The sequence below is a fragment of the Phodopus roborovskii genome, unplaced genomic scaffold, assembly GCF_943737965.1.
Source record: "Phodopus roborovskii unplaced genomic scaffold, PHOROB, whole genome shotgun sequence".
NCBI lineage: Eukaryota > Metazoa > Chordata > Mammalia > Rodentia > Cricetidae > Phodopus > Phodopus roborovskii.
The window spans coordinates 16,231,072-17,311,029 of record NW_026126460.1 but is presented as its reverse complement, the minus strand read 5'-3'; the positions used below and the strand labels follow the sequence as shown (position 1 = coordinate 17,311,029).

General features: G+C 37.0%; 2 protein-coding genes across 2 annotated transcripts; both read right to left on the bottom strand.

Moving 5' to 3' along the window:
* Window positions 1–117,760: 117,760 nt before the first annotated feature.
* On the bottom strand, window positions 117,761–263,486 carry Vwc2l (von Willebrand factor C domain containing 2 like). The gene is made up of 4 exons (XM_051190413.1): window positions 262,723–263,486; window positions 260,033–260,502; window positions 238,467–238,596; window positions 117,761–118,104 (listed from the first exon to the last, which is right to left on the bottom strand). The coding sequence occupies exons 2-4, from the start codon at window positions 260,420–260,422 to the stop codon at window positions 117,956–117,958; spliced, it is 669 nt and encodes a 222-aa protein (XP_051046370.1). The 5' UTR covers window positions 260,423–260,502; window positions 262,723–263,486; the 3' UTR covers window positions 117,761–117,955.
* Window positions 263,487–264,188: 702 nt separating this feature from the next.
* On the bottom strand, window positions 264,189–1,030,680 carry Spag16 (sperm associated antigen 16). Its single transcript, XM_051190419.1, has 16 exons — window positions 1,030,542–1,030,680; window positions 1,015,173–1,015,219; window positions 1,014,121–1,014,216; window positions 1,004,884–1,005,002; window positions 1,000,415–1,000,552; window positions 981,437–981,544; window positions 978,975–979,092; window positions 967,169–967,235; window positions 961,207–961,316; window positions 915,419–915,546; window positions 686,444–686,587; window positions 649,457–649,642; window positions 577,703–577,829; window positions 496,973–497,038; window positions 474,289–474,415; window positions 264,189–264,390 (listed from the first exon to the last, which is right to left on the bottom strand). Exons 1-16 carry the CDS (start codon window positions 1,030,660–1,030,662, stop codon window positions 264,215–264,217), a joined length of 1,878 nt encoding a protein of 625 aa, XP_051046376.1. The 5' UTR covers window positions 1,030,663–1,030,680; the 3' UTR covers window positions 264,189–264,214.
* Between the last annotated feature and the right edge of the window lie 49,278 nt (window positions 1,030,681–1,079,958).

Below are 1,079,958 nucleotides of genomic sequence, written 5' to 3'. Positions count from 1 at the left end.
ATGCCTGCTGAATCGGGCAATGTTTTGTAATTGTATGTGCTAGTCTTCTAGTTGCCCTCTCTTCCCAGGGAACTACCTTTGACCCACTCAGAAGATGAGAAAATGAGGCTCTAAGAGTTTGAATAACTTGACCAAGGGCATGAGCTGCCCTTAGTCTTTCTGGGAATTGAGCCTAGTACCTCTGACTTGAGAGCTCCAAATATTAACCACCTCCTTTGCCATCTGCAATAACTACTGGCCTATCAAAGAAGCTTTGGGGGATGGAGGGAAGAAAAGCCCTGAAGATGGGAGCATCCTGAAAGAAAGCCCAGAGGAATGAGCTTTAAAAGGCAGTGTGGCTGAGCTGAACTCCTGGAATCCAGTTGTAGAGATGGAGGAGTGATGAACAAAGGGGTCAAGACCATTCTGGGAAAACCCACAGAAACAGCTGACTTGAGCAAGTGAGAAGTCATGGACCCCAGCCTGACAGCAGGGGGGAGGAACCAACATAGGACCAAAACCAGACCCCCTGAACATGAGTATCAGGTAGGAGGCCTGGGCAGTTTATGGGGCCTCTGCCAGTGGAACCAGTATATATCCACAGAGCACAAGCAGACTTTGGGAGCCCATTCCCCATGGAGGGATACTCTCTCAGCCTAGAGACACAGGGGAGGGGCCTAGGCCCTACCCACATGGCTTGACAGATTTTGATGATTCCTCATGGAATGCCTCAGTCTCCCTGGGGAGTGGGTGGAGGATGGGATGGGGGGTTCAGTGGGGGTATGGGAGGGAGAAGGAATTAGGATTAGTATGTAATATAAGATTGTTTCTAATTTAAATAAAATGCATTTCAAAAAATGGAAGGGGCAATAAACATGCATGCCAGAGTGTTTTAGAGATGTGTAGAATTTTCATTTGAATGATATTGGCAAGTAAGTTCACATCTGCCATTGAGTTTCCTCCTCTGTATAAGGATGGTAATGATACCTCAAGGGACTCTGAAGATTAAATGAGTACTTTTCATAGAGAGGACAGTAAATGATATGGAACATATCTCAGGAGTAGGTAATCACATGTGTTCTGAAAAGTAGTAGCCTAAGCAGTGGAGGATATTTTTTCTTCTCTTACATAACTTGAAGTCTGTAGAAAAGTGGTCCAGCATGGTACACTGCTTCCCCTTCCTCACCAGGCAAGGATGTCAAAATCAATACAAGGAACTCATTTGCTAATCTGTAGCAATCTCGATTCTTTCTAGAGCAACTGTTTAGAGGTCTCTAAACATTGGGATGATTTAGTGGCTTACTTGGCATTTGCAAAGCAATTTATTTGTAATGAAAAATTGAATAAATGCCTAGGCTCCATTGTTCTAACCAAGACAATCTGGAGTACATATAAGATTGGATACATTTAGATACCATGTTTGTGTCATTTTATTTGGCTAAACTGGCTCCATGTGAAGACAAGTACAGATAAGTTATTTCAAGTCCATTTCCTAAGACTAGGATAAATTGCAAGATGATTTTTTTAAGTTACATAAAGAATCCTATTGTGTAATATTTAATAGTGAAGATGTTAATATCAGGCGAATGAATTACAAAGCCAGCTAGGTCTGGGGAGATAGCTCAGTGGGCAGAGTTCTTGCCATTGGAGTGCAATGCTGTTGTTTTGTTTTTGAAGATGAGTGTGGTTGCATGTGCTTGGAATCCCCTTGCAGTGGAGGTGAAGATAGATGAATTTTGGGTCTCCCTGGTCAGCCAGCTTAACCCAGTAGTGAGTTTCTGGCCAATGAATGATCCTGTCTCAGACAAACAAAAAATGGGGTGGACGTCCCCTAAGGAACAATACCAGGGTTGACATCATGATGCTATCAAAGTTGACCACTTATAGTAAATACTTTATAATGTGGGTAAAAAGGTATTTATGGCTTCCTTTCTTTAAAACATTGTTATAATTTCAGTGTGCCAGATGTTAGTTGGGTGTGGTGGTGCATAACATTAATCCTAGCACTTGGAAGGCACAGGAAGCTAGCTGAAGAGCTGGAGGCCATCCTGGGTCTATAGCAAGTTCTTATCTCAAAAAGTAAGGGAGGGAGGGAAAGAAGGAATGGAGGAAGGAAAGAAGGAAGGAACGAAGGAAGGGAGGAAGGAAGGAGAAATAGAAATGCCTGGATCCTAATAAAGGACAACGATATTTAGGGCTTTTTTCTGGGTGGTGCTAAGGCTAAGCACACACTCCACCACAGAACTACACTTCAGCAGTCCAGGATCAGTACCAGCCTGTGTGCTCAAACATGTGCTTCAAGTCTTTTCTTTTTTTTTTTTTTTTTTTTTTTAACCATTTTTATAAGATTAGCATTTTCCTGTCTGATAAAAGGTAACAAGAAAAAAAAAATGCAGAAAAGAGTCAAGATTTATATCATCAAATAGAAAGCATTCAAAAATTCAGAGAACAACTTAAAAGGCTGGGCTGCCTTTGGATTTTACCAGAAGCCCAGAACTGGAGCCTTGAAGGTTGCAGGTTCGTGTTGCCATTGTCCTTGGAGGAAGATAGGCACACTTATGCCCTGCCATTCAGAGTGGAGCCCCTTTCACTGTGGCAGTGATTGAGTGCTGGCTTTGGCTGCTGGGTTTTTGCCATTATGAAGATAAGAGTCGATGCAGTCATCTTGAGCCCTTGATATTTATGTAGATGTGCTCTCCACGGCAGGGCGGATTGTGCGCTACCTAATTTCAAATCACTGCTAGGCATGATTGGGCCTGTACAATGTTTCTCAATTTCTTGGAGCTTTGCTACATATTTCTGCCATATAAAAGTCAAGGATATATTAAATTAAATCTCTGTCTCCTGATAATGAGATCTGTGACTGCCACTCATATCAGAGCACATTCCCACATCTGAGACTTTGAGATGTCAAGTATTTCTGTCTCTATCTGAATAAATTCAAGCATTTCTGAAGGAAGGTTCAAATTTCACATTTTCCCAGACATTTGTATTTATTTTATCTATTTAGAGCTTGGCATTGAAAGCATCATTTTGTTTTCCACTTGCCTTGTGTGTCACTGCCAATGATGGTGACTCTGAAATCAGAGTTTAGTCAGCAATATTATTGATTCATGAGGCAGAATATTATGCATTTTCCTCTTTTGTAGCAGCATTAGTTCAGTAGAGGACGTGGTTGTAAAATATTTATTTTTCTGAGTAAACTAAGCAGACATGAATCTAGACGCATGGGAAAGAAATATATGTTCTTCCAGAACAGGTTTTGCCAAGGTATTTTATGACATTAACCACACTTTATGTTCCTGTCCTTTGCAATATTCTGAAATTTCTAATACAACATAAAATAAATTTACACTTCTGTCTTAAAGACAGCAGGTGTGGGTTGTGCTATCAGTCTCTCAAGTTAAGGTGTACTGTGTGGTTGGAAGCAGAATGACTCAACGGTATGTCGAATTCAGTGTCTGAGGTTCTAGGTTCAGGCTCATTAGTCTCACCCAGACCAAATATACATATTTGTTTTCAGGGTCTCCCTATGTAGTCTTCCATGGTTTGTACTACAGAGATCCTGCCTCTCTTTTAGGATTAAATGTGTAGAGAGGACAGTCCTGTGCCATCATGCCTGACTCTGTGTGTGTGTGTGTGTGTGTGTGTGTGTGTGTGAGAGAGAGAGAGAGAGAGAGAGAGAGAGAGAGAGAGAGAGGGCCTCTTGTTGAACCTGGAACTTGCTAATTTGTCTAGGCTGACTGGCCAGCAAGACCAAGGGATCCTCATGCCTTTACTCCCCCAGTCCTGGGATTACAGACAGGCACTGCCATGTCTGGAATGTAATGTATGTGTTGGCAGTTCAGCTTGAGTCCCTGTCCTGGCACAGCAAGCACATTAGTGACTGGGCTATCTTCCCATCCCAAAGTGCCTTGCTTTCCTGATTTTTCCTTATTAATAAGTATTGTTGCAGAAATATTATGAATTTTCTACAGTATCATTATTAGGAATTCATATTACCCATGAACAGGCCACAAAACTACCAGAGCTGTCCACCACAGTGTACACTAAAGAGGATGATAACAAAGTAAGTGTTATAACTGAGTTGTTTTACTCCATTTGGAATTTTAGCCTATATATTTGCTGTCTCCCTCTGAAGTTTTGATGTTGAAAACATTTTGGAATATTCCTTGCTGTCTTCTCCTCACTTCATGAATAATAGTCTTTAAATGGTCATGTGGTGATTTTGGCCAAGTATGATGGATGACACACATGAAAATGGCTAGATTCCTCCACTGAGGTAGGAGGCATTTGACATACTGTCCATTATAAATTCAGGGCTTATTCTAAGTAAGTTGGAAAAAAAAAGAAATAAAGATAAAAGCAAGCAAACAAACAAAAATCTAAGAAACCGTAGTGAATAGATGTACATGCTGAAGGCAGATCAAGTTCTCAGCTAGTAAGAGAAATGGGAAAAGAAAATTTTGTCATCACTGGTATCTGATGTCTGATATCTTAGATGCAGATAGTCCCCTAGAAGCTCACTAGACCAAAATGCAAGTTTGCAATAATCATGATGATATTGCCAGAATATTCACAAACTATTTGTGTTGCAAGTGTTGCATAGACAAAGGTTAAACCAACAATATCTTTAATAAATACCTTAAACTCTATTAAAAACCATGGAATGTTTTTGTTGTATACAAAGTATTACAGGTTGATTATCTTCAGACTGTGTTTCCTCATGCTTTCATATGATTTCCTGGAAGTAAGTAGCTTCTAGAGAGATTATTTATATTCTTAAGGAGAAGCTTGGATGTAGATTCCCCATATCCTAAACATTGTAATATAGTTTGCTTCATGGAAGATAGAGAATATTTTCTTGAGCCATTCCTCATAATCACATAGTAGTATAAGAGAATCATGAGTTATAATCAAGATTAATCTTTGCATTAGATTTTCAGTCATGTATAGGTTCCTGAGCATTTTTATAAATTAGGAAGAGGGACTTTAAATGGCATAGACTATTAAGTTCACAAAGTAAACACATGACAAAGACCCCAAAGCTGTCTAGAGTCTGAGGTTTTGTTGTTTTCAATGTGGTAAAAATATTTGAATTCCAAATTTGGCTCTGAACTTACAAAACCTGCAAAATCTACACAATTGTACAGGAAATGTGTTTTGAAAAGTAGTCAGAAATCAAAGGTCAATTCAATATGACTAACAAAATGAGAGATTACCAAAAGTGGTTTGCTTTTTCTGGCTTTTTTTATTGAAGGAAAACATTTTATCTGTAAATGTCATTCCCTTCAAATGTTCAAAATAATTTCCAAAAGTATAAATATTTTATTGAAATTTTCACACTGCTTATCCAAAAGTCTTCATTCTTTATACCTCACTTACTTTTGGCATTATAAATGTATATGTCTTAAAGAGCATCATGTTTTTCAATAAATATTTACATGATGGCTAGGTCTGGTACTAGTCAAGGTAGTGTGAATTCAAAGATGATTCAAGAGGAGAAATTGGTATTTCCTAATAATTTAATAAGCTTAAACATGGTTATTTTAAGATAACATGTATGGTAAGTTGAAGTTAGAAGAAACCAAATTGTATTTTATCATATTCTGTCATTGCAGTGTATGCATCAGATGTTATCAAGTTAGAAAGTTATTTCTGAAATGTCCCACATTTTATGAATTTGTATCTTGACAAACTCATCTGGATTGTTCTCCATGTGTCAGCTGGGGTGGTAAACATCTGTGGTCTTGATGGTGCTGTCTGTCATCCAACAGAGTGCAGTCCCGTGGCCAGCAGTTGGCTGTATTCCCTCCTTGAATCTTGATTCTTCTTCACATAGCCTCTCATTCTGGATTAGACTTCTAAGAATATGGCAGCTAGGTTCCAAAAAGACATATTTCAAGTAGTGATGGAAGAAACTATATATTTCAGGCTTAGGCTCTGAGGTTACATAGTATTGCCTGTGCTGCAAAATCAGATAAGTTGTTAGGAAAGGAAATAGAGATTTGTCAGAACAGAAGAAAGGACACAAAAATTTACAGCAATTGTCACCCAGGTACAGGGAGGAGATGCTCCATGTCTCGTGAGAAATTGTCACAGCCTCCTGTAAATTGTGTCAGATTGTGCTAGTACTTACGACTTGCCCTTTCCTACCAACATCCCTCATTGCATAATGCTTAAACCAAATCTTATGATCTGTCACACAGTTTTGAAATAAAATAGATAGGTAAAAAGGCTGCCAAACAATTGGCATCATCACATAAAAATAGAAGAAAACCTAGACAGGACATAAATGTTGTTTGTGTTCATTGTTTCCCTGGATTTGGTGGACCAACAGAAACTTCAAGATTGTGGTACATACATTTTGTAGAGATACCTAGATGCTGCCCCTTATTATTGATCTTCTTCCTTAGTGGAAACTTAGAAGCTTGTAACTGAGCTAGCCTGTGCTGCTCCCAGTGTCTGCAGTAATTAATGGTGTGACTGTATGCCAGTTACTGGCCATCAGGAATAGGGAGGAACCCCTTTTTACCCCTCTTCCTTCACATTTCTCTTCGATGTAGACAGCTATCAGACAAGAATCTGCTTGGATATGGAGTAGGAGAATGGAAGGAGGTTGTTCTCCATGATATTGGATCCCCTGTGCCAGATCCTAGCTACCAGCCCAGAGATTCCTTTTATGTGAGATAGGTGAGCTTCTGTCTTAATAAATTTCTTTAATTGTGAACATTTATTACTATAAAGAAACAGTCTAATCCATACTTACCCACCTCATAATCTTTGTTTTCATTCTGAACTTAAACCTGAAACTGAGGAAAGAACCAAGAATGTGGTAGGGGAAGAAAGGGTCCTGCAAGAAAGTTAATGTTTGTTCTATAAATTGGCAACAATCAGTGTTAGCTATTGGGCTTGAACAACATCATAACAATTTGACAGAATGTAAGAAAGGTATATGAAGTAATCAATGGATCACTAAGGCCTGTGGTATAGTGAGCCTGGACTAATGCATCTTTAGGACAGCATCATTAGCAAAGCAGACATTCAGTAGCAGGAAATAGTGCTGGAGTCACAAGTTTGTGTGTAAGTCACCATTGTCACCTGTCAGCCATATTACTAGTTACATCTTGTGCTTGTTTATGAATTAATGACCTATGTGCTAGGGCTTTCATAATAAAGTAGCACCCAGAGCTAGTGTACACATCAAAAATTTATTTTCTCATAGTTCCTGAGGGTAAATGTCTGGGATCAAAGTGTTGTAAAGGTTGCTTTCTTCTAGAACCTTCTCCATGGCTTGCAGATGTCCTAATCACATATAAGAACAGTGTCATACCATCTACCATTAGGTGAATGTAGATTAAAAGTCAAAGACTGGGAGGAGTTTCTGAAAAGGGACAAGAGAGGACACATTAGATCAAGGTGTGTTACATGTATATGTGAATATGTCTCAATGAAACCTATCATTTTGTGTAATATATTTGTAAATTGTGCTTTAAAGAACACCTGTGACATTGGAATAGGGCTCACCCTAATGAACACATTTTAACTTAGTGCATTTCTCCCAAACATCAATACTTTCTACTTAACTTTTTGTGTTAGCATACAAATGAGTTATTTTTCTACGTTATCTATATAAAGACCTATGAGTCACATTCTCAGATGGGTTTTAATATTTGAATTGAAATACAGGAGAAAGACATAATGCAGCCCACAGTACCTTGTATATAGAAATGATTTCTTTATTATATGGTGGTTGAAACCAGTCTCGGATTCTATATAACTCCTCGATTCAAATGGTTCAGTGTGGGATGTGGCTATGTGTAAGAGGAGCTAAGATGCTTCTTTGTAAGAAGATACTTAACAGGGCTGTCAAGGTGGAGATGGCTCAACAAGTGCCTGCTTCCAAGCCCTATGACTCACATTCGATCCCTGGAATCCTACATTGTGATAGGAGAGGACCAACCCCTGAAGCTGTCATCTGACTACATTTGCATCCCATGGCTCATGCATCACACATGCACACTCTAAAATGTAATAAATTTAATTTCAAAATGATGATGATGAAGAAGATGATGATGATATTAGTAGTTTAGCGAGAATCATGGAAATTCCAACTGTTAGGAGCCATAGCTGAATTCAAAGTTGGATCTTAGAAGAGATGGAAATTATCTACTTAGAATAGCTTTGTCACTGCAGAGAAGTTGTATATTGGCTGTCCAAGATCAATTGGCATATAGTTCCTCTCCCTTTTTTTATGAATCCCCATTAATATGATGATAAAAGATAAAAGTCTGTGGCATGTGGGGGCAGGGATTGACTTTAGCAGATTTGCTATTTCAGTACATTTTCAGAAGAGAAAAATCAGGTATAATAATGTTGATCAATGGGAAGAAAATGGTAGAAGATGTAACTTGGAGTTTAAATAAAACAACACTCAGTACAATAAAAAGTTGTTCAAGAGCCACAGACCTAAGATAATAAGCAAGAAGGTGAAGCAAAAAAACAAACAAAAAAACTATGTTATAGTCTTCTGTATTCTACTGAGAAGCTGACTCTCATCACACTCTGCTCTATTTACCCCTTAGTTTCCTTAACTAATAGGTAGCTTATATTTTTCTTCATGAACAAAAGGAAAAGCACAGAGACAATTGCTAGCTTCCTTTAAGTGTGGGCATAATTAGGATGAATGTTGAGTGTGTTGAGTATTGCCTATCTGAGTTTGATGCTTGATAATAATAGTTGTTTCAAGACATGTGAAAAAAAAAGCTTAGTGTTATCAATGCTCACCAACTCTCATTGTAAATATGAGATCACCAAAGGCTGTGAGAAATATATAACATTAGAGATGGAAACAAATAAAGAGAAATATTGACTGTAGATGAAACAGGACCCTTTTTTGTAATCTCAAAGATATTTCGTGTATAAGACATGAACAGAATTTATAATATTTGGGGAAAGTGCCTACAAATGAATTTTTTTCAAATAAAATTTAAAATAGAAAAATTGGATATAAAACAAGGAAATCTCTATAAGGTATACAAATACATAAAAATGAAGACTAAACTTACTAGTCCAAATATTTATGATCAGGATATCAGCAACAGAGACACAAAACATGTGCAAAGCTTGGGTAATTTATATATGTATGCATAACCCTAAGTTTAGACATTTAGGAAGGTAGATACTGGTCACTATAATTTTATAATAACAGTACAATTGCTAAAGAAAACTGTTAGCACTTCAAAGGTTGCAAGGAAGTAAGTGTGGACTAGGTCAACCACAGCTGTAAATGGAATTCTTAATTGGTCTAGACGATAAAAAGCCAGAGTCAGATATAGAGGGAAATGCTAAGAGATCAGAGAGAAGGAGCAAGCCACAGCACACCTTACCTCCTTAGCATCTCAGCAGACAAGAGAGTGATTTCTTGTTTCTCCTCGCTTATATCCTCTTTCTGCCCAGCTATCTCACTTCCTGTCTGTTTGTACAGACCTCCAGACCTCTATGGTTAGCTAATGGCAAGCTCCATTCTCTGACCCCCAGACAAGCTTTATTTGTACAAGCATAATATTACCCCCTTTTTTGGCTAAGATTTAAAAAAAGGTTATAACTAATAATAAGAAAAACTATATACTATAAGTAAAATAACCATATATAATATATACATGGCAATAAGTACATTAACAATGTCTAGTCCATAAGTGTACGACAACTTTCAAGAAAATACTCCACAACAAGCTCTTCATGTTCATTTCAAAAGGTTTTGTTTCTAGTCCTCCACTGTACAATTCAAGATAAGCTGTATTCATGGGGTAACACGAAACAGCTTCCATTTCACCTTCAGGGTGAATAGAAGAAAGCCAGTGTCCTTCAGAGTGCATACTTTGTTTTTCTGACAAAGATCTCTGTGCTAAAGGACATGCTGAGGATTTAGAGTTCAGAGAAAAAGAGTTTTCAAGAAAGTCAAAATGTTGGCCAGTGAGGGACACAAGCACAAACCCATTGCATGTAACTGCAAACTTTGGATGGATCATGGTTTCCTTACTAAGGAATCAGACCCTATCAAGTTTACAGAACTCTTCTTCAAATCAGAAGTAGAAATAAATCAATGTTTAAAAATTCTTTCAATATTTTTAAAAACATGAGAAGACTGTGGGAAGCTAATGACTAAATGTAGATTGTTTTTTTAAAAAATATATATGTATAAGAATATTAGATTCCAAATAATTTTCATTGAAAGTGTGTGCATATATATATATATACATGTATATATACACACACATATATATATACATATATAAATACATACACATGCATATATATATACATGTACACATAAGCAGCTATATATGGGTCAATAATAGCTGACTAATAATATTAATATAAATAATAATCAATGCTACTGAATACTTGTGGCTTGAACTTTCTAAGCATTTCACAAGTCTCCTCTTTAATCTCACAGTAACCATATGAGGTCAAGTTTAAAAGCTAAAGATATTTTTATTAAAATTTATTTTAATAAAAGACATACTTATTAAAAGGTAAAGTAGCTTTCCCATGTCTTTAAAGTTGGGTTCAGTGACAGAACAAGGATTTGACTCTGTGGCTTCTGCATCTGAGTACACTCAGATCTACAAACTGATGATAGAGACGGAGAGCATGAGTGTATGTCAGCAAGGTGATGGGCAGCCCAATAGTTGTAACTAAAAAAAGGTAAGAATAGAAAAATAGCAAGGCTAGATAATACAGACAATAATAATAATTTCAAAAATATTGAGTGTCTTAGTTAATATTCTATTACTGTGAAGAGACACCATGACCAAGACAATTCTTATAAAAAGAAAGCATTTTATTGGCTTTCTTACAGTTTTAGAGCATTAGTCTATGATCATGGGAGGAAGCAGGTAAGCATGGTGCTGAAGAAATAGCTGAGAGCTCATATCTGATCTGATGGAGCAGGCAGGGGTAGAGCAGTGACCAAGACTAGTAGGGGCTTTTGAAACCTCAAAGCCAGTGACACACCTTCTCCAACGAAGTCACATTTAATCCTTCCTAAACAGATCCACCAACTGGGGACTAACCATTTAAATATATGAGCCTATAAGGAATATTCTCATTCAAATCGCCACTCTGGGATATAGCATGAAGAAAAATGGAGACAGCATTTTATTATTAGGATACTGCAGAATTTATCAGGAAACCTCAAGATCTGAATGCATGGGAATAGTAACACAGATTAATGGTGAAAACAATTACAATAAGGAAAAATAAAGAATACTGAGGTGGTGAAACTACAATAGAAATCTTGACAAAAGATCAGTCACAGTAGATCTACCTCTTACTATAAATTAGTTACCTTTTTTCTTTCAGCATTTGTTATGATGATAAATGAACAGTATGAGCAATTATTTACAGAAGTTTCCTAACATACATGAAATGTACAAATTTCTAGAATGACATAAACCAGAGAAACAAATTCAAGAAGGAAGAAGTTTAAAATCTGAGTAGAGTCTGGGGTCATGGCTCAAACCTTTAATCCCAGCACTTGAGAGGCAGAGGGTTGTGGATCTCTATAGGTTCAATAGAAGTCTGATTAACATAAATGAAGTAGATATCTTAATAGAAAGAGCCACTGTGGGCTTAGGGAGAAACCTAGTGCTAGCGTAACTCCCAAGAGTCTGCAGAGGAACCAAGCTAGAACTCCTAGCAACAGTAGAGAGGATGCCTGAACTGGCCTTCTTCTGTAATCAGATTGATGAATACCTCATCATCATAGAGCCCTCATCCAGTGATCCACAACCAGGAAACCTAATTCAGTAATTCAGATCAAGGTGTGGTTTTGGGGACACCCACTAGTCATATAAAGACTATGAAAGAAATAGATTCAAAAGTTCAGGAATACATTATTAGATGATAATCTATTGATGTTGGCAAGGGTGTGAGAATATAGTAAATGAAGTCTTTTCAACAAAGAGCTGAGGCAATTGGATATCCCCATGTCAAAGGCAAAGCAGAAGCAGGCACATGCCTGTAGTTCCAGTACCTAGGATGTAGACTTAGGGGAATTTCAGAGTTACAGGTCAGCCTGCATTCCATGGTGACTTCCCTGACACTCCAAACTGTTAGCATAGCAATACTTTCTCTCAAACAAACAAAATGAAGTAGAATACTTTCCTTGGACCAAATACAAAGGTTAGCTCAATATAGATCATAGACTTAACTCTAAGACCCAAAACTATAACATCCTCATTGAGGTTTAAAATAGTCAACCCCATGACTGTTGGGTAAGCGATGATTTCACAGATGTGATACTGAATCCATAATGGGTGGAAGGAAATCAAAAACAAAACAAAACAGATGAGTTAGACAACATCAATATTCCGAAGGTTTTACTTCAAAGGAAGCTACTGAAAAAGTGGAAAAAATTAAAAAGTTAAAAAAATATTGGAAGTATTGTATCCGTTAGAAAGCTTGACTCCATGACAGGTAAAGAACTTGTGTAACTTGACAATAAAGAGACAAATAATCCAAATAAAAATGTATGAAGGCAATGAGTAGATATTTCTCCATAGAAGATAAATGAGTAGCCTATAAGTATATGAGCGGTGTTTGACATCATTAGTTATTAGGGAAACACAAAAGAATAACAAAATGCCACTTCAGACCTATAAAGATGCCCAGAATGTGAAAGTGACAGTAATAGTTATGAAGGCTACAGAGAAATGAGAACACATGTCCACTGCTGCCGACAATGAAAAATGCTACAACCACAGTGCAAAACAGCCTGACAGCTCCTAAAATGACGAAGTATAATAATACCATACACTTGTCTAACCCTTGGGTATAAATCCAAGAGAAATGAAAGCACATGTCTACACAAAAATTTACATAAATATTTATAGTGACATTAATAATGGTAGCCAAAATAAAGTATAATAATCAATGCTGTGGAAACCATTCAGCCATAGAAAGGAATGTAGTCCTTGGTAATAGTATGAAATAGAAGAAACTTGAAAGCATTGTGTTAAGTGAGAAAAACCAGACCAGTCATAGCAGGGCGGAGAGGAGCTGCACAGTTCTCTTCATCATGCAGAAGGGAAACTCCATAGCAATTAAACAGCTTCCTGCTTCCACTTTTCCTGGAAAAAGCATCCTACCTTCTGACTTTTAACACAGTCACACGAACAGAACCACACAGAGTTTGTCTTTCTATTTCCACCCCCCCCCATCCACCCTCACCCTACCCGGGCACTCTTCTCTGAATGTCTTTAGTTCACATTCCACTGAAAAAAGGGGAGGCCTAAATCCATTCATTAATCTAAGCACCTTCTGCGAGGCAGGGAATTCTCTGAGGATGCTTCATTTCTAATGAAGATGATGTGAGATCCCCTTGATTGCATCCTGCCCCTATTGACTCATCCAGAGCTTCATCATCAAGTGAAGTGGTGGAGCCTTGAGGCACTCCCTCTCCCCACTGCTCCTGCCTCCCTTCTTAGGCAGCTCTGGGTATCACCAGGCATAAGAAACCCCAGAAATTAGGTTTTACAGTTATAATGAGATCAGCAAAGTGTATAGTGGATCTGCATGAAAAATGAATTTTTGTATGCAGTTTCCTCTGTAATAACATTTCATATTTTCATTAATCTGATCCATAGAGAGAATCAACATAGTGACTCTGGGAGAAAAGAAATAATAAAAATTATTAATATACACTGACCTCGGTCTCCAAATTGATGTTTTATAATGACTCAGAATTACTACATTGAACAGTTCTTTACAGATAGATATAAACACATGAAATTGAATTTTTTCCTTTTGTAGACACATACTAGCTTGCACTTAATAAACCAGTAGTTGTTAAAAGTAAGCCATACTTATCTGTGTGCAATGAAATAGGCTGTAAACCAAGGAACAGGCTTTATTCCTAACAAGACTACTACTGTTTCAAAAAGTGTTACCCTTTGGTGAAGAGTTAAGGTGGACACAGCAGTATCTGTCACCAATTTCCTGGATTGGGTGGAAAAAGAAAGTTGAATTGTAATTAGTTTGCAATGTAGAAGTTCTTCATAATTCAAAGCCTTCTCCCTGGAATGCAGCTCTTATTAATGTGCTGGTAATTCCTCCGGGATTACAAATCATTTAAATTCCTGTAAGTTGCAATTTTAATTATTTTTTATTACTTAATTTTACCAAATGGGCAAATTTATAATAAGGAAGGAATTAAGTACAAAGAACATGTAAATAGGAAAATACATCTTCCTTGTACATTACACTCATGGGACTATTTAAAAAATGTGTTAGGTCCTAGTTATCATCTCTTTCTTTTCTTTTTGGAGAGGTAGGGGTCAGCACAATCTATATGAACATGGTGATGTGAACATAACCCATCCTATATTCCATATATTAAAACTAAAGCAAGTGTGTATTGAGAGGCACCAGTGTAGATGAAATAATGCATGCCTAGGAATGTCTAAGATTATCTCTAGTGAGATACCTGACACATTGGTGTTTAGGCAAATGACACCTTATGTTGGTTAAATTCCCTAAGAAGTTAATCACTGATCTTTACCAGGGAAAAGTAGTTATTAAAACACACTCTATCTTAACTTGTTTGTGGTAGTTTGAACAAGGATGGCTTCTATAGGCTCATAGATTCGATTGCTTGGCCAATAGGGATCACTGCTACTTGACAGGGATTAGGAGGTGTGGCCTTGTTGGAGTAGGTATGGTCTTGTTGGAGGAGGTGTGTCACTGGGGGTTGGGTTTTGGAATATCAAGCCAGGCCCATCGCCACTCTCTTCTGGCTGCTGATGAACTGGATGTTCATCTCAGCTGGGAAGGTCTCCAGCACCATGTTGGTGTGCATGCTGCCTCGCTTCCCGCCACTATGACAATGGACTAAACCTCTGAATGTAAGCCAGCCCCAATTAAATGCATCTCTTTGCAGCAATAGAACTAAGACACTGTGGAATGGGCAGATAAGTTATTGTATTGTTACATCTGAAGTTTAAGAAATTTGTTTAGCACATAGTTTCCTTCCCAAATACAGGAAACTTCTCAAAGCCTTTTTGACATTTTCAGACTGCGTCAGCACGTTCAGAAACTATACCCTATAGAGGAGAAACAAATAAAACACAACATATATCCATTTATCAATTTCCCCCCTGAGAGTCAAGTACAAAAAGATGTGGTTGGAGTTCTCACATCCTCTGTCTAATAGGCATCTTTGGTTGCTTTCAGTTGACTGTGATTTTCACAGCTTGACTAGCCTATTTCTACTTGACCTATCAGGTGTATTCCAATGGAGTAAAATTTTGTTAACAAAAGCTGCCTATTACTACATTATTTTAAGATTTACTTATTTGTAAGTGTCTCTCTGGGTGTGCCATATGCCATGTGTGGAGGTACCGAGGAGGCAAGACGAAGGCACCGCTGGGTTCCCAAGTTACCAACAGTCGTGTGTTACCTGGTGTGGGTTCTAGGAATTGAGTTCAGGTCTTTTGGAAGAGCAAGAATTCTTCTAAGCCTTCTCTCCTGCCCCTAAATTATTATATTTAACCTGTGCCACAATCTCAGGGTTCTTTAAAAAAAAACATTTAGCCTCATAGCTCCTTCTTGTCTTTGGCCTCCTGAACACACCTGCTTTATCATAGTGCATTAATATCTGACCCGCCACTGTATGTGCCATCTTCCATTGCTGTAGTCATAGTTATTTCAATATTTGAGTTGTTAGAATTTAACTTGTTATCAAAGTATCTAGAATATTCACAATAAGCCCCAGATATTGCTGGTTGATAGAGTTTCTCTGTTTGAGAGTCAGTCTTGATTGGATTGAGTGGTAGCAAGGAGGTTAGACAGACACACTCCCAGCTGTCCCCCCCACTCTCCAAGATTACCAGAGACAGTCAGACCAAGGGAGCTCTGACCCACTGAATGGTTTACTCCATTGATGATTTAGAATTGAATAGACTGCTGGGGGTGGGAGAAGTGTGGAGGGTGAGGTATGGCTGGAGGTCACTGGGGCCATGTCTTTGGAGCTATATGTTGTCCTGGCCCCTTCTTATGGATATGCACTGCTCCATGTTCACTAGCATATGAACATCTATTCTATGGCTTCCCCACCAATGGGATGGCATCTCTGAGGCTGCAAGGAAAATCAATCATTCCTCCTTCGGGTTGTTTGTGTCAGGTAACCAATCACAGTGAGAAAAGTAACTAGTGGACAGCATGGCACTATTTGAAGTCATCTAAGCAGTGAGTGAGGTCTTCCTTTATTTAAAAAAAAAAATTCCCTTTCCACTAAGCACCCTCCAGATATCAGAGCTGCCTGGCTAAGTATGCTCTTAGCAGTGCCCCCAGGCTCTGAAACATGTAGCTTGCTCCTTTCCTGTATGGTGTGGTTGGTACCCACACACTGATGCTGTCATGGTTGTTGCTTCAAATCTGTACAGTCAGGTTCATTCATCACTTCCTTGACTCTTTCCTAAACTCATTTGCTCTCTGCTTTTTCTTTTTCTGAAAAATAAAAGCCATCAAATGTCTCTCCTTATTGTGTGAGAAGCATTCAAGTGCACGCTACTTTCTGTAGCTTTCCTGTGTGTGACTTTTGGTTTATGTTGTCTTTTGGCTTTACTGTGCTCAACATGTTGGTTCTTCTTTCAGTTGCCCTGGCATGGACACAGGGAGGCTGCTGCAAACTTCAGATGTCACACAGCAAATTCCGGTGTCTGAAAAGTGTTCCATCTTGGTAAGAGCCCAGAAAACTCTTGAGTCATCATAGCAGACTTATCATTACATTTCAGGGCTAGAGCTTAACTGATAGGCAAATTAAGCAATCAGTCGTTGAGGGAAACAAATTTGCCATGACTGGCTTATACTACACAAGACTTACCCTGATGGCATAGAAGTCCAGCTTCTTCCCCAACACATGGACTTAGATAGATTCTTCACAGAGTCAAAGTTCTACTGATGAGAATATTCCAGGACAGGATTGGCTACTATGAAGGTTAGCCAAATCTGCTGTAGAATTTAAGGCTATTCAAGAATGAAGCTCTGTTGGGTGAACTTAGGCAAATGATTTTGTTCCTGTTGTAGTTGTTGGTATAACACTTCTTGACAGAGTAATCTGACCATTTGGAGTCACTTACCGTATTCTTATGTATTATTTACCCAGCTGAATGATATGTAGATGAATATTTTGGCAGAGAGAAATGGATAAAAAGGCTGTTTAGGACTAGATCTAAAACCATACTTTTGATCTCAGTTGCACTTATGGGCAGAAACTTGCACTAAGCATCAGATAAAATTTGCTGATTAACACTGCAGTTCCCTAAGCCAGAGGCTACAAATGACCACAGGCATCTTGAAAGTCACAGACATACTTTTCCAGCCTTATAATGATTTTTTTTCAATTAATTAGCTACTATTGGTATTTAAAAGTTAGGATATATAGAACATGCTCATTTCAGCTTCCTTTGAAAAATTCTATTTGTGACACATGTGTGCCCATTCCCTACAGGGCAGTGATTTGGCCAGGGCTAACCAGCACTGGACTAGTAGAATGGGGTTCGCGCTCTTGTGACCTCCACTATGCTGCCAGGAATAGACTCTCCATACACTAGAGTACTGCATTCCTTGAATGCACCTGTCTGGCTCTGTCTTATTTAAAGATGAGACTGACTTCAAATTATTCTGTATATTACTTTTTTGACAATAGTCTTCACTTCACATTTTTTTTATTGCTTCTAGTTATCTTTAAACATTTCAGCGCCTTTAATAACATTTTGTTGTGGGTGTGGTGATTCCCTTTGTCTACTGTACACACTTCTTACCATGTCCCCAGTGACAACACACTTGCTTCCATGACTTTGATAAAAAAACTTCCTTTACATGTAATATTTCTGTGGAAATCTGGGTAATACCTGTCCCCAAAAGTTGCTTGTACCCTAATCCTTGGAACCTGTGGTTATGTTATATAGCAAAGGTGATGTTGTAGTATTATTTAGTCAAGGATTTTTGGAATGGGATATTACTCTGTATTACGCAGTTGGTCTCTTTATGACAGGAGAAAAGCCTTGGAGATGATGATGTAAGGATGGTGATATTACAAAGTTAGTTGTAACATGAAAAATAAAAGACCCGGAGACAGATATTGAGGTTCAAGCTTCAAGCTAAAAATCAGAAAAGCAAAGCAGCTGGCCACTAACTCCTAATCTCTACCTCATACTGAAAGGCAATCCTGGCTCCACCAAACCTCAGACTGTAATTCCAGACTTCTGCACTCTCCTCAACATGGCTGGAGAATCCTGAGACTTCCTGTCTCAATGTGGCTGGAGAATGAATGCCGTTTCTGAGACTTTGCTCCAGTCTTATATACCTCCCTAATGCTAGGATTAAAGGTGTGTGATCCCAGGTACTGAGATCAAAGGCATGAGCTGTCACTCTTCACTCTTGTGTAGGTCACAGTGGCCTTGAACTAACAGAGATCTGTCTGCCTCTTAATCCTGAGTCCTGGGATTAAAGGTGTGTGCCACCCCTGCCTTACCTGTATAGCTTGAGCCTGGCTTTGATTTCTGAATCCTCTGGCAAGCTTTAATAAATCATAAATAATATATTGACACAGTTAATAGTGCCAAAGAGGCCTAGCAGCACAGCAGGAGACAAAGGCTCAAAAGGAATCAATGCTTCTTGAGACAGACTCTAGACTTCCAGCCCTTGGAACCTGAATGTATATTCTGAAGCTGCAGCTGTTATAACTGCAACAAGAAAATCACTACAAGTTCTAGATTTGGCATATAAATGTGGCCTTTTCCTTGAAAAACTTCATGGTCAGAATCTCATTGACTCTAAGAGTATGCATAGATTGCAAGGTTGTTGAGAACAGGCCATTTGTGAGTTAATGTTGTGTTTGTCCTAGGCCTTATTAAGTGATTGAGCACAGTCAATGGTTATAAAATGCATGTTGAGTGGAAGGAAGACAGGGCATAAGGAAGCACAGGGGATATTGAAAGCTAAAATGGCCATGGAGAGCAAGTGTACCTAAGTCTCCTGGGGTGCTTGAATAGTGAGTGTAGTATACTCGGCATCTGAGCATTTTAGGGCATCTTGGGTACTTACAGTGGCTTGATGGATCTACAGGAAAGAACAGTGTGGAGAGGAGAGGATGGGGGTGCTTGGCCTGAGCAGTCCAAGTGGATATCCTCATCCTTGCGGGTGGATGCGGGATGGGCTATGGAAAGCCTACACTGCTTTTTGAAGCAATACATGTGGAGACTCCAGAAATCAAGATTTAAATGTTGCTTCTACCGAAATGTTCCCTTGCAATGCTATCGAATACAAAATCCTAAAGGCATGTTTTTGTTCTTGTGAGACCTTTGTTTCCAGAATGCTACTTCAGTCTAGAAATTGCAGATTCCTTTAGCAAATGAGGTCAAGATAATTTTTCCCTGTTTTGTGACACACATTAGAGTAGGTTACAGCTGTCTACATGGACAATGTGCTATTTCAGTGCAACTTAGACATTGGCATCGAGGCAGAAAGTCTCCAGGGAAGGTTATGCATTTGCATAATGTCACTGAAGGTTTGTGTTCCTGTTTAACTGACAGCGATGGGCAATGACAGGATGCCAGACAGCTGTGTTGATGACAGAGCCTCTGAAAATAGAGAGTGCGTGTGTCTTCCAGATGACATCAGCCTTCAATTATGGGAAGATGAGAGGACATCCAAAGGAAGGAGAGTGAGGAAAGGTGGGAGAAAAGCCACTTGGGAGTCAGGATGACAGAGGGTGGCATTTGATCACTGAACAAAGGAGAAAAGGGAATGTTTAAATTATGTCAGATTCTGTGTAACAGAACGCGGAGTTTGGCACAAATGGCTTAAACATTTTGTACAGACAGTTGATGGAAGCACAGAGCAAATAGATTCAGATTAGGCTAGTATTATTTCTGTCATTTTCCCATCCGCTGTATTGATTGCAAGCTGAACTCTTGTTTTCATGTGTAACTACAATGAAATATGCCCTATGCTCTACTCCTGTATTGGACCACAAGACCATCCTCTTCGTTTATTCATTGTGTTCATCCCAGTGAAGAACTCAGCACTTGGTTTAGTTTCTTAAAATAATCCATTTTGTGTGTGAACACCTTAAAGAGTGGCAAAAACATCCTTAGTACTTAATGGATGATGTGGTTGCATGTGCACCCGTGTGTGTGTGTGTGTGTGTGTGTGTGTGTGTGTGTGTGTTTCTTATATCACACAGATAACCATGCAAACTGCTTTCCCCCAGTAACTGCTCTTATGCTTTTTATTCTCAAACTCACTGAAACAAAGGGTTTTCTGATGAACTTGACTCACACAGAGAGAGTGGCTTTCAATGTTTCTGCATCCCTTCAGCGGCTCACTGTCCTTGTAGGAGTCCCCAAATGAAACTCCCAGATGGGTATGCTTACATTCATAAGTGATTTACTTAAGGCACTCTGCCCTCAAGAGACTACAAAAGAAATGGAGGGATCTGGTGGGGTCCTAATGCTCACCAGATCTCATGAACGATGAGCGATCACAGTGGTTTGCATGCTCTGCAGTGTTCATCACTTAGCAAGTTCTGGCACCAGAGTTCTGAGACTTTCTCCATGTACAGATATTGGACTCTAGTCTCTGAGAGTGGTCCCTCAAAGATGTGCTGCTGTGGCCCTGAGGTTTAAAAGTACACATTGATTCCGAGATGCAGAGGCACAAAGACACAGGGTGTAGAATCTTGAGATATCTTAGATATACAGTGATAGCAATAGCTTCATTTATCAAAGTGTTCTTACTGAATGTTGAGTGCCCTTTCCAAGGGAGATCTAGGATATTTTTACATTGATTAATTGATTAATGCATTTATTTGTTGTGTTTTGTTTATTTGTTTGCCACAGAGCATACATTAAGGTCAGAAGACAACTTTTTGGGAGTCAATTTTCTCCTCCTATATGGTTTTCTGCATAGCAAATGTCTTTATATAAAACTGAGTCACCTCACCAGCTCACCAGAAGGAGATCTCGAGGATATCATCTCTCCCTACAAGGTCATTTCTATTTCATACCATCAAGAGATTTCTCTATTTCTGTTTATTTTGGTGGTTATTTGAGTTGATATATTATTTATAATTTATTAAAGCTTGATTGAGGATTCAGAATGCAAAGCTAGCCACAAGCCATAGATGTAAGGCAGTGGTGGCACACACCTTTAGTTCCAGGACCCAGGAGACAGGCAGATGGTTCTCTCTGAATTCAAGGCCACCCTGTCCTTGTGAAGAGTGAAGAATAATAGAGCTCACACCTTTGATCCTAGCACTTGTGACCACATGCCTTTAATCCCAGCACTAGGGAGGTGGACACAGGAGTGATAAAGCTGGGTGGAGAGGTAGGGGAAAACTGGAACAGAGAGGATTGTAGTCTGAGGCTTGGTGGAGGCATTGTACTCTGAGGATTTGTGGAGACAGAATTGTCATATCAGTCTGAGGTAGAAGTAAGAGCTGGCTGTTTTGTTTTTCTGATCTTTAGCTTGAAACTTGAACCACAGCATCAGTTTCTGGGGTTTTATTTTTCATGTTACAGTTATTCATTACAGCACATTGTTCCTTAAAAATGGAGTGGCAAGTGGGATGGCTTACATGGTTCATGGTTCAAGATGACCTGTCTACACAAGTTCTTTATAGTCTTGACTTTTTGGAGCACTTGCCTCTACAGATTCTAATCTGTACCCCATGTGGCTTTGTTATTATATCTCTGTCTGTCTGTCTGTCTCCCTCTCTCTCCCTCTCTCTCCCTCTCTCCCTCTCTCTCTCTCTCCCTCTCTCTCTCTCTCTCTCGCGTGTGTGTGTGTGTGTGTGTGTGTGTGTGTGTGTGTGTTTGCTCTAATTAATCTCTCCTGGCTAGTTTTGGAGTGGCATATTGTCTAAGTGCATTTTAGCTGTTCTATATTCCTGAGATCTATCTCTATATGTTTAAAGATAAGAGTAAACCTCATAGATGGTATTTACTCAATGCTATTCTGTGTCAGACGACTTTCTCACATTGGTCCTGAGAAATGGGAAATGCCTCCTTCTGGATGAGGAAACTGAGGCTAAGTAGGGAACAAATAAGAAAAACCATAATTTCTCAATGCTCCTTCTGCTCCTTCGTGGAACAACAATGGTCTTTGCAAATCAAATCTCAGCACCTTTTCCTGTTACATCATCTCTAAGCCCTGTCTTCTTGACATCTGGAGTTTGAATTCTCTACAATCAGGGGAAATTAAAAGCAAATGCATGCTTGAGTTCTCCAAGGTCAGCCATAGCTCTTGTCTTCTTTGGTGAGACATGCTGTTGAATGAGAATCCATTCTGCAGTCCCTGTGGACAGTCTGCTAGTCTGCTAACTAACAACAAACCAGATAGCTGTTCTTTACTGAAACCTGTTTTTTTTTTTTTGAATTGATGTTTTCTGCCCTCATTAGAGGCTCTTAGCATATCAAAAAGGTGTTTTAAAAATCACTCTGAGAATCAAAAGAGCAAACCCAAGCATATTTTGATGTATCCATAATGAGACTAGCTACTTCAGTTAATAGACTAAAGCACTGCGAACAGAAGCCTCCCTCCAGTGGTCCCCACAGATAAGTTTACCCTGGGGGCCTCACACTTCTCTATGTTAAGATTAAACAATGCCATGTGGTAAGAGCCAGTGTCTTCCCTCTGGAGTCAGGCTAGGAGTCTTTTATTTTAGTCCAAAACTACATCAAGTAAGCTCTAGGTTAGTTTTATTTTCTAGTTATAACCTCAACTGATTTTTCTATCATCTGTCTCAATGTTGGAATTTCACTCGGTTGCTGTGTAGCAGACTATTGAAAAACGTCAAGAAGATGACTGCCCTCTATCTTGTGCTATCAAGGTTAGGTTTGAGTAAGACCTGGATGCTGGGTGAGCAGAATGAGCTCAAGTATTAATAAGTGGAGAGCAGGTTTGAAAACTCTCAGGGAAAGTCTCACACAAGTATTAAAACATGGAAAGGATGAAAATACAAAAGAAGATTTGAAGGATAGAAGTAGAAAGGCCAATGTCCCTGTAGTATGAAACCCAGAAAGAAAAACAAACAAACATTAAAGGCCGGGAAACAACATTTAAATAAGTAATGATGAGAGTAAGTTCAGCATACAAAAATTGGTGGCATTCTACCAATTAGGAACACAGTAGAAACTAGAATAAAACAAATTACTTTTCCTAACCACAATAGAAAATATAAATTGTTCGAGAATAAACTTGACAGAAAATACAAAAACATAGGGATTTTCATAAAATTATTTTGGTTGGTAAAACAAAGTTTAAATAGTCAAAAGATACAGTATTTTTAAGACACAGTCCACCCATAACCAAGACTATCTGTACTTGATACCTGCTGGGGAAAAGAAATCAATTTTCTCCAATCGAGTATCACTGGGTATATCAACCACACCCTAAGGTAGGTCCCAGGCCCAGCAGTATTGGCCAGCACAAAATGGACTTAATGTATGTTATATCTATTTATTTAGTTTATTTGGGTATTTATTTTTTTGTGTGTATGCACTTTTTGTTTTGTTTGGTAGTTTTTCTCTCTTTGTCTCTCAGTTTGTTTTGCCTTTTGTTTTGAGAGAGGAAGAAAATGAAATTAGGTGGGTAGGGAGGTAGGGGAGAATCTAGGAGGAGTTGGGGAAGGGCAAAGAATATATTCAATGTATATTGTATGAAAGCAAAATTTTAAAAGTGAGATCCCCTAACACAGGAAAGAGCTAATGTATTTCTCAAATAAATTTCGAATTAAATACCATTCTATTTAGAATTCTTAAAGAACCCTTTCATGACATTTGTATGGCTTTCTAAAATTCATGTGGGTAAGTCATGGGCAAGTCTTTTGTAAATAAACTTTTTAAAAAAATCCAGAACAGCATGGCATACCAACCCATATGATTTATTACAAAGAAGCAAAACCAGTATAACGCTAGTGAAGAAAAGAGCAAGCCAGCTAAAGGACCAATATGAAGGCCCAGAAATGGTCACATGCTTGATCATTTGGCATATGACAGTCATGGCATTACAAATCAGCAGATGGCATTACAAATCATAGCATAGATTGTTAACACAAGTTGAACAAATTGTTCCTGCATGAAGAGGAAAAAAATGTAACTGAATGATGAATTAATACAATATGATCCTCAAATGAATCAAAAGCTTAAATGCTGAAGATAATTTGAAAGCTGTGTGAAATAAAACAAATATGAGTCTCTTTTTGGACTTGGATGATAGAAGGACTAAACCAATTAAATACCTCAGTAAAAACCACCCAGGAAAACCCTCATGAATTTTACTTTCATCATGGGTTTTTGTTGTTGTTTTGTTTTGTTTCTCTTCCAACACTTGTCCATAACCATGTTAAGATGCATTGAGAACCAGGTGGTGGTGGCACATGTTTTTAATCCCAGCATTTGGGAGGCAGAAACAGGTAGATCTATGTGAGTTTGAGGCTAGCCTGGTCTACAGAGTGAGTTCCAAAACAGACTCCAAATCTACACAGGGAAACCATGTCTTACAAAACAACAACAACAACAACAACAAAAAGATGTGATGAGAGATAGGAGGAAGCATATTTGCATTGTATCTAAGATGTAACAAGAGATTAAATATTAGAACTACAGAGGAAATATTGTATGAACATGAAAGAAAGGAAGTGAATAGAAAACTGCACAAAGTTAACAAATATGGACAATTTAGAGAAGGGGAAAGTAAGTACTAAGAATGTGTGCAGATAAATGCAGAAGAAATGCAAAATAAATGTACAGATACTGTTAACTTTTTCAAAAAAGTAGCCATGGTACATATATGGATGCTATAAAGGAAAGAATCCTGAAATATAGTTGTCTGGGGGAATGTCTTTGTTATTTAGTGACAACAATACGGCTATAATACTCTCAGATTCTATTGGCCTACCCATTGTATGAAAAACTCAGACATAGCTTCTTAGGCTATGCAATGGTAGTTCTGGTGTCATTTAATGTAGATGTACTCTTAGACCCTACTTAGTTCATTCTGTATGAGAAACTCAATCATAGACTCCCAAGGAGATGCCTTGGTAGAAAGAAGTTTGTATGTGATAGATGACCACCACTTCTAGGAGATTCAGTACTCAGGATGTTTTCTGAATGTAATACTTTTCTGCCTTAGTATTAGTAAAATATGACGCAAAACAGTATTATAACTAGAACTACAGACCAATGTTAAGTTAAAAGAGAAAACCCCAAATAATTTAAAACTGTGATTCAAATACAATATAATATAGTACAAAAAGTTTTTTATCTTCCAATGTATTTTAAGATTACATATCAACCTATGTCCACAAATATGATCATGAGGGTTGTATGTCACAAATGTCAACAGTGCTGACTAGAGGTGACAAAGGGGCGGATGAGAGAAGAGAAAAAGAAGAGAAAGGATCATGACATGAAAGCAAGTGTATAAGCTATAGGCAGTGGTCTCCTTAATTTATTTCTGTGCACCTGAGATATAGGAGATGTACAGAGACAGGGAAGAGTGGGAGTAAGTGTGTGAAAGAAGCAGGACCTTCTGGATGAGGATGATCGACCATCTGAACCAAATGACCAGCAGCACAAGCTACCAGTTTGTATCCCCTATGTGTAGTCGGAGGTAATCTTGTCCTACACAGGTCCTGCCACTCTTTCAGCCCCAAATAAGCACACAGAGACTATGTTAGTGAATAAACTGTTGGCTGATGACTAGAGCTTCTTACTGGCTAGCTCTGTCTCAATTATTATCCCATTTGTATTCATCTATGTATTTCCACATGGTCTTGACTTACTGGAGAATGTCCAGACCTTCTACTCCTTTTGTTGACTTCATGGTGACTGTCTTTGGCGGGCTCTCCCCATCCTAGTCCTGCCTATCTTCCTGCCTCATTGGCCAGGCAGTGATTTATTCATCAACCAATAAGAGAAACAAATATACAGAAGGACATCCCCCATTACCTATGCTCTTTCACACAGTTACACCATCACTTGATGCATAGAAAACTTCCTTCTGGAATTGTTTAGATGACAACAGTTGGGATGATGACAGCAATCAGACTTGGCAGAAACAGCCTAGGAAATACTGGAATGCAGAAAATAATCCAACACTCCCTTCTGAAAATCCTCCCTCAAAATGACACGGATCTTTTGACTACATTAAAAAAATACTATTTTTAAATTACATTTCCCCCCATAGCCATAGGCAGAAGCCTCTGTGCTTTAAATATTGTCTTGGTATAGATGTAAAGGTGATTGTGGGCAGGAAGCCAGGGGAATTTGTCGCTTCTGTGTTGTGACTGTTTCTTCACTGATGTTTACACCTGTCAGACCAGAAGCCAACAAGACACAGGAGTGTGAAGTCACACCTAGTCTATATTTTCTCCTAATGACTCCCTTGTCACCTTGAATTTGGATATTGGCTAACCTAAGTGCCCAGAATCTATTCTGATGAAAGGGACACTGGCAACTGCTTGGGGGGATGTCTGCTGATAGATTTCTAAGTAGGAAATGACCATGGAGAATCAGTTGTATTTGAGATTTAAAATGTCATAAAATTAAAAATCCATTACTCACAAAATTATAAATGGCATGCCAAACTTCTGGTGACTTTTTTTCTTAACTGTTGACTGCTTGACATGGAAATCATTCTAAAATTGAATGTAGCGAGAATTCTGGCTATATTAAACTTACAGGATGATAATAAGGGGAAGTTAACATTGTTCCTGAAATATTCAAATTTGTTGTAAGTAAGAGCAGAGGTTTGAGTAAAGAATCTAGAAACATTTAATGTGCTTCCTTCCTGCAGGGCTCTTTTAGTGCCTCAGGTATTGAGAAATTGTGGAAAGTGTCAGTTTTCTTATTGTGTCAAATAATGGAGAACTGAATTCCACATGGGGAGAGAAAACACAAACCTCTCAGTTTTTTGTGATGGTTAATCTTAACTGACAACTTGGTGGAATTTAGAAATTAGCCTATGAGGAAAGCCCAAAGAAATTTCAGAGTTTTTTATACCTGCTTGCGGTTTTGTGTGTGTGTGTGGTGTGTGTGTGTGTGTGAACTCTTATCAATATTATGCTTCATTTGCTAATTGTATTGGGTAGAAATCAGGTACTATTTAATGGCTAGAAGCAGAAATCGTATCTTATTATCTTAACGAAAGAAAAACCTTAAGATAAGTTATTACTACAAGGTTAAAGATCTTGTGTAAGCATTTGTTAAATACATGAATAAATGACTGAAATTTTTTTTTTTAAAAGCTAGGCTGACCTCCACTGAAAGAAGCCTAATGATATGATTATATCACTTTGTTTTTCACGAGTTTTCAGTATATTCCTCAAGCTGTTTCTAACATCACGATATCAAAGGGATCCTCCTGCTTAAACTACCCAAGTAATTGGAACTTAATGAATGTGTCAGTATTGCATTACTAATCACTTTTATTTATTAATTTTTGTTCTTTTCTTGCACAATGCATTGTGATACTATTAATCTTCTTTATCCTGTCCTTCCCCTTCCATTCCTGCTGACCCCTTCTTCCTTTCTGGCTTGACACTCTTCTGCAAATTTCTTATACCACTGCTGCAGTATGTTCACAGGCTGATCATCTTTCAAATGACACTCACTGCTAATAGCTATTAGATCCATGTCCTTGATTAAAACACATCAAGTATTAACTACTAGCTCTCAGAATATAAGGTATCTCAGAATATAAAATAATTTAAACAATATATATCAACATTCTTTTTGAAATTATTATTATTGTTGTTGTTTTTTGAGACAGGGTTTCTCTGTAGCTTTGGAGCCTGTCCTGAGACTTTCTCTGTAGACCAGGAGGGCCTCAAAATCACAGAGATCCAGCTGTCTCTGCCTCCTGAATGCTGGGATTAAAGGCGTGCACCACCACTACCCAGCTAGAAATTTTACTTTATGCATGTGAGTGTTTCCCACCTGTGTGTCTGAGGACCATGTCTGTAGAGCCTACAGAACCCAGAAGGGGATGTTGGATGCCTGATAGCTGGAGTTATAAATGATTAGCTAAGAACCAAGCCTGAGCCTTCTGTAAGAACATCAAGTGCTATTAAACAGTGAGCCACTGAAATTATTTTAAATAAGAACAGAGACAATACAACACTACAAAAGTTGTTCTTCTCTTAATCAGCTTCCTTACAGTTTCTGCAAATACTAATTCCCCTTTGTTTCACTAACGATTATATTTGTATATACTAAAATGCATCTTTGTATATGTTTTAAGCAAAATATGAACCAACATTATTTTAACAGTGGTCGAATGTTTCATTGAATATAGCATTATTTCTTTAAAGTATTTCATGTTTGTGGATGTTTATTTTCTACAGTTACTTGTCATTTAAAAGAGTACAATTAAGAGCTTTGCATGCCTTGTGTGTCCATGTGCCACAAACTCATCATCCAATTGAGGCAAAGACTAATAGAACATACCCCTGAATAGACAACATACAAATAAACTTTCAACACAAAATTCATTTAATACTGGATAATAATTGCATGTTCCCAATTTAAATAAGCAATTTAAATGATTAAGAAACTTTAGGCACAAAATTTACCTCAAGAGATTAACATGTTTTGTAATCCACTCTCTCTTCTTAGGGGCCTAAGTGTGATAATATGTGGTAATAAGTAAAAGTGTTTTATTTATTTATTATTTATGCCCCTGACCCCCCCCTCCCATCCCATTCCCTACCTACTCCACAGGGAGGGTGATGCCTTCCAGGAGGGATTATTAAAATCTGTCATGTCATTTGGAGTAGGGACTAGATCCTCCCTCCTATCTCTAGGATAAGGGAGTTTCCCTCCAGAGAATGTGCTCTCAAAGTCCTTTTGTGCACCAGGGATACATCCTGTTTCCACTGTTAGAGATCCCTTAGACTGCTCAGGCCTTCTAACTGAGACCCATGTTCAGAGGGTCTGAGTCGGTCCAGTGCTGGTTTCCCAGCTATCAGTCTGGGTGTCAATGAGCTTCCCGTTGTTCAGATCAGCTGTCTCTCTTGTTTTCTGTAGCCTGGTCTTGACCCTTTTACTTATCATTCCTCTGTTTCTGCAACTGGATTCCAGGAGTTTGGCTCAGTGTTTAGCTGTGGGTGTCTGCTTCTGTTTTCAACAGCTACTAGATGAGGGCTCTATGGTGGCATATAAATTAGTTATCAATCTCATTATCAGGGAAGGGCATTTAAAGTAGCCTTTCCACTGTTGCTCAGATTGTTAGTTGGGGTCAGTCTTGTAGATCTCTGGACATTTCTCTAGAGTCAGTTTTCTCTTCAAACCTTCTTCATACCTATAATGGCTCCCTCTAGTATGGTATCTCATTTTTGGTCTCATCTATTCATCCCCCAACTCAATCTTCCTGGTCCCAGATGTTCTCCTCTCCTCTCCTTCTCTTTCTCGTAACTCTCTCTCCACTCACAGCTCCCCCGCCTCCGCCCCCAGCTGCTCCCAATATGCTCAGGAGATCTTGTTTCTTTCCCCTTCTATGAGGAACCTTGTATGAATCTCTTAGGTTCCTCCTTGTATCCTAGTTTCTCTGGTGGTGTGAATTGTAGGCTGGTGATCCTTTGTTCTATGTGTAAAATCCATATATGAGTGAGTACATAGCATGTTCCTCTTTTTGTGACTGGGTTACCTCACTCAAGATGATTTCTTCAAGTTCCATCCACTTGTCCGAGAATTTCAAAATTCCATTGTTTGTTTCCACTGAATAATATTCCACTGTGTAAATGTACCACATCTTTTTTGTTCATCCTTCTGTGAAGAGCATCTAGGTTGTTTCCAGGTTCTTGCTATTACAAAAAATGCTGCAGTGAACATAGTTGAACAGATATCTTTGTTGCATGGATGTAGATCATTTGGGTATGTGCTTAAGAGTGGGATTGCCGGGTCCTGTGGTAGACTGATTCCTATTTTCCTGAGGAACTACCATACTGATCTCCAAAATGATTGTACAAGTTTGCACTCCCACCAGCAGTGGAAGAGTGTTCCCCTGTAAAATCTTTTTTTTTTAAAGAAAGGTAATTATATCCTTACACTTCTTTGATCAGTGAGTTAGACAAAGAAAAACTTGAAATGTTGGCCTTTTTTGTATATGTAAAAGGAAAAACATACTTCCACAAATGAAAAGCTAGATTCATGGTTGCTTCCCCTCATTTTAAAAAAATCTAATCTACTGTGTAAACCATTAAATTGGCTGCTTGTATTCACCAGAGAATTGCTTTTATCTTGCCTTTATTTTCTCATTAAGCTGTCTCAGGGCATCACTCCTAACTGAGGAAACTCTTGTTGACTTGTTTTAAAAATGCACAGTAGCATCATGTTGATAGAATTAAGGCTACAGCAAGTCATTCCTGGCACGATAAGGCACATGCATTCCTTCATATGTTAAGAAAAAAAAAAATCAACTTCACCAAAGAATAATTGGGAGTCATGAAGTCCTTCAAATACCTTTCCTTCTCTCTAATTAACATCTTTGTGTACTGAAGAATTCCCAGTGGGACCCTAAAGACATTACTAAAACAAAGCAGAAGCTTGGCTTTTGTAATGTAAAGACTTGATAGACACATGAGAGTCTGGACGTGAAATAATTCTTAACTCCTTGCAATAAAAGGTCATTGTGTATGACATCGAACTATGTTTTTACCCAAGGCTTTGATTGTTAATTGTTTTTTTTTTCCTTATCAACATCCAGAGGGGTTCCCAATCTTGCTTGCTCTGTTGTGTTCCTTTTATAACAACAACCACCCCCAAATGTTCAGAAATGACAACCCAAGAAGTGTTTTGTGAGAGAGGAACATATTTCAGGACCAGATATTTGGACAGAGTCTGTCAGAGTCACAATCAGGTCACAGCACAACAAATCCTGGTGATGGGAAGAGACAGATGACTCTATGAGAAAGGAGGAGAAAAGGATCCCTGGAATGTTTTCTTTTCTTTTAGTCACAAATATATGTAACACTTATTTGTTGATTGAAAAAAAATTATCTTAGTTTGAGTCAGATTTGAGGCATAAAGTGAAATGACCATTACCTCAAGCTAAATGACTTACAGAATAATTGGTTTCCCCAAGCATGTCATGTCTTCCCTGCATTTAAGAATGATCTATACAGTTGAGGTGCCCATATAAAAATCAGATAAAATAAAACACATTAATTTTCACAATTGAAAAACCAGCACATTCCCAGGACAAATAGAAGGATTTTGGTTTAGGTCTGATATACCTAAAAGTCAACTCTAGGGCAGAGTTGACACTGTGACTCAAGTTTTTCTTTCTTGAAATCAGGATTAACTAAAATCATATAATTAGCTGCTTGAATGGACTAGATTATAAACACTTTTTGTTTTACACTTAATTGAATTACTTTATTGTAATGAACTTATGAACAACCACATCACACAGCTAGATTATAATAGCCACTTAAACAAATTCTTGCCCAGTCCCCAATGCTATAGATTTTAGTGAAATTTTATCCAGTTATAAGGTCCACTCTGGAGCCAGGATAGAATGTTTAGAAAGGTGATCAAGACAAAGTGCTATTAGGTGATGAAGAATGAAATCTAGGCAAAAGGACAGGAGTCATAAAGGAGATATAACTGTTTTTCCAGTTTCAGCTGGAAACATGTGGTAATCTTGGGTTGACCAAAAGTTCTGAAACTGGGTCATGTGCCTTTGCAATGCCTCCTTTCCTTCCATCCCCATCCTTCTGTCCATTAGCCTTGTGTTAATGTAGATTAGTTTGTGTGTTTTAGAAAGACTTTCCTAACCTTAGCCCCTTTGACTTTTGGGGACTGGATAATTTCTTGTTATAGAGGGTTGCCCTGTTGATTGTCAGAGATTTATTACTATCTCTGATCTCCTTTCACTACATGTGAGTTTTTCTGACCCCTGTTTTAAGAACCAAGAATGTAACCAGACACAAAGAAATGTTACCTGGGGGGGGGGCAAAGGGGGAGGGGATCTGGTCCTAGCTGTGAAAGCACTGCTCTAGACTTATATAGGAATGGAACTGTAGGGTATGTGTGCTTTGCTGTGTGCTTTCCCGCACAATTATTTGCAGGTTTACCTAATTGAGAATCTTTTCCTTAAGCTATCCTATCAGAAGAGTATCAGAGTGCTTGGTTTGCCGGCAAAGTAGGTATGCATCTATATCAGCTGTTTTCAATATGTGGGTCAAGACCCCTTTGGGGGTCATGTATCAGATATCATGCATATTGGATGTTGACATTTTCATTTATAACAGTAGCAACATTACAGGTATGAAATAGCAATGAAATAATTGTGTGTTTGGGGGGTCACCATAACACAAGGAACTGTACTAAAGGACCACAGCATTAGGAAGATTGAGAACCACTGGTCTAGATCATGGAGCCAGCAGGGGTAGAAAATCATGGGTTCTGAGTCTAATAGTTCTAGTCATTGGCAGCTGTACACTATTGGTATAAAAATATAATGTTCACTTTGTAAGGTTACCAGAAAGATAAAATTTAAGCAATATAACATGAAAGTAATAGAATGTATTACTTTCATACTGCTAATGTTGCAGTATGATAGAGTATAATGCTTGTGTCATATAGTTAACAGATATTTATAGAGTAGTCTAGGCAGTATGAAATTAAACTTAGCGTGTTCTCTAAGCCAATTGAAAAATAAACATAGCACCATGATTGAGATGCAGAAGGAAGAGAGAAAGGAATGGTGTTGGGGTCTGACTAAGTATTTGCAAAGCTATGTCCTGGGATGGGCAAGACCTGACCTTGATTTTGAAGGATAGGCAGAGTTTTGTAGGAAATTCTTCTGTAATGATAGCCATGGAAACAAGGAGTACAAAATGTCTTACTCTGTTTTGATAGCGTAAAATAATGGGAGATGAACAATAAATAGGAGACAACCATGAAGGAAATATTTGGCCTTGCTAATTAATTTAGATTATTTGACAAATGGTAGAAAACTAGTAAAGGGTTTTAAAACAAGAAATGTAAACCAGTTAGTCTTCTGCAAAGACTGCTTTGTTGCCCAAGTGTGGAATTGATTTAAATGTCTGTTCTCATTACTGAAGCCTAGGGATTTTTGTTTCATCAATATTTTATAGTATCATTGTCATAAATTAACATCGATTTTTTTTAAAATTAAGTTTCATTACTAAATGGCAAAAAATGACTTCTTAAGTAGGAAAAGAAGTCTTTTAAACATAATTTTAATTCAGACAACCAGGTAAGTAGAGACGATAGGCTTTGGGGGGGCAGGTGCTACCTTGTCTCATTGTTCCCCTCTTTCAGAAAAGTTGTCTTTATATTTGAGATTGTAATTTAATTATAACATTTCTCCTTCTCTCCCACCACTCCTCATTGTCCTTCTAATTTGTAGCCTCTGGTTGTTTGTATTTAACGAATTGTTATAACAATTAGTAAATATCAGATCTTGCCCATCCTGGGACATCATTCTACTAATACTTCATCAGACCCCATCACTCTTCCTTTCTCTCTCTCTTTTTAAGAATTGTTTATATATGTATGTGTGTCCATATGCATGTATGTATGTGTGTGTGTGTGTACATATATACACACACACATATACATGTCTATACACATGTATTCCTAAGTATAATCTATTCATTCTTTCAGGCTGTATAATGCTATTTGTATGTATATTTTCAGGGATCCATATGACACTGGAAAACCAATTGGTATGCTCTCTTTGAGAAAGCCCCTCCCCTGTCCACAGCTTTCCTCAGTTGCCTGCAGTTTTTTGTTTGTGGTTGAGGTCTTGTGGGCTTTTCCCGTTTAGTTTGACATGTTCATTCGTGTCATCCTTCTATAAGTCACTTTTAATGTGTTTTTAATTCAGGAATGACAGTTGGAAATTACAACCTGCCTCCCTTAGAACACCAAAATCCCTTCATGGCAGAAGGGCAAGAGTGGGAGTAGATGCTGTGATGGCTCCACACAGTGAACTCAGGAACCTTCTCCTCCAGGGAGAGGTTTAAGGACAACAGCTCTTGAGAAATGAGCCGAAAGGCCTCTTTTGAACCAAGAGAGAGGCAGGCTTTACAAGACATGAACTTGACTCCATGTTTTCAGAGATGTAATGATCTCAAGCAATAAAGATTTTTAGTGAGTCATTCTCCTGGACACATAAAACTGCCATATGCCCTTGTCCTGTACAAACAGAGCCCATGTGCTTCCACAGGACATCTTGAGACCTCTTTCAAGTATATGCTCTTAAAGCCCTATTCTCCCTACCTTTCAAGAACAGCAGCCTGCCCTCTCCTAACCTATTAAATGCCATGAGATTTCATTTCTTTATCTAAATGCCTTGTTCACTTCCTCGCCTCAAGGCAGACTTGTGAGGGTCCTAGAAATACTCAACTATCGACGAAATATCATACTGATGTTAGAAAAGAGCATGCCATGGTTCCTGCCTTCTTTCCTACTTTCTGTGTGCAGGGTAATTTTGATAAATAGCAGTCTTGTGTTTATATTTTGAGTTTAAAGCTGTGGCCCAACAGTACTGACTTAACCAACAGTATATGTGCTGTTATAGGCAATGTCCCTCATTGCCTATAAAATAGAAACTAGGTAATAGAAAAAACTCACAAAAGACAGGGGCAAGGAATATCAGAGAGACAGAGGGGTTGGGAGAAAGATGACACCCTGGTGCAAGTTGTAGGATTATTAGTTGAGATGTACTTGGACAGTTGACATTTCTGTCAGTGGTCTCAGAGTAAATCTTGGACACCAGATTGTATAATCTATTTTATCCATTGAGTGTATTACCAAAGACTGAAGAATTGGTAGGTGGAAAGAAAGACTTAAGGATAGAAATCATCTCAAAGGAAATCTAAAAGCAAACTTCTGTGTGTGTCAAACTCCTTCATTTGAGGAGAGGGGTGAGGATGACTGGCATATTTTCTGTGGGTGGACTTGTGAACCTGGAGGAGATTACCCAGAAAGGTACACTTTTTTTCTTCTATGAAAGTCTGTTAAAGGATTTTGTGAGTCTGTGATCATGACCATGACTACGTTCCATCAATCCTATCACTATCCTGCTGAAAAACACATGCCATGTTATAGCATATTAAATCAATATAAATAAGTGGTACTCAGAGACAGTGATACTCTTAAAGTAGGAATAAGAAACATGATGAGATGGGCTGGAGAGATTGTCCAGAGATTAAAAGCACTGGCTTCTCTTCCAGAAATCCTGAGTTCAATTCCCAGCACCCACATAGTGGCTTACAGCCATCTATATTGGGATCTGGTCTCCTCTTCTGGTGTGCAGGCAGAATACTATATCTATATCTATCTATATCTATATCTATAATCTATCTATATATCTTTAAATGTACATAAAAATAAATAAATCTTTGAAAAAAGAAATAGGATGGATTCCTTCAAATACATGATTGGCCACAATACACTAGAAAGATCAGATTATTTTGTGTGAGCTCTTGTTGTGGAATTAGAACTATAGAACTAGAGAAAAGATATAGCAGGTAGGCATGATTGGACATCCCAATACTTGAGAGGCAAAGGAAGGGGGACTGAGAGTTTGATAACAACCTGGCATATATAGTAAGATCCTTTCCCCCAAAAGGAAAGGAAGAAAATGAATGAGGATGAGGATGAAGGGGAAGAAGAGGAGGAAGAAGAGAGTGGAGGAAGAGGGAGGTGAGAAGAAGGGAATGAATCAACATATGGAAGACTTAAGTGTGATGAACAGTTTAATCTTTCCACAAGCAGCTTTCTGCTGGTCTTTGTGTTCAAATAGAGTCTTGGTCCAGTTAGATAACAGGAATGCTTTCAAACCTGAATCAAGATGCATATGTTTTATATGTACATATTAATAGTACAGAACGCAAACATGGTAAACTCAATGTCAGACTTATGTGATTTGTACAAACAAGATATCACCACAGACGTGTGAACTTTATAGGTCACGTAACTTATGCTTTCTATTACTGGAGTTAAACAAGGTAGTAGTCACTTTCTGTTATGGATTCCTACATATACCCATTTCTCTTTTATGACATCTGTCATTTTTTGTGACTGTCAACTATTTTTCTGAGATATGGCTTCATCAGCTGGCATTGTATTTTGACCCTCATGCCTCAGCCCTCCTCGGGATGGAATTTCAATTGTATACCTGGTTCAGTTGGAAGATATTCAATTTGTCTCTCAATGTGCTTATTCATCTCATTCTTTGTCTAACATGTAGTGAACTCTCCACCTACACTAGATACTTTTGTAAGTACTGAAAGCTGGAAGTTTTCCACATTTCTCTTTGCCTCATGAGGATGAGATAAGTCTTGGCATGGCGGTATGTGATACATCAAATGTTTAATTGGTTATATACAACCTTAAAAGATAGTTATTCACTTATGCTGGTATTTCCAAGGCAACATGAACCTGCAATAGAACCCCAAGTATTAGATGAGATGACACTTGAGAGACATTTCTTAGTGTCATAGTTAATACATTTACAGCCATGACTGGGCTATTGAACTTGTTGTCTGCTCAATGCTTAAGGGAAACCTAGTTACTTAACCTAGTTATCTATTTAAGTTTGTTTTGGTCTTGATCCTCTACTCTGGAAAAGATAAAGCTAAACTGACCTTGTGAGAGTTCTTATGTGCCACAGAAATGTATATATCTTTCTTGATATATGCTTCTTATACAATAGGTGCTCAACAATGAGACACTATTATGTTGTGTCTTAGAAAAGGTTTCCCCTGCTGGGTGTTGGTGGTGGCTGCTGGTGCACATCGTTAATCCCAGCACTAAGGAGGCAGAGCCAAGTGGATCTGTGTAGTGAGATAGTCCTTCTGTAGCACTGACCACGCCCATTGGGGGTGGAGCCATGGGCGGAAGTGACCTGTGGAAGGAGGTCGGAGGGGGCCAGGAAAGGCTCTCTCCCTCTGGCGTGACTCGGACAGGAGAGGATCGGGTTGAATTTCCTGGTGTTCATCGGTCTAGGTTGTAAGTTATTTCTCCCTGAATAAACATCTATTCTGCCTATTTGTTTATCCTGATCCTTATTTACCGCGATAGATCTGTGTGAATTCAAGCCCACCCTGGTCAACAAAGTGCATTCCAAGGCAGCCAGGGCTACACAGAGAAACCCTGTCTGGAAACCGCCCCCCCAAAAAAACAAAAAAAGTTTTCCCCAAGATTATTAGTAATTTAGCACTCATTGTACTGAGTTTTAATGCTTACACATCTGCTTCCAACACTGAACATGGAGGCTACTAAAGCCTTGACTGTCTTTTTACTGTATCAATGTCATGATGCCTTGTCAAGGCAAATGCTACAAATCTTAATGTTTAAGCAACAGCATGCCAATAAAGAAGACTGATCTGAAAGGAAGTGGCCATTCTGCAGGCGCCCATAACCCCAAATTCTAACCAGCTTTCCTGAGGGTCCAAAACATTACTCCCTCCCACAGACACCAAGAACTATGATGCACTGTTTAGGGAACCCTAACCTTTCCGAGTTCTGGACTCAGTAGTAAAGAAGGGATACTTCATAGATGTTTGTCTTCCTTAGTTTTCTATGGCTGTGATAAAACAACGTGATCAAGGTAACTTATAAAAGAAAGCATTTAATATGGGCCTTATGGGGTCAGAAGGTTAGTGTCCACGATAAAGGAGCAAAGGTATGGCAGTAGGAATAGATGGGTACTTATATCTTCATCTTCAAGTAGGCATCAGAGAGAGAGAGAGAGAGAGAGAGAGAGAGAGAGAGAGAGAGAGAGAGAGAGAGAGATTGAGAGAGATTGGGAATGGTATGAGTCTTTAAAACCACATAGCCTACCTTTTAGCCTACACCCAACAAGGTCACACCTCCTAATTCTTCTCAAATGACTCTAACAACTGGGGTCCAGGTATCCCAGTATATTTACCTATGGAGGATAGTCTCATTCAGACCACCATAGTATACTGTTAATGATTTTTGCCTTGAAAAGACTTCCATTCCCAACTCCATTGTGGTACTCAAAAGTGTCATACTCTGTCCCCATTTCATTTTGACTTTTTTAGTGTAAAGTGTGAAATGATCTTGAGCTCTTTCTCTTCCACTGTCTTGAAAGGCATTATCTTTTATGCAGGGTGTATGGCTCACCTGGGAACTTGTTTAAGTGGGGGGGGTTTATTTCTCTTTAGTTGGCGAAGTGAGTTTTCCTAAGATAATGTATCCCTTTTGTCCCAACCAGGAGTTCTTGTGGAATAAGTAGGGGGTGGAAGAAACTGATAGTTGAAAAGAAGTGACATTCAACTTTCTCTTTGGTGTAACTGATGATACAGTAGAAGCTCTTAGGCATGAGAGTCCTGTCTCTTCCTGGTGTCTTCTCTTTCAGAGCAGTGCTAGGCACTGAGTTTTGGGATGAGTATATATAGTCTTTGACTTGAATTGACTGTTCCAAGGAGTAAATGGGAAAGGTTGTACTGGGACTTAAATTACACTTGACTCTTACTCCAAGTCACTCCTTCCCATTGGTTTTTTATTAGAAATCAGTATCACAGCAACTTCCACTTTCTGATTTCTTTATCTGATCTCAATTTGCTCTGAATTCAGTCCCCCCCCCAAAGGGTGTTGCTATTTGTTAAATTCCCTAAAATATCAGCAATCAATTGTTATTTATTAGTATTTATTCTAGACTTGAAAATATTAAAATACAAGTAACATGTGGTTGGTAAATAAATTCAAGCTATATTTATGAATAAAACAAAAGGCAGCATTTTCTTTTCCTTTCATCTCTTTGTCTTTCACTGAGAAGTTATCTGCTATGAACCTTTATGCACCCTTTAAGGAAAAAGGCACATCAGAGTCTATGAGTATTAATATGCTTTAGAAAGTATACACAAATACTCTGGGTTAGCCAAGAACTTCATAGAAATGATATAAAAAATACAAATAAAAGTTATGAAATACAACTTACTTCAAATTAAAAAATATGTGCTTTAAAAGACATCATCTAACATATTAAAATGAGAATCCTTAGAAGGAAATAATTGCAAATTATATGTCTGATTAAGGACATACATTCAAAAATATAAGTATAATTCTTATAACTCAATAAAAGACAAATGACCCAGTTGAAAAAGGAGCAACTGTTCTGAGTGATTCTCAAGAGAAGTGGTATAAATGGCTAATAGGCACATGGGAAAATGCTCAACATTGTTCACCATTAGGGAAATGAACATGAAAACCAGACTAGATGCCACTTGAGATCACTGAGCTGGCCATTACAAAGGAGACACACAGTATTGAGTGTTGAGCATGTGGGGAAATTGGAATCCTCGTGTCCTGCTTTTAGTAATTCAGAGTACAGCCATTTTCAGAAATACCCTGACAACTTCTCTAGATGGTAGGCAAGCTGTGCTATCATTTGACCCAACCATTCCACCCTGCCATACTTAGTTGAGAGCAATAAAAGCACATGTCTACAGAGTTGTGCATATGGACATTTATACATGTATTATTTACAATAACTAAAAAGTAGAAGTGTTCATCAGCTACATCTAGATAAAGGAAATAATCATGTAATTAGACGCCATTGGGGCATAAGAGCAATGCTATGATGTGGGCTGTCCAGATTATAAGATGTTTGGTAATTTCGGTTTGACTGTTTCCTGATGTTGCAAAAGAGTATTTTTTTTTTCTTTTCTACATCCTATGACTAGATGCAAAGGATCAGGAGAATTTATGACTGACAGGTGAGAATTGTAACAGAGGGAGGGAAATATGTTTGCATCCCTCCTGGAAGTGTGGAGTCCTGGAGAGCAGGGAGATGCAGCTTAGCCTTTGGCTGCTGAGTGTCTCTCCTTGTCTGACCATGTGGATTTTAGGGTATTAAAGTCAGGTTACCAGACCTTCTCTGGTGTGGTGCACTTCATAATTAACTCATTGCCCCTCTGTGGCTGGTGATTTTGCTGTGTGATTAGGCCTGCTACCCATTTCTTTGTGGAAGATGGTAGGTCTTTTAATATTTCATGCCTTACTTTAATATTCTTGCTTTCTTTCCTATCTTAGGTGTATGGTTTTATTTTTACTAATTCTTGAAACCCTGAAAGTAGAAAGTCTTATTTTATGAATATTTACAAGTCTATTTTGCTGTTGCTTTTTGGTAAGTCCACTTTTATCAGTTTAGCAATATATATCTTTTTTTATTTCTTGTTGCATAGCCTTTCTTAAAGTATCTGGCAAGGGTGTGGAGTTTTACTTAATTGTGGGGATATCCGTAATGATCACTATATATGTATTTATTTAGTCTTCTGCATTAATCTGAACATGTGGTGAATTGCATTAATTTATTTCCTAGGCTTGTTTTCAATCATTCATTTGGCATTCATTTCACACGTATTTATTTAGTACCCTCTATGCAGCAGATGCCAGTTTGAGCACTAGCGACACAGTAATAAGCAAAGCAGTCATTATTTTTTTTAAATACTATTAAATGCAATCTGCTACTGTTTAGTCTTTTGCATTTAGATTTGAGACTCTATCTCAAGAAACATTAAAAACATACACAGAAAGATATATGATAATGGATAATTATTATATTATTTATGAACATTCTCAGTAATGGGAGGATGTTGAAATATGTTTAGTTCCTCCACAGTAGGACATAACATATAGTAATTAGAAAAAAAACATGCAGTTGAGCACATGTAAATAGAAAATATATAAAAATGTTGAAGATTAATGTTCACATGGTATCATCTCATTACTGTAGAAATGAAAAAGAAATCTTATGTAACCCCAGGCTGGCTTTGAGAATTTTGAACTCCCCATCTTCCTGTCTCCACCACCCTGGCATTATAATACTCATATATCAGCTATCCTTGGACTCACAGCAATTCTATTGTCTCGGCCTCATAAGTACTTGTATTGCAGGCATGAACAACCACACCGAGCTCTGTGCTTGGACCTTGGTGAGTATAACATCTGGAAGGACACCAAACAATAACAAATGGGGAATTGCTCTGGGGTAAAATGGGAAAAGTGAGGAACATCGAGACATTCACTTTTAGCATAGGATTTATGGATTGACTTTTAAAATTTGTTTCTTTGGTGAGCAGATATAAATGCTATTATAAAAGGGAAAATTGAGGATTGGAAGGAGGATGGACAAAACACTTTGAGCATGACTGAGTTAGAATTCACTTGCAGGTTACAGAGTAGTCACAGGCAATTCTCAGCAGGGTGGAATTCTTCATGGACTTAATGCCTTACTGTATCATTACATACACTGGAGAAGAAGGCTATTTTAGCATGTCTTGTGCTGCTGTAACAAACTTCTGAGGATAGGTAATTTATAATTTACAAAAAACTCATTGGCTCATAGTTCTGAAAGCTGGGAAGTCCAAGATTAAGAAGCCAGTATCTGATGTAGGCTGTCTTGCTCGATCTGTTCATCCAGGATAGTTGAAGGGCAAGAGACAATGTACGAGAGAGGGGCTGGAGCTCAAGACTGATTACATTACATCTACTTTCTAGCTAAGAAACCAACTCCTGAGATGACATCATCAATCCATTTAAAGTTCAAGCCTTCCATGACCTGGTCACCTTTAAAAAATTTCCACAACTTTGAACACTATTACTTTAGGGATGAGGTTCATAACACATGAGCTTTAGGGGACACATTCAAACAATAATATGGAGGTTAATGCGATTTGTAAATGCCAAAAGCCTGTAAATCTGACCACCAATTTTGTGATCAGAGTTGTTGTTACCTATGACTACAAGAAGCTATGAGTCAGAATGTTATAGGACACACACCACTTCTGTTGTAATCTGTTATGATCTCTACCCTATGATCTATCTCCCTCCCCATTTAATTTATTTATAGACCTAAGCTGGCTTGTGTGTTTCTAATTGGTAGAACTAAAGCCTGATCCAAATCTCTAGCTGCAGAGTACAACATGGTTTTGGAAGAGGTACCAGAAGGAGGCTTCCATAGATGTTAGTAGGCAAGTCAAAAAGCATCTATCACAATAAGCAAACAGCACAGTGCCCTTGTCTCTTTCCATATTTCCATTCTTCTTTTTTTCTCCTTTTAGAAATGGTGTCTCATGGACTCCAGACTGTCCTAGGATGACCATGAACTTTTGATCTTTCCAGGTCTGCTTCCCAGCTGCTACTTTTATGGGTATGAACCATCACACCCATTTTAAGTGCAATACTTTTTGAATGCGATACATGATTTCTCCCCACAAATATGGGAGGGGGTGCTGATTTACTGGAAAGGCATTTTTCATGGCTAAGAAATGTTTTATTTATTATAGAAAAATGGCAACTAAGTGAGCCTAGGTCAGTGATTCTCAACCTGTGGGTTGTGAGCACTTTGGGAGTCAAATGACCTTTCCACAGGGGTTGCCTAAGACCAGTGGAAAAGAAACAGATATTTATATTATGATTCATAATAGTAGCAAAATTATAGTTATAAAGTAGCAATGAAAATAGTTTTGTGACTTGGGGGTCACCGCAACATGAGGAACTGTATTAAAAGTTTGTAGCATTGGCAAAATTGAGAATCACTGGCCTAGGAAATAAAAAGCTAACACAATCATCTGAAATTCTGCCATCTGATATTAGTGGTTCGATAATTAATATTGTTACTATTATGATCGTTCAAACACCCATTAGTATAATTCTTGATAACCCCCACTTTTAAAAATAGAAGATAGAAGCTGAGTACTAAAGCTGGATACATTGTTTCAAAAGTAAATTAAGAATCATAAAGCGCATATTAACTTAATAACTTCATTTAAAAACTCATTGAAACAAAGGCCTAAGTTTCAAAATGTGAAATTTACTTTCACACCACTTTCATTCAATCAAAAATAATTAGGCTGTCTTTTCTTCATTTTTAATAAACTCAATTTCTGACTTAATAAAGGTTTGGTATTATTAATTTTTTAAAAATTCAAACATCTTCCTTAATTTTGCCCTTTCCCCATGATTTGGGAAATTCTGATATATATATATATATATCAGAATTTCTCAAATATATATATATTTGAGATATATATATATATATTTGAGATATATATATATATATTTGAGATATATATATATATATATATTTGAGATATATATATATATATATATATATATATATATATATATATATATATCTCCAGTCTTTAGTCAGTGTCAGATGAAGGCAACCATAACCACCTAGTACCTTAAGTCCCAGGTCTGTGAAGCTAAGAGGTTGAGAGCATCCTCTAGCAGGTCCAGGTCTGCAAAAATGACCATTCTAGAAGAGGCTTCTATCCTCAGTGAAAAGATTCAGGCTGCAAAATCCTGGCTTTGATTTTCAGACCCGCTTCTCATGTACCAGGTGACCTTGGTCTCATTATGAACTGCTGGATGCCTCCATTTATGAATCTGAGCAATGAGATTAAAGGGCTCCTATTTACTTCCTGGAGTTTGATGAGGGCTGCCAGCTCCCTCACAGTGATTGTCCTATATACATATTGTAACTAATTAAAGTAAGGACAATAATAGGTCTAGGAGAGAGTTGAACAGAGTTCTTTAGTCCCTGTGTAGATTTTAATCTTGAGATGACTTTGAGAGATGTAAAAGTCACAATAGAAAAATTATAACATTAAAAAAATCCACAAATCACAGGAGGGAACTTATTTCAGACAATTAATGAATTATATCCTTATTCGAAATGAAACATTTACTAGCATACATATTAGTTTATCTACAAATGTACTAGCCTGGTAACTTTTATTACAATGCCTAAATGCATCTGCAAAGGCTAATCTAGTGGTTCTCAAACCCATGAGGCGTGACCCTTTTGGGGCAAACATCTCTTTCACAGGCATCACATATCAGATACCCTGCATATCAGATGTTTACATTATGATTAATAACTGCAGCAAAATTACAGTTGTGCATAACAACAAAATAATTTTATGGCTAGAGGGTCACCATAACATGAGGAACTGCATTAAAGGGTCTCAGTATTAGGAAAGTTGAGAACCAATAATCAAAATTCTTTGAAAAGCATTTTTAATCATAGTTGTACTTTGGCTGGGGTAAATAGATGAGATGAGTCACACACAGAGAGACAGACAGACAGGCAGGCAGGCAGACAGGCAGACAGGCAGAGACACAGGGAGACACTGATCAAGACAGTTTCAAGTTCCATGACCCTTTCAATCATCCATAACAGCAACTTTTAAGCTATCAGCTGATGTCAAATTTGTGCTTCTATTACAGTCTTGGGTTTTCCAGTGGAGTCAGGGTTGTCCTTTCTCCACTATCATTTACCATGCCCCATGAATTTCCTGCCATGGCGGGGGGCGGGGGGAGGTAGTGGTGGCGGTGTCTGAGACCGCCCAAGGAAGATGCTGATGGTGGCACAGGGCTGGGTCAGGCTCTCTGGGACCATTTCCACAAATTCTTTATTTTTCACTCTCTCCAGTGCCTTTCCCCAATCCACCTCTCTCTCTCTCTCTCTCTCTCTCTCTCTCTCTCTCTCTCTCTCTCTCTCTCTCTCTCTCTCTCTCTCATGGTTCTGATAATTGCACCCCTTTGAATATGGAGAAACAAGGATAGACAGGAATGGAAAGAACATAGTCCACAGTACTTGGGAAGATTTTCAAGACTCTCTTAGTTGGTTCACCAACCTAAATGCCTTTCTTTTCTGCTGTTTGGCATTACTGTTGTCCTGTCCTCTCCTGCCCTCTTCCCCTACTTTTTACATGTCCGTTTTCTGGAAGTTCAACACTCTATTCGTTCCTAGGAAAGTGTTCTCAGTTCCCATCTCTTAGCTCCTGTGTACTTTCCTCTCATAGCCTGATCCCTGCATAACAGCCTATCTCCCTTTCTTGAGCACCTACTTGTTCCTTGATCTGTGGTCTTCAGGAGCCCAGCCATGAATGCATTCTCTCTGCTGTGATTTGGTATTTTCTATTGTAAGCCTGTAATAAATATGCACTGTTAAAGGATTGTAGCCAACACTCACTCTTTCTGGGCTCGATCCCACCAGGGTGGTTCTAGGGTGGATGCCTAGTAAGCTGTTAAAGACAGAGGGAGTGGGGACAGAGAGGGGAGAGAGGGAGAGGGAGAGAGAGAGAGAGAGAGAGAGAGAGAGAGAGAGAGAGAGAGAGAGAGAGAGAACTTGCCACAGCCACAGCCATAGCCACAGAAGCACCATTTTGTGCCATCGCCATCGGGTTACAGTTTATTGAGTGGGCCTTTACCAGTCCCAGCTATTTTCTCTAAGATGAGTTGCCCATCATTAAAACTGTATTGTCTTTGTGAAACATGGGAACACTTTTTTTTGTCCTACCCCTAAAAAAGAAAGAAAGAAAAAAATAAGCCACCTGGATGTCTTCCAGGCCAGCAAATGGCAAAGTAATTAATCAATGCCATTAGAAATTGTAGTCAACCAGGCCCATAACCAGGGTTAAGTGTTGGCCCACTCCAACATCCACCCCATCTGTGACCTGCTGGAGCACAGGGGTGGGGGTGGGGTCAGTCCTGGTCCTGTGGAGCTAGGGCTGCAGGGTCTCCATGACACAGGGCAGCAACAGGATGTCTAGGAAGAGTCCCATGAGGGCCCAGTGTTGATGGTGCAGCAGAGACCAGGGACCTCAAACCAGACCAATGATTCTGTGTGAGGAACGTCTGCATGGAAAGATGTATGGATAAAGGGGTTTACTGCATAACTCGTATCACACTGCAGATTCCATGATGAGATTTTTCCCTTCCTCCCTCTTTTCCTTTTTTTTTTTTTTTTTTTTTTTTTTTTTTCCTTATAATTTTGCTGTATTCTGGGGTCTGGGGAGATGGGTAAGAATAGGAGGCATGACGTGAAAGATACAAAGAATAATAAAAAGAAAGTTAAAAAAAGAAATTGTAGTCAATGAAATAAATGTTAAACATTTCACTTTTCCCCCTCTGACTCTTTACCTCCTCGACTTGTTTATTTGTTTTTATATGTTTTTCTTGCATAGGTTCATTTTGAGGTATATTTTAGTGTGTTAGCTGGGGGAACTGTCAGCCTCTGTTAATGAAGAGAAGATAGTATTTGGGGAAATGAGTGAGATCTTGGAGAGAATGCATAGGTAAAGTTTCCTGCCCCAATTAGGGACATAAGCATTTCACCAATGACAGCAGAAGGCCGGACTACCTTTCCAGTATATAAGTCACCCATTCTATCCTACCCTTTGTACCTACCCTGAACCTATTAGAGAAAACCAAAGCCAACAGATTATCACAAAATGACACATACTAAAAATTCCCACTGAGCAGAGATAAATCGAAATTAATTTAAATAGAAACATAAGTAGAACTTCTTGAACAATGAAAATTGTGATCTCAGACTTTAACCCATAAAGTACACATTTTATATGCCTTCCTTAGTTGGTTCTGTTAGATTACCTAGTTATTATTCTGATAACTACTGGCTACACTAACATTGAATTTCTAAAGCCATTGCCTGATAGTAATTTTGCCTTAATGTGAATGCTTGATAATCTTCTCTGTCCAGTCTTTTAGCCTCCAGTAAGCACGTCTTTACCATCATTACTGTGGCTCTTTAAATTAGATTTATTTATTTTTATTTTTTTATCTTACATGCATTGATATTTTGTCTGTGTGGATGTCTGTGCAGTGCCTATGTGGCTGTTGACCATGGAAGCCAGAAGAAGGCATCCCCTTCCTAAATTGGAGTAATTGATGGTTGCGAGTCATCTTGTGGATGCTAGGGATGGAATCTGGGTCCCCTGAAAGAGTAGAACGTGAGCAGAATGCTCTTAGCCATCAGAGCCATCTCCCCAGCCCTCAGCAATTGACCTACACGTGGGGGCATGTGAGAAGAGATCAATAGCTATAGGTACATGGGGCAAACTTTGAGACTTTGTAAAATTTTAATAGCCCCAAATTTCAAGAGAATTATCTTCTCATCGATTTAGCTAATACCTAGCATTTAAACACTTTGCTGAATAAATATGTACAGCTACAGCTAACTTGTTTCCACAAAATCCATACTGGATACTCTTAAGGGCTAAATGATAAGGAATTTGCTTGGTATGTGATTGTTCCTGGGATTGGTGCCCAGCACCACAAGAAGGCATCATCTTAACTTCCCACCACCACCGATACGCAAATAATGCAATGAATGAAAAAAGTTAGGAAAGAAAAATTTCTAAAAGTGTCTTACCATGGCTAGTCAATGCCAAGAGGAGCAGCAAAGGCTAAGCATTATACCCTTGACTTATGCAGCACAACACACGCTGAGCCCAAGTATTCACCACACATACAGCGTGTACCAAGAGGTGTACCATTAAAAGCGCTAGACCAGCATGCTCACCCATCTGGAGGACACAGGAAACTTGCACGAGGGGAGGGGTTTCAAAAGGTCTTGGAGGAGTCACCATTTTGTTTTTATAAAAATGTGCAGAGGAAATGCAAAACGGCTGAAAAGAAACAAGCCACTGTGCACTGCCTGTCACTGGGATGCCATAACGTCAAGAAGGTTGTTCTTATGCTGAAAATCATATATGCAAATGTGCGGAAAGCAAGAGCTGATCAAACTGGAAACATATCTCATACCTGCCGGATAGGTAGGCGAGGATGCCTATGTGGGCAGAAGCAAAACTATGAAGAGACGGAATGTGGGGGCCCTTAAAAAAATACACATGCTCTGAAAAAGAGTTAGTGAATTCTGAGTCTTATAAGAAATGAGGTGAAAGACTGGCCTGATGGCTGAGAAATCTGATTTCTTTGAAGGTTGGATGGTGTTTTTGTTGCTATTGTTTGTTTGTTTTGAACAGATAAATGTCCCACTGAAGGGGTTATCCTGGGGTTATAGTCTAAAAGACTTTGTCCAGAATCATATGTGAGACAGCATTATAACCAAAATCAGGCTATGAACTTTGAAACAAAGGGTTGAGGGGGAGTGGGAAGTCTTTTAGAGAAGAACTGTGATCAAGCATATAGAAAGGGATTTCAGAGCAATTTGCAAAGGGTTCCTATAAGAGAAACAGTTGGCCCAGGACTGGAGTTTTCAGAGATCAACAGCACCTAGCTACAGGTAACTCATTCAGAGAATACCTTTACTCCTCCTCAGCTTCACTCTCAACCAATCCTGATGATTCTTTGCTCACCTTACCACCAGCAAGCTGCAAAGGATTCGGGTCAAGAAAGCATTTGGGCTGTTCTACATTATAGCTGAGCTCTAACATGGACCAGGACGTTACTGTTCAAGACAAGGGACTGGAATTGTGTGTGATGTTCTTATTATCCCAGAAAAGATACTAATCCTTTTTTAAGGAGGCACCAGAAAATTATGGAAATTCTAGCATTTCACCTAGAGAGCAGAAAACAGTGAATTCATGGAAAGTATTTCCAAGAAACCACCACCCTTTCTGAAGACACCTCTCTCTCTTGAGATTTCTCCTCATAGATCAGTCTCCACAGCACAACAGTAGACCTCCATAGTGTTCAGGATGAAGTCGCCAGAAATTGATTTCTTTCCATACCTAACTCTGTCTCCATTGTCCTTCTAGAATGCTCATATCTTTTCTTAAGTGCCCCACATTCGCTCTCTTAATAGTTTTGCTTTCACCCACCTAGCCATCCTAACCTATCTATCCAGCAGATATGAGATGCACTTCCAGCTTGATTATCTTTCTCTTTCTGTCATAATAACAATCTTCTTGATGTTATGAATACCCAGTGACAGCCAGTGCACAATGGTTCTCTACAGCCTGTTTGAGTTTCTCATACACATTTTTATAGAAACAAAATTGGAATCATGTTATGGTTCTGTCTCCCTTTCTTAGACCTTTACTAAATAAATTCTTTAGAAGAATATCAAACAATAGGAAAAAAAACCCTTTGAAAGCAACATTGAGACAGAGTGGAACAATGTAAGGCAATTTAACGCTCTTATTTTCTATAAAGGACAAGGTGATCACCTGACTGTAGTGGGCTGCCATGAAGGACAATTGCTGTGTTTTGAAAATCAGTAAGTTGTATTTGATGTGTGTAGCCAGCCAGCTGCTGCATAGGGGACCTTTAGTCTCCATCTCAGCCCTACATTGTACCCAGAAGCTGTGACATGAGGTTTGTCCTGTGAACCATAAGCCACCAGTCTTCTGATCTGCTGAACGATCAGAAACACTGGTCACTGCAACAGGACCAGGATCCTGATACTATTTCATTACCTATGCCTCTGCTCCAGCTGGCATTTTTTTATTTAGGAGGGTTTTGTCTCCATTGTACAGACCGAATACCTGTTGGGCAGGAGCCTCAATTACCTTTGTGTCTTGTATTATGTTATGGCCCAACAAATATAATTTGGGAAAAATGAATTTCACTCTTTTAGGATTAATCTACAAAGACTGAATATAACAAAGGTATTTCTACAATCTTATATTGTGCAAAAATACATTTTGAGAAGATACACTTAAATCAGGAGACTCATAAAATGTCAAGATAAAATAGATTGGAAATAGAAAAGGGTTGTCAACTGAAAAGTCCATATTCCTTTGTAACAGTACCTACTTGGCTTTTGGATAAAGGCCTATACAGTTGTCATGCTACAGTTTCCCCTGGCCTCTAGTGTACTACCACCATTGTGCTTGAATTCCATGCCTACCCTATATTTATCCTGTGTCAATCATTTGTATGTTTCTGTGAGCATTTTAATTTGGCAGGGGGTGGGTGGGGGGGGAGATTTCATTTTCATTCACGTGGTCTTCCTAATGTTCCAAACCTACTGTTCTTTATAAAGGGGGTTGAAAGCGTCTTTAAAGCTCCTTAACATCAAAATAAAAACAGACACCAGGCTGAGGCAATAACTTGTCAACTTCTGAAAAGAAAGGGCTCACCCCCTTATTGTATTGAGCCAAGATGCAGGTTCTTGATAAGACTGTGCAGAAAGCAGCACTGTTTTTTGTTGGGATGGAATTCTGGCTGATCACGCTATAGCAAGCTCTCTGCAAGTCCATTGCTTATCTAAGGACTTTAGGATTATGCATTTTATTTCAAATCCTAGCTGTTGGGAGAGTAATTTGTCTCTCTGAGAGCTAATCATTTACTTTTAGTTCCACAATTATGTCCTAGACCAGCAGTTTATGACACCAGCCAAAGATTTCACTGGGAAACAGAAATTATTTTGGAATTTCATACAGCTCATTTAAACTTTAGGGGTGAAGGTTACATTGCATTCTTTGCCTATTTCCTCCACTTCTAGTTCCTTCCTTCTGGTCTAGTAAGTTATATCCATTCTCTCCAGTGATTGCAATCAGACTGAGAGTTTTTCAAGGTTCACACCCCTATCAGGCATAGCCTTTCCAGTCCTCTGTACGTTAGTTTTTACATACTCAGGCTCCATCTGCTTCTCTCCCCAACCACTGTTCCTTTGCTGGTTCGAACCTTCATCCTTTCTAGGAAACAGCAACAACAACAAGAAAAACCCTAACCCGTTTCCTTGCAGTGTCTCTCACCTCATGTAGGGCAGTCTCCTCATGTAACAGTAGCTGCCATCAGCTTCAGGATGAAGTCCACAGTAAGTATCCTCTTTCAAAGACTTTGGTCCTTCTGCACCTGCCTTTGTCTCCTCTGCCATCCAGTATCCTTGCCTCCCTCCTCCACTCTGTCTTTTGATGACATAATTGGTGTTCTTTCATCTTGAAATCTTCATACCCTGGAACTGGACCCCATGCCTCTTTTTCCATCTTAAGTTCTTCCTCAGCCAGCTCTCCTTTTCTTTGGGTTATATAAAACCTGTAATTTCCATTTGCTATCAATAACCACATTTAAATTTATTTGTTCTCCATTAAGCTGAAAGGTTCATGGTTCCATTTGTCTTATTCACAGTAGCAGCTCTGGGTCTGAACAATAGTAACTAAACTTTAAGCCCTGAGCCATGAGCATCTGAGTACATAAGAGACTATATGAGAGGTAGAAATCTGAGAAAATTAGTCACAAATTAGTCACAACCTACTCAGTTTTATCACAGAGTCAAGTCGTAGATCAAACATGCAGAAAATATAGTAATAATCAGAGCAACTATAAATATCTTAATGTAAACCATTCCTATGTTTGTATACATAAAGATGTAGCTTGGCAATCTGATTCTTTTCATCAGTGGATTATAAAACCGTGTCTATGCTATAAAATACTCCATAAAATATGATTTCAAAAAATAAAAAATGTAATATTTTTAAATTTTATACAAATGCACAATGTATCATGCCCATATCTACCTACTATTTCACTTCTAAGTCCCCATTCCTACCCCTCAATAGGTCAGTGACCATGATATTTGGATGTTTCAAAATTGATGCCTCATGCTTGACTCACTGTAATTTTTCTTTTCATTTTTGCCTAAATATTTGCTTCTTAAAGGTCATGCAGTCACTATGCTATTAGCTTTTGGAACAGCTGGCTAGGTCAGTATATTAGTCTAAAATCTTCAGAAAGAAGGGCATAGACTCTGGAATTGTGTTTCTCAGATGAGAGTCACTGCTATGTCACTACCAAACTGTGTGCTTTTTACAGAAGTTACTGAGTTTGAATTTACAAGGTAGTGCAAAGAACACTTAACAGAGCTGTCCTCTTAACAGTGTATTGCATGTATAACACAGTGTTCTGAACTCTAGGCACAGTGTTTGGCAGGTCTGCACTACTTTCCATTGTCTAGAATTGAAAACATGTTGAGATGGATGAACAGTTTCCCCAGTCCCTGCCAATCACTGTTCTAATCCTTTCACCTGTGAGTGCTCCTTGTAAAAGCCATATCTTTTTTCTCCTGTGACTAGCTTATTTCTCTTAGCATGTTTTCCCAATTTATCCATTATACTGGCTAGTTTTGTGTGTCCACTTGACATAAGCTAGAGTCCTCAGAGAGGAAGGAGACTCAGTTGAGGAAATGCCTCCATGAGATCCATCTGAAAAGCATTTTATCAATTAGTGATCAATGAGGGGGGGGCAGGCAGTGTGGGTGGGATGATCCCTGGGCTGGTGGTCTTGGAGTCTTTAAGGAAGCAGGCTGAGTAATCCAGGAGAAGCAAGCTAGTAAACTACACTTCTCCATGGCCTTGGCATCAGCTTTTGCCTCCAGGTTCTTTCTCTGAATTCCTAACCTGATTTCCTTCAGTAACAAACAGCAATGTGGAAGTGCAAGCCAAACAATCCCTTTCCTTTCCAACTTGCTTTTTGGTCATGGTGTTTCATAGCAGCAATGGAAACCCTAGCTAAGACATCCATGTTACCATATACTGTGCAATCTTCTCTTTAAGTTTGAATGATATGCCATTAAAGTATATACCATATTTACTTTACCCACAGATTTAACAGGTTGTTTTCAAAATTTGTTATTGTGGCAAGTATTATATGGACTATGACTATTTCTTAATTTGTGTGTTTTAGCTTCCTTAGCTATAAAATAGAATGCAATCTTAAATTGGATTGTTTTGTAAATTTCCCTGAATATTTCGTAAACTTTTTTCTTGCTCCCTGGCCTTGTCCCTTCCAGTCCAGCTTACAATATGTTCTCTATTGGTACTTGAAGCACTATTCAGATATTTCCAGACTATTGTTCAGGACTCTTTGGTGCCTCTCTGTGTATCGAGGTCTCAGTTCTCTTTAGCTAAATATTAAAAGCTTTCCACAGCTGTGGGCCAACCCCACCTCCACAGTCTCACTTTTTTTTTTTGTTTGTTTGTTTGTTATATGTTGTCTCAGCTCCTGTTGATGCCCTGGCCTAGAAAACTCTCGTTCCACTCATACACTGTACTTGGAATTCTTTGTATTGCCAACCAGCTCCAAATAAAGACTTGGAGACTTACTATTAGGAATGCTCAGACTTAGCTTAGGCTTATCCTACTAGCTCTTTTAACTTAATTTAACCTGTTTCTGTTCATCTACATTTTGCCTCAGGGCTATTTACCTTTCTTTCATTATGTATGTCCTAGTTTCCCACTTCCTCCATGTCTGTCTGTCTGTCCTTTGACCTCTTTTTTTTTTTTTTTCTTTCTTCCCCAGGCTAAATTCCTCCAAGTACTTCTCTCTGTCCAGAAATTCCTGCCTATGACTCCTCACTTACCATTGACCATTCACCTTTTTTATTATACCAAATTAGGTGCCTTAGGCAGCCAAGGTAAAAACAGCAACGCATCTTTACATACTTTAATAAATGCAACATATCTTTGTATAGTTACATATTCCACAACAATACACTTAAAGTGAAAGATTTCTCTCCAATGAAGCTATTCTTAATTTTTTTTCCTTGGAAATTCTCTCTGTTTTCCTCTGAATGTTTGCAGTACTTTGTGTTGACTTCTCTCTGGCCACTGACATGTTCTATTTTGTGTCTTAGTTACTTTTGATTTTGAAGAGTTTTTTAGCAAGTAAGGACAAGAAAACCACAAGTCTCTCTGGTTTGACTCAATTTCCCCAAAAGACTGAATCTCTATAGGTAGGGCTCCAAAGGCTTTTGAAGCTAGATCTGATTACAAAATCAACAGCAACAACAAAACTGAATTCACATTTGTATGGGCCAACCACTCCTGGGTGTGGGGCTTTTCCTGAAGTGTGTTTACTTAATGTTATACTTAATGTTATAAGTATAATGATATACTTAATGTTATTCCATTGGAGTAAACTAATTTACTCTCAGGAGGTATCAGTTGCAAATAGCTGATCAGGAGTGGGACTTTATATTCACTCCTCTTCTCTCACTGCTTGGATTTTGCCTGATTTGAACCTGTTCAAATTTTGTTTGTGCTGTCACAATCCCTGTGAATTTTGAGCATCAGTACTATTGTAACTATTGTGTCTGGATGACACTATTTCCTTAAAATCTTTCTGCCTCCACATCGATCCCTGAGCCTTGAGTGGAGGGGTGTAGTAAAGACATACCAGATAGGACTGAGTCTCCAAAGTTTGTCTCTGACACCCACTATTTTATCTCAAGTATTCTATGCCAATTGGTTAAGCACATGTTTTCAGCATAAATTATCATCAACATTGTTTCTTTCTCCACTCCCATTGTAGTACATTTCTTGTGAATAGATGAGGTTCCTGGTGGTTATTCATTATCAATACATGGCTGTTCCCACTGCATTCTAGATGATGCTATCTGTAAAGCACAGTGAAAAGATGATGGTAAGGACAGGGTTATGAATTCATTGCTTCATCTGTCTCACACAACAGTAGTTGCATGCAGTTGAAGAATGGCTGGCTTTGGTTAGCAATGGCTTTAGAATGCTCGAGTCAGGGACCAAGCTAGGACCACTGATAAGTCTTTGCCTTAATTCTGCCACTGAAGCTTCATAAAGCTAAGCATCCATGTAGTATTACAACCAGTATCTCAGTCCACCTGCTTCAGAGCCAGGGTAAAGTCATGCAACTTGTAGCAATGGACCGAGTAAAGATCTTAACTGCCAATCCTTAAAATGGTAAGAAGGAGAAAATAGTATTTTTAGTGCTCCTAGAAAGCTGTCCTTCTCTAATAGAAGCTGGAGGGGGCAATTTATAAGTTTAACAATTCTTGATAAATGATGTTTGTGTCAGTAGTTAGTATAGCTTATTAAGCCATGATAACAGGTTGTTCAACTGCTCAAAAGTTTCTATGAGAGCTGAGACATCTCTTTACCCAAATATATCACATTCCTCTTACACCTCAGTGTTTGGGTAAATATCCATATAGTTTCTTTGTGGTGTGGCTTGGGTCAGGTTGACAGTGAGCTTTGTCAGTTGCATTTGAGAGGGAGAATCCTTTTTAGTTTGTCATCAAAATCAGAGGGCAGAAAGAAGTAGGAGAGAGGAGGAATGTCGGGCTTAGGTCAGATGCCAGAAGCTTAGGGTACCTTCAGCAACCTTCCAGTGGTGGTTGTCAGGGATAAGATCCAGAATCCAGGGTCTTTCTGAAAACTTGACTCCACATCTCAGCACACTGTGTCTGTCTGCCACTCCCATCCTGCTCTCTCTCTCTCTCTCTCTCTCTCTCTCTCTCTCTCTCTCTCTCTCTCTCCCCTTTGGTGTGTTTTAAAAAATGATTTATTTACTTTATTTCATATTAATTGGTGTTTCCTTGCATGCATGTCTGAGGGTGTCCGCTCCCCTGGAACTAAAATTACAGACAGTTGTCAGCTGTCATGTGAGTGCTGGGAGTTGAATCTGTGTCCTTTGGAAGAGCTTTCATTGTTCTTAACTGTTGAGCCATCTTTCCATCCCTAAAAGAGTGTATTTTATTCTTAGAATTCAGGAGTTTGGAGATTTTCTAACCATCATAATCCCTAAGGCATTCTTCTTGCTGCTTAATGATATCATAAAACACATCAATTTATCATAGTGTAAATATTTCTCAAATATTAGCAGATGCATGCACTATCATAAAATTTTAGCTCAAACATCAAAACAAAGAAGTTGACACAATTTTTTTATGCAGATTTGAAACCAATGATTTAGTTATTGCCTGATTCACAATTGTAAAGCAACTAGAAGATATTATGTATTATGAACAGGTTTTAGAAGAAACACAATGATCTTCCTCAGTGTTTTCATTGTGTAAGTTGCCATGTTACGTTAAACTTCATGGGTGTGATACATAACCTCGCAACAAACTTCCTGTTTCTTGGGCTCTTACAATATTTCTGCTCCCCTTTCCATAATAATCCCTGAGCCATATGTACAAGAACTGTGTTTTAGTTGTATCAGTGTAGACTGCATACCCCCTGATCTCTTGTTCTCTGTATTTTGGTCAGTTGTGGTTTTCTGTAATGATCTCCATCTGTTGCAAAGAGGATTTTCTTTGATGAGGGATGATAGCTATACTGTGGGTATGTCTGAGGGGCCTCAACTGCAAGCAAAGAATTATGAGCTACTGGGAAATGATGAGAGTAGAAGAAATAGTCATCTCAAGGAAAGAAGCTGCCAGTTGATCATCCAATACCACGTTACCACAATGGCCCATGTGAACTCTGTATTGAATGATGTGTTGAACAATGTGTTGAAGTATGAGGGCCATACTGAGCTGGTGCCACCCATCACTGGCCCAGGGAAAGCCACCCCACCCCCTTCACTAGAAAGCTGCCCCTGCCCCTTGCCAGCCTGCTATATCCCAGCTTAGGAGAGCTTGTCCTACACTCATAGGAGAGCTGATCCCCCTAACCTCCAACTCCCACATTTGGGAACCTGGCCCCACTCTTCACCATGGTCTTGGTTCCTACGGCCTGAACTGACCAACTCAGCTACCTCCCAGGCTTATATCCAGGGCTCTGGGTTGGTACTCTCATCTAACTCATTTATGACCTGCTGGAGCACAGGAAGGGACTGGTCTTGTGGAACCAGAGCTACAGGGTCTCCATGACTTGGGACAACAACAGCAGGACATATGAAATGAGATTTGGTGAGGGTCCACTATTGATGCTGTGCCAGAAGACAGAGGCTTTGAACCTGACTGACACATTGTACAATGAACATTTCCAAGTAAATTTGTCTGGACAAAAGGGTATACTGCGTGATACACAGCAGCTCCCAATGCTACTAAAGCAAATAAAGAGGCAATGAAGAGGCTGAAAAGAAGGAGGAGCAAAGTGTTTTTTGTTTGTCCATTTGTTTTTTAATCAACATTCTTATTTGTAATTTTTATATATTTTTCTTTAAAATTTTGTTTTTATTATTTATTTTTAAATTTTCCTGGGGGAGGGTTTGTTGCTAAGAGAATGAAGGGAGGATATGGAGGTACAGGGAAATGAGTGGTACTGGCATGCATGACATGACATTCCCAAATAGTGAATAAAAATTATGTTTAATAAAAAGAAACATATCAGAGCTAGCCGATAAGAAACTAGTACCTGGCCAACAGCATTATATCTAAAAATAAATAAATAAAAAAATAAAAAGAAACATATCAATATATTTAGGAATCTATATGCTGATATATAACAAATTAAAGAGGCCATTAATTTGAGAGAGCAAGAGGTTGTGAGGAAGGGAGGAAAGGGAAATTATGTAATTATTTTTATAATTTCAAAAACTAAAAGAACATTGTAAAAAGGAGCTATCGAGAAACAAAAAGAAAGCAATACAATGATGTCAGAGTTCCATTTTACAATGAATAAGGAGTGAAAATGATTGTGGTTTGGAGTCTTCCTTTCAATGGAACCAAAGTTGGAAATTCTTCATGTTTTATCCCATCAGTGCAATGTTTATCATCTACCCTTTCTTTCCTTCTCTTCCATCTTCACACAATTGAGACTAATTAATAGTTGTCAGGCTAGCCAGCACTACAACAACATTGATTTCCTGAGTCATGAGGGTGATCATCACAGTTCTTGTCTTGAGAACTGTGAGGTCTTTCTAACCACACACAGCTAGGGGAGAAGCATTCATCTTCTCTGGCACCTCATTTCTTTGTCTTAGGGTGTGTTACAGTTACGATTGGCAACAACTAGAATCTAGAGTCATCTAGAAGACAAACTTCTAGGTATTTTTGTGAGGGAGTCTCAAAATTTCATTACCTGAATTGAGATGAATCACCCTAAATATGGGTAGCACCATTGCATGGGCCGGTGTCTAGTACTGAATGAAAAGGATAAGTAAGATGAGCACCAGTTTTCATCTCTCTGCCTCATGATTATAAGATGCCTTATGTCCAGCTGCCCCACTCCCTTGCCATCATGACTTCTCCACCATTGTGGACTGTATCCATCATGACTTCTCCACCATCATGGACTGTATCCATCATTACTCTCCATCATCAATCATGGACTGTATCCATCATGATTTCTCCATCATCATGGACTATATCTATCAATTTCTCCACCATCATGGATTGTATCCACCATGATTTCTCATTCATCATGGATTGTATCCATTAATTTATCCACCATCATGGACTGCATCTATCATGATTTTTCCACCATCATGGACTGTATCTATCATGACTCTCCATCATCGTGGACTGTATTCTTACATTAACAAGCCAGCCCTTTGATTCTTAAGCTGCTTTTCTCAGGGACTTTGTCATAGCTCTGAGCAAAGTAATTAATACAGGGTCTGATTTTCTAATCCTATCTGGTCATGTACTAGGATTCTCTTGTATTCTTTGGATTTGGTCATCAGTCACTTGGGTTTCTTCTTGTGCTGTCTCCCTCCAATATTCCTTTGGGGTGTTGGTAAAGGCAGGGATTCCCTATCCACACCCTGGACTCAAGGGTTTGGATTCCTGAAGCAAGGAATTTTTCCTTAAATCACAGAAAGACAGTAGGCATCTCTTTCGTTCACACATTACATAGCATAGATTAGGGTTCCCATATGGGAATTCAGTTAGGGTGTTTCTTGGAAAAGATATACATTTTTCCCCCTCAAATCCTAAATCTGGATAAAAACCATTTAAGAAAAATGAAAAAACATTTCTTAATTAAATTAAATTAAATTAAAATGCAGTGAATAATATAGAGATATTGTTGGCTTGGAAGAATCCAGTACCAAGTATATGGCAATAAATGCTGAGCAGTGAGATGAAATGGACACTTCTAGTTTCATGTGGACAGTGGCCACAGTCTCAGAAGTCCTGCTTGCCACTGTGGCTGCATCTTGAGTATGTGCTCATGATCATATCTGCTGCTAATTCTAGTTGACATACAAGTACATATTTATAAGTTTATATATACAGCACAGTACAGTCTAATCTTTAAGGGACATGGTAAGAAACAGCAACAGATGTGAAGTTCTTAAACTAGCAGTTTTGGTACATGCCTTTGTGTAGTGATGTTAATCTTGCTAGGACATTTAAACACTACATAATTTCAAAACTGCTCAATGGTATTTGCTGACATTTTCCAATATTTGAATATGTGTTACAAATTACTGTTCACTGAAAGGGCTTGTAAATGTTTTCTTTTTAAAAAAAATCAAAATTAATCTATATTTAGCAACATGTACAACAATGTCTAAGTCAATTCTACTCTTAAATGTAATCAGTGTCACATCTGGAGAGATGACTCCTTGGGTAAGAGAGAGTAATGCTTTTGCAGAAGACTGTAAGTTGTTGAGCTCACAACCACCTGTAACTCCAGGTTTGGGTATCCAGTGCCCTCCTCTGGCCTCCACAGGCACCTGCACTTACATGTACATAATTCCTCCCCCCATAAACAAAATTAAATATACATATTTAAAATATTTAATCAGTGTTGATACCAAACAAAAGTAATCTCTATGTGTGTATTATTCATTATATTTCATTTAAAAATGACTTTTGTGGGGTATTCTTATGTTAATGATCTATTTTAAAAAAATGGTTCTGGCCTGACAAGATGACTCAGAAGGTTAAAGTGCTTGCTGCCAAGCCTGATGACCTGTGTTTAACCCCTGGAGCCCACATGATCAAAGGAGAGAACTGGCTTCTACAGATTATCTTCTGACCTCCATATTAATATCATGGCAATCATAGCTAGACATGCCAACACACACACACACATACACACACACATTAGAAAATTAATTTTTTTCTATTATTAAATATCTATTTCAGCTTGAAATAATTGTTCTTTTAATTTAAACATGTCTTTGTCTCAATACAAACGCAGAATAACAAACCCTTTATTTATTAGCATTTAGCAAGATACCTTTAAGTCTACATAATGTTATATTTTCAAAATGTGTGAAATAGTTTTATGGAAAATCAATAAATAATGAAAATTATTTTCTGAGAATTTCAATTTCTTGGTCCAAAACTCTGACAACAAATACAAGCCCAGAACACAGACAGACTAGCTTATACTTGGTGGCTTCTGCTACTTGCTTTTCTAATTCAATGTTGTTTTCAGACTTATGCGAGCAAAAGCAAACACTTTCAAAGTGCTTACAGCATCCGTGCTTCCTAAGTGCTTTGCATATATTAACTCAAAGCCTCCGTTGCAAGCCTGCACATAGTTTATCATTATTATCATTTTTTAAAAGGAAGAACCCAGGGGACAGAAGGACTGTGTAGCTTGTTCGTGTCTACTTTACTATGTACATTGATACATATATGTGAAATCTCTGTATTTTAAATTCTGTATAATACTTTACACTTTCAATTGCCATCAGTTTCTACTCTTCTGCAAGTAGACATCTGTTTTCAGTTCCATGGTGAGTGTCTTCATGCATGTCTCCTATAAGATACATAGATACACAGGAGAGATGGCTCAGCAGTTAAGAATGTTTGTTGTTCCTGCAGAAGACCCCAGGTTAGTTCTCAGCACCTTAAGTCAGATGGTTCACAATTGCCTGTAACTGCATCTCCTCTCCTGGACTCCATGAGTATCTTCACACACATGCTCAAATACACATATGTATATAAATAATAAAATAAAATTTAAAAGATACATAAATATATCTGTACTTATGTTTTGGTGTTAGGGTTTGTGTTTTGTATGAGTATAATTACAACAAAGTGTATATGTTTGTGTTATATGAGTATAATTGTGTGTGTGTGTGTGTGTGTGTGTGTGTGTGTGTGTATGTTTGTATGTGGGTTGTATGCAAAGGTCAGAAGAGGATGTCAAGTGTCCTATGCTATTACTCTCCACCATATTCCCTTGAGACAGGATCTCTTACTGAATCTGGACCTCATCCCTTTTCTGTTTTTTTTCCCCCCAAGTCTGGCTGGACAGACAGCACCAGTGTCTCTGGGGAACCAAGCCTTCATGATCACGGTCAGATTTTTATAGATGGACACTACAGATTGGAACTGAGTCCTTAGGCTTTGACAGTGAGAACTCTTATCATCTCCCTAGCCAGTGTGCTAGGCTTTACTGTTCCCTAAAAGTCAAAGTGAATCCTGCTTCTGTGAGCAATGCTTTCAAATTTCTGGTCTCATGTTCTCAGTCTTTAAAATGTTTGCTAGTGTGATGAAATGCTGCATTTTTGCGGGGGGGGGGGTAATTGAGTGTCATCCTCATTTAAGAAATGAGACCATTAACGGTCATTAAAGATTCACCATAAGTTTGATTTAGCAGACCTGGCAGAGACCCACAGGACATCCTAAATTAAAGTTGGATTGCAATTATGCTTCATTCTCTTTTGAGAAGTCTCTACAAGCTTAACTTTCCCGTTGTATTTGGCAAGTTACAAACAGAAGAATGGACTGAATAATCTGATTTCTAGAATCCTCCAAATTCCAAGGAGACTTTGAGAATGTTTAAATGGTACTGTAAATGGAGAAATTGGTGCTGGGTGAGGGAGGTAAAGCTTGGGTGGTGTGTCTGCTTTAACCACAGAAGACCAGAGCAGCAGTAGATAGGTGGCCGTGCACTACTTGACTTCTCACCTGTAAGAGGATTACATCGATCTTGAGAATTTTATTTCTCTTTTTGAAATGAAATTTTACATTTTCCCCAGTGTATAAGATAGAATAGAAGCTGTCTCATTGAGACAGATGACTGTCAATAAAGGCCTTTGCTGCCCAAGCCTGGCAACCCGAGTTTTGTCTCCAGAACCCGTGTGAAGGTGGAAGAAGACAGCTGACTCTGTGCTAGTTGGAATGTAATTGATGTAATTGGCCCCCATAAGCTCACAGGGAGTGGCACTATTAGAAGGCGTGGCCTTGTTGAAGTAGGTGTGGTCTTGTTGGAGAAAATGTGTCACCATGGAGGTGGGGCTTTGAGATCTCCTGCATGCTCAAGCCACACTCAGTAAGCCAGTCCACTTCCTGTTGTCTTCAGATCAAGACGTAACCAGCACCATGTCTGCCTGCATGCTGCCATGTTCGCAGTCATGACAATAATGGACTCAGCCTCTGAAACTGTAAGCCACCCATTCAGTGAAATGTTTTCCTTTGTAAGAGTTGCAGTCATCATGGTGTCTTTCTGATCTCACATATGAGCTACGGTGCATGCAGACACACACACACACACACAAACACACACACACACACTAATAGTAATATAATATTTTATGAAAATAATATAAATAAATAACATTTAAAAAGAAACAGATGAAGACTGGGCACACTGGTTGAAAGGAGAGGTAGACCTACTTACTTTTCTTCTTCCCATGTCATTTGTGTCATATCTGTGGACATTCCTTTGTAGTCCTGAAAACACAATCTAAACACTAGTGGACAGCATTGTCCCTGAGACTTATTCCCAGTAATTGCAGTCAGTGATAGTGCAAATCTAGTCTTCAAAACTAGTTCAATGTTGTAAACACAAATGCTCCCATAACACCAGTTGCTCTGATACTTGACCTTGATGGTATACAAGTCAAATTACATCCTTTAAAATTAGGCAGTGTTCAATGAAGCATGTAAGGCTAGCATTTTTTTTTCTCATTGTAAGTTTTAGATTTACCCCATGAAAGTCTTGGAGCAAATGTTCTGGAACAGGCGACCCATGAGGATTCATTCCCATACATGGAAGGTCACTGCTCTTTAATTTTAAATGTTGGTTTCTACAACTTTACTCAAATGATTATAGCTATGATACAAACCCCAAATGTGCTAGATGGAATTCTAGAAATGTCTTTAATATCACATCAGCTTTTGGTTACTGTTTTCTGTGTGAGTGCATACTACTTTAAATTATTCCTCATCCAACTCTTTATTAAGAAGTAAAGCCAAAATAGGTTTGAGGAAGCCAATTAGAACATATTTTCCTTTCTTACGCCAATTTTCTTTCAGCTTATAGTGTTTTTCCTTGTGAGAAGAAATCAGTTTACATTTTGCATAGAGATCTTTTGCATTTTTAATATTCAATTTCCAGCAAAATTCTCCACAATGCAGTAGAAAGCTTGTAGTAATTAGTTTCTTGGATTTGATAAACATTCATGTGATTTAACCCAGTGACCAACACACAAGTACACATATTTATTAATTGATAGTTGAAGTATTATGGGGCAGAGAAAAAATACATGTGGAAATTATGGGAAAAATTAAACAGGGATTCAGGACAGAACAATATGATGAATAATTTATTACCTTGGAAAATTATTTATATATTTATTTTTAAATTTATGAAAGCATAAAAAATTAATTTGCTTTACTATTTCCCCCTGCTAAGGGAAAGAAAACAACCAAAACCATTAATATCATTTTATTTTACAAGAATTGGACCTCAGTGGAAGTGCATGAATATTTTAGATTTAAGCTTAGAAATGTAGTTGGTGATGATGATCCATGTTCCGCCAGGACGAATGGGTACACACTAAGACCTAACAGCTCTTCCTGAGTTTATCAGAAAAGATGAAGATGTGATGAGAAAGAATAAGAATTGTTATCCCAGGAAGTTAGATATTCTTTAATGGCATATTTATAGTGAACCTAATCAAATATTAACAATCAAGTAGTTTGGATTTGTTGTAGAAACCAACACAATGAGTAGGGAAAAGATGTTAAATAGAAAGAAATTGTCAGTTCATTCAAATATAAGAAAAATGATACATTCTCAGCTGGAAAGCCATCCTTTGAGGATGCGTGGCATTCCAAATACCAGAGAACCATTCTACTTGAGTATATTGTTAATGCTTTTCTGTGTTGAATAATTGAAAACCTTGAATCATTTTATTTCTGTCCTAGGGCTTTCTTATAGTTTATTAAAGATACTGTTTTATAACAGAAAAAATGAACAGTATAAACATTCAACAATTGGGGATTAATAAAAGTATTTTATAGCTCACTCATATACTAGCACGTACTCATTAAAACTATATCCAGAGCACTACTGAGTCATGTTTTTAGAAAGATACTTAATGACATAGGACACACTCATCTCTAATGTTATGTGAAAAATGCAGATGGGAATGTTTTCAATTTTACAAAGAGAAAATTTGCTTAGAGAAATGATAGGAAATAGCATTACATTTTCTTTCTTTTTATTTTATGCCTTATTTTTTCCTTTCTTTTTCTCTTAGATGGGATCTAAGTTTACAGCCAGCCTGACCTCTAACATGTAATCCTCCTGCCTCAGCTTCCTGAGTTCTGGGATTATAGGTGTGTATCTCCTGCCTGACCACATTCCAGTTTTTAGTCAGTAAATTCAAACCTTATAAAAATATGGAAGTGATTTCCCTTGCTCTTTGCATTGTTCTATATAAGATACTTTCTATAAATACCTTCCTTTCTTATTTGTTTCACATTAGTATCTGATAGTAGATTCTTAATAATTATATAGCAGTAGATTGTCACAAGCAAGGAAGGACATATGATGAATGTCTGATCTTATCGTGAGTTAGTTTATGAGTTTTATATGGAGTTGTGAGTATGAGTGTAGACCATGGAGTTCAAATGCCTGGCTTCTGATCAAATCTGACACTTAGCTGTGAGCCTGAAACACATGGCTTAACAGCTCTATTGGGACTTGAGTTATTATAAGCATATTGGAGGCAGTAGATGGGATACCTGAAAAAAGTAGTAAATATAGTGCCTGATATACTATAATGTATAATCCATGTTAACTGTGTTCCTTTATTATTATAAAACACAAATTACAAACTTAAAAATCACTTGTTCTAGACAGTTTTAAATTACACTGGAGAAAAGCCCAAAGGTTACACAGCACAATGATTTGAATGGGGAACTTAAATTAGCTTATTGTCACAAATATTTTAAACTTTAGAAGGTAAAGAAGTGATATTATTGAATATAACTATTATCTACCCATGATATGTAGAAGTTTAATAGAATTTGAAATTAGGAGAGATGATCACTCCATGTATTTGAGAAGTTTTATTTTTCAAAAAGGAGGAACATGTCATATATTTTGAACATTTGGTGCAAATGTATTTTAATTGTGTATAGTTTGATATTATCTATTACAAAAAGATTTGCATGATGGACAGAATGATCTGAAAATAGGTCTATGTTATTTTTAATACTAAAAGCATTTTTCATACTAATGAAAAATAGTCACTGCACCACTACTAAGTAACAGGGAAACCATATGCAATCTCCAAGTGTATAATGTAGTAGAATGTCCTTAATGTATAAACTCAGAGGCATCAACAACAGTGCTAGTCATTCACGGTAATGGATGCTGCATTGCATCACACATGGACACCAGCATACAAGTTCCTGGATGTTTACCAAGAGGGTGTCCATTTCAAAGAAGTCACATCCCCCTTTGAGACAGCCTGATGTTTCTAGGACTTCTATTTCACCAGTACCACATCAGCAGATACCTCAATAGGGCCAACTGGTCACATATAACACTATAGCTTGATTTGATAGCTTAAAGCAATGTTATATATTATTCACTACAGTCACCTCAGTAGGACTAACTGTTCACATATAACACCACAGCTTGATTTGATAACTTAAAGCTATCCACTAGGAGACAGGAGGAATGTATATTTATTTGTCTGCTGGGTGTTGAACCATTCATCTTAAGCTTTGTCAGACTAAAAGAGTCAGAACATTCATATAGCTATTGTCTCCATTGTTCTTCTCACTTCTCTGCTTTCCCACCAATTTTACAGAAGAGATGTGTTTACATAAAAGTGTGTTTATATATGTTTCCATCATGCATGTTTATATACTTACACATACTTTCTTTTTAACACTGATATATATATATATACATATCTCTCTATCCATATATATATACATATATATAATATATGATATATATATAATATATATATAATATATATATAAAACAGATTGACACTGTTCCTGTTCCACTGTTTTAGACTGTTAAGATCTTACCACAGGTTGACTATAAAAAATAAAGTAATAAAAAGTACACCTTATATTGTGACTACATAAGTTTTATTCATTAGGGAGCTAAGTCCGGATGCTTATGATTTATACAGCGAGGACAAACAGTGCTTTGCCAGCACTCCTGTGTCATTTGAAGGAGACTGTCTCAGTATTAAGACAAAGTGGAGTTTTAAATTCTTTTACTTGATAGTTGGCATCATATTTGAATGATAACTTTCTTGTATAGCTCATTTCCACAACCCCAAGAAGTTCTCAATATATATATTTTTCACTTTTATGGAACTCTCATTAGGCTGTTCCACATCCTTTGAGTAATGTAATTGAGTCACTTTTCACAAGGCTTTGGACTTCTTGCTTTGATGTTGAAACCTGGGGCGACTGTCTCATGGCCTTCCAGGCTCTCTGCCCCTACTTCTTTAATCTCTATTTCTTTTTCGTGAGCATCATTTCACTGCACTAGACAATAACTTTAAGTGCTTTTTGGACCAAGGGGTTTTGGAGGATAAGTTTCTTGAGTCCCTCATCTGTCCAAAAAGTGTAACTAGTTCATCAATACATTCACTTCACAGTTTGGTTAATCATAAAATCGTTACTTTACATAATTTCCAACTGACATTTGAAATAATACATTTATTGAAAATTTTGACATTATTTATGTTGTAGTCAATGCTAATCTGACTATATTTTATTGTCAGTTATCTCTTCCCAAACCTGCCCAAATCTTTGAGCTATCTTTTTAAATTTGATGCTTAATTTTTTTTTTACATGATGACTCAGTGGGAAACTTTGTAATTTATTTATTTTTCTTGACCTTGGCAGTTTTCAAGCTGAGAATGCTTATTTTGGGTGGGAGAGGGCAGTTTTTCTTGGGTTTCTCTTTCCTTCAATCCTGTCTATTCTCCTTATGGAATGCTAGGTAGACAGATATTGTACCTGCTGGATCCAGTTTCTGTGTCCTTTAATTTTTCTCTGCTTTATCATTTTTTTGTTTGTTTTAAGCTTTGAATTTATACTGATTTTTTTTGTGTGTGTTATTTTCAAATGTTTAATTTGGTCTTCAGCCATATCCTTTCTACGATTCACTTTCTCTAGTGAGTTGTATACTTTGGTGATTCAATATATATTCCAGGCAATTTTCTTGTTTTCCAGCCCCCTACCTCAAGCCCCATTTAAAAGAAATATTAAGCCAGTGCTTATTTTGTTTATGTAAGTCTTTCTATTATATTTTGAGATTAAATTGTGATTTAATTAGATTTATTTAGAATGAAAAATTATTTTCAGTGATGCAAGGTGTTCTATCCCCTCTATTACTATTCTGCTCACCCACTTTGGTCATTCTTCTCTCTGTATTTATTTCAACAAATATTAGACAATAGTACATTAATTCCTGTGGGTATCTAGTATAGATTTTCTTTATCATGAAATAAACCTTCCACTCAAGTGTTCTTTCCTGAATTAAAAGTATACTAGATTTAAAGTGGCTACAAATTCTTTGATGCTTCTTCTCTACAAATATGTATACAATCTCTACCTCTTGATCCTGGATGAGGCTCATTACTTCTTCATTTAAATGCAGTGATTATGCCAAATCTGGAACCATGCCTGAGAAAACAATTGTTTCTGTTAGCTTCTGGGATCTAGAACTCATACTATAAAGTGAAGCCCAAACAAGTTGTGGCGTCCCATGGACTGCAAAGGTGCTCTTGACTGAAAGCCTTGGCCAAGGTCTCGGATGGAAGACAATATCAAGAGGCCACCTATGCCACTGAATCCTTTGGCTGCAAATGTGCCAGGTCAAATGTGAACTGCAACACCATGGCCATATGGGGCATAGATGGGTCATTCCCACCAAGTCCTGCTCAAAATGTGTAAGGAGAAGAAACACAGTGTCTCTACTCTTGCTTGAAAACATTGAGTTAGGTGGCCGTCTGTTATATAGCAATAGATAACCAGGACAGAAGCTGACCACAAGGGCTGTAAAGTGGACAAACTGTTGAGGACACTTTCATTTAAAGCCTATTTCCAAAGAACACCAAACTAAAAAAAGAATGCACAGGAAACATTGAAACACTATTCTTTTATAGTTCCAGAATCTGATCAATAGTTGAGTGGGTAGGAACCAGAAGGAGTGGCTGGAACAACCGTGTAAGCCTTCTGTCTTGATAAGAATTATCATTGCACAAGTTTACATTCCTGAAGAGTAGTCAAACTGATCCCTTAAAACAAATGCATTTCATTGGAAGCAAAACAATTAAAATTGGTTTAACATACAGAATTGCTTTTTTTTTTGCACACCAAATACTTTCAATGGCTCCACATTGCATATATATATATATATATATATATATATATATATATATATATATATATATATATAAACGTAGATCAAGTCCTTCTTCTAGGATTCCAAGCACTTTGTGATCTGGGAAGTACATTCTTCCTGGCAAATGCTACTCATTGGCTATCCTTGTTCACCCAACCAGGTTCATCAATCCTAGACCTAGTCCTCTGACCTAGTACCCATTCCTGGTTTCTCCTTTTTTCTTTCTTACTTTTCAGAACCTAGTTTGTCCTTTAAGGGTCAAGTCTTATGGAATCCTTTCTGGATTCTAGAAGTTGGGTAGTCATTCTCTTCTTGAGTTCCCCTAACAGGTGCTTGCCCCATCAATAGAGTATGTGTCTTATGTATGTGCTTGACTCTATCAATAGATCTTCCCCCTCTGAGAACAGGAGGTACTTTGATTCCATGTAGAGCTTCAAATGTTATATGTACATAGTATATACTCATTGGCGTTTTGGCACAACTAGTTTTAGATCAGACCTGATGGCTAAGTATGGCTATCTCCATACTTTGGTGTAAAAAATGACAGCTATTTTCCATGAAATTGAAGGTTAGTTTCATTTTTGTATTGTTATATGACTTGCCTGCTGTAGACACCTCTCCTCTCTGCTCTCAAATACCCATTTTGATGGGTGGCATTCACCTTTCAGTCTAGAAGCTTTCCTGAAAATCATCTGTGCCTTTGGTACATACTAGCAGGATTTTCTCTGGGTCTGCTGTACTTTGGTCTCTTTGCAATTGCCTTGACTCTTGTCATCTGCCCCACATATTAAAACTGAGAGCACTGGCTACTTCTGTCTTGTTTCATTAATTATTCTTCCTTCTACTTCATGTTTGATAAATCTTTCATTTATAAGCTTTCTTATTGCCTGTCATCTTTGTTATCATCAGTTTATAATCATAGACTTTTACTCAGTAAAAACACAAGGGCTCAAAGAATTCTCTTTAATGGCACAATCATATTCTATATGTCCAGATCTTGTATAATTATATATATGCACTGATTCTGCATTAGTGTTTTTACAAAATGACTCTATTCTTTCAAGCTTCTCTTCTCCATTTATAAAAATGATGTAACATAAAGAAGCATAAGCCTTAAAATATAATTTCACATTTAATATTCTTTGTGCATTAGGATTCAAGAAGATAGACATGTTTTTTCCAATGCCATGAATTATTTATTTGTACACAGTTACTACAAGACACAGGGGTTGGGAGAAGAAGAATATAGCTTGAAGTTAGTCTACAGTATCTTTTAGCGATCATCTTCATGGTGAGTATGTTCTCTTATTTATTTTGTGTGTGTTTGTTTTTTCGAGACAAGATTTCTCTGTATTGTTTTGGAACCTGTCCTGGAACTAGCTCTGTAGTCCAGGCTGGCCTCTAACTCACAGAAATCTGCCTGCTTCTGCCTCCCGAGTGCTGGAATTAAAGGTGTTTGCCACTACCACCCAGCTATGATCCCTTGTTTTATACAAAAACATAATACATCTATTTTTCACAGAGACCTAATCATCCTTCCATCAACCACAAGAACTTAAGAAACAGAATCAATGAATCATTGTCCTGAAATTACCAAAAATTGACTTGAGGCTCCACTAACATGTGAAGAACTCTTTAAGATGAAGTTTATAGTGTTCAAAGTGTTTATGTGTGTGTGTTTGGGGGGGTAATTTTAATTGTTCACTGTGATTCTTCATAAATAAACACAAGTAGTACCATGTAAAGTTATACCATCCTAAGCACTGCCATGTGTATATTACTTATCAGGTATCACCATATTTGTTCATATTTGTTTATCAAGTCACAGATCAGTTACACTAGAATAAAGCAAATTGTTCTGATAAGACATCCTGACCATCACAGAGTGGAGTTAAGTTTTTCTTCTGTTCAATCATTTCTTGGAAGCTTCATGTGTTGCTCTTAAAAATATTCAGCAGAGCATGAGGCTGAAAATTGAAAGAGCAGAAAGAACTCATGATGGAGGGAGAAGAAATGAACACATTCAGGAAAAATGGAACTAAGGACATTCATATAGTGAGTACGATATTGTAGTCAAGAGTAGACTATATATACCATGGTGGTCTTCTAAGATTACAATTCCTACATTTTGTGATATCAGAACATTTTAATTGTCTTTGTTTTTTATTTAACTGTCTTATCAGAAAGATCATTGTGCTACCATGATGCTGAGCAGGGCCATTAGAGCCCATACCAATTCTGAAGTCACTGCTGAATCAATTTCTTAACTCTGCTATGCACATAGCCCTATCTGTCCCCAATGAAGTGGCCATCAAGCACCATCTCTCACATGTCCATTTCCTTAGAAATTCCCAACCCTGCTCTGCTTTATTTTGGTCTCTGATAAATGTAGAGATATCAGCAGGCAATAATCAAGTGTCTAATAACTCACTTGAGCTAGCTTGACCAGGACTAATTTCCCTCATGTTGCCTGAGGTTAGGTGGCACTTATTTCAAAGAGAGATATTTGATTATATTACTCAATTTGTCCCTTGGATTAATGTCCCAACCCCACCATGTTCCATAGTCTTGGCTATGTGGGGCTCTTTCATTTCTTGTTTGAAAGGCTTTCTCAATGCACTTAGTTCAAATGTAGAGTACTCCCTGTACTCAGTACAGTACTCAGTACTGGGCCATTATTAAAGTCCCCATTATTGCTATAATTTCTACCTTGCTTTCCCTTTATTTTTACTGTCTAATTCTTCCCTTGAGTTCAAAGTTTTTTGATTGAATGTGAAGTTATTGGGCAGATGTCTCTCTTATTGCCCCCAAGAAATGACAAAATGGGAAGCCAATATTTAATTTACCTTATTCACAACTTTCCCCGTCTGTCCATAAGTACTATAGAAGATATATGACAATGGTAATAAATAATCAATAGTAATTTATATATCTAGTATACCATGGTTTTATCTTTATTTAGAGTATACTTCTTCTTATTAGAAACCAGCTAACTGTGAAATAGTGTACAGTATTAAGCTGTAGCTCATGAATATTATATTTACTGTGTCTCTTGATTCATTCATTTTTCTCTTGTGCTTGATTTAATTTCATGCTTTTTATGACACTGGGAGCAATGATCAAACCATGTAGAAATGTACATGTGCTGTATATACGTGTATGTATATAATATATATATATATATTTATATATATATATATAAATATATATATATGGATAGACTATAACACACACACACACACACTTATAGCTTAGGTGAATAGCATGCTAGACCATCTAACATTATGTGTCTTTTATGATGTATGAATAGAGGTGGAGTGTTGTGTGACAATTTCCTCCTACATTGAAACATTCTGGCTTTCAGGGATAAGATAAAAGGAAAACACCTCAAACTAGCTTCAGGAAGTCTCTGAAAACTGACTAGATTCCCTAGGTCCCTTCATCTCAGAGTAAACAGTAAAGATGGCTAAAGACTCAGACCATACCTTAAGCCCCTAGAAGAAGCAGACACCAGCCTAGCTGCCCGGAAGAGGCTTTGACCAATGGAGTCACTTGGAAGGGATACTCTCCAACCTACAGGTGTGCAGTGTGCTCCAGGTTCCAAGCTTTGGTGAGCTTCAGCTATGCTGTGGTGGGCTTTGTTGGTGCAGCTGTCATTGAGTCATTTCAGATCATGTATGTAACTCCTGACTTATATTCCTGTAGCTCCAATAAAATTCATTGATTTATCAAGTTGGACTTTGGTGACATCCCTATGTTGGTCTCTTCCTATCTGGAATGACTAGATGTGGGTGTTGCTTCTCCAAAGATAAAGTTTAGTCTCTTTCTTGACTAATTTTTCTCTTGTCCTTGATCTAGTCTTATGTTGTTTTGTTTATTGTGACACTACAGACAATAATTTGAGATATATATATATATATATATATATACATGTATATATTATATATATGCATGTGTGTGTACATATGTTTTGCATATTTGGATGGGCTATATGGCACACACTTAACTATGTATATAATATAATTTAGATGTATAGCAGTTTATACTATCTAGCTTGGTATATGTCCTGTGATGTGTAAATAGTCATGAAATCAGTTAATCAGGTATCTGCCACAATATCTTTGCCATTAAGTAAGAAGGAAGTATCTGTATTTATTGCCCTGAATGAAGAATCTGGTATCTATAAGGCAACAAAGCAATCTGCAAGAAAACCTTGCCATTCCAGTGTCTGAAATTTCAAGTGAGAAACAGAATCCATACAAGGGGGGAGGGGTGCAAATACTAAAACACTCTGGGGAGAAGAATGCTTCCTAGGGGAGTATACCTAACTCACTGTTAATATTAATGTTCAGCTTTAGACAGAGGCAAGACATTTCCTTATGCTTTAGCATCTTTCCAGGGTGCTCTTTAGCTGGCTTTTCAGTTATCAGACACTTGTGTTATCAATTTAATATGCAAACTACTTTGTTACTGTTTTGGAGTCAAAAGGGAACATTTGCCAGTCCCCGTTTTGGAAAAGGCAGCCCCATCTAACAACATTCAGTTTTCATTTTCATTTTCAAAATGACACAAGAAACTTAAATGTTGACAATATCAAAAGGAAGCCATCAAGTGTGCCCACTCACACACACACACACACACACACACACTTTATTAAGTGTGCAGTAGTGACATGAAATACATGCTCTGTGAAACTCGTTGTTACAACTGGAGCTGCTGTGAGAATAGGAACTAACACAGCAGGCACCTGGAGTCCACACTAGATGCTGTTGGACCTGGCCAGGGGATGTATCTCCATCTTCTACATCACTGCAACCAGAATTCCTCATTTCACTCAAATTAGCAATACATCCATGAAACACATGAAATTCTTCATTTTTCCTCTTCTGGAGAGGCTGACTGGGGTACATGCAAAAATACTCACATCATTTGCTCTTCCAACCCTATGAATGGTGAAATGTGAACCCAATATCATCCACTTTTCAAACTTGAAGACACACTTTGAAAGATTTTTCTTCCCAAATCTCAGCAGTGCAGTTCATTATGTGCTTCTCAGGATACATGGAGTGTTTGCTAATTTCCTTAGGAGTCTTATGTATCAGAGACACAGGCCTGTCAGCAATTACTGAAGACATGAAGGAGGTCCAGCTTGTTCAACATGGTATTTGGTACTGATGTTACTCAATGGCTGTTCAATACATGCAACCAGCTTCAGCTGCCCTTCATAACACAAGGTTACGGTGATATATTATTTATGATTTAATAAAGATTACCTGAAGGATCAGAATGCAAATCCAGCCACACTAGTTAGCTAAAGATGCTGGACAGTGGTGACAAACACCTTTAATCCCAGGACTCCGGAGACAGAGGCAGGTGAATCTCTCCGAGTTCAAGGACACCCAGGGCTACATGAGAGTGAATCAGTCTAAAAGATTAACAGAGCTCACTCCTTTCATCCAAGCACTAGGAAAAAGCATGGAGACATGTGGCAATTAGTCTCCAGCCACATTGAAGAGAGCATAGCAATCTAGGATTCTAAGGTTTGGTGGAGAGCAGCTCAGTCTAGAGATGCAAACTGAGGTTTGATGGATCATCCCTTTGGTCTGACCATTGGTAGAGGTGAGAACTCTCTAGTGGCTGGCTGCTTTGCTTCTCTGATCTTCAGAGTGAACACTTATATCTCTCTCTAAGTTTTTATTATTTGTGCTACACAAGGGCATTCAGGACCTAATCTCAAACTGGAAAGAGCTCTTTGGGGATGACTTGAAGGACAAGTAGAGTTCTTTCCAAGCCTAGAGATCAATACTCTTTCCCATAAGATGAAATGCTTATGTTTCTAAGCATCTTCACAGCTTCATTATACTTTTTAGGTCTACTTTGATTGGCATGTCCTATCTTGGTCTCCTGGGAGATTAAGGCATAATTTCTAAGAGTTTTCTAAGTCAGGATACAGGTGACTCAAGGTTTCATGGCAAATTTGCCTTTGAAAGGGTTGGGATGATTACGTGGGCTTGTTTACTTTCCAAATTTACTACTGCATGGAGAGCTCCTTTATCAATTTTATGCACAGGTGCTTCATTTGTTTAGCTGGCACTGTATCACTAGGCTTCTGGAGAAAAGATATGGTAGGTTTGGAAAAGGACTGAGTCACTAATGCTCTGAGAGGAAGGATCACTGAACACTGATATTTTTTTGTAATCATTCATGTGTTTATTAAGCAGTAAATAACAAATAAAGCACATGATGTGTTTGTGCAGAGAAGCGGGGCTTGAAATTGATTATTAAAGAAATGCTCCCTTTAAAAGCCAGGCACAAGCTTAAGAGCTTTGTCACCAGTATATTCTGGGACACCATGATTATTGGTCATTCTCCTATTTTTGACACTATTCATTGTTAAGATTACCTTGGTATGAGTTTCCTTTTGGGGATATTGCCTTACGGGTCTAGGCCTTGTGACTAGTTGCTTTGGAGCTTGAGGAAGGTTTTTTGGGAGCTTATGGATGTTTTTACCCACCTATTTAGTTATCTTAGAGATGGAATCTGTCTATGTATTATGTATAATATATATTATTACTCATTCATGTAGTGGTTAATAATAGATTCAAGTTTCTCATGTTTAGTCCCAACTATGTTGTTTATAGCTTTAGGACCTCAGGCACGTGAACAAATCTTTTTTTAATTGTTTTTAAAATATCATTTATTTACTCATTGACAATTTTATAGTATATGAAATGTGTCTTGATCAAACCTACTTCCAATGGTCTCTCCTAGCCATTTCTCCCACTCCTCCAGATACCTCCACACATATCACACATATCTCCCTGCCATCTTCATGTCCTCTCCCTAAAAAAAAAAAAAAAAAAAAAAAAAAACTCGCTGAGCCAATAAGTGATGTCTGCTGGAATGCTGGATGATCTTGTCATCTTGCTCTTGTGTAGATCTGGTGATGGTAACAACAGCACAGTAAGTTCACAAGTGCAGTGGTTATGTCACATCCGGAAGAGGTTATCTTTCAGAGCTCTTACCCATCCTCTGCCTCTGACATTCTTTCTGCCACCTCTCTGGCAATGCAATCTCTGGTTCTTGTTACCTAATCATCACACAATTTTAGTAACTCAAAACTTTTGCATTTATTTACTGATTCGTGTGTGTGTGTGTTTGTGTGTGTGTGCGTGTGTGCACGTGCGCATGCACATTTGTGCCTGCTATGGAAAACGTGTGGATCAGAGCACAACATTCAAGAGTTGGTTCTCACTTTCTACCATGTGGATTCTGGTGAACAAACTCAGGTGGCAAGTGCCTTCAATTGCCGAGCCATCTGCCAGCCCCTAGTAACTTAAAAAGTTACTTATTTACCTATTTGTTTGTTTTTGTGTATGTCTGTGTCACTCTGTGTGTAAATGTATGTGGGTTTGATCAGGTGTACATAACTGTGGACTTCCACAGAGGGCAGAAGAGTATTTTAGGTGTTCTGTATTACTACCTGCCTTCCTAATCCTTCATGACAGGGCTTCTTGAACCTGGGGCTCATGTTTTCTGGGAATCACTACAATTCTCCTGCCTCCCACCTCAGAATGGAGACTACAGGTGTGTGCAAAGCACTTGGTTTTCTATGTGGGTGCAGAGATCTGAAATCTGCTCTTTATGTTTACTTAGCAAATACTCCTAACTGCTGAGCCATCTCTCCAGCTCCCATTTTTTTCATGGGCAAGTTCAGGCCCAGATAATTAAATATTTCACCAAGCTTGCACATTTAATAAGTGGTAAAGCTGAGATTTGAACTTAGGCTGTCAGTTTCCAAATACATGTTTACATTACAGTCTACTGACATAAACTCATGTATGTAATTAGAAAATTTAATATATGCTTATAGTATATGAGTTTGCCATGTCTTTACTATTGTTAATAATGGCAAACATTTTATAGAAAACTATTATAAAGCAAGCACATTGTAGAGAATAGGTATTCTTTTAATTTTGCATCCTATAAAAGTCAACCAAAGCTGATAGTACTTTTGTGAAGATGACGGTGGATTGGCAGAGTGATAAATTAGTGTCTATTACTTCTGTCTTAGCTACTTTTCTATTACTGTGAAGAAACAAAATGATCAAGGCAAGAAAGGAAAGCAGTTATATTTAAGGGCTTGCTTACAGTTTCAGAAGGTGAGCCATAACTATCATGGCAGGAAGCAGGGCAGCAGGCAGGCAGGTCCCTGAAGCAGTAGCTGAGAGCTTACATCTGATCCACAGATAACAGGCAGAGAGAAGAAGACTGGTCCTGGTAGTCTTCTTCAAAGCCCACCCCTCAGTGACAAAATTCTTCCAGCAAGGCCATACCTCCTAATCCTTGCCCCTGACAGTTTCACCTATTAGGGACCAACTATTTGAATATGTGAACCTACAGGGATCATTCTCATCCAAACCACCATAGAGGCTAATTACAAACTGCTGAACAAACTCAGATGGAAGCAACTCGGAACTCTGGTAGTTTAACAAAGGAAACTAACAACCTAAAGTGAAGGGCAAAGAAGGATCGTTGCACTGGATTGATGGCTGAGCTCATGTTAACTAAACAGTGTAGGTAGGGAACTATGCTTCCAAGAGAGTTTTCTAAAGTTTGAAAAGCTTGTTTGAGGAAGTGAAAGAGAGTAGACATGTCTCAGGTGTCCTGGCTATAGGAGGTTGAGCTACAAAATGATCAAGAGAAGTTTGCAGAGAACAGGTTCTGTAGGACAATGTGGGCAGTGTTAGAATTTGGATTTTCTTTCCTATAACAAGAGGAGCTTTAACTTGGTGTACAAGTCTTGATCTACATTATGAAAAGGCCATCCCTACATCATGGTGTCCTTGGATCCACTCAAACTTCTGGAGTAGCCAGAAAGTGTTATCATTCAGAATAGGCACCATGAAAACTCATCTTTCTCATATCCAGTTTCTAATCATAACTTTGTAAGAAGTACCAGCACGAATTTTTATGCTATGGTTTTTGTTCCTGATGTTCACAAACATTCTAGCTATAAATTTTCCACTATTTTCAGTGAACTTTAACATGTGAGCTATTATATTTTAGCACAACTTCTTCTGAGTTATCCTGCTGTTCTAAGATGGCTGTCTTCCTCTTGTAGAAGAGACATTACAAATGCTACTTCATGTCCTGTGTTTGATCAATATCCTTAATTTATATACTCAGTACATATTTCCCATTGATTCAACTATAATTCTTATTCTTTTATCTGACAAATATCCCTTAAATACCGATTTTCAACAGGCACTATCTTATACACAGAGTCTTCAATAGTGAAGAAAACATCCACATCACCACTATCATCATGGGCTTGAGGGTTAGGTCTAGGGGTGGCATATTTGCCATCACGGTTCCAGATTTCAGGTTTTGAGCTTTCCTGAATGATACTCTGACCACTCTGTACTTTCTGTCCTAGTTACATTTGTTCACAGATTGTCCCAATTGAGACATTTGGCAGGATCTTCTCTTGCCTTGTCTCATTCATCTCTTTTCTATTTTCAGAGCTACCATCTTAGTTACAATTTGTGCTTCTCTATTTGAGTTATTGTCTTAATATACTGACGTGTTCTGTTGATCTGCAGTCATTACCTCATCCTGAATGGCATATTAGATTTATTTTTTTAAATTCAAATATTTAGGAGGATCTGCATTTAGACATCTTTTCATAAAATTTATTTATTGACTATGTATATACATGCCAAAAGAATGTACCAGATCTCATTATAGATGGTTTTGAGCCACCATGTGGTTTCTGGAATTGAACTCAGAACCTCTGGAAGAGCAACCAGTGCTCTTAGACACTGAGTCATCTCTCTAGGTCCTCTCTAGGTTAGATGTGTTTCTCCTCCTCCTCCTTCTTCTTTTCTCTCTCTCTTCATCCCTCCCTCCTTTCCTCCCTCCCTCCTTTCCTTACTTTATTTCTTTCTCTTTTGCAAAGTAGCAAAGATACTTTACTCAAAAGCAAAGTAATAGTATTGATCAGAAGGAAACATACTGACAAGATCGACATTGATCTATAGGAATGAAGGTACTCACACACCCCAGTTCTTGTTTGGGTTTCCTTTTCTTCCTGTTTTATATTTATTTTTATTATTTTAACAACAATTTTATTTTACGTACCAATCTAGTTCCCTTATTCACACTCCCCCTGCCATCTCCCCACACCACCCCCCATCCATTCCTCAGAGAGGGTGAGGCCTCCCATGAGGAATCATCAAAGTCTGTCACATCATTTGGGGTAAGACCTAAGCTCTCCCCTCTGTATCTAGGCTGAGCAAGATATTCTTAAAACATATACTGATCATGTCCTCTCCTTACCCAGACTTTATGTGCCATCTACATTCTTACAAAAAGAATTATACTTTTTAGTTTAAACCAAAATCTCAAACTTTCAATCCCAGTTTTTCTTCAGCCCACATACATTTTGGTATAATTATTACCCCCTTTCTCCAAACATGCCCATGCTTTGTTACTTCTGTGTCTTCTGCTAATGAGATTTCGTTCCATGTGGAATGCCTTCTAGCAATATGCTATCTGTCAAATTCCATCTTTCAAGATGCACAAAAATTGCCAGCTACTTGTCCAGCTGTTGAGTTCCCAAAATGAGAGCTTCCTCCCTTGTTCTCTTCTTTCTCCTTCTCCCTCTCCCTGCTTCTGTATCAGTTTGTTACTAAGTAGGCAAATGCAGATGTAAGAAGTTTGTAAGAAGATGCTTGCTTTCATATCTGTTTATTCAATTCTGTGTCAGCATGTGACACCCTCACACTCTGTCAAATTCTCCACCACACCACAGCTTTATTTACCCTTTCTTTCATTGGATATTTTATAGAATGTTCACCCTGTCTTCGAACTCTACTCTTCAGTGAACAAAAGTAAAAAAAACCTTGAGCCCATTTATACATGCACACATACATACATACATACATACATAAAAACATGCATACATATGATTCATGTACAGAACTGCAGTCTTAGTGCTGACCTGGCTGTGCTTTTATGTATTTGTGGTTTTTTAAATTTTATTTTTAATGAACATAACTATATATACTTATGAGGACACAGTATTGATTTGATCCTCATATTTATTGTACAGAAATAAAATATAATATTTGGCATGCACATTACCTCTAACATTTATTATTTATTTGTTACTCTCTTATAGTTAGTTTGGAATATGATTCTGTAAATTATAATAGTGCTTCCATGCACGAGGACACTGAGAATTCTCTTGCCTGACTGTGCTTTTGTACCTGCTGTTGATTCTATCTCTAATCCTAACACCTCTTTCTTTCTGACTTCTCCTTTTTGAGATCAACATTTTTAGATTCTGCAAATAAAGGGGGTTGTTGGAGTATTTGTCTTTCTGCATCTCTTATTTCGTTAATATAAAATTCTTCATGTTCATCCATGTTGCTGCAAAAAACAATTATATTTTTAATGGCTGAAATGGTAGTGTATGTATAATAGTAAAGTGTATATGAAATAGTAATATGTATATGTGAAATAGTGTGTGTGTGTGTATGCATGCATCTGTGTATGTGCATTATATATATTATTTATACATTCATCTCTTGTCACTTAGGTGAGTCTACATTTTGGAAAACATATTCAGATGCTGGGAATAGTGATAGAATAAGCATTAGAGTGCAGGTATCTACAGTATACTGGTTTCATTCTTTTGAATAGATGCTAGAAATTCTAATAACCAGAGACTGTGTATTTATTCAGTTGTATTTGGATGTTGCAGTGTCTGGGGGTATGAAAGGCATCAAGCCCAGGGCACAGTATCCTATCAAGTGGCATTTAGTTCACTGCACCTGTGGGAACAAACACAGTGAGGAGGGATGTGATTTGTATCAGTATTTATACCTTTTGTCCCTTGTACTTACTATCTTCTGCTTATTTATTCTTTGGGGGGAAAGACATTACAAACACACTTTGAACTTTATTTTATGTTTGAACAATCAAGCCCCACAAATGTAGAGAGAAAACTTTGGAGTTTAGCCTCCATCCCTATCCTTACCTAACCTTGCAGTCTGTAATTACACTAGTCCCAGATGGCCTTTCACTTTCAGAAGCCAAACCATCATACTTCTAGATTGTAAGAGGGGAGCAATTCTTGTTGTTTGAGCTCATCATTACTCCAAATGGAGATATCAGAGACCACCTCTCTTTCAGGGGAACAATTAATTTCTTCTTCTTACCTTTGGGAAGGATTGGAAAGAATTTCCTCTTAACATTCTGGGCTCCATGTAGTATCTGCCCCTTCTCACAGAAGTGGAATGAGTTATGTAGGTAGTTAGCTGATGGGTCGATTGGAGAAGCTAATTTATTGAAAGTTCATGCAAAGTGGATTTAGTATGGTGTGAATAAAACATAAGACTTCTCATTTGCACAGAACATCTCTAAGGCCTTGGCCAGAGAATCTTTAATTCAAAGAGTGAAAAAGACTAATTGCTACAATGAAATACTTAGAATATACTAAAATCTTATGCCATCTGTACAAATAAAACCAACTATAACCCTGTAGGTATCTTTCCTCAATTGTCCATACAAAGAAACATAATCATCATAACAAGTGAGATTCAATTATCATTTCTTTTTCTATAGAAAATTCTGGAACAGTTCTATCATTTGGGAAGTCAAACAAAATGTATTCTGTGGAATACAAATGTAAGAAAGGTATTCCAGACAACTGATGAATGAAATTATATTATTTTGTGGTTTGTGATATTTTCTACTGATTAATGAAATTACATTATTTTCTGGTTTGTGATATTCGATATTGTAGTTGTTTGAAAGAAAATGCCCCCCAAAGGAGTGACACTGTTAGGAGATGTGGCCTTATTGGAGTGGGTGTGGACTTGTTGGAGGAAGTGTGTCACTGTGGAGGTGGTCTTTTAAGTCTCACATATGCTCCATCCATGCCCAGTGAGACAGGCCACTTCCTGTTTCCTGTGAGTCCTTCTTCAACACCATGTCTACTTGGATGCTGCCTTGCTTCCCACCGTGATGATAATGGGCTAAACCCCTGAAACTGTAAGCCATTACTATTAAATGTTTTCCTTTATAAGCGTTGCCATAGTCACAGCAATAGAAACTCTAACACAGAGAGTTACCATAAAGAAGTTTCATCTAAATAGGTGTGGTCTTCTTTTGTAGCTAACTGATATTCTTTTTTTTTTTTTCATAAAAAAAGAGAAAGAAAAGAAATACAACTATTGAAATTGTACACTCTCCAAGCCACCCCCCCCATATGCACCCTAGCATCTGCCCTGTCTCTCTAGCTATGAGTGGTGAGCAGAGTGTGTGCCCTTGAACTTTTAAATCTGTCTTACTGGCTCTTTTGAAGCATCACCTCAATTCTCTTCCATCTTAAACTGGCATGGATCACCTGGAGGGGTTGTCCTATGGGTTACCTCCCTCAGGACATAAGAAACCAAAGGCTTGTTCAGACCAATTTAACTTTAGATAACATAGTGCTGATGTGGATATCTGGTATGGGGATCATGTGTCAGCTAATAATAGCAGACATTAGTGTCTGAGAAACCCAAAAAGAAACAGTGACGTATTCGCTTATGTAACTTTTGGGACATTTTAGTGGGTTTTATATAAATATGATCTTGAGGTAAGAGGCCTTAGTCTTTGCCCTCACCAACTTGTGTATGCGTGTCATACCTGTGGGCCTGCATACTTGAGGGCCTGCATACCTGCCTCCGTGTTCTATGTGCCAGTCTTGTGTGCCTCTGTGTGTCCCTGGTTATATCTGCTCCCTACACTCAGTTTCCCTGTCACCTTCCTTTTCTAGGGATGGAGCTATAAATAGTACCCCCACCCAGGGTGACTATCCACAAGGCCTGATTTGCATTTATCACAAGAGCTCTCAGAGGCTATTGAGGCTGTTCCTGAAGGATCACTCCTGGGGAGCCAGGGTGCTAAACCGAAGGCTCTCAGTAAACACAGGAGAAAGGTTAGCTCGATAGTGTTCCTGGGAAGGTCTTCTGTGTATGTAGGCTAAGGTACTGAGTATTTCACAAGATCTCCAGATGGCTCTAACCTACAGGCCAGGTTGAGATCTATAGGTGTAGACTATGGGACACATTCAGGATTTACAGCTTTGAAGTGTCTTATGTAAGTTATGTCCTTCAACATAGCATTTTCAGTAATTAAGGAGACATTTCATATAGGTTTTGTTGTGATGTCATTCCAATGATAACACAGAAAGTCTACTGACTGGGAAATCTTTGTGGTAGGAAACACTTTGACATATAATTGTACTATTTATGTCTCCATATTTTCAAAATGGGCTATATATATTTGGAAAACCAAACTTTATATATTGAGGTGGCTGATTTTGGAGTTATAACACCACTGATTAAATAGACAGCCTTCTGTAAGAATTCACAGTGTACAAATTCTTCATCCATGACTTGAAGTTGGGACAAACAGATTACAGATTGGTGCATGTAGCCTGTGCCTGACTTACAATACTCTGGGAAAATGGAACAGTTTAATGTTAATAATATTGTTTTTTTTTAAATTATCTCATTTATTTCATGTTATTTCTCTATTTTATCTGACTTAGCAGTTCTAAGACCACATACTAGAATACTCTTAACATGCTCACAATATTATTTTTTCCCATTAGAAACAAAACCATTCATGATGGTTTTCCTAATGCCTTATGTTGAAAATCACAAGGATTAAGGCACCTCTGGGTCTCTCTTTATGGGCCTTAAAACAGCTGGGCATTGATCCTCTGATGAGTAACCACTTGAGAATGAAAGCAATTTCTTACTTGGGATATCTGGGTGCCTTGTGGAGATGGGAAGGCTTTAACTACTACGTTTCTGTACTTATTACCATTCCATTTGGAAAAACATGTCACACAGGGCCAACGAGATCCAGTTACACTGTCGATTCTGCTCAAATGAATACCTGATGAGGCGACAAACCTGTTTTAAAATGAATTTGCTGCTCCCATCAATTCCTTACGACTCTATTGCAAGCCTGAAAATGTATCAAATAATGAAACTTGATCATCTGACCCTGCTAAATGCAGCAAGCAATGTCCCAGGCTGTACATGTGACAAGCTTTTATTTATTTAATTCCCTATTTTAAAAACGTGGAAATCTCTGCAGCAAAATGTTGTTTCTGTCTTTTAGATACTGTATTAAAAGAAAAAAGAGGAAAAAAAAAACCCTCAAACTGTCTACATATGAAACTTAAACTAACAACACTGGGCCATTTGGAAAAATAGAGAATTTATTTATATGAACTACAACATGATTCTGTCATTGATTACAATATAGGAGTTTGTCCATAATAACAAAATGCTGGTTTCTTGTGGCTGACTCTATTACTGTGCAGGGAGTCCAGCCAGGCCAAGTTTCAAACAGGTAAGTTCTCTACTGTGTCAGAGGACAGATGTCTTTGGTGAGGGCATCCTTCCTGTCACAGTGTTTTGAACTTAATGTGAACATTCCTCGAGGCTGGCTCGGGAGTACGTTTTGATCCAAAAGTCATTATCAGGCTTGGATATCCACACTTCCCTTCAAGAGTACAATTTTGATCCAAGTGTGCAGTTTTATCCTGATGAGAGAGATATTAACGAGCCTCACTAGAGCACCGAAACTAATTGTTACAACAAATGAATGAATTACGTGTACAGAAGGAATTGTTCCCTTGCATGGAGAGGGCTAGAAAAGGCAGAGTATATTATTTTCCTTAGCCATTTAATTATAATGGAATGATCATTATAGCACCTCGTTCCTGTAGGGATTCTGAAATTGAAGGCTTAGGTGTGATTTTTTTTCTTCTTTTTTATCAGCAGTTGAGGATGAGCTAAATAGCCTCTCAATGTCCATCTTCATTTGCTGTTTTCCAATACCCTGAAGAGCTTCTCTCTCCAGTGCTACTGTGGCTTGTCATAATTATGTGTCCATGTGAAAAGGCAGTGTTGACTCAATAGCAGTGGAAAATGGATTTTTGATTTATTTTCCCAGCTATGATGTTGAATTTGAATTTGTACTGGGTTTGTCATGCCTTCAGATCTACTTCCTCTGAGACTAATAGTGTCAGAGATGAGAGCCTGGGCCTTCAATCATGGGTATCTTTTGCTTTTATTTTAAAAGGAGGTGTGTGTGTGTGTGTGTGTGTGTGTGTGTGTGTGTGTGTGTGTGTGTGTGTGTTAGTGGGTTCATGTGCACATGTTCTTGTGTGTGTTTGTAGACATGGGATGACCTCAGGTACAATTCTCAGGAACACTGCCTCTTTTGTGACAGGGTCTCTCATTGGCCTGCAGTTGGTCAATTGAGTTAGTCTGGCTAGTAAAGGCATCTCCCAGGGATCAAGTTCTCTCAGGCTTCTCAGAGTTAGAGTTAGAATCATGTTTATGTGGGTACTGGCATAGAAGTCAGATCTTTATGTTTTTGAGGCAAATAAATTCTTTACTGACGGAGCTGTCTCTATAGCCCTGCTCTCCTGTTGTGTTATTTTTTTTTTTGAAAGAGAATTTCACTATGTTGTCCAGACTGTCTCCTTCAGCTTCCTGAGTACTAGGATTACAGGTCTGAGCCATCAGGCGTGGCTATTGCTTTTGTCTCCCACTCATCAAACAAAGATAAGAATGGTTAAACAAAAACCACTCTTCAGTTATCCTTGGAGATGTTTCCAAACCCCATTTCATTTTTCTATGGTTGATCTGGAAATTAATTCCTCTCTATGCTCTTTTGTGTACAAGGACCAGGCTTGGTGCAGAAGGAATTAGCATTTCTTATTGGATGAAGGCCCACCATCTTATAGGATATGGGATATTGGATATGGGATATTGGATATGGGATATTGGATATGGGATATGGGATATGGGATATGAGTGTCGGGCATCTTCTGAGACACATGGAATAGCTCAAGGGTGGGTATATCACCATGAATTCTGTAATTCATGCTCAATATTATAGATATGCTATGTTTTATAGTTTTGTAGTCTTGATAATGTGATGTAGACAGATTTTTCTTTGGACTACCAGCTCATAAAAAAGGGCAGAGACATTATTAATTATGAAAGCTTGGCCTATAGCTTAGGCTTGTCTCACTAGCTCTTGTAATTTAAATTAACACGTTTATAGTGATCTACATTTTGCCTTGTGGCTTTTTACTTCTCTTTTATCTTGCACCTCCTGTTTCCTCTCCATGTCCTCTGGCATTTCTCTCCCACCCAAGTTTATCTCCTCTCATTCTTTCTCTGTGCAGAAGTCCTGCCTAACTTCTTCCTAATTAGCTTTTAGACATTCAGCTCTTTATAAACCAATCAGAAGGTTCCTTGGCAAAGATGCATCTTCATAGTGTATAAAAAGATTATTCCAAGCTGGGTGTGGTAAAACATGTCTTTAATATCATCATTCCGGAGGCTGAGGCAGGTGGATCTCTGTGAGTTTGAGGCCAGCCTGGTCTGTCTACAAAGTGAGTTCTAGTAAAGCCAGGGCTACACAGAGAAATCCTGTCTTAAACAAACAAACAAACAAACAAAAAAAACCCAAACACAACAATGTGGTAAGTTGCAATTTGAGAGTCCCCGTTCTGGAGAGGTAGTGCAGTGCAGGAAAATGAATTTGAGTTGAACCTTAAGCAGATACATGTATTAAAATGATGGGAGACAAATTGCCTTCTGAGTCCTAGGTTGAATTGGATGCTGTTACTTATAACCAAAAGAGGTCCTCTCTCATAAGTTTCCTTTACATCATTCCATCAAATTAAATGGGTGATGATTCTACAGATTTTTTTCTGAAGATCATTCCTGTGAATTAGCATCCACCATATTGTGTTTCTGGACTGTTTCTTCAAAGTCCAATCCTCAGAGCCCAAAGGCTCAAGAGCTACAGAGGCAAGAGGAAGCTTGGACCTCACTTTAGAGAGGAAAAACTTGGGAATTCAGGATGCTTCCCTGAAACATTTGGAGAATAGCTGCTTCTTTCTCTGTCTCATTGTGAATAAGTATTGTGATCGGAGCAAAACAACAAAAAGGAAGACAGAAATAATTTTACAAGTCTATGAATCTCTTTATCTACACACTGATACTTATAGAGGATGAGCTAGGAAGATTTGTCAGTGAAGGTAGAGTATTTGTAAGCAACAATTAAACCACTTTGATAGAATATATTTAATTAAATGGGGAAAAACTCTTCATATGATAATAGTGGTTTCCCCAGGCTGAGCCATCTCCATGGTTTTTTTTTTTTTTTTAAATCTGGATTTACAGCTAACTTTTCTTATTGTTTTGTTGATGTTTTTCTTGTTAGAACTTTTTTTTGGCATCATATTAATCACCTGATTATGGAGGTCTGAAATAGCACACATGGGTCCTTTGAGCTGGGATTAAAGTCAGTCTCCCTTTGAGTTTTACTCTCTGCTTACAAATTTTGGGAAGCAGAATAGAAGTCATGCCTTGAAAGCAGTCAGTGCCTGGCTTCTGATTGGTCCCACTTTTTCTCTGGGTCAGCAGGCAACTGCTTAGGACTGACTGCTTGGCAGGCTGAATAGGGCTAATTAGCCCAGGTGGGACTTGAGTGTAGGATCTCTGTGTCCCTGGCATCCCCTGCTATCCATCTGAACAAAATGGATGCCACATGACAAGTAAGAAACTGGCAGGTCCAGGCTTATTTTAGTCAGAGGACTCACACAAGCAAGTGTCATGTTGTCTTTGAAAGGGAAACAATTGAAGTCCATAACCTCATTCTGCCAGTCCTCACACCTCCCCCTCTTGACTTCTAAACAATTCATCAGTTCCAATAAACTAAGGTTATATTTAGTTTATAGTGATCTTACCTTTCTTAAAGGCAAACCCTTATTTCTATATTTTAATTACTGACTATATTCTGTAGGGATTAGGTTATGGATTGGGTTGTGTTCCCTCAAAATAGAAGTCCAAATGCCTAGTACCTCCAAATGTTATCATATCTGGAGATGAAACCTTTGTTATTCAAAGAAAATGGTTACAGCAAGCCTTAAATGAACATCATGGGTGTAGTTATTAGAAGGGAAAATGTGGACAGAGCCATGAATCCAGGTATGGTAAAGCTAAGAAATAGGGAGAAGACAGTTAGTTAGAAACCGAGGGGAGAGATCTGGACCACATGCCTCCCTCTGCTCTCTATTGGAACCAGCCTTCCTGCCTCTGGATCTGTGAAACAGGTTTCTGCTGCTTCCTGGTGCATTTCTTGATCGTCTTTGCAAACTAACAGAGCATCTTAGTAGTGCATGTTCTGTAATTCAGGATGCTCGCTTAGTTCTTGTTTTCCGAGCCTAACTCAAGAAACATGTTCACGGCTCATAGAGAAGGTTGGGTTATAATTCATGGGGTTGACTCCATATTAGTAAGGTATTTTTCCCATTCTCTTCTGAACACATTCAAGAAGCTAAAGGGGATAAATTGCTTCTCTTAAATAAGGAAGATAAACATGTTAAGAGTACAGACAAAAGATAATGGTATAAAAACCTATGTGCTTGCCATCCAAGTTTAACACATGCTAACATATTTTCATATTTCCTTCAGATATTTTTCCTCAGAGGAATAAGTCATTGAATATAATTCAGTTATACTCCCTCAAACCATACCCTCTCTTTTACCACAAAGGAAAACACTACTTTTAATTGGATTTACATTTAGTCCATATTTTAATATTGCCACTTTGGATGTATTTATCTACCAATAATATAATACCTTGTTGCTCTTAATAAACAAAGTATATGACATGTCACCACCATGTCATCTATAACTTCTTTTAACATAGCACTGTGTGGTGGAGTATCTATGAAAACATACATAGAACTAGCTTTGTTGCTCAATCACATCCTTTGATATTTATTCTCTAGAAAGAGTAAAGTGATATAAGCTAATATCACAGTTGACATTATTAAGTTTGTCTTTTGTGTGTAATATATCTAGCAGTCAGATTGATGGATCACACATCGATACTTCTGTATTTTGATCACATATTACCAAACTGAATATAAGTGAATTATCATTGCTTACTTGAGAATAAGTAATTCTTTACATCTGATATGATCAGGTCTTGGTCAAATTAAAAAATCGTATTGTGCACTGTACCCAAACACCATCCAAGGACTTTCTTGCCTTCCTACATCTAATCTTATACAAACTGAACTACTGATGCATTTTGGGGATCTTTTAGATAGGTTTTCTGAAAGGGAACTCAAACTGTTACAGCAGACATCCCTGTTTACCTTAGGGAAGCCAGATCGGTCATCAGCCAATGGTCTAATGGTGGTTAGAGTCACTTCTTTAGAGGGATGAATGATGAGAGCAGGCAATGAAATTGAACAAGATCAGAGAAGGTGCCCAAACTGCAGCGGTTCAGAAATACCCTTGGTTCTTTGACCAGAAAGACAGAAGGGAGCTGTAGTTTCTTATTGTCTCCTAAATTAATACCTTGCCTAGAAGCTATGCTGGATCTTGATGGTGGGGATTAAACCTCTAGCACAAACATCAATAATCTTGCAGACAGCGGTAATTGATAGCTCTGGCAGTGAGTCTCTAGACTATTTATTTATTTATTTATACTGAGTCTTATGTCTATTTCCCAACTTCAGCCCATCTCCTAAATAATTTTAGGGCTACATCTTTCAGAGTCAGGGATGCCACAGCAGCATTAAAGGCCTATCCTGGGGAAATTGGTGGTCAAAGAATGAAATTTCTGACCTGGATGGATATATAACAGCTCAGTTGGGTGGTGTCAATGACTGGGCTAAGGGACCACCCATCGAGAAGGTGGGAACATTCCTAAGAAGGCAGTTTTATCTAAGTTATGCTAAAGAGTTAGGCAGAATAATTATCTCTTTAATGAGAAATATACTTTTCATCTTTGAATCCATGGCCGCTATGCAGTCTTGCAGCACCACAGCTATGCATCTTCATAAGTCTGCCCACTTCTATGAATTACCCAGGTCAGTACCCTTTCCTTTTTGTTCCCTGTATCTCTTTTCTGAGAATGCTTCCCTAACACTTCGTGTCTCCCTAATACTTTGGGTTTTCTTACTCGTTCTCGAAACTCCCCACCCTAGCAAGCGGCTGTCTGCCAGTTGTGGCTGACCTCCAGGCTAGCTTAACTCCAACAGCATGCCCTTCTCCTTTCTTTCCCTCCTCCTCTGGGCAGCTGCCAGCATTTACAGCATGGGTGCCCTGAGGGTCTCTTTTAAACTCTAAATAGGATTGTTCTTAAACTTCAAAAGAAAAATAAAGGATGTGTACACATATACATGCATATACACACCATGCATATGATGCAAATTTACATAATATATGCCCATAAAATATTATTTTCTATGTAATGTTATGTATTAGTTATATTATGTTTTATAAACTGTGGTACAATTTGATATTCTCAGCGTATTCGTGAGGTTTATCAATACTATCATAGCCATTGCTGTATATTCAATCATATAAATATAGATCTTTTTATTATCCAGTCTTCCTTTGTTTATTCTCCCCACAATTGCCCTTTCTCATCACCCCATATTCTTCTCTTATAGATATTTATGCTGTTCCTGTTATATACTTAAATATGACTCTTAGTACATGTAGGTGAAGGGTTCTCTGTATGGTGTGGAATTGCTGTCCTAGGATAAATAAAAACTGTAATTTAGTAGATATTGTCAAGTTATCTGCTCAGTATTATTTTGTGATTGAATATTTTGAGTAAATCGAAAATTCTTATTGTACCACATTTTGTCTAGCATACCATTGGTATGCTTTTGTTTTCAGATAATTTAAATGTGTATGCATCCTCTGTGTGTGTGTGTGTGTGTGTGTGTGTGTGTGTGTGTGTGTGCGCAGTATATGCATGTATGTACACATGAATATGTGTATGCACCCATACATTGGCTTTTGGAGGTCAGAGGTTGATGTCAGTGGATATTCCTGGTTGTTTCTCCACTTTATTTATTTATTTATTTGAGGCTGGGTTAGTAAACTTGAAGCTTTTAATTTTGGCTAGATTGTCCTTCCAGAGAGCCCATCAGGGTCCTCCTTTCTCCATCTTCTAGTATCAGGGTGATAGGCACCTACCACTGCATCTGAATCTTATATGAAGGCTGAGGATCTGAACTTAGGTCCTCACCCTTGTGCAGCAAGCACTTTTCCCATGGAACCACCTCACAGTTCCCACTGTTGCAATCTTACAACTCTCTTGTTTGAATGTGATAGATATATACTATCTTGAGTTAAGTTCAGTGTTTGTTAATAAACAGGCAAATGTAGACCTTGATTTGGAGCAAGTGTCAGCAACTTCTGTGGTGTAAATTTCCCATTGTGGCTAATGTCAAGTCACCACTCTTCCTACTCTACATAATTTTAACTCACTGGTGTGATATCACTGGATGTGACTGTTTTCAGCATAGAAGAGATAGGAACAGTAAGCTTTTTCTTAATTAAACCAACTACTTTCTGACATGTTACTGGTAAAATTTACACTTCTCTGAATAAAGATCCAGGGTGTGTGTGTGTGTGTGTGTGTGTGTGTGTGTGTGTGTGTGTGTGTATGCACATGTCCATCCTAATGGATGATTTTTTTTTCAATTGAGGTTCCCTAATTTATGCCCAGAGGACCCTAATTTATGTCAAGTTGACCAAAAGCTAAGCAGAGTTCTTACATCAATTCTGCCAGTAATATTTAATACACCATTAGCTTAGCATTGATCTAAAATCTTATATCTCTTAAATCAAATGTTCTTTAGAAGTTTGTCAGCTAACTTCATTGGCATATTTAATGACTGATGTATCAATACCACACCAGTTCAAAGATACCTCTCCAAAGCCCATATTGTTCTTCCACAGAATCATTTGGAATTCTCTCTGTCTTTATCCATCTAATGTGGACTTTTTTATTCATAACACTGTTTCTGTATGTCAGGAGTATGGGAGTAATTTTTCACAAAGGAATCAATTTTACTATAGAAGAGATAATAAAGCCGGGCCAGTGTTTATTGTGATTGCATAAGGATTTCATGTTTCAAATGCAGCCAAGAAGTTTGTTATAGTCTCTTTTGGATTTTCATTAAGCCCTTCCAAGGTCTCATGTCCCCTGTTTTACCCTACGGGGTTTGGTTTTGGCTAATAAAGGAGACAAGAAAATAAGATACTTAACTTTGAGATCATACCAAGATATCAGATACTTAGTTCTCAATAGTTCTCTACTGTTAAAGCAAACACCACAACTCGAGAGTGTTGTGGCAGCATCAAGACCAGAATCAAACTGTAGCTTCATGATGCTTATCACTCCTACATAGCCCTGATTTTAGCAGCTGAATTGATATCAGACATAGTCAAGGCAATAATAATGGCAGGGTGGATGCCTTGATAAATCTGTTTCCATAATCTGTCCATCAGTAATGATAATGACATTTGTTGGAATGAAAATAAGCACATTGCCGGTCTGTGTTTCTATGACTGACAAGCTGTTAAGGAGTCTACACCAAAAGGATCATTCCCTTTGATTGTTCCCTCAAACAGAACACATTAAGCAAGCTAGGCTTCCCTTCTAGGGGATTTCAGAGCAACAGAGACTTTTAGCAAGCATCAGACTATTTGTAAATGTCATCACAGATGATCAAAGAATGCTTGCCTCTATCTCTGTAGTCACCGTAGAACAGGCAGACTAAGGATTAAGGAACAGAAGAGCAGCCCCTGAATCCATAACAGATGTCACAGGGGTGTCCTCTATGGCATTCACTCACTTCACCAACTGGGTCATGGTGGATCACTTTGGCCAATAGCAAGACAGACCCAGCACACCTCCTTATGGTCAGCTCCATCACTCAGATGTTTCTGGCTAATGATCATGTCAGTAGTGATTGATGTCCATCTGCCACCAAAAATCACCTCACACTGACCACAATCAATCAGTAACAGGTTGGTTGTCCATATCTTTGTCACCAGCCTGCATAGATCCCCACATAGGAAACTAAGGGATGTTTCCACGGGCTTACAGGCCAATTTGCTAAGGCCAAGCAGACCCTTTCTATTAGGGGCATAAATAGAAGTATCTAGTATGGGACACAACAACTCCTTGTCAACATGAACCATCCAGTGTTTTCTGTATTCTTCTCATTCGTTCCTTTCTTAATCAGTTTATCATTCCCAGACAGAACACCACCAACATTGTCTAGTTTCAAATTTAGGGGCATGACCTTTACACCCAACAAAAACACTACCATTTCTCTTGAACATTCTTCATCCCACCTACTAGACATATTGTCAATATATAAGACACATTCAGTCTCTTCAAGGTCAACAGGGCTGCAACAACAAGATTATACTCCGGCATGCAGGTTCTTGAGGCAACAAAGGGTGATCTCAAAGCATGTTTGGGAACCACCACTGCACTAACACATATGAGTGGCATAGTTTCTTCGTGTCCTTGAGTGTTTCTTCCAAAGTCACACCCTGCCTTTGAATAAACAGCTCAATGAGAAGGAAGGTCAAGGAATCCATCTAATTTGACACTTTTAATAGTATGGTATAGTAATAAGGGCATAGGCACTAGTAGAAAATTGAGGAAGTTTTAAAATTATTATTATTATTAATATTTACCTGGCCTAGAGTGTGTTCTGTTTTTTCCAAATAAAATGGGGTTGCATTTCCTGTAGAGAGGTACTTGTTATGGGTATTGCAGAGTTGTAGTTAATGTTCTTAGAAAGGTAGCAAGTTGACTCAGTCTGCGAAATCCTTTCTGCATAAGCATGACTACCTGAGTTTAAATGCCAAAAATCAAGTAAAAGCCAGGCAACCTGATTTATGCCTGTTACTCCAGTGTTGGTTAGTGGAGACAGAAGCATCTTCAAGCCTCTCTGTCCAGTCAACCTGGTAGAAAAAGCAAGTACAGGTTCAGTGAGAGACTGTACTAAAAGAAGGGTTTCTTAAAGAAGAAGTTGAAGAAAGACTGTGTCAGCCTCTGATTTGACCATCCACCTACGTAGACATGTGTTCCTACAAGTGTATATGAACTATACAAGCATGTATGTGCACATACACACACACACACACACACCAAATTTTAAAAAAATGCAAATAAAAATAAAGTTCTTATAAAAAGTGCTTGATTAGCAGAAAATGCTAGTGCTCCTTATTAGTCCTTAAATAAATTTGGAATCAGCCTATCAGGGTTCATAAGTTATTATATCCACATTTTTATTAGTTTGGGGGCTACTTTATGATGTCAAGATTTCCTTTGCAATATTTCCTGTACATTATTTTTATATATATTAAAAACTTTTACCTTTATAACATCTACTTAGCTCTTTTGTCACATTTTGTATAAGGTGTTTTCTATTTTTTCATCACTGTAGATGGTATCTTAGAATTTTAGACATTTTACTGTAATGAACTTAAGCTCAACTTAGGTTTGATAATATTTTGAGGAACCTTATTAAGTTTTGTAGATTACTTTTGGAAAGTACTCTTCTTCCTGTATATATTTCTCATATGTTTAGAATCTTTTAAATATTTATTTATTTATGTATTTATTTTGTGTGTTTGTGTGTATGTGTGTGGTTTGTGAGCACATGTGCATATGCACACAAACACCCATGTCAGAGGACAACTTGGAGGATTCAGTTCTTCCCTCCACTATGTGGACCCTGAGTATTGAACTCAGGTTGTCAGGCTTGGTGGTAGTCTTTGATGGATGTTATTTAAGACACATTAGCACTATGCCTTGGTACCACATATTTTCTATTGCTATTATGACTGAGAACTTGTTTTTCTGTTGAACTCATTATCATTTTGTAGCTGTACATATGGGATCCACTAAATTTTGTGTGTTGACCTTATTGTTGAATGTTATAAAATTTTGTAGCTTGATATTTTTTCAAATTTTCAATTTCTAAATTTTCTTTTTATTTGCATGTTGTATGTGTAGCATATGTGTATATTTGTGCTGATGTGTGCACGTATGCATGTGACTGTGAATGTATGTGTGTTTGTTTATGTGGGCCAGAGGTTGACATCAGGTGCCTTCTGTTATTCTCTACACCAGTTTTTGAATCAGGATCTCTCACTGAGCACATCAGCTAGATAAGCTGACTTGTGAGATCCAAGTATATATGTCATGTTGGCTACTCTGTCTCCCTACATTGTAGGTATAGCTGAGCGTCATTGAGTCTCATTTTCTGAACTCAGATTGTCTTGTTTATGCTACAGGCATTTTATCCACTAAGGAATATTCCCATCCCCTTGAATTTTCTATGTAGGTAATCAAATAGTTGACAAATCATAGCAGTTGTGTCTTAATTTTTATCTAGCTAGTATGTAATCTCTTTTTATCATTTTATATATTGACTTGGAATTTTAAGGATATATTGAGTCACAAGAATGATGAAACCTAATGTTTTTCTGTGGATAGTTAGAAGCAAGATAAGTATGAATCAAGTCAATAAACTCTTTGTGTTGCTCTTTTATGCTGAAACCCATTGTTTATCTTGAACTTCCATTTAAAAAATATTTTGAGACTATAATATAGTTACCCCATTTTCCCTTCCCTTTCCTGCCTCCAACTCCTCCCATGTAACTTTCTCTTGCTCTCTATCAAATTCACAGTCCTTTCTTTTTACCTGTTGTTGTGTGTATGAGTGTATTTTTTCCCTAACTACATAATTATGACCAACTACAACCTGCTCAATATGAATGTTACTTGTATGCATATGTCTTTAGAGCTGACCACCTTGTATTGTATACACATTTAATGTATATATTTAGTGGAAAAGACTATCATCTCTCACAATCTCAGCATTCCTTAGTTGCTTCGATTTCTTTGTCTAGGGCTGAAGCCTCATGAGTTTTACCCCTTCCACATTAGCATGTCCATTGGTACTGTCTCTGTTCAGTTCATGACATCCATATTGATGAGTCTCAGCAAGCATAGCTTCTCTGGCATTTCTAGGAGATACAATATCACAGAAAACTTCCTGTTTCTCTGACCCTCACAATCTTTCTGTTCCATCTTCCACAATTATCCCTGACCCTTAAGTGTAAGAGTTGTGCTGCATATCACATGTATCTGTTGGGACTTGGACGCACAACTCTACACTTTGGCTGGTTGTGGTTTTCTTTAATGGCCTCCGTCTTGTCTTGCACTTTCCACTTACTTTTTTTTTTTTTTGATTTTGTAACAGCATTTAGGAAAATACTGGTTCACTGAATTATGTAGATCTTTCAAATGAAAAATTTCATTAGATAGTGCAAAAAATCACATTTATTAATACAACCATGATCTTTTTTAGAACAGTTTTAAAATATTGCAAAGCTTTCAAGCTCACGGTGATGAATACCAATTTTATAAAATTCTAATTTTCTAATTTTCACTTGAAAGCTTGAATTTCATCACTGGCAATAGATATTGTTAGCTGTCAGTTGTTTTCCTTGACATGTCAGACTTACCACATTGATTTTTCAGAAAAACGTATGTTAAAACTCAAACATTGATAACTAGAGTTTGTCTACTACTCATTCTTTCAAGTATAAATGGTTTGTTACAGGAAGTGTAGTAGTTCATGCCACAATCCAAACACCTGAACAATAGCTTTTCCTCCAGACAACTCAAATGCTTCAATATGTGCAGAAATTGCTTTGTTCACATTTTACATGTTGTGACACTATTAAAATGACATATATTCAAGGTTTCAGATTGAATAAAATTAATAATACCAAATCACATACAATATTCAGACTCTCTTTATATTTTCCATGTTCATGTGGGTTTTTTAAAACTATATATATATATATATATATAGACTGGTTATGTCTTTTCTCTCCAATGCCTATGTATGTTTTTAAACATGCTGTAAACCATTTAAAGGTTTGTTTGTTTGTATGTTTGTTTGTTTTTTTGGTCTGAATCAGTCTTTACTGCACATCTCCAGCTTTTTCTGACCACATGAGTCTTTAAACTGATAAACAGCATGGTTAGGACCAAAGTCTCGGCTTTGGTGGCTGGCCCTACCCCACTCCTTGGTCTGTGAGTGCCTAGCTTCATGGCAGAGGTACTCGCAGGAGCCATGTTTACTGCCACAACTCTGTGTGTTACTCGGTCCATGCTGCCACTAAGTAAATGAACTCCGTTTAAGCGTTTGATAGCAGGACCTTCTAAAAGAGCACTCCATGCCACTAGCATGGACCAGGAACTCATGTCTTAAAGGAGCCATGTCTCTACTTGCAGCCAACAAACAGAGGCCATCCAAGAAAACACTGCTACCAAGAAGTTGTGCTTCACTCTGCTCTTTTGTGTGTTTAGAATCCTTTTGTTAAGCTTTGTTGGGTTTTATGTGGAAATTCTTGCCAAATATTTGGGTACCGTATATAGGCTAGTAGCTCAGGCTTATTACTAACTAGCTGTTACATTTTAAATTCACCTGTAGTCCTTATTTATGCTCTGCCACATGGTGGTACCTTTATTAGCATGGCAAGTTCATCTCCTGATCCCTCTGCGTCTGGCTTGAGTTTCTTGATTCTGCCTTCTCCTTCCCATCACCCTTAGCTTGGTCAAACCCACCTCTACATCATGCCTGGCTACTAGCCAATCTAATAAACCAATTTGAATGACAAATCTTTACAGTGTACAAGAGGATTATTCTACATCGTTTTAGTACGCAATTGTAATTTTCAGAATCCCAGTTGGTTCCTTTCCATATTTTTATTCATATTTGACTGCTTTATTTTCACATTTTTCTTATGTTACAGATATTATTTATTTCTTTGAGGATATGGAACATTTGTGTTTTGAAGTAATTTTTTCCCACATTTTCATGATTGCATTTTCTTTTCTTAGTTTTACTATTTTTAATATGCTTGAAATTTCAGTTTGCAAGTTCATCTTGAGTAACAGTTCTTTTCTGTGACTTTGTGCCCATTGTTTCCTGCCTGAGAATTTGAGAACTTGATTTATTCTATCTAGATAGTTAATTTTTACATTGTGGTTATATGAACTTGCCGTGTGGTGACACTGGAGAAAGGACAGTCCTAGTAAGAAGTCTTTCACCATCTGTTCTCTGGGGGAAATTTTAACACAGGCACACACATGCGTGAATGAATATACTCTGAACATTTCTTTGCTTAGGTTGATTCAGAGTCAGATGCCTCCACTTGCCTCTGTTTTTTTCCTTTTCCCTTTATTTCCATATCTTGGATGTTTTGTATATGCTATAAGTCTGTCTTTAAACCATTTTAAAATAGGAATCTATGTACATGGAGCGTCAGAGAAGGCTGCATGCTAATTCAAAGTCTACTTGACTTTAGAGTATTTCTTTAGGAAGTTCTACTAGATAAAAATGTTACCCACATAATAATACAGGAGATAGAGGTAGTGAATTAATTAGTTATAATGTTTTCAACAAACACAATTATGCATGTTGAATCCTCTATTGTACTCTGTGTAGTGTCTTAAATGTAACTGGCCCTCAGTGTCCATAAAACTCTTGCAGTTACAGATTTCACATCTGTTATTATGAATTTTCCCTAGTGCTTGCTACTTGGCCCTAATTTGTTGTTCTCTTGTAAACATTTCAATGTGACTGTGTCTCTTTCTTCCTCATCAGATGGCCTTTATTATACATCATCAAATACTACAACTGACATTTGTATGTATGAAACATATATATGGTGAAATAAGACATATGACTTGACATAAATTTCAAAGTGGCAAATGTATGGGTTGGGTATAGAAAGGAAATGTGTGATTTTAGTAGGCTATGATTTTGGAAACTAAAAGTCTTGGGAAAATGTTCTGAAATAGTGAATTCAAGGCTATATGGAAGACTCTGGAAGTTTGTAATATTGTGTTTAATGTTCATACACACCTGTGATCTCAGCCTTTGGGAGACACAGATAGCATTGATGATATAAGTTCATGGACAGCCTGGTTTACAAATTAAGTTCCATGCCTATACTGGACTACATAGCAAGACCCAGTGTTAAAAATAATTCACTGTATACATTTATTAACTTGAAATAATTTCATTTGGTCTTGGATTATGCCTGTGTGATATGGTTTAAGAAAAAAAAGACATCCCTGAATTCCTCCACCAAGTGACCATCACACTGCCTACTATGCACTGTGAAAGGGTCATTAATTAATAGTCAGAATAGATTGAACATTTGTTATCTAAAAATCCCAAATTCAGATTTCTCATCTAACTCCTAGTTGGAAAAATTCATTCATCAAGGGTAGATTGTAGCCATAATATAAGCTCACTCAGAGTATTGTATTGCATTATAATACCTTCAGGTTGTGTGTATGATTTGTGTATGAAACAAATGAGTTCTGTATTTAGAGTTGAGTCCCATCCATCAGATTATCTCTTTAAATAAACAAACATTCCAAAATAAAAAAGAAACAAAATACAAACAAATCTCAAGTTTGTTTGCTTCTAACCTCAAGCATTTTGGATTGGTGATATTCAGCTGACCTGGCCTCTCTATGATAAGTAAATACCTTAATATCTGTATTCATCTCTGCTGAGCTGGAAGTCAGCACATTATCAACCATAGCAATATCTTGCCTGAGAACCTGTAACAGTGGCCATACCTTTTGGGCGCAGTTACAAGTGTATGAGTAATTAAAGGGGAGGTTGGGGTGGGGCACCACAGCCCCTTGGGCTGCAGAGAGCACAGGAGAAGCAGTATCTGCATCCTTTGAGCAGGGATGCTTGGCTGTTACTTACTGTTGCCTGTGTAAGTCCAATTCCAATAGACACTATTTATCATTTATACTCTGGTGAATTCATAATCTCCACGCCCTCAATTGGTGACCCCTCACCCCTCACAAACCACCTCTTTAACGGGTTTCTTTTGCACTTGTAACCATGACCAAAAGGCGTGGCCACGGTTACAGGTTCTGAGGCAACATATGGCTACAATGAACAGCACTGTAGGCTGAGTATTCACATCCACTCACCCACATATAACCATTTCTTCTCAGTGCAGTGAGTTCCCAAAGACAAGAATTTATTTTTCATCTTTGAATCATCCACAATATGAAGAGACCATCACATAGAGGCAGCCAATAAATGTGGGTGAATGGATGTCTTTGGGAACTCATTGCACTAAGAAGAAAAGGGTTATATGAGATATGTGAAACCCTGTGCTATATAGATGTGGAAGAAAAACTATGTATTGATAGCCTGATGAGGGAATAATTAAGTCCATGAAAATTAAGTAAGCTCTTCATCAGTGAGCATGTCACATTTGAGTCATGTGAAAGACTACCCAAAGAGGTAAGATTTGGCCCCTCGAAAAAGATGAAAATTAGGTGGATACTGAGATATAGAGGACACAAGTTCAAATCTGGAATATGGAAAGGAGTAGAGAGACATAGGATTCTGGGAAAATGGTACAGGTGGCAGTGTCTGTACCACAACACCAGGCACTAGCCTGAAAGACTGAGTATGACCTCAGCCTCTGCTTAAGACCACCAGAATTGTTCGTTTGCTTTTTAAGGCACATGGAGTAGAATGAACACAACAGTTGTTTAAAAGGTGGAAGATACTCAACTTAGCTTTGAGATGAGTTCTGTTATTTACTAAACCTGTAATTTTGAACAAACTGTTTAATCTCTTGAAACTTTCTTCAATAATATGATATAATAACAGTGCTGTTCTGCCATTACAGTGAGTTCTTAAATATAAGTCAAATATCCTATTCGAAAACGTGATTAAATTGTGAACCATTGTTCAAACATAAGATGCATTCAGCAAATTGTTGCATGAGATTGATGATGACCATAGCTAGAAATATAGACATCCAGCATGAACTAAGACAAATGTAGGGATCTGCCATCTGGACAGAAATGTTAGGATCTGCTACCTGTGTGTGTGGACAACTACTTTAGTTATAAAAAAATGTGATTTTATTTAAGTGACTCCTTCTTCAGGAAGCATAGCCATACCTTGATATTCATGAAAAATTCTTTTGGAGCCTCTTGGGGAATGCTCACATTCCTTACATAAAATAATTTACCTGCATATAACCCATGCCTATCCTTTGTACTAATATGCGTATTCCAAGTAATTAATATAAATGGTATCTAGAATGTTAATGTTATGTCTATATGATATACTGTATTGTTTAAGTAATGATGGCATTTCTCAATGTTTGTCTATGTTCAATACTGATATACTCTAATTTTCTCCCATCTGTTGATAGATGAATCCACATATGCAGCATCCACAGACAGAGAAGGTAGAGTGTCCTCCCTAAGTCAGCAGAAATGGGACTCACATCACCCAGAGAAAGATTAACATTCTTACTTTTGCTTCTTGTGCACAATACAAAATTATCAAACAACTCAGAAGCCAACACATCAACCTTGTGCTTTGTGAGACTTCAGGAAAATTTAACGGCAAGAGTTCTACATCTGCGACCTAAATTAGCCCCAGTGTGCCACTTCTTCCCTCAGATTCCAGGGGTGCCAATCAAATACTAGAGACACAAAATACAATAAGAATTGGCTCTTTGGGTATCATAGAGTCTTGACTTACAAGTCTTTAACCTTAGCTTCATGCTTCCTGTGGGGCCTGATGCTGAAGTTGCTTAAGGGCTAGATATATCCAGTACTACACGTATTCTTTTTCCATCTGAGTAAAATTAGAAATGAAACCTTTAAAGTCATATTGATTCTAGACATGCTCTATATGCATTAAATCGAACCTAATGGACTGAGAAATGAGCACTGCAGCACATATAGGTAAGAATTATTTGTGTAAGAACATGCTGCTCACATGCCCTTTATCTAGTAATATATGTAGCCGTCTACAACAATATATAGCACAAATACATTATGTTGAATATTTCTATAATAATGAGAATAAATTTTTATTCGGGACACTTAAATTCTGTTCACCATCAATTCATAATTATCATTGGCTTTGTTTCTCTTAAATATAGGTGAACAAGATTTAATGAAAATTTTATGATTGGAAAGACTCATTAATAGTCTTCACATGAGGAGAATGTACAAATAAGGATGACTATCATCTTCTGGTCATAGTTAGATTTCTTCACTTGGGTTGTTTCTGTATACAATTAATATTAATGCATTTTCTAATCTCCTCTTGTGTGATTGTACCTGCTTCACAGTTTAGTAGCTATCAGTGGACTTAACAAACGTTCTTCAGGCTCTATCATTATTTTGAGTTGAAGCATTGAACCTAAAACTCATATATCCAGTGGACTACTAGAGGGAGATACATACATACATACATACTTCAGCATATTTAACATTTAGTTTATTATATTCCCTCAAACCCAAGCTTATTATTATAATGTGCTTCAGGTATTGTCCTTGATGTGAACTTTTCCATGCAGCTCCCATATTCAGTCAACTGCTAAGTCCTTATATCATTGCCCAAATTTAACTTACATGGTCTATATTAGTTTATCTATACGAGGATGTTCTAGTGTAAGTCCCTTATTCTTCTCCTACCTTCCCCTCCCTCTATGATCCCACTCCTCCCCCATACAGCTGACATATAGTCTTGCTTAGTTTAATGTCTCCCACAAACACAATCCCCTCAGGTACACACTTGGTTACACAGCTCCCCTCTATGAAAACTCTGGGTGGTTTCTTAACTTCTGCATTCTGAAATGTGACTTCTTGGCACAGAAAGGACGCACACCATCCTTTCTGAATCGAGCCACACCTGCTTCTCTACCTTCCATTTTCAGTTTGAGGTACTGTATATGAAGCTCTCTACAAGCACCATCATGCTACACCCTCAGCTGCATCCTTTGCATATAGCCTTGGCTCCTATTTCAAGACTCAATATCTTTTTCTCAAGAATCCCCCTTTCAAACTCAATTTGAAATAGCAAATGCTCTTTCATGTTTCCCACACATTGGATGCAAACCTCTATGCACTGAAAATTTATTGGCAATTTTGGTCTCCACTTTATTGGACTACAACATTTTAAAGAAAATGACAGTTTTCCTTTTTCCATTCACATCGTCAAACCCAATGCCTTCCGTGTGGTTAATAATTAAGAATGCTTGCTAAATTGTCTTTGAGTTAAATTAATACATCCGATAGTTTTATATGACATTCCCTTTCTTTTGGTTGAGAGTTTTGGATAATTGTGTAGACTAATGAGAAACCCTGAGAGAATTCTTAATGAGGTGCTCTCCATGTCAACTGTAAGTTAAAAACAGTAGGTGAGAACAACCATCCTGTTAAAAATTCCTGATAGAGACACATCAAATCTCGAAGTACAAATTTTAAGACAGTAGCTACAAGTTTCTGGGCACCAGTTAAAATTCCAAGATTGTGTTATTTGTTGCTGTCATACATAATAATAAGCACTATAAATATGTTTGATGTATTAGACATGTAAATTTATGTGTAGATTATTGCTAATAACTAATGACTGTCAGATTAAGTCATTCACAGTCTCTAGAGTGAACCCCATTCCAATTTTGGAATCTATCCCATAAGAAAAAAGTTCTTAAGAAAAATATGCTGCATTGGGAGGATGGCTCTGTGGTTAAATGACTTGCTCCCAAGTGTGAGGACAAGGGTTTGAGATACACAGAAGTTACATAGCATGCCAGGTGGGTATGATAACTTGTTTGCAATTCCAGGCTCTAAGTAGGGACAGGACATCTTCAGAGCAAACTGGCTGGTGAGACTCACCATATTGGTGTGATTCTACCTCAGTGAATGAAGTGGAACAGCCATTGAAGATAATTTCTGACATTCACCTCAGACATCTACATGCACACACACCCAAGTTCTCTCCCTCCCTCCCTCTATCCCTCCCTCCCTTTGTCACTCTCTCATTGTCTCTCTTCCTCTCTCCTTCCTTCCCTCCCTCATTTCACCCCCCCCCTCTCTCTCTCTCTCTCACACACACACACACAAACACAAAGGAAAAATATGTTATAGGATCCTGAATGGCCACCTATATTTGCAAAGAGTTGACTCAGGGTGTATCTATCAGCCTCACTTAGGAAGAAAACCAAAATGCTCTGAATGAATGTTCTCTTTTGATCATTCAAAGACTCCTGGAAGCAGAGCCAAATAGTCTAATTTCTCTGAAGAAACAGTAGGTGAGCATAAAAACAAACAAACAAACATAAAATTGCCTGTTTCATTTCCTCTCTCTGCCAAATGATTCATCCTAGATGGCTCTATTAATACTAGATGTGAGGGAAAGTGTGCACACTATAGGTTTTTATAAAATGTCATTTTGACAGACTCCTTTGATCCATTTCATGAGATGTGTCATTATAAATCTTTTTGATCAATTATCTCTGTCTTGTAGACCTTCCATTCATTTGTTGGGGTTCAACCCCCAATGCTAAACTGGACCTTTAATTTAAGGAAACTATAGCACACAAATTTCTGGAAACAAGGTGTCTATTGCATTTATTAAATCCAAATGTAGTTTTATTGTCACTGGAGAGTTCTATTTTTTGATTAGTTTAGAAATAATTGCATATTTCTCCTGAAATAAGAATACCAAGAGAATGGAAAAGTCAAAAGATTTAGGGGTAAAATTTAGTGTTTTGAGGATGTGTATGGTGTTTATTTACTCCTTTCTCTTCATTAACCTGCTTATTCAAGAGCGAATTATTGAACATTTACTGTGTGCCCAGGGTCTTGCTAAGTGCCCTGTTAACCTGTAGTTGTATGGAAGGGAGCTCTTTTATCCTGTAGGGTAAATATGGAATCATGAGATTTTCAAGAACAGTGTAGAAAATTGAGAAAGAATGGCACTGATCTGATCCAATCTGGGTGTGAGGCTATCCTGGAAGGTGGAATCTTAGGACTGAGGTGACAGAAAAATGAGACATGGGGAGGTGTGGCCAATGGGGTGGGTAAAGCAAGACTGCAAGACACACATTGGCTGCTGGGGTAAGCTGTTCTTGGATCCCTCAGGGCTCTAATGGCATTTCCCTGGATGTCATGATGCTTTCTTCTCTATTTCAGAGCTGACCTTTCTGAGCTAACTTGTCAGGAAGTCTCATTTCTCTTTCCAGGCTAGCAAAAGACTTTACTGAAGAATGAAGTAGAGAAAGTGATGTGAAACAAATCCAGCTGCAAGTAGTACAGTGAAGAGTGAACTCTCTCTAAAGCTAGAAACTGAGCCCCACACTTACTTACCTTTGCTCAGCCTGCCAGTGCTGGAGTCCAGCAAACTCCTACATTAACCTATGCATTAAAAGTTCCCTAGAAGAGGAAAAGAATTATGTTGCAGTGATTTCCCTGATTTCTTCATAATTTCTGATCTTTAGATGGCATTTCAATTTTTATATGTTAATAATTACTCTTCACCTTGGAAATGAGTGGATAATGAAATTAAATATTTTTTCTTATGACAAAAGAAGGAATTAAGGTCAAGATTTTAACAAAATGTTGAGTGAAAGATACCAAGTTTGGAAGATACCTACTTGTATGTGGTTATTATATAGGATTTTGAAACAGACCCAAACCAAGTTCTGCTGTTCAGCCATCCTTAGTAGAGATATCCTTTGATGGTGGCAATGATATTAACTGAGAAAGAAGACATGGTGACTTCTGGGGTACTTGTGACTCATTTGTTCTATTGTGTATCCAACATTATAAGAATTCTTTCGGAGAAAGGGGAACACTCCTCCACTGCTGGTGGGAGTGCAAACTCATACAGCCATTTTGGAGATCAGTATGGCGGTTTCTCAGGAAAATGGGAATTAGTTTACCACAGGACCCAGAAATCCCTCTCTTAGGCATATACCCAAAGGATTCACATCCACGCAACAAAGACATCTGTTCAACTATTTTCATAACAGCACTATTTGTAATAGCAAGAACCTGGAAGCAACCTAGATGCCCCTCAATTGAAGAATGGTTAATGAAGATGTGGCACATCTACACAATGGAATACTAATCTGCAGAAAAAAATAATGGCATCTTGAAATTCGCAGGCAAGTGGATGGCACTTGAAGAAACCATCCTGAATGAGGTAACCCAGTCACAAAAAGAGGAATACAGTATGTACTCACTCATATATGGATTTTAGACCTAGATCAAAGGATCACCAGCCTATAATTCACACCACCAGAGGAACTAGGATACAAGGTGTATTCTAAGAGAGTCATATAAAGTCCCTCACAGAACTGGAAAGGGACAAGTCCCCCAGAGCTCAGGGGAAGTGGGGGGGGCGGCGAAAGGAGAGAGAAGTAGGAGAAAATGAAGGGGAGGAAAAGAAAACATGTGCGACCAGGAAGATTTAGCCTGGTTAGGAAGAGAAGACAGGAAAGAGAGAGAGAGAGAAAGAGAGAGAGAGAGAGAGAGAGAGAGAGAGAGAGAGAGAGAGATAGAAAGAACATAAAAGAGGGAGCCAATATTGGTTTGAAGATAAAATTGAACACAAAGAAGGTCTAGAGAACTACAAGACTGCTCCCAACTAACAACTTGAGCTTCTGTGGAAAGGCTATCATAAATGCCCTTCCCGGAAAATGAGATCAACAACTAACTTATCCATGGAGCCCTCAACTAATGCCTGTTGGAAACAGGATCAAACACCCATACATAAACACTGAGTCGAACTAGAACCCAGATACAGATGGAGAGGACAAGACCAGGCAGCAGAAACACATACAGACAGCTTACCTGAACAAGGAGGAGCTAACGGCCACTAGACTGATAGCTGGGAAGCCAGCATGGGACTGACTCAGGCCCCCCTGAATATGGGTCTCAGCCAGAAGGACTGAGCAGTCTAAGGGACCTCAGACAGTGGAGCCAGGATGTATCCCTGGTGCACAAAAGGACTTTGCGAACACATCCCCCATGGAGGGATAACTGCCTTAATCTAGAGACAGGAGAGAAGCCCTAGTCCCTACTTCACATGACCTGTCAGATCTACATGACCCCAACTGGATGGCATTCCCCTACATATGGAATTGGGGTGGGGGGGATGGGAGGGGAGAGTGGTTAGAGTGCATGTGAGAGGGCAGAGAGAGTAAAAGGGAGGTAAGGAGGGAGGGAGGGAGGGAGAGGGAACTGGGATCTACATGTAAAATAATAAATTAAATTTAAAAAAATGCTTTGACTCCAAAATTTAAGTTGAAGGACAAGTTACTGGGGAAAAGGATTTCTATTTTTGTTTCCACAGAAAATGAAAAGCTATGGATTCCTTCCAGACTAATGTGGTTTGATCAACCAGACCGCCTGAAACAGAGTACGAGGTGATCCTACATTCAAAACAGCTGGACAAAGCAGCCTTACAGACTACAGCCAGGATTTCTCAATCTTCTTCGAATCCCTCCCCCCCCCAACAGTGCTCCTTACCAGCAGGAAGTAGTTTGGAAAGAACAATGCCCAAATTCCCAAATATTGTGTATAAATGTTTGTTTTCATTTAAATGGACTTTGTTATATAAAATAAATTTAAAAAATTTAAAAAAAGAATTCTTTGCAGGGTGTGCTTTTCTGTATCATTAACATAATTCAATTAAAAGTTTAAAATGCTCATTGATGCCCCCTTTTATTATAAGAAGAGTCATAATAGACAAATGTAGAAACAAGCTAAAATGTCTGTGGGTAGATGAATAAAGAAAACATATGTGCACACAATGGAATGAGAATCAGCCTTCAGAAAGGAAGGAGATGTTTCAATGTAATGGAAGTGAACCCTGATGAACACTATGCTAAGTGAAAGTAGCTAGTCTCTGAAGATAAGCACCATGTGATTTTGTTTTTATAAGATATCCACAGAGGAGTCTAATTCATAAAATCAAAGTATGGAGTGATAACTCTACAGACAGCAGAGAAAGAGGAGACACTAATCAACAGGCATAAAATGTCTGATGAGCAAAATAACTGAATTCTAAGTACACTTGTATATTTTACCTAGATCAACACTACTGTATTGCACACTTACAATTTCATTAAAAGGGTTGATGTCATATTAAGTGTTCTTGTCACAGTATATAAAATAAGACAGTCATGTAGAATAAATTTCTCATCTAAAGGAGGAAAGTGTTTGGCCATATAAAAATGATTCACGGATCCACAGATTATCTACAGAGACCTTAAGAAGTGAACCTACCTGGCCAGTGGTGGCATGCCCTTTACCTCAGCACTTGGAACCAGAAGCAGGTGGATCTCTGTAAGATTGAGGCCACACTGGTCTACAGATAAAATACCAGGAGAGCCAGGGCTGCTACTCAGAGGAAACACTGTCTCAAAAACGAAAAAAAAAGAAAAGAAAGTAAAAAAGAAAAAGAACCTTTATATTGACCTGGCTTTTAACCAATCAATGGACATAAAATCATATCTCAAAGCAAATTACTTTAGACCAGATTATTCAGTTTAATCTCAGTTCTTAGGATTCTTAATATACAATTTCTCAAATCAATTTACAAGATTTTTATTTTATTGTGTGTCTGAGAAGAGGGTTAGGGCACCCCTCTTTGCCCATTTATTTTTCTAGAAACTGCTTTTCTAATCCTGTGTGTGTATTTATGGTATATCCATGTCTTTGGATGTGAATGTGCATAGGTTGGAGGAGGATATTGGGTAGCTTACCATCCTTCCCCTCATTCCTTCGAGGCAAGGTCTCTCCCTGACCCTGGAGCTAACTTTTTTTTTTTTTTTTTTTTTTTTTTTTTTTTTTTGTGAGACTCGCAGCCATCAAGGCTCAGTGACCTTCCTGCCTCTGACTTCCACACACATGGGAAACTATATCCTCCTTCCCCTGATATTATGGGTCATGGATCTAAACTCAAGTCTTCATGATTACACAGCAACTTCTCTTAAGCACTGAGCAATCTTGCCAGCCCCTAGAGAACATGTTGCTAACTATTTTTCAGTGTAAACATGTTGCAGGTTAAGATGTCATTTTATGTCTCTGGAAACAGTGAAACAGTATGGTGCTAGTCAACAGCCTATATACTGTGGCTAGTCAACAGCCTATGCACTGAAATATGGATCATATGGTAAGCAAAGAATGTTTTTCTGAGTTGACATTGTTTCAATAGATGCATGATTTGATGACTGGCTTTTCTTCTCAAAGAGCAAATCAATGGGCCAGGACATGTGATTACAGATGTATGCCCCAGTTTTATTTGCACAGTGCAAAGAGAAAAATGTATCATTGCATGCTACATAGCTGGTGTGAAATATCATAATTCTTTTCACCGTCTCATTTTTTTTAAAGTTAACAGTTTTACAAATGCATCATTTTGCAGTGTTGCTGCTGTGGGCCTGGCCTCCCAGTTCATTGGAGGATAAATTGAATCCAAAATGTTTTATGAAAAATGAACACCAGATCATGATGTTCTCCTAAAACTATCCTGGAGTTCTAACCCTAGAGTCCAGGTAGTCAGATGTCTGACTACTGCTAAAAGTTATTTTGCTGGAAGAATGGGAGAGGAAAATGGGACCCTGGGTGGCTCTTTTCTCACTTACAAGTAGCACAAGGGCCTCTTTCCATTCTATGTATTTCTAGAGTAGCCTATGTGCTCAGTAACTCGTGAACTCAGGGGTGCAGGTAGGGATCTAAAGAAAAACCAAGCAATTAAAGTTAACATTCCTGACAGCAGAATGCTTGTCAGAGTGAACAAACACACAACAGAGTGTTGAGAAGCTCCTGGAACATTTCAGGATTCTCCAGGGATCTAAAAGCTACTGTCAGCCCAAGCAACAGAATACAAGAATGCTTTCATAAACAAAGGAAGTGGCATGGAGAGGATTCACTTCCATCTGTGTGAAAGTGCCCTCTTGCACATCTGGATGCCCAGGGAAATGATCATCTCATGGGAATGGTACCCTGCAAGCCATGGTAGATAGCAGATAGGACAGGTGAGTGACTAAGAAGTGAGTGACTAAGAAGTCCTCTCAGTGGAAATATTTATCTGGTTGAAAATGAAGAGATAAGACAACCCCAACTGAAGGCAAGCAAACAAAATCTCCCAACTATATGCTTAGCAGTTTGCACATTTAATGAGAAATGCCTTTTCCTTTTTTTATATAAATACATAAATTTCATTGTCACTGTGGTGATTGTTGACTCCCCAACAGCTTGGGTTTCATGCCCTTCTGTAACTCTCCTTTGCTCATGTTCTCTGCCTTCCTCTGAAATCGATGGACCACGCGAGCCACAAATGATTAGGGATGGGAAGTTAAACCTGTGAACAAGCAGAACTAATGAAATGCTTTACAGCAAAGCGAAGGTGAGGTAAGAATTACTGTTAGCTAGATGAGCCTGAAAATTCTAGGTACTGAAGAGAAAGTATATAGGAGACAGATGGAAACAGCAAGTTTTTGACTGTGATGATACAACCATAGTCTACCATAATATTTATAGCTTTTTATAATTATATGTATATAAGATTTTACTATTCATACACATACAAATATATATATGTATATATATATATATATATTTGCCAAAGACATCTTATACGTGCAATTCACACATTATATATCTCATATTTACATATCTATTTGATCTTAAAAGTTTTATTATCCTTTTGTGACACTATCATACAAGAAATATGTTGGCCATTAGGTGTCAAACTAATCTTGTGAGTTTGCAGAGCAGTTGACCATCATGATATCATTTACATACATTTAAACATATCCTTGCTACATAACATTTCTCTCAATTGCTTACTGATGCTTCAATAGGCTTCTCCTATCTTTCATCCCTTAGTTGAATACTGTAGAGAAAGCCTGTTGATGAGACCAACAGTGAAAATACCATTGAAAGAAAATTACTGTAAGCTATGGAGAAGCACATGCAAATTCTGGAACCTGCTGTGCTCTCGGTATCTAAGGAAAGTAGAAGGAAGAAAATCTCACTGGTCAGTGAACTGACTATGGAAAAGATAGATGACGTGACAAGATAAATGATTCTTGCATAACATATAAATGGCCAATTTTTCCTCTTTTGATTTGTTTCAAGGTCCTGGCTTTGTGCCAGGCACATGGTCACTGATTTGAATGGATTTCATTATTAGCAAAATGGGACAGTTGCATGTTCAGAGCTATGTTGGCAGAAACTCTCCCCTTACAAATTGCAAGAGGATACTGACCACTTTTTTCATTCTTTAGCTGCTGGTGTATCCTTCTTTTACAGCTCAAACAAGTTCCATGTCACAGAAAGCCTTCCCACATATCTAGCTCAATATATTGCCATCGTCCATGTTCACACTGAGATCATGACACTTCCCTTGGTTACTACAAATCTGCCTTGCTTGCCCTGTCACCGTATGTCCTCGGGAGAGTAGGGAGATAATCTGCCACTCACTCCAACCACAGTATCTCCTTTCCTACTGTAGAGCTACTTATGGGACAAAGGGATAACTTTTTAATTAATATGACAAGTAAGAAAAAAAGATGGACTCGCACCATTTGTCCTGTTTACAATAACAGGAAGTCCTAGGAAATATAAGCAATAATTTTATCAATATTTTAAATTTAAAATGTTATATCAATTTTCTGGGTTAAAAATATAAAGTATTTTTATAGGCTTTTGTTCTCAAAAGTACAGGTCCCTAATATTTAGACTATGGATTTGCAGGGGAGGAGCTTTAAATAGAGCCTAGATGAACTCTGGAGTGATGGCTGAAAACACTGTCAACAGTAACTTCTGAAAGGAACCCCATCACCAGAAAAGTACATGGTTGAAAGGAACTAGAAGCTAACCTACCTGCATGAGTGGCTACCTGTCCCTAGAGATGGTGGCTACTGAAAGCCAGAGATAGACCTTTCAACAAGATTAAAGAGATGCTATTAATTGCTATCGATCATGGGTCAACAAATTAAATTGCATTTGCAGCTGCCTGTCTGAAAGGCCTAAATGAGAAATGCAGTTAATGGGTCTCTCTGACCCAATGTTGTGATTAATTTAATAGGAAATTAAACAACAACCACTACAACAAAAAGCACATATGTATGTGTGTATGCGGTGGTGGTGGCATGTGTATGCTGTAGTGGTGGTGATCTTGGTTTGTGTGTGTGTGTGTGTGTGTGTGTGTGTGTGTGTGTGTGTGTGTGTGTGTGTGTGCACCTGTGTGCATGGGGAAAGTTAGGCATCTTGGAGACCTCACATTAAAAAGATCTTCTTGGATCACAACTATCAATTTACCCTTATATATCCAAGGAAAAACAGAAAGAGATGGCCACAATGGGTATTTGACCAACAGTTTTTTTTTTTAATTTCAGGGCTCTTGCTGAACAGCAATGTGGAAAACACAGAGCCAGTCTCTTGTATGCTAGAAGGGCATACGTAGAGAAAAATGCTAGAAGTTCACAGGTACCTTGGTCTCATAGTATGCAGATAAATTTTAGAATGAGGTTAACATTTGTGGAAAACTACTGAAAGAATGTTTTATCCTTACCTTCTGATTATACACTTTCTTCTCAAGATTACTATATAAAAATCCCATTTGATCAGTGGTGAAGTTTGGCTACTCAAGGAGAAAGTAAGTAGGTAAAGAGTTGTGATGCCTGGGAAACAGATATATATGTAGTTGACCCTGAATGTCTAATATGTTACTAGCAACTTTCTCTCAGTGTCCTAAAGTAAGATCAGGTGCTACTCCAAGCAAAACATAGGTTTCATGTCATTGGTTATTGCCATTGGTAACAGCATCCTTCTAATCCCATGAGCCAGCAATGTGCTGTTTTCACTCTGCACTCCCATTTGATCCTCCATGAAGAACTGTGGTACCAGCTGCCTAGTTTGAGTCTCACTCCTACTGGATCAAATTCTTGTTATTTTTTTCCCCAGGCTTTTGTAATTGTCTCCCATTAGTGGCCCTGCCTCTCTCTGGTCTCTAATTCATTCTTTAATCTGCTGCACCAATTATTTAAGATAAGATATGAATATGGCAATGCCACCTTCTGATTGTGTTATAATTACTCCACAATGTCAATGTTAATAAAAAGCAAGTTCAATTTTCTTAGTATGGTGTTCTAGATCTTGAATTTTGGGTTTTCTTCCAAGATGCATCTCTTAGTATATGCCTACCTCTGTAGCCTCATAATCAAATCAAATCTGACTGCTTGTCACCTTCAAAATATACCATTTATTGTTGTCTTACAGTAATGTTTCTCTAAATACATACCCCAAGTCATACATAAGATACCATACTCAAATCCAGCATCTTTTCATTTATCTCTTTTCTAACTCCTCCAAACCTAATAAGGGCATCTGATCTACAATAGGACCTTCTAGGTTTTCATGTAAACTACTTTATGTTATTCTTCTGTTTAGTGTTTTCAACTCTATATGAAAATAGTCCTGCCTAGGTATGTAAGCCTAGGAAAATCAAAATGTTCTCTGGCCTCTGTGTTATAGTCTGCAAAATGGTGATAATTTCATTATAGCTGTGAAGATGCTTGAACCAATAAATGCAAGTCATTGTCTCATGTACAACAACTGATACAGTGTCTGACACACCAAGGAACTCAAGTAATGGTACCTGAGTTTTATATTCCAGTTCCTCCCATTCACTGTACCATATATGATCATTTATATAAAAAAGTATTTTATTGGAAGACTTTCTAGCTTAAAATTAATTGTAGCAGTGTAGCTGTTTGAAGGTAAGCCTACTCAAAAATCCTTTTGTAATGAGAGTATGGGATGTATTTAGAATCTGGAAAGAATGATGAGCTTAATATTTTGAAAAGTTAAAATGGAGGTCCTGTCATGACTGCCTCTGAAAATATTTGTAATTAAAAACCCTTAAAATACAGTGGTAGAAATTCATAGGGATTCGTTGTGTGAAGGGAGCAGTGAGTGTATGCATATATCTTTGTGGGTGCACACACTGCGTGTATGGTCATGTTCAGTTGAGACTATAAGTCAACTTCAGGTGTCTTCCATATTGATTTTTGTTGTACCTGTTCACCCTCAGATGAGATGGTTCAGACCATAAGCCCCAGAGATTCTTCTATTTTCACATCCCTACCCACAGGACTGACATGCCCAGTTTTTTCCCTGGGTGGAGGGTTTCCTGCTTATGTGGAAAACAGTTTACCCAACGGAGCTGTCTTACCCAATTCCATTCATTTAACTTTTTTATACTGAATTTTATACTGAATAGTCTTGGGATATAAAATTGATCAGGGCCATTCAGGTGTTTATACCAGACAGGACAATTCGGGTTTTTATCCCATGCATATTAAATATTCAAATGTGATCAGAAAACACAGGTAAGTTTGGTGACTCAGAGATAACATTTTGCCTTTTTCTTGGAAGAGTATTATTCTCAACATAAAACTTCAAATATCATCAAAAAATCAGATATGTGCCTTGGTTCAGTTTCCTCCTATATTTCTGATGTGTCGGTCCTATGAAACTTCCCAGACATGGGGAGTAGAAAATTGAATGTATGGGAATTTAAATATGAGGATGTCTAATTTTGTTTATGAAAATGGTAGTGTGACACAGGTGTGTCTTTATGTGTTTAGGTATGTCATGCTGACGTAGATATGTTTTCCATTCTCAGTAATGCAGAAGCTGATGGCTGATACAAAATGTTGTTCACATAACTTTGTGTTAGGCATAACTTTGTGGATTTGTCTCAAGGAGCATGACAATAAGAGTTCATTCTTACTCCCCAAACAGAACTTGTGAACAAGAAAGACAAAGGTATGTATTCTGGGTACTAGTCACAAACAATGGTGTTTGCTCTGGGCCTTGCTCCTTGTTGCTTATTGTAAGTCAACTGGTGAGCTTGAGGTTGAACATGAGCATCAAAAGAATAATATTCTCAGTAAGAATTTTCAAGTAACAACAAACCCAAGAGTCTTCTCAGGGATTTTAGCAAGATTCAAATCTATATTTTAGATTTAAGAGGCACACCAGCCAAATATAAGGCCATTTTGGATTATATAAACAAACTTACTCCTCATTTTAAAATAATCGAAGAGTTTAGAATATGGACTGGATATGGGACAGTCATAAGGTTACTAATTTTGCGAGATTTGTTAATATAATAACACACCCTTGTGAAAAAATACTACATTTTGTTTTTAAAAAAAGAGAGATGATTATTTCATTTCAAAGACGAACGGATTCATGCTTTATATTACAGATAGAAAATAGTGAGTTAACTATTCTGCAAAATTATAGTAGCTACTGAGTCAGGATAATGAGGAAGTAAATAAAGGACACTCATGCTATTTTTCTGACTGAAATTTTTATAATAAATCTCTGCCTGGCTACTTCTTATGATGTTAGACAAAACATTTGTTTCTTTACATTCTTAATCCTCTCAGTAGTTAGAACACATGTAGCATTCCTTCATCGAAGGTGTGTTATAGAGATGGAGCATGATGCTGTGTTCTCTGAGGCTGGCATTGTGCTTGGTGTGCCTGCACACTCAAACACTCTGGTGCTGAATATGGGTGCAGAGTGAGGAAAGTTGTTTGACACTACCATCTAAAACACTCTCACTTGCAGACTCTTCGAGCCTCCTTTTGCGACACCCCACCCCCCAAAGTCAGCCTTGCCTTATGTTTTGTAAACTGGAAATGCACTCAGTCAAATAATAGATTTAAAGCTTAATTCTATTTGGCTACAGCTGTAATGGCATATGTGCTGTTGGATGACAGATGCCGTCGTGAGTTCATCATTGACTAAGAAGGAGCGGAGAAAAGAGAAACTTGGGTAGGAAAATATACCACAAACAATGTTCACTGGTTAACACACTTTATATTTAACAAAATAATTTTTTAATAATATATTCTTTTACACATCAAATATTGTTGCTAGAATCCCCCCCCCTTTTTTTTTTTTTTACAGTTTAATATTTACTGTTTTCTCTCTCTCTCACTAGTTTTCAGGCACACCATTTTTCAAAGGTTTTTAGAAACTGAATTAGTTTAACAGCCATCAGCTGATAAACTGGATGCTGATCCCTTATTTAAACATAGTTGAATTTAAAGCCAAGACCCAAAGGCAGAAGATAAAGGCTAACACCGAGGTGACTGTGTGGCTGCAATCAAAGCCTTCAAAAGAAGTAACAACAACAAAATGATGAGCCGAGAAGAACTCTGATGTTTCAGAGCCTTGGAAAGGATTTTTCATCGACCTGGCTCGAAAGAAGTTGTTAAATGTCTATCAGTTTATGAGAAATTCTGTCACAGTATAGGTTTGTTCCTCCCTAAAAATGGGAAAGCATTGGTGATTGGGAGTATTGAGAGAAATAATTTAGTGAAACGAAAAAAACCCAAAAGAATATACCAAACAGACAAAAGAAACCAGGCCAAACCCAACATGAACAATGACGAAAATCCCCTTCTCAAGTTTGTAATAGAGGCCATTGAATAGATGCCAGAGGTGAACTCTCTGGAGAGTCTTGATGGTTGTTATACTCTAGCCCACCGATTCCTTGCTATGAGGATCAGTGGGCTCAGACTTCAATGCAAAATTTCTATATCTTGGCTTTCAAGTGGCACATTCTTTATTTCTAATAAGGATATAGAAATTCCTTAATAATAGATGAAGGTCTATGCTACATGGCTGTATTAGTGATTTTCTTTTCAGTTTCAGATCTTATTCCTGTCATTTATAATAATAACAATAATAATAATTATTATTATTATTCATATTTCCTTTCAAGAATGTGGATTTTGGGGACTGTCAACGGCAACCTCAGGGCAAAGAAAGCTATGTAGCACAACTTTGTCTAGACACAGGCTGAAGTGTGCAATGCCTTTGCTTTTGAGTGCAGGCATAAATCATGCAGAATTGCTCATGAATGATTCATGGCTGTCTCTATGATGTATCCATAGTGGCAACTGAAAGGCACCAACCTTGCAGCAAATTGGTGTTCTAAAGGAAGGCGGCTGGATGTTCTTCCTCAGATGGCACCAGGATGGTTATTTGTATCATAACACAAGCACAGTGTGTGTGTAAAAGTGTCAGATCTGGCTCGTCAGCACATTAATTTTGGAAATGACTCTTTTTGGACGACAGATGATGCTTCCAAGGAGGAGAGGCCGACAACTTTAAGTGAGAAAACTAATTTATGAGAATAAACGGACTGGTGTCCAGAGAGTGGGTCTTAAAAGCATCACGTGATAAGGAGGAGACTGACCCCTGGAGATGCTGTTTGTGCATGATCCAAAGGGCTCAGTGGCTCAACAAAGCCACATGTGTGCAGCTGAGCTTCTTGGCATGTTGTGTGGCAGAAATGATACAGCTTCTCAGCCAGGTAAAATTTTGTTCCCTATCCATACCCCTTGGGGACTTTTGGCAATGTCTGGGGACATTTGGTTAATATAATTAGGTGGATATTCCTAAACCTAGCAGATGATATCTAGGAATGCCATTTAGCATCCTAAGAGTGTGCAGCACAGCTCCTAGCAATTTAGCTCCAGATGTCAGAGACTGAGATTGAGACATTCTTCTGTGTAATATGTTCCTCCACAGAAGCAGCATGAAACCCAGACGAGCTCTGGGGGAGGGGGGGCAGAAAACAGGAAAAAGAAAGACAACTGGAGGTGAAGAAAACTTTGAAGCTTCCTTTTCAGATCTGCACCAGGGATTCTGAGACAGATAGTAGAATAAGTGACTGGGTCATGGGATCTCAGAACTGTGAATTTGCACTTGTCTGGAGTTGGCATCAGGTACCCTGTGTGTTTCTTTCTTTCTTTTTTTTTTTTAATTATTTTTTTTCCGTTATTATACTGGCAGCATTACCAGGGCAACCTTGAGACTCTTCAAAGGTTTCATTTTAATAGTTAAGTATCTAATATATACACTAAAAATGTTCAACTAAGGAAATTGTATTGTGCAAGACTCACTCTACCCTAATCTTTAATTTACATCAGCACTTGAGGTGGAAAGTGTCCTGGATCTGCATTTTAGATTGAGGGCTGAGTGGTTGTTACGGTAACATGGTAAACACAGTCCCAAACCATAAAAACTGCTGTGTATAGGACTGGCTTTCAGCCAAATTGAAAGTTAGAAGTGTTTAGAAAGTTTGGTTCACAGTGGGGCTACTCACCCTGGTTCTGGTATTTATATTGCCTGGTGACAAGGTGGACTTTATGGTTATGTTTAATTATAAACCAGTCTCAAAGCTGGTATCATGAAGAAGTCTGGTGATTTAAATGCTAGAGTTTTAAATGCCTGTGTCTTTGAATTCTTCAGTCAACTCATGGCGTTCTTTCTCTACTTGTTTCTGATTGGCAGTTTCAAAGTTTTATGTATGAAATGTGTGGTTTGTAAGAGTCAACAGTGATCCCAACATATTGGTCTGCACAGGAGCCAGTTTACTACTGTGTTTCTTAGCCTACAGACATGATAACTGCTGCCAGGAGAGCCACGGCTTGGTCACTCTTTTGTCCCCCACCCCACCCCGGAAGGATATTCCCACCAAAGTTTCTTTATCCAACACTTCTGACGCAACATAAAACTTTACTGTGCAGTCAAATCTGACCCCTTTAGATTCCAAATGTAGAAAACACACAAGAGAAAAGTGTAGTATGCACAGCCGAGTAAAAATGGAATAAATCAGGGGACATGAACTGGCAGGTCAGAGGCATCACCTGGGAAGGAGCCTGTGCAAGGCTGTTTTCTTTCTTTCTTGTCCCAGAAATCTTGGTCATCAAGTCACCATCAAGCATTGGTCATTACAAAAGTGGTTTAGATAGCTGTTTGCTATGCGTATTTTATATAGCAAGAGAAAGAGAGAGAATTTTCCTCTTGGTAAAATGATCACTTTTGTCAACCCCAGAAGGTTTTGCTGGTGACCCTGTTGTAGCTGGCAGCAGTTAGTTTGCTCATTTTGATGAGTGTTAAACATGTGCCCTGTAGAAGCCATAGCATCCCTTCCTAGAACTTGTCATCATTCGGGAATATGCCCTACACAGGCTGCTTGCCTTGGCATTCGCGCTTTGAGCATTGAGCGGGTTTCCACCAGTCCCCGTTGTGACAATGACAGATGTTACAGTCGTCCACTTTCACTTCAATGCCAGCTGGAATGATTGTAGTTCCTGCAAAGCAGTTTGGACCTGGAACACACACACGCATTGGTTAGTGCATAAAATCTGGGAGCCTCCCCTCCACCCTCTCCTGTTCTTTCCCAAGACCTCCAAATCATGACTGAGAAGGCCAGACTGGGCCAACAGCATGTCATCAAGCAGTTTTCTAGTCAGTCTCTTCAGATCCAAACTTTTAACCCCATGACCTTTAGCATACATCTCATATTTGCTATGTATATCAAAGTGAGAGGGACAGAGACACAGAGACAGACAGGGCTTATGGCTTACTGAGTCCATTATGGATTAAACTTTATTTGCTTTGCCCTCTGGGTGTAAAAGTGGCAACGTCCCCCATGAATGGAGGATTGGCACAGTTGGCCTCACATGACAGTACCTATGGCAAGGGTCCTCTCCCTTCCTGTGGAGGGTGTGAGATTATGAATTTGCTCACTCCCCAGTTCCTGCCTGGTTCCTGGAATCCCCAGCTTGTTTCTTGATAATAATGAATAATTCATGGTTGGATGATTTATTCATGTCCCCAAACAAGCTTTGTTAGAGGTTCATTTGATTTTTATAAATGGAGTTCCTTTAATCTGCTGGCTATCTTTTTTTTTTTTTTTTTAAGGAGTAAGCCAAATGGTCAGCTTTTGAAAGTCATCATAAATTTTATTTTAATCTTTCAGATTCTAAAAAGCTATACAGCAGATGACCCCTGCTTACTCTATATGGATTGTGTGTATGTTTAATGAACAATTCTCATGTTTTTTCTTTTAGCCCTTCTCATATAAGGATGTTAATATTGGAAGTTATTTCCAAGGTTGAAACTGTATAAAAATGTCTTTGCAAGGCATGGTGGATGGCAGAGGAATGGTGCAAATTATTGGCTTTTAGGAGTTATTTTGATGATAAGTCTATGAAGAACACATTTGGGTAAAGAAGGGAATGCTGGGTTGTGTCCAGTAATGATTTGTTAAGCCATTGTTTTTTGGCTACTTGCCATAATCACTAACTACATGGCAATCTGGTGACATGTCACTGTCTATGGCCTGCTTTTACTTTCTCAACAGTTGTTCAGAATTTATAAGACTTTCTCTACTGCCAAACAATGAAATCAGAGGCTATTTGTAGTGCCAGTTCATTAGTGGAGGCTTCCCTTTACAGACATTATAACTACTGAGTTATGATGTATAGTTGGTAAGGAACAACGAGCATGCCACAGCTTTAAGACCCTTTCTTTTAGAACTTCTCCCTGTGTAACTCCACCAACTGTATTTGTGTTCATATACCTTTCCTTCACTCTGCTACAAGCATCTAGAGTCTATGGCTGAACATGGGGGACTCTCAAGAGCAGGAGTGATGGATCAGCTCAACTCTGATGATAATTGAGTATCTCACGATTTCCACCCTGCATCTACAAGGCTTTTTCTTGTTCTGATTCTTGATAAGTCCTTGGCCATCTTGAATATTTCACAATATTAAGTGCATTTATCTGAAGGTTGAAGGAATTAATTGATAGAGCATACTACTTGTGTAACTACAGTTCTGTGGGGCAATTTAACACCAAACCATGAGTTTTTTTCTGAACCTAGATCTGAGGGGTCTTTGGAAAACTTGGCAGGAAATGTGTCCCATAGTGTAGCTTGTTGTCTCATGCTGTTGCTCAGAGCTGTCTCCTGACAAACACCTGTCAGCCCAACCAATTTTAGGCCAGATAGGGTCTTGTTGGGGCTCAAGTAGCTTTAGAAACAGCACTAGACTTGGCCTACACTGTCTGCCTAGAGTCAGCACAGAAGATTAGTGTTTACTCCCTGTCCCCCACATGCACACAGAACCAAGACTTTCATTTTCAGCATGTAATTTTAGCTTTTCCAGTAGGGGAAAGATAGCATTTTATTTTTAAATCATGGTTTAAAAAACTAAGATGTGCAGTCAACAGACAGACTACTAACTAGTAGGAATTTTCACTACTTTTTTAGAGGATTTGGAAATGTGATGGAAGATGCATATGTCCCCCACACCACTGTGTGTGTGTGTGTGTGTGTGTGTGTGTGTGTGTGTGTGTGTGTGTGTGTACTAGTAGATGTGCTGCTATCTCTCAGAATGCTGGAAAAATTAACTGACACGATAACAGAAGGCAGTAGAATGTATGAAAAGAGACTCCTTGCAAGTTGCTCTGTATATCTGGAAGGGATATTTTACTAGAGCTTTGTTTTTGTATTTTCTTCTTGTTGCCTGTGTTGGTAGCATGCTGTGGTCAGCATGCATTTGATTAACCTCTATCTATCATTTCTTAAGTGTCACTTAGAATTTGCTGCACTTTCAGCCCAAGAAATATTAATTCTGTTGATGGATTGAACACAAATGAAAGATCCTTTGCAGGTGCCAAGACTGGCCAAAGCCATTGCCTGTGAATGACACAGTAAGAGATCAGCTGTCTACCTGATAGCCAGAGGAATTTTACCAAATCCAGTATTCTTGTTTGGTTTCCTTGACTTTTGCACTTCAGAGGTCATATTGGTCTTGTTCTGATTATCTCATATGTAACCACAGCAAGTCTTCAGTTTGCTGTTAAAAGTCCTATACTTAAAAGCAATTTAAATAATTGTGAATAGAGTGGTTGGAACTATTTAAAAACTGTTCTGGTTTTAGCCCTCCCCATAATACTGCTGACTATGAGAGCTAATTCTCTTTGAGCATGTGAATGTTCTCCATGAGTCCCTTACTTAGGCAATCATCCTTACTTCTACCTACCATCCTCCTATTTAGAGGTTGCTTTCATTTTTTTCTTTGTCTATATGAAGGGATAAATTGCTCTGAAGCCTGAACTCAATGACAAAGAAACACATTGGAATGTAGAGGACTTGGAGAAGCTCCAGAGGGGAGCGGTGAAAAAGATTAAACTGAAGGCTAGCAGATAGGACCTCCAAGGGAACATTGAAAGATTGGAATCATTTAATGCAGAAGGGCAAGAGAGAGGAAGGAGTAGCCCAATAATTCTCAGAGAGTAGTGGCTTAAGAAACAAAAGGTGCCCAACTCGACACTCATTCTACAATCTAGACTAAGAGACAGGAAAGATACTCTCTCTCTCTCTCTCACTCTCTCTCTCTCTCTCTCTCTCTCTCTCTCTCTGTGTGTGTGTGTGTCCTCAAAGAACTAATTCTTGAATGTGAATGTGTGCTGAGATTTTTTTCTCTCAGAGATATTTAAAATGTGTAAGCTCTTACCTCAGGTATGGGTTACACTGTCAGCCCCTTGAAGGCAAGAACTGAATATCTGTTTTTTAGGGTCTAGGGATGATACTGTGTCTAGCAGATATTAAAAACTCAATATGTAGCTTATTTAGCTGAAGGGAATAGGATGAATTAGCTAGTTTTGTGTTTGTCAGAGACAAACTTGTTACTGAACCTATAGATAAGCCCTTATCAGATTACCCGGACCAGAACTATAGTATAGATATATTCACTTACAGGTGGAAACATGTGGTATTCATTTGTTGAACACTTACTTTATGCCAGAACTTCTCTTGTATTGCTTTTTCAATAATCTATAGAAGGTACAAGCTTTTTCTCTCCTGATATTGAGCCTCAGAGATGGAAAATGACTGCCAGAGGTTACATGCCCAGAATGTGCTATCACTGAGATATGAATTAAAATCTCTATCGCCTACAAGAGGTTTCTAGTTACACAGAAAAAGAAATAGTGTTCTAGAAGTGTACTGTCACTTTTTTTGGCCCAGATCCTGAGCTTCCGACCAAAATGTAGAAGTGTAGTAGGTTAAAGCATTTCAGATGCATACTGAAGTAGAGGATGTGATGTGGACAGCAGGAAGTGAGATTGTTTTCCTTCTGATCATTATTTGTACTGGTTTTGTGTTGTGTATTTAGATAGTTTCTTAAAAAGCATAATTTGTTCAAAAACTAAAGGAATTTTTCCATGGAGAAGATGTATGGACCATGGGGCTTTTCTCAAGGTAGCAGTGAAGTTTCCTCTGGTGCTGTGTGCACAGTGGGAAGAAACACATTGAAAATGGTTTAGGACAAGGAGCATGAACTTAGACAAATACTTTGTTACCCAGATACAAATGGGAGATCCATGTGAGTGCTTGTTTGGTTTTTCAGTAGCATTTGGCCAACCCTCTCCATGTTTTTATATATCTAGTTACAATTTATCGGATGGATTAAACTGCATGTAATTTAGCTGAGCACCAGTTATTAAACACTGGATGTCAAAGAAATTGCCGCATCTCTGCACAATAAAACTTTCTTAGTTGTTTTATTTAAAAAAAAAAAAAAAAGGACCTCAACAATTTGGAAATGTGATGAAGTTGGAAATTATAAACTTTGCTTCGACTTGGAGCTAGGAGGGAAGAAGGAAATGTGAGAGGTGTTGAAACCAGGAGACATTTCCCCTGTGAGATCCACGAATAATCTCCCCCCCCCATTCTGTACTTCCTCGATTACTTATTTTGCATATCTATGAAACAAAAATCAGCTTGATTTTTTTCACAGCCAAAGTCATTCAAGAGAAATCTAATAAAGAAGAGAGAGATCAACTGTGAAAGTGGTAACTCTCCAAAGGTACGATGGAGGCAAGCCCAGAACTCTATCTTTGGCCAACACTTCCTCCCATCCTCCCATCCTGCCTTCCCAGCTTCACCGAGGTGCCACGAGACACATGTACAGAATATCTTGTGATCAGAGAAAAAAACATTTGGAATGGTTTCTCCTGGCTCTGATAATACAAGGTTGTAAGAAAGCCAGCAGAATATAGAATGATTCCTGACATATTTGTGGTTATATGGACCAGGAGGATCTACTCAGACACTCAATCTTTTTGATGATCCCCCAAATTTCCCTTACAAAAGACTGAATAGGAGCAATGGGGATGAGAGGAGTTAAGAGCTAGTCTGGTCTCACTGATAGACGGCTATGCTTGCTTGCAATGTTAAACACCATGCAATGGTATTAAGCCACAAATATATAACCTGACTAAGTGCTCTGAAGGAAAGCACAGACAGCTGTGAGATGTAACAGACAACCTGATTAGGTCCAGTGGAGGAGGATTTGTGTTGAATAGAGTAGGGGTACAATGGGGCCCATATGGAAAGTGGGAAAGGCCAGTGGGTTCCAGCAGAGTGCACAAAAAGAAGTTAGTAAGGGATTGCTGAGAAAAGCCACCAGGCACTGGAGTACAGGAAGAAATCATGAATATCTAAGAAGTTTATGATCTTATTAACATGATTTTGGTGACTTGAAACTGGACATGGTAGATGTGTTTACACAATGCAAAGCAGATCAGAAAACACTACAAATCAAAAAACGTCTTCATTTCTCAGTGAGTTGTTAAACATATATTAGCAAGATGCTGGGCTGTTTGCCACCCTAAAAATTTTATATCTCCCCTCCTCTCCCCTTTTTCCCCCTCCCCTCCCCTGTCCTCTCCTGTTCTTCCCTTCTCTGCCTCTGTGTGTGTGTGTGTGTGTGTGTGTGTGTGTGTGTGTGTGCGTGCGTGCATGAGAGAGAGACAGACAGAGAGAGAGACTTTGAGATAAAGACACAGGTGATGTAAATTTCACTGCGATGACAATGTAACTTGTCTACAGACATCTGTAGATGGACTAGAGAGGATATATCTCGGAAGATACAGGGCTTCTGCTATTGAAAAGTCTAGCCACCTTATAGACTTTGGCAATGTGTGAAGACAAGGGAAAAGTTTCTTCATCTTTTGTTCTAAGACATTAGAAATGCCAGCCAAAATTCTGGCGAAACTTGCATTAGTTTCAGCAGTTAGTATATGGCTTGGGTTAATTGATCAGATTAGATTACCTCTTATAGAATATAAAATCCTAAAGGAAAAGACTCCCCTTCCCAGGAGATGGTCTGATTTCATTTAGAGGGGTAAAAGGAAAGAGCTGAAGTAGATTGAGAAGGGCTGTTGTCTTGGGACAACATAGAATTGCATGCAAGGTAACTGAAATACTGAGTTGCAAAGAGCACAGGAGGAGCCAATGTGGTATGAACAAAACTACTGTTGGATAATTTAGGATGAAAATACACTTACTGGAGGAAATAATGTCCAGACAATATCCACAGTAGCTAAGGAACAAAGCTGGAGGTAAGACATTTGAAGTAAAGATCAAAAGCCACAGACAAGGAGCAGTGAAGACCCACCTTAGACACAGAAAGAGCAGGTGACCCCATCAATTTCACCAGCATGGGACTCTGAGTGCTGTTGCTCGAACCAGCCACACCACTTCCTGTTCTACCAACCCTGCCAAGATGGGCTGGACTTCTGCATTAGCTTTTCATCTGAAATCTGGGACAGATCTATCTAGCCACAGGACCCCATCAAGTGCTCACCCCAGCTGTGAGAAGAGGTAGACTATGAACCTCTGCCTTTTGTAGCTTTTCTAGGAGACAGGGCTGTTTCCTCCTATGTAAGTGGTTTCCCCACTCACAGGGAGGACATACTCCGTTCTGAAGGGCGTCAATGAGGGTGAATTTTAGAGTGCTTTTCTTCACCATAAATGTTAGCCAGGATCTCATGCTTCCCTCCTTGGTTCTGAGACATTAAAAAATGCCAGCTAAAATGCTGCATCTTTCTCTTGTAGAAAGTTCTGCTAAAATCTAGAACCACTGGATACTTCTTAATTCAGTGAACTCTGGTCCAATTGTCTCCTTTCCTTCTCTTCCCTTCCCTTCCCTTCCCTTCCCTTCCCTTCCCTTCCCTTCCCTTCCCTTCCCTTCCCTTCCCTTCCCTTCCTTTCCTTTCCTTTCCTTTCCTTTCCCTTTTTCAGACAAGGTCACACTTGCATAGTCCAGGTTGGCCTCAAACCCCAGATCCTTGTGCCTCGGCCTCCTAAGTGCTGTAATTATAGACAAGCGACACTAATCCTTGACTTTTAAATACTTCCTAAGAGCTCTTCATACATCATCGTATTTTCTCTTCCAGTGCATTATTTCTCTTTACTTTTCAGGTGAGACACAGAAACACAAAAATATTGAGTGACTTTCCCAAAGTCTCACAGCTAATGAGACATTGATATGTGGATCATACAGCAATTTCTGCTTGCTCCATCTCAGAAAGCAGTCTTCCTGGAAATAAGAGCCACTGTTTATTTCTTCCCAGTTCTGACAACACCTGAGATGACAAGGCTGCAGCAGAGGTCAACAACGTGGACATTAAATTCCTGGGTGAGTGGAGAGGCAAAGGAGATCATGGGGGAATAGATGAATGGGAGAATAGATGAATGGAAAGGGGGTTCTTCCTATAAAATTCACGTGTGAGGCAGGGAAGTGGCCCATTAAAGAGCTTTATAGAACACCTTCCCAAGAGTGGGATTTGGCTCCAGGAAGCACAGATGGTCATAAAGGCAGCATGGCTCCAGTGATGAGTGCAGAAGACAGCTGCAGGGGCATGGAGATGCTCCCAGAAGGTGATGCTCTGTTTTTATTGCTTATCGCACAGTTTTTTTTTTTTTTTTTTTAAGTCAGGCTGGTCAGGTCATCTTTTATCTGAACTTCATGATTATAGTATGGCTTCCTTGAAAATTCTCTCTCTGAAAACAACTTTGTACTATTTAATTGTCCCCTTTAGATTATTTCAATCTCTAGCTTTGATTTGAGCATTCAATATTGGCACTTGGAATGTCTTAGAAATTAGTTGTAAATGATCTTCCTGCCACATAAATGAGGCCAATTCCTATTGTGTAAAGCCATAAACATCCTATATTTATTTCTCAGATCGTCTAAATCATTGTTTCAGTGAATAAGTAGGCTTGTAGGCTTCAGTTTGCAATTGAATTGGATTGGATTATGTCCTTCCTTCTGATTTTAATTCTCTGCTTCACCAAATCTGATGGAACTTATTGTGCCTTGGAAAAGCAAATAGTCTTTCTGATCAGGTGTGCCTATTTTCAATTATTAGAATCTTGGAAAAATGTTGCTAATAAAACCAGCAATTAGAGACGAGCACAGTTAAAATGGTAGGAATGCTCAGTCCTTCCTGTTGACGTGTCCCAGGGGCCTTTTTAGACATAGACAGAAAATAGGGATGACATTCCAGTTGCCAACAGGAACCTCGGACTAGATAGGGATGGCTCTCTCCCCCTGTTTCAGTCACTCATTCCTATGTTACTTCCAAACGCTTTTGATTAAACTTGAAAACAAAAAGCTTCCTTAGATTAAGGTGGCAAGCTACAGGAAGGATTTTTTCTCAGAGGCTGCCCTGAAGGTGACTGTTAATCATTTTATTTGAAAATTCAATATTGCCAAACTCCCACACAGATTTCAGTCCAAGAACTCCAGAGAGTTTTCTGGCCCCTTAGAACATAAGATTTATTGCTTGGTGTTCCAATTAAGTAAAATGCAAGGGATGAAGCTTAGAGAGGAGGAATGTGGTCAAGACACACCAGAGAAAGGGGGCCACTCTTGTTGCAAAGACAGGCTAATCAGCCAGCTTTGGGCATGGGGTGACATTCAGGCTCAACATTAGTTGGCTTGAGCTTGCCAGTCTGGCCATCTGCTTAGTCAGAATTTCCACACTGAAGCATGAGTGGAGAACTTCATTAGAACTATGACTGATTTTCAAATTATGACCATGTTTCTCACAGCTATCCTAGGCAGGTTTCTTATGGCCCTATCCTATTACATATGAGGATGCCAAAACTCAAGGAGATAGGTAGAGAGGAGAATTATGACCCTGGAGCTAGACAACTCCCATTTCAATCCTACCTGGGCATTGGCTGGCTGTGTGAACTGAGTGTCCTTAGATATGAAGGGGAATCACACTAAAATAAGAGAATGTACTTCATAGGGGTGTGGGAAAGACAAATGAATTTTTATCTGCAAAACATCATGACTGCACCTGTCACATAGTGAAGTGAATAGTTATTACTATTTATCATTTTGATTACTGTTGTCACTGAAGCTGCAATCTGAATAACTTTGGTTAGGTTTTCAAGTTCAGCTCCTTCAATTTACTGTTTGTTTGTTTGTTTATTATTTTTTAGTATTTCAAAGAATAAATCAAGGAATTTCTTCTACTTATGTGGATTGATATTTGTTTGCAGATGGAGTGGGCATACAGCAATAAAATCTTTGCGGATTTCTCTCAGGCTTGTTTACTGTTTGTCAGAGAAGCAGACAAATGACGAAAATACCTGAATAGTGCCTCTCCAGAGAGGGCTAAGGGAGTAGGCACCAGTGTGTGCCCTTTGCTGACTGAGTCAGGAATATTTTAGGAAATGACTTAAAATGAATTGCTGAATCTGCTAATGGGCAGTGCTTTTGTTGGGAGGAAAGGGAGTGGGTGTGGTAGGAAAAAATTCAGATTAAAGGTTAAAAGTGAGATTGATAACTAAGGGAAGGGAAGAATAGGCACAGGTAGATGTCGCACATCAGGTGGTATGCAGTGGGAAAGATCACAGTTTTCACTTACTGCTTGAAAAAAGGATCAGATGTGACCAATGGCCGACATATTGAACACATTACACTATCCTACTCTCTGGGTCCTTCTGCAGCCAATTAAAGGAAAGAATCACTAGTTGCAGCTGACTTACAAGGATTCCATGACTTTTTACTGAATAAGAATGCAGTTGTGCAGAGAAGTAGATACAATTGATCCTAGTTTAATTAAACAAATGCAAACAAGCAAATGTTTGTGTGTACATTTACAGAAGATTCCAGGAGGATGGGGAGAATAAGGAGGCATAAATAATGTACTGTTAACAGGATTGCATTACTAGAGGGAGGAGCTGCTGATGAGCAGGGAGGGCCAGGGTGTAAAGCCAGGGAAGAAGTTTAAAAAGTCTGTAGCAAGGAAGGCATCATGGAATATTTATATTTGGTTCTGAATGTAAGAGGAAAGAATAAATTCTGATAGTAACATGCATTTTAAAATCAATGTGCATGCCTAATGATATGGTTCTTTCTCCTTAAAATTTGTCATCAACTTGATATTGCAGCAGGCTCATCTCGAAACTGAAGCAGTATAGTGAGGGAAGGCACAGTAAGGGACAAAACAAGGAGAGACAGCACTGTTCGAGTTTCTTTGATTCTGGACTTCTAGGACTGAAGCTGTCCACTGCAGAAGACACTTGGCATGTGTGTTCAGGTAGCACTGGAAACATGGATACTCCAGGGAGCAATCTACTTCAAGTCTTAAAAAGCATGCATTGGATTTCAACAACAATGTGTAATTGAACACAAAACTATCAGAAGGTGAAATAGCTCATTGATATTTTTATGCTGATTATATGTTGGTAAAGAGTGAAATAAAATATATTAGTAAATGAAGAAATGATCATTACCTTGGCAGCTTGCTTAGCATTTCTATTGGACAATACTGTCCTAGAGAAATAAAGGAAGAATAAGATGCCAGGTCCTCAAAAGGAAGCTACAGTGTAGATAATCTGGGGGCAGGAAATATTATGATTCCTCTTTGGGAAGGTGGAATGTTCAAATGCAAGCTTGGCCTTTGATCAATTTTATCATCACCACTGGAAGAGCCCTTGAAATTAAAATCCTTGGGCCCTGTTGAATGCCTTCTGAACTAGAAAATGTAGGTGTAGAGCCCCCCATAACCCATGACATTCTGAGTGATTCCAATACCAGCTCAAATGTGAGAACTCCTGCCCAAAGATCACACAGAGCTTGGATTAAAGCCATAGTACCAGAAGCCAAGAAGATAACGTAGTTAGTGTCAGTTTGCGAGCGAGCCTTGCTGCACACAGAGCGTATCCAAAAGGCAATGAATTCATCATGGGACAAGAACATAGGCTTTTAGCAAAGGGTCATTTCTAAGGAGAAATTCTGGGCAAGTAAATAGTGGTTAAATGGTTCAATTACTTTGAAGTTTCAGCTTCAGCCTCTGAGCTGTCATTACTGTGTTTCTCCAATAAGTGTGATTTTTACCCACATGACAGCTTGGAAATCAAGGAGACCTGTAGGAGACACAGCATTTGGAACGATTTTAGATGCTTTAAACCTCACTGTTTTTGTTTGTTTGTTTGTTTGTTTGTTTTTTTAAGGCAGTATTCTCTGGCAAAAGAATGGTATATGCTTATCTTTGTATTTGGAACAAGTCAGAAAAGAATGTTATTTAACCTTTCCCAACTTTCATATGCAATTTGATTTCTTTAAACAAACTTATTCCTCATGTAGTCTTTGAAACTTCTTACTTCATTAATGAGAGAATTACCCTTCCATTTTCATTTCCTTAATAATGGGAAAACTTGCTAGGGCGGAAGCCATGCCTTCTTAGTTTATGGGGGAATGGTTATGCTTATTAACACAGTATTCACACACAGACACACACACTCTCACACACACACACAGCCTCATGCTCATGAACATATACACACACAGGCTCATGCTCATGAACACACACAACACACACACACACACACACACACACACACACACTTTCTCTCTCTGCAATCCATCATGGAGATGAAACAGAAAAATTTTAGTTGTATTCAAAGACATGGAATGCCTTGCAAAAACAACAAAAATTAGAGATGATATGTAATATACTTCATTATCAGAATGTATGATAAAAGATGACAACCTTTTCTTGGGTAGGTTAGTAATGTATTATTAGACACATCATAGGCGCAATAAGCCACAAACATATTTTCTGTGATGCATAACTAACAATGCCTGTAGGCATTTCCTAACTCTGAAATAGATGTGATGACACGATTATACAGAGTCCACAAGTGTACAATAAAACTAGTTACCTTAGTTTGAGAATGACAATGAACCAATAATTTAAAATTCCACAAGTGAACATTAACCACCCACCACTGTTTGAACACCTTGAAACAATTTTGATGACACAAATAGATTTTATTCATTCATGGATATGGTTAACTGCAATTGAAAGCTAAATAACAATGGGGTAAAGTTTATTAAAAAAAAGAAAAAGAAGAAGATAAAGACTGTGTATACTAAGAGATTTTGATCTAGTTTAGGAGAGGAGAAAAGTGCTCCAAGTAACTGCTGTGTGATGAGAGAGTCCAGGCAAGGAACATTGTCCTTGGAACCTCTCCTAAGTGCCGTTATCGACAACAGGGATCTTGAGGAACTTCTTGATTCTATGTAGTAGAGGCAGTAAGAGGGTATGAGATAAAAGTTAAGGGACAAGTTGAACCAGTTCTTAATGTTTTTAAAAGGTATTTTGGGGGTTGTGGATTATGTCTGAAAGGCAACTGAAACCTTTGTATGACTAGAGTTATCATTTAAATTTGTCAACTTTTACGTTGGTTTCAATACAGGTAACAGATAAATCAGAAGTCGTTGCCATGCTGAGAAAAGTAAAGGGACAGAAAATTTTCTTGCACAAGTTAGAAATAATGGTAGGCAGCTGAGGGGAACAGGGAGACGTGGATAGGTATGTTCAAAGTTTAGGGAACTTCGTCAGCGTGACTTTCTCATGTTGGTGGTAGCCTGAGCCTGGGGAATGGCGTAGAGGGTACCACATAAGATTCTGATGTGAGCACATCTGTGGAGCCATGGTGCAGAAGCTGGGTTTGGGGAGAAAGAATGAAGTCAATCTTGGAGATTTTGAGGTGGCCACAAACCATCTATTCACAGGAGAAGAGAGGAATAACATGGCCTATGGAGTTGACAGAGAGGTGGTAACCTCTGGCATATAAAAGGTTACTGAGGCCAGGACAGTACCGTTTCCCAAGGATGTTTGATGTAAAGCAGAAATAACAAGGAGTAAGATAACATTGCCAGTAAAGGTGCAGACAGAGGAGAAGGAACTGATTAGAGCAACTAAAAAGAACCCAAAGGAGGCTAAAAGCAGGGAGTGAATAATACCAAAAAAGCAAGACAAAATGAAATGTTTCAGGCCTAATGCAGCTGAGATGGCTCCTGACATTAGGACCAAGCCAAGCTCACTGTGACCTTGACAAGAGCAATTGCTGGGGCAGCAAAAGTAAAACCTATGTTGGAGTGTTGGAATAGGTTGAGGAATGGGAGTGGGCATAAGGATGAAGAAATAAAGGAAGCTGGCGAGCGAGCTGAGGGAAGGACAGTACAGTGAAATGGGGGGAAAGCGGGCTGGAAAGACTCAAGAGGGAGGAGAAAATGTTTAGGTAGCAAGGATGCTTGACAGAACAGCATCCTTGAGAAAGGCAGGGAACAGTGAATTCCATGTTCCTAGATGGGGAGCAGTCTCATTTATCATAGCCATCAGAAGCTGAAAGGGTTTCTGTCTGATAATTTCTAGTTTCTCTGGGAAGTAGGTGGGACATGAACCTGCAGAGAGTGGCCGGAGAGGAAGGGGATGGAAAAGGGCTGAGGCAGCTGACTGGGGAGGTATAATAGAATTGTTGAACAGGGCTGACGGCCCACGTGAAGAAAATGGCCGCAATTTATGTGGTAGCAATTTGATTGCTTCTGTGATCTTTCTCTCCAGAGCCCAACAATATTGTCAAAGAGAGCTCCAGGCAGACAGCATTTAATAGCCTTGCGACCTCTGGCAAAGCACCTGTTCTGTCTGTTCCCCTCCACACTGTTTTCTCATCTAGGAACTAAGAGCAAGATTACCTCCCTCACAGCCATCAGAACAGTTAATAGGCATAAGATGCTAAGAATAAGGAACTCACAGTGCCTCTCTATGAGTGCTTACTAGTATCTGGGTTTGGAGCTTGGCAGGAAATGATAATGGCACCAGCAAAGGAATGGATGATAGTAACTTGCAAACTAAAGAGTTAAATGGAAGACTAGGAGATGTGAAGACACTGAATTTTGGGAACTTGCTAGACTGATCTGTATGTATTAGAAGTCCTCTGGTATTGGGTTCCTGGCCTTGGATTATAGTGTTCTAAACTGGCTGATAGAATCAAACTGTTAGTACAAATGAATAATACTGTCTCGGCTCTGTTACCCAAAGTCCTCTTCTTCAGTACCGACTGTACTGAATTTTACATTAAAAAAGGTATTTTCTTTGGGAGCTTTAGCTTGAAGTAGTTCTTATGGACACTCCGTGTTCTGGAATGCCTGAGAAATGGAAAATTTCTGAAGGAGAGGAAAAAAAATATAAGAAGCAATATTAAGGGAATCCTCCTCAGTTAAGGCAATGTTGTTTAAAGGCTGTAAATTTGGCAGCTGTTTATGTTCTTTTCCTCGAGGTCCACAATACAATTTAAGCTAGGAAAACAATCAGTTTGGTCTGAGCTAGAATTGCTGCAGAATAAACAGCCTCAAAAATGGAACTTTAAAAGGAACTCTCTGCATCACCCATGTGCTGAGAAACTCGGAGGTGTGATTGTCGATTCAGAAAAAGCATTTCATACGGTCATTCAGATTATGGATGTAGACCCTGGCTATTTATCATAAACACAAGTGGATTGTAGACAACATTTGCTCCCAGGTAGGACAATGGCTGAGGTTTATTTGGTGCAATACCATTGAAGGATCCACTGAGTGCTGTAAAACGGGGTAAAAAGTTCCATGTTGTAACAAGCAAGCAAGCAAGCAAGCTAACAAAACAATTACAAACTGGGTGCTGACTGGCATTCTGGGAGTCTGCAAATCTGCTTTATTCTTGCTTAGGCAAATGATTTTTAGCTTGAATTTTGGATGAGGGTAGGGGTGAGGGAAGTGAGTCTTGGGCAGAAAAACTGCCACTACTGTTTCAAAAGATATTCCCAAACCTGCCACCTCCCCGGACATTGCCAGTGAGCAGGTGTCAACTATCAATGACATTTATTTATTCCTGTTCTCAAATGTATTACTGGATGCTTCTTATCTGACAGAGAACAAAATACAAGGCATGTTTCCAGACCTTTGTAGGCTTATATTCTAGCGAACAGAGAAACAAGTAGAGTTAGAAGTAGGAGGGGGGAGGGTGGTGGGGAACAGTGTCAATCAAAACAGAAGGAGGGAGAGAGGTTGGGGAAGAGAAAGGCTTCCTGGAAGATCCAGAGAATAGGAAATGAATAAGAAGCAATGTGCTGGCAAAGGCACATTTCATGTCATTTAGGGAGAAAGCAGTCTCTCTGGGGTTTTAAAAGTTATGTAGTGGTGTGTGTGTGTGTGTGTGTGTGTGTGTGTGTGTGTGTGTGTGTGTGTGAACGCGTGCACGTGTGCACGCATGTCTGTCTGTGTGGCACATTTATAAAGACTCAATTTGAATATAAGTTAACATATAGAATAAATTAACAAGAGTGAAAGCTTATTTTGTTTTTTGAATTATAATGTTTGTTTATTTATATGCCTATGTGCAGAGAAGAAAATGCCTGTGATGAAAGAAAGATGACAGGTTTTAGAATTTCTGGGTCATTATGCAGGGGATGACTTCCTGGATCTCAGGACCGGCTGAAGCCACAGCAGCATTACCAGGGAGCTCAGTCATATCAGGCCCCACTGGAGACATACCAAGCCAGAACCTCTTTCAATAGGAGGAAGTGTTCTAGTGTTCTCCAGCTTCCTAATGCTGGGGCCCTTTGATATAGTTCCTCATGTTGTGGTGATCCCAACTGTAAGACTATTTTTGTTGCTGCATCATAACTGCAATTTTGCTACTGTTCTGAATCGCAATGTAAATATCTGGTGTTTCTGATGTGACAAGGATTGTGTTCTGAGATAAAAAGATTAGGGTGAAAGCGGGTAGGGTTTTTTTTTTTGTTGTTGTTGTTTTTTTTTGTTTGTTTGTTTTTGTTTTTTTTTTTTTTTTTTTTTTTTTTTTTTTTTTTTTTGTGAAGAGCTGTGAAACAATTCTCCCTTGTTTTTCTGGGAAGGAATGAGTGATTTCTTGAAGGGGAGGGGACTGCCAGTTCATGAGGCCTGGAAAGCTTCACTGGGAGGAAAAGCCTGGCATCTGTGTGGTCTGGTGGGTAATTCCTGCTTCTGTAGCCAACTGAGGAGCCACGTGCTTACACTGATGTAGGTTGGTATTTTGCTAGGCCACTGGGAGTAGGCAAGAACAAAAGGTGGATTAATGAGCTTCTGGATATAAGTGGGAGAAGACAGTCAACAAGGATCAGTGAAAGCCAAAAGAGGATGGGGTCAATCATAGTCATCGCCAAAATCAGAAACACTGCATTGCTAGCAGCCGGAGAGGTCTATCAAGAAAGAGCTGATGACCCTGCCAGAGACTTTCATATGTTTCACAGATCACATCACTAAAGCATTCACTGTTTTTTCCCCACCCCAGCACCTAGCCCAGTCTGGTACTGCCTCTGGCCCTGATGCTAGCTAGCTAGCCAGCCACTGCCCTCTGCATTACTAAATCCTCTGCAGTTTCAGTTTCAAAGTCCCTAAAATGAGAAGAGTTGTTAAGTAGGACTGGAGCCTTTAAAAATCCAAAGGATGTTCTTTCTCATCATGAATGTCTCCTTTATATTTTCTTTATGACTGTGTGTAGAATTCATAGAGGAAGTATATTCCCGAACACCAGCCTGATCGTCCACCACAGTGCAGTGCTTTCCTTTACCTCCCAGCACCAGAGCACTTTGCTCCTCCCTTGTGACTTTACTTATCGATCTTGATCTTTATTAACAACCCAGCTTAATTCCTTCTATTGTAAGCTTAGCAAGCAGGTATTTGTCTTGCTAATTTTTTGTGTTCAGGAGGTTTGCAGCTGGCATAGGGGTTTTAGAAATGGGGGAGGAAGCCCTGAAAGATAGTGGCTGAGGGAAGATTATAAAAGGGTTTTCACGCTTTTGAAGTTTAACCTGTAGGCACTGTGAAGGGGGGGGCAGCAGGAGTGGGTGGCAGGGGCGAACAGCTGAGGTGTTTGAGCCTAAAGTTTCCCTCTGCTTCCTCTGTCCAGAGTGTGGAGGACTGAACAAGGCATGTATGACCCAAGAGGAAAATGTGAGACATAAACTGTGACCATGAAGGTGACGTGTAGCTGGATATTTTTTGGGGAGGGGAGGCAGAACCCAAATAATGACATGAGATGCCTTATTAATTATGAAAGCATAGGCTTGTTTCTAACTAGTTCTGATAACTTAAAATAACCCAATTATATTAATGCATGTTCCACCGCGTGGCTTGTGGCTGCTACCTTTCCTCCTGGACATCCTGTTTGCTCTGTGTCTTTTGGCATCTCCCCCTTTCTTTTCCCAGAGTCCTCTCTGACCTGGAAAGGAGCCTATGCCTCCTACCTAGCTATTGGTCATTGAGCATTTTATTACACCAATCACAGCAACACTTCAAACAGTGTTCAAAATATCCCCCAACAGTGATGGATGAGAACTGAGGCAAGACTTTAGGCGCTGACAGAGACATCACCCCTGCTGACAGTTTAGCATATAATGACATTGGGTGCAGAGAATGAGCATGAGGAGTAAGCCTGCCTTTCATCCCCAGCTTCTGAGTTGGGTGACGGGCAAAACCATATAATGAGAGAGACAGAAATGGAAACTGAGTCAGAGAAGAGAAGAGAAAAGGGGACACCTGTGACATTTGGGGCCTGAGAACGGTGAGTTCGGTTTTAGATATTTAAAAATACTCTGCTTCTGTCAATAAATATTGACTGAGTACATTAGAAAATAAGAGCATGGGTTTGAGAATGAGCTTTTGAACTTCAAGGAAGAGCCAAGGTTGAAACAGAACCATGTTATTAAAAATACTTGCATTTATTTCCCCCAAGTGAAATCTACCACTCCTGCAGCCAAATGTGTTGTGAGGGACTGAGATATCTAGCAGGAAGTCCACTGACCTTTAGATACACCCAAGTTTCCATATGATGCTCATTTTCATTCCAAATGGCACCACACAGCCCCAGGGGTAGTACTTTCTGGAGCATTTGAACAATAAAACGAATTTGCAGCACTTGCATTTTAGCTGCAGGTTTTCAAGCCAACTTGGTTCTAAACACTGAGTTAGGCACTTTTTAGGCATTTACATATTTGGGTTTATTTCTTTGCAGCAGAACAGTTGCAGACTGACCCTGAAGAGTGTTAAGAAGTCCTTGAACCAATTTAGTGTTATTTGTGTGATTTTCTTTTGTTTTGTTTTTGGTCTGAGCCTTACTGGAGACAAAGAGGCAGAGTAATAGGAGAATGATCAAGGTTGTTGCATTGTGGGAATGAAAAAGGGAAACCAAAGAAATGCATCCTGTTAATTCTACCCAGATCTCAATCCTCTGTGACATGACAATATGGCTAAGCCAAATTCTTAACTGTTTTTTCTTTCTTTCTTTCTTTTTTTTTCTGTAGCATCATTTAAAAATAAAACAAAACAAAACAGGTCTACATTGTATTCCCTGGAACCTAGGGATAACACTACATGATATATTAAAACACAAGATTAAGTCTAGGGACCTTACCATGGATCACTTAGGAGAGAGTGTATGCAAGTGAGAGGCAAGAAAAATGGCTAAGAGAGCAATGAGCTGGGTGAAAGAGAACAAGGGACCATAAGCCAAGCCAGACAAGGATCCTCTATACACCAGAAGATGCATGGCAACAGTTGCTCTCTGAATGAAGGCAGCAGTTCTGCCCATTCCTTCATCACTGAATTCTGACCTTTAGAATGGATGTCATAGTAGCAGAAGTGTGAGACAGCTGATCACATTTCATCTATAGCCAGTACTCAGAAAGTGGGGTTCCATTATAAAACCTCAAAGGCCCACCCACCCCTAGTGGCCCACTTCTTCCCAAAAGGCTCTACCCCTGTAGTTCCAGAACCTTCCAAACAGCACTTTCAGCTGTGCACCAGATATTCATACACATGAGTCCAAGACAGTGGGATAGGGTCATTTTATATACAAACCAGAAGAGTATTAACACTATTTTTAATGCTGTTCAACAGAATCTCTGCAGGAAGATAGGCTTGGTCCATTCTAAACATAGGTCAAGGTGAGTGCCCACTATGCAAGCAGTTATCATGAGTACTTGACCAATTGTTGTGTAAAATCTTCTTCTGAAAGGCTTCCTTTAGCAGTTTATGGAAGCAGAGACCCAACATGGAGCTCAGGAAACCCTATGGATGAGCAGAAGGACTGTAGAAACCAGAAGGGTTGAGAACACTGCCCACATAATAAATTAAGCAGGGCTCACAGAGATGGAAATGACATTCATGAGGTATGCATGTGTCTGGCCTGTGTCCTCAGCATGCATGTTGTGGTTCTTTAGCTTGGGGTTTGTGGTACTCCTAGCAGGGATCAGATGGGGTATCTCTGATTCTTTTAGCCTCTTCTTGGGTTGCCTTTCCCTCCTGCTGGGTTGTCTTGACCGGAGTTGATATGAAGGTTTGTTTCTAGTCTTATTGTAACTTGTTATGCCGTGTCTTGTTGCTATTCCTGGGAAGCTTGATGTTTATTGATGGGAAAGAGAGGAGGAGTGGATCTGGGGGAGAAGGAAGTCGTGGGGGAACTGGAAGGAGTAAAGGGAGCTGCAGTTAGCATGTATTATATGAGAAAAGAATAAAGGAAAATTTTAAGAAAGTTTCCCCCAAGATTAAAACACCAGTCCTGCAGGATGCTCCTTAAACAGTTAGGTAAACAAAAGAGCTACAGGAAGTCCCTGAAACTGACCAGATTCACTTAAGCTCTTCCCTGACAGAGTAAGCAGTAAAAGCTAAAAGTCCCTTTCAGAGGAGGAAACTGTGCTGCAAAGACTCGAAGAAGAGAAAAGCTGTAAAGAAGAACTTAAGAATAGACTGGTTGCTTGGGAGAAGCAAAAACTAGCAAAACTTATTGGTAGAGGTGTAGACCAACTGTGTCACTTGGGAAGAACATTCTCCAAACTGTTGAGCTGCCTGCCAGCTGTGTAGTACACTTCAGGTTCCCAGCTTTTGTACGGCATCATCTATGCTGGGGTGGAGTTTTGTGACAGAGCTGTCCTTGGGTCATTTTAATCCTGTATGTAGCCCCTCACTTATACTCAACACTCATATTCCTGTAAGTAACTGCATAAAACTCATTGGTTCACCAAATCGAACTTTGGTGTTTTCTTTACTTTGGTCTGTCATGGGTTCCTTATCTGGGGTGAGTAGACCTTTATGTTGTACCTCCCCAGAAAAGGTTTTTTCACACAGCACAAATTAACTGTGATAATTAAGTTGAAGGATTTGGCTGATGTATGTGTGGCCCACCCTTAGCTGCTTTTTGTATATTAAAAAGACTAGATGCTTCAAGGCTCTCAGGATGCTACCTCAGTCCACTGGATTTGGTTGACTTCCCTACTCAGATTTGAATTTGTAGGCAGAGTCTTTATATCCTGCAGGGAAACATGGAAATTTATTTATGAATTGTAAGTCCTGGCTTGCACTGTTCATTTTCAGAAATCAAACGTGCATCTTCTCTGCCAACATTCAGTTCTTAAAAAAAAATGCCCACACGGATTCTAGAGAATATTGGCACAAAATAAGAAAAAAAAAGGTGAAAATTTTTTAGGCCTGCAAATCATATGCCTTGTGTTGTCGAGCACCGCTAGAACACCCACATTACAGGAGAGATGCCGAGCCACGTGGCCCAGTGGCTACAACAGCAAAGGGACTGAGTTCTCTGAATGACTCTTCTAGTTCACTGCTGTTGGGCACTTAGGGAAGAAAGAAGCTCTTAGACATAGTTTCTTTAAATGTATTGAGAACTTTGGAGTCACATTGGAATTGCCTCCAAGTTGAGAAAACATTCATAGGAAGCAGAATCCCCATGAATGTGTGTAACTCACTGGGAAAGAGAAATCAATGAACAAAGCTAGAGGAAGAAATGAAAGCTTTTCTGAAATAGTTTGAGGTAGATTTTTCAAACACTGTCAACTCGTCCCACAAGCACTGCTTTGCTTCTGGCTTTCCGCATGGGGAAAAATGCAGTGAGGAGGGGTTGATGAAGCCCCCAAGAGGTTGCTTCCCATAAAAATACAGCTACTTGGGGGAAATGAATACTTCCTTACTTGGTTCTCTTGGAACCTCTGTAAGTTGAAGCATGTATGACATTGCATACACCTAGACCACTTCAATGATGTCATCCTGGAACTATCAGAGAAAGCTGGGAGGAATTGAGTTGCACTGTTTTTATGATTGATGATGACCTTAAGGGGCTGCTGCTCACTTCATCTTCACCTCAGGAACTTTCATGTTAATGAGTCTTTCACATTAAACTATGGAATGGTGACATGTGGTTGTTTCATACACATACCCACAACAGATGTTTAAAAACATGGTAAAAAGCTGACGTTCTGTTGCCTTTCCTGCTCTGGTCAAAACCGTCTTGCCTTCTATAATATTTGTTCTCTAGCTGACACCAAGCCATACATATCTAAAGCCATATGCATCAAGATCTTTCTGTTTTGTCCTATCAACGGTGTCCTGCTCTGACTGACCATCTCTGCTTTAATCCCACAGTTGTCTCAAAGACTTCTGGAGGATATAAACTTAAGTGTGTGAGGCTTGAAACTTAAATGTTCTGTTTATTTCCTTATCCCGCCTGGAAGCCCCAGCTTGTGGCTAGAAATATGGTGATATACAAGAACCTGCTAAACAAATGCAATCATTATGAGATAGCCATCTTTCCTGTGGGCCTTCCTTATTTCTACAGTGGAATATGACACAGAGAGCATCTGCATACCTGATGGTTTCTACACTGGATTTCGTACCAATAAGATTCTCAGCACTTTATATGGTAATAGTTGAAAATCATTTGTAGCAACAGGAAATGACTGTAGTGTTCTTCAGTGATACACCAGGAAGTAGGTTCTGCCTCCTGGGTTAAAATGAAGGTATCACCTTCCTCAGGGTTTCCTGTGTGATGTTTGGCACAGAGTCCTTTTAACAAGACAATTTCCCCCAAGTGTACTCTTCTTACTCAGCCACTTACGCTGTTTGTAATATTGTGTTCCCAGCATTTGGTAAAAAGCGATTTGTATAAAAATTGAGGAATTGAGGGTTTGGAATGGAAGAATGACATTCACATTACAAAGGAAGACATGACAGTACAGCATAGTGTATTTGAACAATTGCATGTGTTTTTCTGTTGCTAAAATTTTGATATTTGCAATAATTGCTCAACTTGCCTGGGAACATTACACTTCATTTTTATGAAGCTAACCGTCACTGGGAATGAGGACAACAGCCTCACCAAAGTGCAATATTGCTCCTGCTGTGGCCATTTCTAGAATAAAACCATGTTTTTGCATGTTCCCCACTAGAGCATTACTGAGAGAGGAAGTGAAAACATTAGAACCTAGGTGGAGCGAAAAAGAGGCAGCAAAAAAGATCTAGGGAACATTTGGCTGCAAGGAAATTATCACAGTGAACATATGGTAATCAAACCGAAGTTTTGTGTGACTTGGCAGCTATGTACCAAATGCTACAGCCTTTGCATGGCTTAGTAAATGGGACTGGCCACGGAGGAAGTGAATGAGTCAAGTCAGTGAGGAAACTGAGACCATTGGGGTTTAGCTTGCTAGGCTGTTTTAATTTTATCATCATTAATTATTATTATTATTATTATTATTATTTTTCTCTCTCTGTCTTTGTGTGTGTGTGTGTGTTCATGGGCAGCTGCATATGTTGAAGTTAGAGAACAGATTTGTGGTATAAATGAGAGAGTTCCTTTTTCTTTTTGAGGCCTTTACGTGGGTTCTAAGGACTGAACTCTGATCTTCTAGCCATCTACCCCAAGCCATCTCGATGGCCCTACACTTTTTTAAAGGGCAATCAATCTCCCAGGCTAAAGTAGGGTACTCCAAAATCTTTCTGCCCTTTCTGCATTACCGCTTTCACATGTGACCCTAAACCAAACCCAGAAGCAAGTGAGCAGAGTTGCAAAGGTGATAGCAGATATAATATCATTATTGTTATTGGGTTTTTTTTTTTTTTGAGACAGTGTCTTGTTATGTAGCTTAGACTAAACATGAACTCATTGAAAATACTCATTTGGACATCCTCCTGCCTCAGCCTCCTACAAATATAGAGGAGCCTTGAGTTTTGTTCACATTCCCATCAAGCCTGTTTACAGAACAGAATCATCGGTTGATGGTGAAGTTTTTAGTTCATGCATTTCTTTCTCTCCTATAGGATGGCCATGAAAAAAATCCAGGCATTTCCTCACAAGGTGTATTGTAAGGACTTGTGAGATATTTCAGGTAGTTCTTTTTATGACTCTGAGTATTCATGATTTTTTTCCCCAACTTTCCTAATACAGAAAGCTTAAAAAACTTTTACTGAGTATGTGAGTACAGGTGTGTTTTTATGTTCATTTGAGTATACATATGTGTGTGTGTTTGTGTATGTATGTGTATGCAGGTGTGTTTTTGTGTGTATACTATGGTGTGCTTGTAGAGGTCAGAGTACAACTTTCAGTAATCAGTTTTCTCCCTTACCGTGTGGGGATTGAATTTATGTTGTCAATTTTGAAGGTAAGCCTCTTTCCCTACTGATTCATCTCCCGGGCTCTAATATACCAGGATTTTCAAGATGTAGATATGGTTTGGTTGAAATATGTAATTTTTATAAAGTGCCACAAGTATTCTGTTTCTTTGTTGGTATGAAGGATTGAATTCCAGGGTTCCTTTGAGGAAGACAGACACTCTACTACCGAGCTACACTATCAGAATATGATAAAACTGGTTTTATTCTTCCAGAGAAAGCAACACTTTTCCTAGGGGTTCTTCCGGCTGGGAGGTTTTGCAACCATTTGGTATTTTGAAATAAATAATCTGTGCTCTGTAAGACACCACACACATTGTTTGGATCCAGTAGGCCTGTCACAGAACTCTTTTGTATCTTGAACAAAATTGCTGTCTTACTTAAACCCCACAATGTATAATGATTATACATTACTGTGATACTTGTTTCAAATTTTCTTATCATTAATCCCAAAAGCACAGCTGAATATCTTTCTGTTTTTTGAGGCAGCTCACTCAATGCTGATTTTGTACTCCCAAATATATTCCTTAAAGATGAACAACTGATAACAGTAGTTTTCTAAGGAAGGCTGTACACCCATGCTTCTGGATTCTTTTTTATTTTTTCCCTATTTAATCTTTGTAGCTGTGAACTCAACTTTGCAGGCTGATTTTGACTGCCTCATGACATTACTGTCAGTGTTTATAATCCCTCAAAGTTTCAAATGCATCATATACCATGTGTTATAGAAACATGTATGTCTTAGAGTTTCTACTCCTGTGATAAAACAGCATGACCAAAAGCAACTTGGGGAGGAAAGGGGTTATTTTGTTTACAACTTGCTAGTCATACTCCATCCCTGAGGGAACACAGGAACACAAGGCAGGAACTAAAGCAGAGGCTATGGATGAACGTTGCTTACTGGATTGCTGTCAGAGAACTCCAGCTTTTGTCAAGTTGACAGAAAACTTGCCAGCAAACCCTATAGTCCTCAGGAGACTTGGCCACCTGGGAATTCCAGACACATTTATCCAAAGGAGCTAGTGTAAAGGTCTTGACAGTTGGAGGCAGTATAGAACTTGTGAAGAATCAAGATAGTGGGGTTGTAGCATAGTGTAGCCAATTTAGGACCCTAGGTTCAGAATTCAGTTTTTCTTCTAATTTCACAGCCTTGAGTTTCAGAACTCTGTGCTGTGCTCCATGCTTTTGTATCTTCAAAATAGGATAACAGTAATTTGAATATCATAGGATTCTCATAGAACATAAAATAGTGCATGAATTAATTAACTATTTGTCCTTTTTCTTAGCAAAATTTCGATGCACATAGTAGCAATGTCCATTACGGATAACAAATTTAAAACTCAGGTTGTGAGAGACGTGTCCTTGTTTACCATCAGTCAGTTACTTGTTGGCTGTCACATCTTGGTTCAAAACTCCACCCTATGAGAACTGATTCCAGTGTCTAAAAGTTGTTGTTAGCCAGAATGTCCTAGGAAAGACATCTAGAAGTGTGGGGATGCTCCTGAGAAACTACCAAGCTAAGTGAACACCTAGGCTGTAGAAGGTCTACAGAGAGAGATGGTGTTGGCTAATCTGGGTCAGCAGATTATACATGGATTCGGCCAGTATTTTCTTAAAGGGTTTACAAGGCAGATCTCACATCATTTGGTTCTGACTGAAAAAAAAAAAAAGATGAATCAGTCAAGAGAGGGTCTCTAATTGATACCAACACACACCCAGATGACCCAGAGTGCTAGAGACACAGCAAGACTTTTCATGCCTGCAGTTACGCCTTGAACAAACAAGGAGTAGAAGACTGGGGATCAGAAGCCAGACTTAGTTTCGGTCTGTGTCTTACTAGTTGGATACGCTTTCTCAATCTCCATTCTCCTGTTTTAGGTAGGGAAAGCAATATTATTCCTCCATGTTCATCCCCATAGGGTTGAGAGAGTGGCAAGTAAAATGATAAGCAAGGAAACATCTCTGTAACCTACAAAGCACTGTGGTATCCTCATTACTTCAAGATACGGGCAAATCATCACACTCTGGGCATACCGTGAGTGCTTTAGATTTTCCCTTACCCAGCAGCAGTGAAAGTGAGGCTACTGGGAAGATCTGGATCAAAGCCAGAAATTCTTTCTGTCATATAGAATCCACTTAGCACTTCAGAGTCAGCCAGAGCAGCTGGGCTTTGAGAAGTGGTGCAGGAATGCCTTTGTTTACTCCAGCCCATTTAGGGACTATGGGGACTATCTGCACTTTATTCCTGTGGTCTCTCCCCAGCTTCCTGTCTTTGTTTAGGATATTCAACTAGAAGATGACTACTTTTTCTGGGGGCAAAGAGAACACAGTCTGATTTTCTGGAAAATGCTGTGGGTAACAGGAACATACTTTTGTTGGCCATTACATGTAATTATTAGGTTTCAATCAACCTTGGTTATGGAAAATGAAGCAAAAGGCCTGATGACATTGATTAGACTAGGTGACTGCTTTTGAAGCTGTGAAACGGAACTAGCTTTCCTCTGTCTTCTTTCTGGTGGAATCCTAGCCATATGAAATTGATGGTACTGTATATGTGTTCCATGAGGTTAAACTATATTTAAAGGTAAACATTGGAACATTCAGAAGGCTCTAAATTAATTAAGTGTGGGGAAGTCTGAAAGCTAGGCTTGAATACATTTCAATGATGCTGTATCTTCACTCAACCTTTTAGAGAATTTCTGGGGAGCTGATGGGGTGACTTATGCCTGTGGAACTCTGAGGCAGGAGACTCATTGAGAAGACATGAATCAGAAGCCAATTTGGGTAGCACAGCAGTGAGAGCCTGGTAAACAAAAGTATATAAACATTATGGGAAGGGAGGGTGTATCAGAACCAGAGAGTGGATTTTTTTTTTCTTTCAGTTCTTTAACCTAGAAGACAGCATTTCATATTGCTTAAAAGAGATGTCTCATTTAATTGCTACTCAATGCTACTCAGGCAGAATGAATGATACTGCTTTTCAGGCGCTAGACCTTCCAGCAGGATTTAGATTTCAATGGGAATGAGCAGAAATCTGGAAAGAATGGACACGACTGTAATACAATAAGAGTCTAGCACGGGGTGGGTGTGCAATAAATGTTTGCTAAAGACATGAACTTTGAGTCGGTACAAGGGTTCTAAATTATGCACACATTTTAGTAACGGGAAAGTTTATGTAAATATGTCTTGGATGAGAGTATACCAAAATTGTACAGCCATTAGCTGTAATCACCCTTGGGATAAATCCATTCCTGCAGTAGGAAAGGCAGAGGGAATCTGAAGGTGGAAAGATCGGAAAGGGCATAAGAGAGACACGCTGGTGGGATAATACGATGCAAGGAACTTGTTCTGACCGGTGTCTGAAGCAGGTTTTCTCTTCCTGTCACTGCATGGGGGGATACTAGCTAAAATATAAGCACTACTGGACGTGTCAGCTCGAGAACCGGATCTGCACCATGCATTAAATATACATCTCTCAACAATGTCAGGGCGAATCAGAACTAGGCAGAGGCAGGAGAAGTTTCTAGTCACTTCACCTTTGCTCCCACCTCTGTGTTAGGACCAGCAAAGTCTTGTCAGTAGCAATGATTGCTCACTGATGCAGCCACTGTGGGAGACAGAAAGGTAATTGGTAATTCTGGTCCCCAGACAGGCACAGCAGCTGGTATGGGGCACCTGGAAAGCTCTGCCATCCTGGTAGGTTTGGGAGGTATTTATGTAATCCTCCAAGCTGCCTGGAAGCTTTGTGGGTTGTGTATAAATGATCAGATGCAAATAGTCCCTAGTGGTCACAGCTTGTTTTCTCCAAATTTTACTGCATGGCACACACAAGGACAAGCTGGAGGAGGTGCGTTAACAGTCTAGTGGTTGAGAGCCACCTGAAATGAGGGGATGCCATTAAAGCCAGGCAGACTGTCAACGTCATTACATTCACTCAGGGAGCCAACACTCTCCCATAATGAATGACCTCTTTCACCTGAGCAAAAATAAAATGACCGCATGGTTCTTCGGCAGCTGAACTCCCCTTCTGGTGGCTGTTCATTATTATTCTGAATTAGATTCCGCAGTTTTACCTCAGGGAAGCAGGAAAAGAATAAACTGTGTTTACTCGTCCCTCGGAACTCACACGCCATCAAAAATCTACCTACAATCTATCAGTCTCAATGACTCATGTTAGAATGCCTGCTATCAGTGTGAAAAAATATTACCTGCTTACCACCAAATAAGTAACCCCAAAGCATCATTGCCTGTTTGCAGTGTATCAAGCACACAGAAGAGCTTGGCACCGGTTCATTGTCTCATTCCCAGATTTGGAGATGAGAAAGCCATGGTTTGGAAAGTTCCAGCATATATGTGGCAGAGTAGGGGTATAAAATAAAGACCACCTTACTCCAGAGGTGCTATTCCTATTGTCATATTAAACACATGCTAATTTTCCATTATCAATTTCAAGTATGTCTGGTGATTTATTTGACCAACGCTATTCTATTGTCTACCAGCAAGCATGTTAGTGGAGCGATGAGCCAGAGCGGCGTTGTGTGGTAGGATCAGGAGGCCTGGATTAGCAGAGGGACACACTCCTGCCATGTTCAGCCTGATTTGGAAATAGCAAGATGCCACTCAGAAACAAACAGGGAGAAGCCACAGAGGCCCCTCCTCTCTCTTCCCATCTGCATCCCCTGCCCTCCCCTTCCCACTCTGTCTGCCTTATTACCTTTTTCCCCCTCCACCTCCTCTTTTTTCCTGGCTGTATTTGCCTATTTGGGCAGCAACACTAAAAGCAAGATGGGGAATTGGATGAAAAGAAGACAATGGTGTATGACAAAACAACCAATCTTGGGAAAAGATGGAAACAATAGAGGATCCCATTCCAGCCCAGAGAGTCCTCCACAGAATCTAACAGCTGGGTCCCCAAGCATGTCTTATATCATTGTAAACAAAACACGAATTTTACTAGCTAAAGATGCCATCTTCTGTGGTCACATCTTTTCTAAATATTATTAACTAACACATTTCTAGAAAAAAAAAAGTGTCACCTGGGATGGAGGGGAGGCACCCATAAATTTAGAAACATTAAGGAAGTAGAGGAAGAAAAGAAAAAGGGGGGGGGTCATGTGTTTGTCACTTGTGAGGGAGACAATGTTTTGTTGGTGTTAAGGTCACATATTAAGGCATGATATCCAGACAGGCCTGGCCTAATGTGTTTTCTACCATATTGCTCACAAGTGTTTAATGCTTTAGAACAAAAGCTGTCAGCTGTTTATTACATATTTCTTAGGGAGCAAAGTAATGAATGTCCCTAAGATTAGAAGAGGTTCATCTGAGATACATCTCAGTGGGAATGTCAGTGAGCATCAGAAGGTGGGGGACCTAAAAATATAAGCTTCTATCCAGGTGCAGATATTGTTCATCTTCAAGATGTAAAGGTACTAGCCTCATAGTACATGTGGTCCCATGCACGAAAAAAAAACACCTTTTAAATGAAAGGATGATATTTAATTTTCAGAAAGCAGTGCTTCACAGTAGGGTAATAAAAGTCATATGGGGTTTGTATCTTTTTCAGAGTTTGCTAAACACTGATAATACCCAATTGCTCATAGCTTCAGTGTCCTCACTTGGAAGTTAAGACACTGGCTTTACAGGTTACTGTGAAGACAAGAAGAAGAATGCACATCAAGATTCCAGTAGACACCCAACCAAAGTTAAGTATTTTTATTGTTATTTTTTTCTATGTATGTGGTATGGTATGTGGAGATGTGTGTATGTGCACACACATGCATGTGTGTGCATGTATTTGGAGGCTAGAGGCTATTTTTCTCATTTTTTTCTGCCCATGTTGAGATGGAGCTTCTCACTTAACTAGGAACTCATCAATTCAGCTTGTTTGGCTGGCCAGTGAGCTCCAGGGATCTGCCTAGCTCTGCATCTGCAGGGCTGGAATTACGGACATGCACCACATCTGTGCTTTGTTTACAGTGGTGCTGGGTATGCTAGTTAAGGTCATTGTACTTACCTGGCAAACACTTTACTGAGATGTCAAGCCATCTCTTAAATATAGTTTCTATGGCATAATCATTATCTTCTTTTGGACATTTAAGAAAGCCAAGAATTGAAACACAAAAGGCTTTATTTGGTATTCTTAGCAAATGGATTGAATTCAGTTTAATTCTATTCTATTCAATTCTATTAAAGAAATAGCAGAGGTTATTATTATTCTCATACACAGCCTTCACCAAATAGCCATCAGCACTTCCGGGGTGTTACCCAATTCCAATTTAATTTTCTTGGAGAGGAGAAATCTTACATGTCAGTCTTAAATTTGGAATGTCATTTCTTTAACCAACATCTCTGATATTTTAGAGATACCTTCTAATTGTAACTTGAAAGGCAAGCAAGGCCCATGAAGCACTAAAAGCTATGTACAAGATACAAATGAGTCTTAATTTTTTTTATCATTGTAGAAGAAGGGCTTGAACCATTTTAATCAGATGACAGCATACATTGTTTTTCCCCCTCAACATTGGAGATGCTTTTAAGTATATTTTAAAGGGAGGAAAAAAATCAGTTTCAGAAGAGTTAGTGTCTTTGTTAAAATACCAGCAACACAAATGTATATGACATGGAATTTAGACATTGCTTATCCAAAAAATAGACATTAACCAAAACCAGAATATGAACTAAAACCCTCTGCTTGGATATGTCTACCATGAATGGTCAAGTTGCTTCATCATTCATGAACAAGGGACAAAACTATGTGTGGAAATGGTAGGTTCTCAGGTTGATAGTTTAGAATAAGAAGTAGTCATAGTCATAACTAAGAGGTCTCTTTGATTGACATTGGTTCCTTGTTTCCTAATTAGTGCATAGTACACACAAGAATTTGAGCCAGCAGTTGCAAACTTACTAGCAATAAATTAATCACAACATTTATTTGCATTTGCACTTTGATTGTGTCAATTTTTAAGGAAAAAGAAGATGAAAAGTTCCCTCAAAATAATTTTATAAACTTGTCTGCAATTGAGTTGAACAAGTGTACGAAATGCATGCTTTTTCTAGGTATCAGCTGGGTCATGCTTTGTCACTCTGAGTTGATTTACATCTCTGAGGTGGTAGCAGTGTTATTATTCTCAACAAACCAATGAGGTCCCCAAACAAACTGCACAGTTTGGCATGCAAAGAATACATCACCACATTGCCTTCTTAACAATTTAATTGATTGTATAGTCGCGTGATTCTGTGAGAAGGCCTTGCAACAAGAACTGAAAGATTTAATGCCAGCTATTCATTCATGCAAGGAAGATATATAGATACAATTTAAAAGTGCTCAGTTTTGAAATTATGAGACTTTTTCCCCAATGGAAGTTTTAATGTCAGTTGTGCAGAAGGCACAGATAGCTAATTCCTCTCTCAAACAACACAGAGAATTGTGGATACTTTTTGACAGAAGTAACCCCAGATTCACCCACTTATCCACTTCTAGCGCTTAAGTAATTGAAAAGTCAACAAAATAGAATGTCAAAATTGAGGTAGTAAATATATTAAGAATGTCTTTGAAAGAAGGGAGAGGAAACATTTGATAAGGAGAATATTCTTTAAATAAAATTAACAATGACTCCATATTCTATATGGTAAATATAAATACCAATATACACACATGTTAATTTACTGTAAAACTATATGGATATGAACTCTAAATTGTTTGCATTTTTATTTGAGTCTACACTGCAATAATCATACAATAAAAAGGGTTTTCCTTTAATTAGAATTCTTGTCAAATGGAATCCTTACTTATGCCACTTCAAGCTACTCTTAGCATGCCTTTGTTGTAAGGATCGGCTCAGTTTGACCTGTATAAAATAGGCTGAACATTCCACTGATTCTCCACTCATTATAGAAGCCATTTATACTCACCTACACATGAAGGAGGTGGTCTATGGATGAGTCTAATCAAAATGATAATTTGGTAGAGTAACAACTGCTTCCAGGCTTGAATGGGAATTAATAGTTCACCAAGAGCCACTCAAGGATAATTCTTCATGTCTTATTTTCTAACTACGGCCATGCAGACATTGGGGTATATGCTTGTTACATTATCTACCTCATCTTCTCACAATCCAGTTCATCTGCAGGCATTAAAGGTGGTATCAGGGACACACACACACACACACACACACACACACACACACACACACACTACTCTAGTGAAAGAAAAACTGTTGGGAATGGTAGGGAGCAAGCAAAGAGTAAGGCTTAGGAATGTTGATATACCTGTTTGTTTAGTATTCTTCCCAAAACATTACCCATGAGCTGTCCATGAGAACAGCCACTGCTATTCCATTTGGAAGCAGCAGCTTGATTGTCTTTGGTCACTTTAGATTTATGAACTGGGTTAATGGGCTCAATAATAATTCATATAGATTCTTTTGGGAAGATGTGTAATCAAATAAAAAAAAAGCATGGACATTTTATCTATTCCCTTCATTTTCTAAAAATTATCAAATTGTGGTCATGCACAAACATGGGGTTGATAGTGATATTATACAATATGTATACAGTATAAGGATGATGGAATAAGCTAGTTCATACACAGAGTCATGTGTTTCTCCTAAATGCAATGTTACACCTTCTTTGTGTGTCTGTGTATATGTGGTACATTCATGTACATATATTATGCATGAGGATGAACTAACCAATCATGCTTATGGGAAGGCCTGAGGAATCTTCATTTCTCACTCTATAAGTTGGTGTTTGGGGTAGATTATTTATCTAGGGAGCTCCTGAGATTTACCTATACACACCTTCCCTTCACATTGGGGTTGTAGGTATAAACTCCCACCCTGGATTTTATGTGGGTGCTGAACTCAAATCCTCATGCTTGTATAACAAACACTATCCTTTGAGTCATCTCCCTAGGCATCAGCTTCTGAGAAAAACCTTCCTATCCATCCCTAGTCCAGCAACCACCATTTTACTTTCTGCTTCTATATGGCCCATTGTTATAGATTCCACATTAAGTGAAAACTTGTAGAGGTTTGTGTTTCTCTGTACCTAGCTCATAATCTGTAATTATAGACTCTAAATTCATCCATGGTTTTGCAAATGAGACAGTTATTCATGAAAGCTCTAGGACGATATGAGCTTAAGTGTCTACAAGTATGTGAATGGATAAGAATATGTGGCATAGTCTACTATTTTTTTAAGTCATTAAGACATCATGTTGAATGTTAGGGATCCAAGGAACTGAAGACCTGGGTGGACATTTAGAGGGCTTATAGACTTTGGAGGAAGGGGTGAATAAACAAATGGGTTTGGTAATACAAAGCATTTTAAAAGAGGAACACCTAACATGAGAGGGGGGATGTGAAAGGACTGTTAGTACTTGGGAAGAAAGATTTCTAAATCTATTTTGAAAGATTGAAAGATTGGTAAATGCTACCCTGATTGTGTGTGTGTGTGTGTGTGTGTGTGTGTGTGTGTGTGTGTGTGTGTGTGTGTGATAAGTTAGTGGGGCTTTTTTTGTAGGATGCTGAAACCATTTGTGAGTGTTTCAAACATGGTGTAATGGTTTGAATAGGAATGGCCCCATAGGCTCAGATATTTGAAAATTTGGTCATTAGTGAGTGGAACTAAATGACAGGGATTAGGAGGTGTGACCTTGGGGGAAGTGTATCACTAGGGGTGGGCTTTGAGGTTTCAGAAGCCCAAGCCTACCCTAGTGGCAATCTCTTCCTTTCTTTCTGTGGATCCAGATGTGGAACTCTCAACCTCACCACCATGTGTGCCTGGGTGCTGCCATGCTCCCTGCAGTGACAATAATGTACCAAATCCCTGAAGCTGTAAGCAAGCTGCTGTGGTCATGGGATCTCTTCAAGGCAATGTGTGAGGAGAGCAGCCATCCTTTGTCAGAAAACTCTCTCCAGAATCATGAGAATGATATTAATGCTTTTTGTTCTACGAGGAAAGGCACTTCCCCATAGTGGACCAAGTGTTTGCTGGCTAGGAATCATTCTCTTAGCTGGCTAGAAATACATAAACACAGGAAGTTTTCAAGGCCTTGCAATTCATCTTAATTTATTGTAAACATGGGGATGCAAAAAGTTTCTACTGGTCTAAGTCTTCATTGTAAGTCTATCTAATGTTTATGCTCATAGTAAAAGCCAATAGAGAGTAGACACCTCTGTATGATTCACATACATGATTACTTCTACTATATCCCAGGAAATAGCTGTGCCAGGCATGAAATAAGTACATATGAGATGGAAGAAAAAATGAAATCTTTCATTCTATAATCCAGTCTTTCCTGAGTATTTACTATCCATATACACTGGGGCTCTGTTAGTGGACAAAAAAGTCCTTACGGTCTCACAGTCTAACAGATGGCTGAGTCTAGCATTATGAGAAGCAAAGCTTCTTCTGTGCAAATATAGAACGTTAAAGAATGTTTAGATTATAACACTTGGTACATGTGTCAGTGGTAAAGTTTAGGCTTGGACTGAAAGCCTAAGGTACTGAGATGATGAGATCTAGATAACATTAATAGTGTAGGTAAATAAACAATCTAAATAGTTAATTTCTTTTTAAAGAACACTAGAATCCAGCTAAGGGTTATTGGGAATTTCTTTATCATTTTTATTAATAGGATACAAACTATATGACTACTGCTTGAAAGAAACAAACATCTCTCTCTCTTTTAAAGAAAAACCAACTTAGTTTATATCCCGACTACAACCACTCCTCCTTCCTCTCTTCCCACTCCCTTTCTTATCCCCTCTTGCCTCCTTCCTATCAACCCCTCCTCTGCATTTGATCAGAAAGGGGCAGGGCTCTCCTTTGCATTAGCAAAGCATGGCCTATCAACCTATGATAACAACAAGCACCTCCCCCTGTATTCAGTTAGGTAAGGCAATCCAGGTTTGCCCAGAGGGATACAGTTCCCTCTGTATCCCTTGACAGATACAGAGGCAGCCCCTGCTCCCATTACCAGGAGTCCCACAAACAGACCAAGTTACACAGCTATCTTATATATGCAGAGAACATAGATCAGTCCCATGCAGGCTCCATGGTGTTTGTTCAGACTTTGAGTTCCTACCAGCCAGGCAAGCCATCAGCATCTCATTAGTCTATCTCACTTATTTCCAAATTGTTCCCTGTTCAGAGCTTGAGTTAAAGCCAGGGATGATACAATGTAAATGTTTAAAATAGACTGATATCAGTCATGCCCATGCTACAGCACATGGGTGGAAATCAGAGGACAATTGTAGTTGTAGGTCTTCACTCCACACCTTGTTTGAGACAGGGTTTCTTTGTTGGTTGACAGTGTGTATAGTAGGACAGCTGGCCCGAGAGCTGCTTGGAGTTCACCTATCTCTGTTTCCCATCTCTCTGTAAGCTGTGCATGGATTGCAGACATGGACAGTCTCAGCTGGCTTTATGTAGAGTCTTGGAATTTGAACTCAGGTTGCCATGCTTGTGTAAAGTGTTTAGCCCACTGACCCATCTTCTTGCCCCAAAGTTTGATCTCTTGATGAACATTTCTTATCCCCTGGACTCTGGTTTCCTTCAGGAAACTTTCTCTATGGTGTTTGTGATCTTGCAGGATGTCTTAATTACTGAAATGTAGAGGCACTATTCATATCTACAATGAGTGATTAGTACCCTTCAGAGTTGCAAAGCAAGTCTCCAGTGTAATTCTTTGGTTGTTTTCATATTGCAACTTCAGTTGCCAAGCATTTTTGTCAAAGAATGCAGAAGTACAATGACCCAAGAGCATGAGGGAAATGTTAATTTCTTTAAACCTAAATTTTAATTGCAGCATGTGCAATTAAAATGCATAGCACTCGGGATCGTGATGCCTGAGCAATTCACATTGCACCACAGTTGGCATCAGGTTCCAGTTTCTGGGTACAATGAGTGGCAGTTGGCTATATTTTACCAACTTGGCTGTGGCATTATCAGTACCACGGACACTTACCACACTTCTCAGAGATACACGATGTGAATCGGAGGGTCCAATTTGGCCCTATGTATGTCCCTTCTGTGAGACTTTTCTGGGGCCTGGCCCTTGACTCCAGCCACCATTATCTGCAACTGAAGGGAATGGAGCATCACTAGGGCTCTGAAGCTATGACCAAGAAAGAAAAAGAGAGAATTGAAAGTGTTTCCATCCGCCTTTTTCGTTTCTTTTCTTTTCTTTTCTTTTCTTTTCTTTTCTTTCTTTTTATTGGCAGAGAGTCAAGGAAAACAGTTTAAAAATATTGTCAGGAGAGGGGCTCAGGCAGTCATCATTACTTGGAAGGTTTATAGCTAAAGTCTACCTGTCATTACCCACAGATAACCCTAGCAATTTAAATTACAGAAGCCACATACACATAATTCAAGGCAAAGTTATGGGCATTCCCTAAAACCTCCTGTTTTCCACTTGGTTGACTAAAATCAGAAAAGAAACAGGTCTGGTTTTCGCTAGGCAAATGCCCTAAATCAGAGCATTCCTGGAGTGCTTTCTGTTGAGCTGAATTTGCATTTATACTAAGAGAAATAACAAGCGTGTCTTTGAGAGTTGGATCTTGTCTACTATTGTTTTTTACCCATTATACTTATTAAATCTCCTGGATTTTTGTTTATTTTTTCGTTTCCTCTCCCTCTCCATAGCCTCCAAAGGAGTTCATCACTTGAAATTGTTTAAGGATGAATGTGCAGACAGAATCTGAAGTGGAAACTACATAGCAAGTCAGTGGCAGAGCCCAGGGGTAGAGACCTGGAAAGTCAGACGCCCCTCATGCTGTTTAATGCTGGTAGCCTCATACAGGGAGCAGACCCATTACTACTGCAGGCTTATTCCATTTTTCCAAGTTTATCTTTAAATATTGCCAGAGTACCCTATAAAGCAAAAGGGCTTTAGTACATGCATTTAGACACACACACACATACAAATACAGTACAATTACTGCTCAAGACAATTACACAAGATAGCTTCATACATTATTGTGTTCTGGATCACAAAAGAAACTGGAGCATGATGGGGGCAAGTGGTTTGTCAGGTACTCATGAGTAGAGCTGTGAATCAGATGTGGGGTATAGGCTGAGTTTTGTTCTCTTTGCTTGGAGAGACTGTGGGCTCTCTTGGGTTCTGCTCCCTGAGTGGCATTGTAATTTTGGTCACTGTTAGATGGACAGGAAAGGATTTGGGTCGAGGAGAGGAAGTAATACAAAAAAACAAAGAAGTAGTCTATTGGAAACACCTTTCCAGGACAAGGATCCTGTTTGGCATCTGTGAATCCCCAACCCAGTGTCCCAGTGTTCTGTCTGTTTAGTCTCAGGTAGAAGAAAGCTTGGCTTCAACAAATTCTGCTGAGTTGTTTGAAACTTCCAAAATAGACAAGATTGGCTTTGCCAGTTTCTACTTTTTGTGATTACATATGTGACTTAGAAATAAACACATGGTCATTATACAAACTCAGAAAAAGTCAACCTTAATAGTCTTTCAGTAGCCAACAAAATTACCAGGGACAAAAAAAAAAGTTAAGAAGTAGCACAATATTTCCTCTGTAATATCCTCCTGAGCAGAGAAAGAAGGCCATTACGTTTCGTACCTAGAATATGAAGAAATTATAACTCTACCATGCTGTCAACACTATGAGTCGTATCCATTTGTTGCATTCTTGCTCTGTCTCAGGTACTGTGCAAGCACTGGTGTGGCCAGAAGTAAATTATATCAGGTAGAGATATAAGGTCTTCATCAGTCCCTATTCTGTTTCTTATCTCCAGGGCTCCCTATGATCTCCAAGTGTACAGCCGTGGTTTTGGAAATATCCTAGTCTTATTGCAACTTATTGCTGTATTTGGTTGATATCCCTGATGGGAAATGGAGGAGGAACGGCTTAAAGGGACAGTGGAAGTTGGGAGGAGGTCTGGCAAGAGTGGAAGGAAGAGAACCTGCAGTCGCTATGCAACGTATGAGAGAAGAATAAACATTTTTTAAAGGGTAGACTTTAAGATTATGGGAAGCAAAATAGCAAAATCCTGGCATCACTCCTTAGAGGGAAGGGAACTTGAAAGTTTGCAGAAACACAAAATTAGTACATTAGTGGAAGTAATATGTGTATGCTGCTCTAGCTTTCATTTATATTCATTTTTTAAAAACATAAGTGAGGTAACCAGCATTTAAACCTTCTCTGTTCCATACAAACAATAGGATATATATATATATATATATATATATATATATATATATCCTAGTCCATCAGTGCTTTGGTTGTAGTGTCCTGCAGGCCACTGTAGCTTTAACTCTGCCTTAATGGGAAGGAAACCACTTCTGTGAAGAGCCCACTTAAGAAATGGCTTTGCTTGACATCTGCCTACAGAAGAGTTCACCCTTCCTGAAAAATAGAACACTTAACTCACAGGAAAGTTGATTACCTGCGGAATAGACCCAATACTCAATACAGAGCAAATGCAAAATTGCTTCTTTTACTTCCTAATTTTTCCAACTGTGCCAGAATGAATTACCTGTAACTCCATACATTTAGAAGAATGAATGCCATACTAAGGAAAAAAATAACTTGATCTAAAAAGCATCAGTTACTACCAAGCAATAATTATTTGGCAGTGTTTCCTCACACCCTCAGCAGAAAAATCTGTTCTTCCTAAGGGATCAGAGACCTTAACGTGCCAGGAAGCCTCTGGCTGTTTGCTTGCTAGGCAGTGTCTGCTGATTCTTTTTTTATTAGTTTTATTTTATTTATCTAATACAATATTTATTTAATAAAGGAGGGTCTGGCTATATATCTCAGGCTGCCTGAGAACTCACTGTGTAACCTCAGCTGGCCTCAAACTGTTAATCCTCCTGCTTCAACCTCCCTAGTGCTGAGGTTATAATCATAGTCACCATTCCTGGCCCCAATATTTGCATTATTCATGTTTTTTTGTGATTCTCACACAACTTTCAGGCCTCCGTGGGAAGAGTCTAATGGGGTGGCTACTTTCCTTTTCAATCTTACCTTGTCAACACAAAGGTAGACTCAGTTTTGATTCCAAAAGAGTAAAGTTCACTTAAGGATGAGAATGGAAACACCCTAGATTTACAAAACATTAAAATGACTGTGTGGGTGCAAGAATCAAGCTAGCCTTATTGTTGAAATAACCATATTTTTCATTTCTCCTACTCATTCTAATGTGATTACTAGTGCAGCCAACACACCCACACACAGAGTTCATATGGCTGTGTAAACAGACACACTGAGGGTTTTTGCTGTTACCAGATTAATGCTGTTTCAGTAATGAACACTGCCTACGAGTATGCAAATTTTATACATGCATACATCATTAATTCACTATGTGATGGGAACATATATGACCAAGTACCTGTGACACTAGTTTATTTTTAGAGTCTACCTGAGTTGTGCATAATTGGTGAGAATTAATTCCTATTAATAATTTTGTCTGTCTCTGAATGCTCTCCCATCTGGCTTTCTTAAGTATTTCCTTTTCTGTTGCTTCTTTATTTAAGTCCTTCAGGAGGCCGTGAGCCAATGAGGCAGGAAAGGATGGTGGTATCTATGTACCTTTTCAAGTTTTATTGGTCATAATAGTTCATTATTTAATAAAGCATAAGCCACTATAGCATAGGAAGAGAGACAGACATCACCTAATATATGTCGTACTGAAATGACTAAGTGGCTACTGACAGATCACAGCATTAGAAAGCAACAGCTCTGCCATTACTTATGGCTGAGCTCACCGGGAATCTTGACCTTCTCTGCTGTTGGCATTAACTTTCTCTCCTCGCTAAATAATTACTGGTTGTCTCTGTTAGCCATGGAACACGGTGCCATAGAAATGGCAGCACTGTCATGATGTCTGTATTTTAGCTGAGGAGAGGTGAGCTGTGGAGAGAGAGGAGGCTTGGCCAGGGCCCCACTTGGCACACCTTCATTTTTCAAGTACTTTGCAAAGGAAATGGAAACTGGAGTATAGAATAATTTCACTTTCCCCCACACGATGAGTTATTCTCTAAACTGCTGTAGTTCTCATGACTGTAACATGGTTATTGCTATTTTTTTCAGCAGTCATGAGGCCTGAAGACATAGCAGCCTGTAGGAAACTTGGGATGCTGTGGTACCCACTGCATTGTTTAATCTCATGATGGGAGGCTTCACAGACTGACAGTTCTTTATCTAATCCAAGAGGAGGGAAGAGACAGCAAAGAGCTGAGCATATGTTTGTATCACATTAACAGATGAACATAGGGATTGACAATGGATCTTCTACTTTGATAAAAGTGAAAGAAAACACAGCTAGTGTTTGAATTCCTCCAACACTGTGGTGGTACCCTGTGTTAGAACAATGCAATAATGACAACGACTCAGAGTCTCAATGTAAACACAGTTTGTAGAAAAGTTACACAATTTAGTGAGGCAAGACTTGGATTCGCCAAACACTTTGGTACAAGTATTTTTATTTTTTCTTTTATTTTTGAGCTTGTAATATGATATTTCTCCCTTTCCTAATCTCCTGCCAAACATTCCCAGGTATGCCTCCTTGCTCTCTTTCAAATTCATGGCTTCCTTTTCAATTAATTATTATACACATATATATTAGTAATATATAAATATATACACACACACACACATACATATATATTCCTAAATATAACCTGGTCAGTCTCTATAATGTTACCTGTAGGTATGTTTTCAGTGCTGATAATTTGGTAATAGATAACCAGTTAGTGAACTCTTCCCTGGAGAAGACTATTTCTCTTACTCTCAACCCTACACAAAGAATGTACAAGGATTTTTTTTTCTCCTTAGCCTCAAACAAGCAATCTCCATTATTTCCATGCCTAAGAATACTAACTGAATATGCACTGTACATACGTAACAAAAGAAACAATTTTTTTAAAAGTACATTTAGTTAATTATTCTGATCATTTACTTTCCACTGACTACTTTTAATGTAAAGGACAACAAACCACTAAGGCAAACGGTAGCATTGTTTATCAAAACTACCATCTTGTTACAACTCCTGCCCTGGAATTAGAGCATCCATGACCATTCCCTCCTCCCCATTCTGTGATATTGGCTACTTGAATCGACTTCTGAAGTGTCAGTTTCTACATGTTTAGTGTGGAAAAGCTGACAGTTTGTCCTGCAGTACACAATGCTCACATTCTCATTAGGACTCTTAATGGATGCTCTAGAGAAAGGTAAGGTGTTTTGGTGGCCATCACTTTGGGATGTATTCTTTGCTTTGCCAGTATCTCAGTTGTGACCATAACAGTCCCTCATATACATCAATCAGTTTATTACTTGAACAGTGCCCATAGAGCATGTTGTTTATATGTACTTGGTATATTACGTAGAACCATAAGCTAATGACCTGGTAAGATATATATAGAAGATGCTGAACAGACTTCCTGTCTCTAAAATTTTGGTTAGAGATTGCATATGGACTTAGTTGAAAAACAATCGGATAGAGACTATAAATCACTAGGGATTGTAGGTGGTTGGCAAATAGAAGCCAGCATTTCCCAGATTCCTTTTTCCACTGCTCATTGTGTATTTATTGCCCAACTATTTTGATGTGCCTTGTTGTTTTTATATTGTTCATTGACACCATGAACATGGGTTTGAAAGACTGCTTCATTCTGTATTGACCCAGTTATTTTTAATAAATAGTTTATTTCTAGGATATATCTGCTAAGCAGGCAAGAAAAGAAGTGATATAAATTAGGATTATTCTCTGATGAGAATTGAAACACGACACTGAAACAACAGCATATTAAGAAGGATTTCTATTTTTGTTTCCACAGAAAATGAGAAGATGTGGATTCCTTCCAGACTAATGTGGTTTGATAAAGCCAGACCACCTGAAACAGAGTATGAGGTGATCCTACATTCAAAACAGCTGGACAAAGCAGCCTTACAGACTACAGCCAGGATTTCTGCATCTTCTTAGAATCCCCCATGACAGCGCCCCTTACCAGCAGGAAGTAATTTGGAAAGAACAACACCCAAATTCCCAAATATTGTCTATAAATGTTTGTTTTCATTTAAATGGACTGGGTTATATAAAATAAATAAATTTTAAAAAAGGAATGCTACCTTGGAGAACAGAAATATTATAGCTTTCTTTAAAAATCCTATTACCACTGTAGGTAGGAGAGATTAGACCTGTTCCACTTGCATTTGGATGTTAAAAGGGACCAATGGATCAAAGTTATTATGAAGGCCATTTCATCTTTTAGGAAATTCCAAAATTCAGAAATTTTACAAGAAGAAAAGGCCACTGACAGACATGGCAACTTTCTCACCAATGACTATCCATTGGTTGTAATGTCACTAATGAGACTCAGGCCATACTCAGACATGAATTCCTGATACAGGATTTATCCAGGCTCAACCAGAAAGAAAACAGGTCTGCTCTTCGAAAATTACAAAGACTCTGCAGATATAGTAGGTATGCCTCACTTTTCTCTGTCTGTTACTATTATTTTTATTCCCAAAGATGTGCTTTCTATATGTTTACCTTGTGTTTATGAAGAGCGATATAAGCAAGCTGATGGTTATTTCAGCCATATGACAGGGTGAATAAAGGTTAGGCACAGCAACTAAGTTAGGATCCATACTCCGTTAAGCACAGCAGTTCACAAAAACATCATTGATGTGAGAGTGACAACTAGCTAGAACAATTAATGCTAATAGTAACTAATTACTTAATTTAAAATTAAAAACATACACTTTATGTAAAAATAACCTAATAGAATAAGGTGCAGTAATCTGCGAGAGGAAAGAAGGGTTGTCTTAAGGCAGAAGATACACCTATTAACAACTCAGATGATAGGAAGTCAGGCCACTTACAGTCAATAAATGGTACTCTAGTCTCTGAGAGGGACAGGTGACAAGACACAAGGATAGGAAGTAGTTCAAGAAATGACAAAAAGGATACCTTAAGCTCAGTGGGAATCATTGGGAGATCCAAGCATGGAAACAGGCTAGATTGTCCATGGCAAACAGGAGGGAAAGTTGCAAAGAAGAGAAAACAGTAGAAGAAACAGAACGTCCCAGTTTTTTCTATCTTGGCTGTCATCTAGGCAGCAAAGATAGAATCCACTCACATTGGAAACATCTGTACCAGGAATTTTGTTCTACTGTAAGTTGTTATGATTTCATGTAAAAAGACCATAGGTTTGTCATTGAATGTCTCAGCCAATAATGATGTCATCTGTTTTATTTCACCATAGGGAGCTAAATTGTGCCAAAGAGGAGGGGAGATGGTGGTGTGAAGGGTTGCTCCTTTTTCACTTGCTTCTTTATAAACACACACACACGTACACACACATACATACATACATACATACATACACACACACATATATGATGCTATTAACAGTGATGGTGATTGACTTTTCTCTCATTGTAAATGATCCTCTTTACTGACACATCCAGAAACACAATCCATATGTGAGGAGAGGTTCTCAGAGGCTCTTGAGAACATCATCAGAAAGGGTAATTCAAGGGTAGGTGTGGTGAGATATTTCCTAAACAGAGCTGTTGGGGACTTTCTCATACATATCATCATTTTAGGAAGGTGTGGTGCACATTGATGTATTTTTGAAAGAATATTTTAAATCCAGCATTTTCCCAGGAATTTTCACTATAGAAACATGCCTCCCCACAATCAATGGTAATGCCAATTTTTGGTATTTTTTTTTTTGTCAGACATACTTTGTGAAATGCAATATTCTTAATATTCCAGTACTGGGGGAGTGAACTTGGGCCATGTGGAGTTAACATTTGCTTCTGCCTTTAAGGTTTCCTTTCCTCCCAGGCCTGGGCTTGATGCCTTTTTTTGATTCTCAAAGAAATCTATGGCCCTTGAGGTGATTAAGAATCCCAAATGGGAGTTGGTGAAGGTACCTGCTGCTAAGCCTGATGACCGTAGTTTGATATTTCAGCAGCACCTAAATGGTGAGGGAAAGGGCAGGTTCTCACAAGATTTCCTCTGACCTCCATATGAATACTACCATGCACCTTGCATAGCACAAGTATGTTCAAACACACACACACACACACACACACACACACACACACACACACACACACAAAGTATTCCAGGTAGAAGTTTTGCTTGCATAAAAATGAACTGAGTTGAATAAAATTCCCTTTTAGTGCAAAAATAATTCATTGGAAAGTAATGATCTCATTTATCTACTATCTTCTATCTATCTATCTATCCACCCATATCTGTTTGTTTGTTTGTTTGTTTGTTTGCCTAGCTACAGAGCCTTTCTAACAACGTCCAGGATTTTCTAAATACAAACTACTCATCTGGTGTATAGACTTGAATTGTTCTTGACATTTATAAGAAGCAAAAAGTCAGCTGACGTGCCCTTGGCTCTGGTGCTGTCAGGGAAGAAATAGAAATAGGAATAGGATCTTTTTTTGTGTGTATGTTCCTCTAACCTTTGTCTGAATCAAGATTGTATGATAACTGTCCACAGTACATTTGGATTGATCCTCAGATAGTCTGATATTTTAGTAAGAATGGGTGGTAGAATCTTTCACTTGCAGACATAGAACATTAGTGAGAAAAAGTAATGGGGATTGTAAAAGTAACATTTTTTTGCTCCCTCACCAGAGGGTGAGTGCTATACTTCTCACCCATCATTGGTCCTTAGCACATGGGTTGCTACCTAGTGGTAGGTACTAAATATTGTGAAATGAAAACACTGTAGATTAAAATAAAATGGAGTTGATTACTGTTCTTATTGCAACAGAGCCAATGTAGCTTAGTTTTATTTCTATATATAAGAAAACTTAGTCACTAGTTCAGATTAAAGTAGACAAATCCTCAGAACTTGGCTGAGATCTAAGAATTTCACAGAGGATAGAAGACTTAGACACTGGTTGCCAGAACCAGGCCAAGGCATTTTCAGATGAGCACGGTATCATTTTTCTTAGCGTGAGGATGTTATTTTGTTTTTAATTTCTTGTTTCTCAGCTGAGAACAGCCTAGAAGAATAGAACAAGGAAACTGAGAGGTTGGCAAAAACAAGTCAGATAGACAAAGAAAATGTTGGTAACTTTGAGATTTATGGCTTCTTGGCAACATTGTGTATGATACAGTAATTAGCTTTGGGATTTTTTTTAATGCTCTCTGTGAAAGAATTTGATGAGGTCAAGTAAGTAGGTATTGATACTATGGCCTTAAGTACAGACAGGTATCATTAACAAATGATAAACTCATTAAACAGGGTTATTTCTCTTTTTGCCAAAAGTCAATAGATGTTCACCTGGTTCTTTCTAGTTGAGAGTCTACTAACAAAGATTGGTTTACTAATGCTTATTTTTATATAGTATAAACATCTGGTGATATGCCTGAAAATATCATATATATGCATAAGTAGTGTGTCCTTTGAATATTAAAAATTTTTAGCTTTGGGACTTCTTATTTTCATGCAAACATTCCTCATTTCCTCCTTATTGCTTTGTGTATTGTGTTCTTAGTATAAATATTTAAGATATCAAAATTTAATAAAAACTAATACAAAAATAATTTTAAAAGTAGTTTCATATCTTTTGAGATAGTCATTTATTCACCATTGTGCAAATATATATACATATGTATATATATCATAGCAATAATTACTCTGTGCTATTAAATCTAACCAGATATACCCTTATATGAGAGTTAAACTGTCTCCTCTAAAGGCTTGCTTGTGTTTGGACAGATAAGATATATTTAAAATATTGCAAATTTACTTCAAAGATTTTCATGAAAGGATCTAGTAATTCCTTGGATTTTAATAGTAATGAAGCAAATTGTCATTGATAAATAGAGATAAATGCTACCCTCATCCTTGTCCTCTGCTGCCTTCCTAACACTTTGAAAATCAACACTAACATAGAGGCATTCTGATCGTCTCAAGCATACAGAACACAAGAGCACTGGGTGACTTTCTGCACCTCTCCCTAATGTAGCTCCTTTGTTCCCATGACTAGAGGCATATACTCTGAGACAAGGCCAAGTTCATATCTCCTATGGGTAAAGTAACTGTCTGTGGAGTTCTGTTTCAGGCGTGCAAGAAATGATACCCCAAGTGATGATGCAGATGATGCTGTGTACTGAACCAAATCATGGTTCTTGAGTGACATCCAGTACGTCTTATACTCAGCTCTCTGAGATGGAGAATAGACTCTTTCCCAAAGCAGGAAGTGACTGAAAGTCTATTTACAACAGTTTGGATACAGGACACCTCTATTTGGGACAGGAAATATAAACTTACTGCATTTGATTATTTAAAAGAGAACAAATGCTAATATATAAAAGAGCAAAAGTATGGAAATTAGGAGACAAAACAGAATAAAAAGCAGAAACTGTGAAATTAGTTAAGATAGGGTTGAAATCTTGGCTCAGCCTTTCCCTAATTTTCTTGGCTTACACATTTTCTTCTACAAGTCAGTAAAGAAAATTTAGTAGGATGTTTTAGGATGAAACAAAAAGTTTCATGTAAATTATCTAGTATACTTCCTGAAACATGATAGCTTTTAATAAACAGTGAATGTTATTACTATTATTATATGAAAAAAATAGTGACCAATTAGTCTATCACAGCTGCTAACATTTTTGATAATTTCATATATTTCCTTTAATTCATCTTTCTAGGCATATGCATATACTGTTGAGATTGTGTTACATGTACAGTTTTGTATGCTTGCTGCAGTTGCCAGGGTATACCCTCAAAAAGAGATGCTGAGTTTCATCCATCAACTTGGCAGTGACAGTAAAAGATAACACTGGGTGCTGGCAGGGATGAAGTTATGAGTACCGCTGTACATCATTGGCTAGAATATCTGCGGGTATAACCTTTCTGGAAAGCAATTTAGTAAAAATATTTCAAGAGCATTAAAACTCTCCTACCTTTTGACCTCATAATTTTACTTCTGTACAGCCAGTCTCGGGAACTAAGTGAATATATGTACAAAGACTCATGGTCAGGGAAGTTCATTGGAGAGCCATTTATAACAAGAGGTCAGAAATCATTACTGTCCACCATAAGGAAACTGCTAAGTAAATTATGCTACCTTCAAAAAATGGGATATCTACTGACTTCAAAATCATTCTCAAAGAGAAGTCACGTGGGGAAGTGTCCTTTGCAGGATTTTGCATGAAATGAACATATGCTATGGAAAAAAAAATGATACAAGATCCATTCCATGTGGGGAATGGGCTGGGAAAAATACATGTCTTTTTTATTAATTATAATATTTCTGGCTGGTTAAAACACTGATGTTCTGATTTATTTCTTTGCCAAGGAGTCACTATTGTGGCCGGGTTTCTGATACTTTTCTTTTTATCATAAGCTTCCTCCTGGGATTGTTGTTCCTGTTACTTGTAGCATCATGCTTCCCAACATGGGCTAAGAGTGGTGCTGTCTCAGCACGATTCACTGACTGTGACACTTGATAATTTCTGTGACATCCAAACCATCTGATCCCCTCCTTTTCTAGATTTCTCAAGATAGAGATTATGTTTTACCAGTTTTATATCTCTAGAGCCATGAAAGGTATTTGGGACCCAGTTGAGTCTTCCTTAACATGTGTGTGTGTGTGTGTGTGTGTGTGTGTGCGCGCGTGCATGTGCGTGTGCGTGTGTGTGTGTTGTAGCAACAATGTAATGAGAAGAAATAGAAATCACATATGAAAGGATGGGATCTTATAAGAGGCTTTGGGCTTCTAAGCACCCACATATTCTCATGTTTCCCATTTGTTTCCAAATCTCACAGATTAAGAGCAAATCAGCAATTTCCTGACTAAATTTTTTCCAAAGGATGTCAGCATTTACAAGCAGTCGTTCAATGTACTTTTATGTTTGTTTGTTTGTTTTTCTTTCTTCCCCTCTTTAGCCTCTACTGTTCCTTGTAAAAGTCCTTTCCCCTGGCTTTAGTTGATAGGCTGCAAGTGAGGAATGCAGACTTTGCAACACATTCCAATATGCTTTTGGTGTGGCAAGTAGCTCTACTGAGTAACCTGAGGGCTTTGTGGGAGTGCATTATCTGATGTGAAGGTTAATATTTACATTGCAATTCATAAAATAAAAGTGATTTCATCTAAATTATCTCACTTAATTTGCTGATTACTGACAGAAAAGCCTTTGAGGTAGACTACAGCTTAAAAAGGGAATCCTTATCTTGGTATGGTTACCTGAGGATTTTTCTTTTACTGAGAAGTATTAGGAAGTAGACAAATCACAGGTACAAGGGATGATAAAAGATTATAAAAGAGAAAGGGTGACACACTAAGACAGGCTTTCATGACTCACAGTGTTCCTTGTGCTACTTCTGCTTAAAGGAAGGAAAATTAACTTAGTGTCTATTATAATTTTCCCAAGCAGAAAGCCCGTTCTTTCAGTCAGATTCTCAATTCGATTTCTTGAGTTTTGTCAAAGACCTACATCATCATCATCATTATCATATATATTTAATCTAATGTGTATTTAATATGTGCCAAGTGCTGTTCTTACTGCCTAGTCTGAATTAATCTACATTAATCTTCCAAGAAACTTATGAGACAAGTTTACCATTATATAAACATCACAGCTGAAGAAACGAAAATTTTGCCCTAGAGACAGAAACTGGTGACTTAAGAATCGAATCAACCCGATTTCTGTGTTCCTATCTAATGGCATACAGAACTTCTCATGTTTAAAAAATATTTATTTTATTTTTTTTGTGTGTGTGTAATACATCTGTGTGAGTGTATGCACACAAGTGTTTGTTGGTACTTGCTGAGGCCTAAGGAGGGCATCAGATCCCTTGCACCTGGATTTACAGGTAGTCATTAAGTAGTCTGACTTGGGTTCTAGGATCTGAATTCCAGTTCTCATGATTGAGCAGCAAGTACTCTTAATCACTGAGCCATCTTTTCAGCCTGACAGAACCACTTCCATTCATTTTCATCTTTATATGCTTTCTCCAGAGTCCAACACATCACTCATTGCTCTGAATCTCTTAAGTAGTACATTATAGTGATACTTTTCATGGAATCTTTAAATAGCATTCTGTTCAGCATTAGAGTTCCTGTTGTACAAATATAATACTTTCTGTCGTTTCCTTGAACTAGTGTAATTAACATTAGCTTGCGTTCATTTAACTACTGCCTTCTTCATGTAACCTTTCTTTCAACTATTTCCTCCTAAATTGGTGTCTTTATTTCTCCTTCTATCTAAATCAGTTTTTCAACATTGTCTATGGAATGGAATTGCCTAGGGAATCTTAAACCACAGACTCAAGCCTCACCCTAGAGATGATTTACTTGCCTCAGCCAGTACACCACAGTTCCTAAAAGCTCCCCAGATAATTCAAATGTAGTGGTTGGAAACTACCAGCTGGTACATTTCCTACCTATACTTCCATCTTCCTCACTGGGCTTAATGTCTCTATAACCATCTGGCCTACTGCCATATAGTTCTTTTCTTTATAGCTCTGAGACCTCTGGGATTGGCATTACCTATGTGTAGAAAAGAAGCCCTGAGTCTTGAATACTGGAATACAAATGAAGAAGGTAATTTAAAGGAAAGCATTGGTTTTCCATGTCAAGTAAAATGGTGGCAATGATTTGATCAATGGAGTTGATCATACAGAGATTCATTGATAATACAAACTCAATTATTTGAAATATTTGAATATAAGATATATATATCTTATAATGGGCAAACAATTTCCTTACTAGACACAACAGGATAACAAATAAATAGCCCAATACCAGGAATGGGTTACTTTTTTTTGGAGTTTTTGGCCAGTGAGAATCGATAGACTACAAAATATAATAGCTTCTGCCAGTGCTGTTGGCTATCTTGCAAAAATTGATGTTAAGACCAGAATGCTTGAGACAATGTACTAAAATCATCAAAATGCAGACATCAAGTAGGTACTGACCTGGAAGCTTCATCTCTACTGGTTACTGGCTACTGGCTAGCTTTCATAACACTGGAAGATGCTGTGCATACTATGTGAGGAGATAAGGAATCACTAATCTTACACAGCTATGTATCCCACAAGCTATAATAACAATTGGCTTATAATAGCATGCCTGTGAGTGCAATAGTGGCACAAATATCATGAAAGTAACCAACTACTTTATTAATGGATTTAAGGCCCATCCATAAAACAAAACCCATACATAACATCATTATCAGTGCAAGAATCTATAGCTAGATAGGTAACAGATCCTAGGGAACAACATAATGCTAAATGAACAGAGTATTAAACCAATGTATTACTATACTCATAGATTAATGTACTTCTCAGCTCTCATCAGAGAAGCTTCTATTTGTAGTAGTTTAACATGGAGACCCAAAACTGGTCAAGATACAGAACATAATTGACTATGGAATTCCCAGCCCCAAATGAGACATCTATATTACACTTGCTTCCTTCCAAATCTTGGGAGAGGGCAGAAAGAATGCAAAGAGCCATACACCATGGATTATAAGAAAATAGTATCTTCTGGACATAACTGGGCAGCTGCACATATGAGCTTACAATGGCTGTGGTAGCATGCACAAGACCTGTGCAGCCTCAACTCAGATCAAATCCCAACATGGAAAGGGGAAGTGCCCATCAAATCCCACTTATAGCCATGGGGTTAAGGCAATTGATTGCTGCTGGGAGACAGAGGGGCAGACAGCTTCCAAGGTGTGGTAGGTTGCCCATGCTCTAGTGCAGTGGCTCTCAACCTTCCTGATACTATGAAGTTCCTCATGTTGTGGCAACCCTAACCATAAAACTATTTCATTGCTACTTCATAACTGTAATTTTCTACTATTATGAATAGCAACGTAAGTGCCTGATATTCCGGATATCTGATATGCAACCTCCAAAGGGGCCATGACCCAAAGGTTGAGAATTGCTGCTTTAGTGGAAGGCTACACATTCAAGAGTACATGAGCAGCACAAATTGGACTCAATAAATGTGGAAAAAAAGGACAAAAAGTTGAGTGGGGAAAGAAGGGGGTGTGGATCTGGGAAGAATAGGAGGAGGGAAGGGATCAATATTATCTAAAGACATTGTATGAAGTTCCCAAAGAGCTAAGTGTTTAAAAAAGAATGGTGGTAGGACATAAAATTCTGGGAGCAAAAAAATTGATGATGTGGGGGTTGAGGATGGAAAATTGCTTGAACAAAAATCCTTGGATAGGCAAAAGTGATAAGGTCTAATATACTTTCTTCATATGGGGAGGGTTTGGCTTAGAGAAGCTAGTAACTTGCACAAAGTCACAGAATTCATAGGTCCCAGACAGAGTTGAAATCCAACTCCAAGCTACCTTTCTTTAGTGATCTTAAAGATGTTCTCTTGCACTAGTTGACAAAAATGAGTTTTCTGCTTCCAGCAGATTCCACCCTACATACAGCCCTCTCTTAGCTTCTTGTTTTATCCCTAAAAGAAACTATCTGCTGGTGCAGAAAAATTGTATCTAATGATAAACTATATATAATTTATATAGACTAAAATTATCATGTATTATTTCCATTAAAAGAAGTAAATCTTTGGAACCTCAAGCTTTGAATAAAACATCAGACAAAGTAGCTTTCTGTAAGTCACTGTAAAAATGGCTCTGGAATCTGCTGACCCCAAGCACCCTGGGATTGCCCTATTATTCAGAAGCAGGGGGTTTCTCAAGACTAGTTTTCATTTGGAAGGAGCCTCATAGCAGCCCTTGGATTCTGTGTTGGGAAGGGCGGGGATTTCACAGTGGAGGCTGTCAGGTACCAGGTGAGTACTGGTAGGCTAGCAGCACTACTGGGGTCACCGATGAGCGGTACAATAACAAGAGTGATGAGGTGGTAAATTTCTGTGTCAGGGTTGGGAGGATCCCTGATTTGTTTGACCTGCAATTTCAGTGGTATAAATATTCCCATCTTGGTCAGTTTCAAGTTACTAAAATGAAGTTTCTGAATGCGAGTCAGGAAGCAATAAGAGCGGCCAGTTCTTTCAGAATCTTTACAAACTAGGACAGGGAAAAATTATAGAATAAATTATTTTTGCTTTTATTTCTTAATACTATATGTCTTAAGAGGTATCATGTACTTCCTGCATCATACAGTGGCAGAAAGTCTAAAGAATAGAAGTATTTAAAGTCTAAAGAAGTCTGGCTTGCCTCTGTCAGTAATTTTCCACAGTTGCCACCTCACTCACTTTCATTGGACCCCGAATGGGAAATGAAGTAGCTGGTCTTTTAAGGCTCTTGAGCATTGGATGACGCTGTGATGCAGGGGCACACAGGATGCCTGAAGTCAATCCTCTCTTATGCAGGGATGAAGAAATTGCCTTGTAAAACTATGTGCTATATATTGTGCTTTTGGGTTTGAGATGAAAACGTCGCCTTTCCTCAGTAACTTTTCTCATGCTGTTCTCTATCACCGTGGCCTTTGAGATTTCTCAAAGAAACCAGCAGGGGTATTTGAGGTTGTTCATGTATAATATTCCCAACAGGGCTGTCTGAATAATGAGGAGGTGTATGCGATCCTGCCAGCTACCCTCTTGTTCTGAGGACAGCTGAAGCTGGATCCTAACCTTTAATTTTATGGCCTTCCCATCTTTTGCTAACCCTTTAACATTATATTAACAAAAGATGGACTGGGAGGGGGTAGGGAGAAACTTAATGCCTTTTATGATCTATTTTAACATTTTTACTTCACTTTGAAAATATAATTTTTTTCACAAGAATTAAAACTGTATTTTATCCTTTTAAATGCAGCCCCAGATGATGTATGTAGCCGCACTGGCAGCCAGTCAAGTTTGCACAAAACCCAAATTGAATCTTCCCTTTGACTGCAGCTGTGCATGATATTTTATGCAATTTTTTTATGCTAGTCATAAACGAGGTAGAAACTGTGATTATGCCAATTTTGGAATAATGCATTTCCACCAAAAAACAACAACAACAACAACAACAACAAATGGACTGCCTGTGCTCAGACATGTGAGTATATTTACAGGATACTCATTGTTAGATCATGTAGTGTTGACCCAGTAAAAGATGTCTAGGTGTCTAGGTAAAACATAATAGAAACCTAATATCCTAGTTCTGTGTGGTTCAAGACTGCAAAAATGCATCATCTATTGCTCTTACTCTGATGTTTACTAAAAACACAGCTGCTTAGCAACTGAATATTCTGGGTTGGGTCATGGTATTTGGTTGTAGAAATAACTAGGTTCATTACCATTCCATTATATGTCTGCTTCTAGACAATGACTAAAATAAATGGGGAAGGGAGTTTCAAGTATGTTTGCAAAAATATGCTTTAATATTAAAACATATTATTGAACTGTATTACATAAAGTGCTGTCAAGAAAGAAGAAGAAAAATATTACTTAGAGATGAGAAATTGATGCTTTAATGGATCTATTGTTTATACTTGACATAGTACAAATGCTTTCTTTCTATGACTGATATTATCACAGAGATAATCTTTAAATAACTATAGTAGGAAGAGTGAAGAGGGAAAAATTCAAATGCTAAGTAAATGATTATAGAAATAAATAAACCTTTCAAAGGAACTTTAGCAACTGAGAACCCAAATAAACAAGGTATCACATTTATAGCTCTAAAGATGGAGCCATCAGCATGAGTGTTTGTATCCAGCTGAATCATCAGTCAATTTTCATTGATAAATAAAACCCAGAGCCAAAAAACAGTTGCTCTGCCAATACCTGCTGTCATTCCTAAAGACCACTCTTGGCATCTGACATTCATTCCAGTTTCTGAATGATCTGAGAATGCCATAGGAGTGTTACTGATCACATTGTGGGAAGATTTCATGTACTTGAAACTAGCTTGTTTTACATGTCAACCCTAGTTCCCACATCCTCCAGTCCTCCCATTTCCCCCACCAACCCTCATCCCATCCCCTTTCTGCTCCCCAGGAATGGGGAGGCCTTCCATGGAGAGTCCTCAAAGTTTGTCATATCATTTGGAGGAGGGCCCAGGCCCTCCCCTATGTGTCCAGGCTGAAAGAGTGTCCCTCTATGTGGAATGGACTCCCAAAGTCCATTTGTGTACTAGGGGTGAATACTGATCCACTGCCAGAGACCTTCGTAGACTGCTCAGTTCTCCCAGCTAGTACCACATTCAGAGAATCTGGGTCAGTCCTATGCTGGTTTCCCAGCTATCAGAATGGAGTTCATGAGCTCCCCCTTATTTGGGTCACCAGTTTCTGTGTGTTTCTCCAGCCTGGTCTTGACCCCTTTGCTCATCACTCCTCCCTGTCAGCAACTTGATACCAAGAGTTTGGCTCAGCGTTTAGCTGTGGGTGTCTGCTTCTGCTTCCATCAGTTACTAGATGAAGGCTCTAGAATGGCATATATGGTAGTCATCAATCTCATTATCGGGACAGGGCATTTAAGGCAGCCTCTCCATTATTGCTTAGATTGTTAGTTGGGGTCATCCTTGTAGATCTCTGGACATTTCCCTAGTGCCAGTTTTCTCTTAAAACCTATAACAGCTCCCTCTATTATGGTATCTTTTTTCTTGCTCTCCTCTATTCCTTCCCTGACTCAATCTTCCTGCTCCCTCATACCTACCTCTCCTCTCCTCTTCCTCCTAATTCCCTCTCCCCTCCCCCATGCTTCCAATTTGCTTGGGAGATTTTGTCCCTTTCCCTTTTTCCAGAGGATCATATACATGTCTCTTAGGGTCCTCCTTGTTTCCTAGCTTTATTTTGGCAGTGTGGATTGTAGGCTGGTAATCCTTTGCTCTATGTCTAAAAAAAATATATGAGTGAGTACATACCATGTTTGTCTTTTTGTGACTCAGGATGGTTTCTCCTAGTTCCATCAATTTGCCTGTGAATTTCAAGATTGTATTGTTTTTTCCACTAAGTAGTACTCCATTGTGTAAATGTATTACATTTTCTCCATCCATTCTTCAGTTGAGGGACATCTAGGTTGCTTCCAGTTTCTGGCTATTACAAATAATGCTGCGATGAACATAGTTGAACAGATGTCCTTGTTGTATGAATGTGTATCTTTTGGGTATATGCCTAAGAATAGAATTAATAGATCTTGCTAAAATTATACAATGGAAAAAAAGAAAGCATCATCAACAAATGGTGTTGGGAAAACTGCATCCTGACTTGTAGAAGATTGCAGATAGATCCATATCTATCACTATGCACAAAACTTAATTCCAACTCTTTTCCCTCTCTTTGCTCTTTCTCTTCTTTTCTGTTCCTGGTCTCTTTTCTCTTCCCTTCCCCCTTCCTTTCTAATAAACTTCTCTTGCAAGTTCAAAATCAAAACAAAACAAAACAAAAAACCTTAAGTCCAAATGGATCAAAGACCTCAACATAAATCCAGCCACACTGAACCTCATAGAAAAGAAAGTGGGAGGTATCTTCGAATGAATTGGTACAGGAGGCCACTTCCTGAACATAACACCAGTAGCACAGACACTGAGATCAACAATTAATAAATGGAACCTCCTTAAACTGAAAAGCTTCTGTAAGGCAAAGGACACAGTCAACAAGACAAAACAGCAGCCCGCAGAATGGAAAAAATGCTGGCCGTCTCGCCAGCAAGAATGACACGGCACACTCAGGATCCTTCTGCAGTAAAGCTTTAATGCATCTTGAGAGGGAGAGCATAAGCTTACAGAGTGGAGACCCTAAACATCCAAAACCCAACCCTTATATAGGTTTACAACCTTCGCCTCCTCCTGATTGGCTGCAGCCCATTGGCCCATATGATGCCACGGGAGAGGCAGAGGCCAAGGGAGGGAAAATCACCCTGCACCTGCGCACTGACTTGTTTACTCTCAATGCCAGCCGGATGCAGGTGCCATCTTGTAATGGAGAATGCAGGGACGGCTCCCTACACTTAGCTATCAGGGAAATGCAAATCAAAATAACTCAGAGATACCATCTTACTCCTGTCAGAATGGCTAAAATGAAAAACACCAAAGACAGTTTATGCTGGAGAGGATGTGGAGAAAAGGATACACCCCTCTACTACTGGTGGGAGTACAAACTCGTACAGCCACTTTGGAAATCAGTATGGTAGTTCCTCAGGAAAATGAGAATTAGTCTACCTAGAGATTTGCAGATTTTAAACAGAAACTTGGATAACTGCTTGTCAGGGACATAAGTCTCTGTTCTCTAATGTGTAAATTTGTTGCCTCATTTGCACTTAATCATACTTTATTGTAGAAAGAGGCTGCATGGCTCAGTAGTAGTGCTGATGGAAAGCTTTGAAATTATTTAGAGCTTTCCAAATTCTGTGTTGATTGTGTGAATGAAATGAAAGAATAAAAGGTAAGATCAGGCATACTGTGTGGACTGTCAAACATTCTGTGGATCAGCAATAATAAGCATCCTCATTGACACATTCTAAATATTTGTATGTAATGCATTCACTGAGATTGTGTGTCAGACAATGATGACCTTTCTCCATCCGGTTTAACTCATAGAAAAGATGTGTCTTACTTTTGTACATTCAGAAGTGTTACACAGAGCTGTTACATTGGTACCTTAAGCCTCATTCAAAAACAAATTCCCAAACAAAATAGCCTGGCTAAAGCCCTGTTGGATGTTCCTGTTTGCCAAGTTTAATGAGTTTCAAGATGATGGAGAAGTTTCAAGGTCACAGTAAAGGAGAAATATGTGACGAATGACAAGGCATTGCTGTTCCTCTCTGATTGGAAAGGAATCACTTACTTGACAGAAATGGTGTTTGTTTCTAAAACACTGCCTTTGAGATTAGGCTGGTTAATAAGTGACCTTTGTTTAGATCTGTGTAATCATATCAAGCTATCTGAACTCGATAGCCAATAAGCGGGTTCCTTTTGATAAAGGGTAGTTTCTATCTTTACTGACTGGTGTTGAGTCATCACTGCAGTAGGTATGAAGGGATTCAACCTTCAAAATCAGCAGTTTTTAATGGAGTCTGGAAGGAGACAGTTTTGAACATCAGTGATTTTTCATGAGGAACTTCTCAGCATGTATTTCACTTAGATATTGTAGTTTATGTGATCATTTTACTTCCAGCTATAATTTATCATGCCAACCTTGAGATATATAGTCATAAATGATTCTGTTTCCAGTTAGATCCACTTAGGCATTCTTCTTGTGGTCTATCAGTTTTGTATGGGGAAACTAAGTGCTATTTTTGACATCCCTTAGGTTTGAAATTATTCAGTGCTGAATTTAATGCTTTTGGATTTTTACATTTTGACCCACTAGTGTTAGTCTTTGGTTTGTAACATAAAACCTATTATTCTTCGGCAGGTATCTGTCACATTGATGAGAACATTTTCTAGAAATGTTAGTCATGATTTTAAAGTGCAAATGACTCTTAACACATCCCAATAGTGTAGGTTCCCTGGTGGCAGAATGAATGTGACAAGCTGAAGACCTGCTGACTTGTTTTTGCTTGAGCAGACGAAATACAGTTGCTTCCTAGAAAATTTATTGTTGAATGTAAGATTCATTTTAATCTCCCATATATGCATTATCAGAAATCATAATCAAATAAAATCAAATGAAATACACACTGTATTTGGAAGCAGTACATGACTGGTAAAAAATGTGTCTCAAAAATAAAAGTGACACAAGTGACAGATATAAGCATTAGGCTCATGGCTTATTGTGGATATGGACCAAAGTATTATATATATGAACACACACTTATGCGCATGCACACATACACACACACACACACACACACACACACACACACACACACACAACCTGGATAGATGTAGATATATTTGGCTATTCTTTTTATCTGATTCAATCTCCTTTCAGTTGAAATAATGAAGCATGTCAGGAGCTTCCATGCATCCTCTGCAGAGATATGCACAGCCTGAGAATTTCAAAGAAGACATTATTTTCCTGGCTTGCAGTTGGCCACATTCTCTGTGTGCCCTTACATGGCACTTTATTTCTCTTCCTCTTATTGGAAGGGTCCATTCCTATTAGTCTTGAGTCCTCCCTATAGAGTCCTCCCAATAGAATCCTCTCTATAGGACCTCATTTAATTTTCATGTACTCCTAAAGGCACTGTCTCCAGATGTAATGACATTGGGCATTAGGGGTTAAACATACACATTTTGGGAAGATATAGCCCAGTTTTACCTGTGACATTAATAAGTATTTCTACATAGACTCAAGATACTACATTAGTGGATTAAAAAGATTACTACAATAGGATTTGAACTCCTGAGGATATTATAGTAAAGTCTGCTAGATTCTTGCTCTTAAGGCATTTGCAATGTAAAGAGCTTTGATCCCCACTGAATAGTCCAGAATAATGTCTTCTCAAGATTCAAATCTTATCTGAAATTGAAAGAACTTTCTGCTATGTTAGGAAACATAGTTACAGTTTGGGTATAGGATGAGACTGCCCACTCAAGTGGGTGGAGCATCATACTGCCTATCACAGGGGACAAACATACAACTATTAGAGATTCAGTTGTTCAGTCAGTGATTTAACTTCTGGGTATGGGTAAGAACCAGTGGGCATATTTAAGTAGTTAATGATGTGGTACTTGCTGGCTGCAGAAACCACTAGACCATGCCTGTGAAGGCCAGTAAAAACCTCAAATTTATGACCAAACTCTCACAATATTTTACATTAAATTGAGAGCCTTTCCCAGAACTGAGAGTAGGGAGACATCAAGTAAGTTAATTTTCTGCAAAAGTCTCCTTTTAAATACCAAAGGGGGGGGGGAAGATTCAAGAAATACAAATTACATCGTCCACTTGACCTCGAAAGATAGAATGTGGAGAAGAAATGGAAAAATATAGTTTTCCTAGGAGAGTTTCTGGAACTAACAGAAAACAGATTCTAAATGAAATAAAGATAACATATTCATGAGTCAATATGTAACCCACATTGTTAGTGAATAATGGGAATGAATTGTAATTTGTGAACAGCTTAGCAGAACCCAATGAAAGCCCAGAAGTACAAATATAATTGATTATCCTGATCTCCAATAGTTAATTTAGCTTATATCTGCATTCTATTAATGACTTATTAGGGTTCCAAAATTTTCAGAACAAGTATAAAATGACTTTCTGATTCTAAACAGAGACAAAATAAGATTACAACAAAAATTGTTAGGAATTTAATTAAAAAGCAAAATTGAGCTAGATGCATGCCTTCTGCACCAAAATCATATATTTTGTAACTATTTAGTTCCAAATGAGTTCTTATTTTAATAGTCCTCAGATAAAAGATATAAAGTGCTTTTTGACATTGAGTTTCTTTGATAAAATAGGCAGCTTTCATTTTAATATAGCACTCGGATCATCTTTCAATTGATAGCAAAGTGAAAATATATACATGTGCAATCATGAAGGGATGGTACTCATTACATCAGTATACATTTTGGTGTCTCTTTGAAAGGAAAGCAAGTGACTATTAAGATGCAGAAGCAAGACAAGTTGAGGGTAAGACTATTGTTAAAGACATCACACATTTCAGACCAGGGCTTGGAGAAATTGAGCTGAAAATGACTCATAAGGCTCATTGCTGAGGATTAGCTGTCATGTTATCAGAAGGTAGTATGCAAGCTGTCAAGGGATAAAAGCAAACAATGGTTCTTACCCCTGTATAATGCCTATGAATTACAACAATGACTGAACAAGCACCCGATGGCACAATAGTGACGCTTTTATGTTGGCGGTAACTAATAGCTATTTAATTGCACTAAAGTTCCTCTCAACAGAAGGGAACTCATGCCTGATTCTAAAACCTCAGCCATGGTTGGAGAGGCCACGGACCCTAGAAGGGAACCTACTCTGTCCATTTTCCTAAACCAGCATACTGTCTAGCTGTATTCTAAATACGTATCCTTAGATCCACAGATAAGTGTAGTTCTCAGTCCTAATCAAAGAGGCTTCCATTTGCTGAAGATGGAGATGATTGCGATTGCAGACATTCACAACTGGTCATAATGCAGAGAATGGGTGGCCATGGGGTGCCAATTCACAACTGATGCCCACAATGCAACACCTACACTTAGGGCTCAGGAAAGATCATGGAACACCAGAGGGCCGGAAAACATGTACAAGATAGTGTATTCTAGTAAATGTGATGGAGAAGCTGCCCATGATATCTAAACAGTATGCTTACCTAAGCAAGACCTGCATAATGGCAATACCACTTGAAATGTCAATGTGAATGGGGCAAATTTTACAAGGCTAGAAGCAATGGTTACTTAGAGAGGGAGACTCAGTTTTCTACAAGGATGAGCCCTCTGATTACCTAATTCAAAGTAGTTAGTCCTAAACACACATGAACAGAGCAGCCCTGTATAGATTCAGAATCTACAGATGCTACTGTTATATATTTATAACTACACATATTATGTTATTACATATTAATTACATGCAATGATATATAATTACATATGCTAACTATACCTTATATAATTGATTTTATATATGTAAAATTAAAGAGGAGAAGAATGAATTGAGAGGGAGGTAGGAAGAACATGGGAGGAGTTGGATTGGGGAAAGGAAGTGGTAGAAATCATGTAAAGACAGTATTGCTGCATGAAATTCTTAAAAAAAAGAAAGCAAGATTAAATTTTTAAAAGATGGGGAGGTAAAAGTTACCATAAATAGTTAGGGGATGTAGTGAAGCACTGTCTCTGGGCCCTATAGAATGCCAAGCACCCCACTGCAGGGAAATACCTGACACAGATCAGAAGAAGCAGTGAGCAAGAGGAATGGTGAGCATGATTGTTATCTAATCAGCTTTGTGCAGCCCCACCCACATCCTTATGCCCTACAGTTCTCCATCCAAATCCATATTATTCAACAGTCAAGGAGTTTCCTTTCAGGAAAACTTAACGTCCACAGTAAATAATCTGTGCTTTAAAAAGCACAAATTTGAAAGATGAGGGAATTAGGTATGCTTGGTGTTTTTAGGGACTAGAGACTAGGGGAAGGTATTAGCATTCAAGAGCAAAAATAATCAAAGTACTATTAAGTAAGGATTATGTAGCAAAATATCCAATTAGTATTTATCTAATTGATTTCATTTTAAAATATTGATGTACAGTTACAGTTTAGACAGACTTTGAAAAGCATATTGTTTGGTTTTGATGCTGTTTATATGTCATGCAGTCTCAGGCAAAGTCAACAGGAATGTATAGAATTGTCTCCAAGAGGCAGAAATACCACGAAAGGAGTTGACTTGACTGTAAGTGCAGTTGGAGCTGAATCCTGCTAGGGAACCAGCACATAGGGCAAATTACCCTCTGGGTGATTCAGAGAAGCAAAAGGATCTTAGGGTATGCTATAGTAAAAAAAAAAAATAAGACAAAGGTCCAAGCAAGGAAATTGAAGAAGGAAAGAAAGGAACAAAAAGAAAAGAAACATGCATTAAGGATAGAGCTCTGTCGCGAACGGATCACAACTTCAAAAGGAAAATTCAGATTGATTTCTCAGGTTTTCTCAGACAATAACAAAATCAACCTAAAGCAAAAACATAGCATACAAAACGATTGTTTTGAAATTAATATATGATTTAATATAGAAATATTAGAAGAATTATGACAAAAGAAATACAAGGAGGGAAAGAAATTGGAAATTCCCAGATAAAACAAATGCATGATGGATATATTGGAAGGGGTATGTGATGTAATGTGTTACTCCTTAGTTTGGTGGTGTTTTTTGTTTGTTTGTTTGTTTCTTTTCCTTGTTTATTTATTTTTTTGATTTGTTAACTGTTTCAATATTAAGAATTATCGCATGGAAAAGCTTTGTAGACTCTTGAGTATTACTAACTTTGACCGTATAAACATCACCACATCAGTTGTGGAATGAAAGCAAGGAAAAGAAGCTGAAAGGAAAACAAACAAAGGACAGATGCTGGTTTCCATCTTTAGATGGGTAGTTAAGTAATATCTGATATGATTCTGATTAAGTTACATAAAAGACAAATGCACTGGTCAAGTAGTTGCAAATCTCATGAAATCCACTACCCAGAAAAGCAGGCTACAAGCCATATCCGATTCTCAATCTTCCTAGTGCTGTGACCCCTTAATACAGTTCCTTACGTTGTGGTGACCACCAATGACAAAATTATTTTTGTGGCTACTTCATAAGTGTAATTTTGCTACTGTAATAGATCATGATACAAATATCTGTGTTTCCCAATGGTATTGGGCAACCCTTGTGAAAGGGCCATTTTACTTCCAAAGGGTCGAGGTCCAAAGGTTGAGAACTGCTCATTCTAATGTCAATTGGAGCCAGTGTCAAGCTCATAACCGCAAGGCTGTTAGTAAAAGGGTCCCTTAAGCTCAGCACTTACAGATGATACTACCACGATAGCTAGCCACATGCATAGATACAAGGTGGTAATTACTTTAGGGGATAAATATGACACAACGCAAATGCTAGGGTTTTGACCTTGGTATAGAAACTGGGATATAAAGTCAAAGTCTTGTGATCACTGTTTACACTTTGAGACCTTGGGTTGTGCCCTTAAAGTCTGCATTAGTAACTTGGTGTGCTCAGAGGATCAGCATTCCTGCTTACAAGTGCAAAGATGAAATAAAGCCATGTATGTGGAGTGATTATTAATGGTTATCAACCTTTATGATCATTACATAAGTGCAGTTGCTCTACCTGACTCACTAACTAGTAAACTTCTGAAATGTCTACTGCAGAATCAAGGACCCCAACTAAAGTTCAATTTGAAGTTAAATTCCATCTGATACTGTTGGGTAGATAATGCTACCGGCTACTGCAAGTTTATTAGCACATTCCTTATCAATGCAAAACTCAGTAGTTTGATTACTGAGCCATCAAGGTCTCAGGACACATGTTTTAAAGATTATAGATATTTTTAGATTTTGAGTGACAAATTAAATATACAATTTTCAGGTATGTTTGAGTTTGGCAGAGTCAAATATATGTATAAGAATATAATTTTCCTTTCTATTTATTTATCATGTATGTTTGTATTGTATGTGTGTGTGTGTGTGTGTGTGTGTGTGTGTGTGTGTGTGCACATGTAAATGTATAGTGGAGGTCTGAGGCTGACAATGGCTATCTTCCTCTATTGGTGTCTCTTTTAGATCAAGTCTCTCACTGAACATGCCTCAATTAGACTGGATGGTGATTGCTCACCAAGGATCTCTGATCTCTTCCTACTCAGTGCTGGGATATCAGGCTGGTCCCACCTTGCCTGGATTTTCTTACACAGAAAGTGAGGATTGAAATAAAGTCTTCAATTATTGCAAGCACTTTACTGGCTGAACTTTCACTAAGTCCTTATAATTTGTACTTCTAAAATATGACTTTGTCGTGGTGTTGCGTTGAAGAAATGTGTTAATGGTGACTTTAATTTATGAAATCAATTTCATATTCTGTGATCATAAAGTAGTCTATTTTCATATAGCAGATTTTGTAAATTTTAGAAGATAACATTTCCAGTAATTTGAACAACTCAGATGCAACATCTATTAATATTTTTAGTTTCTATTATTGTATCATGAACTTAAACAAGTGAGATAGTGTAGGCTTTAGCTGGACCTGTTGTTTGTTTTCAAACAGTAATTCACTCTGGAATGGTCTTGCCCTGGACATCACTCTGCTTCAGCCTCCTCAGTGCTATTGGTATGCACCATTGTCCACTGTCCCTGGTTCTCAAAAATATACTTTTTCCAGTATATTGTTTATAAAATTCTGTGTTGCTATATATTCTTCAGAAATATTTTTATTTGCTGCAAAGTCGACTAAATACACTTCAAACTTTACTGTTGACATTTAGTTATTTCTAACTTTCTGATATTACAAATTTACTGTGACATTTACCATGTTACAAATTCCTCGAGGTAAAATTGTTGAGCTAGATTGTGATGCTTTCTAAAGCTTTTGGGACTAGTAATTAAGCCGTGCTTCAGAAAGACTTATCAGTCTGCAGTACCAGCAGTGATGGAGCAGCATGTCTACTTCCAAGACTGACTGTGGAGACTTTAAGGGATCCTTAGGAATGATGATTTCGCCTCAATCCATAAGTCTTTGATTTCTTGCAAAACTTACCTATTTTATATTTGTTGGCCATTAGTATTATTCATGTGTTTCTCTTTACTCATGCCTTTGCCCATCAGGACTCATATTTTTAGTGTATTAAGCATTACTGAAAACTTTTGTCATGCTAAATAGAGAAATCTTTAACCTATCACTTCTGAGGCAATGACAATGTTTGCCCTCCATTATATTGCCCATATTAAATAATTTAATGAAAAGATACTGCTTAAAACTGTCTGTAGAAAACAGCTTTGTGCAAGATTAAGTATGGAAACATGAGAGCCAAGTTCTTTATTAAACTATCTTTTATGAAACCGTGTTATTAGAATAATCATGGACAGTATCATTCTTAAGAATTAAATCAGATTGAAACATATAAAAATAAGACTATGGTTATAGTAATGCCCCACATACCACCATCCCTAAGAGATTTGGGGGTTAAAATGATCTGCAAAATCTAATAACTGGGATATTAATCACTTTCTTATAAGATGAGAATATGAGCCTGTGAGGAATAATTTTTCCCTTTTATCTGTCTTCCCATTTCCACCATTCTCATGCTTTTGCTTTGTATTTTTCCCCTCTTAGCTGTGGGAAATGACATTGTATTTTATACTGTGACAGAACACAGTCTACAAAAAGAGGGTAATTTTGTAAGACAGTTAAAATTTTCTCACTGACATTTTCTATTGTAACTCACAATACCAATTAATTTGTTAATTCATTAGCAATGTAACAGAAGAAGGGGCTTTGAAAACACTGAGCTTTGTGTAGATGGTGTTTAATTATGCCTAATTAAATACTATGGAAGACCTGATTATACCTCTGAGTATTTCTTAGTCTGGGAAAAAGAAAAAAAAAAAAATAAAACAAGCGTTGTAGTCATGAATACAATGAACAAAAGCTGAATTCACCATCTCTTTATAGAAAAAAGGAAACAAATTATAGAGTAGTACTGGGGAGGGAGTATTCCGTAAATGTGTGTGCAGATTCTCATACAGGCTTATGCAGCACTGCTTGTTTTCATTATTAGGCAGAATCTCGAGAAAATCCATGTAGAAATCACTCTGACTCTGAACACATAGAGAGTGCCAATAGGTAAACATTTTCAAGGCAAACTGATGCACTCTTGCCTTTCCTGGAAGTCAGGAAAGCATTTTTTTTTTCCAGATGGCCACTGTGCATATGGCTGTGGCTTTTGTGCTGGCCAAAATAGGAAATGAGAACATAGTTCTTTCCAATTAAATCAATTTTGTCCTTGAGAAAAGAAATTTCACAAAGTGTCCAAGGGGAAGAGAGACACACAAAATAGCTTCATGTCCACCAAAACATCCCTAACTAATTATGATCTTTTTTTTTTTTTTTTTTTTTGATGTTCAGACCAGTCCATTTATTTTATTTGGAGACATTAGACAAAGAAGGCAATGAGCTCAGGGGTGTGCTAGCAATTTGCAAGTCAAAATTAAACTTGCTTATCTTCTTTTGTTCTAGAACAACATTGACTGAACTACAGGATCTCTCTCTCTCTCTCTCTCTCTCTCTCTCTCTGTCTCTCTCTCTCTCTCTCACTCTCTGCTTGTGGGAATCACATCACTAGGGTACCCAACAAGATCATAGTGGAGGTAAAATGATTGATGAAATAAGGAATTTTGCAACCTTAAAGCCTAGTTCACACTTCCCAGGACTTGGAGAGGACAGCCAGTAACTCAGTTCATGATAGAGAACACATGATCTCTTCTAGAAAAGATGCCACTATTTATAATGGGGTGAGATTGCTAGTTTTTTGTGGGCTCTTTACTGACAGTGCCTTGGTGGCGATTTAGTTTATCTTAATTAAAGAATCATTTGATGGGCTATGTGTAAGCAGCTCAGCTGGAGGCTGACTTTCTGATTTAACTTGTTAACAAATTTCAGCTCCCCCAAACATGAGACACATACACTTCATAAGGGTACCATTACACAGCCCTTAGTTGTAAGATAGCAACTAGATAGACACCAGATCCCTCATACATAAAATGCAGCTCATCCTGAAGCCTGCTGGACTTTGTTTCATCTTCATGAGTGTATGGGTTAGAGGAACCTGGCCAAAGATTCCTCTTTGCTCTTTCCTTTTTACAGTTACATCTAGTATTTCAATCCTCTACCCAACTGCTCCCATTCATGTGCACATCCAGCCACCATCTGTATGATGCGTAGGCTCCTGGTGATTTCAAGGCCAGGCCAATATGTCTTACTTAGCTAGCATACAGTTCTAAGTGGTTTTCTTGTGCTCAACAAATTGTGTTCCTTCGCTGGGAAATAACCTATTCACAAATGGGAGGACTTCAAGGGAGTGGCTGGCAGCTGTTGTTCAAAGGGCTAACAGTGTAATGCTGGCCAGGAGCACGTGGTGGGAGCCAATCAATAAGGACAGGAAAGACAGCAAAGTAGTGCTCTCACACCTCATTTGTCCTATCAGGCAGCCCTGCCGCAGAGTGGCAAAACTCCCATTATGTCTGCTTTGGCCTGTTCTGTTTTCCTCCCATTCAGTGTGTAGTAGAATAACCTAAAATGCTTAGGAAGACGGCAGGTTTCTGAGATTTATTATATTCCTGCTTGTAGAACATTCACTCCTACTGTGGCTGAGGTTCTGGACTATTAAATAATAATAATAATAATAATAATAATAATAATAATAATAATAATGCTTTCTAAACTTTGAGAGAAATTAGCCTAATAAATATTGGAACCACATTGTGACTTTTTCTCTAAAAGAAAATAAAAAATACTATCAACTGTGTTTTAATATGACATTGGTATCAAGGTGAATGAATGTCTACATTATATTTTAACATATGCTAAAAGCTTTTGCTGATTTTTATGTCTGATCTAAAAGTTAAAACATTTTCATTACCTCTGAAAATATTTTTAACTCTATGCACCCTATCTCCTATTTTCTTAGTAGGTCAGTGCTGAGCTAAACAGTTTAGGGAAAAAATAACATGTAATACTCTGAAAATTTAGATTCTAAATATTTTCATTCTAACATAGCATGAAGAGATCCTGGTCAAAGTCCTTACTTGAGTTCAAGGGAGGTGGCTTGGCAGAAAGAGCATGTGCAGGCTGTTCTTGTGTCTGGAGCTAGATATGTACATATGAAGGCAGTGGACAAGATTTTGGCTGGATTCTTGATACTAGCAAATGCAGAAGTTGTGAGGGAAGATGCTTCTAGCTCTGCTCAAGCATCACCATGCTACTTAAAATGCAAATGCATGCCTCGGATTCATACCAATGCATATTCCTGAACCATTAGGCAAAGCAATATCAAATGTGAGGCTGTGGTGAAGCTTCTCTCTGGGAGCAGAAGAATTCGAGGGAGGAGGAACGGAAGAAGAAAGGACATTTCCTGACAAGAAGCGGGGATGACAAAAGAAGACAAAGGACAGATGGGGCCTGCGTACAGCAGAGAAGGGACTATAGTGGAGTGAAGCGCATAGACATCACCACTGCAGACCACCTTGAAATAGACTAGGTATCATTTCTGAATTTGAGGCAAGGAGAAGCAAGCAATGGAATTTTCTGATTGCTCACTTCCTAGTCCCACACTTGACATTAACAAAATAAGACAAAATTGTAACGAATATTTGCCAAGGACTTGTCAATATTTCAGGGTCTCTGGATGGGAAGGAATCAAGCATGGACACTGCCAAGGAGCAGTAATATTGAACTGCTTTGGTTATTGAGTGTTCTATATCAAATGACCTCAAAACATAGCAACTACAGTTTATGGACTTGCTAATTATCCAGCTGTTAGGGCTGCTGTGGCCCAGCAGTTCTACCTTCCTGGCTGGTGGCTGCAAGTTAACAACCGACTCCTTTCTAAGCCTGCCTTAGGTGGAATCCCAGACAACTGGCATGTTCTGTCATTTCAGGTTCCTTGCCTCTGAAAGTGGCCAGACCATGTGGCTTCTCCAGCAGAACTATAATTCATGGCTGCCAAGAGAGCAATGAAAGCTACAAAAGGCCTTTTAGGAGCTCAGATTTTCTTGGTTGGTTCAAACAAATTCAAAGAAGATTACACACACACACCATATACATACATACATACATACATGCATATATATATATATGTACATACACATACATACATACACACATATATATGTACATACACACACACACACACACATACACACACACTCACACACACAAATGGACATATATTTTGGGAGGCCACCAGTAAAGAGACACTGCTGTGTTTGGGGAGAGAACTTAGACCTTAAGTTTCTCTGGCAACAGCCAGGGAAGCACTCTACTACTGGATACATGGAGTGGCTCACCTAATGGTCTGAAGTATGAAAAAAATAACTAATTGTGTCCACTTCTTGGGAATGTCCTTTATCTATAAGAAGAATCCAGCATTGCTTGCAGGAAAATCTGACTAATTTGGGGGTATTACTCAGTATTAGCTACTGGCTAGTAAACTTAAAACCACATCCACTTGCTTAGTTTCTGTAACCAAAATGATAATGATGCCTATCCTACTGTGTCATTTAAGTTTTCTGAGATTCAGGGAGGAAAGATGCTGTGTTTGGTCCTCCTTAGAGGTGAGCGAGCCTGATGAGGTTATAAATTATGAGCTGTATGGAGACTGAGAGCAAAATGATGGAGATGTTATAAAGTTTGTGACAACTCCTATCAACAGGATTACCAACTCATTTGGTAGAAGGAGGGAAGACAGTCATGTGCACACCCTTACTGACTGGGGCATGTGTGTCTTTGGGTCAATTCTTTCCTTGCTCCTTGTCAACAGAGTTATTCTTGTTCAGGGCAGCTATGTATCCAAGCAAAAACACATCTCAGGCTTTCTTACAGGCAAAGGGGCCATGTAACCCCACTGATTAATTCCTGGATAGGAAACATTGTCAGGTAAGATGTGTAAAGAATTATCAGAAGCTCAGTATCAGAAGTGGGCATGGGAGCTAGTAAATATTCAGATGGGAGGGTGTTATTAACTGTGCTCTTACCTGGAATGCAGACAAAATGGTTAGTGCTACAGAGGCCAGATCATGGCCACACAGTAAACATGAAGGTAGAATCCATGCTCTCAGAGTAGTAAAGGGAAAAGGCAACGGGCCATAGTCTCAAGCTGTGTGGTATTTGTTTCTTCCTTTTGACTTACATAAATGAAAGAAAACACACTCTTTCCTTTAAGCTCCTATCTCTTTATGTTTCCATTACTTTTGAGTTGTACACGATTCCCAAATGACCACTTTATTTAAGAATAAAAATGAAAGTACATAGTTGCTGCCTTCCTCTGAAAGATGATGCTGCTCAAGCAAAATAATTCTTCAGAACTGTGGGGGCAGAGCTTTCTGTATGCGTACAACAGAAGTTTCACTTAAGAAAACTGCCTTCTTCTTTTTTTTTTTTTTCAAGAAAGCATTGCTTCTTCTTATGTCTGTAAATGGAGGTTTCTCTCCCACCTGCCAATTCCTGAGTAAATGCTCACAGGCTTAATATTAATTACAATTGTTTGGTCAGTGGCTCAGGCATATTACTGACTAGCTCTCACAATTAAATTAACTAATCTGTGTATCACCATGTGGCCGTGGCTTACGGGTAATATTCTGGCATTTTACTTCTTTGGTGACGGCATCACATTTCCATGACTCTGCCTTCTTTCTCTCCATATTTCTGTTTGGATTTCCTGCCTGGCTCTATCTTGCCTGGCCACTGGTCCAATCAGTTTCTTTATTAACAAATGGCAAGAAAACATCCACTGCATACAGAGGGACATCCTTGTTGCTAGAAAAGTTTCCCCCTAAAAACTCTTTGCATAGTGCTAACCCCTATCATTCTCTATCATCTCCTGCTCCAGCTGCTTCTTTTTTTTTAAAAAAAAAAAAAAAGATATAAATAAACTCCTTGTGGCACTGGGGATCCAACCCAGGACCTTCTACCTTGGGTAGTGATTTCTTTAAACTGTATTCTTGGTTAATTTGTTATTGTCTTTTCAGTGCTAAGAGGGGAGTCTGACATTTAGTGCTTGAACTGGAAGGTTTCCTTAAATGACAGAATAAACACAAAATTGATCTGCATTTGATTTTGAAAAAAAGAATTGAGAATACTACCAACACAGCAGTGCATGTCTAAAAATTATGATTCAGCTAGCTGCAGATCAAGAACTTGAAATATAATACTAAACTTCTGAATTGCCTGGTACCCATTGAAATGACATAGCTTTCACAATTGTTCCATGTAACTGGTAGTGTTTAAGCTGGATGGCAATTTTTCAAACTTTGCTGATGCCTTCCCTTCAATTTTATCTGAAAGAAATAGAATGGGAAGATACAATTCTCTATAGGCACATGAAAGTGTTTGTAAGTAGTTTTTCTATTGAACTGACCACATAGTCTCTAATTTTTCTTGGGCTTATATGCCTTTTCTTTTGTAGATACAATCAGTATAAGCAATAGTTTGCAATACTGAAAAAAATCTAGCTGCCACTGTTTTTCCTTTATATCAGTACATACATAATGGATATGTGCATATATGCACATAATGACAAATATATATAATATGTTGTGAATATAGGCACAAATATATACATGAATAACATGTATAGGGTTATTATCATTATGTAACCTGCTTTTCAACATTAGAAACCTATTGAAAACTTCATTAACTAGTTTTCTGTATTATATTACTCTACTTTCACACTTTTACAATTCTGAAATAATGAAATCTACCAGTTTCAAGATAGTCAGAAATGTTATGGCAAATTAAGTGTGAGGATTCAGTATGGCATATACCTACAATTCCAGCATTCGGGTGATAATGTCAGGAGGGTCACAGTTTGAGGCAATGCTTGACAATATATAGTGAGTTCGAGGCCAGCCTGGGCTAAGTATTGAGACTCTGTTTTGAAAAACCACCCACATTAATGGAAACAGAAATTTCTGGGATTCAATGGGATTTAGAATGGTAGTTCCCAGGTACCTATTAGCCAGCCATCCTTCAAGAAGGACAATGGCTTGAAATATAAATAGCTTGGAATAGAGAATTCAAAGATAGGGGCAAGCCAAGAAGAAAGAATTAAGAGAAGAGGGAGAGAATTTTAAATTGAATATTTGTAAACAAAATTCTTTTTAAACAAGCAGAGCATAATTGAAATAGAACATGCAAGGGAGTGATGATTCTGAGGTCGCCAACACTATCAACATCAATTTGCCTATCACTGAAGAACAGTATATGAAAAAGCAAGGGCTTAAAATGAATGTTTTTCTATTCTTTTCCAACATACTATCAAATACAAATGTTATAGGCCCAAAGCCAAAGATTATTCTTGGACTGGATCTTTTCCCATGCTCTAAATTTAACCAGCTGGGATTCTTAAGTGCCAGCTTGTTCAACTTTTTGAAGTATAGAATTTGTCTTTGAATAATAAATCTGAATTTTACATCAATGGTAGAAAAGATGATGGTTCCATATCAAAGATATATTGTCTCCTGGAGTTACATAATAAGCATGGCTAAAAGATATATGGTAACAACATTTGAAAGAGCCAATACATACAAATACACATGCACACAAAAAGGTATATGGGTCTTGTGGGGTACATTGTCACCCAGATATCTTAACTTCATATTACACATGTGTGTATATATAATGTATATATTTTATATGTATATTATATATGCATATATAATGCATGCATGTTACATGTATTTTATATGTATATACACATGAATTTATATATACTTGTATATGTATTGTGTATAATTTTAGATATAAAAATAACATGATTTCTTGAAGTTTTATCAAATAACCTTGGTGTTATTTGCCTTCTGTATTGCCTTCCCTCCCTTCTGCCTGACCACCACCACCCCTTCCCTTTGCCAGACATCAGAAACCTTTTGAAGGGTTTGGTCAGCATAATTCAAGTGACTCCCCTAACAATACATATTATCGCTTTAGTCTTCAGCTGTCTGTCAGGGGTTGAGGGTGGGCCTCTGTGGCTGAAGATGCTGGATGTGATCTGTAAGCCTCTTTTTTTGCATGCTAGCTTCCATGGTTTCAGAAATACTTTGCAAGTTGCCAAGAGAAAGAATCAGTCTAATGGTCTTAGCCAGCTACAACATCCATGGACCAGGGCAATTACCATCAAAGCAAAATATGCATAAAGGTGTAAGAAGATGTAGTCATATATCTGTGGCAACCAACAGCTGTCTAATTGGACTTACAGCCCACTCAACAGGAGGAAGATCACGCCTTTACTGGAAATCTAGGCAGCTTTTTGGAACTAGTGAGGTTGTGGACCTCAGGAAGGAATCTATTGTCTCCACTTTGCTAGACTAGCATAATTTCTTACTACATTGTAAATCTCATCCTTATATCCACAGATAAGGGCAGCCACCACCTCTCACCAAAGAAATCTTTCTTCCCAGCAAGTGGAAACCACCATAGAAAACCACAACTGGACACAAGACAGAGATCAAGGGATGGTGGAGAGCCTAGTTCCAGTGACTGCATCTGCATTACAGCTCCTGCCTCTGTGGCTGAGGGAACTTTTCAGAAGAGCTGGGCAAAAGATGGTTAGAGCCACAGTGCCAGGAAGTCTGCTGGGGGGGACGTCTCTCCTACAAATGGCTACACAAGTCTGGAACAGTGGAAATATCAATGGATATGTAAAGATGAAAGAGGGAAAATTTCATAGAGAAAACTTCAGGCAACTGTTGACTACAGGGAGAAGGAGAATTAGCCTCACCCAGGGATGACCCCCTTTTTTGGGTTGTCTAATACAGAGTGGTCAGCCTTGAAACAATATGCACACAAACTGCAAAAATGGATGCAGCAGGTTCTGTTTTTATGTACTTGTGTAAACACATATACACATATGTACAAATATAATAAAAGAAAAAGAGAATAGTAACTTGAGAACAGGGTCCCAGAATGGTTTTGAAGGAGGATAACTGGGAGGGGAAGGAAGGATGAAAGGGAGAGGAGAATTAGTGTAATTCTTTTAATTTCAATCAAAAACATTAAAATAATGAGGCACACAGTCCTCCATCTTTGACATGGGTGATCTTAGATGCTGACATTGCTGTATACATACTTTTAAATTCATGTTTCTAAGGTGTTTTGTCTGCATGTATATATGTAAGCCATGGACATGCCTGGTGCCCACAGATACTAGAAGAGCACATTGGATCCCCTGCAAGTGGAATTGCTGGGTAGCTGTTAGCTGTTCTATGGGTACTGGGAACTGAGTTTGGGTCATTTTAGAGAGCACCAAATTCTCTTACCCTCTGGGCTATCTCCCAGTCCATTACTATTCTTTAATTAAGAACAAAGAGTCTGACATAAGAACTTTGAAGAAGTGTAGTTTCATAATAAATGGTTGCTTAAAACATGATTTTTTATTCAAATCAATGAAACACCATGCAACTGTTGAAGGTTTAATTGGTCATCGACAACTCTGAGCAATTGTGTACAACTGCTTGAGATTTCTCCTTAATCTGTACATCCTTTGGGAAGTCAGGTGCTCTGGTTAAGAACATCTTTGCTCTGTGCTGTTGAAATCAAACCCTAAAGTGGATGGAGCAAGGTAGTGAACATGTTCTTAGAAATAGCAAATTAATTAAGGAATCCATCAATGTTCTGAGAGCTGGTGCTTGTGTAGATGGATGGGTTGGAGACCTTGGCATTACGATATTTGAGGAATAACACTGTGCAGTAGACAGATGTCACGGTCTTGAGACAGATGTCTGATATCTGGAGTGAAATGAAAGCTGGTCTGTGCAGAAGAAGGTGTTTCATATTGTGCAGCTTTCTCACTATATTTTCCTTTTCAAGCATATAGGGTGTTCAGTTTAAAAAAATGTGTAAATAGATTTATCAGGTTTAGAAAACAGAAAAACTCTACAATGCATTATAAAAAGAATGAAATAGAAAATTGAGATGACCTACAATTGACATAAATGCTCTTATCATTTTATAACATGGTTCAGAGACTTTCCTTACTACAAACACATGTAGATACATGTTCACACAATTTCTACTGTAATGGAAATGTTTGACTGAGGTGCAGCTCAGTGGTAGAACAATTTTCTAGTGTGTTTGAAGTTCTGTGTTCAATATCTAGTCTAACAAAATAGGAGTACAATATATTATGTAGCATCTTCTGTATTCTTTAAAAATATTATATTCTACAGCACTTTCATATTAGTAAACATAGGCATTTAAATCCTACCATATAATGGATCTGTCCTCTATCTATCCAAGTAGGTGGGTATTGGGGATGTCTTGAAGTTTTCATTCTTGTAAATCATGCATAATGAATAGCAAAGCTACTTTAAAAAGCCTTTGTATTTCTTTTTCCAAGAATGTCCTGTTTATGTCAGCTGCTAGTATTATTAGGGTCCCCATTCTTTATAATTTTAGCTATTGAAACCATGTCTTTTGAATATGAATAATAGCAACTTTAAAGCATAAAATAGATAATTAACATTATTTTGCATGATTTAAATGCTTTAAAAAACATACATCCTCATGTACCATGTTGGAGCCCATTTCCTATGGCGCGATGCCATGCTCAGTCTTAACGTGTGGGAAAGGGCCCTACCCCCAACCTATTGTACCAGACTATGTTGACTACTCATGGCAGCCCTTACCAGTGGAGAAGGAGTGGACTGGGGATGGGGGGTGTGGGCTTGCGGGAAATAAGGAGGAGGTTGTAGGAGACAGGGGGTGGTGGGAGAAGGCAAGGGTGTTGGAAGGAGGTATGGGAGGGAGAACTGTGGTTGAAATGTAAAATGAAATTTAAAAAAATGGAAAAATATATCCTCATTCATAAAAATGATATAGCATGGTTTATGTCTTAGGCTTTTCATTCCTTCAACCAAAACTGTCTTGTTTTTAAATTGACCAGATACTTTTATAGAGATAATTTGTATACCATCCAAACCCTGGGCAGCAGATGATGGGGCTATATGGGTGGGATATAGTGGTTCTCATTTCACAGTTGATAAAAATGAAAGACAAAGACAAGTGGTCTGCTAAGGAATTTCCCCACCATCGGACCCAGTGTAGCAGCGATGATCCATCACAGTGGTCCACAAAGGGAGGAGAGAAGACTGGCTTACCCTAACTTTAAAAGAGCCACCTGAGCTGCAGTCCTGACAAGGAACAGAAGAATGAAATAATTGATCCAGTGATCATGAAGGGATGACGACTGAGAAGCTTCTCTGGCTTTTCAGATGAAGCAAAATTGAGAAAACAAAACCTCTCTCATGAGAGAGGTCAAGGCCCTCTAAGGACAAATTGAGAACAGCCTACTGGAATAACACAGGGAGGGGAAGGTACCTAGTCACAGCTGGCTCAGCAATGGGAATGGCCTATGGCAGCAACATCGAGGGATCAGTAACAAACAGGGAACAGGAATTAACTCAGCTGCCTTTACCACTTAATTCCATGACCTGGTAGTGAAAGAAGAAAGTATTAAAAATAGTATTGGAAAAGAAACTAAAGAAGTGTTAGATAAATATTTTCTGATATAGATAACACCAATGTCATGTCAGTGTGAAAACAAAACAAAACAAAAAGTAAAAGAAAATAACAACCCAGACCATGGACTCAGTCATCACTATGAAGGCATGACATAATTGTTTACACAAATTCTCCATACACTAAACCACTTTGAAAGTCCCAATTGCACTGTGCTAGAAGATGGCTCAGAAACAATCAATGTAAAACATAGTCCTAAGATCATCATTTCTATGGAAACATTATGATGTCATGGACAAATGAGAGTCAGTATACTAGTCCCTTTCCCACGAACTTTTCTACTTGAAATATGCCCTTGAGAGGAAAAAAACAAGAAAAAGCACCCATGACACCAAATTAGAAACTTAAAAAAAAAAAAAAAAGAACTACTTAGTGCTATAAAAAACCTAGTTGTATAACATTCTAAGGATGAATTTTAAGTACATTCAAGTCTTCAGGCAGGCAACACCTGCCTAGTTCTGATATACTTTAATTTCTGATTTGACTTTCAGAATGTCTGGGGGAAAGGGGTAAACAACACTGATCTCAAAAGACCCAAAGCTGAGCTGAGAGATTTTCCTTCAAAATGGAAGACAGACCAAAGACATGGTGATTAAAGAAGACTGGCTTGGAGGCAAAAAAGGCCAAAGTCATTTTCGATTCTTGATTAAGGAACGCTTAAGACACACATGTATGGTTGGGTCAGTTTGATGCAGAAATCCTCTCACCAATGTGATTGGCAGATCTCTCCATCTTATGTCACTCTGCTAGCTTTTTAGTGTTCACAAAAGCATCTTTCTTTACATTAAAAAAAAACCCTAAAAAAATTATTTCATGTCCATGAGAATAAATTTTAATGTTTTGTTACATTTAGGACTGGGTAATAATTGAAGGTGTAGTAGTAAGAAAGAAACCTCCGATGAGAAATTGACAGTGTATCTTCATCATATGTGAACAGGGCTATGCTAAATAGCACAGTCTCCCCATGGTGGAAGAAGTATTCAGCATGAAACCCAGCAGCTCCAGCAAACTGTAGTGGCTGTCTCACTTCCACTTTTGATTTTTAGGCTTAAAAATTCGGTTATAGAACTTGGCTATGGAGATCATTCTTCAGCTTACTAGGGGCTAATTAACTATGTAAAAAGAAGAATGGGAGAAACAAAGAGCGTGTGTTTCATTGAGACATGGTGAACAAGGTAGGATGGAAACTCACCCCAGAAATGTCTGCAGGTAAGTAGCAGATGGGCCTCTCTTCTTGGCTGCTTATTTTGTGTAGGGCGTCCCCTTCCTTAGTCACCAACTTCTTGGTTCCCAGTACACCAACCCTGCTTAGTCAGGATGACCAGGTGACCTCAGTTTTCCCTCCCACCACACGAGGTCTTGTTGTCCTCACAAAGATAGTTGGATAGCTAAAGAACAGATGGCTTAGCAGAAATTACATTCATCAAATTACTCTGGGGCTTTGAAACACTATTCTCAAAAGCCAGTTAAGTTCTGAAGCAAAAGACTATTGTGATGTTGAGTGTGTATTTGATAGGAACTGGGTTCACCTGAGAGATACACACTCAGGGCCATGTCTGTGAGGCATTCTTTGACTTAACTGAGGTGAGAATACACACCTAAATGTGGGTGGTACCGTTTCATGAGTGGGGTCCTATACGAAATACAAATGAATAAAAGTAAGAAAGTAAGCAAATTGTATCTCTCTCTCCCTGCTTATACCTTCAGATGCATCCATGATAGAAGTGTAAATTATAATATAACACGTATTTTTTTTCTTCACTCCTTTGAAAACTAATTCCATCTCCCCAGTCTGTGTGCCTCTTCAAGCAATTTGCCTTGGTGAATGGAGCACAGATAAACTGATGAACTTCCTGGTGGCCATCCTACTGTGTGGTCATTGCTAAGAAAAATGCACTGGAGATGGACTTTTAAGCTTTACAAATAAATTAGTTGTAGATCCACGGTAAACTTGTATCTGGCATGTATAGGGAATACAAAACTTGGATTCTTCTACACACTACCTTTAACACTTTTTTTTAAAGCTCCTAGGAAACAGTTGATTTATTACAGTAGTGAAGCCCAATAAACACTGATATAGTTAGGGAAGATGTAATTAAAGTTAGTAATTTATAGTAGCAATGGATATATCTTTATATTCAAAGTTTCCCTGTCATACTTCTAAATTTACAGTTTAATACAATATAAAGAAATATGCTTATGAAATCCTCTATTATCCCAAGTATTTCATTGGTTGTCAGTCTTAGGATTTAACTGGTCCTGTGTTCCATGGACCCAGTCCTCTGGGTGGATGAAATTGTTAATTTGGTAAATTTCTCTGATGCATTATTTTTCTAAACTGAGGCTCTGTCAACAAATGTGGAAGAGAAAGGTCTTGTCTCTATAGGACCTCCTTTGTAACAATGGGTGATGGACCCCGGAGTTCTTTGAACAGTTACTCCCTATTGCCAACTTTCTCAATCTCAATTGTGTGCAGCATCCCAGAAGCTTGCCTTCACCTCTGGGAATAGCCAGTTGTGTACTCTTTTGCTTCCAGGGACGTTGTGTTACCCAGTGGATCATGTGTGGCACTTGGTGCCTTCCAGGTGCATTATACATAGACTATAACTTCCTGACTTCTCCCCTTTCAGATTTGTTCACCACATTTAATTTTCTCAGATCATCTGTCATCATGCTTCCTTTCATCATTTTGCCATTATATTCCCAGGGCCCTACAGTCATTTTTTGAGTTGTAACACTTTCTCTTTTATATCCCTGGCATGAAAATGTGTCAAATAAAAGTACAATGATGCTTTTCCTATCATTTTCTAGATTTCTACCAATTTCAGCTACCCCATAATTGGGAGGGAACCAGAATGCCAGGTTGGAGTGCAAGATGAAAGGAGAGGACTATCATTGATGTGGTTACCATCAACACAGAGCAACTGAAATGTGACTTTATTTTCTCAATTTTACACATAGAAAATACAAAACTCAAAAAGTTATAGTAACTTGACCAAGGTGACACAGGCCATCAGGAACCAGGATGCATTTCCCCAAATGTCTCTAATCTTCTTAGATGTGATGCTGTGTATAAGAATTAAGCAAGGGAAACTGCAAGACTATCCATGATTTTGGAGCAAGTTACTTAATCTTCCCAGTAATAGAGGAGTTGAGTGTATTTTACTCCAAGGTACCATAACATTCTATGATCCGAAATCAATGCTTCAAAGCCTGAATACTTGATTCTGTGATAGAAAAGTAGAGGTATTTTTTTTTTTTAGTTCATTGTTCTTTTTCTACCAATGCTGGGCTCCAGGACTCATTCTTTTACCTGGTATAGAATAATATCTCCCTTTTCAGTCTACATTTAACCCATTACTAAGTGCCTGAATTCTAAACACTCCCATTTAATCAGAGCACCAGAACACTACCCTTACTTCTACATATTTAACTTATCCCTACTTAGTGAGTATTTGCTTCTACATATAACACACCTAAAACTTCTCTAGCTATTCAAATAGTCAGTCTTTTCTCAACTCTTTGCCATGCTGCATTTATAGGCTTTTATAGGTTAGCTTGAGGTTTTTTTTTTTTTAATATGAAGTAAAATCAGATAATATAAAATTTGCCATTTTACTTCATTTTAAAGTGTACAATTCAGTGGCCTTTTGTACAATGACAGACTTGTGCCACCATAAGCACCATCTCAGTATGGAACACTTTCATCCCCCACCCCCCCACACACACACAAAGAAATGCCAAAAGCTTTAAGCAACAATTCCTACTAGCTCTCCTTTCTATCCTTGCCCCTTCCAACTCTGGTAGTGGCTAGCCTGTTTTCCATCTCTATAGATTTATCTCATCTGAAATTTTCATAGACTGTGTGGGCTTTTATATTTGGTTCTCCCCACTTAGCATAATGCGTCCGACATTCATCCTTGTACTTATAGGCTAGCTTTTAACACTTACAGCCTACTCTTGTGGTTTCTAATTCCTCATCTCCATTTACTCTGTGCACGTGTGACTTGACTTCCACAGTGGAGTCTTTGACATCCCATTCCAGAGGCTGTTTCTTTCCTGGGCATCACACGGACATGAGGTTCTTTTCAGGTTCATATTTCTTTCCCCTGAATTCTTATTGGAGCCATTTAGGCTCTAGATTCTGGCTATTCACATCACTCTAAACATTTAATTAGTCCTGGTAGTAGTTTTATGTGTTCATCTGTTTATCCCGAGCTCTGATAAATTACTAATCCTGTGTCTCTTGGGCTTAACTCTTCTTTCCATCAGACAGCCACACAATGTGACTCAGCAGACAAGCTCCTGTGACATGATTCAGCCCACTGAACAGACAGAACGGCGACAGATGACTCACACTGGGACAGTCAGAAAACACTCCTAGAAATCTGTAATTAGACACAAAAAGTGATGTCTATTTAGTCTTTTTTCAGGCATCTAGTCCTACTGCAAATGAGGTTAGTTGCTATTAGGAGTCATGTTTTTGGTCAGGTGGCTGAAGTAACGAGGAGAGAGGTGTCAGGAGATTGATTCCTCCTAAGCTTAAATCTTAGCTTGTTTCTCGAGCATGGTTGTGTACCTGCTCTTGGAGCCCAGCTGATCAATTTCTCAGATATATCGTCAGCCCGGACTAGTCATTTCCAAAAGAATGTGACTATACTGATGCTTAAATGGATATATATTTTCTTCATTTTCTCTCTCCCTATCCAGTTCTGGATACTAGGTACCTTATGGACACATGTTAAAGAGGGTAGTCTCTAAATGACTACATGGGGTATTACATCCCCCAACACACAATCAAAACCTGATCTTGCCACCTGATTAAGAACTACACTAGTGGTGTTAAGCCAGTGAGATTTGGAAGCATTATCTATAGCAGCTATAAAAATATTACTTGCTAAAACTAGGATTTTGTTTGAAATTCAACAGAATCCAGACTGCCATGGTCTTTCTTTAGTACCCTATTCTAGCAAATGTCTCTAAAGTCTATTGAATTGGAAGTCCTGTAAAAGTGAAAATTTCTATGTTCTGAGATTTCTGTAATTTCCATATCCATTTGTTGCCCAACTGTTAAATATTTGTTTGACATATTTGAAATCTTTCATCTTCTTGACAGTGTTACTATGGATATCATCTGTCTTCTAAGGAGTTAGCTGTATCCAGAAAACGAATACATTAGGTGATCTCTGAGTGACAGTTAAATATCTTTAGTTTTTCAAGCCAACAGTGCTGTATAATAATAAGTATCATATGGAAAGTATTTAATTTATTCAAGGAATCCTAACACAATCTATGGACTGGTGGTTATTTCTTTTCTCCCAGTTCCCAAAACTGGAAATCTGTAATGAAGGGGTCAGCAGTGTAGGTTTCTTTAGAAGCCTTTCTCCTTGACTTGTAGGTGACTGCCTTCTTCCTGAAACTTCACAAACTTTTCTCTCAGACCTCTTCTTCTTACAGGAATACTGGTTAATATGGTATTGGGTCCACACTAATCACCTCATTTTTGTTCAGTTACCTCTATACAGACTTCATTTCCAAATAACATGTATCCAGGAAACAGAGGGTAAGGACCTCAACAAGCATGCCGTTCCAAAATTTGTATGTTGGCTCTTTTTTCTTATTTGGAAGATCTGGGCTCTAATTTATATTAAAGTGGGAAAAAGTAAAAAAACAAAGTAAATATACTTTAAATCAGAGGCAATAGTAGTCTAGAGAGGTTGCATGTGCTGGTGAGAGAAAACTTTATTATGAATTTGATTTGGTATGTTAACATCTCCTCTAGTCCCCTGGCATGTGAGACAACAGGTTTCAGGCCCTGGGCTCCCTTTGCAATGGTTGATTACTCAAGTTCATGCAGACAGGTATAATTCATGGGGCATAGCTGTTAGAAGCAGCAATGGCATTGCCAGCTGAACAAGATGGCCTTCATAGGAAGAAATAAAAGGTAGTATTTTAGGTCCATTTCACACTCGGTGTCCTGAGAATTCCTATTAAAAGAGTATCATTGTCAATAGGGCTCAGTGGTGGTGAGTGATGGGAGTCAAGAGCTGCAGCTGTTGTTCATGCTCTTGCTCACTCACTGTGTGTGCCTCACTCGGCCACTTGACCTCTCTGTGGCTCAAGGGACTCTCTGTAACAAATGGTAGTGTCTGTACCACTCTTTGTCAGGTAGTTGTGATAAATAAGCAATTAAGAGGGACCTGGGCATGTAATTACAGTTTACCATAGCTATGGGTAGTTTCTGTTCTCATGCATAAAGGATCCACAGCCATATATAATACAGGAAGGAAAAAAGCCCACTTTGTATTTGCTATTCTAGATGAGCTGGCCAAATAAGAAATACACTAATTAGAAGCAGGGTGTGATCCACTGTACCTCTAATCATTTATCTCTGCAAATAATGCCTTCAGATTCTAGCATATGTTTGGCATATTTTGCATGAAACTAAAATTGCCCTACCATTTAATTCTTTACAATGCACTGGTTCATTCATGCTGGATTGTTAACTCACCTAAGCACTGGTGAGCAATAGATGGAACAAACAAACAGGCTGGAGAGATTGCTCAGAGGTTAAGGACACTTGGTACACTGAGCCGAACTCCTGGGCTCCAGTTATAGAGATGGAGAAGGGATGAGTAAAGGGATCAAGACCATGTTGGGGAAACCCACAGAAACAGCTGACCTGAGCAAATAGGAGCTCATGGACCCCCGTTTGACAGCTGGGAAAACAGCATAAGACTGACCTAGGCCTCCTGAATGTGGGTGTCAGTTGATAGGCCTGGGCAGTCTATGAGACCTCTGACAGTGGAACCAGGATGTATCCCTAGTACACAAATGGACGTTGGGAGCCCATTCCCCATGGAGGAATACTCTCTCAGCCTAAATACACAGGGGAGGGCCTAAACCATGACCCAAATGATGTGACAGACTTTGATGATACCCCATGGAAGGCCTCACTGCCCCTGGGGAGTGGATGGTGAGGTGTTGGTGGGAGGCATGGGAGAATGGGAGGGAGAGGGAACTGGGTTTGATAGGTAAAATAAGTTTGTTTCTAAGCTAAATAAAACTATATAATAAAATATTATACAATAAAACAACACTTGCTGCTGATATTTAGAGGACCTGGGATTAGTTCCTATCACCTACATGGCAGATTACAAGTGACTGTAATTCTACTTCCAGGGCAATTGATACCCTCTTCCAGCCTACATGGGCACTAAGCACACACATGGTGAACAAATATAGATTCAGGCCAATAGTCAAACACATAAAAATATCTTTTAAAAGCAAAAATGTCCTTTAAAAAAGATGAAGCAAACAAACATAGATACTCTAGTCAAGAAACTCCCAGGATAGAGAAATATATGCGGACAGTTATAATCTCAAACTGGAGTACAGTGACAGGCATATGTAAGTAGTACTACCAGGGAAAGGAATATATTTCTCAGAAGGAGACAAATGTATGAGATTTTACCTCTTGCCACATTTTTTTCAGTAGGCATGTCATTTCTTGGTATGCTAGCCATTGGGACAACTGAAAGTCATACATATTTATCTTTATGATCAACTTACAATGAAGACATTTTTATTAGATTCTGAAAATTTTTTTTATATTTCTTATTAGATTGTGTAGCAGATAAGGAAATAGAAACTCAGAGGTGTTGAATAACTAGTGTAATGTCACACAGCTAATAAACTAAACAGCTAGAAGTCAAATGTAGCCCCCCCCTTTTTTTTTATCTCTATACACCTCATCCGCCATGTTTACTTATATTTAAGACAAAGACTTCTACAAGTGGGATATGTTTGCTATTTATATTCCCAGTTAGCCCAGGTTCTTGACAATTATTATCTTATGAAAGTGGAGATGATCCAGGAAAGAATGCTGTTTAAAACCTCACGGTTACACAAGGTTTGACAGTATTACTACTCTGATGCCAAGATTCTCCGAGACCATGCATCTTGAGAAGAAAAAAAAAATAGTTATGAGAAATACAACACAAATCTCACCATTTCACTTCACTTTTTTTTAAACGATGTTTCAAGATCTTTCCTTTTGAAAACTACCTCTTTAATTTTGGAGATTGCGATATAATTAAATCATTTCCCTTTTCCCTTTCTTTCCTCCAAAACCTTCCCATATGTCCCTCTTGGCTCTCTTTCAAATTCATGGCCCCCTTTTATTAATGGTTGTTACATGAGACTTTAAAGTAATCATACCAGAAGTCAAATTTTTAAATCTTCCAGACTGCCACCATTTGCAGTATCTTTGCATTGAACCTGTAAGTAGGCCTCACTAAACAGGGCCTCCCCCACACAAAGCTGACACTTGGGGTACTAAACAATCTTAGTACCATCATATGAGACTAATTTCTGCCCTGGCTGGCAAGTGTCTGCCATTGTTGACAGAGGGAATTAGGGGAGCTGTAACTGGGTACTTAGGATAATCCCAAATGACTAGACTTTGGAGGGCTGTCTTAAAAACGTCTGGTTCAAAGTCTTTTGTTTTACATCAGGCTCATTGGTAGAGTTTGTAATCCCAGTTACTCAGATTTTAAACTAAAGAAAAGTACAGAATGGGTTGAGGGGTTGGCTCAGCAGCAGATCATTTGTCTAACATGTGTTAGGTTCTGGGATAGTCTCCAGTATTGCCAAAGGAAAGATCGGAAAGATTTTGTTGTTTGGCAAGTTGTTGAGACCTGGTGTGGTAAAGCGGGTTGGCTAAAGCCACCCAGTTAGCTAGGGCCATGTCTTAGATGCTGCCTGACTCTGTGTACTGGGGTGAAAAGCATGCACCCTGAAATCTATTTCTGCAGTCTGAGAATAAGACCTTTGCAGATATAATTATATAATAGGTAAAGAGCCTTTGGTTAGGATGAGCCCTAATCCTGGTGTCCATAGAAGGAAAGAAAGTAGGGAAGGAAGGGTTCCTTCTTTAAATCTCCCACCATCTTCACTGTAGGTTTCCAGCCTCCAAAATGGTTAAAGAATAAGCATTGAAAGACCTAAAAAGTAATGTTAATGATGGACTGACCTAGAAACCAATATCTGTTCTTTGGAATTTGCTAGCTTCCTCTCACAAGGCCCTGAGATAAGAAGAATTCACACTGCCCCTCCTTTCCTGTGAGTCAACAGGTGGTAAATAGGGTCAAGAGATAGCTGTAACTCTGGTTTGCCCAGACAAGATTAATTAGCACACCTGAGGCCCTAAGGTCTGCTGACCCTAATAGCAGACCATCCGGCCTCCAAGGGTCACGTACTCAATGGACAGAGGGTCCCACCCCCTCCTTAAGCTTGTGGGTTTGCCTTTAAAAACACCTGGGCCCAGGGGAGGGGGCTTCTCTCTAGCCTGCCTGCTGGAGGAGCCCGTTCGCGCAAACGTTTCCTGTTCATTAAAGCCTCTTGCGTTTTGCAGCAACTGGACTGGACATTGAGTTCTTGGGGTATTGACTGAACCTCGAAGATTCCTCATTCTGAGGGTCTTACAACATCTGTTGCTTTAACTTAGTCTGTTGCATTTCTACTACAACCCCTTCTACTTGGTTCTAATATTCATGTGTAAGCCCTTATTATTAAAGAGCCCCGAGTAAACTGCCACGCCCGCAGTCAGGAGTCTCATCCTGAAATATGAAGGACAGTATTTGAATCTGTAAACAGAGTATCTCTCCCTCTCACACCTGACAAACACACTTACTACTGTTATTGTTCCAATTAGCTACAAGTCACCTTAAATCTCATCACAGGAAGCAGCAATCTATTTAAATTCGATGTAAATGCATTACTGCTTGCTTTCATATCAGACAGGACTCAATGTGGAGAAATTACTTCTTAGGTGTCCTGGGTTTTGTGACCTAGAATTGATGATAAAGGAACTCCTGGAAGTCAGAGGGAGAGAAATACTGATCTTCTAGGCACCAAATCCTTAAAGAATGAAGGTATGGACTCATATTGCAATATTCAATTTTTTAAATATTTATTTATTTATTTTGGGTCAGCTATGTTATTATGGTCATAACAATTGAAGTTGAATGTATAACAGAGAAAAACAGAACTATTTAAGCCATTGACTCAAATTCCTGTATTACATTTTATTGGAGTCTAAACTCATCCCCTGCTCCCCATTCATCTGCTTTCTTGGATGCAGGAGTAATGCACTTCCTTTGTACTCAATCCACGTCACAAAGATGTGGGCTAGGTTGCACAGTTCTGGTTTCTGACCAGAAATGTGATTTCATGCAGCAGCATGTTGACTTTGTCACATAAGAAGCAGATGGTCAGAACTTCACCTTGCAAGCCTAATCTCTGTGGAGTGAGAAGGCTACCAGAGGGAGAGTAGACTCATTTTTTAAGCCCACTGTATCTGTAGGACTTCTGCGGAATCTTGAGAAGCCACACCCAAGTACTTTTAGTGAAGTCTTTGAACACTTCCCTCACTGGGGAATGGTTAGGTATCCAGGACAACACACACACACACACACACACACACACACACACACACACACACACACACACACACACACGAGAGGGGGGGAGAGAGAGAACTAACCAATAAAGAAGCTATCAGGTAGATTAAAATAAGTGATAAATGGATACTTAAAATATCTTAATGAGACTTTTTTTTTCAACCAGTTTGCAGCAACATGGAAGTATAACTGTTCCTTTTTATTCCTTTTATTTACTTATATCCTCAACTATGACACGAGGAAGGAGCAGGGGTCAGAGAGGAAGGGACTGTTTCCTGTACCAAAGCATTCTCCTGGAGGGAGGGGTCATTGGAAACCAAGATTATTTGGCAGGTATTAACTTGCTTCATATACCTTTGGGGTTGTAATTAAGTCTACTAAAATTACGATAAATCTTTATTAGACATGGGCTCAAATTCTATTCCATTAGAGAACTTTGTTGGGGGTGGGGAAGAGTGCAGAGGAACAGGAACTCAGTGTAAGATTTCTCAGGGCAGATTCACCAAGAGCTACTTTCAGTGTTAAGCTTTAATTGTTTATAGCTTTTTCAAATAATTATTTTTATCGTATTCATATCAACATTCTGTCATGTCTGAAATGTCCATAGATCTCCTGAAAATATTTATGCCTGTGTTCCAACCGTCAGCATCACCACCTGCTCATTTGGTATGTGCTGTGAGATATGGAGTGTGTTTGTTTTCAGACACATTTTCCCATTTCTTACATTATCCCTCTTATACAAACAGACACAGAAGAATTTAAGATATTCTAGGCACCAGTATCAGGGAGATGTCATTCACAAACATGGTAATGAAGATTCTTATTCTTTCTCAAGAATTTAATAAAGTATCAGTGATACCTTTGTAAGGAAGTAGCCATGATAACACTGATGCTATCACATTACAAATTACAAGCACCGTCAATAATGCAGTAATTGAAATCAGGTTTGTTTCCCATTTGGACAACATAGCCTATATAAAATGTAAAAGCCAATAGCTCCAGTGAAGTGTATCAGATGCCATTATTGTGTGTGGAGATTTTTGAGCACTCTGTGTCACAAGCTCTTCTTCTGGTCTGCCTTGAGCTCACTCATGATGCCTCAGTCAGCTGTCACCTCAGTGCTAGAAGGTCTAAAATAGTGTCATTGAGCTGGTTAAGATCCCTGGCTACTCTTAGCCCCTGAGTCTGATTCCCGGCACCTACATGGAAGTTAACAACCATTTGTAATTCTAGTCCTAGGACATCAGATGCCTTCTTCTGGCTTCACTGGGCACTGCATACATGTGGGGTCCAGGCATATGCAGGCATAGCACCCAACACATAAAACAGAAATAAAGGAAAAGTAGCAACATTTACAGGCCTACGATTAGCCGTAGCAGGACCTTTTGTTTCTCACAGTCTCTTATAATTCACTGGTCTGGCCTGATATTCCTTCCTGTTGTCAGGATAACAGAAACATCAGGAGGTCTGTAGGTCAGGGTTCAGAGGGTTTGCAGCAGCACTGCAGGAACTCAATAGACCTCACCTCTGTTTCAACAGAAAATCAAAAAGTCATTGGGAAGACACACACACACACACACACACACACACACACACACACACACACACACACACAGAGAGAGAGAGAGAGAGAGAGAGAGAGAGAGAGAGAGAGAGAGAGAGAGGAGAGATGGACATGGGAGTGATGACTGTGAATCCCCAGTGTCACTCCCAAAGCTGATGACTTCTTTGGTGAAATGCATCTCTCTGTCCCTAGCATTCTTCCCACTGGCCCAGTACTCCATATATATATACACACACACATTATGGAGAGAGAGAAGGAAATATATTCTGTAATTTCTGTTAGTCTAGAGAACCCTGACTAGTACAATGAGTAAACAAATCACTTTATCCTGTTTCCAGAGACTGCTAGATATTTGTTTATTCATCAGAAATAAATCGCTGCTTTGTTTAGCTTGGTACATAGACCTATGGAATAATGATCATTCTTCATCCTCTTTTTTTTTTTTTTTTTTTTTTAGCTGTGGTCAGAGAACTAATTTACATCCCATGGCATGTAGGTAGATGTATGTACAGTAAGAAAGGAATTGTTTCTTTCTCTTTCTGTTGCTTTTTTCTTTCTCAATCATGGGCACAGATATTTAAATTCCTGATCCAACACAACCATCTTGGATTATGAGGTATAGAGGAACAATGTTATAAGGAGACATGGTCCTTAATTTCAATAAGTGTTCTTTAATAATTTCATGAAATAAACCCTGGGTTCATTACTTCTGGTTTGCTTGAATGTGAAAAGAAATACACAGTTCTGAGTTGTGCATGTTTCTATGGGATTTTCAAGTATTTGCAGATGAACCTGGATTCTTGCGTAGCTCTCACTCTCTAATTAGAGAGTCACTCCAAATGTTCTGAATCCATTAATCAGTGGCCTGTACCTCTTTGAGCATCATTTAGGGGTGGAATTTCATCTTTTTTTTTTCCTTTTTGCATTTAGTCAAGCACACTTTGCAAAAGAATTACCAACAACTTTTGGCTTTTTTCTAGTTTTGCTAATTGAAGTTATCTATCTCTTGTATTAGTATACAAAATCATTACCTAGCCACCATTTTCAAAATAGTAAAACATGAAAATGAGTACAATTTAACTCTATGTAAATTGTATACATTTGATTTCCAGATTATATTAAAAAATTTAAATGTAGTGCAGTCAGTTGCTCGAGAGAGTGGGCCTTTAACAAGCTTTGTAAGTTTTGATTGTTTCATTTTGAAGGAGGAAAATGACATGACAATTCAAAGTTTTAAAAAATACAAATCCAAATATAATGAAAACTATTGATCATCAACCTGACCTGCTTGAGAAACACCTAGTGGTTGAGTAAATTTTCTGTCTGGCTGTGTCAGATGTTATTTCTCTTGGGAGGGAACACATTCTTTGAATAGGGTGGCATTCCACAGGTTGAGGAACTAAATGACTGAATACCCACTAGCATAGTCAGATCTCCCTTTTCCTGGCAGCTATAGTGTTAATTGAGCTGCAACACCTTTCTTGTCATGATGAACAATGAGCCCAAATAATTTCTTCCTCCTTTCTATTGTTTTGGTTATGTATTTTCCACTGTTATTAAAAAATCTGACTAACCCTCTAATTATAGAACATACATAGGCAAGTATGCAAAGTAAAAGTGAAATATTATATTTTCACCAAAATAATAAACATAGTAACAATGTAAGAAAATATTATGACAATATAACATCATCTGACTACTATGAATAGATCTATAAAGATATTAGAAGGGTAAGTTTTATTCCATCAATTATAAATATCAGAGTATTGTGTTTGAGAGCCAATCTTGGTTCCCAAGTTGACTCCATCTGGAATAAACTAAAATATAATGTACTGAGTATTCTTGTGGGGAATTTTCTTGTGGCAACCTAGATTAAAGAACACAGCAGAAAGGACCTTGGCTTTTTCCTGCTTGCCTTCACTCTTGCCGGCAAGTCCACCTATGCTGTGGCTGTGCCATTCACTCATGAATAGTTGGACCAACTTCTTTGGATTCCAACATAATTAAAAGGCTACCAGCATATCAGGAATCCTCTAGGTCTTCAATTCCAGATTAGGACTGCAGAGATAGCTAGCCTATAAATCAACAAACTATTGTATTCTTAGCCTCTTTACTGGCCATTGTTGGACTACCTGGACCACATTCTATATGCAATTTAATAAAGAGAATATATATATATGTATATATATATATATATACATATATATATATGTATATATATATATATACATATATATATACTGTCAGTTATGTTCTTTTAGAGAACTATGACTAATACATTATGATAACAAAGTCAGCTTGAAGCAACTTCAAACAAATGCAGTTTTAACAAAAGAAGAAATCTATTTGCTAATGTTTGGATGTGGATCCTAGACATATATGAGATGGTACTCTACTTACCAGTTTTGAAAATGGATGGCACTTATGAAAGGTGGGCTTTGGAGTGAGGCCTTAGGGCATTGAGGATATGTCTTCAAAGAGGGTTATAAAACATCTGGCTCTCTTTTCTTTTTATTTCTTGGCCATCAAGAATTGAGCAGAATGCTCTTCAACATTCTTGCCACCATAATGTTTTGCTTGGCCACAGACCAAAATGAACTGGACCAGATGATTGTGGACTAAAGGCTCCAAAGCCATGATTCCAAATAACATTTTCACTTTATTGCAATTGTTTTGTGATAGCAATCAAAAGCTGAAAGTTAAATACCATGCGTCTAATTCTTGGGCTGTCCTATATGATGGTGGTTATTAGCAGAAGTCAGAAAGTGGGCTCAATGAACAGATCTTTGTGCAAACAGTTGATCTGCCTGTAATCACATTCCCCACTTTGGTGGTACTTGTCTCAAATTCCAAACAATGAGAGGGTTACATGAGAGATTTAAAATATATTTCTTATATTTAGGAGATAAAGAAGGCCCACATCTGGCTGATTCCTGAGAAAGCTAAAAGGTCCCATTAATTATGACCTTGGAAAGCAATGAGTGTGAAGGAATGGCCAACCAAGTCTTCCTGCAGAATAAGGAGACAGAGAAGTTCAAACCTTCCTCTTTGTGCAACTGAGGGGTTGCTGAGAGGGGAAAGTCACATGAGGTTTCTTGGGGGTTTTGCTTGGCAGTACTATTTAGGATGTCCTTCACCCTTTTAGGCAGAGCAAATACAGATAGTGTGGAAGGGGTGAGCCTGAGGCAGCACAGTGCAGGAATACGGTCCCCTCTCTGCATGCCTACTTCTTATGCTGAAGCTAGAGGAAAGGGTATTTAACATTAAGGCAGGGTTAGGGATTCAATCAAGATATTAAGTTGGTCTAATTAACCGGGTGAAATATATTTGTGCCCAAAGTCTTATCTGAATTTTAATTTAAGGAGCAATGCAAAGTAAGTCCCATTGAAGTTTTAAGAAGGTAAGAGTCAAAAATAGAGCCATACTAGTTCCTGGTCTCTGAAAAAGCTGTTTGCTGCTGCAAACTGTTCTCTCAATATTGCAATTGCTTTATTGAATGGTGACTGAAGCTCAAAGAAAGATGGGAACTTCCATTATATATTCAACACAACCAAGGCTTTATTAAGACAGCCAGACCAGGAGCAAACCCTTTGATGCCATTCACTAGATGCAGGATCTTACAGAAGGCACTCAGTATATTCAAGTCTCCATGTCTTCAGCTGAGAAATGGCCATAGTAATCACGGAGCCTAAGAAGATGCGGGAAGCTTGAGTGAGCTCTTCCCTGAAGTGGTTAGTGTTCTATATGTGTTGGCTCTTTGTTTCTATTACATTCTAAGGATAGCTGTGCAGATGTCATACATTTCTAGAGTCTGCCTTTACAGAAACAAAGGAGATTATCCCTATAAACCAGAAAGGGGTTGCAAAATTTCTGCCACAGATTATCAGAATACAAACACGTCCACAATAGAGTTGAACCAAGGATTACCGCTATCCATTTGTAAAGCTTTCTGATCATTTGGCTGCACAGGTATGCCTCCCAGGAAACTAATGGCTAGAAGCACATCATGGTTTCTCCCATTGATATTGCTGTTCACAGTCTCACTGGGGGAGTTGAGTATTCACACTAATGATATGCTCTTATTAGCTGGAATTCATCCCTTTTCACCTTTTGTACACAATCATGATGCTTCGTTTCTTCCAAAGACTGACATGAAGAGATATGCCACCATTTCAATAACTTCAACATAAATCAACAATTCCCCTTACTGTAGAACTTTATATTTTATCACAGGATAAAAATGAGTCTACTTAGCTAGGGAGTGGTGGCTCATGGCTTTATACCCAGCATCCCAGAAGCAGAGGTAGGTGGGTCTATATGAGTTTGAGGCCATCCTGGTATACAGAGTGGGTTCTAGGATACCCAAGGCAAAACAGAGAAAACCTATCTTGAAAACCCTGAAAAAAATATTCTCCCTTCTAAGGACTCCTTAGGGTAGTTGATCAATGCCATTGGATGTGAAGAGACCGCCTTCATTTTCTCTACTTAACCAAGTGACAAAATTAAGGTTTCAAGCCTTGCACTTTCTTCCTGAGTTTTCACCCTAATTATAAGTAGATGAAATATTAAAAATGGTCAATAGCATAAAAGGTGAAAGGGAAGAAGAGAGGGGAGGGAAGGAAAGAGGAGGATGATAAGAAAGTGAAGAGGTTAGGCAGAAGAGAGGAGAGAGGGGTGCAGAAATACATGGAGAGGAGAGAAAACAAAAGAGAGGGTGAGCTATTTTATTTAAATGCATGGAGGCATTGAGTGAATATAATTATGGAAGCAACAAGGCCAACTTTGGGTTTTAATCACTATTTCCCCACTACCTACTAATTTGCTCCTCAGTGCCTGCTGTCATTCAGCCTTTGGTTGGGTGGCATTAACACACCAGGTAACCACAAGTAATCCTTACAGTTTATGCCAGTGGTGCATCAGAGCATGAGAGGCTAAGGAAATCAAGTGCATTATGTCCAAATGCATTTCTTTTCATTACTATTTGGCAAGGATGCCCTAATCTGTAACCCAATGAGATTTTTGTAACTGTTATAATATATGGAGATTACTATTTTGGCCAGAATGTTAAAATTCAATGTGTATACTTCACAGAGTGTATTAAGGATGAGGCAAACTAGGGGGTTGACTATATAGGCACTTGCTATGTATATATACCATGGAGATATTGACATGAATGATATGTGACCCTTTGTGTACCAAACCACTCTGCATATTGGCCACAGTTTAGTTACTTAAATCTGCAAAACATTAGCTATCAACCAGAAGGCCGCTTACTCTGAGTGTGAGAATTATTTTCACCCTAAGAGAGTGAGACAGGATGAGTTATCATATTCTCAATAATATAAAAGAATGGAAAATACCTCGAGACAAAAAAAGTTAGAGGAGCAGAAATAATAAGGCCACACTCACCTAAATGTTCTGTTCTATTTTCAGGTGTTCTATTAACAATATTGGTGCTGTTTTGACTCTGAGAACATAGGCTGTCGTTCCTTGTTTCGAGTGGATCCTCAGGGGATCCTCATCCAACTTCCAGTTTTGATAACACCAATGTAATTTGGGGAAAGTCTCTTTGTGACCAGCTAGCTTCTGCAATGGGAGTTGTCATTTTCAACTATCTCAAAGCCTGTAGTGAGGATTGTGGCTACATCTTGTTAACTCAAATAACATGCCTCCCTCCTTTTTTTTGGTTTTGTTTTCTGGATAACATTTTATAGTTGGTACATTTCCCTTGAAACCAAATTTTGAGACTTCTATTCAATAACCAGAAAGAATAATATCAACCTTGCATTCCTCATGGCAACATGGACACCAGCAGACACTGGCTCCCCTTGAGCTCAGTTGAGTTCGTTTTCTTACCACTCTCCACTGTAACCTCTCTCCCAACAATGGGACTCAAATAATAACTTCCCTTACTTATGCCTGCACATATTTAATACTTTTTTAACTTGGTATATATTTTTTATTCAAAATGAGGTGAAACTAATATCTAAGATATATACAGATTTCAAACTCACATGACAAGGTTGCATTTTCTTCTATATGGAAGACTATCTCCTTGGCTTTACTTTGCTAACAAAGAGGCACCAGTTGAAGGAAGTCAAGACTTACTTCACTTTCTGGTGTTGCTGCATCAGCCAGGGCAGCATTTGTATTGGGCTTTCCTGAGACATTTTGGAAAAAGATCATTTCTGCAAACTCTTGAAGAAACTTCTCAACAGATGCCTATGTTTAATGTTCCATAGACAAACAAGAATGAGAGAATTACTTTGAGAATACATCTGGGTCCAAAAGCCATGAGAAGGACATTTTATATGTGCAATGTGAAGCTTTCCAAGGAAACACTTTTGAAGACAGGTAAGCTCCATGCTGAGCAGTTACAAGTGATTTTTATCAAGTTAGGACCACCTGAGGCCATTGTGCAAATGAGAGAGCAGGTCTCCCAAAGCAGACTCCCACTTTTACTTTGAGATGCATCAATCCAAAGATTTCTGCTAACCTCAGAGACTTGAGCAGTGGGAAGCAGGGAGAAGCAAGCCCAAGATAAATAGCATCTAATACTTTCCTTTAATAATAGGCACAATAAATTACTAGCACTTACTATGTGCCAGGTGCTATGTGAAGCATTTTACATATGCTATCTCATTTAATATCATAATTGCTTTAAGAAGAACAGGTTATTTTCTCTGGGGAGTCTAAGATACTGGGAGGATAAAGACTTGGTTCAAGGTCACACAGGTTGCACTGGAGAGCTATTCTCTCAATTTGCATAAGCCCTGCTCAAAACCACTTCACAGTATTTAAAATGGCCTTGATAGTTTTGAAGGCGAAATACTAGGGAACAAATGATGCAGCTTACTTATGCGATACTGGGATTCATTCTCCTCATTAAGTATTTATTTTAATTTTTCCAAAAATGCATATTTTGCCCTTTCTGTAGTTTCCAGTCAGCAAAACTCTTGCTGAACTAATGCTGCAACAAACCTAGGGAGTAGGAGAGGGTGGGGCTTGTTAGCATGCATTGCAATGATAAACTGGCTTGATCAGGTCTATACTGGAAATGGCATTGGCCACAGTCAATGATGTCACCTTCATTCCACTTTCTATTATATGTGTTGCACCTTTCTTGTTGTCTTAAGTTAGATTGTGAGTATCTGCATATGAAAGACACTCATTTTACCGAATGAGAGCAAGTCACATGCCTTCAGTGCAAATAGTAAAAGATTGTCTTTTCTTTTCTTTCAGGGTTGCTATGTAGATTGTGATTTAGAGCAATTATTGGAAATTAGGATGTAATGACTCATCCATCTCTTCCACTTTGCACGCCCTATCTTTCATGTGTAACGTTGTCAGACCTGGCATGACATCTTGGAGAATTATCTATGATGGTGGAGTTCTTTCCTCACAGAATCAGGGAATCCGTAATTGATCATCTCACATAGACATGAGCTAATGAGATCTAGATGATGGCTGAGCTTTGCTTAGGTCTATAGATTTAGACGACCTTGCTGACTGATGCCACATTTTACAGAGGTTACAAGGGAGATAAAAAGGTAGCTGTGGGTAGATTTTAGGTTTTTTCCTTCTTTTATTCTGTCTAAATGATGAAGCTCATTTAGCACTTTCCTACTTGGTAGTGTTTGAGTATGTTATGTCCCATCATAAAACTAGGCTGACATTTTCTTAGTATTGTGGAGAAATGGTAGGAGACTGATGACTAACAACATTCTCATGGGACTGAACTGTTGCTGTGAGAAACTCAGAGACATTAGGCTATCAACTCTGTGTCCCAATGTATACATTTCTACATGAATATTCATCAAGGAGTTGGCATAAAAAGTGACATTTCTTTAAACAGGATTCAGGAAATGTTAGGTTTTTTTTTTTTTTTTTAAAAAAAAGGTTTAAGCAATATTTTTTGATTCTAAAACACTTATTTCCATGTTGTTTGTAATTATTAAATTGTGTTGACATATGACACAAGAAACCATATCATAGAAAGATTACAATTATGAGCTTTAACTCTGTGGGGTTGGATGGTTCTACCACCTATATGCATTTCTCTAAAATCAAACAACTTTATTTTATTCTCCTTCCTGGCAACGTCCATTAAAGATCTACCACAGTCAATCCCCCATCCCTTCTTCCACTGGACTCTATGAGGAGGTAGATGGACATAGAATACAGTATGCCACCACACACTGAACCTCCTGTTAGTTACAAATTCAGTATGATAGACTCTTAAGAGATAAGGAGTCTAGGCCTTAGAATCTTAGGCTTCAAGTGGGCTATTGACCAGAGAGCAAAGGATCACCAGACTAAAATTCACAAAGCCAGAGGAACTAGGATACAAGGAGGACTCTAAGAGATTCATATAAGGACCCTCACAGAAGGGGGAAGGGACAGGCTCTCCTGAGCACATGGGGAGTGGGGGGTAGTAAGTGGAGAGGGAACTAGGAGAAAGAGAAGGGGAGTGACTAGGAAGATTGAGTCAGGGGAGGAATAGAAGAGAGAGAGAGAGAGAGAGAGAGAGAGAGAGAGAGAGAGAGAGAGAGAGTAAAAGAGGGAGCCATTATAGGTTTGAAGAGCAAACTGAACCTAAAGAAATGTCTGACCCCAACTAAGAATTTGAGCAACAGTGGAAAGGCTACCATAAATGCCCTTCCCTGATAATGAGCTCAACAACTAACTTATCTACCATCATAGAGCCCTCATCTAGTAGTTCATGAAAACAAGAAGCAAACACCCCCAACTAAACACAAAGCCGAACTGGAATCCAGATGCAGAGAGGGAGGACAAGACCAGGCTGCAGAAACACACAGAGACAGCTGACCTGAACAAGGAGAAGCTAAATGGCCTCCAGACTGATAGCTGGGAATCCAGCATAAGACTGACTCAACCCCACACCCCCAACATGGATCTTATCTAGAAGGACTGAGCAGTCTAAGGGACCTCATACAGTGGAACCAGGATGTATTCCTGGTGTACAAAAAGACTTTGGGGGCACATTCCCCATGGAGGGATACTCCCTTAACCTAGAGTCAGGAAAGAAGTCCTAGTCCCTACTCCAAATGACTTGGCAGATTTAGATGACCCCTCCTGGAGGGCATCACCCTCCTGTGGAGTGGGGGGGCAATGGGAGGGGTGGGTGTTTGGGATGCATGCCAGGGTGGGAGAGAGGGAAAGAGGGAGGGAGAGGGAACTGGGATTGATATGTAAAATAAAAATAAAAAATAAATTAATATAAAAAAAGAAAATCTATTTGGGCCCTAATGTAACTAATGAGTCTTCATCTGCCAGAGCAGTGTTAACTGTACCACATATTGAATTACTGCATAGATGACACCAAGTGTGTTTCCTGGCATTTGGGGTGTGTATCTGTGACTACTGCCTATTTCTTTGTCTTTGGTGGGGGTGGGACTTTCTTTTATGCTAGTTTCTTCCTTCCTTTCTTTTTTTTTTTTTTTACTTTCTTTTTTTAAAGCAGAGTTTCTCAGTATTGCTTTGGAGCCTGTCCTGGAACTCACTCTGTAAACCAGGCTAGCCTCAGATGCCTGTCTCTGTCTCCCGAGTGCTGGGATTAAAAGTGTACACCACCAATGCCCAGCTGTGCGCTAGTTTCTAGGCAGTTTGTTTAATTTCAGATGATGTTAGGACTATTCCAGAACTTTCACTCAATATTGTCCTCTGCCTACTTTTGATTACCAAATGGCATTCAATTAAATTATTTACAAAAGTTAATAAATTTCCAAAGAGATTTCAAAATATGATGTTTGAAAGTCATCACTGAAAAAACAAAACAAAAACTTTGTCATTCAAAAATACAGATTATCCATTAAGTGTATCATTTTAGTTCAAGTCTACTTATGACATATCACATACACACTATCATACTGAATAAATCAGCCCACTTTTAGGGCCCCCAGAAATAAGCAGTTCTCCATGATTCATAGGGTAGATGTATAAATTATGAGTTCTGAATGACTTCCGTAATGAATGGTGCCAGAAAATTCTACTTTCACAGCAACCAGGTGAGGATAGTTAGTATCAGGGTCAGACTCCATTTAATTACTATGGTGATGTGGAATGTCTGCTGGGACTCATGAGCTATGTCTTTTCAGCCTTTTGTCTGTTCATGGATAATTGTGCCTTTAACAAGAATCTGGTGAAAATTCAGAAGCATGACCATAGTGTATTTATATTTCAATCTTTATATATATATATATATATATATGTATGTATATATATATATATATATATATTAGTTTTAAGTTGTCTTATTCATGTTATCACACATGTATAGTTTTGGTGCATGGGCGCACAGATTGTGTGTGTGTGTGTGTGTGTGTGTGTGTGTTTGTGTGTAATGTCCATATATGCATGTATATATTCATGTAGATGGGTGAATGTATTTGTGGAGGTGTACTGTGTTCTTGCATATCCACGTGGAGGTCAGAGGTCAACATTGGTTGTCTTCCTCAGTCACTCCCCCCATTATTATTTTTCATAAAACTTAGAAAAAAATAACATTTTAATTTTATTTGTTTGGAGGGAGGGACATGTGGAAGTTAGATGTCAATTTGTAGGTGTATGTTCTCTCTCTATGGGTTCCAAAGAGCCAATCCAGGTTGTCATGTTTCATAGCAAGTGTTGTTCCCTGATGAACCATTTTCCTGGATCCTTCACCATATATTTTGAGATAGGTTACTCTCTGCACTTAGAACTCATCAAAATGGCCACTAAACCCTGGGGACCTTCCTGTTTTTCTCCCACCCCCAGCACTGATACAGATGTATACCACTATGCGCAGCATTTTATATGGATATTGGGAATTCAAACTTGTGCCTTTATGCTTTCATAGCAAGTGTTTGACTCACTGAGCTATCTCATCTACACAGGATTTTAAAGATAAAATGTATTTATAATTTCTCCCTAATTCATGCTATTTTTAACACCCCCTAACTGAATACAACATTCTTATTTCTCTTGGGAGTATTATATACTCCCACTACCAAATGATTTTAGTATTGCTGTTTCCATTCCCAGCTTTCTATAATGTGGCCCCAGACTGGCAAGCCGAGAATTATACCTTTTGTCCAGGAGGGCTGGTTCAGAAGATAGTTTATTCTCACCTCAAGTCAATGCATAAAATCTGGTATTTACATTAGAATAAAGAGTGTATATGGTATCTTCTCCACAACTGAACATAAACAGAGAAGGTAGAAAGTTTAGCGTTCTGGAAACTACCATATCACCATGACAGAGCTCAAAAGCCAACCAATAAAAGAAATGCAGAAGAAAGAAACTCAGCTCTTCTCCATTGTCAAAATCTTATGATTTATGTGGGCTTAAATTGAGGTGTATTTGATTTTTCAGACACTTGAGAGTTTTGTACTTATTATAACTGGAGTTCCTGTCATTTGTAATTGGGTACTCAGTAATATAATCAGAGGAAATTGAAAAAATGTGTGGTGCATAGCTATAATAATAAGACTTAACTCATTCTGTGAAATTGTTCTAGAACCTCAAATTTCCCATTTGATTCTTATCTTTGTTGATGTAGTTTGTCAATGAGCTGATATATCTGGGCATTGTGTTTGAAGAGCATGCATTGACTATGTAGACAGAATATGGGCTTTGGATAAGAAATAGTAGTAGATACCTACCTTGCAACTTTCTAGCCATGGATTAGGTAGAAGGTAATTTTCTATGCTTCAGTCTCTTCTATAAATGGACTATTGTGAAGATGCAATTAGGCTACATGTATAAAGTGACTAACATAGCTGCTTAATATATGTCTGTTTTGTAGACAAAATTACTTTCATAAAAGCTTTAACATTCATGTAGTTTACACAGCATTCAGCACACAAGACAATTCTACCTTACCCATTCTGTCTCTACCCTTTGATCGATTGATTAGTAGAATCATTCATTCAATTTCATCATCCAATGAGTTTCTTTGAGTAATCTACTTTTACATTTTAATTGCACATCATCATAGACAGACTAGGTGCAGAATAAGAGTACTGCATGATCAAAGGGGGCATGGTTCAGACTTTGAAAATTTTCTCTTTCCAACAATTTTTAGGTAGGCAATGTATAGAAAACCCACATAATGCCATCTCCTTAAGTTGGGATGAATACTGAAGTATTCTTGAATACAGTAAAAGTTCTCAAAAATGTTGATTACCTTTTAAAATTAGTTTAAACTCATTGGGGAAAGATAAGTTGCAACGAAGAAGATATACTTCATGACAATACAAATTTGACTTCCATTTTGACCGGGTCTCAATCTGCTCATGACGTAACTACATATCTCTCTTTTAATTGCTCTCTTATTCTTTGACAAGTGAAACTTCTTCTTCTTCTTTTTTTTAATCTGTGAAGAATTTTGCAATAGACTCTAGGTATTTGCTCCTGAGGATCCAGAAGCAATAGGAAGAAGTCAGTATTTTCAAGTTCTGAGACCCAAAGGAACAAGCCACAGATGCTATCATTGGGAATGAAATTGTTCTTTTCCAGTTGGTGTTTTCAGTGTGAAATTGTAGATGCGTTAAGGACTCAGACTGTCAGAGGAATGGGGAAAGACAGTGAGAAACAGAAAGTGGTGTGGAGGTGAGGAGAAAGAAGAAAAAGATACACAAATAAAATAAACTTTCCCATTCATGCCTTATTTCCTAGGATCCTAAATGCCTTCTACTAGGTATTTGTTCCTTTCTGTGGGATTAGGTGTTAGAGAATTATCACAAATACTATTCAACATGCTAATTCCTGACGTATATAAATCTTCATCCATATAGCCAGGTACCAAGAAGAAGCTATGAAACATTGATTAAATAGCATATGTATGAAATGTTTCTTTGCAGCTATGCTGAAGGTAAAGAACACACACCTCTGTTACTCTGCAGTGCCAAAAACATAAGCACCAAAAGGTTTTCCTATATTGGTTTCTTGTAACTAATTTTCTATAATAGAACCAAAGTAACTTAATTCTCCACTTACATTTTTATCCCTCTAGATACTATTTGAAAGAACATCTCTCTAATTTCTTGGTGAATACTACAATGAACTCATTGCTTTTTTACTTGTTTGCTGGACTCCCATCATGCCTTGGATTTCCTGGGATTGGACAGGATCTGGAGCAAATTATTTAATAAATAGACATACAAATGAAGGAAATATATAATGTGTTAAATGGCATTAAGGATAAAACTTGATGTTTTATATCAGTGTGTTATGAGTTATATTCACCAGAACAGTAACAAAACACAGTCCATGAGAGATGCAAATACAGAAAAGAAACTGTAATCATTCTAACATAAAGATTTCCCAGCACAAAGATTAGCCATCTCTTTCCCCAAGAAGCAATTTGACTTTTTTTTCAATCCACAAACATATGGTCATGCTGTTTCTTCTACCTTTGCTCTTTCCTTTTTAGTGAAAATGTTGTCATTGAAATTATAACCACATACTTTTACTTGTAAGTGCACAAATATTTGCAAAATCAAAACTAAGCTTAAGAATCATTTGATTGACACTCAACACCCTGAAGCATGTAAAAACAAATTAAATCTATATAATGCTTGTCACAAAACTGTATGAGCAACCCTGTTAGGTAAAAACAAACCAATAAGTACCTATGAATTGAACACAATAGGTATTCATTCAGTAGAAAATTTGGGTTCCTGAGAGTGAGTGCTTTTATTGCTAGAGTCCTTTGTACAGCCCACTGTCACCTTTCATCTTTGTGTTTTCTTTTCTGCAAGTACAAAATAAAATATTGATACCCAATGATTTCTAAGGTCCCCTTTGACTTTAAAATCCCGTTATTTTATGATCTCTAATTTTATCCAGTAAGTCATTGGGAAAATAATTTATTCATAGATTCTGTAGTCCAGGTCTCTCCACACAAAATACTTATCCTGTAATGGGAATGTGCTTAGATTCATATAAGCATGCTACTATTTTGCATATCTTAATTTTCCTTCCAAATACTTACATGTCATTGTATTCTGGCTTTTGCCAATTCCACATACTTTTTTTTTAACTTTATAAAATCAACTCTCTTTAAAAGTATCAAAGTGTCTCCTACTTCTAATGAAGCTGGCTCTAAGTTCTTTGGATGCTGGAAAGCTGAGAGAATGCTGACATGTGAGCAAGATCATTTCCATTTCTGTTCTTTACAGCCACACTAAAAAGAAAAATAATCATATCATAAGTATTCATTGTAGAGCCATGATTCTTCCTTAGTCCTTTCTTCAACAGAACTGAAATAGCCTTAAGTTTACATTTTGCTACAGTGCAGGAAATTTTAAATAGCTGAGCAGAATAAAAAGAGGTTCTGAAAATCCATTACTTTGTTCAAATGACTTTCAAGGTGATATTCTACTTCTATCTATGCCTAAGGAGATATGTAGATGTTAAATACCTTATAGATTTTTCTTAAATGTGGCATAACCATGGTGTTTGAAACAGTTGTCAGTATGGATGGTTAGCCCCAAAGTCACTCCGCTTCTCCTTTAAGGCTGTGATTAGCAGGATGTATTATATTAGAGATGCTTGGTTATTCTTTCATATTTCATATAGCAATCATATATATATATATATATACACACATATATATATATATGATGGGATATGTCATTCTGTAAATATGTTTCTCATACTGGTTAATGAATAAAGTACTGTTGGCCAATAGGAAAGGAAGATAGGAGGGACTAGGAGACAAGGAGGAAAGAGGAAGTAGTAAGGGGAGTCAAGATGGAGAGTCTGGAGAGAGCAGGATGGCAGCCGGCTCTCTGGTAAGACCACGTGGAAAAATGTAGATTAACAGAAATGGGTTAATACTTCAGACAGAGCTAGCCGATAAGAAACTAGTACCTGGCCAACAACATTATATATAATACAGAGTCTCTGTGTGTTATTTGGGGCTGGCATGGAGGCAGGACCAGACCGGTGGCAGGCAAAAAAAAAAAAAAAAAAAAAAAAAAAACCTTCTCTTTATATATACTCTTTGTGTGTGTGTGTGTGTGTGTGTGTGTGTGTTTGCTTTATGTGGAATGTTTTTGCTTTATAACATTTTGTTTATTTATCATATCCAGTTCAGTAGTAGATCTAATTATTTGATGTTTTTTGCAGATACTATAAGATACAAATTTTATTTATAGTCCTGAAAATACCAAGTGCTTATCTAGCCTATCTAAACATTTACCCCATGATCTGAGATTTAGTGACTATCATACCATATGATTTTTGGTAGTATATTTAAGTAAAACTCATTGGGGATATTTAATGAAGGTTAAATTAGTGATATCAGGGTTCTTTTTTTCTTCTTCTTTTCTTTTTTTTTCCCCAAAGTATGCCTGTTCAACATTGTTGAGAGAGAGATTACAAGCCATTAGGTAATAAAAATGTCCAACAATTTTTTTCCTTAGGTCAGCAATCAAGCGCAATATTTGGTGCTCTGTCAAATGAGCCACTCTCTCCCATTCTCAATGCCTTATTGTATTCTTAGTGCAGCTTCTTATTCTCAGGATTTGGCATGGAGTTAAGTGATAAAGTTAATCACTTTATATTCTTTCCATTTTATCACTTTTGTTCTTGCAATATAAATTTTCTTTTCCTGCTGATCTATAGAAAATCTCTTGTAAAAGTCAACTAGTCAGCTAAATTCTTAAGGTGGTAAATTAGAAATGTTTTAATGTCCTTAGCTGAAAAGCATAATTTTAAAATCCATTATCAAATGTCCTATTTCTATTTTTATGATAAATAATAACCATAGCATTACAAAACATGGTATTTAAAATATTAAAAATACAGATTTGAAGGCTATAGTAATAATTACTAGGTATATGGTACAGCATTTCACAACTTTAACCCTTACCTCCCTTATTTACTTAAATGGTAAAATGAAAAGATGAAACCTTATAACATGCTATAGGATTACAAAACAGAAATAATTTACAAAAGTTTAGTGGTGAAAACATAAGAGGTACTCAACACGTGTTCAGTGGCTACCATCTGATGGTGATTGTGAGGGAAATTAGTATTTGAATTTGGCTAGCTATGAATTTCCCATTAGAAACCATATAGAAGAGACAAGAGCTTTTGTGTCATTGCACATCAGTCAGTGAAGGGCAGTGAATCTTCAGAGCAGGAAATCAAGGGAGTCCATTGAGTACCCCCATGTTTCTAGGCCATAGCACTGGATAGGGAAACTCAGGTGACTCACAAAGTTGAAGAAATTGGGCTGCGATTTGGAGGAGAGATTAAAAGACAAAGAACTGGTGAAGAGAGAGCTTTTAACACATACATACACACACACACACACACACACACACACAGAGAGAGAGAGAGAGAGAGAGAGAGAGAGAGAGAGAGAGAGAGAGAGAGAGAGAGAGAGAGAGATCTAAAGGCATGAGATGATCAAGTATTCAACAGGATATTTATTGATCAGCATGTTTACTTGAGGAACTGTCTTGGGAGTGGGAAGCTGCTAGAGTATGAACTGACCTGAAAAACTGCTTTATACACAATAAGGCATCTAGTGCATTGCTTGAAAGATTTTGTCTCCGTGATAGGAAACAATTGCCCTAGCCTGAGTATTGTTCAGATCTTGATCAACAAATCTTAAAAGCCAGGTGTAAATAGATTAATGTGTTTTCAAACAACTTGTCCTACAGCAAAATAAAATATTTACAGGTAACCAGATTGTCTTATTCAAAAGTATGTAGTATTTATAACATCTCATGTTAATTCTTAATTACCAGGCACATAAGAAGCGTAGCTATATGACCAAAAGCAAGCAGCAAGGAGATGAAGCAGTCAATAAAAATGATACAGAGATGCAAAGATGTCAGAATAAGTAGGCAGGGATATTGAAAAGTTATAAATGTTCATTTATAGCCATAGATCTTAAGTGTAAACAAGAATGACATGTAGCATACAAATTTCACTTATGTAGGTAAAACAGAGAAATGCAAACATAAACACAGTAGAAATGATTGGCATATCAGATATTGGAAGAAGAAAAAAATAGTGACCTAGAAAAGCCAATAGCAGAATCTCCACAAAAATGAGAAACAGAGAATCATGAGCTATGAGGACAAATTATTTTAGACTTTCCAAAAATGAGAATATATAAATATTTGAATAAATAAATTTGATGGAAAGTACAAATCTATGGGGAAAAATACCCTTCAAAAGAATAGGTATAGGGAACAAAAATTCAACAAGGGACACTTTCTTGAGACACACAAACATGAATAAAAGGAAAACTTTCACAGCACTGGGTGAGAGTACTGTGCATTTACAGGAACAAAGACAAGGCTGACAGCTGGCATTTTGTACAAATAAAATCTACAAATAAGACAGAAGCAGAGCATCATCTTCATAATATTGAAAGAAGTAAAATACGAACAACCAAGAACTACAAGCCAGATATCTTTGGAATCCCAAGACTAAGTCTTTAAGACATGGAAATACTTAATGAATCTACCAGTCATTTTATCTACAAGAAATAATAAAATAAGCAACTCCAGCTGAAGGAGTAGAGGAGATAGAAATGCTGGATTACAGTAAAGAAGCAGATATCATTAAAAAATAATTCATGATGAATGCATAGTTTTTATTACCCCTGTTTATGAGGTCATTTACTTCTGAGACAAAATAAAACTAAGTGCTTAAAAGTGTAATAAAAATTACAAATGAATTATATGACAGTCTTAATTTGGGTTACCCTAATAGATGACATTACATATGAAGTAGGAGAAGTACTACTTAAAAGATAAGTTTGAAAAGTTATAGTTACCAAATAAACAATTGCTACTTACTACCTAAATGTTGACAAAAAGGAGTTCAATATTTGGTTTACGTCTTCAGTGTAACATTGCCTTAAAATATGGAAATAAGTTAATAAAATCACTATATTAATATAAATATGTAGTCATAAAATCTGTAGGTAAATGACACTTATCTAGAAAATTTGAAGTTCTTCTTGTATCAGAATAATACAAGGATGTCCAATTTACTGCTCTAGTCAACATTGTAATGTTGTATGAGAATCCATAGCAAGCATAAAAAAAAAAAAAAAAACCCAGAAGACATGCGAACGAGTAATGAGGCTATGGAACTGTAGTCATTCGTGGGCAACATGCAGAAAATCAAAATCTGCAAGGAAGCCCACTGGATTCGGTAATTAAATTTAGCAGTATTTTAGGACCTAAGGTAAATACATTAATTTCTATTCTACTTTAATATACTAGCAGCAAATTAAAAGACTTAAAAATGCTTATTAGAAAGGAATAAAAGGAGTAGGGATGGGAGAGCATGGTGGAGGATGGAAGGTGGGGGGAGGGCTAAATAACACCAAAAGCCTTTTTAAAAAGCCATGTGGAATCCTACTGAAATAGAAGCTTCCTAAATTTTATACTTTATAAAAAATAGTCTAAAGGAGTTACCTTATAATGGAGGAACCATAGCCACATGGTACCAAATAAAAACTCCAGCACCAGCAATGGGTTACCTCTTGCAAAGTTGTTGGTCAATGGGGTCCCCAAATATTATAGAATATTGCTACTATTCTTAGTTACTCTCTAGAACTAGGTGACAATACCCTATTGTGGAAGACACCATATACTTGAGTCATAAACATGAACAAATCAAGTGGGTCCTGACCTAGAATTTTCATCCTTACTGGCTAGCTTTTATGGTACTATGTATGCAAGGCATGCATAGCTATGTATGGAAGGTATCTTGTCTTGCCAGTGAACATGTAGTGGTGGTCACACCTTTTGGGCATGGTTTCAGGTGCAGACCTTACCCATTATAAGGTAGAGGAGGGGCTGGATCACACTCTCCTGGGTTTTGGAAAGCACTGGAAAAGCAGACACTGCATCTTCTAGAGCAGGAAGACCACGGTGGTTATTTACTTTTATCTGTGTAACTCCTTCCCTAATAAACAACTATTATTTATCATTCATTTTGGGTCTGGTGAACTCATTTTAACCCCATCATCAATACTACTGGAGGAAACAGCAATCATCAGTACAACCCATCTGAGAACCTTACAGGTCACAATAACAACCTCCCTGGCAAGATATGCCTATTGGTTCAATAGTGGCACAATTACAGAGGTAACCAAACACTTTCTGTCCTGATTTAAGATATGCTCTACAAGACAGAACCCATAACTAGAATCGTTAATGTAGCCAAGAAACTGTGCCTGAATAGTTCTTAGGCTCTAGGAGAAGATCTACTACTTATCTGCTAAATGGATATAGCAATAAAATAATAGCTTATAGATATACCATAGATAAGTACACCACTCAACCATCATCAAATTAGCTTTGTTTTGCAGTAGATGGTAATTAATAGAGACCCACAACTAGTCAATATAGTCAAGAGACTTTGGCACACTAGACCTAAATGTGGTATCTACATGGGACTCTGCATCACAATACTTCCCCCAAACCTCAGAAATCTATCTGGAAGAGGGGATGGAAACATTGTAAGAGCCAGAAATAGTGGATGACTTCAAGAAAATAGTCTTTCTCAGATAGAAGCAGAGTGGAATCTTATATGAACACTTAGCAATTGTTACAGTAGACTCAAGTGTACTTTGTCCAAGCTCAACCAGACACCATCCCAGTATAGACAGGAGAGGTAAGCACATAGTCTCACCTTTGGGTTAGGAACTATTGGCATTTTATAGCTGTTGGGGAAGGTAGAGCCAGTTTTCTTTAAAGGTGACCTCTGATATATTAACTACACTCCAGGGCAGGCCAAATCCAAGAATTGTTGACCAACATAAACTTGATGAGTCTAAAAAAAAGCTGTGTGGGGGGAGGACATGAAGGTGAATTGGTAGGAGGTTGGGTGGATCTGGTGGAGAGAAAGTGGAAATAATAAAAATATATTTATCTTAAATTCACAAATAATTAATGCAAATATTTTTAAAGACATGTACAACAGTGGCAATGGCATAAAAGACAAACAAACAAACAAAAAAAGACCCTTTGGGATAAAATGGACCATACATGTAAAAGGCCTATGTACCAAAACTTTGGGATAAAATGGATAGAATACTGCTGAGAAAAATGAAATTGGACATTGCTTAGACGGACAGATTAAATGCAAGTTCTTTCAAGCTTCCAATATGCTTTGGTGGGGGGCAGTGTGAAAAAGTAGTTCTAAAATTTACATATAAATTCAAGATACCTAAAACAGTCAAAACCACTTAGATGAATAGAGTGTTCTGGAAGATTACCAAATATACAATGCAGATAGACATGTACACATCCTTGTATTCATGTCTATCTGCAAACACATTCCATTATCATTATCAATATGTATGTGAAGTAACCAGTGTTCACAGTCACAAATGGACTAACTCTAAAAGGATCATACACATAAAAATGAATCAAACTGGGATCGTAAACACTTATAGGTGAAAACACAAAGAAAAATACCTTCTGACCTAGGATTGGGCCAACATTTCTAGGCTACAACCCAAGGCACAATTCATAAAACAAAGCATGGATAAATTGGACTTCATCACAGTTTAAAAATTCCTGTTCTTTTGGAGCCACTTAGTGATTGGCTTTAAATGAAAACATAGCTAGGCAGAAAAAGCAGGAAGCATATACCTATGAAAAGGCTGCTTTTAGAATATCTAAGAAGGTATCTAATTTCATGGCAAGAAAAAAAATGCTCAGGGGGAAACAGAAAGAGGAGTGGGATATTTGAACAGAACTTATATTCACTTATATTCAAGATACCTGGACAGAAAATTGACACGTGAAAGATTCTTACCATCACCAGTCACGAGGAAAATGTACTTAACCGCACAATGAAATAAATAACAATGGGACTTAACTAGAAAGGCTAAAGTAAAAAGTTACTTATGGTGTTGCTGAGTATGTGCATGAAATGATTCTCACATATTTTCATGGAAATTTGAAATGTTACTGCCACTTGGTAAAATTTTGCAGTTAAAAAAAAAAAAAAAAAAAAAAAAAAAAACAAAGGAAAAAGAGAAGGTATGACCTACAATCCTAGGTATTTTTGTAACAGATGATCAAGAGAAATGAGTCACAAAGGTGCAAAACTATTTCCTGCACTTGGGAGGTGGTGGCAGAAAGAAGAGTATTTAAGGCCATCCTCGGCTACATATCAAGTTCAAGGCCAGCCTAGGCTGTATGAGACTTCCTATCCCAAAACCAAAACAAACAAAACAAAGCAAACATATCTATGCAAGACATATGTAGGGATATTTATTGCAGCTTTATATATATTAAAAAACTAGAAATCTCCTAAGTGAATGTATGTATGTATGTATGTATGTATATATATATGTGTGTGTGTGTATTGTGTATAGATCTGTGTATGTATGTATGTATGTATGCATTTCATCCTATCTATAGCTATGCACTGGGGGAAGTATCTAGCAATTAGGAAGGAGTGGCTACATATATCTACATATTGCGGATGGCTTTCAAAATAATTGTGCTGACTAAGAGAGGCAAGATGGGAGCCCACAGTGAAAAATTGTACAAAGTCCTAGGAAGTGAAGAATGATGTATAAGCATTAAAAAGCCAAGCAACATTGCCTGGGATGGATTTAGGGCTAGAGATTACCTCAGGCTTGTTGGACATACCGGATGTAATGAGTACATGATGTATCTTGATTATGGTAATAGTTTTCCTTGTGCATATGGATTAAATGTCTAATTGTCTGCTTTTAAAATGGAGTTATTTTCTGGCAGTGGTACCTCAATAAAGATGTTTACCAAGATTATCTGTTTTCTCTTCCTTTCCTTTCCTTTTTTTTTTGTTTCTTTTTCAGCCTGCCTTCCCTTCCTTCCATTCCTTCCTCTAATTCCTTCCTTCCATCCCTTCTTTCCTTCCTTCCTCCCTCCCTTCCTCCCTCCCTCCTCTCTCTCTCTCTTTCTTTTCCAGGGTATCTCTCTATATCTCTGACTCTCCTGGAACTTCCTATGTAGACACCACTGGCCATGAACTCACAAAGATTCACTTTCCTCTGCCTCCTGGGTGCTGGGATTAAAGGTTCACTCTTTTCACACTTAGTCCTTAGGGACCTACCCTTTTGTCCCATTAGTATTTGTCACTCTCCCCTCTTCAAAACAAGTGGCGTTCCACTCATACCAGGGTATTTTGTATTTCGGTCAGAACCTTTCTTTCATGCCTTATGCTGCTTCTTGCCTTGTTGTCTCTTGTAGTAACTGTGCCTCTCTCTGTGTGTAAGAGATGGAGGGAGATATATTTCATTTGTAAGTCCTTCAAAGGGAGCAGGTAGTTCTGAGTGATGAGCATCACACCTGGAAAGTTTGATTAGACATAGATGGCTGGGTACCACGCCCAGAAGTTCTGATTCAGATTGGGTGGTTCAGAGGTTTGCAAACTAAATGGCTCCCAGGAAGTACTGATGATGTTGGTCTGGCACTACATATTAGGAATTGCTACAGGAGACCTTGGACTTTCAAGTTTGATGTAGCAGGGTACAAGGCACAGCAACATTCAGGAGGCAATTTGCCTACTGGAACTCAGCTTCTAGTCTGTGCTCTGCAAATTAGCAATTAGTAATTGTAATAGTCTCCTTTTCAGAAGATTTTGTAAAGATTAAATCTGTTAATACCTTTGATGCCCTAATAAATATCAGGGTGTAATAGATGAAACTTGGTGTTCCAATTAGTAGCCTTACATTAATTACTGGTCATTAGCACATGTGTTGTGAATTCACCTAAAGAGGGAAACTAATTCCCTTGCTAAGTGCCTTAGCCAACATTCCTTTCCACCACTTTCTCCCAGAATGCCCAGTTCCCTGACATTCCCTGTAGGTGTCTAGACCTGATGTCTTTTTTGCCTTCTTTGGGCTAGTAGGCTAGTACCTCTCTATGATGTCCTTGACATCTGGGCTGAACATTCCCCTCTGTGTAAACTATTTGAGCCAATGTTTCATAGGAAAATACGTATCCCAGTTATTCAAATGTTTGTATGAACATGTTAGAAATGGAGGAGGTTGAGAGGGGATGGGATTCTGCATGTGTAGATACACACTGTGGCATTTTGATGAGCCCAGCAGTGTCTCAGCTCATTTGGGATGACTCTGCAGAGGGGGCGGTTATTTCACTCAACTCAAACACTATTGTGTTTACTGAGGTCTGAAACAGGGTCTATGTTTTTAACCATCAACTCTTGTAGGACTCTTGGCTTTAAAGCTTGTTTCCTCTCCCTAGCACCTCTCCTCCTGTACTGCTGTTCATGGTCATCTTATAACATGCATGGAATCACAGGGCAAAGCCAAGCAAGCCCAGAAAAGCAAAAAAAAAAAAAAACAAACAAAAAAAAAAAAAAAAACAAAAACAAAACCCACTGAAAACCCCTCCCCTCAAGCTTTTTTTTTTTTTTTTTGTCTTTTTGCTCTGCCTGCTGCTCTGCTTTAAACCCTGCCTCAGGAAATCTGATGAAGGAATCTTCTGCCATATGGATAGAATACTGCTGACTGTTTCATCATTTCAGGATGCTGAAAACTAACTGAGCTTAGCCTTCCAGAAGGCAGGTGTATTGCTTTATGGACCTTTCTGCAAAACACATAAAAGTGATGTGTGAGGGGAAGGGAGGGCGAAGGGCTGGCTGGTTATCTACCCTGAAAAGCAGGAGCGTTTACGGCCTCTCTGTGCGGTTGCCTCACAGGGATGAGGCTCATGGAAGCAAACATGAGACGCTCACAGCACTTCTCTCTCTCTCTCTCCATTCATTCAGGCATATGCTTCAGAAGAGCTCTGACGTTGTTGATAGGTTGAGCTGAAGCAGCCTAGGGCTACACCTAGATACTAGATATCACAGGTGTTTGCATGGGTTTTCTGCTTCAGCCACTACCGCTTCTGTACGGCACAGGAAGTGTTGGTTAACAAGCTTCCTTTGTTTTATGTCACAGTTCTGACTTACTTTTTACTTGTCTTATTTGTTGTTTAGAATTAAATACTATCTCCCACAAGCACTTTTCTTTCTTCATGCTGAGTCAGAGACAGATTTTCTGAGTTTGCTTCTTTTCTTCATATTAAAGTCTTAATTGGTTTTACTCAACACTTTCAAATCATGTAGTTGATATGTCCTCATCAAACGGTTATCAGTTTAACTATTGAACAAATTAAGTCTCTCTCTCTCTCTTCCTGTCTCTCTCTCTCTGACACATACACATACACACTTGATTGGACAGGGGTGGATACACACACTCGTCATCTATTTTATTTATAAGAGTTTCAAAATGGCTTTGTGTGTTAAAGACCCTAGTTAAGTTACAAACATTTTCTTGCCATTGAGGAATCTTGGGCTCTTCAGTTTATAAAGATTCAGTTTATAAAACAAAGGTAGTAAGTTAGTTTGAATGCAGAGAAGAACACAGCCTAGATAGCAGGGGGAGCTGGTCCAGAGAAGAAAGCACACCTTGTATTCCAAGGGGCAGGGGATGCTTGGAGACAGGTCAGGAGGAGGATGTCTGCTGATTACATGTGCTGAGGAAAGTGTTTGCCCTTTTCACATGTTTTCTCAATCCCTGGTGTAATGATGATAATTAATCTAAGAACTATTAAATGTAACACCGGCTCTCATTTATCAAACCCTTAGCCTTATATATTCGAGGATGCTTCAGTCATTAACACACTCAGTCTTTATAATTAGATAAAATACATCATTAAGAAGAATTCTAGCTAAGCCATGCCATTAATTTTGCACTAAAATGACTGACACATTACAGTCTGTTTTTAACAGTAGAAACATTTTGTGTCCATAGTGAGTTTACAAAGCAGTACAATTTCAAGCTATGTTTGACTTCTTGGGGCAATCAACTTATTTCTTATAGATTACCTTGCTATATTATGTCTCCTGTCATTTGAGGCATGCAGGCTGGACCTTTGCTGAATGAACCAAACCTCACTTAATAAACCTTCCTTCCAGTCTCAGAGTGCATCCCAGGCTCTCTATATACAATCGTCTCTAATGCGATTAAATAAGGGTCAGGATAAACAAATAGGCCGAATATATGGTTATTCAGGGAGAAATAACTTACAACCTAAACAGATGAACACCAGCAAGTTCCACCAGATGCTTTCCTCTCCATGACCAGCCAGCAAGAGAGCATTTCCTGGCTCCTCCTTAGAACTAGTTCCCCAGGTCACTTCTGCCCCTGGCTCCACCCCCCAATAGGTGTGGTCAGTGCCACAGAAGGAGACAAAGTGAATATCCCACTACACGTCTCTGTATAAAACAGAGGGTATTACACATTCCAAAGTTAGAATGACTCAGAGAATCAAAATTTTTAAAAACTGTGAATTTTCTTAAGTCAGGTAGAATATGTGCGTTTTCATTTATTTATTTATAAATGCATTTGCATCTTTGAAAAGATTGGTACTATGTGCATGGATCAGAATCGCTGTCCTAATTAATAATGCAGGGAAAAATAAGCTGCCTCCCATGTATTAGGGGAAATAAGGTGAGGAAAATTCAAATTATCTTTGCACATTGGCTTTCTAATCCGCATCGTCTTAAGACCAGGTAGTCACGACAATTATCTAGAAGATGTCTTTAATGGGGAATGAATGTGGTGTTAATTCTCATTGTGTCAATGCTGTAAGATAAGGCCTTTGAAATCTACTTTGAGAGTAATTAAAAAGTTGGACTAAGAAATATAAATATCAATACTTCCTTTTGTATCTTGGAGGATGTCTTATAAAAGAAATAGGGAATTATTGTTTCTGGCTAATTAAAGCAACCATTTAGTTTTATTCTGTTTTGCTATTCACTTTATAGGAACATGGTTAATTCTGACTTTACGTGGAAGAGTCAGTGAAATGCAGACTTTGAAGCTGCCTCACACTGGACACACTTTCATCTTGAGCTGTTTAGGGGTCTCTGAAGCCAATGAATATATGCTCAGCAATTCCCAGAGAAGGGCTTCATCTCCAGCCTGTTTGTTTTACAATTGAGTAATGTTTGGTGCAAAGTATTGTCTATCTAAGAGGAGGTAAGAAAATATTAAGTTAAGGTGAAAGACTTGCTCTTGGTTAAGACCCATTTTTCAGAATACTTTCATGAAAATGTAAATGAATCTATTTAAGTGCATATTTTAGCAATTTCCCTAATAGGCACATAAAATGGGCAATGAAGTTTCCCTTTGCTTGAAAAAAGAATCTTATAAAGGAGTTAAAAAGTCAAGTGGAAGAAATTATTAGTTGGTTAATTAATTTACAGAGTACAAATTATAACAAGGAATCCACAGCACAATTTCCATAAGTGACATGCCATTAATTATTTAATCATAAATTATAAAAATTGAAAAAATTATGTTATCTTGGCTATAGATATTTGGTTTCACTTTTAAGTCATAATTTTAGATTATAAATATAGTCTACATTTATTTTAAGAACTTAACCATTAACATTTTGCATATTTTCTTCTACTTCTTAAAACAAAATAGGGTCTTTTAAGAAAATTATTTATATTTAATTACTGGGGACATAAAGACATCGAGTTTGGATCTGCCAAAAGTCATTTAAATGTTTAGTGGTTAAATTCACTGCCTGTAATTCCAGATGTGGAAGGGGGAGGCAGGGCATCCCCAGAACAAACTATCCAGAAAGGCTAGACATATCTTCAAGCTCAGGGCTCAATTGAGATCCCCTTCCTCAATGAATAAAGTGGAAGGTCCATGGACAATAACATCAACCTTGAGCATCCACACACATGTACATCCATATACATGTACCACACACATGGCAATGTATGCATAAACACACACACACAAACACACATAAGACATAAAAATAAAATAAAATTATGCTTAATCTGATGAAATTTGTCCTGAATTATAGGATATAAATTTAAAAGTATTTTTAGATAACTATCCAGTTATTCTAACACATTTATTTTCCTATGCACCATCTCTCCAGTATTTCAGATATGATTTAATCATGTACAGAATTTTCTTTCATAGTTAAGTCTGTTTGTGAAATTTTTATTATATCCTGTTGGTACCTTTTCATTGGTCACCAATGCTATTTTTATTTTAATCATATATTTTATTATATTGTATGCACATATATACATATATAGAAAGATGTCCCCTTTTTGTAATAGAGCATAATACTGATTAAAGAAAAACAAAGATTTCTCAAATCTAGAAACAAGTGAAATTATGAGGATAGAGTTCTCATGTTAACTACTCCCAAAACTGCCATAAGCCTTACTTGGTCAGAATGCATAGATTTTAACAGAGTGCTAGTTTGTTTGCAAACTCCTTTCCCCAAATCTCTGAAGACAACAATGTCCCATGAATCTGAAAGAAAATTAAGGTATGGTTAACACTTGACATGAAATCATGTGAGATTAGTTAACTTTACTCAATATTTATAATGTGGTTGTATATTTTGCAGAAATGTCATGTTGTTCATTGAAAAATATTACTTCTTATCACTTTATATAGCTCATGAAGCATACTTACTTGTAAAATATATGAATTAAAGATACTCAATTCAAAGTTAATTGTGTTTTTACTTAAAATTTTTCATTTAGAATCATAAATATACTTTTTAGCTCAAAATCTTTCTTTTTCTTTAATCAGTATTATGCTCTGTTACAAAAAGGGGACATTTTTCTTTCTTTTTTCTTTTCTTTCTTTTTTTTTTTTTTTTTGCATCTTCTCTAGAAAAGTTAAATGGCATTTAACAAAAGTTAAATGGTGTGATGAAAGCACATTAGGTATACTATAAAACACTAACTCAATAAGGAGCATTATTGAGTGAAAGCCAGAGTCCTCTGCTTTCACATCTCTTGTGCTCTAGATCCCATTCTAGTCACTCGCTATAGTTTACAAGTTGGTTTGTATTTTTTTAGAGCTTTTCTTATGCCATGTACAGGTATAATAAAAGTATTTACTTATGCTCAAATCTGATTAATAGTGAGTTAGACATATTGGCCATTGAGCTCTAGGGACCTGATTGTCTTCAACTTTTTAATGCCTGGATTTCAGATGTATAATGCTGTACCTGCTTCTTACATGGGTACTGCAGATTCCTCCCCAGGCCTTCAGGAGTATATGGAAAGCACTTACCAACTGAGCCCTCTCTCTCGGTCTCATCATAGCCAATCCACTATATAACTAATATTGGATTTTTTTTCTGTTCCCATCCAGTTTAATGTATATTTAGTATACATATCTCATTTCAAATGTATTGAATACTTCACATAAGAAACATAATAGATATAGTATGCATTGCTATATTTTATTATTTAACATGGCATAGGAAGGTATCAGTAGTATATTTTTAAAGGCTTTGATGTTTCACCACCCCACTGAAAACAATAGGGTTTTGTGCCACCTTTTCACTTAAAAAAATGCAGTGAAAATTCAGTGCAAGAATGTGGAGCAAAGTGCATATTGTATAATAGTCAACTTTAAGAAACGTGAACATTTACATAGAAAATTCTTTCTTAAAAGTTTTCCAACATTTCTCAACTCTTTTTCTGCTGTTTTTTGTCAACAATACATCAATACAAAATTGGTATCTTGTTCCTGTAATTTCTGATTACTTTTGGTTAAATTTATTTTCCAGTTTATTAGACAAGACTTTCTTCTGACAATTTTTTTTACTAATTATTTGCTCATTTCTTACCTAATGGAATTGATTTTTATTTCTTTCTTACTCATTTCAACAAACACTGTATATATTAAGTTATTAGCAATTATTCATGGTGATCTTTAGAATGTATTAGATACTATAAAGGATATTAATCTTTTGCTTATATATATAACCTGCCACTCTGATGCATTTTTCTTTTCTCTTTGCCCTTCTAGCTAGCCTACTACCTGTCTGACTTTCAGGGCCATTAAACTAGAAGAGTATAAGGAGTAGGTTTTCCTCCCACCACTATTCTTGTCCTGCCGCCGCACCAGCCCCAAATAACACACAGAGACTCTGTATTTGATATAATGCAGTTGGCCAGGTACTAGTTTCTTATCGGCTACCTCTGTCTTAAGTATTAGCCCATTTCTGTTAATCTGTGTATTTCCACGTGGTCTCATCTTACCGGAGAGCCGGCTGGCATCCTGCTCTCTCCAGACTCCATCTTGACTCCTCCTTACTACTTCCTCATTCCTCCTTGTCTCCTAGTCCCACCTGTCTTGCTTTCCTATTGGCCAACAGTGCTTTATTCATTACCCAGTATGAGAAACATATTTACAGAATGACATCTCCCATCAGAAGGGCGTAAGGAGTGTGGAGTTATCTGTTTGAGTAGGGCTTTTGTTAACTTTATTTTAGGAGAGAAATACTCACTTGATATGTATGAAGGGTTAGGGGAGGGTCCTGACTCTCCCAGATTCATGAGGTAACTTGTCCTTCAGAGGCATAAGTAATGACTGACTATATTCCAATGAAAACAAAGTTTATAAAAATGAACTTAATGTTTTTGGTGCTTTAGTTATTCAATATTTAATAACTGATCACACACTTTGTTTTCAAAGCCATATGTTTAGCATCTATTAACATGGTTTCTGACGACTTACAAAAAAGTACCAAGATGAATGGAAAAAAAAGTTGCATGAATGGTTAAGAATAAAAAATTGCAATGAATGTTAATTCACATTAAAAATATACATTATTAGTTATCAACTCTCTCTCTCTCTTTCTCTCTCTCTCTCTCTCTATATATATATATATGTTTCCAGCTATTATTTATGTCACATCCTAAAACAAAACATTTTTATTAGCAAATATTATCCTATACTAATTTATTTTGCATATTATTAGAACAAATAAGTAATTACACCTGAAAGAGTGCTCAATAATTAACATGGAAAAGCCTGTGGCTAAGAGATAAGTCAAAATAATATAATATAATGAAAAGTGGCAGAGTTTGAGAATGTCCTTTTTTCTTTCAAGAGGACACTTGGGTCGCCAGCCCTTTCACATCTGCAGAGGAAAGAGAAGCAATTGTTTAAGAAACAGTGGATTCCTGTGCCTACATCCCAAGCATAATGTTTACATTTCTCTTTCCTCTAATATGATTATTATATATACCCTGCTTGGCCAGTCATATCTTTCCCTAAAATTTTCTTACTCTGATTACACCCACAGTTTATCTTAGTGCTGACCCAAATTGAAAAGAATGAAGTGATTTTATGATTTGTGTGTATTTATTTAGAACCACTAGACATCTTGCTTGAGGTAATCATAAAGATGAAGGAGTTTAAAATTCTCCTTCGTTCTTAATATAATTAGAGAAAAGTTTTAGAAGTGTCATGCTACCAAATTGATAGTTACAAATTATATTAAGAAAAAAGAAAGAGTATCATTGTTAACTAGGGAAAAAATTAAATTGCCTTTTATAAAATTAAGAGCATTCACTTCTGTAATTATTGTTATAGTTCTTATTTGTTACTGTTTTAACTGTTTTTTCTCAATTACCAACATATTGTCTCTTTTTTACTTTTTGCTTTTTCAGCTCATGAATAAACTCAAAGCAAGGACTTTTATATTACCTGACACTAATTTTAAGGTTAAATATGATAGGTTCTATCAGTTTAAATATTTAGTTTAGATCTTTAATGCATCTTTCTTTGGGCAAGTTCTAGCTCTGGAAGCCAGAAAAACACATCTTGTTACACAAAAGGGGGAGGATTTGACAACCAAGACAATCAATGTTTATGTAAACCAATAAATAAATAAATAAATAAATAAAAGTGTGTCAAAGTCATCAACATTTACATAAACATTGAATAAAATGTACAAAATGTGATAGGACCACATATAAATTAGAATCTATTGCCTCTACTTGAAATCTATAGTGCATTGTTTTTAACTTGTGCCTTTACTTTAATCCAAGAAGACAGTAGGCATAATTTTATATAATAGTTTTCACTATAACGGACACATACATCATCTAATATAATAAGATCAACTTACAATATGCTGGAATTTTCAAAACACTCCCACTGACAGTCTGTCATTTATTTTCCCGCCACCTCTCCCACATCTGTGTCTTTTGCATCTATTTTCTTAACTGTGCTTAGAAAAATCAGCAACTCAAGTGTGGGCTCAGTGGGTTTCGTTAATAAAATAAAGATCTTAGAGGTTTCTAATCCTTTTGCTCAATGTCCTTTGGCACTGCTCATACCTCATGTTTTGAGAACAATTGTCAAATTAATGACTAAATATCATTAATAAATGCATCTTTTAATATATGTTATTGTAGCAGTTAGTTTTCCTACTTATGTAAATCCAGATTCATTTCACTATTATTCTACAAAAAATATTAACTTGTTTGAAAGTAGCAAGATGAAGCAGAAGTCTTTGTGTATACAGTGTCGTGGACACTGCATCAGAAAACTTAAGCCACTGTGCACTTAGCATGAACTCATCGCTTATACACATAGTTGACTAAAAGGTCCTTCATTACACATGCACAAAGAATTTTATTTGTAGACAAATTTCTAATGTATGATAAATGCCAGCTAATCTTGAGTAATGACATATAAAATATGGCTAGTTTGAAGTGTAGTCTTAACATTTGACTAGACATGAAATCTAGATATGTTGTAGGCTTGTGTTGGGTATCTGGAGTGATTTATTAGATACATGCTTTAATAATGCATGCTAAACACATGGACATGTTTCTCTAAATCCCACTGAGTGTGTACAGACAAGTTTTTAACTGTAAGCACTTACTCTAAAAGCTGAGTAAAGTTAACAAGGGCCACCCAGGGAAGGCAATATTCTCAAGGACCTGTTTCGATGTTTACTTCCAACACCTCCCCTAACACCACCAAAAAGAATGTCTCCAGCTAAAGACATGTCAATCCCATTTTTAAAGATTGATTGGGTAGCTGAGCTTTCCTTCTTTTTATCCTTGGAGAAAATGAAAAATAACAAGTCCTCTTCTACTTTAGACTAACCATTCATATACTTCATGACAGTTACTTCTCCCCTGAGCCTTCTCTTCTGGACAAATTTTGCTAACTCCTTCAGTCTATCCTCCCAGGTCCTATTTTTCAACCATTAAATCTTCTTACTGTTCTTTCTTGTATCTTTTTCAGTTCTTTAAGCCTTTTTAGAAATAAGAAGTTTTAAATTGTGTATCTTTGCATATATAAAACACATTGGAACTTCTGGGGTGTATTTATTTCCAGCTCTTAAGTCAGAGATAGCCACCATAAGTAAGACGGATAAGAAGAAAAAGAGAAGCCAAATGAGTTATTTAATAACTTACTGTAACGGACTTATAAGGTAAGAAATAGTAAAGTCTATGCCCAGAAAAAAATCAGAAGGGGTCAATATTAGTGATTTGGGAAGATACCAAACCACAAAATTTGTTTTGAAAACAATAGGAGTCACTTTTGCTTCATCTTTAAATAACTTGATGCTGTTTTAAAACTAATTATCCATCTGTCAAGGAAAAGATTGCTAGGTGAGATAACATAAATTTAAACTACATAGATATGTGTGTGTACACACATACATACACACACACACACACACACACATATATATCCTAAGAAATAGCTACTTAAACCTCATCAAAGAGTACATCAATTCACCATTATAGTGACTGATGACAAGAGCTACAACCACCCTCTTCCCCAAGCACATGTGAATGCCAATGGGATATTTGTGGACTGTTAGTGAAGTATTTTCTCTCCTTTGATAGAGCATGACCACTAAGAAGAGTGTGATTGCATGATCCTTGCTGATAGTGTTCTGAGGGAATCATTGCTTTGTAACATCTTCCCTATGGCACTATGGTGATTTCAGATAACTAAGATACATAATTTTCTCAACCATTCCATTTTACAAGGGGAAAGAAATGAACCCATAATCTTACATGCATGCCACTTCCTCATCTATAGCAATTTCTGTAAGGACAGGTCTCTTCTCTAATGAAAAGCATCTTGGTTACCCTACCGCCCCTGCACACATGCCAGTATCAGTCTTTCTTGTTTTGAAATCTTATTTACATTCAAACCAAACTGCCAGCTTATTTGTTCCAACCTCTGTGTTAGGATTCACTATACATCATGGAGTTTGGAGAACTGCTTCATAGGCTCCAAAATAGAGAGAAATGCAATCACTACAAAAAATATGGGACTGTGTCCTCTCTAATAATCTCTTTATAAATCAATAATAAGTAATAAGGGTCACAATAAAGCCAGCTTGCAAGGGCTCTAATTCCCCGGATATGATGCTACTCAATTCACCCATCCCTAGTACATTTCACTTTCAGGCTTCAGAAAAACATACATGCCAGTGCTGCCCATATTGAAAAGCCAGAGGTAGATCTTAGAGGCCTCTTGCACTGAATGGCATGCAGGTGTGAAACACTGGTATCTTGTCCTAACCCCTTCTTGAAAGCTAACGCAGGGCGTTCTTACCATTTTTGCAGACAGGACAACATTGTTCTGGTTCATAGATTGGGTTGACACACTCAGGAACTGCGCAGTCTGCTACAACACAGTGAACTTCATTGCTGGGCTCACAGCGACACCATTCACATGGAGAGGGCTAGGAACAAATCTCAAATTAGCCCTTTTCTCCTATAACTTAATGCTTGCACATTCATATGCTGTCAGAAGACAAGACATTAGTGTTTATATTGACTTTAATTCCATTCACCACATGTATGATCATTCTGCCCACAAAGGCAGGCAACCAAGCCAAGATGAAGCACAGCTCAAGTCTCAGGGAATAATGAGTTGTTCTATGCCACTGACTTACTTTGCAGAAAAGTGTTTGGACAGCAAACCTGCCAGTTGGTCATTTGGTTTCTAGATGCAGTGGATGCTTTAGCTTCCTCTGGGAAAGAAGGTGATATTAGAACCTATGAAACCAATTTTGACATTGGTAATTTTTGCTTTCTAAGAAAGGTGGGTGGCTAGGAAATAAGAAAATGTTAATTACTTATCTTGACCCTTCCTATGAATGCTTGTTCAGGGCAACTTAAGCTTAAGTAGATGTTACAGAAAATTTTATTTTGGATCCAAACATCCGGATTTAGCCTCCTGAAGTAATTTCTGACTACCTTACCCTTGCCTGCCTGCTTTGAGAAGTGGACTAAAATCAATTGACATAAAAAGCTGCCATTTAAGCAAGTGTCAAAAGCTCTAAAATGAATACAGGAAAATAATTAAGGTAATATAAAGCTAAAAAGAATTTTCATCTTTACAGTACTTACCAAGAATGAGTGGATTTTTAGTTTCCTTTTTAGAAAACGTCAGTGACCCTTTCATCCCATTTAGAGTCAAGCTCCATACCTCAAAAATCTTAGGTTTAGACCCCTAGGATGAAATGTCGGCACTCTTAGAAGTCATACACTTTCCATACTTTTCCAACCAAGCTATTCGTTGTCAGGAACTTCTACCTCAAGTATGATGCTGCACTTCTACACCTAAATAGTTATCTAATGAAACCCTCTTTTCCTTCTCTGTGGTTACTGTCGAAAATTCTGATCCATTTCTGGTTCTTTTAGAAGGAATTATCCAAACAATTTGGGTAATCAATGTTCCCTGTCTCAAGTAGTTTGAGTGAGATAGAAACCAGTACATTGATTATTTTAAAAATTCACTTAATCTCCATTTTGTGCTTTAAGAATGATAGCCCAGTCTAATTGTCTTAGTTTTTAGATAAGAGTTAATAGGAGCTATGGTAAAATATTGTTCAGTTTAAATGTGATAGATCAGTTTATCTAAGATAGCACATAAACTCTCAACAAGTTATGTGTAAGCATTGTATTACAATCTACCACAATATCCCATGTTTTGTCAAGAACTTGAACTTTGTTAATTATCACTGTACGAAGAAATTGTATAGTACCAATTTTATTTCTTCCCTAATCCAAGAAAGGAAAATTCATTTATTCTCATCTTGTAGATGACTGAATAGGCTGGCACAGTTTAATAGTTTTTCTAGGTCCTTATAGATAAGCAAAGGGAAGAGTGTGATTGAATTTTGCCCTGTTGTTTGACAACAGGCAGCACTATTCATCATGCCCTCATCTGAGTAGCTGATATCACATGATTATCATACTTGTCCACATACACCAGGTCCAGAAGAAGAACCCCTTCCATTGGGAAAATCAGCTTATGGAGGTTATGTACTTCTCAAGAAATTTATTAATACTTACAGTTAGAAAATTATCATGGAATTTATCAGTGTGAATATGAGTTGCAATATTTAGGAGGGACATTTATCTGGTCATATGGTTTTTATTTTGGGATATTGTGGCATCCTCAAGTTTGAAGACTATAATTATGCTTGGTGGTATCTTATAGAAGAATTGATAGACAAAGACGGAAACCAATAAATGGTGGATATTGTGTGCAGAGATCTACCTTGGAATCCTAAGAAGTACTCTTAGGAATAGCTGAGACTTCAAGTGGTGATGAAAATATATTGGAAACTTTGAAAAAGTATTGAGTAATAAAACAAATTAAGAAGACAAAATTATCTCCATAATTCTCAGTACCTCCTACTCATGCTTGAGCCTGGCTTATATACATTCTACGGTTATCCATTCCCAGCCATAAATCTCTCATAGTCATACTATATTTATTCTTTCAAGTTATCTTTCATTTTTACATATTATTTATTTATTTTACATATCGATCCCAGTTCCCTCTCCATCCCTCCCTCCCTCTCTTCCACCGTCCCATGCCCCCTGACCACCCTCCCATCCCATCCCCCCCCACACTCCACATGTAGGGTGATGCCTTCCTGGAGGGGTCATCTAAATCTGTTAAATCATTTGGAGTAGGGACCAGGCCCTCCCTCCTGCCTCCAGGTCAAGAAAATAGTCACCAAAATACCAAATAACTCTATTAAAAAAACGAGGTACAGAACTGAACAGAGAATTCTCAATAGAGGAAATAAAAAATGCTGAAAGACACTTAAGAAAGTACTCAACATCCTTAGCTGTCAGGGAATTGCAAATCAAAACAACTCTGAGATGCTATCTTACTCCTGTCAAAATGGCTAAAATTAGGAACACCAATGAAAACTTGTACTGAAGAGGATGTGGAGAAAGGGGGACAATGCTATACTGCTGGTGGGAATGTAAACTTGTACAGCCATTTTGGAGATCAGTATGGCGGTTCCTCAGGAAAATGGGGGTCAGTCTACCACGGGACCCAGCAATTCCATTCTTAGGCATATACCTAAATGATCCACATTCATGCAACAAAAACATCTGTTCAACTATGTTTGTGGCATCATTATTTATAATAGCAAGAACCTGGAAGCAACCTAGATGCCCCTCAACTGAAGAATGGATAAAGCTGTGGCTCATTTACACAATGGTATACTACTCTTTGGAAAAAAAAACCAATGGAATCTTGAAATTCTCAAGTTATCTTTCTTTGACAAGTTATTGTGTCATTCAACACCATATCCATCCTCCAGGCTCAGTGTGGCTGGCATGTGTCCTCCAGCCTAGTGTGGCATATCCACACTCCAACTTGCTTTCACTTAGCAAGTTTCCAGACTATGATCCAGTACAGTTTGAGGAGTCCACTTGGACCATCCCCTACCTTTATTTCTTCAAACATTAAACCTCTGGCTCTCAGCATTCATCAAATTCCACCTGCTGACTGACCTCTTAGTGAGGCGCCTTTCTGACCTTGCCCACCTTGCCATGGACATTGCCATTCTCTTGCAGTCTAATGTTTCTTTGGCATTTGCCTTCCTTTGCATTTTTGCACAGATACTTTTTAGATAGTGATAAGTTAGTTGAAGCAACCAATTGGCTACTGTGGTGTTAAGTTCAGATTTTTAAAATCCCTCCCACCTTCTGTGTAAAACTGCAAGGTTTGGTATTTCTGATAAAACTTCCAGTCTTAAGCACCTGGCTACAAATTTCCTTTATTGGATCCTTCAACCTGAAAACTACAGATTAAACCTAAAAATGTTCCCATAAAATCAAAGAATAAAAAATAAACCTGCCTTTGGGGGAACAGAGAATACTGAAATAAGTATATGGCAAAGTATCCCTACAAGTTTTTCTATATTTTTAGAAATAAGAACATGTGGAGTTATTTTTGTCAGGTAGGTATTTGGGAAGGCAGATGATAAAACGATACCATCCTAAAATTTTACTTCTTCAAGGAAATCTCTGAAAATGCTTCACTGCTAAGCAATATTTAAAAAATAATGTAATTCTTGCTACATTTTCATAAAACATTCTTGCAATTGGGATTGAAATAATATTTGTTAATGCACATATTATGTGATATGAGTACTATATGTGTCTTATAAATCTATTACATCTGTACCTTAGTGGTTTGGAATGGCTAATGTAGAATTGTAAGGGGGACTATACAATTCACCTGTAATTCCCACTGTCACCAAATTCATTGCATCTGTGAATAATGCTGTCCCAGTTGGCCCTAGATTACAAATTTCTCTTGTTTATGAACTCATAAATGATAATGTGCATATATTACATAAGTATGATTGGATAAAGAAATCAGTAATTTAAGTGTTGATTTAGGAAGCTACAAGGTATATTTTCTTTCTTAGTAGCATGAGAAGATAAATATGGTTTAAAATGGTTAGCCTCCAAAGATCTTGTAGCAAATATTGAACTGCAAAGTCACCATGATCTGAAAATGTTTAGAGAATAGGGGGAATGGATTGGAATCCCAGGAAGAGTGTCATGAATACTCATGACATTTTAAATTGGGAAAGTAGCCTGGGAACCAGAAATTTAAATTACTGGAATAACAAAATAATTTAGAAAATTGTCAAATATTTTCTTTATGAGAGTGTGGGAACTAATGTTGTCTTCACTGAAAGTCAAGGTAAGATAACAATAATATGGTTTTGCATACTGGCTAGTTAGAACTGTCCACATGTTTATAGAAATGCACAATTGTTTTGCATTCTGAATGCCTGAGCCACATTTTCCCATATCTGAAGAAAGCCTGGATATGAGATATATATGACAATCAAGTCATCAGGAGTTCTGGGTGTCTATTGATGCCATTGTTTCAACTATCCAGGAAGAAATGATCACTGACAATAAATAAGGCTTGTCATACAAATTCCATTCTGAAAGTTACAAGAAGCATACTTTCTGTTATCTGTGTTGTCTGTTGAAAAGCCACCTTTAGTTCATGAAATTATTCTACTGTTTTTTTTTTTTTTTTTTTTTTTTTGTATTTTTCGCTTGTTCTTGCCTATTGCTTTCATAGGTTTTAAGCTGCTTATAATACATTGTTCAGTCCTGAATCCTCAGCACCTAGAAGATGTCTTAGCATGATGATAAATATTTAACAAAATCAACAACAATCTGTGTAGAATCTGTGTTTTCTTATATGCTGAGCCACACCTCTAGCAGCTTTATCTCTACTCATCATGTGCAGAAAGGATTTTCATTCAATGGGATATTGTTATTTTATTTAAGTATTATAAAGCACACTTTGAAGAGACAGACTTCTAACTATGAGTCATGAAATAACTCTTAGGGTTCCAATATTATGTTGGTGAACATAAACTCACTCTGTAAAGGTAATTTTAAGTTCATAACATTCATTGTGCAGATCACAGGTTAGTCGATCTACAAGCAGTCCATTGGCTAATTTATCTAGTTGTAGATGATCATAGACTTTTATTGTATTAGAAAATACTTTGCTAACTAAGGCATGAGTATATGTAGTGGAATTACTAAAATCCCTGAGAAAAAGCAAGTCTTATCTGTAATGTGTGCCAAGATGAATGGTGCTTATTTACCACAGTTATTTTAGTATATTGTAAAATATGTTTCTTAACAAAAAGTCCTGGTTTGAAACATACTTTTTCTTTTTTAAAGAAGGAACAAAACACCTCCTGAGTATTCTGAGAAACAGAAACTTGATTCCTCGAAAGGCTTTTGAGAATCTTGTTAAAAGCCAATGAATGGGTGCAGGGATAGATTCTAGAGGCCAACTTTTGTTGCAATTCCTAAATGAATGACTTTCTTTCTGACCAGTTATTACCAAGCTTCATGCACTGAGGGTTGTTGTTTCATTAATTTGGTTATGAGCAACAGTTATCAAAGAAAATACAGCTCAGCTCCCCTTTTATAAAGCAACCCGTCTGAACAAGTATTTAAAAATCTAATCCCGACAACTGGGACGTGTTGCCTCGGGAGGCACCCTTCTTTTGGAGATAATTTATGGCATAAATTTCATCACTTTATGGAACAGGTCTCATTACTTCCAGACTGGATGAGAAATTTGGAAGACTCCATTTCAAATTTGCTGATGCCTGTCAGGAATCTCACTGTTCATTTCATTAAAATATACATTAACTTACAAAGAGCAGGGGTAGTTAGCATCCATTGTCACTTCTGTAGATGGTGATTTGAATGCAGCAGGTGCCACCAAATAATCAGCAGAACTGATGGGTTTCAACCCAAACTCACAATCACATGAAAGATGACCTATAGCATCTGATTAAAATTCTCCTTTTTGTTCTTGATCTAATGAGCTTATGATGACCCCTCCACTGAGCCGCCCTATTGACTGCAGTGTTTTTGGAATATTGAGGTTGAAGCTCATCAAATTACAGAGATTTGGTTGAAACTTGTTTAAGAATATTAATGCTGCTGAAGCAAAAAAGAAAACCTGATGTAAATCATCATGTCTATAACTACATATCAACATCTATTTATGCCTATTTATCTCTATCTAATCTGTGTATTCATATATCTATGTGCATTTATACAAAGCTATATCTGCATAGTGATATCTTAATGTACATACCTATCTACCTATCTATATTTTTCTCTCCATGTATCTATCTACACATGTCACTTTCTCTTTGTGTATCCAACAACAAATGTTCATGCATGTATCATTTGAAAACCGCATTAAGTAGCAATCATTTTAACTTTTTCTGAAGGAGTTTGTGATTTGAAAATATGTTATGGGATATTGTTGTGTATCTACTTATCAAAACACCTTTCAATTTTGCTGAAAATTAAAGCATTTTATAAAAGTGGTTGTGAAAAGTGTCTTGCTAATACATTTATAATAAACCAGAGAGTTAATAAACTATAATTTATATATATATATAAATTCAAAACTTTGTTTATTATAGTTATCAGCATATATTATATAACATAAAGTATATAAAGTGACAGCACTAGAAATGATCCATCTATCCTGCTCTCAATGAATAACAACCCAGAAGTTTAGATTTAAGCAGGTATACTTTGATATTTTAACCAAGTTTTCTCAGAATAATCACTGGTACTGTTATAATGGGGAACTAAATTTTATTATCATTTAATCTGAGCTTGAAGAAAATATAAAAATTTCAGAAAACAGATGAAATTCCAACCTTAAAGCTATTATCCAACACAAAGAAGCTCCTTTGCTTTGAAAAGTTCAGCATTATAATATGATGGGAAGATTATTTTCAGTGTATATTGTTTACTTGTAAAGGTTTTTTTTCTGAAAAACGGTAAATAATTTGGCATCTTTTAAAATATTTTTTAAGTTTTGAGAATTTAATACAATGTATTTTGGTCATATTTACACACCTACTTCCTCCTCAACCTTCCCAGCTCCTCCCCCACAGCTTGATGTTCTTCATTTGGACACAAAGAAAAACTGTTCCACTCCAGTTTGTGACATTTTGTGTGTTGACTAGATACCACGTTTTCCAATAAATGGATTGTGTGCAGAATCAATGCAGTTTTAAACTCGAGAAATTCCATGACCAAAATGCAGCTTTTCTGAACTGTGAATGGTTTCCAGAAATACAAAACACAGGCAAGAAAAGTGTCACTAAATGTACACTTCAGTTGCAGTAGCAGGAGTGCTGTTTGAATAGGCACAGTACACTTATCAACAAAATGTTTGCTGTTCTTTTAGTTGCTACTAAAATCTTCAGATAAGAGTCTGAAACTATGGAGAAAGGTCACAGCAAGGGTCTGTGAAGTGTCATACCCATACCTGTGAAGTACTCTAGAAAGGCAGCAGCTGGCAGTCCCTTCCCAACAAGCTGGTGGGATGCTACATTTGGTACATAAACTTCTGACAATGTTCGTGGAAGCATGTTCATCAGAGCCTGGATATCTCTTTGATGAGGCTGCTCCATGGGCCACACATTCATGCACCAGGGAAAATACACACAACTATGTAATTTCAAAATGTTCTGATGGTCCTGGAAAGGACAGACTGTTTATATCAGCTGATGAGTAGTCATCCACGGGTACATTAAAAAAAATCAGTGTAGTTATGGGAGGCTATGAGGTCATGAGAATTCTATACTCTCAAAGAATCATTTAAGAAACAAATAGTACCAGCATCAGTTTAAAGAAATCATCAAAAGGAAGTGATTGAAGAAAAGAGAGAATATAATAACAACGGCAGCTAGCATTGAGAGGTTGATAGATAATCCATGTCCTTCAGAGTCTAAGAGATGGGACAAGCATATATGTTGCACTGGGAAAGAAATAGAGATTACTTCCTAAGAACTCTTTCCATTGTCTCAGTTTTCTCTAGGCAAAGATTGTCTTAAATTTGAGTTATTTTCTTCCTTTTCAATTTGGCAATAACATTATATGTGGATGTGCTATGCAGAGAGGTAATTAAAAGCTAATTATATTAAGTGCTTTACAATTGTTAATACTGAAATATACCACGGTTCCAGTTGAAAGGCCAAACAACTTCTTGCTGAATTTTATAGTTTGTTATTTCATACTTAGCTCATAGATTACCCCGTTTTAAGAAAAAATATTGGGATAGCTTATGGGCAATGAAACTGAAATGAATTGTAACTAACAAAATCTTAACTGAGAAATGTCTTGACAATCTTCCACATGTTAGCATGTGATTTGGCAAGCTTTGATTGCCATAATTTGTGCTGTCTGCTGTGGGAAATGGTTGTATGATAAAGTGGAAGGAGGGCATCTGGAGGAGCTCTTACCCTCCCTTACCTTTACCTCCCTTACCCTTAACAGTGCTTAAATATTCTCACTAGACTGTTTCAAGACTCCATGGGAATAAAGTAATATGTGGATAAACAGTCTTCTGTGTGGCTTTAAAATTGCCCTCATTGTAGCCCTAACTGACTAGTAGTTGTCCCTCTCCCACATCTCATGTAATAATTTTAAATGCCTCTGAATTTCCCAAGGAAGCATGCTGGTCATAGATTATTTAACCATGACATACTCATTTCTATTATGAATTATTTGAAATGTTCCATTTCTGAAAAGGATATTTTTCGGAGTTTTGAGAGCCATCCAAACATGTTGTAACCCCTACACGTTGTAATGCTTGCGTTCAAACAGTATAGATTAAGAATGATGTCAGGTGTCACTTTTAGACAGTTAAATAAATCCTTATTTACTGATGAAACTTCAATCCTTCATTGGATTCATTGTAAAAACAGATTGCGAAGAGAATGAGAACTTCGGTTCATAGGTGTTGGAATTTTGATTTTCATATCTTCCAGTTTTAATGGGAATGTCCTAGAGTCTCATTAAAAAAAGGAATATTCTTCATGATTGTCCTTTTTCTCCTTAATGAAGCTTTCTAAATTTCAGCCATCAAAGGTTTGCTATTTTAGCAGGAGTTTATTTTTAATGCTAGAGGAAATTTAAAGTTAGACTGAACAATTTTAATTTCCCCTGCCTTACTTAGGATGAGGCATTGAAGCCAGTATATAGTAAAAAAAAGGGGTGTTTCAGTGTAGTTATTCATTGTTGTTGATATTCATTTTTGTTTTTAATATCTGTGTGTATAAAACATGTATGTGACATGCATGTATTTCTGTGTGCACAATTGTGTGTATGTCAGAGGACAACCTCAAGAGTTTGATCTTGCCTTTTTCCTTGTTTGAAGCAGGAACTCTTGCTCCTGTATGCCTGGCTAGCCTGCCTGCCAAGGAGTTTCTTGTCTCCACTACCCATCTTAACCTTTGGGGTAACTGGGATTAGAGACACATGCTAATGCACCCAGCTGTTAAATGTGTTCTGGAGATTTGAACTCATGATCTTAAGTGGTCAGTGCTTTACCTACTGAACCATCTCACTAGCTTCAATGCATAAAAAATTTAAAACATCAACATTTGCAAGAATAATTCTGCTTAGCTCTCACTGCACCAGAATGTATGTCGTCTTTGCTTTCAGTTGTGAGAATGCTCCTTAGGTATGTCTGTATACATTTTGACAATGAGAATCTTACAATGACCCCAACTCAGGCATGCAAAATACGAATTGGGAAACAATTCTCCTCATGTTGTTAATGTACCAGATTCATGAAAAGGATATGAGACTAAAGATACAATGACTTCTAACTAAATAGTCTACAATAAAGGAAACACACACACACACACACACACACACACACACACACACACACACACACACACACGAAAACCAAATGCTCTCAGCACTATTTGTTGCAGAATGTCTTACAGAGAACTCACCAGGCTGATAAGATGTAGTGAAAACCCCTAGTGTGAGAGTCAGAAATGCTTCTTTGTTAGTTTTGAAAAAAAAATTCTCTATTTATGTAACAAAAAGAAAAACACAGATTTCTTTGAATGCAATTTGGAAAATGAGGATAAATCCACAAATAATTCAGTGGGTGAATATACTTGGAGGACACAGAAATCTGACTATTATTATTTGTGTTTATGTTAATTTTGTTAATTTTGTTCTCCTCCATATGCCCTTGTGTGACTCTCTCATTTCTGACCTGGCTGCCTCACCAGATCATTACACTTTGGACTGGTACCATGTTCCCACCTTGTTTTTGTCATTCTACACCCTACTGGTCTGACCATCCTGTTGGTTCATTTCTCTTTGGTCATTTTTTTTTTCTTTTCCTTCAGTAACTCTACATTTTCCTCAAAAATTCTTCCAATACTTAGACATCTCCACTCAAGCAATTTTCCTGTAGCTTCCAAATGTAATCTCTCCTTTTTTAAAAATTCAAATTCTTATAGCAATCATAAGAAGGCAATACCATCATTGGCAGTTATAACTATGTCCTTGGGATGCCTTCTTTATTTTGATATATTCCTCCACCTTAATAGAAATAGAGTGTTGACTATGACAATTGATTTTTAAGAAGCAAGAATGGACTGGTACCCACATAGACTATGTACACACCTTTGCTTACTAGCACATTACTAAATATACATTATGTTATATTAAAAGAAAACATTTAACTTGTTATACTATCAAAGGGGAATACAGGGGAAGGAAAAAAAGACCTTTTATAAATGTTGCTTCGTTTTATTTTACAATAAATGGATTTATAATTGAAGCCAATGAAAAGAGCACAACTATATATTTTGGAATTAACTATACAAAGAAATATGGCTTTCTGTGTCTCTTAAACACATACAGTAAATAGGCAAATATTTATGTCTTTTTACATTTTCATATTTGAAAAGTGAAACTTTTGTTTACTCTCAGGTGAAACAGGACCCGTCGCTGTTAGCCCCAAGTTTACAGGTTGTGGCAATAAGGTAACTGAGCAATTTGAAGGGAATAGAAAGGGAAAAGTTAACCAATAAATTTCCCTTTAGAGATAGTGTTTGGGGATACTCCAAAAGGAATCACAGGTAGCATTTAAATAACTAAGAATGGCTATTTCCAATAAAAGTTTATTAATAAAACATTGTGGAGCTTATTGGTCATGGTCTGTAGTGTACCAACTGTGGTATAAAATAATTGGTAATACAGAACTGGCATTTTGACTATTATTCTTGTCTTGAAAAGTCACTTCTTAACTGATCTACTTTATGTAATACAGCTTTATAAATTACCATAAGTAATCACACAGATACAATTTTGTAATTTCAAAAAGAAGAGATTATCTTAGATCATTTTTATTCACTAATTGCTTCTCTGTGTCAAGCAGCAGAATTAGATTATCTGAAAAAATTAACAGGGCATTTCCTAAATTGCATTTGAAGTTGTATGAACTTTGAGATGTTAATAGATGTCTGAGGAAAAATAAAAAAAATGTGTTCTACTGTCACTTAAATGTGGTATTGGATTAAATAGTGTGCTGGTAGCTATGATGGTAAAAAACATCGTGGGCATTTATGAATCATTTATTGTGTGTCAAGTAACATCTCCTATGATCTTTATTTTTGAACACATCAACATTGAGACAAACGAAAGAATGTGGGCCTAAGTCACCTGGTAGCTCATTGGTAGAGTCTGTTCTAAAATCCACTTTCAAATGACTGTTGAAGTGTCCATGCCAGCTCTGAATCAGATCTTTGAAACATAATCAGTTGATATCGGTATTCCACATATGCTATGCATTTTCAAAGGCTCTTTCAAGATGTATCACTTCTCCAACTTCAGGTGTCATCAAAATTTTGGAAATTTACTAAGAGTTTCACATGAGATGACAACAAAATAGTCTGTAAAATCCACATTAGTACAGGGATATTCAAAGGCAGGAAATCTGAATAATCTTGGAAGTTGCAGTCTCACTTCTGAGAGTCAAACAATTTAAAATTCAAGAGGAAAGTAGAAGTCAAGGAATATAAATGATTGCATCACAATTTCCTAAGGAACTGACTGTACTGACAGGTACCATATACACTATGGCCAGCTGAGTGGCAATCCTGTCTCTAACACTATGTAGCTAAGGCTATTGTGTGCTCTGACATCCATTTTTCAGAAGCTACTCCTAAAATCTAGTGAGAGGCAGAGATTTGCTCAGTGAAAAAGCAACAAATTCTCCTCCCCATTCAGTTCTGGTTCTAAAAATTATCAAAATACTTTTCAGGAGCACATATTTTAACTTCTTTGTTATTTCCTGGTGTAAATTAAAAAATATTTATATGTGCATTTAAATATTTAACAATATATTTAAACACTATGTATACATTTATGTATATTTAACCCGTATAATGTAGACTAATTACAGAAGTTTTCACTTTTACAGAAGAGATATTGTTTCCCTCACAGTCCTCGCAAACTTATGCTTGTTTTAATAAGTGTATTCAATCTAAATCAAAGATGGATTTTAGCTGTGCCAATATTTTATTTTATTGTTCTTGTTTACTTGTAACTCTGGATTGCTGTGGTGACAATCCCTGATATCACACTTCTATAGACAATTAGCTGAAATAAATCTTTGCATACAACATAATTATTGGAAAAGATGATGCAAATTGGCTTGAATTTTCTTATTGAATGTGAAAGTAGTAAAATGTGGCAAAAAGACCACAGGAAAATGATTTATTAATGTTGCTTTGCAAATAATGAGCTGTGGCTTTATTTCATTTCCCATGCAGTTTTAGTTAGTGTTTGTATTCTCATTCCCATAACAAAGTGGTTCAACAAGGTAAATGGGTTTTTTTTTATGAAACGTAAGCTCTAGAGTCAGTAATACACACATACATATATATGTGTATGTGTGTGTACATATACACATATGTGTATGCACATATAATTGTATATATGGTATGCATAGACACAATTATATATTATATATGTATAATTTCACATAGATCCAATAAAGCTTCTATTTTTCATAAAATTTATATAAGATTAGAAAATAGAGTATGAAGTCTGGTAGAGAAATCATTTTAAAAGTCAAACACAAATAATGTTTAATAAGAGTTGCTTTTTGCCTGTATATATGTGTGTTGTGTATGTTATTTGTATATGTATCATTTTCATATTGTAGTATGTGTGTGGAGGCCTCTTCAAAGACACCCTGAAGTGTCATAATTGCAATATAAGTTGGTATGTAATACTATACCATTTGAATTATTAATAGTGTTTATTATTAGGTGACTATGTGATAACATTTTCATTTTGATTCTATAGACAGAAAGATCAAGAAGAGTGCATGGCCAGATGGACCAATATAGAAAAATAATGAGTTTCATTCAATGCACTTTTATACCTTTAGACAATATTTTTTACCAGCATGGAGTAAGGTCATCTGAAATCTTTTTAAGGATATGAATGGCTTTCTTAGGCTCTTAAGTAGTTTTTTCATTCTTTCCATGATGTCATTAAACCCTTACGAAGATAACTTTATTGTGATGTGCTTTATGGCAGACTAGAGACAAGGAGAGCAACAATAGAGGTGTGTCAGAAAGAAATTACTGATGCTAATCAGCAGTGATGATAAAGCTCAATGTGCAAACTCTAGAATAAGCAGTCCCTCAATTAATAAGAGCTATTATTTGAGACAGCAAGCCCAGTGAAATTTTCATTGGCTCTTACTGGTTTGTCTCAAGCCTTTCCTCGAGAGCTAGACAGCCAAAAAAAAATTGATAGGTTTTTCTTGTGCTATCTTTCATAAAACACACTTTAATGCCAGACAGATAAATCAAGGAGTAGGAAAGCAGAATAAAATTATTAAAATGTGGTCAGTACTCAGTACTTTAAGGATTATAAATAAAAGATTCACCTTATTTTCAAGTAGAAACATCTCAAACAAATTAAGAACACATATGCATGCACAGACACACATGCATGCATACATGTTAATGTATGTAGCAGCTTCAATGAAGTCTATATGGGATATGTATACTAATCTGCAATGTTTGTACAAAATGCGTAGACTTGAGGAAAGAGAAGAATATTTGTTAATATCCTGCAGTGTTTTTGTGAGTAAAAGCACAAATAAAAACAGGCAAACTTTTACTATATACAACTGGACTTTGAATTTAGAAGAGCGATTACCAGATAGACATTCTCTCTTGTCTTTTGAACTACTGTTGAATTAATAAGAATTAGGCAGTAGTGACTGCAGACCTCTCAAGGCTGACTACAGTAAGCTACTAACAGTCACATACTCTGCAAAAGTCAGCAGTGGCTTCAAACAGCAGCCTCTCCATGTGCACATGGCACAGACATCCCACCACCACAAATCTTTGAAGTCAAACTTACTGCACAGTTACAACCATTAATAGTAACATTTCCCTATAGGAAGGACCACAGTAAATACTCATGGGTGAGTATGAGAAACATCTATACAATCCCCACCAGCTCTCCAGAGGACCATCTTCCCAAAATGAAAACTAGGTGATGGCTCTTGCCTGCACTTAAAAAAAATTCTTCATAAAAATATATTCTTTTTTTAATTTTTAAAGACCAAAATATATTTTTTTAAAAATTTGATTTCTTTCCTGGGCTTAGCATGTTTTGTGAAACAAACTACAAAATAAGAGCTAAGTGCATTTTCCATAAGAGAAACTACCACAATGAGTTTTATAAAACTGGTTACATAAAATTGTCTTTTAATCTCCAAAATTGGACAAAGACTATAAACACTTACAGAGGGTTCCTAATTCCCAATACATGAAGCCTAGGTGAGCACCTCCACTCAGAGTCTGTATATTCTGCCTGTTGTAGCTGTGCTGCTGGTAACTAGAGAGAAAAAGCTATTCCTTACCTTAACTGAAGGCAATATCCATGCTCAGAGGCCCAGTATACCCTACAAATAGAAACTGCACTAATCAGAGCTAACAGTTACTCCAATCCTCTTCATAAAGACTTTAGTCATCTTTGTTAAATGAAACTATGGGTTTTCCCCCTGGATCACTATATGTATGTATATATTCTACTACCTATTTTTGAGAATATATAGATTTTCTCACAGATAATATTAAAAAAAAACTCTCTCACAGTTTCAGAATCTACCCAATTCTGTTCTTAAAATCAACTTCACATAAATAGGACTGCCTTTACCTTATGATTAAAAATGTTCCTTTGTTCTTGTGCCTTTCTTAGGAGCAGGTGTGATAGCAGATGAGTAGGGTGCAGTGAGTAGAAATTTTCAGACTGCTACCAATTAGACCACGCAGCTGAAATTTTCCTCCAGCTTTAGTTTGTCCTCATGTTTAAGAAATCTGGTCCTGGGCACCTTAAACACGTTGCCTCCCATTCTGTCTCCATATTGAATAATCAGCAGGCAACAAACACATCTCCCAAATTGAATTTGAAAAATATTCCTCATTTAAATATTTTAATAGATGGAATGTTACAACATTAGGCATTCATGGTGGGCTACTAGTTAAATTAAAAAAGGAAAGAAAGAAGTACTGTGTAATCTCAGAAATCATCTCTCATTTGGGCAACTCAGAATAAGATCTTGAAACACGGAGCTGAAACAGTCCTTTATGTGTCCAATCAAAGTTTTGTGGGCTTTTTTTGGCCTTTTTAAATTTAAATTTGAAAAAAATTGTTTTACATGTCAATCGCAGTTCCCTCACATCTCATCCTCCCCTATCATGGACACCAAACCCCAGCCCATCCCTTTTCTGCTCCCCAGGGAGGGTGAGGCCTTTCATGGGGGGTTTCAATGTCTGTCATATCATTTGGGGCAGGGCCTAGGCCCTCCCCCATGTGTCTAGGCTGAGAAAGTGTCCTATGTGCGATGGGCTCCTAAAGTCCATTTGTATACTAGGGATAAATACTGATCCAGTACTAGAGGCTCCATAGACTGCCCAGTCCTCCTACCTAACACCTACATTCAGGGTGTCTGGGTCAGTCCTGTGCTTGTTTCCCAGCTATCAGACTGTAGTCCATGAGCTCTCCCTTGTTTAGGTCATCAGTTTCTGTGGGTTTCTCCAGCCTGGTCTTGACCCCTTTGCTCATCACTCCTCCCTTTCTGCAACTGGATTCCAAGAGTTCGGCTAGTGTTTAGCTGTGGGTGTCTGTTTGTGCTTCCATCAATCAGCTTTTAGATGAAGGCTCTATGATGGCATATAAGGTAGTTGTCAATCTCATTATCATGGAAGATCCTGTAATTCCACTCTTAGGCATACACCCAAAAGATGCACATTCTTAATAAAAGTTTTTTTATGTATGCCATTACATTATCTTGTTGTAACTTATTACATCTAAACTTTGTTTATTAAAAAGTAGGTTCTGATTCCATATTGGTTGGGTACACATCAAAACAAAAGATGAGAGAACATGCTATGCAGTGACGTTCATCTTATTACAATATTAGCAGAACACTGGGGAATTTAGAGTATTTCTAACACCTACATCAATAGCCAGAAAAGTTCTCACAGCCTTTACAAAGAGCATTGTTCTTCCCATCAGGACACATATGTGGAATCAATTTGCACTTAACTTTACTGATCAGAATATATTGAAGTGCAACATTCATTCCCTTGGTATGAAACTTCACAGCTAGAACCCGAGAAGGATGGAGTGAAAACACATGGCAGACCAGATTCAGGAAGCAGTGGACAGAGACATCAGACAGTAGAAGCAAGTTGAAAATGGACTTTATACTTTGGGCTGCCTGAGGACCGCCCTTTCTAAACATGTGGAGACTGAAACAGAACCAAGGCAATTGAAAGTCTATTGTCAATCTCTACTTTTATATGTTCAATCATGATCTGGGTCCTTACACCATTTACAAACAGAATGGTGAATGCCTATTATTATGTTTCCATGATTCTCAGGGTAAGGAATAAAGGGTTAAAAAAAAGAAGAAGAAGAAAGAAAAGAAAACCACTATTCCAAGTCTCAAAGGGTTCACTGTGATAGAGGAAACAAGTGGGCTCTAATAGAAGGATCAGCGGTCTCCGTCTTACATTCATTATTATAGAGGCAGTCAACAGGAGATAAGAGGCGCTCATGGGCAGGAATCCCAGCTTCCCCATTTTCAGCTGTATGATCTTGGTTAAGCAAACTTACAGAATGATGCTTTCATTTCCTTACCTAGAACTTGTTTAGCAGAAATGGGCCTTAGACAATGAGCTATGGTGCAAATGCAATGGCACCCCATGTAATGGCATGTGTGAACACACAGGCAAGAATTCCTGACAGTGAAGGATTAGAAATGTTGATGAGCCAAATCTAGACCAGTGAGTGGTTCTCAACCTGTGGTTCATGACACTTTTGTAGGGGTCAGCTAAAACCCTTGGGAGTAACGTATGTTACATTATGATTGATACAGTAGCAACATTACAGTTAAGAAGTACTAATGAAAATAATACTATGGTGGGGGTGGGGAGGTCACCATAACATGAGAAAGTGTAGTAAAGTGTCACAGTATTAGCAAGGTTGAGAATCATTGCTCTAGACTATGCACAGAAAGTTAGATTTTATCCTGAAAACTATCCTAAAAGCTTTGTCCTCATTGAAAACTCATACATGAGAACCATATTAGAAAGGGAAAACTAGTCCCTCCCCCAACGAGGAATGTTGGACATTTTGAAAATTTCCAATTGTACATCCTTTCCTGATGTTCTTTGGGGAATAAAAGAATAGTTAACTCTACTCAAATGTTGCAGTTCTGTGTCCTAGTTGCTCTCATATAATGGTAGCACACATGTGCTTATTTCTCTCTTGTTATTTAAGTCAGATCTACCCTTTCACCCTCTTCAGGCCCTACTCTTTCTTCCCAGTCTCTTCACTTTGATCAGGAGTTTCTCCTTCAGAAGTTTGGTCTCCCTAGATCAACTTCAGTCACTTTTCAAAAAGCAACCTCAACACTGATCATCATGAAAAAAAATTCTTCCTCTTCCAAGCCTCATGCTCTTTTTATAAGCCTTCACACCTTGGACACACATGGGACTACATAGTCATAAATGAAACTTTACTTCTACTTTGGAAAGTAGGCTGCTGCTGTATTGCTGAGACTGGCCTCATGAATCTATGATCATCCTGCCTCCGATTTGCAAATGCTGAGATTACAAACATCTACATTGTACAGATAATGGCTTGCCCAGCATAAATATTATGTGTACCCATGGTGATAAATTGAAAGCTTGAATTTTAATTCATCACATCATATTATAGAGGCCAAAATAAATGATCATTTTTTTCTCATTGATATTTTTCCATAGGTTTTGGTAAGGTTAGTATTTGTTGCTGTAGTCTTTGCTCATCTTCACCATATCCAAATGGGAATACATAGTTAGACAGGGTGTGTATTCATAGGATTTGCTTTGATTTGTGGCATTGAGGGCATAGATAGAAGCTTAACATGTATTTAAAACTATTCTATTCTTGTTATGTAGTATATCCTCTCAAGTAACCCAAACAGAAACTCTATAGTTAGTTTTAAATCTCAGTTCTATAGGAAACTAAAGTTCCAGAAGAAAAAATAATTTCCTCCAAGTGGTAGATGTTTCTCCCATACCATTCTTTATTCTTATTTGCCAGCACCTTAATCATGCCTATTTTGGAGCACTTTAACCTCTACATACCTTGATTTCAAAAATGAGTGACTCTATAGTATCTTGAATACAAAATGGTACAACAAATGCTCATTGGATGAATATATTATTGTAAAGAATATCTCATGTTACAACCTCCTCATGGATATATCAGCAGCATTATTAGGAAGTTTTATAAATCTTTAAACATTAGTTATTTGTTCCTGGCTACTGAGTTGGGAACAGTTGAAGGCTATAACTAGTGCTTACTTAGTTATATAGTTCATAGGGACAAGCACAACATTTACAACTTTATTTGCAATGATTTTAAAGTTGAATTTCAATTATAAAAATATAGGTGAAGAGTTAGAAGAATTTCAAACATAGAATAAATCCCTGTGTATTTGAGAATGAAGGAGACTAGAGAACATCAATTTATTCAACTCCTAAATGTTCTGGTTGTTCTGGGCCTAATGACTTCATTATATTTCATTAAATATTTTCAACATCTCCCCACAAGGGAACTAATCATTACAATGGCTATTTTATAATCTTACTGCTATAGCTCATATCTTACATTCCACTGAGGAATTTGGACTTCAAATCCAGCTGTTTTTGACCTTGACATAAAAATGCTCTGAGAAGTTGAATAGATATAATTGCTAGAAAGCAGTATTACAAAACAAGTTAAATAAATGGATGACATTTGGATGAGGGGTAACTTAATCTTTCTTGGTCTTAGTTCTTCATTCTAACATTTTTGTCTTAGATAGTATCTTCAGAGTTTTTGTCCTCATGTATTTGTAAAAAAATGGAATCTGTTTTTTTTAAAAATAGATTTAATAATCATTTGGCACAGATAGATACAAGGTCTTTGTTATTAAGGGATGTTATATAAAGTAGTATATTATGGTGGAGGTATAACTAGGAACACAAAAATAATCAAGGTTTTGTTCACATGTTTTTGTGTTGTTTGAGATGGTAACATAGTTGCCTTTTAAAAGTTTGGTTTATTGTTTTGTATGTGTGTATTTGACTTCCAAGCATGTCTATGTATCACACGCATGCCTGGTACCTGGGGAAGCCAGAAGAAGGTATCAGATCCCCTGAAATTAGAAGTACAGATGACTGTGAGCTGCCACATGGTGTTGAGCGCTGAACTCAGGGCCTCGGGAAGGGCAACCAGTGTGCTGAAACACTGCAGAATTTCCCTAGCTCTCAAAGTTATATTTTTAGTTAAATCTGGTAAGTAGAGGGGAAACAACAGCATTTTAAGGGTAAGCTGACTAAATTTGTGAATGAGACTATCTATTCTTTTATATATCAAGTACAGATTACCAAATTTTATCTGCCAAAAATTGTTTCTCCTGTGATTTGGGGGCTAGATATACTTTCTTAAAAAAATTTACTCTAACTGTTGATGCATATTAAAAGGGATTGTCACTGTGTTTGTTCATAATATTTTGTTCATAATATGTTGAAAACTATACTTATTTTCACTACCTGAAAATTAAAAGGGCTAATGATATAGTGTATATAGTATTTTAAAGACCATACTGTCATTAGTCAGTATATGATAGTATGCTCTTCACTGTTTGCTATGAGGGTAGCTTTACTAAACGCTCTGCATTTTACTTCTTAATATTTCATGACTTGATTTCATGACTTGATAAAACATGAAAGAGAAAAGTCCAGAGTAACAGTGACAGTTCCATCAAACAAAGTTGATATAATCTTTAAAACCTTTTTTTTTTTCCTTTGTAGCCAAAAGAATGTAGTGAAAAAAGTCAGGCCTTCCTTTATAAACTAGAGTGAGTTTGAACTCACGACCCAAAACGGACTGAATACACTAAAACATCCATACACCAAAGGCCCTAATGACGATCACTTCAAATCTTTCTGCCACATGCTGACATCTGGCACCATTTTGCTTTGTAGAGAGAGAAGTTACCTCAGGTCTGAAAACTGAACATTCTTTGTTCAAAAATAAATAAGCAAACATATGACCAGCTATGACTTCTTCTACCTATAATGCTATGAGGAACATGTTACAGAATTTAGATACAATTAGAACCTTTAATATTAAGCTTACAGCATGAAAAGACAGTCCAACACACGAACTGTCACTACAACTAACCAGGATATTCTTAATGTATTAATTCCTGCCCCCCAGGACTCATATGTGGCTTGTAGGACATCCTAATTAAAATTGTCCATCAGGGAAAAATGAGCTCAAGAAGAAATAAAAAACAAACTCTATGTTATTTAAAGTGAGACACAAAAGTGAATGGAAAATGAGTATGTCATTGAGAAGCCATTTTGAAGGCCATGATTTAAAAGAAAAAATCTGTTCTTTAGGAAGTCTTGTGAGAAAAATGTCTCATGGTCAGAGAGTTGATCTGGAGCCCTGCTCTATAACAAGTAGACCCATGCATTTTCTTAATGTAGAGATCAAAGCTCTGAGTGCTTTTCTGTAATGTGTACATTTCTACACAGCAAACAAATAAGTCAAGGCCTTTGGTAAATGGCTACAAATACAGACTAATAAGCCAGAAAGCTCACAGAATATGAACATTAATTTAATAGGCATATCCTCCCAACAATCTTCTTCAAAAAGCACATTGTCTAAAAACCAGAAGGAATGTTTTTAAGGGTGAAAAATGAAAAGATATTAAACATAAGCTGAAGACATCTGAATAAAGTGATCACTATAAGATACTGAGCAATGAATTAACTGGTCTTCTGCCAACCACAGTGCTACTCATGCTACCTATAGTCATATTTTGTATGTTTTCTAGCTTTGATTTTAATGCAATAAATAAATATGGAGGGTAAGTCATACCTTAAATTCCTCCAAGATTTTGTAATTTTTTCCATGATATTCACAAAAGTTTTTCACTTCTTTACATTCTGGACAGCATCCATTGTGTTCCACTTTTGTACATTTCGGATGAATTTTAGGGCATTCTGGCTGGTCACAAACAGGTCCATCTAGAGCACAGACACATGGACAGTTGGAATGCCCTGGGAAAAACCGCTCTCCCAATTTGTATACAAAGCCGCTGTCATCCACACACCCTTTCCCTCGATAGTCATCAAAGATCAGATTGTCATTACTGGAAGCCTGGTCACCTTCATCAGCAGGATAGTCTTCGTGACTGATGGCAGCAGAGGTGACCAATCCAGGGATGACCAATAGAAGTATGCAAGCTTCATGAATATGAAGAGCCATCCCCCTCCTCACAGGCTTCTGGATGTTCTCCTAATATTAAATACACTCAGCTCCTTCCATGGGAATGCAAGAGGGGTGGGCTGAAAATAAATATTTAAAAGATAATTTGACATATATAAAGAGTAAATAAAAATGCACTTAGCCCATGCTCTTAAATTGTTTGTATGGGTTCAATTTTGGAAGACACTGAGCAATATTCATCCAACTGTCTCTACTATAAAGTTTGAATAGTGGATTTTGGTAATATATGTTTTAATAAACATCATTAATGGAGTTATTTTATGTAGGCACCTTCAGCTTGCAATTTTCCTTTGAATTTCAATGGTTTGGCTCTTTACACATTGTAAGAAGTGGTTTTGTTGAAGCTTAAAAAGTGATTTTAAGAATATAGTGCAAGGATATTTGGAACCACATCCATATTTTTCTTTAAAGTGGATGAGTCAGTAATAAATTGTAGGCATTACAATATTCTGGATGAAAACAAGAGATTGAGGTGAAGCATTAAATTCTAAAAGGAAGGGAATTAAAAAAATAGTTGGGTACAAGTTTAAATGAGATAGATATAATATAAAGACTTTCTTTCTCATGTCCATAATCTGGAGTTTGGAACACACTGAATATGAAAAATAGCATAACAAATCATGGTGAATAAAAGAATACATATATAAAATAAGTGTTACAAGAAAATTTAATTCATGGAAATGGATTTGTTAAAAACAAAGCCATTTATACTACTGTCCCCATCTTTATTTTTATGTTGGAGATAAGCTCCTAGTGGGCAGGAAAGTTATAGCTAAAAATTTTTATAGCAGCCAAGATCTAATGGTCATGTGATGTTACTTGAAGTTGATTACTTCTATATGATATGAATACCATTTAATTTTATTGAAAATATCACTCATTGGAAATGACCAAGATATTTGCATTTAGATAATTTGTGCAAAGATGCCAGAAAAAATTTTTGTGGAAATTTCTTAAAATAATAATGAATCATTGATAGTCACAGACTGTATACCTTATTACCTGGATACCCCAATAGACTTCCATGGTATGAGTATTAAGTGTTGGTAGTGAGATCTCCTTTGACTATTTAGAGTGCTAACTTATAGTTCCTAGGGAAACTATAATTTCTGGGAATCATAGATGAGGAAAATTATTTTAAAATATTTCACTTATCTATTTAAATGCTGTTGGCTTCAATCCAATATCACTAAGAATGTCTGTAGGACATTTTAAGATATCTAAGTTTCATTCATTGTTTTATTTCTAAACTATACTAAAAACAGTGATAAACTACTTATTTTCAGGCTAGCATATAATTATGATAATTTTAAAAATGATGAAGATGATGCTAGGAAACTTCATAAACTCTTAGAATATATTTGCATTTTAAGTTAGATATGCAAATTCCAGTAATAGTAAAATGGAAGGCAGTATATTCACTTTCTCTTTTCAGAGAAGGTTGATATTAGTATTCTTTCAATATTCTCTGATATTAGAATTCCTTTTTGGTGACTCCTTTGGGGTAATGATAAAGGAGATGGATTTCTCTTAAAATATGTCAAAAATAATGAGTCATGACAGAACAAGAAAATGCAAACCTATAATTCTACTTGAGAAGCTGGAAGCTCTCTTTGACAAAGCATTTCTTTTCGTCTAAATTACTACAGAGGCCACAAACCCAGTAGAAGCCTCTGGAAAAGCATACATCTTTCTTACTAATGAAAGCATACATTTATGCACCTCTCACATATGTAGAAAGTTTATCCTGCAAGACAAGGATGCTACCGTGCCTCCTCACAGTATCCAGCCGTGTCTATCAATCCATGCAAGAAAAGCCATGTGAAATACATACAGGATTCTGCTTTAAAATGACCTAGGCAGAAAATGATCATTTTTGTAAGCCACAGGTAGGCATTAATGTGCAAGGTTATGGTAAATGTGAACTTAAAGATAAAAACTGGGGTGGGGTGCCTGCTTCATATTAACACTAAGCATGCTTTTATTGGGAGAAATACATATCTTTTTAATGAAACAAAGTTCTTAGGCTATTTTTTAAAGAACCTTCAATATTAAATATGCTTTAGTACCATCTAAAATTCTGTTTAAAGAGAGGGAGGTTATAGAAAGCAAACAACACCATTATCTGAAGATTTTAAATAGGAATGCAACACTGCTAAACTGAGGATCACTTCCCAGCTAAACTTTCCCCCCTCACTGTATTGCTACATTTGATTTAAAATGACTGCATCTATTTCTTTGAGAAAGCAAATACAACTCATGCCATAAGATTCACTTACCTAGTCACTCTGAGGTTAATGATGGTGCTGGGGGTCACAGACCAATCTGAACTTAAAGGTCAGGTATGTCTTAGGAAAGCTGGTCCTCTTTAGTCACCCAAAGAATGCATTTTCAGGCATGAATTAAAGGCAATCCATCCTCTCTACCTCCCATTTCAAAACACAGCCAAGAAGCAGTCTCCCACCCTTCCAGAGAGAAACAGCAGACACACATAAGAAATATGCTTTGGACTGTCTTCAGAATTCAAAGCAAGAAGCAATACTGGTCCTGTGGAAATCCGGACCCCGGTAGCAGGATCATGTTGAACTTATTTTTAGCATTTTCTTAGATCCTTCTATGAAATTTCCTGGCTGCTTACGCCTCCTCCACACATGGGTTCACTTACACAGTGCTTGCTACGGCAGTAGAGGTGACTTGGCTAGGCTCTGAGGATCACAAACAGAAACAGCATACTGAAGATTAAAGCCCACTCCACCGGCAGAACCATCAGCATCATCCACGGTAATGTTGACTGAATCCCTCCTCACACACCAGAAGATTCTAACTGTGGACGTGAAGCAAAGGCACAACTTTAGCTAGGGTTTGGCATCGCTGGGAGCAGTTTGCAGACTGCTGATTCGGAGCTCATCCTGCCGGCAGCCGGGAATTCCTCAGCACCACGGACAGCGCCAACAACTGGCTTCTGAGCCCAGCTTGGTTGAAACCCCCAGCTGCTTCCGCGCGGACCAGGCTGGAGTGTTGTCTAAGCAGTCACTTGATACAGCGGATGCGAGAATTGGGGAGGGGGGGGGGGTTCTGCGTGCGAGACACTTATTTGCATTTAAATCACAATAAAAAATTAGAAAGATGTAATTTCGCCTAATGCATTCTTGGATGGTCTGCAGAGATGAAAGTTCCGGGGACTTGCATTTAGATTTAAGCCATCTGCAGTCCTTCGTTATTACTAATAGATAAAGCACACTCATTGTCAAAGAATCTGTGAAAATGTATGCTTGTCTATTCTATTTGACCCTCCAGTTATAGAAATATTTTCCTTGTGCTATACATAATTCAACTTTGGGTCTTCTGCAGCTCGGGTTTGATTAAAAAAAAAAAAAAAAAAGTAGCCGCGTTTTCCTGCAGTTTGTTCTCAACGTTAAAAATCAATGTCTTGTAATTCATCTACTCTGTCATTAGGCGTCATTGTAAAGCTGTTTCTTCCAACCTCCTAGCAAAGATGCCCTGTCTCTAAATTCATAACCAAATGAGAAAGAGAGAGAGAATGGGGAGGGGTGGGGGGAGAGAAACACCAGACAGATAAATGAGTAAAAAGTTAAAATTTTTATTTTTAGCAGTGTGGACCACATACTATTTCTTCAAAGCTTGTTTTAAAACAAATATGCTGTTTATTGGTTGCTTTAACCAGGTACTTGCTGGCTTGGGAGCGGACTGTGAGAAACATTTTTAAGCCTTGAGGGAATGCCCTCTGCAGCAGGGTATGCTTTTTGCCGATCAGAACCACAATCGAACGGTGCCGTCAGAACCTCCAGAGTACAGATTGTTCCCGTCGTGGGAAAACACCACAGTGTGCACCTCACTCTCGTGGCCCACCAGTTTGTGAATTTGACCAGATTTAAGATCCAGCAAATGGATTACCCCGTTGGCGCTCGCCTGAGCTAAAACTCGACCTGCAAAACAGGGAGACAGGGAGATTTAGCTCAGTCTCAGTATGTAAACGATACAATATTTTATCTTGTTTTGGTCGTAATTCAACAGACTCATTTTTATGTTAGGCTCTCATTAAATATGAACTAAGACCTATCTACAAGAAGAATTTGAGCCATAATTAAGATACAGTTAGAATAAAAGCCTGTAATTCTATTTGCTTAACGTCCAGAGGTCATTAAATGCCCCATCATTCTTCTTATATTTGTGATTGGCAGATGATTTCAAGATGAGATTGAGAGTAACTGAAGAGGGCAACTTTATTTTCAAATGAATATATTAAAATATTTTAAAGCAATAGTTACCTAAATGAAAAATTGAACACATGCATTGTATTTAAACATCTTTAGGTATTTATTCCAGAAAATTTAAAATGTATTTACCTGCTTTAAATATGTTTATTATAATTCTGTGGAAGTTATGTGCAAAACTATAACAGTAGGGATATTTATAGTTTGATACTTTTTTGGAGTTGAAATGAAAAACAATAATATCCATAAATCAGAATGACATGATGTTTAATTTAACTTAAAATTTAAAGTTCTTGCAAATTAACATATATAAGGTAACCCAAATATAGTGTGGGAAATCTTTGAAATTTTCATGACAATTTTAGTGAGTAATGAAGAATCAAAATAATCTAACTTCAGTTAATAATTTTATTGATAAATCCCAGTAGGAAACTATCTGTGCATTTGGAGACAAGTGAAGTCAGTAGAATATGCTCATTTGCTCTTAGGACATTGGATTATCTAATCATACTTAGAAGTCATATTATCATCCCAACAGCAGTATTTAAAACTTATTAAACTCTTTCAACATGCTGATGCCACACTGAGTACTGGGTAGGAATCACTCTGTACAACTGTTACAAGGATAAAAGAAGTAGCAGTAATTCCATCAAACATGAAGAAAGAGGCTAGGGAAGACAAAAACGTTATTCCTCATGTATGGAAGTAGCTAACATTCAGACAAACACAAACATATGAAAACTATAGCCTAGACTTGGAATCATCATGCTTCCACATCCAGGTAACACCTCTAGACAGAACTTTGGTAGGTGGTACATCCTGAAAGGGAGTTTGTCCATTTCAGAGTAAAGAATCAATAGTGCTACCACCATGAGAGGCACAGTGAAATATCTGATCACGTATCACGCTCAAATAGTCGTTGCTGCCTCTGAAACAGACAGCAATTTTAAGAGGAGTAAAGCATGATAAATATGGTCTATTTGCAAACCTTTATAACCACTGAGCTTCTTCATCTAGAACAAAACCTGACACAGCAAACACCCTTAGGATGGATTAGAGTGTCCACAGCAGCAGAAGTGAATATTTTTTATAAACCCTCTTCTCCTAAAGTCTTTGCTGAGAGAAGATTACACATGGACCTCCATTCCAGACTCATTCTAGACCACACTGCTGTTTGTGATTTTCCTGAAACTCAAACAAAAGATTGTTTTCCTTGCAGTTTTTATACAATAACTATGAAGTAGTACTGGATTTTAAAAAGCATTTGGACCCATAAAGAACAAAAGCCATATGTAGAAGGATTTAGCTTGGAATGACTATGTTTGTGGTGGTCAAATCTGTAGAAATCACATTTAGGAATATTAAGAGGGATTTAAGTAATTTCTGAAAGTTTGTATGAAAATTCAAGTAGTTTTACAGGTTTAGCAGAGTTACATGCTAATACTTTTTGTGCTCCCTTTCTACTTTCACAACATATTAAAAGTAGGTAAATATTTTAAAATTTCATATATATATATACATATATATATATATATATATATAATAACTATATCCTATAAATAAAGTTGTAACACTAGAACAATCTGCTGGGAGTCATTATCTGACCTCCATTTGTGTGCCATGGTACATATGTAAACCCCTCATACAAGTCAACAGGTTTTAAGAATATCTATATTATGACCTGGACAATGGAATAACAAAATAGAAATATAATATGAAATAGTGCAGCTAGAGGTTTTTTTGTGAAACTTAGAGTAAAATTACTCCTGTTAAGATTGATTTACTTCTTTAAGATATGAGAGGCCTCAACCCCACACAAGGGACCACATACAACTAAGAGATGCTGAGAGCAGGGGAAATTGTCTTCTCGAGGAAAGAGCACCCCAAGTGACTATGCAATACTAAATAGTCAACCCTGAAAACATACATGGAAATAACACTATACAGACTGAGCAGATTGTAATAGAGAACATATATGAATATGTGTACACATATATGTATGCAATAAAAATTAATAAAAGAAGAGGCCATTCATTTGGAAAGAAGGCAGGGACATTTGGGAGTGTATGGAGGGGAGAAAGGAAAGGGAGAAATGTAACCATAATCTCAAAATTTACAAAAGGTAAATAAATACGAAAGGATGAAAATAGGTCATGCATTATATTCACTTCTGCTTTTAATTGTCTTGTGTCTGTAATAAATAGGAAATAAGATCAATTAATTGAATTATGAATGTACATATTCTAAAAATCACATATAGAATATAATGAAAAGTATGTAGTCTAGTTTATCAGTGTTGATTAAAAACAAATATTATCCAGAGTTAGGTAGGGTTTTATGTTTCTGTTTAACTAGGTCTTAGAGTTAACATGCAAAGATGCAAAGTAATGGTTCTCATCATGAAATTTTCACAGATATGTCATTTTACCTTATTATTCTCTCCAATTGCTCCCACTTTCCTGGCCCATCTGGTCCTGTTCCTTTGCCTAAGGACTCTCCTTACTTTCATGTACCATGATTTCTACCATCATCTCTTCACACTCCCTGAAGACCTTTCTTTCCCTTCCATGTTCCCTTTCTACTTTCACAACTGACCAAAACACATTCATTATATACATATATGCACACATATAGTAACTTTAAAAGAAACATTCTATATTTAAACACATGTTGAATTAAATATAACATTTCTTTTTATCTGTTACATTCAGGATATTATGCTGCTCAAATTTTTCGTCAAGTAAGAAAGCATAATTTTGGAATTATTAATTTATAACAGCTGTATTTATATAAATAACAGTGTATGTCAACCCTGAGAGATTGCGATCACCTTTCATTTCTGTGTCTCCAAAGCCATAATTAACACTTTTTTTTTTTTTTAACAATGAGGATAAGTCCATTTTGTTTTAAGGATGACTGTGCAAATTCCATTTGGTTTTGAACTAAGTTTCTTCCAATCTTTGCTACTAAATGAAGTAATTGATCTTTGTACACTTGTGTATTTCTTGAATATTTGTTTCAAGTAAATACATAACTTCCTTTAAAATACAAAACTTGTTTGCATTGTTGTAACAAATTTTTTAGAGAAAAAAAGTTCCACTAATAACCCCTTAGATAAAGCAATCTCAATCGCATTTTTCACAAAACCTCAAATATATGAACATAGTAACTTGGTCATTTTCAACAGACCCTCTTGCAAAAGTGATAGGAGGAGCTAGCCTATAGAGTGGTACCATCATGTAGTATAAGCTACCAACTATTAAACTGTTCATTCCATGCTAACAAAACCCACAGGTAAAATACTGGCACATTAATAATAAAGAAAAAAACTAAATACAAATATCCTGTGACACTTTTCATGTTAGTGAATGCTTTTATTAAGATTGAAGTATGCTGGAAAAATATTAGCACTTCTTCAAACTAAAGAATTTATAATGAGCTTTTGATATCTATGCATGTGGAAATACAGTTTGGTTCCAAGAGCATACCTCTAAGGATGTCAGGAGTTATCTTAAGCTTTTCAATTCTTAAGTCTCTTTCTCACCCTGACAAATATTCCCCAAAGCCAATAGCTCTCTATGCTGCCTATTACCCTGATACTTTTAACACTCATAGAATGTGATATAATTAGTGCTTAAGAATGTTTATCTGAAGTTATAACTTGCTATATTATTCCAAAAATATATTTGGGTGTATATTTTTTTATATATATAAAAAGCATGGGTTTCATCTCTTTTGCATTCATGCCTCTGGAAAATAAGGAACAGAAATGGTGGAGTCCTACACTTTACATTCTGTGTTCTTCACTCAATCCTAAGATGAAGATTGCCTTTCCTCAGGACAAATGAGGAATGAGACTCATGGAAACTCAAGGAAAAAGTCACACACACACACACACACACACACACACACACACACACACACACACACACCTACCTTCATTTACAGGTCACTATTTCTATTTTGACAGTAGAGAATGTCAGTCATCTTGGTATGCTTTTTAATATCTCCAGTTAATTTAAACCACATTGCACACTCAAGTATAGCCTTACCACCTTTGAACTCATTCTTTTATTAATGTCTCTTGTGGGATATTTTCCTCATCTGTCTGCATGGTCCCTGGATATCTATTCCTGATGGAGGCTGGGCTATCCATAAATCTCAGTTCAGATTATTTTCTTCAATCATTTGGCACACACATCCTTAGAAGTCCCTCCTTCTGGGAATCTGTACATCACTTTTTCCTACTTTTCGCATGGTAACGAGACCCCAAAATTTGTTCAGCCATGTATGTGTTCTACATTCTTAGCTTTATATTTACTCAGGGAAAAGTATCATGCTAAATACCTGTAGATTTCTCCCAACTTAACAGTGAGAGTGTGGTGATCAATACTCTCAGTGGGTGATAAAGTTGTCACAACTATCAGTTTTTGGGCTCATTGCTTTCTAAGCATTGTCCTAAATGTATTATTATCCTATAATAATATTAATGTCCTATAAATGTATTATTATCTCACTTTACTATCACAACAACCCTATGGAGAGAAATATACCTGTGCTATGAATCATAACAGCTATGATGGTTTTTGGGCATTTGAAAGTCAGCTAGCAGAACTGGAGTGCATTATGTTTGCAAAATGCTCACCTGATTTCAAAGATTTCCTAAGCATAAATAATGCCATATACTTCATGAATAACTTTACATTAATCACATATTAAAATAATCTTGCTTCAAATCTATGATATTTAATAAAACAAAGTAAAATAAACTGACTTATATTTGAAATATGTACAATATGTTAAAACATATTTAATTTCACCTTTTGAAATTGATGACCACAATAATATTTACAAGTAACTTTATGTTGGACAGTGCTGGAACTTATCTTGTTTTATGGAGGAAGAGACTGAGATTTAGAGAGATTAGATCCTCCAAGGCCACACAGAATATGACTAGTAGTGGATCCCTGTGACTCCAAGGTTCCTGCTCTTATCCTCTGTGTCATGCTTTAATAACTCTGGATGATTTTTTATTGATTGGCTCAATGTCATCTCCCCACTCTGTTAAGCTTCTCTTACTAAATTTCATCATGATTCAGAGTAAACATCTTTGTGCATGCAGCTCCCATTTCCAGCTAGACCTATGTGCATTCCTAAGAAATACTTTAAAATAAATTCTGAGTTGAATATAATAAATTTCTTAAAATGCTTTAATAGCATTTTTGAACTCCCAAAATCTGATAATACAACTAGCTTGCTGAGATTAAACATGGGGCTTTGTTCTTTGAAATACTGAAGACCATCCAATAGTTCCAGGAATCAACAGCCCTTTGGTGATCAGAAAAGCCATTTCCACAACTTTAGGTAAGTATTCAATATTCACAAGCTATACAAGAGTTAACATTTTGGTTTTTGCTCTAGGCAAAACAAACAAGAATGTGTCCACATTCTGATATGTCTACCCATAGTAAACATACCCTCAACTTTCCCCAAATAATGTGTGGTGAATAGCTTTTATTTTTTTAATACAGTGAAAGTATGTCTATATGCAAATTGTTCCCAAGTAGAACAGGTATTTTTGTGTTTTTTTTTTTTATTTCAACTTGGTTTGTTTTTACATGAAATATCTCTTCAGTATTAAAATAAACTTATTTTCTAAGTTGACAAAGTAAACTGGACCTCAGATGTCAATATGACAATATATGTTTAATGGATGCAAAGCAAAATTCACCGACATGAAGAAAACATTTTAATCAAGACATGTTTTAAGGATATGTTTGAGTACTAGTTTTCTTCCCATGGCAGTGTACCTAGATCATTTTGTAATGGAATACCAAGGGAAGGAATGTAGGTGATGTTAGTTACGGAATTCACAAAATCACATTGACAGAGATCTTTGATTTTGCTGTTGTTAGAATAACTCACAATAGTTGGTAATGTGTTCACTAGGGGCTAAGCAACATTGGATAAGTCTTTAATTGGTCAATAAAAGTTCCTCCTGTGAGCTACCAGTTATCAGGTACTGTTAGGGCAACTAATACATGAACCCCTTTTAATGAGGCTTATTAAACCCTGTACCTTTTGAAACATCAAATGTCTTTCTTTTCAGAAAATTCATTATGAAGACACGTTTCTTACTATTTGGCATCTATACATTTACACATATTATTAGCCAAGAAGCTACACAGCCTCTTAATAGTTTGGACATGTTATAGAAATACAGCTTGATAGGAATATCGCAAATCAAACGTTGACTAAAACTATTAATTTTTGTCATTTTATCACTGGAGGTGTCATTCTGGATTAGATGCAAGTAGTTGCAGGAACTGAATTCTGTTACAAGAATTATAACAGATAATTTAATGTTATAGAAGCTGATTCAAAACTTTCAAACTTATCATGAATAATGAAAATGTGAATGAAATCTATCCTTCCATTTCTCATTAGAATTACTACAATAATTTCTCATGATTATTCATGCTTCAGTTGAACTTTGAGCAATATGTTTCCCCAAAGATACAAAAATACTTGTTTTCTACTTCATTCTAATTAATCTCATATACAGATAACAGGAAATTTATTTATCACAAGTACAAGAATGGAAACTAAAACAATTGTGTGCCCAATATGAAATAACATATCAGAGAGGGGAAGACAGGTTTGATCAATAAGGAAATGATTTTTATACACATCAGAACCAATTTGAAGCAATTCTCTCGATCAATACAGATAGGCAGAAATGCTTCTCAGCATTTATTACCTGTGGAGAGTGTTATTGATTAATTATATTGATTTTTTTCAATGCATGTGGAGAGGCATCTGTTGTTTCTTTAAAAGATGTCTCAAAATGAAAAGTATCAAGAAACTAAAGTTTTGAGGATTTGCATTAATGACTCAACCTCGGTCATTACTCAGAATTTCAAAAACACTGTTGAAGGAGATATGAAATGCAATTTAGTTTATTTTTCATCCTGTTGCCAATCAATAGAATATTTCTATAAAAATAATAAGAATTAACTTGGCCAAGTGATAGTAACAGTTTATATACTTTCCCAGCTTTTTGTACTTTGCATATTCTTGCTAAAGAGGCCTTACTTTTGTTTTCTAATGGAATACTGCTTGAATGGAGACCATTTGACATTGTAATATAAATGTGTGCAAATGTAAACAATGGTTTTTAAAATTCTATTGGTGGCTCATGTCATAAAATTGATAGTAATTACGGCACGTTAAGTCTCATTGTCTCACTGTGTAATTTCAGACCAAAAGAGATATTTGCCTTACTTAAAACAATGTATTTAAATTATACAACCAGATGGGATGCTGAAGATGAAACAAACTATCACTTAACTTTGGTTCTTTTTTTTTTTCTCTTTTTTCTTTTCTTTTTTTTTCTGTTTTTTAAGCCACTCATTAATTAGCTAAATATTAGCTCCTTGAGTAGGTTTTATAAGTTTTTCATAAGAAGTAACTAAGTAAATAGATAAACTAATTTTTGTCTTTCATACAAATCTGTATCTATCTTAGGGACAGTTCATTGATACTCCCCAAATTTAAAAATGTAGCAGGTAAACAAAAAAAAATCATTCTTTCCTATAGTGTATTGTTTTCAAAATATATCCCCCCTATTATGAAGAAATTCCTGAACAGGTGCTTTCTTCCATGAGTTGTCTTTTAAACATTACTGAAATCCCTGGTGAGATGCACCTAAAGTCCTAAAAATGTTTAACTAATTATTGAATCTATTTAGACTATCAACAGCCACCTGCTCTCATTAAGAAATCCTTGTAGACCTGTTTCCTAACGTGGCCGTTCCCTGTGCAGCTGATCAGTGTTGAGATACTATTTATTTGGGGACCCCACACACCTGGAGCCTGCAAATACTGGAGAAAGGTGTTTGCTGATATCAGAGGGAACTTGAGTTTTGGTTCATTTCTGAGAGTCAGATAAACTAGGACAAAGCTAAGCTCTGAGAAGATTGTGATAGGTTTTTCCCCATTGTTCCTGAAGAGGGCAAGAATCCAAAGGCTTCTATTGATACCAGCCTTTTAATTAAAAGTTTAATTAATTTTATTGTATGAGGCAATAAAATCACTTTTAATAGTCTCGGTTTCTTATTATTAGATATAACAATTACTACATTTTAAGACTCTAAAAGGCAAATTTCTAATATTTTGAGAATGTTCAAACTTGTGTCAGAACCAACTTTACCATAAATGATTCCCCCATTATGAATATGGCAATTTGTCTGTGAAAAAAAGACACTGTCGACTTCTGTCACTTAATGTGGAAGTGGTGAATTGTTAATAATCACATCCTTATTTTTTAAAACTCCATCCTTTTCCATTGAGAGCAACAATGGAAAGTGGTGAAATGGCTTACATGAATACAAATATCACCATCTAAATAACAGAGTGAAAAGCAAAAATATATGACAAAGTATAGCCAACCCAAGTTTCCCAAGTGGAAAACCAAGCATAACAGTTCTATATAAATTAGGAGTGGCCAAATTACCTAGTTTAGATATAGTATAATTTATTGATTTATAAGAAGATAAATGTAAGGACGAGTGTTCAACCTTATGAAAGGTTAGTCTTGAATACAAATTTTCCACAATTCCTTACCCAGGAAAGATCCATGACTTTGCTATTTAATGTATATTTACCTTCAAAATGGCTTGAAGTCATCAGAAAAAGAAAGACAAAGCCACTAATTTCCCTCTGGTATCTATGTGTTCCAGAAAATTTTATAGTGTCTGGTGATGGCTAGGTTTTATTTTCAACTTGACACATGTAGAATCACATGGGAAGAGAGTCTCCCTGAGGATTTTCAGTTAGCTTGTGGAGGAATTCCTTGATCATATTAGCTGAGGTAGGAAGACCCAGTGTAAGTGTGGCTGACACTATTTCCTAGACTTAGGTTCTAAATGGTGTAAGAATACAGAAAGTGAGCTGGGAATTAGGCAAGGGTGCATTTGTTTTCTCTTCACCCTTGAGTGTAGACGTGTTTTTTTTTTTTTTTTTTTCCACCAGCTGCTTCACATCCCTGCCACCTGGATATCCAGGCTATGACAGACTGTAACCTGAAACTGAGGTAAAAGAACCCTTTGTCCCCAGTTTTCTTTATGTCAAAGCATTTTATCACAGCCACAGGAAGGAGATGAGGATGCTTTTGTGTTATGAATTATCTCATAGTCATAACTGATCAGTACATTGTTTTTATATCACAGACAAAGGTATTGAATCACAGGGATGTGATGCAATGTCTTCAAGATTATAGAGCTAGTGTCTTCCCTTTCTAACAGACTGAAAGAAATTGAAAGTATGACAGAAAGTTGAGCTAATTTGATTGCTACATGATGTGAAAAATGAAGACATCTTTACTTCTAGTTCTGTGAATCCATCACTTTGGAAATCTGAATTAACCTTCCAGCACTGTAGGGTTTTGGTCTGGCTACGCAACTCATAAAACCTTTAAAGAAACGTGGATACTTTATTTTCATTCAGTGTTTCTCCACTACACTTCTCCCCCCTGCCACCAGTCTCAGTCCCTTAATCTGTCATACTGCATGGTCAAGGAGCTTTGGCTAAAAGTCAATGGACAATTTTAGAATGGAGACACTGGTGAGTACTTGGGGTTAAGCAATGAGGCAGACATAATTTAGGTTTGTGCACGAAGCAGAACCTTGATAAAGTTAACACTGCAGCTCATAGAGAAATTAGCTTAACTTGTTTGAATGGAAGGAATATTAGAACTTTTTCAGATGCAAATGAAAGAAAGTCTGCCCAACATAGCAAAGAAGAAAATGGTTTCAAATGTATTAATTGAGCATCAGTGGTTAGGATGCCACCGTAAGTGTGCCCACTCTCTTTGTCTCAGTTCTGCCATCTAGATTGAACTGACTTTTAGTCAGGTCTCTCTGTGTGTTGGTCCAAAAAGGACAGAGTCATAGGTTCCCAAATTCAAAGCCCATGAAAGAATACCTTTATTTCTAGTTTCATATTGGTAAAGGCTCCTAATATTTTACTTCAGTCCCATGGTTATTTTTGGTCGATTATGATATCTGACAGATAGAAGGGTATGGTTGAGTGTCTACTCGCCCCCCCCCAACTGTCAAAATGAATTTAAAAGAAATTCTGCAAATTTAGGAAGAATCAACAATTGAAGTTAATCAAATTAAGTTTAGATAATCATTTCGGATATACAATTTGAAGTTAGTTTTTCTATCAGAAAATGGCCATGTTTGAGGCCTTTAAAATAATGATTTTCCTGTTGTTATCTTTTCTTAGGAACTTCCTCTCTCCTAAAAGTATGCTGAACAAACAAACTGCATGGAGAACTATCAAGGAATCAGCATAATTGTTTCACTAGATGAAAATATTTGGGGTGTCTTAATGAAATTACGGGGTGACAGGTGCAAAAAGGGGGATTAAAATAGCAGAAGAACAAAAAGAGCTTGACCATCATGTTAGTATCAATCTAAAGGCAAATAAGGAAAATATTCCACAAACTCAGCCCTTTCTGCATTATCTACATATGGATGCTTATTGACTCAATTGAGCATTTAACATAGCAGGCCCATAAAAACATGATCCTAGCAAGTTACATATGGTTCCTTGTTAAATTCAATGAAAAAAGTCATTATCTTTGAAATTAGAAGCATAACATAGTTACGTTCTGTAACATTATCCTAGTAATCCTTGTATATTTAGGCAAAAATTCAAGAATGTTCTCTTTAAGGGCTATTCTAGTGTGGTTGACACAGGTTACATTTCATTGGGAAATTTTCATACCTTCAAAAGACCTCAATGTGGTTTTCCAGAATGTAGGGTGGGAAAAATAAATTGCAAAAACTTCTAAACTAGGCCATTCAAAATATATGCAACAAGATTGCACTGATTTTGTGAAAATGTTATCTTGAGGGAAAAAAAACTGCATTATTTTGCTAAAATTGGCATGAAACTTTAAAATATATTCTTTGGAATTTTTTTCCCAGAAATAGAAAACAAAACATGAAATGTAAGATGAAGGAATCAGTGAACTATGACTAGCCAGATACTGATGGTTACTGAATGTGAGTGATGAGCAGATGAATATATTACACTCATTTTCCAACATTTATACATGCTTGTTTAATGACAAGGCACATTAAAAGTAGTTGATCTGGGTGCACACACTTTTACACTCTGTATTTGGGATGGAGTGGCAGATGAATCTCTGTGTGTTTAAGGCCAGCCTGGCCTACAGAGAAAGTTGTAAGCCAACCAGGGCTACACAGTCCAAACCTCTCTCAGTCAGGGTGCATGTGAGAGGGGAAGAGAGGGAAGAGGGAGGAAGAGAAGGAAGAAGGGAGGAAGGGAGAGGGAACTTGGATTGATATATAAAAAAAATTTAAAAAAATTCAAAATATTATTTATATAACAAGGTAAACATTGTTATCATCATATGGTAATTTCTTATATGTACAACTAAAATGTTTCATTATCATCAGAGGTGTTCAGTGGGCTCTAGAACTAGGTATGTCTACAGTTTGTTTTAATAATTGTGCTAAAACACAGACATAAATGCTGTATCTTAAGTATTAAATATTAAGCATGCAAATATGTCTTCACTAAAATTAAAAACGTCTGCTCTGCAAAAGAGCCACAACCAATGTGAGAATATCTGAAAAAGAAATGTGTGAAAAAGGTTAATCTAGAAAACACAAAGAACTCTAAAAAGTTAGGTAAGATAACAACGAATGTCCTGATTGAAATGGATTGTGTTCATTAGCAGGCACTTCATTAAACAGAGCATGTGTATGATAAACATATGATCGAGACTGTGTTGTGTGTCATATTTCAGAAAGGAAATGCAAAAAAAAAATAGTAGCAATGAGGTATTACTGAACACTTACAAGGATGGCCCTAAATGAAGATATGGACAACAGCAGGAATTGGAAAGGATTTGGAGCACTGGAAGGAATTCAGAAAGGCACATTCACTCTGGACAACAGTTCTGGTAGTTTCTTAAGTAAGTAAAACATACTCCTCTTTACAATATATATTCTATCATGATATTTCTTGATATTTATCTAGCAGAGTTAAAAATGTACATCTGCATCTGCATCTATAAATGCATGTGCATGAACACACACACACACACCAACACAGAAATACATATGCCCCCAAACCAAATCAAAGATGTTTAGAAAAGCTTTAGTCACAATTGCTAAACCTGGAAGCATCCAATATGTCCTCAGTAAGTGACAAAATAAATAAACTTTGTTAGAGTAAAACAACCAAATATTCTTCAGTCCTAAAAGGCTATATATGTATATATTTATATGTATACATATATGTATACATATGTATATGTATATGTATACATATAAATATATACATATAAATATATGAGGAACTCAAACATATGTTACCAACTGAAAAAAGCCAACCTTTAAAAAAACTTATGCTATGGGTTGGTTGGCTCCAACTATGTGACACGTTGGAAAAGACAAAACTTCGGAGATGGTGACTGGTTGCTGTTGGAATGAGGAGGATGAATAGGTAGAACTCGGAGAACCTTTAGAGCAGTAAAATAAAACAACAACAACAACAACAACAACAACAACAAAAAACACCTCCATATGACACTATAATGGTGGAGACATAACATTCTGTTGAACCAACAAAATACAAAACACCTAGGGGACTGGAATGTAAGTTATGGGCTTTGGATGGTAATGATGTGCTAATGGGCTCACCAGTTGTGACATCTGGTAGAGGATGTCAGTGACTGGGGTGGAGGTGGGGGCTCTGCATGTTACGGATGGGAGATGCAGGACAAAGTTCTGTGTCTTCTTAGTTCTGTTACGAATCTAAAATTGTTCTAAAACGAGGAAGTCTCCAGAACAAAAAATGATACCAAAGTGAAGTTAACAGCTCATTTTCAGTTATAATTTAAAAATATGTATCGCTTATAGATTTATAGATTAGCCATTATTTTAAATGATCAATGTGTTTTTAAGTCTTTTACACTTGTATATAATTCTAATCAGTATTCAGAATACGATCTTTTTTCATTGTGAGCCATATCATAATATTTAAAGTAATGAAATATTCAAATTGGCACACAATATAGGTTGTAAGAAATGCTGATATTAAGAAGTCAACCACACACAATATCTCAAACTGTCAAAGTCTTAAAATCACCACTGTTCAGTTCTGCCTGACAGACAGGAGCAAAGGAAGAAGCAGAGGGGCAAAGACGAGGGGGAGGGAGGAGGGGAAAAGAAAAAGGGCAGGAGAGAGGAAGGTTTTGATGAGGCTCGTAATACATAAATTAAATCACTACAAATATTGTTATTAACAAATGTTATTTTAAAAAAACACCGTTCCATCAGTGTTCTCACTGATCACATAGCCCTAATGCTATTTCTCCTATGGCATGAGAGGGATCCCTTAAAAACAAAACAAAAACATAGCAAACAACAATGAGCACTACAACAACATTAAAAATAACCTAGGAACTAAAGAACTCAGCAGTTAAGACCACACGCTGAAATGCTGAGGACAGATTGTATCTCAGCATACATGGGACAAGATGCACATTCCCACAGTGGCTGAATTCCCATTCCCGCATTCAGAGACAGGAGGGATCACCAGTGCCTGGTAGCTTCAATCTTTGCAGGGGAAAAGGGTGTGAGTTCAAGGTTTCAGCAGAGAACCTACCTCACAAGAGGAGCTAGAGAATGATGAAAATCTCCACGTGCTTGCCTGGCCTCTGGGTGCACTGACATGTTTATCCACATATGCACAACAGACACACACCTACATACATTCAAATAAACAAATCTTAAAACCCCCAATAATTAGAACTATCTTTGAAACTGCACCATAGTAATCTTTTAAAACGTGTTTTAGGAACTAATTTTAAACTTGATACTGAATTAATCAGTTTCGCGAATATTCCCCATGCACAACATTATGTTGTTTTCCTTTCCACGAGGTCTAAAACCATTTTAGCTTCCATTACATGAAAAGTACTTCACAATATCCACAGGGATCAGCTTTAAGGTTATGCATAAAGAACATGCACATTTTGACTTCAATGATTCTAATTGGCATGCGTATTATTCATATGATTATTTAGACACTTTACTAAGAGTGTTTACAAAATATTTTGTTCTTTTCTGAAATATTATTTCCTATTATATACTAGTTCAACCAGTGCCTTATTTTTATGCTTTTTCTTCCATAAACTAGTCTAGAAAAATATTAACCTAAATTCTGAATGTCATTAAATCAAACTTTTCCACCTACTTATAGACAGGATATGGCAAAGCAGACTCAAAACTGGCCTACTTCCTCCAGGATCTACTGGCCAGAGGATGGGATAACTATGGTAAGGTGTTTATAACCCTTAGCCCAGATAGGTATTATTTGTTCATCAACTACTTGAAAGTCACCAACGTATATTTAAACAAGTTTCAAAAGAAGATTTGAGACTGCTTCTTTTATGTGTGCACAAGTATAGATGTGCATGTGTACACATGCCTGTGGAGGCTAGATGGTAACCCCCAGGTGTTTCTTTGAGGTACTGTCTTTCTTTTTCATATTTTGAGACAGGGTCTCTCACTGGCTTGAGTTAGCCAATCAGCTGAGGCTGACTGACGGCATAGCCCCAGGGATCTACCTATCCCTCCTCCCTCAATCCTGAAATTACAAACTTGTTGCTACATGCAGGTAAAAAGTAGGTTCTGGGAGCTGAACTTAGGTTCTTGTGCCTTCAAGGCGAGTGCTTCACTTACTGAAGTAGGTCTTCCACCTAAGACTATTTCTAGCTAGGTATCTATACTCAAATGTATTTTAACTCCTACTGAGGAAATCCATTACATTATTTAAGGGATCACCAAATCTCTAAGGCCTATTATAAAAAGGAATTTCTTTCCTAAAACTTTCTCCTCCTGTATAGGTCCTTTCTCAGAGGTCCAATTTGAATCCATTTAGCTGCCTCTTTTGATGTCATTGTGCTGAACCTTTAGGATTTCATCTCCCACCTTCATCACATTCTTCAATATGCTATTTACATTGTGATTGATACAAATATTCTTACCTATACTCTGTTCAGTACCATAGGCAATCAATGTCTCATGATTGTACTGTCAAAATTATTTCACAAGACTCTAAGAGATAGGCATTTAGATGAAAAAAAAAAAAGATAGAACCAAATACTTTGCCTTAACTTCCCACTCTCTGTATTACACTCAACAATCAATTTGTGCCTCTAGATAATCCTTATAATATTCTCAATTATATCAAAATGGAAATTAAAGCTATATAGCAAGAAATTATCTGTCTTGTGTCATATAGCTAGAAAGTAGCAGGGCCAAGATTTACATCCAAGAAATTTGGTTCACAGTCTAAACAACATGCATCTCTTCTGTGCTCCATATATCCCAAAAGCATTCTCAGGATCTATGTTTGCCTAAAGTCACAGGTTTCTGATCAGATTGTCTCCTCAAACTGGATGGAAGTTCCTATGCACTTGCTTCAAGCCTCTTTTTTTTCTCATGAAAAAGAAAAAGAACCCCCTCCCCCACTGCCCATCATTTTTATGCATGAGTTTGTCTCCTTTGGCAACCCTTCAACAGCTCAGCAGCTCAACTTTGGATCTGGTTTTGACTCTGCTCTGGCTCTTCCTCTGCAACTGTGAATTTGGTAATTTTCCCTTTGGCTCCACATAGTCCACTCAGTTGGACATCAGCATCATGACCAACACTCCTGGAGAGAACCAATCTTCTATTCCCTACCACCAACTTCCTTTCTCACTTCATCAGGGAGGGAGCTAGCGATGCTCTATTATGGATGTAATTGGATGGTGCTGAACTTTGACTGGCCCCTCAGTTTATAATTTTTTTTTTAGCAGCATCCAATTCGGTATTCAGAATATGACTGTTTTTAACCAATTTATGTTCAAAGTGAACTTAAGATAAAATGGGAATTGGGGGTTATAGAAGAATAGTCACTTGTTTGGCTATCCAGGAAGCCAAGTTTAATTTTAGCCCTGAGAGAATTTGAAATCATTATAATTAGATGAGTATTAAAGCCCACGAGTGAAAAGGACTCTTTTTTAAAGCCTACCCCTTCATTTAGCATCAATTCACAACTGGTAGTTCATTTTCTCAAATGCTCTACCACTGAGCATGCATACAGAGTTGGAGTATAATATATCTAGAGTTCAAATACCTAGGAAGTAGGCCATGGCAGGAGGTGAAAGATAAATCCCATAATTAACTTGAATATCTATAGCAGTAGCAAATATAAAATTTATATTTATTTGAGGAAAGGAAGATTATATTGTTCTACACAATTTATGTGTGCTACATACTAATGATGTATTTGGTTTTAGATGATATGTAATGCACCCTGCCCATATTGCTTGGATTCTAAACAACAGAGCAATTACCATTCCTGAGCTTTTGTTCTAAGGTTAATGCAAAGCAAGCTCCAGAGAATAGAAAGTCTTTTCATAGTCACTTCAAAATTCTGTATAAGTTCAGTCCAACTTGATACTCTCTGACTGACTAAAGAATGGCAATGATGCAATGCTCAGAGGTGCCAAATGCAGAAGCAACTATGTATGTGACTCGTGGTTTAGTCTTTGGCTTTGCCAATAACTAAAATAAACAAACAAACAAATAAATAAAAGTTATTTTAGTGAGACTTAGAAAAGATTTTGTAAAAAAAAAAAAATGCTTAAAAAACAGGTCCAGCCCCAGGGGAAAGCACAAGCAAAATTTCCTCTCTTAGCAGAAGTACATTATTGTCAACAGTAGCATCTCTATTCAGCTTGCTCTCTTATCTAAACACTCCTGTTACTGTCACCTCTCAGGTTTGTCATACCCACTGCCCTGACACTACAGACATCCTACCATAAAACCTGTCAAAAAGGCCAGGTGATTTCCTAAGTCTCCTGACACACGCCATTCCTTAATACCTGCCTGTCAGAACACCTGGGAGAGGAATCTACTTTCATGTTCAGAGCACAGCTAGGAGGACCATCATATGCAGTGTAATCATTGGCTTCACACTGCAGTGAAACCCTGCCATTGGGAACCACAGACTCCTTCTGGAAAATGAAATTGCATAAATGGATCACCCAGGTCAGATGGCATAACTTTTGGTAGAAGTTAATTTGAAAAGCATTATTTTTTTTTCTTGTATGGCTCTACCTTAATTTTTCTTTATTATAAGCTCTTTGAAAACATGTATTGTATTTTCTTTATCCACAGTGAATGGCCACCGCATGGAAGTATACATTCCTGACTTGACATGTCTTGATTATATTCTGCCCTTGTGCGTTACATATGCCTGTATATTCATCTTAAGTTTGTCTTCTCTACAAAGGACTATCTCTCTTGGTTTCAAAAGCGATTGATTTAAGTAATTTCAGTGTGATATACTGAGAAGTCTTTTATTCACCAGAGACATTTTTCTGGCATCCTATCAGTAGGTCATTGAGCCTTTATGCTTTCTCTCCTTGCCTCCTCCTCTAGAGGCATGTGCTTATGAGAGGCCTGGGGAGCAGGCTATTAATACAGGCGCTGCTCTCAAAAAAAAAAAAAAAAAAAAAAAAAAAAAAAAGAATGTTGCTAATTTTGTAGCAAACATAACAGTACTTCTAAAACTGGTGTACACGGTACAGTCACAGTCACCTTGGGACAGCGTGGACTTAGCATAGAATTACTTCTTTGACTCAGGTCATAGTGTTGTTTTCCACTCAAATGTTTATTTCAGTATTTGAAATTATAAAGTAACACATTAATAGCCATGGATATGGAGAAAAACATCTAAAGTAATAGTGATGGTTGCACATATGTGTCTTATGTTACTTAATCTTACCCTGAATTGAAATGTTATTTGATGGGACTGATGTTAATAATGGGTTTCTATCAGCCTGCTAGCTGTTTCGTTTGTTTAGGAAAACATATACACAATATATGGAGCCTTAAATGATGGGGGGTGCCCTTTTGTATGTTGTGGATATATGTTCTCTTATTGGTTGGTGAATAAAACACTGATTGGCCAGTAGCCAGGCAGGAAGTATACGTGGGGATATCACACAGAGAGAGTTCTGGGGAGAGGTTGCAGAGAGAAGCAGCCAGAGAGAGGTCATGTAGCTGCCGAAGGAGTCACATGACTGAGCATCACCAGTAAGCCAAAACAAAGAGGAGATACATAGATTAATAGAAAGGAGCCATCGGCCAAACAGTTTATAATTAATATAAGCCTCCGTGTATTTATTTGAGACGGAAGAGCAGGGGGACCAGGCAGGACAGAAACTCTGTCAACACTTAAGTTTTTAAACTTGGTTTTAGATTTATTTATTTTTATTTTATGTGTATGATTGTTTTGCCTGCATACTATGTTGGGCTGTATACTATGTGTGTGCCTGATGTCCCCAGAGGCCAGATGAGGCGGGGTTGGAGTCCCTGGGTACCTGGAGTAACAGAGTAGAAAGCTGCCACGGGGATCCTCTCTCTCTCTCTCTCTCTCTCTCTCTCTCTCTCTCTCTCTCTCTCTCTCTCTCTCTGCACTGAACATTAAATCCAACCTAGATATACCAGTCCAGTGATCTGTATCCTGTGGTGACAGGCACAGCTACAGTCCCAGAAGCTCGACTAAGGGTGGCAAGAGAATGGAGAAATGGCAGGTACATGTATACATGCAGACATGTATGTGCAGAAAAGCTGGTATTGAATTGATATTTTCACTTATATGGAGGAGCTGCTGCACCCAGAAAGCTCAGTGTGTTTTATTATATGCAGTAACACAAGGAGGTGGGGTTATTACATACAGATAAACAAGGAGGCAGGGTTATTCGTTACAGCTGAAAAGAGGAACAGTCTTTACAGTACACAGCTGAAAAAGGAAAAAAGTGAAACTAATCTCCGTTTAAGCAGTAGGAGCAGTCTGTAGGGGAAACACTCTTTAGGGTTTAGGCAGCTACAGTGGACATTCTCTGTGCACACTATCAACAGTCACACTCAGACTGAGAGGAAGGCTTTGTCATTTCCCAGGGACCTAATCTTTCTTTCTCTCTCTCTCTCTTTCTCTCTCTCTCCCCTTTCTCTCTCCCTCTCCCATGTGTGCACATGCACGAGCGCTCGTGCACGCGCGCGCACACACACACACACACACACACACACACACACACTTACTTACTTACTCAGGACTTCCCATATTAAGGAATTCCTCCACTTCGCAAAGTATTCTTCCATGCTTTTCTTCTTATTTTGAAACAGAGTTTCCATAAGTTGCTGAGGCTGGTCTTGATTACACTGTCTAGTCCAGATTTTATATATATATATATGTATGTATGTATGTATGTATATATACATATATATATATATGCTTAAGTATTTTCTTTTTAACAATTTTAACAATAAATAACAGACTTGGCAGCTTTACCATAAAATCAGTAAGCTATGAAATTTAGGCTACTCCATCTCTTGTGTGGCCACCTTCATGTACCAGAGAAATAAAGGTTCTGGTCCTAACAATTTAATGTCAACAATTTCATTATTTTTGAACGATGGTCCCTGATATTTTATGCCTTGTGTTTCCTCAGAGAAGGTTCTGTTCCTGAGTTCCAGGCAGGTAGATGTGGAACACATGCATTCTTTTTGTTCTGTCATTCCCAGTAATGTGAATCTTTTTCAACAAGAAAAAAAAAAGGGTATGAATATAATGGTGGCATTTTAATATATTATAAATGTAACATGTCCTTTTACTACTTGTGGGGAAGTTAAAACAATGACTCCTCGTAACACAGCATGTAGGCTTTTCTGTTTACTAAGTGACCAAAAATTATTGGTTCTAAAGATGGGATTGATAGATTTTGAAACAGCCATAAGGTATTTGAAGTGGTGACAGAAGAGGAGGTGAAAACTGAAATGCCATTAGTTCTGTTTAAAAAAGTGAAATATAAACTGCAGGATAGTGTTATTTAGTCAACTCCTTCCTTCATTGAGAAAGAACAAATCTGCTTTCTTTTAAGTTTCTCTTGGGTAAAACATTTTTTAAAAGTGAAAACAATACATACACACCAATCCTAGTTTAATGCAGAATCAGGTATGAGAAACTCAATGGCAATCTATTGAAAAAACAAACAAATGAATGGGAATGAATTGGAAAAGTTCCTCGGTGTTGCATACTTGACACTGTGAAAAGACAAAGGAGGAGAGATTACTAAGTGACTTGGAGTCAGACAATGCTGGCATCACAAAGCATATGATGCTTAAGCTATGTTTATAAATAATAAGGGAGTTTCAAGAAGAAAAATAGAGAACCTTTTTGGTAAAAAGGAAGTGATACATAAAAATATATAATTCTGTAAAGTAGTTTGCCTTGTTTGTAAGAGTTAAACTAATTAGTTTCAGAGCAGGGCACTCTCTATGGCTAGAGAGAGTAAGTAGAGGTCAGGAACCTAATAAAAATCAGCTCTGTATGTTTCATATTCATATTTAGTTCTTTCGTTTTTCAGTGATCACTGTTACAATAAAATTTTCCTTTGGAAAATGTTTTCCATAGCTAGCTAGCATTTCCTCTCTACAGTACATAATGTTCTTGAAGAACAATGTTTATTGCTTTTCTTCTTTTGGGATTATTCTATGAAGTGATTATTACAAGTTACTATTAGAAGAAAATAGAGATGAGGAGAAAGAGAAAGCAAGGCAATCAACAGATTTTAGACAATGACTTCATTATTGAACTTCCACATTTGAATCTGCTTGTTGACAGATAATTTTAATAAGAAGAGAAAAAGTCTAAATAAACAATACTTCTCTCTTGAATCTCATGTAAAGACACACTGTTGAGATCATGACTCCTAAGACAAGAACAGTTAAGTGGTAGTAACTGTAGTTTTTTTGTACCTCAGTTTCTCCCTACATCAGAGACTTCCTGTGGTAAAAATTATGTTGAGAGTGCTAATCTAAGTTCTTTACATAGTATGATGAGTCATACAGTAATCTCAAACATGAGAACGGTTAGCTTTTGTCTAGTTTACCAATGAGGCACGAGGAATTAAATATCTCTCCCAAGAACATGTTGTCAGTGTATTTGAGCCCAGATGGATCAGTGCTAGAGTTGTTTTATAAGTCCCAAACAATGAAATACCTGAAACAAGGCCTGGCACACCAAGAAGATTCTTACTGCTGTAGCTAAGAACAGACGTCTTACAACAGCAGCAACAACAACGATGACGACTACTACTACTACTACTTGGTGGTGAGCCCTGGATTTCTATGGCTGTCTCTTGCTGTCAATGTTAAAGTTATAAACGTTGAAATAAAACCCTTATTCTCTCTTAGCATGACTTCCTTGGTTACTCTTTTCTGTCATTGATAGAGGAAAGAGCCATATGTTTTAAGAGTCGGATCAGCAGATGGCACGTTGGACGATCTATTGCATAAGCTGAGGAAATGGAAAAGTTTTCCTGCCTAGAAGACAGGTTCTCTTACTGGCATGTAAGCACATACCTTATGTTTGGATAAGAATGAGGAGTGTTCCTTAGGAGGGCATCCAAAATACTAAAGACATTCTTGTATAAGTAGGGTAGAGAAGAGGGAAAGCAGACACTCCTTGTAATGAAGAACACTGTTTAAAACATCCTCCATTGTGTGAGAGACAGTGTGATGCTGAAACTTTGCGGGCTTTCTTAAGGGAAAGGTCATGCTAGAGGCAGAGGTATACTCCTATTAGTTGTCCTGTTTGCCTGCTATAACCTGGTATGTTACAAGATCACTTTAAGAAAAAGGAGGGACAGGAAGTTCTGATATTTAAGTAGCAAAGAAAATTTTTCCATGTAAAGGAAAGCTTTAAGGGAAAATGTGTAACAGTTACAGTCTAGGTGGTAAATAGTGTGCCTTGGTACAAAGCATGTCACAGGGACTCATGACTCAATATCTTATGTAGCCCAAATCAAATCTACTTCATTTGGACTTGTCTGTGTCTTTGATTGGTTCATCTGTGAAGGGGCAGAGACTTGGTTTTAAGGGGAAGTTGTGAGTTGATCTTAAACAAGTTTGAAGCTCAAATTCAAAGTAATGACACTGTCTTAAATATGTATACCTACCTTGAGGGTAGTGGTAATACATCAGTGATAACAGGCTGATATAAAAAGTTGTTTTATCAACAAGATTGATTGAGAGTTTGCCCAGGGCATGAACTGTCATTACTGATTCTGCTTGTGTCTTTCAGAATATTCTCTTATCTCAACATTTGTTGATGTAATATTCGGTGCATTTTAAGACATCTATCACTTTATATCTTTGAAGATTTCCAGTCTACCTTGTGTTTTTCATGATTTCTATTTAGTATTCATGCCAGTGGGCCCCACCTGTTGTGGGAGAACTTCTTCTCTGGAACATGTAAGCGAAGGTCTATCCTTCTTATAGGGTACCAAGGACAAACCAAAGTCGGACTCTGAAAGTTCTACAGGGAACCAATGGGTTTCCTAGGTTCACTTCTAGAGCATGGGTGAGGAGTTACTTAACAGGAATGTAGGTGACCCAAAGAACCATATATCTGAAAGTGTCACTCCAGCATGAATGAGTAGCTGCACAGGTGGAGACCTATTTCCTTTACCCTACCATTATCTGTATATGATGCTTCCAACCATCTCCTTCCACAAGAGAACATCAACAGTCACAATGACAGTTACATACTAGTAATTACATCTACTCTGATTAAAATGATTTCTGTCTAGAAAATCCTCCATTGCCACCTCCTAGACTTCTCAATTTGTATTCTTTCTGGCTAAAATTTATTCAAAGAAACATGTTTTTTTCAAGGTCTAATCTAAATGGTTCTCCCTAGGACATATGCTTTGATCTCGCAGACTGTGCCTATTGAGCTTTTATGGCACACCTCCACATTCTCTATGCTCATTTTCTATCACTGGGATGAAAATACCTAGCATAAACAACTATTTGTTACTTTGGAAGGATTTATTTTGGCTCATAACACCAGAGGTGTCAGTCCAGAGTCTGCTGACTCCATTGCTTCTGGGCCAATGGTGGGCAGAACACTGTGACAGAGGCCTACATAGAGCAAATGATTTATCTCATCACACATAGGAAGCAGAGAGAAAGACACCAACTGTAAGGATCAAGATGTATACTTCAATGATAAATCAGTGGGACTACTTCTGCCAATCATGCCTCCTTTTTTTAAACAGTATATTAGACTAAGGATCCCATCAATAGATTAAATCCCTGAAGGAAGTAACTGCCCTACTTACTGATCCCTTCACCTCCCTGTATTACCACCAGCAGGGGACTAAATACTTAACAAATGAACTTTACAGGACATTTCCTATCCAACCAAACAATAGTTCCCCCGCCCCCTTTTTTCTTGTTTTTTGAGACAGGGTTTCTCTGTATGGCTTTGGAGTCTGTCCTGAAACTGACTCTGTAGACCAGGCTGGCCTCAATCTCACAGATATCCACCTGCCTCTGCCTCTTGCTGTGTGCTTCCATTAAAGGTTTGTGCCATCTACTCCCAGCCTACAATAGTTTCTGAAACCTTTTCTCAGTGCAATGCAACATATATTTGCTTAGATAATTATTTTTGACAATTTTACATAATGCCTGTCTTTTCCAGTAGACCTCAAGTCATGAAGGCTGGCATGTTATCTTGTTTGCTCACTTCTTTGGACCCAGGAAGAAGCACAATGTGTTGAACTCAATGAGTTTTCTGATTGACTATAATTACACCTCTGAGACACCTGTGACAAAACAGGGCATATCATCAGTATGGGCAGAGACCCAGGTTTGTGCGTAGGCATAGCCAACACTGGTTTTGACAATGCTTGGTGCTTCTTTATGAAATGCATTAGTAAGAGCAAGATATAGAGAAGCCCAAACAAGTCAATCTCATGGGCCTTTTCTGTTTCAGGAGGTTCAACACCTGATATATCTCTCCACAGCTTTCTAAGAAAAAGTCTAGTCTTTGGCTGCATATTAAAAAATTATTTGGAGATACAAAGGGACAATGACACTATGTTCTTCTTTTACCAAAAGAGGCTAGACTTCAATATGGAGTCTTTCAGTGAGCACAGACCCATTCTGTGTGCTTGATGGATTCTCAACAACGAAGCCATTGTGGCTGAGAGAGGATGGTGCCATCTCCACCACTATTATCTTTTCAAGCACCCCCTCCTCCACAGCAGCATGCCTGTCTGAAAGCTATTACCCATAATCACAAATCTGCTATACAAGCACCAACAGTCATGAGTTATAAAGGTTCTTATTATCCTAATATTGAACTCTGGATATAGCCCCACAAAATTTAAGGTTAGGTCATGAAAAAATGTAGGTTCTATTTTGCAACACAGATATTTCAGTTTAGCAATAGTGAATATTTCTACACAGTGAAGTTCTGCTAACAAAAAGCTATTTTGCAAGGATGATTTATGCTTCTTTGCCATTTGTAATGGAATTTACTTCTTAGTCAAACATAAAGCAGGTTAGAGCCATTCCTTATTAATCAGATTTCTTGGTGGATTTGATATTTCTGGTCATTGACATCATTCATGAGGGTGAGCTGTAAATATTTTAATTATTTTTTATTCACCACATGGCTCTGGCTCTGGCTACAGGGCAGATATCCGATGATTCTGTTGCTTCGGATCTTGGCTAACAAATCACTGTGATATTTACTTTTCTTTTTCCAAATCTTCAGGGAAATAAATTTATGGATCACTTAACCTTTTGCCCAAGGAACAAACCCAAGTCAAATCTAAATTAATGTTGCTCTGAAGACACAAGGCAAAGCCTGGCGTTCAAAGCACAGTGGTAGGTTAAGCAATACTCCATGTAACAGAGTTACTCCATGTAACTGGTCCTTACCAGGAATAAAGGTGATCTGCCTGTATATTCACATGACACCCAACAGATTTCATTCATTTTGTTCTGCTTTGATTAGCTCATATTAAGCAATGAATTTCCTATTGCATGAACTAGATTCCTTGGAGCCAGAAATCCTATAGTCACTAGGTTTTCCCCAGAGGTGACATAAGTTCTGATGCTACCCTCACCTATACTCCCCAACCTGGCTTCTTTCATTAAATCCATCCCCACTCAGCAATGAAAGTTGTGAACACAGTGTCAATACAGATGCTTCTGATTTCTACACACCATCTCAAAGGGTGCCAGATACGCTGAAAACGGGATGTTCCCTCTATCTGCTGGAATAATGTAATTTCTTAGGCATTCTGCAAATATTTTACTCGAACTGAAAGATGTTGGCAGAAGAAAGGCAACTGTCTGTGGGAATTATGCCTCCTCACGTCTCGCACTCTGTTGCAAGAAGCCTTTGCCCACATGGGGAAGTGTGGTTGCTCTTTTGTAGTTGGAAGCACTTTACTAAAAGAAAACCAATTCATGATTTTGCTAAGTTATGACGGATCTGGTTTGATGTGGAAACTGTTGGAAAGTTTGATTCAGCATTTATGTTCTTAATAGCAACTGAGAATTTAAAACTATTTTTAAAATGTATGTTCTGTCTAGTCATTTGAATAATTCTCTGAAATGTCTTTCATATGCCTTAAAACACACAGGGACTAGGGGTATGGCTCAGTGTATAGAATGCCTTTAATGTGAGCTTGTCAGATCCACAGCACCCACATAAAAACTGGGTGTGTCTGTGCATGCTTTCAACTCCTGTGTAGAGTGGCCAAGACAGGTAGGTTTCCAGGGCTCTCTGTTTAGCCAGTCTTATAACTGTGAGCTCTAGGTTCAGGGAGAGACCTTGTCTCAAAAATAGTGTGGAGCATGATAGAGGGCAACATCCCTGAAAACTGGCTTTTTACAACTAAGTCTACTATATGAAGTAACCTCTGGCCTACATACATGCAAGCACAGGCAGGAGAGTTCACACACAGGTGCCACACATAATACATTTACTACATGCAAAATAATTTTTAAAACACAATGATAATCAACAGTTTGATAAATGCTGCTCCTTTGAACTGTTTTTATTAAGCAGAATGATTTCCATCCTGCATTCTCTTTTAAAGCAGAGAGGAGATTTTTCCATGTACACCCAAGAATGTCTGTAGGATCTGGAGGCAGAGTGGGGAAATTGCCCACACTCAAGTGGATTCAGTAGCAAGCCGGGACCTCTTTTCTTGTATTTATGAAATTGTCTTAATAAATCCTCCTCCAGAGAGCAAGAACCAATTATGTTAATGTGGGAGAGGAACAATAATAGATTCGTGTCATGGAAAACATCCACTGGAACTGGTGATGCAAACAGGGGTGACCATGTTCAAATCCCAGTCAGTGACTGATATACACTGTGAGATTTGTCATTTCTGTTCTACGATTTTGACTCTCAACCTCTGTGAGACAATATTTAGTGAATTCTTAAAGCTTGTACACCATATCATTTGCTCATCTTCAACTGCAAGAAATAAATTAAACAAAGTATATGTTAGTAAATTATCTCTGGAAATTGACTCTAATAGGCTCTTTTCTATTTTTCATTAACAAATAAGATAAAAAGAATTTCAAGTCTAATTTTGTTGCTAGCTTCCTAGATATTAAAGCTCTTACTCATTATTAACAGTTCTTGAACAATAAAGCAGAAGCAATCACACAGGACTACATAAAATGCAATTGCTGTAGTTCAATAGAAGTGTTTCTGAAAATTGTGGCGGGCATTTTCTGCAGATTGCCAGCAACTGGGAAATGCTTTCCAAACACTAACATTTTGCAAAGCCTGCAAATTCATGTGATGCTTATTGGGTAAGAAAGATTTCATAAACAATAACACTGGAACTGACACTGTGTCAGAGGTCAGCACTGTAGGTTTGATCTGCCTTGCCTGAGGTCACTAAAGTGGTTCACAACTGTTGCAGACCGTAGTGTCAATCTAGCATCCTTTACCATCATCTGATTGCCTTGTTCTGCCATTACCTTCCCTTCTGCCAGCAATATGTAGGCTTACAAAGTCGTCAGTCCTTTTATTAGTTCACTTCTTCATACATCAAAAATAATTTGCCATGTGTCAGCCCACTGTGCTTGAATGCATTATTCATAAAATGAAGTGTTTATCCACTTGGAACATGTACTCTAGCCTGTTAACCTGTTCACATAAATTAATTAAATAAACAGCTGGAACTAGTTTTGTATAGCTTTATTTATTTATTTATTTATTGATCGCTTGATTGATTGATTGATTTTTGGTGCCTACCTTTATCTATATGTGGGCTGGGGCAAAGTGAACTGTGCTGTATGCTGTTTCTGTAAAGATGTGGGGAAAAGTATAATTCTCTTTATTCTTCTCTTCTCTCCTTATCTTGTTCTTTCTTCTCTCCCTCCTTCTTTTTCTTTTCTTTCTTCCTCCTTCTTCTTTGGTTTTTCAAGATAGAGTTTCTTTGTGTAGCTTGAGAGCTTGCTCTAAAACTCACTTTGTAGATTAGGCTGGCTTCACATCCACAGATCTCTGCCTGCCTCTGCCTCCCAAATGCTGGGATTACAGGTGTGCGCCACCACTGCCTGGCTGCAATTATTTTTCTTTAAAGTCTATCTACTGCAAATGATTGGGACCATAGCAGGAGGCCTACCCATTTGGCAAAAAGGGTTACCCATTATACAAAGATCAACTTGTCACTTTAAGGTTTTCTTTTTCATTAATTTTGGGAAGCAATGGCCCAAATGGGTTATTCAGATATATTGAATCCTTCTTATGAATTTAGTCTTAAGAGACCATCTGAATCTAATTTAACCAAAGGTTGCACAAATTTGATTCTTCTCAGATGCCTATCTCTCAGTAGAACATTTTATATAAGGCTTGGAATAAATCTGAAATCACATGAAAGGGCAGCCTGGTGGTCAACCCTAGCTAGTTACTCAAACATTTTGATATAATATATGACTACGGAGGAAGAACAAAGGATCATACATCCTAAAGCTCTGATATTTACAAGACTGGCTTAACGCTTACACATTTTCTGTAAAATGGTAGAAAAGAATGCACTGGGCATTGGAGAGTAAATGAAATGTTTCATAAGGTGTGCACCCCACTCCAGACTTCTAAATATCCTATTAATTTCTGTTCTTTGTGTTCATCTCCCCATGTATTACTTTGTTCTACTACAAAGTTATGTGGGTTGGACTTCCCTTAGAATGATCATATCACATAGTTGTAAAACACATATTAGAACACAGATTTCAATGAAAGGCAAATGCAGCAATGGTGGTTATCTGTTTTCAAAGGGAATATGCCATATCATGGGATGATTCACATGATGCTATCCGCTGTCAATCTAATCCAGAGTTCAGTGACCTGCAGCAGGTATGCCAGACGGTAGTATGATGAGCCAAGGTGCTGGGCATACTGCCATTCCCCAGGTGGAGAACAGTCCAGATGAATTGCCAGGGCCTGGCAGAGTGAGTTGTGAAATTACAGAGGAATGGGAAACCTTGCCAAGGAAAAGCTGGAGTGCATTCCTTAGACCCAAGACTAAGGGCGGAGTGTCATCCTCCTAATCACAGGACTGGTATTGTTAGTGTCCTGTCTGCCATGCATCCTCTTTCTCTCTCATCATATAACCTAGGTTTGTGCAGGCATCTATCCTATCTTTGGCAGTCCTCAAAGAAGGATCCCAGAAGGGGCCTGGATCAGTCTTTCAAGGCAAATATGATGAGGAGCTGAGCTCTTGTTTGCTGAATGTGAAGTAGAAGTACAACTCCAATTCTCCCTGGTAGACGCCCAGCTTAGTAAGAGAATTGTTCTTAGGATGAAGCTAATAGAACAGAAAAACAAATCAGAGATAGGGAGAGAAATTAAGGACTATCAGAGATAACATCATTGAACCAGGGGAACAGTCCAAACGTATCTGATGTCCTAGTCCTTCAGTGTACTCTCTTGACATTTTACCATGTAACCAATTAAGTTTCCAACTACTTAAATCCCAAAAGTGTACTCCTACCATTTAGTTTACCTGTAATCTTTATAATAAATCACTGTAAACACTGTGGCTTCAAACACACAAATTTGCTCTCTCTCAACTCTGGAGAGCAGAAGCCTGAAATCTGGAGAACCTATTTTCATGCCTTGAGTAGCTCCCATGAACTGCTTGCCTTCCCTGTATCACTCCTATGTTTATTTCTCTCTTCACCTACCTTCCAGTCTCCGATTCTCTTACCTCTTTCTTACCAGGATCTTTTGTCATTATGTTGAGATTCCAAGATAATTCAGAGAATCACTCAGCTCAAAAGTCCTACTTTAGCCACACCCGTGAAATTCCTTGCACTGTAAGGTGACACATTCTCGAATGCAGAAGATTGAGATGGGTATTCTACAAGACAGTATTATTTTGTGGTCTGCATCTGTTGAGTGTAGTTACATGGGTGTGTTCCCAAGCAAGAGCCTTAACATTGAACAGTAAACAGAAGCAGTAGGTACACAGAGAGGATTCCTGCTTGGGTTGCTCTGTTGTGAGGCTTGTCTTTCATCACAAATACCACAGACAATGTCCCTGAAACACTAGTTTATTTTCAAGTAACAGAAGGTAAGCAATCACTATCTTGGTTCTATGATTCTTAAGGGACTATGTTTTTTTTTTTAATTCTGTTTTGTTTTTTTTTTTGTTTGTTTTTTGTTTTTTTTTTTTTTTTAAGAGAGGGAGAGGAAGGCATAGCTGCAGAAAACACTTGGGAAATGGAAGTATTGTGAAAAAATCCCACTTAATATATTTAGAATTTAATTTACTTCATCATATTCTTTTTTGTTTCCTTTTTTAATCCAAAAAGTTGAAGAACGAGGCCCACAAGAAAGCATGTATTACCAATGTGACTGCTTTTTAAGATAGCCTGATTTTTTAGAACCATTCCACACTTAAGAGGCATTACCGGATCTGCAGGACTGAAAAAGACTAAAAGAAGATGGCCGGCTAAATTGATAGACTATCAGTTGTGACAGGGCTTTCAGGCGTAGACATGTTGCTGTGGGAAACCGAGGAAACACATTATAGCATTCTGGCCTCTCCCCGTTTCCCTTTCTCTTATCTCAGCAGTAACCACTGTCTGTTTCAGTATCAACTTCAAACATGTAACAGCCAGGAACACAAAACACAGAGGGGATGATGTTACATAGCTTCTAACTTTTCATGAGAAATTATCTAAATGTCTAAAATCTATCAATATATTGATGGACTACTAAGCACACTAGGTTGACCTTTTCCTTTCTTTACTTAGTTACCACAATTTGACCAATACAAACATTTCAGGAAGAGTGCTGGAGTAGAACACTTTTTCTTGCAATCAGGATTTAATGTGTGTGTGTGTGTTTGTATGTGTGTGTGTGAGAGAGAGGGGGGGTGTTGAGAGAGAGAGAATAGAAGAGAATATGTATGTATGTATGTGTTTGCAAGTGTGTGTATAATACATATGTATGTGAGTATCTGTGCATTTGTGTGTGTCTAAGTATATGTGTGTATGTATGTATGTGTGTGTTTGTGTGAGTGTATGTATGTGTGTATTTGTGTGATTGGTAAGTGATTGTGTGTTTTCCTGCCCATGTGTGCTGGGATTTGTGAAAGTGTCTAGGTGTCCAGTATGAATTCATTCATGGGCTGAAAGACTTGTTGTAGGATGTAATATGTCACACAAAACAATTTTCCAATATCTGCAGATGAAGAGAGAATGTAAATGCCAAAGCAAGGAAAAGGGAACCAAATCAAAAAGGAAACTCTTGTCTCCATTTTCTAAACAACCATGTGACAACTATCATGTGAGAAACATTCTAGAAGCCATTGTAGCCCATTACACAGACTTCTTAGCATTTGCATTTTTAATATTTCTTCATGCTTCCTTCAAAATTAAGATGTGTTTTTAGAATTAACACTATAAAATGACTTCTACTCTATTTCCACTTCAAAACTGGCTAAGTCTGGGGAAGGTCAGTAAAAGCTAGAGAAAGGCAGGGCTGTTGTACTCCTTAATCGTTAACAACAGAAGCTGAACACTAATTCTATGGATGAATAAAGCAAAAAGGCCTGCTCTGGGTTCTTACATGTGCATTCAGAGACGCAGTTACATTCCAGAAGACTAACATCATGTCTGTCTTCAGAGCATATTTAAACATATATATCTAAAGGCAAAATGAATCTTCCAACCATTAGCTAAGGGCTCAGGTGCCATTCAAGAGTTGAGGATTGAGGCAGGCAGCATCTCTCCTATGTGCATGAAAATGAAAGATGAAATGCCTGCTCTGAGGATGGAATTCAGATTTATTGAGTGCATACTAAGAATTACCCATTGAGTGAGATGATTTTGTTTGTGGTGTCTGATTTAATCGAATGAGGGATGCATCTACTTCAGTGCAACTTTGGTGCGGAAATCAAATGTTCTATTTCATATAATGATTAGCTGGGTAAATTACCCTAGTGCGGCTGTTTGGGATCCCTGATTATTCAACACATTTGCTCCTGGGGCTGCAGGTGCAGGCTGCCTCGCCAGCATTTTGTACATTTTGAGAAATTTAGTTCTTGATGTTCTGCTTGGCTTCAATTCATCTGATAAAAGACATTATGCCATGAAATATTTTAGGAGAGCAAGTTTGTCAGCAATGAGAGCTATAGGAATTAGCTGAGAATGGCCTTCAAAATGGGCACAGCCTTTATTTCTGTTATGTACCCAGAGAGGTTCAAGTTCAGATGGGGCTGTCACCTCTCAGATACTCCATCTTGATCAATATCAATCAGTTGCATTTCATACTACTGGTCAGACTCTGACAAAATGGTTTTGGACAAATTTGCTTAACTTGAGAATTTCATATGATGAAAATCATTTTACAGATCTTTAGGTTTATTTCCAGATTCCCTTAGTGGCATATGACAGTTCTGGGAATTCATTTAAAATAATTAGTCTGAAAGTAGTGTGTATAGTTGTCCTGGAGATAGAACCCATATTCTTTAACACGAGTAGCTCTTTTGCTAACCTGTTCTTACTCTGTGTGTGTGTGTCATTTCTAGCTCTCCCACCTTTGATGTTCTTTCCTCATTTACCCAGAAATATTCTAATTGTCTGAGGTTTTGCCTCCTACTTGACTGACAAGCCTTTAGGCAAACTATGTCAGTTTCACTTGCCTCCAAATCCCTGGAACAGTTTAGTTTTTGTGCACAGCGGATGAGTAAAGGGTTGCTGATAAATGAAGGAACAATTTCATATTCTTTTGATTATAATGATGATTAATGGAACCACTGTGATGAGAAAGGAAAATCTGACATCCATTTATTTTCATTCATCATTGGCAAGAGATTAAAAAAATGTGACGCTCAAGTAGTAAATTGCCCATTTTTTCTCTGCCTACCATTCAAGAGAAAAAAAGGAAAAAACCCTCCCTTACTAGTTCAGTCTTCCTATCAGCACTCTCTTTCCTCTCTCTTTTCTATTTCCTCTCTCCTCTCTCCTCTCTCTCTCTCTCTCTCGTTGAATGATCTTCCAGAATTTCAGAATTAGTATGTAAGGAACTATAATTTTAGCGGGGAATGAATTCCCTGTTCCTTGCTGGATAAATGATAATTAATGGCTGAATCTTCCAGGACAGGCATTTCTAACAATTTCAGATATTTCTCTCTTCAAAGGTAGTAGATAATTTGTTAAGTTTGATCCTGTATGAATACACTTGATTTGATATTGTTCTGAGAGGTAGATCTGTGTTAGAAGTGAACAAAATGTGGCTCTTATAATCAGTTTCACTGCTTTGTGGCCACATCTGTTGTGATCAATAGTGCCACAAAAAGGAAATGAAAATCTGCATTTTTGCTTTGGCATACAGTATTTCTCTAGCCCTTCATAACACCTGTTTTTGATGAGAAAGTAACATTTTAAGGTGTTATAAATGTAAATAAAAATTATTTCTTGCTATTAAGACAGTTTCACTTAATTTAATATCACCAAGATTTTATGATGATGAACACATGTTTAGTAGACCCTTTGATGTCGCCTCCATCCATGGCTACCCAGAATGCTCATTGCGACTAGCCTTCCAATTTGAACACTGCTCTGTCTGTCCACAGCTCTGGTACACATATGTAGCACCATTTGTGAGTGCATATTTTGAAATGTTTAATTTCTGTATATTTTTTGTTACTCATCTTTAAGATAACAGAAAAAGTGAATGAATCCATGGCATTTATTTGTGAAGGACAGTGATTAACATTAACAGAGAGGCAGTGGATACTTCTCCTTCTCTATATTACACACATATGTATGTATGTATACATGATAGGTTTCAGATAGATGGTAGATAGATAATAGACATTGTCTTCTTTACACCTTTTAACTAGAAGTTTTGACATAGAAGATCCTATAGACAGAACAGCAAATTCTTTTGCTGTAAATTGTAATATTCTTGAACCAAGTCTCTGAAATCTACATGATTCTCTCTGAATGTATGAATAAATAACACAGAGAAAGTGCCTTCGTGCTGACCTTGACACCCACCTCTGAATCCTTGCCACAAAGCTGGCATTTTTTCTTTTTAACAATTCTCAGAGGTACATTTCAAGTCTCATTAAACAGAAAAATTACTTGTTTTTCACATTTAACATCAAGCATTTGTTACATCCATGATCACATACAGCTTAACTTTTCTGTTGGTTTTAGAAAAGAAGGTCTGGGCTTGTTGAATTGTGAAACATGAATGATGGTGATGGGTACTTATGCTGTCACAGCACTCCAAGGAGAGCTGAGAGCACAGTTTGGCCCACTTGTTGCATGGAAAGTAAATAGATGAAACTATATACTGCTCACACTGTTCCTATTATAGAAATACTGCTTAACCAGTATAGAACTCAGGGCCTTAATGAGTTTTATGATTGTCAAACTTCAGACCCCGTGTGTGTGGATCACTCATATCTGATTCATGCATGCATTCAATTACTGGCACAAATAGAAGAGAAGGCATAGAATGGCTGTGAGACAAGGATATACCTCATATTATGAGAAGAGAGGATGTTCTAATAATAAACCATACATCCCAGACATATATGTCCTTTTTTATATGGCTGACTTACATTAGCTGATTTTCCTCACACAGCATCTTCCAGTATGCAACAGTTGCATCATAAAGCACAGTAACTGTTACTATGTAGGAATGACCAAGTCCCACTGAAGATCTTCACGCATCTTTAGTTATTCTGCATTTTGGAGGCCTTCAGTCAGACATAATGGGTTACTATATCAGTAGTAAACTTTAGTCTGTGAACCTAATGATGAAAAAAGCCCTAAAGGGTTACCTTGAAAGTAGGTGAGACCACAAAGTTGTAGTACAACATTGAGCTACAAGGAGACTTGGCAACTTTTCACCTGGAAGGGAATACATGCGTGAAGTCCAAATTCCTTTGTGCATTCCTCAACAGCTTCCTATTATTACTACTTTCAAAAGATAACGTGTTTGATTTTCCTAGAAAATTGAGCCCTTCAATAAAGTTAAATACATTTTAAAACTGAAAACTTAGTACTCTGGCCAATGTCTCCCCATTTCCCAGACTAGCCAACTCCTGGTGGCTACCATTCTCCTGTGCTTTTCTGTGTTGGGATTAGTAAGATTCCATGCATAAGTGAGAGCTGGTGACATTAACCATACTATATTATGTACTTAAGATTTGCCAACAGTAGATTCTGAATGTACTTAATATAAAACAAATAAATAAAATGGTACCTAGGTGAGATGATAGAAGTGTTAACTACTATATTATCTTGATTCCAGCCAACATTTAGCCATAAATTAATATCAGCCATTGCATTGCATTTTATAGCTATATATATAATTTTATTTGTTAGTTATATATAAATAAAATGGAGTAATATTTCAATGAGAACTACACCCTTGTAATACGTATGATGGTAATTAAAATGAGACATATGTTGGAGTTTGGACTCCAAGCATAGAAGAGTAAAGTCAGAGAGAAATAACTTCAACTTTGTGACTTTTTTCTCTGTGGGAAACCCTACAGAAAAATGGGCACAATTGTAGCACTCACACACACACACACACACACACACACACACACACACACACACTCACCTACAATACCAGTTCATTGTGGGGATATTTATAACAGGGTTTCAAAGAGAACTGCTGGTAAAGATGGAAAATGAGATTAGTCAAGAAACTAGAAGAAATAACCCGAAAGGATGCATTAGAGTTATTAAAAGCCAATTATTATCAAAAAGCCAATTATTATAAAAAAAATTAGGGTTTGCTAATATTCAGACCATCCTTAACTCTGATTATAATACTCAGGAAAGAATAGAAATCCACGATTTAGTTTAAAATTACTGTAAAGAATGAAATGATTTGATAAAATGGGAAATATTTTAAAGATGAGCGATTACTGGTATTAGGGAGGAAATCACTGATTGTCACCTTGGAGGAGGTGAAAAGATCAACATTATTTATGAAAGAAGAGATAGTTAAGGAAAAGAGACAGTCTGGTTACTATAATATCCTTAGGACATCCCACCTCTGTAACTCTTACATACTTTTATCTATGATTTTGTTTCCATTTTTTCACATACCCATAGGTAATTTCCTACTACTAAGTAGAGAATATCCAGGCCTGGAGTGGTGGCTCAATGTTTAAGAGCACTGAGTGCTCTCTCAGAGGATCTCGGTTCAATTCCCTGGACCCACATGGCAGCTCACAACCATCTCTAACTTAAGTTTCAGAAGATTCAATGTCCTCTTCTGGCTTTCACAGGTATTGTACATGTTTTATAAAGACATATATTCAAGCACTCATACACATAAAAAAAATAAAATCTCAAAACAATAAAGAATTTCAGAAATAGATCACTTATACGTTTTAAATTCTGTCCTGTTCTGAGGTAAAGAAGGAAATCTGGTAGCATCACACTGTCTCACCTAGAGCACGAGTCATCCTATTGCCCAGTGTGTCTGCACAGTATATGCTGCTCACCTGTTAGTAACTCAGTAACTCTCTCAGCTATCAGGTTACCTGCTGATAGTATATTTGTGTTCAGTTAATAAGGTAAGTAGTAACTTAAAACTATATCATAATGCCCATGCTATTTTTCTTGTATTTTGTCTTATCATTGAGCTGTTGTATCATTACACCATCAGACAAAAGGAAATTTATATCACAATTTCAAAAGACCACATCTACATAATGTCTATGACAATATTGTTATAATTATCTCATTTAATTAAATTATTGTTCTTAATCTGTTACTGAACCTAATCCATAAACTAAATTTTATCACAGGTATATATGTATCAGAAATATATATATAGTGTATAGATAATAATATTCAGTACTATTTACATATTCAATTGTAATAATGAAACTTAAGAAACTACTATATTTAGGTAAGTTTAGAAATAAAACTGATAATATTTTCTACTACATGATTTATATTATATTGAATATAAAAAACAAGAAAATACTTCATTTGTTGAGAATAAGAGACCAAATATAAGGCATGTATGTTTTGGAAAAATAAAATGAATTATTGTATAAAATGAAAATAAAGACTAGCCAAGGAACAATACTAAGATAAGCTGAAAAGCAAGTAAGTCATATATACTACATGGATAGAAGGGGTGGAGAAAGCAGAATCATCTGTTGTTGAGTTCTCTGAGTCAGAATATTTACATCATGTAATTTTTGTTAAGAACCTATAACATGACAGTAAAAGTCACTTTCATTTTAAACAAAAGGAAAGTGAAACTTTCAACACCATGAGACAAGTATATATAAGAAAAGATTCTAGTCCAAGTTAGAATTCCCAGCATGTTATATCTCATTGTCTTTATATACAATCTACACATTGAGGTGGCTTCAAGGTTAGTTCTCAGCTAGAGACAGACAGGAAGGGTACCAGAGGCAAGTGATGTGATTGTCCTGAGGTCATAGGAAACATCCCATGAAATAAAGTGACCATGGGGTGCTATTACATATATTGAGAAGGGAATACAGATATTCTTAAGGGAAAGATGAAATGTGTGAGTAGAGAAGGGTTACTGGAAGGATATCGATGAACAGGCTTCAAAGAGCAGGGGTAAGGGAGAATTGGAAAGCCAAGACATAGGCAGAGATGGGAATTTCAAAATTTCAATTCTCATGTTAATGAATGTTTCAGTTAATTATAAAGATCTATGTTGTGGCCTCTTGGACTGTTGGGATCCAAGGAATAAGACACTGGGAATGATCTAAAATCCATATATGAGTGAGTACATACTGTGTTCCTCTTTTTGTGACTGGGTTACCTCATTCAGGATGGTTTATTCAAGTACCATCCACTTGCCTGCGAATTTCAAGATACCATTATTTTTTTCTGCAGAGTAGTATTCCATTGTGTAGATGTGCCACATCTTCATTAACCATTCTTCAATTGAGGGGCATCTAGGTTGCTTCCAGGATCTTGCTATTACAAATAGTGCTGCTATGAACATAGTTGAACAGATGTCTTTGTTGCATGGATGTGAATCCTTTGGGTATATGCCTAAGGGGGGATTTCCGGGTCCTGTGGTAAACTAATTCCCATTTTTCTGAGGAACCGCCATACTGATCTCCAAAATGGCTGTATGAGTTTGCACTCCCACCAGCAATGGAGGAGTGTTCCACTTTCTCCACATCCTCTCCAACATAAGTCATCACTGGTGTTTCTAATTTTAGCCATTCTGGCAGGGGTAAGATGGTATCTCAAAGTTGTTTTGATTTGCATTTCCCTGATAGCTAAGGATGTGGAGCATTTTCTTAAGTGTCTTTCAGCCTTTTTGATTTCCTCCATTGAGAATTCTTTCTTCAGTTCTGTACCCCATTTTTTTAATAGGGTTATTTGGTGTTTTGTTGACTAGTTTCTCGAGTTCTTTGTATATTTTGGAGATTAGCCCTTTGTTGGATATAGGATTGGTGAAAATCTTTTCCCAGTCTGTGGGCTGCCGTTTGGTCTTGTCCACTGTGTCCTTTGCCTTACAGAAGCTTCTAAGTTTGAAGAGGTCCCATTTATTAATTGTTTCTCTCAGTGTCTGTGCCCCTGGAGTTATGTTCAAGAAGCGGTCTCCTATACCAATTTGTTCAAGGGTTCCTCCTACTTTCTCTTCTAATCAAAGTATCACCAGCCTATAATTCACATCACCAGAGGAACTAGGATACAAGGTGTATTCTAAGAGATTCATATAAAGTCCCTCACAGAACTGGGAAGGGACAAGTCCCCCAGAGCACAAGTGAAGTGGGGGGGGGCAGCGAATGGAGAGAGAAGTAGGAGAAAATGAGGGGGAGGATAGGAAAACATGTGCGACCAGGAAGATTGAGCCTAGTTGGGAATAGAAGATAGGAAAGAGAGAGAGAGAGAGAGAGAGAGACAGAGACAGAGAGAGAGAACATAAAAGAGGGAGCCAATATTGGTTTGAAGATAAAATTGAACACAAAGAAAGGTCTAGAGAACTACAAGACTGCTCCCAACTAACAATTTGAGCTTCCGTGGAAAGGCTATCATAAATGCCCTTTCCAGAGAGTGAGAACAACAACTAACTTCTCCATGGAGCCCTCAACTAATGCCTGTTGACAACAGGATCAAACACCCATACATAAACACTGAGTCGAACTAGAACCCAGATGCAGATGGAGAGGACAAGACCAGGCAGCAGAAACACATACAGACAGCTTACCTGAACAAGGAGGAGCTAAGGGCCACTAGACTGATAGCTGGGAAGCCAGCATGGGACTGACTTAGTCCCCCCTGAATATGGGTCTCTCAGCCAGAAGGACTGAGCAGTATAAGAGACCTCAGACAGTAGAGCCAGGGGTTATCCCTGGTGCACAAAAGGACGTTGTGAACATATCCCCCATGGAGGGATAACTGCCTTAATCTAGAGACAGGAGAGAAGCCCTAGTCCCTACTTCATATGACCTGTCAGATCTACATGACCCCAACTGGATGGCATTCCCCTACATATGGAATTGGGGTGGGGGGATGGGAGGGGAGGATGATTAGAGTGCATGTGAGAGGGCAGAGAGGGTAAAGGGAGGGAAAGAGGGAGGGAGGGAAGAAGGGAGGGAGAGAGAGGGAACTGGAATCTACATGTAAAATAATAAATTAAATTTAAAAAAAAAAATGTTTTGACTCCAAAATTTAAGTTGAAGGACAAGTTACTGGGGAAAAGGATTTCTATTTTTGTTTCCACAGAAAATGAAAAGATGTAGATTCCTTCCAGACTAATGTGGTTTGATCACGCCAGACTGCCTGAAACAGAGTACAAGGTGATCCTACAATCAAAAGAGCTGGACAAAGCAGCCTTACAGACTACAGCCAGGATTTCTTAATCTTCTTCGAATCCCCCATGACAGCGCCCCTTACCAGCAGGAAGTAGTTTGGAAAGAACAATGCCCAAATTCCCAAATATTGTGTAGAAATGCTTGTTTTCGTTTAATTGGACTTTGTTATATAAAATAAATTTTAAAAAAGACACTGGGAATGAATAAATCAAGTATATGTTTTTGAGTTTTCTCTCAGTGTTATGGTGATAGCATAGAGAGTATAACTATGAACTAGGAAGCCCGTATTTCCTCTTTGAGGGAGAGTGGCCTGGTAATGTCTAATCAGAGTGGGATTAAGTTGGTGTAGGCAGGAGCTTTACTTTACATCTGGAGACTGGACTGCTTTAGTCTAATTTTAACCAGTGGCTTGAAGAAAAGAAACACCCAAAATTCCAGCAGAGATGAGAGAGACGCTCATCATCCTTTCAAAGAGATGATTTTTTTTTTTTACCTGGTACATCCAAACAAAATCTTTCTGCCATTTATTTATATCACTCTGAACTTCAAGGGATGGGTCAGAGAACTAGGAGAAAATATATACACATTTTTTTAGAAAAACATGTATTATGAGAAAAAAGAAAACAGTTACATGATTTCTTGAAAAAAAATTCAATTGGTTGAAACAAATTATGTGTAGAAGACAATGAGTCACACTGGAATAGGTAGTAGGGAAAAGGATAGAAAGGAATTCCAGATGCACTCATAGGTGACAGCAACACCATTTGCAACACATTAATTTACATGCCTCAGAGTTCACTCTAAACTGAACAGAGTTTCTTTGGGCTAAGAGATACTTCCCTTCTCTTCCCTGTGGAATTGCTTTCCAGTCACACATCATAGGACCCCCCCTTTTTTTGCAGCTAACTAAAGGAAAAATCATCTGCAAAAAAATGTCATTACTCCACAAAATAATTAGGGTCAATTGAGTTTAAATTTTTCTTTGAACTATCCTATGCCCACCCTTTACAAATATCTTTCAGACATGCATAGGCGATAACAAATCACAGATTTATTCAGAGAATGAGTTGGACAAAAACAGCCAGATGGTCTGCTTTTTTGATAATTCATATGCATTTTCCTGAAGTAGTGGGAATTATTTGAAAGTGTGTTTTTTTCTTATTTGTTTGTTTTTCTGTACAAATGCACTAAGATGGCCCAGGTTGAATTCACCATCATACAGTTCTAGTCCAACAGGAATATTGTCTGTTACTTTTCCATACTGTACCATTTATTTCCAGCAGAAATTGCCTTGTAGTGCAGGACAAAATAAAACATTGGGAAAGGACTCAAGGCAACAAATGATGGATCAGTTTTCCTCTACCACCTTTGTTCAGCTCTTTTTTGGAACTTAGGGCTTTGAAGCTGAGTCTTCTCAATAGAGAATTTGAGATAGTACAGGCTAATTGCATAGGGGCAACATTCACACAAACAAATGCAAATTTTTCAGTTATATTGAGCTATTCAGCTACTTCATGTTGTCTAACTTAACAGCATTTGGCAGGAGTTATGCAGTTGGCTTTTAGTCACATGACTTCTCCCTTTGCTCAGTTACTTACCCCTCATCATTGCTCCAATCATTTCCTACTGGTACTGGAAGCTTGTGGGAGCAGCATTCAAAGCATGCCTCGATAAATTTGATGGTAACTCAAAATATACAATTTACAAAACATATGATGAACAAATCTAAATTGGACATTTATCCCAATATCACCTGAGTTTGTTGATGAAATTCTTAGTTTTGTATTTTATGTGGCTAGAAGCTAATCTTAATTGGCTATTTAAAAAGGTTTAACTGAACATCAGAGACACTTCCTAAATATGGTCAGTATCATCTCATGGGCTGGTGCTCTGAACCTAAGAGAAGAAAAGGAGCTGGACACCAGTGTTCTATCTCTGCTTCCAGACAGATAAAGTGATATGGCCTGATACCACAAGTTTCTGAAACCAAATCTTTCCAATCAAGACACACTGAGACTCCTTGAATGGTGAGTAAAAATAAGCCCCCTTTCCTGAATTTCCTCACCCCTTGGGTATTTTGTCATAGCATCCATAAAAGTAACTAAAATATTATGTATGCTATAACCCTTATGTATAATATATATATGCTATAAAATTATATATAGTATACATATAGTATATATATAGTATACATATGTGATTGTATAATATATAGTTGGACAAATATTTATCAAATTAAACTGTGAATATATCTGGGTATGATAATGATTTATGAAGGTAGGCCATAGCAAAGCTTAGTAGAGTAAAAACTTGGCAGAACCATGGATCTATTCAACAACAAATGTAACAACTCGAGGTGATTTGGAGATGGTGAAAGGGTCTTTTAAAGGCATCTGACAAGAACTGTTGGCCATTGGCCAGCATTTCCTATTGTTCTAGGTATTTGTTTATAGAATTCATTTTATTTTCAGTTGTAAGAACAAATTTATTGGTGCTTTAGCAAGGCTACTTAGAATTTGATAACAGAATACATCACATTGTCACTTTTGGAAAGAAACAGCTTGAAGAAATGAAGAACAAGGCTATATATGACAGAATAATAAAGATGTCATCTCCCCCTTCTATCCTGTTTTTGAATGTCATTCTTCACAACAAGAAATAATAATATATTTCAAAGGATAGAAAGTATAGGAAAGAGTCAGCAATAACCTTCATATTTTTAGTGGAAATACTGTAAAAAGTCATGATTTTAATAAATTTGGATAAGCTAAGATTTTTTTCATTTACATAGTGCCACTCTATATTATATAAGGAATAATACCAAAGTGTAGACTTTCTGCTTAAAATTCATAAAGTTAAGATTTTGTAGGTCTTACTTTAATTTTTCTAGTCATTAATTAGGAGTGGTGCTTTATGTTCCAACCACTGGGTCACCTTTCAGGCAGTCACAGCTTCAGTGTTTCATTAAAGTTAGCTGATAGCGGGATAATAAGGTCTTAAGCGTCTTACCTGATGATAGCCCTTCAAGGAATTTTATAGGAGCAGAAAAACAGTCCTGATACAATGTTTTTAAGAAAGTGTCTGTTTTCAAGTTCAAACTCATATTTCCTTTCAAACTAGTGTGTCCAAAATTGAATCCATAATCTTCTACAAACTCATGCTTCCTCTTGTGTTCCCTGCCTTTATTGAAGGCAGGAGCTTCTTTTCTAAGGCTTGAAACCTTAGTTATCTTCTTTCTTGCTAGCAGCCTCATTTCTCAGCTTTTTGGATGGTACTCTAATAGACTTTATCACGTGTTCCCTTATCATTCTTTTCCTTCCCCTTTTCCATTTCTCACTTACAGTTTTTCCTGTAATGCATGCTGATGTTATAGTAATCTTGTTAAGGTACTATTAAAGGCACGTGCCTTTAATCCCAGCACTTAAGAGGCAGAGGCAGTTGGATCTCTGTGAGTTCCAGGCCAGCCTGGACTACAGCGCTAGTTCAAGGAATGGCTCCAAAGAAATACAGAGAAACCCAGTCTCGAAAAACCATACACACAACAAAATTAGACACTAACTATTGAAGAGCTCTGAGAACAACACAAGCAAGTAATTCCTTTTTCATTTGAGAGACAGAAGGTTTTCTACAAAAGTATTATTTAGAGATTTGTACAAGTAGAATGAAAGATGGACATTTGACAGAGTTAATAATGCTTAAAGAGAGTAATCAGTGAATTTACTCACCAAATATTTACAGAGACTTAAGTGGGTTTTTTTTTTAGACAATATCAGTAACTGTGGATAATATAGTAGGATAAAAGAAAAGGAATGGGAATAATTAAGAGATGATTCAACAGAATGAAAAATGGAATGATGCCTCAGGTCTCACAATGTGAAGGTAGAAGTGCCCACTATGTCTTTGGGTTTCTTTAGGAGAAGGAAAGAATAACCCAATTGCCAACTTAAAATCAGTGAACAGAGACGGGATATAGTTGAGCTATTTTTCAACATAGTAATTTTTAAATGATATTTAATGAAAATGCAGGTCTATAGACCTCATCTACCTTTAAACAGGACTAGAAGGTATGGAGATGGATATTTCTTTTAAATTGGCATGAGGGTGTTTCTAAGTAGCAAAGCATTTGCCTATATGTATAAACCCTTGGGTTTGATCTCTAGCACTGTAAATAAAATATCAAAAATGAATAAAATGTATATACTGAGACTAGAGAATATTCCTCAGAACCTAAGAGTTAAGGAAAGATGGAGTAGTAGACAGTTAGAGCTGGAGAGTAGTAATAATATAAATAATTGGATCCAGGCACTTAGAAACCTGTTTAGGTTGCCTATCTGAGAGCACAATTTTGATACAGTGATGGCAGAGGCAGATTAGAGTGATAACTGAGGAATCTCAAGAGATATTCTGAGATTTCTATTTCAATACGCCTGCTAAGTATAAGAAAAAAGAAATATAGATATGTTAAGGATAAAAAGTTATTTATGGCAAGGATTAAAGCTGAAGAAAATCTATCATCAGAAAACAAACGTTAAAACTATGGGAGACAGGGGAGAAAAGATGGGCCTGACTGTAGAGAAGTGGGTCAGGATAAAGTTAAGAGTCCAAATGGAAAACAGCAATGGAAAAAAGAGAAGTAAAGATGATGGAACTGTAGTGATCTTTAGGGATGCAAATAAGGAAGATGGAATATAATAAATGTCATTAAATGTCTCCAATTTTTTTCTCTTCTCCTTCTCCCTCTCCTCCTCATCTTCCTTCTCCCTCTCCTCTTCATCTGCCACTGCCTTCTTCTTGTTGTTGATGATGTTGTTGTTCTTCTTCTTCTCCTTCTTCTCTTCTTCTTCTCTCTCTCTGCCTGCCTGCCTGCCTGTCTCTCCATGTGTGTTCTCATGAATGTGGATGGCTTATCTATTTCTTATTGACCATCTGGCATGCTGTTCCCTGGGCTGATGCTATTTGTATTTGTATTTTCCCTTGACAATAAAATTATAAGATACTTAAATTAGAGTATTACATCTAGATTTTCTTGTATATCCTCGATGTACTTAGGGCAGGGCTTAGCAGATTGCCATTTGTAAGGGAATATTGAATATCTTTATAACTAATTAAATTAAAATTTTAAACATATTTACCGTTATAATTCTTTATTAACTCTTTGCTGTAAAGAGGAAACAATAGGAAAATACTAGGTTACGAAGACTAGAGAAAGGTGAGAGATGAGCAGTATTATGTTCTTGAAGTCATTTGGTAATAATTCCAGACAAAACACATTAGCATTATCTATTACCTTCTTATACTTTCTCTGTATGAAAGACTACAGAGTTCAACATTCTCACTTTCCATTTTAATTATCTCCTAATTCCCCTGAAATATGGATGGACCATAAGGCTGCCCCTGGCTCCTCTAATGGATGGGGGAAAACATTCTGATAAATCTGGGAATCGACATATAACTTGCTTGGTTTGACTAATTCAGTGTGAAAGTGTTACGAGACTTTCTCACTAGCCTGTTCCCACAGCCACATCAGCCCCAAATAACACAGTGACACTGTACTTAACTTTGAAACTGATGGCCTGTTACTAGCATTTCTTATTAGCTAGCTCTGTCTAAATTATTAACCTATAATTACTAATATATGTGTTTCTACATGGTCTTATCTTACTGAGAATGCCAGACTCACGCATCCTCTCTTCCTGAGATCACATCAAAACTCTGCCCTATGTTTCCCAGAATCCTCCACCTCTCCTAGTCCCATCTATCTTGCTTTCCTATTGGCCAACAGTGCTTTATTCATTAACCGATAAGAGAAACATATTTACAGAATGGCATCTCCCATCACGACATGTTTTATCAATTTATTTATTCTGCCTGTGATGGCCAATCTTGGTTGTAAACAACTACTGCTGGGATCAACTAAACCCCAAGAAGTTGGACACACATGTGAGAGACTTCCTAGAGTGTATCACTCAAGGTGGGAAAATCCACCCTAAATTTGGGGCACATTTTCTGGTGGCAGTCTACATATAAAAATATGGAAGAGAAACCTTTTGTTGTTTTTGCCTGTTTGCCTTTATTCTCACCAATAACTTCCTCGACTCCATTGTTGACACATTCCTTCATTGGTATTAGAACATACTTCTCTGGTATTCCAACATAGACTGAATACTAGCAGCTCTTTAGAAATTCCCTGGAACTCCAGCATGCTATTTGAGACTACTGAGACATTCAGTATCATGAACTAAAAAATGACTGGAGTTTTAGACTTTTTATTGAGAAACAACAATTAGTAGACTACCTAGACCATGGCTTCAAACCACTCTAATAAGTCCAGTTAATATATATGTAAATATATTTCATAGTATATGTTATATTATATATTTATAATGATGGAGAAAACTTTATCCCTACAATGGACATTGATATATCAGAGAAATACAACTTTGTTTCTGAAAATAAAAGAAATGCTCAGGTTGTTAGTCACCACAGCAAAATCTATTAGTGATATATTTGTTACACTAGAGCAGAGAAGGTCATACAATAATGTAAATTGTAAATTTAATTATAACTGCAGATAAGATATATACTTATATATCTTACATAAGATATAATACTCTGTTTATTTCACAAACATGCATGAATATTTATACATAAAATTTGACAAGTAATATGAATAAGTAAAAGACTTCATAGCAAAAAGATATATTTGGAGTTCAGCTGCAAATGATATTAAAAGAAGAATTGGAAAATTACATTAAACACATGAAATTATGGATGGAATCTTCAAAGCTTTGGAAACTTAATGTGTAGAAGTAACACAAAACCTGAAGTCCAACATTACTACTCAAATAATCTTTTACATTAGGACTCTGCTTAAATAAAACAAATTGTGTTGAATGTGAGTTGCTCTTGAAAGCAGTTTCTATGGGAAGACCCTAGGTTGGCTTAAACAATGGTGCCACAGCTGGAACAGTAATTCACTATTTAAAACACTATCCTAAGCCAGTGGTTCTCAATCTTCTTAATGCTGAGACCCTTTAATTCAGTTCCTCATGCTCTGGTGACTCTCCCACAACCAAATATTTGCATTGCTACTTCATAACTGTAATTTTGCTACTGCTATCAGTTGTAATGTAAGTATCTGTTTTCTGACAGAACTAAACAACTGCTGTGAAAGAGTCATTTGATCTCCAAAGCAGTCATAACCATCAGTTGAGAAGCAGTGCCCTAAGCTCATCTTCTAGAGGTAAAGTTCACTCTTATTCAGTAATATAGACAACAAAGAACAATGTCTTACTCTATTTTTTTTTTTATATGCTGCTGGTTAAGGAACATTCATGCATTTTTTCTCATGTAACATTAACTGGTAAAATTATAGTCCAAAGGTTCAGAAAATGAACACTACAAAGTAAATATTTATGTTCTTCATTTTGCTTTGGGTAAGGATACTAAATATTATAATATGCCCAAACAGTGGAAAGTTGCAAAGTAAATATTTACTTTCTTCATATTGATTTGGGTACGGATATGGGTCAAGAGGTAAACTTGTGGACCCACATCCTTCTGAGTCCTCCTGTTGGAGTTCCCTCTGTAATCATTCCATCTGGAGAAAGTGAAAGTACACTAAATGTACAAATATGTCTCCTCTAAAGTGTACTAGAAGTCTTCTCTCGTTATCTGGTAGTTTTTTTTTTTTTTTTTAACACAACAGTGCTTTTAAAAATGCATTTTTTTTATTGTTTGATTGTGACTTAGTAGTCACTTAGGAGGTGGCTTTTGGAAAAGAGGAGAAGAGTTCAACTACAACATGTGAATGCTTGTTCTACTTTGACATTGACAGTTAAAGAATCATTTTTAGCTATAAGCAAGTTTTATAGCTATAAAACTGCTTAATGTTAAAAATAAGCATAATTTAAAAAGAAAAATGTGTATTCCATTCTAAGATTTGTTATTCTATAATTACATTTGTATATGATGTAATTATTGGCATTCTAACCACTTGAGCAATAATAGGATTTCTTCAAATCAAGAAAATACACGTTAGAGACAAGGAATTTTAAAACTGACTGGTTTTGGTTCTGACTAGTAGAGAGCAAAGGACAATTTTAAAGTTTAGCTGTATTATACAAAGGTGATGCCATCCATTCTGAAAAATGTTGGCCTTGACAGACTAATTTTAAGTATATAATTGCATACTTATGGGTATTTAAATAAATGAATTACAGCCACCTCAAATGAAAACTGATATTTGACTTATAAGTGACATGACAGGCATAGATTCTTGCTGCAATAACAATGTTAAACTTTATAGACTTCCTTGAGCCAATACTTGTTTGTAAAGCTGAAGTTGGGGAAATTTTTAATAATACCCAGGCTATTCAGTGTGTTCACTGTGGTTACAATGGCATGTTATCACTTCAGAAGAAATTATTTCTGTTTTAAATAATTCATTATTTTAAATTTCATTTTACATTCCAAGCACAAATTTCCCACCTTTCCCTGCCTTGTCTCCCTCCCCAGACCATTCCCAGTTCACTGCTCCTCACAGTTAAGGGCTTCTATGGGGAGGCAACAAAGTCTGGAACAACAGATTGTGGCAGGACTATGCATTAAGGCTGAACAGGGCATCCCACCATAGGGAATGGGCTTCAACAAGCTAGCTCATGTACCAGGGTTGTATCGTGGTCCTAAGTGACATTTTGCTTTGTTGTGACTCAAGAGCTGAAGATGGGTGATTGCATATACAAAATGTCCCTCAGAGCACATGGGTAGTGGGGGGGGGGCAATGAATGCAGAGAGAACTAGGAGAAAGAGAAGGGGAGGAGAGGAAAACATGTGCGACTAGGAAGATTGAGTCAGGGTAGGAATAGAAGACAGAATTCAAAACAGCTGGACAAAGCAGCCTTACAGACTACAGCCAGGATTTCAGCATCTTCTTAGAATCCCCCATGACAGCATCCCTCACCAGCAGGAAGTAGTTTGGAAAGAACAACGCCCAAATTCCCAAATATTGTCTGTAAATGTTTGCTTTCATTAAATGGACTTGGTTATATAAAATATATATATATATATATATATATATATATATATATAACCATCTGGGGAAAACTCTGAAGAAAAAAAAAGAAGACAGGAGAGAGAGAGAGAGAGAACATAAAAGAGGGAGCCATTATTGGTTTGAAGAAAAAACTGAACCTAAAGAAAGGTCTAGAGACCTACAAGACTGACTCCAACAAACAATTTGAGCAACCGTGGCAAATAACTAACTTATCCACCATCATGGAGCCCTCATCTAGTACCTGTTGGAAACACCCATCATTAAACACTGAGTCTAACTAGAATCCTGATGCAGAGGAAGAGGACAAGACCAGGTTTCAGAAACACATAGAGACAGCTGACCTGAACAAGGAGGAGCTAATGGGCCCCCAGACTGATAGCTGGGAATCCAGAATGGGACTGACTCAGACCCCTGAATATGTATCTCAGCTAGAAGGAATAAGCAGTCTAAGGTACCTCAGACAGTAGTACCAGGATATATTCCTGGTGCACAAAAGGACCTTGCAGACACATCTCCCATGGAGAGATACTCCCTTAACCTAGAGACAGGAGAGAAGTCCTAGTCCCTACTTCAAATGACTTCACAGATCTACATGACCCCTGCTGGATGGCATTGCCCTACATGTGGAATGGGGGTGGGGGGATGGGAGGGGAGGATGGTCAGGGTGCATGTGAAGGGGCAGAGAGGGTAAGAGGGAGGGAGGGAGGAAGAGGGAACTGGGATCGATGTGTAAAATTAAAAAAAAATAATTAAATTTAAAAAAGAACTTCCATATATAATTTAAAACTATTAAAATGTCAAGTTAATCTTGTTTATTAAAATTTCAGAATGCATCTGGTACGTGTATGGGATATCCATTAAAGGGAAATGAGCAATGATCCAAGCACTTATTACTCATCTCATTTTTGGACTGCTATCCTTTTTGTCTTGTCCAGAGAATTGACACAACAAATGGCAATTTGTCGCTGGAAGAAGGTAACAGGGCGAAGTTGGTTATACATTTCTATTCGACAAGTGGAGGTGAGGGGACAATATCTATGTGCTGTAGAGCAAGAGAGAGCAATCTACATTCAGACAGTCCTCATTAATCAATCAGCTGTAGATTCATTTATCTACCTACCTCTCTGGGACCTTAACCAAGTCAGATCTCATTAACAAGAGGTCCTAGGTGGTCAAACACGTCCTCATGCAGATTATGCAGATCATACTTTCTTCATTTATGTCTGATTTCAATAATTTCTCTCAGGTTTTTCTCAATTAGAGCAAATTGACACTACATTTTCTTTAATACATTTAATGAATTCTTTAACAATATGTATGGCACAGGGATATATTCCACTCCTCTGGTTGTTCATATCTCTTAAAAAAAATCCTATCAAACTTAACTTAGTCCTTATTTTCTTCTGCTATATCTTGTATTAGAAACGTAGATAGAGCCCTGGTGCAACCAATTTTAAATTTAATAGTTTATCTGCAGTTGATGTAGAAGTATACAATGCAGATGGTCATGAGAATTAAACACCTTTTGAAAAGGAAGAACCCAACCATTTTTGTCATTATTAAAATGTTCTTCAGGGTTTCCTAAAACCACAGAAATGAGTTTGTTTTTGTTTTGTCATTCATCATTCACTACCTATGTGAATTTGGGAACTTAACATAAGCATCTCTGGGATTATCTGCTTATTTATGAAATGAAGTTGGAAGTTGTCCTTACAACCGAGAGTGTTGTGATGATACATAATTTGATATATGGAAAAGAGAATAGTGTTTGACACATAAAAATTCTCAGTCTTTAAATTCTTAACACTATTACAACTGTAGCTGTTATTATGGTCTATAAATATAAAACAAGGATAATAAAACAATTTCTCCATAGGACTTAGAATATAGTACCTCCACTAATTCATCTTTTCCACTTAAACTAGTGTGAAAGAAATGAGTCATTATGAGAAAAATGCAACAAATTAATATGAATATGCATCCTCTTATGAAGTCATAGATGATTATATATTTAATGGGGAATGATTGTTGTAACAATATGAAACAATAATACCCACGACAAGTGAAAGTACAACTACCCAACAGGGATAGCCGGTGGGCCTGACAAATTCCAAATTCATCCTGCTCTCTGTTCTCTTTCTAATCTTATCCATAGCACTTGACTCCAATAATCCTTAGTCTTTATAGATTACCCATGATGAGGTGAAGTTGCAGAGTACCACATCACAGGCACAGCTAGTGACGATTAGCTCTACAGGTTGTTGTGGATGGTAGTTTGGCTAGGTTTTCGTCATTGGAAGCAGGTCCTATAAGATCTGCTTTTGATAAAACAGTAGACCAAAGTACAGAAAAAAAAAGTTTCCATATAAGACATGTAACAATGTTTAATAGACACGTCAAAAGTACTATAAAATGTACCACCTGTCCTACAGAGAAGAATGTGCTATGCTATAGGGATTTAGAAGCAAACACACAAACAATCATATGAACACAGAGGATCGCAAACTCTGAAGCTTGTTTAGGGGAAGGGGATCTATGTGCTCCTTTACAGTCAGTAAAATTTGCATTTTAATGGACTCAATAATGTGTGGGAAGGGAACCTAGGTGGGATCTATCTGAGTGAGGTATGCAGCTATGTCAATGACCATCATTTTGGGTAATCCAGTTATCCAAAGAAGGTCATCAAAGCCACAAAGTTGATTTGCAAATATACAGTACATGTCCTCAAAAATCACTATGTGGTTGAGGATGACTGAACTTCTGATCCTCCTTCCTCTATCTCTCCAGTACTGGATTACAGCTGTGTGCCTCCATTAGCACAGTTTACATGATGTTGTATGTTAAACTCAGGGTGTGTTGAGTGTTACCAAAGCATGCTACTAACTGTAAAATATCTCTACCTTACAACAAAGCACTATTTGAGAAAAAATTCTCAGTTGTTTTAGAATTGGCGAAAACCACCAATTCTAAGATTAATAATTACATTCAGTCTAGGAATAAAGTGAAGGAAATTACAGAAGACTCCAGAAACAGAATATAGGGCAAATAGATACCGTTTAAAAATGGCCACTAGATTTACATAGAATGGGATTTCAAATAGAGAGTAAATGCAAGAAAAGTGTGGCTGCACTTATCTCTTCTAAAATATCGTTGAAGAACAGACATTGTGAGAGTATTAGAGATAAACAATGAGACCAAGGGCAGATAGAGCAGCCATAATATTTCCCAGAATAATATCAATTACATAATGATGATATGAAATAGGATAAGAAAACATAAGACCTAAGACTTTCACAGTAATGGTATTCAACGTGTAACATGATTTGTAATTAGAGAATAAGGATAAAATGCTAATTTATATAAGTGTGGCAGAGATGTAAAGAAATGGCTTGAGTTAAATCATTTCATTGTTTGGAGAATTATTGCCACACATTATTATCTTTATGTTACTATCTATGAATAAATACTAAAAGAATAAAAAGAAATTATTAACGTCTGAGTTAAAAGGAAGTACGGATTTGTAGATGTTGAGTTGCCTATATATCCAAAGAATAGCAAAAGAAAAATGTATATGCATTTAAAAACGTTAAGTTTTGACAAGCATTTTGTATTATTTTGTCTGGGGCAACAGCACGTCCTTTACAAAGAATAATGATAAATTATACTAACAGTACTTCTTCTTAAACTTAGTTGGAAGGCCTTGTGAGAGAAACCATTTGGGGGCAAATTTTTCTCTTTTATTTTTCTCCTTATTTCTGACTTGGTTAAATAAGATAGAAAATATATTTGTTTGACATTTTTACTCCATGGGGAAAAATGAGTGTTTTTCTTCAGTGACATGAATGAATAAATATTATCATCAATGGAAATAATTTTAGGTGCATATTTCTCATTAACATAATTCAATCATAGCTAAGAAATGTGCTGCCATAGAGATGTGAGAGAAGCCAACTGAAAATCGGTGGCTTTGATATATTTTATATGATAATAACTGCAATTACAGGTCATCCCTGGTCATATAAATAACATGTTGGTTTTCATTTGATTAAAAGAAAATTGAGATTCAGAGGAAGCATACGTATCTTAGAACTCTGAGGGAGGTGGAACATCTTTATGCAATCACATATTTTATTCCTGATAGACTCAACTCTTCTTACTAGTGTTTAATCCTTGACTGACTCTAGTTCTTTTGTTATCTAGGAAATATGGGAGCTCATTCATAAAGCAATTAGCTGATCTGCTGACTGCTCTCTAGAATAAAAGAACAGATTTGCTGAGCTCTTCATCAAGGACTACTGTATCTCTTCCAGATTGATCTATGTACCAGAGTATTCCATACCTTAAGCCCTAAATTATAGGTTTAAAAAATACGCCTTAAAAAGAAAAACCTTGATTATCATCTGAGCATAGTACTTAGGCTTTAAGAATTTATTATACAGATTTTTCTTTTTAGAGGATTTAGAAAATGAAATCAGAGTTGATTTTTCATCAGTAATTTCATCTATAATTATTGTTAAGCTGTTGAAATGTATTAATCAGCTTGATTTTTCAGTCTTTCAGTAAAGCTACTTCCATCATTCTTGGCTGCAGTTGCCTACTGTTTAGCATGAGCTCTATGTAATAAAGAAGCATTGGAAGATTAAATCAGTACTGATATCATGACCCATATGTAACAGCATGATGACAAGGAATTCATTGAGACCCCTCAACTCAAATTAGGGGACATGTTGGGAGAAAGGCTGTCAGTCATATGTGGGATGTACCGGAGAATTCATAATGGGGAAAAGAAGATAACTAGAGTGTCCTAACATACACACTTATGTAGGTGTGCAGAGAAAAGTTAGTGCCATGTCTTGATGTAACAGTTTGTGCATGCATCTTTGAAAACTTTCTGTCAATGTTACAAGAAATAATTTTTAAAAATTCAACCACAAAAGAAAATGCATGTTTGATGTGGGATAATGTTCTTGTTCACAGTAAAGATTTGCCACTCATATTTGTTTAATTCAATACTGATTAGCCAGTAGCCAGGGAAGAAGTATAGGTGGGGCTACCAGACTAGGAAATTTCTGGAAAGAGGAAAGGCAGAGAAGCATTCACCAGGCAGATGCAGAGGAAGTAAGATGAGAATGGTTTACTGAGAAAAGGTACCAAACAACATGGCTGAACATAGATGAGAACTATGGGTTAATTAAAGTTGTCAGTTTGTCAGTAATAAGCCTGATTAATAGGCCAAACAGTTTATTATTAATATAATAATGACTGCAGGACTGGGTGGGACAGAAACCTTCATCTACACATGTTCACATCAATCAATCAGCTTAAAGGTAGAATATAAACTGAAAGAATAAAATAGTTTATAATGGTTGGATATGTGAGGGCAAAAATATAAGTAGAAGGAAGAAAATAAAAAGTCTATGAATATGCCAGTATTTTAAAAGTCTACTTTGTAATATATATAAATATTACAAAATGCTGTAAGCAACAGCCAATGAATAAGAACTATTAGGAAGGATTAAGATCACCCCACCCGCACAACCAATGAGCATCCCTCACATGCATGTGCGTACCCAGACCCACAGAGAGAGCTAAAAAGAGGAATGAGAGACAGTGACAGAGAGAAAGAGAATGAATCCAAACAAGGAGCACTAAGTGTCCTATGTGAGAAATCTTACAGTGCTGAGGTCTGAGACAGGAGTTAAAGTCTGGAGAAAGTCCCAATCTGTTTATGGAGGGTGTTATTAAAGCCTGTGGGAATGTTCATGTACATCACTTATTAAGAAGAACTAAAACGAGGTTTTGACTTATTCTGGAAATACAGGATAACAAAACACTTGATCTCCCTAATGCTAAAATTAAAACGTTGAATATGATAATATCCTGAGGACCCAATGAGTACACTTAGGTTGTTTGTTTTCTCATAGAAATTTACTAATTCACTGCTGTGTTTTCAATGCATATGTTCTTACTTAAATCACATGTTAGAATCATAACTTCTAAACATGACAATATTAAGAGTTGAAGTTTTTGGAAGTTTATTGGTTCCTAAGAATTGAGCTCTTGAAAATGACATTACTTCCCTTAGAAGAGAGATCTGGGGACAATTTTTGCTCATTTCAATTTAAATACATAGCAAGTGTTACCCATGATTCAGAAATAGGACCTCATAGGCACTGAGGCAGTTGCATATTAATCTTTGGCATAACTACTACTGAACTTATGAATAGTTGTTCTCACTTAAGGAATTTTGATGTAGCAGTTCTGACAGCCTATATGCACTTATATGCCATTTAAAAAAGAATTTGTTTCTATCCCTCCAAGATTTAAACAATATATGTCATTTGTAAAACTTAAAACAAAACCTGAAAAAATATGACTAACAAAATTGTATCACCATGTACTACCACCAATACTGCAGTATTCCACATGTAAATATTACATATGCATACATAAATATAGTATGGAGGTATGTAATATGTGGTTGACTTTGATACGTGGACATGTGATCCTAGAATACTTTAAAATGCATGTCCAAGCACATGTGCACACACTCACAAATATTCAAGCAAACATCAACTTTGCTTTCTGTTTCAATACATTCAAAGTTGTTTGTTCATTCTTTTTTTCACCCCAGCATTTTAGACATTAGAAATGCCCTATAGTTTTGTTACCTCTTTAAAAATTCACAGCAAAAACCCTCAGTCTATTTATTACCTATTCCTATCTAGAAACAGTGTATCTACAACCTTGATCTAATAAACTCTTCATGTTGAGCTCAGTCTGAACCAATCTGGATGCTTACAGAGAGGAGTGTGCTTTGTTCAAATGTGTTCATCCTCTCCCAAACTCATTCTGAAATTTGATGCTCACTGTGAGATGCTGAAAGGGAACTCCAGGCTTTAGAAGTTGGGAATTTGGGAGGTAGTTAGAAGTGGGCTGGGGAATCACAGTAGGTCCTATGTGGCTGAATATTGATGACTGGTATTCCCTGGTTCTGTCCTGGGATACTCTGTTGTACCTAGAGACTCTGTATGTGCAACCCTCAAATGTTAAACGTTGACAAGGGAGAGGATCAGTTGGAACTGCCATATGATGATGATGACTAGGATTTAAAATTCTGACAGGACCAAGTGTTCTCATGCAATAAGGGTATAACTGTGTTTGGTGAATATGAATATTTGGAATGACCACTTAGGATAAGTTTTTGGCATCAGTAATTAAGTATATAGACAGCCTGTGAAAAATAATTATTAACCAACATATATTCATATGCAGATTTACCAGAATTTTTGCATGTGACTGTTAGTAGTGGTAGTTTCTCATAACAAGCCAAGCTGGAAACAAGTGAAATATTAATCTGCATTACAGTAGATAATTGTCCCATAATTAACCAGTCAAATCTTGCATAGCAGTAGAATTGAATGGCCTGTACACACAAGCAAAAATATCAACAGATCTCTTAAACTTGATGCTGAATATAAGGAGGTGGGTAAAGAATATGTATGATGTGCTTCTAGTGCAAGTGGTACAAAACTCATGAAAATACTGTATGTTGTTAGCAATCAGCACTGTGGATACCCCAGGAGAGGTGGAGAAGGAAATGATTAGAAGTGCACTTGTGGGTGGCTTCTAAGGTGCTCTAATACACTCCTGTTAAATCCAGTAGTGGTTGGGTTTCAATTACATATTCACTCGAATATTAGTAAGATCATTTTCACACTAGGATTTAAGTATTCTCAATGTGGATTGTAAAGAAGCTTCTTTTAATGGAGGTGGAGGGTTATTTTTCACTGGAGTAAAAGAAACGAGTTAGCAAGAGTGTTTAGGATTAAATTTTGTCAAGGAAAGAGATGAAAGGAATGTGAGTTGAAGCCAAGGCTGTAGGAAACGAGGCAAAGGGTGAGATGCCCATCAGATGGAAGTTGGTTTAATTGCTTGTCGCTTAAACAGACAGAATGGGAATTAGCACATCTAAGAAATTTGAAATATTCATATGGTCTGCTTCTGTGATCAAGACAGGGACTACCAGCAGATAACAGCCAAATGTCGAGTCCAGGAGAATGGCAAAGTCTGCCAGAAAGCTGTCTAGATCCAAGAGTAGAGGGACTGGGCTGTGGGTAGGCTTCTGGCCCTGCAAGCATGAAAAGGCAGAGTTCAGGAAAAACAGCTGAGACACTAAGTTCTGTGGTTAATTAGCGTGAGTGCCCTTGACTACTCTCTTGACTACATACAGTTTCAGTTTCGTTCCCCCACCGCAGTCTAAGAAGGGGCAAGTGCTTAGAATGTCATAGGGACACAGTGGAAAAGGAGGTGGGTCAGTGAATAAAGGACTGGGACGAGAAAGAAAAAGCACATTTGTTGCAGCAGAGGTACAGGGGAGGGCTTTCTCAAATGTGCACCAGGGAGCCCGGTTACTGAACAAGGGTAAACTGTGGTGGTGGTAAAACAGGTAATTCTAAGAATGTGTGTCCCCATCCTCATTGACAGGGATGATGTCACTGGACACTTGATCTGAAAATTCAAGTCAGTTTTCAGTGACTCCCGCGGTGATAGTCTTTGACTGCAAGAACAGAATTGTGCATAAAGAAAATTTTACATTAAGTTCCTATTTTATAAACCATAAATTAATTACAGCTGTGTTAAAAGTCAAACAACTTTACCATCCTTTATTTATTGAAAATAAAATAAACATTAAACTTCAAACTACTAATGACTCTGACTCTGGTTCTGGCTAATATTAAAGAAGACCAGAGAAGCATATTCAATAATGATTTTCAAAAGAGCCTGTCAGAAGTTCATATGATAGTAGCGAAAATGATCATTTCTCTCTGCAATTCATATTAGCAAAAAGCTGGGAATTCTATACCTCAACTAGAGTCTTTAGATTTTTTCTTAAGCTGCAAAAGCAGAGTCAAGTTGAAGCTTCCACAATACTAGGAAAGCCAGTTTTTATTTCAAATACTTCAAAAGCTATGACATTCTGATTTCAAAAAGTTAAACAATTGAGAGAGCTTTGACTTTATTAAGTGCCTGCTCTCTACACCAGGAAATAAGGCTCTAAAGGTCATTCAAATGCACAGTGTGGCAGCTATCTCCTTTCTAAATACATACTGATATGCTCTTGAATATAGAACACTGTTTTCAGTAAATGATGCTTGATGATAAATGTGCTTTTACGGAAAGCAAGTGGATTAAGAAAAAAGAAAAGAAAAGAAAAGTTCTATGGTGGAAATAAAATTCCACTCTTGCCCAAAACACCTGGTTCTTCCCTGGTGCATTTGCATAGGGTGGAGTCTACCGCTCAGAGCAGCAGTCTCAACATAAACCATGGCTCTTTTTCTCCAAATGTTTATTTTCCTTTATTATAATTTCAGTAAGTGAGGTGACACTTGTATTAAGTTTGCTCATTAAAATTATTTACTATATTAGAGATTATTCAATTATTTCAGTTCAAGTGTATTAGAAATTTGGACATTAATTTAGAGGCCATTCTTTGGTAGAAACCAATATCCAACTCATTTGCCCGTTATTTCCATATTGGATTTAACTTTTTCTTAAGCAATTTAAGCTGCAAGGGGTGATAGAATGGATACTGACAAACCACTTCTATATCAAAATGTGGTCACGAGGATGGAGATATGGCACTACAGGTATGAGTAATTGAATCGCCACCACTTGTATAAAAAGTGGGACATGGTTGTGCATGCCTCTAACCCGAGCACTAATGAAGGCAATGTGAATCCCAAGAGCTTGTTGTCCAGCCAGCCTAGCCAAAATGGCAATCTGGGAATTCAGCAAGAAACCCTGCCTCAAGACAGCAGGTGGAAAGGAGTGACAGAGAGGGCAGTCAGCATTCTGTCCCAGTTTTTGCATGAGTGTACACTACTACTGCAGGTAAGCTTACACTACTGTATCCCTATCCATGTTCAAAACCTAATTATTGTAGAATAATTTGTGGTTACAAGATGGTTCCAAGGCCCTTTCCACTAGAAACTGATTCTCAGTTTGCTGGCTTGCATTCTTAAGACAGTATCTACTAATTCCTGAGTGGGAGATTAAGGCTTTCTTCTTCCTATCATGAACCTTTTCTCTCTTTAGCAGTGATTCATAGCAGCTTTAATTTCTAAATAATATTAGAGCTATATTTTTGGTTTTTTCTAATTCGACTATTTTCATGACATAAAACTTAATTACTGTGCTCCCTTGTTGCCCTCATTCCCTTTCTTCATCATCTCTTAGATTTCACCTTTCATCAAATTAATTGTCACTGTTGTTGAGAGTTCCAGTCAGTCCTATGGCTTAAACAATACTTTCAACTTTATATGCAGGATGGTTCTTAAAGCTGGTAATTAATGGAAATGTTTACTTGGTAATGACCATACCATGACTAATGACAAGCCAAGCAGATACCAATCTTTCTTTGAGATGTTGCATCATCTACAACATTAGATAGAGAAGGATAGTAATATAATTAAGAACCATTGTTTTTGTTCAACGTCTATTTTCCTAACACGTTAAATCCTTAAGAATAATTAGGGGGTGGTCTAGGAACATAGCTAAATCCATAAATTGCTTCTTTTTGCAAGCATGAGGAGGGTCTAAGTTTAACTCCCAGTATGAGCATTTAAAAAAAAATCAGTGTTTGATTGAATACTTCTAATTCCAGCAATGGGTATGGGGAAACAGGCAGATCTCTTGGGCTAACCATTTGAGATTATCCTTGGCTCTCCAGATGCGCACATAATCACTTTTGCTTGTAAAAGTCAAAGTGTTTTTAGTGATTTTATTTTTCTCTCATTTTTGTATGGTAATTGTCATACTTTACTTTCTAATATGTCAATTTATGTAAAAAAATTAGTTGAGTCAGTAAATCTTTCACTAGTTCTACTCTTTACTACAAAAATCTTTTGGCAAGAACACTTAGGCCTTGAAACTTAATCTGTAGGTCTACACAGAAATATCTAGAACACTCTTTCATCATTATCCTGTGATGAAACTATTTCCTAAATACCACATTTTCATTATGCTGGGTACAGAAAAAGATATTTTGCTTTAGTGAATCCTCAGTTAGGTGCCATGAAGGAATTGCATTGAAACTAAGTTTTTTTCATGCCTTAAAATGTGTTTGTCCCAACATCCTTTCACATTGATAATGTAGCTGGCTAGAGAATTCTAGATTGAAAGCTTCAAAAAATTTTTATTCATTTTTGTTCTCCCAAAGTCTGAAGATGAGAAGCCAAGACTCTAATCTGATTCCTATTCCTTTGCAAGTGATTTTTTTTAATCTCAAATGTTTTAGAATATTCTCGTTTGCAAGTTTCTGTCTCTGCAGACTCCATGAGAATTTGTAGTTCAAGGATAATTCCATCTTGGCAATTGTGTAGTGTCAATTACAGAAAATTTTATTTTTTGGCTATCTTCTCTTCTACTTAGTTTATTATCTTCACTGTTGTTGTGTGAACATTGGACCTCTATAGTAGACCTTTCATGTCTTTTGTAAATTCCAACACTTTCTCTTCTCCTCCCCTGTCCTCTTCCTCCTCTTCTTTGCTCCTTTTCTGCTTCCTTCCCTTCATTTTTCTATATCTCCGAATACTTACAGTTTCCATACATTATGCTTAAAATTTAAATTGGCAACCATCATTCAGAACCCAAACAGTTCCTCCCATTTCTGGTGCTCCAATTTTAGTGACACTATGCAAAAACATAGACTGTTTTAAATATTTAAAAATATACTTTTTTCTTCTGCAGTGACCTTTAGCTCTCCAGATAATGTTTTCCTTTTATTATCCAAATAGTTTGCTTTCATGATGTTGTTCTCTTCTTATATTAATGACTGATTCACCCTTAAGAGAGAGGAAGACAACTCACATTGACTATGGAAATTTTATTGGCCTTTCAGGCAATGATTTCCTAGTGGATATGAAAAGATCCACATGGAACCTGGAGATGATGATATAAAGTATAGGAGCTAAGAACAAGCCACCACATTCTAGGCCATCTGGGGCAATAGCAGCTGTGCAATTCCCATTGCCCATCATGCTCAGTGACAGTGCATTGCAATCAAGCAAAAGACTCAAATAGTTATATTCCTCTTCTTACGAGACCATTTCAGTATTCTACATATAATTGAATATGTATTTTATTAATAAAATATATTCTAATTATAGGTTCTTCTCCCCTAAATCCTAATAGATTTTCCAGCCCAATCCACACCCTATCTGGTCTCCTTAGAAAGCAAATAGGCTTCTAAAGTATAATAAGATAAAATAAAGAGAAACAAAACCAACCCAGAATAGGAAAAATCTAACAAATAGAAGAGAAAGAGCTACAGAAAATGCACAAGAAACACATATAGATAGATGTACAGACCTACACATTTGTACACCGATTTATCCTGTAAAAACACAAAACCAGAAACCATCTTATACCCTTCATCTTGGGCCGATGGAAACACACGCAGACACACACAGCCAAGAACTGAACCTTACTCCCAGAATCCAGTTGTAGAAAGGGAGGAGTAATGAGCAAAGGGGTCATGGCCATACTGGAGAAACCCATAGAAACAGTAGACCCACCAAGTGAGAGAACATGGACCCCAGTCAAAAAGCTGGGGAACCAACTTCAGACCAAACCAAGCTCTCTGAATGTGGATGCCAGTTAAGTGGTGTGGGAGTCTATGGGACCCCTGACAGCAAAACCAGTGTCTATCCCTAGTACAAAAAAGGAATTTGGAAGCCCATTCCCTAAGGAGGGATACTCTCTCCAGCCAGATACATGGAGGAGGGACTAGGCCCTACCCCAAATAATGTTACAGACTTTGATGATCTCTCATGGAAGGCTTCACCCTCCTTGGGGATTGGATGGAGTGTGGGGTGGGGGTCAGAAGGGGACATGGTAGGATAGGAGGGAGAGGGAACTGATATTGATATGTAAAGTATGATTGTTTCTAAACTAAATAAGGACCTGTAATATCCAATAAAAATCTCTGACCACAACCAACAACCATAAAACATGTCATTGCATTCATTTTGTGTTGGTCATCTGCTGATGGGCATGAGTCCTGCCTCAAGAGAGGCTTGGATCCCCAGGGAGACTCCACTGGATACGTTTTTCATTTGCAAGTGGCTATACATTGAAGATGGCTTCTGGCTTAAGGATAGTATCTGTATCTACTTCTCCTCTCAGCACTGGGATCCCTTCTGGCCCAGACATGTGCAGACCCTGTACATGCTGCCACAGCCTCTGTGATTTCCTGTGCAAAGCAGTCCTGCTCTGTTTAGAAGATCTTGATTCCTTGGTGTTCTCCATGTCCCACTGGCAGTTAGAATCTTTTTTTTTCTCCTATTCTGCAGTATACCTTGAGCCATGAGGGGAGGAATTTGATGGAGATGTTCCATTTCGGGTCAATGTTTCAAGGTCTCACATTGCACATTATCTAGCTGTGGTTCTCTTCATCTACTGAAGGAAGAATCTTCTCTGATGATGACTGAAGAAGGCACTGACCTATGAGTGTAGTAGAATGTCACTGGGAGGAGTCATTTCATTGCTAAGCTCCTTCAGCACAACAGTAGTATTTGGGTTTTCCATAGCTTATGTGGTTCCAGGTTCTTGGTTACCCAAGCAGTGTCAGGGATGGGTCCCATCTCACGGAGTGGGCCTTACAACCAGTCAGACATCCAGACATGGGTTGGTTACTCCCACAGTATTTGTGTCACTATTGCACTAGCACATCTTGCAGTTACGTCATAACTGTGGATAGGAGGGTTTGTAGCTGAGACTTAGTGTTTGCGTTTCTTCTTTGTTAGTATGCAGAGTACCATTCAGCACCATGAGCACTAGTCCTAGTCCATGGGAATGAAGGCTCTAAGTAAGCAGCAGCTTGATTTCTCTGTGTTCAGTGACTTGTATAGGTGTTATCTTCAAAAATAGGGTCTTGCTGTTAGTTTGTACAGAGTAGCTTAGCCTTGTTAATAGCTGGTTGTTTGTGGCTTCCCATGGGGTCTCTTTAGCCAACAACTTGAAGAAATTAAACCCATTTCTGGCACTGGAAGTTTACTTTGATCATGAGAGATGACAAGTTTGGTTCCATCTGCCTGTTATTTGGCATTTTATATAGATCACATTCATACACATATCTATTTTAGGAAGCTTCTATTGTACTGTCAATACAACCCTTCACATGGCCCTTTGTTTTAGTCATCTTTCCCTGTGTTCCCTACCAGAACTTCTTATTCCCTATTTTCTGTTATTTTTCAAATTCATTTACAATTCCACAATTTATTTTGAAAAGTCATACAGATTGCTCTAGTAATTTCATTCAATATGATTTTGTCTGTTTGTTATTTTTAGGGTTTTTTTGTTTGTTTGTTTGTTTTAGGGTTTTTTTGCTTTTGGTTTTGGACTTTTGAGAACGGGTTTCTCTGTGTAGCTTTTTAGACCAGGCTGGCCTCCAACTCACAGAAGCCTATGCCTCTTGAGTGTTGGGATTAAAAGCATGTGCCAACACTACCTAGTGGAATTCAGTAAGATTTTAAGTGGTACCACTAGAAACATAATGTTGAAGCAGATAAAATGACATGTGAATGTGCATAAAACTGGATGGAATATTGGCAGGGTGGTTTAAAATGAAAAGACTGGTCACATAACTTTAATTCCCAGGACCCACATGGTAGAAGGAGAGCCATGGAGCAAACACACACATTCACACATTCAATGAATGTAATAAAAAAATGAAATGAATGTCTGTGTCTTGCACTTTTCAATGTGTACTGTGAATGGAACATAAAAGATCAGGATCTAAGAGTGAGCTGATGACCCAAAGACAATTAAGGCACAAAGAACTGAAATATAGACAACCACTTGTGACTATTCATTTCTGTTTCTTATTCTCATGACTTCTGTGTCTTTTGGATGAACAGTGCATTTCTCTTCGACTATTACTTGACAAATCTCCAAAACACTCAATAGCTTCAGATAACAAATACTTTCATCTTTTACATTTTCTATGGGTGAGGTGTCCATGATAATGTGGGTAGGTCCCCTCCCTAAGAGACCTGCTTAGCTGCATTTGAGGTGTTGGATGAGACTAACATCTTCACTGAGACTTCAGTGAGTTTTTGTGCAAGTTTGATCATATTCCTGAGCAAAATTCTATTCCATGTGCCTGTATTGTAGTACAAAACAGTTGATTTGTATGTGTTTCACCAACCATTAGCAGTTACTGAAGACCATGTCCTTTTCTTTGGCATATAGCCCTCTCCAAGGGCTAGAATAAATATCTCTTGTTCTCAATAGTTCCTTTCTTGTTTCTCACATTCAAATTAATATGTTGAAGACTCCTGTAATTAGGTCAGGATCACTTGTGTAATATCCTTTAAACTGCATCTGCAACACCTTATCCTTTCTGTTGTGATTTTAAAAAGCAGACCTCAAGAGAAAGATGCTATGTGATAGAACTCATATGGGTGGGGTTTTATTAGGAAAAAGGGAGAAAAGGGAATGGGAAAAGGAGATAGGGACAGGGAGGACCAGCCTCTGGTGACAGGAATAGCAGAAGAGAGAGGCAGAGCACAACAGAGGAAAGAAGGAAAGAAAGAGGAGGAGGGAGAGAAAAGGTGGGACAGAGAGACAGGCAGAGAGGGCGGGAGGGAGGGTGGTAGGTTGGGAGGGAGGAAGGGAGAGTGAGATGGAAGGTGGGCAGGGCCCTTTTAAAGGAGAATGTTGTGAATGTGTACACTGGCTGCAGGTGAGGGAATATCCTGTCAGAAGCCTAAGGAAAGGCCAGTTCAGATGCCTGAATACTAACACTTTCTGGTAAGCAATATCTCACAAGTGAGAGATCATACTCATGGTAAGAGAATTACAGAAGGTCAGCATCACTGTGGGTCATTTAATAACTGTGCATGCCATATACAAGTAATTATAAATATTTGGAGTGTCAGTTCCTTTATAGAAGGGAGAGATTTTTTTTTTTTTTTTTTTTTTTAGAAAATGATATAATATGTATCCGTAGGAACCAGTAAGCATGTCTTCTTGAATCTCTAAGCTGGTTAAATTCAAGATATTTAAGCCTTGAAAGTTTCACCTACAATCACGTCTTTGTCAGCAATTTCCAAGAAGAGCTTAACTGTCTTGAGAAGAGGAAATACTAAGACAGAATTAAATTAAACTTTATTATTTGTTTTAATCAGTGTAGTACCTATTTAACCTAAATTTTGTACTCCTTTTGTAGTTAGCCTAAGAACTATTTTATTTATTTATTTTTTGCTATATGGTCAATGATAGCCTAATGTTTTGGTTTACTGCGGATTGAAAGACCAAAATGAATGAATGCAATATTGATAATACAACAATCAACTGTTTTGGGGGTAAAAGGACTTTCAGCTTTCCTTTACAGTAGTATTATCAAAAATGGATTTGCAATCACCTCTTGTTGTTAACTAGACAATTGGTTAGTAACATAATCAACATCTGTCCTAGATGTCAACAGAACATAGCCCAGAGTCATCTGAGAGGAGAGCCTTGAGAAATTAGTTAGATCAAATTGGCTTGTAAGGCATATCTGTGAGGGCCTGCCTTGACTGCTAATTTATGTAGAAGGACACCACCTACTATGACAGAACCAGTCACTGAGCAGGTGATCCTGGGTTGTATAAGGAAACTAGCTTGACATAGGTATGGATATCAGCTTGCAAAGAGCATTTACCATAGTTCTTGGTATGCTTGTTGGGCTATAAGTGAGGTAATATTTTGTGCAAAAATAGCAAGCAGGCCTACCTTTAATATATTGCCTTGATTAAGATATTGCTTGATTTTCTGCCTTGATTTACCTCAGTGATGAACTATTGCCTGGAACTATGAGTGCAAATAAACTACTTCCTCCCCTCTGTTGCTTTTTGTTAGGTATTTTATCACAGCAACAGAAATGAACCTAGAAGAGCATCCAAACACCACCTTACTTAATTCTAACCTTCTTTGAGCAGAAGCAATCATCATAGCTCCATACGACTGGATGTGTATTGATTTTGTAATCTTAGACCTTCTGGCTGTTGAGATTGGATCATCATGAAACATCAAAAATATTCTCTTTGGCAAAAATGTCATTTATATCAGAAGTGAAGACTGTTCATGGCACTGTTGATAATACATTAAATTGGATATAACCACATGTCAAAATTCATGCTCTACTTATTTCAATTGAGAACTGTCTAACTACATCCTTAAAGAAAGTAATTATTCTTGGTGAGGATATTGCATTCTGAAAATCGAGGTCTTTGATAATTAAAGATATAATTCAGAATATTTTACTTTATAATTCTTTGGAAACTCATTATAGATGGAAAAAGCTCACCACATTGAGGTATACCTGCCCCTAAGTATCAACCCTTCTTTAATTTAAAGGTAATTTGATAATATAGTGCCAAGAAAGTATCAGAAAAGAAAGAAACTGCAGTGGGATCAATAATCTAATTACATAATCATACAAGGATATTGGAGGATATCCCCCACCACTGGCTTGGAGTTTGTATGACATGGATGCACTATCAATACAAAATGTATTCTCCTGATTTAATGCATAATCTCTCTTCCATTTCCTCTATTTCCAGGTTGCACAAGCTAAAGTGAGCTGTTACTAAGGAAATGTAATTGGGTCTCATCTATAGCACACACACACACACACACACACACACACACACACACGGGAGAGAGAGGGAGAATTTGATTTATATAGTTTAGTGTTTCATCATATCTAGTACTCATCACATTCATTTGGAGAAATAGTGTTTATTAAAAGTAATATAATAAATTCTTTCTAGAAAAAATGTGTCCTAATGCTCGAAAATTTACTTGTTCTATAGAAAGAACATTTGGCCTAAAAAAAGAAAACAGGAGCACACACACACACACACACACACACACACACACACACACACACACACACACACACCTTGAATCCTATTGTTGCTGATCTAGAAAATGTAAATATCCTTAATGTGACCTAAATAAATGTCATGGAATGAAATGTGTCAGTGTGAGCCAGCACTGGGTAGTTTTCTATGCCACACTCTTCTTTACAAGGCCTGTTTTATTCCTCTCTCCTACAATATTAGAATCATACATATGGTTCAATATGGCCTGACAATGTTAAAGGAAATGCAGGTGAATAACATGTCTAAGCAACTCTCCTTCCATCTCCTTGTAAATCAGAGATACACCCATGTGTCAGCATAGAAAATAGTACCATGTATTTCTGAAGGCCTTCTACATAAATATATCATAGGGATAATTCATTATAAGATAAATATTTATCAAGACTATAGGTACATAAGCTCAAAGTTATTGCTTACTATATGGTGGCTGAAATCCTTTAGGAATATGTAAGGGGATTTTGAATATCTAATCCTGTCATTTAAATTATAAAACCCATGAAGCATGACACAATTCTAGCTGAGGGAGAGATTGCTAATATGGGATGGTGCTCATGAGATAAAATGATAGTAATATGGCAATGATTCTAAGACAACTAAGTACCGCACAGTAGACCACAGTGATTAATGAGAGATATCAGAAGTTTCACAACACATGGTAGAGTCTAGAGACAAAGAACTTTAAGTGCTCTGAGTATGTCCTCAACTCAGGTCTTTAGATCTCTTTCATCCATACCATTCGGATGTAGTATATTTACTAGAAAAAATTTTGCCTGAGCTTCATGGCCCAGCCCTAGTCTTAAAACCTCAGAGTCTGTGTGCAAGAGTTAGTTGCTTCATAACATTGGGAAAGCAATCTGTCTACAACTTTATCTGGAATATTGTGTGAGGCCCACATTTCAACCAAGTATCAAAATGTGTGCTAGTGAAAGAGAATCTAATGTTAATGAGATGGAAATGTCACAGTCTATGACTGAGGAATTCACTGAATAGCCTTTTGAAGACACAGCAGAGGCTGGGTTGAAGAAATCACTGTGCATGACTGAGGCACCATCCTCCAGGATGTGGTATATACTCTAAATCAATGACTATGACATGACATAGTATCCTAGTAGGTGCGAACACATGATTGGTCTTGGGACCAAGTGGAAGAGATAGCAGTGTTCCCATCAGCTACTAAGTACAAGGATATATTTGGAGAATTTTTAATTTCTTCCTTTGCGGCTTTAGTCCCTTTACATGATGTTACCAAAGGAAAATTCTTCAATAGAAGCACAGTAATGGTCCCATTTGTCCTTGGGCTATTACTGCTGTCTGGTGGTTTTAGGCTCCTCATTCCCAGAAACAACAGTTGGAGCAGAGGAGTCACCCTTTTGGCTGGAGAAAGTGATCCGCATGGTTAGGTAGAGGTGGGTAGCATGTTTGGGACCCATGTGACTCACTGTGATGAGAGAGATCTACCCAGTTTTTACAAAAAAATGGACAAGTAAAGCTACTGCAGCTGAAAAGAGCAGAGGGACTGGATGCTGAGACAACCCAGGAAAGCCAGATCTCCATCAGATCTGCAGAGAGGATTAGTTAGGGCTGGTAGACATGTACAATGGTAGTAAGGAAAATAATCAATGGAAAGAACAGGAAGAAATAAGCGGTGCATACCATGCCTGTATTAAAGAAACATCCTCCTTTAATTTTAATCATGAAAGAGAATAGCCAGATTCCATGAGTTGTATGGAGTGACAAGATCTGAAATCACATGGCTGAGCTCTAGAAGGTGCTATATCCCCATCACTGTTTCTTTTGATCATGGCACCCTCTCCTTTAGCTGCAGGGATATGGGCAGTGGAGTCTTAGAGGGCCACAGTGGAGTCAAGCTCCAGCAAGGATCTTTAGTTAGAAGAAGCTGATTTCTCAAGGATTTGTCATTCCGTTTTTAAGCCAGCTACTGTAGAGTCATTGCTTAATGCAGGGGACAAAGCCAAGACCAACACTTAGATCTGGGCAACTGCAAAGAGCCACTCCAATCCTCAGAGTAGAAAACCTAGACAAAGTAATTATCACAAGTTCTCCCTCTGCCTAATTATTTTCTCTCATTTCTCTTTCATGTCTTAACCAAAGATCTTCATCTCAGAGCACTGCTTGGAAAATATGATTTAAGATATTGTCTTTCATTTTCTTTTAACATTTCCATTTCCAAAATTTATCTTCCAAATCTACTCCCAGGGAGCCAAAAGATCTATTTGTGCTTATCCCATAGGCTTCTCATTTAAAATTGTCCACTTTCTGGCCTCTTTTATCTCTCTTCTTGTGATACCCTCTGGAATGGTTCAAACACACCCAGCTTTCAAGTTGACATCTCAGTGATGACATGGGGCAAAGTTGAGACCTTTGCTAAAAGCATTCTTCTGTAGTCTTGTGATATTTCGCCAGGTTAGGATATATTACAGAGGAGAATGGATTGATTTATATACCCTAGGGAAGCTTCTTGAAAGAAAATCCTAACTGAAGGCAAACCTTCAGAACAGACCAACAAGAAGACAAAAATGCTACAATGTGAAACTCCCTTTCCATCCTTTTCTTTCTAGGTAGTTTCTTTAGAGACTTACATGCACAGTAGGCAAATTCATACCTCCATTCTAGTAATTTTAGTATCCATCAAAATATGAATGGATTTTAGTCATTCAATAATGTGGTGCATACAGTTATCCACTAACTTTGAATTGATTTTTCAATGCTATTTGATTCTAAAATATTTATTTATTAGTTTTATTTAATGAGGCAGAATAATTGAAGACTGTTGATGGGTAAATTGATTTGCCAAAATATGAAAGAGAAGCATACAAGAAAGGGTTAGAAATACACAGCAAATACATCAGATAATCTTTGAGAGTTTGTACCAAAGATGAAATAATTTTTGGACATTTTAGCTTTATTTTCTGCTGTTCTGGCCCCATCATATCATACTGTACACCCCATGGAACTGATTTAAGAAGAAGCAATCCCTGTCTTCAAAAGCAGCTTTGATCTGTAGTCCCTCATGGAATGGAGCAAGAAACCTTTGCTTCTGCATCTTAGATTTGCTATTGTTCTCTCTGTCACAAAGATGAGGCGCTACAAAGACATATCCATATCCATCTTTGTGTCATTGGATAGTCGGGTAAATGTGCTTTATTCTAGACCCTCATATCTCTATAGTGAAAAGTTTTAACTAAACTTTGAAAAGTCACTCTAAACTTTAAATGCCCCTAACACACACACACACAAACACTCATGATATGTTGTTTCCCTCACATTTGAAACTAAAAAATAAATAAATAAATAAAATTAGTTAAGTTGTGCTAACTTTATTGTTGTTAAGATTAAAGTTTTCTATAGAATAAGAATTTTTAAGATAAAATAACCAAGCATGACTGGATTTGAATGATTATTATGCCCTTAAAATTAAATAGAAAATTCTTGGATTGATATAGAACTGTTTTTGACACACATTTTTAATGAAAAGCTTCACAAAATAATAGATTTTCCAAGGTAATTCACAATTTGGATACTTCTGTGCTCTATTAAGCACCTGAATGTATGCCTCTCCTCTTCAAGTAAGTGCACAAAAGAAAATGACAGGGACTCAGGTATACACTAGGATACAACATTGTCTTCTTTACCAATGTTTTCTAAACAAGAAAACAATAAAAAACATGCTTATACTGACATGCTCATACTCACAAATGACTTTATAACATGAATTAAGAATGAAAACAAACTACCCCATTTGAAGAGCTTGCCTTCATCTTTTATTTAGAAGCCTGATCCCATCACAGAGCCTCTAGGAATGTACACACATAACACATAATTAATTGAGTGTCAGATCATTTGTTCCTTGATCTACAACCAGCACAGCTGATGGTCTAATATCAATCACAAAGTGACTGATTAACTAGATAGGCCTTTTGCAAAGTTCCCTGAAGGCCAACAAATTCCAGACTTTTCAACCAAGAAAGAAAATCAATTTTGGAGAAATGGGCATTTGAAAGTGATAATCTGTATTGGATTTTCCCTTCTTTCTCTTCAGCGAAGATGGGATCTCTTTTAATTTTAATCCTTTAAAAGGTGCATGACCAAAAAAAAAAGGGACACAAATAATGGATACTTGTTTCCCTATCTAGAATCTATGTCTTATATAGCTTCATATTACTAAATTAAGCTACACCAAGTCCACTTAAAATACCTCCATGGTTTAATTAAAATGATGGTTTGTGAAAAAACATCCAACAGATATGATTAAATTCTTAGTTTGACAGACATTACTTGTGATGGCTACAATGTGACCAGGTATGTACTCTGCTTTAAATGGATCTTATTTAATAATAAAATTTCTTAATAAAATGTGTTTTTAATCCATGAACAATCAAGGCACAATTAAGTAATTTGGTCAGTGATTGGTGTACCCAGATAGTAGAGCCAGGAGTAAAGCTGCTATCAATGTTATAATATGAGTCATGGGCATAACATTCTTTTTAATGACATCTTTCTTTTATTTTGCAATTGAACTACCTGCTTGTCTGAGCTGACAAGAAGCACCAATCTTTTATAACTATAGTCTACTTTGGTTATACTATTGATTTTTAAAGTTTTAAACCTTTAAAAAAAATCATAGGCTGTATAAGTGTTTGTGGCAATGTTTAATATATTCTAGAGAAGGATACCTTCAATCTTGTTATATAAGACCTGATATTTCTACATAATGTTTTTCCTTTTGCAGACTACTTTTGACAATAAAATCTAGTCAAGTTTTAAGACTGTGTGCTCGTACCAGTGTATGACAGCCACACGCTATTTGACACACACTAGTAGTGGAACCGACGCAATGTAAGCAAGTTATTTCACCACTCAGAAATTTTCTGTCCTCATATTCAAGATGTGATTGCTAATATATGTTCTTCTTTAATTATTATTTTCCCATAAATATTTGCTGTTTGCTTAAGCACTTAGCAAAATAGATGTGGCAATTGATAAGGTTTCTTTTTGTCCTTTTTTTTTTTTTTTTTTTTTTTTTTGGGCTTCAAACACTATAACTTGATTCCCTCTCATCAGTTCTAACACATAGAAATCCAAAGATTCAATCTACAAGATGAAAACCACACATGGAACTACAATCAGACACATTTCTTCTGGCAACACAACTCTTAGGCTCTGCAGGAGAACCTACTGTTATTATGGCACATGGGCATACTATTAAGCAGACTCCTAGTGACTTATTGTCATACTCATGAATCAGTGCACTTCTCAAACCTCATCTAAGAAGCTTCAATTTGCAGTAGATGGTGATTAGTGTAGTGACTTGCAACTGGCCAAGGTACAGAGTATAAGAGAATATAGAGTGCTCACCCCTAAATGAAACATATATACTACCCTAGTCCCAAAGTTCAGGGACCACTGCAGAAGAGGGAGCAGAAAGAATATAAGAGCCTGGGGCAGAAGATGAATGCAAGAAAACATTACCTTCTGAGCACAGCAGCACACATGTCCATATGAACTCATAGACTTGTAACAGCATGCACAATGCCTGTGCAAACCTAAGCCAAACAAATGTCAGGATGAAGATGGGAATTCAGCATGAAATTCTACCTCTATCCATGGTGCCACTGGCAATTGCTAGCCACTGAGAGAGCAAAAGAGAGTTCAAGAGTATAGCCCCATGTAAACTGAACACTCTCCTTGGAAGATCACACATCCAAGAATATTTGTGCAACACTAATTGGTCTTGAAGGATTTGAAAAAGAAAGACACATTGTTTAGTGAGGAAGTAAGGAAGCTGGATCGTGGAAGAATTGGGGAATGAACATGATCAAACTACATTGCATGAAACACTCAGAAATAAGAAAAAAACTTATCATAATTCCAAAAGTTACTATCCCCCTTTTTTCATTTTTACCTCAATATGCTAATAAGAAATAGAGTTAGATATCAAATGTATGGTATCTTTCTTCTGTGATGAGAATTCATGTAAAAAGAAGATGATCAATAATATAGAAATATCTCAGACCAATTAAGGAAAAGATGAATCAGGAAACATGGTGTGGATATTTTCCAAGCAGAATAGAGTAATGATACTTAAATTGGTGTGATTTGACCTCAGGACAAAATCATTTGGAAATGAATTAAGTCTGCTCTATATTGGGCAGAGGATAGCATCCTTCCAGCTAATGCCTTGATGACATCATTGTTACAGCTTAATTTCTTTGGGCTTCAAGGGTTTTCATAATCAGTACACCCTTCTCTATCTACATGTCAATGTCTTAAAGAGAAATCCTTTATAGGTTAACTATTAATATGAGAGAGGGGGAGAGAGACAGAGATGGAGATAGAGATACAGATACACAATATATATATATATATATATGTACGTATATATATATATACATATATATACGTATACACACACACACACACACACACACACACACACACACACACAGACTAACATGGATAAAGAAAATCGCATTCTGTAAGATGTGACCCCCTAGATAAGAAGTTCAGGCAATTTGTGACTGCTGTGAAATGGGGAACCAGTCCTCTTTGGGAATGGCAGCCTTGTAGGTTATCCAATCCCAAGTGGTCATCCATGAACACATATCCATATGCTCATCACTATATTCATACATACATACATACATACATACATACATACATACATACATATGTCACTTAGACCTACCACACCAGCATGCATGTTGAGTGAAGTTCTCACTAAGCACTAGGTATATTAAGCTTTGAGAAACAACTATGAAACTTCTCACCTGCTTCTATAGGTTGAAACAGGCAGCTCTCACAGTAGCTTCTAAAAGCCGAACTACAGGTCTATGTTAGACTATGGCAGGTGCACGAGAAAATAAGAGGTATAATTTCATCTTGTGAGTTCATGATACGAAATGTGAATGTGAAAAGGCTAGCCTCTCTTGAAAAGCATGTTCCTCCATCCTTGATAGTAAAGTATTATTATTTTTATAAAATGATGCCACATTGCCATGCATGTAAATAATCAAATGATCCCAACTCTCCCCAGATCCACCACCTTTCTTTCTTACTCAACTTTTGCCTTTTTTTTCTTTCATTAAGATAATTTTGTTATGTTCAAATATTACTGGATGTGTGGGCTTCTAGTAGGGCATGGTCAACTTCCCTAGGAGCTGCATACTTAAACTGACCCTTTTTCCATAGCTAACTGTGATTGATAACATCTCAACTGAGTGTAACAATTTAAAAATTATATCTTTTTGATAATATATGAATACTGTATTTACATCATTTTGAACCCCTACTCTCACCCTATCCAACTTTTCAGGCTCCATGCCCTAGATAATCTGTAACACATATATACATGGATTCAACCTGAGTCCATTTAGTGATGAGCATATGGATATGTGTTCATGGATGACCACTTGGGATTGGATAACCTACAAGGCTGCTCATTCCCAAAGAGGATTGGTTCCCCATTTCACAGCAGCCACAAATTGCCTGAACTTCTTATCTAGGGGGTCACATCTTACACAATGCGATTTTCTTTATCCATGTTAGTCTGTCAACTGGTGTTGTCAATACGCAGACTTTGTTTAGGAAATTATATTGTTGAGATTAATGGCTGAAGCTTCCTTATCATGCCTAGAAGACACTATGTAGAAGCAGTTGTCCTAGACTTCTGGCTTCTGTGATTATTATGCTTCTACTCTTTCTTACAAGATAGGGTTGGCAAGTATCCACAATTTTCTTTTTGTTTAAATTAGCCTTATTTAATTTTCTATTGAAAATTGAGAATATTTCTTTTCCTGTAATGAAATACCATAGCAAAAGCCACATGGCTACACCATCATAGTGTGGGAGTCCTGGTGGCAGAAGCTAGCGGCAGCTGGTCACATTGCCTCATAGTGAGGGAACAGAGAATGGCTGAGGCTCTTAGCAAGTTTTCTCCTGTGTATTCAAGACTTCACTAAAGCCCTAAGGAGGGTGCTGCCTACTGCTAAAGTATGTCTTCCCATCTCCACTAACCTAGTAAGATAATAATAAAACAATGATCTCTCATGGGCATGGAGAGAAGCTAACCTAATCTAGGTACACCCCTCAGGTGTTCCCAGAAGCTTGTCTTCCAGGTGATTGCAAATGCCACTGACAACCACTTCTCAACCATCACAATTCCTGCTCCATGAAATGTAAAAGAATCCTGGGTAAATAAATCACAGGATAAAAATAGAGAATTAGTAGAGAAAGGAATGGATGGGATAGATACCAGAGGGGAAATTTCGATTGCATTTTCTTCTTTTATTTGATACTTTATAAAGGCTTTTTGTGCATGTACATATTGTATGTTAAGTACTCTCACTTTATTCCATATATCTCCACCCTCCATTTTCTCATCCCTATCTTCTCTTGTTATTTCTCATTCTCTCCTTACATACTTCACTTTTACTTTCATATCAGATGTACATACATACATACATATATATTCACACACACACACACACACACACACACACACACACACACACACACATCTTTGCTGTAAGAAGCTTTCTAACTTGGTGAGACCTCATTTGTCAATTATTGCCATTATCTCCTGAGCATCTATCTGGAGCCCTTTCGACAAAAGTTCTTGTATAGGTCTATACCTTAAAGTGTTCTATGTTTTCTTCTGGCAGATTCGGAATTCCAGGTCTTACATCAGTGCATTTAATTCATTTAGATTGAGTGTTATACAGGATGAACCACAGAGCCCCAGTTTCTTCTTTCTGCCTATGGTTATCTATAGTCTCCAGCTATTTGTTAAAGAGGCTGTCTTGGCCTCAGGTATGTACTTTAGCCATCTCTGTCAACAAGTCGGCTCTAGTTGCCTGGGTTTCCTTCTGGTTCTTTTATTCTTTTCTACATAGATATATGTGCCTTTTTTGTGGCAGTGAAAAATACTTTCTTTATCCCTGTCCCCCAGCAGAGTTCTTCACAGGAACTGCAGAGACAAGACTCGGCAAATCGTTGCAGTGCCGTTCAGTGTGGTAGTGCTATGCCGTAGATACTTTTTTCATCTAGAACTGATCACAATGAGTGATCACTCCATGATCTGGTAGCAAATCCCCTTTGAAGTGGTTGATCATGGCATGGAGAGGCATCCTTAAGATTTTGTATGTCCCTGGACAGGAAATCGTTTTTGTACATTTCCACTAGAGACTGGCTTGTTTGAAAGTACAGTTCTTATAAGATCTTACCCTTTGCTTCTAGGGTGATTCCATTTCTGTTTTATTTTTTATTTTTCTCATTTATATCAAATCTTTGAAAACTCTAAACAAAACCTGATAATATATAACAGTTTTCAAAAGTCCACTTTAAAAGAACTATCAAGTGGAGGTGGAAGGTTAGGAGGTTTTTGAAAATGAATATCATAACATTTGTACAATTTTTGAGTAACGTAGTGACATTTAAGGTGGTTGAATTAACATTTTAATTTTTCTGGAGCAGCTCAATGAGTTTAGAGGCAGAATATTAAGCCATTTTCTTTTTTTTTTTCAATAAATGCCATTGTTTTTAATGCAAATACACTGTGAATTCATTAATTAAAGGTTACTCCATAAAAGATTCTTTTCTAATTTACTAAAGATCAGACCTTTAGTCATTAGCATAGGCATGTTATTTAGTAAGGAAAAATGCTTACCGTTCAAAGACCAAAAAATTCAAATCTGAAAAATTATTCTTCTTTAGCTAGTGTTCCTAATTTTTCTTAAAAAATTGAAAGTGAAACACAGATGAGTAAATAAATATGTGATCTCTCTTACCCCTTGTGTCTTGTAATTAATACTGGGATGGGATTTTAAATGTTAAGGAAATAATAATTTTCCTTTAACAGGGTTGAGAGAATTTTGTTTATTAGTTTAGTGTGATTCAATTTGTGAAAATGTGCTTCATTGATCTTTGCAAAGGAACTTTAATTGGAAATGAATATCACAATCTATTTGCCACACCAATGAGTCCAAGTGGCTGCAGCTCATTAAGTACCACACCTGCTATTTAACGTTCCAGGTTAAGAAAAATACCTTGATTTAATACGTTTGGGATGGCTGGTGTGGGAGTTCAAAAAACAATAGTTTATTTTATTTACTTAACCAGTTAAAATGTGCCTCAATTCCTGAATAAGGATAAATATGGCTTATACTTGACATGCCTATCCACATACAGATGCAAACTATTTTCTTAGGGACATTCTAATGTCAGTCTTTAAAAAGGTCTCACAAACACGTGAGGAAATTGTCTCTTTTCTTACTTGTTTGTTTTCTGAATAGGGTGCATACATCCAATTCTTTCATTCATTAAAAAAAATTATTTCATTGAGAATAGCGTATATGTTTTGATAATAATCCCCATCCCTCCTCCAGCTCTTCCCAGACACACTTTCCTTCCTTTCTCATTTAGTTTTGTGTGCTTATATTATTTTCTGCTTCTCAAATAATTTTGACTGTGTAACATTCTGTTTGAGCATGGCCAATCTATCCAGAGGTTGCACTTTTAGAGCAAACTACCCTCTACCAGCAGCTGAGTTTCTAATGTGAAACCTCTCATACCCAACTCCCCACTGCCCAATGTAAGTTCATATGTGAAGCTTCTCTACCTGTTTCCATAAGAGACCATAGACCATATTTCTGAGAAAAAAAACCCACACACTTGAGTCATAAAACACAGAAGAATCTGTGTTATCTGACCTCCAAGCTTCATCCCTTCTGGCTATATTTTATAGTGATAGAAAGTTTTGTGTATGTTAATGGAGAAGAAAAGTAATCATCACTTTACCCAGGTGTGAAACCTGTGAGTGGCAGTAACAACCAGCCTGGCTTGATATGCCCATGGGTACAACAGTAGCACAAATGTCGAAGAAGTAACTAACCATTTCTTGGTACTATTTAAGGTACACCCCATAAGATAAAAACCTTATCTTCACTGTTAGAGGCTCAAGAACCTATGACTAGATAGATCATAGACCCTAGTAGAGAATCTAGTACTTTTTGGGGGGGAGGTAGACGTAATATTAAATCATCTTCTAATGACTTATCCTTATACATATAGATTAAGGAACCTCTCATCCCTCATTATAGATGCTTCTGTTTGCAGTAGGTGACACTTAACACAGAGATATATAATTGGCAAAGGAGCAGAGAATAAGAGACTATAGTTAGTCTAGACATAAATAGAACACATAGAGAGTACTCCATCTTCTAAAGGCTCAGAGGTCATTGCAAAAGACGGGCAGAAAGAGGGTGGATGTTTTCTGAGTCAAGAAAAAATGAGGGAAAAGCAACACACATAAATTAAACATTAATTACCTAGGTTGGTTTACAAGTTTGACACCCAATTCTCACTTCACTGAGGGTCCCAGAATTGTGATTTGGGGATAGAATGTCAGTTGATTTGAATTTCTTGATAAATGTTATGATTATTCTAATATAAAACCAGGGATAAGAATAATTATAAAAAATAAAACAAAATAATAAATAAGCCACTGAAGAAGGACTGACCAAATTATGTACAGGATTCTTGCAGAGAGATTCTTGTAGAGAAAAATCTACAAAACACATTGTAGGAATTTTTTTTCACTTTAAAATATAGGTGGTATTTAATAACCACCAAGAAAATAGGAAGACTAAAACAATAGAAATTATAATAACAAATGTGAATAAATGTTGCAGAAACACAGATGAAAGCAGTTTAGGTTAGGTGGATATAAGTTTTCTGAAGGAAATAATTTGTCTGAAACATAAATGGGGTCATTGAACTACTTATATGTTAATGAATTTGGAACTATTTTGAATTTTCTTAATAACCCTAAGTATTTAAGTATAAAGGGAGTTCCTTTATAACATTTATTTGGCTTCCAATAGTATTCGAGTATAATTAGCAACTGGAGTCTCACAAACAAAGAAAATGGTGGCCTAGATCTCTAATGGAAACTGTTATGACTTGGTTACATGAAAACACAGCATCCTATAGCGAGGAAGGCACACAGTACAATCTATGACTATCACTTTTTTTTGACTGTGCAGTGACTTCAGGTAAATGAAAATGACTTCAGCAATAGTAAATGTGGTAGAGGAGAGCCCTATCTGAAACTGTGCCAGTTAACAGCACATTCTATACAGCAGATCACAACTGAGCCTACAACAGTGATTTGCTATTCTGAATATTAATGGCATTAATTACACCAAACCAACAACCCTTTCTTAGTCTTCTATGAAAATGCATACTAATATTTTCAAAGGTCAAAGTAAACATTTAATCATAGTTTTGCCACAAATTTTAAATATTTTTACAAATGTTTCCTTTTTTACTGGGTACACATCCTACTTTTGTTACTGCTTTATTACACCCCTACCCTGTGTGACCATCTCTTGCTCCAATCTTGTGACAATATCATACTTAAGATTACGATGGTCTCAATACCCCTTCTCTGATAACCACTGTTCACTCTTCTCTTTCCCTAGAATGGCGTAAATTTTCTTTTACCAGACAAAAGGAAAAGAAAGATGTTAAAATAACATTTGCTGCAATACTTTTACCCTTCTAAAATCTACAGCTGACACATAGCACTGACATATAAATGGGCATTCAGGATTTTCTGGGATGTATCAGTATCACATGTAAATATTTAGAAGCTTGTCACATAGTATACCTTAAATTCTTCTTCACTAAAAAAACATACTAATTGAATTATGTTTATTGAACCGTTATTAAGTAGCCAGTGATATACTAGGAGGTAGTAGGGGCAAATACTAGGCAATAGATTGACTAAGTAATATGGACATGTCATCGGTGGTGATGAAAGGATGCTGTGGTTTGATTTAAAATGTACTCTGAATGTCCATTTGGAGGCACTATCTGGAGGAGGTGTAGCCTTTGGGAAGTTGGTTACAGTGAAAGAAAGTTAGGATATAGGGGGTAGCTGGTGAGATCTGAAGGATGAGCAAGACAAGGACAAGGAAAGTTAAAAGGAGAAAAACAATGTCTAGCAAAATGTACCTAAAGATAGCCAAAACCCTAAAGAGCAGAGTAAAGACCGTACACCAGAGACACTGTGTGTGGACTGGGGTTCACAAGTGTGTGGAGTATGGTGAGATACTAGGCTAGAAAACAACAGGAGACAGACTTCCTCAGGATCTTAAAAAAGAAAATAAGGTGTTTTTTTTTCTTTAACTGTGAGTTTATATGTCTGTGTAAGAGTATGGGGCACTTACATGTTGATTCCTAAAGAGGTCAGAAAATGGTATCAGATTCCATAAAGCAGGAGGAACAAGCGCTTGTGAGCCTTCCAATAGGGAGGTAGGAACACAACTCCAGACTTCTGGAAGAGCAGGAAGTGCTCTTAAACACTGGCCCATCTCTCCATCCCCACCCAACGTCTTAAAATCAATTTTATGTCCAGGCAAACTGAAATATGTAGAACTATGTCACAGGGACTTGCATCATGGGTATGGTTTCATGGTATCAAAGAAGATACTGAAAAGATACATTACAATGAGTGGCATGGGGAGGCCATGCCAAATGTAACTTTTTGTAAAACACTTCACAAAAATTAAACTTTATCATTAATTAATTTTCCATTATAGTCAGTCTCCAACACGGTTTCCAGCCTTTTGGCCCATGTGAAATGCATATCTGCACTATCACTATTTTGTAATGGTGTCGTCTGCCACAGTTAGTCCTTGGTTTGGGGTTTTATCTTTTTTATATTTTACTGGATCCCCACGTTAGGCTCTTCTGGTCTACTCTCCTATCCTTGACATTTTGCACCACATGCCTGCTTCCTGTCACAGCTCTGTACATACCGTCTCTGGGTTTCCCAACACATTAATGCAGAATAAGATAATAGAGCCTAACATTAAGAAGAGACTCTCCAGAATCTAAGCCCAAAACCATCCTTCAGATGTTTTCTTTACTCCTTTGAAGCTAAGTGGAAGGGAGATTGTTACCCTGAACACATTCTCAAAATTGGCCTTATTTAAAGAGGACACTGAAGTAATACTTTTATCCAAAAGGCAAGCCACACAATGCCAGACTTTGCAAGAGTCTATGTAAAAAGTCGATTTGGATAAGCAACAAAACTGAAAAAAAAAAAAAAAAAAAAAAAAACCGCACCATTTACAAGCACTCATGAGTTAGCAGAGCCTGCCCTGAGCTTCTCTTCTGGGTCCAGTTTTGACAACACCTGTCAGGAACCCTCTGCTAGAGCCAAGGTAATCTACACGGTGTATTTGCAAGATGTGGCACCTGTCATTGCGTATGTTTACCCCCACCTGCTGCACTTAAAGCATCACTCTCTACAAGTGTCCTGGTCTAGACTGTGTGATCGATCGGTTTCCTTCCTCTTCAAGAGCAGCAGGAGGGTAGCAAGGAAGAAGTGGGGTGAGGGGGAGCGAACTCCCACACTGCTGCTGCAGTGAACAGTCCAGTTCTCTGCTGCTGGCTAGGTTTCCTGCTTCTCTGAGCGGAATAATGATCCTCCCAACTGTGCCATATCAATCATAATCGCACAGAAGCGCATTTTCCCAGGTGCCGTGTTACTGTATGCAGCAGACGCTTTCCAAGTTTGTGGCAAACACTAATAACTGGTCAGACACTGATGACTCCTGAGTTCCAATGAGCTACATTCTAATTCTAAATATCTTTAAATAATTGTCAAATTAAGAGAGATGCTCCAATTAGATGAGTCTGCCTCCACCCTTTCTACCCTTTCTTAAACTCAGCCCCCCCCCCTTTTTTTTTTCCTGAGAGGACTCTGATTTTGAGCAAATGTGGAGATTTTGTGATTTACGGGAACTGAATGTTGATGCCTCTGAAAACCAACATAGTAGTCATTTTGTTTTTTGGGAGTAAATGGTAGATGTGAGGACATAGCATACAATTCTGAGTAATGAGCTGGAATTACTAGAGAAGAAGACTAGAAAAGTTTCCTTCTGTGTTAAAGGGACATAGGTATGGACTGGTATTTGATGCCTAGAAGCATTATGGGATTGTTATCGCAGTTAAATAAGGATCAGTATAAACAAATAGGCCGAATAGATGTTTATTCAGGGAGAAATAACTTACAACCTAGACAGATGAACACCAGGAAATTCAACCCGATCCTCTCTTGTCCGAGTCTCGCCAGCAAGAGAGCTTTTCCCGGCTTTCCCTCCGACTCCTTCCACAAGTCACTTATGCCCATGGCTCCACCCACCAATGGGCATGGTCAGTGCCACAGAAGAACTATCTCACTACAGATTGTGATGACAGAGCTGACAAACTCCCAAAGAACCAGAAGTCCAACATTCTTAAATTGAGTATAATCAACACTGGGTCTTCCTAACTCTGGTTTCCAGAGTCTCTGTGTGAATTAATATTCTCTTCCTGTTTATCTCATATTTCAAAAAAAAAAAAAAAAGATTCACTGTGTACTTATAAAGTCTCTAGGTTTTTCTAGAAATATAATAAGATGGGTTTGGGGTTCTCAAAAATCTTTAGTGATGGACAGATACCTTTTAAAGTGGGGACTGATTCAAGACCTGTGCTCACTTCACTTGGTAGACCTGTGCATCTGTCATATTTTTGCTGCTGTAAAACTTATTTTGCTTTTAATAGAGCCTGAGGTTTAGTTAGCATTAATGACTTGAACTTTATGGTATTAAAATGAACTTTGTGACTGCAAAGTCTAGGAGCACCAGGGTAGTAGTCTGAAGATTGGGATTTGGGCCTTAGCTTGACACAGTCTTTGTCTGAGTTGGCAGCAAACTGAACTCTGTTATGTGATGTTCTCAACTGCAAAATACATTGGGTTATTTCTAATGGACTTCTGGCTCTAATATCCCATTGCCCAAATATACATATAAATTGGCCCCAGCCAAGTGCCAGGAGATCCTACAACCTGTATTTAACAGGGACAGTCCTTCTGATTATCCATGTCACATTACTTATGCCTATTGAAGAAAGTTCTCTTACTAACACAATTAGAGATTTCTTGTCTACTAGCATGATCACAGTGGCTCTATGATCAGGAATGCTTCCTGACCATTTGGCAAAGATATGGATTATAGAAGATGCATTTATGTACAAGAAGGGCATCGGGAATAGCCAACATTGGGCCAGTTGTCAGTTATTTGTGAAGCTATGGGGTGAGGGCAAGAATATAAAGGCTTATACATTATAATACTAATAAAAATATCTAAGTTGTAATTGTAGAGAAAGCCATGTTTATTTAAGAACAAAGAGGTACAAGTCTGATTTGAAATTACTGAAATTAATATAAGACTTATTTCCATATGTCATCGACTTCAAGGTCTAGAAAGAATGGTGGTGGGATTTCTGCAATTTTTTTTTTTTTACCAAAAACAGTTATTACTCATCAAATGTGTTACTAGTTAACAGTCCTGAATATTCAGCAGCAAACTAGGTGAGAAGAAATTTGGTTAGTTGTTGACAATGTTATAAGCAGGGAGGTCTGTCTCCACATGAGAATGAAGACACATGTTGAGCTCACTAACTGTATGAGGACGAGAACATCCCTCATCTTCAGCAGCCCATGCTGGACATCATGTTTTCCCATTTCATTGAAACTGCTTTTGCCTGGTGTCTATAACTGCACTTACTAATGGGATTACTGCCATTGTGTCTCTAGTACACCATTCTGTTTTACTGCAAGCCCGCACCACAGGCTACCTAGAGGGCACTCATTAAGGTACTTGGGATTCATAAGCTATGAAGGAAACCTTTAGAAAAAAAAAGGTTCAAAAGGGAATGTGGTCACCAAGGTGATCCAGGCTTGTGTTATGTGAGACTATAAAGTAGCTGGTAGCACAAAGAACTACAAAATCAATGCAGTCTCCTCTTTGTTATCAATACTCTAGAAACAGAAGAAGTGTCTTTGAATCACAAGATATTTCCAAATGTCATTGTATCCATTACTGGTACCAGATGAGCATCCATGTGTCTGCTCTGCCTTTCAATAGGGTTTCCATTTTAAAAATGGTCTGAGAAGACAGAGCTGGTCACAGAAATAATTAGGCAAAATCTGCTTGCTTGTATGCTTGCTTAATTGGGGTAAGGGAAAGACACAGAAAAAGAAGAGGTGTTCACTTGAAGTGAAATACAGCTCTCTCTTAGGTGACCTCATCCCTAACAGGACTGTCACCAATTTTTCTCTCCCACTTTCCAGATACTTGGACTTAAGTTAAGACAATTGAAGCAGTAGCAGGGATCAAAAGTCTCTAAATCAGACACGAAAAAATTCATCTGTTGGTGTTATTTTCAGAAACGATGCTAACAGTTGGATAAAATGTGGTATGTGGCTTTTTTATATCTTTCTTTCTTCCTTCCTTTCTCTCTCCTCTCTCTTTTTTATTTTTATTCTTTGGTGTGTGTGTGTGTGTGTGTGTGTGTGTGTGTGTGTGTGTGTGTGTGTGTGTGTTTCCAGTCTGTCCTGAGTACAGGCAGGTCCATTCTCCAACCCTAACCCTAGTTATTCAGGAAAACCATGCCTAGGCAGAATTTCTTCTAAGACTTTTTTGCAACCACATTGGCAGATTTCCACTTGACAGGAAATGCTTTGGTCCACTTGGGAAAGGTGTCTGTAAATACTAGAAGATACTTGTAACCGAATTTACCCAGTCTAATTTCAGTAAAGACTATTTCCCAATATGCTCTCAGCTTTGTTCGAAGGGTAGAATGTGGCATTGACCTAACAAAAGGCATGGCAGCTAGCCACTATTTCCTCAAAGGCTTGATTTCCATTCTGGATCTTGATTTTCGTTCTTTGGAGTAGATCTTGCATGCAGCGGGCCCCCAGGTATGAGGAATGATAGATCTTTCTGAGGATAATGTAGCCCAGCTTATTAGGGAGTATGACCTGGCCATCTACTATATATCACCAGTTGTTTGACTTCTGGGCCATCGGAAGGCTATGTATCCAGGCCAGATCTTCTGGAGTATAACTGGGGGCATCTGGCAGGGCCCTAGCTCCCGGGTGCACCAAAGTGGTAATAACTGTGATGGTCAGGGTTGCCTGCTTGGCTGCTTGATCTGCTAGGTTGTTTCCTAGCTGTATTGGCCTCATGCCTTTTCTGTGGCCTGAACAGTAGATTATGGCCAATTTGGAGGGTCTCCAAAAGGCTTGTAGAATCTCTTTCTTATTTTTGATTATTTCCCCTCTTTCCTTATAGACAGATAGCCCCATGTACATGAGCTGTAGAGAATGCATAATGGCTGTCCATGTAGACATTGAGTCTTTTCCCTGCCCTCTAGGTTTAATGTTTTGTTTAGAGCGATTAATTCCCACATCTGTGCCGAGGTCCCCAAGAGAAGTGGCTCTGCCCAGGCCACATATGTGGTGGTTTTAACTGCATACCTCTGTTCTTCCCAAGTGAAGCTATTGCCATCAGTAAACCAGGTCTTCTTTGAGTCTGACAGGGGTGTGTCCTTTAGGTCGAGCCAGAAATTGTGCACCCATGCCAGGATTTTGACCCCGTGGTGGATGGGGTTTCTAGATCTGGATCTGGCAGTAGCATTGCTGGATTCAGGGCACTAGGTACCTGGAAGGTGATTCTCGCAGGGTTTAGTAGTGTCTGGTAGTGTACCATTGGGGCATTACTTAGCCAATGGTCTGGAGGTTGTTTGAGCATTCTCTCCAAAGCCTGGGGCACAGCTACAATCAAATTTTGTCTTAGTGTTAGTTTATCAGTGTCTTTTACTAGAAGGGCAGTTGCAGCAATCATTTGCAATAAGGGTAGCCAGCCAGCCGCCACTGGATCTAGTTTCTTAGAAAGATAGGCTACACTACAGGGCATTTCCAGGGGTCTAGGTTTTGAGTTAGGACCCCTTTTACCACCCTGTTATGTTCATCTATGAAAGGGAGGAAGGGCTTAGTGACATCTGGCAGACTCAGTGCAGGGGCTTCTAATAGACATCTCCTCAAGGGCTGTTTGGTTATCTTGGTCCATTGAAAGCCTTTAGTCTCCTTGGTAGCTTCATATAGGGGTTTGGCTAATTTAGCAAATCCTGGAATCCATAAATGGCAAAAGCCAGCCATTCCCAGAAATCCCCTTAATTGTCTGGAGGAGCTTGGTACTAGAATCTTCAGCACTCTCTCTCTCTCTCTCTCTCTCTCTCTCTCTCTCTCTCTCTCTCTCTCTCTCTCTCTCTCTGGGGGGATGCAGTTTTCGAGACAGGGTTTCTCTGTATTGTTTTGGGGCATGTCCTGTAACTCGCCCTGTAGACCAGGCTGACTTCGAACTCAGAGATCCTCCTGCCTCTGTCTCCCGAGTGCTGTGATTAAAGGCGTGTGCCACCAATGCCCGGCTCAGCACAATATTTTTATTTGCATCTGAAAGCCAGCATTATCCATCATTAAAAATGTAGCCAATGCAAGGCTTCATCAAAAATGGTTGGAGAGTTCCTGAATCCTTGTGGAAGTCTAGTCCATTGTCCCTTGATTCCGACTTCGGGACCATGCCATTCAAAGGCAAAGTAAGGTTGGCTCTGTGGGGCTAGATCAAGGCTAAAAAAAGCATCTGTTAAGTCCAAAATGGTATACCAATTTTGCTCAGCGGTCAAGGAACTAAGCAGAGTATATGGGTTAGGCACCATAGGGTAAATGTCAGTGACACAACAGTTGGCGAGGTTGACTTCTCAGAGGTCCTGGACTGGCCCGTTATCATTGGTATGGGGCTTTTTAACTGGTAAGGGAGGTGTATTTCAGGCAGACCTATCAGGCTTTAGGATTCCTTAGTCTAGGAGGTGTTGGATGGAGAGGGGAGTTATCCCTTGTTTAGCTGCTAAGGGTATAGGGTACTGGTGTATGCTGGCAGCCTCTATTCCAGCTTTTAATTTCATTAGGATTGGAGGCTGGTGTTTTGCTAGCCCCACTCAACCTGTCTCTGCCAAAGCCTGAGGGTATTTGACCAGTCATTCAGATGTTATTTGGTCTGGTTTCTTTTGTTTAGTCTGATATAGTCTATATTCCTCTGAAGTCAGAAGAACATGTATTGGGGTTCCATCTGTGCACATGAGCTCGGCCCCATGTTCTGAAAAATGTAACCAGGGCTCTCATTTTGGGCAGGAGGTCTCATCCCAACTGTAGGTATGGGTATTCAGGTATGGACAAAAAAGAGTGGGTTACTGTCCTGTCCCTAAATTTCCCAATCTTTAGGCAGTCCATTGATAAGGTTTGGCGACTGTGGTCCCTGTACCCAAGTGGTTCTATTTGTCATTGGATCATTTGCTTTTAAAAAGACCAAGTTTTCTGTCCCAGTGTCTACCATAAAAACAACTTTCTTCCCCTCCACTTTAAGGGTTACCCTGAGCTCTGGGAGGGGAGCTGAAACCTGTCCTCTCTAATTGCCGTCGCCCCCTTGGAGGAGGGCTGGGAAGATTTCAGCCTCCCTTTTCTGTTAGTTTTTCTTAGGGCAATCTCTTACCCAGTGTCCATCCTGTTTATAGTAAGTGCATTTATTTTTTTTCCTACCAGTGGTCCCTGTCACTGGCTGGGTCTTTCCAGAAAGATGTTCTCTCCAGATAGCTGTCCCACAGGTAGCCAGAAGGATCTCTTTTAGCTCTGCCCAGTGATGAGCTTGCTGCGTTCTAAAATTTTAGTCAGGTTCTTTTCTTGTCTCCTCTTGCAAAAGGCTTCTTGTATGCTGTTGGACTTTCTTCTGGCCCATGTCTGACATCGTAGACCTTAGACATATTAGCTGGCTTTCTAGCTGCAGCCTTAAGACCTGCTAGTAGAGACTGGCAGTAGACCAGGAGGTGCTTCTTACCTTGTCCAGTATTATAGTTCCACTTTGGGTGAATAGTTGGAAAGCTGGCATCTACTATAGTAGGATCAGCTTTAGGGTCTACTTTTGGTCCTGGACCCTCAATTTTCAGGCTCCCTCCAGGATCCTGTTTCTTTCCTTGGTAGTAAAAAGAATCTTAAGGAGTAGCTGGCAATCATTCCAGGTGGGCTGCTGAGTGAAAAGAGCAGCCTTTAGGAGTTTCATTAGTTCTTGTGGGTTGTCTGAAAAGGGGGCATTTTGAGAGCGCCAGTTATAAAAATCACTAGTGGCAAACAGCCAGTAGTGTAAAGGTTGATTCCCTGCCTCATCAGGTAGCCCTGCAGGATGGAGAGGGAGAGCCAGGGCTTTTGTCTGTAGGAGTGTGGCTGTGGGTAGCCTATGCTGGCTCTCCCCAATCTCCAGTTGGTTCGTCCAGCTCTATCAGTCCAGCTGCCGATGGTGGTTTCTGTGGGGTAGGAGAAGAGTTAGGAGGGGGTAGGGAAATGTCTAACTCATTTGTTTCTCCTTGGAGAACTGGTGGCTTGGCGCCAGGTTCCTGGGGAGTTCTGGGCATGATAACCATGACCTGTGGAGCAGAGGGTGTATGGTGAGAGAGAAAAGACTTAACCCATGGAAGCGAGTGCTCTATGAGGCCCCACCATGTGACTGTGTACGGTATCTGGTCCATGCACCCTAAGTGGGGTCAGAAGACTATCTCTTACACCATCTGATGAGGTCCAGGAGAAAGGATCCCTTTGGAGGCCAGCCTACATTGAACGTAGGCCATTCTGATGTACAAAAAAGTAACCCAATCTTCCTTATGAACATTTATACTGTTGTTTCGAACTATTGACTTCATGTCCTTCCAGTGAGCCAAGCAGAGATCTAAAAGAGAAGAAGGGGTCTGTCCCCCATATTAAATTTCATCTGGGGTTGTCTCAACTCACAAGGGTTCCAACGTTACAGAGATTTCACAGAGTACAAAGTTTCCTTACAAGGTCATCATGGATTAAAGTGAATAGTAACTGTCATTCCTTTAGGCAAGATTGATTAGCACACTTATAGGGGGTTTCTTTCTTCTCTCTCTCTCTCTCTCTCTCTCTCTCTCTCTCTCTCTCTCTCTCCTCTCCCTCCCTCCCCCTCCCTCTCTCTCTCTCTCTCTCTCTCTTTCTCTCTCTCTCTCATGACCAGCAGGCTCAGTGGTCTTGTTCTCAAGATAATGGGGCAGGAGTCCAGCTATCTTTTTTATCTCCTGAGAACTGCATATGGGTTCTGGTCCCATACTCTGCAGTTAGGGAGTTATCTACAGTTATCTACTGGAGTTCCTGTTCTTTCTAGTTTTCCCTTCTTGCCATTAGCCCTAATTGATACATTTTAGTTATTAATTTTCCATCACACCAGTAGCATATTCTTGCTCTAATGTACTTATATTTTATTTATTTATGCATGCATCACTCTCATAGTGGCCTTTGAATAGCATTCACCCAACATCCCTGGTCCCACCTCATGCCAACATGTGCAGCCTCCATTGGTTAATAACTTCTAGTTTATGAATTTATTGGCAGGTGTTGCCTTTTCACCTCCACTTGATAAAATGGTAGTACTCCTAAATTCAATAATATTCAAAAGGGTATCAAACTGTACTCTTGTTGACAAATATTGAAACAAAAAATTCAAAATGGGGTTTTATGATTTCATTCATGTTTTAGAATATGGAGATGCTGATTAGCTGAATACTTAGTGTGAATTTCTGGCTTATCAAAGTAATTTTGAAAAATTTGCATAAATAAGTAGAAACAATATTAGTGTTAATTTTAACCCGTAAGTTTTGACATTAGGCAGCTTCAACCATAATTACATAATGGAACTAATTTAAAAAGAAAAATATTTAAATATGTAAAAACTATTTTTCATGGGACAGTAATGACTATGTCTAGCAAAGCTCATTTGAACAAAATTAATGCTATATACTGAGTTTTCAAAGAGCAATAGGATAAGCTAACCATGCGTTCACCAATTGTAAATTACTGAAAAAGTAGTAACACAATGTCAGTTATTTGAACATAGGAAAGTTGGGAATGAATAGAAAATTATTATTCTGGTTATACATATAATGCTTCAAATGGACATATTGATAATGAATTATTAAGGACACTTAATTTAAATAATTATTAGCATACAGTGAGATATTTTGAATGAGGAATTTCTTTTAAAATGCTCAAAAATACTGCAAACAGCTTAACAAAATTATGTCATGAGGATAAAAGTAGATAAAGAGGAACTTTAAAAGAATAAAACAAGAGAAAAAGTATTAAATGCTAAACACAGTCCTTATGATAATTACCTTGAATGTGATTTTCACAAGTGCCTGTTTATTTCAGGAACTTTATTTTGAAACTAGGCACAAATTCAATATTTGTATATTTTTTTCATGGGAATTTTTATAAAGTACAACTTGAAGAAATTATGGGTAGGGAGAAGACACAGTGAATATCACAAAGGGTTAAAAGAGATAATAAAAAGCACACATTTATATATTATAGAGAGCTATTTAAACTAGTAAATCCTAAAATTAATCAGTAGGAATTATATTTATTCTCATAATAACTACTATATTTGGAATTCTTATCTGTACTATTCTATTAAAAATTGGAGATCTCTATCAGGTCAATCTTCTTGTAGCTCAGGGAACCTCATAGAAGAGGAGGAGGAAGAATTCTAGGACCCAGAGAGGTCAAGGACACCAGGAGAACAAAGCCCCCAGACAAACTAAGCAAGGTTCACAGGGGTTCAGAGACTGAATTAGCAACCATGGAGCCTGTATGGGTCTGCACCAGGCCCTCTGCTTATGTTACACTTGTTAGCTTGGTGTTCTTGTGGGATTCCTATCAGTCAAAGTAAGGGTGTCTCTGAATCTTTTGCCTGCTCTTGGGACCCTTTTTCTCCTACTAGACTGCCTTGCCCAGCCTTGATGTGAGGATTTGTGCCCATGTTTGATTGATAACCCGAGGAGCCTACTCATTTTTGATGGGAAGTGGAGGAGTGGATCCACGGGTGGTAGTGCAGTGACTTGACAGACTGAAGGAAGAAGAAACTGCAGATAGTATGAATTGTAAATAAGCGAGCAAAACCCCAAAACAAATAAACAGCAAACCCCAAACTACGCCAAAACCCAAACCACACAAAACAAAATTACAACACAGTTTTGAGGTATGATTGATTATATTCTAAGGTCACTAAAAATTCAATTGTGTTTCAGAGATTTTTTTTTCAAATACACCCTTAAAAAATAAACCAAATACAATAAAAAATAATTGAATCCTTGGGAATAGTTTGGTAGCTGTAAATGGATCTTAAAACTAAACAAGAGTTATGTTAAATTCACCGAGGACTTTTAGGCAGTACATATCATTTGAAGGTTAGTATAACTGTTAGTAGAGAAATAATATATGGTGAACCATTGATGGAAATTTTTATTTTCATGATTTAGGTTGAATGTAATTTCAATTTAAGTAATATTTGATTTTGATTTTATTTATCTTCTTTTTGTAAAGAAAATATACTTTGCTTATTTGAAATAATTAGAATTTTGTCCATAGCTAATGAATTTCAAACTACAATGAAGATATTTGCAGGGATTTTTATAGGTTGTTTCACTCCAAGTTATTTTCTCTTTGTTTTGGCTTCGGATGGGAAAGGGAGTTGTTTCCAATTTCCACTTTGCTTTGACAGCGATAACCCTAATGTAAATGCTTTGTCAGCAGGATCTACCTAGATACAAAAGCCCGGGAGCATCTGTCTACGAGAACAAGAAAGGGAAAGACTGTCCAGAAATGAAGTACTAATTATATCACACTATAAGACTGCCTTCCTTAGAGCAGCTAAATGATACTTGGGAGAAATAAGTACCAATCAATTTTATACTCGAAGGACAGTTGGCTGATCACCAGGAGCCTTGGTGCCACATTCATGCGGCAATAAAATCTGTGCGTATGGGGCAGGTGAGGAAGCATGGGGGTCAGCGCATGGCTGTCTCTCTCTGTGAGCATTGAGAGCACTTAGGAGATTAATCTACTTAACGTTGTACTCAGAGGGCCAAAATTACTCAGGATGAAAATTGTTCTCTCTGTAGCCATTTATGTTCGAGTTATTAAAAGGATATAATGAGTTATCCGAACATCCGCACGAAGCCAAAGCACACCTCAGTGGAGCAGGTAAGCTTAGCCAGTGCTCTTTTGTTCATAAACCAAGACATAATGCATCGCTGAAGATTACTAATGCTCCCTGGAAGGGTTTTCTTTTGTTTTTAATTTGGGAGATTTTGACACATCATTTTCAGTTTCCATGTAGAATATTTATCACAGCTCTTAAAAGATGTGACTCATATCATTAAACATGATCGTTTTTACGGCCAAGAAAATGATTCACACTCTAAAATCTATGTAAAAAAATATTTTGGTTTTTTTCTTTGAATAATTCATTAAATGAGTAAGAAAAATTTGATTATGCTTGTAGACTTACCACTTTATATTTTGAATCTATACCATCTATATTACTCCCCTTTGCGTGATACTATTCTACATTTCATTCTTTCTAATTAGAAAATGTGACTATGAAAGTAGGATCCATACCGATGCCAATTCCAAGTCTGCCATGTAGACCAAGAAGACTGAGTTAACTTCATAAAGTGAAAATAGCATTATTTTCTAGAGATCTTTGCAGTGTGAATTTGCCTAATTAAAGGAGAATGCTTAAAAGAATAAATTAAAAATGGATAGCCAAGAAAATGGATTTAGGATATGGAAGGGATTCGTAACTTGGCCTGATCTCATGTTCCCTCTATTCTGTTGAGGATTGCTTAGTGTGTAGTGTGTGTCTGATAAGGAATACATGTAAACCCTTTAAAGAGCTATGTTTGCATACATTGCTTGTAAAGGACAAGAAGCAAACACATGCTTAACAAATTAGAGACTATAGGAAGTTTGTTAAAATCATTGGTGAGTATGAGTTGGAACATACAGTGATCAAAAGCTTCTACAAACAGCATGATGCAGGTTATAGGAAGGACGATATGGGTAAAACAGGGGTAGACTTACTTGGGGCAGGGTAGGAAGTTCAAAAGACAAGTGGGGACAAACGTGTTAAATAACACTAAGAGTATGTGGAAAAGCCAGAGGGAATCACATTATTTGATATTTGCTTAAAATTATATATAGTGCATATATAATATATATATATAGCTTCAATGAGGTTGTGGCTTTGGGACTTATGATGCCCCTCCCTCAAGAACCAAAGGCTAACAAAAGCCCCAGTATTAAGAGTAAAAAAAGCCTCCATTCCAGTTGTTGATCAAGGTAGATTCTCCAAACAATACAGGGTGTCACTATGACTCTTCATTGACTACTAGAGGTTGAAAGTAAACTCCTATTGCTGAAGGCAATATGCATTTCAGACACAGGACTCAGGACTCTACCTGGATCTGACCTAAAAGTCTTGTTGAGGACTAGTTTCCCTATTACTTCCCTATTACTGGAAGATAATATGTAAGCTGCTTAGAGAGGTTAACAATAGTGATTGCTACCCAGCTGTGATATCTATGAATCACACCAATGACTGGCCAGAAAAGATATCCCTAAAGATACAATTGTGGCACTCATCTCTTGGCAGTAATCTATAGCTGTCTAACTGGACTTAAGGCACATTTGACAGGAGTGAAATCATGTGTGGTAATGCGAAATTAGACAATTGGGATTAGTGAGGTTATGGACTTTACAAGAGAACTTACTACTGCCCTGTAAATGGAGTTCTAATTGGTCTAAATAATCAAATACCAGAGTTAGATATAAAGAAAAGTGCTGTTATCAGAGAGAAGAAGGAGCAAGCCAAAGCTACATTTACCTCATTAGTTTTCCAGTAGAAAAGAGAGCTCGTTCCCGTTTCCTCCCACCTATACCATCTCTCCGTCCAGCCATCTCACTTCCTGTCTCCACCCACCAAAATCACTTCTTGTCTGTCTGTACAGACCCAGACCTCTATGGTTAGCTGGTAGCAAGCTCCACACCTCTGATCTTCTGATGAGCTTTATCTGTGCAATCAAGATATCACCACACTGTCCCTTTACCAAACTAATAGAATTTCTAATTGCATTCTAAGTACATACCCTTTGTCAGGAAGCTTCTGTTTGCAGAAGACCCATTCAGAAACACATTATTAGTCAAAATACAGACAACTACTGATCATAGAGTATCCAATGTCAATGGATACATCTGTACCACCTCCCATACCTAAGGCTCATTACAACAGAGGCAGTAGACAGAGTGTAACAGAGAGAGGGCTGTGAGATTGTGTCTTCTAGAAATTACATGGAAGATTTGCCCGTGATGATGCAACAATATGGCTGCCTTAACAGTTTCTGAATGCCAATAGACTCGCTAATATGTGGAAGAGAAGTCTTATGCCCTCCACCACCAAAGAACTACAGAGAACTAAGGAATAGTGACAACAACAGCTGAGCCCCCAAATTTGTTATCTGGCAAGAAGCAGTCTAGAAATCACATACATACAGGTAACACTATATGGACTGAGGGGGTTGTGTTTATATATTTATTTATGCACATATATGTGTATATACATATGTGTATAACAACATGAACTTGAGAGGGAGTGACCTGGGTTGACTAAGAAGAGGACTGATTGAGACAGGATTAGAAGAAAGGGAATGATATAATTATATTTTAGTTTAAAAGTTGCAAAAAAATTTTCAAAAGAACATTATTACAGAGTCATTCATCAGCCAATGAATGTCCTGTCCATATTTTCCCTTCATTTGCCAACTCTATTTGTCAGGAAATGGAAAAAAAAAGTAAGTAGAGCCACTGAGCTGGGAATGGGAGTGAGGTCAAGACCTGAACACTAGCTCCCACATATAAGGCATAACTCTCTAAACTAAACCTAGTGCTGTCTATTTACTTCTTAACTTCACTAAAGGGCTGAGGGCCTAGACCTCACCTCACTGGCGGCCAGCATCACTGACACTGTAGCTGGATCCCCTACTTTCACAACTGTCAGCCTTCTATCCAACCATATAATAAAAGAGTATTAACAAACACTGGCTGCACAGTCAAGTGTCCAGTCCAACTGGATGTATATTTTGGCATACTTGATATTTTGGAAAGACACTGAGATCATTTGTTTTATGAGATAAATCCCTTTCTTGGTAGGAAAGGAACAATATGGGTAGTCATAAAGTAGTCTACTTAGGGTTAAATCAGATGGAAGGCCAACAATCAAACATGAAGCCTTCACTGGAATCCCTGCAGTGAAATTCATGATTCTCTGCTGAAATGCTGAGTTATGCATGAGCCACATTGTGAGATGGCATGTGGATGAGAAGGTGCTCACTGGCTACCCTCCAGCCAGGACACTTGAGAGCCTAGTTGGCATCTTAATTATAATACTTGAAGCTAATATTTATGAAAATTGGAGGTTTTAATTTCCTCACACACTGATTTTTCAAGTACATGCGTTAAATACTATTTCCAAAATGTAATTTGCTATTGGTGCTGATACTTTCATTGCAAGGCACTAATGTGAAAGCATTCAATTGTAATGATAAGTCAGAAAAAATCAATAGATGAAGATATTAAGACTCAAAATAAAATAACTCTACTTCAAGAAGATGAGCAAATGAAAATTGTTGCAATCTCCAAAAGTCCACACCCAATTAGGGTTTGATCAAACCACATTGGCAGGAAAATCCCACTGAGAGGATTGATTCCTTATAAGGAGATTTAATCTCCCTGAATTCATTTAACTGTAGAACATCACTCTTGAAAATGTGAATATATCAAACACAATAATAAATCTGTGAACTGTTGGATTATATTTTATTCTATGATGCCTTTCCTATAATGGGATACAGAATGAATTCATTGATAAGTTCTTAGTAAAAAGATAAAAAGGTAGGAAATTTTAAGAATAGAATTTTACATGTATATATATATATGATCCTCCAGTAGGTTATTATGGAGAACATTAATATTTTCATGGACATATGTTATTTAAAATATCTAATGAAGATGGTTAAGGAATATTACAAGTTACTATGTCATTGAAAACACAATTTAGTTCTTTATGGTATTATTTTAGGCTTTAAGATTATATTGGAGAAATAAATCACATGTCCATGCATATAAACAATTTAAGATCTCTGAAGACTCTGTGCATGTGTGTGTTGAGAAATTTAATAGCAAATTCCAAGTCAATATCCTGTATTGTTAAGACAGTCACATTGTTATTCATTGGGTGCTCAGTATCCATTTATGCTACATAATAATATATTTTGTGCATCTTGATTGAAATCTCCATTTTTCCCTGTGTCTGGTCCCTGGCAATCATCATCCTATACTCCACTGTTCATGTGTTTGACATGTTTCTTTAAGGTTTTGTTCTGTCTGCCTCTCTCTCTGTCTGTCTCTCTGTCTCTGTCTCTCTCTCTCTCTCTCTCTCTCTCTCTCTGTGTGTGTGTGTGTGTGTGTGTGTGTGTGTATACATGCATGTGTGTGATAGGTAATAGGACAACTGCAGGAGTCACTTCTCTCCTCTCCCACATGTAAAATTCAGAAACTGAGCTCAGATTGCCAGGCTAAATAGCAAGTGCATTTATTCACTGACCTATATGGACAGTCTGTGAGTATCTTAGATTCTACTTATAAGTGATATTATTAAATATGTGTCTATTTGTACCTGGATATGTAATAATATGAATGGAATAAATAGGAGATAAACAGATAAAACCACAAAATTGTAGAAAATATGGGGCAGTGATTTTTTTAAGCTAAGTCTAGAGAAGTATTGTTTTAGGCACAATACCAAAAACACAGGCTGCAAGTCCAAAAACCAACAAGTGGGATTGTATTAAACTGTAAAGCTTGTGCATGGTACATGGTGCATGGTGACAGGAATAAGAGGAAAGTTGCAACCTGTGGAATAAGGGGGTTATTTTCAAGCCATATATTGGGTAAGGTGTTACTACTCGTTTACAAAACCTTCTATGACTATAGCAAAAACACACAAATGATGGCACCACAAAATAACCTGAAAAAGGGGGAAAGAGCCTTGATAGACAATAGATAAATGAAAAAAATAAAGGTTATTACTAATAAAGAAAATACAACTCAAACCACATATCATACCTATTAGAATACAGCTACAAGACAACAAATTGCACAGTTATTAACAAGGATGTAGTCAAAAGTCTCCCCTTGATGTATCTCCCATTTCTCTAACAACCTAATACCTTTAAGAAAATAATTCAAAAGTCCAAATTAGTGCTGTTCATATTCACACATGTATGGGTCAACCCTTGGGACATGGACAGCCTACCCATAACTAAGAGAGCAGAATCTTTGTAGTTTTCCCAATACTTCCCCTTTCAGAGGGCAGTTATCTTTGGGTATCCACTCCCAGGGAAGAGAGCTTAAATCTCCCCCCAAGGGTGGATGGTGCTAACTCTAAATGTTGTCTGGTAGTGTCCCCACTGAAAAGCTCCTGAATCAATAGGATGAGTTTTGATTATTAATCAATGTCCTCATAACAACATCCTAATGAATGCTTCCACATGCTTTACTTTAATTACCGATGTTATTGCTCCCTGTATGCAATGTTAATTTTGTTAATTTCTTAAGTGGTGTCTTTTTTGTTGTTGTTAAATTAAATCCAAAATACTATGGTATAATTAGGAAGGGTAAAAATGATCACAGTTGATAAAGAAACTGGCTAAAATCTTTCTCCCTGTTCCCATAGCATTATATTTATACTTAAGGAAATTTGCTAGTTAAACAGAAACTAATAGAACACCAAAACTTCCGCCAGTCTCAGCAGAAACTGTCAGTTTGGATTAGAATGTAGTCTTTCCACTTTGGTTCAAGTGACAAAGTGACAGAAGGTTTATTTTCAGTTAATTTTATAGTTTCAAAAAGTAGTGTTAATAGTGTGTTGTCTACATTTTTTTTTCTGCTCTACATCTTCAAAGTGAGGGTGATGACCACACCAAACATGGGGTTCTATGGCAACTAAGACTTAGAAGTATGCTAAGTGTTAAAGGAGTGGATGACCCTGACACACAGCAGGCATATGTTCAACCCTGTAAGTATTTGCTATTCATTATTGCTATCACCAAATCATAAGTTAAAAAGAAGGAGCTCAAGTTGTTGCACGTTCAAGGAAACAGGTTTAAACATATGATAATGGTAATAACAAATTACCTGGTGCAAGTAATATTGTATCAGGGAAGCAGAGTACTATCAATTTACTAAGGCTGGTGAGTCTTTGAACTGCTGATGAGCATTAATACTTACCACAGGTGTGTACTAGTGTGCTTTTGTTTGGAGGTGTCTGCTTTCATCTACCTGGATTTACCAGCTGCTCTCATTTATGTACCTCACACTGAGTCACCATCAGATTTAGAGGGTGGGACCTGTCAGTTTTCAGCCGAACCTGCTGTGATTCTTTGGTCTTTTTAAAACTAATCTGTCACTCCAAGGCAAAGGCTTGCTCTTTCTATTTAGGAAATCCAGTATGTTACCACGAATAATATATCAAGCTGAGTTCACTGCATGATGTCTCTACATACAGATAGCGATCTTATATTACCTGAATTCTGCTTCCAACCCTGCTACTAGTTATTCTCCTGATCCCAAGATGTGCATTAAAATGGCCCCAGATTTACCCTTTTTATATCTGAATGATAGTCTACTGGATTTCTACCATATTTTTCAGCTCCAAAATTTTATTAAAAGATCATAAAAACGAATTTGAGAATTAAACTCTCATGTCTTAATAAATCTTCAAACTTACTATATTTCAGTTCAATGCACATAATGCTTCTTTTTCTTTTCCTTTTATGTGTGATGCATGCATGCATGTAGTGTATTTATCTGTCTTTTTACATGTGGAAGCCAGAGGTCAAGATTACATATGTTCCTTTGTCACTCTCCACCTTATTTTTTGAGATATGGTCTATTACTGAACCTTGAGCTTACCAGTCAGGGCAAAGTAACTGACCAGAAAGACCCCAGGATCAACAACTTGTCTTCCAAGTGTTGGGGTTAAGCGTGCATGCTACAATGTCAGGGTTTCAAATTGGAGGTGAATATTTAACACAGGCCCTCAGTCACTTTACCCAAAGAATCAACCTCCAACCTTCAATCACATTATTAATTTTAAAATTCCATAACTAATGCATTGCTTATATGACTAGTAAATATTTTGCAGGTGATCAGATTCTCATTTAATTTTATTTTCTTCAGAGAAATAATTGTGTGATTTGAAACATATAAAGTGTTTTAAGATATTTTATGGTATATCTTGACAAATGTTTCAGGTATGCTTTAAAGGAATGTGAATTGAGCTCTTAGTGAGTGTCTATAAACATCACTAAGTCAAGTGGTTGATGGTATTCATGACCATGGTATTGTATTTCAGTGGTTCTATAAATTATTTAGAAAACACATTTGCAGTTTTGTAGATTTATATCTGTTGCACGCGTTTGAAGCTCTGTTATGCAGAACAAAACTCAAGATTACATCTTCTTAAAAAATTACTGGTTATTAGCTGTTTCTGTTAATAATAATAGCAACTATTTTATGAAATAGCCTCATGCTGTTTATTGCTCTGAAACCTCCCAAGCTTAATAGTAATATAGCTGTATTAGTTACCTTTTCATTGCTGTGACAAAATCTGCAAGCATCTTTAGGGAGGAAAGCTTAAGTATGACTGTGCTACACATCACAGTGGTGAGGGTGGCTTCTACTTGTGGCTCTACCAAGGCTTGAGGCCTTGATCATGCGCACCCACACTCAGGGCACAAAGAAAAATGAATCCCAGTGCTCATTTTCCTTTCTCTCATTTTCAATTTTTTTGTTGAATCTGGATGCTCAGCCCAATAAATGGTGGCTAACCCCCTCCACATTCAGAATGGGTCTTCCTCCCTCAGTTAAAGTTCTCTGGAAACCCAGCACATCCCAAGGAAGGTCCAAGTGGTTTGAATCCAGCAGCACTGATAATGAAGATTAAACAGAACAGTATCTGTCCACTAAAACAAACAAAAAACCAAAACAACAACAAAACCTCTGTATCCTCACATTTAAACCATGCTTCTTTTAAGGTAAACAGAGCTGGACTTTTTTTTTTTAATGTGTTTTTTATCCTCACTGATTTTTTTATTTAATTTTTTAAATTTAATTTATTATTTTACATGTCGATCCCAGTTTCCTCTCTCTCCCTCCCTCTCCCCTCCCTCCCTTCCTCCTTCGCTCCCTTCCTTTTACCCTCTCTGCCCCCTCACATGCACCCTAACCACCCTCCCCTCCCATCCCCAGACCCCAATTCCACATGTAGGGCTATGCCATCCAGGTGGAGTCATGTAGATCTATCAGGTCATTTGAAATAGGGACTAGGACTTCTCTCCTGTCTCTAGGTTAAGGCAGTTATCCCTCCATGGGGGATGTGTCTGCTAGGTCCTTTTGTGCACCAGGGATACATCCTGGCTCCACTGTCTGAGGTCCCTTAGACTGCTCAGTCCTTCTGGCTTAGACCCATGTTCAGGGGGGCCTGAGTCAGTCCTATGCTGGCTTCCCAGCTATCTGTCAGGGGGCCTGTTAGCTCCTCCTTGTTCAGGTCAGTTGTCTCTATGTGTTTCTGCAACCTGGTCTTGTCCTCTTCATCTGCATCTGGATTCTAGTTCGACTCAGTGTTTAGAGATTGTTACAGTTACACCTTTTCTGCCCCATTCCACTTGCTATTAGTAGTGTAACACACACACACACACACACACACACACACACACACACACACACACACCAGATCCCTTAGATTTGTCCCTAACTGATACATCTACAAACCAAAGGCTCAGGGAACATAATGAAAAAGGAGGCAGTCAGATTATAAAAGCCAGAGGGAGTTATTAGGGGAAGTGTGGGAAGTGAGTATTAATACAATTTTTAAAAGGTGGGTGGGCTCACATGGAGGGCTTTTAAATAAAGAAAAATTGTATTTACTTAGAAGCATTCAGAATGTCAACAAAACAGCTCCATTTTATTTATTTATTTTCTTTTTATTTTTTTAGCAATTACAGAGTGGTATTCAGTTAACAAAACAATTATCTTCATATAAGCTGCATCAGAGACAACTGAAAATGAAAAAAAAAAAACCAAAAACAAAAAATGTACCGTCCCCATATATAAATAATTTGTGCTGTGCTGTGCACCAACAAGAACCTACTTTACATTTCCATGCCAATTTACAACCCCGAAACTGTTCCAGGCAAGGTTAGTGGCTACGAAAATACCACCAGGACAGGGCTATCTAAAGACACATTCGGTAGTGTGTTAACTATACAAAAAAAAAGACACTGTAAAGTTTAAAAACAAATCTTACACAGCTTTACATTTCAATTTTTTTCTTTAAAAGGAGTGAGTTGTGTACAGGGGGTCAAATGCTATATAGACAAAAAAAGAATGTGCTAGTACCAACTTATTCATCATCATCTTCTTCATCTTCGTCTTCCTCTTCTTCCTCATCCTCTTCATCCTCCTCCTCATCTTCCTCTTCTTTTTCTTGCTCTTTTCTGCCTTGACCACCCCCCTTTTCGCTGCATCAGGTTTCCCTTTAGCTCTGTAAGCAGCAATATCCTTTTCGTACTTCTCCTTCAGCTTCTTTTCAGACGGATGCTTGTCATCTGCGGCAGTGTTCCACATCTCTCCCAGTTTTCTTTGCAACATCACCAATGGACGAGCCTGGGTGTTCTCCTTTGATTTTTGGGCGATACTCAGAACAAGAAGAAGGCTGAAGGAGGCCTCTTGGGTGCATTGGGGTCCTTGAACTACTTTTTGGTCTTCCCTTTGGGGGGTCGGATGCAGGTTTTCATTTCTCTTTCATAATGAACTTGTCCGCCTTTGCCATATCTTCACATTTCCCCTTTTCTTTAGCAGACATGGTCTCCCACCTTTCTGAGCATTTCTTGAAGAACTCTGAGAAGTTGACAAAAGTATCCGGGTGCTTCTTCTTGTGTTCCTCCCGGCAAGTTTGCACAAAGAATGCATATGAGGACATTTTGCCTCTTGGCTTTTTAGGATCTCCTTTTTGTCTGCAAGGCACAGAGTTGCCCAGTGCCCGTCAGGTTCGTGCTTCCCCGGCGCTGCCTCCATGGAGCAAAATGTACTGCAATGGCTGTCACATGGAGGGTTTTATTGCAGGAGGGGAATTGGAAAGGGAGGGGACAAAGAAAGCAGCCTCTGGAGACAGAAGTACCCAAGAGTCAGGTCAAAATAATGCCTGAATGCTTCAACTATGATGGAAATACGTTTCATGAAAATCTCTTAAAAAAAAAATAAACAAACAAACCGAAAAACACTGTACTAAAAATGAACACAGGAAACCTACTGTTAGGTGTCACACTGAGGTCAAGGGAGTCTTTTCTGGGTATGAGCCTCATCGGATCTGATCCTTAGGCTCTGCAGGGTTCCATTCTGCACAGTTCTGATTGCCCTGCCTTCCAACTTTTGTGTTTTGTTTTGTTCCATATGAAAAATCACCATGAATCCCATCGAGTGTCCTTTTCATCTTAGTTGTTATGGTTTTTATGTTTAGGATTTTTGTCTATGTCTCTCCTAGATCCTCTGTGCATCAATTAACATCTTGAACATATGGGATGTATTTGAAATAAGCTTATAAGCGATGTCTAAAATTTCCATGAATAGCTCAGTTATTCTTCGTGTTTAAGTGATTTTTAAACTTCTTAATTGTGGGTTATATTTTTGTACTTCGTCTGCTTATTCCTGATCAACAGGCTAGACTGCTCATGTCTTCCTTAAGTGCTGCTCATTTTATCCATCCCCAAATGTCCCCAAGCCTTGTCTTGGTATGTAAGTGATGTACTGGGAAACAGTTTGGTCCTTTTTGTCTTTGTCTTAATGATTGTTTCTCTGAAGCATGGCAGATTTTTTTTTAGTGAAAATTATCTCCCACTATTGGGACAATATGCTTTCAGATACTCTGTGCATTACTCCATACATTTTGAGATTTCCAGTGGGATAAACTGTGCCTCACTTTATGTGAATGAACTTCCCTTTATTTCTCAGTGGTTCCATGTCTGTATGACTCTAAGCTGATGAAGATATGGAAGGTACTTCATACAATTATTTTCTCTTTTTCTCTTTTTCAGGATTTTCCTCTCTAGAACTCTAGAGTATGGATCCCAGAAGCATTGCTAACATTGTATTCTCATTTCTCATTTCCATCCCATCACACATTCGTTTATCACCTTTACCCTTTAATTCCTCCCATATATATGGCTCATTCCTTAATCACCCAACTTTGTTTTTTCTCCTCCTCCTCTTCTTCTCTTCCTTCTCTTCTTTTAAAGAAACCCATCAAGTCCAATTAGTGCTGCTCAAATACTCTCAGATGTGTGAGCCTCCACACAGCATTGTGATAATATTGCAGATCCTCGGATCTCAAGCCAGACAATATCTCACCATGGAGAGAAGAGGTGGCCACATGTATAAGTAGCTAAGGAGTTATTAGCAATTAATTGATGGCTTCTAGGAGGCTTCGTTATTGGTGTGGTCCCAGTATGTCAACCATGCTTCCATATAAAATATGAAAAATGTAAATTGTATTTGTCTTCAGGAAAAGCACAGTAGGCAGTTAATTTGCATATGATATGATTTTCATGTTTATACTTAGATAAATGTGTTTTATTATCCAACACATCATAGAATTTCTAGCAACGTTGGCATCCACTGCTATGGTTCAACATTATAGTGGACTTCAGAAAGTTTCCACATAGTTCCAGAAGATAGTCTCTCAGAAAGTCAAGTGGCTGGTCTTGTAACGTAACTATTTCCTTTTAGTCTCATAGGGAAGGATTATATCAGTAACAATATATAGTATATAGACTATGTATATATACTGCTATTGCATTGCAAAATTCCACACTGAAGACCAAACTAGTTCAAATGCTGCACTATGTTAAAATGGCAAACTGGCAAATATTATCATTTTAATAGCTACACATATGAAAATGGTATACAGTTTTAAAGAAAAAAAATTACTAAATTTTTATCAATATGATAACACTTTTTGTTAGTTGTCATTGAGTAAAGGACCCAAACATGTTAAGAAGTACTTTGCCATTGAGCTATCTCCCACAGACATAGTTTTGAAACTCATATGAAATTATTCTCATTGATTTTCTTTGAAATGAGATAGAAAGTACATGGATCGCACAGACAGTGATAAACTTTAATATTGTTAAGTCCAATGAAATTCAAATAAAACTAAACTCTGCTATTTCTGTGTTGTTCAAACTGAAATAAGACCCAAGATTTGTTTTAACAAGGTTTTAATACATCATTTTGTCATTTCCTTCCAACTCATTAAAATATAAAAACAAAAACAACAATTTCCAAATTCATGAATTTTGCTAAAGTTAAACCACAGAGTGGATGGAGATATGTGACTCAAAAGAGTTGGAATACTTGGCAGCCTAAGCCAGCTCCTAGAGGAGAGGGTATTTTAGCTAAGACCTATGTGACTATGGTGTATAACAGGGACTAGTGAAAGAACAATCACTCTGAGCATATGCCTTTTTGTGAAATGGGAATTATGATATTTTCAAAACATAAAGGTGGCTGATGTTAAAATTTAGAGGAAAAAGCAGTATAGGATGGATTGATGGGAAGTTGGACATGACATCAACAGCCATATCCTAGGGCTCCTGTGTACATTTTTTTGGGGGGGGGGGCTTTATATGTAGTATAACATGTTTAAAATGTAAAGTACTAGAATACTCAAATTCACATCTAGAAAGAAAATTCTGGTCCCTACATATGTCTTTCATTTATCAATCAACAGATTTAGTTCTTTACTTTCTGTTACTGAAAGTCAAAAGCACCCATGAAGGACTTCACTTTCCATTTTTAAATATGTTTGGATTCTGGCCCAATTGAGAGCTCTGAACTGTAAAATTGTTGAACAAAGTCTACGCAAATGGTATCAACAGAGAAATTGTTAAGATGCAGCCGATGCTACCAACTCTACCACTTCATGTACAATCTGATAGCTGAATATTTATGTAGTCAAGTTGACTCCACTGGAAATTTATTCAACTTAATATAACTTTTAATACATTTTGTATTTTAATGGACAGAAACTTGAATTTGATAGCCATCTCATTTTAAAATAGATTAGAGTAAGATGTGGGTAAACTACACAATTAAAAAGATCTGAGTGGATATAAAGACGGGATGTTTTCTTCTCTTGTTCCAGCTTCCACTGTTGTAATTCATTACAAGATCTTGATCATAGAATAACATTTGTCCTTAAGCAAATGCTTCAGGAGGTTCTTAGATTTAAAGTCACTAGTGGCCAGCAGGTCCTTGCAGTAATCAGACAGGCATTATCTGGATTGCTGCCTTCACCCTAAGTGCCTAAGGTAGTCACATCTTTTAGACTTTCTCTGTCTTAATTATTTTCTCATGCATTAAAGTCTTCAAGTACCTGAGGGAAAATCTCTAACAGCTGAATGACACATGTTTTACTTTCACACAAAGTAGATTCAAAGTATACATGCACTATAGACTACTGCTAATCAAATTTAATGGGGACTTTAGATATTCTCACACTACCCCAGGATAAGCCAAGTGTTACATTTATAACCCCAGTTAAAAATAAAACAAAGGAAACCCTTCATATATTTGGTAAAGTAAAATTTTAGGGATTAGCACTAAAATTTTAATAATATCACACCAAAATTTAGATACTAAGATAAAGAGGATAGTTAAGTTATTGAATCACAACTTCACTAAAAAAAAATCTAACATTTATATGTAGCAAGTTTCTTTCTTTAAAGAAAATAACTGCTGAATATGACAGAATTCTATAGTGTTTGCAGTGTGTGGCAATTACTAACGTATAAACTCAGTATCTAACGTGATATAAGTGCACACTGAGGACACACAGATGTACAGATCCCAGGCTTTTGCTGCCTTTCCTAATATTTATTAAGTGTTGACTGGTTACTACAATATCTTGTTCACTTTTCCTGTGTTTACAAATCCTATCTGCTTGTTTCCTATCACAAGGATTTCCTCCAGGCCTCAAGAAAGTAAATCAGTAAGTCCCAGGACAGTATGAATTATCACCATATCATTTTGCATCAGGAATGTACTTTCCATGAGTTCTATCTTCTAACCTAAAACTCTATCAAAGTGTGTTTCTTTGTAAAGTCTATGTGAGTTCACTGCTCTCTCATTTTCTCAGGTGAATAGCTTGAATATACAGTTTTGCTGATCACCAAACATTATTGAGTATCACCCATGCAATAGTAGAACCAATACAAAACAACCCACAGCAGAAACTACATAATCAGCACACTACTGGAAGAAACTCAGATTGTGGTTTATTTAGCTATCAAAAATATATTCATCTTTCATGATGTGTATTACAGTCTGTGTACGGCCATAAAATGACTTTGACAAACACACCTTGCCTCTATCTACTTAGCCAATATTAGAATTCAGTGTAATTATGATTCAAAACTATTGCTAGAATTAAATAATAAACATGAATAGCTATTAATTAAGAATTAAATATATTTTCAGGTATTTTGTAGTGTTGTGGGTAATTTCCTTTTTAAAATGGTACTTCAATTGTATCTATCAAGATAACATTTCTGGATAATCATAACAGTACTTTGATCAGTTTTCATCTTTTTGAAAGATTTATTCCTAAATACAACCTGTTGAGTTCACATAAGTATACACAAAAAATCATTAATGCATACAATAACAATTAATAAAAAAAGAGGTCATGAATTTGAAGTATAGAGAAGAGAGATATATGGGAGGGTTTGAAGGTAGAAAGGTTAAATGATTATATAATTAAATTATAACTTCAAAAATAAAAATTAAAAGATTTATTGTTATGAATAATGTGTATGTGTATGGGCATGTGCACAAGTGTGTAGTGATCATAGCAGGAAAAGACCTTGGATTCTCCTGCAGCTGGACTTAGTTAAAGGCACTTGTGAGCTGCTTGATGTAGGTCCTTGATACAGAAGCTGGGTCCTCTGCAGGAGAACTGTATATTCTACCTAACCATTGAGCAATCTCTCCAGTCCCAGTTTTAGTCTTGCAGTAAATAGTTTTCTGAGCAGGTGTTATTGTTTCTTGTGTGCTTTATCAAACTTTGGAAAGAGATATATTCATATTTCCTTCCCTCTGGAATCAACACATGCAAAGCAACTGATAACTTGACTCACTACAGGAGTCTGAAATGACCATGCTCTCTTTGTTTTTATATAGATGGGACTGTAATTTTAAAAAGACCAGAAAGATATAGTTTGGTTGGTGTGACTGGGTTTGTTACTGTGATAGATTGACTGACTCATTGAAGTGCCACAGACCAAATTACGAAGCTTGAGTGTGCTAGGCAAATGCTCCACAACTGAGCTTCACCCAGTATATTAATATTAAGATGGTAATAATCACAGCTAAAACCAGGACACTTATCTTTTGCCTGTGGCAAGCACATTTATATAGATGTTTCTAAACTCAAGAATCTTTACTTAATGGCCCATCAGTAGTCAAGGAATCAATTACAAAGTCTTCTGGAATTTTGGGTTGTTTCAAAATTCACTAAAAGCTATGAATAGATTATGCCATGTAATTCTTTCCTATATCATCAAGAGATAGGATAATTTATCACATAATCTGACAAAGATTACAAATAAATTTCTTTCCATTACTTAGTTAATAAGAACTAAAGTAAAATTAGTTGAAGCTAATTTACATTTTGTAGAAAGGAGAAACAATCTATCTGAGTCTTCTATTGACTGTTCAAAATGATTAAATAGATCTTCTCCAAAAATAAAGTATACTGGCAGCAGGCCATGGATGTTAAACCTTCCAGGTTAATCATTTAATTTTCCTGAGTCACATTGCTTTTGTAGCACCACATTGTGCAATCAGCTGTGCTTAATATATGGTGCTGGCAGGATAAAAAAAATGGGCAGAGTTTTACTCTAACTTTGATTTCAACTCAATAACATTCTTTTTCTTTCTTGTAAATTTTATGTTCTTGTTACTTAAAAAGGACATTCATAGTTATGAACTGCAACACCATGAGTGTATTTCTGTATTTCTTATTCACTTATTTACTCAGTAAATATTTTCCGATACATCATATTTGTTGAGTATTAGTCTGTTATTGAGTCCTGGCTCCCTTGGCACTTATGCTCTAACAACAGAGGAGCAGCAGAACTTTTTGGATATGATGGTGACAGGGAAAAGGAAGAATATCAGATCAGTCACTGGTTGGTGATGTGGTACTCAGTTAACTAGAACAACCATGAAAATCCCCTCAGAAGGAGCAACAGAATATAAATGAGAAGGAATAATATACTGCCAGTAGAAATCACAGAAATGACCTACAATGAATCACAGATATAAATGTAGAATGAAGACTACTAAAATGTGAACATCATGCATCTAAAATCTAACATTCGAAAGATTTGAGGCGACTTTGGGTTTGGTGAGGATTTTTATATGCACAACACCAAAATGAAAATCTATGAGAGAAAGAGTTGACAGATTAGACTGGATTAAGATGATACTTTTGTATTCGGCAAACAACAAAAGGGTAAAATGATAACCATAGTCTGGGAAAAATATTTACCTAAATAATGTATCAAATAAAGGACTTGATCCAAAATATAAAGACCATCAAAAACATAACAGAAAGGAAAACAAAGAGCCTAATTTAAAAAATGGGCAAACGATCTGTACTTACACACCATCAAAAAAGATATACAGATGGTTAATAAGCATATGAAAAAGTTTCTCAGATCATGTGCCTCTGGGAAATTGCAAGTTAAGACAACAATAATGCATGGCTATGTACATACCAGGGTGTCCGACATTCATAAAGACATAGCAAATGCTACAAAGGATGTGGCACCATCAGGATCTCTCATTTATTATTGGTGAGGACACACAATGATACTACCATTTTAAAAGACAGCTTTGTGATTCCTGTGAAACTCAACATAATCTTATTGTACTATTCATCAGCAGTACTTCTCAGTACTCCATAAGAGTAGAAATTTTATGTCCACACAAAATCCTACACATGAATGTTAATAACCTCCATAATTGGAGAAATACAAAGCAACCAATATATTCTTCAATAGGTGAATGAATAAATAGATGGTGATACTTTTGTACAATGGAATATTATCCAGTGCTAAAGCAAATGGGCTATCAAGAAATTAAAATGATACAAAAGAACATTAAGTGCATATTGCTTAGTAACAATGTCAGTCTGCTAAAGCTGGGTACTTTGAGTCCAACTACATGACATTTTGGAAAAGGCATAATATAGAGACAGTAAAACTATCAGTGGTTGCCACAGTTTCAGGAGAAATAAAAGAATGAAAGATGACTATGGGAGCACAGGGGGATTCAGGACAGTGAAACTGTCCTGTATGATATTGAAATGATACATATAATTGTCAAAACTCACTCAACTGTATATACTAAAGAGTAACTCCAAATGCAAGTATGAAATTCACTTAGTAATGTATCACTATTCACTAATAAATAACAAACATAATGCTAGTGGAAAATGTTAATGATATAGAGGGTGTAGAGAGGTGGTACAAGAAGAGGATATATATGGGGATGTTATTCCGGCTACTGTTTTCTATAAACCTAAAACTGATGTGAAAATAAAGTTTCTTGATTTTGAAAACCCATGAGGATGTATCTGACTGTGCACAGCAGCAGGACATTCTCGGGAAAGAACTCAAGCCAATCAGAAATGCATTTACTGGGATCCAGAGAAAAGAAGGGAAGCAGGAGGTAGATATGGACATGCCATCTCTCAGAGGACATGGAGATGCCATTTAGTTTGTGCCAGGTGTGGTGGGAAAGGTCTCAGAGCTTTTACACCAGAAACAATCTGATTTCTCCAAGACCCGGTTGTCTTTTTGGAGAACCATTGAGTTAAAGGCGTTAGAGATGATAGACAAGGAGAAGGATTTATTGTAAAAAGTCAGGAGGTGGATTTGAAGACACAAAAACCCAGAAATATTTCTGTAGTTTAATTTCCCTGCTTCTTACTAATTATGAGAGACTGCACTGTATGCTTAACTTTAAAATAGTTGATAATACTGATATATTGTTCATAGATATGTTTCTACTTCCAGTTTAATTAATCTAGGAGTCACTGAGCTCAATATTTTCCCTTGGTAGTTTGAGGAAATGGCTCCGTGAGTAAAGTACTTGCTATGTAAGTTTTAGGACATAAGACACATTGATCCCATGTAAAGCTCTATGTGATAATATATTTCTACTACTTTGTCACTCCTACTGCAAACTGACAGCCAGAGACAAGACAATATCCAGATGCTGCAGAGCTTGACATATACAGCTATCAACAACAGACTTTGTACCTCCATGAGTTGGAAGGTCAGGACCTATATACAAGGTTATTCTCTGATCTTCACGTACATGCAATGGCATGCACATACCCACCACACGCACACAAAAGTGAAGACATCACACACAAAAATACATACATATACATATACATGCATGCATGTAAATGGCCCCTATATGTAAAGTATTACAAATACTGAACTGGAAATCCTTTTAAAGTAATCATATTTTTTATATATTTACACATTATTTGTCTCTCTTTTACTATTTCTACATATACTTTATAACTGAAAAATCTTTTGAAGAAATGGCCCTAGGTGAATTTAAGCTCAAAACTTCCAAATTAACTCTCTTTGGACAAGTGCTGAGGAGCCCTCCAGATGCTGATGCTAAGCCCGAAGAAACATGGATCACCCTTTCTTTGCATTTGTGCAGCTGTAATGCAGTTCTCATCTATTCTGTTCCACTAATGACCTCACCCCTGAAACCTTCAAGTAGAACTGCCAAGGTTATTTTGCAATGCACTAAAACAAAGCAAATTCTCCTAGACATGCAAGGCTTTCCTGAAACTACAAAGCTGATGTCAAAATGCAACCCTCTTAAGTGCTCAGAACATACATGACTTTATTGCACTTGCACACAGAACACCGCTCTATTTACCTCTGCACAGTTAACTGCAAGTTAGGGCTTCCTGCAAACCTTGCAAACAATACAAAGACATAATACAAAACAGGTAAAGACATAAACAATCAGTAACTAAGACTTCACTGGAAAGGATGGAAGGGAGAATTATGCTGAGTCAAGGAGCTGATATGTAAATGAGTTTATTCATGTGTGGGCCCACTACACCTGGGCTGTCCTGAACAATTCAATCAAGAACATGCTTTCAGTTATAACATGAATAAATTCCAGAGGACAAATGTGCATGATGGCAAATATAGATAATATGACACACTGAAATTTGTTAGGAGTGTAGATATTGAATGCTTCTGCACTAGGAAAGGTGGGTTACTTTGGAATACTAATCAGACTTACTGATTGGAGCAGTGATTTTACAATGTATGTATTCATGGAAACAGCAGAGTATATTTTTTGACTATGTGTTTTTTCTCAATCTTTCTTTTATTCTTCCTTCCTTTCTTTTAGACCAGTTGTGCTTGGTTTTAAGCTACATCTCTGGGCTGCCTAGTCTCTGGCTCTGGGTTCCTGTTACGAGTAGTTTTTCCCTGCCAGTTAGGTCCCACAGCTGCACAAACCCCAAATAACATGTAGAGACTCTGTATTTGATATAAATCTGTTGGCCAGTTACTTGTTTCTTATTGGCTAGTTCTGTCTTAAATATTAACCCATTTCTATTAATCTAAGTATTGCCATGTGGTCTCATCTTACTGTAGAGATGGGCTGGCATTCTACTCTCTCTGTCCTCCATCTTGGAACTCCTCCCTACTACTTCCTCTCTCCTCCTTGTCTCCTAGTTCCATCTATCTTGCTTTCCTATTGGCCAACAGTGTTTTATTCATTAACCGATACGAGAAACATATTTACAGAATGACATCTCCCATCAGGTTCCTTCTCATAGAGTGGACTTTAAGTGAAATCAGACATTGGTTGACTACTCTCATGAGGTCTATGCTACCATTGCCCTAACATATTTTGTAGGTAAAACAGATTGTGTGTCAGAGGTTTTGTGGCTCGGTTGGTGCCCATGTTTCTCTTCCAGTAACCTGGAGAGTACCTTCCTAGATCAAAGTGACTGAAATATAGGGGCTACAGCTTCATGTGGGCACTACCTAGATGTCTCCAGGTTTGATGAGATATGTGGGCATTGTCGAAGGCAATAGGGCCCCGCTATCAGTTTTCAGAGGACAACCTTTTGTCTTAGCATCAGCCTGGGTTGTTTGGGAAGTTCCATGGGACCTCTTTGGCCACCAATTCAATTAAATGCAACCCAGTCCCTCCCCTGGAAGCCTTGCCTAGTTAAATGAGATGGCCAGTTGAGACTCTGTATTCCCCATTACTAGGAGTCTTCATTAGGATCACCTTCACAGATTCCAGAAGTTTCCAATGCACTAGGTTTCCACACCCCTCAATACTCCCTAATTCCAACTGTCCCTCCCTGAGCTTTCTCCCTCCATCCCACCTCACCCTACTAACCACATGCTATTGACATGAATACATACAGAATTGAAACCCCAGACATATATCCAAACACACACAGACACTATTTTTTTTTTTTATAAAGAAACCTGAAATAGACACTGGGGAAAACAGATAGCATCTTTAACAAAAAAATTTCAGTCATAGAGGATGTTAGCATGTAAAACAATGCAAATAGATCCATATTTATCATCCCTGCACATAATTCAATTCCTAGTGTATTTTGGAATATTACGTTAGCTATGTAAAGATGTGTCTCATTTGTTTTTGTTGCAGAATATCACTTTAACTATGTAAGGGTGTGTTATATTTGTTTATGCGACATTTGTTTAACTATGTAAAGATGTGTTACATTTCTTTCACCTTGCCTAACTAAGACACCTGCTTAGTCTAATAAAAAACTGAATGGTCAATAGCTGCACAGTAGAAGGATAGGCAGATCTGGCTGGTAGAGAGAATAAGTAGGAGGGCAAATATAGAGAGAAGAGAAACAAGGGAGAAAGTGAGGGAGTAGCCATGCAGATGCCATCCTGCTAGACATAGAAGAAGCAGGAAACTAGGACATACAGAATGAAAGGTAAAAAGCCCCAAGGCAAAACACAGATGAAAAGAATGTTAATTTAAATTATAAGAGCTAGTGGGATAAGCCTAGGCTAAGACTGAATATTCATAATTAATAATAATACTGTGTTATGGTTTGGGAGCTGGTGGTCCAAGAAAGCCTGCCAAACAAGTGATCAATGACATTGACATGAAATCAGATACACTGAACCTAATAAAATTGAAAGTGGAGAATATCCCTGAATGAAATGGCATGGGGAAAGACTTTCTGAACAGAATACTAATAGCAACACACTAATATAAATAATTAATGAATAGGCCCTAATAAAACTGAAAAACTTCTGTAAGCCAAAGAACACTGTCAATTAGGTAAAGTGGCAGCCCCCAGAATGGGAAAAGCTTTTCACCAATTCCACATTTGATAGAGTACTAATATCTATACTATGTAAAGAACTCAAGAAATCATCAAAATACTAAATAATCTAATTTAAAAATTTGGTACATATCCAAATAGAGAATTCTCAATAAAGGAATTACAAATAGCCAAGAAACACTTAAAGAAATGCTCAACATCCTACACTACTGGGGAAATGCAAGTCAAAACTGCTTTGATATTCCATCTTACACCTGTCAGAATGGTTAAGATAAATAACATAAGTGTCAGGCCATGCTGTTGAGGATGAGGAGGAAGGGGAACACTTCATTGTGGGTGGGAGTGCAAACTTGTATGACTACTAATAGAAAGCAATGGTGGTCATTCAGAAAATTGGGAATTGATCTATCTCAAGACTCAGCTATACCACTCCTGGCCACATATACAAGGGATGCTCCATCCTATCACAAAGACACTTGCTCAAGCATGTTTACCTCAGCTTTATTCATAATAATCAGAAACTAGAATCAATCTAGATGTCCCTAAACCAAAGAATGGATAAAGAAAATGTGGTACATGTACACAATAGAGTATTACTCAGCTTTAAAATAAAATGACATCATAAAATTTGTCTAAAAATGGATGGAACTAGCAATGGTCATCCTGACTGATGCAACCCAGATTCAGAAAGACAAATATGGTATATATTCACTATAAGTATATATTATCCATTATGTAAATGATAACCAATCTACAGTCTATAGACCCAGAGAGGCTAGGTGAAAAAGAAGGGTCTAGGGGATAAGCATGGATCTCCCTAGAAAAGGGCAATAAAATAGAATTTATGGGTGGACTCGGAGTGGAGGTTGATGTGAGCAGGAGGAAACAATTACATATTTATGGAAAAATTAAAGTGAAAGGAAATAAAGTAACATAGCATTTAAGTAAAGGGAAACAATATTATAGTTTATTTAAAAAATAATTTTTGAACTATGATTTGCTTTCTTTCTTTCTTTCTTTCTGTATGTATGTATGTATGTGCACACTATTCCCACATATGAAGGTCAAAGGACAACTTTATGGGATTACTTCTCTCCTTTCACCTTTATGTCAGCTCCAAAACCCAACTCATATCCTCAGGGTTTCACTGCTGAGACATCTTGCCAATCTCTGCATAATACAGTCATTTTAAAGAGTATCATATAACATCAAAAGCCTGCATCTTCCCAGGGTCATGAGAAAAGGTTAGACAGTGGGGAAGCATTGCATCATCAGTCTCCTAATACTCCTTAATTTACTTAGTCCATAATTATTATCATCTAAGTGACTATTGGATTACGATGTTCTGAAAGATTTGCTTTCATCTCTCTCTCTCTCTCTCTCTCTCTCTCTCTCTCTCTCTCTCTCTCTCTGTCTCTCTCTCTCTGTGTGTGTGTGTGTGTACTTACATATATATTACATATATGAAGGTGCCAGCAGAGGTCAAAATTAGAGTTCCAGATATTGTAAGACTCTTGATATGGGTGCCAGATGTCAAAGTGAGATCCTCTACAAGTCCAGCCTGTGCTTTGAACCACTAGGCCATCTCTCCAGCCTAAGAAACAAATACTTCCATAGCTAATACAACCTTGAGAGCACACAGTCAAATTTGTTCCAGTTGTTTAGATGTGGAGACTGAGAATAAAAAAAAATAGCCTTAGATGAGATACCATTAAAATTTTGATTAATTAAATGTGACTTTTAAAAACAATCATCTAAGAAAATTTCTAGTCACCAAGTAATGTACAGCATGGTAACAATGAAAGCTTATTTATTCTAGTTTTTGTGTTTATTAGTGTGGCCATTCCCATAATGATTGAAATGAAAATAACACTTTACTATGACATTGATAACTGAAAAGCTACTTTCTTCAAAGTACTTGAAATGTAAAAAAGAAAAAAAAAAGTAAGTACATACCACATACCAAGATACACAAAATCAATTATAATGCATGATAGGTAATTCAAGAAACTTCCTAACCATGGAATATTTTCTCACATAAAAATTCATTCAAAAAGATGAATTTTGATTGATCTATTCTCACTTCTTTCCTTGGTACATTGTATTTTAACATGGGAAAGATAATTTGGGAAAGTTTTCCTCAAAAAATATATAGATAATACTGGAATAAGGAGAGGGAAATTATAAAAGTAGAAAGTGGGGGCTTGGTCTTACAGCAACTTGATATGCCATGTTTTGCTGATATTCATGGGAACCTTCCCTTTCCTAAGCAAAAATGTAGGAGGGGTGAAGTTGGGGGAGGGAACAGAGGGGAGTGAGGGGGAGAGTCTGGCAGACTAGCAGGAGAGGAGGAGGGAGAGGAAAATTTTAGCCCAGATGTAAAATAAAGTGTGTATGTGTCACACACACACACAAGGTTGGAGAAGTTAACCCTTGCTGCTCATTCAGGGGATCTAAGCTGATTCCATGGTCTGGTCAGGCAACACCAAATCCTAGAGACTTGACTTCATTGGCCACTATGTACACTAGCTACATGCACATACCTATTGCAAAGAGAGAGAGAGAGAGAGAGAGAGAGAGAGAGAGAGAGAGAGAGAGAGAGAGAGAGAGAGAGACAGAGAGAGACAGACAGAGAGAGAGAAAGACAGAGAGAGACAGAGACAGAGAGACAGACAGAGAGACAGAGAGAGACAGAGAATGGTTGGGAGGAAGGAAGGAGAGAGACAGAGATGGAGATAGGCAGAGAGAAAGAGAAAAAGGAAACAGACATACACATATACTCATATAATTTAAATAATAGAAAATATCTAAAAGAAGGAACATTATATAATATAAATTCATTAGTCAATGTAATGAATATTAAGGTATCTAATCTGATTAGATACCTAATTTATAAAGCTGGACATTATACCAAGAATATTTTCCTTTTTCAGGCAAACTTTGAGCAATCTTACTTAGAGGGATACTTGTTTCATAATTCAGCATGTGTCTTGGATGAGGCAGATGGTCAGTGTTACCAACATTTGTTGTTTGGATACTTGCATCAAAATCACATTGAAACATAAATCTTTTATGGAAGGAGTTCAGGTTTTTTAGAATAACAATTACAGATGAAGTAACTTAGAATATGTAATTATCTTCCAAATTTAACTAAAATTAAATATAGTTTAACTGCATTTTGGTAAATTTTCAATAGATTGGCTAGAAGAAATATTGCACAATTGACAAACAGATCAAAGATTATTAAAAGTTTAGAAAGATTTGTAAAAATATATATTATTTTTATCTTGATAGCAAAACTTATACAAATGTGAATGAGAAGTTATGTGCTGTATAACATTCCACTTTTTTATTTTAATCTATGCCTTTTCACACACCATTCCTGTCTATCTTCTGGTGTTTCTCTTTTCAAGCTAGATTTTGATTCTGTTTTTCATAAATTGAATATTTGCAGGCCTCAGAGGACAGAGTGTTTTGAAGAGTGGCATAAAGATTATAAGATCCAGATAATCAGGAAATTTGCTCTGAGATTGTGTGTCCTACATCACCAGAATATACCAGCTACACTGGTAAATTCTCACCAACATGAGCACCCAAATGGGAGCTGAACAAGGTGGACATCAACAACCACGCCAAACTGCATGGGGGAAAGCACACGAGGCCTCAACCCTACACAGAGAACTCTCAGCAACAGAGTACAGCTGGGAGTGAGAAAGGTTTTCCTCCCCCAGTGCCAAATGGTCAGCTCTGAAAACATATTCAAGTAACATTATATGGACTCAAAGGTTATATTTAGGAATATATATTTAGGAATACACACACACACACACACACGAATACAGATACATATGCAATAATAACTGGCATGAATTTGAAGGAGAGTGGTGGAGGTTAGATGGGAGGATTTGGAGGAAGGAACGAAAGGGGAGATAGAAATGTTCAGAACAAAACTAAGACTCAAAGCTTCTTAACCATCTTAACCATCTGACTAGAAAGGAATTCCTTCTTTACTTCAGGGAGAGGAACTGTGGCTATGGAGTGCTCCTCAAACCTTATTGATGTCTCTGTGTGTGTGTGTGTGTGTGTGTGTGTGTGTGTCTGTGTGTGTCTGTGTGTGTCTGTGTGTGTGTTGGATAAGGATTAGAGGAATGCAAGGCTTTCCCACATAGTTTTGCAAGACTTGAATCAAGATCCTAAGGTATTTCCTATAGTCTTGTGAGAACTCCAGCTTTCTGAACTCTGCTTTCAGGATAAGTAGAAATGAATGCTAAGTTATATCCTGGCTCTTCACAGAAAAGGACCTGGAGATATGCAGGCTCTATATACCAAATTAAGGCAGCAGGAACAGGGAACAGACAAAACCCTCAGCTCCGAATCAAGGATGGACTTCAAAGAATCCTGTGATAAGTGAGAAAACATTACCAGATAAAGCATATGCCTTTAATCCCAGCACTCAGGAGGCAGAGGCAGGTAGAACTCTGAGTTGGAAGTCAGCCTGATCTGCAGAGTGAGTTACAAGACAGGCTCCAAAGTTACACAGAGAAAGCCTGTCTCAAAAAACAGAGAGATTGGGGGGTGGGGGACAAGGACTCATACAGATGCAAATGCACTCTGGAATAATGGATCTTTTACTGGATATTTTTAGTTGTATACATGAAAGATTAAATTTTTCCTATTTATTTTGGACATCTGAGAATTTTCTAATAGAATGTGGTAATAGGAAGAATAGAAAGAGATTTAGAAAACAATTAAATTAACTCAGATGAAGTTCTCCTACCTGTTGACATACATTCCTAATAAAAACTAAGTTGATTTTAGAAATTATTTTAAAACTATATTTCTTCCATGTCTGTGGTTATAAAGATTTTACTCTTATTGAATGAAAGATAACTTTGTCAAATAACCAAAATGAAAATCTTTAAGTATTTATTTATTTTAATCCCAGACAAATGCATTTATTTTCTCCCTTTGTATTGAAACATTATGCATCATATATTCTTTAAAAGACATAATTTTTTAACAATGAGAAAGAAGAACCTTCAGTCTCTGAAATTTCATAGTAAAAGATTTGGTCAAAAATAAATTGCTTCATCATGCAATTCTCCACTAATCAGAAAACCTAAGAATTTATTTAGAAAATCAATATGGCAACCAATTATGGGCATTCTGCTTTGCCATAGTAATACATCCTACCAAATTACCAACACATAGAAATACTCTCATGTACACTTTTAAATTCCTCAAAGGAACTGGAAAAAAAATCAAAATCAAGGAAGATAATAATCAAATAAGCAACCGAAATTTCCAAACACACAAAAACAAATATGCACATAAAATATGAAGGAAAACAAACACTTTACAGAACAAAATTATTCAAGAGATACTGAGCAACTTTTTCGTTTACCCAGCAGGAAGCCCATCCTGTATAATGTGGCTAGATAAAACTCTAATGCAAAAACTTTTGGTTTTGTAAAGGAAGCAATATACTAGAATTTGGCTAAGAAATATCTGAAAAATGTGTGTGTGTGTGTGTGTGTGTGTTTATATATATCTGGGACAGTGCAGACGCAGAACACACATACACAAAATAAAGCATACAATCTATATATCAAAAGGTTTCAGTAATATGTAAAGCCTCCTCAAATCTATGGCTTTGGCTTCATTTGAGACACACAGAGCAAATTCTAACTGTTGTAGTTACAGTTAAAGCAAATGAACACAAATTTGAGTTCCTGCCCAGGAAGGTGGAAAAGGCTTTGTAGTATGGATTCATCAAAACCAAAAGCTTACTAAAACCGTATCAGCTAAATACTCGGGAAGAAAAATAAATCACAGACTGAAAAAGCCTCCACACATTCTTGTTAATCAAGTCTAAAATATTCATTCCAATATATATATATATATATATATATATATATACACACACACACACACACACACACACACACACACACACAGAGACAAAAGAACCATAACAATCTTAAGAGAAAAAAATTAATAGATGAAAGTCTCAAAATTATCTTCATACCAGGTTAGCACTTTTCCCCCCTTCCCGTCAGCAGGAGTGGCTCCTACAGACTACTCCAAGAAAATTCATCATACAGACACATATTTGTTTCTTGATCCTTTGAATGGCCTAAGATTTGCAGAATGAGACTGATGCATGGAAAGACGGTATATAATACATACCCAGGGGGACACATACTAGAAATTTAATTGTATGTGTCATAGTTATCTGAATACATATAGCCTTGAATACAAATTCATAAAATTCATTAATTTTTCTGCAGAATTTATACTTTTGGCCTTTTGACATATGCCACAGGATATTTGAAAACATAAATTTCTTCTTCTTGGAGCAATTATCCAATTTTAAAGAAAATGCAAGTGTCAACTATAATAAAAACATTGATAAGAATACCTAATTTGAAGAAGAAAACTCTAGTTGACCTGAAATGCCCTTAGATCTCTCTAGATGGTCAAATGAAGCCTTGTGTATATACTAAAATTTATATTCATTTTAATCTCTAAAATGAAACCAGCATAGGACTAATCCATACCCCCTTAACATGGGTGTCAGTTAGGGTGCCTCTAATAGTGGAATAGTATTTATCACTAATATATGAATGGATTTAGGAGCCCATTCCACATAGAAGGATACCTCTCTGCCTAGACACATTGAGGAGGGCCTAGGTCCTACTCCAAATGATGTGACAGACTTTGAAGTTTCCCCATGGAAGGCTTCACCCTCCCTGGGGAGCAGCAAGGGGATAGGATAAGGGGTTGGTGAAGCGCAGGGGAGGAGTGGAAGGAGAGGGAATTGGGATTGACATGTAAAAAAAAGATTTTTTCTCACTTAAGAAAATATCGAAGAAAAAAATAAATAAAAAGACTATCTTTGTAACGTATGAGAAAGAGGTTTTTAAATGTCAACATAGTTTATTTCTCTCAGTGGAAGAAAATATTTCAGACTCTTCTCAAGTATTCCCTTAAAAAATCCATAAGTTATTTTAGTTAAATGCAAGAAAAATGTTCAATGTCTACTTACTTTCTGAAACTTCAAAGATTTCAAAATATATGTCTTCATAAACAGGGTTTGGTTCCTCAAAATATTGGTATTTCAGCCAAAGCTATCTTCAGAGGCTGAGGAGATTGGATGGTGGCTCAGACACACACAGCCATTAGCAGAGCCACAGGACATAAGGAGGACAAACACTTTGGGACTACATAGATTTCACAAGTATCCACATAAGTTCATATGAACCCTAAGTCTGTGATTTCAGAGTGCTGCTGTGCAGCCAGAATAATAGTCTTGTAAGTGATTTGGCAATTACATAACAGCAAGTAGAAGAGGAGATTTACAGGTGGCACTGAACAGAACGAATAATTTATAGTTAGAATGCAAAGCCGAACAATAGGAGTTCAAGGACATTGGAACCCAGGAGCAGCCACCATTGGTGCCAGCAAAGTGAACGATGTGAAAACGGAGTGTATAATCTGAAAATCAGCTAAGTAAGTTCAGATACACACACAGAGACAGACAGACAGAGATAGAGAGAGAGAGAGAGAGAGAGAGAGAGAGAGAGAGAGAGATGCCTACACGAAACAACGTGGAAGACTCAAACACAGCTAACTATAGTCATCTGATATTTGACAGAGATGCCAAAATTACAGACCGGAAAAAAGAAGGCATCTTCAACAAATGGTTCTTGGAGAACTGGATGTTCACAGCTAGAAGAATGAAATTAGACTCATATATAACACCCAGCACAAACACTACATCCAAAACGATCAAAGACCTAATATGAGACCCTGAAACTTTAAAACTGCTAGAAAACAGGCATAACCTACAAGATACATGCACAGGAAAGGACTCTGAATAGGACTCTATTGGCTTATGAATTAACTCAGTGACAAGAAGCCCAGGCAGTGGATAGAATCTTTACCAGTTAAATATCTGATAGTGGTTAATATACAAAGAAAAAAAAAAAAGAGGCAACAAATGACCCAAATTAACAAACATATGGGGAAGAAACAAGAGTTCTCACAAAGAAGTAATGAAAATGGCAAAGAACTGTCTGAAAAAATGTTCAACATCCTTAGCAATTAGAAAATGCAAATTAAAATTACTGTGAGAGTTCACCTAGCATCGGCTAGAATGGCTGAGATCAAGCAAACAGCTAACAAATGTTGGCAAGGATGCTGGTGGGATCGCAAACTGGTGCAGCCATATGGAAAACAGTGTGGATAATCCTAAAGATAATCTACCATCTTACCCAGCTATACAACTCTTTGGAATATACCACCAAAAACTTGACATTCTACTCCACAGATAGCTGCTGTATTTTCAACAGTTAGGAAATGGAAAAAATATAAATATCCTTCAACTGACAGATGGATAATAAAAATGTGGTACATATATACTATGGAATTCTGTTCATGTACAAAGAAAATCAAATCATGAAATTTTCAGGTCAATGGATGAAACCTAGTGAGGTAACCCAGATCCAGAAAGACTAACACTGCATGCTCTCTCTTATTTGTAGATCCTAGCTCTGGATATTTAGATATGAGTATACGACCTGGAGTAATTTCAGAAATAAGGAAATGTAAAGAGGTACCTGGGAGAGGGGCAGAAGGAGCTCTTATGGTGGGCATAAGAGAATACAGGGTCTATGAAGTGGAAAATAGGAGATTTTAATTTGGAATGGTGAAGGGAGGGCAAAATATATAGAGAAAGGGAGATAAGATGAATTAATAACACTAAATATGCTTGCAAAACAAAGGAAATATGTTTGATATTTATTTAAAATACATACAAAATATATATGAATGTATGAATATAAATATATGAATAATTTAAATTAATCACATGCTGGCGGTTATTATACTCCCCTAAGAGACATAGAATACTTAACAAAAACACCAGTGCCAGGCATATGGAACCATCCTTGAATTTTTTGATCAGAGAGGTCAAAGAGACTACCAAAATAATACAGGCTATTGTTCTTGTCTTTGATAGCCTCTCAGAATTCAAAGACCAGACCCTGTTACTGAAAATGCTCTATGCTATGGATGCAGGACTTGCAGGAATTTAGTTGGGATTGACTTGGAAGTCTCCTCCACAAAGACTGGCTCTCAATTGTCTTGCATACTGTTGTATGCAAGCTGCCAAGGCAGATAAGCAATAATCAATAGTCTTAACCTAGTTGCAAAATCTATGAATGACAAGAAGGATCAGCATGACAAGATATATACAAAGTTTACAATAGTAGCATTTATAACTTGGATGTAACCAACAGCTGTCTAATTATACTTAAAGCCTGCTCAATACTTGGGAGCCCAGGGACTGTAAACCAAGCCAGCTACCTATGGCTGATGGGGTCATGCAATACAGAGAACCTACTATGGCCACTTTCCTAACCCAGCATAACTTCTAACTACATGCTAAATACTTCTTCCCACAGGTAAGTATATTTCCTACTCCTTATCAAAGAAGATGGAGAGCATTATAGGAATCTCTAACTGTTCCAAATACAGGGAATGACTGACTATAGGGTACTCAGTGTTAGGTGATATATCTATAATACAAATAACCTGTATACCTAGGGCTGAGGGAATATTGCAGAAGACAAGGCAGATTGATTGCTAGAGTAAGAGGACCAGGAAATCTACCGTGAGATTGTATCTTCTAGATATGCCATGGAAGAAGATACTACACCAATGAAATCTCAAAAATATTGTTGCTTATGCAAGACCTGAATAATGTAGATGGTAGAAATCTCACAAGGGCCTACACATAGATAAAGAACTACAGGAAATTTATGCTTATAGGAGAGCAAGAATCCATCTTTTCCAGGGTGACTTTTCTGATAGGTTATACAATACCGAGTGGCCAGCCCTAAACATATACATACAAGAGCACCTAACTAAATAGGCTGAGCAGGCTGTATTTACATATGCCCATATAAGTAATAAATATGTTTACATACTTTTAGCAATAACAATTACAGAGGTTATGAATTTGACAGAGAGTGGAAAACACAGGAATTAAAGGCAGAGGTGGATGGGTGAGATATTCATTATGAAATTCTCAAAATTAAATAAAAGATGAGAAAGAAAAACTGATTTGATTGACTTGGCTTAAAGGGTCAAATAGAAGAAGGAAGGGAAGGACAAATGACAGAAATGTCTAAACTAAATTCTTGTTTAGAAAAAAACTATGCATTCAAAAAGAGAAAATTATTAATGCAAAAGACAAAACCCAGTTACATTAGTCGTGTGGAAAAAACATTGTAATACAAATAGAATTTCAATATTATTAAACACCAACAAAGTAGAGATAGTCATAATGTACTTTTCACAATCAAAGTACAGAATTTTATGTAAATTTTGGAAAACTTAACTAAAATGTTGTTGTATTCCAGATAGTTTTAATAACACAAATTAGACTTATAATAATTGTTTAGCATACCTATGATCACTAGCTTTATAAATTACATCTTCACTTCTCTTCATCATAGAGTCTCATAAACTACTAAGCTTGGTTTCTTAATTTCTGCCCGAATATGGAGAGTAATTTGAAAATTATATGCATAGTCATTTTAAGTCTTCATTTTTTTTCTTAGAGCTACAGCTTATCGTTGAAGAAGTCACATGCTGAGTGAGCTGAAAATTCTATTAATTAGTTACACACTAGTAAGTAAGCCTTTAATCCCGATGCCAATTAAATCTACTTATAATTGCATTGGGAGCTGATAAATAATAGGTCATGTCTCCAATTTTTATATGGATACAGAACCATGGATATATATATATATATATCCAAATTAAGTATTTATTTTCAATATTTGTTTGGCTTTGAAATCTTTCTTTTATGTCCCACACATTGTAGTTGACTAAATGAATTCTCAAGAGAGTTATTTCAATAGGATTTGGTATGATACAGACTACATATGATTTAAAGCATAAAACTATGTATAAATGGCTGTAAATTTCTAAACGTGAGCTTAGGGAGATAGCTCAGTTGAAAACTGCTTAATTTGCATCAAGGAGAATTTGGGTCCTAATTGCCTGGGTTTCAACACAAAAAGCCTGATATGGTTACATAATTATTATCTCATCACAGGGAGGTAGAGACAAGTACATTCTTTCACACTGGCCAGCATTTTACCTATATTGGTGAGAATCAGTTTCAGAGAGACCTTGACTATTGAACACAGTGGAAAACAATTGAAAAACACACTGACTATTGACCCATGGTCACTACATGCATGTGTTCTCTTGCACAAATACGAACTCTTATTTATATAAGTATATAAGTACATACATTTAGCAAACCAGTTATTAAGTTGAAGTTAGAAAATATTATTGCAACAAATTTAATTCCCTATAGTTGTGTCAAATCTGTGATTTTTTAGAGTGCATCGGTCACATGTCTTCAATATTTATAGGCAAATAACTTGTTAAGAACTTAAGGTGAATTTTTCTAGGCTGTGGTTTAGTCTAGGCAAATGGGAGTTTGGTATGATACCAGGAAACAGTATAGTCTTTCTCTGAAAATGTGTTCATTGCGGTTGTGATTTCTGTATAGGGTCCATGTACATTGACTCATCAAATCCAGTGGTGAATCAAATTGAATACTTTCCTCAGATTTTCAGTCAGAACAGGGGCAGATTTTGTCACCAGGATCCCCAGGTCACAGATTTGAGACTATAGGGAATTACAATGTGGTTGCAGTAGTGTTTTCTAACTTCATTTTAATAATGGGTTTGCTAAATGTATGTATGTATATACTTACATAAGCTTAATACTTGAAACACATGATTTATATCAGAAATTATTTGGAACACACAGTCATCATTGATGAGCTTACATTGTTTTGAAAATATCACAAAAATACACTTTGTTTTATCCATCAATATGGGAACTTAATAAATGATTCACATTAATATATGAATTCATAAAACATGTCAGGTTCTCTAGGTTTACTTTATGAAGCTTTAACATGGGGATATAGTTATATCCCCCAAACAAATTTTTATTCTTTCAGAATATTTTATATATAAATATGGGCTTATTTGTGTTATGAACAGTTATTTTTGTTCAAAGTTCTAGTTCATTTCCAATGGCTACTGAAAAGATGGTGGACATATAATATTAAGGTTTAATCTGGTCACTGACACACAATAATAGTCACTCTGGCTCTATGTTTCTGTAACCAATTGATTAAAGTTCATTTCTCAATCTAAGGAGACAGATATTTGACGACAGCGGAATGGGGTTCTTTCTTTGTCCTCTGTCATTTGAGAATTTCTATAAATTATGATGACGCCCTGGGTTCTCATTGTTTTACATACAAGTTTCTCATTGTGACCTCAACATTTCTCTTCCCAGTTATTGATTTTTCCATGTTCTAAGTTTCAGAGAATTCAGATTTTTTTAATCAGCAAGTAATGCTGATTGAAGTCAGTTTCTATTTTGCCATAAGAGAAAGTAGCCAATGTACTCATTCTGTAGCTGCACAAATGATTGTAACAGATAACTCCTATTCTCTGATTAGGAAATAGCAAGTCTGTCCTGACAGAACTCATCACACATTTTGAGAATATTTTTAATCTACAATGACTGTGAATTTGAATTACAGTGATATTAAAAAGTATGTATTTTGCATTATTTTTCTTAGATATTTATAATATAAACCACTTTTATATTTTCATTTTCTCATAACAGGTGAAAGAATGTAAAGAAATGCATTTCATTCTTGATTTGTTTGTACTTGAAATTGAAAGTTTAGGGAAGTTCAGTGACAGTTCTTGCTGATCAGAACGTAGAGACTAATAAAGAAGTAAAATTCATTACAATTGTATAAGGTTCTGGGAGAGAAAAATAGCTACAAGTGGCCACTCTTCTCTATATGGAGAACCTGAATTTGACAGACTAGACCCAGTCTTCCTACAATACTGATGAGCAAAATGATACCGAGTCAACTTTGCAATGGCCTCAATCTTCCTGTAACAGTGAGAACACAGCCCACACTTCCAAAGATTTTGGAAGGACCACAAGGTGCCTATCCATTTAGAATACCTTGTCTTGTAAGGTGATGAAAGTTACAAGTTAATTGTCTTCAGTGTAGAGTACACTTCTGTATCATTTCTGAAGAATGGAAAGCTAACACATAGAAATAAGAATCAAGTCTGTGCCCTTAAGTTCATTAATATCCCCATTTCATAACTGACTGAGCAAATGAGTCAGGGAAACACAGGATGCTATCCATTGAAACCGAGAACCTTTTCCCTAATGTCTATTAATTTATATATTTGACTCTATCTGAGAGAACTTTAAGATGTGACAGATATTTGGCAGTGTGACTCTCATATCTCTAGGATACCAACTTCTAGGAATCTATTCCAGGAGTCAGTTTTGATGTCATTATCTGACCCTGGTCATCACAATGCTTTTACACAGCTCAAAATTACACTTGGGTGATTTTGGTCTGTTTTGTTGTCATATGATTAAGGAAGATAAAGGGAATGCATTATAAAACAATTAACTGATAGGTTATAAAAGTGGTCACACATGTAGCCACCTTTCTTTGCTGCTGAGAAGTTGGCAAGATAAGAAGTAGCTGTGGCTTATTCCTTTGTCTCTCTGATCTTTCAGTATTTGCCCTAGTATATGACTCTGGGTTTTTATTATTAAGAACTATTAGAACTCCTGCTATACACATGCCTTTTCTCTTCCAGTTTAAGTAACACTTGAAAGAATTTCCTATAATTTATATTGGGTTTTTAAGTTTAATTGATTTTATTACTTAGAGTAGTTTTAGATTGATCAAAAAATCAAGCTACATAGCAAAACTGTTATTCTTTTGAAAATGCAGCCATTAAAAATGGTGCCAAACCAAACAATAAAGCCATATTTGCTGATGCTGCTTCTTGCTGTTATAGCAATATCAATGGTGCTTAGAAAATGGGGTGAGCACCTTCAAACAATAGCATAATAGTTCATAGCATCAAAACCTACCAATGGAAAAGCAAAGGTTAGACAGGCTTCACTTTTTCAAAAAGATGTAATTATCCATCTCTATGTATAGCTGAAGGGAAATAAATTATTTGGACCCACTCCTATACATATTTCATAGAAAGAGTTGAGACTGTGGCTATAATTTCTAATCTACTCTTAAATATTAAGACAGATATTGGAAGGAAAAGGTTGCCAAACATAAGTAGTCCATCAGGTTATGTATTTTTCATGATTATGAGATTTTTCAGCATACATTTACATTTAATTATGTATGTGCTGTGTAATGCATTCCTCTTTTCTGTAAAATAAATGTTAGCAGAGGTTATATAAATTGGGAGTCTCTATTATGCATTTTTGATGATGACTGATTTGCATTATGATCTCAGATGATTTTTCTCAGACATAGCTGGCTGGATTCAAAATAGTATCTTCAAGCCATTGTCTGACAGATTGAATAGGTGAACTGTATACATCCCTGGAGAACTAATGGAAGGAAAAGATATTTCTTTAAGGCATCTAGTTTGCTTTTCATTCTAAGACATGCTTTGTAAACCGGATGGCTGTGTGTGTCAGATAATGTGTCAATGCAATTGGAATTTGGTTATTTTAAAGGGGTTGTACATAAAGGCCAATTATTGATTCATTTGCTGTGCTTATTTATCCATCCACCATATGCCAGAGGTGAGATGAGTTTGAGAAATGAGAAAGTCTGAGGTGTAAAGGACATTGACTCTACCCATAAAGACCATGTAGGTAAAATAAAGACAAATACTGTGTTTGAGCTTCTTTCTGTGGAGTTAATATGAAGGAATTTAGAAATAAAAATTCAACCATTTTGGAGTGGGCAGGATGGTGGAAAGACATTCCAGCAGGGCAGAGTACAAAGGGTACTGAGACATGGTAGAAGGAAGCAAACAATCTGAAATGTTTCTTTTGCTAATCATGGGTAATTTTTAAGACTCATTTTATTGGGGGTGGGTGGGAGAAAAGAAGATAGAGAGACCTTTCCTAAAGATCCAGATTTTATCTAGCTGTGAAAATGGTGAATCACTTCTCAAAGGGTCTAGAATAGTGTTTCTCAACTCATGGGTCATGAATGTCCTGCTTATCAGATACTTATATTACGATTAATAACAGTAGCAAAATTACAGTTTTGAAGTAGCAGTGAAAAATAATTTTGTGGTTAAGGGTCACCACAATATGAGAAACTGTATTAAAGGGTTACAGCATTAGGAAGATTGAGAATCACTGGTCTAGACTATCTGTGTTACATGACTGGAAAGTGTAAAGCTTATGTCATGAAAAATGGAAATATAGTTAACACTGCTAATGTGGGCACTTAGATAATGTTAGGAATCAAAGGGGGGGGTTTGGTTTGAGTACAATTTAGACAAGCGCCAGGCAGTTAGGTAGTTACTATTTCAGAGCTATGAATGTCATATCTGCAGAGAAGAGAACAGATTTCTTAATGGAGACGTTAGATATTTTGGACATGTACAAAGACAGAATAAAAATTTCAGAACAACAAATATAACTTATTTCTAAAGGACACAAACTGTAGATTTTTTTTTTGTTTTGTGAAACAGAGGAAACAGACATTTAAAGTAGATGTTAGCTAAGTGAATTGAGTTTTTTAAAGTAAATCATATGAAATTAATTTGTGGAAAGAGATAGCTAGACAGCACGTAAAAATGTAACCTGCTATTTATAATTCAATATAATTTATATGACACTTAACAGTTCCTGTTAACAGCAACTGTAATGCTAATTTAAGGAAATATCTTCAGCACGTTTTGACTTGTTTTTCTGATTTAAATGCAATTACATACTTTCAGAATTTGAACTTGCCATTCATTGCTTCTGTAGAACCCACTGATACCCAAAATTATAATTCTCCTACTATCAAAAAGGTAACAGTATTTGCTTGTAATGATATGAAGTAATTCACTCAATGACCATGGGCATGAAAATAATTCTTAATTAAAACACAGATTTTTATTAAGTGGTTGACAATATTAGAAGATCATAATCTATGAAAATTGGAAGCACCAAATGAATAGTAGTAGAAAAGCTACAGTCCTGCTGATGGGAAGTTATTGTCATCTCATTATCACATCTATTCACATTGTATGATCCTTCCACAGGAAATAGGAAGCTACAGAGACATCAAAAAAGGTAGACAGTGATAGATTTTAGCTGCTTCACACACAGAAAATTTCTTATCCTATAATACAAATTGTACAACAAATCAATTTAAAGCTATTAATAATTTATGAATATTCTTTCTTCTAATGAGTCTAATTTAAAGGTCTATAGAATAATGTCTAATTCCTAATTCAAATATTTATTTTAGAATAAGGTGTAATGCCTCAATTCTTAATCTATGCCAATAAGCTTGTAGATGTAGGAAAACAATTCTTCATCTGAACAGAACCATGAGAATTCAACATAGTGTGACTATTGGTTTCAATCTGAACATACAGAGTCTTACGTAAGTCATATTAATTTTCTTTCCTTCTCCACATTCTTTTACATGCATATTTCAAATTCATTTTACACCCTAAATGACTTATTATTGAAACTATATAGAGTATGGTTACAGAGTATTTACAAAAGAGAATAATCAAATCATAAAAATAAAATTTTATTATAACACCCTTATATGTTTTAGTAACTGAAAAAAGTTGAATTAACAAAACAATCATTCCTAGATGGTTACTTGTGTTTCGAAGTGATAAATACCATGAGAAATCATATAATCCAGTTTTCATGAATACTACATATGTTCTTCATTTAACTTTACTAATATTTTGAAAGATAATCATGTAGAATTCTGAAAACATCTCAGACATATCTTGAAAGATATGCTCCATGAGTTGGGCTCCTATTATTACATGTATGTTACTTATCTCATGAACTAAATACTAAGAGCAATAAATACATGGAGACCCTATGCCTTTTAGGATTTGTAGTTGATTTATCAAATACTATAAATCCTAATGATTTTCCCTGGGACCTATAGATCATAAGCCAGAATTCTCATCAGTAGATTTTAATTGTCTTTAGAAATAAAGAGAACAGAGCTTAAATCCAGATCATAACAGTATGGCTACATAGGTGATAAGGATGTGCCTTATTTTGCAGATCTAATAAGTATTCACACCATTCACACTTCTTAAGAAAACATAATATAATACCTATCTGTTATTCTGTATTGAAATTCAAGGATTAGAAGAAAATGTTACAGGTATGGAAATAAGGGACCACGTGAGAAGAAAGAACTCTGTAAAATGGATAATGCAAGGAAGATGACTCCAAAGATCATAAAGTATCTATCTGCAGATTTGCTGTTGTCTTATGATTATTTCTTTTTTCAAAGGTAGTTTGAGGATGCAGGATGTGTTCAGGGAAGTCACATGAATCCAGACGATATTTAGGCTTCGTGCTCTTAAAAATCTCTGTGTATATTCATGACCTTATTTAGTATTATGATGATAAAAACTGGACCATTGGATACAGGAGACAAAGTCAAAACACACAGAGTAACTAGGCACATCTGACTTCCTTTACAAATACTTATGCTCCTAGGGTTTTCATTGTGTTAAACCTGAACAACTTAAAATATACCTATCACTCTCTGACACCCAAGAGACAAATGCTCAGTAGCAGTAGCTGTAATTATTATTGAGCTTCAATTACAAGTACTAATTGATCTGACTTTGCTAGTGGGACACCTGATGGGAATTATTTACACAATAATATAATGTGACAGATGGTTAGGTCATAGTTATCAAAGCCACAGATGAAATAAGAGTATTCCCACCCCTTCTATATTCTGTTAATAGAGCAGAGAGAATTTAACATGCGTAAGCTTCCTGAGAACAAAAATCCATTTCTAGCTCATTTAATTCTGTCAGTTATACTATATGAAATATGTTTAAAACCTAAAACAAAATGCACAAAAATTCTAATGAATTAGTGGTTGTAGAAGGTAATAATAGGCTTCAGTATACATTGTGCCGTTGTGATGTCTATAACATGTAAATAAAACAATTTTATTAAATTTTGGAAATGAATGTTAGTGCTATGATAAAGAGAAAAAAATGTAAATGGCTTAGCATTGCAATTTATCCATAGGCATGATGCTGAACAAAATATTGAACTAAGTAAATATTAAAAAATCCTTGAGTATGGGCTGTAGAGAGAACTCAGTAAAATCCTTGCTGTGCAATCCTAAAGACCTGAGTTCAATCCCCAGGACCCATGTTGAGAAGCTGGATATGGTGGCTTAGAGAGCAGGGACAAGCTGATCCAGGGGTTGGGGGTGGGGTATCTCTTGCCAGCCAGCATCACCTGCTTGGCAAATTCCAAAACAGGTGGACACTCTGTATTAAAATACAGAAACAAAACCAAAATACCATGTACAGCTTCTGAGAAAAAATGCCAGAACTGATTGATCCCTGATTGTTAACAGTCACATTCATACATATATACCACCCTAGTCAACAAAAACTTCAGTGAAAACAAACCCCTCTGTATTTTTCTAGTGGTAGGATCTTCAATAGAGTAAGCAAGTAGGCAGAGACATACTTGGTAAAGGCCTTTTTATTTCTTAACAATGTGTTGTATCTTTGAATGTTTTTCCTGCATACATGTCCCAAGCAAGTGTGTGTGTGGTGTCCTCAGGATCAAAATGGAAACTAGATCCCCTGGGCATGGACTTACAGATGGCGGTGAGATGTCATGTAGCTGCTGGAAATTAAAACTGGATCCTCTGGAAAAGCATCTAGTGCTCTTAACCATGGAGCAATCTCTTCAGCCTGGAAAATTCCTTTTAATACATGTTCTTTGAGTCAATTGTATGCAGGGGTCAGCGCAAAATTTTAGTATTTGGTACAGGGCATCATAATAAGCAAAGGGCAAACATAGCTCATATTTAATTTGAGAAAGACAATGCACAATATTTATTCCTGAAATACTGACTTATTTGAGAAAGGTATAGCATAATATTTATTTGATAAAATGTTTTAAAATCACTGAAATGTCAAGTTTGGGCTTCTATTTAATAAAAACAACTCTCATTTTATCCCAGCTCTAAGTTTGCTTCTGTTAAATGTGATGTAGAACTCTTAGCTGGCTATAAAAGTCAACTAAATCAATTCTACATAAAGTTTCAGATACAATATTTTAATAAATACCACAAATGTAGTTATTTATTAATTTATTAATCCATGGTTAAAATTAAATGGAGAATGAATTTCTTTCCAAAGTACTTTAAGGAAAATCGTTATTTGAAAGAATTGTTTGTGGCTTTAAAGATTCTGACCTAAAAATACACAAGAAGTGACGTAGTATCATCAAGCAACTTTTCTTGGCATTGTGGAGACATAATTTTCCACGTGTGTGTGTGTGTGTGTGTGTGTTTGTGTGTGTGTGTGTGTGTGTGTGTGTGAAAGTTGGATGATAGGAGTTAGTTTTCTGCATCTGAATAAGATAAATCTGGGTAAAATCCAGACTGTTTTTCATTTGCTATGAGAATGTTAAATACATAAATAAAAAAGGCTTTAGCACAGTTCATAGAACAAGCAAGGAAGAAATGTTCAAATGCATCATCATTCCCCTTTCTTTCCTCTAGATGTGTATATTTTGAAGTTACCTGTTTGCCTATAGTAGTGAATTCATTTACTACGTTCCTAGAAATAGAATCTTGGTTAAGAATTCAATATTTGCATATGTTTACTACTGAATTTTTCTCAGTGTTCTTGGCTCTGAAAAGGGGTATTGGAAATTTGTTTGTATGTGTATAGGTGTATGTGGTACATGATATGTTTATGTATATGTGTGAATATCTGTGTATACTCACAAAATAGTAGGAAGATTAAAATGATTATTTTCTTACAAATATATTTTCCATGATGCTTCATAAGCAAAGACCACATGGAAATACTTAGATTAATAGAAATGGGATAATATTTAAGACAGAGTTAGCCAGTAAGAAATGCTAGTAACTGGCCAACAGATTCATATCTAATACAGCGTTTCTGTGTATAATTGGGGCTGACACGGAACTGGGACCAAGCTGGCAGGGAAAACTACTTGTAACAGTTCAGTGGATAAATGCACTTGCTATGTAAGCCTGACACCTAAGTTTGGAGGAGCTAACTGACTCCATAAAGCTCACCTTCAGCCTTCCATACATGCACAGGGACACATGCACACCCACATACATCATGCCCCCCCACACTAGTAATAATAAGACATATTGAAAATATAAGACATAATGAATAAGATTGAAGATTCTATTTACACAGAAATTCCATAATTATAAATATGAAATAGAATACATTCTTATACACATGTATGTTTAAATATAATACCTTAAAGGTAATTTTTATTTTGCCAAACCTTTTTAAGTAGATGAAAGTTTTTCCTCTTTACCAACTACAGGTGTCTTCATTTCATTCTACAGTCGAACAAATAGTAAGAGTACATATGCAAGGAAAGTCTTTAATTAACCAAAAAGCATGTTATTACATGCTGCTGTTATTTAAAACAGTCACTTGTGATGTTAATTTGAATACATGTCATCACTTTTATAGACTGATTTGTCCACTTTTTCATTCCAGGCAAAAACTTTTTGTTAATAATTATGTGTTCATATGGAATCCTGATCTATTCCTAGACTCACTTATTCCCAATAAGCACTATTCTGGGACCTAATTAGCTGTTCCAATAATATCTAAGTCCAGTGACATAGGGCACTGGGGAATCACTACAGACATCACTCACAATTGTGAAATGTGGTAGGTAGCAGGGCATAAACCATTGACATTGACACCTAGGACAGGAGATGGGTTGAGACTGTTTGCTCCTTTTTGTGTGTGTGTGAAACTTAAGTTTTAAAAAAATTGCCTCATAGATGTTGGACATACCTTCTATTTATGCATTTCCTCTACTGATTATCTTGTCATGTACCATGGTCATAACAGAAACTTCTCCTTGAAATGTTGAGATGCCAAACGAGAATTGGCCTATGCTTTCCTGTCTCCATTTCAGTCTAATGTAAAAATGTTGGTGTCTTCTGTAGAGTTCTGGATTCTTCATTCACCCCTCCCTTCAGTATGAGAATGTATATATAGTATTATATTTTATTTTTATTTTCTACAACATAACACTTTTATTGCTTATTTGGGAATTTCAAATCATGAACACCAATCACTCTCACACCCCAGTTCTCCCAGGTTCACCCCCTGCACTTGTGACCTCCTTGTCCAAAAAAAAAAAATGTATAATTTGTGTTATTCATATATTTAATGGACAATGGTCAAACTCCAGTAGCCAGCCTCTTCAAGAAAACTGAATCCTTTCCTGCCTACACACTTACCACAAGCCATTGATTGTGAGGAGCTACATTTCAGCATCCTTTTCACAATTTTTTAAAGTTCTCTTTAATGGTTTCCTGCCTAGGCTTGCAGCAGACAGGGCTTGGAGGGTAGGGGTTGTCACAGAGCCTTCTATGTCCCTCTTTTTCAACTGTGAGTCTTCAGTCATCCTTGACACTGCAAAAGTAGCATCCTTCCCATTTACAGCCAGAAGTTGCATGGATCATGGACTTCCAAGTGGTTTCTGACAGTACCACAGACCCTTGTCACCCTCATAGCCTTCAGTAGTAACACAAGTCATGGACATCAACAGGGTTGCCAGTTGCAGTAGGACCATGGACATGGGCATGACCCTCCCTCAGCGGCAGCGTGAATCACAGACATCAACAAGACCTCAGGTGACTGTACAATGCCATTCACATAAAACATGGCACCAAGCAGCAGTACAGGTATATTTTAATTCCCCGCTGAGAGAAAGCTCTAAGAACAAGATGCTCCATAAATATATAATTATTTATGAACTGACTGTAAACTACCTTATTTCTTCATGAGATTCACCGTTGTTTCTCATGCTTAAAAATTTAATGCTATAAATATTTAGTATAGCACTGACAACTCATTTATTTTTCTCTCACCTTGTTGAAAGAAAATTTAGGCACAGTAAAAATTGCAGCTCATGTTGACAATATTGATTAGCAGTGAAATCAGTTTATTGTTCAGATGTACTGTTAATGATTAGTTTTTTAGGTTAACTACTGGTTAGGAACATCTGCCCCACTCTTTCTTGTTTGTCTATTAACTACATATGTTTATTAATATAGAGGTTAGTGAGGCAACATGAAGACTATTCAGAATCAGTAACCACAATTCCAAACAATATAACCTGATATACAAAACGCCCTAATAATCACCCTGCGGTAACTATTATAGAATAATTTGAATGAAAGTCACTCCAATTTAACAATAGTTTTCTCCACCTATTCTTATAATATATTAGGTGTTTGTCCATTTAAAAATTATTATATATAAAATTGTCAGGTAAGATAAAGATCAATGAGTTTGAATCTGCAAAGTTGGTTAAATTTTAATTTCATAAGTATGAATGAACTCATCAGCAAAGCAAAATTTCTGTATTGGGCGAGGGTATTTAGTTTCATTCATAGCCTATGAAGGCTACCTTCTACTTCCTGTTGGCTATGTGTAGACTGTCTATTTTCATGCAGGCATTATTTGCATTTGGCTTCCTCAAAAATAAAATGAGTATGATAGTATTATTTTTTTATTTCAGTCTTCTAAGGTATCTGAAAGTAAAATAAGTGTGAGCTTGATGTTTATGCATTAAAATATTTAGTGTTGCATCCTGATACAAAAACTCAATTTAAAAATGTTGTTTTGAATTTCAAATAATTCTGTGCTCAATAGTCCTGATCAATGATATATAACAAGCCTTTTGCCTTTCTTTAGATAACAAACATCAAGACATAAAGATGCATGCCTGTTCATTCTTACATCTTTAGCTATGCTTATAGATTAAGATATTTCATCACTAACAGGTTCTTCTTTCTGTGTGATTAAATATTATATGTTTCAGAAGTGGTCTCTCAACAACTGCCTCCCCTCTCAAACTCAGAGGCAGAAGAAATCTGTTTCCTGTGTCTATTGTGACTTTTATGTATTGTACACTTTTTGTATAGTATGAATTACCCATTTTACACATTTAGCTGTCAAATTAGGCTTAGAATTTTGAAGAAGTCAATTTTTATCTCACCAAAGTTTTATTTCCTTTATTAGTGTGTATATATGTGTGTTTGAGTGTATGCATGTGTATTGTGTGTGTGCAGGTGCCCATAGAGGAGAAAATAGAAGGTCCGATTCCCAAGGACTGGAAGTAATATGTAGCTGTGAACACTTAGACATGACTTGGGGGATTCAGCTAGGTCCTCTGGAAGAGCCACAGGTGCTCTTCATCTTAGAAACATCTCTCTATCTCCTCATCTACCAAAGGTTGATAATGGTGCATTGTTGCTGCCAGCCAGGGGGCACACTTTGGGAGTTGTTGCTGGAAGGCATTTTAGTTACATAATGCTTAAACAATTTTGTTTGTTCTTATAATCCAGTAATATTCAATGGCTTAGCTAGGCTGCTCTCTGAGCTCTGTTCTTTCCAGTCTTCAGTGGTAGATGAAATATTTCTCAGCAGTACATTTTAATATGTCAAAATGACAAACTATTTGATCAGCTGGGATATAATACCATCAACATTTTAAAAATGAAAATGTTTGAAGAATTTTTCAGTGGTATGTATAACTGAATTATGATTTAAATCCATGGTCATAAAATACAGTTGAAATTCAAAGAAAGTTAACAAGCTTAAATAATAATTGACTCACAATGGTACTAAGTTCTTAAGAAAAGCAGGCTTGGATCATGAATTTAAAAAATTTCATACATTAATCTACTTGGTCCACTCTACTAATTGGAATGCACACTTACAGCATAGTATGTGACAGACTTGGTGAAAGATTATTTCTTTGCCTAGGCATATTCAATATTCAATTATTTTCTTGTTAATAATTTATCCTGCATAATAGAGAAAACACTGTAAATAACCATCTGTCTGGAGAGTCACTTTTATATTTACAAATACAGCACAAAGGCTCAGCAAGAGACTTATAGAAGGAAAGGGCATTTCAAGCTAAGTGCTCCTGTGAGACTGATTTCTAGACTTCTACTAACACAGTGAAACTCCTTAAAGTTGGCCGAGAAGGGGGAAAGATAGGAAAATTAAAGATTTTTATATGTATTTTTATACACAAACATATAGATAGTTTTTGTAAGAAACAAATTTTCTCAACAGCACAAGTTGTGGCTGTCCAGTATGAAGTTGGGATTCTCAAAATTGTCCAAATTTTTGCATAATGGAGACAGAACTAAAACAGCAACCACTGTAGGTGCAGCCAGTAATGAGTTCATGATGGGGATGGAAGGCATCATGACCTACCAGGAGCAGACTGTGCACTGTCAACCTGTTAGTCTTTCAGAGACTGGTGAGTACAGACTACAGTCTCATCTGGCAAAGATGCTAAAGAAAGAGTTATGTGGTAACATATTAAAATCATGGTTTATGGTCAGCATATGGAGTAGAATTTCTATACCTACCACACCACTCTTATTTGATCACAGATTCATTAATATATTTGTCAAAAAAGCAAATTTTATAAAATAAAGATATGATGATCCTATAAATTCTATTAATTAAAAAACATCTTTGTGGAAACCACTGTATTAGACTCATCTGCACTTTCTGGTCTTTCAGACCAATGTATATTGTCAGGGGTTTGAGTTGCCCTTAATGATTTTCTTGTGTTTTGCTTATGCTGTTGCTGATGTTGCATACATATGTAAGTATGTGTACTGGTTTTTAAATTTTTCATATAGTAAATTTAATAATGTTTTTCTCCTCTAATTTCTCCTAGATCATTCCTACCTTCTTACCCACCCAAATTTGTCCTTTCTATTTCTTAACTACACACATACACAAATACTGAAATCACCCTTAATGTCTTAATGAATTTGGAGTATATTTATTAATTCTGTAGCCATTATCTCCTATCAGTAACATATCAAATATGTAAGATTCAAGAAAGAAATGAATGAAAATTCAAAGCTCTAACTACTAATGTTGCGGTAGGAGGGGTCAAGCACATATTAAGATCCAGGGAATTTTTTCCAATAAGAAAACATTTTTTAAAAATCCTAGATTGAGCTACTATCTGGACAATTGTTGAACTTCATGTTTGCATCTGTACGTGTGTGTGTGTGTGTGTGTGTGTGTGTGTGTGTGTGTGTGTGTGTGTGTTTGTCTTGGTGTACCAATTATGATATAGCAAGTGTATGTAGAGTCTAGTAACACATTTTTTGGAGGTTTCTCCTTTCACTATCACATGGGTTGATAGACTTGAACTTGGGTCATCAGGCTTGCATGAAAAATGTCATTATTTCCAGACCTTGTGCTTTATGATGACATATTGTTTTTAACTAAGTGCTGAAGATATGGCCCTACATTATATTATTAGTATGCTTTCTGAGATAGAATTAACAGAGACATTTGCTAATGCTGGAAACAGCCTTGAGATGAAGCTTCTTCTCTGAACAGCTACAACACATTGCTGAACAACAGGTCTAGGTTCAGTCAGACCTTAAACCAAAGTTGAATATCATTTGGAAAAGAAATAATAGATCTTGTTTGTATATGTCTGCTGAATAAGGGTCACTTTCCTTTGGGGGGGTGGCTACTGATGGTGGTTATCTGGTGCTCTAGGAGATGACCCACCTAGGTACTTTAGGGGAAGGCATAAATAGACCCAGAGAACTTTTGAAAAAAGAAAAAAAAAGTTAACTTCCTGTGTTGGTGGGTATGGGCATCTGCCTTTTAAACATAACTGAAATTCTTCTGTCAGTGATCAGAACTCCTTTCCCCAATAATAGCTGTGCTTGACCATGTGACTTGATGTGGCCAATAGAATATTTTAGACTTTATGTGAGTAGAGGTTCTTAAAAATTAATGGGCACTTCTGATTTGTTCTTTTTGATTTCCATTATGAGCTTGGGAACTACCCCAGGTTCATCTGTCACAAGATGAGAGAAAAAGGGACAGAGCTTTGAGATATTACCTATCTAAGACTGCTTGAGTCCAGCCAGACTCTGCTGACCCAGTAGCTAACTGTAGATAAACGAGGAGGCACAGCCAAGAACCACAGAGACATGTGAGAAGTAATAAATGTTTCATGTTAAAGCTGATGGGTTTGAAGTGTGAATTACATAGTGATTTGAAAATCAAATCATTTTTCCCCTGCTGTCTCTAACTTACATTTAAATGATGGTTGAAAGTTACACTTCTGAATTTTTTCTAGAAGGGACAACGCACAAAAAACAAACAAACAAACAACAACAACAAAAACAAGGTGAAGACCATATGGACTCTATAGAAATACAACTTACTGTAATTGCTCCTAATTATTGACATGGTAATTTCATTGCTAAGTTTAATTTCAACAATTCAGTTAAAATAATTGCAATAAAATAATTTTTAATAGCTATCTCAATAATGGTTCTGAAACAAACAAACAAACAAACAAACAAAAAACCCAACCATCATATAAGGCAAGCACATGTCGTAGGTATGCAGCAGCTACAAATGGAGTCTTCTCTCCTTCATGATGTCTGGAATATTACAAGTCTAGCGACTAAGGAATCCTTTGAGATTTGTTGTGGTTTTTATGATCATGAGACTTGTACATATATAGTTTTAATATATAAAGATAATTCTACTGCTATTTTACATATTGATGGGGAATATCCTCCTGCATGCTGTGAATATATGTTTCCTCTTATTGGTTGATGAATAAAGCTGTTTCTGCCAATGGGCAGGCAGTGTGTAGTCAGGCAGGAAGTAAAGGCAGGGCTACCAGATGACAAGAATTTGGGGAGGGGGAACACAAGGAATGAGTCTCAGGGAGATGCCTTGTAGCTACTGGGAAGACAGGATTCTGGGCATTCTCTGGTAAACCAAGGCCAAATGGAGATAAATGGATTAATAGAAATAGGTTAATAATTAAAAGAAGAAGTCAATAAGGAGCCTGAGTCATAAGCCAAACAGTTTATAATTAATATAAGCTTCTGTATGTTTATTTGGGACTAAACAGCTGTGGGATTGTGTTACAGATTGTTCTTCCAGACAGCCTAATTCTGCAGCTACCTTGCCCCAAAAGAACACACAGACACTATAATAATTATGAATTAGGCAAATGACTAGGGCTCCTTATTGGCTAGCTCTGTCTTAATTATTAACTCATAAATACTAATCTATGTGTTTCTCCATGGTCTTAACTTATCGGAGAATGCCTTACCCATGTCCTCTCTTCCTGGGATCACACTGCAACTTCTTTCTACCTACACTTACCAGAATCCTCCACATCTCCTAGACTTGCCTATCTTGCTGTACTATTGGCCACAGTGATGAATTCATCAACAAATAAGAGAAACATATGTACAGAAGATATCCCCATCAGGACTGGGCAGAACAGAAACTTGCATACTTTTTTCCCCTGGATAGGTAGTTACCCTGAATGTACCAGTGAGGAACTTATGAGGAAAAAAGCCAAGAGTGTAACTTTCAATCATTCCTTAAAGATAGGCTTACTCTTGCTACAATGAAATTCTATGATTTCCCTTAAACATTTGGAAATACTTCAATTTTATATTTTACTCTTGTTTTACCCACTTCTCATTATGTTGTCAATGAGAGAGACCTACCTCAAGCATTAAAATAATAAAATTCTTCCTTTCATCAGTAAACCATACCTCAGATCATTTTAGAAATATTCAATAACATTGGATACACTATGCATCAGTTAATAAGCTTTATTGTTTTAGTCAACCCTAGCCAAATATGATAGGTGCCCCCTAAGAATGAAACTTATCATCCTGAGGTCAGGGTTGGCTCCACTCTACTCTGTTGTTTCATGCTCTAAACTTCAAACATTGCTTCAATCTTGTTATCTTCCTAACGATTTAATTGAATACGTTTTGAAGCATTCATTTGCTTAATTTCAACAAGTTATTTTATTTACTTTCAACAAATTGCCTTATCTAAAGAGTTTAGAAATTACTGGAATTGTGAGGAAATTAGGACAAAAATCATTATTATCCAAAAATTAATTTCTCTTTTCAGAAAAATAACTACAGTAGTCCTTCTTCAGAGAGCCTACATATTTGGAATTTTTTCTTCTAAAGTAATCCTTGTGTTTTTTTTTTTTTTTAGATGAAATAGATATTATTTATTAGTTGGAAAAATGAAAATAACATTTTAGGTTTTTTTTAATTAAAATCATCTTTGTTATGTGACTGCCAAAATTATGGTAAAGGTACATAAAATGACATCATAATCCTCATCAAGACAAGTCTTAAATGAAATAGCCAATACTAATATTACACATATAACATATATTATATATGACATTCATTTTCTTTTCATTTTCTTTTAATTTTAAAGAAAACATGTCACTGTTAAATAGCTTTATTATTTTAATAAATTAACTAATAAGAGAAAAAAATATAGCATTGGGTAGTCAGCATGGTATCAGGCCAAGAAAGGTGTTCAAAACATCAAGAAGCTTAAGGAACTCAAAAGTATATCATGTCACTGAAAAGAACAGAAATCTGAGGTTGACATTCAAGGTTCTTTGTGACCTGAAAAAGTGTGCAACCCCACTACCAGCTGGTCTTTGTAGGTAGACTCTAGGTTGTAGCCAGCTGAAAAGCTTACCTAGCTGTAGGGTGCACTGGATCTAGACTGGATTTACTCAATCTCATCTTGTGAAGGACTTATCATCCTGTGAAATCAACGTCCATGTCCAGTCTATTTTCCTTTGTGAGGCCTTAATCAATGATTCTGAGACAAAAGATGCCCTCCTTAGGATCTCCAAGCTTTCTCCACATCGTGATATGCACACATCAGTCTGTCTTATCTGCATCATGGTTAATCATCTCAGTAAAGGAGCCATTGCTTCCTCACATTTGTATTTCTGATACAATATTAGAATTAATGTCTAATTTAAGTAGTTTAAAAATCATAATTAGGAATACATATTTTATTACAATAGAAGCATCTTTCTGAGAGAGGAAGTACTGGATCTTGTGCACTAACTCATAACATCATCAGAATAATTCTTTTAGCTTTAAATTCTAGTAGTAGTTTCCTCTTAAACCAAGAATGTTGCTGTTCTGAAGCAAAAGGCAAGTTCACAGCATTTTTTAAAGGATGTCTGCCTTTCATGTTTACTATTATAGGTTTGGTTCTGTTTATATCCTGCCTGCATTCAAAGATAACTTTAGAAGTGTACTTATTAGACTAACATACTGTAAAGAACTTGTGTCAGAAAATTATTATTCTGCTAAAATAAATGTCATAGTAACATAGTACTCATTATTATAATGGATATTTCAGTGAATGCCTTGATTATAGCACTTTGCTAGTGACCTGTGTGCTCTAAGCCTTTCTCAGAAGCTTCCATTGTTTTGAATCGAGACTGAACATACACCACACTGAGACACCTTCCCTCAAGAAGATCCAAATGGCCAAAGACAGCTCACAATAATGGCAAACTTTTAGCATCCGGGTGTTTGTAATTACCAAGGGTATTGTAACATATTTCATAGCGAAAAGTTCAAAGGAAAAACCATTTGGCATAATACGTCAGTATCCAGAGAAAGCCTTATTTATTTATTTATTTATTTATTTATTTATTTATTTATTTATTTATAGCAAGGAACCACTCTCAGAAATGACTAGAAATTCAATAATGCAATTTAGAACATCCATCTTCTCCAAATAAATAGCATTCCCTTTTGCTTGTACTTTAGAATTATCTGGAGTTTTACAAAGCATATTTTAAAAACCCACCTGCAAAGATATTTAATCGATATGAGCCATACCAAGTGGGAATTTTATGGACAATGATAGTATCTCAAGCCAGCAGTGGTCAGACTACCTGGATAAATAATCTGAGGGAATATCTCCCGAAATTGTATTATATAGCTAGATTAGTCACAGAACTTGGCTAGAATTGGATGCTTTGGGCACGATTTGTGATATGCACTCTTCCTGTAAACTACACCATAATATTCAAACAGAAATATGACTTAAAAAGCACAGACTTGGATCCTGTGTGTTCACAGATTGGGTGATAAACTTTTAAGATTAAATTTGCAGGTTATAGTTTGATTAAAATGGTTTGTAAGAGTTTATGTGGCTGGCCAGATAATGCTTGGCTTAAAACAGGTCATTCAGTATATCACACTATCATAAAGATTAGTAAGCAAACAATTTTTCTAACATGTCTATTACTTTAGTTGAAGGACAATTAAGACTATTTTCTTTAAAATTTAGATACATTTATTAGGAGAGAGGGGGATGAGAAAAAGACAGAGACACAGAGAAAGAGACAGAGAGAGAGACAGACAGAATTTATGGATATAAATGTGTTAGGGATAAATGTGGAGGTTGCTATCCCCTCCTACTTTACAGGGAGGGTGATGCCTTCCAGGAGGGATCATCAAAATCTGTCAAGTCATTTGTAGTAGGGTCTAGGCCCTCCGTCCTGTCTCTAGGCTAAGGGAGTATCTCTCCATGGGGAATGTGCTCCCAAAATCCTTTCATGCACCAAGAATACATCCTGGTTGCACTGACAGAGGTCCTTTAGGCTGCCCAGGCCTTCTAGCTGAGACTCATGTTCAGGGTGTCTGAGTGGGTACAATGTTGGTTTCCCAACTATCAGTCTGGGGGTCCATGAGCTCCCCCTTGTTCTGGCCAGCTGTTTCTGTGGGTTTCTTCTGCCTGGTCTTGGCCCCTTTGCTTATCAGTCCTCCCTTTCTGCATCTGGATTCCAGTTCTGCTCAGTGTTTAGCTGTGGGTGTCTGCTTCTGCTTCTATCAGCTACTAGATGAGGGCTTTATGATGGCATATGAGTTAGTTATCAATGTCATTATCATGGAAGAGCATTTAAGGTATCCTCTCCACTGTTCCTCATATTTTTAGTTGGGGTCACCCTTGTAGGTCTCTGGACATTTCTCTAGAGACAGTTTTCTCTTCAAACGTATCCTCTATTATGGTATCCTTTTTTTTTTTTTCTCTTATCTATTCACCCCCCCCCCAACTCAATCTTCCTAGTCTCCTGTTCTCTCCTCCCCTTCTGTTCTTCTGTTTCTCCTAACTCCTTCTCCACTCACTGCCCCTCATTCCCAATATTCTCAGAAGATCTAGTTCCTTTCCCCTTCTGTGAGGGACCTTATATGAATCTCTTAGGTTCCTCCTTGTATCCTAGTTTCTCTGTCAGTGTGAATTATAGGCTGGTGATCATTTGCTCCATGTCTAAAATCCATATAGGAGTGAGTACATACCATATTCCTCTTTTTATGACTGGGTTACCTCACTCAGGATGGTTTCTTCAAGTTCCATCTATTTGCCTTCGAATTTCAAGATTCCATTGGAATCTTATTTTGTTTTGTTGTTGTCGTTTTCTGCTGAGTAGTATTCCATTGTGTAAATGAACCACATTTTCTTTATCCATTCTAAAGTTGAGGGGTATCTAGGTTGCTTCCAGTTTCTTGCTATTACAATTAATGCTCCTATGAACATAGTTGAACAGATGTCTTTGTTGCATTGATGAGTGGAATTGCTGGGTCCTGTGGTAAACTGATTCCCATTTTCCTAAGGAAGTGCCATACTGATCTCCAAAATGGCTGTACAAGTTTGCACTCCCACCAGCAGTGGAGGAGTGTTCCCCTTTCTCCACATCCTCTCTAGCATAAGCTGTCATTGGTGTTTCTAATTTAACCATTCTGACAGGAGTAAGATGGTATCTCAGATTTGTTTTGATTTGCATTTCTCTGATGGCTGAGGATGTTGAGCAGTTTCTTAAATGTCTTTTAGCCATTTTGCATTCCTCTATTGAGAATTCTCTATTCAGCTCTTTACTACATTTTTAATAGGTTTATTTGGTGTTTTGGTCATTAGTTTCTTGAGTTCTTTGTATATTTTGGAGATCATCCTTCCGTCAGATATGGTGTTGGTGAAGATCTTTTCTCAGACTGTGGGTTGCCTTTTTGTCTTGTCAACTGTGTTCTTTACCTTATAGAAGCTTCATCTGCTTTGGTGTGTTCAGGTTTAGTTGGTATCTAGTTCCTAGATTCTGGTGGTGTCATACTGGTCTTTCTATTGTTGGTGTTTTCTTGTATTGCCAAATTCCCATCTCTTCTTCCAGTGGGTGCAGGTGGAGTCTCTCTCAAATTCTTTTAGTGTGTTCCCCCCCCCCTCTGGTAACACATTACGAATTCTAAAGGATTTTTTAAACACTGTTGTCTGATTTTGTAATTTAGCCTCCATTCTAAAACTGAAGGCTCATGTTACTCCACTCATCAAAACCAATCCATATTTCCAGAAAAACATACAATGAGAAGAGTGAAACTGCAGAGATAACGTGCAGACACTAGAGCTGCTCACATTACATGCTCAAGAAAGGCATTTAAAGTACTTAACTTTAAGCCATTTACATTTTTAAATAAAGAATGTTAAAAGAGACAAAGATAAACCACGACTAATACCTGAGGTGTATGGTGCCACACACAGCTCAAGTACTATGCTGTTTTGATAAGTGAATGTTTTTGAATGAAGTAATTCTTTGTGTTGAGTAAGAAAAATCATCAAAGCAGACACTTGGAAAGCATGAGAAAGAAAACTGGGGTAGGGGAAATCCTCAGTTTGGAAATTCACAGATGAGATGAGATACGATAAAAATAACCATTGTATAAAATTGCATTAAGATAAAACATTGGCTTGGTTTTGAACACACAAAAGCATTGTGAATGGAAGGAATAAGTAGAGTAGGTGTGAGAACTGAAGACAATGAAGGAGAAGAGGCAATGAACAGCCCCCCCCCATACACCAACCTGTGATCATTATGGAAATATGACTGAATCCACCTTACTAAAACTGAAATAAAGTCATTCATTTATTGTACTTAGAAATTATACATAATAAAGTTTCTTTCTCTGAGTTGGAAAGTAGACGATCTCTTAGTCTATTTGTGCTACTATAACTTAATACTGAAGATATAAAGCGTTTTATTTCTCACACTTTGGGACCTCAGAAAGGCGAATAAGAAGCTATTGGACTATGCTGAGCCTTCTTGCTGCACCATTTCCAGGTAAAAAGGCAAGAGAGGGTGATAGGCATAGTGGGCTAAAGTTGCTTTTGCAACAACCCAATTGCCCTAGGAACTCTCTTCCAATAATGACAACAATTTATTTATGGGAACCTCCTTCACAATTAATGAACTCTTATTGGTTTCCACCTCCCAGCACTGTGCATTAGAGAAAGAGACAAAGCAGAAGCCTTGTGTACTCTAAAATTTGCAACCTCCTTCTAGCATATTTTAACAGTGAAATGTATCAGAACTGGGGATGTGTGCCAGTGGTAAAACAACTGCCTAGATTGCAAGAGACCCTGTGATTTTTTTCAGTTACATGTGCTTACATGCACACACACATACACATGCAATTTAAAGCGTTACAGGAACATGGAAGGCTTAGATAAATGTGGACAGAGTAAGAATGTAGAGAGTCTTATTGATTAGAAATTAGCAAACATAAATGACATTGAAATTAGCTAAGCACTGTCTCTGCCTCAGATAGTTATCACATTGTGTTTTTGATATATACCCAGTATTTGAAGATAAAATTTTGTAGATGGCTCTGAGCAGACTGAGGGGTAAGGCCAAGTTCTAGGTAAAAGTTACTAACAAGTTACAAATAAGACCGTCTGGATAGAGGATCTAGGTTTTCTAAAACGTTGTGATCTGTCCCTAAGATATTCTTCTATAGCTTGTAATCTTCCTATGTGCTGTATTTAGTGTTTTCATCCATATGGATTAAATGACCTTGTACACTAAATTATCAGAAATGAATATAACACATACATTAAAAGAAAATAATTATGACATAATTTTGAAGGTAGGTCTTGCTGAATTATCTTTGTGCATTCCTAAGTTTATTTACAAGCATTCCTACTAGCTCACTGCAATTACATTAACAGTTGGCTTCACCCAGCATGGGACTGACTCAGGCCCCCCCTGAATATGGGTCTCAGTCAGAAGGACTGAGCAGTCTAAGGGACCTCAGACAGTGGAGCCAAGATGTATCCCTGGTGCACAAAAGGACTTTGCAAACACATCCCCCAAGGAGGGATAACTGCCTTAATCTAGAGACAGGAGAGAAGCCCTAGTCCCTACTTCACATGACCTGTCAGACCTACATGACCCCAACTGGATGGCATTCCCCTACATATGAAATTGGGGTGGGGGGATGGGAGGGGAGTGTGGTTAGAGTGCAAGTGAGATGGCAGAGAGGATAAAAGGGAGGGAAGGAGGAAGGGAGGGATGGAGGGAGGCAAAGAGAGAGGGAGGGATGTAGAGGGAACTGGGATAGACATATAAAATAATAAATTAAATTAAAAAAAATGCTTTGACTCCAAAATTTAAGTTCAAGGACAAGCTACTAGGGAAAAGGATTTCTATTTTTGTTTCCACAGAAAATGTAAAGATGTGGATTCCTTCCAGACTAATGTGGTTTGATCAAGCCAGACCGCCTGAAACAGATTACCAGGTGATCCTACATTCAAAACAGCTGGACAAAGCAGCCTTACAGACTACAGCCAGGATTTCTGAATCTTCTTCGAATCCCCCATGACAGCGCCCCTTACCAGCAGGAAGTAGTTTGGAAAGAATGATGCCCAAATTCCCAAATATTGTCTATAAATGTTTGTTTTCATTTAAATGGACTTGGTTATATAAAATAAATTAAAAAAGGGAAAAAAACAAACAAAAACTAAACAAAAAAATAAATTAAAAAAAACCCAAAAAACAAACAAACAAAATAAAACCAGTTGGCTTCACATCTCAGATGGAAACAAACCTCTAGGAGTTTGCCACATTCAATGATTTGTTTCAGTAATGATTTCTATGTGATCAAGTTCATGTATGTCACAGTGAACTTTAGACAGAGTGGAAATAGGAAGGACTATTTTTTAAGGATTTGGAGATTTATAAAGAATGAAGTATAAATAAAATTCAAAAGTTCTTTTCTAGATCCCACCCCTGAAGCCTAGGGAGCCACGGACCCAGAGGAGACAATAAATGGTTCTACTTATTTTTTATTGATAGTTGTCAGAAAGTATGAAATTAACAAAATTTGCCTACTATTCTATAACTACCAGGAAATTGTCTTCAGTAATCTGAGGCAGACCTTCATGGATCATCTTGAGATAGATAATATAGCAATTTTCAGACAAGTGGAAAAATTAGTTCTTATATGATCATTTGCTTCTGCTTTAATTTATGCAGTTTTATAAATACATAACTACAATAGTTTTCAGCTTCTGAATATTACATTTTAACCAAAGCTCTGAAAACCTTACAAGGTGCAATTAAATAAAAAGCACATCAGACAACTCTAATGTTGAATTTAAATATTGATTTAATATATGAAACTCTTGACATTTCCAAATGTCCCAATTCATGAATATCACAATTACATCTAATTATCCTAATAAAATGCAGAGAAGTTTAAATTTAAGTGATATCTTTGGATCACTAATTATTTCATAAATATTAAACCAAAATAAAAGTCATTTTTAACAAACACTATAGCTTCATTTCCATTTTTTCCTATCAAGATCAGTAGTTAAAGAAGGCTATTACTCACCAAACAATGAACTGCTATCTTCAATCCTAAAACTTCTAGTAATGTTGTTTAGCTGTTGTCAGAGCATTTCATGCATGAAGACTGGCCATTGGTGAATGGCACTGTGAGGGTGGCGGCTGAGATCATACAGACTTTAATCCAGCTTGTCAATGAAGCATGTACCCCACACTCTATCCTTGAAGCCATTTCCACATTAAGCATTCGGCACAATTACACGTGATTCTGTACATTCATGTCCATGGCTACTTTAGAAACAGAGGATGCCATGTCTGCATATTGCACAGATCTGCAGTGTTTGAGAACAAATCAAAGCACATTTTCCCTAGCATGTGTGAGAGGAACCCTCCCACAGTATGGATGTCTTGCTCTGCTCAAAGCCCTGCTCCTTTCTCCTGTCAGATAAACGCAGGCTGGAGTTTTTATCTTTGTGGCAGCAGCAGGCTGAGGTGGGTACAGCAGGGCAATGATAGAGAACCAGATTAAAGACAGCTTGAAGGCATGAGGTGGGTGTACATTTCCTAGCACTCCCATCAAATCTCCCTCAGGTTGATACGAAGCCAATAGCCTCAAGTCCATGCACATCCTCTCCATGGTTATGGTTCTACACGGATAATTTATCACAAAAGAGTGACTGTGGCAGCAGGTCTGAAATTCTAGATTTATCATCCTACACAGGAAAGAGATTTGAAAAATGCAAAACATTTCTTTCTTATTTATTTTAAATATGTATGTCATAAAATGTATACGCTAGGATGAACTGGTCTTGTTGTAATTCATTTAGATTTAAATTACTCTATCAGGACATATAATGCCAATAACAGAAGGTTTTTAGAACTATTCAATATATTTTAAAAACCTAAAAAGTTGTGAGACTAAGAAGTCTGGCCACTTTCTCACAGGAGACTCCAAACACACTCAAAGATCCTCACAAAAGTTAACATGAATCCCTCAGGGAAAATCAGCTTGGCAAAACTCTAGGTATTTTATTCCCAGGCATTGCCTTTTCCTTCAATCACTTGACTTTCTTATAAAGTAGCTCTCAGCAGCCCTACTGTCAGATAAAAATCATAAAATTTCGTAGACATCAAACAGCTGTGAAACATGAACCAACAAGTACAACCTGTTCTTTATCACAGGCAAGTGTGTAAGCCCTGCCCCAGCTAGTTTACTCAGGTCCAACATGACTTCTCTGTTTATTGGGCATTCTTACAAGTGGCCACACAAATGCTCATAAAACACATTTAGACCTGGAAGTGGTCAGTGGAAACTCGTGCTACAGGTAGGAAACACGTTTGGAGCACCACAGTTTTTAATGTACAGGCGAAGCCGTCAGAGAGGGTCACTTTGTGCTTATAAATATGCAGAACCTTTTCTCTAATTTCACAACTTCTTTTTCTTGTTCTCTTTGCTCTTCCTCCAAGTCAATTAAAATGCAAGCAGGAGGCTTGATAAGAAGAAGCAAGACAAGTGAGGCATGGGATAGCACTAAAATATGACTGCCTAATGTATGCAGGCTAATAGGAATAATTGGATTTTTAAAGTCTAAGCATTGCATGCTTTACCCTTTATCTCCCATTATATCGATTGGTGCCTTGCTCTTTTTATATCTAAAATGTTAACCTTTATGAATTTTTAATAACTAAAACTTTGTAACACTTCTATTAAAATGTGAGGTAGTGTTAAGTCTGCCATTTGGCTTTTATAAATCAATGTTCCTTAACTGAAATCATAGATTGTAATGTGCGATGGAAGTTTGTATTTGTTAATCTATGAAATAGTGATTGCAAAAATGACCCTGTAACTTTACATTAACTTAATCATATTTTTATATACCCATTGCCCACATAGGGTGACAATACATAATCTTCACTATTTTCTCACTTCTCTCAAACACAGGATCTCCAACCAAAGTGTCACGGTTAATACTGATTGTCAATTTGACAGTGTCTAGAATCACCTTGGAGAAAAAATACCTATGCATGTTAGTGAGAATGGCAGCATTCTATGGGCTGTGGTCCCAGACTGCATAAGAAAGTGAGTTGATTACAACAAGCATTCTTCTCAGGCTTCCTGATCACAGATGCAGAGTGACCCCTGCCTCAAGCCATCAAGACTCTCCCACCATGATGGACTACACTCTGCAGCTGTGAGTCAACAGAAAGATCTTTTTTAAAGTTGTTTTCTTGTTTGTTTGTCCTTTATTTTTCCCATGGTATTTAGTCACATGACTAAAATACCACAAACCAACAAATTCCAACTGTACATAACATGTTTAAACATTATTAGCTGTTTACTATTGATAGCATTCAGTTTTAAATATGCCTGACTATATGCTGACATTAATTTTAATCATTTTAGAATTCTGTTAGTGTATTTTAAGGAAGTAAGAAAATACTAGTTCTTCCCACAAATTTAAGAAATAATTTATTTTTTATTTCAAAGAATCTGTGCCCGAGAATTTGTGTTCAATAATCGAAGGACTATTTTGAGGGTTCTGAACGATGAAACCCATGCTAAAGCATGCTGCTGTTTGGCCATTTTGCCTATATCAAAAATTTCACACATGAAAAGATTGCTCATGATCATTAACCCAACTGAGACTCATTCCTACAGGGGCTCTCCTTACAGCAGCCCTGTAAACAGGACTCAGTTCTCCTCATGACCACAGCACTGCTTGAGACTGGGATGACTACCACCCCCCTGCACCACCCTACTCTGCTCGTCAACTTCTTCCTGTCTACAGTGAACCTAAAAGCCTGAACAGGTTTATCAAGTCAATGTCAAAATCAAGAGCCTGAAGTGTTTTACTGTTTTGTTCTTTTGTGTCAACTTCAATTACTTCTGCTTTCCATGAAATAAGATTAGCTGAGGTTCAAACCTTCTTTCATTATTCTTTCAATTTAAATGGAAACTGAGTTAATTTTATTGTCTGAAGACATGCATTCCAATTCTTACCTCTAGGACTTCATATGCAAAGGTCTGCATGTGAAATAGCTTAGCCTTAATTCTTTTTTAAGTTTTAAAACATATTCATGTCTGTAACTTTAATTATAGAACAGGTGTGAAATTTTCTTAGGAACCAAGGCAAGGAAAGCTCTAAATTTTCCAATGTAGACCAAAAAATAAATAAATGAAAAATGAAAAGAGATCAGCTGAAACACCCAGCCTCAAGGACTGAATAACTACAAGATTCTTTGTCTTCCTATTAGGAGAAATCTTTATTTAACTGTCCAGACCACAGTCCATAAACCACTCTAAAAAATCTCTTTATATATATATATATATATATATATATATATATATATATATATATGATATATTGATGGGTAGATAGATAGATGATAGATAGATAGACAGACAGACAGATAAATATAGATGTAGATTCACTTCTGTTCTTCTAGAAAACTTTGATTAATGTGCACACCAAAGAAGACATCTTCTAAGGCCTGGAAGATCATGATATACTAGGGAAAGGATGTGATCATAAGATCTGCACCATTTTGAAGGGACATGCAAACAAAGGTAGAAACAACCAAGTGTGGGTAAACAGTGGAGGATAATATAATAATATTGATAAAACAGTGTTCTATCTTGAGAACAGCCTTTTCTCTTTGTAGGCACACTTCTCTCAACAGATTCATGCATTTCAAGGGGTGTTTCTCAAAATTTGAAAATATTTTCAGCTTTGAGTTGATGTTGCTACTAATAACTAGTTGGTAGATGCCAGAAATTCTGTTAAGTCTTATACAATACATATGACCTGTGCGTTGAATATCCAAAATGTCAGTCATAATGCCAACAATTGAGAAACTTATTACAAAGAGGGTGACTTCAATGAGAATGGTTCCCCTAGGCTCATAGATTTGAATTCTTGATCACCATGGAGTTGTACTATTTGAAAGGATGAGGATGTATGGCCTTGTTCAAAGAAATGTGTCATTGGGGGTAAGCTTTGATATTTCAAGATCCCAAGCCAGGCCCAGGGGCTTGGTTTCTATTCCTGCTGCCTGCAGATCCAGATGTAGAACTCTCAGCTACTTCTTTAGAACCATGTCTGCATACATGCAACCATGCTCCCCTCCACAATGAGAATGGACTAAATCTCTGAAACTGGAAGCAAGCTACAAAATTAAATGCTTTCTCTTATAAGGATTGTCATGTTTCTTCACAACAATGGAACAGTGATGAAAACAAGAAGCATATGCTTATCCCCTAAGTTTGGAAAAGAGTGCTGTCAGCTGGCATCTGCCCTTGACCTTGGCACAAATTCTTGACTTTTCACACTACCTTATATTGTTACAGGGAAGATATAAGTTTGCTAAGTTTATGAAGCTCATGAAGTCACAATCTTGTATTGGAAATGTGGAATAAGTATCAGCTTCATATGAAAGTCTGAATAATACAAACTGATCATAGGAAATAAAACCACATTTTGATACAGAATATGGTACATGTATTTTTCAATTAGTATACAAAAGATAGACAATGGGTAAGATCTATTTTTTAAGATAAAAGTTTCCTTTACAACTCTGAAATAGTCTGTAAATTTAGAAGAGTAAAGGTTGTGGCAGAGCCTCAGCTATATTGTTCAGACAGCAAATGAAGGGAATACATAGTCACACAAAGAACAGAGAGGGTAAAGATGGAAATTCTTTGATTACACTGACTATAATGGTGCCTCATCATGCAACCAAAGGTTACCCCTGTAGGTTAAAAAAGTACCTACTACCTTTGGCTCTCCATCTCCATGATCTGGATACAGATATGTGAGTTGCATTGTTCTTCCCTTGAAACCATTTATGATCTGAAACTTAACTCTCAATTGAGTATTATTCATGGATCTTTCTGATCTAAGTGACAGGAAATAAATACAAACTAAAGAGAACAGACAGACAGGCTTTTTTGGTCACCTGACAAAATGATGAAAAAGAAATACGAGATCATCTCTGTTGGTGATTCATTATACCCTTCAGCGTTATGATTCACATAGTGCAGATTTAATTTAATGTATGCATAATAGTTCTCAGTTATGTAAAGACACAGTACCCAATCCAATAAATAAGGCAGAGAAGTCACTTGTCAGGTGGATCTTCCATTTTACAATAGTCAAACAATGAGCACGCAACAGATATATCAACTACTGCTAACTGATGTGAACTCAAAGGCAGGGACCAGGCACCAATGTTGAAGGTGGTAGAGAATGAAGAATTTGATTTTTATCAAATCATCACAGAGACTATTCTGAAGAGGTGACATTTAAGACTTGAACTAAATAAAGAAGAATATCTAGGTCTGAGTGATGAGCAATCTGGGGGAAAGGACATGGCAAATGTAAAGGCAAGGAATCTTGTCACATTTAATGTACAATAAAAATGTTCAAATTGGAGAGTGATGGAAATGGTGGATGATTTAGAGAGAAGATCAAGTTGTAAAGCATGTAGAGCCTGGGGTGAAGGTTGCTCATACTTCTGAATTTTGGTTGGTTTGACTTTTTGTAGCTCTTAAGCAGGTAATAAGGTTGCTGTGAGTTCATGAGTGTGTCAGCCACATCATGAACAGAAGACAGTGTTTACCTGTACTTGCCCTCTCCTCTGGGTCCTACATTTTTTTCTCCCTTCTCTTTGGTGATGTTCTCTAAGACTTGGCAGGAGTGAAGGGTTGGGGGAGGGTGAGATAGATTGTCCAATTTAAGGCTAAGCAATTCAGTTTCTTATTCTTAGCACCAAATTGGGTGTTGACTGTTGCCCACTACAATAAGCATCTCTGAGCAAGACTGAAAGCAGTCCATGTCAATGATCATAAATGTAAAATTTGTAACGTGATTTGAGAACAAGATCATTTAGGAAACTGGTAACAGCAGTTTCTACTGTAGGGACTATGTTCTTCCCAGCCATGGGTTGACCAGGATTGTAGAACCAAGGCTGAAATACCCTCCTTCAGAGGTTTCCAGTCTAATCAGAATGTAATTACCACAAATGGTGCCACTATTGCACAGTGGGCACATCTTTCTTCATGCAAGGCCCAGCACTGAGTAAGTCCATTGATACCCTGTCTCCCCCAAAAGCATCTGCAACACCTTCTAGAACGATAAAAGCCAGCCAGCAGGCAGAAGGTTCTCTGTTGATTTCAGATTTATGTTTTAGATATCTCTGTGTCTAGCAACCAAAGTAAATTGGCGTTTTTAGCAATAGAGACTTAACCATGTTGTCACGATGGAAAACTAAGAGCAATGGGATAGCCTATGTTATTTTGGAGATGTCTTGGCTCCTGACCAGTTAACTGTAAATTTCATTGAGTGATACAGGTATTCTGGAAGTGGCATTGTCCACTCAAGTAAGGCAATTCTGTTCAAATTCCACTTAAAAAATATTTTTTGCGACTATAATATAATTCAATCATTTACCCCTTGCCCTTTCTGTGTCCAATCCCTTCCATAGATCCCTCCTTGCTCTCTTCCAAATTTATTAATTGTTGTTATATATATATATATACATATACATATACATATATATGTGTGTGTGTATATATATATATATATATATATATGTGTGTGTGTGTGTGTGTGTGTGTATGTCTATATATTCTACAGAATGTTACTTGCATGTCTGTTTTCAGGGCTGATAACCAATTGGTGTGCTCTTTTCTGGGGAAGACTTTTTTGTGTTGTCAGCATTCCTTAGTTGTCTGTCAAACTCCTTTACAAAAAGTTTTGTCTTGAAATTGCCTTACTGACTAGTGTGTTTCCATGTTTTTTCATAAGGATATATGAAAAACAGTATTTGCATCATATTTTGAGGACTGGTATCTTTTCTGGTATGAGAAACAAATACTTTTGTACCCTCAAACATTGTTTATTTTTATTTTAATAGTTTTAGATGCAATTACTTTAAGTGAGAAAATACTTTTAAAGTTTATGACATACAACATCAAGGCAATTTCCTATTTTTTTAAATATCTTAAGAATGTGTAGGTAACATTAAGGTCTTTAATATATGTCATTCTTTTGGCTATTGAGTGATATAAATAGGAATAACTCATGACTACTCCCACAAGAACCTTTGCTGCTACAGAAAGGCAAGCGCTGTTTTCAAACCATTTAGTACATGGTCCTTTCTTTTTCCAATTATTTTCACTGCTTATAATAAGGAGTACTTTCAGAGTCATATAAATCTATTCATCTCTATCAAGTATGTTCCTATGACATTCTCTAAATAGATGCTAAAAATGCACTTTTAGATTGTGTTAAAATAGTGATACTATATTATCTGCATTATATAATTATGCTACCAAAAAACTCAAATTATAATGAGAACCTCAAACCACATTAATTTTGTAAATATTTTCTTTTGAAATATTTATTTTATTCTATTTCTGTGTGTATTTATAAGGGGGTGGGGGAAGGGGGAGAGAGATGGAGAGAGAGAGAGAGAGAACTCTGGAGACCAAAAGAACATGTCAGTTAGATCAGATGCCCTGGTGCTGGGGTTACAGGCAGTGAGTGCTGGGAACTGAACTCAGGTCCTCTGTGAGAATATGCTCTCTTACCAGGCTGGTAGATGCTTTTTAAGTGCTTTCTCTTGGTAATACAGCTGGTACCTGAGATCCTTTCCCTCCTCTTACCACCACCCTCTCAGGCCGTGAAGTTTCAGTTGTACAATACCAGTCATTCAAGCTCATCAAGCAGATCGAGAAAACTGTAGGAGGGAATATTGATTCCAGAAGGTAAATGTGTTCAACATCTGGGATTTGTTGCAAACATCAAATCCTCCTGTTTTCTTGACAAACAGGGAAGTGCAAGGGTAAAGTTGGTAACGTTTAGCTGCCATGCTGAGTTTAAGGAAGTTTCCTGGTATTATTCCTATCTCTAAAACAAATTTTATGTAAGTATATAGGGGCCCTTGGTGTCAGGGTAATCAATGTGCTATGCTAGTATTTATGGAAGCCTGCAGCTCACATACCTTTAACTGGGTTGGATGAAGGCAGAGGTGCTACTGTTTAGCACAGAGGTCAACACATTATCCCTGTAGGCATCAGCATCAGTAACTTCCCAATTGAGACCACAGGTTATACCGACAACAATACCTGAATCCTCTATGGGGAAGGACCTCTATTGTGGTAAATACACAAGGTCAGTTGCAAATAAACATCCTCTTGATAGTTTGTAACTTTTTCCCAAAGCTGTCAGAAAGGGAGAAGAGCCCAGGGTACTTCCCTGTGGATTTCCTAAGTGGGTATGCTTTCATTGGAACAGTTTCCTCAGAGAATGAAAGAACTTTTGGTTAATCACACTTTCAAAGTTTCTAATAAATGAGAGCCTTGTCTGCGGTGGCTCTAGGGAGACTGTGAGTAGGGAGGGTATGAAGGGTTATGTCCCAGGCTGTTTGAACAGGTTTCAGTACAATTGGCTGGAGACTGTCTACTGTGGTCCCATTTAAACGTCATCTAGGACACTGAGCATGGAGATCAGCCACCTAACCTACTATAGTGGGCACAGGCTGTCATATGGAGGCATTAAAAAGAATTTACAGTGTTTTGAATCTGGACTGTAGTTAGAAAAGTATGTTTACAGGCAGTGGGATCCAAGATTTAAAATCAGACAACTTTTAAAAAATGAAGAAAATATAGAATAAGGATAAATTATGATATGAAATAAAAATAAAATCTTTATCCAGTATCCTTGAAAATAGCAATGTTAATTTATTGACATAATTTAATGTCTCTTATTTCTCAAGGAAATCACTATTACAGTCTCAATTCTATTTAAGAAATTGAAGCACAAAATGCCTATGTCTTTCTCACAATCTAATATATACCAATCCAGCTAGTGAATGGGAATTACAATGATGTAAGCACTCTAGTACTAGAACCGGTGTTTTTAGCCACTGTTCTATTATATTATGATCATTATTCATAGCTTCACAGCACAAAATAATTTGACTGAAATCACTGGAAAAAGATTCAGTACGACCAGCCATTTCTCAGAGCATGTGTATAAATAGGAGCCAGGCATGAAAGACACATAGGAGCCTTAATCACAATACAGCTACCACTTTGAAGCTGCTATTGAAAAGCATCATCAAGGAAACACATAACTTGATCATAGCACTTGTGAAAAAGTAGGATGTGTTGCTCAGGGAAGAAAATTCAAATTTCAGAATCAGAAGTAAGAGGTCTCTCCATAAGTACATATACAAACAGAACACACATCAACTACATTGATGAAGATAATGGGACCTTGTACATCGTTTTTCTCTATATTAAAAACCTTACACATGGAAGGGAAACGTCTTAAGACAGGATGTCCACAGGGAGGTAAAACAAGGGGACACTTTAAGGAGAGGTAAAATACTGAGTATTAAGACAGGAAATAAACAACTGAAAGGCTTCAGGAAGTCACCCGTGCCCAGCCAGCCCTAGGTAAAAGTGCTTACCTTGCAATAAAGGAGAACTGAATTTGATTTCTATAAGCCATGATCCATAGAAACCCAAGCAGAGTGGTACAGACAATCCCAGGTAAGAAAGAAAAGCAAGTCTCTGGAGTTGCTGGCCAGCCACCCTCGCTATATATATAAACCCCAGGGTGACTGTGACAGAGGGTGATATCACTCCATATGGTTGTCTTCATTTATGCTAACAGCTATTAAGGTGGCTCATGCCTTTAATCCCAGCACTTGGGAGGCAGGAGCAGGTGAATCTCTGTGAGTTTGAGGTCAGCCTGTTCTACAGAGCAAGTTCCGGGACAACCTCCAAAGCAATACAGAGAAACCCTGTCTTGAAAAACAAAACAAAACAAAACAAAAATCTAATCAGGAGATAGATAATGAGATACACATCTGTTAAAAGTGAATTAAGTTGTATGGAATCCATAAAACAATTTCAGAAGTGGTACAAAAATTATTTTCATTTGCAAGAGGTTTGGGGTTATTCATTGTGGGATTTTGCAGTGCAAGGAAATGGTGCTTTATTTAAAATTGGACTTTATTAACTATGGTTTCAAAGTAGGGTCAAAAGCTCTTTAAAATGGTATTAATTGCAAACTGCGAATATAAATCCAGCATGGAGTTTCCCCCATTTATTTTGTCTGTAAAAATTGCAGGCTCAGATTTATTCAATGATTTCAGAGTTATGACTGAATAATGTTTAACTTAAAATATGTTGTATCAAGACTCTAAACAATGCTGTAAATAAATATCCGGCCTACATTATATTTATAACACTCATCTGTGCCCAGAATCTGAGTGGACTTTAGTTATGTTAATTGCTGTAACATTCTTTAAGTGATGTTCCAAAGCGTCATGCTGACAGGTGTGACTGTTTAACTGTGAATCCCAGGGCCATTGAAGCATCTAACTGTTATTAATTATGTCTGTAGGATTCATACATTATCATATAGAGTCTGCATTGAGTGGTTTTTCTCTCAGCTGAGATTTCCCATCACTTATCTGCATACAAACATAGCCTGAGTCATTTTTCAATTTAAGATAAAACAAGAAAATTACAGGCCCTGTGGTTTTGATGGATTAGGTTGTACTCTGTAACTCGCTGCATTCAACGATCTTTGAGCTCACTTCTTCATTATGGAAGCTCAAGCTGAAACTGGTGCTTTGGTTTTGGTAGTTGACTGTTAAATCCAATTAAAACAATTTTTACCTGATTTGAATATGATACATTTTGTTTTTATTCAACATCTAAAGGATGCAATCGGCATATAGATTGAAGATTGGTTTTGTCTTTAAATCTTTCTGGTGTAAAGATTTTATGCAAAGTTTCTTAGCATCTCATGTGTGTATGTGTGTGTGTGTTGTTCGTGGTTTGTAGCATGGTTTTCAACTGGAAGATGGAGAATATTGTGGAACTAACTTTTACATTATGACTGGAATGACAGGCATCCCTATTCTGCATTTCCTTAACTATCACAACAATCTTCTAGGGTTATATGTTTCCTAATATCTTACAGTGATTTTATTTTTCAGGGTCTGATCATTTGTTTGTTACTCTTAAAGACCACATTTTGACTGGACTCCACCTCAGAAGTAGATGCTTTCAGAGAGGATAGCTGATATCTCTTGGCAATCTGTTTCTGGCATTTTTCTTATGCTTCCTTCATTCCCTTGGCCAAAAGTTTATCGGGTTAAGCAGCCTCCTCCTTATTTTTTCTTAGCACATTGTTTCTTCAGAGCAATAAATAGACATTTGCGTTGTAGGATACATGGAGTAACAAGATGCTGGGTCTTTGGTCCAGGGCTTCTGACAGTTTTTGTTAAGGGCTTTTTGACAACAAACTGATTTAAAAATATTTTGGCTTCTACTAGCTCTTTAGGGTCCCAACTCCTGAGGCACATTAGTATCTGTCAGTCGAGAATTAATTTCCTCTCCTGTATTTACAATAACCAAGTTAAGAACACTCTGTCATCTACAGCACATCCTGGACTAGACTTATGCATCCTGTTATGCTACCTTTTCTCCTTAAACAATAACAAGAACACCCCTTTCTTAAGAGACGGTGTACACTGTTATGGGTCCAGATACTTTGCTCAATGGGGAAATCCGTTTGTTGCTCCTTCCATAAATTTGGACCACATAACCCTAACGCTACTCATAGCATCAACAACTATTCCTGTGGCCACAGCTTCTCATGGGAAGTACAAAGCTTGTGTTCATTGTCCACTTCAATGAGTTTCGGGCAGCTAATGACACGAAGCAGATATTCAGCTTCCTCTTAACATAGTCATGAAAAAAGAACGACTCCCCTTTTTATCCTGGCTGTTAATTGATATCTAATCCATCATAAAAGTAAATTGGGTGAGGTAGAATCAAAGCAGCATTAAGATTACAAGTCAATGCATGCTTCAATTCTCATGCTAAAGATCATAAAATGTCAGGGCTCCACAATGGGAGAGGGGTTCACAGCACAAAGGGGAAAGAACACAGTGCTGTGTTGTTTTCTACCTGAGATGATTTTTTCTTCTATCCTATACCTCCACTTTCTTTGTTCATGCAATGTTTGCAGATAAGATATATAACATGGTTATAACTAGGAAAACATAGAGAAAAGTCATTCTTTTAGTGACAAAATTTTCGTTATTAATATAGGTTATTCTGGCCCAACATATTTTGCACTGTTCTATGACTATTATAGAAAAATAATGCAAAAATGATAGAAAGTAACCTAGGTGATGACATTCCAGCAGCTCATTTCATGGTATTTTTGTCAATTCTCTTTCCCTCTCATACCTCTCCCTCTTTCCTCCTCTCTCCCAGGGTAATACTATTTGCTTGATTTCAAATAAAATCATAAAATTGGTGAATTTTGTGTGCCTCTCGACTGAAATTCCCCTTCAAACCATAACACATGTAGCCACTTTTCTATTGAAAACTTCATTTGGTTCCACAAATATCATGAAGTGACCAGATGTCAGTATGAACTGCTGATTTCTCTCCAGATGCTGCCTCCTGCATTTCTTCAGGGTTAGTGGGACACTGCACTTCTGGCACTGTACAATGTCAGGTAGGTGTGTGTCTAGTTACTTTCTCCCTGTCTCACTCTCTACATGACCCATAACCACTGGACCTCAGTTTTCCCTCTAAAGTTCGCTCTAATGTGCTCACTTCTCCCTACCTCCACCTCTGACCTACTTTCTAGCGCCACCTTGTCCATCTTGTTTCTTGGTCTCCTGAATGACTCTCACCTTTTATGTCCAATGTTAAATCTTCATTATTCAAGAGCCCATCCTTGGGATTTTTGGGGTTATTTCTCTCTGTCTTCCTCTTATTTCCTATCACTTACACATCTTTTATAGCATTTCTATTTGCTCTTTAGATAGGTCTGTCTGTTGTGTTAGGCTATACTTTTTTATTCATTTAGTTGTTTTATTCATCCCAGAATCCCCAGTGTGTAATACAATGGTTACTCTGTGAAGACACTCAACAAATCTGTATTAACTAAAAGATATGGTTATGTATTCCAGGCCAACTCATGGGCATTTATCCTTTTTCTAAAAGGATTCAAATGCAAGGTATTCAATGTTAAAATAAAACACACACAAAAAAAGGCAAAACCCGAACACAAATGAATTCTTTAATATTTAGCAATATGACAAGCACACAAACCTAGACATCCATTTTTTTTCCTCCAATTTATTCCTTTTGTGACTTTGTAAAAGTTGAAAACATGAAGTCATTTTTCACAGGTGAAAGGAGACTATTTATTTGTCTAAAAATTTCCTTAGCATATTATAAAGATCTGAGGTGGAAATGTGCATAAACGTGTCTTGGACTCCTAGAATATGCACACATGTGAAGAATTATTGCTCTGGGCTATCGGATGTCAGTTTGACTATGAGTATGTTTCTATGGTTACCTTCTATCTCATTTTGCTCCTTCAAATTTTTCTTACACTTTCAGATATCAAATATTCAAAGCTTACAAGAACAATTTTAGAGTAAAAGTATACTCCAGTGGGTGTGAGAGGTGCAGACAGAATGTGACTTAATATATGCAGATTAAAGCACATACTTTGTGATTACTATGAAATACATAGATAAATTTACCTGTAGGTGATGGGGGGCGTGTCTAAGGCATTTCTTCTATTGCTAAACAAGCCTGAAGTGGACTTTCAGATACTCCATGTAATGGCGACCATTCAGAAAGCAAACCCCTTAGGGGCAGGCTGTATGCTTGAGCCAATCTGTCTTGTACCACTCCTTGACTTAGAAGCATGCCATGACCTTTTGTAATAATCTATTGATAGTTCAAAGTTGCTGACTATAATAGTTTCATATTATAGAAAGAGAAACTCTCTTCATAAATCTCTATGGATGCCAACCAATTTTTCTAATGCAATAGTTCATTTCATTAATATTGTAATATCTGAGGACCTTTATCACGTAAAGTAAAACTTAACTGGGTGTTATAGAACATGCATATAATTCCAAGACTTTGGAGGTGGGGCAGAAGGCTCACAAGCTTGAAGGTAATCTGGGTCCTATAGAGAGACATGTTTTCAGCAATAAAAATTCAAAGTTGTAAATGTTGTTACTTTGTACAGAGGGGATGAGCATCCCCTCCCCAACTCCTGACAAATACTGATGACATTGCTGCCTATAGTGCTATTGTTTCTCACCTAGTCTAATTTTATTTTCAAAGCAAGTGTCTGATGGCATGAAATGGAGAACAGTGATCTGTGCCAAATAAAGAAAAGGACTCCACTTAACAAGCATTGCACACATTCTCCCTCCAGTCCACAGACAGGTATTATGACCGCACTTTCAGGAGTGATGTGTATGATGCAGAGGAGTTGGGAACACCCCCAAGGCTACGAAATCACATAGATCACACAAACATATTACTGTGGGGAGACTTTTCTTTCTTTTTTAAACTGTATTTTGTCTAAAACCTTGGCCTCAGTAGCTGAGTGCTATAACTGAATTGTTTTTATTCTCTCTCTCTCTCTCTCTCTCTCTCTCTCTCTCTCTCTCTCTCTCTCTCTGTGTGTGTGTGTGTGTGTGTGTGTGTGTGTTCATGTATGTGTCTGGATATTACTTAAGATTGAATTTTACTAAGACACAAAGGTATCTGAGTGGTGTGTGGCACCTCGCTGGCACTTTTCCTCTGGCCAGTAGAGAAGCAATCCTCCAAATGCTAAGAGGATAGGTTGCTATTTGCTCATGGGTTATGAGTTATTTCTTTTCCTTTTCCCCCCTCCCTCCCTCCTACTCTCTCTCCCTCCCTTTGTTTCTCTTTCTCTCCTCTTCTTCCTTCTCCTCCTCCTCTTCTATTATCTTTTGTTAAAACCAATCTGCTTGGAAATGGTTGATATGCAGCCTTTGGTTCTTTCACCCAACTCAATAGCATCATTCCTCTATGGAGCTCCCTGGATCCTGGCTTGAGTTGGACTTCAGTGGAGTAGTCCCCATGAAGAACTCTGGCCCCTTTCTTGATCTGGTCCTCCCACCTCACAGAAGTTTCCCTCAGGGACTCTCTCCTGTGCTCAAGTCATGGAGTCACAGCCTCACTGCAAGGTCGTGAGCCCCTTTTCTAGGGAAATATGCTGTAGCATCGAGGCTATAGTACTTTCACTACTTATTTTCAAAGGGCATCAGAGCAACAGAGCAGTTATCATATAATCATATATTGACACAGTCTGGAAAACAAAATACTTTTGCTTTCCCAGGAGCTCACTGTTAACAAGAAGAAATAGTGTATGAAAGACATTAAGGAAAACAAAACCATGCAGGATGTTATAAAATATCACAGCTGTCTCCTTGGAAAAGTAAAAAACTGAAAAAAAAAAAGGAAGTAAAGGATTATATAATACTACTAAGTGCAATAAACAAAACAAACAATAGTATTTCACAGAGAGAAAAGAGCACAGCTTTTGGCAAAATACATTACCAAAAATAGACCTAAATGTGGCTAAATTAATTAGGTAAACAAAATGCTAGTTTCTCCTTGAATTTTGTTTCTGGAGATGGTAGGTGTAGCTATTAGCGTAAGACACAAATCTCCATTTCTTCCTGAGAAATGGAAACTAGACTGATTTATTAGCATTGTAAACCTTCTCAACAGCAAACTCAACATTATTCATATGAATAATATTAGAACATCAGGATAAACAACTATTAATGAAAGCACAATGAGGAAAAAAAAATCCCAGCACTGTCCTATATTGTATCAGTCATTTCCATTCCTTCCTTCACATTTTGTTAGCCTTTTACCAACTTGAACACAGTGACTACAAGGTAGTCTTGTTTAGTTCCTGGTCAACTTCTCATTATTGTTCAAAGTATCATAAACCCCTGCATACAAAATACAGTGATATTCATGCATGAGAATATAATGACACTTTCTGCTTTCTGTGGAATCTTGAAAAGGGAGGAAGGAAGAACTGAAACTTAGGGAACCTGTATATTAAAGGCACTTTGAGCAAAGGCCTTCTAATTGCTTCAAACATACCACGTGATCACTGAGAATTTCATTTGAGGAGATAGATACATATTTATATGAGAATTTGTATGACTACTTTTCTGAAATTGGTTCATAGCATCCTAGCTTTTTGGTTTTCACTTTACATTATCTTGAGAGCATTTTTTTCTACTCTGTGAAAGAGGAATATATGACTCCCTTTGAATTAACCAGTGGGGTACCGTGAGAATGCATTGTTCTCACTGGAAGAGTCTCAGCGGAAGCAAAGAAAACTTGGACGAGATAGTGAGGGTGGCTGTAACTTCTTCTCTGGACAAGTTAAGCTAATGCAAGGTCTCAGACTTCTGATTATATGGTCAGTTATGGGTATATTCTGTCATCCATGGTTCCTTCTAGAATCTAAAAGGAATCACCACCTTGACAATATAAATCATTTTATTTGAATTTTTATTTAAGTTACATTTTTTTTCTGACAGATGTTAAGTCTTATTGGCTCATCGTTTTGCCTATGAGAGTAGGCCTTTTATTATTTACCATAAATTGAATATTATATCTATCTGCACTCTTGTGCTTTTAGCATTTTTTGATGATTCTGTCTTACTCAGCTCATGTGTGATAACACAATGTGATGTAATAAGTACTTTGTAGACAGCAGCTAACATTTGAAGATCAAGGTGGCAATGTGGGTGGGGGAAAGATCCTCTTCTGCTTTACAGATACTTTCTTGCTGTGTTCCCTCATTGGGAAAACAGGGGAAGTTAAATCTGTTCTTCCTCACATACACAATGAATTCAATCATGGGGTTCTATGGTGATGCATTATTTATGATTTATTAGCTTGCCTGAGGATTCAGAAAGCAAAGCCAGCAACAAGCTACAAGCGCCAGGTAGTAGTAGTACGCACCTTTAATCCCACTACTTGGGAGGTAGAAGTATCTTTGTTAATTCAAGCACACACGGGGCTACAATAAATATATCCAGTCCTAAAGAGAAACAGCTTACACAAAGATGATCTTAACACTTGGATTCACATGCCTTAATCCCAGGGCTCATGAGAAGTATTTAACACAGGAACAGGGTCTCAGAGCTGGCATTCTTTCTCCAGTCACATTGAGGATGGGGCGGCATTCTGAGATAGTCTCTGGATTTTCTCCAACCATGCTGAGGAGAGGTAGCAGTCTGGAGCTTGGTGAAGAGCTTGGGGATTGGCCCTTTCAACCAGAGCTAGAGGTAAAAGCTAGCAGCTGGCTGCTTTGCTTTTCTGATCTTCGGTTTGAAGCTCGAACAGCAATATCTATCTAGTTATAACCTAAAGACTTAACTTCTCAAAACACACATAGTGTTACAAGTTTGCTACAGTTTGGACCTTAAATATTACTCCCAAAGATGCATAACCTTTGTAAAATAGGGAAATTCTGGAAATTTCAAAAGGAAGCTTTAAGAGGAAGAATCACTGGATGAAGTCAGCTCATCAGTAGTGAGCCAATGGAGGAGGCATTGGGACCTGAGGCTCCTCATGTCTGTCTCTTGCTTCCTCATCATCATGAGATGAACACACCACTTCTATCTTCCCAAAATTTTACCTCATGATGCTATGGACCCAAAGCAACAGGAAAAAGCGACCATGGACTAAAACCTTTGAAACCATTGCAAAAATAATCTTTTCCTCTTTTAAGATTTGTTATTTGTTCTTCTCCTCCTCCTTCTCCTCCTTGTCCTCGTCCTCCTCTTCCTCGTCCTCCTCCTCTTCCTCCACCTCCTCTTTCTCTTCCTTATTCTATTTAGATGTATTTATTTATTATGGATACACTGTTCTGCCTGCACATATGCTTATACTACAAGCCGGAAGAGGACAGTAGATCTCATTACAGATGGTTGTGAACCACCATGTGGTTGCCAGGAATTAAACTTAGACTTATGGAAGAGCAGCCACTGCTCTTAAGCTCTGAGTCATCTGAGCTTAAGAATTTGTTGACTCCCCAAGGAAGACATTGCCCCTCAGAGGAGTGGATGGGGGTAGGAAAGGGGAGAGGTAGAGGGCAGGAGAAGGAGAGGGAGGGGAAGCTGGGATTGATGTGTAACATGAAAAAAATATTTTCAAATTAAAAAAATCACACAGACAAAAACATAAATAAAAGATTAACATTTTATTACTATTCTAAAAAGTTAACTTACAAGGCTTCAACAGATAAATGAGGAGGGATTATCATGCATACTATACATTATACACTATGGAGATAACACCCTTTGGGACTGTTTACATTTATCAAAGAAGCTCAGAGGTGGTGGTGCATGCCTTTAATCCAAGCACTAGAGAGGTAGAGGGCAGGTGGATCTCTGTGAGTTCAAAGTCAGCCTGGTCTACAGAGGGAGTTCTTCTAGGGCTGCTACAAAGAGAAACCCTATCTCAAAAACCAAAACCCATAAATAAATAAATAGAACTTTACCAAAGAATTCTTAGCTGTCAACTTTGTTTGACAGCTAATTATTTTTTTTCAGGTGTACATGTGGGCAAGAATTGAAGTAGAAATATTTAAGTGGGAGAAAATCAGTTTCCTTCAAATGGACTTTACTGGTCAAGTGTCAAAGCCAACAACACACTTTGGAAACTTGTGCCTCTCTTTGTTTTATAAGTCTCAGAGGAGCCCGGGAAGGAGAAGAGAGATGATCTGCTTTAGGCAGAGGAAAAGTAAAGGCTTGGGGAAAATACCAGAACAATGTAGTATAAATGGGATGAGAACAAAAGAAATTAGCCAAAAAAATTTTAACGGGACCCTAAAAGCAAAATTTCCATTCATGTCCTGAGGCAGAAGCCAAATATCTCCTTGGCTCTGTCCTGACTCGAGGCCAGGGATGCCAGAAGGGTGCTCTTACTTGTGCTAAATTGGCAACCTTGCTGAAAGCTATGTGTGAGAGTATGAATTAAACTCTAGAGTCCAGACTGGATCAGCATGGTAAAAATAGGTGACAGCTGTTATAACCTTAATAATGGTGCCATTAATGTTTGAACCTCATCTACTCATTTTTGTTTTGTCTGTGTTAATTTTATTCCCCCTTATTTACAGTTGACATGTAGTCAGGTCCTGTTGAGAATTATCTAGCCAGCCAGGTTCCCCCAGTAACTCCATCAATGCATGATGGTCCTCGTGACTGGAAACTTTAAAGCCCTCTACATCCAAGTTTAAACCCACAATCTAAGTGATTTCAGTGTCTTAACTTTTGAAGGGGAAACATTACAGGGATTAGCAGTAGCCTTAGAGGCCATTAAGGATACCTGCCCTCTCCCTCTCCTTAGCCTTAACAAATCTTCAGGTGAATCAGATTTCCTGAAGTGTGGTTGTCTGGCCAGAAGATTGACATTTCAGTTACAGTCACTCTTTAGGGAGGAGATGATAGTGTATATTCTTCTAACCTTTAGACCAGATAACAATACCTAATATACATCTGAGGCTAGACTAGGTAGAAATAGCTTTTCCTTACAAAGTCTTGCTGTCAGACAATATGATAGTTTACATAAGTGACCAAAAAAAAAATCCACCAGGGAACTCTTACAGCTGACAAACGCCTTCAGCAAAGTGGCAGGATACATGATTAACTAAAAAAAAAAAAATCACTAGCCCTACTATATACAGACAATAAAGGAGCTAAGAAAGAATTCAGAGAAACATCACCCTTTACTATAGCCACAAATAACATAAAATATCTTGGGGTAACGATAACCAAACAAGTCAAAGACCTATATAATAATAATTTTGAGTCTTTAAAGAAAGAAATTAAAGAAGTTACCAGCTTGTGGATACGTAGGATCAACCTAGTAAAAATAGCAATCTTGCCAAAAGCAATCTACACTTCAATGAAGTACTCACCAAAATCCCTGCACAATTCTCCACATACCTTGAAAGAACAATACTCAACTTTATATGGAAAAGCAATAGACCCAGTATAGTCTAAACATCCAGGTACAATAAAAGAACTTCCAGAGTCATCACCATCCCTGACTTCAAGCTCTATTATAAAGCTATAATCCTGAAAACAACTTTGTATAGGCCCAAAAATAGATAGGTAAACTAATGGAATTGAATTGAAAACCCTGATATTAACCCACACACCTACGAACACCTGATTTTTGACAAAACAGCTAAAATTATACAATGGAAGGAGGAAAGCATCTTCAATAAATGGTGCTGGCACAACTGGATGATGGTGTATAGATGATTTCAGATAGACACATGTCTATTGCCATGCACAAAACTTAAGTCCAAATGGATCAAAGACCTCAACATAAATCCAGCCACACTGAACCTCTTAGAAGAGAATGTGGGAGGTACCCTTGAACAAATTGGTACAGGAGACTGCTTTTTGAACATAACACCAATAACACAGGCACTGAGATCAACAATTAATAAATGGGACCTCCTGAAACTGAAAAGCTTCTGTAAGGCAAAGGACACAATCAACAAGACAAAAACGTAGCACACAGAATGGGAAAAGATATTCACCAACCCCACATCTGACAGAGGGCTGATTTCCAAAATATACAAAGAACTCAAGAAGCTAGTTACCAACCAAAAACAATTCTAAGGAGTAGTAATTTTTTTTCCCCTGAGACAGGGTTTCTCTGTAGCTTTGGAGACTGTCAGAGGATGCTGCATGCAGATCTTCACTCCTAAGCCTGACTGCTTTCTACCACACAATTGCTAGTGGAGAGGGGCATGGGGGGTGAGGGAAGTGGAGGGGGAGGCTTCCTTGCTGAGCATTCCCAAACCTTAACTCAAGAGACAGAACTTTCTCTCTTCCTTTTCTCCATCTCTGTCTACTCAGTAGGCTCCAGGATTGATAACTTGTTGACTTTGTTTCTCTTTCAAACTCTAAAAACAATTGTTCATCTTTCCTAGTTCATTCCTAAATTCTTTTATTAAGGAGACTGAGAACCCCAAAGGAACTTTGGGGATGGGTATTTAAATGGTGAAAGTGATTGATATTGAACTGTATTTGTCTTTTTGCATGACTTAAAGTAGAAAGAAAAAGAGGAAAGAGGTCAGGGGAGTTAGAGCTAATGCAGAATAGAAAATGGAGGCTACCTCTGGTTACATGCCTTTTTGTACATTGGTCCCTTCAATTCATATTTTTAATCACTATAGTACTTCCAACCACAAGATCCTGATATATGAAAATTCTAAGAAGCATTTACTAACTTTTCAATAAGCTTGTTGGTAGATTTGATTGTGTAAAATAGAACCCAGATTACTTCATCTTTTGATAGAAATAGAAGCACATATATCCACGCTAAGTACTTCCATAAATTAATTTACATGTAAAGGAGTTAGCTGTATAATTAAGTTGATTTTTCAAAAAGATCCCTCTCAAAAGCCTCTCTCTCCCCTGAAGTATTTTCAATCACTACCAAAATATGAAGAAAAATGCAAAAAAAAAAAAGTGTTTATGCATTCAATACAGAGAAACTATGTTTAGCATTTGCTCCTTTTCTGATAGTCTCCTAGGATCACATCATAATGTGGTCCAAAAAAAATTATTATTCAAATCCAAGCCTATATTTTAAGCTGAGCAAAATGCTCAGGTAGAATACAGGGCTTTTATCCACAGGTGGGAAGGGCACTGTTTACATGACTTGCATTTGAAATGGTGATCAAAACGTCTCCACAAATGATTGTATCATGAGACTTCATAGCTATCTTCGAAGATGAGATGATAACTAACCCCAGCTCACATAAAAAGTAAAATTTACTCAGGATTTAATGGTGCGGGGGAGTTAGAAAATGTGAACTGGGTGCTTTATAAAAAATCCTGTTCGGCCCTCTCCCCTCAAATGCCAGCTCTCCAGTTATTATGCCACATTAGTTCCATTTACCCATTTGAGGACTAAAGGCTTAGTAGCCAAATGCAAATTTTGCTTTCTGATGTTACTCTAACAGGCAGAATAGCTGCTTCTCTAGCATGCCTCAGTCAGAAGCTTGAGAGCTTGAAGAGAATCCTATGCAAACATAAGGAATGCAAGATAATTACACGAATTGACTTGCTTTAATTCTGAAAGTGGGCATTCATATGGCTAAAAGCAGGGGGGGCGGGTAGGAGTCGGGACTGACTTTTGTGTAAAGATTTAAGCTCTTTCCTGGTCAAGAGATGTTTCTAAGTATAAAATGCTACTGAGTTTCCTTATAAATCACACACAGACTTCACGCCTTGCTATAAATGAAGGATGTGGAGAGGAGAAAAACCCCATCTTTGAACTATGAAATTAATTGATGACTCTGATATAAGCAAAGGATAAGGTACAAGCATAGACGTGTTGTTTATGACATGTGAGATTAATTGAATTAACAGAGATTTTTCACATTTGAAAAATGGAAGTTTAGGATAGCAAGAGTTCCTAAAATTAGCATTCAGGACCTGAGCAGATAACTAACTATAAGGGTTAGAAGACAGTTAAAAGTCAGCTACCTCCAAAGCCTGAACAATTACATTTGCAAAGAGTATGCATTTAAGTTGCTATGAGAAGACACCACCCTGTGTGGATTAGACAACAAAGATTGTTTAGTTTTGAAATATAAGGGAATAAATTTAGTGTAAGGAGTCCTTTATAGTTTGAAATATAGTTTCAATTATTTTAATTCATGGTTTAAAATAGACTCATTAAAATAATTTCATCTAGACTTAATCTTTATACACTGTATTGTGATTGTGTTTATGCTCAGTGTAGTAAACATGTTCTGTTATGTATGTGTTTTTGGCACATGGCATTTGTAGTAGATTGAATGAATGTGTGCACATCTCTGAGAAACTTCAGAAGCTCCCCTATAGGCCTCCAGTACTCAGTAAATACACTTAAGGGTGGGTGTAAGTAATACTTTATTGGCAACAGTCCTTGTGCTTTCACATTAGGTTGCCCTTCTTTAACTAAGTTAAGTCCATCTCACATGGTCAAGCCAGAGATTTAGCTACTTAAGAAAGATATCCAAGAAGCAAAGATGTAAATCAAAGATTGACAGACATGGGGCAGCAACTCTGACCCATTCAATGTTTCAACTTCAGTTTCTTATATTTCTAACAGAGGTGTTGAATGAAGTCTGAGCTTTCAGGGTTCCAAGTTCTGGTCCATACAATATGAACTCTCTCAAGTATACAAAATGTCCTTTAATACATCATGGCTATGTGTGTGGTACCAGGGCTGTGTGTGAGGGGCTTATGCATCTGTGTGTAAGTGTACATGGAGAACAGAAGACAGCGATGGATATCCTGGAAATGGAGTTTCAGGCATGAGATGCCAAATGTGGGGCCTGGGAACCAAACTTGAGTCATCTATGTGAGCGATACTTACTCTTATTCTTAACTATTCAACCATCTCTCCAGCCCCTGGCAAAGCACTTTGATGATAAAGAAAGGAGGTCAAAGATAGACAGAACAGATCAAATTACTCTGCACATTTTACTTCCTTCTTTTTTTATGGTTAATTGTTTACATTATTATTTCCTTGGCTACCAGAGAATGCTGTGGAGTGGAGACATTCCTGAGATTTGGGTAGGCATTCTCACGGTCCTTAATTCTAGCCTCTCTGGTCATTTCATGACTGTGGTGGTCTGAAAGAAAATGTCCCCAAAGGGAGTGGCATTATTAGAAGGTGTCACCTTGTTGGAGTAAGTATGTCACTGTGGGGTTAAACTTTGAGGTCTCTTGCTCAAGGTTCCTTTAGTATGACAGTCAGTCAACTTCCTGTTGCCTGCGAGCCAAGATATAGGCACCACCACATCTGCCTGTATGCCACCGTGCTCCCACCATGAAGATAATGGGCTGAACCTGTGAAACTGTAAACAAATTACTCCAATTAAATTTTTTTCTTTTTATAAGAGTTACTGTGGTCATGGTATCTCTTCATAGCAATGAAAACCTTAACTAAGACAGAAGTTGGTATCAGGGACTTGGGTATTGCTCTAATAGGCATAACCATGTGTTTGTTTGGAGGAATTTGGACTTTGGTACTTTGGGTTAGGAAAGCAGTGTAATGATTCAAGTACAGCTAAATGGGCCATACTAATAGTGGCATGGGAGATAGAGGTGCCAAGTGTTACTTGAATAGTCTGGGTTTCAGAGGAGAAGAATTCTAGTATGGTGCCTAGAAATCGTTCTTGTTATATTTTGGTTAAGGAAGTAGCTGCATTTTTGCCCTTGTCCAAAGAGTCTGCCTGAGGCAAAAGTGAAGGTTCTGGATTAATTCCATTGGGGAAAGAAATCTCAAAGCAGCCTAATATGTGGATATTAGTGGTAACACTAATGAAGATATATAATAAAAAGGAGTAAGATGAACAAGGAAACATATTTGAAGAGAAAAAGGGCATCAGAAAGTGGAATGGAGCTAAAGGCTCTGTTCAAGGAGATAAATGGATTAAGACATGGAATAAAGGGAGTTGTGACCTCAGGGCACGATCCCAACCACTTGTGTAAAGGAACTGAGGAAAGGCTTAGAGCTGGGTGTGGTGGGGCATACCTTTGATCTCCACACTGGGAAGATAGAGGTTGGCAGATCACCGACTTTGAGGCCAGCTTGGTCTACACAGCAAATTTTAGGACAACTTAGCTTAGGCAGTGGAAGAGAGAAAGCTTGTGAAGATGTAATTGAATGAGAGGCTCATGTTCGAGCTCAACAGACTTTAGAAGCTTCTGCCATAAGCTTCTAGTTTTTTAGTTAAGGATAGAAGGAAGGGGTTATGGAATACAGCTGCTGAGTTCAGGCATGTTTCAGGGCTGTCCATGAATGAAGGCCTAGTAGAAAGGCCATTGTGTGAAGCTGTGAAGTTGAAGCCTAGATTTCCTTGGAGAACCCAAGATTTTAGAGATGCCTGGGTCATGGGATACCTACCTAAGAGAGCTTCTAATAGGGAGTGGAATCAGTGAAAGAGAAAGAAATATGTTGTAGTAAAAACTGAATGGAATTGGAGATCAGACATGGAGATGCAAAGTTTGGAGTTTTCTCAGTTGGTTTTCTGTCTTGCTTGGTGCAGTATTTCCTTACTGCTTTCCCTTCCCTACATCCTGGAATACTAATGTAAAGCATGTGCCATTATATGTTGGAAGCATGTGATTTGTATTTTTTCATTTTGATTTTATAGGGTATTACAGTTAAGAGATTGCATGAGCTGGGTGGCGGTGGTGCATACTTTTGATGGCAGCACTTGGGAGACAGGGGCAGGTAGATCTCTGTGAGTTCAAGACCAGCCTGGCATACAAGAGTTAGTTCCAGGACAGGCTCCAAAGCTATGCAGGGAAACCCTGTCAAGAGATACACACACACACACACACACACACACACACACACACACACACACACAGAGAGAGAGAGAGAGAGAGAGAGAGATTGCAGAGATTGCATGAATCTCAGAAGAGACTTTGAACTTAGGACTTTTAAACATTGAGAATGTGATAGAATATGGGGACTTTTGAAGTTGGACTACATTCATTTTGCATTATGATTTGGCTACAAGCATTTGGGAGCCAGGGAGTAGAATGTGGTGGTTTGAAAGAAAATGGCCCCCAAAGGGAGTGACATTAATAGGAGGTATGGCCTTCCTGAAGGAAGTATGTCACTGTGGGAGTGGGCATTGAGGTCTTTTTTGCTCAAGTTTCCCTCACTGTAACAGTCAGTTGACTTCCTGTCACTTGCAACCCAAAATGTATTTACCACCATGACTGCTTGCATGCCACCATGCTCCTCCTCATGATGATAATGGACTAAACCTCTGAAACTGTAAGAGAGCCACCCCAATTAAATATTTTCTTTATAAGAGTTTCTGTGGTTCTGGTGAGTCTTCACAGCAATAAAAACCCTAAGACAATGACTAATACCTGACTTCTTTCTTCCTTGTTCACTTCTATTATAGATGACAGAAGAACCTCTTCTTTGGTTCTAGCTTCACATGAGCTAAAATAATATAAATGGACTGTTGTTTTTTTGATAAAACAGAGAGATACCTGATGAATGCCTCAGGCAACAAAGAATAACCGGGAGTTACTTAAAACATGAGATTCTTACAGATTAATACAGGAATATAATGAACTTTATATGTGGGTATATATTGACACATGCACATATAAGTGAAATATACCTATTCTTGCCAATTATAGACTATGCCTCTATATTGTCCCATTATAGTGGTTTCTGCTAAACATTGAAAACCTTCTCCTTCTCCTTTCAATTGTAATTACCTGTTCATTGTCTAATTCTATACTGACTTCTTTCTCATCTGTTGATAAAGAATTCTTTTTTGACATTTCATTGTATACTTACTCGTTTCCTCCATCCATCCTGCCCTTGCCAGCTGACATGAACTCTTGCTGGCAGGTAGAGGCATGACCTTCTTTAATGCTTAGGAATATCATTTTGCAATTTACCTAATAGAGTGTACTGGAAGAATAATTCTTATTTCATCCCACGTTTATTATAATTACTGATTTGGTTTGTATCACTTAAATATTGTCTTAATTCATATTTGGTGCACAGTATGCATTTTCTGAATGAGTGCTGAGGAACTGACAAAGACTCTATCCTAATTAAGCTTACACTTTAGCAGGGGCCGAGGGGGAGGTGGGGGAGATACATTAGGAATAATAGGAAAAGATGATTGCAGGCAGCAAGAGGAGAACACGGAATGAAGGCTTGAGTGGATCCTGGACGAGCTAATGCAATGCAATCTTTGTTCCCCCATTTCAAAATGACCTCACTTACTCATACCCCCTTTGTCAGTGACTGCCTGATACATTTGGGAGGGTCTGCCACACCCATTCTCTCAATAGCCTTCAAGGTTTGCCTGCTCTGTAAAACCTCAGAGATTCCAGCTCATGCACAGTTCTCTGCTCTGAGATCATGGGATCAAGCACATATGCTTTCTGTAGATCTGTTCAATAGTTAAGCTAATGCCTCTTCAAGAATTGTCATTATTTAAATATATAATTTGTACCTCACTATCCTATATACTTATCAGATAGGAATTCATTCAGGGACATTAACAACAGTTCTAAACTTTTTGTTGTTATGATTTGTTTTACTTATTTAGCTTCAAATTGGCAATTTGTTTTCCAAATGAAGCATGCTTATACCCAGTAATTAAGAAATAAGTGGGTATAATAACCACAAGTTACTGGGTACATATTATGTAGCAGAATTTTGCCCAATAAATTACAATGTGTTATTGCATGCATACCTGATGAGAGAGGTAGACCCAGTTCAGAGATGATGCTTTCTTTTCTATTGATCTCGGTTATTGTGGACTTGCTAAAATGCAAAACTGTCTCCAGAAAGAACACTTTGTGAGGTAGTTTTATTTTTTATTATGAATTTGTCAGCTATGTATTTTGATTGTGAATGTTAATAAACAAAGGGATCCTAAGATTTACATCTGACATGGGTTTTAGGCATTTGTAATATTTTAAATGAAAAAGTTAACTTTTAGAGGTTTCTTTTGAATCACTTTTATTATTTAATGAATTAAAATCTGTTGAAGGCTTTTAGGTATAGTTAGATTCATTTTATGGAATATTTTATTGCTAAAATCTCAATGACTAAATTGCAAAAGATTGAAAGCATTAGGATTTCAGAGATAAAGGTGATTTGTTGAATTACATGGCAATAATTACACTTATAAATCCTCCTATGAGTCCCATTAACCATGTGATGCCCTTTAAAAGGAAACCAAACTGCTGGAAGATGTCTGCAAGCTATTCAGCAATAAGATTTTTATCAAATTATGCCCTTTTGCAGCTTAACCCTGAAGTAATGTACAGGTGGTATTCAGCCACTAGCTGGCCTCGTACTGGTGAACAATCTCTGTGAGACTTCGTGTGGTGAAAGAGGAAAGAAAGGATGTCCCAGTCAGCGCCTTGTGAGGCAGAGTAATGGGTCTAAACATCAATCTCTCTCTTTCACTCTTGTCTATTTGAGACAGGGTCAAGAATAACATTGAATGCCCGATCATCTTGCCTTTGCTTCATAGGTGCTGGGATTCACCCTGGTTCATCAATGTCATCACTATGGGTTAGCCCTTCTGACCAAATCATTAAAAACAATCTAAACACACACACACACACACACACACACACACATTTAAAGAGACTAGCTTTGGCTGAGTAACTGATGGCCATTATTAATAAAGTGTAGAAAAGTTCAAGCCAACTTTACAAGTATGACATCCATCATAGACATATATTTGTATGATCTGTACAATCCTTAAAGGCATGATCCCCTTGGCCTTTGATTATGTCATTCTGTTCAGCTGATGTATTTTATCACTTAGTACTGTGGAGAGAGATGAAGTATGAGGGTACACATTTAAAATATAAAAATCACTTTTCTCATATTAGGTATGACTTTCATTTTCCCATGTTTATTGCTTCTCAAGCTCAGTGTTTTCTGTCACCCTATATTGAGAACACTTTTAATTTAGTATTTATAAACAACTTTTATCATATCTAGCCTATAACTGGGTCTAACATTAGAGTACTTCACATTTAATCAGATTGTTGATTGTTGCTGTATTCTGGAATGTTTTTCATTTTTCTTTTCTTTTTCTCTCTTTTTTTTTTTTTTTTTTTTTTTTTTTGGTCTAAGAAAAATTTAATTCTGGGAATCCCATCAGCACCACAATGCCACAATGCAAAAACAGCAGTTTGTAATTATGATTGTACATGGCTAATTGGCCTGAATCAATGCTTTTATTTTTCTCCTTAAACTCGTGATTGATTTATTAAAATGCATGTTGGTGTTAATTTTCTGGGTGCTGCCTCATTCTTACTCTACTGACTGGACCTTTAAATGGAGGATGTCCCAGAAAAAGGTATCCAACTCACAATATTGTGAGAGCAATTGCATAGAAAGGGACTTGCCTTCTTGTCCTAATATGTACCAGGTTGTTACCAATCAAATAAAATAGACATCATGATCCACTTATGCTTCATTCAAATTCATCTTGAACATGGCAGTGAATATAATAATTTCCAGGACAACAAGAGAACTATATAGTTCTAAATCCTGGATACTGGTGACTGTCAGTTGTCTTGATTTGAATTGTCATGGTACTATAGTCACTACTGGTTAACTTGCTCAGACCACTGCAGTGTCAGGTGAATAAAATGTGGTCAAGTAGAAACTTCTTACCCATGAGATACACAGAGATTTCAGGTTTATCTGATCCTACCCTCAGTGTGCATTCCATGAGCATAGCCTACCAGACAAGTTCCCAATATCCCTTTGGATCATTCCCTAGCTGTAAGAAATGTAAACACTATGGTTTCCTGAGATCTAAAGCCTGCATCTTCATGAAGTTAAAGTTTTGTGAAACAGGCAAGAAGAATGCAAGCTGCTGAGTGATGTTCACCTACAAAACTTGGCATAAAAAACTGGCTGTTTTAATTTATTTTTACTTTTATCAATTCCTTGTCTGTATTTATGCATGCCTGTATGCAAGTCGACATGTACATACCAAATTGTATGTGTGGAGGCCAGAGAACAACTTGTGCACGTTGCCTCTCTCTTTCCATGTGATTGATCTCAGGTCTTAAGGTTTTACCTGCTTAATGGCCTTGCTTGCCCCAAACCCGTCATATTTTTCTCAGGGATATATATATATATATATGTATATATATATATATATATATATATATATATATATATATATATATATATATATACTATTTTGTGTTCGTGATATATACGTAAGCGTCTGTTTCCAATATTCATATACACAATCTCTACATTGATCACCATCACTTTCATTGATTTATAAACCACAGGGTATGACAACATAGGACCCCTACTTTCCAATTCTATATATTGTTTCTTTATAAAAATATGTAGCACAGTGCTGAATAGCACCCAGCATTTCTTGTCTAAGGAAAGACAATTATTCAAACTGTAGATATTTATTTCAAAATACCTTAATTAGACTTAATCACATTTTAAAATGGGATTTCTGGGTAATAGAAATAAATGTGTGTATTTTAACCTTCTTTTTTCTGAATATAAATATATGCTAACATATACTCAATATGCAGTTCAATATGCATTTGCATTTTGGTGACACAATGATGTGCAGATACACTGGGTCTCAGAGGGTAACCTACAATTGTCATTTTACAATCTCTCCACCCTCTCTCCTGCAGTGTTCCCTGAACCTTGGGTGTGGGATCTGTGTTATTGGTGTATCCTTTGGGCCTGGGCTCCACAACTCTTTCTTTTTGATTTATTGTGGTTCTCTGTAGTGATCTGTGTTGTAAAGAGAAGCTTCCTTGATGAAGGGTGAGGACTAAACTTATCTGTGCATGTAAGGACAAATATTTAGACAAAATGATGTAATTATCTTAATCTCAAAATAAAAGAATAAAATACCAATGAATTTTTTTAAAATTATAAAGAGTAATTTGGATCAAATATTTCAATAATTATCTTTTTCATTTGAAATTTATCATAAGTACTTTTCCACATATTATAGATGTTTGAACTATCTGCTTAGAGAAATAAATTTATATGTTTAATTAACAATGACTTTTTTGTTTTTATTAAGGTCAATTTTATGAAAACTGGATGATAATGGAAATGCTACCAATACTCAGAAAACCAGACTACTAAATACTTAATCATGTTAAATAAACATCAGTGGAAACTGGTTAACAAATACAATAGCTACCACAAGAGTTTTACTTTAGGATTAAAAAAACTATCTTCTACCATACAACTAACATAGACAAGACAAGAATTTATTTGACCAGAGGAATGATGTTTGGAGGAAAATACAGGGGATGATATTGGGAATAAAAGAGAGGAGAGAAGGCAAAAGGAGGAGGAGAAGTGTCATTGGATTATCTCAAAACTGCAGGAACGAGATCAAAAGAATGATGTATGATGAACAATGCCTTGCAGAACTGTGAGTGAGGCTCCAGGAAGAAAGGCAGAGGGACTTTTACCTCAGGTGCATTTTGTTCCCAGGATTGTTCTTAGATGTGATTTCATGCCTCCAGTGACAGACACTTACGTTTAATAAGACATGTTTATTCTTGTTGGATGTCAGAACATAGCTATAGAAGCCAATCTTATCAGTGTACTCTGAATGTAGGTATGGCCTTCTGCCTTGCTTCCATGCATTCCAAGATAGAATCTATAGTATGTGCCAGGCAATTATGTTTAAATTGGTTTGTCCTGGGAGAATTCTGGGAAAGGCCTGCAGTGGCAATGCTTAGTATATGTTTACTGACATTTATTTACATTTTCCTGATCTTTATTTTCTGAACTCAAACAACCTTCCTTAGAGCATTGCTTTCTTTGTTTCATTCTTGTATAAAAGTGTACTGAAGCTAAAGTAAGGTTGTCTACAGCATTAGTCTGTAGTCCAGACCCATTCTTTCCAGTCCTCAGGTCCAGCAGACAAAATCTGCACAGGTCTGCTGAGAAGTCAACAAAAACAAACAAACATAAAATGCTACCACAGAAGGAAAAATCTGAGAATGAATGCACACTTGTCAGGGGAAAAAGTGTAATACACATGGTAAAAACATCAAGAATAAAATTAGAAGAGTGCTTACAAAACTAAGACATGTATAGATGTCAGAATGGTAGGTCCCACTGGAGATTTCAAAGAAAGTAGTTGCCATGCTCTTAAAGACAATTTATCTTGGGGTTTCAATGTGTTGGCTATTTTAATTACAGAAAGATCTTGGTCATTGTGCATATGTTAAGAAGAAAATAAAATTAAATTAATTTTAGGTAATGGGTGAATGATGCTTTCTATAGGAAACAAGATATATATGGATAAATATATGAATATATATCCATACATGCATATATAATTATATTTAACACAGATATATTTAACATATATCTAATATATATTTAACAGGCAATGCCAATCTGAAGCTGTCATTAACAACATCATTCTAAATATAATTCTAGAAGTGAACTTAATTTTATAATAATGGTTCCATATTTATGAGCACTCCTGGAGTCAGGGTTTAGGCCTAATTATAAACAAATATAGATATTCCACAAACAGAAATGTAAAAAATAAGTCTAGTGTAAAAATTTAGCTTCCTAAGTCTGTGAACAATATCTTCAAAACATAAATTCAAAATACATAATCCCCTCCCCCTTGTTGTGGCAAAAGGTCTCTTTTTAAATTATATGTACATGAACACATACATGGTCAGTGAATCCCCCAAGAGTCTCTCATGGGAGTGTGAGCAAGCCTAAAAAGCTTTGAGAGATGGGTAGGGGCAGGACACTTGAAGGAAGATTCAAGAGAAGATTGTCTTATTGAGTTCCAAGAGGAAAGGAATATATAACTCTACATTCTTCAGAATCAGAGGAAAAGGAAAAGACTTTTTGTTAGCTTACTTTTTAAAAAAAATCCACAAAATTATAGGCTTATTTCAGTTCTTTTGTGCACAGATAGTGTAGCCATCTGCTAAAATACACCTTAGAAAGAAGAGAAACTTGAAGCTGACTTAGAAAACTATGGCTACAGGGCTGAGTGAACCAGTAAGAGCAGCCTATTATTAAGTGTTTGGAGGACTTTTTTTTTTCATTGTGATTTTTACAGTTTCCTACAGGACTATCTTGTAATTTTGAACCTTGCATTCATTTTTAGGAATGACCCGTCAGCCCCTCTTACTTCTGTAACAACATTGTTCTTCAAATCAACTTCCTATTGGTTCCTGTATCTAAAATCTTTCTACTTGGATAATATACATTTGAATCTATTTAACCCCACAGTTCTTTGGCAAGGAATGGTGGTGAAGATTATGTTTGAGTATACTGTCATCATCAACAGCCTTTAATATACATGAGTATAGTCTAAAGAATCCTAAAGGAAGTTTAAAATGTTTTTATCCATGGGAGACAAGTCAATTTGCACTAATATCTTCTGGCAAACTATAAATACATTTGCAAATAATAGCTACTCATTTTTACATGGTATGTGCCAAGAAAATCACAATGTAATGTCTATACACATCAACTCTCAGTGCTGTTTCTCTATGACCTCCTGTAACCAAAGGCCATTGCTTCTCAAAAAAAAAAAAAAAAATGTACTTACCAACAATTCTACAAAAAAGGCAAAAAAGGCAATTCACAATTCAGCCTGGGGGTTTCACTATCTGTCCAAGGTCAATAGATAGATAATCACAAAGAGGGTTTCACAGCAGATGATAATGATTTTTTAATCTTTTCTTCTTGCTGTTTACCTCAAAAACAATTTTCTTATGTTTGAACTTATCAGATGAAAAATAGCTGGGATTTTTCAAAAGTATGCAAATTGTTTGATGTGCCTGTCTTCTATCATGCATTGTGATGTTCTCTGTGTTTCCTTTTGGTTCAGGAATGTCCTGGCTAGTTTTTATGCCAATTTGACACAAGCTAGAGTCAGCTGAGAGGAGGGAATCTCAATTGAAAACATTCCTCCAAACTATCAATCTGTAGGCAAACTTTTAGGGCATTTTCTTTAGGGATTGGTAAGGGAGCCCGTCCCCCATTGTGGGTGGAACATTCCTGGGTTGGTAGTCCTGAGTTCTATAGGAAGGCAGGTTGAGAAAGCCATGATTGGAAAGCTAGTAAGCTGCCCTCCTCCATGATCTCTACATCAGCTCCTGCCTCCAGGTTCCTGCCCTTCTTGAGTTTCTGCTCTGACTTCCCTCAGGGACAACACTGTTACCTGGAAGTATAAGGAAAACAAAACCTTTGCTTCTCAAGGTTTTGGCCATGGTGTTTCATCATGTCAATAAGCCCTAATTAAGACAGGGGTTGCCTTGTTTTGCACTGGCTCAAGTAAGTGTAATTGTGGAGGTTCTCCCACTCCAACATACACACTCACCAATGGGCAAGAGAGAGAAGTGTTCATGATACTCAGAAGTTCTTTCTTTTCAAACTTGAAAATATTATCTCACCTTGCTTATAGTAAATTGAGTATCATGTTCGTTAGCCTAAATCCTGTCATCCAAGATTCTCTGGACCCATTGTTAGTAGATAGCTGACTCTTAAGTGTAGTCTTCTTTTAGAATTTTAAAACTATATCAGCTCCTTTTGATCACTTCCATTCTTCAGTGAGAGGACACAGTCAACTTATAACTCAACAATTAGAACTCACCGTGGGTAGATAGAATTATGTTTTCACCAAGGATGCAAAGATTAGAACTGATGTGGGAAATGGCTACAATACAATGGAACACAACTCTCCGTCCTTTTTATTTACTTTAAAGGGGGGAAAATACCTGTATTTGCAGCTAGATTAGGACACCACTGATCTAGGAATATTATAGTCTTTATAGTCTTTGCCTGTGTGCACAGGTATTACACCATACTTGGCTTTAGACTGGTGTTTTGGGGAACAAACTTAGGTCCTTATGTTTATAAGGCAAATGCTTTACCAAATGAGCTAGCCCTCTGGCCTTACTCATTTTTACTAGTTGGGGTCAGTAAGTAACTCTTGCCAGTTAATAAAGTAAGTATATACTGAAGACCTTTGGTCTGGTAGTAGAAATTTTTACTTTTTTAATTGTTTTTCTTTTCTGAAAAAATAAGGATTAGGGAACAGTTTCCTTATTTGTTCTTCCTGTCAGGTTGGTATGAGTAAATATAGTAATCTGTCAAACCATTCAACATACAGAGTAAGAGAGATCCTTTTTTACTATGTAGAAGAGCTTTTTTATTATTAATAATTTTGCTATATTCTATTAAGTGCAAAAGGCCAAACTCCACTTTTAAAAGTGAAACGTGCTTAATAGAAATGCTAAATAGGAGAGGAGACTCTCACAGGGCCCCAAATCTAGACAAATAACGACTGCTGAGAGAGAGAGGTTTATTGATTCTTTTTCCTCAGGGAAAAGCTCCCTAATTGGTAAGCCAATAGCAAGTGGTCAGTCCTGAATATATGTGTGTATGCGTGTGTGTGTGTGTGTGTGTGTGTGTGTGTACATATATATATATATATATATATATATATATATATATACATTACATATATATGTATATACACATATATATCCTACATTACATGGGTACAAAAGGTTGTATTTATACATTTATGCATATGTTTGCATGTGTGTAACAATATCAATCAAAGAAAAAGATGCCATAGATTTGAGAGGATTGAGCGAGGACCTAATGGCTGTTGAAAGGAGGGATGCAGGGAGAAAAAGAAATAGAGGAAATGATGTAATTAATTAGAACTTCAAAACATTTAACACTAAAAGTGAAGCAAGGTTTCTAAAAAAACATTATGCTAAAATTTGATCTTCAAGCGTCTAGTGAAGACTCAGAAAATTATTTGAAAATGTTGTAAAAGGTAGTGATAATGGCTAGAGAGCTAAAGACTACCAACAGTCATGCTGTGTGAATGATCAGTTCACAGGTATTTCTTAATATGCTGACACTGTACAAAGGAAATATCAATAATTCAGCATATGCAGCAAAAGAAAAAATATTCTCTATTTTATTAATTAGAAAAAAGAATTCTACCATCACAATTAAGGTCCAAATATGGTGGTAGCTCCAAAGATTCTGTGGCTCAGACCTGAAGGTTAGGATTTTCTTACATTGTCACATTTCCTGAAAGCTGAAATGATGTTAGAGAAATCTCAACTCCTGTTTCCGGGGCTAAGAAGTCATAAAATACTGAGATCCTATGAGGTGCTCTTGGGGCACAATAGGATTTTCTGACCCTAGACACCTTTCAGGGATTCCAACACATGTCACAATAGGAAAAATTGGAGACTGTTCAGGACCTTTTGGGAAAAAATACTGGATTGATTTATTTGTTTGCTTCTTTGTTTTGTCTTTCTCTGTGTGTGTCTAGGTAGATAGGTCAAGTCTCTTTCCTCCTTTTACCAGATTCAAATTGTTAGATTTGGCAGCAAGGATTTAGCTGGCCAAACCATCTTACTAGCACACCTCTCAGATGAAGTAATTGCAACTGGAATTAAGACATTCTGGGGATGGAGGAGCTGGCTGGGTGTAATTTCTAACACCTTGAAGAAATTGTTAGAATTATATACCAGGTTATTTCCTAGATAATGGTCTTCTAGAACTGGAACATGTTTATTATTTCAAGTGCACAAGCAACTAGAAAAAAAAAGGGGGGGTAGTTCGCCATTCATGTAATCTAATTCACGGATACAAACCACAAGATATAATCAAAGATGTACAGCATGCCACTTTTATTTTACACACTAAATTGACCTGAAGCCAATCAATACTGTGATACCCTGATGCTAGGTAGTATGAATAGCATAAATAAATGGCTTATGTGTGTCCTAAATCATAGGTTTTTGTCACCTTCTCTGAGTGAAAGCAATATTACTTTTTATGTATGTATAAAAAAGTAAAAGAACACAAAAGCCAAAGTAACTTGCCAAGCTGTTGAACTGCAAGGGAATCTTCCAGAGGATGTGGTGACCTTTAGAAAGTTTTGGGATCTGACTATAAGAACAAGCTCATCAGCATCAGTGTAGGCTTTTTAATGGCACAGAGATTTATTTTGGATCAACCTTTTTGCCAGTTGAACTTATCAAACTAACAATAACAGCAACCTAATGCATATAGAATCAATGTTGAGTAAAACATAATTCTAACAGTCTATATTTTCATAAGGAAAGACATATTTTATGAACACACAGGAGAGAGAGTCACTGGCCAGCTGTGCCCCTCAGATGGGCAGGTCTCCAAATAGTTCACTGTATGTATATTTTTTAGTGTAATGCTGGCAGAAATGAAACCATATTTCTGTCTCTCTGTCTCTCTGTGTGTGTGTCTCTTTGAATCTCTCTTTCTCTCTCTCTCTCTCTCTCTCTCTCTCTCTCTCTCTCTCTGTATCCTAACACTAAATAACTTACAAATCACCGAGTTGGCCAGCTTACAAAACAAAAGAAAAAAAACAAGCCAAAAAAAAAAAAAATACAATCCAGTCTCTAGCCCCTTCAAGAATATTTTCCATACAAATTTAACTTTCTGGGTTCAAACAAAATTAATGAGCCAGTATGATGAAGCTCTCAACATTTTCAAGAACTCTCTGATGTTGCATGTATGTCTTTCAGAAAAGGATATTTGAACACCACACTATGAACTAGACAAAAGCCTTTGCTATTCAATAACTGTCCATCTTTTTGTACTCAGGGGAAGATAGCATTGCTCTCTAAAAAAAATGAAGAGAATATCAATGGGGCTAATATCTTCAAAGTGTTTAGAGCTCAAAGCAGTTGCCTATAGTTGTGAAGAGTCCCCACCCTCATTATCTCTGCAAAAAAAAGTCACCAACATGCAAAATACTGCCTGATTTCTAGGCATAGGCATGCTCTACAGAAAGTTAAAGTACACACTCACTAACTCATTTCTTAGCTCCGTTCTTTGAATTTTAATTCATATTTTGAGAATAAGAGTCAAACTATGAACAATATTTTATTCAAAATGAGGAGATGAAGTAGCACAAACTTAAGCTTTATGGGTCAAATCAAATAAAGTTCCTTAACTATCAGATATAGCTACATTCCAAGGAACAATGGTTTATATGATATAACTGTAAGTATACAAGGATAATTAAATATCAGTTATATGCTATAACATGTTCTCTTATGAGAATCTTATGTCATATGGGAATTCACTTATAGGCTAGGCCTATAAAAAAAGAATTGGTGTTTCTGGGAGTCACTAAGAACAGAAATTAGTCCAATTGTCATGTAAATTTCTGACACGGAGTTATGTCTTATGCATGAGTTTACATGGTTTATCTCAGGAATGTACACACACACTCACACACACACACACACATACACATTCACACACACACATACACACACATACACACATACACACACAAAATACACACACAACATAGCAGGTAAACATTATTATTTTTAGTTTTCAGAGGGAGAAACTAAGGCAGAGAGAGATTAAGAAACTTGTCTGAAGTTAGAGAATTATTTGGTTGTAGAATTCAGAATAAAAATCCATACATCTCTTTAAATACTGTGGTTCTTGCTTGTTTTACTTCCTTTGCTTATAATTAAAGCGAAAATTATAATTAAAAATATTATCAAATACATATTAGGTAGTGATTTGACATACAGTGTATAAGAAATACAGATTACTAACTCCGATATGTGTGATATCAAACAGGTTATTGTACTCATTGTTTTCAGTAATTATTTAGTATAATGAAAAATGTAGATCTTAAAAAAGATAATGCCTCATATAGCCACATCAAAGGTATCTGAATATTACTGTGACTTGTAAGCTTTAGTGCAAAAGCCTTTCCTCTCTCCTCTCAGTTTACAACCACTTGAGGAGTCTACAGAGGAGTCATATGAATGGCAGGATGTCAGCAGGACTAGATTTTGACTCAATTAATCCAGAACATCAATTTGCTGCTTCATATGTGTTCTACCACTTCCTCACAATGAAAAAACTCACCCCATATTGGAAGAGTTGCAGTAATTTAGACCTCTACTGTTGGAATTCCTCTGCAGGCAGCAAAGGATACAAGAATTTGTGTGGCCAGGGATGGGCTTTCACAATGAGAAGGCCATCAATAGAGGCTATTCAGCAGGACCTGTTTGGCTCCTTCTGAAATCCTAACTTAGCAAGGTGTATGATTAGTTTTCTGTTTTTGTGACAAAGTACAATGGCCATGGCCAGTTATCAAAAGAAGACTTTATTTTGGTGTACAGTTTCAGATTATTAGAGACAATAATTCATAATTGCAGAGTAGAGGCATGGCAGCTGGACCAGGAAGCTGAGAGCTTCCATCTTGAATCACGAGCAGGAATCAGAATTCAACTGAAAGTAGGAGGAGCTTTAAATTCTCAACCCAGTGGCAATGCTTCCTCCAGCAAGGCTGCACCTCCCAAATTTCTGGAAACAGCACATCCAATAGTGATCAAGTATGCAAATGCTAAGACTAAGGAGGCCACTTCTCATCTAAACCACCAAACAAAGTGTACCTTTCACAGAGGCAGAAATGAGGGATGGAGGTAAGTTGCACATTAGGAGTTAGGACTTTGCAACCATCACAGAATAGCAATTCTTCCTACTACACATAAAGGACTGTCAGGGGATCAGGTATTAGCCTCTAACAGGTATATACACCAGCTTCCATTGGTTTCCAATTAATCACTTTCACTCTTCTCCTCCTCTCTTTCCAGCATGTGTTAGAGGAGATGAATAGGAAATAGCCAACATACGAGAAATCATTGCTCCATCTTCTATATTCAAAAAGCAGTTTAAAACACACCAGTTCCATATATTTCTGTCACCACTGCATACTTTCATGTTTCCTTCTCTTTTACATAAAGGTGCATATTACTAATATTCAAGACTAATTGCATTCTGAGTCTAAATATAAGGAAGTACTGCACAGAAAACACTACACTCATTTCTTTGGATTTCATGCCAAACTTCATATGCACATCTGTGCCAGTCAGTGCCCTGGCAGGAAACAAAAAAGTCTCATTTGGACAGAAGATTTAAAGAGAATTATAAATGAAGGGACTATTTACCAATGAAGCAAATATAGAGGAATAACTGAGAAAATACATGCATAATTAGAAGCAGTGGGAAATTGTTACTGCATAAAGCTTAAAAGGAACAGAAGAGGAAATGACCTATGCAGAAGACTGGCTGGAACTGGAGTCCCACAGCAGGGAGGAAGAACACAGCTGTGGGACTGTGGGAACATAGCTGCATCTGTAGGATGAGTTGCTCTACAACAGCTGCTTTGTAAAGGCACCTAAGCAAGTTGGAGAGGATTATGCCATGTTCCATTCTCTCTTCTCAACCTCAGATCTGGCTCTTGTATTTGAATCTCCCTTTGGTCATTCCAAATCTAAGTCAGTGGGCAAGTTAGCTTCTGTGTGGAACAAAGGAAGATGAAGAACATACAATGATAAGAAGAAAGATACTCAGATGGAGGAAGGGCAGCTCAACCTCCACCCATCAATCTGTCTACTCATCCACCTTCCTAGCTACTGATCGAGGTTAGGGTCTATATTTTGCCAGTACATTGGCTTTAATTACATTGTCTTCTCTAACCTCAGGAGACATATTCTAAACCACTCCTAGCTGATGTCCAAAATGGCAGATAGAAGGAAATTTACATGTGCTATAAATTTTCCTATGAATGAATGTATGTATGTAATGAAGCAGAGACAACAGAAGATTTAAACAATGAAATAGAAGGACATCTGTAAAACAAATTACAAGAATATCGTTTCTGCCCTATCCTAGTTTGACATTTTCAGTTAGTGAAAAAGAAAAGGTTGGTCTCCTAGACAAGACTGGCAGGACAATGTGATTTTTCATCATGTTACTCAGGAGAACACATAAGTTAAAACACATATTTTCTTTATTTCTAGAATTTGCCACTGATATTTTTGGACTGTGGTTATGAGCAACTGAAACTACAAAAGCTACCCAGCAGAGATAGGCACACTACTGAATGCATCATGAGCTTCTGTGTTCAAATTCTATTAGGACACACTTGTGCTTTAAAGATTGTATGGCATCCCATCATGTAAACTTAAAATACCTTATTTGGGCAAGATGTATGCTTAGACATTAAAGTATCTTCAGTGATTTTCTTTTCATGGTTACTGTTGAGAGATGGCCATTTGAATAATTTTTAGCATATTTCATAATTAATGTAAATAATGCTGTCATTATTTTATCATTAAATACCTAAGTAAGGCACTGTAATATAATGACATCACATGAGAGAGATACCTGACTTTGAATCATAGAAAATACAGCTTTTTTAACACAAGTTCAGCTATCATCACTAAAATAGAATATTTAAATCTGGCTGACTGACATATGATTATGTTTTTAAGTACTACTAGTAACATGATATTTTTAACATGAAAAGGTAGCTATCCCAAAGTCCAAAGTCCAGCCAGATTTACCTATGAAAAGCAACATTTACTTGGGTGTATGTTGGCGGATGCAGAGAAAAATGTTACAGAAAAGTTTGTGTCAGGGAAGAAGAGGAGTAGGGGAAATAATTCTACAAATATATAACCAAGTTTAACTATCTTAAAACAAACAAGGTATCTGATTTGTCAATAAAAGTAATGATTATTTTTTGGTGTTAGCAAAATCCACAAGGCTAAGGACAGTAAGGCATGCTAGTGGAATGAGTGACATTAAAATCCACAGAGAGTAAGATAGTTATGTTATTATGTGATGGATGTAACGGGTTATTAATAGATTGTGCTTCTTGAGATGAATTCCATGGTTACTATTTCCCATTGCCTCAGAATTTCAGAATGCAGAAGCAAACTGTGCTGCCTCACTAACAAAATAATTTTAAGTAGACTAGGAAATGCATCCCTCATATAATTTACACTGATGCAAGAATCTTCAAGAAGATTCTTAAACTCTGGACAGACTGATAGTAGTGAATGTTAAACATCTCTAACTGTTAGCAAGAGCCACATACCTAAGTTTTTATAGTGGTACTTGGTCATTGTTTCTCGTTTGAAAGAATAATGAATTCATAAACTATATCTTCTCAAGAAATCAGTGTTATTTACGCACACTTCCATCACACCAGACTCTGGAAGGAAAGAGTGCTACAAGGTTAACTGTAACTTCTCAGTGAGAGAGACTGGAATGGGGGTATTTATCATAGAACACCTTGAAGCAGAAAACCTAGATAGGAAACAAATGTGCCACAATCTACTAGGTAAGTAAATACTAAGATTAATGAGGGAGAGACTACCTAGGAGACAGGGGTGATAAAACTGATAGACATATATAAATATGAAAAAGTATAAGAATGTAGTATAGAATTAAAGCAGAAATTTAATGAATATTACAGAGACATTAGAATATATATATATATATATATATATATATATATATATATTTAAAAACGTCTACAAAGAATAGAAGAACGAAATAGTAAAGATGAGATACAAAACTGGTATAATAATATAATTTAATGACATTAATTTATCTTATGCTGAAAATAGTTTTTGTGCTAAAATGTTTAAATAAGGGAGAGAAGTAAGAAGAAAAAGAATAGAAACACAGCATCGATGGTTACAGTTAAATTTGGATGAGGTTAAATGGTCCCTAAGGTTGTCTATAAAACAAATGGAACAGCATGTAAGAACTGGGGAAGGATGACAAAAGAGAATGATGAGCATAGTAAAGACAATCCTTTGAAACAGAGGTTACTCCTAGTCTATCTACTGAGTGCCTATATTTTTTTCTCTACCTCCATTCACAGATACAAGATATCCTCCTTACAAACAGCTGTGGAGTGATGCATACACAATAGTGCAAGTGGAATAGTTTGGGTTAAAATTTGTAACACTCCCTGCTATCCTCAAAAACCATGGATGTTTTTGTAATTTCCTTTAAACAATAGAATCACACCTATTTTTTTTTCTCCACTACACCCCAGCATTTAATTCATTGTAAGGCATATAACAAGCTTATGATAAATAATTTTTAATTAAATGGATAAGTTTTCTATTATTAGAGCAACATAAATGAGTATGAAAATGATGTTTATCAAATTAATTATTTTTAAATATTAAGTTCTTATTTTTAAAATGCACTATTTTCTTCTTGTCCTTTTTTTTCTATTGGTATGATGCATGATGGTTTTGAGCAATTCTTACACTCTTAAATTACAAGTGAGAAGAGACACTTCAGAGCTCAATCAGATTGAGTAAATCATATTTGAATATTTTTTGAAATTCAATTTCAGATAACTAGCACTGCAGGTTATCACAAGTGCCAACTGTACCAGCTCCATCTCAGGCTGAGTGTGCTGTTTGTTCTGGTTTGATTTGCACATCTGTTGAACTGCAAATTCCCATAAAGGATTATCCTATTAAAAAGTATCATCTTGGCAGATTAAAGATGATTATCTATTCAATTTTGTATAACAGACTATTAAAAAGAAGGCAAATTCTTCGGTTACTGGCTCTGGACCATGTAGCTTGTGCATATTGAATTTTAACTATTACCATTTAATCTAATAACTAGTGTACACTCTTAGATGAAAACAATCCATTCATTGTAGGTTTCCAAACTGAGCATCCCTTGGAAAAATTCAAAGTGTTATGTCAGTAAGCATATCAGCATAGCTCATTACTATTTTTAAATGATGTCAATATATATACAACTTGCCCCTCAAACTTGATTCATAGATGCAAAGCTTTATGAATTTTTTACTTAGGTGTGATGGAAGAATAATTTGACATCAGCACATTATGTGTTTACTAGTGTACCTTTGAAAGCAGTTCTAATATAATACCACAGAAAATCTTCATTAAATCCAAAGCAGGATCTTTTGTAGTAGCTAATGTAGGATCCATAAGATTTGGGTCATATGCTCCATTCCAACTGTTAATATGCAATATATATGTGTGTGTGTGTGTGTGTAATTTTATTTATTCAACAAAACAATTCAAATGCTTTTTGATTGTCTTTGTGTATGCTGTTACAAATACTCTTCATTGTAGTCCATAAGATAACTAAGCTATAATTGTATGATCAGTGCAAAGGAAACTGCAATAGCTGACTGCAGCTGTACAGTGCTCTAATTGGTAATAGTAACTATTTCTGCTCTAAGTTAAATAGAATGAGCAAATTCTTGAAATTATTAGCATTTTTTGAATGTATGAATCTTTTTTCCAAAATTCCTATAGCTAGAAATGTGAAATTAACAGGTCAGTTTTCTGAGGAATATGGCTGCCATTTAAATTTGGAGCACAGGGACTTACTTCCCTGGATTCCCTGGATCCCATCCCCATCTTTTGATTCTGCATGATGGACTGAGCAGGACAACAAGACCTGCATATAGGCCCTGTCTTAAGGGGCTGGGCAGGTGAGCACTATTATGGTAAGCATATGTATGCTGTGGTTTGAGGGAGGGGGAGGAAGAAGGAAACAGAAAGGGGGACAAGGAGAGGGGAGTGAGCAGAGAGGAGGAAGGGAAGAGGGAGAGATGACACACAGAGAGGGAAAGAGACAGAGACAGAGAGAGAATGGTCCACTTTCTGTGAACACAGGCATATCTGAAGAGGTGAAAGAAATGAGTCAGGGTTGATGTTGTCATTTGCAGCAAGGTCCCAGGGCCAGCTGCACATGTTGCCATCAACATTCAGCCAGAATGCTTAGTCACCCCAGGTGTTAGCATTTCCCTGTTGGCTGGTCATAGAGTCAGTATTCAGGCAAAATGCTTAGTCGTCCAGGGCCTTACATAATGTATGTGTATTTTTGGGGTGGCTACATAAGCCTCCCTCCTCCGCCAACCCCCACCCCACACCCCCCCACACACCTCCCACACACACACCCCCCACACTCCCCCACACACCCTCCACACACACACACACACACACACACACACACACTGTGACCATACACATCGCACTCCTCTCTTGAACTTTGCCACTTTTCTTCCAGACAGCCCTGCACACGCCCCTCTTCCCTTTCCCACTCTTTACTAATAAAACCCATAGTGAGTTTTGTTGTTTATCTTGTGATCTGTTCTCGAACCCAGGGCCATGGTGATGTCTGGGCCTGCATTGCTTGCTGCTGGGGCCCATGTCTGGGTTCAAGGCCCTGAAGCAGATGGTGTCAGTTGATGGGAGATGTCATTATGTATATATATTTCTCTTACTGGTTAATAAATAAAGCACTGTTGGCCAATAGGAAAGGAAGACAGGCGGGACTAGGAGATGAGGAGGAAAGAGGAAGGAGTAAGGAATCAGAATGGACACGGGGAGGCCAGACGCCTGCCGCACTCCCTGAGAAGGAGACCACGTGGAAATACATAGAAATGGGTTAATAATTAAGACAGAGCTAGTCGATAAGAAACAAGTAACTGGCCAACAGAATTGTATCTAATACACTGTCTCGGTGTGTTAATTGGGGCTGGCGGGGCGGTGGGACAAGACCAGGCGGCGGGAGGAAAAACCATACTCCTTACATATGGCGCCCACGTGGCTAATAAGAACTTCCACTTAAAATTTAACAAAAGCTTAACAAATGGTTTTAAAAACAACAACAACAAAAATACAAGGTTTCTTGGTTGATGTCCTTGGCTCCACTTAGTACCAAAGGCCAAGAGAATAGAGCTGTACAGAGTTGACCCCGCCCCGCCCCCACTGGCTGCAACAGTAGGGAGAATTACTCCTGTTCCTCATCTACTGAAGCAGGAGAGGGACCAACATGGAACCTGGGCAGCACAGTAGAGCTGACCCTCCCTGTTACCAGCGGCAACACTAGGGAAAGTGGGCCTTGCAGCACAACAGAGCTGACCCTGTTGACAGGATTGACAGGGCATGGGTGAGCCAGCCCCTAAGAACATGAGGGTGGAAGATGCAGTCCCACCCTTCGTCTGCCATATGGTGGTGTGGGAGGGGGAGAGATACACCCCCTGACCCCTGTCCCAGCCCCTCTGTCTGCGGCAGGTGGGAGAGCTGGTCCTGAGGTCATTAAGAGTGGGAGAGCTAGCTGCCCCTGCCCCTTGTGAGTTGCAGCGCTTGGGACAGTGGTTCCTCTACCTCCCCTGGGCAGCACAGTAGAGCTGGCCCTGCTGATGCAGGTGTGGGAGAGTACACCCCCCCCACACACACACACCCAGAGCAGGAAAGCAGGAGAACCAGCCCCACCCTTTGCTCATCACTGCAAGGGGTGAACTAGCCAGGGCAATGCTGGAGAGCTCACCTTGGCGGTGAGGATAGAGGAGAGCTGGTGGGCTGACCCACCTGAAAACTACCCAGGTCCAGAACCAGAATTATGATTTGTCCCACCCCAACATGTACCCCACCTACGATCTGCTGGAGCATGTGAAGGGGCCAGTTCTACAGACCCAAAGCTGCAGATCTCTATGACACAGGGCAACAACAGGATATCCAAGAGGAGCCCCAGTGTGGGCCCAGCATCAATAGTGTAGCAGAAACCAGAGGCCTCGAACCAGAACAATGGCTCTTTGCAATGAACACTTGCTAGTATCGATATATGGACAAAGAGGTTATTGTATGACTCACTGTGTCACAGTGTAGCTTCCATGATGAAATTATTTTCTTCCTTTCTCTTAAGTTTTATTTTGCGGTCAGGGAGTGGGGGTTTCAATGGCAGAGTGGATACGAAGGGATAGGGGAATAAATGAGATCAAGACACGTGATGTGAAAAACACAAAGCATAAATAAAAAGAATGGCCAAAATAATTAATTAATTTGTAGTGCAAACTTGGGTCATTTTAGTCCCCATTGTCCTCTTATTCTGTCTGGTCTCCTGTTGAAACTCCTTTCTTGTCATCAAGCTCTCATCATTTTGTTTGTATTTGGGACCTACTAAGTTTAGAAATGGTTGCTTCATGAACTATTTGATGGTGTTTGGTAACTTATAGGTGACTACATCACTGAAGGCAAAGATACTCCCTTCCTTAGCAGTGCCCCTGGTCCCCCACAGAGGGGTGGGGCCTCAGGAGCCCCTCCCTACCCCTGATGAAACATTCCCAGCTTTAATCTTGTGCAGGTTACCACAGTGGTAGTGAGTTAGTGGGTGCACGGCCATGTTGCATCCTGAAGATTGTTTCAGAGCACCCATCCCCATCTTCTGGCTCTGCATTTTATGCCTTCTCTTCCTCCAAGATGTTCCCTGGCCCTTCAAGGGGGTGGTGTACACATTCCCATTTAGGACACAGCACTTGACAGTCACTTATTCCCAGCACTGTGATCACTTGTGAGTCTCTCCATTAGCAACTACCCACTGTAGAAAGAGGCATCTGTAACCAAGGTTGGCAGTGGCATTAACCCTGCAGAGAAAACCTAGGTAGTTTCTGATGCCTTAACCAATTATTCTTTATCAATAAAATGAATTTGGAGTCAGATATAGGGGTAAGAACCTCAAAGACCAAAGAAGCAGGGGAGCAGTGACTTCCTACCTATTCTGTCCCTTCTTCCAAAAGGGTGGAGATCCTTTCTCAGTTCTGTGTTACAATTTCCTGTCTCCTATCCAGCTACAATTCTCCAAACCTCTGTGGTTAATTTTGGTCAGCTAGTGGTTAACTTCACCCTCTGATGCCAAGCAAGCTTTACTTGTAAGAATGTAGTCAAAAGGTCACATACCCCCCTTTTTGTTTAAATAAAAAGGGAAGGTTTTATATAACACAGTAAAACTGTACAATAAGTACAGTACTATATACAAATATATACATGTAAGAAGTATATTAACAATGTACAGTCAATTTGCATTTGACAAATTCAGAGAAAACACTCCATCATCTATCCTATGTTGGTGAGTCCAACGTGTTGTACCTAAGTCACTTTCTATCCTAACTTATATTACCAACCCCAAATTATCCTTTTGCCTGTCAACTTTATACGTTTCTTTTCTGAATTTGGTAACCTGGGAAACTATAAAACTATCTGGTCTCCAACTCCCCCCAGAGATCTGAGAGAGACACACTATTACCTGAGTAAACAGGAAGTACAGAACAAGCAATTTCCAAAACTAAGAAATGACAGAAACAGATGGCTGCCTGGACAGTCACCCAAGACATTCATCTTCTGCCTATAGGCCTAGAATATCTGACAGACTTTTCTACGAAGCAGGAATTTTAAAGTACTATACTCTCTTGTCTTGGCAAAGTTCCATAGTCACTTTCTATAGTGTCCTGTTTGTCCAGTTTGGACACCAAACTGTCAGCAGTTGAGGCCAGGGCATTTTCTTGCCTAGTGGCTAACTTAACTTTTGTCACAAAGAAAATAATCTGCATATGGAGTTTCTTCTATGTTCATCATCTTTTCTGAAGTAATTTAGTGCTGCCAGGAACAGACATGTCTCATAGTAATAAAAAAAAACTTTATGTTATCAAAACATCTTAAATGCCATATTCTGTAGATCTCTGAAGTGTTTGAAGACTACTTGTCTATCTAAAATATATCTATGTTTGACATTGCAAACATACCTACAATGATGACAAGTTTGCTTATAATAGGTGTCTACTGCTAACCTGCATTTTTTATTATCATAAATAGTTTACAATAATAACTTTAAATGACTAGAAATTTACATCAATTGTTAAATGAGCTATATAGGTACAATGCCTTAAACAATAGTAGAAACATTATGTACGGTATTTTCTAACAAAAAATAACCTTAAATTAGCATCAATATACAAAAATAAATTAAACAAGAGTAGAAACATATATACAGTGTAAAAACAACAACAAAACCAAAGCCCTAAGTTTGTATCAATATACAAAACTCCATACCAGTTAAAAATATTTAAGACTAGTAATTGCTTTTTTGGTTTAAAAATATATTCAATAATCTACCTGTTGTAATTTTAAAAAGTGGTACTTGAGAGAAAGACAGAGCTTGGATGGAGGTTTTTTTATTGAAGAAAAGTGAATGGGAAAATGGAGGAAGGGAGGGGAGAGAACATCCTCTGGGGACAGGAGTGGGAAAAAAGAAGACAGAGAGAGAAAAGAAAAGACATAGAGTCAAGCCAAGAAGCAAAGAGAAAGAGAGAGAGGTGGCAGGTAGGCAGGGGCCTTTTAAAAGGGAATATAGTGAATGTGCACAGGTGGTGCTCTTAGTGATTGCACTGAGGGCATATCCTGTCAAAACCCAAAGGATAGGCCAGCACAGATGCCTGAATACTAATGCTATCATTTTATCCTATCATTTCTATATCCCCCCCTCTTATTTTCGGAACAAGATTCCTGAATCTAATCTCCTTTGCTTAGTTTTTTCCTGACCATTACCAACAACAACTTGTATACAACCTCTCCCCAAAATGATAATAAACATCCATAATCCACCTTTTGGGAATGTGGACTTTATTCTCTTGACTTTCTATTGTTTGAGAACCTTGGCATCTTTGGGAGAACCTTGAAAAAAACAGGATAATTGTTAAGCCTTGGCTGGATTATGTTGTGAGGCTGGATCAACTCAGTCAATAGCTGTGAAGCTGTTCTGGATGTAAAATTTTGAGGAGACTCTCACAAGGGCATTTTAAAATGCCATCCATTTCTATTGGTACTTGGTCAGTTTGTTTTGAAAATACATAAACTTGTGATATTTTGTTTATGATCTAACAAATAAAGCTTGCCTGAAGATAAGAGTGCAAAGCTAGCCACACTAGTTAGCTAGAAGGTGGTGGTGCATGCCTTTAATTCCAGCACTAGAGAGGACTATAAGGTGGGTGGAGACAGGAGGGCATTGCATTCAGTCTGCAGTCATGCTGAGGACAGGCGCATCCCTTTTTGATCTGAGTCTTGGTAGAGGTAAGAGCTCTCTAGAGGCTTGGCTTCTTTGCTTCAGGGAAAGCTTTATTTGTTAGATCTTAAACAAAATGATCACCACATAAACTTTTAATGGTAACACACATAGCTGCATTAATACAAGTATAGACTATATACTATACATAAGTCAGCCAAAGATGAATATTTTGTTACGTGTTTGAGCAGGTAAGCTATACATTATGTGTCTTGTAGTTCTTTTAGGTTTATTTGTTTTAATATCTGTAGCCAAGTAGGAAGTATAGGTGGGTCCATCAAACTAAGGATTCTGGGAGGAAGGAGGGTAGAGCCAGAGGAGTTGCCAGGAGATACATAGGGAGCAAGACAGGTTCTGGGATGGATAAGGCCCAATCTACATGACAAATGCATAGATTAATAGAAATGGGTTAATTTAAGTTGTAAGAGCTAGTTAGTAATAAGCCTGAGCCAAACATTTGTGATTAATAGAAGCCCCTATATGTTTTTTTTTTTTTGTGTGTGTGGGGACAGAGACTTCTGCCTATAGGGGTCTGAAGTCTCACATCATGATCAGGGTGGGCAGTGCCCTTTCATTTCCCTAAACAATTTTGAGTTTTGTATCAAATACTAGTTCTTTACTAACCTAAGAAGAAAATTCTACTTAAATTTAGGTGGTTAATTTTCATGTTGCAAATAATGTACAGAGGTATTTAAGTGTTTAGTATAATTAGAAAACCATGTCTTAATTATACTAAATACAAGGAAAATGTAGTATAAGTCATCTAAAAATCTAAAAGTTAAACTATAAAACAAATTGATGAAATCACTAAATTAGAAGTTTTGGGTTTTGTAGATACTGAAAGGAAATCAGAAATGTTTAGTTGACCTGCAAAATTTTGCTTCTCAAATAGGTGATTTTTTTTTTCAATTTTAACTTTGTGATTGAGTCAAAAGTTAATTGATGGGAGATGTCATTCTGTAAATATGTTTCTCTTACTGGTTAATGAACAAAGCCCTATTGGCAAATAGGAATGCAAGATAGGTGGGACTAGGAGACAAGGAAAATTCTGCGAGATGTAGTAAGGAGAGTCAAGATGTAGGGACTTTAAAGGAAGAGGTCCAGACCCTCTCTCGGGTAAATTAAGACCATGTGGAAACACTTAAATTAATAAAAATGTGATGGGAGATGTCATTCTATAAATATGTTTCTCGTATTGGTTAATGAATAAAGCACTGTTGGCCAATAGGAAAGCAAGATAGGTGGGACTAGGAGACTAGGAGGTGAGAGGAAGTAGTAGGGAGGAGTCAAGATGAGGACGGAGAGAGAGAATGCTGGGGCCTCTCTCCGGTAAGATAAGACCACATGAAAGTACTTGGATTAATAGATATAGATTAATAATTAAGACAGTGCTAGCTAATAAGAAATGACAGTAACAGGCTAACAGAATTATATCTAATACAGCATCTCTGTGTGTTATTTGGGGCTGGCATGGAACTGGCTCCAGTCTGCCTGAGAAAAACCTACTCGTAGCATAATTGTGCCCAATGTAATGGCACCAAGCATGGACCTGAGAACATCTACTTAAACTTAAGAAAAGCTCAAGAAAGGTTTTTAGAAACAAAAGAACAGAGACAAGCAAGACTTCTTGGTAACAGCATTTTTCTCAGTTGAGCTCTGCTTTGCTAGAGACAAGCAGATATTTGTTCAGCTCCTTTAAGGGAGATTTCCTGACTCAGCATAAGCGGGGGGGGGGGGGAGAACAAACCACATGTTTTTTAAGAAGTACTGCTAACAATTCATTGGTGTGTACAAGAGCTGGCAATGGCAGTGATCACATCTCCAAGCTGGCATCATGCTCCTGGATGGCAGTGTAGACCAAGGCAGTGAGCATAGCTCTCAGTTCTGGTGGTAAATGTACTGGCCACCATCTTGGATAGACAGTGGCTAAAACAACTGTGGCTTTCATTTTAGCAATGTTGTTGTTTACCAGATAAAGACTCATGGCTACAAAAAGATAAAGATTTATAGTAAAGACAGATTCAGATTAAGAAAAACCTCTAAAGGTTTACAATGTAGGCTTGGGAGAGAAAAAGAATAAAATGGCTTTTAAAAAACAGAGAGTAGCTAAGTGTGGTGGCACATGCCTTTAATCCCAGCACTCAGGAGACAGAGGCAAGCAGATCTCTGTTATTTCAAAGTAAACCAGGTATACAGAGTTAATTCCATGACAGATAAAAGTTACAGAGAAACCCTGTCTCAAAAAATGAAAATATAGAAGTAGAAGAAATAGAGTAATAAAAAAGCCACGTAAAGATGGAGAGAATCTGGATACTGTACAGTTTTATATTGTCTTTCTATCGTTTGCCTGCAAAGGAAATAACAACTGTTAAATGCTGCTGGATTAATCCAATTTATGGAAAAATGCTTTCACTCCACAATTTAAGTCCAAGGACAGGTTACTGGGGAAAATGATTTCTATTTTTGTTTCCACAGAAAATGAAAAGCTGTGGATTCCATCCAGACTAACATGATTTGATCAAGCAAGACACCCTGAAACAGCATCCCAGGTGATCCAACATTCAAAATAGTTGGGAAAAGCCAGCCTTGCAGACTATAGCCAGGATTTCTTCATCTTCTTAGGATCCCCATGAGAGTGCCCCCTACCATGAGGAAGCAGTTTGGAAAGAACGACACCCAAATTCCCAAATATTGTTCATAAATGTTTGTTTTCATTTAAATGGGGTTGGTTATAAATAGTTAATTTTCACAAACAATATCTTTAAAGGTAAAAAAAGGAATTATGTTATAGAAATGAATACTTTGTTTTGGTATGGATTTTCATTTAATGATAAAAACTTAAGGTCAATTTTGTGATATGTATATTTCTCCTCTTATTTATGTATTATGTTTATATAGCTCATTTAAAAATATAATGTATAATTTAGTACAGATTATAGATAGTTACCTATGATAGTAAAAGCTTAGAGTTAAGTTTGTAAGGATTTCAAGATGTATTTGAGATGAATAGTCATTCTTCAAACCTTTCAAAGATCTACAGAATATGGCATTTAAAATGGCTTAGGATTTTTCTTAACAATGAGGCACAACTGCTCCTGGAAACACCACCTGCGTCAGAAAGGAAGATTGACCTTGAAGAAATGCATTATGGAGTTTGCTTCCAATATAGCAAGACTAGCCATTTGGACAAGATACTGCTCTTATCTGTACTGTTTGACTTTATGCTGTATAAACTGGACATGCAGGACCCACAGGAAAGTGACTGCTGATTTAAGATGGACATTGCTACGGAGTTCCAGATTCATGAAAGAGTCCACCAGACATTCTGCAGGACACAGAGAAAAGTGACTGACAAACTGCCAATACAGGTTTAAAGTTTCCTGCTTTTCTGAGGAGTCTGCCAGACACACTATGGCCTATGTGCTGAAGATGAAACATTACATAAGAACTTCAGGTAACTGACCAGATATGATGTCTCTATCATTTCTAGAGTTCATATATTACCCTTCTGTGGTCTTTGATGAATTTGAAGACATAGTTATGGTTATAGTTTTCCTTAGTTAGGCTTAAAGGTAAGTTACATATAAGACTTTAGACTCACAAATATAGGATATATGATAGAATATTTTCTTTAAATCTTGCTAAATATTATGAACTAAATATTGTTAACTGTAGTTCTTATTTGATACATGTTTTGTTATATATCTACTATGTTAAGGTTAAAACCATTCATTTTAGACAGAAAAGAGGAGATGATGGGAGATGTCATTCTATGAATATGTTTCTCGTATTGGTTAATGAATAAAGCACTGTTGGCTAATAGGAAAGTAAGATAGGTGGGACTAGGAGGAGAGAGAAGGCAGTAGCAGGGAGATGGAGTATCCAAGATGGAGGATATAGCGAAGAATGCCAGCCCATCTCTCCGGTAAGATGGAAGTACTTAGATAAATAGAAATGGATTAATAATTAAGACAGAACTAGCCAATAAGAAACTAGTAACTGGCCAACAGCATTATATCAAATACAACGTCTCTGTGTGTTATTTGGGGTTGGCGTGGATGTGGGACCAGACTATCCAGCAGGAAAAACCTTTCTGCTAACACAGAAATGGGTTAATATTTAAGACAGAGATAGCCAATAAGAAATGTTACTAACTGGCCAACAGTGTTATATCTAATACAGCATCTCTGTGTGTTATTTGGGGCTGACACAACTCTGGGACTAGACTGGTAGGAAAAGCATCTTGTAACACACATATCTTTCTCCAACTCATGAGATATTAGTGACTTTTAGGTGATTTTTTAAGAAATTAAACTAAGCCACAGAAAGAAAAAATATGTGTGTATTAGGGTTCTTTAATTCTTGATTCCTATGCAGAGAGTCCCAGAAGGAATCTTCCTTCATATGCTTGTGCAGTGATCGTATCATTAAATGAGTTACATACTCTTTCAATCATAACTTATGCAAAGACTCAGTTTTATGTGTAAATTATATTGTAATTTTTAGAAATCAGGAAAGTTCCCTGTATAAAAACCACCATAAGTTGTAAACTTCAAATGAGTCACAGTTTCCAGTATGGATAACCTATCATTGAACTCACAGTCTATACCTAGTTAATAAATGAATATCATAGTCACCAACCGATCACAAGAGTGGTAGGCTCATGGACACAGTTCTCTCTACAGTGACGGTTGCTGTCCCTGAAGTAGTGGACCTGTGGTTAATGTCTTTAGTTGAAATTTTCAAGAAATTCACATTAGTATTGGCATATTACTTTCTGTGTTTACTGTTAGTAAATTAAGTTGCCTTTATCATGAAACACAAGACAAAAATCAAAGAGAAAAAATGGCTATTATTAGAGAAAACATGAAACCTGTTCCTGTGAATCTCCAATTCTTCTTAATAGAATTCCCAATTTACAGTAATTAAGAGAAACTGATCACAGAACTGCAAGAGCATATAAATTTATTATTACAAATAAGTAATTAAAGCTCTCAAAACTCTTCCAAGTGGGAGAACTAAAACCCAACAAATAGGTCTACAATAACTGAAGGAAAAACCCCTTTCTACACATCTCCCCACAACTATCCTCTATATCTCAAAGGGCTGCACATTGTTCACTCCATACAGTATACTTGAAGGGCTGCAATGTCCCTGAAGGTACCTGCTCCAGCCTGTAAATCCAAAGGGCTATAATCTGATTTCTTAATGTTCTCCTCTTTCTTTGGTCTAACTACATTCATTTAAGAACAAAGTGGATTTTTATATTCAATAGAAACATTGGATCAAAAATGAAATAATAGAGCCATAAAATAATTGACAGAGTCCTGTGGTTATCTATCCCTCATATTTTATCCTCTATTCTGATGGCTCTGTGTCCCAAGAAATCCATCTTATAGGATTAGTTTTATCCTCTTAAGCTTGAGACATAAAAGAAGTTGATTTTCTACCTTCCTTTCTCATTTAAGGTTTCAATATTTATTTCTAATTATGTTAAGAATTAAATAATAAATGGCTGAGGGTGTTATTTGGCAGAGTTCTTGCCAAGCAGGTATGAGGCTCTAGGTTTTAGTTCTAAGCAATACCACCACCATCTCTCCCAATATCTCTATGTAGCCTTCCTACATACAGCATTTGCTAAGTGATTCTTATACGTCACATGTTATGTGAGGCACATGAAAACTAGAGAGCACTAGATCATAAAAGACTGAAAGCAGGTTCACAGAGCCGAAACTAGGACAAAAAACAAACAAAAATGTTTTTCCTCACAACTCAAGTGGCCTTTGCCAGTTAAGTGAATAGGAATGCAATTCATAGTGAAAATATAAAACCCTAGTAAAGCGCCAAGACTTTCTTTCTGATTGGCCATATGAACTGCAAGGAAGTTTGTTGATATGTAGTCATGATTCAGTGTTAATTGTATGCATAAGAAGTGATATTTGGTGTGGGGTTGGAAATCCAGCCCCTGCAGCAAAGAGCAGGTGCTTAGGTTGCCCAGAAAATGTGCAGGAAATTTGGCAGATGGTAGCAGAGATTGCCTTTTGATAGTGTTTTTTTGTTTTAGATTTTTTTGTTTTGTTTTGTTTTTTAATTCCAGAGACAACTAGTTGGTAAATAATATTCATAACAGGATGCTGTATCTCAGTCAGCTTTGTACAAAACATCTTCATGTGATCAGTAATGGGGGTGGGGTTTCAGTATTTAGAGCAAATAAGTCATCTCTCGAGACTTATATCACCTATCAATATAGAACTGCATGTTATGAAAAGAAACAGAATATAGAACTTATATCTCTGGATATAGACTGCCTGGTTTTGAATGCAAACAGTACATTTTGAACAGTGGTACAAAACAAGATGGATACAGTTTTGGTATCTTAATTTCTTCATCTGTTAAGAGGGGACAAGAACAACACTATTAAACTGTGGCGAGAATGAAAATAGGACACAAGACCCCCTCTCTAACTGGAAAGAGAGTAGTGGGAGACTTTCTCCAGAGGCATGGGCTGTCTCACTGTGGAGACAATTCTCTCTTGAGTGTCATTTCTTAGTGCATTTGTTTTTTCTGTTAAGGGCGTAATAGTAAGGATTTTTGAATTTCCAAGTTCTCCACTCTTGTAAAGAGGCTGTATTGCAATTGCTGCTCTCCCTTTTGGCCTTAGAGTTGCAGGATTTTCCACTCTGGCCAAAGGAATTTTCTCCTCTATGCCTTTTAGACCATTTCTCCTTGGCTTTAAGCTCTTCATGCACAAATCATTACTCAGCCAGTAAGTGGAGGGCGGGGAGCCTCTGCAAGTTTCTAGGGTCTCACTGTGTTATCCTCACCCTGCTGTAGTTTGTCCTGCAAACTGGAGCTGCTCTGACCCTCCAAAGTCTGTACTCCCTGGCTCCCCCCACCCTCTATCTTCCAGAAGCTACTAAACTGAATCTGAGCAGCACTCCAGGGTCAGTCACATGGCTTGCCTGATTCACCCTGTCTCGGGAACCTTTGTTATATTGTCTTTTTAATTCCTCAACATCTAGTGCTTGAAACTGCTATTGTTTCAAAAATTTTTGCCTACAGCCCCCCTCTCTCTAGCCTTCCATTCCTCTACTGTTTAGAACTATAACTGGCCAGTTCCTGGTACCCAGTCATGGCTGGAGTGGAAGGTCCTGCAAGGGAACTAAGGTTCAGAAATATTTAGAAATTCTACCCAAATCTTTCAGCCATTAAGTATTGGAGGAAAATAAACAAACAAGGAAAGACCGATCTCCAAACCAGGGTTTCTTCATGTGTGCTCTCTAATGCCATTTGCTGCTTCTATCAGAGGAGTTAAACAAAAACGGGCTTTTCTCCTCTCTCTCTTTCTCTCTCTCTCTCTCTCTCTCTCTCTCTCTCTCTCTCTCTCTTTCTCTCTCTCTCTCCCTCCCTCTCTCTCCCTCTCTTCTTTCTTTCTTTCTCTCCCTCTCTCTTCCCCATCTTTCTCCCTTCTCTCCTTCTCCTCCTTTCCTCCAACCCTCGCTCCCCCTTCCCTCTCTTCCTCCCTCCTGTTTAACCATGGTTGTCCTGGATTCATTCTTAGCCCAGGATGGCCTCATATTCACAAATCCACCTCCTCTGCCTCCCAAGTGCTGGGATTACAGGTGTGCACTACCACTGCTGAACCAGAAACTAACTTTTAAATACACAACAATGCAGTGTAGCCTTATTTAACCAACACTGATCAATTTGAGTCAAAGATTTTGGGGATGTTTTGTTTTGAAAACTTAGGGTAAAGGCAATCTGCTGTTTTTAATCTTGTTTAAAAAAATTATTTTTTCAGAGTACCAGGTGTCCTACATTCAAAACAGCTGGACAAAGCAGCCTTACAGACAACAGCCAGGATTTCTGCATCTTCTTAGAATCTCCCATGACAGTGCCCCTTACCAGCAGGAAGTAGTCTGGAAAGAACAACGCCCAAATACCCAAATATTGTCTATAACTGTGTGTTTTCATTTAAATGGACTTGGTTATATAAAATAAATTAAAAAAGGAAAAAAAATTTTTTTTTTTTTTGGGGGGGGGGGGCTTCTGGCATGGTTCTGCTCCTGGGAAACATTTGGGATTATCTCCAAAGGCTGGGAAACTTTGCCCATTTGAGTGATCAGATACTGACAGACTTTCTGCTGGATAGTCTCCATCTGGCTCAGATTTCTGCCTCTGTATTTTCTAGAGATGTGACTTCTTTACAAATGTGCTGGAATTACCTTTTACAAAGGAGCAAAAAATATTGCTGAACTACATAAGCACAAGAGATGTCAAAAGGCATGTGTATAAATCCTTGCAGTTCACTCTTATTAGTTTCATCATGCAAATGCATTTCACATTTTCTGAAACAGGGATAAAGTTTTGAATGAAAAAACATATGACATTTTAAATATGCCAAGTAAGAGATATTATTTAGATAGTGAATATTCACAAAAACTTGCTGTTTTACATTCCCAGGAGGCTCTTTGCTTAATGAGAAAGGAACATTTATCCTCTCACAAATACAGTGTTATAAGTTTATACTAATATATGGATACATCTATAAACACAGATAATCTGTATTTGTCACAGGCTATGTACTTGTAAATAAAACATTATGTAAATAATTCTGTGCCACACACAGTTCTGTGCAAATGGCTGATTCAGCAGAGGAAAGCAAAGTCACACACAAAGATTTACACATGTTCAAATGTTTAATGTACCTAGGTACATTTCATAGAACATAAAAGCACCCTTGATTAACCATTTCAACATACTCTCAAAATAAGAATTAGGGTTTAGCCTTGCAGTTTTATCCTTGACTTGCACACATTCTTGAACATCTTACTCATCCACAGATAGATTGAGCCCCTCCAGCATTAAGAAGCATGGTGGAAGACCGAACTCAGATTTCCTTATTATAGGACACCACTGTGAATCTCCATTAAACACTAAGACAACTATCAACTCTATTATTTCCATTAGGAAAGTTAGTTCAGGGAGATTAATTAATTTGTCCATGGTATAGATGATGCTGAGGACACTATTAAATCTGGGAGTCTGAATTGTAGTATGTACTTTGCACCTACACTGCTAGGGTATGAATGTTTCTATAAAGTTACTGTTAGAAATGATGTACTAGTAAGGACATCAATCTCTGAACAAAGAGCCATTTCTTAGGACATACTTTTGTAAATCGGAAATGAAAATATTTGCCTGAAACTTATATATAATTACTGTTTTTTATATTCATGAAATTTGAGATGAATAGTGCAGACAATGCTTTCAGTTGTGTTATGGTCTTCAATATATTTCTTACACTGTGTTAGGTTTTCAGTTACTAGGAATCTAATATTTACAAAAATAACTCATAGTTTATAGAGACAGTAGCACAGAACATTTATTCAGATGTCCTTCTGTGAAACTAATTCATCACTTCGAATAAGAAAAATCAATACATTTCTTGTTTGAACCAACTTAGCTAAGATGTTACTCAAACATTTACATGCACTACTTAACACCAAGGTGGTAATGCATGTTATCTGATGATGACATTCCTTAGACCCAGAGCACAGTAGTAGCAGATGCCTCTAACAGGGATTCTTTAGTGAAGCTGTGATGAACAATTTGGTTGCATATAATTGTGCAAATTAATACTATCACATATTTTGACCAGGAATGACTTGGTACAACTCAACGTGTGCTCTCAATAAACAGATTTTATTTGTAGCAAGGTCAATGTTCTCTTGCTCTTTTGGAGTCATTATACCATATAATCTTGCATTAGTTTGCCCTATCAATAAATAGAAATTCATCATGTTCAGATGAATACGTATTTTGATTTTATTGAGTCAGACTTAATTTCATCATTATATTTCAGATGTTTCCAAAATGTAGTTCTGTAACATTTCTTTACTGAATGTTTTATCCCAAACAAATAGCAAGTAGCAGAGATGTAGGAGTCACTTAACCTTATTGCAATTTTGGCCAGCTCCATATCTGTACTCTTTACTCTCTTGACAACTACAAATTTCCAAGTACTATATTCCTTATTTTCTATCTTTCACTCATGTTCTGATTTGACTTTGGACTCCCCAGATCCAACTTTTGGGTTATTTTAACCTATTTAAATAGGGTCAATGAGGATGCCTGTAGAGAAGCACAGGTTTCTCATTATTCAATGAGAAAAGCCTTATAATAGTAATTTCTCAAGCACGTTAAATTAAAATTAATTATCATATGCTCCTTGAAGAAATGGTCAAAGGGATAGGAAGGTCGGACTGAAATTACATTTCCTCAACCTGATGACAGGGTCTCTGTCTTTTATGTTTCTCATCATTCTACCATTGATTCTCTATACTTTTCCTAAGATTGGTGTATGACGAGGAACTTGGCAGTCATGGAGAAGAAAAGAGATTTGCTGTACCTAGACTCGAATATATTGACTTGTGCAGCAAAAGATAGATGTTTGTATTTATTTAAAATCATGTTTGCCTAGCTGTACAAAGAACTTTCCAACTGGATGACACAGGTCAAAAAAAGTCAGCAGCAACATATGTAATAATGATGATAAAACGTGGAGCTACTTTAATTGTGTGATATTCCTGTAAAAGCCCTTGACTCCTATTGTTAGAATAGACAGCCTTAGGTTTTACCATTCAAAGTTCAAAATTCAAAGATATGAATAGTTGAATGCCTGCTCAAGATAATCAAAAAGGGTTTAGGATGTGACTTGTTTGACACCATAGGAGAAACTCCCATGGAGATCTTATGCCAATGCAAATTTTCATGTCAGAATGTTACATTGAAATATTAATTTCTTATATAGAACAGTATGAAATAAAATACTGATAGTTGGGATCTTTTATTCTTCACAGTGCTTTATCTTTGAATTCTGGCAGACCATGACCATAAGTGTCATAATGTCATGTATTTTTCTAAAAATCTTTCTTTTCTTTTTGAAACTTTCACTTATATTCAGGATCCTCTGACTTCTACCTCCTAAGCACTAACACGTGTGCCACCACATCCAGTAACTATGTGTTCATATGCAAAGAAAATACAAGATTCCGTTTAAGAAAATAACTTACCATTTACATTTTCAGATGTTTAATGATAGTAACACAAAACAAGGTCCAAGAAACACATAGCAATTATGTTATGGTTCCAGAATTACTCTTGGTAATTAATATGGACTATATTTTTCAATAAAGCATTATCATTTCTTCTTACATATTTATTTCTTCTTTATCAATGGTCATTTTGTCATATCAAAATTTCAATCTATCACAAATAACTCAAAGATTTTAAGGAATTTTTAAAAGTTCAACAATCTTAAATATGCATAACACTATCAGAGAGAAAATCCCAATTTAACAGAGACTAATATTAAATATGGAAATGCAGCAGTACTTTAACCTTTTAAATGGATGATTGGAATTACTTCATTTAATAGCAGATTCCACTCTTTATCATCAGTAGGGATAAAATATTTTATTTCCTTGATAATTCTTACACTATTTCAGGAAAAATGCTACAATTTTATAAAGCATAAAGCACTTAATTACAATAATAGATGAATGTGCATATAAATATTAGAGCATTTCTTAGCAATTTATTAACTTTTATAATTAATCTACCTCATTAAAATGTTTCATATTCATCTTGATACAGTGTTGGTTCTTCTCCACTCAGTTACCACTCAGTTTTAAGAATTCCAGTTAGCTTACCTTGTAAGATTCTATAGGATGTTGACTATAAGGGTACACATGATGCTATCAGCAAGCTTATGGTGTATCTTCTCTTCTTTGTTATTTATATCCTTCTGTGATCAATATAATTCTTTTGTAATGAGATTCATTATATTGGTAAATTACGAACACCATAGTTGGTATATTCAAAACAGAAAACTACAAACAAACCATTACCAAAACTTTTAAGAGAAAAAAGCACTTCAGAAAAACAAAGTATGTCACTTTGGTGACAAGAGTGAAGCAAAAGGGATCCTACCTGTTGAGTCAAAGTTCACCTCATTGCCAGGACTTGGACCCACATCAATGGACACGATTGGAATGAGCTTCCGGAAGTCCCACAACTTTATAACTCCACGGGCATCACAAGATGCTATTATGTGACCCTTTAAAACATATAATAACATAAAATATAATAAAATAAGAAGCAAGAGATTTATTTTATAGTCTTATCAATGCTGCAGAAAATCATATTTCTCTAACCTAAAATGAATTTATTATGTCTTCATCTTGGATATAAAATTATATCAAACTATCTTTTTAATATATAAAATCGTATTATGAAAATTATGAAGATAAATTTTTAAGGCAGTACTTAAATTTTAGTTCTGTGAAAAGATGTAAAAGCATAAACATCTATATTTTGTTGTATTATGCAAATTACATTTATGAGATGTGTGACATGTAACTTCATTTGTGCATTTCATGTAATAGGCTTCTAACTAGTTAGTACTGTTAATAGATGCCACAAATAAAGTGAAAATAAGAGTATGGAAGATAAGGACAGGATGTGGTGGTGTATACCTTTAATCCCAGCACTTGGAAGGCAGAGGCAGGCAAATCATTGTGAGTTCAAGGTCAGCCTGATCTGCAAAGCACGTTCTAGGACAGTCTCCAAAGCTACACAGAGAATACCTGTCTCCGATCTCCCACATATCCCCCAAAAAGAGTTAGGACAATAAATGGATGCAATGATCAGGGTTAAACATACTTCTCAGTGGAGATGTTTGGGTTGTTTTGTCAACATATTGTATTTGCTTGATAATGCCTTTGTTATTGCAGGAAAGATGCTAAAATCAATTTTTTTAGAACATAAAACACTTAATTACAATTAATAGCTGTTGTATTAGAACAAGGAAGGAGGTGTTTGAATGCAGCAGAGAGAAAACAGAAGAGCAGAAGTGTAGCGGAGAAAGTGAAGGGGCTTTGGGGCTTTTCCAGACTAGTAATAAGCCTAAGTTTATCCAGTGGGATGTCCACACCAGTCTAGACTTCCTGTCTAGACCTTAGCCTCAGAGAAAAAAGGTCAACTTTTGAGGACACCTCCACATCAGTTTCTGGGGGTGGGGTGATGGGCAAGAGGGGCTCCTACTTTCCATCTACATCATTCTCATTATTTGTATATTCAGTTTCTGTACTCATTCATAAAGGCAAGGAATTGGCCACATCAAAGCCGTATCACTGTTTACACTCAGTAGGTTTTTCAATTTGACTTGCAATTTCCCTTTAAATTCATGCTTGATTTTTAACTCTCAAATATAAACTTTTATTTTCCTTTCTTTATTAATTTTTAAATATGTTAAAAGCATTAACTTTCTTACTAAACAGTTTTCTTTGTCATTTTAATCAAGGTCATAGTTTCCCTTTTCTTATTTACTGACAGGTGCACATCCTTCCTGTAAGAACTGAACAACCTGTATAAGAGTTCAAGGCACTTTTCTTTTCTTTTCCCCTAAATGCACCAGTCATGCAAGAGATGGCATTTGTTTTAAATTCTGTAACTGTTGTCCCTGGAAAAGCAATATGAAATCTGTGTCACTAATCTAACCAATGAGATGTTCAATCTTTTATGACTTAAAAGGAGTAGCAAGAATTTGGAATGCCCTCAAATATTTAAACACATTTTGCAAGAATTGTGAGGAATCGGTGAGTTTCACTGCAGAGAAATGAAAGATCAGTTCATGGGTCTTAGCAAGGATTATTAATGTTACAAATTAGAAAAAGTTCTTTTCAAATATAAAGACTTTCAATCATCTTCAGACACATCACAAATGGGATCTTTGTTCAACCTAGAGAACATAGTAGATAAGTTTTCATCAGAATTTAATTTGGGTGCAGCTCTCACAATGGACATGTTTTTTGACTTGGCTTTGTCTGGAGACTTGAAATTAAAGACGATTAAAAAATATGCCTTATCAAAATGAGCATTAAAACATGAGGAAATACACCAAAAACTTAAAAATGTGACCTCTTTGTTTGTATTTGGTGAAAATAATATTAAAATGTTTTTATCTTTAATATCTAATGATGTTGCTGTCAAGTGATCAATATTTTGTAGTTTTAAAATATTAAAATAATTCAAAATTTATAACATGCTTCTAAAAACAAATTGAGTGCTACATAATTCAATAAAATAATGCATAGCAATTTTGACAAACTTTCGAGCAAGAACCATAATTTAACCATGTTTTTCATTGCCTTGGGAGCTCAGAAGCTATGACTAAGGATATATTGTGTTGGAATTAACATAGTAACTTAAGAGATAGACACTTATTTTGAGATTTGATAACTGCAAGACACTAATTAATAACTACTTAGCTATGCAAGCAGATACAGCACATGTAGATAGAGCGTAGCATGGTGTTTGTAGCAAAATGGAGTCCCAGAAAATGATCACTAAGTTAGAAAGTGGATAATACCATCATGGAGTTGATTGTAATATTTTAGCTTATTTCAAGTCCAGCTTTAACAGTCTTAAGGTTGGTATTAATTTTAGCACTCATAATTTTGAGTCAGAAACAGTAGTATAGATGATAAAAAGGTTATTAAAACCTTGAAATACTCTAAAGACTCCAAAAATCTCCTTTTCTCATCTCAATCAGATCAGAAGGGCATCAGTCTACCTTCCTTTGTAAAACAGGACAGCAGTATCGAATGGCATTACACAACTGGAGTGTGAGTTTTGAAGAATCTTGAAGTAGAGAGACATGGGAAAGGGATTACATGGTGACCTGGAAAAAGTCATGCCATCTAAAACTTACAACAGGTAGAGGCAAAGGACAGTGAAAGTTGTTAGGTACTTAGCCTAAACTAAGCAAGATTTCAAAGAAATGAAGGTAGATGAAATTTTGTTAACAGTCTTACAAAGATTGAGAACTCGACAGCTCTGGCAATGTCTCTGAATTGTAATTCTGAGTTAGGTCCTGTTAAACCATCAATACCAAGATGTAGGATCTGGAAATGGATGGTCAAGTACTGAGTTCCTAAAGAAGTTCAGGGCCCTGCTTAGTTCCTGTTACATGCTAGCACTTGACCTTTAATTAAATAATTGAACAAATGAGAATGAAGGGACAATAGACTTTTCAGGGTTGATTGTATGTGATTTAAAGGATATTTTTATATTTCAGAAATGTTAAGAAGCTAGTGGCTATACAGATAAATGTTACTGTCAGACTTAAAGGATCTGGTGAAATAGGCAAGAGGAAAGCATTTACAATGCAAGCTTGAAGACTTAGGTTGGATCCCTGAAAGCCATGCTATGAGAAATTGACACCCCAAAGTTGTCCTCTGATACACACACACACACACACACACACACACACACACACACACACACACACTCTCACACACACACATGCACACACCCACACTCACACACATGAGCCCATGCTCTTATACATAGGCTGAAGGGACATCCAGGGAGCATGCATGGGGCTGAAGTAGGCTCTCTGTATATATGTTACAGTTGTATAGCTTGGTCCTTTTATGGAACTCCTAACAGTGGGAACCCATGCTGCCCCCAGCTCTTTTACTGACTTTTGATACCCTACTCCTTATACTAGGTTGCCTTGCCCAGCCTTAATACATGGGTAAGTGCTTAGTCTTAATGCAACTTGATATACCATGTTTTCCTGATACTCATTGGAAACCTTCCCTTTCCTAAACAGAAACAGAGGAGGAGTGTATTAGGGGTTGGGAACAGGGGCAAGGTGAGGAGGAGGAACTGGGGGGGGGGAGAGGAGAAAATGTGACCAGGATTAAAATAAATAAATTTAATAAAACAATGTATTAATGCTAATAATAATTCAAAAATCTTAAGAATAACTCAAGTTATTTAACTAAATACAAGCAGAATTTAGCAATGTGGCTTAAAAGCAAAGTAGAAAATGAATAGCTACCACTTCTGACTACCTCTAAAATCAAGAGCCTATACTGGGAAATGCTATACAGACAGAAAGTTAATTTTTAGTTAGTGTAAGGCATGGGCCATTAAGCCAAACTAATATATGATGATGATATACTGCAGGAAATTTAAAAATATGTATCAATGAAGACAAAAGATGAATACTTTGGAAACTTCCAATATTACATCTGAACTTATAAGTTAAAGACACTACGATAAAATTTATATTTATTAATCAGAATAGGTATAATTTGTAGCAATAATCTAACATAGAAGAAATACACCCTCCACAGTTGTGCAGTTACTAGAATGCCAGAGGCTTCTCTGATGCCAAGTTGATGTCCTTAGCTGCAAAGAGATAGCTGACTGTCCGGCTCTCTCTCACAAGACAGTGTATTGTGTAATGTAAGAAAACAGAATGAAAATGAAAACACCTGGAATGCTAATGGAGTCATCTACAATCAGTGAATGTAAAACTGTTTCACAAAGCAATAATATCTCATATATATATATTATATATACATACATAATCATGTGCCTATGTAATATTTTAGTACTTGTTTTCTAAACCAAGACATTCACCTACACATTTGGGTAGAAGGATTGAACAACAGATAGGTTAAAGAAAGTCATTTATATACACAATTTTCTGTGGGAAAGAGTTTGCATTGCAAGTTAAGATTACATGCTTTTGATTGATCATGGAAAACATGACATGGGTACAATCTACTGGGACTTGAAAAAAATCGTTCACCTAAAACAATATTTTTCAAGTTCACAGAAAAGTTCAGATATCAGAAGTTCTAAAAATAATGTTTTGTGATCAGAGAAATCACAATTATATAGCTGCATCATACATCACTATTTATCTTAGCGTATTCTGATGGAAAATACCACAGATAAGCGTCAAAAACACACAGATTGCCAAGCTTCCATTACATTTCACAATGGATAACTAAAGATGATCCAGGAAAACTAAATTCTATTCACAAGGTCATAGAATGTACTTACAGACAATACAATTAATAACACTTCCAGAAATTAAATAATTACTGTGTGTTAGGGTCATAAGCTTTTATATATACATATATACAAACATTAAGATCAGAGAAGCAGCAAACAGTTATCTGTATTTTATTTTATGGTACACAAAGGGGAGGAAAAAGACAGAAGTTAAAAAGAATATGGTGGGAACTCAAACTGAAGCACTTGTCTTAAGCATTGAACTGATTCATTGCAACTCCATTTGTGCCTTGCACTTTGAAAATTCAGACTTTATGGTACCATTTTTAGCACCATAAATATTTTTTGAATAAACACTGAAATGCAAACTTTGCACATGAAGCTTGCCAGGTGACCTCGTTTTCATTCCCTAAGATTCTTCTGGTAAAAGAGACAGGAGCACAGGGCCATCAAGCAATGGTAGGAACATTAAACCACAGAAAAATCAGCTGTGTTCAATGTGTGGAGGTAATGACCTGAGGCTCGGAATTAAGGTATAACCATAAGAAAATGCTCAGGATCATTAGGGAGAAAATTAGTATTTCAAACATTTTTAGTACTGATACATTAGCATGTCTTAGGACAGGCCTACGCAGCACTAAACAATATCTCTTTATGCAATTCTCTTGATACCCAATGGCACCGCTTCAGTAACTGAGAATGGAATTAAAATGGAAAGTCTGGGAACCTCCAGGAACACAAGACTAAAGGAGCACATGGAAAGGGTTGAAAGAAGTAGGTCAAGCTGCTGTTTAAAAAATAGTTTTTCTCAGCTCAGCCAATTGCTAGGCATTACTAAATATACCATGTGAGTATGGTGGCTACAAAACTATATACATATATATGTACATATATATATATATATATATATATATATATATATATATATATATTGACCTGGAAACTATACAACATACAACTACACAATCGAGTAGTTTTCTATCCATTTAAAGTGATATTTGTCTCACCTACTCTTTCACCTATATGCCTAAGGGCATATGCTACTTGATTACATAGAAAAATTGAGACAAAGTTTGTCACACAACTTGCCTAAAGTCTTATCTTTAGAAAAAATACAGGTTGAGAATTCACTCCATGACAATCTGGCCTAGGTGGCCAAACTGCCATCCTAGAGCCTTCATCCAGAAGCTGATGAAAACAGAAGCAGAGATCCACCACAGCTAAGCACTGAGTCAAACTCCTGGAAGCCAGTTTCAGAGACAGAGGAGTGATGAACAAAGGGGTCAACACCATGCTGGAAAATCCCTCAGAAACAGCTGACTTGTGCAAGTAGGAATTCATGGGGCCCAGTCTTACAACTGGGGAAACAACATAGGACCAAACCAGACCCCATGAATGTCAGCTAGGAGGACTGTGCAGTCTATGAGGCCTCTAGCAGTGAAATCAGGATGCATCCCTAGTGCATAAATGGACTTTGGGAACCCATTTCCCATGGAGCGATACTCTTTCATCCTAGATACACAGGGGAGGGCCTAGGCCCTACCCCAAATAACTTGACAGATTTTGATGATCCCTCATAGAAGGCTTCACTCTCCCTGAAGAGTGAATGGGGGGCTTGGTGGGGGCCACAGGAGAATGGGAGGAGAAGGGACTGGTATTGATATGTAAATTAAGATGAATTATAATAAAATATATTAAAAAACAAACCAAACTAAAGCTCTTAATATGGAAAACATTTTACACTGAATGAGATGCTCTAGGGAGGTGAAGCTCCTGAAATGCCATTTCTGCACTTAAAGGGCATGTTCTGTCGTGGTTGTAAAGCATGCTGAAACAGATAATGAAGCTAACAGAATACCAGCAAGTGTGTATTCACAAAGAACAAATTGGAGCAAGCTAGCATGTAAGTATATAGGGCAGAGAGATACTAAAAATCTGTAGAGACAATGAACCTATGTCAACAAGAATGTTCTCAGCTTTGCTTCCCTCACTTAGGGTCAGAGGGAAGAGACAAAATAGCTATGAGGCCTCAGTCACCTTACAGCTGATGACTAGAGAGTCAGGCTAGGACAAGAGAGGAGTTAAATGCCAGAATTAGGTACCTAATTTTTGAGAATAAAAACTAACCACCTAGTCAAGAATATTGGATCTGAAATGATTTCTTCTAAGAGACTATCACCACAATTGTGTTCATCAGAGAAAGGTAGCCTTCTGAAAATGATACTGTTTTAGATGGATTAAGAACATAAACAAATATCAGAGAAAAACAGAGAGATGACATTGTTTATTGTGAAAATGGCACGTCAAAGCATAAATCAGAGATTACATATTATTCCACAGAAAATTAGGTGTATTAATGATGAAATTAACAAAGTACAAAAATCTTGAGTTTTTTGGAGCATGTGTGGAAGAGTGATAATTTAATATGTATGAGAAAATGCTAGAAATTTTAAACATAAACATGGGTAAATGAGATTACGAAGGCAAAAACCTTCAGGGAGGTGAGCCAAATTCTGTGAGGCCCGTACAAATGAATAGTTTTCCTGTTTTTACCCCCCAGTGGTTTTAAGTTTCAAAGAGACTGAGCTGAACTGTATCTCTGCCAGCATAAAATCTATCCCATCATTCCTCACATAAACCTACAGCATCCTAAGTGTTTGGTACTGTTTTAAGTGGTTCATATTCAGGAGTGACCATAACAGACCCAAGTCCCTACTCCATCAAGTATGAACACTTCTGGAAAGAACCATATGTTTTGGTATGCTAATGTTAATTAACACTAAAGAATATTTTGAAAACTGTAGGGAAGGAATAATTTGTTTGAAAGAGTGAGAATATGGCCTTTGAGACAAGAGCTAGAGGGTTTGTGGGCAGGAGATGTGCTATACATAGGTATGCACAAAAGGTATCCAAATCAGAGAGGAACTGAATATCAAGGCACCTCGGAAAAGGCAATGAAAGGAAAACAAAACAACAACAACAACAACAAAACAAACAAACAAAAAACAATGAAAGGAAACAGGCTCATGTCCCTCTGTTCCTCTTCCTCATGGTCCTTATTACACAGAAACTCAGGAAGGAAAACACACAACCAAAGCTTAACTGACAGAGTGACAGTGTGTGTTAAGTGGCCAAAAACAAAAACAAAAACAAAAAACCTTGTATCTGGAAAGCAACTGGAAACTATGTAGTTTTCACTAAGTCTAGATTGCTGGGGGAGGAGGCAGTCATTCCTAGGATTTCAGTTAAAGCACATATATCTCAGTCTACATTTTCAATTGCAGAATCCCTTATTTCAGTCCCTCATCACCTCATACAAGGACCCTGAGGCAAGTTCCCTGCCTTCAACCTTGTATCTTTGCTGGCCATTCTTAGAGTGAAACTTCCCAATAATAGTTTTCTCCCAGAACAATCTGGACATTGTCTCATCCTCAGCATGGAAATATGAGTTCACAAACTGCTCTCTACTATTGTACTAATGGCAACATCTTTTGTTTTCCCCTACAGTTCAAACTTGAGCACCCTTTGGCTTGTTTCCTTCCTGCTTATCATCAGCCATTTCTTCACTTTACTATTCTACTTGCTATTCTTGAAACACACACACACACACACACACACATGCACACGCACACGCACACACACGCACATGCACACACGCAACTTTCATACATACATTCAAACAAACATGGTGTAACTCTAGATACATACACATACTCACACTTTCACAATACTCATATGCACATAAACACACCCACACACACACCCACACACCCACTCACACACACACACACACACACACACACACACACACACGTTTCTGCTTGCTCCTTTGTCTGCCTGGAATGTTCATTTCCTGTTTCTTTGCTTTGTATATATCAAATGTGTCTGCAGTTTGGTTCCAACACAGCTCTTTAAAGTCCTCTGGGTTGCATATTTGATTCTTCCTCTTGCTCTCTTAAAACACAATCGCAAATCTTAGAAAGCAAATTAATTTTCTTTTTGGTGTGCAAGTCTGTCTTTTTTTTCCCAATCCTACATTGTCAAAAAAAAAAAAAATGTAACTTGTGAGTAATTAAAAAAGTAACCATAGCAACCAAGGAACAGAATTTTTAGTTTAATTTTAATTAGCCATAATTAACGTTTCTTCCTGTAGTTGGTGAGTATCACATTAGAGGTTTCAAATTAAAGACGTTTCTATCTTTGTAAAAAGCTATTTTAGACAGAACTGCTCTAGACCATTCTTACTGTTTGAGGCTTACATACTAGAAAAATATTTGAATAAATGCATGAATAAAGGATAACTCATGCCTGTGTCTGGGAGTCAAAGCAAACTTTCTTCTACTGACTGTGATTAAACTCTGTCACAGAGTTTACCAGACATTACCACTGAATTTTCTTTTAGAAATTTGAGTAGTTACATTTTTAGAATATTTTCACAGGTTCACAGGTAGATACTCTGCAGGCCATGGAAAGAGAAACCTGGGTAGTAACCCAGCCACCAAATCCTCCACCTACAATCTCTCAGGCCTGCAGGATGTGCTGGGACAATGGTGATGCGGAGCATGTGGGCGTGGCCAACCCGTGCTGACTTTAACTTAAGGCCTTTCACAAGAGGAAGCCTATGTGCTGTACTTCTTGGCTGACCAGGAACCGGAGACTAAACAACCCAGCAACCTAGGGTAGAACCAGATATGACTGACAAATAAATAAATGAATAGATAGACAGACAGACAGACAGACAGATAGATAGATAGATAGATATGACCCCTGATGATATTCTGCAATACTCCTAGATTCCTTATCCAGTTATCATCAGAGAGGCTTCCTCTAGAAGCTAATAGACATTATGCAGGCATTTAAATTAGAGGTCTCTATCAGGTCCCTCTCCTAAGAGATGAGAATTAGAGGAGGAAAAGACTTAAGTCACCACATCCACCTATGGGGATGGAAGACACCAGAAGAACATGGGCCACCAAATCAACTAAGCAGGGCTCAAAGAGACTGAAATGGCAAGCACAGGGCGTGCATGGGTCTGAACCAGGTCCAGCACATATGCTATGGCTGTTAGCTTCTTGTGGGACTCCTAACAGTGGGGGTGGGTGCATCTCTGACTCTTTTGCCTCCTCTTGAGGCTATTTTCCTCCTATTGGGTTGCCTTGTCCAGCCTTGATATAGGGGCTTTTACCATATCTTATTGTACCTTTTTTGGCCTATTTGGCTGTCATTTTTTTCTGGAGAGGAAACAGAAGGGAGGGTGGGGTGAGGGAGTGAGGAGGAGAATTAGAGGAAGTAGAGGGAGTAGAAACTAATTGGAATGTATTATATGAGAGAAGACTCTATTTGCAATTTTTAAAGAAGTTCCCAAGAAAATAATAGTTTTCAGTTCTTAGGAAAGATAAATGGAAGGTTTCCACTATGAGCATCTCCCATCAGAGGTGCTACATTTGTACCTGGTGAACCTACATTGGCACATCAGTCATTAAAGTTACTAATGCCACTATGATTCAGTCACACTGTTCTAGATTCTGTGGATTGTACAAAGATAAACATGTAGATCCTTATATACCACATAGAGTATTCCCATTTCCCTAAAATTCTCCAATGTTTGACCTATAGTACTTTTACTTTATTGGTGTTAAATAAAATGAACGCACTGCTCTGGCAGGATTTTGGGGAGATCAGCCGGACACGAGAAATGTACTACAGAACCTGTGGATCTCTGAAGGTGAAGGAGACAAAAGGTTTTCAGAAACCTCGTGAACATTTTGAAGCCATTATCTCATTCAAGGAGAAATAGAAACTCATAGCATGGAATATGAAAATATTTTGCCTTTGGCAATGAACCTCCTTTTACAGCACTAAAAAGAGATGTTTTAACTCTAAGGTGAGTTTATTTCATCTTTACCATCATCACTGGCATTACAGCAGATATCTGTGGATTAGATCCTTGACATGCTACCCCTTGGTATATTGCCTTCTAGTGGGTCGTGTTGTGTTTCAGCAATCGTTATTTAAATTTAAATAGTGTCTTAGTTATTGTTGTATTGTTCTGAGGAGATACCTTGACCAAGAAAACTTATAAAAGAAAGCATTTAATGGGGAGCTTGCTTATAGTTTGAGAGTATTATTAGTCCATGATCATCGTGGTGGTGAACATAGTGGCAAGCCTGCATGGCGCCGGAGCTGAGAGATCACATCTGATCCTCAAGTTGCAGATAGAGAAAAGGGCAAGAGTGGGCTAGCAATGAGCTTTTGAACTGGGCAGACAGGAAATCAAACATGCAAACATTTGAGCTTATGGGAGCCATTCTCATTCAAACAACTACACATAGTGATAGTCTATGATGTCCAAGTATGGAAGTAAGATTTCTAGTATATGAAGTAATAAACCAAAGATATACAGAGTACAAACTAAAGCTTGGTGTTCCATACCTAGAGAGCCCTGTTGAATTTCCCAGTTGTGCATTGCAATATAACCCAATGGAAACAATTCACTTTTGTTGGTGAGCCTGCCACTAAGTATTGGTCCATGAACTCTCAGGATTCCAAAAGAAATTCATTATGTATTATTTATTTATTTACTTATTTAAGTTTTGTCAAGTCTCTTTGTATAGGCAAGGCTAGCCAGGAATTCAAGATATTCCTGGGATTATAGTTATTTACCACCATTCCTGCACAGCGTTAATCATTATCTTTACTTAGAGGAAGCATTATCTGAAGATTTTTTTTCTTTCTTAACAAATGCTAAAATCATGTCAATTATTCACCTTATAGTTGGGTTTATTACTAAAAACCAAGTCACAATCACTACCAACCAGGCACACCTTTTTACATGAAGCTAACTTTAAAAGAAAGAAAATGAAAATAGTTCAGAAGATTGCATCACACAACAAGGGACAACAATCTTTGAGAGATGGAAAAGCAATGATGTAAGTCTTAGGAGTTACATGACACTGCTGAGACAGCATCTCAGGAAAGAAAAGAAAGGCAGGTTATAGCAACCTTCTCAGTTGTGGGACTGAGCTTGAGAGTTCACGACAAGTAGGTATCTATAGCTCGGAGAATATAATTTGAGATATGCATATAAGGAAGCTACCTAGAGGCTCAAAAAGGACCACCTAAAAGAATTAGAGGAATCAGAAGGGACAGTGCTCACACAGTCAGGCCCACGATGCTGCCTTCCCAGGAGCCAGACTGAAAACTTCCAGGTCAATGGTTGGATTGACTAGATTATAAGGATGTCTCTGGCTCCTGTAGTGATAAAATAATTAGCCATAAGGAGAGTTACCTAATGAATACTAGAAGTAGATCTGGAAACACTCGGGGCTTCTAAGTACTGTGACAACACTTCAGGAAAAAAAGCAACCAATATTTTAGGAATGCAAAAGTATCTATCATCCAAAATGATCAAGTTAATGAGTTTTGAACAATTAGGTAATATCTCTATTATAAATGTGAGAAAACGGGCTGTTTTTATTTTACATGTCTGGCCACCAACAGCTAGGACAACAATTGTCATCAGAAAGAGCCCAAATCCAGTAGAAAAAGTTGGGAATAAATATATAAGTCAGGTGAAATGTTCTTATTCTTTGCTTTGTGATTAATTTTGATGAGTGCTATTGTTTAATTTTGGCACAGTGGCCTTGAAGTGAAATTTTCAGGTTAAAACAAATTGTTGAAGAGAAGGGGGAAAAGAGGATCAGAACATCAGAAGAGCTTGAACTTTTTTCAAAGTGCTTTTATGTCTTTTCCTATTAAACTTAGAAATGTAAGTCTTAACTAAAATATGCTAATAGCTTTCCAACCCTATCATAAAGCAATCATAGCATCACACACACTTTACAGCTACTGTGGCCATCTACTGAGTAACTCATACATTTTATACAAACAGACATACACATACACAGAACACATTTTCCCAAGATGATTACAACTGGGAGATTTTTTAAAAACTCTTTCTGTGAACTCATTTTCTTGCAAACAATTATCTTTAAATAAAACTCTACTGTTGCATAGATTTACATTGGAGTGGAGCCTCAAATGTACTTGCTAAGACATATCCTGATGATGGGGTATCCAGCTTCAGATTTAAGAACATTCAGATGTTTTGAAATATCAGTTAGCAAATGCTAAAATGCTTTAATCCATTTAATCAAAGTGCTCTAGCTGATCTTTTCTGAACATTTGATTTCATAGTACTATTTGTTGTTCCTTTGCTACAGTTTTAGGATAAAGCTTGGAGGCAGGGGGTGTCCCTTCGGGTACCACATGGGAGACCATAACAGGTGAGGGTGACTGAGGCAGAGGGAATAACATGCCAGGCAGAGACACCTGGAACAGAAGTAGAGAGAGAGAGAGAGAGAGAGAGAGAGAGGAGCGGGTGAGATAGAGAAGCTCTTGCTTAAAAGGGTCAAGCTTGCACATGCATACCGAGTCCTTACGAAGACAGTAACATGTGATGTACCCATCACATGGCCACTCCAGGCATGCGTGTGTGTGGCCCATCGTTAGGGGGCGGGGTCAGCAGAATACCAGTTTCCAATACTATTAGTCTTGTGTCACCAAAGAAAGTTACACATACTTTGAAAATATGTGGAAATTCTTCTTTTAAGGGAATTCAGAAAAAATGATTTGTCACTGATTAATTATTGATCATCCAAGCATTTCCTGTTAGAACTGCCAGGTTATGGGGTATGGAAAGGAAAAGAACTAAATGTATAGTTATGAAGGAATGAAATATGTTCTTAGACTTCATGGAGTAGTAAAGGGATCATCTTGTGGAAGCTAATGAACAAACCTCCCAAGCAAGATATGTGTATTACCCTGAAACTTTATTTTAGGAAGGCTTATAGGTAAAATAGATATGTGATGAAGATCTGAAAATTAAACTGAAAAGTGCCACTGTGCATTCTTCTCAAACTCTCTTCACCCCTGAATGGATAAATATTCTATTTGTTAACCTGTAACTCAGCTCACTTCCACTCTGCTCTAGTTCTTTCCATTACCAAATCAGGAAATGAAGCATTCCTTTTGAGGCTTGAAATAAATAGCATGTGATTCTGTGGAAGCAGTTTTTGCATAAATTTACATAAGAAACTGAAGATCTCTGTACCCCCTGAAGAGTAAAAGCTAGCCACCCTTGGTACTACAACTTGAAATAGTGTACCAGGGATGACAATTTTAATGATGCAGACACTTAAATTCATTAGTCTGTTGTCCTTTATCAAGGGAGGAAGCCAGTCCTTTTATATTCTCAGAGTAATGAAGGGGGGTGACAACAAAAGGGGGAGGAGCACAGGGTTTCTATTGCAATCCCCAGACAACAGAGGGACTTGGGGTCTTGAGTGACCACATTCCAAGCAGAGTCAGCACAAAATGTAGAATTCCATAAAAATAGAAAAATCTGTTTCTTTCCAGGTTGGAAAAGGGATATGGCTATTTTTATCCCTTTATATAATTCCACAAGCACAGTGAGATCTCTATGAAGAATATGTAACTGATTTTAATAACTTCAAGCCAGTCATTTAAAGGTTCAAACATAAGTTACTTAAATTAATAGGTGCTTTTTATACTTCCTGGAGAAATAAAGCATTGTAAAGCCAAAAGAGGAACAACATGTTAATGACTATCCTTAGTAGCAATGTTCCTTTGCTCTCTGACCACTGCTAAAAGACATTAGGAGCAGATCCACACAGATCCTGTCAGACACAGTTTATTTATTGCAAGGGAACCTAAGGTGTTACTCTTCCTGGCAAAAGCCTCTTTTCAAGTGGCCAATTATTATTGATTAATATAGCTTTCACTGTAGTAACACTGTGGGGGTAACCTTCAATAAATTTATTTTCTATTAATATGAACATAAGTAGAGTCACATAAATTCAGAGTACCTCCCTGTACATAGAAAGATGATTCATGAATTAGGTTTTTGCTATCATAGTGTTTACATTTGTGAGGTCCATGGTAATGAGCCCATGGTACATCTGCCATCTGCCAAAATGCACTGACTGAAAAATATCCTAAAATCTAGCTATATTAATAAAACAGATTAGAGTATAAATTTTCATATTTAAATGAAATACACAGCACTTATAAATACTATTTAGTTTTTATTGAAGTGATGCTACTGATTTATTTTCATATTTTGCATTTGTTATATGTGTTCTTTGACAATTCACTTTTCTAAGAACTTGTTTATTAAGCTGTACTTTTCCATTTGTGACCTCTAATTAAATTTTCTTTTACATTTGCCGATTTATTTATTTTGTGTATGGGGAGGTGGCAGAGTCAAACATGTTTCATGGTGCATGTGATGCAGGTGTCACAGTACAGCTTGCAGGAGACCAGTGGTTCTCTTTACTATGTTGGACCCTGAGGTCCAACTCAGATTATTGGGCTTGGTAGCCAGCATCTTTACCTACCAAGCCATTACCCTGGCCCTGTCACCTCTAATTTTAATAAAATATAGTTTTGTTTTGCTTTTTTCCACAAGTAAGATATCCATATATGTTGAATATACAGTTATTTATCCCTGGAATACTCTTTTGAGACAGCAAAAGTTATAATCTTGGAATTGCATGGATTAGATTTATTTATGGATTTATTTTTATCACCTTTATGACACAATGGAGAAGTAATCTGTACTATAAAATTTAATGACCTGGTTTCTTTCATAGTTCTAATTCAATATATAAATTGAAAACTACTTCTCAAAAAACAAAATTCCCCAGTCTAAGAAGATACCTTAACCAAGCCCAATAAAAAAGGAACTGGCTATCTTGAAGATCATTATCCTTTTTTTTTTTTTTTTTTTTTTTTTCCTGCTCAGATGGAGAAGGTATTAGGTATGTCAATCAGAAACACGTCATGACTATCTATCCTCCTATCCTAGAATAGGAAACATGAACAAGAAACTCAAACACCCTAGGAAACAGAGACTAGGGAGATGGCTGAGCATGCTGACTCAGCTGATAAACAGAGCAGGCATAAAAATCAAGCATCACAGTGACACTGTCATGCCAGACCTAAAATCCAAACTCAAGTCAAGTCTGTCCCAGGTCATTCCAGCCCTTCTACTGTACTGAAAGACAGAAGGTTTTAAGTATTTTCTCCAAAGGGTCATACTTGTTACACAATTAAATTCCTTCTACAGGAAGGGCAGGCTCTGTTGTTGGTGTGGCATGTTATCTGGCAGTCACTTATTAGTGTATTCGGTAGGTCACATTCACTGGAGAACACACAATTAAGTGAGGAAAATTACATTAAGGGAGATAATCAAGTGTTCTTGTAATTATGCTATGAGTAAATTGGTGTGACAATTCCTTTTGCTCTAATTATATGATTCGGGGACAATGTCGGGTGCATTAAGCACCATCCTTATACAGAAAGTAATCTCTTAAGAAAATTCATGCTGTTTATCATATTTGTACTTTTCCACACCTTTAAATGAAATGCAAGACTGAACACAATCATGAGAGATGTGTAATTTTATATTAGTATTTTGTGCTTTTAGAGCATTTTTTACTGTGAAACTTTTTAACTGGAAATTCTTGGTATTATAGATCAGCTGACTAAATGTTCTGAAGAAGAACTTTTTTTTTCTGTAAACAGAAAACCAATATTGACTGATTAGTTTCTATAAAATAATCATGCAAAGATCCATGCCATTAAAATGTTAAGACATTATACATAGACACATAGACTCTAGTATAATTATTATAAGCTGGGCATACTGCGTAAAGAAACATCTTTGGAACCACAGAATATACTCTTTAGATAATTTTAGGTGGCCACCATCACACCATGTTTAATCTGTAACCACAGCCTACACTGTCAATTACCTGTTAGTTGTCAATTTTTTTTTTTTTTTTTTTTTTTTTTTTTTTTGATGTAGTGGAGTCCTGTGCATGTATTCTGGTCTTGCTATTCCATCACATCAAGATGCTGCCACGTTGGGAACTTGGCCTTAGGGCATCTGCTGGGGTTTTTACTTCCTTCTACTCTACTCTTTGCCTGTTTCCCCTGATATCATTTCTCACAGTGTGCCTCTATTACTAGTACCGTCCCAACTTTCTCCCCATGATTTGTTTTTACACTGGTTTATTTTTGATAGGCAGCACTTACTATATATACACTGTTTGCTTACTGCCTATGGTTCTTATAAGGATCTGAGGCCCATAAAGACAGGGCTTGGCATTTAACACTGAACCTGAACCCACACTGATAGCAGTACCCAGAACAAAACAGGTACTGAGTGAAGGGTTGCTAAGGACGAACTACTTATTGAACTTTTGTCATAAATACTCAAGGGTGGCATCATTATAAATACAAATTAATAATCTTTATAGCCAAAGTATAAACAGCAGAAACATGAAAATCATAAAGCTTTCTGAATTTCATGTGCTTTTGAGAAAAAAAAGGTCTATATAGAACCACCACTGTCTATAGATAGGATTTACTGAAGAGGTTGTGTGAGATAATCTTAAATACACCTTTTTTTGTTGTTGTTGTTCTTTGTATTTCTAGTGTGATATTTCTAAGAATAGAGAATGTCTGGGTATACAAACTCTTCCTTTGTTTACCTTTCATTGTGTTTTATTTCTTATTAGAACTTATTTTCCTTGAAGATGATTAGAGCAAAACCTTATTTAATAAAATATTTAGTTAAAGTTGTATTACACAAGCTTAAAAGATTTTCATTTTTATTTTTGAGTATGTAGAAACACTGAAATCTTTAAAATATTATGGAAAATGAAATTGCATGTTACTATTCTATTATTTTCCAATTTCTCTAGATGGACTGAATCTAATGTACTGTTTGTCAGCACACATAAATTTTGACTTACGTATCATGTAGGTACAGGAATGAATACAAACTCACATCAAATATCAAATATCAACATTATTGACTTGACTGAGTGCTGAAGAAGTAAACAAAATTGAAATATTTGTATTGTATGAATATAGCCCAATGTCCTTGTTCTTCTCAGGGTCAATGATTGCATGACCTAACTAGTTTGCATTTTAATATGAAGTGGCCAGATATCAAAACTACATAAATCTTGTTTCTACTTGAATCTGTTAGAACACACACACACACATCTGAAACAGGAATTTTATTTTTCATTGCTAAAATCAAGTGAGGATAAGTAGGCAATACTTATTGGAGATAATTGTTCATAGATGAATTTAAAGAAAGGACAGTGAAATTAATGCATAGATGTGCACATAGAGGCCACTTAGGAAAACACCTAAACTTTTTCAGTTTATAATTAGACTCTTTGAAAGAGATTGGTGTGCATGCACATGTACACATACGTTTGTATGTGTGTGTGTGTGTGTGTGTGTAAATGTGTGTGTGTGTAAATGTGTGTGTGTGTGTGTGTGTGTGTGTGTGTAGCTATAGCTATAACTTGTGTGAGCCACCATTTGTGGTACTGAGAACTGAACTTGTGTTCCCTGAAAGAATAAGTAAGGAAGGCTTTTTACCATGAGCCTTCACTCAAAAAATTAAAGTCTTTACTAACTAATAATTATATGACATATTCTAATATGAAAGAGACAAAATGCTCCATTTCAATAGTTGCATAATTAATTTAGAAGAATTTTAGTATTATTATTTTTGTAATGTACAAACCATGTATTGTGGCTTCATAGTTGTGTTATTTATGTTGAATGAATATGTTTTTAACTTTTATATGGCATAGTCAGAATCTAAAATGTACTAGGCTACAGGCATAACCTCCACTGAGAACTGCCACAATAGTTTCAGAGAAGTCATGGGAGATCTGGGAAAATTATTTCAAATCAAACACAAAAATAAAAATGTAGGGAATTTAAAAATAATTTAAGTACAGTGATGATGAGATAGTTCAGCCATTAAAATGCTTGTAATATAAGCATGAGGAAGTTTGTTTCATCCTTAGTATCTACAGAAAATACTGAGTGTGGTGGCACTGATTTTCATCCCACCACTGGGTATGAGGAGACAAGAGGATCCCTGGAGTTCACATAATTGGTGAGCTGCTGCTCCAATTGAGAGGTTTAGTTTCTAAAGGCATGGTGGAAGGCTGCTGAGTGTCAGGGCCCATAACTATGGCTGCTCTCCATCTTGCCTCAAGATCAGAGAGTTCAAAACTGTACTTAATAAGTCAAAGGTCTAAGGTATGACTACTGCAGGTAGCAGATGTCTTATCTAAATAACAACAGACTTGGGCTCAGGTGTGTTTTTCTTGACCCTGAAGGCCAGATGACAGGTGTAGTTACCAAATGCTTGGAGGACTAAGGGAAGTAAGTCTGTTTGCTTCTTATATGTGATAATAGAAGTCTTCAGCCAATCTCCCCCCCCCCCCTTTGGCTGGGATAGTTAAGAATGCTGAAGAATAAACTAGGGGTGTTCAGTATCACTGGATTGCCCGCCTGAATCCATCCTGTGTTTCTGCCTTTGTATTTTTACCTACTTTTCTCACTCCACACTTCCCCTATAAGGTATGAACCAGCAAGTTGGCTGTCTACAACAGAAGCCCCAGAAACACGGGCTCCCACAGCTGAGAAATGACACTGTAGGTTAACCTCTTATCTCCAAATGAACACACACACACACACACACACGCACACACACACACTTATGAGTAACTGATTTAGAATGATAAGTTTTAACAAACATATACAAATGCTTCTAAAGGAAAATGTAGACAGGATAGACAAGAAAACAGTATTTCAAGAACAATGCCATAATTTTAGTTGAATTGTATGAAGACAATTCACAAAAAGGATATCAGCTCTTAAACACACAAAAAGCACACAAATCCACACAAGATGGATTATAAAAACTCAAATAAATTATATTAAAGATATCACAACATATAAGTGAAAAAAGTCAACTATTTTCTACAAAGAATCAGTTTGTTCCATGGACAATAGTTTCCTTCCAACATTAGTGCCAGGAGGAAAAAAAATTGAACACTGAAATGTAAAAAAAGAAAAGAAAAAACAACTGGAATTGTCAGCTATGCAAAGACTCAGAATTTTACATTCTCCCTGAAATAACTACCAGAGAATATCCTTCAGCAAACAGAAAATGGAACCCTGAAGGAAGGGAGCAAGGCCAACTATAGTCAAAGAACTAAGAACATGCATCAGTATGTATATAATAAAAATCAACTGTTTGCATGGCCAATTTCTAGGAATGACTAAACTGAAAATGAAATTAACCAAAGAAGTAGAAAGAATCCAACAGATACTTTGAAGCACCTGAAGGAATTCCGTCCCAGTCAATCATAGGTAGATATCCTGGCAAACAGATGCCAGGGGAGATATGTTATAGGACCGCCATTTTCAGTTTCTTTCTATACATGATCCATACAAGTCAAAGTGCTCCATAATTGTTTTTAATCTTTTATCACATTACATTTCCGGTCTGTTAATATATTTTGCAGAAATAACCACCTCTTTCCTTTATGATGGTTTGGTCTTGCTTTAATATAAGAATTAGAAAGAAAAACAAAAACACTTTCATGTTTCCTTAAAATAACTTAAATAAAATCTATTTCCAAGAGAGAAATCAGTCACAACTGTAGACATTAGAATTTTCATAAACAATGACGTAAAATTCGACTCACACAGCTTTCAGGGACATATGCAAATTGTTTCCGTAAATGTTTTCCAGAGACTGTTGGCACTGACTGTTACACATGTGATGTCTGCTTACTAATATCAAACTGTAGCATTTTCCTGAAACTGTGCTTGTATATACTGTCAAATGCAATTTTAGCTATGAATGTAACAGTGCCATCTCTAGAGGCAATTAGCAAGGTTCTATGAAATTAAAATGTGTTTGTTGTATGTATGTGCAGTGTATAACATGACTGTTACCATTGCCTTGACTGATGCTTGCCTGAGTGTTAACACTGTCACTATGGCTTTGTACTCGGTACTCACACTGCTATCCCTGGTGTTCCTTAGCAGGTGTGTTATGTAAGATGCATTTTCCAAACAATTAACACTGGTGGCCATAAGTTTCACCTACGGATGTGAGCCATCATAACAAAACACCATTTTTTAATACTTAATGAATTCTTTAGAAGAGCTAATTAACTGGAGTTTTCAGAAAGTCTTTGGGACACTGGTGCGCAACAGTGATGAAGTTGTCCTTCCTTTTCCTACGAGCAGTGGGGGTAAGGACCTGGATTTCATATCATCTGGCCCTTTGAAATACACACAATCAATGTGTGTGTGCTGGGATGGCCAATTCCGCAAATCTAATTTGGGAGTTTCCACATTTATTCACTTTACTCTTCATAATGCTGAATGGTGAGCTGTTTTCACCATGTTATACTTGCCAAAATAAAATGCCAGACTTGTGAAATATAAAATTACTTCATTTCAACTTCCATTTAATTTTGTTGAGCTTGAGAAGGGCTTAATAAAGTTTTAGCATAAATATCCTATATCATGTGGCACACAGTGCTTAAGTATCTCGATATTCTATTAGAAATAAATTCTTACTTGGTATCTAGGGCCAATCCATAATATAATACTTTTCAACTAATTGGCTCACTACAGTCAATTAAATGGAATGTTCCTTACAGAGACAAATCTGTGACAATCTAATTGTTGTAGTGCCCATCTTCAAAACCCTCGGGAGTGGCAGGCACAGCCACACAATTTCAGTTGGAGCACTCAACATTCCCTCAGAAGATCTAATTTTTAGTGAGTGTTTTTTTTCCTTCTTTCTTAAGGATAATAAGAGCAGGGCAGTAACAGAATTTTGACTATGCTGTCATTTTGAAGTTGGAAGTGAGCAATCTATCAGATTTCTTTTTCAGCTAATTGGAAAAGAGGAGGCATATAGAATTAGGAGTTTTTACTCTACTGGGAACTTGGAGATGAATTAAGATGTTAGATGTAATTAAATTATGGAGTTTGAGGAACTTGAGAGGTCATCTATCCAGTCAAACTGCTTTCATCTGAGAAGGTACAAACTTAAATCATGCTCCTATGATTATCTGAATGCCTTTAAAGACATTGTCAATTAGCTTAGCAACTCAAAGCAATGCTGAGCCATCCTTTTATCTGAATACATCTAGTCACAAATAAAGTGCTCTCTTACCAACTTATATGTAGTGAGCACAAGAGAATCTATTCTCCCACTGTTATTTTCTACATTCCACTTCTGCCCCTTTTAAGATTTTGCATTTTAGGCTGAAATCTTCACAGTGGCACTTACTGATGGAAGAGAATCACACAGGTATTTGAGGCTGGTCTGACTTTTACTGTTAGTTCAAAGACAGCTCGAGCTACATAGCAGTACTTTGATTGTAAGAACCAAGTCAATGTAGGCTGTTTGACCAAGACATGCAAGACCCCCAGCTCAGTCCCCCAAACATCGAAGTTAATGCGCCATTTATCTCATTTAAATGCTGAAGCCAGTGCTGACCAAAAGGTATTGCAGGAGGTGATTAGGAGATTAAAGCCTTCCTCCTCTTTTCTTCTCTCTTGCTACTGCTCTCTCTCTCTCTCTCTCTCTCTCTCTCTCTCTCTCTCTCTCTCTCTCTCTCTCTGTGTGTGTGTGTGTGTGTGTGTGTGTGTGTGTGAATGCATGCATGTGTGTGTTTGTATTTGAGCTATAAAGTTCCGCACCCATCTTCCCTTTCTACACATTTTCCTATTGTTTACCATTAATTCCTCATTTGCTGTCCTTAGCTTATTAAGGTTTCATTTTACCTGGGAAATAACTTTCATTAAAGTTAATTTTGACATAGGAAGAGTGGTATGGATTTCTTGGGAGAATTTTACTCACCCTAGATGTGAAGGTGGCATCATTGATGGAATGCATGTGACCATACAGAGAGTGCTCACATTTACCCTAGGAGGCAAAGAAGAGATGATTTTATTTAAGTAGTGTTTAGTTCATTATGCAAAGATGGAAAATAGAATAATAGATATTCCATTGAGCACTATTCAGAATAATTGAGACAGGGCTTGCTTGAGGTTTCACATTGTGGCTCTTTGTGCTGGACTCTTCCTGTTTAGGACCATGGGGTAGGAAGGGAATTCTACCTGTTGCTCTAGTGATGATCTGTTTAACAGCATAGTTCTATCATCACTGTGGCCATGGATGTGGATCTATCTTTTTTCTTTTAAATTTATAAGACCAGAATGAAACTTCACATTTCAAAACTTAGTTTTAATATTATTACATGTATTAAATGCTATAGACATGTGTGATGGTATTTTACATAATAAGAATTTATTTATTTGTGACAGACAGGCAGACATCTATCCACTCACCTTACCTCCTCTAAAATGTAGCTAAAATTAAATTTGGAAATCTCAATGCTTCAGTTTAAATTCTCTTAGGAGAGATGGGCCCATTCGTAGCTCAGTGAGGAAGCTACATGTGGGCCCTTTCATATTGAAACTGATGTGCAATGGAGAGTCTTGATTACATTTGACTTTAGACACAGGGAAGATTAAAACTGAACTATTGTTTGGAGCTTCTTGTTGACTTGATTGGATAATTTATTCAACAATAAGTTTCTGGATCATCAATACTGCTTGGCATAATTCTATGTGCCTGCTACCTATGTTACAAAATGAATCACAGTTTCATGCTCCTGGACCGTTAAGTGAGAGGAGGCAGCTATTTTATTTAAAAGGTAGAGATGAGAAGAAAATATCCAACCAGGTAAAAGGTAGCATTAGTTTTGGACTGAGACATATTGGGGCTCAGAAAATGATAGCAATGGGTGACAATTTGGTGTGCACAGGTGGAGACAGGGTCTCAGAATCCAGATGGCTCCATTTTTCTATTTTCCCTTCCTTCTTCCTCCAGGTGCAGAAGGGACTGACTGAAGAAGAAGGTCTCCCAAAATAATGCCATCATCCTTAGACCTTGCCTAACTCTCTTTATCCAGGGAAGCTGAAATGACAGGAAGGAAGGGGAATGATGTCATATCCTGGAAGCTCCTCCTAGATGCTCATCTCTGCTTTCCAGCTCCAGAATCACTTGTCAACTCCTATCTCTCTCTTAGGCCCAATCAATTTCCCTGATGCCATTGCCAGGCTTCAGAACTTGCTCCAGCCCCTACTTTCTTCTTTCCTACAAAGAAGGTTTTTAGCCCCAGCTAGCTGCTCCTTCTTTGAACTCCCTGCACAAACTAACAGGTTAATAACTTTGTTTGTGTTTTCTCCTGTTAAACTGTCTGTATTGGTTCATTTTAGCAAACCTTCAGTGGACACAGGGACACAGTGGACACAGTTCCTTGTTGCTATAAGGAGCTACTAGCAAATATGATTAAACAGAGTGACCCCTTTGGCCTCACATGAAAGTAAGTCTACACAGGGTCTGAAGTTAGTAGAAGTCAGAGCAGACTTTGCTTTGACCAATGTTCCTCATACAGTGAAAAGCCAGAGGAAACAGGCAGGTTTCTGGACGAACAAGGACAGTCAGAGTAGCTGGTTGGGGACTGGTAATTGGGTTCAGTAGGTCTATTGTCATTCACTACATTGAAGTCCTAAAAGACTAAAGAGGGAGAAAGGATACAAAATAAGAAGAAAGGCAGATTGTTCAGTATTCCTTCAATGTTACTGGTCATTTTTGGTACTTTCCTAACTAGGCAATCTTGCAAGTCCTTTGTCACAAGGCTGCATTTTGGATTCATGGTTGCTATTGTGCCAGCATTTTAAATTTCCAGTGTCTCTTTATAGAATCAATGCATGCTGCTAATCTGTGTTCACAGTATTCAGAATTTCTCCACATAAATTTGGAGTTCATAAAAGAGTGCAGAGAAGCAAGTTCATGGTCTCTGAGGGTCTGCTCCCATCCTCTTGTTATTCTGATCCAGTTTCTTGATGCTGTTGCCCTTTAACCCAATTATTCCAAGGACCACAAATCATCTCAATTCCCAAAGTAGAAGTAAATTACTCACAAAGCCAAACAGGTTGAGTGTGAGATATTATAATCACTACTATGCTTATTTATGGACTTTTCAAATCCATTTTCTTTGAGAATGACTATAGAGTAGTACAATATTATACTTGCACAATGAATGCTAAACATTTTTATAAAGTTTTAATTTATAAGAGTTACCTTCAAACATTTTTTTCTGCACAGATAAAGTTTTGCATTTTGTCTCCTTTAAATTTGAGAACCTCTAAATTATTTGATTAATTGGTAGGGAAAATGTAGTTTCTGGATATAATTCCTGAGTGCCAAGTTTTAATTCAAAGGGGAGCCTCTGAGGCTTCTTGAATATCCCTGGAAGCACCAATGTAATGGAAATGCTGACTGACCACATTTGTGCTGCTATAACAAAAGCTGACTCGAAGATAAATGTTCCATGAATTAAGAAACGTTAAAATTTTTTCTACTGAGCTTTGTTCCTGAGATAAAAGTAAGTCTATTCTTTTTGAGGTAGAGAGAATATGTGGGTTACTAATAGTCTAGTCTGCAAACAGCCTTAATCAAAAGCAATATCCAAAATGGTACACTGAATTGTGGAATAACTTCTCTGATGAATTTTTCTCAAAACTGTTTTTGTTCAAAGGGAATACAAAAGAGGAAGACTTTATAAAACTATCACACGACCTATGCACACTGTTTGGCCTTTAATTCTCTCACATAGAGAAGCTGTATGGTAGGTGGTTTCTGTCAGCACCCTTGAGTTTAGGGGCTTGTCCTTAGTTTCTGGATCTGGCACACAATAACTGTCTGGCCTTAAACATACAGCTTTACTTCACTTGGCCTATGTGCAATGAAGTAAGACTGTTTAACCTTTAGTTTTGTTGGTAGGGATGAGCTAAGATGAACTGAAATGCAGCGTGCTTCCTGTCACAAAGAGCTTAACAAACATTTGCACTGGGGATGAAGAGATGGCTCAGAGGGCCAGAGCATGCCCTGCTTTTGCAGAGGACTTGAATTTGATTCCCAGGACCTGCATTGGGAGGGTCACTACTGCTTGGAACTCTAATCCCAGGGATCCAATGCTCTCTTCTGGATTCCAAAGCATCTGTACTTATGTGGTTCACATATAGAAAATCAGGCAATTATATGCTATCTTAGTTCTGGTTTCTGTTGCAATGATAAAACCATGACTAGAAGCAACTTGTGAAGTAAATGTTTATCTTTGCTTACAACTATCAGGTGACATCCATCACTGAGGAAAGTTGGAGGAGGAACTCAAGACAGGAACCTAAAGGCAGGAACTAATATGAAGGAGTGCTGTTTACTTAGTTTGCACTTCATGGCTTTTCCAGCCTGTCTTCTTATACCCATCAGACTCATCTGCCCTGGGATGGCACTGCGAAGGAGTGCTGTTTACTTAGTTTGCACTTCATGGCTTTTCCAGCCTGTCTTCTTATACCCATCAGACTCATCTGCCCTGGGATGGCACTGCCATATCAATCATTGGTGAAGACAATGACACCTAGGCTTGCCTACAATCCAATCTTAAGGAGGTATGTTTTCAACTGGGAGTCCCTCTTCTAGGTACACTTATTTTGAGTAGAGCTGAAACAATAACGAACATGTGTATGCCAGATATATATGATCACTGCAAACACCATGACTTCCAGATGGACATCTTCAGCCTTCTTTCTGTTGAACTCTTTAAAAAGGTCATCTGTGTGGCTAAAGTATGCCCTCCAGTTTATTCCACTTGGGCCACTGCCCTGCTCCCCACTAACAATATCACCTGAGACCTGGAAATGGAAAAGTCCTTCAGGATTCAGAGAGCAACAGAAGAGTGAGATGGATAAATGACCACTTCTGTTCCCTTCAGCTCAGCTACTATTCTGCAAGTGGTTCAAACTCCATCTTTCTGTTATATCCTTTCCTGTGGCTAAAGCACATATTGAATCACTAGGGATAGTGATGGATTCTCATCATTGAATGTTCTGAATCCTGTCCACTGCTCTGCATGACATCTGTTACCACTGGGGACCAATCTGGTAGAGCATGTCAGATGTAATATGCAAAAGGCAGCTATATGTATACTGGTTCTCTCACCCTCAGAAAATCATTACTCCATGAAGGATACATGTGGCATCACCAATTGTAGCACAAAAGAAGACAACCACAGCCTGTGCATGTGACAGTCTATGTCCTCCCTCTTCTCCATCCCCACCTGCCATGCAGTACCTCTTGCCAGTCTCCTTTCACTTCTGTCTCTCTCCACCACAGCTTCCCTGATGGGGGACAGCATCCTGTGAGTTTCCTCATTAGTCTCCTTTCTCAGGCTTACCTACATGCCACACATTCTTCTCACAAGCAGTATGGAATCAGGAAAGCCTGAACCACATAACACAATTAACTCTCCTATGTCCAGCCATCCTAACAATCACAGTGACATAAAAACAAATTCCAAGCCCTTTTCCTAACATCTGAATTATGGCTCTCGACTTTCCAATATGATCACAAACTTTATCATTCTTCTCTTTCATTAGTTCTGTTCCTTCAATATTTTATATATTTCATTGGCTGAGTTTTTCCATCACAGCACTGGCATACCAGCTTAAAACATGATTGAAGAGCAACACTGGTAAGGTGTCTGGAGACTTACAAGCATCTCATCTGAAGCAGTGTCCAGAGCTCACAAGCCCAGAGGTCTTCCTCTCCTCTGCTGGAGTTTGCATATCAGAGCAAAGCTTTCTTTAGTATATCCTGCTACTTCTCTGTCCTTGGTATTTACCCCACCTCTCTGCCTTTCTCAATCTCCCCCCTTTCCACCCTTCCCCTCCTCTCTCTCAATCTCTCTCTGCTTCCAACTCTCTTCTTTCTCATCCTGTATTGTCCTTCTTCCCATTTTCTTTTCCCCTCTCCCTCTAGCTCTCCTTAGCTTTATCTCTGGCTGTGTTTGACCTATCACCTTGTAAAAAAGGAGTACACTTATCACGAATATACTTATCACTATGATCTCATAACCATCTCACTGGTTCAACACATGGATGGGGAGGGCAAACATATTTAATCCATAAAACTTTGCAAACAAGATAACAGATCTTCAATTTTGTGGGCTAAGGAAATACATTGAAAAAGAAGAAAGCACAGAGGATAGGTACTATGTGGGGCCTGTCCCAGGCACAGAGGGCTGATGTGGGATGAGTTTGGTACAGAAGTTTTGGAAGATTAAGTATAGACAACAGAATAAGATCTTGAGCAAAGGAAAGGAGAGAGATGGAATCTGATAGAAATATGTGCAGAGGAGAAAGCTCATAGGCTATTGGGAGAGATGGCTAAGTCCACAATGAACCTTGGGCACTTGTTCTACTGCAAGCCCTACATCTAATCACAAGTGAATTGTCATATTGTCTTTCCCATTTATTTTATAGTCCTAGTGTGCTCCAGTCTTCACTGATTCTGGGCTTCCAGTTTTCTCATCTAAACATGTACATATCTTCATCTTTATTCTACTGTCAACTCAAACTCATCTTACTCCACTTTCAAGTTAGTGGTGTTTCAGATCAATATTCCTGACCTCTCTCTCTCTCTCTTACAGCCTCCCGTCACTTTAGCAGGACGCTTTTCATGAAATTTGTTTCTTCCCCTTGAGCACAACATCAGGGTCAAGCATGCCCATGAGACTAAGTTATTCCTTGCCCATTGTAAAATAAGTCCCAAGTATACTTGCCTAATCCTTTAACCAATTTCTCCATTTACAGGTTATAGATTGAGGCAATGGATGACAAGGGGAATTAAAGCAAAAGGAGTCTGCATTTATGACCAACCACGAGAGACAACCCATCAACTTTCTATTGGAAAGCTGGTAAGTGAGAAGAAAGTTTCTATTGTGTCAAGTCCTGAATCAAGAATCAACTCCTTTCACTGATGAACAACAAGCAGATCATCTCCTTATAACTCACTATTAAGTACAATGATTCATAGATAATCCCAGCTGTCACTGAAGCTCCAGGAGAGAAACATATCTTCTCTACTGTTGTACTATTCACAAGGCTTAAGACAGTTTTTGTAGAATTTGATAAACAGGTGCTCAGTCAAGGAGTAAGCACTTGGCCTGGAGATCACAAATGAAAATGGAAAAAGAACAACAAAAACAAACCATCCTCCTGGTGATTAGCTTTCCATAGCATCAGTTACAACACTGGATGGGTGCACAGCCTGATTCCCCCACTTTTGTGCAAGATGGGTCAAGCTCAAGAGTAGATTCACACTTGGATGCTGCCATTCTCTCTTAACACTCTAAACAGGGCATTGATAACTGCTGTTGGAAGAGAAGCTGCAGGTTACTATTTATTATGACTCCCAAGTATTGTGCTAAGAGCACAACTCTGTGAGATGGGGATATTATAAGTGGAAGGACTATCTCACTACAATAAGTCTCGCTGTGACCACTTTTTGTCTAATTCCAAAGTCACTTAACACCTTTGTGTGCAAGAAGGTGAAATGAATGATGAGTAGGTAGCAGGAAATACAGACTTCTCCCATCCTCACCTTCCTAGCCTTTAGTTATAGGAGCAATACCTCCCAAGGGTCCCTTTCTGTTCAGCAGGCATCTGCAGCACACATGATGGAGTGTGAGGTTCTCTTAGGTCTTGACATGAGTGAGGGATATAATCAGAGATGCCCCACCTCCAAACTATGAAGAACAGAGAATAGAAATGTGAAAAAGAAATCATGATGTTCAGAGAAAGTTGCAACAAAACTTCCTTACCTGACAAAAAATTGTGGCTTAAGCTGGTCTCTTTAATATATTAAAAGGTCTTACTGTTAATAGTGCCATATGAAAAATTAACAAGACTGCAAAAACAGCTCATTAAAAGTCTAATAGAAATAAAAACAAGTAAGAAGGGGGGCTTGGGATGTAGGGTAGTTGCTACAGAGCTTACTTGGCATAAGCAAACCTCTAGAGTGGATCATCAGCACCACTGTGACCTAAGCACTTGGCAGGCAAGGTGGATGAGGGAACCAATGGCTCAGAAGTTCAAGGTCATCTTCAGCTACAGAGGGAGGAGGAGGCCAAACTGGGATACATGATCCCCAGTCTCATAACAAACAAACAAAACAACAAACAACACTGAAGTTATGAACATTTTAAAAAATATGTGCATGCACAAAATAACCACTTATCACCAAAATTAGGACAGAGTTAAGGGGTGGCATGTTTCCTTTTATGGTATAATGAATGGTTCTTATTTATCCAAGAAATCTGACAGCATTTGGAAAAAAATTAAGACTTTAAAATATAAAATAAATTTATTTTAATTAACCCCCAAGGCTCTATATCATTAAATGACTTTATTATTTTATTTTAAATTAGGCTTATAAATGACTACCCATGCAGCACTGGGGGAAACCTAAAGATGACATATTATCTCCTTGAATGGGTGTTACAGGCAAGTGTGAGCAGCCTAACATGAGTGCTGGGAACTGAACGTGGGCCCTTGGAAGAGTAGTTTGCAAAGACCTCTCTCCAGCTCACAAGCTATATTATGAAATGGCTTTTTGATGTACTAGTGATTTTTATCTAAAGGGAATGTAAAACACATATAGGGAAATGTGTAAACCTTTAAAATCTATACAGGTGTGTGTGAGAGAGAGAGAAAGAAAGAGAGAGGGAAACAGACAGACAGACACACACACACAGAGGGAGAGGGGGAGGGGGAGGGAAACAGACAGACAAACACACACACACACACACACACACACACACACATACACACACACACAGGGGATTTGGGGGAGAGAATGTGTTTTGGAATGCAGGCACCCAGGAAAGCCAGAGGTTTCAGATCCCACTAGGGGTTACAGATTTTTGTGAGCTGCCTGTCAGTGAGACCTAGGAAACAATTTTGGATCTTCAGCAACATCAGTGCATGTTCTTAATGACTGAGTGATCTCTCCTGCCACCAAAATGTACACATCTTAAGAACTTAGTTTCCTGACATTTATTCATGTGTATACTTGAATAATATTCAGATTTGGAACTAGAATATCTCTGTCATTCCACAAATTTCTGCATACCTTCTCTAGTTAAATGTTTTTATTTTGTATATTTTGTGAAAAAATGAAATGGGATGTGGTTATAAAATCAATATTAAGGAAGATAACATAATTAGTCTCTCACCTCAGGTTTACGTCAGAGGCAATCACTGCAAATCATCATGTGCTCTGCATATTTATGAACAAGTCTGTACCCCTGCAATTACTTTCCCCTTCTATTTTGTATGCCTCCCCCAGCTGTTATGAAAAGGAACCACACTGCATGTGCGTTTCGAGGATTAGGGTAGAGTGGTGGTGAAGGATTACAGTAGTGGATTGAAACTGCAAAAGTATTAACATTTCTCATTTGTATAAGCCCTTTGCCTTATACTTTATATATAATAAATCTAACTTCCTACCATATGAAAATGGTATTTTAAATCCTCCTATAATTGGAGAGATTTGTATAAAACGGTCCAGCTAATGTCTACACTAGTAATATATTTAGCACTTGTAGATCAATTTGTGTTTTTCTACTCTGTAGTCAACTTACTAATTTTTGTGTCCACTGAGAGCTTTAACAGTCACCATGCTTCCAAGAAGAGATACTTTGTTCCATATCCACAGTGACAAGTACCAGAGCTGGCTGTAAAGTCAATCAATTAGTTACCGTTCTACAGCTCTGCTTGCCAGTAAGCAATCAGCACTGGCTTTAAAACTATAATTAATCAATGACAGCAAACCTCAGTGAATACTCTCCCAAAAGTCAAGCAGCAAGAGGTTCATGATTTCAACCCATGGGACAGAGATTTACTGTGGTGAAACCATTCAGAAGGCTGCTATCAACATACCGCTGTTTTAACTGATTAAAAGTAACATCCAACACTGACAGGTTTTCTTTCTGTCCTCATCCCATACCTGTCTCAGTAAACTCATCACAGAGAGTGAATATCAGGTCAGTCAATGAGTTTGTTACAAAGACAGTATCTCTGAGCCATATAAGCCTTCCATGATTAACTGTCCTGTGGAACCAGCTTTTAAAGACATTGTGTGTAGTCTTTCTTTTTTTGATATAGTTACAGCTATGTTAGTTTGCTATAATAAAGCACTTTAGCCTGGGTGGCTTAAGCAACAGATGTGCATATCCTCATGGATCTTGACAACAATGGGTCAGGATCAAGGCATGAGCAAATTTGACTTCATTAGGAAGACTTCTGTGGTCTATATATGCCTATAGTCTTCCTATGTATCCACACAGTCTTTTCTCTGTGTGTGTCTGAATCCTAATCTCTCTACCAGGAAATCAATCGCAACGGGCAATGCTCATTCTAATGAACCCATAAACCTTAATTATTTTCTTAAGGACCTTAAACCCTTCTAAGATACTGAGAACTGAACATCAGCATGTAGATTTGGAAAGACACTATCCAACCTGCAACAAAAATGTTGCTATCTTTACTTTAGCTTGTTGCAAAAACTAAGCTATGATAGTAGAAGTAGAAGTAGAGATTGTGTACATAAACAAAGTTTAGCTCATATGAAAGAAATTTAGAATGAAAAGTTATGTATTTTGTGCCATATTTGAGTATATGCCGAAACAATTACTCAGGTATAAAATGCAGCTGTCAAGAGTGGGTTCATAGTGAAATTGTTTGTATTTGGGTTTGGGGTTGCATCTAATTTTGTCATTAGAAATCTGTGACCCTTAGTGCTCTCTCTCATTTGTAATACAGTAATGTAGTGTTTATAATACCATTTTGAAGACTTAATATAACAAAGATTTTATCTTGTGCTGCCTGGAACACAGCAAGTTTCAATGAGTCTTCATTATCACATGATCACAGTATGTACACACCAAACCCTGTGATGGCCAGGATGAGAACTATTATCTTCATTCACAACCATAGCCATGAACTGGCTTTTGGCGGTATTGAATAAATATTTTTATATTCATAAACAGGCAGAGGCTGGTTCTAGAAAACTTGTGTCATTTGGCAAGAAGCTCTTTAAGAACTTTCCTTTCTTCACCCAATAATCATGGTAGTTCCAAGGCAACTCAGGAAAAAGGGTTAATCTTTCAGTATCTCTGATTTCATGACAGAAATCTGTGGAGAACTATAAGCAATGGCCCTTTCACATTGGAATTTCACACTCATTTAACAGCTCTGCAGAATAAAGATCTGTGTGCCCTCCCACCACATGACACCTCCCTGAACTTGACCATTCCTATCACACCTGTCAGTCCCACATACAATGGCTGAGAGGGAACCTCTCCTCCTAGGACCAAATCTGCTGTGCCTCAAGAAAACATCTTCATATAGTAAAGTACCTAAGAACTTCTAAGGAAAAATTTCCAAACAAAACATGTTAAAAGATATAAAAATACATAGGAGATTGTAGAATAGTGCTTCAAATTATATGACCTAGGAAGAGGAAATAAACTATGGCTAAGCATGAGCAGAACTAAAGTTCATTCCAACTTTGAAAAGCACATTCCTGGGCACAACACCACTGAGATGGTGCCTATTCCCATCATGGCTATTGCCTTAGTTATCAAAGTGTATAAGTGCATGAAAGCTTTAATGAATAAATAAAAATATTTATTATTATTTATATACAAATGAATATAAATATTTATTTATATTACTATTATTTGCTAAACTAATTTTAAAGTCAATGTCAGGAGAAATTTGTGAAAAATACTTCAGTAAACAAGTATTGGCTGTGAGGTTTATGTGTGTGTGTGTGTGTGTGTGTGTGTGTGTGTGTGTGTGTGTGTGTCTGAGAGAGAGAGAAACCAAAGAACTTTTAACGTTTATGGCTTACAAATTGTTAAAGGAAAACATATTCCATTATTACTACTGAATTAATCCCACTGGCATGTAAACTGGATACAGAGTGATCACTAATGAGGCTCTGAGTTTTTGTTATTTCATGTAAATAACTAACCATGTCTGTGAAAGATTGATTGCAGCTTTTAAAATGTTTGCTGAATCCATGTGTAATTAAGATGAGTTAAATATGCAAATCAAGCCTAATTAACTTCATTTATTAACGTTAGTTTGCCTTACTTACTACAACAGAATTCCTCCTTGGATCTCTTTTAGCACTCAGCATTTTTGATTTCTTTGTTCTAAGTTAAAATTATTGAAGAAACAAGCAGTTTCCAAAGGAGCAGGCAGTTCCATGCAGGGTCCTCCTGCCATTTAGCAATGAGGTTTAGTAAGCATTCTCCCACTGGCATGAAAATTGATTAAAATGTTATTTCTATGTACGTATTTCCAGCCACCCTATGTTAGATTGTATTTATTAATTCCATTTCGTCAAAGTGGAAAACCCTTTGGATTTCCATTTGATGGAAACAAGCCTTTTGTCCCAGTAACAGTGATTGAACAGTGCAGCAGTGTCTAATGAACCAAGGCGGTCAGTGGAAATGGCTCCTCCTCCACAGAATGTCCACATCTCCCTGAATGAACAAAACAAACTTGCCTGCATCAAGCTACCAGCCTCACGTGGGAAACAACAGTCAGGATTCAACAAGGAACATATATGAAGAGATGCAAAGGAAAAGTATATGGATCAGAGGGGAAAAAAACAGCAAAACAGAATATTAAAGATCAGAGTCTTCTGGACAAGCAAAAGTAGGAATACATACACAGAAACAAAATGAAACAAAGCAACAGACCAATCTTAAAAACAACAACACCAAAGGAAAAATCAACCCCAAAAAAACAACAATTAATTCTTCCTACTACTCAGGTCTCCGATATTCACAAAATATATTATTGATTTTATTATCTATTGAGACTCACTGATATTTTTAATAAAATGTTTCGGTGGAAAACAAATTTCTCTTTTTCTCTCAGCTTGGAGGACTTCAGGCTAGGATTTTTTTCTTTTTCTTTTTCTTTCTTTCTTTCTTTCTTTTTTTTTTTTTTTTTTTTTTTTTTTTTTGGTGATTTAAACACATGAAACACATATACATTGTTAACTGGACAGAATTTTATTAACTATTAGACAATGTTACACAACAGTCTCCAAACCTCACTTTGTCTCACATAACTACACACATTAAAAGCTAGAGCTTGTTTTTATTTTTTTTTATTATTTTTTAAATTTAAATTTGAAACAAGCTTGTTTTACATATAAAGCCCTCACTCTCCCCTCCCCTCCTCCCCTGTCCCCCACCAATCCCCATCCCATCCCCTTTCTGCTCCCCAGGGAAAGTGAGGCCTTTCATGGGGAGTCTTCAAAATCTATCATATCATTTGGAGCAGGGCCTAGGCCCTCCCCCATGTGTGTAGGCTGAAAGAGTATCCCTCTATGTGGAATGGGCTCCCAAACTCCATTCATATACTAGGGATAAATAGTGATCCATTACCAAAAGCCCCATAGACTGCCAGTCCTCCTAACTAACACCCACATTCAGGGGGTCTGGGTTAGTCCTATGTTGGTTTCCCAGCTATCAGACTGGAGTCCATGAGCTTCTCTTTGTTCAGGTCAGTTGTTTCTGCAGATTTCTGCAGCCTGGTCTTGATCCCTTTGCTCATTACTCCTCCCTCTCTGCTACTGGATTCCAGGAGTTCGGAAAAGCTGGAAATTTTATGATAGTATTTCTGTCTTGAATTATGAATTTTTAATACATATGAATTGAAATTCAAATGAATTTTCCAGTTTTTTTAAGGTATCCATTTTGAATGTTTAAGATTATTGGCAAAATTGGGTAGCATAAGAATATATACCTAGAAAGAAATCAATACTAAAATATAAATACTAAAATAAAATTTATTTTTTATGTCACTTGTTTTACTCAAAAAAAAATTCTTTAAGATCTAGTATCTCTTGCATCAAATTTTCCTTGGAGACAGGAACAAATGATAGTCCAGAGGGCTTCACCAAGATCCAACTAGGCAAGGCAATGAATTTATTAGGTTAACTCACAGAATATGGCTGAGGGATTACTCACAGAGCATGGATGAACCCAAACCTGGTACGTCACTGAAAATCTCACCCAGGCATGGAGGACAACTTCCCTATAACAGTACATATGGAATCCTCACTTCTGTCCACCTTCATCCCTTTATAAATTCTATCACTTCCTAACACCATGGGACCATGTGCAGACTGGGCAGAATTGCATATAGGTGTGAAGGGGGTATAGGCAGGAATGCTGTAGTGGCTCCCCATGTCCCCTCAAAACATCATTCAATCACTGAACCTGCTTGAAGTTCAAAAACATTGAGTCAAGGTGATGATTCTGCAGTGCAATTTTTCAAGCTCAACTCCTCCAGTTTGGTCCCTCTCTACTTGCATATCTGTGACACTATGGCAAGTTATCTACCTGCTCATATGAATATATATGAGTGAGTTAGGCATAAGATGGTCACATGGATATCCTGGCTGTAAAATAGAGAAAATGAAGGTAGGTGGTCCTGGCACACTCCTTTAATCCCAGAGCTTGGGAGGCAGAGGTGGGTGGATCTCTGTGAGTTCCAAGCCAGCCTGGTCTACAGAGAGAGTTCCAGGACAGCCAGAACTATACACAGAGAAACCTTGTCTCAACACCCCCTGCCCCAAAAATAGGGAGAATGAAGACACCAAAGTCATCATCCCATCATGGTTCTGAAATTCTGCCATGCTAACTTTACATGTTCTGTGATTATATCTCACAGCCTGGGGATCATTTTTCATGACTCGTAGATCATTTATATTATAATTTTGGAACTAAGGGATAACTTAGAATTAGGTATTTTAAGGAAGCAGTCATCAATCATTTAGTTGCATAGGAACCATGCAGAAAACTTGTTTAAGATGCACATTTTTTACAGAAAAATGATCTCCCTAAGAACTCCAATTAAGGAGTTTCTGCATCAGTATTACCCATGGGGTTCAGGATTATCAGCATGCCATGTGATTCTAACATGTCTTTTAAAAAAATGACCAAATCCAATGACTCAAACTCCAATGTTCATGTGTTCAATGCTGTTGACTAGTGGCATTCCAAAATAAAATTCTATAATCAGTGTCATTTGTCATACTTTATAGTGTAGATATTTTCTCCATGGACAATTTTCAAGCTATAAACTCATGTCACTGAATGCAGTTGGGGAAGCATTGAGCACACTTAGCTCTGATCAACCAATAGTAAGTAACAATAGCAACAACAAACAGTAAAGGTTCAGAAGACAGACACAGAAAGCCTCTTGGTTAAACATGCTTTTGTTTGTTTTTATGAGGACTGAATTCTGGGACTCACATATGGCAAGAATGCTCCACTGCTGAGGGGCACACTGAGCACAACTGCTAATTTTAAATGAAATATGCTTTAAATGTTACAAACAGGTAGTAATCAATTTCGTCACTGGGGAAGGGCATTCAAGGAAGCTTCTTCACTATTCCTTTTTTGTTAGTTGGGGTCATCCTTGTAGATGTCTGGATTTCTCTTTATACCTATAATGGCTCTCTCTATTATGGTATCTCTTTTCTTGTTCTCCTCTAGTCTTTTCCTGACTCTATTTTCCTGCCCCCTCATACCCTCCTCTTTCTCCTAACTCTCTATATGCCATCCTAGAGCCTTCATCCAGTAGCTGATGGAAGCAAAAGTAGACATCCACAGCTAAACACTGAGCGGAACTCCTGGAATCCAATCACAGAGAATGAGGAGTAATGAGCAAATGGGTCAATACCATGCTACAGAAACAGCTGACCTGAACAAGGGGAAGCTCATGGACCCCAGTCTGATAGCGGGAAACCAACATAGGACCTACCAAGACCCACTGAACATAGAAGGCCACACCCTCCCTGGGTGTGGAAAGGGAATGGAATGGGGGTTGGTGCGGGCCAGGGGAGGAGAGGAGGGTGAGGGAACTGGGAATGACATGTAAAACAAGCTTGTTGTAAATTTAAATAAAAAATATAAAAACTTTTTACCAACAAGGGTAATCAATATGGGAAGGACTGTTGAGAGATCTTTACAAATACAAGTAGCTGGTAAAGAAGACATGTGCAAACTCTCCTCACACAACTCTTTTGATATGTTCTGTATGTACTCTGCTTTTTTCCACTTTAGTCCTTGACTCTGTGGCTGACAGAACAAAACAAGGTGCAGAGATTGTGCCTCTCTCAGAGGAAACTGGAGAAGATTCAATGATCGATGATTAGGAGTTGGCTTCTAGCTGGCCCAGCACTCTGGAAACAGAGGCAGGTGGATCTCTTTGAGTTCAAGGCCACCCTGGTCTACTGTGTGTTCCAGGACAGCCAGGGCTGTTACACAGAGAAACCCTGTCTCAAAAAACCAAAATGAAATAAATAAATGAATAAATAAATAAATAAAAAGAGCTGGCTTCCAAAAGACTACTTGAGCTCTCAGTGTTCAGGAAGTGATTTCCTTAGGCTTCCTAATGCTGGGATAAAATATTATGGCCAGAAATAACTGTAGGAAAAAAGTGGTTTTGATTTGTTTGCTTGTTTGTTTCATTTTAAAGTTTATAGTCCAGAATAAAAAGAAGTCATCACAGGAACTCAAGGTAGGAACCTATGTGGAGGTATGAACTGATGCAGAGGCCACAAAAGAGGGCATTTATTGTCTTGCTTTCCCTGGATTTCTCATTCTGCCTTTCCATATCATCCAGGACCATCAGCCCAAGGTAGGTTCCACTCCCATATCAATCATCAATTAAGATAATTCTTTTTCCCTTGCCCCAAATAACTTTTCTGTTTAAAATGATTATTATTTTACTCTGGCTTAATTACTTTATGTTTTCATTTTACCAAACTTATGGTCAAGATTCTCAAAGTACAAGCATCATTTTTAAAGTAACTTAAGCACATAGGATCTTGCTTATAATCCTTAATAATGCTTACAACACTGAAAATTAATAGAACTTTGCCTCAGCTTCTATCATTCTACTCCCTAGAGAGTGCTAGACTTCAGCTGCTCCATTTTTTTTTATTTTGCACAGTCTGGGTATTTTCTTCCATATCCTAAATGCAGTACATAAACTTTTGTCAGTTACTATAACCATATCTATTGTATTTTATTTCTTCATTATTAAGTATAATCATGTAGTTTTCAAAACATCCTACAGTCATCAGTCCATATTCCTAACGTACTATTTATAGTCACATTAGGATTTTGTGTTTGCATTATTATGTTTGTGCTCATAATTTCACTTCTATGTCAATGTGATATGCCAAGATGACTCTTCTATTCCATGCCACGTATCCCACTTCTATCGACTAACAACTGGCTTCTTTTGTTCTTTGAATCAATTAATTCAATCTAGTAATTGAATCGTTCTAAATTCTATTTGTACCTCTTACAAATATTTTGCCTCAGCCTTGGCAACTTCTGCATTCAATTGTACACACAGTGAGAGAGATTTATTGATTTCTCTCACAACTTATTTGCACAGATGCAGCAGCAGCAGCAGCCAAAACAGAGTCAGTCCTAACCTGACTGCCCAGGGAGGGATTTGAAAAGGTGTGAACAGAAGAAATATGGGGCACATGATTTATTACTAAGACCTGTTATTATTGTCTAATATTTTTGGTTCTGATGTCATTTCTATATACTGCTAGACTTTACTTTGGAAATGATAGATTATCTTTTACATGCTAGTGTGAAATTAGTGTGCCACTTGGAATTTCATTGCTTTTCTGTGTCTCAGTATCTCAGTCTACTGGCACTGTGTAGTTACCAGGTTATTGTTCCATGATTTTCATGCCCTGGGATATTTTCAGCATCACTGGCATTATTGTAGCCTTTGAAGAATGAGGGTCCTCATTTGTAAAACCATCTGGTCCCAGCACCTGCTTTGGAGGTTATGTCTCCAGCTTATTAAAAGTCTTCCATCCAGGTGATCTACTCTACTTTCTCAGTTTGTGATTGTCTAAGTATTATCCTTCAAATGAAGTGAATGTACATGGTGCCTTCAGTACTGACCATGAGTACTAAATATATGGGGTAAGGCTAGGTGTCTTTATTTTGCATCTATATCTGCAGAAATCTTGCTATACTTGGTTCATACTGTAAACAAATGTCTACTAAGGTTGATGGTGCATTTTGTTACATGTGTTCTGGCATTTTCTTTTGAAGTAGCATATATCTGTGTGATAGATCTTTGTTTTCAAGCCTACATAGCTGTTATTGGCCATCTAATTCTTCTACCTTTGTTTTCCTTTGCTCATTATAATGTTTCTCTTTCCTTGCTCTATTCTTTAGTTAGGGTTTACAAAGTTATCTTTCACATATTTATTCAAATGTCTGTAGTAACAAATCTGTTCTTATCAACTTAATATATTTTACAATTACATTTCTATTCTTCATATTGTAATTTTTCCATATATTTCTATTTATTTATTTGTTTTAATTTTTTATATCTTTGGTTTTTCAAGACAGAGTTTCTATGTGGCTTTGGAAGCTGTCCTGGAACTAAGACCAGGCTGGTCTTGAACTCACAGTGATCTGCCTGCCTTTGCCTCTTGAATTCTGGGATTAAAGGCATGTGCCACCACCACCAGGTATCTATATATTTCTATATATTGTTCTTTTTAAGTAAATTTGTTCTTTTTAATGTCTTCCTGGATTTTCTTGATGGCATCTTTTTATGTGCATTTTCTGAGTTGTAAAAAGATCATTTTCTCTATCTTCATCTCCAAATGTTTTAACTTTTACTCTAGCTCAGAAAGGGGCAGATATGTTTAGATTTTTATTTTGACTGTAGACCCCAACACACACACATATCTGAATAGCATACTATCTCTTCCTTGTCCTGAAATGCTTGACTTTCATTTTAAAACTTATACCTAGAAGCTTGTTTCTATTCTTTAGTTAACTATTGCTTTAGAATAGGAATTCTGTCCCATCTCACTGGGGTCTTTGCTATTTTTTTAAATATAATTTGGAATATTTGCCTAGTTTCCAAGCTGCACTATGTCCCAATTTTTACCCAGTGTCATTTTCTTTTTTCATTTTACTATTTATACCTACCACTGTGACGTCCTTCAGGTTAGTGTCTGTACAGATTTACATGTTAATCCCAATAACCACTATAGTTTTCAGAGGCATAGTGAATACTGAATCTGGGAAGTATTAATATGTAAACAATCTTAATAGTTGAGCTTTAATATCTTCTTCTCATTCACAGAGAGGTTAAACAGGAAGAAAAAGGAAGGGCCAAACAAGGTACACTACCTTTTAATGCAATGTATTTTTTTTGTTTGGCCTATCTTTGCATGTTGTTATATATTTCCTGCATTTTTCCTGCTAGAACTGAACAGAAAACTGCATTTAATTGTTTACCTAGCCTCACTATCATCTTTCCTTAGTTGTAATCCATATAAAATAGAACCAGTGAAAATATTTGAGGTTTTTTCTTGAACAGTATCCTAGGATACTACAGAGACTAAGAAAGGAAATTCACAAGAAAGATTGCAGTCCTGGACACAGTTTATCCACATCTAATAACTATTACATGACATCAAAGAGGTGAATACACAGGAAAAAAAACTAACATAAAGAGTTGAATACACAGAAAAAAACTAATCAATTTGGTTTATTTGGTACCAAAGTGTTAAAAAATGTTATTATTCTTTAATCAAATTTCCATTCATTTTTTCCCTCATAGTATCACTCTAGAAGACATTTTCCCAACATAGAGTTTGGCACATTATCATATAACAGGTCTACTTTGCTTGGGTTTTTGTTGTTGTTGCTGTTTTGTAGCTGTTTATCTGTCTGGAGCAGTGTTGTATGAAGGAGACAACAAAAATACAACTGAATACAAAATTTTTGGGGTCTTACTTTTTCTTGTCACATAAGAAATTATCCTGTCTACATATATTATTATTTTGAACTAAGAGTTTTTTAATGCCACTTAGTCATATCTGAATTGATGTTGAAAATAATAGCCTTAATCAATGTATACTTTTAGGGAATGAAATGTTCTAAAAGGAAATAAAAGAGAATACAAGCCAGTAAGAGGTAGTATGGTTGTCACAAGTTTACAGAGTGGTCACACTGTTAAAAAGTCATAGTGAAGCTTCAACAATCAACAGAGGGCTGTATGGAGGATTTGGGTAGATGAAAGGGAAGAGAAAATAATCTAACTACAACGTCAAAAATAAAACGATTTTTAAAAGTATTAAATCCCAGTATTTATAATAACATAGATGATGCAGTAGAGTATTATGTTATATACAACAAGTCAGACTAAAATAATTACTTATCATAATGTGGGATCTAAAAATGCTGATCTCTTTGAATGACCATTCAGGAGAGGCAGAGAGAAGGGAGCATGGGGAGTACCTCCTCACTGTATGTTAGAGTCAGAAGGCAATGAGAAGTTTTGATATGTTGTTGGAAGTATGGTAACCACAAACAATAATCACGCATCACACCAAAAGCTATCAGGAAGGATTTTGACAGTTTTACAGATAAGCAAAGAGTATAACCAGATTTAAATTTTATATAATGTACATATGCACCAAAATATTATATGGTATCCACTTAGCATGTTAATTTTAAAGGATTTTTATGTATCAGTGAAGAGTAAACTAGTAGACTAATTCATGAAAGACAAAATGACATAGGTTTGGAATCATTTAAGAAATTAACTTTGCAAGGAGGTGTATATTTAGATCCAATTTTTAAGGGTGGACAGGCTTTCAAAATTCACAGGTGGGAAGACAGGCTCCAAGATAAAAGCAGCACAAGTCATTGGTGCAGGGGAGGACAAGTCTCTGACACATATGATTATGAGGCAGGAAGCTGCTTTGCTACAACCCTGAACATGACCAGTATATATTAGCACAGAATGAGATGGATAGATCTTTTGGGAAAGCCCTAAGTGTCACAATGAACAATTTGTCTGCCTTGTTGTAGGGAGTTGGTGTCCTGGAAGGTTTATGATTATGTGAAAGCCATGGTATAAGTGGACATTCGAGGAAAAGGTCATGAGCTGATGAATCACGAACAATATAATGTAGACCATGACATGCACATAGGATGAGAAAGGCAGAACAAAGGGAACACCAGTAAGATTTAACCAATATCTGAATTCTGGAGAAACAGGAGATTTAGAATCAAAGTTTCTCTGGTCCATATCGTTGCTATGTTGATAGGCCCAAGACAAGTTTTGGTTCAGGCTCAGAGGCTGAGAACATTCAGGCCTTCTATAAGAATTCTAAGACACATTTTTTTATTCAAATCCCTTTTACTCCATACTCTATTCAAACTAAATTTCATTTTATTCATCTTTGACGTAATAAGTATTGCTTTAATAGGTTCTTGAACTTACTACCTCTATTTTTAAATACATGGATATTACTGAAGCCTCAAGTAAAGTATCTGTCTTCTATAAAGCAGTTCTTTCAGGTCCTTCACACATGAATCACCCTCTTTTCAATTTCTGACAGCCTTTTATTGGTACCCTTAGAACAGCACTTACTGCATACCTCATTTGTTTGGTTGTCAGCCTTTTCCCCCAATAGAACCAAGAACACTAAGGAATAATATTGCTTATCCTCCTTTGTTACCCCTTGGACATAATGTACTCCTTGGCAAGAAGCAGGTACATAATGACTGGTGCTGAAATGAATAAATGCAAGTATGGAATGGCATTGACATTTTGAGGTTGAGTCATTAGGAATTGAAATTGCTGTTTATTGGAGTAAGAAATTAAGGGTATATTGAGAAACTCAGTTAGAAACCAGTTGAACATAGGGTTGGATGAAGAGCAATATATGTGAGTATAAACTGGAAACAATGCCAATAACTTACAGTGACTTACAGGAGGTGGTGAACATAGAATATGGGTACTTTATTGGTAAACATACAAAGTAATGTTCATCCTACCACAAGCACTATATACATGTTTTATATTATTGGGCAGAGGCTAAACCATGGAAAACCCACTATACCAACTGAACCACACACACTGTTCTATAGCTCTGGGTCTATTTATCCTCTTGAAACAAACATTTATTTATATCTTATTTGTGTGAGTGTTTTGCCTGCAAGTATGGAATCAGAACCCCTGTAACTGAAGGTACAGATGGTTGAGAGCCACTCTGTAGGTACTGGCAATTGAACCCAAGCTCTCTGGAAAAAATTCTATAAGGAAAAAAGGTGAAAGATAAGAACTTAAAAGAAAAGGCTATCCATGGAATGCCCATGACATTAGTGAGTTAATAGTGGGCTATTTCTACTCCTTAAATTTGTTAAACAGTGTGAGACTCATGAAAATAGAAAAAAAATGAAGTCATAAAATCTAGATAACTCAAGAATATGCTGAAGGGAAGAAAACAAGCACAGAAAAAAAGTCATCCGAGGTATGAGCGTTGAAGTCTTTGAACTCATAACTGTTTTGTTGTCCTCGTTTTCTCAGGAAGAAAACTTTGTGAAAAGGGGAAAACAGGGAAATAAACAAATGGCAAGGGCTTGATGGAATAAGGTCTTGTAACTCAGGTTGAGAATCCTAGGAAGGGCTGAGATAGAGAATCATCCTGAGGGAGATGAAGAAGTCCAGAGAAGATGGAAATAAAGAGAAGCATTAACATGGAGACCAGGAAAAAAGCTTCATGTTCACAAAATTGTGTAAGCTGAATGTCATCGCTGAAAATCATTATGGGGGGGGTCAGTTAGTGATGTGGATCCTGTAGAAGAAAGAAGTATAAAAATCTACAGGAAAGGAGATAAATCAACACACACAAGTAATAAAGTAACTAAAAAAAGATGTAGTAACATAGGTCTATCCCAGTAATGCACATTCCCTTCACAGTGTGCGGCAATAAGCATGGCTGGTGGGCAGAAAATTTATTTAATGGATTTAGGAGGAAGGAGAATAGAGTTCGTTTCTGAGTGCAGTTTTCTCTCTTCTGAGTTGAGGCATGAAACATCATGTAGAAAATACTAAAATCAACAACAGCAAAAACAAGATATGTTACCAGTATAGGTGAAATGGAATAGCTATATTGTAAACCCATGTCTGAGTACAGTCACCACTGCATTCATTTTATGTGCATAGCTATCTAGCTATCAGAGGATCTGTAAAAAGCTAATCTTTTTTTTTTTTTTTTTTTTTTTTTTGACTGACTAGTAGAGAAGAAAAATCCATATTCTTTACTCAGGAAGAAATGAAAACTGGCTCATGGATGCACATGTTTTTCTCAGGCTTATCAGTCAGGTGACTGACAATCACATGGTAGTGCTTACAGGGAGATTTGGAGACTATGACTCAAGTATTCTTCCAGTGCTTTCCTTCCAGGAAACATACATTCCTTCTCATCTATGCAAACATGATAGCCCAGAATAACTATATTCTACATGATAAGAATGTTATTGAAATGGGTGGCTAGGTCTGGCTGAGCAAAACTGAAAGCAGAGTAATCAGGTTTGATGATTTGGAAAATATCAAGGGGTAAAATTCACTGGATGTGGGAAAGGTGGAAACGTAAAGCTGCACTTCATTCAACACTGGATTAGCGATGATGCTGTTAGATGGTAGATTTATTTCAAGTAATGGTGAGTTATAAAGCATGTAAGTTATAGGATTAGGTGATCCAATGTACTATCACATTAAAAGTAAAGGACTACAGGCCTGGGAAATACCGGGAGTCATTCATTTTACAAATGTTAAAACTGCTGGGCATTATCCTATTACTTGGGAAGTTACTTCATGAAGAAAAGATTCTTATGACTTTGACTATGTTAGATCCTCAGGGTAGCATAATGGACGAGTCTCCCTTTTTTAAGCATTTAGGGTGATTTTAATAGATAGTTGGTGTTGAATGCACTATGGCTGATAACAGTGAGAGTTGGAATAGAGTGAAAGAATTAATGCAGGTAACAGTGAGCATAGTATGAAGTCTTGAGACCAAACACATAGAGGAGGGGGGAGAGGAAAAAGTAATGGTGCAAAACTTTTGGGAGGACCAAGTGGAGGCAGTGGTCAAAAGGCAGAGGAAATAATGTGCTTCTCAGTCAAATTATTGTATTTCTAAAAGTTTGGAGACAGGGAAAAATGAAGTTGAGAAAGACATAATAATAATTATATTTATAGTTTTCAGGGTATAGATTTCACTTAATAAAAGAGACCTCATGAAGATAATTTTGTTTATGCAAAAGCAACGTTGAATGGACCTCTTCAATGAGGAGACAGTTGTGTTGTTACAAGTAGACTCTGGGATGTATTGGGAAAAGCTGAACAAATGAAAAGCCAAAAATAAAGGGCAAGTGGGAAGCATTCACCAGCTGCAGCTGCAGGACACTGCAGGGGCATCAGAGCCAAGAGCAAGGGGCAAAAGGACTCAGGAGGAAAGCCAAGGATTAGAGCCAAAGAACAAATGTATTGAGCCAGGATGCTAAAGCTGAGGATGGGCAATTAAAACAGGACACAGAGCTTGAGATACTGAATATGGAGTCGATGCAAAATGATCAGAAGAACATCGTAGACCTGTACAGATTTCTTAAATTTCATGATTAGAGGCTGAGACGGTAACCTCTTATATAAACTGTTTCTTTAAAAAGCATTCTTAATGGTGAAAAAATAAACTTGTGTTAAAAAAATTATCAAAGTGAACCACCAAATATTTAGATGGGCAGCAGTTTCAAGAAGTAGGTTCAAAGTTATGAGGTACAGCAGAGAATGATTCCTGGGGTAACAAACTTCAGGAGCAAGCTAACAATAAACCATGGAGATACATTCATTTTTGGACATGAAGAGCCTGAGGTTAGGGTGTGTATGGGCTTAAGAGGGTCCTAAAAGAGAAAAATGGTTTTCTGTCTTTCTCTCAACTTCTGGTAACAGTTGGCTGGCCTGAAGCTTGCAGATACTTCATCAGGTATCCCTCTACCCTATCTGCGTGTTCTTTCCTTCTATGAAGGTGCCAGTCATGCTGAATTGGAGTATAATCTACTCCAGAATGTTCTTTATGCCAATTTAACTAATAATATCTGCAGACTTCATCATTTTAAAGACAGAACCACTGGAAAGACACACCTGAGTTCTGGGGAGCTAGATATTAAGTATGTCATTTATAAAGACACAATTTCACCAACATCAGAGGTCTTGTTTATATGTAGCTTGAAGTCTTACTGTAATCCTACTTCTGGTAAATTCTCCCTAGGAAGAGTTCTCAGATAAATTGCAACATTTAATTAAGAGGAAAAGATAGTTAGATGTCATTTATCATATATGCATATACAAATGTAAGCACACACATGCTTTTATGTTTTTGAAAGGATATAAATATCTGTCCCTGTTTCCTTTGCATTCCTTTAGATATGTGCTTGAAAATATCTGTTTGTTTTACTTTATTTTCTTTTCCTTTCCTCTCTCCAAACCTTCTCATATGAATGTCTTTGATCTCTTTCAAACTCATGACCTCTTTTTTATTATCTTCATATATGCACAAGTATATATTTTCATATACCTAAATATAACCAGCTCAGTCTGTATCATGTTACTTGTATGTGTGTTTTCAGGGCTGATCATTTGGTAGTGAACAACCAATTTGGTGTGCACTTCTTTGGGGAAGAATATTTCTCCCACTGTTCAGCGTTCCCACAAAGGACACAACCTCACTACTATGTCTTATATCATGATCCTCAAATTCTCTGCCCAGAGCAGGTAGGTACACTAAGAGCTTGACTCAGCTATAATCTCAACATTCTCACAAAAAACTCTTAGGATAAGCCCCTGCCCCTGCTTATGCAGCTTTCAGATTACATCTGCGTTGAGGCTTTTGTTTAGTGCTTCTGTTTAGATATGTAAATTGTTAAAATAGTTAGCTTGCTTCTGTTTTTTTTTCTTTCTTTTTTTTTTTTTAGTTTTTTTTTCTTATTTTACATGTCCATCCCAGTTGCCTCTCCCTCTCTCTCTCCCTCCCTCCCGTACATACCCCCACCCCTACCACACCCCACCCCACTCCCACTCCACCGGGAGGGTGAGGCCTTCCAGGAGGGGTCAACAAAATCTGTCAAGTCACTTTGAGTAAGGACTAGGCCCCCTTCCTGCCTCTAGGTTAAGGGAGTATCCCTCCATGGGGAATGTGCCCCCAAAGTCCTTTCGCGGACCAGGGATGCATCCTGGTTCCACTGTCTGAGGTCCTTTAGACTGCCCAGGCCTTCTAGCTGAGACCCATGTTCAGGTCTGAGTCAGGCCCATGCTGGATTCCCAGCTATCAGTCTGGGTGCCCATTAGTTCCTCCTTGTTCAGGATAGCTGTCTCTGTATGTTTCTGTAACCTGGTCTTGTCCTCCCTGTCTGCATCTGGATTCCAGTTCACTTCAGTGTTTAGCTGTGGTTGTCTGCTTCAGTTTCCATCAGCTACTAGATGAGGGCTCTATGATGGTCGGTAAGTTAGTCGTTGATCTCATTATCAGGGAAGGGAATTTATGGTAGCCTCTCCACTGTTGCTCAAATTGGTAGTTGGGGACTGTCTTGTAGGTCTCTGGACATTTCTCTGGAGTCAGTTTTCTCTTCAAATCTATAATGGCTACCTCTTTTATGGTATGTCTCTCTTTTTTCTCTCTCTCCTCTATTCCTCTGCTGATTCAATCTTCCTAGTCCCAAGTGCTCTCCTCTCCTCCCCTTCTCTTTCTCTTATCTCCCTCTCCACTCACTGCTCCCCCCACTCCCAATATGCTCAGGAGATCTTGTTCCTTTCCCCTTCTGTGAGGGACCTTGTATGCATCTCTTAGATTCCTCCTTGTACCCTAGTTTCTCTGGTGGTGTGAATTATAGGCTTGCTTTTCTAAAGCTTATTTTCTTCTTTCCAATCTGTAGTTCATGTACTCTTCAGAGATAAAAATCTGACTCTCACAATAAAGAAACCTATTAAAATTGGCAAAACATTTCTTTGATTTATGTGAGACCCTGAATAAAATAAAATACTTATGTAGCTTTTCAATCTGCTGTGGGTGTGGCAATTTTGCTAGAAACTACAGATTCCAGGAACTTTTTGAAATTTAGTAGAAAATTTAACACAACATTTACGTTTCAACATCAATGCATTCTCTATTATCCTAACTGTCTAACTGGTTTTATTAAGAAATGATATTCATAAAAGTGAACAGTAGTAAACTTAAGTGCTTTAAACATCATCCATTCAAGACACAACAAACTGTTTAAGCATGGTGATCTCCCTACCAGACTGTGGAACTGATATCCTCAAGTGCAGAGGATAATAATTTGGTATTTATAGCTTTTTCTAGGGTACCCTACTTATTGTGGTAGGCCTCATACAGTTTGCTAGATGCATGAAAGAGAAAGCAAGAAAACTACCCAGTGCCTTCTGATGGTGAGGTAGGAAGGAGAATAAAGTAACATCATTTTTTTCCCCTCTGTGGTTGGAACATCTATTTTTGATGTCGTTGGTGGTTTTCTATCCTGCTGTGGCCATCTTTACCCTTGACTAAGCTTAGATGAACATCAGGCTTATAAAAAGCTTCCAGTGAGCAGAGATTTGAGCTTCCCTCAAAGATCAAATGCTGGCCCCTATGGGTCACTACAAAGCTTGGTCCGGTCCTCTCAGGGATCACTGCTGTCTTTCTTCAGGATAGAAAAGGCAACTGGGCAAGTGTCCAGGCTACTCTGTACTGGTCAATTGAAGTGAGGCAGGGATTATGTCATTTCCAAAAACACATAATAGCCACTCCTCAGAATACTATTTTGATAAGGGAATAGATATATCTGCAAACATTTAAAAAATTCTTGGGCACATCCTTTAAATGAAAAGCTAGTAACATTTAGGCATGGCTCTAATCTCAGCTATTACGTACATTAAATCCATGTCATGTTGTTGCCTCCATCAGAAACAGTCAGTTAAAGAAAGCATCCAAAGGAGTACTTTCTCACAGAAATTCAACATATTTTAAGAAACAGATTACATTTATTCAGTTGAGTAAGGAGGGAAAATGTAAAGTGGATGGGTAAGCTTGCCCTGATGAAACCCACAGGAGAGGGTAATGGCTGACCGCAGAATAATCCTTTATTCCTACATACTAATCTTTCTCAGCTAGTGCTTGGTGTGTCTTCCTGGTGTCAAGTGCAAGGCAGCTCTAAATGTTCTCTACCCACAGAATAATGTCTGCACAAGGGATGAAGACACACTTCCAGTTGGTACCATGACTATCAACATGGCCAATTGTTCCCAGTCACAAAAAGAAGCTTCTTGTTATCACAATCTCACCAGGTCAAGGAACTTGTTGGGATCAAAACTCCTGCTGGCTACCATTTGACTCCGTGCTTTTATTTCAGCATATATTCTCTCAAACTCACCCCTCCACACTTTCTCTTTCCCTCCCCCCAACTCCTTTCTGTCCCTCACTCATGGGGATAGAACGGCAAAAAAAAAAAAAAAAAATAATAATCAACATACACTAATTTTCACTTTAGGCCAATTTCTTAATTTTGTTTAACTTTCCAGCATGTCCTTATTTTAATGATTGGTTTTAATTTACAGCTAATTCTCATTTATCAGCATGTTGATGCTCTTTGGGATGAATATTAGTGTAAAATACTTAATCCCCAGATAACTTCCCTCCGTTAACTAATATGTTTTAGATATAATTCTTCAAGATCAGGTGTGGTATCTTCAAGGAGTGCAGGCTAATTTTAATATCAGTCTAAACAAGCTCTAATCAAGAAGATAAATATGCCTCAAAATCATGCAAGGCATTCTAAATTCAAGCAGAAATGATTCTGGGTTTACTCACAGCACAGCTTTCCATTTATTTAAAACCTGGATACATTTACTTGTATATGTTTTTGTGAGTCTGTATTTACTCCATAAAATGTACATTTAGCTATATAAAATGGATGCTCGAATATAAAATGCACTCAAACATAAAATACGTAACTTATCTTAATGTTTTAAATTCCATATAAATGGATCTGACTGAAAGAAAGTTTCTTTTGCTAATCAGTCGTAATCAAGGAAGAAATCATTACTTAAGAAAATTAACAACTGCTATTCAAAAGTCTCCAATTCACGCACAGTTTTTGAATTTACAATCTGTTCTTTGTCGCCGCAGACATCAGGATGCATTTTCCCTTAAGCACAACACATGAACACAGAAAGAGGCGTGACACTGTACACTGAGATAAACATGAATCAGTTCCCCATGTTTATCTTCACTGCTTGTCCTTCCCTGCATTGGACTTAATAGTAGGTGCTGCCTGTAAATTCTGCTTGTCTTGAGGATGTATGTTTTATTCCCCCCAAGTATGCGCAGGGTTTCTTTGCATATTTCTATCTTATTTTGTAACAAAACACTTTAATTGGAATATATAACATATGTGCACCCAAGTTCTGGAGTCACCTGTGGTTGAATGTTGAATTTAGTGCCAACTGGCTGGTAGATCCTAACAGCAGTGAGGCCTTCTTCCTGCCCCTTCCAATGCCAAGATCCTCACAAAGTGACCATTATTTTGATTTTTTTTTACCAGTACCAATCAATATCTTTTTTTAAAATTTTACATGAGTAAAATAATCAATTTAATACTCATATTTTAATATATACTTGTAAAACACTTGTATGAAGAATAAGTACTTTCATGGCATCAAAATGGATGAGGCCACCTTAGTTATTTTATTGTTGATGGACATTTGACTTTGTTAGAGGTTTGTTGTACACAATTCTATTGTGAATATTGTTTTGCCATTTTCTCTACTTCCTTGATGAGCTGGTGTTTTCCATCTTAGTGACTTTCAGATGTTTTAGTGACTTTGTAGTAGCAACTCATCCTGTTTAACTGGCATTTCTCAGTGACCAAGGATATGGGATGCCTTTTCACCTATCTATCAGTCTCCTGAGTATCTCCACTTATAAGTTCCATTCAAATCTTCAATTACAAATTATCTTTTGTTCTCAGAGACACATGAGTGTGTTACAGTTTTGTATTCTGGCATTTATTTTTCTCAGATATGCTCTCATTATGATGTCTCTTCCATTTCTTAAAAGAATTTCTTACGTTTGGTAATACCCAACTCATCAATATATTTTAGAACACATATTGTGGCATGCATTGTAAGCTCTTCCTATTTAAAAATGAGGATTATTTAAATACGCTTCTACAACATTCCAGAAAAGTTATTGTTTTATTCTGGTGGCTAGAGAGGGAGAAGTGCTCACTGCTCTTCAAAAGGACCTGAGTTTTTCCAGCATCTGTAAGAGGATTACAGCCACCTGTCAAGTGTCTGCAACTCCAAATACAGTATACAACATCCTCTAACAGCCTCCTCAGGCACCTGCATACAAATAGCATACTCTTTCTCTGTTTCTCTCTCTGTCTCTGTGTCTCACTCTCTCTGTCTCTCTGTCTCTCTCTGATAAACACACAAATAAATCTTAATAAAAGGAAAATGCAGCTTTATACCTAATTTTCAAGTGTGTGATGTTTGCAATTAATGTCTATCTATTACAGAACCTGGACTAAATTTATTCTTTTTTGTATGGAAATAAAATAGGTTCTTCACCATTCCTACAGATTTCCTCTTTCTCCTCATATTTGCATCTAAGTTTACATGGCAAAAACAGAACACTGTACTTGGATGGTTCGTCAACAATATAAATCTGTTTCTCACAGTTTGAGGGGGCATCTGATATCATTGCCACCTCCATTCACTCTGGGCAAGGACCCTCCCTCCTCAACATTCAGATTCCATTTCTCACTGAGTTCTCACAAAGCAGAAGGAAAGCAAAGACAACTGACCCCCTCTTTTTCTTTATTTCATTTTATTTATTTGTTTTGGGGTTCTTAATTGTGCTGGTAGTGGCTTTTGTTGTTTCATTTTTGAGCTGGGCTATATAGATAGCCATCCATGTTGGTCTGCTTAGGTCTCCCAAACACTGGAGCCACAGGTGTGAACTATCATGCCTGATTATTTGTGGCAGAAAAGCATTTGTTTTTGTTGGAGGTCCTATTATCTTTCAGGGCATGACTCTCCTTGGTGAAAATTTAATGTTGTTCACATGATTATTTCAAACATGTTCTACCAGGCAGCCACAAACATTTCAAGTTATCAAGTTTATTCCATTGCAAATTCAATGTGGGGTGTGTGTGTGTGTGTGTGTGTGTGTGTGTGTGTGTGTGTGTGTAATTAGTGACATTTATTTGGGTTTATGTTTTACAATTTGTTTTGTTTAGCTTTCTCATTTGTCCATCTGTGAACTACTATCCAAAGTCATGAAACATTCAAGATTTGATATCTCTTTGGTGGAGTCACAACTTTAAGTCTTGACTAATGAATATGTGTCTTTTCTGTCTATACGCTTGTGATTTCGCTGTATGTGCAAGTATCCCCAGAATTTATGGAAAGGTGAGAGGACTTAAATTTGAGTGTTGCCCACCTCCACTTTGTCTGTCGTCATCTCTCTGATTATGGTCTGTAATCTTCCTATGATTCACCTGATGCTGCCTCTCCTTTTCTTGTAGGGCTCAGTCATGATTGTTCCTGCCAATTATTACATATCCAACTTTTATGTGTTGCAAGGAAAGTGCTTCATCATTTGAGCCACCTTCCCCATTCCTCTCTTGACTGTTGCTTCCCACTTTGGTTTTTGGAGACAGGGTCTTTCTTTATAGCTCTGGCTGTTTTGGAAGTCACTAAGTAGGTTAGACTAGCCTTGAACTCGGGGATCTCCTACCTCTGCTTCTTGAGTACTGGAATTAAAGACAAGGTTCATCATGATTGCTTTGACTAAGCTTTATTATGGATTTCTGTATGACTTTCCATAAAAACTTGTCTTGAGTTTTTAAATTGTTATTCTGCTGAATTTGTAACTCAATTCAGAAAAAAATTATAACTTTGTGATATTGGTTACTTCCATTTTGTAAAATACATATGGAATAGTCATATATATATATATATATATATATATATATATACACACACACACACACACACACACACACACACACATATATATATATATATATATATATATATATATGTAAGATTTAAAATTTTCCACCAATACTACATTTTACTTTTTAGAATAGGAAATATATACCTCCTTTTATTATTTGTAAGTTATACTAATTTTAATGCTACTTTTCATCTTATTTTAAGCCAAATTTATTTTTGTTACAGATATACAAAACTATGATTTATTTTGCATATTAATTTTATACTCAGATGATTTATTTCAAAGGGGAAGAGTAGCCAGAAATTCCCATCATAATTTTAACATCATGATAAAAATTTGGAATGACTCAGATCTTCAAATCTGACTACATTAGAAAAACAAATATATGTTAGAAAACTAAAGATTCCTGTGATTATTGAAATGCATTCTACTCAAATTTTTAACTTTGTCTTTCACTTTTAAAAAGTCAATTTTTATGACATCATCTTGGACTCATTGCTAAATATTTTAAATTCTGACCTTGAAGTTCCTTCATTTCTGTCACCACTGTGTGTACCAAACACCTCCATGTGTCCCTTAAACATGAAAAGTATTCAATCTGTGGCAACTTTATTTCAAAGCAGTTATCCCTAAAGAGATTCTCAAGTTTATATTTCCTATTACCCTCTATCTTCTATGATATATAATTGAGTTTTTAACAAACAATATTTTGAAGAAGAACTATCACTGGGGTGAGCAGGTTGTTGGGCTGTAGCTGTGGTGTGGTGCATTTTGTTTAATAAGAACATATCTGCTGGCACTTTTCATTAATAGAGTATGAGGTATGAGACTCTAAGACAATAGAATATCCTTTTTAGCACAGACAGACAGACTGGACCAGACCCAGTCTCAGCATCCTCACCCCTTCACTAGAAAGCCCTGTTTTTGGTTTTTTTTTTAATACATGAAACTTAAAACTTTGCCTTTCCTTATTTTGTTACATTTTCCATGTCAGTCAGAGAGTGTCTTAAAGGGCATTTGCTTCTCTCCTACAAAAGGTGTAAATTTTGTGCTTGCTGTTTTAAGGTGTGACAACTGGAAAGCTGGAAATGTTATGGGTCATGTATTTACACTTACCAAAGTGCACAAGGATGAAAAAGTCATCTCTTTTGAAGAATGCTTTAAAAGATTCAGGATGTTACTTTATTAAATAAGAGGTTGCTTCTTTTTTTTTTTTAAACACTTGCTTTATTGTTACTTTTGAGAATTTCAAACATGACTGCTGTATAACTATATTTATATCATCCCCACCTTACTCCTTCTCAATTTCATGAGATCTTCTTTAGTAAGTGTTCTTACACACACACATGCACACACACACAACAACAGCAACAACAACAACAACAACCTGCTCAGTCCATGTTGTTCATATGTAAGTGGTTATTTAAGATGACAATTTGCATGCACCTATGCAAAATTAACTTTCAGACCAAAGGAAAACCTTAGATTAAAAAATGTCCTAAGGATTTTAAATTAGTTATAATGTCTCAGTTAAAGAGGTAAATGTCTAACTGAATTCCAGCCTTTCCCCCTGTAAAATAGAAAATGAACTCGAGTAAAAATATAAAGCAATGAGTGTGCCTTCATCTTAGATCCTGACTGTAGCAACCAAGACAGGGAAAACCAAGCTAGGGATACAGGAATAGACCTGTGCCCTTCCAAAGCATCTTGGGAATTTTAGAAATCCATGATACCCACAGAAGGGAGAAGACAAGAAAAGTGAAGTGCCAGCTGCATTTTTTGTACAACGAATGCAATCAACACATTCAGTAAGGAGACTCTCACTAAATACTCCCAACTCCATGCTGGACTTTGTGTCCAATAAAGTGGATAGCTCACGAGGAAGAACTTGCAAGGCTGACTTCTGGCCTCTACATTTATGTACACATACCTGCACATGTATCTGCACCTAACACACATCCAAACATATTCATGTACACACTGATAAAAAGGAAACAGCAATCTGTACACACAGATAAAAAGGAAACAGCAATCTGTTAAAAGTATTTTTAGTAAAGAAATACACAATGGTTTTTATATACAAAGAGTCTGTACAAATCAGTCAGAGAATGAAACCCTCAATAAGAAAATGGACTAAAGGCAAAAGAACCAGCCCAAAGTGAAGAAAAGAGAAAAGGAGATTCTTGGAAGCAAGAATAATAACAAAAAATTTAACTGCGTTTACCATCCAGTGTTACCAAGTAACTGTACAGTCTCTACTTTGTTACTCAAAGATGACCAGTGAAAATGCCCTGGTCTATCTAGAATGGTATGACTATTTTCCTGTTGTCTGTTCCATGGTGGAATCAGATAGAAAACTAAGACCTGAAATCACCCCGTGATTTTTTTAGAAAGTCCAGCTCTGCATTTATGAGCGTATGTAGACGTTTATAGAATGCTGAGGGACTGAAAACACCGGCAGAAGACAAGCCTGCACAACTGAGAGCTCATTTGTCATGTTCCACTTGGCAAAGTTCCCTTCAGTCCTGTCTTTTGATCACAGGAGTTTAGGTCAGGGCTGGGGTGAAGGTGAGAGGATGGACTTGGAATTCTGCTTCAAGCAGCCATGAGTAATCGACTCTCCTGACTCATCCTTGGCCCTGGCTTCCCTGAGTCATAGTTTATGGGAGAATGTCACTTAGACAATAAAATCTCCTCAGATGTCTTCTGCCAAATGCTGCTTAGTCACAATTACGGAGGACGAAGTCATGGGAGGAAGATCAGACACAGCTTTGGTCGAAATCTCCAAATGAAAAACAGCCATCTAACCTTAAGGAAAACAACAAAAGATGCAGAAGTGCTCAGGAGATAAACTGCAAATAATAAATTGGTGTACTGAGAGAAGGTCTGTATCAGAATTATTAAAAGCATCCTCAAATATTATAATGTACACATACAACAATTTATATATTATCCATGATGCTGCATTTATCATACACATACCACACAGACAGTATGTGGAGAAGTAACAATTTATTAGCACCAAGAACAAAATCAACATGGAATGAAATTTCATCATGGGGAATGCAAAGAAGCAGTGTGTGCACCTTGAGTAGAAGTATCCCATGCTGCTTATCTTTAATATATATATTGACTAATTTCCTAGGTCATTTTGACCTTTACTTCCCAGTGTATAAAGTATTACTTTCCTGTAAAGAAGTTCATGGTTTAATGGATAAGGTGTCAGAGAATCTAAAAAATGAGTCTAAGCAAGAATACCTCAGTTCTTGGGCTCCTGTTATAAATAATGCACTCATTAAAATTCTGCTTTGGAAGAAAGGCAAGTCCATTAGTCTGGGAGCTAATTTTTACTGGCTTCTTAGACGTGTATGCATATTAAAAATTCAGCTTTTATAATTGCCAGTCATCAACCACCTAGTCAATGCTGTTCTTGGAGTTTTTAATTATTTACTTCATTTGCATAGACACTCCAATTTATGATCCACCATTTGGTTGTCAAGGGACAGTTTAGTAATTTTTCTTTTACATTTTTATTTATCCCTTTTGTATTCCCAGGAAAAAGCTCTGACTCAGACTTCATACCCAGTGAGTCTTATTAGAAAATAAAAACTACTGCCACTTCTGTGTCTACTATGTGGAAACCATGGTTACTGAGAAAATTTGGGCAAATCAGGGTTTTATTAAAACAAGTCCAGGTTCTATCTATATCCAGTTAAGATATGTTTTCTGTGATTTCAGGATAATGGTTTATGTTAAAATATCTACTGGTATAGTACACAGTAATAGTCATTTGCTTTTGTGGGTGGAACATCTGGGTAGATTAATAGAAACAGGGCATCCTATGTAATTAAATCACATATTCGTAATTCATCAACAAGAGAACAATGTTCTCATTTCCTGTGAGAAATCTGTATCGCTGTCTCTGTATTTAAAACTACGACAGGAAGACAACGAGATTATGGTGTCATAGGAGCCAATCAATGACAGTCATTGCATCACTTTTGTGATCCACTTTTGCACAGTAGTACATGTTCTCTTATACAATTATTTTTCTTTACAAACCTAAATATTCTCTCGTCACTTTCAAAAGAGGGAAAAATGAGGTTGGAGCCCTAATTTGAACTCTGTTTTCAAAGCATACATTCTGTTTCTTGGTTTTGCCTTCCATTTTCCATGGGGGCACTCTTTGTCTCAACACTATGTGCATTCTGTATCTCTCTGTCTCATTCACAATTCATGTGGGTGTTACACTTAGTGGTAACAGTGTGAGAGTAGGAGCCTAAACAGCAAACAAAAACTGCAGCAATATTTATTTGGGACAGTTGGTAATGCAAAGCTGCTGTTTCAATCAAGTCCTTCCAATACAAACTCTAATGTGTTCAATTCTGACCATTCACTTCTAGATCTGATGTCATCTTTGTAAGGTGTTTTGTTTCTGTTTTCAATAAAGGAATAGACAAACACGCCCACATGTATAAAAATCATTTTCTTTTTGTTGGCCTGAAGTTTGAGGCCAATTCATAAGACAATCAGTGCATTATCTTAACAGAATCACCCTTAATGTAGTAATGTTCATTTTTCACATAGACAGGAGCTGTAAATACTCTAGCTGTGTGGTTGCAGATGATCTAATCCTATCCCAATTCTAATCAAAGCTTTATTAAAACATGTGGCATTGGTAATAAGGGCCATTATTAACACTTCCACCTCCATGGTGTGACACCAGGTGCTTGAAATGATATACGCATTTTCCTAAAAGAATGGCATATTGACAAAGGCTGTAACCCTTCCCTCAAGAAACAACTCAATTATTAAACAAAACTATTGCTCCATCTATCTTACTGGATCTGGCAGCAATCAACACAATTGATTTGTCATTGCTGGTCTCATTACTCTCTTTCCCTCTGTACTACCTGGAGGCTTTCTTCATATACCATGCTGAAAAGTTAATGTCAACGGAGCCACTCACACCACCTGGTAAATGGGGGAATTGATTCTCCAGCTTTTCTGTACTAGGAGGGTTCAGTGCCATTGTATGCAGTGCTCCTGCTGGGTAATCTGCCAATGCCCCCCAAGGAGTCTAGCAGCTGAAGGACAGTAATGTAACAAAGGAAGACAGTTGGGGAAATTACAAAAATCACTCCTTCCAATGCAGCACCTGAAAATCATTTTCCCCTAAAAACTTGACATCAAAGAATAACTTTGATTTATTTTCCTCTTGGCTCGTCTATTTCCCATTTCCAATAAGACATCCATATAAATTCACCCAGCTACTCATACAAGTATTATCATGTTCTATTCTTGTAATATAGAAATTATGTGTATTTTCCTGTGCTGTCCTTATTCTGTATATTCAAAAATATTTTATTGTAGGTATTGTGGTTGATATTTTTCAGTGAAAAAAATATATTTATTGGAAATTTTTACTATAAATATTGTTCCCACGTAGGGACTATAGGCAAAGAGTTTAAATGTGCCATTATGCTTGTCCGTAAATAATTCTCTATCAATAACAAAAGAGTAATTGCCAGTATAGTAAATACAGAGTGAAGATGCAGGAAAACAGGCTGAATAAAGTTTGGTGGGAATTTCACTCCAAGCTGGGAGCGAAAGGCAGAGTCCAGGAATAGTATCATGGTGGAGATGACATTTTCTCTGAGCTTTGATGTTTGAAGAAGGTTTACACTGGCAAAATGCCACACTATTTCAGAAACAAAAATTCGGCATGAGAGTGTTTGGTAGTTTCATGATCAAAAAAAGCTTTGCTTCCACAAAAGGTGGGTGAGAGTCCTGGGGGCTATGAGAAGGTGAGCCTAGGAAGGCAGATGAGACAACCTTCCTTAACTTCAGAAGGGAATTAAGGAATGTAAGGAATGCTTACATCTAATATGTACAGGTGTCAAAACGAACACGTTTTAATAACTAACGTGAGTATGCAGCGGGTGGGGGGATGCATCTGGTGACAAAAGGAAGGTGGACTTATAACATAGGCAGACTAATCTAAAGGTGATTCCATGCATTCTGGCTGTAGATGTTGATTTATCCAGTGAGGTGACCATCTGCCCTGGCACACAGGTGAAAGAGGGTGTGCATGTGGGCATCAGCCAATCAGACAAAGTCCCTCTTCCTTCAGCACCTACACAGAGTCCAATGTGGCATTTGATGTTTTGAATGTGACTGACAGGGTTGAGGGAGAGGGACAGTCAAGGAGGAACTGGAACATCATAGAATTGTCTGACCAGGTCAGAGTGATATTTCAAAAGCTAAGCAAGGTCTGCTAATTTAATGGAGATTAATGGGGCACTCATTATATCTGGCTTTTAGAGAGGGTCATATTTTAAATAGGCCCTGATATATTCAAGATCAACAAAATTAACAGAGGAAATAAATATCTCTGTCTGTTTTACAAGCTCAGGCATTTCTCTTCTCCCTTATAGAGAGCAAGCATTCCGGCCCATTCCACTGTTTCATATTCAAGTTAAGTGAACTTTAATCTCCTACATTTGGCTATTACATCCTCAAATACCCGCAGTTACTCTGTGTTATTTGCTGGTCTGTATTTCCCTTTTCATAAGGCTTTTTCAGTTTGACCTGAGAGAACCAGAACATTCCAAGAAATAAACCCTTTCTTGATTCAATTAATTAAAAATTATTTGTGTCCCTCCAATGCCTCAGTCACTGTTGTGAATGAAGAAAGAATACTTTGACAGAGATTCGTGTAACTGAGAAGAGGTTTCAGGTAAAAGAAATTCAATATAAGGAAAAATTTTAAAGATAATCACACTTTTTATTTCATTAGAAGTAATATGCTTGTGACATTGTGATTAAGAACATAGTCTAGGAGTATAGCAAAATAATATTCATGAGCTGATTGTAGACATGAGCTCAACTATTTGCTTTGTATAAGTGGAGATAAGTTGCAATTAGCTTAATGAATTTATTATAATCAAATGAAATAAAATATTTAACATCTTAACGTGGAGACAATAGTAGGGATTATTACTTTTCAAAATAAAAATGTAATTAAAATATTTCAATCTTACAATGTGATAAAATAAAATTACTAAATACTTTCTTTGGGGCCATATTTCTATTTTAATTCAATGTATAATTATTATTTGGATAAAAACACACCAATATTTAAACATCTTCAGTGAATTTACAGTATTCCATTTAATAACAGCTTCAGTCTAGGAAAACTGCCACAGGACCTATTAAAACTAACCCAGATCACTTTATCAACTGGTCTACTGAAATTTGCTCATTTATTTATATCTGACTTCTGTAATTCGGTTAGGAAGTCAGCTTGCAATATCATCGCAATGACTATAAACTTAGAAATAACTTATCAAATTAACTCTAAGTGATAAAATGATGAAATTAATACAGTTCTACACATACGTTAACAAAGATGACAGAGTAATGCATGCATAATGTACACATACCAGAATACTTCCCATAAACAATCAATGTTAACCTCTAAGAAATGGATTTTATTACCCTAAATGATTTAATATTCAGAATTTAACAAAATTAGTGCTCACATTTTATATCACTGCCAGGTTATGCAGACACACACACACACACACACACATATATACATACACACACACATATATATATATATATGTAAAAATATCATACTTATTATTTTAGTAAGCGCAAATAATTCACAAGGATAATGCAAGATTATAAAAGTAATCTTTTTCGTAGCGATGTAACTATCTAAATAGACATAATTAATAATAGCAAGTAGAAATAATATTTTTCTATATAAATGTAATATACTTCTTAAACATAACTGTAGTAAAATCTACAGATACTGTTTGAAACAACAAAAGGATAGTCACATAGTTCCTCAACATGTGCAATTTTTTATTTAAATATTTTTCTTTTAGTTGAATCTAAATTTGAATACCTTTCATTAAAAATATACCTGACTCTGTGAGAGCACAGATAATAAATATGACAGATAAATAATTTAGGAAAGATTGGATAGCATTAGGCAAATTTTTAAAAAATAAAATCCATCAATAAGAACAGAAAGTACCACGGTTCAGGGACAGAATAGAGTAATAAGTCATGACCTAGTTGAAATGAAGAGATGTGAGAATCATAAGTGAGATGATAAAGTACGCAAAAACCAAGGGAAACAGTTCTGGGAGAAGTAAACAAATTGTGTAAATACCGTGCTGTAGTAAAAATGTCCTCAGATTATGCTATGAAATTTAATTAGCAATGAGGGAGTGCTAAGAGCTGGAACCTTTACAATGTGATGAAGTCACAATTATAAAGCTCTAAAATGGGTGTGATGGCTAATCTTGGTTGTCAACCTGATTACATTTTTATTTGACTAACGCCCATACTGTTGGGCACACCTTCAAGATATTCCCCTAATCAGATTATTTGAGACAGGGAGACACACAATAATGATGCCAAAGCTTCTGATAGTATCCTGTATAAAAGGACATGGAACAAGGAAACTTTGCCATTTGCCTGCTTTCCCTCAGTCTCATTGACAAGTTCATCTGCCCTGTCCGGAGGCATCCCTCCACAGATACTGGAACCAATTTCTTCAGGATTCCAGGCTGGAATGAAAGACAACAGCTCTCTCGGAATCCTCCAGGACTCCAGCACCAGACTGGGACTGCAGAGACATCCAGGCTCACAGACTGAACAGTTACCTGATTCTCAAACTTTCTGTCTTGAGACAATCATTGTTGGGCTGCCCAGAACATAGACTGTAAGCCATATATATTAAATTAACTGTCTTATAGTCTATACATCAGTTTTGATTCTGTTGGTTCTGTTTCTTTAGGGATTTTCCCACCCCCCGTCTATCATGTGAGCTTCTCTCTTCCTAGAAGGCAGTAACCTAAAACATATTGGAAGAGAAAGGACAGTCTTCTCCAGACACCAGTCCTCTCAGCATCCTCATCTTGCACTTCCTGAGCCTCAGAACAATGGCAAATAGACTTATGCTGATTATAAACTACCAGACGGTAGAAACCTGATGAAGCATAAGTAGTTCCCATTGTTGATACATTTCCCTGACGTTGTCTTCCATCCCTTTCTGTCTTCTGCTTGATCTACTCTTTCAGTGAACATTCCCATTGTATGTCTTGATTATATATCCACCATTTCACTTTGCAATTTCAAAATCTACCTTCTTGGTGAATTCATCACCCATCTTGTTGCTTTCTTATCTGTGTTGCTCACTTTCCTTTCCAAGTCCTTAATTTCTTTCTTTCATTCACTTGCTTGTTCATGTTCTCTCTGTAAACACTGATCACATTTACAAGTAGAATTTTAAATCATCTTAAGATAACTTAGCCATTTCAGTATCTTTTGCTTTGGTAATTGAGGAGTTAGTCATTTACCTCCCTTTCTATATGTCTTTTATATTAATTTTGTGATTCTTTTGAGAGGGGTGAATTTTGCTTTTGTTGAGGTTTTATTGTCAACAGTCTTCTTTTGGGTGCTCACTTCCCAGTAGTACTTGTAGAGAGGAAAACCAAACCTCTGTAACAGTACCGCCACCAGTTAAACAAATATAAGTCTAAGTCTTTAACATCAGTTAAAGAGAATTAATTTATTACTGCTGACCATAGGTCAGGTAATAGCTAAATAAGGAAAAAGCATAACATGAAGTCTAGAGTAAAAGAACATTAACAAATGAATGAAAGAATAGAAGGGAGAAGGGAAAATGAAAAAAATGAAGAAAAGTTGAATGAAACAGGAGAATAGAACAGAAATGAATGTCTTAGGGAGAGAACAGGGTTAAAAGTTCAAATATACAACAACATATAATGCATAAAACAAATTAAACAAATTTCTTTCTTTCTTTTTTTTTTTTTTTTTTTTTTTTTTTTGTGACAATGCTTCTTTCTGGAGCCCTGGCTGGCTTGGAACTCATTTTGTAGAGTGACCAGGCTGGCCTCAAACTCGGAGATCCACCTGTCTCTGCATCCCTGGTGCTGGAATAAAAGGAATGAGCCACCACCACTGTTTTAAAATTCTATTTTCAAAAGGCATTTCATTGTATTTGTTTGGATTTTACAGGTTTGCAAGATGTTGCCTTATAATAAACATTATTTTCTTATTTTTATGACAATGATTCATTGGGAGTTGTGCCTTAACTCAGACTCCTGCCTCTTAATTCTCTGGAGTATACAAAAAGACAGGATATAGACTTTGAGAAAGCCTGGCTATATATTGAGGGCAAATATAGTATTTGCATTGTGGGAAAGGTGCAAAGATACCTCCCTATAGGTAATCTGTTGAAATAAACCCACAAAGCCTTCCATCTTTTCAAGAATGCTTGATCTTAGTCAGGCTCTTCAGCATAGATGAAATATTACTTTGCACACATATGCATCTATGGTCTTCACTGCCTATGATTTCTTGGACTGATGGCTGTCTCTGTTGTCTGTCACATGCTCCAAGAGAGAATAACCCAACTGACAGATAATGTAATCTGACCCCAAGTGCAAAAATGTTTATACCTGACATGTTATTCTATGATACCCAAATGGAAAATTTATTGTCTCAAGTAGTCCCATATTTGTGGAATCTAAAAGCATATAAAAAGAAACAAAATAAAATAAACAAGTAAAAATACTTGGATGGTATTCAGAAACCTAGGTATGGATCAGTGAACTAAAGTTCTGTTGAAAAGTGGCAGTTTTCCAGATAGACCCATGTCTGTCGCCATGCACAAAACTCAAGTCCAAATGGATCAAAGACCTCAACATTAATCCAGCCACATTGAACCTCTTAGAAGAGAAAGTAGGAGGTACCCTTGAACAAATTGGTATAGGAGACGGCTTCTTGAACATAACTCCAGGGGCACAGACACTGAAAGAAACAATTAATAAATGGGACCTCTTCAAACTTAGAAGCTTCTGTAAGGCAAAGGACACAGTCGACAAGACCAAAAGGCAGCCCACAGACTGGGAAAAGATTTTCACCAATCCTATATCCAACAAAGGGCTGATCTCCAAAATATACAAAGAACTCAAGAAACTAGTCAACAAAACACCAAATAACCCTATTAAAAATGGGGTACAGAACTGAAGAAAGAATTCTCAATGGAGGAAATCAAAAAGGCTGAAAGACACTTAAGAAAATGCTCCACATCCTTAGCTATCAGGGAAATGCAAATCAAAACAACTTTGAGATACCATCTTACCCCTGCCAGAATGGCTAAAATTAGAAACACCAGTGATGACTTATGTTGGAGAGGATGTGGAGAAAGTGGAACACTCCTCCACTGCTGGTGGGAGTGCAAACTCATACAGACATTTTGGAGATCAGTATGGCGGTTCCTCAGGAAAATGGGAATTAGTTTACCACAGGACCCGGCACTCCCCCTCTTAGGCATATACCCAAAGGATTCACATCTATGCAACAAAGACATCTGTTCAACTATGTTCATAGCAGCACTATTTGTAATAGCAAGAACCTGGAAGCAACCTAGATGCCCCTCAATTGAAGAATGGTTAATGAAGATGTGGCACATCTATACAATGGAATACTACTCTGCAGGAAAAAAAATAATGGTATCTTGAAATTCGCAGGCAAGTGGATGGCACTTGAAGAAACCATCCTGAATGAGGTAACCCAGTCACAAAAAGAGGAACACAGTATGTACTCACTCATATATGGATTTTAGACCTAGAGCAAAGGATCACCAGCCTATAATTCACACCACCAGAGGAACTAGTATACAAGGTGTATTCTAAGAGAGTCATATAAAGTCCCTCACAGAACTGGGCAGGGACAAGTCCCCCAGAGCTCAGGTGAAGGGGGGGGGGGGCAGCGAATGGAGAGAGAAGTAGGAGAAAATGAGGGGGAGGAAAGGAAAACATGTGCGACCAGGAAGATTGAGCCTGGTTAGGAATAGAAGATAGGAAAGAGAGAGACAGAGACAGACACACAGAGAGAGAACATAAAAGAGGGAGCCAATATTGGTTTGAAGATAAAATTGAACACAAAGAAAGGTCGAGAGAACTATAAGACTGCTCCCAACTAACAAGTTGAGCTTCCGTGGAAAGGCTATCCTAAATGCCCTTCCCGGAGAATGAGATCAACAACTAACTTCTCCATGGAGCCCTCAACTAATGCCTGTTGAAAACAGGATCAAACACCCATACAAAAACACTGAGTCGAACTAGAACCCAGATGCAGATGGAGAGGACAAGACCAGGTTGCAGAAACACATAGACACAGCTTACCTGAACAAGGCCACTAGACTGATAGCTGGGAAGCCAGCATGGGACTGACTCAGGCCCCCCTGATTATGGGTCTCAGCCAGAAGGACTGAGCAGTCAAAGAGACCTCAGACAGTGGAGCCAGGATGTATCCATGGTGCACAAAAGAACTTTGCGAACATATCCCCCATGGATGGATAACTGCCTTAATCTAGAGACAGGAGAGAAGCTCTAGTCCCTACTTCACAGGACCTGTTAGATCTACATGACCCCAACTGGATAGCATTCCCCTACATATGGAATTGGGGTGGGGGGATGGGAGGGGAGGGTGTTTAGAGTGCATGTGAGAGGGCAGAGAGGGTAAAAAGGGAGGGAAGGAGGGAGGAAGGGCTGTGGGGAGGGAGAGAGGGAGGTAGGGAGGGAGAGGGAACTGGGATCGACATGTAAAATAATATATTAAACTAAAAAAAAAATGCTTTGACTCCAAAATTTAAGTTGAAGGACAAGTTATTGGGGAAAATGATTTCTATTTTTGTTTCCACAGAAAATGAAAATATGTGGATTCCTTCCAGACTAATGTGGTTTGCAAATATTTCAGTTTTAAAATCTTTAGGTGAATCATGCCAGACTGCCTGAAACAGAGTACAAGCTGATCCTACATTCAAAACAGCTGGACAAAACAGCCCTACAGACTACAGCCAGGATATCTGAATCTTCTTCGAATCCCCCAAGACAGCGCCCCTTACCAGCAGGAAGTAGTTTGGAAAGAACGACGCCCAAATTCCCAAATATTTTGTATAAATGTTTGTTTTCATTTAATTGGACTGTTATATAAAATTTAAAAAAAAAAGAAAAGTGGCAGTTTTCAATGTCAGCCACTAACCATGTCAAAGAAAGCACTGATATAAAATAAAGCAGACCCACCAAAATGATATGGTTTTAAAAAATCACATCATGATGGCTAAAATGTAAAATACAATAGTTACTATGTTAAAAAAAGGAAAGAAAGAAAGAAAAGAAATGAGTCAGCTGTGTCTCATTTCTTCCTTTGTAAGGAGACGATCAAGAAGAGATATTTTACAACTGTGAGGGAAAAATAAAAGCATGAGTTTTATATGAGTTGCCAAGGATGGGAAGTAATCAACAGCCCTGCTCAGCTGTGTGATGCCAATGAAGCACAACAATGACCAGCATGGCAAGATATTCCTAAAGTTGTAATAGTGTCAGTCATATCTTGGTGGTAACCAACAGCTGTTTACTGGACTTAAGGTCCTTTTAGCATGCCTGGTACTAGATTACTAGACAACTACTTGGACCTAGTAGGGCTATGGATCTTAAAGAAATTCTATTACCACAACTTTACTAGACAAGCATAATTTTGAATGCATTTATCCAACATCCACAGAAAGGTAAGTATCGCTTTCACCCCTCACCAAAAAGAAGCTTCTCTTTACATGCACTACGGCCACCCTCCCCTCTCATAACCCCCACTCCACATGTAGGGTGATGCCGGGAGGGGGAGAGGGAAAGAGGGAGGGAGGAAAGGATCAATATGTAAAATGAAATTAATATAAAAATTAGAAGAATTTTAAAAAAGCTTCTCTTTATAATCAATAGAGACAACTACAGAAAACCTCAATTGGTCATAATGCAGAATTTAGTAGAACTTGGAGAGCCCAGGGCAAATAGATTCATCTGAAACACAAATTCCTGAACATAAGGCACTGAGAAAATCATTGAAGAGAATTTGGGGGAAAAAAATGTAACAGCCAGAGGACCAAGAAGTCTGTTGTAAGATTGTGCCTCATAAAAATGACAGGGAAGTTACACTCAGCATTTGTCAAAAATATGGCTACCTAATCAAGACCTGAAGGTCAGAAATTTCATTGGCTCCCACCTCTACACTAAGAACTACAGGCGACCAATGACCTCTGAGAGATGACTGATTAGTCTCTCTGAGGCATAAACCTGTAGTGAGATATCAACCCCGCCCACACCTGTTTCACTGAGCAGGCCCAATGGGGGGGACTAGGTCTGGGGTCCTGGACTCCAGCCCTCTCTCTTGCTTCCTGGTCAGAGACAGAGAGCATCAGGAGGTATCTTTGGGGATGAGAATATGGTGGCAGTCATCCGTTTCCGGTGTTAAGTGGTTTCTCCCTGAATAAACATCTATCAGCCTATCATTTTCCCAGATTTTTATTTATCCACATTATACAAACCTGAAATGATATGCACACAACCCAAACTAAATGGACTCAGCAGGCTTTATTTATATGTATATTATATAAATATGTAATAATGACAATAAAAAGATCAATTTGAGGTGAGTGATTGGGGGAATATATAGGAGGGCTGGAGGGTAGCAATATGGGAATGTTTGGAGGAAGATAAAGGAAAGGTGCAATTATATTTTAATTATAGCGTTTCAATAAATAGTAGAAAGGAAAACATATGCTGGCCTCAGATTTCATGAATGCTACCAGGATCAGGGACAGTGGGGTTCATAATCTGTGGTGAAGACATTTACAATTCCAAATTCTGTAACAAGTCAAAGCCTCTTGGATATATCATCCTCTTGCTGAGCTTCTTTTGTTTTGGGTTTTTCTATTATTAGTACATATTCAATCATTTGTGTTTTAAAGATTTCTGGAAATCTATAAGCTCTATGTCCATATTTACCTTATGAGTATTTCGAAGAAAAATTTTACGTGTGTGCTAGCGTGAGTGCATGCCTGTGTGTGTGTGTGTGTGTGTGTGTGTGTGTGTGTGTGTGTGGTGTGTGCCTGTTGTTGGTGCTGTTGTTGTTTTAAGGCTCACTATGCCAAAGCTTCAAACTCACCCTTCTTCTTCCTGTCTTTCATGTGGTGGGATTATTGACAGAGGCCACTGTACTCAGCATTCATGAACAATTTTAGCCCTCTTAATATCTATTTCTGCTATATACTACCTAAATCTCAAGGTGATTGAAAAAACCTAGACATGCATTATATATGTAGGCACATACTGTCACATCATTTATTTTATTAGAAGGCAAACTACATATATATAGTAAAGGGAGTATTAAGAGTCAAAGCTTCCAGTCTGTTCTTGCTACTTGTATTCAATTTAATAGCTGAAAATTACTAGACATGAGTATGGTAATTATCTGAACACTAACCAAGGATCATATCATTGAACTGATTATTATAAATTGCTGTTGGCAGAATCCACTTCAACTAAACAAACAATAGCGCTTTATACATGCTGGAATTTTCCAGTTTATTGAATTTTTATCTATTAAAACTTGTTTTCCATGAATGACTAGGTGTCATCTTTTTGTAAGTTCTTATATAATATTTTTATAATTTTGTGTAGGGAAAACTAAGAACTTGCTATAACTTTAAGTATGTATGTTTGGGACACATATTTGTAAACACATTTTTTTTAATAAAGGCAACTTCACAATTTTTACTTTTCAGAAAACAATTGTCACTTAGCAACCTCTATCTTAATTTTATGCTTCTCTGCTACACAGATGTTTATCTAAATCATTTAAATCTCTGTCTTTTACATGTTAGACACATTTAGCATCAAGAGATGTCCCAGTGTAACACCACAGATTAAAAGTTAATTAAGAAGCAGGGAAGGAGAAAAGTCATTATTTTCCATAAGCATTTGCTTAACTTTTGGCAGGTTAAAATTGAGGAAGTAGAATAAATACTTGAAAAATAAAAGATATTTTTTCCCTGAAATCACTATTGTTTCTTTATGTGCTGAGAAGCGCCTAGTTAATTAAGAATACTAATCCACGAAGAACACAGCTTTGACTACATGCTGGATAGACACTCGAGCCCTGCTTGAGCACGAGGTTATTTTATTGGATTTATAGTTTCTACATTTCACATAAACTACCCTTCCAAAAATGGAATAATCAATGTGGACATGGGATATCTCATAGGATCTCTGATAGTGTAGGATTTGAGAAGAGAAATTTGTTGTCTTGGCACTTGAAGAATGTATATACCTCAACTGAAAAGTAAAGAAGAAACTTAAAGTTTCTAAGTGCATACAGCCGTGATTTAATAGGGATGGGGAGCTCATCCTGCTGAGTGTAGCCCTGCTCTGCTTTGTTGCTTTCCTGTGGTGGACTGCACATCCGTCCATTTTTTCATTTATACAAAGATAGCCTACTGATACCATTAGAGTTAAGGAATTAGCTCTACAGAAAAGTTATTAATTTCAGAAAATCTTGAGTAGGACAAATAATCTTTGCTTTCCCCTGAGCATGGTAATTGTCACATATTTATATTAAAGTCTTCATGATAATAAGCATTGTAATTAGAGCTGTAAAACTGCTCCCATTAAAATCATTTCATAATCTTAAATTTGCACAAACAGAAAGTCTCTTTGGACTGAAATGGTATGCATAGAGCCTCAAGATGGAGCTATTCTGAAAGGAGTCCTGTTTCTATTTATCAAGGCTGGGTACATTTAGCAAAAGGTCATGGAGATAGTATAGCTTTCATTTTGGGGTATAGTTAGTAGGGTGGTATACATGTTTATATCAGTTACTGATTGACATTAAATTATGCCAAGAATGGCAAAGAAACCACTTTACTAATTTTTCTCTTTTCTGATCTCCTTTGCTCTATAACACATTTATATGAGGTAAAAAAAAAAAAAAAAAAAAAAAAAACAATTATATTTGTAGCACGAATAATAAAAACCCAGAGAACGGATATTGGGTTTCAAGCTGAAGATCAGAGAAGCAAAGCAGCCAAGTCACCAGAGAGTTCTTACCTCTACCAAGGCTGGAGCGATCCTGTCTTCAACGTGGCTGGAGACTTATTGCCAGCACTGAGACCCTGTCCCTATCTTATATACCTCTCTAGTGCTGGGATTAAAGGCATGTGCCACCACCACCCAGCTTCTATGGCTAACTAGTATGGTTGCTGGGATAAAAGGTATGTACCACCACTGCTTGGCCTCTATGGCTGTGTCAAACTTTGCATTCTGATCTCCAGGTAAGCTATATTAGATCATAAACAATATGTCACCACATATATCCGTAAATTTCTGTATCTACTCATGAAGTGATGAAAGGTTTTAGAATAAAAAGGAAACATCATTTTACTCTTTAACTTCTGGGTATCACCTATCATATTAAATGAAACTAATACAATCTAAAGTTTAAAACGACATTTGGAAAATACCTTTAAATTTCAAATAGATTTTCTGTGCAGAATCACAAAGAGAACAGAAGAGCATCTGAGATTTGCAACCCAGATTGGACCATATGCATCTGATCAAGTTTCTTCTCTGAGTTCCCATGTCACCAATTCTCCTGTTTACAGTCACCACCTAAGCAGTCTCTGTGAGAATCAGCACTGACTACAAAGGGCTTTGTGCAGCACTGAATTTAAGGGGGGGTCTCCAGTCACCTAATGGCTTTGAATTATCTGGCACAGGAAAAGATTTTCTTGCTTTGCATTTCTTCCCCGCTCCCTGAGTTAATTCAGGAGTAGTCTTAGATGACAAGTCCATGCAGGAGTCACAGTCCTGCTGCCAAAGGGTGGCACAAGAAGCACTGGTCACACACACACAAGTACATTTCAAGTTTAATACATCTCAATGTTCAAGCAGCATTGACAAATGTAACTTCTGCTTAGCTGTTAACTATATTTTAATTTCCGTTGTTGTGATATACTTAAGACTTAATATGAACTCAAAAGTTCTCCAAATTATAAGAAAAGGAGGCTAAATTTGAAATCCTGCTTCAAATAGAATGACTATTGTCTGTATTTCAAACAATGTCCTCACTGGTGTTACACTTATTTTTTCCTTTTAAGCTTTTTCAGGTAGACTGGCCTTATTTTACTAATCTCCCCCCAACTCCCGCTACCACCCCCGACCCCCGCCTTTGTGTTCTAAGCCATGATTTTGGTCTCCTTTCAGCACAGTTATGGTTTAAGGTAGGAGGGAACATTTGGTCTACCAGGCTGAAATCAAGAGGGCTTTTTGTCATTTTCAGTGATGCTCGAAGCTTTTAGCTTTTTCCTACTTGCCTACCCACAGCACATTACATCAGAGACACCAAGGGCCATTCCACAAAAAAACTCAGCGGTTAGCCATTTGAGTTGCTAATTTACTTCAGTGTTGACTCAATTCATGTCTGGTGTGCACCTTTCCGTGTATGTATGCGAAACAAAATCAGGCTTGCATGAGGACTTAGTTTTAAATACAGGCTACTTTGGAGGGAGGGTAGGAAGGGTGTAACAATATTACAATATCAAAAATAAAGAGAATGTTTAAAATCAGCACCAAGACCTTTCATTTTAGTATGAAAGATAGCTCTTCCAGATTAAATTCATATTGTTGCTATTATATAATACACTATGCCAGACCTCTAAGAGTATATCAGAAGGAAAGTGGCTAGCCCTTGACTGCAAGTAATCTGTGTGCAGCAGTGCACACAACAGTTGAGACCGTGGCTGCTGCAGGCAAGTCAGAGTCTTTTGGTAATGAATCATCTGGAAGTACACTGGTTGTTCCCTCAGGATAAGAGGGTTCCTTTTTTTGTAATTCTCTGCCACAATCTAAATTTAATGGAAAAAAAATGCTGTATTGCAAAACATATAAGACGTCTAGCAGGTGCATTTTAGCTTAAGGAAGGTTACTTAATAACCCAAAATAAATGTGTCACCAAACTTCACTCAATTTAGTTCAAGAAATACTACAGGTAGTACCTGATGGGAAACCTTGCCCAAGTTTGTATACTTAAGAACTTTTTAAATTGGCTATATTTCTTCACATTAAAAGGTCATTCCACCAATAAATAATGATTTCACAATAATAAAGAGGAGTAAATGAAAGTCATTGTTTTAAATTGACATGAATAGAATTAAAGTCAGATGCTTGGAAATAATATCCAAGTATGTAGCACTCAATATCAACTAATATGGCAATATAAAAACCATACAGGAAGAGGAGGAATCTGTTACTAATAATCTGTTAAACAGAAATACATTAAAATTAAGTCTGCCTGTTGGTCAAAATATATCAAGTACATCTAATAATGTAGGTAAAAAGCCTGTGTTATGCAACTTTCTGCAGCTTGACATGTGATTACCAAGGAAAGTGAAAGTCATGACTATCAGCCCTCAAGGCTGATTCTCTGCAGGGATGTTTGTCATCATCAGACTCTGGTAGGCAGATGCCCTGGGCTGTGCCAGGCATCTTGCTGACTCTGTTCAAACTGTATCTATCTGAACTTTCTCATCATGGGTCATCTGCTACAGGTGCAGAAAGAGTTGCATCTTAAGACTGTACAGAGTTCTAAGAAAAACTGGAAAGGGCCTAATTAGAATGTTTCTGCATGTATACTACCTCATTTAGAAAGTAAAATAAAATTCAAAACACTAAAGGGAATAAAATAATGGTTTAGTGAAAGAAGTGGAAGGGTAATAGCACTAAAATAGTAAATTATTTTCCTGCAAACTTACTTTTTAAACTCCGTTACACTTCCTCAAACTTGGCTATTTCATCATTTACTAGACCCCCTTGGCTTAAAGAGTCCTCATATCGAGCATGAGGGATGAAAACTTTTCCTTGAGAATTTTTCTCAGTCTATATATTTCTATAGTTATTCTGATAATTACCTCATCTTCTTTACACCTTATTAATTTTCTAAAAATATTTTTTAAAAAAAGAAATATGCTAGTCAGAGATGTATATATAAAACCCAGAGAATTGCAGAATTATATTGGGTATGGTCCTTAGTACTTGAAATGGTAAATTTTGGAAGGAAGCAATATGAGATGACATATTAACATGCCAAAGGTATTCTTGGAATTCAAAGAGCATATCTAGCAGCTTTGCTGTTAATATTAAATGGAAGACTCTGCTATGCATATGTATCCAAGAGCACTGTCATCACTGGTCTTTACCCCCCTTTTACCCAGTCACACATCTATATTTTGGGTCTATTCAACAGTACTGTTTCAAAATAAAAATTAACAATCTCATCAGTGACTGTCATGGTTGTGCCATAACTTAAAATATCTCTCTGCAGTTGAATTATTACACCAAAGCTTGTATGGCTTTTGGACAGGATAAAATACAGTTTAATAGTAGGAGACAAGAAATTGTCTGCCGATGAAGGGGGCATTAGAGAAGATGGAAGAAGGGAGACAAAAGACAAATAACACAAAATTCTCCAGGTTCTCCATGACAGGAGAATGATTCCTGGTGTTTATTGTTTTATACAGATAAAAATGTGAATCTTTAATGATTTTTTGTTAATGTAAAGTGAAGCTAATATGTACCATATAAAAATGAAAACCTCATATAGATAGATGTGTGTGTGTGTGTGTGTGTGTGTGTGTGTGTGTGTGTACAAAAGTAAGTGTATGGGGAATGGGCATGCATGTGTGAGTGTGTGTGGAGCCAGAGAACAACTTCAGAAACACAATCCATATTTTCTAGAGACAAAGTTTCTTCCTGGCCTAGAATTTTCCAATTAGACTAGATGAAGGCTACCCAGCAAGTCTCGGGAATTTACCTGTCAGTCCCTGACTACTGCTGGGATTACAAGTATGTATCTCAAGGTTTGATTTTCTTTACTTGTGGTTTTGAGTCACCCTTAGGTCCTCATGCTTGCTAAATGCTGACTGAGCTGTTATCACCAACCCAATATAGTCAATGAGGTTTTGTTGTCTGTGAGCTTTTCTTCTTCTTCTCCTTTCTTCTCCTTCTGTCTTCTTCCTCCTCTTCTTGTGAGGACAGAAGACAGGCTGGAATAGGTCCATCCATCTGACCTCACTCTTATATGTTTCTAAGTTGCCTGTCAGTAAATGTAATCACATATGGGGGTTTGAATGGGATATATAAATTTTGAGAGGAAACAATCCAATCCTTTGCAACCTCCTTACTACTCCTCTGCTTAACTCTACAGTTCACCACTACACCGTTTGGTGGTGAGCATTGTCATGTTACTTGGATTCTGTCAATCCTTTTATCACACAGACCAAACTGCCTCCAACTTTCACAAGTACTTTCAGATGCTTACACCTCACAGATTGGGATTTTTTATTTGCAAGGAGAATGAGGTGAACTACGTCAGAATGTCAACACTTATGTATACACGCAAGGCCAAGTTCTAGTCTTTGATTTCTACACCTAACCTCAATTACTTTAGCAATATCATTATGAAACATTCTAAAATAGAATGTGAATATCTGCTTGTAGTGACCTAGACCTCTGGTCCCAGCACTTGGAAAATACATACAGAAAGAGTTGATTTCCTCTATTTAATCAAATTCTAGGCCAGCCTGGGTTACATAATGAGGTAATTTCCATCTCCCAGCCCTGGAAATTTTTAAACAAAAAAGAATAAAACCGTGAAATTCACCTAAAAGTATCAATACAATCAGTAGTTTTTAATTTATGCTTAGATAACCACATTAATGCAACATATTTAAGATATTTATCTTTAAAACTTACTTCCTCTGTTATTTTCAGGGTAAAATGAATTAGGATTTATTGAGTGGGCCTAGGGCTATATATTTAAATAAAACCACATTAAGTAATTGTTATACACAATCGAACTAAAAAATACTCATACCAGAGTCTGTACCTTCGTGACAGATTGTGCACACCACACCACATCTGGCTTTTCTTCTCACCTTTTCCCACATTCTGGAGTTCACCACTAGCTAGAGAGAGAGAGACTGTACCAGCCACATTTAAAGTAGAAATCAAACCACATTCACAATAATAGGAATCAAATAAAATACTTCAATGCTACAAATTTTGAAAATATTGAATATGAAAATTGAAAAATAAGAATGGTATCCTTGCCAAAGACTTTCTCCATAAGATCCATGGAATCTAACTTTCTTATATTTTTTCCCATAAAATACTTCTTAACATAAAACATGCATCACTTTTGAATTTTTCCAAGTGATATTTCTATAAAATGCACATAAGCAAAGCATGTTTTTAAAAAGTTATTTTTTCTCTTTTCAATTGTAATTTTAGATATGTTATATAACTTCTCTCAAAAAACTAGGTCCACCTTTGTCCTGTCCTGCCCTCCCAGGATTCTGCCTTTAGGAGTCCCCAGGTCTGCCTCTAGTTTTTTTTGTAATAAACTCACAATGACTTTAGGCTATGCTGCTGGTCCCTAGTTCTCTGGAGCCCACTAAATATATAGTAACAAGATATGATTTTGAGGTATCTATTAAAAATGATTCCATGTGATGTAACATTCATCTCTAACCACATAGATATTAAAATTTACAATGTACATCAACTTAAACTTTCCTTATGAACTAGTAATAACCGTATAGTTACACTGAAAAATATGTAATTCAACAATCAACTATTTATGTATATAATTTATATATAACAAGTATATTATTTTTTTGAAGCTAGCATGGTTACTTTTAAAACAAAAGGTCAATGTTAGTACAGTCAGGATATGTGTTTCTGAACAAACAACTCTAGTTTGGGTATAAAGCTGAATCTACCATTCATATAATCTAGATTAGAAAAGATAAATTAGGAGGAAATTAGAGGTTCTTCTAATCAAGTAATAAAATCACAACTACTATTAATATAAAAATCACCATTTAAAAATCATTTATGCATGTGGGTGTTTTGCCTGCATGTATGTACATCTGTACTCCTGTATATGTCTGATGCCCGCAGAGACCAGAGAGAGGGAGCCAGATCCCCCGTACTGGAGTTACAGACTTTTGTGAACTGCAGTTCTGGGTTGCTGACAATTTAACCCAGGTCCTTTGCAGTAGCCCCCCAGTGCTCTCAAATGCTGAGCCATCTCTCTAGCCCATTTAATTTTCTAAAATATTCCTATGTGGTTAATGGAGGCAAGCCTTTTAGAGTGCAGTAAATATATTTTTACTTCAATAGTTTACTAGAATTAACTGGGATTTATCTTTAGATTTGGTAATATGTGGATCCATGAATTAGTTTTACTTTATCAAATATAAAGAAAGCCATACACTCACATACACACACACACACACATACATATAGTGTATGTATGTGTGTGTGTGTGTGTGTGTGTATAATATATATATATATATATATATATATATATATATGTTTGTATATGGTATGATTTATATATATGCTGTTTTTAAATATAATATTCACCATTTTACCTACACTAACTCCCTATATTGTTTCCTAATTTTCAAAGAGATGTAATAAAATGAGAATCCAGGCTTATATACAATGAATAAGTCTCAGTGACCTGAGCAATTAGACCATAGTATTGTTCTTTCAGAAGGATGAAGCTCTGGTAGAAAGAGTGTTACCTGTGTGGATATAGGCCAGAGATGTAAACTAAGAGTATATATTCCAGCTTCCTGAACTCCATTTCCAAGCATTCCTTCCCAGTTCCACCTCACCCATTCTTACATTTACACCTTCAGCACCCTACAAGCAGAGGATGAAAAGTACAGAGAAAAGTCATATTACTTCGCTGGAAGGAAGGTACAGAGACAGCTGACCTGTCTTCCAGCAAATACCTTCAGGTGGCTGAGTACCCTGGGGAATGTAAATTTGTCCAATTTCCTTGTTCACTGGACATATGGGTAAATAGACTATTGATATTTTCTATGAAGAATTTATTTCTGAAATGCACTTCACTTCTCACCAAAGGATTAAAAAACAAATAACACCCAAGAGGTATGAAGCATAGCTCCCTGGAAAGTACAACAGTAGGTTATGTAGATTAGGAGTTAGTAAAGGGATGTTTCCTATATGTTCTGATTTTGAGAGATCCCAGGGTCCTCATACAGGTTTCTTCTTAACATCCTTAGCCACAAGCACAAGCCTAATATGAAAAACTAGATATCAAATTCTGCCTTTGGTAGATCATACAAATTGTCTACTTTGAGATAAAAATAATGTATTATTTCATAAAATATCAATATCACATTAGATATTAGATGCTTATATGTATGATTTAAAAAATCATTTCTTTATTTCGTGCACTATCAGTAAGTGATTTTTATGGTTATTTAACTGTCTTTATTCACAAAATTAAAGCCTGCTAATACTTTTTAATTATAGCTCTGAACCAAAGATTGCTGTGGGAGGCTCTTTCTCCCAGTGAAACTCTTCAGAGGGTGCATTACTCTCTATATCAGAAAGGTAAATTTTTGGATTGGAAATATAAATGAAGAGGTATAGAATGAAGAATCAGGAAAAGAGAATGCAGAGCTTTGGTCAGTCGTCCTTCTTCAGGGATGCTTGAGTCTTCAATGATCACTGCAAATTCATACAAATTGATGGACTACCTATTTGTACCCCATACAAAGTATTTTTGCTTCTTTATATGATGACATTTTAGATTTGCAGGAAAGAAAAATTATGTCTGCAATGCTGTTAGGGCTTTTGTATAATAGTATATGATATACACTGAAATATTAACATAAAATATTTGGAAATATTTTATTAAATGACATCTCATATAAGACAGGCAACATGTGTAATCTAAAATTAAGTATGAAAATATCCCCTGTAGATTCCTGCCCTGCCTCTCCACCCTCTTCTAGAGAAGCAAGTGCCAGGGCCTCCTCTAGCCCCCCACCTCTCCTTCTTCAAGTCCCCTGACCTGTGGCTGCCAGACTCTTTCTGGCACCGAATCCCCAAGAAGGACCTGGAGGCAGAACAAAGGACCCAATATTTGGTGCCATTCCTGCCCTGCCCCTCCAACCTCCACTAGAGAGGTGAGGGAGAGACCCCACTTGTACCCACTGGAAGAAGAGATGGAAAGATGACAGTATAAGAACACATCCAACAACAGAAAGACTTACATAATCCCTCCAGAGTCTAGGGATTCTATGCCAGCAAGACCTGAACATCCCAAGGGGTAGACGAAGGTGAAGAAGCTCAGCTTAAAGGTGCAGAAAATAAATTCAAGAAATCATAGAAGAAAACTTTCCCAACCAGAGGAAGGACATGCCTATGAAAGTACAAGAAGCTTACCGACCACCAGTTTGTTCTGGTGATTGAGACTCAAAGGTATTCTATTTTGTCATTATGAAAAACACAATTCACTGTGTGGATTTGGAGAATGTAGTATTCAGTGTGAAAATCACATAATAAACAAAATACCAAACATACAGAATAAAGAAAGAATATTAAGAACAGTGAAGGAAAAATGCCAAGTAACATAAACTAACAACTCAGGCTATTTAAATTCAAAATACAGACTCCATTTGCTAAAATCTATGACAGAAATAAATTAGAGTATAAAAAGACAAGTGATTTAGCTTACAGAGTTTCCTGTGACCCAGGAAAACCAACAACAAAGGGAGAAAATTTGTGATGCAATATGCCAAACCCAACTTACACAACTGAATTTTGAAATATGTGGGTTAAAAGAAATAGTTTAGGCCTAAACTGAAAATAAGAAAAGTCCTTTTTTGAAATCATTTCACTGATTTTTTTTCCTTCTACTATACTCATAAATTGGTGTTTTGTCCAGTTTCCATTACAGGGAGCTCTGGCAGCAGATGGAAGCAGGTACAGAGACCCACAGCCAGACACTATACAGAGAAAGGCTAAACTGGGGATCTCCATCAGTTCTCTCCCTTAGGCGATCAAGGAAAGGGAGGGAAAAGATTGTAGAAGCCACAGGAGATGGTGGATATCAGGAGACATGGCCCGCTCACATGAGCTCACAGAGACTGAAATGGCAAGCACAGGCCCTACTCGGGTCTACACTAGGTCCTCTGCATACATGTTATGGCTGTTAGCTTGGTGTTTTGTGAGATCACTAATGGCGAGAGCAGGTGTTTCTCTGACTCTTCTACCTGTTGTTGGGAGTCATTCATCTTCCTATTTGGTTGTTTTGTCCAGCCTTTATATGATGGCTTTAAACTTGTTTTGTCCTATCTTGGAGGCCTGCTACTTTCTGAAGAGGAAATGGGGGCAGAATAGTCTAAGGAAGGGGGGAGAGGGGGGAGGGGAGAAGAGGGAGGGGGAGGGGAGAAAGGAGAGGGGAGCTAGGAGTGGAGGGATGGGAAACTGTGATTGGGAGGTATTGTATATTGTATGAGAGAAGAATCTATTTTCAAATCAAAATATAAAAAGTGAACAGAAAAAAAGAGAAAAAAATCACCAAGCTATATTTAAAAAATGAATGTGTTGGACAAGAAAAAATAGATAAACCTGGCAATATAATGAAATTAATTAATGATAGAATAGAATAACAAATCAAAACAAAAATAAAAAAGAAACAAATGGTCATCAACATGCTTAAAATGGGATATAAGCAAAGGAGATCCAATTTGGTGTAGTTGGAGTATCTAAATAATAAGTTCACTTACTCAACAGGAAAGAACTACTTTTTGCCTACTTGAAATGTCATAGAGGCTACACACAAGAAGTCTCATCAACATGGCTCTTTAAAAAAGACCAGAACAAGGATAACACCAACAAACATGCTAACATGGAAATCTCATGGGGCTTCAATCCTAGACAAAGAATTACAGTTAACTAAAGAATGCTGAGAGCTGGAGAAATAATCTTGTTAGGGAACACCACATCAGGTGGTTTTCCAATATCAACAGTTAGTCCTAAAGTCATATACAGGCAAATAACATTACTTGGACCATACAAGTTGCATTTATATATTTATGAATATTTATTGATATATGCCATGGGTTAGAGAGAGGGAGAGAGAGAGAGAGAGAGAGAGAGAGGAGAGAGAACACATGGGTTTTAAGAGAAAGGTTGGATGGAGGGAAGATAAGAGAGAAACAATTTAGTTTGATTTCAGGAATAAACGCAAAGTAGTTAAAAAGAACTAAAAAGTGAAATTGCCTGTAAAGAACAGGTCAGACTATACCACTGTAGGAAAATAGTAACATGTCAAAAATAATGCTGGCAAACAAGGAGATGTAAAAAAAAAAAAAGGAAAATGTTAAGTCTTAGAACAAAAGTAACATTATACATCTAAAGAAACATTCAGGGAGAAAATTAAAAGTCGCTTTGTGTAGAGACACAGCAAACATAAAATACCCCATTATTACAAAATATAATATGACAGTATTGTAATCAAATGTTTAATGCTCATCAGTAAATATGAATGACTAGGGTTAGTTCTTCCATTACAAGTAAATGACTTTTAATTTAGTACACAGAGCAGAAATCAAATAATATTCTGTGTATAGGGCAGTTAAGACAATTTAGCAAGACTGAATAGAAGGAGATTGTTACTGAGACACCCGGTTTCTTGTAACAATAATAAAGCAAAGACTGTCCTAATGAAGAGACTTAGTTCCAAATGCAGGAGACACAGGCAAATAGGACACTTTCTGGAACTGAAACCCTGAATTCACAGCAATGACAAAACTGCCATCATTTGTGTAGTAAGGTAATGAAGCAAATGCTTTTATAAAGTAAAACTTAAGAGATACAAAGAGACAGGGTAATTATAGGGGAATGAAACATTAAAATTAGCATCAGACCACTAGGGGAGATAGGGCATGATATAAATATACATAAAAGGAGACAGAAACACACCCAAGAAGTAGTGTACATGTGTCATTCTCAAACACTCATCAGGTGTTTATGAAGTTTGATTATATATGAGGTCTCAAAGCAAGCTTATTTAATATAAATCATAAAGTTAAAGACATTAATAGGATACTCAGAATTATTTTAAAGTAAATAAGTGAAATGCCATTTTCAATAACAAAACAAATATATATTAGATAAATATAGTTTAAATATGGAAAAGCAAAAATAATTTCTTAAAAATTAATAAAATAGTAACAACACATACATATATTTGTGTATTTTTCTATTTCAGAATCCTTGATACACAGAACAGTAGGCAAAATATTTCACATAGCCTTAGATACTTTATCAATTCAAATAAGGCATGTTTAAATAAGTTAGATTATATGCTTATAACTATTGAAAACTGTAAGCCTAAACACACACACACACACAATTAAATAAAAGTGAAAACTAACGCAGTTCTGACTTTTAGAGTTTGTTCACGAAAAAAATCAAGTAGAAAATTAAACTGAACATATCTTATACCATCTTTAAAATAAATAACATTTTAGTTAAGTTCCATTAATGTGCACTTTAGGAAGGAAAACCCAAAGGATATCACTGAGACTGAAGCCTATGACTGAAGACCCAAGGAACTCTGAATCAGTACTGATCATTCATAACTCGGTTATGTTCCTAAGAAGCCTGGACTAATAGTAATAAGTTTAGTTTCTGTACATATAATTTTGAATAATATACATTAATATATTGCAGCTAGTACTACTTATCGTTGTTGAGGGGTTATTAATATGGGAAATGGACAAATGAGAATGAATTCTGTCATGTTGACAAGAGATATCATTGCACAGTCAGTTTTAACAGAGCTAGCTGGATGTGTAAGCACATACAAGCAGGAGTCTATATACCCTGTTGTCTTAAAATCCATTTCTCTTTGTGGTTACTGCGAATGAGGAAATACAATGGCCCCATTATGAGGATGAAACTGTGTAGAGTCCATATCTTCATCTATTGTACAAAACTGACCCATAGTTGTGGATAAATTGCTAGTTGCTTTGTAAGGCAAAGTACAAGGAGACCCTTAAGCATATTTGGTTGGGAATGAGGGAAGTTATTAAAGAATTACAGGCCAAATTAAATTAACTTTATGGCTGCCTTGAACAGGGCTTCCCATTAACTGAAAATGAGACAATCCAAGCATATATATAACGACAAGAGTGATTTCTAGCTTAGTAAATAGAAATCATGTATAAACAATATGGAAGAAAAGAAAGCTCTTCCCTTAAAGAAAAAAAAAAAAAAAACAAATGAACAAACAAAAACCTGAACAATTAGGAACTGGAGAGAAGGCAGGGCAGGTAAGAGCACTGGCTGCTCTTCCAGAACATAGGTTCAATTCCTAGAATGTACATGACAGCTCACAATTATCTAGACCCTTGATACCCTCTTCTGGCTTCAAGTGGCATTAGGCATGCTTGTGCTACATCATCATACATATTTAAGCAAAGCACCTACACACATAAAATTAAAAGGAAAGAATATCAAACAGTAAGTGAAGAAGAAATAATGGAATTTGAAAGTGACCTAGGGCATTCATGATAACAAAGCTGAAAGTCATCCGTAGAGAGAATAAAACTGGATGAGGGGATTATGAGATGTGAGAATTTTTTTTTAAAGTCTCAAAGTAACAAGATGTTCGTTAATTTCAAAGTGAAATATTCAGCTGTACAGCAGGGAACCATAGCACAGTCCACCCTCACTGAATGATCAAAGTTATCAACAGTCACCAGGAAGGTCAACAGCATGTGTCTCCCTGATATAATTTTCTGAAAAAAATCATCAGGGCTGAGGTATTCCTATTAAAGTTGTATGCACCTAACATAACCAGTAAGTAATATATGCCAAATAAAAGTTGCAGAATTGTCTTAGGGTTTGTATCGCTGTGAAGAGATACCATGACCAAGGCAACTCTTCGAAAGGAAAACATTTAATTGAGGAGGCACCTTAAAGTTGAGAGACTCCGTCCATTATCATCATGATGGAGAACACAGCAGCATGCAGGCAGACATGGTGCTTGAGAAGTAGCTGAGAGTTTTATATCATGCAAGCAATGGAAAGTCTACTCTGTTTCACACTAAGGGAAGATTGAGCAAAAGAGACTTCAAAGTCTGTCCCCACAGTGACACACTTCCTCACAGAAGGCCATACCTACTTCAAGAAGGTCATACCTTCTAATAATAGTGCCACTCTCTGTGGGAACCATTTTTTTTCAAACTGCCACAAGAACTATCTATAAACGGCTAGCCTCTTCTTTTAAATATGTCAATACCATGAAGCATTATGAAAGAATGAGGAACTCTTCCATATTAAAGGGAGTGTGTGACAACCAGATACTCACACATGGCTTTTACAGACGTGTCAAGACAAAGGCACCCAATTTGGATAATGTCTATTGATGGCTAGACAATTATTATGCCAATGGCAATTTACTGATTTGGCCCATTTTCTTGAGAATAAGAAAATATACATCTGTTAAATAAAACATACTGTTATAATTATAAACAAAGAGATATTTTACTTATACTTTACTTTCAAACATTTTGGAGAAATTATATATGTTTATGCACAGTCAAACTTAATAGATATAGAACAAAATGTTGCAACTTGGAATTATTAGGGGAAGTGCAGGTTATGTTATTTTTGTGATGTTTTAATTAGTAAGATAGAAACTTAAAGTCCCAAAAAAGACAAGTGAACAAATGGGTGAACTCCTTGAAGAGTAAAATGTAAGCCATTTATCTCATCACTTCTATTGCTCTTAGTTTATCTGATGCCCACCAAAGTCTGAAGCTGTAATTGCCATTCTCTGTAATTGCCTCTCTCAATCTTCTGTCATCAGGGCAGCCAGAGTAGCTTCTCAAAATCTAAAATAAGACTAAGTCACCCTACAAACCTAATGCAGTTCCAGACCTGGTGCCTTGTTCTTGCTGTGTTTAAGTTCCGTGCTAACTGGACTTATTAGAGCACTAGACTGCAAATTCCTCAAGTCATGAACTGCAGTCCATTCAGGCTGGCCTCTTTTCCCTTCCTCATCCCCACATGCTCATCAAAATACTGACCCTCTGTAAATGCTTGCTTTGTGAAACTCATCTACAAAACACCAATCTGAAAAATTTGAGTGGCCTTTGCTGTGATGTTCATCTACCTTATATCAACTTCAATTGGTCCAATCCATTTTTATGACTCTTAAATTTACATGTGTTTTCACTCCCATTTCCCTCTCTAACCACTAATTTGTCCTGAGGACAAGCCCATTTCCTCCAACAGTCCCCTATTTGAATGTCTTTGTTTTTAGTCTATATTGACCCAAAATACTCACTTTTCTCATGATTGTAACACAATGGTGCACATTATGACTTGGGAGCCTCAGTTTTTTTTTTCTCCGCTAACTTATTTATTTGATTATCTTTTCATGGTTTATCATAGGTTTGTTTCTCTGTCAACATTTTCCACACTTTTGAATAGGTGTGGTCTTTTTAATATTTTACATAAAGCAAAACTATTGTTTCTTTCATCACTTCTGTTTATAAGTCAGTATTTGTTCCATTAAAGTGTGTATATGTCATCTTTTCCAAGACAGACACTGGACAGGAATCCAAAGTATATTTATATAAAAAAAAACTCATAGGTGTAATATTTTTTCCATCTACTCTACATTCTTCATTTTATTAATTTCTGGAGCCAGTCTTTATCAAGGCTAGAACACAAAGTTTCTCAAAGGTTAGATAAACTGGATCCAGGTGTACCTTCTAACTTAAGTTGTATGTTAGATGGCTCCTAGTTTTACTCTAGAGGGCAGAACAGTGGTCCTTTGGTAATTCCCCTCCCAGAATCTGTATTCTATCTTCTCCTGATCCAAGTAATCACACACCTCTTTGTTCATGTATTGTTAGTTTATTTTTAAATTTGAATACCATACGGGTGTTTACTAGTAACTACTGACAAAATGAGATACACCATCTGTGAAACGTATGTCAGAGAGCCCTCATGCAGTAGCTGATGGAAGCAGAAGCAGAGATTCACAACTGAGCATTGAGCCGAACTCCTGGAATCCAGTTGTAGAGAGGGAGGAGTGATGAGAAAAGGGGTCAAGACTACGCTGGGGAAACCCACAGAAACAGCTGACCTGAGCAAGTGAGAATGCACAGACCCCAGTCTGACAGCTGCAGAACTTGCATTAAGACCAATATGCCTCCTTCACATGGGTGTTAGTTGGGGAACTTGGGCAGTCTATGGAGCCACTGTCAGTGAAACCAATATTTATCCCTAGTGCATGAATGGGTGTTGGGAGCCCATTCCCTATGGAAGGATACTCTCTCAGCCTAGATACATGGGGGAGGGCTTATGTTCTGCCCCAAGTGATGTGTCAGACTTTGATGATCCCTCACAGGAGGCCTCACCCTCCCTGGAGAGTGATGAGCAGATGGTTGGAGAATGGAAAGATGGGAGGGAGAGGGAACTGGAATTGGTATATAAAATAGGTTTGTTTTTAATTTAGATACAAATTAATTAAAAAAGAAATATATGTCAAGTGCTTGCATTTAGGGAATATCAAGAGCTTTATGATCTATGTAAGATTCTTTCTTCCTTCCTAACAATGCTAGACAAAGTGAAACCAATAAGGATAAAGAAGTAAGGGAAAGCCAAATTGCTCCCAATCACCTTTGCTTCATCATGAGCAATATTCTTTAGACCTGCCATGTACAGCTAGATGACGAGGGTCTGTTCTCAACTTAGGGCAGATCCCATCAAAATCGTTGTAGTATATATTTGTAACATGAAAAATATAAGTGTCAGAGACTGATATTGGGGTTCAAGCTTAAGCTAAAGATCAGAAAAGCAAAGCAGCTGTCACTAGCTCTTACTTTACCTCACACTGAAAGGTGATCCTGGCTCCACAAAACCTTAAACTGCTGACTCACCTCAGTGTGGCTGGAGAATTCTGAGACCTCACTGTCTTCCTGTCCTCAGTGTGGCTGAAGAATAAATTCCATCTCTGAGACCTTCCTCCTGTTTTACATATCTCCCTAATGTATGGGTTAACGGCAGACGTGTAATCCCAGATACTGGGATAATCTTTGTGTGGGCTGTTTCTCTTTAGGGCTGGATCAATCTTATGTAGATGTGGGTGGCCCTGGACTTAAGGAGATCCATCTACCTTTTAATCCTGAGTCCTCATAGCTTCTGGCTGCTGGGATTAAAGGTGTATATCACCACTGCCTGATCTCTATACTGAGGCTGGCTTTGTTTTCCAATTCCTTAGGCAAGCTTTAATAAATCATAAATAATATATCACCACAATATTTTAAAGATATTGTTTGGATGGTGAATCAGCAAATAAAGGGAAAGCTGTGAGAAAAAAGGGGAAAAAACTTACAAGAGCCTATATGAAAGTATTTTAGGAAAACTCCAAGATTTGTACTAATTAAATGTTATATAAAATATACTTCACTTTATGAGGGAAAATGATGCTGAAGTATTTATCCATTGTCTTCCATTTGCTCTCAAGAGCACTAGCTTCTTTCAACGTAAATTTGAGCATTAAACTTTACTAACAGAAGGCCCCAGGCAAAGAAGCAAAGGGATGCAGAAGAAATGCCTCGATGAGGGAGGTGGCTCTCAGAGATGTCCAGCACAGTGTTGAGCCAGGCTATTTAGCGAAGACTGGCAGAATAGATCTCACTAGAAAGACTAAGAAGAAATCTTTGAAATATTGAATCAGATATGCCTCAAATTCCTAATTGTGCCATTAAATAATGGAAATCATTTACATAATACATAAAAATGTACAAATAGGAGTTGTTCTTCACAAGGACAGTATGTAGAACCAAAGTAAAAAGGGGAAGTGGAATAGGGGTGTTTATCCATTCATCTGTCAATGGGCAACTGGGTTTGCATAGGATAACTATCATGGATAATGATGTGCTGAATAAAGGATTGCATACATATGCATATATATATTTGTGTGTGTGTGTGTGTGTATACAGTGCCAGTATCAAATATTGATATCTCTACAATATTTATTATAACATATCAGCGATGCATTAAAATTAAGAATGACAATGTGCTAATACTAATATATAAAATACTCAAGATAAGTTAAGGAAATTAAGGCAAGTGAAGGTAATCAGTTTATAGAAAACTAGACATAGAATATCATATATATTAGTTTGAAAAGAGCAAGTACAATGGAAATACATAAAAATCTGAGAGTTATAATATTGAAAGGTAACTACATTTATTTAAGGTTACTTTATTTTGTTTGTGTGTTTGAAAAGTCCAACTCTGTTGATCACAATAATACTTGTGTAATAAAAAAATTGAAAACAAACATGAAAGCAAAAATTCACTGACAAAGTGACAGAGTCTTCCAATGAGATGATACTGTAACCAGATATCCAAGGTTTGGAAACAGGAGGAATAGAAGCAGAAGAATTTAGGAATGAATGACAAACAGCTAAAATAGAGACACTGAGAGAAAGGAGTGATGGGGTGAATCCTGTGAAGGTCAAGGAATGGGGTGGGGAACATAGCTCAGTTAGTAGCGTGCTTTAGCACGCAGAAAGCCCTCGTTGCACGACCCCCTACCACAATATGACTGGATATGGAAATGTAATGTACTGATGCAGTGCTAGAGATGGGGAAAGGAGAAGATAGCAAACAAAGCAAAACAAAACAAAAAACCAACCAAACCAACCAAACAACCAAACAAAAAAAAAAAAAAAAAAGAGCAGGAAACTTAACCTTTTTACTAAAGGGCTATATTACATGCTTTGATCTATCTCCTATCTCTGCATTCCATTTTCAGTAGGCTTATCAGTGTGTCACCTGTTTTCACCCTTCTGTTCATAGTAATATTAGAATTAAATGCCTATGACATTATCTTCTTTTAAAGTTTTATTTATCAATTGCTTCTATTTAACCATATAGAAAAAAATTGAATAACTTTTCAGTATCAAAAATCACTCAAATCAAAAATAATATCTAGATCTCTCTTTGGATTTCATTCCAATTATTATTATTTTATGATAAAGCTATGTGCTGGGCTTGCCTCCTTAAGTTAAAGAATCTGAAATATCATTTGTGTGTGTCAATATTATTTTACATATCATCAGTGATATGGAGATACATTCTTTTATAATGCAAAATATTCTTTGTTTATACAGCATATCTTTAGTTGATGTTATTAATTTACATTTTAATTTAATAGTTGATACCATCTGAGAGGAAAGCTGCTGACTTTTTTGTTTAAATGTGCTTTATATTTTATCAGATTTAAGTTCCGTATGTGTATGTATATAAATTATAAGATGTAAATTTAGTCTAAGACATAATAGAACTAAATACAGCTTGAGACTGTTTTTTCCAAAGAAATTGTTCATGCAGAACAAATTCTACTGTCCTTATCCAATCAAGTTAATTATTTTATCACCATTAGTTTATATTTTCCAATATTATTGTCCAGCTTCTCTCCATTTCCTATGTTAGATTTCTACACAAATAGATATAATTAATACCATGTAGTAGAAATAACACCAAATGATCACAGTGGATTTTATAAAGTATATAATTTAATTTTGTTGTTTTCATAAATTTAGGAGTTTTAATTTTGATGTCCAGTAGGTTATACTAAATGGCTCACCATCTTTTTATTTATTTATTTATTTATTTTGAGTGCTAATAGAGGTAGTTTTATTTAGGTTTTCTTTCTTTTTTATATTAATTTATTTTTATTTTATTTTACATATCAATCCCAGTTCCCTCTTCCTCCCTCCCTCCTTCCCTACCTTCTTCCCTCTTTTTCTCTATCCCACCCTCATATGCACCCTGACCACCCTCCCCTGCCACCCCCCCCCCACTGCACATGCCTTCCAGGAGGGGTCATCTAAATTTGTCAAGTCATTTGGAGTAGGGACCTGGTCGTCTCTTCTGCCTCTAGGTTAAGGCAGTATCCCTCCATGGCGGATGTGCCCCCAAAGATCTTTTGTGCACCAGGAATACATCCTGGTTCCACTGTCTGAGGTCCCTTAGACTGCTCAGGCCTTCTAGCTGAGACCCATATTCATGGGGTCTGAGTCAGTCCCATGCTGGTTTCCCAGCTATCAGTCTGGGGGGCCGTTAGCTCCTCCTTGTTCAGGTCAGCTGTCTCTATGTGTTTCGGCAGCCTGGTCTTGTCCTCCCTCTCTGCATCTAAATTCCAGTTCAGCTCAGTGTTTAGTTGTGGGTGTTTGCTTCTGTTTCTATAAACTACTAGATAAAGGCTCTATGATGGTGGATAATTTAGTCATTGATCCTATTATCAGGGAAGGGCATTTATGGTAGCCTTTCCAGTGTTGCTCAAATTGTTAGTTGGGGTTAGTCTTGTAGGTTTCTGCATTTCTTTAGGTTCAGTTTTCTCTTCAAACCTATAATGGCTCCCTCTTTTATGGTCTCTCTCTCTCTCTCTCTCTCCTCAATCTTCCTAGTCCCACGTGCTTTCTGCTCACCATCTTTTACTGTAATTTCTATATTACGTGAAAGGTTTGAGAATAAGGAATTGTAAAGAAAACAATTAGATGGGGCATCAGTGATTATCAAAATGCACTTTAATTCACTGTTGTTAATTTTCTAATGCTAAATAAATATATGTGATAAGAGATTAAATTATATTTTACCCAGATCACAATCACAGTAGGATGCTAGAAACACTTGCCAAAAAATACGACATTTACTTTCCAATTTCATCAATGATACATAAAATGTATAATTAGCACATGGTACTCTAATGAATTCAAAGTTAAGTCTACACAAGGTACAGCCAAGCTGTCATCACTGAAGTTTTATGAGACTGAATGTGCAAAAGAATAAATAGCAGTGACAAGATCATCCCTAAATAATTTCTACACGTTGAATTGAAATTAAGGAACTATAGGCAGCAAGGTGGTCAAATCACCACTATACAAATTAGTGCAATGAGTTACAGCCACTGTGTTCTTCCAAGTGACAGCAACAGACCAAACGCTGAGCTAAGTGATGTGTTATGGGATCAGTTTCATTATGCACATTCAACATGTCCTCCAAGGAGACAGAAGTGCAATCCAGTATAAGACCATGCCACATTTCACAGATGCCTATAAAGGGGAACATAAATGATATTTCGGGTCATATACATGTATGTATGTATGTATGTATATATGTATAATTTAGATAAGTCATAGACATATATACATGATGTATTCAAATTTTATTCTCATTTAAAAATAGAATCTTCAACGTTAGAGATATTAAATATCATAGTGTAACACACACAACCAGGAAGTTACAGACTCTGAATTCAATTTTCTTTCTGTCTGATTTTCAAACCCACATTTTTTTAAATACAAAGCAGAAAAGGACAGAGATAATACAGGGCTCTCTTTGTATGGTGCATCACATTCTATGATTAAGGTATTATTATTATTATTATTATTATTATTATTATTATTATGTCAGTCTTACTAGCCATTCAATCATATAGGTTATAACTTCTACCACACCTAAAACTATGGCCTCTGCTTTGGTTTAAATGCACCAATTGCTTGTCCACTCAGACTCACTGAGTCTCAGTAAAAGGATGGTAGAGCATACAAGGTAGTAAGTTGAGGGCAGAGTGTTCTCAGTGTGTTTACGTCAACACCAAATCAATGGAATAAGCACTTGCTTGGAGAGGCCTTGATATCCAGGCTCTCTTTACATTTTGTGGCTTTAAAATGGAAATGATATGATGCAGCCAACAGGGAAATGGACAATGATGCTCATGAGACTAGGTTGTAATTACAAAAGGACAATTAATAGTAGAACACCTTTCAAAAACTGTTTATCTTGTTTGTATTTTCTTAAGTAAAATGGTTAAATTACTCTAACTTTCAATGTTCCTTATGAGAATTAAAATGTCTAACAGAACAATAGCCAGATTGTATGGATTGCATTTAATTATGAGCTAAAAGAAACAATGATAAATATTTTCCAGAAACTTATCTTCTAAATATATAAAAATAACACTGTGCAAAGTACATAGACTTCTACACAATAATTTTCTTATGGTATAGATACTTACCTGGTTGGTCTTATCAACTGAAATGAATTGTTTATATCAAATTAAGAGATTTATATCATTAAGCAAATACTGTCTAGAAGTCTGTGAACTTGGCCTGCAGTAGACAAAGATGGTTTTGTTCATCTTACCATCTTTCATAGTATCCCTACTGAAAACACCTAGTATTTGCTTGTTCTTGTAATACAACAACGTTTTATTAAAACAACCCACTGTATCTTAAAAATTCTAAATCAGAAATTTAACCATAATAAATTACTGTATACAAACTAAATCAATTTAATGACCATAAGGCTTTGAAACATTTAATTTTGATAAATTATTGCATTTATTTGTATATGTAAACTTTCCATACAAAATCAATTCATACATATCACAAATAACATCACTCTCTCTTTTACTTTATAATAGTTAATATAAACAGCATTTTAGTGTCGAGCAATGGGAAGACACTATTTTGTATCAGAGTGCCAGACTTTGGAAATATCATTTTTATTAATAAAAGAATGATTTTGTTATAGCCTGCAAATGAATGCAATTTATGCAATTACAGGAAATCTGTAAGTAGAAGAAGTCATTTGTTCATACAGTATTAGAAAAAAACACTTTCGTCTCACTTTCCCTACCACTTTTCTTCGTGGCTTCATCTGTCCTCTACCTCTGAACCCAGACTATGACAACTACTGCTAAAGCTGAGGAGAAAACTCTTAAGAGTTTCATGATCAAAAAACAACTATAGCATAGTATGAGTTCCAAAACGTAAGACATACCAAACTCTTACGAGTTTTGTTTGTAAAACCTTTGTGTGATTCATTATTTTACATCCATTACATTGTTTCTTGGTTTGTACCACTACTGTACATATTTTATAAATGAAGAAACTGAGGCCAATGTATTTTTGCATTTTATTCAAGGCCTCCCCGATAATAAGCTATAGATTATAGGTTTGGATTCAGGCCTAAAGACTATGCGCTGCTACTGTGCTGTGACATAGAAAGTGCATATGAGCTGGTTGAGTCAGGGACTCGGAGCTTAACATTAGGCACATTCGACTTTTTAAATGTATGTTTCTACCATATCATTAAAGCCATTAATCACTGTCTGATATGTTAACAAATTGGTGAGCTTTCCCATTTGATGGGGGAAAATAACGCCTCATTTATCACAGTCAACATTAAACGCTTTACAAAGAAATAATTAGCAAAGTCGTAGGTATATAAAACTTCCTTGGTTGCCTCTCCAAATACCTTACCTTTGAGGCATGAGAAATTATTGTGGGAGAATGAAGTATACCTTTAAGGACAGAGGCAAATTCACTGAAGAAGAGAGGAAGATAGAGTCACACAGCTGTAGTGACAGAGTGAGGGCTTTCAAAAGATCAATCGCTGTGTATACTATGGCTAATTCTATGTGCTGAAGACTTGGTGAACGAGAGTAACTGTCGTAGAATATTATTTTAAGACACGTTACATTTGTTTATGCTATGGAACATTTGTTTTAATGATTCAAAGATGTGTTGCATTCTTTTATGTTTCATTTGTTTAACTCTGTGAAGCTGCGTTACTTTGCCTGTCTAAAACTCCTGATTGGTCTAATAAAGAGACAAATAGCTAAGATCTAGGCAGGAGAAGGAATAGGTGGAGCTGGCAGGCAGAGGGAATAAATAGGAGAAGAAAAAACAGCAAGAGAAGCAAGAGAGATTAAGGAACCAGAAAAGGAGAGGAGTATGCTAAGGACCAGACACTCAGCAACACACACCCCTTACTATGGAGTAAGAGCAAAAGATACACAGAAGCAAGAAAAGGAAAAGCCAGAGGCAAAGGGTAGGCAGGATAATGTAAGAAAAGCTGGTTAGATGTTGGGAACCCACTCCCCAAAGAGGGATACTCTCAGTCTAGACACTTGGGGGAGAACCTAGGCCCTGCTCCAAATGATGTGATCCCCATGGAGTGCTTCACCCTCTCTGGGGTGCAGAAAGGGGATGGGATGGGGGATTGCTGAAGGTGTGGAACTATGGGAGGGAGAGGGAACTGGCATTGATATGTAAAATAAGATTGTTTCTAATTTAAATTTTAAAAAGGGGGAAAAAAAAAAAGAAAAGAAAAGAAAAGAAAAAGAAATAAGCCAGACTAAGGCAGGGCTTTTCTAAGAAAAAGAATAAGCCTCTGTGTGTATTTATTTGAGAGCTGGGTGGTAGGCCCCTCAAAGAGCAAAGAGCCAGAGAGTGAGAACAACCAAGAACAAGTAATTTACAGGAATTAAGAAACAGAGTAGTGAGTTTTGGTGAAGTATATGTGTAAATATGAAGGTCTCCAAGCCAGGGGTACAAAGAGCAGTTTATGGAGACAACTCCAGGGCTAACTTCCTGAAATGATCATAGCAGTTAAGAGAAATAGAGGTATTTTAAATTTGGTTAATTTTATGCTAACTTGTCCTCTGATGACTAGAATCTTCACAAGCTTTCTAGTGAGTCAGAGACTGCCAAGAAGATGTTAAGATGTTTTCTGCTCCCACAGAATTTCACACTTAGTTTTTTTTTTTTTTTTTTTTTTTTTTTTACAAAACCCTTCTTTTGAAAAGTTGTAAGGATGACTAGTGACTAGTGCTTTATGCCCACATGCCCCTCCACTGCTGCCAGGTACATATATTCCTAATTTGTTGACCTTTTTTTTGGTGATGGCAAGAGTGTGTTAAGAGCATGCAATCAGAAAATAATTTTTAAAAATAATTATACCTTAATCACCCCTTCAGAGGAATGGTAACATTGTCGGGAACAAAAATGTACCACATTCAAAAGAAACTGCTACACAGCATCAGATAACATGTTTGTCAGAGATTCTTTTGCCAAATCTATGCAAGGGCAGTAATTTTTACAAGTTGTACCAGATGCTTTTATTCTGCAGATTGCAGAATTCTCTATATTGTTTAAAAATATTTAAAGGCTATAAGTGTTTTATGAGACTAACTGATGTCTTGAAAAATGATTAGTAAAACACTTTGCTTAGTTGGTAGATATAGGGTGTGTGTGCGTGTGTGTACAGGCACATGCACAAACCTGTATGCATTTCATACAATGTAGTAGAAGTCAGAAGACACCTTGCAGGAGTTGGCTATCTCCTTACACCAAGTGTTACACCAAGTGGTGTAACAAAGCCTTAGAAATGTAGGCTTTGTTTGCATCAAGGACCTTTGTCCCTTCAGCCATTTCACCAGCTCAGGGTTCTTTTCAGGATATTCTTATCTTTGTAAAGAATCATTTGCAGCTCTTGTACTGATAAATCTAATCACAGGTCTAAGTTGTGATTTACTGACTATAGTAGTCGTTTAATCAGAAAATTTTGAAAATATAAACGTATTAAGTCATCTTTTCAAAATAAGGGCCATTTTAGAATTACTAGTATTTTTGTGTTAGCCAACCAAAACTAGAGTCGGTATTAATACTGTCTCTTATGTAACCCTCTTTTTGTTTTTTTTTAGGGTGTGTGTTTGTGTGTATTTATGTATGTGTGTTTGCATACACACAATATCAGTTCATTAGTAAATGCCTAGGAGAGTTTAATAGGAAAAGTTCAGAACTTTTGTGGTGGAAATCTAAAGTGCTGGTTGATCAAAGGGACAGAGAAATGGCCAAGAGCATGAAGACATCAGTCAGAAGTTGCAGAGGTTTCCTGCTTCGTGCTTCTGCCTCTGCTTTTGTTCTGTTGTCTGATCTTGGGTGACTTATCTATTGAGAAGCCTGTATCCCCAGTCTTGGAGTAAAAAAATAAATGATATCCACTTAATCAAAAGCTACAAAGCATTATGTAGACGTTATAAATAAGGTGATTGCAGGTAGGGAATCTTCATTAAATGCTACAAAAAAGCCAAACCAACAATTTTAGGTCATTTAATAATTACTATATCTCTTAAAAGTCTGCATATCCACAGAAGACAAGATTCTGTATGTGAATTTCTGAGGACCTATGATGTTGCTTGGTGAGTGTATCCGGATTGGGGGGGAGGGAAAGGGGTTTAGGGGACATGGAAAGGAGGGAGGGTGAGGGAACTGGAATCGATATGTAAAGTAAGAAAAATAATAAATATATAAAAAATAAAGGAGGCGATAAACCCAAATCAATCTGGAAAAAAAAAACCTGTGACCTAATAAACTTGTTACGTGTTAAAAAAATGTTATTAAGTTTTAAATGAACAAAAGATTCCATAGAAATGCACAAACCAAAACAACTAGGGAAGCAGCCCCAAAATCTCTTACCCAACTGTTTAACATGATACCTGCAGGTCTTCACTTCCTCTATTGACTCCCATCTTTAACGGATAGATCACCTAGACCTTCCAAACTCCAAACTTCCTTACCCCCACTCATCCCGTTATCCCCAGCCTCCAACACTAGCAGGGTTTCCTGAGAACAGGCCAGCTGTGCAGGCCTGGAAAGCAGGCAGGCTAACTGCAGATCTTCACCTCTTTCTTTTATCAGTCAAATCCAGTCTCTCATTGTCATGCCAAGCTCTGTAGCTGACTACCTGCTGTGTGTTTGCCTTAATCTCTATTGAACCACACAGCTTTTCCCCTCCAAAATTATTCCCCAAATTCATATTCCCCAGTCTCCAGCTTTAGCAGGCATCCCCTGGGAACCCCCAGGCCACTCCAGTCAGGGAAGTAGTTAGCTTGACTTTACCTCTTCCTCCTTTTCTCCAAATCCAACCCTCTAGCCTCACTCCCATCTCTGTAGCAGGCCACCTCTGCAATTTCCCTGTGTCCAGAGGATCACTCAGATCTTCTCCTCTAAGCTTACCCCCACCCATCCTGTTATCCCAGCCACCAACTTCAGCAAGCATTCTCTGGAACCTGGGAACCCACCTCCAAGACTGACAATAAAGCACTTAAGCCAGTGAAATGGGTTTCAGATCTTTACTCACTCTCTCCTCTCTATCCAATCCCTCAGTGTTATCCCCAGCTCTGTAGTAGACTCCCTGTTGTGACTCTCCTCACTCTCTGCTTCCATTCCAGGGGACTAAGCAGATCCTGTTGAAATACACTGCTTTCTCCCTCCTATGGACCCCCATAGCACCCCCAGAGTCCATTCCCATTCCTTAGTGTCAGATCCTAGTAGGCAGACAGACATTTAACCAGAACCACCAATCAACTCACCTATCGGGATCCAAGAAGAATTTCTTATTAGGCAACACATAGCCCCCACATTCTCCTAAACACCAGTGAAGGCAATAGAAACTAAAAAACAAAGCACCCAAACAGTAAAGAGAAGACCTGACATCAGCACCTAGAATTGCAATATTCCCAAACACATATGTCTAAATGCCAGCATATATACACAATCAATAATAGCCACAACAATATATCTCCATTAGAGCAGAGCAAGCCTACTACAGTAGGTCCTCAGTATTGAAGCATAGCTGAAGCACAAGACAGTCTTTAAAATAGCCTTTATAATATAGGTCCTTAAAGAGAGAATGAAAAAAATACTCATAAAAATCTATGAAACAAAAACAAACAGGGGAAGGAAATGAACAGTTTACAGTCTGAAAGTGAAAATATAATCAAGAAAGAAAACCCAAACTGGGTGAAATCTGGAAATGAATTTTTAGGAACTTTAAAAAAAAAATCCTCAGAGGCAAGCTTCACCACTAGAATACAAGATATGGAAGAGAGAATCTCAGGCATTGAATATGTGATATAAAAAAATGGACACCTCTATCACAGAAAATGTTGAATCAAAAAAGAAATCCTATTCAGAAATCTGGAACACTATGAATATTACAGGAACAAATATAATAATAACAGTAATAGAGGAATAATTTCCCTAAGCTAAGAAAGTGCCTATCAAAGTACTAGAATCATACATAAGACAAAATAGAAAGTCCCCTTGGCACATGATAGTCAAAACACTAAAGCCACAGAACAAAGACAAAATATTAGAAGCTGCAGAGATAAAGAACAAGTAACATATTAAATCATATTAAGGCAGACCTACTAGAATAACACTGGACTTCTCGGTGGGGACTCTAAAACCCAAAAGGGCATGGAAGGTGTTCAACAGACCACAGAGGCTATTTCAGATTACTATACCCACGAAAACTTTCAGTAAGAATAGATGGAGAAAATAAGACATTTCACAATAAAACCAAATTTAAGCAATGTCTGTTTATAAATCCACCACTAAAGGATACTCCAACCCAAAGAGGTTAGCCACATGCAAGAACCAGCATATCAAAAGTGTAAACACACACACACACACAAAACCAAACCAGCAACAAAATAATAGTAGTTAGCAAACACTGCTCATTGATATCTCTCAATATCAAAGGGCCCAATTTCCTAATAAAAAGACACAGACTAACAGAATGGATGTGAAAATGGGATCCCTAATTCTGTTGAATTCAAGAAATACATCTTCACATCAAGAATAGACATCACATCAGGATGAAAGGATTGAAAAAGATATTTCAAGCAAATGGACCTATCAAGAAAGCTGATGTAGCTACTTTAATATCTAAAAACATAAACTTCAAACTAAATTTAACAAAAAGAGGCAAGGAAGGATACTTCTCATCAAAGGAAAAATTCTCCAAGATAATATTTCATTTCTCAGCATCTACACCTCAAAGCAAGGACAGCCATATTTGTAAAATAAATGTTACTGAAACTTAAGTCACACATTGACATTCACACATTGATACTGGGAGATTTTATTTATTTATTTATTTATTTATTTATTTATTTATTTTGTGGTTAGAGTGCATGTGAGAGGGCAGAGAGGGTAAAAGGGAGGGAAGGAGGGAGGGAGGGAGAGGGAACTGGGATCAACATGTAAAATAATAAATTAAATTAAAAAAAAATGCTTTGACTCCAAAATTTAAGTTCAAGGACAAGTTACTGGGGGAAAGGATTTCTATTTTTGTTTCCACAGAAAATGAAAAGATGTGGATTCCTTCCAGACTAATGAGGTTTGATCAAGCCAGACCGCCTGAAACAGAGTACAAGGTGATCCTACATTCAAAACAGCTGGACAAAGCAGCCTTACAGACTACAGCCAGGATTTCTGCATCTTCTTCGAATCCCCCATGACAGCAGGAAGTAGTTTGGAAAGAACAATGCCCAAATTCCCAAATATTTTGTATAAATGTTTGTTTTCATTTAATTGGACTTTGTTATATAAAATAAATTTTAAAAAATTTAAAAAAAAGAGAGAGAGAAAAAAAAGATACTGGGAGATTTTAATGCTAGGTCTTACCAATAGACTGAACATTCAGCCAAAAATCTGAACAAAAAAATTGCTGAAGCTAATTGTTATTATAAACCAAAGGGGCCTTATATATAGTTAAAAAACATTTTACCCAAACACACACACACACACACACATAAATACCTTTTCCTCAGAATCTCACAAAACTTTCTCCAAAGTTAACCATATACTAGGTCACAAAGCAAGATTCAACAGCTAAAAAAATTTTAAATAATCACCTGCACCCTATCAGACCACCACAGATTAATGCTGGATTTCTAGAACAACAGAAATCCTACAAACTCCTGGAAAATAAACAACTTTCTACTGAATGGAAAATGGGTCAAGACAGAAATTAAAAAATTAAAGACTTTCTAGAATTCAGTGAAAATGGATTCATAGAAGATCTGAACTTATGACACACAATGAAGGTAGTTCTGAGAGGTGAGCTCATAGTACTGAATGAAGATTTAAAAAAAATGGTGAAACTGATACTCATACAGGAGTGTTAGAAACACTCCCGAACACTCTAAAACAAAAAAGAAGAAATCACTCCAAAAAGAGTATATGACAAGGGAATAATCAAACTTAGGAAAATACAAACATTACAATACAAAGGATCAATGAAACAAAGAGTTGGTTCTTGGAGAAAATCAGTACTATTGATAAACCCTTATCCAAACTGAACAGTGGAGAGAGAATATCCACCAAAAGACATAGGTAATTTTCTTGATAGGTATCTCTTACCAAAGTTAAATAAAACCTAGAAAAGCAATTTATATAGACATATAAACTCCAGTGAAATAGGGGCAGTAAATAAAAGTGTCCCACCAAAAAACAAAAACAAAAACAAAACAAAAAAAAAAAAAAAAAAAAAAAAAAAAAAAGACAACAAAAAACAAAATCTGTCCAGGACCAGATAGATTTAGCACAGAATTCTACCAGACTTTCAAAGAACTGTTGATGCCAATACTCCTCAAATTATCCCACAGAATAGAAACAGAAGGAATCTTGCCCAATTCATTTTGTGAAGTCACAGCCTGACATGAAAAGCACATAAGACCCAACAAAGAGGATAATTATAGGCCGATTTATCTTATTAATATAGATGCAAAATTCTCATTAGAATACTTGCAAACCAAATACAAGAACACTTGAAAAAGATCATCCACTATGATCAAGTAGGCTTCATTCCAGAGATGCAAAGATGTTTCCAACATATGTAAATCAAAAGTGTAATCAACAGCAAAAACAAACTTAAATAGGAAATCTACAGTATCGAGAAAATCTAAAACCCCTTCATGATAAAAATCCTGGAGAGACTAGGAATACACCTCATATATAGTCATTTATAGCAACATTAACCTAAATGAGGACAAATTCAAAGCATTTGCACTAAAAGAAGGAACAAGACAAGGTTGTAAACTCCATACATATTATATAGTCTTAACTAGAGCAATAAGACAAATGAAGATCAATGAAATACAAATTGGAATACAATAGGACAATGAAAGCATCTTTAACAAATCGTGTTGTTGTAACTGGATGTCTGCATGTAGAAGAATACAAATAGATATCTATCTATCTCCCAGCATAAAACTCAAGTCCAAGTGGATCAAAGACCTCAGCATAAAATACGATAGAATGAATCTGACAGAAGAGAAAGTGGGGAACAGACTTGAACACAATAGTGCAGGAGACAAAGTCCTAAGAGAACACTGGTAGCACAGGAACTATAATCAGAAATTAATAAATGGACCTCATGAAACAGAAAAGCTTCTGTAAGGCAAAAAACACTGTCAACAGGACAAAATGATTTTCACCAACTCTGCATCCCTTAGCTGCACGCCCAGCCGAAGATGACCTACAGAAAACAAACCCAATGGCATCTTTGGATGTTCCTTGTCTCATAATATTCAGTCAGTGCTTTTTTTTTCTGCTCCTTTTTTTTTTTACTGTTTTATTAATATATACCTCTTCTCCCTTTGAACCCTCCATGTCTACTGCATAAACAATACGGCTTTCATTTTAGCGATTTTATGAGATTTCTGAATCTATGAACAACAGGCTCTCTGTTTTTTGTACCTTCTCTTGGGTTCTTTTCCTTCTGATGTTTTGTCCAATTTTAATGTGTTAGTTATTAGTTTATATTATTACATTATATTGTATTATTATCTCTCAGGAGTTTGTTTTCTAATGAGAGACAGATAGGGGAGTGGATCTGAGTGGGAGGGGAGGTAAAAAGAAACTGGGAGAAGTAGAGGAGGGAAAACCATAATCAGGATATAGTAAAATGTGAGAAAAATATCTGTTGAAAAAAAAATAGCAAAAGAAAATGAATGAGAAATACAACCCAGAGAGAAGAGGTGCCAGCTGTTTTCCTAGACCTCTGCATTCTGAGCCCTGGGTGCTGGGGTGCTCCTCTCAGAGTTCACAGCTCTTATCTGTGGAACTCCACACTCCTGGGAGAGTGAGGCTGAACTGTGACAAAGACAGGGGTCACAGAGACAGGACACAATAAGTTAGGGCTTTTGTGACCTCTTAGTTTCTCTACTTCATAGGCACTCAGAGAGACTGATTCCTGGATCTTAAAGCTAAGTCAGGACCAGGCTATCTTCAGACAAGTGCCTCAGTCAAGGCTACCAGAAACCACCCATGTCATGGACTGGCTGAGGGAAGAAAGAAGTGCCAGTCACGCTGACCAATGCCAGTCCTGCTCTGACACAGCCCAGACTGCATCTTGCCTTTTGTTGTTCCTATTTTACTGTCCAGTAGACATATGCCTTGCCTTAAAAAAAAATACCAGTAGCCTTAATATTTTCATTGGTCTAGGGAATGACTAAATAACCTCACTGCTGCATTTTTTTTAAACCGTCCTTTAAACCACTCATGGATGGTGATTTTTCATGCTGAGTTTTTAGGAAGGCATCATAATTTTTCACTAAATTTACTATAAAATATATCATCTTCTGACAGAAAAACAATCTTAGCTTTCAATTTTAATAAAGTAGTTTTTACTGTTTTACAACATTGAGAAAGAAGACATTCAACGCCACAAGACATTAATTTCATGAAGTTTCCAAAACTCCGTACTCTTTTACAATCTCTATCTGGTAATTATGAAGATTTATATCACACTCCTCATCCCCCACAGAATTAGAGCAGATCTGTCTAGTGGACTGGGAGACTGACTTGGAGGTCTCCACATTCATTACCTGTAATATTAAGTTGCTATGGTGAGTTAATTATTTAAGACTAGTATATGTTTCACTGCGGGAAAAGGAAGCTTAAAACTAATTTATGGGAATATAATCCACTGGGCATTTTCCTATTTCATCAAAAATATTTTAGCGGTGCCTCAGGAGTAATTGATCACATTGAGGTGACAAACTGAATTGCTACTGCTTCTCTAATAAGAAAAGGAAATCATTCATCTTCCTTTAGGTCCAGACCTTATGTATACTCAGATAATTTATCATTTATTAAGAAATTTACATACTTTAAGTATTAAAGGGATGAAGCTGATGTTACAAATCAAACAATCTGACCTTTGTCACAATTCATCACAAAGTTCTTATTATCACAGGGAGGGAAGAAGCGACAACTCTGGTCAGCCTTTCAATACTTCAGAAAATCCAACTCTACACATCAATTTACATTAAATATTTCATAAATAATTTGATTAAAAACCATCAATAATTCATGGTGTATAGACAAAATATGACAAATAACTTCAGAATGACACATGTAGTTTGAGCTGTAAATTTTGAGTGATTCCTAGGAGGGTTTGTTAGGTTTTCTTTCTTAAATAAACTTAAAAAAAAATTGGAAACAAAGTCAATAGAACTAGTGTGGCCTTGGTGAAGGCACCGTTTGATTGAGTTGTCATTTTATATGCATACATTGACATCAATACTTAACTTAATATTTTCATTTATTTCACCACTTTGAATTACCTAATTTTATTTTTTCATTTAATTTATTAATTTACAGGTCGATCCCAGTTCCCTCTCCCTCCCTCATTTTTACCCTCTCTGCCCTCTCACATGCACCCTAACCACCCTTCTGTTTTTCCTTATTTACCAAGGAAACAGAAACTAGGACTATTTCATCTTTCAATCAAGTAGAGCCCCTATTTTCCTCATAACTTTTATCAGCTATTGATGAAATGAAAATGAAAACACAACCTAATAGTCTTCCAATTTTGTAAGTCTGTGTTTAAAATAATTATGCATTACCTCTTCTTTTCTTTATTGCATTTCCTTCTGCTTGGGATGCAGTTGGATGATCAGTGTGCAAGCCAAGACCGAGGACCAGAGTTTCATTCCTGACCCACAGTGTTTAAGGAGTGAACCAACTCTGAAAGGCTGTCCTCCGACTTCCATGCACACAACATAGCATTGGACCCCCAATACCACAGACATGTGCACGTACACACACACACACACACATACACACACACACACACACACACACTATATACTTTAATCCCACATTCATTTCAACACTTTTAAAGTTGTACCCATCACCTAACGGGTGACTACCAATGCTTACACTAATTAACCTGGGGAAAAGGCAGGTGATTTGCTTACTGTTTGAGCATCCCACACAGACAGCGTCTTGTCTGCAGAAGCAGTGAGAAGAGTGTTGGAGAAAGGGAAAAACTCAATGCTGTTCACAGAGTCTGTGTGTCCATATAACGTATATCTGCACCGTTCACTGTGGAGAGGGATTCAGAACAAGGGTTTAGGTCTTGGTATCTAAATGTTGTTGCTTCTTATGCAATGCTAATAATAATAATAATAATAATAATAATAATAATAATAATAATGATAATGATAATGATAATAACCATACACAAAGAACAGAATGCAACATCATTTTAAAAATAGCAGACATATGGATGTGCACGCACGCATGCGCATACACACTCACATGATTACAATAACGTTATCTTAGGTATAGTGGCACATGCCTATAATATGAGACTCTGGAGGCAGGGTGGCCATGATTTCCAGGATGGCATCAGTTACAGAGTGAGACTGTCACAGATCGTCAAAGAACAGTTTCAAAGAAACATTTTATAACCATGTAAGCACTGAAAACAATTAATAGGATCAAATAAATTTAAATTACCTTCAAATTATGGAACTATTTGTTGTGTTATCTTTATGCTACTTTTAAAAATGTTTCATTAGGTATGAATGTCATGTGGAGGTCAGAGGACAGCTTTTGGGAGTCCACTCTCTGCTCCCACCATTGTGGATTCTATCAGTTACACTGAGGTCATCGGCCTTATCCACACTAAAATCTTTATCCACACCTTTATCCACAACAATAATCTTACTGGCTCATACTTTCTATTTATGCCTTGATATAACTACATAATAATCATCTCCACCTAATAAAAGAATGTATTATGAAAAGAAAATCTCCCACGAATCCCTAAGATCAAGTCAACTTTTTTAGGTCACCATTTTCCTGTCTGATTTCCCAGCTTTTTCTCTACATTTCAATGACTGGCCACTCCTTTGGAATTACTGGTCTCCCATTTCCAGCCCCAAATATTCCCTCCCAATTGATCCATGATGGATACAGGCATCAGTTTGTTAATGCCTCCTCTGGTAATTATAATTTGCTTTTAGGGATGAAAATCTAAACAAGTGTTTTCCAAAGTGTTTAATTCAGACTAGCAGTATCAGCATCACTTGGGACTGGATCCAAAATGCAAATTCTCAGTCTCATTCCCAACCTATTGAATAAGAAGCTCTGGAGTGGGGCCCGGCAATCTGTTTTAGCAAGCACTCTGGGGAATTCAGATGTACACTGAAGTTTAAGAACCATTGATCTGAACTACAGGAAATGAGTGGGGAGGAGAGGCCACTGTGTCTTCACCCTTTGGCATTTTACAGATGGGCTGTCCCTTAAAATAGGACTGTGAAGAATCATTTCATATGTAATGCAAGTCAGTGTAAAATAGTTATTTATGAACTCATTGTGAAACTAGAGAAAGTGGAATCAGTAAAGAAAAGTGCTGGGAAAAGAGAAGTCTGCATGAACACACCACTAACGGGAGCATCATGGACCCTTGATTGTGCATCTCCTCTGGCTTTGCTGTGTCTCCTGTGATTATATGATGTGGTGGGAAAACCTGCGCCAGCGATATAGGAGGCTGGATACCAGCCCTGACCTAGACAAGAACCAGCAGGATAAGAGGTTGACTCTTGAGTGCCAGATTTTCTCCTTAGACAAAGGAAATGACTTAATTGAATGCACTCAGATGCTCAACCCAATTCTACTGTAAGAGTCTTTGACCGAGTGGGCAAAAAGGAAATAGAAGGTCACTTTGAGCCTGGTACCTCAGAGATGTTCAGAAAACTTTTCTCCTCACTTCATAAATTTTGACATTTTTTAAGATATCAGGAAATGTTAATTAAAGCTTATTCAAATTTGAATATTCAAGTTACTTCCCCTTTGTATGGTAAGAGAAGTATTACAGTCACATATTATTAATAAAAAATGAAATTATTAAATTAAGATTATCATATTAATTTACCTTAAAACTTAAAAAGTTATGAGATTGACTAATAATATTCCTTGTAGTTTTTCTGTTTGTTTTGTGGTTTGGGGAATTGAACATAGGGCCTCTTGAATACATATGAAGCTAACAATATTTTGATGATTAAAGTTGTTGTATGAATATGCACTGCTGTTAATAGTCACAGCCTATGATTTAATTTCTTACTCTCACGCATATTGCTTTCCACTTCACGTAACAGGTTTTCAGAGTTACAGCAGAGACCACAATTCCCATGAGCCTAAAACACTTAAAACTAATACTTACTCAGAAAGAAACATGCAGTACTTCTCTTGTGAGATATGGCAAGGGATGTAATTTTGAAAGATAGTTTCAACCTTCCAGTATTGGATTCTCTTCATTTTTAAAATTTATAAAGTTTTCTCTCTTTTTTTCCTTCCTCTACCTTTCTTCCTTCCTTTTTTTCTTCTTTTCTTTTGAAACAGGACTTCTCTAGGTAACCACCCTGGGTGTCCTGGAACTCAATTTGTAGATGAAGCTGGCCTGGAACTCACAGAGATCCACTCCAGCTCTTGAGTACTGGGATTAAATGCCTGGCTACATTTTTTTTCTTTCTTTTTTTTATTTAATATTTTTTTCTTTCTTAAAGTGTTTTTGTAGAAATTTAACAACTATTTTCTAATGGTATAAAATGATGAATGCAAATTTGCCTTTGAAAGTTTATATTTTAATTGCATTTCTTGAAAAACTTCAAATATTAGAGCAATTTTCTTAGTTAAATTCTAGGAAGAGATAGAGAGGCAGGTAGAGAAAGAAGATGAAAAACAGAGATTATTTATAAAAGTGACAAAGGTATACCTACAACAGAAAAGAGCAAATGTAAAATTTAAATTGTAGTTTAATCTAAAATAAAACAAATATAAATACCTTTTCAATATAAGACATATTACTATTTACATTTCAGTTTAAAAATTTTTATTTATGAGTGTGTGTGTGTGTGTGTGTGTGTGTGTGTGTGTGTGTGTGTATAAGGAGCATGTGTACCATGATCCTTGTATGGTAATCATAAAATCTGTGGATTCAGGTCTTTCTACCTTTACAAGTATTCTGGGGTTAGGACTCTGGTCAATGAGTTTATGTGAGAAGTGTCTTTAACTGCTGACCCTTCTTGCTAGACTCAGATATCATCTTTTAAAAATAATTCATTTCTGCCCATACATAATCTAGACAAGGATTACAACAATAGGCATACCTAAGTGGTCAGGTTGAGGAGGCTTCACACCTACACACTAAACCATAACCAACTTAGGGATGCCAGGAATGGGAGCAACAGTCTTCTCTAGAGAGAAGCACACCAATGGGTTATCCAATACCAAATGGTCATCCCTGAAATCATACATACAAGAAATATATAGAATAAGCAGGTTTATTTGTGTATTTAGGAATGTGTGTGTGTATTATATATGTATGTATGTAAGTATGTATATAAATATATCAACAGTTAAAGAAAAAGAGGGCATGAGTTTAAAAGAGGGAAAAAAGGGGTATGTGGAAGAGTTTGGAGAGAGGAAAGGAAGGGAAGTAGTACAACTATAATTAATGTATAATATTAATAACTATTATAATCTCAAAAGTAAAAGAAATAATTTATAATAACAATCTTTAAAATATATTCAAAAATGAAAAAATAATTAATTTAAATGAAAACTGACTTTAGAATCATTTTCATTTCTAGAAGGCATAGTGAACAAAACCAAAATGTCTTATTTCCTCCCACCTGCTTTTACTCTTTCACTCTATTGGTAAAGTCTGAGGGAAACTCATCACCCACCACATTCTCCCCAGCCAATCACAGTGGATGATGCTCTTGCTATGTACAGCAGCTTCTGACACACTACTAACATGCGAGGTGCAAAGCATTAATTTAGTATGTTTTGATAAGAACTTTCAATTAATATTCTAGATTTTTGTTGGTTTAAGTTCTCCCGTATCTACTTTGATGCATTTATTTTATATATTTTTGGAAATACCAGTTTTGTTCCATTTTGTTTCATTAGCCCTAATTTCATTTTGTTGTTCAGCATTTATTTTATTTCATAACTCATTTATTCTGTGTGTTTGGTGGAGGGAGAACCATCAATCAAGAGCTTTCATTCCCATTTCAGTCATTTCTCAATTTTCTTCAATTTTCTTTTTACCTACATCTATTATCTCAAAAGATGAAATGCTTTTGTCATTTCGATGTTTTATTTTGTAAGAGCAATTTAAAATCTAACATTTATATAATTTATTTCAATGTACAGAATTTTGTCTGAGTTCTTGGTTTGCAATCACAAGAATTTCTTATATAACTAATATATATATATTATATATATAATATTCCACTGGATTTCTTATGCATCAACTTATTCTTCGATTTTTATAATTTTGCATAGATGCTGGATTTAGTTCTCTATATTTTTGACTTATTTTAGTATGCAAACACATACATGATATTGACTATTGACACATGAAGAACATTAAGATTTATAGGCAGTAGGAAATTTAATCCACAAAGTCTACTCAGATTTACTGTCATCATTGAACTTCTCAACAAGTGTATCAATAGATTTGATTACCAATGTTCATTTCTGTTTTTGTAATTTAAAATATAGTAAATAGGACCTTTTGCTAAACTTCTCATGCCATGGGCTCTACCTTAGCTGTAAATAATCATGGCCCCAGATTGCCATCAGTCTATGTTAGTCTCATTTATATCTTTTAGGGAACAATACAAAGTTTTTTAAGATTCAGACTTCTACTCAGGACAGACAAGAAATATACAAATTCTCTTTTAAGAAAATAAAGGTATAATAAAACACATATTATTTAGGCCATACTTTTTCTACTACTGAATTAAAACAGTGTACCATGGTCATATATCAGAGGAAAGGAAAAAAAATCTCAGTTGCCCACTATTTGATGACCATGACTTTACACTTAGAGATAAATAGAAGGCTTCTGTGAAAATCCCCACTCCTACTTGATACCCCAAAAAGTAACAGCCTATACAGGAGGCTATTAAAGAAAACTTAAAAATTATGATAAGGATGTTGAAGTAAGGTCTCCATAACTGATGGCTTTTAGCAAGGATGCAGGTGGGGAAACAGTTTTTTATTAAAGGGGCTGTCCACTTGGGATTTGACTATGCCCAGTGAATATATGGGCAGCATAAACTGAACATGGTTTATTTTTCTTCTTTTTGGGAGAATGTAAGAGAGGTCACAAGGGTTGGAGGTGTACCTAGGAGGCCTGGGAAGTGAGCATCGTCAGGGTACATTGAGTGAAATTCCCAAAGAATCAGTGAAAATATTATGCTGGAAAAAAGAAATATAGAAATAAATCCTTATAGAACTGGATCTCATGATCATGTAATAGTGAGACTACTCTCTAGGTTACACAGTTTCCTGGAATTTGCAGCGTAGGAATTCTATGATAAAGGATCTAGGTTGAGATTGACAGTAGTTACTAAGAACAATCCATCATGAATTTTTGGCAAGGGTCTAGATGGGATTTCCCCAGACTGTGATTTCACAAGTCTAGAAGGAACCCCTGCTCTGCTGTCAACAGCAGAACAATGACACATGAAGGATGGAGGCCTTCTACAAGTGTTTAGAGTTGAATTTAGCTGGAGTAGAATGGCTTTACTGAATACCCATGACTTTCACTTGAGATTACAGAAAAGCTCTACTATTGGAGTAGATATTGGGTTTATAAATTGAGCTCAAAGTTGCAGTAGCTTTTGTTTTCTGCCAAATAGTAAGACTAAACATGAAAGCATACTAACCAGAACAGCACCCTGCTTTATATATGAAAACTATCTATATACAGATTCATATTCATGAGGAACATCCAGTGTATATAAAATTAGCTATGCATATGAAGATATAAAAATCTAAAATCACAATCAAGAAAAAAACAAGTGAAAGAGATTATGAATTAATTGTTGACATCAAAGATTTCAAAAAATATTTTATAATATTTTATTATATGTAGTTCTAATGGTTGTAGAGATAACTTCCTAAGATAAATAAAAATAATAAAAGTGGGGACTCATGAATAGTGAAGTAAATATGTAAAATAAAAATATCTGTTTAGGTCTTTCAGAGTAAAAGAATAAAAAAAATTGAGAGAGCCTCAATCATCAGTAGAAAAATATGAGAATATCTAACACACATGTACTTGAGTTTTTAGAGAAGTGTAGAGCAGTAAGAAACATTTTGAGAAATAATGGCTAAGTGTTTCCAATTTAAAGGAAAATATCGTAATTCTGATCCATTTTTTTTTAAATCCAGTAACAATGTACCAAAGCATATCATAGTCAAAATACCAAAGCAAGGCATGAAATAAATCAACAATGAATTCCAAAGTTGTCATGGATAAAAGAAACAGATCATGCAAGAGAACAAGGCTCCCAATGGCAGCTGACTTCTCACCAGAAAAAAAGTCAGAATTACGTTTTCAAAAGTGCTGGATTTAGAGATTTTGCTAAAAATACCTTTATTTATGAGGATGAAACACCATTTCAGATCAATGAAAGCTGAAAAAAATTGATCGCTAGGAAATCTTTCCTACAAGACATGCTGAATTGAAGTTATTCATACTGAATGAAAATGGCACCAAGCAGAAACTTTAGTGTATGAAAAGAACAAAAGCATCTGAGATGATCAATACATGAGCAAGCATAAAATGCCATTTCCTAATTTTGATAACTACTGGAAATATATCAAAAAAAAAGGATTTAGACATAAAAATATAGTATTTTTTTCCTGGTAGAAGCAATTCAACCCATATAAATTATATTCCAACATCAAAAGCTTTGTATACAAAATTTGTCTTTATTTAAATGAAACTCCCTCTATTTGCAGATGAACAGTCTACAGATACCCTTTCTCTTCACTTTGACCAGATGTGAGTTTCTTATGAGTACTGAAAACTGCACTAATATATGAGTATAAGATACAAATTAGAGGGCAATTTAATGCTATGTTCATTTAGCAAATAGTAGGCTCAATCTGAATCTATAAATGGCACACACACACACACACACACACACACACACACACACACACACACACACACACACACACCACTCTCTTCTACAAGGATCACTGTAGAAGATGTTAGGAATAATTCCAAGAATCAGAAGTTGCTGAATGCTGAAGGCTGGGGCAAAATAGAAGTGCTGTACTTATAAACTCACAGCCACTGTGTTTGCCTACACAAGATATAAGCAAAAGCAACCAGCAAAGAGGGATGGGAAAAGTAATGAGTCTTCTCACTCAGCAAAGGAGCTGCTGACAACTAGTGGCTACTGCAGGAGAAAGAATCAGTTTTCATTAAGGATGTAGTTCCAGATAGATCATCCATTCCTGTGGATGGCCCCATACCCATCCTTATACTGACAACACTAACTAGACTCAGTGGGTTATTTACAAACACAACCAAAACAGGGAAAATGAAACTGGCAGTGGGTGGGAGGCAGGTCTGAGAGAAGGTTGAATATGATCGAAATACTTTGTGTTAACGCATAATATATACGATGTGTATATATTTGTGTATATACATTTGTGTATATATTTTGACACATCTCCCAAGTCATCAACCATCTCTCAATTTGCAAACTTTAGGAGTATTTTAGGCAGATGTAAAGGTATTGGCTACTGTATTATTTAATAAATTCACATACAGGAAGGATATGTAATTTGGCAAATTGTGGACTGACATATTAAACACACTTAAAATATTGTACACATTCATAGCTTATATTTAGACTTTGTTTTTTATAATTAATACTCAATTTAATTATTTGAGAATATATTCATTACTGTTGGCAGGGAAGTGATAGAGAAAATTCTTCAATGTTATACCTCATATGCTTTCCTAAAGAAAATAGAAAAGGTAGGTCTTCACACAGTTTGAGGAAAGAAAGAGCTGCACAGGAGAGAGGATTTGGAGAAGTCACTGGCTAAGGTAGGGTGTATCTGGTGCAGTCAGCTGAAGAAGCAGATTTTTGAGAAATTAATTAGCTGCTAGAGAAGGGGGGCCCATTCAAAATTCCTTCAGATTGTAAAAATGGCCTAAAGTGTAGGAAGAATGGGAATGATCTGCATATTTCTATAGAAACAACACTGTAGCCTGATGCAGTTTTCTTTTTCTCCCTCTGCTGTTTTCCTTTTGTTTTGTAGGAAAAAGTTAGTTTTCAAGCAACAACTATTTCTTTTGCAACAACCATTTCTTTTTCAAAAAAAAAATATCATTCTTATTTATTCAAATTTATTTATTTTTCCACAATTAGTATATGGAGGTGAGAACTTGTGGAGTTGCTTCCTGCCTTCCTCTAAGGCCCAGGCTTGGCAGCACATGTCTTTACCAACTGAGCCATCTTGGTGGCCCACAACAGCTATGTCTTAGCTTATCCTTCATGTTTTCATCATTTATTACCATTTATCTCTATTCGATTTCCTTTATCTTTTGTTTTTATTATTTTGGTAACTGAATAATTATTACTTTTTTTGACTTTAATATTATTACAAAAATAAATGAATTTATCTACTAGTTCATTTCAAATAATCTTTCTTTATAATGTATTTTCCATATATAAGTCAAATTTAAGAGAAAAGAACTGTAGCCATATTGAGGGGCTTTGTTCTTATGTATTTGAATATCATATCATTAATGTTTAATTTAAAGTGGTACCTTTAAAAATTTCAGGCTTGTATGTGCATATAGACTTTAAAAAAAGGTAGTCTATGGGTTACAGAATATTCACAGAAAGCTAGCCATAGAGATACTTTCAAGAGTATCCAAAGAAAGGATTTGGAATCTATCCTTCTTTTGAAAGTGTAACGTGGGCCATAGGGGTGAGGATTCCTACAGGAATTGTTACAATGACAGCTGAAAAAACATGCTTAATGTGCTCACCCAGTATTCAGAGACTATGTAAGAAAATAAGAAAGTCATTCAAATTGTGCCTTGTCAGAATGATGGCTTGTCTTTTTGACCTGCTTTTACCTACAGTATTAATAGAGAAAGAGGTAACTACTAGCTCTATCTTTTCTAACCATTCCTCTAATCTTTCTTCTATCCATCCTTAAAGGAAATAACCTGGAATATCTACCCCACTTCTCATACCAATTGATTTGCAAAAACACAGTGTTTTCCTCAGATCTATAAAGAAAATAAAATAGAGCCTCTGGACTCAGGGAATCCCAGGTCCTATCAACTTTCATTTCAAAATCAAAATAAAAGAAGCAGAGCCCTAGAGAGGAAAACCACAGTAGGAGTTTCTCACCACTCTTTCATTGTAAATCAATGCATTCCAAAAATGCCCTCAACACATCTAACATAGCCCACCTCTAAGGATGGATTTGAGACAGAAATATCTTCTCCATTTTCCCAAAACCACCCTTCAATACATTCATTCTTCCTACCAAACTTTGTGGTAATACATACATACATACATACATACATACATACATACATACATACATAGTAAATCAACATGAAAATAGTGAAAAATCCCTACAATATTATTCATATCAGCAAAGGAAGGTGGAAGACTTCCCACACTTTCTATCATATTTATAAAACATTATATCTAAACTATTTAAAAAACCTTCCAGGATTCTGCACCTTTCTGAGATAAATTAAAATGATCTCCCCATTTTTACTTCCAAATCAAGACAATATACTTAACGAAATTACTTTGCTTTAGATGAACAATTATGTAAAGTATGTAATCATAGGCAAATTTTTTCTATTTGAAAATATGGAATTCAATTGACTATATAACAAAGTTGTTGATCTCTAAACAAAATCTACTATAGAGTCTACCAGTACTCCATAGACAACATCTCCACAAATTGTAGAATGGATGAAGGAGTGAGAATCAAATGCTCTTAAAGCATCATTCAGGCAAATTCTTGGTCAAATCTCTGAACAGTAAGCATATAAATTTAACATTTTTTCCCTTGGCCTTAAACCTGCATTCATGCTAAAGGCAGAATCCTGACAAGATCAAATCCAATGAGATCTCTGGGTTGTTTATATATGGTTTAAGCAATCAGGGGCAGAAAGTGTTTGAAAACAATTTCATATATAATGGACAGTAATTAATTTATTATTATATGATCAACACTGTCTCACAAGTATTTATATAGCATTTACATTGTATTATATATCTTAGGTTATCCAGACACAATTAAAACTATGACAAAAGGGAGGAAAATATGTAGATTACTTGCTACATTATATTTGTACTTATTGTGACAAAGTACTTGGCTTTATAACATTAAAAAGTGGAAAGTTTAGTTTTGGCTGAAGATTTCAGCTTATCCTAGAAGCTCACTGTATTGCCTAGAGCCTGCAGTGAGGGTGTGAGGGTAAATGTCATGAGAGAGGAAGCATGTAGTGAAGGAGACTCTTCACTTCAGGACAGTTAGGAAGCAGAGAGATGGATAAGTGGGTTAGGTGCTTTACCCTTTTCCCTTTTATTAGATCTGGGTCCTCCACTCATTCAGAGTGAAGTGTTTCTCTCAGTCAATTGTCTATGAACTCACTCTCACAGACATCCCTAAAGAAATTGTTAACCTCCTAGATCAGTGGTTCTCAACCTTTATAATGCTGTGACCTTTAATACAGTTCCTCATGGTATGGTGATGTCCAAGTATAAAATTATTTTCATTGCTGCTTCATAACTGTAAATTTGCTACTGTTATGAATCATGCTGTAAACATCTCCCCACCTGTGAAATGGTCATTTGACCCCCCAAAGGGGTTGCAACCAACAGGTTGAGAAACATTATCCTAGATGATTTTTAATCCAGCCAAGTTGACAATTAAGATTAACCATTACATATGCCAATACCATGCCATTTTATGTAAGAGATGTGAGTGTCTTCAGATTTCTGTATGAAGGTAGAAACAAAAGTCAGGTGGGGGTAAAGATGTCAGAGTAGCACACACTGCTAACAGTAAGAAATAAATTGAAGCACAAAACTCAGAAAGTAGAAAATAAAAAAAAAAAATCAAAATGGCAATTCAAGGCAAAATAATATAAAGGCCAAAGCAAGTAACTTAATGACAAGTTTCTCTATTTTACACTATAGTTTATGATGACATTTCTTGCTTACTGTTCTAAAAAGTTTACACAGAAGAATGCCAAGTTAAATCAGCCCTCGTTATTTGTGACTTCATATTTGCAAGTTTCACCACTTGTTAAAATTTATTTGTGTAGTAAAGATTTTCTATTTGACCAAACTCTAGTTCTTCAAACTAGTTTCATCTTTGGCATATGAAACTATTATCAGGAATATGGTTCCACTCACTATTTTTTGCCATCTCAAAAAGACTTAAAAATGAATCTAGTTTTTAAGAGCTGAAAGCTCTCCTAGAAGGTCTTTTCTAGTGTCTGCCAGAGAAAGGTCAAAGCTGTGAAAGCCCACACTTGGTAAGAACCTGGCCACCCTTCTTAAGAATTTACTAAAAAAAAAAAAAAGGCTTATATTCTCAGTATTTCCAGTGGTGTGTGTGTGTGTGTGTGTGTGTGTGTGTGTGTGCGTGTGTGTGTGTTTGTATGTGTGCATATATGTGTGTGAATGTGTATATATATATATATATATATATATATATTCTACAACTCTGAAATGTATTAAAAGCTCTCCCTTTAAAGTATAAAGCATAATCATCAGCTAACCTTACTTAAGTAGGAGTAATAAGTTGTAGTGTTACATTGCACAGCAGGGTGGCAATGGATCGATATAATTGGTTAAACATTAAAAAAAAACTGGGAGAAAGAATTTTTAATATCTTCACCAAAAAGAAGAAAGAAGTAAAATGGTACACATTAGAGGAAATGAATATGCTTACCTACTTTTGACATTGTAAAATATATACACACATATATCACAGGGCATTATACACACACACACACACACACACACACACACACACACACACATATATATTTTTAAGTATCTTTTAAAGAAGTAACCAGCAAAAATGACAGAGACCTTCTGTCTTAGCTGGAGAAATGAATTATTTACCAAAGCTGTCCTTTGGAAGTTTTTACTGTCCTGACTCTACAGAGTTTCTCCTTGCCCATTATCCTTTTTCCTAATACTCTCTTGAAAGTGTCTGTATAAAACATAGTAGAGCTCAGCTCCTACAGGATACTATTCCTTCTGAAAACAGTACATACCGATTGCTACATTAATGAATGTCTGGCTTCACTTATCTTTGACAAGGAATTAACTCCCAAATCAATACCTGTGGTACTTCTGTGGTTCTTTGAACACATGGACATGAACACAGTAATGAAAATTTGTTTCTATCTGTGGTAAAACTAGGCAAATCTCTCTGCTTGTCTCTTTCATAGTTTATTCAATTCCAAGTTTCTTCCACATATTTGTGTGTTTTCTTTGGTGATTTCACTATTTAGAATGACAACAGAGTGGTGATGGGATGAAATGTAGTCTTTTCCAAGTCTGCAAAGTCTGTAATATCACATGGGTTGGGTAATTTTCATTCACATGTGAGTTATAATGCTGCTGTGTGGGATTCATGTCAATGATTCAGTGATAGTTATTAAATAAGTGATGATTTATATTTAAAAAATCAGTGCTTTTACCTTCAGTTACATAAATTTACTACACTTATAATATCTTTAATTTACAAAAGAACATAGACCAATGAAGCATATCAGTTGGTATAGTGAATATGGGGACAGAACTTTATCCCAAACAGTTGGTTTAAGACCATGTACTCTAAGCCACTATCAATAAATCATAATTTAGGGCTTTAAATCCTGATAAACTGATTAAATCTGAGCAGACAGAACAATGCCTCCTAGAAAAATCATTCAGTGCTTATAGGTAAAGAAGCATTATCTAGGAATTAGTTTATGGTGAGCCATTCTCTTCAATATTTAATAAACATACATGTAACAATTAGAAACATTTTTATATTTAAATAAAGTGGTGATTACCCTGATATAGAGAAATATGTGTACAGGATCACAAAAAAAGGCAATTGCACTCCCTTCCTATTCTAGGCTCACAGACTTCCTATTGGCACACAAAGGTTTATCACATTAGGGGCATTTGCTAGCAGGGTCATCAGATGTGTCAAATTAGAACTTTTAATCTGGTGGTAGAGATAAAAAAAAGCTCAGTCCAGTATCAGTAAACTGATCACTTCCATGTGGTAGCTTAAGTGGTGATGCTCAAATGTGTTGTGGGATATTTGTATACTATATGAATATGTATTGCTTTGATTGATTTATTAAAGAACATTATGGTCATTAACTAGGCAGGAAAGGATAGGTGGGGTTTCCAGGGGAGAGAGGAGAAGGAAGAAAGGTGAGAGACACCAGCCGACTGAGTTATAGCAAGTTGGACATGCCAAACTGAGGAAAGGGAAAAGCCTTTGATATAATGTAGATTAATAGAATCAAGTTAACTTGAGTTATACGAACCAGTTGGGAACAATTCTAAGCTAAAGGCCAAGCTTTCATAATTAATAATAAGTCTCCATGTCATTATGTGTGGACTGGCAGCCCAAGAAATTCTGATGAGAAAGCTTGCTACAGAAATATTTGGTAAACATTATGTCATGAAGTTGAATCTATAGCAAATCAGCTTCTTCGAAAAAAAAAAAAAATGGGTGGGATACATACACCCAATCCTTCTAAGGCCAGAACAGAATAAAAAAATAACTAACAAGAGTTTATATTCTGTCCGAGGATGTCTATCACACATCAGAATTCTGAATCTTGTCCCTTTGGTCCTGGACTAGGACTTCTAGCAATTGTTTACAGGTTCCCAAAGCTATGGTTTGTTTCAGGATATTTGATCACACTGTGAATTCCAAGGTTTACTGAAAATTAGCTGTTTCTAATTGTGTGGCTCAGACCAAGCACACACCTTTAATCTAACATCTTTTTGCTTGAATATTGTAAACAGGATTAAATAAATTCAACCATAGGTTAAGAGTCAGAGCAAGCAACTAGCTGACAGGAAAAAAAAACCATAGAGAGTAAGATGGAATTAGGAAGATAGAGAGAGACACAAAGGAAGTAGAAGGAAGGGGCATTCAGTTTTATTAGTTTTGTTTGAGAAGGCTGAAGAGAGAGTTCTCTTTCTGGGATGTCAGCAGAAGAGGAAGGTCAGCCGGGTGATTTCTCTGCTTCTCTGAGCTAGCAGGCTTTCACCCCAGCATCTGGCTACGGAGTCTTTATTGGTAAAACCCAGAAACTGAGATTTAGATAAAAACAATGGGGGTTTATATTAGAAGGACACTACAAGATTTCCTGAATTTGGGGCTTGCACACAGGAGACTGACTGCACAACTTCTAAGCCTTTGTGATCAGATGGGCTAAAGAGTGTGACACTTCTATTTCTTTATATCCAGATACATTCCATTGTTTTCATTTCTGTGGAGAAACGTAATACACTCTGTTTTCCTACAATTTATTTCCTTTTAAATTTATAATATGTAAAGATTTTTTTAAAAAACCATCTGATAAAACTTTTCATGTTCTGTTAATTTTGAGGTAATTTTTCCTTCCTCATTTTATTCCTTTTGCTTTGCCTTAGAAAAATAAATCCAGCCCATTCAATATTGTGATTCATACAAATTCATAACTACAAGTTACCCTATTATTAGTGATGAAATAGCAAATTATTACTTTTTTGATAGCATGCAAACACTTTTGTACTTTGAGGGCTTATTGTTAGGCACCATCTGCAGCATTTGGATGTATATGGACTTGACATTCTGTGGTTTATACTGGCATAAAATAACTATTATAATGGATAAGAAGAGCCAGAATTAAAATGTCACATTGCTAGGGTGATTGTGATGGTCTGAGTTTCTCAATATTCATAGACTTAGTAAAATGACTACTTGTGCTTTAGCACCAGCCTTGTGAAGGACGTCATCCTTCATGTGTCTGAACCCGAGGAAGAACAAGTGGAGGTTTAGAGCAGTGATCATCTGCTGTTGACATTTTGTGTTCATGGCCTTGGGTCAATTTAAAAATAAATAAACAAAACCCAGCTTTGGTTAAAAAAAAAAAGATTAAAAATTTTAATCCATCAAAGAGCCACTTTTTGCCTTGTTCTTTAATACAGATGTATAGGTCTAGGTGGGTTGTTTGAAGCATATCTTGCATATTTTTCTAAGTGATACCTGCAGAAATGACTCAGGGATTTAGATCAAAGAACCCAAGTGTAGTAGTCAACCCATGTTGAGTAGCTTGCAAATGCCTGTAACATTGACTTCAGGGAATCAGATGCCTCTCCCCTCTAGAGGCATCTGCACTTGAGTGCATACACATACACACACACATACACACACATACCTATAATTAAGAATTATAACAATAAATCTTTAAAACTTTTTCTTTAAGGATGATTGTAATTAATTTTATTGTTAACTGTAAGTTGAGAAAAGATATGACATTAAATATTCTAATTTTAAAATACATTTTAAATATTCCATTTAAACTCCTTTTTACCAAGTATTTTGATGTTCTGTGCTTATAAAAAAGGCCACATTAGTAGACAGAAATAAGGAATGTCCTATCCTTCTATAGCAGTCTATGAAAGAGAGCTGAGTCTGAAATTGTGTATCTGGATGAGTAAGTCAGTAAGAAAAGGCAAGATCATAGTAGTCACAGTAGGTGGACTCTGGGAGAACTGAGTGTTGGGAAGAGGTGTGGCTGAAACAGCAATGATTAGGTAATCCAGAGACTGCATCAGTAGAGAAAAGTTACATCTCAGGCTCAGTGCATCCACTGAAAGCAGGGTGACAGCCTGAACAGATCCAGAGCACCCATCACTTTCATATTCCTTATTTCTCCGCTTCATAGCAACAGTGAAGTCCCACTGGTGACTTACCTACTGCATTCCATTTTCTTGTCTTAGCCTGTCCCGCTCCCAGCTCACTTAATAAAGACTACAGTATTATATGTCATGTCCCCTGAATACATAATAGAATACAGATAACCCAGCTAAAACATTCAACTTACTAATCAGCAAACTCTCAAATGAAAGATCATATTTTCCAATTCTCAAACCCAGTGTCTTCTATATTGTATTTTAACTTATGATACTAAGTCATTTGTTTTAAACTTACTGATATTTGGTCATTGTCTTTACAGTTGCATAGTATTCCATCATGTATATGTGCAATGTTTTCATTACCCACACCTTAGTTGAAAAACTTTTATGTTGTTTCCATGTCTTAGCAATTGTGAATATGGCTGATAACAATTTTAAAAAAGTGAAAGGATGAGGGCTGAGTCCATAGCATGTATACAGCATGCACAAGATCCCAGGCCCAATTCCCAGTGATTAAAAAGTAAGGCAGATGGGGAGTAGGAAAGAAGAAACAGGGAGGGAGAGTATGAACTACAAGATCAATTAAATGACCATAATTACAGGAACCACAGAAACTGCCACTGCTTGAGATTAATTTGCTTCATAAGGTTCTTGCCTTTGTTTGGTTCAACCCTCATTCTTAGAATAAAAACCCCTTTAAAGGTATTAAGTGATAAGTCCTCTGTAGCCAGAGGAATCCGAGGGTTCCAACTTTACAATGTGTAGTTGTAAAATGTCAACAATAGTGAGCTTGCTTAAATGCTCAAATGAGGACAAATCACTGTCAACAGAAATACAAGAAACCTGTGGAGGCCTTCTAGGGCACTGTCAGTATTGACAAGCATATAACAATCTTTTTGACTGAATTTCTCTTGTTTCTGCTGCTATGGACTGTCAGAAATGACTTAATAAAAATGCTATAGTTTCTTTCTGCTTCATAAACATATACTGTTTGTCTTTATAGATCTACATTTTCCCACTCAAATATAATCTTTTCTAGGTCCATCCATTTACCTAAAAATTTCTTTCTTTTATTTTTTACAGTTGAATACTATTCCATCATGAATATGTACTACGTTTCCACTATCCATTCAGCAGTTTAAAGATATTTAGGTTGTTTCCATTTCCTCACAATTGAGAATAGAGCATCCCTGAATATGGCTGAGCAGGTATTTTGTAGACTTGGGACTTGGATGTCCAGCCCTTGGGTCATATGCCAAGGAGTGGTATCACTAGGTCATATGGGATATTTGATTTTAGGTTTTTGAGGATATTTCATACTGACTTTCAGAGTGGCTACATCAGTTTACCTTCCCACCAACAGGGTTCTTCTTTCTTTACAACATTCCCAGTATTATTTTTCGATTGTTTTGTTGATTTTAGCCATTTTGACTGACGTGAGATGAAATCTCAAAGTTGCTTTAATTTTCACTTCCCTAATTGTTATTTTCATCAGTATAACAAAACCCCATGACCAAGGGAGCTTGTGGAGTTGTGGAGCACAGGTATGCCTGCAGGGACATCTAACAGCTCACATAATGATCACAACATATAGGAATAGAGAGGGAGCACACTGGGAATGGCCTGAGTCATGAGTCTCTGGAAACCTCAAAGTCTGCTCCCTTCTTCATACCTACATACCTCCTTAAACCAAGTTACCCCTCCCAATTCTTCCCAAACAGTTCCATCAGCTGGCCCCAGTTTTTCAAACACATTAATCTACAGGAAGTCATTCTTTTTCAAAACATCGCAAACCTCTTTTAAGGTATATCTTAGTTACTTTTATTTCTCCTATTGAAGAGGAGTTTAACTATCCCAGTCTTTTAATTGGGTCATTGGTTTGTTTGTTTGTTTAAATGATTGATTTTGTTTTGTGTCCTTTGTTTATCTTGGGCATCAATTCTATGTCAGATTGTCAGATGCTCTGCTGGTAAAGATTTACCCTCATTCTGTGAGTTTCTTCTTCACCAAGATATTCCCTTAGCAGTACAGAGCATTTTAGTTTATTGGGTCCCACTTAATGTTTGTTGGCCTTAATTCCTTGGCAAATGAAATTATCTCAGAAATATTATGCCTATATCTAAATCTTATGGTTTCTGGTTTCTAAATGAGACCTCTGATCTGCCTGGATATAACTTGGTTCAGTTTTCCCAGTATCCCATCCGAGCACTAGGAAAAGACTGTATTTTTCCAATACATTTTTTTTTGTTTGTTTTTGTCTTTTTGTCTCTTTGTCAAATAATAGGTGTCTGTAATTTTGAATATTCAAGTTTGGGTCTTCTATTTTATTCCATTTGTCTACACGTATGTTTTGTGCCAGTAACATACTATTTTTACTGCTATAGTGCTACAATATATCTTGAAGTATATGATAGAAATCTCTCCAATATTCTTTTTGTTTTTGCCCAGGATTATTTTGAGTATGAATTTTAAGAATTTTTTTCTATTTATGTGAAGAAATAGAATCTATTTCTGTGAGCATTTTGATTGGGATTGCATTAAATCTATAAATTCCTTTTGGCACAATGGTCATTTTCACTTTATTTCACATTATTCTATCGATCCATGAGTATGGGATGTCTTTCCATTTTCTAGTGGTTTTATATTAAAGTTTTCACTGTAGAAGTTAAGATTGTAGGGATCTTTCAATTTCTTGGTAGGTTAATTTCAAGATTTTTCATTGTCTTTGACACTATCGTAAATAGGAATGTGTCCATGATCTCTTTTTCAGTGTGTTTATTATTGGTGGGATCTGACCTGACTCTTTTCTTCAGACAACCTTCCATGTTCTGGAAAACATTATGTAAACTGCTAAGGGAGGGAAGCAACTAAACGTTTCTTTCTTGTGATATCTACGAAACTCAACCATGACCAGCATGGTGAGATATGCACAAAGATACAAGACAACCAAAGCTGTCTAATTGGATTAAAGGCCCTCTAAACAGAAGGGAGTTCACACCCAGCACTGGGCATCTAGCCAGCTTCCAAGGATATTGAGATCATGGGCTTTAGCAAAGAATCTGCCACCACTTTGTTAGACCAGCACAATTCTTTACTATATTTGCTAGTCTTACCCTTATAAATACAAATGAGTGTAGCTATCACCCCTCATCAAAGAAACCTTTCTACACAGCAAATGGAGACCCTAATAGAAAACTATAACTAGACACAATGCAGAGATCAATAGATGAGGTATGTCCTGACAGAGATACTTACATAACAGCTCTTGTATCTATGGCCAGAATACCCAGAAGTATGCTGTGAAAAGTCTTTCCTAGAAATGGCCACATAATGAAAACCAGAACAATGGTGGTATTATTTGACATGTTAACATGGAAGGGGAAATTGTAACATAGCAAGTTCCAAGAGAATAGGAGGCTATTTGAATTTGCTTTCTGATACTGTAATAAACACTGTGCTCAAAAATAACTTGAGGGAAGAAAGCGTTTATTTGATCTTAGGGGTTGAAGTCCATCTGTTAAAGAAGTCAGTGCAGGAACTGAAGCAAAAAACATGGAGGATGCTGCTCAATGGCTTGTTCCCCACTCACATTCAGCTACCTTTCTTTTATAGCCCAGGGCGACCTGCCAAGGGATGATGCTATACACAGAGTCTGGAGGCTTTTACATCAATTAGCAATCAAGAAAATACCCCACAGACACACCGTTCACAGAGCAATCTGGAGGAGGCACATTTTCAATTAAGATTTCCTCTTCCCAGGTATGTCAAGTTGACAACCAATGTTATCCATTGCAGAGACCTTGTTCCCTAAATAATAATGATGGCAACTAAGGAACCTAGACCCAAAGATGTCCTGTGGTCTCTGCACACACATGAACACAAATGCACCTGCATATATATGCATATGCACACACATGCAAACATATAAGCATAGACAGAATACTTTGAAGAAGTTCTTTATTACTTTACAAAGAAAAAATATTCTACATGGTAAAATCTTACTATATTTATAAAAAGACACATGAGACCATCATCTGATACAAAAAAAAATTGGATATATAGGACCCTCTGTAACGGCCCATATGTGATTAAGTGACGTTGTGAAATAATTTCACTCCATTAAGATGTTTATCTTACTTAACTTACACTATGTAAAGCAACATTTTGAAGAGAGGTTGGTTCGCCAAGGTAGACATGAGAGACAACTCATCAGATACTCTCCATACTTTCTCTATAATTTTCTATAAAACCATTTCTTTCTGTGATATTTAGGTAATAACTGTGGTTTTTCTTTCTCTCTCTCTCTCTCTCTCTCTCTCTCTTTCACACACACACACACACACACACACACACACACACTACATCACAGGTGCTCAGTCACTAACTACGTGATAGAATATAGATCATTTTGAGTCAGGATATGCCCTACTATGTTTTAAAGTAACTATTTTCTTGTCTCTCTTCCCTAGTTAATGTTCACTTCTCTTCATATTAAAGGTGAAGTTCTCTCTTTCCTGATTATTTAGTAGCTCATGAATTTCTGTCACTTGCCGTGTATTCCTCACCATCACTACGGTAAAATAGATCAGGTCATATGGCATATTGCCATCACCACAATGGCCATTTACATCTCTCTCCTGTACAGTCAGTCACATAGACAGTAAAGTAATTAATACTCGTAAAGAAAATTGCCACCTGTACAGCAAATGAATAACAAACAAACAAATAAATAGAAGTTTGAACAAAGTAGACATAAGTGTCCTTTTACTTTTGCATTTTCAGCAGCACATAATATAGTGTTTTCTTCTGCTTGTTGCCTCTGCACCATGATTAACCCAATAGAATCTAAATACATCACTGGAAAGTTGTACACCATCCAACTGTTCTAAGCAGGTAAATATAATCTATCAGTTGATAGACAGAATGTCACCAGTTCAAAGGCGATCATAAATAGAATGACTCTTGTATCCTTCAGCCAGCCGCCTGTGTTTTTAAATTTCCATGAGTGATGTGTCCAAATGAGGAAGGGAGCTTTTGCAGGGAGGACACATGCAGATGCAACAAAGTGCCCCACTTAAAATGTTACAATGTCAGTTTGTTTTACGAGGTTGTAAATATATGTGATCATGTCTTTACAGTTTATGACCTCTGTTTTATTTTGTGATACATTCATACATGACATATCTATCCACTTATTCATGGCAAGAATTTAAAACAGTTTCAACAAAGAAACACAACACATCCTCTTGCAGGTTTAGTGTACTTTACCCTTGGATTCAATATGGCTCCTTAGGCAAAACTTCATGCTATGTGAAGCACATCTTTCTTTAAATCTATGTGGGTGTTTATGGAGTCAGCATTGAGTTCAGGTTACTGTCTACCTCCTGCTTTTTCACCTGAACCAAGAAATAGATTCAACAGTATACAAAAAAAAAAAAAAAAAATTCCAGAAAAGAATTGCCATGTGCAGTGTTATTCCAATTATGCCTTCCAGCATTTAATTTTGAGTGCCCATTTTTTAGTACCAATGATAATCAGCATATTGTTTATATATACATGTGTGGATGGCACGGTGACAGCATTTCTGTTAAAATTAACTCAGTGACTCCATTAAATCATATGCAGGGCAGAAAAATTTTGTACTGTGTGATTTAGCTATTAACCTTGATGTATTCTGGTCAAATGAGTGGGCCTGAAAAGGCTGATTCATGTCAAGCAATTCCTTCCTCCAAAATTGCATAAATAAATAAATACGCTGCCTAGATGGTCTGTCCTTCAGGTGCTGGCAGCAGCTGTTACCTACACTGTGTCCCTGTCAGCTAGCTGCCTCTTAGCCTCATGCTGAGCACACTCTCCTGTTTAAATGAAGCACCAAAGCGGCTCCAACTCTGCTTACTTCAAGTCAACAGGATCTGCTTACTACGTCTGTGCCTGTCACTCCTTAGCTCATTATGCTATTGTTAGTTTTGCTTGGAGTATTTTGTTCATCCTTTGGGTATGACTACCCTCCTTCAGCTTGCCAGATAATTGTTTTCTCATTCAGGTACCATCCATTTTCATTACATGACTGGTCAGCACCACCGAAAATTGATAAGGATGACTTACAAGCCTATTAGACATCTGTATTAGAAGACTAACTTTTATATGACTTTGTTTTATCGTTTGTATATAGCACCACTTAGACACAATACAAATATCAAACGATGATGAGAAGTACATCAATTATTCCCAACAAATCTTCAGGCTAATATAATTAGCACCTCTTTTGTTCAGCTAAATAACTTATCATGCAATTTCTGTACCTATTAGTTGGTACTAGTCTACTTAATTCCTTCAAGGAGTAATTCCTAATTCTGCTAGATTTAATGATTCCTTTGAAAAACAAACATATTTAAAGCTCCATCTACTGTATTGCAATGAATTAATAGATAATAATTTTATAATGAATCATTGCCCTAAGTGTAATATAAAAAGAGCTAGAAAATGAATAACAAATACATATTTCAAAATACAAATTATGTGCACAGATCAGTCTATGACACATGACAACAAGGCCAGATGCTTATACCTACAGACAGGGCCATCATGTGGCAGCTTTAAATATAAATCATTAAGGCGTGCTGTCTAGGGAACATAGTTGAGGCCAGTGAGGTGGTTTTCTGAAATAGTAAACAACCCTTGGCTAACTTTAAAAAGAAAATTTAATAAAACACTCCTTTAATTTACACAGTACTTGCACTCCTTCAAAATAATGTGGCTTATTTATTTATCTATTTGTTTGTTTATTTATTTATTATTTTACATGTCGATCTCAGATTCTTCTCCCTCCCTCCCTTGCTACCTCCTTCTCTCTTACCCTTTCTGCCCCCTCACAGGCACCCTGACCACCCTCCCCTCTGATCTCTCCATTCCAATTCCAAATGTAGGGCAATGCCATCCAGGTGGGGTCATGAAGATCTGTCAAGTCATTTGAAGTAGGGACTAGGACTTCTCTCCTGTCTCTAGCTTAAGGGAGTATCCCTCCATGGGGGATGTGCCCACAAGGTCGTTTTGTGCACCAAGGATACATCCTGGTTTCACTGTCTGAGGTCCCTTAGACTGTTCAATCCTTCTGGCTGAGACCCATATTCAGGGGGGCTTGATTCAGTCCCATGCTGGACTTCCAGTTATCAGTCTGGTGGCCCATTAGCTCCTCCTTGTTCAGGTCAGCTGTCTCTATGCGTTTCTGCAACCTGGTCTTGTCCTCTCCTTCTGCATCTGGATTTTAGTTCTACTCAGTGTTTAGGTATGGGTGTTTGCTTCTGTTTCCAACAGGTACTAAATAATTTGTTTTAAAATGGAAATTTCATTTAAACACTTTACCTTTGATTTTAAAGATTTATACATTTACTTATTTTTGGTATGCATTTGTGTGTGCTTACATGTTTGCATGTTTATTATATTCATGCAGCTACCACATGTTGCCAAGTCTGATAACCTGAGTTTGATCCCAGGGCCACACATGGTGGAAGGAGAGAACAGACTCCTGAAATTTTCCTTTGGCCATACGCACACTTCCCAATCTCCACAGTATGAATTTAAAATACTCAGTCACATGGTTGGGTTTAGGAATGAGTTCCGTCATTGGCACTGCTATGGGAAATTCACATATACGTCTTATATTTATGAGTAATCAGGATAAAATAAAAACCTAAAACAACTTGAAATTCATTAAATAGTAGCTGATAGTTAATACTTACCATTAACTCTCCCTATCTACATTAAGGAGTTGGAGCTTGGTTATTACTATCAGAAATAGTTTCCATTGGATGTCCTCTTCCTAAGATACTGTGGTCCAAATATAACCATTCTTGACTGGCCAACTGTGGGGAAATTATTATCTAGGCCAGGAGGAAGGAGTAGGTTTGATTCAGAGGTTCTTCCTTGGTTCATGATGGGATTCTGAGGGAGAGGACTAGTGATGAGAAAGAGTCACAAGCTAGGGTCTGGAGGGATGATATGGATGATGGCTCAAGCCAGGATATTCATCAATAGCACAGCTCTTTACATATTCCTCAAATGAGGAAGCAGAAAAACTGTCAATATATTTCATCAGACTGAGGAGTTAGAGTATTCACAGGACCTCTCGCTCTTCTTTTGCAAGGTTCGTGCTATTACAGTGAGCAATGCATTTTACATCTCTGTTTCTGGAACGTTTGATCACAGCTATACAGTGAGTATGTCAACCTCCAAGGCCCTGGCCTCAAGTATCCTGGATGTCTGAGGCCAGTCTACTCCTGTCCTTACCAAGAATGACTCTGGCAGAGAGTAAGAGTCCAGCACTCATTGTCCCATGCATAGGACCCTGAAAGGCTTTTGGTCCTACCTAGCAAGTAGAGCTATAGAGTCAACTAACAAAAAAGACAATCCCACGGGGAATAATGCAAAGGCAGATACAATACAACTGGTATTCCCTCTCCACTAGCAAATTGGACTATTCAGATCTCCTGCCTTCTCTGTATTACTACAGTGATCTGCCTACCTATTTTTCCCAAGTTCTGGGATTAAAGGCATGCATGACAACACCTGTCCTTTAAGATTTATTTTATTTGTATTTATGCTTGTGCATGTGTGTCTGTGTAAGTATATGCCACATTAGAGGCTAGAAGAGAATGTTATGTTCCCTGGAAGGACTTACAGACTGTTGTGAGCTATAGGGTGTGTATACTGGGGACTGGATTTGGATCACTAAGAGCAACAGATATTCTTAAGGGTTTCACAATCTGGCCAGCCCACTGAGCTATCATTCTTGCTGCTACAGGAGTCTCATTGCACTGCAAAAGTCATATCACACTTGTTGATAAGTCATGCACTGTAAATCTCCATTATATGACACTGTTCCAACAATATGACCTAGCAATATTGGAATTCATCCACTGAATCCTTGAAACCTAGGGCCTCTAAGTTACAGCTCTGCCTATCATCTCAAGAAGTCCAGTAACCAACAGTAGATTTAACAAAATGAATCATTATCTCAAATATTGCTGAGCTTTGAGTAGAAGTTGTATTAAACCAGAATATAAATTTGGTAATAATTTACATACTTATTGTATTGAGTCTTCAGCTACAAACATTTTATGCTTTACATTGACCAGTGTTCTGGAGTTTTTTCTTGCATTTTAATTTGCAGCATATGAATTTTAACATTTCTTGTTAAATATTTACTTAAGTGCTTTTATTTTTGGAACAATAACAAACTGTATCTTTTTATGGAGGTGTGTATAAGTATATATGTGTATACATGCACATGTACATGCTTGGTGTGTGTGTGTGTGTGTGTGTGTGTGTGTGTGTGACGTGAAGACCAGGGGACAACTTCAGGGTTCATCCTCAGAAATACTGTACTCTTGATTTGAGACAGTGTCTCTCATTGGATCTCACTGGATTAAAACTCATCCCTTAGGCCAGACAGGCTGAAGAATATACACATGGATCTTCCTTTCTATACCTCCAAAACGCAGGAATTATAATCAGGCATCAGCACAGCCAACATTTTTCTGTGGGTTTGGGCACTGAACTCAGGCTTTTGAACTAGCTATATCTTCAGCTCCTATCTTTAACATTTTTCTTACAATTTGCATTGTTAGTACACATAAATAAAACTGAATTCTGCATGTTGACTTTGCACTTTATAGTTTTGTTGAATGTTTTTCCAAGTTTAAAATGAGTTTTTAATTTTATTCTGGTCAGATTATTTATTCCACTCAAATTTCTTCTTCATATTTGGGATTATTTACCTTTTTTTTTTCAATTTTAGAGTACCTGGTGATTTTCCAGATATCTTTCCAATATTGATCTCTAATTTAATGCAGTTTTATTCAGGAAACATACTCTGTAAGCTTTAAATTACTTTAAGCTTATTGATCTTGTTTTATGACCTAACATCCAATGTATCTTGGTGATGTTCCATGTGTACCCAAAAGGATTATGCATTCTGCTCCTGTGAGATGAAGTGCACAATAAACCACAATTAGGGAAATTTGGTAGACAGTGTAGCTTAAAAATTCCTTTATAAAAGTGCCTTTCCTGGATTTCCATGTATTTGTGCTGTCAAGTACATAGAACACTCATAGTGTGAATGATCTTGGTTTACTTAAAGGAGTTAGAACACCCCGTAGAATAGCTGAGGCACTTGGCCAACTAATTACACACCCACGGCTTACTATATAGTCATTTCAAACCCACACACTTTTACTCTCTTAATCTTACACTTCACTTGGCTAGCTCTTAAAATTATAATGTGTATGTGATTAAAATGGGGTGTTTCTGCACATAGTAGAAAGTTTTTACAATCTGTTCAAATTACATTCCTCTCGCATATGTTGTTTTCAATGCCGTTTATTAGAATTTAATCCATCGGTGATTACAGTATGAATTTTTGAGTGTAGGAAACCTCAACATAGTTTCTTTATCACACAGCCAAAAAGATCTCAACAGATAAATTAAAGCTCAGACAAGTGGACAATTATGTTATCATTTATGATAAGGGTTCTACAACTAGGCAGAGGCCAGAGAGCTGGAAATGGGACAATGGTTGGTAGGTAAGCTTTCAAGGAACTCCATCTTGTGAGAAGGTGAATCTATTTGGCTTATCGACCTCATTAGTTTTTGATTTAATTTGACCAGAACAAGGTGGTACACTCCTAAAATCCAAACCCAGTATTATGAGTTCCAAGCCTATGGGTTAAGACTGTTTCCATAATAATGTCCTTAATTTAAAATTTTAACATTAAAAATTCAAAGTTTTTTTTTTTTTAAATGTGACTTGATGTATAAGAAAATCTGACCAAGATGGGAAGCAAACAAGTATAGACCATCAGATCAGGCCAGGGCTGTCCAAACACTTGAGCTAACTTTTGACCTCTTCTTATTTTCCAAGTCACTGAGCTTCTGGGGTATAATGTAGAGAGGCAGATTGAAGCAGAAGGGAGCAAGGCATGCAAAAAGTGGATAGAAAACGGACAGAGTTCAGAGCCAAGTGAAAAGGAGTTTGAATCCCAGTATCAAACTACCTAGTGTATGGGAATATTTAAGATTAATTGGATTGTGGGTGGTAGAATTCACGAATGAATGGTATGTGTGGCTCAGAAATCTTCCAAGGTAATGAGCACTGGATGTTCTCCTTCTACCCGCAGAGACTCCCACTGTGCAGAAATATCATCAGGTCACAGGATCAATGAAATCAAATGTTTGTAGCATATTGTTTTGATCCTTTCTTTTTTTTTTTCCTGTTTCAATTTAAATTTGAAATAAGGTTGTTTTACATGTCAATCCCAGTTCCCTCACCTTCCTATGCTCCCCTATTTTCCCCACCAAACCCCAGCCCAAACCCTTTCTGCTCCCCAGGGAGGGTGGGACCTTCCATGGGGAGTCTTCAAAGTCTATCATATCATTGGAAGCAGGGCCAAGGCCCTCTCCTATGTGTCTAGGCTGAGAGAGTATCCCTCTATGTGGAATGGGCTCCCAAAGTCCATTCATATACTAGGGATAAATACTGATTAATTACTAGAGGCCCCACAGTTTGCCCAGTCCTCCTAACTAACACCCATATTCAGGGTGTCTGGGTCAGTCCTGTGCTGGTTTCCCAGAGATCAGCCTGGGGTACATGCAATCCTCCCTGTTCAGGTCAGCTAACTCTGTGAGTTTCTCCAGCCTGGTCTTGACCCCTTTGCTCATCACTCCTCTCTCTCTGTAACTGGATTTCAGGAGTTCGGCTAGTGTTTAGCTGTGGGTGTCTGTCTGCTTCTGCTTCTAGCAGCTACTCGATGAAGGCTCTAGGATGGTATATAAGGTAGTCATCAATATCATTGTTGGGAAAAGGCATTTAAGGTAGCCTCTCCACTATTGCTTATATTGTTAGGTGGGTTCATCCTTGTACATCTTTGGGCATTTCCCTAGTGCTAGATTTCTCCTTAAATCCATAATGGCTCCTTCTATTATGGTATCTCTTGTTCTTTCCCAGCCTCTATCTTCCTGTTCCCTCATGCCCACCTCTCCCCTCCTCTTCTCCCCTTCTCTTGGTCCTTTCTTAACAGAAATTAAATTTGATTTTCAGAAAGCCCTTGAATACTTTTTGAGTGCTTCTGTCATAACAGGTCAAAAACAAACTACACACTGACTTCCATAACTATTTTAAAAGACAAATATTTACATTGTATTTTATTAAACACTAGTTATAAAAAGAACCTAATTTCTTTTTTCCCAGCTTCACATGTTAGTAATAAGTCATGGTTTAAGACGGTTACATTGCCTACAGAAACAGAAAAACATGAGCAGTTTTTCAATTTGAGAGTAATATTAAATGGCTGTTTGAAGGCACAGCTTTCTCCCTGCTGCTGTGTGTTATTCCTTTCACTGAAATTTTCTAACAGGTGATCTTAATTGTTCCTTTGTAACCAATCTAGCGTTCCATACATTTTAAAGCAGACTTTTGACAAGGTCTTATTTCATGCTACTAATACATATTGTTTTCCAAGGACTGCAGTGTATTTCTAAGCTGTTATTAATACAACCTAAAATATGGTTCTCTAGAACTCACTGCATTTAAATATGTGTCAAGTAGATGTTTATCTTGATAAATCCATAAAATAGAATGGGCTAGTTTAGAGGAATGGTAAACATAGCCTACAAATCTAAAAGAGGTAGTGAGAAAAATATAGTTAAGCTAGCATTATATACACATGGGTCCTGTGCACATCTCTATAACACAGCCTACCTCTAATGTCCTAGAATGCTGCCCAATGTTCAGAACAACAATTGTTGTTCAGAGATAACATCTGTGGGATCTTCCCTTAATGTCACAAAAGAGGCAATATTCTTTTGTCTATATTTCCATAGGACTACTGAGCTTTCCATTCATTGAGCAGTGAATGCTCTATAATCTGCATTACTCATTACAGGCAATTTGTTTATTGAAACAACATTTCTTGACAGCACAGAAAACAACTCCTTCACCTCATTGCTACACAGAAAGAGGTTTCCAATGTTAATTATTAACATCTGTGACATAAGAAAAAAAGAAGGGGTTACTGGTCTCATTGTGCATTGGAGGGTCAAACTTATATGCATACACCTCTGCTTCCTCTCCAAGCTCATAAAATGGCAGCCTCTGCCATCCATTTGTCTGGCTTTCTGCCCCCTGCTCCCAGCCCCATCCATGTTGGGGAATGCATTAGCTTAATGAATGCCCATTTGGTACCCTGCTCAACCACTTCCTGAGCACACTCGGAATGATGGACGCTGCTTCAGTTCACATGAACAAAGTAATATGCCCCTTGCCAGTTTCTAGATTCTGTCCCCTTGAATTTGGTGATTTGGTGCATAACTGGGTGAGGCACTTAGCTCATGGACAGTAACTTTAAAACAGGGATTTGGGGAAATATTACTTCCCTAATAAAATGAAGTAAGTTATTTTAAAAATCTGAGGTTCCATCTTTGCACATAGCAATTTAGTAGCCTTTGAAGCAGGTGTGGTAGCACACACTTGAGAAAAATAAGGAGAATCCAATTTCAGCCCATGGTCCACTATGCTCTCTTTAAAAGAATATTTAGACATACTTGGATACTAGAATATTTTTATAAACTATTTTCATTCTAGTTTTAAACACTGATTTAAAAATGTTTATAGTGAGTTTCAGTAGCATAAACTGTACTTAAAATTTGTGTGGCTAGCATCACCAACTTAATAAGTAAAGCCTCTTTCAAACTAATTACAGACACGACACAAAGGAGGTATTAAACAATAAATTGCACCAGAGATGGTTAGACAGCACAGCAGGTAAAGATGTCGTTTGCCAAGCCTGATGACTTGATTTTGATTCCCAGGGTCCCATGTGGTGGGAGGAGAAAACTAACAACGGCATTTATCTTCTCTGAAATCCAGACTGAACTATACCTTGTGTGTCCACACACAAGCACACAGAATAAATACAAATATTTTTAATGAAAACAAATGTTATTTAGTAATAGCTTACTTTGTTAAAAAAGAAAAATATAATGCTCAAAACACAGACACAGAGAAAGAGAGAGAGAGAGAGATGGTAGGGAGAGAGAATGGGGGAGGGAGGAGAGGGACAGGGAGAAGGAGAGAGGTTGATAGTGCTTTAAATAATACAATTTTAACTTACTCATTCCTTCAACAAATACCTGTGAAAACTTCCATTATTCCTATCCCCTCATTAAGGCAACAGGACACTTAAAATTCCAAGAACCAATTCTCCCTACTGAAGTTTTCAATCTTCTGTTCATGTATGAGAATGGCAGCTATATTGGGGAGAGCTGGGTATCAGAACCAGACAGGTAATAGTACCTTTTCTCCTCTTGACCCTAGTTATTTCAGTGAAGCTGTGTATATGGTACATCTTCAAAACAACTCCAGACCCAAGAAACCTAGTTTTACAATGGTAAACTTTAAACAGAGATACTTGCAAAAGGCCATCTGCTATTGTCCCTTGATATACTGGGTTCGGAACATACAACATTTTACCTATGAGGGAAGGACCTCTTGAAGAGAATAGGTGGAGCTGGACAAGTCTAAAGGGTACAAAAAAACTTTACAGTATTACATGTCTTCATATAATGATCTTTGTGTACACACGTACTTATACAGACTTGTGTCTGATGGCTTGTAGATGTGTATTTATGTGTGCTCCATCTAACATGTTCCCCGTCAACCATAAATGAGATACACACCTGAGATGATTTTGGGGTTGAAACCCATAAAGAAAAACTTCAACAATAAGTTCTCTAAATTAGAAATTAGATTTAGGCAGTTGATAATATTCATGTAGTTGATTTTGATAGAATAAGAAAGATATCAATTATTTCAATCATAGTTATCCATGTGTATAATGACATGCAGCATTACAATTCTCCACTGGGACTTGGAGCTAGACTGCTATACGAGTCCTAAACAATCCTCAGGCTAATCTCACTCAGGTCTACATCCATTATCTCTTCTGTTGGAATGCACATGATATGGGCAAGAATTCACAGTACCTTAAATGCTTGTTTCTGCATCATCAATATGACCCTATTACAAAGCTTCCTGCTTACCAAGCTAAAGTACTATTTTTCCCATTTTTTCTCTATCTACATCATGCTCAATACACTTGAGAACTAAAGCAGCAAGACGAGGAGGGCTGCCTCAGGGTCTCTACTATCATGAAACTCAATGAATGTTGCTAACTTGTGACAAACCAAATAATATTAGAGAAAAACAATCTTTATTTGGAGAACATATATTTTAAAAATTGAATGAAACTACATGCCACTCATACACTGAGGAACAATCTGTGCCCCCAGAGTTTTCTTTTGTAGATATACATCTGAAAGTATTTTTGCAGTTTTGTTCAATTTTGCTCAGTTGTCTGATCTACATAATGTAATTTTAATGTGTTTGAGCGTGTTGAATGGCTGTTCTGTGAGAGAAATCAAGGTTAAGGAAGAGATGACCAAGTGACAAGAACGATAGAGGAAAGTTGGGCATCAAGTGTCACCTGAGACTGGCATAAGTTACCTCCATTGTTATTTTAGGAAACTTTCTATTGCAGAGTTTCTTATTAATGAAGCTTCAGTGAGCTGACTCCAAACTTGTTAATTTAAAGAAAAATAGCCACTTTCTAATGACCTTTACATGACTGATATATTTAGCATTTCCAACTATTTTTAATGATCTAGGATTTGCAAAATGACTTCCGTTACATCTTTTAGATAATAACCAAAAAAGTATAAGCTTAAGCTTTCCTTACAAATCATTATCTTATGTTCACAAAATCAATAACAGCTAATATTTATTCCAAGTCTACACAACTGTTCACAAAAATTTAAATTTATTGAATAAACTATGATTTAAACTAAATGTTCAAGAAGAAAATCTGTTAGACATTTTACTTTAAACACTTAGAATTAAATTTCAGATAATTTAATGTACAGTGAAAACAAAAAAATTAACTATCAGAACACTATGAAAATAACATTTGTTAAAGTTTATCTACTACTTACACTTTTACACAAAATTTCTGGCCTCCACCAGAACTTGCACACATGAGCTAATACATACCAAGCATATACCACACACACACACACACCACACCCCAAAATACACCACACCACACCATACACATACACACAACACCATGCACAAAACACACACAGCATACATGTACACATACACACATACCACACATACATCCCCACCACTTACACACAGGCATACTAAATAAAATAAATTATAATGTTTTAAAAGATTGTTCTTAAACTTTGGTTAGCTTTAGTTAAATTACTTTCTATTCTTCTATGTGTCAATTATAAGATTCACATTTTTTTATTAAGAAATAGGTGAATAATGTAAAATGAAGAGTATTTGAAATACAAAATTCAGAAACCCAAATATGAAAATATAAACATTTTCAAGTATGAAACTGATTTTCTCAAAAATTGTTTTCAAGCATATGCTACGCCTTTGTGGGTACATGAGCATATGTATCTAGGAGAGAGACAACCATGTGAACAGTCTACAACTGTGATACAATTATATGGAATGGATTTGTTTTGTCTACTGTATTAACATACAATCAATCTAAACTGCTAAGAAGAAGCTAAGTGTGAGAAAACAAATTCAAGTCCACCAATTAAAACACTACATTCATGCAATTTCATTACTATTACTCTTGTAGAGGTCATTTTTTTTATTTTAATTGAAAGGTGGGCATTTTTAAATGTTGCATGTAATATTAAGAAATTTTTAATAGTCCAAATCTCAGAAAATATATATTTATAAATAACAGAATGATGGAACATTATATGAGCCACTTACATATTGGCTAAACTCACTGTCTGGCCTATACTGAGAAAAATAATATAAATAAACTAAATACTTTTGAGAAAAAAAAACTAGAGACCTGGAAAAATGCCACACTTTTCATTATCATGAGGCCTATAAACTAAATTGTGTTCTCTACCTCCAGACTCCATACTGTTGCATTGGGGGAGAGGTTATACCTTTGCTTTCACAGGAAACAAAAAGTTATAGTTCTCTTCAAAAACGATAAAGATCAGATTTGATTGGAGAAGATCTCCTCAAAATCTTGATTACAGACATATAGAAACCATGAAAGACTACAGGACAGGTGACATGTATGCTGATCTCTCTACTAAAGGAACAGTTCTGAGAATGGATGAGACATGACAAACCTCATTGGCTACAGTCCTCATCACTTATTACTATATGCTTTCCTCTTACCTCTTCCTCAGCTAAAACCAAATGGGCAATCCTTAAACTGCTCCCAACTTCACCGCTCCTCAGATTCACCCAAAACCCATACGGCAACTCATGAAATCTGTAACTCCAGTTTCAGGGGATCATGGCTGCCTTTTGATCCCTACAGGCCCTAGGCATGCACCTGGCACAAATATATACTTGAAAGTAAACACTCCTAAAGATTATATATGCCTTTTTTTTGTTTGTTTTCTCTCTCCTTTTTAATCTTCTGTTTGTTTGGTCCTATTCCAGATAGGTTGCTTTTGTTTTACATTATTTTATTGTTGTTTTTTAGATGCCTGTTTGTGGTCTAAGGAGAGACTGAAAGGGCATGGATTCCAAAGGGGAGGGAGGTGGACAGGTTCTCAAAGAAGCTGGGGGAGGGGAACCATAATCAGAATATATTGTATTTTCAATTAAAAATGTGAAAAAGAAGAAAACAGTCATATGACATGATAATCCTGTGAGACTTTGAAAGATCAAGTGTGGTTTGTTGTAGTCAAAACAGCCGACTGAATAATGTAAGTGTGCCTTCCTAAATGTGTGTTTGTGTGTGTTTATGTATTTATATATACTTTTGAGGTGGTTAAGAGTACAGCATCTCAAAAACACTAGGAGTTCTAAGTAGAGGTAGAGCTGATGGTAAAGATAAGACCCTGAATGTCAGTATAGAGTCTCAACCATTACTTCAAGGTTTTAAAGTTTATAATCACCAGATTCACAAGTCTGACCAAAACATGACAGAGACAGTCCCAAAATAAAACAAGACCTGTGTAGGCACAAAGATATAAAATCAGAACACAGGCGCTATGGTTTAGGTACCATAGCTTAGGCATTCCAGTTTGGATGGGTGGTTTCATTGCAATAGTTTGGGTGTCATGATTTTCAGCTATCTTAGATGCTATAGTTAAGGTGCTATGGTTTAGGTTCCCAGGTTTGGGAATTATGCTTGGTGCTATGATTTAGGTCATATGATTTGAGTGCTATACTTTCTGTGCTATAATATTGCTCTCTATGGTTTGGGAAGTATTGTTTAGACATGATGACTTAGGTGATATGGTTTGGATGCTGTGCTTTGGTGCTAGGGATTGAGCAATATGGTTTAAATGCTACCATTTGGCACTGTGTTTTAAATGGTATGGCTTAGAGGGTTTTTGCAACCTATGTGGCAGCATTTTCATTTCCTTGACAACAGCCATTCTTGGAAAAAGTGTTTGTGGTGATATATCATTTATTATTTATTAAAGCTTCCCTGAGGATTCAGAAAGCCAAGCCAGGCTCAAGCTATAGAGATCAGGCAGTGGTGATACACACCTTTAATCCCAGGGCTCAAGATTACAAGGTCAAACTGACTACATGAAATTGATCCAGTCCTAAAAGAAACAGTTTATTCAAGGTTATCTCAGCATATGCCTTTAATCCCAGCAGTAGGGAGGTACATAAAAATGGAGCAGGGTCTCACAGCTTGCACTCAGTCTGAGAGTCAGTCTCCAGCCACGCTGAGGACAGCATAGCAGTCTGAGTGAACCTGAGGAGCAGTGAAGTCAGGAACAGTCAGTTTGAGGATCACCCCTTTGATATACAGTGAAATAGAGGTAAGAGCTAATGGACAGCTGCCTAACTTGAACTCTGGGTGTTTTATTTTAGGTTACAAGTATTTCAGTGTGTGCGTGCGTGCGTTCGTGCGTGCGTGCGTGCGTGCGTGCGTGTGTGTGTGTGTGTGTGTGTGTGTCCCAGTTCCCTCTCCCTCCCTCCCTCCCATGCCCTCTTAACCCCCTTCTGTCCCATTCCCTACCCACTCCACAAGGAGGGTGATACCTTCCTTGAGGGATCAACAAAATCTGTAAAATCATTTGGAGTAGGGACTAGGCCCTCCCTCCTGTGTCTAGAATAAGAGAGTATCTCTCTATGGGGAATGTGCTCCCAAAGTCCTTTCATGCGCAAGGGATACATCCTGACTCCACTGTCAGAGGTCTCTTAGACTGTCCAGGCCTTCTAACTGAGACCCATATTCAAGGGGTCTGAGTTGGTCCAATGCTGGATTCCCAGTTATCACTCTGGGGGCCCTTTAGCTCCTCCTTGTTCAGGTCAGCTGTCTCTATGTTTCTGCAGCCTGGTCTTGTCCTCCCTCTCTGAATCTGGATTCCAGTTCAGCTCAGAGTTTAGTTGTGGGTGTCTGCTTGTGTTTCTATCAGCTACTAGATGAAGGCTCTAGGATGCCATATAATGTAGTTATCAATCTCATTATCAGGGAAGGGCATTTAAGGTAGCCTTTTCTCTGTTGCTCAGATTGTTAGTTAGGGTCTTCCTTGTAGGTCTCTGTACATTTTTCTAAGGTCAGCTTTCTCTTCAAACCTATAATGGCTCCCTCTGTTATGGTATCTTTTTTGCTCTCGTCTATTTGTCCACTGACTCAATCTTCCTGGTCCCACATGTTCTCCTCTCCTCTCCTAACTCTCCCTCTCCACTCACTGGACCCCACTCCCAAAATGTTCATGATATCTTGCTCCTTTCCCTTTCTGTGAGGGACCTTGTATGACTCTCTTAGGATCCTCCTTGTATCCTAGCTTCTCTGGTGGTGTGAATTATAGGCTGGTGATCCTTTGCACTATGTCTAAAATCCATATATGGTTGAGTATATACCATGTTACTCTTTTTTGTGACTGGGTTACCTCACTCAGGATGGTTTCTCCAAATTGCATACATTTGTTTGATGCACTTTTTTAATAATTACTTATCATTATTTATAATTTGAAACATGCACGACCAATTCCCTAAATTAATTCAAATAATATTATTATATGTTTTTATATTTAATTTACACAAGTATTAATCAATTGATATTTTGGTTTAGGCTTTGCTCTTCATTTCCTCTTTTATGTTAGTGTAAACGGAATATGGCCAATAATTTAAAATACTTGAAAAATCACAATATTAACTTTTTATTCTAGGATATGATCATTGTATTATTTTGTGATGTTCTACCAGTATTTGAAAAGACTATGAATTGTTCATAGAAGTTGGGTTTGTAAACATATATGTCTACATATTTACAGATAGACAAGTACACACACACTTTAATCTATTAAGAACTTAGAAAACTAACCCTTGCTATCCCTTACTATGATAGGAACTGTTTGGCTGGTGCCTCTTTGTACAAATGTTGACATTTGCTTTCATTTGGTACTTAATAATTGTTGTTATGTATCAGGTACATTCAAATTCTTAAGAGTCAGTGTGAATGTTTCAAGATTCAGCTCTACTGTTTGTTGGGGATGTGTCAAAACAAGGTCTCTAATTTAGTAAGACCTCAGGATTCTCATTCATAAAGTGCAGGTGACAATGAATGGCACCTGACTTTAGGCTGCTCTGTGAGTTTCAGAAGTGGCCACTGGTGAAACTCTTGGAACAGTCTGCTATCAGGAAGAAGACAGTAACCCTTCAGACTTCATGAAATACAAAAGTCACCCAATAAGCATGGCTCATAGCATGGTCATCTGTGTTGAGATTTTAAATGTTAGTTATACATCATATAAGAACCTTTATTTTGCTATTTATATTTCCTTTGATATTGGTATTTTTACATAATTTATATTTTTAATTGAATTTGCCTTGTATTCTGTGACTTTAGGTGCTTGGGTAGTTTTGTTAATAAGCAAAACTCATTATTTATTGACTTAATGGATTTTAAGAAGGCTTAATCTAGTCATATTTATTCTAATTATGCTGTTGTCATTTTGTTTTGTGTTTATTTTCTTTTTACTGTATAATACCTCATTATGTATTGTGCTAATTATTTTATTCCCTGAAAATTTTATTCATATATATATTGTTTCTTGATCCTATCAACCCCTTGCACTTTCTGTTATCCTTCCTCAACACAATTTTCCACAGAGTACAATTAGTGATGCCCATATATGGATTATCCAGTGGAGGATGGAGAACCTACAGTAGTCACTCCCCAGAAAGAGTGACTCCCTTTCCCTGAGCAGCTTCAACTGTCAATATCTCCGTAGCTATAGTGAGACTTATGAACTCTTCTTCCATCCATGCTGGAAGGTTGAGTAGTGTAGTCTGTGAAGGTCTTATGTAGGCAACTAGAGCTGTTAAGAGCTCATGGGCGCTATTCCCTGTCATGTCCAAGAGACAGTCTTTATCATATATATATATATATATATATATATATATATATATATATATGATTTATATTTGTCTTTCTCTTACTATATAGATTTGAGTTCTTCATATAACAATTAAGAAAATATAAGCAATATTTTTGTTTCTCTTGTGATAAAACAATAATTATTAATTTACCTCTATAGAATAAACATTATCCTGTGTTTTTCTCCTTTCTCCTAAGCCTTCAAATGCTTCTTGGCTTCATAACAGTAACCTTCAATAGTTGATTAACATTTCATTGATTGTCTTTTTTTAAAATTAGAGCATTGAAATACTTTCTGGAAATAGAATGACCATATTAATAATAAAATCCTAGCATAATTATCTTTTAGGTTTTACTACTCATTTGGCAAACTGTGTAGAGAATTCCAGAGTCCCAAACTCTATTGTTATCATATTTATTTGTTTATTTATTTACTTACCTACATACATACCTATCTATCTATTTACCTACCTATCTATCTAACTATCTATCTATTTTTAATGTCATGTACCCAACTACTCTTGTTACATTCTGATTTTAGAAGAGCTACTGGGGAAAAGCAAATCAATTTTCTTTTGCAATGTGGTCACTGAAATTCACCTATGTTTTAAGATGGCCTTCTACCCATGTCATAAAAGCAGTATTCACTGGACTTAGTATGTTATAAAAATGAATGTGGAGTGTCTGGAAGAATCTGGAAAGTGATAGCAGGGAATGAGAATGTTCAAAATACATTGCATATGTACATAAAATTATGAGAATAAATTAAATATATTTAAAAAGAAGATCTACATTTTATAAAAATTTTATAAATTTAGAATTTGGATTTTACATTTTTCTAATTAAGGTACTATTTTTTTCCATTCTTCATCTCCCTTTGATATTTTAATAAGAGAGTTTAAATAGTAAGAAATGGTCATAGGCCAGGACAATCTCATGAACTGGGAGTAGCTCATAAGAATTCTGACTTGCTGCCTGGAAACGTTGCAATGTGCTAGTATTATCTCTAGTCTGAACTGCATCCTTCTGAGGGCAGTTCGGCTCTGCTAGCTATTGGAGACTCACAGTAGCACTCTATCTTTGACTCACTGTCTAGATTGAAGAACCCTATTTGCCCTCTATAATTCAACTGTGTCTCCACAAATTCCTAGAGATGAAGAGTAGCTGGAAAATGAGGTAAAATTTCCTCAATATCTGAATGCACACTAAAAATCTGTATTGTTATATTCTGGGTACATCATGCTGTCTAGCGCTATGAAGAATGGGTAACAGAACCAAAGGATAGTTGGAGATCAAACACAGTAAGTTATCTCTACAACTATGAGGAATATAGTAATAAAGTTTCTTAATATTTGATTGTCAGGAAATAACATTTATTAAATACCAAGTATATAAGAAATATCAAAACAATTAATTAGATCAATATAACAACTTACTACTTATTCCATAAATAATTCATGCTATTTAATGGCTGAAAACTATATAATAGCACTAACTAGCATTTCTGAGTATATTTAAAAAGAAAATAGAGTCTTTATTATCCAGGGGAATTGGCTCCAGGGCCCCTATTGAAGATAAAATCTGTGGATGCTCAAGTCCTTTATGAAAATGGCCTAATCTCCTCACATACAGATCATACATCCTTATGTATATTTTAAATGGCCTCTGGATTACTTGTGATACATAATACAGTATAAATACTATGTACATGGTTGTTTAAAGGCATTGCTCAGGAAATAAATGCAAGAAAAATATCTGTACATGTTCAAAACAGATGCAACATTTTGTGAATATTTTGATACATCTTGATTAAACCCATAGTTGTATAATTCATGGCTATATAGAGAAAATAATGTTAGCATTTCTAAATAGAGAATCAAGTGCTATGATTAGAAAGCACTGAAATTTCCCCATGCACTTCCTTTGTGACCTTTAAAGTTAGTTTAGTGACATTTATAAATGAAAAATATTTGCAGTGCAGGAACAAAAATGTCTGCTGTTGACAGGAACCATCATTATTAACAGAGCATTTAATCCTTATTACAAAATACAATCGTATTGCAACTGCAAAATTTTCCAAAGCTTGAAATACTAGGTGATGGCTTTTGTTTTATACCATTTCAATCTCAACTTCTTAATTTCTCTTAAATGGTTACACAAAATATGAGAATATGCCTACAAAGCTAAATTTCGTCATCTGTGTTCCCCATACACATCTGTAATCTCAATCTGCATATCACCTTCAAACTAACCCTGATGCAATAGCTTCAAACGGTGCATATGCTTTAAAGTTGCTATCTGCATTGACATCTAAATTAAAACAGCAAAAATGCCATCATCTCCTGTTACTTCTACCATCACTCCAAAAATAGCAGGTAAAACCATGACATAGGACACAGATTTGTTTCTTACTCTATGTACTATACTTGTGCTCACATTTCCAAATGAGTCTTCTTTTATTCTAATCATTATCAACTGTTAATATTTCACTTAACCCCCAAAGGCCACATTAAAAGTTATGCTTATTAATCCTGTCCTGGTTCCCCTGGTTCATTGCAGTCATAATACCACCTTATATAATAGATATTTATATGCATAATTCATCAGTTCCTAAAGCCCCTGAGGGCTGATCTTCCACAAACACACATCTTCTGTACTACTTAGTACAAAGCTTGCCTTACAGTTAGTCAGTTGTTTACTAACTCCTTTGGCTCACGTTGGAGCATAGACTCTCAGTATAGGGGCATCAGAGTTGACAGCTCCCAACATCTGTTACCTTACAAAAGGAACAAGCAGCTGCTGTTAGAATCTTCTTTTTCAGAACTTTAGAAAATAGTCAAGGGCTCATAGCCACCTGGTCAATGTTGAATTAAGAAAGAAACAAAAGAAAATCAGTAAGAAAAAGGTGTAGTATTCTTACTAGGCCTTATCCTACACCCATCCTGAAGACCACAATTCTCCTTCCCAAGAGGAATTACAGTAACTGGATCTGTAGAGAGAAGGGCCAAGCTAATAATAATAATAATAATAATAATAATAATAATAATAATAATAAAAAGCAGTGTGTTTTTTTGTTCCAACATCACTGTGGGCTGCTCAAAGACCGACATAATGCACTTTTGCCTCATCTATTTTTGTTCCCACTTAGGATGGAGAATCACCAAGTATTGATCAATACACACATCAGTCAGAGAGGGAAAACAAACTACAGAGTGGCGGAAAATGGTGGTAAGCATATATCTGATAAGAATTGGCATGGTGATTTCCAGAGTATAAATTCAGAACATCTAAGGAACTTTACAGCTCAAGAATGAAAAGATGGCTCAAAATCTGGGAAATGGACTCTGTGATAGCTAATGGTCTCTGTTGAGTCAACTGTGCTGTGGGATGCTCAGATAGTGATAAGGTATCATTTAAGGGTGTTTCTAGATCAGTGAGCATATAACTCAGTAGGCTTAAACTCATTATTCAGATGGGCACTATCCAATCTGTTGAGGATCCTGTTAAAACAAAAAGGAAACTAGGGTAAATGTGCTCTCTACTTCAGCTAGATACACATGTTCTTAGCTTTCCAGAGCTTGGGTTTCGTCTAGAATTGTGCCACCATCTTTCCTGTTTCTGAATCTTACAGTTATTAGACCATGGAACCACACTGTCTTCATAGATGTGTGAATAAATTCATTATAGTAAATGTCTTTTTTCTTTTTATATATCTACATACGCTACACAGGTCTATTTTATGATTAATACCAATTAACTAATGTGTATCCTTCAAAAGAAAACATGCAAACACTAATAGGTATTTAAAACCATTAGTCATTAGGAAAATGAAACTGAAAGTGTGAAATATCATTTCACACCCACTGGGGTGACTTAGCAAAATACAAGTTGGGAAATCTTTGCATTGGAATATGAAATAATGTTATCAATCTCCACTAGAAATTCCTTCCCAGACTCTCAAAGCTTAAAAAAAATTTTATAAAGTATCAGTGTTCATACTGTTGAATACCTGCCTTCAAATATTCTGCATATATATCCAGAGATAGAGTTGCTGAATTATATATCATCTGTGATTAATTTTTTGTTTTTGTTTTTGTTTTTGTTTTTCAAGACAGGGTTTCTCTGTACTGCTTTGGAGACTGTCCTGGAACAAGCTCTGTAGACCAGGCTGGCCTTGAACTCACAGAGATCTGCCTGCCTTTGCCTTCTTAGTTCAGGGTATAAGGGTGTGTGCCCCCAACATCTGGCTCTGTGCCTAATTTTTAAATGCAAAGAATTTGTGGTTATGAGAGTTTTGATGAGGTGAATGTAATTAATGACCCTGAAGATCAAACAATAAAAATGATTAAATTGACAAATTTATGTTTCTTAGATTTGCCTATGATGAAAATGTAATGCATTAGTCCTATATTCAAGTAGGATATGTAGCATTTACATAATTATAAGTGTACATATATAATTTCTGAGAACTTATTGAGTTCAGTTTCAAATACAAGAATATTTTATAAATAGTTCTCTCAAAATTGTTTCATATATTTCAGTTATTCAATGTGAATATAACAAAACTAACAAGCAAAATGCTCTTCTGCACTGAAGACAGCCCACACTAACTGAATGTGCTTTCAGGATACCCTTAGAATATTGACAACTTAATTTTGCTTAAAATGCCCAATTTATATTTTTTAAAAATTTATTAAATTATGCTGAAGGATATTAAGATATATTAGCTTCAAGAAACAGTACTTATGTTCATCATTAGGTAGCTGACTGGGGTCACTATAAACTGATTAAATTCACATTTAAATGAAAACTAAAGCATATGAAGATTTCAAATACATACACATACACACACACACACACACACACACATATATCATTCTCTATCATCAAAAGCAACCTAATTACTTTCTCAGATATCAAAACAAGTGTGACATTAATATGATTAGTTTAGGAAAACAGTATTCATTCTTAATGAAAATTAGGACAGTTGTCAGTATTATGAGAAAAGGGGGGTAATTATGTGAAAGGAATGAGTAAATGTACTTTCTACATATATTATTCAGCACACATATCTTTGAATATCACCTCTGTGTCTATGCTCATCTTCATTCTACAGCATACTCTCCTGAAGTGAGGTTTTAATTATTCATGCAGTATATGCCTACACATCCTCTGTCTAGGTAGCTTACCCAGCCATATACCTTGTAGAGTTTACCAGTAGTTGCCCCGCCATATTTTACTTCTGCTATTGTCCAAATGTTTGGTCCTAGGTTGACATGATAGCTACAATACTATCTAGCAGTGAAGGCAGTTGCAACACAAAATCCTTATAAAGTCAGTTGCATACTTACACCAAAGGTCTGGTGGAAGTGTTCACCCACTCTACCATATGAGCCCTCAGGCATCTCAAAAGCAGACCATGAGTATGGAGTTTTTTCCCATCTGCTGGCTACTTACTCCAAATCTTGTTTCAGCATTTGAGAAAATAAAGATCCTGCTTGGGTCCCATACTTTGAATTGGTTTGTTAAAGCAATACAAACAGACTGCAACAAATCTTCACTTACTTTTATTGTTATGAAATTACAATAATGAATGTTAAACTAAGCAGCTTCTTCCACATTTTGTCTACAATCAATTTAATTCTGCTGTGATATTTGAATTCAGGCAGTCAGACCTTAGTGAGTATCTTAGTCTTTCTGGACAGCTGTAACAAATTACCTGAGCAGATTAATCTGTACAGAGAAGTCTAATTCTAATATGATGAGCAGCTTCTCTTAGAACTGTGGCAATGTGTCCAAAGTCAAATGTCTAGTGATGCTTGTTGGTGGCAAGAGTTAAGTTTAGATTTTTGGCTCCAACTTCCATTTTCCTATAACTTAGAGGAGAGAACTGAGATGAAAAGCTAAGTAACAGAGTAACACTGCATAGAGATTCAATCTTCCAACTCTGAGTCAGGCAAAATGGTTATTCTTCATAGAATCCTGCTACTATAGACTTAAGACAAATACATGGCCAGTTCTGTATGATATTTTGAATATTAGAACCTTTGTAATTGGAACAATGAACCTTTATAATTGAAAGACTCTAATGTTTTATTTTAAAACATATACAGAACTCTGAAAAAAAATACTATTTTTGAAATGTTCAGACTAGCCAGGCAGTGGCAACATACACCTTTATTCCCAGCACTCAGGAGGAAGAGGCAGCAGGATCTCTGAATTCAAGGCCAGTGTAGACTGCAGAATGAGTTAGTTCCAGGACAGCCAAGGCTGCACAGAGAACTCCTTTTTCTAAAATAGGTGATAAATAAGATAGATAGATAGAGATAGATAGATAGATAGAAGATAGATAGATAGATAGAAGATAGATAGATAGATAGATAGATAGATAGATAGATGATAGATAGACAAATAAATAATACACACATGTTCAGAATCAGTACTCATTGGGGAAATGTAAATTAAGCCAGAGTGACACATAAAAGCTAGAAAGGAATCCATAATCAAGGAGCCAGAGGATTCAGTGTGTGGTGAGGGCCCAGGTCCTGCTTCAAATGCCTCCATCTTCATAGGCCAAGGAGGTATGAAGAGAAACAGGCCCACTGCCATGTGACATCCCTTTTTATAAATGCTCTACTCTAATGTATACACAAGGAAGTAGCCCCCATGATCTAACCTATTGATGGCTATTATCAAAAGAACTACAGTTAACAAGTGATAATAAAATCATGAAAAAATGGGAGAAGGAGATCATTGCACAATATTTGCAGAATTGTAAAATAGTGCAACCATATGGAAAACACCACCAAGTTTCCTTAGATTTTAAAATTATAACATCTTTGCTTTCTATCAATCCTACTAGCAAGCACATAGTCATGGGAAACAGCATAACTATTCTAGAGATACTTGCACCCTCTTGCTTACTTTAGAACTATTTACAACAGCCAAGAAACAGAAACAACAAAGGTGTCCAATAGCTGAAAAGTGAATAAAAGTGTAATGTGCAAATTTACTGTTCAGATACACAAAATAGCATGTGTATGTGCTGAGAAGTGAACACTACAGAAAATAATTTGATCCACTCATTTGAAACAGTGTAGTTGAACCTGAAGACCACTGTGCTCACTGAAATAAGCCAGAACTTAGAAACACGAGTATCACATGATCTCACTCATGTGGGATTGTAAAAATCATGTGACACTGAAACTCAAATAGCTATCAAAGGTTTGAGAGAATAAGATGATGGGGTAGGGGAGGTGGACAAAGATTAATCGGTGCATAATCATATTTTAAACAGGAGTTAGATTCTGGTGTAGATGAAGAAATTAATATTTTCAAATGCCTGAAATTTAAGTTATTTCACCATAAAGAAGTGATGAAGCTTTGCAGAGACACTTTCTGGTTGATTTAAACCTGAAATAACTCATGTCCTGAAACATCACATATTATCGCATTCATTTGTGTTTTATTATATTTATTTATTTATTTATTTGGATTTTTAAGACAGGGTTTCAATGTAACTTTGGAGCCTGTGTGGAACTTGCTCTGTGGACCAGGCTGGCCTCAAACTCACAGAGATCCACCTGCTTCTGCCTCCTGAGTGTTGGGATTAAAGATGTGCACCATCACTACCCAGCCATGCTTTTTATTGTTTTCAGACAAATTAAATTTAATAAAGTAAAAGAATGCATCATAGTCTTTAACAGGTAAAATTCAATGTGACATGAAACCAGTTTCCTAGTGGAAATCTAAGCAAAGGCACTTGCTCTGACCACATTGTATAAGTTCAGCTATAGGAAGGAGTTTCTGTAGCTGGCCACCATGTGTCAAGAGAACCATTTCAGACTTGCATATTTTCTCTCCTGTTGAAGATTTAGATTTAAAAGGACAAAAGGTGGAAATGTAACTACTGCAATGTTATGAAGGAAGTACAATCCGGCTGCATCTCCTTTATCAGCAGCAGTACTGTAAGCCTTCAAAACGACCACCCATCAGCATGCACAGCTATTATGTGGACACCCTCCACATGTAGTAAGATGTGCAGAAAACCCATGAGGGGCTGTGATGCTACGAGACAAATTTAGCACAAAAGTAGATGCTATTTAACATTGATTTTAAAATTACAGTAAGAGGTTCTTTTCTTCCTTTCCCTTCAAGTGGCTGTATTTGTATAGGAACACTTTATAGCTTTATAAATTATTTCATGTGGGGTTTTAAGATATTTATCTCTTCTTCTCTCTTTGATTTTCATACTTACATTTAAAGACTGGCTCTTGAGTTAGAAAGAGTTTACTGAGTAAAATTCAAAGTGACAGAAAACCAATTCCCCAGTGGCTGTGTAAGCAAGAGGCAGGAGAGGTCCCTCTGCTCTTTCATAGGAGTCCCACAGGAAGAAGCTGCTGATGGCGGTTGGCCATCATTGCATCCACTCTTATGTGCACATGATTAAGCAATAATCCAAACTCATAAAATCAAATATTGCATGTTTTCTTTCACATGTGGAATCCATACTGGAAAAGGAATGAAGAAAGAAAAGGGGCTATCTGATAAAACAGAGAGAACCAATTAGATTGGGCAGTAGAGACAAGAGTGTGTAATGGCAGGGAGGTTTGGAGCATTGCCTGTCCAAAATACTTGGTATACATGTGTGAGAATGTCATAATGTAGCTCATTCATTTCTACCAAAAAAGTTTAAACCATCAGAAGGTTCTGAAGGATTGTTTTGTCAGATACGTTTTGAATTGAAATAGAATGTAGTGGTGTTAGATAAAGTGATCAAAACAAGGTCCAATGTAAAAGTTAAAAGCAATGGAAAGAAAGAAGATGGGTTAGGCCTTATAGGAGGGAATCATCAAAATCTGTCAAGTCATTTGGAGTAGGGCCTAGGCCCTCCCTCCTACCTCTACGCTAAGGGAGTATCCCTCCATGGGGAATGTGCTCCCAAAGTCCTTTCGTGCACCAGAAATACATCCTGGTTCCACTGTCAAAGGTCCTCTAGACTTCCCAGGCCTTCTAACCGAGACCCATGTTCAGGGGGTCTGAATCGGGCCAATGCTGGTTTCCCAGCTATCAGTCTGGGGTCCCATTAGCTCCCTCTTGTTCAGGTCAGCTGTCTCTGGGTTTCTGTGGTCTTGACCACGTTGCTTATCTTTCCTCCAGGAAGAAGCAGAAAAAATAACTATTTGGGCTTGAGTCTCCCCTTCTCCATAAGCTTCCGTTAATGACTAGAGCAGAGTTATCTAGGAGAGGCCTCATGTCACAGCAATATCCAGGCAGATTCTGCAGAGGCACACTCAGCAGAAAGTAAACAGGTTGCAATCGATCAAGTCACAAGTGAAATTCACTTAAACATTGTGCAATCTGAAGCATGTATTGACATTTTTCCAAAATATTTATTTATCTAATTATTAAAGATTTAAATGTGTACTATAAAAGACTTCAAAAATATGCAAAGATGCATCAAAGAAAGTAAGACTCAATGTTAATTATAGGGCTCAAAAATAATTATGTTTAACATTTGACGGATTTAAGAAAATGATTCCTTCCTTCTGTATTTTTACCTCAACTCTGTCTATATTAATATTTTAGGGGATTATGGCATATGAAAACTTGCTTCTGTTTTCCTATATAGTTTAGTATCAGGATCATTATCCATGATACATGTGTACATGTTTGGCTCTTTAATTAGTGACAATTTGGTCTTCTATGTTGTTAGGATATAAAGGTGTTCACTCTTCCATCTAAATGCTTCCTAGCTACTTAAACATGTGTTTTAATTATTGTAGCATAAGATACATTTTATTTGTTCAACATACTGCATGTTTTTTATGTGAAATCAGTCAATCTCCTTTGCTTTCCGTTGTGAAATCATTTTTGCCATTTCTATATATCATTTTTTTTTCACTTGACTTAGTTTCACTTGACTTTCAACCAAATCACAAAAAGACTTTGTAGGTTCTTCCCCACAGTTGGTGACAATACATTTCTCATTTTTAAATGGCATATACCTGATCTCATGAACAAAGGTAGTTACAAAGTGTTCTGATTCCCACCACATTTACTCTATTTCCAGCCTGTAAGTTATTTTGCTTCGGAATCAGAAATATATTGAATTTGATCCATACTTTTGGGAAAATTTAAAGATGGATGAATATTTTCCCCCACAAACAAGCTTGTACTTTATCACTAGTGGTGTACTATCCAATTGCTATAAAGTACATGTAACATCAAATCTAGAAACTGAACTACTTTAAACAAATAGTGGAATAGTGCTAAATACATTCTAAATACATTCACATTGTGCAATCTCTTTGCAACTCACATAGCCCTCACATACCTCATACCTTTTGTTAAATAAAACTTCACATTGCCTCTTTCCTATAGTCCTTGGATATCTACTTTGTTTTCATCAATATGATTACTAACAGTAACTCACTGGCCTAGAACTATGCAATATTTAACTTTTTGTAAATGGATCTTTTCATTTATGTAGCATCCGGTCATCAAATAATATCAATGTTGTATCATGAATCAGATTTTTTTCCTCTATGAAGCTGAATCGTGTTCCATTGAACGAATGTACCACATGTTCATTAAATCATGTGTTTATGTGTACATGTGTTATCTATACATTCTTGGTTATGTGAATAATGTTGAAATGATTATGGATTCAAGAATACCTCTTTAAAACCATACTTTAAATTCTTTTAGGTGTATGTCCAGAAGTTGAATTGCTAGGTTTTATAAAATTTTATTTTAATCATTGGAATAACTATTCATTGTTTCCAAAAGTCAGAGTCACTCTATTATATACTTTTTAAGAGTAGAAAGGGCTCCTAATTTCCAAACATCCTTGGAAATGCTTTGGTTTTCAGGCAATGGCCATCTAAATCGATACCAAGTGATAGCTCAATGTAGACTGGATTGCAATTCCCTATTGATCAATGATAATTTGATGTATTTGTTAGCTATTTGGATATCTTTTATGGAGAGATGTCTATCCCAATGCTTTACCCATCTGGAAGTGACGACTTCTTGATGTTTCTGTTAGTCATGACAGTAGTTATATAATCATAGAAGTTCTTCATATATTTCAAATATAAACTCATTAGACATACCATTTGAATATGTTTTCTCCAAATAAGCAGTATTTTTCCCAATGTTTTTTCCAATGTTTATGAATAAAATAATCAACTTCTTGAAATTTACTTTTATCTACATTTATTTCCTTCCTATTTGCTAGCCCAGATATTTATAAATAATATCAATAATTTGATTCAGAATACCATCGTGCCTTTATAGTCATATAGGTGACAATAAATGACAAGCATGTAAAATATGTATGCTTGTATATGTTTATGTTTTAGGCTATTGTATTGCATAATATGCTATAAAATACATTTGAGAGGAAAATGTTGCCAGAATGGGATAATGATGTAAGGAGCCTCCCCCACCCACCACTTTCTCCAAATAAACCAATCATAACTGAATTACTAGAACCTAAGTTAAGCCATTTAAAGTCACTGAAAATTGTACAAAGGACAATGACTTGAATGAAGATTAGCAATTTAAGCAAATATATTTAATTTAATTATGAAAAAGGAAAGGCTACAGTGTTTGTATTAAAATTTGATTCTAAAATAATTAGGATAAGGATTGTAGAAACCATACTCTACTCAAATGTTATTAAGATGAAGTCCCATACCCAGCCCAGGGCTCCAGTTTCTTATAAGTTAGAAAGGTCGAAGCCCTTAGTGTTGGGTAGAAGCTATACCCCAAATTCAATAGTTAAAGTCCTGGACCCTAGCTCTCTCTTAAGATGTGCACACTGTACAGCAGACTAGTGCCACCATTAATATGCACCCTATTCATCAAACAAGTATGTTACTCTAAGCAAGAAACAACTTTTCTCTGGACAGTACACAGTCATTTTACCCAGGAAGTTGTACAAACCACAAGACAGAGGCTTTATCTAAGGGGTATGATTATATATAGAGCAAAGCATGAAGACAATTCAGACAAAGGAATGTTGTGGGAAGTGGTGGGGTAGGGGTGGGGTTGAAAGTAAGCAAATAGGAGAAGGTTTGCAGTCCAAAGATAACAAAAGTAAAACATGTAAGAGAGAGATACAGGGAAAGGAAGCTAAAAACAAAAATAACACTTGGGAGGGAGCAAGACCCAGGATTACACAAATGCTGGTATGGCAAAAAGACTGAGATGTTAACTAGAATAAACAGTGAAGCAATTTCTGAGCTGAGATACTATCCAAATTAATAAAGCAGTCAGATACCATTTGGTGAAAGTGAATAGCTGACTGTTATACTAGGAAAAACACATAAAGTTATGAAAAGGGAGAAAAGATAAAGAAATATACTATAAAATTGAAAATGGGAGAGCCTAGCAACTTAGGCATGGTTGGATATTCACATTGGGGCCCATGACAATATCTTCTGCTGAGGGACTTCAATAGCTGCACAGTACAGGGGAAACTGTACTGAATTACCGTCCCAGTCACTGAACAAATACACAAATGATCTACAGACCTGAGGGGAGCGGAGGAGGGGTAATCACTGGCCACTTTGCATTTTACCATCCCGAATGTCCAATTTATAGATGAAAGGATTTGAGGTGCACAAAGAAATCATGCAGAGTGACTGGTCCACAAGTCAATATGGAGGCAGCAAGAACCCCGAGCAGTCGAGACACTGCGCTCACCAAATGAGAGTTTCAAAAGAGTGATTATAAATGAGTTTTTAAAATTGAAGAGTGTTTTCGATAATTAAAGCAAGATCTGATGCCAAAGATGTCAGTGAAAAGATAGACATGGTGAAAAGAAGTAATTGCAATTTCCAACTTTCACATACTGTAATTTAGATGAAAAATACACAATGGAAGGGTTCAGCAATAGTTTTTAAGTTGTCAGAAGAAAGAAACAACAGACTTGAGGAAAGATAGCCAGAGTATGTAATTTGAAGAAAACAATTAAAACTACATTTACAAAAGGTGAAGACACTCTTGAAGAAATATGAGATACTATTCTCATCTACATCCATATACTGGGAAATTCAAAAAAGGGAAATCCAAAAGCATCTCAGATGTGACTCATTCAAGGTCAAAGAATTCGGCATCAAAACAAAGATTCACACCCAGATTGATGGTTTTAGAAATAACAGAAACACCACATTGATAGCTGACTTTGGATCTGAAACATTGAAAAGCTATACATGACATAGTCAATGTACTGAAGTAAAAGAAAAAAAAACAAAACAAATAAACCAGCCCATCCAAAAAAAAAAAAAAATCACATTCATCAAGACTGCAAAACAAGTCAAGATTATAAATCTTACATAAATGAAAATAAACAAAATTTGTTGCTAGCACACTAAGTTTTAAGAAAGTAAATATTGTTCTTCAAGTTGAAAGCAAGTAATAGTAAGCATACACACACACACACACACACACACACACACACACACAACAGACTACCTACCAATCATGGTAAGTCTGAAAGACTTAATGGCACCTTTCTCCTTGTCTTACCTCAATTTAAAGAAAATTACATAAAAACCTGTAAAAACCATTCATCCTCATGGTTTTGTTTTGTAAAGTTACTGGCAGCATTCAATTACGAAAGGATTAGCCATAATTTTCTAGTGGGAACATAGGGTTAGGTCCCTGTAAGCCTCTGATTACCACATTTTATCAACAAATTGAAATATAACCTTTCTTCATGGCTATTTAAAAACATACCACTCACACACAATTTACCATATTAGTTATGAATAATTATATGTCACATATCTTTATGACAAAATGAAGTAAGGACATACTGAATACTTTTTCTAACACTTGATAATAATTGCAGAACACTTGTACATCTCTGCTCCTCTTGTCCTAGCCTTGTCCTACATTGCCATTACTATATCAGCACAAGCTCAGGCCTCTTTTTCCATGATTTGGTGAACTGCCCCTTCCTTTCTCTGAATGTGTCTATATAAATACACTGATATTGAACTCAAAGTCAATGACATTACCACCCCATCCTGAATGGGGCTTAATGGCATGGTTTGGCTACTCTCTATGGTGGAGACACAGTCATATCTAAAAGACAACTTTCTTTGTAGGACGACAAGTCCTGAAAATGGCCCAAGAAGAAATTGAAAATATGAGTTGCCGTGCAATAAATAAGCCATCACTATCTACCCTGGACTGTACAGATTACACACCATTTCTGGAAGTGAGAAACCAATGTCAATATCATTTTCTCCCAAGGTCTCTCTTGTTGACTCATGTGTGCTCATCTTCGTATACTAGCATGCTCACCCTCGTGCTCAGATAGTTTCCTTTCCTTATATGGCCACAAATCCTTTCTAGTTAGGCCTTCTCTACAGACATTGAAACTTATTCCCCATTTCCAAACAAAGTCATTTCAGAGTGAGAGTTTTAGCATATATATATTTCAAACTTCCAAATAGTAAGAGTATCCCTTCTGATGGAAATTAAGAAAATCATTAGCTGTTTCCTGAAGCCCATTTCTTTCTTAACAAAAATTAAAGAATCCTTTGAATTGTGTCCTTGTAATAGCTTATTAACTCCATAAGCTTCAATGTCTGGTAATTTTGGTTTGCAAATGTGTTACTTCAAAGGAAGAAAATGGTGTCTGGAGGAATTCATTGATAGGTATTAGCAAAGTTTAAAGAATCAAAACCAATTCTTCTAAAAATGTGGACAGTTACAAAAATGGAAGAAAATATCTCAAAATAACTTTCCTTTAACATATACAATACATAAATATATTGCTACAACTTACTCAAACACAGAATTGTAAGTAATAGATCTCCATAAACCTTTATTTACTAAAAGAAGATATGCAAGTGAATAATAAAAAGGAAAAACACTTAACACTACTAACCATTAGAAAAATGAAAATCAAAACTACAATGTGAGATAGCTTCATAACTACTAAGAAAGACAGCTATGACATGAACACATTTTAGAAACTGGGTAACAATAGGCATTGACTAGAGTGGCAAAAGGGGGAATTCTTCCTACATTGCTGGTAGGCAAGAAAATGATGCCTGGAAAATCACTTGCTAGGTATACAAAATGTTAAGCATACACTTAGTATATGACCCAGAAATTCTATTCCTATCCATGCATCCAAATAAAAGTAAAGCATATATCCACACATATACATGTCTTATGATCATGTAATTCATACTAGTTAAAATATGGAAATGACTCAAACATTCAGAGTGCCATGTGGATAAATACATTATGATAAAAGGAAAATGTCAACAGAATCTCACAGTGTCCGATTTCAGTTACTACTACATTTAACTCTATCTCCAATGAATACTGTGGCTTATACTTCTTAGCCAACTAGCACAGTTGGAATGAGTTCTAAGACGTATCACACAGTGGTCATCAACATCACTCTGAAGGCTGCTCTCAAAGCTCACCTGAGAACTCAGTTTTCACTCTTCCAAATTTCAGTATATGAAAGTGTGGAGCCAATGAGCATTGTTTCGTATTGTCCTTGGGTGAATGCCATGTCAAATGCAGAGATTAATTAGTGGCATGGCTATTATATTTCACTCTACATTTGAAATTTTCTGCTACTGGTCTACTTTTAGAATAAAATTTGGTGAGTGAATATTTCTGTCTGCCTCAAAACTTGTTTGTCTCTATGCTTCATTTGGAAACAGTGCCTTGTGGTGATATATTGTTTATGATTTAATAAAGCTTGTCTGGAGATCAGAATGCAAAGCTAGCAACATCCAGAGAAGCCAGACATTAGTGGCCACAACTTTATTTAATCCCAGCACTTAGGAGACAGAGGTAGATGGCTCTCTGTGAGTTCAAGGCCACTCTGGGCTGTATGAGAGTCAATCAGTCTAAAAGAGAAAGAGGCCTTTGATCCCAGCACTTGAGATGACAGGCCTTTAATTCCAGCACTGAAGATGTATATAAAACAGGAACTAGGGGTTTTGTTTCATCAGGCATTCAGCATTTAGTCTTAGGCACTCAGTTTTAGGCATTTAATCTTGGGCAATTAGTCTCTAGCCACAGTGAGGACGGGATCTCCCCAATCTTGGTAGAGGTTAAGATCTCTCTGGTGAGTTGGCTGCTTTGCTTTTCTGATATCCAGCTTGAACTCCAATATCTGTCTCTGGGTTTATATTATTTGTGCTACAGTGCTTTGTTAGACAGATATCATAGACTGGCCTGGAATCCACAGTCCTGCCTCAGCCTCCCAACTGCTGGAACTCCAGCTATGCAACATCATCCTTGGGTGACAGTTGTCTGTTATTGTTGATGAATCTTGGAACTTTCTTTGGCAATTTGTGCTCTCTGGAGGGAAAGCCCTTAATTACAACCCTTTGAAACATTTAATTGTATTTACATTTTTCCTACATTGTATTATATATTTTAATGTGCTATACATATTGCCTCTCAATTTTTCCAGTATTAGTATGTTGTTAGTTTACTTTTGATGTATATTGTATTGTTTATAGCTTTCTACATCCTTTACAGGATGTAAAGATATGGTCTCAATACCATAGTCCAGGATTTCCCAGAACTTTCTATGCTGGGCATTTTGTACTTTCACTTATAGTGGTCCTCCTACTTCTGTCTCCCAGGTTCATTATGAGGTTACTACCGAGAACATTTGATCTCTGATGAGCAGTTTCAGTTAAAATTCTCTCTTGATATATCATATTTGCTCCTTTATCCTAGTTTGGGTGCATCTCAAACATCCTTATTTATACAAACAAAGAGACTATTGCCTTCACTTGGTTATTTGAAAGCCTGAATTTCAGTGTTAGATCAACAATGAAGATGCTTTGTTACAGAAATCATTTTGATTTATCAACACATTCAATATATACTTTGATGTACTCCAGGTTCTATTTCATTTCACCAGTATTTATCCTCTGTTTTCTCTTACAATTTTTACTTAAATTTTTGTCATATTTTATTTATCCTTTTGGACTGGTTTAATTCCTTTCTGGTAAAGAATAGTACAGACCTAAATCAAATTAAGAGGAGAAAGCCTAATTCAGGCATTTGTTTCCACAATCAATAATTTCTATGGTTTGCATGCCTGCACCTTGAGAATAGAAATTTTTATTATGAAGCAGACATGTAATATCACATTCTATGTTCCTATAATAATCATAAACATTGCTCCATTTTGAAGAGATGTGCTACTATTTTTATCTTGAGTTCACTTAATATGTCCTATTCCTGCCATATTCAAATGAACTTTAACATTCACTTCATTAAAATTTGTGCTTCTTTTGAATGCCTATTCCATGTCAACACATTAGCCAAAATTTAAATTAAATATCAGTTTTTAAATATACAAGAAAGCACATTTTACACTGTCTAAAATTTCCCTTAATGTTATTACCTATTCAGAGTCTACAAGCCATTCTCAGATTACAAAATCCTGAATTTTCAATTGGATAATTTGATGTCTATTGACTTGAGAGTTTAACTATTGGAGTAATAGTTGAAAATTCTTCATTATTGTCAAAAAATATTTCAAAATTAGTTTAAATGCTTTCTAAAGAATATCATGTCAATGATTAAATAAACAGTTATTCTTTAAGTGAAAGAAGTAGCTTTTAAAATGATCTGTTTCAAGCATCAGGACCAGGGAAGCTACATACATTAAATAACCAAATGACCAGTAGATGCTTCTAAGGGACAAGCCGTTACTGAAGGGCTGTGTGACCTGTATATTCACCATAGTGAAAACAGACTGAGGGTGAAGATAGGCTCAAGAAGGCAATGATTCTCCACTGAAAGCATATCTCTTCAGACGCAGAGGCCTAAGGACTAGAAACAAATGAGTATCTGAGAAGGAATGAGGAAGGTTGGAATTTTAAGTTTTACCCCAAATCTCTAAAGAGTACAGGAAAATAAAGATGAACTTATAAATATTAAAAGAGCCATGAAAGGAAGAACCCACATGAAGAACATGTAGGCAGTGGCTCTTCCACTGACTTTTCTATGATATGCTATGACCAGTTTACCTAATTCTAAGCTAGAATGTACTCACATCCCACAGCAGTTTAAGATTCAGGCAAGGCTTCCTCATGCAGTAGAACTCATGAATAAGAAATATGTGTCAGTCTGTGTCACCTAAGCATAGATACATGCAACGAAAGAAACCCCTGCACGTCTGATCCGGCAGCCTATATTTTTGTGTCATCTGGATAACAGCTACATTTGCACATACATGCTTGTACCCAGTTAAGCATAGTTATACAACAAAGATCTGCTACGTGGGAAGAAAGAACTCATTTTAATTAATGTTAGGTTAGGAAATACCCCGAATCCACCACTTCACATGCCTCGCTTGCTTGCAGGATCACAGGCATCTATCTCTGTACATGGCTCCTCTGTGATTCAAATTTGTCAGGCAAAAACCTGATTTCATATGCTTCATTATGTAATAAAAATACAAGGCACACATGAGCCTGACAGTAGTATTTGGAGTTAAATATGCAGCAAGCAAGTGCAATCTCTCACTTCTTTGTTGTAGCTTATATGCTCGGATGAGCAAGGTGAAGGATGACGTACTCATAAGTGAAAACAGACACATATTCGAAAGTGAAAAGTTATGATTGCTTGACAAGATGTTTTTAATTCATTAGAGATTTGCAGCATTGGAAATTGCACATCAGAGAGAAATCTTATGGCTGAGTGGCATCCTTGCCCCCTAGATATAAGCCATTGCAGACACTATTTTCATCCAATTCTTGTTGCACTATATCACAAATACTATGTTAGCAAATCACCTGAAAAGAGTCTTTCAAAAGTATTCAGATTTCTTTAGTTCACATTTAATTTAGCTATGTGAACACAAAATCATAGAGACCACATTGCAGTAGATAATGGATAAAAAAGAATTATGTGAAATCATTCCTTTGAGTGGAGGCACCAAGGAATCTATAATCTATAGGTGGGGGGCAATTTAAATATATGCAAAGAAATTCACATGGAAAAATTTATAAAGTAATTTTATTTGGAATGGAGTAAAGTTTTAAGAATAAATGCTGGGAAAAACAATGAGACAGAGGAGGAGCTATCATAGCTCATAATTAACTTATTAGGAACTCTGGTTAGTTTAAAAGGAGAGATAACAAGTAGTTGGGATGTGGCAGAGAGACAATGAAGAGAATGACAACTAGAGCAGAACAGAAATGCTTTATGACATAGAACAAATTATTCACAAAAACCACAACAGAAAAAGATGCTTGTGCCTTAGGCCCCAGTGAAGCAGCTGCATCAAATTACCAAAGGGGCGTAAGGGCAGAGACAGATGCAAGGAGAAAAGTTTAAAGAGAGGGAGGGGACTTTTAAAATAATCTGATATTCATAACGTAATAAAAAGAGTCATACTATTATGACCTCCATGAGAAAATAAAATTTCATGTGCTTTCTTACTTCCGTTTTACATTTTGGATAACATGTGAAAAGAGTTCATTTTTGCGTGTGTTTAGCATCTTAAAAACAGAATTTCACTCTAATAAAAAATAGTTAACAAAAGAAAAGTGTGGCCCTCAGAAATTAAGAGTAGCAGGGATATAGTTGAGTTTTCAACTCAAACTTTTTTTTAAATTTTAAAATAATTTACTTAATTTTATTTTAGCTACCTCACTATGAAGTTGTCAGGAGCCCTGGAACTGGATTTAGAGACAGTAACAAGCTGCCATGTCGGTGCTGAGAATTGAACACAGATCCTCTGGAAGAGCAGCCGTGTTCTTAACTGCTGAGCCATCTCCCAATCTTTGGGAGAGAATACTGGTAAATTTCTGGAGAAGAACTGGAGTCATCATGAATGAATATGATGAATAGACATTAATGATGAGAATAAGGCTAAAATTTGAAATAAATAAGATAGGAATATTAAGACTAAATGGTTTTCAGACAAGGAGAAAGTAGAACTGTTGAGATAATGGAACTAAAACACTCAACATATTTAGCAAAATATAAATAAATAAGGAAAAATGGGAAAGTTGAAATCATATGGCCTGATTTTAAAACTTACTTTATAATTGGAAGAAGATAATTCAATCAGAAGAAGTAATAAAACTTGTATGGATATTTCATAAAGAATAGATGCCAAACAAAATAAATATGCAAGAGTATGTCTGCTATCATCAGCCATTAGCGAAATTCTGATTGATATCATGACAAGATATCTTTAAAAATTGTTGCAGAAAATACACATTGACAGTAACAAATGATAGCAAGGATGCTGAGACTCTACTTCTCAGGTATTGACAATGAGAGCATAAATAGAGAGTCAGACTGGAATTAAAAAATCTGACACTTTTTTTGTAATATTAAATATACACAAATATACACTTACCATGTGATCTGGAAGTTAACTTTTTTAATAGATATATCCCAGAGAAATAAAGGCTTAGATTTGTACAAAAAATCTGCCCATAAATGTTTACTGCAGCTTTATTTCTAAAATCCCCCAAAATAGAATCTAACCAGATGTCCATCAAGGGTTGAATGAACAAATAATTTGTGAACTGTGCATACAATAATTATTATTCAGCAAGAAATAAGAATGAACTGTTAACCATAACTATGCATAACAGTTGAATGAATTTCTGGGTTATGGTGCCAAATTTTTGAAAAACTAAAAGCTGTTCCTCATTGGTGATGTCATATATGATTCTAGCTCTAGCTATATGAATATTAAATTAGCTATTATAGAGCAAGGCATTTCAGTGTTTTACAAGAGCTAGGCTTCGGAAAGAGCATGGATTGAGGAGAAATACGAAGAATTTAATGGTTATTGACCTGTGTATATCTGACTATTGATATTGCCTATGTTGGTTACCCTTACCTACAAAGTTGGTAAGGTTTTAACATATGCATAGGCAGATAGACAAAGAGAAGCACACACAGACACATAGAGAGTGGGAGACGTTGGAGGATGGCAGAGAGAGACAGAGAGAGAGAGAAAGAGGGAGAGAGAGAGAGAGAAAGAGAGAGAGAGAGAATAAATAAAAACACCTGGTGAAATTCAGTTAATGTATCTGCTTGACTTCACAATCTTAACAATATTGCCCACTTCACGGGGTTTGATGAAATGCAAGATTATGTAATTATTGAGAAAGTGGTTCCATTATAAGTTCAAAATAAAAAGCAGCAATATTAGTAAGGGTCATCTAAAATTTACCAAGGATTACCAAGGAGACATGTACAAATAGGCTAAAATTACCCTGGTGATGATTTTTAAGTACTTTTCCAAAAATGTCCCTTAAGTCAAACTTCATTGTAGGCTAGGGAGTGTGTCAAAAGCTGTATTTGAATCTTAGATCAACTGAAGTGCACCAATTTTATGCTACGACATATGGATAAAATATGGCTACATTTCTATATTTACAAGAGAAGTTCTGGTATGTGAACAATGATGGAAAAACAGGCCATTTTCTTTGCAAATGGTTGTTGCCCTAGTAAGTATGGGTTGTTTTATGGTAGACAATGTGTAGTTAAGACACATATTTATTTCTCATGGTTCTGGAGAATAATAAACCTCAGATCAAATTGTTAGTAAACAAATTGTCAGTCTGGTCCATGGTCAGTTGATAACTGTCTTCTTACACCCCCTTACAGAATAGACAACAGGACAGTGAAGACAACATTCCCATGTCTTCTCCCAAAGCCACAAATCCTGCCAATGACAGTGCTATTCTCATGACATAATTGTCTCCCATAGTCCTTATCTCCAAATACCACCATGTTAAGTACTTGGGTTTCAACATGAATTTTGGCTGGAACCCAAATATTTAATCTAGAACAGTTGTTAGTTTTCCTTTCCTACATGCCAGCTTTCAGGTATTTACTGCCTAATGAGCTCTCACCTGGACCATGTTACTGACTCACTTTGGACAATAACACCATGACAAGTAGAAGCTTAGATGATGCATCTTCTACTTTCCCAAGCTGCTGAGCCATGTTTGATGGCAAATGGCACACTTACTGATAGATGACACAATGTATGAATAATCACACTGGTGCTCTGACTGAAGTTTCAGACATCTGAATACAGTTATTTCAGATTATTTCATACAACCTCTCCTAGAACAGAGCTACATATGCAAGATGCTGGACCAAGAATCAGGCAGGGATAGATAACTTAGGAATGGCTTGTGCTTTTGAAAAATCAAAGCTCTAAGTGACACATTTCTTCTAACAAGGCCATGCTTCCCAATCCTCCCAAAGAGTTCTACTAACTGGTGACTAAATGAGCCTGAGAGCCATTCTCATTCAAACCACCCCATGTAATAAGTGGAAATTGTTTCTAACACTACTAGAATTTAAGAGATGTGCAATGAGTGCTATTAAAGTATACACTCTGAACAGAGGAAACCAAACAGTGAAGTGGTGGTGGGAGTTAGGAAGTGAGTATGTTAGGGATCCAAGTTATTTTGAGAAACTGATGTTGAAATTAACAAAGGTAGTAAAATTAAAAGGCACCAAATGACTCAAAATGTGATGATGTGAGCAAGATATCAGTGTCTATGATAAAATTAAAAAATGGCTAATGGTGCCATCTTGAAGAAAATGCTTACAATACAGCATAGTTTAGGAGAACAAAGGGGAAGGAAGTGTGGTCTATATGCAACAATAAAGAGCAAAGGGGGAAAATAAATTGTAACTTTATACACTGATTAGCTTCACAGTTATAGTTTTATAGTTATAGTTTTATAGTTCAAGTTAGTGGCAACATACTTATCAACAAACCTCCAGGTTCAAGGGAATGGAATCTGAGTTAGAATTGCAAGAACAAATCTCTCTCTCTCTCTCTCTCTCTCTCTCTCTCTCTCTCTCTCTCTCACACACACACACACACACACACACACACACACACACCATGATAGATGTATGAACATCCAAAATAAATTAAATTATATGTATCTCAGTGAACATGCTTATTATTCATTTTAAGCTACAAATCTCTTGAGTAGGATTAAAGGGAGGGAGTTACAGGCTCCATTAGAAAAAGGAATCAATATCCTCCAGGGAGGACCTGCTTAAACAAGAAGATAAATAGTGCACTGAAGAGCTTGAGGATAGAGAATGGTTTGCTGATGAGAGGCACCGAATTCCAAAGCCTACAGTGAAAAGGCAATCAGAGGTGAGAGACAGTTGAAGTGTGACTGCTGGATGTATGGACAATATCTAGAATATAATGACTGACATTTTTGTGGTGACCCAGGAAAACAGGGATATTAGCCTAATGTGATTAATCCCAATGTCCTTTTAGAAGAAGGAGAACAGTCCTTTTCCATTTGGGAACTAGGAGCTTAGTTTGTGGTGGAAAATATATGAACACATATAATGATGAAAACTTATTAGGAAATGAAAGCAAGAACAAAGTGTGGTTGCACATATAAATAGCAAAAGTTTGTGAAATGAAACAATATTTGTATGACAGATTTATATTAAGCACATAGGAAACATTTTGGGGCTATAGACATAATTTATTATTACTGTTTTCATATGCCCTTGATACATTAATTCATACATGTAAAATAGGAAACTTCAATTTATTTTGTTGGTAATAACAGTTTTCTAAAAAGCATATTCAATTTGTCACATAACTAGAAAATAGACAATAAAATAAATTAAAGGTCACCCCTAAGACTGAACTCATTAGATGTTATTATAAACTTGTCAGCTTTCTGGGAGAAGTGAATAAAAACAAAAATCTAAATGTCCACTTTTTCTTCTGGTATTTATGGCTTTAATATAAGGTTTCTATATTAAAATATTTTACACACACACACACGGCTTTAATATAAGGTTTCTATATTAAAATGTTTTACACACACACACACTCACACACACACAACACACACACACACACACGAGCTATAAGATAATTCAGTTGGGAAAGTATTTGCTGTGCAGGCTTGAAGTCTGAGTCAAGGTTCCCAGCACCCATGTAGATGCCTGGTGCAAAGATACACACCTGTAATCCCAGCACTTGGGAGGGAGAGACAGGATACCTGGGGCTACTTGGGCAGCTGAATCAGTGAGCTAGGGTTCAGTGAGAGACGTAGTCTTACAAACTAACCCTGAATGAATGAGTCAGATTCCTGGCACTAACTTCTGTCCTCCACAAATTTGCACACACAAGTCCACACACTGAAGCACACACACAAGAAAATATATATTTAGATCATGTGGTGATTTGCATAGTTGTAGCCCCAAGAGGCCACTAGCATAGACAGACTGGCAGATGATAGGTAGGTAGGTAGGTCGTTAGGTAGGTAGGTAGGTAGGTAGGTAGGTAGGTAGGTAGGTAGGTAGATAGATAGATAGATAGATAGATAGATAGATAGATTATAGATACCAATAATTGAAAACAGTAAGTTTTGAATTTGTGGAATAGAAGTATTACTTAGACATATATTAAGATACTAATATCCAAGCATCCATGTTTAACTCTAACCTGCATGTTCAACTTTGACAATATTATTTCTAATAAATAAAAATTATGAATCTTTAGATCTCTCTAGGCTTACCTGCCTAGTTAAGAAACTACAAAATTTAGATATTGACTTTGTTGTACAGAGGAAAAGTATTTTAATCATAAGTAGATAGGGCACAGCTCATGCTGGTATTCTTATTTCTGATGTGTTTTAGATTGACCTTGGTAACATACTATTATAAAGTTCAACATTTTCTTCCACACTCAAAATAAAAAGGCAACTCATATAAATACCCCCAAGTCCATAGTGAGATCACAGAAAAGCCCACCCTCATGGGAAAACCTTAATGAATGTTTATGTGGTAAATGTCTAATAGCTGGTGAAAACAAACTCCAAAGAGGAAAGCAATGTACAGAAAAACCGAAAGGCTTGGCATTTTAACTGTCCACCTCACTGGTGTGTGTTCCTAAGCTTCCATAATTTTTATAGTAGTTAGAGAACCAAGCTCATGAGTGATTGCAGGAAGCCTGTACTCTGGTTGGTATTCCCTCATGATAACATTCATGATATCTTGTATGACATATAAGAAATTAAGTTTCAGTAACTGAAAGGGAGTTGGTCTGATAATGTATATAGTGTGGATATCAGCTACTGTGGTGAGCTGTGTAATGTGAGTCAGAACCTACAACTTTAGGTTCTGAGTTGTATTCTCAGCTCTGGGGGTATGGAGATATGGTATTCAGGGATAGAAAAACAGCAGACACTTGTTGGATTATTTAATGAATAATAAATATCTAAGAAAGAAAATTGTAGTAGTTATTTAATCTAACGTAGTAAACAACAGCAACAAAAATACAAGGGAAATCTACCTAGATGACTTTTTTCAGAGGAAAAGCTCTGCTGGAAGAAGTATTGTTTCCATGGGGTATTGTTTTATAGGTGGCTAGATGACCAAACCTCAGACAAAGGATTTTCCCTCCACCTTCTTGAATTCCACTGTCCACAAAAGAATGTTACCAAGTCCCACTTCTTGTAAAAATTGAGACTTTATAACTGATACAACATAAAGTATCATAATTTAAGTACTTTATTATATTGTATTTCCTAGTACACTAAGTAGTTTTACATTTACTTCCAACATAAAAATTATTGCCTTAACAAGGTTATCTATGAAGGAATATTCATTTCTTCCAAAACATTCATTTCTGTTATTTAAACTACAATTTATTTTTTACATGAAGATTTGATGGACATGGACATCCAATTCAATCCATCAGCAAATGAACTGAATGTTAGGGTTTAATTTTATTGAGAACAGCTTTAATTATCCTTAAGCAAAGTTTCTGGGGTATTATAACATTTAGTGTTTGTTTTGTAAGGTTAATGGTTTTAAAATAATTTGTGTTTTGGAGCCCACATAAGTTATAAAGTAGTAAAAAGTAATTTTCATTAAATACATAAAATAACCAAATATTTATATGTTATTTTTAGATTAATTTGAGTATTTAACTTTACTTCACTCAAAGTAATGAGTATAGACAATAAAATTATACATATTCTAATGTTCACATGCATATGTAAACCAAAACCTTTAAAAAATGTGATTTTGGTCTTTATGTTATATGTGACTACTGTGATTTTATATTAAAGGATATTAGGGAAGAAATACATTAAATTTTCTTAGTCATTAGCAATGAGGAAAATAAAAACGCATCTATTAAGTCCAATTTTAATAAGAATGGTATATAGGATATGAAAAAGTATTTGCTTTGATTGGCAGTAATAAAGTAAAAATATATTATAAAGTATATTATTAAATTAGAATACCTTTAATCTCATTTATTTATACAAATTATTTTTAATATCTACTTTATTTGGCATATACAAAACAAGGAGAAAATACATTTCAATTAACATAACTTGTATATGAACTATACAACACATTTATATGAAATAGTATTTTTGTGTAAAGGGATAATTTATTCACTCAATTTCTTTTTAATATCTAGTGTATTTGGCATATAAAATAACAAGGAGAAAGTACATCTCATTTAATATAAGTTACATGTGAATTTTACAACTTGTTATATGAAATAGTATTATTATGTAAAGGGATGAAATTAAATTTCAAAGAATTCATTATATCATCTTATGTGTTGATTCATTCATATTGATATAAAAGGACTTTTGCATCAAGTTTATTGCAATGGGCACTTGCTGTAGGCATTCTCCACAAATACAGACGGAACCATATTAGTTATGAGAGAACTGTTAAATTTTTAAATCATACTAAAATTTTCCGAATAAAGTATGAACCTTAGTTTTAATATTTTCTTCTTTATATGACAGGTATGTCTTCAATCAATCAATGTGTCCTCTCTTGGAGAGAGAAACTAAGTCAAAAGCATTATTTTCATGTTCTGTTTATATTCCACATTTAGATATCTCTTCAGACTAATATTCCAAGGAGGCACTATTCATTTGCAGACAGAAAAGTTGATTCATTCTTGGGTACAACAGGATTTATTAATCACAAGAGGTACCTAAACATTTCTTTTAATATAGCATAATCATGTTTCAAGTATTACTTTAGCAATTGCTTAATATATGCCTTGGGTGCTTTTTTGAGTATAACAAGGCAAATTGGAGGCCCTCACAACACAAGACAAGTATTAATGCAGAAATAATCCATGCCCTTGAGCCTTAATACTTCTTTCTACATTATTATGTCTTAAAATCATTAATACTATACAATATGTCCTTCTTTACCAGCATAGGCAACTTTGCAAGTGAGTCACAATGAACATGAAATATACTAATGGAATATTTCCTATTATAAATATAAGCCCCAGTTTTATTACTTTTTAATACAGAAATGTTGTCCTGAATAAAGAATTTTCACTCCTTTTGAAGTTCCATTTAGCATATTATTTGTCCAAAAGTAATGAATACTACATTTAACAGGAAATAACTCACTGGAACAGAATCTTAATTTTTCATATTTCCTTTTCCTACTTTTAACTGATTCCTTCTGTTTCTCTCTTCTTATCTGGCCAAGATTTCAACTGACCCATGAATTATTAAATTCAGTAGGAAGTGATGCCAGTGGACAGAAGGTGCACTCACTTCTCTTCCTGAGAAATGTTACAGGAACAATCAGATGCCATCCCCCACTGTATACCTGGGTTTTGAGATATGCCTATATAATAAGAATGAGCCTTTCCCTTTCAGTCATCTAAATGTGTAACAGGTCATTTGTTTTTTTGTCTCTCACAGATATAACAGCTCAAGAACTCCTGTTGGCTTGTTCTTCCATGTTTCCCCAGGATACAAGGAGTTCTTACTACTGTCACTGGCCCCAGTTTAGATCAAGCTTGGATATGGCTGTGCTTTTTCAGTAAGTGTTTCCACTTTTATCTGTTTTCTACCCCTTATCACCATAGTCTAATCTCAAAAGTCAACATAGACATCTATTAATATGTAAAACAGATTAAACCTTATGTGTAAAACTACCAGGTGTCTGCCATATCATTGAAGCTAAAAGGCATTGGGTGGGTTGTAAGGCCTTTTGCAATATGCACATATGCACAGGGACCTTAACAACTGTTCTCTAATTTGGCTCCAATTACACTTGCCTTATGACAGTCACCATAGAAAAATTCAGAAGAGCCTGAGTATCTGCTTGGCTAGTTGTCTCAGTTTATTGAGACTTCCCAAATATCAATCTTTATACCCCTTGAAAATATGATCTTTTCCTATAACCATAATTTCTGATCATCTCCCATGCTTTTCTTCCTACAGAATCTGTCATATCTAACTTATTATTATTACCCATTTGGTGTTTTCTTCCTTCCCAATATAATGCTATCTATATTCATCTATTTCTTTTTACTACTTGTCTTACTCACTGTTCTTTTTCTGTGAGGAGGCCTCATGATCAAGGCAACTTAGATGAGAAATATTTAATTTAGGCCTTGCTTGCAGCTTCAGGGTATTAGTCCATTATCATCATGGTGGGAAGCATGGCGGCGCGTTAGCATAGTACTGGAGAAATAGCTGACAGCTTTATATTTTGAACCACAGACAGCAGACATAAAGACATGGACAGGTTCTCACACTGGCTTTTGATACTTCAAAGTTTACCCTTCCTCCAACAAGGCCACACCTACTTGAAGGTTACACTTCTAATCCTTCTCAAAAAGTTCTACTTCCAGGTGACAAAGAATTCAAATGTATGAGCTTATATGGGACATTCACATTGAAACCACTACACTGCTGTAGTGATTAGAGTAATACATTAGATAAGTGTTTAATTGCATGCTTGTTGTATCTATAAACAAATAATAATCCTGGGAACGTGGGGAGATGGCTCAATACTGTATTGCCTATATCAGGGGTCTCATAATTCCCAGTGACTCCAGTCCTAACAGTTATGACTTAATCCACAAGTACATGTTTGCATCTGGTGCATGTATGTATAGACAATTGTACCTATGCACAAACACATGCATAAAAAGTAAAAAAAAATATAAAGTAAAGAAAATACATATTTAAGAAATAAAGAATTGAAGGAAGGAAGGAAAAAAGAAAAAGATTATTGGAACATTGCCATATGGGAGTTGCTATTTATATTTTATAAGCTTAACTACAATCAGTAAAACTTACTCTCTGAAGTCTCCCATGAATAAAGTCACAACTACTATAAACTTTACATCTTTGTGTTTGTTTAATGTGTCATTATTAAATCGTAGTTCTACTAATGGAGGCACATGCATAATAGCTATAATTTTCCTAACAATTTACAACTACCCTTACAGCATTATGACCTATGCAAAAACATTATTATACTTACAGGTATTTCTGGTGACAATTACAATTTCATAGGCTCCAGGAGTGTTGAAACATATATTAAGGCCATAACATGAGAAATGAGAGTTAAAGAGAGTTAAAGAGCCATTGACTGCCAGCATAGAATGCTCACAAAGTGAACATATATCTAAACATTTGCAAATACTTTAAGACTTGTCACAGTTGCGTAAAGAGTAAGTCATGAGGGATAACGCATCACCTAGAATATTCCTGTATTGGACCAGCAGGAGCAAGTGCCCTAACAAAGATTCTGCCATAAATGACATCAATAACTTAGTTTCTCCCCTGATCCTGAGTTACTCAGACAAAGGGACAGGCTAACTAGAGGGAGGGCGTGGGGCCACACAATCCAAGCAGGTGAAGAGTTGCTCTCTCTATTTTTAAAAGAAAAATAACTGGTTTCTGAGGTTAGTGCAACCATTGGACACCCTAGAAATCCAAAAAGGGAAATTGTGCCTATCAGTTTAACTGTTGTTTTGTTGTATAGAAGCTATTGGGACAGCCATAATTGAAAAATAGCAAAGCTAAGAAATAACACTTAGATGACCACGTTTCTAGGGAATGTGAAAGAATGAAAAAAGAAAAAGATGAGTAATAATGTCTCTGTTACAACTTCCTGCCCAACTAATAATGATGCCACATTTTCTTTTACATAACAAAGTATTTGGTGGTGTTTTCAAAGTCTAGAAATGGAGCCAACCCCAAATCACAGTCAGCTACTACATGTGTTCTGGAGTCCTCATCCTCTGGATGATACTAAAGCTGCTCCAATGGTGTCAGAGGTGTAACTTATGCTGACCCCTCTGGTAAAACAAAGTTTCTGCAGTCTGCTTCCACTATCACAAATGTAGTGTACAATGACAGGACAAGGAAGGGCTAGTAGCTGTAGAAATGGCAACAGACAAAAAGAAAGTGGAAAATGCAAACAATCTTCTTGTGGTTTGCCTTAAAGTCCTAAGAAAGCAAATCAAGGATATTCTCCAAGGTACTGAAGAAAGTTCCTTATATGAACCATGGCATGCTCACAAAAGGAACCCTTTGCCACTCTAGTTTGCTTGTTTTCTTTTGTGGTTTTAGGATTTGGTTTGCACTGTTCTTGAGTGGATTCTGACTTCGCTTCACAGCAGGGTCCTTCCTTGTACACTATTTTCTATGGCCGTATCTAAAGGAGGGTCTGTGCTCTCTACCTTCTCCTTGTGACTAGGGGACGCTAGAAGCCACTTCCTTTGGGAATACTTGGGGCCTCAAGGACTAGTTTAAGAATGGGTAAGAATGTTTTTTTTTGTTTTGTTTTGTTTTTTTGTTTTTTTTTTTTTTTATCACCATGATGTTCTCACACAGCCAAGTTTCTGGTAAATTTGATTCCTAGTAATAAAATATAGTGAAAATCACAAAAACATGACTTTTAGACTTGCTTTGTTTTCCTTCCTCCACAGAGTTTCAGGGGCATCTGAACCAATACAGAGAATGAAGGCCATTGCATTAATTTCCCATCATTTGGGAGGGAGCAGCTGTTGAATTTACAAGTCTCCCTTTCCTTTCTATCCTGATCCCAACTGCTCAGTTCCTGCCCTTGTGCTGTCATGTGGAAGTGGCAGAAGCAGCTAAACTCAGCAGCATTTTGGCTGTTTCTAACCCCTTTCCTTCCAGCTACAAGGGGAACAGGCACATGGCCTGCCTTCCAAACACTGAAGTGACAATGTGATGAAGCTGCTTAGGCAAATACAGTTACCTTGGAAGAAAAACAGCTAGGACTCTCCCAGAATACCTGATGCAATAATACAGAGAGCAGATGCATTGCAAATTCTAGGGTTGCTTCAAAATCCCAACACCTTTAAATGATTTATAATCTCATAGAGGAGAGTGATTGAGTCTGAGAGTCTCTTGTCTATAACAGCCCAACTGGGTTAAGTCATCTCATGAACACTTAATCCATTAGTGTTATGTATAAATGCCTAGGAAGAGAAACATAAATTATTTTTTACAGGTGACAGATCATTTTAAATACTCCCTACCTAATTTCATTCATTTATAGACTCATGTAGGATAAGACAGCAAAAGTAACACAACTTGAATATAGATATGGAAAATGAAAACTCCTACACACTTCATGGGTACTTGTGGGTCACTCTGTATTCATTCATGCATGTAAACAGTTATATGCCAAACACACTTATGTTCAGGATACACTGTGCATATGCATGCATGTGTATATGTGCACGTGTGTGTGTGTGTGTGTGTATCATGTGTGTGTGTATTGTGTGTGAATAACTATGTACTTATGCAGATATACTTATATGTGCATGCATGTGTGTGTATTTCATGAGTGCTTAGTTACTGACCTTAAAGGGCATATTTTAAAACTGAAGTAGGAAACAATTATTTCTATCTGAAACACATACACCCATCAGATCATATGGGTGATCCGTGAGAAGACTGCCAAAATACGCTACAGAACCTCTGTAGAGTGAGGATTTACCCATACTGAGTACCTTAGATAGTGTTCAGAAAATGTTAATGTTGCTCAGTAAACATGAAGCCTTATCTGGATTTTTTTTTTTTTCGTATAGGTTATGCCTCCCAGTGATCTAACATTTTGGCAAACAGCCAAATAAATGACAACAACACATACCAGTTCAAAATATTCTGTCCTTAAGAACCACAGGGCATCTGAAAAAGAGTAAGCTATACAACAAGACATTGCTGTCAACACCCAAATTACCCAGGCAAGTAACCTCTCCCCTAAAGTCAATTTTGGCATTTCAAGCAACCTGAGGGCTTTTAAAGCAAGTTTCCCATTGTTTAAACATATCTACATGACTCTGATCTGGGTAATTACAAATTGGAATTTGACGTTTTGATTATAACTCAGAAGGATGTATCAACAGCCCTTCATTCATAATCAATGTCTCCCATTACTTGTCCCCATGGGCAGTATTTCAGCTCCAAAGTCAGTATCAGTTTTTGTCATTGGTAATGAATTTGATTGAGGTCCTGATATTGATGGAAAATGTAAATTTAGAGGATTTTGACATTAATCAAGAGTAATTTTGATCTGCTTTGTCAATGTCTACTGGCCATCAATGAGATGACAGTATTTCTGTCAGCAGAGTCAAAGGGAAGATTGTCAAATCACAGTGTTTGATAGTATTCTAAGGTGGGTGAGGGTCATTGTATCTAATCATAGTTGGGTTTACACATTCTGGATGGTTAATATATTTGAAGATATATTTTCAAATAAACTACAGTCTTCTATTAGGATCTTCACCTAAGTGAAATGTGATAAAAATTAAAATTAGATAATTGTGTTAAAATTCCAGTATTTCAGTATTGCAAATATTAATGAATCTGACCATATGATACAGAAGCATCATAGAATTGGAAGTTTTGCACGCAATTGATTATTACCATATAATGATGCCCCACTGAGCAAACAATTGTCACTGCTTTAGATAGAATTAGATAGATATGTATCTATTACTCATGTTTTCTCACACAGGTCATGCAAAGTTCAGTTTATTGTTCTTTTCAGTTGGATTATGTTATTTATCTGCCTATGTTTGAATGTGTCAAGGTCTAGTAGCAGCCAGAAGCTGCTCCTCTTACCTGAATGATCAAAGCTTCCCAGACAAGACTGATAACTATAAGTTCACTAACTAATGAGAAGAAAAGAGTGCCAAGGAACAGACAAAGTTCCAACAGAGAAGACCTACCACCTGAACACTGAAATGATGAAGGATTTAAGGTAGAAATGATCAATGCTCAACCAGGTAGCACTCACAAAAACCCCAAAATTGAAGAACGATGCTTCCATGGTAGCTGCTGGTGGTAATTCTCTATCTAGGGTTTATATCCTGAGGGAGACAGGGAACACAGACCAAGGAAAAGTGATATCTGCTAGCTGAGTTTTTCCTCTCTACATGGTGCCCTGATGAGGCTGCTTCTGTAGAAAGAAACCTGTCACTGGATTCTGCTGCTGTGATGAGATCAGTATTGTTGAGGTAAAACTAGTGGGGTGATGGCAAGTCTACAATATACCCAAAGAAAGGGATAGTAAGAAGCAAGGCCTCTCCCATTGTCAGACTCACAGTCGCTGTATGCACCAGCAATGAGTAGAGTTAGATGTGTCAGCCAACAAAGCCACAGTGAAGAATACAGAGCACAGAGGCAGCATCAAGGAAACAAAACACACAATATGGAGAGAATGGAACATATTAACTGCAGCAGAGCCTTAGGAAATCATTTATAAGTGGAATTTATGATAACTTTGACTGAATTTTACTACAAATATTGATAATGGTCACAAGCTTCCAATTGCTCCCGTTCTCAAGATTCCACTCATAACTCAGGGGAAGATGGAGGACACCCGTTTAAAGGACCAATTTTATGTGTAATTCTAAGCCTTTATGGTAACACCATAATTCTCTTTTAAAATATGTTATATTGGAAATAGGATAATAATAATTTGCCTCATTAGAAGACATCATCCACAGTTTGGACATCGTTTAAAGAACAAAAAAGGCTCAAACACTGACAGATAACCTCTAAGAAGAAACATGGTATTTGATAATAGCCTAATGTGCCTTTTTGCAACTTACATGTCTATTTAACATATTATAATATTGTTACTGATATTGAAAACGAAATGGCTGTCTGTTTTGAATTAAGATAATTATAAAGCTTTCATGATTATAATTTCTTACATTTTGTGAATTACTAAAAATTATTGGCTTTGGAAAATAATCCAAGTTATCAATAAAAGTTGAGCATAAGCCAATTCAAGACTGCTAATCCAACATCAACAGTGCATTAATACAGCAACCCTATGTTAAGCTGAGCAAAACATTCTACTAAAATAAAATATTCATTCTATAAGCTGCTAATATAGAGCTTCCAATTGAAATAACCCCGATCTCTTAACACAGGCTTGCTCTTGTTCTCAACATCCAGATTAAAAAATAGTATATCAACAGAGATCAATAGAGTTAGAAATGGATTTCATAAAGATTATTTATATCTTATATTATTTCCCAGTGGCAGCATTGTGAAAAGAAACACACTCTACTCATGTAATGGTTTACCAGTGTAGACAGATAATATTTTACAGTAGTTCTTACCTATTGACGTCCCAGATTTTACTAGTCATATCCAATGAGGCAGAAGCCACAAAGTCACCACCAGAGTGCCATGTGCATGACCATACTGCATGGTTGTGTCCTTGAAAGGTCAATATGCATTCACCTTTTGAAAGGTCCCATAATTTAACTGTGGCATCACCACCTGAAGTAGCCAACTTGTTGCCACTGTATTCAAGAAAATGAGAAGAAAATTTGTTTAAAAAAAATTCAACAATTCAGGTTTTCTCTAAGACATGAATATTTACATATACGTATTTATAAATATATGTATTATATATATATATACATATATATACACTCACACACACACACACTGAGTGATGTTTGTTTAATTAAGGATTGTTTGCCTTACACACATAAACAGCTACACTTCATGATAATATTTGATTCTACACAATTATTTACTTTGATTGATTAGGAATTCGTACTATGAGATAAACGACTGTTGTGTACTTTTTAAATTAGATCTTCTAGAGTACTCCTTATTAATTTACCAAAATAGCACTTTTTTCTTAGCCTGAGTTGAGTTCAAGGTTATGTGCTACACTATATGAAAAAGAGACTTCAAAATGAGGATATCTAGATTTGTTGAGACCCTTTAAAAACACAATAGCGAGAAAGCTGCTGCCACTGACCCATGTCACACTGATTAAATTCTTCAAGAAGGTGAGAAATGAGGTGGGATTTTTGTTCTATATCACTAAAATTAGAGTTTAGGGTACTGAGTAATTGACAATGAATCATTGGATTTTTCTATTGACGTTATTAGCAGATAATTCCAAAGCAGTGTCTTTCAAAGAGTGGACACTAAATACAGTTTAAGGAAACAGTGCTTGCTAATGATCAGGAGCAGCTAGCTTTTCTGGTGTGGGGGCCAAGCATCAACTCCAAGCAAACAGCACTTTCATCATCTTTGTGAGTTGACTTTGAATATGTTTGTGTTCCCTTGGTATCTTTCACCCACTGAATGGTAATTGCCTCTGCCACAGCCTGTGTCTCATCATGAAGACACTCCTTTTCTCTATGTTTTTAGCACCATACCTGGCTAGTTGGGGTGCTCAGGAAACACCTCAAGAATAAGTAAATAAAATTGGATGAATGTGTGAATAAAGTCATGCTATCAATAGAGAAGGAAAGTAAATCTACTGCCACTTCCCGAAACCAGCATGATTCCTAACTGTATTTTGAATATTAATCTTTATTCTCACTGATGAGTGTAGATTTCACCCTTTATCAAGGAAGTGTCATATGGAAGCAGCAGGAGATCATCACAGAAAGCCACAACTAGTCAACAGGCAGAAAACAAATGACAGATTGGTGCTTAGCCCCAATTGATATATCAATAACACAATGTCTGTGCCCAAGACTTGGGGAACATTGTGGAAGAGGCAACAGAAAGATTGTAATAGCCTGAGGACTAGGAAGTCTGCTTTTGGATAGTGCCTTCTGTATGTAACAGGGAGTGGCATCCAGGAAATCTCAACAGCACAGCTGCCTGAATAAGGCATGAAAAATTCCAAGAGCAGTTGACATGCCACTGTAGATGATGGAAATCTCTACGGCCTCACTCCAAGTTGAAGAGCAGTAGGCTATTAGCAACTGCTGAAATTCTTTCCCATGGATGAACCTTGGAATCAGCAAGTTGTATGGGTACCCTAATTTCTTTGTATGTATATATAACAATAATGGCTAAAGAAGGGATGCTATGGATTTGGAAAGGAGGAGGTGTCAGACACAGGAGGTAGGGAGAGAAGAAAAGGACATGACAAGTGACGTAGATATATTTTAGTTAAATTACAAAAAGGAATGTCAATGTTAGAAAAGATATTTTATTTTTAATAGTGTACTTCTTTTTAAGTAGTACATGAAATTTTCATTTGTACAGAGGAAATGGCAAGCACTGACAGAGAGCTCTTGAAAATGCTACAGGCATGGTGAATTATATGGGCTGAAGATAGTCCCATTAAGGACAGAAAGGGTATCTATATACATTTTAATTAGCATAGCTGAAAATTGCCATATGACAGTCAGTGTTTCACAGTTAGATAGAAAATAAATATATTCTTTGCTTTATAGCAACTGTTTCTTCATTCATATACTGGCCATTTATACCTTTAGTTTTTGGTACTAAAGACCAAACAAGAAAAAATACATTTATCTAAAATATTTAAACAACATAAAACAATTTCTTCCTTTTCTCTAACATTTTCTTATGGGTTAGCAGGCTATCATGGATCAAAGTCTTGGTCTAGGATAAGAATTACTGTTGAGTACTTTTGCCTGTGGCTAAAGAACTCTCCACATAACTTTAATATATTTCTCTTTTAATTTAAAATACAATTGGGATTTGTACTGCCATTTCTTTGTAAGTATCACAAGTTGATATTTAATAATAATAGAAGTAATATTTTCAGAAGTTTTAAAAACTATAGCTCATGAACATAAACACTTCTAAATAACAAGAAATACAAGTTTGAATAGTCTTTTAAAATATTTTCATATTAAGTAAATAACAATATGAAACACAGTATACTTTGGTTCTTGTGAACATAGAGGACATTCCTGAGGGTTTTGTGTGTGTGTGTGTGTGTGTGTGTGTGTGTGTGTGTGTTTTGAAGGAGTGGGCTTTGTAGTTTTAAAAGCCTATGCCAGGTCTAGAGTATCTCTCTTTCTCTCTCTCTCTCTCTCTTTCTCTCTCTCTCTCTCTCTCTCTCTCTCTCTCTCTCCCCCTCTCTCCCTCTCTCCTCTCAGTTACTGCTCTACCACAATGATTTAAAAAACCTCACCCTCTCTCTAAAATTGTAACAAGCCCCCTTATTAAATGTTTTTTTTTTAAAATAAGAATTGACTTGATCACAGCATTTCTTCACAGCAATAGAATACTAAGACAGATGTGTACTATGGTAGGTTGAATAAGAATGCAACCCCCACCCCCCATGTAGGTTCATACATTTGAATAGTTACCAGGGAGTGATAATACTTAAAAGGATTAGGAGGTGTGGCCTTCTTGGAGAATATGCATCAATGTGGTTAGGTTTTGAAGTTTCAGAAGCCATGTCATCAAGCACTCTGTCTTTCTCCTCTCTCTCTGTCTCTCTCTCTCTCTCTCTCTCTCTCTCTCTCTCTCTCTCTGGATCAGGATGTTGCTCTCAGGCTGCTGCTCCAGTGCCTGTCTTATGCTTCCATGATAATAATTACCTAAACCTCTGGAACTCTATGTTATCCACAATTAAATATTTTGTTTTATAAGAGTTGCCTTGGTCATGGTGTTCATGGCTTACAGTAATTGGAACCCTAAGAGTACAGGTAAAATATGTTACCCTCTGATTTACTCAGCTTATAAAATATTTATATTAGTAACACCCCGTTTTAGAATTTAATTATTTGAAAAGTACTCAGGCACATTTATGCTACATTTACCTATTTATGATAGCCCTCAAACATTAGAGTACTATAGGGAAGAAATGTCTGCAAGTTCTTATACTTTTTGCCTGAGATAAGAGCTGGCAGTCTGCTTGCTGCATGAGCTTGCAGAATAAGAACATTCTCTACTGGGACAGAGTAAATCAAGCTCAGTATATATCTATAAAGAGAATGGTCTTTGTTGGTTGCCTGAATTAAAAACTGCCCTTGTCCAAGTGTTCTTGCTATAGTTTTCAAATGACACCCCCATTTTAACTAAAAAGCTAGAAATGACCTAGAATCACAAAGAAAACTAAGTGTAAAGATAAAAAGGTGGGCAAATTGTACAGATTGTGAAACTAGGAGAGGCCCATGAGCAGACTAGGTCAGTGTCCCGAGGCTGGTGGTGAGGAGGGTATATGGTAACAGAAGGAGGAAGAATTCAAGAAAGAAACAGAGAAAAAAAAAAAAAAAAAAGAAAAAAAGAAAAGAAAGAAAAAGAAAAGTACTTTATAACAATAATAAAATCCAAGGAACCTTCACAGTGTTGTTTTGCATTCAATACAGTGGCCACAGCTTATGCAAGAGCTGTCCCAACCAACAACTGCAACTCCACAGCTACCAGCAGAGGTTGGCATGGGCCTCAGCAAGGCTGGAATTCTGTTCCCTAAGGCTGCTAAAGGGAACGTTATCTAAACAGTGATTCCTATGGGAAACTGGTATATTGATATGGTACAACTTTTGTGTAGAAAGACATCTTGCTACATTGGACAAAAATGAAGAATTACTAAAGTAATTTGTAATCCTGTTCTTAATCCTGTTTAATATCTTGCACAGATGCAATTATTTATATTTCAGGAAAGGAAAGCTTATAGGCTGGTTTACTTAAATTTGAACTGATCAGGACTGATGATGCTATGCTGAGAATAAGATAAAGGGGTCCTAGAATCCCCTAAAGATTTTAAAAACTGAAATATTTGCAATTCATTCAATTTTGTTTATTGATTACAATAGCCATCCTCCTGAGTAATTTATGTCATTAATATATTTGCATAGACGTGATATTAAAATAAAATTTTCTTGTAAAACATAACCTTGTCTACTCAGAATATTTTGATGTTTATGCATAGTTAAAGTGCATTTTCATTTTTTGGCTAAAAGTTAATTGTAATACCTGAAGAATATTATAATTGAAACTTTCTTTTCTTTTACCATATGAATTATTATTATTTAAGAATTATTTATTATGCGTAAATATAACATAGCAGATAAAAGAAAATAATAATGTTTGACAGATTCTATAATACCCATCATTTATTAAACAAAAGATACAAAGGATATATTTACTTTCTTTTAGGAAAACTCAGCTAATATCTAGCATTATGCCTAGAGCCACAGTTCTCACAAAGGGATGTTAAACCAGGGAGATTAAGTCTTTGTTCTCATGAGGCTTGCCTTCTAACTAAAGAGGAAAATGAAGTATTCAGATAAATAACTTAGTAAGACCACTTCAGAGGTATACTTTCCTCTGTGTAGTGAGCTTAAGGTAGCCACTTGTATAGAGGGACTGTGAGCTAAAAGCAGACCAGAACCATGCAGCAGCTATAGAGCCAGAACTCATTTTTCAGGAAGCAGAGGACACAAGTTCAAGACATAGGCACCGAGGCAGTCAAGACTTGACCAAGAGGACTAAGGAGATTGGAAGGGGAGTGTGGTAAGGGGTGATTGAAGGGATAGGGAAGATATATAAGTGGTGGCCAGAGAAGTAGGAGGAGCCAACTGCAGAGGTCATTGCTGGCCCTTGGTCTAAAGATACCGGAAAGGCTGCTAAGTGCCGAGATTTTACCCAGGAGATTTATTGATTTGTGTACCAGCTGATGAAAATGTTGCAGGTACAGTGCTAGACAGCTCCATCCATCTTCTCCTGTGGACCAGCACAGAAAACCATCTTTCTACAAGGCATCTAGGGATTCAGCCCAGCACTAGGAAGCTATGACCTTGTGCTTCCATACTTTTAGTCTTTTCTCCTCTTTCACCCTATCGCTGCAGGGACTCTACACTGAACCTGTTTGAAAATGTATTTGAAATTGTATATTCAATACTTTGTTTCTCTGACATCGCCTTCCTTCTTCTTCATTTTTTAAACATTACTATAGCCATTTATTTATTATATTTAGTCTTTGGTCCCTAGGGACTCTTTGACGATACCTTTCCCATACTAAATTTCCATAAATGTTTGATTAAATTGTACTTGTCAAGATGTTTTTAAGGTGCGATAATATAATAATATGTGATCAAACGAAAACTAAAATATAAAAATTGGATATAACAAACAGAAGGGTTCCTGAGTGTGTGAGCCAGCGGGTCTGTTTCTTATGTCTTCTCTTGTCACTGCTCTCTTCTCATCCATAGCATTTAACACTATTTCAGGAGTGTCCTTACTACAGGGCAGCAAAATGCTATTGCTGAAGCCACTGCTTGATGAATTTGTTACCTAATAGCACCATAAGCTGTAGTATGGATTCAGGGGTGAAAGGCTTTGGCAAGTTTCAGTAGTGCCTCTGAACAGCTTCGTGAATTCATGGTAGTTTTTCACTGATAGAAAAGACTGAGATCAGTTTACATGCATTGTATATGTCAATTCAACCTCTGTCTTCATTTTAACTATCGGGCTATCCTACACTTGACGTATCTCTCAAAACTTTTTATCTGAAAGACTCTCATACTCTTTTTGATTAAAATATACTTTAACATTCACAAAATGTACTTTATTTTAAAACTACAAAGATATACTTTCTTCAATGACCTCATGTTCTAATATATTGCATAAGTATATAATCAATTAATTTCAGTATGCCACAAGAATTTTACCAAACAAATACAGAGAATGGAAGTGATGGGGCAAATAATAGACAGAGATGGCCAGGACACATTTGAAAAAAAGCTATACATACAAGCAAATATTTACAAGACAAATGAAGAATGAGTTTATTGTGCAGGAAATTGTGGTATATTCTCAAAGTTTAAAATATTTTTTTCACTCAAGAAGAGTAACAGCAAATTAGATGGAGTAGACAAGCAACAACCAAATACTACAGGCCTTTCCTACAGTCCTATTAAATGAGGCTCTGAGCAGGGTATCAGGATGACTTAGAGAGGTGTAATCAGACATTAATTTTAGGGGCAGGAAGGGCAGATTTGCTACAGGAGCAAGAGAGGAGTTGTGTGGAAGGAATTACAAACATTTCTAATGTAGACTTGCAATTAATATTGAACCCAATTAATTTAATATCTGCACTTTACATATTAACATTCATTCCAGGGTGAGGGAAATGAGTCTCAAGACCAGGTCTCAGTCAAGCAAGTGTACTTCCTACTTAGGCAAGACATTTTTCCAAGTCTAGCTTGTAATACAGGCATGTGCTCTTCCTGCAGTGAAAAGTGCTCCTGGGAGGCTGCTGCTATTGCACCTGCTTTTGACCTCTGAGCTGAGTGAGTAAAACTCCCGAGTCGCAGAAATTTTCAATATACTCTGTTCTGACTTTCAACAGAACATGGTATCCAAACAAATTGTGAGTGTGGCATCAAGTTCAAGTCTTATGAGGATTGATTTGACAATATATTCCAGGTCAGCAGAGACAGGATATACTGTCCAACACCTGCAGATCAAAATAAATGTGGAACAGAATACAATTCCTTTTTCCACAGTGCTACCAGAACCTTTTCACAAAGCTGCTTCATGATAAGAACAGTGAAGAGCCATTCCTTGCCATTCCTTGTACAAACTTGGGGAGAATTCCAGATGAAATTAGAAACAGTATTTCCTGTGTGTGTCCATGTCTCTATGTGTGCCCATGTGTGTATGTGTTTAAGTATCCAAGTGTCCTTGTGTGTCTGTATGTTCATGTTCCTATGTGTCTGTGTGTATGTGCATATATGTAGAGGTCAGTGATCACTGTAAGGTAATAGATTCTCTCTCTGGGCTTAGGGCTCTGTAATTAAGCTAGGGACTCTTTAATTAGTTGCCCAGCCATACCTGGGGATCTGCCAATAGAGACAGCAGCTGCCAACAATTTTTATCTGCCCCTACCTGGAAGGGGTAAATAGAAATAAATTTCTTTGTCATTAATATTTGAGAAGGGACTATTGGCACAGGGCTCAGAGGTTACTCTGGACCCATGCTTGACACAGCCACTAATGAGAGCTCTGATGAGTAAGGGCAACATCCCACCATGGTACCAGGAGCAACACTGTCTCTATTCCTGTTATAAAGCTGGATGCTTTTTATAATGATGATATCACAATGACAGTGTTTCATATTTTATAATCTCAAACCCAGAGAGCATTGAAATCCATCTAACTGAATCACACATCCCTAAATTTAATTACTTTTACAAATTATTCTGTTTTCACCACTCGTTCTCTAAAATATCTTCTATATTTCCTTCTCCAGGGTGAATGATCCCAGTAGAGCACTGGCCCTTCTCAGGCAACTCCACCCAGGGATGTTCTCATCAGTATCCCAGCCTTCTTCTAAGGCCCCCACCCCAAAGGGATCTGTTTGAAAGAATATATACGTTTCATGGATTCCCTTCTGTCAAGTCAAACTTGACAGAAGTTATAGATATCCAATGGGATTCCAGAAATAGAGACAGTGTTTCTCCTGGTACCATGGTGGGATGTTGACCGTACTCATCAGAGCTCTTATTATTGGCTGTGTCAAACGTGTCTCTCTGAGACCTGCACCAATAGACCCTTCTCAAATATTGAATGGCAACGCATTTTATTTCTATTTACCCCATTTATGCATGGGGTGGTCTTGCCTCATTTAGAATTAGCAGTTTATGATAGACATTAGCAAAATTCCTCCTGCTCTCGGGTATGACATCAATTCTCTTCTTGTTCTGCCACTGATAGTGCATTCACATTCCATCCCTTCTTGCAAGCACTTACTTTGGCTTGACTTCTAGATTCCATGTATGCATGGACTCCAGATACCTGATAGGTTCACAAAGAGCAAAACCATGTAGTTTGTCAAACATTCTCTCATCAATAGATTATGAACCATGCTCTTTGCATCTTACAGATAAGTGGAACATCAACCATCTTTCATTCTTTATCTCGTTGGAGAATTACCATCTGCCACATGCTGTGCACATTGTTTCATCAGGTGGTGTGTGCATGCATGCATGTGTATGTTCCTGTGAGTGCAAGTGCACATGCATTTACATGTGGAGGCCAGAGGCTAGTATCTGCTATTACTGAATCATACACATCGTTTCTTGGAAGCAGAGTCTCTCAGTGGGACCTGGGACTTGCATAATTGTGACTCCACCCTCCCACCACATGCTCTGGGTGCTAGGATTACAAGTGTGTGCCAACATGCTTGCCTTTTCATATGGGTTCTAGGGATCAAAAACAGATCTTCATGCTTGCATAGAAAGTATTTTACCAGTAGAAGTGCACCTACTCTACCCCAGCTCATAACTGGGTTATCTTTATTCAACAGCACACATATTTACAACATTTTATTTTAACCTCTTCGGAACTACCTTAAATCCCAGCATTGAATATAAGACTATATTAATGCCCACATATTAAAATAGGAGATTCACTTTATTTAACTGTCACTTGTAGGCAGTAAATACCCTTACTGCTTGCTTCTCATGTTTCATTTTCAAATTATTTTCTTTAAGCCTCATGTGAGCATGAGTTTTGTTGATAAGGTCAGTGTCTTTCAAAAAAACAAATCTGATTCTAATAAGAGTTATATTGTATTCCTACCCCAAAACTCCATTAACCAATTAAGTTTACAAAACATTTTTTAGATACCTCAGGACCATTTATCTATCCTAAATACCATTAATCTAAGCCATGTTTAAATGTAGCTAATTTACTCTCCTGTCCCTCCATTACTGCACATGTAGATGAGAGAAAGAAGCAATAAGAACATCGTGTGAATAACCAAATCCAAGGAACTCACCATCATTAAACACTTCTCTGGTATTCTTGGAATACATAAGTCCCAAAAATGAGTGGGAAAGCTGTATCTGTGACTAGGCGGTACATTACTCTACAATATTATAAGACTTAACCTACATATCAGATACTACTCATCACCAAAGCTATACCATTCACCAGAGATAGAATTCTTCTAACATGATAGGCAGTTAGTTTAATGTCAACTTTGAGTTCTTCACCACCAGCTTGAGTGAATTAAGTTTTATACACAGTAGCTGTCCACTTAGGGTATCTAAGATAAAACAGAGATTAGTTGCAATTAGAACTCATCTGTTCTAGTCATATCTCTGTCATGTAAAAAGCCTTGCTATTTTTGAAACATTTAGTTTTTTTTAGTATTATTATCTGTAAAAGGCAAATTATACCTTCCATTGTAGTTCTATAGGGCAGGTCAAACTAAGTCTATGTTCCCAAATGAGGACACTCTGTAGATTTTCTTTAAGGATATGTGGCTTTCACAAAAAAAAAAAAAAAAAAAAAAAAAAAATACAGCTTTAGAGAAAGCATTTTTGTTTTGCTTTGGTTTGGTTTGGTTTTTGTTTGTTTGTTGTTGTTGTGTTGTTTTTGCTTTTATTTTAAATTGTTTATTCATTTTACATACAACAGTTCATCTTTTTCTCCCTTCCTTCTCCTTCACCTTCCAGATACCCACATATGCTCCTCAGAGAGAGTAAGGCCTCCCATGGTGAGTCAACTAAGTCTGGTAGGAGAATTTGAAGTAACAATGAAACAGAAAATAATTTTTCTATTTGTTTCTTTGTAGGATCAGTGGTGAACATTCCTGCTTCCATGGCCCAGGAAAACTGTCTTGCAGAAAAATTGAGGTTCATGGCCAACAGAATTGTGATGTCCAGCTTTGCAGACTTGGTAGGTTATAGCTAGATATTTCAATGTTGAAAAAGGGAAGGAGAATTTAGGGCAGGGAGTTTTCATTGAAGCAAATTTTAGTTTTCAGAATTATTATCTCTCTTATATTGAAATATACTTAGAAAAAATATCCATTCTGCTGTTCATAGGAATATTAGAAATATAAGCCTAAGGCTTTCTTGGTGGTTCAGTATAATAATTACATATCTAGTAAATTTTATGAATTTTTATTCTTCACTCTAGTGTAATGTGTTGAGAAAATAATTTACATAGGAATTCTGGCATCTTTTAGAGGGTTTTACCTATAATAAATATTTAAGTGTTTTAAATATTTATCCTCTTCAATTCTCAAATATAGTACTGTGAATATAGCAGTGCATTTTTCTAACTTTGAAGAATCATGAACCTAAACAATTTTGGTAGGTTTGTATTTTTAATATTTTAAATGTAAACGGTTTAATCATTGCAAAACACAACTTTCTGAAATTTCAAACAAGCTGCAAAATTGTCCAAGAATAAGAAATACAACTTACAAAGCATATGAGCCAAGGTTACTTAAACTAAAGTTACAATTAAAAGAAAAGAAAAGAAAACCCTGAAACAGAAATATAGTATATTGTCCCAGATCATCCGTGTAAAGAGTATTTCAATGTACATAGTGGACTGAACTATTTTCATTTACTAAGGTAAAGTAACATACCCCATTGTAGGAGTGAAGGAAGGAATAGTCTCTGTAGTTCTACATTTACTCTTCATTGGCATTACTAGGAACAAATGTTTTCATCCTGGACTCTTGGCCCTCATCTTCCCAGGAACAGGAGTTACATGATGGTAGTGTGTTCTCAATTAAAAAACAACAACAACAAAAAACAAGCAGTAGGATTCTGACTATCAGGAGATACAGTTGCAAGCTTCTTCAAGCTCTGTCTTAGAGAAGGGACTGCTTGCTGCTGTGTACCCTCTGTCCCATGGGGCCACTGTAGCAACAATGACAACCTTACCACCATTATTGTTCCTATGTGATCATGACTCTCAGTCCTGTGTGTTTAATGTAGTTTTTTTTTTCCTACAAAAAAGACCAACTTTCTTTGTCAGGTAGTTAAATTCATGTCTGAAAACAATATCACATAAGGTGGTTCAGGAAAACCTTCTGTTTTCATAAAGCAAAGATATCTAAATATATCTAATGCAGAGTTTAAAGACTAAAGGAACTGATACAGAAGACTGCCACTAAGCTCATGGTGTCAACAGAATGATTGAGCAACTTTCAGCAAACAAATTAAACAGAGCAGCCATAGTGTCAAAATGATTTGTTTTTGTTTGTGTTTGTTCTTTTAAATAAATAAATACTGAGGGGTAGGCTTAATTCCTTAGCTCTGTCAGAAAGCAGATGGCTTTTCAAGGTTTCTTTTCATTACATGTCTCTTCTAAACCACGAATTTACAGGTCAGTACATAATACAAAATAGTCCAGAAAAACCCTCCTCCCCCATAAAGGAATCATAGTCAAAGGAGACAAGGGGAAAGGTGGTCCAACAGTGTTCCCACACTGTAAATTAGCTTGCCCTTTGTGTTCTAGGGTGAAGCTTCCTAACACCTGTCCCCAACAGTCGGAGTTGGCACCTTGGAAGGACTTGGAGTAATGCAATCTCTGACCTGCCACAAGCCATCTGAATCAGATACACTAGGACTTGAAACTTAAATTCATGTTTAAACAGGTACCCCAGTGCTGATGTTATATGCTAAATTTTAAAAATACTAACACATATTTCAAAGCACAGAGAATTTTACTGTCACCATGGTTTTCTTTAATTATAATTTGTTTCATGTTTAGACTAGATCATATAGTTGTACACTATTTGAACCTCTTAAAAGACCCATCTTAGTAAAGCCATATGAATATAGTAATACAATCCAAAGCATGCTTTCCACCATTGAATTTAGCAAATCTCATTGACAATTACATGCTTGCTTTTACACACACATACAAATACATGGCTATGCAAATATCAATCTATATTTAATTTAGATTCCTGTGGGGATACTTGTTAACTACAAAGCGATAATAAAACTATTCTGTGGTATTCATAATATATAAAATGTCCACTAAGTATCTGAGAAGAGCGCACACTAACCCCCTTGTACTAGCAGCTATCATCTTCAGAGCATCTTTACAACCTAACTTTTTTTTTTTTTTTTTTTACTATAGTGATCCTTTTATACAACTTGGACGCAAAGCTTATCAATGTGTTCAAGGTGATGACAGTCCTAAGGAGAACAAAGATCTAACATGGAGGGACAAAGCAACAGTACACTAATAGTTATTATTACCAAGACAAAGAATATATCATTAAAAATATTTGAAGAGTGCTAGAATTGTACTGACAATACTAAACACATCTAAATACATAGCAAATTTGTTTGAAACAGTATTGGAAGTTTGACAAAAATGTCTGTGGAGATGTAAAGAAACCTTGTATCATACTGAATTGTACTAAAGTAAGAGTTTATGACAGGAAACCGTCCTCTCAAGGCTTAGAGAACCATGTGGGAGAGAAGGAAGAAAGTTTGTAGGAGACAGTGGCGTGGACAATTCCAAAGAAAGAATCCCCCAGACATGACAGGACTAACACCCATATAAACACACAGTGACTGTAGCAGCATGTTACAATTCAAGCCAGATCTGATTCTAGCACTAAAAAGCTGTTTGTAATTAATATTGCTAGTAAAGAGAAAATCAGTTTCTCCAAGGGAGTGCCACGGGGTATATTAACACAGTCTAAGCAGGCCCCATGCTCAGGACCAACATAAAACAAACTCCATGACTTTTGACACAAAATGAACTCCATGTTTTTCTATGGGATGCTTGTTTTGTTTTGTCTTGTGGTATTTCTGTCTTCCCATTTTTTCATTTATTTAGATTTTTATTTTTGTTAGTTTTGGTTGAGAGGAAGAGAGAGAGAAGAAAAATGAAGCTAAGTAAGTAAAGTGGTGGGGTCCGGTAGGAACTGGGTAAAGAAATGACCAAAATACAATGTGCAACATTTGAAATAATTTTCTAATAGTTGCTTAAAAAGATAAAAGACTCAAATGTGGTCTTGCAGTGAATCTAATTGACGCAGATTTGTAGTGTCTATCGAAAGGAAAACACATCAAAGATAGAACTTACAGGGCTGTCCCACACCTTCTCAATACAGTATGCTTTGGGCTTGGGACTGGGCAGGGATGGCACTATGGTAGACCAGGAAAAAGAGCAAACATTCTAAGCATGCTTACAACATGCGTACTTTAAACTAAAGCAAAATGGTAATAAGCAGTGAGCAATACAGCTGCAACATAGCCTATACCTTCACTTTTTCAGGTTGTCCCACCTATACCCAAGAATTTAAATAGAAGCTAATTTTCAGTGAGAATTTTGTTTGTCATAAATTAGAATAAAGATGTTGGTTTGCTTTATTATTTATGATACAAGATGGAATCATCATTTAGTGGCCAGACATACATCATCTGTCCTAGCTGACAAGTGTTCACTTTAGGTTCCTCTAACTCCAGAACACTTACTTTTTTTCTGCTCACATTCATTTTCCACAGATGATTTACACTAAACTTAAGATTTCTCCATTTGTGCTTTTCTACAATAATTACTGTTTGGGAAAATGATTCAATATCCATCAGTAGTATGATAGAAAATGACTCTAATTAATTTCTTTACACAAGAAGTTTTGTTTTAAGCAGCTTACAGAAGGATTTTTTTCCTATCTAACTGGTTCTTAATATTCAACGTATGATCTTGTTTATGTGTTATAATATTTCTTATAAATTCTCAGTGATGGTACTTACATATAAGGGGCTTTTAAGCCTAAAGAAATCTTTCCCTTGTTAAAAAGCATAAAAAATGTTACATTATATTTACCTTTAAAAAAGAATGTCATTTAAGTGAGGAGTCTTTCCAAGTGTATGATTTATCAGAGCAGAGTAATTTAATTATAAAAGTATTAAATGATAACTTTATTTTGAGTGTCAACTTGTTCATTTACAAGAGTTCAATATTAATAAGATAGCAACTCTCTCAGAGCAATGCTGTCATATTGAAAATCTTTTGAAAACTTTACTGTCACTATTTGTTTAATTTTGTTTGCTTCTTTTGCATTGCTGAAGATCACACCCAAGGCCTTGCACATGCTGGGAAAGTTCCCTAACATAAAGTTACTGAATATGCTTAAAATAACACAGTTATAATATGCATGTAAATACAATGAACTAAACAGAACAAAACCACAAGAAAAATGAAGAAAGTACAATTTATTAATATGCACCAAAATTCTACCAACCAAAAATAACTGTAGTCAATACTGACCAAAACTCATTTCTAGAAATTTTTTCTGCACCTGTTTCCAGCAGGATGTAAATGAAGTACAGGAATAGACAAAGGGGTGACTGAATAGACATGAAGGAAATTAAAATACAACTGTGTTTCATTTTATCAAAATTGAAATCACACAAATGATTCCTTTAAATTCATATTTTTCTAACAGTTGCTATTAGCTGAGTTCTAAAGTCAGAATGAGTTATAATATAAGCAATTTTGAGCTGATATTTTTCTTTCACTTTAGTCTATGAAAACATAAATTGCTAGCACTTTTAAATTGTAAGTATCACATGATAAGATGTGTTGAGGATCCTTCAAATCTGATACCTTTTCAGAAGTCCCCATGTTTGACAAGGAGCAAACATAAGACTAATGCAATTTGAAGGTCATTTTAAAAAACCCATTGCCAGCATCCTACCCAGAATGCCAGGATCAAGAGAGAAGGGAGAAGGGGATGGACTACTAGAGATTAGAGATGGAAGGCATCTGAGGCCAGTGTGTTGATGGTTTCCAGCCTGGGTTGTGAAACACAGTACATGGGGGCTAGGGAGCAAGGTTTGCTTTTATGAAAATACATATTTAATAGCAGTGTCTCAACATCAATGTACTGTTCTGCTAATTTTACTAAATTTATGTAAGATATTAATGTTAGGTAAGTTTAAAGACTCCACTGGTCTAAAATTATGTCAAAAATATTTAAAATGCACAGAGCAACAACACACCTGAAAAATCATGCTTCACTTTCATACCATGCCTGCTAATGCCCAGCTTTGACGCATACAAGAGGAGTGGTGTTGCTAAAACATCTCTTCTTAGAAGATTCCGATAGGAGTGCACTTTTCATATTTTACAATATATAACCATGTAGCCCATTCAGATCCAATATTAAATGGCTGGGCATCTTCTTTACACACAGGTTCACTTTCCTGTCTTTACCATTAGTCTGTTAATTTTCCCCTGCCTTTTATTTAATTTTTTTTTCTTATTTTACATTTAGGTCCCAGTTCCTTCTCCCCCATCCTCCCTTGCCCCCCACAAACCACTATTCACTCCCCAGGGAGGGTGAGATCCTCCATGAGGGATCATCAAAATCTGTCAAGTCACTTGGGTAAGGCCCCTATGTTTTCAGGCTAAGGGAGTGTCCCTCCATGAGGCATGTGCTCCCAAAGTCCGTTCCTGTACCAGGAATACATCCTGGATCCATTATCAGAAGTTCCATAGACTTCCAGGCCTCTTAACTGAGACCACATTCAGGGTATCTGGATCGATCTTACACTGGTTTCCCAGCTATCTGTCTGGGGTTCATGAGCCCCCCTGATGGGAGATGTCATTCTGTAAATATGTTTCTCATACTGATTAATGAATAAAGCACTGTCTCCTGAGTTCTGGTATTAAAGGAGTGTACCACCACTGCCCCGCTGAGAATTTATTTTGTTTTGTTTGGTTGACTTGCTTTGTTTTTCAAAACAGGGTTTCTCTGTGTAACAGGCCTAGCTGTCCTGGAATTTGTTTTGTAAATCAGACTGACCTCAAACTCAGAGATCTGCCTGACTTTGCCTCCAGAGAGCTGGGATTAAAGGTGTGCACCACCACCCCCAGCAAGAATTTGTTTTATATTGTCTCTCAAAATTTTAAATATTGTATGTTTTCTTTTAAAATCTTTGCTTTGATATAGTTGGAGTAAATTCTCCTCAACCTTCTTTATTAATTACTTAAAATTTGTCCTTTCTCTTAGAGTTTAGTAGCCAAAGATGATTTGTATTTCATGTCTACACAATTTGCATGGAGAGGGGTTTGGGAAGTGTGTAGGTATGTGTGTGTGTGTGTGTGTGTGTGTGTGTGTGTGTGTGTGTGTAGTGGATAGGTCTATATGGGCATTCGTAGTGTGTATGAGTATGCATAAATTTGTAGCATATATTTGAGTATTAATGGGTAGGTGGGGCATCTGGACATGTAAGTATATGCTATATTTAGTGTGTGTGGATTTTTGTAACAGAATTGTGGGTTAAGTGTATATTGGAGGATTAGGTATGTGTATTATATTGTGTAAGGGTATTTGCTTATACATATGGGTAAGAGGGGAATCTGGGTTTATATGTGCTATGTGTACATGTAAAGTATTTGGGTGTGTAGATGTATGTATATAGTGTCAGGGGATATTGGTGTGGATGTGGGTCATCAGGGTGTGTGTGGAATATGGAGGATTATGTGTAGTATGTAGTATGTAGTTAGTATGTGAGCATATGTGCATTTGCATTTAAGTGCAGAGTGCAGTTGGTACATGGAGGTATGTATGTATGTGTACAAGTGTGCAGAGAAGCTTAACTTGATGATGTGAATTTTTGTTATAGACAGCAGACAAGAGTGGTATCTTGGGAAATGGACTTTCTTCCATCCAAGCATACATATTCTAGAATACTGCTTTCTCCTGAGGCTGGGTTATCACTTGGGACTTTCCACTGATATACAAGGGGCTCTGGGAGATGAAGTCACTTCCATAATAACAATGAACTATACTAGGTAGCACATTTCTACTGTGAAATCTTCCTTGTCCTTTATATATCTCTAAATTGTTGAATATTGCTGAAAGTTCCTAATGTTTTGAAATTTTACTTCCTGGAAACATGTATAGGAATGAGGAATCCATTGGAGTTATAAACATTACAAAAGAACTTTTTATTTGAATATTTTTATTAAAGCTTATGTCAGTATACCCAGATCTCACTTTTCAATAACTTCTGGTGAAATTTCTGCCACATATTTGTATTTGTATTTAACTAGAAACAGTAACAAAAATGGTATATGGGACATCTCAATCTGCATTTATTCTAAGCAATATACCAATGTTTTCTTTTCTCATAAATCTCATCGAGTGTGGTGCTACCTTGATCAGAGTCACAAATTATCAGTTGATTTTTACGGAAAACTATTCATTTTATACAGTAACTGTATTTGTTTACTACTCAGTTTTCTAAACCTTTGAAGCATTGAGTTGATGAAGTAGAAACCAAATGTTTCTTCAAGGTAAATGACAATGTTTTATAGGACAACAATTGAGAAGGTGATATTTAACAGGAATTGAAAAGAAGAAGAAATAATGAAGCAGGGCCCATTTAGAAAATACTCTGGGAATGATTAAAATGTGTTAGGACATCACAAGAGGAATGATTTTCATGGACAGGTGAGAAGGGGGAGAGTGAATGAGGAAAGATTAGTCCACAGGGAAGACCGCATGAGCTTCTCTGTATCCAACTCATCAGCTACTCCAGGTAGTAAGGAGAGGATGTCACAAATCAGAAGTTATCTGGGCCCACTTCTGAAAGTCCTTGAATATCACCTCCTAGAACCTTAATCTTTTCTATAAAAACATAGATGATGGGAGCATGATTGCCCTCAATCTCATTATGATAAAACTAGTATACAAAGAAAACAAAAACAAAACAGTCAAATGTGAACTATATGCTGTTCTGTGCATGATCCACACATCCAGAAATACCAGAACACAAGCAAACTATTAGTCAAGTAGAAGACAGATTTCAGTGGCACAAAGTAATAAAGAGGCCTCATAGTTCTCAGACCCACTCTGCAGGAGTTCACAATCCTGTCTTTGGAGATATATTGTAAAATGGATGCTGGCAAATTCTGAGTGAGAAAGTTATGGATAAAATGTCTTAATTTAGAAAGATTAATAAAAATGTCCTTAGGAAGCAAATTTGAAAGCAGTCCCTGAGGAAGGTTGACAATTAAGTACATGAATGCTGAGATGAAGAATGCTTCAAGAGTATTTGAATGAAAAGGAAGAAAACATGTGAATAAACACCAAGATCAGTTTTCTGGGTTCCCACGACACTGGAGAATCCTCTATGAGTAAAATTACTGAAAGATACAACTACCACCACTCATCTTATCACTGGACAGAACTATCTCACAGTGCATGCCTGCAAATATTGCCTAGTACATTTGAAAGTTGCAAACTCAAGGTAATTATTTGTATAAAGGGATATGTAAAAATCTCTTTAAATTTGTTATTGAGTTTGGTGCCACCAAAAAGCAAGAGCCTTAAACACTGATCATGGAAACACAGGAAAGTGTATGATTCAGGAATGAGTTCTAAGACTCAGGCATCATGACACAGATGCGGAAGCCAATTACTATCACACAGATCAGATGAGCATGAGGAAGGGCCATTTAGCTTGGGAAAGGGGAGGTCGGAAGGGGGAAGTAAACATTTTAATCAAATCCAATACACTGTTATTGATTTCTCCTTGCCAGACTTACCTTGTAGAATACTTATAATGCTTTTGACATTGAGATATTTGGCCCAAGCTATTGGATTAGTCAAGGCAAAGAGCTCAGCTACTGGCATGATCTCTTGTATTTCATTTAAATGTGATTTATTCCTTTATCCAAAAGCAGGCTCTTATTGATAAAATAAATGAAATTGAAAATCCCAAAGGGAATTTGATGCCCACTTACACAAAATAGGTTTGCAAAGTGTGACAATGTTAGATTGTGGGCTTTTTTTCCTCCTTTTATTTCTTTTGTTATTGTTGTTAAGTCAAAACTTGTCTTACTTTCCATTCTTTTATGTGCTATGCAGTTAGTTATCTTTGGTGCTACAAATCACTAAAAGCTATCATTCCACATTTCAATTGCAGGTTTTGTTACTCAAAAATTTCAGTGTCATTTATTACCCTTAAGCTGCACCTGCTTCTAGATGGAATATTTTACACAATGTCAAATCATTACAGCATTTGATAGGAAATCTACCAGGGAGATATGTATTTTCTTACTAGCTTCATCCAAGTTAGGACAATTGTCCTCAATGTCTTGGCAAACTTTGAAGCTGTCATGTCTTATATCCTGAGCAAGATTTTTGAACCAAGCTAAAATTTAACAGCAAAGTGATGTCCTAGTTAATATTTAATATTTAATAGAACTACAGTACGTATTGTTGAGTTTTATGCCAAAGACAGTAAACACATGAAGAAAATTAATTTATAGTCATAATAAACTAAACTAAAATAATTTCTAATGGATCCACATCAGATTATTTTCATTTGATATAAAAAATGACAGGAAAAAAATCAAGGCTATATATAGGTGTTGGTTCTTACATATTTGTTCTTAGCCTGGCATCTGCAGTTAGTATTCTAACAAGAGAAATCCTGAGACTCTAGTCCTGATTGTTTTACACAGAAAGTCCAGAACAGTGCAATTAAAAGTTTCAAGAATAAAGCTCATAAAAGCAAGATTTGGAGCCACCTCTTTAAGTCACTGCAGCAACACCTCTGAAACCTCTCATTACATTCGACAAAACCCTTCAGGTTGACAAGCACAGCAGACATCTTCATCCAGTAATGTTTTTCACACCTTCCTGGTGTTGGCCTTGTTATTAGCCTTCATTCACATAGCGCTCTTGTCTGCTTCTTTTTACAACCATTCTATACTGGAACACATCTTGCTTTCTGGCTTTTCCTTCAGGGACTCTAATTTCATCCTAATTCTTCTTCCCACTTTGAACATTCTACTTCATTGAGGAGTTTGTCCATTCAATGCCCCCCACAAAAAGAATGTCCACTTTAGTTACCAAATTAATTCACTTTAGAGTCATGGTATGACATTTTTATCTTTATGAAGATAAAAAGAACAAAATGAGCTGTTTAGGAATAAATCTGATGGATGACTGCATTGTTCATAAAAAGGGTAAACTTCGGCAAGTTGTTTAAAATTTCCAAATTTCATCTGTATCTAAGCTCTTAATTCCAGTTTTGTGGTTCCCACAGTCCCTGTCTCCCAAGCATATGTCTGCTTGTTCTCTTGCATAATTGTACTTGCCAGTGTTTGAACATGAGCTTTTGTGTGAAAACACACATGGCTTAGAGCCTAAGTGAAGGATGCAGAAAAGCACAGAAAACAAGACACATGGAAGACATTGAACTGTCTCTAGATGACAATGCAAGACATTGAACCACCTACATTATTTTGTATTAACCCAGTTAAATGAAGAATTCCAGGTGATATTGGAAGTTCACTACAAATAAGCCCCATATGGTCTTTACATGCAGAACCATAAGCTGCCTAAATACCATTTCTGTAATTTAAAGTTTGGGGTCTACTGTATACCATCACTGTACTAGTGCATACTTCATAGTACATACTTCATACACAAGGTTAAATTCCTCTTTGGGATTATATTTATAAATACTAAATGCCTTCCTATAACATCACAAGGCACTGAAAACTCAATACATTCAAAATGAAATTATGAAATGTCTACTCATATTTTCCTTTACATGTGTCCTTATCCTAGAATTCAAGTCTTTGAATTAAAACAAAGAATCATATGAAATTATTATTCTTTCCCAATTTTAGAGATCTTGTCATATTCAATCAGTCTCTGATACTTCTTTGTAATTTGTTTTTCCACTCCATTTCAACTGACTTCACCACAGTGCACTAGCCAGAGCAGTATGTGGCAGTAAGTAAAGCCAGCCATCAATATAAAGTGTTAACTTACCTCCAACTCAATAAGGATTGGAAGATGGAAAGCATGTCATTCAAATAATTTTCTTGGTAAATTTCATTGAAAAATTAAGGTTGAAAAAGGTTGACAGACTTTCCTCATTCATTACCTGGATTATAGTAATACAACTTTGGTAGTCTCTGCAACCTCACCTTCTTTGAATTGGTCTTGTATAAAAGTTACAACTTGCTTAAACTTTGCCATTGCTCTTTACCATCCTTAAGAAAAATTTAGTCCTCCATTTAAAAATGACAATTAAAAAATCATATGCTGTATTCAATAGGTTACTACAACTTTGCATGGCTTGCCTCGTGCTGACAATGATACCAACTAGGAGTGCTTGCTGTTGTGATACTATTTGATAATTGCAACTGATCAATTTAGACTGAGCTATACTGAGAATTTGATGTAGTCTTTTTAAGAGAGTTGAAAAAAAAAAAAAGAAAAAAAGGAAAGCACTCATAGGTCAGCTTGTAAATACAGACATGGATCTTGTGATGATTTGAATGAGTAAATGTTCCCAGTAGGCTTATCCATTTGACCACTTGATCCCCAGGGGGTGGAGCTGTTTGATAAGGTAATGAAAGTTTTAGAAGATGTAGGCTTGCTGGAGGAAGTCTGTCACTGTGTGTAGGCTTTGGATGTTTATAGCCTTGTTCCATACCCAATTTTTGCTCTGTTTGCTTCCTGTATGAGGTAGTGAAGTGTCTCTCTGTATCCTGCCCTGCTACCATGCTTTCTCTCTCATACCTTCCCCATCATTATTGACATTTTTTTTTCTAGAAATCAAAATAAACTCCTCTCTAAGCTGCTATTTATCATGGTATTTTATCACAGAAACAAAAAAGTAATTAGTGTAATCCTAAAGTATATTCACAATAAAATACATTGTAGACACAAAGTGGAAACTCCTCATCTGAGGGTGAGGTCTTCCCAGGTATAATTTCCCCTCAATCAGAACTCCTTTGGATGTAATGAAATGCCTTTCTAAGGTGCAAATTGGGAGCTTTACTATCATGTATGAGCCAACAAATTTTTCTGTGAATAGCAGTAACTTGCTAAGATTTCCTTTTAATTTAATCAGGCCATCAATCAGTAAGGTTGGGTTATACAAGTTAATATTTATTTACCACTTAGATACAGCTGAATGATTCTTGCTTTAACGGGAGGCAAAAATGTTAGTTCCTCATGACATTTAACAGTTCCTAGTGCCATTATTTTGACAGCATCTATTTGACCTGAGAAACATCCTGCCTACAGAAATATTCTTTGGGCAAAATTTGCTTACAAAAAATCCTCAAGAGTCAGAATGATCCAAAAGGTCAAATTTAATCGTCTATTAAAAAATAAATACTAGTCTTTGAGTAATAATGACATGGACCCAGATTTCTCACCTTGCCATGCACCATTTACAAGAATGACAAGGAAAACATGAGAAAAAGGAGCAACATGATCTAAGCCCAGGAAGTAGGAATGTCTATCCTCTAGCACCCAAGGTGTCAAGAAACAGCTGCAAAGAGAACAAGTGAGCTTAAAATGCATAAAGCTTAAGCTTGCAGTTTCTCCTTTTATTCAATGCAGAGGCATTAAGAAGAATATGGGCAAAGACTCTAGAAACCACCAAATCCAGGAAATTACTTTCCTTTTTTTAAATATGTAGAAAAGGCATTGTGGGCAGGCTATCTTTCTGGAAACCACAAGGAACAGAATACCCAGTGTTGATGCCCTACAGAGTTGTGTAGACAGACTAAAAGTTATTGAGCCTTAGAAGCCCTCCCTTTGGGTAAAGGACTAAAAGAAGCTGAGAGTTCATGGAACATAACATTTCCTGCTGAAATTGGCAACAGGCAATAAATGCAGAGCCAGAACACTTAGATGGATTCCAAATGAGGACCTTTTTCTTTTCCCCAAGAAATAAAACCTTCAGGATGATGCTCAAAGTCAAAAGAAGGGAGAACTCTTAAAGACACAGATAATACTTCTCTCTGAAATGGATTCATTAACCAAGAAAAAGGAAAGATTACAAAGCTGCAATGTTCTAATTTCAAAGGCTCAGGATCAGTGAACATCAAACAAACCGCTACCTACAAAATTAGAGGAATTAGTATTAGGTTGGAAAAATTCTGAGGTGGAGAAAATGTAATACAGTGAGGAAAGGGAAGCTTGTGACGATACTATCAGAGTATCAAACTGAGCTCAGAACTGGCATTGAAGCTATACAAGTCATTTATTCCTTCTCTTCTCCCTCCCTGTCTTATTCTTTTCCAAACTTGAGTTACTACAGATTATCCCCAAGGCCTTGCACATTTTAGGTAAGCACTATATCACTGAGCTATATCTTCAAACCCAATACTTTCTAAATTGCTTAAGTATACATTTTGTTAAACTGAAATGTATCAATCACACCCAGTCAAATATTTCCTACTAATTGGATGAGTACATTTTCAGTTCACCTATCCAGAGACCGTTTAGACTGGTTCTGGGACTGAGCACATGAGAACTGTGCAGCAGGTTACTGAGCAGATGACGCTAAGATGAAGAGTTAGGAGAGCTTAGGCTATCTTTAACAAAGTGCCTTATATTCCCTAGTGAAACGTCAGTGTGAAAAGAAAATATTCAACTGAAGTCTGTTGTGTATGAATTTGTGCTTTAAATATGTATGTGGGAATTTATTCTGTCACATTGAAACTAGATCTTGATGTCTGGTTGAAACAAATGGTCATTTCAATAACACCATGTGATGGTTTGAATGAAAATGGCCCCTAGTTGGTAGAACTGTTTGGGAAAGATTAGGAGGTGTGTGTTGTAATTTAAGAAAAACAGGAAGAGAAAGATTCCATGCTAAAGAGTTCAAGCTGATGGGGAATTTTATTAGGAGAAAAGGATCCTAAAAAGGGGGAAGGGGTATTTTTACAAATGTTAATTACAAATGGTGGGGGAACCTAGCTTTTAATTTCATTCCTTAGAGATGAGCAAAGAGACAAATTAGTTGAGGATGGCAAAAATAGATGATATATTTAAGAAGTCAAATACATGTTTAAGAGAAGTGTCAGAAAGATGAAGCAAAATTAGAATTGTTGGGTGGGGGAGATGATGTCTCAGTCAATAAAGTACTTGTCTTATAAGCATTGGGACTGGACACTGAGCCCAGCAGCCTGTAAGAGGCTAGGTAAAACAGAACAAAATTCTAATCCCAGTGCTGAAATGCAGGTCACTGAGGTTCACTGGCCAGCCAGTGTGACCTAATTGTTGAGGCTCTGGGCCAATGAAAAATCTTGTCTCAAAGGAGATAGACAGAAATTTTGAAGATGCTAGTCAGTGTTGTGGTTTCCATGAGTACTTAAAGAGACATGATCATGTACACATGTACACAAATATATACACACATGTATGTATATATAGGAATAAGAATAATAATCATCAAAATGTTTTAAACTACCTTGAGCTGAAGATGTAAAAATTAGAGTAAACTAGTTTATTCATACTAGAACATTTTTATTCATCAAGAATTATTGAATTAAGAAATATCATTGGTTCAGAAGTTAGGCACCCAATAATCAAAAGAAGTAAACATGCAAAAGATATTGTTAACTAATTATAGAGTTGTTTAAAAGTCTCATGTTAAAAATTCTAGTTTATAAAGATAAACAATAAAAATATATTTCAAAACTATAGTTATTGTTACACTTCATACTAAAAATGGCAAGAAGAAAAGCCAGGTGTACTCTTGCATACTTGTAATCACATAGCTTGGGAAATAGAATCAAGATCAGAAGTTCAATTTCAGCCTCAACTACATACAGTTTGAAACCAGTCCATATTAGAAACCACATTTCTGACTTAGCACTGCTCTTGGATGCTGCTGTTTGGGTTTTGTTTGTTGGTATCTTCCTAGGAATAAGTCAGTGAGGTATGCAGTCCATGCCTCATGTGGTTTTGGCAGTTCCAGCTAGGTCAGTTTAGTGGCCAGTTCACTGGAGAGCTGGTAAACTAAATGTTTTGAATCGATCATTCATCCACTCATTGAGTAATCCTTGTGCATTCTCTAATACAATGCCATCACTCTGGGGGTACACTCTTCTCTTTTGACCTTTACTTCAGCTTGTTCTATTCCTCAAGATTAGGAGGAAAATGGTGACTCCAACCTCGCAAGGCTTTCCTAGGCCTCTTTGTTCTTGTCTCTTCTATACTACAGGCATGGCAGGACATTTTATTTTTCAGACTTTCTGTCTGGGAACTGGGTTCATATCTATGGCAAGAAAATCACTCCCTGTTCTTACTCAGATGTTTCTTGAATAAATGATTCTTGAACTAGTTAAGCTTGAAGATGTAAAAGAGGGAACTCTCTAAGTGGCTGACAAACACTTGAAATATTTAACATCCTTAGCCATCAGGGAAATGTAATCAAAACTACTTTGAGATTCCATCTTGCATTGGTCATGATGTTACGATTAACAAAACACGTGACTGTTCATTCTGGTGAGGATGGGGAGTTAAGAGAATACTCCCCTCATACCGATGAAAGTACAAACTATGAAAATCAGGTTAGAAACATGGGGAACTGATCCACCTCAAGATCCTACTGTACCACTCTTGGGCATATACCCAAAGGATGTTTCGTCCTTCCAGAGATTCATGCTCACTCCCACTCACTGAGGCTCTACTCACAGTACCCAGAAATGGCAAACAACCTTGATGTCCCTCAACAGAAAAAACACAATTAAGTGTGACACATTTATGCAATGGATTAATTATTACTTAGCTGTTACAAAAGAAACAGATAAATAGATGGAACAAGAAAACATTTATCCCAAGTCAGGTATCCCAGAACCAGCAAAAACACAAATATGCTATGTGTTTGCTAATATGTGGATATTAGTTGCTAAGTCTTTGATGACCATTGAACCACAGAGTTTAGGTGTAGAGTAAGAGGCTAAAGTGAACAGTTAGATCTTGCTAGGGAATGGAAATAAAATAGTTATAAAGGATGGTGGGGGATGGTGTTAAAATAGGAGGGTCAAGTAAGGAAAAGGAGGGGAGAGGGAAACTCGAGGAACAAGGGTGCAGACAGCAAAACTTCAGGGTGATTTGGGAGTAATGAGAAAATCTAATACAGTAGATGCTCCCTAATATATTTACATATGTGAAAGTAATATAAACAAAATTGCCAAATAATGGGAAGATAGAGCCCCAAGTGACCATCTCTTGTTACCACATGAAGCTTCCAATACCAGGATTGGGTTCCAGGTCCTCCGAAAGGACAGCCAGTGCTCTTAACTGCTGAACCGTTTCTCCAGCCCCTTGACAAGTTTTTCACTTCTCACTCTGCATCTGCAGAGCAGTGTATTTTAAACATCCCTATTCTGCAGTTTGGAAATTCTGGAGGTGTTTCCTCCTATTAAGCATTTTTGACTGAAATTTATTTTCAGGGCAGAACTCATAGAAGATTTTGAATTCATTAGCTTTATGTCAATTGACATAATTGACTAACATTTGCTGTTTAGATGCTTTGACAGCATGGTTTCACAAACAAGGACTGGCCAATGTGAGTGGTAATGTATGTGTGTGTTTATAATTATTCCTAAAATTGAAAAGTACCTTCAGAAATGAGGAGACAAAATATTCACATTTCTGGCCCACCATCCTCACTTCTGTTCATCTTAATTAGAACAAAATTCAATAGTGCTTCAGTTGGCCTGCTGGGTCTCTGGGACACAAAAGATATGATTCAGACTCTGTCCTTAATGAGATTATGACATTCCTAGGAGTTTGTTACTTTCTTGCCAGGAATTGAGAGAGAGGAGAGAGAGAGAGAGAGAGAGAGAGAGAGAGAGAGAGAGAGAGAGAGAGAGAGAGAGAGATTCCAATAGACCTCCAAAGAGGGTAGTAATGCTATGTAATAATATTTCCACTGAGCCAAGGGCTGTGCATATATTCCCCATGCAGCAGCCCTGAAGACCTATTGCAGCTTATCCCCACTTGCAAGTACTAGCCAAGACTCCCCCAGATGAATGACAGACCAGGTACTTGTCATCTTTACACCAAAAATAAGTCTGATGTTAAGGCTGCATATGTCAACAACCAGATGTAGTCACATACAGAAAAAAAAAATCTTCAGAACTTTCTCTTTTATGTTGAAAATTTAGCTTTTAAAGCTAAATAACAGTAGCAGTTACAACAGACAAGGCCTTCTACCTGAAATATACTGCTAAAATGTCTTATTTGTCTTGACCATATCACCGTCTAGTGCAAAGGGAGTTTCCTTGATCCACCACAAATCTATGCCACTATTGCCACATAGTACTGAAAGCAGGGGCAGGACAATGGAGAAACACACTCTGCTTCAACTGCCAGAGCTGGGATTGGCCCTTCCCTTTAGACTTCACTCATCTTAACTCAGCCACATGACCTTCATTCAACCACAGGGGAGATGGTGGAATTACATGTCCTGTGTCTGGAGGAGGACTCACGTGTAAACACAGACAGTCTTCCATGCTTTGCACTTGCAATTCATGACACATATCAGATCCTCTTTAACTTGTAACTGCTATCAGCATTTAGATCCACTCTTCCAGAACAGATAGATCTGAAGGCTCACTCTCAAATTGAATTTCCTCCTATAATACTAATGAACTGAATATTAAACAAACAGCTAATATGTACATATAGTGTGAGTGAATAAAGTGTAATGTGTCCAAAAATTACGTAAAGCAAGAGGAACTAGTGTCAAAACGTGTGAATTTAATTTTTACAATGTTGATGTTACAGGGAAGTATTTCTCACTAGGTAGTGAGACTCTGGGAAATATTTATCAAAGCTTTACTCTCATACATTACTTTTAGGACTTGACAATGGAACTATTTAAAGAATTACATTATTGCCCTCAGTGCTAAGTTCCTTCACATAAAGGTGACAAATCTTACCAAGGACAGAAGTATAACACACACTTCTTCAAAGAATATAAAGGAGAATAGTATTATTTTTTTTTAAGCACATGGCAAAATTATCATTTCGACAATCTGAAAAGATTGTGGCAGCATCCATTCTGCAGCTGAAGACACGGTAGGCCTCCACACCTTTAGGCAGGTGACACATCAATAACTCCATAGAATTGAGAATTTGAACTCTTACTTTTATGCTTATGTCAAATAAAATGTTACCCTCATTTCCTTTGTTAAATGATATACTTATCAAGCAGCTTTCTGACTATGGTGGCAAGCACTATGTAAATACACAAGTAGGCAACTTACACAGGGACAAGTGACTATGAGGGAGGAATGACAGAGGAAGCCATTTATTTTCAGTTCATAAATAAGCTTATGAGGGCAGATGCTATGCTTAACAGGATGCTGTCAGCTCCGTTTCTGCCTCAAGCAATGGACGCAGGATAAAATGCAGTGCTGTAAAATTGTTTAAGCCACTAATCCCATTACTTTTATTTATAGAGAGTTGTGGGAACATGCGTGCTTTTTCTCATAATGAGTACTGGTCATGCAGCAGAAAAGGCAGCCCAACCACTGGACACTAGGTAAACATTCAGAACTACACTGCTGTTAACCAACAGTGTCCTGCTTAAGGTCATGAACAACCAGAAACATCACTAGCCTGTTTATACACACTTGCAGATTGATGCTGTTCTGCATTCGAGTGGCCCAGAGCTACTCTAAAAGGGACAACAATAGAGCAGGTCTGTGGATAAGGCTTGCAGGCTCTGCACCTTTTTGAATTCCTAAAATAGAAAAGACCATCCACAAAAGTAATTTTGTCAGTTTGAAAAGATTCTAAAACTTATCCTAAACCTAAAGAAAATAAGACATAGAGCCCTTTCTGTGTGTAAAATTTTCAAATGATGAACTTTGCATAATTTTAAAAACATATATACTTAAGACTTATGAACAGTTGCATAGCATACATTTTTTTACAGCAATTGTAATCACTTTCTTCAGCTTATAATTAGTGAAGTTGAAACATAATCTCACTGCCTAAGCCTTCCCAATAGCTTCCATAAGGGCATTTCAATGGATCCTTCTTAGCATTAGGTTGAGGTACCAGATCCATGGCTACTGCTGAGTTAAATTCTCAAGAGTCCAATTAAGAAATAACAAGTTTAAGTAGCCAATCCTTACAGACTGAGGGGATAACAATCGTGTATATTGGTAGAGCATTTGACTTCCAAAATCAACTTACAAAGGAGGTGTTGTCATATCAGGTTATAGGCAAGAATACCAGTATGGTGAGCAGCTGCTGAGTCTAGGACTCTAACATGTGTACCTGAAGTGTTGACTCTGAGTGGCTTTGAAGCATAACATCTGTCTCCCAGTGGAGTGAGGTTACATTCCCACCTTCTGGAGTCATCCATTTTGCTCTTTCAATGGCGCAGAGACAGCTCAGTGCACGTTCCCCTCATCTTCCCATTCATCCATCATTTCCAGCAACTGATGAATCACTTTCCAGGGCCAATTCATCAGTCTTCCGAGTAAATGCAAAGGGTTTTTTCCCTTATCAATGCATGATCCCCATCTAGTGGTAACTATGTGGTAACAACGGGATAATCTCTAATGAGTTACTGATGGCTTTTACCCCCCAAATTTTCAGACACAAATCCCACTAAAGAACTTACATTCATACAGAACCAATTAAGTGTAAGAAATTTATGCCAAAGATAAGCTGTGGGAATTATTCTATTTTGACTTGATAAAGATTCAGGACAGGAAATTATTCTATGAAAAATTTAACATGCCTTCAATTCGTATAAAACCTGCATAACTGTCTAATATTTATAGATAAGAGGCTGGTGGGAGTGGGGAAGGAGGCAAACATAAGAACCTGAGTGTAAACTCCAAAGGCCCCAGGTAAAAACTGGGACACTGTCATGGGTACCTATATTGCCTGGAGTTGGGGAGGGTAGAAGGGGGAAAGGATAGGTAGATATCAGGACTCCAGGAAAACACCATGAAGCTTCAAGCTCAGTCTTAAGAGAACAAGGTGGAGAACACAAAGCAATCAAGGAGAGTACACAACATCTTCCTATTTCCTCTCTATGCATGCAAATAACTATATACACTATCGCACACATGCACACACACACACACACACACGCACGCATGCACACACACACAAAGAAAAAATCCGTAGCTAAAATTGTCACAGTTTTCGTGCCTTCAGTTGTGCTTGTGTTACAAAGTGCCAGAAATAGTTATTTAATAAAACTATTAAGAAAATGTAGCCAGCATCTATTGATGAGTAAGTTGTTCAACCAGATGTCTGCTTTAAATTTAAGTAATGTCTATGATTTTATCCATCTGACTTTATGCTGCCCACTTCAGACTAACTCCTATAGTCCCTCATTTTTTTTTGGATTCAGAGAAGTTGATCATTATTTCTGACTGTTTCAATGCATGTCTGTTGTCATTTCAATCCCAGGCTGAGAAGAATTGTGCAAACCTATGTAGTTTGGAAGTTCTAACTAAGTACTTGGTTGTATGTAATCATTTAAAGTGTGCTTCTATATCTACTATCTATTAACAGATAATAAAAGGTCTTTAAAGTTGCCTCGTCTGTATTTCCTAAGCTTTTTCAATCACAAATATTCTCATTGTACACTATACGTATTCTTACAAACATGCAACTCAATTCAATTTCCTAGCACTGCTGTAATTCAAACGTACCAGGAAAATTGTGCCCACTGTAGCAATACTGTTATTATAGTGTAGCTAACCACTTCATCACTGGATTTGAGGCTTGCTCTACAGGAAGAGATTCCTTGATTGGTGTTGTAGTCCTGGTACAAAGCCTGTGGATGATATCTTTCCTAAGGCCCCATATGGTCTAGAGTAGAACCTGCTATTGTGACTTTGATAAATGATCATGCTGTCAAACTGTCTTCTGAATGCTTATGTTTATATTCATAAGCCTGGGCTGCTCTCAGCCTTGGTCAGAGAAGCTTCACTTTGCAATGGACAACAGTTAATGGAAATAAAAATAACTGGCCAAATCACCAAGGGAAAAAAACCAAGTGTGGAGCTGTAAGTGGGATTTCCATATTAACAACCCCCCCATACCCTTCCCAACCATCTCATGGAGCAGTGAAAGCCATTACAGAGGAGGTGAAATAACACAGAGTTGGAGGATGGTAGGATGTTGGCTTCTGGAAATACCATGGCTCTCACAAGCATGGACTCCCAGAAGCTGGTCTTACCTGCACTCAGCACACACAAGATCAAGCCAAACAAAGTCCCAACATAGATGGGGCACATGAACTCCAGGCCCCACTCATTACTGGGGAAATATTAGCAGTTGGTAGCTGAGGGGGAGAAAGCCTTTCTTTATTGAATATATGACAATTGGTAGGATTCCCATGCTTGTGCCCATGTACAAACAGGCAAAACTAATTGCACTTAGTTAAGATAAAAGACTTGAAATTAGAATTCTGCATGGTTTCAGGGATATGAGGGTAGGGGGCAGATCTGCTTATATTTAATTATATACACATATAAAATTCTCAACAATACAGAAAATATTTTAAAGATACAGGACGTAGGTTGTTTTGAGAGTTGTTTTGTACTACCCTGACTGCTTTCATTTTTATCTGTTTTTGTTGTTTGCATGACAGATGCACTCTTCCTTAAAAGGATGGTAAGCCTTTCATTGGCAACGTGAATGACAAATTGTCTCAACTTTCTCATTTGTCTGTCTTCTGAGTTGGCTTGTGATAGTGTTACTGCCATGATGGTTTGTTTTCTTCAGGAAAACCAGTCCTATGAGATCTTAACAAGATGGTTTCTTAAACACCACCTGTATAATGACACCAGTTGACATGCTAACATGGAAGAGGGAAATAAAAGTCCCATGCCTAGATGAAGAGCTACAGTCAATCAATGGCTGCTCAGGGAGGGGGAAATCTCTTTTCTCTGCTAGCAAAATCCCTGATAAGTTATTCAATACAAAGGGGTCAATCCAAAATACATACATTCTTGAAGATAACACACACATACTTAACAATAATAAAGAAAAGGGGGTCATGAATTCAGAGGGAGGACAGGGGTAGAAGGAGGAGTTGGAGGTTAGAAGGGGAATGGGAATGATGTAAATACAGTACTCATGTATGAAATTATAAAGAATTTAAATAAATCATAAGTGACCTAAAGCTTTCTGTGTGCTCAATTAATGATGTAGAACAATCTACTATATACTCTTGACTATATTTAATATTCCTCTATTTTCTGTGTAATTTCAATTACTCCACAGCCTGTATCCCTCTCAAAGCTTTGATATTTGATTTCAATGACTGAATTTTTTCATTATTAAGTCCTGCTTGTAAGATTTTCTCTTTGCTATTTTTTTTTTACTACGTTATCTGAGACTTCAAAAGACATTGAATTTCTTTTATTACCTTAACCCTTCTTTGTCCATTGCTAACATTGTGATAACTGTTACACTGTTTATGTATTTGAGATGTTTGCTGTCAAAAGCGGAACAGGAAACAGAGACCAACTTCAGACTGCCAGGTGTACTACTGTCATATCAAGTAGGATTGACCTCTAATTTCTTTTTTAAAATTTTTTACTTTTCTATATGTATGTTTGAGTGTGCCTGTGTGTTTATATGCCATATATATCTGTTCCTGTAGAGGTCAGAAGAAGTCATTGAATCACCTAAAGCTATAATTACAGGCAGTTATGAGCCACCTAATATAGATGCTGGGAAACAAACTTGGGGCCTCTGGAAGACCAGCACGGATTCTTAACTTGCTGACCCATCTTTCCAGCTCAGGGCCTGAAATGTTTTTAGTTTAGTCAGTGTACCTGAAGAAAAGTAGCTCTTGCAACAGCTCGTACTTGTCCAATAGAACTCAAATATAAGACCCTATTTCTGAAGATACCACACACTTCGGTAATGGGACATAGTTCTCAAGTTGGTACTGACAAAAAAGCTTCCTCTTTATTGGTAACTACGAAGTTTGTTGAAGGGAAAAATCTTTAGCAATATTACCCATCTGTGAACATTGTAAACTAATATAACAACCAGTGTAGCAAGATATGCCCCCATATACAACAGTGGCACAAATGTTATGTGGTGACCAACAATTTTCTGATTGGGTTTAAGGACCACTCCACAAAGAATGTGTATATTGGTACTGTAAATCTGGCCGAGAACACATATTTGGAAACTCAGAGGTCCAATGGGTAAACATGCTACCAATTTTCTACTAAACGGACACCATATCAAAATGCTCTTTAAATAAATATTTTATACAATAAATTAGTATATAAATTAGACTTCATTAGATAAGTTTCCTTGTGCAGACAATAGTGGTTAAAACAGAAATTCACAACTGATCAAAATCCAGAAAGTATTAGATTGTTCAGTCACAAATGGAACAATTTTATCACATTCCCCATCCCCAACGCTCAGGCAGTATCATGTAAAACAGAATAAAATGATTATAAAAACCAGAGATCAGAAAGTACCAGAGTGATATAGTGTCTTCTGGATGTGACAAGGCAGCTGCTCTCATGAACCCACACTATCTAAGGTTGTGTGCACAAGATCTGCAGATAATTAAAGACAGACAACATTCTAGCATAGAAGTAGGAGGGAATCTTGTGACTCCACCATAACTGAGGAGATGTTGGCAGTTGATGGCTGCTGTGGAAGAGTCAGTTTTCTTTAAGGTTATGGCCTCTAGGAGGGTAATCACTCTCCAGGGAACAGTCCCACACTTAAGATACAGAGACCTACAAGACTGACCCCAACTAACAATTTGAGCAACATGGAAAGGCTACCATAAATACCCTTCCCTGATAATGAGATTGATGACTAACTTATCTACCATCATTGAGCCTTCATGTAGGAGCTGATGGAAACAAAAGCAGACACACACAGCTAAAAACTGGAATCCAGATGCAGAGATGGAGGACAAGACCAGGCTGCAGAAACCCACAGAGACAGCTGACCTGAACAAGGGGGAACTAATGGGCCTCCAGACTGATATCTAGGAATCCAGCATTGGACCAACTCAGACCCCCCTGAACATTGGTCTCAATTAGAAGGCCTAGGCAGTCTAAGGGACCTCTGACAATGGAACCAGGATATATTCCTGATACACAAAAGGATTTTGGGAGCCCATTCCCCATGGAGGGATACTCATACTCCCTTAACCTAGAGGCAGGAGGGAGGGCCTAGTCCCTACTCCAAATGACTTGACAGATTTTGTTGATCCCTCCTGGAAGGCATCATTCTCCCTGTAGAGTGGGAGTGGATGAGATGGGAGGGTGGTTCGGGGGGCATGAGAGGGAGGGAGAGAGGGAAGGAGGGAAGGAGAGAGAGGGAACTGGGATCAATATGTAAAACAAAAATAAGAAATAAATATAAAAATAAATAAATAAATTCCATGGGGGGAAGAAAAATAAATAAATAAAAAGATTATAAGGATAGGAAAGACTAGACTCTGAAGGGTTAATTTTAAAAGAGACAACAAGAAGCTGAAATTGGGAAGGATTGGTGAGGTAGAGATGTGTCCAGGAGAAGTTAAGGGTAAGAATAGTGTTGGATATCAAAAAAATATATTCTATGAAAATTTTGAATCAGTAAAAATAGTCTTTTTTTCCAATTCCAGTGGCTTTAGTGGTGAATATGTTTTAGAAAAAATATCTACCCTGTAAATACAATATTTTTAAAGTAGCTCTGAAGCTGGCTTAGAACATATCCAACTAAATGTTATAGAAGCCACCAAAAGAGAATACAAACTGACAAGAAAATTTACATTTCTATACGACTAGAACAGCAAATGAGTCAATAATAATGCATCCTATCTTCATCCATGTTCTTGTCTATTGAACAAAATTCAATCATAGTTTGCACTGAGGAAGACCATGATTACATTTCCCACCTTTGGTTGATTCCATTGGATTAAGTTAGATTAAAATATTGTGGTTAAAACAATTTTTGAAAAGTTTGACATTTTTCAGTTGAAATTTGATTGATCATGTCCTACATGTATATAACAACTTTCAGTCATTTTTGCCTCACTGTATCTCCCACCAAAATCTTTCTTGTTCCCAAAAAGTCAAGTTTTAAAATTTAGATGAAAATACGAAAATAGTATCTTCAACAGAAAATTGTTTTTGTAGACTAACTTAAGCAGGTAAAGTGAAAAATCAAATGTCACAAATTTAAATTATTTAAATTTTAGAAATCATGACTCTACAGTTTTATACAGAAACATTTTATATGAATACAGTTTCCAGTGATGATCTACAAATATTAAGTATTACAAAGTGATTGAGGTCTGAACTACAAACTCTTTCAAAATTTATCTCTACCCCAAGAACATTTTTAAAAATAGTTTTTGGTTGTTGTTTTTTTTTTTTTTTTTTCTTTTAACAATCATCTGTCTTCAAGTATACCAGACGAACATTTGCCATTAAAACCTCTCACTTCACGATGCATTTCCCTCACTGTTTTCATCTCATGCACTGCAGAAAAACACCGCAGCACTATTCACAGCCCTCTTGCCATAAGAAAGAACTGAATGTAAATTTCTATTAAAAGTGAATAATGATGTATCAAACCTCATTTTCATTTCAGTGATTGACTGGGGAAACAGAAAGCTCTATTAAAAGGACTGTTGCTGGTCAAGCACTAATGAGAAAACATCTGAGTCACTGGCTGTCATGGCAACAGGGCATTATCAAAATCTGATCAGTATGCCTAGGAGCCATTGAAGTGATGCGATGCGCTTCTAATTGTGTTGTCTCTACTTACAAGATGGGCTCTGTGCTTCTCTGGGGTGAGAGGGTGGCACGGCTGTGTTGATCAGATGACAGATGTATTACATGTTCGTAAATTAAGTTCAAGTATACAGTAGTGAGGATAAATTAAACCCTGAGAAGTTTTGAAACATTCCGAAAGTGAAAACAACAACAACAACAAACAAAAAAACCTACCTCAGTCTTGTCATTGTCTTTTCAGATTTCTGAAAAACTTGTTTATTTTTCCAATCTAATTACAGAAATGGTTAATGCAAAAGGAACTTAGTGAAAACATGAAAATGATTCAATAAGGAATCTTCCTAAGAAATTCCAAATGGAATAGCTTAGAAATGACCCCCCAAACCAAAAGTGATTAGGCCGGAGTAGAAAGAGTACTTAAAAACTCTTAAAAATAACATGACTAGCAGAAGTAGTCATCCTTGCTGACAGAAGTTGATAATAAGGAGGCATAGGCAGACTTTTGTGCCATCTGTGTGCTTAATTGCACTCTCTCCCTGACTCATCTGGATACACAATGGTTAGTGAATTCTGAATTGTGTTCAGATCTGTTCGTTCTCTTTAATATCTTGAATGTTATTGGATTTTAACAGAAATTGATCATGGCCTTCTGGTCGTTTTAGATAGATAACCTAATTCCAAAAGGAAAACCTGCAGATTAACAGAGACACAGTAAACACTGGCATGCATTATTGACTAGAATCCCATGTGCCCTCTCAGAGCGGGAGCACATAGGCAGCCTTAATAATGCTTGTCCTGGAAGGCTTGTTACTCTTGCTAATTGTGTCAGCATGAAGACTGTGCTCCACATGTATCAATATTAAAGGCAACAATTCTATAATTAATACAATGAAAGCCAAAGGCACATTTACCTACATCATTCTGCATTGTGAGGAGGTGGTAAAATTTCAGAGAATATAAACAGCTGTTCTTTATAAGCTATAGAGTGTGGCAACAAATCAGTCACTTTCCCTAAAGGGATCAGGCTATATAGGAATTGTGTGTACTGACCTAGGATGGAAGCAGCAGTCTGACAGCCAGTCAGTGTGTCCAGATCCAGTAAGAAGCACATTGCCCTTTGGGAGACCCACCATCTTCCAGAGGCGATCCTCACTACAGGAAACCAGAATGTCTTTGCTGGGATGCATGACGATACTGCATAGGGAGAGAGAAAGGGCATTATGGATGGATGAAGGCAAGCAGTTTAACAGTGTGAATAAAGAAACATCAATGATTGCCCACTTTAGCAGGACAGGCTCATAGAGTCTTTACTCAGAAGTCTCCAAAACAGACTCTATATCCCAGCTATAATTCTAATAGCTTTTTCATTGTTACCAATCTAATCATCTCATTGGATCTCAGATTCCTCATGTACAAAATGAAGTACTTGATTTGGGTGATCATGCATATATAATTCTGGGTTTAAAGCAATAGCTAGCTTTTGGGGTGGTGGGGGGAAGAGAAATGCACCAATGATATTTTTGTGTTAGGATACTTGGACCAATAAAAAATTTATTATCAAAAAAAATCATTTTTACACCACATTTTCACACCTGTCTTCAAGCAGGTATTATCTTAGAAAAAGTTAATGAATCATAAATGTGTAATTATGGTTTTTTTAAATAAATACTATTGAAAAGTTAACCCAGTAGCCCACTAACGTCACAGGAAAAAGGAGCTCAACTCTGCTAGCATGCTACTTAAGCTAGCCTCAGTTAATGCATAGTACACAAATTATGGTAATGAGTTCAAAATGTATAAAGCAATTCCCACTTTATAAAGGCCTAGAGGGAAATGAAAAGAAGATTATAAAATTAACGATTAACACATTGAACACTATTATCTGAACTGGACCCAATCACTGTGACTATTAAATATGGGAACTAAATTATTATAAAATTGTGTCTACCAAGTTAATGACTGATATTTTGATTGTGGCAATGCTTTATAGAGAGTCCCATCTATGCCTTATGACTCAATGGATGCAGATGAGCCTCAAGTACCTAGTAAAATACCAACTTCAACAAAATGTAACAAATACAATGAAATGCAAAATTTATGCTTGGTCATTTCTGTCCCAATGTATAACATGCCTACTTACCTAGACAGTAAAATGAAACAAAATATAATTAAGAAATAACACTGTACAGTCATTTCTCTAGTCTATGAATAGCCTTGTCATTTTGTTCTGGAATAGGAACTTAAGGGAATCAATTCTTGGTAAAATTATGTGTCGGATCTATTACTCCAGGTCTTTCATGATAAAAATTATGTTCTCATTATCTATCCCTTACATTAATACTGTTAATCCTATAGATCATGAACAGAAGTAGGGTGGTGTCAGAGTTCACCAACATTTTGCATTCACCATGGCGGAAACTCTAGTTCTAGTGAAATTGGTTTACTTGCTTTTTTCAGTACTGCTCAAAATAAAGACAATGGAAGGAAAATTATTCATATTACAGTTCAGCACAATGTTGGTTTTGACTTTCACAGAAGGCCAATTCATGAAAGAAATTTATTACAGCTCAAACAGCTAAAGGATGCATTTATGGAACTTAATTAGAAGAAAAATATGATGAGAGGTAAAAATGTCAGATTGAAACGAATTCTATATTCAAATACACACTAGAAGGCACAGCAAATCCTTGGAGTTACAGAGTATGATGTATGCTGGCTCACAGCTTCCCTGGCAGAAACTGGCACACTTGACTAGATGATAAATGACCCTCTTTAAGTGAAGATAACTAAAATCATTGATGTCTTTACAAACTTTGAGAGATAAGTTTCCAAAATGACTTTTGTGAGCGGAGCTATTTATAGAAGACAGAGGGCAAGATATAAACAGAAACTCAATAAAAGAAAATCAGCTTAGAAATGTCCTCTCTGGCTCTTCTTCCATAATGATGCTTTCTGTGTCACATGGTAACAAATTCTGCTATCCCATGTCTGTTTGTGGCATGCACATGTGTGCGTGCGTGCGCGAGCATGCGCGTGTGTACATGTTCACTTGCTGACACATGCATAGTAGTCTCCACTTATCTGCAAGGGACACAGTTCAAGTCACTCTCCCCAAAGAACATCAAAAACCACCTATAGCACCGAACTCTATCCCTGCCACTGTTTTCACTTTCCTATATACATTTAATTGTGATAAAGCTAAATTTAGAAATTAGGTGCAGTAAGTGATTACAGCAATAACGAGTGATGAGATAGAAATAGGTAACACATTTTCTGCTCGTGTCATCCACTCACAAATGACTGTCCTTTCTATCTCCACTCAGCACTTTCCATGCACTATGACCACAACTTTTGAAGCCCAACATCTGACAGCTTAACTGGCACAGACCTATTTTTCTCCACAATTTTACAGACAGATATGCTCTTGCCCTGAATTTTGGCAACTTCTTCTTATTTAGTTTTAGCAATTTTGGTCTTCTCTTAGTAAGCCAAGAATGTTCCTTCTTCCACCTAACACAGGTATTTCATGGTGTTTCTGGGGCTACTGTAAAGTTTTTTAAAATGCTATTTAATCACAAGCACTTTGATAATGTGACTATGGTGAATCCTAACAAAAAGTGATTAACTGTAGTGCACACAGAGTGTATTTGTTAGCAAGAGATATATTTCTCATTCCAGCCAAGATGGAGCAGTCTTGCATAAGATTTTGTTGTTATACACATATAATCATACACATTTTATATACCATAGTTTTTGTCTAACATGTTAGACCAAATTGACCTTGACTAACTGATATCATGGTAGGCAAAATCATGCATAAGGCTCTGTTTCTGTATATTTGTGCAAATGTATGTATGTATGATATATATGCATGATATATATACATATATATATAAATATAACCTGTGTGTACATGTAAGTGTGCATAAATTATGAATATTTGTAATCTTTTTCTCATATATGAACACTGAAATATGAATATATCAGTCAAGCACTGATATTCTATTCTGCAAAGACTATAACATTTTAATTTATCCAAGAATAGATCTTTAAAAGAATAGAAATATTTAAGCATAATTGGAAGTAAAAAATCATCAAAAAGGACACATTCTAATTATTCATTGAATGCATTTATCCTGAATCAAGATGTGAAAATCCAATGTCAATAATTTTGAGGCCAGGAACCAGGAATATTTCCCCAAACAGAAGTAAAGCACCATCTGCAACTCTCTTATCACTATTATCATCACTATCATCAATGGTAGTGATATCAAGCTCCCACAATTGTACTAAATGCTTAATTCTTACAAATGTAATGAAAGCTCACAAAAGAGGGGTCACATTTTGCTGTGACTTCTTTCTCTGTAGAATTTTCAAGGCATGGAATACATCAATCTTTAATGGCATGAGCCCAGGAGTAAGAAGTGACTTCACATTTTCACTCTAGTCTCATTAATTACCTATCTTTAAATATATTTCTTCATTAGCCTAAGCCTTAGCCTCCTATGTAAAGAACAGAAATATCAGAGTACCAATAGAGTAGACTTGTGGAAGTTGCATAAATTAGTACATATAGAGGACTTAGAACAGTGCTGGCCAGGGAGAACACAATGAACATTATTATATGCAAACAGAGTGTCATGAGGAAGCCTGTCTCACTTTGAAGGAGATGGAGTTTTACTAGCTTTCCCCTAGGATGTCTAGTATTTATAAAAAGTATGTTAAAAAAAAAGGGATGAATTCTGGGGTGGAGGTGCATAGCTTTAATCCCCCTTGAGGAAACAAATGAAGGCAGATAGATGTCTATGAGTTTGAAGCTAGCAAGTCCATGCAGCGATTTCTAGGACAGACAAGGCTACATAGTGAGACCTGTCTCAATAAAAACCAAGGCAAACAAACTAACATACATAAAAGATGTTGTTAATTGAAGTTTTGTAAAGAAAAATTGTGTGTGTGTGTGTGTGTGTGTGTGTGTGTGTGTGTGCAGGCATGTGAAAGAGTGCATACACACACACTCATTGGAAGTACCAACTGATTATGGTCCACTATCCACAAATGGTAAATTCTCTAATAAAACTGGTCTACTGAAAACAACTATTTCTTAGTGACCATAAGGAGATTTCTGTGGCTTCTTTTCCTTGCCAGGGAAAGGGGCAAGAGGAGGCAGCTCTGGAGAGACTTCACACATCTACATGTGAGGTCAGAATCCATCAGCTCAGGAACTGACCCTTGCTAGGCTCTGGGCTCCCAGATGAAGACAGCAGGTTCCTGTCCTCAGACTCTGCTACAAATGCATGTCTTTCTACATTTGCATACTGACTTCTCTCTCCAAGATGTTTTCAAAAGTTCTAATTAAGAAGAATAATAAGTTCCCACTTAATGTCTTCCCAGCACCTGTTCCAAGTGCCACATAGTCACTTTACTTTAAACTTTGAATATAAGCTTTCTGCTTCTCTTTAACTTACTATTAATTATAATTACAAGACATGAAGACAAAGGCCCTGTCACCTCATTCCCAAGTTAATAAGCTTGTGACTAGGGTGGAAATAGCACAAGAAAACATCTTTGAGGTTCAAAAAAAGAAGATGTGGGTGCATGATAATTCTGAATCTTAATCAAGCTGTGTCCCAATGAAGTATCCATGAGGTGTTTTGTTAAACAATATACCAGGCATGTTACATAAAATAATGTCCTGTGGCTGAGAGGTGTGTTTTTTTCAATCTTTTATAATAGGAAACATTATTAAAGACCACATGATAGCTACTCAAATGCTCTCTTGTCTGTTTTGAAACTCCTTTTCCTTGTGGTAGAGTCACATAGGATAGTTTGGAGGGAATATGTGTAGGTGTATGGAGAACACTGCTAATTACCAGTAGAGTTGGTGACATAAGCGCCACAGTTAGACTTTTCAAAAGGAAGAATATTATTCCAAAAAAGATTGTCACAAGAAAGACTAATTAGACACCCTTGTCTTTGCTTTAGGTAATTCAACTCTGTGAATGTTTCCTTCACTTTGGTTCGCAGGCTCTAATTATTGCCAAACAGAGGGGGCAGAGTGAGTTGAGAATAAAGCAACATTAAAATAACTTGTGTCCTATGACCTTAAGTTACCATTTACCTATTTCCTTTTAAAGAAAGCATATACTCGCATTTGCTGGCTTCCCTCTGGCCTACCACAAAAAAAAATACACATATCATTCCCCTGATTATTGCTCATATACTAACTGCATCTTATGTTTAGATATGCATCAAGATGTGAACATTAACTTTTCCCATTATTTAAACAAATATGTGTTGAGAGGCTATAGTGTAGAGTGAAAAACAGACAGACACAGTCTCTCTCAGGGGGTTATGAACAAGTAAGGAAAAACAAAATAAAATTATCTAGCTACAAAAGAACCATAACAATGATGTATGGCCAGAACTGGAGTGAAGAATTTGTTTTTTCCTTGACTCAGTGAGGGGAGCTCTCATTGCAGAGATGAAATTCCAACTCAAACACAAGTGCACAGGAGGATGTACCTTCAGGGTGACCTCAGGACAGACAGTTCCAGGCACAGATGACTGTTGAAAAACTGACAAGTCTGAGGAAAGTTAGAGCATTCAGAGAGTTGGAAGAAAGTGAGAAAGACTAAGACAGCCAATCAAGGCAGAATTACATGAGTATGGAGGGTACAAAAGAACAGCCAGGATCAGGGCATACAGTGTCGTAGAGGCTGAGGAATAAAGATTTATCCTGTTGATTCCAAGGTTGTGAATAAGTATCTGGATACTTGTTCCTGTTCCAAAGAGTTATTGTGATGGATGATGAGGGACTGTGTGGCAAGATGAGAGCTGATAGAACTTTGAAGTAGGCAAGCCTAAAAAGAGGTGGTTAGATGAGTGGAGTCAGACTAGTCTTTTGGAGTTGATCCCCATAAGAATGATTTGTTATAGAGCAGTGAGACTGATCCCTGCATTTCTGTGGCATCCAGTCTTACATGCACACCAATCACTGTGCTACTGTTTGCCAACAGACCCTTTCCAGACTTGAGCAGAAGTCAGCAACATGTTTCTTATTCTATGAAGAAATAAGCTTCTTTGACCTGCATATTTTCCAGACTCAGGTATTTTAAGGTATCAATGGAAAATGGGTACAGTATATGAATGGCATGAGGCTGTCATCTTTAAAGATATCTCTAGCCATTGTGCAAAAAAATGAGAATCATGGAACAAATAGACAGAGAAAATATTAGTTAAGAATGTGCAGTAGTAACTCAAGATAATGGTGTTAGATTTATTTACCCTAGAGATGCTCATCATTAATGCAGGTGCCACCTTGGTTATGCTCATAGTTTCACCGCTCTGCAGAAAATTCAATACCTAACTTAAGCATGTTTTTAAAAAGTGTAAAGTGCAAAGGCAAATGCAACAGAAGTCATAAAACTAATGTGTGTTCAGAGCACAGTCGGTAGGATTCCGAAATATAAGTTAGTGAGTTTCATTCATTTCCAAAAGATACTAAGAAAGATTTTGTTAGTGAACACTCACCACTTCTCTGTTATTACAAATTTTCAAATCTTTGTTAGGGTGGGGATAGCATGGCGTTAAATTTTACTCAAGTAGCTAGGGGATTTACTAGCACATGCTCTAATTATCAGTATCCTAATTGGAATCATAACAGCTAAACCATTTTGTTGCTGTTGTTCAACACTTTTCAGTTCAGGGGCAGGGAGAGACACCAACTGTTCTTTTGCTTTGTCACACGGCTGGCAGTGTCAAGCACAACACTGGCGAGAAGACCAGATAAGAAGACCCTGAAGTGTAAGATACGAGACACATTTTACCATTGAAACTCACACAGACATGTATCATTGCCACATTCTTCCAATTACCAGCCTGCATTCATCATTTTCCTCATGGTATATATTGGAACTTTGAATTCCACATCAATAATTGTTAAGGTATACTCCAGAGCACCAATTTTTACTTATTTTATTGTGTCTTTGAGGATTTTATGCAATGAATTTTGACCATAGCCACTCCCTCCCTTCAATTTATTTGAGATTCACCCCAGACTCCATTCACCTAAAATTGTGTCCTTACTTGTTTCATCTACCAAGGCTACTTTTGCTGTGTGTTCATGGGCATTTTGGAACACTGCCATCTACCCAATATGATGACGATTTCCTGTGTAAGTAGTTCAATATGCTAATAAAGAAGATGTTACTTTTAAAAATGCACACAACTAAAAATGCACACAACATTCCACAGGCAGAGGAAATCAACACCACAGTTCTGGCTAAGTGGGATGAGGAAGTCAAGGAAACAAGTGCAGTGTTTGCAAGTCTATGAAACTGTCTCCAGAAACCTCTCTACCTGAGCAGCTGAGCATTTTATGCTCCGTGCTTTTATATACACTGTACTCCATGTTATGAAATCGCTGTAGTTCTTTATGGTTTAACAAGTTTGAGAAGTTATATACACATTTATGCTCTTAAGGAACCCATTTCAATAATAAAGTTTATTTGGTTATTTCATGTTTCAGCAATTTACAAGAATTCTGTGTTGTTATGCATATAAAAATTTCCATTTCACATCCCCTTTAATATATTTGTGACACAGAATTGATTTTCTTCTAAAATGTAAAGTCAGATTTCCTCTCAGTAAGGGATTTATCACAACAAATCTCTTTCCCTAAAGGATATTTAGAAATATCACCTATATGGAACACAGAGAGAAATGGAAAAAATTAATATCTCTGAAATGGACTTGGGGTAAGTTTACATTCATAAGTTTCCACAAAAATCTGAACATGGTATTAATTTCTCATCAAGCTAATTTGATTATTTTAACTTTTTTAATATTGATTACAATTTTAGTGTCTTCCTTATAAATTTCTTAGAAATCAAAATAATTAATAATCAATTTTCTTATTATTCAGATATACTAGATAACATTCAGCATGCATTTTGAATAAAACATAGCTTGAAATCATACATTGAAACCGATTTAGGTTCTTTAATTTTAAGCAAAAAGAAAAATATCCTCAGACCGCAAGTCTCTGCCATCCTATCTCATTTAGGGTTTCACTTCTTGCCAAGGACTGATGGGAGACAAAAAGTGATAACCTGATCTCTGAGTTTGACACTCACTGACTGCCACTGCTGACACTGGGTAAGACATGCTGAAGAAATGTTGTGGCTTAGCACTTCAGTGTCCCATAGATGGGACACAAGAAGTAGGGGTAGAATATAAGAAACAGAAATGAAAAAGGAGTTGGTAGAAATGCTTCACTAACTATTGCATTCAGTTATGTAAGCTGAATTCAGGAATGGTGATCAGATGGGTACAATGGAAGAAACACATTGAAGGGACAGAATTAGTTCTTTAATTAGGACAATGTGAGAATCGAACACATAATACTGGTGGCATATGTCTACAAATGGAGATTAGGTAACAGGAAATGCTTCTGCTCAGTGACAGATTCACAAAAGCAAGAAATAGGAACGGAACTCTGAAACAGTCCTGTGCATTTATTTTTACAATGTGAGTACTGCAGGTGCAGTGAACTCTATCAAATATGGAAGAAGTAAAAATGAAAACCTGCTTGTTGGCATCCTAGTCTGCATTTATCTACACACTTTAGACAATAACAAACAAAAGAAAAGAAACAAAAAAAGAAACTTGACTGGGAGAGCATTCAAACATGTGGGACCAGGAAGACTGAGTCTGGGGACGAACAGACAGGAGAAAGAAAAGAGATACCATAATAGAGGGAGCCATTATAGGTTTGAAGAGAAAACTGACTACAGAAATATTCAGAGACCTACAGGGATGACCCCCAACTAACAATCTGAGCAACAGTGGAGAGGCTACCTTCAATGCCCTTCCCTGATAATGAGATTGATAACCAACTTATATGCCATCATAGAGTCCTCATCTAGTAGCTGATGGAAACAGCAGCAGACACCCACAGCTAAACACTGAGCCAAACTGGAATTCAGATGCAGAGAGGGAAGACAAGACCAGGCTACAGAAACCCACAGAGACAGCTGACCTGAACAAGGGGGAGATAATGGACCCCCACACTGATAGCTGGGAAACCAGCAACTCAGACCCCCTGAACATGGCCTAGGCAGTCTAAGGGACCTCTGACAATGGAACTAGGATGTATCCCTTGTGCACAAAAGGACTTTGGGAGCACATTCCCCATGAAGGGATACTCCCTTAACCTAGAGGCAGGAGGGAGGGCCTAGTCCCTACTCCAAATGACTTGAGAGATTTTGATGATCCCTCCTGGAAGGCCTCACCCTCCCTGTGGATTGGGTGGGGAACAGAATGGGAGCAGGAGTCGGGGAACATGGGAAGATGGGAAGGAGAGGGAATTGGGATTGATATGTAAAATAAGAAAAAATAATAATAATTATAAAAGGAAAAAATAAAAAAAGAGTTCTCAGGTTTTTTTGGGAGGTAAAAATGGGTATCTCATATATAACTTTAGATAAATAAAGTATGCTGGAACAGTAATTATTAGGTAATGTTTATCTAGTTATTTTTTTAAAGTTGTTGGTCTTAAGTTATCTTTTCTTACAAAGTAAATGTTCAGGGAGTTTACCAATGAAACATATTGTCTCCCAAATATATCCATCTAAGCCCAACTTCCTAGAGTTGTGCACAGGCTTGGAATTGGAGAACTGTGTTTAAAGTGGGTAGTGAACTAATCACAAAGGTCACAAAGGATGTGGTTAGTCAGAGAAACACAACCCAGAGATGCTGAGCCACTGGTCTGAACTCAGCAAGAACTAAACGTGTCCAGAGTCCAAACATGGTAACTTGAGAGAAAAACTTCACTCTTAATCACTATATTTACGGTAGTTTTCATATCATCAGTACAAAATGAAGATGGCCAAACACATGAGGAACAAAGGAAACTCAATTTAATTCAAACTATAGATAGCCTTATTTTATGGACTATAGTTTAATCTAGTATAACATCTCATTCAATTAGATTAGTTGCTCTCAATAAAAGCAAATCTATTATTTGACTCAATCATATTATTTTGTGCCAACATAAACAAACCTTGACTGAACAAATTATAATCTCACAATCTCATTTATCTCTTTTCAATGATATTATTAATAGATTTGAGCCTCAGGACAATATTGCAATCCATTAAAAAAGAAAAAAATCATAGCAAGTTTTGAAAATAAGTTACATTTATGTTCAGAAAAACAAAACAAGAAGAACCTTGTTTTAAAAGTTTTTTTTCAGATGCTGTCAGCAGTTAATTCCAGTATTGATGTGTAATAAACTGGAAATAATATATATTACAATTAATTTATGTGTGTGTGTGTGTGTGTCATGTTATAGTATTAACTATTTAAACACATGTTATTTTAGATAACATCAAAATATATAAATATACATTTTCTTCCAACTGATTTTATCCTATTTTCATACTGTAAGCTTTCTTTCCCTAAAACTAAAAGGTGAAACCACCTTTCAAAATAGTAATTTTCAGACTTCTTTATAACCTAAGCAGTTAAAACATACACTAGTTAATCTGAAAAAATAGTCATGATTTTTCCTATGTCAACTATCTCACTGACTAATGTTTTGTCACAGGTGGCTTCTTTTCCTCAAATAACTTTGAGATAGTCTCATTCTGACCAAAGGTTCAGGTTTAAGTAAAAATATAAACAATCAGGAACGATCATTACAAGTATTTTAGCTTTTTATTTGTCTTTGTCATTGGGTGTTTTTTATTTTTGGTTTGTTTGCTGTTTTGAGACATGACCTCACTCACTGTGTAGCCCAGGCTGGCTTTGAATTTAGAACCCTGTTTGGCAATAGCATTTCTGACTCTCTGACTTTAAAGCACCATGATAGAAGTAGAAATTCTTAAAAGAATGCATTTTCTACTATCATGTGATTGCACCCTTATGATTGTAGTTCTAGCTCCCCCCCCAAATGTATTGCTTTCTATAGTATGCAGATAAACATCAGCTTTCAGGGCTCCCTGCCTTCCCCACCATTCAGTCCTTGGTTTGTCCTCTTCACAGTATAGCTTGTAGTATCTCATCCAATGTTGCAATATGCCTAATCTATGCCAACATATGGGATGCTAGGGTTTTTTTTAAAGTAACTTTTCTACTGCCATGAGAGAACACTATGGCATAGCAACATGTAAAAAGAAAGCTTTCTAGTTGGGGGCTCACAGTTCCAGAGTGTTAAGAGTACATGACTGTTTTGGCAGGTAGCATGGTAGCAGGCAGGCAGATGTGGGGCTGGTGAAGTAGAAGAGAGCTTACATCTGACCCACAAAGAAGAAGCAGAGATGGGGTGGGGCAAGCAGGAGCTCACTGAGAATTTCATGGGTTATACCTCCTCCAAAGGCCATACCTTCTAAACCTTCCCAAACAGTTCTACTAGCTGGGGACCAAAATTCAAATATAATGGCCCACTAGAAAATGTGTACCAGGATGAGTCTTGCAGAAGTACTTGATGAGGGAGTGTGGTATAGAAAAAAAGGGGATTGCCTTTACTCCATACCAAATCAGTTGACCTGACACCTTAGTTCAGTTAGTAACAAAAATAACAAGGCATTTCTGTCCAACTACAAATAGAACCCAGGTACCGTGTTTATAACATGCTTCACCTGATAAATAATTGCCATGTCTGGCCCTGTACTGAAGATCTTCATTACTCTCAAAATTGTTCTTTTTCACATTTTACCCATTTATGGTTGTGAAAATAAAGAAATACCCTATACTACTTAGAATTTATTAATGCATTTTAAGTTCGTTATGAGTAAGAGTTTAATTAGAAGGCCGGGGAAGATTCTCAGTTGGTTAATCACCTGGCATGTAAGCATGGGGATCACAGTTTGAATCCCTAGGTTCTATATGAAAGCTGGAGAGTCCTGTTGGCTACACATAACTCAAGCACTCTGAGGAGAGGAACAGGGAATTCTTGTGGTAAGCTGGCTAGCTAGAATAGCTGAACAGGAATTTTCTAATTCAGTGATAGAGTGTCTCAATAAATAAAGTGGATAATGATAGAAAAAGATAACCAACATCAACTTTGTGCCTCAACATACAATGTGCATGAGCACCCATAGACACATATATATCATCATACACATGTACCCATATACATGCAAACACATATACACACACAAATGCTCAGCACACATACTTAGACAATGTAAAATAATTTAATTAGGCAAATTAAAATGAGTTTGATGTTAAAAGTTTTAAATTTAATATTATATGAGCTTGCTTTTATGTGAGTTTATGCAATGAAGTATTGTAACTATCTTATAAATTGTAAGTGTTTTGAGGGGACTAAAGGGCAAATAGAGTAATATCCATGACATATGAATGAATGAATGAAAGAATGAATGGAAGATATTTTAAATTATTACTTATGACACGTCTCCAAATACTAATAAGATAATAAAAAACTTAGTCTTGGTAAGAGATTTGCCTGCTTACAATTAATTTTGAAATAATCTCTTCCTTTTGGCATATATCTTATCCACAGCTAATTAGCATATGTTGATGACTTACTAATACAAAGAGGTTGTGAAATTACTTTTCTGCATTATTGGATTGTCATCTTATTTAATTTTTGATATCTGAATATTGGTGAGTCCTGTGAATATCATAAAAAACTGTTATACTCTTCAAGTTTCATGTATATTAATTTTCCTTAACCTAATAGTCTCTAATCTGTCAAAAATTCCAAAGAATTTTATTGTCTTTGCAGTCTTGTTAGAAACCAGAGATGGCTGAACTTAACCATTTTCACCTTGTCTATCAACTACATCCCATCTTTATCAAGCACTATAATTTCCCTATAATTTTTGTTCTTTCTTTTGGCTTCATTTTTCCATCTGATCTTTGAATGATAATTAGGTTGAGACAGCTCTTCTGTGTGGGCTGAACCTTCCTCATCCTCCCCATTCATTGCTTCAGGTTTCCTTTGGCCTCATTGCTAAGGTGTTGGAAATGTCAAAAGCAGTGGGAAACCTTCATGTAAAATAAGAGTTTCCTCTTCTAACCGCCTGCTTTCTGACAGTCTTAAGACATGAGGGCAGCAATTAGGAGGCAAGCAGCTCCTTGACCTTTAGGCTTCAGTTTTCTTATTTCTAATCTTGCTGATACCCAAACCTTCCAGTCGGAACAATAAACTGTTGATACTTTTTGCAAAAGGTGCAAATAATTAAGACTGATGTAATTTTCAGGTTATATTTACTATCATAACCATGACAGAGCTCAACAAATTATTAACTTGATCAAAAAAATTCTATTTATTTGCTTCCTGAATTTTAAAGCTTGATATAAATATAAAAGAGGTAATAAGACTGAGCGTGTAGGATATGACCTTAGTATTTTTAGGTAGGCCTTATGCTATATTGTGTTTTCGTGCTTCTTACGACTTCTGTTGACTCATAGATTGATGTTGTGAACTAAGTGCATGAATTTACAACATTAGATTACCTTTGATTGGGCTAGAAGCAAAGATTTTCTCTTCTATGATTTTCTTAAAATTCCTTTTGTCCTGACAAAGATGTATATTATCCAGACAAATTAGTTTTATTATTCAATATTCCTATGAAAAACAGTAAACTCACATATACTTTCAGAGAAATATTTACTTCCCCATCCAAAGACAATTAATACACACAAGGACAGAACAAATTACATTAGCATTTCATTTTACAATGAACTGATACCTCTACTATCTACTGTGGATTATTCTAAATAAAGCAATCAAAATAATAGTTTATCAAGCAATGAATAAAACCTGACATATCCTGGCTTGATCATGCCAGACTGCCTGAAACAGAGTACAAGCTGATCCTGCATTCAAAACAGCTGGACAAAACAGCCCTACAGACTACAGCCAGGATATCTGAATCTTCTTCGAATCCCCCAAGACAGTGCCCCTTACCAGTAGTTTGGAAAGAACAACGCACAAATTCCCATATATTGTGTATAAATGTTTGTTTTCATTTAATTGGACTGTTATATAAAATTAAATAAAATTAAAAAAAAAGAAATGAGAGTAAAAAAAAAAAAAAACCTGACATATCCATGTCTCATTTTAAACAAACATTTCACTTCTGAGAAAACCTATCCATATGGAAAATAAATGCAATAGAATCAAGTACTTACATATAAATTGTGTCTAATACTTAATCTCTAAAGAATATACATATCCTATTTCTTAGTATTAAATGAATCACAATAAAAGAAAGGCCAAATAGACAACAAATATCTCAGAGAAAAACTGCCAAAGAGGTCTACTTAAAATTACACAACTGAAAATAAATGATGCATATTACAATATACAAGATATATATAGACTATGGTTAAATCTCAGTCTCTGTATGCATTATTGATACAATAGATGTATCTTTGTAGTATCCATAGCAAAAAAGTTTTATGATGAAGTTGTTCAAAATATGCCACCCTAACTTTATTATGTTAGTGTTACAGTGGTCTTGTTACATCAGTCTTAGAAGGAGGTTATATGACATGGTCCCATTTCATAAGAAGTTAGAAATGAATACATACATATATATATATGTATATATACATATATATACACATATATGTTTAAGTATGAATTTAAAACCACTTAGTAATTATATTAATCCAGTTTTGCCATTAAAATATTCTGTTTCTTATCATTAATTCACATAACTAAAGCTACAGCTCCAAAACATAACACACAGGATTTATTAAGAATCTGAAGATCTACTATTGAATGTATAATGTTTTCAATAGATCAGCAATAATTACATTCTCTAAGAACAAATATGCCATATATTCAAAAACTAAGTCCTCAATTAAGAAATACTTGGCATTATGCTAAATTAACTTATGATATAATTTTATTTTAAACTAAAACAAATGAAACTGAAAACACTTTAACAGTTAAATCAAACCTGCAAGCACAAGAAAAGAATATTACAAACATGATACAAGTTAATGCTAGATTTAAATGACTTTCAAATGTTAATTCTGCTTCCATTCAACTGAAATTTTTACTTGTTTTATTAAATAGAAGTTTCTTCTGGGGAAGGAAAATGGCACAAATATCCCTGATATCAGTATCAATGCACTAAACCAATGAGTGATGAAGAGGAAAGTGAATTCCTTGCTTTCCTACCACCACTATGTGCTGCCAAGTCACCATGAAAGCACTCTAACCCCCACTCATGTCCCTAAGTGAAGATGCTACCATGTCAGTGTCTATCATTAGCTTGCTCATTGCTCTTACCTCTGACTATCATATTCAATGCTAATTGGTGTATGAAAAATAGTTAATGGAATATGGGTAGCATTTCTCATTTTTTTCCTAAGGAAAATCCATTTTAAAAGTATTACATTTTTGTAAAAATATTATATTATAAAATATAAATTTGTGTAAAAACTATTACATAACCAATAAAACAAAAAAACTATTCTTGTTTACAGGAGTTAGAAATGTCCCATCCACACATAAACTAGTTGGCAGTAAATTGACTTTTCTGTGCTTATGTCTGTTTGAGACAATAGCAGGGACCACATTTAGGATGAGATACACTCCAGGACCATCTCCACATTCACACACCAGTGCATCTTCATTACCCACTTGTAATGATCAGTGCTCAAGCTTCTGTTCTTCTTTGTTTCCAATATTTTCACACCAATCTGCAGTGCCCTTCCCATTATACTGATAAAATCACTATGACACATTTGTATCACCATCACCACTGTCGCCAGCACCACCACCATCATCATCATATCATCATCATCATCATCATCACCACCACCACCACCATCACCACAATCATCACCATCAGTACCTCCACCACCACGTCCATCATCCTCCTCTGCTTCTGATATCCCTGAACTTGTCTAGGAGATCACATATTACCCACAATCCTCAATGGAAAAAGACTTTCTACAAGAAACTTATTTAAGTAACTTCAACTGATTGTTTCCCAGGCTTGACCCTTTAATATTAACTTCAGACAATATGTCTACTTATTTTGCTTTGAACAGATTATTCTGCTCAGATTAGTAAACAGTAGTCAAACTTTCAAATTTTCCAAAATGAAACAATCATTTGTTATTCATATTTTCAATGGTCTCTATTGAAACAATACCAATGTTAAGAGTTTATCACAGACAGGAAAAGAAGAATGCTTTTATTCCATTTTGAGTTATTCCATTTTGAGTAACCGAGTGCTTCATCATAAAGCACCATAAATTCCTGGTCTCTTACAATGCTAACTAAAAATCCCAGTCTCCTCTGGATGATTTTCATCAGTTATCAAGGTCATTACTTCCATTCCTCATCAGGAGAACATAGACCTGGCCTGAATGTGATAGTGATTAACATGAAGTAACTAAAAATATAAATTCCTTCTCTTTCTAATTCACTCCTTATCAGAATCTTAATGGCTAGTTCTCTTGTGTGGAATTATTATCCAATTTGAAGCAACCACACTAAGAAGAGATATGCCTTATTTTGGAAATAGCCTGTTTTAGAAGCTGATCGGGCACATCAAAGTAATTACAAACTAGTGGGTATAGAGAGCTTGCTGAACATTTGCCTGCCCCTCTGGGGACATTGCTAGCTTAAATCTTTGCTTCCTAAGTGGTCAATATTTCCTCTCAGCATAGTGACACATGTTCTCCCCCTTCTTCCACATTCTCCTTTCTATAACTGTTATCAGTTATAGAAATTTCATCTCAAAAGGCATGCTTTAAATGGTAGCTCATAGGGAAAGGAACAATTCTACGCTGTGGGGTTGTGCTGGAGTACAATCAACCTCCAAAATTCCATTGACTGCTGGCATGGTTGGATGAGTGCCACACACTGTGCATACCAAGTTTACTGTTGAGCAACAATGTCACATTCTAGTCTGTGAAATATGTCCTCTTTTAAGGAAACTTGCACTACAAGGTTAAAAAAGGAAAGTGTTTTAGGATTGTTGTCTTTGGCTAATTAACATATATCAGAGAGTTTCCAGTATGTTTTAGGTTTTTGTAAGTTAATTTGCCTACAAAATTTAAAGAACACCTACCTATTTTAAATAAAAAGTTTATTGAGATAGTAGACATCTTCATATCAACTATTTAGGCCTCCATTATATATAGTAACAGGCACTTAGAAATGACTTATGCTAAAATGAATTGACTCATTTGGGTTCACAAGAGACCTAAATGCAATATAAATCCCTGGCTCTTCAGCCTTCATTTTTAATCTTTCTTTAGGCATATTACCATCAGATTTTAAAACATTCCATAGGCATTAAAAAGCCCCCATTTGCCAGGCAGTGGTGGCACATGCCTTTAATCCCAGCACTCAGGAGGTAGAGGCAGGCAGAACTCTATAAGTTCAAGACCAGCCTGGTCTACAAGAGCTAGTACCAGGACAGCCCCCAAAGCCACCGAGAAGCCCTGCCTTGAAACACCAAAACAAACAAACAAACAAATAAACAAAGCCTCCATTCATTAGCCATCTTGGACTCCAGGAAAAAGGAAAAGCTAGATGAATCAATAAACACTAAACTTTCAGAATCCTACCGTCTGCTTTCTCTAGATATACTATGGTGGCAAACATTGGCTTTACCATTTCTTAGGATTTATATCACCATATAAAAATGTAGGAGGAACTGGACTTTGCCCAGGTACATTAAGGCAAAGCTACTTCTTTCTGGTTAAATGAATACAATCTAGATCTTACCTCTGGCCCTTCCTGGAGGCCTGAACTTTTAGGCAAAGCAAAATATATATACAAAATATATACCCTTCTTTTGAGAAGTAATCTAGCTGGGCCTGTCAATCACCTAGGCTACCATCTACACTAAATTAAAGCTGGCTCACCTGAAGCCATACTGAGGAGACAAAAAGAATAATTTTCTTTTCAATGATACTTATATTTCCAGAAAACTTTTCCATCTTCTCCATCATTCCCTTGTAGAAGTTCTACCACATAGTGCTGGGGCCTGCTTACTTTTCTCATTTACTTAGGAAACATAACTTTGTACTTTCCCCAATTTTAAACTCTTTTTCTTTCATGTACTGGCCACTCTAGACACACTTTCTGTAGCAATTTGGACATTCCTACTCTTTTTCTGAAGCCCCTTCTGTAGCACCAATTAACAACTTGCTGACCTCCAAACCAAAAGTCATGGTTTTCTCTTTTCTTCTTCTCCATCCATCTTCTTCTAAGAGTCACCAAAATTTTATAGCTTGTTTTCCCAGCTTGTTGTTTATATGTTTAATTGATATTGTTGTTTGGTTTTGTTCTCAAACTATAATAAATGCATCATTTTATTACTTCTGAGGTTTTTTTTTAATTATATTTTTTAAACTATTGTTAATGAGACTAAGACCCAAACAGGAAACAGGGAACTTGATTCTCTAGTCACAATTTGCAAAAATGAGTTTTATGTCCTTCTCAGGCAATAACAACTTTGTTAAATCACCTTCCATTATATGTCAAGAGGAAAATAAGTTTTTTAAAGTAATGATATTAAAATTTTACCCGGGGTTAGTAAATTTGTGGTTGTAGTTTCTTCTTTAATAGCAATGCCATCATAGGCATTGAGTAGTTAGCTGTGTTTGCAGTGGAAGGTATGTGTTCCCTCCTGTCGAGCAGGTATTAAGTCTTATTAGAGAGATGTTGGTTATCTTTAAACTTTTGTGTTTATATCCACAGATAAGCACACTTCACCCTTCATCATGGACACATTTCTTTATACCAGAGAGACCACTACAGAAAACCACAACCAATTAAAGTACAGATTTGTGGAGCTCAGTCCCAATGGACACTCCCAAAAGACTCCCAAACCGAAGGGTCAGTGAACATTGTGGGAGAAAGGACAGATGATTGTAAGAGCCAGAGGATAAGAAAGTATGCAGTGAGATTCTGCCTGACAACAATATTAGAAGCTACACATATAATGTCACATCAACATGACTACCCAGCAAAAAGTTAGATAGTCTATCTTATAGATTTCACAGGCTCTGGATATTAGTTTTTCTTCTCATTCATAACACACCCCCGTTTTTTAACTAGAGTCTGGAAAGCTTAATAAATGTCTAGACTACCTTCACAGTAATAGTAACCATATATCCATGTTCAATGTTCAATGAGATATGGGATACAATATTTAGGAACTATTTTGTCTTCTTTGGCATGTATGTATGTGTGTATATAAATATATATATATATATGCATGTGATATATGTATAACACACACACACACACACACACACACACACACACACACCATGGTAGCATAGACCCTTTCTGCTTCTTCAAATGCTGAGGTTATAGGTCTATGTCTGTGGCAAAGGTCTTTAACTTTTTCCCCTTGGTTTTTATCTCCAGCATTCTCCTAGCATGAAAGTTCAGGGACACATCACATGACTATGAGGACAAAAAGAGGGCACTGATAGAGCACAAGAAATAACACCTCAAAAATATTATTGCAAAGAACCAGAATATCCCATGCCAAGATATGGTTTCTGGTATATCAGTTATTTCCAGAAGTTGCAGATGTATCAAAAGAACTGAAATGCTGTCTTCCATATGATAATCTACTACAAAGAAACAGAACCCAGCTTCCACATCAGAAAGCAAGGGGGAGGGAGTTATCAGAGGTGTTTGAAGTTGGAGAAGGTATCTGGGACACAAACTTACCCTTAGAACAGGGAGCTTTTCCAGAAGTCTAATCTTGACTAACCTATCCCTTATCGCTTACATTCCCTGTTTCATGCATGGACAGGATTTCAGACCCCCAGTTCTACTGTAAAGGTTTACTACTTTCTCCATGTTTTCTGCCCCATGCACATGAGGTACATATGTTAATATGTTTGCTGCTTTCTTGTTAATCTGCCGCTGGGAGTCATTGGAACTGTGCTGGGCAGACAGAAAATTATTTTTCCTTCTTTACAACAACTATAGATGACAGTTGACTCTGTTGACCAGGCTGCACTGTGTGAGATAATGAGATTCTAGTGTGTTTATATTACTGCTACTCATACAGTGTCCTGGCAGCTGAACACATCCTAACTGATATTCAATTAGTCACCTGAAAAGCAGTTGCCACAGTGTTAGGAACCAAAGTCTGGAATTGTCCTAGTGGAGTAGACACATTGTAAGGATGCACAATTTTAAGTTATGAATTTAATGATGTTCATGTCTTGCTGAAATACCTGATCAAATACTGAAATATATATCAGGGATGGTGACATTTTTTTCCATGTTAAATTAAACAAAATTGTTAGTATTAACTTCTAAGCCTACAGTTGTTAAATATTCAATATCCATATCTCTAAAACCTAAAGAAACACAACACCATTAGTTTGGGAGAGTAGAATATGCTGTTTAGAGGAATTATCAACATTATTCTCAGAATACTGTAGCATAATAATACATTAGGAAGGCTTAGAACAGTGAAGGAGGCCCCATCCCCCAAAAGCAACTTAAAATTAATGTATCTCAGTTTCTCTTCAAGGAATTCAGAAGCAGAGAGTGCTTTTTCTCTGAAGTTTCTTTTTAAGGGATGTCCTTTCATGAGCCATTTAACTACTTGGGACTGACTCCCTATAAAATATTAATTCCCAGGAAAGGAGGCTATGGTTAATTCCATATATAGATCCCTCAGTATCATGTAGTCAACACAATATTCTATTCTGCTTTCAGGAACAAATGAAAAATGAACTCTGACAGCTTAAGCATTGGTAGAAAAATAACGTAGTACCATACTAGCTTAAGATCAGAATAGCAGCAAACTGTAGCCATAAGGAAATGTGCACTTTTTAAACCTCTAAGTATTCTGGGAAGTATTCTGAGAAATAGTTATTTTTTTCTCGTTTAAAATTTAGCCTTCTATACCTTGTGTTCATTTGTGATTTTCATTTAAGAAGAACAAAGACTCTCCTTTCTCTCTCTCTCTCTCTCTCTCTCTCTCTCTCTTCCTATCTCTCTCTCTCTCTCTCTCTGTGTGTATGACTTAACAATGCAGTACTTTTGTGCTTTATTTAAAGACTAGCTTGTAAATATGTTCTAGTGCTCTCTTATGTAGTTCCCAGGCACAGTAATAACCTGCTATCTAGTATGTTGATTGTCCAGGAAAATAGGGTGTGGTATTGGAGAAACACAGAATATAATTCATGTTTGTCTCTAAAAATATATACAGTTTGCAAAGAAAGGGAGCTACAGCATCATCTGCAGAATGATATGAAAACTAACTGACTGCATAGTGGGATCCCTAAAGAATTAGGACCCCTGAAGGAAATAACCATGCTAAGAAAAAAATTGCTCATCTCAAGAGCCCTGCCACTGGGAGAAACATTCATTATCTTTGATAAATCTCTCTACCAGTTATAATAACTGAGATCAACTTCAAAATTTACATATGTACACTTCGTAGATTGTGTTTCATTTTTTTCTTATAAGCTACAAAACTGCTATGGGCAAGACAAGCTCAGAATTTTTTTCTGCTCCATTTTGTCTAAAACTGTGTATAACTTCTTATTTTCCCCATGTCTCCTTTGTCCACTGGGAGTTAAAGTAACTACAGTGGTGTCTAAAACAAGGAATATAGAAAGACAACTGAAGCCAATCCAGAGAAACCATGAGTACCCCTTTAGAAGTGGTGTCTTCAGTAAGAAATGGCCCCATAGACAGGCTCGTGTATTTGATCATCTGCTTCGTCCCCATTTTCTGTGTTATTTGGGGGGAGGTTATTGAACCTCTATAAGGTGTGCATTCTTCCTGGAGAAAGTGTAGCACTGAGGGTGAACTTTGAAGCTTGAGTGGTTTTTCCCCTCTTCCTGGTCATTCACTCTACTTGTATATGGATGGAAATGTCATCAGTCAGCTTTTTGCACTTGCTGCCTGTTGCCTAGGTTTCCCTGCTATTCCTCTAGAACTATAAGCCACAATAAACCCATATTCTTTAAGTTGTGTTGGCCATGTTATTTTATCATAGCACTAGCAAATGATATGTGTACGTCTGTGTACTTGTGAGAATGATAGAAAGCAGGAATAAACATACATTTTGGAGTTGACATAAACTTCCTTTCTTAGAGGAGTTGCATTGCCAAAAGAAGAAAATATAAAAATTTGTAGGTAGTTTCTTCATGTGGGCACTTGGTGCTATGTATTTTCCTCTTAGCACTGCTTTCAAAGTGTCCCATAAGTTTGGGTATGTTGTGTGTTCATTTTCATTGAATTCTAGGAAGTCTTTAATTTCTTTATTTCTTCCTTGACCCAAGAGTGATGCAATTAGGCATTGTTTGGAGACTTTCTGAAACTTGTCTTGTTATTGAGTTCTAACTTTAAACCATAGTAATCCGATAAGACACAGAGGGGTTATTTTAATTTTTTTTGTACCTACTGAGGTTTACCATATTGCTGAGTATGTGGTTGATTTTAGATAAGGTTCCATGTGACACTGAGAAGAAGGTATATTATTTTGTGTTTGGATGGAATGTTCTATAGATATCTGTTCAACCCAATTGGGTCATACCTTCTATTAGTTCTTTTGTTTCTGTCTGGTGGTCCTGCCCAGTGGTGAGAGTCTCCCACTACAAGTGTGTAGAGTTTTATGTGTGATTTGAGTTTTAGAGATGTTTCTTTTGCGAATGTAGGTGCCTTAGTATTTGGGTATAGATGTTCAGAATTGTGACTTCATCTTGATGGATTTTTATCTGTGATGAATAAAATGACCTTCGTCTCTTTTGATTCATTTTATGTTGAAGTCTAATTTGTTAGATATTAGAAAAGCTACACCAGCTATTCTTAAATGTTACTTATCACTTTGGATAATATGTTTCTAGGTGTGTCTTTAAGCAACATATGGCTCAAGGGACAATTTAAATTTCTGATGACCTAACAAGTACTTTATTCTCTCAAATATAAAAAAGGCAGGTTGAAAAGGAGAAATAAGGTACTTCAACCATAAAAGTTTAGTTTAAATTGTTGTTAGGAAATAAATGACCTCCATGAATTTACTGTATCCACTCAATCTTTGAATCGTTTTGGTCTCAGAGAAGTGACAGATAATGCTCTTTAGTGTGGGAGTCTTAAAGGAAAATGCACCATATAGGCACATGTATTTTAACACTTGGAGGTGGTCTAGGGAAGTTATGGGACTTTTAGAAGGTGCAGCCATGCTGGAGGAAAGGAGTCTGGAGGTGGCTGTGAGGGTTACAGCCTTGCCACATTCCCGGTTCTTGCTCTCTCCTTTTATGTGGTTGAGATGTGATGTGTTAGCCTCTGTTCCTGCTACTATGCCTCCCCCCCAACCATTATCAACATGCAGCTCTCTGGGACCATAACCCTTCTGCCAGTTGTGTCTGGACGTGGTATTTTATCACATCAACAGAAAAGTAATTAATATACTTAGGGACTCAATCTTTATTAATTTGCTCTGTATGCGAAAGCATAAATCTTCAAAAAAAAAAGTTACAGTTCAGAGAATATGGGAAACATTGATAGAGGTTTGACTTTACTTGAACCACAGAAGAAAATCATAAAAATATTATCTATAGTCCCACTCATCCAGTCTTAGCTTAAAGAACAAAATTATAGCTTTGATATGAAAATCAAAAGCAAATTCATAAATACAAGAGTCATTCTAGTTTGGGGTTGTTCTAACATAAATTGGTCAAAACTTTCCAGCTTTCCAATACACACACACACACACACACACACACACACACACACACACACACATATATATATGCTAAAATTCTAGGGCCTAAATCTCCCAGTAAAGTATTCCCATTTTACAACAAGGACTTATCCTGAATACACGAGCCTTGTCTATTTTCCTATTATTTATCGTTTATCACTATTGGCTCTCACTCCTTTGTTTCTGTTCACCTGTCTACTTCTGTCATCAGGCTACATTTCATTCTTGCTTTTGGAAGGCACCTGCGCCATGCAAAACTTTACTAAATAAATGCATTTTTCTTTTCTCCTCTTGCTAATCCTTAAAGATGAGATTAGTGGTAATCAGGTGGGAGTTCAAAATGGGAAACTGAGAAAAATACTGCAAGCTGATCCCTTTATGAACAGAATGCAGTTGCCAGAGGGTTCAGGACCAGTTGTTGATTTCTAGAAACTCAAAGCAAATAAGCAAGGTAAAACAGCTCATAGAGTAGTGCTGAGCAAAAATAAAAGAAAACTGTCATTTAGAACAGCTACTCTTGTTCTGTGCACAACAAAGAATTTCTCAATCATAATTTAAAGAATGAGGAAAAGTGGATCACATATGTCAACTGGTGGTGATGACCAGTTCATCACCTGGCCAATAAGAAGCTCCAAAGCACTTTCCAAAGATAAAGGCACAAAAAAAGGAAAGAACAAAAGAAGAAAAATTACACTTTCCAAAGATAAAGGCACAAAAAAAGGAAAGAACAAAAGAAGAAAAATTACTACCATCACTGTCCAGTGGTCTGCTGCCAGCCTTTATCTTTCTGAATTCTGATAAAAAAACTGTTACAGTTAGGATGAATTTTAATTGTTCTTAATAATAAAGACTCAGAGTCAGATATTTGGGTTAATGTGAAGATTAGATGAGCAAAGTCGCCAGCCACTAGAGAGTTCTTATCTCTACCAATGCTTAGACCAAATCCTTAGCAGACTGTATCCTCAGACTGCAGTGCACCTCAGACTACACTGCTCTCCTGTCTCCTCCTGCCTGATATTCTTCTTTCTGCCCAGTCATAATACTCCTGTCTCTACCTCCCTAGTGCTGGGATCAGCTTTGCATGAGCTATGTTTCTCTTTTAGACAGAGTCAATATCCTGTATCTTATGCCCCTGTCTCCCAAAGGCTTCGATTAAAGGTGTGGCTACCACTGCCCAGCCTCTAGTAGCTCAGCTGTACTCTTTAGGCAACTTTTATTTGTTAAAACACAAACCAATCACTAAATTACAGTCTAAGAAGTCTGCTTTACCAATGAACACCATTCACAGAAAAGGAAGCATCTACAGTCTACATTACTCAATAGGAAAGGCCCATTTCTTCTCCATGATAAACCCAAGTATACATTGCACAAACGGTACACCCATGGTTGAACAAATTATTAAATTTTACATCATCTACTATACCACTGGACCTCTTACCAGCTGACTCCCACCTCTTCAAGCAGGCTGGGCCACAAAACATTTTTAAAAGGAAATGCTTCCACACCCAACAGGATGAAAAAACAAAAACAAACAAACAAAAGCCCCAAAAGTCTGGATGTTTATGCTACAGAAATGAACAAGCGTATCTCTCACTGCCAAAAGAAAAATGTGTTGGTTGTAATGGTTCCTGTTTCAGTTAATAAAGATGTGTTTGAGTCTAGTTAGAATGATTTAAAATTCATGGCCCAAAACTGCAACTCATTTTCTCAACCAGGAAGAATTGTGAATTTCATTTACAGGATTGATCTACTTAAATAAAAATGTAACCAGGGAACACTATCAAATATTTTTTAAAACAAAACTAAAAAATCTGCATCATTTGGCAGGAGAAATATATTTCTCACTCAAAGGCTAAAAAGCAGACTTCATTTTTCAACAATAATTTAGATCAAATGTAATAACAAATGAAAGACTTTTAAGGTAAGAGAACTGTAAGTCAGACCCTTATTATACCAATAGCATTCATAGTGACTCACCATAAAAAGACAATGAACTCTATTGAGCATTCTTAGAGTCTCTTAGATGAGCCACCTGGGAAAGAAACAGCTGATAGCCACACTCAGCTTGAAGGAACAAGATCAAATGTCACCAAAATTCCCTAAGAACAGTTGGGATTACCACTTTGGAGTGTGTGTCTGTGTGTGTGTGTGTGTGTGTGTGTGTGTGTGTCTGTGTGTGTGTGTGTGTGTGTGTGTGTGTGTGTGTGAGTGTAGTGGGGAGTAATGGAAACAGGCGATGAAAAGTGGTCACGTGGGACAGAGATCTCAAAGAAGCACTTCCAGTGATGTCCCTTTAGAGGCCAGGAATACTAGGAGATGGCTCTGGTTCCTGGTGTCTTGATATTTTCTCCCCTTCCTGTCTCTTTCTGTATCTTTTGCTGTCTCTGTCTCTCACTTTCTTCCACCCATGAATCTATAGTAGACTTCTAAAACTTATCCTCCATGGCCCATCAGTTTCTTTCTTTGAATTCACAAGAGACAATCTCAGAGCCTACTGGTTGTGATAGCTTTGGTGACTCCTGAGTTTTCTGGACTCTTCTTCCCAGAAATAAGACCATTTAAGGTGAGAAAAGGTCTCCATGAAACTCAAAAGTGCCCTAAATTTCCTCCATCAGATATGTAGCCACACTGTGTTGCTCTAAGCCTTGTCAGGGAAGCATCCTTTGCTGGGGTCAGGGCATGCAGCTTGTCAAAGTGACTGGTCAGCTATAAAAAAGATATAAACATTATCAACCCTGAAGCCCAGAGAGCTTCCAGGAAGAGGGGGTGAAGAATGTTAAGAGCTAGAATGGCATAGGAAATGCAGTACTCTAGGAATGGTAGGCCTGACACAACTGTGAGCATAAAGAAGATGAGGCTGCCTGCACACTCACCCACACACACACACACACACACACACACACACACACACACACACACACACACACACAGAGAGAGAGAGAGACAGAGACACAAAGAAATAGAGAGACATTGGGGTGGGGATAGTTGGGAGGAAGGGAGTCAACAAGAGTAAAAAGGGGGGTGGTATAATAATGGGCGTGAATAATACACAATATGGTCTCTATATGTAACTGTTAAAAACAGATAGCATTACAGATGGGTGAAATGGTTCAGTAGTAAATGCATTTGCATTATACTCCTCAGCACCCAAATTCAGTTCCTAGAACCCATGGAGAGGCTAGAACCACGTGTTAAAGAGTTATATGGCACACATATATTCACATTCATATACACATAAAATCCAAATGAACACATGCAAGCACACACAAACCAATAATCAATACAATGTGTTTTAAGATATGTTTACCTAAAATTACTTAAAATACACAGGCCAGCATTATATACACACTTTTTAAAAATGAAGTTACACTACTTAGTATGATATGCCCCCATACCCACTAAAAGTCATGACAGGGAAGCTAAAACCCTGAAATATCCACAGAATGACTGCCTAAAAAATTACTTGAACAATGACATTATCAACTGACATGCCAAAGTGTATAGGGAAACCCGCATAGGATCACACCTGTAGATGAAGATCTGCAAGCAAAATCTCCCTTCTGAAAAGGGAGAATTACTTTCTTCAGGAATTAGCCCACTAGCTGGGCTAATGCAAAATGGTCAGCCTTAAAATCATGCATACACAAGAAACACTAAAAGGGTTCAGCAAGTTGTCTTTGTATATTTATCCATATATGTAATATAAAATATACATACACACACATACGTGCGCACGCACACGTGTGTGTGTGTATATATATATTATATATGTATATATTATATATATGTGTGTGTATATATATAATAAAGAAAAAGTTAATCATCGAAGGGTTTTGAGGGAGGCTTAGGGAATGATTTAATTATAAAGTGGTAAAGCTGCTATACGCTATAGTCAATATTTTGGATGAGACTATAAAACTAAACATACAAAATAATATAACAGAAGAATGCACATAAGGGAGTTAAATATCTTATAAATAATTTTCATAAACTGACAAAAAGACAATAAAATGCATCTGCTTTATATTTATAATTCCATTTATGAAATTTATTACATTTATTGTCTTGCATGTGTTCAGTTATCTCTGGAACAAAACAAACTTTGCCAAGGTGTGTAACCCTTTTAATGTGCATCCATATTCTGTTTGAAAGTATTTGATTGTTTGTTTAGTTGGTTGGTTTGTTTGCTTTGATTTATTTATTTACCTTACCTGTTTTTGGTATTGGAGTGATATCAACTTCACAGAAAGAGTTTAGGCATGCATCTTCTGTTTCTATTTTTAAAAATAATTTAAGAATTGGAGGTACATTTTCTTTTAAAGTCAGGGAGAATTCTGCTGTAAATCCATCTGGGTCTGGACTTTTTCAGTTGGGAGCTTTTTTCTTTTTTTATTTTATACTTTGTTTTAAAAAAATTTAGTTTACATATCTATCCAAGTTCCCTCTCCCTCTCTCCCTCCCTCCCTTCCTCTTTCCCTCTATCTCACCTCTCATGCCCCCCCACCACTCTCCCCTTCCTTCCCCCCCTCGCTCCACATGTAGGGTGATGACCTCCAGGAGGGGTCATCTACATCTGTCAAGTCATTTGGAGTAGGGACTTGGACTTCTCTCCTGTCTCAAGGTTAAGGGAGTATCCCTCCACGGGGGATGTGCCCCCAAAGTCCTTTGGTGCACCAGGAATACATCATGATTCCACTGTCCAAGGTCCCTTAGACTGTTCAGGACTTCTAGCTGAGACCCACATTCAGGGGTCTGCATCAGTCCCATGTTGGATTCCCAGCTATCAGTCTGTGGGTCCATTAGCTCCTCCTTGTTCAGGTCAGCTGTCTCTATGTGTTTCTGCAGCCTGGTCTTATCCTCCCTCTCTGCAACTGGATTCCAGTTCAGCTCAGTGTTTAGTCGTGGGTGCTTGCTTCTGTTTCCATCATCTATAAATGAGGGATCCATGATGGTGGATAAGTTAGTCATTGATCTCATTATCAGGGAAGGGCATTAAAGGTAGCCTTTCCACTGTTGCTCAGATTGTTAGTTGGGGTCATCCTTGTAGGTCTCTCAACACTTTCTAGAGTCAGTTTTCTCTTCAATGGCTCCTTTTTTATTCTCTCTCTCTCTCTCCTCTCTCTCTCTCTCTCTCTCTCTCTCTCTCTCTCTCTCTCTCTCTCTCTCTCTCTCTCTCTCTCTCTCTTCTATTCCTCCCCTGACTCAATCTTCCTAGTCCCACATGCTTTCCTCTCCTTCTCTTCTCTTTGTCCTCATTCCCTCTCCATCACTGCCTCCTCCACTCCCTATATGCTCTGGAGATCTTTTCCCTTTTCCTTTCTGTGAAGGAACTTTTATGAATTTCTTAGGTTCCTACTTGAATACTAGTTTCCCTGGTGGTGTGAATTATAGGCTGGTGATCCTTTTCTCTATGTCTAAAATCCATGTAAGAGCGAATACATACCATGTTCTTCTTTTTGTGACTGGGTTACCTCATTCAGTATGGTTTCTTCAAGTGCCATCCACTTGACTGCGAATTTCAAGATTCCATTTTTTCCCCCCGCAGAGTAGTGTTCCATTGTGTAGATATGCCACATCTTCTTTATCCATTCTTTGGTTGAGGGGCATCTAGGTTGGTTCCAGGTTCTTGCTATTACAAATAATGCTGTTATGAACATAGTTGTCTTTGTTGTATGGATGTGGATCATTTGGGTATATGCCTAAGTGGGGGATTGCTGGGTTCTGTGGTAGACTGATTCCCATTTTCCTGAGGAACCACCATGCTGATCTCCAAAATGGCTGTACAAGTTTGTACTCCCACCAACAGTGGAGGAGTGTTCCCCTTTCTCCACATCCTCTCCAGCATAAGTTGCCATTGGTGTTTCTAATTTTAGTCATTCTGGCAGGAGTAAGATGGTATCTCAAAGTTGTTTTGATGTGCATTTCCCTGATAGATAAGGATGTTGAGCACTTTCTTAAGTGTCTTTTTTATTTCCTCTATTGAGAGTTTTCTATTGAGTTATGTACCCCATTTTTTAATAGGGTTATTTAGTGTTTTGTTGACTAGTTTCTTGAGTTCTTTGTATATTTTGGAGATCAGCCCTCTGGCAGATGTAGGATTGTTGAAGACCTTTTCCCAGTCTGTGGGCTGCTGTTTGTGGCCTTACAGAAGCTTCTTAGTTTGAGGAGGTCCCATTTATTAATTGTTGATCTCAGTGTCTATGCTACTGGAGTTACATTCAGGAAGACGTCTCCTATACCAATTTGTTCAAGGGTACCTCCCACTTTCTCTTCTAAGAGGTTCAGTGTGGCTGGATTTATGTTGATGTCTTTGATCCATTTGTACTTGAGTTTTGTGCATGATGATAGACATGGGTCTATCTGCAGTCTTCTACACACAATCATCCAGTTGTGCCAGAACCATTTGTTGAAGATGCTTTCCTCCTCCTATTGTATACTTTTAGCTGTTTTGTTAAAACAGGTGTTCATAGGTGTGCGGGTTAATATCAGGATATTCGATTTGATTCCATCAGTATTATAACTCTGTAGTAGAGCTTAAAGCCAGGGATGGTGATACCTCCTGAAGTTCCTTTATTGCACAAGGTTGTATTGGCTATCCTGGGTCTTTTGTTTTTCCATATTGATTATTATCCTTTTATGGTCAGTGAAGAATTGTGCTGGGATTTTAATGGGGATTGCAATTCCTGCCTTAAAAGCCTCATTTGTTATAGGTTTGTTTAGGTTGTTGATCTCATCTTAATTTTTGTGGTTTGGATGAATCTTGAAATTTATCTATTCCTTTCAAATGTCCATCTTATCAGAGTAAAAGTGTTTTTTTTTTTTTAGAGTTTTCTTACAATATTCAGAATTTCTTTGATATGTGTTACAATGCTTCCATGTTCATGGCTGATTCTGTTCTTTTTTGTTTTTTTATGTTTGTTTGTTTTGTTTTGTTTTGTTTTTTAGTTCTTTGTGTCTGTTGATCTTTTCAAAGAACCATCTCTTAGATTCTTTGTTTTTACTTCATTTGAATATAAGACTGGAACAGGGTCTCAGAGCAGGCAATTAGTCCCTTGCCAGGTTGAGGACAGCATCACCCCAGCCTTGGTAGAGGTAAGAGCTCTCTGGTAGCTTGGCCGCTTTGCATTCTGATCTTCAGTGGCTTTATTAGATCATAAACAATATAACACCACATTCTTTCATGTTCTGATTTTTACTACATCTTGTCATCTACTGATTTTGGATTTGATTTGCTATTGTTTGTTTAAAATTTTGAGTTTTATATTTACATTTATTTGTGTCACTCATGATTTTATTTATTATTAAAAATATATTCTTCTCTCATACAATACAATTCAGACCACAATTTCCCCTCCCTCCATTCCTCCCAACACTCCCTAGCCACTTCTCCTTTCTCCCCACAGGATCTATTCCCCCTCTGTTTTCTTTTTAGAAAAGAGCAGGACTCCAAGTCTTCTATCTTGTTTTGTCTCTTATGATTTTTTTTAATAAAGGCACTTAGAACCAGAAGTTTCCCTTATTGGACTGCTTTTGGTATAGCCAAGAGGTTTTGTAGTGTTATGTTTTCATTTCCATTTAGTTACAGAATTTTTAAAAATTTCTTTGATTTTTTCTTGATCCACTTATTATACTGTAATCAGTTGTTTATTTCCATGAGTTTATATATTTAATAGAGTGTGTTTGATGTTAATTTTCATTTTTATTGAATTATGGTCAGATAGGCTACATGAAATTACTTCAGTGTTTCTGGATTTGTTAAGATTTGTTTTATGTCCCAGGATGTAATCTGTTATAGAGAAGATTCAGTGAGTCAGTTAGCTTTTGACCAGATGACCTGTCAAGTGGCAAAAGCAATGAAGTCACCTACTAGTAATGGGTTGAAGTTAACTTGTGTCTTTCATTTCCAAAGCACACTTTTTATGAAATTTGGTATAGCACAGTTTGGTGCATAAATATGAAGGATAGTACTGCCTTCTTGGCTATTTGTTCCCATGATTTGAATGCTGTGCCACTCATTGTTGAATTTTGTCAGTACTTTTAAATCCATCACTTCCCTCTTAGGTTGTGCCTATCTTTAAAGCTGAGTTTCTTGTGGACATCACCCAATCTGTGTCTTTTATTGGAAAGCTGTGACCAATAATATTTAAAGTTATTGTGCCCTTATATTTTTCTGTTGATTGTGTCCCCAGTGGTACGTAGTGTTTTATTTCTACCTTCATTTGATAGAGATAATACAAGAATGTTCCAAATAAAAATTAGTAAATATTTATAACAAAGCAGACAAAAATTTCTTCTATAATTTATTTATATTTTTTATTATTTTCTTGCCCAGTAAGAAAATGTAGCATTCATTTAATAATTATATACAAAATAAAATCATAAATCAAATTAAAAACATAAGAATATAAAGCTAATATTAATTTTTCCATAGTTAGACATTATATTAAGGGGGCTATTTGGTAATAGGAATCATTTAATAATAAAATATATAATTCACAATAATTATATAAAGCTACAATCCTATATACATTATAACATGCAGAGCAAAAGTTAGAACAATTTACTTAAATATCTTCATTATACTTATTTCAGCAAATTAAACACACAATAAATAAATATTAGTAGAAAGTAAATAACATCCTACACATTTTTAGACATTTCTCATGATTCACACTTCAGCAAAACAAGGCTTTACATTTTCAAGGGTCTATGAAAACCCAAACAAGGATGACTCAAGTATCCAATTCTAGAAAAACTGTCAAGGTTCAACCTGGTCCTATGAGTTCTTTCACTAATTAGTTAAGGAATTCTTACACTAAGGAAGCCACCACAGGAATGTCATGATGTAGAAAATTTCTATATTTCTCCATATTCTCTATATGTTTTTGTATTCAGCTACTATCCCTGCAAATCAACTAGTCAGTTAGTTATCTATTTTCTGTCCTTTTGTAGAGTGTCATATAAATGAAACAAGTCTGTAGTCATATTTAGCTTTCTTCTAATTCAGTATGATATTATCAAGCTGCAAATACAATGACATTTCTATTAATTGTTAAATCTGCTTAAATTTACGAAACTTAAAAATCTTGATTCTTCAGTTGTTTATTGCTGTGTTCTAAACATGTTAATTAGGCAGAAATGGTTGACAGTACTATCCAAATATTTATAATTTCTCATTCTTCTGTTTACATGTTCTGCTGGTTATACAGAGAACTACTTAAGACTCTTGCTCCAAGCACTCAGACTTCATGCCTAGGATTGCTATACTCCTCTGAGGATCTGACTTCTTTTCCAGTCTTCATTTTCACTACTCATGGTCCTTTTTCTGAGTATCCTTTCCTGCTACTCATTGTGATGGTTAATTTTGTGTTAACCTCAGGAGGTTATGTTGTCCAGTAATTTGTCAAATACATATCTGGATGCTGTTTTGAAGATATGTTTTTAGGTGTTAAGTCTGAAATCAGTTGACAATTAACACAAATTGTCCCTATAATTGGATGGTTCATATCCAGCCAGCTGAAGGCCTAAAGAGCAGAGCTAGCTCGTTGGTGAGGCAATCAAGCACAACAATGTCGAATTAGAGCCCTCCTTAAGTTTCCCACTCTACAGATTCGGGTTCAAGACTACTGTATCAATAGAATGTTTCACCTGCCAGACTAGTTTACAAAACTGGGTTTCAGTGCCCCCTAAAATAATATAATGCAGCTGAATTCCTGAAAACCTCAATGGTAGACAGACTAGTGCAGCTGAACTTCAGTGTCTGGATTTCCCAGAATGCCTTTTCTCCACATTTATATTGCTACACCCAGGCCAGTCAAGGTATCTCACATTTGGAAAGTAGTACCCTGACTTTTTTTTCAGTGGCAGGATATCCAGATGTTCTAGCAGTGTTCGGTGTGAGGATGTGGAACTCAGGGCTCTTTGTTGCTCCTCGTCTATTAGCCAACTGATTTTGTGCCTGCCTGTCCTCCAGCAGCTGTTAAGAATTATCTGAAAGCAGAGGACAAGAGGGTTTCCCACTCCTCCTCTGACAGAATACAAGAGTTGCTTCAGTGAGAAAGACTTGTAGAAAACACAGGAGATTTCTGCCCAGAATCACTGAGATTCCTAGCCTTCCTACCACAACCACATCTCTCTTGTAAAGCTATGATCAAAGTCTGCAGAGCAAGTGATGACTCCCTTGCTGTACACACTCCTCGATTCTGACCTACCTTTAGATTCTTGTGTGTCTGGTAGTTTTATGTCAACTTGACTTGACACAAGCTAAAGGCATTCTAGAGAAGGGGACCTCAATTAAGAATGTGCCTCTGTAAGACTGTACTCTGGACAAGCCTATAAAGGAATTTTCTTAATTAGTGATTGTCCATTGTGGGTGGTGCCATCCCTGGGCTGGTGGTCATGGATACTATAAGAAAGCAAGCCAGTAAACAGCACCCCTTCATGGCCTCTGCTTTATCTCCTGTGTCTAGGCTGCTGCCCTGCTTGAGTTTCTGTCCTGATTTCCTTTGATGACGAACTGTGATAAGGAAATGTAAGCTGAATGAATGCTCTATTCTCCATGTTGCTTTGGTCATTATTGTTTCATCATAGCAACAGAACCCCTAAGACACCATGATTGGATGGTAACAGTTCCATGGTATCTGGTTGTTTGTTTGTTTGTTTTGTTTTGTTTTGTTTTCTAAACCATTTTGACACTCTCCTCCCATCCCTTGTTACTCTGTGTAATCTGTCTCTCTCCTAAGGCTATATCATCTTTCACAATTCAGTTTACTTGGTGTCCTAGGACTTCAGTTCTCTGATGAACTCAAGCAAGTTATGATTTTATACTTTATTTGTTTTCATCTTTAGGGTTGGAGTAACATTCTCCTAGGCTGCCTATTTTCAAAGTAAAACACAACTGTCAAAGGAAAACTTTAAAATATTTTTTTGATTAGCCAAATATCCAATTTCCAAATCTTTAAACAACCCCGTCATTTTCACCTACATGCAAAAATTTCATGGCCTTCTTGCATGTTATTTGTAATTCAAGAGGTTGGTAATTTAAACAATGTACCAAAAGCTAGAAATAATTTTGGTTTTTTGTTTTTTTTTTTTGTTTGTTTGTTTTGGTTTTGTTTTTTGTTTGTAGTCTAGGATGATCAAAAACTTGCTGCAATCCTCCTGCCACAGCCTCCTCCTGTGAATGAGTGAATGAACCAGTATCCATTATTAGACGAAGCTGCATTAAAGTCACTTGGACATCAAATGTTCCAAATGCAAGGAAAGAAAAAAAACAGTTTAAAGTCAAGCATTGTTGGGGATCATCACCATCCTCACTACCTCAGGTCTCTGAGATAGAAAATCACTGCCTCTTAAGAAGTAAGCAGAATGTTTAGCAGAGCATTCCTAGATACAGGCTGTGGTTTTATAACCTGTTAAAGAATAGCTCAGGATAGTCTTCCTGTTGTGGTTTTACAACCAGTTAAAGAATAGCTTGGGATATTCCTCCTGCTACAGTTTTACAGCCAGTTAAAAATTAGTTCAGGACATTCCTCCTACTGATCCTTTCATTCTGCTCACTTGCAAACCCCCGCTCACATCCTGCCTATGGTTCTCTATGAGTCTCCCCTGAGAAAATAAAGTTTAACAGCTTCATCAGAATATGGACTTGCTGTCATTCTTCTCCTCCCATGCCCTTTCATTCCCCTAGGTATCTCCCAGTTTGTCGTTCACTGCCCCTCTGGTCGGGGAAAAGCATGTCCTGTGTTAAATTGTGCTAAAAATTGCAACCTCTTCTCCCAGGATCAATGTGCTGGTATACCCTCTAGTTTCCCCATCTCTTTAGAAGTAAACACCTAATCAATTCCCTTTAAAACTGAACTCTAATTACACTTAAAAAATATAAAAAAAAAATATAAAAATATACATGTGTTTCTACTTGGCACATAACAGTTGTGAATATTTATTGGATAAGGTGGGAAAGATGTTAATTTGGTAAAGTGCAAATTCATCTGTTTTTCCCTTTTGTTGTCTGTATGTAAGAAATCATCAGCAAAATGAATATGGTGATTCCCTCAATCATTCTATTGTTTTAAGTAACTTTGTAACAATTGTACACATTAAGAGGCATGGGATGACATTTCAGAAGGAGAATTTAATAGTGATAGTTCACTGGGATTATCTCTATCATTTATCCAGCACTGGGACTTAGTTCCAGCTGCATTTAATCCCAGATCATTGACAAACACTCTTTTTGGCCAAGCTGCCTTTCATCTGCATAGACAACTCATTATCGAATGGGCTTTGCAACTTTGCTCTATTTTTGACTCTCAGTTTGACCGGTGGACATCTCGACATGTTATTACATCTTTGTTCTTGTCATCTGGTCCATCTGCCTTTTCCAAGTGCCTTGCTATCATGCCAAGGCTGAAAGTTTTTCTCATTCTGTCCCTCTGCCTTATCCTGATAATTTCTCAAAGACCAGAATTCATTGATTCGCTTCCCAAAACAGCTGCCTATTCTCTGCATGAGAGCTTTAACCTCTGCCTAGTTCTCTGCCCCATGTCCATCCAATCCTACTAACACTCTCACTTTTCAAGGCTTGTTGACCCATGTGTCATCAAACTACCTCCATGCAGTTTTAGTACTGGCTCCTTATTCTTTGACTTCATCACCTCCATCATTAAAGCTATCTCTCAGCCACAACACTCAGTGCTTCTTTGATAACAGGAGGACAACAACTATGAAATATCAGAGAAAAACATTTCTGTTCTAAATGCCCAACTAATTAAATGCCATGATTGAAAGGACAGGGTTTACTGCTTACCAGAGAAGTGGAACATCTGCTCCATGTTCTTTTTCAGAGTAGCCTACTTAACACAGTTTTTTTTTTTATTTCTAGTTTTGTTTGTTTTCCTCTATATTCTTGCATTATTAGCAGTTAAATATATAGGGTTCAGAAAGATGGCAAGGGATAAAGAAGAGAAATATAAAGATCAAACTCCAATCTTGCCATTCAGTGAGACAGGTGACCCTCTTAACAATCTTGCAAGCTCTCTACTATCTTCAACAATATATGAAGAAGCACACATATGATTGAATATTCATAAACATACACTAGTTAATGGTTTTATAATCTTTCTTTGTAAACTGAAGGAAAATAAAGGCAAACACACATCTCACCATGCTTTATCTGTCACAACCTAACAATGGTTATGGTATCTTTGTTATTGAATGTAATAATTAATCCTTTAGAAAAGTTCTACCCTAATCATAGCCATTAGTAAATGAAAGAAATTTTGCACTTCTAAGAGTGATACTACAAAGACAGCACTACAAATCTTAACACTCATAGTATTATGCCCAGAACAAAGCCTTTGCTTGAAAAGCAGGACCACAGAAGTTGAATATCAATGCACATTTTAATTATTCCTAAATTATGTGCAATAGCTCCTGTTTGCTTTTCCGGTGTAATAAAGTCAATACAACAAGATTTGCACAGTCCTGACTTCATCAGTGTTCCTTTGTTTTCCCCATTCTACACATCCCAAGCCCTCAATGAGGACCAGCTCATCTTCAATTATCATCTCAGTCCTGGCTGAAGTTGGAACTCTCCTGAATCACATGCACCTTTCAGCAAAATGAGCCGTTGATTGTTATGAGTAGGTTTTTCCTACTGGCCTGGTCCCAGATCACATCAGCCCCAAATAACACACAGAGAGGCTGTATTAGATATAAAGCTGTTGGCCTGTTTCTAATGTTTCTTATTGGCTAGCGCTGTCTTAAATATTAACCCATTTCTATTAATCTAAACATTTCCACGTGGTCTCATCTTACTGGAGAGAGGGGCTGGCGTTGTGCTCTCTCCGTCCTCCCATCTTGAATCTCCTCCCTACTCCTTCCTGAAAACTCCTTGTCTCTTCCTAGTCCTGCCATTCTTGCTTTCCTATTGGCCAACAGTGTTTTATTCATTAACCAATAAGAGAAACAAACATATTTTCAGAATGACATCTCTCATCACCTTGACAAAACTTGAAATATTTTATTTCCATGTTTCTAACAACAAGCAAGACACTACCTGGACACCTTAGCTAGTTATACAAGTAAACAACCTATATTTGGAGGGGAAAAAAAGGTGACGTCTGGTTAGTAATGGTCCTGGCCACCAATCTACCAGAGAGTGTCACGCTAAACTTTGTCACCTCCCCCTCTTCTGCTGTGCCACTCTTCTTCCCACTGGCTCCTCTGTATCTCCAGTCTCTTGCCTCACTTGCTGGCTGAGCAGACTCCTCCATTTTTTGAAGGATTAACTCCTCTGAAAAATTGGCATTTGTAGGTATTGGAGTAGATACCATATATGGTTAAATATATCATCTCTCTGAATAGCTTCTCTCCATGAAAGTTGTAGCACCATGAATTCCACCTTTCCATGTCATTTGCTTCAACTGAATTCTCAGAGATTCTTACAAGTTGCCCAACATGAGAGGCCATGCATTATTTTAACCAGAGTTCTCATTATAACATTACATAGCCAATCTTATAATCACAATCTTAAAAAACTTGTCCTATTTTAACACCCTTGATTTAGTCTCAAGTCACTTTGGCAGCAATATACTGGCATTTCATTCTAACCTTGACTTAACCTGCTCTACTAAACAATGAGAATACTAGTATCCTCAGTCTGACAAAAGCCTCCAAGTAGCTAGTCTTCCATGGTCACACTCTTAGAATGCAGGTATTTCCTAAAACAGAAAGAATATTTACCCTCCAGTGAACCTTTCCCCTTGATCTTGAAGAGTGACCATGCCATGGGATAATGCATTCCCTGAACTACTATCACATTGCATCTTTGATTATCCTAGATTCCATCCATCTATTACATACTGTCTTAGTCACTGTTCTATTTCTATGAAGAGACACCATGACTACAGCAGCTCTTTTGAAAGAAAGCCTTATTTGAGGACTTGCTTACAGTCTCAGAAGATTAATCCATTTTCATCATAACTGAGAGCATTTTGGCATGCAGATAGACACTGGAACAGTAGCTGAAAGCTATATCCTTGTCCACAACAAGGAACAGAGTCTGGGCCTGCCATGGGCATTTGAAACCTCAAAGGCCACCCCCCTCCAGTGACTCACTACCTACCACAATGCTATGCCTCCTCTAACAAGGAAATATCTCCTAGTCCTCCTTTTAAACATTGCCACTCCTTGGTGATGAAATATTCAAATATATAAGCCTATTTTTACTCAAACTACCACATATACTCTTAAAAGAATATTCAAACATGGGTCATTTCTATTGCTACCTACCTAACTTCTACAAACATTAAACATTGCTAAGGGAAAATATGTATATATTTATATAAACACATACAAAACATCAACCAATTGTTAGTTCTTCATTTTCCTAAATAAAACCACATAATGAACAACCTTCTCACTTATCAACGATTTTGCTTCTTGGCTTTCTTCACTTCTTTTATGAGATTTTTTTTCAGCCTCTGTGATGGGCCTCAAGCCTATCTCTCAAGACACCACTCTCTATTCTCAGCAAATGACAACACAGACAACATTATTAACTTAAATGATTTATTCTGTTTCCCCATTTCCTTTCTACATCAAATACCTTACTTAACTTTCATATGGTCAGTTAATTTCTGTAGGCTTCGATGAAATCTCTTCCCCACCCAAAGGCATCACTTTATTAAAAGAAATGTTTTAAATTCTTGAACTTAGAGGCTATCTCTGGGATAAATAGACAATGAGCCTTACTTTGAGGCAGAACCAAGCCTCCCTCCCCATATCTAGGCTGAGTAAGTCATCCATCCAAAGAGAATGGGCTCCTAAATGTCAGGTCAAGCACTACTGATAATTCCTGGTCCCAATGCCAGTGGCCCCACATAAAAAAATAAGAAAAGAAGTAAAGTATAGCCTGTTCTGTCACATGATCCTCAGATATTAAGATCAAATAGCAAAGTATATTCAGGATTTATAACAAATAACTCCTAACAGATTAACCAGAAACAAGTATTTCCTGACACAATAAGATGATAATTCAAATGTGCAGGGCTGAAGTGAGATATGAAGGAAGGCATGAAGGACTGGGAAAAAATACCACAGCAACAATATGAGTGCATATGGAAAGTAGTGCATGTATCTTTGTATTTTAAAGCATTCTTAATTAGCTAGAGCCTGTACTGTTTAGTAAAGAAACACAGGTATCACTTTGGGTTTTCCATTTAAAAATACTTCCTTTCTAAATAAGGAAACTTAACTTTTTAAACTTATTAAAGCCAGGTGGGTAATTTTATATTAAATTATACATGATTTCATAGCTTTTTTGTCATATTCATAACTGTATCAAAACTGTTTATGTATTAACTGAATAATCATATATTCCTAGGCTTATACTTAATCTACATAATGCTTTAAAATTACCAATATTATAAGTTCATTGACATTTAGAAAATAGCAATTATCAATATGTAAAAGACAAATATTTGCCTCATGAATTAAAATAAAACAGTGGCAATTTCCTGTGATGTTTCTTTTTTTTTTTAATAAAGAGAAATACTTTTCACTTTTACTGATATCATGCTTGCTACTAGGCACTTCATAATACATAAAGTATATTGGTTGATTTAATCTAATTATTCAAGTAAACCTCGAAGTGACAATGTAATTTGTACCCAAGTAAAGCTTACTTAGCCATCTGGTAGCAAAAATCAAAAGATACATTCAAGGACATAACCCAAGCCTCAAGCTGTGACCCTTATATAATCTGCATAATGTTAAATCACTTCACATCTCACTTGAAATACAACAGGTGGGTTTGTTCTTTTATGGCAGTACTTTCTGTAGTTGTTTAAAATACTGCGATATTCATGCCAACCCATGAGTAACACCTCATAATAACAAAAGAGCCATCAATTTTAAACCAGTAATCAAGTCAGCCGTAAAACCTATACCATTCTCCATTTATTTTATCTACATTGCAATTTAAAGAATGCCTACATTTTAATAACCATCAACATATAATTATAATTATTTCAAAATTATTACTGTTTCATTGCATAATCTTGTATTTTTAACTTGCTACAAAGTCTAGAAGCCTGTTTCTTATCTATTATTTCAGCATTATACCCACCACTGTTATATTTAGAAGTTTTAAAAATTAAGAATAATTTGAACTATGAACAACCTCATTTGAGTCACAGGTATTGTGCCATGTTTCTATATTTGGGTTCTTAATTTAATAAATTTAAAATCCTATGTGTTGTTATGTATATGAAAACTAAAAAGTGTTATCACCGGAAGGGTTTTTGAAGACTCCTGAATAGCTCTTGGAAATATACAAAACCATTTCTACCAAGACAACATGTTACACAATGGTGCTAATGAGTGTTTATTTTACTGCTAACACTCTTCCAACACCAGAAAAATCTTACACAGTTATAGTAAGTGAGGCCTTGTACATGCTTGACAAATGCTGCACTATTGAGCCATATCACTGTCGCTTGTGTTTTTTCTTTAGAACAGACACAACTATTTCTTTCAATTATTGTTCACACCCTATCACATCAGTTTCCCCATAATCTTTTCATTTAAAACTATAAGGCTGAAGATGGAACTCACTATTAGAGTTTACTTAGCATGTAACATGTCCTAAGTTTTATCCTCAGCACTACATAAATGATGGTGATGGTGTTGATGTTGATGCTGATGTTGATCATACTGATGGTGATTACTATGATTCTGATGATGACAGTGGTGATGGCAATGATGATGGTTATAATTATGATGATGACCATGATGGTAATGATGATTATAAAACATCAAATATTGTCCACTATCCTTCAGGGATCATGTAACAGTTATTTTCCTGTTATTTGATTTTTTGATTCTTTTTACATAATAAACAATAAAGTTATTGGTTTAATAAAAAGTATTAGTCCTCACGACCCATGACAGGCTAAGGAGTATATATTCCTTTAATGTATCAGACCACTTTTATATTCTTGTACATTAGTGTTAGCCCCTGGTGACATAAAGAAAACAATTCAGATTATGAAAGAAACAGAAACAAAGTGTCTTAATGAGTCACCAAAGGAACAGTGGGCAAATTCAACACTGAATGATCAGTTTACATATTCATTTCTTTGTAGTGAGATATCCACCCTGCCCGTCCTTATTGGGCTGACCATGCCAGGTTGGACGTGGTCACAGGTGCAGACATGATGCTATGGTTTTTTAGGTCTGGGGTGGGGGACTGGTGGCTTGCTCTTATGAGTCTGGTCGGGCCACTGGGAGCAGCTGGTATGGATGATTATAGTGGTAACCTTTTGGCCATCTGCTTCTTGTGTAAGTAACTTCTCCCCAAAATAAATTATATTTAATCAATATTTGAGCCTGGTCCCATGAATATTTATCTGTGCTTCCACACTTCTTGAAAACCCAAGAAATCATGAGTATTCTTGATACTCTTCTTAAAGAACTGAACATTGGTTCTTTTAGCAAAATATTAAAAGTATGTTTATTATTGCTTTGAATACAAAATCAAAGTGAGTTCTTATTTTTACTCTTTTAAAAAACAAATTACACTTTTAATACACTGTCTCTGGAAAAATACAACTAGCCCTCTTGAAAATTATGGAGTGCAATATTTAGTTCCTGATTACAAACTGAATTTGAAGCTCAATATAACTAAGATGATATAGATCATTGGTTTTATTTATATTTTAAATAAAATTTTGATGTTTTAGAAATCTATAACTCAGATGAAGGCCAATAATAGGCAATGTCATCTCCCCTTTTCTCTGTCATCTCCTTTGGTCTCTTTTCTCAATATCAAAGTGTGTTAGGACCATGCTCAGAGCTTTAGTCAGTGAAACATAAAGCAACTGGTATAGGAAATGGAGCTGAGAAATGCAGAGCTTCTCTTCATGACTCCAAAAATAAAGGAAAATATCAAAGAGTAACAGTCCTTTCCCTGTGTTGTTTTTAGTCACCAAGACCTGAAGATGTGAGCAGCCATTTGCCAAAATGACACTGCTCAGGTAAGTGCCTCCACTTTGCAGCACTATGATGTCCATTTATAAAATACTTTATTCTGATTTTATAAGTTAATTGAACAAAGTCCAACCTAGACAAGTGAAGAAGTCATTTTTCACATTATGTTTTTCATATTCACAGTAATTTTCATGAGATCAATCATTCCTAAGCTTCGAACACCGATGAGATAACTCCTCTGTTTGTGGCTAAATTGGGCTTTACACTTGTTAGTAAATGCATTCACTTGAATCTTCCCTGTCCTCTGCCTGTTTTTCTCAGGATACTGTGCCTTTCAGCCTGTTCTCTCATGGTTCTTACTTAAGCTTTCTCTGGGCCATTCCACTGCCTGACTTGGACAAAGGCTGTCGGGACACTGTAGATCCATCTTTTTGTAGCCCAGGAATGACTGCATACTTCATGGTCAGCAGAACATATATTTTGACTCAGTAGCTAATTTAGCACATGCCTTGAAATCTGTCCATTTCCAAAAAGATGGCACTACACTTTTTATTTCTTTTAGTACAGGATGGAAACAATAAGAATAAATAAAAAATATTTGATTGTAATGTTTACATTTGTATTGCTCAAGAATGTGTTATCTTAAGGTAATTTCTGGAAACACAAATTAAAGACTTTTAAAGGTCATCATTACACAAAAGTAAGATGACACACCAGAACAGAGTGCAATGGTGAAACCAACAGGACAGTACAAATAGGATTTAAAGAAGAATGAAGAAAAACTCAACATAAAAGAAGTAATCTGAGAGCTGGAGAGAGGTACCTCAGCAGTTAAGAGCACTGGCTGCTCTTCCAGAGGTCTTGAGTTCAATTCCCAGCAACCACATGGTAGCTCACAACCATCTATAATGAGATCTGGTGCCCTCTTCTGGCAGGCAGGCATGCAGGCCGTACACTGTATATACATAATAAATAAATTTTATTTAAAAAAAAAAGTACTCTCAAAGTTGAGTGGGGAGGAATGGGAGGGAGAAAGGGAGAGAAGTTGAAGATGAACAGGTTCAAACTACACTGCATAGAATTTTCAAAGAATAAAATATTTTAAAAATAGACAAAGAATAATTCAGATGTATCCTCATTTTTGCAGTTTATAATACCCTTTCTGATTTCTTTTACACTGTAAATATTTTTTCTAAAAGTGCCAGAGTACATCAGAAGAGGTCCACGTGATACCATATATATGCAGACATGCAAGCACACATATGTGAAAACATGCATACAAACTCACACATACCACAAATATAAAAGAAAAACTGGAAAAGGGGGGAAATACAATTTTTTTAACTTATGAGCAAAGCTTTTTAAAATATAGAATATTATATGAAGATCTAATTCCTTAGGTAGTAAATTGAAAGCCAATGAAATAAAGTAAATGGGCACTATTTGTAAGTCCTTAAATAATGTCTTCTGACATTGATGCCATCATTATCCTGTATATCTCTTATACCTGACTCACTATGCATGATCTCTCATTCTAACTCAGAGATTGGATAAGGCCACACTTAGAACTGTAAGCCACCTTGCTCTGGGGATCACACCTCTGCCTTCTGAGACTCGAATTGCAAATGGGCCAACATTTTAGCATGAATTCTAAAGATTTAGATGAATTCTAAAGATTTGAACTCTGGATCCCAGTACTTGCTGTGTAAATGCTTTAACCATAAAACTGTATCCTGTGTCCATCTTGGATAATCTCAATAACCCAATCTCCTACTGTTCATAGCACTGGCATTACTGGCTTTATATGACAAATAATAACTATAACATTAAAGAGTCCAAATAATTATGTGATATGAGAATTGAATCAAAGACATGGTGGTAAAAATCTCAAGTTTCATTGATTCAGAATATATATTTCTTCCTTGCAAATCACATGTTGTTTTATTGGAAACAGAAAAATGCCGACACAGCTTGTCTACCATGTTAAGTAGAAATACAGAGCTAGCTCTGGAAGGACTGTGACATTTTATACATATATGATTATAATATATAACATTTATATATAATGTAATAAATATTATATATGGAACTGCTGTGAACTTGGCAAGAGATGTACACTATTTGGATGGAGAACACTGTGTGGATGGTAGATTTTAAGGTTACACTCATGTGGGATAAAGTAAAATAAGAAGATACAGGAGGGCAAAAGGGAGAAAATAGAGGAAATAGAGAGAAACACAATAGACAAAGGTTTACTAAAGGGAAAGAGCTGGGATGTTAGATAGTCATCAAGTGAATAGAAGGCAAGGCTGTGATACTATTGCATAAACTAAGCTTGTGATTATAAATGTAAAAACTGTCCACAATGAAGAGGGGAAGAGAGCCACTACATGTCAGTCAGGTCAAATAATTCCAACATCATAATTTTAAAAGAGCCATGAATCCAGATAGGAAGCTGAAGGCCTGAGTTCAAAGACAGAAACAAAACCAAAAGCAGGATGATAGCAATAAGTTAATTACAGGTTTTAAATAAGGGCCACACAATGAACCTGAAAACAAAACAATATTCTCTGTTCATTCAACAAAAGTATCCAAAGTAATAAAATGACTGCTTTTGGGAGAGGGGCCAACATACTGAATCACAGGGAAGCCACGTATTTTAGCAAACAAGGTCAGAATGTATCTATTGTGCATACTTATTTAGGAATGCAAATGTGTTTTTTACAACAACAGAAAAATAAAGTATTTGCAACAGATTGCCACAAAGGGCTGAAGTAACTTCAGTCTAGTTTTCTTATTTGGAAACAAGCAGGATAAGTCAAAGCAATGGGAGAGAGAGAGAGAGAGAGAGAGAGAGAGAGAGAGAGAGAGAGAGAGAGAGAGAGAGAGAGAGAGAGAGAGAGAGAGCTGCCATCATGGTGCAGAAGAGGACACAGCATTGCCTGTATGCCAGGGAAGCAAGCTAGGTGGGGAGAAGGAGCAGCAGAGGTTGTGGGTGCCTATTCCCACCAACCCAACAGGAAACTGCCTGCTTATGAGCCACTTAGTAAAGCACTTGGAAGTGGTTTGCCATAATTATCCCTGGACTAAACAATGCTTTGGGTTTATGTAGAAAAATTTAAATCTGGGGACTCAAAGAATGAAGCTAATTACAAAATTCTTAAATGTATTGAGGACAACTCAGCACTGTTGAGAGAGACCAGGATATCTGCTCCTGCAAAGTATGGGTTGAAGAGGGGGAGGAAGGATCATATGAACAAGGGGGTTCAAGACCACTATGGGTAAAACCATAGAGACAGCTGACCAGAGCTAGAGGGGAGCTCACAGACTGTGGGCTGACAACTGGGGAACCTGCACGGGAACTAGACCATCTGAATGTGGGTGATAGTTATATGATTTGATCTGTTACGGTGGGGGACTGCCAGTAGCACCAGGACCTATCCCAGAGGCATGAACTGATTTTTTTGCAGCCTACTCTCCATGATGGGATACCTTGCTCAGCCTTGATACAGGCAAAAGGGGCTTGGTCCTGCCTCAACTTGGTACGCTAGACTTTGTTGACTCCCCAAGGAAGGATTTACACACTCGGGAGAGTGGATGGATAAGAGGGGTGGGAAGCAGAGCAGGGGGTGGGAAAGGAGGAGGGAGGGGGAATTGGGGTTGGTATGTAAAATGAAGAATAAATTATTTAATTTTTTAAAAAGCCTGGAATATGGGTTGAACACTGTCAGAGTTTTGATGTGGTGAAACTTGTTGCTCACTGTGTGATACTGTGAGGATGGAAAGGAGTTAGCAGAGTAACTCAGTGGTATACAGGAGGCCTGGTGTTATTTCTAGCATAAAACAAAAGGGAGGCTGGAAGGAGATGGAAGAAGGGTGAGGAACCCAATATAACTATGATGGTAAGAGGTAAGATTTCTGGAAAGAGCTTAGTTTTAGAAGATGAAGTCATTAGGGTGAAGAGGTATGAATGAGTTCTTTTCTTGATACACCACTCATTCAAAGGTATTATGGTATCACCAAAGGAAAACTGTAATACAGATAGCTCCAGTGGATTTGACTCAACTTCCTAAACTTAGCAACTATCCTTATCTTCCTCCCTAGTGGCTTTCTTATTAATTTATCAACTCTGTATTTATGTATTTGTACAAGTGTATGTACATGCATGTGTGTATGTGGACATGAGAGTGTGCATAGTCCCACATATGTCCTTAGATTTTACAAAAGCCATAAGTAACAACAACAAGCCTAAAACGTTATCCTTATAAAAACTTGACTGCTTCAAAGATAATCACAGAATGGCAGAGAGCATTTGCAGGTCATAAATCTGGCAAAAGAATTATATATACATAATACATATGTGTTTGTGATGATATATATTATATCCTTATATATGCATATACATATACATTATATCAGATCCATATATAAGTATATACACATATACACATCCATATATAAATATATGGTGTGGTATATATATATATTATCATATATGTATGGATGTAATATATATATATATATAAAATCACATATATCACAAATAACACTTAAGCTCAATAATAAAAGTAGTACCCCTGAAATGGGCAAAGGAATTATACACACACACACACACACACACACACACACGCACGCGCACATGCGTATGTGTGTGTGTGTGTGTGTGAGTGTGTGTGTGTGTGTGTGAGAGAGAGAGAGGAGGGGGCAATTAGGACACACAGAGGGCTATAGTAGTTATCAGGGAATGAAATAAAGGCCACAGTGACATAATGATTTCATGCCCACTGCAATATAATCCAAAGAGACAGTAAAACATTGTTGATGAGGATGGGAGAAATTGAAACACCCATAGCTTGCTGATCTCAATACAAAATAGTGTGAGTTCAATCTCTGAAATATAAGGGTATTTTTGCTACCCTATCAACATTTATATTGTTCTATTTCAACAATTGCAATTGGAGTTAAGCATTCTGGAAAGATAATTAAAGGTAAAGTATATAATTAATGCACAGGAGGGGGAAAAGACAAAACAAAATATTAAGACCAAGAAAAGCAATATGCAGAAAACAAATCCCATTCGTAGGAAGCATTTCTATTTGCACAGAGCCAAGACAGTTTGTTTTTAAATACTGCTTACAAAACTGGCTACCATTATGATAGGAGATACCATTTACATACTAAACTGTATAATGTGCATATAAGTTATGCCCAATACAATCTAACTTCTTAAATGAGCTTATAAGGAACAATCTGCTGAGAGGAAATATATTGACTTTTCTGTCAATTAAAATTATTCTCCTTACAAAGTCAGTGAGGCTTTTTAGAGCATAAAGAGAATTATGCCTTGAAAGTAAGAGGGTCTTGGACAGGAAGAAAATGATCAGTTTCAGGGCAAATTTGAAACCTTAATTCAGAACTCCTTTGCATTTTAAACATACCTACTGAGGGTGTGAGGGTTCTGTATGGAGCTTGTTAAAATGTACATGAGTTTATAAGGATCTAGGTGTAAGATTGAAGAATTTGATGTTATGTCTGATGTGAAGAAAAGACCAGGTTAAAGTAACGCTATTAGGTTTCCAGAAAGTAATGTAATTTGTATGTGGCACATCCAGAAGTTACTGAGAGAAAACAGATTCCTGCCCTGAAGTGCTAAGATTCATCACTTCTGGAACTTCCAAATTGGAGCACAGTGGAAATAAATTTGCATTTGAGAAAAGGCAACAAGAAGCAGACTTGGTGGCTCCTGTCCATAATTCCAGGCAGAGGATGGTCAGTTGGAAGGAGGCCAGTCTAGGTAAAAACAAAAAACAAAACAAAACAAACAAACAAACAAGCAAAAAAAAAAAAAACTGAGACTGTCTCAGAAATCAAACCACCAATGACTACTTGTAAAAAGTCTTTTTTCACCTAATTTTATCAAGAGAAACACATATTTGAAAAACAAAAAGTAGTTATAGACCCATGTATTCAGGTGTACTACATGTCTTAAACAAATTACATAGAAAAGGAAAGTGAAAAGTTACTAAGGTGGCTGGGGAAGGATGACAGGGGAACAGACACAGGTGCTATGAAGATGAAGTGGGGGAAGCATGGGGAGGGATTAGCTATAAAGGGGGAGGTAGAGTTAAGCAGAGGGATAGGGAAAGAAGAAGGGCAAGCAACATTCAAGGGTGTTTGAAAAAAATAGGTAAATGCTGTTTTATATTTGCTTAAACAGCACAAATCCTAACTAACTCCATTCTAAATGCTTGACCTTTCACCTGAAGACAAAATAATCTTTTGCTCCTCATCAGAGAAACTTCTTTTTATAGCAGATGGTAATTGTTGCCAAGATCCACAACTGGTCAGGATGAAGAGAATGACCATGGGTGCTCACAGCCAGCTGATGCATCTACAGCACAATACAATGCCTATGCTTGAAGATCAGGGGTCATTTGCAGAACAGGGGCCAAGAAGATTGTAAGAGTCAGGGGAGCAGGAAGTCAACTTCAAAATTGTGTCTTCTAGCTATAACATGGAATCTACATCCATGAAATCTCAAGAACATAGATGTTTAAATAAGACCTTCGTGATGACAATTCCAGTTGACTGCCAACACGGGTGAAGGAGTCTCACAAGGCTTCAACCCTAGCTGAAGATCTATAGGAATTAAAGACTCCTGAGAGCATTACGTTAGTTAGTCTCTCATGATGAGCTCATTAAATGGTTATCCACCCAATCCCTACTAGTCAGCACTAAATTATGTACACAGTAGCAATACTAAATAGTTTTAGCAGGGTTCGTTTGTATATTTAAACACACAACAACTAAAGAATAAGAGGCCATGGATTGGAAATGAAATTGGGGGGTATACAGGATATTGGGGAGAAGGGGAATGGTAAGTTATGTAATTATATTTTAATTAAAAAATTAAAAATACACATATATGCATATGCACATAGTTTGAATGAAACTCTACACTTGGGGCAATAATGTTCATCCCAAGAGCCATAGTGTTGTGGCAATGAGGTCCCATAGCCAATGGTCTTGGGGCTCCTTGGCCCAATATGCATGGTCCTCTCTGGAAATACATGAACTGATAAAACCTAAGAGGAAAGGTCACAAGCTCTCATGGATTGAAGAGGACTCGTTGTTCCTGGTGACATTCCCGGGACCTTCCCCAGTCAATCTTGGGAGCGAAAAGAACAGCAGGAGATATGGCAACAGCACTGCAGCCTTGTTATGTAACGTGTATATACCTTATATCCTGCACGTGTTTAACAAACCAGACTTAATCACAGAGATACTGCCCACTTTACCATAGTCCACCAAAAAAACCCAGAGCCAGTCATGCAAATCCTCACTTTGAATTGTTGGTTAAGACAGAATGAGACTCTCAGTATATTCCATTGCTATTGCCCTTGGCTGCCCCCTGTCCTAGGTAAGCCCTTATGGCTAGAGACGCCATTTTGGGCACAGCACTTGGTGGAATCAAGCTAGAACTGACATATAAGTGTCCTCTCTGAGCTCTAATTCTCATAGCATCTGACATTATGTATTCTTATGTATTCTTATACAGCTTTAGAGCTGCCAATGAACCATGACAAAAACCAGCAGGGTTATCAACAGCATTTTAATTGGATGTAAGGCCTGCTTACTAGGTAACAACTATTGCATGGTAGTGTAATTAAAGAATAAAGAATAAATAAAGAATAAGCCAACTACCTGTGGCTTCTGAGAACACAGAACCAACCTAGAAGAGAACTACAACTGCCACTATCCTAAACCAGTGTGATTTCTAACTGCATTCCCAATACTTTTCATTATATTCACAAATAAGTATAACTCTCACTCCTCACTCCTCATCAGTGGAGGATTTTTGTTTTGTTTTTTGAGCAGACAGATACTGACACAGAGAACAGCTGACCATGGGTTGTTCATTATCAATCAATACAACTATAGCATAATTCTTATACTTTAAGGCTAATGAAACATTGCAAATATGGGGCTGGAGAGAATGTAAGTTAGCTGACCCTGGTATCTGCTGCGAGATAAATGTTCTAGATACACCAAGGAAGCTACACTCATGAAATGTCAATAATACGGTCACCTAAATAAAACCTCTACAGTGATAACTCTATTTGACATGCCAAAATGGACAGGGAAATTTTCAAAAGATCTGACCTCTGGGTGAAAAGCAAATGGCAATTAATGGCTACTGGAATCAGGTAAATTAGAACCTGATTTCAGTAGCTTGATACAAACATACAAAGATATATATTTGTCTTAGATATATATGTATACCTATCTCTTTCTACACCCACACACAAAGAAAATGAGGTCATGAATTTTAGGTAAATTAGGACAGAGACATGGGATGAGTTAGAGAAGGAAGGGTAGAAATTATTGAAATGTATAAATGCAAGTCTCAAAACAACTAAATAAAAAAAAAGAAACTGAATAACTTGAAACTGGTTTTCTTAAATTATTTTTCAACTATAGTCAAACAATGAAACAGTTGTAGATAAGTGTTTGAAAACCAATTTGAGAATAAATAATATAATCAAAGTTAGATTTGTGATTTATTCACTCTGCCTGATTGGAAGGATGAAAGCAAGGAGAAATTTATTACAAAAAGTTTTAAGTTGGAAGAGCTTGATGGAAGCTGAAGAGAACAGAATGGAGGCTTTATATGTTCAGCTGTGCTGTTTTGTTATGCTTTTGGTACATTAATATTACTTCATAGGAACAACTGGAATTTTCATGTGTTAGTAGTGAGAATCAAAAGGAGACAACATTTACTTGACTAAAGTCCTTGGGGGGAAAAAAAGAGAAGATGTTAAAGTTTTAGAAATTTAGAGAAAGAGGATGTAAAATCCCCATGAAAGAAGATATACATCTCCAACTCACTGGGAATGAAACCAAGCAACATGCAACTGAACCTCAGACATGTAGCAATGAGATCCTGAGAACTTCCCTCACTGAGATGTAGGAAATAACGCCACCCGGTAAGCAGGGTAGCTAGACAGGTCCTTGGAGGAGCAAGGATAGCAGAATCCACTTCATACAGTCATTTAGAAGATCCTGAACTTGAAAAAAATGAGATCATCCAACACGGCTAAAAATTAACTTGAAAAACAAGGTTTTTATTTGTTTGTTTCCTTGGTGGGGGAAAGTATGTTAGTCACTGAGACAATATCTTAGTTTGATATAATTCTAAGGGAAATTGACTTCCAAGGTGTTAATGAGACTTAGATTTAACATATGATATCATGATATGCACAATGTTTTTCAAACACTTATTCAAGAACATATTTTTATTTATTAACTGTCTTGGTGGACTTCTTTCCCAGAACAGAAAAACTTTTGACAAATTTGTCTTAAGACATATTTACAGACTCCTAATCTGTTTCATTAAATAAGGGCCTGGCTCACTGTGCTAACGTACATTTTGAAATAATAGATTTTAGAAAAACCATAAAAATATTAGGAAAATGTTTTTGTTATTTAAAACATTTACTACATATTAAACATAAACTTGCTATTCCAGTTTTAGACTAGAATATACACATTTTATCTCCCTTGAAGCACCAGAATTATAGTGCTTAGCTCACTACTGTGAAAACCCTACTCTAATCGCTTTACATGGTTTAATGCTCTTATTACATATATCCTTTAAGATATTATCAAATAGTGGCTTCTACAAATTATGATTCTCTATCCAGGAGGTGAATTCAATGTGCCATTGCATTTCCCAAATCTGATTTCTTTGTATAAACAAACAGAAGATGAACTAAAGATTACTGATAATATTTCTTACTACTTTTGAGGAAAATATGTCATATTTTAAAAGTGAGAAGGACTAACTTCCACTTTCAGGTTTTCATTCTCTCAAACAAATAATTTGTTTTTCCTCTGTGAGCTTTAAAACAAATAAGACTGTACAATCAGCAAAAGTATGGGATTGTAAAAGACTTGATTGCAAGGACTTCTATACTAATTTTGCTCTAAAACAAAGTTGACAACCAAGATGAAGAAAGTCTGCTTAATATTTTAACACTTATTGCTCTGTCCACACCATTGAAAACTTATTACTAAATTAGTTACAATTGGAGACCATTTCAAATTGCTTTAAAATAATATCAGTTAAAATTAAACCACCAGAGAGATTACACAGTGTAAATGTGTGCATGTGCATGCACGCACATGCATGTGCACGTGTGTGTGTGCATTCTTAATTCGGCTGAGTAGAGAACAGATAAAATCAAAATATTCATGGAACTGCCAGATTTTTAAATATTAAAGAGAGAAACAAAAATAATTCAGAAAGAAATCAACCAAACTCATGGAAGGGACAGTATTGTATTAAACAAACAAAACTACTTATGTGTGTTCTTTTAACTATAATATCCAGATGTACAGAGAACATTAAAGACAGTGGAAAAATAGCGCTTTAGGATGAAATGTTCAGAGAATGGTAAAAGAGTCCTGGAACAGACTCAAGATGACAGCATTGAGAGCTGTGGCGAAGAGAACATAGAAAGAATATAGTTACAGAATTGTAAGACAGCATTTTCAATTAAATTGCACATAATCTTTGATTCACTGCTGAGTCATCATTGATGTTTGTACATTTGAATAGTTTTGACCACATAAGATAGAATTTTCATGGGAAAGAGCAAGAGATTGGATCACATCATAGAGTTAAAAAGTAATTTGTAAATTAGCTGGCACTGAGGAGTAGTGACAAACACATGGAAAAATAAGATAAGAGATGCACGACTGAAATAAAGGTCATTTCTATAAGGTAGGTTTTAATTTAAATAGTTCCAAAGATCTACATAAATAGAATAAAAATAATAAAAAGTTTTTGTTCAAAATAAAATGAGTGTTTTGGGGCACAGTTTATGAACCTTGAAAGATTAACCTATTCAAGCACCACACATGTATGCATCTTTTGGGTTGCCAGGTCTCGTCTCAAAGTAGTTTCCTGGCTTTGGGATATATTTTATAAAATAGCTACTAATCAGTCTCTCTGTGAATACTGTGTGAGCAGATCTCAATGAAAAGTGCATACAAATTGTTCAAGTCACATTCATTAAAACATTTGATGTAACATCAAGATCCATATTTAACATCAATAATAAAATTCATCTTATTCAGTTATTAACCTCAAATGAAATACTTTGGAGTTTTTCCCTCCACGAGTTAATCAAAAGATTGATTGCTTTTATTGGAAGATTTTTTTTAAAAGATTAAATTACAGGCATTTTTAAATGTCCCACCATAGCTGTGATGAATTAATTGGCCCCTCAAAAGCATGTGTACTCAACTTGCTTTCAGTAATAAGCAAACAAATAATATTAAGGTATCCATGCATCTGCCTTTTTCCTCTAGAACAGACATGATACTAGTAAGGGAGAGACGGGAATGGTCTATGTAGGATACTAAGTTGGGGTTCTGCACAGAAACTGGTAAGTGATCTGGGAGCGATCACTACACCATTATACATATAAACATTTGGTAGATCCTCAAAACAAACACGAACACACGTGGAAGCTGAGAGGCTAGCTTAGAACCTGTATCCATGATAACACACTGCAGTACAGGGAGCAAAGGGATCACACGAGCCTGGTGTAGATAACTAACTATCCCCAGTGTCCAGTGCTGGAGTCTCCAATAAGTCTTCTGCATAACTCGGCACATCAGTCACATCCTCCTGAGGGGATGATTTAAGAACTTCATCAAAGGACAAGGATTCCTGGAGACTGGTGATTAAATCTATAAATCACATAAAACTAATGTTTTTAGTGTTTCTAATTAGATAATTCTCATATAAGATTAGGAACTAGAAATAAAGTAGAAATCACAACAAACTCCAACACCACAGGCTTATGACCCCCAAGAGCTTCAGACCAGTATTCATAAAGTCTCTCAAAGGACCAAGAATGATCTCTATTACTGAAAGAAGATATGTTACAAGGCAGCATTACCATGTAAGTAACTAGTTCAAAAATTAGAAAGAAATGATTAGATTGGTTGTTTGAACAATAATGTTATGATATAAATGAAAATACAATGATGATTGATGTTAGAAAAATGAAAATTCCTGTAAAACAGAAAGTTGGTGTAAAATGATTATTGGCAGTGTTACATGTAGGATAATATTGATAACTTTGTAACTCTGTAGGTTTAAGACCAGTACTATGTCTGTTTGTGATTTTTGTTTTGTGTTTACTTTTCTTCAGGAGGTGTTAAAGTCAATTAATATAATAGAATTATGGTCTTAAATCACTTACGTTGTCTCACTTTTAAAATAATATTTTGTATTTTCAAAACATATTTAGGAGTTGACAAGGTAATTAAACAATTATATTTGTATATGCAGCCCATATATAAGAGGTTTTGAGTCAAAATGTCATCAGAGATTGCCTCGGGACAATAAAAGTAGATAAAAGAGAGGAAAATTTCTTCCTCTATATATCATATATGAAGTGTGCCTTCTTTAGTAGTGACAAATATATAGGAAACCTGAGCATCTATTGAGCACTTACAGTATAACAAGCATTAAGTGTCACCTTGTGGAGCCAGAAGGAATTGAAATTGTCTATACATGCAACACAATTAAGACATAAGCAAAACTCATTTTGAAACAAGATTACAAATATCTCAGTACACATGAAAATACCAGGTAGCATCACCCACCAAATTCTGAGAAGCAGAAATGTTAAACCACTAACTCTGAAAGTAAGGGTTGGGTGTGAGTGTGGGGGTATTTGTTTGTGTTTGTTTTGTTGTTCACTTGATTTTTTTTCTTTCTCTTTCTTTCCCCTCCCACCCTCCTTTCTTTCTTCTTTCTTTCTTCTTTCTTTCCTTTCTTTCTTTCTTTCTTTCTTTCTTTCTTTTAGAAACTGATGTCTTCCATTTCCAGCAAAAATTGAAACATGACAAACTTAGAGTATTTGGCTCCATGGGCTGCTGTTGATTGCAGTCTCTTTTGGAGACAGGAGGATATTTATACCTTGGAGAAATCATCCTACTTAGCACTATTGTACAGCATAAGCTCTTCTAATTCAAGGAGAAAAACTCCCTAAGGGGGAAAAAGTTCACCCTAACCTTTCTCCTGAAATAACCTGCTACTTGACAGATTTTGGGGGAAAGCAAGTCATTGTCTTGGGTTATGAACCCACGTGTGATAACCGCAAGCTCCCATCAAGCCAACTGCTACAAACAATGGTAATACGGAAGGCTCTGGGTAAGCACCATAGGTCATACACCAAAACAAACAGACCTGGAAATTGGAAAGGGATTGGTCAGTAGAGATGAGAGTGGCAAGGGTTGGGGGGAGATAAAAGAGCATGTATGAAATTTGTCAAACAAAATTACTTCATTGTTTTTATGCAGATTGATGAGATGTCTCAGCAGGCAAAAGCACCTTAAGAACTGAGTTCAGTCTCCAGGAACCATGGTATGAAGTTGTCTCCTGACTTCCATTTGTACTCAATGCACATTTGTACTCAATGCATGTATGCATACACACACACACACACACACACACACACACACACACACTCATTAAATACATAAATGGATATAATTTTTGAAAACAAAGTTGGTTAAAAAGTAGAACCATGAGAGAATTTACTTCTTTTAACATATCTATTGCCAACATATAATAAGAAAGGAATTAAAATTTAATTAAAAATTAAAGGAATATGAATCAGTGTCCCACTGCTAACTCTGATAATGTCATTATTTCCTTGTTCTAGTTCTTCATTTGTCAAATGCTATGCAACTTAACTTCGTAGAGTTGTGACACTTCCCAGTGTTTTTATATATTACACTTTTTTTCATTTATAAAAATCATTTTAATTGCAGTTCAGAATTATAAAGCAAACTATACATTGAGAGATCAAGATCCTCAGAAAAAAGTGAGCCTGGCTTTTTATTATTATTATTATTGTTATTATTTTTATTATTATTATTTAATTACTTATTTTACATGTTGATCCCAGTTCCCTCTCCTTCTCTCCTTCCCTCCTTCCCTCCCTCCCTCTTAACCTCATTGCCCCCTCACATGCACCCTGACCACCCTACCCTCCCATCCCCCCACCCCAATTCCATATGTGGGGCAATGCCATCCAGGTGGGTCATGTAAATCTGTTAAGTCATTTGAAGTAAGGACTAGGACTTATCATCTATCTCTAGGTTAAGGCAGTATCCCTCCTTGGGGATGTGTCTGCAAGGTCCTTTTGTGTACCAGGAATATATCCTGGTTCCACTGTCTGAGGTCCCTCAGACTTCTCAGTCCTTCTAGCTGAGACCCATATTCAGGGGAGCCTGAGTCAGTCCCATGCTGGATTCCTAGCTATCAGTGTGGGGACCCGTTAGCTCCTCCTTGTTCAGGTCAGCTGTCTCTATGTGTTTCTGCAACCTGGTCTTGTCCTCTCCCTCTGCATCTGGAATCAGTGTTTAGGTATGGGTGTTTGCTTCTGTTTCCAACAGGTACTAGATGAGGGCTCCATGATGGTAGATAAGTTAGTTGTTATCTCACTATCCGGGAAGGGCATTTATAGTAGCCTTTCCATGATTGCTCAAATTGTTAGTTGGCGGCAATCTTGTAGGTCTCTAGACCTTTCAGCATCCTTAGCTATCAGGGAAATGCACATCAAAACAACTTTGAGATACCATCTTATTTCTGCCAGAATGGCTAAAATTAGAAACACCAATGACAACTTATGCTGGAGAGGATGTAGAGAAAGGGGAACACTCCTCCACTGCTGGTGGGAGTGCAAACTCCTATAGCCATTTTGGAGATCAATATGGCGGTTCCTCAGGAAAATGGGAATTAGTTACCATAGGACCTGGCAATCCCCCTCTTAGGCATATACCCAAATGATCCACATCCATGCAACAATGACATCTGCTCAACCATGTTCATAGCAGCATTATTTATAATAGCAAGAACCTGGAAGCAAACTAAATGCCCCTCAACTGAAGAACGGATAAAGAAGATGTGGCACGTCTACACAATGCAATACTACTCTGCAGGAAAAAATGGAATCTTGAAATTTGCAGTCAAGTGGATGGCACTTGAAGAAACCATCCTGAATGAGGTAACCCAATCACAAAAAGAAGAGCATGGTATGTACTTCCTCATATATGGATTTTAGACCTGGAACAAAGGATCACTAGCCTGTAATTCACACCACCAGAGGAGCTAGGATACAAGGTGTATTCTAAGAGATTCATATAAAGTCCCTCACAGAAGGGGGAAGGGACAAGTCCCCCAGAGCACATGGGAAGTGGGGGGGGCACTGAATAGAGAGAGAAGTGGGAGAAAGAGAAGGGGAGGGGAGGAAAGCACGAGTGACTAGGAAGATTGAGTCAAGGTAGGAATAGGAGACAGGAGAGAGAGAGAGAGAGAGAGAGAGAGAGAGAGAGAGAGAGAGAGAGAGAGAGAATGAACATAAAAGAGGGAGCCATTATTGGTTTGAAGAGAAAATTGAACCTATATTACACTTTTCAGTGTAAGCAACATATATGCTGTAGCTTAGATTTTTAATTCTATCTACGTTCACTATCCACTATCATTTAGTTTATAAATATGTTTGTCAATTTTTAAAACTGTGATAACCCGTCATGAGACAAACTTTTACAATTAGTGATCAAATCATTTTGAATTGTTGGTTTTACACAACATCATGATGATCACAGCCACATGATCGATTTTAGGTCTCTATGATTAGAGACCATACCTCCTTTTGTTAAATGTTCAGATTGTTTTTTTTTTTTTTTTTTTTTTTTTGAGATTTTCATGTTTCTGTATGATCTGTTGGGTCTTTATACAGTATTGATGTTTTCCTTACTTAACTCACACTTTAATTATGTAATTGTTCTTTATTTATCTTTTCTTTCCTCTCCAACATCCTTCCTTTCTTTTTAGCATTCCACCCCCTTCTCTGCTTTTCTCTTATGTTCTTTTGTTTATTTGCATTTCTGAAAACATGGAAGGTTTACTACAGCTTAGAATATAAGAAAACACAATTTTAAGTAATAAAATTAACAGAAGCATTTAGATATTGTTTTGGGGGGCATATACTACATTAATTTGAACTGAGAAATCAGGAGGCATCCCATTAATCTCATAGTCCTATTAGAAGACATGAAAGTACAGATGAAATGGATACTGTCAGACAACATGCACCTCTGCTGGCTCATGTGTCCTAGTCAAAAATGTTCTACAAGATCATTTTATAAAGAGACTATGGAGCAGTAATATATTTTTATTCTATTTTGTTATTTGTTAGTTTTATTTAAATCTATGCTGTAAAAAAACCCATGACGACAGGTTTTACCACACCCACACAGGCAAGAAGAGAAAAGCCTGTTATTGAGACATGCTTCAGCACTTAGGTATGTTTGTTCCCTTCTCTTCCAGAAGATCCACATTTGGAAATATAGGAGCCAAGTTCTGTTCCCAGAACCCACTTCAAGGCTGCTCACAACCACCTGTAACTTCAGTTCCAGGCATCTGACGCCCTCTCCTGCACACACATGTCAAATATGGACACTACACATATATTGTACTATATGTTTATAAATTATAAATTATGCCATATATTTATATAATATATAATTGTATTATATAATTCGTAAATATATAATTCATGTATTATATGATATAGAATTAATAAATTCCAGGATTTGGATATAAAAATATATAGCCTACAGAAAACATATTAAGTTTTGCTTCCCTGTTACATTTTTTAAATTAGTGTGGTAGAATTCTAGACCCTGGAAAGAAAGCTAGTACCTATATTGGAGTCAGATTGTAGGAATTAATAAATATTTCTAGCTCAGACAATTTTGCCTGAGAATGTGGAGCTGCTGATCTGGGTGCAACTATACATACAACCATATATGAAAACAATTACTTTTCCATTTATTACATGCAAATAATAGAAGAAATTTTTAAAAGTTCTCAAAAGGAGAGCAGTAACTTAGAGTTACAAGATTGCAGTAAATTATAAAGAGAAATAACACATAATTTTATTTTCATAACTAACCTAAAAAAGACAAACTCAGAAACAGAGAGGGGAATGTTTTCTTTAGGGTACTGATAAAGTAGGAACCTGGATGTTAGTTCAAGTATCCAAATTTGTTTTATGCAAGATGGAGGGGGTCCTAGATGTCTGCTAAACAATTCTATACTTATATGCCTACATACTTACTAAAAGAATCAATATTGCTAATTGTCATTATCACAATATATGTATTATAGTCCAAGAACTGAGGAAGAAACTGTTGCATGTGTTTTCATTTATTGGCAGAACCTAAAATGAGGATATTGCCGTGAATTCTGACTAAGTATTGGGATCTCAAGAGCTTATCTTTGTTCCTATTCTATCACAAGGAAACCAAGGAAACATATTCAACTTTTATTACACCTATTTCTTTTCACCCTAGCCAAGAGTAGCCACTTCAACTCACTAATACACATAATATAGGTAATGTTGCTGAAGGTGAAATCAGACACATGAGGTTGATAAACAGGTCTTCTACTTTCAAATTCTTTAAAATTAACCATATTTACACCTTCAACTCAGTAATGACTGTGTTTAGACACTTTTTTCTTGCCAATCACTTTAAATTCCAAAATCTTATGGGCCTATGAACATGTTCTTGCACCTTCACTCAATACTTTGCCTCATTATTTTTACAGGTTGGTCTGGTGTTGAACTCATTCAGATTTTGTTTGTCTGGCAGTTCTTGAATTTCTTTTCACCTTTGAAGAGTATTTTTGGGGTATATAAAACACTGTGAAAATATTGTCTCTTAGTGCTATGAGTATGATCTTCTCAACCCCAATTTATATACCTACTGATAACCATGTTCATGACTCCTTGGACATAAGAAAAAGCTCTCTCCCAGCTGCGCTCAAGATTCTTAATTCTTATTCTATTTGCCTTTCAAGATGTTTTATGGGTGGTGTGGAGAATAATTGAAGTGTGTCACTGCCAGGGCAGGCTTTGAGATCTAAGATCCTCAAGCTAGGCTTAGTGTGGCATTCACTTCTGCTGCCTGCAGATCAAACTGTAGAACTCTCAGCTCCGTCACCAGCACCATGTCTGCCTGCAGGCCACCATGTTTGCTGCCATGACAATAATGAACTAAATCTCTGAACTGTACACCAGCTCAATTAATGTTCTCCTTTATAAGAAGTTCTGTGTTCTTGGTGCCTCTTCACAGCAATAGATACCTTAAGACAGACTAGATAGATAGAAAGATAGATAGATAGATAGATAGATAGATAGATAGATAGATAGATAGATGATAGAGCTAGTGAGATAGAGAGGAGATATAGTTGCTCTTTTTTTCTGTTCATTAGTCCAAGAAGTCTATTTCAGTTCATTTTTATTGATGATTTTTCTCTGTTTACGCAATACTGCCTTAGAATTTACCAGTGAGATTTTTTTAAACTTTAGTTGCTGTACTTTTCAGCTCTAAATTTTTAACTTACATTTCAGGGTTTTTATCTGTTTACTAAAACTGTCACTTTGCTCGGACATGTGTTCTTTACTTTGTTCACATACCTTCCTTCAGTGATTGTCCCAGGCCTTGAACTGTTTTATAGTTGCCTTATGAAATTTGTCCTCAGATCCTTTGCAAGGAAACTTTATATATACTCAGATATATTTTCTTGAAACAGGCCATGCTTTCTAGTTTCTTTATACAACTTGTGAAACAGAAATCTAATGATGTGGTAACTCAGTAAGTCAGATTTTCTTTACCAAGTTCTGATTTTTCCCATATTTTCATCATTGATTTGTAGACTGTCTGTATTTTGGTCTGTGTTTGTGCCAAAGATTAATATTCTCTAAACCTGTACCTTTCCTTTGGTATGTATAATCATATTGTATTTCTTATCTGACAAGCACTCTGGTTTTGAATGTCCTGGTGTTCAGCATCTACCTCTCAAAAAGGAAAACAATAAAGAAACCAAAGGAAAGGGACACAGGTACTTCTAATCCTTTTGAAATTACTTAAGCCTAAGTAATGCATGGATGTGCAAGAGGCACAGCCTCTACTGCCTCTCTGTGTGCACCAGCCACCAAAGTGCAGATCTCCAATGTTCTGAGGACAGAATCACTTTGTCGACTTGATATCTGCAAGCCATAAACATTCCTCCAATATACTGCGTGCACTGCTGCCTACCACAGTGCAGGGTAGAAGAACAATAGCAGCCACTGTGCTATGTGCCATAACTGACCTGAATCAACCACAGTGAACATTCCTGTTGCTACTGAAAGTGTTTTATAACTTCAAAGTTCTAAAATTGTTTAAAAAAAAAAGTGTGATTGCTGTCAGTTTGAGAAACAGACATCTGCTGGCTTCCTACCCAAAATTCCCTTCCCTGTCCAAGTTACGGATTCTTCAGCTTTGAAACGTGTTTTAAGCCAGGCACAGCGGGCCTCCTGTTTCCTCTCTGCTGTTTGTTTTTGTTTTCTGTGGGCCTTTATGTTTCCACCTGAATTTTAGGAATATTTATTCTATTTCAGCAAAAATTACCACTGATATTTTTATAAGAATTACATTATAGGCTGAGATAGGTTTAATGAAATTAAATATTTAATAACAAGTTTCCCAATTAATAGACATGGGGATATTTTTATTCCTTTATTCAGGTTTCAGAAATGTTTTTCAGTATTTGACATAAAGATATTTACTACATTTGTTAAGTTTATATATCTAAACAGTTTTTATTCCTGATACTCTTACAAATGGTGCTGTTTAAATTTGTTTTGGAATTTCGTTGTCAGTTCATAAAACGTTTGATCTATGGATGTTGACTTTGTAACTTGAGACATTCTTTAGTACATTTGTTAATTTTCACATATACATATCCTTCAAGATTTTGAACAGTCAGTTTATTTCTTTAACCTTCCCTCTTTTCTTCTCCTGAAGGTAACCTATTGTTTTCCCTGGGTCCAAGCTTTCGTGAGCACTCACAAGAGGCTAGCTAATACCACTGTTTGATACTCAAATTGAGATTGACATTCAATACACCATTGTTTTTTGTTTGTTTGTTTGTTTTTTGAGACAAGATCTCACTGTATAGTCTGGGCTGGCTTCAAAGTCACAGAGATCTGCCTGCCACTACCTCCCAGTTTCTTTGATTAAGGGCATGGAACACCATGCCAAGCAAATTTTACTCTTATATGTTAAAACTTTATTCACTGTCTTTAGAAAATATTATTTTATTGTCTTTTGTGAGTATACACATGTACATACACACATCAAGACCAATAAATTATAAAAAACTTGGAACGTATTAACCACGTGCTGGGTTCCTGTTCTCAGAGCCCCTACAAATCCATTTATGTCTTTGGAAAATTCTGGTACCTACTCTTTTGTAAGCAGTAGCTATAGACTAACAAAATTTATAGTTATTAGCTGTACAGAAAACCCTCATTGTTCTAAAGGCTCAATTAGTGTAGATATTTATCTGGGAATGCCAGACTCTCTACAGTCCTTATAGTACTAAACTCCTGGTGTCTGAACAGCTGACTTTTTCCCTGGATGAACCCTACTACTGATACCTAAGACTGCTGTCAGATTCTAGATCCAGTTTTCAATAAGGGAGCAGGTTAGCTGGATGAGCTCAAACTGATTCTAAAATTATATCATTACACATAAATATGGATATGGACAGACATACAGAGAGCCATATGATCCATGTCATTTAAACATGTATGAACATGCACACAAACACACTCACCCCTCAGATACATCCCCATCCCCCCACCATAAACTAACATTACAACTCACCCACAAAACCAGGAAGAATAAATAGATACTTAAGGAAATAAATGACTAAAATGATTTTTAACGTGCTTTCGTATTTACAAAAGAAGGTGTTATGTATGTAATGTTTTCACATACAGAACTGAATTTTGTATTTGACATTTGCCTATTTATCCAGCCACTTAAATTATCTGTATAAATGAGGTAACAATGGTGGTAACAGGATTCCATTTCTTTAAATAAATATTTATGCCTTTAAAATTCCATTACATAGGAATGTGTGGCCATTACTTTGTCAATGAAACATGTTAAGAATCCACTGCTATTTAAAATATGTAATGTAAACAATTGTGTGCAAATACTTAAATATTAGTGAAAAGTTTCCCTGTCTTATAAAATGAAATGTATAGATTCATAGATTCATAATTTTGAATGAAATGTCTTTCCATTTGAAGGGGTAATAACCTGGGTAGCTACATACAACAACTACAACATGAAATAATGACATGTATCTTGTCAGTTACATTCAGCATGCTTTCAATTAACGTGTTGTTATAGCATCAGAAAGACACCCATTGAACATTATTGACACAAAGAAGTTGTTTGCATTGTGTCCATGCCTATTTGTGTATCACTTCTCAAATACTTGTTATACATATGCAGATTGAATAATCAAAACCTAGAATTACTCAAGAAATAGTAATTACAGGTTTCCAGGACTGGATTGCTACCTCCAGCAGAAACTCAAGTGCCAACAGCATGATATCACCATTCAACTCTCTTATATTAAGTTGCCTTCAGACAGTCAGCGGGTGAAATTAAAATCACATTTCTTAACATCTCCTAAAGCCTCTACAGTTCAATGCAGCTCAGTACTCCAGATGATCTTACTCCAGCTAATAATCCTCCTTGCATTCATCAGGGAATGAAAAGAAACCAGTCATTAAACTGTGAAGCTGTATTTTTTATTTTATGTCAACCTTATATTTAAGATTTTAACCAATATAAAGCCACCCTTAGATTTTGTGTTTTCTAAAGAAATTAGAGTATTCAAATCTATGAAGGACAAAAAGATCTCACAACCTATGAAATGCTCAGCATGCTTGTTGGCTGATGTTGATATGGGCTGTATGTCATCTTTAGATACTGTTGATGTGTGGAGGAAATCGTAGTAGCATAAGATGAAGTAAAAATGGCTTTTCATATGCATTGCCATATTCAGCTAATACAGGAAAAACAAGTGAAGATAAGGTTTATCCTTTCCAGCTCCTCATCACTACAGGTAAGACAGTCTTCAGCTGTTCTCTCGTCTTTTCAAGTCTTTGACCATGCTGAAAATAGTGGCATGTCCTGCTTAGGGTAACTACTTGATTTTAAGAGAAGAAAAGGAAGAAAGTGCTGGAAATGCTGAGATGCATCTTCCTGTCCTAAATTCAGTATGTGCTATGCCCAGAGGTGTGCTACCCAAATATGAAGATTCATACATATTCTTGGGGAGCTTAATATAGATGATCAAATGGAGCCTTATTTTAGGATTAATAAAAACTGGAACAGTTATGATATTCTAAATGTTCAACCAGAATTTTAGGCTAGCAACAACAGATGATATTTGATAAATGGTAGATTAGAATTAACTCCCAGCATTACCCTGTACCCAATGAACTCATATAGACTGCATCATGGTACCCTAGATATGTAATTGCAATTTTAATTTTCACTCATTATAGTCTACTGTCTTATGGAGGAAGATCAACCCCTGTTTCCTAATAATCTAGGTTAACCTTGCTATCTACCCCTCTTCCTGTGACCATGAAGTCCAAGATATACACCAAATCTATAAAATCACAATAATAGTAAAAAACAATCTACAGTCACCTTGATTTTCTCACATGGATATTAGGGAGGATCATCTTTACTGGGCTTCCTATATATGACACTGTTTACTGTTTGAACAACCTGGCCCTGCTCATTCCTGCTTTCAATTTCCTATCCCATTCCAAAATGGAAGTACAAAGATTTCAGTAGAACTGAAAGTGAATACAGTAAATAGTATCCATTATCTTGCTACATATTCTAATGATTACTAGAATATGTGCTACCATTTAAAATTAATATTTAAGGACATGCATGTATAGTCATAAATAATCTGGAAGAAGCATACACAGAAAATTCTCAAATACAAAAATTTCCCTAAACATTTATACGTAAATGACATACAATGGATGATTAATTGCAACTTTCTGGGTTGGAATAAAACTAGACAGTGAATTTCAATATAAATCAATAAATTCAGTAAAAGGTTAGAAAAATAATCTATACGCATTAAATAATGACTTGTAAGTTTTGAATTATTGGCCATGCAAAGGAGCAGACATGTCTGCATATTGCCCCTTTACTATAACTTTACTGCTCACCAATAAGCCATAAATTGGCCTTCTTAATAATGTTTTGGGGCATCTAAACCCATTAATCTAGTGTGCTTAGTTATGTCTTAGTTGAGTCACTCCCAGTGCTGCACTAAGGATAAAAATAAAGGGATAGGTTCCCTAGAATAAGACTATAAAGAAGTTCCAAGATGAGAATATACTTATGTGGAACGTTTGGGTTAAAAGATCACACAATATACAACCATGTGCAAAGATGATGAAATCAGCTGTAATCTTAAAATGGGTCTTCATGATCTTAACATATATGAAACAGCTTAAGCTTCTTTCTCTCTCGTTCAGTGAAATTTCTCAAGAGAAAGAGAATGTTTTTACTGTTTACTAAGGTTTACCATTTACAATTGTTATTACATTATAACTGCATGGAAAACAGACTGGACAGAAAGAAGGTCCAGGGGAGGAGGCACTGGTAACTTGATCTTTTAAAGTGAAAAGTCAAAGTAATCTTCTTGGATTTTAGGTAACAGTGATAGAAACTGTAAGAATCCTAGGCAAAGTTAAATTATAACCAATTAAGGAACAAACTGGTATAACTGTAGTGAATGGTTCTGGGGAGAAGGCATGATGTGGGTAAGAGATAAAACTGTTAGTGTAACTTGGCAGAAAATCAACAGACCACCAGCGCAGCAAGACTGTTGACTATTTGTGTGCAGTGATGAGTAGCAACTACTGAAACAACAAAACAGAAATAGGTAAAGTGACCATTTCCAGTTGTGGTTGGGAACAGAAATGTTGGGCTTAAGAATTGTTTCTTTCACTTACAGGAATAGTTGTGCTTCCCTTCATAGGCTAGTTGTACCAGTACATGTTGATTTTAATATGTCATGGTTTCTTTCTAAGTTGGTATAGGGGTCTCTCTGTTATGAATGGCTACAAGTTCACCCTGCCATGACTACGCGTCAAGAAATCTGGTTCATGTTTACTTATAATGTAAATGTTAAAGGGTACCACTTTATCATGGAAGATGGCCCAACACCGAAGGGTCCACATTGTTATCAGGTGTCACTCTCACAAGGGAAGTTGTGTCAGATTCTGTTGTTGCTTTTATCTGACATATATCCAGCTTCTTTGAGCAAAACATATAAACTTCTTAAAGACTCCTGAATGGAAAGGAGCTAAACTCAGGTATATAGGTAGCAGGTCAGACATAAGTAGGAAATGGAACTGAAATTAAAATGCATAAAACACAAAGATTATTTCTCAAAGTTCCAGACTGGTTAGGGGTACTGGTAAGAAGTTGAGGAAGTCCAGTGAGTTCAATTGTAGAGGCAAGAGAGAAGACTGGCAGGACTATATGCATGCAATAAAGCTCATAGATGGCATCTCTAGGATTTACCTAAAATCCAGAGATTAGCTGGTCTAAAGAAAAAACTTTTGTAGAGGGCAATGGGTTTATATCACTCTGATGTCACCATCAGGTTAGGTCACAGCCAACAACATTGAGGTGTGTTGAGTATTGAGCCAGTGTATTAAGAAATGCAGACAGTGTAATAAACCACCACATGCCAGAAGGAAGTTTTAACTAAATGAAGGGGTTTGACTACATTTCAATCAGTTATGCTAAACAAATTTATATTAAATATGTCTATTAAATTCACTTCTTACGTAATTTTTATTATTAATTTAGACAAGCAAGTATAATTTAAATGTTAAAGACATTATCACTGAAGCAAAGAATCACTATTTTATAACATTAACAGAAAGAGATCCAATATGAAATAAAAATGTCTCAGAACTGTGTAGGATGAAAATATGCTCTGAACTGTATTTCATAGAATCACCTCAGGGAACACAGACTGAACAACTATGGAAGCTCTTGATGGGGACACAGCCCAGTCATAGTAACCATGATCCTGGAAGGGTGTCCTAGACTTAGGCAGTAAGAGAGTGGAAGTGCCCTTTCCATCTCTTCCCTGTGTTTACTTAGTGTTTCTAATTGGAAAATCCCAAATCAGAAAGGACTCAAACTTCAAGTGTCCTGAGAAACATAACTATTTCACACTGCAACATTTGAAGTAAAGAACAGTCTAATAGAGGGAAATTAGTATTCACTGATGTACTATAGATACCAAGTATATGAAGGAATATGACTTTTCAGCCTGTTGTGATTTTGATTTTATTTGTAAACATATCTCTCTAATGCACATTCAAAGATTCCGGTCTCTTAATTTATAATAGCTATTGTGGTATCTTGAAGGTAAGTCTTCATTTTTTTATTTGCAATTGTGATGTATATTTCAATTTAATTTAACTGTTATTGTCATTTTACTCAGTGTTTCATGTAATGTTGAACATAAGTTATTTCTCTGAATGCAGACAGCTGGCATTCCTGATCTTGTTAAGGGAAACATGCTGGGGCAGTGGTTAACCTATACAAACACTCTCTATATCATCCTTTTCTGCTTCCTTCACTAACTGATGTTTGTTGGAGTTCTTTTTCTGCCAGTATATGACCCAGCAAACTTAATTGTTGTTTTTGTTTCTATCAGTAGCTGTAGTTAGTGTTTCTAGGAATTAATATCCTACTTGGCTCAGCACAAACCACCAGATAAAATAACGCCTGGCACTGGGATGTAACCCAAGAGGCAGAAAGTGGATTAGAGCAGAAAATCAGGCTGCTCCAACTAAAATGCTCTTGATAGCAAGGAACAGAACCCACTGTAGATAAGACACATCATGTAGTTCTCCCTCAAGATAGACTAAAGTCTGTGAAGTTAGTCAAGAGGAGAATTATCCAAGTGATAACTCAGGATACAAAATTATTGTTTTGCCCATGTGACTACAAAAAAGGGAGAGAAAAATACAAATGATAGTGAGTTAGGATGTCTTGAGAAAACTAACAGCTACAGCATTCTCCTATGCAGCTGAAGTGTAATGATATGTGACACTTGACTCTATCTAGACCTGCCACCATGCTCCTTTTCACTTTAAGAAGAAAATGTAAGTTGTTTATCCAGATGTCAGTAATTGCATCATATATGGAAACCTGATGATTGAAAATGAAACTATATTGTAGTCAGCAAGCCCTTAGATACACTTGAGTTCCATCCCTACAACCTACACAGTGGAAGAAGCAAACCAGCTCCCACAAATTGTCCTCTGATCTCCATAGATGCTATAGTGAGTGTGTGCCTGAACATGTGCACACACATAACTCAGATTGTTTAAAGGAGGCATTCACAATTGCCTGTGAGACAGTCAGTGAGTGTGACTGACACCTGAGTGAATTCTGAGGTCGATTAAACAGCAAGAACAGCACCTGTTGTGTCCACACCCACAAAGGGGATGAAACAAATCCAGGAGGAGCACAGGTTGGTCAAGAGCAAGTGGGACTCAAGTATTCTAATATTCTTCTCCATTCAGCAGAAGAATAAAACCCACACTATAATTTCTGATGCCCTAATCAATAATTTATGAGTCCTAAACTTTGAAGGAAACTTTTAACTGAAAATGTTTTTGTATTAAAAGAAAGCCAGAGATGGGGACTCACAGAACCACTGAATGCCCAGGACACCTTCAAAGCCAGGAGCAGATTTGCATTTCACTTTAGGAGCACAGGAACTACAGCTGGATTTAATTCTCTAATTAAGAAATTAACAATGATGATTTAAAAGCCCAAAGTACAAGCCACTAACAAAGGGCTAGTTTAAAGCCTAATTATATATACAGCGGAATGTCAGAAAGATCAAGAGAGACATAACTTGCACCCCACCAATATCTTGTATTACTGCAGACATCAAACAGGTGGAATAATTTTAAAGAAAAAGAAACATTAAACAGAATAATGTTTAAGTTCAAAATCATAGAGATTAAATTCATAATATAGATATAATTGAAGAACCAAGTGCAATTGCCGTAATAATCTCTAAACAGACATAGCAGAAACTAAAATATGCCTCACTAGCTAGGACATGACAAGTTTGTTTTTAGGTTTCATTTTTTTTCCCAAAACTGAAGTTTCTGAAAACATACCATTTTGTTTCTTCTTTCAATTGAAATTCTGAAATCAATGTTATAATCTCCATTTCATATGTAATTCACTAATTCATCTATATGTAACCTTTAATTTATAATCTCTACAGTTTTTTTTAAATTAAAAGTCTATTTTTCTTAACTTTCACAGGTGAAATTCACACATTTAGAACTACGTTCTAACAAATGTACCAGAATTTATTCCTGCCACTGAGGACAAGAGAGAATGCTCCCTCTCCGGGGAAATGTTGTGGGTACTTAATGCTCAATGTAGGCTAAGCTTGGAAATTTGGGGTTATGCTATGCTATACTATACTTTATGAAACTTTTTTCAATGATGGAAGAAAATAGCTACTTTGTACTAGGTTTTTGTTCTCCCATACTCACCCCAGGTCTTCGGGACCTCTGATGGGGACAATTAGGGACAATAAATCTAATATGGTAGAATGATTCTGAGAGGTTAGCCCCTAATTTCACAAGCCAGCCTTACAGTTACAACTTCCTGTTTTCACCCTTATTTGTGGCTTTTTGGCCAACAATTGCTTTTTGGTTTGGGCTGGGTTGTTGCCGCTGCTGTAGTTTCACACAACTTTCCAGTGGCAGATGTTAGCCATTTCTTGGTCACTGGCACTTTAAGTAGTGTATATGCCCTGTCTAGGAAAGTCTGAAGGAGCTGAGACCAGCTTCCACTGGGCACTTCTTTTTCTTTTGATAATGGCAGCCTCGGTGGTGGGGACTGGAACTCCAAGAGCCTGGGGAAATTCTTTTCAGAGGACCAGACTTAAGGTGAAGCCTGGCCCTGTTCACACTCCTCTTCCTGGTAGCTGGCATGCTCCTTCAGCACCTTCACACTTTATGGGATGGCTGTATTAACAGCTTCTTTGTTACAGAAACTTCAGCATCAGGTTACATTTCTTCAAAGGTTTAAACACAAAGACAACTACAAATATTATTTTCTCACTCTTGAGCCTAATTCAGGAGAAATTGTTTGAAACAATGTGACATTGAATTTGATGATAACTTTTAGATAGATAGAAGGCTGTTTTTTTGACTCAGAAGAAAGTCATTCATGAAGTTATAGTTAGTATGATAAATAAATAAATAAACAAATAAACAAATAAATAAATCCTGGCTGTCTAAAAGAGTAGTGCAATGTTTTACTGGCTTGGCTTTTGGGGGGGGGGGACTGCCACCTAGCTCCTAAATAAATGACACATGGAGGCTTATTCTTAGTTATGAATGGCTGGCCTTAGGTTGGCTTGTTTCTTGCCAGCTGTTCTTAAATTGTCCCATTTATCTTTGACCTTGGGGCTTTTATTTTCCTCTCTTCTGGTATACCTTTATTCTCCTTTTTCCTCCATGTCTGGCTGTGTATCCGAGTGGCTGGCCCCTGCAGTCATCCTCCTTTCTCTCTGCACATCCTTTCTCCCAGATTGGTTCTCCTCTTTATTCTCTCTGCCTGCCAGCCCCACCTATTCAGCCATTCAGCTCTTTATTGGACCATCAGGTGTTTCAGATAGGCACAATAACACAGCTTCACTGAGTTAAACAAATGCAACATAAACAAAAGTAACACACCTTAAAATAATATTCCCTAACATAAAAGAGTTTATGGTATTTTTTATGTTAGATGTAAGATCCCTTCAATGTACTAAAATTCAAACATTCCAATTTAAGTTCCATTATTTTAGAGTCTTTTAAGAGAAATATGGGTACATTAAATTAATTCACACAGGGACACAGTGTCAAAATTTCCATGGATGTAATAGCATTGCATAACACACTCCAGGAATACTCTTGTATGTAAATTATGAGTAGGTTTATGTATGAAGGATTTCTCATAAACTTGTAGCTGTAATGTAAAATCAAACTAAAAATAGAGTAAGATTAATATTCTTAGTTGAATTGAAAATCTTAGATGAGTTTTATTAATAATAGTAATCTAAGGCCTAACAGCGTTGGCACATGCCTTTAATCCCAGCACTTAGGAGGCAGAGGCAACTAGATTTATGTGAGTTCAAAGTCAGCCTTGTCTACAGAGTGTTCCAAAGATACACAGAGAAACCCTGTCTCAAAAAGCCAAAATAATAATAATCTAAGAATAATCACAGATAATCTAAACACACAATAATATATATATACAATTAATTTATTCAACCAACATGTATTCTGTAAATAAATGTTACTAGGTAAGATATGTGCTGTAACTCTGAATTCTTCATACAAAAGCAAATAAACCTACGTTTTCAAATAAATAGTTATGAAACTGGCTTCTCAGGGAGTAAGTAAATGCAGCCAGATAAACCAAGTCACATTATTATACTACTCAGCCTACAACTAAATCAATCAAAAGTTCCAAACCAGAACTTATCAATAGTCATTTAAAATGATCATAAACTGCTATTAAGAAGAATTATTTGAACAAATGTCAGATGACCAAAAGCCCCAAATAAAATAAGTACAAAGTTTCTCATTATGAGAAGGATTGGATTGCTTCTGCTACAGGAACAATTTCACTATTTAAATAGATAGAGGCTTGTGTTCTGTGAGTCCCGTAACTCAGAGGCTTGTGGCAGAAGCTAGTTGAACCCTAGACAGTCAAAAAGGCAACGAGATCTGGCTAAAGAGTGTTTCTGCAGGAATCACTCAATAGAATCATGTAATAGATCTTAACAGAGTACACTTTATTTATAGCAAACTAACAACTACATTAATGGAGCTGTAAGACTGGAGAGGTTGCCCACGGTGGAATGGTGGAATAATGCTTGCCTATGATCTCTCCCAGCACCCTTTACACCAGGAATGGTAGCTCATATCTGTAATCCTAACACCCAGGGGATAGAAGTGGGAAGATCAGACGTACAAGCTAACTTTGGCTACATCATAAGCTCAAGAGTTCAAAGATAGTCTAATATACATGAATCTATCTGGGGGCAGGGGGTGAAATAAAATACAACACTAAAAAATCAATGATGACAGTGTTAACATTTTAAGACTATTAGCTTAACCACTAAGTAAATGCTACATCCTCAAATCATTTGTGTTTCAAAGAATCTGAGAAAAGCTCTTACAAGTTTATTAGCTTTCATCTTCACATACTTTATTGATATTGTGGACAAGTTACAGCCCAATCTCACATATTATATTTAATTGTAATGACTCTAAAACGTTCAATAATGAGACTGAAATGCAATCAATTTCCAGGCAATGAAATCATAAATAAAACAGTCTGGATGTTGCAGTAGAAGATAGAAAATATTTGAAAACTGAAGTTGGAGCAGTGTTTGGAAAGAGAACAGATGGGAAGGATACTCAAGAAATTCAAAGAAGAGATAGTAATTAAGACTAAAAAGAGCCTCCAAGAGAAACTAGGATACAAGAAGGATTCTAAGAGATTCATATAAGGTCCCTCACAGAAGGGGCAGACAAGATCTCCAGAGCACATGGGGAGTTGGGGGGGGGCAGTGAGTGAAGAGGGAACTGGGAGAAAGAGAAGGGGAGGAGAGGAAAGCATGTGGGACTAGGAAGATTACGTCAGGGGAGGAATAGATGAAAGAGAGATAGAGAGAGAGAGAGAGAGAGAGAGAGAGAGAGAGAGAGAGAGAGAGAGAGAGAATGAGAATAAAAGAGCTAGCCATTATAGGTTTGAAGAGAAAACGGAACCTAATGAAATGTCCAGAGACCTACAAGACTGACTCCAACTAACAATTTGAGCAACAGTGGAAAGGCTACCATAAATGCCCTTCCCTGATAATGAGATCTACCACTTATCCACCAATGGAAACAGAAGCAAACACCCACAATTAAACACTAAGCTGAACTGGAATCCAGATGCAGAGAGGGAGGACAAGATCAGGCTGCAGAAACACATAGAGACAGCTGACCTGAACAAGGAGGAGCTAATGGGCCCCCAGACTGATAGTTGGCAATCCAGCATGGACTGACTCAGTCCCCCTGAACATGGGTCTCGTCTAGAAGGTCTGAGCAGGCTAAGGGACCAAATACAGTGGAACCAGGATGTATTCCTGGTGCACAAAAGGACTTTGGGTGCACATCCTAGAGGCAGGAGGGATTGCCTAGTCTCTACTTCAAATGACTTGACAAATTTAGATGACCCCTCCTGGAGGGCATCACCCTACATGTGGAGTGGGGGGATGGGAGGGGAGAGTGGTGGGGAGGCATGAGAGGGTGGGAAAGAGGGAAAGAGGGAGGGAAGGAGAGGGAACTGGGATCAATATGTAAAACAAAAATAAAAAAATAAATTGTAAAAAAAAAAACCTGTGTATCATGAAAAATAAAATTACTCTAGCATGAACAACAATAAAAGACTAAAAAGAGGAACAGAATTTGTTTTAAAAGGGAACAGGCACAACTAAAGAAATAAAATCAAGCTAGAATGTCATGCTGACAGAGCAGAAAATAACTTTCCATCATGTTCACTAATGAGAAGAAGAAAATACATGCATGAGGAAAAGGGATGGTGGATTGTTGACCTCACTTCAGTGATTGCTTACATTCAGTTGTATATTGATAGTACAATTTGAATTTGATTAATTATTTATTTGATAATTTTTTTAATTTAAATTTGAAATAAGCTTGTTTTACTTGTCAATCCCATTTTCTTCACCCTGTCCTCCCCTGTCTCCCCACTAACCATCATCCCATCCCCTTTCTGCTGATTAGTTATTTTTTAAAAATAAAAAGTTGGGTGTTAGGGAAGTGAGTCAAGGTTTTTACAGTAAATAAATTGCAAAATCTTTCCCTTCAGGAAAGGGAGTTGGTGTCCTTCAGACACCTATTATGCCTTGGGCAGCCACATCTTCAAAAGGAAACCCCCAAATCAATGACATTTAATTCAAAGATCAAATGATGCTTTCCCTTACACATGACTTACTGTCATATCACTAAAGGTTTTACATAGTAAGTGTGGATTTTATTTCAGAAACTAATAGATATACAACCACTATAAAAAATACATACAATGAGAGTCACACTTACACTAACCAACAGCTTTCTCAAGAATTAAACACAGACAAACTTCTGTCTATATTAACAAAATAACACCCACACTAAAGACAAATTTACTCTTGTTTGAATAACAGGCTTTCAACAAAACATAAAAAGGCAAAATAGAACTTAGTAGAAAAATGTAAACTGAAGTCAGATATGACAGATGTTGGAATTATCACACAGAACACTTCAATTACTAGGTTTAATATAGCAAGGGCTCTGGTAGCAGATTGAATATTATGTAATGAAGAGGTATAAGTAGAGAGGTGAAAACAAGAAAGAAACAAAATTGGAACTAAATGCCACAACAGCAAAGAACATCTTCAGTAGGCTTGTCAGTAGACTTGGCACTTTTGCAAAGGACAGAATCAGGAAACAGTAAATAGGAACACCCCAATCTAAAGTGCATAGAAAATAAAGAATCAAAGGGGAAAACATTGAAGAGCTGTAGTAATGAAAGTTTCACAACACAGGCATAGCTACAATTCAGTGAGGCTAAGACAGAAAACAAAGGGGAAAGCACATCTGAAGTAAAATGGCTTAAAAATCTCCCAGCCAACTATCCAGGAGGTGTTAAAAACCAAAGATAATGCTTAAAAGCATCTGGGAATGGTGGTGGCTGGGGAGATGGCTCAATGGTTAATAGCACATACTTCTTTTGCAGAGAAACCTAATTCAGTTCCCAACACTGAAGGTAGGTGCCTCACAACCTCCTAGACCTTCAGCCTAGAGATCTGAGGCACTTGCAATCACATTCAAATATACAATACACAAATATATGTGATAAAAATAATAAAAATAAATCTTTCAAAGGAACTCATGGGGGATAAATATCCAATACATAGAAGAAAACTAACAAAAATCACATGGCATCATGTCTGATACTACACAAGGTTAGGGGTATTCCAAGACACTTGTAATCTAAACACTCAAATGGTAATGACACAAGGGTCACTGAAAATTTGGTGCCAGCTGTTCTACATATCAAGTTCCAGAGGAGTCAAACCACATACAAGAAAGGGTATTTGAGGCAGTGTTGAAAGCACTAAAATAAACAAACGCACACTCCTTTTTCTCTGTGTCTGTCTGTCTATCTCACTCTGTGTGTGTGTGTGTGTGTGTGTGTGTGTGTGTGTGTGTGTGTGTGTGTCAGAGAGAGAGAAATTAACCTGTCAGGTAAGCAGTATAATGATACTGTGTCCACTTTCAATAATGAATAAACCTCTATTAGAATAGAGCTATCCAAGGCCACATACCACATTGTGTATTTGTCAATGATTAAACCATTACCATATGTTTAATATTGTAAGGGCTTTTGGGTAAATATTATACAATTAACAGGTATAACTAGAGATATGGAAATACCTTTAACAGAAGAGAAACAAAATTAAAAAATAACATAACACAAAATTGCATCTTTCACAGGAAGATGCTAAATAGTATGTTCAATATATGAATTGAAGTTCTCTGTGTGGTAATTCTAACACCCAACAATTTGATCATCTTTTCAAAGAATACTCTACGAAATATTATGAATGTGATATTACATATTAAAGTTTGCCTTTTTTATAAAGCCACATGTTACTTTCCATAGTGGCAACACAAATATAATGAGTTGGAAAAAACAACTTCTAGAAAAATCTAGATTTAGCTGAATTTGAAATCTATGATAACTTTTAAGAAAGTTTCTATTAATACTATTCCTCTCAACCAGAAAACAAGTAACAGGTACACAGACAAAACGTGGACGAGTTTGGGGAATTCTGCCTCCACTGCTGCAGAGAGGCTACACTACATCATCTCTCTCTCTCTCTCTCTCTTAGACAAATGCAACAGCCTCCTAATTAATGTCTGTGTCAGTGTTCCTGTTCCCTGTGGAAGAAAGACTTAAGTTCTCTCTAAAACACCTTGCTTCCCTGAACAAACATTTATACAGCACCTCCCATCCTCCTTTCCCGCTCAGTTCTGCCATGTGACTGAACTTTTGTAACTGAATTGTTAGATGAAATAACAAGACACTTCCCATGGATTCTCTTCTAACCCTTGACAGCAAGGCAGGTGGAAGAAACAGCAGATGCTCTGCGGTTGGGTCTCTGGGAGACTAAATGATGCACAAGTGTGGATTGCTTAGCTATGGCTTGGAGTGGAAGTCTCTCATTTAGTAACATGAACAGGAAAAACAGGTGCAAATTGTTTTGTTTTTGTGTGTGTGTGTGTGTGTGTGTGTGTGTGTGTGTATGAAGCCACTTCAAATGAACATTTTCCTTTTAAAAAGACATTTCCCAAATCTTGCTAAGAACAGATTGGATAGACTAATAAAACTAAGATGTATGTCAAGTTATTATAAACCTTAGGTGCTTTTCTATTTAACTCAGTGTTTAACCCAAAGTCCTTAAATATGATGTTCTAACAAATTACTGCCAACTTGACACAACTAAAAGTCATCAATCAAGATAGAACTTGATGAGTTGTCTTAACCAAATTGGCCTGTGGCCATATGTTGTAGGAATTGTCTTTATTGATGATTGATATGGGAGAGAACAGCCCATGATGGGCAAGACCATCCCTAGGCAGGTAGATCTGGGCTCATAACAAAGCTGGCAGAAAGTAAACATGTGTGCAACCCAGTAAATAGACTTCTGCCATGCTTTCTGCTCCAGATTCCTGCCTTGATTTCCTGTCCTGACTCCAGTGATAGACCTTCCTCAGCAAGGGACCATGATGTGGAATGTAAGCTGTAAAAACTCTTTTTTCTCCCCAAGTTTCTTTTGGTTATCATAATGTCTTTTCAGCAACAGAAGAAGAACCAGAACAGATGACTTTCAGGGTCCTATGGTAGCAGGTCCATCGCTGCCTCTCCTACGTTCTATGTCTCTCTTTCTCATTCATATCATTCCAACCTTACTGCTATGCAGAAATTAAATCCTTATGATGGATTTACCCCCTGATTACTCTTTTAAAATTACTATTCAGACTTCCAAATCCATGTCTATGTGTCCATTCACAATCTCTTGGCATCCCTGTGTCCCTGTATGTGTGTGTTTGTACCACATATCAACCATATATATTACTTTTAAAAGTCTCTAACATTTGTCTTCACAAAGGTGGGTGTTTTACTTTGTATTGTCTTAATTTTGAGTTCCTAGTACAAATGACTTATTATAATACTCAGTGAATTAAACTGTATAGGAACACTGGCATACCCACATTCTATAAAACAATCCAATAATGAATTATTTCCCCTGTGAGTATATGGTAAGCATTGTTATTTTAAGTTTTCCCCCCACATAATTTTATAATGTTGGAGTCCTATCAAAACAATCACAAACAGAATTATTGACATTGAGATAAGTGTATCTGAAACAAGGTCCATCAACTCCTCCAAAGTTAAATTTTTTTCCTTAAGCATGTGTACAAGGTTAATTTTGTAGAACAGGGTAATCAGTATTTCTATATTCCTCATATTCTTCTAAAAGTCCTTACACTGGACAGACTAAATTGTACCAAACAATAGCCCTCCACATGAAGACTACTAACTTCCTAACAATGAGCTCTACCTCAGTCCAAATCATTATTTCCTCCAGCAGTACAGGGCATTTTTAAACAACCCACGTGAGTGTGATCACACTAATGAAACCAAGTAGCCACTCATCCTTGACACGGCTACTTCTGCTACACTAGCTCCGGAAACCTTCCAAATGAAAGCCAAATGCCAATTACTGACCAGTGTAGTGTGATGCCTGTGGGGCAATTTCAGACACATACAGGCGAGCTGCCAACTCATTTCCACATTGTGCAACATTTGACTGCAGTGGCTTTCAGCAACTAAAATCACAAATATTTTTTCAAAGAAAGAATTGGCAACTAATGTTCTATAGTGATGTTAACACAGCTGAACATAGTTTATAAATAATACATGTGTGTGCTACTGTGCCTGTAGCAATTATAAGCTTAGAAAAGATAGTAAAGTATAATTATTAAGTAAGCTACTGTTTGGTCCTATAGTACACACCTCCTGTTAATCAACCTTAGTGGTGACCTTACTGGTGATGGAGCTGGGATATTCATACACTGACTACTATTTGTCACTGAAAGATACTAGTAGACTTCAAAGTCCAATCACTTTTCCACTACTACACTAGAAGACATTTGGACTTCTTCAGTAGGAAGAAGTCCTCAAACTTTTCTGTGATGACATATTATTTATGATTTATTAAAACTTGCCTGAGGGTTTAGAATGCAAAGATAGTCACAAGTCACAGAGAGCAGGCAATGGTGAAACACACCTTTAATACCAAAAGCCATACTAGCAAACCACAGAGTCCAACAGGGGTGGCACACACCTTTAATCCTAGTACTCAGGAGACAGGAAGATGGATCTGTCTTAAGTTCAAGGACACCCTACCCTGGCCTACACAGAAGTGAAGCGTACCAGAGCTCACACCAGTGATCCAAGCACTTGGGAGATGGAGACAGGAGTGATGTGGCTGGGCAGAGAAAAGAACTCAGAGCTTTTGCATCTGAGGATTCATGGAGACCTGAGTTAGCCTGGTGACCTAAATTCATGGGATCCCGATGGTGGAAAGAGAAAACTAACTCATGGAAATTATTCTTTAATCTCCTGTTATAGGACATTCCTCCTGGGGAAACAAGAATATACTAAGATAGAAAACCATGCATGCTAATATATGTACAACTTGGTCAACTCATGAGTTTATGGGAGTTATTTAAGAGAGCAGAAATGACTCAAAGACAGCTGAACATCAAAAGTAATCCCAATAGAGATGACACCTGACAAAAGGAGGAAATTTGGAGCACACTGAACAACCTGAAGGAACTCAACAGTTTGGGAACTTCCTTCTCAGGTAACTCAGTGGGGCTGAGACTCTTTTAGCCGGTTCATCTGGTCTCTGTTATTGTTTTTTTTTTTTTTTTTTTTTTTATTCCTAGAAGGCTTGTCTTGTCAGAGAGTGTTTCCCAACATTCCTTAACACACTAGATAGAGTAAGTGGATCCTGTCAACTTTAGGAACCTCCTGAAGACTGTAAGTTGTTTGCCTCCTGAGATGAAAGTGCTTTCTATAAAATAGAATGTTTTATCTCCTCTAGAATCTCCTGTGCCTTAATGAGAGTCCTTCCAAGATGAACATATTTATCGCACTGGAAACTGTAGGGCTATGCCATCCAGGTGGGGTCATGTAAATCTGACAAGTCATTTGAAGTAGGGACTAGGACTTCTCTCCTGTCTCTAGGTTAAGGGACATCTCTCCATGGGGGATGTTTCCACAAGGTCCTTTTGTACACCAGGAATACATCTTGGTTCCACTGTCTGAGGTCCCTTAGACTGCTTAGCCCTTCCAGATGAGACCCATGTTCAGGGGGTCTGAGTCAGTCCCATGTTGGATTCCCTTCATGCAGTTTTAATTTGTAGTTCTGTTGTTGACTTTTGAGGATTAACTTTTTTCATATGCTAATTGAACATTTTAGTTCATTTTTGTATGTAGTTGTCAATGAAGTAGCATGTCATCTAAACATCTAGTCTCTAATCATCAATGTGTAAGCCTTTTTACATGCTCAAGGCAAAAAGATGTTTCTTGCATTCTTTGGCCTCCTATTTCAGATGCTGAAATAAATGCTACATTTAAAAAGTAAGTTTTACTTTTTATGAATATTATTGTTTTTCTTTTTATTGTATCATTTTCTTTACAATAAAGTATTTGTAATGTTATTGTAGGTTATTCATCCATCTAAATGCACAGAGTCTTTAACAAAAGTCTCTAGCTGATTGTTTTATTCTTTTGACTTCCAGAGTTATGTATAGTGGTTGTATAAGATCTAATAAAGAGTCATCAACATGAATACACTGATAATCTTAACACTTCAACACACACCAATTAGCAACCTCACAATGACTAGATGATTACACACAGTGGTTTACAACTTGATTTCTACTTTTTCACACTGAAGGAAAAAATACACTGTGTGCCCCAACACTGACTGATGAATACTATATTCATAATTTGCAATGAATGGTTATTATAAAGATTCATACAGGAAAAATATATATATTTTTGGACAATGTCCAACAATTTACTTTTTTACATTTTATTATAAATCATCTTATTTTACATATCAATCCCAGTTCCCTCTCCCTACCATCCTACCATGCCATTCACCACCACCCCATCCTATCCCCCATTCACTCCCCAGGGAGGGTGACGCCTTGGGGGGAACCAACATATGACCAAACAAAATCCCATGAACATGGGTGTCAACTAGGAGGGCTGGACAGTCTATGGCGGCCTCTGGTAGTCAAACTAGGATGTATTCCTAGTGCATGACTAAATAACTTGAACAATTAGATCAACTAAACACAAATTTGTTCATTGCATACAATTCGAATTATATAATCTCTACGACCAGAACTAAATATGAAATTTTAGTTTCCCCTTCTTTTGTTAGCAATAGATATTGCTAAAATTTTAATTATTATAAATAATGTTTTAAGAGTTTCCTGGGCCAGATAGTGTAGTTAGTGATTCACACATATTTCAGATCCTTCTGAGAGCCCTGCGAGGCAGATATTTTTACCCTCACTTTACAAAATGGAAACTGAAACCCTCAGAGGTTTAGCAATTTTACAATCTTAGTGACAAAAGACACCAGTTTGTTATTCTCTATGGTAAATGTGTATCTGTTTATTTTTCTATACTCTCTGGATAATGCTAGATACTTTCTAGAACTATTCTAAGTATTAATATCAAATAACATGTTGAAGATGTCTAACATGATAAGCACACTATAGTAATATATTTTGGGTACTGTTAGCCTTCTCTTCATTTCAATATTATTGCTCAAAATGTGGCTCCCAAAAAGCACCTAAAATGTACAAGAAAACCAGAATTTGAGGTTTCCAGCCCTACTGAATTAGTCTGCATTTCATGACAATGGTTTTTAGAAACACTGAAGACAGGAAGTGACTGCCTTATATAGTGGAAATTGGAAGAGAGCACACAGAATGGAGGGGGGCTTAAAGGCTTTTCCATGGAAACAATTACCTTTATCCAAATTAAATACCATCCCATATTTCCATTTCTATCAACATACTCTAGCAGATAAATAATTGAGAGCAAGTACTGATCAGTGGAGGGAATGGAGCTCTTGAGAGTATGCTGCCATCCTCTCTTCCCCATTAAGACCAAAGGACGTAATTTACTTGTCATATTTTAATTCTGGCTGTGTTTACTACTTCTGGTCCTACAAGCTGAAAGTAGAAATTTTTGAGTGATATTGATGACAAAGCACTAACTTGAAAACTCCAGAACCTAAAATTTGCGGCCCAATGTGATTTCACTTACACAAAATTAATCTTGAAGGTAATTAGGAATGCCAGATTAAAGAGAAGAAGTTAAATTGGCCTTGAAAGAATTACAAGCCAAAGATAAATCTGGTTTTCCCTGAAAAGAGAGTTGGTAAATGGTTATAAATGAAAGCAAAACAATAGTAGCTGAAGACATCAACTTCCTGGCTAGCAAAGTTTATTAGCATCTATCTTCACCAAAGAGGTTATAGCTATAATAACTCCCTTCCTTATGGTGTTTTGTGTGAAGTGAAAGTTTTGAGTATTCCTTCTAGAGTTACATTGCTCTCAACCTAAGATATTTGTTTCCACTTTGTACTTCTGTAAACTCACTTGCACCTAAAAATTAGCTTTTATGTCACATATTTCACACACTAAGCTATGATTTTCCTGGAGCTATACAATAATCGCAAAGTTAACTAAATTGATACTTAGACAAAGTTTGTGCAGAAACTTAAATATTATATTACTTCTTGTCTGTAATTTGAAAATTATATTTGAAAAACACAAGAGTATGTCTTCAAAATATAATGCATTTCAGACAGGGAAGAAAAGACATGTTGATATGACTTCAGCAAGTCACAAGTCTTATATATGAGGAAAGGGAACCAAAACTAGATAGAATAGAACCTTCATCCAGTAGCTGATGGAAGCAAAAGCAGACACCCACAGCTAAACACTGAGCCAAACTCCTGGAATCCAGTTGGAGAGAGGGAAGAGTGATGAGCAAAGGGGTCAAGATCAGGCTGGAGAGACCCACAGAAACTACTGACCTGAGCAAGTGGGAGCTCATGACAGCTGGAGAACCTACATAAAACCAAACCAGGCCTCTTAAAAGTGGGTGTCATTTGGGCGGCCCTGAGCAGTCTATGAGGCTGCTGGCAGTGTAGCCAGAATAAGTGGGCTTTGGAAGCCCATTCCCTATGGAGGGATACTCTCTCAGCCTAGATACATGAAGAGGGCCTAGGTCTTGCCTCTAATGATGTGACAGACTTTGATCATCCCCCATGGGACGCCTCACACTCCCTGAGGAGTGGATGGGGGAGATGGTGGGGGAATAGTAGGACCAGGAGGGAGAGGGAACTAGAATTGGTATGTAAAATAAGATTGTTTTTAGGTTAAATAAAAATTACTTGAAAAAAATATCCCAGCACAAAATCCTACCCCAAACCAGGAAGTTATTTGCAATTGATAACTGTTGGGAATGGACAATTGTTTTTCTCCAATTGGAGTGTCATTGGGTATATAAACTATGCTCTAAGGCAAGCCCAATGATCAAAAGTCATTAGCCAACACAAAACAGACTCTATGTTTTTTGGGGGGGGAAGTGGTGACTTTTGTTTTATTTGGAAAATTTCTGTCTTCTTAGATTATGTGTTTTTATTTATTTGTTTTTGTTGGGGATTTTCTGGCAGGCGGAGATCATGAGGTTGGGTGTGTGAAAGGTAGGAGGAAGATGGGAAGTATTGGAGAAGGGGAAAGAAATACACACACACACACACACACACACACACACACACACACACATATATATATATATATATATATATATATATCAGGAAACATAATATTGAAAATTTCCCACAATGCTAAAGTTTTGCTCAAGGCCATGAGTCAATGAAGACAATATTTCCTTTGATATGGTTTCAATCTTAACCTATTTCATCCAATATTTCACTTTAGTTAACTTGCAATCTTTTTCCAGTTATCTGTTATTTCATTCATATGGAGGAATCATATCTCAGAACATGATGGTCCTCTCTGGATAACCCCAAAATAGTGTTGTACATGTCCTCAGGATCTTCCTGTTGACACAAAAGTGGTAAACTCTCTTTGGGGCACACTAACATCTTCTGAGGGGAGGCTGTGTCTTGTAGGTCATTTAAAAGTGAAGAATGGTAGGCAGTACCATTGTCAGGAAGATTCCTTCACAGGATACTGGAAATGTTGTGATTGATAAGCAAGGCTATGGGGGGAACAAGAACTGCACAGATTTCCCCAGAACAGCCAGGGTATCAAAATATGAAATGTTCTTACATTAGAAAAGATTTTAAGCCTTTTAAAGTACATCTTTCCAAGTGTCTAGATGAATTATAGAATCTAATAATTATTCTATGAGGTATTCTTACAGTTTTAATACAAAAATAAATTTTGCAATTCCAATTGTCATTTGCAATTCCAATTGTATATACATATACATATATATATACATACATACATACATACATACATACACACTTTGTTGATCATCTGTCTATTAGTTCCTTGCTATCTTTCTCATTTCTATTAGCTAGCTGAAACAACTATCAATTCACACTAGTCTTTCTAACCTACCTATCTTCTGCTCTCGAACTCCTCTAAGTAATTATCAACACAGAAGTCAGTGTGATCAAACCTCAAAGAAAATTCTATTCGTAGGACAAATCATTTTAAAGCTCTTCAATAGCTTTGACAGCCAGTTCCAGCAGTAGGACCCTGAACAAATTATACTTGCGGGAGCAATTTTTCATTGTTATCTTTTTATCCATTCAAATCCTAAGGGGGTTTTGAGCAGCAGAAGAGACAAGATAAGAAATCCACAAATCCCAGTAAGTAGTATGTTCCCTGTGTCTGAAATTCATATAAACAAACAAACAAACAAATCTAGATAAGTATACCATATAATGTAGTTAGGATCATGTGTCTGGAACCAGATTGCTTGAGTATAAATCCCAAATTGTCACAAGCTATGTTGTTTTTATCAAGCTGTTTTTTCCAGATATTTTCTCTGTAAAATTCAGGCTAATACCAGTTCCTAAATCATGAAGTTATTTTGGGAATTAGGACTTAGTATTCATACAAAAGCTTTTAGAACTACTCTCAGCACATAGTGGGGGCAATGTATTAGTTAACATATACTAGGTATGATGTATTAGTTAGCACAATGGAGTGAGAACACTGTAGTGACTTTAAAGTCAGAGAGAATTTAACAGAAATGTAATAACTTAAGGTCATGCTCCATGTGTTCAACCCACATTCCCTTTGTGTTCAACAATGAGGTCCCTCTTGCCGCACTTCCTGACTATGTAAATGGGGATTGTTTTCCCCTTTCCTCTTAGGTTAGACCAGGAAGAAAAGAAAGAGGAGTTTCAAAGTTCTTAGCTACTTTGCCCAATTTCTCCTTTAGTCAATTTCTTCCTTGTGAATGATGAAATATAAAATGACATTTAATTCTTTTTCATGGTCATAAAACATCCTACTCAAATCTGACATAAAGCCAGATCTTTCCTACTTTCTTCATTTCTCCTCCAGGTTGATTTGAAATAGATGAATCGCGAACTTGCCACTCCTTGTCAATTTCTTCACTGGAACTTTTACTCTGTGAATACTCTGGCTCCTGCGCACATCAGGAAAAGAAGCTAAGGACCAGAGGAAAGCAAGTGGCTGCCCAAGTTGTCCTATGTATAATGCCATTTATAGTGGCTGAAGCCCAAAATCATTCCACTTGCTTTGGGTTTGTTACTTCTCTGTTACAGCTGTGGCAATTCAAAAAACTCTTCACAGCAGAGTTCTGTGTGATGCCCTATAGTGAGAGACTGTTAATGTTTCTCTGTGATCTTCCCTTTGCCTCACTTTGTTGAGCCCACTGTAGAACCGTTAAATCATTTTGTCCACATGGTTTTCATTATTTCCCATAGTTCTGTCTCATGTGGCACCTACATCAGATCCCCAAGAAACATGATATATATTTTTCATCATAGCACAAGCCCTTCCTGCCTGGAAGGTATCTGCTTGACCAACCATCCTGTATTTAGGGAAAAGTTTCTGCTTTCAAGCCCCAAAATACTTTCATGGATTTTTATTACTTTCTTGTTATTATGTTTTTTAAAATAAATAATGCACCAGTTAGAGTAGCTCTTAGATTCTAAAGATGGAATCAAATTGAAAATCCTGATATTAATCCACGCACCTATGAACACCTGATTTTCGACAAAACAGCTAAAATTATACAATGGGGCGAGGACAGCATCTTCAACAAATGGTGCTGGCACAATTGGATGAGAGTGTGTAGAAGTTTGCAGATAGACCCATGTCTGTCGCCATACACAAAACTCAAGTCCAAATGGATCAAAGACCTCAACATCAATCCAGCCACATTGAACCTCTTAGAAGAGAAAGTAGAAGGTACCCTTGAACAAATTGGTATAGGAGACCGCTTCTTGAACATAACTCCAGGGGCACAGACACTGAAAGAAACAATTAATAAATGGGACCTCTTCAAACTTAGAAGCTTCTGTAAGGCAAAGGACACAGCGGACAAGACCAAACGGCAGCCCACAGACTGGGAAAAGATTTTCACCAATCCTATATCTGACAAAGAGCTGATCTCCAAAATATAAAAAGAACTCAAGAAACTAGTCAACAAAACACCAAATAACCCTATTAAAAAATGGGGTACAGAACTGAAGAAAGAATTCTCAATGGAAGAAATCAAAAATGCTGAAAGACACTTAAGAAAATGCTCCACATCCTTAGCTATCAAGGAAATGCAAATCAAAATAACTTTGAGATACCATCTTACCCCTGCCAGAAGGGCTAAAATTAGAAACACCAGTGATGACTTATGTTGGAGAGGATGTGGAGAAAGTGGAACACTCCTCCACTGCTGGTGGGAGTACAAACTCATACAGCCATTTTGGAGATCAATATGGCGGTTCCTCAGGAAAATGGGAATTAGTTTACCACAGGACCCGGCAATCTCCACTTAGGCATATACCCAAAGGATTCACATCCATGCAACAAAGACATCTGTTCAACTATGTTCATAGCAGCACTATTTGTAATAGCAAGAACCTGGAAGCAACCTAGATGCCCCTCAATTGAAGAATGATTAATGAAGATGTGGCACATCTACACAATGGAATACTACTCTGCAGAAAAAAATAATGGTATCTTGAAATTCGCAGGCAAGTGGATGGCACTTGAAGAAACCATCCTGAATGAGGTAACCCAGTCACAAAAAGAGGAACATAGTATGTACTCACTCATATATGGATTTTAGACCTAGAGCAAAGGATCACCAGCCTATAATTCACATCACCAGAGGAACTAGGATACAAGGTGTGTTCTAAGAGAGTCATATAAAGTCCCTCACAGAACTGAGAAGGGACAAGTCCCCCAGAGCTCAGGTGAAGTAGGGGGGCAGCGAATGGAGAGAGAAGTAGGAGAAAATGAGGGGGAGGAAAGGAAAACATGTGCGACCAGGAAGATTGAGCCTGGTTAGGAATAGAAGATAGGAAAGAGAGAGAGAGACAGAGAGAGAGAGAACATAAAAGAGGGAGCCAATATTGGTTTGAAGATAAAATTGAACACAAAGAAAGGTCTATAGAACTACAAGACTACTCCCAACTAACAATTTGAGCTTCCGTGGAAAGGCTATCATAAATGCCCTTCCTAGAGAGTGAGATCAACAACTAACTTCTCCATGGAGCCCTCAACTAATGCCTACTGAAAACAGGATCAAACACCCATACGTAAACACTTAGTCGAACTAGAACCCAGATGCAGATGGAGAGGACAAGACCATGTGGCAGAAACACAAGACAGCTTACCTGAACAAGGAGGAGCTAAAGGCCACTAGACTGATAGCTGGGAAGCCAGCATGGGACTGACTCAGGCCCCCCTGAATATGGGTCTCAGCCAGAAGGACTGAGCAGTCTAAGGGACCTCAGACAGTGGAACCAGGATGTATCCCTGGTGCACAAAAGGACTTTGTGAACACATCCCCCATGGAGGGATAACTGCCTTAATCTAGAGACAGGAGAGAAGCCCTAGTCCCTACTTCACATGACCTGTCAGATCTACATGACCCCAACTGGATGGCATTCCCCTACATATGGAATTGGGGTGGGGGGGATGGGATGGGAGGGTGGTTAGAGTGCATGTGAGAGGGCAGAGAGAGTAAAAGGGAGGGAAGAAAGGAGGGAGGGAGGGAGGGAAGGAGAGGGAACTGGGATCGACATGTAAAATAATAAATTAAATTAAAAAAAATGCTTTGACTCCAAAATTTACGTTGAAGGACAAGTTACTGGGGAAAAGGATTTCTATTTTTGTTTCCACAGAAAATGAAAAGATGTGGATTCCTTCCAGACTAATGTGGTTTGATCATGCCAGACCACCTGAAACAGAGTACGAGGTGATCCTACATTCAAAACAGCTGTACAAAGCAGCCCTACAGACTACAGCCAGGATTTCTGAATCTTCTTCGAATCCCCCATGACAGTGCCCCTTACCAGCAGGAAGTAGTTTGAAAGAAGGACGCCCCAATTCCCAAATATTTTATATAAATGTTTGTTTTAATTTAATTGGACTTTGTTATATAAAATAAAATAATAAAATAAAAAATACAAAAAAAAAGATTATTCTTAGAATGGTTTTCTAGGAGAAATTTTTACTTTCATTTTTCTCTAGAGGTCAAAAATGGCAAGTCGACTGATCTCTGACTTTTGATAAAGTAATTTTCTCATTCAAACTTCATATTTGAGTAGACTCTCAGCCACATGTATTAAGGTTGGAGGTAATGCTAGGAGATGTTGAAAAAGCATATCTCCTGTCACCATTTCAAGTCTCACGTGGATGTATCATCATCCAGGTTTGGAAAGTGACAGGATTATTTTCTGACTACTGTCTACAATGTTATGGTTAATAAGAATATCAATCTGAGAAACCAGCAAGACTAGCCACTCAACACTTTCTTATATTGCCTATGGCATTTTCAAGAGACCACAGATAATGACATTTTTTTAACTGAAATATGCTTTTTCCTAGGCCTATGGATATTTAAGCTTATTTAATTAGTAATAAATGAGTAGGAATGTGTAAGTATAATTTACCAAATAAGCAATAAGTGAGTCGAGACCATTAGCCATGTCTTTTACATGGATCACAATATCTCTGACTACTATGTATGTGCATGCAGATATAAACACCAATAAAATATATACAGAGACACAACCTCATACATCATTATTAGACTGTGATGATCTGAATATGAATGCTCCCCATAGGCTCCTATATTTGAGTACTTGGTCTCCAACTAGTTGAACTCTTTAGAAAGTAATAGGAAGTGTGGTCTTGTTGGAGGAAGTGTGTCACTGGGCATTGGCAGTGAGATTTTGAAAACCAGTATTATTCCCAGTTAGCTTTCTCTCTTCTTCCTGCTTGTGGATCAACATGAAAGCTTTTAATTATTGCTTTAGCACTTTGCCTACCTGATTCCTGCCATGATGGTCATGGACTCACATCTGAAACTATAAGCCACAACTAAAATATTTCTTTTACAAGTTGCCTAAGTCATGGTATCTTTTCACAGCAATAGAAAAGTAGCTAAGACAGGATGTGCTTACATTCTGCTCATGAAAGAACTATCTCTTACAATAGTACATACTCCAGGACACAAAAAATACAAATTCTTCAACATCTAGAGATAACTAACCAATTCCATATATCACATTTAATGAATATAGCCTGTTTACTAGGGATGACATGGGATGACACACATCAACTTAGATTTTTATAAAGTAAAACAAAATTTAAAGTTGAAATATCAAACAATTAACAGTAGTCACAAGAATATGTAAAATGTACCCACAGAAACAGAACAATAAGTAAAATAAATGTTAAGAATAACAATTCTTCACTGACCTTGAGAGGATAATAATCAACTTTATATGGAAAAACAAAAGATCCAGGATTGCCAAAACAACCCTGTAAAATAAAGGAACTTCAGAAGGCATCACCATCCCCAACTTCAAGCTCTACTATAGAGCTATAGTCCTGAAAACAGCTTGGTAATGGCACAAAAATAGACAGGTAGACCAATGGAATCGAATCAAAAAGCCTGTTATTACCCCCACACATCTACAAATACCTGACTTTTGACAAAACAGCAAAAAGTATACAATGGAAGGAGGAAAGCATCTTCAACAAATGGTGCTGGCACAACTGGATAATGGTGTGTAGAAGACTGCAGATAGACCCATGACTGTCACCATGCACAAAACTCAAATGCAAATTAATCAAAGACCTCAACATAAATCCAGCCACACTGAACCTCTTAGAAGAGAAATTCGGAGGTACCCTTGAAAAAATTGGTATAGGAGCCTGCTTCCTGAACATAACTCCTGTAGCACAGACACTGAGATCGACAATTAATAAATGGGACCTCCTCAAACTGAGAAGTTTCTGTAAGGCAAAGGACACAGTTAACAAGACCAAACAGCAGTTCACAAACTGGGAAAAGATCTTCACCAACAGTACATCTGCCAGAGGGCTGATCTCCAAAATATACAAATAACTCAAGAAACTAGGCACCAAAAATACCAAAGAACCCTATTTTAAAAATGGGATATAGAGCTGAAGAGAGAATTCTCAATAGAGGAAATCTAAAAGGCTGAAAGACACTTAAGTGTTCAACATCCTTAGCTATCAGGGACATGCAAATCAAAACAAGTCAAGTCTGAGATACCATCTTACTCCTGCCAGAATGGCTAAAATTAGGAACACCAATGACAACTTATGCTGGAGAGGATGTGAAGGATGGAGAACACTCCTCCACTGCTAGTGGGAGTGCAAACTTGTACAGCCATTTTGGAGATCAGTATGGTGGTTCCTCAGGAAAATGGGAATCAGTCTACCATAGGACCTGGCAATCCCACTCTTAGGCATATACCCAAATGATCCACATCCATGCAACAAAGACATGTGTTCAACTATGTTCGTAGCAGCATTATTTTTAATAGTAAGAACCTGGAAACAACCTAAATGCCCCTCAACTGAAGAATGGATAAAGAAGATGTGGCACATTTACACAATGGACTACTACTCTGCAGAAAAAAAACAAAGGAATCTTGAAATTCGCAGGCAAATAGATATCACTTGAAGAAACCATCATGAATGAGGTAACCCAGTCACAAAAAGAAGAACATGGTATGTACTCACTCATATATGGATCTTAAACATAGAGCAAAGGATCAACAGTCTATAATTTAAACTGCCAGAGAAACTAGGATACAAGGAGGAGTCTAAGAGATTCATACAAGGTCCCTCACAGAAGTGGAAAGGGGAAAGATCTCCTGAGCACATTGGGTCTGGGGGTGGGTCAGTGAGTGGAGAGGTAACTAGGAGAAAGAGAAGGGGAGGACAGGAAAGCATGTGGGACTAGGAAGATTGAGTCAGGTGGGGAATAGATGGGAGAAAAGAGAGAGAGAGAGAGAGAGAGAGAGAGAGAGAGAGAGAGAGAGAGAGAGAGATAATATAAAAAGAGGGAGCCATTATAGTTCTGAAGAGAAGACTGACTCTAGATAAATGTTCAGAGACCTCCAAGACTGACCCCAACTAACAATTTGAACAATAGTGGAAAGGCTACCATAAATCCCCTTCCCTGATAATGCCATTGATGACTAACTTTCCCAGCATCATAGATCCCTCATCTAGTAGCTGATGGAAACAGAAGCAGACAACCACAGCTGAATACTGAAGCGAACTGGAATCCAGATGCAAAGAGGGAAGACAAGACCAGGTTACAGAAACACACAGAGACAGCTGTCCTGAACAAGGAGGAACTAATGGGCCCCCAGATTTATAGCTGGGAAACCAGCATTGGACCAATTCAGAACCCCTGAACATAGGTCTCAGTTATAAGGCTTGGGCAGCCTAAGGGACCTCTGACAATGGAACCAGAATGTATCCCTGGTGCACAAAAGGACTTTGGGAGCACATTCCCCATGGAGGGATATTCCCTTAACCTAGAGACAGGAGGGAGGGCCTAGTCTCTACTGCAAATGACTTGACAGATTTAGATGACCCCTCCTGGAAGGTATCACCCTTCTTGTATAGTGGGGGGGGATGGGATGGAAGGGTGGTCGGGGTACATGGGAGGGAGAGAGAGAAGGAGAGAGAGAAGGAGAGGGAACTAGGATCGATATGTAAAATAAGAAAAAAATAAAGAAAAGAAGTAATAATCTTGTTAGAGTAACTGGAAGTAAGTATTCCATACTTTTTTAATTTAAGTCTTATACATATATAGTCATGCAGGAAATTGTGCATAATTAAAATTATTTTCAAATTACCTTTATGTATTAATATGCTAAATTTTCATACTTTCAATATATATTGTTAGGTGAAAAGTAGCTTTTCCAGTGCTAGCATGATGACTTGGCAACTAATAGCACCTGCAATTCACTGACTTGTCAAATTTATCTTTGTTTCACACAATTAATAATACTACATTTTCCTATATGGTAAGTCATTCACCTTTAAAAGTAGGTTATGAAAAATAATATATGGGTGATACTAAGTTTAAATATATGCAATATTTGGGTCAGCTTATGTTAATGAGAGTATTAGAACTTCATAGCTGAAAAAATACAGTTTGGGAAAAAATTAATTAAAATTCATGGATTTACTGAGTGATTTGTAACCTTGAAAAAGTGATTTTCACTAGTTTGTCACTAATAACTGAAATGAAATTTAGAATCTTTATCTCTGGACTCAAAATATTAACGATAATGTCCCACAGAGAATCAAAGCTTATTACTGACAACATTATATCATACTTTTTTAAATTTTATGATATAGAAAGAGAAATATTAGGGATAGAGTGATCACAGTGGTTAAGAGCACCAGTGCTCTTCCAGGGTTCCTGAGTTTGGTTCCTAGAACACACATGAAGAGGCTCACAAATGCCTGTAACACTAGTTTCAGGGGATCCCATGCCCTCTCCTGAACTCTGTTGGCACCTGCAGATACATGGCATATACACATAAATGAAATGTCAGGCAGCAAGATTCTATGGCATATTTAGTGATTTTTTTTAGGTCGAGGGAATAATTTTAGAAAATGGAGTATCTAATAATTTCACCTGAAGAATGAATAAATCAGGATTCTGATTTAAGATCTAAGAAAAGTGTGAAAAGAAATATGACACATCAGAATCACTGAAGAAAAATTTTGTTGTTGTGAAGCCAACATGACTCATAGAGTGGCAAGATAGAGCTGAAGATATAATTAATTGTCATAACACCAAAAATGTTTGTGATGAGTGTCTAAGATTTTGAAGTTTGTTTCAAAGTAAATGAAAATCAACCTTGATAGCTAAACTGTAAGATAATGCCCAATGATCCTTGCATCTTATTATATCATGTGGTCATTTGCCATAATTAATCAGTGTTTCATAATATAATCAATGAAGAAAGTTCTGAGAATATGTCATAAACATCTGTGAATAACTTTGCTTTGCTTTTTGACTCACTCACTCTGGAATAGGCTACCCACCATGTTGTCAGCATGCTCAAAGAACATTGTGGGAAAAATACATTTGTCATCAACAACTTGACAAACATGTACATCAGCCTCCTAATAAGTGGATCCTCACCAGAAGAAGAAGGCATCAGACTTCAACTAAGTAGGGCTCATAAGGGCTCACAAAAGACTGAAGCAGCAACCACAGAACCTACTTGGTTCTGTAGTAGTCTTCTACATATATGTTACAGTCGTTAGCTTGGTGTTTATGTAGGATGCCTAACAGTGGGAGAGGGCATGTCTCTGACTCTTTTTTCTGCTGTCGAGAACTGTTTCAACCTACTGGGTGGCCTCACCCAGCCTTGATATGAGGGTTTGTATCCTGTTATGCTGTGTTCAGTTGTTATCCTTGGGAGACCTGCTCTTTTCTGATGGGAAACAGAGAAGGAGAGGATCTAAGAAGAGGCAATGTCAGATGGATAGGCGGGTGGGGAATTAGAGGAGTAGAGGTTGAATGGAGCTGTTGAATGAATTGATAACTAAAAAAATAAAAAGGAGCCAATAAAATTTAAAAATAATAAAGTCTTTGGCACTTCAAAGAGTAGACTTTTAAATCAAATCTTATAAATCTTATGAAACAATACATTTATAATAATACTCAATAAATGAGATGCATATTTTTTAAAAGTGGATATCCAGCATCATTCAAGTCTTCATATGGCTGCTGCACATCCTCAAGAACTCTTAAGTCAGAGTACGGAGCTACCCTGTACCTACCACACTTCTAAGCCCTCAGAAAACATTTTATATTTTTATAGAACTTTGTTTACTTTAAGAAACAAAATCTTTGTATGTTTTTTTTTTTTACATAAACTCAGCTAATTAATTAAGCAATTAAGGATATTTTTTAAAGAGAAGAGATAACTAGATATTTAAACAGTTGAGTGCCATGACCAGATTTTCCTTTCAGTTTCACAGAGTGGAACTGAAACCTGAGTAAATATTTAGTATTTCAGTATTCTTCATATGTGTGTGTGTGTGTGTGTGTGATATATATTATATATGTAATATATATGTCAGAAAAATATTTAGACATAAGAAAACTGAAACTTCAAGAACATTGCTTATTTTCCTCCTTTAATTCAACATGAGTGCAAGACGGAGTCCTAGAAAGGCAAGCCAGTTAGGAGAACTTTTGTTCATTCCACCATGATCTCTTGAGGTTGTGCTAAGTAAGAACAAAGTCGGGCCCATTTTTCTGTCTTCTGAAATTGATGTCAGCTATTCTATTGCCTCTAACAAATGGCTTCCACAGAGCTAACACCCAGTGACCCGGCCACCTCAGCTCCCGACTACTTCAACATGTCTGCTGTGTCCTGAGCAAAAACCATACTCAGCAGCAGTTTCCATGAATAGTGCACTTAACTCAGCCAGGTCTGAAGAAGATGCAACACAATTTGTGAACGTGTGCATGGGAAAAAGAGCACCTTGGTTCCCTGCTTTTTATACAATTACCTGTATTGCTTGAGTGACAGACTCAACTCACTGCTCTTTGTGGAAAATACCTATTTTCTCTGACTATCAAAGTGTATGGAATTTGCATAAATCCCATATAGGATTTACATAAATCCCAGTTTTTAGTTGTTAGTTTGCTTTTTTACATTTTTTTTTTTAAATTTTCAGAAAAGCTGTTTTCTGGGTCAGCTTATACAATGGTTTTAGAAATTTATCAAACACCATGACTGAGCTCCTCCTTCCTTTTCAAGTGACAGCTCCAGACATTTGCAATTCTCTCTCAAAAGATAAGATTATGAGTATTGTGCTAAAGAAAAACATACAGATGGATGCTAAATTGGCTCTATTTAGATTTTTTTCTTTTGGCTAGAAAAATATAGTATTTCTCAATAATGTCATAAATGCACCAAGTTCCCAAAAACAGTTCCTTCAAATCCTTTTCACTGCATTCAGGTCTACAACCCTTTTCTCACCTCTCTCTGCTCATGCCTCTCTTAGTAAATCCCATACAATTGGGGAAATAGTCTTTAGAAATTTCCTTTTTTAAATAATTCACCTTCATGAATGAGCAAATGAAACATGAATTCCCCAGCCAATGTGGCACTAGTGGATGACAGGGATAACTCCCAAGTTTTGTTTAAACTTATTCTTAAGTCTACAAATAAAGTTTTGGTATGTTTAATTTTTTGAGATTATAATTATGTTCTTTCCCCTTTCCCTTTCCTCTCTTTAACACCTCCCAGGGAGTTCCATTGTTCTCCTTTAAATATATGCCTCTTTTTCTTGTTGTTGTTACATGTGTGTGTGTGAATATGTATGTATGTATGTATATCTAACCCTAAACATATAAACTCAATCTGTTCAGTTCCATATTGTTACTCGTATGTGGGTATTTAACCTGATCATTTGGTATTAGAAAACCAACTGGTATGCTTTTCCTTGGGGAAGACTATTTTTCCTGCTCTCAGCATTCCTAAGCTACTTGGAGGTCTTTGTTCAGGATGTAGGCCTGCTGAACATTTCCCTTTCAAATATATTTCTTCTCCCCAAAGCTGTTGTGTCTACCACAGGACAGACAACCAGTATTTCCATGAATTCCATCATTGATCTCTACTGATAGCCTAGTCAATCCACTGTGCACACTACAAGAGTCACCTTTAAACATTCCTAAGTATCAGTTTCCTGTTAATGTTTTAGCCTTTTGATAACTTCTAAATTTTTTAACATAGCTTTAAAGGATCTTCTCTTGCTTGTCTAAATTACTGTTCCTCCAACACTGCAAACAGGTAACAAATCACAAGAGTAGTCTTTATCTTACAATTAAATCCATTGGAGCAATGCTGACAAAGCCTTCACAAGCCTTACTCTGGGAGGGAATATGGAAGCATGAGTATTAAATGAGCTGTGATGTCTCTGTCTAGACTCCAGAATCTATTCTTTCCACTCAGCCTGTGATAAGCTGTGGGCTATGTACTCTTAGTTTAGCCCAGTATCTGAAATAAATTAGCAGCTGGAAAGATTGACCTAAAGTGATCCCTTAAAACTGTTGTCATTTATTCTTCTCAATATTCTCTATTGTCCTTTCTTTACACTGAGAGTATTACAAAAGAGAGCATATATTATCATATTCTTTATAGAAACAATGATACACACTTACCTATATTGCTAAAGACTGCTGTGCATTAGTGCTCTCTTCTACATGTGATTACACTGGACCTGATAAACCTACCCAATGAACAAGCACAAGCAGGTGAAAGGCACTTACAATAGCCATCAAAGACAGGACACACTGCTTTTGAGTCTTGACTTTGTAAGTAGGAGGGCACTGCCCCAAAGTGGTTCAACACTGTGCATGTTTGCTTCTTAACAAGTGGATGCCACAATAAAGGTGTTAAGAGTATAGAATATTACAGGAAACAATGTCTAAGAATGGATAGAATGTGACAGGCATGGGTATCAGGAACTGCCAGACGGCAACACAGACTTAGCAAGGTCTGTGCAGTCCCAACAGAGATTATCCAATTCAGGCATCTCCACTGATACAGTCATCAGCTGAAGAGATTATGGCCTCTGCTCAACCTGAGATGGGCCTGAAGAAGGTCACAGATGGTCCTCACAGGTAGGCAATGCATCCTCTCTTGAATGAGTTGTTAATCATGCTTCCCTGCAGAATCTGCCACAAGTGCAAATAACTGCTCAGTTGTCATCCAGGTACAATAAAGGAAAGCAAGGCCTTCAACCGTTATGTTTTGATTGTTGAATTCCATATATGATTTTTTTGCTTGATTTGTTTAATAAATACACTAGATTTGGGGTTGGTTTCAATTTTTCAATATATAATGTGAATCCAGTGTTTGAATGGTCAGTGCTCTTTTGTTCTGGGAATCAGCAAGGCTATCATGACCACATTTCTAAGGTAATATCAAAAAGGAAGAAGCATCTAAGGAGCATGATACTGGAGTCCCTAATAAAATGCTTGAGCAAACTGTTTCAATCAACATGGACTACCTTGTGCTTCAATAAAGAAGACTCTCAAGTGTCAATGATTTATTGTTCATAGGTTCATTTGTCACACTTTGATTTTTAAGCCAATTCACCATAGCTTTTCAGAACACAAGATGTCTGTCATCACAGCTAGGGGTGGACAAGAGCAAATTATACACAGACTCTTTAAAGCTCTTTCCACAAAGTCTCAGATCACACTACATGACATTGGTAGCCGTCAGATGAACCCTGTGGGCAGGTGGATCTTTTCACAGTGCAGGGCAGAGAGCAAGAGTATATACAAGATAGCCAAGGAGGGTGCCCCACTGGGCTTGGATGCCACATCACTGAATGCTTATACCACTTATGAGAAGATTGTTTTATTTTGGTCAAATCTTAAATAATCCTTATTAGTATTCACTGCAGAAATAGGCATTTCCAAAGAACAGACAAGAAAATCCAGCATTCTGTTATGCTGGGCATTAAACCTAAGAACTAAGCAATTGTTCTACCACTAAGCTACACCCCAACACTAATGTCAAACTACCGTAATTTTTACCTTTTTTTTCAGTGCTGAAGATGGAATCTAGGTCCTCACCCATGCTACCCATGCTATCCAACAAAGAGGGATAAAACTAGCCAAGAAAATAAACTTTGAGAATTTGTTAAGTTACTCTGCCTTGTAACTCTAAGATCTTTGCCAAACTGAGGGTTCAATTTCTGTGTTTTGTAAACTGTAAATGGATGCCTATTCATTCAAACTATCACTGAAAGTGAATAGTTAGAACAGGTCACCAGGGTAAAAACAGCTGTAGATTGAGAAGTGGGTGAGAAGTAAAGAACAGGACACAGTGAACATATTAGAGCTGCAAAACAAACTCTTAAGTATGGTATCTTGCAAGGGAAGCTAAGAAGTTTTGTTTCCAGTCATGATATTTTAAGGAGGCCCTTGAGCATGTTTATAGGCTAATAGGTGGGAAAGGAGAGAGTATAAAGATACAGAGGAAGAGAAATCTATCAGTCAATTGATTACTGGATTGTATTAGCTTCCACTATCTATTCTAGCAAATACCTCGAAGTAGGTTCCTTAAAACAACACAAACATGTACTTTATAGTTACAGTTATGTGGGTGTTAGATCCGGAGACTCCCAGGCTGGCATAGTTCTCTTTGGGAAGGTCTGAGGGAACATCCATCCAAGTCTCTTCTCTGCATTCTTCACATATGGCTGCACCACTTCAAACTCTGTTTCTGTCATCATGTAGCTACTGGGTGGAGGGGCATGTTCCAGCCCATCCGCTCAACCCTGGCAGAGATCATGAGTAGATAAAGGAAAGCTCTTCTAGTGTTGGCAGTCCCAGGCCCTGAGTCATCAATATCTATGGTCTGGACTGGTAGACACTGATGTTTCCATTCCCTTAAAGGTGGAAGCTTATTGCTCCAGGTCTGAAAATCCAAAGACTTATGGCTACTCAGGTGAGAAAACCCCATGAAACTCAGGAACCAAAGGACAAGAGAGGAAGATAAGGAATAGGGAAGATTGCATATGAGAAAGACAGTGTCTAGAATGACTTCATGTGACCAAGTAACACTTGATTCACAGTAGAGTTAACGCATTTTTACTTTTCATTACAGATGAATAGACTATGTGATGAATATATAAAATGGAATATTACTTAACTGTTAATAAAGTTAAGTCTGTGGGAAATTGGATAGACTTAGAAAGTGAACTATGTTCTCATTCAAACCCCACATTTTTCTTTCATATGTAATACTAGCCTATAATTTATACATGTACAAGTTATAAGAGTTACCCCATGAATAAGAGTTACTATACTTAAAACTTCAAAAGAAAATCAAAAAGGGTATGTTGATTTGAATGATAATGGCATCCATAGTCTGTTATATTTGAATACTTGGTCCCCAATTGGTAGTATTGTATAGGAAGGATTAGGTGTGACCTTGATGGAGAAGGTATATCACTGGGGGCAGACACTGAGGTTTCAAAAGCCCATGACAATGCTAGCTAGCACTGTCTTATTCTTGTATGATGTTGAGTTCTCAGCCAATGGACAAGCACCATGCCTATATGCCTCCTGCCATTCTCGCCACCTTGATGACCATGGACACTGTTTGAAACTTTAATCCCCTAATAAAATGTTTCTTCTATGCTTGCCATGGGTTGGTCATGGTATATTAGCATATCAATAGAAAAGTGACTAGGATAGGTGATGAGAAAGATGATAATAACAGGTCACAAGGAAGAAGTATTATAAAAGTTTACAGGAAAGAGTAAGTCACATTACACTGGCTATAGCTTTATAGAATTTCAGTTTTCTCTATCTCTGGATTATATCAAGAGGTCACATAAAGTGATTGACTTATATCCATCTAGGTGTGTAAATGCGCTCTATGGCATTGATACAACAAATCTTCATAACAAGGCATTTCCCAGAACACATACCTAATGTTATATGATGCAAAACCATTTATTGCAGTTAGTTTAAGTATATTAATAACAGATTCTGAATCAATAATAATATGTTGATATAACCCTAAGGAAATCTACTTTGGCTGCATTTAGCAAAGATTATTAAAGCACATATGCATCTTTCCAGATCAGGGGAACAGAAGAGTCCATGACCTATGCAATAGCTTAGATTATAAAAGTTTATTACATGGGAAATTCAAGGCAAATAAAGTTAAACAAACACCTGCATATATGATAGGATAGCAATGTTAAATGTTACATGACCTCAAGAATTATTTAATATGTTTATTTTCTCCAAAAGATTATTAAATCCATGAGCATATGTTTTATGTCTGCTTTATTTGCCATTTTACCCCTTTAAGCACAGAATTTGAAGAACACACTGCATTATCAGAAAAAGCACATTACATAATAAACTTAATGGTATTTAAATAAGATGTTCATTGCTTAATGAAAATAACAGTATATTTCAAAGATTCCTAAAATTTCTTTTAAGAAATATAGTCATCATAGTCTGAAATTGTACTCATTTTACTTATTTTGTACAAGTTTAAAATAAATTGTTAGTAGGTTTTTAGCTAAATATGTCATAGAAAGGTTTACATGCATAAATGCTTTCATGTTTTAAGTAACATGAAATTTGTAGTAATATATAAATCAGTATGAAAGTTGTATGTAAAATTAATTCTGGAAAGATTTTCAAAGGAAAAAAGCTGTTCCATATTTTGCTGTCTGTGACAAATACTAAAATTACCCCTGGCTATGTGCATGCTTTAATCTACTCTTAATTGAAATCTTCAATATTCCTTTGCATACTGCTGCTTTAGGTAAGACTAGAAAATAAAAAGCAAGCTACCATTTTTCCTAACCCTAAGCATGCATGTAGACAACACGTAACTTTAAAGGTAATTACATATTTTATAATAAAATTGACTGATTTCCTCAGCTTTATTAAGAAACATTTTCAGTTTAGTTAATCCTCAGTGAGATACTAATATTGATAGCTTCAAGCTTTTACATGCCTTGTAGCTGCTGCTAAGTTTCAATCTGACAAGCAATGCTGACAACTTTTTCCATTTGTCAGTCCAACAGTGTCAGGTTGGAGTGAGAATGAATGTTTCCTATGTACTTGTAAATCGACAGAATTGAAGTTACAGTTAGCATTACACAGAATCCTTTTCAAAAGCTGAAGTTAGAATATTCTAACATTTGTATCAGCTAAATAGTTGTTCGTGTACTTAGAAGATTTTTTTCTAAAGCTAGTTATAATACTTTGCCCTGGTTTTTTAAAATGTAGCACTGCTAAATATCTACAAAATTATGTAGACAAGCATATAGAGTTAGTGCTGTGCTATAAAAAAACTAAAAAGCTCCAGATCCTCCTATTAAAAAGTAAAATATGATTTGCATATGTATAGCTTTCATTCTTGATTTTAAAAAATGAAACTGAAATAAAACACACTTTAATGTGAAAACATTAGTGTACAGAAAATAATTAGATCTCCTGATTAGGTAATTTCTTGCACAGAAAAACCTTTATTACTCAATTCTATGAGGTTTCTGTGCATGCTAGAAAAATAAAATGCTGTACTTAATGGGTAAAGTCATTCTATACAGCAAAACTGAAAAGATCATAAATATAAACTCATCATTTAGATGTAGAATTCAGTTTATAACTCAAAGATGTTACTGTGCCATGCAAAAGCTAGTATCTATACTCTGTGAACACCAGAGAGAGAACAAAGTATCCATGCCTAATTTATGACAGAGTTGAATCAAATGACTAATATTAAGATTATAAATACTGTCAAAGTTTAGAGAAATCTGCATTACTACAACCATCACATATGCACCACACTGAGTGGATGTGGGAGATGTGGTAGATAGAAAAGGCTCTGAGATGTAATCCTGCCCTTCAGGGGATTGTCATCTGATGTGGAAAACAGAACATACAATGGCCTTGAGGACTATTCATTTATTTTTTATTTTGATTTCCTGTTTTGTAATTGTGGTCAGTCTTCCACACAGATGTAAAATCTATCTAGAGTCAGCTCCCTCTTTTCAGTAAGTAGGGAAAGTATTGCCTTCAGGGCCACTCGGGAAGGAAGAGAAGATGCATGAGAGTTTCCCTGGAAGTGTTTCATTGGGGCCATTTCAGTGTGTAAAAGAGGAGCATCATCTGGGGACACAGGGTGTACAACAACATCAAAAGACAACTGTAACAGATTCTAGTTATAGGGACCCAGAGAAAGGGATCCAAGGGAGTCTGTAACTATGTATGTCAATAAAAGAAACATTGAGAAAGAAGGTTTGAAATATTTAGTTAGTGCTACTTGAGTCCATGACTAACAAATTATTGTTTTATTTCCTGAGACAAGAAGTAGTTTGTTCTACATATTTAATACTTTTTCCCATACCTTTCATTCCTGGGGAACTCCATGCCCTCCAAGTCTGCTTCTTTAGCTCTTTTGTTATCTGACAAATGTGAGTCAGAAGTGGCTCATTCATAAACTTCTCAGATGTTTGACTTACAATGGGGTATGACCCCATAGTCCCATCATAAATGGAACACATTGGAAGCAGAAATGTATATAATGCACCCAACTCCCAAACACTATGACTTATCAAATGTACTTCTCAATGTGTTGAAAACACTAGCATCTTCATTTGGCAAAATCCAAGTGTGATTTCTGATACAATGTGATTACTTTGAGTAATCTATTTGACATAGTATCTAGAAGAGGAAAGCTACCCAGTTGATTATCCAGTGCTTGCCTTCTTGATAATCAGAGGATCAACTGCTCTATGGCTCAATGCTGCTATAGACCAACATTTTGAGAGAGTATCTTTCAGAATTATGGCTAGCCTTGAAAAAGATCAAATGCAAATCCAGATAAGAGTTACTGAATTCATACTGTTTATCCACCATCATTATATTGAAAAATGTTAAGTTGAACCACTTAAAGTCAGAACCATCTATATTCACACTATTACCAAATTACTTTAAAGAAAGAATCCCTCTGTTTTGCACAATTTACAGTGATAGCCCATTGTAATGGGAGATGTCATTCTGTAAATATATTTCTCTTATTGGTTAATGAGTAAAGCACTTTTGGCAAATAGGAAGGCAAGATAGGCAGGACTAGGAGACAAGGAGAATTCTTGTAGATGTGGTAGGGAGATTAAAAATGTAGGACCAAAAGAGCAGAACTCCAGACCCTCTCTCAGGTAAGATAAGACTACATGAAAATACTTAGATTGATAGAAATGGGTTAATATTTAAGAGAGAGCTAGCCAATAAGAAACACTAGTAACTGGCCAACAGCTTTATATCTAATACAATGTCTCTGTGTGTTATTTGGGACTGACACGGCACTGGGACCAGGCTGGTGGGAAAACTGATCGTAACACTATTGCTCTAATATTCCATTTCACAGATTTTATGATTAGAATCTTAACTATTCACTGAAAGAGAAATAATTATAGAATTCTGTATTTCTTTAAAATATTTCCTTACTAAATTCATTTAAAAACATAATGCCATATAATTAATGGTATGAGATAGTCCTATCCAATATGTCTTTGAAAAAAAATTTAATCACAGATTAATTGGTAAACACACAGCCACTGAAACAACTGAACTCTTGAAGGCAATTAGGAGAAAGGACACAAGAATTTGAAAGTTTTTCCATGCTTTTTCAAAGTGTTCTCCTAGTTTGAGTGACATCTGGTAAGTGTAAAGGAAGAAGTGTGAAATTATAGTTGTTCTTTCTACCAAGGCCAAGAGAAAATTTAAATCAAACTGCACTTTAGTTTGGCTAATTCTACTCGATTGGGTACCAGATTTACAGAAGCAAGAAGAACGCACCAGAATAGGTATCTTCAATGATTGTGTAGTTCTTCAAACTAGCAATCAAATTGCAGGAGGGCGAAAGACAAGCAAAATTCTAATTAAAATGCTTAGTCTTTAAAGCTTCCAGTAAAAGCGATTTAGGATAATTACAGTATATAGAGGATGCTAAACAAATGCATAAATCTGATGCCACAGAACTTTAGGCTAAGCTTACACCAATATTCAGATCTATGTTAGAAAATAGTGCCCCCTGCTGTTCATTTGTTAACTCTGCATTGGATGCAGGTAAAAGGTTATAAGAGGAGGTTTAGGGTATGCCTGAAAGCAAGAAGTAGCAGCAGCAGAGGTCCACTTCCCCATATGCACTCTGGGCCTAAAACCCTCACAAGCCCAGCAGGAAGAAGATCTGGGCTTTATACTCTCACAAGCCCAGTGGAAGAGCTGGAACGAGATCTGGGAAGAGGCGATGATTCAGCATTGGAGAGCAAGCGTTATGGTCTATTTCTGTATTACACACAGCAAACAGCAAGGCAGTAAAACCAGAAGGGGCAGAGTGCTGCTAATACGGATCTGTCTAGTTTTCCCTCTCTGGGGATCCGGAAGACAACATCTAGGATGGAAAATTATTCTTTTCCCAGGTTGGCTCTGACTGCCTTCAAGTGAGTTACTTTTTGTAGAAGAGCCAGAGGAATTGACAAGAAGGAAGATAAGACACTGAAGGGACCTGTAACCAAAACAAGGAAAAGCTCTATGCTAAAGAGCAGAGACTGCTACTCGAAGGTATTTAGGTTAGCCTATGAGCAGCAAAATTGGGAGGCCTGAAGTTTCCAATGACTATTACATTTTAATGTGTATGAGTGCTTTGCATGCACATACGTCTGTGTACTGCTGTTCATGCCTGGTGCCTGTGGGGGCCAGAACGGTATCTGATCTTCTGGAATAGGTGGGTTCTGCCATGTGGGTTCTGGCAAAGAACCCAGATCATTTGGAAGGGTTGCCATCTCCCCCAAACCCCTGCACACTTTTAGATTACAATGACTTTGAAGAAAAAAAAAAGATCACATCTTGTTTGCTCCAAAGTCAAATCAGAAAAAGTTTAGTGTGTTTTCTTGGAAAGAACTGAATGAAGTTGCATGCTATAAAATATTATGATTGTAAATGGTAATAGCATGTTATTTTGACAGATTGATTTAGAGTAAACATTCTGATTATTTGAGTCTCCACATTCAACTGAAGTGCATATAGTATACTATACTTGTTTAAACATTATAACCTTTCCCTGATAAAGATAAGCAATATTGACTTCTTAAATAAGTGACCAATTTCCAAACACCATAGAAACAGCCAACATAAGGAAATTCTTTGTGATAATAAATCTCTGCTCATAATTGATGCTTGGGACTAATAAGTATGAGGAGAGTTAACATTGTACTTACCAAATTATATATAGAGAACTATAACATAAGAGACTATTTTTATTTTCATAATAGTTCAACAACTAAAGATGGAGTGAAGATGCCCTTTATAATTATAATTATTTTTAAACCAATTTTACATATTTGGTTATGTAATAAATTAGCTATATCATAATATTAATATAGGTTTATTGCAGAATTTCAAGCTAAAGTAAAATGTCAAAAAGTAACCATGGTAGTCTGGAGGCAGTCATTCTTGCTGACAATTGATTGGTTCACCATGTTTAAGGCTGTCTCTTGCTCTACACCCTACTGAAATGAACATCTATCTGTGAAACACAATTTGACACTTATTATGTCAGACTATGCTCCCTACTCTGCAATCTGCTTTTCCCTGACTCAGCAATATTTTGGAATCTACATCAATATGGACACATTTACAATAGTCTGAAACACTCTAGTATGCTTCCAGCCTCATATTCTTGATACTTGAATTTGTCCCCCATATTAGAATTTTTAGACTCAATAATTTACATCCTAACCTCACCTGAAATTATTATATACTAATAATACAAATTTATCTGCTTAAAGAAACATTGTAATGGCTATAGTAGGTTTAATTAGTTTAAATGAATTATATTGAGATAACCTGTTGTTCTAGAAAGAATAACTTACTATTTTAATTTTTTTCTACCTAGTAATTTCTGAGTAATATGGTTGGTATAAGAAAATTAGAAATACATACATCATTAAAGGCATTCAGTCATGTTGTGGTGATGAATACCTTTAATCCCAGCACTCAGGAGGAAGAGGGAGGGGGAATCTATGTGAGTTTGAGATCAGCCTGTTCTACAAAGCTACATAGGGAAACCCTGCCTCAAAAAATCCAAAAACAAACAAACAAACAGAAAGAAAGAAAGAAAGAAAGAAAGAAAGAAAGAAAGAAAAGAAAAGAAAAGAAAAGAAAAGAAAAAGGAAGGTAAGGAAGGTATAATATTCAGATATTATTATGAGCCTGGGGTTATTTGGGTCCTTAAGGATGGCACTATGTGAATATAAAACAAAATGATTTAACTTTTATGAGTAAGCATGTATGAATTAGCATGATCAATAAATATAGTCAAAGGCAAAGAGAAGTGGATCCTGAAATTCAAGAACAAAGAGGGAGCAAGTCGAGGCCTCATCAGTGAAAATTACCTGTTTTGGAAGAACCATACCAGGAGGAAGGACAATGTTTTCTGTCAAATACATTTCAGTGAGACAATGATGTGTGTGTGTCTGTGCGTGCGTGCATGTGTGCGTGTTTAATGCACATGGGTGTGATATGACTAGAAATAGAAATAGATTAATATAAGATGTGGGAAAAGATTTAAAGGAGTAGAAATGCAAATAGAGAGGTCTGTGGATGTGAAAGACAGTCCATCTCATGACAGAAGTAATTGACAAACAGGAGCAAAGTGGTCATCAGTGATACTGAAATACAGGCCCAGGACTACAAATTCCATATAGGCATACATTTTGCTCAAGAATGGTTGACAAAAAGTAAGAAATCAACTGAAAGAAATTTTCATTCTAATGGAAAGAATCACATGTAAAATCTAACAGGGAATAAATAAAGAACAGAAGGAAATTCTCAACCAGGACAAAGGACTAAATTCCTAACGGAAATGAAGGTCACAAAGGAAAAAGACAGAAACTCAAAGAAATTCAGTAGATTTAGAAACTAACTTGTTTTAAGATTTTTTTTTATTTATGTCCATGTGTAGTTGTATATGTTTCTGTGTGTGTATATATATCCTCTGAGGGGCATCTTACAGAGTCTAAGAGAGGGCTTTGATCCCCTGGAGCTGGAGTTACAGACAGTTTGTGAACTGAACCTGTGTTCTCTGGAATAACAGTTAGTGCTCTTAGCCACAGAGCCATCTTCCCACCTCCTAAGAAACAGACTCTTCAGGAATTTTCTCATAGTCTAATGTCTTTCTTTTCCTTTAGCTGCCCATTTACATTACTAGCGCCTGTTTGGCTATTGTTTCCCAAAGTAAAGAGTTTGTATGTCTAAATCATTTTAGTCATGTTCTCTATTGTGTGCTGGTGATCTATATAAATAAATAGTGATAAAAATTGATTAGCCATGTATCTAATGAGAACCAGGTTCTAATGTTAGACTTCTACTTAGTAGCTGTATGATCACCCTCATGTCTCAACTTCTCATCTATGATGTGTATGCTAGTGATGACATCAAACTGACATCTTCTATTCCCAGTCTACCTAAAGGAATGTGTCCTGCCAATGGTTCTCAGTGAACCTGGCATTCCTCTGGGGTACTTAACACCATACTCAATTAGAGAGTGGGGGTTCTGTAAAATAGGTTTGGTGGGCATGAAGAAGACATCACATGGAAATAAGTTAAGAGAAATAGATGATGAAACTGAAAGGTTGGGGAGAGGCAGAGATCCTGTTCAGAAGATGGGATGTGGGTACCAGCAGGAAAAAAAGGAAGACTCTTTCCAGGAGGGAGGTAAAGAGAGTTGCTCTTGTTGGGTTTATGCTTTATGACCCTACCTACCTCACTTCTGTATCTTTCCCAAAAGAAATTTCCTTGCTCTAGGAAGCCTTTTAAAGCTCTTGATTCCTAACAAATGATGCCTACAGAGATGCAGGAATGCTTTCAGATGGTCCTTCAGTGATCCTAAGACAGTCAGTATCACTTACTAAATGGATGCTGTGGCCACACTAAAACACTGTCCTTTCTTTTTTTTTTTCCCCTCGTTGTTTTCTTTAGAGTAGTACCTCTCAAACTCCTCATGCTGTGATAACCCCAACCACAAATTTATTTTGTTGCTACTTTATAAACTGTAATTTTGCTATTGCTATGAATTGCAATGTAAATACCTGATATGTGTGATATCTTTAACTTGCTTTCTTATGAATTTTCTTTTAATTTAAGCAATATCAATTAAGGATTTCTCAAGTGTTATACTATTTGAATTGCGAAATATACATTTGTCAGAAAGATTATACTATGTTACCACATTAAATTTTACATCTTTTGGAGGACTCATTCAAGTTGAAAATATCTGGTTTCAAGGTATCATGTAGTGATTACTGATGTGTGTGGAGCTTCTAAGAGCAGTGAGAGGGATGACTCTGAATTCTTAGCACTATTAGGTAAAAACTATATGAGTCTGCCTTGTCATGTCAATTTATTTTTATTTTCTAATAATCTTTATATTAATGATACATATGGCATTCAAAAAACTAAAACAAAGAAAATTTAAAACATCAAGATTAATATATGTAAAACACAGAAACAACATATATAAACCAGAAATTTTGTATCTGTGTGCACACAGGGAGCAGATTAGCGATCTGACAAGTCGAGGAGACTCAGCTTTGGAATATTAATGTGTGCACTATTAGTATTGGAAATTGTTTCCTATTTGTTCCTAGGCATATATATAGCATCCTAAATATTTAAACTTTAAAGGAGAAAATTTTCCTTTTGAGATCCTAATGGTCACATTAAAATAAACTTTTTTTGCAAAATAATTTTATAAATCATTGATCAATAAATAATAAAATAACCTCTTGTTAAGTAATCAATTGTTATACTATATCAACCATAAAACGATTAATGTGAAACATTACTTCTGCAGCATGAAGCTATTAGTTATTAATATTTTAAAAAAATGAATGATTAGAAAAAATTAACTTACACAACAAATGACCACTCTTCCAAAATCATTTCCAAGTGGTATTGCAATAAGAGAAATCAAGTTTAAGAAGTAAAAAGTAGAAGTTAGGAACTTCTAGTTTGAGGGATTTCTAAAAGACCAGATTATGACTGGCTCAGTCTGCTGCTTGGCTTAGTTTCCCTCAGGAAGATAACCCTAAGAGACAGTTTATAAAGTGGAAAGGGACAATAGGGAGTAGAGGGAAGAGAGGGAAGGGAGGGACAGAAGCGCTCTAACAGAAAGCTCTCAAAACTTGTGAGCATCCCCACACACTCATTGCCACCTGGTCTGTGGGGGTCTGTGTGCCTTGCATGAGCTCCAAAGAAAACAAGGTTTGGGGAATCTTTACTGTTCTCCCCCTTCCTTCTCTTCTTCCTCCTTTTCCTGCTCATTTCCTTCCATCTCACCCTGTCCTTCCCTTCTCTGGCTTGGACTCACTTATTCTCAATAGGCAAAGCTCAACAAAAAAGCCACTTGGTGTCACTGAAGAGCACAGACTTTTTGCTTAACTACTCACTTTCTATTTATGGATAGCTCTGGGAACTCATTTTGTTTTAAATGAACAGATTTCTGTAGACTTCTCATAGCAAAACTAAGATAAATGATGTTTATCTTAGAGGCTGCCTTAGAGAGTGTGCCATAGCCAAAACAATGATGTCTTGTGACAAGAAGAGTAATAAGAATAAGAAATTGTTACTTTTTCTGTCCCAGGCCTCACACTTAACAATCATGTGACTTTGTAATATGCTACTAATATGAGTTGCAATTACTCTAAATAAAATATGCCCAGGATTAAGGTAAACACAATACTCACATCACATTCCTAAGTGAAGAATGCCCCTGGGAAAGAGTTCCTGATTCAGTTTAAATACATGAAAACAACTTCCTACTAAACAAAAACTTTAAAAAATTTGCTCAGTAAAACCATAAATAAGCAGATATGTAACTCATAAGTATTTCCAACTGGTAAATTGGAGGCAAAATTTGCATTTTAATATAATGACAAAATTTATGGGCTATCTTCCAAAGAGACTTTTTAACATACTATTACATTTCTCAAAAGAACGTGCATTAATAATGCAATGTGCTACCAAAAGAGCTGTGCTAAATATTAATTATGTGAGAGTGAGATGAAAATGTACCACTCTAAGGATTTAATAGAATTCAATTTTGTAAATACAATTATGATGCCCAGCTTTAATTAAGACATTACACACTAATTTTCCTTGGGTGCTCACAGTTGTAATTATTGCACACATGGGTAAGTACCCAAAATGTTTTAATAGAATTTAGGTTGTGTCTTGGTGTCTTTAAGGCCAATTGTGGATGGATTTTTTAAATTCACCCATATTAACACAGAAACATCAGAAAAACTAGCTGAATATCTGAGACATACTCTTCACAAAAATGCAATTTTTTATGTAAATATACTCAACTGTAATTATACAAGTTTACTATGCACCCTAACCTTCCTATGTACTTCACTACCTTTGGGAAAACATTTATAAAAATGGAAACCAAAAAAAAATAATAATAATAAGTTCACTGATGACATTGCATATACATGGAAGATACAACTTTCCAACATATTTTGTCAGTGTGGCACTCAGATGTTTCTTATTCCTTAACCATAATTTCATTGGCCTAAAGCAGGAAAGATCTAAGCCAGTGGCCAGTGCAGATCTAAAGAGCAGCTCCCCAGACCCAGTGTCCTTTACTATGAAGGATCACATTCTTAATTCTTCAGCATGGGAGACCTGCACTCAACACACATCCTCCCTGCCCATATGCAAGAGATCAATGTGACCTGGTGGATATTAGCTATGAAGACAGGGAAGTCACTTAGCTTAAGCTACATCAATTTACAAATGTGGGACCCAATGCACTAAGAAGCTAGCTAGCTTTCAGAGGATCTTGAGTGGGTGGTGTAGCCTAATTTGCTTTTCACACCTCTCAAATTCCTCACTCCATACCTCTTTCTGAATTGCCTCAGGATTTCTTTTTACATCAGAGTATAGTACTTTTTTTTTTTCACACAATCCATTCTGATTGTTTCCTGTTCCTGAACTCCTTCCTCCCAGATTCTCCCTAAATCCATACCCTTTATTTCTCACCTTTTTTAGAAAACAAACAAGCATCTAAAAATATAGAAAAAAATAATAAAATGCAGTAAGATAAAACAAAAACAAACAAATCTGTGAGTTTTAATTGTATAAAACACACAAAAGAATGGGGGTGGGCAGAAACTACACAAGGAACACAGAGATGTAGAGGCACATTCTCACACATAGAAATCCAATAAAGTCATGCTCAGAAAACATGACATGTAAGCAGATTTTTATCTTCAACATCAGGCACCCATGGTTCAAGTGTATGTCTGACACAAAGATATTCATTATCTAGATTTTGTTCCATGTTCTGCTTTTGTTTTTCTGTTAAGTTGCTAAGATAAATCTGAAATAGATAATTTCTCAATAATGAGAAAAAAAAATGGTTAAGTAGAAACAATCAGCATATGTCTGTTGTCTTTCTCAACCACTCTGAGATGAATAGGGAAGAGGTTGGTAGCACACAGGCAGACTTCTGAACTGTATGGCAAACTGCACCCAGCAACCTATGGTGCTCCATTTCTGAGTGTGTGCTGTGCTACTCATCACAAGGGTGACTCTCCAGGACCCTTCTCATCGGACTCCACAGCTGGATTCCTACATGTTCCTTTTTTGCTATCACTCACTAACTTAAAGACTACATAGCCAAGATTCTGTGTGACTCTAAAAATCTCCTCGACTTTTTGCATTAACCACATCAAATTCTTTATGGCATATGCCATATATGGCTATATGCCACACCCACTCACGTACAAACAACAGATAAATGAACAAATAAATAAAAATGTTTCAAAAATCAGTTAATGCCTGATACATAAAGCATGTGTGCTTAAGTGGCAGGAGAGATGGCTCAGTGATCAAGAGTACTTGATTCTTGCAGAGGATGTGGGTTTGATTCTGGGCTCACAACCATCTGCTGCTAGAGCTCCAGCTCTAGAGCTTTTAGTTTACTTGGGCTCCTGAATGTACATGGTACACATAAGGTCTTGAAGACAATAACATACATATTAAATAAATACTTGGAAATATGTGCTTAAGGGCTTGGAGAAAAGCAAAGCACAACCAACATAAGGGGGATGGAGAAGAAAGCATCATGGAGATTCACACCCTCCATTCAGCATTCCACAATGCAGGAGTGCAAGCCATAGAAGAATGGAGCTGTAAAGAGTCAACTGGAAGGCAATGATCATCTCCAGATCCACCTGTCACCTAAGTTCTTTCTGTCCCAACCTCCAACATTAAACTTCTCTTTTTCCCTCTCCCTGTAAACTCAGTGAATGACATCTACCAAGTTGATCAAGTCAGAAAACTTCAGCTGATAACTCTGTGTCCCTAAATCTATTATATAAAACCTACTCCCTTCATGACTCCATCAGCTCCCTGAATTGTCACCTAGTCACAACAGAACTGACTCCTTAGTTTATAACTGTTCTTTCCATTCCTGTGATTCACCCCTTCTGACCTCCTGTTCTATCACTAAATGAAAGGCAAACAGTGTAACCCTCTTGCTTAAATCCTTGAATGCCTTTTTATTTGGCTTGGACTAAATCTGATTTCCTGGTGTAATGTCTTGTGATTCCCTCTCCATTGCTCATTATGGTTCATCTAAACTGATTATTCTTTCCCTGAATTTCTTGAATGCAGGTTAAGTCTTCACATGTGGTGCATTCTGGCTTTTTATACCTAAAACATATTTTTCCATAACTGTACTTCAATGCAGCTTCTCATCTTTCATGTTAAAACAAAATTTCCTCAGTGTTCTAATGCTGACCAAATTCAAGTCATTAACACATTTAATCCTTTATACTGAACATTGTTTTTCCTCCTTTCTTAGCAATATATAACCATGCAATATATATTGTTTCATTCATGTTTTTGAAATTACAATGATATAAAATTTTTAAATATAATTTTGCCTTTCAAAAAAATACTGGAATACAGAACAAATTACTCTAAATGATGTAGTGCTGAGGTAGGTGTGTGTGTGTGCGTGCGTGTGTGTGTGTCTGGGGGATGGGATCAGGGAAGAAGACTTTTGGAGAAATATAGGTTTCCTGTGGACTCAGTCTTAACACCCCAAGTTCAAATTTTTTTAACACCCCAAGTTCAAATTTTACTGCCCATGTATTTTGGGTGTCTACCCTTCTACTATTAAGAGTGACATACCAGTATTAGGTACTACACTCTTTAAAAACAAGCAAACAAACAAAAAACAAAAGAAACAAACAAGCAAAAACCCTGAATCTCCCTTTCCAAAAAACCACCAATTACCAATCCCTCCTCAACTCGGTGCTGGGGCTGCTGGGCTTCCTTCCCCATTTGAAAGTTCTGCCTGGTTTGAGCTCATGTATTTTGTATACTTTGTAATGACCGCTGAGAGTTCTTATGAGCAGCTGCCCTTATTTATGCAGAGACACTGTTTCCTTGTAGCCATCACCAGCTCTGGCTCCCATTCTCTTTCCAATCCCAATTCTACAATGAGTGATGCAGATACTCATTTAGAGATGAGGGTGGTGAAGTTTCTAATTCTCTATGCTGTGCCCAGTTATTGATCACAGTGTTAACCACCATCTTCTGCAGGGAAGCTTCCCTTCTGGCAAGGTTTGAGAGATGCATTAGTATACAGGTATAATAATTACATATCAGTTTAATACTGTGTCCATTTAGAAGAAGAGCAAGAGTTGCTTTTCCTAGAGCCTTGGACTTGTCTAGCCACAGATGCTTGGCCCTGAGGATAGTGTCATGTATGAGTTTCACCTACAGAAATGGGTCTTAAACACATCACTCTGTCAACAATAAATTATCTTGAATGTTTCAGATATAAAAGTTATATGAAGCAAGAAGTAAAGACAGGGGTGGATGAGAGTCCAGCATTCTTAAGAAAGCGACTCAAGAATTAATACTGGAGTAAGCAAATATTAACATTCAGTCTCCTTGGTCCTGTCTATTCATTTTCAAACTAAGTTTTCTGATGGCTGAAATCCCACCTATCTCAAGGGTAATTTTGTTTCCACAAATTGCTAAATGAGTAAGCCTCTCATCAAATGTTCTTTGATGCCAAGTGAGGCATTTTAAAACATTGTTCTAATATCAGTCTCTTATTTTATACCTTCTAGAGATACAAGATAATTTGTGATCTTTTATGCTATTGTTAGTACTGGTTCATTATAGCAGTAACAGAAAATTTACATGCTACACAGATCAGATACAGACTTTAATTTCTACTCTCTTGTACTAACACAGTAACTTTTCTAATAATGAAACTTTTCTAATACCACCTAATTATTTGTATATAGCATTCTTATATCTTGAATAATAACCCATTAATTGTATGGAGCATTATTATTTTCTTAACTCAGTATATTCATGAATTTATTTTGTTGTGTTTTAATGAAGAAACAAAGAAAATTCATAATATAATTTCATTTGTTTTTCATTGTACTTTAGCATTTAACCTAGCCTATGTCCTGTATTCATATTTTAATAGGTTTGATCCCACATTTTGTTGTTCAACATACTTACTAAATAAAAACAATAATGAATATTAGAACCCCTTGGAAAGGAATTGGTGACACTTATTCTTCATAAAGAAGATGCTGGGGGAACAAGAACTCAGTCCTTTAGAAACAAAGATGTTCTATCTTCTTGAGTTGAATCTAAACAATTATAAATAGTTACTATATAACTAAAAGTCTTCTTGTTCCCCTTTTATCTGTGGTTTCATTTTCTCAAAGATTAGTTACTTGTGGTCTTTCAAGATATGAAAAGAGTATGTGGAGAATTCCAGAAATAAAAACTCACAAATTTTAATTGCCTATATTCTGATTAATTAGGATGGTGAAATTGGACTCTTTCCTGTTCCATCCAATGCAGAACAAGAACCATCCTTTGTTTGCAGCATCTATGTTATATACGTTGCCTCACCATTAATTATATAGCAACTGCTTTGGTTATCTCATAGTTTTGCCACAGTATTACCGTGCTTACAGACTAATTGCCTTTGTTTACTTAACAGCTCCAACGTACAAAAGCATGGATGAGAGGAGAATTGTGGCATATATATATATATAGCAGAAGAAATGACTAACTCTGGCACAATATGGTAGTGCCATACGGCAGGCAATAAAGCCACACTTTGTACAGAATTAAGAACCCATGAGTTTGACAAAAAAAAATTTTACCTTGAGAGGCATCACATCATTCACATAATGTTATTAGAATATATTGTGATAAGTGGTGTATTTATTTGTTCTTAATAATATTACACAGTACCTGATTCATAAATGCAGCTTAATCCTAGGTATGCAAGTAAGATGGCAAAATGTAATGTATGGCATGGATCCATACTGCCTTTGGTTTTCTGCATCCACTGTTCTCTCAGAGCACATCCTCTACAGAAAATGGGACTGAAATGTCCCCAGATAATCAATGAAATCAGGACTTAGTGTCTATCTAACAACTGAACATAGCACAGCTTTTGAGAAACTAGAATATTGTGAAGATTTTAAGTATTTAACATTAGCCTTCACAGTGAAACAATTGCATTGTCATTAAAATGTCTCTGCTTCTAAAAAGAACCTTTAAACAAAAGTCAAAACTGAATGATGAAGAATATTTTTCTATGAAGTAACATTAGAATCTTGAGATTATATTTGACAATCAGTCTTAAAACATAAATTGTTTATAAAAGAAAAGAAACACCATGTTATGTATTTTCATGTCTTTGAACACACTAAATATTTGTGAATCTGTGTTTGTGTGTAAGTAAATTAGGAGCAAGAGGTCCAAAGAGCTTAACAAAATGATATTCATGTCACAGAATGACAAACCTTGGAAACAGCCTGAATATAAATTTAAGGATGAATCTTAATTAAACAAGAATATTATAATTATTAGAATTCATATTTTCCATTTTTATTCAAATTGAAATATATTCAGTTCAGAAAGCAATCTATAATGTCATTGAGAACCAAGGTAATTGCCCATTAATAGCTGTGAAATTCTTCATTTAAGTCAACTAAAACATGTTTTACAAAGACTGCCCAACTTCTGTTTTCAAAATTAGCTACATATTCAATATTTATTTAAAGCAGAATTGTGTGTCAGAGGACACAAGCAAAGTGGTCAGACTTTAGTCAGACTTTAGCATTAGAAGGACAAAACTATGTAATACACACACACACACACACACACACACACACACACACACACATACACACTCAGGAATATGGCCTATATGCTTAGAGATAGCATGGAGTAGCTATTTGTAAAGAGCAAGCTTGATTTTGCTCATTTAGAAAATTAAATGTAATCAAGAGAAAATGTGTGAAACAAATGCAGTAAATAAACAGATAAAATATCAAAAGCTCAGTCCACCTCTACAAGGATGTGGAAAACTTTGGCTCTATTCTTTTTTAATCTGATACTGTTCACTATGCTTAATTGTTTCAAAGACCAGTAAGTTGCTTTTCAGATCTGCCAGAAGGGGGACCTTGGCTAGTCAACCTTGCTCTTCAATATTCAAAGTGCCATTTTGAGTTGTACAATTTTAAGGGGTATCTAGAGGGAAAGTATAGTTCTATCCTGTAGGATGTTTTGTATGTGAGTACTGTGTTTCAAAAAAATAAAGTTGTAAATTGCCTAACATTGTAACTCTAGAATTTTTTAAAGCAAAAAGTGTGTTTTGGTTTCCATCATCTTTATTGGTGTAATGTAACATTTGTTATCTGGAGGGTTATCATTAAAGTTCAGTTATGTCTTAATCAGCAAAGACCTTTTTGTTAGTCTGTTGATTGGTATCGGGTCCCCAACTTGTTGTTGAATCAGAATGTTTAGACAATGTACTGAGATCACATACTTTCTAAATGTTTAAACATTTTTCATGTATTTTAATATTTGATAATAATTGTCTCCACACATTATAAAACAAAGAGGTAGAGCAAAATAAATCTATAACTGCAATGGGTACAAGAAGGACACAAAAATTAGCTAAAAATTTCAAATATTTAAATGGACACTGATTACACAGCCTGGTAGTGGCTCTTAGTCTTGATTTCCATATGAAATATCTCAGACTCTCAATACCCTAAAGCAATTGTCTAGAGATTAAACTCAGAGTGGTTACAACTGAGCACAAAGCCCTGGAAAAGGCTTCCTCCATTTGATCCATTTGATCCGGCTCTGCTGCCTACTTACTAGTTCACTTTTCACTCCCTCTGCTGTCAAATGATATATTACAATGAACACAAGTCAATATATATAAAGTGCTTAGAACTGTGCTTGACCCATGATACCTGCCTCATTAAACATTGGTTCTTTATGCAAAAGGGATAAACAAGATAGATGTCCCCTCTGCTTGAGGCTTGCAGCCAGATATTTCATCACACACATAAAAATACAATGAAGGGTACACAAGAATAACACATGAGAGAAGGAGTCTGGGAGAAGGTTGGAGAAGTTGGGGGAGAGAAAAGGTGTGCCATGAAGGAGAGCCAAAATGCTGGCCCAAATGGAAGATTGTTGAAGAGGGGACTCTCAGCAAATGTGGGTACATGGAACAATTTTACCCTTAAGAGATGAGACTTGGTCCAGGCAGAGAAGAGGGATCAGTATGGGATTAGAGAAATTGTCCTATAAGATTTTTATTCAGAGACAGCAGCCTTCTCAGCGTTGTGTGGCTTTCCCTTCTCAGGAACATGAGTGACTCTAAAAGCAGGGAAGGTCTGGTCACCTAAAAGCAGAAGCTTTGACAAGGTGGGGAGAAGGAGTGTGGATGTATTCTGAGAAGCTAATTCCTACAGCATGCTACATTTTCTTTCTTGGAAGAAAGAAAACACAAAGCAAATTGCTGGTAAACAGATTCATTCCTGATTTTAAGCAACAGAATATTGAAACCTCTAATAAACCTTCTGCATTACTCTTTTCTCTGTGTATTGCCTAATTTTTATAATTAATTTATTATGATGATTCAGGGGGCAAAGCTCCTGTGGGGGGCATGTGGAAGTCTCAGCACAGCATTGCCAAGCTCACCTCTTTTTACCTCCATGTACAATCTGAGGTTTGAACTCAGGTCATCAGACTTGAGCAGAGAGCCCCTTTACTAGCTGATTCATCTTACCAATCCATGTTTAGTTATCCTTCTGAGAGTCTCACATAACCTGGGGGACTTGAAACTGATACCTAGTTAAAAAATAACGTTGAACTCATGGATCTGCCTCCCTCCATCATCACAATGGTGAGATGCAGAGGGATACTACCACAACCGATTTTCATATACCCCACTACAGAGAAAACAAAATAAGTGCATTGTAAGTCTGCTCTCCCTTGTGGACATCAAATTGCTTCAGTAAAACATTGAAAAATAAAGGGACTTTAAGAACATATGTAGTATAACAGCTTTTGTGGGATCAATGTCATCTCCTTTCTGTAAATATTTTCCCAAGAAAGATATTCCATGACTATGAGACTAATACATTAAGTGTGCTCTTGGAGCTTATTGGTTAAAAACATTCACTGCTTTGGCAGAAAATGTTGATTCAGTTTCAAGCACCTATTCACATGGTGGCTCAAAAACATCAATAAATATGGTTCCAGGGCACCCACTGCCATCTCCTGGCCTCTGAGGTCACCCAGCACATATGTAGTGTAGAGACATACATTCATGAACTCACACATACACTTGCAGATACAAAAATTTTTATTTAAACATGCTGCTTCAAGAACTTTGCATATTGCTGAATGTATCCAAAGCTTTTCTAAGACAAAATACTTAGAAGAGCACACTTGTATGGTTAGTTTCATCAAATTTTTCTTTAACTTATCCTTGTTTGTAATTTGTTTAAAATAACTATATTATATTGCCTTGTCCAAGAGTACTATGATTCTTCCATCTATCTGACAAGTAAGAAAGAAAGAAATGATCACATATAAGGGTCAAGCTGATGCTTGAATCCTCTATGTAAGGCTACAGGATTGATATCTTTGAAAACCACAGTATCCTTGGGATTCTACAGTGTTATTTGAAAAACAGACATCATTATAAGTCCACAGATCAAAGCTTTCACTTAACATGCTAAATCTCTTTCACTTTATAGAATATTCATTAATAAAAAAAGAAGCATGAAATAGAATGGAAAACAAAAGATGAGCAAGGTATAGTTTAGACTAGGCAAAAAAGAAACACAGGAGTTCACCAAATCATTTAAAAACTTGAAAAGGAACTTTACCACATCAACCACTGAGTAGGGGCACCAGTGAAATGGTAAACTCAGAGTTTGCTTTCCAGTGATACCAAGTTTTGAAGAAGCAAAGGCCAGGTAAGCACAGAGAAGGTCTTATTTTAATTTGATTTTAAAGGATAGTTGTCATTTATTTTGATAGGAATGGATGCTTCTGGAGTTCTGATTCCCCGTGAATTCTTGAAGTTTTTTTGTTTCAGATACAGAAAGGGTGACATCTGTAATTAAACTGTCCATTATGAAGCAAATGTGATATTGAGTGTCTTCAAATTAGAGTGTTTTCGTTCCATTTCAATGGAACTTGTTCAACAAGGTGTAAATGAACCTCCTGTGTAATTCCTGTGGGACCTTTTTGTTACTCAAACTGAAGACTTTCTTCATATTCTACTGGGCAAACAAAAGAAGCCTGGAATATATGAACATCAGTGAATACAAACCCCACAAATTCTGGCTCCATCCATGATCACTGGGAAAAATGATGGCATGCCTACTTAATGAGTGGTTTGAATTCAGAAACCAAATGGAATATTCTAAGCAACTAATGATTGCATGAAACAGCAGTGTGCATGTCCATAAAGACCTTCAGCATACCAACAGCAGCCTATGAGAGTCAGGAGAAAAGCTCATAACTTCTGAGATATGTTCTTGAGTGAAGAACAGCTAACAGACATAAAGGATAAAGTATAACAAACAAAACTGACATAAAATGACCAGGAAGTTGTATAAGAAATCCACATAATTGTGTTTTTATTTTTTTAATAGAAAGTTAAAACAATTAAAGCTAATTTCTTTGTGGCACCAGACCTCAGCTCAGGTGCAATGAAATCTTAACTGCTTTTTACATTTAGGATTAGAGAGTAGGGACATTTAAATTTTAAAGTCTGAATGTTGTTGTCATGCAGCTATCAGGAGTTGATCATCTAAGATGCCAATAAGAAATTTATTGAAGTTCATATTTTGAGGGAAACCTCACTCCAAATCTAAAGACACAAAGGATTCAGGGATATGTCTCTAACACTGGCCCATGTTTTCTTTTAAATACATTTTATTTTATTCATTTTAGAGTCACAGCAAAACTGAAAATCAGGTCGAGATTTCCTGTAGACCCTGTCTCCATCTACCCATGGTTGTCACTCTTCATATGGATCAGAGAGGTACATTTTTCATATCTGAGGAGCTCAGAGGTTTACTTAGTGTGTATATTATACGGGTCTAGACAAATTGATCATGATATGCATTCTATTTCTTCCCCCAATCCACTTAGAAAGAGTGCCACGATCCTTGTTTCTTTTCCTAGAACTCAAACTATTCATCCTGACAATAAAAACTGACTCTACCATCTACAGTAAGCTTTGACCCAGAGCATCCTGCTTTGCTTATTCTTTATATACATTCCCTATATCTCCATACTTCCTGTATTATTTTTATTGATTTCCCTGCTAGTCTCATTCTTGCTCCATTACATACAGTATGATAAATATAGAGGTAAATTATAGGTGTAAAGGAATTTCTGCTTTTTAAGCGTCCTTAACCTTACACTGTAACCTACAATTTGCCGACATTAGCAAACTATATGCTTACATGGCCAATGGAATTGCAGATACCCTGAGCAATTTTCTTGAGTATTATTTGATGTGTTTTTTGAAACAAGTTGATTTTAAGTGCCCTTTGTACTAACAGTACCCGTTTCACTTATGTGGTCAGTATTTAAGGTTAAGGAAAGCGATATCTGAACAAGTAAATATATAGATTAAAGCTACTGTAGAGGTTGATAGTGCTCAAATTGCTGATTTAGTATGCATTGTTACTGAGATTATGGAAAATGTAGCAGACTTTCCAATGTAAAATACAAATACTTAATTTACTTTGGAATATAGCAATTCATTTTTATATTTATAAAGTGACACATTTTATGTTTTTTAGATTCTATTTCAAATTCTCAACCATATCTTTTAGTATGAGAATCATAAAATTTTAATACTCACTTAAGAATAATAGCACCTTTTGAGAGTCAAACATATTTCAATTACTATATTAAAATAAATTTAATTACATTTAACTGTATATAATAAACATAGAATATAGAAAATAAATTAAAATAAAATATAAAAATGTGACTTGCATGGCAGAAGTTAATCAGGAGTGACGACTTATATATGGTGAAAGTGCAGCAAATAATAGTTGTGGATTATTTGTCCCAAAAGGGATATCTGTGTTACCCCATTCAAGGCTCAGGGAACATGAAGAAAGAGGGAGACTGTTGTGAACACTCTTTCCCACCAGCCTGGTCTCAGAGCCCACAGCACTGTCGGCCCCAAATAAACACACAGACGCTATATTAATTATGAAACTGATGGCCAGTGGCTAGCTCTGTCTTAATTATTAACTCATCTCTATTAATCTAAGTATTTCCATGTGGTCTTATCTTACCTGAGAAGGGTCCAGATTTCTCACCCTTTTGCAGTCTCACATGGCTTCAGTCTCTGACTACGTTTCCCAGAATTCTCCTCATCTCCTAGACACACTTATCTTGCTTTCCTATTGGCCAACAATGTTCTATTCATCAACCAATAAAAGAAACATATACAGAAGGGCATCCCACATCAGGTAAGGCTGGGGAGGAGTGCTAGGAAACTGTCTTCTCACTCACTACAGCTGTGCTTACCTCATGGACTAGCACAAGATTTGACTCATTACCATTTCATTAGGCCCTACCCCTCAGTGAGGGACTGCATTTTTTTTCTTTGTTTTTTTGGGGTTTTTCTGTTTGTTTGTTTTGTTTTGAGACAGGGTTTCTCTGTATTGCTGTATTGCTTTGGAGCCTGTCTTGGAACTCGCTCTGTAGGCCTCAAACTCACAGAGATCCTCCTGCATTTGCCTCCCAAGTGCTGAGATTAAAGGTGTGCACCACCAACACCTGGCAGGACTACAGGATGTTAATAGCAATTATACTCACTGGAGTGAAATACACAAAAATATCAAAGTAGGAGGTGGCTTATTGGGAAAAGGAGGGTTTCAAACAGTAGGTAGCAAAAGTAAGAGTAATGAGGGAAAAACCTTAATACATACATATATGGTTTGTCCAAGAATGAAAAAAGTAGACTTTACACAAAAATAGAAATACATAGAAAACAAAATATTTGCTTAAGGATTTAATTGATTTAATAAAGCATTGGTCTATATAACTCAGAATGGAAAAAGTATAACAATGCATCTCAATTAAACTGTAGTTTTAAGTAGTTCATATAATTGTGTAGAGGGAAAGAAAGGTGAATGTGAACTCAGGGGCTTAGAGCCCTAAGGAAAGTTATTAGAGTTTTAACATAAGTGTTTCAAAGAAGCCATTTGTCTTCCAGCTACCTGATTTGTGATCCTTGCATTGAGACAGGAAGATACAGTTTAATACATCATTATCCTATTCAGATAAGGAGGGACATTTATGTCCCTAAAGGCAAGTCTTGTGCAAGACTTCTTTATAATAAAGTTCATTTACACAAAACTGTTCAGAAATGGGGAGCCTTAACCTTATTGGTCCTCTAATGTGAACCTTACCTTGTTCTGACCAAGCAATGACCCAGTGATTTCTTGTGAAATATGATAGCAGGCTATGAACAGTCAGACAGAAGACACAGGGTATGGGCCTAGAGCAGGAGTTGGGAAAAGAAGGCCTTTGGACTACACAGTTACATAGAAAAGGCAACAATAGTAAAACTCTTAGAAGAATATTAACTTTCAAAAACAAGAACTTGTCCCCTATGGGATCCCTTGCTCAGCCTTGATACCTGAGGGTCTGGGGCTGGGGAGCAGCTTGGTCCTGCCTCAACTTGGTATGCCAGACTTTGGTGATTCCCCAAGGAAGGCCTTACTCCCTCCAGGATTGTATTGGGTGTGGGAAGGGGAGAGTTCCTGGCACTGGAGAAGGGGAGGGAAGGGACACCGGGTTGGTATGTAAAATGAGAAAAAAAAAAAAGCATGGCCTTAACTTCCTGGACACACCACCAAAATCATGATCCATGACAGAAAGCAATAAATACTTCTTCAATCACTGTTACATTTTTGTTCTACACAAGCCTGGAATTAATGACAATCTGTGAATTAGGGATGACACCAGATGACACACAAAGAAGGCTGGAGAATCAGAAGTAAAACAACAACAACAAAACCATGATTCCAGAGACGACAAGAAGCCTTGACAGAGAAAATGAAGAGATAAAAATCATAAGCTGTTGCTAGACTGTAAACTGTAAACATCACTACTTGTCACTACCTATTGGAAGAGATAAAATGAAGATAAAGACAATATGAAATGCTAGCAAGAGTACTCAAGTTAATTGCTGTAGTATAGAAATGATAATCCCAGGGGTAATTTCAGCATCAACTCCTCTCTCAGGACATTCCTATTGTCAGGCTCCAGCACTGAGAGCTGTTATGAGTCCAGTCTCTCCCCCCCTCTCCTCTCTCTCCCCCCCCTCACTCATTGCTTCCCCCTTCCATTTATCCTCCCCTACTTTATATCCATCTTCTACCTGCCCTTAAACACTTCAAGTTCTAGCATAAATGAAGAGATAACAAACTTCATTCATATAGCATATATAATCAGTTCCCAAAATTGTACAATTCACTTTTACAAATTATGTTCTCTTGAATTTTGGGGGCTAGTTATGGATCTTTTTTACAATTTTCCAAATATCATTTCAGGGTAAATAATTTCTGAATTTAGATTTACTAAGTATCTAATAATTTAAGCTAAATCTATCTCTTTTTGCATTTGAGGGAATATAATAGATCTGAGCACTTCTGCCTTTGGGAAAAAAAGGATCTATACAGAATGACAACACTTATTCATAATAACCTCGAGGTCCTTTTACTGAGAAGCAAGTACGTGCCACCTCCTGGATAGCTGATTAGTCTATTGCACTTGAGCACTAAGAAACTAAAAAGAACTGTTCAAAGTGAACACCATTTTCACCCCAGTTTATGATGTTATTTTTCTACTTCCCATGTTTTCCACATTCTACTTGGAACAAGGTTACCATGTGTGGCTGCGCTGACATGAGAAACAGTTCCTCCACTAGCGCTGGAGACAACGCTGCAGAGTACACAGAATGCTAGCACATGTGTCCTCCCTCACTGGGTTATGGTCTCTGGAGGCTGGTGGCCTTCTGCTCTAACTCTCCTTCCTTTTCCACATCACATTTGGGTGATCACAGCAACCTCCTAATGCTATGTCCTTATACGGCTTGGGTCTTGTAGTCCTGGACAATGAGGGAATGAAGAAATACGCGTGCGCGCGCGCGCGCGCACACACACACACACACACACACACACACACACACACACAATTCTAACTGAAAGCTTTCTCTATTGAGAGGAAAATCACTGTTGGCAATGAAAATTTCCTCCACAATCCATAAGCTAAAACAGAATTTGCATCCTATGTCTAACATTGCACACATGCATCAATTTTCTTACATTGTTTCATTAGAATTTTCCCTTCAACCTGCATATTTTTGATTATTTAATTTTTTTTATTTCAGTCTGTGCTTATGAATCTGTTTTGAACAGCTGTTCCCCTCAAATTGAAACTTACTTCCTGGTAGGGGGAGGGAGGCTGGTAACATTCAAGGACTAAGAACTCAAGGTTCAGGAAGCAAATGAAATTTACAAGACTAAGAAAGTTCTTGAAATTTTCAAGCTTCACAAGGCTCCTTTACAGAATTATATCATCTATATTGGTATGGGCTTTACAGTGTTGCACTGCCTTCTAGACACCCATGATTCTCTAAAAGTCACACTCACTCTTTCTCCTCTAAGTAACTCCAGTAGATTTACTAGTCCCCGAGACTAGACTTCAGTGAAGGTGTTTGTTTGGTTTGTCTTTGGTCTTCTGTGTAAGAGAAACAAATATTTGTTCATATCTCCCCAGGAAGAGTCATGTAATGGTCTGCCTAACATACTCTACTGCTGTGGCCATAAAATGGAGTTACCAAATCTAAAGTGTTGATTGGAATGGGATACCCAACCCTATTCAGAATCAGCATATGCCCTGAGCTAAGCAAACAGGAGCATTTCCATGGGATCTTTCAAACTTGAGTGGACAGAACAAAGTAAAATGTTTGTAAAGACTTCAGCGAAGTCTCATGTCTGAAAAAGCAGAGATGAAACAATTGACATGTGAGCCTTTGTAATTAATGGAGTGTGCACAAGCACAAAACTGAATCTTTTCTCCCCCTTTGCTACACTGCTTTAGTCCAGGCTTCACAATGGGCTTATTTTAAAGTTAGTGAATTCAATTCCAGCACTGAAGCTGCAGGTGGTCTATAGCTTAATCAAGGTGCTAATTGGCTGGCACTAAGTGTGGTTTGAGGTTATTGCGGCAGATGGAACCCAATGAATAGAGAATTTTGTTATACAAACTATAGATGTAGTTAAGCTTTCTACATCTGTGCTACATTTTTTTTTTCAAGTAGACATGGTGATAAAACACCTGCTACTTAATTAACACCCTTTGTAGTCATTCACAAAGTTAGGTTATTCTCAAATCTGCTCTGCCAACTGAAAATGTTAAGATTGTGGATGCTATTCCTGGAGCTTCATCTTTCCTCTTTTTTTCCAAAGCAAGTCTTGAAAAATATCCAGGTCTTGCTGATGAAACTATATGAGAATGATTAACAAATGAATCACTGGATAGAGAAATACAACAGCCATACCTGAAGGAGACCCCAGCACAGCAGGTGTTCGTTCCCTCCTGGACTCAAGATTAGACACACGCCACAACTAAACACCTGTTTTCACAGAGAGCTCCTTGATTAAGCCGGGAAGAAAAGTTAAAGTGGCTGCTTTCTGACTCAAGCAGAAAAACAACAGCAAATAACCTTGCAGGTGGAGTGGGTTAGGATGTGATGGTATGTATATGTTGATTGGGCATATGAACTAGGTAAACCAAAGGGGGTTTTTGATTGCTAGACTTTAATACTTTGATGGCTGAACTAAGATAGCCTTAGGAGGAAGAGGAAGTGACCAAATGACGGAATAGACCATGATGGCTAGAATTAGGAATGTAACCTAATGATTTTCAGCAAATCAGAGGGGATGGGAGAGAAGGCCAAGGTCCACCAGAGCCACATGTTCAAGTGGGCTAATGTCCCTCCAATTTCCTAAAATTCAGACTTAATATTCCTATTAAGTTCATTGAAAACATTAGATGAATCTTTTCAGAGTAAGCAATAGGAATTTTTAAGGTCTGGACCATCCTTCACTCCTAATTCTGACACATCTGCTATGCCCCACCAATTTACTATGGAGTTAATGGAGGCAATATATAGGAAGAGGTAATGGAGCTTTCAGGTTTTCCTTCCTCCTGTTGAATGTAAGGGGAGTGATTTGCATCCCTCAGGGTAGACACTGCAGGTGTCTGAGCTAGGGGAGCTGGATTATGCAAAAGCAGACCCTGAAAAAAGGTGTGTTTATGGAGATTTTTAAGAGTTGTGAAGTAGAAAAGAAGCTTCCAATTTTTCTGTGGTACTGGCCTGGAGCTAAGAAAAAGGTTGTGGCATGTCTATAACCCTGTATTTTCTCATCCTGAGAGCAGCAGGAGTTTGGCTACTCCCCCACCTTGCTCAGGCACTAGCAGACCCCCGGTTTGGCTTCCTTAAGAGCATATGTGCCCTGGTGCACATAGCAAATGATAAGTTCATACATCTCCAAGGATACAAAGACAGGTTGCTGCTTATCTAACTGCTGAAACATCACTGACTGGACGTCCTTTTTTTTCTATAAGACTTTATAAGTTTCCTTCCCCTAGCACCTACTAATCCTGAGTATGCAAATGAAGCACCCTAGATGTTCTTGCCTCAACCAATCACATACATCCACATGAATCCTAGGGTATAACTCTCCATTGCCCCCTCCAAATAAGAGCTGTCCTCCAACACAGTTTCCTGAATGTTCTTTCCTGTCATACTGCCCCAGCCCTCACTACATCCCCCCTCTGGCTAGTGTGAATTAGTCCTTCCACTAGAGCCTGACAATTTTCTACAATGTGAAGTCAGTGAAACTGTAAAGAAAATAGTTGAGCAGTGACACCTTCAAAATTTTCTAGGAAACTTCCAGTCTGTCTGTCACATGATCACAGGTCCAAAGGAACAGACTAAACATACCACCAACGACTCTAGCCTTCACTATAATTATATAATTGTTGCCTGCTAGAAATCTATTAGTCTGTTTCTTCATTAGGTAAAGAATTACAAGGTGAGAAGTTTGCAGTCCACAGCACACCATTTTGTATATATATATATTTTTTATATCTCTAGAGGCTGTGAAATAGATCTAAATCTTTCAAAGACAGGAAATAATCAAACTGGAAGCTTAATTCAAGAAAAAAAAAAGTAGAAACAAAGAGTACAATGCAAAGAATCAATGAAACAAAGAATTGGTCCTTTTTTATTATTTAAGAATTTGTTCTTTGGAAAAAAAAAAACAGTAAGATTATCAAACCCTGATCCACACTAACTGAAATGTAGACAGAGAATATCTAAATTAACAAAACTATAAATGAAAAGGGGATATATCAACAGAAAATCCAGGTCATACTTCAAAAACCTGTACTTCACTAAATTGGAAAATCTAAAAGAAATGGACAATTTTCTTAATAGATACCATTCACCAAAATTAAATCAAGATCACATAAACAATTTAAATAGACATATAACTCCCAAGGAAATATAAGCTGGCAAAAAAGAAAAAAAAAAAAAAACATAATCAGATAGTTTTAGAGAACAGTACTATCAGACATTCAAAGAAGAGCTAATACCAATACTCCTAAAGTTATTCCATAAAATAGAAACAGAAACATTGCCAAATTCATTTTATGAGTACACAGGCACCTTGATCCCTAAACCACATGAAGACTCAAGAAAGAAAGATAAATACAAAACAATTCCCCTTCTGAAAGTTTATTAAAAGATAATCAGTAAATTTTTGGCAAACTGATTCTAAGAACACATCAAAAAGATGATCAAATAGGCTTCATCCTAGAAATGCAGAGATTGTTCAACATATGAAAAACTGTCAATGTAATCCAAAATGTAAACAAACTGAAAAGAAAAAAAGGGCACATAATCATCTCATTAGATGCTGAAAAAGCCTTTGGCAAAATCCAACACCTCTTTATGATAAAGGACTTGGAGAGATCAGGGATGCAAGAAACATTAGTAAACATAATAAAGGCAATATACAACAAACCAATTTCAGATTAAATGGAGAGTAACTTAAGGCAATTCTACTAAAAACAGGGAAAAGATAAACCTGCCCATTCTCTCCATATCTATTCAAAATAGTACTTTAAGTTTTAAATAGAGGAATAAGACAACTTAAGAAGTTAAGAAGAAGTATCAAAGTGATACAACTTAGAAAGGAAGAAGTCAAAGTATTGCAATTTGCAGATGATATGATAGTATGTCTAAGTGTCCCCAAAAAATCTGCCAGGGAATTTCTACAGCTGAAAAGTACTTTCAGTGAAGTGGCTAAACACAAAATAAACTCAAAAAATTAGTAAACCTCCTATATGCAAACTATAAATGGGCTGAGAAAGAAATAAGAAAAGCAACACCTTTCACAATAGCCACAAATAGTGTAAACTATCTTGCTGTAACTAACCAAGCCATTGAAAGACCTGTATGGTAAGAACTTCAAGTCTTTGAAGAAATAAACTGTAGAAGATAACAAAAAAAAAAAAAAAAAAAAAAAAAAAAAAAAAAAGAAAGAAAGAAAGAAAAGAAAAAAGAAAAGGAAAGATCTATCATACTCCTGGGTAGGAATAACATAATAAAAATGAAATTAAAATTCTAACACAATTCACAGAACTGGAAAGAATGATACTCAACTTCACATGGAAAAAATTCCTGTACAATAACAGAACTTTTGGATGTATCACCATCCCTAATTTCAAGATGTACTATAGAGAAATAGTAATAAAAACTGCATGGTATTGGCATAAAAACAGGTTGAGCAATGGCACAAAATCAAAGACACCACACAAATACTTATGGACACCTGCTTTTTCATAAAGAAGCCAGAAAATGGAAAAAAAAAAGAAAGAATGTTCAACAAATGGAGCTGGTCTAACATGCTGGATGTTAGCACACAGAAGAATGCAAATAGATCTATATTATCACCTTTCACAAAATTCAAGTCCAAGTGGATCAAAGGCCCTAATACAAAATCAGAGACATTGAACCTGATAGAAGAGAAAGTGGGGGATAGCCTTGAACACATTGGCACAGGAGACAATTTACTGAACAGAACATCAGTAGTGAAGGCCTTCATGAAACTGAATAACTTCTGTAAGACACAGGACACTGTCAGTAGGAAAAAAGGCAGCATATGGAATAGGACAAGGTCTTCACCAACCCTACATATGACAGTTGCTGGATTCCAAAACATATAAAGAACTCAAGAAACTGGACATCAACAAACCAAGTAATCCAATTTCAAAGATGGGATACATATCAAAACAGAAAATTATCAACAGAGGAATATCAAATAGCTGAGAAGCACTTAAAGAAATGTTATACATCCTTAGTCATCAGAGAAATGTAAATCAAAATGACTCTGAGGTTCTGTCAAAAATGGCTAAAATAAAAAACACAAGTAACAGGGCATGCTGGTGATGATGTGGAGCAAGGGGAACACTCCCCCACTGCTGACAGGAGTACAAGCTTATACAGTCACTTTGGAAATCAATATGGTGTTATCTCAGCAAATAGGGAATCAACTATCTCAAGACCCAGATGTACCACTTCTGGGCATATACCCAAAGACACTCTACCATACCACATGGACACTTCTCAACTATGTTCACCGCAGCTTTACTCATAATAGCCAGAAACTGCAAACAATGTAGGTGTCTATCAACTGAAGAATGGATAAAGAAAATATGGTACATTTACACAATGGAGTATTATTCAGTTGTTAAAAACAATGACATCATGAAATTTGCTACAAATGGATGGAACTAGAAAAGATCATTGTGAGAGAGGTAACCCAGACATAGAGAAATAAATCTGGCATGCATTCACTTATATGCCCATATTAGCCAGAAACTAAAGGATAGACATGCTAAACTCCATATACTCAAAGAAGCTAAGTAACAAGGAAGGCTCAAGGGAGGATACATGAATTTCACTGTGAAGGTAAATAGAATAGGCATCACAAGTGGGCAGGTATAGGGGTCTGGATCAGGGAGTGTGCATGGGAACAGGAGGGATCAGATCATAAGGCAAATGGGAAGAAAAATGGAATCAGGTACATCTCTGGGATGAGCTGGAAATCTAGTGCAATGGAAACTCCTGGAACTCTATGAGAGTGACCCTACCTAACTGGACATCTCCTGTATCTAGGCAGGACCTACAGTGGGGATAATGGGACACTAACCCAAATACATAACCTATGACATACAATTTATCCTACCTATACGATGTGCTGGGGTGGTACAGAAATTATGGGTGTGACCAACCATCTTGAGATTAATGATTACAGATGGCCCAAATTGAAACTGCCTGAAAGGCCAGGATGAAGAAGCTGGACAGCTCAGAGACCTGGCATAAAAACCAAACATGACTGAGAAGAAGAAGAGGAATAGTTGGTTGTACAGCTGTAGCACAAGTTCTAATAGGTCTTAATAATAAGATCTGAAGTCAGATATAGGGTTAAATGCTGAAAGAGCTAAAGGTGCAACCCACAGCCACCTTACCACCTTAACTTCCCAGTTGAATAAATAGAGACTGAGCTCCTGTCTTCTCTCCCCTATACTCTTTCTCCACCCAGTAATCCCACTTCCTGTCTGTCTGTATACACCTCCAGACCTCTGTGGTTAGAGTTGGTGAAATAATTCCTAATGATAATCTGCTATACTCATAGAGTGTTGCCTGGCTCAGTTGTCATAGAAACACTTCACCCAGCAACTGATGAAAACGGATGCAGAGATACACCGTCAAACGTTAAGTAGACCTCTTAGAATCCCGTGGAAGAGGAGCAGGAAGGATAAGGACACCAAAATAAATAAATAAATAAATAAATAAATAAATAAATAAATAAATAAATAAAAAGAATAAAACAGAATCAGCTATCCTGGCCTCATAGGGGCTCACAGAGATAGAATGGCCAACCAGAGCTTGTGTAGGACTGACCTATGTCCTCTGTACATGTTACAGTTGTGTAGCTTGGTCTTCTCATGGAACCCCTAAAAGTGGGACCAGAGACTGCCTCTGAATCTTTTCTTGCCTTTGGGACCCTTTTATCCAGCCTTATTAGGAGACGAGGTGCAACTTGAAAAACCATGGTGCACTGATAAACACTGGAGATCTGCTCTTTTCTAAAGAGAAATAGGAGGAGGAGTGGATGGAGGTAAGGAGAGGGGAGGATAGGGGAGGGACTGAGAGCAGCAGAGAGAGGATGGGAAAATGTAATCAGGTAGGAAAAATGATTTAAGAAATAAACATAAATACCACATGGCTATCTGTTTAAAGTAATCTACCCATTTAAGGTTAGTAATATTGTGTTAGGAAAGAGGCATGACTTGTAGGGAGGGTGGACAAAAACATGGTCAGAGACGAGAAGGTCTCTACCAGATCTTCATGAAAAAAAATTTCTCAAATAACTTTTTTTTTTTTTATAATTTTTTCATCACAGGACTGGCATACAATGTTTTCATATTTGGTCCACGTGTGTCTTTCTATATTATCCATTTGTTTATCCAGCATGAACAATATGGCAAGCAACAGAGACTCCATCACACAATACGAAACATAGACCCTCATAATCACTCCTATCTCTTGGTCTCTTCTTTCCCAATACCCTCCCTTTCACTCCCTTAATCCAGAGAACTGGCCGTCTGTCATTCCTTATCATCTCTGTTTTTCTCAATTTTTCTTTCCATTTTAATTGCCTTTTGTTCAACTTGTTGAGGACGTACAAGTACAAGGTTCTGCCAGGTTTCATCTATACTAAAGCATGTTCATTCTGTTTGTTCCCTTCTGGTTTTCTACCAACCTGTCACAATGGGCTTGTCACTTATCTACTGTGGAAGCATTTGATTTTCCTCTACAGAATAACTACTACTGGGAAGAGAACCGCAATAAGCAACTTGTGTATGTCTGGTGAAAGCAGAAGTTTTCTACTGGATCTACAGACAAAGTTGCTTTATCACATAGTAAGCAGAAATACAAAACGATATCCAAATACTTTCCACAGCATTTGTACAAATTTATGCTTAAAGAAACAATGCATAAAAGACCCTGAGGATTCACATCCTCTTAATCACTTGGTATAATGAGCTTTTTATTTTATGTTTCCAATCAAATTATTGTAAAATAGAGCTCATTATAGCATAATATGTAATTCTCTGACCATTATTGAGTGCAAATTATCTCTTCATATGGTTATTGGCAATATATATATGCTTTTCTATAAAGAGTTATTCATGACTTAGACACATTTATCTGTTGAATTGCCCATATTTTGTATTGATTTGTAGAATTTATTAGTATATCCTTGACAGTTAATACTTTGATGAATGTAAAGAATACAAATGTCTTCTCCCAATCTGTATTATATATTTGTCATCATTAAGGTATATTTACAAATAAAACTCATTAGTTCCAATATAAGAAAATTTACCAATATTCTATGTTGTAGTTTGTGCATTTTATGTCTTTAAAAAACGTTTGCTTTCTGTGATACACATTTTTAAAATTGAAGTAGAAGTATCAAATTATGACAATGAAATATCACTCCTAGGACCATTGAAGTAGGTTTTACCTATGAGGATATCAATATGTATGTATGTATGTATATGGTATACTATCAGTATACATGAGAAAACATTAATGTTGTGTTAAAAGTTTCATTCACCACACAACATTTAGAATTAGTAAGAAGTCAAAAGTAACTAGGTTGTAGTGAGTTTTATTCACCATATCTAAAGATGACATATAAATAAAAACAAAAGAATCATTAGAACCTCGCAGAATCACTGATCATATTCTTTCCTTCCTGTGATTGCCCAATCACGTAGGTCCAAAATAGTATTTGTCTGTCCTCTAATACCATGGTATTCTCTTCAAGCCTCAGTGTTGCCCTTACACCACATCCCAAGCCTTTATTGCTGAAGGAGCCAGTGAGTGAAGGATGGTCCTTTAACAACAGCTTGCCATGACATTTTCACAAATTTGTCAATATCCAGGAATCCCTTCAACGGTAGGACTTAGTTTTCTTAATCACTGTTTTCCATTATTTTCTTACAAGGTTACAAAAGTCCTAAGGGCTTCCCTGGATACACATATCTCCAGTTTCACCAAGGCCCCAACACCTCAATGGGGCCTTTCATCTCTCCCAGGAGTCTACCGAAGCACAAGGCATTTCCAGCAACTTACATCCCTTTTGTGCCCAGGGATGCACCACCTCACCCACAACTGACACAACCCTCCCCTATCAATCGCTAATTAAGAAAATAGTCCACAGGCTTGCCTACAACTCAATCGCAAGGAAGCATTTTCTTAATTAAGTTTCTCTCCTCTCAGATGACTTTTGCCTGTGTCAAGTTGGCACAAAACTATAGCACATCCCAAAGAATCTTGTGAGATATTAAAACAACCACATTATTAACCATTCTTTAGGAGCCAACAGGGAAATTATGAGGACATGTGTACAGAAGCAGTTCTGTTGCTACAAAGATCAACACCCATTTCCAACACAGGGGTAGAATATAGCTTTCACTTCTCTTTCTTAGGCAGCAAACGCCAGTCTTCAGTGGTTTGCTCTATTTCTCATGTCTCCTCTGTTTTGAGTGATTCCCAGGGCTCACATGAAAGCTGTTGTCCTCTTGGCTCCCTATTTCCTGACTCTTGGCTCAGCTCAGGAGTTGTGCATCAGGTACAAGAGTATTTGGAAGGAACAGCAGGGGTATTCTCCCAACCTCTCAGTTCCTCTAGACATCCTTCCTAGACCTCAGTCCCACAAGGAGGGCATGACCACAGCTTTTTCCTTCCAAGGAATCCTGACCCTGTGTCCTCAGAAATGCTGCCATTTTATTTTTTCTCTCCAGTCTGAATGTGGTAGCTACTATGCATTTATTTGTCACTGACCTTTTTTGGTATTTCAGTGGTCCATTATCCATACAACTACAACTCTGCATTAAAATTTTCATTTTAACTATTTAATATAATTTCTATTTTCACAGACAAAAGAAATGATATATAAATTAGACCAAAAATCCACCATTCTGACATAATGATGTTATTATAAACATAACAACAATTTAGAATCTAGCCCTACATAAGCATGTTCCTTATTACACTCATTTGTAGGAATTAGGCACAACGTGGAAACAGTTCAATAAACATTTCTGTACAATTTTAAGAGCCACAAAACGATGAGTGTCAAATATTAACTTTACCAAGAATACCCACAGGAATGAAAAGCACAGCAGGTAACTCAGAGAACTCCAAAATTATTTTCCCACAGCCAAGTCTGACAGTACGGAGAAAGAAGTATATAATAAGGAGGCCCAAGTGCCTAACTCATATTTTATGTTACTAAAGTGGCAAATTATAAAAAAAAAAGTAAACTGAAACATAAATTCAACTTGTATCCAATGGCAATAAAGTCATTTCAAATGAAAAACCAAACAATCAAATGAAAAAGGTCCATAGGACACACAATTCTGAACATAATGAAGTCCCAGAAAACCAATTAAGGTTCTCAGTAAGCCCCATCCTTAGCTAAATTACTTGAGCACTGGCTATATTCCTTTATTTGTTGTGAATATTTTAAATGCTTGCATTTATTTATCTTCATTATTATTCTGGGATAATTTTATCATCTTTATTCTGAACTAAGACACAGGGTTTAAGTTAATGACCAAGACCATGCCACTAACAAATACAGAGTAAATGTTTAAATCTAAGCAATCTGAGTCAATAACCACCTTCTTAACCATTCATTATAAGGTATTGTGGTCAAAACTCTGGTGACTTTAGGTAGAAAACACAGGTCCAAATCCTAGCCAAGACACACACCAACCAACATTTTAGTGTAATTCCATAGCAATGGACAGACATTTGGTTTTCATCATTGTAGTTGAGAATTAGCCTATAAATAGTTTCAACCTTTCCTTCTGAAGCTTCAAGGCTAAAACCTTCATCAAAACTTCCCTACCCTAACACTTTCATAAGCATACAAAATTTATTCCTTTCATGTCTTAAATGTTTGAAACAATCTCTTGAACAGTGTAGGATACTTACTGCCTTTGTTCTTAGTATCCTAGAATTTGGTGTAAATGAGTACTGCTGACAACATCACCCACATCAGACGGAGAAGAATTAGAGGAACCAAGCAGGAACTGACCTGAACACCTCTTCTCCAAGGACTAGTTCCTACAGTACCTGAAAGAGCTATGCAAACTGCCATGGGAAAAAAAGCAATCACCAGATTTCTACCCAACTTATAATGCCTCTAAACCCCAAGAATGACCATAAGGCTTGGTATCCTGAAAGGTACAATGGTGGTCTTAGCTCCTGGAAGTAACCAACAGTCATCTAACCAGACATAATATTCATTAAGTAAAAGCAAATTCACATCAGCTACTATAAATACACCCCACTTCCTGTGGCTGGTAAAGCCATGGACCCCAGAGGAGAACCTACCTTCTCTTGCCTCTGCTTTGAACCATTATAAGTTCTAATTGCATTCTAAATACCACAGATGATTGGAGTCCTCACCCCGCATCAAAGAAGCTTCACTTTGCAGCAGTTGGAGATCATTACAGAAATCCACACTGCTCAAAATACAGAAAACAGATGACCATGGGGTAACCAGCATCAACAGATATATCTACAACACAACCCTACCCATAAGGTTTGGATAACAACACACAAGAAATGATAGAAAAAAAAATGTAAGACCAGAGAATCAGAACATCTTCTCCATTATGTCTTCTCCATACAACCAGGAAGCTATACCTATGAAACCTTGACAATACAGCTTTCTAAACCAGATGTGAAAAATGACAATACCAAGTTACATGGAATAGAAAAGGATTAGGGAAATCTCACAAGCCACCACTCCTAGCCTAAGGGCAAGCCATGGCTGCTAAAGATAGATAACCTAATCCCAAGTGGTCAGCCCTAAGAACATGTGAACAACTAAATGAACTCTTCAGGTATTGTGTGTGTATGATTGCGTGTATGTGTGTGTGTGTATGTGTGTGTGTGTGTGTGTGATAATTAGAGCACAAAAGGAAGTGGGTGAGATGGGAGAAGATGGAAGGAGAAAGGTGGGAAATGATATAAAGAGTACTTATATATTAGACTCTCAATGAATAAATATTTTTTAAGTTTTAAAAACCTTTAACAATTTTTTTAGATTTTTTATATATATTTATTTTATATAACCAAGTCCATTTCAATGAAGACAAACATTTATAGACAATATTTGGGAATTTGGGCGTTGTTCTTTCCAAACTACTTCCTGCTGGTAAGGGGCGCTATCATGGGGGATTCTAAGAAGATGCAGAAATCCTGGCTGTAGTCTGTAAGGCTGCTTGGTCCAGCTCTTTTGAATGTAGAATCACCTGGTACTCTTTAACAATATTTTTTTAGAGAATAAAGTATACTTGAAATATTTTCTGAGGGCACTTCTTGAAATTTTGCTTGCTTCTGGGGCCATATGGGAGATTAATGTGCCTTCTAAATGGGCTATATTATTATATTTCTCTTTTCAGAAATGATGATAAACAGCCTAAATTATTCCTCAACCATTGATATTCTCACTTTAAAGGGAAAAAATTACCATAAAACAATTTATTCACAAAGAAGCATTTGTAACTTCGAATACTGATAATCAAAACCGAGAATTCTGATATTTTCCATGAGTTAAACTTCTACAAGGTTTTTTTTTTTTTTTTTTTTTGGTATTACAAAATTGTCAAAGGTGTCTGGGGATAGTTCAAATGGTTAAATGCTTATATTGTAAGGATGAGTATCTGAATTCAGATACCAGCATCAAGTCAATGTGGGCTACTATGCCATATCTCAACTACCCTAGCAATGGAACTTGAAGAAATGTGGATATCTTGCAGCCCACTAGTCAGGCTAATATGGCAAGCTTTATATTCAGTGAGAAGACTTTTCTCATGAGACAAAGGCTGAAAAGCAACAGAGGAAGACACCTCAATGTCAACTTGCTTGCTACACATTGGGCAAGGGCATTCACACACACACACACACACACACACACACACACACACACTTGTGTATGTGCACACATATATGCATACACCACACTCATGCATTCATACATAACCAAAATAAAGGCAAGCAAGTTCATTTACCTTGAACTGTTGCAATTTTGTTTGACTGCTACTTAATACTCATAAAATTAATATGAAATAGGGTGTTGATTTACTACTATGCCACTATATTAGAAAATTTGATAAATGTCTAAAATACATTTAAGAGTATATTTAATTTTACAGGATTTGGGTTTTTGAGACAAATTAAGTAGAAATAGAAATATATTTACTGATGTTTACACTATTTATCTTTGATTATGATTAACCTACCTTTTATAATGTTGATAAACCAGTTTTTTAATATTAGCTAAGATGATGTGTTGACACAGATTTTTAAAATGCCTATTGTATGTTTACTGCTGGCACAATGTGCTCTCCCATCAATTTAAATTGTTATTCTTCAAACTAAGCCCAGTAGGAAATCACCCATCAAAAGGGAGACTAGTTTAGTTGCTACTATTTTTTAAATTTAGATTTCCATGATGGAGCAAGGGAACATGATCTCAATTAGGTACACCATATAAAAGTGGAATACTAAAAACAAAACCACAACTGCTCCAGAATAAAACTTAAAGGTGGACTCTGCATGAATATGTTCTAGACTCTTCTAATGCTGCATCTATTTTATATACTGCAAGGGAAGCACAAAATTCACAGTTCAGGCAAAACCATAATTTTACCTCTTAGTCCGTGACAACCTCATGAAAGAGAAGTTTTACATGTGTGTCAAACCAATAATTGTTTCATTCTTTGACAGAAAAGAAGTAGGTTTGTGTATTAAATGCCCACAGCAGTAGAAAATATGATTTCACATGAACAGCTGATTCATGAGGAAAACAAATTCTTCAATTAGCTTCAGATAGCAACTTCCACAGAAGCTTTACACACATCAATGAATTATGTGCAGAGATTTCCAAATTTGAATGTCAACACCCTGCAAATGGAAGAGACGGGGACAAACTGACTTTTCAAAATTGAAAGAAGAAACATTTATAGATTGGTGAGCACAAACTCAAGCACTTTTCACCTGCCTTCCACACAGGACTAAATTCATGACCTTATTCTACAAATGACTGCAATTTATTGATCAGGATTGAAAAGTATGGTGCCAGGGAGCTGGCTCCATGGGTAAAGGCACTCGGCATGAGGGCTGAAGGCCTGAGTCTGCTGTCATGGATCCATGCAGTAGTAGGAGAGAACTGAATTCTGCAAGCTGTCCTCTCACCCCTGCTCATGTAGTACACACACATGCATGCAGCCAAGCATGAATGCACACAAGCACACATACAAACACACAGAGCACATATTTTAAAGATATAAAGTTGAATTTCTCTTGTTAAAATTTTCAGATATACTTTAAAAATCCAAAAGATAGGTGAAAATCTTAATTTGTTTACAAAAAGTTGTTTTTTAACCACAGAAAAAGAAAGTTGCTAGTCCTTGTGTTCCGTGAAATCAATTCATTCAACTAGTATGAGTTAGTAGAGTACAAATTAACATTTTGAGATTAAAAAAAAAATGGTAGCAACTCAGGTTTTCTGAGAGTCCTGGCTTTCAGTACATACTGTACAAAAAACAAAAATGTCACTTCAGACTTAGGATCTTCAATTTTGAAGGTATATCCTTGAGTTGGAATGAGATATTCCAGGTTGCATACTGCATACTTACCCTCTAGCAAAGCTTGGAATTGACTAGCAACCAAAAGTCAGAACCCACTTCCTGTGTTCTCTCCTCCAGCAGTTCTAGGATTTGTTGTAAAGCAAGAAATAGTTCAAGATCTTGCCAAAACATTATCCTAGATCTTGTACACACTTGAATGTAGGAAGCTTGCATAAGTTCTCTGAGAACTGCCCACTTCAATTTTACACATCAAATCTTTCTTTTAAAGAAATATTCCAAGGATACTATCTTTTGTGGGTGGCTCTGACTGAAATAGGATATGATCCAGGTACTAAACTCTTCAGAATGGTCAGTATTTTGAAATACACCTTCCCAAGTTTTTGGCCTGTAATCAATCCTCCTTTCTGGACTAGCTCACATCCCCTTTCTTGTGTACCTTTTCTCTTTCCTTCCTTTCTTGTCTTTCTTTTTCAACCATGTATTGAATGTCTCACCCACCAATTTTCTTTGTCCACTGAAAAGTCATCATTTATCATGAGTCATTCAGACCAATAAGCCAACACTGGCTTCTTCTGAGGATATACCACCTCCTTTTAGAAATATAAGAATTCATTTAACTTGTTCATGTCGGCTGCCTAACTTTCTTTTTGGAGTATATATGTTATACAGACAATAACATTTAATAGCTATGGTTTATGGGAATTATAAATTTCTATGACTCAAAGATTTTACAAATGAACAATGTGGGCCTTTTTCACATAATAAATTAACATTAACGATAATTAATTCTTGTGCTTTATAAGTCTATTACATGTAGATACATGAACACAACTACATTATGTTGACATATTTTGAATAACTATAAGAACAATGTTAGCATATTATTTTCTAACTATAATGTGAATATCCTCTCTTATGTTTCTTATTATGACAATTACATTACACTTACAGTTGCTTATATTAAGAAATCTATTTTTGTTTCCACAGAAAATGAAAAGATGTGGATTCCTTCCAGACTAATGTGGTTTGATCAAGCCAGACCACCTGAAACAGAGTACCAGGTGATCCTACATTCAAAACAGCTGGACAAAGCAGCCTTACAGACTACAGCCAGGATTTCTCAATCTTCTTCGAATCCCCCATGACAGCACCCCTTACCAGCAGGAAGTAGTTTGGAAAGAACGATGCCCAAATTCCCAAATATTGTCTATGTTTGTTTTCATTTAAATGGACTTGGTTATATAAAATAAAGAAAAAAAAGAGAAAAAAAAATCTAAAAATGTCCTCTACCATAAGTACTATATTTCAAACCTAAGAACTTAAGTGTATTCTTACATCAACTGTTTCTCTGAAGAATGTCAATAACCATGGGAGACTAATGATAATATACTTTGCATTATTCTCTTGAGAAAATTGTAATTATACTGAAGATATAGTGATTAAAATTTGATGAGTTGGTATTTTCAATTTGTTAACATAATTTCAAATAGTGATTCAGTATATTTAAAAAACTGCAATTGGTTTTCTTATACTATGATTTTAATCTGTACTGCATATTCTATAAATGCAAAGAATGGTAATATTGTTAATTTCATATTTGACTACTGTAGCAAAGAAGATCAATCTAAAATTTTATCAGAAATTTTATTGTTTATAATAAGCAATGTGAGCCTGATTTGGTGGCACAAATCTTCCATCCCATAACTAGTAGTCAAGGAAAGTAAGACATTTGTACATTTTTGGTGAGCCTGGTCTACACAGCAAGTTCTAAGCTAGTCATGAGAACATGGTGAGATCCTGTCTCAAAAATAAAATAAGTGGAGAACTCTGGAGTAGCTTTTTTTAATACCAAAGTTATGCTTTTGTACCAAATTGTTTTTCAGTGATGTTCTTTCTGCAAGCTTACTACCTTCCTTTAAAACTTTAAAGCTAAGAGATTAAACTGCATTTTGATTTTCAAAAGCAAATCAAGCTTTGATTAAATCAACTTTTTAAACAACTGCAAATGGACTTAAAAAGAAGTAGCTGAAGAAAGACTCAAGCATTCACATGTGAAATATACTAACATGATTTAATTTCTTGCAAGAAAATTAAATTATTTGATTAAAATATATAATATTTGATAATAAAATTATTAGCATTTTAATCAGAGTAGTTTATAATGTAAGTCTACTGCCTATATCTGTGAACACTCTCCATTTGTGATTAGATTGATTTATACTTTTTATACATTTAAGAGTTTCTTTCATAGCCTAAAGCCACAATTATTTTAAAATTGTTATAATTTCAAAACTATGCTTGTTTCAAATATCAATTTAGAGGTGGTTACTATGAGAATAACTATATTTAAATCACTTCCTTGCATTGTTACACCCTTACTAAAGGAAAGGCAGGGGAGTCTAAACTCAAACTATGAATGCAATTGGCAAGAGAATTGGGGGCTGTTGAGTAGGGCCAAAATCCTCAAGGATAGGAGAGACAAGAGTACTTCAAGCACACTGCAATGACAATGATGTGGTAAGGAGTTGAGTCCATGGTGAGGTGTAAAAGGAAGGCACCTATTCCCCACTACAGGCAATAGCAGTTTGTAAACCATGAAACCACAAAACACATGTTCATTCATCAATTCCCCCTTAGAATAAGCAGCATTTATAGTCACACCCTGCAGAAGAAGGCAGGAATTTTACAGTTTATTTCAGAATGTGTATGTGAGCAGCTGGGTATGGGGAGACACAGAAAAAGCTATGAACCACTGCTTTGATTCACAAACATTTTTCCAATCAAGCTAGGAGACTCCAGTGTAAAACTTCACAAGTCCAGAGCACAAGGAAAGCTTTGCAAACACAAAACAACTGAAGGGCTAGGGAGCTAGACAGAAGCTTTCTGGCCATCCAGATCTCTTTCCTGCATCCCAGCCTTAGAGCACACAACTTCCCATGGTTTCAGAATGCTTAGGTCCTTCTGCCTAGACTAAGTGCTAAGAAGGGATGGCTAAGGGATAGCAACACTAGACTTCAACCAAATGAAACTAAGGTTTTAGATAATGTGCTGTAGAAAGGGCAATGATTTGGAGTATCCAGCATTCATCCTCTTCTGTACGTAATATTGTTTCATTATTGCTGTGGTCCTTGCCACTGACTCCAACCATGCACAGAGACACTTCCATTATCAACACTGCCTGGTACCACTAAGTCACCCACTGATAAATAAATAATTCCTAAAAGTAAAAAGGGTACCAGTTATACCTATATAAATTAAGAATGAGCATGTAGTTGTATTCAAATCATATTATGAAAACTAGTCCAGAAAATTCACCAGACATGCCAGACCCACAAAATGGTGCAAGTCTCTCACCTGAACTCCACGAAGAGAACATCAAACACTGAGATGACTTGGGACCCCTAATCTGATATTTTCACTAGCTAGCATATATGCATGGAGGGGCCAACAGTTGGAGAATTCCAAATTCTTCAGAGGGTTCAGCTCCCAGAGATCCCAAGTGTTGGCATGGCATGTTTGAGTTGCTATTAGTCCATTCACTCTTCAAGACCAGTGTGCCTTCCACCTGTCTGCTTATTTGTTCTTCTAGAACTCACCCTATCACTGGCCTCTACACCTTGCACCTTGTTTCAACAACTGAACTGGACACTGAGCTCTAGTCAGACCCTGACTGTAAGTAGTACCATCCAACCTACAGAATCATTGCTCATCTCACAAGTTTGCATACCCCGCAGGTGCATATTTTTTTTAATTGAACAAAATGTTTCATGTGATGTCTTGATATTTTCCCTTTCTCAACACCTCCCAGATCCTCTTCACCTCCCTTCCCACCCAACTTTGTTCTTTTTCTCTCTCAAAAAACAAAAGTAAATAAAGTACATAAAAAATGAAAACAAACAAGCAAAAGACCAATAAGACAAAAATTTTTAAAAAGTGCCAAAACAAATACGTGATGTGAAGGTTAAGATTAGTAATTAAAATTCGAATTGAAGAACCTCAGATATCAAGGAAATCAGGATTATTCTCATATTACTGTCAACAAAATATTATTAAATTCTGACATTGTGTAAAGACACACATGTGGTCATCTGTGGTTCTGATACAACAGCTCACAACAAAGGGAGGAAAAGATGGTTGGGAAGAACCTTGCCTGCCCATCTTCCAGCTCCCTCTTGCTGCTACTCCTACAGTTTGCAGCTCCTAGTTCAGCCTAACACCCTGCCAGGATGCCTCAGGCAGCTGTTCCAGCTGTTCTTCCTTCTGCCTCCTACCTCTGTGTTAAGGAAGCTAATGGAACCCTTCTGTTTAAAAGGCCTCCTGTATAGTGGCACAGTCACTAGGGAAAGAAAAGTAAATAAGAAACAGTTAATTGGGCCAACACATTAATTTATAGTATAATCTGCTTAATTATGCAGGAAAACTAGAACAATTTTGCTTCACAATATGTCTTTGCACTTGCACAGTACCAGAAAGCATGCTTCCTTTACTCTATTGTCCTGCAAAGGGGCTGGGCAAATGGAAGACACAGGTTTGAAGTCTCACTATCCTCCTCAGCATCAGTATGGAGCTGAGCATCCCTGTACCAGGTTGATTTCTAGTTTACTCAGAGGTAAACCAAAATAAATGTAAAGAGTCTTTGTAAAAACAAACTTGTATAATGTATAACAGTATATATGTTATTGTCTATTTCTATAGGTTGGTTCTCTATTCTAACTACAGTTATTTATACAATAAAATTTTCTAAATCTTATGACAATACAGAAATACTTAGTAAGAATCATCATGTTGACACAAAATTAGGTTTTTAAAGTTCCTTTAATACTGTTGTGTATATGTTGTGTGTGTGAGAGAGAGAGAGAGAGAGAGAGACAGAGAAGATGAGCCATGGTGCTCCTGTGGAGGTCATAGGGCAACTCTATAGAGTTCATTTTCTCCTTCTGCCTCTATGAGGATCCCAGAAATGAAACTTGGGTCCTCATGCATGCAAAGTGTGTTTGCCTGATGAGCCATCTCACCGGCCCAGGCATTTGCTTTCTACAAAATAGATCTAATGGGCAAAGTCTCAAGAACTGAATGAATTATTCACTTCTAATGACAATTTAGATTTTCCTACTGGTAAGATTTATCATCTGGAAAATCATGAAGTTTGCATCATCTCACCAGAATAACTGCCACAGATAGAATCTGCTGATTAGTAAACTTAATTCAGTCATCTGTGAATCACTTAATCACTCAGAAATGGTTCTAATAATAATAACCTCGAGGGACTGGTATTTGTTTGCTTTGGGTAAGTATATTCAAATATAGCACTACCATTGACCATCCTCTGGAGACGCATTAAAGATAGATGTTCCAATCACATATGTGAAATACACTCATAGTAGTATTTTCCTCTTTGGAACTTATTTGAATATAGTTACTTAATAGATATTTGCTAAGAATAATTCAAAAGAAAATTATCCAAATCTAAAGTAAAGAAAAAAGGGTATATATTTCCACATAGAAATACTTAAATCAATTGTATTAAATCTTGAGGTTATTATTCCTGTACATATCAAATATATCAAAATTATAATCTATACAATAGAAAGAAAGAGACAAGGATAGAAAGACAGAGACAGAGTATACCAATAAATAAGTGTTACTCAATAATTACTATGAAGTATTGAAACATTATGGCCAATTTCATCATTATTCTATTAACCCATGGTTCTTGGATTCTGTATCTCCACTAAAACAATTCTAAGAGTAGTTATAAATGTGTAGTTTTCAAACAGTTTTGAACCTACGTAATCAGAAGTGTTTTTGTTGTTTTGTTTTTGTTGTTGTTGTTGTTTTTAGTGTAAAGGAAAAATAAGTTATTGGTTTCAGTTGTAGATATTACTATGAAGTAGAAGGGCTCCTTACAGCTCTAAATTGAAGCCCCTAGTTCCTTTGCATGGTTCTATCTGCCACTCCGTGGCAGCACCTAATTTAATGAATAACAGAATATGCAAGTGAATCAAACTGTATTTCTCAATGAGTGTTAGCATTTCTTCAGAAGTTTTCCTACTAGTTTACACAGAAAATCTACTGGAAATGGTGCAGTTAGTGGTGTAGCTTTCTGTAAAGTGACTAAGATGGAGGATGCAATTCAAAGTATTATTAACCAAATACTTTATTTGAGCCAAATTAGGCCATAAACATTTATCAAAATCCCCTGTACCATATCTAATAAACCTTTTCAAGGTATTTACATGTTCCTCATGCTTTAGATTGATACACATTAGATTTATTTTTCAAGTAGAATAATTAATTTAGATCAATGAATATAAATATATAATTAAAACATGCTACTAATATACTTACAAATTTATCATTGTTTTTGACTACTGCACAAAAAATGTACTTAAATCTAATTTTTGCCTTTAGGTATAGTTTGAGGTGTGGTCTTGAATCCTTAATTAAGGATCTGGCTACAATTAGTTATAAATAATGAGATATTTTGTTTAGAGAACATGAAAATGCTGTGAATGGAATTCACCTTCAAACACATTACAAGAATGTCACCACTTCTATCATCAGTAAAAGTGAAGTTGGGGCAAGAGGTGATTTAGTGCGCAAGGCCCTTGTTGCTCTTTATTGCCAGTAATAGTGCCCCTAAATAGGGCATGGGTGGGTGAGCAAAGAGTCAACAGATACTGATTCAAATCTGTGGATTCAGATTTCTTCGTAGCAATAATTTGTTATGAGAAAAATAAAGTGCTAAAGTCACACATGGTGGGCTATGATTAATTTTAATAATTTCCAAATTATGAAAAATGAATTGAGGGCTAGAAAATACAAAATTAAACAACCAAGAAGGGTTCCTGTTAGACTTTATAGATAGCAAATAATGCAAATGACTTCCTGAAATCTGAGACACTCACACTTGATAAATTAACAATTTTCTCCAGAGGAAAATGAAATAAAGTTCCCTACAGTCTGTGGGGAAAAGAAATGAATGCCTGATGATCAGGAGCCCAGCTGCCTCCCAGCAATATTTTAAAAGGCATCTGAGTGAAGACCACACAGCAGATAGAGCCAATGACTCACAACCGTAGGCCAGGCTTCACCACTCTCAAACACTGCCATCATGCACACCTAAAGAACAGATCCACCACCTCACTCTGTGGCCATGCTTTCAGTGACATATTAGGGCTGGTGTAGCAAAACTGAGTCTTAAGACTGGGTTTCTCTTTCTTTCTTGTTTTTTTTTTTTCAAGTATTTAAATTCTAGAAAGAACATTGTCCTTGAGAAGGCTCTTTCTCAAAGAACAAATAAACACATCATAGCTTTGCAGCCTGACAGAATGACACCAAAGAGACATAACCTTTCCTAACAAGTATTTGCTCCAGCTGGATGACACAAAACCCATCATTTCTAAAGGTCAGTTCTGAGTCAAACATTCCACAGTCAGAGGACATAAGTCAGTAGATTGTCTAGAGTGTGCTCCCTCAATAAAGCTTATGGAACATGAGATAATCTAACAGAACGGTAGAGCTTTGTGTCCAGAACCCCTTCCCATAGATAGTATTTCAGTACTGTCCAACCCACAATACCAGTTTCGCTTCATCTGAGTTAATGATTGGCTTATTTAGTAAAGAATAGATCAGATTATTCTTACAATATTTCATTTAATCCTAAAGTGCAACTGGGTTCATCATCTTCAATCACCTGGAATTTATTCCTGATGATCTCAAAGTTTAGTAATCTAGATTTCACATGTAAGTGCTGCTGGATTGGGTAGTCTGACTTCTGTAATCAATACAATGTGGCTTGCTACATTTTTTCATAATGAGTAACATGGTAATCTAAAAACGTATCTTAAAATTTATCAATATATGAGCAAATTATCATGAATTCTGGTCTTTAGAAACTATCTGTGAAACATTTAAAACTTTATTTGTCAAGATTTCAGAGAAACATCAGTTTACACACCAAATTCAACTGACTTGAACTGCCCATAAAAGACACTGATGCAAACAAAATTGTACAAAATAGAAACACAAACTTTAAAAAATATTCACATGCTTACTTAATTTGTAAAATGTTAAAAAATAATTGGTCATGTGACTCAGTATACTCTTTATAACTCTCTGATATAATAAAGTTGCAGAAATATGGCTAGCAAGAACAAATCCTTGAGGTAAATTAAGAAAAGAAGACATAATTGAAATACACATTACTTTGTTTCACAAATGCAACAGTTACACTCCAAGCTTCACCCTTTCTCATGACCTTATTGGGTGACTAGCTACCCAGCAGAGTCTGAGCAGATCTTCCTTCTTTGGAAGGAAATAAGCCATGGCTATAACCCAATGTTTAGGACTACAAAATCAGGTTGAGGGATGTTTATCAATGTAAATAGTCAGCTATACTTTTCTGACAATTTCTATGTATCCCAGCACTCAGTCCACACCTTTTTAATCTCTCCATTGCCTCAACTTTCACCCACTAGGATACTGAGTCCCACTTAGGAATTTTCATCTTAATTCACCATCATTTCCCCATTTGGAAAGGTAAGAAAATTAATATCTGAAAGTACTAGGAGTTTTGCACTTCAGTTGGCTTTATTTGAAAACATGTTATTTTTTTTTCTAAATGATGGCCCTAAGTAAATATCATTTGGAACTTAAGCTAGAAAAAGCTTGCAGTGACTTTCCTTTAAATCTCCTATCTTCAGGTTTTGAAGTGACATTGATCTCATGTAAATAGCAAAGATGAACAATACAGACCAGTATAAGTTGAGTTCTAAATGCTAGCTTATTAAAATTTTACCCTTAAATGTCCACAAATAAACCAAAAATGTAAATTAAATAATATTTCATGAAAGATACAAGGACTGTATGTATTTATTCAAGATTTAAGTCAACATTTAAGAGTTCTGCACCATTACACAAAAGCCTGCTTTCAATCCATCCAGTATGATTACCATAAAGTAATTTGCCTATTTCTTTTTCTTTTTACTTATTAAATTTGCTGTTTGATTCTACTTATCAGTTTGATCTTTGACTTTTCTGTAAAAAAAAAAGGGTGGGGAGAGAAACACTAGTGGTCATTTATATACATTTTGTGACTTAGAATTAGGTAGTAAAATGATCATCCAGAGAACAACACAGAGGCCTATTAGTTTCTAGTCAGCAGCACATCACTGAAGCATATAAAATGGGCAAAGTATGTTCTAATACATTACCAGATAACAAATCCAATAAGTTGATGAACAAATCCATTAAATTTTAATAAAAAATGCCATTCAATTCACACAACAGTTGTTTCTAGATGTTACATACAAAGTTTACTAAAGTATTTCTAAACTAGAAAGCAAAACAACCCTCCAAATGTTAAAGTGTAGTATTCTCCTATTATTTTTACCTACTTGCAGCTGGAGATCTACTATATTAACTAAAACAAAATTTAACAAGTTTAGTTATAGTTCTTATATCCTTATGACCTCATATAATATCTAAAAATATCTGTGTGATATATTAAGTGGTGACTTAGTTAAACCTTCCTAAACATCCGAGCCATCCTAGTGTCTGGTAATTATATAAAGTGCTCAAAAGTAATCCTGTCACTTGATAAATGCTAAGGCAGAAAACCTGCTTTCTCCCCACACTGATTGACAATAGTATTATCTGTCTAGGTACCTTTGTCTCAAAGTTTTCCACCTGGATAAACTTATAACTAAAGTTGTCCTAAAAAAATCTACAGTTATATTATTAATAAAACTAAGCACATTCTGGTGAACTTCACCACAATATCCCTTTGTTGTAACTAGCTGCATGATGGTTATGTAGAAGTGTATAGAGGAAAAGCTCAGAGATTAGAACATTTGAGTTTACTCTTTTTGGGTTTGATGGGGTAGCAGACTATCATTTGAACTGAGTTACACATTACTATCTAAACTCAAAATGTGAATTTCCCTCCCTCAGAACACTCTCTATTATACTTATTTAATGGTACACCTAAGTCTATAATGTATCACACATTGATCATCAACAGAGAAACCCTCTGAAATGCTTCTAAAACCTTGAGATCATTTAATAAATAAGTATATAAATAGACAGACAGGTAGACATAGTAACAAATATAGACATTACAATAGCAAGTGTTTCCCAGAGCCCAGAGTACCAAGGAATACAATTAAAGTAACATAAACACAACTAAACACATTCTAAAATAGTTTTTCAAATTATTTATTTTATTTTTTGAAATTATAATCTGCTCAGAATTAAAATATTTTTTAAAAACCTGAAGCTATCCAAAACATAAAATGATTAACACTAACATTTGCTAAGAGCCAAGAGGAAAAGATCACTTAGTAGGACCCAAGTTAGGAAGACACAGGATGTTAATCTCTACCTCCACAAGTGCGCGCGCACGCGCACACACACACACACACAGAGGAAATGGCAAACACGTTTTAAAAGCTATAATATTTGACATTTATAAGATGATGAGCGACCATATACAGAGACATGGGAAACAGGAGGGGATGCAGGTCATGGGGAAGTGGTGACTAACCCATGAGGCCCTGGTTTTGATTCCTAGCACTGTATAAAATAATAAAACAAAAGAAGGGAAAGTGAGTGAACAACAGTGGGAGAAAAGGTAACATGGGGGGTATCGTGAGAAATAGAAGACCCAGAGGCTGATATTAGAGTTCAAACTTCAAGCTGATGATCAGAAAAGCAAAGTAGGCAGCCACTAGCTCTCACCTCTGCCTCTGGCTAAATGGGCTGATCCTGCTGCCTCTTCTCAGCCTGGCTGGAGAATCCCAATGAGTCCTGGTATTAAAGGAGGAACTCTAGTTCTCCTTTAGACTGATTCACTCTAGTGTATCCCTTGGTGGCCTTGAACTAACAGAGATCCATCTGCCTTTGTCTCCTGAATCCTAGAATTAAATGTATATGCCACCACCTACTGACCTCTATAGTATGTGGCTGCTTTGCTTGCTGAATCCTCAGACAAGCTTTAATAAATCATAAATAATATATCACTACAATATGGTCATGGAGAAAAATTACAAGCAGCTTTCTAGTAATTAATAAAGTAGAGGAACTTTTTGGGGGGTGGTTCTTTCTCATATATATATATGTATATACATATATGTGTGTGTGTGTGTGTGTGTGTGTGTTTGTGAGTATTATTATTATTTTACATATCGATCCTAATTCCCTCTCCCTTCCTCCCATGTCCCCCACTCCCCCTCCCATCCCATTCCCCACCCACAGGAAGGGTGAGGCCTTCCAGGATGGATCATCAAAATCTGTCAAGTCATTTGGAGTAGGGTCTATGCCCTCCCTCCTGTCTCTAGGCTAAGGGACTTTCCCTTCATGGGGAATGTTTTTCCGAAAGTCCTTTCTTGCACCAGGGATACATCCTGGTTCCACTGTCAGAGGTCCCTTAGACTGCCCAGACCTTATAATTGAGACCCACATTTAGGGAGTCTGAGCCAGTACAATGCTGGTTTCCCAGCTATCAGGCTGGAAGCCCTTGAACTCCCCCTTGTTCAGGTCAGCTGTCTCTGTGGATTTCTGTAGCTTGGTCTTGACCCCTTTGCTTATCACTCCTCCCTCTCTACAAATGGATTCCAGGAGTTTGGCTCAGTGTTTAGCTGTCGCTTTTTTTTCCATCAGCTACTAGATGAGGTCTCTATGATGGCATATAAGTTAGTTATCAATCTCATTATCAGGGAAGGGCATATAAGGTAGCCTCTCTACTGTAAGCAGAGGAACTTGAGAAAGTAGACAGAGATACTTTCATTACTTTCTATTTTACTGATCTGTTTCATGTGTATGGGTGTTTTACTTTACCAGATGCAGACCACATGTGTGTCTAGTGCCTACAAAGGTCAGAAAATGGCATTGGAGTCCCTGGAACTGAACACACACAGACCTTTGTTTGGGAGCCACCATGTGGGGCTGAGAACCAAAGCCAGGTCTTCTTAACAGCAGTGAGTGCTCTTAGCCACTGAGCCATCTTGCCAGACCTCACAGGAACTTTTACAGCAACACTCCTGAAGTTCATACAATGTTCTACATAGAGCTCTCCAAAACTGATCCCACAAATAATAGAGATAAGGGAAGAGATCTACCGCTGAGCAGAAGGCAGAGACAGGATTGAGAAAAGAAAGATGAATAATGAAAGCAGAGAAATAAAGGGCTCCTGGAAGAGTGGACATGAGAGAAAAGGGCACGATCTATGTAACACCAACAGAAATAAAAAGGAGCACATTACACATCCAACGATTCACCTGAATCATCGCCACAGAGGTGGTGTTCATTGGGCAAGAGTATAAGGTGGTGTCCACTTTGGTTCCTCAGCTAGTTGTTCCAGTGAACTAGAGAACACAGACAAAGAAAGAGAACTAGAAAAAAAAAAAGGGGGGGGGAAGCAGGCTTGGCAGTACATGCCTATCAGCCCATATCTTAGGAATGTGTGAGGATTGCTGTGAATTCAAGGCTAGCCTGATGTACAAAACAAATTCCAAACTACCAAGTACAATAACACCTTATCTTAAGGAATAACCAATAAAAAGGGGAAATGTTAGCATTGTATCAGTAACAGTACAAGATTATTGAAGGAATCTTCAGGGAATATTCAAATATATACTACATTATTAGACTATGTGAATTTTGAAAGTTAAATAGTTTTGCACTAAATATCTAAACATATATATTATTTAGTTATACTAATAGCTCGCGAGCATAAAAGAGACCGATGGTGGGTCTCTTCTATGGGGAGAGAAAGGAGGGAGAAAAGCACTTTCTAGATAACCAAAGCTATGATGACTGTCCTATGAATTTAACCATGAGCCATATAAAATGTTAGCTTGCAAATCTTCTCGGGCAAGTGGCATTATATCTGAATAGGATTAGGATCACATGGAGTATGGAAATAGAGTGTCAATGTGCCATAACACAAGGTTGTATTAGCCATTGATTATGTTTGAATGAGAAATGGATAAACTAGGTGTTTTTTCTCTTGATGTAGGGGTAAATGGATTGGGACAGAAATCTCTGACCATCATGGTGGTTCTCTTGTAGTGTATGATTCATTAAAGTAGAACATTTTCATGATTTTTAAAATATTAAACAGCACTGTAATCTATATGATGCTAATGTGTTTGGAGGGCTGTTCTCACATGGAAGAAGGAATGGTGAAATGGCCTCTGAGCGTGGCATCTGCTACAGGAGCTGCACATTTCTGACTGACAAAGTAGCTATTCCATTTAGAAACTGATTCACACCAACAACCTCAGATTTCATGCTCTGTGTTGCACAGCAAGGAACTTCATTAGTGCCATTCAAATGCTGAACTTCTTTTTTCATGGGGAATAGACAGCCCTTACCCTCAGATGAATACCCTGCCTGTGAAGAGGGACTTCCCACAGCTCTCCAAAGAACTGCATGGCTAAAATGCCCAGAGTTGTCTAAGCTATTTTTCCCTATGATACAACTGCCACATGCTTTTCAGATATGGAACATTAGAAAAAAGGATGGTATTGTAGATATGTGCATTTCATTTGTTAAATATATTGGCATTTCATCTAGTTGTTTGACTTATTAACTATGAAGCATTTGTAAAATTTCAAGCAAGTACTTCAGGTCAAATATCTGGTACACAGAGTTAAAAGTGCTTTACTTAGAAAGGATAATAATTCTATAATCCATAGAACTAAAGAGCTAAGTGAAAGGAAGGCTCAAGTGGGAATACATGGGAAGGGGAAAGAGAATAGATTCCCCGGGTGTACTGGGGATGGGTGGAGACGAGAACAGGAGGGATGTGTAAGGGTGGAGGATGAAAGGACAGGGTTACTGGGAGTGACACTAAAACTGAGGGCATTTCAGGGGTAAAGCAGAAACCTATGGCAATAAATATACAAGGGTGACACTAGTGAAGTCTCCTAGTAATGCGGGATACAGAAGCTAAACCAGCCATCTCTGTAACCAGGGGAGGTTTCTACCAGAGGGACTGGGACACCAGCCCAACCACCAACAGTTTGCCCTTCCCATAAGCTGTGCTAGAGTAAAGGCAACACAGAGCTTGTGGGAGTAACCTAGCAATGACTTGTCCAACTTGAGACCCATGCCATGAGCAGGAACACACATTGTTCAAGGGTCAGAAACCAGAGGCTGCATAGCCCAGAGACCTAGGATTAAACCAAACGGGACTGGCAAAATGAAAAGAAAGAAAAGAAAAAGCAATGAAATCGTTCTAATGATATTCTGCTATATTCGTAGACCTAAGTGAGCCTAGATGATAATCATTAGAGAGGCTTCATTTAGCAACTAATGAGTGCAGATGAAGAGAGTTACAGCCAAACTTCAGGCAGAGCTCAGGAAATCCCATGGACGAGGGGGAAGACGGATTGTAGGAGCCAGAGGGATCAAGAACTCCACAAGAACATGGCCCACAGAATCAACTAACTAGGAGCTCATAGGGGCTCACAGAGACTGAAGCAACAGTCAGGGTCCCAGTATGGGCCCTCTGCATATACGTTATAGCTGTAAAGCTTCATGTTCATGAGGGATCATAATGGTGTGAGCAGAGGCTATCTCTGACTCTTTGCCTGCTCTTGGGACCCTTTTCCTCCCACTGTGTTGCTTTGTCCAGCCTTAACATGAGGGTATATAACTTGCTATGCCATGTTTGGTTGATATCCCTGGGAGGACTGCTCTTTTCTGAAGGGAAATGGAGGAGTGAGTCTAGGGAGACGGAAGGTGTGGGAGGATTTTGGGAGAAGGGGGTGTGGGGAAATCTGGGAGAAGGGGGTGTGGGGAAATCTTCAGTTTGGATGTAGTGTAAGAGAGATGAATAAATTTTAAAATGAAATCTAAAATACAATTGATCAAAGAGAGCTGATTTAATCAGAGATATCTTATAATAGGCACATTTCTAGGTGTGTATGTGTGCGCATGGAACTGAATATAGATTTTACACAGTTGTATTTCAGAATTCATAGTAAAATAGTCTCTTCATGACTTTGCTAGAATTATAGTGCCTTCCTCCTTCTGTGTGTAAGTCTGAGCCCAATATTGTGCAGAACCTTTTCATTTCAAGACTACCTTTGAATATAAATAAAATGTGAAACACACGGGATAAGACAAGGAATGTTAGTTGTGGTACTATTGTCCTCTCCTTAACCAAACTCCACCCAGTCTCCCCAAAATTCCCTTTTATGTAGGCTCTGAGTTTGAGCTTTCCAGTTCACATTGGTTATCCATAAGCAAGAATTCTGAGAAGTCAATTTAGCTGGGATCTTCTATTCTTTACTTCTCCCCCTCAATATCTAAGCAGCTTCTCCATTTCTAACACCTGGGAGATGCCTGATCATCCTGGCCTGCATTTAGCAAAAACCCTGTTAGGTCAATTAAGCCAGAATCCCCTCTCATCCCTAATGTATACCTTAGGAATTTTTTAATTCTCTACTCCGTTTTTGCTCCTTACATACAATTATACTTGTCCTTGTTATGTTTGAATTTATTCAATTATTCTCCCTGCTCACTCCCAAATATCCATATATGCATTGCTTTCTATTATACAACAAAATAATTCTACCTAAAGTGTGTATCACCACTCTTTCAACAAGTCTTGTTAATTTTATCACCAACAATGGCAATATTTTAAATAGCCTAAATACACAAAATTAATGCAATTTATCATTTATTTATCATTATTTTATCACATGTATGACCTCCTCATGTAATTTGACTACATGCCTTTCTACATTAGAAGGATTCCTTCCTGTGGAAAATGTTCTTTAAGATTAATGTCACTTTTACTGAAATTCATGTTGCCAGGGAGCATAGAAGCTGAGACTTAAAGTGTGTTAGACGTGTTAAGGAATGTTGTATAAAACTGCTTTCAGGGGTTAGAAGTACATGGATATTCCCATGCAAATACCACGTTAACATTAAAACATGCTCTACAAATCCTAAGTAACAGGGCATGGTGTCTCCTGCCACCATTAAGTCTATTTTATGAAAACACATACTAATATGTAAAGGCTATGAGAATATAGCTACCATAGCTTTTAAAGGAAACTAGCCAATTTCTACCATAATGCTCATCAAAGACTCTGACATATTGTAAGTTATTAGTTCAGTATTTAGCCATCAAGCTGGTTTAGAGTTAGGCACCTAACACTAAAGCGTTTCCAAAGGTCTATCACTCTGTGCATCAGAAATATTATTCATCAGGTAGAGTTGGCAAAATGTATAAACTGTGCAAGGCCCCCAAAACCCTAAGTGTTTAATGGTAGACATTCTGAAGGGGAGGTAAAAATATGATGGCGTGGTATGAGTTCAGAGATGGGAATTGGGCCCTTCTCTGTCACAGAACCTGTCTAGAGAACTTAAATAGTCAGTCACAGACTGGGTCAATTTCATTGCTTTGATCTGTGGTATAAAATCTAGTCAACTCTGGCCACCAACCAAAATTTAGAAAACTCATAAGAGATTGCAATAACAGTCACTTTTCATTGTTCATATATAATGTACCTACACAAAGGTAGGCGACTAAGGACAAATTACTTCCAATGATGGAAGGACATGTTTATAAAATCTGAAGACAAGAGTGTATCTCTTTTCTCACCCAAACAGTGAGCTTTGAGAGATTTCATCCTCTACATTGGTCCAATAGAACTGAGCAAGCCATACTTCAACAAATCCAAGTAAATAGTCTCTATTACTCCTTCAAATTTCATTCATAGAAGAGTATTATGAAGTCAAAAACATAGAACTTTTATTGTTGTTACAGTTCTAATGTACATGAGTATTTTGCTGCATGTATGTCTATAAACCACATGTATGCCTAGTACCAATAAAAGTAAGAAGAAGATGTTGGATGCCCTCTCAGGACTGATGTTTTGATGTCACCATGTGGGTGCCAGGAATTGAGTCTGGGTCCTCTGGAAAGGCAACCAGTATTCATAACTCCTGAGCCAGCTTTCTAGTTACAACTTACAATTTATTTTTCATGACACAACGTAAGTTTCATTTTACTAGCATAGTAACCTCTAAGAATAATTATCAACATGCCTTTACTTTCCAAAACACACTTGATCATGGTACTATTTAAATCTGAAGCATATATCCTGACTGAAAAGCACAAGGTTCTTAGTTTACAAGCATCCATTTCTTTCAGATACTTCATTGTTCCACTGTAGTTTCTCTATATGAAGGAAAAATGTTTGGTTACAAAGTAATTATGTTGTACCTTTGAGGTTTCATGAAAAAAAAATCACAAATATATGAGGTGACTACATTTTTTTGCTTAGAAATATTTTTAAGCTTTCCTGCTAAGTCATTGTCATAGTAAATCACTACAGGCCTTCATTGTAATGGCCCATATTCAATTTCCTGTTAATATAAGGATATGAGGATGCATTCTTCTTGAAAGATAAGTAATGGGCAACATATAAATATTCTATTAAAAAGATAAAAAGGAGGAAATGAACTGGAACTACTTTAAATTATTCATGGGCCTTTGATGTTTAATATATTGCTTAAACAAAGTAAAAATATCTTTTGCACATGTTACTCAGGTTACGTTCTTAAAACCCACAGGAAAATAATTTTCTCTTTCTAATAGTACAAATATGGAGGAATAAACATAAGAACACAAGGCAACTCCCAAATTTGTATCTTCAAAGCTCAAACATTTCTCCTATCTTTTGGATATGTTCAATTTCCTGTGTGTGTGTGTGTGTGTGTGTGTGTGTGTGTGTGTGTGTAACTAGATGCTTTAAATTTAAGATCTCTCCCTATTCTACCCCTCATCTAGTTTTCCACTCACACACATTCTTTTTTTAATGACTATTTCTTTGTTGTACTCAGTGACCCAAGACGGATACTAAGACTTCAAGAATTCAGCCAGATCCTGGCTTCAAAATGTGCTCTGGCTTTTACACCATGAATCCATTGCATGAGTTCAGGTTCTCTTTGCTTCTCACTAACAGTCTCTCAACATCTATTTACAAAGTCCCTCTCCTCTCTAAAGTACCTAACATCATTTTATTTCAACTCCAAATTGCCTACAGACCACGTTCTACTCCTAAGGTCCAGAATACAGCATCAGTTCAACTTTTTGCAGCTTTTTTTTTCTTTCGTGTTAAGCTGTGCTATATCATACTGTCTACATACATTTCTAGATATTTTTGGAACATGTTTGTCTTCTTTCAACAAACACCCAGCCTAGCCAAATTCTGAGCTAAGCTATAAAATCATCAACTCTACGATGCTTTCTCTGAATTAGTCTAGCCTCAGGCCAACATAGGAATGCCTTACGTGTTTACATTAAGGCTCTGTACTATTTAGATGTTTAAACATGTTCAATTGCCACATGAACTACTGAAGGTCAAAGCCTTAGATCTCTAAACACATAAAAGGTACCTCAGGAATTAAGCATGGAATAATTTAATAAATGTTTTTTGGATTATTTAAAACCTAATTAAGAAACTTGATTAAAACCTCAGCAATACCATATCTCCAGATTATATTTTATGCTGGAAAACATGAAATCATTTTTAATTAGCAGCATTATAACCACACTAACTTCTAGAGTTCTAATTGAAAAACTGACTTATGTGTGTGCCTGCAGTTTTCCGACACATATAGCACCTGTGTAGATTATTAATGCAAATATACTTTACGAACTGCATGAGTTATAATGAGCCATTCTCCTTGGAACACCACCTTCAAGACTTACCTTCTTATGTGCATATATATGCATGTGTGTGTGTATGTGTATATTAGCTCAAATTTAATTTTAATCATGTGGTGGCTGATTATTAGTTTCTGGTATAATAATGGAACTATGAAGTCTAAGAGCTACATAAATGACTGGTATGACAACAGACATTCTCACAGTAACCAAACACTTTCTGGTGGGATTTTGTGCTTACTCTGCAAAATGAAATTCAGACATAGCACTATTATCAGGCACGACTTTTGGGCTATCCATCTATCGCTCAATAAGTGATAATCCCTAAAGAAGAATTTACTATGACTGTGCTGCTAAATGGACATAGCATAACTCACTCCTAATAAAAGCTATCAGTATACCCATAGATAAACATACCACTCAGTCCTGACATGAGAAGCCTCTACTTGCAGTATATGCTGATTAACACAGTGACCCACATTGGACAAGGTGTAGATAATAAGAGAATACAAAATATTCAACCCGAAAGGGAACACCTACACTCACATCCTCCACACCACCACCGGCCTACAGATCATTTGGAAAGAGAGGACAAGAAGACTATAAAAGTCAGAGGTGGTGGATGAATACAAGGAAATATCTTAAAGGTTGAGCAGGGCACTGCACACATGAACTTACAATGGTTGGGACAGCATGCACAAAACCTGTGCAAGGCCAAGCCTGACAAATTACTGGATGCAGACAAAACATTCATATACACAAAAGGTAAAGACATTTTTTAAAAATCTGCAACTTAAGTAAGTAGGAAAATAGGGTTGACTCTTGAAAAGATTGGGGGGGGAGGGGTATGTGTTGAGCTTCCATGTGAGAAAAATATGAAAGAATCAGGATGAGAGATGCTAAGTATACTGAAAACATTAAAACTTGAGAATGACTTACGACTGAAGACTTATCTATGACATGGTGGTCTATCTTCAATGACTCAGATATCATGCTGCTACAATGTTACCTTTGTGTCTAGCACCAGTGCAAAGATGCCCACCTCCGCAGAAGACCGAATCCTGTTTTTGTGTTTCACTAGGCATCTACAGATATGGAATCTAAAGAGCACTCTTGTCCCATTGGTCTACTGAGCATCACTTAATAATGTTTTTAAGAAGGAAAGAGTTTCCAGTCTGAGACCCATGGTTCCCCAGAACATGATTTGGAATCTAAGTGAAAGTGACCAGATGCTGCCAGCTTTGCTGCATATAATATGTACTACACAGGGCAGCTATTGCTACACATGAGACAGTAGTGGAGCATGATGATGGGGTGGGAATTGGAGTGTGAAATATGAGATGATGTAGAGTCCCTTCTGAGTCAGGAACCCCCCCCAAAAAAAAAAACATTAAAGGGTTATTGAAAGGGAAAGAAGTCCTTTCCTAATGAGGAGGTGGCCATTTAAGAAAGAAAATGGTATGAGGTTATACTCTTTAGCAAAAGAGACTTGGCTGACAGAGAACAGAATTCCTCTGACCATGGGACTTTTATCTGGGTCTCTAGGTAAGACAGCAAAGAAAGGACAATACAGTATGCCTTGTACAAATGTTGAAAAATAATTGTTTATAAAATTTTGTTTTAAAATTCTTTGTCTATGCCTGAAACAGTACAAGGTGATCCAATATTCAAAACAGCTGGACAAAGCAGCCTTACAGACTACAGCCAGGATTTCTGAATCTTCTTCGAATCCCCCATGACAGCGCCCTTTACCAGAAGGAAGTAGTTTGGAAAGAACAACGTCCAAATTCCCAAATATTGTCTATAAATGTTTGTTTTCATTTAATTGGACTTTGTTATATAATAAAATAAAATAAAATAAAATTCTTTGTCTATAGTATGCATTTTAGTAATATCACAAATCAAACATTGACCATTTACAGAAACTGTGTAAAATGTCTTTAATTCAATTAGCCAATTTCCTACTGAGAAATGCCACAGAATGATTCTAAATTTAAAATGTTATGGCTAAGAAGGGTGTTAATTAAATGTCTTCTCTTTATACATTTGCCAAACAGGAATTTGAATATATAGTGTAGTTTAGAAAACTCATCATTATGCACATTGGAATATGTTATGGAATTAAATTAAATATTTTTTAAGGGAGGAGGTTAAAGTATTTCAAAAGCAGTCACTTGGAATCTTTTGAGTGGTGTTTCCTGCCATGAGCAGGAGTCATAACTCAAACTAGAGCTGACTATTCTGTCACTTCAAACATGATTTGTTAAGGTTAACTTATGCAAATATAAATGTTTACAATTTATTGATTTGACAGAAATTTTACCTTACTTCTTAAGAACAGAGACTCTGGCATATTTTAGAATGAATAAAATCACCATAAAACTAGCTATGAGTTACATGAATGAAATTAACATGTCTAACAGGAGAAATAAAATTATCTTTGATTTCCTTTAAACATCTTAATATTCTGAAAAAATCCTTATTCATTAATTTATAAAATTAATAAATCTCAAAAATTCAAAGATCTTAATTATCAATAAAGACATGAAGTAGAAAAGGACTGCCTCTTAGCCATGTTTTCTTACACATCACGCATATTATACCACCTCCTGGCTGTTTAAGCTCTGGATTTGTCAACAAACTCTTACAATGAAGACTTCAGGAAGCCACACTGTTGACTGAATTGTTGACAAGGAAAAGTCCCAGATTTTTAAAAATTTCCATTCTAAATTATTATTTACCTGACTTCTTAAAGTGCTTACCACATTTATATAAAATGTGTGCTTGTGTGTGTGTGTGTGTGTGTGTGTGTGTGTGTAATCTAGTCTCTACTCTCATGAACAAACATTAAATTCGGTAGTATTTCCCTTAAAGTTCTTTGATCCCCTTCTCTTTGATATGAGAAGAACCTCCAAGCAACACTAAAACCCAACTTTCCATGGGGTCACACCACTGTCTCTTCACTATTTGTAAAATTCTCAGTATGTCTTATTGTAGTTAAACTCTACTATTAGTCCCCCGGCTGAATTTTCTAGAAGCTAATCCTATAAAATATTCACTGAGGGTCACCAGGATTCAGTCAACTCAAATGATTTGTTAGGAATAGTCAAGGCATCAGAACTAGGCTGTCACATAATGCCTATCTTCAAATATATTAATTTTATTTTGCTTTTGGTTTTTCAAGACAGGGTGTCTCTGTATTCTTTTGGAGCCTGTCCTGGAACTAGCTCTGTAGACCAGGAAGATATCACTTTTTAAAAACATCACTTTTTAACAGTTAAGTTGCTCTAAAATTTTACAAAACATGTAACTATTAGGTACCCTTTCTTAAATTAGCCAAATAATGAATTAAAGTTTCCATACACATCTAGTTATTAGTACTATCTCAAGTTTTGTTTTAAATAACATTAATTGCATAACTAAATTGAAGGGGATGTCATTCTGTAAATATGTTTCTCTTATTGGTTAATGAATAAAGCACTGTTGGCCTATACAAAAGCAAGATAGGCAGGACTAGGAGATGAGGAGGAAAGAGGAAGTAGTAGGGAGGAGATTCGAGATGGAGGATGGAGAGATCAGAATGCCAGACCCTCTCTCTGGTAAGATAAGTCCACGTGGAAGTACTTAGATTAATAGAAATGGGTTAATATTTAAGACAGAGCTAGCCGATAAGAAACTAGTAACGGGCCAACAGCCTTATATCAAATACAGAGTCTTTGTGTGTTATTTGGGGCTGGCATGGCGGTGGGACCAGACTGGCCAGCAGGAAAAACATACTCATAACACTGAATTATACTTTAAACTAATATTCCAAAAGGAAAATCAAATTTGTGGAGGAAATCTTGTGGAAATAACCTCTTTCTTGTCATTCTTTATTTGAGAAAGTCAACAGAGAACACATTTCAGCACTGACTTAGAAAAACCACCAAAAAATGTGGTGTCATCTGTCTTGGTTACCACAGGAAAAGTCAACATCTTTCTTATTTGCTTCAGATACAGTCTCTGTACATCCAAATTTCTGTAAAGATTTAGGAACATATAAAACAGGAGCATGAAGGAAAAGAAAGATGGTTTTCTACTTCTCTTAATTCCAAAGGTGCCCAAAATAGGTGTAAGGGTATTTAGAAAACTATTTATGCCATCAATTATCTAGTTTAAAATAACTAAAAAAAAAATTCGCAATCAGAATCAAAATAGAGGAAAAAACAAATGATATTGCTGTGGATTTCTCCTTGGGATTCAGACTAACAACTAACTTCCTTTACAAGTAAACACAACATCAATATTCTTCACAATAGCATATTCTTCATTTCTTTTGGACAAAACCTATTCTTTGATTTTTTAAAGGTAATAAATGTTGGCAAAAAATCTAGAATACATCAGTAATTTAATTTATATATTAATATCATACAGTTAGTGTTATGATAAAGCGCAAGGGAGACTTTTGTGTGGGGTACTTTGGCGGATTCCATTGCAGGCAATGGTGACCGAGGCAGAGGGCCAAACACGCCAGGCAGACGGAGTTTCAGTGAGAAGTTTTATTAGAAAGGGGAGGAATGAGAAAAGAGGTGAAGAGACACAGAGAAAGGACAGGAGAAGAGGGAGACAAGAAAAGTCCTGTCTGCCCCAGGGAACAGCAGAAAACAGAGAGCGAGGGCAGGAAGAAAGCTGGGAAAGAGCAGAGAGAAGAGAAGAGAGAGAGGAGAGAGAGGAGAGAGAGAGAGAGAGAGAGAGAGAGAGAGAGAGAGAGAGAGGGAGGGAGGGAGGGAGGGAGGGAGGGAGGGAGGGAGAGAGAGAGAGAGAGAGAGAGAGAGGGAGGGAGGGAGGGAGGGAGGGAGGGAGGGAGGGAGGGAGGGAGGGAGAGAGAGAGAGAGAGAGAGAGAGAGAGAGAGAGAGAGAGAGAGAGAGAGAGAGGAGAGAGGAAGACCTGGAAACAGCGCGTCAGTGGGCAGAGGTCTGTCTTTTTGTTTTGTTTTGTATCTTGGTTTTCTTAGACAGACTTTCTCTGTGGTTTTGGAGGCTGTCCTGGAACTTGCTCAGTAGACCAGGCTGGCCTCAACTCACTGAGATCTGCCTGCCTTTGCCTCCTGAGTGCTGAGATTAAAGACGTGTGCCACCAATGCCAGGCCAGAGGTCTGTCTTCTAAAGGGGTCTTTTGCACCTGCAGATTAATATTGATGGAACCTTGGGCTGATTAGAGTACTGCCTGAGAGCATTCGGCCAGGTGACAGGGGCAGGACAACATAAAGCCTGAATCCCTACAGTTAGTTTTTTTCTTTTAAAATGTAATCTAAGTTGATTGTAAAATTACTCATACTTGAAGAAAAAGAAAAAAATATAGACTACAGAGCCATTTGCTAAACTGATATTGCCATTAATAATAATAATAATATTGCCATAAATAATAACAATGATTACACCAATGCTCTTTTCATTTGTGTTATTTCATATCATCGTTTTTAAACAGCGGTCTTACATGCATTCCAGAAAGAAAATTCTTTATGTATTTGTTCCTGGCACATAAAAGAACCTCTAAGCAAAAGTTAACACCCCTGAGGGCACACAAGACACTCAGCACTAGCAGTTCCCTGTGTTTAATCTCCAGCAACAAAACAGAAACAAAGAGCTTCCTCTATTGGAACATAGGCACACTGTACAGAGTAAGCAACCCAACTGGGTTATCTCCCACTAGAAAAATTTGCTTTCAGCAACTGTCAGCAATCCCTTAGGATCTGTAATAGCTGAAGTTGCTTCAGTACACTGTACAAGAGACCATCACTTACACTCAATGTCCTTTCTCAACACATCTCCATTTCATAGAATAACTTAAACTGAATACCAAACACTCCTGCTCTCACATCTCCCTGTGTTCCAGTTCCTTCCCATTCTTATCCAGCTCTCCATTTGATACAGACACAGTACAGCTGTCTCTTCCTGCTCATGCCTCATAGCCTCATTTCCACAGCTGCCCATGGATACTCAAGTACCTGCCAACTGCACAGTCCCGCCTCCCTTTTTTTGAGAAAGCATCTGAGATCAATTGTTTATTTACTTTTTCTCTCTGTTGTGCTTTGCATTATAAACTTGGGGCTATGCCAATAGGTACATTTAACTAACCTATGGTGATGTTCAAATAATTTCTAATCATGTAATATGATTGAAATTCATGTCTAAACTGTAAAATTAAAAGAGAATGTTCTCGATAATATTAAAAACATAATATACAGATTTTATATAGCAATCATTTTCACTGTAAATTATTTCTAATATAAAAGGTAAGGCTTTATATAGTAAATTAAATAATCTATATCAAAGCAACTCAATGAGGAGCTTACATTCATACAGTAGCTGTGAGAGTCTCCTTCTGTTCCATAATTCACATGTCATAGTGAATGCCTCCTACAAGTCTTTACAGTGTACAGGTAGGATGGAAGAGGATACATATGGAAACGGCTTTGTGAGAAAGAAACACACTGGCTTTATAACCAAGGGACTAAGTTTCAGCGGAGTCATATTATCCAATCTCATGTCTCAGTTGAGCATCTTCTGAGCAGTGTCACTGTGTTCACTTGCTTCAGTCACCCCAGTCAGAGTACATTTGATCTGAGTGTTATACCTGAGCATCACCAAATCAATGGGAGACCTAAAGTCTCCTCAGCTACCCTCATTCCAAACAGCCTAGTGTGGAACTCACTGTTGTGCTGAAAAAGAAGAACTTGGAACTGCCAGTGTGATTATATCAATTCAAAGAGATTGGGAAACCATCCTCATGGCCTACACAGGTCTGTACCAGGTCCTCTAACTATATTATGGCTTTCACTTTAGTACTTTTATAAGATTGGTGAGTGCGTGAGTGAGTAGGACTCTGATTCTTGCCTTCTTTGGGGCTTTTTTTTTCTGTTGGTTTGTTTTGTCCAATTGAAATGTGTTAGTTTTTGTTTTATCTGTGTGTGTGTGTGTGTGTGTGTGTGTGTGTGTGTGTGTGTAAAACCCCTTAGAAGCTTGATTGTTCTCTAATAAGATACAGAAAGGGGGTAGATCCAGATGGGACAGGAGAAGGGAATAACTGAAAGGACTAGATGGAGAATAAATCATAATCAGGATATATTACATAAAATACCATTTATTTTTTATTTATTTTACATCCCAGGCTGTAGTTTCCCCTTCCTCCTATCCTCCCAGTCCCTTCCCCCACCCTTATGTTTCCATCCCCTAATCTACTCCTCACTGAAAAATAAACATTAGCAACAAAAAATATATATTTTCAATAAAAGGAAAAATACATGGCTGTAAAGAGCAGTATGCAAGACAGATCAACACCAAAAATGGAAAGAATGCCAGGCACCAGATAACAGGTGATCAACAGAGGTCATAAATTATTTCAATTGTCTCTAAAATTATAGGAAAGAGCATTACTAACACTCATAGCTATAGAATTACTCAACAAAGTTATAAAATGCTCTACCTATGCACTTTAATTTTTAAGGCTGGTGATATATTTTTACAATACAATATAAGCATCCACAAAATAAATATGAATCAACAAGAAGTTCCTAAGCCATATAGAAGACATTCATAAATGAAAGATAGCTTTGCTTAACTACAAAAGTATATTTTTTATGTTATGAAACAAGAGAGCAATAATAAGGTTCAAACTTGCATAGACTCTGTCATGTGTGACAACTGTACCTATAAATTTATACGAAAATGGCAAACTTGCGAACAATTTTAAGCAAGAGTATGAATGAATTTTCACAGCATAGATACATCATCAACACGACACTTGTCTAAAGCTAATCTGTCTTCATTTTGCATTCCTGTGTCTTCAAATACAGAAGCATTCATTTCTTTTATTTATAGAATGGATACCTCTGAATGAGCAGCTCATGACCTGCTTGAGGGGAAAATAAACTAGGCTTCAAGGTACCCTAGAAATGAAAGGAATGAGAGAAATATGGATGATTTTCCTGCTGTGTTCTCAGTGTATAAGTTCCACACATGGAGCCAGTTTGTTCTGAATTTTGTCAGTGTCTAGAAAACACCACTATCCCCATGTACTTATGGATTGTCAGAATCAGTAGTACCACTAAGCGTTTTATTTGGAAGTCATTTTACTAGTATAATATAACGAGGAGAAAATTAAGTTTCATCAATTCTAACCTTACTACAACTCGATCTTTTATGAGTCAAATCAGTTTTACTGTTCATGGATATTGATTATCAAAAGAAACTTCAGAGTTAAATTATTTCTAAATGAAATGAAGGATGTGTTATTCTCTCCTTATACAGATAGCTAAGTTAGGAGATAATATGTGGAACAAATAAATTATTTTGTTCTGTCAGAATAAAATATGAGGAGGCTGGATTTATTTCTCTTTAAATATAAATTATAAGAATTCTCACTTATTAGGTAAGTTTACTTTTAAATTTTTTAAAGGTGATAAAAATGCAAAATCAAAACAATTCTGAGATACCATCTTACTCCTGTCAAATGGCTAAAATCATAAACACCAGCATTGGACCAACTTAGACCCGCCTGAACATGGGTCTCAGTTGGAAGGCCTAGACAGTCTAGGGAACCTCTGACAGTGGAACCAGGATGTATCCCTGGTGCATGAAAGGACTTTGGGAACACATTCCCCATGGAATGATACTCCCTTAACCTAGAGACAGGAGGGAGGGCATAGACCCTATACCAAATGACTTGACAGGTTTGATGATCCCTCCTGGAAAGGCTCACTCTCCCTGTAGAGTGGGTAGGGAATGGGATGGGAAGGAGGGGTCGATGGGTGTGGGAGGATGGGAGGGAGAAGTAAAATAAATAATAATAATAATAAAAATCAGCTTAAAAAAAGAATTTAGTAATCACTATTTTAATAAGATATGATACATAATATTTTGTTAACCCACTGCTGAGCCCCAGCAATGCTGTGCCTCACCTATGAACTTGTAATACAGTTGTTTCACATCTGGCCAACTCAATCTATCTGCATTTATTCTAGAAGCAAAACTTTTTGTTATAGTACAAAAGCAATGACATTAGTATGTACAAAAGAACATTTTCAAAATGTACCCAAATGAAATAATCCAGACACAGTATTGAAAAAGAAATAAATAACACATTAAGTAGATAACACTGGTTATATATTAAAGCCTGTAAAGGGGGTTTTTCTAAAATATGAACAACAAAACACTGATTCAATTATTTTTATTTATTTATTTATAACCAAGTCCATTTAAATGAAAACAAACATTTACAGACAATATTTGGGAATTTGGGTGTCGTTCCTACCAAACTACTTCCTGCTGGTAAGGGCGCTGTCATGGGGGATTCTAAGAAGATGCAGAAATCCTGGCTGAGTCTGCAAGGCTGCTTTGTCCAGCTGTTTTGAATGTAGGATCACTTGGTACTCTGTTTCAAGCGGTCTGGCTTGATCAAACCACATTAGTCTGGAAGGAATCCACAGCTTTTCATTTTCTGTAAGGGACCTCAGACAGTGGAGCCAGGATGTATACCTGGTGCACAAAAGGACCTTTCTAACATATCCCCCATGGAGGGATAACTGCCTTAACCTAGAGACAGGAGAGAAGCCCTAGTCCCTACTTCACATGACCTGTCAGATCTACATGACCCCAACTGGATGGCATTTCCCTACATATGGAATGGGGGATGGGAGGGGAGTGTGGTTAGGTTACATGTGGGAGGGCAGAGAGGGTAAAAGGGAGGGAAGGGAGGGAGGAAGGGAGGGTGGGAGAGGGAACTGGGATCGACATGTATAATAATAATTAAAAAAAAATGCTCTGACTCAAAAATTTAAGTTCAAGGACAAGTTACTGGGGAAAAGGATTTTTATTTTTGTTTCCACAGAAAATGATTCAATTATTTTATTATCTGAAAAACAATGCAGACTCCTAAAATTGCTTTACACTGAGAAAGATTTAAATTGGATTTTGTAATAAAGCATGAAAGAAGTTACCTTAGCTACATCTGTAATCCTCCCTAATTTATATTAATGGCATATATTGAAATAATGGGATAGAACTCAGGCCATCTATGTAAAAGAGTGAATTTTAAAGAAACAAAAAAGAACTGATATTTATTACCTTGGTTTGAAACATAGTAAACTAAAACCCTTTACTAAACAAGAAGCATGTGAGGTGGTTGTGTATTGGTTATCTATCACACCAGCAGTGGGTTTAAGCTTCTAGATTCATGACTGTCTTACTTCCATGTCACTCACTTTATTAAAGTATCAATTTCAACTGAAACAATCTTCATCCCATAGTTCCATTTATGATTCTATACACATTTTTATAATAAATTGCACCAATTAGTTGTTGCATAACTTAGAAACATACAAATGTTTCCAAAGCAACAGAGAAAATGCAAGAAAAAATATGACGGTAGCATTAATAAACATGTCTATTCTCATGCAGCTGATACAGTGCCAGTCATTAAATACCATCAAATAGTTTCATTGTCAGTGGATAGTAATTGCTTTCTCTCACTTAAACAAGTTCATGTCACATGCCTTTCACAGATACTTGCCATCATTTCTAAAGGTCAAATTACCAAAAGTGGAAATTTCTAAAGATCTTTGAACATCTATACTCTTTCCCATTTTAAAAAAAAGTGTTGTGAGTAACTATATTCTTATGAAATATGTGGCTGAAGATGTCAGATCAGAGTGGATAAAAGGGGTTCAAAAGTCTTAGGTCAATGTTTTCTCACCTGTGGTTTTACACTGTTTGCATTTTCTAAGGTTCCTTTCCCTGCTGTCCTTGATAGAACAGGAGCAGGCATCTGAACACACTGTTCTGCATGACAATGAAGCCCCATGCAGCTGTGGTTACTGCAGAGCAGAGATTTTAGACTCAGAAGAAGATCATTCTAAGTGACAGAGAAATACAAAGATGCAGCAGAGACTGCTCATCCCAGAGAGAGCCAGTCAGCATTCCATGCTCAGGGAGTATCCAACATCTCTCTGCCTCTTATCTCCAAGCACACCCAGAATTTAACTCCTACAGCATTTACATGCTCTGAGCATTAGAACCAATAAGCCTTGACTAAATCAGAAATGATTAAAATGTACTCCACAAAATTTACATGTCTCAAAAGCAAAACAATGTAAGATAAATACATACAATCCCTGTCACTACTGGAAGACTTGCATGAGCCAAAACTGGAACCCTTCGAAAATCCACCAAGGTATCTACTGGCCATCTCAGTGCAAACCTGAGAACCAGTACTGCAGTGTTTGAACAGAGGCACACAAAGGAAAAGGACTCATGGGAAAAGACACAGTGGAAAATGGAGACACTGAAAACAAACAGGGACTTCGCAGCTAACACATCGAACCACAAAGTTTCCAAGCCAGATGAGCCAGCAGGTACATATTGTACAGATCCCAGAAGAGACTATAAACTGTATTATGAGATAGGTAAGCATCCTTCACACCAACTCCTCTCTGAACTGTAAAATTCAAGGATAAGACATCACTAGAAATAAAAGATAATGCTCATGCTGGGCAGCATTATAGGACCAGTGGTGTGCTTCTGGGTATCTGAACTTACGCTGCCACAGGGAATTTTTTAAATTTAAACTTTTCCAATTCTTCCATGAAGAAGCTCAAATAGCCAAAGCAATTCTAATGAATAAGAGCAATGCTAGAGTAATATTAACACCTGACTTCAAACTACACTATAGAGCTATAGTGACATTGACTGCCATGAAAATAGACAGAAAGACAAATGGAATATAAAAGACCCAGAAATAAGAGCAAAGCTTAATTTTTGATAAAGGGAGAAAAAAATTTACTTGGGTAAAAGATACCCTAGACAACAAATACTCCTGGCGAGATGGGCTTTCTATCTGCAGAAGAATGACATTGATTTATATCTTTCTCTTTCTATGAAAATCAATTCCAAATGGATCACAGACTTTAATTTAAAACCTCAAACACTGACTTTTAGAAGAAAACACAAGGATATCCTCCAAGATATTGGGGTAGGTGGTAGGTGAGAACTTTTTAAATAGTACAACAGCATGAGAAATAACCCCAAATACCAATATATAAAACTACACAAAAAGTTTCTTTATAGCAAAGTACACAACCAGCAGAGTTGACGGCCCACAGAATGAAAGAAATCTTTATCAGCTACACTTCTGACAAGAGACTAATATTTAGAATGTACAAAGAATTTCAGAAATTAAATACTATCAACAAGTAGGCAAAAAGTATTCAGTATCCGCAGCCGTCAGGGAAATGTATTTTGAGATACATTAACTAATTCTAAATGGCAAACAACAACACCGCTGACAACAAATGCTGAAGAGGATGTGAAGAAAGAGGAATGCCTACTCACTGCTGGTGGTGAAAGTTAATACAGCCATTGAGGAAATCAGTTTAGAGAGTTCTCAAAAAATTAAAACTAGAATGACCATATGACCCAGATGTTTTATTCCTTGACATAGACCTAGAGAACTCCAGATTCTACCATAAAGATATTTATAGTCCCACATTTATTGATGTTTTATTCACTATGAAAAAGAATTGGAATCAACCTCATTGTACATCAATAGATGGACAGTGAAATTTATATATTTATATATGTATATATTAGATCTAAAGAAAATGAAGGAGCTAATTCATCGGTAACATTGTGATAATTAAACTAATGCAGTAAGTACTTTGCTTCTTAAATTATGCTATGAGAACCAGTAATAGAGGAGACATTCAACATTTTATTAGAAATGCATAAATAACATCAAACTCTTCTGCCCATTAAACAAGAATTTTACTTTTTATCAGGATTCCCACCGTAAGAAATTTCCATATTAAATTTGGTATGTACTTCTTTGAATTACCTAAAATTTTATATTTCATTATTATATCAATATCTTCAATGCTACTGTCAAAATTAAATACTTATTCTAAAACACTGAAATTACTTAGGAAGTCAAGGCATATTCCCAGAAGCAGAAGAGAACTAAAAGAATTCAAAAATCACTAAAAGAAACCAAAAAACACAGAAATATCATTTCTAAGACAAACTTGAAAATGGTTTTTCAAAGTATTTAGAACAATTATTTACATATACATGTATGTTGTATATATATGTATATGTATGTATAGATATGTATATGTGTGTGTATATATATATATATATCAGGTAAATTTTACACAAGTACAAAATTAATGGATGAATCTTTAGCATTGAGAAGTGGCTATTGTTTATAATTAGATTTAAGATGCATTCTATGGAAATTAATAACAAGTATCAACCACTCACAGACTGATGTCAATTTGGGTGAGTTTTATTTTCACCTTCTTTTAAAATAATGTTTTCTATTGAAGAACAGAGGGTTTTCAAAATTTAGCACAGAGAAATAAAATGCTTTTTATATGTAACTATAATTAGCCAGGGATTAAACCTGAAATCTGAATTGAATAGAATCTATGCTGATTAGGAAAGAGCATTCAACCTTGTCCCTGGAGCTTTGGCCAAGTGATTACCTTTGCTTCTGCTATGACTCTCCTAATCGGATGACTACCAGAACACCAATTCTGGCAAAGGGTGAGCAGGGATGAAGAGCATATCATCAGCATTTAATTATTTGGGGATTATTTGAAACTGCCAACCACAGAAAACAGCTTATTAAATAAATAAATAAATAAAACCTCACACAACCTTAAATGCCAGTATTACAAGAAGTATTCAGAAAATATTAAGATGGTTCTGGTATAGGGCCTGATAATCTACTGGGACACAGTGTGCACTGTGAACTGTAAGTCAAGTCAAAAGTGGAAGCAAATGAAAGAAATCCTACTCTCCAAGCAAGGACCGCTCCCCTGCTACCACTGTGTCGATCTGCACCATCAACATGCAGGCCAGTTCATCTGGCTTAGAATCAGATAGCTATGCAGATGTTGCACAAATATAATTAAAAATTCTAATTGATTTTTGTTGACAGAGGGTATGCCAGATGTTCCACAGTGAGCCTGGATCATTATTCTATTGTCAAAAAAAGTCTGGAAAGAACATTAACTTACTTACAATTTTGGTAAATAGCTGTGAGGCAAGTGATTTACCTGTCAACACACTTGAAATATGAAATTATTGAAAAGTCCCTTATCCTTGGATTATATCATTTAAAGTTAAAAATTAAGAATAAAATAATAACTGAAGGGGGAGAAGAAAACTGACTTCATAAGGATAATTATTTTCTTTACAAATGACTATTAAAACCTCCTTAAATAAACTAATGAAATAAGTTTTCTAATGCTTACACACATTGCTCATCAGTTTTAAATCTACGAAGACTCTTTGCAGGTTCACCATCAAATTGCCCAATTCCTCCAGCTTCCTATCAACATCTTTACTTCATGTTTAATAAACTTCTCTCCAGTCACCCACTGTAACATAGTCTAGAATTCCTCCTGACTCAGATTTTACAGCACATCACCATGATCTCTAATGTAAAGACATCCCCATTGTACAAGCTTTCATGCTTCCTGAAGTTAATATGGAACTTGCAATTCACATGGTGAGCTAAGTACATCCAGCATTTCCCTTCCCCTGGTTGCTATTTTCGTAAAAAATAGTTCCAAAGTTCCAACAATCCCTCTATTTACTTCAAACCATCAAAAAGGTTTCATCTGATTTAGCCTTAACAGGGAAAAGAGCAGATGCTTTAGTCTTGCCTAATTACTTAAAGGACTGTCAGCCATTCTAAGGTCTGAACTTGGAATTACTGGTTGTTACTCCTCCGTTCTATTCCCTTATGGTCTTGGTCAAAAATGGGGCTCACTTTCTTTCTCTGCCTCTACTGTTAACCTTCTTTCTGTTTTAATTTCTGAAGTCCCAATCGTTTCTTGGCCTCCTACTGCCATTTCCTCCATAGTACCTGCTTTCCCCACAGCTGTTTGGACCTGTCACAGAGGAGGGCCACTCCTCTCAGCGGCTGGACCCTCTTTTTAGGTTGCCCTTTTAGCCATGCTTTGATTCACAGAGATCCATGGCTGGACTAGCTCCCTAAAGTTTTCTAAGAGCTGTGTTCTGTTTTCTCAAGGGTTTAGTTCAATAGAAAAGGTGCTTTAAAAACAGAATAATCCCTTTACTGGAGTCTACAGTGAGTTCATATTTACTCATAGACATGTCTTTCCCAATAACATAAGTTCATTGAAGAAAACAGCTTTTCTATCAGGCCATCCCTTGCTCTTACACCCTTACAAAAAAGCTGAGAATGTAGCCTTTAACATACACAGCATATTCAGAGGATGGAGAAGAGCGTGTAAAAATGACCCTAAAGAACACAAGAGTAGGGAACGTCCCTGAGTAATTTGTAGTCACACTGCAAATAAGTCTAGATTGAGGCTTCTGACTACACCAAATAACACCACACCAACTCATTCCATTTGATCCATTATTTGAACATATTAATATATTTGCTATGTATCATATTTAGGTATGAATGGCCATGAAGAAATAGCTTTTTTTAAGGTTTGAAATATGTTTATTTTATGGTTATATTTCCCCACAGCAATGATGTGATTAAGTTGTGGGCTCAAGGGACAGATGGAGACTCTGTCTTGGTTTGGTGGTTCAGTAACTGTTTAACCTTAAGCAAGTCATAGGTTTAATTCCCTAAGTTAATAGAGTGAAACTTGCTATAAAAATTACAAGATTCTGCAGTGATAAATACGAAAAATACTGCCTGACACATGAGATGTGCTCAGCGAATGGCAGAAAACCTTATTTGTTGTTTACATCAATAATTGCTTCAATTGATCATATACTACAAGGCATGTACCACAACATGTCACCACAGTGATTTACCAGCAATTCCATTTAAATTATGTCACCGATATATTCATTCGGTTCAAGTTTGTGTAACTGGAACATTTTATAAAAGTCTCAAGGAATTTTTGAAATGTTTCAGGGTGATCAACTAGACACAGATATAGTCTCCCTCTTCCTATCTCTGAGTCAGCTACTTGAAATGTCAACAAGAGAGAAAAATGCCCACTTTTGTGAGACCATAGGGAAAGTAACTCTGAAATAGAAGGGTGGATTATCCCAAGCAGAGAGAGCCAGAAGTAATTGAAGACAAAAAAGGCTTACTTTAAATGGATGCTATTTTCTTCTACAACTGGAAAATAGGAAGGGTAGACAGCACTGCTGGCCACCTATATGCACTTCCTTTCACATATGTGATATCTGTGCTATCTATGCTCGGCACAGTCATTCAAAGGTAGCATTGCAATAGCAGAGGAACAGAAACAAGTCACCTTTTCATTCCTCCTATGCCCACACATTAAATATGGAGGAAGATGAATAGAAAAAAACGCAAGGGGAAACAGAAAACAAAGATTGCAATGTAGTCCACTGTGTCCTTCCTACATTCATTTTGTTGGCACACTAATTTTCAGTGTGCATTCAGATAGAAGATGCCAATGAGGTGATCAAGGTTAAATAAGATCACAAAGTGGAGTCCTGCTACAACAGAATTGCTTTACTTACAAAGAGAACTTCTCGCTTCCCTGCATCCTCTCCTTTTTTGACCCCCTTTCCCAGCTCATGAGGCCACTGTAAGAAGGTAGCCACCTTCACACCAGGAAGAGATGCCTCACCAGAGCCTGTCCATTCCTGGACTCTTACTTAGGACTTTTCAACTCCAGGACTGTGGAGGCGGGGGGGGGGGGGGGAAGTAAAGTGATGCTTAACATACCAAGTCTATCAAATCTGGGTGATTTTCCTGGGTGGTATTTTATGACACTCCAACCTATGACACTAATAAGAGTGGAAGCAAAAATAACTCAAAATAAAAAGCAAATTATAATTGATATCATTGGTGATTCATCATATACTTCATATATGAAAATATCACTTTAAAGGAGTAGAGAATAACTTTAAATTAGAAGTGTGAAAATACAAATGAAATCCACTTAAGTACTGAAAGAAAAAAGAATATTAATCCCCCAGTTTAAAGAAGACAAAAAATATGGAATTCAATTTTTGTAAGACAAAAAAGACGAGATCAATATTTGAATTTTAATACCATGTGTGAAGCTGCCATCTATGATGAGAAATTGCCTTCACCAAACACCATATCTGTGAACTCCCAATGGAGACTTCACAGCCCAACCCCAACAAATGCATAAATAAGCTGCAGATGTTTGCAGACATCCAGTTTATAATATAGTTTTTGTTCTGGATTAACTCATATTCACTCACTCTCATCCCTCCATAAAGTAAGAAAAGTGAGAGATGAAAAATGAATCAGAAGTGTGCAAAATGGAAAATTAAATAAAATGCTCACATCAAACTACATCTGGCTTAATTTCTAAACATGGCCAACAAAAATCTCATCATGACCCAGCCTGCCCATCCTCAACTTATAGTAAAATCTGGTAGCATTTGAATTGCTGTTAGCAGCTCTAAAGCTTGAAGAACCATGGGAAAACATCCTCAACAACTCTAGAAGATGATTCTTCATGCTGATTTCTGGGCTAATGATATATCAATAAAATAGTAAGAAAATCAAAATATGGGCATTTCAGGTAATTACTATGTACAATAACATTGCTTTTAATTTAAATAAAACTTTAAAAAATAATTTAGAATTTGCACCCTTCATGCTTTCTTCTTTCAACTCTCTAGGAAAACTTTTTCAAAGTTTTTATTTTTGTTTTATGTGTATGGAAGTTTTGCCTGTATGGGTATCTGTGCACCATATGGGTGCCCATAGAGGACAAAAGAGAGAGTCAGATCCCCTCCCTGTACCTGGAGTTAGGGATGTTTGTAAACTGCAATGTGAGGGTGACCCAAGTCCTTTGGAAGAGCAGTCATTGTCCTTAACTGCTCAGCCATCTATGTCTCCAGTCCTGCAGATGACATTTTCAGTCAAACAAAAGACTTCAAGAAAGAGGTGTTGATTTGATTGAAAACAGGATTCCAACAAAGAGAAACTGCAGACTGACAGTTGGCTAGAAGATCCAGCAGGAAATCATTACATATAAGCACATTCAAGATATACAGTGACAAGAGGGGGACATGTAGTCAGGTAACAGGAGGCCCAGACTTCCCCTGAAAAGGAGGCAAGAAGGAGGCATTTGAAAATTATTTTTAAAATGAAATACTACTTAAAATGTTTTTGTTGAAATAAATGAATTTATAACATAATTACAAATGTAAGACAACATCTGAGGAATGAGAATCCTCTCATTCTTCATTAATCATAATCATCCTGAGGCAGCAGGTGAGGAAATGTGCATTGCTTTCCATGATCATGGTCATAATGCCTAGATAGTGTCTAGTTAGCAATCTTAACATTAAATTGCTAAAATTGCCTCAGGAGACTGGAGAGGTGGCTCAGATGTTAAGAGCACTAAATACTCTTCCAGAGGTCCTGAGTTTAATTCTCAGCAACCACACAGTGGCTCACAACCATCTGTAATGAGATCTGGTGCCCTCTTCTGGCACGCAGGCATGCATGTATGCAGGCAAAACATTGTATACATAATATTTAAATAAATCTTAAAATTCCTTCAGAATGAATAGATAGTAAAACATTTAAATAACTATAGGTAATACCTACTCTGATAACCTGAAGTTATCAATGTACTAATACTTAATCAGAATTTGGGATGTAAGCAGAAACTGGTAACAATGTAATATGTGTTTATTTCCTTACATTGTAATCACAAGGATAAAGAGGTGGATACCGAACCAAATGCTAGCTGTCACTAGATTTGTAAATATAATACAACAAACATAGATGAACAAGCACAAGGATAAGTAGTCTCAATTCTACTGTGGAAAAATCATCTTTCTCCTAGAGGTGGCATAATAAGAACTGGGGAAAACTTAGTCTATGATCATAGGATTATAAACAAGAAGGTGGCCAAGCCACAGCTGTGCCAAAAAAACAGGATTTAAGAGCACAGGCAGAGAGAACTGCTTGTTTTGTACTCATATTGTTAAGTTTTCATTCAAATTTTCTTAATATTACCTTACAACTAAGTTCATTCTCATGCATATTGTTTGCAATATATATATGCATTATTATCCACCAAGGAAAAATAGCAAACTATGCTAGTTCAAACAATTAAGAGACAACTTATAATAATTTCTTTTGTTTTCCAGAAATAGCTAATATCAAATATTTCAGTGACATGCTAAATTCAAAATATATCATTCATTATATTCTAAAATGTCTTATGATCCATATTCCTTTTATCTTACAGAAAGCTTTGTAAGGTTTTACCGCCCGCCGCCAGTCTAGTCCCGCCGCCGCGCCAGCCCCAAATAATACACAGAGACTCTGTATTTGATACAATGCTATTGGCACGGTCACTTGTTTCTTATCCGCTAGCTCTGTCTTAATTATTAACCCATTTCTGTTGATCTATGTATTTCTCTTACCGGGGAGCCGGCCAGCATACTGCTTTCTCCAGACTCTCCATCTTGACTCTCCTTCCTACATCCTCTTTCCTCCTTGTCTCCTAGTCCCGCCTATCTTGCTTTCCTATTGGCCTATAGTACTTTATTCATTAACCAGTATGAGAAACATATACAGAATGACATCTCCCATCATCTCCTCTTTTCTGTCTAAAATAAAAAGAAGGGTTTTAACCTTAACATGGCAAAATATATCACAAAACAGTTATCAAATAAGAATCACAGTTAACAATATCTAGTTCATTAACATTTAGCAAGAATTAAGAAAATATTCAATCCTCTATTCTATCTTTGTATGTCTAAAATCTAAGTAACTTATGTTTAATCCTAACTAAGGAAAACTATAACCATAACTATCTGTCTTCAACTCCTTCAAAGGCCATAGAAGGATAACATATAAACTCTAGAAATGACAGAGACAACTCATTGCCTGGTTAGTCAAACAAAGTTCTTCTGTAATCTTCCATCTTCAGCCAATAGGCCATAGTGTGTCTGGCAAACTCTTCAGCAAAGCAGGAAACTTTAAACTGTCTTCTTGTATTGGCAGTTTGTCAGTCATTTTTCTCTGTCCTGCAGACTGTCTGGCAGACTCTTCCATGAAGCAGGAACTCTGTAGCAATGTCCATCTTGAATCAGCAGTCACTTTTCTGTGGGTCCTGCTTGTCCAGTTTATACAGCATGAAGTCAAACAGTCCAGACAAGAGCAGTATCTTGTCCAAATGGCTAGTATTGCCATATTGGAGGAAAATTCCATAACCCGTTTCTTCAAGGTCCATCTTCTTTTTTGATGCAGGTGGCATTGCCAGGAGCAGTTATGTCTCGCTGTCAAGAAAAAACCTTAAACCATTTTAAATGCCATATTCTGTAGGTAATTGAAAGGTTTGAAGAATTCCTATCTATCTCAAATACATCTCTATATATCTAGAAAACCTAACTCACCTAGCTATAAGTTTTTACTATTATAGGTAACTATCTAAAATCTGTACTAAATTATACATTACATTTTTAAATGAGCTATATAAACACAATACCTAAACAAAAAGAGAATATACACATCACAACATTGACCTTAAATTTGTATCAATAAATGAAAATCCATTCCAAAACAAAGTATTCATATCTATACCATAATCCCCTTTTTAACCTTTAAAAATATTGGTTGTGATCATTAACCATTTATAACCAAGTCCATTTAAATGAAAACAAACATTTATAAACAATTTGGGAATTTGGGCGTCGTTCTTTCCAAACTACTTCCTGCTGATAGGGGGCGTTGTCATTGGGGATCCTAAGAAGACGCAGAAATCCTGGCATAAGTCTGCAAGGCTGCATTGTTCAAGCTGTTTTGAATGTTGAATCACCAGGAACGCTGTTTCAGGGGGTCTGGCTTGCTCAAACCACGTTAGTCTGGAAAAAATCCACAGCTTTTTATTTTCTGTGGAAACAAAAATAGAAATCCTTTTCCCCAGTAACTTGTCCTTGAACTTAAATTTTGGAGTCAAAGCATTTTTAAAATATATAAATTGAATTAATCCAGCAGCATTTCCTTTAACAATTGTTTTCTCAGCAGTCAAACAATACAAAGACAATATAATACCGTATGTATCCAGATTCTCTCCATCTGTGGCTTTTTTATTATTATTATTTTTTTTTTTTTTTTTTGAGACAGGGTTTCTCTGTATTGCTTTGGAGCCTGTCCTGGAACTTTCTCTGTTGACCAGGCTGGTCCGGAACTCAGAGATCTGCCTGCCTTTGTCTCCCCAGTGCTGGGATTAAAGGTATGTGCTACCACACCCAGCTGTTCTCTGTCTCTTTAAAGCCATTTTTTTTTTATTCTCTCCAAAGCCTATTTTTTAAAACACACTGTAAACTTTAGAGGTTTTTCTTAATATGAATCTGTCTTTACAGTAAATCTTTATCTTTTTCTGGCCATGAGACTTTTATCTTGTAAACAACAACATTGCTAAAATGAAAGTCTTTGTTGTTTCTGCCACGGTTATCAAAGATGGCAGCGGGTACCTTTACCGCCAGCAATGAAAGCTGTGGTCACTGCCCTGGTCAACGCTGCCATTCAGCAGGCATGCTGCCGGCTTGGAGATGTGGTCAATGCCATTGCCATCTCTCATACACACCAATAAATTGTTAGCAGTGCTTTTTTAAAGGCTTGCGGTTTTTTGCTGCTTATGCTGAGTCAGGAACCTTCCCTTAAAGGAGCCGCGCGAATATCTGCTTGTCTCTCGCAAAGCAGAGTTCAACCGAGAAAAATGCTGCTGCTGCCAAGAAACCTTGCTTGTCTCTGTTGTTTTGTTTGTAAAACCCTTTTTAAAGCTTTTGTTAAATTTTAAGTGGGAGTTCTTATTAGCCATGTGGGTGCCATATATATGTAAGGTTTTTCCACCCGCCGCCGGTCTAGTCCCACTGCCGCGCCAGCCCCAAATAATACACAGAGACTCTGTATTTGATACAATGCTATTGGCCCGGTTACTTGTTTCTTATCTGCTAGCTCTATCTTAATTATTAACCCATTTCTGTTGATCTATGTATTTCTCTTACCGGGGAGCCGGCCAGCATACTGCTTTCTCCAGACTCTCCATCTTGACTCTCCTTCCTACATCCTCTTTCCTCCTTGTCTCCTAGTCCCGCCTATCTTGCTTTCCTATTGGCCTATAATACTTTATTCATTAACCGGTATGAGAAACATATACAGAATGACATCTCCCATCAAAGCTTCTTTGAAAATTACAAAGGAAAATGTAGAGTGGACTTAATTCAATTTTATATTTCTAACTTTTCTAGTTGTGCTAATTAAAAGCACAATTCTTGTATAAATAATATATGAGTGTCATGTGTCTATGCCCCAAAAGGAAGGGTAGAAAACTTCCTGCATGCTAACCATTGTGTCTAATTGGACTTCTGTAACTATTTTCATAAAAGTAGTATTTATGGTTAGTATCAAAAGATACAAAAATGCAAATTATAAACATATTAGCATAATACTATGGTTAAAATACTAATTTTCACTCACAAAAGTAATGTAAGACTAATTATGTTAAGAGCCCCCATGTTGACAATGAGCCAATTTTTGGTCTTGTAGTAGCAGTAATATATATTTATGTATTTGTAATTAGAAAAACATCATCTCTCTGAATCCTTAATCTAATGCCCCACCGGGAAATTACATCTTTACATTTAAAACGGCAATGGAAATTTTCAAGATTTGAGTTATTTTTAAGCCTTGTTATACTTGTTAAACCTCTCTTACTGTGAGAGTAATTAAGATAAAAATACAAGCACTCTAATCTTACATATATACTGAGGAACTATTTAAATATAACCAGAGAAAACTAAACCCTAGTTTGTGGCTCAGATTAAATTTATAAGAAGTCAGAGAAGCAAATAGCAACACTACATTATGCCTGTCAATGTTTTAAGTGAAAAATTCCCCCTTGGTTCTCTTTAAAATTATTTTCAGTTACCAGCGGGAGAAGTGAGGAAACTGACAAGAATTTCATCCTTCCTCTGAAAACTTCCATGGCATACTGTCTTCCCATGGCTAAAGGTTCATATATTTGCTGACTTTCTACACTGAAAGAGACACAAACACTAATATTGAATCAGAACTATATAATTCACAAATGACTTAAGGAGAAAACTTTTCTGCCTCCTCTTCTTTAAGTCAAATACAGAAAATCATGGTTCAAGTTTGCAGTTGTCATTTTGTTCAAAAGAAGGCAGGCATACATCAAGTACTTATCTTACTATTTTGTTGTGGGACAAAATTGATAATTTAATTTGAGGAATATTTGATTTGAGACTCTAGATGAGAAATCTGAAATTCTTTGCAGCTGTATGGCATCAATGGCCTGAAAAGCATTAATGGATTCATAGTCGTTTTCATCAACATACATCCAGGCAAACTCTCAACAGCGTAAAGCCAATGTCTTAAAGTTGAGTAATGGTTAATAGAGATACATTTCATGGGTCTTTCAAATTACCTATAAGAAAACAGACCAAATGAAAAAGAACCAAATTCTTAGTGTTGTCAAAATAGAATCAAGTGTAATACACCTTCTGACTTTTACTTTCAACACAAAACTCTATTGTATGCTGAGTTTTCTTGAGCTTATTATATTATTATAAATATTATGTTTTAACAAGATGAAGATTTTTTTAATAGACTTTAACTTTTCCATCAGTTTTGGACTTACTATAAGACTGAACTAAGAAGAACTTTCATCTCTTGACTCCTAACACATAACTATCATGCAAACTGATAAATTAAATCATCACAGAGTGGAAACTATCTAAAATATTAGCATTTAATATTATCTAAACCTCCAATCATTTCTTTCATCATAAAAACATCTTTTCCTCGCCAATGATATTGTAAGGACAGCTGGGCTTGCATATGAATTCATCTGTTGTACAATTTTAATTTCTAGAACTTGCTAATGTGGTACTTTGAGGATAGAAATGGAGTGTGTGACTATGGAGACCATTTTACAGTTGCCAATATATTTATATTCACTTAATCACAAGCATTTATGTGAGAAATCAATAAAATTTTGATTCATGACTATCACATGTACTACACTCACAATGTTTGAAAAGGAACTGTCTTATATCATACCTGGAAAGACCATATATCCTTCAGAAAAAAAGAAACGTAAAAGAAATATAATGAGCAATTCATTGTATTCCCCTTATTTACCTTTGAAAGAGAAACAAGACAGAATGCTTAATGATTTATAATTTTCCAGCTTTTCAAAACTGTCCCCAAATCCCCAAATGCATTTTCATAAAGTTAGATAGCATGGAGAGTACACATGTGGTGTATATCCAGAGACCTAAAAAATAACAGAACAAACTGAGAAAAGATAGAGATTAAACATTATGATGCCAGAGGCACATGTCCAGGGCAGATTAAGTGCAGTGGAGACATTGATCATTATACAGTGACCTGACCAACAGAATCAAATTATTGGAGGGAAACCTCAGAAAACATAAAACTGTTTTCATATATTAAGAAATATTAACTTAAGTATATTCCAGGTAGTATGCTAATTCTTAAACATTTTACTTCAGAGTAAGGTTTTTGACTTCTAATACAATAATGGTAACAAGATCTGTACTGTTCTGGCAACCCAGAAGATAAATGTGTATAGACTTGAAGAGTGAAAACAAAGATAGTATAGTGTGGGCTTCTGCCTATGCTATGTACACAGTAGGTAATGGAATTAATTGCACACGGATTCTCTAATGACAAGCATGATATCAATGAAGAGGCTATAGAAATAAGCCACCAATGAGGGGGACAGCTACTTAATAAATAAATTAAGGGGCAAATTCACTCAGACTTAAATGATACCCCATTTGATATAGAGAACAAATGATCAAACATTCAAGAAAAATGTTGATGTTCTTGCTTTAGGTATAATATCCTGATACAAGTTAAAATGAAGGGCAGGAAAAGAAAAAATTGAGTAAACTTTAAACAAAAAAACAAAACAAAAGAATTGAATTTGTTGTAAGTTAAGGTATACATTAAAGTTGTTAGGAATTAGAACTGTAAACTTGAAGTTCTTGGCTTTAAAACACCATGTACTTTTCATATTTAAGTTTATTTTGGGAGAAACAAGAACAAACCTAGAAGACATTGTGCTAAATGAAATAAACTAGGTGCAGAAACTCAAACACGTTTTGTTTACCCAGAATACTATTCAACATTCAATATCTCATTTGTGCACTTTAATTGCATGATTGCATTATTTCAGATGCTTGCCTCAAATATGTATCAAAGCAGAAGGAGACAAAAAGAATTACATTAAATTAAAAGGCTTATGGGAATGAACAACAGGAGAAAGAAACAAACCAGATATTCATCAATATGCAAGCAAATAAAGAATATGTGACACAGGAACATACATTCCTTAATATACATTCACACATTTTGTAACTTGATTATATTGTCTAACTTTATTCTTTCATGCATGGGCCTCTAGATTAATCAGCATTTGTTAAAGAAAAACCCATTATTTTCTTACTATCTTTTCTTCACATTTTGGCTAAAAACTAGTTGATCACATATATGGATTGACCTCTACTTTTTAGTCTTTTTCTTTAGTCTATGTGTCTATTCTTGTGCACAGCATTTCTGTTACAATAACTTTGTAGACTACTGTTAGGTCAGTGCACAACTCGTTCCTTACATCATATGCAAAGTGAAATAAAAAAGCTGGAGATCAAGTATCTCTGTGATGGGTGTTTGCCTAGCACACAGAAGGTCCCATCTTCAACCTGCAGTGAAGTAAAAGGTCAACTCAGTAGGGAAGAAAAGCTTCATGTAAGACTAGAAACTACAAAACTATTGGGAGGAAATCCAGGAAGAAAAGTCCTATAATATTAGGATAGGCAAAAGCCATTTTTTTTGGATATGAACACAAGTTAATAAGAATTTAAAATTCTACAATAAAAGGTATAGGAAAATTGTCTGTGTACATTATAAAATCCCTTTCTGATTATTATGATACAGGTCTATTCTCAGAATAGGTAAAAACCAAAAACACAAAAGACATGAGAATGCTCCAAAAGAAGTGGAAAAGGGGTTTTATAGTTTTAAACTCCAAAATGTAAAAATTGAAGACCACAAGAAAAGTCAAAATACAGTGGCAGACAAAAATATTTGCAATTACATCATAGTAAAAATGAATTCTTTCAAAAGGAGAAACTCAATGAACAAAATATCTAAGCAACAAACACACAGAGAACATGAAGGTTTTTATAGTGATTATCAACCTCAAAGTCAAAGCAATCCTAAATACCAATAACCTATCAGACTGATACAAATACAAAGAAATTAATTTATTGGGATAGCAAAACTAATAAAAATCTTAAGGTGGGTGGAATTCCAATATTATTATCTGTGGTGCTTGGAATAAGAATCTGCCCATAGGATCATATATTTGAATGCTTGGTTACCAAAGAGTGACATAAATTGAAAGAATTATAAGGATTAGGGAGGTATGGCATTGTTGGGAGAAGTTTGTCACTGGGGGTAGGTTTTGATGTCTCTTTTTCTGCCAATAGATCAGGATATACAGCTCTCAGCTACTGCTCCAGCACTTGCCTGCATGCTGCCATGCTTCTCACCATGATGATAATGGACAAACCCTCTGACACTGTAAGCAATCCCCCAATTAAGCAATTTCTTCCATAAGTATTGCTTTGGTCATGGTGTCCCTTTTTACAGTAACAGGACAGTGACTAAGGCATTATCCACCAATATTAATATTATGCTCAGCATATTCATATGCAGGTCTTTCTCCTACAATTTATAAGCTTCAAACATTGGGATACACAACTGACTATAGCAGCAAAAACATTAAGGAAAATGTTGATATATGTCCATTAATCAAAGATGGATTAAGTGAATTTTGGTATATTGTACACTGTATTAGCTAAATGAATGATATTAGCTATTTGAGGAAATTCTTTGTATACTAATATATAAGACACTCCATGACATAGAAACAAAAATATTAGTAATAACTAAAAATTGTGCTAAATCTTTGCGATATGGGGCACTCATGAACATATATCACAGTTCCTTGATGAAAAAATGCTTTGATGGCTGTACAGAATCTTCTACTAGAGGGAGCATGTAGAATAGGTTGAGACAGAACCAAAGAGGGAGGAGGGATTTGCATCGTGTATCCAATTTTTTATGCATAATTGCACAACCATATGATGTTGCAACTTACTCCTCAAATTAAAAATATTCCTTAGTTTAAAAGAGCACTTGTTTAATATGGAAAATATAATGATTTAGAAGCCATTTCTTTAAAGTTTCAAATAGTTACATTTCAAATGTTTACATTCAGTGAAAGCCCTGACATTGGACAGCTCCTTTAAATAAAGCCACTTTTACATGATAAATAACTGTAAGATTTTAAAAAAGAAAACACATTATGAACTTGTGTAGAGTAACTAAATATTCATTTTCAAAGCAATGTGCTAGGATGTATTCGATATTGTTTCTCTTTCAATAAAACAAAGTAAGAAAATAAAGAATCCATCCTGACTATATTTATGAGGAAAATTGCATTTCGGGAACGCTTTTATATTTTATCACTTTGAGACTATAAAAGGGTGATATTGCCAACATGCTATTTTGTCAACGATACTGTCATAGGAAGAAACTATATCAATGATGTATTAGGTTATCTTCTGATAATGATTTTTTAAAAGAGCCCTGAGGTTATTACTTAAATAGAAAAAGTAAATGAAATGTAGTTTGAATTCTGAAGGGAGAGTCACAATAAAATACATTATTTTAATCTATGTTTCATAGGTGAGGTGTAATCTGTTTCTATTAGCCTCAGGTTCCTTTCCCTCTCTCCTCCCACTCTATAAGCAAAGAAATGCAACTGCATTACACATGATTTTCAATAGAAACTTAAATTTCCAAAGGGTGTTTAAACCTCAAATTCATTAAACAAGTTTATTTCTTCAGTTCTCTAAAGGCAGGAAGACAGGAGGAGAGAAATTGTTGGTGAGGTAATTATGACTCCCACTCAGCATTCCATGCGTTGTCTTATTCCTGAGTGGGTTTTTGTTTTCAGTAATTCATTTGCTTCCATGTTAAGAAAATATTAAAAACAGAAATTCTAATAAAATGCTTCCATTAAAGTCCTTTCACCATATATCTCTCTCATATGTTTAGTCATAGTATTAATCACCAATGCCAATTGTTACAGTTTTAACCTATTATTTCTTCTCTCAATAATTAAGCTCAGTTTTTTTATACAGTGATTAATATTGGTAGCATATTAGCTTAATTCAATTATTTTTGCTATATGTCCATATATGTCTTCATGGACATTTAACCTAAAAGTTTTGTGCAATTTTTCTATTCTTATTTTAGCACTGGGAATATATAAAATGTGAATAAAATATTTTCTGATTTCTAATTTTGCCATAGTGAGGTCAAAGTGTCACAATGGAAAAAGCCATGATTTATCTCTACAGTCTATGAAAGCAGGAGACATCTGTAATTCTGACCGGCAACATCAGAGACATAAAGCAGAGCTCCTGCGACACAGGAACCCAAAGGAGAAAACTTAAACAACCTATTCAGGTAGGGACCAAAACCAGACCTGAAAAGGCAGTTAGGTCTCAGAGTCCCGGTTCTTTCTCATCTTCTTGTTCACAGAAGTTGCATGGTATGTCTTCTAAATAAATTGAACTCTAGAGGCTCTACACTTAGAGACCACATTTCACAGGACAATAAGTCTTGGTTCTGGATAATAGACAAAATGAGAAGGTGACAATCTATAAACTAAAGAGCTCTTCTTATCCAGACAAACTCTCTTTGATCCAGTTTGTGGATTCCAGAAGCCAGGCTTTGTATATAGAAGTTCCAGGAGGAAGCTTAGTCCTCAAAGCAAGACCTAGAAGTACCACCACTTAGTATGCCACAATTAAAACAATGTTTGTTTATTTTATTACTAGGTTACACAAAGCCATCATAAATAATGAACCAGTCACCATCAAACAAGGAAAGCAAACTTCATACATAAAACACAGATAGCAAAAGAAATGAATAAATATAAAAGCAAGTGACATAAAACAAATGAGGATGTCAAAAATATAATCCTAGACCCAAGTATAAAATGCAAAATGAGGCACCTTCTACAGGGTAACACAGGAAAAAAATCTTGATGGTCTAAGAACACCAATGACTGTAATCTGGGAAATTCACATTCTTTGTTTCATTTTTTAAAAAGCTACACTTCTGCTCTCTATAAGATACTCGAAAAATGATACAAGTGAAGCCATAGACGGAAAGAAAATATTTGCAAAGTGTATATTTAAGTATATACTAATATACACGAAATTTTAAACTTCAGAGACCATTAATGGCAGTGAATTCAGGGACTTGTGGCTGCTCAAGATGTAAAATGTGAGTAATGGAAGTCAGTCCAGCCTTAAGCAAGATGTCTACACCACCCCTCTAAGATTCAGGGACATTGTGGAAGAGGAGGAAGGAAGCATGCAAAATCCAGAAGACAAGACAAAGGACTGTGAAATGCTGTTCTGTAGAGTGTACAACACTGCAGTCATTAATTCACAGCAGCTGTCATGGCTTGTACTGGGTCCACACAAGACTAGCCATATAAACTGTGGTTACTTCATGAGTGGCAGGGAGTCATGCAACATTACTTTTTATTTACAAACTATGGCTTATTGATAGAGTCTGGGACAGGGGATTATTGAGTTTCTTTTATGCTCAGTACTGAACCCATCAGGATCCAGTTGATAGCTTCAAACCCTTAGTTACACACACTCCCCTGGTTAATTCCAGGGCATCACTAATAAAATGAATGGCATGAACATAACTCAGAGGACGTTATGGGAAGAAAAGGAGTGTATGAGATGGTGAGGGAGAGTAAGAATAATTACTATGTATAGCATATATGTATGAAAAAAACTAAGCAAATTGTAATTAATAATCATAGGTGTTCATAGGATATTGAAAATGTGGTACATGTATACAATAGGAAATGGATTAGCTGTTCAGTAAAAGGAAATATATTAAATTCATAGGTAAACAGAGCTTGAAACAATAATTCTGGGTCAAATAATACATACCTAAAACACAACTACAAAGGATAAAGGAGGATAATAGAATAGGAAGGGTTAAATGGGATGAGGGTAGAGGAGGGTATATGTCAGCTTACTGGTACAATAGTAGCATGAGGTCATGGAAGTGACCAATAACTTTCTGATTGGTTTAAGGCCAGCTCAACCATAGGCTTCTAATAAAATATTGCGGCCAACAAACTGTGGCTAGACAGAGCATAGGCTCTAGGGCAGGATCTACTATGATTGCTCTGCTAAATGGACACAGTATTAACATAGAGCCTAGTGACTTAGCCTTACCTCACAGATTGGTGCCTTCCTCAAAGCTCCCCAAAAAAGCTCCATTTTGCAGTAGATAGTTATTGACTCAGAGACCCATGACTGGCCAAGGAACAGCAAATAAGAAACTGAGGACTGTTCAGCCTTGATTAGAAATATTATACCTCTGCTCTCAAGTCTCAAAAATCACTAGAGAACAAGAAGAGGAACAGTTTTGTGATCCAGGAACAGTGAATGACTACAAGGAAACACTGTTTTCCAGATATAGCAGGGCAGTTAAACATACAAATGTTCAATAGTGTGACAGCATGCACAAGACTTATGTCTTCTAAAGTCATACAAAATCCCAACATGGATGTGGGTACAAAATGAGCTACCACCATCTAAGAGTTGTTAGAATGGCCCAAGGCAAATATTCCTACACATGGCACAATGACCAAAGTGTAAATGATAAGAATATCAAATATTGGCAAGTATGTCTAAGAAGTGTTCATTCAGCTCATCCATTGCTGGTGAGAATGAAAAATTGGAACACTATTTTTAAAGAGTTTTTGTGGTTTCTTTAGAAAATTAGATGACCTTATTACCATGGATGTGAATAACATATTTATTCATAATGACCAAAATATGGGAGCAAATGAGTTGTCCCTCAGTAACTGAATGGCTGAACTATGGTTTGTCTAGACACTGGAATACTCTTTTAGCCTAATGAAGCAATGGTCTGCTAAACAATGACAATACAAGTAGTAAATTGATTAATAACAGCAGATAGAGAAGCCAGTTTACAATGGTTTTATCTCCATGGGGAGATAAAAAAGATGAATGATCCATATCTGGCAGATATCAGAGATGGAAGAATGCGTATTTGTTCACAAAAAGTTGATCAATGAAGAATTGCTGCACTCAGCCACAAGCAAGCTGGAATTCAGAGGATGTAATATCCTTCCCCAAAGGCAAAATAATTTGAGGGTCTATGAGAACAGAAGAGAGTGCTGTTTTATCTAGGGATGTAAAAAGATTTAAATAATCCTTCAAAATGTGCAATTCAGAAGGGAAAAATCTGAAAGAGTTAGTATTTTCATTCAGTAAAGGACCTCATATATATATATATATATATATACATATATATATATATATATATAGTAATGTGTAAGGTAGAAAACAATCTATGTACACAATAAAGTAAAACAAAAACAAAAAGAAGAAATACTGACAGCTGACAAGAAAAATGAGCAAACATAAGAATATTCATAAAAATGAAAACATTAGAGATACTGAGTCTCCTCACTTTCTTAGGCATATTCAGGTCATCTTCATCTTCTTTATAATTTAAATTTTATTTACCTTTATGTTATGGGGTACATGCTTTAGATGCATGTAGAAGTCATAAGACAACACTGTGGTGTCAGTCTCTCTTCTACCTTCATATCAGCGGTTCTGGGGTTTGAACTCAGGTCATCAGTCTTAAATGGGAAGCACTTTACGTATTGGTCTATCTCACTCTATTTTTTTTTATTGAGTAAACTAGGGTAGTTTATGTCTATAACATCATTTACTCATTTCATCTAAGTTATAAAGTTTACTTGTGATAATATCATTCTTAATGTTCTATGATAAGCCTTCATATGTAGAATTGTAGCTGAAGACGGTCACTCCTTCCTTCCTGATATTAGTAATTTAAACCATTCTGCTTTTTTGATCACTCTGCCTGGACATCTATCAAATTTATTGATCTTCATGCAATACTAATTGTTCCCTTTCCTTGATGACTCTGTTAATTGTTTTCTATTTGGTAGATTCTTTTTATTCTTTTTTTTTTTTTCTTGCGCTTACTTGAAATCCACTGGCATTTTTCTCAAGCACAAGTATTTACATATTCAAGCTAAACCAGAAAATACATGGCAATGAATAAATAGAGAATAACGATTTAAGAACTGCAATCAGTAGTGCTAGAGTGAGTGTCAGAGACACACAAGCGGAAGTGCTTCATTCTTCCTATTCACATTTGCTTACTATAAAAAGGAAAGGCTTGTGTTTTCATTAAGAAAGTCTCTCCTTGACATGCATTGTTCCTATTTTCTGGTCCTTGTGTTCACATCCTCATGATGCACCAACAGGGGAAGGCTATTGAGGAAGCAGAGCTAATAAAGTAGCTTTATTGGCAGTAGTTTATAGGCAAACAAAGTAAGCAAAACCTAAGTAGTAACAATACCATGTTGTGGTGGAGGACTCACATAATAGATATCGAGCCTGCCTGCTCCTTGATTCGGGAACAGAGAAGGGAGCTGGTTAACTGACCATGCTGGTCATTGTTCTACCCTTTGCCTTTAGTCTATATAAAAGCAGGTTCTGAAATATACTAAGGGCTGTTCAACATTGATTGAGTAGTCCTCCCGACTCCATCCTATCTTCTTTATTTCTCTCAGTCCTAGTGCCCCAATTCAGATACCTTAGCTGACTCACTGGAGCAGGCTCCAACACCATACTCTGTCTTGTATTTTGCTTTATTTAAATTTTGAGTAGGTGGCATTTTTCTTATAGGAGTATAATGTGAGAGTAATGTTTTCTTTTTTATGTAGACTGATTTCATTTTTATTGATGTGGATGTGCCTATGTGTTTATGACACAAACATGGAAGTGACCATAGAGGCCAGAAGAGGATTTTGGATACTGTAGAGTTGGAGCTACAGGCAGTTGTGAGTCACCTGTTGTGGCTGCTGGAAATCAAACTGGTCCTTTGCAAGAGCCATCAATGTTCTTAACCACTAAACCATCTGTCCAGCACCATAAACTTTTTTTTAAAGTAAATAAAGAATCATAAAGATACCTATACTTTTTATTTTATATAATATGAAAATAAGAATGAAAGGATATATTATCATCACTACCATCCTCAAAAGGGTTTATTATACATTAACACGGTTTAAATTATGTCACAGCCAAACATTTTAAATTTGCTATACACACAAATCTGAAACAATTGCCTCAATAAATTATTTTCTCTTATTACATTCATTCTGTATTTCAATATGGGAAATTCTCATCAAAAGTTAAAAGACCAGGATCAGTTTTAGTTATGAAGCTTTGACTATGAAAACTGAGAGGCAGTAATAAAAGAGACCAGTGAAGGAGCAACAGAGATGATGCCTCAGTCCACTCCCCAGTCCTAGTTAGTGTACCTGGACCACTAATGACATTCCTTTTTGGAACATTGTATTAATTATCTATCTTTTTCCAGAATGAGTACAAGCCATGTCCTCATTTTAGCTTTTTCTGACATTATTGTTCTCAATTTTTCATATATCTCTGAAGGGGCCTTACTATTCTTCTCTAGCCAATATCTCCCCTCCATCCTATAACAATTTACTTCAGCACTCTTTAGCCCCCCCCAAAACAAACAAACAAACAAACAAAAGAACAGTTTTGCCACTGATGGCTCAGGTATTGATGCTGGTAGCACAATTTTCTAAACTGGTCTTTGCATTTTATGTTCTCCTGAAGCTCCTCTCTTCCTCCTCCATGTGAACACACATGAACAGCATCTCAGTGTTTCGCCTAAATATGGCATATTCTCTTTGTTTTCACAGAGTACTCAAGTTGCCAAGAAATTCCTATTCTCCATGACACTTTCATGGTTGTGAAATCTAAAGGCTAACATAAAATATTCTGTTTAAGTCACAGCACAGGCTACTCTCATTAAAATGTATTATTATATGCTAGTTCAGTGAATTCCAATGTTCTCACAGTAAAGAACTCTATATGAAATATTTTAAGACATAAAATATACTTTTCATAATATGGAAATATTACTTTCAATATTAAGTCTTCTAATTTCTCAGTTTTACTGAAAAATCATTAAAAAAGCAATTAACTCAAGTCTAAACCTGTGTTAATTGAAGTTTAAAGAAAACAACAAACTAAATGTAAGGCACTATGAAATGTTTATTATATTAGGTATCCTGAACTAGTCATTTTTGCTGTGTCCATTTGTGCAAATAAATGATTACACACACACACACACACACACACACACACACACACACTTAAGCATATATACGTATGCCCATAAATAGGATTATATAATTGTCTACATATGAGTATACACATATTCACACACACATATAAAATCAAGTATAGTCTGATTCATATACACTTTGTGTGATATAAGCATTCAGTCACAAATACAATGATTTACCTGTTAGTATGTGTTAGTTTTGAGGTACAGGCTTAGTATCTTTTCCAGGTTGGTCTCAAACCCCTGAGTTGAGATTATAGACCAAGACACCTTTCCCAGTTTCCAGGATTTTTTAAACTAAAATTTCCTACATAGCTCAGACATGTTTCAAACTCACAGTCATATCACTTCTTGAATGTTGAAAGTATAGGCAAGGACCAAAAATATTCACCCTCAATGTGATTTTAAAAAAAAGAAGCTAAAATAATAATAGTAATAGCCAAACATTATTGCTTTGCCTATGTCTTGTGAGTTTAACTCCATCAAGATCTTATTTGATCAGTTGTTTTTTTAATATTGTAACTAATTTTTTTTTATTTTAGATCATTGTACTGAACTGTACTAACTGGGAAAATTGTGGCAAGCAGGAATCCATTAGTCCAACAAAGCAGGTATAAAAAAATGAAATTAAAAGTCCTGCAGGTTCAAATTTAGTATTTTAGGTCAAATTATACATACCTTTAATTTTGAATATTAATGATAATCTCAAATGATTGTCCCTAGTACAATAACTTGTCAGTGTAATCAAACTTTTATCAAAATTAGTATGCTTTAAACTACCACTGATTAACAAGGTGACTGTGAGCCTCACCTTTTGTCAGGCTACAACTCAGTGAAGCACTGAATTATTCTTGTAGCAAGAAGTCATTCAACCATACCTTTTTAGTAAAAAGGAAAATTGCAGTTGTCTACCATATTTGCTCAGAATAAAAATGGCCTGCAGGCACAAAGCGATTTTTCGACATGCTAGGATTTTTTCTTAAATAAGTAAACTAAACATGGTTGTGAAAAAGGGATATTTAGTTGCTTTTTTTCTTTTTTATTTCAATTTTAAACAAGGTTGTTTTACATGTCAGTCCCAGTTCCCTCACCCTCCCATCCTCCCCTATCAACCCCACCAAACCCCAGCCCATCCCCTTTCTGCTCCCCAGGGAGGGTGAGGTCTTCAGAAGTGGAATTCATCCAAGTCTGTCACATCATTTGGGGCAGAGCCAAGGCCCTCCCCCTTGTGTCTAGGCTTAGAAAGTATTCCTCTATGTGGGATGGGCTCCCAAAGTCCATTTGTATACTAGGGGCAAAATAAATACTGATCAATTACTAGAGGCCCCATAGAATGTCCTGTCCATGGCCAGTCCTGTGGGCCCTCTACCCACCCTGGCTCAGCTGGTAGTCTTGCCTCCTGGGAGCGTTCCTTCTGTTATGGTATTCTTGGAAGGAGATTCTTAATCTCTGGGTTCTCTTTTAGAATTGTGTTCTTAAAAATGTATTTTGTTCTAAATAAATAATGGTTTATTAAAAAAGAAAAATGGATATTTATAAGAGTAGGTTATGGAAAAACAAAAGATCCAGGATAGCCAAAACAACCCTATACAATAAAAGAGCTTCAGGAGGCATCACCATTCCTGACTTTAAGCATAAAAATAGACAGGTAGACCAATGGAATCGAATTGAAAATCCTGATATTAATCCACACTCTTATGAACACCTGATTTTCGACAAAACAGCTAAAATTATACAATGGGGCGAGGACAGCATCTTCAACAAATGGTGCTGGCACAATTGGATGAGGGTGTGTAGAAGACTGTAGATAGACCCATATCTGTCGCCATACACAAAACTCAAGTCCAAATGGATCAAAGACCTCAACATCAATCCAGCCACATTGAACCTCTTAGAAGAGAAAGTAGGAGGTACCCTTGAACAAATTGGTATAGGAGACTGCTTCTTGAACATAACTCCAGGGGCACAGACACTGAAAGAAACAATTAATAAATGGGACCTCTTCAAACTTAGAAGCTTCCGTAAGGCAAAGGACACAGTGGACAAGACCAAACGGCAGCCCACAGACTGGGAAAAGATTTTCACCAATCCTATATCCGACAAAGGGCTGATCTCCAAAATACACAAAGAACTCGGGAAACTAGTCAACAAAACACCAAATAACCCTATTAAAAAATGGGGTACAGAACTGAAGAAAGAATTCTCAGTGGAGGAAATCAAAAAGGCTGAAAGACACTTAAGAAAATGCTCCACATCCTTAGCTATCAGGGAAATGCAAATCAAAACAACTTTGAGATACCATCTTACCCCTGCCAGAATGGCTAAAATTAGAAACACCAGTGATGACTTATGCTGGAGAGGATGTGGAGAAAGTGGAACACTCCTCCACTGCTGGTGGGAGTGCAAACTCATACAGCCATTTTGGAGATCAATATGGCGGTTCCTCAGGAAAATGGGAATTAGTTTACCACAGGACCCGGCAATCCTCCACTTAGGCATATACCAAAAGGATTCACATCCATGCAACCAAGACATCTGTTCAACTATGTTCATAGCAGCACTATTTGTAATAGCAAGAACCTGGAAGCAACCTAGAAGCCCCTCATTTGAAGAATGGTTAATGAAGATGTGGCACATCTACACAATGGAATACTACTCTGCAGAAAAAAATAATGGTATCTTGAAATTCGCAGGCAAGTGGATGGCACTTGAAGAAACCATCCTGAATGAGGTAACCCAGTCACAAAAAGAGGAACATAGTATGTACTCACTCATATATGGATTTTAGACCTAGAGCAAAAGATCATCAGCCTATAATTCACATCACCAGAGGAACTAGGATACAAGGTGTATTCTAAGAGAGTCATATAAAGTCCCTCACAGAACTGGGAAGGGACAAGTCCCCCAGAGCTCAGGTGAAGTGGGGGAGGACAGCAAATGGAGAGAGAAGTAGGAGAAAATGAGGGGGAGGAAAAGAAAACATGTGTGATCAGGAAGATTAAGCCTGGTTAGGAATAGAAGATAGGAAAGAGAGAGAAAGAGACAGAGACAGAGAGAGAGAACATAAAAGAGGGAGCCAATATTGGTTTGAAGATAAAATTGAACACAAAGAAAGGTCTATAGAACTACAAGACTGCTCCCAACTAACAATCTCAGCTTCCGTGGAAAGGCTATCATAAATGCCCTTCCTGGAGAGTGAGATCAACAACTAACTTCTCCATGGAGCCCTCAACTAATGCCTGTTGAAAATAGGAGCAAACACCCATACATAAACACTGAGTCAAACTAGAACCCCGAAGCAGATGGAAAGGACAAGACCATGAGGCAGAAGCACATAGAGACAGCTTACCTGAACAAGGAGGAGCTAAGGGCCACTAGACTGATAGATAGCTGGGAAGCCAGCATGGGACTGACTCAGACCCCCCTGAATATGGGTCTCAGCCAGAAGGACTGAGCAGTCTAACAGACCTCAGACTGTGGAGCCAGGATGTATCCCTGGTGCACAAAAGGACTTTGCAAACATATCCCCCGTGGAGGGATAACTGCCTTAGTCTAGAGACAGGAGAGAAGCCCTAGTCCCTAGTTCACAGGACCTGTCAGATCTACATGACCCCAACTGGATGGCATTCCCCTACATATGGAATTGGGGCGGGGGGATGGGAGGGGAGGGTGTTTAGAGTGCATGTGAGAGGGCAGAGAGGATAAGAGGGAGGGAGGGAGGGAGGGAGGGAGGGAGGTAGGGAACTGGGATCGACATGTAAAATAATAAATTTAAAAAAATGCTTTGACTCCAAAATTTAAGTTGAAGGACAAGTTACTGGGGAAAAAGGATTTCTATTTTTGTTTCCACAGAAAATGAAAAGCTGTGGATTCCTTCCAGACTAATGTGGTTTGATCATGCCTGAAACAGAGTACAAGCTGATCCTACATTCAAAACAGCTGGACAAAACAGCCCTACAGACTACAGCCAGGATATCTGAATCTTCTTCGAATCCCCCAAGACAGCGCCCCTTACCAGCAGGAAGTAGTTTGAAAGAAGGACGCCCAAATTCCCAAATATTGTGTATAAATGTTTGTTTTCATTTAATTGGACTTTGTTATATAAAATTAAATAAAAAAATAAAAAAAATAAAACTGTTTCCTAAACAAGTGAAAAGAAAAATTATTAGAGTTCACAACTTTGAATCTAAAAAAAAAAAAGAGTAGGTTATTTTCAGGGTTTTTGTTGTTGTTTTTACACTAGCTCAGTGTTTTCTTGGTAGTTGCCTTCATTTGGTCTATAAGCAGCTGAGATTTCAAATAGAATCAACAGTAGATTCTGGAAAAATGCATGCCTCGGGCAGTACCCCAATGCCACTGGATCATCCACTTATGGGTTTGTTATTTTGTTATTTGTTATTCAATACTGGTACTAAAACCAACCACTTCTAAGAGGTGAATTACTGCTACTAGAAACTGGGTTCTGAGAGCACACTCTCATCCCAGTTTGGAGGAGTTCTCATGTGTCCCCTGCTGCTCGTTCCCCTAAGTGATGGTACAATGGCAGGTGTACCATCACATTGCACCTGATCCATGCACTGTTGCAGATGTTACACAAGGCTTCCCTGATTCGAGGTAAGCATACTCTGCCAGCTAAGCTATATTCCTAGCCCTCCTTAAGAACACTCTGTATCCTCAGCACACATTTCATAAGCAACAGTGGTGAACTAAGCAGTGAAGACCCCAGATGGCAGATCCTCACAAGTACACCTGCACTCTGAGAAGTTAAGCAGACCAAAATGAAAAGCAAATGAAACAGTATATTTCTGTGAAAAGATAATTATTGTATGTATAAGGTCTAAAAGGACTATGGAAACAATTTTCTTAAACATTTACGATGGTTTTATGAGTGTCAATAAACGTGCTGAAAAGATGGTAGATTATATAACAAAATGATTATGATGTTGTGAATGTTACATAATATATTGCATTATTTTAACTAAAAGCTAAATTTCCTTATATATTCAAACTCAGTAATAAATACATTAGCCAGTGAGGAAAAAAAGTAAACTAGGGAAGAAATTATATAGTAATTACAAAATTCTTTAAAAAAAAATACAGTGCTTATTACTATATTTCTTCAGTGACCAACTATGACTGCATAGTGACTGACTTTCTCAGGGTAAAAAGTATAAATGTCTCCATTTTATTTGTATTACAATAGAGTTGTTATAGATAAAAATTTTAGTTTTCTTTTACAATATAATAAAATTTGCAATAGCAAGTCTTAATATACTAATTCTTTGGACACAGGAAGACTTCTATTAAATGCTACACTGGTATCATGTGTGTGTGTGTGAGAGAGAGAGAGAGAGAAAGAGAGAGAGACAGAGAGATAGTGGGGGGGATGGAGGAGTGTATCTGGGTCTTTGTACGTGATTCTGTGTGTCTGTGGATGTGCGTGCATGCATGCGCATGTGCGGGTGTGTGTGTGTGTGTGTGTGTGTGTGTGTGTGTGTGTGTGTTATTAAAATTTATAGGAGATCCCAAGTGGAATTCATATGTCTAATACCACATCTTTCCTCATCATAAATTAAATGACCAAAGGAATTTAGAACAGGGGGTATACTGATTTAATATGACATGTGAAAAAAAACAAAACAAAACAAAACCATCATTCAAGTATTTCAAGGAATTTTATGCTAGATGTAGGAAGTATATTAAAGAACGAAACCATAAACGTCCATGGAATCTACTACTGGAATATGCCCCCTTTCATAAATTAGAAATGCATTGCTTTCATTTATTTTATGGTTATTACCAATTTTATAGACAACATTTCCATAAAACTAAAGACACCATCTTCCTAATGACTCTAATACTAGTTCAATATTGAATAAACAAAAAATAAATTAAAGAATTTTAGTGAACAAATAAGACCTACTAATCCTTCTGAAATAATGATGTACTTCTGTAAACAACACTGATCTGGTGAAGTCCTGATGCCATGCAGATGACCACACCAAGGAGCATCTGTCGTCATTTTCAAGCAAGTATAATCATTGCATCATCAGGACCATGGGCTATGCCATGGATGAAAGAACAGACTATAACACTGAGGAACTGAACAAGCACACAAGGACAATAAACAGCCAGAATTCATACTACAGTGCCTAGAAAACTAGAAAAATGTCATTAAAGTTAATCTTGTCATGAAGACATGTTTTTAAAGGAAGAAATAAGAGGAAAACAAAAAACCCTGAGTGTGGAGAAAGAAGGTTCTGTGCTTCTCTGATCTCTCTGTTGGGCTTACATCAAGCAGAATTGTACCCTTTGGTCTCTAAGATTCTTCATGTATCTCCTCTTGACTGAACACATTTTAAGCTGGTCTAAGTGAAATTTCTGTTATATGGGATAATTTTTTAATGACAAAAATGGCATTTCCAAACAGTTCAACCTGATACTTGATCAAAATAGCTAGTTCTTTATGGAACGTTGAGTAAAGAAAAGAAGAGCATAAAGACCTCTTAGAAAAGAATGTGAACTTTAGAAGCGAGCTCATCAAAAATTGAACAAAAATAAAAACATCTGGAATAAAATTCAATGCACCAATCTAAAGACTCAAACGCACAAACACCGATGAGAGGATAAGTACAGAACTCTTCTGCCACTCATGACAAGATTCCACTTAACACACTAAATCTTCAAATCAATTCTATGAGCTATGTTCAGTGATTCACACGATACTACACATAAGAAGACTGTTATCCAATCTTAGGAAAACATTTGCTCAAAGTCAAAGTAAGAATATACCAGTTTGTTGGCCTGCATTCCTAATTAACATAAAACATTTCTTTTCTTGATTCATGATTATACATTAACAGAGTCAAACTCATAAGTGCTAAAATTTGCTACTTAAAATCAACGGGAAAATGACAAGTTACAAAACATTTCTGAAAGTTGTTAAATACCACACAATTAAACTAGAACATAATTCACACTGTAGAACACAATGTAAGCTAACACAACAATATAAAATTACAAGTTCAAAAAATTATTAGACACTTTGTGTGAATATATCCCACATTCATGCATGAACAATATAAATGCAAAAGGAAACACAAATATATTGGGATTTTACACATGAGACACTTCAGGTTTTATCTCTAAATATCATTATATAATTTTCATGACTATGTTTAACATTTAAGCTTTCTTTTAAATTCTTGGACAAATGGAATGGGCTTTACCCATCTTTTTACAGCCTTCTGCACTACTCACTGTCATTTAGCATACAATTAACTGATGATAGGTTCACAAACACTCAGAGTCATCTATTTCTGTTTTCTGACATGCCTGGCAAGTTTTGTTTAATTGCTGAACATTATGATTTCATCATAATGGGTGCCAGATATTTTTATATTTCTGTACATTTTCTTGATCTTTGTGCTAACAAATATTACAAACTACATGTTTTAAAGAGCAGGAATCCAGCTTATGGTGATTCTAGAAGTTCAAAGCCAAGGCATCAGTTAAGAAGCTGTTTCTCCTGATGATGAGCTCACATATAGCGGATGTCTTGACCTTTGCACTTTTTACAGATCTATGTTTATATTCTAAGTCTCTTAAGAAATTACTCATTTGGATGAATATTGCTTATCTAAACTTACTGTACCTTAATCATATCTAAATAAAGCCACACATATTCTGAAAGTAGTTGAAATTGCTACCTCAACATTTAAACTTTGAAAAGAACAGAGTTTAGCCCATGATGTTAAGATGAAATGAGCTGTGCTAAATACAAACCATGAACCTGATCTCTAAAGGAAAGGGACATATTATTCCCATAGCCTGTGAAAATCCATGTCACTCTCCATCCTCTCTCTTTCCTCTCTTGACCTTACCCTTCCTCAATACTAATTGTTAACCTTTCTGGAAATGGAATTACACAGGAAATATTATTTTGTCTTTTTCCTTTCAATAAATGTGTTTATGATTTATCTGTGTTGTGTAAATCCATTCACTGCTCATACTTTTAAGGCAGGGTAATACTTCATTCTAAATATAACATATTTTTATTTATGTAAATTTAGGTTAGGTTCTTCTATTATTATGAAGAATGCTATAATGAACATTTTTCTATGTGTTTTGTAGGTAAATGTTTTCAGATACTTTGGATAAACACATACAAATTAAGTTCCTGGGTAATAAAGTAGATTTATGTTTAACTTTGGGAGAAACAGCCAGGTTTTCACAGAGAATGGGCTAAAACAAACACTTAATTAAGGATTCAAATATGAAAGATGCACAACTGCAAAATTAAATCTATCTGCCATGCATATTTATACATAAGTATGATAAAAATAACAAAATGTCTGCAGCAATTATCTCCAATTAGTATGATTGTAAGTATTATAACTATTATTGGTGTTTTTCTCATTATTTTCATAGATTTCTGCTGCCTCGTATTACATTTTTATTCAGAGGAGAAACAGCAAGTCTTTATACTAAAAACTATGTTAAGAGTCTGAAATTTCCCAAGAACTTTAAAAATACGTATTACAACCAACTTCTTCTATTTAGTTTATTACATGAAAAATGGGTATGAGAATGGAAAAGCAGGCAGGTGCTTCATAATAGCATGGATTGGGAATTTTGCTATAGAGCAAGTGTCTCATAGCCACAGGAATCTACACACAAAGTGTCAGAGATGATTATGATGAGTGCTTCTTTGTGCCTTTCAGCCAGAATGCATCAGCCTAATCCTAACCATTCAATGCATGTACATGAATGCTGAAGTGGAGAATGGCAATGAGGGCCATGGGCCTTATTCAGGCCTAGAAAACACAAGAGCACACACTGTAACAGAGACAGGATGGATACCACACACACCTGCATATGGACAGCTTATGCACACCTGAACATGAGTAACTTGTTCATACACATATGTCAATTGCATTAGGTATTACATGTTCAAAAAAGTTTCAAACACACATAAGACTATATTACAGAATATACAGAGACTAAGCACTGAGAATAATTACTGTAGTTATTTTCAGAGATTATATATAAAAAGTAATCATGCAAAGCATATTTATGACTTTTATTGTTGTTACTTCTATAATTTATGGGGGGAAATGAACATATACCTTGTGGATAAATTTTTTATTATTATTAAAATACAGGAAAATCTTTAAGTAGCTAAATAATTAAACAACTATGAATAATTGGAAGATAGGACAATAAAAGTTTCATTACATAGTTTAAAATGGAAAATGAGAGAGTAGAAATTATGCTATTATCACCAAAAAAATAGAAAATAGGAGTATAGGTTATTATGAAACAATATTCAAGTTTGGAAATTAAGTCACTATAAAGTGAAACTTCTGGCCAATACACTGAAATTGTTTTCAGAATGCACCAAATCACCAGACTCCTTCCCCAATTAAATTCACCTTTAATGTACTGTATAAAAATTGAACATTATAATTAAATAAATAATCATCACTGTTCAGGCCACAGAATTATATGTTAAAATAAATATTCCTTACAAATGTTGTTGGGAAATGAAGCATCAAACAACACAACGTTATGCCATGTTTGTGATAAGAAGCCAGGGCTGATCATGGATCCAGGTTGCCCTCTGTAGCCTGAGTGAGGAGGGAGTGATTCCTGGAAACTATTGTTTCTATGCCACAGTATTGGCCAAAAGTCTGCTCTTGAGTCAGTGGTCTAGGTGCCATATCTGTGTGCCCATCATAATTACAGTCTGTAAGGTTTTTATTTTGTGATATGACCGTTTTATCAGGTACCTACTTGGGGGTTATGGCTTCAGCATTCTTGCGGATACCAGTCAACCAAAACCAAATACTACTCTAAAGAAAACATACATGTTTCATTTTATTGTCTTATATGGTTACTGGGGTGAAAATTAATGTTAAACCTTCCATATGGGCAAAGAGACAATGTCCCTAGGTATTGATTTTAAAATTCTTATGCCCACACTTAATTATAGCTCAGAGAGATCAAGTAAATAAAAAATATAAGGGCTGAGTCAGGAGAAAACCACAAACATTAGGTTCAACCTTTTAGGAGAATGCTAATGCAGAAAGTGATAGTTGTCATGTGTGTTAAATCAATTCATTTCTGCAAAAACCAATTACATTACATTTCTCATTCTTAGATTTAGTGCTAAAATAATGAAACTATTTTGCAAAAGTTTCCTTTCTCACCTAACAAACCTTCTCAGCACTGTGCTTACAGGAACCTTTGGGATTGCACATAGAGACAGCTGACCGCAAAGTTCTTTTGTGCACCAGGAATATATCCTGGTTCCAATGTCAGAGGTCCCTTAGACTTCCCAGGCCTTCTAACTGAGACCCATGTTCAGGGTGTCTGAGTCAGTCCAATGCTGGTTTCCTAGCTATCAGTCTGGGAGTCCTTTAATTACCCCTTATTCAGGTCAGCTCAGCTCAGCTGTCTCTGTAGGTTTCTGTAGTCTGGTCTTGTCCTCCATATCTGCATCTAGATTCAGCTCAGTGTTTAGCTGTGGGCATTTGCTTCTGTTTCTATCAGCTACTAGATTCATACTGCCAGAGAAACTAGGATATAAGGAGTAACCTAAGAGATTCATACAATGTCCCTCTCAGAAGGGGAAAGAAACAAGATCTCCTGAGCATACTGGGTGTGGGGGGGCAGTGAGTGGAGAAGGAGCTAGGAGAAAGAGAAGGGGAGGAGAGGAAAGCAAGTAGGACTAGGACGATTGAGTCAGGGGAGAAATGAGAGAGAGAGAGAGAGAGAGAGAGAGAGAGAGAGAGAGAGAGAGAGAGAATATAAAAAAGGAGCCATTACAGGTTTGAAGAGAAAACTGACTCTAGAGAAATGTCTGAAGACCTACAAGACTGACCCTAACTAACAATTTGAGCAACAGTGGAAAGTGTTCCATAAATGCCGTTCCTTGTTTTTAAAACAAAGAAAGGCAACACTTCTCTCCTCCCACTCTTTCCTGTCATTCATTTATTGTAGTGAAGATACATTTCAGAAGTACAGAGCCAAACAGCTACAACTTCAATAATGTAAGGGGAAAATCGAAGTCATGGTTTTAAAACCCACTCACTATTTCAAAGACCTGTGTGAGTGCTCTCCCTTATGCTTGTGTACATGGGTACAGTAGTCAAATATGCATGGCTAGGAAAACCCCAAGGATTAATAGTGATAAGACAGAGTCTCAAAAAGGATATAGGAATCAAAGCCTACAATGATTTATTTTCTTTCATATGAATTAGGAAGTCATCAACCTAAGAGTGGAAAAATGATGCTGCTTTATGACTTTCCCAAAGACACAAAGAATTTTCATCAGAGAAAACAACATAACTAAGAGATACAAGTGGGGGTAAGAAGGCTTAAACTAAATAAATTTACATTGAATCAGATAGTGTGTTTTACAAACAAACTATTCAATGCTTAAATAACTATTAGTTCCTTTCATAATTATATGTATTATCTACTTGGTGGAAAATAAGTCACTTATCATTTGATTTATTATTTTAAATAATAAAAATCTTCTTTAAGTGGCAAAATTTGAATAGTTAATAAAAGAATTTAGAGGCCCTTGACACTGATAAGTGAGTTATTATAATTCATCACATTAAATCAACTTTAGAACAGCATCTGTGATTAATCTGAGAAAATGTGTAGATTACTTACATTACCAAAATGATTGCATCCATCATAGTAAAGGAACTTAATGGGATTCCATTTAAAGAATGCATAATAATTAATTATCTAAGTTATTAGAACAATTAGCATAGATATGTATCTTCACTCTGAGAGATAATTTCAATGTTGTAATTATATTTTATATTAGGCATATAAAATTGAAAAGTTAAAAATTATAATAATGTGCCAACACTCTGCTACATTTCTAGTAGCCTTTAACAAATTGTACTATACTTGTTAAAATTATCTTTCATTTTTTTGAGATTATAACACAATTACATTGTTTCCCTGTTCCTGTTTCTCCTTCTAAACCCTCTGACACATCCATCCAAGCTCTCTTTCAAATTCATAGCCTATTTAATTTTAATTAATTTCTGTAACACACACACACATATATTCTTAAATATGTAAATACACCCTGCTCAGTCTATAGAATGTTACTTGTATAAACTGTAACTACTATTTTTCATATTATCTTTACAATTCAGTGCACATTGTACTTTGCCTAATTCAGTGAGAATGACAGACATAGTTGCTGAGGACACAGAGTCAACTGCATGTAGCATAGCATTAAGAATAAATAGTATGGACTTTTTTCTCAGCTGACAACTGACATTCACATCTTTTTTTTTTTTTTAACATATCGATCCCAGTTCACTCTTTGTCGCTCCCTCCCTCTTTCCCTCTCTCCCCCACTCACATGCACCCTGACCACCCTCCCCTCTCATCTCCCCCCACTCCACATGTAGGGTCATGCCATCTAGAAGGGTTCATCTAAATCTATCAAGTCATTTGAAACAGGGAGTAGGACTTCTCTCCTGTCTCTGGGTTAAGGGAGTAACCCTCCATGGGAGATGTGCCCGCAAGGTCCTTTTGTGCACCAGGAATATATCCTCGTTCCACTGTCTGAGGTCCCTTAGACTGCTCAGGCCTTCTAACTGAGACCCATGTTCAGGGCTTCTGAGTCAGTCCCATGCTGGATTCCCAGCTATCAGTATGGGGGCCGTTAGCTCCTCCTTGTTCAGGTCTGCTGTCTCTGTGTGTTTCTGTAGCCTGGCCTTGTCCTCCCTCTCTGCATCTGGATTCTAGTTCGGCCCAGTGTTTAGTTGTGGGTGTTTGCTTCTGTTTCCAACAGGTACTAGATGAGGGCTCCATGATGGTAGATAATTTGGTCGTTGATCTCATTATCAGGAAAGGGCATTTATGGTAGCCTTTCCACTGTTGCTCAAGTTGTTAGTTGGAGTCAGTCTTGTAGGTCTCTGGAAATTTCTTTAGGTTCAGTTTTCTCTTCAATCCTATAATGGCTCCCTCTTTTATGTTCCTCTCTCTCCTCTCTCTCTCTCTCTCTCTCTCTCTCTCTCTCTCTCTCTCTCTCTCTCTCTCCTGTCTTCTATTCCTCCCCTGACTCAGTCTACCTAGTCCCACGTGCTTTCTTCTCCCCCCCTTCTTAACAGGCTCTTAAAACACATACCTGTTCAATATCTTATCCTTAACTCTACCTTAGAGGTTACTAGTTTCATTCATATGCTATGTCCTCTACCATAAAGCAATTGGTTTTTTGATAACTCTGTAGGGAAAGCCTTACATTTCAAGATTGTAAGAGAGGTTTTTCTCCTTCTCTCTCGTTAAACTTGGCATTGTCTGCTGCAGATATTTCACATACATTAAGGGAACTAGTCTAAGTATGAACAAAGAGATGTGAGAGATTCTGCTGTTTGCAATCCCTACCATAATACCAGGCTTCCTTGTGTCAAGAACTTGATACTTCTAAGTTCTAGAATTATATAATATTCCTAAAGCTGGCCATAAAAAAAATTTATAAAAAGGTAATCAGTCCACTCTGTGTCAGCCCCAATTAGAAACTTGAAAGTCATGTGTTAGGATGTCTGTATTCAAAGATCAGAAAGACCCCAAATCACTGAGATTCCCTGGGTATACCACTTAGAGAAAACACCTACAAGAACGGTACAAAAAGGAACATCTCCTGGTCCTGGGTCTGGTGAGAAAAACCTTTTTGACTATGTCTCTAAATATCACATGGCTTCAAATCACATACAAGGGATGTATAGAGTCTTATGAGGAGATTGTAGTTATCTATCCCCAAAGCACCATCACTGAAGGGAGAGAATCAATGACCTTGTTCACCTTAGAATGACATGTTACAAGTATAGGACACAGACAACAGGCCAAGTCCTTCCCAAATATCAGTTCTTTACAGATAGTTTTGTCAAACTAAGAACAGAAAGACAAGAAAGAAGACAAGAAAGCAGATATTAAAAGACAGCACAGACATATGGACAGTGCAGGTAAGAGGCACAGAAGCAGAACAAAACAACCTTAGCACAGATTTTGCAAACATTTGGCTATCAGGATACATGTGGCTCTGGACCTGCCCTCCTAATAAAAGCAACATCTATGGAGTACAAGCAGGCAAAGTGTATGAAATACTATACAGCAGTTCAGGTATCTGGAGTCCTAAGGGCATTACAGAGACAGCCATAAAGACTATATTGACTGTTGGAGACTTCTTAAAGGCAATGGGAAACTCAAGGATTCCAGATCCTACAAAACACAGGAAACGGCCAGCCTAATCTACAGAGTGAGTTCCAGGACAGTCATACAGTTATACAAAGAAACCCTATCTCAATACCATGAAAACAAAAACAACAAAACAGAAAATCCAAAACAAAAACAGCACCAATTCACTTTAAACTAATTCATTTCTCTTTAAAATCTTATTGTTTTCAGAGATAGTTCTTCAGATAGGTCAACGGAGAGTAGGAATTGATTCCTATTCAATACATCTAGTTCCACCTACACGTTTACCCTTGTATAGTTGGCATAAGGTGCTATTCACACTCTATGAAAGTCCTTTCTTGGGTCAGCCCTTGAGCTTGAGTTGGTCTGTGAACATATGACCACCAGCAACAAGGCTCTACAGAAAAGAGACATTGGTTAACATCAGCCATGTTCTTTGTTTCAGTCCTTTCACTCAAATACTCATATACCTATACAATACTTAGTATATTTACATTTTAATAGAGAAAATAACTTTTTTCAAAGAACTGTTAAAACTAAATGCTAAAGGACAGTGGCTGATCTGTTTTCATAATCTAAAACTACTTAATGCTAGATTAAATAGCATCAAATAGAACATAAATATTTCCCACTTTGGCTTCAATTAACATTAGTAAATACGAAATTCAGAATTACAAATATATGTTATTATTAGAAACATAAATATTATTCATTAGAAATTTTTGCAAGCATAGGCACATTTTATTATGTAAATGTGAATATAACATATCTTACTAGCCATTGTCAAGTGAGAAAAACCACACCCCAGTGAAGGACACTGTGTTAGTTACTTTCTATTCCTATGACAAAATTCCTAATAAAAGTGACTTAAGGAAGGAAAGGTTTGCTTTGAATTATAGATCAAGAGCTGTCCTAACTGATGTTTGTCAACTTGACACAATCTAAGATTATTTGGGAAGAGGAATTCTCATTTGAGAAAATTCCTCCCTAAAACTGACCAGTGAATGTGGGTGTCAGTTAGGAGGCCTTGGCAGTCTATGGTGCCTCTGGTAGTAGATCACTATTTATCCCTAGTATAGGAATGGACTTTGGGAGCCCATCCCACATGGAGGAATTCTCTCTTAGCCTAGACACATTGGATATGATAGACTTTGGAGACTTCCCATGGAAGTCCTCATCCTCCCTGGGGAGCAGAAAGGGGATGGGGGGGGGCTAGGGAGGATGGGAAGGGGAGGGAACTAGGATTGATATGTAAAACAAGATTGTTTCTAATTTAAATTTTAAAAAGGAGGGAAAAAAATTTTAAAAAGTTGGCCTGTGGATAAGCCTTAGAATATTTTCTTAACTGGTAATTAATGTGGAAGGGCCAAGCCCACTATGAGTGCTATCCCTGGGCTCTGGTAACTAGTCTGAGGAAAACATAAGAATATTCCTTCATGGTCTCTGCTCCACTTCCTGTCAGCAAGTTCCTTCCCTGGCTTCCTTCCATGATGGACTACAATGGTGAAGTCTATTAGAAATAAACCCTCCTGCTCCCAAACACACACATTTCTTTTTGTGTTTTATCACAACATTGGAAATCCTCAGATAAGAAGATAAAACCCATCTTGGTGGAAAAGTCATTGCAACAAAGTGGTGAAGATGTGATCATAGGCCAGAGGCAGAGAACAATGGACCCTGGAACAGCTGCCTTTCTCCTTGTTTATACAGTTCAGGATCCCTAGAGAGGAACGGTGTTCTTCACACTCAAAGAGAGTCTTTCCACTTTAGTTTGCCCCATCTACTCCATCATACATATGTACAGACTTGTATCAAGGTGATTCTAATGCTGCTAGTTAACAACAATATAAACCATTACAGGCAGTAGAGGTCACACAAGAGCAAGTTATAGCAGGGTTCAGGAAACCCAAACTCTAAAGCCTTCTTCTGGACCCTGACTGATTCTTCATTAATATTCCACTTAAAACTATTTGCTTTCACCATATCCAAACATACTCCATAACATTTTGAAATGTAACATAAATTATAGGGTAAATCTGTATTTTCCAGGGATATTATGGGTACACAATCCAATCTAAACTTCATCATCGCTTGACAAAGAGGTGGCAGCATAGCTCAGTGACACATGTGGCCATCAACTGTAAATACAATTGAATTGAGTGAAAGACAGATAGTGCTGATCTCTCATCAAGCTCACACAATTCATCTAAGTGAAGCTAAGCATTTCTATTACAATCAAACCAAATTATAGCTATGCCCTTTTTTTCTGGTTAAACAGTAAACCACAAACCACAGTAAGAGGTTTGTGGCATTACATATGAAACAAAGTTTCCAGGAAGTATTTAACATGATGGGAAAATAATTAGCATTTCAGGACTCATAAGATCTCATTGGAGGTAATTCTAAATGTTGAGAGGACTACAAAAAGCACTTATTCATTCAATAGTATGCTGGTAAAAAAAACAACACCTGATTTTTGTTGTTTGTTCAAAGCACAAAATCAAACCCACACACACATTAATATTTTATGTAGTTAGCTCAAGCATTGTTAGTGACTTGGGAAAAAAATAACAGGGAGACTGTGGTGAAGTGGACAGAAGATACTGAAAAGGACAGATGGGGCCATTGCAGGAACTGCTTTGCCTTTTCTGTTAAGAGGCAGAAAACTTCAGGGACCACTGGTTAAGCTAAAAATGCTTATAGAGCAACAAGGACAACAACAGACATGAACAGATAAAAGCCAACGATGCCTCAACCTTACACAAAGAATTACAAGCAACTAAGAAATGCTGAGAGCAGAAGTCATCTTCTCCAGGGAGCACACCAATTGGTCATCTAATGCCAAATGGTCAGCCCTGGAAGCACGCAAGTGGCATTATGCAATATAACCAATGATAACAGAGAACATGAATTTGAAAAAGAGTACAAAAGGGTATTTTGGAGAGTTTGGAGGGAGGAAAGGGAAGAGGGAAACCAATAAAGTAATTATATTACAATTTCAGAAATAAAAGAAATAATGACTTTTAAATAGTTAAAAAGACAATATGTGTTTTCCTAAAGAAATCTCATCCTGAGATGTCAAACAATAAACTGTGCCCACATACAGCCAAATGATAAACAACTGACTATTCTCTCTTTCATTCTCATACATACATGTGGGCAGGGGGCGGTGGTGTGTGTGTGTGTGTGTGTGTGTGTGTGTTGCATACTACATCACTCTTGTGATGATCAGAATAGAACTTGCAGAAAACTTGCTTCTCTCTGACATCTTATGAGGTCTGGTGATGGAACTCAAAGGGTAAAGTACCTCTGCCCACTGACGCATCTCACCAGTTCCAAACTTGAGTTTCTGTCATTCCCATCTCATCCCTAAATCCAAATCATACCCCTCATAGAGAAACCGTACAGCTTTGTCTATAAAAGAAAATTCTTTAATTATTTTTAACTTTCTTGCAAGCTGCACTCTTTGAACAATATTTTGTTAAATGGGAGTTTTTTTAATTTCTGAAGAAACATAGAGGCAACCAACATCCTACATATACCCATTGCAAAGAATTCTATGAATCTCTACCTGGAGAAGGTCATGCCCACTCTTGTCTTATTCTTTCTCTGAGTATTTTCTATTAATGCCAGACCTAGCAGATACATTGTAGTCACCTTTAATAAATCTCCAATTCTGCTTCATCCTGGCTCATCCTGAAGTTCCTTTACCTGCAGCAGAAGCCAGGAATCCCCCCAGAGGGGCGGTGTCTAGGGAAAGGGGAGTAACTTCTTCAGGATCATGCAAGAGATGAAGTGCTTCTTTTCCTATTACATATGACATTCACACTTTAGTATTATTCTTAAAATCTGTTTGTAGATGAATGGAGAGACAGATACACAAAACTGCTCCTTCCTTTTTCTTTGCATTTGTTAACTTTAATTAGCCTAATTAACTACTGAGTGTTTCTTACAAAAGTTAGTAAATCACAGTCAATCCCAAAGAAGTTTTAATGAAATGTATGTATGATGTTACATTATGTACATCTACTCTCACTGTAAATATTTACATAAAGTGTCAGCTTCAGTCAGCTGTGGGCTATGGAGTTCCTAATTATTATTCTTAGCATTTAAATGACCAAAACCAAGCATACAATATGGGTGGTACTGCTTCTATTTAGAAAGAATAACATAAATCATTAATGTGCATGAATATCCCACTAGGGCTAAATGAGCAGTTTATTTCTCCAACTAAAACTGTCATCTTTATAATGCCCTAGAGAGTCACAGCTGTTTATGTAGAGGAAATGAAAGACTAGAAAGCAGTCAGAGCTGGACAGATACCTGCTTTCCAGAATCACACAGATTGGAGCCCAAGATGATAGAAAACAGGTCCAGCAAATATTCAGTGAGGATTGTGTTCATAATTAGGTTTCTCCCCAAGCACATAACACCCACAAACCAAAGGTCAGTTTCGAATATAGCAGCCACAGTTGAGGCTCATGTTGGGTAAAGGCTGTCTCAAAAACATCTTTGCAGATGGTAGAGGCTTTATGTTAACTCACTAGACTGCTCCTTAGGATGGTATATTCTAAATACACAGGAAAAGAATACAGGACCATCATCTGATGAATATACAGCAGGGTTTGAGAATCATGCCCTGTGCTATATATGTGCAGTCCAGTCAATCCTCAATCTATCCCCAAAGGATTTTCTTTGGCTTGGTCTTACAACAATAGAGGACCACAGTGTCCTGAGTACTTTTGTAGATGTCTTTTAATAAATGGATAATAGTCTTACAACAATGAGAAATCTCTTTCTGATACACAATGATACCTATGATAGGAACAAAAACACCAGGGTAAATTCCCAGAAGCAGTAATTGGAACACAGGAATCACTACACTAGTTATTAAGTCAGCCTAACAGTGAAGGAAAAACTTACACAATGCACTTGATCCTATATTAGCATCACTTTCTTTGCAGAAGCAACTCCAGGTTCCCTCCACCAGCCATGGAGACATTCTGATACTGTGCCAGACTGTTTAACAGGTGTCGTGTTAACTTTTTATCAATACAATGGATACTCTTTCTGGCCAAAGCTTTCAACTCTTGTCCCCTTTTAACCTGCTGAAGGTATAAGACAGAGGAATCATTTACCTAAACATGCAGAGATACAACACGTTATTCTCTTTCTTTGAGAGCTATGACGAGAGTCCTTCTTTTATTTCCTGGGTGACATTGGTAAAACATATGGCACCTGGAAATGAGTGCATCTGCTAACACAAAAGGACACCCAGGAGCTCCAGGATGAAGCTGACAAAAAGGCAAAAGGTAATACTGCAAACACAGTGGCATCCTTAAACTAAATTTGACCATCTACTAATAGTTCTCTTTTCCATTACTTCATCCAGTAAGTTCCCTACATATCAGGTCACTCTCTGGGTAAAAGCACTCGAGCTTATACTGGTGTCACATGGATTACAGCATGGCCCAAGAGACTGGCTTCAACAAATATTCCACAAGTCTCAGTGTATGAAGCACTGAGGACAGGAAGCAAAACAAGGAACATTCCTAATCACCATTAGCTGAGTGATCTTTTGAGATGGCAACAGTACAGTATAATGTGATAAATAAGAATCTGGGAAAACAATAGGCTGATGGATGTTTAGAAATCACTTACACCAGAAACAGATGTCCACCAGCAGGTTCTTGTCCCAAGGTTGTCTCCAGATGCTCTCTGCTCCAATCAGAAAGCAAGAGAGAGAGCTGGGGTCCAGGACACCAGACCAAGTCCCTCCAGGTCATGCCTGCACCTGTCCCCAAGCCCCAATGGGTGTGGTCAGTGCAACAGGTGTAGGAGGAGTGGAAATCTCAATACAGTACAGATGTAAAATGTCATATAGAAAGAGTATGTAGGAGTAATGCATATTTACATTAAGAACAAAAAATGTATCATCATATGTAGTTTTGTTTTAATTTTTTACTCTCACCTTTTGGGGGTCCCAACCACCCAACTCCCAAATAAACACAAGGAGATTTATTCTTGCTTAGGAATACCTGGCCTTATCTTGGCTTATTTATAAGGAGCTTTTCTTAAATTAAAATATCTATCTACCTATTGCCACTGGGCTTTTATCTTTCTCTTATTCTATATACATATCTCTACTCCATAGCTGGCTGCGAAGCTGGGTAGCTAGCCCCTGGTGTCCTCTCTCCTTTTCTGTACCTCATTTCCCTCTTTCTACTTTTTTTTAATCTTCCTGTTTATCCTCTCTGCATTCCAGCCCCACCTATCCTTTCTCCTGCCTAGCCATTGGCCATTCAGCTCTTTATTAGACCAATCAAGTGTTTTAGGCAGGCAAAGTAACACAGTTTCACAGAGTTAAACAAATAAAACACAAATGACTGCAACACATCTTTTGATTAAACAAATATTCCACAGCATAAACAAATGTAACAATCTTTAACCAATATTCTACAACATTCATATACTTCATATAAATTTAATAGTGGAAATTCATACACCCATATTTATTAAATTTATGTGGCATGAATATTTTCATAATATGCCAACAGAAGAACAAAGTAAATTCTTTAGGGCTAATGGCTAAATATAAAGTCTTTATATATAACATAATATGAAATATATAAAGTATTTACATATAATATATTATACAAAATAATTTTTAAATTATTGCAAGAACTAATTTCCTCAAATTAAACAAATTCATAGACATGGGTCCCAATTTAATTCTGCAAACTAATTCAACATAAGAAATACATTTCTAAACATCCACAGGCAGAGGGAGTTGGCTCTCCACTTTTACCCTGTAGGGTCTGGGGACTGACTTCATGTTGATAGGCTTGTGAAAAGAACTTTTACCTACTACCCAATATCATTGGCCCTATTTTAAGTTTTGAGAAAGTACACTTAATTAAATTTCATTCTTTAAACTTTCAAAGTTTCAAATACTTGTATGATACTTATTGATTTCACTCAAAGGAAATGATTCTTCACATTTTATAACATTGCTTACAAATAATATTATCAACCTCAACATTATAGGTATGTAATAATTTAAAAAGTAAAAAAGGGTAAGAACATACATATTTTCATTGAATTCCAAAAAAATTAATTCGAAGCAAGACTTTCAAGAATTTAGTATAGTTGTCCATCTGTGTCCTCAGGGGATTCATAATAGGGCCTTCCACAAGTTTCAAAATCCATTACTACACAAACCAACTATATGGCATATGAAACATGAATAAAACATATGCACATATTCAGTTGACTTTGAATCATCTTGTGGTATACTTATCTAATATAATATAGACATCTATGCAAACAGATCCTATAAGATCATATAGCACAGGTGTTAGCATCATAGGCAAAAACCATCTATGTCATACTGATATAAACAGCAGAGCCTAACAATACCTTTGTAGTACAAATGTAGCCAACATAGCCTAATGGCATGTGTGTTGTACAAACAAAACCATCATATACTAATAGTACTTGTGTACAGATGCAACCAACTAAGGTTTACAACATATTCTCAGTTAGTTCAATCTGCCAGTGCAGAACCCACAGATACAGAGCCCCAACTATATTGTAGAAATTTATTCAAGATGTCAAAATAATTTAAAAATAAGGTGAAATCAATCATTTAAAAACAATGCATGTCTGAGGTCCCTTAGACTGCTCAGTCCTTCTGGCTGAGACCCATATTCAGGGGAGCCTGAGTAAGTCCCATGCTGGCTTCCCAGCTATCAGTCTGGGGGCCCGTTAGCTCCTCCTTGTTCAGGTCAGCTGTCTCTATGTGTTTCTGCAACCTGGTCTTGTCCTCTCAACTGGGGTGGATGGGTGGGGAAATATTTAGCAAAGAGGAAACTGAAAAAATGGCTAATATTTTCTCTGCAACACAATTATCTTTAACATAGTCATATTGTACAATAAATGTTTCAGATAGCAGAAAAAACAATGTATGTATTAAAGAATATGAATTATTATTCATAATCTTATTTCAACTATAGCTATTAGTTCTGACACTGTACATTTGAAATTGACACTATCCATTTCTATGGCAATACTCTTTAACTCTTCTTTATACATTATCTGCACAATGAAGGTGAAAGTAAAGGTCAGATTTGTCGAGTAGAAAGATCCGCTTGTGTTTATATGAAACATTTGCTGTTCTAAATGATAATGAACGGTGAAATGTCAATGATACAAATGGTGTACTGAATGCATTCTAATGCTTAAAACGTCTTCCTTACACCATAGTTTTTATTCAGGCTGTGGGAGAAAGACTGAGACAACAGACTATAAGACAAGGAGCCTGTTTCCACATACAGCTGTCTAGGAGCTGAACTTGTTGATCAACACAGGTGAATCTGCATCAAACTGACCCAAAGAAAGGACTTTTGTGCATATGTGTGTTGAACATCTCCCGTGCACCAACTTTCCTAACTCAACTTCATTGGCCTATAGCTCCAAGCTTTTGCATACCCCTTTCACTACTGTACGTCATTTTCTTTCTTAGATCTTTATAGAATGTTTTATTTTACAGTCCAGAAGGTTGTCGTTGTTGTAGTATTTACAATTACTTTGGTTTTTTAAAAAAACCACATCATTTTTATTTTAAATTGTATTTGGGAGGGTTTGTGTAAGTGCAATACCAAGAAAGACTTCATGTGACTGCTGGGAACTTAACCCAGGACCTCTAAAAGAGCACAGCCTGCACCTAACCACTGACCCTTCTCTCCAGCCCCTCAAATTATTTTAACTTGCTGGTTACTCAAAAAGCTCCTTTCCAGACTGAAATTAGCTCAGAGCATTTCTTACCTTCAGAACTTTTTTTTTATACCTCAATGTCTCCTAACAATTTTATTAGTCATATAAAGAAAACAACACCTGTCTTCTTTTTTGTAAAAAACTTGCTCTTACCTTTCAATTTAACATTTTAGTTGCTGGCTTCAACTTTCAAATAAATTGAAACTTATTGATTTCATTGATTCCCCTTGAAAAAATTTGAAATAAGTTTTATAATTATATTGCTATGTAATTTTAATCTGTTGAGTTTCTCTATTTTCCTCATTTATTTTTAGTTAACAATTTCCCTTTGTTCCCCATGGTAAAATGTTATTTAATGAATCATTTTAAAGGCTAACACTGAGCTAAAGAGAACTTGTAAGATGCAAGCCTTTGGTCTCCACCACTGTCCCCTGCTTGATACTCTGCAGCTCCATAATGTGTCCTCAACCTATCTGGGATAATTTTTCTGTAAAAGAAAATATGAATCTCCTCTCAAGAACACTAGATGATATTATGACGTGAAAGGCTGTGTGGAGCAAAGGTCACAGATGCCTCATCTCTTTGCCAAGAATTTTTGGGTCAGACAGTGGTAGTACTCATCTTTAATCCCAGCAATTTGGAAGACTGAGACAGGCAGATCTCTATGAGTTTGTGGCCAGCCTGTTATACAGAGTGAGTTCCAAGACAACCAGAGCTACACAGAGAAACCCTGTCTCAAAAAGAATTATGTCAAGAGACGACTAACTTATATGTCATCAGAGAGCCCTCATCTAGCAGCTGATGGAAACAGAAACAGACACCCACTGCTAAACACTGAGATGAACTCCTGTAATCCAGTTGCAGAGTAGGAGGAGTGATAATAAAATGGGGGCAAGACCATGATGGTAGACGTCATTTTGTAAATATGTTCCTTGTATTGTCTATAAATGTTTGTTTTCGTTTAAATGGGGTTTGTTATAAATAGTTAATGACCACAACCAGTCTTTTTAAAGGTAAAAAGGGGACTATGGTATAGATATGAATACTTTGTTTTGGAATGGATTTTCATTTATTGATACAAATTTAAGGTCAATTTTTTGATATATTTCTCCTCTTGTTTATGTATTATGTTTATATAGCTCATTTAGAAATGTAATGTATAATTTAACGCAGATCATAGATAGTTACCTATAATAGTCAAAACTTTAGTTAGGTATTACCTATAATAGTTAAAACATAGAGTTAAGTTAGTTAGATTTTCAAGATACACAGAGATGTGTTTGAGGTGAACAGGCATTATTCAAACCTTTCAAAGACCTACAGAATGTGGCATTTAAAATGGTTTAGGGCTTTTCTTACCATTGCTCCTGGCAACACCACCTGCATCAGAAAGGAAGATGGACATCAAAGAAACTCATTATGGAGTTTGCCTCCAATATGGCAAAACTAAACATTTTGGCAAGATACTGCTCTTGTCTGGACTGTTTGACTTTATGCTGTATAAACTGGACATGCAGGACCCCACAGGAAAGTGACTGCTGATACAAGATGGACATTGCTACAGGATTCCTGCTTCATGGAAGAGTCTTCCAGACAGGAAAAAAAAGTGACTGACAAACTGCCAACACAGGTGGGACATTTTGAAATTTCTTGCTTTGCTGAGAAGTCTGCCAGACACACTATGGCCTGAAGGTGGAACATTACAGAAGAAATTCAGGTGACTGGTAAGATAGCAAGATGTTTCTGTCATTTCTAGAGTTTATATATTATCATTCTGTGGTCTTTGAAGGAGTTGAAGAGAGGTAGTTACGGTTATAGTTTTCCTTAGGATTAAAGATAAGTCACATATAAGACTTTAGACTCACAAAGATAGGATAGATAATAAAATATTTTCTTTTAATCTTGTAAATGTTAATGAACTTGATATTGTTAACTGAGGTTCTTATTTGATAACTGTTTTGTTATATATTTTGCTATGTTAAGTTTAAAACCTTTCTTTGTATTTAGACTGAAAAGAGGAGATGATGGGTCATTCGTAAATATGTTTCTCATATTGGTTAATGAATAAAGTACTGTTGGCCAACAGGAAAGCAAGACAGGCAGGACTAGGAAATAAGGAAGATTCAGGAGGTAGTAGGGAGGAGTTTTAAGACATAGGACTGGGAGAGCAGAATGCCATCTTCTCTCTCTGGTAAGATAAGACAATGTGGAAATACTTACATTAAAAGAAATTGGATAATATATAAGATAGAGCTACCCAATAAGAAATGCTAATAACAGGCTAATAGCATTATATCTAATACAGCATCTCTGTGTGTTATTTGGGGCTGGCTGGGCTCTGGGACCAGGCCGGTGGGAAAATCTACTCATAACAAGACCAGGCTACTGAAACTCACAAAGACGGCTGACCTAAACAAGGGGAAGCTAATGGACCCCCAGACTGATAGCTTGGAATCCAGCACTGGACTGACTCAGACCCCAGACTGATAGCTTGGAATCCAGCATTGGACTGAATCAGACCCCCTGAACATGGGTCTCAATTAGAAGGCCTGGGCAGTCTAAAGGACCTCTGGCAGTGGATGTATCCCTGGTGTACAAAAGGACTTTGGGAGCACATCCCCCATGGAGGGATACTCCCCTAATCTAGAGATGGGGGCAGAGGGGGAGGGCCTAGACCCTACTCCAAATGACTTGATAGATTTTGATGATCCCTCCTGGAAGACATCACCCTTCCTGTGGAATCAGGGGAGGAGTAAGAGGGGAGAAGGTTTGGTGGCATGGGAGGGAGGAAGGGAGAGTGAACTGGGATCAATATGTAAAATAAGAAAAAAAAAAAAAAAAGACAAACAATCTGACCCACAGAACTTCTGGAGGTTTCCTGTCTCAATGTCCCATCACGCACAGGGCATTCACAGATAACAACATTTGTGTTGCCTCGTCTACTTTTATATGAGCTGCAGCATTCTTAAGATTGAATGGCAGGTGCTTTTCTATAGTGAGCCATCTTTCTAGACCTTTCATGGCATTTTAAATACTAGTCACCAATCTATCTTTTCTATTTAAACTTATAACTTAAAATACATTAGCTGAAAAAATAATTTAAAGGAAACAAAACAATCCAAAAAAAAAAAAAAAAAGCAGCAAGAATTCCAAAATCTTAGGCTTTTCACTAGTACAGTAGCTCAAACAATAGAGCCCTATTACAGGATTGCTCAGGAGTATAAACTAAAGCATGTGCAAACGTGTTTACCATTGTAACTGAAGATACCCTGTGACACTGCAGATACACAACCCCAGGCTAGGAGCAGTGTGAGCTGATCAACTGAACAAAAAGAGAATGAGAAATCAGTTCACTTATCATTGTCATGCCACTTATTACTTTTAGTTAAATGGCTTGGTAGTAGGCAAACTAATAAAAAAATAAATTATTAGATATGGCTCCTGGTATAAAAGACACTTTGAAGTGTGGAAAAAAGTTGAAATTACTATGTGCTATTGCAAAGTAAAAGCCACTACTTAAAAGAGAAACTATTAGAAAATAGTTAAGGAAAGGTACATTTATGCATTCTTGGTTCACGTGGATTAATATCCCAAAAACTTTGTTTGATTTAATACACAAATTAGCAATTCCTCTCTTGATGTTTCTCTTGGGGAAGTAAATAGGAAAAGTGAAAGATAACTAGCAGCAGTGACTAAAACCAACAAAATTATTTCCAGATAGCATCAGCATGCAATCAAACACCCATCTGCTATTATGCCTAGAAAGACACTGCAAATAAATGTTCCCTCTCTACCTAGCACAAAGAGTAAAGAGATGCATTGTTACCTACTAAGCCAATGAATTTAACGAACTTCAGTGTACTTTGTGCAAAAGAATATCTGCTTTCAGGCCTTAAATACCTAGCTTCCTCTGCAGAGAACTACTCACAAAACATTGTTTGGGTTTTGTTTTTTATTTTCAATGATGACCCTTTCAGTAAAGGTTTATAATCTTTGAAATATATTTTAGCATCTATTTTCTATTTATTAATTCTTAGTAGATTTTTTTGTTTAAGTTTCATTTTCACTTTCTAACCACTGCTCTCCCTCCAACCCTCCTCCTGCCCCACACTCCCCCAGCTCACCCCTAGTCCACTCCTCCTCACAGGTACGGATTCCCATAAGCAGTCAACAAAGTCTAATACATTAAGTTGGGGTGGGGCCACGCCCATCTCCCATTCATTAAAGCTGATAAAATTTGAAAGAAGCAAGCACAAGACTAAACCATACGCTAAGTGATCTAATTAACGTGATAAATAAGTGGTAAGGAGGTTGTTTATAAGATTCATAGCTCGGTCATCAAAAACTATTTTATGAAAGTTAATGACACTAAAATGGAAAAAATGTGAAGTTGGGGAAAAACCAAGAGAACAGCCCAATGAGATAGAGACTAAAAAAACTGATAAACTTTAGGTGTTCACAAATATGCAAGTTAAAATGGGCTATTTTATGATCTACTCTAAAATTAATAGTTACTGCCTCAGGATGTCAGTAGTTTTAAATTAAAGCTGGATCTGAACATAAATATTGTTATGTATGTGGAGTATATAAGCCTAATAAAAGTTTTATTGCTTTCTATTAGATTATAAAAATCACTATTAATACAAAATATAATGTGAAACCAACATGACAATATTTTTCTAATCATGGCCATGCAAGAAATTTCCAGAATGGTCGAAGATTTAGATCTGATGCTTACAACCTGTCATATGATTCGTGTGTGTGTGTGTGTGTGTGTGTGTGTGTGTGAGGGTGTGAGTGTGCAGATGTATATATAAATGCCATTCCATATACATTCACTTTAAAATAGATGAAGCTTGCTAATTATAAATGAGGTATTAAGAAATGCCAAAAATTGCTAGTCAATGATTGTTCAAATGTCACAGTCTGTCTAATTATTTACAAAAAATTTTAAGTACTTTGAAGATTAAACTGTTCAAGAGAAAGGGTGTTTTATTGGCCATGTCCTAAACAACCTTTCCTGGATTCTATATAGATTAACCTTTGCTTTGAACTCCATTTCCCTTTCTATTACACAGCAGGAAATAGAAAATAGTAGTGTATAATAAAAGGAGGAGCTGGAGTGACAAGTGTTTCCTATATTTACTGGAATATTATTAATGCATTATCATCTCACAGAAATAAACCTGTCCTAACATAATAATATACTCCAGAAAAAGTTTTATGCAAAAATGAAATGCCTTGGCTTTTCATAAACTGAAACTATGTCCTAAGGGAGACAAGCAAAGCTTCATCTCTACTATCCTTAGTTAATAATAGGATTTTATGCATTGTTGGCACTAAACATAATTGCTATATATAATTATAATATGTCCAACAATGCCTTCTTGTAGGTCACTGTGGTTATTACTATGGATCTAGATAATTAAAAAGGAATGAAAAATGGATATAGCCCCAGAAGGGCAACTGTCGGTCTCTGGCTGAGTCTATGAAATGCTGGAATTGAAAATGTTTTACGCATCATCTGTGACCAATGGAAAAGCCCTTCTATAATTTTTAGCTGTAAGTTGACCAAAAAAAAAATATGAGAACAATATCTGGAAGATAGCACCTACTTGGCAAACCCAAAGTGCCTGAACAAACTTAGTCTAAAGTTAAGGAATAACACAGTAAAGGGCACTAAATAAATAAATAAATAAATAAATAAATAAATAAATAAATAAATAAAACCTGAACATCTAATCTGCTAATTAGATGATGCTTTTATTCATGGAACATAACCCCCAAAAGTAAATAGCTCATTAAAATTAATGCTTGCATTTTTTTGTGTATTCATGTATGTCTTCCTCCTTAAAAGTTAATGGTACAAATGTTATTACTGTATCATTAAAAAATGGAAGCTTACCTAATACCTTACCCTTTAGCACTTTGGTACCTAATCTTAAAAACAGCAGGCTATATCTCTCTAATAATGACCCTTACAGGAAAAAAATTTTTAAGTCAACTTTAGAAGGTGCTTTCCTCCTATAATTCATACTTTAAATGCATGTTTCACTCTAATATGTTGATGATTTTGAAGAGAAATAAACATAAGATTTACAATATAAAAGCTTATATATTTTGAGATGCTAATTAAAATCTTTAGTCATTTAAATGACTGTAATTTCAAAAGTACATTCTAAGTATAACTTCTAATCTCCTAAAAACATGTAACTTACAAACAAAAACTAAAAGAATGTAGACCTTATATCAACCCATGATTTTAAGTGTTTCTATAAAGAATAGTTTTTACAGGAAATTCCAGATACCATATTTCTGGCTAAAGTGTGAGGACAATGCCTGGAATACTACTGACAGGCACCCATTTGCTTGCCAAGCCACATACACAGTTGCACACTTTGTTACAGCATAGTTTAAAGTGCTCAAGTCCCAAGTTCACCATAAACTTAGCACATCCATGTTTTCAAACTTGTTTCACCCTCAGCCTTCCTCATGTAATTGAATGCTTACTTTATTCTTCATTTGCTGAGGTCAAAATCCAGTTATCCTTGAAAATGTCTTCTCTTATCCAATCTTTCAAAAACCTCCTTGACACCTATTTCTAGTCACTTAGCTACTTCTTTATCATCATCTTATTTATCACGGAAATCTTTATAACTCTCTTGAGTTGTTGAAATCATTTCTGTCTGGTGTCATTTCTACCCTTTACCCCACTGGAAGCATAGTTTCCACACAGACATTTGAAAGATCCTGTTTTTACATGTCAACTTGTTAATCTGTTGTTCAGAATTCTAGAACAGTCTCCATCATGTTCAGAATACAGGGAAAGTAAGTTTGTTATGATTCTTAAGGTCTTAAGGATTCCTTGTTGCTCCTGGAATATTGCCAGTAGAGTGAAAGGCTCTTGTGATGAAGCAATAATAAGTGTCCACAGACAGAAATGTCTGGCATGCATGTGTCACGGGAGAATAGGGGAGCACATGGCCAAAAGGAAGGCAAGGTTTTCATTTTATAGAGCCTGTAAGGTGGGCAACATGTACTTAAAGTAGGAGTGCTTGACACACAATTTGCACTTTTATGACACTTGTTGAGCTCCTGGGAAATAATTATTATGGTGTATGGAAGGATAAATTAGTAGTCATTTGAAGGCATGTGAGTGATTACTAAGAGTCATACAGATTAAAGGTTAAAAATATTAATGTGCTATAAATCAAACTACCGGAATTATTGAGAGATTCCCCAGCAAACAGGGGATCCAATTACTAGACAAGTGTGTGGTGGTATATTGTTTATGATCTAATAAAACTCGACTGAAGATTAGAGCACAAAGGTAGCCACAGCCATGGAGGCCAAGGAGTGGTGGCACACACCTTTAACCTCAAGACTCAGGAGACAGAAGCAGATGGATCTCTGTGAGTTAAGGCCACACAGGGATACATGAGACTGAATCAGTCTAAAATAGAAACAGAGTTCACAAGAATGCCAGCACCAGAGAGGTATATAAGATGGGAGCAGGGTCTCAAATCTAGTAGTTATTCTGCAGCCATACTGAGGACAGGAGGAGATTCAGTTTCCAGACACACTGAGTATTCAGGATCACCCTTTCAATCTGAGGTAAAGGTAACAGCTACTGGCTGGCTACTTTGCTTCTTCTGATCTTCAGTGGCTTTATTAGATCATAAACAATATATCTCCACACAAGTGCTCTACCACTGAGCTACATCCTCTATAACCAGGGAGAAAGAATGATGATCAAAATTGTTGGTGGGATTTTAGCTGCTATCTCTTTATTCATTCATGGTAGTTCTCTTGTGACTATGGAGGTTAGCAGAAGTCCAGGCTTTCCAAGGGAACACAAACTTCTTTGGACATGAGCGTTGGGGAATCCTATTCAATACTCAAGAATGTCAGCATCTTACCACTTGGAAACTACTAAAGTGAGAGAATAGAAGATGTCACCTGAGAAATGCACTTAGAGAAGAGATGAAGCTAGTAACTAGTCTTAAGGGACAGTCCCTTAACTAGGTATCTGGCCGAAGAAGAACAGTTCACTGGACAAACTAAGAGGGAGGAAATCCAGACACATCAGCTGGAGTCTCAGGAGGGAATACGGGAGTAGACAGCTATCTGTGGAGCACCCGAGTAGTGAAGAGAAATAGAAGCTAAGAGTGGCCATCAGTAGGGTTCAAAGATACTAGTGACACTAATAAAAGTTTCAGAGGAGAAAGGTGGATGGCTGGCTAGTCTGGGTTGTCAACTTGTTGGGGATTTGAGTTACCATGGAAACAAATGTATAGGTGTGTCTTTCAGGAATTATCTAGATTCAGTAAATTGAATTGGAAAGATTCTATAAATGTAGGAGATAATATTCCAAGAGTTGGGAATGACCAAAAGGAGAAAGCCAGCTAAACACGACATTCATGGTCCTCCACTTCCTGGTTGCTGATGGAATGTGACCAGCTGCCTAAAACTCCTGCCACTTATGCCTTGCCCACTATGATGGATTGTGAGCCAAATGCTCAGACTTCCTTCTTTAACTGTTTAAGTAAAGGTTGTTCTTTCTTGTCCTGACAACAAAGCAAGTAACAAATACAGACTGGAACTCCAGCATGGGAAGAGCAGATGGGAGTCTGAGTCCCTGCATTTCTGCCCAGGTTTCTCATGAGAAAGAAGGTTACTAGGACAGAACATGATTAGGATATAGTTATCTAGACAAAAGGGGAATTTTTAACTGATTTGTGTTATTGAAGAGCACTGTTTACGTGAATGGATACCATTTAGATATCCTGCAAGAGTAGTAGAAACACATATATGTAAACCAAAACTTAAAAATCGTCTTAACTAATCTAATTTAAAGGCCTTCTGGTTCTTTGACCTATGAAATTGCACTCTATAAAAATGCAAATTAGTAAGACATTAAGAATTTCTAAATTATCTGGATTTTAATACATGTTTTCATTATGACCTTGTTAAAAAAAACTAGTAAAAATATGTTTTGATATATGTTTTTGTTGAAAAAGTATGCATAATTAGCATTTTCTACACTTACACACAATCTAATTTATTATTTTAATATTCAACTGTAAAGCAATTATCCTAGGTCATGATTCTCAAGAGGGAAAAGAGAGATTTTGGACTAAATCATATGTTATATAGTTTTATATTACTGGAAAATTATAGGCATAGCTTTAAAAATAGAGATTTCTTTCTTTGGAATTTTTCTAAAATTGTGGTTTACTTATTGCTTACATTTTAAACTATATCTGATTCAAATATTGTAATTCTTATGGTGTCCGAGCATCATATGTGTGTCTGTTTGTCTGTCCATCTTTCTGTTTGTATTTGACAAAAATAAAGAGAACATAATTCCTTACTGACATATGTTTAGGCAGTGACTGAAACAGACTAATATCACTAGTGCTCAGCAAAACACTAGAAATAGTATTAGTATTGATGTTCTTTTCAGTACTACTGTCCTTTCTTATATATTTTAAAGTTAAGAAACGTACAAACCATGGCTTAAAATCATTTTCCTGCTGATTTATTGTCAAACAAAGCAAAATTAAATCTTGCTCATTGAGAAAATATTCTTGCCTAAAGAAGCATGTAATCAAACCAATAAACATTTTACTAAAGATATATTAAGTACCAAGACACCATGTGTGTCTGTGTTTATGGGGTTGTAACATGGAATTTAAATAATAAGTCTATGCATTAGTTTTCTGTAGTACTGGCTACTGAACCAGGGTGATGAGTTGCCAGGATGCCAGCTTGCCAACTATGCCCTGGGATCTAAATTCTGGTTCTCAGAATTTCACAGGCAGCAACCACTCTTAATCACTGATCTATCTCTCCGGTCCCCCACCTCAAGAAAGAGAGAAATTAAATCTTAATTTGGAATTTTAATATTATGGCTAGTTAATAACTGACAATTAAAATCAAAACAAACAGGAAGAATTTATAAAATAAAATAGATGTAGCAAGGAAGAAACAGTAGTTTACGCCATAAGCAGAAATAAACAGTCTGCCAACAAAGCAAATAACCCCCTAAATCAGTTGTCCCAAAGCAGCAACTTAATCTAAGTTACCCTAAAAGATTAAATGCCATTCCTTCTACTGGTTCACCTTTCCACTTCCTAAGCCATAAAGAAATACCCTTCTCTCCTAATAAAATAACTAGAATGGGTGATGAAATTCCTCCCTGGGCTGCACTAGGAGTTACAGGGCAGCTGTCTTTGTAGTGACTGGAAATAAAATAAGCTGAAATCCAGGTCCTTGATTTTTACAAAAGCAACCATATCCCTCTTTCTTTTTCTTCTTTTTCTTCTTTCATTTAGTAAAAACTTTTCCTTTAACTTCTACTCAAATTCTTAATTCCTTCTCTCTGTAAAACATACCAGCTGAGTTGACGACATCCAGCTGCATGAGCTCTGCCGCTCCAGCAGCTGCCGCACAGCCAATGCAGGTGACTATGAAGAGTCAAACAGTTTATTACCAAATATCTCTGTAAGCCAAGATTTGCTATTGTAATGTGATTAGCTCTTAATTTAGTAGTGGAATATGAGTACATGAAACAGAACTTCTATCAATGAAAACTAAATTACTACGAAAGACCAGGAAATCATCCTCTGAGAGCCTAGTGTTCTCATTTCAGATTAAAGAAGCCACAAGTTAAAACTGTAGATGGTAATAGCCTGGCTATTACCAAAGCCATTGCTGGCTCTCCGCAAAATGATGGTGGCCCTATTGTTGAGGACAAAACTTACTAGACTCATTGAACATGAAAAAGTTGAACTGGTCTATCTAGAACCTTCACCTCTATGGAAGAGTGTTCATGGTACTCAAAGGTACTCTGCATGCTACCAAATGATAAAGGTAAACACCAACCCAAGTATAAAGGCCACAATCTACAATGGTGTTCTGCCTGCAAAATATGCTAGTTCAATGGTTGCACAAAATTTGTGGGAGTAACCAATAGGCATCTCATTTGACTTAAGGCCCACTTCAGGAGATGGAACCCATCCACTACTAGGGTAACCAAAAGAACCTGCAACTAGAAAGAACAGGGAACTAGGGTAAAACCAAATACTACTGTTCTGCTAAAATAATGTAACAATAATATGATTAAAACAGCATTTTGATATACTCATAGAGCACCTTACTTAGCAATCATCAGAGAAGCTTCCTCCTGCAGCAGATGGGAACAAATACAGAGACCCACAACTGCACAGTGTGCAGAGAGTAAAAGACCTTGAAACACTTTGCCCTAACTGAAATGTCTCCATCAAATCCCTCCCCTCAGGTCTCGGAGAACCCGATGGAAGAAGAGGCAGAAGTGATTGAGGACATCAAGGAAAAAAGGCTATCTGAACGCAGCAGGACTGAAGTACATATCAACTAATGAAGAAATATAATAATAATTCCATCCTTGACCCAGAAGTTATCTCCAATTGATAACGACTTGCAAATGAAAATTCAGTTTCCTCTAAGGGAAAGCAAACAACTCTTGAGGGTAGGCTGCATGTCTAGCTTTAGATCCTCAATAGAAAACAAACTCAAATGCATTTTAGAGGTTTCTTGTCTTATAATGCTGCATCTGGGGAGTCTTTCCTGTTCTTTAACCTTACAGGTCCTTTGCATATATGTTATGCTTTCTGGTTTTGTGTTTCTATGGGATTCCTCTGTTTACGAATATGTGTGTCTCCTTGTCTAGATGTGTTTCTTGTCCTTGTTGTTTGACTCTTTTTCCTCTGTTTTGTTTTGTCCTATTGCAACTTGCTTTTCCTTTATTTTATTATTGTCTCTTAGATGTCGGTATGTTTTCAATGAGAGACAGAAAGGATGTGGATCTGGATGAGAGGGGCGTTGGTGAGGAACTGTGAGGAGTAAGGTGAGGGAAACCATAATCAGAATATACTGTATGGAAAATAAAACTATTTTAATAAAATAAAAAAGAGAACCCAATACATGTGTTTCCTTTGGATGGCAGACCATTTGATATTTATGCAAACAGAAGTAGTCATTTTCTATTATTATTCTCCTTTTATTATCAAATAAAATCTTCATATTCCTGGCACTGTCTGGGCATGATAGAGTGGAATATACTGTAGGAAATTCTTACAATTCAATTCTAAAATAACCATGTCTCTTTTTTATACCAATTCAAATTATACCCTTTGTTGAAGTTTAAGTAAAATCTGTGACAATTTTTTTATTTTGAATCAAAATTATACATGGTACACTACTGGCTTAGCTGATGCTAAGAAATAGCATAAAAAATTGTATCTAGTTAAAAGGCACTTAACAAAAATGTCATGACCTTACTTCAAAATACACACACATATGCATGTACACACACAGAGAGAGAGAGACAGAGAGAGAAAGAGAGAGCAAGAGAGAGAGACTGTGTTTTTCTCTTTATATAGAACCTTAAAGGATTAATGTATCATTTTTATGATTCTCATTAAATATTAACTGAAGTTTCCAACTCACTAACTTATGGGCTTTGGTCATGTTACTAAGATCATACCTATTATGTGCTTATAAGTAAAATATTATAAAAACATTCTTCTTCCTAAGATATAATCAAATAGTATTCAGTATACCTATATATCCATAAACTTATATAGATAGCTATATCGCCTACAACCAAAGTGATCAAAATGCCATACTCATATATCCTCAAAAGCAGAGGACATTATTCAAATGGAAAAGAGAAGAATTAAAGGTAAAATATATGTAGTTATGACAAGTACAAGACATTTAGTCTTGCTTAAGAAGTTTATGAATGATTGCAGAAATTTTCCTGCATATGATTTTATTCAAATCATAGATTCTTCAAGAAAATTTGCATATACCTTAGATTATATTTGAAAATTCAAGAAAGCAATGCTACTTACCTAAACTAAAATTAATACCCATGATTATCAACCAAAACTATTTACTGAAGTTTAAGTGTTCCACAAAGTTTTCTTATACAGCTACAGATTACTGACAGAAAAATCTTCTCAAAAAAAAAAAAAAAGAAAGAAAGAAACTTAGCAGCCCTATCAATTTGCAAAGGTACAAAATAAATACATTTTGCAGAAATATAAATGCTCAGAAGTAATTATAGTTTAATGAATTCAATGTAATGTGTTTTTTTTTCTTTAAATCACTGTGACTACAGTCCATGGAACTATGACTTTGAAAAGAACAAACTAAAAATCATATTACTAGAAAAATCTGAATTGCTAGAATCAACAAAATAAATGAAATTCATAGTTTTCTCAGATCTAAGGTTTAAATAATCCTGAAAAACCTCTCTTAGAACCATGTGTGTTATTTTAATCTGGAACTCTAACCTCAACAATAATAATCACAATAGTGTACTTAGTCTACACTGCCACCAAGTGCCTAAATCAACTAATTTAAACAACTTTCCAACAGCCACAAGTAGATGGTTTCTTTGCTGTAAATAGCTTTTTGCAAGCTGAATAAGAATAAATCACACAAGCCATGAATAGTTAAAAGAGCACCACAGTTTAGACAGGACATTAAGCTCTCAAAAAGCATTAATAAAAATTTAATAGTCCTACCAGCTCACGGGGAGTTCGTGAAGTCTGAAAATGTTGTTTAGCTTGTAGTCAAATTTTGCTGGACACAGGTTTTCTTTACATGCACTCAAGTTTGGGTCTGGCTGCATATCTGTGGGAAATTCTGAATCCTGGTAGGGGTGGGGATGAAGAAAAAGCTCTCTGTTAGATATCCACACCACAGTATTCATTGACACTATCTTATTTCAACACTAAGTTCTAACAAAAAATATTGTTATAGATGACTTTTACTATCAATCCCTCATATAGCACTGCAATTCTGAGAAAATATGCAAGAAAGAAAAAACCAAAATAGGCGCCTACTTGTTTTCATAGATGATTTAGATCTAAGTTGCATACATATGAAAAGTTACTTGTAGGCTTTCCCTCTGTGAATGACTTGGAGTACAATTTAATGTCTTATATGATTTTTCAATTGTCATTTTTGATAATCATTCAACCTTAACATCAATTTCATTTCAGCAATCAAAGCCTAAGAATTCATGAACCACATTTGTCCTCTGTAAACAATATGCCTACAAATACTTTCACTGGATAGCAAAAATGACACTTGCTAACAGGTTAATTATGGTTTATTTACTTGAACCCAAGGAAACAGAACTAATTTAAATTTATTTGCCCATTGTAAAAAGATTTCTGTAATAATCGTTCAACCCACAAGCATTAGAACTCACATCTCCAGTTGTGAGTTAACCCTCTCCCCCACTCAAGAAAACTCTACAAGGAAGGAATCTCAGTGAAGGCATGTTAAAGATAGGCATTCAAAATACATGACATATATTAACCCTTTAAATCCATACACACATGAAAGGAAATGATTCTATAGTATTTACTTCCCAAAATTGCTATTAGAAATGGAGGCATATATTCATTTTTGCACTCAGTCATTTATTCAAATCATATTTCTAAAAGCCACACTCTTCCAAATAATATTCTTGACATAGCAAATATAAACCAAGCTCTATAGGGGGGATTATTTTCTGATTAACAAAGTAATTAAGTACCCACATAGAAATTTTACATGCATTACAATACTACACAGAAACAAAACAATCTTACTCTCACATCAACCCACATTTTGGCTTACTTATTTAATTTATTCCCTTTGTTTTTATAAAGAGAGGACCATAATTTCTTTTCTGTTTGAAAATGACTTGGTTGTTGTAGTTTCTTTTTTATCAAAAAAAAAAATCTATGCAATATATTTTTATCATGTTTTCCCCTTCCCAATTCCTACAAGATCCTCACCACTTCCCTACACAATAAACTTTATATTCTCTACCCCCACACACACACACTTCAAAAGAAGATATAAAACAAAACAGAAGTACACATACAAAAAAACCCACAAAAACAAAACAAACAGAAAGGCCAGGAAGATAGAATATGTGAAATAAAAGGCAAAATGAAATCAAAAGTCAATATGCCACTGAGTTCGTTTTTGTGCTGGGCAAATACTCCTGGGCATGGGGACTGTCCTAAACTGTAGTTGATATACCCAGTGACACTCCTTTGGATAAGAATGATTTTCCCCTTTGCCAATTGTCATCAACTGCAAATAGCTCTTGGTGATTGGTAGATTTTTATGTCCACATCTTCCACTCAGCACAAGGACCCATCTGGCTTGAACTTATGTAGATCTTGTACATGCTACCACAGTCTTTGTGATTTCATATATGCAACAATCTCACTGTATATGGAAAACAATTTCAGAATGAGGATTCCTCTGTGAAGTAAAACTCAGATCTGAAAATCAGGTCTCTGCTTAGCAATTCAACTATGTCATCATGCACTGAAGTGTAATGTTAGGCAAGCTGTTTATTATATCTCTAAGCATGCTTTAGCCACAGTAAACTATGACCAAAATTTTCCCTATTCTAGAGGCTGCTGTAAGTGATAAGTGACATAATCCTTGTAAAGCAGGAACCAAGTTCTTGGCAACTAGTATATCATAAATAAATACCATCTCTGTTGCTGCTTTTATCATATCTATAGTTAGTGGCCCATGATAATGACAACTGGTGAACAAATTCATTTTGAACATTTTCACATTCTATTACAAATACTCCACACTGATCAAATTATAGGTCCAATAGTCTCTTGGAATATTGATGCAAGCAGACTTGACTTTAGAATGTTGCCACAATCTGTGACTTCAGTGCTACATCAGTTACCTGCTGACCATCTCATTTGTCGCAAAATGAGTATGTCCAAGCTTCATGATGCAGCTATGATTCAATATAGCTGTGCTGTTTGATTTTCAAAGGCTGGAATTCTTGTTGCTTATTTTTCTTATATCTGGGATGTTTCAGGCATCCCATGTGTCTAACAATGTGTATCTAACTATATCTATCTATTCCTCATAAGTCTCTAACCTTCTCCCAAGCCACAGGGTAGTTCAGATTACTTAGCACAGGTCTTTCTTCCTCCATTACATTATTCTTTTCTTTCCATTGAACTGATGTTCAAGAAGATTACTCTCAAGTGTTTTTGAGATAAAATTCAAATTACTCATCTGCATAACCTTTAAGTATCTAGTCCATGTGAAGCACTATGTTAAGTGGCAGACCACATCTGTGTTCAAGCTGCTGTAGGGACCATGTCCTGTACCCCATTGCTGTGAGGTCACTGACACTACCACAGTCAGGCTCTGTGATGTTCTGTAGTCTAGCCTGGGGTCTAGGCAACATTCTGTAGCCATATTGGTGCCTGATGACCTCTGCCACTAGCACCATTGTGTTTTATCTGGTTCAGGGATGTTGTGGAGGGTCATGCCTGTGTCTGAGGCCCCACTACAGCCATGGTCTCTGTTGGTATCTGTAGCTCATGAAACCAACCAAGGGCATCACAATGCCAGGGGTCTGGGCCACTACATGGGGCTATGGTGGTCTCCAAGGGCCAGACTACCACTGAGGACATGTTCATCTGAGGGGCCTGAGCTGCCACCTGGGGCCGTGGTTAATATCCAAGCCTGGCTCCTTCTGAAAACCATGTCTGGGTCCATGGTCCTATTAGAGTTATGGTCTGTGATATATGTGGCTACGGGTGCCACCAAAGGCCTCACATATGCTGGGGGTATAGGCCATGTGGTATCTAAGGGCCATGAGTTGGAGCAACAACAGAATATCTGAGAAGAGTTTCCATGAGGATTCAGTGATGATGGTATGTAATGAATATTTTGTGGGTGGGGCTGCCTGTACAAAAGGGGTGTGTGGCACACCATAGCTCCTGATATCACTAGGATAAATGACGAGGTATTGGAAAGGTGGAAAAGAGAGGGTCTTTTGTGTTTTTTGATTGGTTGGTTGGTTTTGTTTTTAATTAATTTGGGGGCATACTGGAGAGGTGAGGAGCAGATATGAAGGGCCTGGGAAGTGAGCTGGATTAGGATTTGTGATGTGAAATTTCCAAAGAATCAATAAAGAATTATGTTTAAAAAAAGAAAGGTGTCAGATCATAAATGGAATATATTTGTTCTATCAAGAGTCATATTTCCTCAAGAAAACTACATAACTCATTTTCTTCAGTCAGTAAAATGCTTACTGTCCATAATTGAGGACAGAGTTTGATCCTTAGAAGCCAAGGGAAAGTCAGGTTTGGTGGTAAAAGCTTATAACATCAGTACTGAATCTGTAGAGTCAGGCAGATCTGAGCTCATTGGCCAGCCAGCAACAGATCTACCTGGCCATCTCAAGGACAAGGAAGGACTCTGTCAACAAGAAGACCTTGTTCATTAAAACAAGGTGGATGGTACCTTGTTTTTTTTTTTCCCGTTGTTGTGATAAAATCAAATTAATGGAGGAAGTTTAATTTAGCTCAAAATTTAAGGTTCTATTCCAGTCTGATAGGAAAATCAAAACAACAGGAACTTCCAGGAGCTGGTCGCACTGCATTCACAAGCAAGAATTGTAGCATAGTGATACACAGTTCCCTTTATCCATTCATAAATTTCAAAATTCCATCCAGAATTCCACAGTGGGGAGGCCTCCTCACCTCAACATAATTATGATAATCTCCCATAGACGCATCCAGAGCCTGGTCTCCCAGCTGATTATGGATTATGGCAAGTAGTAAAATAACATTAATCCTCACAGATCTGGCCTTAGCAACAATAATCAAGGTAGACCTCTGACCTCTACATTTGTATGTACATACATGTATGCACACCACCACACGTAAGTGTACCTACATACATATACACAAAGAATGTAATATTTAAAAACTAGAGGAGGAATGGGAAAAGGATATTAAAATGAAGATATAAGTAATAAAACTATCAGAAGAGAGCATAAATTTATCATTAATTACAGATATAATTATGTTAATAGATGAGAGAGTTAGATCTGAGTTGATGTAATGTTATTAATGATACCTATGATTATGTTGATAAGAAAAAGATGGATGGATGGATACATAGATGGGTGGGTAGGTAGATATAAATCAAAAGGAAAATGGAATGGTGATGAAAACTTATTACTATAGATGATTAAATCTGATAAATGATAAAATAAAACTTCATATAAGAAGTGAGAAAACTAAAGCTACAAATAAGAAAATTCCCTTTACTCAAGCAACAAGATAAAATACCTAATGAAAGCATAATATAAAATATTTATAATTATATTTTGTTCATATACAGATGAAACAAATTTGATTAGGTTAAATATTTTGGGGACTCAGTCTGTCAAAAAGCTTTGTCACAAATCTCATGAAAATTGATGTATTTAATTCAAGTCAAACCAAAATTTTAATATAAATTTGTGGCTTTGTCTTATAAGTGCTATGTTAAACAATGTTGCAAAATGGTACATCATTGGTCATTTACATGCACTTTTTAAAATTCAATGTTAAAAAATTAAGTTTAAAATATAATTTATTAAAAATGAACTCAATTGAAATAAATTTTCATGAGATGGTCCTTTTCTTTTCTTAATTTCCCTCATAGAAAGATATTTACCAGAGATGAGAAAGTTTTTGCTAAGGCGTCTGCTGAACCCTCATTATATCCTTCATCACTCAACTGGTCCATTACCTGCTGGCAAACCTCACACATCACTACTTAGGAATGACTGACAGCTGACATTATCAGCAAAACTTGCTTGAGCTAATTGACATTCACAGGCGAAGTTTGAAAATTACAGTGAGCCAGGAAAAGTGTTACTTATATATTTGTTTTCTCTCTTGGCATTTATTTTTGTTTAACTTCTTAGGGCTTTAGATTTTAGGAAAAAGCAGCACATTTACAAAATGCTGATTTTTCCAAATACAAGCATTTTGTATTTAGTGCTACTAAACTCCTAACATTCTTTTAAAAATCTTCACTATATGTTGCATAAAATAAGGTTGTTTTGATGTATTTTAAAGCTATCACCAAGACATTCCTTACACTAATTCATATGGAATTAGAATGAGGCCAAAAGATGAACAGAAACGAAGTGTACAGCCATAAACTTTACTTGAAAACTCTACAACTTCACCATATTTTAAAATGTATTTCTAGACTTAATGTCCTATTTGTTCTATAAACTAGCAGAATAGACATCCAAGATCTGCTTGATTTACAAACATAGTGAATTATAATAGATGCATACTTAATATTTATAGCATTTTCATGAAAGAAATTATTATTTTAAGAAACACTTGGCTGGAACTGATCTTGGGCTCCCTTCCTCCCAAGTAGTTTTCATAGTGCTGTAATGCACTATGCAGATTGCTGGAGAGAAAAGCATTGACTTCAAGCTCTAGTCCTGAAAACAGCCTGGTATTGGCACAAAAATAGACAGGTAGACCATTGGAATCAAATCGAAAATACTGATATTAACCCACACACCTATGAACACCTGATTTTTGACAAAACAGCTACATTTATACAATGGAAAAAGAAAGCATCTTCAACAAATGGTGCTGGCATAACTGGATGATGGTGTGTAGAAGACTGCAGATAGATCCATATCTATCGCCATGCACAAAACTTAAGTCCAAATGGATCAAATAGGGGAGAACTTAATTCAGTTCTTTAGGTGAGTTTGCATAGTGTTAAGTTGCCTTATACCCATAAACAATTTTCACTTAGAGTCTTAATCACAGTTATCTCTTTCTAGTGAACTGTGGTGAATGCAGACTATGGCTGCACATGTTTCTAATAAGTTGAAGTTGAGCACTCAGCTTTAAACAAGACACATACACTCTAAGGTTGAGGGTATACTATAGAAAAATGCAGAAAGAATTGAAGAGCCAGAAAAGTGAAAGAAGGAATGCAAAATGCCATCTTTTGAGCAATTCACAACCATTGCAACCATAAACTCTCAAAGACAACACTGGATCTGAACAAGAAGGAGACAACCACAGCCAGGCATAAATGGAGGAGGGGCACAGTAATACCTATCCCTCAATGCTGAACTGTTTCCCTACTGATAGAAACAGGGATAGGGGAGATCATTGCCTTCTGTTGTGTAACCACTATGCTCCACTACATAGTCCCAATCTATTGACTACACTCACCACATGGTTAAACTAAATAGGCCAGGAAACAAAGCCCATAAATCTTGGACTATTACAGGGAGGAAGGAGAATAGATTGATGGGGCTAAGAGAGCAATAAGCCTGAGCAACCAGGATGCATTTTATACATGCATGAAATTGTCAAAGAACTAAGAATTTATTAATATTGTGGGCATATGCCTGAAGGCAACACCAAAGTTGGCATCTTAAAATATTAACCTTTGAGGTTAACTAAATGTATAAATTGATGGATTTTTACATAGTTACTATGTCGAATAATATTATTTGCACACAGTCAGTGGTTATCACGGAACTTTCCTCTGGATAATGAACCAACATTATCTAGGAACCTTCTGGAGATAAAATTTCTCATGTTTTTGGTTATGAGGCTAGCCTTTAATGGCTGAGCCATCTCTCCAGGCCGAGATATAACTTCTCAATCCTCCCTTCACCATACCAAAGTGAAGGCCTATGCCACCCAGTAAGCTGCTTCTGCCAGTTCATTTGCCAGCTCTCCAGGCCATTGTGGTGCTGCCTGAACTTCAAGGACTTCTGTCATCAATGCCCAGGTTTCAAAAGCCAACACACCTGACCAAAGAGATATTGTGGTTTAATAAGGATCAGGAGAAACAAATAGGCCAAATGAATAGATGTTTATTCAGGGAGAAATAACTTACAACATAGACAGATGAACACAAGCAGGTTCCTGTTCCCAAGGATGCCTCTGGATGCTCTTCTGTCCATGTGCTGCAAGCACGAGAAGGTTCTGGGACCCCTTCCCCCAGGTAATATCCACCCAATGGGTGTGGTCAGTGTGGAAATGTAAATATCTCAAAACAAAGAAATTTTTAGGTCATATCTGTGAAAATATGAACCATGGAAAGAAAACCTAAGGAAAGAAATACATGTGGGCCATTTCATATCATAAATAATCTCTACAATATTAAAATGACTATATTAATAAAAATGAATAAAAGTGTAATACCACTGGATTTGAATGAGTCATCATGTCTTTGCATTTTAATATCACTGAAGTATCATGAAAATAACATAATAAAATATTAGTTACTCAAGAACTGAATTAAAAAACTTTTTACTATTGCAGAGGAACAGGGGCCCCTCGGCTCTTATTTATAATATACAACTATGTTCACAAAACCAAATTTATTTAAGATTTTGAACTAACCATTATATGGAGCAGAATAAACAGGAAAGGCAGCAAGAGTCTGTGTGTGTGTGTGTGTGTGTGTGTGTGTGTGTGTGTGTGTGTGTGTGTGTGTGTATGTGTGTGTGTGTGCGTTCGTGTGTGTGTGTGTGTGTAATTAGTATTAAAAATAAGTACTTATTTAATGACCCACATATACACAATGTTAACTAGTAACAATTCTGCATACTGGGAATCATTGAGAAAAGATGTGGATTAAACAGGACAGCAACAAAAGACCAATTAGTGAGCCCAGAATTTCACTTCTCCCTGAAAACTACATGTCCTAATTGTCCCACAGCTCCAGAAATTACCATTATTCCTGTCTCTAACTATACCACTGATAAAAGGCAAATAATTCCTAAGGTTAGCCTTCTACCTCACCTAAAGAGCATCATCTGACTCCTCTGACAGGACAATATTAGAGTTGCTAAGAACATGGTCCATTTGGTATCCTCAATCTTGAATACTCAACTTCTTGCAGAGTGTTTGAGGATGCAAATGAAGTCATGGAGATATAAGCATCATGGAACTGTGAGTCACTCTCATTACAACACTGCCAAGTTGATTATCTATTGCTCCAGTTTTACATATTTGGCAAATATAAATTGAAACAGCTTAACCCCTTTCCTGATCTTATAGATTAGCTACACTGAGAACTTCAAAATCAGGACTGGGGAGTTGGCTTAGTCAATAAGTGCTTCCCTGGCAAGCATAAGGATGAGTTTGATTCAGAGCACAGATGTAAAGGGCGGGAATCATGGCCTGGTTCTAGTTTTTGGGAGAGAAGAGTTTGGAAATATGCATCAAACATTTTAAATTTTGATTATACTATAGTAATTTTTAAGTTCCTTCTTGATTTCTTCTTTGAAACAATTATCATCCAGTAGTGTCTCATTTAGTTTTCATGAGTTTGTGTATTTCCTGTAGTCTCTACTACTAATAGTACCTGCCTATATTCCACTGTGGTGAGATACAATGCTATAATCCTTTCAATTTTCCTATATTTATTGAAACTTGCTTCATGTCCTAATATGTGGTCAAATTTGAGAAAGTCCCATGGTCTGCTGAAAATAACACATATATTTTAGCATGTGGTGGAATGTTCTTCAGGTATCTATTATGTTTATCTAATTTATGATATCTTAACTCCAGAGTTTTTCTATTTAGATTTATTTTTCCTACATAACTCTGAGAATGGAGTATTGAAATCATACACTATCACTATGTGGGATAAATATGTGGCATTATATGTAACAATTTTTATTGTATGAAGATGGGTGCCCCTGTGTTTGGTGTACATGTGTTTAGAATTATAATACACTCTGGGAAGGGTCTGGCAACTGAGACAATCTAAAAAGGAGAAAGACAAGGAAGAAGTTTTGATTCCTGGCAAGTAGCCACAAGGCAGCCATAATGTCAGGGGCTATAAATCAGAGCTCAGGTAGCCTATCTGTGCCTCTATTATGTGTGCCTCAAATATATTTTTGTTTAAGACATTATTTTTATTTTAATAAGATTTCATTGTCTTCATAACAAGATCATCTTAGAACTGGATCACTTGGTCCTTTCTCTTATCACATTCCAGTTGAAAATACTTGTATCTCTTACTAGCCAGCATCCTTTTATATCTACAGTTGGGCTCAATACACTCAAGCCTCAGAACAATATTCTTTGAAGTTTTTTTGCAGAAAATAGGCTTGGTCTGCCCACCGGAGCCACTGTTTGCTGTCACAATGCCACTTTCCCTGGGCATACATAGAGTCCTTGCCCTTCTTGTACTGCATCACTTTATGGAACTGGGGCTTGCCACATTTCTTATTTTTAATAAGACCAAATGCTTTCTATCAGTAACTCCACTTCTGGAAATTTATGCCACAAAGTTTTCAGACCAATTTTTAAGATATATATTATGAGGTTACTTATGAACTTAATATAGTAAGAAACTAAAACACCTCAATTCCAGTCAAAGGAAGTCATTGACTGACTTACAGAACAGATGCTCTCAGGTAATAGTGTTAACAATTCATGAAGAACATTGAGACATCCAAAAAGTGTTCACTTAATGCAGAGGACATATGTGCCGTGTGTGTGTGTGTGTGTGTGTGTGTGTGTGTGTGTGTGTGTGTGTATGTGTGTGTGTATAAGTAAAAGGAAGTGAAATCCTGGACCACTTAAGAATAATTGATCAGTAGCAGAGTTAACATACCATGACAGTCCCAAATAATTATAACACAGCTGACAAATGACTACCATCATTCCTAGTCTCATGATGCAGTTGCTATTTTATAGAGCAATGTCTTCCTCATGTGCCTGTGGTGAAGGTGCCATAAGTAAGCTACTGTATTATGTATACAGCATGCAGTTGTATATAGCAAACAATACTTGAATTACCTACACTATAACTTTATTGTTTTAAGATTCCTTTCTTTTATATATATATTCATATATATATATATATACATATATATATATATATATATATATATATATATATATATACTATAGAACAGTATGTCATGCCAGATATCACTCAGCTTTATTTCATGCTTACCATGTATCTTGAAGGCATCAAGATGCCCCATGGAGTGCCTGACATACACCCTCTGGGTCTGTGCAAGAACACATTGCAATGTCTTCACAGTGATTGACTTGCTTGAGTCTGCTTCTCTCAGAATATGCTCATGCTATCAATGCATGTGTGCATGTCAGAGTATTAACTGTAAGTAATTCTGTATGGTTTGTATTTTAATTTATTTTTGCCTTACTGACTTTTCTATGAGAAACTGAGATGATCTTAAGCACTTGGGGAAGTGCACGGTTTAAACATCTATGGTTCAGAAGCAACATATTTCTAAGAATATAAGCACATTTTCTAACTATCATGTAGTTATTTAACATTCTTTTTTTTCTTTTAGCATAAATGGCTTTTACCACTTTATTAACAATATAGTTCTTGGCTCTACAATTCTACAACTTGGCTCTACAACTCTAATCACAGCCACCTTTTTCTCATATATTATGAAATCTGCACGGGAGAGTTTTCAGATATTTAAAATTTTAAGTTCTACTGATGACCCATACTGTCAAAGAACATGTTTAATTTCACATGTTAATGAAAACAAACAGAGGAAGATTCCAGAGAGATAAGATGGTCCAGCTGCTAAAGCCTGCTCTGTGAGTAGGAAGACCTAACTTAGAATCCCAGCCCCATGGATGTGGTGTGGTGGTGCATGCCTGGGCTCAGGGGCAGAGACAGGAGGATACCTGGAGTTCATTGACCAGTCAGTTAACAAACTCAATTCAGGGACAGCCATGACTTGAAAAATAAGGTGGGAGACATTCAGCGTTCCTTTTGGGAATCCACATTTATGTACATAGAAATGGGAAAAATGCGCTCTGCCCAGATGAGTTACTTAAAATATGACAGCGATATTTATGCAAGTACTCAAATTTTAAACTAGTACAAACAAGGTCATACAGAGTAAGAGGCTGGATTGAGTCTTATATTTTGCTTAATGGTCAAATACATTGACCCAATTACTATTTTTAACCAGTAATCTGCTAATTTCCTCCCACTCAGGAGTCACAACATTGGGACCCCCAACAGACATGTAAAACCAGGAATCATGTCTGGCTCCCCTCTTACGCAGTCCTTTCCTAAGAAATGGGAATGAGGACCTGAATCCATTGCATTACCTCAGTTAAATTTTCCCTTCTGAAAATAGGAAACACACCAACTGGCTTCTTGTTGTGCATGCTCATTTCTGAGGGTAGCCAGTGGGAATGATAAGGACACATCTTTCTAAGTCTTTGGAAGCCATCCCTTTAGCTTTCATAATCCCCCAGAGCATTAATAGTTACTAAACAAAATTGAAGGAGTATTCAGGGAGGCTGGGGGGGGTGATTTACACAGAATCTACTTATTGCTGATTGGTATCTCATAAGCTCACAGGCATACAACAGGTCTGTAAATCTGGTCGGTTCAATAAACAAATACTGGAAATTAATTGAAAGATGCCAGAAATCAATGAGAGGGACATAATCTGTTTAGTTTTGTAAAGTGAAGATATTCTCTATTACCAGTTACCTCGAAAATAAAGATGTTCCAAGCTTTTATTAATTTCTCTCACACAGAAACAGAAACTGAAATCGATAGTAGAAATTTCATGGACTTTTTGATGATATCCCTCTCTATAATTTTCATTTACAACAAACAATTGTGTAATCTCTACAAACAAGAAACAAAGAACAAGCCTTTGGAAGGTTAAATTTGCCTGAAGATATATCTGACCAAACAAGTGACTTGTCAGTTGTACTGACTGCCTAACACAGTCTCTAGTTGGCAGAATTCCAAACTGAAGAATAAGAATGCCTCTTTGTAACTGAAATTTCAACACAGCTCAGTTGTCCTACCATGGCTTTAATGTTGAGAAATTAATAAGATTTGTTGTGCAACTTAATAAAATATTTTTAAATTATTTAAATTAATTTTTCCATTTATTTTATATACCAACTAGAGTTTCCTCTCCCCCCTCTCCTTCATTCCCTCCCTCTATCTTCCTTCTAACACTCACCCATCAACTCCTCTGTCTCCATTCAGAAAGAGGCAGGCCTCCCACGGAAGTAAACACAGCATGGCACATCAAGTTGAGGCAGGATCAAGGTCCTCCCCATGCATCAAGCTGGGGAAAGACAAACCAGCTTGGGGAATAGGTTCCCAAAAGCCGGCTCAAGTGCCAGGAACAGGTTCTGATCCCACTGCTAGGATCCCCAGAAACACACTAAGCTAGACACCTGTCACACATAGGCAGAGGGCCTAGCTGGGTCCCATGCAGGCTCCCTAGCTGTAGGTCCAGAGTTGGTGACCCATGAACTCAGCTCAGCTATCTTTCTGGGTTCCCCTGTCATGACCTTTACCCCCTGGCTTGTACTTAAGATGTTCAGTTTTTAAATTATGACTCAAGATATTATTCATCAGTATCAATTACACTATATGTAAAATTCTAAATAAAAATTTTATTTTGTTTAGGACTAGCATTATCACATAAAAGTGCTACAAATCTGATAATACATGAGAGGATAAATAGAATGGAAATACAGAAAAAAGGACATGAACGTTCTGAAAAGAGAATCCCTGGGTAGTGACCAAAGTAGTCATAAAACATGAAGTAAATAAGCCCAAGAATACATACTTTAACTCTTTAACTTAGGACATTTCCATTAGTAAATGTCAAATATTTTGTGATTTATTTCTGGGTAGAAAGTATAGACAACTGACATGTCTCCACATGTGTCACCTGTCTCCATTCTATATAAATAGTGCAAAAGTTTACTGTGTAAAATGGCTAAGAGTACACACCTAATACTTCCCTAATTGACTGGTATCTTTTTACTTTACTATCCACACCTATGTGCACATCCATCCTAAAGTGATAAAATCATAACCAACTCAAATTCCCATTCTCTGAGGAGACAGATGGAGACCATCTGCTTGTGGCTTGGTGGCTTAGGTGGTTATATAGCTCCATAGTAAAACAGACTCCATCCCCACTGAGTTATACAAGATACTTGTTATTAATGTCATCTGAAACATTTACCTTATTTTTATTAATACATGGTTCAATGATTCTTCTGATCTCTGAATTTTAAATAAGACTGTTTTTGTAACTAAAGTGGATGTCAAAAGTCAAACATCAGATAGATAATTCAAATGAATTAATTAGTAGTTCATACATATTTTATATATTTAACAAAGAGATATAGTCCACTCTACATCATGTAACATAAATGTTATCTCCCCTTTTCACTAAACATACAAATTCCCCATTCTTTCTTCCTTGATCCATGGGGTGGGAAGGGTGGGGACCAAACTCAATGCCTTGGATATGGTAGGCAAGTACTCTCAGAACTACTTATTGGTAATCCTAATTTACCCAATGCTATACCAGCTGCCTGACATATACTAGCAAAAAGAAAAAAAAATGAAACACCTGATACGGCAAATAGTATAATGGGATGAGAAAAACATAAACAGTGAACATGTGCAAGTAAATATGAAATGCTAGGTCAAAAAAATCTTCTCTGGAAAGAGCATGGAGCAGTTAAGATAGAGGAACTGAGAACCTATCAGAGAAGGGTGGGCTGAGGGACAGTCCATGTAAATGCAGATATGACAGTCTGAAGAGGCCGCCCAGAAAAGGTGGAATCAGAGTGAAGGCTTGAAGTTGGTGACACAGATGCCCTGAATTCTAAGGGAAGAGAACTTCTGATAGAATGAAAATCAGCTTAAAGAAACACAAGAAGAGATGGGGACATGCAGCAGAAAAAGTAGAGTCCAGGCATCTTACCTCTAAGAACCAAGGTAAGGATAAATTATATGATAGATTTCAATTAGTTTGAAATGTTGAAAAGAATTTAATACAAGCACATCAAAGAACCACAAATAATATGAACATCAAAAGATCAAGCACAATATATCTGTGGACTGCCAGTTTTCTAACCCCATTGGTGATTCATTAAATCCAATAAAAATCATTAGCAGGAATATTCAAAGTTTATTGCTTTTAAGTAAGAAAATGTCTAAGAATACTCAGAAGATACATAGATGATAAATGAATTTGCCTTGATTTTTAACTTACTTCTACTTCTACTTGCAAAGTGAAAATAAACAGAAACTTCCAGAACTTTCTATCAATTACCTCGGGGGCGGGGGGAGTATTAATGTGCAAGTGATATTCTGGATTTTTTGGTATATAAAGATGTCAGAGTAGTTTGTTCATGATCTGAAAGAGTATACAGGCACCTGAAGAGAAACATGCTAGTGAACTATCTTCATGTTCAAAGACACCAACAATAAGTCATACTGTAATAAAGTTTATTAGTAGGAGTGCTCATGACATCATTAGCAAAGCTCTTTCACATACATTGTTACAATACCAAAACCCTACTTTTGTTTTGCTTTGTGATTAGATTTGAAGTAACCAAATAGCTTTAATGATTATTGAAGAAGGAATGATCTGATGCAAGCTAATTACAATGTTGAAATACAGTAAGGTATTCTTTGCTCTCCTCTCCGTATTGCTACAGAAACAACCCAGATAGTAGATTACACTGCCCAATCAGTACTTTCTTGTTCAATATCAAGGAAATGCTTAGAATAGGGTGCCACCCAGTTTCTAAGGGCCTTGCTAAAGTATGTTCATGGCTAACTCCTTATATGCAGCTGCATAAATATGTGAGATATGATTGATGAAAACTATGGCTTTTCCTTATGGGATTCTATATCTCCATCCTAGAACCCTATCAATTCTTTAATGGTGTGAGCTAACAGGTTAGTCTTGAAATTGTGCTATACTTCTTTGCCTTATAGTGATTTGTTATAAATCAATTACAATTGGAACTTCAATTAATAATCAAAATCTAGGGTCACATGCCCTCATTCCTAACCCAGAATCACCTACAATTGACAACCACTTACAAATGGAAATTTAGTTTCCTCCAAGAGAGTCTTGCTGCAAAAACTACTTTAGGTCACATGATCAGCAGTAAATGGCCTATAGAAAATAAGCTTTATGGCATCTTTGGATCTTCCTTGTCTCATAATGTTGTGTCGGCCTCTTCCTTCAAATTTTTTTTTTAACTTTTACATATATATTTTTTTTTCTTGGTTCCATACAGATCCTTTGTGGATGCATTATGTTTTCTAGTTTAGTGTTTTTTATGGAATTCCTGAGTGTGCAAACGAGTGTGGTCTCTTGTTTCTTGGATTGTCTTGTGAGCACTTTTCTTTTGGTTTGTTTGTTTTATTCATTTTGATGTGCTAGTTTTTTTTGTTTTATCTTATTATATTTTATTATTCTACAACAGAAATTTGTTTTTATCTAATGAGATAGAAAAGTGGTGGATTCAGATGAGAAGTGAGGAGGGAAAGGAAATCATAATCAGGATATATTATGAGAGAAAAAAATCTATTTTCAATAAAAGAAAAAATAGTAATATGTTTTAAAATATCTCATTACATCACTTATGGAAGATTATCTAATATTAATGAACAATTGATCTGGCTGTTAATGCATTACTACTTAGTTTAGTGGCACAGAACAATGGTGTTATTTACATACTTGTACAGTAAACATGGTACTTGTTCAGAGACCATAATTTCCTTCTTCTTAGTCTACATCTATTCCTTTAGTTTTTATCTATCTGCCTGCCCTACTGGTACCTCATTGCCTAGCTAACCATTTTTCTTTCCACGTGGTCCAAATCTTGGGAGAGGGCCACAGGGGAAAGTGGGGCATTTGCTGTTGTTTTCTTTGTATGGCACCTAGCAGCTAGAGGACGATGATGCTTGACAAGAATTCCTGGTACGAGCACTGCCCGGCTGTGGAGGTTAGTAATATGGTGTCCTGGTAAATTTTACCTTCTCATATAGAAAGTGCGTCTCTGGGAAGGCACAAAGATGGAGTATGCGCAGTCAGAGCCCGGAGGGCTGAGTTAATGCTCTTCCACAAGGCCCCAACATCTTTAGTGATATTCACAGACTGACCACACTTATGGTGTCATAGTTACACCTTAACACTGGGAGAACCGGAAGGAACACAGGAAGGAACACATGAGCGGTTGAGCTGGATTTGAATCACAGCTCGAGCACTCACGCTCCCCCTTAGCCAACTGGCAGAAGAGGTCTCACATGGCCAAGGACCAAAACCTTGGGATTAAAATTGATGCCCAGAGAAAGGGGAGGCAGATGATCATTGACTCTGGATGGACCACAGCATCATCCCACACAGAATAATACCAACTGATATGTAAATTCAAGAGCGACAAACAGGGAAATTACAACAAAAGGAGGGAAGGAGGGAGGGAGGGAGGGCGAGAGGGAGAGAGGGAGGGAGGGAGGGAGGGAGGGAGGGAGGGAGGGAGATGAAAGCAGGGAAAGGGAGTGGAGAGGAATAGGGAAGATGGGGGACAGAGGAAGGAAAATAAGGTAGCTGGTCCTCAAAGCCAGAAACAGACACAAAGATGATCACCCAATCAAACAACAGATCAATTTGATACAGACTAGAACTCAGGAAATGTCTGCATTTGTTAGTGCTAAACATCATTGAAGCAAAAACCAACAACAAATTATCATGAACACTCTACACCCATGTAGCCTACATTTTTTGTTTAAATTTGCACATAGAGTCCACTTTTCACATCATGGCCATGTTAAAGGCAGTTGGCCATCTTCTATGACTCTAAAACTAGACCTTTGAAGCCCATTTGCTCCCTCAGCTCTCTTGTTTCTTTCTCATCGCTTCGTAATTGTTTCCCACATGACATCGCTGCAGCCTTCAAATATGTCTCTGCTAAATGAGTCCCTCATGAAAACGACAAATGGGAAGTCAGGAATAATCACTTTTTTTATGCATTCTGTTAGATGACTCTATGGTGCAGAGTAAAGTTTACACTTTAAAGGCATCTACAATTCCTTCTTTAAGGATGAACGGATCCAATGAACCCCATTTTCCACTTCATATATAAATATAAACAATTCCTGTCACACCCCCTCCTCATGTCAGCCCTGTTATTAACGTAGAATTGTGTGTTATACAGAACATTGCAACTGTGTCATTATCTAGTCCAGTTCAACTATGAGCTACCAGCAAACAACAATATATTATTCATTTCTATCTCTTCAGCATGGAGTATTATATATAATTGGCACTCCATAAATGACTACTTGGCAAATACATAGCTGTCCCACAAGTCAATTTGTTATATATATTTCATTCTTGAAATATAGTCAACACTTTCCTCTGAGATAGAAGTAGCAAAAAATAAAATTATGATTTATATATTTAGCTACAGAACTCCATACGAATTTTATTTTTCTAACTCGACCACTATGGTGAATTCTATAAGAGAATGCCTGAAGACATTATTCATTTTTGTACTACAGAATGAAATAAAATGCATGTTAAAGATTTTAGTAGCTTTAAAAATACATTTACTGATTTACTGTGACCAACTGTAATACTATGTACATTACGTTTTATGCCTTCAAAAGTTTATATTAGCAACACTTTTCAGAGTTTCTGACTAAAACTATTCTTTTCTCAACAGGAATTTACACACTTACTCTGAATTCATAACATCATCAAAGATTTGGCAGCAATAATCCATAAATACCTGCATTTTAATGAATGCAACCACTACTCATAAGGTCAATATTAACTGATCATATCTGCCAAAACATTGCTTCATCCCACTGTGATGCTTTTTTTTTTTTGGTTTTTGCAGGTAAAGGCAGAGAAGACAGGCAACTTTATCTCTAGCCAGGTAGCTTTCTGCAAAGTGAGCTGCCTGGAAGGAGAGACCTGACAAAAATATGTTCTGATAGAATGACATGAAGAACCACAACTCTACATTTCTAGGCTAGACTGTGTGTTACAGAGTGGAGCTAGTACTCACCCCTGCAGTTAAATTTATGAAAAGAAATAGCACTACATCCTGAATACAGTTAAATCCAGCTGTAATTTATGGCAACCTCGGGCTACACAGGGAATCACTCCCAGGCATCATAATTTCTCTCTGATAGCACGTGCATTTAGTTCTCAGAAGTTTTTATTTAGTATAGAGATAAAAGATATTTAGCCTATGATTAATTTAGGTGTCATTTTACCAAGGTGACTCCAAAGAAGGTGTCAACTTAAATATTATTGCTTATAAATCTATAAAAACCACACGTATAAACAGCAAACCAAATATAAGAAGAATATAATCATGATACTTTCCCATAGACAAGAGTAGCAATACATACATTAAATGCCAGAGAAAACAATAAGACTGTAGTGTTTTCAGTTAGGACTTTGTAGTGAAATGTACACTAATTTTATAAGATAACATAATCAATGCTTAATTTAAAACACTGAAATAAGCTCTGCATTTTTGTATAGAAACTATTCTAGCCTTTGTGGGAGAGAGACAAAAAGGCTAGAGATAATATGGTCATGACTTCAATTTCCTGGAGATGTATGATAACACATTCTCCATGTATGAATAAATATAATAAGGATTTGGTGTCACAGCATGGTCAGAAAAACAAAGAGGTGGAAAGATACAGAGCTAGAAAAGGAAGAGAAGAGGCAAAGATGGGCAGAAGACAAATAATTAGGGTGAGTTTCCCATTTTGTCAGCAGTCAACTAACTCATTTCCTAATACCAAGTGTCCTTTGCTTCCTTCTAAGATGGTCTGGATGCCTCTGCAAACAGGATTCACGTCCCTAGCATGCTTATGCTCTGCCAATGGAACCTGTTCAGTATCTCTGACCCCCGACACACACACACACACACACACACACACACACACACACACACACACACACACACACACTTTGATGATGCCTCTGCAGTTGCACCAGAGAGGAGACAATGGGACTTTAGCACTACACTGGCTGTCTGAGTACAGAGACACTCAGGCACAGGACTTGGGGATTTGTTCTCCCTTCAGGACCCTCAAGGCCAGATCGTAATAGCAGATAGCCACTGGTTACCTATAAGGATCTCCTCTTCCAAAAGTTTTCATAGAAACTCATCTGCCTCGCTCATCATGATGCCCCATTTCATTAATGTTTGGGATCAAGAAAATGTAATTAACTGATTAGACTAGAAAAGGTAAAGATTAATGTTTTGCAGTTGAATATATCCAAGATGAATGCTGAACACTTGTACTGCATGATGCTGAAATAGTCACTGCAGAACAGTGGTTTCAGAGTCAACTATGACTTCAAATCCCAGTTCTCTCACTTAGTAGCTCTTCATATTCATCCACTTAAGAATCACTTATCACTATGAGCCAGACAGTGTGAGAGGCTGAAGACACAGCTCTGAGCCAGAAGTGACAGTGGTTCTTTCTCTCAGAAACTGCAAAGTAAAATAAGAGACTTTCATTTAAAAAAAAAAAAAAGATGAAGGCAGTAAGTCAAGAAACAAGGGTCTAGGGTCTGAGAGATGCAGAGGAACAAAAGAACCTCCTGAGATATAATCAACAGCCAAGGGAAGATTTATGAAGAAATAGGGCTTGTGCTGATATCTGAAAGACACATGGGAATCCTTAAAAATTAATTCAATAATTGCTGCTACAAAAACACAAATTCTAACATTTTGTGTTAGTATGCTTTTCCATGTTCTGTTAATTACAGACACATGCTAAGAAGAACTAATTCCATTATTCCTGTTTATGAAAACTACATCATTTAAAAGCAGGGAATTTTGAGCAAACACACAGTCAGGGCAAGGTCAAGATGTATCAGAAACTCCTGACTAAGAATGGGGAAACAGGGCTAACATGCAGTAAGCAATGGCAAGGGCCACAGTCCCTGCTTCATAAGTTGAGTTTTGTGCTTACCACTACAGTGGTTAAAAACTACTAAAGATGGACCCAGAATGAGTTTTGTTTGAGGGTCATTCTGCTTCAATGAGTAAATGCTATGGAAGAATGGTGTAGTTACATACATCCAGAAAAAGACAGTGATTTACTACAGCTAGAGCAAACAGATGGAGAGACATGGGTACACTAATGAGAAAAAACTAAAATTGATTAATGTATAAGTGATAATCAGGCATCAAGAGAAAAGGTACAGAGACATCTAAAGAGCCTTGAGTTTTCTAGTTTGTTCATCAGAAGTGTGTGATGGGGAGAGTCACTGACACAGCTACCAAGCTGTGACAACATGAGGTCATACTTGGTTGTGCTGAGTTGTAGATACTTTTAAGACATTAAACTTGAAAGCTAAGACATCTAATAGGAAGGGAAATTAAGAATTGGTTGTACATAATCTGGGTTTAAAGGAAATGTGTGAACTGAAAATGTAATACTAGGAATTAATTACATAGAGAGTCAGAAAACCTCGGCCCTGGAGAAATTATTCAAGAATTCAGGGTAAAGTGCAGGTGTCCAAACCTACCAAAACAAAAGGCACGTTTCACATCAAAATTCTTTGTCATCCACCTTTCTGTCCTGAAATGAAATTATTTATATGCATAATGAGATAATATTTGCATTATCTCATTATGCTTCACAATGTGGAAAATTATTCACCTAGAGTCATCTCCCAACTGACCAAAGGAAAGGTTATTGCTGCATAAACTCAATAAAAGTTAACTAGGTAAAATGTATACTGCTTATGCCTAATTAGGCCATAATTTAATAACAGCTATACACATAATCCTAGATCACATCAATTTGCTTCATGTTTTTAATGTTGGAAACTTTAATCGATTCTTTTTTACAGTGCTCAGTCCACCCACATACTCAACAGCAGAAGGGAAAATATTCTTCAGATTTCACAAACAAATTACATATGAAGAACCAAAGGGCTTTCATTTTTAAGCACAATCTATTACTATAAACTATTGATTAAAATAAACTCAAATTGCACTTAATACAAACTAATGTTTAAGAGATAACTGAATATAAATATATCTACATATTCCAATAATTGTAAACATTTAAGTAATTTTATTAGTTCTTTGAAAAATTCTTTCATGTGTGGTTTGGTCATATTTGACCCCTTCCCCAAATCCTCTCAGATCTAACCACCCTACCTTATCCACCCAACTTGGTGTCTTCTTTATTTTTTAAACCCACTGAGGCCAATTTGTGTTGGCCATGTGTTCCTGGATATGTGGCCCTCCACTAAAGGGAATGTGTTCAATTCACCAACACCTGGACTTTTAAAGAACAGAGACAGCCTCTCCCAGCAGCTGTCACTTGCTACTCCCAGGACTCCTTGCCCATCTGCCCACTGCTCCATGCTAGAATTATGAGGCTTGATATGCACAGGTTTTGTTACGCTCACTTTGAGTTCATATGTGTAATTGCTATACTACAAAACAGTTCCTTGTAGTCCTCCATGCTCTCTGCCTCTTACAATCTTCCTACCCCATCTTCTACAATGAGCCCTGAGCCTGGAGAGGAAGGGATGTGATACAGATGTCCCATTTAGGGCTGAGCTTCCTCAGTCTCTTATTTCCTATCCCTTGATGAGCAGGGGTCTCTGTGCTAATCGCCATGTTCTGCAAATAAAAGTGGCTCTGATAAGGTGTGAGAAATGCATTAATCTATGGGAACAAGACATGACCTAGGTAGAAATCTAAATTAAGCAAAATATTAAATAAAATTACCATACGTATAACTACTAGATGGACAAACTGTGCATTCTATTAGTTTAAATGAATTGAAAATCAATTAAAATGACACCTTTCAAACAACATTGGTGTTATTGCCTCCTCCTGCTGTACTAACTTATTGGAGACCTCGTCCCATTTTCTATTTCCCACTAAATATCCCTTGGATCCTACTGACCCCTCTCCAGATCTCCACCTTTGGTCCCTTTATACTGTCCTGCTTTATTTGGTTCCTCCATGTACTGTAATCACATCTGAAGATTTAGAGCCAGCCACTCCAGATGAAAAAGATTAAAGGCATGCATGATTATTTTATATTTAATCTAAAATTATATACAGCGAAAATATATGCACCTAAAGGAACTGGAGATAAAAGATACAGAGGGACCCAAACCAGGGGCTGTGTTCACTAGTGAAAGGGCTCTGCACTTTGCTTATCCACAAAGAGAAACACAGAGGGATACTATAAAGGGTGAGAGTTTTGCGGTCAAGGTAAAGCAAACTGAGAATTATCTATAATTTGAGTCTCCAAGTTTCTGTGAGCATGCAAGATAAAACCTTGGGATGTGATCATGAATTGGGGGGTTGGCAAACTGTACTGGCACAGAACAAGTCAGGATCTGTAACACTGAGATGAGGGGGCCCATTCATGGGGATCTTCTGTCTCCCTTGTAACAGCAAGATTTCCACTTCAGAGAGAACAAAGTGAAGATGCTTAAAAAATCGAAGAAATGATGCTCATTTTACTAGTAGTAATAATATAAATGTTTACCTTGTGTTTAACAGCAAACAGAATAGTTGCACACTTTGTTATTTTATTCTCATAGAACCCTTCAATGGGTATTTTTATTTGTAATTTGTACATGAAAACACAAAAAGTCAGAGAAAACAATGTGTATATGGTCCCAAGTTTCATAAGAAATAATGCACAGGCAATGTAAATTTAACTTCATGTTTTCACCACAATATTTACATACTAAAAGTTTTTTAAGATGTTGTTTTACATAGTATTATAGACAAAACTGAAAATAAAAAGACTGGAATTTCAAAAACTAAACTTTTTAATCCATATGTGCTATTATTCATAATTGTAAAAAACTTGCTGATATATTTTTAAAAATTAAACAGTAATTGAAATAAATGACAACAGCTCATAGAAATGTTTACAATTAATAAACTTCTTTCATTTATTAATAAACTTCTTTCATTTACTTTATGTGTGTGAGTGTTTTGCCTGTATGAATGTCTGTGCATCGTGTGTGTGTTTGGTGCCTGAGGTCAGAAAAGGGCTTCAGATACCCTGAAACTGCAAAAATGTACATCTGTGAGCCACCACGTGGATGTGGGCAATTGAACCTGGGTCCTCTGCAAAACAAGAAGTTCTCTTACCCACTAAGCCATTTCTCCATCCCCACAAAGCACATATTTTTAAAGTGAAATCCAGTTTATGGAATCATCCTACAAAGATTTACTGACTATATACCTTATAATGTATGTGAATCAGGAAGGAAGAAAATAGTATTTCTGTTCCTCAGCCATTGACCTTCTTGAAAAGGTGGGATATTAGATAAAGTGGATTTTAACACTGGAGAGTGAAACAATCCAAAAGTGTAATCATTCAATGAAACTTTACTTGCATCATTATATACATTTGACATGAGACAATTCACATTATTCTACGTATCCAAGATCTCCATTGCTTTGCATATAAAAAGCAAATAAATTTAACTGGTTTTAGAAAAAAGCACCACTGAGCTGTTGTGTTATCCACACTTTCCTCAATACTTTGAGAAACACTAGCATTTCTACTAATTATCTCAATTAAAAACCCCTAGAGAGGATGTCTAATAATATTCATCCTACTTATATACTCCTCCTCAATGAAGAAAGGGAGTGCAGAAAATGTACACTCAGGCACTGCTTAGCCTTAAGCTGCTAATAAAGAGCGTCACTTGGGCTCAAACTTGGGGTTCAGACTCTAAGCCCAAAGTACATTCAGTACATTCAGCTATAACTGGCTGTAAACTTGAGAATGGCTTCAGCTAGTTCTTATCCATCTTAATTAATTACTACATAGAAATCAAAGACATATAGAATGCAATAGGGAAAAGGATATTGGTGAAAGTAAACTCACCAAGAACAGGCTTATTACACAAACACATCTAAGTTCCTGTCTGAGATTACAGAACTGGCAAAGAGAGTCTCCACACACTTTAGAGGGTACTCTAAACACACATTTAGTTCTATGCCATTTGATGAGGCATATTAAAATATATTATTTTATATAGTCAAATGCAGACTTGTTAACTGAACAGCAGGAATATTGTAAAATAATTTTAGATGTAATAAATATTAAATTGTATTGAGCTCTATATGAATGAAGATGCTCAAATAAGCAAAAATAATAATAGACATTATTATTAAATTCTTCTCTCTTATTTCCCCATTTCAACTTCTGATAATATCTTTAACCACATAGGGCGCAGGGCTTTTTGTTAAACTTGGAACTATTTCTCTCATCATTTCCATCTAAAACGCAATATGCACAATTTCTTAGATTAAACCAGCATCCACAAAGTGCAATTAAATTTATTCTGCCTATTTTAATGATAACCATTTTCCAGAAAACAAGCTTTCCCAAATAAATGATTATAAAGCAGATAATACTCCCTTATGACCAGTAGACCTGGTAACTCATGTGAACTATCCAAAGAGTTAATACAAGATTACACAGGAGCCCTATTTTGACAGTCACAAATCCAGTGGCATTCATTTCAAAATCAGTACTGAACTGTCTTCATATAAATACCTTGGTTCTTTAAGTAAGAACCAACCTATTAAACAAGAGATCCTATAGGTTATGATCTTTTAAAGTGGGTAGCAGGGAAAATACAACTTCATAACTTTAACTGGTTAAAGCTGATAATACACTGTTGGAAATTAAGAAGTATGTTTCCTCTGCATTATAGGTGTTCTCAGACCTGTAAATACTGGAAGAATGAACCATTTCTTATCCATTGGAGAAAACAGATAAACTGTAACATTGTTTGTCAATTACAACAAAATAAATATAAGATAAAGTTGTAAAAGTAATATATGAAATCACAAAAATTCTACAAGAAAATTTTGGTAATCACTCAGCAACCTAGAATGAAAATACTTTGAAAAATCAGTTAAATGAAAAATGATGAATTTGACAAAATAAAAATTTTAAACACTTATGTTAAATATTATCATAAACTAATATAAAAACAATCAAAACTGCCACCACTATTTATGAATTATCTGAAAGACAGAAACTTCATACTATTATTCAATAAAAGACATTTGCTAAAGTTGGGTGGTAGTGGCACAGGCCTTTAATTGCAGCAATTGGGATGCAGAGGCAGGTGGATCTCTGTTTGAGGCCAGCTTGGACTTCAAAGCATGTTCCAGGATAGCTAAGGCTCCACAGAGAAACCCTGTCTGGGGAGGGTGAGAAATTAAGTAAATTCATAAGAAAATAAACAATTGGCACAGGTATTTTATGAAAGGAAAGCTCCAGGGTCTGCATATAAGGCTCAGTGGGTAAAGTGCCTGACAAGTGTGTGTGAGTTCTGATGCTCAACCCCCACATAAGAGCCCAGTACTTTCAGGCACGCCCGTAACTCTGTGTTAGAAGGTACTTTGGGGTAGACAAGAGGATCTTGGAGCTCACTTACTAGCCAATCTAGCTAATTGGTAAACACCAGGTTATTGAGAAAACATATCTCAAAAGATAAAATGGACAGTAATCAAAGACTGTAAACAATGACTTACCTCTCCCTCTTCCTCTCCACCTCTCTCTCTCTCTCTCTCTCTCTCTCTCTCTCTCTCTCTCTCTCTCTCTCTCTCTCTCTCTCTCACTCACACACACACACACACACACACACATACACAAACACAAACACACCACAGTTAAAAACTGAGAACCTGGACAGTGAAATGGTTCAGCAGTTAAGGGTTAAGGGCACTTGCTACCAAGTCTATGATCTGAGTTTGACTCCAAGGACCCACATGGTGAAAAGAGAGAATTAACTTCTTCCTCTGACCTTCAAGAGACACAAAGTAGAAAGTGACCCCATCTCCAACTCATAAAGAAATAAACAAGTATGGACTCCAAAAACTCTATAATATGTTGAGGAATAACAACTAGTAAATAAAAAGAAATAAATAGTATTTCTTTATTTACAAGTGAGTTGAGATGCAGGGGGAAGAGCCTTGATCCTGCCTCAAATGATGTGACAGACTTTGTTTTTGTTGACTCCCCATGGGAGGGAGGAGTGAATGGAGGAATGGAGTGGGGAGATGATGAGAGGAGGGAGAGGACAGGAGGGAGAGGGAACTGAGATTGGTATACAAAATATGCTTGTTTTTAAAATAAAAAAATGAAATACTCTGAAACAGCAATGCCAAATATTTTCATCTGTCCTACTAGTAATGCTAACACATATTGGTGGGAACTTAGTGATATTCTTCCTGATTATTTCATGTCACAATTCATCCTGTTTGGACTCTGGCCTATTCTCAGCATACTTAGCTCCCTTCCTCCATGCTGGGATTCTTGTCTGGCTTGATTTTGCACTGCTCTATATCATAGATAAGAATTATATATAAAAACCAAGCTGTATATACATATAAAACTTTGTAGCCCCGAATTAGGAAACATATGTACTTCTTGAATATATACATTTGGGATCACATTCCACTTCTTCTGAGAGAGAGAGAGAGAGAGAGAGAGAGAGAGAGAGAGAGAGAGAGAGAGAGAGCACATGAAATTAAGTGTGTAGGAAGGTGAGGAATATCTTGTAGGAATTGGGAGAAGGGAAAGATTATGACTAAATGCATTGTATAGAAAAATTAATAAAACTATTGAAAAAGAACTTTATAATATAAAACACTTAGAATAATGGGCCAAAACTAGTTAACTGTGTATGACCATAGAAGATTGAGTACATTGAACAGGATGAACAAAAGCTTATAAAGAACAAGAAGTAAGCAATAGAAGCACAGAGTGATACTGATAATCCTCCCAAGTACCAGACACACAGCTGGGAAAGGAAGATGGCCACAAGGCCTGGAAAAGGGATGGAAGGCAACAGCTCACAAACAAGAAAGGCTGTAAAAGTGGGTCGCTGGCTACTCAACAGGTGACAAAATGTGGCCAATAGCCACAAACTAGCAAATAATAAAGTTGACAACGTGTCCAAATTAATGTAAGGTTGCTCCTTTGTAACTTGCCAGAGTTGATCCAAGAATAAATGACCTCCATAGTTGTGCTATATTAAAAAGGAGTCTCAATGTAAAATCCAAATAAAGTTCTCAGTTAGCTTCACTGAAATATCTACTATACATTTAAAATAAAGGTCTTTGATGGTATTAAAACTTTTCTGAAGAATATATAAAAGTATTATTCAGTAAATTCAAAATTTTAAAAGAACAACAATTTTAGGAAGCTAAAGCCTAATCTCGTAATATAGAAATGGCCTTGCTACTAGAAATGAGGCATGTGATAAAAATTATGATATTCAGCACTGTACAAACCACAAGGAACATGTTAGTTTTACCCAAGAAATAGAAAAGATTGTTTATTTAGAAAATCTACAATGGCATTTACCACACTGACATATTAAGGAGGAAAATCATCACAGAACCAGAAGACACAATATCCATGAAGAAATAAAATCTTAACACTTAAACATGATTTGCAAATTGCCACTAATACACTATTAAAAAGTGAGACATTCACAGTGAAACACAAACTTAATAAATTCTATCTACCAAAACCAACAAATATTCCTTGTGTTACAACATCACATACATTTATTTTTACATAAACATGGTAAGAATGCCTGTTCACATATATAACAACATTCTGGAGATTCTAAGCAATTATAAGTAAAACAAAAATATGTAATTACAAGTAAAACAAAAATGCCCAGTTATAGATGAGGAAAAAACTCACCACTATTTACTAGGGAAATTGCACCAAACTATAAACCATTTGAAAAAAATAGTTTAAAAGTTAACTATTTCAGATTAATTCTTCTTAAGCAAATGTGCTTTATATAACAACTTCAGAACACACTTTTACCCACGAAGTAACATGCAGTACTCATGCAGATGTGCAAAACTATGACATCTATTTTCCAGATATGTGTTTGTGGAAATTCAGACATCGCAGGACTGAATACAAAGCTGCACTTTTTTGCTTTTATGGAGCTGATATTTCCATGACAAAAAGCACAGTGAACAAATTGATCAGCGCAACATATCATATAAAAACATGTAAGGGCACATAAGGGAAAAGTAAGATAGGAAAGAGGTACAAGAAGTATCAAGAAATAAGCAAGTGCATTACAATTTAGACTGGACTAGGAATGATGATACCACTTTGAATCTCAGTACTGAAGAGGCAGAGGAAGGATGACTTCATGTCCAAGACTAGGCAGAGCTACACCCGGCCTTAAAAATAAACAGTAATCAAATAGAATTTAGATAGCATAGCTATGAAAAAATTAAAGGAAATTGGGTTAACACATTAAGATACCCAAATGAACAATCCAAACAAAGAAAGACTTAAATGCAAATGTTACAAGACAGGAGCATATATCTACAGTATTCTAGAAACTCATGGAAGGCTAGTCTGAGGATGCAGTGCATAGCAGGAGAAAATGAAAGAGAGGTGAACAGGTGGGAATGCGAAGAGTCTCAGAAGTCATTGTGTCTGCAATTCCCTGTGGTTATGATTAAGATATGGAGCCACTGAAAATATTTCAGCAAAGAAATGTCATGGGCAGACACCTTTAAAATGATGGATATAGCTACTATGCTTACAGGAAAATAAGGACAAAAGCAGAAACTTGTTAGGCTTCTACAGTAATTTTAGTTACAGATGAAGGACACATTCACACAAGCAAGAACTAGAGTATGGGCTGGAGAAGGGGAGGAGGTAGGAAGGGAAATAGTGCTGCTGTTATGAAAAGAAAGATGATTTTCAAGAACATAACAAAATAATTAATTTCATATCAAAAGCAAGGGAGAGCGGCAGACACCTCAGAATCAGGATAAGTGCAGAGGAGTTTTGGCTAAGGAATGGGAAGGGTGGCATTTCCATTAACAAATGTGGGAAAGTAAATGAAGACAACTGCAACAGGAAAGCAGTATCTGGTCAGAGGTCAAGTGGGCTATTGGCTACTTAAAAATCACAGCTCAGAGATGGTGCCAGATAATGTAAACTACACAAGAATGTGTCAGCATACCTCAAAGCCCTGTCACACATAGGGAGTGACAAAAGACATACAAAAAAGTGAATGCTGATTTACACGCAGGGTTCAGGAGTGAGGTGCAAACAGTAAATGGAATTATGAGTCAGTTATGAACAGCAACAAGGCCTAAGAAATGGCTGTGAAATGGGTGGCTGAGAATGATGAAGTGTGGTCACAGAAGACAAATGTCAAGAAGTTCAAAGTCTAAAGTGCTGGAAGCATTATCCACAAAAACATTGAAATCATTAAGACTAGGGCAGGAATCACAAAGAAAATGACAATGTCTCAGAGATTCATTGCTTTCCATTTATAAAAAAAATCACTGAAAAGGTGTGCCTGTAATAAACAATTATTATTAGTGGGACAATCTGATCAAAATGAGATGCAAGGAAAGGGACAGTCAAGAAACAGGGAGGGAAGGACCAGGACTGGTAGAAGCAAAAGGAAAATAAGGTCCAGTGAACTAAGTAAAGAGAAAATAAACACTCCTAATGGTGCGATAAAGTCATGGTGTCCTGGAGATGGCCAAGGCCTGACTGCGAGTACCAGACTCCAACTCAAATTCAGTTATGTTAGACTGTAGCTTCTACTGCTGAGCTGTATGTCATCACTCCCTCCCAATGCCTCTCTTTAAAGAACTAACTGCTAAACACTTGCGAGGACTCCAATGGCTGCGCTGCTATTACTGGAGCAATTATATTTCCAGGGGCACAGGACAGAGGGGAGAGTACAGCAGAACATGAAAACTAAACTTGAGTCCTTTAAGTGCAGTTTCACAAGTTAGGGAAAGAGAAATTGTTCAGGAAGGGTGATGTGATAAGTAAGATTAAAGTTCTGAAAACTTTGGGCTCTGAAAACAAATGGACTCCTTCAGAAATCTAGAAAGAACAAGGCATAAGATACAGGTGTTGGTAAAAGACAGGATAGAGGGAGGAAACCCAAAGATGTATTGCTCAGAATCTTCCATTTGACTCTGGCTGATAGAAATAAGATGACTTGGGTAGCTTTATTCTGGGTGTCCCTGTACTCGGCTGCCTTTTGCTAATGAAGCCCTGTAGAGACGTGGTCTTATTCCAAGTTTGAGAGTTCCCTCTCCACTCCTGCTGATGGAGGCATGGAGTTGGGCAGACCGATGATCTTGTATTGACCATATTTGCACCCTCTTGGATTCTGTTGAAGAAGGCCTTAAAGCCAAGAAAGAAATGAGTCATTAATTTTAAAAGCTCACTTACAACAGCAACAGCATAAAATCAAAGACACACTTTCTATAAAAGTTAGGAGAAAAGAAACACTTTAAGATATTTGGAAAACATTTTCAAATTATGCACAGATAAATGAATGTATAAAAATATATAAAAACTATTGAAGAAAAAAATAAACTTGAAATGTTTTGAGATATATCTAAATATTAAATACAGAAAAATATGTTATAAAATATCAATATATTATAATGTACCATATCATAATATACAAATATAATCTATGTAATATACATACTGTAATAAATACAAAGTTTACTATTGCCACAGAAGTAAAAACAAAATCACCAATTCAGAGTCCAGAAAGAAAATTACATAAACATAGTAGTATAAACTGTATATAAAGTACCCCCAGAAAATTCTCATTTTTAAGTCTTGGTGACTACCTATTACATCCAATCCTTGCAACCTGAGTATATCTAAAGAATCAGAACTAGTCAGGAATAATGGAAAATCTCTTTAGTCATGAGTATATGAGTACCTTCAATCCCCTGCCAGAACTTAATACAAGATCGTTAGAAAATACATACACAGTCTTTCTACCTCCTCTTTCACATTGATCCTTGAATCTTCAGGGGAGGGGTTTAGTCAAGGACTGAGTGATCTACAGCCCCTCACTCACTTCACAGTTCCCAGCTGTGGGTCTCTGTGTTATTTATCATCCACTTCAAGAAGCAGCTTCTCTGGGGACTGAGTGAAGCACTGATCTGAGGGCATAGCAGTATGTCATTAGGATTCATTGAATTACTGTGCTCCTTCAGTAGAATAATAGTAGATTTTTCTCATGTGCAAGAACTATCTAGTCTCAGATTCTGGCCACTTGAGCAACATCAGGTATAGGTTTCATCCCACAGAGCAGTCCTTAAATCCAATCAGAAAGTGGTTAGCTATCTACGTTACGTTCATGCCACTACTGTATCAGTTTATCTTGTAGGATGCCACTGTTGTGGATTGCAGGGTTTGTAGCTGGATAACACTGAAGATTACCTTCTCTTACAGCTGGCAGAGTGCCTTCTAGCACCATGAAAGTTGGTAGGAGTGAAGCTTGTAGCTGGGCAATGGTTTTGTCTAGACTGTAAGAGCCAGAGATTATGGATGACTTCAAGGAAACATTGTTTCCCAGACACAAGCATAATGTACATATGAACTCACAATGACTGTGGCAACATGGATAAAACCTACCCAGATTTAAACAAGAGGAGGAAATGGACACAGGGTCCCACTTCTAACCAAGTAGCTGTCTGCAACTGATAGTAGCAGGCAAAAGAAAAAAATCAGTTTTTACCAATGGAGTGTCACTGGATATGTCATCCATACCATACTCCAGGGCAAGCCCATACTCAAGGGAATTTGGCCTGGCCAACAAAAAAGAATTAAATGGTTTCTCTGTGGGCTTTTTATTTCATTTTGTTTTGTTTTGGCATTTGAGTCTTTTTTTCTTTTCCAGTTTTTCTAGGGATCTTTTCTTTTCCTTCTTTCTTTCTTTTTTTTTTTTTTTTTTTTTTTTTTTGAATGATAGCGAGAGAAAGAACATAAATTTGGGTATGTAGGGATATGAAGAGGATCTTTGGTTAGGAGATGGAAAGATCAACAAAATATATCTTCTGAAAAAAATTAAATAAAAAAGGGAGAAAATCTCTACAGATTTAAGCAATAATCTATGAGACAAAAAAGAAAATACAAAGGAAACTGTAAGTAAACTATATAGAATTGCTAGAATATACAAATACTGCACACTGAAACATGAGATTAAGCTAAACAAAACTGATAAAATGCACAACAAATTGTTGCTTATTATAGTCTATAAAATATCTCAATCTATAATATAAGTTATTTCCTCAAAAAAAATCTAGTAAAGAAGAGAACAATAAAATTAAAATGAAGCCATAATAAAATAAAGATAAAAGTAAAAAATAGTGCATCGCAAACAGGAAAACAATATTAAAGTTTAACAAATCAAAATACTAATTCATTTAAAAGAATAGGTAAAGCTGATAAACACCTATGTAACAAGGTGAACAAAGACAGAAGACTAAAATCACGAGTAAAAATGGAGAAAAGGAAATCACAACAAATCCTTCTATCATTAAAAGAACAGTAAGATGATATTAATGATGTTATGACTGTAAGATAAACAACTTAGATGACACAAACAGCCAAGACTCATCTGGAGAGAAATCATCATGATAAAACAATAAGATTATTAAAGACATTTAGTTAGTAAGTTTGGTGCTCCGAACAAAAAAAAATTCTTGAGGTCCAAAAGCTTATATTGGTGAATTCACTTAGTTTTTGAAAAGCAAATTCATAACTACACGGCAATAAAAATGAACAGATTAATGAGTCATACAGCAGCTTGGATGAATCTCAAAGGAATTACATTTCAAAGATGGACAATTTCAGAGTAAAATAGGCAAAAATTGTGAAATGTTATTTCACAGTAGCTAAAATATAAATTGCCTACAGTAAAAAAAAAAGTACTTTTCATTTAATAGCCAGAAAAAACAAAACTAATGCACAATGAGGTAATATATTTTACTTATTAGTCTGACAAAAATTAAGAATCCTGGTAATATCAAGTGCTGAAAAGGGTGTACAGAAGGAAGAATTCTACATTTAAGTTTGCAAATATGTCCAACAGGTTTGGAAGATTTATGCTGTCTAATTAAATCCTTACCCTCATCCACACATAGAATTGCCACAAAAAGTCTTCTATGAATGTGCAGTGACAGGTACCAATTAATACTTAACAGTAGTCTTAGTTATTAGATTAAGAATCTGGAGAGAGCCTGGACATTATGAATAATAAAACAGAAAAGTAAATGGGAACCGAATTACAGCCACATACATCATGGAGGAATCTCAGAAACTAAACAATAAACTGAAAAGATGAGTAACAACAGATTACATTTACAATATTCTATTTCTTGTATTTTTATGTTTAATTTATATTATATTCAAATGTATAACATAAATGTTGGTTGACGTATTTGCTTTTAGTATATTCAATGCATAAATCCAAAAGTTTCATGAATTTTGTACTTTGAAGTAAAAACTTTACTTTTTGTTGTTATTAAGATTCCTTTTGGGGGGCTTTTTTTTTCTTTATTTTCTTAACATTTTTTGACTTTTTGAGAAGATTTTGCTGTGTAGATCATGGTAGCTATGAAGTATCTTGATGCTCCTGTCTCAGTCTAGAGTGCTAAGACTATATAGCTTTGTACAGCCACGCCTCGTGGCAGGGGTAGTGTCATTGGCTACTATTTCCACAGTGATGTAAGTCCTGAGCATCTTTCCACAGCAAGTTCATTTTCATGACCACAGTTACACATTTATAATTCAAAATAAATAGTATAATCCTGAAAATGACCAGGATTTCTTAATTGCTTATATTATGATTCATATTTTGTCCCAGTAGATACACATAATATGTTTTGCATAATATAATTTGTATTTATTTAATTTTCTACCCAAAAAAGAACTATAAGCAAGTTGATTTAATCCTTATCAATTTGCTACAGCACAATATTATGAATAAATATTGTGTTAATTTATTTCCTTGGGGATTTATAAATGAATTATTCCAACTGTTGAAGACATTCAGCACTGTTTGCTAATTATTGGTATGAAAATTCTCACTTGGACCTCATCATAGACTTTGTAATGAATTCCATGTTTTCAAACTCTGAAACAATGAAAAATAAATTTCTTCCTAACTTTAAATATTTTAAATATGGTGATCTCACATCATAATACAATATATACAATTACTGGAAGAATGTTGAGCAGATATTTAGTGAATACAATCATAACAAGTTTACTATAGGTAGAACATAACCTCCATAGTAAAAATTCCATACTGTGAAGAGTGCAAGGCTCCTGGCTCTTAGGGGTATAAAGCTGGTGTGCACTACCATCAAGCTGGAATGGTGTAACACCACAGACAGCATTACACCCATATTCCCTTATCACTACATGCATGCCAGCATTTGTTGCCATCTGTATTCCTGGTGATGCTCATTCTGACTGGGGAGAGAGGGAATCTCTTCAATATTTTCTGTATTTATTTTATGAGCATTGGGTGTTTTACTTGCATATGTATCTGAGTGCCTGGTGTTCAAGGAGGCCAGAATACGGGATCAGATCCACTAGGACTGAAGTTACAGATGACCTTCCATTTGGGTGTCAGGAATTGAACATGGATGTAATAGAAGCAGCTTTTAACTGCTGAGCCATCTCCCAAGACCTGTGAAACAGAATCTTAAAACTGTCTTAATTTACACTGGCTTGTTGTGACAAGTTGGGGAACAGGAAATAATAGATTATAATAAAGAGGTGCGATACTTTTGGCAAAAAAACTTAAATAAAATGGAGTGTGGGAATATGGGGGGAAATCAGGAAATAAAATGGTGTGAATGCTAAGACAAAAGAAAGCAGATATGAACCCCCATATATAAACCTACCATCTCATAACCCAACCTGACAAATATAATTAATTAATTGAAAGGCTAGCAGAATACATGTGAAATCAAAGAAGAAAGAGAGATACTGTGTGTTAAAGCATTAAGTGGTAATTGGGTATAGGGAATGAGGAAGAGTAGAGGATATTGAGTAGATTTACCAAACCTAAGGATGTATGAATAAAACCTTACATTAACTAGTCAGTAAAATAATTTCTAAATACAATTAGAACATAATTCAAACAGCATGTGTGGACAATGTTGTTCTCAGAAGACATGGATTTTTTTAAAAGAAAATTGTAGAGGCGTGAGATACCTCCCTTCCAGTCAATTGATCAAGATTCCCCAAAAGGTCCAAAACAACACCAGCTATTGTCATTGCTCTTGGTTACTTACTACCATGACATGGTAAGACTCTGCTGCTGAAGATACCATATAGTTCTGATGCAGAACATAGAGAAATTAATCTCTACTTTTCACAGTGCTGAATGTGCTATGCTGACTGTTAAGGAAGAGAAAACATTAATGATCTTATCCTGTACTGAACCTAGCATGATGCAACACCCACTTTCCAGGCATGACATGGCCACTGGTGCAATTGTGGTATGACTATTATTTGCTAACCACTTTCTGTTTGGATTTGATGCCTGGTTCATAGGAAGAAATCCCATACCTAGTTCCATGGCTTGAAGGTGATAGGGCCTAAGGTAGAACCTGCTATTATTATTATGGTCATGCTGTCACATTGACTTCTAAATATTATGTATATGCTCATAGACCTAGAATGCTCTCAGCCTTGGTGAGAGAATTGCCCTGCTGCCTCACACCATACAGAGGAGGTATTAGCAGTAGACAGTTGCTGGAGGAGGAATCACTTCGCTTTTGTTTTATTGTGGTAGATTGTCTATACTTCAGCAGATAGCCCTACGCTCATGGGTTGTGGGATAATCTTCTTGTACATTGTGAAAATGTGTCTCTGTTTTGAATCATCTGCCTCAGAGGTGCCTTCTGATTGGTTTAATTAAGAGCTGAATGGCCAATAGCTAGGCAGGAAAAGTACAGGAGGGACTTCTTGGGAGAGAGTAGAATTCTGGGAAGAAAAGAAGTAGATTATTCTGGCAAGATACTGAGGAAGTCAGACATGCAGAATGGAGGAGAGGTTAAAAAGCCATGAGGTATAATGTAGATTAACAGAAATGAGTTAATTTAAGTTATAAGAACTAGTGGGACAGCCTAAGCTAATGTCACACTTTCATAATAATAAGTCTACCTGTCATTATTTGGGTGCTGACACTCAATAAAAAGTTCAACAGAAAAGATCTGTTATCCTTATCCACATATGGGCAGCACCAATTGGACTCAATGGATTATAAAAAAAAAACAAAAAGACATAAAGTCAGGAGTTGTGATGGGAGGACTTGAAAAGCTGGAGAAGAAAAAAAATTACATATATATATATATATATATATATATATATATATATATATATGATTCATCATATTTAATCGTATATATATGAAACTTTCAAAAAGAAAATAATTTTAAATATCATTTATGACACCCAAATAAATAACCTTTGCTATGGAAATGTTATCATTACTTAAATATAAACCCTGTTGTAGCAACTAACTGTGTTAGAGAAGAGGTCTTAGATACATTTCATTACAAAATTCTGATTAAAAAAAAAACCTCCATGGTGAATATCTTATTCTTCTTGATTCATAGAGGTAGATATACCATAGTTAAGTAATATCCATGTTTTTTTTTTACAGGAAGCAAGAGGATATCGAAGTTTAAATACTGATCAGACTTCAAAGTCCTTCAAACTGCTGAAACCGCATCTGTCAACACAGATGCTAGAGAATGCTAGTAGGCACTGCTCTGAAGGTAGTGGAATATGACAGCTTACTTGTAAGGGTAAAAGTTACAAAAGAACTAAATGAAGCTGTCCCTCTGGTTTCTTTAAGAAAATATTGTATCCAAAGGAGTTAGAATAAACACATAAAACTGAAATCCCATCCCTAGCTTATGAAAACTCACCTACAGCTTATAGGAAAGTTGATAGATTGCTTATATCCATCATATAAGGTAAGTTTAAAAAAAAAAGCTATTCTTGTATGTGCCACAGATTAATAACATAAAATTAAGCTGAATATATGTCAAATTACTGATGGTGATTATTGAAACTATTTCTTCTATATTGTTATATTACTGTGTGTGTTACATATTCTATTGTATACTCTTATATTAGTTTTTTGAATAAAGGTCCATGAAAACCTTTAAGTGCAATTCCCATGTTATCTTTAAAAGCTATTGGCTTATAGGAGCTACACAATAGAAGACATCTAGAAGAGGATTTGATACATTTCATTTGTAAGCAGAATATCTGAATCACTACTGATCCACCTTCAAGGCACAACTGGAGACCCAAGTTTTGCATCATGACAATGATGGTAGAGTTGCAACTGCAGGAGTCCCAATCAGTGTATTTACAAATGTACAAGTGGGTCCCCAAGAGTTACATGGCAAAGTCTAAGGAAGAACAGTATCTACCTACAGTTGGGTCCTGTTTTGTCATGGGTGAAGGATTTGTCATTGTTGATCTCTTAGGACACTATGTGGCTGTTCCCAGGGCACAATCCTACTGTGTTGGAGACCATGGGGAGATACTGCTGAGAAGACATGACAATCCTACCATCCCTAGGGTAGCATCCCAGAGCTGACCCCATTGTACCTTCAGAAGACATCTGTGCTGTATTTCCACATAACTATGAACTCACAGGAGCCTTCTCCTACCAAACATGCAACTACTAACCCAACAAACAATGGAGTAAATGGGCCCATGCCATTGGTGCTAGATAAAGACAGCTGTTCAGGGTCATCCTTGTTCTGCTTTTATCATTATACTGAAAGTCAGTTCAGAGAAGTCTGATCTCCCAGGATGTGGTGATATTGTGTTTATTACCTAACAAAAATCTGGCCTGTAGATCAGAGTGCAAAGCTAGTGACACTAGTAAACCATACAAACCAGGCGGTGGCACACACCTTTAATTCCAGCATCCACACTAGTCAGCCACAGAGGCCAGGCAGTGGTGGTACACACCTTTAATTCCAGCAGCCACACTAATTAGCCATAGCAGCTGGGTGGTGATGGTACACACCTTTAATTCCAGCACTAGAGAGGAATATAAGGCAGGAGAATACAGGAGTGCAGTGTATTCAGTCTGCAGTCACTCAGCCTTGGAAGAGATAAGACCTCGCTGGTGGCTGGCTGCTTTGCTTTTCCGGTCTTCAGCTTGAACTCCAATATCTGTTTATGAGGTTTTATTATTTGTGCTCCACCAGTGTCTGCCACAGCAAGGTTAGCCCAGCCAATGAGGTAGGGCAGGTGTTCATAGCAGAAGTAACATACTCAGTTTGATTGAAAGCCATTTATAAGGGTAACAACTAATTTTTTCTAATAAGCCCTCAGTAATTGCTGCCTGAATAAACAATCTAAAAATTTTAGTACATGCATTTTTCATTACTCTCCTAAATTTTTGTTAAAATGGATTTAATTATTAAGATGGTATGACTTTTCTTATGTTTCTAACCTTTGACAATTGAATCTTTAAAACAGAATATTTAAAGTTTTCCTTGTAAAAATGTTTAAGCATCCATTTATCATCTATTCATGCATTCTCTCAAGGGTACCCTTTGATTTCCTCCATCTGGATAAGAAATATCTAATTTTTAAAAATTTTAATTGAAGTAAAATGTAAATCACACATAATGTATCAACTAGTTTAAGGAAAGAGTTATGAGATGGAGAAACATTTCACATCACTGGAAGAATATACTTGGCAGTTGCCAAAACAACCCAATTAGTTCATGGCCTGTGGGAAACAGATTAGTGTGAAGAGAAATGTCAAGTGGTAACCTCTAACTCTGCTCTCATCCCTGATCAATATAATGAAGAATAATATCACACCCTGGAAAGACTGGCGGAAGCCGGCAGAAATTACATATGACATGTCCACAAAATTCCCCTGTCTAACCTTCACGGGTGGGGAGGAGCGGCAACCCTGAAGGCGAGCACTAAACTGCTAAAACTCACCAGTGCTACAGCCCCCATTGCAGATGTTCTGTCTGACACAGGGCTGCAGCAGCACGTTAGTTAACAGTGGCAAACAGTGCACAGCCAAGGAACTGGCAAGTGTGCTCTTTTTCCCCCATTAGAAAGAAGTAGCAGAATCATTATTTGCCTGAGATGCATGAGCACTTGTCTTTCCCAGACTGACATTCTCACTCACGGACATAAAGAGAGTCTGCAGGGAATTTTAGAATCAAGAAACATCACAGGGAGTCACTAATCATTATATCAGAATGGATAAATAAAACATCCAATGATATTTAATAAACTTTGGATTGATTTCATGATAAATTCACCAGAGAAGTGGTTTGTGCAAATAGGCGGTCAGTTGTTCCTGGCCCATAGTCCTTGACTGCCTACAGATGAGCTTAAGGATATACACTTTTGGAACATCTTGAAAGTGTAAGAGAATGTAGATTATAACATGAACCCAGGGCTACCTCTTGATAGCATGTTCAGGGTTCACATCTTCTCAGGAGTGGTCTGTACCACAAGTCATGATGATCCATGTGACCTGTACATGTGTTCGTCAAGACTTAAAACTTTCTTAAAACGGAATCATTCATCTAGGCCCACAGGCCTTTTGCACTGCACTTTAAAAGCCTAAAAACCAAGCAGAGTATGTGAAGGTAAAGCAAACTACTCTGTGACCTATAGTCATGTAAGAAGAAGATTACCTGGACCATATGGAGGGTGAGAAGCAAACACTCCCTAATAACCATGTGGCACATGCTTTCTCTCTCTGGTTCCCACATGGAAAGACAGTTAAACAAATTTTCCTTCATTTGGCAAAGTACTTCATCCCTTTGTCTCAGGGGAATGTAAACTCCCTCATTCACTTTAAGTATTTAATAGCCGTGGGGCTGGAGAGAGGCCACTATCAGTAAGGCACTTGTGAGACAGGCATGGGAACCTGAGTTTGAATCCCAGAATCCATGTACAAGGCCAAGTCTAGCTATCCATGCTGACCTTACAGCACTATGTTGGCTAGAAACAGGAGGACTGAATTTGTATAGCTTGCTGCCTACTTTATAGCTCCAAGTGTAGGGAGAGACCTTGGCTCAAAGGGAATAAAGTTGAGAGTGATAAGGCAAAACACCAGATGTCCTCTTCAGGTCTCAATATATATGTATACACATGTTTGCATATATGCAAAAGTTTGTAACCACTATGTACCATGCAAATAAGGTGTTAAACTCCTTTTTGATTGATAATACTGTGAGATAATCCCATTTACTAGTAAGTTTTGTGGGACTATGCACACATTCCTTGGTTTGTTTTCCCAGGTTTTTATACTTTTTATATATACTTGCAATAGATATGTTAGTTAATTAGTAAAATCTCTTAATGATTCCTTGATTTATGAAGTTCTACTAATATATAATAGATATATTAGATGCCCTAGATGGTGAAATCCCAATCATTGAATAAGTAAAAGTGAATGTACACATGTGCAGGATCTGTAGAAAACAAGGCTTCCTTCCTGAAAGCATTGAAAAGATACAGAAAGTAGCTAACTTTCATGTCCTCACGTAACTCAATAGTTTGGCTTTGCTAGAAAATTTATGAATCTTATGAGCTGGGTGAGAACTACTGCAAGCTTCACCAGGTATAGTCTGTAACTGTAACTACTAATATTCTACATTCATTATGTGCCTGTGGTGATAAATTAATATGCTAGAGCCACACATTTTCAAAATCCCTTATTTATTCTCATGGAATACCACACACCTGCTTCTGCTTGTAATATATGTATTGTAGAAAACAAACATAGGGTTAGGATCTAACATCCACTAATTTAGCACTAGCCTCTCAACAGACAGAAGAGTAGCCTCTCTTCTTGAAAACTCAATTATTACGTTTAAGATCGATATCTTCTAATGCTCTCCTCACAGGACTGAAGACCAAGGGCCCACAGAAACAGAAGTGACTTTTTTTTTTCATCGTTAAATTTAAACACTAGGCTCCAAGGGTTTCTCTTTTTGTCCTAAAAATGATGGCCTCTTGTACAAAGAATGTTTCACCATGACAGAAAGGAAAGTCATCAAATGGAAAATTGTGTCTGCTCTCTGTCACTCGCTAGTTTTTCTGCCACTTTGCTCTCAGTTACTAAGGAGACACTGGGTTGCTGTTAAACCATAAGTGTAGAGATGAACTCTGAAACCCTAGGAAAACCTGAAACACATCTTAGTACTCCCGTAGTAAAGGATAAATGTCAAAATAGCAGGGACACTAACAGCAACTATTCAGGGTTGAGGCTAATCCAGCACTAAAGAACTCCCATACTCCAAGATACTGACTGAAAAAAGACAAGTAAATTTTATGATGACTATAGGCAGTTTAATAACCTGTAATTTATCTTTATATACATTCTCAAAAAATCACAAATTGAAGAAAGATAAGCAAAATGAAAACAAAAGATGAAGATATACAGATTCTAAAGCAAATGTGGTAGAAGGCAATACATTAAAAGCCAAACTAGAATCTTGAAGAAGTGTGCTCTCTGGTTTCATGTTAATTTGACACAGAGTTATTTGGGAAGAGGACTCTCAAATAAGAAAATATCTTTATAAAATTGGCCTGTAGGCAAAACTATAGTATATTTCCTTAATTAATGATGTATGTAGAAATGCCCAGCCACATTGGGTGGTTCTATCCCTGAGCTGGTAGTCCTGGGTTCTGTAAGAAAGCAGCCTGAGTAAGTGATAGGGAGCAAGCCAGGAAGCAGCATTCCTTGATGGCTTCTGTAACAACTCTTGCCTCCAGGTTCCTGTCCTGTTTGAGCTCCTGCCCTGACTGTCTTCAATGATGAAAGTGATATGAAAGCATAAAGTCTTTTCTCCCCAACTTTCTTTTGATCATAGTGTTTTATCACTTCAATAGTAACCTTAAGTCAAGGAGATTTAAGTAAATATTACATCAACTGACATATTACTAGGCTTCTAAGAAAACAGAGTCAATGGTGAATAAGAAATTAATCTAGGAAATTAATAACAGCTTTTGAAATAAAAACAAATTCAATGAGTTGATCATGATAAATTGGATGAAGTCATTTCCCCAATAGGCAACCAGAAGGCAATGTTCAAATGATGCATCAAAATGCAAGCCAAAGAGATGGGAATATGGAGAGAACTTAAGGCTTATGAAATACTGTTTAGAGAAGGCAAACTGTGCCTATTACTAGCTTTGGAAGTGGACAGGGATCCAAACAAACAAAAGAAATGAAACACACTGTGATAAAGTAGCACTATGGGCTAAGGAATCAAATGTTATTTTAGAGACAGCAAACAAAAGCAAAACAGCTGTACCTTCATCTTGTTAGAATTGACAATTGACACAACTTTAAAAAAGAAAAACACCTAAAGGAATAGGAAAACTACCTACAGACTTTAAGTTAGAAGTCTCCCAGAAACATGTATTTTGGCAAACTACCGTAGCATGTTTCCATGTGACTTTTTAGAAAGAACACTACATTTTGTTTCCCAGAAGTATTTGGCTCCTGGCAAATCTTTAAAGGATTTATTAAAAGCAGTTGATTCTTTTACACTTTTCATAACTATCAAAGATAGAAGACATTAGAAAATACGGGAATGAAGAGTACACAAAAACCTCTGTAGAGAAAGCCCTTCACTTGAGGCCTATTATTCCAAGACTTGGAGACATGAATCGTAGACCAAACCTTTGGTGAGGCCCCTGCCCCAGATATCGCATGCTTGTTGTCATACCTGGAAAGCACAGTGGGGATCGATGCCTAACCTGTAGTCTATAACAATAAGGTAAAGGTCTCACTGACAAGGGAAACCCAACTACCCTTCTAACTACAACAACTGACTGATAGCAGAAGGAATACTGACCTACAGTTTTTAGCAGGTATCCAAGAAGGTGGCCTGAAATGGATAATGAGGCAGGTAAGAAAGAACTTATAAGATCATTTTAAGGGGAATATGGAGAGGGAATCAACCAGGAAGTGCTGTGACAGGACAAGAAGTTTCTAGCAGAAGCTGTTGGTGAGTAGGAAGGTCTCATGACACAGGTCTCCTGACTTTAGTCCACCACAAAGTGGTTCAAGTCAAAACATAACTTCTCCAGACCTTTTAAATCTACTTCCTCTTCCAACTTCAACCTTACCAGCTAAAGGAGGAAAAAGCAAAGAGGAGCATACTCCACTATCACCACTATCGCTACCCTGAGCCCAGAGGCTCTTGTCAGATAGATAAAAGAGTTAACCCTACATCAAACAGAGCTTTAATATAAATATAGTTAAACATCAGTGTCACATTCTTTTTCAAAATATTGGAACAATAACATGTTGTATCCATACAGTATTGACTATTTTCCCACAAAACAAGAATCACACCAAAAGCAAACAGCAGCATTGTCTAAGATAACAGGACTGTTCCCTTGAAATGCAAGTGAGGAACTACTTTAAATTAATAACTATTATCGACCAAATATCAACTCAAAGAAAAATGAGATTATTTCAGGTGTGTAAACACTGAGATGATTTATCTCCACAGAACCTTTTGAAACATATTCCAGGAGATACTTCAGGAAAACAAAAGTACAGCCCATAAAGAGCAATGTAGAAACTAAATAGGAAGGGAAGCTGAGAGGGAGCTAATGAGTTGTAAAAGAGCAGCTACATTTAAAGATATGTTTCAGGGCCCATTTACTACTCCATGGCTCTATTCAAAACAGTTAATTCTGCAAGATATCATACTTATTTACATATAATACATTTTAATGGTGTTTTATTCCGTTCACCTATTAATTTATAAAAAGTAGAATTAGCACTATAAAACAAATGTAAGCATTACCAATTATGAGAATATGCACACTAATGTTACTCAGTTCAGTGAAATGCTCTAAATGTGTCTTTATTTCCATAACAGAGTCCATAGTGCCTTCTAAAGTAAAAAAAAAAAAAGTACACTGTGATGGATATAATAATGCATAGATGCAAATTTAGATACTAATAAAAATGATTGGTCCAGGAGGAAAAAAGAGACAGATTCACTTTATACAGCTCAGCCTCCTTGAGTCTCGTGTTGTAGGTATTTTGTTATGTGTGGTAATACATCACCAAAGAAAAATATACTCTGAATTGATATATAATTCATATGTTCTGTATTTCCAAAGCTTTTTGTCATATAGCATGTCAACCTTGCATTATAAATATAAGAACTTACAAGAGTTAACTGACCCAATTGTCACTAAGCATGGCATACTGCCTGAGAGAGTATATGTATGTATCAGGGGGAGAGAAAGTTCTTAATGATGAGGACTACCATGACCAAAAGTTCTGACCCAACTGAACCTAACCTACCTCAAATGAACAGTGATGATGGAAGGCTGAACATCATCAAAGGTCACTGCATTGAAGGCTTAACCTCAAAGTGTTTATTATTTACTTTCCACTAATAGTTTACACCATACCTAATTCCAATGTATACCCCAAAGGAAAAAGTATCATTGGTATTATGTGTGTATACACTACACACTGCATTTATAAAAATTGATTTTCTTCTAGACCACTACTAAAAGCTATTATAAAAGAACTGTTTTCACTTAAAAATAAGTGTCAGGGCTAGACATACAATTCCATAGTAAGAAGAGTATGTTTCACAATTGTGAGGGGCAGAGTTAGGATTCCAGAACCCACATAACTAGCCAGAGTCCTCCACAAAGGCCTGTCACACAAGAACAAGGCATCAGATTCACTCATCTTGCATGGACACAGCATATACACATACACACACAATAAAAATAATCTTTAAAGTTAAAAATAAAAATGAATTCAGATGCTAAAAGGACTCTCTAGTAACAAACATTTGTATATGCAAGACTATTACCACATTCATAATTTTGCAGAATTTTCATAACAGAAAATATACTCCCTTGTTAACTTCATGGTGTCTGGAGACACCTAAAACACAAGCCAAGGCAAACATATAGGTGCATCCCTAGATTAGGTCAACTTCTGCCCATGCCCATGCCCATGCCCATGCGGGCTTGTCTTTATTACTTCATTGCAATGGAAACCCCTGCCCTAAATTTGGGCAGCATGCTGCCTGGGATGAAGTTTGGAAGTGCCTAAAGTGGGCATTGCTCACCGTTTTCTGACTGCAGAGACAATCTGATCAACCACCTTAAATTCCTGCTGCCATGACTCCCTTACTCTGTGGCATTAAAAGCCCTTTATCCCTTAAATTGCCTCCCATGGGTATTTTATCACAGTAACCAGACATATAACTAATACAACCCCCTTAACATGTTTTAACATTTTTATTTTTTGTGTTTTTATTCCTTTGAGTATACATTTATATAAGGTTTTAATTGTTATCCTGATTACAAAAGGAAATGTATTTAATATATAGTTACATTTTAAATGGAGCATAGTTCTATTCTATGCTTTTTTAAAAAGAAGATGAGCGAAGTTAAGTTAGACCACAGGGAGAAAAAAGGAGGCTTCTGTTTAGGACAGATGTAACATAAGCAGATTTGCTGACTCCTGGAACCATGGTGAGGAAGTTTTACAGATTCAAAGCTGCCCTTACCACTAGTAAGCATATAACCACAGTAACAAGTTGCTAGTACTGTTTGCCCAAGCTTTATTTTCCCCCTGTAAAAGAGCTTGTAATAAATAAACTCTGAACTCCTTTCTCAGTACATAAGCTGATACTGTATGAATTGAACTCCTGTAATGATCAGAATGTTAAACAGTGGCTAGAAGGGACATAAACAAATAGCATACCTTTTTGTCGTTCTTCATTTTTCCTTTATTCCCATTTTCTTCTCTGGCTTCTCGAAGACATTTCTGAGTAGGGCCTTCAGACTTGTTTTCTTTCTCACAGCTGTGACCAACTGGAAGACAGAAGCAAAACATTTACCTGTAAAAGATCTGATTATAAGAAATATGTATAGAACAAGATTCTTATTATATGCATTATAAGAGTACTAAAAATTATCTGTATAAGATATGACTACATGGGCTCATGAGGTAGATCACTTGCCCACCCACACTTGCCACCAAGTCTGTGGACCTGAGTTTGATCTCCAGATCCCCCATGGTGAGAGGAGTGAACTGGATCCCACAAGTTGTCTTGTGACCTCCACATATGCATGTATGCGTGTGTGTGCGCGTGCGCATGCGCACGTGCACACACACACACACAATAAAATAAAATAAATGCTTTTATTATTTATTTTATGTATATAAGTATTTTGCCTACATGTATGTGTGTGCATTGTGCGTATGCCTGGTGCCCAGAGAGTAAAAAGGAGGCATCAGATACCCTGGAACCAGAATTAGAGACAATTGTCACAAAGCCCAGGTCTTCTGCAAGAGCAACAAGTTCTCTTAACCATGGAGTAATCTTTCCAGTGCCACCCTGACCCTTTGATGTGTTGTTGGGAAGGGGGGGTGCTTGTCTCACTGTGTAGCCTTGGCTAATCTATAACTTACTAGGTAAACCACGATGGCCTTAAATTCAGAGATCTACCTGCTTCTGCCTTCTGAGTATTAGGATTAAGGTGAGCACTGCCCCCAACCAAGACTGGGAGGTGAGATGCCCCCAGAGACCTGAGATAGAACCAAACACAAATGGCAAACCAAAAAGGAAAATAAAAGTCAATGAAATGATCCCTAATGACATTCTGATATATTATAGATTGACACCTATTGTAACTGTCATCAGTGAGGCTTCACCCAGCAACTGAAGGAACCATTTACAGACCCACAGCTAAACATTGGTCAGAGCTCAAGGAATCCTGCAGAAGGGGAGAAAGGAGTATAGCAGCCAGTGGTGTCAAGAGCACCACCAGGAAACTGAAAGAACCAACTAAGCCGGGCTCATAGGGACTTACAGAGACTGAAATGACAGTCAGGGACCCTGCAATGAGTCTGACCTAGGCACTCTGCATATATGTTACAGTTGTGTAACTTGGTCTTTGTGTGAGAGTCCTGCTAATGAATGGTAATATTTTAAACAAATGATAAATGTTTTAAAGATCGCATAATTTTTAAATCTATGCCTCTCAATGTTGAGAACAGACTGTATGGCTATTCTTGTAACTCTGTGCCCCAGATCACCTGAGAGACAGAAGCAGTTTCATGTAGACACACGAAGGGGCATGACTGGAAGACTTCTGCATTCACATCTTTCTATACACACACACATATAGATATATATGGTTTGAACTCTATCTAATTTATCTACAATAACTACCAAGGGTGTGCTCACTAACACATACACTGCCAGCTCAATACTGTGAGTGATAGTACTAGATTCATGGTAAAGAGCCCGGGTCTCAGGAACCTGCTAGAGAGAGCAATAGTGACAGACTGTTAGACAAGGGAAGTTTTTCACTCCTGATCCTTTTACTGCATTTACTTCTCAAAGACCACAGCTTTCAGGAGGATGACAATTTTAAAAGATAATAATCATCTTCTACCTCTGGTGAATCTTTCATATCACAATTGCCACTGTCACAAAAGTATTGCACATATTATTCATGCAGTTGTGTAAAGATCTTGCAAAGGTCACTATGTTTTGCTGTTTTTATATATGAGAATAGAATGGTCCAGTAATATCCATGGGGGTAGGAGGGAAAAGGCAGTGCAGCAAAATACTCAGCTCGCAAAGAGATATTTGCAGAAACTGAGTAGATTTCAAGCAGCACTAAGACCACATGCAGCATCACTTTCTAAAGAAAACTAAAAGGCGAGAAACAAGCAAACAAATGGGAAAGATGACATGCAAAAAGAATAGATTTAATACTGCATGTTGTTATTCAGTAAGCAAAATTAAATTACAAAAATGTACTCTAGTAAATTTTAAAATATTTAATATTTTGAGAATAAACACTATAGAATACAAATTAAACTAGGAGAGAAACAATGGTTCTCATTTCCTTATAAAGTAATATAAGCATGACTTCTACTCCCTATCACATAAATGTTTTCTTTATATAGATATTTGTATAATGATTGAGAGGCTCAGATATTACTGTCTTTTCAGGGTTTATGGATAACTACATAGCATATTTATAATGTCCAGCAATATTCAGCAAAGTCCATGTCCCCATGGCCAAATTTGTAGGCTTATCTGTTGATACTTTTAATTAACAACTTCTACAGTTCTGGCTGGTGATCTGCAAATTCAAAATCTATATGGCTATAATGAACATTTTAAGAAATCTGATTCCTGGACACAGTTTTTAAAAGAGCAGGTATGCAAGCAATACATTTATAGGTATTTGATTCATTGTGTCTTTTCATGTCAAAGTTCAGCACATGTTTAACCAATGTTAACTTAATATGCTCAGTTATCTGGATAGAACTGTGAGTTCTCCCATCTAACATAAACTTCTTAACACCTAACATTGTAATAATTTAATAATGAAATATTAAAGATATGAGGATACATACAAACAAAACTGAGGAAGCCAATCACACATGCAAATAAAAGTCAAAAAACAGAGTTCTAGCAAAACTATTTGAAGGGTACTATCTTTCTAAATTAGACCACATCATCTATGTACCCTCACAAGAAATGAGGATCTCATGATACAATTCTAAGCAGCAACAAAACTAAACTGAACACTCATTAATTAACCTGTATGAAGTAAGGAGTACCTTAGGTGCTGAGTGAGAAGTATGGCAGGGAGTACTGAATTCTGTTCATCTGTAAGTACTAAAACAGGAAGTACCTTGCCTACTACATAGGATATTTACTTCCACTATGAACTTGTGAAGACATTTTAATAATGTTCATTTTACCAAAACTTTCAGAAGTAGAATTATTACAATACTTAATTTCTTATAATATATGGATGAGCTCTCACTATATTTTTTAGAAATAATGCCTGGGCCACTTCAGAGGTCACAAGAGTGGGAGAGCTGAACCTGCCCCTCACCAGCTGCAGCACTCAAGACAGCTGGACCTTGGACCTAGCCTGTGCAGCACAAGACAGCTGGGCAGAACAAGACCCTGTTGACATGGCTTTGTAAACATGTATAAGAAATCTGACCACACCACTCATCTGCCTTATGGTGGAGTGGACCCCATCCCTCTGTTACCTGCTGCAGGCTGGAGACTTGACCTGGAGGGCACAAGAATGGGAGAGCTCAGCACTTTACCAACTGATTTACTCAGGGAGATAGGCTCTTGCCTGGGCAAAACAGTGGAGCTGGTCCTGGTAAAGTGGGTACAGGTAAGATAGTCTCAAGTGCATCAGAGCAAGAGAACCAGCCCTGATCCTCTCTGTCTGCTGCAGTGGGTCAGCTAGCCTGGGCAATGCTGAGAGCATGTCCTAGTGGTGTGGATGAGGGGAAACTGGCAGGCTGACCAACCCAGCTACAACCCATACCCAAAACCAGGGCTATGAGTTGACTCACCCCAACATCTACCTCATCTATGAACTCCTGGAGCATGTGAAGGGAGTAGACTTGCAGATCCAAAGCTACAGGATCCTCATGACATAAGGATATCTAAGAGGACCCAGTATCAGGGGTATAGCAGAAGCCAGAAACCTTGAACCAAACCAATGACTCACTGCAATGAACACTTACAAGGAAAGATGTATGGAATAAAGGGTATATTATGTGACTTACTGTGTCACACTACAGCTTCTACACCAAGACATATTGTTTTGTATGTTAGTTTGTTTCTTTTGGGGTTTATTTTATTTTCCTTTTAACTTTTATTTTACTTTGGGGGAGTGGGGGGAGATTGCAAGGGCTGATAGGAAGGAATGGGGAGAGGAGTGGGATCTAAGATCGAGATGCATGATGTAAAATCCACAAAGGATCAAATAAAATAGTTCAAAAAAATAAAGAAAGAAGAATTTTTGGGCTAGGCATGGTGGACATGTGTTTAATCCCAACACACTGGAGGAAGAGATAAGTGGACATGTATAACAGGCCAGCCTGTTATACATAGTGAGTTCCAGGTTAGCCAGGTATATGTAGAGACTGTCTCAAAAACCAAAAGCAAAAAGAAAACAAATTCTGTAGTTTAATTGCTGCCTTATACTAAACCAGAATAAATAAAATAATTCAAGCATGACAATAGAAATAGATGAAAAGTAACTACAAAAATCATGGAAAAGAATAGTTTAAATATAAAAATGTTACTTTTAAACCTTTATTAATCCAGAGTAGGCCTCTGGAAACAGTAGGACATTAATTTACTAAAGAAATTATAATTCTGGCATTTTTCTAAATCTTTGACCCTCCTCTCTCATGTTTTATATAGGCCAATTCAGCTTTATTATCTACCAATGAGAGTAATACATGTTCATATTATACAGAAGGCCTCTTTCCTATTTTCAAAACAAGTAAATGAAGTTAAGTGATAAATCATTTCAAATGTACTTTCCAGAATATTTTTATAAGTATACATTAAAAGATGACTGAGTTATACAAACTTTGCATCCACTATTTTTTTTTATTTTGCTGTGGTATTTTCCAGTTGCACAAATTCAGTTTGTTACTCTCTCTCTCTCTCTCTCTCTCTCTCTCTCTCTCTCTCTCTCTCTCTCTCTCTCTCTGTGTGTGTGTGTGTGTGTGTGTGTGTGTGTACAGAGATATTTCTATGTTCTGCTAACACTCCCTGTCCATTCACTTACTGATATATTTTCTAAGTCCTTGAACATATTTACAAATGCTTGTTCTGAATTTTTTTAATCTGTTAAATTCAATACCTAAAGCATTTCAGAATTTGCTTCATTTTTTTTTTCATTTTGTTTTGTTTTGTTTTGGTGTTTTGAGACAGGGTTTCTCTGTGTAGCCTTGGCTGTCCTGGAAATCACTCTGTAGATCAGGCTGTTGATCATGTTTTGGGTAAATTTATGTAAGGCCCTAAATTTTCCAAGGCCACTAACTTGGTAAGAATCCAGCTCCAAACTCATTCTATTATGAACCAACCCTACATGAGCTTTGTCCCTGGATTTATAAGGCAAGCAGGGGATGTGCTCCTAAAGACACCCAAAAGTAACCCATCCACCAGGTATAGCAAGCCTTGTAGTACCTCCTATCAGGGCTTGATTTGAAGGATTTCCAGTCTCAGTCATAGAGAAATTAACCCCTCTTATAAGCCTTGAGTAGACCCATGGTGTACATGTAGTCATGTCATCAACTAAGGACCCATATTCAATTCCCTCACATAAGCAACCTCTTTTCATTGCAACTCCTTCTCCATGAGATTTTCTACAGATTCTAATTGTTTCAACAAACCTGAACTATGAAATTTCCCTTTTCATTATTTCAGCAAGACTGCCATGTTCTAGGCACTTGCCTCCATGAGGCTTGGTTTGGAAGTTTCCTGAGACATGATACCATGGTTGACTGTGGAGTCTATTTTTTTTTCTGTAATTTATCTTCTTTGACTTGCACCATATGGTTTACATTACCTAAAGTCTGTTGCCTCATTTACCCTTCAGTTCTAGAGACATATGTGGAAGGTAGGCTAGTTAGGTACGAGGAAATTTCAGCATGCTCAGACCTGAAGTCTTTCTACAGTGCTTAAACGTATCTTTGTTTAAAGTAAATCTTTGTGATGTCATATCTAGATTTCCCATTGATCTGTTTATTTGCAAACTGGTTGCTACAACCTTTATTTGCTCTTAAATATATCTAGAAAACATGTCACATATAATGTTAAAATATCATGCCAGGACTAAGAAATTGGACATTCATCACATTATATTCTTACCCTTGATTACAGGGACCTGAATATGTCCTATGTCTATGTTCTTCAGTGTTGCTTGAAGCCCAGAAATCTGAAAGCAAATAATGCAAAAATACAGTATTATATAGTAAATGAATTTTAAAATGTTAAGTAAAATGCAATGTTTAAAAGTTTATTGGAAAATATCAAAAATATTAATCTCTCTCAAATCCATGCTTTTAAGTTATAAAACATCAAACATGAACTTTAGCAGAAAGATGGCATTATTTTAGTTAAAAGTCAATTGCATGGTCAACTATTAATCATTCACTATACAAAGCATTTGAAGTGTGTATCTTACAGTGAAATTTTTACTTTGTAATTTCTTAAACCAAGAATGCCCTTTGAACACATGGACAACTATTCAGTTCTACTCTAAGAGAGAATTTTTCTCAGATGAAAGTTCTTCACAATTTGTCTTTTTATCTATAAACTATGCAATTTACTCTTATATTTACAAACTGTAAGATAAGCATTCTTCAAGAACCAAAATGTTAATAACTATTTTAGGCCCATAACAATTATTTATAACACAGATAATCTGTTTCATTAACATTCATTGGCTATGTGGCATACCTTTACCTACTCTCTCTGGATCATATTCAAATGTAAAATTCAACATTAAAGCCATCTCATCCTTTACTGTACAAAATAGCTCCCATTAAATTACATGCAAATGTACACATTTCTCAACTATCACTAGATACCAACATATTTACTTCTAAAAGTAGCAAAAGCTGTAGCCAACTGATTGGTACCAATGGAATACTACGATAAAATATATAACAGATCAATGCCCTCAGAAGGCAAATGGATTATAAACTTAGACCACCATATGAATCATATAATAATGACTATACAGTTCTGGGAATTAGAGTGTTCCCACATTTTCCACAAGTGATGATATGGTATTAATACATTACCATAAAGTAAAGTCAATTCTTTGGTTTTCATTTACACCCCTAGAGTTCATGCTGAATACCACCTTACACTTAGTCACTGTTTGCCTTCAGCCTTCTCTGGACTGAACCATTTCTGAAATTCTCCTTTGTTAATGGCCTAGAGTGTTTGGAAAGTAGTGGTTAGGAAATACACTGAAGGATGGTTCTTCCTGTGGTTAAACCAGAATTAGGGATCTTAGGAGGGCACCAACCAAAGGATACATGTAATCATTTTTCTTTATTATGTGTGCTTAAGGTAGCACACATACCTCACAGGTACTTGCTGTCAACAAGACTTAAGTTGATAATGTAAGCCTTGGTGCCGGGCAGAAACAGCTTGCCAGATTTCATCTCTTCACTACAGTGATGTGTTCCTTTGTCCTGTTATCTACTGTGCTTCTGGAGAACAACAGTCCCCTTAGCTATTTGGGATTCTTCTAGATGCAAATTTGCCTATTGCACACAGGCACACACGCACACATGCACACACGCACACACATACACCATTATTCCCTGGATAATTTCTACAAATTAATATCACAGTCATTTATTTTCTACTTGGAATTACATAAATCCCACATTGTTTATCTTGTTGGTCAAACTGTTACAGGCTACAGCACTGGGAGTTCTTCCTGGATAGACTTTTTTAGTTAGATTTCTGTTGCTGTGGTAAACACCATGATCAAAAGCAACCTAGAGAATTAAGGTTTAATTGTGCTTTCAGCTTATCATTCACCATGGAAGGAACTCAGAATTGTAACTCAAAGCTGGAATCTAAAACCTGGAACTGCTGAAGAGGCCATGGAAGAACACTGTTTACTGGCTTCCCCCTCCTGTCTTACTAAGGTTATTTGTTGCCAGGACCACCTGCCCAGAGGTGTTAATAACACACAACAAACTAGACCCACCCACATCAATAGTGAATCAAAAAAAAAAAAAAAAATGCCTCCATAGACTTGCTTATAAGTCAGTTTTGTGGAAACATTTCTCAGTTGGGGTTTTCTCTTTTCAAATGATTCCTGGCTTATGTTAAGTTGACAAAAACTAACTAGTACAGATTTTTAGAAAGAGAATGTGATTCATATTTTGGATGCTTGACTACTACTATGAGTTTTTAAGCCTTGGGGCTAGTGATATAATCATCTGGACTCTAGTGGAACTGGGTAGATTCACAATCAAGTTTGGCTTCCTACAGAGCACATAGTTTCTCTGGAGTGGGCTCTACTCTGTGCCTACAGCTCTTCCTCCGTATGGTCCTGTCATCTCTAAAATCTCAATGGTATCAACTGAAAACTATTTGTACAGGAAAAGAATGTGGGTGAATTGAAAGCTATAGGCAAGGTGGGAGCTGAGCTAGCATCATGTATAATTATTAATGAGAAATTTCCTTTACCAAACACCTTAGACTGATGACAAGAGTTTCTGTCCTGCCTGGTGCTACAACCATTTAGTCCCAAATAAATACACAGAGGCTTATATTAATTATAACCTGTTTTGTGGAATTATAAACTGTTTGGTAGGATGAGGCAGGACAGAAGGATCCATCATCAGATGGCACCTATACATTTGGCAAGAATTTCCACGTAAAACCTGACAGAGGCTTAAAAAGGTTCTGAATGCACAGAAACGGAGCCACAGTGAGGTTCCTAGTATCACAGTCTCACGGGGGCCATGATGCAGAGATGCTACGGCAGTCAGGCTTCAGCACAGAATGGAAGATTCCCGCTGTGGAACACAGAGGCCATCTCAAAGCCACACAGCAGGCTGCATGGCAGATTTAGCTATTACTCATACAAAAAAAAGGTTTGTGGGCAGTATGCTGCAAGCTACTTGATGGTGGCATAGAACAGAGTCTAGTGTTAAAAAACTAGCAGCCAAAACGTCCAATTTAATCTTAGCCATGACGTTCAGCACATTAAAGAGTCGTGGTCAGATAAAGATAGATAAATACAGTAAAGACTGATTCAGAGGAAAGAAACCTCTATACAGAATACAGTGTTTAAAAATATACATAGACTTGGAAGAAAGAAAAAAAGAAAAGGGATAGACAATGTACTCAAAAGAAGTAGAGTGGCTGGGTGTGGTGGCACATGCCTTTAATCACAGCACTCAGGAGGCAGAGGCAGGCTGCTTTCTCTGAGTTCCAGGACAGCCAAAGATACACAGAGAAACCCTGTCTCAAAAAACAAAAATAATTTTAAAAAAGAAATAGAGTAATAATAAAAGCCACAAGAGATGGAAAACACACAGAGTCTGGATACTGTGTTACTGTGCAGTCTTTGAATTGTTTGACTGCTGAGGAAAGACTTGCAGCTGTTAAAGAACATTTGATTATTAATGCTGCTGACTAATGCAACCTATGTATTTTTAAAATACCTTGACTTCAAAATTTAAGTCTAAGGATATGTTACTTTTGAAAAAAGGTTGTGGATTCCTTCCAGAATAATATGGTTTGACCAAGCAAGATCCCCTAAAGCAGTGGCTCAGGTGATCCAACATCCAAAGCAGCTGAGGCAATGTAGCCTCTCATTCTACTACAGCCAAGATTTGGCCATGATTCCAGATTTTCTTAGGATCCTCTTGGGATTGATAGCACCCCCAAACAGCAGAAAGTTTTTTGGCAAGAACGACTCCCAAATATTATTTATAAACTTTTGTTTTCATTTAACTGAGATTGGTTACAAATGGTTAATAATCACAGTTAATCTCTTTCTAAAGAAAAAAAAGGAATATGAAATAGAAATGAATACATATGGATTTTGGTTTGTTAATACAAATTTAAGGTGAATTTTGCTCTTACTTAGATATTGTGTTTATACAGCTCATTTAAAAACATAAAATGTAATTAAAAATACCAATTTATAGTCACCTATAATAGTCAAAATTTATGCTAGCTAAGTTTTTTAGATATAAAGAGATAGAGTTCAAATGGGTAGACATTCTCCAAAACTCTTCAAAGACCTACAGAACACGGCATTTAAAATGGTCTATTAGGGTTTTGCATGACAATGAGATGGCAACACCAATTATATCAGAGGGGAAGATGTGAATCAAAGAAACTCATTATGGAGTGTGTCTTCAACATGGCAGGAATACCCATTTGAACAAGACACTGTTCTTGCCTGGACTGCTTGACATCACACTGTCCAAACTGGACAAGCAGGTTACAAACCTGCCACAACCCTGTTACAAACCTGCCACAACCCTGCAAACCATTATACTAAGGTTACAAAGAAAAATGACTGCTGAACTTGACAAGGGACAGGATAATCCTTCAAGGTTCTTGCTTCATTAAAATGTCTGCCAGACATTCTGGGCCTACAGGCTGAAGATGGATGCCCCACCATTTCAGAGGAACTTTGGGTGACTATCCAGATAGCAATTCTGTCAATCCTAGAGCTTATATGTTATCCTTTTGGGGCCTTTTATGGAGTTGAAGACAGATAGTTATGGTTATGGTTTGCCTTAGTTATGATAAAAGATAAGTTACATAAAGAATTTAGACTCACAAAGATAGGATAGATGATACAATATTTTCTTTAAATTTTGCCATTATTAGTGAACTAAACATTGTTAACTATAGTTCTTGCTTGATAGCTGTTTTGTTACATATATTTTTACTATGTTAAAGTTAAAACCTTCCTTTACATTTAGTCATAAAAGAGGACATGATGGGGAATGTCCTTCTGTGTGCTGTGAATACATGTTTCTTTAATTGGTTGATGAATAATGCTGTTTTGGCCAATGGACAGGCAGGATGTTGCCAGGCAGGAAGTTGACAGGCAGTGCTATCAGACTAGAAGAATTTAGAGATGAGGAACACAGAGAGTCGCAAAAGAGACACCATATAGATGACAAGGAAGGAAGAGGCCCAGACCTTCTCCTGTAAGCCATGACAACATGGAGATACACAGATTAATAGAAACTGGTTAATAATTAAGAGAGAGCTAGCCAATAAGAAGCCTGAGCCACTGGCAGAACAGTTTAAGTAATTTAAGCCTTTGTGTATTTATTTGGGACTGAAGGGCACCAGGAGAGAAAATCCTATATTAGTCCATTGCTTTTTAATTCAACCTGTCTCCCATTCACAGGAAACAAGGAGAATTCAGCCAGATTATTTTCCAAAATATAACACTACTTGTTAGATCTAGCTCAGTTCACACAGACTCCTTGTTCTCTGAAACCTCATGAGCTGGGCCTCCACTATTTGCATTTTGTTCATCATGCTTATGTTCCTAACAGCTATTAAAATGGTGTATTAAGCTCTACCTTTGGCATGGTAGGGGTTTTCTGACCCAAACTTCCAAAATCTTCCATATTCTTCCAAGAAACCAGTTCCACAGAATTCTGGGAACCACTAGCATTAGGTGTATCACAGCAATGGCCCCCACTCTTCAGTACCAATCATCTGTAATAGTACTTTTCTTGTTGTTTTAACAGCTACCCGAAAACACAACTTAGAGAGTGGGGAATGCAGGTTTCATCTCACAGTTTGAGGGTACAGTCCCTTATGGGATAAAGACACATTAGCAGATACATGAGATAGCTAGTCACTTTGCATATACAATCAGGAAGCAAAGAAAAATGATCGAACTCAGCTTGCTATCCTCATTTTATTTGGTCCTGAACTCCAAGCCATGGCATTGTTATTCTAGTCAGTTAAATATTTCTGAAAGAACCTCAGAGACTTTCACAGAGGTGTGTTTCCATGGCAATTCAAAATTCCATCAAGTTGAAAATGATGGTTAACCATCATACCAATGTATTTACTAATCAACTATAAATTTTATGAATTATGAAATTTTTCAGAAAAAAAATATCATTTTTTCATAAAAATTTAAGAAAAACATGTTCCATAAACTTTCCAAACTAACAATTAGAACTGTAAGGTTTAAGTTTTAAAACTGACTTAAAAGAGTCAGTTTAATGTTTTTTATGTACCAAAGGAATTTGAAAGCATGTGCTTACTCATTTTTATTGAGTAAATGTACACTTTCACTCTTAAAATATAAATTGAATGGCATAACTTTCTCTAAATCTGACAGCTATACTTATTTACATGGAAGGGGGAAATATCAAAGGCCCCACCCCAAGATAAAGATCAAGACAGGCAATTAACAGCTCCCAAAGGAGGGAGAATCATTTGCTGCTTGAGATGAGCTATGTAATAGGTTTTCAATCCCAAGTGCTCAGCCATATGAGCAACACCAAATGGAAGCATAGGCTGCACTTATATATGCAACTATTTTTGTGTGAATGCAACAATAATAATTAAGGTAGAAGAAGCTTGAATTTGAGGAGCTGGAGGAATGTGGAAGAATCTAGAGCAGGAAGAAGGAAGGATACACATGGTATTAATACAGTAGTTGTGAAATAAAATTTCAAGGAATTTTAACTTTAAAACCCCTAAATTCTGCCACTTCACAATTACATATTCTATAAACTACTATTACTAAATAGTAGTTAAATATTCATTAAGATAAGGGTTTAAGGAAATGATGATCAGAGTTTCCAAAGTAAATAGGTGATTCATTTTGCTACCCTTAACTCACATTTTTAAGGTGTGAAGTTAAAAGGAAATTCTAAGAATATACCCAGTACTAACCATATGTTTAATGATTAACATGAATGCGATCTATCCTCTGTGATGAATCATAGGTAAAATTTTCCTATACTTAAATATAATTTGCTTATACAAATATTTTGAATAAATTAGCTCTGTAGCTTCATGACATTCATAGGTTTAGGTCACAAAATAAATCAATGGTCACACAATCAGAGTATACCTGATAAATAAGCTCTTATAAGAGCAACAGATCAGTGTCTATATTGAAGCTATCCAAATAGGTTCAATCCTGAGGTCACAGTCATGGCTTGCTTGCCAAGAGAATATTTACTACTTAAACTGTAGTCTCTTCCCTAATTTGGGAACTAAGATAATTGGCTCAGGGACTGTCAGAGTGATATCTGACAGTTAGTTTGCCACTAAGTAACTTAGGTTCAACAAATTATAAATTATCTACTTCTTCATATAGACAGTAGATACTCACACAACTTTTCCTGAGCTTGTTTACTAACATAATTTTATAAGCTTAATCAGTCACATAAGTTTATATAAAATTTGTTGGTGTGAGTAATCATGTATAATACAGAACTTATTTGAAGGATGTTGGATTTTATATCCCATTTACACTGACGTCTGTAAAACAATCCTGAAAATCCATTAGATGCCCAGGATCCACTCTGTTCTTAGTGAATCTATGTAAATGTGACTTTTTCAAACTCTAATGAGTCCACAACTTTGAACAATAGATGTAGCAGAGAGAGTAAACCTATTTCTAACAGCTCCATTTTCAGTATCAAGAAGTAAACTCTAGTATTTTCCAACAGTATTTTCCAAATCTGTATTCTTTTTAAAAATCAAGGAAATGCATTGGAAATGACTCTGTAAGAGCAGGTGTGAAAAATTGCTGAGACAAATGGGGGCACAGAATGGCTTTCGGTGTATAACAGTACAGAAACATAGCCCCTACAACAGAACAAAGATATACAAAGAGATAGAGCCCAAGAGAGGAGAAATCAGAGGGCAGGCATGAGAACATGAGAAATGACTTGAAGCAAAGAACAAACAAATTAGGTAATTTGAAACTGCTCCAAATACAATACACACACTCCTACTTCCTCAGGGAGAAGCCTTGAACACTGATGTACTTTACAGACATTTCACATTTTGTAGTATTCTAAAAAACTATAGTCTTTCAGGTAGTGCTTAAAAACTCTACATCCAATTCTCTTCATACTTCAGTGAGGCACATAGAACTGTTACCATTTAAATAATTTTATTTCAGGCTTATTTGCTCTGTATGAGCAGTTTTGCCTGAATGCATGTGTATATACCACTTATGTGCCTGGTATTTATGCAGGTCAGAAAAAGACAACAAATCCCCTGGAACTGGAGTTATGGATGCTTTTCAACTACTACATGGGTTCTGGGAGCTCTATAAGAGTAACAAGTTCTTAACCACTAAACTATATCCCCTCCCTGCAAGGAATGTTAACATTTAAAATACCAGACCAGGGACATGCTAAAATGCTCACACCTCCTAGAGCAGAGGTCATGGAGTTAGCAAGCTTCAATGATTCAAAAGAACCACCTGGAACAGAGTATATCAACACCAAAAATGATCATGCCTGATATAAAACATGAGAAAGCATAGACAGAGAATGCATATAGACCTCACACCATATGTATATTTATGTGGCCTTCTGACTCACAATAATGAAGAAATTAATTTCTGCTAAGCAGTTAATATCACTTTTACATATCCTGTGCTAAAATTAAGAGCCTGTTTTAACCTAGAAGGATCCAGATGGTCTCTTGTCTTCAGCAGTAGTATGGGTTGAAGGGCAAATAAAACCAGTTTTCCATAGTAACAACAGTTTGGTGTTCATCTGTGTCATGGTATATAAAATTAAGGCCTGACTCACTTCACAACATATTGGTCCTAAAGGCAAGTGATTTATTCCTGTTTAATATGTAAGAAAACAAAAGAAAATACAAAAGACTTGAATGGTTCAGAACTAATTTACAGACTACTAAGATTCACAAGATAACTCCCAATTCTTATCATTTTCTAATAAAGCAATAATTAATTCTGAAATCCAAAAACTGCATGTGTATCCCAAATGTCCTCAACATGGATTTTGACCAACTTAAGGAACTACCATCAAATCACCAGAAACTGGGGTAATGGACAGGGACAGAATAATGTTTCCAGGTATATCTTAGCCATAGTCACACCACAAATTGAATGGCAGAGCCAATTCTGCTCCGGTTGCAGAAGTAGAAGTTAATCCAGGGAGAGATAAGCAAGTTGACAGCATTAACATTCATTGTCAACTTACCTGGATTTAGAAACACTATAGAAGCACATTTATGAACAGCTCTGTAAAGCCACTGTCAGAATGAACTGAGGAGGAGACCCTCCCCCCTTGAATATATACAGACAAGTCCTTGACTGAATCAAAATGAGGAAGCAAGCTGAGAATGAGCAGTCAAGTCTCTCAGCTTCCTGATTGTGGATCCCATGTTAACACCTATCTCACACTCCTATACAGTGATTGCCCCTGCCAAGAAGGGCTGTTTCCTCAAACTGTGAGCTCTTCCTCTCCCTGTTCCTTTTTCTCAAGCATTGTCAAAGTTTTGTCAATGCAATGAGAAATATACTTACCACTGTTTAGGTTTAAAAAAAAATTGAGAGCAAACTTTTAGAGTTTGAAATAAATGTGGTAAAAATTTAGATAATTAGAACACACAATTTATTTAATATTCTTACAATATAACTTAAATATTCAAGGACACTAAATTAAAATTCAAGTACAAAAGGCTAAGAATTTCAATGAAGAGACAAAAATAACATTTTAAAACATCTTAATATTATAGGAATTGTATTACCATCATGAATTTTTTTGTACCTTCTGAGTTTGGGCAGAAGTAAAAATGTGCAGAAAATAACAAAAGAATATTAAGAATAGTCACAAACTGTTATATATTTTATTGCGGCATGTCAACATTTTGCTTTCTTTTTCTTAAATTCTATGCCAACAGTCCTTCCCCAAAGCCCTAGGGCTATAAAATATAAATAATATAATAAAATAAAAAGACTTTAAGTAGAAGCAAGGGTGTCACTCAAAGTAAAAGAAGAAAATTCAAACATAAGTAAGAGCACCAACCATATATGTGGGAGTAGTTTTTAAGGAATAATCATTCATTTATCTCATTTTCACCACAATATTACTTTTATGACTGCCATTTACTAACATTATCTCTAACCTCTAAGGTCTAGTGAGACAGGAGATAACTCTCTAGAGCAGTGGTTCTCAACCTTTCTAATGCTGTGACCCTTTAACACAGTTAGTTCCTCATGCTGTGGTGACCCAACCATAAAATTATTTTCATTGCTATTTCATAAGTGCAATTTTGCTACTGTTATGAATATCAATGTAACTACCCAATATACAGTATATCTGATATGCCACCCTTATGAAAGGGTTATTGGACCTCCCCAAGGGGGTCCCAACCCACAGGTTGAGAACCACTGCTCTAAAGGTAGTAAGTGAAATGACTTGGGGTGAAAACTGTTCACATATATAACAGTGAAAGCAGAGATTGCAGTTAAAGGAAAAATTGGGGTTAAAAACATAAACAGTGGAGTAGAGAACTAAGGAAGATAAATAAGAGGCCTTGCAGCTGGATAGGAGCAGCCCAGTGGCCTGATGAGAGATAAACAGGTCAGTGACAATGGGCCAGCTGGTTAACTTCCATGAAACCTTTCCAATTTGTGTAACTTGTGGTAGGCACTATTGTTTATTATGTATTCTTGCTTTTAATACAATGCTTTTAACACAGCTATTCTAACATACTAAGCTGTAAGTGAGGATGGCTTCTAATGATCCTGACACATTCAGGAATGAGACCTAGATTAATCCATAGCCAAGAACACTGCAGTTACTTCCTGGTGTCTGTGAGAACCAAAAGAGTTCCATACAAGACAACTTCAAGGACAGAGACATCAACACCAGCAATGACTAATGATGAGCAGAGAGTCAACATCAGCAACTAACAAAGCCAGAGAAATCAACATAATGAACAGTTAGTGAGACACACCCAAGGACTGAGGTAGAGAAGCTGATCAAGTAACCAACAGTGATCAGACAGTCAAGGTCAATCACTAAAGTCAAAATCCAAGATGAATAGTGATGCACTTCAAATGAGCAGCTATCAGGATGAACAATTCTCAAGTAGCACATAGTCACTCCCTGGTTAGCCCAGAGGGACATACATCAAGCGTGGGGACTCTTCACTGGGTTGGCATATGAGAAGCCAGAGAATTAACCAAACTCAGTAGAATCCCTCAGTCTCTGTCAAGTTTCTGCTAACAATCCATAAAAATTATGGTCAAAGGAAACCCTGCCTTCTCTGGCAGATTCTAGAAATCTCACAATTTCTTACTATTCTGTAACATCTCTTGATAAATAAGACTTGGTTTTGCTTTGCATACTTCCTTGAGACAGCATCATCAAACCCAATTCGTAGGACACAGCAAACTCAGAGCCACTGTCTCAAGTCAATCTTTGATGACTGCAGGTGTGCAACAATTTAGGTCATTTGAGGATACACAGCCAGGCCAGCTGTCAGTCTCAAACTATCACCTAAGTAACTTGCCTGACGCTGATGTGAATAACTGGCATTTAGATGCAAGTTGTTGCTGTTTAACTATAATGGCTGAGTATTTTCTTTTAACTGTACTTTAATAATCTATTAACTCATATTTAAGTTATATATTAATTAACTAAATAATCATGATAGCTTTTAATAGAAAATATACTTTTTCTTCATGTTTGCAAACAATTTTTTATGAACAACTTTCTGGACAATGTTCTGGACATCTCAGAAAAATGAAACCATTATTGTACTCATAAAAATTGAATGACTAAAGATTGATGCAACAGATCAATTGGCAAGCTGTTTGCCCCAAAAGCTTCAGGTGCCACCAGCATGGTGGCACATAATTGTAATCCCAGCATTGGAGATATAGAGACAGGAAAATCACTGATCAACCAGCGTAACATAAATGGTGAGCTCCAGTCCAATGAGAGACCTGTCTCAAAGGAGGTAGACAGCATTGTGTGAATAAAACATGATGTCCTCTGGCCTCCATATGCACGCACATTCTTGTGGACATACATTCATCCACACATGCACACATATGTATACATATACAGTCACATGCACAATAAGCAAACAATAAGAGTTGCTTCAAGGTGGCCTTTGCTGTCCCTTTTCTTACCTTCCCAACAGCTCGGTCTCTTTCCAAGGAGGTCAGCATTTTCTCCTTCAGTAAGGCATGGTGCTTCTCATGTAACACCCTAATAGTTGGTTCATAAGATGCATAATGTAATTTCAGCCTACAAAAGTGAAAGGCCAGTTGCATCATCCGAAAAGGCAAAATAGTTACATCAGTGATTGCCATCTACCATCTAAACCTTTTTTGGTTCTTCCATTCCATCTTTGTGTGCTTATGAATAAAAATGAGTCGCTACATAAAGGTCAACATGCCAGAGCCAAGCACAGAAGTGATATTTCCTGTGTAATTTCAATCTTCCTCAGGTGAGGGATAAGTACAGAACAGGAAACCATACTTTCTTTACCTAGTTTCCAATTCCCAACAGCACTTTTTGTGTATTCAGTTTTATACTCAAAAGACTGCTCTTGTTCTTTGAAATTTAGAAAATATACATTGCCAGTCAGAATAGTACTACATGCATGCCTATCCCAACACTCAGCAGGTGGGGCAGGAGTATCAGGAGCTCAAGGCCAGTCTCAGCCACATAGTGAGTTCAAAACTGGGAACCAGGTAACCTCTCGACCTTCAGGTCAGTATTAAACCACCTAGACCTCTAGATGTCCATTAGATAACCTCTTCCAGCCCCCGGGATGTGTTAATCAACCCTGCCTGAGCAGAGGACAGTTAAGGCTCCTTTGCTAAATACCCTTTGTCTTGCAATTGCCTTGTATGGAAACTTTGTAACCTTGTGCACTAAGAAATCTCTGTAACCATGGAAACCTTATGATGTGAGATCAGGGGTCTCATGACCCCCTTCCATTTTTTGCTCTTTAAAAATGCCTTGCATTTGTAGTTCGGGGCTTCAACTCTCCCTACAGAGTGAAGCCCCAGCTAGCTGGGGTTTTTTTTTTGTTTGTTTGTTTTTTTGTTTTGTTTTGTTTTGTTTTTTTAAATAAACATCTTCTTGTGTTTGCATTCCAGCATCGCTGGCTCCTTGAAGCTTTGGGGGTCTCTTGGTGGGCACAGCATGAACACCTTTAAAAATTTGTTTGATTGGAAAATGCCTTTAAACTATGCTTTAATTTTTGCTGAAGAATGATTTATATGGAGTAAAATATATAGATAGCAAGTGTCAGAGTTAATGGCTTAGATTAATATATAGATCCATGGATATCACCTATTTTTCAAAATATAGTATTCCTGACATCCTAAACAACCAGGAGGTGAAGTCTTACTAGGAAAAGGCAGTCACTAGTATAGGCCTGGACTTCGTGACAACAGATGAATGTGATCAGCCAACAATTCACCCATTTCCATGCCTGCCCTGCCATGATGCCATGGATCCCTGTATCTGTAAGCCAGAATAAGCTCTTAAATCGTTTCTTGCCAGGTATTATATGATAGCATTGATAAAAGTAGCTGGAAGCTTGGACTATCAGAGAGGCCCCTGGCAGTAAGACCATGATACAAACCTTGTACATGAACTAGCTTGTTGGAGCCTATTCCCTATGGTGAGATGCCATGCTAAGTCTTAATGCATGGGAGAGGGGCCTGGCCCTGCCCTATCCTACTGTACCAAACTATGTTGACTCCTCATGGGATACCTTACCTGTGAGGAGGAGTACACTAGGAGTGGGCTAGAGGAGAGGGAAGGGGAGGGAGGAAGCGAGGCAAAGGGTTTGGGAAGAGGGGTGGGAGGAAGAACTGTGGTTGGAATGTAAATTGAAATCAAAAGATAAAAAGTGGAAAAAATAAAAAAAAATCTAGTTCAGTATGTCCTTTTAAATTGCATATTTAATGAGTATGATATTTATAAATATAAATACCTAGTGTTTATATAGGATATCACATATTTATAATATCCATGTCAACACAGAACATTATGTTGGATGGTATTATCTTAGAGCAAATAAAAGACAATTTTATTTAACAGGAATAAAATTTATTCCTAATGAAGGAGGGAAAGTAAGTCTGAACAATGCCTCCAAAATTGCTTCTAAAATTGCTCTTATACATTCCGGCTAATTCAGGATATGTCCCCTATCTCACCATAGCTCTGTCTGTTCCTTGTCCTCCATGGTTCATCTGGTGAACACTCCATTTTCCTTCATGACTTGGTTCTGCTGCATAGAGGACACTGTCTCCCAAGGGCAGCCCAAGGGCACCACTCTACCAGTCTATCCACTCTTCAGACTTCAACCCACTGAAAGCACACCCTTGAGCCCTTCTCTCACTCCAGCCTTACTGAGGCTGGGTATTGCTGACAACGCAACAGTAGAGTATATTTTCTTCCATTTTTGTTTAACTTCTCAATCACACAATCCAATGACATTACTATTCCTTCAATGCAAGACCCTAAATGTCCTATCCAATAAACTTAAAAGGACAACTTTATTTAATCAGTCCTCCTATAGCCAGATTCCAATAACCAACACGAGTGTCTTCAACAAACAGGGGCATCTCACCCTTTGAGGTCAGCGATCAGTTTGTTTTTTTCTTGCACTATGCGCTTATGATGCATGCGATGGAAGTCCCGTTCCTTCTGAGTTCTCAGCAGATCTTCTCTGGCCTTTCTGAAAAAAAAAAACACCAACACCACCAACTTTCATAATAGCTACCTACTATCCAAGTCCTAAAAAACATACTTAGTGTTCAGTTCAAATTCAGTAGTGAGTCCTTGATAATCCAGTAGCATGTTAGGTATTGCACTCTCATTGAGGGCCCAACATTACTAGCATGGGATCTTACTGAATGTACATCACTGAGTTATGAAAGGACAAAGTCTGTGCTTTCAAAAACGTAAGTCATACAAAATACTTTTAAATCAAGTTAGAAGGCCTGCTTTCAAGTATAACCCAAGTATTGCAAAAGAGAACTGTGGCTTTCAAATTTAAAATATGTATAAAATAGAGTAATTCACAATAATTCACTTTTCAGGACAGATAATATATTAGATTATTTAGTTCTGATAGTTTGGAAAGCACAGAAATTCCAGAAATCCAAAATTTTGTTCTGTCACATAAGATAAGAAATATGTAGCAACAAAAGATCAAATTACTATATGTAACTGATACCCTGGCAAAAAAAAAAAAAAAAACTGTTAACATATATGAAATCTTCCATCAGTAGAGTTAACTACTAAAAATGTGAGCACGACTCCTTGGCCTTTTGGCTAAGATCAAGTGTTCTTATCAGCCTAAAAATAAGGGCATATTAATGATTCGATCGATACAGAAATATTGTTATGTTGGTATTGTTCAAACCTTCGAATAGAGAAAGAAAGCAAACTCCATCTAAACTGGAGTTCTATGTGAAGCATTAATGGGGGTGTTTCACTCACCTCAGTCACATGCTAGTCTCGGTAAGGGACAAGTTATAATGAACAAAAACCAGTTACCCAGATGTGATAACTGACAGCATGCTGCTTTCTTGTTCCTTTCACATTCTGAAAAATAAACTGACCTGGAGGGCAGACATTAGGGTCGGAAGGGAGGAAATCTGCACACAGAGAAGGCTTAGTTTTATGCTACTGTGAGGAACAGTGTCTGGTGTGCTGCCAAGGAAGTCTGTGGGATAAGGTTAGGTCTCCAGGTTCCTGGTGAAGCATATGTTCATTCGTGGGACTTCTGATCACAAGATCAAATTAAAGGTGGTGTGTAGTCAAAGAGATATAGATATACATTCTAAGTCCTTTAATTCTTTTTTGGGTAAGCTTTATTGACCTTTACTAAGAAATTTTGAGTTTTCATCATATATTACTAAGCAACACCTAATCAACACAACACTAATAATAATGATCATGTTCCATTCAGTCCTCAACTCCATTCTCATGCCAGTGATTCATATATTCAGATTTGAAAACTCATCTGATGAACATGACAATAATTACTAATTTTTACAACCTTTAACTGCATGTGCATAAATACATGTGACATTAGCTCCAGGAAGATGTCAAAACCCAAGAAGCCACATATATCAGTTCCTCTCTTCATTGGTATGACAAAGGTGAAGGGGGCAGTTAAAGTTTTCAGTCATCATAGCTGGCAGTTGTAGCTTCCGGGGTAAGGGACAGCTGGTAATTTTGCATCCACAGTCAGGAAGCACAGACAAAGTGAATGGTTGGTACTCAGCCTGCTTTCTCCTTTTTACTTAATCTAGGGCTCCAGGACCTGAGATGCAGTGTTGCTGGGTAAACCCATCAAAGACCACACATGGACATTCTTTTAAGCCAAAAAGGAAGTCTTTATTGCTGGGTAGTGGCTGCAGGGGAACTTGCTCAAAATTACAACCTTTTTTCTTTTATGCACAAAAAACACATCCTGGTTGTCAATTAGCAAGAAGCAGAACTACAGAAGCCAAAAGCAAGGTTAGTACACTTAGGGACTTTTTCCTTGAGGACTTTCCGGAACTGTGAACTACATCTTGGTTCCCATTTTGGCAGGTGTTGACTTTTAAGGTCAGAAGGGAACCTCTCACAAGCATCAGTTGTGCCAAGGTCTGGGAGCCTGTTACAGTAGCCATTAACATTAAAGGAGAATCTTTCTATGACTCCTTTATAATGTGTGTATCCATGGTGATTTTAAGTTCAATCCAGGTGAAAATGAAGATTCAAACCATGACTTTAAAAAGTAGCCATTTTCCCATCAAGGATAGGATAAAACTACTTCCCAAGTCTTTTAACTTTATCCAAAGCTTTAGAACTATTGCATCTCAATTGTAATTTTTTTTATTTCAACACATACAAACACACAAGATACTAAATTTTTGAGACTAATTTTTGTTAATTTGTACAATGGCTCCTAGACTTTCATGATTTTCATGTCATAGATTTAGCTTCTCATATATTCACTAAAATACTTGAAAACTTCATAAAATATACCTTTGTTACTTTACTATCAAGCTATTTAGAACATAAAGTCTTTCCACATATTTTTTACAACCACCATTGATTTAGTTGAAAACCAATAATGTCCACTGATTATGAAGTTAGCAATTAGTAATCTCACAACTGTTGGTTCAAGAGTGTCTCTGGAGCCCTTCAGGATATACTGCTTAATGCTTTGACACAAACACTCTTTTTACTCTCAATATTTTGTTTTGTTTCACATATGTATAATTTTTAGAGTTTTATTTTTAATTTTTATTACTTACAGAGATTTGTTGGTGAGGGGTATGAATACAGGCACACAATTATTGATACCTACAGAGATCAGAAGACACTAAGGGATGCACTGGAGCTAGAGTTCCAGCAGTTGTTAGCTGCCAGTGAATGCTGGGAATCGAACTCTTGTCCTCCAGAGAAACAGCAAAAAGTACTGAACTTTCTCTCCAGCCCCTACATTTATATCATTTTAATCAATGATTTTATCACACACCAGCCACTTTCCACTCACCTACTTTTGAAATTCTTAGATTTACACAAGTAGACAAGTAGTTTTTTTTTTGTTTGTTTGTTTGTTTTCATTGCTATAATATTCCTTTAGCTAAGATCTCTCTATTATATTTGTATTAAATCCAATTTTCATTCAGATATGCAGCTTATTTTTAATAGTTTTGTGAGTGCTTCATGTAGCTTAGGATAACAGAAGATAGAAATATCAGTATAGCTTTCCCCTTGACACCAAAGCCTAAATTTAGAACAAAATACAAATATTTCTAATTCATTGATTTTTGGATATACTATGCATAAAATGATTCTTGTTAAAATCACCTTGAGATTTTTCAAGGGAAACTTATATTTGTGACAACTTTTCCCATCAGAGGTTCTAAAGTCTCCTGGCTTTCTGTTTAGTTTTAGCAGATCCACAAAGCCTCAGACTAGGAGTTTTTACCCCTTGCTAACAATTGCTAATTAAACATTAACTATTGGACTGAAACTTTAAAATAATTCCTGCTTCTGATAAAGATGCATATATTTTATAATTAACACTGCTTTGTCAATACAAAAACAGAGAAATTAAAAATTAATTTTATTCACACAAGAGACCTGCCTATCCACGCGGGACCACCTGTGATTTCCACCTGCTAGGTCTCTGACCCCCACCACGGGACGTCTACTGGGTCTCTCCCAGAGATCCGCCTATCTCTGCAGGACCACTCTGAGTTCCTGCCAGCAGGATCCTTGACCCCCCACTGCAGGGCCTCTGCTAAAGAGGCCTCAGCTGGCGAGTGCCAGGCCCAGGCTACATCTGCCTACAGGTACAAGGAATATCCAGAGTCCCAGCCTTCAGGATCTTTGGCCCCTATCGCCAGTCTTCTGCTGGAGCCTGATCGCTGACCCCCATTGCCACCTGGCCCCTGCCTGTGGAGAAACCTCCTAGAGAGCTTGGACCACCCAAAGCTACAGACATCGAACCTCTGACCCACCTAAGCCCACAGAGAGAGGGAGAGACTCCCACCAACACCTACTGGAAGAAGCTATGGGAAGATGGCAATACAAGAAAGACAAGCATGACACCACCAGAATCTAGGGATTCTACACCAACTAGAACGGAACACAAAGCAGATGAAACAGAAGGGAACGACTTAAAAATTATCGTCATAAAAATGACAGAGGCCCTGAAAGAAGATGTGAGAAAATCCCTTAAAGAAATGGAAGAAAAAAAAAAAAAACAAACAAAAAATTGGAAGAAAAAGCAAACAAAAAATTGGAAGAAATGAACAAATTTCTTAAGGAAAGTAAAGAAAGTACAGAAAGCCAAGAAAAAACAATTAAGCAGGTGAAGGAAATGGTTCAAGACTTGAAAACTGAAATAGAGAAAATAAAGACAATACAAACCGAAGGAATGCTGGAAATAGAAAAACTGGGCAAATGACTGGGAACTACAGATGCAAGCTTAACCAAAAGAATTCAAGAGATGGAAGAGAGAATCTCAGGCACTAAAGATAAACTAGAGGAAATAGATTCATCAACCAAAGAAAATCGTAAATCCAACAAATCCTTAACACAAAACATCCAGGAAATGTGGGACACGGTGAAAAGGTCAAATCTAAGAATAATAGGCATAGAGGAAGATGAGGAAGCCCAGCTCAAAGGTGCCAAAAACATATTCAACAAAATCGAGGAAATCTTTCCCAATCTGAAGAAGGACATGCCCATGAAAATACAAGAAGCATACCGAACACCAAATAGGCTGGACAAAAGAAAAAAGACCCGTCGACATATAATAATCAAAACACCTAGCATACAGAATAAAGAAAGAATATTAAGAGTAGCAAAGGAAAAATAATAAATTAAATTAAAAACAAAGAAATTCCTGGGGTGTGGGGAGAATGCCATACTTTCTAATGATGCTACATGCAGAAGGAACTTGTGGGTGCAAAGGAAAGATGAAAATGACACTGAATTCATACAGCATTAAGGGAAGGACATGACGCATGGCACCAGCTAAGGCTCTTTTCAGGTAGAGAAGAAGGAGGAGGGAGAGAAGAAGGGGCAGGAGGGGGAGGAGAAGGACAGGGGGGGAGGTACCCTTGAACAAATTGGTACAGAAGACCGCTTCCTGAACATAACATCAGTAGCACAGACACTGGAGAGGAAAGAGTAGTCTCGCATGATTATGAACCTAACCTCCAATGCTCAAGGACACAAAAAGCCTCTTTGAGATAGAAAATGAACCAGAAGAGAAGGAAGCTATCTGTAGTTCCCTTATTCGACTCCATGAACCCACTGAGTAGTCAGTGAAAAAATAGGAAGTATGAGGAAGCATGAAGAAGACAAGTAAATGGTTGTGGTGAAATATTGTTGTAAAAGTATAGGAATGAACACAATCAAAAATGTATTTTACTTTTTATTGGAAGTATGGAAGTGTGTGTGTAAGAAAAGAATTGCTCTCAGGAAAGGAAGGAAGAAGGAGATGATATATACATATATGAAAAGACCAAAGAACAAACTCAATTTAAAAGTTTAGTGTTGAATCTCCATAATTAATCATTAAACAGGTTCGACTATTTAGTTAAAATAATTCTAGTATGATAATGAGATGACATTCATCACAGAAACCCCTTCATAGCAACGTGACTTTTGACTTTGCAGTTATATGAACTATGGATATATCAGAGTTAGCCATTTTAAGATGGATATATATATATATATATATATATATATATCTCAAACCTCAATGTGTCAACTTAAAAATGAAATGGTACACACACACACAATATTCAAAGGTTACTTTTCATGATCCTCATATCAACTATGGTCAAGGAAAGCACAAAGAATACCCCAAATTTGGCACTTTTTAAATTCAATAAGGGCTGGCTCAACAGCTGGAATATCTGGGATTTTTAACTCATCTACAAGATCCCCCACAGACTTCAACTATCATCATCTTGATCACAACATTAGGAATACTTAGTATAACAGAAGCACTATATTCACTTCTTCTAACAGATTGTCTTCCAAGATAGGCAGTACAGCAATAGGCAGTTAAATTACCTCTAATGGTCCAAAGATGTGAGTGCATGGTTAACACTGTACATCTTTGTGAAAAACAAACTTGGGGCTGGAAAGATGTCTTGGTGGTAAAGAGGATGCTGCTTTTGAAAGAACCTCAATTTGTTTCCTAGCATCACATGGTGGATAACAACCATTCATTTCTACAGTTCCAGAGGACCTGATGCCCTCTTTTGTACTCTACGGGTACTGCACACACATGTGACACAGACTTAAACACAGACAGAACACCCCAACATATAACAGTAACATAAATTTTAAAAAGTAAATTTTCATGAAAGTATATTTTAAGCCCATTAAAACTGTCTTGTTCTTAATTAGTCAGTGAATGACAATAAACATATATTTTATCTCTCCTATTTGAAATGTAAAATCTCAATAAAAAAAAAAAATAAATCTCAGAATATGTACTACTGCAAAGTTCCCTAACCAGAACCTCAAATGTGAAGCATTGCCTGAACTCACTTTTCAATACATATTTAGAAACCTATCTGTGTTCATCCCAGGAAAGAAAACCTAGGAACTGATTGAAGTGTTAGACTTTCTGACAGTTAAATTGGTTTTCAGGGACTTCCTTTCTGTTTGCACAAATGAAGTCTACTCAGTGAAACAATTTAAATTCATTCCATGCTGATGCTTCCTTATTATGACCTTCCTGCTGCCCATCTGCTTAATAAATGGAAAATAGAAGTTGGAATAAAGAACGGAATATACTATTCATGTGAGCAATTAATATTTTAAACTTAGCATATCCACTCATTACATTAGTATAGCATCTTTGTGCTAAAATAAAAAAAAAACTTTATTAATATGGACAGCAAGCAAGAAACTTCTGTTTCAAGTACAATGGAGAGTTATTCAGTGAAAGTCTCTGTTTAAACTTGTGTATCACAGAGAACATTTAAAAATGCCTTGTCTTAATAAGATGCTAAAATAATCATAAAGCTTCCCAGTTTAGGACACCATGATGTACCCATCTATAATTCAAACACATAATATTAAGATGTGTGTATTCTTTGCATAGCACAACACTCAATTTTTCAAAATAACATGAATGTGATTTAGAAGCATGACCTCAAAATCATTCTTAAGTGAAAAGCCCCAGTGAAAAAATTCTATCAATAAATTTAAGCAATTGTTTTGGAATGACTATTTACTAATGAAGTTACTGAACTACTTCACTATCATAATTTGGCAAGATAAAACATAGAAATATTTCTATTTACTTAGAACAATCAAAGTAGGCCATCCTTGCCACATATTTTTCTCACTGATAACAATAATTATATAATCACCAAGTATTTCATTATCCTCAGTTGCTGATAAATGAATTACACTGACCCACAAAAATTAATATTGGAATAATTGTTGAAAGGCCAGATGGAATTTAGTCAGATTGAAGGAAAACTTCATTAAATTTTTAACTGCAAAAGGAAGGGATATAGGCACATCCAGAAAAAAAAAATCCCCTCTTAATTTAACAAGCAATTACCTAAACACTAAAGCATGAAATTTTATGGACTTCGTATTATCTTTATTTTCATGGTGTTTGTTTCTGAAAGTCATTAAATTAAATGGGTCTTCTCAAAGCTGGACACTATTTGACCTTATATAGAAGTGAAATTTGTGCTCAAAAATCAGGGCCCTTAAGAAAGCATCTGTTTTCTCCTCCATACTAATTGCCACTTAATTTTAACTTGCTAGGCCTATACTTTCTGGGAGATAGTAATAAAGTGTTTTGTTATTTCTAGAACAGTACTTTTCTGTCTTTAAGCTTGTATTCTCAGTATTATTTTCCATCATATATTTGAGATTCTTTATACATTCTATCAGGTCTGTTATATTTCCTTAGTGTCAAGGTTCAGAAATGCAAAACAACCCTCTAAATGGAGCAAGAGTACGCTTGGCTAAATATGACTTAGATTCCCATCACAGAAAGGAAACAAAGATAATTCCCAAAAGTGTTACAAAGCCAAAAAAAGTACTCTAAAATTATTAACAGCTAACAATGAACCTAAATGATAGTAACACAATCACATAAGCACCAACTAAAGCTAACGCACAATGACAGGCCCAGGACACAATGGTCAGGAAAATCCATCCTTCAGTACATGAAGCCCACTGGTGTTAATTCAATGGGAAAAGTATCCATTGCAAGATATTTCATAAGTAGTTACTATTAAATAAACTGAAATAACTATAGATAGTGCCATGCAAAGAGAAGACTCATCAAGGCATCAATCATTCTCCCCCCAAAAGATGTATGTATATGTACACACACAGAGATGCCACAGACAAGATCTGTCTTCAAAGACAGTCTCAAGCTCATCTGTGTTTTTCTATGGAAATTATAAAACTGAAAGATTTAACATGAAAAGACAAAGAATCCAGAAATAACCAAGGTATTTTGGAAAAGAACAAAGGTAGGAGACCACAGGCATGAAGATATACACATAAATTTTTAAATAAATCTTTTAAAAGATAATAGTAATAAAATATAATGTCAAGTGACAACCTAGGGGAAAATACTCATAATATTGAAAGTGTTTATATCTCAAATAGAAAAAAAAATCACAAAGTTCAACAGCAAGATAAACAACCTAATTAAAATTAGGCAATTGGTTTAAAAAACCAAAAGGGCATAACAATAACAAAAATACCAAAGCAGCAATAAGCAGAAAACACTGTGTTTATTATCACCTGTTCTTAGGAAATCACATATGCACAACCTTCCACAACCAAATCTCTAAAAGGCTAAAGTAGAAAAGATTATCAATACTTTCAGGCCGGGGCAACTAGAATCCTTACACACTGTGAGTGAGAAACTAACGAAGCCCAAATTCAATGTTGAATAGTGAACTGTGGTTCCTTATAATGAAAAACATCCATCAAATAGGCCCAGAAATTCCACTCCTAAGATTTTATTCAAAAACACTGAATCCACATTCCCACAAAGGACATGTACATGAATACAACAGCAGTTATACTCATAATAACCAACTGTTGGAATGAACAGTGAAACAAGCCTGACCAAACCATCATAACCACTATAACAAACCATTATAAACCACTAAATAAACCACTGATATTTCTGATGAACCCAGAATCATAGCTATATTATATAGACTTTAGGGTGAATATGAGATATCAAACAAGCACACACAAAAATATTCTGCAATTCCATCTTATGTTTTTGTTTTTAATCTATTGTATGTATGTGTGTGCATATAATATACACAAAGGAGAGGGTGTATGTGGTATGCCATATATGTTGAGGTCAAGGAACAAATTTGTGGTGTCTGTTCACTTCTTCTGCCTTTGTGTTCCCAGGATCAGATGCCATGTACATTTTTGCATAGCAAACATCTTTTCCTCGATGATCCATTTCACCAACGCTGATGTTTTTTAAACATATATAATCAATCCAAGATAGAAAGGGTCAAAACAATGATTGTTACTCAAGAGGATAAAAGAGAAGAGACATTTCTGGAGATGTTTAAGTTCTGAACTGACATGGGTGTTCAGACTTAATAATCATCAATTTGTCAAATATATGAGGCTAATATTTGTCAGTTTTTCTGTGTAAGTCATAAGAAGAATCATAAAATAATGATAAAAAATGGCATAGGTTAGACTTGGAGACTCAATGAAATAAGAATCATGAAAGTTAGTAAGAGTTAAAAAATATCTGATAGGCCCATATGATTCTTTACATTCTACTATTTACTTTTTGCTATGATAAAAAAAAAATACAGCATAGCTGCATTCTGGGGCCCTGCTCAGAGCCTCCTGAGGCCTGGAGCCTGTAAATGCACAGGGGAGCCCATCCAGGTGGACTGGTCTGTCCAGAGTCTGCCAGAGTCCTGGTCCCACCTCCAGCCATGGAAGAAGCCTTCCTTCCAGTGCCCTGCTAGGAGCCTACTGAGGATTGGGGAATGTAAACAGGGTAACCCATCTCAGCAGACCAACTGATACAGAGTCCCACCTCCACCTACTGGAAGAGGAGAACCATCAAATTATTGGACCTGCTGCTTGCAAGGACCAGAAGACAACCTTGGTCCCATACCCACCAGGAGGGGGGAGAGACCCCACCAGTATACACAGGAAGAAATGGGTAGATGACAGTATAAGAATAGCCAACAACAGAAAGATCAATATGATGCCCACAGAGTATAGGGACACCAAACCAGCAAGACCTGAACATCCCAACACAGATGAAGCAGAAGAGACCAACTCTAAAAACAACTTCATGAAGATAATAGAGACCCTAAGAGGAAATGAGAAAACCCTTTAAAGAAATGGAAGAAAGATGACCAAAAATTGCAAGAAACAATTCAAACAGTACAAGGTTTGAAAACTGAAATAGAGACAATTAAAAAAAAAGTGTGAGGGAATGCTGGAAATAGGAATCTGGGTAAATGATCAGGAACTGTAGATTCAAGCAAGCATAACCAACAGAATACAAGAAATGGAGAGAATATAAGGCATTGAAGATATACTAGGAGAAATTGATTCATCAACCAAAGGAAATCTTAACTCCAAAAAATCCCTAACACAAAATATACAGGAAATATGAGACACTGTGAAAAGGCCAAATATAAGAATAATAGGTATAGAAGATGGTAAAGAAACCCAACTCAAAGGTGCAGAAAATATTTTCAACAAAATCATAGAAGAAACCATTCCCAACCTAAAGAAAGGCATGCCAATGAAAGTACAGGAAGCTTACAGAACACCAAATAAAGGGGACCACAAAAAAGTTCCCTTGCTACATAATAATCAAAACACAAAACATACAGAATAAAGAAAGAATATTAAGAGCAGCAAATGAAAACGGCCAAGTAACATATAAAGGCAAACCTATCAGAATTACACCTGACTTCTCCATGGAAACTCTGAAGGCCAGAAAGTCCTGGATAGATAATCTACCAACAATAAAAGATCATGAATGCCAACCCAGACTACTATACCCAGCAAAGCTTTCAATCAATATAGATGGAGAAACCAAGATATTCTATGACAAAACCAGATTTAAACAATATTTATCAACTAATCCATCTCTACATACAGTTCTGGAATAAAAACTCCAACCCAAGGAAGTCCACTACACCCACAAAAACATAAGCAATAAATAATCCTACTTTGCCAAAAGCCAAAAGAAAAATGGGGGAAAATCCACACATAATAGCACCACCAACAACAAATCCAAAACAAAGAAGAATTAGCAATCAATGGTCATTAGTATTCCTCAATATTAATGGTCTTAACTAGCCTATAAAAAGGCACAGGCTAACTGAATGGATACACAGACAGAATCCATCCTTCTGCTACATGCAAGAAACACACCTCAACTTCAAAGACAGACATTACCTCATAGTTAAGGGTTGGCAAAAGATTTTCCAATCAAATGGACAAAAGAAACAAGGGGGTGTAGCAATCCTAATACCTAACAAATTAGACTTTAAACTAAAATCAATCAAAAGAGATGAAAAAGGGGATTTATTATTCATCACAGGAGAAATCCATAAAGATGAAGGCTCAATTCTGAACACTTATGTCCCAAATATAAAGACACCCACATTTGTAAAAGAAACATTACTAAAACTCAAATCACACATAAAATCTCACACACTTGTAGTGGGAGATTTCAACACTACACTCTCAATACAAGACAGGTCCACCAGACAGAAACTTAACAAAGAATCAAAGCACTTACAAAATCCATGACCCAATTGGGTTTAACAGACATTTATAGACATTCCATCAAAACACAGAACAATATAACTTTTTCTCAGCGCCACGTGGAACCTTCTCTAAAATGGACAATATACTCAGCAATATAGCAAACCTTAATTAGGTATAAAAAAAATTGGAATAACCACATGTATCTTATCAGGCCACCATGCTTTAAAGTTAGACTTCAACAACACAAATTGCAGAAACCATACAAACCCATGGACATTGAACAATGTGCAATTGCAGCATTCCTGGGTCAAGGAAGAAATTAAGGAAAAAATTAAATACTTCCTGGAATTCAATGAGAATTAAGACACAAATACCCAAACTTATGGGACATTTTGAAAGCAGTACTAAGAGGAAAGTTCATAGCACTAAGTGCCCACATGAAGACACTGAAGAATAGTCACATTAGAGAATTAATAGCACAACTGAAAGCTCTGGAACAAAAACAAGCAAACTCACCACAGAAGAGTAGTCACTCCAGGAAATAATCAAATTGAGGGCTAAAGTCAATAAAGTGGAAATTGGGAAAACAATACAATGAATCAATGTAACAAAGAGTTGATTCTTCAAGATAATCAACAAGATTGATAAACTTCTATCCAAGCTAACCAAAAGGCAGAGAGAATAAGCAAATTAACAAAATCAGAAACTTAAATAAACCTATAACCCCTAATGAAATAGAAGCAGTCATTAAAAGTCTCCCAACCAAAAAAAAAGCCCAGGGCCAGATGGCTTCAGTGCAGAATGCTACCAGAAATTCAAAGAGCATCTAAAACCAATATTCCTCAAAGTGCTCCACACAATAGAAGCAGAAATTGTGGTACATTTATACAATGGAGTACTACTCAACTTAAAAAAAATGGAATCTTGAATTTCACAGGCAAATGGATGGAACTAGAAGAAACCATCCTGAGTGAGGTAACCCAGTCATGAAAAGAAAAATATGGTATGTGCTCACTCATATATGGATTTTAGACATAGAGCAAGAGGATTGCCAGCCTACAATACACACCTCCAGAAAAGCTAGGAAACAAGGAGGACCCTAAGAAAGACATACATGGTCCCCTGGAGAAGGGGAAAGGGACAAGATCTCCCTAGAAAATTGGGAGCATGAGGTGGGGAGAGTTACTAGGAAGAGGAGGGGAGAGTAGGCATGAGGGAGCAGAAAGGCTGAGTCAGGGAAAGAATAGAGGAGAGCAAGAAAAGAGATATCATAATAGAGAGGAGAGCACATATATACATGTATATGTGTGTGTGCGTGTGTATATATATATACACATATGCAGTTTCTGTGTGTGTATATATATGTGTGTATACACATATATATATATATATATTATATATATATATAATTATATATATATATATAATTTTAATTTGAAACAAGCTTGTTTTACTTGTCAATCCCAGGTTTTAGGAGAAATCTGGCACTAGGGAAATGTCTAGAGATCTATAAGGATGACCCCAACTAACAATCTAAGCAATAGTGGAGAGGCTACCTTAAATGCCCTTCCCCAACAATGAGATCGATGATTACCTTATATGCCATCCTAGAGTCCTCATCCAGTAGCTGATGGAAGCAAAAGCAGACTGAGCTGAACTGCTGGAATCCAGTTGCAGAGAGGGAGGAGTGATGAGCAAAAGGGTCAAGACCAGGCTGGAGAAACCCAGAGAATCACCTGACCTGAACAAGGGGGAGCCCTTGGACTCCAGTTTGATAGCGAGGATACCAGCACAAGACCAACCCAGATTACCTGAATGTAGGTGTTAGTTAGGAGGACTGAGCAGTCTATGGGGCCTCTGGTAGTGAATCAGTATTTATCCCTAGTATACGAATGGACTTTGGGAGCCCATTCCACATAGAGGGACACTCCCTCAGCCCAGACACATGGGGGAGGTCCTAGGCCCTGCTCCAAATGATGTGATAGACTCTGAAGACTCTCCATGGAAGGCCTTGCCCTCCCTGGGGAGCAGAAAGGGGATGGGATAAGGGTTGTTAGGGGGGATTAGGGAAGCACGGGAGGGTGTGGGAACTGGAATTTAAATTTAAAATTTACCAAAAAATACAACATACACTCTAAACTATTTTACATGTATGCTTTTTGTGCATATGTATGTACGTATATATGTATTTGTGAATGTGTACTTGTGCATGTGTATGTGTGTGTATGTGTTTGTGTGTGGTGAAGGTCAGAGGTCAATTCTGACTTGTTGTCTTCAATCACTCTCCAACTATTTTGAGGCAGGGTCTCTTACTAGATTGACCTGCTGATTCATTTAGGTGGGCAGGTCAGTAAAACCCAGAGTTCCACAATCTCTGTCTCCCTAATGCTGAGATAACAGTCACAACCAGCTGTGCCTGGCCTTCTAGGAGTGCTTTGGATTAAAACTCAGGTTGATATGCTTGCACAGTAAGCACTTTACGCACTTTACGAACTGAACCATCTCCCCAGATCTAGTCTTTAAAATTTTAAGTGTGTAATACACTATTGTTGACTCTGATGATTCTGACTGTCATATATATTCATATTATTATAATATGTAGTATAACACTGTTTGTGCATGTCTGGATCACTTATCTTAGAGTATGTCCTCAAAGTTTATTTGTGTTACCATACATTGCAGAATTTCCTTCTTTTGAAATGATGGTTTCAGTAGTGTGATGGTTACTACTCTGGATTCTCTGGAATTCAGGGTAGTATTATGCAATTGTACAATATACATCACATTTTTTGCCCATTAATAAGTCAATGGACATTTAGGTAGTTTGCATATCTTAGCTATTATTAAATGTGAAAAAAGGAATGCTAATTATTATTTGGAATCCTGATTTGAATTCTTTGGAAGATTACTATATTTTATGTAAATGGTTCTGTCTACATGAGGATATTCTTTATTGTCTTCCAATGTGATTATCTCATTTTGTATTTCTACCAACAGTGTAAAAGTTTCTAATTCTACATTCCAGCCAACACTTGAAATCACTGGTTTTTGGTTTGTTGCTGGTATTGTTGTTTATAATGGCCATCTTTAAAAGTATTAGGTAATTTCTGGTTTGGTTTCAATATGCATTTTCATGATGATTAGTGGCACTGAACTTCATAAACCTGTCCCCATTATTTGTCTCCTTCCAAGAGACCCCTAGTAGAATATTGTCCATTTTTAGACAGGTTCTTACTTTTTTGCCTTGATGACATTGTTTTTGCTTACTATTGACATAAATATATATATATATATATATATATATATATATGTATATGTATATATATATAATGTATATATACTAAATATTAACATTTTATCAGTTACATGACTGGCAAATGTTTTCCTTTGTGTTAATTCTTTTTCTCAAAAAGATGTGCCTAACGTAACTTAAGAAACAGAGAGTTCACATTTGGGTTCACATTTTGAACTTTTGTTCCTATATCAGCAGAGAAGTGAGAGCAAGATGATCACACTATTTCTTTAGTCAGGAAGCAGGGAGAGATGAAAGCTTAACACATTTTTTCCTTTTGATTCAGTCCAAGATCCTATCCCATGGGACACTGCTACTCAAACTCAGGCAAGACTTCCCTCCTCCATTAAACACTTTTGGAAATAATCCTATAGATATACATAGTGATTCTAAATCCAGTCAACTTGACAATAAAGACTAGCCTCCCCACAACTTCACACTTTGTCAACATATCACCCAAGCTCATCACATTAAATTATAGCATTATATCTCTGTTCCTTAAAGTCTTATTTTCATCACACAATGCAAAATTATTTAGTACATCTCTAAATTTCCCACAATTTATAGTGGTCACGTTGTTGTTCAAAAATGCAAACTTTAAACTTTCTTCTGAAACTCAAGATAATCTTTGAACTGCAAACCATATAAAATCATATTCCTTGCAGGAAATATGTCTCTGCCACATACTGCCTGAACTCAGACTTTCTGACACCATGGTGAAAACCTCTATGGCCATTTGACTTTTGTGTATTTCATGCTTAAAACTAGTATCATGTGGATGATGTATCTATCTGATGCCAGGTCAGAAAGTAGCCTGAATGACATCAGTCGGCAGTAAGTATGGTACAGTTCAAATGCTACACTGTCTTGATATTTCTTCTCAAGCAAGTTCATTACTTATGATTCAGACAAAATACAACCAGATTCTTTGTCAAAATGTAAAATAAATAGACTCTACTGTGTTCCCATGGAGTTCTCCTCTTAATCTCATGAGCTTTGCTCTACTATCTGTATCTCTCAACACTCAGGTCTTTCAGCCTCCCTATGGAATTGTTTACTAACCTCTATTTATCATATTCTAGGCCTTCTTGGGGCCAGAGATCCAAAGTCCTCTATGTTTCTCTTACAAACCAGCTCCAAAGGCCTAATGACCACATGGTCATATTTTTTTACAGCATGGCTCCACTTCTCAGTGCCCATGTTCTACATTGGTTACTTTTCTGATGTCAGTGATTAAACACCTGCAGGTATACTACTATAGTCAGTGAAGAAAAGGAAGGCAAGAATGTGAAGTGACTCATCGCACTGTACACAGGCAGGATGCAGTGAGAGATAAAAGCTCACTTTCTCCTCTTTATTCAGTCTAGGATCCCAGCCTGTGGGATGGTGCTACCCACATTAAATAAATTTCATGCTCAGTTTGATCTTTCGGGAATCACCCATAGTTCCACTAATGTGTGTGTGTCATGATGTTTCTAAATCCATTGATGTTGCCATAGCATTCCTCTTCCATGGTGTATTCTTTTACATGTGGTATATGGCACAGGTACCAGAGAAGGACAATAAATGTCCCTCTATCTCTATGCCTTTGTCTCATAAGATCTGTTCTTTACTCGCTATGGGAACCCATAGCGAGACTGGAAGTCATGCTGTCTCCCCAGCAATCCTCCTATCTCCCCAGCACCACCACAGCACTAGGTTATGGGTGCACATGTGGCCATACCTAGTCCTTAATTTTAATTAATGCATCATTAAATGCCAACTGTTTGATCAAGGATGTCATATGACATGTCTGTAAGCTGACTCTCTCCACCTAATATTAGTTTGTATATGATTACCCAGCCTTTAGAGAACAGACAAATCCTAAAAAGGTAAGCATTTGAGCAAATTCCACAAAGAGAACCTCATGTTTAACACAAATATTCTCATAAGTCTTATAGAAAAATCTAGGCTCAAAAGATTAAATTTTGAAACAAACGTATATGAATACTATTTCTGGAGAATACAAAATAACATTCTTTTCCTGACACTATTTCAGAAGAAACAGACTACAGTGACTACTTCAACAAACCATTGTAAAGAAACACACCGGGCTGAAGATCACTCAGTAAGCAGCAGGCATCTTCTAAGGGCCCACAGGCTTTCCTTCAAATTTACATGAAAGGAAGTATAAAGCAAATAAGTAGTTTGCAGTCTGCTATACTTCTTGCTAGACTATAAATACCACTGAGTCAGAGTCAAGCAATAACCAGAAACTACTGAGGGTAAAACTATACTTTGACAGTTCAACAAATGCAAAGAAACATTTCTTTTGAGTGATGCCTGTTTTAATTAATTATGACTTCTTTTAACATTAAAATAACAATTTGCATGAGTAAAAGCTTACATAATTTCAATTACAATTTTTAGTACACTATTCAATAAATACCCTGTCATCAACAATGATTACTTAGTGTGACTGGAGTAAAACACATTGCCTTAAATGCCTATGTCTACTCAAAAGCAAATTAGCAAATGAAAGCAATAACTCAAAGGAGATGAGGAAAGAAACTGTTCCAGACAGCACTATGAGGAATGTTCTATATCAAGTAACCATTGGCCAAACTGTTTATTCAAAGTCACAGCAGGCAGAGATACAGAAGGTAAAGCCTTTGTGAACTGAACAAAGTGAAAATGGCTCTAGCTGCATAGCCTTGTGGATAATCACACAAATCTTTGTAAGACATAAAATTCTACAAGGAAAAGATGAGATGTGTATACGCAGCTGAGCATTGCCACAGGTGCACATGAGACGAGTCAAGGAGTGGAGAAACTATTTAATTAATTGCTGCCTTTTTAAAGTAAAGGCTATATAGTATATTTCTTTACTTGGCAACACAAAGTCATATATATCTGTAGTTATTTTTAGTATGTATTAAAATAGTAAGCTTCCACAAGGTAGTCCTATTATTACTCTAATTGTTGTGTTAATGTACTTAACAGAGAATTTATTATATAATAATGGGCAAATAAAGCATGAATTCTAGTCTAGAGTTAAAGGCTGGTTTTTCCACATGACACTATTTGACATGAGTAGATTCTTCCCAAGTCAATAAATAACACACCTAGTTCTTTGTCCAAAACATTTTGGCTAGTTCTCTGAAAATTTCTTCCATTAATTTCAGGGAGATGAAAAGGCAGAGAAAACTCTACTTGAAGACTGCTTGCTAGTTGTTAAGATTCTCATCTGTGCCTTGACATTACAAAACAAGGGTGTCTCTTCTGGGATGGTTTTAAGATTTTAGAATAAAATGTATGTTAATTAAAAATATAAATAAAATAAAGTAAAAATGTTTCTACTTATTTTGACTGAAATGTAAGTTAATAAATATGACATTTGCATCATTGAAGTTTTCATTTAAAAATTATGCATACACACTGGGAAAACAAATATTGTAGTAGATGATTGGCAACTTGGGAAGAGTGAGACTATGGATGTTGATATTTCCTTTTTTAATATAATATCTTTAAGGAAACCTTTAAGTGAACAGAAAACTTAGAAGATCCTTAAAGGCCCCATGTGCCTCCCTCCCTATATGTGCATTGCCTGTCTCATCCGAGCAATGCCATTGTTACCACCCAAAGTACTTAGCTAACACTATTTATTACTGTGAGGAATTTTAAAATACTGAAATTCGCCTACTGAGAACACATTGGTCCCATTTTTCCTTCCACTGTTTCTATTAATTTCATTATTGTCTACACAACAGAAAATTTGGCAAACCACAAAGCATTATCACACACATAAGAAAATGACTGTGCATGTACATGATGAGCTGTACTTGGAAGGACCTCCAGCCACCTGCTCAGTTCACTCATTTGGGAAGCTTTTCACATCCTTACAACCAGAACCTAAACATGATCCAGTGATTCAGTATTCAATTCCTCAAATACAACATTGCATGTGTCAACTTAATCCATTTTTAGTTTTTACTTAGCCTAAATAAAAAGAGAAATGTAATATTGACATACTCAGCTGCCTGTCTGAAGTGTTTCAAATCTTTCTTCAGATTTTTGTTCTCGCCTTCTAGAAGCATCACCTGGCTGTAGACATCTGGGACATTCCCGAGTGCTCTGAGGTTAGTCCCTCCCTTCTGTATTAACTCATACCTAGGATAAATCAAACAAAAGGGTTTATCTCCGTTTCCTAATTTTAAAAATGACTGTGAGTAATTCAAAATGTCAGCCTGAGGGAATTTGGTATAAATTAGTTGATATATTCTATTTATAAGTTAAACCAGTATTAATATATTATTAAGATAAAATGTCAGTTAATCATGCCTTTTTTAAATACAATGGGCCATCTATGTTGAACACATCTAGTTACTAGTAAAGATGTCAAAATTGTCTCAGTCCTTACACTCAAGGAAGTTCTAGTCTAGCAGAGATTGTAACATGTTCTGGGAAGCTGAGAGAATTGCAGGTGTTTGTACTATTTTGTACTGAGCAGCCATGACTGACAAGCATGAGTGACAGAGACTCCAGCAGAGACCTTAAGGAAGGAGGGATGATGTCAGGTGGGTTACAGAAGAGGAGCACCTAAGGTTGGCAGAAGGGAAATGCAAAGACCCAGAGACATAGACATGTCCAGATTGAAAAAGAAAAAGCTAAGGCCAGAATCTGTACAATAATAGGAGCTGAAGCCAACAAAATGAACAAATGAGATGCTGAGAAATGTCAGAACCAAAACAAGTAGCCAGTGTTAATTTTTTTTTAACTCTGAATCAAGATGAGACCATGGGAATATGGGGGGAAGGGGTGTGCAAATTTAGTGTGCCCAGCAGACATTCATTTGAAGATAAATGATGGGTATACACAGTTCAAGGGAAAGTGAAAGCAGGCAACTTAAACTTTGCATTTCATCAGTATATAAATGATGTTTTATAGTCATGACACGAGGACAGTCTAGTTAAGGTAGTGAAATGACATAAAATAAAAGATACCCGGGATTTCTTCATTGTTTCAGAGCTGGGATGAGGTGGAGGAAGCAAACACTACCCAAAGAATCTACAGCTAGAGCAGTTATAGAGAATAGTGCCCAAGGGTCAAGTGAAGAAAAAGTCCTAAGAAGGAAGAAATGAATGCTAATGGAAGAAATGAATGCTGACAGAGTTTGGAACAATCAGTGGAATGTGAAAGTCACTTTTAAAAAGTTTCAGTGATAGAAAAGATGAAAACCAAACTAGAGTCGATGTGAGTAGTAAATAAGAAAAGTACAACAAACTGTCAGGAAAATGTGCCAATAAGGGAGAGACTGGGAAATCAAGATGAACTTCAACAGGAAGAAGAACCAGGGAGTTTCCCCAGGGAACTCCTATGTCAAATACTACTGCGCACCTGTGTGCTGATGGTAACATTCCAACACAGGGAAAACCCAACAAATGCAAAAGTGACTTTGAATAGGCAAAGGGGTTGGATTCTAGCAGGAAGAGTGTGCCTCAGAGGACCACTTATGTGGTTCAGTATCAAGGCAGAAGAGAAAGACAGCCTGAGGAAGGACCAGAAGGTGGGAAAGAGGGAGGGCTGGAGGTATGGAACTTGTATTTTCTTGCTAGAATAAAAAGGCATTGACACAGTTAATGCTAAGTTGAAGAAGTTAGTACTGGCTTTGTAATTGCAAAATGGAAAACACGCAAATCTAAGCTTTAAATCAAGACACGTGGTAAGCTTGCCCAGTCTCTAGCCAAGAATTGAAGTTAAGAGAGTAGGGCTTAAGATCAGTCTGGCCTGGATGACTTTGCCACTTACTGGCTGTGACTTTGTAACATTTACTGAGGCAGATTTTCCATCCTCTCTAAGCCCATTTCTTCATCCATGAAATGAAGATATGTTAGTGGATACCTGCCACATACAGTTGTTGGTGAAAATGAGTAGATGGTGCATGAGTAGACTACTAATAAAAATGATACAAAGTCAATTCTCAAACAATTGCTCTAAGATATCAACTATTTTATGCCATGTAAATTTAAGTAGTGTAATTACTATTTGCACTAATGTTTTTAATCTAAATATTCTCCTAGAAGGCTGACTTTTGCATCTCTTAGTACATAAACCTATCTGCATATATTTAATTGCTCAAATCTGGCATATTGGAAATTGTAAGAATTATCACACTAAGAGTCATGACAGTCCTGTGTTTAATTTAATGGTGATAGGGAGATATTTACATGTCACATACCCAGAAGCCAATTCCTCACTAACTGAAAAAACATCAGTAGGTTTAAATGATGAGGAATAAGTAGCTGCCTGGGATTCACTGAGAATTTGTATGTAGTTACACTATACAAACACTTTGTACACACAATAAGCAATGTGAGGGATTGTTTCAGAGTTAGTCTTAATTCTGATCTTAGTCAGTTAAAAGAAGTTGTAACTATATTGTTCACACCTGAGTCATTACAGTACACCGAACTTTATTGACCAAAAGTTGTAGCATTTATTTTTGCTCATAAGTTAAAGGACTATACACTAATTTATTATCTCTTAAATTGGGAACAAATTAAGTTAGTAATGAAATGCTATAAATAATTCCATGTCTTATTACCCTTCAGGGAAATGGTACGAACAGAGGCAAACTGAAGAGTACCCAAGATGATACAGAAGTCAGTAGCGAAGGAAGAAGAACACTGTGCTTCAAGTTAGAGGTTGGTGATGACAACGCAAACATCTGAGTGACTAGACATGCTTGCAGCGAGGGAAGTTAAGGGATTTCAAAGTTACACTGCCATTTTCTCATTTTAACCCTTTTAGTTTTGTCCTGCAGCATCAATTAACTTTATATATTAGTATGTATAAAAGAATAGCTTTGAGCAAACTTTCAATGGAGGCATTTCAATGCTCCATAAACAAATTTCTACCACTATGACATGCATATCATATACATATATATAATTGTGTAAAATATGTAGTATATATAGACATATCACAGAAAATCATCTCAGGACTTTAGTTAGGAACTCTGGAATAGTAATCATTTAGAACTTGTGAAACCTGTTTTCTGCTTTGCTGTTGACAGGCTCTGTTGCAACCAATTAATTTTGCTTTTATGAAAATATATAGTGATTTCAATGCCTACAAGATATCATGGCTTTATTTCAATAACAGTTTATTTACAAACAAGAAGTAGGGCTCCCAGGTCATACATTTCTGACCTAGAGTTAAAAAATGTACTTCATTTATTGTTTGAAAACTCAAAGAACAGAATCAAATATTACTGCCAAGATTTTTGTTGTGAAGTATTTTTTTTTAGCACAACCTCACAACAATCCAGTATCGATGGCTACTTTTGTTAGAGAACATGAATTCACAGTAATTCCATATTCTTTGGGGTTTGTTTTTCTGCACTAAAAATGCATTCAGTCAAAACGGTTGGCTGAATCTTAAGTACTTAGGAAGCTAAGTAAGAGGCCAACATGAGCTACATAGGAAGTCATATTTCACACATTAATTAAAACTTTAGTGTATCCACTATTCTCAAATTAAAGTCCTACTATATGCAGCATAGGTAACAGTTACTGTTCAAATTCAAAATACTTTTTGTAAAAAAAGAAAATTATCCAGAATAGGAATAACTACAAAACAGCAGCTAGAAACTGAAACAAAATTAGTTGAACCAAAATATTATTAAGTCGTAGCCAGGCGTTGGTGGTGCATGCCTTTAATCCTGGCACTCAGGAGGCAGAGGCAAGCAGATCTCTCTGTGAGTTCAAGGCCAGCCTGGTCTGCAGAGCTAGTTCCAGGACAGGCTTCAAAGCAGTACAGAGAAACCCTGTCTTGAAAAACATTTTATGTGTGTGTGTATGTGTGTATGTATGTATGTACGTATGTATGTATGTGTGTATGTATATATATATATGTATATGTATATATATTTAAATATACATATATTAATTATATAGATATAGTTAATAAATATGTATTGATAAGTTTTACCTTTTGATTATAACATAATGCTAAATGGGTATGTGTCTTGGGAACACCTTATATCCCAATACTATTATAGTTTCCTGAAATTTCATCTCATGAATCAGAATGATAACTTGGTATTATTGCAATCACCTACTTGTTAAGAATATATTTGGAGCATGGCAAGGTGGTTCAATGGCTAAATCTGACTACCACACACACCTGGCTATCTGAGTTCAATACCCAGAACCCACCTATAGTGTTGGACGCTGGATGGTATAAAATGGAGAAAGTGAGCTGAGTACTACAAACACGCATTCAGTCAATGGCCTATGCTTCCTAGCTGCATATGCAATGTGACCATCTGCCTTGACGTCCCCACCATAACAACTGTAAATAACATAATAACTTGAACTGACTCCCATATAAGCCTTTTTTTTCATCAGTAAAAGAAACCAAAGTACTTATTAATGCAAAGCCTTGTAAGAAAATGTGCTAATATTTCCAGAGACCTACATATCCACATAATGGTTTACCATTCAGCTTGAAAGCAGTTCAAGGTTCTGGTCATTTCCATTTTGATCAGGAAATTACAGAGAAAGTCTTCTATGGCTTCATGCACTACATGCCTTGAAGGAAGAACTGTTTTCTGCTCCTGAAATTCAAATGTACAATTATTTATTCTGTAAACATCAATATTTTAATGAAGAAAATGGGTAGACTGTTCACTTACTCATCTTGTAATAACTTTTTCTTAAATATTATGTACCATGGTCGGTTTAAATGACTAGGAATAAAGCATTGGTGAAACAAAACATTTCTAACATTTCTATTCCCAATGTAATAGTTAAGTGGATAGAAACAAAATATGGATAACTAGTTTGTGTGTGTGTGTGTGTGTGTGTGTGTGTGTGTCCACGCACACATGTGAATACACATGCATGTATGTATCCCACATACTCTGAAAATTAATAGTAAGTATCTAGGAATATAAGGGCAGAGTCTTGAAGATGGGGAAATCCCCTTTATGGTAAGTATATGTTAAGAGAGGTGTACTATGTAAGAACTCTCACAGAGGAAGGAAAGTATGTGTAGAGTAGTGTACTATGTAAGAACTGTCATAGAGGAAGGTTTCCTTGAAAGAGTGGGACTTGGGTCACAACCACAAAGATGCAAACCCAGATACCGAAATGATGAAAGATCAAAAGTCTTACTCTAAGTTCTCAAAGGATCAAAATCAAAATCTCAAAACAAAATTCTGTTTTAAAAAGATCTTAAGTGTCTGATTCACTTGTTTATATTCTTTAAGGAGACATATTTATGAAATATAAAAATACATAACACTCATTCAACAAAATAGGCAATATTACATATTTCATCAGTATGACATTTTGGATATAATAACAGCACTTGTGTGGGTATTCCTTATGAACAGACAAAGCATGTTTATCGGGAAAAAGGTCAGTATAAAAGGCACAGAAGTGTCTCACAACGAGGAGTCAGATGAGCTGAACTTTACAAGTGAAGTTATCTGAATTGCAAAGTCTAGCCCCTATGGTTTTTAAAGACATCTGTAAAAGACAAGTTGAGTCACCAACACAAGATGTGATCAACTACTGGGCTAAGACCTGAAGAAATGTTACATTCACAGACCTACAGAAGACATCCTTTTATTTACTGAGACTTTGAAATAATGTGTACAAGCACAGGGTTCACATTCCAAACATCAATGCTATAACATGTTTACAGAGTCTGATTTTTTCCAGATAGATTTTCTCTGTGTAACATTCCTGGCTGTCCTGGAACAAGCTGTAGAGAAACTGGTCTTGAACTCACTCACTGAGATCAGCCTGCCTCTGCCTCCCAAGTGCTAGGATTAAAGGAAAGTGCCACCACCACCTGGACAGAGTCTTATTTTTTGGTATTTTTTAATGCATAAATGCATTAGCCTTCCAAAAGACTTTACACAATTATACCTCCATTAATGGAAACTGGGTGAAAATGAGATACATTGGAGAGTGAATTGTAAAATATAACAATTAAAACTGTGAAATAAAAAGACTAGTAACAAACTTCAAGATATAGACGTAATAGAAAAGTAAATTGTGGGCAACTACAAATACTCAGTCCTTTAGAGTGCCCGCACATCTGCAAACATTAACTGTATTTGAGACCTTGCACTATAAATATCTGCTCTCTCTCTATCCTTTATGGCATGACTCCTCAGAAAGTGCATTCACATTCTCCTTCTGTGTGGCTTTCCTTTATTTTTTTCCTAAAATGCACTGTGTTCCAAGATGAATATCCCCAACTCCATTTTTGCATCTCCTAAGCTTTGGACACTGGGAACCCAATCAGCATGCACTCACATCCAAACCACAAACCCAGCATAAACACAACTAATAGTGGACAGCAACACCACTGTGTAATTGTCTTCAGGTGGGGGGCTATTCACATGAATATTTTCAAACCAAGCAGTAAGTGGACTGGCTTCTTCAGGCATATATACCTAGAATTTCATCATCAAGAAGAAATGCTGATGCAAACAAATGACCCATTTTTAAATGAAAGTTTTCTTGTACCATATCATGTAGCCAATCTACCCCTCTAACATTTCTGAAAACATGCTGGGCTGAAGAAGGAAAAACAAACACTGCTGATGACTTTTTCCAGTTTGTTCTTAGAGGCCTTGATTGCACCTAATTTTAAATCTATTGTTATGACTTGGTGATTCATTTTAATCTATTTTATTCTGCAAAGTCCACCAATCTACAAATAGTAATTTATAAAATGCTTCATTTTCTCCAGGTACTATACAGAAATAAGTAAATGTGTTCTAGGAAAGAAATGATAGCTCTTAAAGCACCATCTTGTGGTGATATTTTGTTTGTGCTTTAACAAATAAAGCTTGCCTAAGGAGCTAGACACTAGTTAGCCATAGAGGCCAGGCAGTGGTGGCATACACCTTTAATCCCAGCACTCAGCAGGTAGAGGCAGGTGGATATTTGTGAGTTTAAAGCAGCCCTGGCTACAAGAGATTGACCCAGTCTAAAAGAGAAACAGAGTCAGGCCATGGTGGCTCACACCTTTAATCCCAGGACTATGGAGAATGAGACAGGAAGGAATATGGCTGGGCAGAGAGAGGGATAGAAGATGGGTGGAGACAGGAACTCATTACATTGTCTGAGGATTCCGAGAAACAGAATCATCCATTCGGTCTGAGGACTCAGTAGAGGTAGGAACTAGTGGCTGACTGTTCTGCTTCTCTGATCTTTCAGCATTTACCCCATATCAGACTCAGGGTTTTTAATTATTGAGACCAATTAGAACCCATGATACATCTGCTAAAGAAGTATGCACTAGTTCTGCCTCATTGGGCAGTAAATCAGCATCCATGTTCCTCAGCAGCCAAATCCTCTACAAGAATAGTTCACCATGTGATGATGTGCCTTGTAATGCTGGATAAATTTCCACTACTACAAGCAGCTAATATTCAAAGATGGCTAACCCTTCCAGAAATGTGTTTTCTGATGAAGTGAGCTGTTTGAAAGCAGCATGGAATAATGTATGAAGGGATAGAATTAGTACATGATTAAGTAACTGAACAAATGCGTTGGCTAGTTTTTATGTCAACCTGACACAGACTAGGGTGATTTGGGAAGAAAGAACATCAATTGAGGAAAATTCACTACAAGATTGGCCAGTGGACAAGCCTGTGGGGCATTTTCTTAACTAATGATTGATATGGGTGAGTTCAACCCAAAAAAAAAAAAAAAAAAAAAAAAGGTGGTGTTACCCTTGAGTGGGTGATCCCACATAGTTTAAGAAAGCAGGTTGAGTAAGCCATGAGAGCAAGCAAGTAAGCAGCACTCCTCCATGGCTTCTTCATTAGCCCCTGCCTCCAGGTTCCTGTCTTGTGTCAGTTTTGACATTCCTGGATGATTGGAATACAAGCTGTTAAATAAGCCTTTTCCACCTTAAGTTTCTTTTGGTCAAGTTTTATCACAGTAGTAGAAACCCTAAACAAAACAGAAATTGGTACTGGAAACAGGGAAGGGTTGTGACAAAACAGATTTATTGTGGAGATTGTGGTCGCATTTAGACTTTAGGCTAGAAAAGCCCATTGAATATTCAGAACTCATATTGAGTAATGCCAACCTTGTGCTGGTGTTCCTGGATGTTACAAGAAAACGGGTTGAGCAAGCCACTGAGTAGCATTCATTCCTCCATGACCTCTACATCAGTTCCTGTCCTGGCCTGTTTGAGTTCTTGCCCCGACTTCCCTAAGTAATGAACTGTGATGTAGTACTGTCAGCTAAAATAAATTTTCTTTCCAATTTGCTTTTGCCAGTGTTTTATCACTGCAACAGAAACAGTAAGACAGCAAATATCCTTTGAATAACCAAAATTTCACTACTTCCATCCTCATAATTTAGCTCTCCATCTCTCTTATAACATCCTTTTTCCTAACAGAAATTGTGGTTTTCAGAGATTTGAGCTTTCAAAATTTCACCAGTAAGGACTGTGTCCTTCCAAACTTGTATTAGCGCTGGATTAAGGGGTATGTGAGCACAATCCTAGATCAAAAGCAGACACAGCTTCAGCAATTACAAAAGTGCTGAAGCAAGAGTAAGATTAGGTCCTAGGAAGGACTATAAAGAAATAAGCTCTCCCCTTCAATACAATATAGTGAACTAAAAAGCAAAGGAAAAAATGAAGAGACCTGTTGATTCGTTCAAATATTATTAAATAACACAACAATTTTGGTACCTTGTGTTTTAGAAATACTAAAGCAGGGACAATGAATGTATGATAGAAAGAACAATGTGTGGCAGAAAGAGCAAGAACTATGATTCCATAATAATGGAAGTAAATGAGTCTATCAACTTGATAGGGACTTAGAGCATAACCATGGCCATTTGTCACCATGCTGTCCATGATGACTTTCACACTGCATGGGACAGCCTAGTAGTTACTATCAATACTTCAAGTATTCATGGCCCACAATTTTAATTTTCTTGAGGGACAAATTTGGGATGTAAGCAAATAACAAATAGAAGTAGATAAAAAGCACACAAAACTGCATTGGGTAGTGTGGTTTTTATTCTTGGTTGTAAACTTGGTTAGAATGAGAAGGGGGTGAAGATAGCAAATCATACCTCTAGTTATATTCATGAGGGTGTTTCCAGATAGTAATTTCATGAGGTCTCTGGCCTGATAAATGGTTTAATTCATTGATGGAATAAAGCCATAAGTAGTTGAGAGGAGGTGGTACTTTGGAAGCCAGAAACTGAATTGAGGCCAGAGGTCACCAGAAGCAGTATCTGGAGATCCCTGTCCCCTTGCAACTATGACTCCACTCTGCTTCCTTCTCACCATAACGTGAGCTACTTTACCATGCCTTCCCTTACATGTTTGGCTGACACCTCTAAAATACTAAGCAAAAGAAAGTTTTTCCCCCCATAAGTTATTTGCATCAAGCTTCTGTCACCATGGCAAAAAAAAAAAAAAGCTAACATTGTATGTAAATGCACTGCTGTAGTAGACTTATTTCCTACTTCTCTTTCTTAGCTGGAAATGTCATACAGAATGTACAGGATGATTACAGAGAAATGCATCCAGGAAGAGTATGGCCATATCTCAGACAGTCCTTTCCAAAAGTCCTGTGCAAAATTGAACATAGATAGTTAGTCCTACTAGTTGCTTTGACATTTTTAAAAAGTTGGAAATTCAGGTAAAATTTGACACCCACAAAAATTTCTGACAAGGGCAAAAAAGATGGCTGAAAGGGTACTTGCTACTCTACCAGAGGACCCAAGTTCTATTCCCAGTACCCATGTGGAATGGCTTACCTGTAACTCCAGTTCCAAGAGACCCATGTCTTTTTCTGGCATCTGCAGGTACATGTACTCATGTGCACATACCCACACAGACCCATGCACACACATAATTAAAATTAAATCATTCTTAAAGCAAATTATTTTAAATCTACACAGTGTAAACCAATCACTCAGACTATCCTTCCTAAAACTATTTTTAAACATTATACAACAATGTTTGACCCTCCATAATTAATGTCATTGGAGATACAGAAGGAGCGAAGGACAGTGTGACTGAGGTCATGTCGTTGTGGTATAACATTTACTAGAACAGAAAAACTGTATAATTGCTAGGTAAGGGCTCAATATTATTTCTGAAAATAACCATTAGTTATGTAATAATAAATGCTTTATTTGTCTTTTTATTTGATAAATGTATAAAGTTATGTTTATAAAAGATGAATGAGAGAAAGAATCAGGAAAACTGGAAAGGGTAGTAAAGCAAACTAAAGGGAGGGCATTATCTGTAGTTTCTAAAAATGCCTATGAGGCTTCTACAGCGTGTGTATATACATAGCTCCCAAACCTCAGGAAGGGCTATAGACTGCTAAATTATCCCAAAATAATCTAGTCTACTCACATGAACCCAAAAGCCTAATGAAAATAAAGGTAGATTTAGATATGCTTGGTAAACTAGCCTGAAGCATAATAAAAATCAAAGGTAGGTAAAAGGCTAGAGAATTGAGGATTTAAAAAAATAAAAAATACAAGCCCCCTCAAGACCTTGGCATATAGGAAGTCAGCAAGGCCCTCAGAGCCTGGGCAGGTACCGCTATGAGAAACGGGTATGTGGTGGAGAGCTGGGAGAGAAGTGGAGGGGTTCTGGAGCTGTGGAGAGAGGCAGGACTAAAGACTAAAGGTGTGGCAACAGTGAGGAACAGACTGACAGGGTTGCCTATGCTGCCACCTGGTGCCATGTGACTTCCTGGCCTCTGCCACTGCCATGAGCCATGTCTGGGTCTGTGGCCTCTGCAGCCAAGGTCTGTGTTGATGTCCATGGCCTCTCTTACTATCAAAGGCCATACAGATGCCTGAGGTCTGGGCCACCACCCGAGACCATGTAGAGATCTAAGAGCCATGCTGCCACCAGGAACAAACTAATCTGAGTGTTCTGCACTGCCCCCCGTGACTGTGGTAACACCCAAGCCTGAGCTGAGGCAAGGAGTTATGTATGGGTCCATAGCCCAACTGCAGCTGGGGTCTTTGATGATGTACTTGCCCATATTACCACTAGGGGCAATGGGGGAGCTGGCCCACTGGGCTGCTAAAAAGGAGACCTGCTCCTCTCCACTCCCAGGAATACTAGCCCTAACCCTCAATGGCCCTGGGGAACTCCCCTCTCACCATTACTGGTAGCCATAACTAAACAGCTTGCCCCCACATGAGGGAGTGCTGGCCCTGACCCTCACCTGAGGGTATAGTTCTGGTGGAGGCTGGGACTGACCAACTTAGCTACCACCCAGCCCCACATCTAGGGCTTTGAGTTGTCCCACCCCAATATCTATCCATCTAGGACCACCTGGAGTTCATGAAGGGACCAGTCCTGTGGAACCATAGCTACGGGATCTCCATGACTCTGGGCAACAGCAGGACATCTGAGAGAAGTTTCGATGAAAATCTAGTATTAACGGTGTACCAGAAGCCAACAATTCAGTGCAATTAATGTTTGCAAGTAAAGTTGTTTGGGCAAAAGGGTATACTATGTGACACAATGCAACTCCCAAGGCCACTACAATGAAAGAAAATGTGATGGCAAGACAGGAAAGATAGACAAGCATTTTTTTTTTTTTTTTTAATTTTGGGGGTGAGAAGGCTAAAATAGTGGAGGGTTGATGTGGAAGGACTGGAAAATGAGTGGGATTGGGATGTATGGTATGAAATTCTCAATGAATTGATTTAAAAAATATTTTAAAAAATAGAGATAAAGTTGAATCTTCATTTGGAAACATTTTAAGAGGGGAAATTAAGGAAACTTCAGAGAGACTGTTTATGTGAGTTATAACTAGAGTTATATGACAAATTGAAATCCACATACTTGTCTTAAAATAATTATGCTCAAACATTTTTTTATAATGTAGCCCAGGCTGGTTTCCAACTCATGACCCTCTGCCTCTGCCTTTTCACCATAACCTATCATTGTAAGCCACCACAATTAGTTACAATAAATAACTTTTTGGTAGGGGGTAATCTTCTTGCAGATAGGGTCTCACTATGTAGCTCTGGCTGCCCGGAACTCACTCTGTAGACCAGTAAATTCACTTTCCAAAATAGAATTAAAACCAAGTGAGAAGAGTGCACTGTCCATCTCCATTACACCCCGGGAACTGATAGCACGCAACGCTGTGGCTTGTGTTAGTAATCAATTAGATGTCTCAAAAATACATACACATTCTCAAAAGATGACTTTATTCTACTGAATGTTTTAGAGAAGGAGGAAACGTAAAGAGAAAATGAAGCTCAAAATGTCAGAAATTTGATTGTTATTTTAATCTTTAAAAATTAAAGTTCAAATTTTATAAAAATTGAAACTCATTATAGATATATTAGCACTACAAAAGGTAGCAAAATAAAGAAGAATCAAAGGAACTAAAACTTTCAAAAATTATAATAGTAAACTTAAAAGAAAACTCACTTTAGAAAAGGAAAGTTAACTTAATTGTAAGCAAACCTTTTCTTTTATAAAATTATAAAACGACTATCTCCAAGGAATATACACAGAGAAATACATGTGTCCATGACTACATATACTCATAGATACATATCTGTAGCTATTTATGCTAACTCTTGGAAAAGACTATAGTATGAAGTATAACTAAATTAGATCAAAGTAACATTACTAACTAGGCCATGCCCTCAAAAATCACTGTAAATATAATTCAGATGCATTTTATTCAGAGTTCAAACCATGATATCTATTATCAAAATAATAAATTAAGAGTAAAGATGATCAGTGAATAAACATGCTTTGTTACTTTATCCAAAAGGCTGTATTTTTTCCATATACATCCCAGCATTGAGCTATCCAACAAACTAGGTCTATGTAGAAGTTGTGTCTCCTAGAAGGAACTTATCCACTGACTTTATTACAAAATACATTACAAAATTATGCACTAGATCATTGCACTCATAACAGAATCTAAACAACTGTGAATCACGAAATCTTCCTTTCATTTTTTTCAACTGTTAAATATATAGGCAATTGGAAAATTCAATAGATTCTGAGAAAAAAAAAAAGTTCACTAAATATAGACAGAAACAGAGTATAAGAAGGGCAAAGTCTAACAGACCATCTTGCACTGAAGAAGCCAAGCTTCCAACTAAATAAAAACATTATTTTAAATTAATGTTAGTGTGAAATTATATTTTATCAATAAATTATGGTCAGTTTATTATTCTTTTCAATGTTATAAAGATGTCAAGAGTCTTATTTAGTTTAATTTGTATGATAATCACATATAAGTTCTTATTTTATTCTTAACAAAATTAATTCATGTCCTAGAAAAGAAAGTGTCATGAAATGTTAAGTATTCCACATAGGCTGGATACTTTCAGGAAAACAAAGCTACAAAATACTTATAAAGCCTACTACATAATCTGTAGCTGATCCATTCAACAACAGTGTTGAATAATTTTTGTTTAATTCTTATTGTACTAATCAGTTCTCAGGGAAGCTATCATTTGTTGGAATGTCATATAAGTGTAGACATTGTGTGGAGAATAACATTGTAAAGAATAAATAAGCTTACTTTAAGTATTTTATGAAAATTAATAGAAGTGAGAAGATATACCAAATTATAGTGTTCTGTTCATAATTTGGAGTTAAGTTACTTTCAAGCTTCATATAAAAAGTATTGCTGTTAAACTACAAGCTAGAGTAGTGCACAAAATCCTCACCAGAATCTGAACATCTGCAGCCTGCTCTTGAACCATGTGAATTGCTTTTGCCAGATCTTCTTCTCCTTCTGGAATGCTGAAATTGTCATCTGGTATCTAGACAAGGACAGAAGAATAGGTAGAACTGTCAAGTATCATAGAGCAGTCCCTGCATATATGAAGGATACATTCTCAGACATGCTTGCAGATGCTTAAAATTGTGGTTAGTTTTCAACCTTACATATAGCATTGTTCCCATATAAACATACAATAAAGTTTAACTTATAAAGTTACAATAAGAGACTAGTAATCACAATAATATTAACATGATGATCCTATCAATAAAGTCATTTAAAACTTATTCTTAATTTATGGAGTTTTCAAGACCAATTTTTGAACTATAGTATATGACAATGGGTAAATAATAGCTGAAACAGGGTACAATATTGGGCAAGTGTCACGTGGTCTCTTGCACTGAGCAAGTAAAGTTTACAAGATTTCTTCCTACACTAAGGCTTCCAAGAAATGCACTCCATGTAGGACACTGTATGCTTCTAAAGATGAACTAAGTCTGTGTAACTAACAAATTTCTTGTCTGTTAAGTGAGGCCAGGCTCACTTCCACAGTTTTGCTCACTTTCTAATATCTAAATGAGATTTTACATCCAAGTCTCAGAAATAATGAATTAAAAGAAAATTCAGAGACAAGAGTATGTTTTAAAGGACTAAAATTAGGACAGAAGAAAGCAGAGGCCTGAGCTCCAACTGGTGCTGGCAATCTGGAATCCCTGTCAACAGCAAACTGGATGATGGGAAAGGTCCTATATAGACCATCTAAGGCCACAGACAAGGGAGGTGACAGGAACTGATCCTAAACAGTGATGGGGGAACCAAAACAGGCAGATGTCCCACCCAGTGTAAATGTTTAAATAGCATTTTCCCAACTACTCATAATAGACAATAGTCGTGTTCTGTTCAAAACATAGTTTATCTTAATAAAGCCCTTTTATGTTCCAGAAAATAATACAAACCCTTCAGATGAATGACTACAGTGATGTAAAATTAACAAGTTACCTCTTCATATTCACAGTCATCTTCAGAAGCTTCGGTTATAGTGACCTCTGAGTGATTTGTCAAGTTAAATAAAAAAAAAAAAAGTGAAATAATGTTACTATGTCAAAATTACTTGACTTCAAATACAGTATTAGATCTAATTACCTCAATATGCAATTTGTAAATACATGTAATTTACTTTTCAAACTTTTTTCTCCATAAAGCCTACAATTTGATATAAATTACTTCAACTAGTATTTTATACCATTAAGTCCATGAAAAACTACACTCATCTGATTGTTTGAATATCATCTAGTAACTCCTAGTTTGATTTTAAGAATATTTACAAAACTGCAGAATATCATTAAGATCGTGCGAATTACAAAGGCTGGATGAGAACTCAGTAGGTAGACTGACTCTCACACAAGCATGAGAACCCAAGATCAAAGACTCAGAACCCACATAAAAGCAGACCGGCCAGGAGGCTGGAAGGCCAGCTAGCCAGCAGAAACGCAGTGAACAATTATCACCCTCTCCAAAATTATGGAAAGTGGGGAAAAACACTGAAGTTATTCTCAGATCTCTATAACATAGCATGAATAATTTTGAAGTTACACACGGGAACACACACAGACAGAAACACATTTGCACACACGTGTGCATGCATTCACATAAAGATAAATACGAAAATAGTATGTTTTTCTAATTATCTAAAGCAAAACAGAATTTTCAAAATCTTCTATATATTCATAATGTCACAGGACTATTTGGTTAAAGTATTGTACGTGGAAAACACGCTAGATATACCAATAAGAAATAAGTAAACACAGAGCTGTAGAGATGGCTCAGAGGTTAAGAGCACCAGCTGCTCTTCCAGGAGTCCTGAGTTCAATTCTAAGCAATCACATGACGGCTCCCAACCATCTGTAATAAGATCTGGTGCCCTCTTCTGGTGTGCAGGAAAACATATAGGCAAAACATTGTGTACGTAATAAGTAAGTAAATCTTTTTTTTAAGTAAATACATATCAATTTTTTACTTTAATTTTTTATGTATTTTACATACCAACCATAGTTCCCCCTCACTCAACCCCTCCTGCTGCTCCTCCATCCCTCCCCACCCCATCTCCCATCCACTCCTCAGAAAGGGTAACACCTTTCTTGGGGAGTCAACAAAGTCTGGTACATCAATTTAAGGCAGGACCAAGCCCCTCCTCCCTGTAACTTGGCTGAGCACAGCATCCTACCATAGGGATCGGGCTCCAAAAAGCCAGCCCATGCACCAGGGATAGATCTTGGTCCCACTGCCAGGGGACTCATCTGTCACCCACATACAGAAGGCATAGTTCGGTCCCATACAATCTCCCCAGCTGTTTGTCTAGAGTCCCTTAGCTCTCATGACCTCTGGTCAGCTGTTTCTGTGGCTTTCCCCACCATGATCTTGACCTCCCCTGCCCCTTGCTCATATAATCCCTCCTCCCCCTCTTTAACTGGACTCCCTGCCTGGTGGCTGGATATGGATCTCTGCATCTACATCCATCAGTTTCTAGAGGAAGGTTCTATGATAATCTAATTATAAGAAAAAAATCAATTCAGGCACACACACCATTATTGCTAGGAGTTTTAGCAGGGGCCATCCTTGTGGATTCCTGGGAATTTCCCTAGCACCAGGTTTTTCACTAACTCCACAATGGCTCTCTCTATCAGGATAGCTATCACATTCCATCTCTCCCCCCAAGCCAACCATCTGTTTCCCTCATGTTCTTATCCCCAGTCCCCTCCCAACTACGGCTTCCCTCTGCCCCCAGGTTACCAAAAAGATCTTTTCTATTTCTCCTTCCTGGAGCAATCCATGTATCCTTCTTAGGGTCATCCTTGTTACCTAACTTCTCTGGAGCCCTGGATCGCAATCTGGTTATCCTCTGCTTAAATCTAGTATCCACTTATGAGTGAGTACATACTGTTTTTGTCTTTCTGCATCTGGGTTACCTTAGGATGATCTTTTTCTAGTTCTCTCCATTGCCTGCAAGCTTCATGATGTCATTTTATTTTACAACTGAGTCACATTTTCTTTATCCATTTTTCAGTTGAGGGGAATCTATGTTGTTTCCAGGTTCAAGATATTATGAACAATGCTGCTATGAACATAGGTGAGCAAGTGTTCCTGTGTTTTGTTTTGAGCAACCTTTTACTATATTCCCAAGAATGGTGATGCTAGGTAAATTTCCCAATTTTCTGAGAAACTGCCATACTGATTTTCAAAGATGCTGTACAAGTTTGCACTCCCATCAACAATGGAGGAGTGTTCCCCTTACCCCACATCCCCTCCAGCATAAGATGTCATTAGTGTTTTTGATCTTAGCCATTCTGACAAGTGTAAGATGGTATTTTAGAGTTGCTTTCATTTGCATTGCCCTGATGACTAAGGATGTTGAGCAATTCCTTAAATGTCTGTCAGCCATTTGAGATTCTTCTGTTGAGAATTTTATATTTAGATCGGTTCCCCATATTTAGTAAGTTTATTTAGTGTTTTGATGTTTAGTTTCTTGACTTCTTTATATATTTTGGAGATCAGCCCTCTGTCAGATGTGGGGTTGGTGAAGATCTTTTCCCATTCTGTAGGATGCCATTTTCTCTTATTTACTGTGTCCTTTGTCTTACAGAGGATTTTCAGTTTCAGGAGGTCCCATTTATTGATTTTTGCTCTCATTGTCTGTGCTACCGGTGTTATATTTAGGGAGCAGTCTCCTGTGCCAGTGCATTCAAGGCTACTTCCCATTTTCTCTTCTGTAGGGTACAGTGTACTTGGATTTATGTTGAGGTCTTTGATCCACTTGGACTTGAGTGTTATGCATGGCAATAGATAGTGATCTATTTGTATTCTTCTACATGTTGATATCATTATGACAACATCATTTGTTGAAGATGCTTTTTCCCCATTGTGCAGTTTTGGCTTCTTAGTCAAATATCAGGTGTTCATAGGTGTGTGGATTAATATTAGGGTCTTCTATTCAATTCCATTGGTTCACATGTCTGTTTCTATGCCAATACCAAGCTGTTTTTATTACTACAGCTCTATAGTTGAGCTTGAAGTCAAGGATGGGGATGTCTCTGGAAGTTCCTCTATTGTACAGGATTGTTTTAGTTATCCATATGAAGTTGAGTTTTATTCTTTCAAGGTCGGTGAAGAATAGTGTTGGTATTTTGATAGAGATTGCTTTGAATCTGTAGATTGCTTTTAGTAAGACTGTCATTTTTACTATGTAGCTCCTACCTATCAACGAGTATGAGAGATCTTTCCATATTCTGGTATCTTCTTAAATTTTTCTTCAAAGACTTAAAAGTTCTTGTCATACAGAACTTTCACTCATTTTGTTAGTTACCCCAAGATATTTTTTATATCATTTGTGGCTAGTGTAAAGAGTGATATTTCCCTTATTTCTTTTTTGGCCCATTTATCATTTGTATATAGGAGGACTACTAATTTTTTGAGTTAATCTTCTGTCCTGCTACATTTCTGAAGGTGCTTATCAGCTGTAGAAGTTCCCTGGTAGACGTTTTGGGGTCACTATCATAACATCTGCAAATAGCAAAAGTTTGATTTATTCCATTCCAATTTGTATCTCCTTGATCTCCTTCTGTTGTCTTACTGCTCTAGCTAAAACTTCCAGTACCATATTGAATAGATTGGAAAGAGTGGACAGTCTTGTCTTATTCCTAATTTTAGTGGAATTGCTTTGACTTTCTCTCCACTAAATTTGATATTGGCTGCCGGCTTGCTGTAAATTGCCATTATTATGTTTAGGTATCTTCCTTCTATCCCAGATCTCTTCAAGATCCTTATCCTGAAGAAGTGTATTTTTGTCAAAGGCTTTTTCAGCATCTAATGAGATGATCATTTGGGGTATTTTTTTAATTTTGGTTTGTTTATATGGTGGACAACATTGACAGATTTTCCTATGTTGAACCATCCTTGCATCTTTGGGATGAAACCTACTTGATGAATTTTTGATGTGTTCTTAAAATTCATTTTGCCAGTATTTTATTGAGTATTTTTGCATCAGTGTTCATGAGGAAGATTTTCTCTCTCTTTCTCTCTCTCTCTCTCTCTCTCACTTGCTCATTGCATCTTTGTGTGATTTGAGTATCAGGATAACTCTAGCCTCATAAAAAGAGCTTGGCAATGTTCCTTCTGTTTCTCTTGTGTGGAAAAGGTATTAGATCTTTTGTGAAAATCTGTTAGAATTCTGTGCTGAAACCATCTGGCCCTGGGATTTTGGGGGGAAGGGGTGTTTAATGACTGCTTCTATTTCCTTAGGGATTGTAGGTCTATTTAAATTGATGATTTAATTTTGATGTGTGGTACCTATCTGGAAAATTATCCATTTCTTTTACATTTTCTAATTTTGTGGAGTATATTTTTGAAGTATGATAATGATTCTCTGGATTTCTTCAATATCTGTTTTTATGTTACCCTTTTCATTTATGATTTTGTTAATTTGAATATGCTCTCTACCTTTTAGTTAGTTTTGATAAGGATTTGTCTATCTTGTTAATTTTCTCAAAGAGCCAACTGTTTCATTGATTATTTGTATTGTTCTCTTTGTTTCTATATTATTGATTTCAGTCCTCAATTTGATTATTTCCTGCCATCTGCTCCTCCTGAGTGAGTTTTGTTTCTTTTTGTTCTAGAATTTTCAGGTATGCTGTTAAGTTGCTAGGGTAAGATTTCTCCAAATTCTTCATCTTTCCTTCTTTAGGTTGGATAAGTTTTCTTCTATGATTTTGTTGCATATATTTTCTGTGCCTTTGAGCTGGTATTCTTCTCCTTCTTCTATCCCTATTATTTAAGTTCGGTCTTTTCATGGTGTCTCAGATTTCCTGGACATTTTGTGTTATGACTTTGTTGGCTTTAATGTTTTCTTTGACCAAAGACTCTATTTCCTCCATCACATCTTCAATGCCAGAGATGATACTCTCTTCCATCTCTTGTATTCTGTTGTTTATACTGGCTTCGTCTATCCAGATTTTCCATTTCCAGAATTTCCTCAGTTTTTGTTTTCTTTATTGCCTCTATTTCAAACTTTGAATTGTTTCCTTCACCTGTTTGAGTGTTTCTTCTTAGCTTTCTTGGCTTTCTTTAAGAGATTTATATGTTTATTCCAATTTTTTGTCTTTTCCGTGATTTCTTTAAGAGATTTTTTTTCATTTCCTCTTTAAGGTCCTCTGTCATCTTCATAAAGTTATTTTTTAAGGTCATTTTCTTCAGCTTCTTCTGTATTGGGATGTTCAGGTCTTGCTGTTGTAGAACCACTAGGTGGTGCCATATTGCTCTTTATGTTGCAGAATGTATTTTTGTGACCATCTCCCAAACTCAGTGCAGGTGGTGCCGGTGCCTCAGAGGGACTCTTTGTCCAATTAATGCAAGCAGTGTCTGTGCCTGGGGGTGGGAGGACTCTTGGTCCAATAGGTGCAGGTGGTGTCTGTGCCTCCAGGGACAACTGATGCTGTGGGGGGATGATTGGATTTTGGAGCAGAGTGGGGTAGCTGAATAGAGCAGCCTGCCAGCAGGGGTCTTACCTGCTGACTGGCTAATGGGGCCATTTTGATGTTTCCATGAATAAAACTTAAATCTCTACTTTTGAAATACATCTAGGTTTCCAATTAAGTTCTACTTGTAGTAAAGTTTCTCTAATTTTTAGCATATACAAACTAACAGCAATCATAATTCAATATTTTATGAATGTCCAAAATATGAAATTATAAAAAGTGATTCCAACAACAAGGAGTTCTTGAACTGCTGCTGTGAGACCTTTAAAAGCTTTATTAATCTACTAACAAATTTAAATTTTAACATAACATTACATTTTAACATAATAATTAATAAGCATAATAGCTTTAGGAGCTTTTTTTTTTTTTTTTAGTTGTTTGGTTGGTTGCTTACTTTTTTTAGAATTACTCTGAAATGACATATTAAGCTAAATACTATGAATCAGACATTGAATATATAGTAATGATTATTAAAAATCAAAGATGAGGTTAGTCCACTTTAATTTTGCTGCTGGTTGTATTAACTATTTTATGTCTTAAATGTTAGCATACACATGACAAGTTCTGTTATTTGCAGCAAGAATAAATAGCACACAGTATTTAATAAGAACTAGGCACAGACCTACCTATTTCCCACATACTAAGACATTTACTCTTCATCCTGTTATGAGTCTGGAACTATCATCTCCCTTTTGCAAGTCAAAAATCAAAGACACAACTTTAAAGACCTTGGACCATAGTTGGGAATCAGCCCCAGATTCAGGCTTTGTGATGTTGCACAGCCTCTCCACAATCTTCATGGATTTCTGTGCTGGGCAAGTGTTTACCACTTGTCTCTCAAGGGATTCTAAGCTTCTAAGTACATTCTTAATACTCAGTTCTGTAATAGCCAATCATTCTTCACTGTCTGCCTATTCCTACTACTCACATGAGATATTTAATCTGAATTCACCTATGACCAATACCCAGATACAAGTTCCTTTCCAGTCAGTATTCTGTGGTCAAGCACGAGGGTTTCTCCCAACAATGTGGTAGAAAATAATTGGGCTTAAAAATAACTAGTTGAAATATTAAAAAAAAACTGCCAAAAAAGTGCATGCTTGGAATCTGTTTCATAACTTCAATGTATCCACATTAAATACTCCAAGGCTAAACAAAACTACTTGTGTTAGCTATCTATTGATGCGAAACAATTCCCAATAGGAGTTTCTTCTTTCTCCTGTAACACCTTGACAGCTGCTTCTTAAGAAGCACCAAGCTGCTGGCAGACATATCTTTACATTAACTTTTCTTTCACCAACTTAAAGTCATCTGATTATTTGTGTTATCCCAAGTTCACAGCCACTCTGATAATTCAGAAATATTTTTTTTTAGATTAGCACCTCAGTTACCAAAATCTGTGATTATTATTTACTACTGCATAACAAACTTACAATAACATATGGCTTAAGAGAACAGTAAGCAAGCACTGCTTATTAACCAAGCAAAACTAAATCAGAAACACATAGAATCTTACTTATATCTGGAAAGTACAAGTGGCTCAACTTAAAGAAACAGACAGTAGAAGGTAATCACCTCAGGTTAAGGGTGAAGAAAAGAGGGAGATGTTGATCAAAGAGATTACATTTCCAATTATGAAGTGAGCAAGTTCTGGAAGCCTAGTGCACAGCATTGTGGCCAAGTGACAATAATGTGTCATATACTCGACATTTTCAAAGAGCATAGATTTCCAGTCGTTTCACTACACCAAATGAAGAGTTCCTCAAAGAAAGGAAAATGGGAGCTAACACATGATCCAGCTGACCACACCTGGGACCAAAGTCAGCATACACAGAAATTCCTATATGCCATGTTCACTGCATCTCTTTCCACAACAGCCAAATACAGGAGCAGCTTAGATGTCCATTAACATGAACTGATAAAGGAAATGTGGCTCATATATAAGCACAATGGAATTCTGTTAAGGTATAAAGAAGAAAATACATCATTTGTGGGAAAATGGAACTGAAGATCATCATATTAAGTACAAGAGACTCTGAAGGACAAATGCTGCATATTTTCTCTCATGTGAGAAATCCACAAATATATTATACGAATATATTCATATATACATGATGCCAAAGTAGACAGTATAAAGGGAGATTAGTGGGGGTGGGATGATGGAACAACAGAGGGTTATACAAAAAGGATTATAAAGCAAGATACATGATATGCATGTATAAAGCATCATGAGACAAATTATTGTGCCTGTTAACTACAACAGGCATTTTTTAAAATGTAACTATATAAGGCAAATACTTTGTATTAGTTACTTTTGTGTCACTATGATAAAACATCATGACCAAGGCAACTTATAAAAGAAATCATTTACTTTGTCTGGCAATTGCAGAGGGTTAAAGTCCATAAAGGCAAAGAGAAGGCAGTAAAAAGGCATAGAGACTGGGGCAGGATGCTTGAATTCACATCTTGAACCACGAGAACATCTGGAAATGGTGGGAGTCTTTAAACTTTCAAAGCTCCTCCAAAAGGAGCTCCAAAAAGACTCACTTTCTAGGCCTCCCTAAACAGTGCCTTCAGCTGGAGAAGAAAGGTTCCAATACGTGAGCCCATGGGGACATTATTGTTATTCAAATGACCAGATGCATTAATTTCTCTTCTGTGCAATCATTTCACAACTCCCTAGATATGTACCAAAGTTTTACACTGTACAGCTTGAATATATGTAATTTATATTTTCAATCATGTTTCAATAGCGCATGCAAAAGGAACAATTAACATTTGTTATGTCATAGTTTCTAAAGGCCAAGAATACATTAGCTACTTAGCTGGATGAGTCTGAGGATTTACCATGGTGTCACAGTCAAGGTGACAGGAGGCAGTCATCTAAAACCTGAGCTAAGGCAGTGGCATGTACTTATAGGAGAGCTGACGGACATTGTCTCACTGTTGGATGAAAGCTTCCGTCAATCTTTATGTGGTTTTCTCCACAGACTGCTTGAGCATCCTTCAACATAGTAGCTATGGTTACTTCAGAATTAGCCAGCTAGGATAAGAAAGTCACAACAGCTCTTATATAAGCCTCAAGCCACAAGCTCGATATCTTAAAGGCTGTATAGGCAGGGCCAGTAAGTTTAGTATATGAGGACTATCGAAGGGGAACGACCTGCTAGAGGTGCAGCTTAGTGGGACAACACTCACCAAGCATGCATGAGGTCCTGAGATCTGTCCCCAGAAACCAAAAATAGAACTTGAATTCCAGAAGGCAGGGCCATTACTTATCATGTTAGGGATTGCCCAGCTTGCAACCTACCTTGTATGCTCTCAAGAGACCTAGAAGAGGATCTTTGTGAGGAAATCATTTAGAATGGTCCCTGGGTTACAGTAAATGCTGTACAACTGTTTATTATTGTCGTTATTATTATTCCTTTCCTTACTCTAGGAAGAGGTAAGCATCTATGGAGAAATCTTTCCTAATTGGTCAAGATGAAAGGATAAATACAAGCCATTCAAAGTTTCCTTCCAGTTCTGGATTTGCATTTTCTGATACATTTTTCATTACTTAAATAAAATTTCCCAGGACTCAACTGAAGGGCATTAGCCTCTTCTGAGAACTAGCTAATTGAAGGTGATTTCAACAGCAGTCTTTTGTCACTAGGTCTCCAGAAAATAATGTTGTTCTTCCCACTTGCTCACGATAAATCCCAAAACGAAGTAAATATTCTAAAATCCTCTGCACAGACTTTAAAAATTACAAATGAGCACATACTGTCTATGTGAGGAATAGATACAGCAGACAGGTGGGTTGCTAACATGGGGATACAGAGATGAAAATGTGATTTGTCCTCAGAGCACTGGCAATATCAGGCAACACTTGAAGTCCTATCCAGCAAATGTTCTAAGCAATAACTTTAAATCATGAACAACATATTGCTTTCTCACAATCAAAAAACCAGAGTATGTGAAAAAATACCATTTAATAAAGTATGGAAGGGTTTCCCATGGACTAAAGCACGGTTTACTTTCAAAAATGATCTTTTGAGATTAAAAGTCCCAGTCATATCTAAGATTAGAAATTACAAAATAGAAATTAAGAGATTTCATAGGGAATCACATGGCTATAAGTGATAAAGACCAGTTTCTTGAATTCAATGCCAATCATTTTCTGTCATACTATTTCTACTTTGACACACTAAGAATATGGAGTTTACTAACATCTTAGATAATATAAATACAAAAATTAGTTTTCAATATCCTAGGTAAATATATTTGTTTTACAAACCTCAGTGGCTCCTTATCAGGAGCTAAACAAAAATCATTTAAATAGCTCAATTTGAAGACCACAGAGGAGAAAGAAGTATAAAATAGCTAGAGGCTATAGAGCTGATCATTAACTTAACCAAGGCCAAAGGATTAGTAAGAAGAAAGATCATATACAGAACAAAACAGCAAAAGAGTAGCAGCTACACTCTGATTGATATCTTTAAGCACCCACAACAAGATCTGTACAGAAGAGCTTCCCAGAGCAACTCATGTCTAACGTGGTGGTGTAGTGTTCTTGAAAAAGCAGCTCTACTATGGTGTGGATATTTGCAAGCAGCTGGTGTCTAGATAGCTAGCAACACACTGCCAAATGCACAAGCTAATACTAAATGATTCTGTGGCTACTTACAAATGGGCATGTCACTGGAAACACAGAACACGGTACATCTGAAATTGGAGGAGAAAGGGAAACAGAAATACACAGTAGTGCACTACCCCCTGAGGATCTGGAAGAGTTAAACTTGAAGCCACAGGCTAGGCTCTAACCTTGGGGTAAAGATGGGTTTGTAACCAGATGCTAATTCCTGATCCTTTCAATGAGGACAGATAACCTGTGTACCACATGAAATTGTTTTCTGCTTCTAAAGGCGCAAAGGTTCTCATAAAGAGAATGCACTGTATTCAGATACTGATTCTCCCCCCCCCACCCCAGAATTTTTGGACAGCCTGAGAAATGAAGAAGAATATAAGGGAGCATCACCTGAAAAAAAAAAAAAAGAAAAGAAAACAAAAACAAAAAACTGGGGAAACATTTCTCTGGAGAGCAATCTTGCAAGGGAAGAAATGGACATGTCATGGACAGCTGTCTGAAGGGGAAAACTAACTTTCCTCTGCTCCCACTGCCACTGCGTAACTGTCTCACCTGTGACTTAGTCTCTCAGGAGAGCCTGTGTGCTGGGAACACCCATACAATTAATTCATACAGTTGAGCTCTTCACGATTTGCATGTGCAGCTGTTTTCCAACGGGAAAAATAAGTGAGCATTTAGACTCAAAATTATTTTAACAATGCCCAGCTGGCTCTGAACAGTTCAAATATTTCTACCAACTCTCTGTGCACTGCTCTCCCAAAGACTGTCAAAACAGTAATGTTGCACTCAAGACCCAAATCTCATTTCCACCTCTCCTTTTGCCCTTAGCTCCAGCTCCTGCTTTCTGTACCCCTGCATCTGCAGAGCCTTATTCTGTAGCCTGTTCTTGCTCTTGTCCTTTCTATGGATGTCTTTCCCTTCCTACCTACATCCATGCCGTCTCCCACTTTCAGCCAGATCCTACATTTTACAGCTGCAGTCCAGGCAGAGCCTGCAGCTCCCACTCTGCCACCTCTTCATATTTCTAGGAGAAATCTAGGGAAGTCAGGATTTCACAGTGATACTTAGTCGTCATGACTAGTCTCTAAATGCAAGTGCTAATCTCTGTAGCAGGAGAGTCAGCCCTAGATCCTGACATTGTGGACCCCTTTAGAAGACAGGCCATGCATGCATTGAAAATGCTATGGAACACTGACACTATCACAGTACCACAGCAGACAAAACTTCACAACCAGATGTCTCTGAGGAACATTTCAGCTGGACTAACAACAGAAATGATGGCCAGAATGGGTTACAAGTATGTTGCAAATGGATCAATGAACAATTTGCAGTTATGAGCAGTAAACAAACTTCTTCATTTACAAGACCCTTCCACTGCCACACTCATAGGTAGGGGTTCGGGCCAGCAGCATGTTTAGTACCAGAATAAGATATCGCTAATTAAACTCATGATTTCCCAGAACTGTAGACAGAAATCACTTCGTAGTCATTGACATCTTCTCAGAGTCAATGTACACTCACTCACACACACACACACACACACACACACACACACACACACACTAGCCTGGATCCCCCCTCATTAACATTTTATTTATCAAACTGGAAAGGAACTCTAAATACCAAATATCAGTATCATCTTCCCTCTGTTAGGAATACCAGCAGAAATAAAATATGTATTATGTATATGGAGAGAAAGAAAGAGAGATGACAAATAATTGGCATGCCTGTTATCACATTCTCAGTGTTGTTTACTTCTGGCAGTCTTTAGCAACAAGTCTTCATGAGTCCTCTGAATTATCAGCACCATATGCACAAAGCTACTACCAACTCAATAGAGTTGGCAAGAATAGAAAGCTACTGACGACTCTGGTATGAGGTAGCTATAGCATAGCTTCTGTTCAAAGCTGAAATAACTGCCAGTCAACATGGGAAATGCATAGTTCTCATGGTGGGTGGTACTACGTGGTTCTTTCTAATTTGTAAGCAAGGAACACAAAGGCAGGGGCTCTATACACCATTTTTCTCTCTGAACATTTTGTTTTGTTTTGTTTTTGAAACAGAGCCTCAGTATGTAGCTTCAGCTGGCCTGGAACTGCCAATGCCCCCTGCTTTATTCAGCATTCTGTGGGCTGGGATTGTGGGCATGTGCCAGCATGCCCAGCAGTAGCTGAAAATGTAATGGCCCTAAGTCAAGATATTTGTCTATAAGTTCACTGCTCCAATTATAGTCTTCAGACCTGTAGCATCTTGGGAACTTGTTAGCCACAAAGAAACAAGTGCTCATCTGGATTGACTGCATTAAACTCATCTTTTAAAGTTTCATGTTTGATTCATTAAAGCTAACATGAACTACAAGACACAGAGCAAAATAGTTGTTCTCTCTAAACAGACCATGATAATAATGCATGTAATACTGAACATTCTGGGTTTAGTAATATGGCTGTTGGTCTAGAGTCTACACTTAGGTTGTCAAATCTTTTTAATTGACTATATGTGGGAAAGTCTAGCATCTAAAAACAAGCTTTCTGATGATAATTGGAAGAACGTTAACTGAGAAAATAGCAATTTATTCAGTGTTTCACAAATATATTTTATAGTTATAAAAGGTTTCAGAGCAGACCATTTTACAAATTTAGAAACAGGCTGCCCAGTAGGGCACACACCTTTAATCCCATTACTTGGGAGGCAGAGGCAGAAAGATCTCTGTGAGTTCAAGACCAGCCTGGTCTACAGAGCTAGTTCCAAGACAGGCTCCAAAGCAATACAGAGAAATCCTGTCTTATATGAAAACATTCTCTTAATTGAGGTCCCCTCCTCTCTGATGACTTTAGCTTGTATCAAGCTGATATAAATTATCTAGCAAAACAAATGAAATTATGACACTAATGACTGGATGTTTAGGAAGAGCGGCAGAAGATTTCCTGGAGAATTCAACTAAACCTCTTCCAAAAGCCTAGTGCCAGGAGTATGACATGAACTATAGTAGAAATCTGGGCAAAATACAAGAAATTAAAAGTAATTACACATATAGGCAAGGTAAAGGACACTGGAGCTGTTTCACGTATGCATACTATAATTTCTATTTAGCCTCTGAAGGAGCCTGAGAGCTATAGACTTTAAACCCAAGATGTCTCACTTCGGCAACTATCATAATTGCCTTCCAAAACAATGTCAAATAACATTATACTGTCAACTCCTAATTACGCACATGAAGAGAGCCCAGGGATACAAGGATAATTGGTATTCACAATTAATCCTCAAGCTTCATTTTGACTAATAGTTAAAGCCTCTCCCATGACTAAAGCTCTTCCCTAAGCACTGAATGCAGCAAAATCAACTAGTTAAATGTTTGACTTCACTATCCCCTGGCTATCCTTCGTTTGAAACATGAAAGAGCTACATAATTAACAAATTTGATAATAAAACCCTGAAAACTAGATTTGTTTACATTTGCAAGGGTGACTTACAACATTTTTTGTAAGGTCTGTGTGTGACATAGGAACTCACAAAGAGTGTGGCAGGCCACACAAGACCTTATAGCTTAAACCAGACAGGTAGGAAAAAGTAGACGTAGGGACCCCGGCCTAACAGAAAAGCAACTGCAACTGACATGGGTTGGCAAGAGAAAGGTCTTTTTACTTCAATGGTTTCACTGGGTAAAACCACATCCCAGATCAGGCCTAATGGCCTAGAGTAGCTGGAAAACATGAAATGAATTCAAAGGTATCTTTGGAGACATTTTGCTTCATTTTGGTTTTGGCATTTTTGTCACTTTTTAACTTTTTGTGGGTTTTCTTATTTTTGTTTTTGATTCACTATGAAACGAGGTGGGGATGGAGATTGTCAGGATCTGAGAGAAGTTGGGAAAGTAGATAAACATGATGGACACATATTGTATGGAAAAAGTGTAAACTGAAGCATGTTGCAGTTTTAATTCAGTGCTCTTCTGGTAAATCCCATTACTCTGACTTTCTTGTTTAAAGTTTCACTGTGTAAGAATTCTGTATTTATTTTACAAATATATCTTTAAAATGTTATCAAACTATTAGTCTCATGTTAATTACTAAACTATGCACAGAGAAATCATTTTCATGCCAACAACAATTTCATAAATGTTTTGTTGGAAGGCCACTGGAAAACCTTATACTCGGTGCAGATGAATTCAGAAATTATAATTTGAATTATTACTATTTCTTAACTTTACAGGGAACATTCTTGAACAAATAACCTGTTTGAGCAATGAAAACAGGTTATAATGACTCAATTACAACACTAAGGCACCCGCATATTTTACTCAAATTGATTTCAAGATTCAGAGTTCTTTAACACTTTCACTTACTTCTGCGTGACTCACTAAAATATGGATATGTAGCTGAGCCTACTAAGCTCTCAAAATGGATCTATAAGATCTTGCTACCAATAATTCCTTGAAGACACAAGGGATTATAACTACAAATGAATTAAGGGAGATTTTTTTTTTACTGCCTTTGCCATCTTTCTTTTATCTGCTAAAAGAAAAAAGTTATATGGCTCTTACAAACACTGCCTTACAAATCTGAGGCCTTGCAAACATTAGTGAATCTAATTATAGGCATAAAATTATCCAAATTTTTCTGGCACCTCCACTCATAACTGCTCACCACGATGTTGCTTTCTTCCATACATTTGTCACCTCATTCCACCCACATTTAGTAGCTCAGTTCGGGTGAGGGGTGGTATTTAATCAGTGCTATTACTAAATTGCCAAACCAAAAAAAAAAAAAAAAAAAAAAAATACTGGAGAAGGGGCAAATTATTTAGGACTGCACAAGTGGACCCAGTGCAAGACCCTGGGTGCTGTCTGGACTTCAGTCTTTAAAGCCCAGAGGCACAGGTGTCCCTAAATCTCTGTTAATGATGGAAGTTACTGGGAAGGTATTCTGAGGATTTTTTTTTTTTTTTTTTTTTTTTTTTTTTTTTTTTTAGGACAACCACTAAATGATATGAGAGTTGAATCAGTTCCGTGGGGCACCTGGATGTCAACAACAGCCCTCAATCCTACAGGTCCTCGGTCCTGGAAGGCTTCCCCACGCTCAGGGCCACAGATGGACAGATGGACCTCCGCTCCTCGAATGGCTTCGGCGGGCGGCTCCCCCTGGGCCTCCCACCGTCACTGCACCAGGTGGGGCGGGAGCCCCCCGCCGGCCCCGTCAGTCACCAGAAGGATACGCTCCAGGTAGTAGGCGCCCTCGGCGGCCACCGCCTCTGCCGCGTCGCCCGCGGGCGACAAGCCAATGCCCAGCGCCTCCTCCAGCACCCGCAGCGGCGGCACCCCAGGCGGAGCAGCCATCCCTGCAACCGAGCCCCACGGCGCCCCACGGACCGGCCTAGCAACTCTCGCGAGATCTCGGGACCCTTCGCCCACGACTGGCGAGTAACCTGAGGGCGAGGGCCAGAGCCAGAGCCCTCTGCGCGTCCGCAGTCACCACGGCAACGCGTTGCCTAGCTACCCCAGACGCCCCCGCGCAGCTGGCCTAGGAGGAGAGGCGATGCCACTGACCAGGGGCTTAGATCGCATTTTTCACCCGGGCCACTTGTTTAGGTTTTTGGTTTTGCTTGGTTTGCTCTTTTGCTTCGACGCCGTTCTTCCTTGCTTCCGTTTCTTCATTGCCTTCTTTTTCTCTTGTTTCTCACGTGCCAAATATCAGCCTTCAATTTTTAGATGTGTAGGGAAGCCCAAATGTCTCTAGCGGTGGGGAGAGGGGACAAACTTACAAAGGAAAAGTTCTAGAAGCCATTATTGGCCGACCGAGGAGCTGCCAAATGCCCCTCAGACCCTTAGCAATGAGGAATGAGGGACTCACCTGTATCACACCCTTTCCAGCGATCTTTTAATTCGTTTATGTGGACATCTGTTTGGACTTGGCTTCATACGCACGGGTTTGGAATAGTCCCAGTCGCATCAAATTATAGCATTGATTTTTTTTTCCTGAGGTAAACCCACGTTCATAAAAAATTATGAGCTACCTATGACCCTAACATAAAGTTTAACATGATACTTGAGCTAGGGAATGTACTTAAGTGCTTCCTCTGAGGGAAGAGGGCAGGGAGGAAGTGGGAGGAGAGATGATTGGGGAAACCAGAGAAGATACAGAGGGGAGGGAAGGGAGGGAGAGGATTAACTGATTTGTCCAGTCATATGCCTTATTGCAGTGACCGGAATGCCTTCGTGTTTATATGGTGTGTGTATGCATCTTTATATGATGTATGGTATATGTAAATAAGCATCTTTAAGACCCCCCTCTTCTTTTCAGATTAATCATCTTGATGAATCCAGTTGGTAACTATAGAAAAGTTCCCATTTGAAAGAAAGAAAGAAAGAAAGAAAGAAAGAAAGAAAGAAAGACGGGAGGGAGGGAAAGAGGGAGAGAGGGAAGGAGGGAGGGAGGGAGGTAGAGAAAAATGAAAGAAAGAAGAAAGGGATTGATAACTTCCTAAGAGTTGAGAACTCCAGTGTTGGAAGCCAGAACTAACCGACAGCCAATTTCCATCATGACTTAGCTATGGCCACACCTCAGTCTCCTCACTTCCTCACTTGGAAGCTGAGAGTAATGTCACCTGCCTCAAATAGTTGCTATTAGCTATAAGTCAACAAAGCATTAGGAATCCATTCAGAGCATACAACACTAAGAAATATGACCTATTTCTATTAAATATGTTTGTCTTGGTTCTGAGTTTTAGTATACAGGACACAATGATAACAAAACAGTTCAAGCTGCTGTCATTGTCTCACACTAAACATTTATTATTCATTAAATGTGTGGAACTGAAAATATAGGAGAGAAATTCTGAAAAAAAGGGGGGGGGGATCCCTTGAGTCTGTCTTGTCATTTCAAAGGAAGCATGGCTTCAGCTACCAAGATGTTTAGCAGTAAACTGAGCCCTGAAAAGGGACCTGGGTAAGCAGTAGCCATGACCATACACTGTTGATGCCTAGAAGAGCAAGCAGAAATGTGAGATCTGTAGAGGACAGTCTCTTGGAGCTTCTAATGTTTAGTTTATTTTATCTGCTACAAAGTTTCTGTTGTCTTTGAATGGAGTGTGTCCTTTTCCACAGACAGCTTGATAGCTAAGACCTTCCTCATTGTCTTAGGTAAATTAAGCTCCCTGAACTACACTGTTCTCTTATAAAGACTTTTCAAATCTCTCTACAAAGAGTTAAGTGGAAAAAATAAAAAGTAAAATATATAAAAAGTTCTTTCCCAGCACTTGGGAGGCAGAGGCAGATGGATCTCTATGTGTTCCAGGCCAGCCTTGCCTACAGAGTGAGTTTCAGGACAGCCAGAGCTATTACAGAGAGAAAACTTGGAGAGAGAGAGAGAGAGAGAGAGAGAGAGAGAGAGAGAGAGAGGGAGGGAGGGAGGGAGGGAGGGAGGGGGGAGGGAGGGAGGGAGGGAGGGAGGGAGGGAGAGAGAATTCTTATGAGCATTTCTGATATATCAGATATTTTCTACAAGTAATGTAAATAAAATTTGCTTAAAATATTGTGACTGTGCAGAGCCCAAATTGAAAATTGTAAAGAGTTTAAGACATGGGAATTGTTATATGGTAAAGCACAATCATTCTAGAAATAGCATTTGAATATAAGAAATAGGTTAACAGAATCATGAAATACAACATATAACCAGTATTAACTGTATAAGATAGAGTAGTCAGAGATACTTGTCAAAAGGTCTAGAAATGAAAAAGAGGTACTTTACACCCCTAAAAAGAAAATATGTGAATCTCATTGTGTCGGGCTTCCAAATAACCAAGGTATTAATTGAGTTACTAATCCATTTATGTCCGTGTAATAGATTTCAATTTTTAAACTCACCCAAGATGTGGTACCTATTACAATTGAAAGTATGTTCCAGAGACCTGATCATTAATGTCTCAAAAAATTCTAATTAAAAGAAGTTTTAGGGTTTCTGTCAGCTCTTAGATATCTACACTTGATAAATAATGTTTTAAAGAACAATTTGATTTAAAAAATATTATCAAACAAAAAAGTAATGCTTTCAGGTTTTAGAAAAAGAAGGAACCTGTGATGGCTGTTACTCTCTTACAAATCCTATGTCTTTGCAAAGAATCCATCTGAACACTGCCTTGCTGTGTTCTGGAACTGCTAGTCTTTAGACACTGCTTTAATTTAAAGGGGGTGGGAAAACCTTACCAAATGAACACACACACACACACACACACACACACACACACCAACTTTAGATTACAATAGTGGTTTGAAGTATGATATATTTTTACCTAATAGATGGTCTTTTTTTTTTTTTCTTTTTTTGGTATATTTTACATGCTTTCTTAAAGTGGGGATGAAAAAAAAAAAGCCTTAGCATTTTGATGAATGAGCAGGGAACTGCTTTTTGCTTTGACTATGTTCCCAAAAGAGGTAAACAAAGAAAACAGCAGAGACAGTCAAGATGAAGCAACAATTACAAAGGACAACAAATGTAATCTCCTCCCAGCCTAAATGCTCCATTTATGCAAAAGTGAAATTATTTTTAAAAGCAAAACCAGAAAGCAATCTGGCAATGAGTACACTCTGCATGTGTATGGTTTCAAAGGAGAAAATACCCACATGCAAATATGTTGCAAAGTACAATTCAATTATCAAAGATAATGGCATCCATTTGCTACCAATACAGCCCGAGCCATTTATTGATGCACCTTTCTATACCAGAAGCTTTCTTATTTTCACTCAAAACTTCACAGTAAGTGGTAGTCAGGTTTAGGATTTCTGAATTCATAGAAATAGTAGCAATTGTGCTGAAGAATTATAATTTTCTCCAACCACGAGACATATTTTTCCTTTTTGCACTAGCATCCATTTGAAAACACATTCCTCCCATATTCTTTCAATGTGTAATTCCAATAGTCAGTCAGTTCTCTGTGGTGAGAAATACGTGACACAAGCACAGCCCAAAAGAACGTCTCTTCTCTTTTGCCTTCAGCAAAAAACTCTGGTTCCCAATATAATTCTTGGTTTCTAGTACTTTCAAATTAAAAGGAATGAGGGCTTCCTTGGAAAAATAGCTGATTCTTGGCCTTGCCCAGGAAGGTACAATAGGACTCTGAGGAAAATTTACAGTACTAGAGAGTAAAGGGAAAAAAGTCTGTCCTGATAAAAAGAAAACAAATTACAATGATGGGGCTATATCAGAAGGATACAGTCATCCATTGAAGGAGCTATAATGGGCAAAGCCAGGCCAACTGTTAAAGTTATAAAAATAGTGTTGGAATATAAGCCGAAGTTCAAAATTAATATCTGAGCCCATGCTATTATTAGTAAATGTTTTAACAAATAAATGAGAGATGAGAGGACAGCCTATGAAGAACAATTACAAAAAAATAAATCCATAAAAACACAAAATTAGGAACCATAAATATACGGAAAAGGTCAAAAGCCAAAATGAAAAGAAAAGAAAAATGCATACAAAAATGCCATTGACTTTGTCTTGGATTGTCTGTCTGCTGCTTGTTTTGGTGCCTACCCTTAAGTGTGGTTAGCATACCCAGAGAGACTTCATTGGTGAGAACTAATTTCTCCTTTGTAAGCAGATGTGAATTGGATTTGTGACTTATACTTTTAATTAAGATACTACTGTAAAATGTAAATATACACATACATATACACATATATATCACCTATATATAATATATAATACATATCACTATACATAAATGCAGATAACACATATACAACATACATGTGATAATCATTGCTTATCAAATCCAGTTTTTAAAAATTTCTTTCATACATGTTCTTCCATATCTTTCCCCACGTTCATGTGCAGCACACATGGACCCTCCGTGTCCTTTCAGATTTGTGTAGAACACACTAGATGGCAAGGCTCATCAGTCATGTATGCAGTTTCTCTATGTAATATGTAGGTGTGGTGTGGTAGGTGGAATGGTAAGCCTAAAAGAGAAATTCTGTCTACCATAAGCTGCTTTTGGTCATGCTATTTTATCACAGCAACAGAAAGGTAACTAAGACAGTAGGTAGATGGTGATCCCAATGCGGCTACCTAGACAGCCAGTCCTTGCTCTCTGGAGGAAGGGGACTAATTCATTTTCTTTGTCCTGTAATGCTTCCTGTTTTCTCCAAAAGTGAAGGACTGACCTTCTCTTGGTTTCCATGCAATAAATGCAAGTCTCTACTTGTGCTGATGACATGTGGCCTTCTACATCACCCCTGTAGCACACGGGAGGCTATCATAAATACAATGCCAATGCTGCTTGCTGTTTTCTATGCAATTCTGATCTTATGTTCTGGCCCATGAGGCTCCTCACATCTTGTGTACCTTGGAAAATGAAACAAGCTAAGTTTGCTTTCAAACCTGATAAAATCTCAGCGCCTTTGTACTTCACAGAACCCTGTATACAAAAAGGAATACAAAGCTGGGGTGATCTTTTCATTTTTTTCTTTTTCCTACGCAAAAAAATGCTTTATAGGGAATTGCTTCAAATTGAATCTAAAAACTTATGTTCATAGTAGCTGGTTTTTATTCTCTAACATATGTATACGGGAGAAACTGAATTGAACCTTCCCCGTGCGCTGTGACCATGAGCACTACTCCAATAAAATCCATACATATACATCTTTAACTAATAGATTTCTGTAACAGAGTTTATGCTCAATTTTTTTCTCCTTAAGAAATAGTGAAGTAGCCAGGCATTGGTGGCACACTCCTTTAATCCCAGCACTTGGGAGGCAGAGGCAGGAAGACCTCTGTGAGTTTGAGACCAGCCTGGTCTACAGAGTGAGTTCCACAGAGAAACCCTGTCATATATATATCCAAGTCCATTTAAATGAAAACAAACATTTATAGACAATATTTGGGAATTTGGGCGTTGTTCTTTCCAAACTACTGGTAAGAGGCGCTGTCATGGGGGATTCTAAGAAGATGCAGAAATCCTGGCTGTAATCTGTAAGACTGATTTGTCCAGCTGTTTTGAATGTAGGATCACCTGGTACTCTGTTTCAGGTGGTCTGGCTTGATCAAACCACATTAGTCTGGAAGGAATCCACATCTTTTCATTTTCTGTGGAAACAAAACTAGAAATCCTTTTCCCCAGTAACTTGTCCTTGAACTTTGGAGTCAAAGCATTTTTTTAAATTTAATTTATGATTTTACATGTCGATCCCAGTTCCCTCTCCCTCCTTCCCTCCCTCCCTCCCTTTTGCCCTCTCTGCCCTCTAACATGCACTCTAACCATCCTCCCCTCCCATCCCCCCACCCCAATTCTGTATGTAGGGGAATGCCATCCAGTTGGGGTCATGTAGATCTGACAGGTCATGTGAAGTAGGGACTAGGGCTTCTCTCCTGTCTCTAGGTTAACTGAGTTATCCCTCCATGGGGGAAGTGTTAGCAAGGTCCTTTTGCACACCAGGGATACATCCTGGCTCCACTGTCTGAGGTCCTTTAGACTGCTCAGTCCTTCAGGCTGAGACCCATATTCAGGGGGGACTGAGTCAGTCCCATGCTGGCTTCTCAGCTATCAGTCTGGTGGCCCGTTAGCTCCTCCTTGTTCAGGTAAGCTGTCTCTATATGTTTCTGCTGCCTGGTCTTGTCCTCCCATTTTCCTGAGGAACCGCCATACTGATCTCCAAAATGGCTCTATGAGTTTGCACTCCCACCAGCAGTGGAGGAGTGTTCCCATTTCTCCACATCCTCTCCAACATAAGTCATCATTTGTGGAGAAACCCTGTATTGAAAAACAAAAAAGAAAAAGAAATGGTGAAGTGTTGTCACCTTCATGTTTATTGCTATTTAAATTTTTAATGTTTAAAATTATCTTTTATTCTTGTTTCCTAAATTCATAACATTATCATAAGCCTACATCTATCAACTCTATTACCAACATTTTTCATATTTTTTTGTTATTGACTTGGATATATTTTGCAACACCAAGTTTCAAATAATTGTGTCTATATTTGCGATATATCTTCAGGACTTATGGTTTTAATATCTTCCCAAACCTCAGGTCATAAAAATACCTTCCTTGATATTCTTGCAAGTTTCCCTGTTTTTATTTTCCATCTTAGAACTTTAATTCACCTATAGTTTAGTTTTCTGTAAAAGAAAGTAGATTCCAGGCAGTTAGTCAATAATGCCAGAAACCTTTTTAAAAACAAACTTACTTTCTCATTAAAAACATCCTTATACCAATCTTTCTTTAAAGTAAAACTTGTTTACAGACTATTTATAGCATTCCTTCTATTCCTTCTATTTTTTTCCCAGTTTGTATACACATGCCATATTGATTTGTGGTCAATGATTTTTTGACAGTTTTAGTATTCTGCCATCTGGAAACTGAAGTTCTTTTCCTTGTTCCTTTTGGATATTTTCCTGGCTTTCTTCAGGTTATAAACATTAGCATTATTTCATAAATGTTTCTCTCTACCCACTTTAGGATTCTGACAGACATGACTAAATTTGCATATTCATTCTGGATGAATTGGCTTCATAATGACGTGACTCTGTTCAAAGACATAGTAGACCTATCTGTTTGTTCAATCTCATTTTATCCTTTTCAATCAGATTTTGTATTTCTACTGTGAAATATTTCTATTTAAAGCAGCCAAAATACCATTAAAATAATTTACTCTGTCCCTTTAAATAAAGAGTGAACAAAAAGATCCTCACTTAAATATTTTCCATGTAGCTTTCAATTATGAAGATGACTTCTTTGATTAAAATAATTTATCCTGTCCTGTGAAGCACTCTCTATTATTTAATTTCACTTGGCTAATTTAATAGTGACTAATGTTAAGTAGCGTCCTCTGAAATATAAATTCTATTTAATTTTTCTGTTGTAGCTCATTTCTGATCAATATAGCTATATTGACTACTTCCTCTTACTATACTATAAATTAGTAAATAAATAACAAAGAAATATGGCCCATTCAAATTAGGGTTTATTAAATGAAGATTCCAATTGATCATGTCACATTACCTTTTTCTGCTACTCAGCTATTAACTATTCTCAGTGTTTTATGTTTTATAACCTGCTACTTTGTTGAATGTTTATCTGGTGGAGTCTGTAGGGTCTTTTGGGTATAGATCATACCATCTTCAGTCACATTACCAAACCTTAGATCTTTGAGAAAACGAAATAGGGTCAAACATGTTATCCGAGTAACTGCACTAACATCTGTTGTAGTATTCATATAGAAAGAAATCATAGGAAATATATAGAAAGAAATATTAGGAAAATCAATTTGTTTGCTATTTTGGTCAAAACAAGGGAGAAGTTTTCCATTTTTGTCTGCCTTTCCAATAAAAGTATAACTTTAGGGGTGAGGATGAAAAAAAAAAACAAACCTCTATGATAGATACATATTTCGATAGTCTTTCTTCTGATGTCTAGGCTCCTTAGGTAGGTGTCTTATCTCCCAGCATAGAATTTCTTAAAGGAATCCTAATTCCCATGTCCCCATTATGGTGTTTATCTCAGTACATATTTATTAATGTCTTCTATGTTGAATGTTTAGTGTTTCATACTCATCATGGGAGGGGGATGCACTGGACACGGATGGACAACTCTGGTCCCTCTGTCAGAGAAACTAACCAAGTTGGTAACCTAATTTGAAATTTTATTCAAGAAGGAATTAATCTTCTGTTAATGTAGTCATAAAATTGACAAGATAAAGAGTACCTAAGCAAGGAATAAAGGCATTAATTAGGAATTTAAGTTAAAAGACTGGAGGTTATAGTATACAAACGGACTTTGGGAGCTCTTTCCACGTAGAGGGATACTCTCTCAGCCTAGACACATGCAGGATGGCCTAGCCTCCGCCTCCCTCCCCCATCTCCAAATGATGACAGAATTTGAAGACTCTCCATGGAAGGCCTCACCCTCCCTGGGAAACAGAAAGGGGATGGGATGGGGGTTGGGAGAGGACAGTGGAGGAGGGGAAGGTACGGGAACTGGGATTGACATGTAAAACAAGCTTGTTTCGAATTTAAATAAAAAATTGTCATTAAAAAAATATAAAAAGGCTGGAGGTTAATAACAGTTTACAATTCCTGACATCACAAGGTATTCCATTTACCTTTCTGATAATAAAATCTAAACTGTGTTTTTCTAACTTAGTGTCAATTTGATGTTTAAATATATGTGTAAACACAGCACAATTTGGTATGCAAAGGACAAAACATGTATTTTTTTAAAAGGTATAGTAGAGTGCCACCAAAAACTCAGAGATTTGTGACTGAATTATAAAATTTATTATATTGTTTCATTTATCTCAGTCTATATTTGCTTTCAAACTAATCCTCAGTATATTATGTGGCCCTACTGCAATGCCTGTAGGGTAATACTGTTATTATTTAGCTGTCACAAAATATCTAATGATCCTCATGGTCAAAAGAAAAAAAAATCAATCTTTTTCCAGAAAAAGTTAACTGGAAGTCACAAGGAGAAATCTATCTGCACTTGCTTCTGATTGACACTTTTCTCCTGTTGCTATAGTCCTCATTATGGCACTAGCAAGGTCCATTTGTAAATCTGAAAATGTAATTCCTTTCTTTCCTCATCTACTTCACCTACCATGGTGTCTGAAGGTGCAATTTTGTTTTCTTCACCTCTTCCTCCATTTCTATCTATATTCATCTTCATGGTGCTAAGTTAAGCAATGGAAAGTTTTAGATCTCACTATTTCAAAGCTTTTTCGTAAGTTGCTCAAACACCCTAATTATTTCCCATATGGAAGATATTGCAGTTCAGCTGCCAAAAATATTGAGAAAAGTCAACACCTTCCCTCAAAGTGACTTTGTAAAGGGACCATCCTGCACAGAACTTAGACTAGTTTTCTCTGGGAGTGCGGGATCATTACATGGAAACACAAAGGATAATCGATCTGTGTCTTATTTATTAGAAATGAAAGGTTTGCTGAGAAGATTTAAAAAAAAAAAAAAGGAAAAAAAGAAAAAAGAAAAAAAAAAAAAAAACAAAACCTCCCAATTGAATTTCCTGCCACACCAAAAATAGATTAAATCCAGACTAACATTTTCCCATTTCGAGCAGACGGGCCTTTGGGCAGTGAGTCATGTGCATCATCCTGAAGTGATGATTCCTAAAAGAAAACAAAAGTGGAAAGTATGAATCAAAGAACCATGAGATTGAGAACAAGGCAAAGTTTTAATCCCGCCATTGGGAAAATGTTGTTTATAAGACATTAAACATTAAAATTGGAATAAGAAACATAATAAAACTAGAAGTAAATGAATCGGGAATCATTAAAGAACATTCCAAGAAGCTAAGCGCTTTTGTTTTCAATGCCACCTATCTACAATGCTTTGAATATGTTATTATTTTGAGTAGATTTTGCAAATATATGATGTTTATAACCTCTAAATATTAAGAAAATAAAACAAAACAAACAAACAAACAAAAAAAAAAAACGGGAGGCTGGAAATTTAGCTTGCTGAGAGCTAAACTGATTTGTTGGTTTATGTTAAGGACCCAACTCTAAAGCTTCAAAACATTGTTTTTATGTCAACTGTATCCTATTCAAATGATAACCGTGGGGGGGGGGACAAAAGTGGAAGGGAAGAGAAGAGGGGCCTAGGGTTTGTAATTCATGACCACAAAGCTGTTCTCAGTGATCCCGTGGCTTGTACCATAGCAGACACCTGTTCTCTCCTCTTTTCCATCCATCAGTACACCTGTGTGTACCACGGGTCCAGAGTCTACTTTACCTATATAGGACGCATTAGGAACCTATGCTCAATGGGACATCGCACCTGCTTGGGAAATACTAAATGAAATAAGGTATCCCTGATATAAGTACCACTTCTTGTTGCAGGTTACCCTGCTAGGACCCTGCTTGTGGGAGGGGGTGGGAAAAGCCAGCACCAATGACTCAGGCACTGGGATGCTGTGACTAGCAGAGCATGCTTCAGACTCATTTATTAAGGAAGTTAGGCCTGTCCTTATATCCTCTCCCAAGGTCCTATTGGCTCAGGCTTCTGACTCTGTGGCGTTGTCCTTTTCCTCATCAGTGTCTCTGTGTTAGGTGTCTCTCCAACCATGTCTCTGGGCATTGAGTCAGGCTTGGCGGCTTGGCTCAGGGAGGAAGTGCCTGCTGCGGCCGTGGCTTGGGTAGGCTGGCTGTGGTTTCTCCTATAACCTCTTTTACAAGCTTTGCTAGCTTCCCTCCCAAGGTTAAGAAGAACTTCTCTACAGGGTAGATAATGTTCATTAGTGATGGATCCTAAGTGAATAAAAAGTTATCATTTGAATAGAATACAGTTGACCTAAAAGGTTTGGAGACTTTTTAGCCTTGGGCTCTTAATATAAACCAATTTGTATATCAGGAAAAACATCATTTTTTAAAAACCATACTAGCCATTGTGGTGGTGCACAACCACAATTCCAGCACTCAAGAGGCTGAGTCATGATCACCAATTTCAAGACTTCCGTAGGCTCCACAAGGAGAATTCCAAAAACAAAAGCCAAAATAGAAACAACAACAACAAATGCTGGTGGTTCATAGGCATCACACCTGGGTAACACTGTTGACTGTTCGCCCTCCTTTGGAACCCTGCATGGTGCCTTCTGGACCATGAAAGCTAGTCCTCGGGTGGGAGGCTTTTAGAACAGTTCCAAGTCAGGGCTTCTGGGTTTTATATCTAAAGTGCATGGTGTCTTCAGCAATAGAGACTTACCCTCTGCCTCAGAGGGCAGCCAAAGGCAATAGGAATAACCCATAATGTTTTAGAGATTCTCTTGTGCAGTCCTGACTAACAACTCCAAAGAAGGCTTCTCATGCCTGGTGTTGGGATTTTTGTTAGATGACCTATAGCTCTTATGGAGAATGCTGTTGACCTACTTGGGAAGTTTTCATTTGAACTATATACCTTTATATGCTGATTTACACATATTATAGATGTTTTAAAAGACACAGTTAATAGTATAATCCCTTATGGCTTTCAGACATCTGTATTGTTATTTTATCCTTTTCTCTCCTTTGATAAATGATTTCTGCTACTGGAAAACTAGACATCTATACAGGGCTAGTGAAGTCATAGTTTTTGGAGGAGATCCTACAGCTGGCACTTTATTAAACCAGCATAACCCCTAACTTTGTTCCAAATGTTTATCCTTAAACCAACAGATGAGTGTAGTCCTCTCCCCTCATCAAGGGGACTTTACAATAGACAGACACTGTTAGAGAAAACCACAACCTATCAAGACACAGAGTTGTAGAGCCCAGTCCTAACTGATTCATCTACATAACAACTCCCATGCCTAAGGTTCAGAGATCACTGTGGAAGAGGGGCCATGAAGATTTTAAGAGCAGTGAGTTTGCAGTGGGATTGTGTCTCCTAGAAATGTCAGAAGTTACACCCAAAAAGTCTTACATAAATAGGACCTGGACAAGGATGGCCCACATAGACATGCTAGCATGAACAGGGGAAAGCTCCAATCTTCCACAAAGAACTATAGAAACTAAGGAATGCTGAAAGAAGGAGAAATAGTCTAGAGAAAAGCATAGCCAGAGATTATTCAATACCAAGTGACTAGCTTTGAGAACATATTTACATATAAGTAACATCATAGACCATGCAGCTTGTATTTATGAATCTAGGAGTGTGTGTTCATGTGTGTGTAACAGAGATTAAAGAAAATAAAGGCCATGACTTTAAAAGAACGTGGGAGAGTTTGGAGGGAAGAAGGAGAACTATAATTATAATGTAATTATAATCTCAAAAAGCTAAAATTATAAAAAAAATTGTCAGTGGTTTTAAAGGCAATAGTATACATAAATAAAAGAAATTACATATATAGTCAGTGTGTATAATCCTAGCAAGAGATCAAACCAAACAAAACAATGAGCTGTTTCAGAAATCAATGTTCCTTTAAAACTTCAGACTTTTAGATTTGGAAAGTTTGAAAGTGATCTCTTTGGCCCCTTTCCTATATAGATGATAGCCCTGTGCACAGATCAGAGTGTGAGCTTCTTCTTGAACAAAGAGAACTGGCAGTCAATATATTCCCTATTCTCACTAATACATGTATTCAGTGCTCAGCAGAATAATTCTAATGTACATCTATTGTCAAATATTGCACCAAGGCCATAAAAAATTCTCTTGGTCCAGCATTAAAGTTGAATGCATTAAATTTACTTGAGGAGGAAAGAATCTCAGATTGGCAGTCTCCATGATCTATCAAAGGTAGATGATAGGAAAGAATGTCTGGAGACATTCAGAGATTGTGCTTAAGGGGTTCTAGGCAAGTCTTTGAAGAGGAGACTAGTAGTAGCTGTCAAGGTTAGCATCTTAGTAGTTTATAATTGGGGAAAAAAGCCTTAAGCAAGTTCTGATGAACTAATCAATGTTTTTCCTCAGTGAGGTATTTGTTTAGGTAAGTAAATTGGTGGCCTGATATCCTGACTAGATAGTTATTTGCCCTGTTGAACAAAATGTTTGCTTTGAAAAATTGCTTTACAGAATTTTTGAAGCAAACATGGAAGATGTTTATGGGTTTGAAACCTGATATAAAAATGCTCTGGCTTCAGATAATGTTGACATAGATTGTCTCTGCTGTCTCTAATTGTTTTCTGAGGTTTCCTTGAACCCCAGGAAAATCACTTGGTCAACTGATGTCTCATTGCTTTGTTTATTAGCAAAATGAAGTGAACATTCTTACTAGACAATCAGAACATCTTGCAGGGTTTATTAGTCAACACTTGCTGCCAAGAAGGAAAATGTAGCCTTATTGACTACTCTAAACCTTGGGGCAGACAATTAAGCATTTATTTGGGCAGACAATAAAGCATTTATTTGTGGTGTCTACATATGTGCGTCAGCTGAAATAAGCTGGTGGGTTTGGTCAGCTGGCCATGATGCCAAGTTATCTGCCAAGAGACCACAGGAAGAGTAAAGAAACAGGCTCAGCAATTCAATCAACCAAGTGTTTGAAAGAAAACTCTTATATTTGGCCTTCAATCAGCCATAAAGATATGAGAAAAGTGTCTACTGGGATGTAGTTTGGCGAACAGAAACCCTGTGTGCAGACATGGACAATTACTTAAATATGAACAACTAATAGGGATAGTGAGTATCTCTCCCGCATCATCCATTCAATCGTTTCCACAAAAGACTTTATGGCTTCGTTTGAATGAGAATCTAATAAAAACTTTGGCATTAAACCAATCAAGTAAAACAGAAAGTGTTAAAAGGTCGGTAGCACATGAGGGTTTTTTTTTTCAGTGTTAAATCAATGAAATTTACCCAATAAATTTACCCAATCAATTTTAAATGAATCTGTATGAATCTAGCACAATTTTATAACCCCCTCTTCTAGATAAAAAGAACTTCAATGCTTCTTGATTATTCAAGTCACCCCAAAGGGCCATCACTCTTCAAACTGTATCCTTCCTGCTCTATTCCCACGTCCTCACTTGTGTTCCCAAAGCTATAAAATCCTTTTGCTCCCGAGGGGACACAGTATATTCTGTTTGACCACTATGACAAAATCCACGAGTACAGTGTGCCTCACAAACTTCAAAGTAATTATTTAAAATTCAAAACAAGGCAGTTAGTAATTTAAGTCTAATTTTCAGTGTACAGTGTTTATTCTTTTTAAAGGAGACTGTATTGAAGTTATGTGGACCATAAAGCCAAAATGTCAGCCCAAAGAAAATGAGTGACAAAGGGTCACATGTCAGTGACAACCCAGATTCTAGAGCAGCCTAACTCCTGAGCTGCCATGGTAGTTTTTTTGTTTGTTTGTTTGTTTGTTTGTTTTATTTTTTAATTTTTAAAAAAATTCCATTTTTATGTGTGTCTTGTCTGCATGTATATCTGTGTGCTACTTGTGTGCCTGGTGCCCCAAGAAACAGAAAAGAGTATTGGATCCAGTGAGACCAGAGTTACAGGCAGTTGTGAGGCACTATGTGGGTGCTAGGAATTAACCCTGAGTCCTTTAAAAAAGCAGCCAGTGCTCTTAACCACTGAGCCATCTTTCTAATCCCAATAGTTCTTTTTATTTACTTTCATTTATTTACTTTATTTACTTTTATTTATTTCATTTCATAGTAATGCCAGTAATTTTAACCCTGTATTATGCACAAATAGAATAGATAAAAGAAAATCAATGTAAAAGAGATTCAAAATTGCATTGCTTATTTTAATTAAAATAATTTAAAGTGCTTAGCTCTAAAAAGTAAATAGCATTAGTATATCCATGCCATATACTTCTGTATACTTATTAAATTTGACTACATTTAAATATGATAATAAATAAACACAGTATATCACTATGGCTCTCTCCATACCAACTATCATTTTTAAATTTCATAGATATCCCTGTTAAAGTTCTATGGTAATAATAATGAAATATGGACTCACACCTATAAGGATCAATATTACTGAAAATACCTTGTACATCAATATAAGAAATGTAAAATGGCACAGCCTTAATCAAAATAGTATAGAGGTTCCTTTTAAAATAAAAACGAAGCTTAATAGTGGTGGCACACACCTTTAATCCAAACTTGGGAGGAATAGGGTAGAGTCAGGAGGATCTCTGAGAGTTCAAGGACAGCCTGATCTACAGATCAAGTTCCAGGACAGGCTCCAAAGGTTCACAGAGAAACCCTGTCTCAACAAAAGAAAGGAAGGAAAAAAGAAAGGGAGGAAGGAAGGAAACCTGGAGTTACATGTGATTCAGAAATCCCTCCTTCTGGGTGTCAAAAGGAAGAAGATGCATTTCTGAGATGGAGCTATGTTCCAATACTCATTGACATATAAGTCACAATTGGTTAGTTGATGGGAGATGTCATTCTGTAAATATGCTTCTTGTATTGGTTAATGAATAAAGCGCTGTTGGCCAATAGGAAAGCAAGATAGGTGGGACTAGGAGATAAGGAGGATTCGAGGAAGTAGTAGGGAGGAGTTAGCATGTAGAGACAGGAGAGAACAGAGGTCCTGGCCCACTCTCCGGTAAGATGAGACCACGTGGAAGTACTTAGATTAATAGAAATGGATTAATACTTAAGACAGAGCTAGCTGATAAGAAACTAGTAACTGGCCAACAGCATTATATCGAATACAGTGCCTCTGTGTGTTAATTGGGGCTGGTGCCACGGTGGGTCCAGGCCAGCAGGAAAATCTACTCACAACAGTTAGTTAGTATGGTGTTAAAACTAAGTGTCAACCAATAGATACATATAGCTTGTATATGTGATGTGCGTGTGTGTGTGTGTGTGTGTGTGTGTGTGTGTGTGTGTAGCATTAAGCTGCATAAATATAGCTTTTGTTTGTCAATTATACCTCAACAAAGCCCAGAGAAATATATTACTACAAGGTTATTGGTATGTTATCAATAACTAGTTGTCAATTCTAACTAGTTTTAGCTCTAATCTACATTGCTAGTTTAATTCTATATGCATTTCATTATACCTGGAACACACACATAACCTAACATATGTGTCACTTTCCTCCGTGCAAATATCCAGTTATGAGTGACTGACTGCTGTGGCAGAGTTGGGCCAAACAGTTTCCTTTTCTACCTATGTTTTTAAAAAAGAAAGAACACAAACATTCTGGCTCACAGAAGCTAGAAATATTTTTGCTGACTTTCTGCATCCTAGCAACCTCTTGGGACTAGTTTATGCAGGGTCTCTATTCTTGCTAAGAGAAATGATTTTTACAGGCTCTTATATAAGTGAGGTTCTTTCCGTATCATAGTAGCTCTTTGGTCTCCCTGTCAATCAAATCACTTTCAGCACCATAACAACCTACATTCACACAGTGCCATTACCGCGTGAGGCAGACCTAGAGCTTTCGGCATTTTATGTTCCTCAGCCATTCAGCTATAAAAACTCTAGGTGCATATCAGCCCTTGCTCATTTTGTGTCTGAGTGTGCAGTTACAATTCCATTTCCTCCCCCAGCTGTCAGGACTGTACAACAAACTCCTAAACCACATAAATCTCCCAGAGCAGCTAAGAATAAAAAGATCTTCATCAATTTGTTCCCATAAAGACCAACTAGGTTGTACAAAAAGGAAAAATCTTCTTGACAGAATGATTTGACTGAGGAAAAATGGAGAATTTTCCTGTTCTCGATAGAAAGTGTACTCCAACACACACACACACACACACACACACACACACACACACACACACACACAGAATGCATTTTCTACACAATTTAGTATATATAACTCATTCAGTTTTCACTCTGTTTGATTACAGTGACCAAGGTTCAAATGTTTGAACAATATGCCTTATCAACAGAAAAAAATCCTTCAAAATATAAATGCAATAGGAAATAATTATGATAAAATTACTAATAAAAATATTATAAGATGCATCACTTTCTCCATCTCTACAGATGGAAAATGTTACAGATTGACTATGAATTTCCCTAAGGATGTCAACTAACTGATGACACTTGACTTAAAAGGTCATGTGTGCTGGGGCAGGTGCTGTGACAGGAGACCTTGTTCAATTAGAAGCCCATGAATAGGCTGGAAAAAAAATTCCCTTTTTTTTCTTCTGCTAGTATGAGGCAATCATAAACTCCAGTGGAGTGTTAGTCTTCATCTGTCCTATAAATTATCCTCAGACCACAATAGTCCTTACTTTAGAGATTGAATGTTGATTATGTACCAACTTTGTGCTATATGCTTTGCATGCTTTAGACTAATTTTGTAGTGTAGTTCTTCATTTTGCCAGCAAGGAAGTGGAGCTATCGAAACATCAATAATGCTAATATACTGTCCACTCAAGCATATGCTTTGTGCTGGTGTCACTTAGAGAGTGGAGGGAAATGGGAAGATTTAGCCATGAGCACCTGCTATAGTCATGGTGGGTTTGGTTATAACACCCAACTGAGAATGTCCCCCGTACAGTAGAGATGAAGGAAGAGACTGGAATTCTGCATTTGGGACAATGCTACTCAGCTATGTTAGAAAGGCATGAAGTATTTTCAGTGACACAGGGGATTCTCAAGACTATTCTGCTGTGGAAAATGTAAAAAGCCAAAACTGTATATACCGAAATTGCAGAACAAGCAAATAGAATAAAAACGATCTTAACCCAGTACAATATACCCTGTATGTTTGAAAGTCTACAAAATAACATTTTTTTTTTCTCTAGGCCTTCCAAGGAATTTTGTATTAACTTTAAGGTACAAATGTTGAATGTATGTAGTGACAACAGAATTTTTCCCATCCATTTTTTTTTTTTTTTTTACAAAAAAGATGAGCTCTTGATTTTCTGCTTGCTTCCTTTGACTCAACAAAACTCTACTACCTCAGTCTTCTATACCCCTTACCATCTTCATCTGCAGCATTTATAATTAAGTGTGTTTGTTTTACATTAATAAGTTTATGGTTTAGAGCCCCTCATTTACACTTCATTCCCAATGCACTAGGAGAATCCCTAGGAATGTATTTATTGTTTATTTATTTATTATGTGTGCATACTCATAAATAAGCTTATATGCACCGTGCACATGAGCAGTGCCTACACATGACAAAAGGCAGTGTCGTTTCTCCTGCAGCTGGAGTTGCAGGCAGATGTGAACCACCATGTGGGTGCTGGGATCCAAGCCTGGTCTTCTGGAAGACAATTGTGTATTCTTAACCACTGAGGCATCAATCCAGACCCTCCTAGGACTGTATTTTTAACTACTGTGAACGAAGTTATCTATTCTGTTCTAATGCCCTCCTCTTTCCCATCTTGTCAGCTTGCTACTAGTAGCTGTAGCTTCCTATACCCCTGGGTCCCCTTGCTGAGTTATGATTCCACTATAATGTGAAATGGTACCAACTTTCCATATGAAACAGCAGTATAAATGCATGAACCCCAAAACTAAACCTGTAAATAATTCTTGCAGCAATCAAAACTGTGAGTGAACGATTCCATTCTCATATCTGATAATTCAAAACTAAAATGTCCTCCAACCAGGAGAACATAACACTTTCATTACAAATGCTCCCTCCCTCTGTTTTATCACTTTGTTTTTTATGGGAATCATAGGATGTAGACTTCATTGGAGTACCTGTTCAGGAAGCCATGTTGCCTATGAAACGTTGTCTGTTTAAAAGACATCCCTATATGAAGCCACTTCTTACTCGTTGTAACATGTTAGGCCTCTGCACAAGCAGAATGTAGTGGAGATAGACTCCTCACAATTCATAGCAAATAATGTCAGTCTAAATGTGGCAAAGGTAACCCGAATTACTCATTCTGTTTATGAAAAGCAGGTCTGTTGAGAATAGTGAATCAAATTAAAGCATGGACCATCCCAGTCTGCAGAAGCCAGGATTGCAGAACTGAGGTGAGGAGCGGCACTCAGGCGAAAAACAGCTCATCTGTGACCCCACATTTGTGCCTAAAATGTTTACTAATTCCTTGGTGATAAAAGCCAAAGTCAACACTGAATTCATACAACAACCATGCTACTCTGTAATTTGAAACTGGCTACGTGTGTCTTTTTACATTCTGTGGCTCACCTGACTTTTTAAAGGGTGGAAAATGGCCTTTGGAGCATTATTATAAGGATTGCAAAGAGTGCCTCCAGCTCCTTCTTTACAGAGTTCACTGTAATTTGTCAAAACTAGGGTGATACCAAGGGAATCTCTATTGCCACTAACCACTGAAGGCCAGCATTACCGGGAAGACAGATAACAATGGAAAAGACAGAAAACCTAGATCAAATGGTTAACTTTTCATTTTTCGATTTGCTTTTCACCTTCTTTGTAGACCCAGAAAGAATTTCTCAATAGGACTGGGACACCAAATGAAGAAAGGTCTGTCTCCAGCTCAGGTTTGGAGATGAGAAGTAAATGATTGGATGTTCTCTTCAGCTTAGCCTCTGATGAAGACCCCCTTGGCTAGGTCACATGATAGTTAATGCACATACAAGGAGAGATAACATGGTGAGGCAGGAGGCGGGGAGGACCCATCTTCCTTATTATGTTACACTAGATTATAACCTTTAAAAGCCCATCTCTCATGCTCGTACAACCAAAGACAAATCTTCCAACAGATACATATTCTCAAAGACAATACATAAATTAGAAGAAATATCAGGAATGTGCAAAATGCCCTGTAGGTAAACAGACCATACATTTCAACACTGAATTACACAGTTGATATATGACCATATACATTGTGTCATTTATACACTGCAAAATACATTGTCTGTAATTCTCAAATAGTTTTTAAAAACAAATACCACTCTGTAACAAATATCTTTAGGTACTGTTAAAAGAATGGCATTTAAAAAAAAAAAAAACCAACAGACTAATGCTTCTAGTAAACCTCTTGGTGCCCAGAAAGGTTAGAGGAGAGAATCAATATTCTGCTTTATGAGGGTTGACTGGGAAGCCCCTGACATATTCAACTTTGAAGAGCCAATTTTCAGGCTTCTGATAAAGCCATCTGTCCTGTTTAAAACTTTAATTGATAATTTTCTGAACAGCACATTGGCCTGTGTAAGACTCCAAGGACCACACATGGACCACTCCTGCTTGACTTACAGTACAGCACCAGAACATTCAAAAATATCAAAAGCTGTGCTGGACCTGGAGAGATGGCTCAGCGTTTAAGAGCATTGCTTGCCCTTCCAAAGGACCCCGGTTCAATTCCCAGCATCCAAAGGGTAGCTCACAGCTGTCTGTAACTCCAATTCTGGGGATCTGACACCCTCACACAGACACACATGCAGGCAAAGCACCAATGCACTAAAAAGAAATAAATTTTTAAAAAAGGAAGAAAGGAAAAGCTATGCAGATACTAACAGCCAAAGTCAAGGCAGACTGACTAAAACCAAATTGAATTAGAAATTAGGGATAATTTTGTCTGAATCACTCTGATTATCATTAAGGTTGAGTCATTCAGCACCAACTATTTGGCCTTTAATGACAACTGTAAATACAAAGAATAACTCTCATTTGGCCCTGATGTAGCAAAACCCAGCGGGTAGCATAGTGGAAGAGTAGCAGGAATCTAAACAAATCCTTAAGACTTCTTTGAATTTCCCTCCAAAGTACATTCTACCTTATTTCATACCATTTCTATTCAAATATGCAATTGGCAAATCAGTTATTTTTGAAGCATTGGTTTCATTCTGGGCTTATCAATGCACAGAATATAGTGAGTATAGTAATCATGGGGCCCATTCTTTGTCCTCTTATTACTAGAAATAAAAGGCTTTGATGAAAGGCGCCCAAATACATGAAAGAAAACCCCATTTACTTAGTCAGTACAGAACACAATGACAGCGGTCAGTTTGCTAAGGTGACAGAAGCAGAACTGGGAAGCAAGCAGAACCAGGCCATTTCCTGTGGGCTGTTCGAAAATTACCTTTGTCTCTACCCACTGTCTCAGTCCCAATCCTGAGAGGTCTAGGTAGCACCCCGATACCAAAGAGGAATGGAAATTTTAACATGGTAAACTTCGATCAGACCCAAACCCAACTCACAAGAAGGGATTTTGATACTTCATTGTTCCTGAGAGAGAACATTAGAGAAAGGCCTAGAAATCCATTTGTGGCCGTAGTATCATGCACCTTTTCAAGCTCCTAATCCATTAGTGACTAATGGATGACTGGTATCAAGGCAGACAATGGAAACATTCATCACAGGTGAAAGTAGCAAACTAAGTTTTTGTTGTTGCTGCTGTTATTGTCTCTGTTTGTTTTGGGATCAAATGTGGCCACAAATGGATTTGAGGTTGACAAAAAGCTGGTGGTAGGTAATTTCAACAATCCCTAATAAAATGTAAACACTGGTAATCCTCCGGGTAAAAACTGAGTCGCCTGTAGCATACATGATCACCGCCATGCCACCTCCATAAGGCTACAGGCGAAGTTTAATACATACAAAAATCAAGAGGCGTATTATCCTAATCACGAAGAGATGACTTTTCTTAGCATCATCTCTGTAAGACTTTGTTCCATTGGGCCAGCAAAATCACTGAAATCCTTCAAAAGAAAATCACTACATGCAGAAGGAGCGCTTTATAGCAGAGGTGCAAGAAAGAAACCTAGACTTCATTTCGGATTCATATTGACTTTCAAGACTGATTCTGCGATAGCAGTCTTCTTACTTTAATTGGAAAAAAAAAAAAAAAAAGTCTGCATCATGGAGCCCTGCCCACTGACTCAGCAAATTGTTGGAAAATGACAACAGCGACATCTACTGTCGAAGTAAAGCAACGATCATTTCTAACAGTCTTTCCCATGTGCCATACCGACTGGTCTTAAAATTATTGATAATGGGCATGGTGCCTCTAAGACACTTTAAAATGCAGACTTCCCACCCAGATGAGGACATAATTTTCTTTTGGCTACAAATTACTTTTTACTTGCTTATTATCTAAATCCATTCTTTAAACATTACTTTTAAAAATAAATTGAACACTTACCCTTATACAGTAGCAGTAAAGGTTTCTGGGGTAGTTTTGAACTAATTACACTCTCAAGCTAAATTTATGTTTCCATTAGCCTCCAGACTGTTTCCTAAATCTAATTAGCAATGAAATTCTGCTTGTTAAATGTGGAGATGTGTTTTTTTTTTTTGAGACAACAGCACCAAGATAAGATAATATAAGGTATACATGAATGTGTTTGTAATGTGTTTCCTACATTGCTTCCAACCAATGCCAATAATGAGTTTTAAATGATAATTGTTACTCCATTAATGTGCTTTATATATTAGCTGTACTATAGGAGTGATGAAGTTTGAAGTCCCCGAATAAATAGACTATATGGTAACATCCTAATTAAAAGGCATACTGATAAAATTGCATTTGTTATATAAATCACAAAACCCTCACAGACATAACATGGGCATAATTAAATAAGAATGAAGGAAAACAAGCTGTAGGCAAAGAAGGCTTTTAAAAAAACATACATACCATGCCACCAAAAGTTGTACGCATGCTTACTATACTAGTGATATATACTCAAAACCTGAGCAACTCATTAACAGTTTTAAAACATTTGAGTTCATTTCACTCTGTATATTTCATCTTCAATGCAAAAGACTGTTAAGGACCCAGTAGTATGCCTCCAACAACTAGTTTTTTCTTTCTTGTGGACAAAGCCACCAACCACCTTTCTTGTGTCCTGGAGATGTCCTTAGGTCAATACAGCTCTCATCACCACACATAGTGAATGGTCACCCTCACCAGACACCATACCGACCCCTTACTCATCATACCATTTGTGTTAGGTGCTAATGTCTCCATTTTACAGGTTGGAAAATTGCAGAATAGAAAAGCTGGGCAACTTACCTCGGACAGCCTTTGAATTCATGGTTGCCACATCACCCAACTTAGGTACCGACCCTAAGTGAGAAGAGCCACATTAATGGCAAAGTTGCAGCTAAGCGCTTTCTTCTTGTGCTCTTTGTTAGTTGTGTGTCAACTGACCAACACCGTAGGACTCCTTAGAAGGGAAGATGAATCATTTTCTAACTAGAAAGGGTGCAGGAGCCAGGTGTTGGACATGAGAACACGATTGGCCCCCAGCTGGCAGAAGTCTTGCTAGTTCCCTGAGGAGGTGAGGTAGCTGCTCCGGTGTCTTAGGAATCATTAAGTCCCTTTTCCCATTTCACACAAGGTCCCCACCCCCCCACCCCCCCAGACCTCCAGACGCTGATGTTCCTTTGATTACACCCTAATGTCACTAACCCCAGGCAAAAACATTACTCAGGAATGCGGAAATATTAATAAATAAAATTCATGTCTCTGAGTCCTCTCAGGACTCTCCCCTAGCCTGCGGGGAAACGTCTGCTTGAACAAGTGTGCTAACAGCTCCGTTTTTGTTTTTTGTTTCTGTTTCTATTTTTGCTCTCATCACCTCATGTAGTCTCCCTTCTGTTCTGTACTACAGCAGAAACTTCAGCAGTTTCATCAATTTTGTTCTTTAAAACAAAAAAACCTCTCATTTGCATAAAACCTAAAGCAAACTGGATACCTAATTCGTCTACAGACATGTAGACAGGACCTGTCTCCTATCAGGCCAGTAACTTGCACCTTTGATTAAAACTAGAGTAAGACTTTGGGCTCCAGAAAACAACCAGAGAAAAGTCTGTCTGGAAACTGAGACAAAACAAACAAAAAAACAAAACAAAAACCCTGCCAAGAAGAAGGGGCCGGGTAATGGGGGATGGTAGGGTCAGGCGTGGTTCAGAGAAAGAAAGCCCCTGTTCACTGCCCTTGATACTAGAGAGAGTGAAAACAGAGCTGTCTGCATCTGGGTTTTTTTGATAAATGGTGGAGTAGAAAGGGGGTCAGTCACTGTCAGAGCACAGAGAGTTGGCTGCTGTAGGGCTAGCACACTGCTGCCTGCTAGAGGGCAAACCCACTACCACCTCAAAGAATACTACACAGAGAGAGTGGTTAAACAGATGGGTAGGGAGAAAAACGTGAGTGTTGTGAATACTGTGCACGTCACATATTTCGGCAAGATTGGAAGATCCGTGCTGGGCAGGAAGGGTGGTCTTGGAAGTGTCTGCAGCCCTGTGGTATAGTAGAAGTCCGAGTCAGGCATTTGTGTGAATCTCTGTGTGCAATGAAGACAGTGAAGGCAGAGAGCGTAGGGCAGACCTAGCAGTCAGGGGATGAATGCTATCTATGCGGGCAAGCAGTCTGGGACAGGCAGGACTTGGCAGGTGACACGGGCTGGTTAAAAGTCTGGACAAAGTCCATACCGGTAAATCCGCAATCGTCACGTTTGTGGAGTCCTAGCCCAGAGGCCAGACTTGTAATAATATCCTTCAGCTGGAAGGCTGCTCGCAGGTCCACTGTGGGAGGTCCTACTACATACAGTACCCAGGGTCCCTGGGCTTGGAAGGTCAGTTTCTGTTCCCACAATGAGATAGTTGCCACCAGCTGTCAGAAAGAAGAAATTTTCCAACATCAAAGGAGGTACAATATTCACGGTGAAAAAATACTGGTTAAAGAGAGCTGATATTAACAATATCCAGCTTCATCTTGAAGACGCTTGGCTTTTTCTTTTTTCTTTAACATCCTGATGTACAGACCGGTGTCTGAATGCAGGCAATCCAGGTCCCCACAAATACACATTCCCACCTGTTGTATGTGATAATAGGAAAATATTGTATAAAGATACCATACAGGGAGGGCGCAGGCTCTGGGGAAGGACACTTTTCATCTCACAGAGCAGGTCCTTGCAGAGCCTCTGCGGGGAAGCATGGGGCTGGAGAAAACTGACTGAGGTGGGCACTATTGGAGGGCAAGGGGCCAGTGGACTTCTACCAGGGACAGCCGCATCAATTTGGGGAATGGTGAAGCAACTGATTTAACTCGCAGCCTTCTCTCTGCTTTGCTCACGAGACCTTCTGAGGAAGAGTCAATATTGACCGAATACATGCTCAACTTTTATGAGGCCCTCATGTCGCATGGATTTCACTCTGCAAAGGGATGGTACTTTGACTGCTCCCGTGTGGGAGCAATGGAGTATCGGGATAGGAAATAAATACATCTTATTCTGTGTGGTAGTACTGCCCTTGGATTCATTAAACCACACAATTTTAACGCACGGAGCACAAGCCTTTGCTCCTAAAAACAAAAGCACTCGTGATATCTCTCCATCAAATTTCTGTGGTGGGTGGTTTCTGCATTTGTGTTCAAAGTTAAACTTGGAAAATAGTTGCCTATTTTAAAAATCCAAACCAGGTAAAAATATTTTATCTGCTCAAATTCTGACAACTATCTCAAATTATTGAGCTTTGTGTCGTCCTTGAGCACACTCACCCTGCCCTTGGCAAAGAAGAAAGCTATTGTGCACTATGGCGCAGCATGTATGAGGCAAGACATTGTGAGTTCTAGGTCGGACCGGAGCATATAATGAGAAATCCTGTCTCAACAAAACAAAAGTAGACAAATAGACTTCAGTCTTCTCGAGGGCATTCATTGAGAATAACCATTACTTTTGTCTCGGGTGAAAATGTCATCTTTTATGAAAAATACATTAAGCATTATATTTTTACTTACATTAGTAATCTCTCTCTCTCTCTCTCTCTCTCTCTCTCTGTGTGTGTGTGTGTGTGTGTGTGTGCGCGCGCGCACACACACACACACACATAAGAATGATGAACTCTGTGAAGTCAGTTTTCTCTTTCTATCTAGGAACTGAACGGAAGTCTTCAGGCATGCATGGCAAATGTTTTACGTCCTGAGCCACTTCGGCAGCTTCACTGCAATTCTTAAAATGGACTTAAGAAATATTATTATCCGTCCATTTAAAATATACTTATTGAGTACTCATAACAGTGGCAAGCATTTAAAATGTAATCATTAAAAGATTTCTCTTCAAGAAAATATTTTTCTAAAGAAAGCACCATGTTGCTTTGTGGGCTTGCATAAACTATAACGGCATAGAAAGAAATGTATTTTTGATGTAAATCTTGATATTTATTACTGAGAAAAGTGTTGATAGCGACAGCAAATGATTCAACATGTATCCATAATTGCTAAATTACTTTAAATCTGTAACACACCATTGACATTTGCAAACCACTAGCGCCGCCTTGTGGCCGTGTATGAGTATTTCTATTTCAAGGTATTAAATGTGAGTACATTCTCTAGGTTTGAAGTGCTTTGCTTTGAATAGATTGAGAACCAATTCAACTAAAATTTTTATTCCTGAATAAGTATTAGCAATATCAGACATCCATTTATGCATATATATATATGCATATATGTATGCATATATATATATATATAAATGTCAAGTACTTCATACCAATGGTTCATAAAATGTATTGGATATGTCTGCCATACTACCCCTCTCTCTTCTATTGTTTGCAAAATTATACAGAGGATTTATAGCTCTCAATAGCCAGGATCCGCAAAGGAGCTCACAAGTCTGACCACATATTAAAATTGCCAATGAACTACTACTAATAATAACAATAATTTATTTTCCAAGTATACCCAAAGATTTAAACACAGCCCCAGAGTATGTGCCTGGGAACTTACAAGTCTGCAGCTGGTGCTTCATGACTCTAATCCAAAAGCCACGCATAAGGATTCTTCATTTGGAAAATCATTACAAGGAGTTTGAGACTGGCAACATCTTGACTCCTTTTATTCAAAGTGATGTAGTTCTGATGAGCCTGGAACTGTGGAATTACAAAAATGAGGATAGGTGTCCCACTTACTTAAAGTTTCAGAACTCTTCTACAAATGCTCTGCATTGACTCATAAAAACACATGGAAAATAGAGGTGTGTGGGGGCTGGGTTTTCTTGTGGAAACAAGGTTTGTCCTTATATTTTAAACACTTTTGATCAGCTCCTGAGTGTGGGCAGGCACTTATTTTTAAGGTTTTAGGATAGTCACCCTGCAGTTTCAAACATTTTGCAATAATCTGTGTTAGACAAAAGTATTATATGAAAAACTCTTCATGCATGAAAGAGAAGCTATGTAAATGAAAAGACTAGTTTTATGGTGAGTGACACCTGAAACACTCCACAGTTCATATTAATAAGACTGAAAGTAATTGAATGTCAGTGAATTCTGTGATTTATAAAGTACTTCTTGCCCTGTGTATAATGAAAACCCTTGGCAATGAGTCTTGGTAGTTGATGGAACATGATAGTGACTTTGTTTCCAATAACCAACTTGACCTAGAACCTTCTATCATTTTTATAGTGATCTATTTGAACTTATTTATACCCGTGCCTCAAATGTCCATGTTAAATTAAAGGGGAAATTGTACAATGGGAATCTTAGCCTTTCTACTTCCTTTGGTGTTGTGACATGTTTTCTTTTCTTTTTTTTCTTTCTCCAATGAATGTGCTGTTATATTTTGTAGTTAAGTTAGATATATACATTGAGTATTGTATAAATGATTATATATAATATATACACATATTATAAATAATTATATATGATACATATGTGCATTATATATTATAACACACACACACACACACATATATATATATATATATATATATATATATTTATATAAAATCTTCGAAGGCATTGAATTGCATGGCCAAGACTCTAATGGTAGAATGCATTCAGACATTAAAGACACTCTTCTTTCTTTTTTGTATCGAGAACAAGGGGCTTTGTTATGCTAAAGACTTAGCATACAAGGAAACTTCAGACAAAAAAATCTCCTGGACTCATGAGTCACTTTAATACAAAAATGGAAAGGCATGGATATGACATGTTTTCAAGACCTAAAGTCAAGTATCTTCACAAATATGTAAGAATTGTCTAAGCCTTGATGAATATGAAACTTGGAGTTTTTGTTTACTTTTTATGCTTCTTTTCTTTTTCTTGATGTAGGACTTCATATAACCCAAACTGGCTTCATGTTTGCTATTGAGTCAAAGATGGCCTTGAACTCCTGCTCCTCCCACTTCCTTCTCTGTAGCACTGGGGTTATAGCCTTGGGTCTCCTGGAAAGTAGAAACTTCTTGAGAACAATTGTCTATGAACAGCCTATACTCATAAGACATATCCTTGTCGTTCAGAATCATTTTCAAATCACTTTGGAAATTACTTTTTAAGATAATAGAATGTCCTATGAATATCAGTTGCCATGATGCCACTTTGCTGTCAGAGGTGGAGTTGAGCACTTTGGACAATGTTGAGGAGCATCTGCAGCAAAGACTGCTGGGTAAAGTGTGTTAAGTTGGATAACAAGTAAAATCAAATAAAACTAAGTTAAATGAAAAGTTCATGGGGCTTTAATGTACTACACATGGTGGACAGGTGTGGAAGTCATAAATGAACTGTAAAGACTGGGCACTTAGAGATGTAGATAAAGCCCCTCAATTCTGCTGCCTGTAGTGTTAAATTGGAATCGTTTTATCATATAATCAAATTGTTGTTAAAGTGTTATTAAGCACTTCATGTTTATCGCCTTGAGAAACTATACTCGAAATTGTTATACATACAGACTTGAACACATGGTCACAGGGTTCAATTCATTTACACAAACTGAACAGGACTGTGGGACTAGTGCTTAGCTATTAGCCATCTAGATTAAGTTTTCAAGGACAGGGCACAGCATCACATTTGAAATTGGGGGGTGTGGCCTAAAAGCAACATCCTCCAAATCTACTTAATCCATTGTAAATGTCTTATATGTTAATATTACAGCAAAACACTTCACAAAGTAATAGGGTGCTTTAATCCTCGTTCAAAAATAATTTGGTAATCATGTATCTTGTCAAATCAAAAACAAGGAGGGAAATAAAACATTTGGTCAAATGTTTTCTAACAGGTTTCCTTTTATAAAATGCAAAATTGAAAGTTGAGAGAAAATTCCTACAAGTCATTTTGGTAAATTTGGTGGTGTGTTTCTTAAACTTGTTAATGTCAAAAGCAGGTTTCCTAAACTTTAATAGCAAATGTCAGTGTGCTTTCAATACACCCAAAGGATATTATTGAGATGCAGGATCTGCTTCTTTGTGGGCTGGAGCCTTGGAATCTGCATTTGCTTCATGTTGGTGCTGATGTTGTCAGCTGGAGGGATGATTCTTCCCATGACAACAGCATATTATCTCCATGGATACAGGTGTCACCTCATGTTTACCCTTCTCTTTCTACATCTTCAAGTAGTTTCCCAGTCGCTGGACCTGCTGCTCACTTCTCACCTTTCTTTCTCCCCTGGGTTGTTAACAATCAAAATCATTTCCTGGCCCATTCACTGCCCACTCCCAACCTCAGCCATTTCCTGTGGGCAGTTGAACTTAGGGTGCTTTCTTAGATTGCCCATCTTAAATCTTCAGTGGAAGCCTGTGCACCAAAGCAAAATTGTAGCACTGAGTTCATGAGCCAATGAATGACCAAAAATTCAACCACTTGTCTGTTTAAAAATAAATAATAATAATTTTGGTTTAAAAACAAATGAAGCCTAGAGCCATCGAGCTGCACTTGATCAAATGGGTTTCCTGATAAGTTTTGTGGAAACTTCAAACACTCTTCATCATTATGTTTTTGTCAAATTGAAAATGGTTCATTTTGTAAAAGTTCTGCAATACTGGAGAAAAATAACTCCAAGAATAAAAAGATTTTGCATGTGGAAAAAGAAGTCAATGCTCCTATTAAAGGTTATAAAGCAATAATAAAACCATTACTGATGCAATTATCACCAGAGGGAAGATCAATACCTTTGAATTAATGGCCAAATTTCCTAATAAAAAGCAAATTTATTTTATGTAAACTATTGACTCAAAGAATTTCATAATTAGAACAATTAATAACAGCACTTAAAACATGATCCCCCCAAAAAAACCCTCCAGCATTTTTAATTTCACATTTTAAGAACAAAAGAAAGAAAATTTTATCTGTGTGATTTATACACAGAATTAGTTGTTATTGAATAATTTGCTAAAATTGATCTGAATTTCCTGATTTGTTGAAGTTAAAAGCAATAGAGATATGTAAACAGCAATCAGAAAATCAGTTAATTTTAAGTATTTCTGAGAATAAATCTGTACATAGTACATATTTTACATGTGGGTGAATTATTTCACAACCTCTCCTAAAAACCTAGTCTTAATTATTAATTCTATTGATAGTTATGAAATACTATTAACAGTTGAACTTTTCAATAATCAATCTTAAACATAACCTGCACTTTTGGTTCATTCTGAACTTGCTATCAAAGGTCTTAGACTGTGAATTGCAAACTTAGGTTCTGACTTTGTCCCTATCCCTAATTAGCTTGTGATTGCTTTCAACTGTCAACTAGATTTCACTTAAAGTAGTGACTCAAGGATATGATGATGAATAGAAAGATATTAATAATGCCTTCATTAAATTCAGAATGAACTCTTATTTTGACTTTAAGATAGTTTAATTGTCAGGAGTAACCATCTCCATTGGCCCCCAGCATGGACCACAGTACTCATCTAGGATGCTGGACAGTTCTACAAGTGCAAAGCAGATTTATCCCCAACTCTCTGCAAACACTGGAAACCTTTTCCTAAATACCTTGTGCCTAAGATAACTGTTTTAACTTTGCCTTCCTGATTGCCTAGACTTTTGGCTAGCACTTCTCACCAAACATCTCTTGAATTTGAGACTGGTCCATTTGTGTGAAATCCATCTGCTACCAAATTTATCTTTAACAATCTGCCTTAATTTTGTAGGAACTTCAGAATCCATCCAGGACCTACCATGAGAGAATAATGAAAGATTTTTTTTAAGGAGGCAACTTGGTTACTCTAATAACATTTGTGTTACTATTGTACCAGTATATCTTGCACACATGTTACTATTGTATATCACAGGGTCTGTAGCTGGACAATATTGATTACTTTTCTCCTCTGGTAGTATTAAAAGTACCTTCCAGAGCCATGAATGCCTGTCAGTATGGGTGAGGTTCAGCTGGACACCAGCTTGACTTCTAATGTTTAATGACACAAATAAGAGTTGTCCTTAGACATAGGACGTTACCATCAGGTTGGAGAGCAACCAATATCCTTGGCAATAGCCTGTGATGTGTAGAGGGATTGCTTTGGCCAACGACTCAAATGAACATCACCCAGTCCTGGTACTGAAAGCTTTGTTTTGTGGCTAGAGATGGCCAGGAGGGATGTCTCCCTCCTTATTTGGAGATTCAACTAGGATCACTTTCATAACTGTTGGAGAGCTTGCCATTTCCAATTTCCAACTTGATATCTTGAGTTCTTTATATATTTTGGATATTAGTCTTCTACTAGATGTGGTGTTCATAAAAATTTAAAAGTGGGGTACAGATCTCAACAGAATTCTCAACTATGGAAACTCAACCTACTAAGAAACACTTAAAGAAATGTTCACCATTCTTAGCCATCAAGAAAATGCAAATCAGAACTACTTTGACATTCCATCTTACACCTGTCAGAATAGCTAAGAACAATAACACAAGTGACAGCTCATGTTGATGAAAGTTTCTTCTTTATTCTGCCAGGTCCCACTGCCCTTGAGTCTAAATAAATACACAGAGACTTATATTAATTACAAAATTATTGACTGATGGCTAGGGCTTGTAATTGGCTATCACTTTCTAAATTAATAATTATTAATTCATATCTATTGATCTATGCATTTCCATGAGGCTGTGGCTTACCTATAATCCAGCATGTTACTCCTTTGGCAACATGGCATCTCTAGCTGGCTCCTGCCTACCTTTCCCAGAATTCTCCTCGTTTCCTAGTCCTGTATACCTTCATGCCTCATTGGCTGAACTGTGTTTTGTTCATCAACCAATAAGAGAAACATATACAGAAGAACATCACCCCCCCCCATCAAACTCATGCTAGTGAGGATGTGGAACAATGGAACCCTCCTCCATTGCTGGTGGGAGTTCAAATTTGTACAGCCACAATGAAAATCCATATGGCTGTTCCTCAATGGTTGTGAATTGATCTACCTCAAAATCCAGCTATTCCACTCTTGGGAACACACCCAAAGGACACTTCATCCTACCACAGGACACTTACTCAGCCATGTTCATTGTTGCACTATTCATAATAGCCCCAAACAACATAGATGTCCCTCAAGAGAAGAATGGATAAGGAAAATATGGAAGATTTTCTATACCCATAGATCAGTGTCTTTCTCAACCATCATGAGAAGATTTTTTTGGTTTGTTTGTTTGTTTGTTTGTTTTTTGGTTGATAGGAATTAACATGAAACCCACAACTAGATGACATGTAGAGAGTGAGAACTCTCAATGGTATGTCATCATCAAGGCCCTGTCCTCAAGGCTCTTGGTCAATTCAGAAGAGAAGGCAGACTGTAAGAGCCAAGGGTAGTGGCTTCTAGACACAACAGGATTGGGCACATATGAACTCACAGATACTGTGGCAGCATGCAAGAGGTTGAAGTCATACAGAACACCAGAACTGAACAGGAGATGTGGATATGCAGAGTCCCACTCCCAATCAAAAAGCCATTTACAACTGATACCTGGTGGGAAAGGGAAAAACAGTTTTCTTCCATGGAGTGTCACTAGGGACATCAACCACATTCTAGGATAGGCCCCATGCCTCGGACCAGTTGACCACCAGACAGACAGACAGACACACACACACACATACACACCACAAACACACACACACACACACACACACACACACACACACACACACACACAGAAAGGAAGTGCTCACTTCATTCTGGCCACTCAAGATTTACTGAAACTAATTTGCTTCCTCAAATCATTACCATCCATCCTATATACTACTGTGTGTGCCTGTATCTTGTAAGAGCAAAAGCCATTGTGCAGCAATTGTGTGAGGCAGCACAAACTGGAGCATCTGACTGCCTCAGTTCAGCCAAACCCTTGTCTCTAATTATGATCATTTTGTTTACTGATGATTTAAAAATAGTTACCTGATTTTGATTATTCACTTATTTTTAACCAACTTGGTAGTGGTTAAAACACAGCCTCTTGCTATAGTAGAATTACAGTTTCCAAGTGAGATCTAGACTTGACCATGTCCCTGGAAGCTGCATTGACAAAGAGGCCATGGGAGAAAAATGCTGTGGATTCCTCTCGAGTTAGTCTCGAAGCTATAAGGCAGCAATGGCTGTGTTTGATAACTTAGATGGGATTCAACAGAGTGAGGCAATCTCATCTCAATTGTCATCCTCAGTAAGATACAGAAACATCTTAGGTGTCTGGCCTATAACGCACTGAAATTCACAGTTCTTGCCTAAGTTCTCTGAGAAAATTACTGCTACTTGCAAATCCGCATCCAGAAAATGATGGACTATGATAAACTATGCCATTAACTTCAACTATGCTTTCTCTTTTTCTCATAAACTAGAAATGTCCAAAATTTGGAAAAGCCAATAAATAGCATCACTTAAATGTAGGAATAATGATCTTCCTTTAATTTTCTTTTTAAAAAAATGTATTATCATCTAGTATATGTGTGATGTGGGGAGTGGAGTGCATGCAGAGGTTAGAGGTCAACTGTGTGAAGTCTGTTCTCTTCTCTCATCTCTACATGGGTCCCAGAGATTGAACTCAGGTTGTAAGTCTTGCAGACAGAGTGCTTTTACATGCTGAGCCTCCTTCTGGCCCAGCATTACCAATTAAAGCATTTTTTCTAATTGCAGATTGACATAGACACAGAATCCCATAGACATGGAAGTATTATATAATAAAAGCAACAACCTTAAAATTAATTGTGCTATCTTAAAATAAGTGAAAATGCTTTCAGACACTGGGCACTATTTTAAGTTTGTGTAACAACAACAAAGTTTGAAACTCCAACAAATGGTCATTGAAAATCTATATTGTCCATAGTCATTAGCCAAAATAGGCCGACAACAAGTAAATATGAATTGCATACCGTTTCCAACATATGTTTGAGTGGCTGCATATAAATAACTATATTCTATATTATTTGCATGTGCACATAAATACATGTATGTTAAAAAGTCAAGGTGTCAATACTCATTTACATCCAACATCCATGAGTTGCAAGAAATTATACGATTGACTCATATATATATATACAAGTATTTTGACTATATATATTTCGATATGCTGTGTTTGCCTAGTGCCTGTGAGGCCAGGAGAGGGCAGCAGATCCCTTGGAACTGGAGTTACAGAAGGTTTCAAGTTATTATTTGGTTCTGAGAATTGAACCCAGGGCCTCTTAACCAATGAGCTATCTCTCCAGTGACACATAAAATATGCTTTTAAATGGTTACTGACTTTCACTTAACAAAGATTTCTGTGATTACAAATATTTTTATGGCATCTTGACATTTATCTTCATAATCTATGCAGTACATGTGAGTTAAAGGCTTTTTCATTTGTTTTTGTTTGATTCTTTAAAGTAGAAATATTGGGCTGGTGATCTGGCTCAGTTAAAGTCGTTGCTGCTTAGGGTGAGAACGTGAGTTTAATCTCTGGAACCCAGGAGGAGGAAGGAGAGGAGCGACTTGTCCCCTGATATCCACATACAGGCCACATGAATGCTCACACATGCACAATGAACAAATAGAAAATAAAAATTAAGTAGGAAAGCCAGGTGGTGATGGCACATACCTTTAACCCATCATTTAGGAGGCCACGATAGGCAGATATACCTGAGTTCAAAGCCAGCTTGGTCTACAGAGTGAATTTCAAGACAGGCAAGGCTACACAGAGAAACCTTGTCTCAAAAAAAAAAAAAAAAAAAAAAAAAAAAAACAACAACAACAAAAAAAAAACAAACAAAAAACAAAACCAAAAACAAACAAACTAAATAATCAAATAGAAATATTTATAATGTATAGACTGTGAATATTAAACAATGCTCCTTCAAATCCCAGTGCTGAATATTCACTTATTTTTCAGGCTTGGCATTTTTTTTAAGGTTGAATAATAATAGCAGGCCTAACAAAGATGGAACTGACCTCAAAGTGATAGGCATCAATCTTTCTTATTTTTGTTCAAAATATGTATTTACTTTATAAAACAAAACCAAATTGACTATCATTACCATTGCTCTAAAACTAGCAATCAAACAAGCCCTTGTTTGTATACCCAGTGCAAGAACCACACCCTATGTCTGCAATTTTATGAGCAATTGGTATTTATAATGTTCCTTTCATTTATCAACCTCATTAATAGTAGAAGCAAACACTTGGCTTCCTCACTGGATGTCCCTTATAATTTGAAGAATAAAAAGGATCGTTGTATGCTGTCATGTGACATCTTGGTTTTAGAGAAACTGCACTGTACAGTTTTAGGAGTTATCTGGAGAGAAAGAGTCATTTGTGTAATTTCTTGCAACTCATGGATGCTGAATGTGAATGAGTCTGACATTCTGACTCTAAGGTTGTGTCACTCACTCTTGTGAGATCAAGATGTCTTTGGCAACACAAACCTCCAGTGGGGAGGTTTACATGTCTCTCCTCTAAATCATAGCCTGAGCAACCAAACTGCTTTTGTTCAAAGAATAACTAGGAGATGGGTAATGAAGCCACCTACCCAAAGCCAAATGCCATTGTCAAAAAGAGATTTGGACTATACAGTTCCAATTAAAAACTAGGCCAGAATTTACCTTTCCTAGCAGAAGTCAGACACTGGATGCTTTTCGTTTAGACTCACTCCACCCCACCACTCCATCTTCTTTTTTCCTTTCTGAAGAAAGTGATTAGCCACCCGTGATATATTATAGATGTTTGGGGTTCTTTTTCACAGGGGTTCCATGGTAAGTCTAACCTTGAAAAAAACAAGTGCTCTCTCTATCACTAGTAGGAGAGGGCTGATATTGTTTTGTCTTTAGCAGTATTGGAAAGTTGAAACAGCTTCTGCATATATGTTTCCTCCTGCTTTGTTTAATCTTTTTAAAAACTCTGTGCTAATTGGACAAAAGAGTCAGAGTTAATGAAGAAGGCAATTCTTTGAGAAAACTTGACCAAACTCTTCTGTATAAATTATTTTTCCCTATGGTGTCACAAATGAAGTTAGGACCCAAGCTCTCTCTCATCCCAATGAGAAATAAACTTCATAGATGTTGGATGCTGAGGTACTCTTTCTGTCTGCTATCTATCTATCTATCTATCTATCTATCTATCTATCTATCTATCTATCTTCATTATCATCTAGCTGGCTGGCTATCTGTATATTATCCATCTGTCTATCTACTTATTACCTATCTATCCATCTGTCTACCTACTTATCTACATATCTACCAGCCTGCCTATCTTCTCCCAAACAAAGGACTGCTGGCAGGGTATATGCTGATATTAAATTCTGTAAAACATGTTGAATAGATTCTTCCTACTTCCACAGATCCAAGTATTTCTTCTAGATAAACAAATAAAGTTTTTAAAGCAAAATAAATAAAAAATATACCCTTATTTCTCTAAAGGAAATATTCACAATGCTGCCCATGGAAAAGCTGATTACAGACATTTTTTCGTAGTACATTTACCCATTGCTATCTTGAGAATTAATAATGCCCCAGCCACAAGATTACTCCTTAGCTGGTCATGATAATATTTTTGCAGTTTTGAATAGATGTCTGTGCCTATGTTTATATACATTGCTATGACCTTTCTCTTAATTTTTCCTTTTTGTTTCAGAAACCATTTTTTTCCCACTAAGTTTTGACTTTCCCATGATTACATCAGTTTTCAGTGTCAAATTTTCATAAGTCTCTGTTCTTGTGGAAATCATCACGGCAGGCTGTCTTCCTCCCTGCATCAACTTGCTTAGTACTGAGGCTAGACCTGCCTTCTATTGTATGTGCAGGTTTTACATGGTGCCCAGTAACTGAGGAAGTGTCCATAACATGGCATTTTAGCATCAATGAGAAGTGAGAAGCCTGTCTTGTCTTAAATCCATAAATAGTTCCCACACCAGTGCAATGGAATGGACACTAACAAAATTTACAATAATGGATCAGTTGCAAACGTGGAATAAGAACATATGTTTTTCTTTACTTCTCTGTGACTACTGTACCATTAATATAAAAGTTTTCCTTTGAACCCTGGAAAAATGACTATAGCCAAAGATATCTAGTTTATATGATACATACATACATACATATGACAGAAAATAAAACCTGGATCCAATTGTTAACAGAAAACTTTCCTTAATTTATTGAGAATCTAACATGCTTTTTTTTTCATCCAATCTCCCCAAATTTACTGAAATTCAAAGTAATTAGTTAAAGTAAAACCCAGCATTTGTGTCTACCTTCTGAGTAATTACCTGAAGTGAAAGCACACGTGTTGCTAATCTTGCATGCTGTGATTAAGATGGGAACAAAGGCATCCATCAAGCTGGATAACTTCTTCATTGAGGAGACTGAGAGTATCTCTACAGCTGCCAGGCTCATTTTAAGTGTATCAGAATCTCCCATTTCATAGGTTTAAGTGAGGCACTGTTCCCTCCCCATTAAAGAGACAATTAAAATTCAAGACTGCTAATCGGCCCAGGAAAAGCTGCAATTCATTAAAAGGTTCCTTCACTAGTTAAATTAGATTAGCTAAAGAAAGTAAAAAGGCATTATGTGTTTATGGATCTCTTTTCCCAATGCACAAACACATAAATGGGAGGGCCGACTGGACCCCACCTTCCATCATGAGTGCTCACATGAGTCTATCTGGTCCCTGAAACTTCTTTACTTGAGAAAATGAAGGGGGAAACAGTGACATCTTCCCGGTGAGAAAATGAAATCTAACTGTTGTCCCAGAAGAAAAGGGATGTTTCTGATCTATCCCTTGAGTTTGCATCCCTCATTCCCATGGGAACAGAGTCTTTAAAGACCTAAGTTTTCCAAACAGAAAAGATTGAAGTACTCTACCATGTTGCTTTAGTTACTCAGGGTGACTCTCTGGACACAGGCTTGGAGGTGGGTGGCTCAACAGGACTGAGGGATACCAGAGTAACACTAGTTGTTTTGGAATAATGACTGATTTGACACAAACTTGTTTTTTAAAAGCCAAGGTACTATTACAGAAAATTCATTCTCTATTGATTCAGTGATCTACTAGAGAAGTAAAATGAAATAAATTAGAATAAATCTAGCTTGAGCATTTTTAAGGGTATAGAGACCTGTCTTTTGATACCTCAAAATGCAGCCTAAGCCAAAATTTCACATGAATCTACTGAGTTTCATCTTAAGAACTGACTCAGGGAGAAACTGTCAATTTGGTCATTTAAGACAGAAATACATGACCAAAATCATAATAGATTCAACTAGTAAAAGTACCTTCCAGTTTAGTTGTAATTACTTTAGTAATTAGCTGTGCAAAAGAAAATTTCAGTTTAATTAACATTTATGGTTTTTTTTTATTCCACTCTGTTTTATGACTAAGGATTCATGTGATTTCTATTCCTCTTTAGAAATCTTCAGGTTGAACACTGAACAAATAGGGCTCTAGATTCACAGACTTCAGGATTCTAAGTGACAAAATTGAGAATATAGAATCATAGTGGCTAAATGGTTGAACACCACACTTTACATAAATTGGATAAACAATTATTTATCATACAGCACTGAACAAAGTATTATGTCATTAAACTGAAGATGCCATGTGTGTATTGAACAGAATTTGTACATTAAAAAAGGATGTTTGCATTAATTACACTTGCTGAATTAAATAGCAGCATTGATCACACATCCAAAAACCAGAAACAATGGAAATTGAACTTGAAAAAGCTGAAAATCCTTTGATTAAAATGAATTTTTTGAAGTAGTAGGATCTGTGATTATACAAAATATTAAAGCAAGTTATAAATCAGTTTCTGTATTCTCCTTCTATAGTACATAAGTAAATTTTATAATGTAATATGTATTCAATAAATAATACTACCTGTTATATTAGCTACTTATATTCTAGACCAATGTGCATAAAGTTTTAATGATAGCCATATGAAATAGTGAGAATATATTTTTGACTTCTAAACATTTGTCTTCTAATTTTTTGACAATAAATACACATTGGTTAAGAATGGCTGCCATTATTTAATGCTAGACACCTCGTTCTGACCATTAGTTTACTATATAAGGCTTAGTTTCTCCCATCTCTTGGATAAAATATCTCCAATGAAATATTCACTGAAATAGCTGGGCATGGTGGCACATGCTTTTAATTTCAGCACTTGGGAGGCAGAGGCTGTTGGATGGATCTCTGCATTCAAGGCTAGCCTAGTAGAGAGTTTGAGAATAGCCAAGATTTTGGCTGTGTGTCAAAAATCAAATCAACAAAAAATTCACAGAAAAGCAACAAACAAGGTACTTTCCAAGAAGCATGGAAAATAAAGACTTTCCCTTAGCTGTGAAGCTTCTCTTGAACGAATCACTCTGAAAGGCATTATCAATGCAATCTACAGAGAAAGGATCAGGAGTGGTCACTCATGGAGACCTTTTTCCACACTCTGTTGCTTGTTGCCAAGAACTCTCAATACAGAGATGTGTAAGCTCAGGCCATCCCCTTAGTTGCTATATCGTTCACTAATCTCCTACTGAGAATGCCATAACTATCCCATTGTTGCATTGTCTCTTCCTGGTTTAGGACAACTTAAAGCCAGGTGTGGTGGCTCTTGTGACACAACAGGAGTAGCAGCTGCCTGTGAGAAAATGCTGCAGAAAGCAGGGAAAGATGGAAGAATCCGGACTACCAACACTGACTCTGAAGGGGAGAAACCCCGACCAAGCAAAACACTGCGGGTCGGGTCTTGGGTTCTGAATGTAAGTGGGACAGAAGCTGCCTCTGGGTGAGCCCAGAACTTTCTTCTCTTGCCTGGAATCTCTGTCATTATTAAAACAAACCTTAAGTAGAGATAACTGTATCTCTTTCCAGGGAATAGCAAAGCTCTCAGCAACACACTTAGCTCCAAGTCACTTACATGAAGTCATAGAATTGTGAACTCTCACAATTGACTTCATTACTGTTACAAATAATAAAATCCATAGTTCCAGTGACAAATGCCACAGATAAAATTTATCAAATGGAAACTTCAATGGACAATATATTGAGAGAATATGCTTCAGTGTTCTCAAACTGATAGTTTGAGTATTTAGTGACTCTAGTGACAGGATTATCATTACCTTTTTTTTCTACTTTCAATAGCTTTCCAAGGCTTATGGTTTACAACGTTACAAATTGTTAATAAGAAAACAAACAATAAACAAGTAAAGTCAACAGTCTACCAGAAGTGCCCCAATGAGATTCGCCATTGCTTTAGCAGTTATTGCTGGTGGATTTGATGTGTCTCTTTATTAGCCACTTGATAAGATTAATACCTGTAGCTACACAAAATTTTCAATATTGTATTTTGCATATAATTTCTGTTTTAAAGGGAAATTAATTCCTAAATTGTTGAGGGTTGATGGTTATAGGGTTACTTTTTCTTACATAACCTTTACTTACATTCCTCCTTGAAATCTCCACTTTCAGTGGAATTTCCACTTAAATTCTATTTGATTAAACAAACAAACAAACAAAACCAATATTCTCAACCCAGAACAATATCCGTTACATTATTAGGACTCAGAGTACAGCTAAGTCCCCTGGCAATTAAAGATATGGTAGTGTCCACTAACAGAGGTCATTTATATTTGAAACAAGATAGTTTATACTGATAATCTAACAATGCACGTTTAGTCTGTGATTTAACCAATTATATCACTAGTAAGTATTTTGTGTCTTTTACAGAGCACCGCTGCAGCAACCAGCAAGTTGTAAAGACCGTAAGAGAGGAAGAAGGGCTAACTAATCTAGCTTCTGCATCACACAGCCTTTGATATGTGCTATTAATTGTTTTTAACTGTGTGAATGTTAAGTTATTCAGTGTGTCTAAACCACAAATGGTTCCTGGCAAGACCTCATGCCATTAGAACAAGATTCACAGAGGATAATTCAAAAACACTTGTGGGGATTGCTTGTACTGTTTTTTTGTTTTTGTTTTTTTCTTTTCACTTTTGGAAGGGAGGGTGGGATAGAAGACAGTTTAGAGAGACACTACAGCCTGGATGAACAGAGAAGCAAGTGACCGCAGCTTAGGAGCCTGCTTCATGAAGCAGAGGTTTCTATAGCAGAGGGTAGACTTCTAACGGTCTCCTGCTGACTTCAAATGTGTTCACAGCCTACACGCAGCAGCCACAGTGGAAACTTACCGGTGTGATAATAATCACTTTGACTGCCACTGTGGTGCAGACCCTCTTCCTCCAACCAGAAATCCCCCAAGTAAAGGCGTCACCTCCTGGGGAGACACAAAGATGTAAGGACACAAAAAGCAGGTGTGTTTTCCCCTGACATTCAGAAAAACTGGGTATGTTAAGCAGTTTAATCTTAATATTCCCAGGGCTCAAAAATTAGCAGAAGTAAGCACGGGGCTATGCAAACTTTATTCATCCAGCCAGGAACTATCTTAGTGCATGCATTGAGATAATTTTAATGTATAGTCCTGGAATAATCGACAAGTGAAAATCCACAGTCATTATTACCTCAGTAACATGAAGCTCAGGATAGGACCAGAACCATTGGTTTGATCATCTGTTGCCATCACCATATATTACTTTTTCAAATACCTTCAGAATGTCTTTTTGTAACTACTTTGAACAATTTCCTCTGGTGAAGCTGAACTGTGCTCTTCAACCTTATAAGGGTGTTGTAGAAATAAACACACATAATCAAATATCCTTCAAGGATCAACATCTCAAGCATCATTTCGTCACTTAAGTAATTTTTAATCAGACTCAACGTTGTTATTACTTTCCAGATTACAAAATGCTCAGCCCTTTCTTGGCCATGTTATATATGACAGCCCTCTGAGGTCTGTTAAATTTAACCTGCTCTGGGGAAAAATACACTTCCCTATATGGGAAGTACAGTTCCTCTTGTTACAAATAAATGCTCAGTGAGCTTTCCTTACAAGAGTTAGACTCTTGGTTCAATAGAGCAAAACTACATTTATGATATTCAAATGTTTTCTAAGATTTGGATATTTTCAGATTTGCTTTCATTATACTTTATAAATGCAAGTAATATAAGAATATCGTATTTTGTACTTCCACATAGACATTCAGAAACCCCCCACCCATTGAGCTATATGTTTTATTCATTCTCTTACATGCTCTTATCTTGTCCACCAGTCAAACTCAGAAGATTGACAAACAAAAATTCTAAGAAATCATTAGCATGTTCTCCCTACAACTGTGTCTGCCAGTGCTGGAGAAAGACTAGCCTTCCCCTCAGATGAAAAACTTCTGTGGATGCAAAGAAGGGCAGTTTAATGATCATTTTCAGTGTGTTTTTCCTCAGAGCAGGTTACAATTATCAGAGGGTAGAGGACGAAGCCCTAGCATGCATTAACATGTTAGATATATGATTACATTTAATTCTCCACAGGTAACTAGAATATCCTGATTATGACAAATTTAATGGATATCAGAGATAATAATAAGTAAGTAAATAAGTAATAAAAGCTGGGAATGTCGCTCAGAGAGAGGGTATTTATCTGATATGCCCAAGGATCTGGATTCAATGTCCAGATTTGAGGAGGCTACAAACAAAAGAACTAGTAGTAAAAGAATTTAAAAACCTATAACACGTTTATAATTCTAAAATCAAGAATTCAGATTACTTACCAAGATGTAATAAACTTATATAACAATCAGTTCATGCCTTTACATTATGTTAATCGAACTTGTTCTAGTTCCAGCATTAGAGGCCACTACGGCAAAGCAAAATGGCTCTTTGCTACAGTGAATATTGTATATTAGTGTTTAATGTCAAATATAAGACACTGTAGATACGGAACCAAAATTACTCATAGGATGGTATACTTTAACTAAGCAAATGAGTGCTATTTCTTGTTTATAAGCACAAAGAACCCTCAATTTTCTATCACAGAATACTTTTTAAATCTAAGCAAGCTTAACCCACTATTACGAACCTCTGCTTCGCTTATTCATGTTGCTTACTTCAAGAGCACCCAGGAGGATATGGGTGCTGCACCCTAATAAAATTCCTGCAAGTGGGCAAGAAAGAGTTAATTCTATATATACATATAAAAAATTGAGGCATGCACATATTAATAAGTTAACAGGAGTCTGTAGCTAGGCCAGGAATAGAATCCAGGTTACATATTTTTAGACAAGTGCCTCTTTGATTTTCACACACAATATGATACTTACCCATATGTTTTAAAAGGACACAGCTTTCAGCAACCAGAGTAGTAAGGAAGAGAATTTGAATAACCCTAGAACAGAGTACAAATCTGCACGACATGAGTGTAAGGGGGGTTGGAGCCTTCACTTCAAACTACACTGGCATTCCTGAACTTTCTCTTCCTTCCCTAAACCCAGTTCTCCACTTTCTCTTACTCTAAGGCAACTTCTAGCTCTCAAGGACATATCAGCAATGATACCAGCTGCTGTCACATTCCAGGCACTACGGCAAGCACTGACACAAATTGTGTCATGTGAGGCTTTGCAAGATTCTATATGAGAAATGTCATGCCCAGTTTATTGATAAAAGATATGGGGGCTCTTTGATTTAGCAAATGAAAATGTGTATTCTTTAAACATTTCACTGGGGCGAATGAAAAACTTACGCTGTGAATTTTGTTGTTTATGTTGGGGTTTACTCCAACTTCCCCAACAAAACAAAGGGTAGGAGGACCAAATAATGTCCAGTGGTGACTATTGTTTTCCTTTCTGATGTACAAGCTAGGAGGTGATCAGAGAGGCCGTGGCATTGAAAGGTCCATGCTCTGGGCTTAAATACAACCTTTGTAATGCACTACTTACTTACATCTCTTGTTGCTATTTTCTCTTCTTTAAGGGTGGTTTTAGTTATCACCTTCCCACGGGCTTTGAAAGAATAAAAAGATGATAATGCATGTAAATATTTAGTTTTCCATGTGTCCCATAAGCACTGCCAACAAAATGCCAGCCATAGTGATTCTGAAAAGCTGCTGGAGATCCTTGTTGGGACCAAGTGCCCTCTCCATTCTAAGTAACAGCAGGGGGAGAACTCACAGAGCAGCCCCTGGTCACTTATGTGTCCTTGAATAACGTAATAATACTTAACATGAGAGATTTGCAGCCCATTTCATTGGGGCCTAAACTGGCTCTCCCTAATACTTCAATGTCTACTATTATATTTGTGGGACTGAAAATGTATCAATGTATTTTCTTCTCAGAACTATACTGAAGAAAGATGTTATCGGCACGGACAGGAAACAGATACATGAACTTGTTAACCACTCTTTAAATAAATTACAGATGAGAGGCGATGAAGCAAGCGCTACAGACCGGGGTACTTGGCTGCAAAGTGAAGACTTTCCTACATTTATGACAGTGTTTCTCACGGTCCTCTGTGTTTGATTATTTTATTCTCATCACTCTACTTCACAGAAAGCATCTATAAAACGTGCTTTATTGCTCCCCATTCCCAGTCTTTTAGACCCTTGGAGGTTTTCTGAATATTAGATAGGCAGCATCCAGGCTGAGTCTTTCATGAGATTAAACGGGAGATCTGATGCCTTATTACCTGGCCGGACTTTTGCTTTGGAATTACAGCTCAACGAGTTCTACAGTTGATCTCATCATTCACTACTGTGTGTGCTTATGTTAAGTCAGCACATTACTGATGTCCTTTGAGTATTAAAAATTGAAAAAAAGTGGTCATAAAATTTGATACCTCTCATTAAATTAAATGTAAAATGAAAATCTTGCATAAATAAAATTTAGTGTTAGCTCTTTTTAACGTGAAGGGTAATATATTAAAAATCATGTATTTTAATGCCCTGAAAAATTTCAAGCAGTAACAAGTCAGGCTCCTTACATTGTTATCCTAGGAACTTCTGTGTACAAATTCTTCAGGGACAAGCTTTGCAAACCTGCAAGTTAATCAAGTTCTCAAACTTTTATATGTAGAGCAAGATTTGTGCCACATCTTCCAATCATGCCTTTCCTTTCTTATAAAGCTTGTATGTATATACATACAAAGGACTAGAAAACATTGTTTTCAGTGTGAGCATGTGTATGTGTGAGTGTGTGTGAATCTGTGTCTGTGTGTTTGGTATTTGTTTGTTTGGTTGCTTAGTTGGTGGGTCAGTTTTATTTTGTTTATAGAAAAGGTCTTATTTTGTGACCCAAGCTGACTTTAGATTCCTTATCCTTCTGCCTCATCATCGTGGGTGTTGGAGTTAAAAGTATACACCACCACACTAGGCTTTGTTATGTTCTTTATGAGACTTCTGTGTTTCCAAGTTTCCCTCTGTAAGCCAAGAGGTATGTCTCAGCCCTGGGGCAGTCAACCTAGCCTATGGTGGCCTCCACAACTTACTCACCCTATGGCACTAGGTAAGTATTGTCACTTTCATTATGTAACAGGTCTTCCAAGAATGGAAAGTACCATCTAAGAGCCAATTCTCTACTGCAGTCCATTGGGTTAATACTGTATATAGCAATCATCTGTGAACACTTTTCAAAAAGCAACTAGTCTATTTTGTAATCAAGGCCTTATCTATGAGTTGCATTTGGGGTAGTTGCAACAGTTCAATTTCATTTTTCACTAATTCTTTCTTATTATCTTACAAAGATATCTGTTCATGATAGATCTGGGGTAAAAGTTCCTTCAGTATGAAGAATGACACGCTATGGGTAATATATGCTACAGTAAGAGGATTTGGATTATTTTGACTATCAGTGCTGGGTTCTCCCATGTTCTCGCTTATATTAGAGGGTCAGACTTTATTCCATACTCTCAAGATTGTGGTAGTCATAAGCTCTTCTTGATGTCAATTGATTGTACTAACATCTGCTGCCATGATCCTAGCAGTCACCAAACCCAACAACCTGATACTATCTCTGAAATTTAACAAAACACAGAGAGGCTTCCACTTGCTCTCACATGGCTGATGTTACAGCATTTTCTTCTTTGTCTGCTGATACCCTACCAGGCTGCCTCTGACAAATTCCACTTCTGGGCACCATACTTTTCTGAAGCTTTAATAAACAAAACTCTTCACTTACTATTATATGAAATGCCAAGGCAAGCTTGCCCCTAAGTTGACAGGGATAGCATGTGTTCCTCTGGTATTGCATTGCCTTAAAGATTCAGAATCACCATTCCTCATCTAGAATAGGGAACGGTCAACCTAGCAGGCCCCATTTCTTCCTACTGTTACAGTTGCTTACCCTTAGACAGAAATGGTCATCATTTACTGAAATTCCAAGATCAAGGATATTCCCACTTACCCCTCAAAATCCCAATAACTTTGAGCCTCCTGAGTTAGGAGTTCCAGGGCTTGAACCATTTCCTACTTAATACAGTTTGACTTCATCATCACCTTTCGTGAGCAAGCTTCAAAATTCCTCTCATTAATAGCCTTTGCCAAAGAAAGTGCATCTCATATATTAATTCTGCTCCTCTAGGAACCCCGTTACTTATTTTAAATTTTGTGTTAACCTTAACATTTTTTCACACATCACAGTTCATTTTAGACTTAGCACCTCCGGCGATACCCTGACAAGCGGGATCATCATAATATTTAAGTAAGCGACCTTTTTTCTTATGTCTCTCCAATTTAAAAATCTGATCTTGTCAGTAATTTTCGGGGAAGTTACACTTTTCTTTCAGTACTTTGTTCTTTTTCTATTGTTGTTATCACCTAACCAGTATGCAAGTACATGGCCCACAGTGACAATTTCCCTGGTAACTTCAATTTATTTTTCTGGCTGAAACTACTGATGCACTAAAGCAAGATTTATAAAATTCCATGCTGTCTAGAAAGGAGATTTTCAGATGAATGTGTCCTGTTGGTTCAGCTTTGTCCTTTGTACCAGGTGAATAGACTCCATCCCTCTCTATGGACAAAGCCTCTCTAATACTCTCCTATGTTGAACACCACATTTATGCCAGGAAATTGTTTTTAAGAGTGTTCAGTCACCACAACAACTCTGTAAGGTTAGGTATTATCATCAACCACACCCTAGATGAAGCACTCAAAGCACAGAGGTAGCAAAACTTCCCCAGAGCCCAAGAAAACCAACCTAAAGTTCAGTCCAGTAAAAGCTGTCATGTCCTGCCTTATGTTGGTTGTTTCTACTTCCCTTCAGTTTCACACAAATGCTCCACAATTTTACAGTTTTTTTTTCAATAAGGAATATATCTTTTCAGTGTCTAACATTGCCTTATCTTTCTCAGTAATAGTTTGTTTTTTCTTGAACCTTTCCTCATACATTCCAGTAATGAATTTCCTCTTACAGAGCCTCTCACACCACACGGACTTCTTTATGTCACAAGCACAGTTTCACCTTGTTTATGAGAGAGAGAGAGAGAGAGAGAGAGAGAGAGAGAGAGAGAGAGAGAGAGGGAGAGGGAGAGGGAGAGAGAGGAGAGAAATGAGAGCTCACCAGACTAACCTAATGCATACCCCTCAGAAGTATATTACATTTTGATAAATATCAAGAAGAGCATAATCCTTCATTCCTATTACTTGTTTTATTGGAGACATTGTGAGGACAGACACTTATAAGGTTAACGTGGGAAGTGACTTTGGAATTCATTGAATTCTGTGTCTCCTGTAACCTCTCATAGGAGAAATGGCCCCACCTATGGTTAATGGCCAGGTAGTTAAACTTTTATTAAGAAATTCATTTGATAGATGACAAATGGTTTCAATAATACTGCTCTAAATTTATTTATGTTAACTTCAGCACTCTCTGACAATTGCTTCCTTAAATTTAATATTTACCTATTTTGACAGTTTGTGCTTCTGATGTTTAGCTGTTTCAAACACACACACACACACACACACATTCAGAATTGATAGAAGTCTAGATATGAGACATGGAAACTTATATGTTAATCAGACAACACATTCTGGAAAACATATATGACAGTAGTATATACAAAATATCTACAGAATTTCTGCTGAAGAAAACATTCTTAAAATGGTGGATATGTGCAGAAAGACCATAAGAACAGTAGTATACAGGTTCTAGAATTGCTCTCCTCTATATATGTGTATTTGCTCAGGAGAATCTCACAGCACATTTTAATTTTTCTCCCTCCTCCCTTCTTGCTGTAATAGTAGCACTATCTTTGATGAGAGCTGCCACAGCCATCTGTTGTCCCTTAATTCACTGTTTTGCCTTAATGCTTTTTACCCTTGATAAAAAGTTATAATGTTTCAAATGGAAGCATGAGCTTAATAAAAGTCTGAACTATTACAAAGAAAAAGTTTTCAAAACCTAGAGTTTACTGATTAAAAATATGCATGAGTAATGTACAGTGTAAATCCTGGAAAGGCCAAGAAAATTAAAAATTCTGGAAAATCTGCAAGTTTCAAATGTGTTAGAGCTGTAATTATAACCAAACTCATATCCTCTCCTACATCTGATATTCACATTAAAATCAAAACTCAAAGATAACATGGACACTAAATTTCCTTGTACTTTATGTGCTTCAATTATGAGATTATGTGTTTGCAGACAGGATCTTGTGAGATGGAGGGACACTAATTTAATGGGAAAATGATGATGTTAAATACAAGAATCAGTTTCTTTTCTGCTCTTCTGTCTCTTAAAAATAATAAGCCACCTGTCTAACAAGGACTTCCTCCATGTGAGCAAGCTAGTGTGCTGTGGTTCACCTGGGTCCTCCTGCTCCATGAAGGGCTCATCTTCATGAAGGAAGAGGCAGATAGCACTAAAGTGAACTGTGTACGTTAAAGACCTGTGGTTTCAAATATAGACACAGGTACATTTTAGAAAATGAATATATTATTTTTTCAAACAAAATTGCAGAAAGTATCCTGGCCATTATAACCAGTCTAGCTGCACAGCTATTGTCAAAAAGCAGGGTGGAGGAGGTAGAAGTTTCAAAAGAAACCCTAGGTCACTGATCAGAGTATTTACGCTGTAAGTGTTGCTGTGTCTTTAACAGACGTGCTTTACAAATAGACCATATTTGTTCATCAGCTTTATAACCTTCCTACCCATGAAACTGAGTGGTGCCCAATGTTACTCTTCTTTTATAATTGTGTTCTATTTTCATATTCATTCATACTTCACCTCCATGTCACAAATAGATTTGAGACCATTTCTAAAACGAATAGAAGTCTAGGGAGATGGACCAACGGGTAAAGTGCTTGCTACACT

Excerpts from the sequence above, each read along its gene's own strand:
- Vwc2l (XM_051190413.1), bottom strand. The coding sequence starts at position 260,422 with ATGGCTCTTCATATTCATGAAGCTTGCATACTTCTATTGGTCATCCCT. Across the intron at positions 238,597-260,032 it reads AAATCTTGGAGGAATTTAAG|CCCTCTCCATGTGAATGGTG; the intron begins GTATGACTTACC and ends ATTTGTTCCTAG. Across the intron at positions 118,105-238,466 it reads TTGTCCTGTCTGCAAAAATG|GTCCAAACTGCTTTGCAGGA; the intron begins GTAAGAACGCCC and ends TGTGTGTTCCAG.
- Spag16 (XM_051190419.1), bottom strand. The coding sequence starts at position 1,030,662 with ATGGCTGCTCCGCCTGGGGTGCCGCCGCTGCGGGTGCTGGAGGAGGCG. Across the intron at positions 981,545-1,000,414 it reads CACTTCAGACAGGCAGCTGA|AAAGGCCAGAGAAGATCTGC; the intron begins GTATGTCAATAT and ends TTTTTTTTTCAG. Across the intron at positions 497,039-577,702 it reads CTGTGTGGGATGCTCAAACA|GGTAAATGTGAGCACTCTCT; the intron begins GTAAGCAAATCA and ends TTTGCCTCCTAG.